The sequence below is a fragment of the Pleurodeles waltl genome, chromosome 8, assembly GCF_031143425.1.
Source record: "Pleurodeles waltl isolate 20211129_DDA chromosome 8, aPleWal1.hap1.20221129, whole genome shotgun sequence".
Classification (NCBI taxonomy): Eukaryota; Metazoa; Chordata; class Amphibia; order Caudata; family Salamandridae; genus Pleurodeles; species Pleurodeles waltl.
Genome location: NC_090447.1, coordinates 1,189,038,118 through 1,190,191,550, shown reverse-complemented (window position 1 = coordinate 1,190,191,550; position 1,153,433 = coordinate 1,189,038,118). Strand labels below are relative to the sequence as shown.

At 45.0% G+C, this 1,153,433-nt stretch overlaps 3 protein-coding genes across 10 annotated transcripts; 1 reads left to right on the top strand and 2 right to left on the bottom strand.

Moving 5' to 3' along the window:
• Positions 1-225,558: 225,558 nt before the first annotated feature.
• Positions 225,559-671,642, top strand: INTS6 (integrator complex subunit 6). Its single transcript, XM_069205444.1, has 18 exons — positions 225,559-225,986; positions 226,120-226,197; positions 228,723-228,872; positions 300,460-300,549; positions 305,070-305,253; positions 326,367-326,492; positions 376,573-376,727; positions 392,184-392,336; positions 408,308-408,440; positions 421,913-422,007; positions 514,319-514,429; positions 522,696-522,911; positions 550,419-550,545; positions 595,443-595,585; positions 611,662-611,896; positions 639,297-639,674; positions 659,042-659,135; positions 671,087-671,642. Exons 1-18 carry the CDS (start codon positions 225,876-225,878, stop codon positions 671,178-671,180), a joined length of 2,673 nt encoding a protein of 890 aa, XP_069061545.1. The 5' UTR covers positions 225,559-225,875; the 3' UTR covers positions 671,181-671,642.
• Positions 671,643-687,413: 15,771 nt separating this feature from the next.
• On the bottom strand, positions 687,414-815,987 carry SERPINE3 (serpin family E member 3). 2 transcript variants are annotated; one of them, XM_069205443.1, is made up of 10 exons: positions 815,698-815,987; positions 813,793-814,080; positions 809,335-809,568; positions 804,948-805,145; positions 797,639-797,837; positions 788,619-788,719; positions 787,611-787,697; positions 758,082-758,165; positions 726,549-726,601; positions 687,414-688,903 (listed from the first exon to the last, which is right to left on the bottom strand). In XM_069205443.1, the coding sequence occupies exons 1-9, from the start codon at positions 815,888-815,890 to the stop codon at positions 726,579-726,581; spliced, it is 1,407 nt and encodes a 468-aa protein (XP_069061544.1). In that variant the 5' UTR covers positions 815,891-815,987; the 3' UTR covers positions 687,414-688,903; positions 726,549-726,578. The 2 variants fall into 2 exon arrangements, with proteins under 2 accessions (XP_069061544.1, XP_069061542.1); XM_069205441.1 differs by lacking the exon at positions 726,549-726,601 and having other exon boundaries at positions 687,417-688,903; positions 815,698-815,985.
• A 109,070-nt stretch (positions 815,988-925,057) lies between these two features.
• On the bottom strand, positions 925,058-1,150,034 carry FAM124A (family with sequence similarity 124 member A). 7 transcript variants are annotated; one of them, XM_069205435.1, is made up of 5 exons: positions 1,149,870-1,150,034; positions 1,093,369-1,093,404; positions 1,047,188-1,047,219; positions 985,061-985,800; positions 925,058-926,216 (listed from the first exon to the last, which is right to left on the bottom strand). In XM_069205435.1, exons 1-5 carry the CDS (start codon positions 1,149,929-1,149,931, stop codon positions 925,383-925,385), a joined length of 1,704 nt encoding a protein of 567 aa, XP_069061536.1. In that variant the 5' UTR covers positions 1,149,932-1,150,034; the 3' UTR covers positions 925,058-925,382. The 7 variants fall into 7 exon arrangements, with proteins under 7 accessions (XP_069061536.1, XP_069061537.1, XP_069061535.1 ...); XM_069205439.1 differs by lacking the exons at positions 1,093,369-1,093,404; positions 1,149,870-1,150,034 and adding exons at positions 964,693-964,786; positions 1,134,655-1,134,899 and having other exon boundaries at positions 925,888-926,216; XM_069205440.1 differs by lacking the exons at positions 1,093,369-1,093,404; positions 1,149,870-1,150,034 and adding exons at positions 945,377-945,524; positions 1,134,655-1,134,901 and having other exon boundaries at positions 926,087-926,216.
• Positions 1,150,035-1,153,433: the final 3,399 nt, after the last annotated feature.

Genomic DNA, 1,153,433 nt, shown 5'->3' with positions numbered 1-1,153,433 from the left:
TGCACTAGGCCATGCACTACCAGTTACAATGCTAATCATCAGCCCATGGGGTACAATGCCTAAAGCCATTAGCTGCACACCTGAAACCCACAGGACCCTGGCCAGTAGTAGATGCCCACCAACATTATTGTGGTTGGAGTGCATCTGAGCTTGCCCATCATGGAACCTACTCTGCCATGTTCGCCCTGGCCTAGGGGCATCCACAGCCCACATCCCCCACCCAGGTAACACCTTAACACACGCAAAGTCAAGAATCTGAATATGTACTCACCCCCTTGTGGCTGCTGTGATGCCTTGAAGCGCCCATCCAACTCCAGATAGGACACCGCCAGGATGCGGAACATCAGGGGGGCCAGTGTATGACAGGCACCCCTTCCTCATTGGGAAGCCAGCCCCAGCTGAGCCTCCGCCATCTTCCTTTCCCAGCAGCACAAGTCCTCCCACCGTCTGCAGCAGTGGGTGCACCGCCTGTCAAAGACCCCCAGGGTCCGCACCTCCTTGGCGATGGCACACCAAATACCCTTTTTCTGATGGGCGCTGACCTGCAGGAAAAATACAGCAGAAAAGGGAATAGTCATACCGTCTGGACTGTCATACTCATGGCCCACCATATCACTCCCATACCCTTACGCACAGACATTGACCACCATACTTGCAGCCCTCTGCCCAGGACCCCTCAGCCCCCCCCTTACACGAGGCTTACACACACAGCACTCCATACATTCATGCCCCAAGCATCATGCTCACAGTGTACTCACCTGTTGGTCTGGAGGGCCATAAAGTAAACAGTACTGGGGTAGGACCCTCTCCAACTCCTACGAAGTGAAGGCAGGGGCCCTTTCCCCAGACACTCGAGCCATGGTTGCTTCCAGACACAGGTCACAGCAGCACTTGCAGTGTAGGTCCTCTCCTGTTGAAGGTCAGATAACAAGTGAGTGTATAGATAGAAAATGGCGGTCACGTCCGCGGCGGTGCGTACCGTCACCCCCGGCATACATCACCATTGGCTACTGGAACCCGTAGGCCCCAATGATAACCAATGCGGTGTTGCACAGCGGAATTACCTAATTTCCACTTGTCCCTCTTCACAGGTCAGGCAGCCGCCATTTCAGGGGGGCACAGGCCACAGCACCTAACTGCGTAACAGCAGACATAGGCCATCAACTGACTTACAAGTTCACCCACCAACCCAAGAAAATCAGGGACCTGGGAGCAGTGGCAGTGGGCACACGGTTCAGGGGACAGAGGCACAGGATAACAGGGAAGCTTGGAGGACTGCTGTGCGACAGGGGGAGGACAGACCCCGGGAACCCACTGTCAACATCAGGGCAGTGCGCGCTCTACGGGCGACTAGAATTCAAAAATCTAACAATTTCAAGCTAACATAATGTATGCATTATGCTGATATGATGTTGTTTAACCTTTTGCATTGCAGAGTTTAATCTTGAAGACTTATGTTCAGCATGCATACAAATACTGTTCACATGTAATGTACTGCTGCAGGCTTCCAGACTGTATCAGGGTGTGGTCTCCTTCCAGGGCCTTCTAGAAGCTTTCCCTGCAGCATGCCTGGGTGTGGTTTGTGGGCTGGGCCAAGACTCTATATAATGGAGCCAGCCCAGCTCCAAGTGCTCACTATTCAGAGGTCCCGGTGCAGAGCAGTAGCAACTTCCTGAGCTCCTGTTCCGGTGGCCTACTTTGATCTTCCAGGCCTCTGCCCTTCATTTACATTGGTGATCCTTGATCAGGGTGGTAAGAAGGAGGTCGGGCTGGGCCTCCGATCCCGTTTTCGAAGACATTCGAGTTATTGGGCCTAATTTCCATATTGAGAGATTTTACCTTGTGTGTGTGAATGTGCTCTGGGTTTTTTCTGGCATTTACATGTAACCATTCGAATCGACAAGACGCGTGATTCATTTCTCGTGATTTAACCCTTGATATTCATTGTGCACTACCATTTCTTGGCAGTTTCATGGTGGCATTCGAATCGGCAAGACGCACGATTCGTTTCTCGTGATTTAACCCTTGATATTCCTAGTGCGTTACCATTTCTTGACAGTTTCATGGTGGCATTCGAATCGGCAAGATGCGCAATTCGTTTCTCGGGATTTAACCCTTAATATTCATTGTGTGCTACCATTTCTTGGCAGTTTCTTGGTGGCATTACAATCGGCAAGACGCGCAATTCTTTTCTCGTGATTTAACCCTTGTTATTCATTGTGCGCTACCATTTCTTGGCAGTTTCATGGTGGCATTCGATTCAGCAAGACGCGCGATTCGTTTCTCGTGATTTAACCCTTGATATTCATTGTGCGCTACCATTTCTTGGTAGTTTCATGGTGGCATTCGAATCAGCAAGATGGGCGATTCATTTCTCGTGTGTAATTCATGTTATTCATTGTACGCTACCATTTCCTGACATTCATATGGTGACATTCGAATCGGCAAGTTGCACGATTCCTTTTCTTGTGTCTAATTCATGATGTTCATTGCGTGTTACCATTTCATGACATTTACTGGCTGACATTTGAATCGGTACAACGCGTGATTCATTTCTTGTGTTTAAAATCACGGTGTTCATTATACGCTACCTCTTCATGGCATTTACTTGGTGGCTTTTGAGTTGGCAAGACGCATGATTTATTTCTCAAGTCTATTTTATGTTATTCTTGGTGCACAATCATTCAATAGTATTTACAACCTTAGTGAACATCTGCAATGTGCGCAATTCATGTTCCGGCAATTTTGTGAAAGCAAACACATGCTAGAGTTCTAGATGTAATGTTGTATGTACATAATTAGTTTCTCAAACACGATTCATATGATGGTTTAGAAATCATTTAGATTATTTCCTGATCCTCATGCAAAAGATAATACTCGCATTTAAGCTTTCTTGATTCCCTCACAGGTATCCATTCATCTTGAAGCCTAGTTATTTAAGTCTATGCTTAGGTTGTCCATGTTTTTTCAGAATGACAATGCTTAGAGTCATAACCTAGTACTGATTAATATGATATAATTTTGATATTGTGTGTTTTAACCTTTTTGCTTCCTACAGGTCTCTTTCCCAGCTGTTCCCGTCCTAATCCCCTTTTCCCCACTTGGACTCTCTTAGACTCTGTGACAATTCTAATCAGAGTATTGGAGCTGTCTTGTGGTAGAAGTGTTGGGAGTGTGCACAGGCCCCGAGGATCTGGTGACTCTGACAGAATAGTGAGCCCACAAATTATTATCCTCCTGGTTTGTGTATGTTCTCAACATGGCCACACTGGACGAGCTAGTCAAGGCTATCACTCAGCTCCAAGCAGAGGTGGTATCATCAAAAGATTTGGCAACTAGACTAGCTGAGAGAGTGAGTCAGTTACAGGATAAGGTAGAGAAGAAGCAAAAAAATCCCACAGGTGTGTCTTGGCCAGGTCCTTCTTCTCAAACTTCTGGAGGTAATCCGACAAACATTTCCCTCAATGTTCCTTCAGCCATTCCTTTAGGTCCCCCAGAACATTTCTCAGGCGACCCCTTGAAAGCGCAATCTTTCCTGGTTCAAGTGGAATTACACTTCACCTGAGGCCACATACTTTCCCCGCTGCCCAGCCCAAAGTAGTTTTCTTGTTGTCATATCTGTCTGGCGATGCAGCTACCTGGGCTATTCCTCTTGTGCCTAAAGATAGTCCCCTGCTGTACAACTGGAGAAATTTTGTTCGCGAGTTTGAGCGAGTTTTTGATCGTAGAACTGTAACACTGTCAGCAGATCATGAATTATTAGATTCACGCCAAGGGAATCAGGACTTAGGTGGTCATTACAACCTCGGCGGTCTTTTAACAAGACCGCCGAGGGACTGCCGTGTGGAAGACCGCCAGTAGTGGCGGTTTGCCGCTCGGCGTATTATGACCGTTGGCTGCCCTCTGTAGTTTTTCCGACGGAGAGCCGCCAACAGCCATACTTGCTGGCGGCGGGGAAGTGGAGGTTGCTCCACCTCCACCGCCACGCCAACAGAACACCGCCCAGCTAATCACGTCCTGTGATTCTGCGCGGCGGTGTTCTGTTTGCGGTGTGGTGTCAGCGGAGTTGCCCCCATGGCTCCCGTCCCCTCCCGGCGGATCGACGGAACAGGTAAGTCGATCGTCCGTTAGGGGATGGGGGTGGGGGGGTGTTGTGTGTTGTGTGGGTGCATGGGGGTGTGCGTCTGTGTATGTAGGGGGGTGTGAGTGCGTGTATGCTTGTGGGGGTGTTGCGTGTTTTGGGAATGAGTGCGTGTATGTCTGTAGGTATGTCTGTGTGGATGTGTGTGTGAATGTGTGAATGTGGGTGTACGTGTCTGACTGTGTGTGTGGATGTTGGCATGTATGTCAGTGTGTGTGCGTGCATGTGTGTTGGTGGTGCCTACGTGCGTGTCGGGTGTGTATGTGTAAGGTAGTGTCGGGGGTCGGGGTGGGGAGGGGGGCCCTGCCATCTTTGGGGGGGGCAGGGGTGGTGGGGGGTGTAGGGGAGGGAGTCGGGGTGGGGGAGACCCCTATCAGTGCCAGGGAAGGAGTTCCCTGGCACTGATAGTGCTTGCCATGGATTTCATGGCGGTTCCTACCGCTGGAAATCCATGGCGGTAAGCCGGGTCACAGTACCGACGGCGGTATTGTGACGGCCGCCGAGCTGGAGACCCAGGTCTCCAGGCCAGCGGTCGTCTCCGCCCTGGGGGGTGGAACGGAGAAGCGGCGGATGACCATGGCGGTAACCGCCATGGTCATGATACTCAGAAAAAGACCGCCAGCCTGTTGGCGGTCTTACCGCCGCTTTAACACCGTCCGCCAGGGTTGTAATGACCCCCTTAGTGTCATATTTAGCCAACTTTAATCGGCTGGTCGCTGAGACATTCTGGCCTGAAGAAAAACAAGCAGCCTTGTTCTACAAGGGACTCAAAGAGGAGCTAAAAGATATCCTAGCTCAAATCGACCCACAACCTACAGACTGTCAAGAATTGATAAACCTTGTCTTGAGGCTTGATCATTGTTTAACAGAACGAAAAGGAACACGCAAAAAGACTGAAAAATATTTCCTGGCGTGTTCACGATAATAGAGACTCAAGAACTCCGAAAGAAAGAACGCCGGAACAGATGGAAATTGGAACAATCAGGAGACCATTGACCAAAGACGAAAAGGACCTACATAGAAAGAATGGGCAATGTATTTATTGTGGGCGCAAGGGTCATTTTGCCAAAGAATGTCCAATCAAACCAAAGAGCAAACGAGGTCCTGTCCAGAAAGTTGCAGCCAATGCACAAGTCGAGTCGGAAAACTGAAACACCCAAGATGCAGAGAAGGGTTGCTCTTGGGTGTCTCCGTGGACCCTTCACAATCTAGACATCTCAAACTGGGAATAAGAGTTCAGGTTAAGAAAAAGACCTATTTCAAGAAGGCTCCAGTCTATTCTGGGGCTACCGGGAACTTTGTTGACGCCCAATTGGTTCATGCATGGGGGATCCCATGTATTGAAAAGAAGACCCCAGAAATCATCCAGGCAGTCGATGGAAAACTTTTGACTGGAGGTCCGGTAACTCTTCAGACTGTCCCCTTGTTGGTGATTTGTGAGGATAAGAATCAAAGAAAGAAACATAAAGAGAAACTCATCCTTGACGTGATCCATGCTCCCCAGTATGGGATTATCCTTGGTTTACCATGGTTAACTCATCACAATCCAGAGATTAATTGGGCAGAACGAAAGGTTGTGTTCTCATCTGTGCTATGTAAAGAACAATGCCTCCAAAAGATTCAAGTATCAAAAGTCTGCAACTCTTACATAGCTACTGCCGCGGAGAAAGAAGTTCAATTGCCCAAACAGTATTCATCTTACGGAGATGTGTTTTATGAGAAAGAAGCAGAGAACTTACCTCCTCATAGGTCTTATGACTGTCAAATTGATCTAGTCCCAGGTGCAATACTTCCCAACTGTCGTGTATATGCCCTGTCAGAACATGAAAATCAACATTTACGAAAATATCTAGATCAATTCTTGGAGAATGGTTTCGTTCGCCCTTCTAAGTCTCCTGCATCTTCTCCTTTGTTTTTTGTTCCAAAGGAGAATGGAGAACTTCGAGCTTGTATCGACTATAGGGGATTGAACAAAGTCACCATCAAGAATAAATACCCTTTGCCCCTAATTCCGATCTTACTGGAGCAAGTAAAGAAAGCAAAAATCTACACGAAGCTTGATCTTTGAGGGGCTTATCATTTGGTCAGAATGAGAGAGGGTGACGAATGGAAAACAGCATTCAAGACAAGATATGGCCTTTTTAAGTACACCGTCATGCCTTTTGGTCTGTGTAATGCTCCGGCAGCATTTCAATTTTTCTTGAATGACGTTCTTAAGAGAGTGCCTCGACATATTTGCCAAAGTCTACATCAATGACATTTTGATCTACTCAGACAATGAATATGAACATGTCCAACATGTCAAGAAATTTTTTGCAGCCCTTCAAAAGCACCATTTATATTGCAAACTAACCATGTGTGAGTTTCATGTTTCCACAGTTGAGTTTTTGGGGGTTATCCTTACCCCTCAAGGTATGGTGATGGCAGAAAAGAAAGTAAAGGCCGTATCTGATTGGCCCACCCCAAAGACTGTTCGTGATATACAATGTTTCCTGGGGTTTGCAAATTTTTACCAGAGGTTCATACATAATTTCTCCCAGACAGTGGCTCTAATCACTAAGGGCCAGATGTAGCAAAGTGTTTGCGCCTCGCAAACGGAGAAAATCGCCGTTTGCGAGGCGCAAAAGCCACTTTGCCATTCAGAAATGCATTTTGCGAGTCGGCTCCGACTCGCAAAATGCATTTCCGACTCGCAAATAGGAAGGGGTGTTCCCTTCCTATTTGCGACTCGCAGTGGGATGCAATTCCATTTGCGACCGCGGAGTCGCAGTTACCATCCACTTCAAGTGGATGGTAACCCACTCGCAAATTGGAAGGGGTCCCCATGGGACCCCTTCCAGTTTGTGACTGGACCCCAAATTATTTTTTCAGGGCAGGGAGTGGTCCAAGGGACCACTCCCTGCCCTGAAAAAAAACCGAAACTAAAGGTTTCGTTTTTTTTGAAGTGCAGCTCGTTTTCCTGTTAGGAAAACGGGCTACACTTCAAAAAAAAAAAACTGCTTTATTGAAAAGCAGGTCGCGAACATGGAGGTCTGCTGACGACAGCAGGCCTCCATGTTAGCGAGTGCCTATACTCGCAATGGGGCCGCAATTTGCGACCCACCTCATGAATATTCATGAGGTGGGTCATTGCGACCCCATTGCGAGTCGCAGTCGGTGTCTGAGACACCGTACTGCATAGCAATTTGCGACTTGCAAATTGCGAGTCGCAGGGACTCGCAATTTGCAAGTCGCAAATTGCCGACTTGCTACATCTGGCCCTAAGTTACTAAGAAAGAAGGAGAAATTTGTATGGTCCCCAGAAGCTGACCAAGCCTTTTCAACTTTGAAGGAAGATTTCTCCACTGCCCCAGTTTTGACTCATCCTGACGCGGATCAACCTTTCATAGTGGAAGCTGATGCTTCAAATATGGCAATAGGAGCAGTCTTGTTGCAACGAAACAAGGACACTGGTCAACTTCATCCTGTAGCTTACATGTCTCGGAAGTTGAATGAAGCGGAACAGAACTATGTCATTGCTGAAAAAGAGCTTCTGGCGATTTGTGACGCCTTTAAAGTATGGAGACATCATTTGTTGGGTGCCAAATACACTGTCATGGTATATACTGATCATCGCAATCTTCAGTTCATGAGTTCCGCCAGACTTTTGACTCCTCGGCAATTACCCTGGATGCTGTTTTTTGCCGAATTTGATTTTGTGGTAACCTTCCGGCCTGGTAAAGACAATCGCAAAGCTGATGCCTTGTCCCGCCAAGAGTCTACCACGTTGCCTGCAGTTCAAACCTCCAGAGCTATCATTGTTCCAGACAAAGTCCTATGTATCATAAAAACGGAAGATTTCTTTGAAGACATCTGCAATTCTTTCACTATTGAGAAATGGCAGACATGGGCCCAAGCAGATCCCAAAAGATCAATCAGCAAGTATTACCTTTTCATGACGCTCGTTTGTTCGTGCCCACTACCAAACTTTGCAAGATAGTGTTTCATTGGTTGCATGTTATACCTACGGCAGGACATCCAGGTACTCCTAAAACTCTTGAATTAATCCAACGCTATTTTTGGTGGCCTACCCTAACAAAAGATGTAAAAGCGATTGTAAACAACTGCGAAGTCTGTGCTCGCACTAAAACAAGTCATTTGAAATCGAAAGGGTTGTTGCATCCACTCGCAACTCCAAGTCATCTGTGGGAGCACATTTCTTTAGACTTTATTACCGGTCTACCAGTGGTTCAACAACATTCAGTAATTCTGGTGGTAGTAGATAGTCTCACAAAATATGGACATTTCATTGCCTGTAAGAAATTGCCCACCTCCAGTGAACTGGCAACTATTTTACTGAATAGAGTGGTTCATTATCATTGACTGCCAAAAATGATCCTCTCCGATCGGGGGTTGCAATTTGCCTCCAATTTCTGGAAGACATGGTGTAAAACACTCTAAGTGACATCTACACTATCTACTAGCCACCATCCTCAAAAAGATGGTCAAACAAAGAGACTAAGCTGGTCATTACAACCCTGGCGGTCGGTGTTAAAGCAGTGGTAAGACCACCAACAGGCCGGTGGAAAAAAAACGGAATCACGACTGTGGCGGAAACCGCCAACTTAGACAGCCACTTTAGCACTCCGACCGCCACGGCGGTACAAACAAACAGCATGGCGGTTACCGCCAACAGACAGGCGGAGGAGAATGTACCGCCCACAGTATCACAACCTACCAATCCGCCACCTTTTCTGGGGCGGATTCACCGCAAACAAAAACACAGCGGAAACAGGACTTCGAAGGGAAAACGCTCACCTCTACACACCCCACGAGGAATCCGGACGCCATGGAACCCGAGCTCCAGATCATGCCAGCCCTTACATTTTTGCTCCTCTACCAGGAGCATGACCGCCGGCGGCGAAGACCACGGTGAGTACTGCACCTACGACACAGGGGAGGGGGGAGGGAAAAAACAGGGACACATACACGCAACACCCCCACCCCCACCTTCACCCACTACAACACACACACTAATACAGCATGATACATTACAGTTACGCCCCCCAAACCCCCCGGAAGAATGCAAAGACAAAAGGAAATGAGTGTAGCCATTGTAATATATCAAAATCCAGTACGCAAAAATATATATACACTATAAACAAATATATACACTAAGAATAGTAGTCCAGGTAGTGCTCCATTGAAGTCCGTGGAACACTGGGCCCACACGGCATGGGCGAGGCCCACACTCAGTCCCCGAACATGACGGAGAGAACACTGCAGGTGCATCAGATAGCAATAAAACAGGCACCTCAGGGGGAAGGGAAATGGGGGGCACCTCAGCCGGTTGAGTGCACGACGCCAAATCCACGAGGGGGCCACATGCCCACTGTTCAATCCTGGGGAGTGCAAAGCCACAGTCTCTCAAGTCTCTACAGTGGGTGGGTTGCCCACTGTTCCATTCTGGGGAGTGCAAAGCCACAGTCTCTCAAGTCTCTACAGTGGGTGGGTTGCCCATTGTTCCATCCTGGGGAGTGCAAAGCCACAGTCTCTCAAGTGGATAACAGTCTCCACTGGTTCTGGAGGGGGCCTTGTGCCCAGTGTGCTTCATCTTGCCAAGGACTGAGGTAGTGGATGCCTTACTCCACTGGTTCTGGAGGGGGCCTTGTGCCCAGAGTGCTTCATCCTGCCAAGGACTGAGGTAGTGGATGTATCTCTCCACTGGTTCTGGAGGGGGCCTTGTGCCCAGAGTGCTTCATCCTGCTCGTGACGGACTCAGTAGCATCAGTGCCCTTGGTGCTCATTGGCCAGAGGTGCTTGTTGCGGCGGTGTCTTTGGCAGCGGTGCTTGTGGCGGCAGTGTCCTGTTCAGCGGTGCTTGTGGCGGCGGTGTCCTTGGCAGCAGTGCTTGTGGTGGCAGTGTCCTGTTCAGCGGTGCTTGTGGCTGCGGTGTCCTGTTCAGCGGTGCTTGTGGCGGCAGTGTCCTGTTCAGCGGTGCTTGTGGTGGTAGTGTCCTGTTCAGTGGTGCTTGTGGCAGCGGGGTCCTTGGCAGTGACTCAGCTGCTGGCGGTCCTGTATGGCCCAGCGGGGCTGGTGCTGGCGGTCCTTTATGGCCCAGCGGGGCTGGTGCTGGCGGTCCCTTATGGCCCAGCGGGGCTGGTGCTGGCGGTCCTTTATGGCCCAGCGGGGATGGTGCTGGTGGTCCCTCATGGCCCAGCGGGGCTGGTGCTGGCAGTCCTGTCCTGGGCAGCTGGGCTGGTGCTGGCGGTCCTGTCCTGGGCAGCTGGGCTGGTGCTGGCGGTGGCGGTGGGCCTCCTGGGCAGCTGGGCTGGTGCTAGCGGTCCTGTCCTGGGCAGCTGGGCTGGTGCTGGCAGTCCTGTCCTGGGCAGCAGGGCTGGTACTGGAGGTGGCCTCCTGGGCAGCGGGGATGATGGCGGTGGCCTCCTGGGCAGTGGGGATGATGGCGGTGGCCTCCTGGGCAGTGGGGATGATGGCGGTGGCCTCCTGGGCAGCGGGGATGATGGCGGTGGCCTCCTGGGCAGCAGGGATGGTGCTGGAGGTGGCCACCTGGGCAGCGGGGATGATGGAGGTGGCCTCCTGGGCAGCAGGGCTGGTGCTGGCGGTGGCCTCCTGTGCAGCGGGGATGATGGCGGTGGCTTCCTGGGCAGCGGGGATGATGGTGGTCTTCTCCGACGTGCTGATCTTCCCAGACTTGCTGAGTTTCTTGTGCCCCTTCCCCACCTTGGAAGGTGTCGCAGCTGACTCCACACTCCCACCTGTACCCCTGGGAGCGGCTTTGGTGGCTGGAGTCTTCCCCCTCTCCCGCCGGGCACTGGCCAACTTTTGATGCTTGACAGGTGGGGGACTGTCCGTGCTGTGGCTCCGTGCCACACTGGCTGCCCTGCTGCCCGGTGCACTCCAGATTCCGGTGACTACAGGCACCACTGGTCCCAGAGATGTTGTGGCTGAGGTGCTAGGTTGGGACCTGGAGAGTCGGCCCTAGGAGACTGACGGGGTGGGGGAGGTGAGGGAAAGAGGTTAAGGGTGGACAGGAAAAGTTTCTTGGGAACACTGGGACGGGTAGCTGGAGGGGGTTTGGGAGTGGAGGAAGAGGTTGTGGTTGTAGGAGGTGTTCGTTTGGTGACTTTGGGTGAAGGTGCATGCGCTGTAGGCTGTCGTGAGGTGGATGGCTGTTGGGTGGGTGTGTGGCTGCGTTTGTGTATCTTGGGAGGCGGCGTCACAGACACACTGGGAGAGGACACAGGATGTGTGAATGGTAGTGGGGGTGGTGACTGCACGTGAGCGGGGTGTGGTGGTGTGTGTGCTGGTGATGGAAGAAGTGGCTGTAGATGTAGTGCATGCAGGTGTGAGTGGAGACGAGACTGGGAGGGAGGAGGGAGACGAGGAGGAGGGGGACACAGTGGAGGCAGTGGATGTTGGTGTGTTTGCATGTGTGTGATGCTTGCGTGAGTGCCTGTGGAATGTGTGGTGCTTATGTTTGCCTGAGCTTCCCTTGTGTGTTGACGTGTGTGCATGCTGGTCTGACGGTGTGCTTGGGATAGGCTGAGGTAGAGGGGATTGGGTCTGGGTGGAGGAAGTTGGAGGGGGAGGCCAGAGACAGGGACAATAGCTGCCATCAGTGCTGAGGCCAGAGTCTGAAAAGCTTGCTGAAGGGCCGCCTGACCAGAATGAATGCCCTCCAGGAATGCATTTGTTTGTTGCAACTGCCTTTCTACACCCTGGATGGCATTCAAAATGGTAGACTGCCCAACAGTAAGGGACCTGAGGAGGTCAATGGCCTCCTCACTGGGGACAGCAGGGGTGACTGGGGCAGGGCCTGAGGTGCCTGGGGCGAAGGTGATGCCCACCCTCCTGGGTGAGCGGGCACGGGGCAAAGGCTGAGGGGCTGCTGGGAGGGCGGTGCTGATAGGGGGGTGGTGGCTGTACCTGTAGATGCGGGGTGCACAGATGTGGCCGCCACCACAAGGGAGCTCCCATCAGAGGACGAGTCTAAATCACTTGTGGCAGCTCCTGTCCTCGCCGTGGAGCTCACCTCGCCCTCCGTCCCACTGGTGAATTCAGAGTCCGTAGTGTCACCCTCCAGAGCCATGTGGGATGCAGCTCCCTCCTGCTCCGGTGCCACTGCTCCTCCGCCTGATGATGCTAATGCACACAAGAACAGGGAGACCACAAAAAGGGGGGGAACGACAGAAGAAAGACATGTTGAGTGCATGCATTACCGCTACTGTTGGCGGACATGACAGACACAGAAGCCCCCTGCACTACGCCGCGCACTTGGGGTCCACTGTTCAAACCCTGGGACATGGCCTACAAGGCTATGGCAGACATCTGTACACATGGATGTCACAGGAGCCTGACTAGGTGTACTTGGCACTGTACACAGGTTGGGTGGGGTGCCACAGGGTCTGCCAGAACAAGGGGACCTAACTGGCACACTTACCCTGGCCTAGGGAAACCCACAGCCCACCTCCCCCACCCAGACACCTCCACTGAGCGCAAAATCAGCAGAATGAGAGTGTACTCACCCACTTGTGGCTGCTGGGATGCCCTCAAGCGCCCATCCAACTCCGGGTACGCCACCACCAGGATCCTGAACATCAGGGGGTTCATGGTACGACGGGCACCCCTCCCATGTTGGGAGGCCATCCCCAGCTTCTTACTCCAGCGGCGAATGTCCTCCCATCTCTTATGGCAGTGGGTGCTCCGTCTGTGGTAGACCCCCAGGGTGCGGATGTCCTTGGCGATGGCACGCCAAATATACTTCTTCTGGTGGGCGCTGACCTACATGAATTGTACAGGGGAAAAAGAAAAGTTATTAACAACTGCACCATCACAGTCATTGGCCCCCATCCCTACCCTTGCATGTGGCACATGCACTCCCCATAGTTTCATGCACTCCTCAATCTCCCCCCCCACCATCTTTCATCCACCCCACTCCACACAGGCATATCCCACACAGCATGCTCCCAGTGTACTTACCCGTTTGTCTGGAGGACCGTAGAGTAGCGTGTACTGGGGGAGGACCCCATCCATGAGTTTCTCCAACTCCTCCGATGTGAAGGCAGGGGCCCTTTCCCCAGACGCACGAGCCATTGTCTCTTCCAGACCGAGGTCACAGCAGCACAGTGTAGGTCCTCTCCTGTCAAAGATCAGGTATCGAGTGATTGAACAGATAGAAAATGGAGGTCACGTCCGCGGCGGTGCATACCGTCACCGCCGGCGTACATCGTCATTGGCTCCTGGGACCCAGAGGGTCCAATGTTAACCAATGCAGAATTGCGCCGCGCTCTTCGACCGCCTACTGCAACGGTGTACAACGCCAGCGCAGTTCTCTCACATCCCATTGTCCCACTTTACAGGTCAGGCAGCCGCCATTTCAGGGGCCCACATGGCTTAATTTTTAACTGCGTCACACATACCTAGGCCTTGCCTCAACACTCATACAGGCCAAATTTCAGATTATGATTCGTGTTCTGTGTAAGCTGTGGGTACGTACCTCTGAGTTGGTTGACTCTGTGCTCGCTGTTGTCCTTCATAGGCACCATCCGCTGGGACATGTGAGGAGATGGCGGCATCCTCCGGTGTACAGTCCGCTGGTGGACCTGTCGACAATGGAGGAAAGACATGTGATCATCACCTACAGGCTTGATCGTGCCACAATCCTGGAACTGTGTGCCCAGCTGGAGCCAGACCTGATCTCAGCTATCCGCCATCCCACAGGAATCCCCCCTCTAGTGCAGGTGCTGTCAGTACTCCATTTCCTTGCAAGTGGGTCATTTCAAACAACAGTGGCCATAGCATCAGGGATGTCCCAGCCTATGTTTTCCAATGTGTTGTCCAGAGTGAGCTACATCGTTTTCCCTCAGGTGGAGGATTTGCCTACAGTGAAAGGTGACTTCTATGCCCTGAGACATATCCCCAACATCATAGGTGCCATTGATGGGACACATGTGGCTTTGGTACCCCCCGCAGGAGTGAACAGGTGTACAGAAACCGGAAGAGTTATCATTCCATGAATGTGCAGATGGTGTGTTTGGCAGACCAGTACATCTCCCATGTGAATGCAAATTTCCCTGGCTCAGTGCATGACGCTTACATCCTGCGGAATAGCAGCATCCCTTATGTGATGGGTCAACTCCAGAGGCACCGTGTGGCTATTAGGTGAGCACCTGGAAGCAAGTCAGTGGGAATGGTTGTCTGGGTCTGGGGATATCCCTACAGGTTAGTGTGTGTCTAACAGTTGCCCTCGCCATTTGCAGGTGACTCTGGTTACCCCAACCTGTCATGGCTACTGATCCCAGTGAGGAATCCCGGGACAAGGGCAGAGGAATGCTACAATGAGGCCCATGGACAGACTCAGAGGATTATAGAGCGGACCTTCGGTCTCCTGAAGGCGAGGTTCAGGTGCCTCCATATGACAGGTGGATCCCTGTTCTACTCACCAAAGAAGGAGTGCCAGATCATTGTGGCCTGCTGTATGCTTCACAACTTAGCTTTGCGATGACAGGTGCCTTTTCTGCAGGAGGATCAAATCAAATCAAATCAAAAACATTTATAAAGCGCGCACTCACCCGTGAGGGTCTCAAGGCGCTAGGGGGAAGGGGTTACTGCTGCTCGAAGAGCCAGGTCGTTAGTTGCCTCCGGAATGCGAGGTGGTCCTGGATGGTCCTGAGGTTGGTGGGGAGGGAATTCCATGTCTTGGCCGCCAGGTAGGAGAAGGATTTCCCACCTGCCGTGGTGCGGCGGATGCGAGGGACGGCGGCGAGTGCGAGGTTGGCGGAGCGAAGCTGACGGGTGGGCGTATAGAAACTGAGGCGACGGTTGAGGTATTCGGGTCCCTTGTTGATGGTCCAGATGGCAGTGTTGTGGCAGCTGTGGAGCCTGTGAACAGTGAAGACGAGGAAGCAGAAGAAGAGGACATCGACAACAGGAACTCGGTTATCCTGCAATACTTCCAGTGAGACACAGGTAAGAATACAAACCTGCCTACTACATGTACTTTAACACTACTACCTCTCTCCTGTCTGTCGTTTTCACCCAGTGTATGGTCACTGAGTTGTCACTTTCCCTTACGATTTCACAGATGTGGGTCCCACTGTGTGACATCTGCTTTGTTTACTCATGGACTAGAGCTGTGTGACATAGGTATGTTGACATTACAATCGAAAGAGCATTTTGTCACTGTAATTGCTAATACACTATTTTGAAATCACAGACAGACTCCAGATTGTTTTGTGCTTTAAGGGTGTTTATTTCAGTGCTCAATATTGGAGGGGATTGTAAAATGGTGAGGGGTGATGGTGGAGGAATGTCCATGGCAGAGTCCAGTCTATTAGTCTCACAGGTGCATTGCCCAAATGGGCATAGGAAGTGGAGCTGGGGAGTTTGAGGATGGACAGGGTGACAAGGTGGGACAGAAGGATGACATTCAGGGTGGTCTCATTTCTTGGCGGGGGTCTTGGCATTGTTCTCTGTCTTTGTCCTGGATCTCAGGGACCGTTAGCAGAGTGGTTCTCCCTCTGCAGGGGGTGGGGTGCTGGTGTGGTGGTCCTGTGGCGGGGCCTCCTGTCCACTAGCGCCAGCGGAGGTGGTGGGCAGTTCATCGTCCAGGCTAGTGTCAGGGGCCCCTTGTTGTGCCACATTGTCCCTCCTGGTGTTGAGGACTTCCTTCAGCACCCCTACGATGGTGCCCAGGGTGGAATTGATGGATCTGAGATCCTCCCTGAAGCCCAAATACTGTTCCTCCTGCAGGCGCTGAGTCTCCTGAAACTTGGCCAGTACCGTTGCCATCGTCTCCTGGGAATGGTGGTAGGCTCCCATGATGTTGGAGAGGGCCTTGTGGAGAGTGGGTTCCCTTGGCCTGTCCTCCCCCTGTCGCACAGCAGACCTCCCAGTTCCCCTGTGTTCCTGGGCCTCTGTCCCCTGGACCGCGTGGCCACTGCCACTGCCCCCAGGTCACTGTTGTTGTTGGGGTGGTGGGTTAGCCTGGGTTCCCTGCAGTGGTGGACACACTGTTGCTTGATGTGTCCTGGGGACAGAGGTATGGGCCCGCTGGGTGGGTGCTGTGCTGGTGTTTCCAGAGGGGGGAAGCTGTGTGGTGGCCTGTGACTTTGTCAGGGGAACCAACTGTCCAGAGGTCCCAGATGGGCCGGGCTGGTCATCTAGATCCAGTTGGACAGAGCTTCTGTCTTCACTGTGCACCTCTTCTGCTGGTGGTGTGGACATGTGTGGACCCTCCTGTCCGGTGACGTTGGGTAGGGGTCCTGCAGGGATATAAATGGATGTTTATTACATCTGTGTGTGCCATGGTGTGCAATGGGTGGGTGACCCTGTACCCCAGTGCTTGCATTCCTGTGTGGGTCCTTGTGTGATGGTGGTTTAGGGGGGTGTATGGGTATGTGCAGTGGCCATGCTTTGGTGATGAGTGTCCATGCTTTGTTGTTGCATGTAGGGCTTGGTGTTAGGATGTGTGGTTTGTGATGTTGGGACATTTGTGAGGAGTTGGAGTGATGGGGGTGAGGGTGAGGGTGGGGGTATGTGATAGCATGCAAGTAGGGTGGGGGATGTAATAGTTAAGATTTGACTTACCAGAGTCCATTCCTCCATCTACTCCTGCGAGGCCCTCAGGATGCAGAATCGCCAAGACTTGCTCCTCCCATGTTGTTAGTTGTGGGGGAAGAGGGGGGGGTCCGCCGCCAGTCCTCTGTACCGCGATGTGGTATCTTGAGACCATGGAACGCACCTTCCCCCGTAGGTCGTTCCACCTCTTCCTGATGTCATCCCTATTTCTTGGGTGCTGTTCCTACTGTGTTGACCCTGTCCACTATTCTGCGCCATAGCTCCATCTTCCTAGCTATGGAGGTGTGCTGCACCTGTGATCCGAATAGCTGTGGCTCTACCCGGATGATTTCCTCCACCATGACCCTGAGCTCCTCCTCAGAGAACCTGGGGTGTCTTTGCCGTGCCATGGGGTGGTGTGGGTGATGTGTGGGGTGGTGTGTGTAGTGATAAGTGGGGTGATTTGTAGTGGTGTGTTGTCTGAGGTGCGTGGAAGTTATGTGGGTGATGGTATTGTGTGCCTGAGGGTGCTTGGTGGTTGTTTGTAGTGTCTCTCTCTGGCCTTCTCTCTGTAATTATTTTTGTCGTAGGGGTTTGTGGGTGATGTGGGTGTGTGGGAGTGGTGTGTGTATGTGTATCAGGTGTGTGTATTTGGAATTGTCCAATGTGGTAGTGTTTTGTAAATGTGTGTGTATTTTGAGCGCGGCGGTGTGTACCGCCAATGGAATACCGTGATTGAATGACCGCTGCGTGGATTTGTGTGTCGTGATAGTGTGGGCGTATTTCTGTTGGCATGACGGTGCAGGTTTTGTTTTCGCCAGTTTATCACTGACCTTTGGTGTGGTGGACTTATGTGGGTGTCTGAATTTTGGCGGATTCCGAGCAGTGGGTCATAATGACCGTGGCGGAATTCCGCCGCGGCGGCGGTGTGTTGGCGGTCTTCTGCACGGCAGTAAACGGCTTTTGCCGCCAATGTTGTAATGAGGGCCTAAATCAGACTTTGAAGCAATACCTACGTGCTTACGCTGAAAAAGCACTTCATTCTTGGACATCAATTCTCTGGTTAGCTGAGTTAGCCTACAATAACTCATTCTACACTTCTACTGGCGTTACACCTTTTTTTGGCTTGTTTGGCTATCATCCTGACACCTTGCCCATCACAATTCTTCAAGAAAGTTCTCTTACTCAAGCTGTGTCAGAAACCATTCAACATTTGCATCAAACCCAGAAATTGATTCAACAGCATTTAGAAAAGGCCAAACAAAAATACAAAAAGCACTATGACAAGAAACATTGTGAGGGACCGCAGTATCAACCAGGTGACAAAGTGTGGCTTTCCACAAAACATATAGGTGGTCATTACAACCCTGGCGGTCGGTGTTAAACCGGCGGTAAGACCGCCAAGAGGCCGGCGGTAAAAAAATTGCAATTACGAACGTGGGGGAAACCGCCAACAAAGACAGCCACTTTAACACTCCGACCGCCACGGCGGTACAAAGAAACAGCGTGGCGGTCACCGCCAACAGACAGGCGGGAGACAATGTACCGCCCACACTATTATGACAGGCCAATCCGCCACCTTTTCCGGGGCGGATTCACCGCGGATAAAAACACGGCGGAATCAGGAATCCCAAAGGAAAAACGCTCACCTCTACACACCCCACGAGGAACGAGGACACCATGGATCCGGAACTCCAAATTCTACCTGCAATAGTCTTCCTGCTCCTCTACCAGGAGCACGAACGCTGGCGGCGAAGACCATGGTGAGTACTGCACGTACGACACAAAAGGGAGGGAAAAAACAGGGACATACACACGCAAAACCCCCACCCTCACCCACTACAACACACACACTAATGCATATCAACACATCACAGTTACACCCCCCAAACCACCCGGAAGAATGCAAAGACAATAGAAAATGAGTGTAACCATTGTAATATATTAAAAGCAAGTAGGCAGAAATATATATATATACACCATGTACAAAATATATACCAAGCATAGTAGTCCAGGTAGTGCTCTAGGATAGTCCGTGGAACACTGGGACCACACGGTATGGGCGAGGCCCACACAAGATCCCCGACCATGACGGAGAGAACACTACAGGGGCATCAGAGAGCAACTAAACAGGCACCTCAGGGGGAGGGAAAGGGGGGGCACCTCAGCCGCTTGAGTGCACAATGCCAAATCCACGAGGGGGCCACATGCCCACTGTTCCATCCTGGGGAGTGCAAAGCCACAGTCTTTCAAGTCTCTACAGTGGGTGGTTTGCCCATTGTTCAATCATGGGGAGTGCAAATCCACAGTCGCTCAAGTCTCTTCAGTGGGCAGTTTGCCCACTGTTCAATCCTGGGGAGTGCAAAGCCACAGTCTCTCAAGTCTCTACAGTGGGCGGTTTGCCCACTGTTCAATCCTGGGGAGTGCAAAGCCACAGTCTCACAAGTCTCTACAGTGGGTGGTTTGCCCACTGTTCAATCCTGGGGAGCGCAAAGCCACAGTCTCTCAAGTCTCTACAGTGGGTGGTGTGCCCACTGTTCAATCCTGGGGAGTGCAAAGCCACGGTCTCTCAAGCCTCTACAGTGGGCGGTTTGCCCACTGCCATATCCTGGGGAGTGCAAAGCCACAGTCTCTCAAGTGGATGACAGTCTCCACTGGTTCTGGAAGGGGCATGGTGCCCAGAGTGCTTCATCCTGCTAAGGACAGAGGTAGTGGATGGATCTCTACACTGGTTCTGGAGGGGGCATGGTGCCCAGAGTGCTTCATCCTGCTAAGGACAGAGGTAGTGGATGATAGTCTCCACAGGTTCTGGAGGGGGCATGGTACCCAGAGTGCTTCATCCTGCTAAGGACAGAGGTAGTGGATGACAGTCTCCACTGGTTCTGGAGGGGGCTTTGTGCCCAGAGTGCATCATTCACACCGTGACAGACTCAGTTGTGTCAGTGCCCTTGCCGCTCATGGGCCAGCGGTGCTTGAGACAGAGGTGCCCTGTTCAGCGTGGCTTGAGATGGCGGTGCCCTGTGCAGCGGTGCTTGAGACGGCGGTGCCCTGTTCAGCGGTGCTTGAGATGGCGGTGCCCTGTTCAGCGGTGCTTGAGATGGCGGTGCCCTGTTCAGCGGTGCTTGAGGCGGCAGTCTCCATTGCAGGGACTCAGCTGCTGGCGGTCCTTCATGGCCCAGCGGGGCTTTTGCTGGCGGTCCTTCATGGCCCAGCGGGGCTTTTGCTGGTGGTCTTTTATGGCCCAGCGGGGCTTGTGCTGATGGTGGCCTCCTGGGCAGGTGGGCTGGTGCTGGCGGGCCCCTCCTGGGCAGCTGGGCTTGTGCTGGCGGTCCTGTCCTGGGCAGCTGGGCTTGTGCTGGCAGTCCTGTCCTGGGCAGCTGGGCTTGTGCTGGCGGTCCTGTCCTGGGCAGCTGGGCTTGTGCTGGTGGTCCTGTCCTGGGCAGCTGGGCTTGTGCTGGTGGGCCTGTCTTGGGCAGCTGGGCTTGTGCTGGCGGTCCTGTCCTGGGCAGCTGGGCTTGTGCTGGCAGTCCTGTCCTGGGCAGCTGGGCTTGTGCTGACGGGCCTGTCCTGGGCAGCTGGGCTTGTGCTGGAGGTGGCCTCCTGGGCAGCGGGGATGATGGCGGTCTTCTCCGCCGTGCTGCTCTTCCCAGACTTGCAGGGTTTCTTGTGGCCCTTCCCCCCTTGGAAGGTGTCACAGCTGACTCCACACTCCCACCGGGACCCCTGGGAGCTGCTTTGGTGGCTGGAGTCTTCCCCCTCTCCCGCCGGGCACTGGCCAACTTCTGATGCTTCACAGGTGGGGGACTGTCTGTGCTGTGGCTCCGTGCCACACTGGCTGCCCTGGTGGCCGGTGCACTCCAGATTCCGGTGACTACAGGCACCACTGGGACCGGAGATGTTGTGGCTGAGGTGCTAGTTCGGGACCTAGGAGACGGACGGGGTGGGGGAGGTGTGGGAAAGAGGTCACGGTTGGACAGGAAAAGTTTTTTGGACACACTGGGACGGGCAGCTGGAGGGGGTTTGGGAGTGGAGGAAGAGGTGGTGGTTGTAGGAGGTGTGCGCTTGCTGACTTTGGGTGAAGGTGCATGCGCTAGAGGCTGTCGTGAGGTGGATGGCTGTTGGGTGGGTGTGTGCCTGCATTTGTGTATCTTGGGAGTGGGCATCACAGACACACTGGGAGAGAACACAGGGGACGTGTGAATGGTAGTGGGGGTGGTGACTGCATGTGAGCAGGGTGTGGTGGTGGGTGTGCTGGAAAGGGACGTAGTGGCTGTAGAGGCAGTGCATGCAGGTGTGAGTGTAGACAAGACTGGGAGGGAGGAGGGAGACGAGGAGGAGGGGGACAAAGTGGAGGCAGTGGCTGTTGGTGTGTCTGCATGTGTGTGATGCTTGTGTGAGTGCCTGTGGGATGTGTGGTGCTTATGTTTGCCTGAGCTTCCCTTGTGTGTTGACGTGTGTGCATGCTGGTCTGAAGGTCTGCTTGGGAAGTTGGAGGGGGGAGGCTAGACACATGGACAATGGCTGCCATCAGTGCTGAGGCCAGAGTCTGAAAAGCTCGCTGAAGGGCCGCCTGACCAGAACGAATGCCCTCCAGGAATGCATTTGTTTGTTGCAACTGCCTTTCTACACCCTGGATGGCATTCAAAATGGTAGACTGCCCAACAGTGAGGGACCTGAGGAGGTCAATGGCCTCCTCACTGAAGGCAGCAGGGGTGACTGGGGCAGGGCCTGAGGTGCCTGGAGCGAAGGTGATGCCCACCCTCCCGGGTGAGCGGGCACGGGGCAAAGGCTTAGGGGCTGCTGGGAGGGCGGTGCTGGAAGGGGGGTGGCGGCTGTAGATGGGGGTGGCACAGATGTTGCCGCCACCACAAGGGAGCTCCCATCAGAGGATGAGTCCCTGTCACTGGTGTCAGCTCCTGTCCCCGCCGTGGAGCTCCCCTCGCCCTCCGTCCCACTGGCGAAGTCCGAGTCCATAGTGTGGCCCTCCATGGCCATGTGGGATGCAGCCCCCTGGTTCTCCAGTGCCACTGCTCCTCCGCCTGATGATGCTAATGCACACAAGAACAGGGAGACCACAAAAAGGGGGGGGATGACAGAAGAAAGACATGTTGATTGCATGCATTACCGCTACCGTTGGCGGACACGACAGACACAGAAGCCCCCTGCACTACGCCGCACTCTTGGGCTCCACTGTTCAATTCCTGGGAAATGGCCTACAAGGCTATGGACGACATCTGCACACATAGATGACACAGGGGCATGAATAGGTGTACTTGGCACTCTACAGAGGTGGGGTGGGGTGCCACATGGCCTGCCTTATGGAGGGGCCTTGCCTACGGAACTCGCCCTGGCCTAGGGAAACCCACAGCCACCTCCCCCACCCAGACACCTCAATAGCGCGCAAAGTCAGCAGAATGAGAGTGTACTCACCCCCTTGTGGCTGCTGTGATGCCCTCAAGCGCCCATCCAACTCTGGGTAGGCCACCGCCAGAATCCTGAACATCAGGGGGTTCATGGTGCGATGGGCACCCCTCCCACATTGGGAGGCCATCCCCAGCTGAGCCTCTGCCGTCTTCTTGCTCCAGCGGCGAATGTCCTCCCATCTTTTCCAGCAGTGGGTGCTCTGTCTGTGGTAGACCCCCAGGGACCGGACGTCCTTGGCGATGGCACGCCAAATATGTTTTTTCTGGTGAGCGCCTACCTACATGAAATGTACAGGGGAAAAAGAGAAGTTATTACCAACTGCACAGTCAAACTGATTGTCCCCCATCCCTACCCTTGCGATGTGGCACATGCATTCACCGTCTTTCATGCACGCAGCACTCTCCCCCCTTCCTTCTTACATCCAGCCCTCTCCACACAGGCATAGCCCATACAACATGCTCCCTGTATACTTACCTGTTTGTCTGGAAGACCGTAGACTAGCGTGTACTGGGGGAGGACCCCATCCACGAGTTTCTCCAACTCCTCCGATGTGAAGGCAGTGGCCCTTTCCCCAGACACTCGAGCCATTGTCTCTTCCAGACTGAGGTCACAGCAGCACTTGCAATGTAGGTCCTCTCCTGTCGAAGATCAGGTATCAAGTGATTGAACAGATAGAAAATGGCAGTCACGTCCGCGGCGGTGCGTACCGTCACCGCAGGCGTACATCGTCATTGGCTCCTGGGACCCATAGGGTCCAATGTTAACCAATGCAGCATTGCGCCGCAGTCTTCGACCGCCTACCGCGACGGTGTACAACGCCAGCGCAGTTACCTCACATCCCATTATCCCACTTTAGAGGTAAGGCAGCTGCCATTTCACTTGGCTTTATTTTCAACTGCGTCACACATACCTAGGCCTAGACTCAACACACATACAGGCCACCTTTTGTGTATGAATGGTGTTCTGTGTAAACTGTGGGTAGGTACCTCTGAGTTGTTTGACTCTGTGTTCGCTGTTGTCCTTCATAGGCACCGTCCGCTGGGACATGTGAGGAGATGGCATCATCCTCCGGTGTACCGAGCGTTGGTGACCCTGTCGACAATGGAGGAGCAACATGTGATTATCACATACAGGCTTGACCGTGCCACAATCCAGGAACTGTGTACCCAGTTGGAGCCAGACCTGATGTCAGCAATCCGCCATCCCACAGGAATCCCCCCTCAAGTGCAGGTGCTGTCAGTGCTCCATTTCCTTGCAAGTGGGTCATTTCAAACAACAGTGGCCATAGCATCAGGGATGTCTCAGCCTATGTTTTCTAACGTATTGTCCAGAGTGTTGTTTGCCCTTCTGAAACACATGCGGAGCTACATCGTTTTTCCTCAGGTGGAGGATTTGCCTACAGTGAAAGGTGATTTCTATGCCCTGGGACACCTCCCCAACATCGTAGGGGCCATTGATGGGACCCATGTGGCTTTGGTCCCCCCTCCCCCACAGGAGTGAACAGGTGTACAGAAACCGGAAGAGTTATCATTCGATGAATGTACAGATGGTATGTTTGGCAGACCAGTACATCTCCCATGTGAATGCCATGTTCTCTGGCTCAGTGCATGACGCCTGCATCCTGCGGAATAGCAGCATCCCTTATGTGATGGGTCAACTCCAGAGGCACTGTGTGTGGCTATTAGGTGAGCACCTAGAAGCAAGACAGCAGGAATGGTTGTCTGGGTCTGGGGATATCCCTCCAGGTTAGTGCGTGTCTAACAGTTGTCCCTCGCCATTTGCAGGTGACTCTGGTTACCCCAACCTGTCAAGGCTACTGACCCCAGTGAGGAATCCGAGGACAAGGGCAGAGGAACGTTACAATGAGACCCATGGGCAAACTAGGTGGGTGATCGAGCGGACCTTCGGCCTCCTGAAGGCCAGGTTCCGGTGCCTCCATATGACAGGTGGATCCCTATTCTACTCACCAAAGAAGGTGTGCCAGATCATCGTGGCCTGCTGTATGCTTCACAACTTGGCTTTGCGACGACAGGTGCCTTTTCTGCAGGAGGATGGTCCAGATGGCGGTGTTGTGGCAGCTGTGGAGCCTGTGGACAGTGATGACGAGGAAGCAGAGGAAGAACACATGAACAACAGGGACTCAGTGATCCAGCAATATTTCCAGTGAGACACAGGTAAGAGTACAGACCTGCCTACTACATGTACTTTAACACTACTACCTCCCTACTGTCTGTCGTTTTTACCCAGTGTATGGTCACTGAGTTGTCACTTTCCCTTACAATTTCACAGATGTGGGTCCCACTGTGTGACATCTGCTTAGATTCCTCATGGACTGGAGCTGTGTGACATAGGTATGTTGACATTACAATTGAAAGCGCATTTTGCCACTGTAATTGCTAATACACTATTTCGAAATCACAGACAGACTCCAGATTGTTTTGTGCTTTAAGTGTGTTTATTTAAGTGCTCAACATTGGAGGGGGTAGTGAAATGGTGAGGGGTGATGGCGGAGGAATGTCCATGGCAGAGTCCAGTCTATTAGTCTCACAGGTGCATTGCCCATATGGGCAAAAGAAGTGGAGCTGGGGCAGTTTAAGTATGGACAGGGTGACAAAGTGGGACAGTAGGATGACAATCAGGGTAGTCTAATTTCTTGGCGGGGTCTTGGCATCGTGCTCTGTCTTGTTCCTGGATCTCAGAGACCATTCGCGGGGTGGTTCTCCCTCTGCAGGGGGTGGGGTGCTGGTGTGGTGGTCCTGTGGCGGGGCGTCCTGTCCACTAGCACTGGCGGAAGCGGTGGGCAGTTCATCGTCCATGCTAGTGTCAGGGGCCCCTTGTAGTGCCACAGTGTCCCTCCTGGTGTTCACAAGTTCCTTCAGCACCCATACGATGGTGCCCAGGGTGGAGCTGATGGTTCTGAGTTCCTCCCTGAAGCCCATATACTGTTCCTCCTGCAGGCTCTGGGTCTCCTGAAACTTGGCCAGTACATTGCCATTATCTCCTGGGAGTGGTGGTAGGCTCCCATGATGGAGGAGAGGGCCTTGGGGAGAGTGGGTTCCTTTGGCCTGTCCGCCCCCTGTCGCACAGCAGCCCTCCCAGTTCCCCTGTGTTCCTGAGCCTCCATTCCCTGGACCATGTGCCCACTGCCACTGCCCCCAGGTCCCTGTTGTTGTTGGGGTGGTGGGTTAGCCTGGGTTCCCTGTAGTGGTGAACACACAGCTGATTGACGTGTCCTGGGGACGGAGGTATGGGCCCGCTGGGTGGGTGCTGTACTGGTGTTTCCAGAGGGGGGAAGGTCTGTGGTGGCCTGTGACTGGGTGAGAGGAATCGACTGTCCCGAGGTCCCCGATGGGCCGGGCTGGTCATCTAGATCCAGTTGGACAGAGCTGCTGTCATCACTGTGGGCCTCTTCTGTTGGTTGTGTGGACATGTGTGGACCCTCCTGTCCAGTGACGTTGGGTAGGGGTCCTGCAGGGGTATAAAAGGATGGTTATTACATCTGTGTGTGGCATGGTGTGCAATGGGTGGGTGACCGTGTACCCCAGTGCTTGCATTCCTGTGTGGGACCTTGTGTGATGATGGTTTAGGGGTTTGTATGGGTATGTGCAGTGGGCATGCTTTAGTGATGGGTGTCCATGCTTTGTTGTTGCATGCAGGGCTTGGTGTTGGGATGGGTGGTTTGTGATTTTGGGACATATGTGAGGAGTTGGAGTGATGGGGGCGAGGGTGAGGGTGGGGGTATGTGATGGCATGCAGGTAGGGTGGGTGATGTAATAGTTAAGATTTGCCTTACCAGAGTCCATTCCTCCACCTACTCCTGCGAGGCCCTCAGGATGCAGAATCGCCAAGACCTGCTCCTCCCATGTTGTTAGTTGTGGGTGAGGAGGTGGGGGTCTGCCGCCAGTCCGCTGAACCGCCAGGTGGTGCCTTGAGACCACAGAACGCACCTTCCCCCGTAGGTCGTTCCACCTCTTCCTGATGTCCTCGCGATTTCTAGGGTGCTGTCCCACTGCGTTGACCTTGTCCACTATTCTTCGCCATAGCTCCATCTTCCTTGCAATTGAGGTGTGCTGCACCTGTGATCCGAATAGCTGTGGCTCTACCCGGACGATTTCCTCCACCATGACCCTGAGCTCCTCCTCCGAGAACCTGGGGTGTCTTTGCCGTGCCATGGGGTGGTGTAGGTGATGTGTGGGGTGGAGTGTGTGGTGATAAGTGCGCTGATATGTAGTGGGGTGTTGTGTGAGGTGAGTGGAAGTTCTGTGGGTGATGGTGTTGTGTGCCTGTGGATGCTGTTGTTCTTGCTGGTGCTGTCTCTCTCTGGCCTTCTTTCTGAATTTTTGGTAGTAGGGGTTTGTAGGTGATGTGGGTGTGTGTTTTATATTGTAATGGGTGTGTGGGAGTGGTGTGTGTATGTGTATCAGGTGTGTGTATTTTGAATTGTCCAATGTGGCTGTGTTTTGTATGGAATACCGCGGTTGAAAGACCACCGCGTGGATTCGTGTGTCGTGATAGTGTGGGCGTTTTTCTGTTGGCGTGATGGTGGAGGTTTTGTTCTCGCCAGTTTATCACTGACCTTTGGTGTGGCGGACTTGTGTGGGTGTGTGAATTTTGGCGTATTCCAAAATGTGGGTCATAATAGCTGTGGCAGAATTTCGTGGCCGCAGCGCTGTGTCTTCTGCACGGCGGCAAGCGGCTTTTACCACCAATGTTGTAATGAGGGCCACAGACTTCAAGAAGAAGCACACTTTCAACCCCAAATTCATAGGTCCTTACACTGTCCTTTAGCAAATCAATGCTGTGACCTATAAACTGCAATTGCCAAGATCATTACGGATTCATCCAGTGTTCCACACTTCCCTCTTGAAAAAGGCAGTCCAGAAGGTCCGCCCTCATCCAGCTCCAGTTCTAGTACAGGGGGAAGAAGAATACGAAGTCAAGAAAGTGTTGGATTCTAAACGGAGAGGGGGTGACCTATGGTACTTAATCTCATGGAAAGGTTATGGTCCTGAAAGTAACTGATGGGTTTCCGCATCTGATATCCATGCTCCACTACTTGTGAGGCGTTTTTATCGTCTCAATCCAGACAAACCAGGCCCTAGAGCGCATCTGGGAGAGGGGAGTACTATCAACATCAGGGCAGTGCGCGCTCTACGGGCGACTAGAATGCAAAAACCTAACAATTTCAAGCTAACATAATTTATGCATTGTGCTGATATGATGTTGTTTAACCTTTTGCATTGCAGAGTTTAATCTTGAAGACTTATGTTCAGCATGCATATAAATACTGTTCACATGTAATGTACTGCTGCAGGCTTTCGGACTGTGTCAGGGTGTGGTCCCCTTCCAGGGCCTTCTAGAAGCTTTCCCTGCAGCATGCCTGGGTGTGGTTTGTGGGGTGTGCCAAGACTCTATATAAGGGAGCCAGCCCAGCTCCACGTGCTCACTATATTCAGAGGCCCCGGTGCAGAGCAGCAGCAACTTCCTGAGCTCCTGTTCCGGTGGCCTACTTTGATCTTCCAGGCCTCTGCCCTTCATTTACATTGGTGATCCTTGATCAGGGCAGTAAGACGGAGGTCGGGCTGGGCCTCCGATCCCGTTTTCGAAGACATTCGAGTTCTTGGGCCTAATTTCCATATTGAGAGATTTTACCTTGTGTGTGTGAATGTGCTCTGGGTTTTTTCTGGCATTTACATGGTGGCATTCGAATCGGCAATTCGCGCAATTTGTTTCTTGTGATTTAACCCTTGATATTCATTGTGCGCTACCATTTCTTGGTAGTTTCATGGTGGCATTCGAATCGGCAAGACGCGCGATTCGTTTCTTGTGATGTAACCCTTTATATTCATAGTGCGCTACCATTTCTTGACAGTTTCATGGTGGCATTCGAATCGGCAAGATGCGCGATTCATTTCTCATGATTTAACTCTTGATAATCATTGTGTGCTACCATTTCTTGGCAGTTTCATGGTGGCATTCGAATCGGCAAGACGCGCAATTAGTTTCTCGTGATTTAACCCTTGATATCCATTGTGCGCTACCATTTCTTGGCAGTTTCATGGTGGCATTCGAATCGGCAAGACGCACGGTTCGTTTCTCGTGATTTAACCCTTGATATTCATTGTGCACTACCATTTCTTGGCAGTTTCATGGTGGCATTCGAATCGGCAAGACATGCGATTTATTTCTCGTGATTTAACCCTTGATATTCATTGTGCGCTACCATTTCTTGGCAGTTTCATGGTGGCATTCGAATCGGCAAGACGCGCAATTCATTTCTCGTGTGTAATTCATGTTATTCATTGTACGCTACCATTTCCTGACATTCATATGGTGACATTCGAATCGGCAAGTCGCACGATTCCTTTTCTTGTGTCTAATTCATGATATTCATTGCATGTTACCATTTCATGACATTTACTGGCTGACATTCGAATCGGCACAATGCGCGATTCATTTCTTGTGTTTAAAATCACAGTGTTCATTATGTGCTACCACTTCATGGCATTTACTTGGTGGCTTTTGAGTTGGCAAGACACGTGATTTATTTCTCAAGTCTATTTTATGTTATTCTTGGTGCACAATCATTCCATGGTATTTACAACCTTAGTGAACATCTGCAATGTGCGCAATTCATGTTCCGTCAATTTTGTGAAAGCAAACAAATGCTAGAGTTCTAGATGTAATGTTGTATGTATATAATTGGTTTCTCAAACATGATTCATATGATGGTTTAGAAATCATTTAGATTATTTCCTGATCCTCATGCAAAAGATAATACTTGAATTTGAAAGTTGCATTTTACCTTTCTTGATTCCCTCACAGGTATCCAGTCATCTTGAAGCCTAGTTATTTAAGTCTATGCTTAGGTTGTCCATGTTTTTTCAGAATGACAATGCTTAGAGCCATAACCTAGTACTGATTAATATGATATAATTTTGATATTATGTGTTTTAACCTTTTTGCTTCCTACAGGTCTCCTTCCCAGCTGTTCCTTTCCTAATCCCCTTTTCCCCACTTGGACTCTATTAGACACTGTGACAATTCTAATCAGAGTATTGGAGCTGTCTTGTGGTGGAAGTGTTGGGAGCGTGCACAGACCCCAAGGATCTGGTGACTCTGACACCCACTCTCCACGAGGCACTCTCCAACATCATGGGAGCTTACCATCATTCCCAGGAGACGATGGCAACGGTACTGGCCAAGTTTCAGGAGACCCAGCGGCTGCAGGAGGAACACTACCTTGGGATCAGGGAGGACTTGAAGTCCATTAACATCACCCTGGTCACCATTGCAGGGGTGCTGGCAGACCTCGCCAACACCAGGAGGGACACAGTGGCACAACAAGGGGCCCCTGACACTAGCCTGGATGATGTACAGCCCTCCACCTCCGCCGGCGCTAGTGGACAGGAGGCACCGCCACAGGAACAACAGGACATCAGCACCCCACCCCCTGCAGATGGAGAACCACCCTGCAAATGGTCCCTGAAATCCAGGAACAAGACAGAGAACAATGCCAAGACCACTGCAAGGAAATGAGACCCCCCCGAATGTCACCCTTCTGTCCCACTATGTCACCCTGTTCATCCTTGAACTGCCATTGCTCCACTTCCTATGCCCCTTTGAACTATGCACCTGTGAAACAAATAGACTGGACTCCTCCATGGGCATTCCTCCACTCCCCCCAGCCCATTTTATAACCCCCTCCAGTTATTTGCACATGAATAAACACACCTCAATTACAAAACAATCTGGAGTCAGTCTGTGCTTTCACAAATGTGTAATTGCAATAACTATGGAAGATAGCAATGTCAATTTACTTGGTCACATACCAATGTAACACAGCTGTAGGCCAGCAGTAAACATAGCAGAGGGCACAAAGTGGGACCCAAATCTGTGAAATGGAAAGTCAAAATGGCAAGTCAGGGTCCATACTCTAAATGAAAATGACACACTTATGCTAGTTCCAACAATAGAATGAGATGTGGGAAGCAGTGGCATCTTCTTACCTGTGTCTAACTGGAAGTATTGCCCGATGATGTTGTTTCGGTTGTCGATATCCTCTTCTTCTACCTCCTCTTCTTCACTGTCCACAGGCTCCACAGCTGCCACAAGACCACCATCTGGCCCATCCTCCTGCAGAAAAGGCACCTGGCGTCGCAAAGCCAGGTTGTGCAGCATACAGCAGGCCACGATTATCTGGCACACCTTCTTCGGTGAGTAGTAGAGGGATCCACCTGTCAGATGGAGGCACCGGAATCTGGCCTCCAGGAGGCCGAAGGTGCACTCAATCACCCTCCTAGTTTGCCCATGTGCCTCATTGTAGCGTTCCTCTGCCCTTGTCCTGGGATTCCTCACTGGGGTCAGTAGCCATGACAGGTTGGCGTAACCAGAGTCACCTGCAAATGTCGAGGGACAACTGTTAGACACACACTAACCCTTAGGGACAACCCCATACCCAGACACCTATGTCAACTGTAGTGGGACCTTGACCTCACCTATTAGCCACACAGTGCCTCTGGAGTTTGACCATCACATAAAGGATGCTGCTATTCCTCAAAATGTAAGCGTCATGCACAGAGCCAGGATACTTGGCATTGACATGGAAGATGTACTGGTCAGCCAAACACACATTCTGCACATTCATTGAATGGTAGCTCTTCCAGTTTCTGTACACCTTTTCATTTCTGTGGGGGGAGACAAACGCCACATGTGTCCCATCAATGGCACCAATGATGTTGGGGATATGTCCCTGGGCATACAAGTCACCTCTCACTGTGTGCAAATCCTCCATCTGAGGGAAAACAATGTAGCTGCGCATGTGTTTCAGCAGGGCAGATAACACTCTGGACAACACATTAGAGAGCATTGGTTGGGACATCCATGATGCCATGGCCACTGTTGTTTGAAAAGACCCACTGGCCAGGAAATGGAGTACTGACAGGACCTGCACTAGAGGGGGGAATCCTGTGGGATGGCAGATAGCTGACATCAGGTCCGGCTCCAACTGGGTACACAGTTCCTGGATTGTTGCACGATCAAGTCTGTATGTGACCGGTATGTGACCGGGATGTGTCTCTCTTCCATTGTCGACAGGTCGACCAGGCGTCTGTACACCGGAGGATGCCGCCATCTCATCACCTGCCCCAGCGGACGTGCCCAATGGAGGAGAATAGGGAGCAGAGAGTCATCCAACACTGAGGTATCACAATGTTTTATTTTCAGAAACGTAATTAATCTGCAATGTGCCAGTAGCTGTCTATATTCCCGTCCTAGACTGGTGTGACGCAGTTAACATCCATCCCATGTGGCCTCTTGAAATGGCGGCTGCCTGACCTGTAAGGTGGGACAAGGGGATATGAGGTAACTGCGCTGGCGTTCTACATCGTCACATTGGGCAGTCGAAGACCGCAGCTCAATTCAGCATTGGTTAACATTTGGCCCTATGGGTCCCAGGAGCCAATAACGATGTACGCCGGTGGTGGCGGTACGCACCGCCGCGGACGTGACCGCCATTTTATGTCTGTTACCTCACTTGATACCTGACCTTCAACAGGAGAGGACCTACACTGCAAGTACTGCTGTGACCTCAGTCTGGAAGCGACAATGGCTCATGTATCTGGGGAAAGGACCCCTGCCTTCACTTCGGAGGAGTTGGAGAAACTAGTGGATGGGGTCCTCCCACAGTACACGCAACTGTACAGTCCTCCAGACAAACAGGTGAGTACACTGTGAGCATGCTGCATGGGCAATGCCTGTGTTGAGTGGTGTGGATCCATGTAGATACATGGGAGGGGAGCTGAGGCCTGCATGTGCGGATGGGGAGTGTATGTGCATCAGGGCAAGGGTGCGAACTGGGGGGCAATGTGTATGACAGTCTGGAAGGGTAAGTAATTTCCATTTCCCCCTGTACCATTCCTCTAGGTCAGCGCACACCAGAAGAAGGGTATTTGGCGATCCATCGCCAAGGACGTCCAGATCCTGGGGGTCTACCACAGACGGAGCACTCACTGCAGTGAAAGATGGGAGGACATGCGCTGCTGGAGCAAGAAGATGGCGGAGGCCCAGCTGGGGAAGGCCTCCCAACGTGGGAGGGGTGCCCGTCGCACCATGACCTCCCTGATGTTCCAGATCCTGGCGGTGGCGTATCCAGAGTTGGATGGGCGCTTGAGGGCATCACAGCAGCCACAAGGTGGTGAGTACACTCTCATTCAGCTGACTCTGCGCACTACGAGGTGTCTGGGTGGGGGAGGTGGGCAGTGGGTTCCCCTAGGCCAGGGCGAAGTTTGTAGGCAAGGTCTCTTGTGAGGCAGGCTATGTGGCACCCCAACCCCAACAGTGGTAAGAGCCATCTACATCTAGTCCGGCTCCTGTGACTTCCAGGTGTGCAGCAATTGGTGTTAGGCCTCGTACCCCATGGTCAGGTGACATTTCTAGGAACTGTTAGTGCATGGCGTAATGCAAGGGCTGCGCCATGTGTGTTGTGTCCACCAACGGTAGTGGTGTTGCATGCACTGAACATGTCTTTCTTCTGTCTTTCCCCCCTTTTGTGGTCTCACTGTTCTTGTGTGCAATAGCATCATCAGGCGGAGGAGCATTGGCACCAGAGCAGGAGGGAGCTGCAACCCACTTGGCCCTGGAGAGCGAAACAACGGAGTCTGAAGCCAACAGTGGGACGGAGGGTGAGGGGCGCTCCACGGTGGGGACAGGAGCAGACAGCAGTGACAGTGACTCCTCCTCTGATGGAGCTCCCTTGCGGTGGCGGGCACCTCTGTGCTCACCGCATCAACAGGTACAGCCGCCCACACCCCTACCAGCACCGCCCTCCCAGCAGCCCCTCAGCATGAGCCCCTCAGCCCGTGCCCGCTCACCCAGGAGGGTGGGCAACTCCTTCGCCCCAGGCACCTCAGGCCCTGCCCCAGTCAGCTCTGCTGCCCTCAGTGAGGAGGCTATTGACCTCCTGAGATCCCTCACTGTTGGGCAATCTACCATTGTGAATGCCATCCAGGGTGTTGAGAGGCATTTGCAACAAACAAATGCATACCTGGAGGGCATTCATTCTGGGCAGGCAGCCCAACAGAGAGCATTTCAGGCTCTGGCCTCAGCACTGATGGCAGCCATTGTCCCTGTGTCCAGCCTCCCCCCTCCAACTTCCTCCACCCAGACCCAATGCCCTGTATCTCAGCCTATCCCAAGCACACAATCAGACCAGCAATCACACTCATCAACAACAAGAGTGGCCATGGCAAACATAAGCACCACACATCCCACAGGCACTCACACAAGCACCATCCCCATGCAGACAGAGCAACATCCACAGCCTCCACTGTGTCCCCCTCCTCCACGTCCTCCTCTTCCCTCCCAGTCTCGCCTCCACTCACACCTGCATGCACTACATCCTCAGCCACTGCCTCCATCACCAGCACACCCATCACCACACACCGCTCATGTGCACTCACCACCCCCACTACCATGCACACATCCCCAGTGTCCTCTCCCAGTGTGCCTGCGAGCCCTCCTCCCAAAGTACACAAACGCAGACACACACACACCCAACAGCCATCCACCTCACAACAGCCTCCGGCCCATGCACCTTCACCCAAATTCAGCAGATGTACACCTCCTACAACCACTACCTCTACCTCCACTCCCAAACCCCCTCCATCTTCCTGTCCCAGTGTGTCTAAGAAATTCTTCCTGGCTAACATTGACCTCTTCCCTACACCTCCCCCCCATCCTTCCCCTAGGGCCAGGCTTTCCAGGTCCCAGCCCAGCACCTCGGCCACCAAATCCCCAGGCACAGTGGTGCCAGCAACTGCGGGGTCATCGAGTGTGCCACCCATCAGGGCTGCCAGTGTGCCACGTAGCGAGGGCAAAGACATTCCGCCACCTGCCAAGGTGAAAAAGGTGCCCACATCCCAGAGGGAGAAGCATAAAGTACCAGCCACCAAGGACTCAGCAAAAACCAAAGGGGATAGTGGCAAGACAACTGCGGCACCATCAAAGCTGGGGAAGGGCCAAAAGCTGAAGAGCAGGTCAGGAGAGGGCATGGTGGCACCGACTGAGGGACCAGTGTCACACTTTCTGTCCACGACCACGCCAACCTGTACGGCGGCGAACACCGCTAGCTGCCCTGCCACCACAACAGCCACCACAACTGCCACCTGCACCGCCACCTGCACCGCCCCCTGCACGTCTACAGCCTCAGTTACAGTTCCCACCATCTTCCCCAGTGGGCAGCTGTCCGAGGCTGCAGGAAACGTCCTGCTTTGTCCCTCTGCATGTGCTGACCCATGCACCGCCACAAGCAGCGCTACAAGCACTGCCGCAACAGACACCGCCGCAAGCACCGTCACTTGTACCACCACCGGCACGTCTACAGCCTCAGCGACAGTCCCCAGCATCTTCCCCAGTGGGCAGCTGTCCGAGGCTGCAGGAAACGTCCTTCTGTGTCCCTCTGCAGTTGATGACCCATGCACCGCCCCAAGCACCGCCACAAGCACTGCCGCAACAGACACCGCCGCAAGCACCACCACGCCCCGCGGAATCCTCGCTAACAGGCACCACCGTTGACATGGCTACCATCCCCAGTGGTCAGTCGTCTGACGCTAGAGGAGAGTTCCTGGACCCTGGGCAGCTTCCATGAGGCATTTCTTCCATCACTGTTTGCACCTGCAGGTGTATGGTGCAGCCGCAGCAGTGTGGGACATGTCGCTGCCTCCATGGCGTATCATGCTACCTGAACCTCGCCAATCTCGTGGCACCCACACCCAGGTGAGGGAATTGTACCGGCCACACTTCACGTGGAGCACTCTGGGCACAAAGCCCCCTCCAGAACCAGTGGAGAATGAGATCCACTACCTCTGTCCTTGGCAGGATGAAGCACTCCGGGAACCAGGCCCCCTCCAGAACCAGTGGAGAATTACATCCACTACCTCTGTCCTTGGCAGGATGAAGCACTCTGGGCACCAGGCGCCCTCCAGAACCAGTGAAGAATGACATCCACTTGAGAGACTGTGGCTTTGCACTCCCCAGGATGCAGCAGTGGGCAACCCACCCACTGGAGAGACTTGAGAGACTGTGGCTTTGCACTCCCCAGGATGCAGCAGTGGGCAAACCACCCACTGGAGAGACTTGAGAGACTTGAGAGACTGTGTACTTTGTACTCCCCAGGATACATCAATGGGCATGGAGCCCCCTTGTGCATGCGTTCCTCAGGCTGAGGTGCCCCCTCCCACCCTGAGGTGCCTGCATATTTTTGATCTGATGCCCCTGCAATGTTCTCTCCTATTCGAGTCAGGTATCATGTGTTGGCCTCGGCCATGCATTTTGGGCCCAGTGGTCCATGGACGATGATTAGTACACTATCCGGACTTGTGTAGTTGGTGTACATATTTGTATATACTGAATTTTGACTTTTGAATACTGGATTTTTCTTGATTACAATGGTTACAATCATTTCCTTTTGTCCTTGCATTCTTCCAGGGGGTGTATATGTAATGTTGCTGCATGTATTTGTGTGTCTGTTGTTGTGTGGTGGTGAGGGTGGGGGTGTTGCATGTGTGTGTCACTCTGTTTCCTCCCACCCTCCCCTGTGTTGTAGGTGCAGTACTCACCGTGGTCACTGCCGCCGCCGTTCGTACTCATCATAGAAGAGGAGGTAAACTAGCATGGGCAGTACGTGGAGTTCGGGCTCCAGGGCGTCCTAGTTCCACATTGGGTGTCGAGAGGTGAGTGTTTTCCCTTCTGTGTACTGTTTCTGCCGTGCTTTTGATAGCGTTGGTTCCGCCCCGGAAAAGGTGGCGGATAGGCCTCTTGTAATAGGATGGGCGGTACTTTCTCTCCCGCCTGTCTGTTGGCGGTGACCGCCGTGCTCTTTGTTTCTACCGCCGTGCCAGTCGGAGTGTTAAAGTGGCTGTCTATGTTGGCGGTTTCTGCCACGGTTGGAATCCCATTTCTTTTTCTGACAGCCTGTTTGCGGTATTACCGCCGCTTTAACACCGACCGCCAGGGTTGTAATGAGGGCCTAAATCTCAGCACTCCCTTTGCAGTTCTTGCAACAATGAGGTTGAGTCCGCCCACGTTGTATCATTTTACCTGGGTGGGGCTAGGTGGTCATATGATGAAGCATGACACTATAATGTGTGTGAGACCACCTAGTCCATAAAGGGAACTCCCTCAAAGGTCCAGCCACCCATCACACCCATACATCCTCTTTCATTACGCGCTCAATCAGCGCCCTTTGAACAGGCCACAAGAGACCTGTTCTCTCCTATACCACCCCACACACCTTGTGTGTTTGCAGTTTCTGCCCTGATGAAACACATGCACAGCTACATTGTATTCCCCCAGGTGGAGGATTGGCCACAGTGAAGGCTGACTTCTATGCACTGGGACATATCCCCAACATCATTGGTGCCATTGATGTTACACATATTGCCTTTGTCCCCCCCCCCCGGAGAAATGAAAAGGTGTTCAGAAATCAAAAGAGCTTTCACTCTCTGAATGTGCAAATGGTGTGTTTGGCGGACCAGTACATCTCCCATGTCAAAGCAAAGTATCCTGTCTCTGTGCATAATGCCTTTATCTTGAGGAATAGCAACATCCCAATTGTGATGTCTCAACTCCAGAGGCACCGGGTGTGACTAATAGGTGAGCCCATGGTCCCCACCCAGTTGATGTAGGTATATGGGTGTGGGGTTGGCCCCAAGGGTGAGTGTGTGGCTAACAGGTATCCCTCGATATTTACAACCTCTCTTGGCTACTGATCCCAGTGAGGAATGCCAGGACAAGGGCAGAGGAACGTTACAATGAGGCACATGGGCGAACAAGGAAGATCATTGAGCGCACCTTTGGCCTCATGAAGGCCAGATTCAGGTGCCTCCATCTGACAGGTGGCTCCCTGTACTACTCACCCAAGAAGGTGTGCCAGATCATCGTTGCATGTTGCACAACCTGGCCTTGAGACGCCAGGTGCCTTTTCTGCAGGAGGATGAGCCTGGGGATGGTCATATGGCAGCGGTGGAGCCTGAGGACAGTGACAAAGAGGGGGCAGAGGAAGAGGGTGTGGACAACAAAACTACAATAATCCAACAGTACTTCCAGTGACACACAGGTAAGACACTGTAACTTCACCTTCCATTGCAGTTTTGTGTTGGAAATTGTACATGGCAGCGTGATTTCCCTATCTCCATGGCCATTTACTGTACCCTGTGGCATCTCTATTTTCTGTGCCCCCCTCTGGCTCCTGGTGTGTTTACTGCTACCCACTACAGGTCAATTGCAATGTTTATAGCTTGTTAAACGAATACATATTTCAATCAATTGACAGACTCCATACTTGTATTTGAGTCCAGTCTATTGGTATCACTGGTGCATTGTCCAAGGGGGCGTAGGAAGTGGAGCAATGTCAGTTAAAGGTGGACAGGGTGTCAGAGTGGGACACAAGGGTGACAATTAAATGTGAGTCCTATTTCCTGGCTGGGGTCTTGGCAATGTTCTCTGACTTCTGCCTGGATCGCAGGGGCCTTTTGCGTGGTGGTTCTCCTTCTGCAGGGGGTGGGGTGCTGGTGGCCTGTTGTTCCAGTGGCTGGGCCTCCTGTCCACTAGCGTCGGCAGAGGTGGAGGGCTATTCTTCGGTGTGGCTAGTGTCAGGGGCCCGTTGGTGTGCCACTGCCTCCCTTATGGTGTTGGTCATGTCTGTCAGCACCCCTGCAATGGTGACCAGGGTGGTGTGGATGTCCCTTAGGTTCTCCCTGATCCCCAGGTAGTGTCCCTCCTGCAGCTGCTGGGTCTCCTGCAGCTTGGCCAGTATCTGGCCCATGGTCTCCTGGGAATGGTGGTATGCTCCAAGGATGTTGGTGAGTGCCTCATGGAGAGTCGGTTCCCTGGGCCTGTCCTCCCCCTGTTGCACAGCAGCCCTCCCAGCTTCCCTTTTGTCCTGTGCCTCTGTCACCTGAACCTTGTGCCCACTGCCACTGACCCCAGGTCCCTGATTATCCTGTGTTTGTGGGGTTGCCTGGGGTCCCTGTAGTGGTGGACACACTGCTGTTTGACGTGTCCTGGGGAGAGAGGGATGGGCCTGCTGGGTGGGTGCTTTGCTGTTGTTTCCTGAGGGGGGAGGCTCAATGGTGGTTTGGGAATGTGGCTGGGTCACCGACTGTCCAGCGGTCCCTGATGGGCCAGGTTGGTCATCCTGATCCAGGCGTGCAGAGCTGCTGGCATCACTGTGGGCCTCTTCTAGGGGTGGACTGGATGTTGCTGGCACCTCCTCTTCGGTGACATTGTGTGGGGGTCCTGTGGGTATGTAAATGCAGTGTTATTGTTACTGCGTGTGACTTCTTGTGCATGGGTGTGTTTCCCTCTATGGCTGTTTTTACCAAGGCAGCTTTGGCTTGTGTGAGTTGTAATTTGGGTGGCTAAGTGATTGCCACTACTGTGCATGCTGTGGTAATGGGTGTCCATGCAGAGCTCTGAGTGGTGTCCATGCATTGTTGTTGCATGCAGTGATGGGTACTGGGATGCGTGGGTTGTGATGGTGGCGTGTATGTGAGGTGGTGGGGTGATGGGGTGAGGGTAGGGGTAGGGGCATGTGAAGGCATGCAGGAAGGGAGGTGAAAGTAGTAAAGATTTGACTAGCCAGAGTCCAGTCCTCCTGCTACTCCTGCCAGGCCCTCAGGGTGCAGTATTGCCAAGACTTGCTCCTCCCATGTTGTTAGTTGTGGGGGAGGAGGTGGAGGTCCACCCCCAGTCTTCTGTACTGCTATCTGGTGTCTTGCAACCACGGAACGTACCCTCCCCCATAGGTCTTTCCACCTCTTCCTGATGTCATATCTTGATGTCATACCTTGTTCTTGGGTGCTGTCCCACAGCGTTGACCCTGTCCACGACTCTCCGCCATAGCTCCATCTTCCTAGCAATGGATGTCTGCTGCACCTGTGATCCGAATAGCTGTGGCTCTACCCGGATGAATTCCTCCACCATGACCCTTAGCTCCTACTCAGAGAATCTGGGGTGTCGCTGTGGTACCATGGGTGTAGTGTGAGTGGTGTGTGTGAGGGTGTGTGGGGTGATGTCTTGGGGTTTGTGCTGTGAGATGCGTGGATGGTGTATGGGTGATGGTGTTTTGTGTCTCTGATTCGGTGGGTGCTCCTGGCTTGTCTCTCTCTCAGTTGTCAAATTCTTTGGGTCGGAAAGGGTTGTGGGTATTGTGGGTGGGTGTTTTATAGTGGTATGGGTGTGTGGGTGTGGTGTGTGTATGTGTGTCAGGTGTGTGTAGTTTGAATTGTCCAATGTGGTGTTGTTTTGTATGTGTGTGTGTATTTTGAGCGCATCGGTCTGTACTGCCAATGGTTTACCGCTGTTGAATGACCGCCCCGGTGATTCATGGGTCATGATGCTGTGGGCGTATTTCTGTTGGCGTAACGGTGTGGGTTTTGGTACCGCCAGTTTATCACTGAACTTTGGGCTGGCGGACTTGTATGTGTGTCTGTATGGTGGCGGATTTCTATGTCAGGGTCATAATACCCGTTTTGGTGTACCACCACGGTCACCGTATGTTGGCAGCAGTCAGCATGGCGGTAAGCGGCACTTACCGTCAATGTCATAATGAGGGCCATAGTGTCTGCTGCTAGTCATATCAAGCATGTTAAATTACCTGTTGGATGGTTATTTTCTTGTGATAATGTCACTTACACCTATATCTAGGCAAATATATCAGGAGGGCTGTGTGCTTTCACGTAGCTAGGACTCAAAATGTTTCCATTGCACTCAGCATTACATACTCGAAACACAAGGGAGACTGTCCAACTAAGTGAAGACTTTGACTCTGGAGTTTAGTTATTATCTAGAACAGAATATGTAAGTTTAGGTCTTTCTATGGTAGGAGTCCCAGAATTAGCTTTTTATAACACTAAAGTTATTAATAAACTAGCATGTTTAATGGTCAAAAATATTAATCACACATCTTTTGCTTTGACAGAACTATTACTAGATATACAAGGAACTAGAAAAGCAGCCTTGCGGAATACAACTGCAATTGATTATTTGCTTTTAAAACACGATCATGGATGCTCAGAATTTGAAGGAATGTGTTGTTTTAATCTGTCGGACCATTCGAGATCTAGTCAGTCTCACATTGGAGCTTTGCATGAATTGGTATAGGGGGTGAAACAAGATGTAGACAAAGAGTGGTGGGACTGGTTCTTCGGATGGCTCCCTGATTTTGGTCAGCTTCATTCTATTTTAGGTGTGATAAATATAGCAATCTGTATTATAATAATGCTATGTTGATGTGTACAATGCATGCCTAATCTAATATTCAGGTTTCGACCTAAGAGGGTTGATTTCAAACCACGATGTTATGAAAGTCAATGGTCAAAGGGTGAAGTGTGATGCTATTTAGATTTGAGCATCATTTTACCATCAACTCTATTTTGTGTAAGTGACTCCATTTTGTGCCCTGGTGCAGTTGCAGAACAGCGAAGGTGTTTTTCCTTACAAAACTTGTTTTTCTCTTCACCAGTGAACAGTCGGACAGTGCTGGAAAATATTATGTGGGATGTGGACTTAACAAGAGTTCAGAAGGCTGAGACTGTTTTTACCAGAGGAATGAACAAATCTGTCTTAGAACAAATAGAGGGTGCCTGGCCATCTTCTAAGGGTTTTTTTTAAATGAAAATGAAGGACAGCCAGCGTTTAATTTCATAACAGAGGGGAGGGGGTTTCTAGAACCTTCTTATTTAGCTGTTTTAATGTATAAAAGAGGGGGATACTTGGTGCACAGAGCCTGTGGAGTGGACGTGCTGCCAAGGATCTGATTTGTGAATCTGATCAGGTCTCCTTTCTGACTGGTTTGAGGGATCCTGATCTGTGCAAGCCACTCACTTGAATTCCAGGGTTTCCGATGGGGCGATGACAGTTCCCCAATCACGGTGAGGACTAAGGTGACCACGATGAAGAGTACATTGCCCTCCCGCAAGTCCTCAAGGGGAAGGTGGTTTTGGCAATAGAAAAAGAGAAACACCAGCTTCTGCTTTGTGGATTGCAGAATTGGACTCCTGGACCCTGGAATGCGTGTCATGTTGGGCGACAGGACCTCTGATTTCTCAAAATACTAGGTTCTTGCTGTTAAGGATTCTGGGCTGCAAAATAATTACTTCATTAATACTTTGAACTTGCATAAACTATTGCAAAATTATACATTGCTTAATGTCAGTTATTGTTGACACATTGTGCAAACATTTCTATAAGGCTGAACAGGTCTGTTCCTCTTTTTACAATACTTTCAGAGTCTCTGAAATAATGTCCAAACTCAAAAACAATCAACTTGACTAAATGACTTCTTTGTGTTTTACCAAAATCTCTTGCCAATAATAGTTTTGATAAACTTGCTCTGTTTCTAATCTCCTAATTCTCAGGGGAGCGCTTGTTACAGGAAACAGGTCATTCCTTAATGTATGTTTAGCAGTATCTTGGATTCCCGCCCAAACAATAAATCACAGTAGTTCTTATTATCTAAAATTATTTAAAAGACCAGGCTCTATTTTTTCACTTAAGTGATTAATCTTTCTTTACCTTGAAATGAAGTTACTTGCTTGAAAATTTCAGAAGAACCCAAACTTGGGGGGTCAGTATGACCCTGTCGGTCCTGCCCCGCCACGCCGGTGGTGGTGGCCAGACCACTGACAGCGTGGCGGTGCAGTACCGCCAAATTATGACAAGAGAAGTGAACCTGCTGCATTGCCGCCAGTTCACCACCTGTACCGCCAGGGGGGTTGGACCGCCTGGCCGAAGATTGACTATCTGTGCCCTAGAGGTCCACCTAACACCACCCGCAGTATTTTGAGTATCCTTACTGCCAGGGATTCCGTGGCGGCAGCCCCGTGACAAAATCCCTGGCGGTAAGGATACCGGTGACAGGAATTCTAATTCCTGTCGCCACAACAGGACTCCCCAACCCCTCTCCCTGTAGGAAAACCCCACCCACCCCTACAGCATCAGGAGCCCTCCAACCCCCAAGCAGCGCCGCCCCCTCCCCGATCCCCTGCTGACCCCCTCCTCCGATCCCTGTACTGAGCCCCGATCCATGCACGTACCACACATACAGACATACAAGCACACAGACACTTGCACACAGACACTTGCACACAAACACACACAACACTCCCATCCCCCTCCAGTCACACACACATGCACACATGGCCACAACACTTCCCCCACATTCCCGCATTCACACAAGCACACAGACACTTGCACACAAACACACACAACACCCCCATCCTCCTGCAGTCACACACACACACACCCATTCACGCACACAACACAAATCCCCTGTCGGTCGATCACCTTACCTGGTGGTTGTCCGGGAGGGAACGGGGTCCATGGGGCCTGCTCTGCCGGCCCTGCCCCATCACCACAACACCGCCACGCCGAATACAAAGTTGTAATACGGCGGGTGGTGTTGTGATGATGTGGCGGTGCCAGCAGAGCCACCTCCACTAGACCGCCGACCACAAGTATGGCTGCTGGCGGCTCTCCACCCAATTTAAGGCAGAGCGATGCCAGGAGTCATAATATGGCGGTCTCAAGACTGCCATCACTGGCGGTCTCGTGGCTGGCGTGACTTTGGCGGTCAACTGTTTTGACCGCCAAAGTCATAATGAGGGCCTTGTTTTTTTCACCTTTCTTATTTTTTCTCTTTTACAGGAAATACCTGATCATCGGCAGATGATGGAAGAGGAGAACCGGGACTCCGCAAGAAGCTAACTGGAGGACAAGGATCACCGACACTCGACTGGACGCTGTCCAGAGAATGAGGAACACTGGAACTCGACTCAAGCCAGGCTGGAGGACAAGAAACCTGACTGGAAACAGGTGAGCAGAGCAATAGGTACGAAGCCAAGCAAGGCCTCAGGCTCACAAACATCCTTAAATAATCAAATGTGCCTTTTGGCAGTGGATTGCTTGTTAAGGAAATGAGCAATTATCCCCCTGATTGCGGCACAGGTTCAATACAGATCACATTGTGAAGAGCACATGTTTTGGCAGTTACAGTTGGCACAAGTTTAGCAGGTGGAATACAATGTGCATAATTAACAATCATTAGTTTAAATAATTGAGACATTTAACAAGCACTGGTTATTGCAAACTATAATTTTCAAGAATGTAATGAATATACCCAAATAAGTCTGAATGTTACAAGCAACAGCATCTTTTTGTGATTGAGCTCTTGGATATGTTAGTGTACCCACAACAGTTCCCCACTCGCACTGGCAAGGTTGATGTCAACCCAATCGGTGAAGTATCTTAAATCTTGATTTTTTAGCTCATGTATACACGATCTATTAATGCACTGCACATTTCTTTTCATTGACCACCTGATATATGCGTTTATCTTTGTATATACACATGTTGTGCTGCTGCATTTTAATTAGTTATATGCTTATTCTCATATATTTGCATGACTTTTATTTGATATTTGGGAAGTGCCTTAATAAATTAATTATTTAGACTAAGCGTGGTGAATTTATTGGCATTGTGTCCTCTTAGTTTAAGTGAAAGAAAAACAGATACCATACTCCAAGGAGAAAGAAGAAATACATTGTATAATGATTGTAAACATCGTACTAAAGAAGCAAAGTAATATGCAGGTCAATGGGTGCACGTCTAAAATGCAAGGAAGGTTGCCAAAAGTGAAAGCATATTCAGTAAAACTAAAAAAGTGGTTAAAGTCATGAACAACACAGCATTGTTGGAAAATGGCCAAGTGTGGCCTTTGAGTCGCTTAGCACTAACTAAAAGTGATCAAGGTAATGGTGAGGAGAATAACCCAAGTATTGGTAACTTTTGGTGGTTAAATTATAATGGTCCTCCGTCAATAAGTGAAACTAATCCTGTGAGTTATCCTGGTGAAGATATTGCTTATGAGGGAATGTCAAACTCATATAATGATATGGATCAAGCTAAGGAACCAATGTCCACTAACAGAGTACAGGATAACATTGCCAGTAGAATAGGAAAATGCAATGATAAGAAATAAAAACCTCATGGGGAAGAGTTGTTAAGAAACTGAAGAAATTAGAAATGTTTATAAGTGATATTAAAAAAATCCATATATATATATATTTACGGCTAGTACCACATTTTTATCTATATATATATGGGAGAGATGTGTAGTAGTGGGTAAGTGAACCAATGCATGGAATGTAGAAAAGTAAGTGTGAGTGATTATTTACGGAAGAAGACATATGCATGTCACAGTAATTTAGGTTTAATATCTCTTTTATTTAGTTGAAAACATATGGAACAAGATCAACATCTCCCACCTACATCCATTGGCCAGTGGGAAAACTACAATTTCTATCAAGTGGGGGGTAATTGGGGGGAGAGAGGACAGGAAAGAACACCTGCGACAACAACTATTAGTATGGACCGTCTCTAAGGGTAGGACTAGGGAGTAAGCAGAGCAATTGGATCCCCTCCTGCATCAGTCATATCAATTTAACGCATTTATGGTTGATTTGTGTTAGAATCGGTCAGGCGAAGGATATGCCAGTACAAGAGGCATGTCTATTGCCTAAATTCCTCTGAGAGTTAACGGACACACGGACCCCAAGTCTTATCAAAAAGGGACAGCAAAGCAGCTGCAACTGCTGTCAGTTTTTCCATGCCTAGTATGTTCCATAGCTTATGTAGCCAGTCAGTGTGTGTGTAGGAATTGCATCCGAGCCCCATCAGGAGAGTAACAGTAGTTTGGCAGCCCCCAGAACCAATGTGATGACATGGCTTTTAGGAGTACTAAGAGGGTATGTGTGTGGTTTCAGGAGCCCCAGTAGCACGTAACTGGGGACTCGCGGTATGTTTGTGTCATAAATTTAATCTATAGCTTATCGCATTTACAGCAGATCCACCTACGGAACCGTGGGTCCAAACTACAGCGTGCCAGGACCGCATAGTGATATTGACAGTGCACACAGTCAAAGGCCTTCTCCACGTCGATAGAGAGAAGAAGAGCAGGTAATTGTGAGCGGTGAGTTTTATCCAGTAGGTGGCAGAGACGCTTAGGCCCTCATTATGACATTGGCGGTAAATCCCACTTACTGCTGCGGTGACTGCGGAGGCGAACATCCTTTCGACATATTATGACACACACACTAAATCGACAGAATACTGCCACAAAAACATATCCGCCAGACTAAAGGTAAGTGTTAAAGTGTCGGAACGAACACCCATACCATCACACAAACAAAACAACGCCCTCCACATTATGACCCACGAATCACCACAGCGGACACTCAACGGCAGTAAACCATTGGCGGTACACACCGGCGCGGTCAGAATGGCCACCCAAATACAAACAACACAACATTGGCCAAAACTAAAACCACACACCTGACACTGATACACACACCACAACCACCTACCCACAGCACTATTAAACACACACACACATTACACACAACCCTTTAACGAACATGAAAAGTAGCCAAGAGATAGCCACACAAATCACAGCAACATCTACACTCACCACAAACACCCATCCATAAGTCACGCACCCCACCCCATTATACAACACACACTGCACAACACACACCACACAACACCCATGTCCCCACAAAGGCACCCCCGTTTCACAGATGAGGAGTTGCGAGTCATGGTGGAGGAAATAGTCAGGGTAGAGCCACTGCTGTTTGGAGCACAGGTACAGCAAATCTCCATTGCAAGGAAGATGGAGCTATGGCGGAGAATCATGGACAGAGTGAACGCCATGGGACAACATACAAGAACAAGGGATGACATCAAGAAGAGGTGGAACGATCTATGGGGTAAGGTACGTTCAATAACAGCAGGCACCATATCGCCATCCAGAGAAGTGGCGGTGGACCCCCACCTCCTCCCCCACAGCTGACAGCATGAAAAGGGGCAAGTCTTGGCAATACTGCATCCTGAGGGACTCACTGGAGTAGCCGGAGGACTGGACACTGGTGAGTCAAAATTTACTACCTATCCCCCCACATACCTGCATGCCACCACCACCCCTCACCCTGACACCCATCGCCCCACTCCATCCCTCACAGTGCGCCACCACAATTGACTAACATCCATGCCAAGCCCTGCATGCCATACCCACTGCATGAACATCCCTTTAAGCCCTGAATGTACACCCACCACCAATGCATGCACAGCATGGAGAACTAACAATCACATAATACATCACCATACACAAATAAATGTGGCAGGGCAACAGTAACGATATAGGGGAAGCTAGGGATGTAGAAAATGTCACAGACATGTAGCATAATACACCACTTACATCCCCACAAGTGCCCCAGCCAATCTCAGCAGCGAGGAAGTGCCACGGCTACCCAGTCCCCCAACAGAAGATGACCCCGGTGATGACTTCTGGATCTGGATGAACTACCTGGCCCATCACAGACCACTGGTCAGTCGGCAACCCCAGCCCACACCCACTCCACCGCAGAGCCTCCCCCCTCAGTATCCAACACTACAGCAGCCACCCAACGTCCCCAGACCTCTGGCCTTAAGACACGTCAATCAGCTGTGTGCCCACCTGTACACGTACCCTAGTCCACACCTTACAGCCAAGACAATCAGGGACCTGGGGTCAGTGGCAGTGGGCACACTGTTCAGTGGACACAGGCACAGGGGGCCAGGAATGGTCAGAGGACAGCTGTGTGACAGGGGGAGGACAGGCCCAGGGAACCCACTCTCCACGAGGCACTCTCCAACATCATGGGAGCATACCACCATTCCCAGGAGACCATGGTCACGGTACTGGCCAAGTTTCAGGAGACCCAGTGGCTGCAGGAGGAACAATACTTGGGGATCAGGGAGGACTTGAAGTCCATTAAGACCACCCTGGTCACCATTGCAGGGGTGCTGGCAGACATGGCCAACACCGTGAGGGAGACAGTGGCACACCAATGGGCCCCTGACACTAGCCCGAATGATGAACAGCCCTCCACATCCGCCAGTGCTATTGGACAGGAGGCACTGCCACAGGAACAACAGGACACCAGCACCCCAGCCCCTGCAGAAGGAGAACCACCCCGCAAATGGTCCCTGAGATCCAGGGAACATTGCCAAGACCCCCGCCATGAAATAAGACTCTCCTGATTGTCACCCTTCTGTCCCACTATGTCACCCTGACCACCTTGAACTGACATTGCTCCACTTCCTATTCCCCCTTGGACAATGCACCTGTGATACAAAGAGAGTGGACTCTACCATGGATATTCCTCCACCATCACCCAGCCCATTGCACATCCCCCTCCACTGATTAGCACTTAAATAAATACCCTTGAATCACAAAACAATCTGGAGTCAGTCTGTACTTTCACAAATGTGTTATTACAACCTCTCTGACAAATATCAATGGCAATATTCATTTGCACATACCAAAGTATGACAGTTGTTGGGTGGCAGTGAACATAGCAGAAGGCAGAATGTGGTACCCAGATCTGTGAACAGGAAAGCCAAAGTGAACTGTCAGGGTCCATACACAGAGGTAAAAAGGCAGACTCATGCAATGTCCTACAGCAGTCTGATATGAGAGGAGCAGTGCCAGTCTCTTCCCTGTGTCTCACTGGAAGTATTGCATGATGATGTTGTTTCGGTTGTCAATATCTTCTTCTTCTGCCTCCTCTTCTTCGCTGTCCACAGGCTCCACAGCTGCCACAAGACCAACATCAGGCCCATCCTCCTGCAGAAAAGGCACCTGGCGTCGCAAAGCCCGGTTGTGCAGCATGCAACGATTATCTGGCACACCTTCTTCGGTGAGTAGTATAGGGAGCCACCTGTCAGATGGAGGCACCGGAACCTGGCCTTCAGAAGGCCTAAAGTACGCTCAATTATCCTCCTAGTCCGCCCATGTGCCTCATTGTAGCGTTCCTCTGCCCTTGTCCTGGGATTCCTCCCTGGGGTCAGTAGCCATGACAGGTTGGGGTTACCAGAGTCACCTGCAAATATCGAGGGGTATCTGTTAGACATACACAAACCCTTAGGGACTCTCCCATACCCAGACACCTATTCAAACTGTGTGTGGACCTTGGGCTCACCTATTAGCCACACACAGTGCCTCTGGAGTTGGCCCATCACATAAGGGATGCTGCTATTCCTCAAAATGTAAGCGTCATGCACTGAGCCAAGATACTTGGCATTCACATGGGAAATGTACTGGTCTGACAAACACACCATCTGCATATTCATGGATTGGTAGCTTTTGCGGTTTCTGTACACCTGTTCATTCCTGCGGGGGGGACAAATGCCACATGTGTACCATCAATAGCACCAATGATGGTGGGGATATGTCCCAGGGCATAGAAGTGACCTTTCACGGTGGGCAAATCCTCCACCTGAGGGAAAACGATGTAGCTGCGCATGTGTTTCAGCAGGGCAGACAACACGTTAGAGAACATTGGCTGAGACATCCCTGATGCCATGGCCACTGTTGTTTGAAAGGAACCACTGGCCAGTAAATGGAGCACTGACAGGACCTGCACTAGAGGGGGGACTCCTGTGGGATGGCGGATTGCTGACATCAGGTCAGGCTCCAACTGGGCACACAGTTCATAGATTGTGGCACGATCAAGTCTGTAGATGATAATGATGTGTCTGTCTTTTATTGTTGACAGGTCCACCAGGGGTCTGTACACCGGAGGATGACGCCATCTCATCATCTGCCCCAGCGGATGTGCCCTGTGGAGGAGAATGGTGAGCAGAGGGTTGTACAAGGGTATTTTGCATTATTGTGATTTCCTTAGTGTGTTGAGCTGTCTGTCTGTATTCCTGCCCAAAAGTGCTGTGACACAGTTAGGTGCCCTGCCATGTGCCCCCCTGAAATGGTGGCTGACTGACCTGTAAGGAGGGACAAGGGGAAATGAGGTAACTGCGCTAGCATTGTGCAGCGTTGTGTTAGGCGGACGAAGACCGCTGTGCAATTCAGCATTGGTTATCATTGGGCCCTATGGGTTCCAGGAGTCAATGCCAATTAACGCCTGCAGTGACGGTACACACCGCCACGGACGTGACTGACATTTTCTGTCTGTGCACTCACTTGATACCTGACCTTCAACAGGAGAGGACCTACACTGCAAGTGCTGCTGTGACCTGAGTCTGGAAGCGACAATGGCTACAGTGTCTGGGGAAAGGGCCCCTGCCTTCACTGCAGAGGAGTTGGACAACCTGGTGGATGGGGGTCCTCCCCCAGTACACGCTACTCTACGGTCCTCCAGACAAACAGGTGAGTACACTGTGAGCATGTTGGATGGCACACTAATGTATGGAGTGGCCTAGATGGAAGATACATGGGGGGGCTGTGGCCTGCATGTGAGGATGGTCAGTGTATGTGTTTCAGGGCATGGCTGGGAAGTTGTGGCCAATGAGTAAGAAGAACCGGACAGGGGAGTAGAATCCATTCTTACTTTATCTTTCCTGTAGGTCAGCGCCCACCAGAAGAAGGGTATTTGGCGTTCCATCGCCAAGGAAGTGTGGACCCTGGGGGTCTATCATAGACGGAGCACCCCCTGCCGCAAGAGCTGAAAGGACCTGCACAGCTGGGGATGGCCTCTCAACGTGGAAGAGGTGCCCGTTGCTCCACGACCCCCCTGATGTTCCGGATCCTGGCGGTGGCATATCCGGAGTTGGATGGGCACTTGAGGGCATCACAGCAGCCACAAGGGGGTGAGTACAGTCTCATTCAGCTGACTCTGCGCGCTCTACGAGGTGTCTGGGTGGGGGATGTGGGCTGTGGGTTCCCCTAGGCCAGGGCGAACTTGCTAGGGTAGGTCCCTTGTTAGGCAGGCTCTGTGGCACTCCAACCCCAATAGTGGTAGTGGCCATCTACAAATAGTCAGGCCCCTGTGAGTCCAGGGGTGGAGCAAATTGGCTTAGGAATAGTCCCCTATGGGCAGGTATTTTTTCCCACTAACTGCTAGTGCATGGGCTAGTGCATAGGGCTGCTCCCTGTGTGTTGGGTCCGCCAACGGTAGGGGTGTTGCAGGCATTGACCATGTGTCGCCTCTGTCTTCCCTCCCTTTTTGTTTTGTCACCCTGTCCTTGTGTGCATTAGCATCATCTGGCGGAGGGGCAGTGGCACCCGAGCAGGAGGGAGCTGCAACCCACATGGACCAGGAGGGTGAATGTACGGAGTATGAATGCACCAGTAGGACAGAGGGCGAGGGGAGCTCCACGACGGGGACAGAAGGGGGCACCAGCAACAGCGACTCCTCCTCTGATGGGAGCTCCCTTGCAGTGGCGGGCACATCTGTGCCCATTGCAACAACAGGTACAGCCGCCACCCCCCTTACCAGGGCCCTCCCAGCAGCCCCTCAGCGTGTTTCCCGTGCCTGCTCACCCAGGAGGGTGGGCATCTCCTTCGCCCCAGGCACCTCAGGCCCTGCCCCAGTCAGCCCTGCTGCCCTCAGTGAGGAGGCTACTGACCTGAGATCCCTCACTGTTGGGCAGACAACCATTTTGAATGCCATACAGGGTGTCAAGAGGCATTTGCAGCAAACAAATGCATACCTGCAGGGCATTCATTCTGGCGTGGCGGCACAGCACTGATGGCAGCCATTGTCCCTGTGTCCAGCCTCCCCCTCCAACCTCCACTACCCAACGCAATCCCCTCTACCTCAGCCTATCCCAAGCACACCATCAGACCAGCATGCACACACATCAACACACACAAGTGGCTCAGGAAATCATAAGCACCACACATCCCACAGGCACTCATACAAGCACCATACCCATGCAGACACACCAGCATCCACTGCTTCCACTGTGTCCCCCTCCTCCACGACCTCCTCCTCCCTCCCAGTCTTGTCTCCACTCACAACTGCATGCACTACATCCTCAGCCACTACCTCCATCACCAGCACGCCCAGCACCACACACCGCTCATGTGCAATCACCACACCCACAACCATGCACACGTCCCCTGTGTCCTCTCCCAGTGTGTGTGTGAGCCCTCCTCCCAAAGTACACAAACGCCGGCACACACCCACTCAACAGCCATCCACCTCACAACAGCCTCCAGCCCATGCACCTTCACCCAAACTCAGCAGATGTACACCTCCTACAACCACTACCTCTTCCTCCACTCCCAAACCCCCTCCATCTTCCCGTCCCAGTGTGTCTAAAAAACTTTTCCTAACTGCCATTGACCTCTTCCCTACACCTCCCCCTGTCCTTCCCCTAGGGCCAGGATGTCTAGATCACAGCTGAGCACCTCAGCCACCAAATCCTCGTGCAGTGTGGTCCCTGCAAGTCTGGGAACATCGTAGGTGGCACCCATCAGGGCTGCCAGTATACCACCTAGTGAAGCCAAGGACCACCCTATTCCGCCACCTGCCAAGGTAAAGAAGGGGCCGGCTTCCCGAAGAGAAAAGCCGCTCCAACCACCCAGCAAGACCTCTTCCAGAACCAAAGAGGACAGTACCAAGGTCCTAGCAGCGATTTCCAAGGTGGGGAAGGGACACAAGGGCAAAGGGAAGTCAGCTCAGGGCACGGAGCCTCCAGGTGAGGGACTAGTGTCACCCCTTTTGCAAGACAGACCAGCAACCTGTACGGCGGTGGCCACTGCCGCAACGGCCGCAACCTCCACCGCCACCTGCACTGCTATCTGCACCGCCACCTGCAGGTCTGCTGCACTCTACTAAATCACCAGCATCATCCCCAGTGGGCACCCTTCCGAGGCTGCAGGAGAGGGCCTGGTGTCTCCCTCCACAAGTGCAGACACCTGCACCACCGGCAGCATCTCCGTCGCAGCCACCGCCACCTGCCCCGCGACGTGCCCAGCCAGTGCCACTACAGCAGATATCAGCAGCATCCCCAGTGTGCAGGCTTCCGAGGCTGCAGGAGACGTCCTGGACCCTGCACACACTAGATGAGGCACCAGCCCTGGTACTGCCAGCCGTTTGCAGCCTTAGTCGTCGCAAAGAGGAGTGTGGCTCTGCCTCCATGGAGTATCATGCTACCTGTTACCAGTAAATCTCGTGGCTCAGACTCCCATGTGAGGGAATGGGAACTTCCACACCGCTGGTGCAGCATCACTGGGCACCATGCCCCCTCCAGAACCAGTGGAGAACAGCATCCACTTCCCCAGTCCTTGGCAGGATGAAGCACTCTGGGCACAAAGCCCCCTTCAGAACCAGTGGAGAACAGCATCCACTCCCCCAGTCCTTGGCAGGATGAAGCACTCTGGGCACCATACCCCCTCTAGAACCAGTGGAGAACAGCATTCACTAACACATTCCTTAGCAGGATGAAGCACTCTGGGCACAAAGCCCCCTTCAGAACCAGTGGAGAACAGCATTCACTCCCCCAGTCCTTGGCAGGATGAAGCACTCTGGGCACCATGCCCCCTCCAGAACCAGTGGAGAACAGCATCTACTAACACAGTCCTTGGCAGGATGAAGCACTCTGGGCACCATGCCGCCTCCAGAACCAGTGGAGAACAGCATCCACTCCCCCAGTCCTTGGCAGGATGAAGCACTCTGGGCACCATGCCCCTCCAGAACCAGTGGAACATGTCACTGACTTGAGAGACTGTGGCTTTGTACTCCCCAGGACCAGGCAGTGGGCAAACCACCCACTTTAGAGACTGTGGCTTTGTACTCCCCAGGACCAGGCAGTGGGCAAACCACCCACTTGAGAGACTGTGGATTTGTACTCCCCAGGACCAGGCAGTGGGCAAACAACCCACTTGAGAGACTGTGGCTTTGTACTCCCTAGGACTAGGCAGTGGGCAAACGACTCACTTGAGAGACTGTGGCTTTGTACTCCCCAGGACCAGGCAGTGGGCAAACCACCCACTTGAGAGACTGTGGCTTTGCACTCCCCAGGAGCAAGCAGTGGGCATGGAGCCCCCTCGAGGAGCAGTGGCATTGTCCCATCATCCGGCTGAGGTGCCCCCCTCCCATTCCCCCTGAGGTGCCTGTGTTTTTTTCGACCTGATGCCCCTGCAGTGTTCTCTCCATTTTGAGGCAGGTGTCATGTGTGGGCTTCGCCCATGCTTTTTGGGACTACTGGTTCACGGACGTTTAATGGGACTGTATACGGACTTGTGTACTTGCTGTGAATATTTGTATATACTGATGTTTTAAAGTTATCTTGACCTATCTGAATTTCCTATTATTACACTTGTTAAACTCATTTTATTTGGTCCTTGCGTTCTTCCAGGGGGTGACCGGGTGTATCTGTGATGTAATTGGATGTGTTAGTGTGTATGTTGTTGTGGGTAGGGGGTGGGGGTGTTGCGTGTTGCATGTGTGTGTCACTCTCTTTTTCCTCCCCCCTCCCCTGTGTGCTTGGTGCAGTACTCACCGTGGTCGTTGCCAGTGTCTTTGATGTTCCTGGTAGATGAGGAGGTAAACCAACATAGGTAGGACCTGTAACTCGGGCTCCATTGCGTCCTGGTTCCTCGTTGGGTGTTGTGAGGTGAGTGGTGTCCGTTCCAAAGACTGTTTCTGCCTTGCTTTTGATAGCATTGGTACCGCATCGGAAAAACTGGTGGATTGGTGCCTTGTAATAGTGTGGGCAGTACATTGTCTTCCACCTGTCTACTGGCGGTTACCGCCGCGGTGTTTGTTGCTACCGCCGTGGCAGTCGGAGTGCTAAAGTGGCTGGCTGTGTTGGCGGTTTCTGCCATGGTCGTGATTCCATTTTTTTTCCCGCCAATCCTGAAAACCCTTTGAGAAGGCACCTGTCTGTCCATGTCGTTGGATAGATCTATCTATCTGGGAGTCCGGGACAATGTTAAAGACAACCCGTACAATAATTTCAACATCTGATGTGGTGAGAATTCTCCCGGTTGCGTCTTTAGGAAAGCTTTTTTGATGATCATTAGGGCCATAGACATTTGCCACTGTTATCTTATGTCCAAGTATGTTGATGCGTAGGGAGAAAAGTGTCCTGGGTATCTCAGCATGTGTGCGCACCACCCTCCCTGGGAAGTGTGTGGCCACTAGGATCGCCACCCCCACCTTCTTCCGGGTCCCGATCAATGATACTGGCAATCATACCATGGTGATCTCAATCATTTCCAGAATGAGGTGTATGAGGTGTGTTTCTTTTAAAATACATATCTCACTCTTCGTTTCTCAAAGGAGGGAAAGAAGAGCCAACCTCTTCACTGGGGCATTGAGGCCTTTGATGTGAAGATTAAGTATGTTTACCATTATGAGTCATGTCTTGTCAGTCCACCCAGGAGCTGGGCGATCCCAAAAGGAGTACCCGCAGGCATTGTCAGTATGTAGTGTGCGCCTAAGGAGGTTGTTGCAAGGGAAACAGGAATAACAAGGGTGAACATATAACAACTAGTACAGTTCCCCACCTGAGAACAGAGATAAACTTATCTGGGCGCTCCAAATTGGTGGGTATGTCTGTTGTTAATTCGTCAACCGTCAGGAGGGGTGGAGCCCGCCATCAACAGCGGCCAGCCACCCATCTGCAACTACCAGTGGGCAAGAAGGTATGCACGGACCATCATGGCGAAGATATTCCTTATAGATAATTGATAGGTGGTAGAGGCAGTATGGTGAGGTATTAATGATCTGAGTCTTCCTGGGATGCATTTTCTTGGTTTCACAGACATCTAAGCAGTGCAGCCCTCTCTTCCTTGCTCTCAAATTCAGTGGGCCTGTTCGGTTTGCTTCCTCACAATTGGGCCCTGCAGCGATGTCCTTGAGCATGAGGCTGCAAATCCAGTGTCGACTCCTGGTGCTTAGCGTCTACCAATTGCAACTGCATGTCCGGTAGCGATTGGGCCTCCTCTAGCAAAACTCTGCATTTAGTTTTGGCAGACAAACTGTAGACGAAAGGAGTGGCCCCACTTGTACCTAATTCCCTTCTCCTGGAGGACATCTGTCAAGGGGCGAAGGGACCGGCGGCATTGCAATGTTGTCTATGAGAGGTCCTGAAAGAGGCCTATCTTATGGCCCTCAAAATACATGGTGGTCTGGTCACGGACTGCTGACAGGAAAGCCCCCCTTTGTTTCTAATAGTGGAGGCAAGTGAGGGTGTCCTGTTCTGGCCTGGGGAGCAGGCGGGCCCCTCCTGCTCTAATGGGTTTGGTCAAATAGTATGTCCTGATCTTTAAGAGTCGGGGCCACATGGTGAAAAAGATGAATCACAAATTCCTCAGGGATCCCTGAAACCGCTTTTAAGGGCACCCCTTTGATGCGGATATTGGAGCGCTGGGACCTGTTCTCCAAGTCTTCCAACTGGTACTGTAATTATTGGTTCCTGTCTTGCAGGGCAAGGATTTGTCTCCTGTGGTTATCTATTTCCTCTTCGTGATTATCATGTGTCTGCTCCACTGAGTCAACACGTTGCCCTAGGTCGATGACATCTCTCCTGAGGTCTTTGACTTTGGTTGCAATTTCCTGCTTTTAATGTGGCAAAGTCTTCTCTAAGGACCCCAAAGTGCTGCTCAAGAAACGTCTTTATTATCGGGGTGTCATCACTCTCTATGACCTCTCCCCCAGCAGTTGCGCCCACATCCGCAGACTGTTCTTTTGGAGGGTCTGTCTTCTTAGCAGGGGTCTTAGCAAACAGGTCTTTGAGGGGTCCCTCCTTATTATGTCTGTGCGAGGCCATTGTAATTTGGGGAGACACACAGGGGGCATGGGGCAATTGCGCCACACTGGACCTCTGTGTCAATCCACAGATGGGGGTTGATCTGGTGCTACCAGCTGTGGGGTTGAAGGTTAGGGTCCTGCGGCACAACCACCTTATTGCAAATGGTTTTGCAGGAGAGTCTCACCATAAGGCCATGTGTCAGGGGTGCCACCGATTAACAATGGAAGAGTCTCACTATAAGGCCATGTGTCAGGTGTGCCGCCGATTAACAATGGAATGGGGGGTCCAGCTCAGTCACCACGTGTGAGGCAGAGTTCTGCTCCACAGAGGGGTACTCATGTGTGTTAGAAATGGGGTCTTTGGTTGACAGTCAGGTTACCCCCTGTTAAGCAAGGACCCTCAGTCTAGTCAGGGTAAAAGAGAATCACCCTTAGCTAACCCCTGCTTACCTCCTTGGTAGCTTGGCAGAGCAGTAGGCTTACCTTCAGAGTGCTAGGTGTAAAGTATTTGTACCAACACACACAGTAACTCAATGAAAACACTACAAAATGACACAACAACTAAAAATCAAAAAGAGTCTTTAAGTAGTTTTAAACACACACTAAATCTGTCAGCGTGAAAAAGTACCTTGGGCGTGTCAAAAATAACCCTGAAAGGGCGAGTGCGCGTCAAAAAGGGCTTGCAAGGCGTTGATTCCACTCATGAGCGGGACCGTGCGTCGTTTCTCCTTTCGCCGGGTTGGGGTGCGTCGTTTCTTCTCTCCACAGGAGAGCGATGCGTTGATCCGGTCAGCACTCTCGGGTCCGGGCAGGCCTTGCTTTGTTTTTCCACGCAGAGCAGTACTTGAGTCAGAAATTCAGCCGCACAATGATCCGAAAACCCCGCAGCGCCGGTTGTGATCTCCCAGCCTCCGTCAGCAATGCTGCGCGTTGTTTCTCCTGCTCCGTGCATTGAGTCTTCGGCCGCGTTCCCTGCAAGCGTCGTTTCTCAGCTGCAGAGCCAACGGCGCTCTGTTCGTGGATTTCCTTCTCTTTAGGCTGCCAGCTTCTCCTTTCAGGGTCCCAGGAACTGGATGGGCACCACAGGGCAGAGTAGAAGTCTCTCCAGAGACTCCAGGTGCTAGCAGAGAGAAGTCATTGCTGTCCCTGAGACTTCAAACAACAGGAGGCAAGCGCTAAATCAAGCCCTTGGAGATTTCTTCTCAAGATGGAAGGCACACAAAGTCCAGTCTTTGCCCTCTTACTATGGCAGAAGCAGCAACTGCGGGAATGCGCCACAAAGCACAGTCACAGGCAGGGCAGCTCTTCTTCCTCAGCTCTTCTTCCTCAGCTCTTCAGCTCTTCTCCAGGCAGAGGTTCCTCTTGTTTCCAGAAGGGTTTCTAAAGTCTGTAGTTTTGGGTGCCCTTCTTATACCAAATTTCTCCTTTGAAGTAGGCCTACTTCAAAGTAATGTCTGTTTTGAATGTGAAATCCTGCCTTGCCCAGGCCAAGCCCCGCAAACTCACCAGGGGGTCGGATACTGCATTGTGTGAGGACAGGCACAACCCTTTCAGGTGTAAGTGACCACTCCTCCCCTCCCTCCTAGCACAGATGGCTCATCAGGAAATGCAGACTACACCCCAGCCCCCTTTGTGTCACTGTCTAGAGTGAGGTGCAACCAGCCCAACTGTCAAACTGACCCAGACAGGGAATCCACAAACAGGCAGAGTCACAGAAATGGTACAAGCAAGAAAATGCTCACTTTCTAAAAGTGGCATTTTCAAACACACAATCTTAAAATCAACTTTACAAAAAGATGTATTTTTAAATTGTGAGCTCAGAGACCCCAAACTCCACATGTCCATCCGCTCCCAAAGGGAATCTACACTTTACTCAGATTTAAAGGTAGCCCGCATATTAACCTATGAGAGGGACAGGCCTTGCAACAGTGAAAAACAAATTTAGCAATATTTCACTGTTATGACATATAAAACGCATCACTATATGTCCGTCCTACCTTAACCATACACTGCACCCTGCCCTTGCGGCTACCTAGGGCCTACCTTACGGGCGTCTAACATGTAAGAAAAGGGAAGGTTTAGGCCTGGCAAGTGGGTACACTTGCCAAGTCGAATTTACAGTTAAAACTGCACAAACAGACACTGCAGTGGCAGGTCTGAGACATGATTACAGAGCTACTTATGTGACTTATGTGGGCGGCACAACCAGTGCTGCATGCCCACTAGTAGCATTTGATTTACAGGCCCTGGCACCTCTAGTGCACCTTACTAGGAACTTACTAGTAAATCAAATATGCCAATCATGGATAAACCAATGAACCATACAATTTACACAGAGAGCATATGCACTTTAGCATTTGTTAGCAGTGGTAAAGTGCTCAGAGTTCAAAATCCAACAGCAACTTGTCGGAAAAATAGGAGGTAGGAGGCAAAGAGATTGGGGATGACCCTGCATAAGCAAAAAAAGTCCAACAGTGAGTCTTTCCTGATGTGCACAGGGACTACCCAATTTAATCAGCATACATGAAGGCCCCCGCACTGTTCAGTCCTCTCACTGGGCCCAGAGCACTTTGATCACGTTGCCTCGAGATTCCTTTGCCGTTAGTCAATGCGCCGTCTCCAGCATAAGCCAGCTATCTTGCCTGTGCACTTGAGGTGTGTCTGCTATATTGGTCTTCTTGTGACGCAGCGCCCGGTGGAACTGCTGTGTGGGGGAAGGACACCCGAGTAATGGGGGAAGTCGCATCCAGCACCTCAGGGCTTCTCTATGCGGTGAGTCCAATTAATCCTCGCAACCTCCACAAAGTGCTCTGTCTCACCAGCCTCAGGCCCTCTGATCCCTCAGGTTGGGTCTCTCATGTTCACAGGTCCACCATTGCCTGCTTGCAGCAGGCGGCCCAAGCCAGTCACGTTGCTGCTGCATCCACCATCATTTCTGTAGCACTTGTGTCCTGTGTGAGCCTATTGGCTTTTGAGGTCTTTGTCAGCCAAATACCAGCCATTAATGCCTGCGGTGGGGGCCCGGACCGGTACCTGACAGACACAGACGGCAGCGCTCCAAAAAAGCACTCCTATGCCATCTTGGCAATGCCTCCCGTCATAGTAATAAAAAAAAAAATACTGTGACGTATATGTCTGCAAAGGTCCCAAGCTCATGTTCAGTGACCCCCCAATGTACACAGCCAATGGCGGTGGCCTACCTTCGTGTCCAGCAATGTTGGGGGTTGTGTTTTCTTCATAGTCCTGTGGCAGCAGCGACAGAGGGCCCTGTCCAGTCACGTCGTGACAGAAAAAGAAGTGGACTCAGAAGAAAAGGTGAGTTTTTACCACTTTCCCCCACCAATCCGCCCCCAAAAAAAGTGAAGGTCAGATTGCAACTTTTCACTTGGCGGGAAGGCACATCCAAATCTGCTGAGTGGGAAGTGTGGCTGAAGTACAGCTGCCAGCCACTTTTTAGTATGGCCCCTTCGTGGCAGATGGGAATCCTTGCGGGGCTGGGTTGGGGGTTTAAAGTTTATGGGACCGCCAACATCTAAATCCGGTGGGCAGACCACCAAGGCGGCAGATGGGTTTTCAGTTGGAATACCAACGGCGGGACAATTACCACCAAGATCTAGATCAGACCTTCAGCGTGCTGTGAATGTACACTAAGTAAGTGTGCCTGAAAATGTAAGTGTTTTACAGGTAAGTATAAACCCTTTTATAGAGCATTTTGTGCTCCCTGGCGGGGGACGAGCGTAATGTGTCGGGCACTCTTCAAAGCCACAAACATCACACACACTCAGAAGGACAGCAACACCAGTGCCTTAATTTAAAAACACCAGGCCCTGCAAAATGTTTCAGCCAAACAGGCCTTGCTCATGCAATGGGGAAATTGACAACAAAACTTATTTAAGGCATTACTGTGAGGTGGATGGTGATAAACATTAAAGAGGGACTAAAACATGAAAAGGCCCTGCCAGATATGTGTTGGCCATCTTTAAAGGAAAGGGCAAAACAAAACAAAATAAATCTCAGAACTGACTGTCAGCATGAGTGAAGGACCTAAGGCATACAATAAAACATCGCAAACAGCAATAATAAGAGAAAATAAATGCAATACAATTTATATTGGCCCTCCAACAATCACAAGTCTTTCCATGGGAGAACATGAATATTGCAGAGCCATCAAAATAAACTCAACCAAAATCCAACTAAAAGAACTGTAGAGCGAAAAGGCAGTCAAACCATTTAGGTTCAAACAATATGCAATAAATGTGAAAGGCACAAGCCCATAAACTCCCCCAATGTAGCATACAAAAATTTAATAAAAAAACAAGGGCAGCAGTTCACATAAATATAACATTGTACGCGTGGGCATACTCTCGGAGATGTGCCACAATCCAAGAGAAAAAATGAAAGGAAAGGATTTGATCCAATTCACTCAGTAAATGAAAACAATAAAACTGCCCAAGTGGGCAAAAGGTCCCTCATATAACAGGTGAAAAAGAAACATGAAGTGCAAACCCTCAGTGTTCACATTAGGTCGTCAGTGTTGTAGAAAGGAAAGATAGGTTCAGATGCCCCCGCCAGGGCTTCCTTTTGGAACCAGCTCAGCTAGACGAGGGTCCCTTCCTACTCTCCATGCAATAAAACAGAAAATAGTTTTCAACATACTTGTCAGAGGACAGATGATACAAGCACATATACCTAGAATACCTTACTCTAATTGTACATCTAACTCCTCATTGGAGTTCAGACCCATGACAGACTTGGTTTTAAGTTCAGTTATCAGCGTAGATTCAAGCTTTCTTAGTTTATCTAGTCTGTTTCCTCCTCTGATCTCAGAGGCAACATGTTCCAACCCAAAGAGTTTAAGGTTTCTCCTGTCGCTAAAATTAAATGTCTCAAAATGCCTTAAAAGGTTACAGGGTCGTTATAGCTACATTCAGATTTTACACACACAAAACCATAGTTATCTCAAGTAACTATAACTCGTGCCCTTGCCATGCACAGATTTCTCATCATTAATTTTACTGCAAATGTTACAGTGATAATCACAAATGTCATAGCAGATGTCATATTTGGGGTAAGTAGCAGTACATGGTGAGGGTGCAAGTTATAGATACCTTAGGGCATGAGTTATAGTTATTTGAAATAACTCTACCAATTAAAAGCTGAATTTCTGTGGTTAAGTATGTGTAAAATGTGAACTTAACTATTATGTGTAAAATGTGAACTTAACTATAATGTAACCTTAGTTTTTTAAAGTATTTCTACAGGTTTTTTAACCCCTTGAGGGCCATGGACGTAACCATTACGTCCGTTTACCGGGACTCAGGGAAAGCACTAGCCACCCCCCCAGGTAAAAGCTGAAAGGGGAATCGCTTCCCCTTCCACCCCCGAACCCCCGACCTCCTCAGTGACGTCTGATGACGTCAGCATGCAATTGCTTGCTTACCTCGTCAGAGGCCACCTCCCATCGCACTGGAAGCGTGCTTACAGCGCGATGCGGAAGAGAAATGCAAAAGCATTTCTCTTCCACTCAGGAGGAGGGGGAAATGGCCCCTAGACACCAGGGATTTATTTTTTTGTTTGTAGTGGACATGAGGGGAGCGGCCCCTTGGGCAAGGGACTCCCAAGGGGGGCAAATAATTTTTAGGCCATTTTTGCCTTATATAATTAGGCCGATCTGCCCCCAGGGGGGCAGAAAACCCCTAGACACCAGGGATAATTTATTAATTTTTTTTCTTTTATGTGTAGGGAGCGACTCCCTAGGCAAGGGTCACTTCCAGGGGGGTAAATTGTTTTTAGGCCATTTCTGCCACCCCCCCCCCCGGGCAGAAACCACTAGATACCAGGGAGTTTTTTTAAAATTATACTGACACATAAGGGGAGCGGCCCCTTCGGCAAGGGCCACTCCCCGGGGGCCAAATAATTTTTAGTCCATTTTAGCCTAATTTAATTAGGCCGATCTGCTCCGAGGGGGGGGCAGAAAACCCCTAGACACCAGGGATAATTTTTTGTTCTTTCTTTTATGTGTAGGGAGCGACCCCTTAGGCAAGGGTCTCTCCCTAGGGGGCCAAATTGTTTGTAGGCCATTTCTAATATATTTAGGCCAATGTGCCCCCCGGGGGGGGGCAGAAACCACTAGACACCAGGGAGTTTTTTTTTAATTATACTGACACATAAGGGGAGCGGCCCCTTCGGCAATGGGCACTCCCCGGGGGCCAAATTATTTTTAGGCCATTCTGTCCCCGGGGGGGGGGGGGGGCAGGGGGGGCAGAAAACCCCTGGACACCAGGAATAATTTTATTACATTTTTTTATATGTGGGGAGCGACCCCTTAGGCAAGGGCCACACCCCGGGGGTGCAAAATATTTTTAGCCCATTTCTGCTCCCTGAGGGGGGCAGAAAATCCCTAGACACCAAGGATACATTTTTTTTTGTTTATGTTTTTTTTATATGTGGCAAGCGACACCTTAGGCAAGGGTCGCTCCCCGGGTGGCCAAATTATTTTTAGGCCCTTTCTGCCCCCCCGAAGGGCAGATCGGCCTAATTATATTAATTATATTAGGCTGATCTGCCCAAGGGGGGGGCAGAAACCACTAGAAACCAGGGAATTGTTTTTTTTTTGTAATATACTAACGCATCAGGGGAGCGGCCCCTCGGGCAAGGGCGGCTCCCCCGGGGGGGGGAGGGGCAAAATATTTTTAGGCCTTTTCTGCCCCCCAGAGGCAGATCTGCCTAATATAATTAGGCCAATGTGCCCCCAGGGGGGGCAGAAACCTCTAGACATATATTTTTTATTTACTTTATGTTTCAATGTTTGGGAAGCGACCCCTTAGGAAAGGGTAGCTCCCCTGGGGGGCAAATTGTATTTAGGCCATTTCTGCCCTCCTTGGGGGCAGACCAGCCTATTTTTGTTTGGCCAATAGACCACTAGACACCAGGGATTGGTGCGTGTATTGTTTGGGGGGGCAGCCCCTTGGGTAAGGGTCACTCCCCATGAGGGCACATTACTGTTGGCCATATCGGCCCCCCTTGGGGACAGATGGGCCTATTTTTGGGAGGCCCATCTGCCCCCAAGGGGGGCAGAAAGCCCACCAAAGACCAGGGAAGATTTCTTCTTCAAAATAAGAGGGTGGGGGTATGGCCATACCCCCACCCCAAATAAATAGGGCCAAAGTTGTCCTGCCCAACAGTGGGCTGATAGGGCATTTACCCCCGATCCACACCCCGGAGGGCAGAAAGTCTACTAGATGCCATAGAATTAAAAAACAAAATAGTGGGGTGGTGGCTACCAACCAGTATGGGCCTGGTTATGCCCCCACCACAAATGAAGTGGGTAACAGTGTTTCAGCTCTCTCCCCGCACACTAAAACATCTTATCCCATGGCAAGCAAGAGGACATTTGATTATTTTGGGTTTTGGTTTTACATTTGGGCCATGAGAGCTTGGTAACTCTGACAATCATCCCCCTTGGAATGGTGAGGGTTGCACTTTTTTTACTTTGGAACGCTGTCATGTAGAAAAATCCACAAGACCTAGACACATCTGAAAACTAAACATCTAGTTGATTTCAGGGTGGTGTGCTTCACATGCACCCTGCACCATTTTCTTACCCACAATGCCCTGCAAACCTCCAACTTTGCTGGAAATCACACATTTGTCACACATTTGTCCCTTCCGGAATCTGAAGGAATCCACAAACTTCCTACCACCCAACATTGTCTCATCTATACCAATATAAATTCTGCTGCACTTGTCAGTCTAAAAATATATATTTTTTCAAACTGCCCTTTTGGACCCGCTTTGGTTACCCCTCAATTTCTACATGTTTTTGGCTCTTCCCTGTCACAGGCACTTAGCCCACCTACAGAAGGTATCATTTTTACCGGGAGACTGGGGGGAACGTTGGGTGGTAGGAAATTCGGCCCGGTGCGGTGATCCCACACAGAAATGTGGGAAAAAAATTGATTTTTTAGCTAAATTTGAGGTTTGCTGAGGATTCTGGGTAAGAAAAAATTGGGGGATCCATGCAAGTCACACCTCCCTGGATTTCCTCGGGTGTCTAGTTTTCAGAAATATCTGTGTTTGGTAGATTTCCATAGATGGCTGCTGAGTCCAGGACCAAAAACGCAGGTGCCCATGCAAAAACAGGTAGTTTTGTTTTTGATAATTTTGAAATGTCCAGATAGTGTTTTGGGCTATTTCCTTTCGCGAGCACTAAACCTAACCACACAAGTGAGGTACGATTTTTATCAGAAGACTTGGGGGAATTCTGGGTGGAAGGAAATTTGTGGCTCCTCTGAGATTCCAGAACTTTCTGTCACCGAAATGAGAGGAAACAGTGTTTTTTTGGCCAAATTTTGAGGTTTGCAAAGGATTCTGGGTAACAGAGCCTGGCCAGAGCCCCACAGGTCACCCCATCCTGGATTGCCCTATGTGTCTAGTTTTGAAAAATGCACAGGTTTGGTAGGTTTCCTTAGGTGCCAGCTGAGCTAGAGGCCAAAATCCACAACTAGGCACTTTGCAAAAAACAGCTCTGTTTTCTTCGGGAAAATGTGATGTGTCCATGTTGTGTTTTGGGGCATTTCCTGTTGTGGGCGCTAGGCCTTCCCACACAAGTGAGATACCATATTTATCAGTAGACTTGGGAGAACGCTGGGTGGAAGGAAATTTGTGGATCCTCTCAGATTCCAGAACATTTTGTCAATGAAATGAGAGGAAAAAGTGTTTTTTGGCCAAATTTTGGGGTTTGCAAAGGATTCTGGGTAACAGAACCTGGTCAGAGCCGCACAAGCCGCCCCATCTTGGAATACCGTAGATGTCTAGTTTTAAAAAATGCACAGGTTTGGTAGGTTTCCCTAGGTGCCGGCTGAACTAGAGGCCAAAATTCACAGCTAGGCGCTTTGCAAAAAACTGACGTTTTCTTTGGGAAAACGTGATGTGTCCACGTTGTGTTTTGGGGCATTTCCTGTCGTGGGTGCTAGGCCTTCCCACACAAGTGAGGTACCATTGTTATCGGGAGACTTGGAGGAATGCTGGGTGGAAGGAAATGTGTGGCCCCTCTCAGATTCCAGAACTTTCTGTCACCGAAATGAGAGGAAAAAGTGTTTTTTGGGCAAAATCTTGAGGTTTGCAAAGGATTCTGGGTAACAGAACCTGGTCAGAGCCCCACAAGTCACCCTATCTTGGATTTCCCTAGGTGTCTAGTTTGCAAAAATGCACAGTTTTGCTAGGTTTCCCCTAGGTGCCGGCTGAACTAGAGGCCAAAATTCACAGCTAGGCGCTTTGCAAAAAACTGACGTTTTCTTTGGGAAAACATGATGTGTCCACCTTGTGTTTTGGGGCATTTCCTGTCACGGGTGCTAGGCCTTCCAACACAAGTGAGGTACCTTTTTTATCGGGAGACTTGGGGGAACGCTGGTTGGAAGGAAATTTGTGGATCCTCTCAGATTCCAGAACTTTTTGTCAATGAAATGAGAGGAAAAAGTGTTTTTTTGGCCACATTTTGGGGTTGGCAAAGGATTCTGGGTAACAGAACCTGGTCAGAGCTGCACAAGCCGCCCCATCTTGGAATACCGTAGATGTCTAGTTTAAAAAAATGAACAGGTTTGATAGGTTTCCCTAGGTGCTGGCTTAACTAGAGGCCAAAATTCACAGCTAGGCGCTTTGCAAAAAACAGACGTTTTCTTTGGGAAAACGTGATGTGTCCAGGTTGTGTTTTGGGGCATTTCCTGTCGTGGGTGCTAGGCCTTCCCACACAAGTGAGGTACCATTTTTATCGGGAGACTTGGAGGAATGCTGGGTGGAAGGAAATGTGTGGCCCCTCTCAGATTCCAGAACTTTCTGTCACCGAAATGAGAGGAAAACGTGTTTTTTGGGCAAAATCTTGAGGTTTGCAAAGGATTCTGGGTAACAGAACCTGGTCAGAGCCCCACAAGTCACCCCATCTTGGATTCCCCTAGGTGTCTAGTTTGCAAAAATGCGCAGTTTTGCTAGGTTTCCCCTAGGTGCCGGCTGAACTAAAGGCCAAAATTCATAGCTAGCCAATTTGCAAAAAACAGCTGTTTTCTTTGGGAAAACGTGATGTGTCCACGTTGTGTTTTGGGGCATTTCCTGTCACGGGTGCTAGGCCTTCCAACACAAGTGAGGTACCATTTTTATCGGGAGACTTGGGGGAACGCTGGTTGGAAGGTAATTTGTGGAACCTCTGAGATTCCAGAACTTTCTGTCACCGAAATGAGAGGAAGAAGTGCTTTTTTGGCAAAATGTTGAGGTTTGCAAAGGATTCTGGGTAACAGAACCTAGTCAGAGCCCCACAAGTCACCCCATCTTGGATTCCCCTAGGTGTTTAGTTTTCAAAAATGCGCAGGTTTGCTAGGTTTCCCTAGTTGCCGGCTGAGCTATAGGCCAAAATCCAAAATTAGGCACTTTGCAAAAAACAGCTCTGTTTTCTGTGGGAAAATGTAATGTATCCACGTTGTGTTTTGGGGCATTTCCTGTCGCGGGTGCTAGGCGTTCCCCACATAAGTGAGCTACCATTTTTATCGGGAGACTTGGGGGAACGCTGGGTGGAAGGAAATTTGTGGCTCCTCTGAGATTCCAGAACTTTCTGTCACCAAAATGAGAGGAAGAAGTGTTTTTTGGCAAAATGTTGAGGTTTGCAAAGGATTCTGGGTAACAGAAGCTGGTCAGAGCCCCACAAGTCACCCCATCTTGGATTCCCCTAGGTGTCTAGTTTTAAAAAATGCACAGGTTTGCTAGGTTTCCCTGGGTGCCGGCTGAGCTATAGGTCAAAATCCACAGCTAGGCATCTTGCAAAAACAGCTGTTTTCTTTGGGAAAATGTGATGTGTCCACGTTGTGTTTTGGGGCATTTCCTGTCGCGGGTGCTACGCCTTCCCACACAAGTGAGGTACCATTTTTATCGGGAGGCTTGGGGGAACGCTCGGTGGAAGGAAATTTGTGGATCCTCTAAGATTCCAGAACTATCTGTCAAAGAAATGAGAGGAAAAAGTGTTTTTTGGGCAACATTTTGAGGTTTGCAAAGGATTCTGGGTAACAGAACCTGGTCAGAGCCCCACAAGGAACCCCATCTTGGATTCCCCTAGGTGTCTAGTTTTCAAAAATGTGCAGGTTTGCTAGGTTTCCCTAGATGCCGGCTGAGCTATAGGCCAAAATCCACAGCTAGGCACTTTGCAAAAAACAGCTCTGTTTCCTTTGGGAAAATGTGATGTGTCCACGTTGTGTTTTGGGGCATTTCCAGTGGCGGGTGCTAGGCTTTCCTACACAAGTGAGGTACCATTTTTACCGGGAGACTTGTGGGAATGCCGGGTGGAAGGAAATTTGGGGATCCTCTCAGAATCCAGAACTTTCTGTCACTGAAATGAGAGGAAAAAGTGTTTTTTTGGCAACATTTTGAGGTTTGCAAAGGATTCTGGGTAACAGAACCTGGTCAGAGCCCCACAAGTCACCCCAGTTTGGACTCCCCTAGGTGTCAAGTTTTTAAAAATGCGCAGGTTTGCTAGGTTTCCCTAGGTACCGGCTGAACTAGAGGCCAAAATTCACAGCTAGGCACTTTGCAAAAAACAGCTGTTTTCTTTGGGAAAACGTGATGTGTCCACGTTGTATTTTGGGGCATTTCCTGTCAGAGGTGCTAGGCCTTCCCACACAAGTGAGGTACCATTTTTATCAGGAGACTTGGGGGAACGCTGGGTGGAAGGTAATTTGTGGAACCTTTCAGATTCCAGAACTTTCTGTCACCGAAATGAGAGGAAAAAGTGTTTTTTTGGCCAAATTTTGGGGTTTGCAAAGGATTCTGGGTAACAGAACCTGGTGAGAGCCCCACAAGTCACCCCATCTTGGATTCCCCTAGGTGTATAGTTTTAAAAAATGCGCAGGTTTGCTAGGTTTCCGTAGGTGCCGGCTGAGCTAAAGGCCAAAATCGAAAGTTAGGCACTTTGCAAAAAACAGCTCTGTTTTCTTTGGGAAAATGTGATGTGTCCACGTTGTGTTTTGGGGCATTTCCTGTTGCGGGTGCTAGGCCTTCTCACACAAGTGAGGTACCATTTTTATCGGGAGACTTGGGGGAACGCTGGGTGGAAGGAAATTGATGGCTCCTCTGAGATGCCAGAACTTTCTGGCACCGAAATGAGAGGAAGAAGTGTTTTTTTGGCAAAATGTTTAGGTTTGCAAAGGATTCTGGGTAACAGAACCTGGTCAGGACAAGTCACCCCATCTTGGATTCCCCTAGGTGTCTAGTTTTCAAAAATGCGCAGGTTTGCTAGGTTTCCCTAGGTGCCAGCTGAGCTATAGGCCAAAATCCAAAGTTACGCACTTTGCAAAAAACAGCTCTGTTTTCTTTGGGAAAATGTGATGTGTCCACGCTGTGTTTTGGGGCATTTCCTGTCGCGGGTGCTGGGCGTTCCCCACATAAGTGGGGTACCATTTTTATCGGGAGACTTGGGGGAACGGTGGGTGGAAAGAAATTTGTGGCTCCTCTGAGATTCCAGAACTTTCTGTCACCGAAATGAGAGGAAAAAGTGTTTTTTTTTGCAAAATGTTGAGGTTTGCAAAGGATTCTGGGTAACAGAACCTGGTCAGAGCCCCACAAGCCACCCCATCTTGGATTTCCCTAGGTGTCTAGTTTTCAAAAATGCGCAGGTTTGCTAGGTTTCCCTAGGTGCCGGCTGAGCTATAGGCCAAAATCCACACCTTGGCCCTTTGCAAAAACAGCCCTGTTTTCTTTGGGAAAATGTGATGTGTCCACGTTGTGTTTTGAGGCATTTCCTGTTGTGGGTGCTAGGCTTTCCCACACAAGTGAGGTACCATTTTTATCGGGAGACTTGTGGGAATGCTGGGTGGAAGGAAATTTGTGGATCCTCTCAGATTCCAAAACTTTCTGTCACTGAAATGAGAGGAAAAAGTGTTTTTTTGGCAAACTATTGAGGTTTGCAAAGGATTCTGGGTAATAGAACCTGGTCAGAGCCCCACAAGAAACCCCATCTTGGATTCCCCTAAGTGTCTAGTTTTCAAAAATGTGCAGGTTTGCTAGGTTTTCCTAGATGCCGGCTGAGCTAGAGGCCAAAATCCACAGCTAGGCACTTTGCAAAAAACAGCTCTGTTTCCTTTGGGAAAATGTGATGTGTCCACGTTGTGTTTTGGGGCATTTCCAGTAGCGGGTGCTAGGCTTTCCTACACAAGTGAGGTACCATTTTTATTGGGAGACTTGTGGGAATGCTTGGTGGAAGGAAATGTGTGGATCCTCTGAGATTCCAGAACTTTCTGTCACTGAAATGAGAGGAAAAAGTGTTTTTTTTGGCAAAAGGTTGAGGTTTGCAAAGGATTCTGGGTAACAGAACCTGGTCAGAGCCCCACAAGCCACCCCATCTTGGATTTCCCTAGGTGTCTAGTTTTCAAAAATGCGCAGGTTTGCTAGGTTTCCCTAGGTGCCGGCTGAGCTATAGGCCAAAATCCACACCTTGGCACTTTGCAAAAACAGCTCTGTTTTCTTTGGGAAAATGTGATGTGTCCACGTTGTGTTTTGAGGCATTTCCTGTTGTGGGTGCTAGGCTTTCCCACACAAGTGAGGTACCATTTTTATCGGGAGACTTGTGGGAATGCTGGGTGGAAGGAAATTTGTGGATCCTCTCAGATTCCAGAACTTTCTGTCACTGAAATGAGAGGAAAAAGTGTTTTTTTGGCAAACTTTTGAGGTTTGCAAAGGATTCTGGGTAATAGAACCTGGTCAGAGCCCCACAAGTCACCCCAGTTTGGACTCCCCTAGGTGTCTAGTTTTAAAAAATGCGCAGGTTTGCTAGGTTTCCCTAGGTGCCAGCTGAACTAGAGGCCAAAATTCACAGCTAGGCACTTTGCAAAAAACTGCTGTTTTCTTTGGGAAAACATGATGTGTCCACGTTGTGTTTTGGGGCCTTTCCTGTCACGGGTGCTATGCCTTCCCACACAAGTGAGGTACCATTTTTATCGGGAGACTTGGGGGAATGCTGGGTGGAAGGAAATTTGTGGATCCTCTCAGATTCCAGAACTTTCTGTCACTGAAATGAGAGGAAAAAGTGTTTTTTTGGCAAACTTTTGAGGTTTGCAAAGGATTCTGGGTAATAGAACCTGGTCAGAGCCCCACAAGTCACCCCAGTTTGGACTCCCCTAGGTGTCTAGTTTTCAAAAATGCGCAGGTTTGCTAGGTTTCCCTAGGTGCCAGCTGAACTAGAGGCCAAAATTCACAGCTAGGCACTTTGCAAAAAACTGCTGTTTTCTTTGGGAAAACATGATGTGTCCACGTTGTGTTTTGGGGCCTTTCCTGTCACGGGTGCTATGCCTTCCCACACAAGTGAGGTACCATTTTTATCGGGAGACTTGGGGGAACGCTGGGTGGAAGGTAATTTGTGGAGCCTCTCAGATTCCAGAACTTTCTGTCACCGAAATGAGAGGAAAAAGTGTTTTTTGGCCAAATTGTGGGTTTTGCAAAGGATTCTGGGTAACAGAACCTGGTCAGAGCCCCACAATTCACCCCATCTTGGATTCCCCTTTGATGTATATTTTTAAAAAATGTGCAGGTTTGCTAGGTTTCCGTAGGTGCCGGCTGAGCTAAAGGCCAAAATCGAAAGTTAGGCACTTTGCAAAAAACAGCTCTGTTTTCTTTGGGAAAATGTGATGTGTCCATGTTGTGTTTTGGGGCATTTCCTGTTGCGGTGCTAGGCCTTCTCACACAAGTGAGGTACCATTTTTATCGGGAGACTTGGGGGAACGCTGGGTGGAAGGAAATTGATGGCTCCTCTGAGATGCCAGAACTTTCTGGCACCGAAATGAGAGGAAGAAGTGTTTTTTTGGCAAAATGTTTAGGTTTGCAAAGGATTCTGGGTAACAGAACCTGGTCAGAGCCCCACAAGTCACCCCATCTTGGATTCCCCTAGGTGTCTAGTTTTCAAAAATGCGCAGGTTTGCTAGGTTTCCCTAGGTGCCGGCTGAGCTATAGGCCAAAATCCAAAGTTAGGCACTTTGCAAAAAAACAGCTCTGTTTTCTTTGGGAAAATGTGATGTGTCCACGTTGTGTTTTGGGGCATTTCCTGTTGCGGGTGCTAGGCGTTCCCCACATAAGTGAGGTACCATTTTTATCGGGAGACTTGGGGGAACGCTGGGTGGAAGGAAATTTGTGGCTCCTCTGAGATTCCAGAACTTTCTGTCACCGAAATGAGAGGAAGAAGTGTTTTTTTGGCAAAATGTTGAGGTTTGCAAAGGATTTTGTGTAACAGAACCTGGTCAGAGCCCCACAAGTCACCCCATCTTGGATTCCCCCAGGTGTCTAGTTTTAAAAAATGCGCAGGTTTGCTAGGTTTCCCTAGGTGCCGGCTGAGCTATAGGCCAAAATCCACAGCTAGGCACATTGCAAAAACAGCTCTGTTTTCTTTGGGAAAATGTGATGTGTCCACGCTGTGTTTTGAGGCATCTCCTGTCGCGGATGCTAGGCCTTCCCACACAAGTGAGGTACCATTTTTATCGGGAGACTTGGGGGAATGCTGGGTGGAAGGAAATGTGTGGCCCCTCTCAGATTCCAGAACTTTCTGTCACCGAAATGAGAGGAAAAAGTGTTTTGAGGGCAAAAGTTTGGGGTTTGCAAAGGATTCTGGGTAACAGAACCTCGTCAGAGCCCCACAAGGCACCCCATCTTGGATTCCCCTAGATGTCTAGTTTTAAAAAATGCACAGGTTTGGTAGGTTTCCCTAGGTGCGGGCTGAGCTAGAGGGCAAAATCCACAGCTAGACACTTTGCAAAAAACAGCTCTGTTTTCTTTGGGAAAATGTGATGTGTCCATGTTGTGTTTCCTGTCGCGAGCATTAGGCCTACCCACGCAAGTGAGGTACAATTTTTATCGGGAGACTTAGGGGAACACAGAATAGCAAAACAAGTGTATTGCCCCTTGTTTTTCACTAAATTTTTTCCTTCCAAATGTAAGACAGTGTGTAAAGAAGACGTCTATTTAAGAAATGCTCTGTAATTCACATGCTAGTATGGGCACCCCGGAATTCAGAGATGTGCAAATAACCACTGTTTCTCATCACCTTATCTTGCAAGGTGCAGCTCATTCATTGGCTCTGGGTACCTAGGGTTCTTGATGAACCTACAAGCCCTATATATCCCCGCAACCAGAGGGGTCCAGCAGACGTAGCGGTATATTGCTTTCAAAAATCTAACATCGCAGGAAAAAGTTACAGAGTAAAACGTGGAGAACAATGGTTGTTTTTTTCAACTCAATTTCAATATTTTTTTATTTTAGCTGTTATTTTCTGTAGGAAACACTTGTAGGATCTACACAAATTACCCCTTGTTGAATTCCGAATTTTGTCTACTTTTCAGAAGGGTTTAGCTTTCTGGGATCCAGCATTGGTTTCACACCCATTTCTGTCACTAACTTGAAGAAGGCTGAAAGCAGAAAAAAAATAGTAAAAATGGGGTATGTCCTAGTAAAATGCCAAACTTGTGTTGAAAAATTGGGTTTTCTGATTCAAGTCTACCTGTTCCTGAATGCTGTGAAGATGGTGATTTTAGCACTGCAAACCCTTTGTTGATGCCATTTTCAGGGAAAAAACCACAAGCCTTCTTCTGCAGTCCCTTTTTCCCATTTTTTTTTAAAAAAAAGGAAATGTTTGCTTTATTTTGGCTAATTTCTTGGTCTCCTTCAGGGGAACCCACAAAGTCTGGGTACCTCTAGAATCCCTAGGAAGTTGGAAAAAAGGACGCAAATTTGGCGTGGGTAGCTTATGTGGACAAAAAGTTATGAGGGCCTAAGCGCAAACTGCCCCAAATAGCCAAAAAAAGGCTTGCCACCTGAGGGGGAAAGACCTGGCAGCGAAGGGGTTAATTCTATTTCCTAACTACAACAACCCTGTAACCTTCTGTTTTTTCAGTGAATTTCTAGGGGATTTTTTAACATTAAGTAAGATGTCCATCGCAATGCATGGTGGGGGGGTTGGCCGCAGGCCCTGGCCGGGCATCGTGCTGCCCCAACCAAGCTCACTGCTTCTGCCCTCCCTTCTTCTTGCTACTAATTGTCCAAGTCCATGCCCCGGCTTCCTCATTACAGCCCTGGATGGTCATTAGTCTTCCATTGCCCTTCCCGCCTGCCCAGAATAGTTAGTTTGTTGCCCCATCCACCTTCTCTCTTTCCTCTGTTGTCAGAGTCCATGCACCAGTTCCTTCCCTCCTGCCCTGCATGGTCCAGTGTGCTGCCACTGCCCTCCATTTAGCTTGATGTCTCTGCTCACTCCTCCTGCCCTCCATTGCCCAATTATATGTCCCATCATTGCCCCCCCGCTTAGCCTCTGTGCTTAGCTTGCTGCCTCTACCCTCTTTCCCCCTGCCCTCTGATGTCTGTGTGCATGCCCCTGTGCCCTCCTTTTTGCACACCAAGCTGCATGGACCTGCCACTGCCCATCCTATCTACTCTGAGTGTTCTCTTGAACTGTAATTTCCCTCCTGCATGCCTTGCATGTTCAAATGGCTGCTGCGTGCCCCTGCCACCTCCACCCTGCCTGTCCGAGTTCCATGCCACTATTTCATCCCTCCTGTTCTCCATGGTTCATTTTGCTGCCATTTCCTTCTGCCCTCCATGCTCTGCTGCAATTGCTCCCCTGTCTACCCTACGTGGTCTGTTGTGAAATCCCCATCCCCATCCCCATCCCCTGCCCTCTCTTGTCTGTGTTCAGCCACTACCCCTCCCTTCTGTCTTCCATGGTCCTCTGTGATTGCCCCTCCCTCTTGCCCACCATGGCCGTTGGCCGCTGCGCTGCCACTAGCAGTCTCGTTTGCCGTGCATGGTCTTGTGTGCTGCCACAGCCCCTCTCACCTGCCCAGTGTGGTCAGCATGCTGCCGCAACCCCTCCCACCTTCTATACATTTTCTGTGTGTAGGCCATTATAGTCTTGTGCTGTGCTCTTAGTGCCCATCCCACCTGCGCACCATGGTCAGCTTACTGCTCTTGCCCTGCCCCCTGCCTTCCATTTTCCATGTGCATGCCCTTGTCCCCTCCCTCCTGCCTTGTCTGGTCCGTTGTTGTGACCATGCCCTCACCTTCCTGCCCTTCATGGTCCATTATGCTGCAACTGTCCCTCCTGTCTATCCGGTATGTGCATGGCCCTGTACCCTCCCTACTGCTTTCCATGGTCCATTGTGCGGCACTGCCGTCCCACTTTTCCTGTGTGGTGTATTGTGCTGCTGCAACTCCTGACGCCTTCCCTGTAAGGTCAGTTTGGTGCACCTGCCCATCTCCCTCCTGCCTTCTGTTATCCGAGTCCAGGGAAATTTTTAAAAAACCATGGGGAATTGGTTTTCCTCATTGACTTACATTGTAAAAGAAGAGATTTTAGGCAGGAGACAGATAAAGCGCTTTTGGGCTTAAAAACATTGTGAGTCTCCTCTCTGAATCGGATCTGTTGGCATGTATAGTTGTACTACCACTACCTCTTCCTTCTGATCTCAGTGGTCTGTTATATTGCCACAGCCTCTCTTGACAGTCCTGCATGCTTGGTTTGTTGCCCCTGACCCCCCTTTCCCCTGCCCTCCATGGTCCGTTGTGCTGCCATTTCCCCTCCTGCCTGCCCAATGTGGTCAACTTGTTGCCCCTGCCTCTCCTCCCTGCTCTCAATTGTCCGTGTCCGTGCCCCTGAACTCTCCCTCCCCACATTATTCTAATGAACAACTACATTGTTAACATTCTATATTTATTACAAAAGTGTGGCATGGCTGACGTCGTCTTGATGTAATCAAAACTGTTGTACCAAAAGCATTTCCATTAGAAATTAACAAAATGAGAGGGTCTTATTCTCATGGAAATTATGGTTAGTGCTCAAATTTTTTTAAATGAGGGCATAATTTCTGAGTTCCCAAATAACAACAAGCCACTTTTAAATTATTTGCTATCTTTATATTTTTTATCCAGTTGATCATTTGGTTATATGTTTCACTTAAGGGAGAGGATGTGGCGTTATGGACAGAGCTACAGACTTTGCAACTGTGGAACCAGGTCAGAGTTTCGGCGTCCTTTGATTCTGGGTAAATCACTTAATTTCCCCATGCCTATAACCAAAATGAATGTGTCCATGTGTAACAGATGCTTATGTGAAGCACTCCAAAACTTTCAAGCAGTGCTATATAAACCTGCAAAAAACAAAGAAATTAAGACCCTCATCATGACATTGGTGGTAAATCCCACTTACCGCCACGGTGACGGGCGCCAACATACTGCCGCGGAGGCGAACATGCGTTTGCCAAATTATGACACACACACCCACACACCAATCCAAAAGAAAACTGCCACATACACAAAACCGCCAGCACAAAGTCAGTGCTAAAGTGGTGGTACGAACACCCATACCGTTACGCCAACAAAACAACGCAAACAAAACAACGCCCACTACATTATGACCCACAAATAACCACGGCGGACATCAGTGGCAGTAAACCATTGTCGGTACACACCGGTGCGCTCAAAATGGACACCGAAATACTAAACTACACAACGTTGGCCAACACCAAAAACACACACCTGACACTGATACACACACCACCCACACCCACCCACAGCACTATAAAACACACACCCACATTACCCACAACCCTTTATGAATACAAATTATTGCCACCAAACTGACACCAAGACCACTGCGACAACTAGACACACACACATACACCCATACATCCCTCACCCACCCTCAACACCCACACACTTACACACAACACCCATGTTCCCACTAAGGCACCTCCGTTTCACAGATGAGCTGGTGGAAGAAATAGTCAGGGTAGAGCCACAGCTGTTTGGAGCACAGGTACAGCAAATTTCCATTGCCAGGAAGATGGAGCTATGGCGGAGAATCGTGGACAGGGTGAACGCCGTGGGACAGCATCCAAGAACAAGGGACGACATCAGGAAGAGGTGGAACAACCTATGGGGGAAGGTACTTTCCATAGCAGCAAGGCACCAGCTCGCCATACAGAGGACTGGCGGTGGACCCCCACCTCCTCGCCCACAGCATGGGAGGAGCAAGTCTTGGCATTACTGCATACTGAGAAACCCACTGGAGTTGCTGGAAGACTGAACACTGGTGAGTCAACATTTACTACTTATCACCCCCATACCTCCATGCCATCTCACCCCCTCGCCCTCACTCCCATCACTCCACTCCATCCCACACACTGCACCTACACATTTGACTAACCCCAATGCCAAGCCCTGCATGCTATACCAATGCATGTACAGCCCTCCCAGTCCTGCATGAACACCCATCACAAAAGCATGCACAACATAGGGGAACTAACAATCCCACAATACATCACCATACACAAACAAAGGTGGCAGGGCAACAGCAACGATAGAGGGGAAGCTAGGGATGTACAATATGTCACAGACATGAAGCATAATACATCACTTATAACCCCACAGCCCCCCCAGCCAATCTCAGCAGACAGGGGGTTCCTCGACAAACCAGTCCCCCAACAGAAGATGCCCCCAGTGATGACAGTAACTCTGGACTTCTGGATCTGGATAAACTACCGACCCATCAAGGACCACTGGTCAGTCGGTCACCCCAGCCCACTCCCAGTCAACCACAGAGCCTCCCCCATCAGTATCCAACACCACCGCACCCACCCAGCGTCCCCACACCTCTGTCCCCAGGACACATCAGTCAGCAGTGTGCCCACCTATACAGGGACCCCAGTCCACACCTCGCCCTCAAGACAATCAGGGACCCAGGCCCAGTGGCAGTAGGCAAACTGTTCAGGGGAAACAGGCGCAGGGCAACAGGGACACTGGGAGGACCGCTGTGCGCCAGGGGGAGGACAGGCCCAGGGAACCGACTCTCCAAGAGGCACTCATCAAGATCCTGGGGGCCTACCAACAATCGCAGGACACGATGGGCCAGATCCTTAACAACATGCAGGAGAACAAGCGGCTGCAGGAGGAACACCATCAGGAGATCAAGGAGGACTTGCAGGCTCTCAACACCAGCATGATCTCCATAACAGGGGTGCTGGCAGACATGGCCAACATCATGAGGGAACCGACATCACACCAGTGGGCCCCTACAACTAGCCAGACTATTGACTAGCCCTCCACTTCCGCTGCAGCTATTAGGCAGGAGGCCTCGCCACAGGACCCCAGGCCACCAGCACCCCTCCCCTTGCAGAAGGTGAACCACCCCGCAAACGTTCCCTGCGACCCAGGCAGAAGCCAGAGACACTTGCCAAGACCAAGACCACCGCAAGGAAATGAGACTCTCCTGATTGTCCCCCCGTCACCTTGTCCTCTTTGAACTGCCTTTGCTCTCCTTCCTATGGCTCCTTGGACACTGGACCTGCACTTTTAAGTCAATTATTTGCACTACAATAAACACCCTTGAACACAACTTGAGCAACACCGTTTTCTGTGTTGAAAATGTGAATTTATGGAACAGTCACATCTAGTGCAAATGATCAGAACACTTTGATAGCATACAAATAATGACCTGTAGCTGTCTGCAGTAAACACATCAGGACACTATTGTCATATCACCAGCATCTGTAAGAGGGCAAACCATAGGTAACAGTAAGTTGAGACAGCCACACAGAAAACATCAATAGTCAGAGTAATGGTCAGTTCCACTGTCTCACCTGTGTTTCATTGGAAGTATTGTCGTATAACTGATGTTCTGTTGTCCTCATCCCCATCCTCTGACTCCTCATCCTCACTGTCCTCTGGGTCCATTGCTGCCACAGGGTAATCTCCAGTCCCCTCCTCCTGCAGAAAAGGCACATGTCGTCTGAGGGCCAGGCTGTGTGACATGCAGCATGCCACTACTATCTGGCAGACCTTCTCGGGTGAGTAGGACAGGGATCCACCTGTCAGATGCAGGCATCTGAACTTGGCCTTCAGGAGGCCAACGGTCCTCTCGATTATTTTCCTGGTTCACCCATGTGCATCATTATAACAGTTCTCAGCCCCTGTCCTGGCATTCCTCACAGGGGTCAGGAGCCACAATAGGTTTGGGTAGCCAGAGTCACCTGCAAGTATTGAGGGACAACATTTAGCCATTTAGCCTTACACAATGCTATGGGGATAACACTTGAAGGCATACACTGACATACAGTGGATGGGGACTCTGGCTCACCTATTAGCCACACCCTGTGCCTCTGTAGTTGGGCCATCACATTTGTGATGCTGCTATTCCTTGGAACGAAGGCGTCATGCACTGACACAGGATACTAGGCAGTGACGTGGGAGATGTAGTGGTCCGCCAGGCACACCATTTTCACATTGAGTGAGTGGAAACTTTTCCAATTCCTGAACACCTGTTCATTCTGGTGGGTGGTGACAAATGCAATATGTGTACGGTCAATCGCCCCATTAATATTGGGTATATGTCCCATTGCATAGAATCCCGCTTTCACAGTGGCCAAATCTTCCACCTGGGGGAAAGAAATGTAGCTACAGATGTGTTTCACCAATGTAGACAATACCCTTGCCAGCAGGATTGAGAGCGCTGGCTGTGACAATCCTGCTGCCAAGCCCACTATCAGTTGGAAAGAACCAGTTTCCAGGAAATGGAGCACTGATAGAACATGCACAAGAGGGGGGATCCCAGTGGGATGACAGATAGCTGATATCAGGTCAGGCTCCAATTGGGCACACAGCTCTGTGATTGTTGCCCTGTTCAGTCTATAGATAGGTATATTGTGCCTGTCCTCCAGTGAAGCAAAGTCCACAAGGGGTCTGTACATGGGGGTTTGTCTCCTCCTCTTGTTCATCTGCGGTGGTAGGTATCTAAAGGACATAAGAGTGAGTAGGCTGTCACAATCTGAACAATGGAACCACCACCTCAGTGTGCATACAGCATTAATGTGATGGGACAGTAGGAATGGCAATGTATGTGCAATATTCGGCAATGACGCAGTTATGAAAGATCTGTATGTAGTCCACCACCATGAAATGGCGATCGCCTGTCCTGTATCTAGGGACAGGTGGAAGTGAGGTAACTCTGTCGATGTTGGGCGTCGTGGTGGAAGGCGGTCTTGCACCGTCGTGCAACTCCTTATTCGCTAATATGGGGCTCTATGGCATACAGTGGCCAATGGGGATCAGCGTCGGCGGTGATGGTGTACACTGCCGTGGACGTGACTGTCATTTTCTGTCTATAACCTCACTTGATTCCTGACTTTCCATAGGGCAACACCTACACTGCGTTTGCTGCTGTGACCTGTTTCTGGAACCTACCATGGCCCGTGTGACCGAGGAAAGGGCCCCTACCCTCTCTTCAATGGAGTTGGAGTGCTTGGTGGATGGGGTCCTGCCCCAGTATGGAGAGCTGTATGGGCCTCCAGACCAACAGGTGAGTACACCTTGGGCACAATGCATGTGGGAGGGTTGCATGGAGATGTGTGTGCAGGCATCGTGTCATATGTGAGGTGGTATGTCTGGTGGCAGTGTACATGGTGTGCACTGAGCAATGTGTATGCTAATGGATTTGGAAACGGGATTTGTGGGCCATATGTGTGACAGGCTGGACTGTATGTGTAATGCTGTCCTCCTGTCTGTATTACCGCTGCAGGTCAGCGCCTATCAAAAGAAGGGATTGCGGTGTGCCATGGCCATGGACGTGCGGACCCTGGGGTTCTACAGCAGGCAGAGCACCCCCTGCAGGAAATGGTGGGAGGACCTGAGAACTGGGCACGGAAGACCGCGGAGGCCCAGCTGGGGATGGCCTCCCAACAAGGAAGGGATGGTCGTCGAAACCTGACCCTCCTGATGGCCCGCATACTAGCGGTGGCCTACCCTGATCTGGATGGGCGCTCGAGGGCATCACAGCAGCCACAAGGGGGTGAGTAAAGTGGGCATTATTACAATAATTGGTAGATGGCATGGGATCCGGGTAGTGGGTGTGAGTTAGTGGGTGCCCCTTAATGCCAGGACAGACATTGCAGCGTGATCCAGTTCAAGGGCAATGGGTGTATGGCAAATGCAGGTAACCTAGATTGTTTGCATTCCATGTCAGTCATGGCTTTGTGGGTCCAGGAAGTGTGCGGTTGACAGTGTTTGGCCCTCATCTTGCTGTGACATCTAGCCAATTCAATGCCAGTGCAATTCATAGTGCTCAATCCTGATCCCTGTGTGTGACAGTGCTGTGTATGCCAACTGTGGTGTTGGTGCTGTAATTGGCCTAGTGCCCCCTTTCTCCTTCTGTCATCCTGTCCATGTGTGCATTAGCATCATCTGGCAGAGAAGTAGGGGAACTGGTGACAGAGGGAGCTGTATCCCACAGGACCCAGGAGGCAGAGTCCACCAACGCTGAGGGAACTAGTGGGACGGAGGGCAAGGGGAGCACCACGGCAAAGAGAGAAGGTGACAACATAGACTCTTATTCCTCCTCTGATGGAAGCTCCCTGGTGGCGGCATCTCTAAGACCACCCCAGCTGCAGGTACAGCCGTCACTCGCTGTACCAGCACTGCCCTCCCAGTAGCCCCTCAGTGAGTTGCCCCTGCCTGCTCACCCAAGAGGGTGGGCATCTCCTTCACCCCAGGCACCTAACTGACCTAAGGCCATGCCCCAGTTAGCCCTCCTGCCCTGAGCGAGGAGGCTATTGACCTCCTGAGATCCATCTCTGTAGGGCAGTCAACCATTGTAAATGCCATCCAGGGGCTGGCATCCCAGATGCAGAAATGCAATGCATTCCTGGAGGGCATCCACAGTGGATTGGCGGCCCGAACTGGATCGATTCAGGCTCTGGCCTCCTCTCTCATGGCAGCTATTGTCCCTGGTCCTACCGTACCCCCTCAAACTACCACTTCCCAGTCCCAGTCTCCTCAACCCCAACCCATCACATGTACACATACAGATGAGCATGCACACAAGACATCACACAAGAGTGGCACAGTCAAACACAGGCACCATACTTCAGTCCACAAGCACTTACACAGACAGTGGCACACACATCCACATCCACTGCCTCCACTTTCCCCCCTCAGCTTCCTCCCCCACCTCCACCCATCCCTCACAGTCACGTCCACACTCACATCTGCATGCAGTGCTTCAGCAGCCACCACCAGCATCACCACACACCTCACTAGCAGTCACCTCTGCAACATCCATCAATGTGTCCCCTGTGTCCTCTCCCATCCTGTCTGTCCCCCCAAAGGACACAAATGCAGGCACTCAGACACCAAAAAGCCATCCACCTCACATCAGCACACTGCCCATACACCTGCACCTAAGTCCAGCAGACGTACTCCTCCAACAATCACTCCCTCAACCTCCACTCCCATTCGTCCTCCGTCATCCCACCCCACCGTCCCTAAGAAGCTTTTCCTTGCCCAACTTGACCTCTTCCCTCCCCCTTCCTCCTGTCCTGCCCATAAGGGGAGGGTCCCAACGACCCAGCCCAGCACCTCAGTCAAACACTCCACGGGGACAGTGGAGGCGCCTCCTAGTCATGGAGGCAAGACAGTGAAGGATCCCACTCCACCAGCCAGGAAAGGGAAGGATCCCACTCGACCAGCCAGGAGGGGTAAGGTTCCCACCCAACCACCAATGACAGAAAAGGTTCCCACTCAGCCACCAATGACAGAAGAGGTTCCCACTCAACCACCAATGACTGAAAAGGTTCCCACTCAACCACCAATGACAGAAGAGGTTCCCACTTAACCATTAATGACAGAAAAGGTTCCCACTCAACCACCAACGACAGCAGCAGGTCCCACTCAACCACCAATGACAGGCAAGAAGCCCTCACTTCCAGCTGGGACACAACAGTCCTCACCTCCAGCTAGGACAGAGCAGCCCTCACCTCCAGCAGAGGCTGCCCAGGAGACTCCTCCCCCACCTGGGACACCGCAGCCCTCACCTCCAGCAAAGGCTCCCCAGGAGACACCTTCCCCAGCAGAGACAATGCAGCCCTCACCTCCAGCAGAGGCTGCCCAGGAGACACCTCCCCCAGCAGAGACAATGCAGCCCTCACCTCCTGCAGAGGGCTTGTAGGCCACTCTCCAGGGACTGTTGTACGAGGAGCCCCCTCCAGAAGCAGTGGGCATGTTCCCCACATCAGAGACTGTGACCTTGCACTCCCCAGAATTGGGAAATGGGCATGGATCCCCCTCCAGAACCAGTGGGCAAGTTCCCCACCTCAGAGACTGTGAACTTGCACTCCCCAGCATTGGGAAATGGGCATGGAGCCCCCATCAGAACCAGTGGGAAAGTTCCCCACCTCAGAGAGTGTGACCTTGCACTACCCAGCATTAGGGAATGGGCATAGAGCCCCCTTTAGAAACAGTGGGAAAGTTCCCCACCTCAGAGACTGTGAACTTGTACTCCCCAGCATTGGGAAATAGGCATGGAGCCCCCTCCAGGAGCAATGGGCAAGTTCCCGACTTCAGTTGAGATGCCCCCCACCCTCCTTCCCCCTGAGATGTCTGTCCACTTCTGAAATGTTGCCCCTGCACAGTTTTGTGCAGAGTTAGTCAGGATCATGTTGGGGCTTGGACTGTGCCCTGTGGCTATGTGGGCCTTATGTACTTTGGACAGGACATTGGCCCTTTCTGGACAATTGTTCATGTATCTTTGTTCTAAAATTGGTTCATATGGTGGCTGTTGCCTTGCTATTACAATTTCAGTACTTGACCTGTAGTCCTTGTATTATTATGCTGTGTGTCCTATGCCATTGGTTTACGTCTGCAGCTGGTTGTGTGTATGGTGTGTGTGTGTGTCTGGTGTGTGTCGTACGTGTGTGTGTGTGTGTCACTCTCCTTTTCCTCCCTCTCTCCTTTGTGTGCTAGGTGGCTTTACTCACCGTCACCATCTTCTTTGGCGTTGGTGTTCCAGGTGGAGCATGGCGTAGAACAACATCGGGAAGACTTGCAGTTCCGGTTCCATGGCAGCGTTGATCTTCTCTGTGTGTCTGTTGGTGAATCTTTAGTCCTCTGTAATGTGTTTCTGCCAGGATTTTGTTGGCACCACCCCGGAATGCGTGGCAGTTTGCAGTGTCATAATATGGTGGGCGGTACCTTGTCTTCCACCTCGCTGTTGATGGCTACCTCCGTGGTCAGTGGTTTTAACGCCCTGGAGGATGGTGTGGCACATTGGCTGTCTATGGGAGTTATCACTGCCATGGTCTTAATTTGGTGGTAATTACTGCCAGCCTGTTGGAGGTATTACCGCCACTTTAACAGTCACTGCCAATGTCATAATGACCACTTAAATGTTTTGCACACTTCTGTCACTGGGCTATACTTGGGCTACATTTGGGTGATGTTTGTGTTACATTGGACTCTTTTTTTCTCTGGTGGTTTTTCTCTAACCACCCAACCCCATGTGCAGCGGGAGATGGCCACAGGGCCTCTCTCTGGGTAGGAGAATAGGTGTGAAAATGTGTCTCTGGGTGTGAGAGTGGCTTTGAGAGTGTCTGGGTGTGAGAGTCTATGTGGGTGTGAGAGTAGGTGTGAGAGTGTCTGATTGTGCTATAATAGATGAAAGATGCATTCACATCCACAAAGGATTTCAGATTGCTTTTCAATATGGAATCGCAGAGTAAACATACTTGTTTTGACTTTGCCTAGTCCAGGAGTTAGGATCACTTGCCCTTTTCAGAAGTGGAGCTTAAAACTGGGGCACCTGTTACGTTTACATTTTTAAGTGCTTACTATTGAGGTTTAATTTCTATGAAATGAGCAACATGGCCAGAAAAGAAGCTCACCTGCTCATTTATCCAACAAGAGTCCACAATTTTGCCCAAAATGTGTATCCACCTGGAGCACTTTCTACTGGTTAGTTAGTAAGCACTGCCTCGTTGGGTGAATGGTCAGTGTGGGGGATGGGAGCTGTGTAGCCACTCGTCCCAGGGGACCTTATCCCCCATGGCCCAGCCTTCAATAAATGGAGGAGAATGGGGCCATGCTGCCCCCCTCCCCGGTCGAGGTCCCATCCCCCAGGGCCTGGCCTTAACTTATTTTTTGTGAGGGGGGCAGGCGGCCACCCATCCCCAGGTTGATTTCTGCCCAGAGGACCCCATCCCCCAGGGCCCAGTCATCTCTCGTGGGTGCCCTCCAGGCCACCTAGTGTGCAATGGCTCCACGGAGGGAGCCTCAAGTCCCCCGCAGTTCCAGCCGGCTCATTGCTATCACAGACAGGGAGCTGCTAAACATGCAGCTGCCTGTCTGTGAGAGCAATTGTTTTCTCTGTTTCCCTGCCTGCATATCTGCGTGCAAAGAAACAGAGGAAACCTCCAGTACCAGAAAGCGAGAGCTGTTTGACAGCTCTTGTTTGCTAGGAACAGACTTGTATTTGCTCTGACTTAGCAGGAGCTGTCAAAGCTCCTGCCAATCAGAGCAAACAGCTATGTCCCGAGGTAGACACCCCGGGGCATAGCAGGAGCTGGCCCTTGGGGATGGCACTCCATGAGGAGGGTCACATGGCACCCCCCTCCATTCTTAAACGGCCCACAAGAGGTGGTGGTCCCTGGGGTCCGTGATAGATCCCCTTCATAATTTTGTTCTGCCCTGGGCAGGCTGCAATCCCTGGGGCTGGTGAGGCAGAATCACGTGCCCTCCTCCTTGTTTGCAATAAATTTTCCCAGAGAGGTGCTGTTGCCCAGGGCTAAGGGTCTGCAAAGGACCCCCTTTATCATTGTATTTCACCCCCGGGGAGGTGGCGGTCACGGGGGCTGTGGGCCTTCCCCGCCTTATTTGTAATCAATTGCCGACGGGAGGTGTTGGCCCCGGGTACCGGTGGTCCGCAACAGACCCCCTTTATCATAATATTTGAGCCCTGGGGAGGTGGAGTTCCATGGGTTGTGGGGGCATGGACCCCCCCCTTAATGTGAATGAATTGCCCTGGGAGGTGGTGGTTCCTGTGCTGCGGGGGGTGTCTGCAGGACCCTCCCTAGTATAAGCAATTTTGCCCTGGGGAGGTGGTGGTCCCCAGGTGCAGGGGGGACGCAGAACCCCCCTAGTATAAGTAATTTTGCCCTGGGGAGATGGTGGTCCCCAGGGCGCGGGGACTCGGGCCCACCGCATATTCATAAATATAAGCCCCGGGGAGGAGGCGGTCCTCGGGCATAAATAGCCGTAGGAGGAGGGCCCTGTGCAACCCCTTCTTTATTTTGCATATGCCCCAAGGACCTCGCCCACTGGAAGGCTTTACTAAAACAAGCGCAGGAGACTGTGCTTGTATTTTCTTTTTTTACATCTTTGCCACAGATTTGCCACCCTGTTGCAAATTCACTTCAAAATATGATTTTTTTAAATGCTTTTTTTAAATGGGTGTTTCCTCTGGAACCCCAGCACCAGAGCTAAAGTGTCTGGGTATCCCCACCCTGGCCCCTTTTCCTATTTGCTATCTTTTTTCAGGGACTCGGTTAAAGCTGAGTCCCAAGATGGCTGCCAACGCTTCCTAGTTGAAGTCTAAACGGATCACCCTGAAACATTCCGGACAGCAGCTGACGTGAGCGTCTAATTTTTGTGGGAAAATTTTGTGAAGATTCATCAACCGGCAACTGGCGGCAAATATATAGGCAACTTAAAAAATGCCTTTTCTATAGAACCTAGGTCCTAACCATAACTATCTAGTGGTGACCGCCACAATATATATATATATGCCACTAGGTAGTTATAATTAGGACCTAGTTTCCATAAAAAAATAATTTTTGGACTTGGCTATATCTTTGGCGTCGTTTGATCAATCCTCACAAAATTTCCCCCAAAAAGTATACCTAAGAGTCTTGTTGTGCATGGAAAGTTTCGGTGTGATCTATCAAGCGGGAACTGAGAAAAAGTGTCGGGTTAAAAAAAAAGGTGTTTCCCATTTAATTCCCATAGGGATTTTGAACACGCCTACAACCCGAACCGCTGGACGGAATTAAACCAAATTTGGCAGAAAGGTAGCGTTTTGATCTGGAGTTCACGCATTTTGTTATCTGGTGTAAATCCCTTCAGAAGTTTTTTAGAGATTAAAGGAAATCTAAATTTGTATATCTAGGGTCATGACTAATTTGTGATAAATCGCGAATATGCATATCAATAGGAATGCCGTGATTGGCTGGCCACAACCTGAGCAGAAAGTTGCGGCTGCCATTTTATGTAATAGGACATGGTCCCTGAGACTGAATATTATGGTGGGAAGTGGTATGAGGAGTCAGGAAGGAGGTAACCTGACCCCAGGGGTGGGTTATAGGGATGGTTGACAGTCATTAAATGTGTGTGTTCAAAATATCCAAAAAGGTTTTTCATGGCACAAGCGATTTTCGTGTATTCGTTGCAACCCTCAGCGTGGCCCCTCCATGTAACATTGTGACAAATTTGTGAATATTGGTAAAACAAAAATCAAAAACAACATTTACACAGTCACTCAGATGCTAATGGATTCAGACACACACTCACACCTGTTAATTGTGCCAGGGGGTCAGGGGGCAGTACAAGTGCAATATGTGTTCCGTCAAAGGCCCCAATAATATTTAGAACATGTCTCATTGCATGGAATCCTGCCTTCACAGTGGCCAAATCTTCCACTTTGCGGAAAGCGATGGAGCTGCACATGTGTTTGAGCAAGGCAGACAAAAACTTTGCCAGCACTATTGAGAACATTGGCTGTGACATTCCTGCAGTCAAGCCCACTGTTACTTGGAAAGAACCAGTTGCCAGGAAATGGAGCACAGAACTTGCACAAGAGGGGGGATCCCAGTGGGATGACGGATAGCGAATATCAGATCAGCCTCCAATTGAGTACACAGCTCCGTGATTGCGGCCCTGTCCAGTCTATAGGTGAGTATTATGTGCCGGTTCTCCAGTGTAGCCAAGTCCACAAGAGGTCTATACACGGGGTCCTGCCTCCTCCTCCTATTCCTCCGCAGTGGTAGGTATCTAAGGGACACAAGAGTGAGAAGGGTGTCACAAACTGAACAATGGAACCACCACCTCAATGTAACTGAGCATGTATGCAGTTGGACAATGTAAATGGCAATGTATGTACAATTGACAGCAATGACGCAGTTTCCAATTTCAGATTGTTGACCACCACCATAAATGGCGACCGCCTGTCCTGTATGTAGGGACAGGTGGAAGTGATGTAACTCTGCTGGCGCTGGGTGTCATGGCGGAAGGCGATTTTGCACCACTGTGCAATTCCTCATTGGCTTACAAGGGGCTCTATGGAGTACAGTGTCCAATGAGGATCACCGGCAGCGGTGACGGTGTACACCGCCGCGGACGTGACTGCCATTTTCTGTCTTTAACCTCATTTGATTCCTGACTTTTCACAGGATAACAACTCCACTGCGTGTGCTGCTGTGACCTGTGCCTGGAACCAACCATGGCCCGTGTGACAGGGGAGAGGGCCCCTGGCTTCACTTCAGAGGAGTTGGAGCGCCTGGTGGATGGGGTCCTACCCCTGTATGAACAGCTGTATGGGTCTCCAGACCAACAGGTGAGTACACCATGGGGACAATGCATGCAAAAAGGTTGCATGGAGATGTATGCTGGCAGTGTGTCATTTGGGTGGGGGGTATGTCTGGTGGAAGTGTACATGCAGGGCTCCGGGTAATGTGTGTGCCAACTGAGGGGAAATGGTATTTGTGGGCCATATGTGTGACTGACTGGATTGTATGGTTAATGTTCCTCCTGTCAGTGCCCATCAGAAGATGGGATTGTGGTGTCCATCGTCAAGGACAAGCGGACCCAGGGGGTCTATAGCAGGCGGAGCAGCTATTGCAGGAAAAGGTGGGAAGACCTGAGACGTTGGGCCCGGAAGACTGCAGAAGCCCAGCTGGGGATGGCCTTCCAACGAGGAAGGGATGCCTGTCAGAACCTGACCCCCCTATAGGCCCGCATACTGGCGGTGGCCTACCTAGAGCTAGATGGGCACTTGAGGGCAGCACAGCAGCTACAAGGGGATGAGTACAGTGTGTGTAACAACCATCTTTGTTGCCTGGCATGGGATCCTGGTGATGGGTTTCAGTTAGTGGGTGCACCTTAATGCCAACTCATACATTGCTGCGTGGTCCAGCTCAAGGTAAATCGGTGGATGGCAAAATCTTGTTAACTAGCTAGGTGGCATTCCATGTCAGACAGGGCTTAGTGGGTCCCAGGAGGGGTGCAGATGGCAGTGGTTGGCTCTCATCTTGCTGTGGTACTTGGCCAATGGAATGCCAGTGCGGTGCATAGGGCTCAATCTTGATCCCTGTGTGTGATGGTAATGTGTATGCCATCTGTGGTGTTGGTGCTGCAATTGACCCAGTGCTCCCTTTCTCTACCCCCCTATTTTCTTCTGTCATCCTGTCCATGTGTGCATTAGCATCATCTGGTGGAGGAGCAGGGGCACCAGTGACTGAGGGAGCTGCATCCCACAGGACCCAGGAGGCAGTGTCCACTGACGCCAAGGGTACCAGTGGGATGGAGGGCGAGGGGAGCACCACCGCAGAGACAGGGTGACAACACTAACTCTGATTCCTTCTCTGATGGAAGCTCCCTGGTTGTGGCGGACACCTCTGGAACCACCGCAGCTACAGGTACAGCCGCCACCCCGTATCAGTACCACCCTCCCAGTAGCCCCTGTAGGAGGCTCACCTGGTTTGTAGTGGGTACCTTGGGTACTTACACCTCATACCAGGTCCAGTTATCCCTTATTAGTGAAATGTAGCAGTGTTCTAGCAGCTTAGGCTGATAGAGGTAGCTATAGCAGAGCAGTTTAGGATGAACTAAGAGACATGCAAAGCTCATGGAATACCACTTATAGTTACACAGTACCTATGCACAAGTAAAGACAATACTCAGTGTTACCAAAAATGAAGGTGTTTATTTGGGTGACACAGTACCAAAAATATCTTGGAGACATTACTCCTTCTGGAGGTAATTTTGATACACAATATGTACACTAGACACCAAAATTAGACAAGTAATTAGTAACAGAACAGTGCAAACAATAGGAAATGCTATAGAATGCAACGGGAGAAAATAGGTCTGGGGGCAACACAAACCATATACTAAGAAAGTGGAATGCAAATCACAAATTCCCCCCTAGACAAGTGTAGTGTGTGCAGAATCACTGGGAGAGTAAGAATACAGTAAAGGTAGATAAATTACCCCACCCCAGAGCCCAGAGAAGCAGGAGTAAAGTACTGCAAGTTTCCCTAGGACACCCCACACCTTGTGATATGGATTATTGCAGTAACCAACAAAGTATGCAAACAACAACCGCTGGATTCCTGGACCTGAAGACCTGCAAAAGAAGGGGACCAAGTCCAGAAGTCGAAAGAAGTTCCAGGAAGGACAGGAGCCCCTGCCAACCCAGAAGAGGGTGCAAAAGAAAAGTACCGGTTGGTCGAAGACTGCAGGAATGCACCCTAGGAAGATGCCAGTGGGTTCCTGCATGATGCAAAAGATGTCCTACGATAGGAAGATGGATGCAGATGTGATTTTGGGTTGGAAGTCACCAACAAGCCTTGGTTACGACAAATATGCGTTTTGTGTCAAAATGGCACTAGCTGGACCCAGGAAGGACCTGGGGGCCTCAACTCTATGTGAGGAGGAAGAGGGGGCTCTCAGCACTTTAGTGAGCCCTCCGGATGCCAGGCAGCACCCACGGGAGTCCCAGGAGACGGGGACAAAGGAGGTGCAAAACGCAGTTGGTGCAGCACAACAAAGGAAGGTCCCACGCCGCGGGAGAACAACTCAGCGAGTTGAGCATCGCAGGATAGAGTGCTGGGGACCTGGGCCAGGCTGTGCTCGAAGGAATTTTGCAAATAGTGTATAGAGGCCTCAGGAGTTGAAGGAGAGGCTGTATAAAGAGGTACCGTCGCTCTCAGGGAAGGCAAGGTCTTACCTCCTCCAAATTGAATCAGCAGGACCTCAGGACAGTCTATGTCGATGGGGTACACCCTCTGTGTCCTTAGGAGCACGCTCATTGCTACGAGAGGAGTCCAAGGGTACCGGTCGTCATCTTAGAAGGTGCCTGCGTGAGCAGGGGAGTGACTCCGTCACCCCACGGCAGATTTCTTTGGTTCTTCTGGTGCAGGATGAAGACAGGGAGTCCCCAGTGCGTGCACACTGTGGAAACTGTTGCAGTTGCTGGCTGGAGCTGAAGTTGCAGAGGAAAAGTATCCCTTGTGGATACTTTGTTGCTGTTACAGCGGTTCTTGGAGCAGGCTGCGGTTGATCCGAGGTCAGGGGATGAAGTAGTAGTTGCAGAGGAATCCCAAAGGAAACTTGCAAGCAGAATCTGAAGAGAACCCACAGGAGAGACCCTAAAGAGCCCTGAGAGGGGGATTGGCTACCTTATCAGGTATGGAACTATCAGGAGGGATCTCTGACGTTACCTGCTGGCACTGGTCACTCAGAGCCCTCCAGAGTGCCCTCGTCACCTTGCAAGGCAAGATGGCTGAAGTCTGGGTCACACTGGAGGAGCTCTGGGCACCACCCCTAAAGTGGTCACTCCCCTTTCCTTTGTCCAGTTTCGTGCCAGAGCAGGGGACAAGGGGTCCCTGAACCGGTGTTGACTGGCTTATGCAAGGAGGGCACCATCTGTGTCCTTCAAAGCATTTCCAGAGGCTGGGGGAGGCTAGCCGTCCCCAGCTTGTAACACCTATTTCCAAAGAGAGAGGGTGTAACACCCTGCTCTCAGAGGAAATGCTTTGTTCTGCCTTCCTGGGACTGAGCTGCTCAGACCCCAGGAGGGCAGAACCCTGTCTGTGAGGTGTCAGCAGCTGTTGCTGCAGTGCAAGCCTCAGAGAGCCAGTTTGGCAGTCCTGGGGGTCCATGGTGGAACCCCAGAAAGCATGGAATTGGCTCCCCAATACCAGATTTGGAATGGGGGGACAATTCCATGATCATAGACATGGCTATATTCGGAGTTACCATTGTGAAGCCACGTGACCTAAATGTAGTGCACGTGTGTAATGGCATCCCCGCACTCCCAAAGTCCCGGGAAATGGCCCTGAACTATGTGGGGGCACCTTTGTTGTGCAAGGGTCCCCTCGCACTTAGTAATTTTGCACCAAACCTTCAGCAAGTGAAGGTTAGACATATAGGTGACTTATAAGTTACTTAAGTGAAGTGAAAATGGCTGTGAAATAACGTGTGCGTTATTTCACGCAGGCTGCAATAGCAGGCCTTTGGAAGGGTTTGTCTGAGCTCCCTATGGGTGGCAAAAGAAAAGCTGCAGCCCATATGGATCTCCTAGAACCCCAATGCCCTGGGTGCCTAGGTACCATATACTAGGGACTTATAAGAGGTGTCCAGTGTGCCAATTGAAATTGATAAGTGAAGTCACTAGCCTACAGTGACAAATTTAAAAGCAGAGAGAGGTTAAGCACTGAGGTTCTGATTAGCAGAGCCTCAGTGACACAGTCAAGCACTATACAGACACACACAGGCCATAAATTATGAGCACTGGAGTCCTGACCAGCAGGATCCCAGTGAGACAGGCAAAAACATACTGGCATACAGGTAAAAATGGGGGTAACATGCCAAAGAAGATGGTACTTTCCTACAGCCCCCCACCGAGTTGCCTGAGCCCGCTCACCCAGGAGGGTGGGCATCTCCTTTGCCCCAGGCACCTCAGGCCCTGCCCCAGTGGGCCCTGCTGCCCTGAGTGAGGAGGCTATTGACTTCCTGAGATCCATCTCTGTAGGGCAGTCAACAATAGTGAATGCCATCCAGGGGCGGGCACCCCAGATGCAGCAATACAATGCCTACCTGGAGGGCATCCAGGTTGGGTTGACGGCCCTACAGCAATCGGTTCAGGCTCTGGCTTCCTCTCTGATGGCAGCCAATGTCCCTGTTCCTACCGCCCCCCTCCAACTACCACTTCCCAGTCCCAGTCGCCTCAACCCCAACACATCCCATGCACACATACAGACAAGCATCCACACAAAACATCACACAAGAGTGGAAGAAACAAATACAGGTAGCACACTTCAGGCCACAAGCACTCACACAAACAATAGACAGTTGCACACACAACAACACCCATTGTCTCCCCCTCCTCCTCGTCCCTCACAGTCACATCTGCCCTCACACCTGCATACACTGCATCAACAGCCATCACCACATTATGCAGCACACACACCTGACTTGCAGACACCGCCACAACATCCATCCACCCGTCCTGTTTGTCCTCTCCCACCCTAACTGCCCCCCTCCTTAAAGATACAAACTCTCGCACTCAGACACCCAACAGCCATCTACCTCACACATGCACACTATCCATGCACGTGCACCCAAGTCTAGCAGACGTACACCTCCGACAACCAATCCCTCTACCTCCACTCCCATTCCTCCTCCCACATCCTGCTCCAACATCCCTAAGAAGCTTTTCTTTGCCCAACTTGACCTCTTCCCTCCCCTTCCACCCCCATCCTGCCCTTTAGAGCAGGGTCCCAACGACCCAGCCCAGCACCTCAGCCAAACAGTCAGCCACTGCTCCCACCAAAAAATCAGCTGCTGGCACAAAGGGGCCCCTGAGTGTGACGGCAGCCACTCCTAGTATGAGTAACCCTCGCCTCAGAAAGATAGGACTAGGGTGGCGTAAACCAACGGACAGAGGATGGGGACAGTGGAGGCACGTCCTAGACCTGGAGGCAAGGACACTAGTCACATGTCAGAAGCCAAGGTGGCCTATCACAAAAGGTGAAACATGGACCCCCTCCACTACCAAAGAGTGCCAATGATCCCCCTCCACCACCAAAGAGTGCCAAGGATCCCCCTTCACCACCAAAGAGAGCCAAGGATACCCCTCCACCACCAAAGAAAGCTGAGGTTCCCACTCCACCACCAAAAAAAGGCAAGGTTCACACTCCACCACCAAGGAAAGGCACGGTGCCCCCTCCACCAGCAGAGGGCAAGAAGCCCTCACCTCCAGTAGAGGTAGCCAAGGAGACACCTCCAACAGCAGAGGGCAGGGAGCCCTCACCTCCAGCAGAGGCAGCCAAGGAGACACCTCCACCAGCAGAGGGCAGGGAGCCCTCACCCCCAGCAGAGGCAGCCAAGGAGACACCTCCACCAGCAGAGGGCAGGGAGTGCTCACCTCCAGCAGAGGCAGCCAAGGAGACATCTCTACCAGCAGAGGGCAAGGAGCCCTCTCCTCCAGCAGAGGGCATGTAAGCCACCCTCCAGGGACTGTTGGGCAAGGAGCCCCCTCCAGAACCAGTGGGCCTGTTACCCACTTCAGAGACTGTGGCCTTGCACTCCCCACCAGAGAGAATTGGGCAAGGAGCCCCCTCCAGAACCAGTGGGCATGTTACCCACTTCAGAGACTGTGGCCTTACATTCCCCACCAGAGACAATTGGGCAAGGAGCTCCCTCCAGAACCAGTTATCCACTTCTGAGACTGTAGCCTTACACTCCCCACCACAGACAATTGGGCAAAGAGCCCCCTCCAGAACCAGTGGGCATGTTACTGACTTCAGAGACTGTGGCCTTGCACTCCCCACCAGAGACATTTGGGCAAGGAACCCCATCCAGATCCAGTGGGCATGATATCCACTTCAGAGACTGTGGCCTTACACTACCCACCAGACACAATTGGGCAAGGAGCAACATCAAGAACCAGTGGGCATGTTACCCACTTCAGAGACTGTGGCCTTGCACTCCCCACCAGAGACAATTGGGCAAGGAGACCCCTCCAGAACCTGTGGGCATGTTACCCACTTCAGAGACTGTGGCCTTATACTCCCCACCAGAGACAATTGGCAAGGAGCCCCCTCCAGAACAATTGGGCATGTTACCCACTTCAGAGACTGTGGCCTTACACTACCCACCAGAGACAATTGGGCAAGGAGCCCCTCCAGAGCCAGTGGGCATGTTACCCACTTCAGAGACTATGGCCTTGCACTCCCCACCCGAGACAATTGGGCAAGGAGACCCCTCCAGAACCAGTGGGCATGTTACCCACTTCAGAGACTGTGGCCTTACACTCCCCACCAGAGACAATTGGGCAAGGAGCCCCTTCCAGAACCATTGGGTATGTTACCCACTTCAAAGACTGTGGCCTTACACTACCCACTAGAGACAATTGGGCAAGGAGCCCCCTCCAGAAACAGTGGGCATGTTACCCACTTCAGCTGAGGTGCCCCCTACCCCTTCCCTTTCCCCTGAGGTGCCTGCCCATTTCCAACATGATGCCCCTGAACAGTGGAGTCCGGAAGTTGTCAGGAGTCAAGGTGGGCATTGGGCTGTGCCATGTGGCCATGTGGCCCTTTTGTACTTTGGGCTGGCCATTGGGCCAATCTGGACATTGACACCTGCATTTGCATTTGATTTAACATTATGGTGGCTGTTGGCAGCAAATTACAGTGTTCGTTCACTCTAATTGTTGTCCTTGTTTTAATTTAACATGGGTCCTGTGACATTTGTTTTTCTCTGCAGCTGGTTCTGTGTATGATGTGTGTGTGAATGGTGTGTGTGGCACGTTCCTTTACCTCCCTCCCTCCCTTGTGTGCTAGGAGGTTGTACTCACCTTCATCACTTTCGTCGGTGTTGGTGTTCCAGGACGGCCATGTCGTAGTAGAGCATCGGGAAAACTTGAAGCTCCGGTTCCATGGCGGTGGCGGAATACTCTGTGTCCCTGTTAATGAGTCTTTCATTGTTTGTGCAGTGTTTCCGCCAGGCTTTTGATGGCATTGGTACCGCCCCAGACATCCTGGTGGTTCGCTATGTCATAATATGGTGGGCTGTACCTTGGCTTCCGCCTGGCTGTTGATGGCTACCGCCGTGGTCAGTGGTGTTAACGAGCTAGCAGTTGGTGTGGTACATTGGCTGTCCATGGGAGGTATCACCGCCATGGCCATAATTTGGCAGTAATTACTGCCAGCCTGTTGGCGGTGTTACCACCACTTAAACAGTCACCGCTAATGTCATAATGACCACCTAAGTGTTGTTGCCACAGGACATCTCAGGGATAAATCCGGTCTGGTCTGGATCCAGTAGGTCTTGCATGTCTGGGCCTAGTCTGTGTGCCAGGATGCCCGTAAAGATCTTGGCGCCCACATTCAACAGGGTGATGGGATAGTATGAATAGCACAGCCGGGGTTCCTTCCCCAGTTTGGGGATGACCATTATTTTGCCTAATTGCATAGTGGGAGGGAGGGACCCAGACGTACTGAAGGCGTTATGTAGCAGTTCCAGTACAGGGGCTAGTAAAGTTCCAAAGGTTTTGTAGAACTCCACCTCAAAGCCATCATACCCCAGTGCTTTCCACACCTGGAGGCGTTGTATGACCAGGAGTACTTCAGTGGGGATGATATCTTTATTTAGAGTGGCGCTTGCCATTGGGGGATCTGTGGCAGAGAGAGAAAGATTCTAGATACGCCTCAATAACACCAGGGTCGAGCTCATCTGTGGTATAAAGATCTGTGTAGAATGCTTCAAATTGAGTAAGGATCAGCCCTTCCCGGCATGTCAGGGTGTCATCAGCCATCCTCAGTTCCACCACCCTCTGTTTCACAGCCTGGGAGGGGAGATGGTGGGCCAATAGGCAACCTGCTTTGTTTCCTCCCACATCATACTTTTGTTTTGTCCACAGGACGGCATATTCTGCCTTTTCCATATCTAGGGTTTGTAATTGTTTTCAAGTTATGTTAAGCTGTCTCCTGGTTGCCTCTGATCCCATGAGTTTATGTGAAATCTCCAGTTCCCTGACTGTGTCCTCTGTTAGTTTTTATTGCGTCTGACTATGTTAAGTTGTGCCGATATAGCTATAAACTGGCCTCTCATGACTGCCTTATGAGCTTCACACAATATTGTAATGTCGGTTTCCGGTGTGTCATTTGTGAGCAAATAGGTCTGTATTGTGTCTCGAATTTCTGCTAAGATGTCATCATATGCGAGAAGTTTAGTGTTAAGGCGCCAGGATTGTGTGTTAGATGTGGGGGCAGAGAGAGTGAGGTTTAAGATAATAGGAGATTGATCGCAGAGGGAGGCCACTCAAATCTTGGTCCATGTGATGCTGTGCTAGTGATACATGGTGTTGTAAGGAAAAGGTTTATGCGTGCATAGGTTTGGTGGGCTGCCGAAAACAGGTATTGTTTCTTTCTGTGGGTCAGTGCAGATGCCGTAGGTCTGTCAGACCAACCTCATGCAACCAATCCTGAAAAACCCTTTGAGAAGGCATCCATCTGTCCATGTCATTGGATAGATCTATCTATTTGGGAGTCCCAGAACAATGTGAAAGACACCCCCTACAATAATTTCAACATCTGATGTGGTGAGAATTCTCCTGATTGCATCTTTAAGGAAGCTTTCTTGATGATTATTAGGGCCATAGACATTTGCCACTGTTATCTTATGTCCAAGTATGCCTATGTGTAGGGAGAGAAGCCTCGTGGGTATCTCAGCTTGTGTGTGCACCACCCTTCCTGGGAAGTGTGTAGCCACTAGGATCGCTCCCCACCTGTCCTCCGGGTCCCGATGAATGATACTGGAAATCATACCATCGTGATCTCAATTGTTTCCAGTTCGCCCGTATGAGGTGTCTTTCTTGTAAAATACATATGTCACTCTTTGTTTCTTAAACTGGGGTATTGAGGCCTCTGATGTTTAGACTAAGTACGTTTACCATCATGGGAATATTTGGGGATAGCTGATTCATGTCTTTTCAGTCTACCCAGGAGCTGGGAGATCCCAAAAGGAGTACCCACAGGCATTGTCAGTATGTAGTGTGAGCCCAAGGAGGTTGTTGCTAGGGAAACAGGAATAACAAGGGTGAACATATAACAAACAACCAGTACAGTTCCCCACCTGGGAACAGAGATAAACTTATCTGGGGGCTCCAAATCAGTGGGTCAATCTGTTGTTAATTCGTCATCCAAAATCAATCGTGGTCTGGTCACAGACTGCTGACAGGTAACTCCCCCCTTTGTTTCTAATAGTGGAGGCAAATGAGGATGTCCTGTGTCTGGCCCGGGGAGCAGGCGGGCCCCTCCGGCTCTATGGGTTTGGTCAAGTAGTATGTCCTGATCTTTAAGAGTCGGGCCACATGGAAAAAAGGATATTGGAGTACCAGTACCTGTTCTCCAAGTCCTCCAGCTGGTACTGTAATTCTTGGTTCCTGTTTTGCAGGGCAAAGATTTCCCTCCTGTGGTTATCTATTTACTCTTTGTGATTATTGTGTGTCTGCTCCACTGAATCAACACATTGCCCTAGGTCGATGACATCTCTCCTGAGGTCTTTGACTTTGGTTGTAATTTCCTGTTTAATGTGGCAAAGTCTTCTCTTAGGACCCCAAAGAGCTGCTCAAGAAACATCTTCATTATTGGGGTGTCATCACTCTCTAAGACCTCTCCCCCAGCAGTCGCGCCCACATCCGCAGACTGTTCTTCTGGAGGGTCTGTCTTCTTAGCAGGGGTCTTAGCGAACAGGTATTTGAGGGGGCCCTCCTTATTATGTCTGTGTGAGGCCATTGTAATCAAGAGAGAAATCGTTAGTGGGGGGAGAGTAGTGTACTCAGACCGAAGGAGCTAAGTATCCCCACACTATACAGGTTTAGTCAATCAGTTAGTGACACTCTCAAGCCCCCCTAGCCTCACTGTAGCTGCACATGACGTCTGGGCATTGGGGAGACACACAGGGGGCACGGGGCAGTTGCGCCACACTGGACCTCCGTGTCGATCCACAGAAGGGGGTTGATCTGGTGCTACCCGCCGTGGAGTTGAAGGTTAGGGTCCTGCGACACATCCATCTTATTTCATATGGTTTCGCAGGAGAGTCTCACTATAATGCCATGTGTCAGGGGTGCCGGTGATTAAAAATAGAAGTGGGGGTTCAGCTCAGTCACCACGCATGAGGCAGGGTTCTGCGCCACAGAAGGGAACTCGTGTGTCTTTCCTGATGTGCACAGGGATTACCCAGTTTAATCAGCATACATGAAGGCCCCCGCACTGTTCAGTCCTCTCATTGGGCCCAGAGCACCTTGATCACGTTGTCTCGAGAGTCCTTTGCTGGTAGTCAATGTGCTGTCTCCAGCATAAGCCAGCTATCTTGCCTGTGCACTTGAGGGGTGTCTGCTATCTTGGTCTTCTAGTGGCGCGGCGTGTGGTAGAACCGCTGTGTGGGGGAGGGACACCAGAGTAACAGGGGAAATCGCATCCAGTATCGCAGGGCTTCTCTATGCGGTGAGTACAATTAATCCTCGCCACCTCCACAAAGTGCTCTGTCTCACCAGCCTCAGGCCCTCTGATCCGCTACATCTCTCCTTAGGTTGGGCCTCTCGTGTTCACAGGTTCACCATTGCCTGCACCCCGCTGCTGAATGCACCATCGTTTCTGTAGCCCTCGTGTCCAGCGCAAGCCTATTGGCTTTTGAAGTCTTCGTCAGCCCAATACCAGCCTTTAATGCCTGTGGTGGGAGCCCAGACTGGTACCTGACAGACAGAGACTGCGGTGTGCTGAAGAAGCGCTCCTAAGCAGCCACCATCTTGGCCATGCCCCCCCATGTCACAGTAATTAAAAGAAAATACTGTGACATGTATATGTCTGCAAAAATCCCAAGCTCATGTGCAGTGGCCAGCAATGGAGGGTTGTGTTTTCTCCATAGTCCTGTGGCAGCAGTGACGGAGGGTTCTGTCCAGTCATGTCCAGACAGAAAAAGATGTGGACTCGGGAGGAAAGGTGAATTTTTACCACTTTCCCCCACAAAGCTGCCAAAAAAAAAGTGGAGGTCAGATTGCAACTTTTTTCTTGGCGATAAGGCACAACCAAATCTGCAGAGTGGGAAGTGTGGCTGAATTGCAGCTGCCAGCCACTTTTTACTATTGCACCTTTGTGGCGAATGGGAATCCTTCGTAGAGTTAGCTGGGCTTGGTGGGGGTTAAAGTTTATGGGACCATCAACATCTAAATCCTGTGGGCAGACCGCCAAGGCGGCAGATTGGCTTTCAGTTGGAATACTGACGGTGGGACCGTTACCACTAAGAACTAGATCAGACCCTTAGTGTGCTGTGAATGTACCCTAAGTAAGTGTGCCTGCAATGGTACATTATATGGAGCGTCTTGGGTTGCCAGCCCTGCCTGGTACAGAAATGAGGAGGAGAGGAATCCCCCCTGGACAGATTTGCGTATTGCTACATTTCTGTGAGCTAGGAGGGACACACACAAAGGAAAAAGAAGAGACTCCCTTTACACTTCAAAAGACTACTCTTTGATTCAGTGATAGATCCCAAGAAAATTGCCTGGCTAAATCTCAGAAAGACAGATGAAGTAGATAAGGGCATCATAAAGAGTGGTTGTATACCAGAACATCGACTGCCATTACAACGAATGGATTTACAACAATGGTTTTATAACAAAAATGCCTTTTCCCATGAACGTCTTTTACACCAACTTTTTTTCAACAGGATATGCTTTACCACAGATGCCTTACCATGAAAATGTAAGTATTTTACAGGTAAGTAAAAACCCTTTTATAGAGCATTCCGTGCTCCCTGAGGGGAAGAGCGTAATGTGTTGTGCGCTCTTCAAAGCCACAAACATCACACACACTCGGAAGGACAGAAACACCAGTGTTTTAATGTAGAAACACCAGGCCCTGCAACACGTTTCAGCCAAACAGGCCTTGCTCACGCAATAGGGGAAATTGACAACAAAACTTATTTAAGGCATTACTGTGAGGTGGATGGTGATAAACATCGAAGAAGGATTAAAACATGAAAAGGCCCTGCCAGATATGTGTTGGCCATCTTTAAAGGGAAAAAACAAAACAAAATAAATCTCTGTACTGACTATCAGCATGAGTGAAGGACCTAAGGTGTATATTAAAACATCACAAACAGCACATAATAAGACAAAATAAATGCAATACTATTTATATTGGCCCGCCAACAATCACCAGTCTTTGCCATGGGATAACATGAATAAGGCAGAACCATCAAAATAAACTCAACCAAAATCCATCTAAAATAAATGTAGAGTGAAAAGGCAGTCGAAACATTTAGGTTCGAACCATATGCAATAAATGTGAAATGCACAAGCCCATAAACTCCCCCACTGTAGCGTACGAAAAATTAATGAAGAACAAGGGCAGCTGTTCACATACATATAACATTGTACAGGTGGGCATACTCTCGGAGATGGGCCACAATCCAAAAGAAAATATTAAAGGAAAAGATTCGAGCCAATTCACTCAGTAAATGAAAACAACAAACTCCCCAAGTGGGCAAAGACTCCCTCATAAAACAGTACAGTATACATTTTAAATCCATGTGTATCACCCATAGAGCCCTACACAACAAAGGTCCATACTTCCTCAGAAAATGTATTTCCATCTACGCCCCTTCGCGACACTTGAGATCTTCTTCCACCCGACAGATTCATATACCTCGTGTCAACAGATCATGGGGAGGAAACTCCTTCAGTATTAAGGCTGCTCGTCTTTGGAATGCCCTACCTCTTGAGCTCCGCCATGAATCTTCGGAATCTCTGTTTAGGAAGAAGCCGAAAAACATTTTCTTTAGTCGTTAACCTGTCCTCCTGCCTTCCTTATAGTCCTTCCTGTACCTTTAGCGCTGGGATGCCCTAGGGTAGCTACGCGCTCTATAAATGCATAAAACTAAACTAAACTAAAAAGAAACATAAAGTGTAAACCCTCAGTGTTCATCTTAGGTCGTCAGTGTTGTAGAAATGAAAGATAGGGTCGGATGCTCCAGCCAGGGCTTCCTTTTGGAACTAGCAAAGCCAGACGAGGATCCCTTACTACTATCCCTGCAATAAAACAGAAAATAGTTTTCAACATTATCAGAGGACAGATGATACAAGCACATATACCGAGAATACCTTACTCTAATTGTACATCTAACTCCTCACTGGAGTTCAATCCCATGGGAGACTTGGTGTTAAGTTCAATTATCAGCTTAGATTCAAGCTTTCTCAGTTTATCTAGTCTGTTTCCTCCTCTGATGTCAGGGGCAACATGTTCCAACCAAAAGAGTTTAAGGTTTCTCCTGTCGCTAAAATGAAATGTCTCAAAATGCCTCAAAAGGTTACAGGGGCGTTATAGTAACATTCAGATTTTACACACACAAAACCATAGTTAATTCAAGTAACTATAACTTGTGCCCTAAGGTAACTATAACTCGTGCCCTCTTGTTTGCCATGCACGGTCTTGTGTTCTGCCACAGCCCCTCTCACCTGCCCAATGTGGCCAGCATGCTGGCCGACCCCTCCCACCTTCCCTCTATTGTCTGTGTGTACGCCATTACAGTCTTCTGTTGTGCTTTTAGTGCCCATCCCACCTGCCCTCCATGGTCAGCTTGCTGCTCTTGCCCTGCCCTTCCATTTTCCATGTACAGGCCCTTGTCCCCTCCCTCCTGCCTTGTCTGGTCCATTGTTGTGCTCCTGCCTCCAACTTCCTGCCCTTCATGGTCCATTATGCTGCAACTGTCCCTCCTGTCTATCCGGTATGTGCATGGCCCTGTCCTCTCCCTATTGCTTTCCATGGTCCATTGTGCTGCACTGCTGTCCCACTTGTCCTGTGTGGTGTATTGTGCTGCTGCAACCCTATGAGGTCAGTATGGTGAAACTGTCTATCTCCCGCCTGCCTTCTGTTATCCAAGTCCATGCCATTGTCTGAGGATGCCACGGGTCAAGTGGCGGTGCTTGCGGCGGTGTCTGTGGTGGCGGTGCTTGCGGCGGTGTCTGTGGCGGCGGTGCTGGCAGTGGTGCATGGGTCAGCACCTGTTGAGGGACACAGAAGGACGTCTCCTCCAGCCTCGGACGGCTGCCCACTGGGGAAGAGGCTGGGGACTGTCACTGAGGCTGTAGACCTGCCGGGGCTGTGCAGGTGGCGGTTGTGGTGGCGGGGCAGCTAGCGGTGTTCGCCGCCATACATGTTGGACAGAAAATGTGACACTGGTCCCTCAGTCGGTGCCAACATTCCCTCTCCTGACCTGCTCTTCTGCTTTTGGCCCTTCCCCACCTTTGATTGTGCCGCAGTTGTCTTGCCACTATCCCCTTTTGTTTTTGCTGAGCCCTTGGTGGCTGGTAGTTTCGGCTTCTCCCTCCGGAATGTGGGCACCTTTTTCACCTTCGCAGGTGGCGGAATGTCCTTGCCCTCGCTACGTGGCACACTGGCAGCCCTGATGGGTGGCACACTCGATGACCCCGCAGTTGCTGGCACCACTGTGCCTGGGGATGTGGTGGCTGAGGTGCTGGGCTGGGACCTGGAAAGCCTGGCCCTAGGGGAAGGACGGGGGGGAGGTGTAGGGAAGAGGTCAATGTTTGCCAGGAAGAGTTTTTTAGACACACTGGGACGGGAAGATGGAGTGGGTTTGGGAGTGGAGGTAGAGCTAGGGGTTGTAGTAGGTGTACGTCTGCTGAATTTGGGTGAATGTGCATGGGCCGGAGGCTGTTGTGAGGTGGATGGCTGTTGGGTGGGTGTGTGCCTGCTTTTGTGTACTTTGGGAGGAGGGCTCACTGACACACTGGGAGAGGACACTGGGAGTGTGTGAATGGTAGTAGGGGTGGTGAGTGCACGTGCGCGGTGTGTGGAGATAGGTGTGCTGGTGATGGAGGTAGTAGCTGAGGATGTAGTGCATGCAGGTGTGAGTGGAGACGAGGTAGGGAGGGAGGAGGAGGACATGGAGGAGGGGGACACAGTGGAGGCAGTGGATGTTGCTGTGTCTGCATGGGGATGGTGCTTGCGTGAGTGCCTGTGGGATGTGTGGTGCTTATGTTTGCCATGTCCACTCTTGTGTGTTGATGAGTGTGCATGCTGGTCTGATGGCGTGCTTGGGATAGGCTGAGGTACAGGGGATTGGGTCTGGGTGGAGGAAGTTGGAGAGGGGAGGCTGGAACACAGGGAGAATGGCTGCCATCAGTGCTGAGGCCAGAGCCTGAAATGTTCTCTGTTGGGCTGCCTGCCCAGAATGAATGCCCTCCAGGTATGCATTTGTTTGTTGCAAATGTCTCTCTACACCCTGGATGGCATTCACAATGGTAGATTGCCCAACAGTGAGGGATCTCAGGAGGTCAATAGCCTCCTCACTGAGGGCAGCAGGGCTAACTGGGGCAGGGCCTGAGGTGCCTGGGGCCAAGGAGATGCCCACCCTCCTGGGTGAGCGGGCACGGGACACACGCTGAGAAGCTGCTGGTAGGGCGGTGCTGGTAAGGGGGTGGTGGCTGTACCTGTTGATGCGGTGGGCACAGAGGTGCCCGCCATCACAAGGGAGCTCCCATCAGAGGAGGAGTCGCTGTCACTGCTGTCTGCTCCTGTCCCCGCCGTAGAGCTCCCCTCGCTCTCCGTCCCACTGGTGGCTTCAGACTCCGTTGCTTCACCCTCCAGGGCCAAGTGGGTTGCAGCTCCCTCCTGCTCCGGTGCCAATGCTCCTCCGCCTGATGATGCTATTGCACACAAGAACAGGGATACCACAAAAAGGGGGGAGGAAGACAGAAGAAAGACATGTTCAGTGCATGCAACACCACTACCGTTGGCGGACACAACACACATGGAGCAGCCCTCTGCACTACGCCATGCACTGACAGTTCCTAGAAATTTCAGCTGACCATGGGGTACGAGGCCTAAGACCAATTGCTGCACACCTGGAAGTCACAGGAGCCTGACTAGGTGTAGATAGCTCTGACCACTGATGGGGTGCCACATAGCCTGCCTCAAAAGGGACCTTGCCTACCAAGTTCGCCCTGGTCTAGGGAAACCCACTGCCCACCTCCCCCACCCAGACACCTCGTAATGCGCGCAGAGTCAGCTAAATGAGACTGTACTCACCCCCTTGTGGCTGCTGTGATGCCCTCCAGTGCCCATCCAACTCCGGATACGTCACCGCCAGGATCCGGAACATCAGGGGGGTCATGGTGCGACAGGCACTCCTCCCACGTTGGGAGGCCATCCCAGCTGGGCCTCCGCCGTCTTCTTGCTCCAGCGGCGCAGGTCCTCCCATCTTTTACGGCAGTGGGTGCTCTGTCTGTGGTAGACCCCCAGGGTCCGGACGTCCTTGGCGATGGCACGCCAAATACCCTTCTTCTGGTGGGCACTGACCTAGAGGAATGATACAGGGGGAAAGGAAATGATTTACCTGTCTGGACCGTCATACTCATTGCCCACCAGTTCCCACCCATGCCCTGACGCACATACACTTAACATCCGCACATGCAGGCTTCAGCCCCCCCCATGTATCTTCCATCCACACCACTCAAAACAGGCATTGCCCATGGAGCATGCTCACAGTGTACTCACCTGTTTGTCTGGAGGACCGTACAGCTGCGTGTACTGGGGGAAAGACCCCATCTACTAGTGTCTCCAACCCCTCCGAAGTGAAGGCAGGGGCCCTTTCCACAGACACTCAAGCCATTGTCTCTTCCAGACACAGGTCACAGCAGCACTTGCAGTGTAGGTCCTCTCCTGTTGAAGGTCAGGTATCAAGTGAGGGAACAGACAGAAAATGGCGGTCACGTCCACACCGGTGCGTACCGTCACCACCGGCGTACATACTCATTGGCTCCTGGGAACCATAGGGCCCAACGTTAACCAATGCAGAATTGCGCCGCAGACTTTGACCGCCCACCGCAACGGTGTACAACGCCAGCGCAGTTACCTCATATCCCCTTGTCCCACCTTACAGGTCAGGCAGCCGCCATTACAGGAGGCCACATGGGATGGATGTTAACTGCGCCACACCTATATAGGCCGGGAATATAAACAGATACCGGCACATTGCGGATTAATAAAGTTTCTGCAAATAACAAATTTTGATACCTCAGTGTTGGATGACTCTCTGCTCGCTGTTCTCCTCCATATGGCACATCTGCTGGGGCAGGTGATGAGATGGCGGCATCCTCCGGTGTACAGACCCCTGGTGGACCTGTCGACAATGGAAGACAGACACATCCTAGTCACATACAGACTTGATCGTGCAACAATCCAGGAACTGTGTGCCCAGTTGGAGCCAGACCAGATTTCATCTATCCGCCATCCCACAGGAATCCCCCCTCTAGTGCAGGTCCTGTCTTTACTCCATTTCCTGGCCAGTGGGTCTTTTCAAGCAACAGTGGCCATGGCATCAGGGATGTCCCAGCCAATGTTCTCTAACGTGTTGTCCAGAGTGTTGTCTGCCCTGCTGAAACACATGCGCAGCTACATCGTGTTTCCTCAGGGGGCGGATTTGCCCACAGTGAAAGGTGATTTCTATGCCCTGGGACATATCTGCAACATCATTGGTGCCACTGATGGGACACATGTGGCATCCGTACCCCACCCCCGCAGGAATGAACAGGTGCACAGAAACCGGAAGAGCTACCATTCTATGAATGTGCAGATGGTGTATTTGGTAGACCAGTACATCTCCCATGTCAATGGCAAGTATCCTGGCTCTGTGCATGACGCTTACATTTTGAGAAATGACAGCATCCCTTATGTGATGGGGCAACTCCAGAGGCACTGTGTGTGACTAATAGGTGAGGCCAGGGTCCCAATACAGTTGACATAGGTGTCTGGGTATGGGGCTGTCCCTAAGGGTTAGTGTGTGTCTAACAGTTGTCCCTCGACATTTGCAGGTGACTCTGGTTACCCCAACCTGTCATGGCTACTGACCCCAGGGAGGAATCCCAGGACAAGGGCAGAGGAACGCTACAATGATGCCCATGGGCGTACTAGGAGGGTGATCGAACGCACCTTCGGCCTCCTGAAGGCCAGATTCCGGTGCCTCCATCTGACAGGTGGCTCCCTATACTACTCACCGAAGAAGGTGTGCCAGATAATCGTGGCCTGCTGTATGCTGCACAACCTGGCTTTGTGACAGCAGGTGCCTTTTCTGCAGAAGGATGGGACAGATGGTAGGCTTGTGGCAGCTGTGGAGCCTGTGGACAGTGAAGAAGAGGAGGCAGAAGAAAAGGATATCGACAAATGAAACAACATCATCATGCAATACTTCCAGTGAGACACAGGTTAGAAGATGTCACTGCTTCCCACATCTCATACTATTGTTTGAGCTAGCATAAGTCTGTCATTTTCATTCAGTGTATGGACCCTGACTTGTCACTTTGACTTTCCATTTCACAGATCTGGGTCCCACTTCATGCCCTCTGCTATGTTTACTGCTGGCCTACAGCAGTGCTACATTGGTATGTGAACAAGTAAATTGACATTGATATATTCCATAGTTATTGCAATTGATTATATGACGGAACACCGAATTAAAAACAACTACTAACCTTAACAACTAGGTCGGAACACCGACCTCGTCCTTACTACTAATGATTTTACCACGAATGCCTTAACAACGATATTTCGTTGTAAAGGCATTCCTGATAAAATCATTAGCAATAGGCACCATTCACCCTACATCCCTCACCCCACCCCCCCAACCCCACCCCAAAACCTAAAACCCCCTGACCCCCCACCCACTCCCCAAAACCAAAAACGCCCCACCCCCCCAACCCCACCCCAAAACCTAAAACCCCCTGACCCCCCACCCACTCCCCAAAACCAAAAACGCCCCACCCCCCCAACCCCACCCTAAAACCTAAAACCCCCTGACCCCCACCCACTCCCCAAAACCAAAAACGCCCCACCCCCCCAACCCCACCCCAAAACCTAAAACCCCCTGACCCCCCACCCACTCCCCAAAACCAAAAACGCCCCACCCCCCCAACCCCACCCCAAAACCTAAAACCACCTGACCCCCCACCCCCTCCCCAAAACCAAAAACGCCCCACCGCCCCAACCCCACCCCAAAACCTAAAACCCCCTAACCCCCCACCCCCTCCCCAAAACCAAAAACGCCCACCCCCCCAAAACCTAAAACCCCCTAACCCCCCACCCCCTCCCCAAAACCAAAAATGCCCCACCCCCCCAACCCAACCCCAAAACCTAAAACCCCCTGACCCCCCACCCCCTCCCCAAAACCAAAAACGCCCCACCCCCCCAACCCCACCCCAAAACCTAAACCCACCACTTACCTTCGCCAACTCCCTTCTTTGTACCTTAACCACGCATGTTCGTTGTTCAGAACATACGTAGTTAAGGCACAAAAATACGAAGTCGTGGTTAAAAAAAAGCGTTGTTATGCTTTCGTTAACCACGACTTTCGTAATAAAAAAGTCGTAAAAAAGGATGTTTCCCATTGCAATTACACATTAGTGCAAGCACAGACTGACTCCAGATTTTTTTGTGATTGAAGTGTGTTTATTCCTGTGCAAATAAGTGGAGGGGGTTGTAAAATGGGCTGGGGTGATGGTGGAGGTATGTCCATGGCAGAGTCCACTCTATTTATTTCACAGGTGCATTGTCCAAAGGGGCATAGGAAGTGGAGCAATGGCAGTTTAAGGATGGACAGGGTGACATAGTGGGACAGAAGGGTGACATTCAGGGGGCTCTCATTTCCAGGTGGGGTCTTGGCAATGTTCTCTGTCTTGTTCCTGGATCTCAGGGACCGTTTGCAGGGTAGTTCTCCATTTGCAGGGCGTGGGGTGCTGGTGTCCTGTTGTTCCTTTGGCAGTGCCTCCTGTCCACTAGTGCCGGCGGAGGTGGAGGGCTGTTCATCGTCCAGGCTAGTGTCAGGGGCCCCTTGTTGTGCCACTGTGTCCCGCCTGGTGTTGAGAAGGTTTGCCAGCACCCCTGCAATGGTGACCAGGGTGGTGTTAATGGAGTTCAAGTCCTCCCTGATCCCAAGGTAGTGTTCCTCCTGCAGCCGCTGGGTCTCCTGAAACTTGGCCAGTACCGTTGCCATGGTCTCCTGGGAATGATGGTAAGCTCCCATGATATTGGAGAGTGCCTCGTGGAGTGTCAGTTCCCTGGGCCTGTCCCCCCCTTCGCACAGCAGTCCTCCCAGTTTCCCTGTTATCCTGTGCCTCTGTCCCCTGAACTGTGTGCCCACTGCCCCCAGGTCCCTGATCGTCCTGTGTTAGAGGGGTTGCCTGGGTTCCCTGTAGTGGTGGACGACACACTGCTGATTGACGTGTCCTGGGGAAAGAGGGATGGGCCCGCTGGGTGGGTGCTGTGCTGGTGTTTCCTGAGGGGGGAGGTTCTGTGGTGGCTTGTGACAGAGGCAGGGGAACAGACTGTCCCGAGGTCCCAGATGGGCCGGGCTGGTCATCTTGATCCAGGCGTGCAGATCTGCTGTTATCACGGTGGGCATCCTCTGTGGGGGGACTGGATAATGTCTGGCACCTCCTGTCCAGTGACGTTGCTAGGGGTCCTGTTGGGGTGTAAATGCATAGTTATTGTATCTGTGTGTGCCATCGTGTGCAATGGGTGAGTGACCCTCTACTCCTGTGCTTGCATTATTGGCTTGGTCTTTGTGTGATTGGTGATTTTGGGGCATGAGTGAGTCTCTGTTCTAGACATGCTTGGGTGATGGGTGTCCATGCATTGGTGTTACATGCAGGGCTTGGTTTTGGATTGATGGGTATGAGGGTAAGGGTGGGAGTATGTGATGGCATGCAGGTGGGGGGGGGGTAAGGTAGTAAAGATTTGCCTTACCAGAGCCCAGTCCTCTTGCTACTCCTGCGAGGCCCTCAGGATGCAGTTTTGCCAAGACCTGCTCCTCCCATGTTGTTAGTTGTGGGAGAGGAGGTGGGGGTCCACCGCCAGTCCTCTGTACAGCAATCTGGTGTCTGGATACCAAGGAACGCACCTTCCCCCGTAGGTCGTTCCACCTCTTTCTGATGTCATCCCATGTTCTTGGATGCTGTCCCACTGTGTTTACCCTGTCGACAATTCTGCACCATAGCTCCATCTTCCTTGCAATGGATTTCCGCTGCACCTGTGATCCGAATAGCTGTGGCTCTACCCTGACGATTTCCTCCACCATGACCCTGAGCTCCTCTTCAGAGAACCTGGGGTGTCTTTGAGGTGCCATGATGTGGTGTGGGTGATGTGTGAGGTGGTGTGGGTGATGTGTGAGGTGGTGTCTGTTGTGATATGTGAGGGGATGTGTTGGTGTGTGTTGTTTGAGGTGTGTGGATGTTGTGTAAGTGATGGTGTTGTGTGTCTGTGGATGCTGGTGTTGTTTTAGGTAGTGTCTCTCTCTGGCCTGCTTTCAAATTTCTGGTAGTAAGGGTTTGTGGGTAATGTGGGTGTGTGTTTTATATTGGATTGGGTGTGTGGGTGTGATGTGTGTATGTGTATCAGGTGTGTGTATTTCGAATTGTCCAATGTGGTTGTGTTTTGTAAATGTGTGTGTATTTTGAGCGCAGCGGTGTGTACCGCCAATGGTTTACCGCAGTTGAAAGACCACCGCGTTGATTCATGGGTTGTGATAGTGTGGGCGTATTCTTGTTGGCGTGACGGTGTCGGTTTTGTTATCGCCAGTTTATCACTGACCTTTGGTGTGCCGGACTTGTGTGGGTGTCTGTATTGTGGCGGATTCTGAGCTGTGGGTCGTAATACCTGTAGCGTAATTCCGCTGCCGCAGCGGTATGTTGGCGGTCTTCTGCACGGCGGTAAGCGTGATTTATCGCCAGGGTTGTAATGAGGGCCTAAGTGTTTTGCACATTTGTGTTACTGGGCTATACTTGGGCTACATTTGGATGATGTTTGTGTTACATTTGGGCTCAATTTTTCTCTTGAGGTTTTTCTCTAACCACCCAACCCCATGTGTAGCCAGAGATGGCCACAGGGTCTGTCTCTGAGTAGGAGAATAGGTGTGAGAGTGCTTTGAGAGTGTCTGTCTGGGTGTGAGAGAGTCTATGTGGGTGTGAAAGTGGGTGTGAGAGTGTCTGATTGCACTCCAATAGATGAAAAATGCATTTACCGCCACAAAGGATTTCAGATTGCTTTTCAATACAGAATCATGAAGTAAACACACTTGTTTTGCCTTTGCCAAGCCCAGGAGTTAGGATCACTTGCCCTTTTCAGAAGTGGAGCTTAGACTGGGGCACCTACTACATTTATATTTATAAGTGCTTCCTTTTGAGGTTTAATTTCTGTGAAATGAGCATCATGGCCAGAACGGAAGCTCACCTGCTCATTTATCCAACAAGGGTCCACAATATTTCACAAAACGTCTGGAGCACATACTGGTTACTTAGTAAGCACTATCTCGTTGGGTGAATGGCCAGTGTGGGGAGGGGAGCTGTGTGGTCACTCTCCCCAGGCCTATCTCAGCCCTGGGGACCCCATCCCCCATGGCCAAACCTTCAATAAATGGAGGAGAGTGGGGCTGTGCTACCCCCTCCCCCTGTCGATTTTGGACCCAGGGCCCGGCCTTAGCATATTTTTTGTGGGGAGGCCGGGTGGCCACCCATCCCCAGGCAGATTTCTGCCCAGAGGACCCCATCCCCCAGGGCCCAGTCATCTCTCGTGGGTGCCCTCCAGGCCACCTAGTGTGCAATGGCTCCACGGAGGGAGCCTCAAGTCCCCCGCAGCCCCAGCCGGCTCTTTGCTGTCACTGACAGAGAGCTGCTAAACATGCAGCTTCCTGTCTCTGAGATAAATTGTTTTCTCTGTTTCCCTGCCTGCATATCTGTGGGCAGGGAAACAGAGGAAACCTGTATCAAAGGAGCTGTCAAAGCTCCCGGCAAGTCAGAGCAAACAGTTATGTCCCAGTGTGGGCACCCCGGGACATAGCAAGAGCCGGCCCTTGGGGATGGCACTCCATGAGGGGGTCCACATGGCACCCCCTCCATCCTTAAACAGCCCACAGGAGGTGGTGGTCCCTGGAGCTGAGGGTCCACAAAGGACCCTCTTCATCATTGTATTTCACCCCCGGGGAGGTGGCGGTCCTGGGGACTGTGGGGGTGGGCCTTACCCCCCTTATTTGTAATCAATTGTTGACAGGAGATGTTGGTCCCCGGGTGCTGGTGGTCCGCAACTGACCCTCTTTATCATATTATCTTAGCCCCGGGGAGGTGGCGTTCCCTGGGCTGCAGGGGCACTGCCCTCCATTAATGTGAATGAATTGGCATTCCCTGGGCTTCAGGGGGTGTCTGCAGGACCACCCCAGTATAAGCAATTTTTCCCTGGGGAGGTTGTGGTCCCCAGGTGCAGGGGGATGCAGGACTCCCCTAGTATGATCAATTTTGCCCTGGGAAGATGGTGGTCCCCAGGGCTCGGGGCTTCCCGCATATTCATAAATATAAGCCCCGGGAGGTGGCGATCCCCGGGGCATAAATAGCCATAGGAGGGGGGCCTTGTGCGCCCCGTCTTTATTTTGCATATGCTCCTAAGACCTTGCCCACCTGAAAGCTTTATTAAAATAAGCGCAGGAGACTGTGCTTGTTTTTTTTCTTTACATATTTGCCACAGATTTGCGACCCCGTCGCAAATTCACTCAAAATTTTCAAAACTCCAAACCTCAGCACCAGAGCTAAAGGGTCAGGGTATCCCCACCCTGGCCCCTTTTCCTATTTCTTATCTTTTTTCAGGGACTCCGCTAAAGCTGAGTCCCATGATGGCTGCCAACACTTCCTATTTGAAGTCCAAACGGATCACCCTGAAACTTTCCAGACAGCAGCTGACGTGAGCGCCAAATTGTTTTTTTTAAAAGTTTCGCAAAGATTCATCAACTGGCAACAAAGATATAGGCAACTTAAAAAGTAGGTCCTAACTATAACTATCTAGTGGTGACCACCACTAAAATATATATATATATATATATATATATATATATATATATATATATATATATATATATATATATATATATATATATATATGTAGATTATATATATATATATGTAGATTATATATATATATATATATATATATGCCACTAGGTAGTTATAGTTAGGACCTAGTTTCCATTAAAAAAAAAATTTTTGACTTGACTTTATCTTTGGCGTCGCTTGATCAATCCTCACAAAATTTAAAAAAAAAAGTATACCCAAGAGTCTTGTTATGCATGGAAAGTTTTGGGGTGATCCATCAAGCGGGGACCGAGAAAAAGGGTGGGGTGAAAAAAAAAGGTGATTCCCATTTTAATTCCCATAGGGATATTGAATAGGCCTACAACTCGAACCTGAACAGCTGGACGGAATTAAACCAAATTTGGCAGAAAGGTAGCTTTTGATCTGGAGTTCGCGCATTTTGTTATTTGGTGTAAGTCCCTTCAAAAGCTTTCTTAATATTAAAGGAAATCCAAATTTGTATATCTAGGGTTGTGACTAATTCATGATAAATTGTGAATGCGCATTCCTGTTGACTGGCTGGCCACAACCTGAGCAGAAAGTTGCAGCCACCATTTTATGTAATGGGACATGGTCCCTGGCACTGAATATTATGAAGGAAAGTGGTATAAGGAGTCAGGGAGGAGGGAACCTGACTCCAGGGGTGGGATATAGGGATGGTTGACAGTCATTAAATGTGTTCAAAATATCGGAAAAAAAAAATTATGTCACAAGCGATATTCGCGTACTCAGCGTAACACTCAGCATAGCCCCTCCATGTAACGTTGTGCCGAATTTGCAAATGTTGGCAAAAAAAAAATGTACACAGTCACTCAGACACTAATGCACTCACACACCCAGTCACAGACCCACTCGGGCACTCACGCACCCAGTCACAGACCCAATCAGCCACTCACACATTCATTCATGGACTCACTCAGATTCTCAAAAAAACACTCACAGACCCACTCAGACATCCACTAACAGACCCACTCAGACACTCACACATCCCCTCACAAATCCACTCAGACACTCATGCATAAACTCACAAACCCACTCAGATATACCACTCACCCACTCACAAACCCACTCAGACACTCATGCACCCACTCACAGACCAAATCAGGCACTCAAACACCCACTCACAGACCCACTCACTCACGCAACCAGTCACAGACCCACTCAGCCACTCACACACTCAGTCATGGACCCACTCAGATTCTTATACACCCACTCACAGACACACACACACCCGATGAGAAACCCACTCAGACAATCAGACAACAACTCACAAACCCACTCAGACACTCATGCACCCACTCACAGACCCAATCAGACACTCACACACCCACTCACGGACCCACTCAGATTCTCAAGCACACACACACACACAGACCCATTCAGACACTCACACATCCACTCAGACACTCACACACCCACTCTCAGACCTTCTCAGACACTCATGTACCCAATCACACAGCCCTGCACACTCATGCACTCAATCACAGACCCATTCAGAGACTGACACACTCACACACTCAGCCACTGATGAACCCAGTCAGAGACCAACTCAGACACTCAAGCACCCACTTGCGTGGTGCAGCGTTGGGTGCTTATAGGGGGTTGGATGGAGGCTCTGCGCATAGCCCCCGCCGCGTAAGGCCGTATTTATTACTTAACATTAAAAAAATATAGAAATTCACTGAAAAAAACAAAGATTACAGAGACGTTATAGGTAGGTCCTGAATGTACTCGAACAAAACCATAGAATTTCATAAGTTATAATTATGGTTAGCTGAAGTATCTATAACTTATGCCCTAAGGTAACTATAACTCACGCCCTCACCATGCACTGCTAATTACCCCAGATATCATATCACTTTTAAAACATCATTGATCATATCAATGTAACAGCAGTAAAATTATTGGTGCGATACCTGTGCATGGCGGGGCGCGAGTTATAGTTACTTCAGCTAACCATAACTATAAAGTCAGAATATTTATGGTTTTGGGCAAATTTATAGCCCAACTATAAAGTCCCAGTAAACTTTGTTTTCTTCAGTGATATATATGTGTGTGAGTGTGTGTATATTTACACACATACACACATATATATTTAAATGCTTTTTACTTACCTGCAAAATACTGATATTTATCACGATTTCCGTGGTAAAATCCATCTGTAGTAAAGACATATCCCTTGTAAAATAATTGTTTTAAAAGACTTGTTGTGAAGGCTTTTTCCTTGAAAAGCCTTTGTTCTAAAGGCATCTCGTTGTTTAAACTTTGTTGTTAAGACCGTTTCCCATAAGGAGTAGGGCTGGTGGGATTAACCTTTTGTTGCATATACCACTCTAGCTGACATCCAGGTGTGAACTCTGGTCACTCCCATGAACTGTGTTGTAAGACAATCGGCTTCAGAGTCTTGTCTGCTGTGACAGACAATTTTCAAGAGGAAAAGAAGTGTCCACTTAAAAAAAACAGAACCCTAACATTGAACTTCAGAGACTCAGATCCTAAATCACATTTGATTCCTGGAAAAGGGCTATAAGAAGGGAAGGTTGAGTCCCCCAAAATGTGTCATCTACCAAACTGCCAGGTGGGCTGTGGGAGAAGGGAAAGCTCAGCAAGACTTCTGACTGTGACCAGGACTGGGGACCAAAACCTGCTCGGTGAGGGGATATCACCCAGGACATCAAGATCACCTGCCTTGGAGCCTGGAAAACTGCTTGTAGTCTCTCTGCTGGGTAAAGGGATATCACCCAGGACACCAAGATCAACTGCTGTGGAGCCTGGAGCGCCATTGCCTGCCTGCTTGCCAAGACCAGTGTACCCTGTGAGGGAGAGGAGAGCACTGAAGGGTGTGAGGCACCGTAGAGACTTTTGACTTCTTCCTAAAGAGTCAAAGGGAGAGCTCTTGCATGCGGCCTAAAGGTTTGCATTCCCTAGATTTGCCCACCATAAGAGAGCCCCAACCTCAAGGAGGATTGTGTCATTGCTTCTGAATGTCATATATATGTGTGGAGGTAGAAATAAAAATACTTATTTTTTCTATAAAACTAAGTATTGGACTGGACAATGATTTATTGCTCATATTGTTTGTACTTAGATTTATGAGTCATGTTCACTGACCTGTATCTAGATCCCCCCTGAGGGATCCTTGGCTGCTCAACCACAGCTACCCAAGTGTAGAAGGGATACTTGGACCAGTTGCTCAGGATCCATAGTAGGTTGTGCCCTGGGACATCAGGAGTAAAAGGCCTCTATCACTACAATACCCTGAAACTGTACCTTTCAGAGCATGACTACAAAGGTGGTGGTGAGAGCTCTCCTGGAGATTTTCCTAGGGTCGGATTTTCAAGGTTGGTAATTTCCGATATGGGAACCAACATCATCTCCTCTTACATGAGCAACATGCTGGAGAAAGCTCCCACATACCACTGACATACCAGTTCTGCCCGGCATACCACCCAAAAGCCAGTGGTTTAGAGGAACAACACTGAAGAGTATGATAGGAACTCTGCCAGTGAACCTCAGGAGGAAGCGGGATATTCTCCTGCCATGTCTCTTTGTTTGCCTACTGATTCCGCAGCAGGGAGTAGGGTTCAGTCCCTTTAAAATTCTGTAAGGACAAGCAGTCCAGGGTCCACCCTTGCTTAATAAAAGAAGGTTCGGAGGGAACCTCAGGGTCTCCACAACGCAGCTGACTAGTTTTCTAAAGGCATCTTGGGGAAATTTAAAAAGTGGGCATAGGAATGCATTCTGCACACTGCTTGCCATCAACTTTGTGGCTTGTAACTCACATTTTCTTGCTTTCCATTTGCTGGCTTTATTTGTTTTAGGCTGTCCAGCTTGAGTTCATACCTTTTCTTGCCCAAACCTTAGTTACAGTATCCTTCCAAGTGCTCCCTCTCAGTAAACAGGCCTGTAAATCTTGTTCTTATCTCGCCACATTTGCTTTGCATTCAAAGACTGGGGTCAAATATCAGTGACTGTCTTACAAGGGTACCTGATTACTTTTCTATCTCTTACTTCAAATTGAGAGGATTTATGTGAAAATCTTGCTGGATGCTGGGGGTAGAAAATATTTTTTTCTAGCACACAACAACATTTAAATGAGTTGTGTAAGTATATCAGAATTAGCAACACACGTGGAGCATATTTGTTTTATATTTCTGGAGTGTGCTGGAAACAAATATTTTATTATGATCAAAACAAATCATTACACTGGGTGATGCAATTTCCACACACTTTTCTCTGTATAGTTTTATTATTTAAACTGTATGTCTGTGAAAATGTAAAGGCCATTGCAATTGAAAATGTGTTGTCTGTAATGGCAGTGTGCTACCACACTATGAATACTCCACTCTACTCTGCAGCAATCCACATCACTGCACTCTACTCTGCTCCACTCCACGCTACTGCACTCTGCTCTATGTCACTGCACGATATGCCTCTCTACTCTACCCTGTACCACTCAACTCTAACCCAATGCACTCTTCACCACTGTACTCTACACCACTCCAGTCAAGACCACACCAATCTACTGGTGAACAACTCCACTCCACGCCACTCTGCAACACTGCACTCTATGCCAATACACTCTGCACTGATGCACTTTACTCTGTAACACTCAACTCTATGTCCCTGCACTCTAAAGCAATCCACTGTACCCCATTCTAGTCTGCTCTGCTCCACTGCACACTATGCCAGTGCACTCTACACCTCTTTACTCTACGCCATTACACTCTATGCCACTTTAAGCAATTGCACTCTACCCTGCACCACTCCACTCTACACCACTTCACTCTACTCTGAAACAATCTACCCTACGCTACTGCACTCCACGCCTCTGTCCGCTACACCACTCTACTCTTAACCAATGCACTCTATGCCAATGAACTCTACACAACTGCACTCTAGCCTCTGCACTCTGCACCACACTACTCTACACCACTGCACTCCATGCAGCTCTACTCTGCGCTGCTCTACTCTGCAGCAGTCCACTCTGCAACACTGCACTCTATGCCAATACACTCTGCACTGATGCACTTTACTCTGTAACACTCAACTCTATGTCCCTGCACTCTAAAGCAATCCACTGTACCCCACTCTACTCTGCTCTGCGACACTGCACACTATGCCAGCACACTCTACACCTCTTTACTCTACGCCATTAAACTCTTTGCCACTTTAAGCAATTGCACTCTACCCTGCACCACTCCACTCTGCACTTCACTTTACTCTGAAACAATCTACCCTACGCTACTGCACTCCACGCCTCTGTCCGCTACACCACTCTACTCTTAACCAATGCACTCTACGCCAATGAACTCTACACAACTGCACTCTAGCCACTGCACTCTGCACCACACTACTCTACACCACTGCACTCTGTGCAGCTCTACTCTGCGCTGCTCTACTCTGCAGCAGTCCACTTTGCGCCACTTCACTTTGCTATACACCACTCTACTCTCCGCCACTGCATTCTATGACACTCCATTGTACACCACTGAATTCAATGCCACTGCACTCTATACCACTATGCTCTGCAACACTCTATGCCAATACACTCTACACCAGTCCACTCTATGCTACTCAAATGTATGCCACTCTATGTGACTCCACACAATGCACTCCAATACACAACACTCTCTGCTAATCCACACCACAACATTCTACCGCACTTATCCCCATTCCACTCTATGACACAACACCCACCTCTCCTCTATGCCACTAACTCTTATCCATGCTGAAAAGTATCCATGCTGGTGTACAACATAGCTAAAAGACATTGGCAAAGCCAATAGCTCTAGCATAGGCGAGACCTATTGGCATTGCCAATGCTTGTTTTACCTTATATGAAAGGTTTTAACAACCGAGAGGGACTACCAGTTGGACAAACTGTGTATGTGCTGACATTACATCAACAAGAAGTGACATAATCCAACAGAAAATAAGTTATTTTCTGGTGCCAAATATAGGCATGCATTGTGACCACCACTTGCTATGCAAACACCTCCTGGCAGCCATCTTGTGGATTTACAGCACATTGCAATCCAGCAGAAGAGAATATCATCCATCCCATTTGATCTGTCCACTGGACACCACGGCTCCTGAACAACTCTGGAACTATATATTCAGTGAGCCTGACTGCTGGTACTAGCAAAGGAGGTGGATGAAGAAGAGGCCTAGCTAATGGCCATTTATTACCAAAAAATAAGGGCAAACACCAGGGCAAACATTTCGAAACAAATCACAGAAAGGAAGAACGCAGCCTCTATTCATTTCAGGTCTAAACTGACGAGGCAAGAAAAGATTTCAAGATTTAAAACATTATTTAAGTGATTTACATTCCAATCATCTATATGGAGCCTTGCAACAGTAGAACGTCGTTTTGTAGAGCGAAAGTTGATTGTATCTGAAGTAGAGAAATTAGTTGACTGTCAGCGACGACTACCTGAGACATTCGTACACGCTGATTGGAGACGTAATTTTGGTGTCTTATGCCAAGATAGTGTATGCCATAATGAATAGGGCTATGTCGGAACATGCATCTTCTGGCAAGAATGCATCATTTACAAGTGGTGTAGGCAAGACCTGGCATAAATGTGTATTATAAAATGAGCATGTGATAGCAAGGTTAAGGTGGATGTCAATTTCTTCTTGTGCGCATGTCCTGGGATATGCTATTGCTCTTATTATCATTTGGTGCCACAGCTTAAGGATAATTTAAGCAGCCATGAACTACCTATGCACCACCACTTACAAGATGGGCAAACTGTTGACTACATTAAAGTCGAATTAAAATTATTGAAGTAACAATGTCATTATCTTAATTACTGCCTATAACAATTCCCGAACTATCGAATTTCCAAAAGTTGTTTTTATTACATACATTTTTCAATTTATCTAACAGTACCGTAATAACACTTAGTACCCCTTAAAGCTTCCCATCACTGAACCCTTAAACCTCTAAACTACCCCTTAAAACTACCCTTCCTTGAAACCTAAAAACCTTACTACCCCTTAAGACTACCCTTCCTTGAACCTTAAAAACCCTTAACTATCCCTTAGTGCTATCAATCCCTTTTGCCTATCAACCCCTTACAACCCCTTAATGCTATCCTTCCCTGAACCATAAAAAACCCTTACTACACATTAACACTACCCTTCCTTCAACCCCAAGAACCCCATACTATCTCTTAATACAGCCCTTGCCTGAGCCTAAAAATTATTTAGTTCCCCCCTTATTACTACCCTTACCTGAACTCTAAAAAAAAACCTTGCTACCCTTTTACGCTACCCTAAAAAACCCTTATTACTGTATTATGCTGCCCATCTCTGAACCCTAAAAACTATTAGACTTCTACGCTACCCTTCCTTTAGCCTCAGAAACCCTGAACTACTCTTTAAATCTACCCTTTCCTGAACACTAAAAAACCTTAACTATCTCACGCTTCTCTTCCCTGAACTGTTAATGTCCCTTACCACCTCATAAGGCTACCAATCCCTGAACCCTACAGTCTTTGACTATTTATTAATGCTACCTATCCCCTACCCTCTGTGAAGCCAAACAACACTTCTCCGAAGCTAAAAAACAATTACTACGCCTTTAGGCCACCCTTCGCTGAACCCTAAGAACACCTTAAGATCCCTTAACGCTATCCTTCCCTGAACCACATAAACCCCCTTACTACCCTTTTATGTAACCCATCACTGAACCCTAAAAAATACTTACTACCCTTTTATGAAACCCATCTGTGAACCCTAAAAAGCACATACTATACTCTTATGCTATCCATCCCTGAACCCTAAAAACACCTTAGTACCCATTAATGTTGCTCTACACTGAACCCTAAAAGTCTCTAATTGCACCATAACGCTACCAATCCCTAAACCCTACAAACTCCTTACTACCTCTTAACGCGAGCCTCCCCGAATTGCTAATACTAGTTCCCTGTCCCTTCGCAACTTAACTGTAAATGCCCCTCTCTTCGATTTTTCTGTAATAACTTTTTTCCTTTAAATTTGTTGGTTCTAACACAACCTTTCTTAGCCTATTTTCTCCCACAATATTTTTACTGCAAGGCAGGTCCACATCAAACACAGTGACAAATGCTACACTTATTTGCACTGCCACTGTTGTTACAAGCACAGCAGTAACATCTACTCTATCTGCCAAATCAACTAAGTAAATGCCACTTTGCCAGTCCACCTCTGCTTCTGACAACACTACATCAGTATGCACCATCTCCACTGTAGTGAATGACAGCGGGGTCTAGCCTCGGCCAAACATAGCAATTCCCCAGGCTCTTGCGAGTGCTACAAAGAGTGCCTGTATTGTTATTACAACACCTAATGTAACTGCCCTCGTTTTACAGAACATCTGATGAGTCAATGCAGGAAGAGGGAAGCGTGAAAGGGAGGATAAAGTCGAAGTGTCATTGCCAGAACATGGGGGCAGACATAAAGCGGAACTCACTTTTCGAGGAGGTTAGACTGCTGAAGATTTTGCGTCTGTGCCCACCACCACCAGCCCTATTGCCCAAGGAGTGCACCAGATTTTTAGAAAGGTAGCTGTCATGTATTCTACTCGTTTCACACTACATTTTACTTGTTTTTGATCTTGGACATGCAACTTCTCTGCACAGGAGGAAAAATTAGGTGGCAATTTCTCATGTGGACATAGCTACCTCGCATCTTGTAAAATAAGTTTTTCTATTTTAGCAGTCTGAGTGTGTTTCTGCGTGCGAATATTTTTCATGCGATGTTACCAATTGATTTTTCTGCATTCGACTTTTTGATGTGATTTTCCCAAATAGAAATTCCACATGCAAAAACTTAGGAGTCAGTGAAAATAATTCAGAAAACTATACACTAATTTAACCACACCTGACTTGTAATCAGGGGATGAATGACAATGTAAATGTCAACTAAGAAGAAATTCATGTTCATTCAAATAACTTAATAAGAAAATGTGTTTTTGAAAAATTGTTTTTGTACGTGTGACATTGGGAGGAGTTAAAGGTAAGCTATTATGTCAGTGGTTAAAGCTAAAGGCGAGGGTGTATTTGAACGTCTGAATTCCGTGTATCCTGAGTTTCTATGCTGCAGCCACTGGAAAACATATCAGTCAACTCTGAATCCCCTTAACATTAGTTTTCTTTTCAGGCTTAGGATATGTTAAATGATGATGTGTTTTAAAAATGTATATATGCTTGTGTGATGTTAATTGAGTAATAATTACTCTAGATGTAAAGGTTTACCATTAGTTGTTTGTGTTGTTAAGATTATATTATGCATTTTGGTGTGATGATGACAGCTGTGCTGAATAAAAAAACGATAAGATGCTGAGTGTGTGTGTGTTTAAGATGCTGTGTGTGTGTGCGACGTTGTGTGTAGCTATCTGATGGCGTGCATGGGGCAGGGGTATCGTGTGTGTGATTGTGTGTGGGGGTGTCTGATAGTGTATGTGTGTAAGTATTTGATTAGCATATGTGTGTATTATACTTTGCGTACGAGTGCGTGATAGTGAGTGAGAGTCTCTGTTGGTGAGTCTGATAGTACACAGCATCTGTTGATTAGGGTTGGCGAATGGTTGTCTGATAGTGGGATGAGATTGGAATGGGGGCAGACGATGATGCAGGTGTCACAGCTGCTCCATGGTCTGCCCGCACTAGGGACTGGACTTCATTGGAGGCCTCCGAGGAAGATGTTAAATCACTCATGGCCTTCTGGCTAGTCCCCCTCACCCTCGGTGCCACTGGGTCCCTTGGTGTCGGTGGTGTCCACACCCAATCCCCAGTGGCCAGCTTCATCCCTGCCGGCATGGCAGCTGTTACCAGAGCCTTGCCCAGTGGATGCTGAAAACACAAATACAACTGTGTTAGGGTGTCTGTGAGAATGCGATTGGACATCAATATACAACACACAACATTTGTGCTAAGTTCAGTAATCCTCCATCCCAGCTCCCATATCATGTATGCCTTTATAACTTATACACCTATAGTCCTCTCTATGATAAAGGGTCGCAACAGCATGAGCAAACACATAAGCCTGAAGACACCACTGAACCACTGCAGTACACAGCAAAATTTTAATCACTTTTCCCACAGGGCAGGTGTTGAGATGGAAATTGTCTGCTCAAGATGGGACACCAAAACATCTGTGGGATGTAACCTTCCATAAGTAAATGTCCCTTTCAGTATCACATTGCTTTCCATCATCCATTTCTTCTCTGGGCAGAACTAAGGACTCCAAAATGTTGCCTGTGGGATGTACAACTCTCTTATCAGTGTGAACATATTCCTGTCTGTTGCAGTCAACACCGTTTGGCAGACAAATTCACGTTGGTAATCACACTGGCTTAAGCACATTTGTGAAGGACTAAGGACTCTGGTCAACGGGCACCATCCGCATGAACTTACGAGACGTTTGTTGGACAAACTGCTTTCAGACATGTGTCCGATAATTAATGATGCCACTGCACACAGAATTCCAATACTTTTGATGCAGATGCACATTGTCATATTGTCATAGCACCAACTTACCAATGTCAAATCTGATATATAACCTGCATTATAATTGTGCAATTTGCCACATTCACCAGTAACGGGGCCTACATTCACTACTCACATTTGTGACGTACAGTCCCACCAGACCCAATTATGACATGGGGCATGTTTTATGAAACTGTCCCCCATGTCATTGAGAACATGCAAGAAACCCCTTTGTTTACATGCAGCCATGTGTCTGCCCACAACAGTACTTGCCTTGTGAGGAGGAATCTAGTGGCAACCTTCAACACATAGCAATACAACACACAGCATCAGGCATTGTCTGATCAACTTACATCTCCAGGAATCCAGAGGGCTTTAGATGTGTGTCATCCTCATTGTTGATGACATCCAACATAACTGGAAATTAAAGAGGTTAAAACACAGCAAAATCTACAGACAATGACTTACACCCTCTCCCCTATTGTTGCTATTGGACCCTCAACTGCCCATCAAGCTTCGGGTGAGCCACTGCGAGGATGCAAGCCATTAGGTGGGTCAGGGTGCGGTGCACCCGCCTGGATCGCTGGGAGGACTGACCTATTTGGCTCTTAGCAGACTTCTGCGTCACACAAAGCAGCTCCTCCCACCTCTTCTTACAGTGCAGACGGCCTTGCTTGTGGACCCCCAGGGTCCACACCTTTTTTGAATGGCCTTCCAAATCTCCTGCTTCTGATGGGCGGTGACCTGTATGGATGACAGAAAATAAATTTGAGTGTTTCTGTTTGGCAGTACTGCTGTGACATTACATTTTGGATATTCACATGTACATTCACCAAGCAATAACTACATTTTTTCCCCACAAAAATTAAAGGTAGCTAGGAAATACTGATTTGCAGTGATTTTATGAGTACCATCAATACTTGCTAGCTAATCGTGTTACCTAATCAGGCCTACAACATCATCTTGGCCACAGTAATGCAACTTATCCTGTTGTGAGAGCCACCACTGATTACCCATTATCATTGTGAGCCACTAAAGGCCAAACCACACGTACAATCCTTGCACATAATCCCATGCGCAGCTAAATTGGCTTCCTGCCTAAACTCCCAAATACGTCTGTCATGGTGGATGAAAGTATGGGAGTAGAGCCAAAAACAGTTTGAAGTCCAATGTACAAAATACAACTGTCCTCAGAAAAGGTAAATGTATCTCTGAAATAGTCCAAAGAGTGAATGCTAGACACATACTGGAGGAAACTGGGATTAACATCTCTTGGAGGTGGTGGTGGTGGTCTTGCCATCCTCTCCAGGTGATCCAGATGACTGTCCCCTCTGGGGAGTATGGAGGGACAGAGGTGCCGGGACTGGGGTGGGAAGTGCAAGCTCCTCATGTTGCAGGTCCTCCCTGTCTGAGGCTGGTAGCTGTGTAATAGTGTCAGATGTAGAGGGAACACAGACATGAGTAGATGGAATAGGAAAAGCCCTGCTCACATGGTGGTATATGCCATAAAGCTCCCCGGTCAGGGAGATCATATTTTCACTATGATTACGTATTTCTCATATGAGCTCCCTCTGCACCTCCTTGAGTTCCCTAATCTCAATTACTACCTGGTCCATCTCATCTTGGGACTGTTGTACTGCTCCTAAGACTTGGTCAATGGTGCTCTGGCTGACAAAGACCCCAGTGGCCTCACATGGCTGACCCACAGATTACCTTCCCCGACCCTTGCCCCCACTACCCTGATCCCTTGAAGAGGTGTGCCCTTTCCCACTGGTTCCTGGCAGAACAGATTGGAGGTGGTGGTGGTGTGTTCTCAACAGCAGCCAGGACTGGGAGGCACAAGATTGGTGTGATGTTCCTTTGGACACGGGAAGTGAAGGTATCCATTGGCTGAAGTGTTGTTATAGCTGGGGTGGAAGGTGTAAGTGTGGGCCCCTTGTGACTCACTGGAGCTGTCTGGCCAGACTGATCAGATGGACCTGGTGGCTCCTGATCATCCGGACTAGCAGGAGTGGTGTTCTCACTGAAGGCTTGCTCCTGGTCTGGCGTAGCGGTGTCTTGGGTGGCATTCGGAGTTCCACTTGTCTGGGGTGTTGGACTTGAGAAGGAGGTAGAGAATAAGTCATTAATATCTAGTTTATGCATTTTATGTGTCTTTAGCTACAAATGGGGCAACCTAAAAAAGTAAAATCAGACTGATAGAATGATTATGCCTTTGTGTGACTTGCAATGTTTTACACAGATGCCAACTTCAGAGATGACATTGTAGAGATGACCTGAAATCCAAAAGTGTTATTTCAGCATTGTACATTGCATGTAGTAGACTTTCAACCCAACACACTGGTGACTCAACAAACTGGTGAGAAGATTACAGTACTGGACCATTCCAAGATTTAGCAGGCTACCAGACATTGAAAGCAAGGTGGGCTAACCTAAAATTTTAACTGTCAGTTGTCATCATATGGACAGTGCAAAGTAAATTGTGTGAGAATATGACTTTTAATCAGCATGCCACATCACAATGTAGGAAATCTTGGATGCAGAGGATTATAAAATATGTGGGCATTTCCATCACTTCAGTGTAGCTAAGAGAAAGTGTCAACATGCTTGAGATAAATGACTGTGGTGACTGTGTAATGCATAATTTGTTGTGGTGTGTTCACATATGGAAGGAAGGTGGGGCACCATTTCACTGCATTTCACTGCACTATAGTTTTGCAAATACAAAAAAACAGGGCATCATGGTAGCTGTAGTCAACTGTTAACACCATAGACAACACTTGTTTGAAATTAGTTGCTCATATCTTTTTCAATGACTATAGTGGAGATGAACACACATTTACAACATATACACACATATGGGTAGGATGTGATTAGGTGAGAATACCACTTAAAGACACTATACCTTCCAGTGAAAAAGGATGGAGTTTATGGCCTATTTCTGGGAGAACAACATACAAGGGACTGAGCAACTGCAAGAGATGGTTCATGAGGGCCAACACACAATCTGACTACACATATTGTACATTGTTAATGAGAGAGGTTCAACCATGAGGGTAATAATTGTTATGAAAGGAGATATTTTGTGTAGTCAAGTTAAGTTATATCTGTTTTGCTAAGAGAGTTGAACCATTCTAAACATCTAACTTAAGGCAAGATCTCCATCTGTGATTGTTGAGCTATTGCTAAGTGCATCTTGCCTGACTTCACTCCACCAGGGATTCCAGTTAAACCTTCAGGATGCAGGATCTGCAAGACCTTCTCCTCCCAGCGAATGAGTTATAAGAGGGTGCTAGGAGAACCTCCACCAGTACTCTGGGCCTCCAGGTGACGCTTTGAGTCCAGCGAACAGGCTCTCCCCGTGGGTCATTCCACCTCTTCCTAATCTCCTCTGTGTGTGCAGATTGTTGAAAACATCATTCACTCTGTCCACCATTCTGAACCACATTCGCCTTTTCTAGGAAACTGTACTATTTTGTGCTTGTGCTCCAAATAATTGTGACTTTACTCTATTTAAGTCATCCACTTTTACAGTAAGCTCTCCCTCTGTGAAACGGAGATTTCACCTCCCTGCCATTGTTATTTTTTATCCCCCAAAATTATATTGCACCAAAAAATAAGAGTAATGAAGACAAGACACATTGAACAAAAAATAACACCGAGGGAGAGGAAAACAAATCAAAGCAAAAGCCTGTCTCCCGGCTTGAACCTTCTGGTGCCTGAACGATCTGCTGCAGTGAAATGGCAAAGGATAATGATCTGGAGTGGAGTGTGTTTTATAGTGTGTTATGCAGGTGTTCACAATTGTCCGATATACAACAGGTGTGGGCTACTTGCATCCAAGCAATGTCCACAGCCATAGTACTATACTGCACGGGTCCCACAATGGACTCCTGCCGTCATGGGCCCACAGCTGAAACACCGCCAGCACAACTGTGTGATCTAAATAGGCTTAGCGGGAAGCTGCTGTCAAAACGGTGGTGGAGGGCTCACTTGTCGGCTTGGGATCTGCCACATCGGCTGTGGGATGTACTGGTGTCACAGAGTACACTCCATTGTGGCGGTCTTTGGCTTAGTGGCAATACATCTAAATGCGGAGGGCAGAAGACCGCAGACTTAACTGTCTTTTCAGGCCCACTGCCGAAGTGGCTTGACGTTAATCCTGTCATGATCTAAATCAAGCCCATAGTATTCATACATCAAAAAAGATCACCACAATTATAGGTGAAGTAAAAGAGAAGAATTTTATTTCTTCAAATATCACATTCCAACAGAATTTCCGTAAAAACACAAACAAAAACAGAAACTCAAGCTAAGTGTCCCTAGTGTAACAACCACAACAAAACCAAATACGACATTAAAAGTATAGGAAAAACTGATATGTTTGTAACAAACAACTACTCAGAATTCTTTGATTATTCCATGCAGCAAAATTTGCAGTTTTATTGTTTATTTGTTAGTCATCTGTGTCGCTGATTGATCAATACTGTCATTTATTGTATGAGGTTCTTTAGCCTTATTATTTAATATCCTTTATCAAATTACACCAATGAGAACCGCTGTTGTATTAATATTGTGTTATACCCAGGTTCTCATGGGTCTAAGGGTTGCCCTTTTAGCCTAATAAGATAGTTTAGGAGAATAATCAGATGTCCTTGTCTGTTTAACATTTCATTTTGCAGGTGCGCTATTAGCGGTTTAAATGTGCTAACATTTTGGAAAACTTCACATTCCTAATTGTATTTCTTCATTTGACTTAACATACTCAAATTGATTATCATTATTTTTCTCTGTCGTATTGTCATTACTGAAGTGCCCCTCTCATTAAGTGACGCTGGTCTATGAAAAGGGATAGCTCTTTAAATGGCATCTTTAAATGGCACTGTCACTAACAGTTGTAAGGGCTGTCCAAGTCCTCCCTTCCTATACAATAAGCCCCTTCCCCATTTTCTTCCCCAGCTTCTGTTTTGTAATCATGCCTGTTGCAATAAACTTCCTTCTGAATGGCTCTAAAGACCTGGGTCTCCATGCCAAATTTCCTGACTTAGGCACAGGTTGTTTTTAGCAAGGGCCTGCTCTCTCCTTTCCTGCCTTATCCATCGACAGTGTGTAACAACATTCATCTAGTTTGCAAATATATTTTCTCTTGTGTGTGTGGCACTTCCGCTCAAGAAGATTAGTCCATGTACAAGTTATCATTCAGTAGTACTCGCAATAAGAATGCTCAGTTCCCATTATTAGTGGTTCATGTAAACCGGGTACTGTAGGAAACTGGATTATTATTGGAGGTGGGAGATTACCCACCTCAAGGAATAATCACAAACCTTGTCAGGGTGAATCTTCAAAGTCACTAAATTGATCTGAGATCAAGCCCCTGGTGGCTACATCACGCAGCAAACTATCTTAGAATAATGTGTAAAGTACTTATGCAGCATAAAAACAGTAATAAAGTCAAAATGGCAAGCAATAAAAATCTAAATCTAAATCAGGAAAATAGTTATAATTTAATAAAGAAAATTACACCAATATGACAAAACTCCAATAGGGGAACCATAGATATGAATGTTTAAAGATGTAATGGAAAATAGCACAAAAAAGCCAGTGATAATCTATGGGTGCAGTGGACGATGACCTAAGCGCAATTTCAGGCTCATCACAATGGAGTGCAGGTTCGGATACAAAAGGTTTCTCCAGATGAAAGATTTTACCTTCTAACTTACGGCGTGATTTATATCTTGGCAGAAAGGATACTCCATCCCAATTGCGATGGAGCATCTTTAATACTAGGAAAATGGTCCACCCAAGTAGGTGGACCACTGGATAACCACAGCAGAGGCTACTCTCCGTCAAGGTTACTACCCTCCAACAGCCCGAGAAAGTAAGAGACACCAGAGGCTGACCTGATTTATATGGCAGACATACAGGTTAGCTTTCAAAGCCTGTCATCACCAGGAAAACCCTAATAGTAAGGAGCAGTGAAAACTGCTCAATGCTCCCTTCTCCATGGGAGAGAGCTCCCAAGGCAAGGGGAGCATTTTTTTTTTTTTTTTCAAAAAGAAAATCCCATTTGGGGGTTTTCCTTGTGAAAATCAAAAAAATATATGTTTGAAGGTCAGAGCCGTGCATCAAACTTTAAAAAAGCATTTACAAAAAACACTGTTACAGCAGTTACTTTCCGTGACCACGTCGGAAAGGCAGCTTTCCGAAAGGCTACGCTAAATTTGGCCATTTGATTAATTAAGGGACCCATTTGTAAATGAATATTAGCTTCCGTATAGGTCTTCTTATCGCCATGGATACTTTTATTACTGTCTATTGTCTCGGTAATATTGGCCCGGGGCGACTTTTTACTACTGATTGGTGACAGGCCGTGACAAGCAAGCCTGTCACCAGCATAGCACGCCACAATAATATATGGATCTTTTGATTATGCTGATCCCACGGGTGGTTCCTCTTTTGAGAAAATCTGGCAATATACCCTCATTCTCCGCAGTGAAAGCACTGGGGCCTGTTATTGCTTAGTTTAGGGACTTTAGTGCCTATGCCCCCTCCTGCACCCCACCCTGCCCCTCCTGCCCCTCCTGCCCCAGGATAGGTCAACAATTTTCAGTTTCCCCCTGATAGGAATCATTCTATTTCAAAGACACTACCTCATCAGTTTGTGTTTTCTTCTTTTGGGCTTTCACAGAAACATTGGATATTTCAGTACTACTCTTTGAGGTTTTCCCTAGTTTGCTTAGAGTAATTAAGGAAACCTATGTGTTACAAGACTTGCATGAGTGTTTACAATCACTGTTCACATGTTTGGCGCACCTTTGTGCAGTGCATAACGAAATGCTCACCTAATTTGTTCACAGATGTATCCTCACAAATATGCAGCGGAGTGGCGGATACATTGTCCATGTGTGCAGCATGAGTTCTTATAACTGGCTGTAATTCACCTTATTACAAAGAGCATAGCATTATTGTAATGTATCTCTTGTCTGTTTTTGTTGTCTATTTAATTTTCAAAATGTTCTATTCTTTGTTTATATATCATTGCAGGGCCTCTGAAATAAACACTGGTGAAGCGTTCAGCTTTGTAGGAAAGAAGATATATACCAATGGGTATTGTGTGCGTATGCCTGTTGTATGTGTAATATGTTTGTACCAGTAATATAGGGAATAGGAATCACTGTCCTGAAGAAAGCAGCGGATCCCACATGAAGCCATTGGTGAAAAGAGGTCAACCTGCTAAATGCAGGAGTAAGTTCGAATAGGGGAAGCATGCAAGTCAAATGCAGCAACACAAATACACTTCTGAAAATAATCACAGCAGTAGAATAATAATGATCTTAGAAACGGACAATGAAAATACACTACTTTAATCATGGATTATATATCTGCATATACAGTGATTATATATTAATTCACAATGCAATGTTACAAATAAGAATTAAAAATGATTCACCGGGGGGCGTGGCCAAGGCGTCAAGATGGCGGTCGCACTTTAATAGTGCTCCGGACCCCTCCGTCATCCGCCTAAAGTAAGGACAGGCCATCCATTCCCATTGCGCTATGGTTGACCCTGGGGGTCCCACAGTTCCCCCCCCCACACCGGCAGCAGGGTTTCGGATCCTCCTTGGCCCTGATTTTGAACGATCTGGTCAGAAACACCACGGGCCAAGATGGCGGCCGGAGAGTGAGACCAGAGGACGAGGGGCCTGGGGCGAACGAGCGGTGTCGGCTCGTGGTTCCTGGATGCCTGACGAATGACCCCGGCATTGAGAGGTGAGCTCCGGGAACCGGGACGCGGCGCGCGGAGACGGCCCTTAGGGCCCTGGCCGAAGACAGATGGCCGTGCGGCCTGCGGTCGCGCTTCCCTCCCCCTCCCTCCCGTTGACATCGCTCTGATACCGGCAGAAACTGAAGAAACGACCGGGGGTAAAATTCCCCCTCTAACCTTGGACCGGCGCTGAGACGAGGAAACGCCTCAGCGGCAAGAAAATCCGCAATCGGGCTGCGAGGCGGCACCCGGGGAAGGTGCGGTCCCCGGCCCAGGATCGTGGTCGGGATCCTGTGGCAACGCAAAGGAGCCTAACGAATCGGTCCAGTTCTGCAAAACCCTGAAAGGTGAGCCGCGACTGGGGACTGAAAAAGCAGGGATACTATGGGGTACGCAGAAAGCGTCGCGAAACTGAACCTCCTCCAGAGTGCACGATTCCGGCTTAAGACCCAAACATAGAGGGAAAGGGGAGGTTTCCTTTCTCCCCCCCTACAGAAAGTAATTAAAGAGCCGAAAACCCACTAAGAAAGAGCAATGGAGTCATTGCGATGAACCATCTTGAAGAGAGATACGCAACAAGAGGAAGGCCATTAAATGCCATAAACGCCCACTGTGACCTCACGGTTCCCCCCAAATACGAGGTGCCGCCAAATGGAAGGTTGAACCTAGACACTAACATACCACAACTCTGAACCTGAAAATACCGCTGAACCTCCAAATACAACAGGACAACCTCAATAAAACACACGACAAGCCGAACACGGCGGCCCAAGTAAGCTCAAGACCAACAGCGAACACCATGGGTAAAGACAAATCTGCCAAACAGGCAACAGCACAAACTTGCATAGACCAATTCACCACAGGGGCGACGGGCCCTCGGTCGGAGGACCCAAATCCGGGCAGGGTGGGTGAGCAGCGGACAACATCTGGCGACTTGGCAGCAATCCTTCAGGCGATCCAAGCCTCCCAAGTGGCGGTAGAATCCAAAATTGGAGAAGTTAGGGTGGATGTCGACCTGGTCTGACAAGACCTGCGCAATGCCACGGCTCGCATCACGGAAGCTGAATCCATGATCTCCACAGCAGAGGATGAAATAGCTGTACTCAAAACCCAGGTCTCGTTGTTAACTAAGCGCACATCAGAACTGCATAAGAGAGCGGAAGATGCCGAAAACAGATCGAGACGCAACAACCTTCGCCTGGTGGGGCTCCCCGAAACCACTGCAGAATCATCCTTGGCCGCCCACCTGGAGGAATGGATCAAAACCTGGGTACCCATGGACCATCTCACGCCATGGTTTATGATTGAAAGGGCCCATAGATCGCTGCAAGCTAGGCCTCCGCCTGGATCCCCGCCCCAACCGGTAATAATCCGCCTCTTTAATTTCAAAGACAGAGACATGGTGTTGCAAGAGGCACGCTCCCAAGGAGATCTTCTCTACGAGGGAACCAAAGTCCTCCTTTTCCCAGACTACACATACGAGGTCCAACAACAACGCCGGTCATTTATCAAAGTAAAACAAAAATTAAGATCTATGTATATCCAATACCGCCTCCTATTCCCAGCGAGACTTCGGGTGATCTATAAAAATAAGACAACCTTCTTTGAACAGCCAGACACAGCCTGGACGTGGTTGGCAGAGGCGATCCCGCTGAACACAGACAAACTGGGACGAAGGCCACCGCTCAAAACAATACCAACCCACTCAAAAGGAAGACCGCCCGGCCGCCGCGGGCGCACTCGTTCACAGCGAGGAAAAGACAGACAAGGATCTTGCTCGAGTTCCCCTGCCGGGACTCACCGACCGGGACTGAGGAAATCACGGTCTCCCGAAGACTTTGTAAAAACCCCCGAAAACCAAAGTCCATGGAAGGACATCCGGACACCAAAGGACACTCCTGAAGACACTGATCTATCCCGCAGCCCGACCTTATGAAGCCACAGGCCAAGAACACCCCAAAGGGGGAAACTGAAACTAAATTGAAACTGAAATTGAACTAATGGATGAAAGCAAAGCTGAACTTGAACAACCTAAATATCTACTATTTATTTGTTATGCAATCTTCGATGAAGCGATGGAGTGGTCCACCGCCATTAATACCACAACCCACCAGTTGAAAGCCACCTCACAAGTTACAAAAGTGAGGTGTCACATATTTATGGGCGACAGATGCTTCTGGGGGGAAGTATGGGGAGGGGAGGGAGTTGGGGGGCAAAGGGGTTCAGGCCTAGTTCTCAAGGCCATTGTTCAATCGGTTCTATTACTGCAATGTTCATGTTCTTATTTGTTAACTCACACACAGGGCAAGGGATTTAAAAACATTACTGACACAATTGAGGCGCCAAACAAGTTAGAGATACAGAGGAAACATAACGTAAACCCCTCACAAACACAAATCTCCTTAACCCAAAACGAGGTCAGCCATTGTGGCAAGCTACCCAAAACCACCCATCCACCATGAACCAGACACAAATTATTTCATGGAATGTCAATGGTCTCCTTGATAAAATCAAACGCACCGCAATATTCTTGTATATACAAAGATATCGACCAGAAATACTTATGCTGCAGGAGACACACCTGCTGGGGGATAGTTGTCCATTCCTGGCCCGTCAAGGGTTTGACAGAGTATATCATGCAGGATTCACACGCGGATCACGAGGAGTAGCTATAATATTACGCCACACATTCCCCATGACACACATCCAGATAAGAAGAGATAAAGAAGGTCGATACATAGCCCTCACCGGCAAAATCGAGGGAGCCACAATTAATTTAATTAGTGTCTACACTCCCCCGCTCCTGGTCAACAAAATGCTCCAAGCACTCACCACACTCCTCTCTGACTTACCCCCGGGACGTACTATACTAGGTGGGGACTTCAAAGCAACTCCAAATCCAGCCCTTGACGTAACCAGACCAATTTCAACGTATAGGACTACACTAGCGACAGAAATCAACGTCTGGCTCTCAGCGACAGGGCTATGCGACGCCTGGAGAATATGGCATCCTAGAAAGCGACAATTCACTCACACCTCGGCAGCCCATGGTTCCCAAGCTAGAATAGACCTGATACTCCTCCCAAGCACAGAATGTGCAGCCCTTACACACATTGAAATTCTGACGAGGGGAATCTCAGATCACGCTCCACTCCGGCTCACTCTGGGCCAACCCCAAACCCAGCTTTGCCCGATATGGCGACTAAACGCGTGGTACCTCCAAGACAAACAATACAGGGAACAAATACAGCAAGCACTAACAGAATATTTTCACCTTAATGATAGATCAGTGTCTAAATCAAGCACCCTATGGGCAGCGGGTAAAGCGGTACTGCGAGGGGTAGCAAAACACCTGATACGTAATCAAGAACGTGCCAAAATCCAACAAATTACACAATTAGAACTCCGGGCGATTGCCCTCGAAAATCAAAACGTAACAAGCCCAAGCGAAAAGCTTAGGAGACAACTCCTATTGATCCGAGAAGAAATCCGAGACCGCTCCCTAGAAACGGCAAAATACATATGGAGGGCAAGCGCCGGGAAACTGTACGGGTGGGGAGATAAGACCGGGAAAATGCTATACTCGCTAATTTCCAACCAACATGCTTCCAGAATTGTCCCCGAAGTCTATGATAAGGGAACCACTCTGGTCACAGGACACGCCGAAATTGCAAATGCCTTCGCCACATACTACACCACTTTATACCAAGCATCCACACAAGTAGACCTACACCAGGCCCGTCAAACACTAGAAGGGATCCCCCCCCCACAGCTCCCCAGGGTGGAGGTACAATCATTGGAAGAACCCATTGGGATAGAGGAGATTGGCGGAGCAATTTCAACTCTAGGCACGGGCAAGACGCCAGGCCCTGATGGGTTCCCCTCGGAATACTACAAAACATATAAAGAAGAACTGACCCCACACCTGTTGCGCTTCTACATGGAAGTCAGCGAAAAAGGATCCTTCCCCCAAGAACTAGACACTACCACGATCGTGGTACTTCCCAAAACCCAACCCCCCTCACCTAATTGCGCAGACTATAGACCAATATCACTAATAAACACAGAGGTTAAAATCTTTGCATCCATCCTAGCCATTCGTCTCAAGAGGGTCCTACCGCAATTAATACACCCAGATCAATGTGGGTTTATGGCAACCCGTAGTACACGGCACTGCATCCGCAGATTACATGTAGCCTTAACAGAGAGACACCGATTGCCCCGAAACATTGCCCTCCTGCTCATCGATTTCTAAAAAGCATTTGATTCGGTTGATTGGGGCTTCCTTCTCCTGGTGCTCCAACGCGCAGGGTTCAGATCACAATTCTGTCGATGGGTCCAGGCACTGTACACCAACCCTACGGCTCGGGTGCTAGTCAACGGGATATTGTCCCCTGCATTTGATATCCGCAGGGGCACGCAACAAGGATGCCCCTTGTCCCCCCACTTATTTACCCTGGCCATCGAGCCCTTGGCCCAGATGATCAGGACTGACACAATCTACTGCGGTTGGAAATGGGGCCCCTCCTATGAGGACAGAATAGCGCTGTACACAGACGATGTCTTGCTATACATGCAAGAGCCCAGCATAACCGGCCCAAGAAGTCTCAACCTCATACGAAAGTATGAACAAATATCAGGACTCAAAATGAACTCTACCAAATCGGTTCTGATCCCGCTGGCAATTTCACGGGATTGCTTTGATTGACAAAGCACAATACCCCTGCGTAGGCTCAGCTTCAAATACTTGGGTATCTGGGTATCCCTTCTGCCTGAGATGACATGGGCCAAGAACTTATCTCCCTTGTTAACACGAATTAAAACAGATTTACAGAAATGGCAAACCCTGCCACTAAACGTGATGGGCCGAGTGGCATTATATAAAATGATGATCCTACCGAGGCTCCTATACATATTTCAGAATTTTCCCCTCCCTATCACCCATTCCTGGTTCCAGAACCTCGAAGGCATCACAGGGAAATTTCTTTGGCGAGGAGCCAGACACAGAGTGGCAATATACCACTGTCGGAAGGATGTTTTCGATGGGGGCCTAGGCGCAACAAATCCCTACTTGTATTACCTGGCCACCCAACTAATCGTGATCCACGATTGGTTTAATGGAGGATGTGATGACCCGGCCTACAAAACAGAACTGACAATCCTAGGCTTCCCCGGTGTTCTTGTCATGCTCTACGGATCGCCGCTCCCTCGAGATATGGAAGACATAACTAAGGCAGTCTTCCTGGCTTGGCGAGCTGCTCTGCGGTACACCAACTGGAACACCATTATCACCCTCCAGACCCCATTGTGGAGGGGGAAATGGCTGAGCGCCCCAGCTGCGCTAAAGGGATTTACAGAATGGGACCGAATAGGTATCTCAATGGTGGGGGACGTGTGGAGGGGGAGACCCATGAAAACATTTCAGAAGCTCCAGACAGAATTTCAACTAAACACGACACAATTCTTCAGATACCTCCAACTACGGCAGGCACTAAAAATACACTTACCCACCACAGGCCACATGCCAGAATTTAACCCGCTTGAAGCCAAGTTACTCATGGGAAACCTAGAAGGGAAAGGCATCTCGCAAATATACAAGACACTAATTAACAACACTCCAGACAAACTAGTCCCAATTAGGGCCAAGTGGGAATCCTAGGTGGGAACCCTGGAGGAAGTGGAGTGGAGAGAGGCCCTAATGGCACCCAAGGTACTGGTGGTGTCAACTAGATTCCGAGTAATACAATTTTATTACCTGTATGAAGCATACCTGACACCATGCAGGCTTCATAAAATGGGAGCCCTCCCCTCTTCCAGATGCCCAAGATGCACGTGCGACCCAGCAGATTTCTTCCACATGGTATGGACCTGCCCAACAATACAGAAATATTGGGATGGGGTATTTCAGGAACTGGAAAGAACCCTGGGGCAAGAACTACACAAATCTGCAAAATTAACTTTATTAGAGATAATGGAAGAAATGGAGGGAACACGTGCAAAACGTGCCCTCGTAGCCACAGCATTACTAGTTGCCAAAAGAGACATTGCAGCAGCATGGAGCCTCCCGGGGGGGCCCTTCGCTCCAAAAATGGAAGAGAGGAGTGGACTGGTGTGCCAATCAGGAGAAGATAGTCTTCGAATCCAGAGGGTGCCCACAAAAATTTCGAAAGATATGGGGACGATGGTTGGAGCTATTCACATAAACCAGACTGATCACAGGGGAAAAATCACTGAAAATATTGTATTGACACATGATTATAAAAAGGCTCAAAAGGAAGGAAAGGCTGCTACAATAATTGTTAACCTCTCCAACAACAAAGATGCTATCTAACTATTACTATGAAGACGGAAATGGAAAATCTTGTAAGATGTTTGTCTCCCTTGCCTTGTACCCTTCCCCCCTTCTTTGCTAGTTTTTTGTTTTCCCTTCCTTTTGAAAAATAATAAAAAATGTTTAGCAAAAAAATGATTCACCATGGGGCGAGGTAGGGACATCAGCTCTTTGCCAACTTCAAGTTGAGAACCCAGACAACTGCAGAAAGAGAGAAAACAACCCTCAATGGGAATCGGGCAAGGGCGTCCCTCCCCCGGAATGAGTTCTGCCTCTAACCCCAGTCATCAGGTTTCCTTCTTAAATACCTTAAACAAGTTAGAGGGGAGAATTCTAGAAACTCCCCCTCCCATACTATGAGTTGTTGTTCAAACGCTGACTGTACCAGTCCATGTTGAAAGAGCACGTTAGAGATTTGGCCGCATCCCACTGTGCACTCCCAAGACCAAACCGTTCCCTGCCATACCATAAACATTCTTCTGGTACATCCTTATCTTTCCCTCACTCCTCCATGTTATGGGACTGCCTTGGTGAGAAGAGAGCACAAAGAGTGAAAACATGAGCAAAAAACATGTTGCATAAGTTGTGCGTGGAAAAATACCTGCACCATCGATGTGACGGTGTTTGAAGCTAAGTTAAGCACAAAATGGAGTCAGTGGTCAAGGTGGAGCAGTGGTTAAATACAGATATCATTACTTTTGGTGAGCAAGGATGACTGATGATGAAGCATAACACTCAGAGGGTGTGTGAGGCCATACCTTTCAGTTTTTTTAATTGAAGTGGTGATTTTGCCTTGTTGTGTTGTTTATTTCCATAGCTGGTTACGTTGCTCTGCTGGTGCATACACTGTTGAGTATTGGGGCTCAAGGCATTGATATATTGTTCAAAATACATTTTCTGTAATATCTCTGCCTTTGTGAAGGACACAGGTAAGAGCCACTTGTCTCCTTGATCTCTAATTCGATGGAAGTGAGCTTGTGAACTATCCCCTCGTAGTCTCTTTTCCTTCCTGAATTTCTGTCAATGAGGCTCTGTGCCTATTCTAAATTACTCCAGAATAGCTTTCTTTATCTCATCATAAGCAGTCTAACTCATAGGATTCACTGCCTGGTAAGCAGCCATGTAAGGCAGTGCCCAGCAAATGCCCCATGTAGTGTCCACACCTTTCCTTAGGCTACCCCGTTGATTGGGCAATTCTCCCAAAATTTTGAAATAAACAATCTTGTCTTCCCCAGACATGTATTTTTGTAACACTTCAAATGTATGAGGTCCCCCCTCTCTGCTGGGTTAAAAAGTCTGTAACTTAGCTTAAATTGGTGATTTGAGCAGTGCTGATTTGATATGGTACTGGAGAGTGTGTTCTCTGTCTTGTGTCATTTTTCCTGGTTGGTATTTTATTTTCCACTAGTAACCTCTACAATCATGCAAAATCACTGTGGGGCTTCCATGTAACACAAACCTAGACCCCAGCATGCAATTCAGAGGTTGATGGGGGCACCCAGACTGCCAAGCTTTTAATTAAGTAACTACTATTCTCCATAATTAGGCTTTTTTTAGTGGTAGTGATAGCATAATCTGTAGTGAAAGAACAGGCACTTATTTCTGCCTCCTTTAAGGATAGATATCTACCTAAATCCGATGTACTAAAGATCCGACCAGTCTCCCTTAATCCTGTCTTTCACTTCCATTTTAGGGAGTTATACGTGAAAGGGGAATGCAGACTGTGTGCATGGTGCAGAATGTGTGGAGCCTGGGTGCAAGAATGAATCAGTTTTTTTGTTTTTTGTTTTTACGTTGCAACCCAAAAGGGCGGAGAGCTGTGTGCAAAACTGTCCGGTTTCCGCTGACTTGGCAGTCTGTACCTCTGTAATTCTTCTACTTCCCTACTGTCCTCCTATAAAGAGTTACAGTGTCTTGTAGATTGAAGTGTCAAAATCCTCCCTTTGTAGTTTGCCCAGAGTGCTCCTAAGTCTGTCCCCTCATTCTGTTTGGTCTGCTTTCACAGAGGATTTGCTCAGCTGTCTGGGTCTAATACAAGCTACACCTGAGCTAGTAATAACCAGCTGAGAAAGAGCTTCTGCTGTCCATGGTCCGAGTAGGTCCTGATAAAGCAGTATGAGGAGATACTTGAAAGGAGGAGCCAACTAACATTTTGAACCATGAAAGAGTGCTGATTGAACAGCTCTAAACAGTGGCCAGCTTGACTAGTACTTTATTACAGGATCCCTCATTTTCAGAGAATGAGTGTGTACCAGTACAGTTGATGAAATACTAAGCTCCAGGGACAGAGTCTGCCGGACCACTGCAAGGGTGCACAACGTTGCTTCAGATTAATTTGTATATAATGTTGACAGTCAATGGGTGACCAAGTAATAATCTGTTGATGTTTCAACCTACAGGTTAACTTTAGAAGGCACTTCCTCAGGGCAAAGGAACAATTAGCAACCTCATTTCTGGAGGTGTGACAATATATGTGTTGTTGCTCTTCTAAAAGTCAATCTGGTCAATACGTCTTAGTGGCCTGAATCAGCAAGAGAGAAACTTCTTGGGCTCATCAATGCATCTGTTCACTCAGGAGACACTGCAAAAGTAAAGACATCACTATGACTGTCACAGGGATGGTGGACTGCTGAGCTCAGCAGACCAGTTAAACTGGTCTGTTCTCTCTAGTTATTTCTTCACTACCAGGTCTTTCTTCAAAAAACATGGCTAGAAATCGCCCCTCAGAAAATGTTCTCTGTTGCTGCCCTAGGACCAGGTATATACAGCAACAAGTCTTACCTTCACTATATTGCATGCTTTAGATCACATGTCAATTAAATCACATCCATTACATCAAATTATTCACTACCTTGCAAGGTAAGCACATGAGAGTACAACAGATGTACTTCCCATGACAATAAAGCTGTTGTCAGTGTACTGGATACAATATTATCAAAGGCCAATATAATCTACCACAATACAGTGCCACAGAACCCTCATTGGGTACAAAAGGGTAATACATATGTGAAGTTAAAAGTATTTTCAAGTGAAAAAGACCAATTTAGTTTTTCCTGTAAATACACCTTTGAAATTCCTTTCTACTGTTTGGAAAAAGAACAAGATTTCCCCCAGACCGGACAATAGCACTAGGTGCTAAATGTACTATTTTCTGTTTTATTGAATCTTAAATTAAAATTCTTAGGAAATCACATTCTGCAATTTGGTGAATGAAATGTACTATTGCAATCATGTTCCTATTATCAGTTTCCTAAAATTTGCTTCCTAAAAATACTGAATTTCTAAAAGCAATTACTATGTGTTTGTAAATTGTGAACGGCGTCTAAACACATACTGACGACATCACAATCAAGAAATATATTGTTATACTGCCATTCTGAAACACAGGAGCTTGAAGTAAGGACCTGTGTGGACTCCCATCTATGATGTTTTGGGAAAATGGCAACTCAGGAAGGGCAGGACTCCTCAAGAAAGTGGAAGCACTAGTTTTCAGACAATGACATAGCTATACTGGTGGAGGAGTGTATAGCTAGCACAGACCAACTTTTTGGAAAGGCCTTCTTAACACTGCCTAAAGCCACAAAAACAGATTTAGAGTAATATCCAAGAAATAATCAGTGCTGTAGACATAACAACTTGCAGTTCTTCTGAAATGTGTAATTGGGAGTACAACATTAGACTAAACACTAAGGAGAAACCGACCAGTAGGAAGAAGAAATCTGCTGGCACTGGAAGGGGACCTTCTACCCCGCCACCAGCAACAGCAATAGATAAAGCCATCAAAAGCACCCTCACACTACTGAGCCTATATCTGGCCTCAATAATATCGATACCTCAGAGGCTCCTCAGCAAAACACAGGTTAGTGTATGTTTTAATTAACAGAATACAAATGTTGGAAGTTTTATTGTAGCTATATTTACATTACATAAAAGGACATTACATTTGTTTTTGGCACATGAAACTGCTCAGGCTCTTAAAATGTATTATGTTCAATAATTTGCTTTATGGGATTTGTAGTCCAGTGACTTTTTTAGAGGTTTTAGCAGTTTAAAAGAATGCTGATTTAAATACTGAGTTACAGTGTAATAACATAACTAAATACTATAACATAAAACATGTGTATCATGATTCTGGAAAGAAATAACAGGCTGGAGTCTCTTTAAAGTTGGTTTCTTTGTTGCAGTTTTTGGGCAGAGCCGCTGTCCTCGGGAGGTTCTTGGTCCTTTAGGTGCAGGTCAGTCCTCTGAATCCTCAGAGGTCATTGGTCACACTGGATGTGCCGCTGTGCAGGTTCTTTCAGTCTGGAGAGAGGCCGGTAGGGCTGGGGCCAAGTCAGTTGTCATCTAGGTCGTCTCTGTGGGGCTTTCAGGTCAGCTGTCTTTCTTCAGGTTGCAGGAATCTGATTTCCTGGGTTCAGGATCACCCCTAAATACTCAATTTAGGGGTGGGTTTATGTCTGGGGGCAGTAGCCAATGGCTACTGTCCTGGAGGGTGGCTACACCCTTTTTGTGTCTCCTCCCTGAGAGGAGGGGGCACATCCCTATTCCTATTGGAGGAATCCTCCAAAACAAGATGGAGGATTTCTTAAGGCAGGGGCCACCTCAGCTCAGGAGACCTTAGGGGCTGTCCTGACTGGTGGGATGACTCCTCCTTGTTTTTCTCATTATCTCCTCCAGACTTGCCGCCAGAAGTGGGGGCTGTGTACGGAGGTGCGGGCACCTCCACTAGCTGGAGTGCCCTGGGGCGCTGTAACACCAGGCTTGAGCCTTTGATGCTCACACCAGGTGTTACAGTTCCTGCGGGGGCAGGTGAGAAGCAATTCCACCCAGGACAGGCTTTGTTCCTGGCCACAGAGTGAGAAAGGCAATCACCCCACGTGGCCAGAAACCCGTATGGATGTGGCAGGCTGGCAGAAACTGGTCAGCCTACAACTAGGAATTGGACTGGTATTGAGGGGGCATCTCTAAGATGCCCTCGGTGTGCATTTTTCAATAAATCCCACACTGGCATCAGTGTGGATTTATTGTGCTAAGAAGTTTGATACCAAACTTCCCAGAATTCAGTGTAGCCATTATAGAACTGTGGAGTTCGTGTCTGACAGACTCCCAAACCATATACTCTTTATGGCTACCCTGCACTCACAATGTCTAAGATTTGGCCTAGACGCTGTAGGGGCATAGTGCTCATGCAACTATGCCCTCACCTGTGGTATAGTGAACCCTGCCTTAGGGCTGTAAGGCCTGCTAGAGGGGTGACTTACCTATGCCACAGGTAGTGGGTTGTGGGCATGGCACTCTGAGGGGAGTGCCATGTCGACCTAGTCATTTTCTCCCCACCAGCACACACAAGCTGTGAGCCAGTGTGCATGTGCTGAGTGAGGGGTCCCCAGGGTGGCATAATACATGCTGCAGTCCTTAGGGACCTTCCCTGGCCACAGGCCCCTTGTTACCAGGGGTACCATTTACAAGGGACTTATCTGTGTGCCAGGGATGTGCCAATTGTGGAGACAAAGGTACAGTTTAGGGAAAGGACACTGGTGCTAGGGTCTGGTTAGCAGGGTCCCAGCACACTTTCAATCATAACTAGCGTCAACAAAAGGCAAAATGTTAGGGGGTAACCATGCCATGAGAGGCATTTTCCTACAGTGGTGATAGTGATAGCTTTGTAAATAATGCAGCTGAATACAGTGTGGGCCAAAAGGGGAGCCAATGAATTTGCATCAGGTTGGGGTGATATGATATTTCTTCAGGCTGTGGATGAGATGTGTTGCAGTATGTAGGATACCCCAAATGGGTGTTAGTGTGCTGTCGGGGATGGCACCAGTATGCAGACTGGAACAGCAGTTCTGAAATTGCTTTCTAGTGAAGATGGGTTAACTTACTTTAGAAGAGAGAGCTGAAAACAGGCCGTCACTCTGTTCCTGGAGGATGAGGTTGGTATCCAGCAAGAATCCAAGTGACTTTGCATTCAGTGAAAGTTGGGGTTTGAAGCCTTCAAGGTTCATGTATATAAACCAGGTTCATACTGTATCTTTTATATTTTTCTTGGCAAATAACAGAAATTCTGTCTTGGTAGGGTTGAACTTCACTTAAATGGTGAACATCCAAATTTGGATGATGAGCAAGCAGTGTTGGAGGCATTGGTTGTCTGAGGCAGAGGAGACTTTCAAGCAGAGTTGCGTATCATCAGCATATTGGTGAATCTGTTATCTGTGAATGGAGCACCAAGCGGCTCAATGTATAGGTTAAAGATGACAGGAGACAGTATGGAGCATTAGGGAACTATACAGGTGATAGGTATCTTTTGTGACCTGGATGTTCCCATGTGAACAAACTGGTGTCTGTTGGAAAGATAGGAGAACTAGTAAAAGACATTGCTGGTGAATCCCATTTGAGCTGATGGCAAAACATGTTCAGATCTTCACAAGTGATTTTGTAAAGTGGTACTTGGTGCTTCAAAAGTATTCTGGACCTGAGGGTGGAATCATAGACTTTCCAGAACGGAGTCATATAGGTTTCCTGTCAAAACCAGCCACTTGATATATCCTGTGTACCTCTATGCCACAACAACCAGGGGACATCTTTGTTTATGCCATGTTCTACGTGTTTCTTTTTGTGATATATGCATAATAAAATAGATTTAAAAAAATATATATTCAAACGTTTAAGGAAGGCTTCTTGGACCATAGGCCATAGATTCATGTTGGATAAAGCTGATCCTGACTTCCCTCAGACCCACAACCAAATCTCAAGTTATCTCTTATGCTGCTCAATGCAGTTGCATCTCCTCCTAGGATCTTTCCAAGTTTCCTAGGATCAGGGAAGAAAGTTGCAAAATTCACAGTGCTTCTTCACAGTACGTCATGAACACTCTTCGTTCTTGTGCTGTCAAAAAGAGATCAGGACCTGATGTACAAAAGCATTAAGGATCGACAAATGGATGCCAATTGCTTTGCAACTGCTAAAAATGCCATTTGAGATGTGCAGAAGTGGTTTAGGGATTGATTTCTTAATTGTGCACAAAGAACAGGCAAAATAAAGAATATTTGTTTGTTAGGGATTCTTAAAAACAGAAAGTATATTTGAGAAGCTGTATTCTTATCTACAAAGCACTTGCAATTAGGAAATATGTGCAAAGGTGTGCATTTGCACGTGCAAAATACCATTGATTGGAAGCAGGTGGTAACCAGGTGAAAAATATAAAACGGGATGTAAATACAAATATAGGGGGTGATTCTGATTCTGGCGGGCGGCGGAGGCCGCCCGCCAGAATTCCGCCCTCCATTATACCGCTCCGCGGTCAGAAGACCGCGGAGGGTATTATGAGTTTTTCCCTGGGCTGGCGGGCGGTCTCCAAAAGACCGCCCGCCAGCCCAGGGAAAAACTCCCTTCCCACGAGGATGCCGGCTCGTAATCGAGCCGGCGGAGTGGGAAGGTGCGACGGGTGCAGTGGCACCCGTCGCGTATTTCAGTGTCTGCAAGGCAGACACTGAAATACTTTGCGGGGCCCTCTTACGGGGGCCCCTGCCGTGCCCATGCCATTGGCATGGGCACGGCAGGGGCCACCAGGGGCCCCGCGACCCCCCCTACTGCCATCCGGTTCCCGGCGGGCGGACCGCCGGGAACTGGATGGCGGTAGGGGGGGTCGGAATCCCCTCGGCGGCGCAGCTAGCTGCGCCGCCTTGGAGGATTCAACAGGGCAGCGGTACACTGGCGGGAGCCCGCCAGTGTTGCCGGTCTGACCGCGGCTTTACCGCCGCGGTCAGAATGCCCTGCGGGGCACCGCCGGCCTGTCGGCGGTACTCCCGCCGACCCTGGCCCCGGCGGTCTAAGACCGCCGGGGTCAGAATCACCCCCATAATCTTTAAAAATGACTGCACTCTATGCTGTGGTGAGACGAATGCGCACCGTAGCTGCACAAAAGGGGCAAAGGAGGAGAAAGATAGTTCAGATGAAGATGATGATCCAAGCCCACACCCAGCCCAACCAGGACAAGAGGCAACAGTGGAAGCTAATGGCAGAGCTTGATGACGTGACAATACAAATAATTATTTCTAAGGTAACAACTAAAATAATTAAATCAGCAAATAACTGAATGCTCATAATGTTACTTTATTGTACTGTACATATATATATATATATATATATATATGAAGAAACCATTGTCATTATTAAGTCACGATACTTTTTTTGTTAACACAAAAGCAACTAAATAACAAAGGAAAGTGCTATAATGTCAAATTAAAACAACTTTTTTCCTTCAACAGTGGTTTCATGCGTTCTTCTTAACACATCACTACTTCTGCCTTTTTGAGGCTTTTTAACAGGAGGCCTGGGCACTGATGAGGTATCGATATTAGACAACTCCTCCCTTTCACCTGGTGTAATTGGACTTTCATTGGTGACATAAGTGTTTTTTTAAATCCATAACAACATTATGAATATGTGTTAGACTACCTTTCAAAACAAGGCTGATACTGCACTTGTGATCTACCTCCATACAAACTAAGTATTGCATTAGCAAGCCTATCCAGAGAGGACACACAGATTGCTGTTGCTGTCGTGAGTAGCACCGCTTTTGTGTCATTTGAACAAAATTCTGTTTAATTGTATTCCACATAGTGCTTATGGCCTTTGACATGCTAATAATGCTTTTTGACACTAAAGTAAACCTGTTGTACATAGCGTTTTTTAATCCACTAAGTTTGCAATTTATTTGACATAGGGCCTTTTTTTGTTTCTCCTGAACCTGAAGCCTCTTGTTTTCCACTCTTTGGAAATCAGATGCAGAAGGTGTGCCAACTACCACTGGGGTGGCTCTTGTGCTACCCAGATTCCTTTGGAATCTAGTACTTCCAGCTGTTGTGGCAGGTGTTGAAATAGATGCCTGCGGCTCATGTCATAGTGGCGGATGTCAAAATATTAGGTGAACTAGTGGCAAAAATTGCAAATTGAACATTTAACTTTTTTGTTTCAGTTGGCTCATCTTATAATACAACTCCACTTTCACGCCTTGTTTTATATGAGAGGCTTCACTGGGAGCAGAACTATTTTCTTCCCATGTTAGTGGTAGGCTGCTTTCCAGGGGTGCATTAGGAACAGTATGAGCAGTAATGATTGACAGGGAAGATGTCATTGAAATGTGTAAGGAAATACACTTGAAGTCCAAATTAACAATGAGTCACATGTCTTTGCTCAAAATTCAACATTATCGAATGATGTGAAACAGCTATAGTCTATTACTAAAGTTGACTCATAACTAGAGCAGATCTTGGCTACATCAAGTGTCACCACTATCTAAACTGACCCTAAATGTTTGAAATATATCATTTGAAAAAAGTGGCTTTCTTATGCAATTTGATTTATAAAATAGAAAATACATAAACCAGAATGCATTGCAAGTGTCACAATAAACCTAATATGGGTGAATATTGTTAAAAAAGTATCACTAAGCTAAATTGAAAATTTGCATGAATTACATGTATTTAGAGTGTTTCTAAAGAACATGGATGAAGCAAAAAGAGAGGGGCCACACGCCGAAGAGGACAGAGCACCTTTTTAGACTATCAAGTCAAATTTCCCCTTCAGAAGTCAATATTCTACAAGCAAGCACTGATGAAACCGCTCACTCAAACACACCACAGGCAAACAATGCTTTTTTAGCATAACAGAGACAAAATTAGTACCACATAAGTGTCAGGTTGCGAAGAGATATAATACCATATATGCCAAAACACATCCAGTTTTCAACTGATAGTGGATAATATAACATTAATCATCTAACTGTCAGCTTCTGTAACCTTTCTTGGCATTGATTAAAAACATAAACAAATATGGTGCATGAACAATGAAAATTATTAAGAAACATAAAAGTTAAAAATATAAAGAGGGAGAAACACATAAAACAACACACGTGTCTTTTTCCACTACTAGTGTGTTTAAATCATAGTCCAAGATTTATTATGTTCCCAAATGATAATGTGGTGTATGTAGATTTTGACCACCTTCTACAGGACAAAGTTCTAAATACTATCTCCCACTAATATGCACATAGAGACACATTAAAAACCTGCATGAAAAATATAACCATAATTACTGCAATATTCTTAAACAGCAATGAAATTTTACATTGAAATTTAAAAGGTCTGCGTATCCACTCTTGTTTACTACAATTTGCCGCACCACTCTACAACACACCTATCCAGGCAAATGTGACTCGTACACTGGATACTTACACTTCATCTAGAGCCAGACTCATGTGGATGTTTATACATTATACCCACTTTCATACCAACTATATTTTAGAGAAACTATGAAACAACACTGCCTGTATTTACAAAATAATTGTAATACATTGAACAATATCTGAATTATTATTCTGTTGGCAGAATTCCCACCCATATCTCTCAAGATTATCAAGGATAAACTGCTCATCAAGAAAAGTAAAAAAATGAAGTCCAAGAAAATAATTTTGAACATCTTGTTTTAAAACTCAGTATATATCAAAAGTGAGTATGTCATTTTTTTTTAACCCCTTCGCTGCCAGGCCTTTTCCCCTCCTGTGCCAAACCTTTTTTTGGCTATTTGGGGCAGTTCGCGCTTAGGCCCTCATAACTTTTTGTTCACATAAGCTACCCATGCCAAATGTGCGTCCTTTTTTTCCAACATCCTAGGGATTCTAGGGATACCCAAACTTTGTGGGTTCCCCTGAAGGAGACCAAGAAATTAGCCAACATACAGTGAACATTTTGTTTTTTTCAAAAAAATGAGAAAAAAGGGCTGCAGAAGGCGGCTCGTGTTTTTTTCCCTGAAAATGGTATCAACAAAGGGTTTGCGGTGGCAAGATCACCATCTTCCCAGCTTTCAGGAACAGACAGACTTGAATTAGAAAACCCCATTTTTCAATACAAGTTTGACATTTTACTGGGACATCCCCCATTTTTACTATTTTTTGTGCTTTCAGTTAGTGACCGAAATGGGTGAGAAAACAATGCTGGATCCCAGAAAGCTAAACATTTCTGAAAAGTAGACAAACATCGGAATTCAGCAAGGGGTCACTTTTGTAGATCTTACAAGTGTTTCCTACAGAAAATAACAGCTGGAAAAAAATATTGAAATGGAGGTGAAAAAAAGCAGCCATTTTTGTGCACGTTTTACTCTGCAACTTTTTCCTGCGATGTCAGATTTTTTAAAGCAATATAACGTTAGTCCGCTGGACTCTTCTGGTTGCGGGGATATATAGGGCTTGTAGGTTCATCAAGAACCCTGGGTACCCAGAGCCAATAAATGAGCTGCATCTTGCAATGGGTTTTTATTCTATACCGGGGCAATTCATTTGCTGAAATATAAAAAGTGAAAAATAGGTATCAAAAAAACCTTTGTATTTCCAAAATGGCTACAAGCTAAGGTGTTGAGAAGCAGTGGTTATTTGCACATCTCTGAATTCCGGGGTGCCATACTACATGTGAATTACAGGGCATTTCTCAAATAGGTCTTTTTTACACACTGTCTTACATTTGGAAGGAAAAAATGTAGAGAAAGACAAGGGGCAATAACACTTGTTTTGCTATTCTGTATTCCCTCACGTCTCCTGATAAAAATGGTACCTCACTTGCGTGGATAGGCCTAGCACCCGCGACAGGAAATGCCCCAAAACACAATGTGGACACATCACATTTTCACAAAGAAAACAGAGCTTTTTTTGCAAAGTGCCTAGCTGTGGATTTTGGCCTGTAGCTCAGCCGGCACCTAGGGAAACCTAGCAAACCTGTGCAGTTTTGAAAACTAGACACCTAGGGGAATCCAAGATGGGGTGAGTTGTGGGGTTCTGACCAGGTTCTGTTACCCAGACTCCTTTGCAAACCTCAAAATGTGGCCAAAAAAACACTTTTTCCTCTCATTGCGGTGACAGAAAGTTCTGGAATCTGAAAGGAGCCACAAATTTCCTTCCACCCAGCGTTCCCCCAAGTCTCCCGATACAAATGGTACCTCACTTGTGTGGGCAGGCCTAGCGCCCGCGAAAGGAAATGGCCCAAAACACAACGTGGACACATCACATTTTTTCACAGAAAACAGAGGTGTTTTTTACAAAGTGCCTACCTGTGGATTGTGGCCTCGAGCTCAGCCGGCACCTGGGGAAACCTAGCAAACCAGCGCATTTTTGAAAACTAGACACCTAGGGGAATCCAAAATGGGGTGACTTGTGGGGCTCTGACCAGGTTCTGTTACCCAGAATCCTTTGCAAACCTCAATATTTGGCCAAAAAAACACTTTTTCCTCTCATTTCGGTGACAGAAAGTTCTGGAATCTGAGAGGAGCCACGAATTTCCTTATACCCAGCGTTTCCCCAAGTCTCCCGATACAAATGGTACCTCACTTGTGTGGGTAGGCCTAGCGCCCACAAAAGGAAATGGCCCAAAACACAACGTGGACACATCACATATTTTCACAGAAAACAGAGGTGTTTTTTACAAAGTGCCTACCTGTGGATTGTGGCCTCTAGCTCAGCCGGCACCTGGGGAAACCTAGCAAACCAGTGCATTTTTTAAAACTAGACACCTGGGGGAATCCAAAATGGGGTGATTTGTGGGGCTCTGACCAGGTTCTGTTACCCAGAATCCTTTGCAAATCTCAATATTTGGCCAATGAAACACTTTTTCCTCTCATTTCGGTGACAGAAAGTTCTGGAATCTGAGAGGAGCCACAAATTTCCTTCCACCCAGCGTTCCCCCAAGTCTCCTGATAAAAATGGTACCTCACTTGTGTGGGTAGGCCTAGCACCCACGAAAGGAAAGGGCCCAAAACACAACGTAGACACATCACATTTTTTCACAGAAAACAGAGGTGTTTTTTACAAAGTGCCTACCTGTGGATTGTGGCCTCTAGCTCAGTCGGCACCTGGGGAAACCTAGCAAACCAGCGCATTTTTGAAAACTAGACACCTAGGGGAATCCAAGATGGGGTGACTTGTGGGGCTCTGACCAGGTTCTGTTACCCAGAATCCTTTGCAAACCTCAAAATTTGGCCAACAAAACACCCTTTCCTCTCATTTCGGTGACAGAAAGTTCTGGAATCAGAGAGGAGCCACAAATTCCCTTTCTACCCAGCGTTCCCCCAAGTCTCCCGATAAAAATGGTACCTCACTTTTGTGGGTGGGCCTAATGCCCGCAAAAGGAAATGCCCCAAAACACTATCTGGACACATCAAAATTATCAAATATAAAATTACCTGTTTTTGCAGGGGGTCACTTGCGTTTTTGGTCCTGGGCTCAGCAGCCTTCTAGGGAAACCTACCAAACCCAGACAGTTCTGAAAACTAGATATCCGAGGGAGTCCAGTGAGGTGTGACTTGCGTGGATCCACAATGTTTTCTTACCCAGAATCCTCAGCAAACCTCATATTTAGCTAAAAAATCACATTTTTGCCTTATTTCTGTGTGGGATCACCGCACTGGGACACATTTCATACCACCCAATGTTCCCCTCAGACTCCCGATAAAAATGATACCTCATTTGTGTAGGTGGGTCAAGTGCTTGTGAAAGGGAAGAGCCAAAAACATGTCGATATTGAGGGGGAGCAAAGGGGGTCCAAAAGGGCAGTTTGCAAAAAAACATTTTTAGGCTGACAAGTGCAGCAGAATTTTTATTGGTATAGATGAGACAATGCTGGGTGGTAGGAATTTTGTGGATTCCTGCAGATTCCGGAAGGTTCCATCACAAAAACGTGGGGAAAATGTGTGATTTCCAGCAAAGATGGAGGTTTGCAGGGGATTGTGGGTACAAAAATGGTGCGGGTGCATGTGAAACACACCACCCTGGAATCACGCAGATGTTTAGTTTTCAGATGTGTCTAGGTCTTGTGGATTTTTCTACATGGCAGCGACCCAAAGTCCATAAAGTGCAGCCCTCATCATTCCAAGTGGGACGATTTTGAGAGTAAGCCAAGCTCTCATGGCCCAAATGTAAAACTAAAGCCCCAAATAATCAAATGTCTTCTTGCTTGCTGTGGGATAAGACGTTTTAGAGTGCGGGGGAGAGCTGAAAGACTGTTACCCCCTTCAGTTGAGGTGGGGGCGTAACCAGGCCCATACTGGTTGGTATATATTTTTTTTATTCCCTGGCATCTAGTAGACTTTCTGCCTCCCTTGGGGTGTGGATCAGGGGTAATTGCCCCATCTGCCCACTGATGGGCCGAACAACTTTGGCCCCATTTATTTGGGGTGGGGGTATAGCCATACCCCCACCCTCTCATTTTTGAAAAAAAAACTTCCCTGGCCTCTGCTGTGCTTTCTGCCCCCCCCCTTGGGGGCAGATGGGCCTTCCGAAAATAGGCCCATCTGCCCCCAATGGGGGGCAGATATGGCCAACAGTAATGTGCCCCCATGGGGAGCGACCCTTAAACAAGGGGCTGCCCCCCTAAAGAAAACACATGCATACACACACACCAATCCCTGGTGCCTAAGTGGTTTCTGCCCCCAGGGGGGCAGAAAATGCCTAAAATAAATTCCCCCCCCTCTGCCCCCGGGGAGCGACCCTTGCCTAAGGGGTCGCTACCCACCTCTAAAAAACTAAACTAAACAAAAAAAAAATCCCCAAAAAATGTATCCCTGGCGCCTAGAGGCTTCTGCCCCCTGGGGGCAGATCGGCCTAATAACAATAGGCCGATCTGCCCCCTGGGGGGCAGAAATGGCCTAAAATAAATCCCCTCCCACCCCTCCGGGGAACGAACCTTGCCTACGGGGTCGCTCCCCATGCGTGACGTTGCTGCAAAAAAAAAAGATCCCCGGTGCCTAGTGGTTTCTGCCCCCCTTAGGGGCAGATTGACCTAAAATTGGCCGATTTGCCTCCAAGGGGGGCAGAAATGGCCTAAATACAATTTGCCCCTCCAGGGGAGCGACCCTTGCCTAAGGGGTCGCTCCCCATCTGTAAAACAACAACAAACAAAAAATCCCCAATGCCTAGTGGTTTCTGCCCCCCTTGGGGGCAGACAGGCCTAATTAAAATAGGCTGATCTGCCCCCCAGGGGGGTAGAAATGGCCTAAAATAAATGTGCCCCCCAGGGGAACGACGCTTGCCTAAGGGGTCGCTCCCCTTGGGTGAAATTCACGGAAAAAAAAACTCCCTGGTGTCTAGTGGTTTCTGTCCCCCTTGGGGGCAGATTGGCCTCATAAAAATAGGCCAATCTGCCCCCCCCGGCTTATCCCCCAAGGGTCCATCGTCTTGCACAGTCTCTCTGCCAAGGGCTTCATGGCAATGGCACACAGCAGAGGCGAGAGAGGGCACCCCTGCCTGGTTCCTCTACACAGCCGGAAGGGCTCAGAGACCACCCCACCCAAACGTACCCTTGTGCAAGGGTCAAAATAGAGTAGACAAATCCACTGGATATATTTAGGGCTGAGGCCCATTTTTGCAGCACATGCCAGAGGTAGATCAAGTTTAGGAGTCGAACATTTGTTTGATATCTAAAAGTGCTAGGGAGTAGGCGTCTTCCTGCAATTGTGGGGTATGATATATATGAAAAATGTGTCATAGATTGTTTTCGTTTCGCGATAAATCCTGATTGATTAGTATGTATTAAGGCTGGCAGTCTGTATGCTGAGACGACTGTTGGGCCTTTGCCCAGTTTCAGCATCATTATAATTATTGCCTCCTACATCGTGGTCGGGAGGCTACCTTTTTGAAGGGCCTCGTTGGAAACTACCAGTGGTCTGTTAGCTACGGTGTCTGCATATCTATATAAGACTCCTCGGGGAGACAATCGCTGCCTGGATTTTTTTGCAGTTTTACGACTCCAGATCGTCACAAGAATCTCCTCATAGGTGATCGGGCTGTCTAGAGTCTCACTGGGTTCCGGGTCAAGACTCAAGAGCGGTATATCTTCTAAAAATGTCTCAAATTTCTCTGATGGGGCATTTAATTGTTCACCATATGTATCATGCATTAAATACATCGTTAATAGCCCTCAGTGTATGAACCAGGGTTACCGTGTCGTTGTATAAATTCGGGATATGGGACTTAGGAGATTCCTGTTGAATCAACCAGGGCAACATCACTCCTGTTTCATCACCTTCTACATGTACTCTCTGGTGATAAGCTGTGTAGGTGTGCTTTTCTAGCCTGTGCCATTCTTCCTGCAGCTCATCGCTGACCTCTTGCCAAGCGGTCATCTTGTCTGGGTGGGCAGTAAGCACTGCTTCCAGCTCTACCAACTTTTTGTCATGCGTACTGATGTTGTACCCTAATTGACGACGGACCCAATAGGTCATTTTCATACAAACCCCCCCCCCCGTAAAACAATCTTCATTGCTTCCCAATCTAGGGCCCTGCTACTTGCCAAACCCCAATTCTCAGCAAAATAATATGTCAGTGTCTTGTTGAATGTCGCTGCAAATGGGTGGGTCCGTCAATACCGCCGCATGGAGGTGCCACAGTGGGATTGTCACCTGGGCTCCCTTCCGAAACTCAGCAGGACCGGAGAATAGTCCGACAGCTATTGAGCCAGACAGGAGACCTCTGTTACTCTTTGCGCCAACTCAGTAGAGATCAAACAGTAGTCTAGTCAATTGTGGGTTTCCCCACAGGGGTGTAAAATGAAAACAGCTTTATCCGGGATTCTATCTCTCCAGACAGCATGAAGGTGTAAGCCATGCATCATGTGTCGGAGAGCCTTGGTGAGGTGGGGTTTTGTATGTGGTTTGGGAGGCTCCAGGTCTACTGTACCATCCATGACACAGTTACAGTCCTCCGCCAGCATGATGTCTGCATCGAGGTACGGCGACGCAGCAGTCGTGACTCCGGCATAAAGGTCTGGGCAGTCAATATTTGGTATATATATATATATACACTTATAAGGCATACTTCCCGGCCATCCAGGGTCCCATGTAAGATTACATATCAGCCATCCATGTCAACAACATGATGCCCATGGTGGAAGAGGACGACCGGGTCCCCCATAGAAGCACTCCTCGGGCAACCCCAAGTATGAGGTATCATAAATATGCCCTCGACAGCGACTTCATAGACGGGGAATACAGTCACCCAACACATGCATCTCCTGAAGGAACGTGATCATCACTTTGTATTGTTTCAGATAAGTATACTCACGTCTGCATTTCTCTAATCGAGCTATACCTCTAACAGTCCAGATTAGAAGTGTAGTTACATGAGTAGCCATTCGCCATAAGTACGTATGTAATGTTCAAAATGAAAAAGACCAACCCCTCAAAAAATCACTATTTTTAATTTACAGGTCCTTTTAAAAATGATGAAAAATAGCACTTTCCTCCAAAGATTGTCTATAAGCATATCTATTTTTTCACAGTCATTTAAAAAATGTATTTATATTTTAAGTACCTTTGAAAATATACAATACATACAATCAATTTCCTCTTAAAACGAGTTGCTATCATAAGACATGTAAATAGATGTTAACGATCTACTAATCTACAACTCTTTTACATCTCCTATTTCTTGTCCCATAGGAAAACATCAGTAAACAAGAAGAAAGAAACAAACCAAAACAGGTGAATTCCTAATAGAAAACACGTCTGCAGTAATAAGCAACCTTTCAAAGAAACAAGTAAAGAAGGGAAAACGGAATTAAAATATGCTCAACTGTAAATTACACAAAATGTGTCCCTGCATAAGTAAACATTTCTTGTTTTTTTAATGTTTTTTTCTCTACTTTCAATAGAGCTGAAAAATAAAAAAGAGAACATGCAGGCATCAAAATACATTTTTTCAAGGGGGGAAACAGACCTTTAAGTGATATTGGGTACCTTTGTTGTAGGAAACGGATCCACGAACAAAGACCATACTGGAAATGTGTAAATTGTTTCTCTGGCCATTTCCTGGTCAGAACAGCTGCTCTGTGAGTGCTGTGTGTAAAGTGCTTTGGAGCATAACTACACTGCTATGCTTTAGAAGTGGTGGTCAGAGAAACAGTTCATGAAATGCAGACAGTTGCCAGCACATCCAGTGAATCCTCAGGGGCTATCCTAACGTCCTCCAACATGTGCTGGTTAAATGCCTGCTACTTCAAATCTGAAAATATTTATTAATAGGAAAAGGCTAATAAGAAGAGACCTCCATCCCCAAACAAAACATTTCCTGACCATCTAAATTCACTTTTACTAGCATCTCTTTCCTTCTTTATGATAATTCTGCCTCATAAACATATTCTCTAATTTTCTCTATTTAACATAACTTACTGACGTTAGAACAAAGTGGTATTTGGATGAAGGATGGGACTTTCAAAACCTGTCCCATCCATTCAGCCAAATATACACCATACATGGTCAACTTAACAGTAATAACAACCAGAGAGTGGAATACTGGATGACATCCTAGCTACAATATATAAGAATTTTTGTCAGTAATTTTTGAAAAAACAAACCAAAAAGTACGCAGAAAAAGTATGATTGACTTCAAATCGGCTATGCTTAATATTACAAAGAAAACATACCCACAAACTTAAATTCAGGGATGTTGTTTCTATTTATTTAGTGTAAAATCCAAATAACACCCCAAGCAGTAGATTATATGACAGACTCTACATTAAAATTGGAAGTTAAAAAACATCTCTCTACATAGCAATAGAGCCTTTAATCAGTATCCTCAAGGAGAACAATCAGAATCATGGACCATTCACAGTTCGTAAAAGCTATCTCACATCCCTTTATGCTGACGACATAATATTACATATGAAACATCCTGCAGACAATCTCAACTTGTCCTTAGGGAATGATTACATTTGCTCTGTTCTCTGGACTTCAGATTCATTCAGACAAGTCCCTCATTGTCACCTTGATGCTGGCTACCATCAAACCAGTGATGGAATTCTCCTTTGTATGGTGTGATACCCTTACACTGTGCCTGTGAGTACAGATTCACTGGGAACCTGCCTACAATCAAGTTATAGAACAACAGTCCAGAAAATTAAGTGACAAGCACAAGGCTAGACTCCACACCCACTCTTCATAGCGGATCCTAAAGAAGTAATCAAGAATTATATTTCTCCTGATGTTTCTTTTCTGATTATTATCAATACTGTGTTACCCCTTACTATATCCTTCTCCACATCATTTGTTTCATTTTTCTTAGTTTTATATGGGTCAGTAAATAACCCAGGATAAATTGGGCTACAATGACGCTGCCATTCTCAAAGGGATGGAATAGCTTCTCTCAACTTAGAGTGTTATTACTTAGTGGCTCAAGCCAAATAGTACTTTGAATGGGTACACCCAGCCTTCTGCCTCCCTTTTCTCGCTATAGGACAAGAGTTGGCATTCAACGTGCCACTAGTCATCCTTCCTGCTAAAAAGATTACTTGCCTCGCCCTGCACACCAATACCAACATCTGTACGTCATTTGCATGGCACTCTCTTGCTCGCAGGTGTTCTCTCAATGGCTCTCAATGAGTAACAATTCTGTTTTACTGCTATCTTTTGACTGGAAAGTAGTATAATATCTAACAGCAATGAGCATCTCCTCATTTGGATATTTATTTACTGATAGCAAATATATGACTCTAGAAATTTTTGAACAGAAAGGGGAAAGTACTTCTCTAGTCTTATACTGGTGCATAAATAAAACATTTCAAGCTTCCAGATACTCCTCCTACGTTTACTGCCATGACGCTGGCTTTCGCCTCCACCTCTACCAGAGGCATAATAATTAGGCTGTTTAACGCAACAATGGAATTGATTAGGGTGCCTACATCTTTATTCAGAGTAAAGTTGGAGAGCAGTTGAAATAAGGATCGTAACGAGAACACGTGGAGATAGTTTTGCCAGCAAATTCCAAAAGTATCACTGAACAGCAGGTGCTCACTTCTTCATTTCAAATTCTTATCCCACATACACTACACTCCTTCTCGACTACATGTAATGGGCCTCACCCCAGACCAAAGTTCCCCCAGATGTTTTCATTAATAGGCTGAGTAGTACCATGTGAGTTTGGACTGTCTGACATGTCTTGCATACTGACAGTCTGTGTTTAAAATCATTTTAGTAACTACCTCCACCACAATGCCCTCTTCTCCTATTCAGGCTCTACTGGGCTATGTTAAAAATATCCCCAAACATATTAGGTATTCTGCAGCCGTAGGTTTGATCCCAGAAAAGTACAGGGTCTCCATGTGATTGAGCAAGGCTCCTGTCTCGAAGGACCCTGACTTGATAAATGGCCTTTTCTCCTGTAAGGATAACATGGACATTTTTGCCTCTATGCTTCCCTATACTTGCCAGGCTTGTTATCTTTTCACAGGAGTGAAATGGACATGACAAAATTCCTTTATTCCCTGCAAATCAAACAGACCACCGATTGGCCATGTCTGACCAACTGGGATGAAGGAACGAAGCTTGACCAGGTCCAAAACCAAAGTCGCACCTGATGATGTTGGGCAACTGTTCCAACTTCTAAGAGAATAAAGAACACAATTTAGTGCTTAGAATATTTACAATGAGTTTTCTATCCCAAATAAAGTTACTGATTCCTCCATACCTAATGTCCCTTCTTTTTGTAAGCATCAGGTCCTTATTAGACTGGAATTTGCTGTGAGCTAAATCTAAGAAACAAACTTATGGCTATTAGAGAGCAAATACACACAATATATTAATATGTATATGAAGAGGTCAGTAATCTCCAAACCTACCTACAATGTCTAGACTTAGAGAATAATAATAATAGAGGAGAGACAACAGTTCCTTTAACATAAATCAAATGCTCAGAACTCAAATTCAATGTTCATCTCCTGGGGTATAAATGTTCATTAGTTCATCACTGGTATGACCGTAAATAAAAAATCTCCTCATGCAGTCAGTGTATATCAGTTCATTAACTCCTTGTGCAAAATAACAATACTTAACTTAAATATGAGTAACTTCCCTTATAGTTAATGTGGTCAGTTTATCTAGACCATGTGCAAGAAAATAACATATCTCTCTTTTTCTCTGTAGGCAAACAAAAACGGTTGAATTCACCAGTAATTTCCACAATACACCATCAGATAATTATTTCCTTGAATATTTCATATTGTCTCAATTGTTTACCAGCATGAAGGAATTGCCGCTTAATATTGATCTTCTATTCTTTTTTGTTATTTTTTGCAGGTAGTCAGGAATTTTAGAGATGCAGCAGAAGAAAACCTGAGAAACCTGACGTCTAGGACGACCCGCCGCGATTCCAGGAACAAGGATGCTGAGAGCTCAGTAGGAGGTCGGAACAGCTGACAGGAGGATCCCATGTAGCGAAGAAGAGAACGCCAATTCGAAGCCACACCAAACAGGTGAGTGCGGGGGGAATCACTGACGACGAGCAGTGGCCATAGTGCAGCTCGCAGCCTTAAAAGCTATGCGCTCCACCCTCAAAGGGACCACAACCGCCACGCCATCTAACAGTGCGGTACATCTGACAATACTTCATGGCCCAAAGGCATTTGACATCCGTTCTGATCTTATCTCATTTCCAAAAATGTAGCCTCATCACCTGTGCAGACTTGAGGGATATATGATGTTAGGTATGCATATTGCTTACTTCTTGGTCACCTCATTTCTGCTGTAATGTTTATTTGCATCTATTGACAATTGCAATGTGGCTATCATGCTTGTTTCACTAATGCTCATTAATCATGAATATCATGGTCTAAGCTTAAATGTTTGTGTAATCAATGAGAATTTGTGTTGTAACTATTTCTGTAAATACTGCAAACATAAAGTATTAGAATAACTCTATACACTAGCTTTGTTACCATTTGAACAAGTAGATGAACATTTCACAGCAATGGTGGGTAAAGCTGAACCAGGTTTCTACCATTTGTTGGAAATGTTTAATAATGTATTAAAGAAATAAGAGAACCTCAAAGTTTTGCAGGCAGCCTACGATAAAAACAAGATATAAATGAACAACAAAGGCTCAACAATCCAGCATGTTTGGTGGTGTAAACTAGCTGCAAAACATTGTCTAGATTCTGAATATTAACATAAATATTAACCACGTCCGACTTATTTGTGTTTCTGTACCTTATAAATTGGCTAATAATTTATGCTAGGAAGCCTCAACTCTAATCACCTTCGAAAACTAAATACACCAAAATGTTACTAGCCATTATTGTGAGATTTGATTAAAAAAAAAATACACTTACATTTTGATGTCTTCTTTCAAATTGAGGGAGAGTGGTATGTTCTCCCACCTCAGTTTGTAGAATATCCAATTAGGTGGTAACCAAGTAAAACACATTCCAAAAAGTGAAACCATCCAAAAAAAAACAAAAATGTAATATTTGTTAAAATGCTCTCCTGTAAAACCTGATAAAACTGGAATATTGTGTAGGTTTTAAAGAATCTAACTAATTTACACCAATGGGAAAATAAATTCCTTGAATACAATCCAATGATTTTCCAAGTAGTATGCTCTTTAAAAAGTCAAAAAATATCTAGAAATACACTTTGAAGTTCAAAAAATGCTATTTTTCAAAACCACGAAAAAACAGAGAAAAATTCAAAAGTGGATTATATAAAACAAAAGCTAGGAAATCTTGGAAAATACAAGCCTAGTTGTTGAAAAAGAAGACTATTCCTGACTTCAACAAACTATATTTTTGTTTTTATCACAAAAAAGAAGAGTCTCTAAATCTATTAGTCTTGGGAGGCATTACGCCTACCAACCTGTTAGGGGAAAGACATAAAAAAGAGTACAACATTCCATAATACATACATATTAAACCTATTCTACTAACAGCCTTTTCCTACAAAAAACGTAAATTAATAATTATTAGTAGTATGTAAAAAAAGTTTCTTAATTGACTGTACAACCCCAACCCTTCCGCCTTCTTCCATGGTGCTCCACTGATTCAAGAAACAGATACTGTAGCAGAAAACGTCAAAAAAATGCAGCAGTAGAAATATTAAAACAATTCCCACTATAGGAATTAATGAAACATGTTGTAAAAATGTTAAAAAATTATATAGAGTTGGGATAAAATTGTTGTGATACTTTTAAAAATATATATTTATATTCTATTCTATTTTAAAAGATGTAATCTATGTAATCAGAAATGCTAGTACCATTACATAATAATAGTAACAATAAAATAAATATTTTTTGTACATAAATGAATATTGATTTTCTTTTTATTAAATTAATCACTCATTTTTGTTTGTACATAATTATACATTACCTTGTAAATGATTGTGCAAATATCAGTATAAATGTGTTATATATAAACCACCCCAAATGAAATCATACACTAAGTACTTAATACAATAAAGCTTAATAAAAGTACAAACCATTAACCTGCAAAAAATGAAAGAATGCACCTTAAAACCCAAACAAAAATGTCCCATAGAGTATTAAACTACTCATCCATAATCTTTACATATTCTTCAACCCATCATAAAAACATATCACTATTAATAAAAAAGTAAACGTGCTCCTCAGAAAATAAATACAATATTCAATACCTATACAAAACTGTCCCTAAAATTAATACACTTTCCACCCCTTATTCCTAAGCACCCTTCAGTCCATCCCTGAAAACTGACCATTAGAAAAAAAAGATTAAAACTGCACCCACCTAAAAACATTTTAAATAATCAGAGATCGTAACCCCCGACAAAACTGTCTCAAAAAATGATACACTACCTACCCAAAGCTGATGCATACTCAGCACCCATATCTAAAAACATATCACTAATATTAATATAAATAAAAATAGACATCCTGAACCGCCAAAAGCAGTCCCAAAATTGAATACTACCCACCCATCAGCCCTACAAACCATGACCCCTAGAATCTCCTTAATACCCATCAAAACTAATTCTCCCTGAACTCCAAAAATATCCTACTACTCCTTAGCTTAACCAAACTGTGAACTCTAAAAACCCATTACTGCTCCTTTTGCACTACCCATTCCTGAAATCTATAAACTCCTAAATAACCCTATTTATCACATGCCACTACTTAGTATAGTACTTACCTTTGAAGTAAATACCCTTGTATAAAAAGAAGCAGTGTAATGACTTGTGATGTAACAGATACCACAATATAAAACATTATTGTAAATGTAACTTGAACTAAAAACCCAGCTAAAGAACAATTATGGTTTTGAATAAAATCGTCAAACCACTGAAATTCACCAAACCATAATCACACAGCAACAACAATATTTAGGACCTCACAATGTGTATATTAATAGGTAACTGTTCCAAAAAGCAGAACATCATTGAATAACAACACAATCCAATCAATAATACCATATTCGTAGTTGGTTAATTGGCGTTTTGTTTTATTGTTTTTACTTTTTGTATAGAGTGTAAATGCGTGAAGATAAACAATTCTCACATGGAAAGTTATCAGCTAACAATCTTAAATATATTATGACCACCCAGAGTCACCCCCCAACCAACCTAAGTTTCTATTAAAAACATCATGTTCTAAAAACCCCACATAACTAACAGCTAAACAAAGACTTAAAATAACCTCATATAAAAGATGATAAACCACGACCTGCTGTAAAGTGCCTTTTTTATCCTCAAAGTGAACGTGCTACCACCCTCCCTGTTTGAGACCTACCGTACCTGAGGCCATGACCTCCATTTCATGCTTTGCTAAGCCTGGCTATTAACTGGTGTGACTTTTTAACCTCCTTGAAGCCTCATGTGGGACAAAAGACACAACCTGATCAGTGCCCCTGATTCCCTCGACGCCCCAGGTACCTGCCTCTCGGCCGCCATAACTATCATTTCTCAAGCCTCGCCTCCCCAAGACCCCCACTGGCCACCCAGACTACATAATGTTGGTCGTTGTGCAGACATGCATCGGTCGCACCTGCGGCATGCCAAAGGCAAACCAGTATGAGCCCGTCTGCACCCGACCGTCCACCGCTGCTCCAGATCCGCTCTCAGAGCCATGGACCCAGGTTGCCGTAGTGCTCTCTGGTGTATCCGCTCACCCAAAGACACTGAAGGAGCTTTTGCCTGCCTCCACTGCAACTTCACCTGCAACTCCACAGAACCATGTACTCCTACTAAGACCACCCACCATCAGTCCAAATTACAATGCTTGCTACTCAACACCCGCTCCCTCACCAAGCACGCCATCTAACTCTAGGACACCCTCAACACCACCAGGCCGAGGTTGTGTTCCTCACAGAGACCTGGCTCAATAACTCCTCAGCCCCTGACATAGCCACCGCCACTCCAACCGGCTACAAAATGACCCACAGGAACCGACCAGGCAGACCCTGAGGTGGAATTGCCATCATCCACAAGGACACCATCAGGCTCACCACCTCCGACGACCCTCCCCTCACCCCACATAGAACACCTCAACTTCCACCTCCAAGCCAACTCAACCATACAAGGTACCTCGCCTACAGACCAACTGGACCCGACCTCCTTTTTTGAACACTGTTTCCGAAATCATTGTCCCCCTCGCCTTGGAATCCAGACACTAACTCTTCCTTGGTGACTTCAACTTTCACCTCGAATACCCCTCAGACACCAACTCGCCACCCTGCTAGACTCCAGTGTGTGTGCTGCATGTGCAAATGCTGGCAGTAGCATAATACATGAACACAACAGTACTAGGCAGCGGAGTATGCTCTGGATATTCACCGAGTGAAGAAGTGCCTGCACTGCTACATAACATGGAGGACTTTAAGTTATATTTTAGGAAGCCAAGGTCTTCCTGGTGAGAACACGAGTAGAGGAATCCCCCCCCAGACAGAAATATATATTGCTGCAATCCTGTAAACTGGGTGGGACAAGAATTGGATGAGGGGAGCCAAGCTCTCCCTGTAAATTTTAAAAGGCTCTTTGATTCAGTGGCGGATCACAAGAAAGGGGCTTGGACACATCTCAGGAAGAGGGAGATGGGGCTGATATGGGAATCCTAAAGGGTAGGGCTGAGGGTCCAGGATTAACCTATGATGCGCATATCACTGTGGCTGACATGCAGGTGTGAACTCTGGTCATGAATCCTGTTGTGGGTTAATCAACTTCAGAGTCCTGCCTACTGTGATGGATATCCTTCAGGAGGAAGAAAAAAGTGGAGAAATGTCAATTTCAAAGAAGCAGAACCCAAACATAAAACTTCAAAGATCCAGATCCTGAATCACATTTGGTGTCTAGTAAAGAACTATAAGAAGGGGAGATTGATATCCCAAACCTTGTCATCTGCCAAGCAGCCAGCTGGGGTGTGTGAAGAGAGGAAGCACTAAAAGACTTCTGCCTTGACCAGAACTAGGGGTCCAGCCTGCTAGTTTCGTTGCTGGGTAAAGAGACAGCACCCTGGTATGCTAAGATGGCCTTCCTGGAACCTGGAGCACCAGCACTTGCCTGCTTGCCAAGGCCAGTGTGCCCATGAGGAAGAGGAGAGCATTGGAAGGAGTGAGGCCCTGAAGGAAATCCAGCCTACAGCAATAGAGCTGTAGCTTGTGTTCTGGTCTTCATTGGCCACCCCTAACTGCCAAATGTCTGTGGTGGGAGAAACCCATCTCTGCACTGATTGAGCCGTTATCCATGTGCCTACTTTGACCTGGTGACTCTGCATGCCAGGAAGGGCTGCTGTTGACTGGATTCAAAGCCTGTGGCAAGAGAAACCCGTCCACACATCGATCAGACCGTGGCCCATGTGCTGAAGTGGCTTGGCGACCCTGTATGCCAGGAGGGTCCACTGTGACCATCCAGATAATGAGTGCATGACAGTAGTGTGAAAGCAGAGTGGTGACCCCGTATGCCAGGAAGGGCCATCTGAGATGCTGAAGCCGGAAGATCTAGGTCATCTCCGGGGCAGGGAAACCATTGTGACCAAGGTAGACTCAAACTCAACTTGTGGATTTCCCCCCGCAGAAGCTGTTAGCGCATGAAACGATCCCCCAAACTCCACAGAGGGAAGGAAAAACACACAGCACGACCACTGGTGCTCGAACACCTCACCCATCTGGATTCTGCAGGTAGTGTTGCTCATGGAAGAGAGTTAGCACCTGCCAGGTGGTGCTGCATGTGACGGGTGGAAGATAAGGGAGTGGCTTTACAACTACTAAAGCCCTGATCTCAAGCAAATTGTGTTAATTTTAAAGTCACTTTAACCTTTGTTTTTTCATAGAATTTCTAGTTATTTTTTTTAACATAAAGTAATATTTTACTATCATATGTAACAACAACCTCACATCGTGCACAGCCTTTGCCCGTGCACTGTGTGGGGTTGGCTGCAGGGCCTAGCCTTTGGCCGTGCTTGGCCTCAGGTTGAGCATATGCTAGGCACTGTGACCAACCCCCACTGGTGTCCAACCCCAGTGATGAGGACAGTCCTGCTGTCAACACCAGGACAGTGCGCGCTCTACGGGCATCTAGAATGCAAAAACCCAACAGTCGCAAGATAATGTAATTTATGCATTGTGATGATATGTTATTGTTTAACCTTTTGCATTGCAGAATTCCATCCAAAAGATTCATTTTTAAGGTGCTTATAAATACTGTACATTTGCAATGTATTGCTGCAGACATTCAGAGTGTGTTAGGGTGTGGTCCCTTGCCTTCTAGAGACTTTCCCTGCAACATGCCTGGGCGTGGTTCTAGGCTGGGCCAAGACTCTATAAAAGAGAGTCAGCCCAACTTCCAGTGCTCACTATTCAGAGGTCCCGTTGCAGAGCAGCAGTTTCTTCCTGAGCTCCTGTCCCGGCGGCCTATTTGGATTTTCCAGTCTTCTGCACTCATCTCTCATTGGTGATCACTGTTTCCAGGCGGTAAGACGGTGTTTGGACATTTCCCAACACCGTAATTGAGAATTTTCATATTCTTGTTTTAATTCTTAAATGAATAACAGATTACTTGTGTGCTGCCATTTTTTGACATTTGTATGGTGGTTTGCAATAGGGAGGACACGCAATTTATTCCATAAAGATTTGACTTCGTTATTACATTGTTGTTCATTGCGCGCTGATATTTCTTGACATTTACATGATGTTTTACGAGTTGGCAAGACGTGCAACTCATTTCATGAGCATTTAACTTTGTTGTTCATTGCGCGCTATCTTTTCTTGACATTTACATGGTGGCATTCGAATCGGCGAAACGCGCGATTCACTTCTCGTGTGTAATTCATGCTGTTCATTGTGCGCTACCATTTTCTGGCATTTACATGGTGGCATTCGAATCGGCAACACGCGCGATTCTTTCCTTGAGTGTTTTTTCATGTTATTCATTGTGCGCTACCATTTCTTGGCATTTGCATGGTGGCATTTGAATCGACAAGACGCGCGATTCTTTCCCTGAGTGCTTTTCATGTTGTTCATTGTGCGCTACCATTTCTTGGCATTTGTATGGTGGCATTTGAATCGGCAAGACGCGCAATTCTTTCCTCATGTATAAATAATGTAAATTACTGTGCGCTACTATTCTAAGACATTTTCTTGGTAGCATTTCAAGTTGACACGTTGCGTGATTTATTCCTTGAATCTATGTTGTGTGATTTCATGGTGCACAATCCTTTATGGTGTTTAATACTCATATAAAAATCTGCAATGTGCGCAATTCACTTCCCAATGTTTTTTCTGAGATGAACACAACAATACCAGAGTTCTAGATGTAATGCTGTGTGTTCCTGATATATATTCTTAAAAGGAGATTCATATGGTTGTTTAGAAATTGCTCAGAGTGTTTCCTGATTCTCATGCTAAAGAAAGTACTCGAATCTGAAAGTCCTATTTAACTTTTCCTGTTTCCTCCTCAGGCATTCGATCATCTAAAGCCTAGTCAGTTTTAGGACTATTTTAGGGTTGTTCATGTTTTTTTGGAAAAGACGAAGCTTAGAGTTGTAGCATGGTACTGATTTCATGAGATATAATTTTGATGTTGTGTTTTAACCTTTTGCTTCCTACAGGTCTCCTTCCCAGCTGTTCCCGTCCTAATCCCCTTTTCCCCACTTGGACTCTCTTAGACTCTGTGATAAATCTAATCAGAGTATTGGAGCTGTCTTGTGGTGGAAGTGTTGGGAACATGCACAGACCCCGAGGATCTGGTGACTCTGACACCTGCTGTCACTTCACAAGCACAGTCTGTGCAGCCGGGACAATAGCGGGTTAGCCCAACCCAGAGAGCAGGTGCATGTGGCGGCAAGCACAGAAAGAGTGCTCTCTTGGGAGCTTCCCATTTGAGTTCAGCCCCTCATTCCACCGCCCAAATAGTATTGTGGAGACATCAAAATTATCTATCACAAAACAACCTGGTTTTGTAAGGCAGGCACCTGTGTTTTTTGGTTCTGGGCTCGGCAGCCATATAGGGAAACCTACCAAACCCAGACATTTCTAAAAACAAGACACCCAGGGGAGTCCACAGAGGTGTGGCTTGTGTGGATTCCCCAAAGTTTTCTTAACCAGAATACCCTGCAAAGGTGAAATGTTGAATAAAAACTCTATTTTTTCTTGCATTTCTGTCACACAAACTACAGGAATATGCTGGGATCCACAAAATTCCTACCGCCCAGGGTTCTCCCATCTGTCCTGATAAAAACGCTACCCCGCTTGAGTGTCTGTACCTAGTGCCTGCGTCAGGAATGGATCTCCCCAGGGTCAACATTTGCCCTCATCTAAGGAATAGAAATGACTGTTGTGTGATCCATTCCTGACATGGGCACTAGGCCTACCCACACAAGTGAGGTACCATTTTTATCGGGAGACTTAGGGAAATGCTGGGTGGAAGGAAATTTGTGGCTCCTCTCAGATTCCAAAATGTTTTATCACCGAAATGTGAGGAAAAGGTGTTTTTTGTCAAATTTTGAGGTTTGCAAAGGATTCTGGGTAACAGAGCCTGGTGAAAGCGCCACAAGTTACCCCACCCTAGGTGTCTAGTTTTAAAAAATGGACAGGTTTGTAGGTTTTCCTAGGTACCGGCTGTGCTGGAGACCAAAATCCACAGCTTAGCACTTTCCCAAAAACACATTGGTTTTCAATGTAAAAATTTGATGTGTCCATGTTGCATTTTGGGCCGTTTCCTGTCACGGGCACTAGGCCTACTAACACAAGTGGGGTACCATTTTTACCGGGAGACTTGGGGAAATGCTGGGTCGAAGGAAATTTGGGGCTCCTCTCAGGTTCCAGACCTTTCTGTCCTCGAAAAAGTGAGGGAAAAGTGTTTTTTTTTGCTAAATGTTGAAGTTTGCAAAGGACTCTGGGTAACAGAACCTGGTGAGAGCCCCACAAGTCACCCCATTCTGAATTCCCCAAGGTGTCTAGATTTAAAAAATATATAGGTTTGTTAGGCTTCCTTAGGTACCGGCTGAGCTAGAGGCCAAAATCCACAGCCAGGCACTTTGCAAAAAACAGGTAGGTTTTCTTTGGGAAAATGTAATGTGTCCACGTTGTGTTTTGGGGCATTTCCTGTCATGGGCACTAGGCCTACCCCTACTAGTGAGGTACCCATTTGTATTGGGAGACTAGGGGAATCCTGGGTAGAAGGAAGTTTGTGGCTCCTCTCAAATTCCAGAACTTTCTATCACCGAAATCTGAGGGAAAAGTGTTTTTTTGCCAGATTTTGAGGTTTTCAAAGAACTCTGGGTAACAGAACCTGGTGAGAGCCCCACAAGTCACATCATCCTGGATTCCCATAGGTGTCTAGTTTTAAAAAGTGCAGAGGTTTGTGAGGTTTCACTAGGTGCCGGCTGAGCTAGAGGCCAAAATCCACAGCTAGGCCCTCTCCAAAAAACACGTCAATGTAAAAAAACACAGAATAGAAGAACAATTGTTATTGCCCCTTGTCTTTCTCTGTATTTTTTCCTTCCAAATGTAAGACAGTGCGTAAAAAAAAAGTCTTTTTGAGAAATATGGTGTAATTCACTCTCTAGTATGGGGCCCCGATATTCAGAGATGTGCAAATAATCACTGCTTCTCAAAACCTTATCTTGTGCCCATTTTGGAAATACAAAGGTTTTCTTGATACCTTTTTTTTTCACTCTTTATATTTCACCAAATTAATTGCTATTTACCCGGTATACAATGAAAACCCATTGCAAGGTGCAGCTCATTTATTGGCTCTGGGTGCCTAGGGTTCTTGATGAACCTACAAGCCCTATATATATCCCCGCAACCAGAAGAGTCCAGCAGATGTAATGGTATATTGCTTTCAAAAATCTGCCATAGCTGGACAAAGTTATAGAAGAAAACGTGGCCGGAAATGGCTCTTTTTTTCACCTCAATTTCAATATATTTTTATTACAGCTGTGACCAAGGTAGACTCAAACTCAACTTGTGGATTTCCCCCCGCAGAAGCTGTTAGCGCATGAAACGATCCCCCAAACTCCACAGAGGGAAGGAAAAACACAAAGCACGACCACTGGTGCTCGAACACCTCACCCATCTGGATTCTGCAGGTAGTGTTGCTCATGGAAGAGAGTTAGCACCTGCCAGGTGGTGCTGCATGTGACGGGTGGAAGATAAGGGAGTGGCTTTACAACTACTAAAGCCCTGATCTCAAGCAAATTGTGTTAATTTTAAAGTCACTTTAACCTTTGTTTTTTCATAGAATTTCTAGTTTTTTTTTTAACATAAAGTAATATTTTACTATCATATGTAACAACAACCTCACATCGTGCACAGCCTTTGCCCGTGCACTGTGTGGGGTTGGCTGCAGGGCCTAGCCTTTGGCCGTGCTTGGCCTCAGGTTGAGCATATGCTAGGCACTGTGACCAACCCCCACTGGTGTCCAACCCCAGTGATGAGGACAGTCCTGCTGTCAACACCAGGACAGTGCGCGCTCTACGGGCATCTAGAATGCAAAAACCCAACAGTCGCAAGATAATGTAATTTATGCATTGTGATGATATGTTATTGTTTAACCTTTTGCATTGCAGAATTCCATCCAAAAGATTCATTTTTAAGGTGCTTATAAATACTGTACATTTGCAATGTATTGCTGCAGACATTCAGAGTGTGTTAGGGTGTGGTCCCTTGCCTTCTAGAGACTTTCCCTGCAACATGCCTGGGCGTGGTTCTAGGCTGGGCCAAGACTCTATAAAAGAGAGTCAGCCCAACTTCCAGTGCTCACTATTCAGAGGTCCCGGTGCAGAGCAGCAGCTTCTTCCTGAGCTCCTGTCCCGGCGGCCTATTTGGATTTTCCAGTCTTCTGCACTCATCTCTCATTGGTGATCACTGTTTCCAGGCGGTAAGACGGTGTTTGGACATTTCCCAACACCGTAATTGAGAATTTTCATATTCTTGTTTTAATTCTTAAATGAATAACAGATAAAACTTGTGTGCTGCCATTTTTTGACATTTGTATGGTGGTTTGCAATAGGGAGGACACGCAATTTATTCCATAAAGATTTGACTTCGTTATTACATTGTTGTTCATTGCACGCTGATATTTCTTGACATTTACATGATGTTTTACGAGTTGGCAAGACGTGCAACTCATTTCATGAGCATTTAACTTTGTTGTTCATTGCGCGCTATCTTTTCTTGACATTTACATGGTGGCATTCGAATCGCCGAAACGCGCGATTCACTTCTCGTGTGTAATTCATGCTGTTCATTGTGCGCTACCATTTTCTGGCATTTACATGGTGGCATTCGAATCGGCAACACGCGCGATTCTTTCCTTGAGTGTTTTTTCATGTTATTCATTGTGCGCTACCATTTCTTGGCATTTGCATGGTGGCATTTGAATCGACAAGACGCGCGATTCTTTCCCTGAGTGCTTTTCATGTTGTTCATTGTGCGCTACCATTTCTTGGCATTTGTATGGTGGCATTTGAATCGGCAAGACGCGCAATTATTTCCTCATGTATAAATAATGTAAATTACTGTGCGCTACTATTCTAAGACATTTTCTTGGTAGCATTTCAAGTTGACACGTTGCGTGATTTATTCCTTGAATCTATGTTGTGTGATTTCATGGTGCACAATCCTTTATGGTGTTTAATACTCATATAAAAATCTGCAATGTGCGCAATTCACTTCCCAATGTTTTTTCTGAGATGAACACAACAATACCAGAGTTCTAGATGTAATGCTGTGTGTTCCTGATATATATTCTTAAAAGGAGATTCATATGGTTGTTTAGAAATTGCTCAGAGTGTTTCCTGATTCTCATGCTAAAGAAAGTACTCGAATCTGAAAGTCCTATTTAACTTTTCCTGTTTCCTCCTCAGGCATTCGATCATCTAAAGCCTAGTCAGTTTTAGGACTATTTTAGGGTTGTTCATGTTTTTTGGGAAAAGACGAAGCTTAGAGTTGTAGCATGGTACTGATTTCATGAGATATAATTTTGATGTTGTGTTTTAACCTTTTGCTTCCTACAGGTCTCCTTCCCAGCTGTTCCCGTCCTAATCCCCTTTTCCCCACTTGGACTCTCTTAGACTCTGTGATAAATCTAATCAGAGTATTGGAGCTGTCTTGTGGTGGAAGTGTTGGGAACGTGCACAGACCCCGAGGATCTGGTGACTCTGACACCTGCTGTCACTTCACAAGCACAGTCTGTGCAGCCGGGACAATAGCGGGTTAGCCCAACCCAGAGAGCAGGTGCATGTGGCGGCAAGCACAGAAAGAGTGCTCTCTTGGGAGCTTCCCATTTGAGTTCAGCCCCTCATTCCACCGCCCAAATAGTATTGTGGAGACATCAAAATTATCTATCACAAAACAACCTGGTTTTGTAAGGCAGGCACCTGCGTTTTTTGGTTCTGGGCTCGGCAGCCATATAGGGAAACCTACCAAACCCAGACATTTCTAAAAACAAGACACCCAGGGGAGTCCACAGAGGTGTGGCTTGTGTGGATTCCCCAAAGTTTTCTTAACCAGAATACCCTGCAAAGGTGAAATGTTGAATAAAAACTCTATTTTTTCTTGCATTTCTGTCACACAAACTACAGGAATATGCTGGGATCCACAAAATTCCTACCGCCCAGGGTTTTCCCATCTGTCCTGATAAAAACGCTACCCCGCTTGAGTGTCTGTACCTAGTGCCTGCGTCAGGAATGGATCTCCCCAGGGTCAACATTTGCCCTCATCTAAGGAATAGAAATGACTGTTGTGTGATCCATTCCTGACATGGGCACTAGGCCTACCCACACAAGTGAGGTACCATTTTTATCGGGAGACTTAGGGAAATGCTGGGTGGAAGGAAATTTGTGGCTCCTCTCAGATTCCAAAATGTTTTATCACCGAAATGTGAGGAAAAGGTGTTTTTTGTCAAATTTTGAGGTTTGCAAAGGATTCTGGGTAACAGAGCCTGGTGAAAGCGCCACAAGTTACCCCACCCTAGGTGTCTAGTTTTAAAAAATGGACAGGTTTGTAGGTTTTCCTAGGTACCGGCTGTGCTGGAGACCAAAATCCACAGCTTAGCACTTTCCAAAAAACACATTGGTTTTCAATGTAAAAATTTGATGTGTCCATGTTGCATTTTGGGCCGTTTCCTGTCACGGGCACTAGGCCTACTAACACAAGTGGGGTACCATTTTTACCGGGAGACTTGGGGAAATGCTGGGTCGAAGGAAATTTGGGGCTCCTCTCAGGTTCCAGACCTTTCTGTCCTCGAAAAAGTGAGGGAAAAGTGTTTTTTTTTGCTAAATGTTGAAGTTTGCAAAGGACTCTGGGTAACAGAACCTGGTGAGAGCCCCACAAGTCACCCCATTCTGAATTCCCCAAGGTGTCTAGATTTAAAAAATATATAGGTTTGTTAGGCTTCCTTAGGTACCGGCTGAGCTAGAGGCCAAAATCCACAGCCAGGCACTTTGCAAAAAACAGGTAGGTTTTCTTTGGGAAAATGTAATGTGTCCACGTTGTGTTTTGGGGCATTTCCTGTCATGGGCACTAGGCCTACCCCTACTAGTGAGGTACCATTTGTATTGGGAGACTAGGGGAATCCTGGATAGAAGGAAGTTTGTGGCTCCTCTCAAATTCCAGAACTTTCTATCACCGAAATCTGAGGGAAAAGTGTTTTTTTGCCAGATTTTGAGGTTTTCAAAGAACTCTGGGTAACAGAACCTGGTGAGAGCCCCACAAGTCACATCATCCTGGATTCCCATAGGTGTCTAGTTTTAAAAAGTGCAGAGGTTTGTGAGGTTTCACTAGGTGCCGGCTGAGCTAGAGGCCAAAATCCACAGCTAGGCCCTCTCCAAAAAACACGTCAATGTAAAAAAACACAGAATAGAAGAACAATTGTTATTGCCCCTTGTCTTTCTCTGTATTTTTTCCTTCCAAATGTAAGACAGTGCGTAAAAAAAAAGTCTATTTGAGAAATATGGTGTAATTCACTCTCTAGTATGGGGCCCCGATATTCAGAGATGTGCAAATAATCACTGCTTCTCAAAACCTTATCTTGTGCCCATTTTGGAAATACAAAGGTTTTCTTGATACCTTTTTTTTTCACTCTTTATATTTCACCAAATTAATTGCTATTTACCCGGTATACAATGAAAACCCATTGCAAGGTGCAGCTCATTTATTGGCTCTGGGTGCCTAGGGTTCTTGATGAACCTACAAGCCCTATATATATCCCCGCAACCAGAAGAGTCCAGCAGATGTAATGGTATATTGCTTTCAAAAATCTGCCATAGCTGGACAAAGTTATAGAAGAAAACGTGGCCGGAAATGGCTCTTTTTTTCACCTCAATTTCAATATATTTTTATTATAGCTGTTATCTTCTGTAGGAAAACCTTGAAGGATCTACACCACAAATGACCCCTTGCTGAATTCAGAATTTTGTCTACTTTTCAGAAATGTTTAGCTGTCTGTGAGCCAGTACTGGTTTGACACCCATTTCTGTTTCATACTAACTGGAAGGAGGCTGAAAGCACTAAAAATAGTAAATGTGCCCCAGTAAAATACCAAAATTGTGTTGAAATTATTTCGGATTCAAGTCTGTCTGTTCCTGAAAGCTGGGAAGATGGTGATTTTAGCACTGCAAACTCTTTGTTCATGCCATTTTCTGGGAGAAAAAAACACATGCTTTTTTCTGCAGCCCTTTTTTCCCATTTTTCTGAAAAAAACTAAATTTCAGCTGTATTTTGGCTAATTTCTTGGTCTCCTCCAGGATAACCCAAAAACTCTGGGTACCTGTAGAATCCCTAGGATGTTGGTAAAAAAGGACACAATTTTGGCGTGGATAGCATATGTGGACAACAAGTTATGAAGGCCTAAGCGCAAACTATCCCAAATAGCCAAAAAAGGGCTCAGCACTTGGTGGGGGGGGACAGCAGCTATGGGGTTAAGTGCTTTATCTGTGACTGTGTGCCATTGCTGTTTTCCAGGAACTGCCACTATGTCTCCAGCTGGGCGCACAAGGGTTTGTCTCATGTATGTAAGTACAATCCTTGTTTGTGCTCTAAGGGTTCAGAGACAGAATCAATTTTGCTGCCTCCCGTTTATGGGGCCTGTGTGGTTATTATCTGTAAGAGCAATCTGCACAGAGTAATTGACATTCTCTGTTACTGTGGGAAGTTCTGAGCCTTATCTGTGTACAACCTTAGTGGTAACCAGTCACTGCCACTGTGCTTCCTGTCTCAAGCTCAAGAGTAGTAAAGAACAGCTCCTTGACCTACTGGTGCCTGATCCTAATTTAAAATCGGCTTTAGCAATGTCACCAGCTAACCATCATCAACTCGAAGGCTAGAGCTGAAAATTCAGGAAAGAATGCAAATGTGACTTCTGAAGAGATTCTTGTTCTGGTTCTTCCCGAAGAAGAGCCTTCCAGTGTTAACAAAGCTGTAGATCAGCTACCTGTGGTAGTACCGCTTTGCAAAGGAACCATTATTGATACCATGAGTACACCGCAGAGTACCTTTAATGCAGACAACTCAGTCTTGTCTGAAGATCACCTGAAGATCACCCTAAAGGGTTAGCTTGTGGGACTTCTACATTTTCAGCTGTTAATCCAGTTTCTACAGACTTAAAAACACTTGTTGACCCCATAATTGATATTCTGAAGTCATCCAGCAGTGAAGAAAAGGCTGAAATGTTCACACTTACCTTGAGAACACCACTTAACTATATCTCCCAAGTCTCTATGCCTTACAAGCCTCAGACCATAATCAATGCAAATAGTGCTGCAGAAACAGAAATATCCTGCATGTCTGAAGGTGTTACAGAGCTGGCTATCGTTTTCTCCAAAGAAGAAAGTACTCCACAAGAAACCAATGTTGTAAAGAATACTGCCCTTAATGTCACTCCAGATCTGCTAACTACTGAATCCACTCCACCAGAAACCAACTGCCTGGACTCTCCCTCACATGGCAAATGAACAATCAAGAGTAAAGACATCAGGGCCCATTAGTGTATTAATATATGCTTTGCTCATCGGATGATTCACCTGTGGCAGGACTGTAACTTTGTCAACCAAGGCTGGTGTTGGATTTATTTGCTGTGGCTTTTTCTCTTCAACCTTCTTCAGCCCAAAGACTGCCTTCTCTTTTGGAGACAGCTGGTAAGAGGGGGCATATGTTATGACTGTGTTGTTCCAACTCTTGGGAATGCTGAACACAAATCATCTGCAGTCTGGGAATCATCATTACAACTCATCCAGAGTCCCTTTCTGACTCCTACTTGCTTCCCATTTCAATATTGTTTGCTACTGAAAACCTACATTTGTTTCCATGGACTTCAAGACCCATAATACACTGCCTAGTAGTCAGTAAGTTCTGGAATCTGCTGTCCATTACTTCTTCTGGGAATAGTCCTGCTGTCCCTCTGTACTGGATTCTCTCCTCCAGGACTTGTGAAAGACTAGAATCGCACACACCTCTGATCAGTCCGGTGCAGCCCAGCCATGTGACTCCGCCATGGGCTTGCTGCTGCCTGCAACTGCTTACAAGTTGCCTTTTGATGAAGCTCCCTGTTTGTGCATTGGAGTTTGTTCTTTTGTGTACTGGACCTCTTGTTGTTGTTTTTTCCAGTCCTATTCCTGCTTGCTTCAGCCCTGTTTGCAGTGCTCTGTTCCTGTGCAGCCTGCTACAGATTTCCCCAGCCCGCTTGTTTTTGCTTTTTCTTTTGTCTGGATTTTTGTGTTCTTGGTGCAGCCCTTGAGCTGCTCCCTTTCTTTTACTAGTTTGTTCCCTCTGTACCTGCTTCTATATGCCAATTACCTATTCCTTTTGCTTCTTCCTTAACTCCTATAATTTTGCTTTTGTGTCCTAGATTCTGCCCTAGTTTCTCTTCTCTTCTCCATGATTCTTTCCAGTCTCTGGTTCTCATGAATTTCAAGTTTATTGCTTGTTAGAGTTTCCTTGAATCCTTGTGTATGACGTACCTGTTCTCCAGTATTTGTTTCCTTGCATAACCTTCTCCTGAAATATTACAGTTCTTAGGCTCCATTCTAGAGTGTGCTCTGTATTTTCCTCTTAGGCTACTGTGTCTGGTAAGTGTATTATTAGTCCTCACTTGTGTATGTGTTTTCCTTTGTACAGGCGTTAGCTCCTTGTTTCCAGGAGACAATGCCTGCCCCACCCTTTGTCTTCTGCTGTATGTAGTCTTAGGTTATTTGTGACAGTGTGCCATTGCTGTTTTCCAGGAACGGCCACTGTGTCTCCAGCTGGACCTACAAGGGCTTGTCTTATGCATATAAGTACAATCCTTATTTGTGCCCTAAAAGTTCAGAGATAGAGTTGCTTCTGCTGCCTCCCTTCTATGGGGTTTGCGGGGTCATTATCTATAAGAGTAATCTGCAGAGAGGCATTGACATTCCATGTTACTGTGGGAAGTTCTAAGCCTTACCTATATAAAACCTTAGTGCTAACCAGTGATTTGTCCACTACTGGTTTGTTCATGCTAAAGTTGCTCTGCTTTCACTATTCTGTTCCTGTGTTCAACCTCTAGCTATTCTTTCGTGGTGTATGCCTTTCTCTGCTCCTCTGCTTTGGTGTACTGCATTCTCGAGAGGTGCTCGACCCGCAGTCCTGACAGCATATTGGCTTTATGAAGGGATCAGGGTAACGCACATGTATTGTCTTTGTTTAAGAAAAATGACCAGTAATTACATTGAAATGTACATTGCAATATTTTACATAGTGCAATGGTTAATAAAAATGATTGTCATAAAAATGTAATAAAGTGTAATTTACAGAAACACACCAACATGTCCTAACATTCTTCTAGCTGCAAAGTTCACTCATAGAACCCACCACAAGGGGGGGGAGGGGAAGCTGCACTCCAGCTGAAAGCACGGCGCTCCAGCGAAGACTACTTTAAAAATATGGTAAGCTCTCCTTGGTTCATGGATGTAATGACCAAGGATACTTACTGTTGTTTTTAATATTGGTGGGGGCCTGCTGCCATCACACAGTACCCCACAAAACGATAACAATGTTTGGTGGTTCCACAGGCTCTCCTAAGTTCCTCACCAAGCTCCAAACAAAAGGTTTAAAGAGACCTCGCAGGCTTTATGGAGTACTCATCCAAGTAGCAGTGAATAATAAATGAGCATTCCTACTGCTCATTTATTATTCTTTTTTTTTGTTATTTGTTTGGGTGTCCCAGGGCCCACTTGGGACACCCACATCTCTATTTTTTCACTGGGGACTGCAAGAAGACACCAGGGCCTCCCCAGGTGCTGGTGGGAGCTGGGAATTATTTCTTCAAAATGTTTGGGTGGTCGGGGGGGGGGGGAGTCTTCTGCTCCCTGCCCAAGCTTATACAGGCCCTGGGGCCTCCCCTAAGGCTCCAAAGCTAAACACATACCCCCATTCTTGGTGCAGCAGCAAGCCAGCGTTGCTCCCACTTGGCAGAAGCAGCTTTTTTCTCTGCTCCCACCAGGCAGGAGCAATCTCTGTTTTCCTGTCCACAAGAGCACTGGCAGGGAAAAGAAACATGTGCTTCTACCCGGTGGGTGTATTTTGCGGCTCCTGCCAGGTGGGAGCACATATTAATTTTCATGCCCACGCTCACAAGGAAACTGTGGCAGGGAGGGGGTGTGGGATCTCCAGGACACACCTATGTAGCCGGCCCCAGGGATAGGGTGCCAGGAACATTATGAGGTTCAGTGAGGGGAGCTGCATGTTCTTTTTCCCCTTTTAAATAATTTTGGCCCAAGTGGATGGCATCCACAAGGCCTTTGGAGCCTCTGTGGGCTACATGCCCACCTGTCCTTTAATTTTCAATCGCCCCCAGAGGATAGTGTCCCCCCACAAAGCCTGTGGTTTAGATATCCGAATTCTAAGATTTCAGCAGCCAGATTGCTAGGTTGAGCGATGCTGAATTCGGGTGCCTGATCTGTTGTTTGTGTTGTGTTAACAGATCTGGTCTGTTTTGTAGTTTGATGTACGGTACTACCGAGAAGTCCAACAGTGTGGTGTACCACGGTTGGCGAGCCCACGTTGGCGCTATGAGTATTAGTTTGAATTTGTTTTGACTCAGTTTTTTGACCAGAAAAGGAATGAGCGGGAGAGGGGGAAAAGCGTAAGCAAATATCCCTGACCAGCTGATCGATAGAGCATTGTCCTTGGACTGAGGGTGTGGGTATCTGGACGCGAAGTTTTGGCATTTTGCGTTTTCTTTTGTTGCAAACAGATCTATGTTTGGTGTCCCCCAGTGGTAGAAGTGATCTTTTAGAATTTGGGGATGTATTTCCCATTCGTGAGACTGTTGGTGATCTCGAATGAGATTGTCGGCTAGCTGATTGTGAATGCCTGGTATATATTGTGCTATCAGGTAAATGTTGTTGTGAATTGCCCAGTGCCAAATATTTTGTGCTAGGATACACAGTTGTGACGAGTGCGACCCCCCTTGTTTGTTTAAATAATACATTGTTGTCATATTGTCTGTCTTGACAAGAATATGTTTGTGGGCTAGAAGGGGTTGAAAGGCTTTTCATGCTAGAAAGACTGCTAGCAGTTCTAAATGACTTATGTGAAGTTGTTTTTGCTGATTGTCCGATTGACCTTGTATGTTGTGATTGTTGAGGTGTGCTCCCCACCCAATCATGGAGGCGTCTGTGGTGATAATGGCGTGAGGTACTGGGTCTTGAAAAGGCCGCCCTGTGTTTAAATTTACAGGGTTCCACCATTGAAGCGAAGAGTGTGTTTGGCGGTCTATCAACACTAGATCTTGGAGTTGACCCTGTGCCTGCGTCCATTGTTTTGCTAGGCACTGTTGTAAGGGCCGCATGTGTAGTATTGCATTTTGGACAATAGCTATGCATGAGGGCATCATGCTTAGTAGTTTCATCACAAACCTGACCGTGTATTGTTGGTTTGATTGCATGCTTGATTTTATATTTTGAAACGACTGGACTCGGAGTGGCAATTGCTTTTTGCGTGTTGAGTGTTGCTCCCAAGTATTATTGTATTTGGGATGGTAGTAAATGTGATTTTTGGTAATTTATAGAAAACCCTAGTTTGTGCAGAGTATCTATTACATATTGCGTGTGATTTTGAGATTGTTGTTGAGTGTTGGCTTTTATTAGCCAATCGTCTAGATACAGGAATACGTGAATGTGATTTCTCCTTATATGAGTTGCCACTACGGCTAGGCATTTTGTAAATACTCTTGGGGCCGTTGTTATTCCGAATGGCAACACTTTGAATTGGTAATGTTTGCCTTGTATTACAAACCTGAGGTATTTCCTGTGAGATGGATGGATGGGTATGTGAAAATACGCATCCTTTAGATCCAGTGTTGTCATGTATTCCCCTTGTTTTAGTAAAGGGACTACATCCTGTAGTGTTACCATGTGGAAATGATCTGATTTGATGAAGGGATTCAGTGTTCTGAGATCTAAAATAGGCCTTAACGTTTTGTCTTTCTTTAGTATGAGGAAATACAGGGAGTAAACCCTGTTCCTCTCTGGTGATAAGGTACTAGTTCTATGGCTTCTTTTGCTAGTAGTGCTTGGACTTCTGTTTGTAATAGGTCTAAGTGTTGTATTGACATTCTGTGCGTTCTTGGGGGAACATCTGGAGGGAATCTTGTGAACTCTATGCAGTAACCATGTTGGATAATTGATAGAACCCACGTGTCTGTGGTAATGTGTGTCCAATTGTGGTGGTATTTTGTTAATCTCCCCCCCACTGGTGATGTGTGTTGGGGAAGTGTGACATTGAAGTCACTGCTTGCTACCAGGGGTCTGCTTGGTAGGCTGGAATTTCCCTCTTCCTCTTGGGAACTGTCCTCTGTAGGAACCACCAAACCCCCCTCTCTGGTACTGAGATTGGTAAGTGGGTTTTGTTTGGGAGGTGGATGGTTCTGAGGGTTGCTGTCTAAACCCTCCCCTAAATTGTGGTTTCCTAAATGTTCCCCTGTATTGAGAGGAGTAGAGCGCACCCATGGCTTTGGCCGTGTCCATGTCCTTCTTCATTTTTTCTATTGTGGTATCCACTTCCGGGCTGAATAGTTGATGTTGATTGAACAGCATATTCAATACCGCTTGCTGTATCTCTGGTTTAAACCCAGAACTTCACAGCCATGCATGCCTTCTAATTGTTACTGCTGTATTTACAGTTCGTACCGCTGTATCAGCAGAGTCCATTGCAGAGCGGATCTGGTTATTTGATATGGCCTGTCCTTCTTCAACCACTTGTTGGGCATGTTTTTGATGCTCTTTGGGGAGGTGCTGGATGATGTCTTGCATCTCGTCCCAGTGTGCTCGGTCGTAGCGGGCAAGGAGGGCTTGTGAGTTGGCAATTTGCCACTGATTGGCTGCTTGCGATGCCACTCTTTTCCCAGCCGCGTCGAATTTACGACTTTCCTTATCAGGGGTGGCGCATCCCCTGATGACTGCGAATTAGCCCGTTTTCTTGCAGCCCCCACAACCACTGAGTCCGGAGGGAGCTGTTGTGTAATAAACATAGGGTCTGACGGGGGCGGTTTATATTTCTTCTCAACCCTTGGTGTGATTGCTCTCCATTTCACTGGTTCTTGGAAAACCTGTTGTGCATGTTTAAGCATGCCCAGTAACATTGGCAGGCTTTGATACAATGCATGCGTGGATGCCAGAGTGTTAAACAGGAAGTCGTCTTCCACTGGTTCTGAGTGCATTGTTACATTGTGAAATGTTGCTGCTCTGGCCAGTACCTGCGTGTAGGACGTACTGTCCTCTGGCGGCAAAGGTTTTGTCGGATAACACTCCGGACTATTGTCCGAAACTGGTGGGTCGCATAGATCCCAGGGGTCCGCATCGTCTTGAGTCATCCCAGTATGTGTGGGTGACTGTGCCATTGGTGTACCCACTGGTGACAACTGTGGAGATTGAAGTGGGGACGTTTGTGGTGAGAACTGTGGGGGTGGTGATCTTTCTCTAACCACTTTGGCCTTTGGTTGCATCTCAGTCTTGTGAAAAGTTAGTTTTCTTTTGGACTTGAGCGGAGGGATAGCTTGTATCTTCCCTGTATGTTTCTGGATTTCTAGCCTTTGCTTAGTTTGATCATACTCTTCTAGATCCAGTTCCTGCTCAAATCTGTGCTTTTCTTTCAGCTGTAGAGAGAGCCCCTGCTCTTCCGTGTAGGTCGCCTTTTTCGGCTCCGAAGCCGTTTTTTCGGTATCGAAACCCCAATGGAGATTGTTGGTTTCGGCTCCGAGTGGCTTTTTCGAGGTTTACTCGATTCGATTATACGACGCCGACTCTTTTCGGTGCCGGTTTCTCAACCGGAGTCGGAAGTCTTCGGCACTGATTTGGCCTTTTTCGGTGCCGATGTTACTTGGTCACCGTCTTTTCTGTGGGTTGAGCCATGGCCTTCCGGCAGTGGCGTCCCCGAGGTCTTTTGTTTCTTGACCTGACCTTGGGTGTGGGACGGGGCAGGTGTACTCACTTTTTGTGCCGCCGTTGGTGGTCGATCCCCATCGGATTCATCCGAGTCCGAACCCTGGATGGATAACCGCATCTCTTCTTCCTCACGTCGAGATGCTGCGACTGTTTCGACGCCATCTGTGACCGTCTTGCACATCGATCTCTTAAGGTCTTTTTGGATCGAAACGCTCTGCAGGCCTCGCAAGTATCCTTTCTGTGTTTGGGAGATAAACACAGGTTACAGACCCGATGCTGGTCTGTGTAAGGATACTTGGCGTGGCACTTCGGACCGAAACAGAAAGGGGTCCGGTCCATTAGTTCTTTGTCGACGGGTGTGGTCGGACCGACCAGGCCTTGATTAAGTGCGGAAGCCCCGAAGGGCCGCCGAAGCGTTCTTGTTGTCGGTGCCGATGTGATGATACTAAACCGGTCCCGAACGCAAACAATACAGACGAATTTCGATGATTTTCTAAGTTTCCCCGATTCGAATTACGGAGCAAAGAGGAACACGTCCGAACCCGATGGCGGGAAGAAAACAATCTAAGATGGAGTCGACACCCATGCGCAATGGAGCCGAAAGGGAGGAGCCACTCGGTCCCGTGACTCGAAAAGACTTCTTCGAAGAAAAACAACTTGTAACACTCCGAGCCCAACACTAGATGGCAGGATAATGCACAGCATGTGTATCTGCAGCTACACATGCCATTGAACATATATATATATATATATATATATATATATATATATATATATACAGAGAGGGAGAGAGACATGAGTGTCTTGATTCTATTTATTTTCATAAACTTTCAAAACAAAGGAAAAGCATAGTGTATACACTTCTCACGATTTTTATTGATCATAGCACGGATTATATCACTGCTTCTCATCCACGGAGTGTCTAGAACTGTAATAAATACTACTAATAAGCAGGTCTGTACAATGCATATTACACATCTCACTTTCTTGAAGATGGTTCATGACTATACCTTGCAACACTCACAGCCATACTGGGAATACTACTTGTGATTTCGTATTGGTTCTGCTTGCAGAAGTATTTTCAAGAAATGGGTTTATACAGAAGTGATCTTTCAGAGTATGTATGTAAACAACAGTTTAATTTACATAAGCACGGTTTCTCACTCCCAAGCTAAGTTGTCTGGCATCTGCCCACTCACTGGATTACTTGTTATCATTTAGGTTTGGTGTGTTAAGGCAGCGGAAGGGGGCTTTTCATCTGGTTTGTCTTTGCAGGACACACTTCCCTCTTCGATTCAAGGGATTAGCATTCCTCAGTCTGTATGTTGCTAGTTAATTATTTTTGTCCAACCGCACTTCATGATTTTTGTCAACCGGACCAAGAAATCAGGAGCCCTGGTGGGCACTTTAATTCATAGCTGTCAATATCTTATCTATAAGGAGGACTATGTAACTTGCATTATATAAGCAAGATTTTGCTTGAGAACCAGTTCAAAATGTTAACCCTAGACATGGTAACTGTGTCCTATCTTTATATATGAGCCATTTACAACAGTAGCTAAACATTCACCATTGGAGAGAAAGAAGAATTCAACATGTCTGCATGTGGAAAGCTCTCTGGTTCCCTATTAAAATGTTGCTAACATTAACGTCAGGGAGAATGTCTACTGCATGTTGAAGAAGGAACCTATCCCCCCAAAGTTCAGGTCTAAATAGAGGTGCTCTGTAGTCAGACAGCTGAGGAACCAGAGGGTCCCGATCTACCATCAGCGGACAGTGGAAAAGCTGGCTTAAGAATGGAGCATTCCAGAAGTAGGGAAAATAAAGTGAGAGAAAATAAGGGAAATCAAAGGCATTTGGGAGTCTTGGGGGTATGCCCATGACAGTATACCACTGTAAGTGGATTGTGGAGGTAGGGGCAGTTTGGTCAAACATTCTCCATCTTTACATCTTTGTTGATACTGTCTAGACGTATATAAAAACAGTGCGCCTTGAGAGGGCCAATGGAAGGACTAAAATCTCAGTTGGTGATTTGACCTTGTATCTCACTTGCCAAACAACTAGGAAGGAACCCCCAGGTCATCACTGACTGAAATCTCGCCATGCCATCAAGGAAGTCTGGTTATTTGAATTCTCTGCATAGTTCAAGTCATTTGAATCCCGGGTGAGCCCCGAGGAATGAAACAAACACACATCAACAATATGGGCAAAATCACAATGTTACATTTTAGGGAACACTAAAGAATCTTAGCCTTTACAAGGTTGTCCCTTAAACATTTGTATGAATGCATTCACAGCTTCCACCTGCACAAAATCTGACATCATCCTCCGTGGCTACTTTCAGACTGGCAGACAGAGGCCACCACTCAAATATTGTGAGACCCCCTTTTGTATTGCGTGCATTTCCTGTCTTCTAAAGATTGTTATGAATTTAAATGAAGGAACAGGACAATCCAGCCGCGTTGATTATACAGCTACCTTTTAACCACTACTGCTGACAGAATTTTTCCTATAGTAACTTATCAATCTAAAGTGGTAAGCATAGTGAATTCCAAACCATTGCATTTCTCAAGCTTCTAGCAGTAATTTCCACTGTTTTCTATAGTTTCAGGTCGATATCATTCAAGTCAGGGAAGAGATCCTGTTAACAAACACATTCAGAAGTGCTGCTAGGTCACATTCGTCTGCCATTGGAGACCACCCAAAGACACTGATTGTGCTTCCCCTATAGAGGTTATACAGTTCCTTTACCAAATCAAGTAATGCAAATTAAAACATAGGTCTGGCATTAAAAGGATTGCAAATACGTTTGTTGGACCTGCTGCTTCTATACCTCCACCCTGCCAGTTCCGGCTCTCCATTGGAGCAGACCTTTCTTCATATTTCACGTTTTAGAATGCTTTTGCTCTGCTTCTCAGTCAGGCCCAAATTGATTTCAGTAATGTCAGCAGTACTTCTCCTCCTTCTCCTTTTTCTTACCTGTGGCCTCTCACTTCCACCTTTGACACCCTAGACTCTAGTGCATATCAAGAAGGTGGCTGCCACTGTAGGAGGCTGGCCTGGCTTATAGTGGGTACCTTGTGGTACTTACACCTTGTGCCAGGTCCAGTTATCCCTTATTAGTAGATTAGAGGTGTTCTAGCAGCTTAGGCTGATAGAGGCTGATAGAGGTAGCTATAGCAGAGCAGCTTAGGCTGAACTAGGAGACATGGAAAGCTCCCACTATACCACTTATATCACTTAGCACTATATCATAAGAAAACACAATACTCAGAGTTACTAAAAATAAAGGTACTTTGTTTTAGTGACAATATGCCAAAAGTATCTCAGGGGATATACTCCCTTTGGAGGTAAGTAATATACACAAAATATACACACACAAACCAAATCAGGTAAGTAAACAGTTAGAAAAGTAGTGCAAACACTGTAGAACACAATAGGAGACAATAGGCCTAGGGGCAACACAAACTATATACTCCAAGGGTGTTCAAGATTCCCCACCCCAAGACCCTGAAAAGTAGGAGTAAAGTTATCCTGCTACCCCAGAAAGACAGTAAAGTCGAGATAGGGGATTCTGCAAGGACAACAACTGACTGCAAAGCACTGAAGATGGATTCCTGGACCTGAGAACCTGTAAAGGAAGGGGACCAAGTCCAAGAGTCACACAAGTGTCCAGGGGGTCAGGAGCCCGCTAAACCCTGAATGAAGGTGCAAAAGGGCTGCCTCCCGGTGGAAGAAGATGAAGATTCTGCAACAACAGAAGGTGCCAGGAACTTCTCCTTTGGTCAGAAGATGTCCCACCGCGTGCTGGAGGATACAGAGTTGTTTCCACACATAAAGACCACAAACAAGCCTTGCTAGCTGCAAGAGTCACGGTTGAAGGTTCTGGGTGCTGCCTGGGCCCAGGAATGACCAGGAGGTCGCCCCTTGGAAGAGGAGACAGAGGGGGCGCTCAGCGACACAGAGAGCCCACACAGAAGCAGGCAGCACCCGCAGAAGCACCTGAGGACGGCGGTCGATTCAGCACAACAAAAGGGAGTCCCATGAAGTCGGAGTCCAACTCAGCGAGTTGGGCAATGCAGGACGCAGTGCTGGGGACCTGGACTAGCCTGTCCACGAAGGAAGTCTTGCAAGAGTGCACAGAAGCCCTAGCAGCTGCAGTTCACAGGATTACTGTCTAGCGTGGAGAGGCAAGGACTTACCGCCACCAAATTTGGACAGAAGGGCCACTGGACTGTTGGGGACACTTGGACCCAGCTCCTTTGTTCCAGGGACCACGCTCGTCAGGATGAGAGGGGACGCAGAGGACCGGTGATGCGGACGTTTGGTGCCTGCGTTGGCAGGGGGAAGATTCCGTTGACACACTGGAGATTTCTTCTTGGCTTCCAGTGCAGGGTGAAGGCAGACAGCCCTCAGAGCATGCACCACCAAGAAACAGTTGAGGAAGCCGGCAGGATGAGGCGCAACAATGTTGCCGGTAGTATTCTTGCTACTTTGTTGCGGTTTTGCAGGTGTCCTGGAGCAGTCAGCGGTTGATCCTTGGCAGAAGTCGAAGAGGGGAGTGCAGAGGAACTCTGGTGAGCTCTTGCATTCGTTATCTGGTGAGATGCCTACAGGAGAGACCCTAAATAGCCCACAGAGGAGGATTGGCTACAGCGAAAGGTAAGCACCTATCAGAAGGGGTCTCTGACGTCACCTGCTGGCACTGGCCACTCAGAGCTGTCCATTGTGCCCTCACACCTCTGCATCCAAGATTGCAGAGGTCTGGGCTACACTGGAGGAGCTATGGGCACATTCCCTGGGAGGTGCTGGTCAGGGGAGTGGTCACTCCGCTTTCCTTTGTCCAGTTTCACGCCAGAGCAGGGCTGGGGGATCCCTGAACCGGTGTAGACTGGCTTATGCAAGGAGGGCACCATCTGTGCCCTTCAAAGCATTTCAAGAGGCCAGGAGAGGCTACTCCTCCCAGGCCCTTCACACCTATTTCCAAAGGGAGAGGGTGTAACACCCTCTCTCAGAGGAAATCCTTTGTTCTGCCTTCCTGGGACTGGCCTGCCTAGGCCCCGGGGGGCAGAAACCTGTCTGAGGGTTGGCAGCAGCAGTAGCTGCTATGAAACCCCTGAAAGTTAGTTTGGCAGTACCCGGGCTCTATGCTGGAGACCCGGGGATGCATGGGATTGTCCCCCCATACCACAATAGTATTGGGGTGACAATTCCATGATCCTAGACATGTTACATGGCCATGTTCGGAGTTACCATTGTGACACTACATATAGGTGTTGACCTATATGTAGTGCACGCGAGTAATGGTGTCCCCGCACTCACAAAGTCCAGGGAATTTGCCCTGAACAATGTGGGGGCACCTTGGCTAGTGCCAGGGTGCCCACACACTAAGTAACTTTGCACCTAACCTTCACTAAGTGAGGGTTAGACATATAGGTGACTTATATGTTACTTAAGTGCAGTGTAAAATGGCTGTGAAATAATGTGGACGTTATTTCACTCAGGCTGCAGTGGCAGTCCTGTGTAGGAATTGTCTCAGCTTCCTATGGGTGGCAAAAGAAATGCTGCAGCCCACAGGGATCTCCTAGAACCCCAATACCTTGGGTACCTAGGTACCATATACTAGGGAATTATAAGGGTGTTCCAGTGTGACAATCAGAATTGGTAAAATTAGTCACTAGCCTGCAGTGACACTTTTAAAAGCAGAGAGAGCATAAACACTGACGTTCTGATTAGCAGAGCCTCAGTGATACATTTAGGCACCACACAGGGAACACATACAGGGCATACTTTATGAGCACTGGGGTCCTGGCTAGCAGGATCCCAATGACACAGGCACAAACAAACATACATACATACAGTAAAAATGGGGGTAACATGCCAGGCAAGATAGAACTTTCCTACAATCATCATGATTCAGGGGGGGACTGTGCTGTGCTGCTGATTTTCCAGCATGTCATTGCTCAATGCTAACCATGGTCATCTACAGAGGTTCTGCTACAATTCAGAGCATTCAGGAGTCCCTTGTGGCTTGCATGTCCTCATTACCAGGCCAGCTCAGAGGGACACTGAAATCTGTAAGTAATACCACACACCCTAGGACTACCCAATATTTCCCCAGGAGACTGGGAATAAACTTAATCAGAAAACAACAAGCTCCTTAAAGAGTAACCTATGTATAGCCTAAAATTAAGTTGGTATAGAAATTCAACCTATACTGAATCAAATAAGACATACATATAGTAAGGCATAGCACGCTACATTATGAAAATGTTTTGCTTTTAAATATACAATTCTGCCCTTAGTAACAATAATTATATTTAAAATATGTAATTCATGTTCAATCACAATCCAAAAAGAAACATTATAATGAGCACCGCCGACCCAATTTGTAGTATATTTCCCATATTGTTACCAAATAGCAAATTGGATTTGCAACTACATACCAATTCGGTATTAGGAAGGGGTGTGTCAAGGGTGTCCCTTCCTAATACCGAATCGCAGCGGTATGTATGATTGTTTTGTGACCGTGAATGGGGTTGCAAAACAATCGCAGTTACCACCTACTTCCATTCGCAAAGGGGAAGGGGTCCCCAGGGGACTCCTTACCCTTTGTGAATGCATGCAAAAACGTTTTTTTTTTTAATGAAACAAAACAAAAACGTTTCTTAAAAAATTAAAAGAAAACTTTTCATTTTTAAACGCATCCCATTTTCCTTTAAGGAAAACGTGCTGCATTTAAAAAAAAAGATTGCTTTATTGAAAAGCAATCACAGACATGGTAGTCTGCTGAGCTCAGCTGGCCACCATCTCTGTGATTGTAGCCATTCGCAATGGCTCGCAAATTGCAACCTACCTCATGAATATGAGGTTGGTCCATTTACGAGCTCTTGCAAATCGCAGTATGAAACTCCTAGAGTTTCATACAGTCCAACAGCGATTACTTAATTGCGATTTGCTAAAAATCTCAATTAGGTAATCGTTATTGTAAAGATTGATATATCTGGCCCAAAGAGTCTGACCAGCACTAATCTTCATAAATAAAAGACTCCGTGGCCACATGATTAGTTCCATGTCAACAGGAGTATACTTTTATAGCATCTCGGTGCCAGAGTTGGCAAGGACGTTTGGGGAAATCCCCCAAGTAGTAGTAAAGTAGTAGTTTGAATGATGGTTTTCTAATAACCTCTAGAAACAAGGGGATGGTGTTCCTTAAGTACAAATAAAAATAGGAGACAGTTTTAGAAATATGGTACTGAAGTGATAGGCTGGAATCTAAAAGGATACCCAGACGTTTGGCAGCCATAGTGGGAGGAAGAAGAGATGCCAGCTCATCATGCTGCCAGTTGGAATCCCAGATAGATAACTTGCTGAAAAACAAGACCAGTTTTAGACAAATCGAACTTGAGTGAATTTAGGCTGATCCACTCCGTTATTTTATTCATACAGTGCTAGAATCTAGTTTGGAGACAAAACAAATCTCCTTTTAACATTATATGCTGGATATCATCAGCGTAAGTGAAGTAAACAAACCAGAAGGCACAAACAACAGCTTCTAATGGGGTGACATAAAAGTTGAAAATGTGGTGTTTAGTGCCGATCCCGTGGGATTTTGTGTTGGAAACTTGGATTGAAAGGGAGAAAGAGCAAATACCTGGACACAGTATTAAAGAAAGGATGTCAGACAATCAAAAGCACGCCACTCCAACCACCATAAAAGAGGCCAACCCATAAAACGGCAGATTAATGTAGGGTGAGAGACCATGTCAAAGGTGGCTGACAGATCTAAAAGGATCAGGATGACAGAATTGCTTTGAGTCCAGGTGTAGGTGGATCTCATTCTGAATGCCTAGTAAGAACAATGATTTAATGTCAGGGCACAAGCCAGCTTGGATTGAAACGTGGTACTGCTAGTATTCAAGATAGGCAGAAAACTTCAAGTTCACATACCGTCCCGAAACTTATTGTAGGAGCAGGGATGTTGGCCTGAACTTAGAGAGTGTTTTAGTGTCAGCAGTGGGTTTCTTCAATAGAAGACGTATCAACGCTTGCTTCAAAAGATTGTGGACTAGCCCAGTGTGCAAAGAGAGACTAAATAGTTCAGTAGGTTGATTGGCAACAAGAGAAGACTAGAATGAGAGTCAGAAGTGAGTGAGAGGATTTTTTACTGAACCATGCTTTCATTGATATGTGAAAATGCAGAGAGCAAAGTTATAATAATAGGCGTGGCAGGGTTTAGGGCTCAAACAGGAGAAAGTCTGGTGGTAAATGACTGCACAACTTTGGTCAGAAAAAAATAAGATTGTTGCAAAGACTTTGTAAAGGAGTTCAAGAAGACGGACAACAATCTGGATTGCTCACATAGTGAAGGATAGTTACAATTTGTATTTTTGTGTTTTCTGACTGATAGATGTGATTGTATCACTGTTAAGTGCTTATGCATATGTCATAAAGTTCGCCTTGATACTGGCCCTATTGTTCCATGATTTCAGGTACTTAACTGGAAAGAATTCTATCCCTTTTGACTGCTACATAATGCAACTTATTACCATCAGTCTTCAGGTCTTTCTACATCCAAAAAGCATTGAAGACCCAGCTTCCACCTCCGTCACTCCTTATTACCCATAGAGAAGTGATAGCTAGTTCAAGTTAGTTTGTCAGCAAATTAAATTAATTCATTAGCCCAAGTCTTTCTTGGTAGTCTGCCAGTGACTCCATTTTATTTGCGCAGGTTTGGACATAATTAACTCCCTCTGTGCTGCGGATGTAACGGTGACGTCCCACGGCACAGTGCTCTTGTGCCGAGGATGTAACCATTACGTCCTCGGCATGGAGCCCTTTGTGCCATCAGTGCAGCAACCTGGGGCTGAAAGGTTTCCCGTTAGAAGACCTGAACTCTGGGTTGCACCAAACATGGAGCAGCCAGAGTTGCCTGCCTTTACTGGTCTCCCGGGTTGTAGAGTCAATACTGATAACTTTTTGCTTGTCAATTTCTTTGAGTTATTTGTGGATGATGTGTTTTTGGAAGAGATTGTTGAGCAGACTAATTTGTATGTGGAGCAGTATTTGAGGGACAACGCAGCTAGACTTAGGCCACACTCTAGAGCTGCCCAGTGGATTCCCACAAATTTGGAGGAGATGAAAAGGTTTTTAGGTTTGACTCTTTTGATGGGGTTGATAAGGAAGCCGTCACTGGCTTCTTATTGGTCTACTAGTCCCTTGATGGCAACAGCTATATTTCCTGCAACAATGAGTCGTAATCGGTATTTGCTTCTTCTTAGGATGCTGCATTTTATTGACAATGCATTAGCCTTGCCACGAGATCACCTTGATTCTGACGGTCTTTTTAAGATTAGGCCTGTCCTTGATCATTTTGTAGATCGGTTTTCAGAGGTCTATGTTCCAGGCAAAGAAATAGCTGTGGACGAGTCTTTGGTCCTCTTCAAGGGTCGTTTGGTTTTTAGGCAGTACATTCCTAGCAAGAGGGCACGATGTGGAATTAAATTGTATATGCTGTCTGAAAGTAGTACAGGATATGTGTATAATTTCCGTGTCTACACTGGTAGGGATTCCAGTATTGACCCCCCTGGTTGTCCTCCCACTTTTGGAGTTACTGAGAAAATTGTGTGGGAACTTGGTAGACGACTGTTCAACAAAGGTCACCATTTGTATGTAGATAACCTATACACTGGAGTGCAGTTGTTCAAGGAATTGTTTAGAGTGGACATTGTTGCTTGTGGCACAATTCGTTGTAACCGGAAAGGCTATCCAAGGGAGCTTGTCTGTAAAAAACTTGAGAGGGGACAGTGCAGTGCCTTGCGGAATGATGAGCTGCTAGCTTTGAAGTTTTCAGACAGGAGGGATGTCTACATGCTAAGTACCATCCATGATGAGAGTACTTCCCCCGTGACTGTTTGGGGCCAGGTTGCTGAAGTGCGCAAACCTGTGTGTATTTTAGATTATAATAAGCACATGGGAGGTGTAGATAGAGTTGATCAGAGGTTGGAAACTTATACTGCTATTTGTAAGTCTTACGTTTGGTATAAGAAGTTAGCAATTCACCTCTTCCACTTAGCAACTTTTAATGCTTTTATTGTGTTTAAGGATAGGTCTCCAGAGTCAAAGATGACATTTGTGAAATTTCAGGAGTCAGTGATAGAGAGCCTTATTGTGGTGGAACAGGCCAGAGTTCCTAGAGAAGCAGTGGTGGAGGATGTGGCTAGATTGAAAGATCGCCACTTTGCTGAGCACATTCCTCCCACACCCAAAAAAGACTTTCCAGCTAAGAAATGTAGAGTGTGTTTTCGAAGAGGTATCCGGAGGGAGACTCGAATGTACTGCCCAGATTGTCCTTCAAAGCCTGGGCTGTGTGTGGGTGGTTGTTTTAAAAATTACCACACCCAGAAGAATAACTGGGAACAATCATGAGTGTAAACTCATGTCTGTTTTGTATTTTCATGTGTTCAGTTTCATGGTTAGCATTTCTGTCATGTACTTAGTTAGAGCTTTTGTGTTTGTAGTTTTGTAATGATTTGTAATTAGTTAGGGGTTTCTTTGTTTAAACAAAAAAAAAAAAAAAGGATGCCATTGTGTGTGGAGTGGGGCTTGGCTGAGGGTGTACATAGTGTACATATTGACTTGCTGTTGGCTACTGCAACACACTGCCAGCCAAACACCAGTCCACACACTGCCATCAGCTGGTGTGATTGTTGTATCAGGCATGTGGGTGTATGTAAGTGATGGGCCCTTGAGTGGCGCTGTCTGTCGATGTGAGTGTTGTAATGTGCGGGGCCCGTGGCTGGCGGTGTGAATGGTCTTGTGCGTGTCATGTATGAAAGGTGTGTGAATGGACTGTAAAGCAGTTGGTGCCTTGTCGCGGCTTTACAGCTCACAAGCTGTGAGTCATTGGTTCAGTTTTTTGCCTTTCAGTTATTAACAGTGCATTTTATTTTTGTGAAATCTCTTGTTAATAAAATTTGATCCACTGAACCATCACTCACCCTGGTGCCAAATCCAACCAGTATGTGTGGTAAAAATGACAAAACCTGCTCCGCTGTAATCAGGCGTCGCAGCACACCTGTGACACGCTAGGTGCCTTGGGTGGGACCCCGATGATGAAGCATGCCACCAACTTGGTTGGTGGGTGAGGGGTCTTTTTCACATAACCTAAGTGCGCTTATTTTAACAATTTTAGTGTTTGGAACATCACAGACGTATGTGGACACATCAAAATGATATATTACAGAACTACCTGTGTTTGGGGGGGGGGGGACACCTATGTTTTTGGTCCTGGGTGCGGCCTTCATCTAGGGAAACCTACCAAACCCAGACATTTTTTAAAACTAGACACCCCAAGTAGTCCAGGGAGGTGTGGCTTGCGTGGATCCCCCAAAATTTTCTTACCCAGACTCCTCTGCAAACCTCAAAATTTGCTTAAAAAAGCATATTTTCCTGACTTTCGTTTGTACGATCGGCCCTCCAGCACAAAATTCCTACTCCCAGTGTCCCAAGTAAAATGACACCTCACTTATGTGGATCCCCAAAGCAGAGTCAGCCTAAAGATGTATAAAAGAAGAATATGTCCTTATCAACTCGCTGTGCTATCCCCTCTATCTTTACAAGTTTTGGGCCTTATTCTGTTGCAGGCACCTGGCCCACCCATACAAGTGAGGTATAATTTTTATGGGGAGACTTGGGGGAACGCCGGGTGGAAGGAAATTTGTGGCTCCTCTCAGATTCCAGAACTTTCTGTCACCGAAATGTGAGAAAATGTGTTTTTTTTAGCCACATTTTGAGGTTTGCAAAGGATTCTGGGTATCAGAACCTGGTCAGAGCCTCACAAGTCACCCCATCTTGGATTCCCCTAGGTCTCTAGTTTTCAAAAATGCACAGGTTTGGTAGGTTTCCCTAGGTGCCGGCTGAGCTAGAGGCCAAAATCTACAGGTAGGCACTTTGCAAAAAACACCTCTGTTTTCTGTGAAAAAATGGGATGTGTCCACGTTGTGTTTTGGGGCATTTCCTGTCGCGGGCGCTAGGCCTATCCACACAGGTAAGGTATCATTTTTATCGGGAGACTTGGGGGAACGCTGGGTGGAAGGAAATTTGTGGCTCCTCTCAGATTCCAGAACTTTCTGTCACCGAAATGTGAGAAAAATGTGTTTTTTAGCCAGATTTTGAGGTTTGCAAAGGATTCTGGGTAACATAACCTGATCAGAGCCCCACAAGTCACCCCATCTTGGATTCCCCTAGGTCTCTAGTTTTCAGAAATGCACAGGTTTGGTAGGTTTCCCTAGGTGCCGGCTGAGCTAGAGGCCAAACTCTACAGGGAGGCACTCTGCATAAAACACCTCTGTTTTCTGTGAAAAAATGGGATGTGTCCACGTTGTGTTTTGGGGCATTTCCTGTCGCGGGCGCTAGGCCTACCCACACAAGTGAGGTATCATTTTTATCGGGAGACTTGGGGGAACGCTGGCTGGAAGGAAATTTGTGGCATCTCTCAGATTCCAGAACTTTCTGTCACCGAAATGTGAGGAAAATTTGTTTTTTTAGCCAAATTTTGAGGTTTGCAAGGATTCTGGGTAACAGAACCTGGTCAGAGCCCCACAAGTCACCCCATTTTGGATTCCCCTAGGTCTCTAGTTTTCGAAAATGCACAGGTTTGGTAGGTTTCCCTAGGTGCCGGATGAGCTAGAGGCCAAAATCTACAGGTAGGCACTTTGCAAAAAACACCTCTGTTTTCTGTAAAAAAATGGGATGTGTCCACGTTGTGTTTTGAGGCATTTCCCGTCGCGGGCGCTAGTCCTACCCACACAAGTGAGGTATCATTTGTATCGGGAGACTTGGGGGAACGCTGGGTGGAAGGAAATTTGTGGCTCATCTCAGATTCCAGAACTTTCTGTCACCGAAATGTGAGGAAAATTTGTTTTTTTTGCCAAATTTTGAGGTTTGCAAAGGATTCTGGGTAACAGAACCTGGTCAGAGCCTCACAAGTCACCCCATCTTGGATTCCCCTAGGTCTCTAGTTTTAAAAAATGCACAGGTTTGGTAGGTTTCCCTAGGTGCCGGCTGAGCTAGAGGCCAAAATCTACAGGTAGGCACTTTGCAAAAAACACCTCTGTTTTCTGTGAGAAAATGGGATGTGTCCACGTTGTGTTTTGGGGCATTTCCTGTTGCAGGCGCTAGGCCTATCCACACAAGTGAGGTATCATTTTTATCGGGAGACTTGGGGGAACATAGAATAGCAAAACAAGTGTTATTGCCCCTTGTCTTTCTCTACATTTTTTACCTCCAAATGTAAGAGAGTGTGTAAAAAAGATGTCTATTTGAGAAATGCCCTGTAATTCACATGCTAATATGGGCACCCCGGAATTCAGAGATGTGCAAATAACCACTGCTCCTCAACACCTTATCTTGTGCCCATTTTGGAAATACAAAGGTTTTCTTGATAGCTATTTTTTACTCTTTATATTTCAGGAAATGAATTGCTGTATACCCGGTATAGAATGAAAACCCACTGCAGGGTGCAGCTCATTTATTGGCTCTGGGTACCTAGAGTTCTTGATGAACCTACAAGTCCTATATATCCCCGCAACCAGAAGAGTCCAGCAGACGCAACGGTATATTGCTTTCAAAAATCTAACATTGCAGGAAAAGATTACAGAGTAAAACGTAGAGGAAAATTGCAGTTTTTTTCACCTCAATTTCAATATTATTTTTTTTCAGTTGTTATTTTCTGTAGGAAACCCTTGTAGGATCTACACAAATTACCCCTTGCTGAATTCAGAATTTTGTCTACTTTTCAGACATGTTTCGGTTTCTGGGATCCAGCATTGGTTTCACGCCCATTTCTGTCATGACTGGAAGGAGGCTGAAAGCACAAAAAATCGTAAACATGGGATATGTCCCAGTAAAATGCCATAATTGGGTTGAAAAATTGGGTTTTCTGATTCAAGTCTGCCTGTTCCTGAAAGCTGGTGATTTAGCACCGCAAACCCTTTGTTGATGCCATTTTCAGGGAAAAAAACACAAGCCTTCTTCTGCAGCCCCTTTTTCCCATTGTTTGGAAAAAAACAAAATTTTCACTGTATTTTGGCTAATTTCCTGGCCTCCTTCTGGGGAACCCACAAAGTCTGGGTACCTCTAGAATCCCTTGGATGTTGGAAAAAAAGGACGCAAATTTGGCGTGGGGAGCTTATGTGAACAAAAAGTTATGAGGGTCTAAGCGCGAACTGCCCCAAATAGCCAAAAAAAGGCTCAGCACAGGAGGGGGAAAAGGCCCGGCAGCAAAGGGGTTAAAGGGAAGGCAGCTCCCCTGCTACAACAGTTTACATTCACCTAAGACCCAGTGTGACTCTTTCATCTGGAAGATGGCCTTCATCTGTTGAACTTTATAATTCACTGCACCAATCCTGTGCCTCAGGCATGCCAGAGCATGTGGTTCTTTTAATGGAGTCTGAGGCACCACTGGTGTGAAGTGCATGAAGAGCTGCAGGACCAAACACCATTGTCTCAGGACTTGTACGCCCACTTGTAACTGATGAGCATGATGTATAACCTGCTTGCAATCACATTTTTCTACCTGCAACATTCCCACATCACCAACTTGTCTCTTTTCATTTGGGGAGCCATCTCAGAAGCCTTTGTTGGACTACTTTTAGACAGATGGTAGCAGCAAATACTGCTACACAGATGCAGGATCATCTATCTTGTTTACAAAGGTAGTTTCTTAGCCAAACTCATTTAGTGACTTTTCTCAAATCAAGCCCGGCAAGATGTGTAAGGTAGAGTAAATTAGTGGAAAATAATTAAATCCTTTGGTTAAGCAGCATAATCAATAATCTAGAGTATACCCAGATCTGTGAAGAATCATGCGTCAGTTGAAAAGATTTGTTATCTGCAGAGATGCGGGCAGGAAAACAGAGCAAACCATTGCATTTGCAGACAGGGAGGGGCATGTTTAGCAGCTCCGTGTATGCGAAAGCATTGCTGGCTCCCACAGGAGGCGGGGAGTCGGCTGGGACCACGGGGCATTCAGGCTCCTCCCATAGTCCTATTGCACACTGGGTGCGCTGTACCCAGGACAGATGGCCAGGCCCCGGGGGATGGGGTCCACGGAGGCAAAATCAGCCCTGGGAGGGGGTTCGGTACCCCGCCCCCATGATTCTCCTTTTAAATTGCCAACAGTATGCAAATCACCTGGAAGCTGTGCCCGCTTCCCTCCTTTTGCCAGTATGATCGACAGCTTCCTAAAGGGCACCCCAGTGCGTTTCCCGCTGATTTTGTTGGCACGTTCTTAATGCTGAGGAATCTGAGGACATCTCGACAGAACATGGAAGCACTTACTTCATATAGATAAGAGAAAGGACCGTGGTTTGGCGTAGATTCACAGACCCACTCAGACTCTCACACATACACTCAAGAACCCTCACAGACACTTTCACACCCACTCTCACACCCAGAGACACCCTCTTACACCTATTCTCATACCCAGAGAGACAGGCCATGTGGCCAACTCCAGCTGCACACAGCCAAAGGCAGTGTGCAGCATGGGGTTGGGTGATTGGCCGCAGGGAAAAGCAAGATGGCACACAGAAAAACAAGGGAAAAGCATGGAGAAAGCAGTGAAAACTAGGAAAAAGCAAGAAGACACACAAAAATTAGGAAAAGCAAGGAGAAAACAGTGAGAACGAGCCAAAAGCAAGAAGGCACTCAATGTGGAGAAAAGCAATGAGAAAGCAGTGAAAATGAGGGAGAAGCCAGAAGGCACACAAAAACGGATAAAAAGACAAGGTGAAAGCAGTGAGAATGAGGAAAAGGTAAGAATGCACACAAAAAAAAACAGAGCAAAAAGTGTGGAGAAAGCAGTGAGAATGAAGGAAAAACAATGAGAAGGCACTCAAAAAATGCAGGAAAAGCAAGGGGAAAGCACTGAAGATGAGGGAAAGCAAAGAGAAAGCACACAAAATATGGTGGGAAGACAGGAGCAAGAGCGATGGAGCAGCATAGGGAGAGCTGAGTCTTATTTTCAAATTTTTGCAGTGGGTTTCCACAAAAATTTTTAAAGGGTTTTGGCCAGGAGGGGGTCCCTGTGGGGCCCACATCACCATGCCTAGGGGTCAGGGTATCTCTGCCCTGACCCTTGTCTTTTTTAATGTTTATTTCCTGAGACTGGGCTGAGTCCCAAGGTGGCTACCAGCACTTAATGGATATAGTGCTGGCAGCCAATTAGATCTCACCATAAGATCTGTGCTTAGGCTCCACCCAGATATCTATATTTCATTAATAACTACAAAACTACTGAACAGATTTACACCAAATTACAAAAAGGTCACTTTTAGACCGAGATGTAGCTTTCTGCCAAATTTGGAGAAATCCCATTCAGCAGTTTGGGCTGTAGTCATGTCTAAATATCCCTATGAACATTAAATGAGGAAAAGTTGTTTTGGGACCCCCTTTTTTCCTCACACCCCGCTTCGCGAATCACCCCGAGACTTTTCAAAACAGCAGCTGAACTGGCTGTTGTACTAGTTTTGAAAATTTTGTGAAGATTCGTCAGACAGCGCCAAAGTAATTGGCAGAACAATTTCCTATGGAAGTTAGATACAAACTATAACTACCTACTGGCGACTCTTGTGAATATGTTATTGCTAGAGAGAGAACAGACTTTTGTCTAGTGGCAGTTTTGACATGCCATAAAGTAGCACAGAGGGTTAATACGCCTGCTGCAAAGAACAGAAATGTATTTTATGTGGACAGCTGGGTGGATTAGTAAAGCCAGCCGTTACTAGCGCTTTAAAACAAACAAAATGTATGTGACAGTGGGGCTATGGAGAGATGAGGGGCATTTTGCTGGGTGGTAGTGAAAGAATCCAAGGAGGAGGACATGGGGCGGTTTCCAAAAATGATTGTCGTACTGGGTGCTACCAGTGCTAAAGGCTGTGATGATGGGTATTTTGTCTTTTTAGTGTCTTTGGAGAACCCGCTGATATAGGGAAGAAGACAAGGTAAATTGACTTCATCGTTATTTACTGTAGCACACATCACACACACACCCACCAATTGTTTCAGAACAATGTATCTGCCTTCTGTGCAGAATAGTGTTTTAGAAGGGCGATTTTAGCCAGTATCAGAGATGGAGTTTCTGTGGATGAATGCTACTCAAGCCCTAATCCGGGTGATGGAGGACAGCTCTGAGGCAGGATGAGAGACTGAGACAGCAGATACTGAGACAGCATCTGAGAGAGAGGACAATGGAGCAGAATATGGAATAGATTTTTCAGATGGTGGACTTCTATCTGTTGGCGTTTTGCCAATTGACTACATCTGTCTATTTTTGAATGTTGACTTCCTCAAGCAAACTGTGTAGCAAACAAATGTGCTGTGACAACTTCTGAGGGAGCATGGAGGCACTCAAGGGACTCATTCTAGGACAGACTATTGGAATCCCATTTCAGTTGAGGAGTTGAAGATAGTTTTTGGCATTACACTCAAAATGGAGTTAGTGCAGAAACTAACCTTGCAGTCCTACTGGTCTACTTGCACGATTTGGGTAACCCCTATCTTTGCACCGTACACGAGCAGAGATCGCTTTTGCTATTGCAAAGCATGCTGCATTTCAATGACAATTCTGTTGCATGCTCCGGCACCCACCTAGAACTTGACAGCTTGTTTATGATGATTCCTTGATCCTGTACAAAGTGTGCTCAGGCAGTACTTTGTAAGGAAAAGAGCTTGCTATGGCATCAAGCAGTACATGCTGCATGAGAGGTCAACTGGCTATGTATACAGCTTGAAAGTATACAGGGAAGGACTTCACTCTAAACCCTGTAGGTTGCTCCCCCACGCTAGGGTCACAGGAACAATTGTATGGAAACTTGTCCAGCCACTCCTTCACAAAGGTTATAACCTTTATGTGGATAATTTCAATATGGGTGTAGGGCTGTTCAGTGAATTATACACAGCTGGCATTGTGGCCTGCAGTACAGTTTGCGGGTGCTGCAAAGGATTCCCACAGAAATCCAAGGGCACTGGATTGTGTTCTAACAAACTGCTCGCAGTCAAGTTCTCGGATAGGTGTGACGTGTATATGTTCACTACAATTCATGATAAGAGCACTTCCTCTGTCACAGTTTCGGGTTAGATAGCCCAAGTTCACAAGCCCATCAGTATACTTGATCACAAGTACATGGGCGGAGTGGATAAGAATGACCAGGTTCTTCAGACATTCAATGCGAGTTGTAAAAGTCGCACTTTGTAGAAGAAACTGTTTATCCACCTGATCAAGATAGCAATATACAATGCGTATGTTGTTTATGGTCAGACAACCACAGGAAGACTCATGTCTTTCCTTGACTTTCAGTTGTCTGTCATTGAAAGTCTTACTGCTACAAAAGCAGCAGCCTTTATTTCATATGCTCTGGAGGACACTGTAAGGCTGCAGGAGCGATACTTTGCTGATCGCATTCCTCTAACACCTAAAAAGGCTCGACCATGTCATTGTTGTACACAAGCAGGAGAGTCGTGCTTACTGTCCCCAGTGCCCATCTCAACCAGCCCGTGTTGTCCTATTTGCTTTTTGTTGTATCATACTAATGTGAAGTAACAGGAAATTGACTGAGGTGGAGCTGCTATTGGATAAACCTTTCAAAGGCTGTGTATGAATATTTACAGTCCATAGACCACTACTTTGCTAAGCAAGCATCCAGAGAATTTTAGTTCCTTTTATTGCGGAATACCTTTAGCTGCCGTCAGAACGTTGTAGATGTTCTGTTCGCTGATTGCCAAGAACATTATAACCCCCACACAGCACATAGTGGTGAACAGAACATATGCCACATTGTCCCGGAGTACATTGTGTGGCAAAATGTGAAAGGCTTGACTGGATTTTGAAGTGCTTGTTAGGGAACTTAAGTATACCACACAAGGGCCACCCTGATTGCCCACAAGAACCAGAGTCAGTGTAGTAAGTCAAACATAAGTCCCGTGGGACTTATTCACCAACATTTCTACTTGCTTTGAAAGTGTACAAACTCAGTTAGTAACTTCTATCATAACCAATGTTATTGAACAGGGGTACAGAACACAATATCTTGTATGATGATTGTTTTTCTATCTTTAGTATAAGATGTGAAAACAATCACCGTACAAGATATTGTGTCCTGTACCCTTTCTTAATAACACTGGGTATGATATGAGTTAGTAATTGAGTTTTCACAGTCAAAGCAGAAGTGTCTGTGAATGAGTCCCACAGGACATTTGTTTTGTTTATTATTTTAGGGAACTAACACAGTATTCCCTAGCATGTTTGCCTTAGTTTCAACGGTATATATGCTTGCTCAGTTCAAAGAATAGCACACTTAGACACCCCAAACTTGTATCTGCAAGATGAAATGAGTTGGATTTAGCACATCAAGTGCGCTGACAGCACATGAAAGACACATTTCCTTTAGCTTCAAGTAGCTAGGGACGGAAGGCATTAGTATAGGCTCACTTGCCAATTACACAGGATTAGTCAGGACTCCGATGAGGACAGATACATGAAAGGGTAAGAAAAGCATATGGGAGGTGTGCTTTCCCAGGGATATCACAGATAGTAAAGATAGTACAGATACATGTCATGGCTTCATCTCCACCTATGGATTCAAACTCATTGGTGCCGTGCTTGCCCTGCTACTGAAGTACTATGGCATGTATGGGTAAATGCCTGACCTACTTGCCATGTTCATTCTCTGTAAGAATTTAGTAGATGTTCAGTTTGCTGTGTGATAAGTGCATTACAGTCACGGCACTGCACATAATGGTGGATGGGACATATGCTATATTCTCATAGACTACTCTGTGTGTCAAAAACTACTGTTCTTCACAGTTTATGATGTTCTCTTTAGGGAACTTCGGAACATTCCCCAGCATGTTTGCCTTAGTTTCGAAGGCAGATATGCTCACTCAGTTTGAGGAATGCCGTCTCGGGGGCATTGTTGGACACCCCCACAATCTGCATCCAAAAGCTGGAAGGAGGATTTAGCACAGTGAGTGCATGAAAATATGTCTTCCTGAGCCTCCTGTGGCAAGTCATTGGAGCCATTAGTACAAGTTCTTTAAGCATGCGTTCGCTAATGTTCATAAAGAAGGAGGTAGTCACTTGACAGGTGGTAAAATATAGTCACGGCTTCTGTTCTGTGGCATATGAATGTGATAGGCCCTTGTATGGCAGTGATATGTTATTCTGAGTGCACTGATCGGTTGGATAGGGCCTGTGGTAGGCAGTGTTAAAGTCTTGTGGTGCGTTAATTGTGTGTGAATGGACCATAAAGCAGATGGTGCCTTGACATGGCTTCATGGATAATCTTCAGAAGTTTTGGTTTCAGTATTCAGATACTTTGATAAGTAATTGTGCTTTGAAGCCATCATTTTTGGAGGCGTTAAACCCAGAACAAGTGGTGGATTAACTTAAAAAACATGAGTACCAGTTTTATATCTGTGGTGGTAAGATGGCTCGCACTCAGAACTCCTTTTTTCACATTCTGGGTAGCTTCTTAGGTCTAGTTCAGTCGGCACCCAGGCAAACCTGCACATCTGTGATAACTAGACAGCCAGGTGAGTCCAGGGGTGCATATCTTGCATGACTCTTACCAGAATCCCTTGCATAGCTCAAACTTTGCCTAAAAAAACGAATTTTCCTTGCATTTCTTTGAGGAGAAGTCCTAGAATTTGCAAGCAGCCACAAATTTCCTACCACCCAACATTCGCCCAAGTCTACCAAGAAGAATTATGCCTCACTTGTATGGGTGGGCCACATCCCTGCGACAGGGGCCCAAGATGTATCGTGGAAACATTAAAATTATCTATCACAAAATGATGTGATTTTTCAAGGGGGTAACCTGTGTTTTTGTTCCCAAGCTCGACGGCCATACAGGGATACCTATCAAACCGAGACATTACTGAAAACTAGACACCAGGGGGGTTGGGGAGAAGGGGGTTCAGGGAGTTTGGGTTAAGGGGTTCAGGGAGTGTGGCCTGCATGTATCCCCCATAGATTTCTTACCCAGAACACCCTCCAAAGATGTAACGCAGAATTTAAAAAAAAAATGTATGTGCATTTCTGTGATGTAAACTTCAGAGGGGTAATGGCAGCAGATTCCGGGCAGGACCGGGGACCTCCATCGAGGATCACCACCCCGGCCTGCTACATGAGCCTCAACCAAGAATAACCCAAGCATGGAACAGAGGCACACCCAGCCTTTCGCGCCTTAGGAGACCATGCTTCTCCTATTGCAGGGGGTGTCCTCACCTCTACTGGGGCCCTTAGGAGACCCGGCTCGTCTCTTCAGTGGGGGGGGGACCTCTAATCCTGAGTCTCTTCGCAAAACAGCACGCTACATCCTCAGCCACCCGCATCCTTGCAAGCCATGGTCCTGGGGTCTGTGTCCTCGCCGGGTCTCCTGTGTTGTCAGGCTGGACCCTCTCCTTTTTCCTCCACTCGCCAGATGACTCGCTCTGAGTGCGGCCCAGGCAGCAGCAGTGAACACACCTAAACAGGTGCCTGCCCGTGCCCCGGGGGCACTCCATGCAATGCTCCTCGCCCCGGGGGCACCACATGGAGTGCGATCGCTCTGGGCTCTGTACTCCTGTGCTTCGGGAGCACTCCATAAAGCGCACTCAGATGAGCCAGCTCCCCAGCTTCTGGGGGGGAGGGAGGCACAGCGACCACAGCCCAGAGCGTGTTTTCCAGCACTCGAGGGCAGAATTTGCTTCTCCTGCGCTGGGCTCCAAAGACGTACCAAATAAAATGTAGCGCTCCCCTCACGCTTACGGACACAAAGCACTTTTCCAGGGCTGTAAGAAATAAAATTGCAGGGGAACAGGGGACACAGCACCCAGCCCTTCGAGACAGTCAGAGGGGGCAAAGCGCGGTAGGGTCCAAGCAAACAGGCCAGCACAAAAGGTTGCAGTTAGTGGAAGTTTCTCCTAGTAACCCAGCAGGTGACAGGTCAGCACAACAGCAGCAGTCCAAAGGCGGTTCCTGTCACGTGCCTCCAGCAGCATCCTCTTTCCAGTTCAGCAGTTCATAAGTGTCTAGAAATGTGGGGGAAGACCCCCTGTACTTATACTCAATTTACGTAGTCTCCACAAAAGGAGGAGAAGGGGTATCAACCAGTACTAACTGGTTCCAAGAGTGTCCCCTTTCTCCTCCAGCACTAGCTCCAGGCATCAGTGGGGGGTTAACAAGCCTGTTGTGTGAGGTCAGGGCGCAGCCTTTACAAATGCAGGTTACTGATTTAGATATGGCTGTGTCCAAACTGGGGTGTTGTGGTGAGCAAAAAAACGATGGATTAAACCCAGATCTTTGTGACTGGGGTGAATGTTTGCACTGTTCAGCATTCTGTTCATCATCTGTTTTTTTTTGCATTTGTCGCCCCAGGTGCGGGTCCCGTGCTCACTGAGCCACTGGATTAAAACTATCCTTACTGATGAAGGGTGATACCCTGAAACAGGTCCTAGGACGCTTGTTTCCAGTCTAGGTAGGACCTGGCTTGGCAGTTCAGGCTAGACTGTTCCCAAAAGGAACAGAGTCAAGACTTATTTGCATATGGCTGGGTCCAAACTGGGGTGGCGTGATAAGCAAAAAAATCGATGGATTAAACCCAGATCTTTGTTACTGGGGGTGAATGTTTGCATTGTTCAGCATTCCAACCATCATCTGTCTTTTTGCATTTGTGGCCCCAAGTGGGAAGGGTATGCCCAGACTTGGGTCCTGTGCTCACGTTGCCACTGGTTTCAAGCTGGCCTAGCTGACGAAGAGTGATACCCTAAAACCAGTCCTGGGATGCTTGTTTCTGGTCCAGGGAGGACCTGGCTTGGCAGTTCAGGCTGGACTGTTCCCATGAGGAACAGGGTCATGATCGATTTGCATATGGCTGGGTCCAAACTGGGGTGGCGTGGTGAGCAAAAAAACAGTGGATTAAACCCAAACCCAGATCTTTGTGACTGTGGGTGAATGTTAGCATTGTGCAGCATTCCATCCATCATCTGTTCTTTTTGCACTTACTAAAAGTGCCATTTTTATAATGGTAATAAAACAATTCACCTACACCAGTGAGCAGCGTTTCTCATTACCATTACAACCATACCAAACATGCCTACGCTACCCCTCATACCACACAAACATAAGGTAGGACATTTCTAATGCAATCCTATGAGCAAGGCAGCAATCACAGCATTGAGAAACCAAAATATGCTGTTTGTCACTACCAGGACAGGTCACACAACCAGGCAAATGTTTTGCCTTTTACATACATAGCACCCTGTCCATAGGGCTAGCTAGGACCTACTTTAGGGATGACATATGTAGTAAAAGGGGAGTTCCAGGCCTGGCAAGTAAACTTAGATGCCAGGTCCCTGTGGCAGTAAACTGTGTATGCGGGCCCTGCGGTAGCAGGCCTGCGAGGTTTTAAAGGCTATTTCTGAGGCTGGTGCAAGCTGCGCTGCAGGCCCACTAGCAGCATTTAATTTAAAGGCCCTGGATGTAGGGATACCACTGTACAAGGAGCTTACAGGTAAATTAAATGTGCCAATTAGGTGTAAGCCAATCATACTAACATTAGAAGGGAGAGCACACGCACTCTAGAACTGATCAGCAGTAGTAAAGTAGCCAGAGTATTAACGCCAACAAAAAGGGTCAGAAAAAATAGGAGGAGGAAGACAAAACGTTTGGGGGTGACCTTGTAAAAAGGGCCAGGTCCAATATACGGTATCCAAGGAAACGTCCCTTGTAATTGTCCTGAAGAACATGACAATTGAATCACTAAACTTTCTTGTGATGAGTGCGCTGAAATATATGAGCCGTCACCAGGATCAGGGCTGTAATGTCTAGCTACGAGGTGATTGACAGCTGAGGAGGTTTTCTCATGACGCTAGCACAAACTCTGCTGAGGCCTCATTAAAAGGCAGTAGAGATTCTGATGTGAGAGATCAAGTGTAGGAAATCTTCCATAAAGAAATTAGTCTTTGTATCCATGAAACATAGCTGCAGATCCAAGATGTCTGCCGCTCTCCTCAATGAAGAGACACAATCTCTGTGGCAGGATGCCCTGCAGCAGTTCCACCACCATCTTCGGTGACATTTTTCAATCCATTGGCAGAATATAGGCCTGTGATTTCGTGGGCAGGATCCCTTCTTTTTTCATTAGCATATAGATTGTCAGTCAGTCTGAACCAAAGAGGTCATGCAACCTCCGTCTATAATCTTCAAACAATCTCTGTACTTCTCTCCTGGATGTATTTTGATGCATTGTCCTTGTAAGCAGAGGAGGCAGGACTGATGGCTCAGAGTGCAGCTACTGGGGCGGTAGAAGCATTAATGGTGGAGCTATAAAGTTGAGCAGTGGAGAAAGGGCATAAGCAGGTATGTGAGCAACAAGCCTGGTACCAAGTCACGCAACTGGCATGAACATGGGTGGCAAAATGGAGGTCCAGGAGCAAGGGGAGTACCAGACGAGGCCAGGGCCCTGGCAAGTGTCAAACTTCGTGTTTAGGGCATGCTACTGGGTCAGGACCCGGCTTAAGAAACTTCGGAAAGATGGCATGTGGAACTGTGAGGTCTGGAATAAACAAAGCCAGCACAGATGGGTGTAATGATGCTGGTAGAGTTGGCTCAAATGTCGGGTCTGGCGGGATTAGAAGGTGCCACACTGACCAACTCCAGCTCAGAGTAAGATCCTGTGAGGGGAATGGAGTAGTCTGGGAGGGGGGGGGGGGAGGCATACATCTAACATGCTTCTTATTTTTCTTCCCTGCCTATCACTGGAGGCACATGCCAGGAACAGTTTAGCTTTTCTTTCTTTGATAGCCTTAGGGTTCAGGCTCTGATAGGACATTTAGTAAAGGAATCCAAGCACCACAAGTGTATGGTAAAGCGGGTCAGTAAAATAAATATGTCACAATCCCTGCAGGGCTTGAAGCCAGATCCTTTAAAATGAAACATTGCACTGCTTTTATAAGATTTTGTTTGTGTGGGAAAACTGCAAGACTCTCTAAGAGAGCAAGTTCCAGGATCTGCATCGAAGGTGTCAAAAAAGGTGACTAATGTTGTGCTGGGGTGCGTGCTATATGCTTCCTGTGACATCACAACACCACTTCAGGCATGGATATGAAGGTAGCACTACCTACAGGTGACATGAGAGCTTTCAAGTTTCCAGATCCAGTCTGATGCCTGGGATTATTCAACAGGTGGGGAATCTGCAGGTAGAAGTATGCATCCAAAGGTTTTAAATTGAGAACTGAAACCGTGGAAGCTGAGTTTTGCCTGTCAAGTTCTATTTTGATCTGTTTCCTGAGAAACAAAAGGCTATTCCTAGCCTTCCTTGATCGTTTTAGAAATTTCAATACATTCATTTTTAGTGAGCATTTTTTTTTAAAAATGTAGAGATACAGAAATGTGTACGGTAAGGACAAGGTACTTTAGCGCTTGATGTGGAGTAGTATTAAAAGCTGGCTAAAAATCCATAGCATGACTGAGCATGCCATGTCTATCAGTAACATATTGACAGTTACATCTGTCAATTACATTGTAACAGACATAAGGAAAGACAAGAGGAATATAGAATTGCGTCAGAGAATCAGTTTAAGTTAACATGCATTATAGTGTATACAAGAAGGTAGCAGTCATGCTTTGAATTGAGTATTTTGTAGTGAAGCTGTGGGAAATGTACTTCTTGAGCATGTTTGTCTATGGTATTCCATAGTCTGGAAAAAGGTCTTCAGGTTATCGATCTGGTTAATAGGGGTATTGTGTGTGCTTCGAATGTAGGGGAGCCATGCCAACCATAGGGGGATGGAGATATGGTTGGCCGATTTCCATTCAATTAAGGTTTATTATAACAGGTGTTTTTAGTTGAAGAAGCAGTGCAATGGCAAGGAATAGTAGGGGGGGGGGAGAGTGGGCATCCTTACTGAATGTCCTGCTGTAGCTCAATGAGGTGTGACATGTTTCCATTAATTCTAGTGGTTGGGTTTTGTATAAGGTCTTAGTCATTTTAATATAGAGGTGCCTTTTATCATATTAGAGAAACAAGGTCCATAGATAGAGCCATATGATTTTTTTTATTTTTTATTGTAAGCACTGCAAAATGGTAAAACAAGAGGGACCAAGGTCCCAACATTTGCAAACAATAGTACAAAATAAATCCGAGAATATAGGAAACGAGTAGGACATTGGGATATTGCCAATCGTATTTTGAAAACATACCACAATAATCAAAAGATCAAAAGAGAGAGAAAGAGAAAAATAAGAAATGGGGAATAGGAAAAACATCGTGCTATAGGATGTCTGTGGGGGGGAGGGAGACAAAAGAGGATAGGGAGAATAAACAAGCTAACAGGGTGATGAGAGCATGAATACAAAGTCATTTGGCCCTCCAGGAGTAGAGGGTTCACTCCTCACTGTGTCAAAATCTGAATTGAAAGCAGCTGTGGTACGTATGTGCAATAGGACATCAATTTTAGGCCTGGTATCTTTACGTTGGAGGTCAGGATGTCGGGGCAGTAGAATACGCCTGCATAGTGTATTGTCAAAGCAGCAGATCAATCGGGATATTGGGGCCTGGGTCCTCTGACTTCACTCGGCACAGTTCATGCTTATTACTTAGTGTTCTTTCAATGACTCAGAGAGATGGGTCTACGAACGAAGCTTGCTTGAAGGAATAGAAGAGACCGGGATCGAGTCCATGATGAAGCTGAGAGGAAAGAGAAAGAAAGAAGGAACTGATAAAGGGGAAAGAAGCAAAAAAAAAGGGGGGGGTAATGGGGAGACGGAGGGAAAGTGGGGAAAAAAGGGGAGGGCAGGTGGTTTCGGGTGGCCTACCATCGTCCCACGGTGAGGAAGGGGGCCCATACTTGGTTGAATAATTGAGCTTGGTCTTGCATGTTATAGATGATTCTTTCATGCATGGCAATACGGGTCACAGCTATGAGCCATTCTTCGGGGGTTGGGGGAGACAGCAGACCGCCAGTGACGGAGGATGCAGATTTTAGCGGTGGCTAGTGCTGTGTGTAGCAATCTCTTGTGAGGACTAGATATGTCTGGGAGGGAGGTCGTGTCTTGTAAAAGTATGAGGGGGGAAGTGGTAACGGGAGTAGCATGGATTCAGCCAGAGTGGAGCCCACCACATCCCACAGTGGTCGGACCATTGGGCAGTCAGTTAGGATATGTTTTAGGTCACAGCATGTCTCTGGACATCGCCAGCACTTCGCATGCGGGAGGAGTCCTGTCCTGTGCAGTTTCGCTAGGGACCAGGGCCAATCGTGTAGGACCTTAAAGAGGCAAAACGTGCCTCCCGGGTACCTCTGTCCAGGGCCTCTAGGATGCCTTCCCAGTCATCTGGGTCTAGTGTCTGTTGTAATCGGGTTTGCCACTGTAAGCGTAGTTTATCTAGGAGAGGTTGGGAATAGAGCTATCGGGTAATTGGGTTGTAAAGACCCGCCATAACTTCCCTATGTTGCCCCCACTGCTGCAAGTAGGCCACTATGGGTGAAGACTGGGATCCTCGTCGGATAGTATCGCTCCCCTGACAGATGCAGTGCTTGAGTTGCAAGTATCTCCACTCTTGGCTCGGTTGAAGATCAAATTCTTCCTGTACCCGGAGGAAAGATTTCAATGTGTAATTTTCCAGGATCTGGGAAAGAGTATGAATGCCAGCCCTCTTCCACTGTGGCCAGTTAAGAACTTCACCGACTATCCAAAGTCTGCTTTTACACCACACAGGTGCTCGGGCGTGAAGGAGAGGATGGACCCCGAGCAGCCGGTGGGCCCTTCGCCAGGCTGCCCGAGTCGCCTTCAAGATAGGGTTCACCGAGATGGCGGACGGGAGGTTGTTGCGGTAAGGCCCTTCGAGTCCCTCATTCCCGGATAGCAGTAGCCTTTCCACAGCAATCCACTGAGGCAGATCCGGCACTTTGGACAAAGTGTGGGACAATTGGGACAGGTGTAGTGCTAGTGAATAATTCTCTACCGACGGAAGCCCCCATGGGAGCGGTGGGCTAGGAGTTTGGCGGGCGATAAGCGTGGTCACATTGAGCCCCATACAAATGATCTGATGAGTGCATCTATGCTTCGTAGCAAATGAAGGGACACCTGTAGGGGAAGGAGCCCCAGAATATAGGTGAAGCGGGGCACCGTGACCATCCTGACCGCTTGTACTCAACCCCACATAGAAAGGTCCAGTTGATTCCATTTTGCAAAATCAAGTTTCATCAGTGCAATGAGGGGATCGATGTTGTCCGCCACCATATGCACCAGGCCCGGATCGACTAGCACTCCCAGGTATTTGAGGCGTTTCGAAATCCAGCGAAATGGGAAAGCCTAGGAGTGCTGCTCTTGTAGTCATCCGCGAGAGGGGGAGCGCCTCACTCTTATCCCAATTGATGCGGTAGCAAGGATAGGGTTGCAAATCCATCGATGACCTCCAGCAGAGGCTGGTATAGACTGTTCTAGATCCGTGAGAGTTAATAGGACGTCATAGGCATATAAATAAGATTTTAGAAATACCTTCCGGTAGCGTAAGGCCTGTGATGGAAGGGGAAGAGCAGATAGGTGCAGCAAGGGGCTCCATTGCTAGCAGGAACAAGAGTGGCGAGAGGGGGCAACCCTGTTGTGTACCTCTGCAGATAGGGAAGGGGTCTGAGAGGAAGCCTCCACAGTTAACTCTTGCTGCGGGCTCATCATATAGTAGCCGCACCATTGAGATGAATCTGTCTCCCAGACCAAATCTCTCCAGTGTCATAAACAGGTAAGGCCACTCTATGCGATCGAATGCCTTCTCAGCGTCCAAGGACAGGGCCAGCGCCGTCTCCGGTAAGTCCCTTGAGGTCCATATGGTATGGCATAGGGTGCGCAAATGGTTCCTAGAGGTGCGGCCTGGTACAAACACCACTTGTGTATGGTGGATCAGGGGCAGTATGACTTTGCTTAGTCTGTTTGCCAGGATACTTGCTAGGATTTTGATGTCACCTTTTAGGAGAGATATGGGTCGATAACTGCCGCACAGCAGGGGATCTCTCCCAGGTTTTGGTATGATGGCTATCGTGGTATTATTGGATACGGCCTCCAGGGCCTGCACTGAACAGGCTTCATTCAAGGCCGCGTGCAGGATGTCAATCGCCTCTCTCCCTATCCATTTGCAGAATTCCGCCGGGAATCTGTCTTCCCCGGACAATTTGTGATAGGGGAGGTCGGAGATGACTCTTTCTATTTCCTACCTGCTTATTTCCCCTTCTAGGAGGCTGCGTCCCTCTTCTGACAGGGAGAGTAGGTCAAGGCCCGCTAGGAAAGCTGTAATCTGGGCAGGACTGGATGTTGTCTCTGGTGTGTAAAGGCGCCTGTAGAAAGACGCAAATTAGTTTGCGATAGCTTGCGGGTGAGTTAGTATTTCTCCGGAGGAGGCACGGATGGCCGGGATAGCAAGGGCAGCTGTCCTCTGGCGAAGCTGGGCTGCCAGCAGACGCCCTGCTCGTAATGTCTCCCTTGTAACCTCTGTAGGGCGTACTCAGCCTGGGAGGTATATAGCTCATTGAGGGCCATTTGGGCACGCTATAGGTTTCGGCACCCTGAGAGAGAGGGGTGTGCGGTGTATTGTCTAGTGAGCCGACGAATGTCAAGTTCCAGTTTCACATGTTGCTCTTTTCTATCTCTGCTCGCCAGCGCCGCATGAGCTGTCCCCGCACCGATGCCTTGGCTGTGGCCCACATAATTCGGCTAGAATCAACAGTGCCCAGATTATCTTGGGCGAAGGTGGCTGCATGGTCCTGTAACTGTAGCTTACCCTGGGGGAAGCGATAGCGATGGACTGCAAATCTCCAAGGTTTGCGGCCCTGGATAACTAGGCCCAGTTGGATGGCTACATTAATCGGAGAATGGTCCGAGAGGCTGCCCTCCAATATGCGGTCGTCATGGGTAAGGGCCACGAGGTTGTGGGATAGGAAAAATTAGTCAAGTCAGGATTTGGTGCCGTGTACCGGTGAGAGAAAAGTAAATTCTCGTTCTGTTGGGTGGGTCAGCCTCCAGTGGTCCACTAGGCCGCTGTCTGATAATATGTCGGTCTGTAGAGCTCTCACTGCATTGTTACTGACGTCCAAGGGGCCCAAGAACTGCGTCTCTGACTATGTTCCAGTCACCTCCTATTGCAAAGCAAGATGCCCCTATCTCGGTCAGGAGTCGGTTGATTTGTAGGAAAAAGAGGCGTGTTGGACTAGTTGGTGCGTAGACAGAGCCCACACACAGTGAGGAGTCACCTATTTTTAATTTAGCAAATACGTAGCGACCCTCAGGGTCAGTCCATGATTTAATAACGGTATAAGGGGGAGGGTTTTACGCAGCAATAGCGCCACTCTGCATTTTCTTGGAGTAGTCTCCGTACTGGGTGAGTGTGGGTTACAGCTAAACAGGGCAGTGCCCACCCAGTCTCGTCGCAATTTATCGGATTCCGGTCTGTATAGATGCGTCTCTTGTAATAGGGCAATGTCAGCCCGTTTGGAATTGAGAAAGGATAGAACTTTTTTCCGCTTTATGAAGTGGGTGAGGCCATTTACGTTCCATATGATATGATCCGCAGAGGCACTGCTGGTACTTTGTTCGGATCAGACATCCCTGCGCCTTATAGAGACCTACCCGGGTGTGGGGGCACTTGGGGCAGGGCAGAAGGGAGAGGATGGGGGGTTATGGGGAGGGAGAGTAGGGACTTGACACGGACTCTAGAGGTGGGGAGGAGGGATGGAGAGCAGAGAAGGCGGGAAATAGGTAGGGGAAAAAGAAGAGGAAGGAGGAGAGGGGGTAACTGCAAAGGAATGAAACAAGTGGGCAAAGCTGAAAGAGAGAAGAAAGATTAAGAAAAGAAAAACAGGACAAAAGTCCTGCCGTTCTCGGACTGTAACCTGTGGGTCTAAAACCCAGGCCTACTGAGCTCCAGTGCCCGACCAGCGAGCCCCAGGCCCAGGGAAGCGGCGCACGTGCGGCGTGCACTGCCCCCCCGATCTGGTTCTCCCATCTACGCACAGGTCTGGGTGACATGGAGGGGAGGTGGGGGATATAAGGAGAGGGCTATGTATAGGGTATGTGTGGCTCCTGTGATAGCTTATGACCAAAAGCGTGTTGGAGCTGTACCTCGAGAAAGGGGGGGGGGGAGCGGAGGACAGGGGAACAGTGCTGCGTGGGTCTGCAAGGATTTCGGAAGATAAAATCAGTACCTTGGTCACATCCAGGAGGGTGGAGCTGCAGGGGCAACGTGTGTCAATTTTATCGAAATCAGAGGGGGGAGGGCGGATGGGCTGCAGTAAGGGAGAGGGAAATACGACACTGCTATTGTATGTTAGTCAGTTGCAATAATACGTTGTCATCCGTAGTGGACATTTACCAACCATCATTGAGAACAATCAAAATTAGAACAAATTGTTAACAGATGGGAACAGTGTAACAGTTCTAAGGAGATGCTTAATATCGTTTTAGCAGACAAACGGGAGTCAGCCTACTGAAAAAAGGCATATTTCTAAGTCTCTAAGAAAAGGGAAAACAAAGAAGAGTGTACTAAAACACGTGATAATAAGCAGGGACATTCAAAAACTATCGAAGACAATCAGAGGCAATGGCCCCCATTAATAGTATGTCTATGAGTTCACAAAATCAGGTACTCATCTTTCCGTTTCTTCTTCTCCGCAGCAGGATCCCTTTGGCACATTCGTGACAGCCCGTGGTCGACGATGGCGAGTGTCCTGAAGGGCACAGTGTTTTCTCGTCCTCAGGTGGGGTCCATCGTGGGCTTCAAAGGGGATCGGGATTTGTCTCTGTCCGATAGCACTGTGTGCATCACCACAGCTTGGAGTACTTGGCCCCTGTCGTCGTAGCTTTTTGTTTGTCTCTCTAGGTCTCTTTCCCTGGTTTGGGGATCTATGGTAAATCTCCCTTCAGGTTCAGATGTGGGTGCCGGATGGCTGGCTCCCGAGGGTAGGCCCGGTATGTCCTGGGGTATCTGGGCAGTCATTTCCATGGATTGGGCCTGGTCGGGAAGTCCTTCGAAGAATGCTCTCAGGTCCTCCGGGTCGTAAAAGTTCAGTGATTCCCCGTTTTTGGTGATCCACATCCTGGCCGGCTCGAATAGGCCAAATTTCACATCTAGGTGACTGAGTTGAGTACGGAAAGATAGGAAGGCTTTCCTTTGTTCTGCAGTCTCCTTGGAAAAATCAGCTGACAGTTGGATTTCCAGGTTACCCGACCGGAGTGGTCCTTGTGTTCAGGCTGCCTGTAGCAGTTGGCGGGCCTGCACGTGGCTTAGCATACACACTATAATTGGACGGGCGGTCATTTCCGTCTTGTCCCTTGGGGCCCAGTCTGTGCGCCCTCTGAAATTCCAAGGGAGGATCAAATGTTATGTCCGTTAGTTTGGGTAGTATGTCCCACAGGTAGGAGAATATGTCTGCGCCTTCAATACCTTCTGGAAACCCAAGGAGGCGAACGTTGTTCCTGCAGCTCCTGTCCTCCAAGTCTGTCAGTTTGCTGCGAAGGTGCAAGAGTTCTTGGTCTCTATCGGTCCAGTAGGCTACTTGAATTTCCACTGTTGCCACACGTTGGTCGAGCCCAGATATCTGCGACTAGAAACCCGCTATATCCAGGCGCATAGATCATGTCTCAGCCTTCAGCGCCACCATGGCGCTGCCCATAGCCTCCAATTTGTGGCTCACCGCCAATATCTCCTGTAATATACGGTCCATTGTCGCACCTTGTGTGTCATCTGCCATGCTGGTGCGAGGGAGGGGTGGAGGGTCCTCTGCTGAAGGATGTTTCTGCTGACGCAGGGCTTCAGAGAATAGTAGTTGGCGGGCTGGTTTACCCGTTGTTTTGCCCGTTGTCTTGCCCCTGGGCATTGCGGGTTCCCCCATGCAAGGTAGGGATCCGAGGGGTACCGGACTTTGGCGCAGCAGATGCTGAGAATGTTGAAAAAGGGAGGGGTGGGAGGAGGGAGGTAGGTGATCGACAGTTTCGGGTGAGTATTTTTTTAGCTCACGGCAAGATCTCAGGGAACAGGCCTCCGGGCGCTTGGGCAGATTGTGGATCCGGGCACAGGTACAGTTTTAGGCAATCCCCTGCTTTTCCGAGGGAGGAGGTCAGCACGGTAATAAGTCCGGACGGGCGTTAACTGGAGATGTGGGGGCCAAAGAGGTTCCCAGCGTAGGCACCGGTGGTGTCCTCACTCACCTGGAGGTTGTGGCACGTCTGGGGTCTCCAGAGGAGGGGGGCTCCGTGGGTCTCTGTTCCAGGTCGGGTGGGAGAGGGGATCCCCGGGGGCCGCCCGAGTTTCAACATTGTGTCCGCCGGGGCAGGGCCCACCAGGCACCGGGCGGGAGCAGGGGTGAGCGAGGAGGATCCCAGGCACTCACCACTCCAGACGTCCAAAAAGAAGTGAGTTGCGGCTCCTGGGTCGTGGCTCCTGGATACTTGAGGCCGCGGCTGCCCCTCCCGCTGCAGGCCTCAATGGTAGTGGGAGATGGAGATACAGATGTCTTATTTGAAGGACAGCTGTGTTGCGTCTCGCTATTGTGGTACTTGTGCGACAGTTTTTTTTTTAAAACGTTTAGTTGTAGATGTTAATGTGGGGGGGGGGGGGGGAGGGGGGCGGGGGCAAGGGATACCGGCGATGCCCCCGTCACCCAGAGGCAGCGGCGTGTCTGAGGTCCCTAAGGGGGGGGCTCCACGGGTCCCAGTTCCTGGTCGAGTAGGGAGGGGCCCACGGCGCTGTCGCCACTCCCCGCGGGCCACCCGAGCCTCACCGGTGCGCCCGCAAAGAGGGGGGGGGGGGGGGGTCAGAGTACCTCCGATCTCGGAGCGGGAGGAGGGGAGTGAGGGCAAGCGGGGAAGCCTCCAGGTGCTTGCTGCCCCCGATGGCCAGAGAAGGGAGGCGTGCCTCCCGGGCCGGGTCTTCCGCCTACTTGAGGCCACGGCTTTGCATCCTTCGGCAGGCCTCTGTGTTGTCTGCACTCCCCGTGCGCTCGGAGGGGGGGGGGGGGGGGGGGGGGGGGATGTGTCACGCCGTCCGAGTGTCGCCGATCCTCAGCGCGTGCCCACGGCGCCGCCACCCTCGGTCCACGGCTCGGCTCCTAGGCGCCCATCTCTGTTCGTGGCCAGACCACGCCCAGAGCCATATGATTTTATTAAATGCCTTCTCAGCATCAAGAGCAGTGGCTGCGGATGGTGCACTCACAATGATGCAGCAGAAGGTATCATCACTTGCAAGTCTGCCTTCAACTTAGGCTTGTGCTTATTTTCTCCAACTGTTTTGTTAGTATGCTTGCGTAGGTTTTTGCTTTAATGTGAAGTAGCAATAGTGGCCTGTAGTTTTTCAGTATGAAGACAATTGTTGCCTCTGCCAACAGTGCTGGTGACTTCACCGCTTAGTGCAAAGTGTTTGAGGGAAGCTTTAGGTGGCTCGATGATCGTTTTTGATAATGTCCAATACAAATTAATTAGGAGTCAGTCAGGGCATGTGGCTTTGCCGCTTGGAATGGCTGTGATGGTTCCATGATCTCTTTTCTTTCAAGGGGCTTAAGATAAAGCCTGTTTGCATCAAAAGCTTTAGGAGTCTTATTGTTTGGGCATTCCATACACCTTTCCATTGAAATTGAGTCATTGGATTTATAGATGCTTAAACATTCTTGAATACTCTTATTTCATTGTCCTCAGTTTGAATGAGCTGGATGTGGCCATAATGTTTGACATTATGGATTTGTTTTTTTTTGTATTTTTTTTAGGTGAGCAGCAAGAGTTTTCCCTGCTCTGTTGACATGCGACATATCATGTGGCCTCTGGTGTAGAACTGTAAAGCATTCCTGAACATGACTTGTGAGGAAACTGTTTTTGAATGAAGAATATTTTTCTAGTTCATTAAAGTCAGTTTTGTTCACAAGTATTTCGGGGTTTATAAGCCAGGACATTTTTTAATAGTAATTATGGGGGCCCTTTTGTACTATCCAAGCGATGCATGCATGTTTCAAGATCACCACTGGTTCTGTAGACGTCTCTATGGAGTAGGTTTGATGAAGGTGTGAGAAGGTAAATCCACTGCTGTCTGGATTGTGTAGCTTCCAGGCATCGCTGAGATTACAAAAACAGAAGTTGTGCATTTGTTTACATGCCTTGGGCAGTCTGACTTTAGAAGTAGATTGTATGTCTAATGTTCTGCAAAGGGGAAGGTTGGACCAGATAGGATAGGAGTACCCTGAAGGAGATGGAACTATTTTATGTTTAGGGATTGTCAGTATTGTTAAAGGGGGTTGCATTTAACTGCCAAGTTCCTCAAGGAAGGTGTATTAGGCCTGCAGGACCCCACATGGGGCTGCAAAGTCAAGGTTGCCAGGGTCACCGAGTCCACAGACAGTGTAGGGGTCTCTGATAACCGTTCCTGAATGTCTTCCGCAGCAACAAAGCTATATTTCTGATGGGGTTGTGAATGAACGCAAATGATTAAGGGGACCAGGCTACTACAAAGTTGTGCCACTTAAATGGTGTGTGATCCATTGGTGCAAGGCAACATCTGGCCTACCGCGCAGTAGTGATACTGCAATCTGTCATCACCCCTGGACTAAGACAAACTTGGTCAATACTGCCATTTCAACCTCCCTATCATAGAGTTTGTATGCTGCTCTTGCCATTTTTCACGGCTGAGCAGTGGCGGGAGTAGGAAGGGTTCACTGGAGCTCACAGGGGAGCCACCATCTTAAGGCAACTTTTACACTGACTGGGTTCTTTTGTTGTAAATCGGGAGGAAAACTCTGTTTTACAATGCCCTTAATTACTGTATATTCTCTCCATACTCTTTACAATTCTGCTGTAGTTTGCTTTGGGCCCAAGGGCGAACAAGCTATGGGGCTCATTTAGAGTGTATTTAGAGCCTGGAAGCCGGAGCCCTGGCTTACTGGAGAGGCCAGATAAGATTTCTCATACAGGTAAATTAAAATGCATTGTTGAATAATATGGCTGAAGATCCACTACTTAGAAGTAAGGTTTGGAGTTGTGACAACTCTACATTATAACACAAGGGGTTTCTCGGTTTGCTTCACTTAGCAGTAGAGACCCAAAAACGAAATTGAGTGTGTGTGGGAAGAATCACGATGTGCAATTTACCAGAGAACGTAAATTTTAAACAAACATCAATGTTCACTTTGGTCAAAAAAAGAAGTAGAAGGAGCCTGGCTTGCCCAGGTGACTGGGTCATTATCTGTCAATCTTGCACTCACGAAAAGGGAGTCTAAATTTTCTTCACTGGTCAATATTGCAAAAGTTTCCATGTCACTCTTCTGGATGAAGACAAAGATTGATGGAACAGGAGTTCTGTTATTCATAGTAATCAGTAGTAAGCAGCGGCTAGGGTTGATAAGGTATCTGAAGGTGATGAAGAGTGTAGTTATATTGCTTGTAATCGGAGCCCTTGAGGAGTGCCCGACATCAAAGAAAAACACATGCACAAGGCCAGTGTACAAGCTGATCATGCATCTGCAACAGGCGTGTCTAGGGATTTTTCCTTAGATTTCAGAGAAAGTGGACATGTGTACGAGATCAGGCCCATCTTCCACATTACTGTAAATACTCGGTCATTTATTATGCTTTGACATCTTTAATTTTCTTTCTCACTGCATTTGGCATCACAGGCATCATCGGCCTTCTGTTATGAACAGTAACTGGCACTATGTACCCTTACTTATGCATTTGTGACCTCTTCAACTCCAATAAACTTGTATTTGAAGTTGAACCTCAATCCACATCTTACCTCTGTACTTTTATCAGAGGGTAACTAACTGGTTTCTGTACAAACATTAAGAAACAATTTTGTAGACTGTTTTTGGTCTCCACTGTAAGTTTTACCTGTCAGAAGAGTGGCAATATATCAAATCTGTTCGCTTTGAGAACGTAACCTTGGAGAAAGGATAGGATATGGACTGCAAGGGTTTGACTAAAACTGTGTGCGAATTGTTAAATAATAAGCTTGTCTACACTGCACGCTAGCGCTACATTATTATCAAGCACTTGCAATACAATAGGTCTCACATTTTCTTGAGTTAGAACTATTGGCATTGTAAATTCATAACTGGACTTTTCTTGCCACATAAATTGGTCAACCCTGCCTCATAATTGTCTTTTCCTGCCATGTAATTCTGGTGGCCCAGCATTTAAATAAAGCACTTTCATTTACCTTCTTCGTCTATCTTAAAACATATACAATTATCATATAAACCGTTATCAGAAATAAATTGTGGCAGAGTGTATTGCTCAAAACACCATAACAAAAATATCATTTGGGACAGTTTGGAGGGTGAAACAAAAGAGAGAGACGGGAGTAAAGATGAGCAGGACAAGTGGTGAAGTAATAGTGGGCCCTGGAACAAGAAAAGAAAATGGTTCACTGCAATTTCAGTAGGAAAATACAGAGTTGAGTGAGATCCATAGGTCTCTTGGTCCCCGCTGCCCCTGCACCTGTTGCTCCATTGATAATTGGGCCTCAATCAAGAAAGCGGATAGGGCAGAAAAAGAGAAGCGAAAGGAATACAACAGACAAAAGGAAGAAAATGAAGGGGTCGCAAAGAAATAAAAGAAAGAAGGGAAAGAACAAGAAAATGAAAACACAATTAGAGGAAGAAATAGAGAAAATGTGAGCGGTAAAAGAAAACTGGGAAGGAAAGTAGCAGATGAAAGATAAAGAGGAAAAAATGATGAAAGAAGTGTGAAAAGAAAGAGAAAAATTAACATTAGAGGAAAAAAGGGAGATGGTGAGAGAAACAATCAGACCAGTGAAAGAACCAGGGCATGTATGTCCTGACATTTCCCACAGACTCAGAATGGGAAAAACACTGACACTTTGGGTCCCAACAAGTAACTAGTGGCTTCCACATACAGACAGGAAAAAGTGATTTATAGTAAACCATGAATTGACAGATAAAAATAAGAAAAACACCTAAGAAATGAAGAAAGAAAGATCTTTAACAAAATATATATATATATACACAAATAAAAAAATTAATAAAGTGAAAGGATGCATACAGAGTCAAAGGAAAGAGCAAATAAAGACAGAAAGAATGAAGGAAAGAGAAAAAATAGCGAAAAAATTAACTCTTAATTAAGAACAGAGAGAGGAACAAAACAAGGAAAGAAATAATCAAGTTTTTGAGAGTTTGAAAGAGGAGTTAGCAAGAGGAAGAGGGAAATAAGACAAGCATTTTCAATGCAACTGGTCTAGTTTGTTCGAGTTAGATCTATTAGCGTTGTAAAGCAAAAAAAATAAAAATAAATAAAACAGCGCGATTGCGCTATGTAAAATGCAGTGCGATTGCGCTGCGTGGAAAATAAACAGATAAAGTAGTTCGGACTCCAGGCTGAAAACAGCGAGCCTCGTATGTTTCTGGTACTTTACTGGTGCTGTGTAGGTGGGCTAAACACCGGAAAAGGCATGACATATGCATGCCTTTCACAAATGAAAGCAAACAGATTTTAAAAGGCAAGCACATGAACCAATGTAAGTGACGGGCGTGGTTTGAAGCCCAAAGAGAGATTACAGAATGGACAGAGCACTTTGTGCTCACTCATAAAAAGGGAGGAGTAGAAATAAACAGTTCAAAGAAACAGAAAAACTTAACGCATGGATTTTAAGAGCTGGAAAGAGAAAAGTGGGGAAAAAAAGAAAACATTGAGAGTAAAAGAAAGAACAGAGCGAGATAGGTGAAACAGATCCTCCCGAATAAAGCTAAGAATAGATTTAATTGGCTCCCCCACGTCCTCAAACAGAAGTCAGAGTGTGGAACAGCAGGGGGCACTGCGGAACAGCAAGAGGTGCATTATGAGAGTTGTATGTGAACCCCAATAGAGCAATACTGGGGCACTTCAGATCAGGATTGGGGTTATAGACAGAGCTGTGTCCCGGCTCAGTGAAGGAATAACAGAAAGGCAGTACGCAAGGTATGAGAAACAGCGCACAAAGTAATTACTGGTATTGGAATAATGGGGCTCTACAAAGTAGGGTTGAGGTGCACTGACAGTTGTATGTGAGCTGCAGTACTGGAATAATAACTGGCACACAAGGTATGAAGTGAGGTATGTTAATGGAGCTATGTGTGGAATCTAGTATTGCAATGTTAACCTGGAGTTGCCCTGATGAAGCTGCAAGTGGGGCCCAGTATGGGAGTGGCATTGCCTCTGAACTACAGAAGCGAGAAGTCCTGAAGACCGTGATAGTGAGCTTTAGTACTGAGAAGAAACGTTCACTGAAAGTTAGAATTGATGGAATCTGGGGGAGCTGTGGTGGTTCCCATCAACAGTGGTGTTGGATGTTAGACTTGAGGTGCACAGGCTGTGTTTTGCTCTTTGGGGTCCAGTATTGGCTTGGCAGTGGGACTGAATATTAGAATTGAGCTGCTGTGCTGGAACTGTATGTGAGCGCGAGCCCAGTATGGTAAAGGAGGTGACCTCGCCGGGGTAGAAGTGAGGTGCACTGATGGAGCTGCGCCCGAGGTCCTAGTACTGGAACACGAGAGTGAACCGACTGTAACAACTTAGTTGCTTTGGCAGACAGTGAGTGTGCGGTTCTAGCACGGCTGAGGGCTTGGATTGTGTGAACTGAGGCGCACTGATGGAGCTGCGCCTGAAACCCCAGTACTAACAGCAGAGTGAACTGACAATAAGAACTAAGGTGCTCTGGAAGACAGTGTGTGTGGAGTTGGGGAACAGGCACAGCTTGGAGTGTGTGAATTGAAGTGCACTGATGGAGCTGCGCCTGAGGTCCCAATACTGGAGCAGCAGTTTGTACTGACCGCAAGAACTGAGGTGCTCTGGCAGCCAGCATGTGTGGGGTTCCTTTTACTGGCACGGCTGAGAGCTTGGATTCTGTGAACGGATGTGCACTGATGGAGCTGCGAGTGGGATCCCATTATGGAGCATAAGTGGGCACTGTCTCTAAGGATTGCAGAGCCCGGGTAGAGCTGGGTGCCTAGGCTATAAGCAATTACAAGTGATCCTCTGCCCTTGCTCTCAGCACACAGACAGGCACACTTGGTAAAGAAAATGCAAGCCAAGGAAGGGCAGGAGCCAGGCAGCTGAGAGAGATTACAGAGTGCCCACAAAGGCCAAATGTGACTAAGATAGCCCGATGTATAGCCTTGTTTACAGCTAAGCTCAAAGGAAGAATGCTCTGCAAATGAAAAGTGAGGTATCCCTGGACAGGAGCAAGAAACAAAAGTTAAAAAGTCACCTATGTACCAGATAAACATGACAAAGCATAATCATATGGTAGTTGGTCCCAGCTCCCACACAGAAGGCGGGACAAAGAGCCATAACTGACCACTAGCCAACAAGGGTTTTTAAATGACACTGAAACTTACAAATGAAATAGCTGGAAGCCCACAGAATACTTAAAAGTATACAAGAGGTCGCACGCTTAAGTTTGACCTAAAAAGGGGAGCCCTCCTCTCGTTTCATTGCCACCTTTTTGTGTTGTGGAGGCTTTAAAACCTGAAACATATGTTTTTGTCTTTGTTACTTTAGAGCTGCATGGGCTTGCAATGCCACCAGCAAAACGTGACGCATGTATTTTTGTTAACCATAGATGGCTTCATTAAATATAAACGATTGAATGCGTTTCCAAAGAAAACCACATGATGTCAGTATCGCATGCTCTTTGTAATACTGAAAAACATTATGTGATCGGCAACATCACGTCCAGCCACCAGTGGTTGAAAAGCAAAGGATCACGGACAGAGAGCTCTCCAACGAGCTACAGTTTAAACACGAATGGAAAAGCAGACAAGTACGGTCAGTCACATCTAGATTATGTGAAACGTTTCTGTTTCAGTTCAGACGAAATATATTCGTGATTTCACTTAACGCTCGTTTTCAGTAAGAATGTAGACTAACCGCTCCAGGTATGCTTTTAATTGTCAATTATTTCACCCAAACTAGAAAAGTAATACATACAGCAATCTTGCTTCCAAATGGAAATCCGGCACTCACTTGAAACTAACTGGTAATAGGTTCTAAGGTAAAGGATAATGCTAGAGCATGAAGGCGATACAACCACTACTTTGAATGAGGGTCTCTTCATCAAAAAGTAGGGACAATCGGATTTAACAATGAAATCAGACAATATACAAATGAGTGGGATTCTATGATAATATTCAGTGGCCTCGTGTCAGTAATGAAGCATATGTTAAGCCTGTTTAAATACAATTGGTGACTACGAAACGCAAAAAACTTGACTCATTGTAGGATGGCTAAGACAAATCCATCTCACAAGCACCTGCAATAACAGTATTTTCAAGCAATTCAGACAACTACCTGACTAATGATCATGTTTTAAACCAGAAGCAAGCAAACGCTATAAAACCTGGCAAAACGTTTTGTAGAAAGCGCTTCGCTAAACAAAAACAGTTGAACACCATAAAACACAAGACATTCCATAGATGGAAGACAAATGATCTAGGAAAACTTGGTTAAGTGTTTTGTATGAAAGGAAAAAACTATTTGCAGGTGCATGTGCATTATAAATGTTTCACGAGCACCACGCATGCGTTTAGGTTGAGAAATGTGTTTTTATATTAACACTACTACCGTACAAGTTATATCATTATGCTCCAGAGCACGATGCTGCAAGTACAACTGAAACCATATGCCAGGCCGACTGCAGCTTAGTTATCACTGCTACCAAAGCACACCTGGAAAAAAAAAAAAAACTAAAACGAGGATTGGCAAAGTAAACAGTTGCCATTTGTACAGTGTAAATGTACCCAACTATCGTTAACCACACAATACAAGTACGGTTTAGGCAAGGGAAAGTGCAAATACGAACGAGGCAACCAGCAAGGGGTGCAGTTACCTCATGCAGAGCGAATAGTATGAAGCGATCTAAAGGCACTATCTTCAAGACACATGGCTGGTTGTCTGAAGAATGGTTTATATTTTAACTAACTGGTGGCCCTTGACATCTATACGTCGTAAAAATGACAATTCTTAAGAACGAAACACAAAATGTAAATCAGGGAAAACCACGATCCAAGGAGTAAAGGGGTAATAGCTACACATCCAATCCTGGTCTACACTAAAAGAATCGGTAAAGAAAATACCTTGACCGGCTTTCAGTAAAAACTGTACCAGACACTCAAACCAAAATTGATACTTTCACTTCAATTCAAGGAGCCCAAAGAGAAACTGCTTCACAAACAAGTGCCATTAAATATGTATCTCAAACCAGGCCAATGACATGGATTGCAACAGTATAGACCTGATAATACAGGTTGCCAAACATGATATAATGCAGAAATGTAATGGGCTTTCATAGTGAATTCACTGCCAACAGTTTGGCAACTTTAAGGGGGGTACACAAATTATCTAGAGTATGCAACACAGTGCTAACTTAAGGATTGGCGGGGTCCTGGGAAAGACATAATATGGAGGACCCCTGTTATGAAGGGCTTTAAACGTATTACCGATTGCCACCTGGTGCAAGCCTTCGTAATGCCAAACACTGAATTACACGAAAAGCTTTCTGAAGCAGTAGCATACTAAAATTAAAAGATGATGTTGGCCAGAGGCATTTTTTTCTTAGCCCGGGAGCTTTATTTTTGGACAATATTTACATGGAATTCAATGTACATTTAAAATGTTATCCTGAGTGTAGGGAACGGTTTGTTGGGTGCTTGGACTCGTAGTAAAAGAAAAAACACCTAGGCACATGGGAACTGTAGCTTTATTTGCCCCCTAATCACGAATATAGTCCCTTTCACAACTGGTATTCTCGCTGTACAAGGAAAAAAAAATAGAAGAATGCCTTTCCGGATTCCCTGCTCTGCATCGGGTGAAAGCATACAAATATCTCTTAATGCTCCTCCTCTACATTGTGCGTACCGTCCTCTGGCTCGTAAGTGACCCACACGCCCTAACCAAGGGGGGGGGCGGGATAATGGAACAGAGGAGTGAGGAAGAGCGGGAAGAGAGAGTTGAGGAAGGGAGATATGGAGTAAGGGGCGATGCTGAGATAGATGGAGTAGATAAACGAGAAGGTGGGATAGAATGGAAAGAGCTGTGAGGTACAGAAGAGGTATCGAGGAGTGAGAGGTGACGACATGAGAAATGGATTAGAGTAAGGTGCAATGAAAGGTGAACTAGACAGAACAGAGGCAGAGATGGGGATAGGAGCATGAAAATGTAAAGCGGTAGACGGGCTAAAGCTATAAGAGGAAGTAATGTAAAGTCTAACGAGAGAAGGATATGCAAGGCAGAGAGAAGGTAAATGATTGCAGATGCGACAGGTAGGCAGAAAAAAAAAAAGAAAAAAAAAAAGAAGAAGCGAGGTAGAACAGCGGGGATTCAGTCATGTCACGGTGAGACGAGATACAAGGTTTAATAAAATATTTTTTTTAACGGTGCCAGTAACTTTAGCAGGAGGCCTCTTGAAAGGCGGGGGGCTCGGCAATGTCCCCACGCTGCCCATGCCTTAAAAGGTCTATCTAGCAATAGGATGTACTGCAGATTACATGCACCTGAAGTAAGCGCTCAGCTTGCTGACCAACGGGATTTCTTATCGAGTATGTAGTTTCTCTACAATTAGACAGTTATGTTAAAATAACTGCCTGATAGTCATGACGTGTAACAAGTCATCATTCCTAAGACAGCCACCATCTTGGTTATTTGAAATGGGAAAGGGGTGCCTGGCACTGTAGGGACATGGGTCAACGGGGAATTGGTGGCACTAGGACGGAAGCTGGAATAATAGCACGCACTGAGCAACAAGAGGTTCATATCGGGATATGAGAGATCACAAGTGTGGAGAGGGCAGCAACATGAAAAAGCAAAACCTTTAGGAGATACAAACTAGCAAAAGGGTAAAGAACCCTGTGCACTATGTACACAAAGGCCAGGTCGGGACCGAGGGGACTAGTACTAGGGGGCAGAATAGAACACAGGAAAAGGAACAGATCGCAATATTCACCCTCCACGAAGCGCAATGGAAACATTAAGCTCGTATATTCCTCCGTGTGGTTTACGGGAGATGCTGCACATGACCAAGTCAAGCAAGAATCGTATGTAAAACCGTATGACAAAGAACTGATTTGCAACTACAAAGTTAACGAGCAGCAATTACTTTTTGGTAGAATAACAAAGTGACACGGATTAAAACAGCAATTGATCTGGTCGTTCCTTTACCATAATCGTACGCTACCCGCCAAGCACCTTAAATTTCCCGCACCTGCCAAGATGTTTCATAATTTAAAGGGCGATAAAGATGAACTAAGGGGTCCATTAGTCTTGCAACAGGGTCGTGTGGTCTGACCCCGCTCTTTAATAAGTGTACAATAAAAACAGGCAGGTAGATTGTGTGACAGAACCCTACAGTGTAGAATTGAGATTGCTTTCAAAGTTCAGCTCCGCGATCAAGGCATTAGCAGGATACAAGTTCCAACACGCATTTCATCCAACGAGGTACTTCAACTTAAAAAAAAATATATATATTAAATATTTAACCCGCTCAAAATAGAAGTTTTCGGCGAGAAAAAAATAAATAAATAAATAAAAGGGTCAGGCTAAAGCAAAATACACCCAACGTTAAAACATGCATGGGTGGGAAATGCTTTGCTCATGCGCAGAAGTGAACTGTTAATCACAGTGGGCAGGGACGCTGTACTCCGATGTCCTCATCGAGTTTAGCAGAAAGGCACACACGGTCTCCAATCGGGGGTCACCACTAGCAAAACAGGATTTCACAAGGTCTCCGTACCAATCTAAAACTCGACCACAAGTGTAAGAAACGCCTGTCTACACCCGCCTTCGACGAGTTTATATAACACTAACAATGACGGGCAAAAAAACCCCACAAAGCCTGCTTTTTCTAACACACATGGATCACAACACCAAACGCCTGCAGAACCTCCAGCTACACCGAGGATAAATAACGCCCTCGGCAAAAAAGTGGCAGACACAAAGGTACCTTTTTCTGACCACCCGCTTAAAGGGCTGAAAGGCTTCCACCCACTGACCTTGCAAGGTCCTCAGGGAGTACCAATGTTGACGGCACAAAGCACAGGCACCCCAACACGTGTACCCAGGGAACACTCCGATAAGCCGCAAAAAAAAAACGGGTATATTTCTAGTCAGCACAACAATATACCCTCTGTTTGAAAGCGGGTACATAACCAACCCCATTTAATACAAAAGATAGCGTGGGGTAACTGCGCTTTCGAGGCATCCCGATAGTGGAAAATACAAAGTCAGCGGCATGACGCAATCCGCCCTCACCACAGATAAGTCGCTAGTTAGATACGTTTTGTGGGAGGATAACGGGTTTCCACGAAATACACCGACTTGCGTACCGTCAAATACGCATTCATTACCAAGTATGTATAGCTCTCTCAGCACCGACGACTAACAGTGGACACTTAACGTCGTTTAATTCGGTAAGCTTCTGCATACGCATTGTAAATTGTTAGGCGTTGTTGTCTTCCGTCTGCTTGCCCTTAACAGCACTAACAGAAAGATGCAGTAAAACATCGATATCTCTCGTTGATAAAGATGTGTTTGGGGGAAAAAACATATTTTAAACACATTTTCGATAGAAAAATTGTTATTTAATTAGGCCCGCACCCTTCCGATCTCCCTGCTCTGTGCGCCCGTCCTTCAACCGACGTCCGCGAGCCCAAAGAAAGACAATGCTTGCGCCTGCGCAACAACACCGCGCGTTCGGACCGCCCTAGATGTTTCGTCGGTGGTACAAAACCCGCCCTCTTCTCTAAAGCTCCTCAGTCTTTCAGCGCAGTAACCGCCTGCGTTCTAACACGATGACCCGCCAGCTCCTCCCCCGGACAGTTTGGTAGTGCCAGGCGGGCGGGGCATGGGCGGTCCAATGGGCGGCGACGTCAGGCGCGGCCGAGACGTGTCTATGGAGGGAGGGCCTGCTGCGCCTCCTGCCTGACTTAAAACTAAGGGGCGAGGAGGGGGAACATTCAGTAGAGGGAAGCGAGAGCGCGAGTCTGTGCTGTGTGTGGGGCTCTGTGAAACTTGTGAGACATCAACAGCGCACCAAATAAAGAACAAAAAGCAGCTCCCCGCCCAAACCACCCCAGCAGCCCCTCCACCTAATATATAACTAAAGTGACACCCAGGCGGTGGGCTGGGGTCCTCCTTTTAAAAACAAAGGGCGTTATAGGGAGACTAGACTTTTATTTTTGGGAGGAGTCACCCATGACTCCGAGCTCCTAATATTCATATATACTGCGTGTTGAGTCCATGTAGCCCGGGAGCCCCGCGCTGCCAGCACTATGCCCATTCTACTCTTCCTCATAGACACGTCCGCGTCCATGAACCAGCGCAGCTACCTGGGCACCTCCTATTTGGACACGGCCAAAGGCGCGGTAGAGACTTTCATGAAGGTATGGTACCGGGAGGGTGAGGGGAACCTGGCTTCGGGAGGGCAGCTGCCCCCCGTACAAGCCGTGAGGCGCAGGCTGGGGCGCTTCAAGTAACGCCGTATCTTGTTTGTTTTTGTCCCCTCGCCTCCCGCAGCTGAGATCCCGGGATCCCGCCAGCAGAGGAGACAGGTACATGCTGGTCACTTTCGAGGAGCCGCCGCTAGGGATTAAGGTAAACCCGCCGCCGCCGCCGCCTGCCCCAGCTGGCTGTGTCAGTGGCCGCCCGTCGCTCCTCTGCCCCCTCCACCGGGGAAGCCGGGGAGAGAGAGCAGCTATCCCCGCACGCAAACATGGCCGACATCTTGCTTTCCTCGGCTGTGCAGCAGTGTACTGTGGGGGATATTTATTCAACTTAACGCTGACAGTCCCGCTTATGTTTAAAGGGGAAGGGGACCGAGGAGGGGCTGGGGGCTGTCAGTAGCGCAATCGCGTCCTCGCACCATAGGAGTGTGGAGTAAGGTCCGGAGTTAACTAGGGCTACTTCTGGCAGCTGCACGCGTGCCCGAACTTCACCTGGGCACAGTTCTTGTTTCTCTTAGAAATGTTTCTCAGATACTCCACTCTTCACCTAACAAACACAACTGCACTGGGCTGAGGGGTGAAACGGAACTGTAGCTCCTCTTATGACAGTGCTGCTGCTTCTCCCGCAGCCTAACGCCTGTTAAATTGCAACATTTATATTTTAATTAATTAGCTGTAAGAATCGACAAGTATTGTCTCCGCGGTGGACCTAATTCGTACATTCAGAGGAGTGCTAGGAACATTGGGACGTAAACATATCTGTGAACTTAAAGCAGTGGTTGCCTGGAGTCTCAGCTGATAATATTTGTTTAACAAATTGACTATCGCATAGCCGCTATACATAGCCACTGTTTGAACTACAAAGCAAAACACCTAAGCTCACCTAACAGTCTTCACTACGGGTGCTACGGCACTTGTGTGTATATCAGGAATTAAGGGCTCTGATTTCACCTTTTATATATTGCTCCTTTAAATGTTGATTTCAGTACCCCATTCTGAAAACGTTTCCGTTCTCTAAACATTGTGATTCGTAGGGTGAGTCAAATGTTTCCCTTACCTTCTCATTTGGATTCTTCATCAATTCTTTTCCAAGACTGTTGCGAACACAGGTTTGCAGCTGTGCAGTCCCTGGCTTGGTTTCAGTAGCTTAGTTGTACTTATAGCAGTTGTTAATGTTAAAGTGAAAGTTACTTTGCAGTAGCCCTTAAGAAGGATCTACCTTTTTGTTTGGTAAACATGCATTTGCAGTATGGAATCAATGGAGAAACAAGTTACATGTTAAGTACTGTTCAGTTTGTTTTTAAAGATTCTAGTTTAGGGGAGGAGAATACTTGTGATATATTCACTTGGACAGCAGCAGTGTATTTGTCACCAGGGCAGGGAGTTCAAATAGGGATTGGCAGTTACCGTTTTCACAAGTTACACCCCTTTACTGACACTATAACTCCCAGCGCATCTTTTAATGCTTATAGTGCAGCACTAGATTTATGAAAAACATTATTGGATTAAAATTACTCTAATTTCTTGATCGTCAGCAGCAATAACTTTGATTCATTTCTAGCAGCAGGTGTTCACTTACAATTACCTTCCAAAACCTTTATAAGGGTTTCCACATGGTAACCTGACCCTCTCTGAAGAGCTCCTGTACCGCCTGTAATTCTGGCTTATGTTTACCTCCTCCTCTTTGAATCATCTCTTTCTTGATACATTACCTCCCACGGCTCCACCCACGTCCCCGTTGTGTAGTTTGTCACTAGGTTAAACCTATAGGTCTCCGATATTGAAGAGCAAGCCTCATTTCTTATAAATCTTATGGACAATATAGTGCTATGATGCAATCTAGGTTGGCAGTGTGAGCATAAACAATCCTTGATTCTATGCACCCACTGGTGCATCAATCTGCTTTAAATGTTTATAAGTACAATATTTTATCCTTCCAACGAGAGCCAATCCACCCCCTTTCAAGCCAGGTACTGTTAGCTATTTTATTTTGCACCAAATAATATCTTCAAAACTGACACATTTAACCAACAGCTGTAAAAGTTATTCTATCTTTAAGTAACAAGAAGTACATATGTCTTCTTGAGGTTACAAGTATTTTAATTTGGTTAGTCTGCTCCAATTATTTTCTTTTCTAAAGTTTGCAGGGAATACCACTGGCAAAACAAGTGTATTTACTGGCTAATAAAGGTGTCTCGTAATCAAGTCATACTTAAACAGTTTTTTTTAATCTTGGTGGAAGTCTACCTTTGGCAACACATTCTTCCCCTTTCCATTATAGAGACACCTACAGCAAGAGAGAAATATTTGAGTGAGCCAGTTTATATAACTCTGAAAATAAAACTAATCGGTTATTTCCGATGCCCCCGTATTGTCCATGCTTTGTTTTTTTGCGGTGTGGCTATTTGAATGTTTTTTGTGCTAGCATATATTAGAAACACAATACCTGTTTTATTACTGGGGGTAGTTCTTCCTATTTTTTTTTTTTTTTTTAAGTAATCCAATCCTAATCAGTTCAGGATTCTGTTGTATGAAAATGTTCTAATGCAGGCTACTGATTAATTCTGTGGTTGACTAGTAAATACGTTTATTATGATTTATCTAAAATGCAATGGCACATGTCCTCATTTTTCATTTAAAAGCTCAATGATAAGTTTTCTATATTTCTCTTTTCAGGCTGGTTGGAAAGAAAACCATGCAACGTTCATGAACGAACTGAAACATCTTCAAGCTGTAGGACTTACGACCCTTGGCCAATCCCTAAGGACCGCTTTTGATTTATTAAATTTAAATAGATTAGTAACGGGCATAGACAACTATGGGCAGGTAGGTTGAATGTGGGCACGAAATGATCTCTTCTGGGAATTTAAAACGTATACAATGAACATAACACACAATCAAAACTTTAGTTAAACGTAATACAAAGAGGGCGCACAGTTAACTTTAAATGAAGCACATAGTAAAACACAGAGACGGTTTAAACAGCATCTCTGGGACATTTGGCAGAAAACCGAAACTACTTTGCACACACAAATAGTTTTGTGATAAATGTCACCCTTGCGAAGCCTGCTTTTGTCTTCGTTGCTTGTTTTCGTGTTATCATGCCATTGGTGGTGTTTTCTCTCTTTTTTTTTTTTCCTCTTTTTTTTTCATTAAGTCTCTTCCCCACCTTTTAGTTGTCTGATTTGCGTGTGCTAATTCAACTTGCAGTACTGTGGAGGATAAATACTCTGTAGAGGGATGAGCTGTGTGTAGGGAATAAGGCAGAACCAAAAAACACACTTCGATGACTTCATGTAATTAAATTTTTGGTTGAGCTAGATTGTAGGCATTTATGGCTTTCACTAACTAAACATTCTTAACTGGCTTCTGTTAGTTGATACTCGTTTTCCTATTCGGATATTCAAGTTACTTCAGACTTCATATTTTTATGGTTGAACACCTTAAATCCACACCTAAGGCGAATTAGTGGATTACTGATTTTACATATACATTATGCACCCCTAGCATTAACTAATATCCTCCTAAACCAAAACATTTTTAAATTATTTTATTTTCGAAATCTCAATCATTGGTTTTGTTTCTTTTATGGCTAGAAAGTTGCTTTGTTGATAATGCAGCAAGGTGATAGTCTTTTCTGAAGTGTAACTTTGAACTGTTTTATATCACACACATCACTCGTGTTCTGCAGAAGTCTAAAACTATTGTTTCATTAAAAGGCGGGGTGAATTGTGATCATTGCTGCCGAGCTGCTTTTTCAGAAACAGTACTTTGCATGCTAGGTGTTTAAAGCCAAGCTACAAGTTCTAGATTTCAAAGGGATGTTAGCCAAAGAGCCAGGACAGGGTAGTGTCTGACGGTGTCTTGCATGACGTGGTGATATTTGGCAGCTGTTGGTAATCTTTACCATAACACTTGTTTATTTGGTGTATCTGCACATTCCTGTATAAAATACTTCCTTAAATATTCGTAAAAATGATTCGCAGATATTAGTGTGACACTTCCCTAAACATTTGTGGCTTCTGCCTATGACATATGAATTCGTTCTAAGGGCGTATGGTGTACACTTTTGTACGAGACTATAAATGTCAGTGCGTTCAAGGGAGTTAAGCAAATATTTCATATAATTTCCAATGCACTCAGTGCCTTTAATATTTGGCAGTGGTACGTTTGAGCTTTCCATGCTAATCAGAATTTTAGCAAGACCATTCAACTTTATTTAAATCTTATAACTAGGCCAGTCATAAGTTAACCTCGTAACTTACTACAAATTACTGTAACATATGCAAATTAATCTTGTGTAAATTCATAGGATTGCTATTGCTCGGGGTTCTGTGATCTTGCAGTTGCTGGTGAGGGGTAACAACATATGAAACTCTTTATGCTGTTGTTTGTAAGACTTTATCTTCCACTCTTAGTGGATATTGCTAAGTATTGAACTTGTACCGCTTGATCTTTTTGCCGAATGCATAGTCCTCACTTGTTATTTGAGTTAGAAATCCTTTTGATTTCGTTTTTTAATGTGGAGTGGTCTTCATAAGTTTGACCAGCCAGCACTAACTGTAAAACCCATCAAGGCCTTTACCCACGTTCATACCCTGCCACATGCAGTTCTTTTTCTATTTAGTCACCACTTTGAATCTACACTGAGTTCCTTGCTGCCATGGGCTTGGTTATGCAATACTTAGCATGAGAAGGCTAATATCTGCATTCTGGAAGTTGTAAGCATTTGCTGTTGTGCCCAGAGTTTGTAACCTGATTGTGGTTTTGGCATAGGTAGTTGACATGGCGATTGATTTTGAACTTGTTATCCAAGAAGTATTTTGAAACCTAAAGCCATTAATCTCCTGTATCTAGTAAGATGAGATATCTACCTGTTGCAGTAGTTCTCTACTGTTGGTGTTCTCTCTAGATTCATATACCTAGAACTATACATTGATGTTGGAAACTCTTAAGGTTTAACCAGGGAGTGTAACATAATAGGTGCTTGTCTTGGCCATCCCTAATTAAAGCAGTAAAACACAAAGAATATTGACTTATCTCGTGCATCCTTCATTATGGGCACTTCATTCTAATTGTGACTGGTTTGCATTGGCTTCACATCCTAGTCGGTTGTCTTAAGGGCAGTCTCCCATTCCCAAAAAGCCACCCACTTAAGCTTTCTGAGGTACATGAAAGACCATCTCTTTTTGCTTAACAAAGAGGAAATCTGCCTATAAATCCTAAGCTTCAGGGGGAAAAAAATTGAATGACCCTCTGCAATGCACCCACTTAATATAGAACTTTCACAACTGATGTACATCTAGCACCACTTAATACCCTTTTCAGCAAAGTGCTGAAATGCATCTGTTTCAGTTGGTACCCATGCTAAATATTTACTTTATCAGATGTATTATATGAATCTATTCTTTTTCAGGGACCACTATTCTCTTATTACACTCTGCTGCACGTGTATCCCAATACACAAATGTGTGCCCACATTTTCTGAAATCTGTAGTCAGTTCTCATATGTGCAACATTTCGTAATCCAACCTTTTTTACTCTATCTTAACGAATAGCTAGCTCTATTTTACTTAACTGACAATTAAGATGAGATCCTTCATATGGCAATATCGTTTTACTAGTAGACCAGTACATGGGCTCCTCCTTCCCACATGTATCATCTGACCAATTGGATACCCCTGCAGGCACAATGCTTACCCATCTAAAGGCTTAAAGGCACCTAAGTGGATGCAGTGAAAGCAGTGCCACCTTTTAGAAGTTGGTGGTCAATATTAATTTAGTTCTTGGTTTCATTGTTCCGCATGTACTCCTGCCCGAGTTGTTCATGCCTGCTGGGCTGTTGTAGGATTGTAGATCTGCAAAAGAATTCTGGTGGACTGTTGCGATTTCTGGAGAACTATCGTTGCAAGTAAGTAACATTTCTGCTTTCATATTCTGAGCCTGCAGGGCAATATAGAAATACTTTTCCGTCCCTAAATCCACATTTTGAATCTATATTTTTGTCATATATGTGTTGAAATTTCATGTGTTCATAGCCTTGCTTTATTACAAAAAACCTATTTGCACAGTAGCATACTACTGGTACGGTTATTAATGATTGTAAAGGGAGAATTCTCTTTATTTACTTATAAAGCACAAGCATTGACATGCCAATTACATATCCAGGATCCTCCTAAACAATGCAAAACTGCATCGAATATAAAACCAATAGATCTGTAACATAGCATTATAGTATTGTTCGACACTTTACTTAATAGTGGTAACTGTCCAGTACCAGTGCCAAATAGCATCACATGTTTATCTAGGAAACTATTAAGTAAACTGATGGACAGTGCTTTTTCAACCTGCTTGTGAAAATGTGGAACCGAGAATTATCCTACATTAGTAGGGAAGAGAGTTCCATGGTTTAACTTTTGCCATTAAGTGACTTTTTTCCTTGGCATCGTGGTTGGCTAGACGATGTGTCCATGATTGGACAGGTAAGTAGAGGGAAGGTTTGTGAATAGCTATCCACTCGAGACCCCAAGTTTTTTTTTATTGTTGTTCTTTACACTATATTCATCTGAGCAAGTTATTGCCCACCAATCAGCTTTGTACTATTATTTTTCACCTTTGGTAGCTTTAACACTTCATTCGATGACTTTAAATAGTAATGTAATCTAGAAAATATCTGTTTTGGCATTAATGCTCTAGTTGCAGTATGGGGCAAAGCATATGGCGGTAGTGTACCGTTGTCTTAATTATTAGCATGCTGTTCAATGTTAATTTTCAAACATTATTCACAGTTTGCACACTGCTGTGACAATGCATTGGAGATACTTCAAAGTGCATGTTAGTCCAGTGGCAGTGGTGGGTGTATCTTAGTCGTGGTGCACAATCAGTCTTCCTGCTATTGATATGCAACCATTTAGTTTGCTTTCTAATATTTCAAAGATGCACACTTAAACTATTACCCTTTGTAAGCCAATGAGCCCCCCATAGGTCTTAAAAGGTCAGAGTTCGTCAGATCATATAAAAAGCCCCTAGCACACATCTAGCAAATGTCTAAATTCATAATCGCATTTTATTGGCCTTATAGCAACATGTCCAACTTGAAATTAGCATTGTACATTATCTTTCCTGGCGAATCAGAAGATTATTCAGACAGCTGATTAGATTGCGACCATATCTCATGGATACTAAACAATAATAATGGCACAGAATTGACACGGAAATACTGCCAAAACTGACAGTCTTTCTAGTTTTGCAAGTGTGCCCACTTCGTAAACCTGCCTTTATGCCATGGAAATGGTTGTTGGCGCTGTGCAAAAATGATTAACATAACGTTTGACACTTAAGCCGTTCTGTTGTTGTGTAGTTTTTTTTTTTTAAAAAACAATTTGGATGCTGCACACCAGTTTTACAATGTAACACAGCCTTTGTGCGCTTGTCATTTTGAAATTTTTCTTGAATACATGATAACCTTAGTAAGACCAAGTGGAGGACATGAATGGCTCGCATAGTGAGCTCAGTTGTTTGCTGCTGTAACTTGTGCAGAAAATGACTTTCACATGTCTTCAGTTACGTGCCTATTAAAGGATTTACTGGATTGTAGAGGACCTGAACACCACAACACAGAAATTTACCTGGCATAATGTACACATTGTTTCTGGAGCAGTGGAATTCTTGGGTTACTTGCACTCGCAATACCATTGCACAAGTATTTTCACCTTCTGCTCGACGTTGATTCCACAATCTCTCCAGGATACGACAACATACTGCACATCATTTTATGTTGTATAAATTCATGTTTTTAGTTTGAACATTGCATTTTGTGTAGGAAACAAGCTATTGTTATGTTGACATTATTTTTGCAATTGGTCATCAGTGCACCCGATTTCAGTAATCTTTTAGACTTCCTATTCTGGCTAGGGTACTATGATTAGAAATGAAAACAGTTTCACAAAGGCCGATTGTGTGGAAAGAACTGTGTAGTGAAAACAAGGTTTTATGTGAATGCTAATCCTGCACTACGATGCATTTGGAATTGAGGTTTAACATCTTTATTTTTGTTATAAATGTATCTTCTTTTCTTAGGCACTGAAAGATAATGTGCATGAACAGATCATTTCCCATCATAGCACAACCACTTCAGCCCTGCCTGAATAATTTTACTGTAGTGCAATTAAAATTGTCTTGAACAATTATCTTTAAAAAAAAAAAAACGGATTAGCTTAATACCGCTCCTTAAATTTTTTATAATATATTTATTAAGGTACTTAACAAAGCTATTTAACCTGTTTATTTTTGTATTCAGTTTATCATTCTGGTGCCTGCTTCCTCTCGCCTTTCCTTCTGGCTGGTCGTGGTCTGGTGTACCAGCTCCAACCTGCCACTGCTGGACCTGCTGAACATCCCGTGGTTTAGCTCCACCAGGTTGATTGTGTCGGGGGTACACTGACCGGGACACCAGAACCAGCTGTGTTTTGAAAAGGAGACGCGAAGTAGAGCCCTTTCAGAGCCGACATTCGCAGCAGCGAGGCATGCTTTTCCCACTCAACAGCATCCATGGCTGCGTGTTTCTACAGTGGTGGAGTGAAATGCAATCCTCTGCATAATTCAGTTTATCTTGCTGTTGGTTTCACCTGCAGATCTCCCCAGTGGTTGTTTTTTAAACTGTCCTACACAGCACTTCGGGATCTCACCAGCTGGATGTCAGCAATAGTTTGGATTTGAGCGCTGGTTTCCTGCTTGGAAGCACGCGATCTTACCAATTACCCTCTTTTTAAAGTAATAAGTGGTGTGTCTTTACACTGGGCTTACATGAAAATTGTTTTTCTTAAAATTCACTATTTTTGCAGTGTTGGTATAAAGTAAATGTTGTTAGACTACCAGTCTTTAAACATTTCTTTCCTTTGGACAAACTGACACTACCAACATTCTGTTCTATGTTCCCTGTGTTCAGAGAGTTTTATAAACTTTAGAGTAATAAAACTCGTTCGAAAATAGGGCACATAGGTGGCTGAAATTATTTGAAGTACAAAGTAATGTAGACCTATTGTAAAGGCTGGAAGAATACAAAGTTATTTTGTTAGTGTGACAGTTACTAAAAAGTTTCACTTGCTCGTTATTTTCTTTTCTGCGCTAGAGCAAGATGAAGTCAATACACATGTTCAGTTTAGATAATGCACTGGCATTTTTCCGAAAAGCCGATTTGTAGTAGACTTCCACAAGGGGATTTTGCCACAATTTAATATGAGCATTATCTTGGATAGAAATCGAGTTATGGTGACATCAGTGATGGTTACACAATGGAAGTGTTGATTAACATTACTGGAATGTCAAAATATATCAATTCACAGCATCTTCTGTGAAGTACAAATTATATGAACAACTTTGCAAGGACCGGTTCAAAGATAGACATTGAAGAGGTAGACAAGAAAACGACATTTTTACATCAGTTACTGAAAATGTGAATATTTTTATTTTATTACATTACGTTTTTTAGGTTTTAAACTTTTCTTTTATAGATGGTTGTCACGCCACTTTAAACATAGATAGCTCCTAATTGTTCAACACCATTTTAATTGCACAGTAAAATTACGTTGATCTGTAACATTGATTTTGTGCTTATAGCATCAGTGAAAATGTAGTTTACGCTTAACTTTTGGTTTTAAAACATAGGTTTTATGGTGTACTTTATATAAAAGCATAGCATGAAAACCATCATACTGGCATCAGAATCTTTAGTCCCAGCGCAGGATGTCAGGAAGAAAAGCTTTACCTTCTTTGGTCTTGTGATTTCAATTTTATTCTCTGATATGCAGTTTTCCTCAAACGTTTTTCCAAGGCCCACTATGCTGGCATTTTTGTTTGTTTTTGCAGGAAAACGTTTTGAAAGTCTTATAGATTCTTGAATTGATGCTGCTTTAGAGTTACTCCATCTGTGGAAAATCTCGCCAAAGGACTTGTTTTTTTAATTATTGTTCGACCTGGAATTAAGTAAAATCGGTCAGGCCATGATGATAAAATATTAATAGGTCTGCCCCACTAATTACAACATTTCGTTTTCACCAAAGCCTTCAGTTGCCACGTTCATGGGATTGCATTTTTTTCCCCTAGCTCCTTGTTAGTTGTTTTAGTAATTCATGTAAGAGTAGACCCAAAGTGTGCATTTAGTTTTTGCAGCACAAGCAAACTGTTTTACTGTCCACTATGGAGTGGTTTGTTTTTTGGGTCTGAATCTTCCACAAGTGCTTGTGACTGCAAACTTCAGATTGTGTACTATTAATGAGTCCGTATGGGGCATGTTTATCAAATTAGGCTTTGCTTAAAATGCAGTAGCTGTCGGAAGACTGCACTTTGGAATGTTTTCATGTCAATTTTATGAGGCACAGTGGAAATAACCCCCTTGACAAAGGAAGAAAACCACAAACACCAAACAACTTTGTATCCAGACAGTGGGGAATCTGGATCTTAGCAAAGGTTTCTTTTGATTGCCCTGGTGCAGGACAATAATGTGTATTTTTCCTATGATTGCTTTTGGTGAACTGAACAATTTTTGCACGAGTCTTACTAGCTTCACCTGTGTGGCAGGCCTGCCACGCACAAGTAATACAATTATTTCACCACTCAAGATTGATATAGCGAAATGGGTGGTATGTGTACTTCTGAATCATTGAGGACCTGGTGCCGAGATCTTGGTATATGAGAATTTAAACCCTCTCGTCTTCATGGAGGTGTTAGCAGAGCTTCTCATTTTCATCCATGTAGGTGATTTTGTTTTTTTGTTTTTGAATGAATTTGTCAGAAGTGTTTAACCAGTTGCAGAGTCGAGAGGTAGGCTAGTGACCTATTTGTTACACAGAGCAATAATGGGCATTGCTCATTTGTCTACTCTCTGCTGCAGTAGTCCTCAAAAACCTTGTCAAGGTCGCTGGAAGTTTGTAAGTGAAGATAAAAGCCATTTTCAGAGTAAGGCAGAAGAAGCAGATTGTCTGTTTCAAAATCAGTCTCCTGTGCAGCCATCGTATGGCTGTCTGTCACTCTTCTTACTTTTTATTTTTATTTCCCTCCTCTTCATCCTTGCAAAGAGGAGGAGAGGCTGTGCAGACTGGATCCCAGGCATGCATTCTTGTACTTCATCAACCACACTTTACTGGATAGAGTGGATGAACATCTCATTGTAATCTTTGCTCTGGAGCCAGGAAATAAGGTTTCATGTCTGGTCATCCAGTGTAGCAAGATTTGCTTTGTGTTTGCCAAGAATGACCTTCCAGTGGGTATCTGTGCCCACTCCATTACGACCATGGCCACTTCTACAACTCTCACCATGGGCATTCTGGTTGCTGCTATTTGCGCTTCTCATCACCACCTCCAAGAAGGCATTTCCTTAAGGCTTCTTAAGATGAGTTAATCCACAGGAAGATGTGTCAATCAAAAGGAAGTTACTTACCTTTTAGTAACAGTAGTTCTGATGGCTACATAGTCTTCCTGCAGATTCCTCCCCACTAATCCTCCATTCTCCCCTGATGAGTCACTAGGTTTAAGAGCCCACAGTCACAAACGTGTTGATCCTATTGTTGCTGTGGTGTCATGGACTTGTACCTCCATTACTCGCTGGGGCTCAGAAAAAATATCAGGAACTGGAGTCAGTGCACAGGTTAGTTCCTGTTACATGCCGATGACATTATCTTCAGCAGGTGGAGAAGTCTGAAATAAAGTGGCGCAACCTAGTGACGCTCTTAGCTTCTTACAGAGGTGGGGAGAAGGGATGAATATGTATCAGCCAGAATTATTGTTATCATAGGTAAGTAACATTCAGCTGCGCTTTTGATAACAAGGTTCATTCTTACATTTTCTGCACAGAACAAGCTGTTAATTCTCGACTAATGCTTTATTGTATTAATGTGTTTCTGACAATATTGCTATTCTGTAGTGCATAATAGTAATGCACTGCCAGTCTAAACTCACCAACACGACACAAGGGAGCCATAAAACAATTATATATACACTATCTATTGACACTAAACTGCATATATTTTCTTTCTAATCTTCTGACACTAGGGTGATGTAATGTATCCCTCTATAGAGTTATCTGGCTATATTTGCATCCTTACTGGGTAATGAATACTTCAGATTTCTCTAATTTCATGTATTCTTTCTTCCCCTGCACATAGTCTTACCTTTGAATGAAATACGTTTTTGGTTTACTCTGCTTTTTGATTGTAGTGCTTTTTATTGTCTCCTCTTTTACTGCTTTCCTTTGTTCGCTCACACTTATTTACTCATCTCTACTGAATATTTGTTAAATGTTTCTCCAGAGAGTTGTCATTCAGATGTCTCATATTGAGCGATGTAGGAAAAAAGCAGGTTTTTTTTTTTTTTTTTAAACAACTCGCCCTCTCTTAGCTTTAGCTGGCTTATTTACTCTAGCTGCTTAGAAATCCTGACTCTTCCATTACTGATTTATACAATATGTGAAATGAGACAAGGCCATAGTCTTGAATCTCTTGACGTTTTTTTCACCTTTTTTTCTTTTCATAAGATGGAGACTCTGCTTGAGCTTTTCATAGCATTACATTACCGTCCCTGCATAATCACTGCATCACCAAATGCCATCACCCAGATTTGTTTCTCTCTGCCTCTCAATGGGTTCTGGAGATCTTATTTCTTGTCATCCTTCGAAGGCACTTTGAGCTTATGGCCATCGGCATCATTACAATAGTTTCTTCAGTAAGTTGATAAACTGGAACTTAGCAAGCAGCATGGGAGATGAGGCTCGGTAGAGCTGCAAATGTTTCAGACGCTGAGTAGTTTTCTGCTTAGGACTACTGTGATGATCAATGCTTTGGTGAACACCTGGTTGCCATGGCGTTTAAAAGCGAGTTGCACCCTATTGCCCTTGGGTTAGTTTGTCTGTTGAGAAGCGAAGGGTAGTAAAAAAGAGGTTTTGGTTTCATCCACATAGTTGATAGGAAAATCCAAAAAGATCCTGTCACCTAGTAGGGTGTTTCAGAGGTAATTTAAGAGTGGAACCAGTACTGAACCCTAGGTGGTAAGAGGCCGAAGATGAGGCTTTGGTATGAAATCTAAAGCCCAGAACAGGCTGTAAGAGTATGAGATGTGGATTAAAGCGGGGTCAGTCATACCAAGGAGTAATAATACGTAAATAGTTGATGGAGGTTGGCAGAGGTAACAACGTTGCTATCATGAGAGGAGAGTTCTTATAAACTGAGCAGCTCGGTCTCCCCACTGAAAGGCTTGTGTGGTTAGAAAAAATGCAAGGGTGTTGAGTAAAATGTTTGAGGTATTATTTAAAAAAATAAAAAAAATATATATAATATATTTTATTTAGAAAGAAGTTCTGACCAGACAGTAGCTGGTGAGGTTGGAGTGTTGTCAGTCACTTTTTAATTTAACACTAAGTGTTATGGCTAAGTGCCTGGTAGTGAAGCCTTACATATAGAATAAGGTCGATTAGCAAAAAGAGAGAGACTCTTCTAACCAAGGGGAGAGGTCTTATGAACCAGAAACAAATCTCTCCTAGATATTGAAGAAAAACAAAATGTCATTCATTTCACGATATGTTTTGGATTGAATGATGTTTATTTCACTGAACCAGTGAAATCTTGACCATTACTTTTCACTTGTCTGACCTTATTCTTCAGAAACAACAACAATGCTCCCTTAGGTATTGCTGTATTAACAAACTATCATTTAATACACAACACTTTGTGTATGTTGTGGGTTGATACACATAGAGGGGTTGTGTCCAACATATTGTGGATATTTTGTTTTTTAGCAATAACAAGGGGGGCTTATTGTTGGTTCTGAAGAATGTCAGACAAGACATGGAAGGTGAAGGACAAGTGTTTACTGGTTTGGTGGCCATGTTTCTGCGCAGAATAAAGTTGATAGCTTTACGTATAGGAATTAACTCTGCTCTGCTTTCCCACCCACTTGCAAATAACATGCAGAGTTGAAGTGTCAGGGACTTAAGGGAAAGGGAGGTTGAACTAGGTGTTGTAGTGTAGCAATAGTGGTTTCGTGATTTAGAGCAGGTGTCTCCAACCAGTCACTCACAAGTTACCAGTAGCTCCCACACCTCTTCAGAGAAGCTCACAGCCTGGGGTTCATTTGTAAATAAGCACAGGGGCCTAATTTTTCCTTTTATAGTTATGGGAAGGCTGTGTTTATTTTACATTATCACCAGACTGCAGATAGCAGGGTCTGATAAGGAGCAGTGCTGGAGTCAGATTTATGACCCAGGGCACAGAGGTGAAGAATTGAAGCATTAAGGTATTTAAACTCTTCAAAGTCCTTGTCAACTTAGTATTGGAAGTGAGAAAAAAATGTTTCTCAATGCTTTTTAAAAAGAGAAAATGAAAAGAAAATGCAAAGTTACCTTATAATTGAGTTAACTTTTCATTTTAATGTTCTCAAATTATTTTTCAAAGTGTTGCATTTACAAACAGCAGGCCTCTTGCTCCCAGTGGCAAGTAGAACACTGGGCAATATTTATAGCTGAAAAATACAATAATTTTTTAATGGTAGAAATTTAAAGTGTAGAAAAATCTTCCAAATTATGAATACGTTTGCACTTTACATTTCTCTCATTTACAAACATGGCTGTATGTTTGTGTTGTACTTGTAATGTTGCCACATATGGTGAAAGCTATGCCCTGTGCAACAAGTACATATGACACCGGCTCAGTTACCCATAGATCCCCTTCATATGCACAAATGTTCATACATCCCCCAAATACCACGCTCTCATTGACACACTTGGCAGTCCTGTCATGGTGCCCCTAGTCAAAGTATTTTGTTCATAGAGCCAGATACTATGGTTTGAACATTAGGCTTAAAGTCAAGGAAGTTTAGCGTGGGGGTGTTCTAGTAAGAATGCACACGTTGTCCATCCTTCGGTAACTCACAAAGATTTTCGCTGATCAGAAGTAGCTCTTGTTACAAGAAAGGTTGGAGACACTTGATTAAGGGTTTAGGAGAAGTTGAAATTATTCAGTGGCTGAGAGGGAAATGGGTCGCTGGTGAGTTGTGGGGTGTGACTGGGAAAAGTTGGCCATGGTGGTGCTTTGTGATTAGATCTCGAAATTAAGGTTATATTAAGATATGCTGTAGTGAGGTCCAGCCAATGGGAACCTTTTTATTACAGGCTTTGTTCCCCTTTAAGATGCTTGCATTTTAGGTTACATTGAGCCAGTATTGGCAGTGATCTAGCAATATGGGTGTGGAACAGTTTGGGTGAATGTGTGCAGAGATACTAATGCAAGGTGAATACAGTTCAAAGAATGTCCGCAGCCTGGCCGAATGAGGTGGATCTAATCCTTTTTTAAAAGCGGGTTTGGTCTTGGTATGGTGTCTTTTTTAGTGATTATCGTCTTGTTTGCAGCTTCTCAGAAGGGGGTTCTTGACTGATCCATATGCATCTGAGGGGGATGGTTTGATCTTGGGCAGGAAATTAATTTGCTTGTTACAGATGTGGTCTGGGAAATTCTAGTTTGTGCGAGTAGAATTGTAATGCTTAATAAGTGATTAGAGAGAAGCTGGAAAACCCATAGCCTATTCGCTGGTGATTTAGTTTGAGCTCCCAATGAATGCACTTGGTGGTAGTCCATGGGAGCATCAGTTCCATAAAGTAAATACTCCAGATTGGCAGTAAAGGACCACAGTGTGAGCAGTGACTGAAGATAGTTTTTGAGAGTGTAGATGTCTGATTTAGTATTGGGTGATGTGACTTGCTGTGTAACAGGGCCACTCCTCCGCTTAAGTTAATACTGCATAATAAGGTTGCTTGGTCTGTGTGAAGAGCTACCTTGAAGTGTAGTGGGAGGCGGAGACAAGTCATTGTGTACAATGCTGTAAGATGTCTTGTTCCAGACTGAACATTCTACAGCCCAAATACATGGTTAAATGTTTAGCTTGTGCCTTATTGGATAAGGGGTTGTTTCATGTTTGATAGAGATAGATTAAGAGGGTTGTGGATGTTTGGCTGATTGGTGGTGGTGGGGGGGGGGGGGAATGAAGGGGAGCGAGCATCTTGGGTCAAAGAACACCACTGTCCTCTTTTTCCAGATCCTAGGTTTTATGAAGTATGCTTTGGCATCTCCCTTACAGGGCTATCTCAGTGTATTAAGTGATATTACATTGCCACCATTGACAATCAGTACATCCTCATTAGTCACCCCGGACGTTTGAGTCCTGGCTGTCATGCTTCCCATTCCTAGTAGACATTGAGAGTGAGTGGTATCTTCGATGTTTGTTTGTATCTTGTCTGGTGTATATCCTCCTCTCTAGAGTTTCTAGTTTCATTCCCTTTGGGTGTCTTGTGCATCACACTATGCATGTAGATGCCGTATCCTGGAAGTATGTCCTGTTCATGGTCTGTTTTGACATCCGCTAATGTCTTGTCATTGGCCACCTGTAAGCGACATTCTATAGAAGAAAATGGGAAAAGAAAAACTCAATGAAAGGCAGAAACTTGAGCATAAATGAAAATTAGAAAAGGGAAAAAGTCATAGAGGAGCAGGGAAAAAGTTAAGTCTCATTGGAACCCTTGTTCATTCAATTGTTGACCTCCACTTCACAAGTGAGCACTTTTACATTGGAATAATACCTTAAAACAGGGTATGTCAAGGCCTCTTAAATTCCATTAGAGAACATATCATTCATTGCCTGACAGAAAATAGTTTGTTTCAATAGGGTATAATCATGATGAGGAGGAGCCAAATGCTCTAAAATCTGAAGACCAACGTAGACAGCTGCTCCAATGATTCTGATAAAAGGATCTTTTATCCTGCACCCAGTGGGGTGCCAATTTATATACCACTGAAGCCATGCTTTTAAGGGCATTGTCTTGTACATGTACTTTGTATTAGTATATTGACTAGCTATTGAGTTTGATTATTGATAGATGTTGAACAGTGCTTTCTGTTCACTTTGAAATCTGAGTCATAGGGATATGCTTTGCCTACCCTAGTACTGCCAGTGGATAGCTGGAGAAAGGGACTAGAACGTATTAAAATCTAAACTACTTTTTAGGCCCTCTGTGCCTGGTCAAAATTGGAAGCCACAGATCATGTTGTGCTGTGTACTACTTGCAAAGCACACTAAGGAAGTGGCAGCTTGAAAGTTCTTGGTGAAGTGCCTGCTTAATATGGGAACAAAATATCCAACACAGCTCTGTTTAGCTCTGTTCATTAGAGCTACAACCTCTGTGTTCCTTCTAGCTAGGTAACCCATGTAGCGGAGGAAAAGGAAGATAAACAATTGGTAACGACTTAGTTTCTGATTGAGGGCAGACTGATAGACTTAGCTATGACTTTACTTGACCTGCCAGGCTAAAGATTTTCATTTGAACAACACGTAAGTTTCAATAAATGCTCTGACCTTCGCCCCAGAGCTTTCACGTGACCTTTACTTGGGTGGATTTGCCATTGATGTGGACAGCATGCTATAAGCCAAACAAATTGATAATTACACGGGAAAGTGCACAGGAAACGGGATCATAGTTTGAGGGGGGTGGGCTGAATAAGGAATTAAAGGTACTAATTACCTAAGTGCCTTGTACCCACAGACAGACTATCCTCAAAACCGCAAAAAGAGGAGCAGCAAGAATTATGTTCCGAAAACAGACTAAAAAGTGGATGTCAAACAAGGAGATCACAACAAATACTAGCCTGACCATTTAGAGCCTCCAGTATGCCTAATCACAAATGGGGGCAAATAAATAACTCCTCATACATGGAAGCAGATGTTCAGAATGATCGCTTTAGTGGACATTATTTTAAATCTAAATGTGAGCTATTTACTTTGTTTGTTGGATTTCTTAGGAGACCTATTTTAAGATCCTTGTCCATATGGATCATTCCAGGCATTTAGGGTTCATGTTGGGGAAAATCCTGAAACTTTACTGTCTTTAGTTTTGGACTTGGGCTGGTCTGAGGAGTCCTCTACTGGAGGAGGCACCAGTATCTGCCTGCGTATGCTAACAAAAGGAGTACATGTGTATTCATGCACGGATAATTGTCTTTCAATTTCTAATGCTTTGAGGGCTTTTACACATCCTAAATTGAGCATCACCTGCAGCCAATTGCATACAAGTCTTAATGCAAATTGCTTTTGGTTATTGGCAGGAAGCGCATTACTTTTTTCAGGCTGCCAGTGTCAAACTTGCAGACTCATAAGACCCTGGTCTCTGCACAGGATGCTTGAGACCAACCATGTTGTGGTGGACCAAAAAGTCTCATATCACAGTAAACATTGACTCTGAAAAGATATCCTTTATAACCTAACTGAAAATACCTTTTGATGTATTGGATGATGTGGTCAAAGCAGACAAATGAAAAATATTTCATTTTATTTGAACTAGTTGCAGCACAAAAGGCATTTCCACCTTCTCTGTAGAAGTTTACTCGGTGTCATAATTGTCATAATTGTATCTCTAGTTCTATATTCAACACTTAAGCTGTTCCAATCTTTATTGTAAGTAGGAAGAACTGTCTGCCAAAACTATGTCTGGAGATTTGGGACCCTGAAGGGCTGCCTGATATTCTGACTCTTAACCTATTCACCAGGTCATTGTTAAAACTGATTGGATGTAATTGTCACATTACAAAGATAGCACCTGTCACTTGCCATCATAGCACCTGTATGGTGGTCAGGGCCGTGGATGTGGCACCTTAAATGAGCTATAGCAGAATACAATTAAACATAAAAAAAGAATTGGAACTTATATTACAAAACCTCTACCAGTTACTCATCTAAAGGAATTCTTTGTTGAGAATTAGAACCTATATGCCAGAATACCATGCAACCTAGGAGTACACTGGGATTTTGAGTTTAATCCCCCTTTGGGATGGTGATTCGTGGATCCTCTTTCGGTTATGAAAACTGATATGCATGCTCCTCAAAATTGGGACTGGTGGCAGTTTGATCAATGCTAAGTTGTATTTTTACCAGCAACCTCTGTGGCAGTGGTCTTCAAACCTTTAAACCCCCCCCCCTATTTTTAACTGTTCTTTTTAACTTGCCAATGTTTAAATATGTCTACAATTATTTAAATATTACAGATAAGTAGTGTTGTCCCTTTTTAAAATTCAATCAAATGCATCATTGTCAAACATACTGTTATGGTTAGCTAGGCCTTACTAATATGTAAATGTATCCACAGCATGATTATCAGAAAATCCTGGGAGGCTATAGGAATGACAAAAGATGGCACTTGAAGCCTGTTAGAGTGACCTACTGCAGCTCATTTTTTACTGCCTTTTCCTTTAACAAAGCACTGTTATCAGCATAATGCATTTTTTGGCCAGAGCCTGGCAGGTACGTTTCCTGATACGAGTGCAGACATGACCTAGCTTCACTGCATCTCTCTATACCAATTCAGCGATTTCCCTCTGTGCAGAATTTGAGATCCAGTAACTTGGCTTCTCAAGTTAAAGTCCAAATTTAGGTGGAGAAGCTAGTAAAGATTCTTGCTGATCACTCACAGACTTGGGAATACACTGCCCGTGGATAATAGACTTCTTACTGCATTAAGTTCTGAAAACAATAAGAACTCATTTTAAATAAATAATGTAACTAGTTGATAAAGCAGAGTATCACATTCCTACCCCCCCCCCCTACATTCCTTTTTTTCCCCCTCCATGCTGGCCAAACTGCAAATCTCTTCCCAGATTACTTAGAGATTCCTTGATAGGCAAGGTATCATGATGCTATCTAGAAAGATATTTGAACAGTATCTCAATCACAGCTTCATTTAGCTCAGTATGGTCGTTCCTGAGTTTGTAGAGTGGGTTCAACAGATAAAACAAACTTTTGAAAATGGAAAAGGTTTAGTTGTTGTGATTTTAATTTACCAACCTTGCTCCATCATGCTTCTGATGGATTGCAAGAAAGCCAGCTCTCAACTCTGTACACAAATCACATAGATTTGAACTCCACTAGATGTTAGTGACATATGGGCTATTTTTGCTGAAAAACTGTATAAAAGATTTCATGTGGCTTAGATAGCTTTAGGAAATACCACAGATTCAGCTAAAATCTAGTTTTTTCATTTGAAATAACTTCCCTGCATGTGTAGTTTTAAATAACCTTGAATCTCTTCAGTGGGAGCACCTGCTAAGTACTAGCCTGTGAACATGGGCTGTGGAGGGGAGGAAGGGGAAAAGCGAAGGGTATAAGCAAACCCCAGATTGATGTGGGAGGGAGGCTGCTAAACGTAAGTACTGGAAGAACACAGTATTAGTTGGTGACACGAAGTACAATATTACGTGATTGTGTTTGATTTAGTAACTATATTTTTCAAAGCCAAGCACTGGCTGGAAACTGAATTCCATATAAATTTGTATTGGTTGGTTTACTGAGTTCTGAGTCTTTAACCCCCGACCACCTCCCTGAGTAAGCTTTGGGCTGTTTGACTGCTACCTTCAGTGACACGTGTTAAAGGGTTGTACTCAGTGCTCAGAGTTGGGCCCACTAGTGAGGTTAACCCACAGTACACCATTGGTAAAAGGCTCTGATTAATAAGTAAAAAAAAAAAAAAATCATGACTTGCTGAAGGAAACAAACCTGGTGCGAGAGCTAGTAGGTGGGTGACGTGGTGTACTTCTGGGGACATGCCAGAAACAGTACAGTTGTCCAAGATCTAGCTGAGTGCCAAGGGAAACTACAAATTGAAACCAGAACCAGCTAGTGCAAATCTGGAGCAGGGCTTTTTTATGACCTTTTGGCAAAGATTTTTTGTTATTTTTTTTTAGACTTTGTCTCCTGGTGTGCAGGATGTTGACCAGAAAAATAGGTTATAAATGATCCTGCACCTATTACTGTGAGATTTCGGTGACGGACCCACATCTATTTTTCTGGTGTCTTTGGCGAGACCACATGCCAAGACATGCAAGGACTTCCACGCCATGCACCCTAAGAGACAGAGGAAGTGCACCATCAAGCTCATCACTGTGCAATGTCTATAACTCCCCCCAGGCGCGAGGATGGTCCTTAGATTGTTTGTGAAGTTGTACCTGGTGATCATCATCCGACTCTGAATCATCAGGGAAGTCAAGTAAGATCCACAAGAAGGAAAATAAATCAAACAGATCTTTGACTTCACTGCACTAGTCCTCAGACGAGTCGTGAGGCTGTCGGTGCACAAGGCCCAGCTATGTTGTGGACTGTGTGCTACCCCATATCTCCCTGAATTTTCGGGAGCTGGAGCATCCCCTGCCCAATTTAAAGAGTATTATAAGGCCATGCACCTCATTTTTGGGTGGCCCAACCCCTCTGGAGCGCCATTGTGCCCTCACAGGTGCTGGAGGAGCCCATACTGGTCTTCTGCTGGTGGGTTTACCCTCTGTGGCAGTCGGGCCCCAAGAATCCCTTGATGGATCCCGAGCGGTGCTGGTCGACTGGCCTCAACCTCCCCCCACAACCCCTGACCCCCTTTCTCCAGTTCGGGTGCCACTGATGCACTGCAGTGGTGCTGACCCCATCCTTCCTGACTCTGATAAGGAGCTGGTTGGGTGTCCTCCTATCATGCATCTGATGCAGATGGAGGGGGGAGGGGTTGTGGTTGTGAATACTCCCCATACCAGATCTTGAACCTTATTCATACAACAGGGTGGTTTTGAGTTATGATGGGGGGGGGGTGGGAGGGTTGTGGACCCTTATGGATATCGGACATTATAAAATCTAGAGGACCACTGGTATGAGAATCTGGCATATGACAGTGGACTGGACATCTCCCAAGATACTGGCCTGGTCTACAGAGAAGGGTGCTTCATTCACAGTGGTGCATCAGAGGGTGGATGAGGTACTAGATGTTACTCTACCCTCAGTGGCAGTCCAGACATATGGGTTGATGGAGTTGCTTCAGCTGGGTGTTGTCCCCCAGTGAGCAATTACTCCCATTCAATGAAGCTCGTAATCAACGTCCTACTCGTGGTCAGGTCCAAGCTCTGCACAGCGGCTCCTGTGCATAGAGCAATTGCCACTGCATTTGCCCAACCCCAGAGGACCCCGGTTTCCTTACCCATCCCCCCAACCTTTCTTGGAGCTAGGTGGTCCAGGCCTCTACCTCCAAAACCAACCCAGTGCATTCACTACCACTCTGCTGGATTGGGAATCCAAAAGGCTAGATACTTTCGGGAAGAGTATGTTCTTTTCTGCCATCCTGGCCCTGTAGTCAGTGAACACCACACTCCTCTTGAGCTAATACTCTTATATGATCTGAGACTCTGTTGCACAAGTGCTGGCCATGGTCTCAGAGGAGACCTGAGCCATACTTCCTCAGGCAGTTGCCGACTGGAGGGATGCAGCCAGTTCGCAGTGAGGTGTAGGCTGGGCACAGCAGACTTGATGGTCAGAGTGTTTTCCTAGTCAGTGGTCCTTAGACCCCACACCTGGTTGAGAACCATTGGCTCTTTGTGGGACGTCCAAGCTTTGCTCATGGTCATGCACTTTGGTGTGTCTCATTTGTTCAGAGGGATGGCAAACTCAGTGCTGGAGTGCTTTGAGGAGAGCAGGGCTATGGCTAGGACCTTGGGCCTTTCTGTGGCCCCCTTGCCAACCCAGGTCTGCCTCTCACCCCCTTCTCCCCCCCTCCTTTTTTTGTTTTTGTTTTTGTTTTTTGTTTTTGTGGCCATGATAGGGCCTATCATCCCCATCGCTACACATCAGCTACCATGGCCAGCAAACTGCACAATCCACAAACCTACAGCAGACATAGCCTCCAACTATCAGAGGGGGGCAGGATACACCATTGCCTGCACCACTGGAGTAAAATAAAATCCAACCGTTGAGTTTTGGAGTGCATTGAAATGGTCTACTTTCTCCCCTATGTTAACAGCCAGCCCCCCCCCCCCCTGCCACCTACTTGCTGATGAAGGACCACATCTCATTACTCCATCGAAGTGTTAGCTCTTGGCCAAGGTAGCTGTATAGAAGGTGTTGGCATCAGAAGTAGGTTGTGGTTGCTATTCCTGCTACTTTCTAGTGCCCAAGAAAGACAATGGCCTGTGTCCTAGTCTAGATGTGCGCCTTCTCAGTTTCTTCCTGAAAAAGGAGAAATTCAGGATGCTCACACTTGTGCAGATCCTTTCTGCCATGGACCCAGGAGACTGGATGTTTCACTGGACTTGCAAGATGCATATTTTCACTTCCCCCATCGTGCTTGCCCACAAGTGTTACCTGTGGTTCACAATCGACCAAGTGCACTTTCAGTGTGCTGTGCTCCCCTTGGGCATTAACAGTGCCTCACGGGTTTTCACTAAAGTGGTGGTGGTTGCAACTTACCTCTGGAGATTGGAGGTTCCAGTCTTTCCCTACCTCAAAGATTGACTATTGAAGACGGGCTTGCCACAAGCAGTCATCTCCCACCTCCAGACTATGGTGAACATTCTGCATTCGCTTGGGTTCACTATCAGTGTACTGAAGTCACACCTGACTCACTCTCAGATCCTTCCTTTCATTGGAGCTATTCTGGACATGGTGTAGTTACGAGTCCAGGATATTTAGGTTACGATACCACTGTTTCTGCCTCTATCCTGGATTCATGCTCGTTTGCATATGTGGGCTCTGCAGTGGTACCTGAAGTTCCAGTGGGCGCAGCATTGAGGAATCTCTGACTTTGTCCAGATCTTTGTGGGAACTGCAAAAGACCTGCAGTGGTGGCTAACAAACAGAAATTGGTTCAATGGGAGACTCCTCCTCCTCCTCCCCCAATTGGAGCCGCCTGTAGTGACAGACGCTTCACTCCTGGGCTGGGGATGACCATCCTGGAGAGGTGGAGATCAGAGGACTCTCTTCTCCAGCGCAATCTGGACTCCACGTCAATCTATTGGAGCTTCTTGCAGTTGGATTGGCAATGAAAGCATTTCTTCCTTCAACCAGGGGAAAACTGGTACAGGTGTTCACGCACAACACCATCTCCATGTGGTGTTGCAACAAATAGGGCAGTGTGGTGGCATGGGCCCTTTTTCAAGAGGCTTTGCACAGACCTGGCTGGAACACTCTGGCACATCCCTAGAGGTTCAACACCTGGTGGGGCTCTCTGAACACCAGAGTGGCCTAACTCAGCTGTTGATGCCTAGAAGATCACACATGACATCTTCATCCGGAAGTGGCACAAGTCCTCTTGCAAGAGTGGGGGAAGCCTCGGTTAGATCTGTTTGACTCCGCAGAGAACATGCAATGTCAGTAGTTTTGTGCCATGGAATTTCCAAGGCTGCTCTCGCTTGGCGATGCTTTTTGTCTCCAGTGGAGTTCTGGCCTCCTGTAGACCTTTCTGCCAATACTATTCCTACCCAGAGTTCTCAAGAAAATCAGGAATGATCAGCCCCAAATATTGTGGCTCTGGATTGGGCACGAAGTTTCTGTTATCCCAAGCTGTTGAGCATGAGCAGTGGTCCTCCAATACGCATGGCACTTCTGGAGGACCCTGTCCGAGTAGCAGGGCATTGCTGCACCCAAATATGAAAACGCTTCTCCTTCATGTGTGGATATTGAGCTGCAGCAGTTAACAGTTTTTAAACTTCTTCCCAAAGTCTGCAGTGTCTGCCAAGTGTCCCCCCACCAAGTTTGTTTACACTTGACATTGGAGCAAATTCATGGCATGGTACAAATATAAACAGGTTGACTCTGTAGCTGCAACTCTTTCCCAGGTTTTGTTTGTTCTTACCTTATGCCAGCAGAGTTCTGCTTTGGACAATTTAAAGGTTTTCTCCCAGCCATCTCTGCATTTCTGTGGTTGCCAGATCAGCCATCCCTTTTTAAATTCTTTATTCTACATATATTTCTGAATGGTCTCTAACATATGTTCTTAACAGCACCTTTCATTAAGTCACAGTGGGACTGCAACCTAGTTCACCCATTTTTGATGTGTTCTCCCTTCTAGCCATGACACAACTGTCCATTCAGGCTTCACACCATAAAAACCTCCTTCCTAGTGGTGATAACATCTGCCCAGAGGGGTCAGTGAGTTATAGACACTGTTAGTTCATCCTCTTTTTTCTCAACATCTACACAGACAATCTGGTCCTTCAGACTAGTAGAGTACCCTTGTTATCAAAGGTGGTAACTCCTTTTCATGTAGGCCAGTCCATCACTCCGCCTACCATTTATGCTCCGCCTCTCTAGAGAAGAGGAGAGATTCCATCAACAGGACCCAAAAAGACAGTCGTTTTGCCTTTACCACACAGGAGTTCCGGGTGGATGATGTACTCTTTGAGGGATACATCTGAGCAAAGAAGAGCAAGGTGTTGCAGAAATTGACAATCTCACATTGGATAATGCCCTGCATTACGATCTGCTACACACTGGCTAGAAAGCAACCTTCTGAAAGCTTGTGGGCTCATTTTACCAGAGTCAAGGCTGTGACCACTACTGTAGCTCCTAGAGTTCCTTCCCTAGAAATGTCAGGCATCAACGTGGGCTTCCATGCAAAGTTCAGGAAGCACTACTGCTTGGATAGAGGTCTGGCGTGACTGTCACTTTGCCTGTTCAGTCTCACAGGACTTTAATTTAATCCGTATGGCAGCCCCCACCTCCGGGGAGGTATTGCCTGAGTATCTATTTTGAGGTAAAGAATCTGCAACTAGAAGTCTGTATCTGTTCAAGACTGTCTAGCTGCAGATTCCTTACTGATCAACCCATCCTCCCCGCTCTGAATGGATTTTAGAGTAATGGGTTGTTCCCATTTTCAAGTGCTCTAGCCTAGCCCACCAGTGGTCGGTGTCCCTCGTGGCTCCGCGCTTCTGGTTTAGAAAGTCTCCAAAAGAAACTGACAGAATGCTGGGGTAGCTCCTATATAGAAATGACCACGTCATTTACGGAGGGGATGACACCACATTAAGCCGAACGACCCTTCAAACTGGTGCGCTGGGGTACTGCTCACCCAAAGTTTACAGATCTAGTCTGATGCCTGTGGAATATTCTAAGCTAAGGAATCTGCGGTTAGATATTCCTACCAGATAAGGTGTTACTGAAGGTAACTTGTTCGCCTGGCTTAAATCTAAGGCAATGTGTAAAGTAATGAAGTAGTGCATACACAATAGAAAGTAAAAAATGCACAAAAATGTTAATATTACAGAACATTTTTATGAATGAAAGGACAAAATTCCAATAAGAGGAACTGAACTAATATTTAAAGGTTCAAGTAACAATTAGCACGTATTGCCAGTAATAGATCAGGGAAGAGTTAGACCAGGACCAAGGCACAATTTAAGGTCAAGTACAATGGAGCCCTGGTAGGAGACAAGTGGTTTGGTCCTGGTGAAAGTTTGGAAGTCAAAAAGTTTCTTAGCCTTAACAGAGACACTTTGTCACTTTTTAAGAACAAAAATCCTCTCTTAGCAGGCTGCCACAAAATGTAGCTGCTGTCTAACGGAAGGCCAGATCCTTAAAGTAGGGTGGTTCAGCTGGAGCTTTGGAGATTTCTTGCTGAACATTTCTTTAGCTCCAACACAGAATGAGTTTTGGTTGTTTTTTTGAAGGTGCTCTGACTGGAATGAAGGTGAAGTTAAATCAGACACTGTGAAACTTTTGTTTGGATACATTTATCTGCAGGTGCCTCTAAGGCTCTGGAGAAAATGTTTTTAGAAGCTTCCTAACTTTCTTCTGGCGCCTGAAAAACCATGTGAGTACACTTCTGAGGCCCCCACGACCACAGGAAAGGCACTTACAGGCCCAGGGTGTCAGACAGATGTCCACTGCAAAGTCTAGTCCAGGTCCTATTGCTGCTGGTCAGCTGGGTGTTTCATAAGGAAGGCCACTTAAAGCTTGTGTCCCTGTAGCCAAATAGGACTTAACTTCTTTGTCCTCAATAGACAAGAAAGCAGGTCCAGTCCTCTTCACTGATGGATCAAAGTATACTCCATGGTTTCGAAATGAGGATGTTTTGGTTAATGGTGTTAGTGAGGATGAACAGTAAATGGGAGAGCGTCTGCTGTGGATGAAGCAAAAACCTAGGTTTTCGTTCTGAATGAATTTGAGTGACTAAAGGGCCATCCACTAATGGTGCAAGCATCTTGTGCTGCCCGATCTGCACCCGGTTCGTTTCCTGCTACCCCATCAGATAGAGAGTCTAAGTGGATAGAGCAAGCAGCCAAGAAAGGTTTCTCCTCATGCAGTATGACCTTGAAGTAGGTCAATGCTACCTGTGTGCTGCAGAGGTATATTCATGCCCTGATGGACACGGCAAGAGCTGTGGTACCGAGCTTGCCTCATGATGTGCAGGGGCAGTTTGATGAGCTCCTTTTGGACACTCAAATGGTGGCCGAGCAGGTTATCCAGTCTGGTTTGGTTACAGCTGATTCAGTTGCCAGGGCATTGGGCACTTCGGTGGCAACCAGGAGGCATGCATGGCTTAGGTCTTCTGGCTTTTCCATGGATGTTCAGACAACTTTGTTGAACCTTCCGTTTGGTGAGAAAATGTTTGGATCCAAGGCAGACTCTGCTTTGGAATGTTTTAAAGACAGCAGGGCCACTGCAAGATCCTTGGGGCTACAGGCTTCAGCGTCCACACCCTTTAGACTTTTTTCGAAGGTTCAAGGGGTTTGGCCGCGGGTCCTCTTTTCGTGGAAGGCCACAGTCCAGCATGCAGCAGCTCGCCAACCCTCTCTATATGGGGGAGGGTTAGAACACAAGGAGCCACCTAGCAGCCTCCCGCCTCATCATCTTCCTCTGGGGAAACCAACAGGGAGAGCAGCCCTGGTTTTCTCTCCATCTTGGGTCATGCTTCTCTTGTAGGGATAAGGCTATTTCATTTTTTTCCATGAGTGGGAGTTAGTCACATCGGACTCTTGGGTGCTAAATATTGTAGGGAAAGGTTATGCCCTTCTTCGATTGAGGCCTATCCTTGACCTGCGGATTTTTCATTGGTTCCTCAAACAGGAGAAATTAAAAATGCTGATTCTAGCACAGATGCTTCTGGCGTTGAACAAGGAAGACTGGATGGTGTCTGTCGACTTTCAGGATGCTTATTTTCATATCCCCATTCTGAAATCTCACCAGAAGTATCTCCGGTTCCTGGTAGGGTCGTAACACTACCAGTTTGTGGTCCTTCCTTTTGGTCTTACTTCCTCAATTAGAGGCTTCACGAAGGTGATGGCGGTGGTTGCAGCAGACCTCAGAAGGAAAGGAGTATCTGTTTTCCCTTATCTGGACGATTGGCTAATAAAAGCCAGGTCCCCAGAGCTTGTGCTGCATCACTTGCAAATGACAACACAGTTTTGTTGTTCAACCTGAGTTTTACGGTGAAGGTGCCCGAATCTCACCTGGAGCCCGCCTAGCTCCTCCTGTTCATAGGGGCAGTACTAGATGCAACATTGAATAGGGCCTATCCTCCACCTCAGCGGATTCAGGACATTCAAGCGTTGATTTAAATGTTTCAAACCGGAACGGCTGTTCCGGTCCTCAAGGTCCTACGTCTGCTCGGTCTGTTCGCTTCTTGCATTCTGTTGGTCACTCATACACGTTGGCACATGAGGGCTTTCCAGTAGTGCCTCCGCAAGCATGGGTTTCAACACAAAGGGGATCTCGAGGAGTTTAACAATCTCCAGAGACGCTGCAGCAGATCTACAATGGTGGGCTGTGGACTGTAACCTTTCCCAAGGAAGGCCGTTTGCCTCCCACCTCTGGTGGCTACGGTCATAACTGATGCTTCCACTCTAGTGTGGGGAGCTCATCTAGGGGACCTCAAGATAAAAATTTGTTGGTTTCCAGTTTCACATCAATCTGTTGGAATTACGGGCAATATGTCTGGATCTCAAAGCCTTTCTCCCGTCCCTTCGCGGTCTGTCAGATCAAGCCTTGTCGGACAACACTACTGTGATGTGGTACATCAACAAGCAGGGAGGAGTAGAGTTGTGTCTTCTCTGCAGAGAGGCTCTCAAGCTCTGGTCCTGGGCACAGGACCCTTGGATTTGCATAGTAGCAAACCATCTGGCCAACGTTCTCAACATACGTGCGGACAGTCTCAGTTGGCATTTCTCGGTCGATTACGAGTGGCGTCTCCATTCAGACCTGGTTCTTCACATCTTCCGGATGAGGCGATTTCCACAGATAGACCTATTTGCCAATCGGGAGAACGCGCACTGCCTTTTGTTCTGCAGCCTCTAGTATCTGGTGCAGGGACCGTTGGGGGGGCGCGTTTCAGATGTCTTAGTGCTTTACGCTCCCTCCCCCCCGCGCTCCACTCTGCTGCCCCCAACCCAAAATACCCTTGATTTCTCAGGTTCTGAGGAAAATTTCCCAAGATCGGGCTCAAGTCATTTTAATAGCCCTGGATTGGCCAAGAAGGGTGTAGTACACAGACCTTCTCCAACTCTCACGGTGCCCTCCGCTCTGTCTCCCTTACAGGGCAGACCTCCTCTTGCAGGGACAGGTTCTACACCCCACCTCCAGAGCCTGCACCTACATGCCTGGAGATTGAACAGGGCAATCTGAGTTCCTTTTCTCTCCTGCCAGAAGTGGTGGATGTTTTCTTATCGGACAGGCGACACTCCACCAAGACTGTCTATGCTAACAGATGGGCAAAATTTGTTGCTTGGTGTGGAGAGGGGCAAACTGATTCCTTAAAGGGCCGTTTGTCTAATGCTGTGCTTTTTGCCCTTTTCTTGGCACAGAAGGGATGTGCAGTTGCGACGGTGAAGGGTTATTTATTGGCGTTGTCGGCCTTTCTTTGCCTTCCTGATCAGCCTTCCTTATTTAAGTCTCCTATAGTTATTAGGTTCTTGAGAGTCCTGACTAACAAGTTTCCTTCCACTCAGTTTCTCATGCCTCAGTGTGATTTGAATTTGTTTCTTATTTTTTAATGAGTTCACTGTTTGAGCCTATGCGTTCTTGCCCTTGACTTTTTTTTAGTTTTGAAAAATGTTTTCCTCACAGCTACCGCGTCTGCCAGGTGTGTGGGTGCTTCAGGCTCTTAGTGTGAAACCTCCTTTTACATCCTTTCATGCTGACAAGGTAGTGCTGAGAACCAGGGTGGCTTTCCTTCCTAAGGTTGTCACTCCCTTTCATATGGGGCAATCTATAACACTCATCCTTTTACCCTCCTCCCCATCCTTCAAAGGAGAAGGAAAGACTTAATCGCCTAGATGCAAGAAGGGCTCTGAGTTTTTACATTGAAAGGACAAAAGACCTTCGTATTGATGATCAACTCTTCATTAGATATGTGAGCAAGATAAAGGGCAAAGCTGTCCTCAAGAGAACCCTTTCCAGGTGGGTCATTCTTTGCATAAAGATTTGTTATTCACTGGCAAAGAAGGTTCCTCCTGAATGTATTCGTGCCCATTCCACCAGGGCTAAGTCTGCTACTTCAGCCTTGGCTAGAGGTGTCCCGGTTGCCAAAATTTGTACGGCCTCTACTTGGGCTTCCCTCCACACTTTCGCGAAGCATTATTCCTTGGACTCTGAAGTTAGGAGGGACGGCCATTTTGCACATTCTGTTTTGCAGGATTTCTTGGTGTGACTGGTAAGACACCCACTTCCGAGTGCTGGACTGCTTTGGGATTCTATTCATTAGGTGAGAAATCCACAGGTAGTTGTATCCATCAGAAGAACAAGTTAGTTACCTTCGGTAACTCTTTTTTTCTGGTGGATACAGTAGCTACCTGTGGATTCCTCACATTACCACCCACCTCCCCGTTGCCTGTCTGGCCATACCAAGACTTTTTTGCTATAAATGTGTATATACGTTTTTAGTGTTTATTTTGGTGTTTATTTTATCAAATATTGTGATTTATATTTATATTTGGATTGGTGTGTGTGTGTATGTATGTATGTATATATGTGTGTATATATATATATATATATGTTCGATGGCATGTGTAGCTGCAGATACACATGCTGTGCACATCCCGCCATCTGGTGTTGGGCTCGGAGTGTTACAAGTTGTTTTTCTTCGAAGAAGTCTTTTCGAGTCACGAGACCGAGGGACTCCTCCCATTTCGACTCCATTGCGCATGGGCGTCGACTCCATCTTAGATTGGTTTTTTTACGCCATCGGGTTCGGACTTGTTCCTTTTCGCTCCGTGTTTCGGGTCGGAAAGTTAGTTAGAATCTCGGAAAAATCGTTGGTATTGTTTGCGTTCGGTATCGGGTTAGTTACAACAGATCGACACCGAATTTAGAAGAGTTCCGGTGGCCCTTTGGGGTTTTTTCGATCCCCCGTCCGGGCCTGGTCGGCCCGGCCACATGTGAATTCAAGGCTGATGGAACGGACCCCATTCCGCTTCTGTCCAAAATGCCATAACAAGTATCCGTATACGGATCAGCATCTGGTCTGTAACTTGTGCTTGTCCCCAGAGCACAAGGAAGATACTTGTGAGGCCTGTCGAGCGTTTCGGTCCAGAAAGACGTTAAGAGACCGAAGAGCCAGAAGACTGCAGATGGCGTCGACGCCGACAGAACAAGAGCGTTTCGAGGAAGAAGAGGAAGCTTTCTCTATCCCCGAATCGGACTCGGAAGAGCTCGAGGCCGAAGAAATGCCGAAAACCGTGAGTAAGACGTCGAAACATAAGACTCAAGAGAAGTCAACAAGAGCCCAGGGGACGCCACCGCCAACAGGCCATGGCTTAACCCAAAAAAGCAGTGACTGAGCCAAGGCACCGAAAAAGGGCACGCTGGTGTCGAAGTCATCCGACTCCGGTCGAGATACCGCCACACAGCAATCTCGGACCCGAGACATCGGCTCTGAGAAATTTCAGCACCGTGACAGCGGCACCGAACAAATTCGGCACCGAGACACCACCACGCCGAAAACTACAAAGGTTTCTTCGGAGCCTAAAAAGACCTCCGAAAAAGTTTCGGTTCCGAAACATCCAGCCTCGGAGCCGAAAACAGGTTCCTATACAGAGGAACGAGGATTAGCCTCACAAATGAAAAAACATAGATTTGGAGAGGAACTTCAAGCTGTAGAGCCAGACTATACTCAAAGGAGGCTCCACATTCATCAAGACACAGGGAAGATAACCACTCTTCCTCCAATTAAAACAAAAAGAAAAATTGCCTTTCACGAAAAGGACAAGGAGCCACAGGCAAAGGTGGCAAAGAAAACAACTCCACCACCATCAGTGCACACATCACCAGTAGCAACTCCTCTACTGATGCACTCCCCGACTCATACTGCCATGAGTCAAGATGATCCCGATGCATGGGACCTTTACGATGCTCCAGTATCGGACAACAGCCCAGACTCGTACCCTACCAGGCCGTCCCCTCCTGAGGACAGTACATCTTACACACAGGTGATCGCAAGGGCAGCTGCTTTCCATAACGTCACCTTGCATTCAGAACCAATTGAGGATGACTTCTTGTTTAACACGCTAACCTCCACTCATAGCCAGTACCAAAGACTACCTATGCTCCCAGGAATGCTAAAACATTCAAAACAAATCTTTCAGGATCCTGTTAAAGGCCGAGCCATAACTCCAAGGGTGGAGAAAAAGTACAAGCCACCGCCAACAGATCCTGTTTATATTACAACTCAGTTAACTCCAGGCTCAGTAGTTGTCGGGGCAGCTCGTAAGAGAGCAAACTCTCATACCTCGGGAGACGCACCACCTCCCGAAAAAGAGAGTCGCAAATTTGATGCTGCTGGCAAAAGGGTTGCAGCACAAGCAGCAAACCAATGACGCATTGCTAATTCACAAGCGCTTTTGGCAAGATATGACAGAGCTCACTGGGATGAGATGCAACATTTGATAGAACACTTACCCAAGGAGTTCCAAAAAAAGAGCACAACAAGTGGTGGAAGAAGGACAAAGTATCTCTAATAATCAGATACGGTCCTCAATGGATGCAGCAGATACGGCTGCAAGGACAGTAAATACTGCAATAACAATAAGAAGGCACGCATGGCTCCGCACGTCAGGTTTCAAGCCGGAAATTCAACAAGCCGTGCTAAATATGCCATTTAATGAACAGCAGTTGTTTGGGCCGGAAGTCGACACTGCTATTGAGAAACTCAAGAAAGACACTGATACGGCAAAAGCCATGGGCGCACTCTACTCCCCGCAGAGCAGAGGCACCTTTCGCAAAACACCTTTTAGGGGAGGGTTTCGAGGACAACCTACAGAAACCACAACATCACAAACAAGGCCCACTTACCAAAGCCAATATCAGCGGGGAAGTTTTCGGGGGCAATATAGAGGGGGACAATTCCAAAGAAGTAGAGGAAAATTCCAAAGCCCCAAAAGTCCTCAAAATAAGCAGTGACTCACAAGTCACACATCCCCATCACATAACACCTGTGGGGGGAAGATTAAGCCAATTTTACAAACATTGGGAGGAGATAACAACAGATACTTGGGTACTAGCAATTATCCAGCATGGTTATTGCATAGAATTTCGCGAATTCCCTCCAACAGTCCCACCGAAAACACACAGTATGTCGAAACAACATATAAATCTTCTAGGATTAGAAGTTCAAGCATTACTCCAAAAAGAAGCAATAGAATTAGTACCAAAACAAGAACTAAACACAGGAGTTTACTCACTGTACTTTCTGATACCCAAAAAAGACAAAACTCTAAGACCTATACTAGATCTCAGAATATTAAATACATACATCAAATCGGACCATTTTCACATGGTTACATTACAAGAAGTAATCCCACTGCTCAAACAACAAGACTACATGACAACACTGGATCTAAAGGATGCATATTTCCATATACCAATACATCCTTCACACAGGAAGTACCTAAGGTTTGTATTCCAAGGGATACATTACCAATTCAAAGTGTTGCCATTCGGAATAACAACTGCGCCAAGAGTTTTTACAAAATGTCTAGCAGTAGTAGCTGCACATATCAGAAGGCAGCAAATACATGTGTTCCCGTACCTAGACGATTGGTTAATCAAAACCAACACGCAAAAACAGTGTTCACAACACACAAATTACGTCATAGAAACCCTACACAAACTAGGTTTCTCAATCAATTACTCAAAGTCACACCTTCTGCCGTGTCAAACACAGCAATACCTACGAGCAACAATCAACACAGTAAAAGGAATTGCCACTCCAAGTCCACAAAGAGTCCAAACATTCCAAAATGTCATACAAGCCATGTATCCAAACCAAAAGATACAGGTCAAATTAGTAATGAAACTCCTAGGCATGATGTCCTCATGCATAGCCATTGTCCCAAACGCAAGGTTGCACATGCGGCCCTTACAACAGTGCCTAGCATCACAGTGGTCACAGGCACAGGGTCAACTTCTAGATCTGGTGTTGATAGACCGCCAAACATGCATCTCGCTTCAATGGTGGAACAGTATAAATTTAAACCAAGGGCGGCCTTTTCAAGACCCAGTGCCACAATACGTAATAACGAAAGATGCATCCATGACAGGGTGGGGAGCACACCTCAATCAGCACAGCATCCAAGGACAATGGAACATTCAGCAAAAACAGTTTCATATAAACCACTTAGAACTGTTAGCGGTATTTCTAGCTCTGAAAGCATTTCAACCCATAATAACCCACAAATACACTCTTGTCAAAACAGACAACATGACAACAATGTATTACCTAAACAAACAGGGAGGAACACACTCAACACAGTTGTGTCTCCTAACACAAAAAATATGGCATTGGGCGATTCACAACCACATTCGCCTAATAGCACAATTTATTCCAGGGATTCAGAATCCGTTAGCAGACAATCTCTCTCGGGATCACCAACAGATCCACGAATGGGAAATTCACCCCCAAATACTGAACACTTACTTCAGAATGTGGGGAACGCCACAAATAGATCTATTTGCAACAAAAGAAAACTCAAAATGCCAAAACTTCGCATCCAGGTACCCACAACATCAGTCTCAGGGCAATGCACTATGGATGAACTGGTCAGGGATATTTGCGTACGCTTTTCCCCCTTTCCCACTTCTTCCATATCTAGTAAACAAGTTGAGTCAAAACAAACTCATACTAATAGTACCAACATGGGCAAGGCAACCTTGGTACACAACACTACTAGACCTTTCAGTAGTACCTCATATCAAACTGCCAAACAGACCAGATCTGTTAACACAACACAAACAACAGATCAGACATCCAAATCCAGCATTGCTGAATCTAGCAATTTGGCTCCTGAAATCCTAGAATTCGGGCACTTAGACCTCACACAGGAATGTATGGAGGTCATAAAACAGGCTAGAAAACCTACCACTAGACACTGTTATGCAAATAAGTGGAAAAGATTTGTTTATTACTGCCATAAAAATCAAATTCAACCTTTACGCACATCTGCAAAAGAGATAGTAGGATACTTACTACATTTGCAGAAATCTAAACTAGCTTTCTCTTCCATTAAAATACATCTTACGGCAATTTCAGCTTACCTGCAAATTACGCACTCAACTTCATTATTTAGGATACCAGTCATAAAAGCGTTTATGGAAGGCCTAAAGAGAATTATACCACCAAGAACACCACCGGTTCCTTCATGGAGCCTCAACATTGTCTTAACACGACTCATGGGTCCACCTTTTGAGCCCATGCACTCTTGTGAAATGCAATACTTAACGTGGAAAGTTGCATTTTTAATTGCCATCACATCTCTAAGAATAGTGAGTGAAATTCAAGCATTTACCATTCAAGAACCATTTATTAAAATACACAAAAATAAAGTTGTTCTACAGACCAATCCTAAATTTTTACCAAAAGTAATCTCACCGTTCCACTTGAATCAAACGGTAGAATTACCAGTGTTCTTCCCACAGCCAGATTCTGTAGCTGAAAGAGCACTACATACATTAGACATCAAAAGAGCACTAATGTACTACATTGACAGAACAAAACTAATTCGAAAGACAAAACAACTATTTATCGCCTTTCAAAAACCTCATACAGGAAATCCAATTTCGAAACAAGGCATTGCTAGATGGATAGTTAAGTGCATTCAAACATGCTATCTTAAAGCTAAAAGAGAACTGCCTATTACACCAAAGGCACACTCAACCAGAAAGAAAGGTGCTACCATGGCCTTTCTAGGAAATATTCCAATGAACGAAATATGTAAGGCAGCAACATGGTCTACGCCTCATACATTTACCAAGCACTACTGTGTAGATGTGTTAACTGCACAACGAGCAACAGTAGGTCAAGCTGTACTAAGAACATTATTTCAAACTACTTCAACTCCTACAGGCTGAACCACCGCTTTTGGGGTGATAACTGCTTATTAGTCTATGCACAGCATGTGTATCTGCAGCTACACATGCCATCGAACGGAAAATTTCACTTACCCAGTGTACATCTGTTTGTGGCATTAGTCGCTGCAGATTCACATGCGCCCACCCGCCTCCCCGGGAGCCTGTAGCCGTTCAGAAGTAGATCTTAAACATTTGTACATTTGTAAATATATTACTTTAAACTTAATTATGTACAGACGCATTCACTCCATTGCATGGGCACTATTACTAGCATACACAACTCCTACCTCACCCTCTGCGGGGAAAACAATCTAAGATGGAGTCGACGCCCATGCGCAATGGAGTCGAAATGGGAGGAGTCCCTCGGTCTTGTGACTCGAAAAGACTTCTTTGAAGAAAAACAACTTGTAGCACTCCGAGCCCAACACCAGATGGCGGGATGTGCACAGCATGCGACTAATGCCACGAACAGATGTACACTGGGTAAGTGACATTTTCCATATAGTTCTTGTTAAGTCAGTATTCACCTGTTCGCCTCGAAGGCACGTAAAAAATGGGGAACTTCTTATTGCCATGATGACGTCAGACGGAACCGCACGCAGAGCCGTGCAATTGTGACGTCCTCGTCGACGTGAAGAGCTCTGAAGAAAATTTCCCTTGAATGCTGGTGCATTGAGAGAATTCATAAGGTGAAGAATCCACAGGTAGCCACCAGAAAAAAGCATTACAGAAGGTAGGTAACTTGTTCTTATGGTTCATTAGTGCAACACGCTCTGAGGAAATGTTGTAAGCTCAGACAGCACTGCTGACAGTGGCCCCAGTATAAAAATGTGTACACACGTTTGCAAAGTTTAACAATATGAGGCTATGTATAATGCTTCTAGAATGCTCTGATTAGATGCCAATATTTGCAGAAGCTTGAAAGTAAGATTGAGTCTTTGCTTTCCAATTAAATGTTCACAAAAAATGTAACTAGGAAAGAAATGTTTTGCTAAACTGCTGTGAAATTTAAGGTACCATTTCTTTGAAGCATTATCCACTAAAATGGGTTGATGAATGCTAGTTTTTCCAAATAATATTCATAATGGAAAATCAGTACAACCTGTTTAAACAAGATTTTGGGAAACATGAAACTAAACAATCATTGACAAAACCAGTAGGTCTGATATTGGTGTTCAGCCTTTTTGGTTTTGTCAATGCATATCTAGTTTTGGAATGATTTTTGTAAATCTTTCATTGTTGTGGGAGCTTCCAGGCCCTCACCATTATCATACATTGTCAAACAATAATCATATTTTGTGTTCTCAAAAAGCACACTTTGCTACAATAGTTTCTGGCACTGAAGAAAACTACTTTATGTACCAATATACTCCTTTTGGAAGAGCAGAATGCGGTCACTCAGAGAAACCAGTGTCTATAGTTTGAAAGAGAGAGAGAAGAGACCTAATTTTAATAAAAAACAAAGGTCTGTGCTAACGCAAGACCTAATTTAGGGCCCAAATCTTAATTAATGTCACACAAGTGCACCCATGATGTATGCCTTTGCATTACGGCAGATTGGCAGCTTTCATGTATTCACATACATACATTGAGCCCCAGTGTGTACATCTGTAGAAAGGTAGCAAAATGCTGGAATTGATAGAATTCAAACCCTACTAGTTGGAACGCTTGCATAATCAGAATTCTGGCACAATCGGAGAGGCTGTTATCAGAGGTTTTATATAATGAGATTGCTGCCTTAATTTATCGCCGCACTGTGTGGCAACAAAGGGACAAGTGGATTTTTTTTTTACAGGACATTTATAAAGCAGCCTGTTCTATGGACAAGTAGATATTTGATTAAATTCCATACTTCTGATATAAGAAAATACTTCCAATGGCAGAGTACACTCTGAGCATGGAGGGTGGTGAGTATTCTGTAGGATGATGTAGTATTCATTTGAAAGAACAGCATTATGAAATGGAAGTACCATGTTCTAATGGATAGTTCTTCCTTCAGATTCACCAAGCAGCACTAATATAAAGTGGAAAGTCTTGAGGAACACATAGCTAGCACTCTTCAGGTGTCGCTGGAGAACTGCATATAAAAAATTGCCTTGCTCAAAAAATCCAAATCGAGACAGTTTTGTAAAGATGTGCAAGAATGACTGTGTGTATGTTGGACATGATTGCAATATCATGAGCACTCACACAGATGCACCTTTATCATTGGCAGAGTAAGCATAATACCATTCAGAAGACCATGGGGGTCATGTTGACCTCGGCGGTCTTTTTTCAAGACCGCCGTGCAGAAGACCGCCCGTGGTGGCTGTTTGCCGCTCGGCCTATTATGACCGATGGCAGCTCTCCGTCCTTTTACGGACGGAGAGCCGCCAACAGCCATACTGGCGGGCGGCGGGGAAGTGGAGGTTGCTCCACCGCCACGCCAACAGAACCCCGCCCAGCGAATCACGTCCTGTGATTCGGCGTGGCGGCATTCTGTTGGCGGTGTGGTGTCGGCGGAGCAGCCCCCGTGGCTCCCGTCCCCTCCCGGAAGATCGTCGGACCAGGTAAGTCGATCGTACGTGAGGGGTGGGGGGTGTTGTGTGTTGTGTGCGTGCGTGGGGGTGTGCGTGTCTGTATGTAGAGGGGGTGTGTGAGTGCGTGTATGCTTGCGGGGGTGTTGTGTGTATGGGAATGAGTGCGTGTATGTCTGTAGGTATGTCTGTATGGATGTGTGCGTGTATGTTTGAATGTGGATGTGCGTGTCTGACTGTGTGGATGTTTGCATGTATGTCGGTGTGTGTGAGTGTATGTGTGTTGGTGCCTGCATGCGTGTCGTGTGTGTATGTGTGTTATGTTGGGGGTCGGGGTGGGGAGGGGGGTCCTGCCACCTTTGGGGGGTGGCAGGGGTGGTGGGGGGTAGGGGAGGAAGTTGGGGTGGGGGAGACCCCTATCAGTGCCAGGGAAGGAAGTCCCTGGCACTGATAGTGCTTACCGTCATGGATTTCATGGCGGTTACAAACCGCTTGAAATCCATGGCGGTAAGCCGGGTCAAAATACCGACGGCGGTATAGTGACGGCCGCCAGGCTGGAGACCCTGGTCTCCAGCCCGGCGGTCGTCTCCACCCTGGCGGGCGGATCTCCGCCTTCCGCCAGGGTCATAATGACCCCCTATGTTCTTTAAGTATCATCTTTATTCAAACATCTGGGCATGGACTGCTTCATCACTGCTATTTTCTGCCTTAAACACAAATATTAATTCATTTAATCCTTAGATTATTGTTATGAGCTCAACATTTATTATTTCATTTCACACTGCCCCAAGTCTTCGAAGGAGGGAGAAATGATGGCAACACTTTTGTGTCAATTGAAACATAGAAATACACTCGCCTGTGATGTACGAGTTGTGCAGTAAATGTGATTATCATTCAACCGTTTAATAATACAAATGAAAAGCCTCAAAAGGTGCTCCCATTAAGCAGTTAAGCACCAAGTGTAGGATACTGGAAATTAAGAATGTAGGGGCACATATTACATAGACCTTTCAAAATAAAAAAACTATGGCCATCCTGAACACAACTGACCACACAAAGGTTTACTGGCCTTACCTTGCGTATGTTTCTTTTTGTGTTCTAGCTAGGTGCTGGCACTAGATGTCTGCACGTGGGATAAAAGCCACTTGTAATAGATGAATGGCTTTCCTTTTAATAATGTTGATGTCTCTAGATTTTTTTGTTAGTTCTATAGTTCATTGATGGCCCTGCTGCTTAGTTATGCATACAACCCAAATGTCTTTGACAAGTAACCTTGAGTCCATTGCAGCTCAATGGTACTCCTAACATGGCATTGTCAGACTACACCCATCTAATAGAGACTTCTAGCTGCAGACTCCTTACATTTTGAATTCCCCGGCTCCAGCTTCAAATCTGGATTTTTTTTTTTTTGCTGAGCAATACCCTGCGCACCCTGTGGGTGTCTTTGTTCGAATCCGTGTGTCGTTTGCCTCAATGTGTGGTATCCGTGCCATCTGTGACAGCATGGTCGCCTATAAAGGCACCAGCCTGGGGTGCGCACGTTAGTTCTTTTCCTTCCTGCCAGTTAAGCGCAGGTCAGGGATCGAGCTATCTTCTGCCTTTTTTGGCAGGCCTTTTTTCGCCCCTTTTGTCGAAATATTTTTCGTCTGTGCGAGTTTTCCTTGAGGAAGACTGGTTTCAAGCTGCGTGGCACCTTTCATTGTGCCATGACAGTAACGAATCCCCACCAGGTATGTCTCTGGTGCCTCAACCGAGACCATGACTTGAAGTTGTACTCAGACTGCTGGGCCATGGCTCTGAAAGCTTTGAGAGAGCAGTCCCTGAAGCTCATGGTGGCCCGGCCGTCGATGTTGGTAGGCGCGACTCATAAGAGGTCACAGTCCCTCTAGAGGAGGAGGTCGTGGGACCGCTCCAGGAGCACCAAGTCCTCCTCCTCCTCCTCCTTCTCATTCATGCTCCTCCTGGCACTCGGGAAAGAGACAAAAAAAGTCCAAGCAGACTTTGACTTCGCCACGCCCGGCGGCTGACGAGGCATCTCAGGAACGTCGATGTTCTGAGCACGGTTCTGCGGAGCCGATGCCAGGACTGACTTCGCGTCAAGTCCCCCCCCCCCCTTTTTTTCTTCTGGTAGCTGGAGTGATCACCGCTCAACTTAAAGAATTTCATTATGAAGCCGTGCACCTCATATTTTAGCGGGCTGCCCCTGTGGGTGGGTCTCTAGGCCTTGCAGGGTAAGCAAGGGCCCCGCCTGGTTTGACGCTGGAGGCATTGGCCTCAACACTGTTGGGGGGCCCAGAGGATACGATATTGGATCCGGACCGATGCAGATTCCACACAGTCTGCCTCTTCCGGTGTCAGTCCCAACGTCGACGCTCCCCCCACCGCCAGCACACACCGCTGGTGCGAGCCCCACCCCCATTCCAGATAATGCCAATTCTGACTTCAACTGCACCAATAGAGGCCAGATCAATACCTGAAGCTTATTTCAAACAGCCAGGCACAGGTGAGGAATGGGAGGGGTCTGAGGACCCTTTAGAGTATGGTTTGGAGCATGACTGGTATGAGGCTCTAGGAGAAGCCATTGGACTGGATACTTCTCCAGGTAATGGTATTCTCTCACCTTCTGTGGCTATGGAGGCGGGAGCTTCATATGCCATGGTGGTGCATAGAGCAGCTGAGGTCTTGGACTTAGAGTTGCCTACGGTGCCAGTCAGGACTAACATCATGACAGAGGTGCTTCAGTTGGGGGTTGCTACATCAGAGCTGGTTACCCTTCAACAAAGCCCTTACTGATGTCCTGCTGGTGACGTGGTCTAAACTCAGCACTGGGGCTCCTGTAAATATAACAATTGGAAGCCATCGACCAGCTTCTACTGACCCTAGTCTCCTCACCCAACACCCCACCCCGGAGAGCTTGGTGGTGCAAGCCTCCACTTCCCATGGTGCCTTCCCTTCCGCTCCCCTGGGTAGGGAATCCAAGAAGCTGGACCAACTTGGTAAGATGTTTTCTTCCTCCAGGCTGGCATTGAGGTCTGTAAACACCTCATGCCTGTTGGGCTGTTTTTCCCATACTTTATGAGATATGGTGAAACAGGTGCTTCCCCAGAACCCGGATGGCTTACGGGACACTCACTAAAGCTGTCAAAGATGGGAGAGATGCAGCCAAGTTACGATTCAGTGTGGTTTGGTCACAACCGACTCACTGGGCAGGATAATTTCATCGACAGTGGCCCTTTGTTGCCACGCCTGGCTTCGTACAACTGGCTTTTCAGGGGATGTCCAGAAAAACCTGATGAACAAGCCCTTTGATGGCTTACGCCTTTTTGGAGAAAAGGCTGACTTGCCACTTGAGTGGTTCAGAGACTCTCGGGCTACTGCCAGATCCTTGGGCCTCTTGGTGCCTGCTCGCCAGCAGTCTGCCTTTCGCCCCTTTCGAGGCCTCGAAAGGGGCTTGGTACCATGCCACCCACAGGTCAGCCACCGTCCTCCATCACAGTATCCAGTGTGAGGATGAGGTTGTGGTACCCTCAGACCAGAGGGTCTAGCCAGAGGTCAGCCACCACCCAACGCCCATCTTCCACAGCGCCCAAGCCCTCCTAGTATGATTCTGCAAGACCATGTTCGTCCAGTTGGAGGGAAGATTGTTTTTCATCTCCCTCACTGGCGGTCCATAACATCGGACAAAGGGGTCTTGCAGATCATACTGAAGAGCTGTTCCCTCCTCTTCCACTCTTTCCCTCCCTCTATTCCTCCATTGAAAGAACAGCTTATGGAGGATCATTTAATGTTGTTCTGTGAGGAAGTTACGGCTCTCTTGGCCAAGGGAGCCATAGAAAGGGTCCCCGTGTCAGAAGTAGACAGCGGTTGTTATTCCTGCTACTTTCTGATTCCAAAAAAGAACAAGGGTCTCCACCCTATCCTGGATTTAAGGGACGTCAATCTCTTCCTCAAAGAAGAAATTCAAGATGCTCACTCTTGCTCAGTCTTGTCTGCCCTAGACCAAGGAGACTGGATAAGTAGCCTTAGACTTGCAGGATGTGTATTTTCACATCCCCATCCTGCCCACCCACAGGCGTTACTTGCAGTTCAAGGTTGGCCACAAGCACTTTCAGTTTACCGTGCTCCCCTTTGGTCTCACCAGTGCCCCTCAGGTGTTCACCAAGGTGGAGGTGGTAGCTGCTCATCTGCACAGGTTAGGGATTTCAGTCTGCCCCCACCTCGGCGACTGGCTGTTGAAGGCACCTATGCCCCAGTCTCTTCTCAGCCACCTTCAGACGATGTCAAACCTCGTGCATTCGCTGGGGTTCACTATAAACGTGCCGAAGTCGCACCCGGCTCCCTTTCAAAAGCTTCCTTTTTATCTGAGCAGTTCCGGACACAGTGCAGTTTTTGGTTTATCCTTCTGAGCAGCGAGTCCAGGATATTCAGGTTAGGATACCGATGTTTCGGCCTCTATCCTGGATTGTGGTGAGACAGACTCTGAGGCTGTTGGGACTCATGGCCTCCTGCATCCTGTTAGTCAAACATGCCAGATGGCATATGAGAGCTCTGTAGTGGTAACTGAAGTTCCAGTGGGCGCAGCATCAGGGAAATCTTACCGACCCGTTCACATCTCAGAGGGAACTGCAAAAGTCCTGCAGTGGTGGTTAGTGAACTGCAGTTGGGTCAGAGGCAGACTCCTCTCCCTTCCCCAGCCAGATCTCACAGTAGTGGCAGATGCGTCACTTTCGGGATGGGGTGGCCATCTGGGAGAGGTGGAGATCAGATGCCTCTGGTCTCTGGCGGAATCAGGACTCCATATCAACTTACTGGAGCTCCGGGCAATCCAACTGGCACTGAAAGCATTTCTTCCTGTTGTAAAAGGGAGGAAAGTGCAGGTGTTCATGGACAACACCACCGCCATATGGTACTGCAACAAGCAGGGCGATGTGGGGTCATGGACCATTTGTCAAGAGGCTCCTCGTCTCTGGACATGGCTGGAATAGCAGGTCATAACCCTGGTGGTACAACACCTGGCAGGTTCTCTGAATGCCAGGTTGGACGAACTCAGCCGTCGATGCCTAGCAGATTATGGATGGTATCTCCACCCAGAGGTGGCACAAGAACTCTTTCAGCAGTAGGGAGAGCCTTGGTTAGATCTGTTCGCCTCAGTAGAGAACGCACAATGTCAGCAGTATTGTGTTTTGGAGTTTCCAAGGCGGCAATCGCTCAACAGGGCTTTTAGCCGCGAGTGGAGTTCAGCCCTTCTGTATGCTTTTCTGCCCAGAGTTATCAAGAACGACTGGGCCCAAGTTATCCTAGTGGCTCCGGATTGGGCATGGAGAGTCTTGTGTCCTGAGCTTCACAAAATGAGCATCAGTCCTCTGATCAGGCCGTCCCTTCTGGAGGATCTTATGCTGCAGCAGCAGGGGAGGGTTCTCCACCTAAACCTGTCAACTCTGCACCTTCAAGCGTAGAGATTGAGCGACAACAGTTGATGGCTTTTGACCTTCCTCCCAAAGTCTATAAAGTTATTGTGGCAGCCAGGCTCCCCTCCTTTAAAACGGTGTACGCCTGTCGTTGGAAACGCTTTGTATATTATTGTACAGAAAGGTCTATTGATCCTCTTTCTGCTTCTTTCTGTTATCCTCTTTATACATTCCTTTGCCCAGCAGGTTTCTACTTTGCATACTCCCAAGGGTTACCTTCTGCCTTATTGGCATTTCTTCAGCTACCTGATCAGCCTTCACTTTTTAAATCTCCCATTGTAAATAGGTTCCTCAAAGGGCTTGTACATATGTTTCCCCCTACACCCTTTGTATGACCCAATGAGACTTAAATCTGTTCCTCACTTTCTTATGTGTGCTCCCTTCGAGCCTTTACACAACCGTCCCCTCTGGCTACTCACCATCAAGGCAGCCTTCTTATTGCCAATAACATCTGCAAGGAGGGTGAGTGAGATGCAAGCTGTCATCAAAGCCACTGTATCTCGCTATCTATTCAGACAAGGTAGTACTCAGAACTTGTGCCTCTTTCCTCCCCAACTGGGTCTGAACATCACCATGCCCACCTTCTTTGCTCCACCACATCCCTCTAAGGAAGAGGAGCGATTCCACTGACTGGATTCAAAGAGAGTGCCGATCTACCTTGACTCCACAAAAGAGTTTGGGGTGGATGACCAACTCTTTGTGGGGTACGTTGGGGCAAAGAAGGGTCGGGCAGTGCTAACCATTTCGCACTGGGTCGTTCTTTGCTTCAAGATCTGCTACGCATTGGCCAGGAAGCGCCTCCTGAGGGCTTGAGGGATTATTCTACCAGGGGCAAAGCTGCTAATACTGCGTAAGCATGGGGCACTCCAGTCCTGGAGAGTTGTCAGGCAGCAACATGGCCATCTTTGCACACGTTTGCGAAACATTGCTGCCCGTACAATCGGGTACGGAGAGACGGACACTTTGCTCGGTCAGTCCTACAGGACTTTTTAGTGTAGTACAGGTATCCGCAGCCCACCGTCAGGAGGTTAAGGCTTGGGTATCTATTCAAAGGTAAGGAACCTGCAGCTAGCAGTATCTATCAGATGAACAAGTTACTTACCTTCGGTAATGCATTATCTGGTAGAGACTCTCTCTAGCTGCAGATTCCTTACACCCACCCATGCCTCCCCGCTATGCGGATTTGTCTAGCAGGGTTAGGGTTTATCCCTTTCAGGGCCCTATCTTTGCACAGACACACTGTTGGTTCTATCCTTGACTGCTCTTCTGGCGTGGAAGTTTGTGGGTAAAAGAACGGACGTACCCGCACTGGGGTGGTGCCTTTATAGGCGACTGTGATGTCACAGGCTGCTCCGACACTGACGATGCCACGTGGAGCCGAACACCACCACCCGACGGCACGCAGGGTATTGCTCAGCAAAAAATTCTATATTTGAAGCCGACGTCCCGGAATTCAAAGGTAAGGAATCTGCAGCTAGAGAGAGGCTCTTCCAGATGATGCATTACCAAAGGTATGTAACTTATTCATGAGTGCACATCCTCACTGAAGGTCTGAGAAACTTGTGAAGCTCTTGCTGAATTAGTTCCACTGAATCGCCTACACAGTCTAGCATGAAGGATCAAAAAAACAAAATGTTCATCCTACAGAGATCGATAAATTGAGTACATTTAAATCTGACACCTCTTACTTGCAAAAAGGCAACTGCCGATGTCGGGGTGAATTCTCAAGGTCAATATAGGAAAGCGGGCCCTTTCTGTAGTATACCAAAACCAATGCTGGATCCCAGAAACCTAAACATTTCTGAAAAGTAGACAAAATTCTGAATTCAGCAATGGGTAATGTGTGTAGATCCTACAAGGGTTTCCTACAGAAAATAACAACTGAAATAAAAAAGAATTTGAAATTGAGGTGAAAAAAACAGCAATTTTTCTCTACTTTTTACTCTAACTTTTTCCTGCAATGTCAGATCTTTGAAAGCAATATACCGTTATGTCTGCTGGACTCTTCTGGTTGCGGGGATATATAGGGCTTGTAGGTTCATCAAGAACCCTAGGTACCCAGAGCAAATAAATGAGCTGCACCTTGCAGTGGGTTTTCATTCTATACCAGATATACAGCAATTCATTTGCTGAAATATAATGAGTGAAAAAGAGGTATCAAGAAAACCTTTGTATTTCCAAATTGGGCACAAGATTTGGTGTTGAGGAGTAGTGGTTATTTGCACATCTCTGAATTCTGGGGTGCCCATACTAGCATGTGAATTACAGGGCATTTCTCAAATATATGTCTTTTTTACACACTGTCTTATATTTGGAAGGAAAAAATGTAGAGAAAGACAAGGGGCAATAACACTTGTTTTGCTCTTCTATGTTCCCCCAAGTCTCCCGATAAAAATGGTACCTCACTTGTGTGGGTAGGCCTAGTGCCCGCGACAGGAAATGCCCAAAACACAAAGCGGACACATCACATTTTCTCAAAGAAAACAGAGGTGTTTTTTGCAAAGTGCCTACCTGTGGATCTTGGACTCTGGCTCAGCCGCCACCTAGGGAAACCTACCAAACCTGTGCATTTTTGAAAGCTAGAGACCTAGGGGAATCCAAGATGGGGTGACTTGTGGGGTTGTCATCAGGTTCTGTTACCCAGAGTCCTTTGAAAACCTCAAAATGTGGCTAAAAAAACACTTTTTCCTCACATTTTGGTGACAGAAAGTTCTGGAATCTGAGAGGAGCCACAAATTGCCTTCCACCCAGTGTTCCCCCAGGTCTCCCGATAAAAATGGTACCTCACTTGTGTGGGTAGGCCTTCTGCTCGCAACAGGAAATGCCCCAAAACACTATATGGACACATCAAAATTATCAAATAGACTACCTGTTTTTGCGGGGGCACCTGCGTTTTTGGTCCTTGGCTCAGCAGCCATTTAGGGAAACCTACCAAACCCAGACATTTCTGAAAACTAGACACCCGAGGGATTCAAGGGAGGTGTGACTTGCGTGGATCCCCCAAAGTTTTCTCACCCAGAATCCTCAGCAAACCTAAAATTTAGCTAAAAAATCACATTTTCCCCACATTTCTGTGTGGGATCACTGCACCGGGACATATTTCCTACCACCCAACGTTCCCCTTAGTCTCCCGGTAAAAATGATACCTCACTTGTGTAGATGGGCCAAGTGTTTGTGACAGGGAAGAGCCAAAAACACGTCGAAATTGAGGGGAACCAAAGTGGGTCCAAAAGGGCAGTTAGAAACAAAACATTTTTAGGCTGACAAGTGCAGCAGAAATTTTTATCGGTATAGATGAGACAATGCTGGGTGGTAGGAATTTTGTGGATTTCTGCAGATTCCGGAAGGTTCCATCACAAAAATGTGGGAAAAATGTGTGCTTTCCAGCAAAGTTGCAGGTTTGCAGGGCATTGTGGGTAAGGAAATGGTGCAGGGTGCATGTGAAGCACACCACCCTGGAATCAACTGGATGTTTAGTTTTCATATGTGTCTAGGTCTTGTGGATTTTTCTACATGGCAGCGTCCCAGAGTAAAAAAAAAAAAAAAAAGTGCAGCCCTCACCATTCCAAGTGGGACGATTTTGAGACTTACCAAGCTCTCATGGCCCAAATGTAAAACAAAAACCAAAAAAATCAAACGTCCTCTTGCTTGCCATGGGATAAGATCTTTTAGTGTGCGGGGGAGAGCTGAATGACTGTTAGTCCCTTCAGTTCGGGTGAGGGCATAACCAGGCCCATACTTGTTGGTATTCACCACCCCACTATTTTTTATTTTTTAAAATTTCATGGCATCTAGTAGACTTTCTGACCCTCCCCTCCTCCCCCCCCCCCCCCCGGGGTGTGGATCGGGGTAATTGCCCCATCTGCCCACTGGTGGGCAGAACAACTTTGGCCCCATTTATTTGGGGTGGGGGTATGGCCATAACCCCATCCTCTTATTTTGAAAAACAAAATCTTCCCCGGTCTCTGGTGAGCTTTCTGCCTCCCTTGGGGCAGATGGGCCTTCCAAAAATAGTCCAACTGACCCAACGGGGGCAGATATGGCCAACAGTAATGTGTCCCCACGGGGAGCGACCCTTGCCCAAGGGGCTGCCTCCCACAAACAAAACACACACATACACACACACACCAATCCCTGGTGTCTAGTGGTTTCTGCCCCCCTTGGGGCCAGATTGGCCTAACAAAAATAGGTCGATCTACCCCCAAGGGGGGCAGAAATGGCCTAAATACAATTTTCCCCCCAGGGGAGCGACCCTTGCCTAAGGGGTCGCTCCCCATACATAAAAACATAAAGTAAATTTAAAAAAAATATATATAACCCTGGTGTCTAGAGGTTTCTGCCCACCCTGGAGGCAGATCGGCCTAATTATATTAGGCCGAACTGCCTCCAGGGGGGACAGAAATGGGCTAAAAATAATATGGCCCCCTAGGGAGCGACCCTTGCCCAAGGGGCTGCTCCCTTTATTAGAAAACACAAAAAAAATCCCTGGTGTCTAGTGGGCAAGGGCCTAAAAATAATATGGCCCCCTAGGGAGCGACCCTTGCCCAAGGGGCCGCTCCCTTTATTAGAAAACACAAAAAAGAAATCGCTGGTGTCTAGTGGGCATTTTTGGCTCCGCCCCCCTGGGGGCAGAAATGACCTAAAAATTATCTGTCCCCCTAGGGAGCAACCCTTGCACAAGGGGCCGCTCCCCTCATGTAAACATTTAAAAAAAAAATTAAGTCCCTGATGCAATCGGGCAGCAGAAATGCTCATAATGACATCAAAATAAAGGAAAAGCCTTTCCTTTCTTCCGATGTCCCTCCCTCCTCCTCCCGAGCAGAAGAGAAATGCCTAGCATTTCTCTTCTGCATCGCGCTGGAAGCATGCTTCCAGCGCAACGGGAGGCGACCTCTAATGAGGTCAGCATGCGATCGCGTGCTGATGACATCAGACGTCACTGTGGGGGGGCTGGAGGGGTCTGGGTGAAAGGGGAAGCGATTCCCCTTTCATCCCTGACGGGGGCCCATGGGGGGGAGCGCGTGCTGGGATGAGACCAACTCGTCCAAGGCACCGAGGGGGTTAAGGCAAGTATGGTGCAAGGTCCAGAGCAGCACCAACAGGTCACTTCGGGAGACACTGGGGCATCCAGGTGCAAACGTGCTTTGCAGTGTTGCGTGTCCCATTCATTTTAATGGGAAACTGTATTTGGGAAAAGAGGCTGCAAGTGGGGACTGGGTGACCAGTCTGGATGAACCCAAAAGGAGACTCAAGTCTTGAGGGTCTTGGGCATGCAGACACTTCGTCAGTCCACGGCAACGTGGGCAGGGGGTGCGTGTGCACTGGGTCTTTGTCCAACAGGATCACGTTGCTGTAGCCACTTGCAGTTCTCGGTTGCCTGTGAAAACAGGCTGCAGGCTGGGGGACTAGTCCAGCTAAACGCAAAGGGGTGGCTCGGCTCTCAAGGATCTTGGGACCTTGTTGGCACGGTCATCCCACTTCATCTCGGGCTGGAGGACTCTGGTGCAGTGGCGTTTTCAGGTGTTGGGTTTTCGTGGTCCAGGGCTCTCGCTGTTTCAATGTCCTGCACAAAGAGGCTGCAGGCAGGGGCTGGGGGTCCAGTCTGGCTCAACCCAAAAGGGGTTTTGGAGGGGGGGAGGGAAGGGGGGAGGGTTTGGTCCTGGAATGTCTCTGAATCTCTTGGGCACAATCTGTTCACTCCTCCTTGGGCTGTGGGGCTCGGGTTCAGTGTTGTGTTGTCCGGTGGGGTCACCCTAGCAGAGACTCTTGTGTCAGTCTTTGGTGCCTGCAAACGTGCAGGGAAGCAGCTCTCTGCTCCAGGGAAAATGCTATTTGCTTCTTCAAGTGCTGGCAACCTCCCCAAGCTTTTGGACGCTGATCCGCTGCAGGATGAGTTGTCTTTGGCACAATTGTCTAAGCCAGCAGGGTTGGCGCCAAGTCATTTGCTTCTCAGTTCTTGCAGCTGTTCAGTGTCCTACTTCTTTTTTTGGTCTAATTAATCTGATTTCCTGGTGTCAGGATGCCATCTAAACACTCAATTTAGTGGTATTAAGGGGAGTTAGAGTAGTAGCCAATGGGCTTCTTGCCACTGAGGTCACTCACCACACTAGATGACCATTTCCCTGTCTCAGTTTGTAATTTCACCACAACCATGATGGTGAAATCCTAATTTTTGGGTTCACTTCAGTTAGCCCACCTTAGGGGTTTCACTAGCCTGGAGATGTAACATGCAGCCCACCTTAGGGGTGTCACTAGCCTGAAGGTGTGACACGCCTCCTAGCATAGCTAATTTCCCACATGTCCTGGTGCTAAGTGGCCTCAGGGCAGGGGGTGGCATCCTCCAATTCTAGGGGAAGCCAGGCTCGCACATCAAAGGCGGTGTGCTCTTTGAAGCTCCCTGCCTTTACATGCTAATTTACTAGCTTTCCTGCTGGAGGGGGTGTAAATCCCTCCTGCCAGAGCAGAGCAGGCATTGTTCCTGATCTCGGAGTGGGGCTCTCACCTCCTAGAGGGTCACAAACTTGTCCGATGTGGCAGGCTGGACAGGACCCATCAGTCAGCACACTATAGGACAAGAGGGATTCAAGTTGTACCTCTAAGGTACCCTCTGGGTGTATGTATCATTAAATCCATCACTGGAATTAGAGTGGGTTTATTAATACGAGGTGTTTGGTACCAAACACCATATGTTTCAATGAAGCCATTATATTATAATGTAGGTTGGTAACTCGTTTTGACTAGTGCATACCTTAAAATGGCTTCCCTTTTCGCTTGTAATATTTAGTAATAGAACTCATCATCACAGGGGCATATCTGCTCTTGCAGATACGTCCTCACTTTAAATATAATGCATCCTGCCGTAGGACTCAAAGGCCTGCTGTAGGGGTAACTTAATGATATTAAATGCGATTACTTCTGTGTAGGTCCCTTAGGATGGCATATGCTGCAGCTCTTCGGGACCCTTTTTAGTATCCATGCCCTTGGTACTAGGGGTACCATTTACTAGGGACTTAGGTCCAGATTACAACCTTGGAGGAGGGGGTTAATCCGTCCCAAATGTGACAGATATCCCACCCGCTGTATTAAGAGTTCCATAGGATATAATGGACTCGTAATACGTCAGGCGGGATATCCGTCACATTTGGGATAGATTAACCCCCTCCGCCAAAGTTGTAATCAGGCCCTTAGTGGAGTGCTAAAGTCTTTTGCCAGTTTTTACAGTGAGACATCTCCTTGTTTTAAGGCAAGAGCACTGGCAGTGAGGGCTCATTGGCGGGCCTCAGTGCACTGTCAGAGTCAAAGCCCAGCATCCAGTAGCACTAAAGGGGGCAAAAAGGTGGGGGCTCAGCTGCAAGGAAGTCCAGTTTCCTACCGTCACAAAACTAACCTGAGCTCGGCTTCCTTGTTACTATTGCACGGGGCAGGCAATTTTAATTTAGGGCAATCTGTAAAGGATTTATGCAGTGTCAAAACCGTAATAAAGTCAAAATGCAAAACCATAAAAATTGCAAATAGAATTAGAAAAATGGGGAGTTAAAGGTAATAAACACAATGCTAAAAGCCAATTAAGGGAACGTGATAAGCATGTTTAAAATTTTAAGTAGAAATACCAGCAGAAAGCACCAATGACAGTCTGTGGTCGTGGTAGACCGGGACCTAGTGGCAGTTTGGGGCTGACTAAGATGGACAGCGGGTTGGATACACCAAGCAGGATTGTCATGGTCAGATATTTTACTTTCTGACATCCCAATCCACCACAGGAGCACAGTTTCTAACCCCCTCCCACATGTAGTTGCTGCTAGACAGTTGACTACTTTCAGAAAAAAAAAAAAATCTCTTGCAGCTTTTTGTCTCCTGGATGCCACACAGAACGTCAGCCATTCGGCCAGTGGAGTCTAGTTCTTTGTCTGTGGTACAAAGGGGAACAGGTCCTTTCCTTCTCGGCTCCTCTCAGGTCATAGACAGCAGGTCCAATCCTCCTCTGACCTTTAACAAGTCCAGAACAGTTCTGAAGAGGGTGTGTGGAGGCGCCACATTTATGCTTTGCATGAGCTATTGGGTGGGAATGACTCCTGGGTACATCCTAAACAATAGAGTAAAGGTTCCAAGGCGTAATATACTTTGTCAGCAGCTTCTGTTTGCCTTACTGCAGAAAGACACAAAATGCCTTGTTTTGGGGGCATAGTCAAGATGAAAGGTTTTGGCCACACTAAACTTTTGATTCTGTGGGCTGGTATGTGTGTGCAGAGTTAATAATTTAATCTCCATTTTTGTACATAGGATAGGTAGGCTGCCACAGTGAAAATAGCTTTTAGGACATTGACACTGCAGGGCCATGGTAAAATTAACTTTCTATCTATCCCACTACTAAATACCCTGCACCCTATCTTGTGGGCTGCACAGCTTATATAGGGGTGACTTACCAATATTTATACACCTGCCGATAAAGGGTTATTTTGATATGTTTCAGTGCTTGTTCTGCATTGTTACAGTCAGACTTCAGTGGCAGTAATGCACCACCACTAGATAGCATAATAGGTGCTGCAGTCCACTAGGGACATTTAATGTCTGGTCCCTTGGGTACATTTTAACCATATTTTAGGGTCTTATAGGCCAGTTAAATATACCAATTAGACGAATGCCAGTATTTAAAGGGGGAGCACAGCAGTTCACCACTGGTTAGCAGGGTTGAAGAACACAGAGTTCTAAAGAGTGCAAAAATAAAGGGCCCAGGGAAATGTGAAAAATCTAAGGTGAGCACACACAAACTCTGATTTCCTACTGTGACTGGTGTTTAATTGCAAATCCAGGCTGAGACAGACCTAATCTCTTTGCTTCTGGAAAGTACCTGAAATAAAGTGTTATTTTGTTAGAGCATTCCATAGCCCCATTCAGTACAAAAATTGCTACACTTCTGTACTTGAGATGCCTTTGTAGGAGGAGACCATAGAAGAGGTGAGCCTTTTGGATAGTAGAACTTAATAACCTTACTGGATCACTTCTGGGGTACTGAGCTAAGGAGGCTTCACAATAGTCTGTCTAGAAACATATTACCTTTTGCTCCCACATCAAAATGAAAATAGTCCCAGTGGGTAACACTGTGAGATGGTTTTGTTGGCACTGAAAATACTGTTCATTTTTTGAGGGAACTCTTTCTGCCTTGAAGAGGATATTTGTTAAATGCCTCTTTTGGGTCTCTTCTTCTTTGCGCAATTGTTAAGAGTCATGCAGTGTGTTGAGAGGGAACCACTCCTCGCCTTTTTTTGTCACTGAGAACAGGCAGTTATAGCTATGACCTTCCTACCTGTAAAGGATCAAGACATTTACGCACTCTCGTTTGAATGTGGACCTACAATACAGGGAGTGCAGAATTATTAGGCAAGTTGTATTTTTGAGGATTAATTTTATTATTGAACAACAACCATGTTCTCAATGAACCCAAAAAACTCATCAATATCAAAGCTGAATATTATTGGAAGTAGTTTTCAGTTAGTTTTTAGTTTTAGCTATGTTAGGGGGATATCTGTGTGTGCAGGTGACTATTACTGTGCATAATTATTAGGCAACTTAACAAAAAAAAATATATACCCATTTCAATTATTTATTATTACCAGTGAAACCAATATAACATCTCAACATTCACAAATATACATTTCTGACATTCAAAAACAAAACAAAAACAAATCAGTGACCAATATAGCCACCTTTCTTTGCAAGGACACTCAAAAGCCTGCCATCCATGGATTCTGTCAGTGTTTTGATCTGTTCACCATCAACATTGCGTGCAGCAGCAACCACAGCCTCCCAGACACTGTTCAGAGAGGTGTACTGTTTTCCCTCCTTGTAAATCTCACATTTGATGATGGACCACAGGTTCTCAATGGGGTTCAGATCAGGTGAACAAGGAGGCCATGTCATTAGATTTCCTTCTTTTATACCCTTTCTTGCCAGCCACGCTGTGGAGTACTTGGACGCGTGTGATGGAGCATTGTCCTGCATGAAAATCATGTTTTTCTTGAAGGATGCAGACTTCTTCCTGTACCACTGCTTGAAGAAGGTGTCTTCCAGGAACTGGCAGTAGGACTGGGAGTTGAGCTTGACTCCATCCTCAACCCGAAAAGGCCCCACAAGCTCATCTTTGATGATACCAGCCCAAACCAGTACTCCACCTCCACCTTGCTGGCGTCTGAGTCGGACTGGAGCTCTCTGCCCTTTACCAATCCAGCCACGGGCCCATCCATCTGGCCCATCAAGACTCACTCTCATTTCATCAGTCCATAAAACCTTATAAAAATCAGTCTTGAGATATTTCTTGGCCCAGTCTTGACGTTTCAGCTTGTGTGTCTTGTTCAGTGGTGGTCGTCTTTCAGCCTTTCTTACCTTGGCCATGTCTCTGAGTATTGCACACCTTGTGCTTTTGGGCACTCCAGTGATGTTGCAGCTCTGAAATATGGCCAAACTGGTGGCAAGTGGCATCGTGGCAGCTGCACGCTTGACTTTTCTCAGTTCATGGGCAGTTATTTTGCGCCTTGGTTTTTCCACACGCTTCTTGCGACCCTGTTGACTATTTTGAATGAAACGCTTGATTGTTCGATGATCACGCTTCAGAAGCTTTGCAATTTTAAGAGTGCTGCATCCCTCTGCAAGATATCTCACTATTCTGATGGATACAACTACCTGTGGATTCCTCACCTAATGAATACTCCCATGGCGCCAGCATTTGACGGAAATCTTCTTACTAGTCTCTGCACGTCGACGAGGACGTCACTCTAGCCCACGCGACGCCGTCTGACGTCATACAGGCAATAAGAAGTCCTCGCCGACGTGCCGATGACAGTTCCCTTTTTTCCGTGCATTCGAAACGGTTATCTTCGAGGGAGTTACTGTTACCTTCGTGGTTACAGTGTATTGTCTGCTGCGTAGTCTTCTCTGCGGTAACAATGTCTCAGAGGAAGTCGGGTTTCAAGCCCTGTCGAGAGTGTGGGGGCAAGATGTCAGTTACAGATCCTCACTCCGACTGTCTATGGTGTTTGAGCTCCGACCACGACGTCTCGACTTGCGATTCATGTCAACACATGAATCCGAAGGCCCTCAAAGAGCGCGAGGCCAAGTTATTCATGGCAAAGTCAAAGAAGAAGGAGAAACATCATAAGAAGTCTTCTTCGCCAAGGTCTCACCGGCGTCATCGAGACTCCCGGCGCCGTAGAGACTCACGACGTCACTCCAGCAAGGAGTCTCGTTCGAGGTCACCTTCGGCTCGGCGTCGGAGGACTTGGGAGGTCAGCCCCACGGTCACGCCGCATCCATCGACGCCGTTGCCCTCTCCGGCGTCACCGACTTCACCTGGTCAGGCGTCAGTGATTGAGGTGGTGCAGCCTCTTGTGTTTTCTCCGGCGTCGCAGACGTCGAGGCCGGCGTCGGGGTCGCCCTCGATCCAGGCACCCCAGTATCCGGCTTTTCCCACTCCTGGAGCCGATAGTACCGCGTTTCTTAATGCGATGTATACCATCTTTCAGCAGATGGCTCCAGGAGCTGCTCCGGCTGGTCCTTCGGGGCCCTTGGCCTTTTCGTTGGGTGATCCTGCGCCTCTTCGGCCGGCACCCTTTATGCCCTTTCTCCCTTTTGGGAATGTGGGCTCGGCGCCGGCGTCGGTGGCCGCTCCGGTGGCTTCGGATGTTTCGGCCCTGGAGGTTGCCCCTCCGTCGAAGTCAGGATTTTGCCCTGTGACTCCGGTTGGTCCATCGGCTCCAAGACCTCGTCCTCCGGCTCCTGCCTCGGCGCCGAAGCTGCCTGTGGCGCCGGACGCGGCGTCAGATGCTTCTGGAGATCGGCGCCGTTCTTCGACGTCGGCGGAGGCCATGTCGACTCCGCGTATCGAGGAGAGACTTCATTCGAGGAGGCGTGCTCTCCGTCTTTTAGAAGAGCAAGAGTACCAGCGAGTCCTAGAGGAGGGAGAGATTGAGGACTCTGGAGACGGACTGCATGGTCTGGATACAGCCAGTGGGCTGGACACTTCCCCTGAGTGGGACCTTTCATCTCCAGGGGAATATACGGAGGAGGCTGCTTCCTTTCATGCTGTGGTGAGGAAGGCAGCGAGCTTTTTGGACCTGCCTTTGCCGGTGGCAGAGGCAAAGCAGAATTTGCTGACAGAGGTATTGCATCCGGCCTCTGCTGCAGCTGAGCCTCTCTTGCCATTTAATGAGGCTTTGCTGGATCCGGTGTTGGAGGTGTGGAAGAAGCCGGTGTCTTCCTCGGCCGTTCATAGGGCTGTGGCCAGGAGGTATCGAGCTGCACCATCTGACCCTGGCTTTCTCTCTAGACACCCTACGCCGGAGAGCTTGGTGGTGCAAGCCTCCTGTTCCTCAAAGTCAGCGCCTGGTTCCTTCCCGACGGTGCCTGGAGACAGAGACTCCAAGAAACTGGATGCGCAGTCCAAGAAAATATTTTCGTCATGCAGTTTGGCGTTGAAGGCCACCAACGCCACGTGCATTCTGGGGAGGTACATCCATGCGCTGATGGATGATATTTCGTCTTCATTCACGGAGCTTCCCCAGGGTCTTTTGGATGTGGTCTCGGACGCCCAGGCTGCCGCGACCCAGATTATCCAGTCTGGGCTGGACACGACCGACTCAGTGGCCAGGGCGATGGGCACGACTGTGGTGGCAAGAAGACAGGCCTGGCTCCGAAACTCAGGGTTCTCTGCGGATGTGCAGTCGACCCTACTGGACCTCCCGTTTGATGGGGACAGACTGTTTGGAGCCAAGGCAGATTCAGCCTTGGAACGATTTAAGGAGAGCAGAGCCACAGCCAAATCGTTAGGACTGCAAGCTCCTTCTTCCTCTGCCTCTTCTAGAATTTTCAGGAGGTTTCGGGGATTTGGGCGTGGCTCTTATTCCTCTTCCTTTCGGGGGAGGTTCCAGCAACCCGCCTCTTCCCTCCCCTATAGGTCATTTAGAGGGAGGGGGAGGGGTGGGGTCCGTACCAGAGGAGCCTCTCAACAGCACTCTGCCTCTTCCTCGTCCTCTGGAGGGGTGCAGCAGGGGAAGCAGCCTTAGGCTTCCACCGTTTCCCACTCACTCCTCTCCTGTAGGGGGAAGATTACAGCGTTTTCTCCACAAGTGGAAGTCTATCACAACGGACACTTGGGTTCTCGGCATTGTGGGAAAAGGCTACGCCCTTCCCTTTCGGGAGTTCCCGCCCCTCATCCCGCCCCGCCCATCTTATTGTTCAGAAGAACACCTCCTGTTGCTAGAACAGGAGGTTCAAGTTCTCCTTTCAAAGGGCGCGGTAGAGTTGGTCCCAGAGCAGGAAAAGGGTCGAGGTTGTTACTCAAGATACTTCCTGATTCCCAAAAAGGATGGTCAGTTGAGACCAATCCTGGATCTGAGGATCTTGAATTGGTTCCTCAAACAGGAAAAGTTCAAGATGCTGACCCTAGCACAGGTGCTTTTGGCGTTGAACAAGGAAGATTGGATGGTGTCTGTCGACTTGCAGGATGCTTACTTTCATATCCCGATACTCAAGTCGCACAGGAAGTATCTCCGGTTTGTGGTAGGGTCGCAGCACTATCAGTTTGCGGTCCTCCCGTTTGGTCTTACTTCAGCACCTCGAGTCTTCACAAAGGTGATGTCAGTGGTTGCGGCGGAGCTCAGAAGGAAGGGGATAGCAGTATTCCCTTACTTGGACGACTGGTTGATCAAAGCCAAGTCCCCGGAGCTTGTGTCGCATCATCTGCAGTCAACAACCCAGTTGTTGTTCGACCTGGGCTTTTCGGTGAACGTGCCCAAATCTCACCTGGAGCCCTCTCAGCGCCTCCTGTTCATAGGGGCAGTACTGGATACAACATTGAGTCGAGCCTTTCCTCCGCCTCAGCGGATTCAAGATATTCAGGAATTGGTTCCAATGTTTCGAAATGGAGCGGTAGTTCCAGTCCTCAAGGTCCTTCGTCTGCTCGGTCTGTTCGCCTCCTGCATTCTGTTGGTCACGCATGCTCGCTGGCACATGAGGGCTCTTCAGTGGTGCCTCCGAAGGCAGTGGTCTCAACACAAGGGAGATTTAGAAGGTACTGTCAAGATCTCCAGAGATGCTGCTGTGGAATTGAAGTGGTGGATTGCGGGCAACAATCTTTCACAGGGGAAGCCGTTCGCGCAGTCGCCACCAGTGGCCACGGTAATAACGGATGCCTCCACCCTAGGATGGGGAGCTCATCTGGGGGATCTGGAGATCAAAGGCTTTGGTCTCCAGAGGAACAGGTGTTTCATATCAATCTGTTGGAGTTACGGGCTGTACGTTTGGCTCTCAAGGCCTTCCTCCCATCCCTTCGTGGTCAGTCGGTACAGGTCCTGACGGACAATACTACCACGATGTGGTACATAAACAAACAGGGAGGAGTAGGGTCGTACCTTCTCTGCAGAGAAGCTCTTCGGCTATGGTCCTGGGCAAAGGACCATCAGATTTGCTTGGTGGCAAATCATCTGGCCGGGGTCTTGAATGTACGTGCGGACAGTCTCAGTCGCCAATTCTCGGCAGACCACGAGTGGCGTCTCCATCCAGATCAAGTCTGTTTAATCTTCCAGATGTGGGGGTTTCCTCGGATAGATCTGTTTGCCACTCGGGAGAACGCGCATTGCCTGTTATTCTGCAGCCTCCAGTATCCGATGCATGGAGCGTTGGGGGACGCGTTTCAGATAACCTGGTGCGACCAGTTGCTTTACGCGTTTCCCCCCATACCCTTGATTCCTCGAGTGTTGAGGAAAATTCGCCAAGACCGGGCCCAAGTCATCTTAATAGCTCCGGATTGGCCAAGGAGGGTATGGTACTCCGACCTTTTCCAACTCTCACTGTGCCCTCCGCTCCGTCTCCCTCTCAGGGCAGACCTCCTCTCGCAGTCGCAGGGGCAGGTTTTACACCCCAACCTCCAGAGTCTGCACCTACATGCTTGGAGATTGAACGGGGCAACCTGAGTTCCTTCTCTCTCCCGCCTGATGTAGTGGATGTTATCTTAGCGGCCAGGCGACACTCCACTAAATCTATCTACGCTAATAGGTGGTCCAAATTTGTTATGTGGTGTGGAGAGAGACAGATTGATCCCTTACATGCTCATCTGTCACATGTTTTGTCTTTTGCACTGTCTCTAGCGCAGAAAGGTTGTGCAGTAGCTACCATTAAGGGTTATTTGTCGGCCTTGTCAGCCTTCATTTGTCTTCCAGACCAACCATCGTTATTTAAATCCCCTATTGTTCTCAGATTCTTGAAAGGTCTTCTGAATCAATATCCTCCAAAACCATTCGTTATGCCTCAATGGGATTTGTCCTTGGTCCTGACTTTCCTTATGGGGTCCCCTTTTGAGCCTATGCATTCTTGCCCCTTAAGGTATTTGGTTATTAAAACAGTATTCCTGGTAGCTATAACATCTGCAAGGAGAGTGAGTGAGTTGCAGGCCTTATCGGTTAAACCCCCTTATATAACGTTTTATGGGGATAAGGTGGTGTTGAGGACCAAGGCTGCTTTCCTTCCGAAGGTTGTTTCACCCTTCCATTTGGCTCAGACAATCACTTTGTCCACGTTTTATCCTCCGCCTCATCCTTCAAAGGAGGAAGAAAGACTACATCGCCTGGACCCAAAAAGGGCGTTGAGCTTCTATATCGACAGAATGAAGGATATCAGGCTGGAGGATCAGCTGTTTGTCGGATACGTGGGCAAGAGGAGAGGAAAGGCAGTCCACAAGAGAACACTCTCCAGGTGGGTTGTTCTTTGCATTAAAATCTGTTACTCTTTGGCAAAGAAGGATCCGCCTGAGGGCATTAGAGCTCACTCCACCAGAGCTAAGTCGGCCTCTTCGGCCTTGGCCAGGGGTGTTCCTGTGGTCGACATCTGCAAGGCCGCAACTTGGTCGTCCCTTCACACTTTTGTGAAACATTACTGTTTGGACTCTGAGGTCAGAAGGGACGGTCATTTTGCACGGTCAGTGCTGCAGGATTTCTTGGTTTGACCATTTAGGCACCCACCGCCGGGCGTGGTACTGCTTTGGGACTCTATTCATTAGGTGAGGAATCCACAGGTAGTTGTATCCATCAGAAGAACGAGTTACTTACCTTCGGTAACGACTTTTCTGGTGGATACATTAGCTACCTGTGGATTCCTCACGGTCCCACCCGCCTCCCCGTTGCCTTTTTGGTCTCTCCAAGCAATCCTTGAGTGTGCTCCTTTTGGTCTTCAAAGTTGCAATACATTTTGCATGTATGATATTTGTATATATGTGTATATTTATATATAAATCTATATATATATTGGGTATATACATGATTCGTATGTATAAATATATTTATTTGTTTAAAAAAAAAAAAAAAAAAAAGGTTATATTAAATCTACAGCTATTTTATTGCAATGTTGTGTGATTTACAATATTAAGAGATGTTGCTTTGCTCTTTCATTGCATTGGGTTATTATTATTCTCATGCACGTAAAAAATGTTGGTACTGTCATCGGCACGTCGGCGAGGACTTCTTATTGCCTGTATGACGTCAGACGGCGTCGCGTGGGCTAGAGTGACGTCCTCGTCGACGTGCAGAGACTAGTAAGAAGATTTCCGTCAAATGCTGGCGCCATGGGAGTATTCATTAGGTGAGGAATCCACAGGTAGCTAATGTATCCACCAGAAAAGTCGTTACCGAAGGTAAGTAACTCGTTCTTTTTGACTTTTCTGAGCCTGTCAAGTCCTTCTTTTGACCCATTTTGCCAAAGGAAAGGAAGTTGCCTAATAATTATGCACACCTGATATGGGGTGTTGATGTCATTAGACCACACCCCTTCTCATTACAGAGATGCACATCACCTAATATGCTTAATTGGTAGTAGGCTTTCGAGCCTATACAGCTTGGAGTAAGACAACATGCATAAAGAGGATGATGTGGTCAAAATACTCATTTGCCTAATAATTCTGCACTCCCTGTACATTTGACAGCACATGCCACAGGCTCCAGAATTGTCGGGGTCCCATGAGGCATGTGTCCAATTCATTTACTTCTGCTTAATGCACCTAATTCTGTAATCTTAACACCATGAAATCGCATATTGTCCCCGAGTGTTTAAAATAAAAAATAAAAATTGACTTGCTTGTGTTGGAAGGGAACTGGCTTCATAGACGGCAACTGTGTGAAGTTGACATTGCTCATCTCCTTTCCATCTGGCTCTGTCTAATGCTAATCTGTATACTTACAATAGTTTCCATTTCCAGTCAGGATGGTGTGTGATGCATCTCTGAGAAATATGCCAGAAGCGCCCATTAGAAGCTCAGACTGTTGTTGAACGTTCCCTAATAACTTCTCCTTAATGCAAACCTGTTTTGATCTTCCTGTATGTTGCCATCTGGAGAGATGAATGTAAAATAAATTATACACCAGGTGCAATAAAATCTGTAATATCAGTACTTTTGCAGTCTGACAGCATCCATTTTCAGCAGGTCTAGTCCAGTTAAAAATAAATTGCTATTCACCACTTGCTCCAGATCTGAGGCACAAGAGTGATGATTCATTTGTGGGGGATGAAAACTGTAGGAACCTGGCCCCTTGTTGCAGTACTTCCCCCCACCTTTAGCCTGATATTTGATACTAACTTGACTGTGTGCTGGGATCCTGGTAACCAGGCCCCAGCACATGTTCTTTCCCTAAAACTGTACCATTGGTTTCACATTTGGTACACTGATAAGTCCCTTGTAAAATAAACCAGTGGTACCAAGGGCCCTGTGGCCGGAGTGGTTACCCAAGGGCTGCAGCATATATTCTGCCACCATATGGGACCCCTAACCAAACACATGCACACTGCAGATTGTGTGTTGGTGGAGAAAAAGGTACGGTCAACATGGCATCCCTCTCTGGATGCCATGCCCACTGAAGCAGCCCTAAGGCAGGGTGCACTATACCACATGTGAAGGCATAGCTGCATGAGCAATATGTCCCTGCAGTGTCTAAGTCCATTCTTAGACCCTGTAAGTGCAGTGTAGCCATGTTGAGCACATGGGCTGGGAGTTTGTCATTACAAACTCCACAGCTCGTTGATGGCTTCACTGAATGCTGGGAATTTTGGTATCAAATTTCTAAGCTCAATAAAACCGCTCTGATAACAATGTTGTATTTATTGCAAAATGCACACAGAGGGCCCCCTGAAATTCACCCAACTCTCTAGTGTGTGGCTGACAAGTCTATGCCAGCCTGCCACCACCAGACAAGTTTCTGATCCCATGGGATGAGGGCCTTTGTTCTCTCAGGGGTCGGGAACAAAGCCTGCTCCAGGTGGAGGTGCTTCACACCTCCCCCTTCTGGAACAACAACACTTGACAGTGAGCCTCAAAGGCTCTTGCCTTTTGTTCCGCAGCTGCAGGGCACTCCAGCTAGTGGAGATGCCCACCACCCTGGGACCAGGCTCCACTTTTGGCAGCTGGTCTGGTGGGAAAATTAGTAAACACCGGGAGAATTATCCACCACAGCTGGGACCACCCCCTAGGGTGCCCAGAAGCCTTTATCTTGTTTTGGAAGAGGGTTGCTGATAGGGTTAGGTATGTGTCCCCCTCCCCAAAGGGTGTGGGCACAGGAAGGGTATAGCCACCTTCAGGGTTAGTAGCCATTGGCTGCTGCCCTCTGACCCCTGTAACACCACTAAATCTAGTATTTAGGGCACCTATGAACCTTGCTCTTCAGATTCCTGGCAACCTAAAGAAGGACTGAAGAGCTGCACCAGCAGTGAAAACTCCAGACGACAGCTGACTTGGCCCCAGCCCTACCATCCTGTCTGCAGCTTCAAGACTCCTGCTACAAGAAGACGACTTGTCCTGCAGAACCAGCAACCTCTACAAACCCTCAGAGGACTGCCTGCCTGCCTTCCCTAAAGACCAAGATCCTCTGAGCACAGCAGCCCTGTCTGCAAAGAAACTTCCAACAAGCACTCCAGAGCCCTCAGGATCCACGAGCCCTGTCCACTCTGCACCCAAAGCCCACGACCTGAAGCCAGGTGGCCCACCTGACCAGAGAGGCCCCAGGTGGTTCCGACCTCTAGTCCACCCCTCCTTGCCACCACAAGGAGGGCTGCAGTCTGAATCTAGAGGACCCCCTGACCGTGGCCGAATCCGGTGAAGATACAGACGCCGAATGGTACCCCTGCACCTGCAGCCCCCTGGCATTGGGGATCCCAGCTGATGGTCCATCGACATCCAGAGAAGCTTTAATTTAGCTGTGCAGCTATTGGTCTTCAGTTGACCCTCGGGACCAAGCCTGCAGCCTCTTTGTGAACCTGGAGTTTCTCATAGGAAAGCATTGGGCACCGATGCTGTTTGCACCTTGCACCCGGCTGTCTCTGTGTGTTTTGTGCTTACCTGTGGCCTCACTCCACCCCACTGTACCACCCACACCATCCCAGTACTGAACTTAAATCCCAGGACCCAAGCCCTGAGGCCGCAGGTACTTACCTGCAAACAGGTCTCTTCTGGGCACCCTCAGTCTACATAGGATTCCATTGGGCGCCCAACACCAAGCCGGCCCTGTGTTGCTGGTGGTGCACTCTTGGTGTCTTCCTAAACATTGCCCTGTTGACACTTTAACCCCCGAAGACTGCCCCCCCCCTTCCATGACTGCATTGCCTTCAAACAGAATTGCACTAAGTGCCGACTTTTGATATTGAAAAGTATTACTTACCTGAAAACTGTTTTATCTGTGAATTACAAAGTACATTTGATAATTAAAAGTGATACGATTTTGAAACTGTACTTACCTGCAACAAAGATCCTTTTGGTTCTAGAGTGTGTGCCTAATTTCTTACGTGTGTGTGTACAACAAATGTTTGGCACTACCCTCTGATAAGCCTAACTGCTCGACCACACTACCACAAAAGAGATCATCAGTATTATCTACTTTAGCCTCTGTAAATCCACTGGACTGTGCACACTATACCTCACTTTGGAATAGTATATATAGAGCAAGCTTCCTACAAAAATGCTTACAACTTCCTTTTAATCCTGTTTAGATCTGAAATTTAATGGTGCATGTGTGGTGTTACACTCAAACATTGTTTTTAAAGTGACCGAAATATTAACAAGGTAAATTATGTAATTAACTGCACTTGGTGTTGCTTGGAAGAGAGCTGGCAATAGTGAGACCGTGAGCGTGCAGTGAGATTAAGGGTAGTCCTGACTGTCAATTAATTTCAAGAGAGCTCTCCTCACCATGAGGAAATGAGGGAAGTTCCAGACTTTTATCCCTCTCCGGTATACGGTACGTAGAGCATATCTAGCGTATCTTATAAAGATTATTAATTTCCTCTCAAATTAGGCATAGATCACCAAGATTCGTTTGAGATTGATTTAAGAGTTAAGTAGTTAGATTGCTGGAAGGAGGAGCTGGCCAGGACTATGTTGACTCATTATCTGCTGAATGAATGCTGAACAAAACAACAATGGAAATGATGCCTTTGTCATGAAATTGAACATATGGGCAGCAAGTCTTGCATAGCACTTTGAACTATTGGATGTGATAACCCGGAAGGACTGCAAAGCTCATTCTATCTGCCACTGTTTTTGACACTTGGAGATACACCGGAAATCCTCAGATTGACAGAACAGTACTATTTTGAGATAATGTGTTTGCCGGTTGATGCATTGTACTAAAGGTTTATTCCGCATTAGAGGAATGTTGGTGGTAAAAATCTGGTGCTTACATTTTTACATGATATGCAGTTTCTAATTTCAACATGTTTCTTCCATGCAAACCGATTTAGCAAATCTTTTATTCGTTAAAACAAATCTTAGGCATTGGATCTTTCGTAGAGTCATGTCTTTGAATTATCCCCCAATGTCAAGGTGGGAGCCCTCCGCAGACCATATAAACTCAGCAGCATACAATTACAATCAAACAACATTGAAACAGAATAGACTGTCGTAGGAAGCTATCTTTTCATATAGTGGACCAAAATGAGGTACACTGTGCGAAGAGTTCAAGCAAACCCCAGCGATCTCACAGAGGCACAAATGACAACCCAAATGTTCCCTTTGTGGTAGTGTGGGTAAGCACTTAGGCATATCAGAGGGTAGTGCACACACATATAGTAAGTGAGACGCACACCCAATAAAGAAATCAACACCAATTTATAAAAATAACACACACTTTTGTATAAATTTAGATACCAGGATCACTGGAATCAGGTGAGTACTTTTCGAGGTAGGAATTTTTAGAGTTTTCAAAAGTTGACACTGCAAATTTTGGGTGCACTAATGTACTGCATTCGAACACTTCACAGCTAATTACGGGACTGTTCTCCATGACTTAAGGGGAGTATAGGACAGGGTCAAAGGCCACAGCAACAGGTCACCTCGGGAGGCTCTGGCGGATCCGGGTGCACAGCGTTGGGTGCCCCATCCATTCACTTCAATGGGCAGCGGTCCATCGGGAAGTTACGGTAAGCAAGGACTGGAAAGCCAGTCCAGGGGAGCCCACAAGGGGGCTCAACCCTTGAGGTCCTTGGGCAGGTGGGGGACACCATTGGTCCACTTCTCGGGCTGTAGGGCTCTGGTGCAGTGGTGGCTTTTGACATCCGGCCCGGTGCTGTGGTTCGAGGAGGGCCCACAGAACCAGGCTGCAGGTGCGGACTAGGGGTCCAGTCTGAGCAAGCCAACAAGTGGGCTCAGGTCTCACAAGGCTGGGTGATGTGGGGACACCCTTGGTTCTCTTTTCCTCAGTCCAGGATGGAGGGGTGCAGAGGTTTCTATTTGGTCTTTGTCTCCAGTTCACTTGAATTAGAATGTGGTTCTACAGAAAAAGACTGCAGAAGCTGTTGGGAAGTCCACAGTGGGAGAGCTCAAGGTGGGCTTTGTCTCTGGAGGGCCTGAGAACCAGGATTACACTGTTGGACCACTTCAGCTCTGGCTAGGGGCTCTGGTGTAGTGGTGGTGTCTGGCGTCGGATTTTTGGTGGTCCCAGTCCTCACAGTTCTTTCTTTGGTTGCCTACAGATGTAGGGAAGCTACTCTTCTGCTCCAAGGGAGGAGTGTTTGGTGATTTGTGAGGTGCTGGCAGCTCTCCTAATTTCTTGGAGGTGGCAGGACAGGTCAGTTGCTCTTCGAGGGCTGGGTGCAGCAGGCAGGCTAGCATGGTTGGCGTCAAGTGTGTTGTGCTACTTAGTTCCCGGGTTTAGCAGGCTTCTTGTCCACTCTTCCTTTTGTGTCCAGCGAAGATCCGAGGTCCTGGTATCGGGGAGGGGGGTCCCCCTAAATACTCGATTTATGGTGTGTTGAGGGTATTAGCCAATCAGCTCCTTACCCTTGTGGTCACTACACACCCTGGATGACCAATTCCTTTGGTGAGTGGGCACCACCCTGTCCCAGAATTCCTAATTCCACCACACACAAGATGGCGGAATTCTAAGGCAGTGTTCATTTCAGGCTGGTCACCTTTGGGATGTGTTTTTTCTTGCAAATGCAGCACGCCTCCTGCATAGCTAATTTTTTTGCCTATTCAGGTGCCAAATGGGCCCTGAGGCACGGGGCTCTGCATCTGCCTTCTGACAAAGCCAGGTCTGTGTACCAAAGCAGTGGACTTCTTTGAAGCTCCCCTACTTGGAATGCAGATTGGTGGGCCCTCCTGTTGGGAGGGTGTGGGTTAACACCCCTGCCAGAGCAGGCTTTGTTTCTGACCTCCAGAGAGCAAAGGGTCTCATCCTTGGAGGTCAGAACTTTGTCTGTTGGTGGCAGGCTGGCTAGAACTAGTCACTGAGCCCACAAGCAGTTAATAGGTTTACGGGGGCACCTCTGATGCGCCCTCTGGGTGCATATACAAATAAATCCATCATTGGAATCACTGAGGGTTTATTAATATGAGATTTTTGATACCAAACATCCCTATTTTTAGTGAAGCCATCATATAGCTGGGGAACTCATACTGATCAGTGTCCAGCACATGAGTTTAAAATTGCTTCCCTGCACACTTAATGTGTCTGAGAATCGACAAAGACATAGAAGGGGCACATCTGCTCTTGCAGATACGTCCACACGTGATATAATGCACCCTGTATTAGGACTGTAAAGCTGGCTCTGGGGACCTGGTTAGCAGGAACTCAGTGCACTTCAGTCAAAGTTGCATCAAAACGATGCAAAAAGTGGGGAGGTACTGCAGCCACAACCCAGCTTCCTACTACTACATGTAATGTTTACCTCATTTTCTGGCCTCCTCTTCAGCTAATCTCTTGAAGAGCCACAGAGATCCTCTCCCTCCCTGAGCCTCACTGCTTGGATATTCTCAGCTCTTAACATAAAAAGCCTCAGAGGGAGGTGGGCGTGGTGGCAGGTGTTTTCGGCTCGAGTGATTGTGTCATCCATTTAGACACTGTATTACAACCAATGTATCTAAATCTGTCTGCTGGAGCACACAGTTGACCAAATGTGCTTTTTTTGGGGAGGAGGGGTGAAATGACACAAGTTTTCTGAATGAAATGTGGATTGGTAGTTTATTTAACCTTGTCTTTGGTGTTATTGAAGGGTGCTTTCCTTCCTCCATGTGATACATTTAGTTTGAGAGATTAAAGCCTCTTCAGTGCAGTCTTCCATGTAGTCATCTGTATGGAAGACTTGTGGATAAGTTCAAATATGCTTCTCATGAGGGCCCCAGCCCTGTTCATTTCTCAAGCAGGAGTCTGTTTGATTCCTGGATGTATGTATCTGAATAAACCTTTTATAAACTGTTAGGTCATTCTGGTTGAAAACAAAGATCGTTTCAACTGAGACCATAATAGATACCTGGAACTAGCTGCTAGATCGAAGACTTTCATAGTCCTGATTGAGCCAAAAGGAACAAATAAGACACAAAATTGTTGCAGTCCTTTGAAATGGTTTAGGTTTGTGTTTCTGTCCAGGTCCAGCATCTTTTCCATTTCAGAGTGTATGTGTTATTTGTATAGTCAGTTGTGTAGGAAGCTGGCCTGGTGTGGGGTGGACATCTATGGTGTTGGCAGCTTATTCCAGGTCAAGACAACCACTCTTAGTGTATGAAGGCAGTGTCTAGGAAGCCAGGGCTCTCTAGGGGTAGCTGTAGATGAGCAGCCAAAACTTATCTAGGAGACATGCAAAGCTTCTGCAATACCACTATAGTCACATAGCAACTTGTCACACATGAAAGAACCACACAGTGTTACACAAATAAAGGTACTTTATTATAGTAACACAACACTAGATTACTTATAAGCAGTCTCCCCAACTGGAGGTAATTACATATTAGTTATATACACAATAGCAATCAGAAATTGGCATAGAAACAACAAGTAGTGGCAAAACATAGTGAAAATAGTAAGGGCCCTAGGGGAGGGCTAAACCATATACTAAAAGTGGAATGCGAAGTGAAGTCTCCCACCCCAGGATATGGAGCTATTAGAACTAGAAGAACTGGGAAATCTAGGAACCCCAAGAGGGTGAGTACCTGAGACCCCAGCGATCAGGCGAGCAATGGCAAGTACCTGGTTTTACCAGGGACTAACAGGAGGACTTAGGAAAAGGACTATGCAAGAACAGGACCAGTCTAGGAGAAAGCAGTGGTGGATTCTGAAAGAAGAGGACCTGCAAAAGGAGACAGAGACCAGTGCAAAGCTTAATCATTGCCGGAGTTGCAGGCTTGTTGGTTCCTGAAGAGTCCAGTTGCCAGAAGTCAAAGTAAACGATTCAGAGGAGTCCTGGTGGAGTCTTGCACGTCAAATCTTGGGACCCACACTCGGGTTATTTAGGGACCCACCCTCAAGGGAGTCTCTAAATGACCCTAGAAGGGTATTTGGTCACCTAGCAAGGTGAACACCTAACATGAGGGGGGCTGTGATGTCACCTGCGTGATCCGCCACTCGGCTGCTCCCAGTGGCCTCTGCCCATCTTGGTTTCAAGTGCATCTCGCCAAGTTTCTTAACACCACCATCTTGTAAAGAGTTGCCATTTTGCCTTCTCAAGACTAATGAAGAACTCTTGAATGGAGTTCCCAATCTCTGAACCTAGTGGTGCATCTATCTTGGGTCTGTTTCCCACACAAGACCGTCTGTGTCTCTCCTGTTGGATTTGTTTATCCACACATTGTTCTGAACTGGCTACTGTTTCACTAATAGATGCATGATGGTTTTTGTTAGTGGGAATATTTTGTTTAAAGTGCATTGTGATGAATCAGTCTTACCTGTCTTATTGCTTTAAAGGGAACAATTGACTTGATTTACTCAAACAGCACCTCTACCAAACCATGTGCCTTAATAAAATAATTCCCTTTTATTGATGGCAAGCAGGGCTCCCTTCTTAACTTTTCAATAAATGTCAGACCTTCCCTTACTTGCCCGAATAGGCCTTGCCTCATCCTTCAAACATGTTTCTGGACTCCATGATATAGAATCCATTGCCCCAAGCATTTCAGCTCTTGGGAAATAATTTTACAATGTGGTGAGCTGTCTGTCTTTATGACGACTTCCTTATTCTGTACGTGTGTGCTAAGAATGTCTTTAGTGCAAGCCTGACTACTCTTAGGATTATTATGTTGGTTCCATGGTTCGTTTTTTGTTACAAGCTCTTTTAAATAGGCTCACCACCTCTTGAAGGAGGCATCTCTTGGGTGCAGTTGAGGATCTTGAATGTGATAATTTTGTTCCGCCAAGATGTGATCTTTCAACATCCATATTAAAGGGCTTACCTCATAGCTGGAGTAATAGTTATGGGGTTGCCTCAATGGTTGTAGAGCAGTTATTGAAAGTCCACCTGTTCTTGGAGGCAATGCATCCACAATAGATGTTTGATATGCAACTACAATAGATGTTAAAGAACCAGCAGGATAACATGTGACTTCATGCACAGAAGGACTTGGTACTTGGCAGCCCCTATCCCTGTCTTTGAAGGTATACCTCTTATTAAAGCCTAAGTTCCTTGCTGTGCCTTTGTGAAGCATCTGTGCATAACCCTGCTCCCAGAAACAACAAATTCTGGACTGGAGATAGGTTGGATTTCACAGTATATATTGTCGGCCTGATATGGTTTAACAGTTTAAAATGTCTTCAGTTACAGCATTTAGTTCCCTTTTTGTTGGTGGGAAGCAGTGAAAAAAGCTGTGGGGTTGTGTGAATGGTGCTGTACCGGTGTAGAAATGGCAATACATTTTTAAGTCATGTAGAAGTAGATGAGGCCTTGCACTTTTTTAAATCAGTCCTAGCCATTTAAGTTAATGTAATGCTAGGGTTTTTCACGTAAAAAAGGCCTGCTGCTCAAAGGTGAATAAAATTGGGATGGACCTGCTGGAGCTCCTGGTTTTATCTTTGTCAGCTAGGAAATTTGTTTGGACTGTTTGAATAGGGATGGTAAACTTTAGTACACCACAGCCTGTTAAGCTGTGTGATCTTTTGAAGTTGTCAGGTGGAATAACCTGCAGAAACCAGGTCGTGATCTGCTCCCTCAATCTGCACATAAGTATCCAACTCCAAATGTTAACCCTCCTGAGAAACTGGGCCTTGTAAGTCATCCCCCGGGGAGTCACCCACATCACCCTGTTGATCCTTACTCCTGTCATTTACACTTTGAACCGTTATCTGTGGCTTATGGAGGTTCATGCGAAAGTTCAGGGTCAACAGGTTCAGAAACAGTTGATTTGATAGGTACTCTAAAAACTTGAGGTTTCCTTCAGTAGTCCATTCATGTGTTATCTTAAGTCGCTCCAGTGGTCTAGACTTAGTATGTGAATGCAAGTGGCTGTTTTTGAAGCAATAGTATCTGTAGACTGGCTGGGCTGTTTGTGTTTTTCTGGTGCTTTGACAGGCGTTTGTCTCAAAACAGGCTGGTCAAAATATTTCATTGTCTTGAGGAAGGTGTTGGGATTTGTTAAGATCAATCTAGCAATGTCTATCCCTGAAGTATTGGAAAACATTTGCAGATCGAATGTTACCTAACAATCCGTGGGGTGGCTTTGATGACACAGGAATGGGCCAGTAAGCCTATGAATTTCGGAATCTACCTTCACAGTGACCAGGACACCTAAGAGGCTCAAGTACCTCTCCAGTAAGATAGATCACAGGTAAAGAGATCTGCCTGAATATGTAGGGGGTCTTGCATAGAAAAAGGGATTAATCTTCTATTACATAACTTTATTTACCAAGCCTGGCATCTATGGTCACTACTACTTCTGGCTCAGCTGCAAATAATGTTGTCTCTACACCAGTGGCTCTTGACATCTTCACTTCTGAGGACCTCAACTCAATCACAATCGAAAGCCAGGGAACCCGGCCCAACCAATTTTACACCAAATACATAAACAAGAATACATCAAACGTTTACAACATATAAAACATTTAATTTAAATGCAAAAAAATCGATATTTTAATGAGCAGTTCAGAGCTTTTCAAAATTGGATTTTATTTATAAAAGACGAAGCAATATGTTAGATGGTAACATACCACTTTGTACTTTTTTTTTTTTTTTTGCACCTATTACATGCTGTTTGTCAGTGCATACACTGCTTCTGGTGATCCCACCAATCATCTATAGTAGATTGTTTGCTATAATTGTGCTGCTCCGAAGGGTAGGTATAGCATTATGTTGGTAATCTTGACCTACTTTATCAAGTAAAGTCCTTTGTGTTGATTTTGAAGCTCTACCAGATTATAATATCCAGTATCACAGAAGGTGACCTACATAATACACGTTACTTTAGTAAGAACAGTAATTGAGATGCAAATCTTTTCCTATGACAAATATTTTTGCAGATTGTTTTGTGAACAATTTGTGTGAACAACTGTGGGGTTCACTCCTGAAATGGTTACATGATATCATGTCAAACAGTAGTGTTATTGCCTGTCTTTTTCCCTAATTTATCTTCAAAAGAAAGAGCATAGGGTACACACCATCTTGCAAGACCAAACTTAACAGTATTAGTTGTGACTTTAGGTCAACAACAGGACTTGAGAGTACCTGTTCTTCTCAAAATTGTATCTGGGTCCCAAAGTATCCCTGTTATAGTATCATTGCCTTTGCCAATTGGGGGCCTACAGGACTTAGAAGGTGACTTGTAATTGTTTTTTTTTTTTTTTAGTATGCTCTTCTCCTGGGTGGCTGGAAAAATTTACTCCAATTAGATACATTACACCACCTCATTCATTCACAGTACAAGGGAAATTGCAGGAAATACCACTACCCCAACATATGCCATGCTTCTCAGAGGTTCTCAGGTCTCAACTCTCCTATCCAGCTCCAGCATTCTCCATGAGACTCTACCAATAAACCATGTTTGCGTCCTTATTTCCACCTCCATTTAGTTTACATCACTTTTCACTTGTTGCATCTGGAGACATATCTACTTGAAGTCAGGCTAGACTCTGTCACCTTTCGTTCGACTCATTTCAGGTGAAACTAAGTCTGCCAGGTTTCTGCAAATCATACCTGATGGCACAGTTACTCCTCCAAGGCCCTGCATCACACTTCCCTTGGCTTAATCTGCATCTTTCTTTTAATCAGCTCTCCTGTTCTTGTGCAGGGGAGGTTGAAGGAAACCCTTTTGTCATCCTTCTTCCTGTCAGACATTTCCACTGTTTATCTGCAACAGGTATCTATATTGTAAACATCATATCAGTCACATCTCTTGGGGAGTGCCTCCAATTCGCTCCTATCGCCAGCGACCAGGATTGAAAAAGCTGGGTGTAAAAGTACCAAAATCATCTGTAGTTAAGGGGGGCTCAGTTCACCTTTGATCAGAGGTGAACCAACACGTAGGAAAAAGAGAGCGCTCTCTCTCTCTCGCTCTCTCTCTCGCTCTCTCTCTCGCTCGCTCTCTCTCTCGCTCTCTCTCTCGCTCTCTCGCGCGCTCTCTCGCGCGCTCTCTCTCTCGCTCTCTCTCTCTCGCTCTCTCTCGCTCTCTCTCGCTCTCTCTCGCTCTCTCTCGCTCTCTCTCTCGCTCTCTCTCTCGCTCTCTCTCTCGCTCTCTCTCTCGCTCTCTCTCTCGCTCTCTTTTTTATATATATATATATATATATATATATATATATATATATATATATATATATCTATCAGCATTGGCACCCATCACTGCCACAACACTATTTTCATTCCATCCATACATATGGGATCTTTTATAAGGTCAAAAGACTGTCACCAAGGTTACTGCTCTCTGCATTGAAATACTGTGCACGTCTCCAGGAGCTTGCCGTCTAAGTTGTTAGTATGTTGAAGTCCATCTAGTGGCATACAGCAGCTAGGTTACAGAAGCGAGGGCTTGTAACCTGAACAGAAGTGGCACTCAGTGACACTCATTACCCTGACGCATCCTGTCTGTGGGGAAAGCAGATATTTACGAGTTCTACCCTTTAATTCTATGACCGTGAAATCCCTTAAATGCTGCAAAAATATACAATAAATAATACTGTCTAATGCACGGTCAAGTAAATTACAGTAGATGAAACACTGGCTGTAGACAAGTCCTAAAGCACTAAGCTACACAACTGGGATTGTCTCCCTGCCTTGTTGGATTGAAATAGGGCAGTCTGTGTCATTCTGTGCTCCAAACTCTCCCAAAGTTGAGTGATTTGGTTGATAGGTGATTAGCACGTTACACATAAGAGAGCCAGGGAATAATCTTCTTAGGTCCTGGCATCACCCCTTCTGATACCAATGATTTTGAGAGAAAAAAGAATGGATAAACGAAATTCAGAATTGGCACAAACTTGTAAGGTTTTGCTGATTTGCTCCTTTGAAACTGAATTTGGATTTTGTTTTTTCAAAAATAAACTTGCAACCTAAAGTTGACAAAATATCATACATCGCTGCACATTTTTACACTTGTCTTGTGATTATGATCGGAAGTATTTTGGATGTGTGTATCTTTGCTATCCATAGCCTCTCACCATCACATACCATATGAACAGATCATCTCTTAAAGATGTCGTGGAAGGTGTGCACATTAGCTACTGCCTTTAAGATTGAAAAATGATTGTGTTGAATAATATTGAAATTGGGGTATGGTTGGCAGCTATTTCACATGACTTAATCCTGTTTTGTCCACAACATTTGTTTATAGAATTGAGTTGTGTGCACACGTTTACAAGTGTCCTTCTCCAGCAAAAGAAACCAGCAGACTGTCAAGGCTTACTCACGATATGTAACTGAAAAAAGTTGCAGATTTTGTATCAGTTAGTTTTTTAACTTTATTTAGCAATGTCACTTATTTCTTTTAAACACATGTTGCAGTATGTGTTTGCCTCTGTTATTAATTGGATTGTATTACTGTAATGTATTTCTCAGGGAAGAAACCCATTTTTTCTTGAGCCAGCAATAATTATTACTATCACGGATGGAAGCAAGCTGACTACCACAAGTGGCATTCAAGATGAGGTAATTTAGGAAATATGTTTATTAAGTAATGCATCTGAAGACAAGGGCCATACTTGCTGTTGCTGCTTATCCAACATTCCCTGTATAAATCATAGCTGAAATTTGGGATTCAGTTAAAAAAGTGTGCCTTGTATGCATTGAGCTGGAAACAGTTTATATTTTCAATAAATATGCCTGAGAAATCCATAACCTGAATATCTGCTTTGGAAAACTGTCCTACACATTGGACCTGACATTTGTCCTTGTCTTAGCCAAGAACATTTAAACCCTTTGGGATTTAAAAACCAGTGGTGTTGGACTTTTACTCACCTCCAATTAAAAAGGTACTGGGGTTTGTACATTATGCTGCTTAGCTTCTAAAATCTGGAAATGGTACTTAATAAGTGAACCAATATGTGATCCTTCTACATAAAAATTGCAAAAATATAAATGTCTTCCATTGATAAGCAGACAGTCTTATAAAAATGAAAAGTTCATTTTGAGGCATATGTTGTATATTCTTCATGTTAATTAAACCACATTTACTTTAATGGATACCTAGTACCTTCTGTTTCATTCAAGAAAGGACTGAAATCAAATAGAGCAGGTGCATGTCAATCCAGGTGTCACCTGGAGCATGGTAGGTTGTTGCCTCATTGCACGGATAATGATTGATCAAGAACATATATCTTTCATACCGCACCCCTCTAGTTCCATTATGTGAGCATACCACCACCTATTGGATGGTAATAAGCTGAGCTCATCCTAAAGTGTGTATGTTCGCAACTTGTGCAGCAGTCCTGTTTGCATCAGTATCACAGTTTCTGCTAAACTAACAGTGTTGTACTACATTTCGGTTACTTCAGTAGTGTATTTTAGGAAAGTACCTTTTTCTACTCAGTCTGCACACTCAAAGTTGAGAGATTTTGATGTGGCTTACTCCTTCGTAACCTCATTGCAAGTGGGTTTCTCCAACACATTTCTAATTTTAATGACTGCTTGACTTTAATCTGCCAATCCTCATTTGCGGCCAATGACCAGAGGTACCTCTTGGATAAACCATGCTGACTCTTTTCTTGTTCATGAAAACTCCACTGATTGCAGACAAGGCAGGTGTAAAAAACAATCAAACATTCACCTCCAGTCACAGATCTGGGTTTAAACCATTAATTATTTTGCTCACCATGCCACCCCAAGTTGGACCCAGCCATATGCAAATCAGTCTTAGCCCTGTTCCCCATGGGAACAGTACAGGTCCTCCCTGGACCGGAAACGACCATCCTGGGACCGGTTTCAAGGTATTACCCTTCATCATCCAGGATAGCTTGAATCCAGTGGCATAGTGATCCCCGGACCCATGTCTGTGCATACCTGGTGCACTTAGGGCGACAAAAGCAAACAAACACAAATGATGGATGGAATGCGGAACCAATCAAACATTCACCGCAGTCAGAGATCTGAGTTTAATCCATCAACTCTTTTGCTCACAATGCCACCCCAGTTTGAACATAGCCTTATGCAAATCAGTCTTGGCCCTGTTCCCCCTGGGAACATTCCAGCCCGAACTGCAAGGCCAGGTCCTTCCTGGACCAGAAAAAAACATCCTGGGACCGGTTTCAGGGTATCACCCTTCATCAGCCAGGCTAGCTTGAATCCAGTGGCATAGTGAGCCCAGGACCCACATCTGGGCATTAAAGTAGTGATATCCTTTGCTTGGATGAGAGTTCATCACCGTCGTCTGACCATGAACTGGAATCATTCTCTCAATTCTTAATTCAAGAGTTTGTGTTGCCAGTCAGGTGTTGCAGTCTTTATCTTGGGACTTCAGAATACAATTTTCTCACAAGGACCGCTTTTCATAGTTCCACTTGTATTGTCACACTGACCCGATTCCTGGGTTTGCATATTAACCATCTAGAATCTGATTTGTTTCTGGCCATAAAATCACAATTTTTTCTTTTGTGGAGATACTTTGGTTCAGGTTTCTGATTCCGAGAGTCAGACTTTTTGATACCCTTGTCAAACGAATCTGTAAACTTCAAGTTTTCCTTTTCAAAGAGTCTATCTGCAAACTTTAGGTGCTTTATTCTGAATGACCTAGCATTTCTTTCCACAGGTTTAATGTTGTACTCCGAAAGGTCCCTTTCTTTATTCTCGAGGTTTTAATGGAGTTGCAATTAAACCAAGGAAAATACCCTCCTGATTGCTTTCAGAGCAGACACCTTGCTTCTTTATATAAATACACTTCTCATCTTTAGACGTCTGAAAAGCTTTTCCCACTCCACTTTGCTACAGTCTACCCTAATCTACTCCATTCAGTCTACCCCACTCCACTCCAGGCTACGCTATCCTAGTTTACTCACCGCATCCCACACCATTCTACAATACCCCACTCCAGTATACCCTGCATCAGTCTATTCCAGTCCACTCCACTACCGTCCAATCTACTTCACACCATTTTACCACACGCCACTCCATTTCAATCGACCCCACTCCAATCTACCCCACCAGTTCAGTCTAACCCAATCAGCCACACCTCACTCCAGTCTACCCCACTTCAACCCAATCTACTGTACTTCATACAAAAAAAACACTGCTCGAGTTTACTCCACTCTATGCAACCCCAATCCACCCCACTCCAGTGTCCCCCAATCCAACCCATTCAACTCCAATCTACCCAGCTCCACACCAGTCAATCCCAGTCCACTCTACTCAGTCAACCACAGTCCTATTTACCCCACTCCATTCTAGATGAATCCACTGCAATCTATCCAACTCCTCTCCACTTCGATCTGCCCTTCTCCAGTCTACCCCACTTCAATCCACCACAATCTACCCTACTCCAGTCCACTATTATCTATCTCACTCCACTGTAATCTACTCCACTCTGCCACACTCCACCTGTACCAAAATCTACTCACTCCACTAAGTCCAATCTATCCCCCTCAAGTCTACCCTACTTCATTCAAATCTACCCTACTCCACTCCAATCTAACCCACTCTAGCCCAATTTACCCTACTCAAACCCCAGTCTACTCTACTGCAGTCTACCACACACCAATCTACCCTTATCTAATCCTCTCCAGTCTACTCCACCCCTATCTACCTGTTCTACCTGAGTCTTTCCCACACCAACCCACTCTACCTCTGGATATGACAATCTACCCCACCCCACTGTGGCCCTTCTCACTCTACCTCACTTCAATCAACTCCCTCCAAACCAACCCGCTCCAAGCTACCCTAATCATCTCTTGTCAGTTTACCCCACTCCATTCTGATCTACGCTAATCCACCCAATCTACTCCACTCAACCCTAATCTCTACCCAACTCCACTCTATCCATCTCCACCACAGTCTACCCCCTCCAATCCACCTAACCTACCCCACTCCATCTCAGTCCACCACACTATTCTACTCTACTCACTCTACCCCCACTTCAATTCACTCCAATCAGTCCACTCCAATCTACACCACTTGACTGTACGCCAGTGTACCTACTCTAAACTACCCCAGTCTACCTCACTCCTTTCTACCCTACTGTAATCCACCCAGTCAACCCTTTTCACTCCAGTCTATCCCACTTCACCCAAATCTACCCCGGTATATCCCGCTCCACTGTACCCCAGTCTACCATGATCTTACGCCAATCTACCCCTCTCTGATATACCCCAATTTACTTCACTCTGTTCCATTCCACCCCACTCCAACCCAATCTACCCCACTCGAATCTACTACGTTAATCTGCCCAACTCCCCCACTACCATCTAGCCCAGTCTATCCCACTCCACTCTACCCAACTCCAGTTTATTCCACCACTAACATCTAGCCAATGCAAATAGCAGTCACACTAGAGTACATAATGGCTAAAAAACACTGCCAACTCCAATAGCTCTTGCATAGTTGAGACCGATTGTCTTTGCCTGAGCTTGCTAGTTTTGCTTTTATAGGAGTTCAGTGGTAGTAATACAAACGTTTTATGCATTATAGCATTTTAAACTCTCCATTAAGGCACTAGAGGTGAAATTACCTAGACTTGAAGAAGCAAGTTTGCCTGGAGAAGTGTACCTAAGCAAATTCATACGCCCATACATGGGATTTCTGTAACTGAAACTTCTAATTCTGATCTTCTGGTACTGTATAGTGTAGTATTTAAAGGAACAAATTGAAGAAATGTGTCTGTGAATTACTGTTTCTCAAATCTGTGGCAAGACCTGCCTTGGCCAAGACTTGAACAAATTTCTTCAGCATAGATCTGTGTAATATGCCAACGGTTCTGACAAAGATAATACTATACATATATTGGTTTTAATTCTGTAAATTTTTGGATGGTGAAGTATGCAAAGCTAAGTTTTGGTTGCCCAAATACTATGTAGTGCGTAGGTACCATATATTTTAGTGTCTGCCGTAGTGTATGAAGGTAGCTTTTTGTAATTCTCTTGCACTGGTTTTATTTATGCGCCAAAGGGATACAAATGTTGTTGTTTAGCACTATATTTTTCCATGTGTAAATATGTGCTTAATCTCCTCCTAATGTCTTACAGCTCCATTTACCACTCAACTCTCCGTTACCCGGAAGTGAATTAACCAAGGAACCTTTTCGTTGGGATCAGAGACTTTTTGCATTAGTTCTGCGTTTGCCTGGTACAACAGCTGCAGAACAAGAGCAATTGGTAGGGGTGCCTTTAGATGACTCTGCTATTACCCCTATGTGTGATGTTACTGGAGGTGAGTATGAGTTGATTTGAGCATGGATCATAAAAGCAGTACATTTATTTTGTTGACAACCCGTCAAGTTCTTCAGCCTGTTTCTTTTGATTACCTTTTTTTAGTAAAAGATTTAAAAAAAAGTAATTGTGATATTTTTTTCCTTACCTTCATGTTTTTGTTTTCCTTTGCCATGGAACGTAAAAATGAAATTCCCAGTAAACTTGTTTGGCACACCTCTAGACATTAAAAGCCAATAAGTTATCCCCCAGTCTTACTGCAGTTAATGCTTTCTCAGTATCAACTCAGAGGGACTGTCGCCTAACCATGTCTATAATGTGTAGTATTTTCTTGCTGTGGTTGCTGTTTTGCCTGGCTTAAAAAACATCTGTTTAACTGAATGATCTGTAGAAGAATGTCCTCATGCCTATAGGCTAGGACACGGGTAAAGAGACTTACGCCTTGGTTGAGAAGAGATATTGAGCAATGAAATCCACACTCCTCCTGGTGTTTTCTTGGCTTTGGGCCTATCGTATTAGGGACTGTAAGGAAATGCCTCCTTGGCATGGTTACCCCCTGACTTTTTTCCTTTGCTGATGCTAAGTTATGATTTGAAAGTGTGCTGGGACCCTGATAACCAGGCCCCAGCACCAGTGTTCTTTCCCTAAACTGTACCTTTGTCTCCACAATTGGCACAACCCTGGCAAGTCCCTTGTAACTGGTACCCCTGGTACGAAGGGCCCTGATGCCAGGGAAGGTCTCTAAGGGCTGCAGCATGTCTTATGCCACCCTTTCGACCCCTCACTCAGCACATACACACTGCTTGCCAGCTTGTGTGTGCTGGTGGGGAGAAAATGACTAAGTCGACATGGCACTCCCCTCAGAGTGCCATGCCAACCTCACACTGCCTGTGGCATAGGTAAGTCACCCCTCTAGCAGGCCTTACAGCCCTAAGGCAGGGTGCACTATACCACAGGTGAGGGCATATATGCATGAGCACTATGCCCCTACAGTGTCTAAGCAAAACCTTAGACATTGTAAGTGCAGGGTAGCCATAAGAGTATATGGTCTGGGAGTCTGTCAAACACGAACTCCACAGCACCATAATGGCTACACTGAAAACTGGGAAGTTTGGTATCAAACTTCTCAGCACAGTAAATGCACACTGATGCCAGTGTGCACTTTATTGTAAAATACACCCAGAGGGCATCTTAGAGATACCCCCTGAAAACATACCTGACTTCCAGTGTGGGCTGACTAGTTTCTGCCAGCCTGCCACACACCAGACATGTTGCTGGCCACATGGGGAGAGTGCCTTTGTCACTCTGTGGCCAGGAACAAAGCCTGTACTGGTTGGACGTGCTTCCCACCTCCCCTGCAGGAACTGTAACACCTGGCGGTGTGCCTCAAAGGCTCACCCCCTTTGTTACAGCGCCACAGGGCATCCCAGCTAGTGGAGATGCCTGCCCCTCAGGCCACTGCCCCCACTTTTGCCGGCAAGGCTGGAGGAGATAATGAGAAAAACAAGGAGGAGTCACCCCCCAGTCAGAACATCCCATAAGGTGTCCTGAGCTGAGGTGACTTACTTTTAGAAATCCTCCATCTTGTAGAAGGAGGATTCCCCCAAAAGGATTAGGGATGTGCCTCCCTCCCCACAGGGAGGAGGCACCAAGAGGGTGTAGCCACCCTCAAGGACAGTAGCCATTGGCTACTGCCCTCCCAGACCTAAACACACCCCAAAACTCAGTATTTAGGGGCTCCCAGAACCGAGGAAGATAGATTCCTGCAACCTAAAGAAGAAGGACTGCTGACCTGAAGCCCTGTAGTGAAGACTGAGACGACAACTGATTTGGCCCCAGCCCCACCGGCCTCTCTCCCTACTTCAAAGAAAACTGCAACAGCGACGCATCCAACAGGGTCCAGCGAGTTCTGAAGCCTCAGAGGACTACCCTGCATCTAAAGGACGAAGAAGCTCCCGAGAACAGCGGCGCCCTGTTCAACAATCTGCAACTTTCTGCAACAAAGAAGCAACTTTTAAAAACCCCACATTTCCCACCGGAAGCGTGAGACTTTCCACTCTGCACCCACCGCCCCTGGCTCGACCTGCGGAAAACAAACAGAACAGGGAGGACTCCCCGGCGACTGCGAGCCCTTGAGTAGCCAGAGTTGACCCCCCTGAGCCCCCACAGCGACGCCTGCAGAGGAAATCCAGAGGCTCCCCCTGACCGCGACTGCCTGTAACAAGGAACCCGATGCCTGGAACCAGCACGGCACCCGCAGCCCCCAGGACCTGAGAGAACCGAACTCCAGTGCAGGAGTGGCCCCCAGGCGACCCCCTGCCTAGCCCAGGTGGTGGCTACCCCGAGGAGCCCCCCCACCCCCGCCTGCCTCCATCGTTTAAGAGACCCCTGGGTCTCCCCATTGATAACTATCTGAAACCCGACGCCTGTTTGCACTCTGCACCCAGCCGCCCCTGTGCTGCTGAGGGTATACTTTCTGTGCCTGCTTGTGTCCCCCCCGGTGCCCTACAAAACCCCCATGGTCTGCCCTCATAGGACGTGGGTACTTAACTGCTGGCAGACTGGAACTGGGGCACCCCTATTTCCTTCAAAGCCTATGTGTTTTGGGCACCTCTTTGACCTCTGCACCTGACCGGCCCTGAGCTGCTGGTGTGGTAACTTTGGGGTTGCTCTGAACCCCCAACGGTGGGCTACCTTGGACCCAAACATGAACCCCGTAGGTGGTTTACTTACCTACAAAAACTAACAAATACTTACCTCCCCCAGGAACTGTGAAAATTGCACTGTCTAGTTTTAAAACAGCTATATGTGATTTATATGCTATTGTGATTATTCAAAGTTCCTAAAGTACTTACCTGCAATACCTTTCATTTGAAGTATTACATGTAGAATTTGAACCTGTGGTTCTTAAAATAAACTAAGAAAAGATATTTTTCTATACAAAAACCTATTGGCCTGGAATTGTCTGAGTGTGTGTTCCTCATTTATTGCTTGTGTGTGTACAACAAATGCTTAACACTACTCCTTTTGATAAGCCTACTGCTCGACCACACTACCACAAAATAGAGCATTAGTATTATCTCTTTTTGCCACTATCTTACCTCTAAGGGGAACCCTTGGACTCTGTGCATACTATTCCTTACTTTGAAATAGTGCATACAGAGCCAACTTCCTACAATGGGCATCCTCACAAAATCACAGCACCAAAATATCACACACTCCCCCTGCATTTTTAATTTCCATAGCTCTGGTGGCCAAGCCCTTTTGAAGCAAGGATGGCAGATGGGCTCTCCTAAAAATGGAATCTTTGAACCAGGCAAGCCTCTTCTGCAAGTCCGCCGAGTGTTCCACAAATCTTGAAGTGTTGGAACAATTTCTGCTGTACCAAAACATTTGTCCCAACAGCAGATTGTCCATTCTCATTACGGATATGGCCAGAATGATTTCATGCCTCAATGTGCACCCAGATAACTTGAGATTATAAAGAGTGCATAGGTATCCACACAATCACAGCACCACAACATCACAAGCTCCCCTGCATTTTTAATTTCCGTAGCTCTGGTGGCCAAGCCCTTTTGAAGCAATGATGGCATATGGGCTCTCCTAAAAATGGAATCTTTGAACCAGGTCATTGCAGTCACCCCAGAGAGTTGCTTTAAAGCTTCCTACTTGCAGTGGTGATCGTGGTGCAGAGTCATCCGTATGCTGACCCCCATTGTCTCCACTGGCATTAAATTCACACTCAGCACACACAGGTCAAATTACTAGTGTGCTGCAGTGTTCATACAGGGCAACGGGCGAGCAACATCTTGGAGAATGAAGTAACAGCCCTCCCGAGTATAATTCCTAACGAGGACTGAAGGGGACAGAGAATGCTGTCTGGCCATAAAACATAAAATATTGAAAATTATATGGCCAAATTATTTGATTGAACATTTTAAATGAATTAAAATAGTATAAAATGGTTTATTGAAAAAGATTTTTTGGAAAACTTTTAAATCTCACAAGGTGCATACATTTACTATGGCCACAAAACATTGACCCTTAAATGATAAATACCAGAAGGTACACCCCCTTCATATCTTCTTTGACAGTCAAATGTGAAAAATAGTCCATGTAAACAAACTTACACTCACCAGTGTTAGTATTGTTAGGACAGCCCTTATACAAAAACCAGACATGAAGTGTATATGATATGTACAAGGAAGATGTACGAGGGAACCCAGTTGTACTTCTAACCCCCCAGCCCCCAAAGTACCGTTCAATCGTGAATCTTATATCACTCCCTTGAATCATTTAGACAGTCTGTCCATCTGTTTAGAGAAATTCAAATGGGTCCCCTTTCTAAAAAAGGGCCTTATCTGCTCTATCCAGTTTTCTGTCTGCCTCCTCCAACAACATCCATTCAAAGTGAGTTGGGCTTTCTTGATGCTGTTGAAGGTGTAGAACCAGCTTAGTGATCAATTGTCCCTCACTAATCGTACTAATACGTTCTTGCTTGTGTGTCATTTCTTTCCTGGTTGTAAGACCAATTTAGAAAAGGACGCATCGATATATCACAAGGCAAGTTTTGCAGTTTGTCATTTGGTTGGGAGCCATACTGTTGGAAAGTGTAACACTATTGATTTTGTCAAGTTGCAGGCAATGAACTGAACCCACATGACCTCTTAAAGACGTCATTGAGATACTGGAGCTCAAAAGTTTTATACTGAGTCTCGTGTGAACCACTTGATATCTAAGATTCATTGATCGAATGCCAAAACAAGGTGGTGGGGCCCCTTGTGATCCACCTATAGCAAGTGCCGGTTCCAATGAATGACGTTGCACACTTTTGTAGCCAGTGGGTCAAATGTCATCACTACTGTGATACAATCTGTTTTAGGTTTTTCGGTCTTCTGAAGTAGTACCTGGCTTGCAGTGTTCTCTTCCAGGAATGGTTGACTCATGGTGGATAAGCCCTTTGGGCAAGCCTCTTCTGCAAGTTTGCAGAGTGTCCCATAAATCATAAACATTTGCTCCATCATCAAATTGTCCTTCAGTGCTCTGAGCTGGAAAGATGTATAGTGTAGCAGGGGAGTTCTTATCAGTTTTTTTTTTTTGTGCAGATGTCACCAGGCCCCTGCCACTAGCTAATATATCCATGTCTAGTTAGGAAATTGACTGTCTTCTAATGCTCCATATAAAGTGCAAATAGGGTCCAACTGTTTGAGCCACTGTAAAAATGAATTTAATTCAGACTCTGGTCTCGTTTTAATGCACAACACATCAATGTGTCTCTTCCACAATGTAATCTGAGACAAAAAAGGGCCTGAAGTGTTGGAAGTGAAGTTTGACTCCAGCATACCCACATGTGTATTTTCCTTGCCCTGCTGGTAGCTGTTGTTCTTTTAGTGCCGCCCTTATTATGGCACCTGCCGGCACCACATTTAACCACAAGGAGGGAGGTCATCATGGGGTAAGCGGTCTGCAACAGAAATGTTTGGTAGATGTTGTACAATTACAGTTTTTATGGTGGTGGAGCACGATTGGGGTGACTGTGCGTGTGTAGAGGGTGTGTGGTTACTCCTGCGATGTCCGATACCTGTAAAGAGCAATTTAGGGTTTTGAGTGTTATTGAGCACTTTAAGCATGACTGTGGGGTGACACACTAGTGTGTGTGTAAGTCACTTAGTCGTAATGTGTCTGGTTGTACATGGGGTAATATGTCGGGAGGACAAATGTTGAAATGAGACTTGGATGGCTCTATTGAGATAACGGTGTGGACAGTGCTGGAAATGATAAAAACAATACTCCAGCATAGCAAATGTTCAAATGTATATATTACATATGGATAAAATATATACACATGTCTTATTTATGCTTAAAATGTATATAGGTCAGTACATAAATAACAAGTTTTTGACTACATGCTTATTGGTCTCTCTTTAGTGTGATCACTCCTATCACAACATATAAACACGATTATACAGAAAGTATGTAAATATCAACTATCCAATATAGTTATTACTTAAAAATGGTCGAAACATAAAAAATAAGACTTAATGGGGAAAAATAAAATGGGTGTCTTCTGTCTCTCTTTCTCTCTCTCTCTCTCTCTCTCTCTCTCTCTCTCTCTCTCTCTCTCTCTCTCTCTCTCTCTCTGTATATATATATATTCGATGGCATGTGTAGCTGCAGATACACATGCTATGCATAGGTTCTGCCATCTAGTGTTGGGCTCGGAGTATTACAAGTTGTTTTCCTTCAAAGAAGTCTTTTCGAATCATGGGATCGAGTGACTCCTCCTCTTCGGCTCCATTACGCATGGGCATCGACTTCATCTTAGATTGTTTTCTTTCCGCCATCGGGTTCGGACGTGTTTCTTTTCGCTCTGGTAGTTTGAGTCGGAAAAGTACTACAAACTCTCTAAATTCGTCGGTATTGTTTCGATCGCGTACCATCTTTCATCAACACTTCAGTACCAGCAGATACAGCTCTCTACTTGCCCTTCGTGGCACCCGCGCCCATCCCTGGCCTGGTCGGCCCGACCAAAGCCTCATCGAAGCCTCCTGGACCGGACCCCGTCTCGTTTCAGCCCTCGCTGCCTCGCTAAGTTCCCTTATACGGACCAACATCTTGTCTGTAACCTGTGTCTTTCTCCAGACCACGTGAGGATACTTGCGAGGCCTGCAGATCCTTCCGCTCGAAGAAGACTCTACGAGATCGAAGAGCGCGAAGGTTGGAAATGGCGTCAAGAAGCACCGAACGTCTCGACGTAGAAGAGGAGGAGATTATGCACACCGCAGTCTCCATTCAGGGGTCCGACTCCAAGCAAGAGTCCGACAATGACATACCAATCACGGCAGGACAGCACGTGAGTGAGTACGCCTGCCCCTGTCCCATCCAAGCCCAAACACAAGGCCTCGGGGACGCCACTGCCAGAAGGCCAATGCTCCATCCATAAAAAGACTTCTGGTGACCAAGCAACAACTTCGGCACCGAGAAAGGTCACGCTACTGAAGCCTTCGGACTCGAGCCGAAGCACAGGCTCCGTAATAGTCGAGCACTGACCCATTGAGTCGAATCTTAAAAAATCCCTCTCTGAGCCGAGGCCAACTTCTACTCCAGGCCTTTCGATCCCGAGGAAACCGGCTTCGGAGCCAAAAAGACCCATATATACAGAGGAGCATGGACTTTCCAAACAACTGAAAGAAAGCCATAGATTTTCTGAGGAACTTACGCAAATGGAGGAATTTGATGAAAAACAGGCCAGAATTCAAATTCATAAAGACACTGGCAAGATCCTCACTGCACCTCCTCTAAAAACAGAGGAAGCTGGCCTTTCAAGGACATTTGGACACTGACCAGCCACCTGCTAAAGTGGCAAAACCCAAACAAAAATCTCCACCTCCTCAGTTCTCACCTCACCAGCCTCCTCCTCATTCTTCTCAACTAACTGTCTCTCCACCTACTACCCCTACTGTACAGTTTCCAGTACACTCTGCAGAGTCACACCAAGATGATGCTGACCCATGGGACCTTTACGATGATCCCATTTCTGACAATAGTCCAGAATGATAGCCGTCAAAACCATCATCCCCAGAGGATAGCACCTCATACACTCAGGTTCTAGCTAGGACAGCGTCCTACCATAACGTAGCCATGCACACAGAACCTCTTGAGGATGATTTTCTATTTAATACGTTGTCCTCAACTCACACCACGTACCAGTCTCTACCCATGCTTCCTGGCATGCTAAAACATGCACTTCAGATCTTTCAGGAACCAGTTAAGGCAAGAGCAATCTCTCATAGGGTAGAAAAGAAATATAAGCCACCTCCTTCTGACCCAGCTTTTATTACCCAACAGCTACCTCCAGATTCCGTAGTGGTCAGCGCAGCAAGAAAGGGCTAACTCCAAGTCGTCTGGTGATGCACCGCCACCAGATAAAGCAAGCCGGAAATTCGATGCTGCTGGTAAGAGTAGCATCACAAGCGGCTAATCAATGGAGAATAGCAAACTCCCAAGCACTACTGGCTAGGTACGATAGGGCCCTCTGGGATGAGATAAAAGATACCATCCAGCATCTCCCCAAGGAACAACAGAAAAGAGCCCAGCAAATAGTCGAGGAAGGGCAGGCTATTACAAATAATCAAATCAGGTCAGCGTTAGACTCCGCAGACACAGCAGCAAGAACAATCAATACTGCGTCACCATTAGAAGACACGCATGGCTTTGGTCGTCAGGCTTTAAACCCGAAATCCAGCAAGCTGTCCTTAACATGCCATTTAATGAAAAACAGCTGTTTGGCACACAGGTTGATACAGCCATTGAAAAAAAGGAAAAAGGACTCTGACACTGCTAAGGCCATGGAAGCGTTTTACTCAACACAGTACAGAGGCTCATTTAGAAATTCTCAATACGGGGAGGTTTTAGAGCCCAAACATCTGAGGCATCTACCTCACAATCGAAACCGTCTTACCTGCCACAGTACCAAAGAGGGGGGTTTCAAGGAAACTACAGGGGCCAGTTCCCCAGAACTAGGGGAAAATATCAGCCCTCAAAGCAAACCGCACACACACAAAACAGTGACTTGCTCCACATCTTCCCTCACCACACTTCCCCTGTGGGAGGAAGACTGCAAAAGTTCCACACACACTGCTTACCCATCACACCAGACAATTGGGTCTTATCCATTATCCAACATGGTTACTGCATAGAATTCGCACCAATTCCTCCAGATAGACCTCCAAAACCACACAAACTCTCCTCCCAACACATTTCAATGTTGCAAACAGAAGTACAGGCACTATTACTCAAACAAACCATAGAACATGTGCCACATCATCAAAAAGGAACAGGGGTTTACTCCCTGTACTTCCTCATTCCCAAAAAGAACAAAACATTAAGACCAATATTAGATCTCAGGACTTTTCTATCTCTACATCCGATCAGAACACTTTCACATTGTAACGCTACAGGATGTAGTCCTACTGCTACAACAACAAGATTTTATGGAAACACTGGATCTAAAAGAAGTGTATTTTCACATACCCATCCATCCATCCAGCACACAGAAAATATCTCCGATTTGTAGTACAAGGAAAACATTACCAGTTCAAAGTGTTACCTTTCGGGATAACAGCTCCCAGAGTATTTACAAAATGCCTTGCCGTAGTTGCAGCATATATAAGGAGACAACATATACATGTCTTCCCATATCTCGACGACTGGCTAATAAAAGCCAACACTCAAAAACAGTGCCAACATCACACACGTTATGTAATAAACACCCTACACACACTAGGGTTCTCAATAAATTAGCAAAAATCGCACCTACAACCAGCACAAATTCAGCAGTACTTAGGAGCTACATTAAACACCCAAAAAGCTCTTGCAAGCCCAAGTCCACAAAGAGTTCAAACGTTCCACAGCATATTGCTAAAAATCCAGCCAAACCAACAGTACACTGTCCAATTTGTCATGAAACATTTGGGTATGATGGCATCATGCATCGCCATTGTCCCAAACGCAAGATTAAATATGCGGCCCTTACAACAGTGCCTTGCAAAACAATGGTCGGAGGCACATGGTCATCTCCAAGATCTAGTGTTGATAGACCGCCACACATTTCGCATCAGTGGTGGAATCCCACAAATTTAAACAAAGGGCGGCCATTTCAAGACCCTGTACCTCACGCCGTTCTTACAACAGATGCATCAATGATTGGATGGGGAGCACACCTCAACAATCACAACATTCAGGGACAATGGTACAACAAACAAAAACAACTTCACATAAATCACTTAGAACTGCTAGCAGTATCCCTAGCACTAAGAGCCTTTCAACCTCTTCTTGTTCACAAACACATTCTTGTCAGAACAGACAATATGACAACAATGTACTACCTAAACAAACAGGGAGGAACCCACCCATCACAACTTTGTCTTCTAGCACAAAAAATTGGCATTGGGCGATTCACAACAACATACACCTGGTAGCTCAATACATTCCAGGGATTCACAATCAATTCTCAGCCGAGATCACCAATAAACCCACGAGTGGGAAATTCACCCCCAAGTGCTTCACAAATAATTTTGTCAGTGGGGGACACCAGACATAGATCTGTTCGCCCCCAACCACAATGCAAAATGCCAAAGCTTTGCGTCCAGGTACCCACACCCTTGATCAAGGGCAATGCTCTATGGATCAACTGGTCAGGGATATTTGCTTACGCTCTTCCCCCCTCTCCCGCTCATTCCATTTCTGGTCAACAAACTGCGTCAAAATAAACTCATACTTAAAGCACCAACGTGGGCATGTCAACCATGGTATACCACATTGCTAGACCTGTCAATAGTAACACACATCAAACTCCCAAACAGACCAGACCTGTTGACACAAAACAAACAACAGATCAGACACCCCAATCCAGCAATGCTCAATCTGGCAATCTGGCTCCTGAAATCTTAGAGTTTGAATATCTACATCTTCCGCAGAATGTATGGAGGTGATTAAACAGGCAAGAAAACCTACCACCAGGCAGTGTTATGCAAACAAATGGAAAATATTTTTTTTCTACTGCCAAGCAAAACACATAACACCCCTAGACACAACCATACAAGACATTGTAGGCTATCTACTCCATTTACAAATAGAAAATTTATATTTTTCATCCATTAAGATACATCTCACAGCAATTTGTGCTTATTTGCAAAATAGACAAACCAAGTCTCTATTTAGAGTGCCTGTCATCAAAGCTCTCACGGAGGGTCTAAAACGCATCATACCTCCAAGAACGCCACCAGTACCTTCATGGAATCTTAACATTGTACTCACACGACTCATGGGTCCACCCTTTGAACCCATGCACTCCTGTCAGATTTAATTCCTAACTTGGAAAGTAGCATTTCTAGTGGCAATCGCTTCATTACGAAGAGTTAATGCAATACAAGCATTCACTATTGAACAACCCTTTATACAAGTACACAAACATAAGGTTGTACTTCGCACAAACCCTACATTTCTACCTAAGGTCATCTCACCGTTTCATTTAAATCAAACAGTGGAACTTCCAGTCTTCTTCCCACAGCCAGACTCGGTGGCAGAGAGAGCACTACATACATTAGATATTAAGAGTTTTAATGTATTACATTGACAGAACAAAGTCATTTAGGAAAATTAAACAGTTGTTTTGTCGCATTCCAAAAGCCCCATACTGGTAATCCTATATCAAAACAAGGCATAGCCAGATGGATAGTGAAATGCATGCAAACTTGTTGCCTAAAAGATAGCTGTTAATAACACCAAAAGCACATTCCACTAGGAAAAAAGGAGCAACAATGGCATTTCTAGGAAATATACCAATGACAGGAATCTGTAAAGCAGCCACTTGGTCAACACCCATACATTTACCAAGCATTACTGTGTAGATGTGTTAGCAACACAACAAGCCACAGTAGGACAGGCTGTACTAAGAACACTATTTCAAACAACTTCAACTCTTACAGGCTGACCACCGCTTAGGGGAGAAGAACAGCTTTGTAGTCTATGCATAGCATGTGTATCTTCAGCTACATATGCCATCGAATGGAAAATGTCACTTACCTAGTGTACATCTGTTTGTGGCATGTTCCGCTGCAGTCTCACATGCACCCTCCCCGGGAGCCTGTAGCCGTTTAAGTTACATTTAAATTCGTACATATGTATATATATCTCTATTCCATTGCATGGACATCTCGTTCTTTACACTCTGTCACTCCTACCTTACCCTCTGCGGGAAAACAATCTAAGATGGAGTCGATGCCCATGCGCAATGGAGCCGAAAAAGGAGTCACTCGATCCAGTGACTCTAAAAGACTTCTTTAAAGAAAAACAACTTGTAACACTCCGAGCCCAACACTAGATGGCAGGACCTGTGGATAGCATTTGAATCTGCAGCGGAACATGCCAAAACAGATGTACACTGGGTAAGTGACATTTTCCATATATATAATATAAAAAATATTAAAACAATTAGAAATAAATTGTGTACATATATGTATACCTTTATCCTTACATCCATATCTGAGTAAATCAATAAATCAGTAACAAGTTGATAAGTGTATGCTTATGGGTTTATTTTCCTATAGTAACACATCTATCAATGTGTAACTATGATTTAAGTGCTTCGACTTATAGTTAAATCTAAATTAAAAAATGTAATAAATGAAAACCTTAACTTACAGCAAAAATAGAAAGCCTAAGATTTTAAATATGTATCCATACATGTACATATGAGACTTTGAGTACAATTTTATATCTCCTGAGATTTTCAATATGCATAGCATGTTAAAATCTCTATGTATAAGTACCTCTTGTTTGGTTATGTAGGTACACATTTTTATATGTTCGATGGCATCTGTCGCTGTAGATACACATGTTGTGCATAGCCCGCCATCTGGTGTTGGGTCGGAGTGTTACAAGTTGTTTTTCTTCAAAGAAGTCTTTCGAGTCACGGGACCGAGTGACTCCTCCTCTTTGTCTCCATTGCGCATGGGCGTCGACTCCATCTTCGATTGTTTTCTTTCCGCCATCGGGTTCGGACGTGTTTCTGTCGCTCCGAGTTTCGGAACGGAAAGTTAGCTAACTATCGGAAGATTACGTCGGTATTGTTGCGTTCGGGATCGGCTTAGATAGAATCGACACTGCATCGAAGTTTGAAGAGCTCCGGTGCCCTTCGGGGTAGCTTTCGATCCCCCGTCGGGGCCTGGTCGGCCCGACCGCGTGTAAAACAACGCTGATGGAACGGACCCCTTTCCGTTTCTGTCCCAAATGCCACAACAAATACCCGTATACAGACCAACATTTGGTCTGTAACCTGTGCCTGTCGCCTGAGCACAGTGAAGAGACTTGCGAGGCCTGTCGTGCGTTCCGGTCCCGAAAGACACTCCGTGACCGTCGAGCCAGAAGACTTCAGATGGCGTCCACGCCGACAGCACACCGAGAGTTCGAGGAACAAGAGGAAGAAGAAACCTTCTCGATCCACGAATCGGACTCCGAGGAATTCGACGATCAAAGAACTGTGAGTATGACGTCGAAGACAACACACAAGAAAAGTGACAAGGCCCAGGGGACGCCACTGCCACCAGGCCATGGCTCGACCCATAAATTTGGTGACCGACCATCAGCACCGAAAAAGGCCGAAACAGTGCCGAGATCGTCCGACTCCGGTCGAGACACCGGCACGCAGCCTTCTCGGGACCGAGAAAGTGCTGCTGAAAAAGATCGACGCCGAGATAGCGGTGCCGAAACGGCTCGACGCCGAGACAGTGGCACCGAGGAAGATCGACGCCGAGAGGTTTCGACTCCAAAAAAGAAGAAAGTCACCTCGGAGCCGAAAAAGAGTACAGACAGGGTTTCGGTGCCGAAACGACCCGCAACCGACCCAGTTACCGGTTCCTATTCAGAGGAGCAATCACTGTCCTCTCAGATGCGAAAGCATAGATTTGAGGAAGAGTTGCAATCCACCGAAGTGGACCATACGCAGAAACGTATTTTCATACAGGAAGGAACAGGGAAAATAAGCACCCTTCCCCCTATTAGGAGAAAGAGGAGACTGGAGTTTCAGACAGACCAAGCACCACAAACAAAAATGGTGAAAAAGGTAACTCCGCCACCCTCTCCTCCACCTGTAACTAACGTTTCACCAGCACAAACTCCATCACATTCCCCGGCTCACACCACCGTGAGCCAAGGTGACCAGGACCAAGACGCTTGGGACTTATACGACGCCCCAGTGTCGGACAACAGTCCAGAGGCGTATCCCACAAGGCCGTCACCACCAGAAGACAGCACAGCATATTCACAAGTGGTGGCTAGAGCGGCAGAGTTCCACACCGTAAACCTCCACTCAGAACCAGTCGAGGATGACTTCTTATTCAACTCCCTCTCCTCCACCCACAGCTCCTACCAAAGCCTGCCTATGCTCCCAGGAATGCTTCGGCACGCAAAGGAAATCTTCAAGGAGCCGGTCAAGAGTAGGGCAATAACACCAAGGGTGGAAAAGAAATATAAAGCACCTCCCACAGACCCTGTTTTCATCACCACACAGCTGCCACCAGATTCCGTCGTAGTAGGAGCAGCTCGCAAGAGAGCCAACTCCCACACATCTGGGGATGCACCACCCCCAGATAAAGAGAGCCGCAAGTTCGATGCAGCCGGAAAGAGAGTCGCAGTACAAGCTGCAAACCAGTGGCGCATCGCTAACTCTCAAGCACTACTTGCGCGCTATGACAGAGCCCATTGGGACGAGATGCAACACCTCATTGAGCATCTACCCAAGGAACTACAAAAGAGGGCGAAGCAGGTGGTTGAGGAAGGACAAAACATATCTAATAATCAGATACGCTCCTCTATGGACGCAGCGGACACAGCTGCGAGAACAATTAACACATCTGTGACTATGAAGGCACGCATGGCTACGAACGTCTGGTTTTAAACCAGAGATACAGCAGGCAGTGCTCAATATGCCATTCAATGAGAAACAACTGTTCGGACCAGAGGTGGACACGGCAATTGAGAAACTGAAAAAGGACACTGACACTGCTAAAGCCATGGGCGCACTCTACTCCCCGCAGAGCAGAGGCACTTACAGCACCTTCCGCAAGACAACCTTTAGAGGGGGGTTTCGGGGTCAGGCCACACAAGCCAGCACCTCACAGACAACACCGTCCAGCTACCAGGGACAGTACCAGAGGGGAGGCTTTCGGGGCCAATACAGAGGACAATTCCCTAGGAATAGGGGAAAATTTCAAAGCCCCAAAACCCCTACAACCAAGCAGTGACTCACATGTCACTCATCCCCTCCACACAACACCAGTGGGGGGAAGAATAGGTCAGTATTACCAAGCATGGGAGGAAATAACTACAGACACTTGGGTCTTAGCAATTATCCAACATGGTTATTGCATAGAATTTCTACAAATCCCTCCAAACATACCACCAAAAGCACAGAATTTATCAAAACAACATTCAGACCTTCTGGAAACAGAAGTTCAAGCATTATTGCAAAAGAACGCAATAGAACTAGTACCAGAAACACAAATAAACACAGGAGTTTATTCACTGTACTTCCTAATACCAAAAAAGGACAAAACACTGAGACCAATCCTAGACCTCAGAACACTAAACACCTACATCAAATCAGAACACTTTCACATGGTCACGCTACAAGAGGTGTTACCATTGCTAAAGCAACAGGACTACATGACAACCTTAGATCTCAAAGACGCGTATTTCCACATACCAATACATCAGTCGCACAGGAAATACCTCAGGTTTGTATTCAAAGGAATACATTACCAATTCAAAGTATTGCTGTTTGGTTTAACAACCGCACCAAGAGTCTTTACAAAATGTCTAGCAGTAGTGGCTGCACACATCAGAAGGCAGCAAATACACGTATTCCCGTATCTAGACGACTGGCTAATCAAGACCAACTCACTGACAAGGTGCTCACACCACACAAATCAGGTCATACAAAACCTCTACAAACTCGGTTTCACCATCAACTATGCAAAATCACACATTCTGCTGTGCAAAGTACAACGATACCTAGGAGCCATAATAGACACAACAAAAGGATTAGCCACTCCAAGTCCACAGAGAATTCAAAATTTCAACAAGATCATACAACGCATGTACCCAACACAGAGAATACAAGCAAAAATGATATTACAACTCCTAGGCATGATGTCCTCATGCATAGCCATTGTCCCGAACGCAAGACTGCACATGAGGCCCTTACAACAGTGCCTAGCATCACAATGGTCACAAGCACATGGTCACCTTCTAGATCTGGTGTTGATAGACCGCCAAACATACCTCTCGCTTATATGGTGGAACAGTATAAATTTAAACAAAGGATGGCCTTTCCAAGACCCAGTGCCACAATACGTAATAACGACAGATGCTTCCATGACGGGGTGGGGAGCACACCTCGATCAACACAGCATACAAGGACAATGGGACGTACATCAAACAAAACTGCACATAAATCACCTGGAACTGCTAGCAGTTTTTCAAGCACTAAAAGTATTCCAACCAATCATAATTCACAAATACATTCTTGTCAAAACAGACAACATGACAACAATGTATTATCTAAACAAACAGGGGGGGGGACACACTCAACGCAGCTGAGCCTTCTAGCACAAAAGATATGGCGATGGGCAATTCACAACCACGTTCGCCTAATAGCACAGTTTATTCCAGGGATCCAGAATCAACTTGCAGACAATCTCTCTCGATCACCAACAGGTCCACGAATGGGAAATTCACCCCCAAATTCTAAACACTTACTTCAAACTTTGGGGAACACCTCAAATAGACTTATTTGCAACAAAGGAGAACGCAAAATGCCAAAACTTCGCACACAGGCAGTCTCAAGGCAATGCCCTATGGATGAACTGGTCAGGGATATTTGCGTACGCTTTTCCCCCTCTCCCTCTCCTTCCATATCTAGTAAACAAATTGAGTCAAAACAAACTCAAACTCATACTGATAGCACCAACATGGGCAAGGCAACCTTGGTACACAACACTGCTAGACCTATCAGTAGTACCCCACGTCAAGTTGCCCAACAGGCCAGATCTGTTAACACAACACAAACAACAGATCAGGCATCCAAACCCAGCATCGCTGAATCTAGCAATCTGGCTCCTGAAATCCTAGAATTCGGACACTTAAACCTCACACAAGAATGTATGGAAGTCATAAAGCAAGCTAGAAGACCATCCACTAGACACTGCTATGCAAGCAAATGGAAAAGGTTTGTTTGCTACTGCCATCAGAATCAAATTCAACCATTACACGCATCTCCAAAGGATGTAGTGGGCTACTTACTACACTTACAAAAATCGAACCTGGCCTTCTCTTCCATTAAAATACACCTCGCAGCAATATCTGCATACCTGCAGATTACCCATTCAACTTCACTATTTAGGATACCTGTCATTAAAGCGTTTATGGAAGGCATCAAAAGAATTATACCACCAAGGACACCACCCGTTCCTTCATGGAACCTCAACATTGTCTTAACAAGACTCATGGGTCCACCCTTTGAACCTATGCATTCTTGCGAAATACAATTCCTAACCTGGAAAGTTGCATTTCTCATCGCCATCACATCTCTAAGAAGAGTAAGTGAAATTCAGGCGTTTACAATACAAGAACCTTTTATCCAACTACACAAAAATAAAGTAGTCCTAAGGACCAATCCTAAATTTTTGCCAAAGGTTATTTCACCGTTCCACCTAAATCAAACGGTAGAGCTACCAGTGTTCTTCCCACAGCCAGATTCCATAGCTGAAAGGGCACTACATACATTAGACGTCAAAAGAGCACTAATGTACTACATCGACAGAACTAAAAACATCAGAAAAACTAAACAACTGTTTATTGCATTTCAAAAACCTCATGCAGGAAACCCAATATCTAAACAGGGTATAGCCAGATGGATAGTTAAGTGCATCCAAATCTGCTACCTTAAAGCAAAAAGACAACTGCCCATTACACCAAGGGCACACTCAACCAGAAAGAAAGGCGCTACCATGGCCTTCCTAGGGAATATTCCAATGCACGAAATATGTAAGGCAGCCACATGGTCTACGCCTCACACGTTTATCAAGCACTACTGTGTAGACGTGCTATCCGCACAACAAGCCACAGTAGGTCAAGCCGTGTTAAGAACCTTATTTCAAACTACTTCCACTCCTACAGGCTGAGCCACCGCTTTTGGGGAGATAACTGCTTACTAGTCTATGCACAACATGTGTATCTACAGCGACAGATGCCATCGAACTGAAAATGTCACTTACCCAGTGTACATCTGTTCGTGGCATCAGTCGCTGAAGATTCACATGTGCCCACCCGCCTCCCCGGGAGCCTGTAGCAGTTCGGAAGTTAGCTTAAGCTTTGTACATTTGTAAATATATTATTTAAACCTTAAATAGGTACATACTTAGTCACTCCATTGCATGGGCACTATTACTACAACACAACTCCTACCTCACCCTCTGCGGGGAAAACAATCGAAGATGGAGTCGACGCCCATGCGCAATGGAGACAAAGAGGAGGAGTCACTCGGTCCCGTGACTCGAAAGACCTCTTCGAAGAAAAACAACTTGTAACACTCCGACCCAACACCAGATGGCGGGCTATGCACAACATGTGAATCTTCAGCGACTGATGCCACGAACAGATGTACACTGGGTAAGTGACATTTTCATTTCCTCCCACTGCAGAGAAGAAAAAAAAAGTTAACTCCCCAAACCCTGTCTCATCCTATTCCAAAATGTCCCCTCCCTGCACTCTGACTCACCCCAAAATTACCTTTTCCAAACTCTTGCCCTGCTCTGTCCATCATTTATCCTATTCATGCACTTAACAGGCTCACTGACGCCTCCCAAACCTTTTTTACTACTATGAACACCCAAATAACCCTTTCCAAACTCTTTCCTCCTCTATACATCCTTTACCCTATTTATCCAACTAACAGATACAAGTCTACTACTCCTACCACTCCTTATAACTATTTATATTTCTCCTTTGCTAATCCACCACTAATCCTTTGGGTTCCGTAGCAGTGTGCTTCTTTCCTAAAACTGCTTCAACGATTTGTCAGGGATAATGAGTGCTATATAAGTACGATTACAATATAACGATTTGTCGGGGATAATGAGTGCTATATAAATAAGATTACAATATATATATATATATATATATATATATATATATATATATATATATTTATATATATATATTTATATATATATATATCAGACTTGTTGCAAAAGTTACTGTCATAAATATTCTGGGCACCAGGCTTTTTAATTGATCTTTGAGATAAAAAACTTCTCAGTGAGTGCAAGCTCTTTAGACTGAAGATCAAAACTGTCATAAAACCATTATTATGGTGTAAGCACCCCTGCTGCTGCCGCCACCAGTCGTATCCTGGGGGATAGTAGTATACAACAACTCTATGTAACGAGCGGAAGCAAAAGCTTACAACCCCTATCTGTCAAATCCTGTTTGATTCCACAATGCTTTTGTAACAGTAGCGAGTTCTGACTATTGTTGTTCATCCATAACACAACTCTTCTGTTCACTTGTGTCAAGCGACAAATGTAATATTACTATGGTAGCTTAATCCTATCTATCAAAGCTTAATGGACAGCCCTGAGCTTTTCCATACAGGCGGTGAAACACTGAAATCTAACCCTAAATTAATCCTGAAATTAACATTGATTTTCATGTAAACTATCCTATTTTTTACCAACTTTATTATAAACTGTAATCAAATAAAATAAAAATCTCTGGGTTCCTTTGACATGAAAAGATGCTGACCAAACCAATGTATTTTAAGACATCAGACCAATTGTTTGTGGTCTTTGGGCATGCACATGAGAACTACCTGTTGTCAAGCATACCTAGATGGTTATACAACACCTCTCTATCTAACACAGATAGTCTGGCTGCTATCGGGAAGAGTAAAAACTTGCTTCACTGGAGAGGATGGCCCCATGGCAGCACTGTTTGTTGGAATACTTCTCCTGGACATAAGAACAGTAGCACAGTGAACGGGCCATTACCGTCAACAAAAATTACTTGGGCATTCAGACTAGAAGCAAGCGCTCTAGATACCTTTCAATAAGATACTGCTCTTTGCTCCTCCCCTTTGGTACTGCACTTCTTGATTTGCTAGTTTTGATTCAATCTATGAACGATTCAGTGCTGAGAAGTACTTTCCTGTAACTGTAGATCTCCAGTTTTCTATAGATTTCCATGCATATCTCTTATAGCGCCTTTATTTGAAAGTGGTTACTCCGTACACACTTACGACATGAAATCTGAAATTAGGTGGCTTATTTGGGAATAGTTCAGAGGACATCCACTTCATCAGTGGTGGAAAAAAACGAAAGTAGCAATGTGCAGCTCAACTTTGTATGATAGCATAATTACTTCTGAGCTTGATAAGAGCTGTGCATTATGCCACTTTGTATTTTTTTACATTCATCAATGAAATACTGTTTAATGATTTTCAGTAAAATGTTATGTTCTTAAGAAAATGTTATATTCGAACAAGCAGTGTTTGAATGTAATTTCAGTTGATCATAAAATTATTTTTACAAATTAAAGTACAAAATACATTTTGGTTTTCAAGCCTAAATAATGATGCAGTTACATGAAGCTGTACTGCTTGCCCTCTGTTGTATGGAGATCGTCTTACTAAGCTGATGTGGATGTGATACTTATAGTACTGGATGTACACCATTGCTTGAATACATATTCCCACTGGTGTTGTTGAAAATATACATTGATTCTCAGCCTTGGAAATGGGATGATTCAAGCATATGAATCTATGCAGGATATCTGTGGTAGTTACTAGTAAATAATTTCTTACAAATGGGTTTTGCCCATGTACAACAAATGCTATTGAATCGAGTTCATATGTTGATTGTTTACATGTAACTTGAGTCACAACCCTCCACTCCCAAAGCCCTGCTTTTCAGGGCTGTAACACTTTTTTGGGTGTGATCCAGATCAGCTGTTTATAGCTCTCCCGTTAACATGCATTAATAATGGTCACGGGTAGCACTACGTCTTGCTTTATTCACTTCACTAGTTTTAAGACCTGACAGTCGGAACATTATTGGATTTCAGTGACTTTAATGTAGTTAAATTGCTTGCAGCTGAAGTTCAGACTTCATCTCTATTCCAGTCATATGTAGTGCAAGACTCATTGATTATGAGCTCCCAGGTAAATGGTTTTGTTAAAGTCTAGGTGGGCTCACAACCATGAGGATTACTGCAATGCGGAAGGCAGGAGTAGCAAAGCAAGAATAGTATGAAGATAAATGTTATGCAATATGCTTTTTGCAACATTTCCATTTGTGGGGGAGGGGTTGATTAGAAAAGAGCTTGGCATTTAGAGTGAAGAATGCTTTCCGCCACATTTAGGTCTACTCGTGTAAGTACATGACTTTCTGCTTTCTAGGCAATGATGCCAAAGTTGATTGTTGGAGGAAATGAGGAATCCATGGGTATTATGAAAATGTTTTTAAAAAATTGGCTTCTCTTGTTTTTCTTCCATAGGACGCTCATACTGTGTGTTTTCTCAGAGAATGTTGAATCAGTGTTTGGAGTCACTAGTTCAGAAAGTGCAAAGTGGGGTAGTGATAAATTTTGAGAAGTCGGGACCAGATCCTCCAATTATTGAAGGTATTGTTTTTTCATGAATTTTAACTAAATGTTGCTGTTTATCTTGACATAATTATGGAATCATTTCTATTTTTGTTTTTTTAAATTCTAGACCTAGTGCTCAATGCTCATATTTTTTCTTTGCCACTTTTGTAGTATTAATGAAGTGTGAAATCCAAGCCTTGTTGCATTCTTGACAGTCTTCACCATACAAATAGAATTATAGTACAACCTCAGTGCGTTGCTGTTAACTTACAGCTTGGTCGCATCTCTTCTTTAACCACTTCGCTGCCAGGCCTTTTCCCCCTCCTGTGCCAGGCCTTTTTTTGCCTATTTGGGGCAGTTCGCGCTTAGGCCCTCATAACTTTTTGTCCACATAAGCTAACCAAGCCAAATTTGCGTCCTTTTTTTCCAACATCCTAGCGATTCTAAAGGTACCCAGACTTTGTGGGTTCCCTTGAAGGAGGCCAAGAAATTGGCCAAAATACAGTGAAAATTTCGTTTTTTTCAAAAAAATTGGAAAAAGGGGCTGCAGAAGAAGGCTTGTGGTTTTTCCCCTGAAAATGGCATCAACAAAGGGTTTGCGGTGCTAAACTCAGCAGCTTCCCAGCTTTCAGGAACAGGCAGACTTGAATCCGAAAACCCAATTTTTCAACACAATTTTGGCATTGTACTGGGGCATACCCCATTTGTGCAATTTTTTGTGCTTTCAGCCTCCTTCCAGTCAGTGACCGGAATGGTCATGAAACCAATGCTGGATCCCAGAAACCTAAACATTTCTGAAAAGTAGACACAATTCTGAATTCATCAAGGGGTCATTTGTGTAGATCCTACAAGGGTTTCCTACAGAAAATAACAGCTGAAAAAGAAAAATATTGAAATTGAGGTGAAAAAAACATCAATTTTTCTCTACTTTTTACTCTGTAACTTTTCCCTGCAATGTCAGATTATCGAAAGCAATATACCGTTACGTCTGCTGGACTCCTCTGGTTGCGGGGCTATATAGGGTTTGTAGGTTCATCAAGAACCCGAGGAACCCAGAGCCAATAAATGAGCTGCACCCTGCAGTGCGTTTTCATTCTATACCGGGTATACAGCAATTCATTTGCTGAAATATAAGGAGTAAAAAATTGCTATCAAGAAAACCTTTGCATTTCCAAAAAGGGCACAAGATAAGGTGTTGAGGAGCAGTGGTTATTTGCACATCTCTGAATTCCGGGGTGACCATAGTAGCACGTGAATTACAGGGAATTTCTCAAATAGATGTCTTTTTTACACACACTCCTATATTTGGAAGGAAAAAATGTAGAGAAAGACAAGGGGCAATAGAACTTGTTTTGCTAATCTATGTTCCCCCAAGTCTCCCGATAAAAATGGTACCTCACTTGTGTGGGTAGGCCTAGCACCCGCGACAGGATATGCCCCAAAACACAACGTGGACACATCACAGAAAACAGAGCTGTTTTTAGCAAAGTGACTACCTGTAGATTTTGGCCTCTAGCTCAGCCGCCACCTAGGGAAACCTACCAAACCTGTGCATTTCTGAAAACTAGAGACCTAGGGGAATCCAAGGAGGGGTGACTTGTGTGGCTCGGACCAGGTTCTGTTACCCAGAATCCTTTGCAAACCTCAAAATTTGGCTAAAAAAACACATGTTCCTCACATTTCTGTGGCAGAAAGTTCTGGAATCTGAGAGGAGCCACACATTTCCTTCCACCTAGCGTTCCCCCACGTATCCCGATAAAAATGATACCTCACTTGTGTGGGTAGGCCTAGCGCCCGCGACAGGATATGCCCCAAAACACAACGTGGACAAATCACAGAAAACAGAGCTGTTTTTAGCAAAGTGACTACCTGTAGATTTTGGCCTCTAGCTCAGCCGCCACCTAGGGAAACCTACCAAACCTGTGCATTTCTGAAAACTAGAGACCTAGGGGGATCCAAGGAGGGGTGACTTGCGGGGCTCGGACCAGGTTCTGTTACCCAGAATCCTTTGCAAACCTCAAAATTTGGCTAAAAAAACACATGTTCCTCACATTTCTGTGGCAGAAAGTTCTGGAATCTGAGAGGAGCCACAAATTTCCTTCCACCCAGCGTTCCCCCACGTCTCCCGATAAAAATGATACCTGACTTGTGTGGGTAGGCCTAGCGCCCGCGACAGGATATGCCCCAAAACACAACGTGGACATATCACAGAAAACAGAGCTGTTTTTAGCAAAGTGACTACCTGTAGATTTTGGCCTCTAGCTCAGCCGCCACCTAGGGAAACCTACCAAACCTGTGCATTTCTGAAAACTAGAGACCTAGGGGGATCCAAGGAGGGGTGACTTGCGGGGCTCGGACCAGGTTCTGTTACCCAGAATCCTTTGCAAACCTCAAAATTTGGCTAAAAAAACACACGTCCCTCACATTTCTGTGGCAGAAAGTTCTGGAATCTGAGAGGAGCTACAAATTTCCTTCCACCCAGCGTTCCCCCAAGTCTCCCGATAAAAATGATACCTCACTTGCGTGGGTAGGCCTAGCGCCGGCGACAGGAAACACCCCAAAGCGCAACGTGGACACATCCTAAATTTTGGAAAAAAACAGAGGTGTTTTTTGCGAAGTGCCTACCTGTAGATTTTGGCCTCTAGCTCAGCCGCCACCTAGGGAAACCTACCAAACCTGTGCATTTCTGAAAACTAGAGACCTAGGGGGATCCAAGGAGGGGTGACTTGCGGGGCTCGGACCAGGTTCTGTTACCCAGAATCCTTTGCAAACCTCAAAATTTGGCTAAAAAAACACATGTTCCTCACATTTCTGTGGCAGAAAGTTCTGGAATCTGAGAGGAGCCACACATTTCCTTCCACCCAGCGTTCCCCCACGTCTCCCGATAAAAATGATACCTGACTTGTGTGGGTAGGCCTAGCGCCTGCGACAGGATATGCCCCAAAACACAACGTGGACATATCACAGAAAACAGAGCTGTTTTTAGCAAAGTGACTACCTGTAGATTTTGGCCTCTAGCTCAGCCGCCACCTAGGGAAACCTACCAAACCTGTGCATTTCTGAAAACTAGAGACCTAGGGGGATCCAAGGAGGGGTGACTTGCGGGGCTCGGACCAGGTTCTGTTACCCAGAATCCTTTGCAAACCTCAAAATTTGGCTAAAAAAACACACGTCCCTCACATTTCTGTGGCAGAAAGTTCTGGAATCTGAGAGGAGCTACAAATTTCCTTCCACCCAGCGTTCCCCCAAGTCTCCCGATAAAAATGATACCTCACTTGCGTGGGTAGGCCTAGCGCCGGCGACAGGAAACACCCCAAAGCGCAACGTGGACACATCCTAAATTTTGGAAAAAAACAGAGGTGTTTTTTGCGAAGTGCCTACCTGTAGATTTTGGCCTCTAGCTCAGCCGCCACCTAGGGAAACCTACCAAACCTGTGCATTTCTGAAAACTAGAGACCTAGGGGAATCCAAGGAGGGGTGACTTGCGGGGCTCGGACCAGGTTCTGTTACCCAGAATCCTTTGCAAACCTCAAAATTTGGCTAAAAAAACACATGTTCCTCACATTTCTGTGGCAGAAAGTTCTGGAATCTGAGAGGAGCCACAAATTTCCTTCCACCCAGCGTTCCCCCACGTCTCCCGATAAAAATGATACCTCACTTGTGTGGGTAGGCCTAGCGCCCGCGACAGGATATGCCCCAAAACACAACGTGGACATATCACAGAAAACAGAGCTGTTTTTAGCAAAGTGACTACCTGTAGATTTTGGCCTCTAGCTCAGCCGCCACCTAGGGAAACCTACCAAACCTGTGCATTTCTGAAAACTAGAGACCTAGGGGAATCCAAGGAGGGGTGACTTGCGGGGCTCGGACCAGGTTCTGTTACCCAGAATCCTTTGCAAACCTCAAAATTTGGCTAAAAAAACACATGTCCCTCACATTTCTGTGGCAGAAAGTTCTGGAATCTGAGAGGAGCTACAAATTTCCTTCCACCCAGCGTTCCCCCAAGTCTCCCGATAAAAATGATACCTCACTTGCGTGGGTAGGCCTAGCGCCGGCGACAGGAAACACCCCAAAGCGCAACGTGGACACATCCTAAATTTTGGAAAAAAACAGAGGTGTTTTTTGCGAAGTGCCTACCTGTAGATTTTGGCCTCTAGCTCAGCCGCCACCTAGGGAAACCTACCAAACCTGTGCATTTCTGAAAACTAGAGACCTAGGGGAATCCAAGGAGGGGTGACTTGCGGGGCTCGGACCAGGTTCTGTTACCCAGAATCCTTTGCAAACCTCAAAATTTGGGTAAAATAACACATGTTCCTCACATTTCTGTGGCAGAAAGTTCTGGAATCTGAGAGGAGCTACAAATTTCCTTCCACCCAGCGTTCCCCCACGTCTCCCGATAAAAATGATACCTCACTTGTGTGGGTAGGCCTAGCGCCCGCGACAGGATATGCCCCAAAACACAACGTGGACATATCACAGAAAACAGAGCTGTTTTTAGCAAAGTGACTACCTGTAGATTTTGGCCTCTAGCTCAGCCGCCACCTAGGGAAACCTACCAAACCTGTGCATTTCTGAAAACTAGAGACCTAGGGGGATCCAAGGAGGGGTGACTTGCGGGGCTCGGACCAGGTTCTGTTACCCAGAATCCTTTGCAAACCTCAAAATTTGGCTAAAAAAACACATGTTCCTCACATTTCTGTGGCAGAAAGTTCTGGAATCTGAGAGGAGCTACAAATTTCCTTCCACCAAGCGTTCCCCCAAGTCTCCCGATAAAAATGATACCTCACTTGCGTGGGTAGGCCTAGCGCCTGCGACAGGAAACACCCCAAAGCGCAACGTGGACACATCCACAATTTTGGGAGAAAACAGTGCCTACCTGCGGATTTTGGCCTGTAGCTCACCCGGCGCCTAGGGAAACCTACCAAACCATTGCATTTCTGAAAACTAGAGACCTAGGGGAATCCAAGGAGGGGTGACTTGCGGGGCTCGGACCAGGTTCTGTTACCCAGAATCCTTTGCAAACCTCAAAATTTGGCTAAAAAAACACATGTTCCTCACATTTCTGTGGCAGAAAGTTCTGGAATCTGATAGGAGCCACAAATTTCCTTCCACCCAGCGTTCCCCCAAGTCTCCCGATAAAAATGATACCTCACTTGTGTGGGTGGCCCAGGTGCCTGCAACATAATAAGGCCCAAAACCTGAAGGGATAGAAGGGATAGCACAGCAAGTTTATAAGGGCATATTCTTTTATACATCTTTAGACGGACTCTGCTTTGGGGACCCACATAAGTGAGGTGTCATTTTACTTGGGAGACTGAGGGGAAAACTGGGGAGTAGGAATTTTGTGCTGGAGCGGTGATCCTACTAAGAAAAATCAGGAAAATATGCTTTTTTATGCAAATTGTGAGGTTTACAGAGGAGTCTGGGTAAGAAAATGTTGGGGGAGCCACACAAGCCACACCTCCCTAGACTCCTTGGGGTGCCTAGTTTTAAAAAGTTTCTGGGTTTTGTAGGTTTCCCTACATGACGGCCGCACCCAGGACCAAAAACATAGGTGGGCCCTCCCCCCCAAACACAGGTATTTTTGGAATATATCACTTTGATGTGTGCACATACGTCCGTGATGTGCCAAACACTAAAATTGTGAAAAGAAACACACTTAGGTTATGTGAAGAAGACCCCTCACCCACCAACCAAGTTGGTGGCATGCTTCATCATCGGGGTCCCACCTGAGGCACCTAGCGTGTCTCAAGTGTGCTGCGACGCCTGATTACAGCGGAGCAGGTTTTGTCATTTGTACCACACATACTGGTTGGATTTGGCACGAGGGTGAGTGATGGTTCAGTAGATCAAATTTTATTAACAAGAGATTTCACAAAAGTGAAATGCACTGGTAATAACTGAAAGGCCAAAAAACTGAACCAATGACTCACAGCTCGTGAGCTGTAAAGCCACGACAAGGCACCAACCGCTTTACAGTCCATTCACACACCTTTCATACATGACATGCACTAGACCATTCACGCCACCAGCCACGGGCCCAGCACATTACAAGACTCGCATCCACAGACAGCGCCAGTCAAGGGCCCATCACTTTCATACGCCCACATGCCTGATACAGCAATCACACCAGCTGATGAGTGTGTGGACTGGCGTTTGGCCGGCACTGCCAGCCAAGCGCCACCCCACCCACACCACCAGCCAAGCGCCACCCCACACACACCGCCAGCCCAGCACCACCCCACACACACCGCCAGCCCAGCGCCACCCCACACACACCGCCAGCCAAGCGCCACCCCACAAACACCGCCAGCCAAGCGCCACCCCACACACACCGCCAGCCAAGCGCCACTCTACACATGCCATCCCCTTTTTTTTGTTTTTAAACAACAAAGAAACCACTAATCATAAATTAGTACAAAACTACAAACACAAAAGCTCTAACTGAATACATGACTAATGCCAACCGTGAAACCGAACATATAAAAATATAAAACACCAGTTTACGCTCACGGAATTTCCCAATAATTCTTCTGTGTGTGGTAGCTCCTGAAACAGCCACCCACACACAGCCCAGGCTTTGAAGGACAATCAGGGCAGTACATCCTAGTCTCCTTCCTGATACCTCTTCGAGCACAGACTCTACATCTCTTAGCAGGAAAGTTTTTTTTGGCCGTGGGAGGAATGTGCTCAGCAAAGTGACGATCTTTCAATCTAGCCACATCCTCCACCACTGCTTCTCTAGGAACTCTTGCCTGTTCCAGCACAACAAGGCTAGCTATGATAGACTCCTGAAATTTCACAAATGTCATCCTTGACTCTGGAGAACTATCCTTAAACACAACAAAAGCATTAAAAGTTGCCAAGTGGAACAAGTGAAGCGCTAATTTCTTATACCACACATAAGACTTACGAGCAGCAGTGTAAGGTTCTAACCTCTGATCTACTCTATCAACACCACCCATGTGCTTATTATAGTCTAAGATGCACACAGGTTTGCGCACTTCGGCAACCTGACCCCAAACAGCCACAGGTGAAGTACTCTCATCATGGATGGTGCTTAGCATGTATACATCCCTCTTGTCTACAAATTTCAGAGCTAGCAGCTCATCATTCCGCAAGGCACTGCACTGTCCCTTCTCAAGTTTTTTACAGACAAGCTCTTTTGGATAGCCTTTCCGATTAGAGCGGATTGTGCCACAAGCAACAGTGTCCACTCTGAACAACTCCTTGAACAACCGAACTCCAGTGTAGAAGTTATCTACATATAAATGGTGACCTTTGTTAAACAGTCGTCTACCAAGTTCCCACACAATTTTCTCACTAACTCCAAAAGTGGGAGGACAACCAGGGGGGTCAATATTGGAATCCCTACCAGTGTAGACCCGGAAATTATAAACATATCCTGTACTACTTTCTGACAGCATATACAATTTAATTCCATACCGTGCCCTCTTGCTAGGAATGTACTGCCTAAAAACCAAACGACCCTTGAACAGGACCAAAGACTCATCTACAGATATTTCTTTCCCTGGAACATAGATCTCTGAAAACCGATCTACCAAATGATCAAGGACAGGTCTAATCTTAAAAAGACGGTCAGAATCAGGATGATCTCGTGGCAAGGCTAAAGCATTATCTACAAAATGCAACATCCGAAGAAGAAGCTCATACCGGTTACGACTCATGATGGCAGGAAATATAGCAGTTGCCATCAAGGGACTAGTAGACCAATATGAAGACAGCGACGGCTTCCTTATCAGCCCCATCAAAAAAGTTAAACCCAAGAACTTTTTCAACTCTTCCAGATTTGTGGGAATCCACCGGCTAGCTCTAGAGTGTGGCCTAAGTCTGGCAGCGTTGTCCCTCAAAAACTGCTCTGCATACAAATTAGTCTGCTCAACAATCTCTTCCAAAAATATATCGTCCATAAACAACTCAAAAAAGTTGACGGGCAAAAAGTTTTCCGTATTAACTCGACACCCTGGAAAACCAGTAAACGCAGGCAACTGTGGCTGCTCCATGTTTGGTGCAACCCATGCGTCAGGTCTTCCAATGGGAAGCCTTTCAGCCGCTGGCTCCTGCACCATTGGCACATCACTGTCCTCCTCTAAAACAGGCCCTTCATCAGCACTGAGAGTGGCTTCATCATCAGATGATTCATCTCTGACAGAAAATTCACTTCCAGAATCCTGCACTTCCTCCTCTGCCTCAGATGCAGAGTCAGTCTCATATTCATGGTCAGAAGATGACTCAAAAAGCACACTAACAACCTGCTGAGCGGTCATCCTACGGCTGGCCATGATCCTTCCTACTAAAATTAACTGGACAAATACACCACCAACAACCAGCACTGTGTAAGATAAGTAACAAAGTATAGGTTTATCACTAAGAATTATAAACTCAAAAACTATACTGCTCACTTGCCTGAAAAAGCTTGACTCACCATCAACTACTCTGCACAGCCACAGCAATCACCAACGATATCCCACTAAAAAGAGAAAAAAAAAAGCAAATTAGACATAAGACAACACAATAATCATTGTGCATAACTCTAAGGACAATTTCACACACAATCCTGCATTCAGTACACCACCTACAAACATGTCATTCATGCATTGCAACAATACTCACTTGGAGTAAATTTATTTACTTACCTAAAACATGCAACTACGCAAACCGCAGGACAACTACTGCCAAAACTGCAACAAGCCACAGCAAAGTCAGCAAAAGCTTTGAACTAAAACAAAAAGGAGAAAAACTGTTATTATCATAAAAGTAAATACTTCGCCAGTTGACAAACTCTCCGCCACTAACCATTTTTTCATTTTCCCGTGTCTAGTCTTCTCTGCTTGGGGGAAGATGGGCCTAAAAAAAAAATAGGCCAATCTACCCCCAAGGGGAGGGGGCAGAAATCACCCAGATTACATTGCACCATTTGGGGGGGGGCGACCCTTGCCCAAGGTGCCACACCCCCACACAAAGCACACACACACATACATAGTATCCCTGGCGCTATGGGGATTCTGCCCCCCTTGGGGACAGAAAGGCCTAAAAAATAGGCATATCTGCCCCCTAGGGGGGCAGAACTGCCCAAAAATACATGTGGGCCCCTGGGGGCGACCCTTGCCCAAGGGGCCACCCCCCAACACAAAAAATAAAAATCAACAATAAAATCCCTGGTGTCTAGTGGCTTTCTGCCCCCCTTGGGGGCAGATCGGCCTAAAAATAGGGCCAATCTGCCCCCAAGGGGGGCAGAAACGACAATAAATACATTGCGCCCCTGGGGGGAGCGACCCTTGCCCAAGGGGCCACCCCCCAACACAAAGCACACATACATACATACTATTTCTGGCGCTATTGGGATTCTGCCCCCCTTGGGGGCAGAAAGGCCTAAAAAAAATAGGCCTCTCTGCCCCCAAGGGGGGCAGAACTGCCCAAAAATACATGAGGGCCCCTGGGGGCGACCCTTGCCCAAGGGGCCGCCCCCCAACACAAAAAATACACATCAACAATAAAATCCCTGGTGTCTAGTGGCTTTCTGCCCCCCTTGGGGGCAGATCGGCCTAAAAATAGGGCCAATCTGCCCCCAAGGGGGGCAGAAACGACAATAAATACATTGCGCCCCTGGGGGGAGCGACCCTTGCCCAAGGGGCCACCCCCCAACACAAAGCACACATACATACATACTATTTCTGGCGCTATTGGGATTCTGCCCCCCTTGGGGGCAGAAAGGCCTAAAAAAAATAGGCCTCTCTGCCCCCAAGGGGGGCAGAACTGCCCAAAAATACATGAGGGCCCCTGGGGGCGACCCTTGCCCAAGGGGCCGCCCCCCAACACAAAAAATACACATCAACAATAAAATCCCTGGTGTCTAGTGGCTTTCTGCCCCCCTTGGGGGCAGATCGGCCTAAAAATAGGGCCAATCTGCCCCCAGGGGGGGCAGAAACGACGTAAAATACATTTGCCCCCAAAGGGGAGCGACCCTTGCCCAAGGGGCCGCCCCCCAACACAAAAAATACAAATCAACAATAAAATCCCTGGTGTCTAGTGGCTTTCTGCCCCCCTTGGGGGCAGATCGGCCTAAAAATAGGGCCAATCTGCCCCCAAGGGGGGCAGAAACGACATAAAATACATGTGCCCCCAAAGGGGAGCGACCCTTGCCCAAGGGGCCGCCCCCCAACACAAAAAATACACAGCAACAATAAAATCCCTGGTGTCTAGTGGCTTTCTGCCCCCCTTGGGGGCAGATCGGCCTAAAAATAGGGCCAATCTGCCCCCAGGGGGGGCAGAAACGACGTAAAAAGCATGTGCCCCCAAAGGGGAGCGACCCTTGCCCAAGGGGTCGCTCCCCTACACTAATATTCACTCACACACACACATACAGAAATCCCTGGTGTCTAGTGGGCATTCCTGCTGCCCGATCGCATCGCGATCGGGCAGCAGGAATGCTCAAAGAGACATCGAGGGAAAGGAAAACCCTTTCCTTTCCCTCGATGCCTCTCTGAGAGCACCCCCACCCCGCACGAAGGTGAAATACTCACCTTCTCCCTTGACGCGCTGGAAGCAAATGGCTTCCAGCGCGTCATTCCCCGTTTCCATGAAATCAGCGCGCGATCGCGCGCTGACGTCATGGGGGGGGGGGGCGGGGGGGGTTGGGCGTGAAAGGGGAAGGGATTCCCCTTTCAGCCCTGGCCTGGGGGTGTTGGGGGGCGGCCCTCGGGGGAAGCGCTAGCGCTTCCCCCGACTGCCAGTCCCTGGACGTAATGGTTACGTCCATGGCGCCACACGGGCGCTGCCATGGACGTAACCATTACGTCCGTGGCGGGGAAGGGGTTAATAATGCAAACAATACTTAATGCTTAATTCCCAAACGGTATTTTGTAGTACATAAAGAAAAAAGCATTACAAAATGAAATTCACAATCCTACAGGCAGATGCCTCTACCACGGACTCTTCTATTTTTTCTCTGCCAGGATGTTCGGTTATTTTTTTCTGTGTTGACATTTCTGCATATATAATGGGATACTTTCTAGATGTAAACGTCTGAGGGAATGTTAAAGTGGTGGACAACTAGGAAATTACTACTAAATGGGATGGTTTAGAGAAATATGAGGACAGATATGCTAACACAAAACATACCTACACAAAAAGTATGATGATTCTAATTATCAGAAAATGCTCCTAAACTTGTCAAAACATGCTGCTATGTACTTCAGCCCAGCCTTTAAGGGAAGTAAGACAGATGGCCAACCACTTACCCTGCAACACACACCTAAAGAAAAAAATGGAGGCAAGATATTCAAAACACCCAATAGCAACTAAAGTAAAATACATTTTACTAGCTAGTATTGGATCTTTCATAGATTCACATGCTTGAATCATTCCCCTTCGTTAAGTGGGAGTCCCACAGTATCCTAGGAAAGCAGTATGCAGGTATCACCATAGGCTATAATGGCAGTAGTCATCAATCAAATAGCCCATGTCCTTTTGAAAAAGAACCTCTATAATACTCCCAAGAGAGGCTCTTTCTCTCAGATTTTCTACTGCATGTCATCAGAGGGGAGTCTCCCTGAGCTCTGTGCAGTTTTTCACCCTGAAAGCTACTTTCTACAGCCAAAGATGTTGGATCCTTCTGAAAAAGGCCTTTTTCATTCCTGCATATCCTGTGGCTAGAAAAGCTGCATATTGATGATCCTCACAAAGACTGCCTGTACCCTAAACATCAGGTGAAGGACTACAAAATCTATGGCACCTTCTCCTCTAAAACTCTGAGGTACAGGGAAGGAAGGCTTCTCTTATGGTTACAGGTAAAGTCTAACACTTCAGGTGAGGACAGACGTGGCTTCAAAACCCCAGAAAAGATCAAAATCATCTGACCAGAGGTGTTCTGAGGAGAGCAGGAAGGCTGTTCAAACTCATCATAAGGTCTCTTCAAAGGAGAAAATTCATCTGGTCTGCGCAGGGTCGGCCTCCTCACAGGTGTACAATCCATATCTCAAGAAAAAGGAGACTCATCGTTGTTCTTCTTCCAAACTGTCAACATCAAGAAAAGCATCACTGAAGCTCCAGTTTACTACGACACCACTGTTGATGAGGCTGTCGATCACCACCGTCTCGTAGACAAGGCCATCATCGTCACTAACATCGTCGATGACTGCTATAGACACCAATCTCCTCAGAGGCGGTATGTGGCACAAGTTTTTCTGACATGGCAGACTTGACATCCCCACCAGTAAAGAATAAACTTCCATCGATGATACCTTCAGAACCGTCTACTAAATCTCCTCCACCATCTGCGTCCCTTCCATCAACGAAACCACAGTCTAACATAACCGTTGTCGAGGTCATCATCTCCGATAAGGCCATTAGCGTTGAAACAGTTGTCGATGACCGCAATGTTGACTGTGACACAGACAGCACCATCTGCCATAAAAGAACATCATTGCCACAATACACTATGGCTGCTTCTGCTTTAGGTTCTGCTGATCCTCATACTACAATCATAATTACTAAAGTAACAGAGACTGCTTTGCGTCCTGACAAGTCCCCTAGCAAGGTGTCGCCATTAATACCCAGTCACCTCTTATACTGGCGAAGAGTCTGAGGGATCATTTGGGGATGCACACAGTCCATCAGAGCTGCACGTCAAATATCAAGAAAGATAATGACCAATATGGCCAGCAGGATTAGAAGTCGTTTTGCACCACTCATGGCAGACAATACGAGCCATTCCAATATTCTCAACCAGGACGCAATACAGTGCAGATGCCTACATCCTTGATTCAGAACCTTCAGGCCATTCTCCAGCACTACAGATGTGTAGGTTCACAGATTCTACTCTTGAACAACCACAGCAGCCCCCCCAACCACAGCCTAACTCTCCAGGTATTCTGAGTAACATGCCTCCACCTCCAGCAACACGTAGGTATACACCAACCTCTACGATTGTGGCGTCTCCCAGAGAGGATGATACTTCCTCTGAAGAAGAGCGAGAAATCGTTGCTTCTCTACATCCTCATGACGAGTGGCATGATTACTTAGCCCCCACACAATTTTCACCCTCACCCATCGGACTCTCCACCTGAGGATATCAGAGGGTTTCATAATTTGATGGATAGGGCTGCCACACATTTTCACTTGTCAACATCTGTCTCCCACACAGATTGTTTCATCCATGATTTCAAGGAGCAAGGCAGAAAGTTGGTGAGGTCTATCGCCATATTTGACTATATATGGAGCCAGGGGAAAAAATAATTAAGAATCCAACCACAGTGCAACCAGTACCACCTTGTGTGGATAAGCAATATAAAGCTACAGAAGACACTCCTGTCTACTCAGTAGGCCATCTAAAGCCAGACTCTGTTGTGTACTAAGCTGCACAGCATTGCTCCAAGAATCCGGCCATTACTATTTTGGCTCAGCCAGACAAGGAAGGCAGGTGCCTGGCCAATGTAGGGAAGAGATTCTCCCTGATGGTGGCAATCGCTGTCCATGCAGCCAATACCCTAGCACTTTTAGGGCGCTATGACCACCAGATGTGGTCCGATGTGAGTCGCTTCATCAATCTCATCCCGGAGGATAAGCAACCTGAGGCTAGAAAGATATTGCTGGAGGGTGAATGCACCGCAGCAGATATCATTGACTGCGCCTTAGACATCGTCTCCACAGGCTTCCGACAATTAGCTGGGGCAGCAGTTTTGCGCTTCCAAGGTTGGCTGAAGGCCACTTCATTTCGATGGAAGTCCAATCCAAGATCCTAGACATGGCTTATGATGGCAAAACTTTGTTCGCCAAGCATACAGAAGATGCTTTGTTGGCTATTAAAACCGACATGGACACTGCCCCATCTCTTGGCACTCTGCAGTACAAAAGATTGCCCTCTTGTAGAGCCAAAGGCAGTTTTCTCTTTATTCAGAGGCAACACTCTGCATAATGGCAATGCAGGATTCCTTATCACCAGGCCTACCACCATCAACCACTGCAGCAGCCTATAGCAAATAAGGTGGCAGAAGGAATCAGAAACCCCCCCTCACACATCCCTTCCCCCGCCCCCCCCCCACCCCCCCCCCCCCCATTCAGTCGTGGCACCAGCCACAAGCAATGATTTCTCTTGGGTACTGGCTACAATTCGTCCTGTTCCAACTATGTGGGGGCCAACATCTCAAATTACCTGCATCATTGGAAGGAGAAAACATTAGACAAATGGGTGTTGGGTTGGATATAGTAAGTTACGTTCATACCCTAGAGTTTGTGAACAGACCCCCAAACCATCCTCTGAAAGAGGCACACCCACCTCATCTTCACTTACTAAGACACAAAGCATCTCAAATGTGCTCCAAAGGTGCAATAGAAAAAGTTCCCCTCATCCGAGAGGACTAGGTTTCTACTCCCAGTTTTTCCTAGTAAGAAAAGTCAGGAGAATGGAGGGCAGTTCTGGATCTTAGGCAATTAGACAAGTTTTTGTGCAAACAATCCTTCCAAATGATCACCCTTTGACATCCTCCACCTTCCGTACAGCGGAGAGTACATGACATTGTTGGATCTCCAAGATGCCTACTTTCACATACGCATTCGTCCCAAGCATCACAAATACCTTTGTTTTATCGTACCTGGTACCCACTATCAGTTCAGAATTCTCCCTTTCGGACTGAAGTCAGCTCCCAGAATAGTCCCAAAGTGTCTTGTGCCAGTGGCAACTGCCCTTTGCAAGTTTTTTTCCTACTTGGACGACTGGCTGCTAAAAGCAACAACACAGCAGCAGGCTTCCCAAGCCACCAACGCCTGCCTTGCATTATTTCTCAGTCTAGGACTAACAGTAAATTACTAAAAGTCATCCACCATTCCAACATGCAAGATGACTTTTCTGGGTGCAGAAATAAATACAGTCGAAAACAAAGCCTCTCTCTCGGTTGAAAGACAGCAGAAATGATTTAATCTAGCCCTAAGGATGTCCAGAAAAAAGTCAGTTTCTGTGAGACTCTCCAAGTCGCTCCTAGGGATGATGTCTTTGTCAATAAACCTAGTACCTCTAGCACGGCTGAAGGTAAGACTACTGCAGGAAGAACTTCATCATCTATGGATCCAGTCTCAAGGGTACTTCCGTTAGATGGTCTGGGATTTTGGCATATGCTTTTCCCTCCTTCTTGCTTCCCAAGGTTCTCAGGAAGATGAAAATAGAACATTGCTGGCTCATCCTAATAGCTCACTGATGGCCCAGGCAACACAGGTTCACAGAGCTGATTATCTGTAGCCAAACCTATCCGGCTTCCCAAGAAGGGGACTCTGCTGATGAAGAACCAAGGCCAGATATTACATCCGGAACCAGCTTCTCTCCAGCTGCACGCATGCCTCCCTGAGTTCTATGAATTCCGAAGCGTGAATATTGACCAAGAATGTAGGGTGATACTATCCAAAGCACGGGCCGACAGTATGAACAAGATTTACAGGTGAAGATTCTGTGTTTGGTGCCAGCAAAACAACTTGCACCTATTTGAGGCGTCTCAACAGATCATACCTTATCTCCTCTCACTAGCCAAATCCAAACTTGTCCATGCCGCAGTTAAAGTTCACCCGACTGCAGTCTCTAGATACAGGCATTCCCCAAATGCGGCTTCACTCTGTTCCTCCAGACTCATAAGGCAGTTTATGAAGGGGTTATTTCTCACCTTCCCTGCTGTGCGACCACCTCCCTTGGAGTGGCATCTCAACATTATTTTTCAATTAATTAAATCCCCATTTGAACAGATATTTAAAACTGAGCTGAAATGTCTCACATGGAAGGTCGCAACTGTTTCTCTCACTTCTACCAGGAGAATCAGTGACGTACAGGCCTTTGCAGTAAAAGAATCCTTCCTGTTTTTCACAGAGGACTTTGTCCAAATCCAAGACATATACCAAAAGTTCCTTCTCATTTTCATATGAATGAACCAATCATATTGTTCACATTTTTTCCAAATCAGCCTACTCTGGCTGAAACAAGTCTTCACACAAGGGACATCCAACGATGTTTGAAATTTTATCTTCACCGCACTAAACAGTTCCACAGAACAGATCAACTGCTAGTGTCTTCTAGTCAAGGGCGTGAGGGAACAGCAGTAGTGAAGTCATCAGTAGCGCAGTAGATTTCATCAACCATTCAGGTTTGCCACTTTAAAGTTGGCAAACCACTGACCAAACCACCTAAAATCCATGAAAACAGTATCAACCTCAGCTGCTCTTTTTGCAGGCATCACTCTGGACAAGATATGCCAAGTGCAACATGGAAGCCTACGCCTTCCTTTATGCAGCATTACTGTCTTGAATCAGCACAGCGAATCTTCCGTAGGACAGGTTGTGTTGCACCATCTATAGGAGGCTGGCTTTGTTTATGGTGTGCACCTATGGTGTGGCATCCTATACTTACTTCAGGTAACAATTAGTGATAGTGAATAGGTGTCCAGATAGCCAAAGCTCTCTAGGGTTAGCTGGGGTGAGCAGGTGAAGCTTATCCAGGCGGAATGTAAAGCACTTGCAATATCACAATAGTCCGACAGTATGCCACTCACAAGAAAGAACTACAGTGTTCAAAAAACAAAGGATTATTTATTACAGCATTAACTACTAGACTAGCATTGGTATATCCCTTTGGAGATATCTACACACAAAATATAACAAAATAACCAGCAGAAATAGCATAAAATATACAGGGCTGTATTTGAGTAAGTGGATTGTGAAATAGTGAACCTAGCTAAGGTAAGTGTGGTAGTTGGCTTGGGGATAGATAAACACCAGAGGTAAGTACGGTAAGTGTCTCCAGCGACCAGGTGCAGACTGGTTATCTACCCAGTCATCCCATAGACTAACACATGGAAGTAGTGGTTAGAGTTCATGTGTTTCTGGGCCCTGGGGAAACCAACAGGCAAGTGTAAGGTTGGAGAGTGCCCCCACCCAAGGATACCCATAAGACAGGAATACCTATGCCAGGGGACCCAGATGCAGGGGGCAGAAGGGACTCTCACTGAAGTAAATGAAAGCCTTGGATTGTCCAGCTGCTGTCATTACCCATAGAACCCAGGGACGGATTTGGGATGTGGAGGACCTGAAAAGGAAGCGGACCGAGATTAGCACCCATGGAGGTGACCAGGTGGTGCAGGTGGCAATGCCCTAGAGGTGAAGTTCCTGCAAGTCGGTGGAGGAAGAAATCCAGCTTCGGGGTCCAGGAGCTGCAGGAGATCCCAGGAGTTTCCTATGAGCTGTCCCTCAACAGTCACTGGACTGCAGGAGGGTCTGTGACCAGCGAGGCCACCAACAAGCACTGGCAAATGCAAGCAGGAGCTGAAGATGTATTTGCAGAGTTTTGGGGTCCAGCAAGGTCCAGAGGACTCTAGCCTTGAGGGCGAGTCAGGGCTGGCCCTCAGCACAGCAGAGGTCATTGGAGCACTCACAAGTGATCCACATGCAATGGACACAGGGAGTCACAAGGAGGCCTCACCAGCACAACAAAACAGAGTCCCACGTTGCAGGAGTTGCAGTGCATGGGCTGCTCTTCGATTTGCAGAGTGCTGGAGGCTGGATGTCTTGGTGCCTGAAGAGCACCTGGAGAAACAGTCAACAAGCCTTGGCAAGTACAACAGTCAGTGCACAGGAGTTCCAGTACAGCGGCTTGAGCAGAGGACCACAGTCTCCCAAGTTGGTCAGAAGACCAGGACACAGACGAGGTCAAAGACCCACCACCTATGATGCAGAGCCTTTTGATGTCTGTGGGACAGCAGGCCCTACCAGCCGGTCGACATGGTCTTGAGATGTCTGCGGATGCAGGGGAGTGACTCCTTCACTATAATGGAGATTCCTTTGTGCTTACAGGTGCAAACAGAGTCCTTTTGACCCTGGGGGATGCACAGCCTTTGTTTCTCCAGATTCTGCAAGAATTCTGCAACATCCATGTTGCAATGGGAGCCTTCCCACCAGAAGCAGACTTTTTCGGTTCTAAAGCAGCCTAGCAGCGGTTCCAGAGGCCAGGAGCAGAAGATGCCTTGCAGGAAATTCCTTGGAAAGTCTTGCTCGATGAATCTGAGGACCCAGCCATGGGGGAGCCCTTAAGTAACCCTAAAAGGGGGTTGATCACTCACTGAAGTGAGCCACCTATCCGAGGGATCCAGAGATGTCATCTCCCTGGCCTAACCAGTCAGATGCTTCCAGTGGCCTCTGCCCATCTTGTTTCCAAGATGGCAGAATCAAGTGGCCACCTGGCAAAGCTTTGCGCACCTCCCAGGGGGAGGATCTTGACAGGGAGTTGGTCACTCACCTGTCCTTTGTGCAGTTTCACTCTGCAGCTGGGGGTTCCTGAACTGATGCAAACTGGATTATGCAAGGAGTATACCAAATGTGCCCTTCAAAGCAGTCTGGTGGCACTCCGAGGCCACAGGGAGAGGTGGTCACACTTCTCCCTTGCAGGAAATCCTTTGTTCTGCCTTCCTCTGCCTAAGCCAGGCTCACCAGCAGGAGGGCAGAACAGTGTCTTAGGCCGGCAGCAGTGTGGGCTGGCAGCCAGACCCCATAGGCTTCAAAGGCAGAACTGGAGGATCCTCTAAAGAACCCCCAGAGTACAGAGAATCATGCAACTAGTACTGAAATCAGTGTAGCTGCATGCTTTGATATCAAACATGCCTAGGTTCGGAGAAACCATTATGTAGTTGGACCACTTGTGTTGACCAGTGTCCACTTACATACTTTAAGATGACTTTCCTGCACTTACAAAGCCCAGGGATAAGAGTCTGGGGTTTGTAGGGGTGTCTGCTCATGCAAGGTTACCCTCACACTTAGGGACATGCACTCTGCCATGGGGCTGAAGGGCTTACCAGAGGTGTGACTTACAGTGTCTAAGTGCAGTGAACAGGATTTAAGGTACGCCTTATATCGGTGATGAAAGGGTGCATGCACCATTTCACGCAGACTGCAAGGGAAGGCCTGCAGACAGTTTGCATGGGCTCCCATGGGTGGCACAATACATGCTGCAGCCCAAGGGAGACACCTGGTGTACCAATGCTCTGGCTACCTAAGTGCCATATACTAGAGATTTACACGGGTGCACCAGTATGCCAATTGTGGGGTAAGAAGTTACCAAGCAACCAAATTTAGAGGAGAGAGCACAGCCACTGGGTTCCTGGTTAGCAGGATCCCAGTGAACTACAGTCTAAACACAGACACAAAGCAAAAAGTGTGGTTAACTATGCTAGAAAGATGGTACTTTTCTACACCATCTAGTTCATTAGGCCCCACACCAGTCTAATGCAGACTGCCATTCCAAATGCATGACAAGGTGTGTTTAAAAGTTGTAGACTCGACATGGCACCCTCCAAGAGTGTCCTGTCCACTAATATTGTATGCACTATAGGTAAGTCACCCCTCTAGCAGGCCTTACAGCCCTAAGGCAGGGTGCACTATAACGCAGGGGAGGGCATATAGTTGCATGAGCAAATATGCCCCCACTGTCTTTGCAAAACCTTAAGGCACAATAAATGTACAGGAGAACCATGGCAAGTACGTTTGCTGAACACTGCTCATTACGAGTTTCCTAGCTACACAATGGCTACTGTAAACCCTGAGTTGTTTGGTCTCAAACAACTCAGAGTAATAAATCCTCACTGGTACCACTGTTGGATTTAATATAAAATGTACCCAGGAGCAACCTTAGACGTGCCCCTGCAAAACTTACACCACTCTGGCATGGTTGCTGGCTAGTTCAAACCAGCCTGCTACCACCAGGCATGAGTCTGGATCTCTGGGGAAGAGAGCCTCTGCTCTCTGGTACCAAAAACCAAAGCCCTTCCTGGGCAGAGGTGTATAACTACCTCCCCCAGGAATGTGCACTGCCCAGCCAGCAAGCTGCAAAGGGCTTGCCACCCTTGCTTGAATCTTGACTCCCAGCCCTGCTGCTAGCAGCAGAGGGCCACCTCAGTTTCAAACCCCCACTTTTGGTGGGAGAAACGGCGGGAAAATACACGCAGACCCGGAGAGGCCACCCACAGCCTGCCCCACCCCTCAGGTGTGACAGGCGAGGTGACCACTCCATTTCATTTCCCTCCATCTTGGATGGCAGGAAAATAGCCTATCAGGGTTAGGGATGTGACCCCTTCCCACAGGAAGTAGTCACATAGTGGGTGTAGCCACCCTAAGGTAAGTGGCCCATTGTCTACTACCAGGTACTACCCTAAATGCCCTCTAAATGCAGTATTTAGTGGGCGTCCCTAGACCTGCAGATCAGATTTGGCGGACAAAAGAAGGCCAGCGACTCGGATGACCCAAGAAGTCCTGCTGCAAGAAAAAGGCACCAAACCCTGCCTGCTGCACCCAGGACTCTACAATTGCCACTGAGTGGTTGACTGGACATTGCTAAGAAACTCCAGAGGCTCTCTGCCTTTGAAAAATTGCCAAGAACCTCCCTCCAGTGTGAATGTATATTTCCCTGCGCCCAGCATGAACAACCTAGTGAAGTTCGGTTCACTGTCCGGCTGCTGACCAACGAACCGGAAACAGCAGCCAGACCAAATTTCACCCTACGGACCTCGAGGACAAACCCTGCAAGAGTACCAGGGTTGGTGGCACTGTGACCTCTAGTGGTTGAACCTTGCAATAGCCAGGGGTACTGGACCCCCAACGTCTGACACCTAGAAGAAAAGTCCACTCCAGACTCTCCAAGGAACCGGAGCAAGATGAGGGACTTCAGGACACCCAAGGACCACCCCCAGATTGGCCCTGCTGACCTGCAATCCACCCTCCGAGTGACCTTCACCTGGCTAAAAAGGCTTCCTGACGCACAACCCTTGGCTGACCTATCTGCTCTGCACCCAGCCTCTCAGGCCCTTGCATTGGAGAGCCAGGTGTGCTCTAGAGGTCCCTAACCCCTTGCGACCTCCACCCTCCATGGGGACCCACTGGACTTACCTTGAAGTCCCCCCTGTGCAGTGCATTTCCAAGTGGTCCCTTCCCTGTGGCTCACCAGCTCCAAGACCTTTAGCCACTGCTCCTGCCGGAACTGAGAGCTGCCTGAACTTCTCCGGCTGGTACACACGACACCTTGACGACCTTGACCTGGAAAGAAAAGGTGACACTTTTGAGATCTTTGCCTGATTTTATATGCAATTTTAAAGTTTTCTCCCATTGATTCTTATGGTAATTACACACAGAAACAGAACATTTACCAAACTTTGGAAAATCCTAACCTAAAAAGTACTTAGCTGATTTTGCTGATCTTAGTTTTATTTTTTTTCGAAATCTTTATTAAAAAAAAAATATTTTTGTAAATTGGTCTTGAGTTATTCTTTTGAGTGTGTACACATTTATTGATACTGTGAGTACAACAAATGCTCAGCACATCTCCTGGATTAGCCTAACTGCTCGACTAAGCTACCCCAAAAATATAGCTTTAGGTGATCTGTTTTGCCTATGGGATCCCAAGATGTGGGTTCCTGAACTCTCTGCACAGTGTACATAGATTTTTGCACCCTATACAGAGAGCCAGCCTTCAACACAGGTGTGCTAAGGCGATGTGGATGACTAAAGGCCACATCATTCATAGCCTGAAGTACGGAGAAAATATTTAGATGTCATACGATGGAGAGGCATTGTTAGGGAAACATATTGATGATGTCTTGTGGGCAATCAAGACAGACACCCAACCTGCAAGATACTTGGGCACCTTACAAATATGAAAGGCACCTTTAAGGAAGCACATGAAAAAGGTTTGTTTTCATATAAAGGGCGCTACCAAAAGTATCAGCCTTTTCAGCAGCAATACGGACCTTCTTACCTACATCAGCCGTATAGATCACCACCAGCAACAGCTTACGTGTAGCAAGCAACTAGAAGAAAGCACACATCACAGGCAAGACACCGTGGCAGAAAGCAGTGACACTACAGAAGTGCTGGTTGTACCCTTTACAGATCAGCAATCTGTAGGAGCAAACATTTCCAACTTATCCCATTGATGGCAGCTAATAACATCGGACAGATGGGTGTTAGATCTCATCACAAAAGGTCATTCTTTAAAATTCATACAAATGCCGCCAAACACTCCACAAAAAGAAGTGCACCCAACTCATCTACGTCTACCTTGTAAAAAAAAGTGTTCACCATGCTACAGAAAGGAGCAATAAAGAAAGTACCACACTCAAAAACAAGTGGGTTTCTACTCCCGTTTTTTTCTTTAAAAAAAATTGATTGTGGTAATGGCAACCTACTTTGGATCTCTAAAAGTTGACCAATTACCTAAGTCCTTTCAAGACATCCTGTATCTGATCAATCATGAAGATTACATGACAATGTTAGATTTACAAGATGCTTACTTTCATATCCTCATTTTTCCAAAACATCAAAAATGTCTCAGATTCAGGGTAGCTGGAACTCACCCTTTGAGCTCAAATTAGGCCCCTCATCTTTACAAAATGTCCATCTCCAATGGCAGCCCACCTAAGACAGTTTCCATGTATTCCATACCTTGATGATTGGCTTAGAAAAGCACAAACTGCCCATCAAGCGTTGAAGGCTCTACGGGTTTATCTGTAAATCTTCAGAAGTAGTTGCTTCATCCATCAATGAGGATAATGTTCCTAGGAGCATTTTTAGATATAGTCCAAGACAAAGCATTCTTATCAAACGAAAGGCAGAAAAGACTCATTACATTAGCACACAGACTATTGAAAAGGTCCGTTTCAGTATGCATTTTCAAATCGCTTCTGTGGTTGATGTCCTCTCCATATCACTAGTACCTTCTACCCATCTGAGAATTAGGCCTCTATAGGGAGAATTGGACAGGCAATTAATTCAGATAGGACTATTTGACGATCTCATCAAGATCGCTCCAAGCATGATGAAGGCTCTTCCCTGGTGGACAGAAGCCGACAATCTTATCATCGGACTAGCATTATTACCCCAAATACTAGACTACGTAATTACCACAGATGTTTCCTTAGAGGGTTGGGGTGCTCATTTACAAGACCTACAAATAAGCGAGAAATGGTCTCTGTGTCAGATGAGGATGCATATAAATTTGCTAGAGCTCAAAGCAATTTCATTGAGTCTCCACACATTCCTGCCAAGGGTAAAGGGCATGTCATTGTTAATATGCACAGGGAACACCACTGGTGTGCACTTCATGAACAAACCATGGGGCATAAGATCTCTGGCCCTATCCAAGGAAGACCAAATAATCTGTAAATGGGCTTTAACACATCAAGTAACACTGTGAGCAGAACATGACCCACACTAACAACATTTTGGCTGACACATTGAGTTGAACCAAGAATAGGTGCCACGAACTGGAGCTCAGTCAGTCCTCTTTGAACAAGATCTTAAGACAATTGGACATATCAACATTGGATCACTTTGCGACACAGGGGAACCGGAAATGCAATTTTTATGCACGCTGTCACCCTTAAAAAGGGTGTGGGGGATTGCATTTCCGATCTAGTGGTTAGGCATACTCTTTCTCCTACAATCCGTCTAATACACCGACTCCTCAGCCAAATGACGAGAAAAACATGTTGAATAATTTTGATTGCTCCAAGATGGCCCGGACAGCACTGGTTCACAGAACTCTTACTACTATTGGAGACAAATCTCATTCAGCTGAAACGTCAAAACGACACAATTGACAATGAACCACAAACAAGTACTTCACCTGAACCTGACTTCCCTGCGCTTACATGCCTGGCTCCTGAATACTGAGAGTTTTCAAATATAATCATCCCTGAAGAATGCAGAGGCATTTTTGCGAGAGCCAGAGCAGACGAAACTAATAAAGCATATAAACCAAAGTGGAAACATTTTACTTTATGGTGCGAGAAAACGAATATTCACCCTATCTTAGCATCGCCTGAGCAGATTTTACCTTAACTTTTATCATTAGCAAAATCTGGTTTCGTTCATGCTTCTATTCAAGTGCATCTAACAGCAATCTCAAGGTACAGACGTTCATCTGGGTCTACATTATTATGATCTAATACAATCATTAAACAGTTCCTTAAAGGTCTTTTCAGAGTTTTCCTTCCAATAAAGTCCCTTCTTCCAGCTTGGCAATTTAACACAGTACTTGCACAACTAAAGAAGAGTACATTTAAATGTATACACATGATAGGGGTCAAATTTCGTGGAAAATGGCATTGTTGTTGGCTTAAGTCAGCCAGAAGAGTTGGTGAAAGACAAACCTTCACAATTAAATAACTTTTCTTACATTTAAAGGATGAGACTGTGATACTTAGAACTAATCTCAGGTTAATTTCCAAAGTCCCTTTGGATTTCCATCCTGATGAACATGTTGTACTGAAGACTTTCTTTCCGAATCTACAGACAGTAGCGGTGAAATCGCTGCGTACACTGGATGTGAAGAGATCCAAAACGTATTTGCATCACACCAAGCAGTTCAGAAAATTCCAACTGTTAGTAGCATATGGGAATCATTATAGGTGGTCCAGTTTCCAAGGCGAATATAGCTTGGTGGGTTTCAGCTGCTATCCAGTTCTGCCATTCCAAGGCTGGAAACCCTTTGACAAATAAGTTCAAAGTACACTCTACTAGAACAGGCTCTACCTCAACTGCTTTATTTGTTAGGATGACTCTTGAAAGTATATGCTGAGCAGCGACATGGAAGAACACACATACATTCACACAACGTTATTACCTTGAATTGTCACAATGCAGTGATGCAGCTGTGGGACAAGAAGTATTTTTCCATTTATTTCAGTAAGGTGATCCTTGTTTGATTATGTTTATACCCAACGTCCACTATGGTGTTATGTTTGAGCTTATAAATACTCTAACTGCCATCTATTCTGATTGAAGCATTTGAATCTATGAAAGATCAATACAGGTGTGGAAAATAAGCTACTTGCCTGTAACCACTGTTCTCCAGTATTGGTATCTTTGATAGATTAACATATGACCCACCCTTCTCCCCATGAAAGCTACCATATTAAAAAGGGATCATGGGCCAGATGTATCAAGCCTTTTTGCATTCGCAAATGGTGCGAATGCCCGTTTGCGAATGCAAAAATGCCCTTTCAGTATTTATGAAAGTAATTCGATACGCAAATTTAAGGAAACGCTAAAACAGTGATTCCTTAAATTTGCAAGCCTGTTTAGAGGATCGCAAATTGCGATTCTCTAAATAAGAAATCGCAAATAAGGAATCCTTATTTGCAATTTTTAAACCACATGTAAAAAGCAATTCCTTAATGCAAATCGGGCATTAAGGAATCGCTATTACCACCAAGTTGAACTTGGTGGCAACCATGTGCAAATTTTAAAAATACATTAAACATGCTTTTTTTAAATTGACATGTAACGCACACATGCCCCTTTGGCATGTGTGCGCCTTACATGTCCTTAAACTTCTTGGGGTGCAGCAGAGGGGGCCTTAGGCCCCCAGCACCCTGGGGTTTGCATTTCCCAAATCTGCGAATTCCAGTTAGGAATTTGCAATTTGGAAAATGCAAAATATTTGCAAATATGGTCCTACAGCCTCATAGGTGCAAATGGGGCCGGTATCGCAATTTGCGATTCGGTAATAGCATTTGCGATTTTTAAGAAATCGCTATTACCGAATCGCAAATATGATGCATTGCAATTAGCAAAACAGATATAGCGATTTCTTAAAAATCGCTATTTCCGAATCGCAAATACCTTTTTTTGTTACATCTGGCCCTTAGTTCCCACTAGTGCTTCAAGATCTGAGGGAAGATGCCTCTATGAGGAGTTTTCTTAGAGGGTACTGTGACCTGATTGGCTGGAGTTTGGTTCTTTATAAAGATGTGGAGAAGCTAATCAAATGAGTGTCTTTTAACCATTATAAGCTATGTGGACTTTACTGTACTGCTTTAGTAGGTTCCCAATACTGAAGGACCGTTGTTAAAGGTAAGTAACTTATTTTCTTACTTCCTCATTTAAAATGTTGTTTACACACACACACACACACACATACATACATATATATGTAATATGAAATGTAATCTTGTTAAAATATAAAAAACTTTTTTTGTAATTGTTTTTAAATTAAATGTGTACCTTTGAGCCAAGATTACTTAAATAAAAAAAAAGTTGCTGGGAGAAGTTTTAAAAAATTGTATTGTTTGTGAATGTGTATGTGTGTGTGTGTGTGTGTGTGTGTGTGTGTGTGTGTGTGTGTATATATATATATATATGTATATATATATATTATATATGTTCGGTGTCATGTGTAGCTGCAGATACACATGCTGTGCATTATACTTCTGCCATCTAGTGTTGGGCTCGGAGTGTTACAAGTTGTTTTTCTTCGAAGAAGTGTTTTCGAGTCACACAATAGTGACTCCTCCGCTTCGGTTCCATCGCGCATGGGCATCGACTCCATGTTAGATTGTTTTCTTTCCACCGTCGGGTTCCGACGTTTTATCTTTCTCTCCGAAAGTTCGATTCGGAAAACTTAGAAAACGCCTTATTTTTGTCTGTATTGTATCGATCGGGTTTACGTCTGCCATCGACACGTCAGTACCGTCGGAGAAGAGAACTTTACTCGCCCTTCGGGGCGCTCGCACCCAACTGGGGCCGACCGTGTGGAAGCCTCATGGATCGCACTCCATTCCGATTCTGTCCTTGGTGCCACGTGAAATTCCCTTATACAGACCAACATATTGTCTGTAATCGTTGTCTTGCCCCAGATAATCAGGAAGAAAATTGTGAGGCCTGTCAATCCTTCCGGTCCAAAAAGATGCTTCGAGACAGGAGGCCACGAAGACTCGATGGTGTCCAGAAGCTCTGAACATCTCGATGTCTAAAAAGAAGAGATCATGCAGACAGCAGTCTCCGTCTGAGGTTCCGACTCTGACCAGGAATCCGAGGAAGACAGACCGGTCACAGCAGGACAACATGTGAGTACGCCTGCCCCTGTACCATCACAAAGACTGAAACATAAGGCCTTGGATACGCCACTGCCGGAAGGCCATCGCTTGACCCGAAAAAAGACATCTGGTGACCAAACTGCCAGTTCAGTACTGAAAAAGGCCACTCCTCCGAAACCATCGGAGTCGATAAAAGGCTCTGTGTCTGACTCGAGCAAACACTGTTTTTCAGAGTCGAAAATTCAGAAATCCCTTTCAGAGCTGAGAAAATCCACTACACCATCTTTTTCGATACCGAAAAAGCCGGCTTCGGAACCGAAAAGAGCAGGATACACAGAGGAACATGGGCTTTCAAAAAGACTAAAAGAAAGCCACAAAACCTCTGAAGAGGATACAACTACAGTGAATCTGCAGCGGAACATGCCACAAACAGATGTACACTGGGTAAGTGACATTATATACACACAAAACAGTCCTCCAAGGTACAGAAGGAAGCACATGCACTCCGGGTAAATGTGTTCCAAATCTTTTTGGTGATGACAACAAATATCCAACGTATTTCAACAACACAAGTTGTCTTGTTCACGAACAACCAAACATAGTCCAAAACAAGCTTATAATGACAATCATCCATGTTTAGTGACACATACAAAACTTCTAAAGTTGAAATCATGTCACAATTATGGGGGCCATCTTTGAACATATCTTTCAGTTAAGTGTTCAGTGTAATGTCAAACATGTAATGCAAAATGAATTATGCTTTCTACCCTTGAGTATTATCCTGGTAGTTCAAACTGTGTATTATTAAAATAATGAGAATAGAGTAACCTAGGACTTTCGGTTCGGTACTACTCTGAACTTTCTATCCTTCCTCTTACCATTGCAATAGTTTTGAATGTGGTTTCCCACTGCACTCAATCCGATCGTACCGTCTGGATTGCTTAAATGCCTTTTCGGACACGCGTGTCGTTCTCGGGCCTACTGCGTCCCAGAATCATGGCTCGGACTCTATTCTGATTCTGTTCTCAGTGCCACGCCAAGTTTCCGTACACCGACCAGCATTTGGTGTGTAATTTGCCTTTCTCCAGACCATCAGGAACAAAACTGTGAGGAGTGTTGGTCTTTTCGATCGAAGAAAACCTTAAGTGATCGAAGAGCAAGATGATTGGAGATGGTATTCAAATTTACAGAGCCCACCACAGACATCCTTAGCGCAGAACAGGCACAAACAGCAGTCTCCATTCCAGATTCTGGCTCTGAGCGAGATTCGGATGAGGACAGCCAGGCAATATCTGCGACGCAGTACGTGAGTATACCAGCCCCAACCCCAACAAGTAAAATCCATGCAAGGCCTTGGGTGCACCACTGCTTCTTAGCCATGGTAAAATACCCCAACACAATCTTCCTATACGGAGGAAACTGGACTTTCCACTAAAATGAAGTATACTGCCAGAAAATTCACAGGACATTCTTTTAAAGACCCAAAACATGCTTTAGAACAACAAGGGGATGAATCAGACATTCAACCCATTCTGGAGGTTATGGACAACAAATAAAGGAGAATTCAAATCCAGAAAGAGATTGGAAAAGTTATTGCTTCTCCTCTCCTTACCAAAAGGAAATTAGCATTCCAGGAAACTATGGAAATTTTCGCCGGTGAAGGGGCAGTATCCAAACAAAAGGAAAAGCCAAAAACTGCTGAGCTTTCTCCACCACATTCGCCTCAACTTTTTTTCTCCACAGCCGCTTTCTCCACCACCTTCACCCACACACACACACTCATACTTCCTCACAAGATGAAGCTAGAGGTGAAACTAGTTATACCATAGATCTGTGGGATATGTATGACTCGGATCCATTCACCCTAACAATGGTGATTTGTATCCCGCAAGACCATTTTCACTGGAGGATAATAGTGTACAACTTATTTTCAGGGCAGCCGCATATCATGGGGTGCAAATGCATGATTGTGCATTAGAGGAGGATTTTCTTTTCAACACCATAACCACAACACACAAGCAGTACCAGTGTTTACCAATGCTCCCTGGTATGCTCAAGCATACAAATTACATTTTTAAGGAGCCTGTTAAAGCCAGAGTTTTAACACCCATGATTGATAAAAAAAAAATATATATATATATATATATCTGCACCAACAGACCCAATTTTTATATCTCAGCAGTTACCACCAGATTCCATTCTAGTCAGTGCAGCCAGAAAGCGTGCGAACAGCCAGTTCTCTGGGTATAACCCACTAACCCCCCAACCCACCCCCACCCCACCCTAACAAAGAGCTGCAAATTTGATGCAGCAGGTAAAAGGGTAGCAACACAAGCAGCCAATCAATGGCGTATTGCTAATTCCTAAGCCTTTTTAGTTAGGTACGTAAGGGAACATTGGGATTGAGATGCAAGAGTTCTTGCAATATCTCCCCAAAGAATATCAAAGTGGAGGAAGGGAAAGCTATCGGAAACAATCAAATTAGGTCTGCATTAGATGCAGCTGATACTGCAGCTGGAGGAATAAACACCAGCATTTCCATCAGGTGACATGCTTGGTTAAGATCCTCAGGTTTTAAACCTGAGGTACAGCAGGTGGTCCTTAATATGCCGTTCAATAGAGCAGCTTTTTGGACTAGAGGTGGACACAACTATTGATAAACTCAAAAAGGACTCAGAAACAGCAAAGGCCATGGGAGCCCTTTATACTACACAATTTAGGGGCTCCTTTCGTAAACCTCAATTTAGAGGAGGATTTAAATCACAAGCTCCAGAGGTTTCCACATCCCACTCAAAACAGGGACAACAATATTACACCAGGGGGATCTTTCAGGGGTTCTTACAGAGGACGAAATTTCATGTCCAGAGGTAAATTCTCTGCCTCAAAGGGTGCTTCTACTTCCTCCAAACAATTACTTCCCAGCCATTCCACAGTAACATACATCTCCTGTGGGAGGAAGACTGCAACATTTCCATTCTCACTGGCAACAAATTACAACAGATCAGTGGGTACTGTAAGTTATCCACAATGGTTATTGCCTAGAACTCATCTCTACTCCACCAAAAATTCTACCCAGTTTTCACAGGCTCTCTCTCAAACACACTGCTCTGCTGAAACGAGAGGTACAATCTCTACTTCTAAAAGAGGCACTAGAAATAGTTCCCATCAGTCAACCAGGGACAGAAGGATAGTCCCTATACTTCCTCATACCAAAAAAGGATTTCACTCTGACCCATCCTCTATCTTGGGCCTTTAAGTCAATATATCCTGTCAGAGCATTTTCACATGGTCACTCTCCAGGATATAATTCCCTTGTTACAAAAACAAGATTACATGACCGCATTAGACCTAAAGGACACTTACTTCCACATTCCTATACACCCAGCTCACTGCAAATACCCAAGGTTTATAATAACAAGCAAGCACTATCAATTTAAAGTACTACGCTTTGGGGTAACAGCACCAAGAGTATTCACAAAAGGTCTAGCTGTAGTCGCAGCATACCTCAGAAGGCACTACATACATGTCTTCCCCAGTGCTTAATTTGTAAATACAAATGTGCCGTTGCCCAAAGCCCTACTCTTAAATATGCGGCTGCTGCAATTAAATGTGCGAACACGAACTACTGAGGCAGCATAATCCTGAAGCCATCTCGGGCCTCTTTGCTTCATTTATAGCCACTCCCTTCCCCTTTAGCTCACTCCTGCAGCTTTCTGCTCTCTCCCTTTGTGACTGTTTTTCGTTTTTCTCTTCCTCCATCTTTTTCAAATGTGTCTTTTGCTCACAATTAATGCCTGAAGCAGAAAATTAAGCGCTGGCCCTCAAAAATAAGTGCTGGTGCTCCGCACCGGTCACAACAAGCACAAATTAAGCACTGGTCTTCCCTTATCTAGACGACTGGTTACTAAAGCAAGCACACTACACAGTAGATACCCTACACAAATTAGGGTTCACAATCAATTACCAGAAATCTCGCCTTCAGCCAGCACAAACTGAACCTTGTCTAGGAGCAATTCTGAACACTCAGTCAGCATTAGCCTACCCAAATCCACAACGAATACAAGAGCAGGTCAATCAAACTTACACAGTAAGGTTTGTCACAAGACTATGGGGAATGATGGCATCATGCATAGAAATAGTGCTAAATGCATGTCTAAACATGAGACCACTGCAACAGCGTCTCTCGCAACAATGGTCTCAGGCACAGGGTCAACTACAGGATCTAGTGTTGTTGGACCACCAAACGTACAAACCTCTGCAATGGTGGAATCAAACAAACTTATCAAAAGGGCTGCCATTTCAGGACCCTGTGCCACAGACCATAATCACAACAGATGCATCTGTGACGGGTTGGGTAGCCCATCTCAACAATCTTATATTACAGGGGAAATGGGACTCAATCCAGCAAACTTACCACATAAACCACTGAGAATTGATGGCAGTGTTCTTAGCCATCAAAGCATTCCAACCACAGATCATACACACAAATTTCTTAATAAGGACAGACAACATGACAAAAATGTACTATCTGCAAAAACAGGGGGGGTGGGAGGACACTCATCCCAATTGTCCCTTGTAGCACAAACAATTTGGAAATGAGCAATTCACAATCACATTCACCTGCTAACTGAATACATCCCAGGGATACACAAGCAGCTAGCGGACCTCTTAAGCAGGACTCTGCAACAAATACACGAATGGGAGATTAAACCACAAGTATTCAATATTACTTTCAAAAGTGGGGAACACCAAACATGGACCTTTTCGCAACAAACAAAAACGCAAAATGCCAAAACTTTTTGTCCAGGTACCAACACCCTCAGTCCAAGGACAATGCTCTGTGGATCAATTGGTCAGGGATATTTGCTTACACTTTCCCCCCTCGCCCGTTAATTCCATTTTTGGTCAACAAAATGTCATACTTCCCTCAGTATGATACTCGTAGCTTCCACATTGGCATGTAAACACTCTGGTATACCACACTATTGGATCTGTCAGTAGTACCTCATCACAAGCTCCCAAACAGACCCGGCATATTGGCTCAAAACAACAGTCAGATCAGGCTCAACCTGGCAATCTGGCTCCTGACATCATAGAATTTGGATACCTAGAGTTTCCATCAGAATGTATGGTCATTCTAAAACAAGCAAGTAAACCTACCACAAGGCAGTACTACGCAAGTAAATCTAAACGTTTTGTATATTACTGCCAACCTAAAAACATTGATACGCCTAAAACATCAGTACAGGATATTGTATGTTATTAGCTTCATTTATAGAAAGCAAATCTTGCATGTTAATCTATTAAAATTCATTTAACAGCAATGTCAGCCTACCTTCAAAACAGACATCATACCTCTCTGTTTAGAATTCCTGTCATAAAAGCTTTTATGGAAGGGCTTAAAATAGTTATTCTACCTAGAATCTTAACATTGTGCTTACTAGACTTATGGGCCCACCATTTGATCCCATGCATTTCTATGCTCTTCAGTTTCTCTCATGGAAGGTTGCTTTCCTGGTAGCAATTACTTCCTTAAGAGTAAGTGAAATTCAAGCATTCACTTTAGAAGAAACCTTCTTCCAAGTACAGAAACACAAAATACTACATAGGACAAATCCATTTTTTTTAATCCAAAGTGGTTTCACCATTTCACATTAATCAGTCAGTGGAATTGCCAGTCTTCTTTCCACAGCCAGATTCAGTTGCTGAAAGAGCACTATTGATCTCATTAGAGCTCTAATGTATTATGTAGACTGGACAAAAGACTATAGAAAATCTAAACAACTTTTTGTCACATTCCAACAACTTCATAAAGGTAATCCAGTTTCCAATCAAGGATTAGCTAGATGGATAGTAAAGTGTATTCAAACTTGCTGTCTTAAAGCTAAAAGGCAACTATTAGTAACTCCAAAAGCACATTCCATTAGAAAGGAAGGTACTTCGTGGCATTCTTAGGAAATATACCAATGGCAGACATATGAAAGCAGCCACATGGTCCACACCACACACATTTACTAAACACTACTGTGTAGATATGTTATCTCAACAACAAGCAAATATTGGTCAAGCAGTGCTTAGAACACTATTTCAAACTACTTCAACTCCTACAGGCTAACCACCGCTTTCTTGGAAGAATAACTGCTTTTCAGCCTATGCACAGCATGTGTATCTGCAGCTACACATGCCATCAAACTGAAAATGTCACTTACTCAGTGTACATCTGTTCGTGGCATGTAGTGCTGCAGATTCGCATACGCCCTCCCTCCTCCCCAGAAGCCTGTAGCCATTGTACTTTATCATGTAAATATGTTTATACATTGCATGAACATCTTCTTCACTTTCTATATATATTTGTACATACACAATTCTTCACTACTTACTTTTCCCTCCTGCGGGAAAACAAACTAACAAAGGAGTCTTTGCCCATGCGCACTATCACTGAGAGGAGTCACTACTCAATCCCTTGACTCGAAAAAAAGCTTCTTCGAAGAAACACCACTTGTAACACTCCAAGCCTAACACTAGATACTAGATGGCGATATATGCACAGCATGTGGATCTGCAGCACTACATGCCACGAACAAATGTACACTGGGTAAGTGACGTGTGTGTGTGTATATATATATATATATATATATATGTGTGTGTGTATGTATATATGTAAATATATATATATGTGTGTGTGTGTGTGTGTATATATATATATATATCTTCCAACACTCAAGTGCATCATTAAGCTTTAATGCAATTATGGTAGATATATATGATACAATTATGTGATGAGTACTTGAGTCTTTTACACTGGAAAATTTGAATATAGTATATAAAATATTGTAAATAAGCCTAACATTTATATGCCCACTTGGGCGTTATTAAGCCTAATCATGTGAGGAGTATTTATGTATTTTACACTGTATAATAGGAAATTTGAATATAGCACACGAAATAGTGTAGATAAATATTTTTAATTCAATGATTTAAAAGGACTATAATGAATATTAGATATGAACTTGATTTGACTCATTTTTACTAAAATACTGCATGAATTGTCATCTATTCATGTTAAAATTGAACATTCAAAGATGGCCGCCGCTTTTGAATTCCAAATGGTGTGTGAGCAGTAGTTTTGTCTGTCTTTTATGTTTGTTTTGATTTGGGCTATTTATATGCACTGCTATAGCAATAGTCTATCCGTGATAAAGGCTGTTGCCGAAACGCGTTGGATGAGTTGCTGAATAAACTGGATTTTTGTATATCGGAGGTGTCCTCGTTCTCCTTATATTTGAAGGGAGCGTTGGAAGATATTTTGGGTGTCTCGGAGCCCGTCCAGGACCGTTGTGTTGGAGCACCCGCACTCCGTTTTTTTTTTTTGTCTTATGAATAGATATAGATATATATATGTTCGATGGCATGTGTAGCTGCAGATACACATGCTGTGCACAGTCCGCCGTCTGGTGTTGGGCTCGGAGTGTTACAAGTTGTTTTTCTTCGAAGAAGTCTTTTCAAGTCACGAGACCGAGGGACTCCTCCCACTTCGATTCCATTGCGCATGGGCGTCGACTCCATCTTAGATTGTTTTTTTTCCGCCATCGGGTTCGGACGTGTTCCTTTTCGCTCCGTGTTTCGGGTCGGAAAGTTAGTTAGAATCTCAGAAAAAAACGTCGGTATTGTTTGCGTTCGGTATCGGGTTAGTTAGAACAAATCGACACCGAATTTTGAAGAGCTCCGGTGGCCCTTTGGGGTTTTTTCGATCCCCCGTCGGGGCCTGGTCGGCCCGGCCACGTGCGACTTCAAGGCTCATGGAACGGACCCCATTCCGTTTCTGCCCAAAATGCCATCACAAGTATCCGTATACGGATCACCATCTGGTCTGTAACTTGTGCTTGTCCCCCGAGCACAAGGAGGATACTTGTGAAGCCTGTCGAGCGTTTCGGTCGAGGAAGACGCTTAGAGACCGAAGAGCCAGGAGACTACAAATGGCGTCCACGCCGACAGGTCAGGATCGTTTCGAGGAGGAAGAAGATGCTTTCTCCGTCTGCGAGTCGGATTCGGAAGAACTCGACGCCGAAGAAACAACCAAAACCGTGAGTAAGACGTCTAAAATCAAGACTCACGAGAAGTCTACAAAAGCCCAGGGGACGCCACCGCCAACAGGCCATGGCTTAACCTGAAAAATAGGTGACCCATCCAAGGCACCGAAAAAGGGCATGCTGGTGTCGAAGTCATCCGACTCCGGTTGAGATACCGCCACACAGCAACCTCGGAGCCGAGACAGCGGCTCCGAGAAACTTCAGCACAGAGACAGCGGCACCGAAGAATTTCGGCACCGAGACACCACGCCGAAAACAAAGGTTTCTTCGGAGCCTAAAAAGACTTCCGAAAAGGTTTCGGTTCCGAAACAGCCAGCCTCGGAGCCGCAAACTAGTTCCTATACAGAGGAACAAGGATTAACCTCCCAATTACATAGATTTGGAGAGGAGCTTCAAGCTGTAGAACCTGACTACACACAAAGAAGGCTTCATATTCATGAGGACACAGGGAAGATAACCACTCTTCCTCCAATCAAAATAAAAAGAAAACTTGCCTTTCAACAAAAGGACAAGCAACCACAGGCAAAGGTAGCAAGGAAAACAACCCCACCACCGTCTCCGCCACCATCAATACATGCATCACCAGCAACAACTCCACCACTGATGCACTCACCAGCTCATACCACAATGAGTCAGGATGATCCCGATGCATGGGACCTCTACGATGCTCCAGTGTCTGACAATAGCCCAGGCTCTTATCCTACGAAACCGTCACCACCTGAGGACAGTACATCCTATACACAGGTGGTCGCAAGGGCAGCCGAGTTTCACAATGTCTCCTTACATTCGGAACCAATTGAGGATGACTTTCTCTTTAACACCCTATCCTCCACCCATAGCCAGTATCAATGCCTTCCCATGCTCCCTGGAATGCTAAAAATAAATTTTTCAGGATCCAGTTAAAGGCAGAGCCATAACTCCGAGGGTGGAGAAAAAATATAAGCCACCGCCCACAGATCCAATATATATTACAACACAACTAACACCAGACTCAGTAGTTGTGGGGGCAGCTCGTAAGAGAGCCAAACTCTCATACCTCAGGCGACGCACCACCTCCAGACAAGGAGAGCCGCAAATTTGATGCTGTGGGGAAAAAGGGTTGCAGCACAAGCAGCAAATCAATGGCGTATTGCCAATTCACAAGCACTCTTGGCAAGATACGACAGGGCTCATTGGGATGAAATGCAACATTTCATCGAACACTTACCCAAGGAGTTCCAAAAAAGAGCGCAACAGGTGGTGGAAGAGGGACAAAGTATCTCAAATAATCAGATACAGTCTTCCATGGATGCAGCAGATACAGCTGCAAGGACAATAAACACTGCAGTCACAATACGAAGGCACGCATGGCTGCGCACTTCTGGGTTCAAACCGGAAATCCAGCAGGCTGTGCTCAATATGCCGTTTAATGAACAGCAATTGTTTGGGCCGGAGGTAGACACTGCCATCGAAAAACTCAAAAAGGACACCGATACAGCCAAAGACATGGGCGCACTCTACTTCCCGCAGAGCAGAGGCACATTTCGGAAAACACCTTTTAGGGGAGGGTTTCGAGGTCAACCCACAAACCACAACCTCGCAAACAAGGCCTACCTACCAGGGTCAATATCAGAGGGGAGGTTTTCGGGGGCAATTTAGAGGGGGCCAATTCCCAAAAAATAGAGGAAAATTCCAAGGCCCCAAAACCCCTGAAAATAAGCAGTGACTCACAAGTCACACAACCCCATCACATAACACCTGTGGGGGGAAGACTAAGCCAATTTTACAAACTTTGGGAGGAAATAACAACAGACACTTGGGTCTTAGCAATTATCCAGCATGGTTATTGCATAGAATTTCGCCAATTCCCTCCAAACGTCCCACCGAAAACACACAATATGTCAAAACAACATATAGATCGTCTAGGACTAGAAGTTCAAGCATTGCTACAAAAGGACGCAATAGAATTAGTACCAATTCAACAAAAAAACACAGGAGTTTACTCACTGTACTTTCTAATACCCAAAAAAGACAAAACTCTGAGACCAATACTAGATCTCAGAACACTAAATACCTACATAAAATCAGACCACTTTCACATGGTCACATTACAAGACGTAATCCCACTGCTCAAACAGCAAGACTACATGACAACATTAGATCTAAAAGATGCGTATTTCCATATACCAATACATCCTTCACACAGGAAATACCTAAGGTTCGTATTCCAAGGAATACATTACCAATTCAAAGTGTTGCCATTCGGAATAACAACTGCGCCAAGAGTTTTTACAAAATGCCTGGCAGTAGTAGCTGCACATATCAGAAGGCAGCAAATACATGTGTTCCCGTACTTAGACTACTGGTTAATCAAAACCAACACGCTAAAACAGTGTTCACAGCACACAAAATTTGTCATACAAACCCTTCACAGGCTAGGTTTCTCCATCAACTACGCGAAGTCACACCTTTTGCCGTGTCAAACGCAGCAATACTTAGGAGCGACAGTCAACACAACAAAAGGGATTGCCACTCCAAGTCCACAACGGGTTCAAACATTTCACAAAGTAATACAGGCCATGTATCCAACACAAAAGATACAAGTCAGAATGGTAATGAAACTACTAGGCATGATGCCTTCATGCATAGCCATTGTCCCAAACGCAAGATTGCACATGCGACCCTTACAACAGTGCCTAGCATCACAATGGTCACAAGCACAGGGTCAACTTCTAGATCTGGTGTTGATAGACCGCCAAACATACATCTCGCTTCTATGGTGGAACAGTACAAATTTAAACCGAGGGCGGCCTTTCCAAGACCCAGTGCCACAATACGTCATAACAACAGATGTTTCCATGACAGGGTGGGGAGCACACCTCAATCAACACAGCATCCAAGGACAATGGGACGTACATCAGAGACAGTTTCACATAAATCACTTGGAAATGTTAGCAGTATTTCTAGCGCTGAAAGCATTTCAACCCCTAATAACCCAAAAATACATTCTTGTCAAAACAGACAACATGACAACAATGTATTATCTAAACAAACAGGGAGGTACACACTCAACACAGTTGTGCCTCCTAACACAGAAAATATGGCATTGGGCGATTCACAACCACATTCGCCTAATAGCACAATTTATTCCAGGGATTCAGAACCAGTTGGCAGACAATCTCTCTCGAGATTACCAACAAACCCACGAATGGGAAATTCACCCCCAAATACTAAACAATTACTTTCAAATTTGGGGAACGCCTCAAATAGATCTATTTGCAACAAAGGAAAACTCAAAATGCCAAAACTTCGCATCCAGGTACCCACAAGATCAATCCCAAGGCAATGCTCTATGTATGAACTGGTCAGGGATCTTTGCATACGCTTTTCCCCCTCTCCCTCTCATTCCATATGTAGTAAACAGGTTGAGTCAAAACAAACTCAAACTCATACTAATAGCACCAACATGGGCGAGGCAACCTTGGTACACGACACTACTAGACCTGTCAGTAGTACCTCATGTCAAACTACCCAACAAACCAGATCTGTTAACACAACACAAACAACAGATCAGACATCCAAATCCAGCATCTTTGAATCTAGCAATTTGGCTCCTGAAATCCTAGAATTCGGACACTTGCACCTCACACAAGAATGGATGGAGGTCATAAAACAAGCTAGGAAACCTACCACTAGACACTGCTACGCAAACAAGTGGAAAAGATTCGTGTATTACTGCCAGAATAATCAAATTCAGCCATTACACGCATCTCCAAAGGATATAGTAGGATATTTACTACATTTGCAAAAATCAAATCTAGCTTTCTCTTCCATAAAAATACATCTCACCGCAATATCAGCTTACCTACAAATTACTCATTCAACTTCACTATTTAAAATACCAGTCATTAAAGCGTTTATGGGAGGCTTAAAAAGAATCATACCACCAAGAACACCACCTGTTCCTTCATGGAACCTCAACATTGTCTTAACAAGACTCACGGGTCCACCTTTCGAGCCCATGCATTCTTGTGAAATGCAATACTTAACGTGGAAAGTTGCATTTTTGATTGCCATCACATCTCTAAGAAGAGTGAGCGAGATTCAAGCATTTACCATACAAGAACCATTTATTCAGATACATAAAAATAAAGTAGTTCTAAGAACAAATCCTAAATTTTTACCAAAGGTTATCTCACCGTTCCACTTAAATCAAACGGTAGAATTACCAGTGTTCTCCCCACAACCAGATTCTGTAGCTGAAAGAGCACTACATACATTAGACATCAAAAGAGCACTAATGTACTACATTGACAGAACGAAACTAATTAGAAAAACAAAACAACTATTTATTGCCTTTCAAAAACCTCATACAGGAAATCCAATTTCAAAACAAGGCATTGCTAGGTGGATAGTTAAGTGTATTCAAATCTGCTATCTTAAAGCAAAGAGAGAGCTGCCTATTACACCAAAGGCACACTCAACCAGAAAGAAAGGGGCTACCATGGCCTTTCTAGGAAATATTCCAATGAACGAAATATGTAAGGCAGCAACATGGTCTACGCCTCATACATTTACCAAGCACTACTGTGTAGATGTGTTAACTGCACAACAAGCCACAGTAGGTCAGGCTGTACTAAGAACATTATTTCAAACTACTTCAACTCCTATAGCTGAACCACCGCTTTTGGGGAGATAACTGCTTACTAGTCGGTGCACAGCATGTGTATCTGCAGCTACACATGCCATTGAACGGAAAATGTCACTTACCCAGTGTACATCTGTTAGTGGCATGAGTCGCTGCAGATTCACATGCGCCCACCCGCCTCCCCGGGAGCCTGTAGCCGTTTAGAAGTAGATCTTCAACATTTGTACATTTGTAAATATATTACTTTAACCTTTATTATGTACATACGTATTCATTCCATTGCATGGGCACTATTACTAACATACACAACTTCTACCTCACCCTCTGCGGGGAAAACAATCTAAGATGGAGTCGACGCCCATGCGCAATGGAATCGAAGTTGGAGGAGTCCCTCGGTCTCGTGACTCGAAAAGACTTCTTCGAAGAAAAACAACTTGTAACACTCCGAGCCCAACACCAGACTCATGCCACGAACAGATGTACACTGGGTAAGTGACATTTTCCATATATATGTATATATATATATATATATATATATATATATATATATATATATATATATATATATATATATATATATATATACACAAAATCCCCATAAAGTCCACAATAGAGAGAAACCGCTCACCAAACAGCTGCACCATACCAATCATAGATTAAGGAGAGGACAATGTCTCTTCCATTAATATACATCTGCTTTATTTTAAATTTGTTGTGAATTCAATGCTGTCTCCAAACAAAAATGTCTACGCCTTTCTGCAGACACCTTCTACTGGACGTGTGTGTGTGTATGTGTGTTTATTTATTTATATATATAATATACATTTTATTTTTTAATGCATATTACATTTTCTAATGGCTGACTGATCCAAAGTCTCAAGAATTGGTCGAATTGGCTTTCTTTGGTAAGCCCATCGCCTTCTGTAACTTCTAGAACTGTGAGTCACACTAAAGTATACAAAAAAGTAATGGATGGAATACTTGAACTAATCTCAACCCTTGGTAATTACTCTGGTCTCATCCCAATCTATTGTTATTTTGCACACTATTGCACCTCAGTTTGAACCCAGCTATGTGCAAATCAGTTTTGTCCCTGCTCCAAATGGAACAGCCCAGCCCAGATTTAATTCTTATTCACACCAGAAGCAGATGATACAGCAGGCGTTACCTAGGTTGATTCATGGCTGAATATACTGTAAAATAGATCACATGCTGTGGACGCTGCTGTCACCTAGTGTTCTGCACGGACTGAGCTTGCAAGTTTTTCTTTGAAGTAGGTTTCAAGCTTGAGATGACTCCTGAAAGCCACAGGGTACTAGAAAATAGAGACCACTGAAGTGTTTTAAAAAACAAAAATAAAAAAATTATATAACCTCCATCAGTTTTGAGTGCATTTTCGAGTGCTCCTAGACTGTTGCAGTACAGAAACTGAAAAGTCTAGGTCAGGTCATATGAGAATAACTTATATGGCAGTTGGGGCGGCTGGTGGTATGGAGTACATGCCACTTAAATTTTACAGTAAGTGCAATATTAATTTCCCATTGTCAAATGTACATTGCATATGTATCCACTGCCTCCAGAGGTGCCATGACAAGTCTGGCTTGTAAAGCCTTTTGATGCGAAAAGACCACCCAGCAACATAGGGATAGACAGTAGAAGCATAGTAGGATTAATCGCTGAGGCTCTTCTAGCCACTGTCCTGACGAGGTTTTGCGAACTGTGAAGCGACTTACTCTAACATTGATAGGGTCTGAGTATCTTGTAGTCTAATGCCCCTTGATGAGTGGTGTCCAGAATGTGTCCTTCAATGACTCTGACTTTGGAGAACATTGATCTCCAGAGGCCCCCTCTAAACCCACATCTGGGGACTAAGATCACATGTAAGGTTTTGCAAACACCACTCACCAAGGTTCTTCCTTCTTGCGCTCGACCTAGAGTGGTGCCTGTACTCCAGCTAAGGACTGGTTGCAAGCTAGCCATGGCTTAAGCTCAGAGATTTCTCCAAAAAGGGTTTGACAGTTTCTGCTCTCCATTGTCCCCAAAGACTCAGACATGAAAAGCACATTTGGTGCCAGAGACACTTTGAATTCCAGAGTCCAAGCCTTGATGCTGCAAAACACAGCTGTAGGAAGCTGGGTTCTGGTTGCAGTAACCCCGAACCCCCCGCCCCATCTCATTTGCCAGGTTTCAATGCAACTTTGAAGTGTACTGGGTTCTCTCGTAGGGGATTTCCATGTATAGTCATAAGTGTTGAATAGTTCCGCCCACCTGCGGGGACCACCGGAGCACTTTTTGCAATTTAACTTCTTAAGTGTCCATGTTCACCTTACTTCAGGAAGGCTTGCCACTTAAGAATGTCCATATGCAGCCTAGAGGAAAGGCTACAGTGTCCAAAATTCTTCACCCAGTTTGCTTTGAAAAGGGACAAATTTGAGACGCATGCATTCAAATGCCTGAATGAGATGAAACGTTTGCAGAAAAAAATCCTTCACAAACCTTTTTATATTGCAAAACAATGATGGAGTGATGGGCAGTGTAGCCCATAGGCTGCCATTATTAATGAAGAAGAAGGACTGTGACTTTTAAAACAGCCAGTCCTCCAGTATCCCATCATGCCTAGAGAGAGGCAGTTACCTCAGTTCTTTTTTCTGGCTCGTGCTGACAGGACCCTGGAGCATTGAGCTCGACCTATTTAGCTTTTTTTCTTCTAAAATACAGTGAAACTTTCAGTGACAACTACTTCACTCGACATCTTTTGACTTTCTCTCTTGATTTTTGTCTTTTTCTGACTGGAATTAAGGCTTCCTTCCCCTGTAAAGATGCCTTTTCTATTTGACAAATGTCCACTATGTGCCAGAAAAAAGGCCAAAATAGACTCTCACGAGGTCTGTATAATCTGCCTGCCATCTTCACACATTCCTGCCTCCTGTAACATCTGCAAATCATTTTCCAGACGTACTCTGCGTGACAGGAGAAGATTCGCCTTCAAGGGAGAGCAGAGAGGTGAAACCAGTGGGACCTCTGAGCGAGGGGAATGTCAGTCTTCCACTAGGGCTCTTCCCTCAGCCTCCAGTGGACGTGGAAGGTCTGAGAGGCGTTCTTCTGTTAGAAAACGCTTTCAGTCCCGGTCAGCGTCGAGGAGATCGACATCAAGAGGTGGTACGGCGCCGACATGCTCGCTGTCGAAGTCTGGCTTGACGTCACACAAGCGTCGCCGCTCGATGTCAAGACACCGCACAACGTCGAAGACTCCACAACACATGCCGTCGAGGACCATATCGACGTCGTTGGAAATGACATTGAGGCAAAAATGCAGACGTCGCAGTTCGACGTCGAGGTCACACTCAACATCGGCACCTAGATGTCTGAGAGAAAGATGGGCGTCGATGGGTCCCTTGACGTTGAGGAGACAAACAGTGAAGGATCTATTCATCATCGGATTTGCACCATTCCCCTACTCTGGTGCTTCTTCCTTCGTTGCCTTCTCCTCATACCTCTCCTCCACCAGCTTCTACGCCGCCTCTTCAAACTTCACAAAGTCTGACTCCGCTGTGGCCGACTGCTCTGGTTCTTCCGGCACCCACGCCGCTTCCAGTGCCTGTCAGTGCCCCAGCTCCCAGACTGCGTTCAACATCGCGCCACCGTTCTCGTCATGGCCATCAGTCATCAGGCTGCTCAAGGTCAAGACATTCGTGAGACAGATCTAGACATATAGATCAAGATCACGTGCCCATCAGAGAGATTCCTTGTTCTCTACCAGAGATTACTCACCTACATTAACAGATTCACCTCCACCTCGTTTCTTACCGGTTGATATCAATACCTTTCATGAAGTTCTGGGATGAGGTGCAACAAAACTCAACAATCCGATGACTGTCCCTACTCCATCTACTTCGTTTATATTTTTGAGACTCTCCAATAGCGCATATCCGCCAGACCTTTGCTACCTCTGGTACCTGGCCTTCTAGAACCTGCTATGGAAGTCTTCTTTACGCCGGCTACGACTAAGTCTGCTCCCTCCAGATTACAGAAAAAGTATTGTCCTCCAGAGCAAGATCCTTTGTTTCTGCGTTCTGACCCTCCACCTGATTCAGTGGTAATATTGGCGGCCCGCAAATCCCACGCTACCTCTCCGTCTTCTACCTCTCCTTCTGACAAAGAGAGTAAGAAAGTGGATTCAACAGGCCGCAAAGTCTGTAGTTCGGCCTCAACCTCTATGAAGATGGCAAGCGCAACAGCCCTCTTGGGCAGATATGATAGGGTCTTGTGGGATTCCCTACTCCAGTTTGCAGAACACCTCCCTAGAGATCATAGGGAGGATTTTTTGGAGATCGTCCAAGAGGGTGCCATGGTTTCTAACAAGATCATTAGTACAGCGGCGGACTCTTCCTTGCTCTCTGCGCATACATACTGCCATGGAGTAATGCTAAGTAGACATTCATGGCTGCGTCTAACATCACTGAAGCCGATGCTCCGCAGCAGATTCTGAACCTGCCATTTTCAGGCTCCACTCTATTCGGCTCTCACACCGACGATGAGATGGCAAGGATGAAGGCTGAGGTGGACACATTGAAAGCAGTGGGTCTTGAATAACCCAAAGAACAACGAAGGCCCTTCTGACCTTTCCAACGTTGCTATTCTACTCTGAGGGTTCAAACCCCTCAGTGGCTCCCTGCAAGATCTCACCAGCAGTTCCAAAGATCTTACCAGCCTCTGCGAAAACCAGAGAGGACGAACGACACATCATCCCAATCAGGGTTCTCGACAACCTTCAGCCTCAAAACCCTGAAAGTTTCCTTCACCCGAGTCAGTTACCCACTCCGGTGGGGGGGAAAGCGTCACAAATTGCCTGGCAGAGTGGCAACGACTTACAACAGACGCTTGGGTCTTGAACATTGTACAGAATGGATATTGTCTCAGGTTTTCCACTCTGCCCCAAGCATTCCGCCGAAATCCACCACTTCTCATCTCGCCCTTCTAAAGGCCGAAGTTTCCATCCTCCTTAACGAAAGCAGTGGAACCTGTTCCCCTCAACCAGCGGGGAAAAGGCATTTACTCAAAGTATTTTCTCGTTCCAAAAAAGGACAAGAAAGAGTTCAGACCCATTCTTGACCTGAAGATTGCCAACAAATGAATCCGAAAGGAAAAGTTCAGGATGCTGGCCTTACACCAAGTATGCCCCCAGATTCATCAAGGGGAGTGGCTTTGCTCAGTAGACCCACATGATGCCTACTTTCATATCCCCATCGCGAAAAAGCATCGAAAGCTCCTGAGGTTTGTTGTGGGACAAGATCGCGTCCAATACATCGTCATACCATTTGGTCTCATGTCAGCACTCAGAACGTTTTCCAAATGCATGGCTGCGGTGGCAGTACATCTCTGAAGACATCAAATCTCCATCTATCCATATCTGGATGACTGACTAATCAAGGCATCCACCCGTGCAGAAGCCCAACTGCATTTCGAGTGGACATGCGATCTCCTTTATTGGCTAGGGCTTCATGTCAACTATCTCAAGTCTATGGCAGTTCCTGTCCAGAAGTTGTACTACTTAGGAGCTACCATAGGCACAATAAAGGCAAAAGTGTGTCCTTCTGAGGAAGAACGCTTATCTATTCTCCAGAAATGTTGTGCACTCCAAACTATGCATCGCCCAACCGTGCACACAGTCTCCTCACTTTCCGGCTCCATGGCCTTCTGTATCTTCCTGACAGCCAATGCTCTCCTCCACATGCAAACTTTTCAGGAGTGCCTGGAGGACCAATGAAATCAACTGTCTGGAAACTGGGGAGACTGAATTCTTCTGTCCACCCACGCAGTCAGATCCCTCGCTTGGTGGTGTTCTCCAACCAATCTCCTAAAAGAGGGATGCCCTTCTGTCCACAGCCTCCCGCACAGACTATTGTGACAGATGCCCCTCTCCTCAGATGGGGAACCCATATGGGCCACCTACAAACGCAAGGCCTCTGGTCTCCCAAGGAGTCGTCATACCACTTCAATCTCCTCGAGCTCCGTGCGGTGCACCTAGCTCTGAAGGCATTTCTCCCATCATTCACCACCGACACCTTGCTTGTCCAGACAGACAATACAACCACCATGTTTTACCTGAACAGGCAGGCGGAGGGGTACCAGATCCAGAGTCTTGTCTCAAGAGTCCCAGACAATATGGCACTGGCTCCTAGCCAGGAGGTTAAATATAGTGTCAACTCACCTTCCAGGCACTCAGAATGTACAAGTGGATGCCCTCAGCAGAGTTCCCGAAGATAACCACGACTGGGTGCTCAACGAAGATGTGGAGACCTTTGCCAAAAAGCCAGCGGTGTCCAAAGCAAGGGACGCCTCAGTTTCCAAGTAATTATCTTCTGTACACTTTCAATCATTCAACACATTTTGGGGTATGCATCAGGTTGAACCTTCCTCAGAGAAAGGATGTGAACTCAGATGGAATCTCTCCACTGTCTTCCCTCAAAAACCTAGTACTGTCTGGAAATCCACAACCTGCTACCCAATATACCACCTTACTTGCACGCCTGTTGATGGAAGAAGTGCAGGCACTGCTCTAATGAGGAGCTATCGAACTTCTCATTTACTGAGTCTACTATATATTTTCATAGATGAGACATTGTAGTTGATACTTAACTTCAGTCTTCTCAAACAGTACATCACGCTGGAGCACTTCAAAATGACAACCCTCCAAGGCATCATTTCATTGCCTTGGACTTCATTGTGACCCATGATGTCAAGGAATGCTGCTTTCATTTCTCTTTCCAGCTCACTGCAAGTACCTCAGTTTTGTGGTTGGTGGGTTATTTTACTAATTCAGTGTTCTTTCTCTATGGGTCACAATAGCCTCTTTGTTATTTACCAAAAGATAAGTAGTGGTAGAAGTGCATCTGCTATGCAGCAGTGTTCATGTCTTAAAATACCTGGAGGACTGGGTGGTAAAGAGCTTCAGCCAAGTGCAGTGCCTCGCTCGCAACCACCGAAAAGCCATATCACTCAATCAGTTCTAAAAATTCATTCTTATGGCGATACAGTAACAGGCAAAGCCTCCTCCAGCAGCGATAGTAGTATCATTTCAAATGCTGCTTCCCCATTACCTGACCTAGTATCTTCAGACAGTGAAAATGATAATGAAACTGTAGGGAATGATTAGGTCTTCCATTGTATTAATTCCAAATGTTTGATTGCCCATACGTCCTCTGCAAGAATATCTTGTGTGTTCAGCACAAACTGCAGTAGTGGAACAGTAATAACTTGTTACTGGGCAGACCATTCCTCCATCATCAGAAGCAAGTGACCATAAACACATGCAAAGTGGGTGGGAGGTAGCACACACAGGCCTTCTGAAAATGCAGTCATTATTTTCTGCATCAACAATACCTGCACATCGTTTTGGTGCAACTGAAGGCAGTGAAGCTAGTATTGCCAGGGTTTCACAACTTCAGTTATTCAGAACAAGAATACTCATTTGCCTAGTCAACCTGACCACTATATACTACATACAAAAAACAAGGCAGCATGCACTCTTTACAGTTGGTGAAGCTATTGTAGACAGTTTGGCAGTGGGCAATTCGTTATGTGCACCTCCTAGCGGAACACTATCAGTCAATCAAGGATTTGTACAGAGCAGCTAATCATCTATAGGGTCTCAAGGCATTGAATGGGGGGCGCCCTGCTCAATCAAAGAGCCAGGTCTTGAGGTCGTTCCTGAACTGCTTCAGTGTGGCGGTCTGCCTGAGCTTGAGGGGACGTGCTTCATGTCTGGGCTGCTAGGCAGGAGAAGGATCTTCCTCCTGCTGTACTTTTCCGGATCTTGGAAATGGCTGCAAAGGAAGCTGGGAGGAATTGAAACGTCTGTTGGGTACGTAGACGGTCAGGCGGCGGTTGAGGTATGCTGGTCCTTTGTTGTGCAGTGCCTTGAAGGTGTGGATCAGGAGTTTGTATGTGATGCGCTTGTTGACTGGAGCCAGTGTAGGTCTCTGAAGTGGGAGGAGATTCAGCTATGTCAGGGGATGTCCAGAATGAGTCTGGCTGCTGCATTCAGAACTCGTTTTTGTCTTGATTTAAGTTTCTTGATAATGCCACCAGGAGTAGGACAATAGCTTTACAGGCTTGCCTTTTGAAACTCACCAATAGACACACGAATGGGCAATTACCTAGGTACTTTAAGAATATTTCTTAATCAAGGATTTGTACAGAGCAACTAATCATCTATAGGGTCTCAAGGCATTGAATGGGGGGCGCCCTGCTCAATCAAAGAGCCAGGTCTTGAGGTTGTTCCTGAACTGCTTCAGTGTGGCGGTCTGCTTGAGGGGAAGTCTGTGATGGACCTCTTTGCAACAAATGAGAATCCACAATCACAGAGCTTCACATTCAGGTACCCACACCCAGTTCGAAGGAAATTTCACAACAGATCAGTTAGTCAGATATATTTACCTACGCTCCCTCCACCCCCTCCCAAATCTACCACTGATTCCATACTTGGTCTGGAAGATGCAGCATGAATCATTAAGGTTCATTCTAATTACTCACAGGTTGGTGTGGAAGCTGTGGTACTCGCTGCTTCTGGAAATGTTTATCCAAGTAAACTTGCCTGTGCCCCCAGGCATTTGCACACAGCATCAGGTCATTGGCTCCACCCACAACATAGAACACTTAATCTTGCAATCTCACACCTGAATTCTTAGAATTTGGCTATCTGCAACTTCCAGAGGAGTGCTGACAAGTTTTAGAAGACTACACTGGTGTGCTATGCAGCTAAGTGGAAATGATTTGCTCATTATTTAACTTACAAAGAGCCACATTGCACAATATAATCACTTTCTGAACTTTCAAAAGGCATGACTAGCCTTTTGTTACTGAGGAGTATATCTTGCCACTGCCTCCCCTTATCAGCAACATAGGCCTGGTAAAGTCCTTATGGGAGAGCTCAAAAGGGTTATCTCGTCATGTATTGTAGTATTTGAAAGTGGAAGCTAAAAATTACGTTGGCAGCCTTAACTCGAATTGTGAAAGCAGCACAAGTGCAGCAAACAGAATATAGTGTGAACAATTAGTGGCCGCAATTGGAGCACTGATGTCCTTGACCAAAAAAGACAGCATGCATTAGGAGTAAAAAGAAACTGTGCTACAAGCTAGAGTTTAGAGTACTAGAGTATCACTTCATCCTTTGGAATTAAAATCCTTTATTTTAAAGCTCCAAATTTCTCATTCAAATATATACTTTTTATGTTTTTGTTTGATTTAAATGAAATATTTCACAATTTGTTCGATGTATACTTGTTTCTGTGTTTTTGCGTGTTGGTTTGAATAGTAGAAATGATTTAGGCTGGGGTCCCTAGGTTCCAGTAGTGATTCTGTGTGGTCTAGAGAAGCCAAAAGGTTAAGAACCGCTGACCTAAAGTAATTACTTTTCATTGAGAAAAACTCAAACATTGTACTCAAAACTGTTCTATATTTCTATTTTCGATGTTAAACATGTTAAATGTAATGCGATTAATATACACTTCACACTCACTCCTGTGTTCCACTGGACCACTCAATGTTTAATTGTGATATTGCATGACTTAATATTGGTATAAAACTCACATATCTAAAAATATGTTTAGGCAGTTTATAATATTGACATGCAATGAAGAGCACATACTGAGGTGGACTAGAAAATGCTTATGCTGCCCATGTGTCAAAGATCACCCCTACAACAGTCAATAAAATTTACTTTATTTTTACTTCCAATTATTTTCTTTTCACTTTCAAATTAGGAATAATCTTTATATACTCTCAGTATCCGTAACACCCCTGGTTGTCAGTTATGGAGTAAACCAGAGTCACATTCCTTTAATATAAGTTCTAAACCCACATCTTGCCTAATATGACAAAACTGTACCTTATTCTTATGAATTGTAGCATTTAGGTTTTCATCACATATCATGTCCATACTTTTGTCCACCAAATGTATACTGGCTTAGTATGTTCCTGTGTTCTAGTGTCGTTAAATGGACTACCAATTACAAGGCAGAAATTAGATTGATCATCACAATTAGACAATGGATTTACGCCATAGACCCCCATAGTACTCACAAATATATTTAGGAATCTTAAGCTATTTTTAAACATGACATTTCAAGATTCTTGTAGGTAACCTCCTAAGAAGTGTGAGATACATTTTCAGCAGTGCCCTTAGTGTATGTTTATAATCATTTTAATGGCCTTTTAATAAGCTTTTCCTTTTTTTTTTTTTTTTAACCAAAGGTACTGATGGGGATTTCAACAAATTAATACTAAGTGATAAGTGTGAATTTAAAAAAAAGACATGTGGAAGACTGGATAAAGGGTTCTTTTTATTGTGCACTTTCTACTTCATGTTACTTATGGAACATTTGTTATGTGTTATGCACGTTTTAACATACCCCCGAAGTTTTTTCATCATTTCATGTAGAAATAGATAATCTAAATTGAATCGTTCTAATGTTACTTTTGTTACCCAAATGATGGAATTACAAAATTGAGTCTGTATTTTTATTTTTTATTTTTTTATTCTTCAGATGGACAGACAGATACGGTAAGATCCTTTGGACCCCAGCCTTGGCATAGCTGTCACAAACTCATCTATGTCAGACCAAATCCTAAAACTGGTGTCCCAATTGGCCATTGGCCTATTCCGGAATCCTTTTGGCCTGATCAGAATTCTCCCACACTCGTAAGTGCAAAAAACAAAGTTATATAAAATATTAATGATTATTTGAATGAGTTAATACAAGCTTAATTATTTTGATTAATACATTGCTGTCTATTTTTTAAGTGTTCATGTTTATATTGTGCCTGTATTTTATAGTTGGTCCTTTTGCCTCCGTCTAAATACTTGCAGGTTTACTTTAGTTGACCTCTGTTCCTTTGTCAGAAGTATTATAAAACCTATTTCTGATAAAGCCTTCTAGCCGCAGATTCCATAACTTTTAAATATTCCCCAAGCATCAGAAAGGATCTGGAAAGTTTTCAACAGTATCACTGTGTGCCTGAAGGTGGTGCCTTCCGACTCCGCACTGATACCGTTCTTGTCTGGACATTGTGTAAGACCTATCTAGGTGCCACTTGTCTGGCTCAAACTGCTGCAGATCTGGAGCACCTTCTTGGGTTTCTGAGACACTTACCATGACATTTCAACACAATTTCTGTAGTGTGCAAGGGACTTCACACCCTAAAACAGGTTTCAAGCTCTGTAGGCACTTTTGCCAACACATTTCTGTTACAGATCCCCATCAGGTGGCCCCAAGGCCATTGGGAACGCCAGGTGAAACTTTACATCACCAAGCATAAGAAGGCTTAGCGTTGAGACCATTCCATGTCCCACTCAGTGCCTGATGTTGTTCCTGGTCTCTGTCCCAGTCGACTAAGCTGCTCTGGAGGTCTTTTTTGTCACACTCCAAATCCTCAGGTAAGCATAATACGCATAAGAAGTAGGATTCTGCTCACTGGTGTTACTGACATTCACATGAGCAAACATGGGAGTAGCTTTCAATTTCACAGCTGATTTTGGCACAACCCGAATTTCCGGGCCTTCAGCCACCCCACATCACATTGAACAGTTCCGTGCAGCCAGGCTCTGGCTGTTTGGATCCCTGCTAACTCCCTCTGGCACTTCTTCGCCCCTAACCCCCCCACCCCCCCCCCGGAGAGCATCCACCTGGGATACTGCTGGTTGGTTGGCCCTCTGCACCAGCTGGACCCTCCATGACCTGCCAAATCTCTTTAGCGTACCCTTGCTGGTACGCAGCCACCCGGTGGGAGGCACAATCCACTGACTCTTTCCGGGCTGATAAGTAATCTCGTTGGACAGGTGGGTCCTATAGAAAGAGGGAGACCTTTGCCCTTTCTCTTTGTCACACCTTCCACCATCCTCTCAGCGACTGACTTAGGACCATCTCTCCATTTTGTGGCTGGAAGTGCAAGACCTTTTGACAAAAAGGGCTGTCGAGAGAGTGATGGTGGCAGAAGCAGGGCATAGTTGTTATTCCTTCTACTTTGTGGTGTCAAGAAAGATGTAGGCTTTCAACCTGTTCTAGATGTGTGCTCCCTCAACACCTTCCTCCTGAAGGAGAAATTCAGAATGCTCACCCTGGCAAAGGTATAGTCTGTCCTCGACACTGTAGATTGGATGGTAGCGCTGAACCTGTAGGATGCCTACTTCAATATTCCTATCAGCCCATCAGTGTTGCATGTGATTTGTGGTGAGAAGAGCATTTTCAGTTTGCTGTGCTCCCCTTTGGTCTCACCAGCGCACCTCTGGTATTCACAGAAGTGATGGTGGTGGCAGCACACCTTCTGAGATAAGGGGTGCCAGTCTTCCCCCTACCTCAGCACTGTCAATTGAAGGCAGGCTTTCCCCATGCAGTCGACAAGTTCCTCCAGACTGCGTGGCAAACATCCTATCATCTTTGGGGTTAACTATCAACGTGCCATAGGCACACCTGACTCACCAGACTTTCATCAGAGTCATTCTGGACACTGTTTCGTGGCTCCCACCTCAGGATAGTGTGTCCAGGACATTGAGGCTATGATCCCAATCTTTCAGACTTAATCCTGGATTTCAGTAGGGCAGACTCGGAGGCTGCAGGGACTGATGGCCTCCTGCACCCTACTGGTCAAGCACACCAGGTGGCATATGTGAGCTCTGCAGTGGGATTTGGAAATCTCTGTGGGCCCAGTATCAAGGGGACCTCTCGAACCATGTCCAGCTCTTGAAGGGGACTGCAAAAGATATGCAAAAATGGTTACTGCACCACAGTTGGATCAGTGGCAGTCCCCCTCTTCCTTTCCCACCCAGAGCTGACTGGTGACAGCTACATCTCTTCTCGGTTGGGGTGGCCTCCTGAGAGAGGTGAAGGTCGGAGGCCTCTGTTTGCCAGTGGAGTCCAGGCCCTACACATCTTCTGGAGATGAGGGCTATCCACTTGGCATTGGAAGACTCCCTGCCATCCATCAAGGGGAGCCTGGTACAGTTCCTCACGGACAACACCACCGCCATGTGGTACTGCAACCAAACAGGGTGGAATTGGTTTCACCGACCCTGTGCCATGAGGCCTTGTGTTACTGATAATGGCTTGACCACCAATTAATTTTCTTGGTGCTGAACCACCTGGCAGGATCCCTGACTGCCAGGGAGGAAGAGCTCAATGGTTGTCACCAAGCAGATCACAAATGGCAGCTACACTCGGAGGTGGCAGAAGGTCCCCTGTGCTAGTGAAGAGAACCTTGGCTCAATCTTTTTCACAACCACTGGGAATGCTCAGAGTCGGGACTTCTGCGCATTGGAGTTTCCAAGAGGTCTCTTGCACGGATGCTTATTCTGCCTTGAGTGGACCTCTGGACTCGCCAATACCACTCTTGCCCTGAGTTCTCAAGAAGATCACTCAGTTTGGGCAGGGAGAATATAGTATTCAGAACTCTTGGGCTTTGAGCATATTTCCTGTGTTCAGGATACCCCTCTGCAGATGCTCAAGCACAGAATTCTACCCCTCCCAGTCTTCACCTTGATGCTTGGAGATTGAGCAGTGACAGCTGATTACCTTGGGCTTACCTGTGGAGGTTATTGAAGTAATCCTCAGAGCCAGGCATCCTGCAACAAAAACTGTTTATGCTTGTTGTTGGGACAAATTTGTGGCTTGGTGCTGCACATGCCAGTTTGACCCCTCCAGGCCAAGTTATCTGACGTTCTGTTATTAGTTGTTTCTTGCCTGGCAGGGCTGTGCTTTGGGCACAGTTAAGGGCTATCTATCGGCCCTTCTAGAATTACTGCCGTTGCTGGATCAGCCCTTTTTGAAAGGGCTGCAACACGTTTTTCCCCTTATTGATTTGTCATGCCTCAATGGGAACTTAGTCCTGACGTATCTTTACAGCTTCTTATCAAGTCTGTGTCCCTCATTGCCATCACCTCTGTAGTGTGTGTTGGGTGAGCTTCAGGCTGTTTGTCTCACCACCATGCCCTTCCTTATTCTCAGACACACTGGTTCTGCATGCAAATGCATCCTTCCTGCTGCACCTTGTGATGCTGTTCCTCATCTGTCAAGCCATGACCCTGCCGAAGTTCTCTGTTCCACCTCACCCCACTGAAGAGGAGGAGAGACTTCATCACTTGGACCCAAGAGAGTGTTGAGCTTCTACGTAGAGCACGCCAAAGACAACCACGTGGATGATCCGCTCTTTGTGGGCTTCCCTGAAGCAAAAAAAGGCAAGACAGTGCAGAAGAGAACAATCTTTCACTTGATCTTGCCCTGCAATAAGATCTGCTATGTATCAGCCAAAAAGCACTCTCCAGAAAGACTGCGTGCTCGTTCTACAAGGGCTAAAACTGCTGCCACTAAATTGGCTCATGAAGTCCCACTCTAAGACATTTGACAGGCGACTATGTGGGCATACTTCCATACATTCACAGTGAGTTATTGCCTGGACAGTCTGGTTCATCGGGAGGGTCTTTTTGCCTGCTCTGTCCCGCAGAACTTTCTGGTTTGAGTCCATTCACAGACCCACCTCTGAATAGGTATTTCTTTAGTATCTATTCAGAAGGTGGGGCATCTGCGGCTAAAAGTATCTATCAGAAGAACAAGTTACTTAACTTCAGTACTGCTCTTTTCAGTAAAGACTCAATATAGCTGCAGATTCCGCACAACCTTTGCATCCTTCCTGTTCTGTGATTGGACTATATCCATTAATAAGAGTCCACGTTTAGGAATCTGCACACAGTCTAACAAATTTGCTTTAGGAGCTCTGCATCTGGTGCCGCAGACATTCTTGAAAGCAACTGATGTCAGCACAGGGGAGTGGCTCCTGTGTAGGCCCTGCATGTCATTTCTGAGCGGAATGGTGTCAGTGTGGAGCCGCAAGGAGGTACTGTTGAAAAGTTTCCTGATCCAGTCAGATCTCTGGTGAATTTGCATACAGTGAGGATTCTGTGGCTTGCAAAAACAACTTGTTCATTACTCAAATTGCCAATCAGTTTGGGACAGTCTCTGCATGATCTCGATGTTTGGTTGGGAATGACTCTGAGGCTGCTTGGACCGCTGTCCTTGTATATCCTCTTCATCTAGAAAACCAAATGAAATATGTGAATCCTGCAGTGCAGCCTCAAATCCCAGTGAGCCGATGTAGGAAGTTGGCTCTGTATATACTATTTCAAAGTAAGAAATAGTGTGCACAGAGTCCAAGGGTTCCCCTTAGAGGTAAGATAGTGGAAAAAAGAGATAATTCTAATGCTCTATTTTGTGGTAGTGTGGTCGAGCAGTAGGCTTATCAGAGGGTAGTGTTAAGCATTTGTTGTACACACACAAGCAATAAATTAGGAACACACACTCAAAAGACAATTCATGGCCAATAGGTTTTTATATAGAAAAATATATTTTCTTAGTTTATTTTAAGTACCACAGGTTCAAGATTTACAAACAATACTTTAAATGGAAGGTATTTCACTCAGGTATCTTAGGAACTTTGAATTATCATAATAGCATGTACAGTTTTGGCAAAAATGGCAATAAGCTATTTTAAAAGTGGACACAGTGCAAAAATCAACAGTTCCTGGGGGAGGTAAGTAAATGTTAAGTTCACAGGTAAGTAAAACACTTACAGGGTTCAAAGTTGGGTCCAAGGTAGCCCACCGTTGAGGGTTCAAGGCAACCCCAAAGTTACCACACCAGCAGCTCAGGGCCGGTCAGGTGCAGAGGTTAAAGTGGTGCCCAAAACACATAGGCTTCAATGGAAATAGGGGTGCCCCGGTTCCAGTCTGCCAGCAGGTAAGTACCTGCGACTTCGGAGAGCAGACCGGGGGGGGGGGGGTTTGTAGGGCACGGTGGGGGGACACAAGCAGGCACAGAAAGTACACCCTCAGTGGCACAGGGGCGGCCGGGTGCAGAGTGCAAACTGGCATCGGGTTTTTAATAGGTTTCAATGGGGAGACCTGGGGGTCTCTTCAGCGATGCAGGCACGGGGGAGGGGCTCCTCGGGGTAGCCACCACCTGGGCTAGGAAGAGGGTCGTCTGGGGGTCACTCCTGCACTGGAGCCTGGTTCCTTCAGGTCCTGGGGGCGGCGGGTGCAGTGTGTTTTCCAGGCGTTGGGTTCCTTGAAGCAGGCAGTCGTTGTCAGGGGGAGCCTCTGGATCCCCTCTGCAGGCGTCGCTGTAGGGGCTCAGGGGGGTCAACTCTGGCTACTCACGGGCTCGCAGTCACCGGGGAGTCCTCCCTGTAGAGTTAGTTTTCCGCAGGTCGAGCCGGGTGCGAGGGTGCAGAGTGGAAAGTCTCACGCTTCCGGCGGGAAATGTGTGGTCTTTAAAAGTTGCTTCTTTGTTGCAAAGTTACAGTTTTGTTGAACAGGGCCGCTGTCCTCGGGAGCTTCTTGGTCCTTTTAGATGCAGGGTAGTCCTCTGAGGCTTCAGAGGTCGCTGGACCCTGGGGGACGCGTCGCTGTTGCAGTTTTTCTTGAACTGGGGACACAGGCGGGTAGGGCTGGGGCCAAAGCAGTTGGTGTCTCCGTCTTCTCTGCAGGGCTTCAGGTCAGCAGTCCTTCATCTTCAGGTTGCAGGAATCTATCTTCCTCGGTTCTGGGAGCCCCTAAATACTCAATTTAGGGGTGTGTTTAGGTCTGGGGGGATAGTAGCCAATGGCTACTAGCCCTGAGGGTGGCTACACCCTCTTTGTGCCTCCTCCCTGTGGGGAGGGGGGCACATCCCTAATCCTATTGGGGGAATCCTCCATCTGCAAGATGGAGGATTTCTAAAAGTCAGTCACCTCAGCTCAGGATGCCTTAGGGGTTGTCCTGTCTGGCCAGTGACTCCTCCTTGTTTTTCTCATTATCTCCTCCAGCCTTGCTGCCAAAAGTGGGGACAATGCCCAGAGGGGCGGGCATCTCCACTAGCTGGGTTGCCCTGTGGCGCTGTAACAAAGGGGGTGAGTCTTTGGGGTGAGCCTTTGAGGCTCACTGCCAGGTGTTACAGTTCCTGCAGGGGGAGGTGTGAAGCACCTCCACCCAGTACAGGCTTTGTTACTGGCCACAGAGTGACAAAGGCACTCTCCCCATGTGGCCAGCAACATGTCTGGTGTGTGGCAGGCTGGCAAAAACTAGTCAGCCCACATTGGAAGTCAGGTATGTTTTCAGGGGGCATCACTAAGATGCCCTCTGGGTGAATTTCACAAAATGTACACTGGCATCAGTGTGCATTTATTGTGCTGAGAAGTTTGATACCAAACTTCCCAGTTTTCAGTGTAGCCATTATGGTGCTGTGGAGTTCGTGTTTGACAGACTCCCAGACCATATACTCTTATGGCTACCCTGCACTTAAAATGTCTAAGGTTTTGCTTAGACACTTTAGGGGCATAGTGCTCATGCACCTATGCCCTCACCTGTAGTATAGTGCACCCTGCCTTAGGGCTGTAAGGCCTGCTAGAGGGGTGACTTACCTTTGCCACAGGCAGTGTGAGGTTGGCATGGCACCCTGAAATCATAACTTTGCATCGGCAAAGGCAAAAAGTCAGGGGGTAACCATGCCAAGGAGGCATTTCCTTACACCCGAGCATCTGGGCTTCTCTGATTCCTTTCAAATCTCACTGGAGATGGCTCTGCTTCTGCAATTAAAGTTTACTGAACTAACCTTACCTGTGGTAGGACACTCTTCCTTCCTCATCCAGATTTCATGGTTGTACCTGGCTGCCTGGTAAGTGGGGCTGGGGAGAGTGGGGGGCAATTTTTAAGGACAGGGTGTCGTCAGAGGGCTTGGGGGTGAAGGTGCTGTGTTTTTGTTTGTTTTTTAATTAATTTAAAGAGATCGGTGTTAGGGCTCCAGTTGGAGGGAGGACAGGGTAGTTTTTTGGACAGGGTGGGGTAGGTTTTAGGGTTCGGGGGGAGGTGGTCAGGGTAGTTTTTAGGACAGGGCAGGGTAGATTTTAGCGTTTAGGGTGGAGTGACGGGGTCGTTTTTAAGACCGGGCAGGTTAGGTTTTAGGTTTCGTAAGTGGGCTGAGTCTCGAGGTAATTTTTAGGAAAGGGTGGGTTAGGGTTTAGGGCGGCGGTTGTGGTAGTTTTTAGGACAAGGTGGGGTAGATTTTAAGGTTTAGGGCGGGAGTAGTTTTTAAGACAGGGCGGGGTAGGCTTTAGGGCTGGGATCGGGGTAGTTTTTAGGAAAGGGCGGGGTAGGTTTTAGGGTATAGGGAGGGGGATTCATAGTTTTTAGGCAAGGGTGGGGTAGGTTTTAGGGTTCAGGGTGGGGGCGGGCCGTCGGGGTCGTTTTGAGGACAGTAGGGTAGATTTTAGTGTACAGGATGGGTGTGGGGTAATTAAGACAGGGCGGTTACGTTTTAGAGTTTGGGGCAGGGGATTGGGGTAGTTTTTAGAAAAGGGTAGGGTTTGGGACGGGTGGTAGTTTTTTAGGACAGGGTGGGGTATGGTTTAGGGTGGGGTAGGTTTTAGCATTCAGGGTGGGGGGGGGAGTCGGGTTAGTTTTTAGGACAGGCTGGGGTAGGTTTTAGTGTTCAGGCCGGGGAAGTTTTTAGGGTAGGTTTTAGAGTTCAGGCAGGTTTTTTTTTTTTTTTTTTTTTAGGGCAGGGTGGGGGAGGTTTTAGGGTTCGGGGTGGGGGGATCGGGCTAGTTTTTAGGACAGGCTGGGGTAGGTTTTAGGGTTCAGGCCGGGGAAGTTTTTAGGGTAGGTTTTAGAGTTCGGGCGGGATTGTTTTTAGGACAGGGTGAGGTAGGTTTTAGGGTTTAGGGTGGGGAGTCCGGGTAATTTTGAGGACAAGGCGAGGTAGGTTTTAGGGCGGAGTTTGGGGCAGTTTTTAGGATGGGGTGGGGTAGGTATTGGGGTTCAGGGTGGGGTAGCTTTTATAACAGGGTAGGGTAGGTTTTAAGGTTCAGGGCGGTGGGTCGGGGTATTTTTTAGGACAGGGCAAAATAGGTTTTAAGGGTCAGGGTGGGGGGGGGGCTCAAGGTAGTTCAGGGCAGGACGGGGTTACTTTGAAGGCTCACGGTGGGGGGGGGGTTTTAGGGCTCAGGGCAGGGGATGAAAGGGGCAATTTTAAGGGCTGGTGCCGAGTGGAGTGCAGAGTATGGTGTAAGGTGGGCGGGGACAATTTACCATACATGTTCCTTTGCCAAACATGCTTTTACAACTAAATGTGTTGTAAAGGCATGCATGGTAAAGACGTGGTTGTTGTGACTGCATTCTTCAGGCATGCATGGTTCAGGCATGCATGATTACATCATACAACCGTTGTAACAGATCACTGCTCGCGGACCTCAAGTGGTGTCTCCATCCTGCGGTGGTGCTAGGTATCTACCACCAGTGGGGTATGCCCCAGATTAGATTTATTTGCCACTTTCAAACACCCATTTTTAAAACTAATGTGCTTTGGAATTTATTCCAGAGTGCTCACTAGGAGATATATTCCGTCTGAGATGCCACACAGGGCTTATGTATGCATTTTTGCCACTACCTCTCCTCCAAGTTTTGCGGAGAATCAAGATGGATTGTTCCCAAATCCTCTTAATCATCCAGGCCTGGGCCAGGAGAGTCTGGAACCCAGAGCTGATGAGTATTTATTTTCTGATCTGGCTACCACTTCGGGAGGATCTCTTGTCTCAGTAACAGGGCAGAATGTGCCACCAAGCCTCACCAAACTACACTTCCATGCATAGAGAAATAGTTGCAATGAGATGCATTTGACTTGTCAACTAACTAGGCGCACTTCCACAAATACAATCTACACTGGGAGAAACTTGTTGCCTGGTGTATGTGGTGCTTGAGAGATCTCTGTTGTGCACGCCTAGCTTTTGGTTATGTTAATGTTTGCTTTTGGGCACCCAACAAGGTCTTGCAGTGGGCTCAGCAATAGGTTATCAGCCTCTTCAGTTTTCTTGTGTTTACCAGATAAACCCTCTCTATTCAGATTGTAAGTTGTGATATATAATATAATATAATATATTATATAAAAGGTCTGACATTCGTGTCTCCCCTGAAACCCTTCATCATGTCACAATGGGGTTTAAATCTAGCCTTAACATCTCTTGTGCACGCCCCTCAAGCCAATGCACAGCGGCTCATTGTGACTCGTTACGCTCAACACCATCTTACTCATTTTGCATCAATTCAGTGCGATGTGTGAGTTACTGCAGGTGCTTTTGGTCCAACTGTTGTTCAACATCTTTTTTCCCCAGAAAAAATGGTGCTGATGACCTAGAAGGCCTTTTTAACCAAAACTTGTGACTCTCTATTTTTTTTTTTTTTTTTTTTTTACATTGACCAAGCTAATACTCTGCCACATTTTTGCTCCACCTCACCCCACGAAAGAGAAGAGGCTCCTTTGGCTTAACCCTAAGTGTTAAGCTTCTGTATTGACGCACAAAAGACCATTCTATTTTACAAATAGATTTTATTGATATGACAGCCTGCAGAGAGTATACCAAGGGTATCACATTGCAGAGAGGCATTTGACCCATTCATATATACTGCAAAGTATTATCAGCAATGCATTGTAACACCCCCAACAAGGATAGCATCTCCCCATAGCCAGTGGTGGCTGCCGAAAATCTCAAATGAGGGGGCAGGGGATTAGGGAAATAATAAAATGTACCTGTCCTGTCGCTGCCGGCTGCCTCACTCATACAATTTTCTGCTCCTGAGGGTTTCCCAGCAGTCCTTGGGAACCAGCACAAGGTCTCCCATGCAATCCTGGTGCTGCTATCATGCTATACCTAGCATGAGAGCAGCACCAGTATTGGTTTGAGTGACTTGGTCTGCCACTTACAGTGCATGGGAATCTCTGCTGTTTCTCCAACCCGGCTGTGCAAGGAGAAACCTTAGTGCGCATGTCTGTTTGGCCGGTCTAAGACGGTCAGTCAAACTGACAAGTGCACCAAATGACTCCACTACTCCTCCCTTCTCCCATGGCCCAGCCCCGCCCTTCCCTGCACATGCTGGCTCAGCCAGCAACTGAAAAATAAAACAATAATAAAATGTTGTTTTATTTTTCAGCTGCTGGCTCTAGTGGGGCGACAAACGCCGTACATTCACACTCAACCAAAGAAGCGGGCAAACATGGAACACATCATTGTAGCCCGAGGGAGGCCTTTGGACCATGTAGAACAACTAAACCTCTCTCCTCTCCTTGAACCCTGTAGTACCTAACCCCCCCTCCTTTCCACATACTGAGGCGCTGGGATACATGAACTGAGACATCAATCTGCATAAGCAAGTGGGGGTGCCATTATGGGCACCACTTAACAGCAAACAACCCATTGTGGTTGCTGGCCAACTCCATAGTGTCCAAGCCTGAGGTATAGGGCAACTAATCTGACTCACTATATCCCTCCCAAACTTCCAGTGCTTTGAACACACCAGTAAGCTCTTCCCAAGCCTGTGCAAAATCCATAGGTCTCATATCCTAATGTGCCTCCCCTAACAATCTACCCACCAGGTCAGCTTGCCATTTTTATCCGCTGCTTGGCCAGCACTAGGGCCAAATCAATTAACCTGGAGTTCACTCTATATTTAGCCGGTCTGTGAAAGATCCCTAAAAGATGCAACCTTGGTGAAAGGTCCAGCGAGCGTCCTGTGTCCTTGGCCAGTAATCGCTGCATCTCAGACCAGTAAGAGGCCGGGTGGACACAGTCCCATAACATGTAGAGGAGCCCACAGCCCTCCTCGTGGCATCGGGGCACGGGTGCACAGTAAGCAGGAAGTAGGTGTTAAGCTTCTTGGGGGTGGGTTCAGGGGAAGAGGGGAAGACACGCCGATGGAGCATATAATAGTAAATAAGTTTAAAGTGGGCATTACAGGAAACCCTAGGGGCAGCCTCCCACTATTTGAGAAGGTCACCGTCTGTCAAGGGCAACCCCAAATCTGCCTCGCATCACTGCTGCTTTTGAGTAAGAGGCTGTAGCATGTTGGCATTGAGTGCCCCCTGGAACCCTGACACCAGTCTTCTAGTGGCAGCGACATCGCAAAGAATTTGACAACTAGGAGCATCAGGGTTCAGAATCTTGACGTCTCCAGTGTCTCTCTACTGCCGCTGCAGAGGTTCCATGCAGTAAAACTGCCCCGCCAGGAGGCCAAACTCCTCCTGCGGGTCCTCAAAAAAGCACAACTCTGGGCCTGAATTGTCAGCTCTGGCATATGGGAGTGCGCGCCGGTTTCCGTCAGAGCACCTGCAGCCACGTTTTGCAGTACTTTTAAGTCCTGGCTGCCTGCAGTAGGTGCCCTTTTTGGGTCAAGCAACAGGGGGCATAATAGGGTCCAGTCAGATGCGACCTAGAGGCGGAGCGCTGCTTGTTCCTTTGCACAAAACAGTCCATACACAACTGCAACTGGGCTGAATCACAGTCCGGGCACCCCCGCCATTGTATGTATAACCAACTTTTTGTAGTATTTCCCTCAGCGAAGAAAGAAAGGCAGTGCAAAAGAGGACCACATGAAGATGGACAGTGCTTCGAATCTCAATCTGGGGTGAACTGGCCAGGCCAAGAAGCAACCCTTTTGTAAGCTAATTTCACCAGAGCCAAAACTGCTACAACTACATTGGTTTAAACATCTGCCAGGCTACAGTGTGGGCACTGGTGCACACGTTCACAAAACACTACTGCCTTGAAAGTTGGGTTAAGCAGGAAGTCCACTTTGGCAGCCTATTCGTGCAGGTCTTTTTGGTTTGAGGCCACTTCCCAAACCCTTTATGTTTGAAGTACTGCAGTGGTATCTAATCAAAAGGTGAGGGATTTGCAATTAAAAGTATCCATGGAAGCAACATGTTATTTACCTTCAGTAACACTCTTTCTATTATTCTCTCTAACCACAGATTTGTCACAGGTCTCTCTCCTCTCCTGTGGATTAGACTTCTGTACATAATATTAAGGTCTCACATTAGAGCTGAGCACACTCTCTTTGACAATTTGTTTGAAGTGCTTAGTTTTTGAGGGCATGGAAAGAGAATGATTAAGAAACTGATTTCAACGTGCAGGGGCAGTGCTTATATGCATCTTCCCTCTGTCACTTCGGGGGTGTGGGGAGTCATGACAGAGCTAAGCAGTGCCACCTTCCACATGGCAGCATTACTGGGAAATTTGCCAGATTCAATTCCTGAGAGTATTCAAAAAGAAAGATAACTGTGCTTGGATATAGTATTCATCAGAGTGTTACTGACACTTGTTCTTCACAACTCTTCAGAACATTGTGAACAGTCATTCATATACACACACGGATTAGAATTGCACCATGTATCATTAAGGAATATATGTGTGGTACCATCATGTACAGTTCTTTCTTATGTAAAGATCCATATGTAGCACCTTTTGAAGCAGTTTCTGGTCTTATCACTAAGTTGCAGGTCTTTTTACAGGTTGAAAAAAAATAAAAAGAGCATACAGTTGACCATTATAGTTTTCCTCCTGTTCTGCAGTGGTTTCTTAGCCTCCTGAGCTTGTCTGGATCACACATTTGAGCCATCTGAAACAGTTTTCAACACCTTCCTGCAATATGTTAACTAAATCTCACAAGCACCTCAAAGCAGCTAGTAATACACATCATCTTTCTTATCCCTGGTATAATGAAACAGAAAAATGTTTATTTGTACAATGTGTATGCTTGTAAATTGTACCACATCAAAATCCATGTGCATCAGTATACTGGTGACAGTTTTTTTTAATTTTTTAATTTTTTTTATTTTATTTAAATAAATTGTATTTTTTTCTTTTCAAGTAGTAGTTGAATTTCATTCTTAACCTATTTCACACAGTGTTGCTCATTGTTTAACATTCCCTGCATTCTAGTACATTTTTACCAGTTCTTCAAAATAGCCGTGAACTATTTGTGTTGGTATGAAAGGTATCTTTCACTTGAATGCTTCTCCCATCAGGTATGTTAAACAATGGATCCAACCTTAATTTGAGCCTGGGTAGGGGGAAGGACTGAGCTCTGACAGTGAGCTTACTTTTGTTCTTCAATTAGAAGAATGACTATTGCTAAGATTACTATACACGCTTTGCAGATAGCTGTCTTTCTTGTGAATATAATTGCACTTTTTTACCTCCACAAAGAAAGTTAAACTCAGTTCCCTTTACTTAATTTTTCACTTTCCTAATTTTGAAATAGTTGTCGACTTTAGGAAGATTTGGATTGGTTACTCTAGGGACTAGAAACCGTTTAGTTTGGGAGTTTTCATTTGAATGGGTTTCCTCACTTTATCATGGACCACTTCACTTAATGTCACTATCAAACCAGCCCTACCACAATCTTCTCTTGTTTCTTCTCTGTTGTGTGTAAGCCTGCAAACACCTGCCCATCTTAGGTCCTTATGGGTTGCAGTAGTCCGCCTCTGATATGCTACAACATATGTTGGACCTTTCCAGTCAGTCCTTTCATGAATGATCAGTTTTACTGTATTTCCTCAGCTTCAACAGATGGATGACTGTAGATAAGTTTGTCTTGGATTTAGAGTGTAATTTGACAGTGTTTCTCATGCTCCTGCCAGTAGTCCCAGTTTGGGCTTGAAGGTCACTGTCGAGGCAGATCATAAGAAAAGCTAGAGCAGGCTGCATGTTACTTTGACATTTTGTGTTCAAGGGAGGTGCAGGCCGCCCAAATGCCTGGCGACTGTCTTGTGTAATGGATTATTACTGTCCTTGTGAGAAATAAATCTGGAAAATAAAATCTGGTGTGCAGGTGAAGAAAGAAATATTGGTCTGCATTTAGCTGAATATTTTTGTCCACATGGAATATGGCTTATTTATTGTTACCTACGCGCTTATAACAATCAAGATTCATTCATTGACGGTAGAAGATAAATTGTGTTTTTGATGACAGAGTAGTGTTAAAGTAACACCTAAACTTTTAAAATACATGTTTGCCTTTTATTTTAAATAAGTCTATTGAGTTGTAAGTTTTCTTTAAATATACACCACCAGTAGAAGAAAATAAGTTAACATTAGATATTAGAAATCAACACTGGGATTATATAGACCGAGATTTCAGGAAAAGACTTTCTAAATGGCTACATATTGAAAACGACAACCAAGTCATCGGCTAGGAGATAAAATACACTGTTTCTTAAACAAAGCACTAAATGTACATTTTATGAGCACTATTTGGTACTGGTACAGTAGAACTGAAAGACAGTTGCGTGAAACTCCTTTGTGGTATTGTAACACAGTATTTCTTAAATTCAAAGTCAAGGCAGGATGCAACAGTGGTTTGGCTATATGTAAAAATATTCAGTGCTTAGTTTGTAAAAGGAGTGCTGGTGACTAAAGCTCAGCTCATAAGCCCACGGCCAGTGCTATTAAATGTTGATGTGCCACATACCAAGATTGCGTAGTGCCGAATCCACCCCATACGTCTTTAATCCGCTATCAGACACTCTGCCTCTTTCTCATTCCTGTGGGTTCCTACTTACTCGCTTTGTTGCATTTTTTTTGTCTTTCCTTACCTTGTTGTGTTTTTATTTTTTTCCTCCATCTCTTTTGGTAAAGGGTGATGAAGAATAAGTGCCTGTCTCCAGAAATGAGTGGAGGTGGGCCCCACTGGCAACCACAGGCACTGAAATTATTCAATACTGCTTCACCCTCTAACCTGCCTCCCACCTACAGTAGCTTCCAAAGAGAAGTTGTGCTCAGCATTTAGATAGACCGACTTGTGCTGTAAAAGCAACACATTTCCTTCTACGAGGAATAGTTTTGCAGTTTGGATATGCATTTATGTATAGCGCAACCCACCATAAATGTGACTGGTTCAGTGCAAACATTTAAGTTGTTGAAGGAGGCTACTCTGAATGTAAAAATAATCTGAAGATGACCTTGAATATTGTGGCATGAGTGTGGCATGACATCTTCACAAGCCTTGTACTCAGATCCCGAGTCTTTGTGAATTATTTTTCATTTCCAATACAAATAACACAGCTTGATCTTACACGCTATTAAGATGATGCATAGCATAAGAAGCAGTAACTAAACTCAAGGTTCAAAACTATTGTTACTGGGACTAGTGTTTTTCCATTTCCTTGGTTGGCCTCACTGGCTTTTGTCAAAAATGGACATTAATAGTCAATAATGTATGTAACGTGTACTGTTCAGAAATTTAGGAATGATATTAAGATTTGATGCCATGTTTATTTTGTCATAAGAATACTTTTTTGTTTAGCCACCACGTACATCGCATCCTATATTGAAGTTTTCTTGCGCGGACTGTGAACCAATGGTGATTGAAAAACTTCCTTTTGACAAGTATGAGTTGGAACCTTCACCACTAACGCAATATATCCTCGAAAGGAAAGCTCCCCACACTTGCTGGCAGGTAAATATAGAAATGATTTTGCAAGAAGGCTGATCTGTAATAAAAGTAAAAATTGTTTTATATGCAAAAGTAGCACTTATTTTCTGAATTACAGTAATGTCATTGCAGGTTTTAATGAAAATTTGGACTCCCTCTGGTTAAATGTTTTTTTTATTTTTTTTTAAAGTATAAATATTGGCTATTTATTATGTGCACCGAGATGCTGGTAAATGGCGCACTTTGATAAGCATGAAACCGTTACCTTGGTGACCTGCTTACCTCTTTCATAGTTATGTTTATTAGAAAGATTGTAGTTTTTATTGATTTTGAACTTACTTTACCCTTTAGAAAAACAAAATATTGTTTTTGATATAATCTTTTTGTTGTACTGCGCTAGACTGGTTTTTCTCAAACTGTGGGTGCTGATTTTTGGTGGGTTGTTAAAGTCCAAGCAATACGTAAAAAAGCTTTTACATTCCCCATTTGCTGCACTTCAGAGACAAAGATTAAATGTCAGACTATATCTTTTGAGAGATTGCTGCCTATTTTTTTACATGGTGTTTATTTTGCAATCAGCAAAAGAAAAGTAAAATGAATTATGTGACAGTCTTGCCTGTGTACAGAGACTGAATGTAAAGGCTGTAGGATGCCATTTCCTGTAATACACAGCAAATTGTAAAGAGCTGTTAACTGTACACATTCAGCAGTTAGAAAAGCATAAATGAAGCACAATTTCAAAATTGTTTTATTACGCATTTTGTCTTAAAACATGACAATCATTCAAACACAACAGTTAACCCTGTTGTCGCTGCTTATCCAGTTTTTGTACTATTACAACAGTCCCTTTGGCAATAAAGAGCTCCGTATCCGGTTTGGATCCCAGAATACCATACCACCCCCCCATACCAGCACCCATGCTTCATCCATCTATGGTGACTCCACCGTCCCTGCTGGCACCCAGGATTGCGCCACCATAGTTCAGCCATTCTCCACCTCCCACCACGGTCCTAACACCTTGGTTAATTTATTTGGGCGTCACCTAGCATTATATATTAGATCTTCAGCTTGCTGACACCATTCCATATAGTCTATCCACGGTCTTACCTTTGGGATCTCAGCCCTCGCCAGCAACGTGTCACATCATGTCTTGTAACCGTCAGTATGACATTACACAGGAGGACTGTGTACCGATTGAGAGTTAAGTCTCCCCATTTCCTAGCATCACTATATAGGGGTGGGGTTGCGCTGCAGGGGGTAAGTGTGTCTGACCCACCATAAGTGAGACTTTGCTCTGTATCCTCATCCAGAAGTTATGGCCCCCCAGGCAGTCTCAGACTGTTTGCAGTAGCATACCCTGTTGCCTACACCCTCTCAAACATCTGTCCAAAGGTATTCTTTCCATGGCGAGCAGCAATTTCAACTGGGTTAGTTAGAAGCTGGCATGGATTGCAACCTTACTGGGATACCTACAGGCCGCCCACTAGTCTTTGTTGTCCAGTCTGCCCAGCTTCTGCTCCCATTTCTCTCTTAGAGGGCTTGACTGGGGGTTGACTGGTATTAAGCAACATGCTGTTAATGTGGTGTAAAGAAATGGCTCCCTGTTGCAGTTACCCCCCACTTTTTGCCTGATACTGATGCTGACTTGACTGAGAAGTGTGCTGGGACCCTGCTAACCAGGCCCCAGCACCAGTGTTCTTTCACCTAAAATGTACCATTGTTTCCACAATTGGCACAACCCTGGCACCTAGGTAAGTCCCTTGTAACTGGTACCCCTGGTACCAAGGGCCCTGATGCCAGGGAAGGTCTCTAAGGGCTGCAGCATGTCTTATGCTACCCTAGGGACCCCTCACTCAGCACAGACACACTGCTTGCCAGCTTGTGTGTGCTGGTGGGGAGAAAATGACTAAGTCGACATGGCACTCCCCTCAGGGTGCCATGCCAACCTCCCACTGCCTGTGGCATAGGTAAGTCACCCCTCTAGTAGGCCTTACAGCCCTAAGGCAGGGTGCACTATACCACAGGTGAGGGCATATGTGATTGAGCACTATGCCCCTACAGTGTCTAAGCAAAACCTTAGACATTGTAAGTGCAGGGTAGCCATAAGAGTATATGGGCTGGGAGTCTGTCAAAAACGAACTCCACAGCTCCATAATGGCTACACTGAATACTGGGAAGTTTAGTATCAAACTTCTCAGAATAATAAACCCACACTGATGCCAGTGTTGGATTTATTAAAAGATGCACACAGAGGGCATCTTAGAGATACCCCCTGTATTTTACCCAATTGTTCAGTGCAGGACTGACTGGTCTGTGCCAGCCTGCTGCTGAGAGACGAGTTTCTGACCCCATGCGGTGAGAGCCTTTGTGCTCTCTGAGGACAGAAACAAAGCCTGCTCTGGGTGGAGGTGCTTCACACCTCCCCCCTGCAGGAACTGTAACACCTAGCAGTGAGCTTCAAAGGCTCAAGCTTCGTGTTACAATGCCCCAGGGCACTCCAGCTAGTGGAGATGCCCGCCTCCTGGACACAGCCCCCACTTTTGGCGGCAAGTCCAGGAGGAGATAATGAGAAAAACAAGGAGGAGTCACTGGCCAGTCAGGACAGCCCCTAAGGTGTCCTGAGCTGAGTTGACTGACTTTTAGAAATCCTCCATCTTGCAGATGGAGGATTCCCCCAATAGGGATAGGAATGTGACCCCCTCCCCTTGGGAGGAGGCACAAAGAGGGTGTACCCACCCTCAGGGCTAGTAGCCATTGGCTACTAACCCCCCAGACCTAAACACGCCCTTAAATTTAGTATTTAAGGGCTCCCCTGAACCTAAGAATTTAGATTCCTGCAACTTGATTTACATTGGAAACCCGACGCGTGTTTGCACACTGCACCCGGCCGCCCCAGTGCCGCTGAGGGTGTACTTTTTGTGTGAGCTTGTGTCCCCCCCGGTGCCCTACAAAACCCCCCTGGTCTGCCCTCCGAAGACGCGGGGACTTACCTGCTGGCAGACTGGAACCGGGGCACCCCCTTCTCTCCATTGAAGCCTATGCGTTTTGGGCACCACTTTGAACTCTGCACCTGACCGGCCCTGAGCTGCTGGTGTGGTGACTTTGGGGTTGCTCTGAACTCCCAACGGTGGGCTACCTTGGACCCCAATCTTAACCCCGTAGGTGGTTTACTTACCTGCAAAAACTAACATTACTTTACCTCCCCCAGGAACTGTGAAAATTGCACTAAGTATCCACTTTTAAAACAGCTAAATGTGTTTTATGTAAAAAGTATATATGCTACTGTAATTATTCAAAGTTCCTAAAGTACTTACCTGCAATACCTTTCAAATGAGATATTACATGTAGAATTTGAACCTGTGGTTCTTAAAATAAACTAAGAAAAGATATTTTTCTAAACAAAAACCTATTGGCCTGGAATTGTTTCTGAGTGTGTGTTCCTCATTTATTGCCTGTGTGTATGTACAACAAATGCTTAACACTACTCCTTTGATAAGCCTACTGCTCGACCACACTACCACAAAATAGAGCATTAGTATTATCTATTTTTGCCACTATCTTACCACTAAGGGGAACCCTTGGACTCTGTGCACACTATTCCTTACTTTGAAATAGTGCATACAGAGCCAACTTCCTACATGTGGCATACTGCATGTTTAATCAGGGGGGCACCCAGGACCCTCAATTCGAAGGGGTGGCCCTCTGCTATATCCGGAACCCGGCCTATTGCATTTAACAAAACTGCTCGAAGCTAGAGGTTTTGTAAGAACTGGGCACCAGCTAGCTGATATTGCTCCTGTGATTCTGTGAAGGACATTAACCCCCTTCGCTCCTTGTATCCTCTACGTTGGGGAAACCTGTCACGTCCCATAAACTGTTAGCTTCTGTCTCTCAGTTCTGCTAATGCTGCTGTGACCCACAACGGTGTTTATAAAGGTGTCTTACACAGTTTGTAATTAACTTTTTCCATGTCCTAATCACCATTACGGTTGGGATAGTTCCTTGCTCTCTACTGTAGATAACCCCATGGATCCATTCCCTGTCTTTTCGCCATCAGGGATGCTTTGAATTGGGCCGCAGTTGCCCATTCGTTAAATACCAGCAATGGCATTGCCCAGTAATAGAGGTACAGGCCGGGGAGAGCAATACCCCCCTTGTGCAGTTTCCAAATCAGTGTGGATAGAGCTGTTCTTGCCTCCCTTCCACTCTAGAGCAACAAACTAATTTCTGCCTCCACCTCTGTGAATAGGCAGTCCGGAACTACACAATGCAAATTCTGCAAGATACAGGAACTTGGAGAAGTATGTCATTTTTTAGAGTTCCTCTCTCCCTATCAGCGATAAGGAAATCCTGAGCCGTTGCTCCATGTCCTGTTTGAATTCTACCAGTATTTGCTCCAGAATGTGTTCATGGAACAACTTTGGGTATGTGGTAAACATAAATCTCCAAGTACTTAACACGCTTCTCCTCCAAGAAAGCACTGCCATTGCTCTTTGGGCTGCCAGCCTGTATTTGGGTGTGGTGTGGATTTTGTCCAATTTGTGGATGTCCCCAAAGTGTCCGAAAACCCTGAGTATCTCAAGAGGTCTCGGAATGGATGTCAACGGGTCTGCAAGGTATAGCAGGATGTTGATTGCCTACAGCTTCTGGGCCCTCTCTCTCTTTGCTGCAGACCACCGGCTCCTCTTGAAGGCCGCACTTCTGTGATGGGTGGGCTGTGACTCTGCCTCCTCATGGAGCTCCTCTCCCCGGTTTCCTCCACCACTGGTCACCTTCATCTGGGCCTGCACTATGGATGGATCAGCTTCTGCCTCACTCCAGGCCTTGGCTCTGCCAGTCAGGGCACCGCTACCATGTTCAGCGTCCCACTGTTGGGCCTCAGCATGGGCCACGGCGTGTGTTGTCCATTTCTGGTTGGATGATGGGGGCTCGTTTATATCCCACTGTGCCACCAGACTTGTCAACTTCCCCTGGCACTCTAAGTGGCAATTGGAGGATAAGGCTCCCAGGGTCTGCTCAACTGCAGGTCCGACAGCACCAGAGCTCGTGATCACACATCTGTCTCTATGGCTGTTGTGACCTTGTCCTCAATGAAGCACATTTGTTTGTAATTCTGATGCGTGATGGAAGCAAAGATTCAAATAGGATCAAAACAAATCAAGATACTTTACTTGGTGATGCACAAATAATAAATATTCGCTGAAACCCAATTTCCACACATTATCATTTGTGTGCAATCCGATTTAATTAGTAAAATTGTATGTCTTTGCAAATTTAGTGGCCATTTCACTAGAAAATATGCTGTGTGTAATTGAGTGTGTCGCCACACAATTCTTAAATTACATTTAAAAAAAATTACCCGACTCCTGTCCTTTAGAGCTGCAAAAGTTTTTTGTTTTTGAAAAAAAAAAGTGTAGTGAGTATGAAAAGTTTGTGAAGCACTGTGGTAGACATCCTGGTATTGACTTTCTGATGGGTTAAACCAATGTATGGTATGAAATTTGATTAAAAAAAAAAAAAAAAAAACTAAACTAAAAGTTTTCTGAGTCCTTTTCAAAAAGTATGGTGAATAACATTTATATTGCTAGTTTCTCACATGTAACTTATGTTGGTTGAGTAGGCCAAAGTTTTTCCAGTATTGGATCTTCCATTGATGAACATGCTTGAATCATTCCAGTTATGTTGGGAGTTCCACAGGAATATCACAATAGGGGTTCTATGCTAAGTATATTCCAAGGGCTTTAAAAAAAAATGGCTGGTAGCGTAGTCACATCATCTAGAATGAACCAAACTTCAAGTGATTAGAGAAAATCGATCTCAAGACTATACTCAGAAAGGCCACCATCTCTAAATTTCTACTGAATATCGTGTGTCAAGGGTGTCTCTCTAGCTCTGCTCATTTCTCTTCAGATAAGTCAGTTTCTTTCTCATTGATTATTTGTTTGGTGTTGGGACTGAAGAAACTTTACACTGATTTCTCCATGTCAGATGCTACTAAAAAGAGCCTTCTAGATCGTGTGTCAGAAAGAGATTATATTCAGATGATTCTCATCCAGGATTGTTAATATTCCTTCCACCCATCACTCTAGCCTAAAAACTGCAAGATATGCAAAAGGTTTTCTACAAAAACTTAAATGCATCTGGGGGCATGGCAAACAAAGGATTCAGACAAATGGCAGGAGTTTTAAAAAGCCACAGATAGCTGTGATTCACTTCGTTTGGATTTGAAGTGTAAAGTAGAAATTTGGACATTCAGGTTAATGGTGAATCCCTTGTTGGCAGACATGGTGATTGGGCACTCCATGGTAGAAAAACCAATACGGAAACAGCCTGATTGCTGGAAGCCTTCCAGAAATGCAAACAGCTCTTTTATCAGGAGAGGACAGGCCTCCTACAGGGAAGATACGCAGGTGGGGAGATTTTCACCAGTATCAGCAATACCAGATACGGAGTGATAAATACCATTCCCAATAATGGCCTCAGTAAATGCTGTCTTCAACCTCCTATCTAAGATCTATGTCAAAACAAAAAGACACCATGCAATCCAGATCACATGATCCTGTAAAAAGACTGACCTAGCACAGGCACCTGTCACAAAGATTTACTGTCCAGTTGGGGAGGTGGGACGGCAAGTCTCTTGTTGAAAGGCATGGATCATGATCACTAAGTACAGATGAGCACTCAAGGGAGACGGAAGGTAACTCTTTAGAGTTTACCGAAAAATCTCCAAATACACCACTAACCAAAATGCAACATCTCCATCTGAAAAAATTGCAAGAGAATATTTTTTCCATGATTTAAAAAAAAAAAGAAGGGGATAGAGTTGCCAAATTCCAGCGAAATTCAGGTTTCTTTTCATTTCTTTTTGATCAGGAAGAAGGGGGATTGGAGACCAATTCTGAATCTGGCAACTTAATGTTTTCCTCAAGAAACAAACATTCAGTATGGTATCTCTGGAGGAAATTCATCTTGTGTTAAGGGAATCATAATTTATGACCACCTTAGACCTGCTTAGATATGTTTTTATATTCCTGTTCACCCCAGACACAGAAAATATCTATGCTTCCAGTTGGCCATTGCCCACTAGCAGATCAAGGTACTGCCTTTCATACTGCAATCGGAACTAAGGATATTTACAAAGTGCATGTCTCCACTCACATGAAGCGAGGGCATCATGTGTTTCCATATTTAGATGACTAGCTGATAAAAGGCCGTTGTTCTGTCAAGTCAGGAAAAAAAACAACACAAGCATGATAGAGTTTATTCCACGGATTGAAACTGACATTTAACATACAAAAGTCTTTTATAACTCCAGGTACCTGAATTCAGTTTCTGGGAGCAATTTCGAACACAAGAAAACAAACCGCATTCCCTCAGGGTAAAGGTTGCTAAAATTGAAAGGCATAGCGTCCTGGATGAGATCAAAGAAACAGATTGTGGAACAAAAGTTAAAACCCCATTTAGGCATTATCACCTCCTATATTTAGGTGTTTTTACTTGCAAGTGAGGCCACTTCAGGAAGAATTGTATCCTCAATTAATACAAATAGGAGGTTTTGACAACAGGGTAGATGTAACTTTAAAAATATAAGATACATTGGTGTGGTGAATGGAAAGGTTCAACATGTTGGAGGTTCTCAGTTTCCTGACAGAGCTTGCAAAATTTATTGTGTGTACCTTGAAGGATTGGGGGCTCCTCTCTAGGAATTGGCTATCAATAGCAAATGAACTTGAAGAAAGTCCCCTGCGTATAAGCCTGCTGGAACTCTAAGCAGTGTGTTTGTCTTCTGTCCTTACTGAGACAAATCCTCTCCAATGTTGATATGCGCGGACAGTACCATCACCATGATTTATTTAATTTAAAAAAGGAGGAACCAGATCAGAAGTTATCAAAGAATGCACAGACTGAACTGTGCTACAGATCCACACATCCTTAATAGAGTACCTGTTAGGGCAGGATGACAGGTGGACAGATGCCCTCAGTGTTAGAACATTGGAGTGTCACAAAAAGGAAATTAATCAAGCCTACATCAAGAATGTGTTCCGACTATGGATGAATCTCTTTGCACCAGACGTAAATTGCAAATGCTAAATCTATGCAAGCAGGCAGAGATGTTACCAAGGCCGTGGAGGAACGCGCTATTGATAGCATAATCAGGGACCTTTTTTGTATCCCTTTCCACCTCTTTCCCTGGGTGCTAGAGAAAATGCAAAGAGATACTAATTGCACTTGTTATGACCTGGACATATTTGGTTTGCAGAACTACTTCTCTCAGAAGCTATGCAAATTCTGCTGAGGCATCGGCAAGAGCACCTCACCAAAGCCAATGGACACATCCAGACCCAGCATCACTGAAGCTTCACACTTGTCTTCTGAACACCTTTAATTTTCAAGTCTAGAGGTTATTGAAGATTACAGGAAGTCCTGCCATGGGTTAAATCTATATTGCAAATAAAACGTACTTTGCTAAATTGTAAAGTTTTTGTAACAGGTGTGAACAACTAAGTATACATCCTATGTCTGCAGTGCTGCATCACATCCTTCCCAATCTTGCTCGATTTAGGGTTTGCCCATGCCTGTATTATGTTTATGTGGCTCCAATCTCCTGGTTCAGAAGATAACTTGACAAATCTTCCTTTTTACAGCAATAGGATCGTTAGAGTTCATGGAAGACCTGTTGGTTTTTTTTTCTTGTCTGTGAGAAACCAAGTGTTTTGGCAACTCAATATAGATCTATCACAGCTTATGCGAGCACCATCTGAACCGATTTGTAAGGCACAAATAATGTTTCTTTCGTGGATGTTGGCCCTACTCTTGGCATTAACATCGCCTTGGAAAACAAGAGAGCTAACTGTACTTGAAAGCCTCCTCTGCTTCCTACAACCAGTGCTTAAATGCTGCTTGTGCATCATTCAGATCTAGATGTCCAGTGTTTTACAGAAGCTCAATCCATCCAAGACAGAATTCCTAATATTTGCCAAAAACAAGATATAGTACGACCTTGCTTAATGACATGAACTTTGACAACTACGTACCCAAATTTTAACTGAATGCCAAATCACTTGGAACACATTGCCTGAAAAACGGACTGCCAGTTACCAGCTCTCTTTTAATGAAAGTCAATTTTTGTATTCCAGAAAGTGACTTTAGAACTGCTGTTTAAGCCATTGTACTCTCTAATGTGGCGTCACAAGAGGTTCATTGGCTTTGGTTATTCCTTCAGATGGGTGCTACAAGAAATCTGAATGATGATGGTCCCCCACGATGTGGTCTACAGGGTGATTATTGCAGACTGGTTGAAGTTAAATTATGTAACTAAGCTACCAAAGAGCCATCGTTTGTAGCCTTTGGGCTATGCTTAATATCAAACTGCTATTGTGATGTTACCATGGTATTCTCAACTTGACCCCTGGGATGATCCAAGTGCGTGAATCTATGAAAAAGGCCAATACTGCAGAACCTCTATGCTAGGTAAGTAAAATATTTCTTCATAGTGATTGTAGGAAAGGGCCTATTTTTGACATGGTTACCCTCCACATTTTGCTTGGTACCTGATGTGATTTTCACTGAATGTGCACTGGGTTCTGCTAACCAGGTCCCCAGTGCCAGATCTCTTTACCTACCCTGTACAGTGGTTTTCCCAATTTGAACTCTTTTAGCACCACCTGTAACTCCCTAGTAAGTGGGACCCCTGGTATCTAGGGTCTGAGGTACTAAAGAGGGTCCCGAAGGGCTGCAGCACAAATTGTGCCACCCTAAAGTACCCACTCACCATGCACTTGACAGGCTGCAATTTCAGGCTGCATGTTTTGGTGCAGACCAAAATGAAAACATTCCTGTGTGCCATGTCCCCTAACACTACATGCAATATATGTAAGCACCCCTACAGCAGGCCTGACAGCCCTAAGACACGGTGCATTACATTACATGTGATGGCTTATCTGCAAGTGCAGATATGCCCCTGCTATGTCTTTCTCAATTCTCGGACATAGCAAGTGGCAGGGGAAGTCATTTTAAATGCATGTGTTGAACACTGGTCAATACAAATTTCCAGCTACATGACGACTTCACTAAAGATAGGGATGTTTAGTATCAAACATCTTGTATTGATAACCCCACACTGATTCCAGTGATGGATTTATCATTGCATGCACTCAGAGGGCATCTTACAGGGGTCCCCGGAAAACCTGCCAGCCTCTGGTGTGCTTGCTGACTGGTTTCTGCCAGCATGTCACCCGAGACATAGTTCTGACCCCTAGGGTGAGAGAGTTCTGCTCTAGGAGGCCAAGAACAAAGCCTGTTCAGGAGGAGGATTTAACACCCCTTCCCACAGGATGACCTACTGATTAGCCTTCCTAAGGTGGGAAGCCTCAAAGGGCTGCCGCCTTTGAAATGCAAATCTTGCTCCCGTCACAGGAGAGGCAGCCACCCCCTTATCCAGTGCCCACTTTGCACCTGGACAGGTGGGAAAATTAGCTAGTCTGGTAGGCATGCCACCCCTGAGGTGGGCTAAGCCGAAGTGAACACGATTTTTAAGATAGCAATCTTTGAGATGGCATACCTAGGAATTCTGGGACAGGGTTATGCCCACTTTCTACAGGAAGTGGTCATATAGGGGGCATTGCTACCCCAGGGGTCAGTTGCCCATTGTCTACTACCCTACACCCTTAAATTCTGTATTTAGGGGAGAACCAGAGACCCAGAGCCTGACGACCTAAGAAGCTCAATGACACCATGGAGCTGTGAAATCAGAAAAGGAGAAAAGAAGCAGCTGACCTGGTACCTTCATCACCGGCCTGTCCGCATCCCTCGTCAAGATCTGCACCAAAGTCGACTAGTCCTGCAGCTGGGACTCCAGAATCCTGGGAGGACAGCCTGCCTTCAAAAAAGACTTAAGACCTCCCGGGAACAGTGGACCTGTTCTCCAGCAAACATCAAAGAAGGGACTCTGAAGCCTCCGGAACCGCCAAAACCCGACACCCAAAGTCCCCACTGCACCCATCATCTCTAACCCGAGTTGAAGTGGACCACTGGTGCCAACAAGGTTCTCCAGCCTTTCAGAGTCCATTGTAGTTTCACCCCTCCTGGACTCCCCGATGACACCTGCAGTCTCTGCACGCAGACCATATACAGCAACGCCTCTGGGCAGAAAAACCTGACACCTGAATACACCTCTGCACCCGTTACCCCTGAGCTGTGGAGAAGAGGACCAAAGGTGCCTGCCTGTGCCCGAGCATTGTGAGACCTGAGTCCTGCTTTTGGTTCAGCCCGACTGGCCTCCTGGCCAGAGTCTGCAGCCTCTTCGCAGTGACCGATCTGCATTAAAACCCATTGGGCATCCAATGCTGTTTTGCACCGTGCACCCGGCTGCCTGTGTGCTGCTGGTGGTGTACTACTGGTGCTGCCTTGAACCTTGCTCACTACTGACCTTAACTCTTGGAGATTGGTCTTGTAAGTCACTGTACTCTACCTGTTTGCAGAACTTGGGCCGGTAGCATAACATTGCAGAGCTCAAATATTGCACTGTGTCCACCTTTTAAAGTGAAAAGAATTACTATTTAAAAACGTACTTACCTGACCTCTGATGCCTAAACCTATATAAAGATACCTTCTATTTTTATAAATTGGTTTGGATCTCCTTTTTGAATGATGTGTCTCATTTATTGACTATTGTGTGTATTTGTAGATGTCTTGTGCTCCTCCGTGTTATACTCAAGGCTGCTTGCCCAGATTACTTCCAAATAGAGCACTTTGGGATTGTAAAGCACGTCTGTCCACTCATTGGGGTACCCCTGCATCCTTCACTCGGTATTGTCATACCACATAAAGGGCCAGCTTCCTACAGAGATACTCTAAAGAATGTAGTACCATTAGCCAATAATACTGAATTCTAAAAATTAACATTTGTCAAACAAGGCCATTTTTCAAATTCTTTTCAACAAAATTGGAAAGCAAAAACACTACATAAATGTGCTAGCTTCCTAAGCATCATGCAGATTGAATTTGATTTGTAGCATTCATTTTCTGGCATGGGTTGCTCATTTTTGCTCAGCTTGTCCTTCTGCAACGGTGCCAGGTAAGTCATCAGTAAAAGTGAACTTTTGCCCGAATATCCTCCCTGACAAACTAAACTTTAGTACAGTGAAATCTATATACTAGCATCAATTAAAGACTTTAAAAATGTATAGATTCTAAAACAGATAGAAGTATTCGTAGAGAATACATTTATCCTGAACATTCGTGTATTGCAGGCTGAAAACATTTAAAAGAGGCACATTCATGAGAAAGGGTGTTAGCAGTTCAGGAGCTTCCCCATGTTCTCTGTAAACTTGTATGCAAGACGGTAATGGTCCTCTTGGCACCTTTTAGATTAACGTCCTAGGTTTTCTTGTGCTTAGTAGCCTGCCTATTCTCAAATTGATTTAAAAAAACAAATCTGTCTTGCTATCAGTCATTTCAAAGGATGAGAATATTGAGAACTTGGAAGCCTTTAAAAATAAGGATAAAGGCCTTCAATTTGACCCCAGCATGTTAACTTGTGTTTTAAAGTATGTATTTGATGGGAATCTTGTTCCATTGCTAGATAATTACTCAGTAGTTCCACAATTCAAGTGAATCTCAGGTTAATTAAAAATTCATAGTACTTTATTGAATTTTATTTCTGATCTAGCAGGAATTGTAAACTACCTTACCTAATTCATATTACAATTTAGCTTTCTGACCGTGGCGTAGTACATTCCATCTTCTAGTTTAATATGCAAATATTGTCCAAATAACACGTCGACGTGCACAGTCAACAATAGGACCTCAATTGAGATGCCTTTTGGAAGGCCAAGAAATCTTTTCAGTAACCTACTCTCCACTTGATTAGATTTTCATATCATATATTACCAATCAGAGATGTTTTACCTTCATAGGTCAGTTTCAAAAACTTAATTGCTAATTTTATGGTACTTAACAAAAATTAATGAAATAAAGCTGGAACAAAAAGAAGCCTAGAAGAAGGTAACAAAATAATTTGGCCATTTAAGTCTTGCTCTATTTTAAAATGTAGGGCTTTTAAAAATGTATTACTTATGGCGTTAACACTTTTTCCATTGTTTAGGTAACATAATTTAGCTAGGAGTATTTATGGAAGGCATCATTTATTTGTAAACTGGCGTCTGCTGTCACTTTACGCTTTTCTTTAGGTGTAGTATACATTTCTGCTGTGTTAAGTAAAGCTTAAATCTATTACCTTTTGCAAGCTAGGTGATTTATTGAACCTTAAGTTCTGATGCAAAGGAGCAATCTTTTAATGGACAGCTGAAGCTGTTTTTCACTCCATGACGGGTCAACTCTCTAGTAAACGATACCGCCCACCTCCTGGCGTTGATCCAGGAGGATATCTCTGATGCATTCTGGTCTCCTGTGCTGTGACCAACCTTTGTGAAATCAGTTGTGATCAGTTATCTCATGTCAGTCATTTCGGCTGACTGCAAATTAGAGGCCTTGACTTTCCAGTACCAGGGCATGGGTGTTCAATTCAAATACCAGCTTTACGTTCTTTGCTCAAAATGGACGATGGATTATCTGAATAATTCTGTGGTGACCACTAGAAGAATACTACTCCCTTCTGTCACCATAACACGCACATCACACACAGGCTTGAGGGGTTTACCTGAAGAGTTTACAAATAAAGGGCCACTGAACACCAGAAGATGCAGTATTCCTTTGACAGAACTTTCCAAACTCTGATAAAGGCGAAGTTAGTGTGCTTAAATACTGACAAACCAATGACAATGTTTTTCATGAACAAACAATGAGGAATAAAGTCCTGCACTTTGTCTAAATTGCATAGAGCATCAGGAAATGGGCCGTTGTAACAGCATCACAATCATGACCAAACACTTAGTATGAGAGCTTAATGTAGAGGGATCTAGGCTAAGCAAAGAAGTGAGCATTAGTCACAAGTGGGAGCTCCACCACGGAGTTCTAGAGGAACTCTGAAATAACGTATTTGCAAGAACACAGTGCAAAATGTCCAAACCTCCCCCTCGGGTATCCCAATTTGCTGTTCCAGGGGAATGCACTCAATGAATTGGTACAAGATTTTTGCTTACACTTTTCACTTGCCCTTCACCACTGCCCTTAATAGAAATTCTCCCATTAGTAAGCAAGTGCAGAACATCACACATGAAGATTATAATTGCATCACCAGTTGCATTTCAGCCTTGGTGCTCACATCTAATGACTGTGGATAACAGGTTTACAAAAAGCTCTAAATCTCAGTCTTGAAGCGCAGTGGCAAAGGATGTGGCTCCCAGAACCAAGCCAGCTGTATGTAGCGGCATACATCTGCAACTGTGCCATAAGCTAAATGACAGGATTTCTTGTCAGTGCAAGCCATGCCCTGACACGTCATTCTCCAACCTCAGGCACCATGGACAACTGAGTGAGGGTCTACAATATACGTTTGTCCTTGCAGCCCCTAGAGCGCATGCTTCAGTAGAGACATCCTATTGCACTGTTTTTTTTTTTTTTTTTTTTTTAGGTAATGCATAATTCCAGCCTATTGTTAAAACACCTTTCATTAAAGCCTCCCTGGAAAGACTTAAAAGGGTCCTTCCTCATAGTGTACTACCTATTCTTTCATAGAAACTTAATCTTGTTCTTACCAGATTAGTCATCTTTTGTGCCACAGCCCATTTTTACACTTCCAGTGGGCCCGTTCTTTGCCAAACTTGCTAAAATGTGATTGGCTCTGCCTTGTCACCAATTCTTTAAAGTTTACATGCCTTCCTCCCTGTCCTCCTCAACTCATAAAATATCTGTCACACGTATGCGGCCAGTAGACAACTCCACCACTAGCTCGATGATGAACCTAGCAACTTTTGCAGCTTGCTTTGCTGCTTTTCATGGGTTCACCCTTTAAATGTAGAACTTAGGATATCCCTCAGTGGTTACAAAACGAATCCTCCAGGGCCCTATTAGCACTACATTTTATTTTTGCTCTGGAACTGGTAATTCCTCTAATGCTGGTGATAAAACTTACAATTTTGGAGCAGTCTTCTATAAATGTATTTCCTAATTAAATGTGATCACCACAATTGTTCTGTGTTATGTATGTTAAAAGGAGTGCTGCCACTGCTCGCAGAAAATCTCTTTACTTCACTCTGTGGTCATGTCCCGCCTGGATTATTGTAACAATTTATGCAATGCCTTTTCCAACATATCTATTGCAAAAGTCTAGCGTTCAGAACTGCGCAGCCCACATGTTTCATTTGAAATGACATGCCCATATCACACCAGACCGGAAATCTCTGTTTCTTAGTAATGACAAGAATAACATTTTAAACACTCTGCTTTGTGTCTGGTTTTTAATGGTTTTCTCCAGTGAAGATATCAATATAGTGCAGGGGCAAAATGGGCATGGGCATGTGCATGCTTACACTAAAAACATTCACTGTAATAAAGATGATGATGTGAGTAAACCCTGTACAATGTTTTAAAGCCCAACCTACTACTTTACAAATACATCACAGTGACTGACAAAGCTATTGAAACAGTAGGCTTAATCCTAACCTATGCAATCTTTTAAACAGGTGTTTGTGCGTGTTTTATTTAAAATAGCATAAAAAGAAAGTGCTGTTGGGAGGTATTGTACCTGGAAATGGTCAGCTTTGAGATTGCTCATTCAGGTGGAGATATTTACTGTTTATGAATTTAATAAAGGTACACCTGATAATTAGTTTTGTGTGTTTTTTTTTTTTACACGTCTTATACAATGTTAACCAAATTTTTTATTTGAAAGTAAACCTTGCCTCAGACATTGTTGTGATCTTTTATGTTTAATTACTAAACGCTTGCCAGTAGTAGCAGTAAGGGTACTGTTTATTTTTCGTAATATTAAGAATGTTACCATGTTCTTGTTGCACATATTACTTCTTTGTACTTTTAACAATGCAATTTTTTTTTCTGAACACGAATAACTATTTAAATTTTTTTTCTCCAAGGTGTATGTGAGCAACAGTGCAAAATATAGTGAACTCGGCCACCCATTTGGTTACTTGAAGGCCAGCACAGCACTAAATTGTGTAAATCTGTTTGTGATGCCTTACAATTATACTGTTCTTCTTCCCCTTCTTGGTAAGTAAAAATTTTGCTTTGAAGGCAGCAGTGAAAATAATGCTGCATCAAATAGTTATTATTTTAAATATTGAACATTTATGGTTTATTGTTTTTATATATTTTTGATGGGATTGCTCTAAATTCTTTCTCAGTTCTCATCACCTTTAGAAGTATGCTAAAGCTCATTAAGGTTATGGCTTAGGCCGACTAACCTACTTGTGTTATTGTGGTTTATGCAGCATAATGTACCTTGCTAAATACCACTTCTTGTTGTTTATTAAGTAGCCTCTGTCATCTTAGGTCATAGGTTTCAATTGTTTTTCTTTCTGATAGAAAACCGGGCCTATTGAGCTTTCGGTCAGAATGTTATTTACCTGAAGGTGCATTAGTAGTTGAATTAGGGACTTCTCAAAGTATATCATCATTGCTTGAAAATAGTTGCATCACTTCTAATAGCTGCTTGTGTTTGTCAAAGTATATTTATCGAGCATAAATCACAGTTTTATATTATTGAAGTGAGTCTTTCTGCTGCACATCAGTTGGCAGTTATGGCTAGTGCAGTAGCATGTCTTCACCATAAAACACAGGTGCCATACAGTGTTTTCACGTTCCTGACTTGCCACTAGGAACATAAGTTGTTTTTAATGTGCTCTGCCTGTCTTCCCTGAATGATTTCAACAAGGATTTCTGTTTAATCAGTGATTCATTCACTTATATTTCATTCTGTTAATTTTTGTGATTGAGTACAATACATGTGAAAACACCATTTTGCTGGGGCAAATTGTTATTTTGCAAATCGCTGGGTTTGTGACCACAAAATGGTTTCTTACTGGTTAAGCTTTTCTGGATCTTAGAAAGGTTTTAACCCCTCATTCCAAACACCAAATGGCAGGAGCTGTAAAATTTCATGAATTTATTAATGGATTTTCCCTTCTATTCTGTCCTTTGGGAAGATTGCTGCGAATCATCTGAGAAGATGTTAGCAGAGATTCCCAATGATTTAGGCATGCTGGGGATGTGTCTGACATCTTTGGATCACATTCTTATGCCCCTCATGGCTCAGGGACTTTGCCACCCATTTCTTACTGTCTTTAGGTGGTGACATTGTACTAGACTGACATCTGTCTACAAAGAGATAATGCACCTAGTTAGTAATAAACACTTAAACAGTCCCAGCCGTCTCCTCTATATGACAGTCTGCCTCTCTTTTATGCTCAATAAGCAGATTTACTGCTTTTGAGCTGGTGCTGCCCCTCTATTCATGATCCAGAGGCCTGCTCCCCCAGTTCTTTCCAGTGCCAATTGCTGTGGTTTGCATCTCGGTTTATTCCATGTGAAAGTAAGGGCAGAACACTGTATGCAGGGCCAAGCGTTTCACCAGCCCACATACAGGGAATGGTCCATCCCAAGCTTCAGCCTCCCTGCCACCATCTAGGGCATGTTCAGCGGGTGATGTATGAGACATTACCTTGAGGTTTTTGAATACCAGCTACCCTTTGTCAGTAGATTGTTAATCACCACTAGAGGCATTTGCTGCACCTACTTTCTAAGTGTAATTGTAGCTAGTTTCACTTCATGACCATTATGCAGCCATACAATGTGAGCCGTGCTGGAGTGCCTGAGAGTGATGACTTTCTCAACAAATGGCTGGCTCTGCAATCCTCTCCGTCACAGGGAGTACATTTGAGATAAAATGTTTTTAACAGTTCTGCCCATATTGAAATGATGTAACACAGTTCTTTGTAAAAACCCACGCCACCCCCAATTATGGGGGACTTGTGGTCAAGTCTGAGTGGAATATCTAAGAGGAGTGGCTTCCTCTTTCACTGAGCCCTTTATTCTCCTTAAAATGCAAGGGATGATGGGTTAATTAAAAACGAACTAGGCCGAGTTGCTCCTTTGTAGAACAATAATCTTTAATCCTTGGAGCTTCTTGTAAACCTGAGATTAGCACATTTTGTTAAAGGGGATACAGCACCTACACCCATACTACCTGGTCTTGCTTCATCATTGGGGTGCAACTTTGCCAGCACCAGGTGGTGGCAGGTGGCCTCATCCAGAGCTCTTATTAGGATTAAGAATTTGGTTTTGATATTAAAGATTGAGGGAGAAACTTAAATTTGTATTAAGAATAGGACAAGCTCTAATATTTTATTAAATTGAGCCCGTTCTTCTATAAAGTTAAAAGCTGAGAATGGGGTGAAAGGTGATATTAGGACATCCCCCTTATCTCTCCCAAAATGCCACATCAGCTAAGAATTTCTTATGCTTCAAATACTGTCCTAAAAGAGAAATGTCTCGATTTGTCATAATCGAAGACTGAGAGCTGTTTAGTAGTTTTTTGCTGAGCACATCACATTGCAGACCTTACCTTAGGAACATCCAACAGCTTGGTGGCTTCCACCTCCACTCACCAGTAGATTGAGGTATTTCTCATTTAGTATCCTGAGTACAAGAGATCATCGGCTGGCAGGTCGTTTTTCTCATTCCCACCTACACAATACAAGATAGAGTGAGTTAGGTTGAACACACCTGGGATGACAGAATCATGTTGCTCTTTTTAGAGTAATGAGAGAGGTTTCCTAATGTCACTTTCCGCTCTGTTTTCCAACTTGTAGAATATAGGATCCCAGCTTAATAAAATAAGTTTGTACTATTCTCAATACAGTTGTAACTCTACCCTCAAACCTTCGCCTAGCACCATTTTGTGCTGGTGAAGAAGCACTCTGTGATGAAACATACCACCTAGTCTGGGTCAGGTAGATGGGGTCTGTTTTTATTTTTTTATTTTTTTTACAGAATAAACTAGTCATAGGTATGTGAGCTACTTCTTTGAGTGAAGAAGATTGTTGATCTACAACATAGCAACCCAGCCTCATTAGATTATCAGTTTGTATGAATAGGCAGGCTGTGCTGGTGCAGCTCTGTAATATCCTCTTTCTCCCTGTCATTTCAAGATGACAAATTACTTGACTGTGATTTTAAGACTGCCAAGTCAGTAGTCTACAAGTTACCTACCACTTCTCAAGCCTTATTTCATATGACCAGCAATGCAAAACTCCTGAGGTAATATGCAATTATGATAGTTGGAACTGGCTGCTTCAGCCCCGGGGTTAAGGTGAAAGATATACAGATGTTAGTAGTGTAATGAGGATTCCCTTACTGTACAGGTTGAAGCACTAACACCAAAGGCAGTTGAATCACTTATGTCTAAATGTGCTTAAAAAACATGAAGGCTTCTCCAGGCATCAATATACTCCTTACCTCATTAAACCCTCTCTAACTTGTGCAGTTTTAGGCCCATAGGTGGTTTAAGGAAAACACCTTGGAAGTGTTTGGGTGTGGACCCTGGTTGCTGTTTTCCTTACTGAAGGAACAAAGGTGTGGCAGTTATTTACCATCTTGTTTCTCATCCAGGATGAAAAGAGGAGGGACGGGTCAATATGGGCTAGCTCTACCAGGGATCATTTAGGAACTGCTAGGGTAGGTTCAATGCCTGCTAGAGAGCAGTTTCACAATGTTCTCATGATGAGGTTGCTGAAGCAGAGTATTTGATATTTAAAATAAAACTGCAGCTGGGGTACTCTTTAGGATCCCCAGTAAGTACTATTATTTTGTAAGTGCTATCTAAGGCAGACTTCCAAGTTTCTTAATGTCTCACTGGCATATATATGACCAGCTCACAACTGCCTTTTTTTATAATGAGCAATGTCTTGGATGCACAATAGGATAGCGCTATGATTCCGAAAGTTAACCATGTTGTAAGCTGCCTTCTTTGTAATATCATCAAAAAGGACACAACATCTAGCCTGCATTGTGGTAATTTGTTTACTGACATGCAGTTCAGGGGAGTTGTCTTCAACAGTCCTTGCAGTGAACCATTTACTAGGTCCAGTCTGCCTTTCTCTGTCATGAACAATTAAATGAAATGACTGAGCTGGAAGAGAAGTTATATTGTCTATCTCTTACGAAGTGCTGACTTAAGTGCCTAAAGTGTGTTTCGTTTCATTGGCTGGTGCTAGAGTCTGAACTTATGTGGCTTTCCAAAAAAGTTGCTGGAAGTCCCAAGCAGTTGCAAGAAATGTAATCTTTAGCTCTCACTGCCATTAGTCATTTACAGTCCTGTAAATCAAGGGTCTGCTTTTTATGTGCCCAAAAAGAGTAACATTATTTGAAGCATTTGAAAACAGATGCTTCATTTAAAACAGGGACTTCTGTCCTGTTGTGAACCATATATGCAAGATGTAGCCTTGCATCTCCATATTCTTCCCCCTCCTGCAAATGAAATGACATTTTAGGAGGAATTTAACTGTTTTCCTTTGAAAACTTTGAGGTTTGTATGTTCAACTAATTTTAACTACAGACTTCTATAAATGTATGTAGACAATTGAATCTTCAATTTTCGTGTCTAATGGTGCTTTGCCTTGCAAGGATTTATGTTGTGAAAGAGCCTTTTAATAACAGTCTGGTTTGCTTATAAATGTGCAAAGATAGATTGATCCTTACACAGTAAGTAATTTATTAAATTTGTTACATATTTTTATTGTTACTTCTTATGCTTTATGAATGTTTAATAAGCTGATCTTTTACGTCAGTGCATAGCCCGACTCAGTTGAACTAATTCCATTATAATGTTATTTATCTGTTTGTTGACTGCAGTCTTGCAAACATAGCATTAACACACAAAAATGCTTTGTAAGTTGCCAAAGTAGACGTCATGTGTTTGCAAGACCACTGTAAGTAAACTGCACAAAAACATTTTTGCATCTCTGAACGGCACTCTTCATGCAAGTGTGCGCTTTAAACAAAAGTGACATTTCATAAATTTGATTTAGAGGTAACAGTTTCAAGTGACTATATTCACCTATTGCTTGGTGCAGTTTGTTCTCATTTGAATGAGATTTCTATGTTTCCTTATGGACCATTAATTTTGTTTCATCTAATAACTCGTCCTTGTTTTTTTTTTCTTGTTCAAATCTTATGATCCCAATAGAAAGCTGCATTACAAATCTTTTGTTGTATCTCTGCTACAATTCGAGAAGTCGGACAGCAGACCACTGAAATTGCACTGTCTGCTTTGATATCTAAACCTGTTTCGGGATTTACTCCATATGTCTTGCCAATTAATGCAACATCAAGCTGAACCTACTGGTCTGCCAGACATGGTTTTGTAATATTTCTCTATAGCATCTGAAAGATGTATTCCTTTTTTGTTCTCAAGATGTTTGCCATGTTTCCATTCATTTGTCGCTGGAAGGTTACAGCTGTTGAAGGGCAAAACAGTCCTCCTGCTGCAACATGTTTCAGTTCCACTTTGATTACAGTCCCATGTCCTTGGGAAGAGCTCTGTCATGTTGGTGAGTGCACAGTCTCAACCATTTGCACCTTCTCTGCCACTGGCCTCCAAGGCACCATGTCTTGATTCCTTGGGTCGTGGTCCACAAGGGCTCTCTATTTATTACACCCATATTTTCATCATCCTCTTTTGATTTAACATGGACTTTTGCCATGAGCCAGCCCTATCACCTGCCTTGGGCACATAGTTTTGCAGCTAAGAAGTTGTTGTCATCTTGGCTAAATACCAGAGATCATGCCTTGTTTTGAGTCAAGTCAAGCAAAACCTTATTGTGTCAGCAAATTGCCATTACAATTAGTAACAATTTAGAAGCACCCCACACCTTAAAAACTGCGTGTGATCGTAACTAATGAACATACTGTCAGGCTGACTGCATTAAAAACCATCAAACAATACAGACGTCATGTATGTAAGAAGTAGCCATCTCCATATACTTCCAACCAATAAGCAGATTGATAGTAGTGGCTAGGTGCACAGATAAAATAAGGATAATCTCACAAGCTGAAAGATCAAAACGATTCAGATCCTATACCTTTAAAATGTTCACATTGGTAAAGTGCATGCACAAACATTAAACAAGAAATAATAAAGCTTGACATACAAGGAGTTAACCACAACTTTACTACACAAGTCCAGAATAAAGTGCCTGTGTGTAATGGTGATAACTCAGCATACAGTTTAGTGGAAATTATGTTTGGAAATTAAAAAGACCGGCTTGCTGTCATTTATTTGCCCAGTTGTGTTAATTACATGCCTACGGCTTTTGAGAGCAGTGCATATTCCTTATGCATATTTGTGCCCTTATTCTAATTGGCAATCTTCTGTGTTAGAGTCCTAACATTATCTGGGCTGCTTAGGCAGGATGGAACATATTATTTACAGCTGGCTTATTGTAGTCATTACCCGTGGCATTCAATTCTGGCATATCAAATCTTGTTATCTTCCATGCAGCATATATGTAGGATGGTACTGCCTGGTAAATTTCCACCTGATCTGATCTCTAGCAAAATGTTCAAGCAGCTCTACAGTTCCTCATATTATGTTTAGACACACAGGACAGAGACAAAGCCTTTGAAGTTCCAATGACTTGGCGCAAAGAAGCATAAAGTGCATAGTTGTTTCTGGGACTCGAGGAGAACAGTAGCACATATCCTCTCTGGATCCAAAATCCTTGAAGCAATATTTGGTGACAGATCGCACCAACAAGGTTCCTAATCTAAAAATAATATATAAGGCCTTTGTTTGGGTGGGTGGAGGGTTGGTGGATGAAGAAATGGTTCCTAGTGGGGTTCGGGTTTTAATGCCAAATAATTTAACAGGAGGACCCTTTTCGTAGCCTTGTGCTACTGCACATATGGGACCAGTATTTCTTTGTTGCTGTTTGCAGTGCATCTTCTCTGGGTTCCATAAATCTGAGCAATATATTGACATGTGAGTATGCACATCATGTCTGAATTAGTGTAGGCTGTTTCTGGCTTCTCAGAAGATCCTGCAAGATTTTCCAAAACGCAGTAAAGACTGGGGTAGACCAAACTTTAACCCATCAGGCACCTCCAGATTTACCATCCCCAACTCTGCTGATAGTATTGCCATTGGGGGCCCTGGGCTTAAGTTCCTTAAAAAGGAATTTTCCTGTCTTCGCAAGACCTGCAAGCTTATAAAGTCCCACATTTCTGTACCATAGGAACAATCGTTCCTTGTTGAAATATTTGTATGTTTAATTCATGACCCTCCAAGTTTCGTTCTTCGTTGTAGCAGTCAAAGTGGTGCATTGGTAACAAGTTTGATGGACATGACAGGAATTGAAATGTGCCTTGTATATGTCTGCATATAGTTCCTCGATTTGGAGTGCATCTTACGGCTCTGAATGTTGGTGTAAAATGAGATACAATCTAGTTTTATGCAAATCTATATAAGAATAGAAAAGCTTTTCTCCAGTATTCTCTTAGCCTTTATGATCATGAAGGACAAACTACATACCACGGCTCCTCTCAGCAAACATACAAAACATGCAAACTGCATTTGTGAAATTAAAACTAAAAGAAATATGCCCTCTCCCATTGATGCGGGCGTCGGCCAGTGGCCGACGCCCACACTACCTCCATGGTGCGGGTCACAACCAGTGGCCGACACCAGGGAGGGGTTAATAGGATTATTATTTTTTGATCCCTGGGAGTCACGGAAGCTCTTCCGTGTCTCGCCCCACCCGCCCCTTTGTGACGTCACGTTGCTACGTGGATTTCCCAATCGGAGCAGGAAGCGGCCTTGCGCCCGCTTCCCGCTCCGATGGGGAAAACGGCCACAAACGGCCTTCCCCACGTTCGGGAAGGCCTCGTAAGAAAGGGGAGAGTCTCCCCTTTCTTACGAGGCCTTCCTGAAACTGTTTCCTGGCCCCCGATCGCAGCTGTGCTGCGATCGGGGGCCAGGAAACCTGAAGTCCCTCCTGAAAGGCCTTCCTCCCTCCTGAGAGGCCTTCCTGAAAGTGTTTCCTGGCCCCCGATCGCCAGGAAACACTTTCAGGTTTCCTGGCCCCCGATCGCAGCTGTGCTGCGATTGGGGGCCAGGAAACAGTTTCAGGAAGGCCTCGTAAGAAAGGGGAGACTCTCCCCTTTCTTACGAGGCCTTCCTGAAACTGTTTCCTGGCCCCCGATCGCAGCCCAGGAAACACTACTAGACACCAGGGATTTCACTTGGTGGGGGGGGGGGGGGGGGGGGGGGGGGGTCGGCCCCCTTCAAAAAAAAAAAAAAAATGCACAGGTTTGCCCCTATGGGGGCAATATTTTTTTTAGTTGTTGTAGGGTTTTCCTGTGGGCCATTTTGGCCCCCAAGGAAACCATACAACAACTAAAAAAACAAAAAAAAGATCTCTCTCTCTCTCTATATATAGATAGATATAGATATAGATATAATATATATGTATAGATATAGATATAGATATATATGTTTATATATATATAGATATATATGTTTATATATATATATAGATATATATGTACATGGATAGATCTATAGATATATGTGTGTGTATATATATATATATATATAAATAAATATATAGCTATCTATAGATATATCTATGTGTGTATATATATATATATATATATATGTATATATATATATATATATCACTTTTGTCAATGTGTGTGGTTTCCCTGGGGTCTGCGATCGGCCCCCAGGAAAACCAGACCCACATATAAAAGTGATATATATATATATATATATATATATATATATATATATATATATATATAGATTTGCCACCAGTTGTCTTGCAGTTGCAGCTTGCGTCTTCAAAGCAATGCACATACTTCAACTGACGCTTTTCAACTGTAGCTTTTATGCAGCAATAAAAAAGTCAAGTAAGTATTGTGATTATGTTTCTGCTACAAAAGGGTCAGACTTGTCTAGTGGCAGTTTTAGTGCCATAAAGAAGCGCAGAAGGTTTATATGCCTACTGCAAAGAGCAAATCTGTATTTTATGTAAATAGCTGAGTACATTAGTAAAGTCAGCCATTACCTACGCTATAATACAAATGAAATGTATGTGCGGGGTGGAGGGTGGCTATGGACAGATGAAGGGCACTTTTGCTGGGTGGTAATGAGGGAATCCGAGGAGGAGGGAGTGGGAGCACCAATAATGATTGTTGGACAAGGCGCAGGAGGTGCTAAAGACTGTGACGAATGGTGACAAGGTGTTTTTTGAGTGTCTTGAAAGAACGTGCTGATTGAGGGAAGAAGCGCAGGTAAGGTGGCCTCTACTGTTGCACGTATCTCCCACACACCATCGATTTTGTGACTGTCTACGTAGGCTACTGTTTTAGAGCAACAGTTTAGCCAATAGCAGAGATGGCATCTTGATGGATGACTGCTGCCGTCACTCGGGTTATAGAGGACAGCTCTGACATAGGATCAGAGACTGAGACGTCCGATACTGAGACAGCATCGGAGGGATAGGACAATGGCGCAGACTCTGGGAGTGATTTTTCAGTCGGAGGAGTCCCATTCGATAACTCCTCTTCCAGTACATTATGAGGGAGGTGATGAGGACAGTCCTGCTGTCCCTTCGCAAGCAGTCTGTGCAACTGGGTAATAGTGGGTTAGACCAACCCAGAGAGCAGGTGAATGCGGTGGCAAGCAGAGAGAGAGAGAGTGAGTGCTCTCTTGGGAGCTCCCCAATTTAGTTCAGCCCCAAATTCCACCGCCCAAATCGTATTGTGGAGACATCAAAATAATCTATCGCAAAACAAACTGGTTTTGTAAGGCAGGCACCTGTGTTTTTGGTCCTGGGTTCGGCGGCCATATAGAGAAACACACTAAACCCAAACATTTCTTGAAACTAGACATTCGGGAGAGTCCACAGAGGTATGACTTGTGTGGATTCCCCAAAGTTTTCTTACCCAGAATACCCTGAAAAGCTGAAATGTTGAATAAAAACTCTTTTTTTCTCGCATTTCTGTCACACAAACTACAGGAATATGCTGGGAACCACAAAATTCCTACCACCCAGTGATTCCTCACCTGTCCTGATAAAAACACTACCCCACTTGAGTGCCTACACCTAGTGCCTGCGTCAGGAATGGATCACCCCAGGGTCAACAGCTGCCTCATGTAAGTACCAACATTGACCGTTGTGTGATCCATTCCTGTCGCGGCCACCAGGCCTACCCACACAAGTGAGGTACAATTTTTATAGGGAGACTTGGGGGAACGCTGGGTGGAAGGGAATTTGTGAACTTTCTGTCACTGAAATGAGAGGAAAAAGTGTTTTTTTTGGCCAAATGTTGATGTTTGCAAAGGATTCTGGGTAACAGAACCTGGTCAGAGCCCCATAAGTCACCCCATCTTGGATTCCCCTGGGTTTCTAGTTTTAAAAAATGCGCTGGTTTGCTAGGTTTCCCCAGGTGCCAGCTGATCTAGAGGCCAAAATCCACAGGTTGGCACTGTTTTCTATGAAGAACTGTGATGTCCACGTTGTGTTTTGGGGCATTTCCTGTCGCGGGCGCTAGGCCTACCCACACAAGTGAGGTATCATTTTTATCGGGAGACTTGGGAACGCTGGGTGGAAGGAAATTTGTGGCTCCTCTCAGATTACAGAACTTTCTGTCACCGAAATGTGAGGAAAACGTGTTTTTTAGCCACATTTTGAGGTTTGCAAAGGATTCTGGGTAACAGAACCTGGTCAGAGCCCCACAAGTCACCTCATCTTGGATTCCCCTAGGTCTCTAGTTTTCAAAAATGCACAGGTTTGGTAGGTTTCCCTAGGTGCCAGCTGAGCTAGAGGCCAAAATCTACAGGTAGGCACTTTGCAAAAAACAGCTCTGTTTTCTGTCAAAAAATGGGATGTGTCCACGTTGTGTTTTGGGGCATTTCCTGTCGCGGGCGCTAGGCCTACCCACACAAGTGAGGTATCATGTTTATCGGGAGACTTGGAGGAACATAGAATAGCAAAACAAGTGTTATTGCCCCTTATCTTTCTCTACATGTTTTCCTTCCAAATATAAGAGTGTGTGTAAAAAAGACGTCTATTTGAGAAATGCCCTGCAATTCACATGCTAGTATGGGCACCCCGGAATTCAGAAATGTGCAAATAACCACTGCTCCTCAAAACCTTATCTTGAGCCCATTTTGGAAATGCAAAGGTTTTCTTGATACCTATTTTTCACTCTTCATATTTCAGCAAATGAATTGCTGTATACCTAGTATAGAATGAAAAACAACTGCAGGGTGCAGCTCATTTATTGGCTCTGAGTACCTAGGGTTCTTGATGAACCTACAAGCCCTTTATATCCCCGTAACCAGAAGAGTCCAGCAGACAGAACTGTATATTGCTTTCAAAAATCTAACATCGCAGGAAAAAGTTAGAGTAAAACATAAAGAAAAATGGCTGTTGTTTTCAGCTCAATTTCAATATTTTTTTATTTCAGCTGTTTTCTGTAGGAAAACCTTGTAGGATCTACACAAATGACCCCTTGCTGAATTCAGAATTTTGTCTAGTTTTCAGAAATGTTTAGCTTTCCGGGATCCAGCATTGGTTTCACACCCATTCCTGTCACTAACTGGAAGGAGGCTGAAAGCACCAAAAATAGTGGTATGTCCCAGTAAAATGCCAAATTTGTGTTGAAAAATGTGGTTTTCTGATTCAAGTTTGCCTGTTCCTGAAAGGTGGGAAGATGGTGATTTTAGCACCCTTTTAGCACCAGAAACCCTTTGTTGATGCCATTTTAAGGGATAAAAACACAAGCCTTCTTCGGCAGCCCTTTTTTCCAATTTTTATGGAAAAAACAAAATTTTCACTGTATTTTGGCTAATTTCTTGGTCTCCTCCAGGGGAAACCACAAACTCTGGGTACCATTAGAATCCCTAGGATGTTGGGGGGAAAAAAGGACGCAAATTTGGCGTGGATAGCTTATGTGGACAAAAAGTTATGAAGGCCTAAGCGCGAACTACCCCAAATAGCCAAAAAAGAGCTCAGCACTGGGGGGGGGGGACGGCCCAGCAGCTAAGGGGTTAATAAAAACAATGTGAAATTCCTTCCACATGTGTTTTTTGTAGCACTTTCCCATTCCACGGAATTCAGTAGTGCAGTTCCTGTCAACAGCTGTGAAATACTGTATTCGGTTAAAGACATGAATTCTTCATTATCCCCAACTAGACTTTTCCCAAGGAGAACGTCCTCTCTGGTTTGGAGCTATGCAGTATATTCTATAAAAGAAAAAAATTATGAAGGTTCGCTTGTTACGGTGATTTTAGGCTTTACTAGAATCAGATTCTTATTTTTCGTTAAACTGTAGACCACATCTTTATTATTGTAGATCAGTGTTGTTTGGATGTCAGGAAAGCTTTCTAGCTCTGCCTCAGTCATAAAATGCATACTAGAAAATAAATTCCCTGAGCCATTTGACAGCTGCTTCTAGTTCTGCTAATCGCAAAGATGTGATGTAAATTTCCACATATATGTTTTGGAATGCACTATGAGCGCTTCATCATATTAGAGGTAGTAAATGGTTGTAAATGTGGACGTGTGTGTAGTATTTCTCATTTCTCTGGCAAGTTTCTGTATAAAACATTTGCACTGCTGCACTATATTGCATGTCAAATACATTGCCTAGTCAAAGTAAATATGAATTATGCTTACCCAGTGCAACGTCAAGCCAGCTGGAAGTATGCGTAGATGTAGAGTATAAATATTTGTTTGCTTTTTACCCAAAAACTTTTATTGTTCCCTAAACATATCAGACACCTCTATATTTACCTCCCAAGCAACTAATGATCCAAATTGGCCTACTAGATCACATTTATGTGGAATCCTACCAAATGGACAAATAAGCTTTCCAGATAGCTTCAGAGAAATGTATGTGCCATTTTAAAGCTTAGAAAATCTATATTTCATTAAGGGTACCCCATTATATATGTTGTAGACCTAGGTTTACTTAGTGTAGTATAATTTTCCTTGTGCGCATTTGTAAGCATGTAGAACATTTGGATAGATGCCCCTCCATGCTTTCTATTACATTGAACTTCAATATAAAACAATCTGTGTATTGGTTAGAGCTGCTGAGAAAGCCATAACAATGGCATTGGTATATGCATAAATCTGAAACAGTATGGGGAAACAAATAGTTCTGTAATTAGTGTAAGTTATGCCTAACCCTACTTCAGACATTTGGTTCTTCACCTAAATAAGGTTTCAAACAAAGCTACTGTGGCTGATATCACAGTCTTTTTGAGCCATACATTTAATCTTCTAAACAACTTCTCCCCCAAAAAACAAACCTGTGCTAATGCCAACAATGATTATTGTTGGAATTTAAGTTGAAAATCTCTTTTTCGGTTGCAATCAAAAACATTTTTAAAAAGTGCTGCTTAGTGAAACATCATGGTCTGCTTAGTTTGGGTTGGCAACCTTACAAAACTTTTTTTATGACCTAAACTCTCTACCATATTCTACACCGCCACCAGATGGGTGTACCATATAATATTGAGTTTCAGTAAATTAATTTTAATTTCATTACTGGTTCTCTTGTTATTGACCATTTTTTCCTAACTCATTAATCCGGTTCATGGTTTAGTTGTAAATATTTTAGTGTAGGGGCTCTCATTCTTAAACATTTTTCTCTCATAACAAATCTTTTAGATGAGTTGTTCAAAGTACATAAGGGGAAACCAACTTTGAAATGGAGACAGTCATTTGAAAACTATTTGAAGATTATGCCACCATATTATCTTAAGGTAAGATATGTTTTTCATAAACCCAAATTGATGTTGAATACAATTTTTCATAAGTCTTTTTTGTGTTAAACAACAACCGAATATGATGATGTATTTACCTTGGACTGAAATTCCCATTACCTATTTCTTCAAACATGTAGGTGATTCTTGATTTTTTTTTTTTTTAATTCATCTGCAAACTCTTGTCAAAGTCCTGAAGTCACTCACCACCTCCTTGGTAACATTTACCTGTAGAGATATTACTGCATTTATTTCCTAGACCCAGTGCATGCTCTTAACTGTTTTTCCCAGCATTGGGAATTTTCTCCATTATCCAGTGGTATATTTAGTCATCTTTGTTTTTTAAAATAAAAATATAAATAATTTTATGATTAAGATAATGATGTGAAATGTATGATTCACATGTTACACTAACCTAGAGTAATATTGGAAAATAGATTTTAGGTTTTCAAATAAGGTATCTTGATATGAAACACCTTATTTGAATGATTTCTTCTTTGAATGTTAGTGTACAATTTAAGTCTTTAAAACCCATTACATTTATCATTTATTTCACTTTTTCAAAGTAGTGCTATACTTATTTCTTGACAAGAGATTGAACTTTTTGATCTGCTTGATTAGAAAAGATGCCTTTGGATTTATATTTATGTAGTCTACAATTGCATCATTAAAAAGTTAAAACATGATCAACATATGTAAACCCTTTATTGCTCCACAATTCATTCTTGCACCAACAGTACTTAGCGCAAAGCACTTTCTACCCCCCCCCCCCCCCCTCTTGCTGAACTCACAAGTTTATCTTGATTCCATATTCTGATGTAGGATACTCATTTCAACTTTTCCAGCAGATTAGGGGCTGTTTTTTCCCTCAGTTATGATGGCAAAAAACAAAAGGTCACCAAACCTGAACTTTGTTATAAGCAGATATGTAAACTTGAATATACTCTGCTTGTAGGATCAATATAGAACAGAAGTAATTCTGATAATTACTTGTTTCAGTTCCCTCATGCCATTAATTCAAAATGAAGTATAAGGCATGGCTCCTGATGGTCAAGGCTATGTATATGGCATCAGCTGTAGTCAGTCACATCTGGCATTTGATGTCACTCTTATACTGTTAAAGTACACACAGTCTAGGCAATTTGTCAACTGATATATACCTACAGCGGCTTGGCCTGGAACCTGATGAGCTTTCTACAGGAATATACCATAAATAACCATCTTCCAGCAGTTTGACTTTCAGATGGTCAGCATCATGGCAGCAATTTTGCCCATTGTTTTGACCTATAGACATCATCTTGCCAGAAAACTTAAACAATGTCTGTCCAGAACTACTAATTAGGAAATATAACAACGATAAATGATGCTGGTATTATCACTGATATTGCAGCAGAACTATTCATGCCTTCTATTGTAAGGCAGTCTGTACCCTGAGACCATGGACATCATAATACAAAAACAGGCAAGGTGTGGCCTTCCTAAGAGCAGCTCAGTGTTAAGGTTATCATTTGTTAAAAGCTAATTCTTTGCATTTCTAAAATATTCCTTTTAAATGATTTGGCAAATTGTTTAATTTCTGATGTACTGTTCCTTGCTTAATGTTTTAGAAAGAAAATCACTAACTGCAGGCTACTCTGAAGTACTGCAGCTAAATGTTGCACTTAAGAGTCTCCATGAGTTCTTTTGTACTAAAAGCAATACTGTGCGTAGGTGTCATCCTTGAACATGTTATACACAGCAGCATTTAAACATGCAGCTTTAATACAAGCTAATTTCACTTCTTATCAATATAATTAGCATTAAAAAATGTATTTTGTTTTCATAAAAACATTGTACAAAATATGATCATATATAAGACATAGAAATATTTACTGTTTTAGCAGACGATTGTTATGGCTCTTCTGTCCTTAATAAAAAATGATTATCTTCACGTTGCACAAACATAGCTCATACCCTTTCTTAACCATAAATCTATTAGAACGCATTACATTAGGATTGTTTGCCTTCTAAATTTGCGTTTAGTAACGGTTACATTTTCCTAGGTTCTTTCCTCCTTCGTTTATAGCTAATGATCATTGGAAAGCTATAGGGTCCAAATAGCTCAATGTGGCATTGTCACAATTTAAAAACAATCTTTCATTAAAACCTAGGTGTGTTACCATATATGCTCATGTATAATATAACTCAAAAGGTTTCTTCCTGTATGATATTGTACAGCCCCTCAAATAATCCTGTAAGCCTTTCACTTTTTCACCTTACAATAATAAACCATGCAGGGCAAATGTAACTTTGAATGGCATGTTAAATTGACTGAACATCTTTAGTTTCAGTTAGATTTTCTTTTTAAACTCTGAGGAAAAGTCTAAGTATATAACATGTTCTACCAATTAATAGCTGGAAAAAACATTGTTGCAGTTGTTTTGGGGGACTAACAAACCCTCTTACTTTTCCTGCCTCATTCCGTTCGATTTGTGACATCTAAGGCTAGGGGCCTCTTTCTTAATATTCTGCAGCAGCACAGAAAGTTCCTGTTGGCAATTAGCGACAAGCGCATTAATGCTAACACTGTATGCATGGCAAAGTGCAGAGCTTCTAAGGGTATTCCTAATGTTCTTCAAATTTGATCTTCAATAATAGTTAAACTCATTGGAGCAGCTACACAAACTATTCGTGCCAAATGTGATTATCAGCATTACTTTTCTCTCAAATACTTTCGAGGCACTGGAAATTTATAATCATTCTTTGTCAACAGCATTATTGTGGAAATAGCTGCTGTGCTTAAATTTGTGGGTGTAAGTACCAGTGGAGATTTTAGACCCTGCTTTTATCCAAGATATTTGGATGTGCTGACTCTATCCAGAAGAATTAATTCAATACACCATCTGTATTTTCCACTTTGGGTTTTCCCCCGTCATAATTTTGACCCTTGCATATATTAGTAGATAAGCTATTTTTATCTGCATAAAGTGTTAAGGCGTTAACTGGCTTTGGTGCTATTTATCAGACTGCTATTAAATGAAGCATGCCACACTGTGTGTGAGGATCCTACTCACCTGTCACTGAAAGTTCTTTATGCATTGGGTGAATGAAAATTTCAAGGTTAGAATGTTGGACAAAGGCTATATTTTAAATTAGGAATTTATTGTGTAAAGTGTTTATAGCAGCAGAGTTAAGAATCTATCCCCCCACCAATTTTGTAGAGTAATTTTCGGCCTCTATTGAGTCATTAACTCTAACTTAAACCATGATGTAGGTATTGATGGCACTCAGAGAATACAGATTCTGGAACGCTCATATCTATTTTTTCAAAAGGAATACTCCTACTCAAAGCTATTGTTTGGTAAAACATTATCAGTTAGGCACTCATGACCCTTTATTTCTCTCCCATGAGTATATAGTTTACAGTATTCCTGCTTTGGTGAAAGAACACTGTAATTGAACTTATTGGTATATTCCACTAACATCTTGCTTTTGAAAAAGTGTTTTAAAACACAAAACAAGTTTCATCTGAAATTGAGGCCACCTTTTCTGGACAGAGGGGTATGCTTCCATAGTAAACAATGCTCAGACTTCTAGAGAGTTCTCTCCTTTAACTTTCACCCATCCTAAACTATGCGCTTTTGTAGAAAGAAGACTCTTTACCTTTCAAAAATGTATAATCCTTTATTTCCATTTTTGTACCCTTGCATACACCACAATCTTAATATGCCAATCCTGAAAAAACTTTCATAATCAAGACATACTTTATCAGACCATCCATGAAGCTTCTTTCTAGAATTTTTCCAGGACACCTTTGCCTGCACAGAGCTACATGGCGTGTTGTCTATATCGCTAATGAAATTCACTAGTCCAGCCATTTGACTGAAGGCATCTGACTGATTATACTCTGCAGAAGAGGGTCAAAACAGGGACAGTGAAACCCACTTCAAGAGTGGCCCAGCTGTTCTGAAGTCCTCTGATGTGCAGGTCGCTTTTCTTTGGTGTTGGTGTCCGAACTGACCGTAACAACCTTTGCTGCTGCAACTGCTCTGGTGCCCAGGGTATGGTGCTATGGGGCTCCTGGAGTGGTCAGCTTCTCAAAACTCACTGAAGAAACTGGGCTGACCTCCTAGTGTCTTGCTGATCTCTTCCTGGTAGCTTGCTCCCTCCTTAGACCCAATGGGTAGCCACACAGTGGACCAGACAGCTGCTTGCGGTGCCTGTGGATGCAGGGATGTAGCTCTTGTACTCCAAGGGAGATCTTTTCTGGTTGTTGAGGTGTTGGGCAGTCCTGCAAGAGTTTGGGTGGAGGGGGTGGTGGTTGTCCAGTGCTTTGCAGCGTTGGTTCAACCAATTGTCAAAGTGCAAGCAGCCTGGCACAGTTTTGTGCCAATCCTTCTTTGGTTCCCAGTAGTCGAGTACTGGCTTTCCTGGTGTCGGGAAGGGGGCCTAAATACTCAATTTAGGGGTGTTAAGGGGAGTGAAGGGTAGAAGCCAAAGGGCTACTTACTTTGGGGTCACTATACCCCCCTAGATGACCACTTCCTGTGGGGAGTGGGCATCACCCTGTCCCACACTTCCTAATTCCATCGCACACAAGATGGTGGAATTCTCCTTTTCATGTTCACTTCAGGCTGCCCACCTTAGGGTTGTGCTCAGCCTCTAAGTGTGACGTGGCTCCTAGCATAGCTAATTTTCCACCTGTCCTGGTGCCAGATGGGCCTTAAGGCATGGGGTTGCCTCTCTCAGGTTTAGGGGGAAGCTGGGTCGCATATCAAAGGCAGCAGGGACTTTAAAGTCCCTGGCCTTGGTATGCAGATTTTCTAGCCATCCTGTTTGCAGAGGTGATAACTCCTCCTGCCAGAGCAAGCATTATTTCTGATCTCTGAGAGCAGAGGGTGTCACCTCCGGGAGGTCAAAAACTCATCTGTGGTTGCAGGCTGGTCAATACCACTCAGCCAGCACAGTAGAGGACCAGTAGGTTTCAGGGGACACCTCTAAGGTTTCCTCTCGGTGCAGGTCCTAATAAATCCAATACTAGCATTAATATTGATTTATTAAGACAAGGGGTTTGTTAACAAATACCATTTTGGCCCCGTCACTTGAATATCCAGTATTAGAACTGGACATCACAGGGCCATATCTGCTCATGCAGACATGCCTTCATGTGTTATAATGTACCCTGCCTTAGGGCTGTTGAGGTCTGCTGTAGGGGTGACTTACACATAATACATGCTATGGCTTTGGCACGGCACACAATGAGTATGTCATGTTGTGTTTTCACTCTGGGTTTGCGTCCTGACACAGTCTGTGATGGCAGGCTATGCACAATTTGTGTGTGGGTCCCTTAGAGTGTCATAAGACATGCTGCACCCCTTAGGGACCCTGTTTAGTACCCATTCCCTAGGTACAGAGGTACCATTTACTAGGAGCTAACAGGGGTGTTAAAGGAAAGAGCACTGGCATTGAGGGCTGATTAGCAGGCTTCAGTGCACTGCCAGGAATCGAAAACAAGGTTCTACCTTGGTGGGTGGAATGCTTTAATAGCCTTATAACTCTTGTTATTCCAGTTAAAGGCTTTCTCCCTTGTTACTGCTTTTAGCTCAGACCTATAACTGATTCAGGGCCTTTAACAAACAACCGGTCATTCTCTGCAGCGGACTATAATAAAATGTACCTAGATACCCCTCAAGGGAGTAGTAATTTTAGACATATGCTGGTAAAGACACTTAGGCGGTCATTCTGACCCTGGCGGTCAAAGACCGCCAGGGCGGAGGACCGCGGGAGCACCGCCGACAGGCCGGCGGTGCTCCAATGGGGATTCCGACCGCGGCGGTAAAGCCGCGGTCGGACCGGCAACACTGGCGGTCTCCCGCCAGTGTACCGCCGCCCCATTGAATCCTCCAAGGCGGCGCAGCTTGCTGCGCCGCCGAGGGGATTCCGACCCCCCCTACTGCCATCCAGATCCCGGCGGTCCGACTGCCGGGAACCGGATGGCGGTAGGGGGGGTCGCGGGGCCCCCGTAAGAGGGCCCCTACAAGTATTTCACTGTCTGCTTGGCAGACAGTGAAATACGCGACGGGTGCAACTGCACCCGTCGCACAGCTTCCACTCCGCCGGCTCGATTCCGAGCCGGCTTCATCGTGGAAGCCTCTTTCCCGCTGGGCTGGCGGGCGGCCTGAAGGCGGCTGCCCGCCAGCCCAGCGGGAATGTCAGAATTACCGCCGCGGTCTTTCGACCGCGGAACGGTAACCTGACGGCGGGACTTTGGCGGGCGGCCTCCGCCGCCCGCCAAGGTCAGAATGAGGGCCTTAATTCTTTTCTCACAGTTCAACGCCTTCAAGAATTAAAAAAATGTGATAAATGGTTGCTTCTTTCTGGTTTATAATTCTCAGTGTTTCACATATTGCCGTAAATGCAGATCAGCAAATACAAAAACACAAAGCTGATCTATCCAATGTAGAGCTGAAGATGAAAGCTGGGGGATCATCGCCTGGAAATATATTATTGAGCATAACTAAATTAGCTCCCAAACATTTCACCCATAATGTTAGAATCAGCAACAGTCTCACCTGTATTATCGGGAATAATAATTCAAAGTGCTTGATAAAATTCACAAATCTCAATGTTGAATGTTGAATCAATAAATACATTGAAGTTTAAAAAAAAGTCTATCAGTAGTCAAGCTTCGGCAAAACTTTTTTAGTTTGCCTAAAGGCAGGCATTGTGTTAGGACTCTATCGGTCTCATTGCGGCATTTGCCTTGCACTAAGTGAGATGGATGTGCTAAAAATCCACTTTCGCCTAGAGGCCAAGATGCCTGCATGCAGTGTGGTATAAACACCCTTTGTGAGTTTCTGCTTCTTTTCACTATTTAACAATACTGGTTATTGACATCTACTGTGGAACTTTGCTTCCTTTCCCCCTTTTCTTTGGGATTTTCTCACTCACAATTCCCTATGGGTTTCCAAGGAGCTGTTTCTGTGTCACTGATCCAGGGAAAGATTATCTTCTAACCATTTCAACCATTTAACCATTATGGCTAAACAATATAATTCACTTTCTTATGCCAAGTACAACGTTTTCAAATAATTGATGTTCTTGATGTCCAAAAGTGAAATTATTGCCTCCATCTTGTCATTTTCCTCATCACCACTAAATGTGTCAGTCTTTTTCTTTAAATACCTTCTAGATGCCGGTGAATGGGTGGTGGGGGTGTCAGGTCAGGTCTGGGAAGCTTGATACTCATGTGACCTGGGCAGTCTAGAGAGATTTCAAACTAAAATCAGAAAAACTTGCTATACAGGTATTTGTAATCAAGCATCCATTAAATTTGATTTTTTTTCTCTAGCTTCTCATTGAGAATTGATTTCCAGGGTACAATGTTAGATTCACACGGTCCATCTTAGTTACATTCTGGTCTACTTAACCAAGAATACCTGACATGCAAATTCTCAGACTGTCAACAGTATCTGACCTAACTTTTAAATTTCTCAACTAATTTATCCACCAGTTTAACATGCAGAGTTCATTAGGAGTCTGGTGACAGGGGAGATCTTTGAGCTGAATGGCAGGAAAGCTTGAAACTCACATAACCTCCTGGGCATGCTAGAGGGATTTAAAACTAAAATTGGACAACTTGCTATACAGGTAGTTGTAATCAAACATCCATTAAATTGAAATTATTTCTCTAGCTTCTCATTGAGAATTGATTTCCAGACTACAATGTTAGATTCACATGGTCCTTCTTGGTTACATTCTGATCTACTTAATCAAGAATACCTGACACGCAAAATTTCAGACTGTCAACAGTATCTGACCTAAATTTCTCAACTAATTTATGAACCGGTTTAACATGCAGTGTTCATTAGGAGTCTGGTGCCTAGGGAGATCTGAGCTGAATGGCAGGTGTGACTTGAACACCAACATACTATGTTGACTGGTCAAATTCTTCAGGAGAGCAAAGGCATCAAGAGAGGTTTATTTATATTCTATGCCCTGTGTTGAAATGGTGCATCACAACTGCCTGAAAATTCCAGAATGGCATCATATAGTGTCATTGGGCTGTACAGACTGGGGAATGTAGCACTTCTGAGATGGATTCCTTAGGTCAAATGAACAGGTCTACACTTCGGTGATGGACCTTGGAGGCTACAGTGCATCACCTTCGCAACCCCTGTGAAAATAGCTCTGTGAGCCACAGAGACTCTATAATGCTATCAGTGTTTAATCACAGACTCCATCTTGACCACTGACACCATTTTGTAGTTTAGCTTTGCACACCGTCACATTGAAGGCACAGGTATTTTTCCACTCGCAGCTTGTGCAATCTGTTTTCGCTTTTTCTCACCGAGGATGGCACATAACATGGGGGGTATCAGTGATAAAATGTACCAGGCTTAGAATGTTAATGGTAAGGCAGGGACCAGCTCGGTCTTGGAAAAACACAGTGGGAGTTGGCCAGTCTCTAGCATGTTCCTTTTCAACACTGACCTGGTGCAGCCAGCGTTTGAACAACCTACTGTATGGGAGGGTGATTTTCTGGAATTCTCTTCTCCAGTTTGCTTAAAAGGATATAAGGAGTGGAAACTTGGCAGCTGGAACTAGAATGAACTCGTACTAAGGAGGGACGCCTTGCTCAGAGTCCCAATGTGAGTAGTTCTCTCTCTTTCCAGTCATCTGGGTTCCATGACTTGAAGCTGGCAGACAGAGATGTCAAGGTCAAGCCCCATGGTGATGCATTTTTAATATTTATTTTTAGATTTGTGTGGTGCATGTGTAAATACGTAGTCTCTCTCTCTCTCTCTCTCTCTCTCTCTCTCTCTCTCTCTCTATATATATATATATATATATATATATATATATATATATATATATATATATATGTTCGATGGCATGTGTAGCTGCAGATACACATGCTGTGCACATCCCGCCATCTGGTGTTGGGCTCGGAGTGTTACAAGTTGTTTTTCTTCGAAGAAGTCTTTTCGAGTCACGAGATCAAGGGACTCCTCCCATTTCGGCTCCATTGCGCATGGGCGTCGACTCCATCTTAGTTTTTTTTTTTTTTCCGCCATCGGGTTCGGATGTGTTCCTTTTCGCTCCGTGTTTCGGGTCAGAAAGTTAGTTAGAATCTCGGAAAAATCGTCGGTATTGCTTGCGTTCGGTATCGGGTTAGTTACAACAGATCGACACTGACTTTGGAAGAGCTCCGGTGGCCCTTCGGGGTTTTTTCGATCCCCCGTCAGGGCCTGGTCGGCCCGGCCACGTGTCTCTTCAAGGCTGATGGAACGGACCCCATTCTGCTTCTGCCCAAAATGTCATAACAAGTATCCATATACAGATCAGCATCTGGTCTGTAACTTGTGTCTGTCTCCAGAGCACAAGGAGGATACCTGTGAAGCCTGTCGAGCGTTTCAGTTGATGAAGACATTAAGAGACCGAAGAGCGAGAAGACTGCAGATGGTGTCGGCGCCGACAGGACAAGGGCGTTTCGAGGAGGAAGAAGAAACCTTCTCCGTCCAGGAATCGGACTCGGACGAGCTCGGTCCCGAAGAAATGCCGAAAACCGTGAGTAAGACGTCGAAACATAAAACTCACGAGAAGACAACAAAAGCCCAGGGGACGCCACCGCCAACAGGCCATAGCTTAACCCGAAAAATAGGTGACCGATCATCAGCACCGAAAAAGGGCATGCATGTGGCGAAGGCATCCGACTCCGGTCGAGATACCGCCACACAACAATCTCGGGCCCGAGACAGCGGCTCCGAGCAGATTTGGCACCGAGACAGTGGCACCGAAATGGTTCGGCACCGAGACACCACGACGCCGAAAATAAAGAAGGTTTCCTCTGAGCCCAAAAAGGCGACCGAAAAGATTTTGATTCCGAAACATCCAGCCTCGGAACCGAAAACAGGTTCCTACACAGAGGAACAGGGATTGTCCTCCCAGATGCAAGGACATAAGTTCGGAGAGGAACTTGAATCATCTGAGCCAGACTACACTCAAAGAAGGCTCCACATTCAAAAAGACACAGGGAAGATAAGCACTCTTCCCCCAATTAAGATGAAAAGAAGACTTGCCTTTCAAGAAAAGGACAAGCAGCCACAGGCAAAGGTGGCAAGACAAACAACTCCACCACCATCTCCATCACCATCAATGCACACATCACCGGTAGCCACTCCACCACTTATGCAATCCCCGACTCATACTGCAATGAGTCAAGATGATCCCGATGCATGGGACCTTTATGATGCTCCTGTATCAGATAACAGCCCAGACTGTTACCCTGCGAGGCCGTCGCCACCTGAAGACAGTACATCCTACACGCAGGTGGTCTCAAGGGCAGCTGCTTTTCATAACGTCACCTTGCATTCAGAACCAATTGAGGATGACTTTTTGTTTAATACACTCTCCTCCACTCATAGCCAATACCAAAGCTTACCTATGCTCCCGGGAATGCTAAAACATTCCAAACAAATATTTCAGGAACCTGTAAAAGGCAGAGCCATAACTCCAAGGGTGGAGAAGTACAAGCCACCGCCAACAGACCCTGTTTATATTACGCAGCAATTAACACCAGACTCTGTGGTTGTTGGGGCAGCTCACAAGAGAGCAAACTCTCATACCTCGGGAGGTGCACCACCTCCAGACAAGGAGAGTCGCAAATTCGATGCTGCGGGTAAAAGGGTTGCAGCACAAGCAGCAAACCAATGGCGTATTGCTAATTCACAAGCACTTTTGGCAAGATACGATAGAGCTCATTGGGACGAAATGCAGCATTTCATAGAACACTTACCCAAAGAGTTCCAGAAAAGGGCACAACAAGTGGTAGAAGAAGGACAAAGTATCTCCAATAATCAGATACGGTCAGCAATGGATGCAGCAGATACGGCTGCAAGGACAGTAAATACTGCAATAACGATAAGGAGACACGCATGGTTGCATACGTCAGGATTCAAGCCGGAAATACAACAAGCCGTGCTGAATATGCCCTTTAATGAACAGCAGTTGTTTGGGCCGGAAGTCGACACTGCTATTGAAAAACTCAAAAAATATACTGATACGGCAAAAGCCATGGGCGCACTCTACTCCCCACAAAGCAGAGGCACATTTCACAAAACTCAATTTAGGGGAGGGTTTCGAGGTCAACCTACAGAGGCCACAACCTCACAAGCAAGGCCCACTTATCAAAGCCAATATCAGCGGGGAAGTTTTTGGGGGCAATATAGAGGGGGACAATTCCAAAAAAATAGAGAAGTTCCAAAACCCCTCAAAACAAGCAGTGACTTCCAAGTCACACATCCCCAACACATAACACCTGTGGGGGGGAGACTAAGCCAATTTTACAAACATTGGGAGGAGATAACAACAGACACTTGGGTACTGGCAATTATCCAGCATGGTTATTGCATAGAATTTCTCAAATTCCCTCCAAACGTCCCACCGAAAACACACAATATGTCAAAACAACATATAGATCTTCTAGGACTACAAGTTCAGGCATTGCTACTGAAAGAAGCAATAGAATTAGTACCAAAACACCAGAAAGGAACAGGAGTTTACTCTCTGTACTTTCTCATACCCAAAAAAGACAAGAGTCTGAGACCTATATTAGATCTCAGAACATTAAATACTTACATCAAATCAGATCACTTTCACATGGTAACATTACAAGACGTAATCCCACTGCTCAAACAACAAGACTACATGACAACACTAGACCTAAAGGATGCATATTTCCATATACCGATACATCCTTCACACAGAAAGTACTTAAGGTTTGTATTCCAAGGGATACATTACCAATTCAAGGTTTTGCCATTCGGAATAACAACTGCGCCAAGAGTTTTTACAAAGTGCCTGACAGTCGTAGCTGCACATATCAGAAGGCAGCAAATACATGTGTTCCCGTACCTAGACGATTGGTTAATCAAAACCAACACGTTAAAAAGGTGTTCACAACACACAAAGTATGTCATAGAAACCCTCCACAAACTAGGTTTCTCAATCAACTACACAAAGTCACACCTTCAGCCGTGTCAAACACAGCAATACTTAGGGGTGACAATCAACACAGCAAAAGGGATTGCCACTCCAAGTCCACAAAGGGTTCAGGCATTTCACAATGTAATACAGGCCATGTATCCAAAACAAAAAAATACAAGTCAAAATGGTGATGAAACTCCTAGGCATGATGTCCTCATGCATAGCCATTGTCCCAAACGCAAGGTTGCACATGCGGCCCTTACAACAGTGCCTAGCATCACAATGGTCACAGGCACATGGTCAACTTCTAGATCTGGTGTTGATAGATCGCCAAACTTACACCTCGCTTCAGTGGTGGAACAGTATAAATTTAAACCAAAGGCGGCCTTTCCAAGACCCAGTGCCACAATATGTAATAACGACAGATGCCTCCATGATAGGGGGGGAGCACACCTCAATCAATACAGCATCCAAGGACAATGGGACACTCACCAAAAACAGTTTCATATAAATCACTTAGAACTATTGGCAGTATTTCTAGCGCTGAAAGCATTTCAACCCATAATAAGCCACAAACACATTCTTGTCAAAACAGACAACATGACAACGATGTATTACCTAAACAAACAGGGAGGGACACACTCAACACAGTTGTGTCTCCTGGCACAGAGAATATGGCATTGGGCGATTCACAACCACATTCGCCTAATAGCACAATTTATTCCAGGAATTCAGAATCAGTTAGCAGACAATCTCTCTCGGGATCACCAACAGATCCACGAATGGGAGATTCACCCCCAAATACTGAATACTTACTTTCAGAGTTGGAGAACACCACAAATAGATCTATTTGCAACAAAGGAAAACGCAAAATGCCAAAACATCGCATCCTGGTACCCACAAGATCAGTCTCAGGGCAATGCGTTATGGATGAGTTGGTCAGGGATATTTGCTTACGCTTTTCCCCCTCTCCCACTCCTTCCATATCTAGTAAACAAGTTGAGTCAAAACAAACTCAGACTCATACTAATAGCGCCAACATCGGCAAGACAACCGTGGTACACAACACTACTAGACCTCTCAGTAGTGCCTCATGTCAAACTACCAAACATACCAGATCTGTTAACACAACACAAACAACAGATCAGACACCCAAATCCAGTATCGCTGAATCTAGCAATCTGGCTCCTGAAGTCCTAGAGTTCGGACACTTAGACCTTACACAGGAATGTATGGAGGTCATAAAACAAGCTAGGAAACCTACCACTAGACATTGCTATGCAAATAAGTGGAAAAGATTTGTTTATTACTGCCATAATAATCAAATTCAACCCTTACACGCATCTGCCAAAGACATCGTAGGATACTTACTACATTTGCAAAAGTCAAAGCTAGCTTTTTCTTCCATTAAGATACATCTTACAGCAATTTCAGCTTACCTGCAAATTACGCACTCAACTTCTCTATTTAGGATACCAGTCATAAAAGCATTTATGGAAGGCCTAAAGAGAATTATACCACCAAGAACACCACCAGTTCCTTCATGGAACCTCAGCATTGTCTTACCACGACTCAAGGGTCCACCTTTTGAGCCCATGCACTCTTGTGAAATGCAATATTTAACATGGAAAGTTGCATTTTTAATTGCCATCACATCTTTAAGAAGAGTAAGTGAGATTCAAGCATTTACCATACAAGAACCATTTATTCAAATACACAAGCATAAAGTAGTTCTAGGGACAAATCCTAAATTTTTACCAAAAGTTATATCACCGTTCTACTTAAATCAAACAGTAGAATTACCAGTGTTCTTCCCACAGCCAGACTCTGTAGCTGAAAGAGCACTACATACATTAGACATCAAAAGAGCGTTAATGTGCTACATTGACAGAACAAAACTAATTCGAAAAACAAAACAATTTTTTATTGCTTTCCAAAAACCTCATACAGGAAATCCAATTTCGAAACAAGGCATTGCTAGATGGATAGTTAAGTGCATTCAAACCTGTTATCTTTAAACAAAAAGAGAACTGCCTATTACACCAAAGGCACACTCAACTAGAAAGAAAGGTGCTACCATGGCCTTTCTAGGAAATATTCCAATGACCGAAATATGTAAGGCAGCTACATGGTCTACGCCTCATACATTTACCAAACACTACTGTGTAGATGTGCTAACGGCACAACAAGCCACAGTAGGCCAAGCAGTACTACGAACATTGTTTCAAACAACTTCAACTCCTACAGGCTGAACCACCGCTTTTGGGGAGATAACTGCTTACTAGTCTATGCACAGCATGTGTATCTGCAGCTACACATGCCATCGAACGGATAATGTCACTTACCCAGTGTACATCTGTTCGTGGCATTAGTCGCTGCAGATTCACATGCGCCCACCCGCCTCCCCGGGATCCTGTAGCCGTTCAGAAGTTGATCTTGAACATTTGTAAATTTGTAAATATATCACTTTAAACTACATTATGTACATACGTATTCACTCCATTGCCTGGGCACTATTACTAGCATACACAACTCCTACCTCACCCTCTGTGGGGAAAACAATCTAAAATGGAGTCGACGCCCATGCGCAATGGAGCCGAAATGGGAGGAGTCCCTCGATCTCGTGACTCGAAAAGACTTCTTCGAAGAAGAACAACTTGTAACACTCCGAGCCCGACACCAGATGGCGGGATGTGCACAGCATGTGAATCTGCAGCGACTAATTCCACGAACAGATGTACACTGGGTAAGTGACATTTTCCATATATATGTTCGATGGCATGTGTAGCTGCAGATAGACATGCTGTGCATTATCCTGCCATCTAGTGTTGTGCTCGGAGTGTTACAAGTTGTTTTTCTTCGAATAAGTCTTTTCGAGTCACGAGACTGAGGGACTCCTCCCTTTCGGCTCCATTGTGAATGGGCGTCGACTCCATCTTAGATTGTTTTCTTTCCGCCATCGGGTTCGGACGTGTTCTTCTACGCTCCGTGTTTCGGTTTGCAAAAGATAGTTATCCATCGGAAAATTCGACGGTATTGTTTGCACTCGGTACCAGGTTAGTGCTACCAGATCGACACCGAAGAAAGAAAAGTTCCGGCAGCCCTTCGGGGTTTCCACGCCTCGGCGGGGCCTGGTCGGCCCGACCGCGTCCATCTTCAACGCTCATGGACCGGACCCCCTTCCGCTTCTGCCCCAACTGCCACGCAAAGTATCCTTATACAGACCAACACTTGGTCTGTAATTTGTGTTTGTCCCCCCAACACAAAGAGGATACTTGCGAGGCCTGTCGGGCATTTCGATCCAAGAAGACACTGCGGGATCGTAGAGCTCGAAGACTACAGATTGGTGTTGACACCGGCCGGACACACAAACGTCGAAGAAGAGGAGACATTCTCCATTCGAGATTCGGACTCGGACGAGTCTGAGAGTGAGCAGCCAAAGACGCAGCAAACCGTGAGTAAACCAGCCCCGGCAAAAACTCACTCCAAGATCATGAAGGCCCAGGGGACGCCACCGCCAACAGGCCATGGCTCTACCCGAAAACACGGTGACCAAACATCGGCACCAAAAAAGGCTTCCCAGCAGCCGAAGACATCCGACTCTGGTCGAGATACCGCTCCGAACAGACTTGGAACCGAGATACCGGCTGCGAACAGACTCTGCACCAAGAGTTCGAAAAACCAAAAGTCAAAAAGGTTTCCTCGGAGCCGAAAAAGACTGTCAAAAAATTTCGGTACCGAAACATTCTTCCTCGGAGCCGAAACAAAGCTCCTATACAGAGAAGAACAAGGCCTTTCCGCACACTTACAAGGCCACAGATTTGAACAAGAGCTGGGCATGGGAGAGCCTGACCATACCCAAAGAAGGCTCCATATCCAAAAGGACACTGGGAAAATCAGAACTCTTCCTCCAATCAAAATGAAGTGGAAGCTCGCATTCCAAAAGGTGGAAATGCAGCCAAAGGCAAAAGTGGCAAAAGAGAAAACTCCACCACAATTTTCGCTACAACAATCACCAATTCATTCGCCACATCTGTCCCTGGTAGCAACACCCCCAATAATGCAGTCACCAACGCACACAGGGATGAGTCAAGATGACCCGGATGCATGGGATTTGTGTGATGCACCAGTCTCTGACAATAGTCCCGAATGCTACCTGGCAAGACCTTCACCACCTGAAGACAGTACTGCTTACATGCAAGTGGTTTCCAGGGCAGCTACATTTCATAATGTAACATTGCATGCAGAGCCCATATAAGATGACTTCTTGTTCAACACCCAGTCATCTACGCACAGCCAATACCAAACCTGGCCAATGCTGCCAGGCATGTTAAAACACGCTAAACAGGTGTTTCAAGACCCAGTCAAAGGCAGAGCCATCATGCCTAGGATGGAGAAGAAATATAAACCTCCCCCTACTGACCCTGTGTACATCACACAACAGTTAACTCCAGATTCAGTGGTAGTAGGAGCAGCCTGGAAAAGGGCGAACTCACAAACTTCTGGAGACGCACCACCGCCCGACAAAGAAAGTCAGAAATTCGATGCAGCAGGCAAAAGGGTGGCAGCACAGGCAGCCAATCAATGGCGAATTGCCAGTTCTCAGGCTCTTCTAGCAAGATACGACAGGGCACTTTGGGATGAAATGCAACATCTCATTCAACACCTTCCAGAAGTTCCAGAAACATGCCCAACAGGTTGTCGAGGAGGGCCAAAGTATCTCCAACAACCAAATAAGGACTCAGCAGACACGGCGGCCAGAACAGTAAACACAGCGGTAACCATTCGGAGACACGCATGGCTACGAACCTCCAGATTAAAGCCCGAAATTCAGCAAGCAGTGCTAAATATGCCATTCAGTGACCAACAACTATTTGGGCCGGAGGTGGATACAGCGATAGACAAACTGAAGAAAGACACTGACACGGCCAAAGCCATGGACGTGCTCTACTCCCCACAGAGCAGAAGCACTTTTAGGAAGCCGCACTTTAGAGGGGGGTTTCGGGCCCAGACCACAGAGCCTTCCACCTCACAAGTCAGACCCACATATCAGGGCCAATATCAGAGAGGAGGTTTTCGAGGACAATATAGGGGTGGACAGTTCCCTAAAACAAGAGGGAAATTCCAGAGCCCAAAAACCCCACAAACGAAACAGTGACTTCAACATCACAAACCCCCACCACACAACACCATTGGGGGGGAGACTCACAGATTATCACCACAACTGGGAACACATAACTACGGACGCGTGGGTCCTAGCCATTATCCAACATGGTTATTGCATAGAATTCCTACATTTGCCACCAGATGTGCCTCCAAGAGCACACAACATGTCCAAACAACACTTAGATCTGTTACAACTAGAAGTCCAAGCATTGTTACAAAAAGAAGCAATAGAACTAGTACCCAACCATCAAAAAGGAACAGGTGTTTACTCCCTGTATTTCCTAATTCCAAAAAAGAAAAAACACTGAGACCCATATTAGACCTCAGAACACTAAATCTTTACATCAAATCAGATCACTGTCACATGGTGTCACTTTAAGACGTGATTCCCTTGCTCAAACAACAGGACTACATGTCAACATTAGATCTCAAGGATGCTTATTTCCACATACCCATACATCCTTCCCACAGGAAATACTTGAGGTTTGTAATCCAAGGCGTGCATTACCAATTCAAAGTGTTACCGTTCGGCATAACCGCCCCAGGAGTATTCACAAAATGCCTTGCAGTAGTAGCTGCTCACATCAGGAGGCAGCACATGCACGTATTCCCTTACTTAGACGACTGGTTAATAAAAACCAGCACTCAGCAACAGTGTCTTCTACACACAAAATATGTCATAGAACCCCTTCACAAACTAGGGTTGTCTATAAACAACCAAAAATCACATCTACAACCGTGTCAAATACAACAGTATTTAGGAGCAACAATCAACACACAAAAAGGGATTGCCACTCCAAGTCCACAAAGGGTACAAGCCTTCCAAAATGTAATACTAAACATGCACCCAAACCAACACTATCAAGTGAGGTTTGTAATGAAACTCCTAGGCATGATGTCTTCATGCATAGCCATTGTCCCAAACGCAAGACTACACATGTGTCCCTTACAACAATGCCTAGCAACACAATGGACACAAGCACAGGGTCAACTTCAAGATCTAGTGTTGATAGACCGCCAAACACACTCCTCGCTTCAATGGTGGAATCCTGTAAATTTAAACCAAGGGCGGCCATTCCAAGACCCAGTGCCTCAATACGTGATCACAACAGATGCTTCCATGATAGGGTGGGGAGCACACATCAACCAGCACAGTATACAGGGACAATGGGACGTTCAACAAAGGCAACTGCATATAAATCATCTAGAGCGGTTAGCAGTGTTTCTAGCATTGAAAGCATTTCAACCGCTAATAGCCCACAAACACATTCTTGTCAAAACAGACAACATGACAACAATGTATTACCTAAACAAACAGGGAGGGACACACTCATCACAACTGTGTCTCTTAGCACAAAAGATTTTGCATTGGGCGATTCACATTCGCCTAATAGCACAGTACATCCCAGGGATTCAAAACCAGTTAGCCGACAAGCTCAGTCAAGATCACCAACAAACACACAAATGGGAAATGGAATACTACAAACTTACTTTCTACACTGGGGAATACCAGAAATAGACCTATTCGCAACAAAAGAAAACTCAAAATGCCAAAACTTTGTGTCCAGGTATCCCCACCCTCAGTCCAGGGGCAATGCGTTACGGATGAGTTGGTCAGGGATATTTGCCTACGCTTTTCCACCCTCTCCTTCCTTATCTTGTAAACAAATTGAGTCAAAACAGACTCAGACTCAAACTAATACTGATAGCACCAACCTGGGCTCGCCAACCATGGCACACAACACTACTAGACCTGTCAGTAGTACCTCATATCAAACTACCAAACAGACCAGATCTGTTAACTCAACACAAGCAACAGATCAGACACCTGAATCCAGCATCGCTCAATCTAGCAATCTGGCTCCTGAAGTCTTAGAGTTTGGACATTTAGACCTTACACAAGAATGTATGGAGGTCATTAAGCAAGCTAGAAAACCTACTACAAGACATTCTTACGCAAACAAATGGAAAAGATTTGTTTATTATTGCCATCATAATCAAATCCAACCACTACACGCTTCTGCGAAAAACATTGTAAGCTATTTATTGCACTTACAAAAATCAAACCTAGCCTTTTCTTCTATCAAAATACATCTCACAGCAATATCTGCCTATCTGCAGATTACACATTCAACATCACTCTTTAGAATCCCACTCATCAAAGCATTTATGGAGGGTCTAAAGAGAATCATACCCCCAAGAACACCACCAGTTCCCTCGTGGAACCTCAATATTGTATTAACACGACTCATGGGTCCACCATTTGAACCCATGCACTCTTGTGAAATGCAATAATTAACCTGGAAAGTACCCATCCTAATAGCTATCACATCTCTTAGAAGGGTAAGTGAAATTCAAGCATTTACTATACAAGAACCCTTTATACAAATACATAAACATAAAGTGGTTCTCCGGACAAATCCAAGGTTCTTACCAAAAGTTATATCACTGTTCCACCTAAACCAAACAGTGGAACTCCCAGTCTTTTTTCCACAACCAGACTCAGTAGCCGAAAGAGCCTTACATACGCTAGACATCAAAAGAGCATTAATGTATTACATTGATAGAACAAAATAATTTCGCAAGACAAAACAATTGTTTGTAGCCTTTCAAAAACCTCATGCAGGAAATCCAATATCCAAACAAGGCATTGCCAGATGGATAGTGAATTGTATTCAGACCTGCTATATGAAAGCAAAAAGAGATCTGCCTATTACGCCAAAGGCGCACTCCACTAAGAAGAAATGCGCCACAGTGGCCTTTCTAGGGAATATACCTATGACCGAAATCTGTAAGGCAGCCACATGGTCTACGCCTCATACATTCATAAAACATTACTGTGTAGATGTGTTAACAACACAACAAGCCACAGTAGCACAGGCTGTATTACTAACATTATTTCAAACAAATTCAACTCCTACAGGCTAAACCACCGCTTTTGGGGAGATAACTGCTTACTAGTCTATGCACAGCAGGGGTATCTGCAGCTACACATGCCATTGAACGGAAAATGTCACTTACCCAGTGTACATCTGTTCGTGGCATGAGTCGCTGCAGATTCACATGCGCCCTCCCGCCTCCCCGGGAACCTGTAGCTGTTATAAGTTGATGAAACTTGTACATTTATAAATTTGTAAATATATAATATTTTTAGACACATTATGTACATACATACTCACTCCATTACATGAGCACTTTTACTATATACACAACTCCTACCTCACCCTCTGCGGGGAAAACAATCTAAGATGGAGTCGACGCCCTTGCGCAGTGGAGCCGAAAGGGAGGAGTCCCTTGGTCTCGTGACTCGAAAGGACTTCTTCGAAGAAAAACAACTTGTAACACTCCGAGCCCAACACTAGATGGCAGGATAATGCACAGCATGTGAATCTGCAGCGACTCATGCCACGAACAGATGTACACTGGGTAAGTGACATTTTTCCTATATATATATATATATATATATATATATATATATATATATATATGTTCGATGGCATGTGTAGCTGCAGATACACATGCTGTGCACATCCCGCCATCTAGTGTTGGGCTCAGAGTGTTACAAGTTGTTTTTCTTCGAAGAAGTCTTTTCGAGTCACGCGATCGAGGGACTCCTCCCATTTCGCCTCCATTGCGCATGGGCGTCGACTCCATCTTCGATCGTTTTTTTTTTCCGCCATCTGGTTCGGACGTGTTCCTTTTCGCTCCGTGTTTCGGGTCGGAAAGTTAGTTAGAATCTCGGAAAAATCGTCGGTATTGTTTGCGTTCGGTATCGGGTTAGTTACAACAGATCGACACCGACTTTGGAAGAGCTCCGGTGGCCCTTCGGGTTTTTTTTTTTTTAGATCCCCCGTCGGGGCCTGGTCGGCCCGGCCACGTGTTTCTTCAAGGCTGATGGAACGGACCCCATTCCGATTCTGCCCAAAATGTCACAACAAGTATCCGTATACAGATCAGCATCTGGTCTGTAACTTGTGTTTGTCTCCAGAGCACAAGGAAGATACTTGTGAAGCCTGTCGAGCGTTTCGGTCGAGGAAGACATTAAGAGACCGAAGAGCGAGAAGACTGCAGATGGCGTCGGCGCCGACAGGACAAGGGCGTTTCGAGGAGGAAGAAGAAACCTTCTCCATTCAGGAGTCTGACTCAGACGAGCTTGACCCCGAAGAAACGTCGAAAACCATGAGTAAGACGTCGAAACATAAAACTCACGAGAAGACCACAAAAGCCCAGGGGAAGCCACCGCCAACATGCCATGGCTTAACCCGAAAAATAGGTGACCGATCATCGGCACCGAAAAAGGGCACGCTTGTGTCGAAGTCATCCGACTACGGTCAAGATACCGGCACACAGCAATCTCTGGCCCGAGACAGCGGCTCCGAGCAAGTTCGGCACCAAGACAGTGGCACCGAAATGGGTCGGCACCGAAACACCACGATGCCGAAAATAAAGAAGGTTTCGTCGGAGCCCAAAAAGGCGACCGAAAAGGTTTTGATTCCGAAACACCCAGCCTCGGAACCGAAAACAGGTTCCTACACAGAGGAACAGGGGTTGTCCTCCCAAATGCAAGGAGATAAGTTCGGACAAGAACTTGAATGAATGGAGCCAGACTACACTTAAAGGAGGCTCCACATAAAAGGACACAGGGAAGATAAGCACTCTTCCCCCAATTAAAATGAAAAGAAGGCTTGCCTTTCAAGAAAAGGACAAGCAGCCACAGGCAAAGGTGGCAAAACAAACAACTCCCCCACCATCAATGCACACATCACCGATAGCCACTCCACCATTGATGCAATCCCCGACTCATACTGCAATGAGTCAGGATGATCCCGACGCATGGGACCTTTTTGATGCCCCAGTATCAGATAACAGCCCAGACTGTTACCCTGCGAGACCGTCGCCACCTGAAGACAGTACATCCTACACGCAGGTGGTCTCAAGGGCTGCTGCTTTTCATAACGTCACCTTGCATGCAGAACCGATTGAGGATGACTTTTTGTTTAATACACTATCCTCCACTCATAGCCAATACCAAAGCTTACCTATGCTCCCTGGAATGCTAAAACACTCCAAACAAGTATTTCAGGATCCTGTGAAAGGCAGGGCAATAACTCCAAGGGTGGAGAAGTACAAGCCACCGCCAACTGACCCTGTTTATATTACGCAGCAGTTAACACCAGACTCTGTGGTTGTTGGGGCAGCTCGCAAGAGAGCAAACTCTCACACCTCGGGAGACGCTCCACCTCCAGACAAGGAGAGTCGCAAATTCGACGCTGTGGGGAAAAGGGTTGCAGCACAAGCAGCAAACCAATGGTGCATTGCCAACTCACAAGCACTTCTGGCAAGATATGATAGAGCTCATTGGGACGAAATGCAGCATTTCATAGAACACTTACCCAAAGAGTTCCAGAAAAGGGCACAACAAGTGGTGGAGGAAGGACAAAGTATCTCAAATAGTCAGATATTGTCAGCAATGGATGCAGCAGATACAGCTGCAAGGACTGTAAATACTGCAGTAACAATAAGTAGACACGCATGGTTGCGTACGTCAGGATTCAAGCCGGAAATACAACAAGCCGTGCTGAATATGCCTTTTAATGAACAGCAGTTGTTTGGGCCGGAGGTGGACACTGCTATTGAGAAACTTAAAAAAGACACTGATATGGCAAAAGCCATGGGCGCACTCTACTCCCCACAGAGCAGAGGCACATTTTGCAAGACACAATTTAGGGGGGGTTTCGAGGTCAACCCACAGAAGCCACAACCTCACAAGCAAGGCCCACTTATCAAAGCCAATATCAGCGGGGAAGTTTTCGGGGGCAATATAGAGGGGGACAGTTCCAAAAAAATAGAGAGAAGTTCCAAAGTCCCAAAACTCCTCAAAACAAGCAGTGACTTCCACGTCACAAATCCCCAACACAACACCTGTGGGGGGGGGGGGAGACTAACCAAGTTTTACAAACATTGGGAGGAAATAACAACAGACACTTGGGTCCTAGCAATTATCCAGCATGGTTATTGTATAGAATTTCTCAAATTCCCTCCAAACGTCTCACCGAAAACACACAATATGTCAAAAGAACACATGGATCTTCTAGGACTAGAGGTCCAAGCGTTGCTACAAAAAGGAGCAATAGAATTAGTACCAATTCAACAGAAAGGAACAGGAGTTTACTCTCTGTACTTTCTCATACCCAAAAAGGACAAGATCTAAGACCTATATTAGATCTCAGAACATTAAATACCTACATCCAGGGGTACATTACCAATTTAAGGTGTTGCCATTCGGAATAACAACTGCGCCAAGAGTTTTTACAAAATGCCTGGCAGTCGGAGCTGCACATATCAGAAGGCAGCAAATACATGTGTTCCCGTACCTAGACGTTTGGTTAATCAAAACCAACACGCTAGAACGGTGTTCACAACACACAAAGTATGTCATAGAAACCCTCCACAAACTAGGTTTCTCAATCAACTACACAGTCACACCTTCAGCCGTGTCAAACACAGCAATACTTAGGGGCGACAATCAACACAGCAAAAGGGATTGCCACTCCAAGCCCACAAAGGGTACAGGCATTTCACAATGTAATAAAGGCCATGAATCCAAAACAAAGAATACAAGTCAAAATGGTGATGAAACTCCTAGGCATGATGTCCTCATGCATAGCCATTGTCCCAAACGCAAGATTACACATGCAGCCCTTACAACAGTGCCTAGCATCACAATGGTCACAGGCACAGGGTCAACTTCTAGATCTAGTGTTGATAGACCGCCAAACATACACCTCGCTTCAATGGTGGAACAATATCAATTTAAACCAAGGGCGGCCTTTCCAAGACCCAGTGCCACAATATGTAATAACGACAGATGCCTCCATGATAGGGTGGGGAGCACACCTCAATGAACACAGCATCCAGGGACAATGGGACACTGAGCAAAAACTGTTTCACATAAATCACTTAGAACTACTGGCAGTATTTCTAGCGCTAAAGGCATTTCAACCCATAATAAGCCACAAACACATTCTTGTCAAAACAGACAACATGACAACAATGTATTACCTAAACAAACAGGGAGGGACACACTCAACACAGTTGTGTCTACTGGCACAGAGAATATGGCATTGGGCGATTCACAACCACATTCGCCTAATAGCACAATTTATTCCAGTGATTCAGAATCAGCAGACAATCTCTCTCGGGATCACCAACAGATCCACGAATGGGAGATTCACCCTCAAATACTGAACACTTACTTCCAAAGTTGGGGAACACCACAAATAGATCTATTTGTAACAAAGGAAAACGCAAAATGACGAAACTTTGCATCCAGGTACCCACAAGATCAGTCTCAGGGCAATGCGTTATGGATGAGTTGGTCAGGGATATTTGCATACGCTTTTCCCCCTCTCCCACTCCTTCCATATCTGATAAACAAGTTGAGTCAAAACAAACTCAAACTCATACTAATAGCGCCAACTTGGGCAAGACAACCTTGGTACACAACACTACTAGACCTCTTAGTAGTGCCTCATGTCAAACTACCAAACAGACCAGATCTGTTAACAAAACACAAACAACAGATCAGACACCCAAATCCAGCATCGCTGAATCTAGCAATTTGGCTCCTGAAGTCCTAGAGTTCAGACACTTAGACCTCACACAGGAATGTATGGAAGTCATAAAACAAGCTAGGAAACCTACCACTAGACATTGCTATGCAAATAAGTGGAAAAGATTTGTTTATTACTGCCATAATATTCAAATTCAACCCTTACACGCATCTGCCAAAGACATCGTAAAATACTTACTACATTTGCAAAAGTCAAAGCTAGCTTTTTGTTCCATTAAGATACATCTTACCGCAATTTCAGCTTACCTGCAAATTACGCACTCAACTTCATTATTTAAGATACCAGTCATAAAAGCGTTTATGGAAGGCCTAAAGAGAATTATACCACCAAGAACACCACCAGTTCCTTCATGGAACCTCAACATTGTCTTAACACGACTCATGGGTCCACCTTTTGAGCCCATGCACTCTTGTGAAATGCAATACTTAACATGGAAAGTTGCATTTCTAATTGCCATCACATCTCTAAGAAGAGTAAGTGAGATTCAAGCATTTACCATACAAGAACCATTTATTCAAATACACAAGCATAAAGTAGTTCTACGGACAAATCCTAAATTTTTACCAAAAGTCATATCACCGTTCCACTTGAATCAAACAGTAGAATTACCAGTGTTCTTCCCACAGCCAGATTCTGTAGCTGAAAGAGCACTACATACATTAGACATCAAAAGAGCGTTAATGTACTACATTGACAGAACAAAACAAATTCGGAAAACAAAACAATTATTTGTTGCTTTTCCAAAAACCTCATGCAGGAAATCCGATTTCCAAACAAGGCATTGCTAGATGGATAGTTAAATGCATTCAAACTTGCTATCTCAAAGCAAAAAGAGAACTGCCTATTACACCAAAGGCACACTCGAAAGGTGCTACCATGGCCTTTCTTGGAAATATTCCTATGACTGAAATATGTAAGGCAGCCACAGGGTCTACGCCTCATACGTTTACCAAGCACTACTGGGTTGAAGTGTTAACAGCACAACAAGCCACAGTAGGCCAAGCAGTATTACGAACTTTGTTTCAAACAACTTCAACTCCTACAGGCTGAACCACCGCTTTTGGGGAGATAACTGCTTACTAGTCTATGCACAGCATGTGTATCTGCAGCTACACATGCCATCGAACGGAAAATGTCACTTACCCAGTGTACATCTGTTCGTGGCTTGAGTTGCTGCAGATTCACATGCGCCCACCCGCCTCCCCGGGAGCCTGTAGCCGTTTCGAAGTTGATCTTGAACATTTGTAAATTTGTAAATATATCACTTTAAACTACATTATGTACATGCATATTCACTCCATTGCATGGGCACTATTACTATAATACACAACTCCTACCTCACCCTCTGCGGGGAAAACAATCTAAGATGGAGTCGACGCCCATGCGCAATGGAGGCGAAATGGGAGGAGTCCCTCGATCTCGTGACTTGAAAAGACTTCTTCGAAGAAAAACAACTTGTAACACTCCGAGCCCAACACTAGATGGCGGGATGTGCACAGCATGTGAATCTGCAGCGACTCATGCCACGAACAGATGTACACTGGGTAAGTGACATTTTCCACACATATATATATATATATATATATATATATATATATACACACTCATATACACACACACACACGTTCTGTGATCATTATTTCACTGCTGTGATTATATTCAGAATTTCACTTGTGTTACTGCCTTTGAAATAAAACCCATGTTATTTTCTCTGTGCATGAAACTTGAAGTGCCTTAATAAATTAATTACTCAGACTGAGTGCTGCATTCTTGGCATTCCGTTCCTTTCACCTCCTCTTAGTTTGAGATAGAGCACAGCAATTTGGGGTAGTCTGCAGTACAAGGAGGGAAAGGTTGAAAAGTGTAAGTTTAAAAGTGAAATATGTTTGACAAGAAGTCAAAAGTGGCTTCACAAGGCATTTCTCATGTTTCATGTGAAATTCCAGGGTGTATTAAACAACCTTATAATGTCCTGGCTAACAAGTGGTCTTGTGGTTGGGGGTTTACAGAGCCCTGGGATGAATGTCTTGGTGAGAGTGACTCAAAGGATTTGCTCATATGTTTACAAAAAGTACCTCTTGAATTGGGTGGTAATTTATCTATTTTAGGTTGGAGGGGATGGATTTTGTTGGCTTATAGAAAAATGCATGAAACTTGAGAAGTGCCGTCATAAATTCATCAGTAAAAGTGCTGCCTTCTCAGCATTCCTCTCCTTTTGTGTCCTCTTAATTTGAAATAGAGCAGAACAGACTCTTAACTGAATGTTAGAGCACACTTGTGGGAAATCATGGAAACGATGAAATGTGACTTGCTGGCCACAGTCAGTGAATATATTAAGTGTTTTTGCGTGAGCAATCGGATTAGGAATGAGGGTACTCCTCTAACTGATCTACTCCTTTTTAACCTCTGAAAATGAAGACTTTGAGATTTATTGCTTGGTTTGATTGGTTTTGGATATTTTAATGACGTGACAAAAATTCTCTGAGAAGTGCGAAGCATCTTTTCAGAAAATCAGTTTGGGATTCCGTGCTGCACAGTGCTCTGTTGATTTCTGCCGTCTCGCTAAGGAACGTTCCAGCTGTCGGTCGTAGACAGAATTGTCGACCACAGTAGTCCACAGAGCTAATCCTTGCTCAAGATTGGATGGCGTTCACGTCCGTCTCTGTCGCCTTACTCTTATTAGTGGCTTCCTTACCTTTCTGTGCTTGACCCACGCACATGAGGCGACAGCTTAGCGTGCGCGCTGTCGCTTACTAGAGTATTGTTTACAAAAAGGGTTTGAAGCCTGCCCTTGGCTCACCATTCCTTGGCTCCATTGTCGCTCTTCTTTGCAGCCTCCTGATTGACCACCGGGCGCCAGGCATCACTAACTATTTCGACTCTGAATCATGGACCAAGTACAGATTGATTCTTCTTGATTAATGTACGCTTGCGCTCTCACTGAGGTTCTATGTTTTTCCTCTTGTGTTCCTTCATCATCTTCTCCATATTACTGTCTGAAAATTGAGCAAGAGCTGTACTGTAACGTTTAGCTGCTTGCTATCAGAGACCAAACAGTGTCTGTTTCAGTACATATTACCCAAACATTTTGTTGCTCAGGATCCTACGATTCCAGTTACATGTTGTGTGATCTTTGGCAAAAGATCACACACACAGCTCTCGTGAACGGATTCTGAGGTAAAAGCGAACGACTCTAGAAAATGACTGATTGACCTCCTGTGTTCCATATATCTAGAGAGTTTACTGAATTACCCACAGTGACATTGCAGGAAACCTTTTAATTGACGGACTGCTGCTACAAACCCTGAGACTTAAAATGTCTGCTGAACCGTGAACATGAGTCTATAGAGGAAAAGTGTAAAACACAACAGTGTCATTTCCTGCAATTGCTATTTTGCAGCCTTAAGCCACATGTGACACACGATAAAATAGTTTAATGTGCTGGAGAGCAATCATACTTACTAATAACAGTTTTGTGTGGTGTTTTGTGCATTGAGATGTACATCACAATGTTGTATTTATTTTGGGAAAGGGCAGTGCGCTTCTTTTGGAATAGAAAACAAACTCTTATGTGGTTTGGCACATTCTTGCAGCATCTATATTAATAAAATGAGAGGTGTTGCAGGGTACAATGTTAGGAAACTATTTTTCAACCCTCCTCAGAGTGACGCAAAGAAAACATAAACAACAGGCAAGGCTCCGGAACAGATGAAATGCTTTCATGAGGTACCAAGGTTTATTGGCAGGCCAAGGCATAAGGCAGACACACATCCCAGTGTTAAGTCTTACAAGCTGGCATCTTCTGCCCTGTAGCATATGTCAGGCACTTATATATGTTAATAATTGCTGTCACAGCACAACCCCAAAAGGGGACACAGTCCAAACATGGGCACGCACATACAAAAGAAATGCTGCATATACAATACTAAAAGTCCATAGTGTAAAAATATACATAATGCAGTGTGAGCATGAGCACGTGAACAGACAACAGGTGGTCCCTAAAGAAATGGGGGCTGGGTTGCTGACTGGCTGAACTTAGTGTGAGACTGAGCTAAACTTAACAACGTGGCTTGGATAGGTTTGTTTGTACAACTGGCATACGTGCCAGAGAGGTCAGTAGGGAAGTCCTACTGGGATTCAGATAATGGAGGAGCGAATTGGAACTAAAGTATCATATCTATAGGTACACACATGTGAATATATCTTTTTCCCAACAATATCTCCTTTTTGATAGTAATATCATACTTGGTTGCAAAAATATATATATACATTGCAGAAGCATAGTAATAACGTATCAATAAAATACATATCTTTGGATGGCATTACACATTTTGTTTAGATGAAACACATATATTGTCATCTAGATATACACCTATGAGGTATTCATTATTTAAACATAGACTAAATGATATGCTAGTATCTAATCTAAAGCATTCGTGTGTAATGGGTCGATAGCCATTAAATCAAACATTTCTTTGTGTGCTTCCTCTACATCTTGTTGTATTGTAAGATATCTGAGGGCTATCTCCTGCTCTGTAGGATGTAGAACTTTAACTGCAGAAAATGAATAGATGTTCTTACTACAGAACTGCTGGAGCATGGAGCAACAGCACTGGAGGCAACACAAAAGTACCACTATTGTTATAAAGATACCGAATAGTGCTAGAACTAAGCTCTTCAGCCATCCTGTTGGTAACCATGACCAAAGCCAGGACCAATCGTCAGAATCAGAAATTTTCTCTGCTCCATGAAATATTCTAACTGCTTTCTTAATTTGGGTGACATCCCTTGCTATGTTTCCACTTTCATTTAAAAAAATAACAGCAAGAGGAATTCAACAAAACGCACAGTCCTCCTTGTTGTAGTGTCAGGAGGTCAAGGGCAATTCTATGTTGAATAGTCATGGCAGCCACTGAATTAATTTCCACCTGCAACTCTTGAAGTGCATCTCTTGTTTCATTGAATGCTATGGCTAGCTCAGCAGACATGTTAACAAGGGCCAATTCCAAATCATATACGCCATATCCATGGATTAATATACGCATTAGCTCAAAAAAATAGACCTTGTCTAGCCTCCAGAATAGGTGTATGTATATGTCTTTTATACCTACGAGCAAAACTCCCCAAGTTTAAAGGCTCATGTGCTGCAATATGCGGCACAACAGAAATGTTTGGTGTTAAATAAGAAATAGCACACATGCCTTCCCAGTGCAGCGGAAGCACCTTGTAAGCCTTAGTTCCACAAATGAAATACATACTGCTCTGTAACTGTGTGTCTAATGTGTGATATTTACTGAGAGGAAGGCCTACCCAGCCAGGGAAAGAGTTCTGAAATTGGTCACACCATTTATAATCAATCCATGCAGAGTTTATAAAAGTAACATTTGCCCACGGCGCCATGTAAGAGCAACGAGCTGACCATAAAGGATATTCTAATATTTTAGAAATCACATTTGGTGCCCTAGCATAATCATTTTCTTGTTCAATTAGTGGATCATATAGAAGACCATCAGGTGTTATCAACAGTGTCTCTCCATGAATAGTGATGTTCCAATAATGTAAAGTGTACGTAACTTTCTTTCCTTGTGTCTTAGTTGTCCAGATCCTACTTATTAACTGTCTGTCCCTTATATTCCAATTGGCCGTTGTATCATCAAATTCTAATATGTTAGGGCACTTGCTACTTGTGAGATATCCTAAGTATCGGGAAGCTGAGTTACATCCTGAAACTTGATGCGTTATACATACAGGAAAAGCACTGTCCTCTGCATTGTTTCACCTCATAGGTGACACTGGTTATTCAGCTTGAATATTGGGCAGTATGGCACAACGTGGGTACCACCCAATCCTTCCTTCTCCACAGTCCCAAGTTACATTTGGTATAAGGCATCCTTTTCCTTGTGCATAATTCTGTATAGGCACAGGTGTCCCATGTAAGCCAATGGGGTCATTGGGGTGTGTGGATAATTCTCTACACATCCAGCAGTTTTCAAGACCTAAGACTTGGGCTACTTTCTCATGTACTGCAATGAGGGTATGGTCAGCTGTTTGTCTAAATATTGGTAGTACATACAAAATTAAGGTACTAAAAAATATTATTTGTACTATGCAATGCATTTTTTTTTTCTTTTCAAAAGTTATAGATATGAAGTCTGTTCAGTAAGGCAATGGCACGCAGCGTGCTGTCCTCTTCTTCCCCTACTAGTCTGCAGTAGTCTTGTTCAAGGGCGGTTTCACGGACCTGCCCTGCGGTGTTCTCTTCAGTCTATTTTTCTGCAGGTGTGACTATTGCCTTTCTTCAAGACTATGTTGTGTGCTTCACTCAACTGCATCAGTTGGTGTCACCTGACACTTGATGACAGGCCCTCAGCGTGGCTTTTGGGAACGGTCTGGTCCGTCTTCCCTTTTTCTGGTATGTTGCATTGTTGCATGTGCTCATCCGTTGCAGGCACGTCGGTCTTTGTTGTTGATGGTGCGGATCTGCACCTAGTGCTGTGAAATCCACTCGGGACGTCCCTGTACCTTCACCGCCGTCCGCGTCACCAGGAGCACGAGTTGTGGTCCAGTCCACCTAGAACTAAGAGAAACATCTTTTATATTTCTCACCATGACTATGTCTCCAGCTTTAAAAGGATGTGTGGGCTCTGAGGACGGATGGGGCAAAGCTTCTTTCACCTGGAGATGGTGATGCCTCAAGACTGATGACAATTTTATAGCATAGTCAGAAATGTTTCATCTGGCCACAGCAGTGCTCCTTGAGATGCTGGGAGAGGCAACCTCAACCCCACAGACCAAGGCCACCCCATCAGTACCTCATGGGGGGAGAAAAGGGTTGTCCTAGAAGAAGTAGCCCTTATAGCATGCAGCACTAAAAGCAGAGCATCATGCCATTTCAGGCCTGTTGCATCAGTTGTTTTTGCTAATCTATTTTTTATAGGGGAGTTCATCCTCTCCACCTGTCCTGAACTTTGGGGGTGGTAAGGGGCATGCAGTTTCCACTCTATTCCCCAACATTCACACATCTTTTGCACCATTGCAGCCACAAATTCACCCCCTCTTTTGCTATTAATGCCCTGGGGGACCCCAAATCGGGGTATGATATCTTTCATCAAGCATCGGACCACAGTTGCAGCATCATTCTTCCTTGTGGGAAACGCCTCCACCCATTTTGAAAATTGATCCACACACACACCAGCGAATATTTGAATCCATTAACTGGGGGCATATAGGCAAAGTCTATTTGGATATTGGTAAACAGCCCCTGTGGTACTGGTAAGTGATCATGTGTAGCAGGGGATCGGCCTTTAGTATGTTGGACACAGACAAGACATTGGGAGCAGAATTGTGCAGTGAAGGCTGTTATCCCTGGTTCAAACCATTCCTGTCTAATTAGCTCATTCGTCCCCCCTTGTGCCATGTGAGTGAGTCCATGAGCAAGCCTTGTAAGGGGAAGGAACATACTACGTGTCTCCTATCCTGGTCTCCTATCCTGGTGGACCCATAATCCCTCATCATTTTGCAAATACCCAGCATCAGTCCACACTTTCCTCAGCTAGTGTTGCAGACCATTGTGCTTCCTTTACATCAGCTAGCAACAATTGTCTCTGAATAAGCTGAATTTTTTTAATGCTTTTTGCCATTAGGTGCACCATTTGTACTGGCTGTAACATGCTTTCTCTTGCTGCCATGTCAGCCATGGCGTTTCCTCTGGCTATCTTGGTGCTAGCCCATGTATGTGTGTCGCATTTTATGACTGCTATTCTGTTGGGTAGTAGTATTGCTTTTAACAAGTTCTTTACTAAAAGGCCATTTTGGATGGGGCGCCCTGCTGCTGTTATGAAACCACGATACTGCCACAGCTGGCCAAAATCGTGGACAACTCCAAAGGCATAACGTGAGTCAGTATAAATGTTAACAGTTTTCCCCTTGGCTAGGATGCATGCTCTTGTTACAGCATACAGCTCAGCTTGCTGGGCAGATGTGCCAGGGGGCAGAGCTGCACTTTGTTATGGTGTCTACTGTTATCGCATACCCTGCTCTGTAATCGGTCTCTGTTAGTATACTGGAGGAACCATCAGTGTACCACTCATAGTCTGCCTTTTCTAAAGGTGTCTGTTGTAAATCTGGTCTGGGTGTGGTGCATGTTTCTACAACCTCAACACAATCATGGTCAGGGGTCTCATCAGAATCACCTGTGGCAGGTAATAATGTTGCCAAATTAACAGGGGGGCATTTTTTAATGTCAATATTAGTGTTAGACATCAACGTGACCTCATAACCCGTGTGCCTGGCTGCCGAAAAATGCTGTGTTGCTGCTGATGACAACAACTGTACCGAATGTGGCACATAAACAATACAAGGGTAATCCATCACAATGGGAGCCTCCCTCTCTACCATCACAGCGGCTGCGGCCACTGCTCTCAAACAGGCTGGATGCCGAAGGCAAAGTCACAGAGTTATACGCCACAGGTCTTTTTCCAGAGCCATGCTGCTGTGTCAGTACACCATTTGCAATGCCATTTTGCTCTGACACATAGCGATGGAAGGGCAGTTTGTTATCAGGCAGCCCCAATGCTGGCGCAGTACACAATGTCCCTTTCAGTCTCTTGAAACATTCTGCAAGTTAATTAGCCCATACAATGTTGTTAGGTGCATCTTGTAATGGGCATTTCCTCAAGAATGCATCATATGATCTGTACTCAGGGATCCACTGGCGGCAGTAGTTCATCATCCCCAGGAAGGACATCATTCTGCTATTCATGCTTTGAATAATTTTTATCCTGTCAGGTGATATGCAGCGTGTACCTTTGGATACCACATAACCAAGGTAAGTCACTTATTTTTGGCATCACTAAAGTTTTGACAATGAGGCTTTGTGTCCTCTTTCCTGGAGGTGGTTCAGCAGAGCTACATTATCTTTTTCACAAGCCTCAAGTGATGGGGATGCCTAGGCTGTCCATGTCTCTCTTTACTGCCTGTGTATAGTCCGTGGGACTCTCTGTGAAGCCTTGGGCCAGTCTTGTGAAAGTGTAACTGGGTATCATTTACTGTGAAGGCAAAGAGGTACTCACTCTCTGGATGGATTCTAATACTGATAAACGCACTTGCAAGACTTAACTGAAGCGTACTCTGCTTCTGCAAGTATAGAAGATAATATAGTATTGGTGCAGACACAACAGGTGCTAAGGGAACAAAGATTTTGTTTATCCGGTGTAAATCCTGTATGAATCTATATTGCCCAGTGTTGCCCTGGGGCAATGGAATTATTGGACTATTACAGGAGCTACGCACATAAGGTAGTTCTGCATTTTCCTTAAGCGTTACTTTATGGGGAGGGTGTGTTTTTAATTATCCTGCCTCATTTTTGTGTTTGCCCAAACCTCTGACTTCATTTGTTCTAGGACCTTGTTTTCAGTCAGCTGTAAAGTCATATTCCCTTCAAGCTTGTCAAAAACTACAGCCCTGTCGTTTCTGAGCATACACAACATTCAACAAAATCCTTCTCCATCTCCCAACACAGTCACAGCTCCCAAAGGAAATGTAAAATTCTTAGTTACCATGGGGCCCAAATTTGTAGGGTAGAATCCTGGTGCTACAGCTATAGACGTGTTGTTTTGAAGCTGGCCCTATAAGAATTTCTCTTCCTGTGGTCCTAGGTCAATGCTCACTGTTGCAGTTTGTGCTATGTTAATCAATTCTAACCTGCGCTCAGGTGCTTGTAAGTAAATCCCATTTCTTGAAAGCATATACGGTTGCAGAAATTGTGGCAGATGAGGTATACCCCCAGCTAATTGGTGGGGCACATCCATATTGAAATTAAGAAATCAACCATTTTATCTCCTACCTTAGTTGGAAACGTATTCTCTTCAGATGTGTCAGATACCTCCATCATAAAGCACCGGGTTCATCAGTTTTCCGCTGCATGGGTCACGCGTCTCTCTGCGTCATCCTATGTTCCTACTTCTTTTCTCTGGAAAGCGTTCCTCATGTAGTGCTTTTTCTTCTGTAAGCCTCTTGGCATGGGCAAGAATAACACTGATCCCTACTCTTGTCTCCTTGCTGGTATCCTTGCCCTCCATCTTATCTATACTGTGCCCCTTGATAATGTTATTCAATAATGTAAGTCCTACCATGCATATCTCCTACAAAGGTACTATTCCAAGAACTCTGCCCTGTCCTTAACAGACTCTGCAATTCTTCCTTTATCCAGTCTTGTTAGTTGCATAGTGACGGTCCCTCAAGGAAGTTACAATCCAATGAGACACCGGCTCCTTCTTTTACTTACGTTTTATTGACACTGAAAAATGCATCATAAGGGGGTCAATCAGTTTCATTCTTGGACCTAGAAGGGACCTGTGGTGGTCAATTTAGTTTCAGGAGGGCTGAATCAAAGCCAGAAATGTATTGCTACCACTCTGCAAATTCTTCCATTTATTAAATGTATTTAAAGTACTAATGATGATATTCTTAAAGAGTTTACATGTATTCAGCATCAATTTGACCCTCCTTTTACTAAGCAGAAGGACTTTCTTTCATATATTAGCTCTTTTTACCTAGTATGTTCTGGTTTGTATATTACTCGTAGTGGGTTCTCCTACCATAGAATAGTTAGAAAATGTAGGAAATTGTTATTCTTAACCTACTCTTCAAAATTACAAGCATACATTATATATTTTTTCTTTGGTCTGTGGTACCTATTTAGAACAAGTTGTACTCCAGTGTGCCTTTTTTTTTTGTTTGTTTTTTTGTTTTTTTAACTTTTAGGAAATTGTGCTCGTTCAGTGTGGTGAGGGCTAACATGACACTATACTGTTTACATGTGTGTGGAAGAGAGAGCTGCCTCAAATGAGGAAAAAGCTGCAAGCCTCCCTACACAAAGCATCTGTTGCAAACCATAAGAAATAGAAGCAAAACTGCTGAAAAGAAATAGCCTCTCCTCCAAACTAGCTCACCCTTTTTATTTTCTTTAAGTTTTTTACAAGTGGTATATACTAAATGTACAAATTGCATTAATACAATTAAAAATGTACATGTATAAATACATATGTATCTCATATTTAAAATATGGTGATGACCTGCGGTCATGCTTTCACAGACTAATGTAGACCCTTCAGCAGTTTGCCAAGCTAAGCGTGTACATGTGTCCCTTTCAAATCATTTAGATAAAACCAGTTTAATCAGTGTACTGCTAAAAATCTGGTGTAAAATAGGACTGCCACAGTTGTCATTACTTATTTGCATAACTTTGAATGAGGAAATGTTCAAAGCTACCCTTGAGTATTTTTTTTTTTTGTAACAGCAGTGCAAGTCAGGGCTAAATACAGAAGCTTAGCATCTGACACTTAAACCTGCTGCCGTAAATTCACATCCCCTGTCCCAGCACAGTTAACAACTACTGTTTAGTGTTTTAATGTTTGTTCTATGTGAGAGTCCAATCAGAGCTCTTCAGGGCCAGAAGCATGACTGCTTAACATTCATATTTTCAGTCTTTGGAAAGGTAGGATTTAAACTATGCTGTTTTTGTATTTCTGTGCGGTGCGCTCTCTACCACCAATTAGCATCAGTAGGGAAAGGTAACCATCCAAGAACTGGCTCAAGAAACTTTAAAATGCCAGTATGCACATAGAAATCATGTGCAAAAAGCAGGCCAGGAGCTGGGGTACTTGAGAAACAGTGCAGCCATGAGGCCACATTGAAACTAAAGTTTACATTTTAATTTTGTCTCTAAGATACAGGAATATTGGCATTGTTCGAACTCAAAATTATCCTATTTTGTACTAAAGACATTTACCTATTTAGACCCAGAAATCTGAGTGTATGTATAATATGAGAAAAATGATACAGAAAAGTAGCAGCACCTTAAAAGTGTGCTTGAAGCTGTAGAAATGCAAAATATTAACTGCTTCTTAATAAGATGTTAGAACAGAATGCTTATGAAAAGGACTATTTAAAATCATTATGTTGACAGAATAATCCAACTCTAATGATGTGCCTTAGCCTTTCTGTTGCCTTACATTCTAGTGTGCCTTGAGAAGAAAGGGGTGCCAAAATTTGTGGGAATTAATTACATAGCTGATATTTACAGTAGTGATACTAGACATTATAAACATCATAAAAATGCAAAAACGATTTTAGTAAAATTAATTTTAAGAATAATTTACATGTATGTATGTTGATCAAACTTTGTGGTAGTTTGCTATATTCACCCTTGGTCGTCATTGAATAATGTTTTAGGCTGTAGCTTCACACTGTAATAAGTGTTTATTCAGAATTTACATTTTAGGTTGATCTCTTTATTGCTGCGAACATGATCCTTAACTGAATCCTAGAAATGTTTATTTTATCCTTTAGAAATAAGTAATTGTTTCCCATCCAACAACAAATATATTTGAAAGGTCTTTTTTTATTTTTTAAAGTAGTTTACCAAGTGCCCAGGGCCAGTAAATTAAATGCTACTAGTGGGCGGTAGTACTGGTTGTGCCACCCACAGATGTAGCCTTCCAAACCCATCTCAGGCCTGCCACTGCAGCCTGTGGGTGCAGGTTACTGCTACTTTGACCTAGCATTTAAAACTGTTTGTCAATCCTTAAAAATCCTTTTGATTTTTCCCAACATACAATGTGTGCGTAGTAGTGCATAATCAAATGCAAAGAGCATAATATGCTTTTTTTGTTTGCGCCTACAAGGTACTGCAAGCTGTCTCATTGGAAAAAACTTAAGAATTTGTAAGGGTTTATTATAGACAGACTGTTGCTTATCATTGGTTGGTTTTATCGTCCCTCTCATTTACTTCTTATTTGATGGATTTCCTAGTCCTAGCTTGTTCCTCTTGGGTTTTTGTCCCTTTCCTAGATCATGGGCTGTTTACCATCTTTCTGTCTGTCTGGCTTCTATCCTTCCACTGCTCACGTTTTTGGCGATGCTGCACAGTCAGAAAAAACTCTTGCCAGTGTAGGGCCTTGCCAAAAGGCATTGGCAAAGTCAGTAGGTCACAAAGGTGAGACCTATTGGCTTGGCCAGTGCTTGTTGGTTTCATCAGCAATAGATTAGTCATTCATCCTGCTAGGAAAGTAACATTGCATTTTAGAAAAGAGAGCTGTGGTTAAACCCCAATTTGCTGCGTTTCAGTACCACCTAGTGGTCATTAGGAAAACTTTAGACGATATATGGAAGATTCAGCATCAATCTTGACAGACATTGCACTAAAAGGTTAGCAGGACCAATTGGCGTTGCCAATGCCCGTTAAGTTACCTATTTTTTTCCATTTCCTCTGCATCTTTCATTTTAAAGCCCTTAGATATTTGAGCATAAACATATTATGAAGATATAACTTATTGTTCTTCTACTTATCATGTCTTCTGTTGTTTAAGCTCAATTCTAATGAACTGTGATTCTCTTTCAAATGTTCAACAGCAATACACACATGCATATATACGCACAGCACACACATTTGTTCGGTGTTGAGCTGAAATGTAGCACTTTGTGATTCATCTTGTTGAGTATTAGTTAAAACCTAAATTTCCTATGGTAGCATTTATTTAATGGATTCAAAGGCATCTTGTGCCTAACATTAACATTGTGAATTTAGGTAAACAGTGAAAGACTTACTTTGTTGTTTTGCTCTTTCTCCTCAGTAGGAGTGGCCAGACAGCTTCTCTAAACAAAAATATAATCACTGCACAAAATGTATGCCTTTTACAGATGAGGGACTCTTACTGAACAGCTGTTTGGGAGGGATTGACCCACCAGTGTGTTACAGAGCATCCAAACACAGTTGCTGTTTACTGTATTGAACATGGCTTCATTGGTACTTGCTCTTTGGCTGCTAATTGATCGGCTGTCTAGCTGCTGTAAAGAGAATATTGGACCTTTTTCCATTTATGACTAGCTTTAAGAAAAAACAGCTCTGATCCTCACAAACCCTGTTTCACGTTCCGTTATCCCCATCTGGTGGGTCTGTGTGTAGTCTTTAGCATTGGGTCTTTCATAGATTTGAAGGCTTGACTATTCCTCATTGTAAATCTTATTATTTTTTAAAGAGCAGGATTCATCTGCGTTTATTTAACATTGTAAAAGCCATACAGTTAGTGCAATCTGTCCAGCTTTTGTATGGGATGAACGCTAACAGATGAGGCAAAGAAAACTCTCAGGTTCCCATAGGTCAGATTTTTTTTATTTTTTTCTGCACACCACGTTTTTTCCGGGAATAGTCTTTGTGCTGTGCTTCCCCCCAGATGTACTGTTGGTACCGTCAGCCGAATTCTCTAATGGTGCAGGTGCCAGGTTTATTTTTAATACACTAAAGGACATAATGTAGGATATTTACAGCAGTGGAGGGGGCCTTCTGACGTGCAAGTACATGGCTATGCACCTCGTGTATCACCTCTGGCTCTTCTACGTCCCCCGCACATAAATGCCGCAGGAGCCAGCACCACTGCTTACAAGACATTGCACCCTGGAAAGACCTGCAGACTGCTTCTATAGAAGAAGTAAAACTGGAGGGACACATTTATAAATATGAAGACCAGGGAGGTGGCGTGTCTAGGCTGGATTTGACAAAGTGCCCATGACACCTACAAAGCCTCTGTTATGAAGCAGACAGTGCTTTCAGCAAGCGTCTTCTGCACAATGTAGCCAGATTTCACTCTAATTGACTGAGTTTTTCAGAAAATGTTTACTGGTGGCCATAGCAGAAATCCAATTGATGTATTCCTACACATGATTACCTCTGATAAGAGGGTCTGTTACACAGGAAAAGCCAAGCTATGTATCTGCACGCATCAAAAAATACAAGAGCCCAGGGATTTCACCTGCATGCATTTTTAACCAAGCCGAAAAGGATTCAGTAAACTCTGCCACACACTGGATGTAACAATACTCATTGTTGCCAGACACTGTGGTTCCAGATTGCCTCAGAAAGCCTCAGCATGATGGGAAAATCACTGCGTGCTTTTGAAGCTACATCAATAAAAGTGTCAGTGCAGTTGTACTTTGTGACAATGTGACAGACAACTGTCACAACATAGAGCCCTTTATAGACAGCTGTGAAGAGGAGGTTTGCATGGTTTTGCTTTGGTTCTTTTGAATGAGATCTAGTTGCAGATACTCAGGATGTCATTAGATGGCCAGAACTTAATTGGCTATTGTGTTTGTGTAGTTTATAAAAACTTAGATTGTGACATTCCTTCGATCCACCAGATAGAGCAAGACACCTTGGAAATCGTCAAAGAAACACACTGTACTCTGCATACAGGAGGCCTATGTACAAAAGGGCAACTATTAACCTCAATAATCCACTTTTAACCCCTCCAAGCAGCACGGAGATCATATGTCACCATCCAATGCTATATCAAATACAGTAATCCCTAAAGTTAAAAAGGTCTTACTTCCAACAAAAGCATAGAGCTACCCCCTCCATTCAGGGCAACACCAAAACCAGAAGAAACATTTCTACAAGGAATCTCCTGTGCTCAGTCTGTACCTTGTGAGGGGTGACATTGAGGGTTAGCTCCCATCCTGACAAGACATTACTGATGACTTCTGGGTGCTGAGTACCTTAATGTAATGACATGCATTGGAAGTTATTAGCAGTGGCTGTATGGGCGGAGGAGCATTGTCTTCCCCCCCCCCCCAGCAGCGGCAGCTGCTAAAACTTTGAAAGAAAACAATAATAAACCATGTTTATTATAGTTTTCTTTAAAAGGGGCGAGGCCACAGGGGTGACATGCACTGAGGGGGAGGTGCTGGGCTGGAGAGAGCCTGCACAGGCTCCCAGTTTGCCTGCCAGACAATCTTGGCGCTGCTTTAGGGAGCGTCAGGATTGGCCACAGGGCAGGCTGGGAGCGTGTGCCTGTGTGCAGCCAGCCAGCAGGGAAGAGGAGTGCCGCGCGGGACGGAGGTGAAAAGGTAAGTTTAAAAAAAAAAAAAAAAAAAAAAAAATTATCTTAGGTTCCCCCCCATCCCGAGCCGCTACTGGTTATCAGTAAACTTTCTAAATTCCCAAAGAAAGGTAATTATTTTCTATTGCCACAAACAACTTTTGTACAATCCAGTGATGGAAGTCTTGTGGGCGGAAAGATGATTTGTTTGTGTGAAAAGAAGCCAGGAGTGTGGTGCTTTATTCTAGTTCTCAGGAAACTGAAAAAGTTTCTTAGAAATGAATGCTGATGGGACATATTGCAGTCAGTCTTCCAGGGAGACCTTCATGCATCCAAAGAATTCCTACTCCATAACCCGATTCATCCCGACTTAGAAACTACCTGGGCCTTGTAGTGATCTTTTCAACTTCAGTTTAAAGCACTACAATTAGACCTCATAGCCGTCCCCATATTGTCAAATCCATGGCTCCAATGGCCACTTAATTTATTTGGCAAGGTGTGAAGATACCAATTCCTAGAAAACTGGCTGTTGGAAGCACCCTCTTATGCATAGGCCAACAGAACTATATAAACACTGTTAGATTCTCTGGGTCTTGCCTTGCACAAGAAAAAAATAATCCTGCTTTCCAGTAAGCAAACAGTATTCTAGGATTTTCACATCAGACATGAGTTTACCTTCCAGGAACAGGGTGTCAAAGCTCATTGGATTGGCAGCTCCAAAACAAACTCAACCAGAATCCGAGTACACATACCAATCACTTCTATGGACCGTTTCCTCCTTAATCCCACTCACATCAGTGCAGATTGTGGATGTGAATGGTGCAGGAGGAGCCAGAGTCACATTGGACTTTTAGGTCTGTGTGAAAACAACATACATATCGCACAAGGGTACATAAGACGTGCAAAAGACATGGATGGATGGACACAAAACACATCAAGAGACCAGGCACGGGGTAAAAAAAAAATGACAGTATTTCCAGGCGGTACATATGTTCAGTAGCTATATTTAAGGAATCTCTGGTTTCTTCCACTCAAATTCCAATTATAGATGTTGTTATTCAGGGCAGTTAAATATCTCCGATCTTATCTTGGCCAGGAACTTAAAGCCCTTAGTAAGGAGAGGCAGTATGACAAGGTTTTCGTTGGAAGTCAAGAAGGTGCAAAACAGCTGGTTGTGGCAAAGGAATTGCTAAGCTTGTGGCACTGACTAAAACATCAGATCATATTGGTAATAGAACATCTACCAGGATGAAACTAAGAATTGGTGGATGCCCTGGTTCACGGACCAATAATACTTGGTTGTAGAGACTGATTGTATTCGGTCAGATGCTAACTTGCTGGTAAAGAATAGGGGACAGGTGTTAAAATGACAACCCAGAACCTCGACACCTAACAGCCTGAATGCTAAATCCCTGCAATATTAATCTTTAGACATTCTTAATGACTGCAGTAAAATACTCAAAGATGCCTGAGCTTTTATTCAGAATGCACCTTTCAACGATTTCCACATCTTACATTTCTAGGCAACCTTCAGCACTTCTCCTTCCGTGTGAGGAAGGATTTTGTAAAGGATCTATTAAGCTCATTCTTGCCTGTGAGGAAACAGCCCCATACAGAGTAATTTAATGCTGCATTTGTTGATGAGCCCTTTTGAGCCAATGCTGGTAAAGAAAGAAGTTAACCTGTGACTACAGGGCATTGAGGCACTTTACATGAGCACCAGATTATGACATCTGGTCAGATTCATTTTATTTTGAGCACAGTAGATCTCTCACACTAGTGGAATGATTGTGTCTGATAGCTTATACTGATCATGTTCAAATAGCTTTGTGGAGTTAAAAATAAATAGAGAGCAGCAAAGAATAATGGCATTTTCATCTGGAGTCTGCTTGGGAAACTTGCAAGAGTTTGTTTTAAAACTGGACTTAGGCACATGGTTCAACACCTTCACAGCAGTGGTGCTGGAACAATCTTCAGAGTGGGGTGTTCACGTCAGCGTTACATCACTGAAGTTATAGGGATTGGGAAAAATCCTAGCTTCACACAAGGTGTAACAAATGAATTCAGCAGGAGATTGATAAGTTTAGCATGTATCTGGTGGGGCATTTTGGAGCACACTTTGTCAAACATAATACTAAAACGTAGAGGAGTAGCGCACTGTCATTTACAGACAGCACATTTTACTCCAGTATTGGAACTTTCATAGATTCACATGCTTGAATCATTCCCCGTCGTCGAGATGGGAGTCCCGGTATAAATTTTCATAAGTAATGTTAAAACATATTGAAGAGAAAAAGGCCCTAGGCCTCTTCAATTTGATAGTCTATCAGAGTCATTTTGTGAAAAGGACCAAACTTGATCCTCCACCAATCAGGCGACAGCACCCTTCAGAACCTCCTGAGAGAAGCTCTAGCACCTCAGATTTTCTACCGCACTTCGTGCTAGGGAGTCTCCTCAGAGCTCTGCTCTGTTTTCACACCTTTATTCAGCTCTTTTTCTCTCAGAGAAACTCAATTATTTGATTTGTCAGCTATTTTTCAACTATGTCTGACAAGGAAAAGAAAAGTCTCTTTAGAGACTGCAAGACTTGTGGGAAGAAAAGACTTCATTCTGAAGATCCTCATCAAGACTGCATTTACTGCCTCTATCCAGATCATTCAGCCAAGGACTGTAAGATTTGCCGTACTTTTTCTTCTAAAACCTTAAAGGATAGAGAAGGCAGATTACTAATATGGCTGCAGAAACTGAAGCATAGGAAGGATCCAGTTTCTGATTCTGAGAGTGAGGAATCATCCACTTCCAAGAGATCAACTAAAAGAGCAAGATCTCGCTCTAGATCTCCCTCACAAACCTCAAGGAAAGCCCTCAAAAAGACTGCTTCAGGGTCTTATAAGGGTCACAGCCCATCTTCTTCCCCAACTAGACTCTCAAGTAAAGAGGGGAAAAAACATTCTTCCAGTTCTGAGAGGCACAGGAAATCCTCATCTGTTCCACCATCTGTGCCTTTCAAAAAGCCATCTTCTGTGACTGGAAAAAAGGCCTCGTCGACGGATTCCCCGTCGACGGCACTGTCGACGGCACTGTCGGTGGGCGCATTGCCGACGACTCCAACTACTTTAAGTGTTCCGTCGTCTACGGCTCCGTCGGCGACATCGTCGATGAGTACACCACCGTCGACGAGAACTACAACGACGACTTCAGCGTCGACGACCGTCTACACCTCGTCATCGTCGACGGCGCTGATGTCAGTATCAGCTTTACCGTCGACGGTAGACTCGTCGGCGAGGCTTGCAGCTATTAAAATAACAGTGCGTCCAGCATCGACGGCACCGCCTACGACAAAGTCAGTTTACACGTCGTCGACGAGATCGTCGACGACACCGTCGACGAGGGAAAAATACCAAAGAAGAACAGAAACATTAACTCCAACCCACACTTCACCTAGTAAGGTATCCTCCCTGGTACCAGTACATCTTTTGGAGGGAGATGATGATTCAGACGAAGATGGGCCTTTTGGTACGGCCCACAGCCCCTCTGAATTGAATGTAAAATATCAGGAAGAGGAGGAATATGAGGAAGCTTATGATCCCAGGCTTCCTTCGAGCATCAGCAGTATCAACAGGGAACGTATATCCCTTCCGACCTGCTTACTGGCCTTAGAGCCATGTTGGTGGATTATAACAGAAGGTTTCCTCCACAAGGAGAACAGCCTCATCCATCGCCCATTTCTGGTCCTTCTACTCCACATCAAAGACCGACGACTTTGCATCTCACAGATGTGGCTACCCCAGACATGACAATTCCCCAGGACACTGACATTTCAGATGGAGATCAAGAAGAAGGAGAGCTCATAGATGCTCACTCAGAGTGGGACGAGTATGTTATTCCTGCTCCATCTTCTCCTTCTCATTCGAAGGTGGAGTCCCCACCTGAAGACATTGGAGGTTTTCACAATCTCTAAGAGAGGGCAGCCAAGCGCTTTGCATTACCGCTACCTACGAAGCAAACAGATTGTTTCCATTATGATTTTAAAGAGCCCTTCCGGAAGTCTGTGCGTTCCATCCCGATGGTGAACTACTTGTGGGAAGAAGGCCTTAAAGTCATGACTAATCCAGCAACAGTCACAGCAGTTTTACCACGTCTGGATAAGAAATACAAAGCTCCTGATGATGCCCCAACATGCTTGACAGGCCATCCTCCTCCAGATTCCGTAGTAGCTCAAGCGGCTCAAAGAATCCTTCTGCTCCAATTTCTGCGCCCCCAGATAAGGAGGGTAGAAGGCTAGACAATATAGGAAAAAGATTTTCTTCTATGGCCAGCTTAGTGCTTAGAGCTGCCAACTCCTTGGCTATTTTGTCTCGATATGACAGACAGCTTTGGGCAGATATTGCACCTTTCATTAGTCAACTGCCAGAAGACGTAAAATCAGAGGCAAATAAGACTGTGCAAGAGGGTCAACGCGCGTCTGCAGAGCTTATAGACTGCGCAATGGACATAGCGACCACTGCTTTCAGACAGCTTGCAGGCGCTGCTGTATTGAGAAGACAGGGCTGGCTCAAAGCCACCTCATTTCGTCCAGAAGTCCAGAATAAGATCCTAGACTTACCCTTTGATGGCCAAGCGTTATTTGGGAAACATGTGGACGAAGCCCTACAGTCAATTAAAACGGACACGGACACTGCAAGGTCACTAGGGACCCTGCAATTTCGGAAATCGTCCTTTCGCCCTAGGGGGCGCGGCCAGCCCTCTTACAGAGGAGGGTATCAACAACAGAGATACTCTTCCTATCCGTCATCTTCACAACAATTTCGGCCATACTATTCCCAAAGACAACCGACTCAACCAGCCTATAATAGACCGGCAGGTCGTGGACGCTCAACCCGCCCTGCTAAGGATGCAGCTCGTCGAACCTGATGTCTTCGAGGCGCCGGCTACGCCCAGTCTTCCTCCTGTCACCCTGGGCGGAAGAATTTCCTTATTTCTCAGTCAATGGCAAACCATTACGTCAGACAAGTGGGTCCTACAATTAGTGGAACGTGGCCATACTTTAGAATTTGTCCAGAAACCTCCCCCCAACCCTCCCCGCAGGACTCCTTCAAGATACCCTCAACAACTCAAAGAAGAGGTCTACAAGCTCCTTCTCAAGGGAGCTATAGAGAAGGTGCCGCGGGTTCAAAGAGGAACAGGATTTTATTCCAGGTTCTTCATAATTCGAAAAAAGTGGAAGGATTGGAGACCGATCCTCGATTTAAGGCAACTAAATGTATACCTAAAGAAGCAATCGTTTAGAATGATCAGCCTGCAAGACATCCTTCTGCGTCTCAATCAAAGAGATTTTATGTCATCGCTAGACCTCAAGGACGCATACTTCCACATACCAATCCACCCTGCCCACAGAAAGTATCTGAGATTTACCGTAGCCGGGAGCCATTATCAATATCGCGTCCTTCCCTTCGGGCTCAAATCAGCCCCAAGAATATTTACCAAATGCCTAGCACCAGTGGCAGCCTTTCTCAGGAGAAGAAAGCACCAGGTCTTTCCATACTTAGACGACTGGTTAATAAAGGCAAAGACTTACACAGGAGCACACAAGTCAACAAGAAAGTGCGTTTCCTTGCTGACCAATCTCGGATTCACGATCAACTGGGAGAAGTCCAACCCTATACCAGGCCGCAGTATTACTTTTCTGGGAGCAAAACTGAACACGGAATCCTGCATCGCATGTCCCACGTTAGAGAGACAACAAAGGTTACTAACCCTAGGGAGTTTCATACAAAGAAGACGAAAGGTTACAGTCCGTCTCTTCAAATCCCTATTGGGCATGATGTCTTCATGCATACCTCTGATCCCTCTGTGTCGGCTAAAGATGCGCCCCTTGCAGGAGCAGCTAAACCGTCAATGGCTTCAAGTATCAGGAACTTTCGAAGACCAGATACAAATTACTCCGATAATGATCAAAACTCTCAAGTGGTGGTCTCAAAAGCATCATCTCTCAATCGGTCTCTCGTTTCTTCAACAGCCATCCCCGTGGACCATAACAACAGATGCCTCACTGGAAGGCTGGGGCGCAGTATTACAGGACCTGAAAATAAGTGGCAGATGGTCAACTCATCTGGCATCAAGGCATATCAATTGGCTAGAACTCAGGGCAGTGCACCTTGCTTTACAAGCGTTTCTCCCAAGAATCCATGGATCGCGAGTGGTGATAAGAACGGACAACACCACTACGATGCACTATCTCAACAAACAAGGAGGTACAAGATCTCTCACCCTCTCCAGGGAAGCCCAAGCGATCTGAAACTGGGCCTCGCAGCAAGGCGTCACACTGTCGGCGGTGCACTTGCCGGGAATAAACAACAAAGCAGCAGATGCACTCAGCAGACAGAAATCGGAATGCCACGAGTGGGAATTAGACCAGACGGTACTCACCCAGATTTTTTCCCAGTGGGGAACACCAACAGTGGATCTGTTTGCGAAGAAGGACAACGCCAAATGCCAGTTCTTCGCAAGTTGGCATCACCAAAAGGGATCTTGGGGGAATGCGTTTTCGATAGTCTGGTCAGACATTTTTGCTTACGCCTTTCCTCCCATTCCGTTAATCCCAAGGGTCCTCACGAAGATGAAAACAGAACCGTGCACTCTCATACTGATAGCCCCGTATTGGCCGCGCCAACATTGGTTCACAGAGCTCCTCATTCTCTCAGTCAAACCTCATATTCTGCTGGAGCCGTTACCTCATTTACTAACAATGAACAACGGCCAAGTTCAACACCCCGATCCACACTCAATGCGGTTAGCGGCATGGCTCCTCACCACAGAGAATTTGCGCATTTAAATATCCCGCAGGACTGCAGAGATATTTTGTCACAGGCCAGAGCGGATAGCACTAACAAGGCGTATCAGTGTAAATGGAGGAGATTCTGTGCCTGGTGTCATCAATGTCAAATTGACCCTTTTCTTTCACTACCAGAAGAGATTTTGCCGTATCTCTTAGAGTTAGCTCGATCTGGCCTAGCACACTCGTCCATTAAAGTTCATGTAGCAGCCATAGCTGCATACAGACGTTCAGAGGACACACCCTCGCTCTTCTCTTCTCGGCTGATTAAGAGATTTCTAAAGGGGCTGTTCAGGGTTTACCCTCCTTTCAGACCTCCACCTCCTTCGTGGAACCTGAACATTGTTTTGGCACAATTGATGAAGCATCCTTTTGAACCGATCCACCGTGCTTCCCTCAAACATTTATCGTGGAAGGTTGCCTTATTGATAGCTCTTACATCAGCTAGGCGGGTCAGTGAGGTACAAGCGCTCTCCATCCAAGAGCCATTCCTACAGTTTAAACAAGATAGACTACTAATGCGCACTAACCCGCATTTTATTCCAAAGGTTCCGTCAGACTTTCACATTAACGAACCTTTGGTCTTCAAGTCTTTTTTCCCTCATCCATCTACTCCAGCAGAGCGGGCATTACACTCTCTAGACGTCAAAAGATGCGTTCAATTTTATTTGGACAGGACAAAAGCTTTTCGACGCTCTAATCAGCTATTTGTGGCGTACAGTGCCCCTAGGAGGGGGTACCCGCTATCCAAGCAGAGTATTTCAAGATGGATCGCCTCTGCTATTCGCTTCTGCCATCAGGCAGCGGGCAAACCTTTGCAGTCATCTGTGCATGCTCACTCGACGAGAAAAGTCTCATCGTCAGCGGCACTGTTTGCCGGAGTGCCACTACAGGACATATGTAGGGCAGCAACATGGAAGAGCTGTCATACCTTTACTAAGCACTATTGCTTGGAGTCCCTCTCGCACGGAGAGGTAGCAATGGGCCAAGCGGTTCTCAGGAATCTCTTCAGGTGAAGGTGAGCCATTTCTCCTCCATCCCTCCATCCTAGAAAAGGTATGCACATTAAAAAAAAAAAAAAAATGTATCTAAAGATAATAGAACACAATCATAATCCCATAGTAAGCGGGTTATCAGATATTGATCAGCTTACATTACTGTCTTATGTTTTAATACTGGTTTGTTATTTAAATTTCAGCATGTATCTTCACAGGAATATACCTATTTATATTAAGAGATAAAAACATACTGTTATTTATGTATATATACGTGTGTATAGATAGATGTGTATATATGTATATCTATATATAGATATATATGTAGGGACATATGTCAGTACACTTATATACTTCATCACTTTATACATGATGATGATAAGGTTTTGTGGTCTAAGATAACCTGTTTATTAATAGGGTTGTCATTTTACAATGTGCATACTTATTGCTTTCTACTCTGATTCAAGCATGTGAATCTATGAAAGTTCCAATACTGGAGTAAGAAAATAAGTTACTTACCTGTAACTGTAGTTCTCCAGTATTGGAATCTTTCATAGATTCACATGCGACCCACCCACCTCCCCGGAGAAGCTCACTTCACCTCTTTCTTTCTAGTAATACATATACTCATTGTAATATACGCACTTGTGCGTGGAAAATCTGAGGTGCTAGAGCTTCTCTCAGGAGGTTCTGAAGGGTGCTGTCGCCTGATTGGTGGAGGATCAAGTTTGGTCCTTTTCACAAAATGACTCTGATAGACTATCAAATTGAAGAGGCCTAGGGCCTTTTTCTCTTCAATATGTTTTAACATTACTTATGAAAATTTATACCGGGACTCCCATCTCGACGACGGGGAATGATTCAAGCATGTGAATCTATGAAAGATTCCAATACTGGAGAACTACAGTTACAGGTAAGTAACTTATTTTCTTCCTTTGAAATGCCCACTAACTTTGCGTAAACATAACTTTTTATTTATAAAACCTTATAAAACACATATGGAAATTGAGTTTTGGTGAATAGTTATCATTTGTGCATCACCAAGTAAAAGTACATTAATTTGTTTTGATCATATTTAAATCTTTGCTGTCACCACACTTCAGAATATATTAGCAGTAAGTAAAGCAAAAATAAAGCATTTTTGTTTGCAACTCTGAAGTGTATACAGCTCATTTATAGGTATTTAAATATTGTCCTTTTTCCAGAATGACAACATACTTCAGCCTTTTCTTTCACACTCCATGTATCCCAACAAAACGGTCACATAATTCACTTTAAAAACTCCTCTCACCTTGCAGTCAGAGAAAGAAAATTAAACACCAATCCCTAAGTTAATAAAACCAAATAAGAAGCAATTTGTCAAAAGCTGTAGCCTGACATTTGACGTTGGTCTTTGAAGCACAGCAAATGTGACAAGATAAATACAAAATGTAAATACATATTTATTGCTTTTTCAATGCACACCAGAAATTATCTGGTGACCTACAATTTGGGAAATTATGCTCTCTGGGATGCTCAAGGCTCATCTCATTAACCAGAGTCCTGAACACATGATAAAGTGGAGAGATTGTGCATTTCTCAAGCAGTGTTAAATGAGCGTGCACTGCCGCTTAAACATGGGCTTTTAAGGATTCCAAAGACTCTGAATAGTGTAATTATAAGAATTTGTAAAAGATATCCAAGTTGGATAACTCTAATTACAAGAAAGTATCATGTTTTCTTTGCACTGGAATTCATACAAGGTCTCCATTCTGTAATTATTGGGACTTCTCCTGCACGCCCACCCCCCCTCCTTCCCGGCTTTATATGCAAATAGAAGTTGTTTAATTTTGAAAAGCAGTTCTCCATGCCCAATAAAAACCGTCGGAGTATCGCCTGCAGCCATTCTGGTGCATACCTACTAAGTGTATACATTTGCTTGTTTCTCATTGTGGCAAAGCAGATTTGGATTCTTGGGATGTTGTGGTGTTGTACAATAATCTCCTGTTTTGTAACTCCACAGAACATGGTTGGAGCAACAGCTCCTCAAAACTGATGCAGACACACTTAGGGCCTGATTACGACCTTGGCGGGGGGGGGGGGATTACTCCGCCCCAAATGTGTCGGATATCCTGTTCGCCGTGTTACAAGTTCCATAGGGTATAATGGAACTTGTAATACGGCAGGTGGGATATATGTCAGATTTAGGACGGAGTAATCCATTCTGCCAAGGTCCTAATCCGGTCCTTAGTCTCTGACACAAGCACTGTCCTATTCCTTCTGCACACAAGGTGCACCTAAAGTGGAAAGAGAAAATCGTACAAGAACATGCTGTTGACAAGTCTACAGTAATAAAAACACAGGAAACAGAAGAAGAGACTATTGAAAAACAGTCACAAATCTGTATAGTTTCCAGCACTAGTTATATCTGACTTGGGTACCAATACCTTATCGACTGTTATGTTCACTGACATCCAGTCTGTGTTCAAAAACATTTCCAATTAAGTGGAATAGTGCCCCTTTCTTTGACTCTCCAGAGCGGTCAGGGAAACACATCACCTCTCTTTACAGTTGAGCACTGAAGCTCTGCACCTCACTTAGGCCAGAAATATAAACAGACTTCTTGCCATCATTCATCTTTTAGTCAGTGTCCACTTAGGTTTGTGATCTGACCCTTGACTTTGAACATGTTCCGTGACATTGCATAGGTTTTTCTGTTGTTTGTGTCCTCAGTTCCTCTTCCTGCTACAGAGAAATTGTCTCCCTTTAAAATAAATAACAAGCCTTCATGATTTCGATTTTATCCAATCATTTTTATGTGCGAGCACAAAGTGTTCCGTCCATTCTGTAATCTCTCTTTGGGCTTGAAACCACGCCCATGCCACGTCAGTCACTTACATTGGTTCGTGGGCTTGCCTTTTGAAATCCACTTGCTTTCATTTGTGAAAGGCATGCGTACGTCATGCCTTTTCTGGTGTTTGGCCCACCTACACAGCACTGATAAAGTACCAAAAACATAGAAGGCTCGATGTTTTCAGCATGGAGACTAGACTACTTTATCTACTTATTTTCCAAGCAGCACAATTGTGCTGCATTTTACATAGCGCGATCGCGCTGCGTTTTTTTTGCTTTACAACGCTACTAGCTCTAACTCGAGTAAATGCGAGACCCGTTGCATTGAAAATGCTTGTTTTCCTTAGTGGCATTCAAAACTATATCAAGGGCAAAATTCCCTTACGTAGGTCTCAGCTGGGGGCCTGTCTCAGTTAATTCAGGAAAGGTACACTATCACAAGAACTATTTCGAACTGAGCCTAAACCTCCTGTTCCTACTCTAAAGTAATCCAGTGCATCACAGATAGTTATTTATTTTCACATTGAATCTTTCCAGCAGAAACAAAATATGCAATGTTTAATTCATTAAAGGTATCAAACCAGCTTTTGCTTTCCTAACTTGATTTTTAGACTCTGTTTTCAAGATGATTGCCATCTTCTTCTGCAACACCCTGGGAGCAATCTATTCTTGCTTGATATGTGCCTCATTTGAAAATTCTAGTTATTGGATGTTAAATATAAAAAAGCCAATGCTGACCTTTTGTTATGCGCTTATCGGGTTGTTTTTACTGGTTCAACATGTTCTTTTTACTACTAGCTTGGAATAGAAAGGGTCCTCCTGTACCCTTTCACCTGTTCCTGGAACAATAGGGGAAGACATTGGAACCAAGACAACTTGAAAACACAGCTTGCTTGAATTAAATTTAAACATTCATTTGAATCCGCCCTTGTTTTGTAGCATTTAAATGAATCACGAAGAGATATTCAAAGAATACATAGTGATTTTTATTAATTAGAAAGTTATATTTTCATCACAGAAAAAGTATAAAAAAATATACAATTAATGTAAAATTCATCATAAAATCAACCCTTAATCTTTAAAAGACATGGTTTTCACTCCTGTTTTTTCCCAAGGGATTCCCTTTTTTTTTTAAACCGAGGACATTGGAAAGTCAGGGTAAACAACCTTTTTGACTTTACTTCCTTACTTCACTTTGGATTAATGTGGTTTCAGTGATCTCACCTTATAGCCTCTATAATTGATACATTTGCTAAGCTTCTTACTTCAGAGGCTTAATGTTCAATTAATTAGAAAAATGCACTAGTAGACATATTAAAACTTCCCCAGAGTGTGTGCATCTTATACAGAGAGCTCCTGGAGGGTACTGAAACTGTAAACTCCACTGTGTGCTAAAAAGTTTCAGGTGACCATGAGGTTGAAAGATTTGCGTATTGGGTCAATCTTATTTAAAACCCAGAAGATCATGTGACCTTGGATGTTTATGAACTTGTTGGGTATGGAGAAGATTTCCCTTAGTCTTTTAGTTAGGGTCGTAATGGGCATTAGGGAGGTTTACAGGAGGATACCTGGTTTCTAAGCTGGCTAGAGAAGAACATTACCTTGTTGACCATGCAGGTGAGGGGAACTATGTTCTTTGCAAGCTATGCATCTGCAATATGCTTAGTTGCAATATTTCCTGGTCCCTGTCAGGGCATCCGAGTTCTCTGAATGTGGAAAGATGAAGCCTTGCCTGTCGGGAAACTTTGACTACAACACACTGATCTGAGTAGGTTCTTTGAAAGAAAGGTGGAACTTTCTTTGAGTGCCTACACTTTGTTGTCCAGTGACTTCAAGATGGATGTTTTGCAGTGTAACTTCCATAAGGCATGAATGTGCTTGAGGATTTTAGGGTTATGCATCGGTGTGATAGTGCTTCGGTTTTCTAACTGGATAACATGGACTATTGTGTTAACATTCTGCTCTGAGAGACTGCAGAATAATTTTGATTTTGATTTTCAGCAGGTAAAGTGGCAGCTTTGCTGCAGGTAAAGATTATTAATGGATGGATCAAACTGCTTCTCTCATAATTGTAGTAGTAAGCTTTGTAAAATTATCATGGCCAAGAGCATAATTTCCTTATCGAAATAATCAGGATAAGATCCTTGGCCTAACCTTTGGTGCCCAAGTCTGATTTTCTTTGTTGACTGGAATTTTTTTTTTTTTTTAAATGTAAAACATGAGTGACTGAACAATCGCTTGGCAGCATTTTCCTTCTGTATTGTCAGGTCTACTTCTTACCTGTGAAACTCCTGTTTGGAGAAGGATGGGAATTATAGTTTGTTCTGGAAACATCCCCATCTCCCCCAATGCATTTTCCACAGGTAAATGTAAGCAGTTTAAGTCTGCCAAAATGTATCTAGGTGAAAAAGTGCAAATTCATACACATGGAATTTTATGTGAAAACCATGTAATTTCCATGTGAAAAAAGGTATTTAGTTTTACTGTTTTTTTAAGGAGTGGTAAACACCCCACCCTACTCCGCTACACTGGCACTTAATGATTTTTGCCAGTATATTGAAACACATTTTAAAAATGCATATCTCTTGTACTATTACTTATTGTATTTATGTTTTCGTGTCATTATAAATTGGTTTGGGTTTTTTCCTGTGTTGTGTCTTGACTTTATTAGTGTTTGAGCACTGCATAAATAATTAACACATTGCCTCTAAGATAAGCCTGCCTGCTCTGTGCCATAGCTGTCAGGGGATTGAGCTCAGGTCAATTTAGTGACTTTCGTGGTTCACCCCAGCAAAGATTCTCTTTAGAACTTGATGTGGACACTTACCTCCCTTAACTAATAACTCAATTTCATACAGTGTGTTTGAGAGATTTAAAGGTAATAGTATTTCCTTTGTGCCAGTTGACACTTGCTACGGCAGCTGTTTTGTCAGGTTAATACATTTTCTTATTACGTTTTTACTGACATCGCTGTTGGTAACCCCATCCTAGACACATTTGGGTGGCTTGTGTTGTATCACATTGTTGAGTTTTTAAATTTCATCCCACAAAATATTGTATACAGAATGTCAATAACAACATCATGAAAAAAAAAAATGTATTCACCAGTAGGTATAGGTAGGACCTAGTTTCCATAGGGAGAGCATTTATTTGTTTTGCTAATAACTTGGGTGCCGTTTGATGAATCTTCACAATTTTCAAAACAAGTTTACCAGTCACTTCAGCTGCTGTCTTGAATGTGTTGGGGTGATCCATAAAGCCAGAGCCAAGAAAAAGGGGCTGGGGGTGCTAAGAATTTTTTTTAGCCATGTAATTTCCCATTACCACTCACACAGATCCACACAACCACTTACACACCCACACAACCACTCACACAGCCATTCAAACACTCACTCCCAAACCCACTATAGTTTAGCATGTGAGGGTCCGCGGTAGATCCTCGGATCCAGACCCCAATTTAAAAAAAAAAAAAAACACACCCACTCACAGACTGACTTAACCACACTGCCACTCTCAGCCATTGACTCACACAGGTACCCACATACCCGCTCAGCCAGACACTTAATCAACCACTCACACCCACTCAAACACCCATACAGGCACTCACACCCACTCACAAACCCACAAATCCTCACACAGCCACTCACTCCTATTCACACAAGCACCCACTGAGACCCACAAAACCACTCCCACCCACAAAACCACTCCCATACCGACTCAGACTCACACAACCTCTCTCACACCCACTCAGACCCACACACATCCACACACTAGTGCCTACTCACACTCACAGACCCACAAAACCTCACACACACCCATACAGCCACTCACATACCCACAAAACCACTCGGACCACTCACACACCCACAAAACCACTCGCACATGCACTTACACCCACTTACATTCACACACCCTCTCAGACCTATGCACATCCACACTCATGCACCTACTCACACCAACAGACCCACAAAACCTTGCGCACACACCCATTCAGCCGCTCACACACCCACACTCAGACCCTCAGGCAGAACCACACGCAGACTCACACACCCACAAAATCACTTAACCACAAACCTACTCATTCACACCCACAAAACTACTCATTCACACCCACAAAACTACTCATTTACTCCCACAAAACTACTCTACAACTACTCACACAGCCACACACACCCTCACATAGGAAAATGTATTTATACATTTGTGAAAATGTATGTTAGTAATTTGAGCTCATGGGTCAAATTGTAGTACAAGTTTTATTAAAAACAAATTCACCCAAAAAAAGTTACAGGGATGTTATAGTTGGAAAATGGCATTAAAACCCGTAGAAATTCGCAAAAAAAAGTGGCTACCGAGACGTTATAGCTAGGAAATAGAAATTCATTGAAAAAAAACTGAATATTTAGAGACGTTACATATTTTACACATGAAACAAATTCAGCAGTTATAGTTACCTGAGCTAACTATTTCTGACGCCCCATACAATGCACTGCTTATGACCTCTACTACTCTAAACACTAATGACCAAAGTAAGACTTTCAACTGTACAGGCTCATCTATTGCATACCACAGCGGAAGCTCTTGTCAACCTAGAAAGAGGTTTTAATGCAGACATCATAGGTTTTACACAAACTGCATCACACACAGTAGAGAGATTTTAGCAGACAAGCCACTGTATCACCTACCACTAGTAAAATTAATCTTCATCCTGGAGAACGGTGTCGGCAGAGAGGTAATTCTGTTGCAAACCACCACTATACTGAGCCATCACCCTAGAGAGGTCGTAGTGAGCAGATTAATTTATTGAAAATCAATACACATCACAAAGGAGAGCGGTCTAAGTGCTCAGTATGTCGTAAAACACAATTATATACTCAGCTATCACTGCGGAGTGAAGTCTCAGTGAACAGTTTAGACTGTCGCAAAGTGCTACCGCTCTCATACATCATCGCAGCGTAGAGGCTAGTTCACTCATAAATAGTACACCCACCTTAAAAACTGGAATATAGTTTAGATATGCTAGAAATACTAACACTCAGTAGTACAGAAAGAATAGTAATTTAACTTATGCAGTAGCTCAGTATATATCTTTCAGTGTCAGAAACTTTTAGGAAACACGCTCACTGGATGATGTCATCATTGATATCATCAGTGACTTCTCTAACCATGTCATGAGTGATGTAATATATGGGTCATAAGCAGTGCATTGAGGGGGGAGTAAGTTATAGTTAGCTCTGGTAACTATAACTGCAGAATTTCTATGGTTCTGTGTGTGTAAAATCAGTACCTAACTAGAACGTCCCTCTAACCTTTGTTTTTTAGTGAATTTCAATGTTTTCTAATGCTATTTCCTAACTATAATGTCCCTGTAACCTTCAGATTACTTTAGTGAATTTCACCATTTTTTAAAGTATACATTGTACTACAAATTTACCCATAAGTTCATTTTCCCAAGTTCATAAATACATTTTATTCACACATTCATTCTTATTATATATTTTAAAACACAAAATTAAGGTAAGGTAACTTATGTAGTCTTTCGATAAATGCACTGCACCAAGACTTTTTTTTTCTTTTCACTTCATGAATGCGCGGATCCTTCTTGCAAATCCTCAGACAAATAAGGGGTCTGCCAGTTTTATTGCAGGATGGTCCATAAAGCAGATCCATCCCAACCACATGTACACACTCAATACTGAAACGACTCTTTAAATACAAACATATGCTATGGCAATTTCTGTAAGTGTATCACTGTATGTGGGTGTGTAAGTGAATGGATGGGTGTGTGGTGGTGTGAGTGGTTTTGTGGGTCTGTTAGGGCTTGGCTGTGTGAAAAGGTGTGAGTGGGTATGTGGGTGTGAGTGGATGTGTGAGTATGTGGGTGTGTGAGTGGATGTGTGGGTCTGTGGAGATGTGAGTGGTTTTGTGGGTCTGAGTGGCTGTGTGAATGGTTGTGTGGTCAGTGAGTGGGTTGGTGTGTTTTTTATATATATATATATATATATATATATATATATATATATATATATATATATATATATATATATATATATATAAAATCTCCTGCCCCCTTCAAATCATGGCATTGCTATTGGCATGTAGATCTATGTCTCTAGATATACATGAATCTTTTTTCGTAACTCTAAAACTACTGAACAAATTAATGCCAAATACAAAAGGCACAATTTCTGTACCAAGATCTAGCTTTCTGCCAAATTTGTTGTAAATTCTGTTCAGCAGTTCAGACTGTAAATGGATCTAAAATCTCAATGGGAAATTGCATAGGGAAAAAATGTTTCCAAACGCCCCTTTTTCTCGGCCCCCACTTCACTAATCACCCTGAAGAGGTATCTGTGGATGAGCAGCAGTTGAATTGAGTGGCAAACCTGGTTATAAATTTAGTGAAGATTCATCAAACAGCACCAAAGTTATTAACAAAACAAAAAATGGCGCCCTCCGGTAGGTAATAGCCTATCTATCTAGCTATCTCTTTTTTTTTTTTTTTTTTTTTTTGTATGCCTCATCTATTTATCTTGAAGGTATGTGTATGTCTGTGTGAATGGAATAGACCTAAGAGTATTGAAACTATATGTAAGAGTACCTTTATATCTGATAGAAACTTCTAGTTGCAGATGCCTTAACTTGGAAATTATCCCAGGCGTCAGTTTGGATCTGGAGATTTTTCTTCTAGCAGTGCCCTTACACACAGTTTGGTGGCCTCGGCCGACTCTGCGATCTTCGTAGGCATCGTGTCACCAGATATGACGTCACAGATCGTATATAGGCGCCACCCCGGCGCACTGTCAGTTTTTTTCCTTCCGCACCAGCGTACGTGCAGATCTGGAGAGAGCGGTCCTTAGAGGAATAGCTTCTGGGTACCTGGTGGCATGGTCCACCACCACCAGAAAAAATCTGTTCCCAGAGGCTGTGGGTGGTTCTAGGGGGCGAACAAGGTCTACCCAAACCACTGGAAGTGGAATTAAGGGGGCCTTTGGGGTGCCACCAGTCTTGCCACTGACTTGACAGGTGACACAGGATCGACAAAACTCCTTAGTATCTTCTGACATGTGGGGCCAGTGAAAGTGAGGAACAAGCCTGTCCCAAGTCCTGCTTTGCCCCAAGTGACTTACCAGGGGACTTTCAAGTGCCAGAGTTTAAAAAAAAAAAAAAAAAAAAAAATCCCTGTATTGCAAAGGTACTACCAATCTCTTGATGGCACCAGGTTTGGGTTCACTTGGCTATGGATACAGGGGGTTGTCTGTCTCCTTGTGGGTGCCAGTGACATCCCCTGCCTCTTGAAGGACAGCTTGCCATCCAGTGTGGGACACGTCTTTTGTGCCATGCTGAATCCCTCCCTGGCAGACCCCCCTGCACCTAAGAGCTCAGCTGTATCAGCTTTCAGCTCTTCAGGTGTAGGTCCTGCCAAGAGAGTAGATTCATCCCCCTCAAAGGGGGAATCTTTCCTGGAGGGTTGATTAGCCCTTTCTACCCTTTGGTTTTGGAATTTCTTGTGTCATTGTTCCAGGCTCCAAGTTTCCGTGATCTTTTTGCCTCTTGGCCTGTGCTCTGGTCAAGGCATATATATGCCCTGGGATTCCCAGCATTGCTACATGGGCCTCTAAATCCACTGCAGCTCAAGCTGAACTCTCCAAGACGTTCCCTAGTAGTAATTCTATAGGTAGGTCTGTGGACACAACAACTTTCTTTGGACCAATAACTCTCACCCTCCCTACCCTCCCCTCCCTCCGCTTGGAATCAACTATTGCCAAAGGGTGGTGTACAGTGTTATGAGCATCAGCCACTTGGTACTGGTGACCAAGTAGGTGTTGCGCAGGGGACACCAGTTTTACAGTCACCATAGTGACACTGGCACCTGTTTCCCTGTAGGCCTCTGCCTGAACACATTCATCAAGGGTTTCTGCCTGTACTTATCCACATTAAGGGGACAGGCAGCAAGGGTGGCAAGATAAATACCCCCCATCAGTGACTAAAACAGCTTCTGTTGTCTCTCTAACTAAACCAGTCCCCACTATACTTCCTAACGTGAGCCCAGCTACACCCTTGGATTGGTTATTGTTAACAGACTCATCACTACTGCTGTAAGTAGGGCACTAGAAGTAGAAGAAGTGGGGGTTGTAGTGGTGGGTGGCTTGGTGTTTTTCTTAGGACAGGAGCTGTCTCCTGGCCTATGGCCTTTGTTTTTACACATATAGCACCAAGACTTTTTAACATGGGAGGAAGTGGGTTTAGACCCACCCCCATAAGAGTTTTGTGGGCCTGATGAAGGCTCCTTACTTTTGTCTTTGTCCCGACCCTTGTCCTGAGACTTATCTGCTTCGTTTTTATTGTCACCCACTGCGTGAGCTTTTCTGCTAATCCTAGTTCTGATGGATACAACTACCTGTGGATTCCTCACCTCATGAATACTCCCATGGCGCCAGCATTCGACGGAAATCTTCTTACTAGTCTCTGCACGTCGACGAGGACGTCACTGTCTCGCACGCGACGCCGTCTGACGTCATACAGGCAATAAGAGGTCCTCGACGACGTGCAGACGTCAGTTCCCTTTTTTCCGTGCATTCGAAACGGTTATCTTCGAGGGAGCAACTGTTACTCTTGCGGTTACAGTGTATATCTTGCTGCGTACTCTTTCTCTGTGGAAATAATGTCGCAGAGAAAGTCTGGATTTAAGCCTTGTCGTGAGTGTGGAGGCAAGATGTCGGTGACGGATCCTCATTCCGATTGCCTTTGGTGTTTGAGCTCCGACCACGACGTCTCGACTTGTGATTCGTGTCAGCACATGAATCCGAAGGCCCTTAAAGAACGCGAGGCGAAGCTGTTTATGGCCAAGTCAAAGGAGAAGCATCACAAGAAAAAGTCTTCTCCAAGACATCGGCGTCATCGAGACTCCCGGCGCCGTAGAGAATCTCGGCGTCATTCAAGGGAGGCTCGTTCCAGGTCTCCGGATCGGCGCCGGAGGACATGGGAGGTCAGCCCCACGGTGACGCCGCATCCTTCGACGCCGTTGCTCTCTCCGGCGTCTCCAACTTCGCCTGGACAGGCGTCGGTGATTGAGGTATTGGAGCCTCAAGTGTTTTCTCCGGCGCAGACGCCGAGGCCGCCGTCGGGGTCGCCTCCGAGTCAGGCACCCCAGTATCCGGCTTTTCCCACCCCTGGAGCCGATAGTTCCGCATTCTTGAATGCGATGTATGCCATCTTCCAACAGATGGCTCCAGGGGGTGCTCCGGCTGGGCCTTTGGCCTTTTCTTTGGGTGATCCTGCGCCTCTTCGGCCGGCACCCTTTATGCCCTTTCTCCCGTTTGGGAACGTGGGCTCGGCGCCAGTGTCGGCGCCGGTGGCCGCTCCGATGGCTTCGGAGGGATTGGCCCCAGGGATTTCCATCCCGTCGACGTCGAGATTTCGGCCTGTGACTCCGGTGGGTCCATCCGTTTCATCTGCTCTTCAGTCGGCGCCGAAGTTACCTGTGGCGCCGGATGCGGCGTCGGTGGCTTCGGAAGATCGGCGCCGATCTCCGACTTCGGCGGAGATATTGTCGACTCCGCGGATTGAGCAACGACTGCATTCAAGGAGGCGTGCTCTCCGGGTACTAGAGGAGCAGGAGTACCAACGAGCCCTAGAGGAAGGAGAGCTAGAGGACTCGGGTGATGGGCTGCGTGGACTGGAGTCGGCCAGTGGGCTGGACACTTCCCCTGAGTGGGACCTTTCGTCCCCGGGGGAATATACCGAGGAAGCTGCTTCCTTTCATACAGTGGTACGGAAGGCAGCTAGTTTTTTGGACCTGCCTTTGCCGGTGGTGGAGGCAAAACAAAACCTTTTGACAGAGGTGTTGCATCCGGCCTCAGCCGCGGCGGAGCCTCTATTACCTTTTAATGACGCTCTGCTGGATCCGGTTTTAGAGGTGTGGAAGAAGCCGGCATCTTCCCCAGCAGTTCACAGAGCCGTGGCCAGGAGGTATCGGACGGCTCCAACTGATCCTGGTTTCCTATCTAGGCACCCTACGCCGGAGAGCTTGGTTGTGCAGGCCTCCTGTTCGTCCAAGTCAGCGCCTGGTTCTTTTCCGACGGTGCCGGGGGACAGAGATTCAAAAAAGCTGGAGGCGCAGTCGAAGAAGATTTTTTCGTCCTGCAGTCTGGCTTTAAAAGCCACCAATGCAACCTGTATCCTGGGGAGGTATATTCATGCTCTGATGGATGACATCTCCTCTTCGTTTACAGAGCTTCCCCAGGGTCTTTTGGATCTTGTCTCTGATGCTCAGGCTGCTGCGACCCAAATTATCCAGACGGGACTGGATACCACCGACTCGGTAGCCAGAGCAATGGGCACAACTGTGGTGGAAAGGAGACAGGCCTGGCTCCGTAACTCGGGCTTTTCGGCAGATGTACAGTCCACATTGTTGGATCTCCCGTTTGATGGGGACAAACTGTTTGGGGCTAAGGCTGATTCGGCCTTGGAACGGTTTAAGGAGAGCAGGGCCACGGCTAAGTCGCTGGGACTCCAAGCTCCTTCTTCCACGGCCTCTTCCAGATTCTTCAGGAGGTTTCGTGGATTTGGGCGTGGCTCTTCCTCCTCTTCCTTTCGGGGAAGATATCAGCAACCTGCCTCTTCCCATCCCTATAGATCTTTTAGGGGGAGGGGTAGGGTCCGCACCAGGGGAGCTTCTCAGCAGCACTCTGCCTCTTCCTCATCCTCTGGCGGGGTGCAGCAGGGGAAGCAGCCTTAGGCTTCCACCATTTCCCACTCACTCCTCTCCTGTAGGGGGAAGATTACAGCATTTTCTCACCAAATGGGAGACTGTTACGTCGGACACTTGGGTTCTCAGTGTTGTGGGAAAAGGCTACACCCTTCCCTTTCGGGAGTTTCCGCCCCTCATCCCGCCCCGCCCTTCGTATTGTTCACAAGAACACCTCCTGTTGCTAGAACAGGAGGTAGAAGTCCTCCTTTTAAAGGGCGCGGTGGAGTTGGTCCCGGAGCAGGAAAGGGGTCAAGGAGTTTACTCAAGGTATTTCCTGATTCCCAAGAAGGATGGTCGTTTGAGACCAATTCTGGACCTGAGGATCTTGAATTGGTTCCTCAAGCAGGAAAAGTTCAAGATGCTGACCCTAGCACAGGTGCTTTTGGCGTTGAACATGGAAGACTGGATGGTGTCTGTCGACTTGCAGGATGCTTACTTTCATATCCCGATACTCAAGTCACACAGGAAGTATCTCCGGTTTGTGGTGGGATCGCAACACTACCAGTTTGCGGTCCTTCCGTTTGGTCTTACTTCAGCACCTCGAGTCTTCACGAAGGTGATGTCGGTGGTTGCGGCAGAGCTCTGAAGGAAGGGGATAGCAGTATTCCCTTACTTGGACGATTGGTTAATCAAAGCCAAGTCCCCGGAGCTTGTGTTGCGTCATCTGCAGTCAACAACCCAGTTGTTGTTCGACCTGGGCTTTTCGGTGAACAAGCCCAAATCTCACCTAGAGCCCTCTCAGCGCCTCCTGTTCATAGGGGCAGTACTGGATACAACATTGGGTCGGGCCTTTCCTCCGCCTCAGCAGATTCAAGATATTCAGGATTTGGTTCCAATGTTTCGAAATGGAGCGGTAGTTCCAGTCCTCAAGGTCCTTCGTCTGCTCGGTCTTTTTGCCTCCTGCATTCTGTTGGTCACGCATGCTCGCTGGCACATGAGGGCTCTTCAGTGGTGCCTCCGAAGGCAGTGGTCTCAACACAGAGGGGATCTAGAGGGTACTGTCAAGATCTCCAGAGATGCTGCTGTGAATTTGAAGTGGTGGATTGCAAGCAACAATCTTTCACAAGGAAAGCCGTTCCAGCAGTCGCCACCAGTGACAACAGTCATAACGGATGCTTCCACTCTAGGGTGGGGAGCTCATCTGGGGGATCTGGAGATCAAAGGTCTTTGGTCTCCAGAGGAACAGATTTTTCACATCAATCTGTTAGAGTTACGGGCTGTACGTCTGGCTCTCAAGGCCTTCCTCCCTTCCCTTCGTGGTCAGTCGGTACAGGTCCTAATGGACAATACTACCACGATGTGGTACATAAACAAGCAGGGAGGAGTGGGGTCGTACCTTCTCTGCAGAGAAGCTCTTCGACTATGGTCCTGGGCAAAGGACCATCGGATTTGCTTGATAGCAAACCATCTGGCCGGAGTTTTGAACGTGCGTGCGGATAGTCTCAGTCGCCACTTCTCGGCAGACCACGAGTGGCGTCTCCATCCAGATCAAGTCCGTTTAATCTTCCAGAAGTGGGGGTTTCCTCGGGTAGATCTGTTCGCCACTCGAGAGAACGTGCATTGTCCGTTGTTCTGCAGCCTTCAGTATCCGATGCAGGAAGCGTTGGGGGACGCGTTTCAAATGACCTGGTGCGGCCAGTTGCTTTACGCGTTTCCTCCCATACCCTTCATTCCTCGAGTATTGAGGAAGATTCGCCAAGACCGGGCTCTAGTAATCTTAATAGCTCCGGATTGGCCAAGGAGGGTGTGGTACTCCGACCTTCTCCAACTCTCAACGTGCCCGCCGCTCCGTCTCCCTTTCAGGGCAGACCTCCTCTCACAGTCGCAGGGGCAGGTTCTACACCCCAACCTCCAGAGTCTGCACCTACATGCCTGGAGATTGAACGGGGCAACCTGAGTTCCTTCTCTCTCCCGCCTGAGGTAGTAGATGTTATATTAGCGGCCAGGCGACACTCCACTAAATCTATCTACGCTAATAGGTGGTCTAAATTTGTTGCGTGGTGTGGAGAGAGGCAGATTGATCCCTTACATGCTCATCTATCGGACATTTTGTCTTTTGCTCTATCTCTGGCGCAAAAAGGTTGTGCAGTGGCTACCATTAACGGTTATTTATCGGCCTTGTCAGCCTTCATATGTCTTCCAGACCAACCATCTTTATTTAAATCCCCTATTGTTATCAGATTCTTGAAAGGTCTTCTAAATCAATATCCTCCAAAGCCATTCGTTATGCCGCAATGGGATTTGTCCTTAGTCCTGACTTTCCTTATGGGGTCCCCTTTTGAACCTATGCATTCTTGCCCCTTGAGGTATTTGGTTTTAAAAACAGTCTTCCTGATAGCTATAACATCAGCAAGGAGAGTGAGTGAGTTGCAGGCCTTATCAGTAAAACCCCCTTATACAACTTTTTATGGGGATACGGTGGTGTTGAGGACCAAGGCTGCTTTCCTCCCGAAGGTTGTTTCACCCTTCCATTTGGCTCAGGCAATTACTTTGTCCACGTTCTATCCTCCGCCTCATCCTTCCAAAGAGGAAGAAAGACTGCACCGTCTGGACCCAAAGAGAGCGTTGAGCTTCTTTATCGATAGAACAAGGGATTTCAGGCTGGAGGATCAGCTGTTTATTGGATACGTGGGCAAGAGGAGAGGAAAGGCAGTCCACAAGAGAACACTATCCAGGTGGGTTGTTCTTTGCATTAAAATATGTTACTCTTTGGCAAAGAAGGATCCTCCTGAGGGCATTAGAGCTCATTCCACCAGAGCTAAGTCGGCCACTTCGGCCTTAGCCAGAGGTGTTCCTGTGGTCGACATCTGCAAGGCCGCAACTTGGTCGTCCCTTCACACTTTTGCAAAACATTACTGTTTAGATTCTGAGGTTAGAAGGGACGGCCATTTTGCACGGTCAGTGCTGCAGGATTTCTTGGTTTGACCATTTAGGCACCCACCGCCGGGCGTGGTACTGCTTTGGGACTCTATTCATGAGGTGAGGAATCCACAGGTAGTTGTATCCATCAGAAGAACGAGTTACTTACCATCGGTAACGACTTTTCTGGTGGATACATTAGCTACCTGTGGATTCCTCACGGTCCCACCCGCCTCCCCGTTGCCTTTATGGTCTTGCCAAGTAATCCTTGAGTGCGCTCCTCTTGGTCCTTGAGGGTGCAATAGATGTATATATATAATATATTTATATATATATATGTGTATATGTGTATATATCTTTATGTATATACTTGGTGTGTGTATATATTTTAAAAGAGAGAGTTTTATATATATATATATATATATATATGTACATAAAAAGATTTACAGTTATTCATACAATGTGGTGTATTTTACAATATAATGGATGTTGCCTTGCTCTTTCATTGCATTGCCTGGTTGTTCTCATGCACGTAAAAAATGATTGGTACTGACGTCTGCACGTCGTTGAGGACCTCTTATTGCCTGTATGACGTCAGACGGCGTCGCGTGCGAGACAGTGACGTACTCGTCGACGTGCAGAGACTAGTAAGAAGATTTCCGTCGAATGCTGGCGCCATGGGAGTATTCATGAGGTGAGGAATCCACAGGTAGCTAATGTATCCACCAGAAAAGTCGTTACCGAAGGTAAGTAACTCGTTCTTCTGACCCATTTGTCTGTCTATCTTTTGCAATTCTTGGGGAGAGGTCAGCTCTGAGTCTCCCAAGTATTGGTGCAACAAATCAGACACACAGTTGTCCAAAATATGCTCTCTCAAGATAAGATTGTGTAAGACCTGATAGTCACCGACTTTGTGTCTACCTAACCAGCCTTCTAAGGCTTTAACAGAACAGTCCACAAAATCCACTCAATCCAGGGAGGACTATTTCCTGTTCTTCCTCAACTTGATTCTATATTGTTCAGTGGTGAGGCCAAATCTATCTAGAAGTGCAGATTTTAAAACTGAGTAGTTGTCAGCATCTTCTTCCCTGACAGTGAGAAAACTATCTTCTCCCCCTTGTCAGAGGAGAGCCACAGGATAGCAGCCCCCTGTCTCTGAGGGACCCTCTGTACCTTACAGGCCCTCTCCAGAGCAGTGAACCACTTGTCTATGTTAGAGTCCTCCCTGACCCTAGGTTCCCTGAAACTAAAGCTGCTGCCACCATGGGGTGCTAACCCCAAGCCCTGTCTCTCTCTCTCCACTGCCAAGGCCTACCTATCTAGGGCTAGCTGCTGCAGCCCCATCTTGGACTTCTCAAGTCTCAGCTGTATGAGTTATCTACCTACAGAATCTTCTCCTGAAGTTGAACAGTGTGCCCCCTCACAGACTGAGGTGACATGAGAATGAGCAGAGGAGGATCTGTTCTCATTCCTAATGACCCTCAACTAACCCTCTGGGCACAGAGGGGGCCCTACCGTTGCAGCGTCCCTTCCCATTACCTGAATTGCTCCCAGCTAGGCTAGAAGGTTTACTAGGGATTCTGTGATCCTATGAGGGACTTTGCTGATGCTCCTTGGTGTCTAGATCCTGTCTTTCTAACACTGTGGGACTAAAGTCTGCATCTTCCTCCTCCGCCTCCTGGCTACCAGCATGATCCTGGTCATCCTGGAGGAGCAGGCCCAGAAACAGGCTCGTTAGGGTTCCTCCAGTCTTTAAATTCCTTTCTGAGCACATCTCTCTCAGCTCCCAAAAAGTGAGGCCCGCATATTGTGAGTCTAATGTATGAGATGTGTTCTGTTCTGAAAACATGTGTTACTGTGGTGTAGGTGTTCCTAACCACCCTAACTACTAGTCTCTCCGAAGAAGTTTGGAGCATGGACTGTGCCTAGACCACTAGCTTACCTAAACTTGAGACTGGTTTCCTGATATAGTACAGTGTGTACCCCTAGTCAGTAAGTGTTTTTTCCTGTGGAAAGTACCAAGTGAGAGTGGTAAGGCATTGGCAAATGCGTATCCCACTGCTGATCCCCCCACAATGTAGGAAGCCTGGCCTGGTGTGTGGTGGGTACCTAAGGTATACCAGGTCCAGGTATCCGCAATTAATGAAGTGTAGGCCATGTCTAGAAGCCAGGCTCTCTAGAGGGATCTATGGATGAGCAGCCAATGCTTATCTAGGAGACATGCGAAGCACATGCAATACTACTGTAGTCACACAGCCTTTACACACATGAAAGAAAACACTCAGTGTTACAAAAATAAAGGTACTTTATTTTAGTGACATCATTACCAAAAGTACTAGAGAAGCAACCCTCCCATAAGAAGTAAGTAGCACACTACATATGTACGCTAGTAATCAGAAATAGGCATAGAAAGCAATCGAAAACAGTAAAAAAGGTAATAGGCAATAGTGACGATAGGAGGAGCCCAAACCATATACTAAAAAAATGGAATGTGAATGCTGGACCTCCATTTAAGTAAATGTGTAGAGGGGAGTCAGGGTTCTAAGAAACCCCAAAGGTAAGTACCACAGTGCCCCCTAACGACCAGAAAGAAAGAAGTTAGTTACTGGATTTTCCCCAAACCACCCACAAGGAAGAAAATAAATAAAATGCAACACCCAGACAAAACTGCAAGAAACCACTCATGGATTCCTGAAGAGGAAGACCGGTGTAAGAAGGGGACCGAGTCCAGAAGTGACAGATGAGTCCAGGGAGAGCAGGAGCTATTACCCACCCAGCTGTGGTTGCAGGAGTTGGTCGATGGTAGGACGAATATTGTCAGGAATGAAGCTATGGAGGAGGCGAAGAGTTCCTGGAGGATGCAGTCAACGTCCCACACCGGATGGATGATTGCAGTCGGTCAGTGGCGTGGAAAAGCCACCAACAAGCCTTAGCAAAGGCAGAAGTCGCATTGAAGCATGAAGGGGCACTGCTGAAGACCAACAAGGTCCAGGAGGACTCAACCCACGGGGGTTGTCCTAGGGGGACCCTCAGCAAGGCAGAGAATCCACAAAAAAGAGGCAGCCCACTGGATGAGGAGCCAGGAGTCATAGAGGAGCCCACGCAGCACAACTCGAGAAGGGTCCCAGGCTGCAGGAGTAGCATGCAGAGGGCTTGCGTCGCAGAAAGCAATGCTGGGGACTGTGGCTACATCGAGCCTGAAGATCCCTTGGAGGAGATGCCAACAAGCCTTGGTAGCTGCAATAGACACAGTGCATGGGGGTACTGTGCTCTATAGGAAGGCAAGGCTTTCCTCCACCAAAGTTGGAGAGCTGGCAGAGAGGACCAATAGGACTACTCCGGACCACCACTTGTGATGCAGGATCCATGCAGCTCAGGATGAGGAGACCCAGCCGGTCGTTGTTGCAGTTGGTGTTTGCGGGGACTCCTTCACCCCAAGGGAGAATCCTTCTTCCTTCTTCTGCCGACTGAAGACTTGCTGCCCTCAGAGTATGCACAGCCGATTGGCCTAAGAAAAATAGGCTGATCTGTCACCAAGGGGGGCAGAAATGGCCTAAAATAAAATTGCCACCCAGGGGAGCAACCTTTGCCTAAGGGGTCGCACCCCATTAGTAAAAACAAAAATACATTTAAATATAAATTACAAAACATCTTGTAACTTTCTGTAGGAAAACCTTGATGGATCTACACAAATGACCCCTTGCTGACTTTAGAATTTTATCTACTTTTCAGAAATTTTTAGCTGTCGGGGATCTAGCATTGGTTTCACACCCATTTCTGGCACTAACTGGAAGGAGGCTAAAAGCACAAAAACTAGTAAAAATAGGGTATGTTCTGGTAAAATGCCAAAATTATGTTGAAAAATGTGGTTTTCTGATTCAAGTCTGCCTGTTCCTAAACGCTGGGAAGAAGCTGATTTTAGCACTGCAAACTCTTTGATGGCATTTTCAGGGGGAAAAAAACAGAAACTTTCGCCTGCAGCCCTTTTTTACCCATTTTTTTTTTTAAACAACATTTTTGCTGTATTTTGAAACCTGAGGGGGAAATGGCCTGGCAGCGAAGGTGTTAAGGATGTGATGTTTCTCATTTTATGAATTGCTGCTTTTACACAAGCATACTTGTATAATCTGTGTTGCTAATAATATTCATTTTTATTCCATGTATAACTGTCTACCACCCCTCCTCAGATTTTGGTCGCAAAGTCATTCACAAACCTGTTTCATATTAATTGTGATAACCTGAAGCAAGTTCTGACGTATTGTTAAACAATACTCCAGATTCAGAGTTTTGTGAGCCCACATTAAACTAAAGGAGGTAGAATACTGTTGGCTAAAACATCCACTTTAGCTGAAGGTGTCTCACATGGCATATGCCAGGATTACTTGTAAAATTACAGTAGGATTGGGTAAGAGTCAGTTACAAGGCTGATCTGCCTCTCAAAGTCTGGTAGGTCTGGTTCAGAATAAGTATGCCAGTGCCTGAATGGTCAGTAGCGTAGGGTACTGGCGTGCTGGACTGGGGCAGAATCAAATTGTATTTTATTGTATATGCGTTTATCTAATGCTTCATCGCAGAGAAAAGGTGCCAAATTGCATTTGCCGATGGGTATCGCTCTTTAGGAGTGCAGGGTGCTTTGTTGTAAGTGTATGAATTGCCAGGTGCCATTGTGGTAAGCATGTTTGTGTGGTCAGTGAGTCACTAGTGTGGTGCTCTTGTCTTAGTTTGCTGTGCCTAGGCACATCATGGGAGGGAGGGCTGTGAGTTGGAGTACATGCATTTTACATTACTTTTTTGTTGAGGCCACTTAATTATATCAGACTGTTGGTTTAAAAGATCCACTCATGAAAGGGAATCCATAGAGTACACTAGATACATACAGTCATGCTAGAGAAACAATTTCATCCAAAATGGACCCTCCGGTATAGGAATAATGCAACCTTTTAAGGCTTGATCTTTTAAGACTGGTCATTAATTTAGCTGGATACAATTATAGGATCTATGCACGGCCTGCATGGAAGGCTCTCAGCTTGCCAAGAGTGGGCTCTATAAGTCTATTTTAGTAAAGTCCATTAAATGAGAACCATAAGTTTCCACCAAGCAGATACGCCCCTGACAGGAGCACAGGCTAGATTGTTAGCTTTACAAAAAATTGAAGAAACAATTGGTTATGTTTGTAACCCGTAGGTATAGTTGCCAGAGTTGCACTATTGATGTTACTCTTTTAGCATCAACCCAGGATCCACTGAAGATTTATCTACTGGCCTGTAATGGTTGTACGCATTCAGATCCTTACATCCAACCAATACTGTAGGCAGGCAGGCCAAGTCAAATGATGCCAGCAAATGTGATGATTCACATTGAGATTATGGCCTACTGTCCATGTTGTAAAATAACATTCAAGAACTCTTCTCAATCTGGGAGTGACAAGGGACATGGACATGGGCATGTAGGTGATCTGCACCAACTTCCATTAGTAATGTGCCAGTCTTGCATCTGTAAGGATTATCGAGTTCGGGCATAGTTGGTCATAGCCCAAGTACCACCATTTGTTTGTGACTCGACCGCTTCTTTACATGATGACAAATAAGCAAAGTTGAAAATACAGAACACTGAGCAGTGTGATTCACCTAAACAAGGAAGCTGACCATTCTTGATTCCCTTCTGAAACTTAACTCTTGTGTAGCTGAAGTACCAATACTTACCCGTTCTACAAGGTGTATATCTGTGGGGAAGAGATCATTTCAAAATACCAACAGCAGCTAAAACTCCTAGAGTAGAAATATAGTTTAAATCTTTACTGCACTATACAATTTACATTTAAAATATGACACCTGCATGCATGAGATCTGTATGTCTCAACAGGCCATCCACCATTTAATATTTGACAGAAGAAAACAAATTGTCTATAGCTACAGTTCAGGACTGAAAGTTGATTTCTGTTACATGTTGTACATGTTTGACTTTCACCCATAAGTCTATCATCATGTCATCTATCATGTGACCGTAGTTGATCCCACCACATGTGTTTTATCTGAACAGGTAGTGCAGGACAAAATGGCAGTTAGGAAGTACAGTTGATAGCCCAACACTAGCTGAGGGAACTTAACCGCATTGTAGCTACTTAGCAGGCAATCATGACACATGTATTAGTGAAACTTAATCTAATTGATGATTACATTTTCACACCCCTGCACACCCACAGATATGTTTGTTTGTAAAAAATAAACTTAAAAGAAGCACCCTCAGTTCCCACAGCCACAAGTCACTGTTGATGACATATTTTGGGTTATATGTGAGCACTTTCCACCTATTGCTGTAGGTGGTCAACAAGGCCAGGTTAGCCATTAGGGCCTGGATGCTAATAGGTCTAACATGGGCAGCTGTGGTTCTCACATCAGATAAACATTTTTGAAGCACCGTACAAAATCTGCTCTCTCTGCCACATATTGTGACAACGCAACGGAAACAAGTGAGGCATTTAAACCTTGTTCACAGAATGTGGCAGCCTGAATATTAAGTTTTGGGGTATAGAGGTGTACACTTCTGACATGTTTTGTTTCTAAGGAGTCGGTGTTTCCTATCATGGTTGTAGGAAAGTAGCCTCTTTTTAGCATGGTTACCCCCACTTTTTTGCCTTTTCTCTGTGTTTTTGCTGTGTTCACTGGGATCCTGCTAACCAGAACCCCAGGTTCGATGGCATCTGTCGCTGTAGATACGCATGTTTTGCAATAGCTCGCCATCTGGTGTTGGGCCGGAGTGTTACAAGTTGTTTTTCTTCGAAGAAGTCTTTCGAGTCACGGGACCGAGTGACTCCTCCTTTTGTCTCCATTGCGCATGGGCGTCGACTCCATCTTCGATTGTTTTTTTTCCGCCATCGGGTTCGGACGTGTTCCTGTCGCTCCGAGTTTCGGAACGGAAAGATAGCTAATTTCGGAAGATTTTCGTCGGTATTGTTGCGTTCGGGATCGGCGTAGTTAGATTCAACACCGCATCGAAGATCGAAGAGCTCCGGTGCCCTTCGGGGTAGTTTTTCGATCCCCCGTCGGGGCCTGGTCGGCCCGACCGCGTGCTGAAGAACGCCGATGGAACGGACCCCGTTCCGTTTCTGCCCCAAATGCCACAATAAATACCCCTATACAGACCAACACTTGGTCTGTAACCTGTGCCTGTCACCTGAGCACAGTGAAGACACCTGTGAGGCCTGTCGTGCGTTCCGGTCCCGAAAAACACTCCGAGACCGTCGAGCCAGAAGACTTCAGATGGCGTCCGTGCCGACAGCCCACCGAGAGTTCGAGGAACAAGGAGAGGAAGGTACCTTCATGATCCAAGACTCAGACTCCGAAGGATTCGACGATACACAAACCGTGAGTAAGACGTCGAAAACCACACAGAGGAAGATTTACAAGGCCCAGGGGACGCCACTGCCATCAGGCCATGGCTCCACCCATAAATTCGGTGACCGACCGTCGGCACCGAAAAAGGCCCAAACAGTGCCGAGATCGTCCGACTCCGGTCGAGACACCGGCACGCAGCCTTCTCGGGACCGAGAAAGTGCTGGAGACAAGCCTCGACACCGAGATGCCGGTGTGGACACGGCTCGACGCCGAGAGAGTGGCACCGAAGAAGATCAACGCCGAGAGGTTTCGGCCCCGAAAAAGAAAAAAGTCACCTCGGAGCCGAAAAAACACGCAGACAGGGTTTCGGTGCCGAAACAAACTGCAAGTGACCCAGCTTCAGGCTCTTATACAGAAGAGCACTCGCTAACCTCCCAAATGCAAAAGCATAGGTTTGAGGAAGAGCTACAATCAACTGATGTGGACCATACGCAAAAGCGTATTTTCATACAGCAGGGGACAGGAAAAATAAGCACCCTTCCCCCCCATTAGAAGAAAGAGAAGGTTGGAGTTCCAAACTGAACAGACACCACAACCAAAAGTGGTGAAAAGAGTTACCCCACCACCCTCTCCTCCGCCCGTGATTAACATCTCACCAGCACAAACTCCATCACACTCCCCAGCTCACACCACCATAAGCCAGGGTGACCAAGATCAAGACGCATGGGACCTATACGACGCCCCAGTGTCGGATAACAGTCCGGAGGCATACCCTACGAAGCCATCTCCACCAGAGGACAGCACCGCGTATTCTCAAGTGGTGGCTAGAGCAGCACAATTTCACAACGTAAGCCTCCACTCAGAACAGGTCGAGGATGATTTTTTATTCAACACACTCTCCTCCACCCACAGCTCATACCAAAGCCTGCCTATGCTCCCTGGTATTCTCCGGCACGCAAAAGAAATCTTTAAGGAGCCGGTCAAAAGTAGGGCAATCACACCAAGGGTGGAAAAAAAGTATAAGGCGCCTCCTACAGACCCGGTTTTCATCACTACACAGCTGCCACCAGACTCTGTCGTTGTAGGAGCAGCTAGGAAAAGGGCCAACTCCCACACATCTGGAGATGCACCACCCCCAGATAAAGAAAGCCGCAAGTTCGATGCAGCTGGTAAGAGAGTCGCAGCACAAGCTGCAAACCAGTGGCGCATCGCGAACTCCCAGGCACTGCTTGCGCGCTATGACAGCCCACTGGGACGAGATGCAACATCTCATTGAACATCTGCCCAAGGACTTACAAAATAGGGCAAAACAAGTGGTTGAGGAGGGACAGACCATTTCCAACAACCAGATCCGCTCCTCCATGGATGCTGCAGATACAGCTGCACGGACAATTAATACATCTGTAACTATCAGAAGGCATGCATGGCTCCGAACGTCTGGATTTAAACCAGAGATTCAACAAGCAGTTCTCAATATGCCTTTTAACGAAAAAGAACTGTTCGGTCCAGAAGTGGACACAGCGATTGAGAAACTCAAAAAAGATACGGACACTGCCAAAGCCATGGGCGCACTCTACTCCCCGCAGAGCAGAGGGAATTACAGCACATTCCGTAAAACACCCTTTCGAGGGGGGTTTCGGGGTCAGAGCACACAAGCCAGCACCTCACAAGCAACACCGTCCAGTTACCAGGGACAGTATAGAGGAGGTTTTCGGGGACAATATAGAGGAGGGCAATTCCCTAGGAATAGAGGAAGATTTCAGAGCCCCAAAACCCCTACTACTAAACAGTGACTCACATGTCACTTACCCCCTCCACACAACACCAGTGGGGGGAAGAATAAGTCATTATTACAAAGCATGGGAGGAAATCACTACAGACACTTGGGTTCTAGCAATTATCCAACATGGTTATTGCATAGAATTTCTACAATTCCCTCCAAACATACCACCAAAAGCACAAAATTTAACAACACACCATTCCAATCTCCTGGAGATAGAAGTGCAGGCACTATTGCAAAAGAATGCAATCGAATTAGTGCCAAACACACAAATAAACACAGGAGTTTACTCACTGTACTTTCTGATACCAAAGAAGGACAAAACGCTGAGACCAATCCTAGACCTCAGAGTAGTGAACACTTTCATCAAATCAGACCACTTTCACATGGTCACACTACAAGAAGTATTGCCATTGCTAAAACTACACGACTACATGGCAACTTTAGACCTCAAGGATGCTTATTTCCATATACCAATACACCCATCGCACAGGAAATACCTAAGGTTTGTATTCAAGGGAATACATTACCAATTCAAGGTACTGCCTTTCGGATTAACAACCGCACCAAGAGTCTTTACCAAATGTCTAGCGGTAGTCGCTGCACACATAAGAAGGCAGCAAATACATGTGTTCCCATATCTAGACGACTGGCTAATCAAGGCCCATTCGTTAATAGAGTGCTCAAATCACACAAATCATATCATACAAACCCTCTTCAAACTAGGGTTCACCGTCAATTTCACAAAATCCAAAATTCTGCCGCGCAAGGTACAACAATACCTGGGAGCCATAATAGACACATCAAAAGGAGTAGCCACTCCAAGTTCACAAAGAATTCAAAATTTCAACACCATCATACAACGCATGTATCCAACACAAAGAATACAAGCAAAGATGATATTACAACTCCTAGGCATGATGTCTTCATGCATAGCCATTGTCCCAAACGCAAGACTGCACATGAGGCCCTTACAACAGTGCCTAGCATCACAATGGTCACAAGCACAGGGTCACCTTCTAGATCTGGTGTTAATAGACCGCCAAACTTACCTCTCACTTCTGTGGTGGAACAACATAAATTTAAACAAAGGGCGGCCTTTCCAAGACCCAGTGCCACAATACGTAATAACAACAGATGCTTCCATGACAGGGTGGGGAGCACACCTCGATCAACACAGCATACAAGGACAATGGAACGTTCATCAAACAAAACTGCATATAAATCACCTAGAACTTCTAGCAGTTTTTCAAGCACTAAAAGCTTTCCAACCAATAATAGTTCACAAATACATTCTCGTCAAAACAGACAACATGACTACAATGTATTATCTAAACAAGCAAGGGGGGACGCACTCCACGCAGTTAAGCCTGCTAGCACAAAAGATTTGGCGTTGGGCAATTCACAACCAAATTCGCCTAATAGCACAATTTATACCAGGGATCCAAAATCAACTCGCAGACAATCTTTCTCGAGATCACCAACAGGTCCACGAATGGGAAATTCACCCCCAAATTCTGAACACTTATTTCAAACTCTGGGGAACACCTCAGATAGACTTGTTTGCGACAAAGGAGAACGCAAAATGCCAAAACTTCGCATCCAGATACCCACACAAACAGTCCCAAGGCAATGCCCTATGGATGAACTGGTCAGGGATATTTGCTTACGCTTTTCCTCCTCTCCCTCTCCTTCCTTACCTGGTAAACAAACTCAGTCAAAACAAACTCAAACTCATATTAATAGCACCAACTTGGGCAAGGCAACCCTGGTACACAACGCTGCTAGACCTATCAGTAGTACCCTGCATCAAATTGCCCAACAGGCCAGATCTGTTGACCCAGCACAACCAAAAGATCAGACACCCAGATCCAGCATCGCTGAATCTAGCAATCTGGCTCCTGAAATCCTAGAATTCGGGCACTTACAACTTACCCAAGAATGTATGGAAGTCATAAAACAAGCCCGAAGGCCATCCACCAGGCACTGCTATGCAAGTAAATGGAAGAGGTTTGTTTGCTACTGCCATATTAATCAAATACAACCATTACACACAACTCCAGAACATGTAGTGGGTTACTTGCTTCACTTACAAAAATCTAACCTGGCTTTCTCTTCCATTAAAATACACCTTGCAGCAATATCTGCATACCTGCAGACTACCTATTCAACTTCCCTATATAAGATACCAGTCATTAAAGCATTCATGGAGGGCCTTAGGAGAATTATACCACCAAGAACACCACCTGTTCCTTCATGGAACCTAAATGTTGTCCTAACTAGACTTATGGGTCCACCTTTTGAACCCATGCACTCCTGCGAAATACAGTTCCTAACCTGGAAGGTGACATTTCTCATCCCTAAGAAGAGTAAGCGAGATTCAGGCGTTTACAGTACAGGAACCTTTTATACAACTACACAAGAATAAGGTCGTCCTAAGGACCAATCCTAAATTTTTGCCAAAGGTTATTTCACCGTTCCATCTAAATCAAACAGTGGAACTTCCAGTGTTCTTTCCACAGCCAGATACCGTAGCTGAAAGGGCACTACATACATTAGATGTCAAAAGAGCATTGATGTATTACATTGACAGAACAAAAAACATCAGAAAGACTAAACAACTCTTTATTGCATTTCAAAAACCTCATGCAGGAAACCCAATATCAAAACAAGGTATAGCTAGATGGATAGTTAAATGCATCCAAATCTGCTACCTTAAAGCTAAACGACAGCTGCCCATTACACCAAGGGCACACTCAACCAGAAAGAAAGGTGCTACCATGGCCTTTCTAGGAAACATCCCAATGCAAGAAATATGTAAGGCAGCCACATGGTCTACGCCTCACACATTCACCAAGCACTACTGTGTAGACGTGTTATCCGCACAACAAGCCACAGTAGGTAATGCCGTATTAAGAACATTATTTCAGACTACTTCCACTCCTACAGGCTGATCCACCGCTTTTGGGGAGATAACTGCTTACTAGTCTATGCAAAACATGCGTATCTACAGCGACAGATGCCATCGAACTGAAAATGTCACTTACCCAGTGTACATCTGTTCGTGGCATCAGTCGCAGTAGATTCGCATGTGCCCACCCGCCTCCCCGGGAGCCTGTAGCAGTTTGGAAGTTACCTTCAACTATTTATATATGTATCATCTCAACCTTAAATAGGTGCATACTTAGTCACTCCATTGCATGGGCACTATTACTACAATTCAACTCCTACCTCACCCTCTGCGGGGAAAAACAATCGAAGATGGAGTCGACGCCCATGCGCAATGGAGACAAAAGGAGGAGTCACTCGGTCCCGTGACTCGAAAGACTTCTTCGAAGAAAAACAACTTGTAACACTCTATTGGATTTTATGCTAATCACTGACTCCTAATGTGTATATAAGTGTTTACTCACCTCCTGTTGGAGTATTGCATAGGACCGTATTTTATTTTAGTATTTGTGTTACCTTAATGAAGTGCCTTTATTTTTGTAACACTGTGTGCTTTCATGTGTAAACGTGCTGTGTGACTGTAGTGGTATTGCATATGCTTTGCATGTCTCCTCGATAGGTCTTGGCTGCTCATCCACAGCTACCTCTAGAGAGCCCTTGCTTCCTAGACACTGCCTACACCTCATTAATAGGGGATACCTGCTACTGGTGTAAGATGATAACATCATAGGTGCTCACCACACACCAGGCCAGCTTCCTAGAATGGTGTAAAGTAAAACATTTGGTACGTTTTCCTCCATTTTTATTAAATATGCTCTGCTACTAAACTTTGTTCTCAGTCACTAAGTTTCCATTGCTATTAATGTGTGCCAGTTACTACTTTAAGAATATCATCCTTTTAGAGAGTGTGAAAATGTGCCTCTTTTGGCTGCGCTCTGTAATCCACCACACTGAACATGGTGTGGTGTGGAACTGTATGATGCAACTGTCTTCAGATTTTGCCTACCTCAACCCTTAAATATCGAACACTGAAGGTGGCGTTCTTGTATCCTTTAATTCACTACACAGGGTGAGCGAAATTCTAGTCTTCATTGTGTGACATTGGCTCCTACAGGTAGAAAGAGGTTGACTCTATGCACACAACCAATTTTTCTCCCTTTTTTTATATTGGTGAATCAATTGAATCATCATCCTCTATTCTGCAGTCTATTGCTGAAAGGACTTTACTCAGATGTGATGTAAGAGGAGCTCTTAAGTATTACATGAAAGAAGCTGTACCCATAAAGAAGATAAATCAGCTCTGACTCTCCTGCTCCCTGATAGGCAGTCCAAAGGAAGCAATTGTGAGATGGATTGTTCTGTGAATTCCATTATGTTACTATTTCACTTACAAAACCAGTGTTTTGGGTCCAGATCAAATTCTATAATAGATAGCGCCTTTAGCTATTATTGGAAAGCTCTCTTGACAAACTTACCAGCGTGGTGTCTTGGTTATCATTACTGAGGATGTTGAAGCAAGGCTGGGGCCACAGTGGAACAGACCATATGTTTCTCCTACTCACTCTATACACTCATTACCATAAGCAGCCCACTGGTAGCAAGGCAATCTTGAAAAGGTTCATGTTGCAAGGTTTCTTACATGTAAAAATGATTTGCAGGTTAAAGCTATCTGAGAAGCAAATACTCCCTAATGAAGATTGAAAAGTTTTGAAACCTATTTAAATTATTCTTCATGTTCGCTATTTTGTCTGGGGCAATACATAAATGAGGATGACATGTTGTGAGAACATTGTGTGCTTGGGTTCAGTGGTTTCTTAAGTCCTACTTTGACTGCTTATTGAAGATTCCCCAAAAACCATAATTGTTAGCTATGGACTTTTTCGAAGCTCTGCCACAACAATGTAGAATAATGCAAATTGAAGAAGTATTGTTACAGGTGCATAAAGTTCGTACTGTCTGGGGTATTTTAAGTCTCCACTGGTCTTTTTAGCTTCAAATACAACTTCATTTCTGGTGCTCTTGCTTTACTGGAACATTCTCCAGTCGGACTGTCATGCATTTTGAGGTGCTTGACACAACAGCGTAATATTTCAATTTCAGAAGTGTTTCCCTAATCAAGCAGTTTTAACCCAAGCACCACCTTAGCTAGAGTCTAAAAATTCCAGAACTTAAATAGATTTCACCTTAATTCACCAAATTAGTTCTGCTGATTTAAAAAAAAATAATAATTTTAAAAAATAATTACGGTAGGGAAAAGATCATAGTAGGGGATGGAGCAGAACTAGATGCAAAGGAAAATAGTACGTTTATTATTGTGCTAGGTAGGTTAACATGAAGAAATAGGCTTCTTGTAAGGGTCATTATGCCAGCCAGGATCTAGACTCAAATGTATGATTGTCGAAACCTCCAGGCATCCTCATTGAACTCTTCCAAAATGAGTAGGTAAAATATTAAAATGAGAGGACTGTTTTAAATAGCTACTTCGTCAAACAGCCTCTTTCGGTAGTGAGGGAAGGGGCAGCTTTCATATCAAGTAGGAGTCTGTTCCGCTCAAGTGGTCCAGTTGCTGTAATGTGAAATGTCCACGTGATCAGTGAAAGGGTAGAACTAGGAGTGGGGAGCAAGAAGGGTAAAGAAGAGTGTATTCAGTTGCGCCATACAGCCTTAGTGTTTGGCTCTTTTCAACAAGCCACTGATGGGTTGTTCAGGGTTTAGTGGTCTGGAAACCCTAGCGCTCATTCCGTAAGGCAAAAAAACCAAAACTAGGCCACACAAATGACCTAGTCTGATTCCCTTATGCAGCACATGGATTGTGAAATGCGTTACATTATTTGTGTTGGACAGAGATAGATTTGCTTTTGGCCAGCATGTTTAGGAGCATCGTTCAAATAAAATGATTCCTGTCATCACAACGGCTAGTTAAATGTTACTTTTCACCTTCATTAAGCACTTTGGTGGGATCAGACAGTTTAAGGAAATGTTGTGGGTACAGCCAATCGGATCAGTCAAAGCTGGCTGACAAAAGTCAAACCTGATATCGTCCAGTTGGCTAGCATACAATTTGACTTAAAGAAAAATTAGTGATTGAGTAATGCATCTAAGTCTGGATTTAACAAATGCCAGCACGAAGCTGCATCTTTTTTGCAACTACAAAAAGAAATGAATAAGAGAATTGTTAGACCTGACAGCCTTAGAGTGGTCTTGCCCCAAACTTTCTGCATTTCTCTCCTGTTTTGCTGTGTTTCTTTGTTTCCCTTAGGACTCTGGGCACTTTACCACTGCTGACCAGCGCTAACGTGCATGTGCTTCTCCCCTAAACATGGAAACATTGGTGTATCCACAATTGGCATATTTAATTTACTGACAGGTCCGCCTTCCAAACCTGTTTCAGGCTGGCACTTTTAGGGCCTGTGTGCAGTTTCACTGCCACTTTGCCTTGGCATTTAATACCTCTTGCCAAGCCTTAAACTCTGATACATACGCAATGCCTAAGGTAGGCCCTAGGTAGCCCATAGTATAGGAGGCCATAGGCGCCCATGGATGTAAAAGACAGCAAACATGTACTTTTATGTTTTACATGCCCTGGTAGTGAAAAAACGCAAAGTAGTTTTCACTAATGAGGCCTACTCCTCTCACTGGCCATCATTAGTAATTCCTTTTATATAGTTTTTAGATGTAATCCCTGATCAGAAAGGAGTTGCTTGGGCATGTTTCATATAATTGGAATGATAATGATCTTTACTGGTTAATTTGGATTTAGCATCACTATTTTAGAAATGGCACTTAAATAAAATGTGCATTTCTCTACTCTTACTGCTCTGTGTCTTGCAGTCTGTCTAATACACGTCTGGGCTAGGTGACCGCTACACTTTGTGCATTCCCTCTAGACAGCCACAAACACAGGAAGGATGGGTGGGTGTGACAAAGGACTCCTCTGCATTCATCTGGATTCTGATTGTCCTTCCTGGGCTGAAAAGGTGGAGGGGAGCCAACACTTACACTTCAATAGGGAAGTGCCTTTCCCCACACAAAGAACTGATTACCCCCTACTGATACTCTGGATTCAGGACTGGGATGAAAGAGGGACCTGTACACTTCAAAGAGCTGCTTAGAAGTCGCCCCTACTTCAACGGCACATTTGGGTATAAGTACTGCAATTCTGATCCTACCAAATCAGTGCACTTCTGGACTTGGGAAGAACCCTGCTCGAGTAAAGGCTGCTCTGCTGTAAGGATTGCCACGTTGCCTTGCCTGACTGTTCCAAGGAACTGCTTCTCTGCTTTGCTGAGCTGCCCTGCCCTGCTGCCTGCGGATCTCTGCCCTGCTGAGGACAAGAGGCCAGACCCATCCTGCTGAACCCAGAGTGACTCCATTAGCTTGCTGGCCTGCCCCCTGTTCTTCTGCAGTCTCAGGGACATCAGACTGCCTGCAACCCTCCTGGTGCTTCTGGACTCTGTCATCTGTGAGTCCTACCGTAGCCTGGGGTGCTCCAGTCCTGGGCCTCAGAAGTCAGCTCTGCAGCTGATTTCTGCACAAACCAACATATTGTCTTAAGTGCGTGAAGAATTCTGTTGCATTGCTCCTTTGACTCAGAGGCTGTTAGGCTGTGGATTCGCAGCCTGTGTTGTCTGACACTGTGGGTGGCTCGACGACGATGCATCTTATTCACTTCAAAAGAGTTCAATGCCGAAATGGGACCCTACTGCGAGGGCTGGAAGCGATGCATTGTGCCCTTGGCGCTTTGCTCCTTTGTAGGTACTGTTTCCGCAGACCCTGCCTGGGTTATGTAGCTGGCCAACCTCCATTGCGGTCAGCCTGAAGTTTGGATTTGCGCCCCTTCCTCACATCTTCAAGTAACCTCTTGACCTCTAGTGACTTCTTTCTGATTTAATCTTTAAAAATTCATCTCGATTTCTAATGATTGAACTTTTGTCGTTTTGGTCTTGTTTTAGGCAGATAATTCTCTGTCTAAACTGGTGTGGAGTCTTTTTTTTGTTGTTGTTTTCATTGTGTTACTGTGTGTATGTTGCACAAATACTTTACACATTGCCTTTTAAGCCTGCCGGCTCTATGCCAAACTACCAGAGGATGAGCACAGGTTAATTTAGGTTGTTTAACTGACGTACCCTCACTAGGATTGTGGTTCCCTACTTGGATAGGGTGCATACCTCTGCCAACTAGGGAACACATTTTTAACAAGAATGAAACCAAAAAAGCTTGTCTTGCTTTGTCCTTTTGTATTACTATTGCAACCCCAAAGAGAAAGTAGGTGCTAGAGGAAGACATGCCCACCTGGACAAATAAAGGAAACTTCAGAGAAGTGAGAGGGGGACTTATAAACTTGTCTTTATACAATTACTTTGTAAACAGAAATTATTTCCTTCAATGGGTTCAAGCTTAAATGACTTTCCTCAGAAAATACGTCTTGAGTTAATTGAAGTCTTTCTGATCACAGGTTTATTACCATGTTGTGTGCTGTGTATTGAAAAGTGTGATACATACAATGCATCTAAAACAGTGGCTGGAAGGTTAGTGGGAAGAATTGTGTGGCATATTCATCTGGGCCGGTTACACAGATGGTCTCTCCTACAAGTTTCTTGGCCATTTAAAACATGCGTGACCATAAAAGTTCCCGACCATAAAAGTTCCCAACCAATGTCTGTCAAAATGTTAAATACAGTTGGTCACTTCACCTGGACTGTGCTCCACCAGTTTGGCCTCAACCTTTGTTCTGCTTGACAATATTGCTTCTCAAGACAGTTTTGTAATGGCTGTTCTACCTTAAAAACAGTGGGAATCATCTACTTTGATACCTTCAGGCCAGTTGGCACATTAGAGATGATACCCAAATAGGAGACAACCATATTTTGGCACTCATTTTGGTAGGTTGGTGGCTGAGGAGTAAATTTAAATTTCAGCAGATCCTGAGCTATTGCAGTGCTGTTGTATTTTCTTTGACCATTTGCAGCCTTTGCTTTGGAGTGATCACCATCAACCTATTGTTCACTTTCCTTGTTCCAGATTGCAAACTCTGCTCTTCAAAGCGCAACAAGGGGACCCATTTTCTTGATTGTGCTGTATGTTGTGAAGAGATTGCAGTACTTTGTGCTACCCCGTGTTTAATTCTGATTCCTTGCGCAAAATGTTAATGCTTGCTCAATAACAAAGGGTATCTTTGTATAGAAGGCTTTGATGCCATGCTAAGGTAATCCCACTCCACATATGATTTCCATTTACTACTGCAGCCCAAGCACAGTTAAAAGGGCGTTTGCTGTATTCTATGAATGTGTACCATCTGGGTGTTGGCAAAAGTTTTATGCATCACCCCTTTTCGGAGTGCATGAAGCTCAGGAGGCATGGGCAGCCCCTGTGCAGACAGTGACAGCAGCAGGGGGCAGCACTGTCAGAAAGCGCTCAGTTTTTTGAGCTACCAGAGTGCTTTACGATAAGAGAGATTAGAATAAGTTTGAAATGCTCACAATGTAACTATTAAGTAACATATAGGAAAATGTTGGGTACCCCTCATGGTAAACTGCTGTTCACCACTGCCGTAAGTAACTCGACTGCATCTGAAACCGATATATAGCTTTTCTTATGGCCCCAGCCTAAAGAAATACTGTGTGCGTACTGGGCCAGGAAGCTCAGGGCCTGGCTAGGAGGTTAGGAGGGACGCCAAAAGCTTTCTCTAGTGGACATGAAACCACTCTGTTTCATTTAGGACATGTGTGAATCCATGCTACTGGACATGCCTTTTTACCTGATCCAGGCTGAGAGTACATGCTTCCAGGCTCGCTTATGTACACTTCCACATCATGCCTAGACCCTGCATTGGCAACCGTGCATGTTTATGTACATAGAATGTTAGGAGGATGCCATGTTTGTGAGTATGTGACTACTGAAACCAGTGGGATCCATTTTAGATTGCCCTCGGCTTAACATGGCACCAGATGATTTTTGCAATACTTTTGCAAGACAATGGAAGTTAATTGCCTGAATTCTGGAACTGGAGGGTTTGTCCTTCGGAGGTGTAGTGTGAAGGAATGGAGAATAGGGCTGCTTCTAAAAATGCAATTGTAGCATTTTTAGCAGGGGATTGCTAATTGTTTCTTCCTTAGTACTGTCATTTGCTTGATCGTTGGAGTATGGGGATCAGTCAGGAGACTTAGTTGTAAGAGGCAGAGTGGTTTCTCAGCAGTGCCTGGTCATTTTGTCTACCTCTTAAGAGACCCATCCACGAAGGCTAATGACAGCCAGGTGCAGAGTTCCACACCTAATTCTTTTTTCGTTTAATGGGTACTCCTTGTAGCCAGCCTAATAGCTACCTGCTAGGAAGAGCCATCACCTTTCATGAACACTGTGCCTGAGACAGAAAATTAAATGTAACCATCCCAACCCGATTTCTGGTCTTTAGAAACTGAATTCTTACCCCTAAGAAGTAGTGTATAAACGTTATACACAAACTTCAACAAGTTGTTCCAGTTCCAAAATTCTTGCTGACTTAGGATAGGGGTACTCAGCAGAGTGCTTGGAGAGCTGCTGTGATCCAGGGCTGGTATCACTGATAGCCAGTCGCCCAGAGGTGAAAGTATATCACCTCAAGCCAGCTTCTTGTACTGGAGACTGAGACATGGGAGCCAGCCTACCTCGCGCCTGTTGTGGGAGGACAAAGATACTTGTCCTGTAGGAGCTGTCTGTATGAGAAGCATAGGTGCTGAATCCAGAGAGGAGCCACACAGAAGAAGCAGACTGCTTTGGAAGTGTGGAGTCACCCTAGGTGTGTCTGCGGGTCTGCGCTGTCTCTGTGCCCAAGATAAAACTGTGTGAACCACAACTATGTGGACTGCCCATTTCCGCAAAGTACCACAGAGGAAGACCAGACAACCTGAGCTGACGTTGCCTTTGCTGCACCCTGAGCATTGTGATAAGTAACCATGCACAGGAGGGAGGAATCCCCCAGGCATGAATGTCATATCTACTAGATAAGAGTGTCTTCACAGTGCTGCTGCAGCTTTCATCATCCCTACGTGGAAAGGAGGTGGTGGGAGTGCCTAAACTGGCCCCTACAAGTGCAATTCCTTGCACTGTGCACTTAGATGCTAACAGAATATTGTCCGAGAACTTGGCTATCCAATTTTGATGAGACTTTGGTGGGAATATTGTAAGCCGCTTTAGGGAACTGTGTGGTTAAAGCATATGGTCTGCCCTATGGGTCACAGAACTATGGAAGGCTGTTCCATTTCACCATAGTGAGCCTGCACCGGTGCTTAAATCTAAAGGTTCTGTTTATCTGTGTAACACACCCCATAGCACCTTTAGAATACCTTCCCTGTAGTTGTGCATATTCTGCATATATAATATTGAATTATGGTGTGAATAAAGTACTTTTTTTCTTAGAAGAAAATCACTGGTCTGACAGTCACATCGTATCTTGTGTGAGACTGTTTAATTTGAGTCTCAACCCCACCCCTCCCCACTTAAGTGTTGCACCCACCTTTGCCTATGTGCCCTTGTTACAATGAGTCAAGTGAGGTAGGAGTGTATTAGGCCCAGCTGTAGCTCCAAATTAGTATGGATACCAGGATAACATAGGCAAAAAGACCACAAAACCCCCATGGTTTTGGCCCAGTAGCCTGCCTAAAATGGTCTGATAATACCCAATCTAGGATGAGGAAACCAAGGTAAAAACAAATAAGAAAATTGTTACCAGCAGTCAAACTAGGTTTAGAAATAAACTATTTGACACTACTTCAAACCCTCAAAATATGTAGGGTAGAAAAGATGATACAGGGAAAAGAATAAGCAGCACCAGTATTTCACTCACAGACCCTCCAGTGCAGATGGATTCTACAGTTCTTGCAACCTGTTGTCAATTAGTCTGACTGCAGTCACAGGAACCTGGGAAACAGGCTTTGATGACTAAACAAGATGTTACAACCTTCCTAATGCGCAGTCTTCAAAAACCTCATGCATCCTTTAAATGGTTCTAGTCTGCATTTTCTAGCTTCAGAAGCAGCAAGCTCCTGGCACTAATCTCCAAGGGGCACCTGCAACCATCCTATGACATATGGTTTGAATAGAAGAGGGGAAGAGCAGGATGAAAATAGCGAGGAGGGAAATTCACCCTTCCATGTTTTTCATATTATAATAATCTTACTTTAATTTTTCTTCGAATAAAAATGTTACTACTTTATCCTGGGTCTTATATTTTCATCTTTGTTTAATCCTCTTTTAATTGTTTGTGAAGGGTGTTCAATTAAGAGCTTTGCGTGACTGGTTACATAAATGGGCTTGGTGGTATGCTGCACCTCTTCCCAAATTTCTGCTGTTCAGTGTGGAATAAAAAAATATTTCTCATGCTGAGGGATTCCATACACAGAACTGGCCTCATGTTTTTCATTTTCTAGCTTTTTTCCTTCTGCTTGCCAAATTGTGCAGCTTATGCCTCAATACTTTAGTTTCATACCAGGCTTGAGGTATGACACCATCTGTTATGTTTGTGTGTCCTATATGTTGAATAAAAACCAAATGTACACTTACTATAATCTGTTTTGTTGGTTTTAGCATTATAAATGTACCAGTTAAACAGTGGATGCACACTTATGCTGATGTTCCACAATCCAAAATGAGATCTCTCAAAAAAATCTAGTGTGCATGCAAAACAAAGGTGCCCTTATCCCACTCGAGCCTTTCATCTTTATATTTGAGTACAGGAGGAGTTTGGAGGCAGGTGGTAGCAAGTGCCTAATCCATTGGAGAACAACCAAGGCTGATTCCAAGGGTCCATGTAGGCTGTCCATCTCTGGGAAAGTTGATTCCACAATGGAACACCAGATGGAGGTCATTCACACTGGCCGGTTATTGCAAATGCAGTGTACCTTGAAGCAGAAGCCATTGCACAATGGTGTTGAATACCATCTGCCTTCATAGGTGCAGTGGACCTCAGTCAGCTATTAAACGATGGACTTCTGCTTGTCACTTCATGTTGCATCACTGTGCTGCAGTGGGAGGTGTGGCCCTTCTTCCTTGCTTCCGAAAGTTTCATAGGACTAGAACACCCACCTGTTCTTGCCCAAGTTAAGATTCTCCATATTTCTTCGTCCATAGTGGTTGAGTTCTGTTCTGCAGCACAGCTTCACAGTTCTATGGTCTAAAGGGCAAAGAAAAAGTGCATCCACAAGAGGAACCGGACACTGATGCTTGTTGAATCCTCCTCTTCAGCAGGCACAAGTGGCAATGCAAGTGGGTTGCTTCTCCAGTCTCAGACTCAGTATAGCATTCTCACTATCCTTTCTCTCATCAGATCATGTAGGATTACACTATTTTAGGAATTACTCCCCATTCCTTTTGGGAAGGCTGTCCAGGACCTCGGTGATACTGGTGGCCCTCCTCCACTGGGTCCTTATAGGCCATGCATCTCTGGAAAGATTGACTCCATGGAAGATAGGTTGTTGCAAACGATGTCCGCACTGTCCAGTATATGAGACTGGTCTCTACACACTGGATCAATCTCAAATCAGGTAATAGCTTTGTTACCTTTGTGTCTTTCTTCCTGTGACAGACTGCTTGGATGCCTTGGTCACCAAGCTATGAGCAAGAACGTTGGCCCTGGCTACTTCAGATTGAGGCTTGCTTCAGCCCCAGCATGTAGTGGTACAAATGTCTGCACTGTCTGAAGTTTAACTGGACCAGTAGTTGCAAGTGACCCTGGTGCTGTCACGTCCATTGTAAATTTTTTCTGGCACTGCCCTGAGACCAGTGCCTGACGCTGTTGTAACAAAATGGCAGGCCCTTTGCACCCCGCAAGTGTTCATGTAGTACCATCCTCTTTGTTACTTTATATGAAACTCTTATCTGGGTACTGACCCTGGCAACGATAATCAAAGTATAAAGCACATTCATCATATATGGGGCAATTGTGTGTCCCTGACTCAGATCCAACCATTAGAAAATGAGAACGTTGATACAGTACTCTAATTCTTCACAAAAATATTTGCTCCAAATAGAGCCCAGGTCCTAAAGCAGACTTGAGTTTTTTTTGTTTTTCTTTTAGCTTGCTTAGCAGTCAATCTTTAAATTACTGGGTATCCATAAATTGTACTTTATGGGTCACCATGTTTGTCTTTTGGAAACTTGGAGCTTAGCCTGTAGTGGTGTTTGTGGTCTCTCGGAAAGAGAACTTTGTTCTCCCACATGGACAATGAGGCCATGAATCTAGGGTAAGAAATTATATTTATCTTGTGGTCTGTGACTAAAACAAGCTAATAAAAGTAGATAGGTAACAGTATCCAACTCTTGTTGGATTTCGATCAGCACACCTCCCTTCTGCATGCATATATTCAAGAAAACAATAGTTATGCGCACTCTTGGTTGGGGTGGGTGGAAGGGGGAGGAGTGAGGGATAAAGGTTGGGGGGGTGCACCACCTGCAGAGCTAAAAATGGGTGATGTTCTTGGCCTGCATTGACATTGTTGCTTGGGCAAGCATCACTGGTCTTTATATGCAGATGCAAGAGTTGCTGAAGTTTTCAGATTTCACTATGACACGTAGGATAAAGTTACTGATATCCACTTTGATGGGAAGAATCAGGTCAATCTTGCGGTGGGTGAGGGCCTACAAAAATGCAAGACTGGAACAGTTGCAGCCAATTCATTGAAAATTACCCGATCTATAGCTCACAGGTGTACTTTCCCCTGGCCAAGACCTTCCATCGTTGGCGCTATAGATTTTCTTTCCCATTAGTCTCTGGCCCATGCTTATCCCTCCTGCAGTGATTTCATATTTCTTTGGGAGCGGGATGTGGAATTAAGCCCTCTTAGCACACAGTGGTTAAATATCCCATTAACATGCGTCAAGGGAGCACCAATCTGACCACTCCTTTATTGGAGAAGCACTCCTTTTGGTGGGTGATGGGCAATTAGCACCACTGGGCTGAAATCACTACCAACATCCGGAGTCCTTTTTAGTGATAGGACTGCTGGGCTTTCCAACCTGTTACAGTTGATGCTGTCTCTGCCCTAGTCCGTCACCAGAGTGATTATGCAGGAAATAGAGAAGTTTCTCACAAGGGGTGTTTCCCAGTTTTCTTGTGCAAATGATTGGAGGTGGGCTTCACGAGATACAGGTATTTATTCCAGCTGCTCTAGTTTCTTCTAGTTTATAAAATAGAAATGCTGACTCTGGTTCAGGTGCCAGCAATAGTTCAGACAAGTGGTTGAGGTCTGAGGACTTCCTGAATGCACATTTTCATGTCCCCCTCCTTGTAGGACCACAGGCAATTCCTCATCTCCTCCTATGTAGAAAGCTCTCAGTAAATAAAAAAAGTCTCTAAATACCTTTTTTCTACTGGCTTTGGTAGAGCCCAGTCTCTTATTGTTCATACTCCTTTCTTATTCACAAGGGATTACTCCTGAAATGCTCCTTGTCCTGGTTCCCGTACGCCATGGTCATATGTTTATTCCTAAGGTGATGAATGGAAGATAGAGCCCCAACCTGTTAAGAGAAATGTTACCTAATTGTAATACTAGTTATGTAGGTTGGAAATCTTCCTCAAATTAATAAGTGAGCCATCCATCCTTCTGAATAAGTTTTCTGAGGGTGGGTTCGGTCCTCCGAGTACAAAGATGAAATGGAAAGCCTGCACTCCTATGTGATAGGTGGCTCTTCTATACAAGAGAAAACTGAGTAGTTTATTTGATTTTAAAATTACGGAGTTTCAAGCTTTATTTTGTTATGCTGATTTGTGTAGCACACTAATCACCCAAGAGGGTATCTTGGATAGGTGTAGTTGTGTGGTCCTCGCTGTGTTTATATGATGCGCCAGGTCTTCCGCTTCTTGCAGAACTCAAGAATTGCAAGGTGGCTCTGTTAAGTAAGGTCATTCCACGTCTTGGGTATAATGTAGGAGAATGAGCTACCTCCAGTTTTGCTTTTGCTGATGCAGGGAATGAGTGCAAGTGAGGTAGAGCGTGGGTGTCTGGTGGCTTGGTGAGTGTATGGGATTATAAAGGTATTCTGGTCCTGTGTTGTGTAGCACTTTGTATGCATGCATGATAAGTTTGAAATGGCTGCGTTTCTTAATAGGGAGCCAGTGAAGCTTCCTGAGCTGCTGTGTGAAGTGGGTGCGGCGTGGGAGGTAGTCTGATTCTTGCAGCAGTGTTCAGGATGATCTGAAGTCTCTGTAGGATTTCTTTGGAGATTGCAGCATAGAGAATGTTGCTGTAGTCCAGCCTGCTGGTGATTAGTTAACAATTGACTGAAGGAGAACTGCCTGCAGCTGATCAGACAAAACAGAAGTACTGATCTTTGGCAGCGCATGTAATGACTCCTGCATCCTCTCTCTTCGACCACGCCACAAACCTCAGAATTATCATTGACAACAAGCTCACCATGAACTCATAGCTCTGTGCTGTCTCCTCCGCCTGCTTCCTTGTAGTCCCATGGGGGAGGTCTTGTTGCTGAAGACGAGTGCTTCTGTCTTGTCTTGGGTTGAGCTTCAAACTGTTCGTTCACATCCAGTCTGCTGCCATGATCATGCAGTTGGTGCAGTTCGTTCTGGGGGTGGTTGTCTTGTCTATCAGGGAAAGGATAAGTTGGGTGTCATCACTGCAGGAGATGACAGTGATGTCTTCGGATAACATGATGTTGGTGATTGTGTTATGTATATGTTGAAAAGGGTGGGGCCGACGGACTACCCCTGTTGGAATCTGCATCTCACTTTCGTGGTTTCTGTGAAGGGTGGCAACCTGACCCTTTGTGTTCAACCCTTGAGGAAGGAACACATCCATTTGAGAGTAAATCCTTGTATGCCACTCTTGTGGAGTCTTCTGATGAAGGTGTTATGGGGTGACCGGGTTGCCACTGTTCTCCTCAGTCCAGGATGATTGGAATGTCTGTATCCACCTTGAGTGCTGTTTCGATGCTGTGATTCTTTCTGAATCCTGATTGAGTGTTTTCTAGAAGATGGTAAGATTTGAGATGGGTTGTGAGTTACTTGTTGATGGCATTCTCAATCATTTTGTCTGAATGGGGTGCAGGGAAGATGGGTCAGAGGTTGCTCACTTGATTTTTTCGGCTGTGGGTTTCTTGAGGAAGATGTTGGTTTCTACAAGTTTCCATTTATCCGGGAACATGGCAGATGTGATGGAAGTGGTGGTGATGTGGGTCAGGGTGGTGCTGATTGGTGATGGATGAGGTCTGTGTCCTGGGTATCCATGTCCCCAGGTTGTAGATAAAGGAGAAGATGGATCCATTGGAACCTCTGAGGAGGATGGTCCACAAGATTGCCACTGCGTTGTTCTGGTGAGGGTTGTCCATTGGATCACTTGGCCATCTTGGTTGGTTGGTTAGCGATGAATTCTCTGGGGGTGGGTTGGTGTGTAAAGTTGCAGTATATGTTTGTGATTTTGCTGTGGAAGAAGTTGGTTGTCCCAAAGTTGTTGGGAGGCAGTGATCTTGACAGTAGCTGATGGCAAGGTAAAATCCTTGACGATAGAGAAGATCTGCTTGCAGCAGTGGGAGCTTCCTTTGTTGTGGTCCACTATTGCCTTTTATATTAGTTCTGTTGATGTCGTGGCTGGTTCTTCATTTCCTTTTTAGATGTTTACAGTGTTTGCTGTCTTGGATGTCTTCAATGTACCAGTTGGCCTGCTTATTTGATCAACTATGTTTGTTTGGTTTGATGGGCATTAGGAAGTCCACACTGTGCTTGAGCCTGTTGTTGATTTCCTTGTCCAGGGTGTTTGAGGGGCTAGGCTGATCTGTGCTGAGGGCACTGAGCCAGTTTGCATCTGTGATTTTTGCCCCAGCTGAACTTGGAGGTGAATGATGGTATGGTCGAGTTGTATTCAATGACGAGTCGTGCCCACTGTGCTTCTGTGTTGCAGCTGCCATTAAATAGTTTCTGGGAGAGGGGGGGGGAGTGCATGGTGCCATGATATCATTTTCTGTGCTAATGGGTAATGAAGTCCTCTGCTTGGCTTCGTCTTTCAAAGACCGTTTTGGCAGAAAAACCAATGTAATTTCCTGTCCAGGTGGATGATGAGAGATCCAGTGATGTCGCTTCCTGTGCTGATGGGTGATGGATGTGATGGTGATGGCGTGATTTCCCTTCATTTGCCTCAGATAGAGCAACTGCCTAACTTCACATGATGTATTAGTTGTTTGTGTGAGTTTATTGAACGTAATAGTATAGAAGCAACTATTGCAGTATGATTAGCAGCTGAAGTAAACCATGATTTTGGTCTAAATTTCGGGAAAAATATTTGAAATGAAAATTATTATCTTTTAAACTCTTGGTATAAAATAATCACTTTTGTTTTTCTTTTTGCCAGCCCCTGAAAAAAGCTGTTGGAATGATGGGAGCTCCAAACCTTATTGCAGACACTGGCGAATATGGACTTAGCTACAGTGTAATTTCATACTTGAAGAAACTGAGCCAACAGGTAACGTAAAAATACTGATTGCACCATCTCACTAGGATTGCACACTCACATCGTGGAGAATGGCAACCTATTATGCAGGAGGTTTGGTTTATTGCTGCCATATATTTTAGAAAGGAAGTGTTCTGCACAATGGGCTTAGCTTGAGTCTGTCTTTGTAATTGTACCTTAGATGAAACGTTTCTGAGAAGTCCAAAGTCTACCTTCATTAAAAATGTCCTGGTAGCTGGCATTGGCTACCAGTGTGAAGACACTAGTCCTAAGCCCATACTTATTCTTGAAGATGTTACTGTACTGCTGCAAGAGTATGTTTGTTGGGTGAGGTTAAGCTGCATGCTGTAATTAGAACCTCCATTGTGACTTAATTGTTTCAACCTTTATTTCTAGAATTTTAGTAATTGCTTATGGTAAAAGAGGTTGACTTCAAGGGTTTATAGACTGCTGAAACTATAAATATTTTAAAGCAATATAATAAACATTTATGTTCGATGGCATCTGTCGCTGTAGATACGCATGTTCTGCAATAGCTCGCCATCTGGTGTTGGGCCGGAGTGTTACAAGTTGTTTTTCTTCGAAGAAGTCTTTCGAGTCACGGGACCGAGTGACTCCTCCTTTTGTCTCCATTGCGCATGGGCGTCGACTCCATCTTCGATTGTTTTTTTTCCGCCATCGGGTTCGGACGTGTTCCTGTCGCTCCGAGTTTCGGAACGGAAAATTAGCTAATTTCGGAAGATTTTCGTCGGTATTGTTGCGTTCGGGATCGGCGTACTTAGATTCCACACCGCATCGAAGATCGAAGAGCTCCGGTGCCCTTCGGGGTAGTTTTTCGATCCTCCGTCGGGGCCTGGTCGGCCCGACCGCGTGCTGAAGAACGCCGATGGAACGGACCCCGTTCCGTTTCTGCCCCAAATGCCACAATAAATACCCCTACACAGACCAACACTTGGTCTGCAACCTGTGCCTGTCACCTGAGCACAGCGAAGACACCTGCGAGGCCTGTCGTGCGTTCCGGTCCCGAAAAACACTCCGAGACCGTCGAGCCAGAAGACTTCAGATGGCGTCCGCACCGACAGCCCAACGGGAGTTCGAGGAACAGGAAGAGGAAGGTACCTTCTCGATCCAAGACTCAGACTCCGAAGGATTCGACGATACACAAACCGTGAGTAAGACGTCGAAATCCACTCAGAGGAACATTTACAAGCCTTCTCGGGACCGAGAAAGTGCTGGAGACAAGCCTCGACACCGAGATGCCGGTGTGGACACGGCTCGACGCCGAGACAGCGGCACCGAAACAGATCGACGCCGAGAGGTTTCGGCCCCGAAAAGGAAAAAAGTCACCTCGGAGCCGAAAAAACACGCAGACAAAGTTTCGATGCCGAAACAAACTGCAAGCGACCCAGCTTCAGGCTCTTATACAGAAGAGCACTCGCTAACCTCCCAAATGCAGAAGCATAGGTTTGAGGAAGAGCTACAAGCAACTGATGTGGACCATACGCAAAAGCGTATCTTCATTCAGCAGGGGACAGGAAAAATAAGCATCCTTCCCCCCCATTAGGAGAAAGAGAAGGTTGGAGTTCCAGACGGAACAAACACCACAACCAAAAGTGGTGAAAAGAGTTACACCACCACCCTCTCCTCCGCCCGTGATTAACGTTTCACCAGCACAAACTCCATCACACTCCCCAGCTCACACCACCATGAGCCAGGGTGACCAAGATCAGGACGCATGGGACCTATACGACGCCCCAGTGTCAGATAACAGTCCGGAGGCATACCCTACAAAGCCATCTCCACCAGAAGACAGCACCGCGTACTCTCAAGTGGTGGCTAGAGCAGCACAATTTCACAACGTAAGCCTCCACTCAGAACAGGTCGAGGATGATTTCTTATTCAACACACTCTCCTCCACCCACAGCTCATACCAAAGCCTGCCTATGCTCCCTGGTATGCTCCGGCACGCAAAAGACATCTTTAAGGAGCCGGTCAAAAGTAGGGCAATCACACCAAGGGGGGAAAAAAAGTATAAGCCGCCTCCTACGGACCCGGTTTTCATCACTACACAGCTGCCACCAGACTCTGTCGTTGTAGGAGCAGCTAGGAAAAGGGCCAACTCTCACACATCTGGAGATGCACCACCCCCAGATAAAGAAAGCCGCAAGTTCGATGCAGCTGGTAAAAGAGTCGCAGCACAAGCTGCAAACCAGTGGCGCATTGCGAACTCCCAGGCACTACTTGCGCGCTATGACAGAGCCCACTGGGACGAGATGCAACATATCATTGAACATCTGCCCAAGGACTTACAAAATAGGGCAAAACAAGTGGTTGAGGAGGTACAGACCGTCTCCAACAACCAGATACGCTCCTCCATGGACGCTGCAGATACAGCTGCACGGACAATTAATACATCTGTAACTATCAGAAGGCATGCATGGCTCCGAACGTCTGGATTTAAACCAGAGATTCAACAAGCAGTTCTCAATATGCCTTTTAATGAAAAAGAACTGTTCGGTCCAGAAGTGGACACAGCGATTGAGAAACTCAAAAAAGATACGGACACTGCCAAAGCCATGGGCGCACTCTACTCCCCGCAGAGCAGAGGGAATTACAGCACATTCCGTAAAACGCCCTTTCGAGGGGGGTTTTGGGGTCAAAGCACACAAGCCAGCACCTCACAAGCCACACCGTCCAGTTACCAGGGACAGTATAGAGGAGGTTTTCGGGGACAATATAGAGGAGGGCAATTCCCTAGAAATAGAGGAAGATTTCAAAGCCCCAAAACACCTACTACTAAACAGTGACTCACATGTCACTCACCCCCTCCACACAACACCAGTGGGGGGAAGAATAGGTCATTATTACAAAGCATGGGAGAAAATCACTACAGACACTTGGGTTCTAGCAATTATCCAACATGGTTATTGCATAGAATTTCTACAATTCCCTCCAAACATACCACCAAAAGCACAAAATTTAACAACACACCATTCCAATCTCCTGGAGATAGAAGTGCAGGCACTATTGCAAAAGAATGCAATCGAATTAGTGCCAAACACACAAATAAACACAGGAGTTTACTCACTGTACTTTCTGATACCAAAGAAGGACAAAACACTGAGACCAATCCTAGACCTCAGAGTAGTGAACACTTTCATCAAATCAGACCACTTCCACATGGTCACACTACAAGAAGTATTGCCATTGCTAAAACTACACGACTACATGGCAACTTTAGACCTCAAGGATGCTTATTTCCATATACCAATACACCCATCGCACAGGAAATACCTAAGGTTTGTATTCAAAGGAATACATTACCAATTCAAGGTACTGCCTTTCGGATTAACAACCGCACCAAGAGTCTTTACCAAATGTCTAGCGGTAGTCGCTGCACACATAAGAAGGCAGCAAATACATGTGTTCCCATATTTGGACGACTGGCTAATCAAGGCCCATTCGTTCATACAGTGCTCAAATCACACAAATCAGATCATACAAACCCTCTTCAAACTCGGGTTCACCGTCAACTTTACAAAATCCAACATTCTGCCGCGCAAGGTACAACAATACCTAGGAGCCATAATAGACACATCAAAGGGAGTAGCCACTCCAAGTCCACAAAGAATTCTAAATTTCAACACCATCATACAACGCATGTATCCAACACAAAAGATACAGGCAAAGATGGTATTACAACTCCTAGGCATGATGTCTTCATGCATAGCCATTGTCCCAAACGCAAGACTGCACATGAGGCCCTTACAACAATGCCTAGCATCACAGTGGTCTCAAGCACAGGGTCACCTTCTAGATCTGGTGTTAATAGACCGCCAAACTTACCTCTCGCTTCTGTGGTGGAACAACATAAATTTAAACAAGGGGCGGCCTTTCCAAGACCCAGTGCCACAATACGTAATAACAACAGATGCTTCCATGACAGGGTGGGGAGCACACCTCGATCAACACAGCATACAAGGACAATGGAACGTACATCAAACAAAACTGCATATCTATCACCTAGAACTTCTAGCAGTTTTTCAAGCACTAAAAGCTTTCCAACCAATAATAGTTCACAAATACATTCTCGTCAAAACAGACAACATGACAACAATGTATTATCTAAACAAGCAGGGGGGGACGCACTCCACGCAGTTAAGCCTGCTAGCACAAAAAATTTGGCATTGGGCAATTCACAACCAAATTCGCCTAATAGCACAGTTTATACCAGGGATCCAAAATCAACTCGCAGACAATCTCTCTCGAGATCATCAACAGGTCCACGAATGGGAAATTCACCCCCAAATTCTGAACACTTATTTCAAACTCTGGGGAACACCTCAGATAGACTTGTTTGCGACAAGGGAGAACGCAAAATGCCAAAACTTCGCATCCAGATACCCACACAAACAATCCCAAGGCAATGCCCTATGGATGAACTGGTCAGGGATATTTGCTTACGCTTTTCCTCCTCTCCCTCTCCTTCCTTACCTGGTAAACAAACTCAGTCAAAGCAAACTCAAACTCATATTGATAGCACCAACTTGGGCAAGGCAACCCTGGTACACAACGCTGCTAGACCTATCAGTGGTACCCTGCATCAAATTGCCCAACAGGCCAGATCTGTTGACACAGCACAACCAAAAGATCAGACACCCAGATCCAGCATCGCTGAATCTAGCAATCTGGCTCCTGAAATCCTAGAATTCGGGCACTTACAACTTACCCAAGAATGTATGGAAGTCATAAAACAAGCCAGAAGGCCATCCACCAGGCACTGTTATGCAAGTAAATGGAAGAGGTTTGTTTGCTACTGCCATATTAATCAAATACAACCATTACACACAACTCCAGAGCATGTAGTGGGTTACTTGCTTCACTTACAAAAATCTAACCTAGCTTTCTCTTCCATTAAAATACACCTTGCAGCAATATCTGCATACCTGCAGACTACCTATTCAACTTCCCTATATAAGATACCAGTCATTAAAGCATTCATGGAGGGCCTTAGGAGAATTATACCACCAAGAACACTACCTGTTCCTTCATGGAACCTAAATGTTGTCCTAACTAGACATGGGTCCACCTTTTGAACCCATGCACTCCTGCGACATACAGTTCCTAACCTGGAAGGTGGCATTTCTCATCGCCATTACTTCCCTAAGAAGAGTAAGCGAGATTCAGGCGTTTACAATACAGGAACCTTTTATACAACTACACAAAAATAAAGTCGTCCTAAGGACCAATCCTAAATTTTTGCCAAAGGTTATTTCACCGTTCCATCTAAATCAAACAGTGGAACTTCCAGTGTTCTTTCCACAGCCAGATACCGTAGCTGAAAGGGCACTACATACATTAGATGTCAAAAGAGCATTGATGTATTACATTGACAGAACAAAAAACATCAGAAAGACTAAACAACTCTTTATTGCATTTCAAAAACCTCATGCAGGAAACCCAATTTCAAAACAAGGTATAGCCAGATGGATAGTTAAATGCATCCAAATCTGCTACCTTAAAGCTAAACGACAGCTGCCCATTACACCAAGGGCACACTCAACCAGAAAGAAAGGTGCTACCATGGCCTTTCTAGGAAACGTCCCAATGCAAGAAATATGTAAGTCAGCCACATGGTCTACGCCTCACACATTCACCAAGCACTACTGTGTAGACGTGTTATCCGCACAACAAGCCACAGTAGGTCAAGCTGTATTAAGAACATTATTTCAGACTACTTCCACTCCTACAGGCTGATCCACCGCTTTTGGGGAAATAACTGCTTACTAGTCTATGCAGAACATGCGTATCTACAGCGACAGATGCCATCGAACTGAAAATGTCACTTACCCAGTGTACATCTGTTCGTGGCATCAGTCGCAGTAGATTAGCATGTGCCCACCCGCCTCCCCGGGAGCCTGTAGCAGTTTGGAAGTTACCTTCAATTATTTATATATGTGTCATCTCAACCTTAAATAGGTGCATACTTAGTCACTCCATTGCATGGGCACTATTACTACAATTCAACTCCTACCTCACCCTCTGCGGGGAAAAACAATCGAAGATGGAGTCGACGCCCATGCGCAATGGAGACAAAAGGAGGATTCACTCGGTCCCGTGACTCGAAAGACTTCTTCGAAGAAAAACAACTTGTAACACTCCGGCCCAACACCAGATGGCGAGCTATTGCAGAACATGCGAATCTACTGCGACTGATGCCACGAACAGATGTACACTGGGTAAGTGACATTTTCATTTCAGCAGTTGTCTTATAAGCCAAAGAAAATGCAAATAATTTCAGACTGCTTATTATAAACGGTTATATTTTCCCTTAAAATGAATTTTGCATTTGAGTGAATTCCAACAGTGAACATTACCCCCTTCATCTTTGTCTTTTATAACACTTTTTTGTACTTTGAGGTTACCCTGTTCATCTATTTTTACACATTCTTAACGCTAGGGAGCCTATTATGATCCAAGCTCTAGATACAGATTTGTAAATGAAAGCTGATTACTTTTCAATGTAAGCATAGTTACACCTGTGTCCTGACTCTTGTATTATCAGTCTGCTGTCATTACAGGCTAGTTGTGGGACTGAAATGGTACTATCGCTGTTCAATTAAGTCTTCTTTGTATGTGCTACACATATAGTGGTATGTCATGCTTATGCACAACCCCTAGCCAGTGCAGTTTATTCCAGTTATCGGTGTTGATGTGGAACCTACTTCATGTACATTCAGCATTTTCCTACATGGAGTCATGCCTCAAACTTTTGTCTAAATATTTTGGATGTTACGACTTTTCAGGTGTAAGCCATGCATGTAGTGTCACCAGCTGTTTGCAGCAGCTTCCCAGCAAACCTCTGCATCTGCTCCTCGTACAGTCGACCAATGCACACCTTTGCGAAGGGTGTTATCTTTGAACAAGAATGCTCCTGAATACTGGTGTGCATGTAATGCAAGGGTTGCCCTTCCCAGGAGGATTAGATGGGCTTTCACATCAGTTGTACCATGAGTATCCTTCAGGTCATTGAGGGATCAGACCATCACATTCATGGACTGCTGTGCCTTCTGTGTGCATGTTGATCACACAGGAAGGTTTAATTAATCTTATCCTCAATTACTTTAAGTGGTGGAAGAAACTCTGGGGAGTTTGAAAGTTTAATCTGGACCCTGTAGTGAATTTCTTGGAAAGAGTCCCCAAAATTGTACAAGTTGATGATCAAACTATTCCTTGCTCTAGTAATCTTGTCCCACTGCCTTTTTGGTTCTTACCAGAGGTTCCCCTCTGGTAAAGCTGTCCCTGTTTTTAGGACTCAACCACCTCAGAGTTTCCCACTCACTGTCCACTTCTTTGGATAGTTGGACTTTGTGGTTATCAGGTTTGTCAGCTTGGACCTATTGGATCAGGAACAGCAGCATCTTGTTTGAGATTTTACTTGCGTTGCAGCCTTCCAATTCAAGCTCAGAACTCTAAACTTGACTTCCCACTTCAGTTTGGACATTCCTGGATGCTTTGAACACAAATTTCAAAACTTGGAAGAACAGTTGTGCTACACCATCTCAGCCTATGGTGTTGTGGTGCAACTTGCAGTTTTTCCTGTCACAAAAGATTCAGTGGACATGCCCTTTTTTCACTGGTGACATCTGTCAACCTGCACCATTTGAGTCCACTCCCAAGCTAGCTCAGCACAAATGCTCAAGTCTTGGTTTCTTCTCTTAAAGAGGCCATGCTTGGGACATAGACAATGACCTCAGGGTTGGTACCACTGAGCTTGACCTGCTCCTAGCCATGTGGTACCTCACAGTGTAGGTCAAGGCACTTGATGTTCTGCCAGTTGAACTCCCAGTACAAAGGATGCTATCTTCATGACTAACAGAGGGGTAACCATATTGTCCTTGGATCAACAATGCTACAATGAGGTCCATCTCAGCATCCCATAGTCTTTTGAACTGAAATTCTGGTTTTAGGCAGATTGATATACAAGTCCTTCCTTCTTTTACAGAAGGGGACTAGTAGGAATGCACACGTGCAGAGACAAGCAGCTGTAACCACATATGACACACACACCTTTGTGGGGGGCTCATATCTTTATCGAACAACTGTAGAATCACTTTCCCAGAACCAATTGCTAAGTGAATGCTGCACCTCAAAGGTTTGTTATGCAATGGGGGCTGGGGACCCTATTCATCCCCATGACGCTGGCTTAATTTAACCTTCAGATGACTTCCTATGACGTTTTATGTATGTGTTGTATTTGTTTTATCCTTTTGTTCAGGCTAAAATTGAATGTGATCGAGTAATTGGCTCTGTTGGCAAAAAAGTCGTGCAAGAAATGGGAATCAAGGTGAGGAGCAGATCACATGCCTTATCACTTTCCCAGCGAAAAGATTTTAAAGAATTGCTGCAAGGAATCACTGGCGAAATCCCGCATCGGCTGCTAGACCTTAACATGAAGGAGTATGCTGGCTTTCAGATTGCTTTGCTGAATAAGGTGAGCACTTCTTTGTGTATTATAGTATCTTAAATCTTAACTTTTTTTTTTTTTTTTTTTACTCTGTTTCTTGGCATTTTCAAAAGCATTACATCTTATACCTTATAATCATTTAGTATAGTCTTAGGTCCGTATACACATAAGGATTACTCTCTCATGGTGTGTTTAGCAGTGAGGCTTAGCCCATATCTAAAGAGAATCTGAGCTGGAGTAGCTGAGAACTATTTACACAATATATATATGCACATTTACATGTCGTAGAGTTGAGAATTGCATGCCAAACATCTGAAGTACAACAACAATCCATATTAACGAAAAACTCTGAACAAAACTCTGAACGAAGCACCTGTGTTTCTTGTTATTTCAGGAATACATGCAACATATTATACTTGGGTGGGGAGGGGCGCCCCTAGAGAGGGGGGGTATTGTGTCATTCTGGGACATCCACTTAAGGCAAGGGGTATTCACTTTAGTCTCATGAGGCGAGCTCCCAGCCTCCTCATGTGCTGTCTTTGCTCCAGGAAGCTATGTGGGGCTGTGGGTTACCATTCGTCATCCACTGTCGCCGGTCATGGAAGTGTATACTGTCAGGATATCAATTAAGTGTTTGCTCCATCTGGGCTCCCAGTGGCCCAGCAGCTGGATGCAGTACACTTACCTCGGATACTGCCCGATCTGGCCATAGGTATTCTCACACAGTAGTGCAGCTATTGCACCCTGGCCCGCCCCAGTCAACATATGTCTTCAACGGGCTGGCAAGCAGGGTCATCCCCGGCAGTGCCCCAATCGGTCACCAGCATCGTTCTCCCAACGCGCCGGTCGCTCGTCTGGTGAGGGCCTCCATGCCAGTGTTGCAGCTCCTCCGATACCTCCACTCACAAACTTGTTCCTCTTCGCAGATGGGCCAGGTCCGACTCTCCTTTTGCCCTGCACTCCACCATAACCTAATAAGGACAAGGAACATGGCCCGAAAGAGGAAGTAAATACAGGATTCATTTTGGGCCGGCGCAGAGCTCTTGTGTTGCATGTCTGCCATGACAGCTGGCCAGGCCACCGCCCACCCCCAAAATCATCACTTGCTTAACCAAATGTGTCCTCATCCTGTATGCTCTTGTAATCTAATATTTGTATTGTGAGCAGCTGCCATAAAAAGGGCTTCTGGTACTGTTCCGTTGTCTAATAGATTTCAAGCCTAAGGGTTCATGGGTAGTTGAGAGGTACATGGTAGATGGTGTCATCTGTGGAAAGAGGTGGCTGCTGTGCATTTGTAAAGATTTGCTCGTTATCTTAGTAGATTTCAGCCTGTCTCTATGTAGACACTTGTATTTTTTTTTTTTTCTTTTTTTTAGTTTATATTGTTACCACGCATTCATTTCATTTGACCCCCTTTTGGATGATCTCTCTCTGTCTCTCTATATATATATATATATATATATATATATATATATATATATATATATATATATATATATACACATGCTGTGCACATCCCGCCATCTGGTGTTGGGCTCGGAGTGTTACAAGTTGTTTTTCTTCAAAGAAGTCTTTTCGAGTCACGAGATCGAGGGACTCCTCCCATTTCGGCTCCATTGCGCATGGGCGTCAACTCCATCTTAGATTGTTTTTTTTCCGCCATCTGGTTCGGACGTGTTCCTTTTCGCTCCGTGTTTCGGCTCGGAAAGTTAGTTAGAATCTCGGAAAAATCGTCGGTATTGTTTGCGTTCGGTATCGGGTTAGTTACAACAGATCGACACCGACTTTGGAAGAGCTCCGGTGGCCCTTCGGGGTTTTTTCGATCCCCCGTCGGGGCCTGGTCGGCCCGGCCACGTGTCTCTTCAAGGCTGATGGAACGGACCCCATTCCGATTCTGCCCAAAATGTCACAACAAGTATCCATATACAGATCAGCATCTGGTCTGTAACTTGTGTCTGTCTCCAGAGCACAAGGAGGATACCTGTGAAGCCTGTCGAGCGTTTCGGTCGAGGAAGACATTAAGAGACCGAAGAGCGAGAAGACTGCAGATGGCGTCAGCGCCGACAGGACAAGGGCGTTTCGAGGAGGAAGAAGAAACCTTCTCCGTCCAGGAATCGGACTCGGATGAGCTCGATTCCGAAGAAACGCCGAAAACCGTGAGTAAGACGTCGAAACATAAAACTCACGAGAAGACAACAAAAGCCCAGGGGACGCCACCGCCAACAGGCCATGGCTTAACCCGAAAAATAGGTGACCGATCATCTGCACCGAAAAAGGGCATGCATGTGGCGAAGTCATCTGACTCCGGTCGAGGTACCGCCACACAACAATCTCTGGCCCGAGACAGCGGCTCCGAGCAGATTCGGCACCGAGACAGTGGCACCGAATTGGTTCGGCACCGAGACACCACGACGCCGAAAATAAAGAAGGTTTCCTCAGAGCCCAAAAAGGCGACCGAAAAGATTTCGATTCCGAAACATCCAGCCTCGGAACCGAAAACAGGTTCCTACACATAGGAACAGGGATTGTCCTCCCAGATGCAAGGACATAAGTTCGGAGAGGAACTTGAATCAGCTGAGCCAGACTACACTCAAAGAAGGCTCCACATTCAAAAAGACACAGGGAAGATAAGCACTCTTCCCCCAATTAAGATGAAAAGAAGACTTGCCTTTCAAGAAAAGGACAAGCAGCCACAGGCAAAGATGGCAAGACAAACAACTCCACCACCATCTCCATCACCATCAATGCACACATCACCGGTAGCCACTCCACCACTGATGCAATCCCCGACTCATACTGCAATGAGTCAAGATGATCCCGATGCATGGGACCTTTATGATGCTCCTGTATCAGATAACAGCCCAGACTGTTACCCTCCGAGGCCATCGCCACCTGAAGACAGTACATCCTACACGCAGGTGGTCTCAAGGGCAGCTGCTTTTCATAACGTCACCTTGCATTCAGAACCAATTGAGGATGACTTTTTGTTTAATACACTCTCCTCCACTCATAGCCAATACCAAAGCTTACCTATGCTCCTGGGATTGCTAAAACATTCCAAACAAATATTTCAGGAACCTGTAAAAGGCAGAGCCATAACTCCAAGGGTGGAGAAGAAGTACAAGCCACCGCCAACAGACCCTGTTTATATTACGCAGCAATTAACACCAGACTCTGTGGTTGTTGGGGCAGCTCGCAAGAGAGCAAACTCTCATACCTTGGGAGATGCACCACCTCCAGACAAGGAGAGTCGCAAATTCGATGCTGCGGGTAAAAGGGTTGCAGCACAGGCAGCCAATCAATGGCGAATTGCCAATTCACAGGCCCTATTGGCAAGATACGACAGGGCACATTGGGACGAAATGCAACATTTAATTGAACTCCTTCCCAAAGAGTTCCAGAAGCGTGCCCAACAGGTTTTAGAGGAGGGCCAAACCATCTCCAACAATCAAATAAGGTTGTCTATGGACGCAGCAGACACGGTGGCCAGAACAGTAAACACGGCGGTCACCATTCGGAGACACGCGTGGCTACTTACCTCCGGATTTAAGCCAGAGATCCAGCAGGCTGTGCTGAATATGCCATTCAACGGACAACATTTATTTGGGCCGGAGGTGGATACAGCAATAGACAAACTAAAGAAAGACACTGACACGGCCAAAGCCATGGGCGTGCTCTACTCCCCACAGAGCAGAGGCACTTTTAGGAAGCCACACTTTAGAGGGGGGTTTCGGGCCCAAAGCATAGAACCCTCTACCTCACAGGCCAGACCCACATACCAGGGCCAATACCAAAGAGGAGGCTTTGGCGGACAATATAAGGGTGGACAGTTCCCTAAAACAAGAGGGAAATTCCAAAGCCCAAAAACCCCACAAACTAAACAATGACTCAAACGTCACAAACCCCCAACACAACACCAGTGGGGGGGAGACTCACAGATTATTACCAAAATTGGAAAGACATAACTACAGACTTGTGGGTCCTAGCCATTATCCAATATGGTTATTGCATAGAATTCCTACAAATACCACCGAATGTGTCTCCAAGAGCACACAACATGTCCAAATAGCACTTGGATCTATTACAACTAGAAGTCCAAGCGTTGTTACAAAAAGAAGCAATAGAACTAGTACCCAATCATCAAAAAGGAACAGGTGTTTACTCCCTGTATTTCCTAATTCCAAAAAAGGACATAACACTGAGACCCATATTAGACCTCAGAACACTAAATCTTTACATCAAATCAGATCACTTTCACATGGTGACACTTCAAGACGTGATTCCCTTGCTCAAACAACAGGCCTACATGTCAACATTAGATCTCAAGGATGCTTACTTCCACATACCCATACATCCTTCCCACAGGAAATACTTAAGATTTGTAATCCAAGGCGTGCATTTACCAATTCAAAGTGTTACCGTTCGGGATAACAACAGCACCAAGAGTATTCACAAAATGCCTTGCGGTAGTAGCTGCTCATATCAGGAGGCAGCACATGCACGTATTCCCTTACTTAGAAGATTGGTTAATAAAAACCAGCACTCAGCAACAGTGTCTTCAACACACAAAATACGTCATAGAAAGCCTTCACAAGCTAGGGTTCTCTATAAACTACCAGAAATCACATCTACAACCGTGTCAAATACAACAATACTTAGGAGCAACAATCAACACACAAAAAGGGATTGCCACTCCAAGTCCACAAAGGGCACTCAAACCAACACTATCAAGTGAGGTTTGTGATGAAACGTTTAGGCATGATGTCTTCATGCATAGCCATTGTCCCAAACGCAAGACTACACATACGGCCCTTACAACAGTGCCTAGCAACACAATGGACACAAGCACAGGGTCAACTTCAAGATCTAGTGTTGATAGACCACCAAACACACTCCCTTCAATGGTGGAATCCTATACATTTAAACCAAGGGCGGCCATTCCAAGACCCTGTGCCTCAATACGTGATCACAACAGATGCTTCCATGGTAGGGTGGGGAGCACACCTCAACCAGCACAGCATTCAGGGACAATGGGACGCTCAACAAAGCCAACTTCATATAAATCATCTGGAACTGCTAGCAGTATTTCTAGCATTGAAAGCATTTCAACCGATAATAGCCCACAAACACATTCTTGTCAAAACAGACAACATGACAACAATGTGTTACCTAAACAAACAGGGAGGGACACACTCATCACAGCTGTCTCTCTTAGCACAAAAGATTTGGCATTGGGCGATTCACATTCGCCTAATAGCACAATACATCCCAGGAATTCAAAACCAGTTAGCCGACAATCTCAGTCGATATCACCAACAAACCCACGAATGGGAAATTCATCCCCAGATACTACAAACTTACTTTCAAAGCTGGGGAACACCACGAAAAGACCTATTCGCAACAAAAGAAAACGCAACATGCCAAAACTTTGCGTCCAGGTATCCGCACCCTCACTCCAAGGGCAATGCGTTATGGATGAGGGATATTTGCTTACGCTTTTCCCCCTCTCCCACTCCTTCCGTATCTAGTAAACAAATTGAGTCAAAACAAACTCAAACTAATACTAATAGCACCAACTTGGGCACGCCAGCCATGGTACACAACACTACTAGATCTGTCAGTAGTACCTCATATCAAACTACCAAACAGACTAGATCTGTTAACTCAACACAAACAGATCAGACACCCGAATCCAGCATGAATTTGGACATCTAGACCTTACACAAGAATGTATGGAGGTCATTAAACAAGCAAGAAAACCTACTACAAGACATTGTTACGCAAATAAATGGAAAAGATTTGTTTATTACTGCCATAATAATCAAATTCAACCACTACATGCGTCCGCAAAAAACATTGTAAGCTACCTATTACACTTACAAAAATCAAATCTAGCTTTTTCGTCCATTAAAATACATCTCACAGCAATATCTGCTTATCTGCAGATTACACATTCAACATCACTCTTTAGAATCCCAGTCATCAAAGCATTTATGGAGGGTCTAAAGAGAATCATACCCCAAAGAACACCACCAGTTCCCTCATGGAACCTTAATATTGTATTAACACGACTCATGGGTCCACCATTTGAACCCATGCACTCTTGTGAAATGCAGTACCTAACCTGGAAAGTTGCCTTCCTAATAGCTATCACATCTCTTAGAGTAAGTGAAATACAAGCATTTACTATACAAGAACCCTTTATACAAATACACAAACATAAAGTGGTTCTACGCACAAATCCAAAATGTTTACCAAAAGTTTTTTCACCGTTCCACCTATACCAAACAGTGGAACTCCCAGTCTTTTTTCCACAGCCAGACTCAGTAACCGAAAGAGCCTTACATACATTAGACATTAAAAGAGCACTAATGTATCACATTGATAGAACAAAACAGTTTCGCAAGACAAAACAATTGTTTGTAGCCTTCCAAAAACCTCATGCAGGAAATCCAGTATCCAAACAAGGCATTGCCAGATGGATAGTGAAATGTATTCAAGCCTGCTATATTAAAGCAAAGAGAGAACTGCCTATTACCCCAAAGGCACACTCCACTAGAAAGAAAGGCGCCACAATGGCCTTTCTAGGAAATATACCTATGACAGAAATATGTAAGGCAGCCACATGGTCTACGCCTCATACATTCACAAAACACTACTGTGTAGATGTGTTAACAACACAACAAGCCACAGTAGGGCAGGCAGTATTACGAACATTATTTCAAACAACTTCAACTCCTACAGGCTAAGCCACCGCTTTTGGGGAGTAACTGCTTACTAGTCTATGCACAGCATGTGTATCTGCAGCTACACATGCCATCGAACGGAAAATGTCACTTACCCAGTGTACATCTGTTCGTGGCATGAGACACTGCAGATTCACATGCGCCCTCCCGCCTCCCCGGGAGCCTGTAGCCGTTTTAAGTTGATGAAAACTATATATTATATGTTGATAAAACTTGAACATTTGTAAATTTGTAAATATATATCACTTTTAATCACATTATGTTCATACATACTTACTCCATTGCATGGGCACCTTTACTATATACACAACTCCTACCTCACCCTCTGCGGGAAAAACAATCTAATCGACGCCCATGCGCAATGGAGCCGAAAGGGAGGAGTCCCTCGGTCTCGTGACTCAAAAAGACTTCTTCGAAGAAAAACAACTTGTAACACTCTGAGCCCAACACTAGATGGCAGGATAATGCACAGCATGTGAATCTGCAGCGTCTCATGCCACGAACAGATGTACACTGGGTAAGTGACATTTTCCATATACACACACACACACATACACACACACACACCCCCTAGTTTGGAGAATAAAGTGTGATCTGAGGAATCAAGGTATTTCAGTTTATAGTTGGTCTTTGAAGGAAGCCTACGTCTCTACAGTAGCAGTACAGCTTAAATGCAAGGAATTTTGTCCAATTCCTTGGATGACTCGCGCAGAGAGCTGAGATGTAGGAGTCTTGATGGTGAGTATTGAACCTGCTAAGTCTTAGTAGAAAGTATTGAAATGTTTCTTTGGCATAGCCCAGACAGCAGGAGAATACAAGTGTTAAGGAAGTTGTGCCTTGTGCAGCAACCCCAGGAAATGAAAGATCTGCCAAAAGAATAAAAAGACTTGTGTTAAAATAAATTGCCTCAGTTGACCTGCGTCACCAAGGTGACGTTTATGCCAAAGTTAAACTTTTCTCAGCTCCAAGTATGCCATTAATTTAGTAAGCTTTGATGTGAAGTGTCTATTTTGTTTTGTTATTGCTTGATATTGTTCGGGTAATGGGTGTCAGGTCCAAGCTTGTTAAGTAAAGGTTTGGTATAACATTGTTTGAGGCATTTGTGGCTGTAGGTTCACATGCCCTGCATACTCCTGCCATCTAGTGTTGGGTTCGGAGTTGTGCAAGTTGTTTTTCTTCGAAGAAGTCTTTTGAGTAAAGAGGTAGTGACTCCTCATGGTAAAAATGCACATGGGCATCGACTATATTGTTTGTTTTCTCTCCACTGCCTGGTTCGGATGTGTGTTCCTTCGCTCAGTTTTTGTCTCCGTCAGGGTTCGATGTTTGGTTTCACAGCTGGTCTCTTTCGTTGGTATTGTTTCCGTTCCCATTTTTCCATCTGCAAGTTAACGATAAAGCTTGCCAGTTTGACCCCCTTCTACTGTAGCCCCTTCAGGGCCCACCTTTCTACTCCATCTCAGTTCTTGACAGTGCCCAACTGGTGAATGCACGCTTTTTAGGTTCTGCCTGTGTTAACACATGAAGTAACCCAGCACTCGGTTTGCAGTGTGTACTTGTCCCCCGAGCACAACAAAGCAATCTGCAATATGTACAAGTCATTCCGATCGAAAAAGACACTTCGAGATCATAGAGCACGAAGCCTTGAGATGTCCTACAGAGCCACTGATGACTCTCCTGACACATTCGGTGAGAAGAATCCCCAGGACTAGCGATACGAGGAAGAGGAGGCTCCGAGCTCAACTTTGAAATGGAGGACATCACACGAGCTCAACCTGTGAGTACAGCACCCGCTGCCCTCGAGCTCAAGCCAACCAAAAAAACATTCTGCACTTCTGGTTTCATATTCTGAGGTCCCCCACTCCACTGTTGCTGTCTAGCCAGTTTGGCACTAAAAACGCTACAGGTGCCACGCCTTTAGGCTCAACACAAAAAGCACATTTGAAGCTGAAACCCTCTGCTTTGACTTTATTGGACCGAGAGCAGCAGTCACCACCGTCGAGACCATTGATGATGATCCGGCAATCATCATCTATCACTCTGATGCCAAGCGCACCTTCCACCTCGAAGCCAAAAGCTTCGGAGCCTTAGACGTCAAAGCAGAGCTCCAATACACATCCCGAACCATAGGTGGAACAAATTCCTGCACAAGTTAGAGGAAAAATTGGACACACACCAGGAGGAAATTCACATCCAGGCTGAGACTGGATGAATCCTGGCAAAAGCTTCTTCTCCTTCGCCACCTAAAAGGAAATTACCTTCAAAGAGGCTTTGAACATGCCAGTCCCTCCTAAAAGGAAGGCTAAGAAAAATGCTACCAGCCTTCCATCCCTTCCACATCCTTTACCAACTCTATCTCTGCCACCTTCACCCTCCACCATTACTACACTCTCCTTTTACCTACCGCCTCTTACAGGAGAGCCAGTAGATGTTTCCCCACAGGTTTCATCAAAGTCAGATACTTGTGGGTATAGAGGGCCACAAGGAGATGACCCCTGGAACAGCTATGGCACCGATCTCCATGCGGACACTGATCTTGACCTTTGTCCTGCATGCCCTTCTCCCCCGGGATGCTACTTCTTACCAGGAGGTTGTAGCTAGGGCTGCTGCGTTTCATAATATGGAGTTACATAAAGAGCCTTTAGAGGATGACTTCCTCTGCTACGCACTTTCCACTACTCATATGGCTACCCAATATCTGCCCATGTTAAAATGTATGCTTAGGCATAAAGATTACATATATTCAAAGACCCTATTAGGGCTAAGGTTGTAGATAAAAAACACAAACCTGCACCATCTGACCCTATTTACATTAAAGGACAGCTACTGCCAAACTCCATACTTCCCACCTCAGCACGTAGAGGTGCCAACTCTCAGGCCACTGGAGACATCCCGCCTCTGGACAAGGAGATTAAAGAATTGGTGCTGCAGGGAAAAGGGTTACATCTCGGGCTGCCAGCCAATGGCATAATGCCCACTCGCAAGCTGTCCTAGCTTGCTACGACCTTGCCTACTTGGATTAAATGGAAGAACTTCTCTAGAATCTCCCAGAGGAACAGAAAACATGCGGCCCTACCCGTATGGCAGTCCATCACGTCAGACAAGTGGGTATTAGGCATTATCCAACATGGCTATTGCCTGGAGCTCATTACCACACTGGATACTTCTCCAGATACTGGCATGCTTTCTCCTCCTACCATGGCTACAGAGAAGGGAGCATGTTATGCTATACTGGTGAGAAGAGTAGCTGAGTCTTTAAACAGCAAATGCCTTCAGGGATCATCAAAGATAATCTCTTGACAGAGGTTCTAGAACCAGAAGCTTCCACCTCCAGAACCTCTGCTCCCACCTAATGGGGCCCTCCGCCATCACTCAACTCTGAGCAACCCAAGTTTCTTGATGCAACACCTTAACCCCTGAGAGCTTGATGTTCCAAGCCTCTTCTTCCCAGGCAGGTTCCCTTCTGCACCCCTAGATAGGGAATCCAATCTCACTTGGGAAGAAGATGTTTTCTTCTGCCAGCCTTGCATTGTGGTCTGTGAACACCTCATGCCTTTTGGACCGTTATTCCCACATGGTGTGGGATAAGGTTGTGCAAGTGCTGTCCCACGTCATGGAGGAGGCCCCGCGCTATACTATCTCGGGCTGTTGCCGATGGGAGAGACACAGTGAAGTTCACAATCTGTTGCAAACTGGACACGACTGACTAGCTGGGCAGATCGGTTTCAGCGTCAGTGACCCTGAAGTGCCATGCTTAGCTGAGGACCTATTGCTTTTTGGGCAATGTCCTGGCTTGCTTGATGGACATGTTCTTTGATGGCAACTGTCATCAGAGACCAGGCAGACCTGGTGCTCGAGCACTCCAAGAATGCTCAGACTACAGCCATGTCCTTGGGCCTCGCAGCAGCGCCCAGTCCCTCCTCATCTGCCTTTCATCTGCCTCCAACTGCGCCTATTCTTGGCCTGGACCGTGTTGTGTATGCTGCTTAGTCTCTGCGTGGCCACTGGTACGGGATCCACCGGCCTCATGGATCAGGTTGCCAGTGGTCTGGACAGTATGGCTGCCTACCCCCGCAGCAGCCTCTAAACCTTCCTCGTCTAACTCTCCACCACCATGGGCTAGTTGGCAGCAGAATTTGCCATCACCTGCTCCGCTGGCAATCCATCACGTCAGACAAGTGGATTTTGCATATAGTCTGATACTTGAAGACTACGCGACCAATGCCACCATCCTACGATCGGATGACGAAGGATCACTTGTCCCTTCTCCTCAAGGAAGTTATGCTAAAAGAGGGTTCCTGTGTCAGAAACAGGTTGTGGCTTCTATTCGCACTACTTTCTGGCCCCCAAAAAGGGGACCCTATCCTATACCTTTGGTCCCTTAATCTCTTCCTCGAGAAGAAGTTTAGAATATGCACCTTGGCTCAGGTTCTATCTGCCCTGGACCCAGGAGACTGGATGATAGTGTTGACTTGTAGGACTCTTATTGTCATATCCCTGTCCTATCTGCCCACAGAGGTCACTTGCGATTCACAGTGGGCCACAAGCACTTTTAGTTCACCGTGCTCCCCTTTGGTCTTACCGGTGCCCCTTGGGTGTTCACCAAGGTGATGGCAGTGGTGGCAGCTCATCTGCGGAGATCGAAAGTTTGTCTTTCCCTACCTTGACGACTGGCTATTGAAGGGTTGTCTCCTACCACCAGACTACGGTGGACCTCCTGCATTTGCTCCCTAATTCACTCCTAACGCCCTCTCAGATGCTCCCTTTCATCAGAGCTGTTCTTAACACAGTGCACTTTCAGGCTTATCCTCCCAAGCGGCGAGTCGAGGATATTCAGGCTATGGTACCAATGTTTCAGCCTCCATCCAGGATTTTGGTGAGATTTACCCTGAGGCTGCTGTGCCTCCTGGCCTCCTGCATCCTGCTGGTGACACTTGCCAGATGGCATATGCAGGCTCTGCAGTGGGACCTGAAGTTCAGTGGGTATAGCATCGGTGGAATCTCTGACAAGGTCCAGATCTCTGCAGGAACTGCGAAAGATTTGAAGTGGTGGTTAATAAATCTTGATGTGGGCAGAGGCAGATCCCTCTCCCTTCCTCAGCCAGATCTGACAGTAATGACAGATGTGTGCAGGAAGCTGTCTTTTTTTTATATAGTGAACCAAAAAAGTGTCCAACAACCTCAAAGGAATTACAGAGGCACAAATAACCCAATTGCTCTCTTTTGTGAAAGTGTGGGCAAGCATATCAGAGGATAGTGCTAAGGATATAATGTGCACACACAGGCAGGCAGTAAGTGAGACACACACTCAAAAAAGAAATCCGACACCAATTTATAAAAATAAAACATTTTAAATACATTTTGACATCAAGATCATCTGAATCAGGTAAGTACTTTTCGAGTTATGAATGTTTACAGTTTTCATAAGTTGACAGTGCAATTTTTGGAGCGGTAATGGTATCCGATGGGGGGGGGGGGTGCAGTGGTAAATTTTAGTGTCTGGTTCCGCTGCAGGGGATACATGTGTTTGGAGAGGGCTTGCAGAAAGTGGCTGCAAGCGCTGTTGGGAAGTCCACAGTGAGACAACTGAAGGTGGGCTCATATCTGGAGGGGCCTGCAAACCACGTTGACACAGTTGGCTAACTTCAGCTCGGGCTAGATGGCTAGTGTGTAGTGGTGATGTCTGGCATCCGGTTTTTGGCAGACCCAGGCCTCACAGTTTTTCTTGGATTGCCTGCAGATGCAGGGAAAAGCAGTTTGTGTACTCCAAGGAAGTTCTTCTTGCCAATTTGTGAAGGACTGGCAGCTCTCACAGTTCCTTAAACGCTGAAGTGGCTGGACAGGTGGGATGCTTTTCAAGGGCCGGGTGCAGTAGGTAGGCTGGTATGGTTGGTGGCAAGTCAGTTGTGCCCCTTGGTTCTCGGGTCAGCAGGCTTCTTGTCTACTCCTTTTGTGTGCAGCAAAGATCTGAGGTCTTGGTATTAGGGAGGGTCCCCTAAATCCTCAATTTGGGGGACGTTAAGGGGAGTAGACAATGGGCTACTTACCCTTGGAGTCACTACACTCCTTAGATCACCACTTCCTTAGGGGAATGGGCATCACCCTGTCCCAAAATTCCTAATTCCACCACACACAAGACGAAGAATTCCTGAGGCTGTATTCATTTCAGGCTGGTCACCCTAGGGGTGTGTCTAGCCTGGAACTGCAGCATGCCTCCTGCATAGCTAAATTTCTTGCCTGTCCAGGTGCCAGATGGGCCCTGGGGTGGGGGGTGGTGGTTGGAGGGACACATCTCGCTCCGAGGAAGTCCAGTTCTGCATACCAAAGGGGGTGGGCTTCTTTGAAGCTTCCTGCCTTAAAATGCAGTTTTGCAGGTCATCCTGTTGGGAGGGGTGTGTTAACACCTCTCCCAGAGCAGGATTTGTTTTTGACCTCCAGAGAGCAAAGGCTCTTTACCCTTAGGTGTCAGATTCTCGTCTGTGGGTGGCAGACTGGTTAGGACTAGTCAGTGAGCTCAACAGCAGATGGTATGTTTTCAGGGGCATGTGTTAATAAATCCATCACTGGGATCAGTGAGGGTTTAATACAAGATATTTGATACCAAACATCCCTATTTTCAGTGATGCAATCACGAATCTGGGGAACTCGTACTGACTAATGTACAGCACTTGTACATGCAATAGCTTCCCTGTTCACTTACTATGTCTAAGATTTGACAAGGATATATAGTAGGTGCATATCTGCTGTGGCAGATATGCCCACATCTGTAATATAATGCACCCTGCCTTCGGGCTGTAAGTCCTGCTGTAGGAGTGACCTACACATTTTACACGCAGTGTTTAGGGAACATAGCACACAGGCTGTGTGTCTTGTTGTGTTTTCACTTTTATAGAGCACCTTTGCACACAGCCTGCAATGGCAATCTGCTTGAGGTTGGTGGTAGGTTCCTTAAAGTAGGACAGGTTGCGCTGCAGCTCTGTGGGCCCCTCTTCAGTAACCATGCTGTAGGTACTAGGGCTACCATTTACTAGGGACTTACAGACGTCCTGAAGGGTCTTGCCACTTGGGGATCAAGTGACCAGGTGTCTTGTTTTGGGGAAGGAACACTCGCACTGGGGACCTGGTTAGCAGGAACCCAGTGCACTTCAATCAGCATTGCATCAAAAAACAAGCAAAAAGTGTGTGTGCTGGATGGTGGGGTACTGCAACCAGAACCCAGCATCCTACAGTGCATCAGAGGCGTCTGGTCACTGGCGGAAACTGGACTCCACATCAACCTGTTGGAGCTCAGTGCAATCCAACTAACATTGAAAGTATTTTTCCCTCTATCTGGGGAAGAATGGTGCAGGTGCTCACGGCAACACAACAGTCATGTGGTACTTCTACAAGCTGGGCGGGGGTGGGGTTGTGGACCCTTTGTCAACAGGCTCAGTGCCTCTGAATGTGGCTGGAAAAGCAGGGTCTATCCCTGGTGGTTCAACATCTGGTGGGATCTCTGAATGCCAGAGCAGACAAACTCATCAAAAAATGCCAAATGAATCACGAATGGCGTCTTCATCCAGAGGTGGCCATAGGCCTCTTTCAGCAGTGGGGAGAGCCTTGCACCTGTTCACCTCTGCAGAGAATGCAGAATGTCAGCACTTTTGAGCTTTTAAGTTTCCAACGCGGCGATTGCTCTGAGGTGCTTTTCATCTCGAGGTGAACCTGGAAGGCCTCCTGTATGCCTTTACGCCAATAGCACTTCTACCCACAGTTCTCGAGGAGATCAAGAGTGACTGGGCAGAAGTAATCCTGGTGGCTCTGGTCTGCGCACGGAGGGTCTGGTATCCCTAGCTGCTGAGCATGTCCATTGATCCTCCGATCAGACTCCCCCCTTGGGAGGATCTTCTGTCTCAGTAGCAAGGAGAAGGGTTCTGCACCCAAACCTGTCCACTCTGCCTTTTTGCGTGGGGATTGAGCGGCGCCATTTGACAGCTTTAGACCTTCGTCCTGAAATCTGTAACCTAATCTTGTCAGCCAGGCTTCCCTCCACCAAAATGGTATACACCTATCATTGGAAGAAGTTTGTGGTATGGTGCTAACACAAGTCTGTTTGACCCTCTTTCTGCCACTCTCTCTGAGGTCATGTTCTTTATCCTTTCCCTGGCCTAGCAAGGCTCAGCTCTGGGCATTATTGAAGGTTATTTGTCTATTTCTGCTTTTTTTGAGGTTGCCTGGTCAACTTTTTTGTGTAAGTCCCCTGCTGTACACAAAGGTTCCTCAAAGGTCTAACACATCTTTTTCCTCCCCCTCCCCCCCCATTCATTATGCCCCAGTGGTATCTAAATTTGGTTCTGACATTCCTGATGTGCAATCCGTTTGAGCCTCTCCTCAATTGTCCTCTGAGGCGTCTCACTTTGAAAACAGCCTTCCTTGCGGCGATTACATCTGCCCGCATGTTGAGTGAGCTGCAAGCATTGTCATCTAAGCCACCCTACTTTTCCATCTATCCTGACAATGTGTTGCTTTGCACTAGGGCCTCTTTTCTGCCAAAAGTGGTTGCGCCCTTTCATGTAGGCCAATCCATCGCATTGCCTACTTTTTACGGACCTCCATATCCTTATAAGGAAGAGGAGAGACTCTATCGTCTGGACTCAGATAGGGGATTGGCGTTCTACCTTGATCATACACTGATCAACTCTGTCAGTTATGTGGATGCAAAGGTTGGTGTAGAAAGTACCCTCTTTTTGGCATGTTACCACCAATTTCTGCCTGATGTCAGTGTGTTTGACTGTCACTAGGATCCTGCTAACCAGGACCCCAGTGCTTATGCTCTCTCTTTTTCCTCTAAATGTTGTCCCTCCATACTGGTAACCCAGTATTTCATCCCAAATTGGCATACTGGTCACCCCTTAAAAGTCCCTAGTATATGGTAGTTAGTTACCCAGGGCATTGGGGTTCCAGGGGATCCCTATAGTCTGCAGCATTTCTTTTGCCACCAATAGGGAGCCTTTCACTGTCATTTACACTACACCAGGTCACTTACAAGACACCCATATACTAGGCCTTCCAACTGTGAAGACTGGGTGCAAGAGTACCTGTGTCTGAGGGCACCCCTGCACTAGCAGAGGTGCCCCTACGTCGTCCAGGACCATTTTCCCAGACTTCGTGAGTGCGGGGATGCCATTTTATGCATGTAATGGACATAGGTCAATACCTATGTCCAGCTTCACAATGCTAACTCCGACTATGGCCATGTAAGGTGTCTAACATCTCGGAACTATACCCCAATGCTGATTCTAGCATTGGTTTTATGATTCCATGCACTCTCGGGGCTCCATAGTGGACTCCAGTACTGCCAAACCAACCTTCTAAGGTTTTCCAGGCAGCCCCAACTGCTGCCACCTTACAGACGAATGTCTGCCCTCCTGTTGCTCAAGCTACTTGAGCCCAGGAAGGCAGAACAAAGCATTTCCTTTGGGAGAGGGGTGTTACACCCTCTCCCCTTGGAAGTAGGTGTTAGGGGAAGGCAGCGGTAGCCTCCCAGAGCCTCTGAAAATGGTTTGAAGGGCCCAGATGGTGCCCTCCTTTTATAATCCAGTCTGCACTGGTTTAGGGGCCCCCAGACCCTGCTCTGGTGTGAAACTGGACAAAGGAAAGGGGAGTGACTACTCCCTTGTTCATCACCACCCCAGGGGTGGTGCCCAAAGTTCCTCCAGAGTGTCCCTGGGTTTTGCCATCTTGGATTCCAAGGTGGTAGGGCACTCTGGGAGCATCTAAGTGGCCAGTGCCAGCAGGTGATGTCAGATCCCTCCCCTGATAGGTGCTTACCTGTGTAGCTGACCAATCCCCCTTTCAGGGCTATTTAGGGTCTCTCCTCTGGGTGTTTCTTCAAATTCGGATTTTAAACTCTAGCAGGAATCCTCTGCGTCCTTTATTTCACCTTCTACCAACGAAATTGCATCTCGACCCTCCAGGAACTCTGCAAACTGCACCATAGAAGCAAAGACGACTTCTACAACATTGTAACTTCAGCTCCTGCCAGCAACGGCAACTGTTTCCAGGTTGTGCGTCCTCCGAGGACTGCCTTCAGCCTGCACCAGAAGAACAAAGGAATCTCCCTTGAAATGAAGGTGTCACTTCCCTGCTTCAACAGGCACCCCTCTGCAGCGATGACCGGTGGCTTGGGTCCCCTCTTCTGACGAAGTGCGTGGATTCAGCCTCACAGGTGGTGGACTGAAGTGGTCCTGACATCCTACTGTCCAACTTTGGTGGCGGTAGGAGCTTGACTCCCCACGCAAGACAGTACCCCTGTGCACCGCGTGTTTTGCAGTTGCCAAGGCTTGCTGGAATCCTTCCACAAAGTTCTTTATGCACCATGCAGCTCAGGCCCCCAGCACTCTTTCCTGCGATGCACAGCTTCCTGAGTGGTTCTCTGGCAACGTGGGATCCCTTTGTGTAGGGCTGCGTGGGCCTCCTTTTGCACCTTCTTTGTCCCAGTGCTGTGGGACCCCGTGCGTGCTGCCTGGTCTTCTGAGTGCTCTCTGATTTGCTGAGAGCCTCCTCTGTGTCCCCCTCCAGGGTAGAGGCCACCAGGGTCCCGCCTGGTCCCAGGCAGTACCATTTTCCGCTAACCGTGAGCTTTGTGAGTTCCAAGGCTTGTTGGCAGAATCCAGCAGTGCAAGCCAGTCTGTAGTCATCCATCTGGTGTGGGACGACGTCTACACCAACCAGGAAACCCGCATCTGTCTTCTTGGGTGCAGTACTGACTGTTCTTCACCGGTGGTTCTTCTTTTGCTCCTTCAACTGGGTTAGCCAGAGCTCCTGTTCTCCCTGGACTCTCTAGTGCTTCATGGACTTGGTCCCCTTCTTCCACAGGTCTTCAGGTCCAGGAATCTATTGTTGGTGTCTTGCAGTCTCTTCTGGTTCTTGCAGAATCTTCTATCACATGTTCTTGTGTGTTCTAGGAAAGTTACTGTGATTTACTCCTGCTTTCCTGGGCTCTTGGGTGGGTTCTATTACCTTTGGTGTTTTCTTACACTCCCAGCACCCCTCTACACACTACACTTGCCTAGGTGGGAAACCGACTTTTGCATTCCACTATTTTAGTATATGGTTTGTGTTCCCCCTAGGCCCATTTTTAACTATTGTGATTTTCCCTATTTGGCATTTGTGTCACCAAAACAAAGTACCTTTATTTTTGTAACACTGAGTATTTTCTTTCCTGTGTGTGAGTACTGTGTGACTACAGTGGTATTGCATGAGCTTTGCATGTCTCCTAGTTATGCCTTGGCTGCTCATCCACACTACCCCTAGAGAGCCTGGCTTCTAGACACTGACTACATTTCACTAATAAGGGATAACTGGACCTGGTATAAGCTGTAAGTACCTTTGGTGCCTTCTACAAACCAGGCCAGCCTCCTACAGTTGGGCAGTGCAGAAGCAGACCAACCCCAGGTGGGTCATACTCTGTATTAAGATCTGCTATGCACTGGCCAAGAAGCAACCCCCTGAGGGTTTGCATGCTCCGTGTACCCAAGCTAAATCTGCGATCACTGTGTTAACACGCAGAGTTTCAGGCTTTGATGTCTGCGATCAGGTCTGTAGAGATGGGCACTTTGCCCGTTTATTCTTGCAGGACATTCTAGTATGAACTTGGTTCACAGACCCACCTCTGGGTATGAGATTACTTGGGGATCTATTCAAAGGTAAGGAATCTGCAACTAGAAGTCTCTATCAGATGAACAGGTTACCTGCCTTCGGTAACGCCTTATCTGGCAGAGACAATATCTAGTTGCCGATTCCTTACCGACTCACCCATCCTCCCCACTCTGCAAATTGATGTCTAGGGGCAGGATCTCCCCTTTCAGTGCCTTAGTTTTGACCACACCAGTAGTCAGTTGATTTTTTAGCTTTACTCTTCTGTCATGAATCAGCTCACCTGGAGCCACAATATCATATCCGGCACGGAAAACACCTAGGACGGACAAAGTTGATCAATGCCACCTAACAGCGCACAGGGGGTACTGCTCATGAAAATCTCCAGATCCAGTCTAATGCCTGTGGAAAATACAAAGGTTAGTAAACTGCAACTATATATTGTCTGTACCAGATAAGGGTGTTACTGAAAGTAAGTAACTTGGTCTCTTAGTCTGGACGGACAATATGAAAGCCATGTATTACCTACAGAAACAAGGGTAGACATGGTCTCCACACTATCTCACCTGTCTCAAACCATATTGAAGTGGTCTCCACATCACAACATTCACCTATCTTCCGGGAACAGACAAAGACTTTGCAGATGTGCTAAGCTGAGTGCAGCAGCAAGTCCACGAATGGCAACTCCACCCACAAGTCCTCCTCCCATATTTTCACAGATGTGGGGTATTCCCTCAAATAGACCTTTTCACAGCTGCAGAAAACTCAAAATGCCCAGACTTCGCCTCCAGGTTTCCACACCCACTATCCAAGGGTACCGCATTATGGATGAGTTGGTCAGGGATATTTGCCTACGCTTTTCCACTTCTCCCTCTCCTTCCATTTCTGGTTCGGAAAGTCAGGTAAACTTCTTTTACAGTGATCCTGGAAGTTCCTACCTGGGCTGGTCTACCCTGGTTCACAACATAGATCTCTCTTTAGTTCCACACGAGAAGCTCCCCAACAGGCCAGACCTTCTCACTCAGAACCAGGGACAATTCAATAACCAGATCCCTATACTCTCAACCTAGCAATTTGGCTCCTGAGGTCAGAGTTTGGTTTTCTTAACTTGCCCCCAGAATGAATGGACATTCTTAAGGATGTACATTAACCCACCACTAGAGCTTGCTATACAGAAAAATTTAAACGTTTTATCTGCTACTGTCACTTAAATCAAATTGACCCCTTCATAGCCGTGGTATAAGACATTGTCTGCTACCTACTTCACCTACAAAAAAGACTGGGCTAGACTACACCTCTATGGGGTTACATCTCGCTGCCGTGGCTGCCTATATCCAAAATAGACAGCCCCTTTCTTTGTTCAAGGTCCCAGTCATTTTAAGCCTTCATGAAGGGGCTCAAACGAGTTATTCCATCACGGGTTCCACCCGCACCTTCCTGGAACCTCTATCATCCTCAAGACTCACAGGCCCCCTTTTTATTCCTACACTCACACACCCCCTTCGGTTTATTTCTTGGAAGGTGGCATTTTTAGTTGCTATCACTTCACTTAGACATGTTTGTGCGCTCCAGGCTTTAGCCATGGAAGAACCTTTCTTCCAACTACAATAGAGACAGAGTGGTTCTCTGCACCAAACCAAAGTTCCTCCCTAAAGTAGTGTCTCAATTTCACCTCACTCCATTAAGTTGACTGTTTTTTTTTTCCCCACAATCAGATTCTGTTGCAGAAAGGGCTCTTCATGCATTAGATTTTAAAAGAGCAGTCTAAGCAACTTTTAGTTGCTTTTTCACCTCCACACAAAAGCAACCCTATATCCAAATCAGGAATAACCAGATGGTTAGTAAAATGCATTTAGACTTGCTATGCTAATGCTAAAAGACCTTTACCTGTTTCTCCTGGAGCGCACTCTTCTCGAAAAAAGGGAGTATCTATGACCTTCCTATAGCTGATATATGTAAGGCAGTTGAATGGTCCACACACCATGAACAAACATTGTGTAGATGTTTTAGCATGCTGTCAAGCCAGTGTAGGTCAGGCAATGTTACGTGCTCTTTGCCAAACTGCTGGTTTCTTTGGGACCGACTGCTGAATTTTGGAAGCCATAAACGATCCTGAAGAGTTCACTGGCATGGCAAAAAAGCATAGATAAATGGGAGAAGTAGTAGCTCTGTGTGGATTTCAGTGTTGTTGCCCTGACAATGTCATCAACTTTGTAAATTTCAGGGTAGGTGCCTCTTTGTTGAAACATTTGGCAGATATGGATTTCCTGGAGACCACCAGGACATGGCCCAGGACCAACTGAAATTGCCTGTGAAACATTGATTTCAAAGTGAAATGATAAACGTCAGGCAGATGAGGAGCAAGTTGACTCTTCTATGCTCATTGAGGTCTTCTATGCATGTATGTGCTTGTGCAGATTGCGAGGCAAAACAGACACTAGTTGCATTACAGATGTTCCAGTTTTCAGGTAACAAGAGATTAGATTGAGGGCAAATGCCTAGCATTTAGATCTCTGCATTCTTAATGTGCAAAACTAAGGTTATATGTAAATAATCTTTATTCATTTGCACTGGGCCTAGCTACTTATGTCGAGTGGGCCTGGGTGGAGGTCACACTTAAGGAAGGGACATTAAGCCATTGAGCTTTGTAACGTTTTCTGTCCAGTGATCTGCAAAACCGTGTCAAGGGTTTGTCCCACATGAGTAGGCAGGTCGGATGAAATGTTGATATAACTTCAGGAGGGCTTTATCATATGGAAATGTGAGCCTGTGAGCTTGAAACCAAGTATTTAGATAGTAGAAAAAGAGTAACAAATGAAGATTTGGGATGTTGATTGTAGGAAGCTGGCCTGGTGTGTGGTGAGCACCTATGGTGTTATCCCCTTATGCCAGGTCCAGGCATCCCCTATTAGTGAAGTGTATGCAGTGTCTAGGAAGCCAGGGCCCTCTAAAGGTAGCTGTAGATGAGCAGCCAGGACTTATCTAGGAGACATGCAAATCTTATGCAATACCACTATGGTCACACAGTACCTACACACAAAGAACTACACAGTGCTACAAAAATAAAGGTACTTTATTAGGGTAACACAAAAACTAGAATACTGAATAGGCAGTCCCCCAACTGGAGGTAAGTAAACACTATTAAATACACATTAGCAATCAGTAAATAGCATAGAAAGCAATAGACATTGGTGAAATCAATAGCAAATAGTGAGGGCCCTAGGGGAGGGCCAAAACGTATACTAAAAAAGTGGTATGTGAAAGGCAGTCCCCCACCCAAGGAATTGGAGAGGCGAGCTGGAGGAACCGGGAACCCTAGGAGGTAAGTACTGGAGTGACCCCCCAGCGACCAGGAGAACAGAGGTAAGTATTTGGTTTTCCCCAAAACCAACATGAGGATTTTGGAAAAGGGTTGCGCAAGACCCAGACAAAACTGGAAGAACACAAAGGTGGATCCTGACACACGAGGACCTGCAAAGAAAGGGGTTCAAGTCCAGTTTGAGTGCCCGGTTGTGGCAGGACCCACTACCCACCCTTCTGTGGATGCAGGACCAGATCACAGGTGGTCGAAGGTCAGCAGTGCAGCACAGGAGCTGAAGAGGAGTCCCAGAAGTGATGCAAGTGATGTCCCATATCGGCGGTCAGGGTGCAATCGGTCAGTGGTGCTGGAAAACCATCAGCAAGCCTTGGCAAATGCAAGAGTCTGAGTAGAAGGTTTGCAAGGCTGGAGACAACCAGCAAGGTCCAGGGGACTCGACCTAAGAAGGGGAGTCTGGGGTGACCCTCAGCAGCTGGGAGAGTTACAAGAAGGGGAGTCAGCCCCCACAGGCAACCCACTGGCAGCAGGTTCAGGAGTCGCGGTGAGTCCCACTCCGTACACCTGATAAGGAGTCCCACGTCGTTGGAGCAGCAGGCAGGAGACTGTGCTGTGCAGGAGGAAGTGCTGGAGGCCGGGCTACACTGAACCTGAAGATCCCTTGGAGGAGGAACAAACAAGTATTGGTAGCCACAAGAGTCGCAGTGCACTGGGGTACTGCCCTGCACGGAAAGGCAAGGTCTTACCATCCCCCAAGATGGACAGCTGGTAGAGAGGACCAAGGGGACCACTCCGGACCACCCTCTGTGATGCAGGATCCATGCAGATCCATAGGAGAGAGGATCCACACAGCCGGTTGTTGTTGCAATTTGTGCCTGCGTATGCAGGGGAGTGACTCCTTCACTCCAAGGGAGATTCCGTCTTACTTTCTGTGCTCTCAGAGGATGCACAGCCTGCGAAATGCTGCAGTTGCTGGAAGGAGCTGGAGAAACAATATTGCAGAGCAGAGTCATCGCTGTAGTTGCAGATTGTTAGTTGCTGGAAGGTCCATTTGCAGCCTTGGTGGCCAGAACATTAAGTAAACGTTGCAGAGGAGTCCTGCTGGAATTGTGCACGTCAAATCTGAGGACCCACCCAAAAGGGAGACCCTAAATAGCCCAGGAAGGGGAATTGGTCACCTAGCAAGTCACCTAACAGGGTGACCACCTATCAGGAGGGGGCTGTGTCGTCACCTACCTGGCTACACAGATGGTCCCAGGGGCCTTTGCCCACCTTGGATTCAAGATGGCAGAATCAAGTGGCCACCTGGAGGATCTCTGGGCACGACCCCTGGGGTGGTGATGGACAGGGGAGTGGTCACTCCCCTTTCCATTGTCCAGTTCCACGTGAGAGCAGGGACTATGTGGTTGGGGTGGGGCGGGGTGGGAGGTTGGGGCTGCGCTGCTGCAAACCAGTTTATGCAGGGAGGGCACCAAACATGTCCACTAAAGCATACCGGTGGCTTGGGGAGGCTACCCCTCCCAAGCCACGTAACCCCTATTTCCAGGGTAGAGGGTGTTACCTCCCTCTCCCACAGGAAATCATTAGTTCTGCCTGAGCTGGTCAAACAGCAGGAGGGTGGACACCTGTCTGAGGGGTGGCAGCAGCCTTGGATGCCAGGAAAACCCCAGGAGACTGGTAGGAGCAATGCTGGGCGCCCTCCAAGGAGCCCCCAGAGTGCATGGAATCATACAACCAACACTGGCAACAGTATTGGGGTATGATTCGGACATGTTTGATGACAAACATGCCCAGGTTCGGAGTTACCATTATGAAGCTGAACACAGGTCCACTGTGACACAGATGACACTGTATCCAGTACATGGGTAAAATGGCTTCTCCGCACTTACGAAGCCCAGTTTAATGGAGCTAGCGTTCGTAGGGGCACCTATGCTCATGCCTCTGTATGAAGGGTGCCCTCACACACAGGTACCTGCACCCTGCCTTCTGGGCTAGGAGGGCCTACCTTAGGGGTGACTTACAGTGACCTGGTGCAGTAACATGTAGTGAAAGGGTACATGCACCTTTTCACGCGGGCTGCAATGGCAGGCCTGCAGACACATTTTGCATGGGCTGTCATGGGTGGCTCAATACATGCTGCAACCCATGGGGGACCCCTTGTGCCCCAATGCCCTGGGTACCTAGGTAGCATATACAGGGAACTTATATAGGGGCACCAGTATGCCAATTGTGGGTTATGCAAAGTCCTAAACAACCAAATGTAGGGGAAGAGAGGACAGTCACTGGGATCATGGTTAGAAGGTATTAATTTAAGGAATAGAGGGCAGAGCTGGAATATAGCTCTCGTCTGGGAAACCCAGGCAGGTTGGGCAGAGATAAAATACTTTCCTGCAATAATGTACATGTTAAACTACCAAACATTTCTATTAGAGTACTTTATGACATGCAATGCTGCTGTGAATATACATGCAAGCACATGTTAACAAATGTATGCAAAGCACTGAATAATTCCATCTAGGTATGGATGTTAGACAGTCAAGTGTTTGTCTAGCAATCTGTGGAGCGGAGAACTTTGCTCAGTGTTTTATGTAATTTATTTTATAAAGCACTTTTAGCCAATGCATATATTTTAAATTATAAGGTACATTTGGATTGCCTTATTGTTTTGTCACTGATTAATCAAAGTTGTTAAATCCTGGTTCAGTAAGCACATTCTGTTACAGTTTCAAGGAAGGAAGATCATTTAAAGAGGAAAAAGTATTTCAAAGAAATTCAAGGTAGGCAACAAACCTCTAGAGAGAGGGAGTTCCACAGTTTGAGTTCTAGAAGTGCAAATGACTGAACCCTGGAGAGAGCCCAGGGTGGTTAAAGGCACAAGAGCATGGGAAGAGAGGCAGATACAAGATTGTGGGCTGGTTGATAGTAGAGTTGCAATATTTGTAAACGAAAGATAATTAAAATATTTAAAGATAATGGAAGTTAAAGTGAACTTGATGGCTCACAAGGAGACTATGAAGATGGTGTAAATACACAGTAATATGTATAGAAAGGTTGGGGGCAAATAACTGTTGGAAGCCGGCTCTCTATATAGTGCACTAAAATGAAGTACACTGTGCAGAGTCTGGTGGATCCCCAATTGGTATTGCAGAGGCAAAAGTAGTTAGGACTAATTCTCTATTTGGGGTAGTGTGGGCGTGCAGTTAGGTGTTTCAGAGGGTAGTGCTAAGCATTTGTTATACCCACAGAGGCAATAAATGAAACACACACTCAAAGACTAAATCAAGATTTAGAAAGATAACAATTCTTTTTATCCATTTCAAACTCAAGAGCTTTGTAATCAGGTAAGTAGACTTTTAACCATAAATACTTAGTAGTTTCAAAAATGGACACAGTGCAATTTTAAGAGTTCTCTCAAAGTTATCCTGCGAAGAACAGTGTTTAGCAAACACAGGGTTAACAACTTACAAAGTCAATCCCAGGGAGTTAAGGTAAGTACTGGGCACTGAAGAGGTCACACCGGGTGCCCAAGTGCATTAAGGAGTCAGTTGTCCAATGGTTTTGTATTGGAATTTGGTCCTCGCGAAGACAGGCTGCAGGCTCTGGCTAGGAAGCCAGTCAGGGTCCGCTAGTAGGTATTTTGAAGACTTGGCAGTCCAGGAAGGTAGGTGCGCATTGTTGGTCCTTTTCTCCAGGGCCGTCGGATGCAGGGGTGTACTTTGGCGTTTGGTTTCACCGTCCAGCAGTACCCGCGGTCAGGGTGTCCTGTGTGTTGAGGCTGCAGGCGTTGTCGGGGAGTCCAGCAGGTGGTCAACCAAGGTGGACTCTAGTTCAGGGGAACTGGGGATGTCATTGGCACTGGTGGTCTTTCTCAGTTGGTGTTGGGGGTGCAGCAGATGCAGTGGATGAGTCTTTTTGTGTAGAATTGTTGAGGTTAGCAGTCAAGCCTGAAGGGCTGGTACTGGGTTGGCTGCTGCTGCTGCTTCTTCATCTGGGGGGTGAATCTTCTTTGTCCTCCTCCGTAGGTAGTCAGGATCTGTGTTCTAGGGTTCAGGGGTGCCACCTAAATACTCCATTTAGGGGAGTTAGAGTGTGTCAAGAGGTAGCTGATGAGCTGAATACCTTTAGGGTGACTGCACCCTTTTTTATGACCATTTCTGCTATGCAGTGATCATAAGCCTGACCCTAGTGGTCTAATTCCTTCTAAACAATATGGAGGAATTTAAAAAGTAGTGTCCACTTCAGCTCGTCCACCTTGGGGATGGGACTGGCATGAAGTGGGCACACCTCTTAATCTGCATGATTTTTCCGCCCCTGCTTCCGCCAAAAGTGGGGTCTAGACAGGGGGGTTGGTCATCTCTGCCATTTGGAGAGACTTTTGAAGGCGGCAAGGCCTTTGAAGCTCTCTGCCTTACACTGTCCATTGTGCTCTGGACAAGGTGTTATCATCTCCGCCCAGAGCAGAAACTTAGTTCTGGGCCCCTGAGAGCTTTGGCTGTCACCTCAGGGGACCAGAGCTCTGTCTAGCGTGGCTGCATTGGTTTGGACCAGTCAGTGAACACACCAGTAGCTGGGTAGGCTTTCAGGGGACACCTCTAAGGTGTTCTCTGGGTGCATTTTTAATAAATCCATCACTGGGGTCAGAGAGGGTTTATAATTCTGAGATGTTTGATACCAAACATCCCAGATTCAGAGAAGCCATCTTTTAGCTGGGGAACTTTTAATGACCAGTGTCCAGCACATGCATTTAAAATGGCTTCCCTGTGCATTTACTATGTCTTAGAATCGATAGACATAGCAGTGGCATATCTGCTCATGCATACATGCCCTCACATGTGCCTGGATGCACCCTGCTTTAGGGGTGACTTAGATCTGGCACGTGTAGTGTTAGGTGACCTGACACACAGGGGTGTGTGACAGGTTGTGTTTTCAATTTGGTCTGCATCAACACACAGTCTGCAGTGGCAGCAATTGTGTGAGTTTGAAGGGTTCCAGAGGGTGGCACAATTGGTGCTGCAGACCTGAGAGACTTTCCTTAGTACCCCAGGCCCTAGGTACCAGGGTTACCATTTACTAGGGACTTAGAATGATAGCTAAACAGTCTGCCAATATTGGAGTATAGAATAGGTGGAAGTGACAATAATGCAAGATGTGTGACTCAATATAAGTGGAGCATTTATAATACAAACAGAATAAGACTGGTTTTTGAAGCATGTGATAGGAAGGTTAAATGTTATATCTGATTAGTTAAGTGTACAGTAACTGAAACCTGCAAGTAACAGCAGCAGTGTGTCAATACAGTGTACATAACTGTAGAATAAATAATAAATTACTGTAATTACACTGGCCATCTTTCCTGACATTGGTTTCTAAAGAGCTGATAGCATACTGGGAGTGAAGCATTAGTAGATCATTGCCATCTAGTTAAGAACAAGGCCTAACAACATAGTTGCCACCAAAGAAAGACACACTTTACCTCAGACACCATTTAGGTTAGAGGTCCTTCGCTGGAGGATGTCTCTCTCCTTATGGAAAAGGAGAGCCTGTAAGCATGGTCAGGTCAAGCGACTGTACTATCCAGTTTGTGTTTTTCAGTGGGGTGGCCATCTGGGTAGGATACTTTAAAATATCTACTTGCCTTGCAATGATTTGATTCCTATGCTAGGAGCAATGAAAGTGTTAGAGAGGTTACTGAGAGGGTGGTCAGAGGCTGGCTCTCATTCAAGCCCCTACTACTGCAGCTCAATATTGTTAGTGGCATAACCCTAAAAAACAGCATTTACACATTGTGACCTTTGTAAAATAAAATGTAACATTTGTTTTTCATTTGTATTCCTGTAGGATTTAAAACCTCAAACCTTCAGAAATGCTTACGATATCCCCAGAACAAATCTGTTGGATCACCTGACAAGAATGCGAAATAATCTTCTAAAATGTACACGCAGATTTCTCAAAGGACAAGATGAAGGTTAGAAATAGGCTTTTATCTTCATGGCAGTTTGGACTGCTACACAGCTTACCTTAAATACTAGTAGGTGTAAGCAACAGCTTGTGGTCAGTTTGTGATGTGTAAAATAGTAATGGGTATAAAATATAGTTTAAATAAAAAAAATTATATATTTTTTTAAAAGGACTAAAGCAGAGTTCTGCGTTTCATAATTGTTGTCTTTAGAATTCTAATAATGTTTCTGTTTTGGATCTAGTGTTCTATTATATATTTAATTGGATTGGAGAAGGTTTCCATTGCAGGGTTTAGACATTTATCTGTAAAAATAGTTCCCATTCCGGAGAATGATTTTTTTGACTGCAAGAAAAATTAATTCCTCACCTTATTAATATCTTCCCAGTGCCAGACTGGATCCTATAACTTTTTTTCCATAGGATAAGCTCTCCAGCATCGCTAGGTGGTGCCAACCAGCCTTATCCATGACAACTCCTGTTGCAAATGTGATGTCCTCCACTTTTACGGTTTCTAATCTAGACCGTTCAGAAGCTCTTCTTGGTGTTTCACTGAGAAAATACTTCAGCTTCTCAATGACAACAAGGTCAAATGAATCCTGCCAAGATTTTAGGGTTAAAACCCAGTCTGAGCTTGTGTAAGATGTCCTTGTCAGACACACATGATGTCTGCTTGTGGCATTTTGGATCTGAACACAAAGCCGCTGTCTCTGACTCCTGTTACTTAATGCACCTAAATGCCGTCATAAAGCAGGAGCCAAGGCTTGTAGGGAATGGATATGTTGCAGCATTCTACCTTTATGTAAGTCGCCTGACGGAACGATCTCCCTTAAGATCTTTCCACAAAAAAACATTAAAAGTGTCATAAGAAAGACAATCCTCTTCACCTAGAGAACTCTCCTGCTTTGGAAATGTGCATACACCTTACTCTGTTTGCAGATGCTGAGCTCTTGCCATTGGAGTCCCACGTTAAAGATAAAGCCAAAATTTTAAACTCCGTTCGTTGAGGCCTTCCAGGTTGCTATGCTGCATCTCTTTAAGACGGCTCCAAAACCCTCAGGCCAATCCCTTAATGGTGGGCCTGATTCTCTGGGGTTTGACGACAGTAGTCCCGGCTCTTCATGAGACTGCACCACCAGAGGCTCCAGTCTCTGCTTCTCTAAAGATGTCAGAACCCCTGTCCTCCCTAGGGTGCCAACATTGGCGCCATATTTTACAACACCTTTGAAATCACCCATGATTTGAGTGATGAAATAGAAAGTTAAGGCTTGTTTTGATAATGAATTCATGAGTCCTTTGCCTAGGCTGTTTCCAGGAGCCACAGATGTACCCAGGTGGAAGAACGTTTTGGTTCAGACGTGTGCTCTTGTCATGAATAACAAAGGTTATAGTCGTAAAGATGATGGTGACTGGGAAGCAAGCTTATGATCTCACCTCCATAACATTAACACTAGCCTCGCCATGGATTTATTAAATGTAAGCATTTTGGACACCTCTATAGAATGGTTAGACCTTACCTCTCGGTTCATCTTTTTCGTGAGGATTCCTTTCCTACAGATTAATACTTAGGCTGTGTTTTGAACTGGATCAAATGCCATATGCCACCATGTTGCCCTGATCTGTGCCGTAGCCCAACAAGGAGGCTTCTATGACTACGGTACCCGGCACCCTTGGAGAACTGAAATGAGGCTCACAAGCAGATTGGAGGGACACGTTCAACAGTTCAAATCCAGATGGACTGACTTGAAGATCTTCACTTGAGCAAAAAGGCACCCCTGCTGGGGAAACCAATGCTTTGTAAGACAGCGCTGGCTTCCATCCTACGTCAGCAGGATGCACAATCCATTACACCAAGTAGGTTGTATTGAATCGAGAGCTATGTCTGCATCAAGCGCCAAAATCCTCTCCCGAATATCTGCATTTCTCTGAGGAGTGGAAATCTTCATGTCGTCTGTTTCTGGTACCATTATGGAGGTCAGCCTTTGCTTGGATGTAAGATCAGACTTCTTGGCTTAGAGTGTAAATTCCAAGTCAGGGTGAGTGGTCCCAGTGCTCTGACAATGTTCCTTACCAGCACTTGAGATATACCTTCACAGGACAGTTGTCCAATTATTGACAGTACAGTGACACTTCTACTACTGCAGTTTTGTTGAAACGTGCAGTTCTTGGGCCAAAATGCAGGATGTTAGCTGATACACCACAACCAACCTCGGGTAACATCTGCGGTGAGGGAGCATTGGCAGATGAAAATAGGCTTCCTGAAGGTTCTGGTATGCAAGGCAGTTCTCCGCATTGGAGGCTAACAGGACTTGGTTCAAGGAGACCATGTTTAACTTGTCCTGCTGAATGAACAAGTTAAAGAGATGAAGGTCACAGATGGTCTTGCACTTTATTCGTACTTGGGGACCAAGAAGTAAAGAGATTAGAATCCTGCATCCCTTTTTCAGAGCCATCACCATTAGTGTCCATTTCCTTACCATTTGAAATTATGGACATTTTTGTGTACATTCTTAGCTACTAGAAAACCTGCCACAAAATCCATTCATCTAGCTACCTGGATCGAGATTGTTCATTGCTATTGAAAGGTCTGCATCCATTTCAGTCAGGCCTTTCAGATCTTCTGCAATTTACACTCTTTTGCCCAAGAGGGCTTGACAGTGGCTACTTTAAAGGTTTATTTTTGTTCAGGCCGATCCACCTTTATCATATCCCTGACTTGCCTTCTCTGTTTAGATTGCCAGTATTGACTACTTTTTTTCTTTTTGTTTGTTAGGCTCACTGTCTTTGTTCTCTCCTACTCCATTTATTGATCCTCAATGGGATCTGAATCTTATGTTGACTTTTCTCATAGCATTCCATTCAAGTGCATGCACAGTTGCCTGGTTCAACTTCTCAATGGTGGCAGTGACTTCAGCTCTTAGTCAGTGAACATTAGGCTTTTTGGTTTGACCATTCACAGTATTCTTCCCAGATAAATTGGTTCTATGGAGTGGCACTTCTTTTGACCAAAAGCTAACTGCCTTACGCAGGGGCGAGCCCATCACTCTTTGATCTTTTTCCCCACTTCTTAATCTTCCCAAAGGAGGAAGAAGAGACTGCATCGACAGCCTAAGTAATGCTGTATCATAATACATCGACTGCACGTGACCAGACAAAGTTGATCAGCTCTTTGTGGGCTTCACTGTAGCCAAGAAGAGCAAGACAGTGACCAAACAGAATGTTTCACATTAGATTAGACTTTATATTAACATATGCTGACCCTTGGAGAAGGAAGACTTTCTGGATGTCCGCTCCAAAGACTGTTGTGTTCGGTTTGTTGCTGTCCTAGTTGTTCTTTCAATTATTCTCTGCAAGCCTCAGTCTGGCATTGAAAGAGAAGCTTCTGTGCTATGATGTAGGTGGAGTCACAGTTGATCATTATGGTACCACTTGGTCACACTGTAGAGGGATATTGCTGGAGAAAATTTCTGGTTTCAGTATGGTGAATGGAGGCTATTCATAAGTTGAGTTTCTGCACGAAGATAACGTATCTTCCATCAATATACTTACATAAGTTAATTAACGTTTTCATTTTGAAATAGGTGAGGGATTACTTCAAGTATCTGAGAGCAGTAGATGACCCTTTGCAGCAGATGATTGTGAAACAAAAGTGTGATGACATAGACCATTAAGAGTAAATGATAGAACTTGCAAAAGCTAGTAGAGCAGTAGTGCACAATTGTTTGCGTGAGGTGTGAATTTAGGTATAAAGCATGTTGGTTTTACAGGAGTCAAGGATTGTCTTTGTACATTAAGGCAAACGTATTGTACATCCTCTTACGGGTCTGTGCTTTTACATAATAATGTTTCTTCTTCTTCTAGTCCTAACAGTAAATAAATCTAACCCCATGACTTATAACACATTTACATTTGTATTCATTTAACCAACAAAAAAGCAGACAAAATGGAGAATGCTTATGTAAAAATGCACCCCATAATTCAGTAATGCGGGAAACACAATTCAGCAGCATTACATGTACTAAATGTTCCCTGTTAAAGTATTCTCTCAGATTGCTTTAGAGGATTCTCACCCATTCCTCAAAGCCTTGGACAGCTCTCATCACCTCAGTATTAGCTGTCCTACGAGGGTTGTGTTAAATATGTTAATAGATAAATACTAAACATCATGTCATTTGCTTGTTTTTGTGTAGGGAAACAACCATGGTTCACTATAGGCATTATGAAGAGCTCCAGGGGAAGTGCTTTGATCAAGAGCCCACCTGGGTATAAGGTCTCTCCTAATGACCATTCAGTCTATATAAGTACCAGTGCCAAATTCCATCGAGCTAGTGGGCAAAGATAATTCCTAATTCATGAAAACATTTTGCATAGTGAGCAATGTAAATTTAGATCTGCATACAATCTTTATGATTGAAGTAATGACATTCTACTTTAGATGCGAGAGAACTAGTATCAATGTGGAATAAGGTCAGATTTGTCTTTGGTCATCCGTTCACCCTTCTGATGATCACATCTGTATGCCCACCCTCACTGCAATACAGTGTTTCTATAGCCCACTTTCTGCATTAGTTGTCTGTTAGTAATATTCAGTTTTCAGCTTTGAAAATTGTAATTTACCTGTCAGCTGTGTCACCTAAATCATCTCACCAATGCAAGATGCAGTAATAAGAATTATCTGACTATATTTTATTGTTTTCAAAGCAGTTTCTTGAAGTTAAATATAGAAAAAGAACTGTAGTGTGATTGATAGACGGGCCAAAGAACTTCAGGTTTTCCTTATCACAAAAACTATTTTCTTAAGCCCACTACCTCATTCTATGTGTTTTGAAGCCCTGCAAGCGTATAAAACATACTTGAAATGATCCCCATGCTAGGAATTATACCTGTGATACAATACTGTATTTCTTGATCCTGCTCAGTTCAGCAGACAGCATTCAGTGTCGAGGAAGGAAAGTATTCTGCAGCTTTGGATCCAATATACTCTAAATCTGTGCCCCTATAGGCCGTGCCCCATTTCTTTGTGTGTCAGTTGAGGGGGAGACTCTTATGTAAGCACTGCTCCCTTATGTCTTGCAATTTGCACATTATTGTTCTTTATCCCCACAGCATCAACTACTGTTTTTTGGGTAAATATGTACTTGCTGTACATGATCTTCTGAGGGGCATTACTGTCTCCATTTGTAGCCTTGCTTTTGTCATCAGCCTTTTGGGCACCGAGAAGTACAATCCAGACTTTTTTTTTTTTTTTTATATAAAAATGTCATGTTTTGTGCATGTCTAAGCCCAATCCTGATTATGTGATATTCTCCAGCATTGAATCTTTCATAGACTCACATGCTTGAATCTTCCCTGTCACCGTGGTGGGAGTACCATGGTAATAAAGACTAGTAGTGCAAAGAGAAGCATTGAAAACACCACCAAAATTAGTTGGCTTCGTTAACCAATTCACATTATTTTGCTAGAACCAAAATGCAGCAAATCTGAGTGCAGCTCCTTGAGCACTCTTCCCCTGCAAGGCCCCCATACCTCAGATTTCTAACCACACATCTGGTGTGAGAGAGTCTCCCTGAACTCTGCTCAGTTCTATAGTGCATCCGGTCAACTTTGAACTTCAGATTTGTTCTTTAAGCAGCATTTAGGTTACTACTGTGTAGATTGCTGGCTATTGATCATGTCAGAATGGTTTTCGAAAAGACTGTTCAATGGTGTTTGTGGATGTAGATACATGTACTCTGCATACTCCTGCCATTTATTGTTGGGTCCAGAGTAGTAAAAGTTGTTTTTCTCTGAAGAAGTGTTTTGAGTCATGAGATCGAGTGACTCCTCTTCTCGGTAATGCGCATGGACATCGACTCCTCGATTAGATTGTTTTCTCTCTGCCGTCGGGTTATGATTTGTGCGCCTCCTCTCTGTCTTTTTGACTTAGTTCAGTGTGGTTTTCAATCTCTTTTCCATTCCAGAGATAATGTATTGGGGTGCAATTTCCATCTTAGTTCTTGCTGTTCTTTCATCGGTTCAGGCTTTGACCGACTGCCCTTTTGGGCATTAGCACCCATCTTGGGCCAATATAGACGCCTGCAAGTCATTTCAATCTAAAAAGAACCTTCAGGACTGAAGGGCTTGTCGACTAGAAATGGCTCAGAAGATGCTGGGCGACACCCTGGATCTCTTCGGGGAAGAGCTCGCTCAGGAGAAACCAACCGCTCAGGAGTAGGAAGCTTTTTCCATCCAAGACCGCTCAGAGACAGATGTGGAGTTAGACATCAAGAGCCAATAACTTTCCTCTGCCCAGCGGATGAGTACTGTGGCCCCTGCTGTCTCACAGAAATCCTCCTAAAAGGCCCTGAAGCCTTTTCTAGAGGTCACCAGTCCACCACTGCCATCTGGCCATGGTTGGTACTGAAAGACTGTTTCGGCCACCCTGCCTTCTGACTCCACACCAAAAAAGGCCACAAAGACTAAAGCCTCAACCACTGCTCGGACCTCGAACAGAGAGGATGTTTCTGTATCGAACTGAACCTCGGGACCAATCAGACAGCTGACAGTTTTGACCTCGACGCCGACCAATATACCGAAACTCAAACCTTCAGCGACGAAGCCTTCGGAACCGAAAACTTTGGGATGTAGGGAACGAGGCCAGTCTTCCACCAGTCCTTCTCCAGTCAAGCCTGTTCTTGAAAAGGTGGATACTAGACAGTACAGACTTCAAATTCAAGAAGGCACAGGCTGAATCATCGCTACTTCTTCTCTTCTGCTTCCAAAAAGAAAGTTAACTCTTGAGGAGGCTCTGGATGTTCCTGTCCCTCCAAAGAGGACAAGGCTTCTAGCATAGTTTGCTTCCCTTCCCCAACATTGCCTCCTTCTCCACCACCATCACCTCCAACCCCTTCCCACTCACTGCCTCAATCCCCTATATAAGGGGATAACACACCTCAGGGATGACCGCAGTCTTAAACTTGGGGTTTGGGGGTCTTCCAGACGACACAAATCTATAGGATGCTTTTGATCCTGATGCCATTGCACCAAATGACACGGATCTCTACCCTGCTTGTCACTCCGCTCCAGTGACACACTATCCTGTCAGCAGGTGGTTTCTAGAGTGGCTGCATTTCACCATGTAGAGCTGCACAAAAAGTCCATCAAAGATACTCTCCTCCACATATAGGGACACACAATTGCTTCCCATGCTCCCTGTTATGCTTAGACATGCAGAGGACATATTTAAGGAACCTGTGGGCTCTAGAATCATCACACCACAGGTGGATAAAAAATTTAACACAACCCCGTCTGACCTACTTTATAACAGGGCACAGGTACCACCCAATTGTTTAGTGGCCACCATCACCTATAAATGGGCTAATAGTCAAGCCACCGGGGACTCTCCTCCCCAGAGAAGGAAAGTAAAAGGATTGATGCTACAGAAAAGAAAATGGCGGCTACATTGCCAATTCTCAAATCCTTTATGATTGTGCACTTTGGGATGAGATGGCGGAATTGCTAACACCACCAAGGCCATGGGGTCCCTCAACTCCCACACAAAGGGATTCCTTTTGTCACCCTGGGCACAAAAGTACATAGAAATCCTCCACTGTAGACTTCCGTGTTACAAAGCAGGAAGCCCCAGCCTTCTCACGGTAGAGGCTACTTCAGAGGCTCCTACCGGTGGTCGAATAACAAAGGGAGAGGAAATAGTGCCACCACACACGGATCCTCCTCTACTACGAAACACTGACCACCTATACATACCCCCCCCCTTTTTTTTTCTTTCTTTTTTTACCATCAGGGGGACAACTCCCAAGAGTTTCATACCGTCTGGGTAACCATTACCACAGACATATGGGTACTTGCCATTATCGAACATGGCTATTGTCTGGAGCTCATTATCACATCCCCCAACATTCCCCCTCGCACCCACAGGTTATCACCGGAGTACTTAGCACTTCTCAAACAAAAGGTTCAAGCCCTTCTTCTCAAAGGGGCCATAGAGCATGTTCCTCCTCAAACCAAGGTTCAGGACTATATTCCCTATACTCCCTGGTTCCAAATAATGATGGGTCTCTCAGACTAATACTGGATCTTTGACTTCCAAACAAATACATCCTATAAGAACACTTCCACATGGTCACTCTTAAGGATGTCATCCCAGTTCTACAGCAAAGCAACTTTGACAGCTCTAGATCTAAAGATCGCTTATTTTCACATACCAATTAACCCTGCACACCAAAAACACTAAGGATACGTAATTGCAGACAAACATGATCAATTCAAGGTCCTTCCCGTTGGAGTGACTTCTGCCCTCATGGTTTTCACAACATGTTTAACAGTAGTCGCAGCACACCTTTAAAGATACAACATCCGTATATTCCCTTATATGGACAGCTGGCTCATCAAAGCCAGTACACTGCACCGGTGTCAACAACACGCTCGGATGACCCTGGATCTCCTTTACAAACTGAGGTTTACTCTCAACATTCCCAAATCCCATCTACAGCCACTACAAGTTCAACCTTACTTGGGAGCAATTTTTAACACAGTGATAGCGTACCCCAATCCAGCTGACATGAAGAGTTTCCAAAAACTTCTACCTCAGTTTCAGGAAAATCAGCTCTATTCAGTGAAGAAACAACATGCTTCTTGCATTGCCATAGTCCCTCATGCCAGACTATACATGCATCCTTTACAGCAGTGTCTGTCCTGTCAATGGTCTGTCACAGGGTCACCTGTAAAATTTAGTTTTAGACCCCCAAACTCACTGTTCTCTGCAGTGGTGGAACACCAAAAGCCTCTTGAAAAGGCAGCCTTTTCTAGACCCTGTTACTCACATCACATTCACCACGGATGTATCACGGACTGGTTGGGGTGCTTCCCTCCAAGACTTGACAGTTAAGGGTTATGGGACACCAAACACTAGTCCCTACACATCAGCTACCTGGAGCTTTAGGCAGTATTCCTAGCAATAACAGCTTTCCTTCCTCACCTTTCTCACAAGATTGCCCTAGTCCAGCTGGACAACATGACAGCAATGTGCTACTTATAAAAACAAGGGTGGGGAACATGGTCTTCACAACTATCAAACCTTCTCAGACCACGTATGTAGGAAGTTGGCTCTGTATGTACTATTTTAAAGTAAGAAATAGCATGCACAGAGTCCAAAGGTTCCCCTTAGAGGTAAGATAGTGGCGAAAAGCGATACTTCTAATGCTCTATTTTGTGGTAGTGTGGTCGAGCAGTAGGCTTATCAGAGGGTAGTGTTAAGCATTTGTTGTACACACACAGGCAGTAAATGAGGAACACACACTCAAAAGACAATTCCAGGCCAATAGGTTTTTATATAGAAAAATATATTTTCTTAGTTTATTTTAAGAACCACAGGTTCAAGATTTACAAGTAATACTTCAAATGAAAGGTATTTCACTCAGGTTTCTTAGGAACTTTGAATCAACACAATATCATGTACAGTTTTGACAAAAATGGCAATAAGCTATTTTAAAACTAGACAGTGCAATTTTCAACAGTTCCTGGGGGAGTTAAGTATTGGTTAGTTTTGCAGGTAAATAAACCACCTACAGGGTTCAAAGTTGGGTCCAAGGTAGCCCACTGTTGGGGGTTCAGGGCAACCCCAAAGTTACCACACCAGAAGCTCAGGGCCGGTCAGGTGCAGAGGTCAAAATGGTGCCCAAAACACATAGGCTTCAATGGAGAAGGGGGTGCCCTGGTTCCAGTCTGCCAGCAGGTAAGTACCCGCGACTTCGGAGGGCAGACCAGGGGGGTTTTGTAGGGCACCGGGAGGGACACAAGTCAACACAGAAAATACACCCTCAGCGGCACAGGGGCGGCCGGGTGCAGTGTGCGAACAGGCGTTGGGTTTGGAATAGGTTTCAATGGGAGTCCCAGGGGTCTCTTCAGTGAAGCAGGCATGGGTGGGGGGTGCTCCTCAGGGTAGCCACCACCTGGGCAAGGGAGAGGGCCACCTGGGGGTCGCTTCTGCACTGGAGGTCAGATCCTTCAGATCCTGGGGGCTGCGGGTGCAGTGTCTTTATCAGGCGTCGGGTTCTTAGAAGCAGGCAGTCGCAGTCAGGGGGAGCCTCTGGATTCCCTCTGCAGGCATTGCTGTGGAGGCTCAGGGGGGTCAACTCTGGCTACTCACAGGGTGGTAGTCGCCGGGGAGTCCTCCCTGTAGGGTTGTTTCTCTGCAGGTCGAGCCGGGGGCGTTGGGTGCAAAGTGGAAAGTCTCACGCTTCCGGTGGGAAACGTGCAGTCCTTTAAAAGTTGTTTCTTTGTTGCAAAGTTGTAGTTTCTTTGGAACAGGGCTGCTGTCCTCTGGAGTTCTTGGTCCTTTTAGATGCAGGGTAGTCCTCTGAGGCTTCAGAGGTCGCTGGACCCTGGGGGACGTGTCGCTGTTGCAGTTTTTCTTGAAATGGGGAGACAGGCCGGTAGGGCTGGGGCCAAAGCAGTTGGTGTCTCCGTCTTCTCTGCAGGGCTTCAGGTCAGCAGTCGTCCTTAGTCTTCAGGTTGCATGAATCTAGTTTCCTAGGTTCTGGGGAGCCCCTAAATACTGAATTTAGGGGTGTGTTTAGGTCTGGGAGGGCAGTAGCCAATGGCTACTGTCCTTGAGGGTGGCCACACCCTCTTTGTGCCTCCTCCCTGAGGGGAGTGGGGCACATTCTTATTCCTATTGGGGGAATCCTCCAAAATCAAGATGGAGGATTTCTAAAGGCAGGGGTCACCTCAGCTCAGGACACCTTAGGGGCTGTCCTGACTGGTGGGTGACTCCTTCTTGTTTTTCTCATTATCTCCCCTGGACTTGCCGCCAAACGTGGGGGCTATGTCCAGGGGGCGGGCATCTCCACTAGCTGGAGTGCCCTGAGGCATTGTAACACGAAGCCTGAGCCTTTGAGGCTCACTGCTAGGTGTTACAGTTCCTGCAGGGGGGGGTGTGAAGCACCTCCACCCAGAGCAGGCTTTTGTTTCTGTCCTCAGAGAGCACAAAGGCCCTCACCACATGGGGTCAGAAACTTGTCTCTCAGCAGCAGGCTGGCACAGTCCAGTCAGTCCTGCACTGAACAATTGGGTAAAATACAGGGGGCATCTCTAAGATGCCCTCTGTGTGCATTTTTTTATAAATCCAGCACTGGAATCAGTGTGGGTTTATTATTCTGAGAAGTTTGATACCAAACTTCCCAGTATTCATTGTAGCCATTATGGAGCTGTGGAGTTCGTTTTTGACAAACTCCCAGACCATATACTTAATATGGCCACAACGGTACTTACAATGTCTAAGAATAGACTTAGACACTGTAGGGGCATATTTCTCATGCAGCTATGCCCTCACCTGTGGTATAGTGCACCCTGCCTTAGGGCTGTAAGGCCTGCTAGAGGGGTGACTTACCTATGCCACAGGCAGTATTTTGTGTGCATGGCATCCTGAGGGGGATGCCATGTCGACTTTGCCTTTTTCTCCCCACCAACACACACAATCTGCAAGGGCAGCGTGCATGTGTTAGGTGAGGGGTCCCTTAGGGTGGCACAACATATGCTGCAGCCCTTCGAGACCTTCCCTGGTCACAGGGCCCTTGGTACCACTGGTACCTTTTACAAGGGACTTATCTGTGTGCCAGGGGTGTGCCAATTGTGGAAACCAATGGTACCTGGTTAGCAGGGTCCCAGCACATTTCTCAGTCAAGTCAGCATCATTATCAAGCAAAAAGTGGGGGTAATTGCAACAGGGAGCCATTTCCTTACAATGTAGCAGTGTGCTCTTCACCACCACATTCACCTCTTGACGGAGTATCTTTTGGCAACGGACAACGACTTTGCAGACCTGCTAAACAGGATGCAGCAACAAGTTCACAAGTGGGAACTTCAGGTTCCAGTCATACTTCAAAAGGTGGGGTACTCACATATATTTTTTCGCCATAGCAGAAAACACAAAATGCCCAAGCTTCACCTCCAGGTATCCACACCCACTATCCAAGGACAACGCTTTAGGGATGAGTTGGTCAGGGATATTTGCCTATGCTTTTCCACCTCTCCCTCTCATTCCATTTCTGGCCAAAGAATCAGGCAAACATCTCTCAGTATGATTCTTGAGGCTCCCACCTGGGCATGCCAGCCTTGTTCACCACTGTACTAGATCTTTCAGACCCCAACAGGCTGGACCTTCTCACCCAGAATCAAGGTCAAATCAGGCATCTGGACCCAAGGTCGCTCAACCTTGCAATATGGCTCCTGAGGTCATAGTTTGATTATCTAAGTTTTACTGCAGAATGTAGGAACATTCTCAAGGAAGCCCGCAGATACACCACTAGAGCCTGTTAAGCTGCAAATAGAAACGTTTTGTTTGCGACTGCCAAAAACATTAGTCCTGTCAAAGCCACAGTACAAGACTTAGCTATCTGCTTCACTTGCAGAAAGCAAATCTTGCCTACGCTTCCATTTGCTTAGACCTTACATCTTGCAGCTATAGCTGCAAATCTCAAAAATACAGAACACATTTCCTTATTTAGAGTTCCAGTAGTAAAGGCTTTCATGGAAAGACTATAAAACAGGTTATTCCACCTGGGGTGCCTCCAGCCCCCTCATGGAACCTAAACATTTGTACTCACTAGACTCATGGGTCCCCCAGTCGAACCTCTTCACTCATGTCCACTTCAATTTCTTTCATGGTAGGTGGCTTTCTTAGTCTTAATCAGTCTATTGAGCTCCCTATTTTTTTCCCTGCAACCTGGTTCCATTGTGGAAAGAGCCCTACACACGCTAGATGTCAAAAAGGCTCATGTTTTATATAGCCAGAACAATAGACTTCAGGAAAACCAAGCAACTTTTTATAGCCTTTTTCCCACCTCATAAAAGTAACCCAATATCTAAATCAGGCATGGCCAGGTGGATAGTCAAATGTATACAAACTTGCTGCATTAAGGCCGAAATACTTTAACCTGTTTCCCCCAGAGCGCACTCTACTTGAAAAAAAGGGAGCTACTGTCCTTCCTTGGAAATATTCGCATAGTAGACATTTGTAAAGCAGCTACCTGGTCTACACCACACACCCTCACAAAACAGTATTGTGTGGATGTTTTAGCATGCCAACACGCCAGTGTGGGTCAGAGGGCTATATACACTTTTCCAGACAACTGCAAATCCAACAGGCTAGCCCCCGCTTCTGTGGAGCGACTGCTTTACAGCCTATGCAGAGCACGTGTATCTACAGCCACATGTGCCATCAAATGGATTGTAACTTAGCCTGTAAGCATCTGTTTGTGGCATGTAGTACTATATATTCACATGGACCTCCTTCCTCCCCAGACGCCTTTGGCTATTAGTTATATTATACTTGTATATACTTGTACATGTGTATTTACACTTTGCATGGACATCTCTTTTCCTACTTAATCCTTCAATTCCTTTCTCACCCTCCTGCGGGAAAACCATGTAATAAGAGTTGATGCCCTTGCGCAATGTCAAAGAGAGGGAGAGTCACTTGATCTTGTTACTCGAAACACTTCTTCGAAGAAAAACAGCTTGCACCCATTTGTGGCCCAACACTAGATGACAGGAGTATGTGGAGCACATGAATCTACAGCACTACATGCCACGAACAGATGCTCACAGGATAAGTGACATAATCCTTATAGCCCATGCAAATCTTGTGGCAAACCAAGATTATTTTCTGAAGACCCACACAAAGAATGCCTGAACACTTTATATCCTAAGCATGAGCTGAAGGACTATAAACACTACAGGACTTTTTCGGCAAAAACCTTAAAAAGCTGAGTGGCAAGGTTACTTTTGTGACTTCAGATGAAAAAGGCCTCAGTGGATTCTGCATCTGCTTAGGAAAGCAAGGCACCATCTTCACCCACCAGAAAACGTAAACATGAGGGATATTCCTCATTTGAAGTCTTCTAAAAAGACTAAACAGAAAATCAGCCGAGGCTGAGTCTTCAGTTAAAAAAGGGGGTTCAAGCTCCCCTTCCTCTCTAAAAAGACATGAGAAGATGGCATTTGAGCCAGCTACTCCCTTCAAGGAATCATCTTCTCAAAAATCAAAAACGACGCAGGACTCTGTTGATGACCGCGACAACGGCAGCCTCTAGAACTGCAATAACCATGACTTTGAGCCTGTCCACAACAGAGACAGTGATAGTTTCATCCTTGTTGACTAAGCCAGTAACCACATCAACCTAGTCAATAAAGCAGTCGACAATGCTGTCATCAACAACCACCTTGCTGTTGATGCCGAAAATACCTACAGCCCAGACCAGTGGTGCATATAAGCCTAAAAAGCCTTCTTCGTTGACGGTAACATTGATAGTGCAGGAAAAATCAGTCTGGAAAACTAGAGTGTGCATTCCTGTGACTATTCAACCACATCAGATCTTCCCATGTAAAGTGTCACCACCTCCACCTGTTATCTACTAGAAACAGAGGATTCAGATGATAATGGGCCTTTTAGTCCTGTATGTATCCCCATGCACCTGCACGTAAAGTATCAGGAGGATTATGACAAATAGGAGGATCAAGCTACAGACATATTCTCCTACTATGAAGGGGATTTCTCATTCCAAAGTACACATAAATCTCAGTCACGAATCGTATCAAGTACATCATCTCTATGAGGAAGCATTTAAGCATGTGAGATACAGCCACAGTATGTTGGCGATACCATCGACATACCAACCTGTTTGGTACCAGATCCTCGTCATATGCTTAGTGATTATTATAAGAGATTTCCGGAAACAAGTGTTCCTGCAATATCAAATCCACAGGTTACTCGGCATGTACTGATTCTCCTGGTTACAGCAGTTGCAATAAAAAAACAAAAATTATTCAGCCTTTGCTCAGACACTAGAGTCTTGTCACTGATCACGATTCATGATGATTATATAGAAAGTGATGGCAAATAACCTTAAAAGGTGAGATCCCTCTGGATCATTCGTTCTTGGGGCATGAATGGGATGATTGTGTAGCCCTTTTTGGCCTTTTACCATGCCACCACCCACTAGTTCTCCTCCTGAGGATATTGGGGGAGTTTATGAACTATTAGAGCCTAGAAATGTTTTTACCTGCTAACACCAGTTAAACAAACAGATTGTTTTTTGATGACTTTAAGACTCCACCAGGAAATTAGTATATTCCATTTCCATAGTTAGTCATATTTGGGAAGAAGGTCTGAAGTTGATGAGAACTCCAGCTTCAGTAGCAAGGTTGGCTGAAAGCTACCTCGCTCTGTCCGGAGGTCCAGGCAAAAATTCTGGACATGCCTTTTAATGGGGTAAAGCTTTTTGGAAAGCATGGGGATGATGCACTACAATCCATTTAGGCTTACATGGACACAGCACGTTCCTTGGGAGTGCTACAGAGCTTTCAAGAAAATAGAGGAAGAGGTCAGTTCTCATCTAGAGGTTAGTTCCAGTCATACAGGTATCAACCTTATCCTTCATTGCAACAGGGATTTCGACAGCAGTATGCTTCACAGCAGCAATATAGAGCTGCATCATATGAGAAAAACACCTCGCAGGACACCAGGGGGAGGAAAGGGTCAGTTTCCTCTTCTCACCTACTAACACATTCTTTCACAGATTTGACCGTTTACTACGACCGATGGAAGAATATATCACTCGGCAAATGGATTCTAGATATCATTTGTCATGGTCACACCCTGGAATTTGTACAGAAGCCTCCCAGGAACCCTTCACTAAAGAGATCTCATCAAGATCTAGCATTTCAATGCCAGAAAATATCTCTTAGTCACAAAGGAGTTGTAGAGAAGCTTCACTGTCCATTGAGACAAAGGATTCGATTCAAATTTCTTCCTCATAAAGAAAACTTTGGTGAAATGGAGACAGGTGATGGATCTAAGGGCCTGATGTATGATGCCTTTTTTGCGGTCACAAAAGGCGAAAGTCGCCATTTGCGACCGCAAAATGGCTGGGTACGATGTACCATCTCAGTTTTGCGAGTCGGTACACAATTATCGACTTGCAAAATAGGGATTGCGACTCGCAATTACAATGTGGTGTTCTGAGGGAGTCCCTTTCAAACCGACAGCAGCGCCGATGGGATCCCCGACTGAGACAGCACTGACGACGGAGGAAGTCTCGTCGACGAGGAAGCCGACTACAGTAGCATTATTGTAGACAGTTTCACCTGCAGCATCGTGAACGGAGGAGAGGCGATGGGCGAAGTGACCACAAACGCCATCGATGAGGACGTCGTCGAAATGAGCGCCATTGTTGAGGAAGCAGCTGTAGAGACAGTAGATGTTGTTGGAGTCAACAAAAAAGCTGTAAAGACACCTTTAGACACTGCCGTAGACGATGCTGTCGTCGCAGATTTTTCAGACTGCTTCTTAAAGACATGCTTTACCACAGGAGGTGGAGTTGGAGGCTCAGAAAAGGCTCTTTTGCTGCGTTATGAGGAGACAGAACGTTCTTTACATGAAACAGGAAGGACTACCAGCTTTAGAAGACACCTGTTTGGTCTTTCTAAGAGCTTTTCTAGGTGGATACTCAGAATGGAGGGCTTGAGGAGATCTGCCTCTTTTTTGTAAGTTTCTTGAGGAGGGGGAGGAGGACTCCTCACTGTCAGAACCAGACACTGGGTTTGATCTGGATTTCAACTTCTGAAGCCAAATCAGTAGCCTACCCTCTCTGTCCTTGAGGGTTTTGTTGGAGAAGGTCCTGCAAACCTTGCAGTCTTTGGGTACGTGGTCAGGATTGAGGCAATAAATGCAGCCCTTGTGTGGGTCTTCAAAGTTAAGTCTTTTTTCCCCACAGGTTTTACAGTCTCTAAAAAGGCTTTTCTTTTCTTTTTCTGACATGTTGAATTTTGTCAAAATACAACTCCTTTAAGTAAAGTAAGATGATGACACCTTACTTGCTGAAGAAATCCACTTTCTTTGAAGAAGAAAACTTAGAAATAGACTTCTCTGGAGATTAGACTGAGCAGAGCTCAATGGAGACTCCCTAGCATGACGTGTGGTAGAAAATCTGAGGGAAGGGAGCTTCTCTCAGGAGGGTTCTAGAGGGGGGGGAACCCTGATTGGCTAGGGCTTGCTTTGGTCCTTTTTACTCCGAGATAAAGATAGGCTACTAAAGTGAGTGCCTTTGGGCATTTTTTCAATGCAGTAGCTTATATATATTGCTGATTTAATGTACCGGGGGGCTCCCATCTCGACAGGGAAGGACTCAAGCATGTGAATCTATGAAAGATTCCAATACTGGAGAACTACAGTAACAGGTAAGTAACTTACTTATATATATATATATATGTTTGATGGCATGTGTAGCTGCAGATACATATGCTGTGCATTATCCTGCCATCTCGTGTTGGGCTTGGAGTGTTACAAGTTGTTTTTCTTCGAAGAAGTCTTTTCGAGTCACGAGATCGAGGGACTCCTCCCATTTCGGCTCCATTGCGCATGGGCGTCAACTCCATCTTAGATTGTTTTCTTTCCGCCATCGGGTTCGGATGTGTTCCTCTTCGCGCCGTGTTTCGGTTCGGAAAGTTAGTTAAATCTCAGAAAAATCGACGGTATTGTTTGCGTTCGGTATCTGGTTAGTAATAGCATATCGACACCGAAGAAAAGAGGAGCTCCAGTAGCCCTTCGGGGCTTCCATTCCCCGGCGGGGCCTGGTCGGCCCGCCCGCGTGCGTCTTCAAGGCTCATGGAACGGACCCCATTCCGCTTCTGCCCCGAATGCCACAATAAGTATCCTTATACAGACCAGCATTCGGTCTGTAATTTGTGTTTGTCCCCCGAACACAAAGAGGATACCTGCGAGGCCTGTCGGGCATTTCGGTCGAAGAAGACGCTACGGGACCGGAGAGCTCGAAGGCTTCAAATGGCGTTGACGCCGGCAGGACACCACAACGTCGAAGAGGAGGAGACTTTCTCCATTCCAGATTCGGATGAGGCCGAAAGTGAGCAGCCGGCGAGACAACAAACCGTGAGTAAAACTGCCTGGCCAAAACTCACACAAAAATAATGAAAGCCCAGGGGACGCCACCGCCTGCAGGCCATGGCTTAACCCGTAAGCAAGGTGACCAACCACCGGCACCGAAAAAGGGCACACACGTGTCGAAGACATCCGACTCCGGTCGAGATACCGGCACAGAGTATACTCAGCACCGAGATACTAGCTCCGACCAAAATTGGCACCGAGATGTCGGCACCCTGAAACCGAAATAGGTGGTTTTGGAACCGAAAAAGACTGCTGAAAAGGTTTCGGTGCCGAAACATCCAGCCTCGGAGCCGAAACAGAGCTCCTATACCGAAGAACAAGGCCTTTCAGCACAACTACAAGGCCATAAATTCGGACAAGAATGAGAGATGGGAGAGCCAGACTATACACAAAGAAGGCTCCATATACAGAAGGACACGGGGAAAATAAGAACCCTTCCCCCAATTCAAATGAAACGAAAACTCGCTTTCAGGGAAACAGAAAAACAGCCAAAGGCTAAAGTGGCTAAAGAAAAAACTCCGCCACGTTTTTCTCCACAGCCATCGCCACAGCACTCACCGCAACTGTCCCCAATTGCAACACCATCAATGATGCAATCACCAACGCACACAGGGATGAGCCAAGATGATCCAGATGCATGGGATCTATACGATGCACCAGTATCTGACAATAGTCCGGATTGCTACCTGGCAAGACCATCACCACCAGAAGACAGTACTGCTTACATGCAAGTGGTGTCCAGAGCAGCTACTTTTCACAATGTAGCATTGCATGCAGAACCTATAGAAGATGACTTTTTATTCAATACCCTGTCATCAACACATAGTCAATACCAGAGTCTGCCTATGTTACCTGGCATGTTAAAACACGCGAGACAGGTGTTTCAAGACCTAGTCAAAGGCAGAGCCATCACACCTAGGGTGGAGAAGAAATACAAACCTCCCCCTACGGACCCTGTGTACATCACGCAACAACTAACACCTGACTCCGTGGTAGTAGGGGCAGCCCGCAAAAGGGCAAACTCACAGACTTCTGGGGATGCACCACCACCCGACAAAAAGTCGAAAGTTTGATGCAGCAGGGAAAAGGGTTGCAGCACATGCAGCCAATCAATGGCGCATTGCCAATTCACAAGCTGTATTGGCAAGATATGACAGGGCTCATTGGGACGAAATGCAGCATTTCATTGAACATCTTCCCAAAGAGTTTCAAAAGCGTGCACAACAAGTGGTGGAAGAGGGCCAAAGTATCTCCAACAATCAGATACGATCGGCAATGGACACAGCCGCCAGAACAGTAAACACAGCGGTCACTATTCGGAGACAAGCATGGCTACGCACCTCCGGATTTAAGCCAGAGATCCAGCAGGCTGTGCTTAATATGCCTTTTAATGGACAACAGTTATTTGGGCTGGAGGTGGATACAGCTATAGAAAAGCTAAAGAAAGACACGGACATGGCCAAAGCCATGGGCGCGCTCTACTCACGACAGAGCAGAGGCACCTTCAGGAAGCCACACTTTAGAGGGGGTTTCAAGGCCAAAGCACAGAACCTTCAACCTCACAGGCCAGAACCACATACCAGGGCCAATACCAAAGAGGAGGCTTTCAGGGACAATATAGGGGTGCACAGTTCCCTAAAACGAGAGGGAAATTCCAAAGCCCAAAAACCCCACAGACTAAACAGTGACTCAAATGTCACAAATCCCCAACACAACACCAGTGGGGGGGAGACTCACAGATTATTACAAGATTTGGGAAGACATAACTACGGACTCGTGTGTCCTAGCCATTATCCAACATGGTTATTGCATAGAATTCCTACAATTACCACCAAATGTGCCTCCAAAAGCACACATGTCCAAACAGCTCTTGGATCTATTAGAACTAGAAGTCCAAGCGTTGTTACAAAAAGAGGCAATAGAACTAGTACCCAACCATCAGAAAGGAACAGGTGTTTATTCCCTGTATTTTCTAATACCAAAAAAAGACAAAACACTGGGACCCATCTTAGATCTCAGAACACTAAATCTTTACATCAAATCAGATCACTTTCACATGGTGACATTTCAAGACATGTTGTTTGAGCAAGGGAATCAAGACTACATGTCAACATTAGACCTCAAGGATGCTTACTTCCATATACCCGTACATCCTTCCCATAGGAAATACTTAAGGTTTGTAATCCAAGGAGTACATTACCAATTCAAAGTGTTACCATTCGGGATAACAACAGCGCCAAGGGTATTTACAAAATGCCTTGCAGTAGTAGCTGCACATATCAGGGGACAGTATTCCCGTACCTAGACGATTGGTTAATAAAAACCAGCTCTCAGAAACAGTGTCTTCAACACACAAAATACGTCATAGAAACCCTTCACAAGCTAGGGTTCTCAGTAAACTACCTAAAATCACACTTACAGCTGTGTCAAATACAACAATACTTAGGAGCAACAATCAACACACAAAAAGGGATTGCCACTCCAAGTCCACAAAGGGTACAAGCATTCCAAAACGTAATACAAAGCATGCACCCAAACCAACAGTATCAAGTAAAATTAGTGATGAAACTCCTAGGCATGATGTCTTCATGCATAGCCATTGTCCCAAATGCAAGATTACACATGCGGCCCTTACAACAGTGCCTAGCAACACAATAGACACAGGCACCGGGTCAACTCCAAGATCTAGTGTTGATAGACCGCCAAACACACTCCTCACTTCAATGGTGGAATCCTATAAATTTAAACCAAGGGCGGCCTTTCCAGGACCCAGTGCCTCAATACGTGATCACAACAGATGCTTCCATGGTAGGGTGGGGAGCACACCTCAACCAACACAGGATCCAGGGACAATTGGACACTCAACAGGGACAACTTCATATAAATCAACTAGAACTACTAGCAGTGTTTCTAGCATTGAAAGCATTGCAACCGTTAATAGCCCACAAACACATTCTTGTCAAAACAGACAACATGACAACAATGTATTATCTAAACAAATAGGGAGGGACACACTCATCACAACTGTGTCTCTTAACACAGAAGATTTGGCATTGGGCGACTCACAATCACATTCGCCTAATAGCACAATACATCACAGGAATTCAAAACCAGTTGGCCGACAATCTCACTCGAGATCACCAACAGACCCACAAATGGGAAATTCATCCCCAGATACTGCAAACTTACTTTCAAAACTGGGGAACACCGAAAATAGACCTATTCGCAACAAAAGCAAACTCAAAATGCCAAAACTTCGCATCCAGGTACCCACACCCTCAATGCAAAGGCAATGCTTTATGGATGAGTTGGTCAGGGATATTTGCTTACACTTTCCCCCCTCTCCCACTCATTCCGTATCTAGTAGACCAGATCTGTTAACTCAACACAAACAGCAGATCAGACACCCAAATCCAGCATCGCTCAATCTAGCAATCTGGCTCCTGAAGTCTTAGAATTCGGACATCTAAACCTCACACAGGAATGTATCGAGGTCATCAAACAGGCTAGAAATCCTACTACAAGACATTGCTACGCAAATAAATGGAAACGATTTGTTTATTAATGTCATAATAATCAAATTCAACCATTACACGCGTCCGCTACACACATTGTAAGCTACTTACTACACTATCTAAGTTAGCTTTTTCATCCATTAAAATACATCTCACAGCAATTTCAGCTTATCTGCAAATTACACATTCAACTTCACTATTTAGGATCTGTAAGGAAATGCCTCCTTGGCATGGTTGCCCCCTGACTTTTTGCCTTTGCTGATGCTATGTTTACAATTGAAAGTGTGCTGAGGCCTGCTAACCAGGCCCCAGCACCAGTGTTCTTTCCCTAACCTGTACTTTTGTATCCACAATTGGCAGACCCTGGCATCCAGATAAGTCCCTTGTAACTGGTACTTCTAGTACCAAGGGCCCTGATGCCAAGGAAGGTCTCTAAGGGCTGCAGCATGTCTTATGCCACCCTGGAGACCTCTCACTCAGCACAGACACACTGCTTGCCAGCTTGTGTGTGCTAGTGAGGACAAAACGAGTAAGTCGACATGGCACTCCCCTCAGGGTGCCATGCCAGCCTCTCACTGCCTATGCAGTATAGGTAAGACACCCCTCTAGCAGGCCTTACAGCCCTAAGGCAGGGTGCACTATACCATAGGTGAGGGTACCAGTGCATGAGCATGGTACCCCTACAGTGTCTAAACAAAACCTTAGACATTGTAAGTGCAGGGTAGCCATAAGAGTATATGGTCTGGGAGTCTGTCAAACACGAACTCCACAGCACCATAATGGCTACACTGAAAACTGGGAAGTTTGGTATCAAACTTCTCAGCACAATAAATGCACACTGATGCCAGTGTACATTTTATTGTAAAATACACCACAGAGGGCACCTTAGAGGTGCCCCCTGAAACTTAACCGACTGTCTGTGTAGGCTGACTAGTTCCAGCAGCCTGCCACACCAGAGACATGTTGCTGGCCCCATGGGGAGAGTGCCTTTGTCACTCTGAGGCCAGTAACAAAGCCTGCACTGGGTGGAGATGCTAACACCTCCCCCAGGCAGGAGCTGTGACACCTGGCGGTGAGCCTCAAAGGCTCACCCCTTTGTCACAGCCCAGCAGGGCACTCCAGCTTAGTGGAGTTGCCCGCCCCCTCCGGCCACGGCCCCCACTTTTGGCGGCAAGGCTGGAGGGAACAAAGAAATCAACAAGGAGGAGTCACTGGCCAGTCAGGACAGCCCCTAAGGTGCCCTGAGCTGAGGTGACTCTGACTTTTAGAAATCCTCCATCTTGCAGATGGAGGATTCCCCCAATAGGGTTAGGATTGTGACCCCCTCCCCTTGGGAGGAGGCACAAAGAGGGTGTACCCACCCTCAGGGCTAGTAGCCATTGGCTACTAACCCCCCAGACCTAAAACACGCCCTTAAATTTAGTATTTAAGGGCTACCCTGAACCCTAGAAAATTAGATTCCTGCAACTACAAGAAGGACTGCCTAGCTGAAAACCCCTGCAGAGGAAGACCAGAAGACGACAACTGCCTTGGCTCCAGAAACTCACCGGCCTGTCTCCTGCCTTCCAAAGATCCTGCTCCAGCGACGCCTTCCAAAGGGACCAGCGACCTCGACATCCTCTGAGGACTGCCCCTGCTTCGAAAAGACAAGAAACTCCCGAGGACAGCGGACCTGCTCCAAGAAAAGCTGCAACTTTGTTTCCAGCAGCTTTAAAGAACCCTGCAAGCTCCCCGCAAGAAGCGTGAGACTTGCAACACTGCACCCGGCGACCCCGACTCGGCTGGTGGCGATCCAACACCTCAGGAGGGACCCCAGGACTACTCTAAGACTGTGAGTACAAAAACCTGTCCCCCCTGAGCCCCCACAGCGCCGCCTGCAGAGGGAATCCCGAGGCTTCCCCTGACCGCGACTCTTTGAATCCTAAGTCCCGACGCCTGGGAGAGACCCTGCACCCGCAGCCCCCAGGACCTGAAGGACCGGACTTTCACTGGAGAAGTGACCCCCAGGAGTCCCTCTCCCTTGCCCAAGTGGAGGTTTCCCCGAGGAACCCCCCCCCCCTTGCCTGCCTGCAGCGCTGAAGAGATCCCTAGATCTCCCATTGACTTCCATTACAAACCCGACGCTTGTTTCTACACTGCACCCGGCCGCCCCCGCGCTGCTGAGGGTGAAATTTCTGTGTGGGCTTGTGTCCCCCCCGGTGCCCTACAAAACCCCCCTGGTCTGCCCTCCGAAGACGCGGGTACTTACCTGCAAGCAGACCGGAACCGGGGCACCCCCTTCTCTCCATTCTAGCCTAGGTGTTTTGGGCACCACTTTGATCTCTGCACCTGACCGGCCCTGAGCTGCTGGTGTGGTAACTTTGGGGTTGCTCTGAACCCCCAACGGTGGGCTACCTTGGACCAAGAACTAAGCCCTGTAAGTGTCTTACTTACCTGGTTAACCTAACAAATACTTACCTCCCCTAGGAACTGTGAAAATTGCACTAAGTGTCCACTTTTAAAACAGCTATTTGTGAATAACTTGAAAAGTATACATGCAATTTTGATGATTTGAAGTTCCTAAAGTACTTACCTGCAATACCTTTCGAATGAGATATTACATGTAGAATTTGAACCTGTGGTTCTTAAAATAAACTAAGAAAAGATATTTTTCTATACAAAAACCTATTGGCTGGATTTGTCTCTGAGTGTGTGTACCTCATTTATTGTCTATGTGTATGTACAACAAATGCTTAACACTACTCCTTGGATAAGCCTACTGCTCGACCACACTACCACAAAATAGAGCATTAGTATTATCTATTTTGACCACTATTTTACCTCTAAGGGGAACCCTTGGACTCTGTGCATGCTATTCCTTACTTTGAAATAGCACATACAGAGCCAACTTCCTACATTGGTGGATCAGCGGTGGGGTACAAGACTTTGCATTTGCTGGACTACTCAGCCAATACCTGATCACACGACAAATTCCAAAATTGTCATTAGAAATTCATTTTTACAATTTGAAATTTTTCTAAATTCTTAAAAGTCCTGCTAGGGCCTTGTGTGTTAAGTCCCTGTTTAGCATTGTCTTTTAGAGTTTAAAAGTTTGTTAAAAGTTTGAAATTAGATTCTAGAAACAGTTTTAGATTCTTTAAAAAGTCTTCCAACTTTTAGCAAAATAATGTCTGATACAGAGATGAATGTGGTGGAACTCGACACCACACCTTACCTCCATCTTAAGATGAGGGAGCTAAGGTCTCTCTGTAATATCAAAAAAATAACCATTGGCTCCAGACCTACCAAAATTCAGCTCCAGGAGCTGTTGGCAGAGTTTGAAAAAGCCAACCCCTCTGATGATGACATCACAGAGGAAGAAATTAGTGACTTGGAGGCCAATGTCCCTCCTCCAGTCCTAAATAGGGAGAACAGGACCCCTCAAGTCCTGTCTCCAACTGTGTTAGTCAGAAATAGTGAGTCCCTCACAGGAGGGTCCCACATTTCTGAAATCACTGAGGATGCTCTCAGTGAAGATGACCTCCTGTTAGCCAGGATGGCCAAAAGATTGGCTTTAGAGAGACAGCTCCTAGCCATAGAAAGGGAAAGACAAGAGATGGGCCTAGGACCCATCAATGGTGGCAGCAATATAAATAGGGTCAGAGATTCTCCTGACATGTTAAAAATCCCCAAAGGGATTGTGACAAAATATGAAGATGGTGATGACATCACCAAATGGTTCACAGCTTTTGAGAGGGCTTGTGTAACCAGAAAAGTGAACAGATCTCACTGGGGTGCTCTCCTTTGGGAAATGTTCACTGGAAAGTGTAGGGATAGACTCCTCACACTCTCTGGAAAAGATGCAGAATCTTATGACCTCATGAAGGGTACCCTGATTGAGGGCTTTGGATTCTCCACTGAGGAGTACAGGATTAGGTTCAGGGGGGCTAAAAAATCCTCGAGCCAGACCTGGGTTGACTTTGTTGACTACTCAGTGAAAACACTAGATGGTTGGATTCAAGGCAGTGGTGTAAGTAATTATGATGGGCTGTACAATTTATTTGTGAAAGAACACCTATTGAGTAATTGTTTCAATGATAAACTGCATCAGCATCTGGTAGACCTAGGACCAATTTCTCCCCAAGAATTGGGAAAGAAGGCGGACCATTGGGTCAAGACAAGGGTGTCCAAGACTTCAACAGGGGGTGACCAAAAGAAAGGGGTCACAAAGACTCCCCAGGGGAAGGGTGATGAGACAACCAAAACTAAAAATAGTAAAGAGTCTTCTACAGGCCCCCAAAAACCTGCTCAGGAGGGTGGGCCCAGAGCCTCTTCCCAAAACAATGGGTACAAGGGTAAAAACTTTGATCCCAAAAAGGCCTGGTGTCATAGCTGTAAACAGCATGGACACCAAACTGGAGACAAGGCCTGTCCCAAGAAAGGTTCCACTCCAAACTCCCATCCAGGTAACACTGGTATGGCTAGTCTCCAAGTGGGATCAACAGTGTGCCCAGAGCAAATCAGGGTCCACACTGAAGCTACTCTAGTTTCTGAGGGTGGGGTGGATTTAGCCACACTAGCTGTCTGGCCGCCTAACATGCAAAAATACAGACAGCAACTCTTAATTAATGGGACTAGAATAGAGGGCCTGAGGGATACAGGTGCCAGTGTCACCATGGTGACAGAGAAACTGGTTTCCCCTGGCCAATACCTGACTGGAAAAACTTACACAGTCACCAACGCTGACAATCAGAGAAAAGTACATCCCATGGCAATGGTTACTTTAGAATGGGGAGGGGTCAATGGCCTGAAACAGGTGGTGGTCTCCTCAAATATCCCAGTGGACTGTCTGCTTGGAAATGACCTGGAGTCCTCAGCATGGGCTGAGGTAGAACTAAAAACCCATGCAGCAATGCTGGGTATCCCTGAACTGGTGTGTGTGAAAACAAGAGCACAATGCAAGGCACAGGGTGAACAAGTAGAGCTGGAGTCTGGAAGAATGGCCCAGCCTACCAAGAGAACAGGAAAGTCAGTTGGGAAACCAACTGCAACACAGCAAAAGAAAGGGAACCTCTCTTCTCAGGAAGAAGTTCTGCCCTCTGAGGGAACTGAGCCTTTGGAGCTTGAACCTTACCAGGTTGAGCTCTTGGGCCCAGGGGGACCCTCAAGGGAGGAGCTGTGTAAGGGACAAGAAACCTGTCCCTCTCTTGAAGGCCTTAGGCAGCAAGCTGCTGAAGAGTCCAAAGGCAAGAAAAATGGAACACATAGGGTCTATTGGGAAGATGGACTCCTGTACACTGAGGCCAGAGACCCCAAACCTGGTGCCACTAGGAGAGTGGTAGTGCCTCAGCTGTTCAGGAAGTTCATCCTAACATTGGCCCATGACATTCCCCTTGCTGGACATTTGGGACAAACCAAGACGTGGGAGAGGTTAGTCAACCACTTCTACTGGCCCAATATGTCCAACATGGTTAAGGAGTTTTGCCTCTCCTGCCCCACCTGTCAAGCCAGTGGTAAGACAGGTGGGCATCCAAAGGCCCCCCTCATTCCACTTCCAGTGGTGGGGGTTCCCTTGTAAAGAGTGGGTGTGGACATAGTTGGTCCACTAGAACCTCCCACAGCCTCAGGAAATATGTATATCCTGGTAGTAGTGGATCATGCTACCAGGTATCCTGAAGCTATTCCCCTTAGGTCGACTACTGCCCCTGCAGTAGCCAAGGCCCTCATTGGTATCTTTACCAGAGTGGGTTTCCCTAAGGAGGTGGTGTCTGACAGAGGTACCAACTTCATGTCAGCATACCTAAAGCACATGTGGAATGAGTGTGGAGTGACTTATAAATTCACTACACCATACCATCCACAAACTAATGGCTTGGTTGAGAGATTCAACAAGACATTAAAAGGCATGATCATGAGGCTCCCAGAAAAACTCAAAAGGAGATGGGATGTCCTCTTGCCATGTCTGCTTTTCGCTTACAGAGAGGTGCCACAGAAGGGAGTAGGATTCTCACCCTTTGAACTTCTGTTTGGTCACCCTGTAAGGGGACCACTTGCCCTTGTTAAAGAAGGCTGGGAGAGACCTCTCCATGAGCCTAAACAGGACATAGTGGACTATGTACTTGGCCTTCGCTCTAGAATGGCAGAGTACATGGAAAAGGCAACCAAAAACCTTGAGGCCAGCCAACAGCTCCAGAAGTTTTGGTATGACCAAAAGGCTGCACTAGTTGAGTTCCAACCAGGGCAGAAAGTCTGGGTTCTGGAGCCTGTGGCTCCCAGGGCACTCCAGGACAAATGGAGTGGCCCTTACCCAGTGCTAGAAAGGAAGAGTCAGGTCACCTACCTGGTGGACCTGGGCACAAGCAGGAGCCCCAAGAGGGTGATCCATGTGAACCGCCTTAAGCTCTTCCATGACAGGGCTGATGTGAATCTGTTGATGGTAACAGATGAGGATCAGGAGGCAGAGAGTGAACCTCTCCCTGATCTTCTGTCATCAGACCCAAAAGATGGCACAGTAGATGGAGTGATCTACTCAGACACCCTCTCTGGCCAACAGCAAGCTGATTGTAGGAGAGTCCTACAACAGTTTCCTGAACTCTTCTCCTTAACCCCTGGTCAGACACACCTGTGTACCCATGATGTGGACACAGGAGACAGCATGCCTGTCAAAAACAAAATCTTTAGACAGTCTGACCATGTTAAGGAAAGCATCAAGGTGGAAGTCCACAAGATGCTGGAATTGGGAGTAATTGAGCGCTCTGACAGCCCCTGGGCTAGCCCAGTGGTCTTAGTCCCCAAACCTCACACCAAAGATGGAAAGAAAGAGATGAGGTTTTGTGTGGACTACAGAGGGCTCAATTCTGTCACCAAGACAGATGCTCATCCAATTCCAAGAGCTGATGAGCTCATAGACAAATTAGGTGCTGCCAAATTCTTAAGTACCTTTGACTTGACAGCAGGGTACTGGCAAATAAAAATGGCACCTGGAGCAAAAGAGAAAACAGCATTCTCCACACCTGATGGGCATTATCAGTTTACTGTTATGCCCTTTGGTTTAAAGAATGCCCCTGCCACCTTCCAAAGGTTGGTGAATCAAGTCCTTGCTGGCTTGGAGTCCTTTAGCACAGCTTATCTTGATGATATTGCTGTCTTTAGCTCCACTTGGCAGGATCACCTGGTCCACCTGAAGAAGGTTTTGAAGGCTCTGCAATCTGCAGGCCTCTCTATCAAGGCATCCAAATGCCAGATAGGGCAGGGACCTGTGGTTTACTTGGGCCACCTTGTAGGTGGAGGCCAAGTTCAGCCACTCCAACCCAAGATCCAGACTATTCTGGACTGGGTAGCTCCAAAAACCCAGACTCAAGTCAGGGCATTCCTTGGCTTGACTGGGTATTACAGGAGGTTTGTGAAGGGATATGGATCCATTGTGACAGCCCTCACTGAACTCACCTCCAAGAAAATGCCCAAGAAAGTGAACTGGACTGTGGAATGCCAACAGGCCTTTGACACCCTGAAACAAGCAATGTGCTCAGCACCAGTTCTAAGCTCCAGATTATTCTAAGCAGTTCATTGTGCAGACTGATGCCTCTGAACATGGGATAGGGGCAGTTTTGTCCCAAACAAATGATGATGGCCTTGAGCAGCCTGTTGCTTTCATTAGCAGGAGGTTACTCCCCAGGGAGCAGCGTTGGAGTGCCATTGAGAGGGAGGCCTTTGCTGTGGTTTGGTCCCTGAAGAAGCTGAGACCATACCTCTTTGGGACTCACTTCCTAGTTCAAACTGACCACAGACCTCTCAAATGGCTGATGCAAATGAAAGGTGAAAATCCTAAACTGTTGAGGTGGTCCATCTCCCTACAGGGAATGGACTTTATAGTGGAACACAGACCTGGGACTGCCCATGCCAATGCAGATGGCCTTTCCAGGTTCTTCCACTTAGAAAATGAAGACTCTCTTGGGAAAGGTTAGTCTCATCCTCTTTCGTTTGGGGGGGGGGTTGTGTAAGGAAATGCCTCCTTGGCATGGTTGCCCCCTGACTTTTTGCCTTTGCTGATGCTATGTTTACAATTGAAAGTGTGCTGAGGCCTGCTAACCAGGCCCCAGCACCAGTGTTCTTTCCCTAACCTGTACTTTTGTATCCACAATTGGCAGACCCTGGCATCCAGATAAGTCCCTTGTAACTGGTACTTCTAGTACCAAGGGCCCTGATGCCAAGGAAGGTCTCTAAGGGCTGCAGCATGTCTTATGCCACCCTGGAGACCTCTCACTCAGCACAGACACACTGCTTGCCAGCTTGTGTGTGCTAGTGAGGACAAAACGAGTAAGTCGACATGGCACTCCCCTCAGGGTGCCATGCCAGCCTCTCACTGCCTATGCAGTATAGGTAAGACACCCCTCTAGCAGGCCTTACAGCCCTAAGGCAGGGTGCACTATACCATAGGTGAGGGTACCAGTGCATGAGCATGGTACCCCTACAGTGTCTAAACAAAACCTTAGACATTGTAAGTGCAGGGTAGCCATAAGAGTATGTGGTCTGGGAGTCTGTCAAACACGAACTCCACAGCACCATAATGGCTACACTGAAAACTGGGAAGTTTGGTATCAAACTTCTCAGCACAATAAATGCACACTGATGCCAGTGTACATTTTATTGTAAAATACACCACAGAGGGCACCTTAGAGGTGCCCCCTGAAACTTAACCGACTGTCTGTGTAGGCTGACTAGTTCCAGCAGCCTGCCACACCAGAGACATGTTGCTGGCCCCATGGGGAGAGTGCCTTTGTCACTCTGAGGCCAGTAACAAAGCCTGCACTGGGTGGAGATGCTAACACCTCCCCCAGGCAGGAGCTGTGACACCTGGCGGTGAGCCTCAAAGGCTCACCCCTTTGTCACAGCCCAGCAGGGCACTCCAGCTTAGTGGAGTTGCCCGCCCCCTCCGGCCACGGCCCCCACTTTTGGCGGCAAGGCTGGAGGGAACAAAGAAAGCAACAAGGAGTCACTGGCCAGTCAGGACAGCCCCTAAGGTGTCCTGAGCTGAGGTGACTCTGACTTTTAGAAATCCTCCATCTTGCAGATGGAGGATTCCCTCAATAGGGTTAGGATTGTGACCCCCTCCCCTTGGGAGGAGGCACAAAGAGGGTGTACCCACCCTCAGGGCTAGTAGCCATTGGCTACTAACCCCCCAGACCTAAAACACGCCCTTAAATTTAGTATTTAAGGGCTACCCTGAACCCTAGAAAATTAGATTCCTGCAACTACAAGAAGAAGGACTGCCTAGCTGAAAACCCCTGCAGAGGAAGACCAGAAGACGACAACTGCCTTGGCTCCAGAAACTCACCGGCCTGTCTCCTGCCTTCCAAAGATCCTGCTCCAGCGACGCCTTCCAAAGGGACCAGCGACCTCGACATCCTCTGAGGACTGCCCCTGCTTCGAAAAGACAAGAAACTCCCGAGGACAGCGGACCTGCTCCAAGAAAAGCTGCAACTTTGTTTCCAGCAGCTTTAAAGAACCCTGCAAGCTCCCCGCAAGAAGCGTGAGACTTGCAACACTGCACCCGGCGACCCCGACTCGGCTGGTGGCGATCCAACACCTCAGGAGGGACCCCAGGACTACTCTAAGACTGTGAGTACAAAAACCTGTCCCCCCTGAGCCCCCACAGCGCCGCCTGCAGAGGGAATCCCGAGGCTTCCCCTGACCGCGACTCTTTGAATCCTAAGTCCCGACACCTGGGAGAGACCCTGCACCCGCAGCCCCCAGGACCTGAAGGACCGGACTTTCACTGGAGAAGTGACCCCCAGGAGTCCCTCTCCCTTGCCCAAGTGGAGGTTTCCCCGAGGAACCCCCCCCTTGCCTGCCTGCAGCGCTGAAGAGATCCCTAGATCTCCCATTGACTTCCATTACAAACCCGACGCTTGTTTCTACACTGCACCCGGCCGCCCCCGCGCTGCTGAGGGTGAAATTTCTGTGTGGGCTTGTGTCCCCCCCGGTGCCCTACAAAACCCCCCTGGTCTGCCCTCCGAAGACGCGGGTACTTACCTGCAAGCAGACCGGAACCGGGGCACCCCCTTCTCTCCATTCTAGCCTAGGTGTTTTGGGCACCACTTTGAACTCTGCACCTGACCGGCCCTGAGCTGCTGGTGTGGTAACTTTGGGGTTGCTCTGAACCCCCAACGGTGGGCTACCTTGGACCAAGAACTAAGCCCTGTAAGTGTCTTACTTACCTGGTTAACCTAACAAATACTTACCTCCCCTAGGAACTGTGAAAATTGCACTAAGTGTCCACTTTTAAAACAGCTATTTGTGAATAACTTGAAAAGTATACATGCAATTTTGATGATTTGAAGTTCCTAAAGTACTTACCTGCAATACCTTTCGAATGAGATATTACATGTAGAATTTGAACCTGTGGTTCTTAAAATAAACTAAGAAAAGATATTTTTCTATACAAAAACCTATTGGCTGGATTTGTCTCTGAGTGTGTGTACCTCATTTATTGTCTATGTGTATGTACAACAAATGCTTAACACTACTCCTTGGATAAGCCTACTGCTCGACCACACTACCACAAAATAGAGCATTAGTATTATCTATTTTTACCACTATTTTACCTCTAAGGGGAACCCTTGGACTCTGTGCATGCTATTCCTTACTTTGAAATAGCACATACAGAGCCAACTTCCTACAGGATCCCAGTCATAAAAGCTTTTATGGAGGTCTAAAAAGGATCATTCCACCGTGAACACCACCAGTTCCTTCGTGGAACCTCAATATTGTATTAACAAGACTCATGGGTCCACCATTCGAACCCATGCACTCTGTGAAATGCAATACTTAACTTGGAAAGTAGCCTTCCTAATAGCTATCACATCTCTCAGAAGAGTAAGTGAAATACAAGCCTTTACCATACAGGAACCCTAAATACAAATACACAAACATAAAGTGGTTCTACGTACAAATCCCAAATTTTTGCCAAAAGTTATATCACCGTTCCACTTAAACCAAACTGTGGAACTCCCAGTGTTTTTTCCACAACCAGACTCTGTAGCTGAAAGAGCATTACATACATTAGACATAAAAAGAGCTCTAATGTACTACATTGATAGAACCAAACAGTTTCGCAAAACAAAACAATTGTTTGTAGCTTACCAAAAACCTCATACAGGGAATCCAATATCCAAACAAGGCATTGCCAGATGGATAGTGAAATATATTCAAACCTGTTATGTTAAAGCTAAAAGAGAACTGCCTATTACACCAAAGGCACACTCCACTAGAAAGAAAGGCGCCACAATGGCCTTTCTAGGAAATATACCAATGACAGAAATCTGTAAGGCAGACACATGGTCTACGCCTCATACATTCACTAAACATTACTGCGTGGATGTGTTAACACAACAAGCCACAGTAGGACTAGCAGTACTAAGAACTTTATTTCAAACAACTTCAACTCCTACAGGCTAAACCACCGCTTTTGGGGAGATAACTGCTTACTAGTCTATGCACAGCGTGTGTATCTGCAGCTACACATGCCATCAAACGGAAAATGTCACTTACCCAGTGTACATCTGTTCGTGGCATGAGACGCTGCAGATTCACATGCGCCCTCCCACTTCCCCGGGAGCCTGTAGCTGGTGTAAGTTGATCAAATTAAACTCATACATTTGTAAATATAATACTTTTAGTCACATTATGTGAACATACTTACTCCATTGCATGGGCATTATTCCTATATACACAACTCCTACCTCACCCTCTGCGGGGAAAACAATCTAAGATGGAGTCGACGCCCATGTGCAATGGAGCCGAAATGGGAGGAGTCCCTCGATCTCGTGACTCGAAGACTTCTTTGAAGAAAAACAACTTGTAACACTCCGAGCCCAACACTAGATGGCGGGATATGCACAGCATGTGAATCTGCAGCGTCTCATGCCACGAACAGATGTACACTGGGTAAGTGACATTTTCCATATATATACGTATATATGTGTGTGTGTGTGTGTATATATATATATATATATATATATATGTGTGTGTGTATATATATATATATATGTATGTATGTATGTATGTTTCATTGTCTGTGCTGATGCTGTAGTGGAGTGGTTCTCTCTGCCTAGCTCCTCTTTTTCCTTTGTAATTAGTGCTAGCTCATCAAATTAAAGCACACAAATCTATGAAATACTCACACTGGAGAAAACACAAGTCACTTACCTGTACACTGGGGTTCTCCAGCATTGATATCTTTCATAGATGCACTTGCAACCTTCCTACCTCCCCTGGAGACTTAACCACCTCTAGATATTTCTCTCTTAATTTCTTACCACACTTCTGCTTGAAATCTGAGGTATGGGGACCTTGCAGGGGAAGAATAATCCGGGAGCTGACCTGATTGGCTTAGTTTTGGTTCTAGCAATACAATGGGAATTGGTTAACAATGTCACTTCATTTTGGTGTTGCTTTCAATGCTCCTTTGTGCAGTGCTAGTCTTTTTTTACCGTGGGACTCCCACCATGAAGATGGGAAAGATTCAAGCATATGAATCTATGAAATAAATCAATACAGGAGAGCCACAGTATAGAGGTAAGTAACTTGTTTTTTTTTTGTGACGCAGCTATGTAGGTGAATATGGAGCTGAGTGGGAAAAAGTCTACCCTTAGCACCTATGAAGGATGTTACACCTTTACAACACAGAGACTTATGTTAGCAAACCAGAACACCAAGGCAGCAAGTAACTTGCCAATCTGGTGCTGTTGCAAGACCAAAATGGCATCAACCACAAACTACTCCTTCAAATACGTGATTTATTCACTCTCAATTTACTTCCTAGAGGACAGAACTTTTGCAAAACCTATAACCAAGGAAGATGGGTTTCAGGGTTATTCTGAAAACAAACAACCAAAACAGTATGACTTCAGAGACCATGTCCCATCGCATTTAAAACCCATCTGTGAGGCGAGAAAGTTCAGTTGTGATCTGAATGTGAAACCTTAACAATGCTCAACGTCTGTTAAGTTGCTATATAGAATACAGCAAACATCTCTGCCTACGCCGTTAGAAAAATGACAGATCAAAACATCAGGGCATTCTGTTGAAGGACTTTTAGCATCACCTTTTCAAGAAGTTGGAGTAGGTAACAAAGTCAATGTGGTGTTTGTTTCTGATCTTTGACTAAAAGATACACCCAAATATTTTTAGATGGTCACTCTGTAGGGATTCACTTTGTTGGAGGAGGATACATGCTTTGTGCAGTGGATTTATGAGAGACAACTTTTTGTATCTAAAGTCACAAATGACATTGCGTGAGGATCATGTTTAGAAGCAAAAACTTCCACCTTTGTATGCCGCTCTGTGTCTAGTCTCAGTGACTTCATTTTATATCCTTGTCTGAGTAACTGCCTCATTTGCACACCATCCAAATGGCAGACAGCAAATGAACATCTGCATAGAACAAAGTCCTTGTTTACAAATTTGGATCTTTCATTAAACTAAAAGAAAGTCTTGTCTTCGGTGTTTTATACCATTTTAGTAAGTTGAACTGTTGTTCACAAGGACACAGTCTATTATCTCAAAGGTCCGACGCCAAAGATAAACTGAACTTATCCTTTAAAATCCACTTCTTGAGCCACCCCAAGGAGAGAAACTGCTTCAAGCTGAAAACGCCTGCTTTTCGGAATAATGCCTGTATTACTGCAAGACAGCCTGGTAAGAGGTGCTCCCTGCTTCCTTTGACTTGAACAGCTGCCTTCTGTCCAGAATGTGGAGAGCCAGCTTCCTGCTTATGACACACAAGATTTACTCCTGTGAAGAACATGCCTTGAGGAACCTACCCCAATAAGTATTAGTTCTGAAGAGCTGAGAAGAGACTGCGTGTGGGACATTGTCTACTGGGGGACCTTCCACTGGGACTCATGAGTATTGTGGTGCTGTGTAGAGCCCAAGACCTGTACGGGATGCTGCTCAGTGAAACTGAACAAATGTGACTAGGTTCACAAAAAACAACCTTGAAGTATCTGCAATCTTTGTTGTGAATTTGGGGATGTTGCACATCTTACCAGTATGTGGAGCTTTCAAATTGCTAGCAAGCCCTTCATCAAGCTGGGGAACTAATCTGGCCATGCCTTTCTAAACTGCTTTAAGTCATAATCACAAGTGATACCCGCATCATGCGAGGGCACTCTACATGTCCTCACCGTAAAACCTAGAGTTTTTGACCCCGCCTTGCCAAACAGTGTTATTTGATTCACCATCTGACTTCATCTGACCTTTGAGCTCCCTTATCCAGATTTGGCACTCCTATGGGTGAAATATGGTTTGACCTGCTGACTTGATTCAGATGGAACTCTGGTAACCACTTTGAGCCCATATAATTTTCTTGAGGTAGTTATTGTTCCCCTTAAAACCTTTTTCATTTATTGCTTTAGATGTTTTAAGTTCTTCATGTCTTAACTGAGGTTGCTCTGCCTCTTAAGCTCAGTTAAAATTGTTGACCAATGTATTTCATGACAAGGCTCTCTTACCTCCATAGGTTAGGTTGTTCTGATGATTACGTTTTTCTGCAGATTCCTCAACTTAAGAATGATTAATCCAAGCTTCAGACTTTCCAGTGCCAGCAGGGTTAATTAGGCGCCAACCTCATTGATGTCAGTTCCTGTTTTCCTGAACCTCCTCAATGTGGATCTGGAGCTCTTGGTATCTCACCAACAAAATTCCTATGTATTAGGATTGCAACTAGGTGAAATGGCTCTGATGAACATTTGAGGGTTTAAACCCTGTTGCAGGTGCAACAATAGAAAGTTATTTTCGTGCCTAGATGATATGTGCACATGGCAACTGGGATTGGAACAAAACCTGTAACTTCTGTACGTCCTCAAGGACCCAAAGGTCACAGCATAGTGGGAGACCTAGTTATTTTGGGCAAGGTCTGCAGTAAGATGCCACCTGCCAGGGAGCAAATGTCCTTACTTATCGCAGAAGAAACTCACACAGTGCCATTAGAATGAGAAGTCTTCAAAGTAACTGTCCCACTCCTGGGACTGTTTGAGGTCCCTGTGCTGTTCCCCATAGCCCAATTCTTCCTCGTTCTCAGATAAGATTCTGATGCTTAGAGAGGAGACTGGTTTTCAGGGTCCATTGGCTGAACCTGCACAGATCGAGGCCATCCAGCTGGCTGGGGTAGATCTTAAAGGTTGGAGTACCTGCAAGTTCCTGCAAGTTTGGTGACTCTAGCAACCACAATATCGTGCCACTACAGAACCCTAAAAATGGCAGCCAGCCAAGCCACCATCTCCGTTTCAATTGGAGATTATTTCGGTATTGACTCCATCCATAATGCCAACTATGTTCATGTTGAGGCAATGGCACACTTCAACAACACTCCATTGACAGAACACCCTTTCAGGGCTTCCGTTCGCCTTTGTAAGGCTGTTTGGATCCCACTACAGTGCCGTAGCAATGCTGATATGAATTATGGTCACACAGTTAAAAGGCTGATAACCTCTTTCCCCCTTAAAGAATAGACGCTGACTAATATTTTGACTTACCAAATTGAAGTGGCCTAGACTATTCGCCAAAAGGGGTGATCACTTACCCCTCTGGTCCTGTTTCAGAAGTGGTTTCTTCATTTACAGCTATTATAGGGAAAAATAAATAATTATTACAATTGACCTTGCCCTCTGCAGAGGAAAAGTCTAACAGTTTGACTGAGACCTTGCAGTCATCTTAGGTGGCAAAGTTCTTGCTTCCATTCATCAGCATGGTCTGGTAGTGGCTACTGTTAAGGGCAGTTTGGGTGCCATGTTTCTAGGAACGTACCCTCTTTCTTGGCATGGTTACCCCCATTTTCTGCCTGTTGTCAGTACGTTTGACTGTCTACTTGGTTCCTGCTAACCAGGACCCCAGTAGCTTTGCTCTCTCCTCTAAATTGTACCTTTTTCTTCCCACAATTGGCTTCTGGTCCCCTCTTGCAAGCCCCTAGTATATGGTACCTTGGTATCCAGGGCATTGGGGGTTCTAGGGGATCCCTACGGGCTGCAGCAGATATTCTGCCACCCATAGGGAGCCCATGCAAAGGGTTCTGCAGGCCTGCCATTGCAGCCTGCCTGAAACGGGTGCATGCACCCGTTTTCGCTACAGGTCACTACACCAGGTCACTATAACTCACCCTTATGGTAGGCCCTTCCAACCCAGAGGGCAAGGTGCAGGTACCTGTGTGTGAGGGAACCCCTGAACTAGCGAAGGTGCCCCCACAAACTCCAGATCCATTTTCCTGGACTTCGAGAGTGCGTGGACGCAATTTTACACGTGTACTAGACATAGGTCACTACCTAAGTCCAGCTACATAATGATAACTCCGAACCTGGGCATGTTTGATATCTAACATGTTGGAATCATACCCCAATACTGTTGCAGGTATTGGAAATGTGATTCTATGCACTCTGGGGACCCCCAGCATTGCCACCACCAGTCTTACAGGGTTTTCCAGGCAGCCCAGCAGCCACCAGGTTTCGGCCCTCCTGCTGCTTGATCGTGTCAAGCCCAGGAAGGCAGAACAAAGCATTTCCTTTGGGAGAGGGAGTTAACATCCTCTCCCTTTGGAAATAGGTGTGACTAGTGGCTTGGGGAGGCCACCCCTCCCAAGCCAGTTTGTTTTGAAGGGCATATTTGCTGCCCTCTGTGCATAAACCAGTCCACACCGGTTCAGGGAACCCCAGTCCCTGCTCTGGTGCAAAACTGGACAATGGAAAGGGGGAGTGGCCACTTCACTGTCTATCACCACCTCAGGGGTGGTGCCCAGAGCTCCTCCATAGGGTCCCTGGGTTCTGCCATCTTGTTTCCAAGGTTGGCAGGGAATTCTGGGAGCATCTGAGTGGCTAAGCCAGGCAGGTGACGTCAGAGCCCCCCTCCTGATAGGTGCTTACCTGGTTAGGTGACCAATCCCCCTTTCAGGCTATTTAGGGTCTCTCTCTTGGGTGGCTCCTCACATTCGGCTTGCAAGATTCCACCAGGACTCCTCTGCAACCTCCACTTTGACTTCTAGTTACTGACCAACTGGACCCTTCAGGAACCGACCAACGCTGCTACAACAAAGAAGACTCTTCTGCAACTTTGTTTTCACGTCTCCTGACAGTTTTTCAACATTTCCCCGGCTGTGCATCCTCACAAGACTGCAACTCTTCAGCCTGCATAAGAAGAAGGAGGAATCTCCTTGGAGTGATGGAGTTACTCCACTGCAACCGCAGGCACTTTTAACAAGCAATGACCGGCTGTGTGGATGCCCTCTCCTGCTGAGTTGCGTGGATCCTGCATCACAGGTGGTGGTCCAGAGTAGTCCTCTTGGTCCTCTCTGCCAGCTATCCAACTTTGGTGAAGGTAAGCCCTTGCCTTACCACACAAGACAGTACAATGTTTCCTGCATCTCTTGCAGCTGCCAAGGCTTGTTTGCATCTTCTCCAAGGGATCTTCAGGTGACGTGTAGCTCCAGCCCCCAGCATTTCATCCTGCAAAGCACAGCCTACTGTGTGGTTCTCCTGTGGCGTGGGATCCTCTTTTGTAGTGCTGCATCTGCTTCTTCTGCGACTCTTCTGTCCCCATCCTGTGGGACTCCTGTGGGTGCTGCCTCTGCTCTTGTGGACTCTCTGCGATGCTGAGGGTCCCTTATGACTCCTCTTTCTGGGTTGAGTCCTCCTGGGCTTTGCTGGTCCCTGGCAGCACCTCTTTTCAACTAACCGCAAGTTTGCCTTTGCCAAGGCTTGTTGGTGGAATTACTGCACATACACCCGTCTGCAATCTGCCTTCCAGGGTAGGGCTTCATCTGCATCCATCAGGAACTCTTCTCTGACTCCAGGGCGGCAGTGCTGACCTGTTCTTCATCCCCATCGACCAACTCCTGCATCCATAACTCGATGGGTAGTAGCTCCTACTTCTCCTGGACTCCACTGTGACTCTTGGATTTGGTCCCCGCTCTCCACAGGTCTTCTTTCTTCAGGAATCCACTGTTGGTTTTCTTGCAGTCTTGTCTGGGTGTTTTATTTTCCTCGTTTTGGGTGGTTTGGAGGAAAATCCAGTGTTTTACGCCTGCATTCCTCATCACTGGGGGGGGTACTGTGTTACTTACCTCTTTGGTTTTCTAGTACTCCCAGCTCCCCTCTACACAATTTATTTACCTAGGTGAGAGTACCTTGTTCGCATTCCATTTTTTTTTTTTTTTTTGTAGATGGTTTTTGCTCCCCCTAGGGTCATTATTGGTTATTGCTATTTGCACTGTTTTCTATGCCTGTTTCTGATTACTAGTTTATATATTTAGTGGATTTCTTACCTCCTAAGGGAGGCATCATGTAGCTTTGGGAACTTGTAGTAACTAGTGTCCACCATGTGCACTTAAAATGGCTTCCTTCTGCATTCTGGTTTCTAAGAAACGACAAAGACATAGCAGGGGCATATCTGCTCTTACAGATATCTCCTCACATGTAATGTAATGCAACCTACCTTAGGGGTGTAAGGCCTACTGTAGGGGTGACTTACATATATTGCATGCAGTGTTAGGGGATATGGCACACAGGCTGTGTGCTATGTTGTGTTTTCACTTTTAGTTGCACCTAGACATGCAGCCTGCAATGGCAGTCTGCGTGTGCTAGGTGAGGAGTCCCTGAGGGTGGCACAATACATGCTATAGCCCTTGGGGGACCCTCTTTGATAACCATGCCTTAGGTACCATGGGCACCATTTACCAGGGACTTGTAGGGGGTCAAATATATTGCCAGTTGGGTAACAGTTTAACTTTTAGGGAAAGATCTGGCACTAGGGACCTGGATAGCAACAACCCAGTGTACTTTCAGTCAGAATTGCATCATGTACGAGGCAAAAAGTAGGGATGACAATGTCAAAAGGGGCACTTTCCTACACCACTGAAGAGGGCTGTGGAGGCAGCCTGGCCCGGGTGGAAGGGACATCACCCCATATTGATAAATAAAAAATGTCAGTTCTAAAGCTTTCAGGTTTATGGTGATGTATTATAGTAAGGTCAAAAGATTTCAATCCATGATGAAGCCAATTATTAGCAGAAGGTTCACTCCCCATTGCCAGCCTACCAAATATAGAGTGTCTGAGCAAATTCACCCTCTAATCAATCTTTGATACTCTCAAGAATTAGAAAAATGCCTTAAGGTACATCGAGTTACCTCCAATATTCTCTGTATGGTAAACATTAGGGTTCATAATTCTCCCATTGAGGAAAGACTGAACAAGTAAGGCTTTTGTGGGGATGGGGATGTGGCGGGTAGGACGGTAAAACCCTCTTCTATCAAAAAAGAGCATTGCTTCACACTGGCTTTCAAAGCAGCACCTGGACATACCAGAAGTCTTATAAAACAATATTCTCTGGACACATCAGACCATGTGGGAGTTGTTTCGCTGTAGTGCATGTTTGGTGAAAACTTTACTTTGCATATTACCACAAGAACCTCTTACTAACCATCAAGCATGGTGGCAGAGGGGCCTGCTTTTCAGCTGCAGGATCTGGATACCCAAGTCATTGAGTCCAAAATGAATGACTTACTCCTCCATATTTTGTCATTATTTTTATGAATATTGTAAGGAAATGCCTCCTTGGCATGGTTCCGCCCTGACATTTTTGCCTTTTGCTGATGCCAGGTATGATTGAAAGTGTACTGGGACTCTGCTAACCAGGCCCAGCACCAGTGTTCTTTCCCTAAACTGTACCTTTGATTACACAATTGGCACAGCCCTGACACCTTTTAAATGGTACCCCTGGTACCAAGGGCCCTGATGCCAGGGAAGGTTTCTTAGGGCTGCAGCATGTCTTATGCCACCCTGGGGAGCCCCTCACTCAGCACATGCACACTGCCTCACAGCTTGTGTGTACTGATGGGGAGAAAATGACTAAGTCGACATGGCACTCCCCTCAGAGTGCCATGCCAACCATACACTGCCTGTGGCATAGGTAAGTCACCCCTCTAGCAGGTCTTACAGCCCTAAGGCAGGGTGCACTATACCACAGGTGAGGGCATATGTGCATGAGCACTATGCCCCTACAGTGTCTAAGCAAAACCTTAGACATTGTAAGTGCAGGATAGCCATGAAGAGTATATGGTCTGGGAGTATGTCAAACACGAACTCCACAGTTCCATAATGCCTACACTGAAACCTGGGAAGTTTTGTATCAAACTTCTCAGCACAATAAATGCACACTGATACCAGTGTAGGATTTATTGTAAAATACACCCAGAGGGCATCTTAGAGATGCCCCCTGAATACCAGGCCGACTCCTAGTGCTAGGCGGACCAGTTTCTGCCAGCCTGCCACAACCAGACGAGTTGCTGGGCACATGGGGAGAGTGCCTTTGTCACTCTGTGGCCAGGAACAAAGCCTATACTGGGTGCAAGTGCTTCTCACCTCCCCCTGCAGGAACTGTAACACCTGGTGGTGAGCCTCAAAGGCTCAACTCTTTTGTTACAGCGCCCCAGGGCATCCCAGCTAGTGGAGATGCCCGCCCTCCGGCCACTGCCCCCACTTTTGACAGCAAGGCTGGAGGAGATAATGAGAATAACAAGGAGTCGTCACCCCCCAGTCAGGACAGCCCCTAAGGTGGCCTGGGCTGAGGTGACCCCTGCCTTTAGAAATCCTCCATCTTGAGATTGGAGGATTCCCCCAATAGGATTAGGGATGTGCTCCCTCCCCTCAGGGAGGAGGCACAAAGAGGTTGTAGCCACCCTCCAGGACAGTAGCCATTGGCTACTGACCCACAGACCTAAACACCCCCCTAAATGTAGTATTTAGGGGCACCCAAGAACCGAAGAAAATCAGATTCCTCCAACCTGAAACAAGGACTGATGACCTGAAAGCCCTTCAGAGACGATGGAGACGACAACTGCTTTGGCCCCTGCCCAACCGGCCTGTCTCCTAAATCGAAGAAAACTGCAACAGCAATGCATCTGACAGGGACCAGCGACCTCTGAAGCCTCAGAGGACTGCCCTGAACCAAAGGACCAAGAAACGCCCGTGAGCAGCAGCTCTGCTCAACAACAAGCAACAACTTTGCAACTTCCAAAGACATCACTCTTCCCACCTGAAGCGTGAGACTTCACCCTCTGCACCCGACGCCCCGGCTCAAGCTCCAGAGAACCAACACCACAGGGAGGACTCCCAGGCGACTGCGACCTCGTGATTAGCCCGAGATGACCCACCCCTAGACCCCCACAGCGACTCATGCAGAGAGAACCCAGAGGCTCCCCCTGACCGTGACTGCCTGTAACAAGCAACCCGACGCCTGGACCAAGCACTGCACGCGCAGCCCCCAGGATCAGAAGGAGCCGAACCTCAGTGCAGGAGTGACCCCCAGGCTCCCCTCTGCCTAGCCCAGTTGGTGGCTGGCCCGAGAAGCCCCTCTGTGTCCTGCCTGCACTGCTAGAGTGACCCCCGGGTCCTCCATTGAATCCTATTCGAAACCTGAGCCTGCTTTGCACACTGCACCCGGACGCCCCTGTACCGATGAGGGTGTGTTTTGTGTGCCTACTTGTCCTACTTTGATGTTGCTGCTAAATGAAGGAGGTTATATACATTATTGATTTTTTTTTTTTATACAATTCTTCTGAATGTTGATTATTTTTTATTTACTATATATGACCAGGTGAATTTAGTAAAACGCACAGTAAAGAAGAATAGGGCTTCTTATATCGGTCACTACTGATTTGGGATAAATATGCTGCTGGGAATTGCAAGGCCTTTGGGCATGGAGCTCACATGGGCTCAAGTGAGCGGTGACACAAAGGAAGTAGCAACTAGATCAGAGACCAGACCTTTGACAAATGTCAGACTACAGGGTGTTGCCTCTTTCCTTTCCCAGGTTTATTACAAGTAGTCTTAAACCTTTAATAGAATCTGATGTGAAAAAACATTGATATCGGTTGGTGTTGGTATCCTCATTGAAATGATTTTTTGGGGTGTGCAGGCTTTATACATAGGTATTTTGTATTATTAGTCAAAGTGACTTTAAAAGAATCGGTTCTGAAGAAAGTCATAGACCCACTGGGCTCATAGTAGATGGCTGAAACATGTAGACCTGTTAAAGATGGTAGGTACTAATAGCCTCAGTTCATCTCTAGTAACCTTTATAATCCAGTCAAGGTACCCTCAACTAATACTTAAGGATATGGAAGACTGGTTTTAACTTTTACACTTCACCCCATGTGAGTTCAAACTCCCGATGATTAAGCATGGCACGATTGGGTGGGCTAAGGCGTTGTAATTCCATGTGGCATATCTGTTCCAAATTGGTATTGACAGAGATATAGGGGGTCATTCTGACCCTGGCGGTCCATGACCGCCATGGCGGAGGGCGGCAGAAGCACCGCCAACAGGCTGGCGGTGCTTCCTGGGCTATTCTGACAGCGGCGGTAAAGCCACGGTCAGAAAAGGGGAACCGGCGGTTTCCCGCCGGTTTTCCCCTGGCCCAGGGAATCCGCCATGCCGGCGCTGCTTGCAGCACCGCCATGGGGATTCCGACCCCCTTCCCGCCAGCCTGGTTCTGGCGGTGTCCACCGCCAAAACCAGGATGGCGGGAACGGGTGCCGTGGGGCCCCAGGGGGCCCCTGCACTGCCCATGCCACTGGCATGGGCAGTGCAGGGGCCCCCCTAACAGGGCCCCACAAAGATTTTCACTGTCTGCTTTGCAGACAGTGAAAATTGCGACGGGTGCCACTGCACCTGTCACACCCCTGCAACTCCGCCGGCTTCCTCGTTGCAGGGGCTTTCCCGCTGGGCCGGCGGATGGCCTTTTGGCGGTCGCCTGCCGGCCCAGCGGGAAAGTTGGAATGACCGCCGCGGTCTTTTGACCGCGGTGCGGTCATTCGGCAGTAACCGCATGGCGGGCGGTGCCCGCCGCGGTCAGAATGACCGCCATAATGTGTTATTCTTCTTTATTTTTAATTTGCGTTTAGTAATTGATTGCAAGGGTAGAATAATAGGAGTAAAGAACCTTTCTTCTCTCTTGTTTGTGAGATGGTGAAATTTGTATCACATTTGTCACATAAGGCCATATCTATGTATTGTTAGGATGTGGAGAGGACTAAATGAAGTTTAGGTGTGTCTTAAGTTGAAGCATAGAACTGTGAGACTTGTGGACACTGTATCAATCCATTTCTTCATGGACACAGAATGGGTAAAACCATTTGATACATCAAGCTCTGTGTAAGTTATTTTTCACATTAGTCTGTGTGTATGTGTGAAGAGAATGTGCATGGGTGCACTAAAGAAAAGGTGTGTGGTAAATGGCGTAAGCTTACCAGTACTGTGAATAGACCATGTCATTTATTAGGCACTTTTATTTAAACAAAGTCCTACATTTAGTCCATAATCTTTAAGGGTATGTTTATTATTTCAATACATTCTGCTACAATAGTATGCTACATAATAATAATTTTGAATGTTTCTGTTAAACAGATCAGGTTCACAGCATTCCTATTGCCCAAATGGGTAATTATCAGGAGTACCTAAAACATATACCTTCCCCTCTAAGAGAACTCGACTCAGATCAGCCACGACGGTTACATACATTTGGTAACCCCTTCAAATTGGATAAAAAGGTAACCTTAACACATCTTTTGAAGAATTTGTGCAAAATGGAGAAATTAATTTTCTAGTGGACATGTGTAAAACGTATTGTTCAAATATTACTGGTCCTCATTTTGAGATCAGGAGTTAGCTTTGCTAATGTTTTAGACTCCTTCACCCTCGCCCCCCCTTTTTTTTTCCGTTAGCAACACCTGAATGTAAGGGAATTATTTTCTTCTAATTGTTTTAGTCTAACAGAATTTTCAATTTCTGATATCGAATTCTAGCTGCAGATTCCTTACCTTTGATTTTCCCAGGTGTCAGACTGGATCTGGATACTTTTGCTGAACAGTACCCCTTGCGAGTGCTGCCGGGTGACATCGTTGGCACTGGATGTGATGTTGTGGCCACCTATCTAGGCGCCATCCAGGCATGCAGGCGCCAGTTCTTTTTCTTTATTTTTTTCCCACACCAGTGCAGATCTGGAGAGGCGCTACACCTCTGTTGCTTTTCGAGAGGCCTTATTTTATTTTTATTTTTTAACATTTTGTCAAGTTTTATTTTTATTTTTTGCTAATGTGCCAATGTCTTCGTGGAAGGCTGGGTTCATACCCTGTGGCACCTGTCACATGCCATGTTGGTCACTGATCCCCATCTGGTTTGCCTGTGGGACCTTGAGCATGACCATGACTGCCAGTTGTGCTCGGACTGCGGGGCTGTGGTGCCAAAGGCTTTGAGGGAGCTGTCCCTAAAGCTGCTTGTGGCCTGGCAGTTGACAACACCTGCTTGTGCGACTCCGAGAAAATCTCAGTCTTGGTCAAGAGTTCCTTAGGACACTCTGTAAAGAGGCACAAAAAGAAGTGGTAGTCCAATAGGACTTCAACTTCACCACGTCCGTCGGCCGACGAGACGAGTGGGGAACATGGGTGTTCCCGGCACAGTTCTGCAGAGCCGTTAGCCAGATCAACTCCACGTCTCCCACCCTTTTTGAAGACCAGGTCAGCACCCGCTCAAATAAAGGAGTTCTACTAGACCATGCACTGTGTATTTGAAAGGGATGATCCCGCTTGCACACCTTCAGGCCCTACGGGGTCAGATGAGACTCCATCCAGAACCTCACCGGCAACTTTGCCTCTGCTCTGGCATAGTCTCAGGTATCAGAGTCTGGATCTGGACTGGCACCGGTTGTACCCAGGTGACTTTCCCCGACGCCAGTCACGACGTTGATGCCCCTGACGACATCCTTATCATTATGCCTGATGATCCTGAGCCAGAACGCTGTTGCACGACGCCAATGCAGATGACACCCACAGGTGCCAGATCATTGCCTGGCTTTTGTTTTACGATGCCAGGCATGGAAGAAGAGTGGGAGGGGTTGCTGGACCCTTTAGGACACCAGCTGGAAAGATTCATGGACTAGTATGAGGAGCTAGGTGAGGCCAGTGGCCTGGACACCTCTCCCGACACTGAATTGCTCTCAACTTGGGGCTTCCACATCTGATCCCTTTTTGCCCTTCAATAAGGCACTTACAGACGTCCTGCAGGAAACTTGGTCTATGCGCAGCACAAGGGCTCCTGTTTATAGGACGATTGCCCGCCACCATCAGCCCACTCAGGGTTGACTCTAGCTTTCTCAGCCAACACTCACTTTAGAAGAACCCATTTTTAAAGTACATAGAGTAGTCCTTATGACAAACCCTAAATTTCTTCCAAAAATAGTTTCACCATTTCCAATTAACCAATCCGTTGAGCTACTGTTTTCTTTTCACAGCCAGACTCAGTTGCTGAAAGAGCTCTGCAACCTAGAAGTTAAGAGCTCTTATTTATTACATTGACAGGACTAAAAGTTTCAGAAAATCTAAACAGCTTTTTGTAGCATTTTCAATGCCTCACCAAGGTCATCCAATATCAAAAAATGGGATAGCTAGGTAGATAAGTGTATCCAGACTTGTTACCTTAAAGCCAAAAGGCAATGGCCTACAGCTCCTAGAGCACATTCTACCAGGAAAAAAGGTGGTTCTATGTCTTTTTTTTTTTAAATATATTTTTTTAGGAAACATTCCAATAGCAGATATTTGTAAAGCTGCTACTTGGTCTACACCGCACACATTCTCTAAGCACTATTGTGCAGATGTTTTAGCTCACCAACAAGCAAATGTTGGTCAGGCAGTGCTCAGAACACTTTTTCAGACTACTCCAACTCCTACAGGCTTGCCACCGCTTGCTGGAAGGGGACGGATTTACACTGTATGCAAAGCATGTGTATCTACAGCCACACATGCCATTGAACGGAAAATGTTACTTACTCAGTAGACGTCTGTTCGTGGCATGAGGTGCTGTAGATTCTCATGCGCCCGTGGTGGTTGTAGTAGAACTATATTTTTTTTTAATAAATAGTGTATGTGTGTGTATATATGTGTGTGTGTGTGTGTAGTATATATGTTCGATGGCATGTGTAGCTGCAGATACACATGCTGTGCATTGTTCCCTGCCATCTAGTGTTGGGCTCGGAGTGTTACAAGTTGTTTTTCTTCGAAGAAGTCTTTTCGAGTCACGGGACCGAGTGACTCCTATCTTTCTGCTCCATTGCGCATGGGCATCGACTCTTCGCTCCGTGTATTCGAATCGGAAAAATACTAAATTCACCGAAAATCGTCTGTATTGTTGTCGAACGCGAAACATCTTGCACCGACTCCTCCACACTGGCCAAACACAGCTTCGGTGGCCCTTCGGGGCTTCCGCGCCCAGCCAGGGCCTGGTCGGCCTGACCGCAGAAAACGTTGAAGCCTAATGGACTGGACCCCTTTCCGTTTCTGCCCACAGTGCCCTGCCAAGTATCCCTACACAGACCAACACCGGGTCTGTAATCTGTGTTTGTCATCGGACCACAGAGAAGATACTTGCAAGGCCTGCAGGTAATTTCGATCGAAGAAGACCTGGAGGGATCGGAGGGCGAGGCAACTGCAAATGGCATTGAAGAGTTCGGAGCAACTCGATGTCGAGGAAGAGGAGATGGCTATCTCAATCCAAGGTTTGGATTCGGACGACTGACGCAGACTGACCACCCACAGCAGGCCAACACGTGAGTACGCCTGCCCCGACCCAAGTCCAGAGTCAGTCCAAGACAAAACATAAGGCCTCGGGATGCCACTGCCGGAAGGCCATGGCTCGACCCATAAGAAATCAAGCGGTGACCAAGCAACACCTTCGGCACCGAAAAAGGTCAATATTGTGCCGAAGTCTTCGGACTCGAGCCGAGAACCTGTCACCGAGAACACTCAACATCGACTCGTCGAGTCAGCGAAGCCTCGAAAGAGTCTTTTGGAGCTGAGGCCTACTGTCAGCATGGACATTTCGGTGCTGAAAAAAACGGCTTTGGAGCCGAAAAAACCCTTGTATACCGAGAAACATGGACTCTCAAAACAATTGAGAGAGAGACTGATTTGAGGAGGAACTTCACCAAATGAAGGAGTTTGATGAAACCCAGGCAAGGATACAGATCCATAAGGATACTGGGAAGATCCAAACAGCACCTCCTCTCAAATTCGAAAGGAAACTGTCTTTCCAATCACGTACGGATGCTGAACAGTCAAAGGCTAAAGTGCCCAGAGAAAAATCTCCATCACGCCAGTTCTCCCCAGAATATTCTCCTCCGCATTCTCCGTTAAGAACAATTTCACCTCTTGCCACGCCCACTGCACAGTCACGCACTGTGCAGTCACAACAAGATACAGACCCTTGGGACCTCTATGATGAGCCTGTGTCGGACAACAGTCCCAAGTGCTATCCCTCAAAACCCTCTCCACCTGAGGATAGCACCTCATACACCCAAATATTGTCTAGGGCTGCTGCATTCCATAATGTGAGCATGCACTCAGAGCCATTGGAGGACAACGTTCTTTTTAATACCTTGGCCTCCACGCATGCCGATGCTCCCAAGCATGCTTAAACATGCCCAACAAATCTTTCAGGAGCCCGTGAAAGGAAGAGCCATTACACCACGGGTGGAAAAGAAATACAAGCCACCACCGTCAGACCCAGTGTTCATTACACAGCAGCTTCCCCCAGACTCTGTAGTGGTTGGAGCTGCGCGAAAGAGAGCCAACTCACAATCATCTGGAGATGCACCACCTCCAGATAAGGAGAGTAAAAAGTTTGACGCAGCAGGGAAAAGAGTAGCGTCACAAGCTGCCAATCAGTGGCGCATAGCAAACTCTCAAGCCCTCCTCGCACGATATGACCAAGCTTATTGGGATGAGATGAGCGATATCATCCAACATCTCCCCAAGGAATACCATAAAAGGGGTCAGCAAGTGGTAGAGGAGGGACAAGCAATATCTAACAATCAGATACGATCTGCATTAGATTCCGCTGACACTGCTGCAAGAACAGTGAACACTGCAGTGACAATTAGATGACATGCTTGGCTAAGATCCTCAGGTTTCAAACCAGAGATTCAACAGGCGGTCCTTAACATGCCATTCAATCAACAACAACTGTTTGGCCCACAAGTGGACACAGCCATCGAAAAAATGAAGGACACTGATACGGCCAAAGCAATAGGAGCGCTCTACACGTCCCAATACAGAGGGACATTCAGAAAACTGCAATATAGGGGAGGTTTCAGACAACAGCCTTAAGAAACATCCACCTCTCAAACAAAACCCACCTACCAATCACAATATCAGAGAGGGGGGGTTTCGCGGGTCCTTCAGGGGACAATTCCCAAGGTCAAGGGGGAAATTTCAGCCCACTAAGCAGGCCACTAATAACAAGCAGTGACTTGCCCATCAACCTCCCCCAACACACATCCCCTTTGGGAGGAAGACTGAGATTTTACCACAAACATTTGTCAGACATAACCACGGACACATGGGTTCTAATAATTATCCAACATGGTTACTGTATAGAATTCACACATTTTCCTCCAGATATTCCCCCAAGAGCACACAAACTGTCATCGCAACATCTAGCAATGTTACAAACATAGGTGCAGGCACTATTAACAAAACAAGCCATAGAACTAGTACCTCACCAACAAAAAGGAACAGGGGTTTATTCCCTATATTTCCTTATTCCCAAAAAGGACAAAACACTAAGACCAATTTTAGATCTCAGGACTCTCAACATATTCATCAAATCAGAACACTTTCACATGGTGACAATACAAGATGTAGTCCCCTTACTAAAACAGGGAGAATACATGTCAACACTGGATTTAAAAGATAAGTATTTTCATATACCCATCCATCCATCTCACAGAAAATACCTCAGGCTTGTCATACAAGGAAAGCATTACCAATTCAAAGTATTACCCTTTGGGATAACAACAGCCCCCAGAGTATTTACAAAATGCCTCACAGTAGTAGCGGCCCATATAAGGAGACAACACATGCCCGTATTCCCATAACTCGGCGATTGGCTAATAAAAGCCAACACTCAACAGCAGTGTCAAAATCACACACGTTACGTAATAGATACCCTACACACACTAGGGTTTTCTATAAATTACCAAAAATCACACTTGCAACCATCCCAAGTTCAACAATACTTGGGAGCAACACTCAACACTCAACACTCAAAAAGCGATTGCCAGTCCAAGCCCACAAAGGGTACAATCATTCCACACCATGGTACCAAAGATACAACCAAATCAGCACCACACAGTCAGATTTGTGATGAAACTCCTAGGCATGATGGCATCATGCATCGCAATTGTCCCAAACTCGCGGTTACACATGCGGCCCTTACAGCAGTGCCTTGCAAACCAATGGATGCAGGCACAGGGTCATCTCCAAGATCTAATGTTGATAGACCGCCAAACACACTATTCGCTTCAATGGTGGAACCTTGTAAATTTAAACAAAGGGCGGCCTTTTCAAGACCCTGTGCCTCTCGCCATTCTCACAACAGATGCATCAATGATTGGGTGGGGAGCACACCTCAACAATCACAATATACAAGGGCAGTGGTACAACAAGCAAAAACAGCTACACATAAATCACTTAGAGCTGCTAGCACTCTTCCTAGCACTAAAAGCATTTCAACCTCTTCTAGCTCACAAACACATTCTTGTCAAAACAGACAATATGACAACAATGTACTACTTAAACAAACAAGGGGAACACACTCATCACAACTATGCCTCCTAGCACAAAAAATGTGGCATTGGGCAATTCAAAACAATATTCGCCTAATAGCGCAATATATTCCAGGCATTCACAATCAATTAGCGGACAATCTCAGTCGAGATCACCAGCAAACTCACAAGTGGGAAATACATCCCCAGATACTACAAAAATACTTTTGCCAGTGGGGGACACCAGACATAGATCTGTTTGCCACAAAACAAAACGCAAAATGCCAAAACTTCGTGTCCAGGTACCCACACCCTCAGTCCAAGGACAATACTCTATGGATCAATTGGTCAGGGATATTTGCTGACGCTTTCCCCCTCTTCCACTCATTCCTTTCCTAGTCAACAAACTGAGTCAAAACAAACTCAAACTAATACTCATAGCACCAACGTGGGCACGGCAACCGTGGTACACCACATTGTTGGACCTCTCTGTAGTACCTCACATCAAACTTCCAAACAGACCAGACCTGGTAACACAACACAAACAACAGATCAGGCACCCCAATACAGCAATGCTCAATCTAGCAATCTGGCTCCTGAAGTCTTAGAGTTTGGCTATCTAAATCTTCCAAAATGAGTGTATGGAAGTCATTAAACAGGCAAGAAAACCTACCACCAGGCATTGTTATGCTAATAAATGGAAAAGATTTGTTTTCTACTGCCAAGCAAAACACATCACACCGTTAGATGCCTCCATACATGACATCGTAGGTTATTTACTACACCTACAAAAAGCAAATCTTGCTTTTTCTTCCATCAAAATACATCTCACTGCAATCTCTGCTTACTTGCAGATTAAACACACAAAATCACTATTTAGAATACCAGTCATTAAAGCCTTTATGGAAGGACTAAAAAGGATCATACCTCCAAGAACCCCACCAGTACCCTTGTGGAATCTTAATATTGTACTTACATGACTCATGGGTCCACCTTTTGAACCCATGCATTCTTGTCAAATCCAATTCTTAACTTGGAAAGTGGCATTTCTAGTAGCTATCACTTCACTACGAAGAGTTAGTGAAATACAAGCGTTCACTATTGAAGAACCCTTTATACAAGTACACAAACATAAAATAGTTCTCCGCACAAATCAAAAATTTCTGCCAAAAGTCAGCTTACTGTTTCATTTAAACCAAACTGTGGAGCTCCAAGTCTTCTTCCCACAGCCAGACTCAGTAGCAGAAAGAGCACTGCATACATTAGACATAAAAAGAGCACTAATGTACTATATAGACAGAACAAAACCATTTCGTAAAACTAAACAATTGTTCGTCGCTTTCCAAAAACCCCATGCTGGTAACCCTATATCCAAACAGGGCATAGCCAGATGGATAGTCAAATGCCTACAAACTTGTTACCTAAAAGCTAAAAGAGAGCTACTCATTACACCAAAGGCACACTCCACTAGAAAGAAAGGAGCAACAATGGCCTTTCTAGGTAACATACCAATGACCGAGATTTGTAAGGCAGCCACTTGGTCCACACCTCATACTTTTACCAAACACTACTGTGTAGATGTGTTAGCAACACAACAAGCCACAGCAGGACAGGCTGTACTCCTACAGGCTGACCACCGCTTCTGGGAGGATTACTGCTTTGTAGTCTATGCACAGCATGTGTATCTGCAGCTACACATGCTATTGAATGGAAAATGTCACTTACCCAGTGTACATCTGTTCGTGGCATGTTCCGCTGCAGATTCACATGCACCCTCCCACCTCCCCGGGAGCCTGTAGCCGCTTAAGTTGCAATTAGAAATTGTATAAATGTAAATAAACACTACTTTAGCGCAAACTATGTACATACTTATCTATTCCATTGCATGGACATCTTTACTATTCTCATTCTACCACTCCTACCTCACCCTCTGCGGGAAAACCATCTAAGATGGAGTCGATGCCCATGCGGAATGGAGCCAAAAGGGAGGAGTCACTTGGTCTAGTGACTCGAAAAGACTTCTTCGAAGAAAAACAACTTGTAACACTCCGAGCCCAACACTAGATGGTAGGAACAGTGCACAGCATGTGAATCTGTAGCAGAACATGCCACGAACAGATGTACACTGGGTAAGTGACATTTTCCATATATAGACACACACACACACCTCATGGTCATCCTTTTTCCTAAATTATTATTTATATATATATATATATATATATATGTTCGATGGCATGTGTAGCTGCAGATACACATGCTGTGCACAGTCTGCCGTCTGGTGTTGGGCTTGGAGTGTTACAAGTTGTTTTTCTTCGAAGAAGTCTTTTCGAGTCACGAGACCGAGGGACTCCTCCCACTTCGATTCCATTGCGCATGGGCATCGACTCCATCTTAGATTGTTTTTTTCCGCCATCGGGTTCGGACGTGTTCCTTTTCGCTCCGTGTTTCGGGTCGGAAAGTTAGTTAGAACCTCGGAAAAAAACGTCGGTATTGTTTGCGTTTGGTATCGGGTTAGTTAGAACAAATCGACTCCGAATTTTGAAGAGCTCCGGTGGCCCTTTGGGGTTTTTTCGATCCCCCGTCCGGGCCTGGTCGGCCCGGCCATGTGCGACTTCAAGGCTCATGGAACGGACCCCATTCCGTTTCTGCCCAAAATGCCATCACAAGTATCCGTATACGGATCACCATCTGGTCTGTAACTTGTGCTTGTCCCCCGAGCACAAGGAGGATACTTGTGAAGCCTGTCGAGCGTTTCGGTCGAGGAAGACGCTTAGAGACCGAAGAGCCAAGAGACTGCAAATGGCGTCCACGCCGACAGGTCAAGATCGTTTCGAGGAGGAAGAAGAAGCTTTCTCCGTCCGCGAGTCGGATTCGGAAGAACTCGACGCCGAAGAAACAACCAAAACCGTGAGTAAGACGTCGAAAATCAAGACTCACGAGAAGTCTACAAAAGCCCAGGGGACGCCACCGCCAACAGGCCATGGCTTAACCCGAAAAATAGGTGACCCATCCAAGGCACCGAAAAAGGGCATGCTGGTGTCGAAGTCATCCGACTCCGGTTGAGATACCGGCACACAGCAACCTCGGAGCCGAGACAGCGGCTCCGAGAAACTTCGGCACAGAGACAGCGGCACCGAAGAATTTCGGCACCGAGACACCACGCCGAAAACAAAGAAGGTTTCTTCGGAGCCTAAAAAGACTTCCGAAAAGGATTCGGTTCCGAAACAGCCAGCCTCGGAGCCGAAAACTAGTTCCTATACAGAGGAACAAGGATTAACCTCCAAATTATATAGATTTGGAGAGGAGCTTCAAGCTGTAGAACCTGACTACACACAAAGAAGGCTTCATATTCATGAGGACACAGGCAAGATAACCACTCTTCCTCCAATCAAAATAAAAAGAAAACTTGCCTTTCAACAAAAGGACAAGCAACCACAGGCAAAGGTGGCAAGGAAAACAACCCCACCACCGTCTCCGCCACCATCAGTACATGCATCACCAGCAACAACTCCACCACTGATGCACTCACCAGCTCATACCACAATGAGTCAGGATGATCCCGATGCATGGGACCTCTACGATGCTCCAGTGTCTGACAATAGCCCAGACTCTTATCCTACAAAACCGTCACCACCTGAGGACAGTACATCCTATACACAGGTGGTCGCAAGGGCAGCCGAGTTTCACAATGTCTCCTTAAATTCGGAACCAATTGAGGATGACTTTCTCTTTAACACCCTATCCTCCACCCATAGCCAGTATCAATGCCTTCCCATGCTCCCAGGAATGCTAAGACATTCAAAACAAATTTTTCAGGATCCAGTTAAAGGCAGAGCCATAACTCTGAGGGTGGAGAAAAAAATATAAGCCACCGCCCACAGATCCAATATATATTACAACACAACTAACACCAGACTCAGTAGATGTGGGGGCAGCTCGTAAGAGAGCCAACTCTCATACCTCAGGCGACGCACCACCTCCAGACAAGGAGAGCCGCAAATTTGATGCTGGGGGAAAAAGGGTTGCAGCACAAGCAGCAAATCAGTGGCGTATTGCCAATTCACAAGCACTTTTGGCAAGATACGACAGGGCTCATTGGGATGAAATGCAACATTTCATCGAACACTTACCCAAGGAGTTCCAAAAAAGAGCGCAACAGGTGGTGGAAGAGGGACAAAGTATCTCAAATAATCAGATACGGTCTTCCATGGATGCAGCAGATACAGCTGCAAGGACAATAAACACTGCAGTCACAATACGAAGGCACGCATGGCTGCGCACTTCTGGGTTCAAACCGGAAATCCAGCAGGCTGTGCTCAATATGCCGTTTAATGAACAGCAATTGTTTGGGCCGGAGGTAGACACTGCCATCGAAAAACTCAAAAAGGACACCGATACAGCCAAAGCCATGGGCGCACTCTACTCCCCGCAGAGCAGAGGCACATTTCGGAAAACACCTTTTAGGGGAGGGTTTCGAGGTCAACCCACAGAAACCACAACCTCACAAACAAGGCCTACCTACCAGGGTCAATATCAGAGGGGAGGTTTTCGGGGGCAATTTAGAGGGGGCCAATTCCCAAAAAATAGAGAAATTCCAAGGCCCCAAAACCCCTCAAAATAAGCAGTGACTCACAAGTCACACAACCCCATCACATAACACCTGTGGGGGGAAGACTAAGCCAATTTTACAAACTTTGGGAGGAAATAAGAACAGACACTTGGGTCTTAGCAATTATCCAGCATGGTTATTGCATAGAATTTCGCCAATTCCCTCCAAACGTCCCACCGAAAACGCACAATATGTCAAAACAACATATAGATCTTCTAGGACTAGAAGTTCAAGCATTGCTACAAAAGGACGCAATAGAATTAGTACCAATTCAACAAAAAAACACAGGAGTTTACTTACTGTACTTTCTAATACCCAAAAAAGACAAAACTCTGAGACCAATACTAGATCTCAGAACACTAAATACCTACATAAAATCAGACCACTTTCACATGGTCACATTACAAGACGTAATCCCACTGCTCAAACAGCAAGAATACATGACAACATTAGATCTAAAAGATGCGTATTTCCATATACCAATACATCCTTCACACAGGAAATACCTAAGGTTCGTATTCCAAGGAATACATTACCAATTCAAAGTGTTGCCATTCGGAATAACAACTGCGCCAAGAGTTTTTACAAAATGCCTGGCAGTAGTAGCTGCACATATCAGAAGGCAGCAAATACATGTGTTCCCGTACTTAGACGACTGGTTAATCAAAACCAACACGCTAAAACAGTGTTCACAGCACACAAAATATGTCATACAAACCCTTCACAGGCTAGGTTTCTCCATCAACTACGCGAAGTCACACCTTTTGCCGTGTCAAACGCAGCAATACTTAGGAGCGACAATCAACACAACAAAAGGGATTGCCACTCCAAGTCCACAACGGGTTCAAACATTTCACAAAGTAATACAGGCCATGTATCCAACACAAAAGATACAAGTCAGAATGCTAATGAAACTACTAGGCATGATGTCTTCATGCATAGCCATTGTCCCAAACGCAAGATTGCACATGCGACCCTTACAACAGTGCCTAGCATCACAATGGTCACAAGCACAGGGTCAACTTCTAGATCTGGTGTTGATAGACCGCCAAACATACATCTCGCTTCTATGGTGAAACAGTACAAATTTAAACCAAGGGCGGCCTTTCCAAGGCCCAGTGCCACAATACGTCATAACAACAGATGCTTCCATGACAGGGTGGGGAGCACACCTCAATCAACACAGCATCCAAGGACAATGGGACGTACATCAGAGACAGTTTCACATAAATCACTTGGAAATGTTAGCAGTATTTCTAGCGCTGAAAGCATTTCAACCCATAATAACCAAAAATACATTCTTGTCAAAACAGACAACATGACAACAATGTATTATCTAAACAAACAAGGAGGTACACACTCAACACAGTTGTACCTCCTAACACAGAAAATATGGCATTGGGCGATTCACAACCACATTCGCCTAATAGCACAATTTATTCCAGGGATTCAGAACCAGTTGGCAGACAATCTCTCTCGAGATCACCAACAAACCCACGAATGGGAAATTCACCCCCAAATACTAAACAATTACTTTCAAATTTGGGGAACGCCTCAAATAGATCTATTTGCAACAAAGGAAAACTCAAAATGCCAAACCTTCGCATCCAGGTACCCACAAGATCAATCCCAGGGCAATGCTCTATGGATGAACTGGTCAGGGATCTTTGCATACGCTTTTCCCCCTCTCCCTCTCATTCCATATGTAGTAAACAGGTTGAGTCAAAACAAACTCAAACTCATACTAATAGCACCAACATGGGCAAGGCAACCTTGGTACACAACACTACTAGACCTGTCAGTAGTACCTCATGTCAAACTACCCAACAAACCAGATCTGTTAACACAACACAAACAACAGATCAGACATCCAAATCCAGCATCTTTGAATCTAGCAATTTGGCTCCTGAAATCCTAGAATTCGGACACTTGCACCTCACACAAGAATGTATGGAGGTCATAAAACAAGCTAGGAAACCTACCACTAGACACTGCTACGCAAACAAGTAGAAAAGATTTGTGTATTACTGCCAGAATAATCAAATTCAGCAATTACACGCATCTCCAAAGGATATAGTAGGATATTTACTACATTTTCAAAAATCAAATCTAGCTTTCTCTTCCATAAAAATACATCTCACCACAATATCAGCTTACCTACAAATTACTCATTCAACTTCACTATTTAAAATACCAGTCATTAAAGCGTTTATGGAAGGCTTAAAAAGAATCATACCACCAAGAACACCACCTGTTCCTTCATGGAACCTCAACATTGTCTTAATAAGACTCATGGGTCCACCTTTCGAGCCCATGCATTCTTGTGAAATGCAATACTTAATGTGGAAAGTTGCATTTTTGATTGCCATCACATCTCTAAGAAGAGTGAGCGAGATTCAAGCATTTACCATATAAGAACCATTTATTCAGATACATAAAAATAAAGAACAAATCCTAAATTTTTACCAAAGGTTATCTCACCGTTCCACTTAAATCAAACAGTAGAATTACCAGTGTTCTTCCCACAAACAGATTCTGTAGCTGAAAGAGCACTACATACATTAGACATCAAAAGAGCACTAATGTACTACATTGACAGAACGAAACTAATTAGAAAAACAAAACAACTATTTATTGCCTTTCAAAAACCTCATACAGGAAATCCAATTTCAAAACAAGGCATTGCTAGGTGGATAGTTAAGTGTATTCAAACCTGCTATCTTAAAGCAAAGAGAGAGCTGCCTATTACACCAAAGGCACACTCCACCAGAAAGAAAGGGGCTACCGTGGCCTTTCTAGGAAATATTCCAATGAACGAAATATGTAAGGCAGCAACATGGTCTACGCCTCATACATTTACCAAGCACTACTGTGTAGATGTGTTAACTGCACAACAAGCCACAGTAGGTCAGGCTGTACTAAGAACATTATTTCAAATTACTTTAACTCCTACAGGCTGAACTACCGCTTTTGGGGAGATAACTGCTTACTAGTCGGTGCACAGCATGTGTATCTGCAGCTACACATGCCATCGAACGGAAAATGTCACTTACCCAGTGTACATCTGTTCGTGGCATGAGTCGCTGCAGATTCACATGCGCCCACCCGCCTCCCCGGGAGTCTGTAGCCGTTTAGAAGTAGATCTTCAACATTTGTACATTTGTAAATATATTACTTTAACCTTTATTATGTACATACGTATTCATTCCATTGCATGGGCACTATTACTAACATACACAACTCCTACCTCACCCTCTGCGGGGAAAACAATCTAAGATGGAGTCGACGCCCATGCGCAATGGAATCGAAGTGGGAGGAGTCCCTCGGTCTCGTGACTCGAAAAGACTTCTTCGAAGAAAAACAACTTGTAACACTCCGAGCCCAACACCAGACGGCGGACTGTGCACAGCATGTGAATCTGCAGCGACTCATGCCACGAACAGATGTACACTGGGTAAGTGACATTTTCCTTATATATATTTTCCTTACCTCACCCACCTGTGGCAACACAATCTAGCAAAGGACTCTATGTCCATGTGCAGTTTCACTGAGAGGAGGAGTCACTCGATCTTGTGACTCAAAGATTCTTCGAACAAAAACAACTTGCAACTCTCCGGACCCAACACTAGATGGCGGACTTATGCAACGCATGTGAATCTACAGCACTACATGCCACGAAAAGATGCCTCCTGGGTAAGTAACATTTTCCTTTCATTCTTTCTTTGGCCCAACAGGGTTTCTCGCTGGGTGCACTGAAGGGGGATCTCTCTTTGCTCAATCAGCCTTTTTGCGGCTGCCTGATCAACCCTCTTTTTGAATCACCTATTGCAAGTAGGTTCCTTAAAGGGCTTGTAAAAATTTCTCCCTACTCCGTTTGTAATGCCTCAGTGGGATCTTAATCTGGTTCTCACATACCTCATGTGCAGTCCTTTCGAGCCCTTGCACAATTGTCCCTTCCGGCTGCTCACCATCAAGACAGCCTTCTTAGTAGCAATAACATCTGCCTGGAGGGTGAGGGATATACAGGCCTTATCATCTAAGCTGCCACATCTCACTGTTTTTCCAGAAAAAGTGGTGCTTCGCACCTTGTCCACTTTCTTTGCTCCCCTACATCCATCTAATGAAGAGGAGAGGCTCCACCAGCTGAACCCAAAAAGAGCATTGTTCTACTTTTACCACACAGGTGTTCCGGGTGGACGGCTAACTGTGGGGTATGCAGGAGTAAAAAAGGGAAGGCAGTGCAGAAGCAGACCATTGCACTGTGTCGTTCTCTGCATCAAGATCTGCTATGCCCTGGCTAAGAAGCTCCTCAGGGCTTAAGGGCCCATTCCACCAGGGGGAAAGCTGCAACCCCGACATTAGCACGTGGAGTCCCAGTTCTGGACATCTGCCAGGCAGCAACGTGGGCATCCTTGCACACGTTTGCCAAACACAGCCTGGACAGTCAGGTCCGCGGGTATGGGCTTTTTGCCCGTTCAGTCCTGCAGGACTTTTTAGTATAACATATTGTCCGCAGCCCACATCCAGGAGGCTATGGCTTGGGTATCTAATCAAAGGTAAGAAATCTGCATTTAGAATACTCTATCAGAAGAACAAGTTATTTACTTCGGTAACGCATTGTCTGATAGAAGGCGTTAACCGAAATGCCAGACATTCCAGTTTTGTTTAGGAGCAGCACTGTATTTGCTATTTGTTTGGAATAAAACAGATGAACATCAATGAATGGAAAGATCGTCTTTTTTATGTGGTGGCAGCTGCGAAATCATATTATAGTGCAGCCGAAATCATATTATGGCGCAGCCATGTGATGAGTTAAGTCTCATTATCTTGGAAGAAATAAAATATCATCCGCAGCCCACATCCAGGAGGATATGGCTTGGGTATCTAATCAAAGGTAAGAAATCCGCATTAAGAATGCTCTATCAGAAGAACAAGTTACTTACTTTTGGTATTGTGTGATAGAGAGACCATCTAGCTGCAGATTCCTTACACCCACCCATGCCTTCCCACTCTGCGGACTTGTTATTAGGGTTAGGGTGATCGATTTTTGAGGACCCTAGTTTTGACACACATTGCACTAGTTCTTATCATGGCTCTGCGCTTCTGTCGTGGAAAGTTATGCTAAAAGTAACTGACGCCTAGGTGATCCCTATATAGGTGGCTGCAATGTCACATGGAGTCACCCGACGGTGCACACAAGGGTTATTGCTCAGCAAAGGTTTCCGGGTCTAACCTGATGCCTGGGAAAAACAAAGGTAAGGAATCTGCAGCTAGATAATCTCTGCCAGGTAATGCGTTACCAAAGGTAAGTAACTTGTTCATTAGGCCTTTGTTAAATTAATTAAGGCAGAAAAGTTCTGTATATATATCTGGATTAGATAATTGTTGTATTCTAAAGAGACATTCTTTTGTTTTTGCAGGGGATGATGATTGATGAAGCAGATGAATTTGTATCAGGCCCACAGAATAAACACAAGCGACCAGGGGAGCCAAACATGCAAGGGGTTCCAAAAAGAAGACGGTGTATGTCACCCCTATTGAGAGGTTGGCCTCAGACTCCTGCAGTACTAAACAACCACATAGGAGGGAAAGGGCCTCCAATGCCTGTAAATCAAGTTCAGCCAGATGTTATAAAACCTATTCCCATTCATAAAAGTAAGTTGCCTTTATTATTTTGTCATTTGTATGGTAAAGCATTAATGTTAGTGTGTCCATTCAGCCATAAACATTTAGTGTTTGTTACCATCATAGTATAGTTCCCTATTTCAAGCCGGTTAGAGCTTATAATACTGAGTGGTGGCACTAGACTACTTAACATGTTTTAAAATACTGTGCAGCCAACATCAAGTATGTGCATCTGTGCGGTTCTCCCTTGCCACTCCTCAATACTCAGTTTGTTTATGTCCTTAATCGCCTGGTTCTTATTCAAACTTTGGGCCAAGTGTGCTCTTGCACATTGTAGGAGGCTGGCTGAGTTTATGGTGTACATCTATGGTGTGGCACCTTATACTGAGTCCAGGCAACCCTTAGTGATAGTGAATAGGTGTCCAAATAGCAGAATCTCTCTAGGGGTAGCTTGAGCGAGCAGTTACAGCTTATCCAGGAGGAATGTAAAACACTTGCAATTATCACAGTAGTCCAACAATAACGTAGTCACAAGAAAGAACCATACAAATGTTGCAAAAATAAATATACAGTTATACACATAAAATAACCATCAGAAATAGCATATACAAATACAGGGCCCTAAGGGGAGGGCCAAACCATATACTAAAAAAGTAGAATGTGAAAGTGGGACTCCAACCAAGGTATGTGTGGTGGTTAGATAGGGGATGGGACCAGTTAGGAATACCAGAGATAAGTACAGTAGGTGACCCCAGCAACCACGAGTAAGTCAGTTACCCACTCAGTTGTCCCATAGGCTAACACAGGGAGTAGTGGTTAGAGTTTGTGGAATTCAGGACCCTTTCCAGTTGACCCGAGGAATCCAGCAGGCAAGAGGATGGATAGAGAGTGCCCCAATTCTAGGATACCCAGAAGACAGGAGTACCTATACCAGGGACCCAGATGAAGAGGGGAGAAGGGACACTCACTGAATACACTGGATGCCTCAGATTGTTCAGCTGCTGTCAAGACCCATGGATCAGGCTGCTGGAACCCAGGGTCGGTTTCCGGATGTGGAGGACCTCCAAAGGAAGGAGAGTCCAGCACCCAAGGAGGTGCCCAGGTGGTGCAGGTGGCAATGCCCACCCTCCTGAAGATGAAGTTCCTGCAAGTCGGTGGAAGTAAATCACCTGCAGGATCCAGAAGCTGCTGAAGATCCCAGGAGTCTCCTATGAGCTGTCCCTCAATGGTCGCCAAATTGCAGGAGAGTCAGCGGCCAGCGAGGTCACCACAGGCACTGGCAAGTGCAAATGGGAGTTGCAGAAGAATTTGCAAAGTTTTTGGGACCAACAAGGACCAGACGACTCTACCCAGGAGGGAGAGCCAGAACTTGCCCTCAGCACACACAAAGGCCAACAGAAGTTGATGGAGCCCCCCAAGAGACCCACAGGCGTCTGACACAGGGAGTCACAAGGAGGCACTACCAGCCCAGCAAAACAGAAGTCTCACATTGCAGGAGTTGCAGGACAGGAGCTGAACTTCGGTTTGCATAGTGCTGGAGGCCGGGGCTTCTTGGAGCCTGAAGGTCTCCCAGGGATAGTTGTGGTGCACAGAGGTGCCAGTCTAGTGGCAGGAGCAAGGGTCTACAGTCTCTCAACGTGGATAGCAGACATGCAGGACCCAGAGGAGGCCACGGACTCGCCACCTGTGCAGCAGGATCTTCGGACGTCAAGGAGCAGCAGACTCCACTAACTGGTCGACATTGCCTCGAGGTGCCTGCGGTTGCAGGGGAGTGACTCCTTCACTCCAGGGGAGATTCCTTCATGCTTCCTGGTGCAAACAGTCCTTTTGAGCCTGGAAGATCCACAGCCTTGGATGTTGCAGAATTCTTGCAGGACCCGGAGAAATAATGTTGAAATGGGAGCCTTCCCACCAGAAGCAGTTCCAGGCAAAGACCAGAGGGCAGGGGCAGAGAGGGTGTCTTGTCGAGTTCCTTGTAGAGTCTTGCTTGGCAAATCTGAAGACCCACCCACAAGGGAAGTCCTTTAATAACTGTAAAAGGGGGATGGTCACTTTCTGCATTGACCCACCTAACAGGGGGGGTTAGGGCAACCAACCAGATGCTCCCAGGGGCCTCTGCACATCGTATTTTCAAGATGGCAGAATTAAGTGGACACCTCCAGAGGGGAGGAGCTGGACAAGGTGGTGGTGACACTTCTGTCTTTTTGTGTTGTTTTGTGCCAGAGTGGGAACCGGGAGTTCCTGAACTGGTGCAAACCAGATTATGCAAGGAAGGCACCAAATGTGCCCTTCAATGTATTCTCGTGGCACTCAGAGGCCACCCCACCCCAGCCCTTAGACACCTAATACAGGGAGTGCAGAATTATTAGGCAAGTTGTATTTTTGAGGATTAATTTTATTATTGAACAACAACCATGTTCTCAATGAACCCAAAAAACTCATTAATATCAAAGCTGAATATTTTTGGAAGTAGTTTTTAGTTTGTTTTTAGTTTTAGCTATGTTAGGGGGATATCTGTGTGTGCAGGTGACTATTACTGTGCATAATTATTAGGCAACTTAACCAAAAACAAATATATACCCATTTCAATTATTTATTATTACCAGTGAAACCAATATAACATCTCAACATTCACAAATATACATTTCTGACATTCAGAAACAAAACAAAAACAAATCAGTGACCAATATAGCCACCTTTCTTTGCAAGGACACTCAAAAGCCTGCCATCCATGGATTCTGTCAGTGTTTTGATCTGTTCACCATCAACATTGCGTGCAGCAGCAACCACAGCCTCCCAGACACTGTTCAGAGAGGTGTACTGTTTTCCCTCCTTGTAAATCTCACATTTGATGATGGACCACAGGTTCTCAATGGGGTTCAGATCAGGTGAACAAGGAGGCCATGTCATTAGATTTCCTTCTTTTATACCCTTTCTTGCCAGCCACGCTGTGGAGTACTTGGACGCGTGTGATGGAGCATTGTCATGCATGAAAATCATGTTTTTCTTGAAGGATGCAGACTTCTTCCTGTACCACTGCTTGAAGAAGGTGTCTTCCAGGAACTGGCAGTAGGACTGGGAGTTGAGCTTGACTCCATCCTCAACCCGAAAAGGCCCCACAAGCTCATCTTTGATGATACCAGCCCAAACCAGTACTCCACCTCCACCTTGCTGGCGTCTGAGTCGGACTGGAGCTCTCTGCCCTTTACCAATCCAGCCACGGGCCCATCCATCTGGCCCATCAAGACTCACTCTCATTTCATCAGTCCATAAAACCTTAGAAAAATCAGTCTTGAGATATTTCTTGGCCCAGTCTTGACGTTTCAGCTTGTGTGTCTTGTTCAGTGGTGGTCGTCTTTCAGCCTTTCTTACCTTGGCCATGTCTCTGAGTATTGCACACCTTGTGCTTTTGGGCACTCCAGTGATGTTGCAGCTCTGAAATATGGCCAAACTGGTGGCAAGTGGCATCGTGGCAGCTGCACGCTTGACTTTTCTCAGTTCATGGGCAGTTATTTTGCGCCTTGGTTTTTCCACACGCTTCTTGCGACCCTGTTGACTATTTTGAATGAAACGCTTGATTGTTCGATGATCACGCTTCAGAAGCTTTGCAATTTTAAGAGTGCTGCATCCCTCTGCAAGATATCTCACTATTGTTGACTTTTCTGAGCCTGTCAAGTCCTTCTTTTGACCCATTTTGCCAAAGGAAAGGAAGTTGCCTAATAATTATGCACACCTGATATAGGGTGTTGATGTCATTAGACCACACCCCTTCTCATTCCAGAGATGCACATCACCTAATATGCTTAATTGGTAGTAGGCTTTCGAGCCTATACAGCTTGGAGTAAGACAACATGCATAAAGAGGATGATGTGGTCAAAATACTCATTTGCCTAATAATTCTGCACTCCCTGTACACAGGGAAAGGTGGTCGCACCTCTCCCTTGTAGGAAATCCTTTGATCTGCTCTTCTGGCCTGAGCTTGGCTCATTAGCAGAAGGGCTGAACGCTGGGGTCAGCACCAGTGCTGGTGGGCAGCTGAACCCAGTATGGGTGCACAGGCAGAACTGGGGAGGGGGGTCCCCTAGGGAACCCCCAGAGTATATGGTATCATGCAACTAAACTGGAATCAATGTAGTTGTATGATTCCAACATGTTTGATACCAAACAAGCCTAGGTTCTGAGTAGCCATTATGTAGTGGAGCACTCGGAATTGGCCTGGAGTCTGCAGGGTTACCCTCACACTTAGTGATATGCACCCCGTGTTTGGGCTGGAGGGCATCCAGAGGGGTGACTTACAATGTCTAAGTGCAGTGTTTAGGTTTAGCAGTGAAAGTGTGCATGCACCCTTTCACACAGGCTGCAATGACAGTCCTGCAGTCACCGTTTGCGTGGACTTCTATGGGTGGCATAATACAGGCTGCAGCCCAAAGGGGACCCCTGGTGCATCAGTGCCCTGGGTACCTAGGTACCATATATTAGGGAATTACAGGGGTGCACCAGTATGCCAACTGAGTGTGTGAATCAGAACCTAGCTTATTACACATTTCTAATTGTAATGGGCTTCATTCTTGGCTTCTTCATGTATGTGGGGCCTTGCCCATGCTTACATTTTTGTTTTATTTTCACCCCTTTCTCTTATTCTTTGGTGCTTGTTCAGCTTATAGCTGCTTTAGTTGATCGTCAAAGTATGTCATTATCTGTTTTGGCAACTGCAGTCGGTGAGTTGCCTGTGCCATTAGATCTAAAAAATTAATTCAGTGTTATGGACAGAGAACCAACATGGTGCCACATCTGAATAGAGATATTGAGAGGACAGTACTTTATAAACCCTCTTCTATTTAACCCACTTTGGCTAATTATAGCAAAACCATGGGGCCATTCGTATTTTTGAGTGTCTCCTGTGGGAGGGCAAATTTGCATCAAAATGTTATTTTTGACACTATGTAACCTGTTTATGCTTGAACATTTCTCTTCAAGTAAGAGATTGTCACTGGTTTGTCAGCTACAGTATTCCAGGGATTGACACGATTTTGGCCAAATTTAGCAAGTGAATATATCATGTTCCAGCCAAATGCTAGCTTAGGACTATGACACTGCTTGGTATCAAAAGACTAAATAATAGTCATGCCACTTATTAAATGGCAGTTCTTCTCACACAATCTCTCAAAATGGTTTTGTCCTTATTGGTGGTCACACTAAGTGCTAGAAGGGTCAGTTGGTTTGGTTCTTTGTACGACTTTCAGTCTTATCTGGCAGTCTTCACTTTGAAAGGGTGGTGGGCTATGGATATCGGTTCCAAGTTTAAAGTAATCTTTGCGACACGGGTAAGAGCCAGTTGTCTTCCACAACTTTATGGACTTCTTCAGTCAAAGACCTAAGCTCTCTTTTCATGGTGTCCCTCTCTGATTTCTTAGTTTCTACATTATCCATAGGCAGTACCTTAGGAATACTAACTAAATTCTATAATAGAGGCAGATATGGAGCTTTGTTCCCCCTTTCAAATGTTGTTTTTTACCTGCATTCACTTTGTGTTACAGCACAGATTGGTGACAAATGTATAAGTCCCTTGTAAAAGGTACCAGTGGTACCAAGCGCCCTGTGGCCAGAGAGGGTCCCTAAGGGCTGCAGCATGTATTATGCCACTCTGAGGAACCCCTCACCCAACACATGCACACTGCCATGGAAAGTGTGTATGTGTGTTGCTGGGGAGAAAAAGGTAAAGTCGGCATGGCATCCCTCTCTGTGTGCCATGCCTCCAAACCACTGCCTGTGGTTTGTGTAAGACACTCCTCTTGCAGGCCTTACAGCCCTAATTCAGGTTGCACTATACCTCTGGTGAGGGCATAGCTGCTTGAGCAACATGCCCCTACAGTGTCTAAGTCCATTCTTAGACATTGTAAGTGTAGTGTGGCCTCATTAAGTACATGGGCTGGGAGTTTGTCATTATAAACTCCACAGCTCCGTGATGGCTTCACTGAAGACTGGGAAATTTGGCATCAGCTTCTCAGCACAAAAAAACCCTGATGCCAGTGTTTAATTTATTGTAAAATGCACACTGAGGGAATCTTAGAGATGCCCCCTGTATTTTACCCAACTCTTCAGTGCAGGGCTGCCGCTAACATTCAAGTCACCCGGACCAATCCCCACTTAGGTTTCAGGTCGGCAGGAAAATTAGGTAAACCAAGGAGGAGTGACCACTGCAGCTAGGACCCACCTCTTAGGTGTTCAGAGCTGAAATGACCCCAACCTTGCAGAATCCTCCATCTTGGTTTGGGGAAGCGGGGCCTATAGGGATAGGAATGTGCCGCCTTCTCGCAAAGGAGTGGGCACAGGAAGGTGTAGCCGCCCCCAGGGACAGTAGACATTTGCTACTGGCCTCTGACCCATGTAGCACCCCTAAATCTAGTGTTTAGGGGCACCCCTGAACCTTGCTTCCCAGATTCCTGGCAACCTCAGGAAGAAAGGAGAACTGCCAACCCGATCAAAGAAGTGAAGACTCCAGGTAACAATTGACTTTGCCCCAGCCCTACCTGCCTATCTGCAGCTTCAAGACTTCTGCTGGAAAAAGGTGATCCATCCTGCAGGACCAGCGACCTCTGCAAACCCCCAAAGGACTGCCTGCCCAGCAGAGGACCAAGACTTACTCTCGAGGACAGCAGCCCTCTCCAGAAGAAACCTCCAAAAAGGACTCCAGAACCACCCTCGGTCCAGACAAGGTCCAGAGGCAATTCCGACCTTAAGTCTACCCTGGGTTGACACCTCCTGACCAATACAACGATGCCTGAATCCGGAGGACCCCCCTGACCGTGAACGGATCAGATGACTATTTCCAATGCCCAAGGAGAACCCTTCACCCGCAGCCCCCTGGCCTTGGAGAATCCAACTGATGGTCCAGCAACATCCAGCAGGCACCTCTAATGCCTGTCCAGCCTCTGGTTTTCCAGAACCGACCCCCCCTGGATCCAGCCTGCAGCATCTTTTGTGACCCCCAGGATCCCCGCTGAAAAGCATAGGGCGCCCAGCTCTGTTAGCACCTGGCCGCCCCTTTGCCACTGAGGGTGTGTGTTTGATGCAGACCTGCGGCTCCCGTGTGCTGATCTAAATCCCCCAGGCCTATGTCCTAAAAATGTGGGTATTTACCTGCAATCTGCTTTCTACTGAGCTCCCCGTCCTCATAGGATTCCATTGCCCACCCGACGCCAACTTTGACCTCTGCAGCCAGCTGGCCCTGTGTTGCTGGCGGTGCACTTTTGTGGTCAGCCAAAACTTTGACCTGTGGACATCCTAACCTCCGAAGGCTGGAATCGTAATTTGTGTACTTACCTGTTAACTGTGCTAAAACTAGCCCCCGACTCTTGACTTCTATGAAACGTTGCACTGCTTTATCTGCAAAAACCAAAGTACATTTGATACATATTCTTGATACCTATTTACAACTGTACTTACCTGCAACAAAGATCTCTTGGTTCTAGAAATAAAGTACCAAAATATATTTTTTCTATATAAAAACAATTGGCTTGGAGTTAGTCATTCAGTGTGTGCCTCATTTCCTCACTATGTGTACAACAAATGTTTTGCCCGAACCTCTAATAAGCCTAACTGCTACCACAAATGAGCCACTAGTATTATCTACGTTAGCCTATGTTAAGCCTCTAGAGAACCCCTGGACACTGTACATACCAAATCTCATTTTGGTGTAGTACATACAGAGCTAACTTCCTACAGGTATGGCTCAAGACACCTTAATATCCCTACTAATCTAGCCAAACAGATTCATTTTAGACTCTCGTCTCCTAGAGAGTTTTCATCCATGTGGCAAATCTTGATCCCCTTGCCTGGTATCTTTATATACTAATTTGAAAAAAAAAATCTATTTTACCACTGTAAAATTTAAATAAGGTTTCAAGGAAATTATGCAGTTCTTATTGTCCTTTGCATAGACGTGCTTAGCTGGAATCTCAGGACAGTGGAAATTCAGGGCCAGCAATAAGACACTTGACAAATCACCATATCTCTCAACAAGAATTGTTTGACTGAGCTGTGAGAGCCTTGAGTAACTCTTTTTGTCTGATCAAGGAGTAAAAATGTTACTGGATCACAACCTTCCATGCTTGAACTTCAGCTCTGCAAAATGAAAATAGGGCCATAGATCCCGAAAAAATCAAAAACTTTTGCTAGATTTGGAAACTTTGCAAAACTTTGCCTCTGGCTGCACAATCTAACAAAGTAAGGCTTTTTTTTTTTTTTTTTTTTTTTTTTTTGCAGAAAAGGTTCTACTATGTTATATTTTGTTTATAAATGTGTTTGTTCTGTATAACAGCATAGATTTACTTGCTGGTTTTGATATTTGTTTTTGAAAAATCTACCCTACTACAACACCACATCACTAAACATTCGCTCTTGATTTGTATTTGTAAAATCAATTTCTACTGAATTTTCCTAGTTTTGAGTCTGCATCAGAGGATGATCCAATGTAAAATTTTAGTAATTGTAAAATAACTCAGTAAAGAAATATGCAGGCCCCATTGTTCCACTTCTTGCAGTCAAGCAGCTCTTTGTCTGCGGGCCAGTTCTTTTTTGCCATAGGGTGGACTAAGGCTTTCACACAGAGGTCATCGACTTGGATGCCAGTTTCTATGCTACAGCATAATTTGATGATGAATAACCAGTTTTAGCTCTGTCCTTTGTCGCTAAACTGACACCTATTTTTGAGTCTGGGAATGATGGCAGCAGCTTCCTAAGTAAGTTGTTCAGCTTTATAAAAACTCAGGTCTTACAGAACGGAGGGTCCTCTTATTTTTTCAAAGGTGTTACAACCTATACTTATGGCATAAAATGGACGGTTATGCAGACTTATTTTTATAACCCCTCCTTTCAAGGGTAATATGCAAGGAGGATATATAATCAAAGTTAACATCAGTAACTTTGGTTATCACCAGATCAACATGGTTCTTCATTTGCACCAAATTTTGCTCCTTGCAACATAAGATGCAAAAGAAAGGTATAGTTCTCATTTCTATGAGAACTTTATCTCTGTAGTCGAAGAAAGTTGATCAGTAATGTAGAAGTGAGGCTGCAACGTATGAAAGTGCCAGATCTCCCCCTCAACCTTGCTAGGCTTTTTCCGAAGTTGGCACATAAATAAAAAAAAAACTGCACTATTAAGCTGTTAAGACAATCAAGAAGTACCTTGATCCATTGCATGAATTGAGAACTCTTGTCTCTACAGCATATTTCATGTGGGAGAACATTTCCGGTTTTAAAAGTAGGCAGTTACTACCAAAGTCAGACGTATGCTGTGGGTGGAAGTTGCAGCCTTTGCGCATATGCAGCCAGATGGTAACTCCTGAACTTCTCTTTAAGGTGTGAACAATTTTGTATAGAAGCAATGCAGGTAGTCTTTTGTTTTTTTTTTTACTGTGTAAAAGAGAGCAGGCCACCATTATCTCATTCTGAACTTGCACAGTTTCTCCCAGATACTTTTACTAGAGAAGAGTAATGGCCTCTCTCCAGCCTCTCATGTTAGCTATGTACCACAGATATTAGACCTATTTGTTAGACTCTCATGATGCTTAATTTTAGATCACACGAGAATGCCACCTTCATTTTCGCAGATGTAGAGAAAAATAACATAACTTATCACACCCAACAATTTGATTTGAATGTAAATCTCTTCCTCCAAATGCAATGTTTACTTGCCACCTTTGAGTGTCCTTCTGACCTTATGTGGATGACTTACTCTTCATGGAGCGCTTACCAAATGAGTTGGACGGCCTCCCACTGGTTGTAAACAACCTACTTCATCAACTGTCATTGGTGAACTTTCCCAATTCCTATTTATTCCTTATGAAGACTAAATTCATTGGTGTTATTTTGAATACCACTGAAGTAGTAGCCTTTCCATCGACAAAGAAAATTGCCTTCTTCAGAGACAGTTTACCTGTCATATCACAACCGATTAGTGGTTTCTTGTGAGAATTATGGTTTTCTGCAAAGATTTTGAACAAAGTATTAGACTTTAGCTAATAGTGTTTGTAGCCTGTAACCCCTGCTGTAGGGGAAAAAACCTTTATCTCTCGCCAATGCCTTACTGCCCATCCTATAAATCTCTCAATATACGTTCTAGCTCCACTCTCTCATCCTAAACCTCATTGTACTACAGTAGTCTCCCAAATAACACTTTCTAGACTCTTCTCTCCTCTATCCCTTCCTTACTTGTCCCAAACCTCCTTTTACTACTATGATCTCCCTAATAACCCTCTCTAGACTCTTCTCTCCTCTATCCCTCCTTTGACTTATAACAAACCTCATTTTACTACTATGACCTCCAAAATAAGTCTCTAGGCTCTTTCCTTCTCTATCCCTCCTTTATCATATTGAGTCCAACTAAGACTCACATGTCCAATGCTCGAGTTAACTTATAGTTCCTTATACTAATCCACCAATAATCCATTTTGGGTTCCAGAGTAGCATGCTACTTGCCAAAATGCACTTCAGAGCCTCATCCGGGTTAGTACGTGCTATATAAATACATTTACAATGCGTGACTGTAGGTACAAAGATCTGCATTATTCTGTCATCTAGTGTTGGGTCTGCATAATTGCAGGCGGTTTTTCTTCAAAGCAATCTTTTGAGTCATGATTTGATTTGAGACTCTTTCCTACTGAACACAAACTCCATGTTAGATTGCTTTTTCCCCACCTTCTGTTCTGAAGTACACCTTAGAGGGCTTAGAATTCATCATATCCTTTTCATGTTTATCGGCCCACACTCCTGGTCCAAGAAAAACCGTCAGTGCCTCGAAGTCTCTTTATGGCATGGTCTTCATTGGACATCCTCCGAGGACTGACTAGCGTTCAGCTCCATCAGATTTCGACACCAGAGAATGCAGATTGCAAGCAAGTGATGGAACAGATACCCTTTGAAAACTACCCCTGGTGTGATGTGAAAACCCCATGGCCAGAGCATCACAACGTCTGCAACTCGTGCCATTCTCAAGACCACAATGACACCTTCTGTGAAGTGTCTTACCTTCTGTTTGAAGAAAACCTTAAAGTATTGAAGGGAGAAGCATTGAGAACACAGTAAGATGGATCAACAGGCATTCTCTGAAACGCTGGATACCTTTGGAGAACAAAACACCATCAGCACAGAGTCAAACAGTCCAACTCATCTGGAATCCTAGCGCCAAGACGCAGTCTAGAGTTAGCCACCACGGAATGTCCAAGTATAAGGAAGAAGAGGATGTTGAGCCAGAACTGAAGACCAGTGGCCCCTGAATAAAGATCATACATAGGACTGTGAGTACGCCACTCAGCTCCAACACTCAAGCAAGGTCACACAGAGGTTTATTGTTGAAGTAGATCACTGCTCCCACAGAAGTCTGGCATGCTTGTCTAAAATTTAAAAAAACAAGGCACTGCAAAACATGGATGCCTTGCAATCCCCAGCTTCCAGAGTGATTTCAGAAGCAACAGCTTAGGTAAGTACCAAGCACACACCCTCTGACCAGCTACAATCTTATCAAAGACTACAGCAAACCTTTCATCAAAAATCTGGCAGGGTTTACACCTCGGTGCATATAGGAGAAGTAGAGGCAAGGGTGCAGGTGGCTCTGGTAAAAGCTACTTCATATCTAGGAAGTGACTTGGCCCTGTTTTTCCACTCTTTCCCACCCCATTCTCCATCCCCACCCGATCACCTGTGGAGGGAAAGAAAACCAGATTTCCTCTCTTGCTGGGAGGAAACTGCATCACACCATTGGGTTTTTAGCAGTGATTCACCAAGGGTACTGCCTAGAACTTCTCTCAATTCCTCCCAACATCTGGCCGGGCACACGTCCTCGGCACATACCTCCTTCATGTCTTTGAGGAAGACTTTAAAGTGCTGTTACAGAAGGGGCAATAGAGGGAGTACTTTCACACCACCAGGGTAAAGGGCGATAACCTTTATCAAGGATTATTCCCTTGGGCCTTTCTTCGACTGCAGACCTCTTCTAAAGTGATACAGCCTGTCTGAGCATTTCCAAATAGCGACCCTGTAGGATTTCATCCCCTTTCCCCAACAATGTGATTGGAGTTGTGCAAGGTGTTTTTCTATAAAGAAGTCTGTCAAGTCACAAGATAGAATGACGCTTCCTCTCAGTGATGACGCGCATGGGCATCAACTCCATTGTTTGTTTTCCTCCGCTGTCAGGTTCAAAGGTGTCTGCTTCAACTCCGTTTCGATTCTACAGGTTTCTATTTTATCTTCAAAGGTATTGTTGTGCTTTTCCATCTCAGTGCCACCTCAAAAATTCCATCGAATCGACTTTGTTTGAGGCGCGGCCCTTTGGGGCCTACCTTCCAGGTTGTTCCAGTCTCCAAAAATGTGCTGCAGGTGATGGAATGCACTCCATTTCAGTTTTGCCCGTGTTGCCACGTGAAATACCCACACACAGATCAGCACTCATGTGCAATTTGTCTCTCTCTCCTTGGACCACAAAGAAGCTGACTGTGAGACATGTAAGGCCTTCAGATTGAAGGAAACACTCCGGGACAGCAGGACTTGTTGCCTCAAAATGTCTCCGAGGGCTGCAAGCGACACTCCTGATGTCTTCAGCGAGAAAAATGCACAAGAGCAGCCTGCAGTTGAAGACGAGGTCTTTTCTTGTGGAGCCAGCTCTGTCTCGACCTAGAAGGAGACCTAGAGATGCAGGAAGTTTCCATCATTGCCCCATCCCTCTACCCAAGCTGACCAAAAAATCTTCGGCATCAACAGTCCACCTGAGGTCACCAGTCCAACACTGCTTCCCAGCCATGGGTTGATCTTGAAAACTACTTCGGACTGCCCACCTTCAGGCCCAGCACCTAAAGGACTAACCAAGGCCAAGCCTTCAGCATCGACCTCTTTGGACTGAGAGCATTTCTCAGTACTGACTTGACCTTCAGTGCCTTCTCAGCAGTTGACACCCTCTACCTTGGCACCAATGAAGCCACACACATTGTAGCCGAAATTCTTGGTTCCGAAACCTTCAGAGCCGAAAGACAGTAGAGCTTCATCATCTTCAACATCTCCCATCGAGCTGATCTTGGAAATGCTGGACATTCGGCAAAGAAAAATCTAAGTGGGAACTGGTCGGATTATTTCTACGCCCTACACCTCTAGACGGGAAATGACATTTGAGGAGGCATTGGATATATCCCTTCGTCCTAAGAAGAAAACCAAGGACAAAGCAACTAGCCTTGCCTTTCTTCCACATCCTTCCACACCTCCCCCACCCCCTCCATCACCCCTCATTCTCCTCAACCATTATCACTAACCCATCACCCCCTGGACTTTCAACAATCGTAGTCTCAACAGTCTGACACTGGTGGGATTGGGGGGGGGGGCACAGGGGGATCCGGACCCATGGGACATGTACGACACAGATGCCACTACCCCAAATTATCCCGATCTGTACCCAGCTTGTCCTTCCCCATCTAAGGACGCAACCTCCTAACAGGAGGTCATTGCGAGAGTAGAGCCACACAAGGAGCCCCTTGAAGAGGATTTATTTATTGACACCTTAGCTGCTACACACAGGGATACGCAGTACCCTCCCCATTTTAAAAGGTATGATGAGACATGCAGAGGATATCTTTAAAAACCCTGTTAAAGCCAGGGTCTTCATTCCTAGAGTGGATAAGAAATACAAGGCCGCCCTGTCTGACCCTATTTTTATTCAGGACCAACTGCCACTGCATTCCATCATCATCACTACAGCACGCAAGAGGTCAATACACCCAGCCAGTCGCAAATACTTAAGATTTGTCATTAGCAGGCAAACATTACCAGTTCAAGTTACTTTCATTTGGGGTGACAACAGCACCTCAAGTGTTGGCCAAATGTCTGATAGTAGTCGCAGGTCATCTTCGCAGACAAAACAGCCACATATTTCCTTACCTAGACGACTGGTTCATCAAAGCCAGCACTCATCAGTGCCAACAACACACTCAGATGACAATAGATTTTCTTCACATCTTAGGCTTTACTATTAATATCACCAAATCTCACCTGCAACCACAACTGGTTAAACCATGTTTGGAGCAATCGTAGATACACAGTTAGGATTAGCCTACCCCAATCCTGCACAAATTAAAAACATTCAGGTAACACTGCCACAGTTTCAAACATACCACCAACACACAGTGAGGATGGTTAAGCTTCTAGTACGGATGATGGATTGAGGCATTGCCATAGTTCCCCATGCAGGACTACACATGCGTCTGTTGCAGGAATGTCTAGCTCATCCGTGGTGTTAGTCAAGGGGTCAGCTGGAAGATCTAGTGTTGATAGACCTCCACACTCACCGTTCTCTGCAACAGTGGAACACCCACTGTCTGTTAAAAGAGCAGCCTTTTCTCAACCCTGTAATCCACATTACTCTCCCAACTGATTCATCAAAGCCTGGATGGAGTGCACACCTACTAGAACTAACAGTTCAGGGTCTCTTGGATGCCAAACACCAGTATCTCCACTTCAACTACTAGAGCTTCAAGTTGCTCACCTAGCATTGAAAGCATTTCTTCCTCACCTCATTTACAAGGTTCTTTCAGTCCGGAAGGACAATGACCGTCTATATTGCCTACAGAAACAAGGAGAGACACTATCTCCACAAGTATCACTCCTATCTCAGACCATTTGGAAGTGTGCTGTATATCACAACATTCACCTGTTAGTGGAATATGTTCCGGGTATAGACGACTTTCCAGACCTGCTCACCAGAATGCAACAAGTCCATGAGAGAGAACTTCACCTACAAGTCCTCCAGTCATACTTTCAAAAGTTAGGGTTACCTCAAATAGACCTTTTTGCCACTGCAGAAAACACAAAATGCCCAAACTTTGCCTCCAGGTTTCCGCACCCACTATCCAAAGGCAATGCACTGTGGATGAGTTGGCCAGGGATATTTGCCTACGCTTTTTCTCCTTTCCCTGTCCTTGCATTTCTGTTTCGGAAGCTCGGGCAAAATGTCTCTCTCAATGATTCTGGTAGCTCCCACTTGGATGTGTCAGCCCTGGTTCACAACACTACTCGATCTCTCAGTAGTTCAATACGAGAATATCCCCAACATGCCGGACCTTCTCACTGAGAATCAAAGACAAATCAGACAGCCAGATCCCAAAACTCTCAACATAGCAATTTGGCTCCTGAGGTCATAGATTTTGGCTAACTTAACTTGCCACAAGAATGTATGGACATTCTTAAAGAGGCACACAAGCCCACCACTAGAGCATGTAATGCAGCAAAATGGAAACGTTATGTTTGCTATTGTCACTCAAAACAGATTGATCCTTTCAAAGTGACCGAGCAAGACATTGACTGCTACTTACTTCACTTACAGAAGGCAAACTTAGCGTACACTTCTATATGGTTACATCTTGCTGTAATAGCTGCTTACCTACAACATAGGCAGCATGTTTCTCTTTTCAAAATTCTGGTCATCAGAGCCTGGATGGTTCCACCAAGGACTCCTCCTGCATCTTCTTGGAATCTTAATATGTAGTACTTACAAGACTCGTGAGTCCCCCGTTTGTAACCTCTACACTCATGCCCTTTTCAATTTTTATCTTGGAAAGTGTCTTAGTCGCCATCACTTCACTTAGGCGTGTTAGTGAACTTCTGGCTTCAACCTTAGAAGAACGTTTCTTCCAAATTCAGAGAAAAGATGGTTCCTTGTACCAACCCTAAATACCTACCTACAGTTGTATCTCAATTTCATCTCAACCAATTAATCAAATTGCCAGTTTTTTTTCCCTCAACCAGATTCTGTTGCGGAAAGTCCTTCATACATAAGATGTTAAAGGAGCACTTATGTGAAAGAAAAACAACTTGCTCAACTCTGGACCAGCCACTAGATGGCAGGAGTATGCAGAGCATGTGATTCTACAGCAATACATGCCACGAACAGATGCTTACTGGCTAAGTAACATTCTTTCTCCGGCACTGGATCTTGTATAGATTCACATGCTTGAATCATTACCCTTTGTCGAAGTGGTAGTCCCTCAATTTTAAAATAGCAGTACAAGGCACTGACAGCTGTTACTGGTACACACAGTGCCCATTTTGTTAGTGCATCTTCCTCATTCTAAAGGGATCAACTAGGGCCAATGAGGTGAGTGTGCTTTTTGAACCTCTCCTCCCAAAGGACTTCTCACCTCAAGTTTTCTGAACATTATGTGGAAGGGGAGTTGCAGCGCATTACTCTTCTTCAAATACTGTTAATTAAACTTGTAGCCTTTTTCTTGGATTTTTTATGTACTCCTTACCTTATTGCCTCTAAGAAATGGCATCAATGGAGAAATCTAAAAGTGGTCTGTTTAAGGCTTGTGATTCCTGTGACAAAATTAAAGTTGTATTCTGATAACCCTCACAACAGATGTATATACTGCCTCTACTCAGACTACAAGGCTAAAGATTGCAAGATCTGTGAAACTTTTTCTGCCAGGACCCTCAGTGCATCTGAACTGAATCTGAACTCCCCTCTTTAGGGGATAAATCGAAGGCTAGTTCATCTAAATCTGAGAAGAAAGAAGAAACACAAGCTTGATGAAATGGAATTCTCAAGGGCCAAGCCTAAAAGCTTTCCTCCAAGCGCGAGAACGAATGCCACAGAAGTGTTTAAAAAGTCAGCAGATATGACTTCTCAGGAAAAACAACCGAAAAAGGCATTTTACAACTTCTATGTCTCCACTGTCATCACTGATGAAATAAAAAAGCGAAGTAATTGTACCATCTATGGTGAGCCCGTCAACTATGTCGAAAAAGCCTCCTCCACCACTGCAAAGGTGAGTAGAGAGCATGGGGAGAAGAAATTAGACTCATTGATGATGGACCCATCAACATGTCACCCATCGCTGATTGAGTCGATGACGCAAGCACAATAGACACTTCCATCAATTACTCTCTAAGACATCATCGACAATGCACCCTTCAATGCCATTACCATTGACGATGCCTGTGTTGATGATGTTACTATCAAATATACCGCCAGCCACTCCACTCAGAACATACCACTTCTTCAAGCAAGACACTGCCTCACCCTCCAGCAAAGCTTCTGTACATTGAAGCATAGTTGGATTCTAATCCAGATAATTCCTTTAGATCAGCTTATAGTCTAGGATAGGTTAACATAAGTGAAGGACACAGAGGAGAAAGAAGCATATTCTCCAGAACAACCACCATAAACATACTACCCACAGTTCACACTCCCAAAGATGGGAAGACAGGTAGTACAACTGCCACTTTGATCCCTATGAGTGTATCTGAGAACTATGAGCATAGGTCGATGATGACAGTACCAGTAGACCTCGTTAAAGTTCTAGAGCACATGATAGACTATTACACATGCTTTCCAGCTGGTACACAACAGGCTCTTACATCTGTTTTGTCTCAATAAGCGACTAGTTCTCCAGCACCTGCACCACAAAACTCACAGGAAGACAGACTCCGTTTGCTTCATACTCTGTGTTAAGTGGAGCAGCAGTTTTTAGATGTGCCTCAACTGCCCATCCAGGTTGACGAATGATGACCATTATACAGATGTGGACGAGAGTGAAATATCCCCAACAGACTTTTCGAAGTGAAACGCTTATAATGATTATATCCTACATGTCGCAAGCCTGCCAACTACCTCATCCGATTCGAAGTAGCAGTATCAATATCTGATTCACTGCCTTGTGACATTGGTAGATTTCACTCTTTGGTTGATAAGAGTGGCCAAGATATTCAACCTACCTGTGACATTGAAAGAAACTGTTTGACTTCAAGGAACAAGCGAAGTGACCGGTCAAGACAATCACCTTGTATATCGCATCTGGCCAAAAGGCATAAAAACTATGCAATCTCTGGCTACAGTGGTAGCAGTAGTACAACAAATTGATTGGGGGGAAAAAATAATAAAATCCAAGATAATTCACTTCTATGCCTCCTGGGTCACCAATAGGCTGATTCTGTTATGATGCCAGTAGCACATGAAAGATCCAGAAACACAAACACGATGGTGCCTTGTACAGCACCACCAGAATGAGAAGGCCTTGGGATGGACGTGGCAGTTAATCAATATCCTCTATGATGGGTATGTCTAGAAAGGCTGCAAATGACATGGCACGTGTAGGCCACTAGGATAGGCAGATGTTGGCCAATATAGCCCCATATCTGCAGTTGCTACTGGAGGATAAAAAGCATGAAGTCCAAACTATCCACCATGAGGGAGAAAAAGCATCAGCTGATCTTGTATATTCGAGCAATGGATGTCTCAACCATTGGCTTCAGACCGCTAGCTGGTGCAGGGGTGTTACACCAACAGGGGCAGTTGAGTGCCACTTCTTCAGGCCAGAGGTCCAAAACAAGATTATGGACATGCCATTTGATGGCACATGGCTGTTTGGTAAGCCCAGTATCAAAGGTATCAATGCAAATATGGAGACAGCCATATCCGTGGAAACTCTACAACAGTGGAAATCTCAGTCCTTTAGAAGAAGAGTCAGAATGCAAACCTACCAAGGGCTGTACCTACCAGTCAACCAGCCTCTGTTCGAGCCAGGCACAAAAGCGTAACCTCCAAGTGAAGTGTCAGGACACCAGACAATCACAAATAATCTGTAGGCGCTAGATACCAAAAGAGAATCAGAACATCAGCCCCTGTAGCACGCAGAATATTTATGTTCTAAAACAGAGGGGGGGGAAAAATCACAACAAATGGGTGTTGAACGTTACCCAGTATGGCCTTACGCTGTAACTGATTAAACATACTTCATCAACTCAGCCGTTCTGGGGAAAAAAAAGAAAAAAATAATACATGCATTTGTTGAAGGCAGACATGTGAATCCTGCTTCGGAAGGGAGTTGTAGAAATGGCCCCATAACATCAAGATGGCAGCTTTTATTCAAGGTTATTTTCTTTAAAATTAAAATAAAAAGTTTTAAAAAGACTGCGAAAGAGCGGTAGCCTGTCCTAGCTCTGTCAGCTCAATCTGTATCTGATAAAGCAATTATTCAGAATTGTCATGCTGCAGTAGAAATATTTGGCATATTTGGATCTCAAAGATGTGTATTTCCACATTCCCACTCACAAAAACCATTAAAATCAAGAATTTCATTTCTTAGAATAGGTTACAGGCACTTTAAGCACAAAAGTATTCCTATCAATGCAGCGGCAAATAGCTTTCACATTGGCAAAACAAATAATGTAAAAGAAAGATATTAAAGTACAGTTCCTCACAGGTTGCTATGCATGATGTTTACCTGTATAGTACTTCTACCATTCTGAAGACTATACACGAAGCCCATAATAGAAGAGTTTGAGATGCAAGGGGCTGTTTCCTTTGAGGTCAAAGTGAAAATAACTGCAAAAATGGAACATGCACTCCCCTTGTGGACATCACATGATAACACAAGTTCAGACCTGACATTCCTTCAACCAAGGTATCAGCTGGCGTTCACCACATATGCTTTAATGGAAGGATGATGGCACACTTCCAAGAGGTAGCAGCACAAGGACTCTGGATTCCACAAGAGAAATGTCTACACATAAACGTGCTCAAACTCTGAGCAGTCAGGATGGCGTTGCAATACTTTGCTCTTGCGTATCTCCACCTACAAAGTACTGGTCCAATCCAACACCACATGTTCCACATAAACAAGGGGGAATGTGTTCTCAAATTCTTCTGAACAGAAGCTCATACACTATGGCACTGGAGGATTCCAAACGGGATTACCCTTACAGCAGAGCACCTTTCGGGCACGAACAACAATCAGGCAGATTGCCTCAGGAGAACTTTACAGGATTATGGGAAGGACAGTGTTCAAAACCAAATATTTCAGACTTGGGGGAAAGTCAAGCATAGACTTGTTCGCAACATGAAACAAGAAATGCTGCGCTTATGTAGAAGCCACCCACAACTACACTCCTGAGGGTATGCTCTTTTGGTTGGTACAAAATGTTTGCCTTTTTTTCTGTCAATTCCACCCCTACCCAAACTAATAGCCAAAAATAAGACATCGCTGCAGGCTATTTCTGGGGAAAAAAAACTGTTGGCCGAGACAATATTGTTTCCAACCTGCTGCAACTAGCGAATCACCCACCCATTTTACTAGAGTTGACAGCAGATCTTCCTTCCAGACTCCTTCATAACTCGCAATCACCCGAATTAGCAGCCTTGTTCCTGAGCACCAGGAATTTGAACAGTTAGATATCCTGCAAGGACATTTTAGCACAAGCCAGAGCTGTGTCAACAAACATAACATACTGCTAATGGAAAAGGTTGAGCATTTGGTGTCCTGATAAGACTCCATCCCTTTCAGGCCCATCAGATAATTCTTTTTTATTGTTTTTCAGACTTAGTGAAGTCAAACCTTAAGAATGCCTCAGAGTTCACCTGGCAGCCATATTCCATTTTGAACTAACAGAGTGAGCCATCTATATGATCATGTAAAGTGGTCAACGAGTTTCTCAGAACTCCAGCAGTGACTTGGGAAGTGAATACCGTACTTTCACTGTAAATGTCAGTTCCATTCGAACCTATTCATAAGGCAGACTGAAAATTCTTGACATGGAACACTGTATTCCTCCTAGCAATACCGACAAAAAGACTTTGTGAAATCCAGGCATTTACCATCACAGAAATCTTCCTGTAGTTTTCAAAAGAAATTCATTAAACACTAACCTCAAATGTATTCCTTAAGTTCCAACTATTTTATTGTGTAGCAGTTTTAGTTATAGCTTCATACACGTTATTTTAGCAAACTAGGCCTGCCGCTGTGCACTTTAACCTAGACATATTTTATTCAGCTTCGTTTTTATTTTAATAATAGCCACATTTGCGGTCTTGTGTTATTTTCACTATCTAGCTCTTCTTTGCCTTGGCCGGCACTGCATTCTTAAACAAGACCCTTTGTCTCTAATGTTCACAGAAACATACACACTCTTACGTGGGGATCCTTTCTTGGAACATCAGCTGTTTTTATTATAAAAACACTACTTTGACCTATATATATGTTAGAGGGAGATTCCAGCCAGATGACCACAACTGTATGCTGATTGCTTCCCTTTCACTACTGGTCAGGATGTCCCTCTACAAGTTTTGAGCAGCAAATCTGACACCGCTCCGAGCTTGGGAAGGGTGGAAAATGATCTTGCATTAGTTCCACTCACATCTGTTAAAATAAACAACATAGAAATGACTGATCGATTTGATTCAACCTCTACACAGACGGTTGGAGCCATTTACAGTGAACCACCGTGGGAGACCGCTACCAGTTCTCCTCCTTCAAATATGGCTTCAGGTTTTGCACAAACTGCTTCTGGATACTTTGCTGACATCAACACCTTTTTGGAATCCTTTTCCTCTCCTACACCTAAACTACCAAAAACACGTAAGCTGATCAACTGGCGTAAAACAAATTACTTTATTTTCCCATGGAACTATCTGTGACTTTTCTTGACTATATTAGCTTTCCTCCTTTGGATTTGCTTTGTCATTACATTCTTTCTATTAATACATGGTCATTACCTTCCCGAAAGATCAACAGCTGAAATGGTGGATGAGGTCCTAAAACCCCATTTTTCTTCTCATAAGGTCCGCAGAGACTTGTCTTTCATGAACATTTCCACTATACCAATTCCTGATGGCATTGTTTGGGATAAAGTCTCATTTGATATGTAAGGCCCCACGGAGGTCATTCAAATACCACATGTGTTTAAACTTTCCATGAGCAATATAATAATACCCGGAGTTGTTTCTGATGACTGGGATGTGAAAACAGTTGATTCTATGATGACTGAATTGCAGTATTTTACTGTATTTGAAAGTGAGGATGTTTATCAATCCAAAGAGACTAATGGTGACATGTTTTGCTATAGTTATTATGGACACCATTTCATTCACAGAGCAGGTACCCCAAAGACTATTTTTAATTATTCACAAAGGGGAACATTGTCCAACTCCACCACAAGGGAGTTCAAAAACACATTCTGAAAAATGTGCATATTTTTCTGGGCACAATGTTAAAAATGCTGAGTCATATTATTTCAGATTGCCATGGATGGAAAATGTACATATATTATTGACAGTCACAAAATTCATTCATTCAGATTCCTTTGTTTCCCTGTTGGCTATAGAAGACTATGAATATTGGCTGAAGTCAATTGACTTAAAAAGTGTGTGGGGAACAAAGAATTGGCAAAAAAGGTGAAAGGAAGCCTTATTTAGAGCATGCCTGATACCTGTTCAAATGATATTTTTAAATGAAACAGTACTACAGACGAGTTGTTTAGGCTTAGCTAAAATTAAGGATTTGAATGTGCCCACTATTCCTGCCCCTGCAAAATTGTATAAATGGCAAAAGTATATAAATGCAACTGAAGATCAGCTTGATGAATGGGTCCAGAATGGCACATTTAATGCTTCACCTTCATGTCCTGGTGGGTGATTATTGTGGCCAATAGATACCAACGGGTGTCACAAACGTTTTATAAACTCCACTGGAGGTTTTAGAACAAGTAGGCCAGACCCTTGCAGTGTGTCATCTGAAAATGCGGGTATAGTAACTACATACAATGTAGGGAAACTATGCCAGCAATGGTTGAAGAGTTCCTCAGAAGATGCTGTTAGAGAACACCTTAGTATCCTGTCTAATAACACGGACTTACAAGATTTCCTGTTAGGCGCCAGAAAACATCTGAGGAAAGTGCTTTGCTTCTTATTTGCAGTCTATAATGAAATTTGGAAGCTTTCTCAACAAGAAGCTGCTGCATGGTTAAGACAAATAGAAGACAAACAGAAGGCATTGGCTGTTGTAGATAATGTGATTAATACCCTGTCTGACCGGATATACACCTTAAACAACATTGTATTATGTCTATTGCAGAAGAAACAAAGTGACGTATCTTCTTTACACCATGCACTGAGTCAACCAAGATACATTATGCAGTTAGGTTGGACACTACAAACACTAAATACATGTTCCCTGGCAACACGTTAGCACAAGGGACATGTTTTCCACATCTAATTTAACGTGACAACAACTACTAATGGCTAAGAAAGAAGCGACTTATGTCATGTTAAATATTGAAAAATTAGAAAAGTTGCCTTTTACTGTGGCTGAAATACCATCTGCTGAGTGGTTAGTACACGGGGTCATTATTCTGCCTATTTCAACACTTCAATTCACTTCCTGCTTAAAACACATTCCAGTTGGGCAGATATGAAAGGCTAGGAGATAGTTACATCCAAGAGGTGTGGGAGGTGCCCTTCTCGTAAATGTCTGTAGCATGAAAGAAGTCTTTCTTAGCGGTAGGGAATGCAATACTTCTGTCAGCCATTCTATGGTTTGTAAATAGCTGTCCTTCCACAAGGCGTGTAACGCTTTGGCAGCGAACTTGGCTTGTTATCTGAAGGGAGTTCCAGTCCCCTTGATTAGACCCGCTTTCCAGGTGATCTCGAATGGCAGCTATGTCCTCCTGAATAGTGAAAACTGTTGTAGGATGTGAGCCGGAATAGTTTGTTATTTCAGTCTATCTAAGATTGTTACATGCTAAGGGAACATACTTTTTCTTCCTACACTACAGAGGGAAGTAGCTGAGATTTGGCCCCATATCGCTACTTCAAATGTAAATGTTGACAAGTTGAGCAGACTCAAGGCTTTGTTTCAAAAACTTGTGGCACTCGCATCTGCACGTGAGACCTATGCGCTTCAGGTTGCAAGGTCATCAGCAGAGATACAGGCCCTTTTAAGTACCAACTTTCCGAGACACTTAGAGCTCGTGGGACAAATATTTAATGCGTCCGGTACTACAGGAATCGCAAATTTCTTTAAGGCTGTTGGTTCTGGTTTCGTTCACACGTTCTCCTCTATATTCAGTCTAATACCTTCAGCCATCTACTCAGTATTCTCCAGTATTTTCGGGGGATTTCCCATAACTTAGGCTAGAATAGGTGGCATTTTGCTATCGCTACTTTTTCTGCGCAATGGCTGTCCTGCTGCAACAAGGGGGACTGAAAGTGCTTCCACGAGCGCAGCTGTGCCGTGGACGCATGATGCAGTACTTTGGAGCATAGCTCCTGGAGCAATTGGAGTGTGACTGGTCTCTGTCATTCAGACCGGTTTTGCATTGTGTGCAGCCCGTGCATCAGTGCCTCTGGTGCTCATCTGAACATACACTGAAAGTTTGTCTTTCTACTCAGCGCTTTCTTTCATTGGACGCTGATCTGTTGATGTTCTCGCTGAGGACTCATTACCAGGCATGCTTGTTGAGGGTTTGTTTGCGAAGGGAAGCTGCTTATTAGTTGCCCGTTGTGGATTCAGCTGTAAACTCATCATTGGGCACACCTTGGAATGCTGCTGCCTTTGCTGGAGCTCAGGCTTTGGGACACAAATGCTCCTTGGTTTTTCCTTAGCGATGAACTTCCTACTTTACCATGTGCCGAAGTGGAAGATTTTCTTTAATTGTCCCGGATTCAATTGGCAACTTCCAAAATGACTCTGACTTTTGAAGTTCAGCCCTTTTAACGCCACAGTTAACATTTTAAATTGTCCTTTTTTACACATGCTCAAGTGTCTTTTAACTTGTCATTATTGACATTCTCATGTACACGCCTTAGGTTGGATTTTAGTAGCTTTTTTACATAATTAGGCTTTGAACCACCTTTGAACCGGCAATGGGAGGGTGTTGTGTAGCTGTTTTAGTTATGCAGTATCTCATTTTGTTCTTGTCCAGCATCTTATCGCAAAGATGTTTAGGTAAGCGTCCTTCAGATCGAGACATACCATTTAATCCCTTCATTAAAGGATATCCCTAAGCAAATGGATCCCCCTCCATTTTGAAATGGTGGAAAATAAACTACTCAGTCTCCGAGTTGCATCTCGGTAACAATGACCTTGGTCCCTCTTCTGCCCTAGAAAATGTTGCTCAAGAACTGAAACATCATGAGGCCTTCACTGGAAGGGAAAATTACCCTCTTCAGTGATGCCTAAACATCTTCATATTTCAAGTCTGTCTCTGAAAAGATGATTGGCCTTGGACTCTTCATCGCCTGGCAAACCATAGAATTCCAAGTGAAAACCCTAGAATGTAGATACATACTTCCCCCAACTCTTTGAGGAATGGCTCACTGAACTAAGCACCCTGGGCCATGGCACTGGCTTCATAGGTGACAGTGTCATCCAGCTTTAGATTTACCTTGAGTAAAAAAGATCTGTCTTTTTACAGATACTGTGCAGTTAGCTTTTCCTAAGAAAATGATAGCCCTCTGCGCCGAGCCAGAAAGGGTTTCTGGGGATATGAGGGTGCCTGACTCCTTGCCTTTTTGGCTATGTCAAGAATTTTCATAAGGGCTCCCCCAAAATCCAAGAGCTTATCCTGGCAAGCACACCAGGAATTGTCAGTACCCTTCTTTGAGTCTTTGACAGATTTCACCAAACTTATGGCCATCTGGCAACCAGTATCTAGCATGACTGTCACCTTGCCCTCTAGCTCTGGTCGGTGGCATTTTGCTGGTAGAGTACCATGACCCCCTTATCCAGGGGGTTTTGCAGGCGCATGGTGACATATTGTGCCATTTTTTCCACTGTGGCCAAATCTGAGGACTGCTGGTGGTAGATTTCCTCTGGGTCAAGAATACGTGAAGGTGTTTGGTCAAGCTGGTCTTGGCTTCCTTGGGCTTTTATGCTCCAGATTCAGGTGGGAAGTCCGCTTGCATGAAATCCTTGTCTTCTGTACCTTCAGCTTGGCTCAGGAATTGAGTTGATTGTACTGCAATAATGTCCAGAGGGGTGCCCATCAGTCTAAACTGATTTGGTCGATTTGAACAAAGCTGTAAAGGCCTGCCAAAGACTTTGGATCAAAAGACATTTGCCTCTTTCTCTTGGCAGTAGTCTTCGCAGGATTATTGCTCCAATTCCTACAAGGTTCATAGGTTCCACCAGGGGTACCTTAGTCCTTACTCTTTTGGAGAGGCTTGGGATGGCTAGAAGCCATCAAGAGTTGCTTCCTGACAGGTCTAAGGGAATGGTCACAGCTCTCTGTATTTAGGCATCCGTGACCTCATTAAAATTTCCGTGCCACTGGATGTACTGCTTCGCCCTCCCCCCCAAATAAATCCTGGTTTCTTCCTTGCATCATTTTGCATAGACACTAAGTCACTGTGACTGCTTAGGTCAGCATGTATAAATTACTACGAGTCAACTGTTGGCCCTCTCAGGGATAGTGGTAAAATGTGTGACTGGTAGTCAGTGTCGCCTTAATTTTGTGCACCAGGTCTGCTCAGATAAGCGGGGGCCTTTTCCTAGGGCACCTCACACTTCACTCAATGGTTTAAGGCCCATACAGTGCTCACATAAGGACTGTGGTTAAATCCTACACAGGTGGTTTCACTCGACGGGTCCAAGGGGATTCCTCATTGCTTCACTAACGCTCCTAAAGTTCCCCTGACTTGGCTTGCTGCAGGAGTAACCCTGCACCATTAAGCGCAAAGCCTGTCGGGGCACAAAGCTGCCACATTTGGATGGTGAGCTCTCTTGCTGCAAATGCTGCCATTTTTCCCCCATTATTCCTTTTTAGAAATACCTAGTGGCCGGAAGACCGCACCCTTGCAAGAAAAAAATTCTCAGTTCTACTGTATGAGCAGAGCAAGGTTATTTAGCAAATGCCAATACAATATACAAACCAAGTATACTATATAGAATCCTTGAATACTCAGCATTCATATAAAGAGAAGCAACACGAAAACCCATCTACTGCTTGAGTCTGTGAAGGAGGAGGAGCACAAAGAAAAGTTTCTGGTATGTCATCAAGATAATGGGCTGTGGTTGGTTACTTTTTGGACAACTAATTTCCCAATGTTATTAGGAAATGTAGTTTAGTTTTACTCTGTTTGCTGCTGTTGGAGAACAAAAGCGAATTTGTACGGCATAATCATTGCCTTACCGTCATCCGTGACATAGAATTGTCACACGTGCTGATACTTCAAATGGTGGTATACGTGATCCAGTGTATCAATTATGTGAACGTCTTGAATACAGCTTTCTACACATTTGCCACGTATTTTAAAAGCAGGCGCCGGTTATTTATTAGTTTTTGTTTTGTTTGCACACTACACACAGATGGCATCACAATGATCAGAGCAAGTATAGGAAGTTACAACAGTTTGCGTTTGCATCCATGGAACTGTTTGAGCTGTTTTACCAAATAGTCGTTTTTTGTTTTTTTTTACAGACAGATTATTTGAGCAAATGTTTACATACTATACTGATCAATGCTATGAGAGATGTGGTGTAGAAAGAATGAAACCCTGTTACATTCTACACCAAACTTTTGCTATAAGCTGGGTCAACCCTAATCATATATTAAAGAGTGACATTGACTTAACATGTGTTGATTTGAACTGCTTATATGTTTCGTTTTCTTTAAGCTCCTGATGTAAACATGGATACTGTCAGTAACGATATTGTGGAGAATCATGTTGCTGACCAGCTCCCGACCGATGTTTTTACAAGCATATCTACTGAAACAGACTTTTTACCATCACCACCTCCTTTTAACACATTGGAACAAATGACCAACCACATAGAGGACCTAAACCATGATCATTCAGAAACTGATGACCTTAGTGATGATGAACTTATAGAAAATCATGAGCATTTAGAAGACACTGAATGTTTAGAGAATGATCATTCGTCAACATTGTCCACAAACAAAGCAAGGAGACTGTTATATTCTAGGAGCTACGAAGAGGTCAATACAGAACTAAAGGCACAAATTATGAAGGAGATTCGAAAACCAGGCAGAAGTAAGTATGATTGTAAAACTTAAGTTATTTACAGTGGAGGAATTGATTCTGTGGTGTTTATGTTCTGTTTCTAAATGTCCGGTATATTTGCACGCTAAAAAATGTGAAATTAAACTGATATCACAGAGAATTGAAAACTTGTGTCTCACCATATGCCTAATGCACAAAGGTAAATCTATGGGAGACAAAATTCTGCGCATGTATATTTATGCATACCAGGACATTTTAACCTAAATACAATTCAGCAACTCCTAGTAGATATTTATGCACAGTAGAAGAAGGGTGTATCTCATACCCACCCTTTCTTTTACAGAAGAGGGTGGGGGCACGTACAATTCAAAATAGAAAGAAAAATCAGCTAACTTTAGGCCTAAATCCACCAAATATACTTGTATACAGTGTAGGCAGAGATTTCTGTGTATGCTATCTAGATCTATTAATTGGAAATAATAGAGAAACAGTCTTCACCTTTGAAAAGTAGTACAGACCTTACAAAGTTTCTGCTGGGTACACATCAATAGGACCCACAACCTCAGCTCTGTTCGCTTCGCCTTATGCTGTGAGATGTGTAGCCAGACACAAGCTACGGTTGCGTTGTCCGCTTGCATCTGCGTGTAAACCTTTGTAGGTGTTTTTGTATTTGCATGTCCGTCATTATGCCCCTACTTATATTTCTGATTTCTCCTGCTTGGCAGTATACATTGCCCCAATTGAGTCCTAATGTGTGAGGAGTTCTCAGTGGGGTACTCCCACATCAGAGATGAGGCAGGCAAAGACCTACACCCTTCTCTTTGTGAGTTGTATTTAAGAGCACATGCTACATGAGTACTAGAAATATTGGTAACTCTAGTTACAGGGCCGTTTGCTGCCAGATGTGCTTTAACAAATTCTTACGTTAGGGATGTTGTCATTGTTCTGAAGAATGCTAGGTTTTGTATGGTTAACGTGTCATATACCTGTATGAATAGAAAAGTACTGCTTTAGGAGTAATGGATTATGGTTAACATTACTCTATCACTAGACCTAACTCCAAATATCTAGAAACCTCACAAAGCCAGTCCCCAATTTTGAAATAAACCATTCACTGGCAAATTGTGACGCAGCACTGAAGACTCTGTGCTTCTATGGGCCAAAAAGAGGGGGAAGAAGGAGGAATCAGAGAGAGATGACTGAAAACCTCAATCAGTCATGGAACAGCTGCACCACTAACATCTCCAACACCCCCCATCCCTAGGTGGGGAAACCTCAAAGCTGTCGGCCGCTAGCCCTCCTTCATATTTTACAGATGGACAAACTGTCAGTTAATCAACCGGCATGCTCTTGCCGATTCAACTGGCATGAAAACTTGCTGTCCCCCCTGAGCTCCACTAGAGAACCCTCTGTTTTAGTCAGGCCTCCTGCGTGTCACGTAAGGACCAGGAAAGGACAGTAGTCAACCACTTTATCTTTCTTTATCGGAATTGCAACATGCACCACACTCCAATTTATAGAGGCAAGGCCCACATCACTGTCCTGCCCCGTTGCATTCTTTGCTGTGTCTGCTACGTTTTCATATCTGAAAAGCAGGCAATGTGCTTAAGTCACTAGTTACAATGGTTGCTCTTAGTGCAGCACTGCCCCCTACGGTTGTGAAGTTTTCTCAAGTTTACCGTCTGTGTACTTCGTCTGTCAAATTCATGCAAATATAAATCTGGCTTTAGGTATCTACTTCCACTCCATACATTTATATACTCATTTCCTGATTTAATATATTGGTTTATAATTCATTATTGCTTTTATTTGATAGTTTTGTTACATAAGTTTTAATGTTCTCGCAGATTTCTCCTTAGTCACACACGTATGCAATACTTCTGAATACAGCCTCATTGCGCCAGCCCTCTTCCCTTCCTTCACGAACTCTGGATCACCAGTTCTTTAAAAAAAAAAAAAATGGTTTCTTGTTAAATTTTTTGCTGCATGTGTTGCTTCAAACCACGTGGTATCGGGACATGTTATGAGTGTAGCTTGTATACTAAAAGAGGAGTAGTAGACGGGAGAGGGAGATTTTGCTCCTGTCGGCCATTTTGGTACCAGTTCGATGGGGAATTGATTTGGGCATCGGTTGCACAAAGGTTTGGGTGTATGCTCAACTTGAAATATCATCAAAAACACAGACTTTCACTGAAAAAAAGGTTAACGTGACATGATAGGAGTTTAAATGAGATGAGAACTAATATTAAAAAAATGAAAAAACTGTGAAATGTCCCTGTTTTAGTTTAGTGAACTAGGTATAAATTGTGCCACCGTCAAGCGCGACTTATGACCTCAGATATTGAGCTGTGGGTGAAGGGGGCACGATAGTTGATTAAACCATAACTGGCAAATTTCATTTTTTAAATTTTTTTATTATTTATTTATTTTTTTACGTTAATTCTTATTGCATTTCAGCACCTGGCTATAACAGCACTTACTTTTGTTTATATGTATGCCTGTGTATACATATATATATTCACTATAACATACAAAGGTTAGTGGCATAGGTGAAAATGTCAGTTAAAACATATTTTAAACTAAAGAAAACACTGAAGTTCACCAGTTAGTTAACTAAAGAAACTGTAGGTTGCGCTGCCACCAGGCACAGTGTTGTCAATTATATCATTTCAGATGTCATCCGTGATGCCATAGAGTGCTTCTTTAGTGGTGTAATATAAGGTCAGAAGCACTGCATGGCAAGGTCACGACTTATAGTTTATTCAGTTCAATATAACTGGTGAATTGCAGTTGTTTAATGTCAATTTTCAGCGGATTTAATTTATTTTAATGTAAAGTAAGATATTACTATACCTATGATATCACTTTAACCTTAGTTTATCCAGTGGTTTATTTTTAAATTGAAAAAAAAAAAAAATGTAAATAAAGTAAGATTATGCCAATCCCCTGCCGCAAATGCGTTTTGGCTGTCACTGTGTGGCATTGCCCATAGGGCCTGACATACGGCCAGACCCTTCACCCAACCCACTTTTTTCCTTTTATTTTCTGGATCATGCAGGACTCTCGCAATAGTCTGAGACTAGTGTGTCCATCTGTGCTCCTATGAGAGTCTTTTGGGAACACAGGGTGACATCACTGGCTCCCAAGAGACTCCAGCAGGATTGTGGGGCCCTAATTAAACAAACAGAAAAACAGGAGGGGTTTTTCATGCAACAACCCTAGTAGTGCTGGGGGTCTGGGTATCCCTACCCTGCTCCCTTATACCTTCATTATTATTAATTTAAAGGTAATATCGATTGAGTCCTGTAATGGCGGTCCCAACATTTCTGTTTGTGTTGTGGCCAGCCAGTCAGAGCGAGTGCTCTTGCGGGACTTGCAGAGGTCTCTCTCCCTGAGAATGAGATGGCCATTGGGGGGGGGGGGGGGGGGGAAGGGTCAAGGAAGCCCTTGCAGCCAGTCAGATCACTTCATTTTCTGAAGGTCATGCCCGCAGGATTCGCAGGAAACTCTTGCGTGCCCAACCGTCCAGATATCTATATATGTTTAACGTTAATTTCTTAAACTAATGATCAGATTTACACAAAATCACACAAAAAACACATTCTGAGGAAAGATCTAGCTTGCTTCCAAATTTGGTGTAATTTAGTTTAGCCACTCTTTCTGTAGTGCTGTTCATTTTTCCTATGGAAAATTGCCTTGGGTCGGGGGGGTAGGTAGGGTGGTGTTTTGGAAATGCCCCCCCCCCCACCCCACCCTAAATCTCTCCCTCTGTTTTTCTTGGTCCTCACTTGACAGATCACCCTGAAATGTTCCATGAAGAAGCTTAGGTAGATGAAGCAACATGGTCCTATTTTATTATGGCTAAAGTTCCATCTTGATAAAATAAAGAAGCTTCACTCTAGCAGCTGCTGTCCGTGAACATTTATTTTTATGGCTCATGGCACTTCGGTCCCTTCATGTGTTAAAAAAAAAGCCTCAATGTCATTCTTCTGCAACATTCCAGTAGCTGGCACCGGTAAAGCAGCCACTTCGTCCACACTGCAACATGTTCATCAGCATTGTATGGATGTTGTAGGAAGCTGGCCTGGTGTGTGGTGGGTACCTAAGGTTCTTACACCTTATACCAGGTCCAGGTATCCCCTATTAGTGCGGTGTAGGTAGTGTCTAGAAGCCAGACTCTCTAGCGGTAGCTGTGGATGAGCAGCCAAGGCTTATCTCGGAGACATGCAAAGCTCATGCAATGCCACTGTTGTCACAAAGCACTTACACAGATGAAAGAAAACACTCAGTGTTACAAAAATAAAGGTACTTTATGTTCGATGGCATCTGTCGCTGTAGATACGCATGTTTTGCAATAGCTCGCCATCTGGTGTTGGGCCGGAGTGTTACAAGTTGTTTTTCTTCGAAGAAGTCTTTCGAGTCACGGGACCGAGTGACTCCTCCTTTTGTCTCCATTGCGCATGGGCGTCGACTCCATCTTCGATTGTTTTTTTTCCGCCATCGGGTTCGGACGTGTTCCTGTCGCTCCGAGTTTCGGAACGGAAAGATAGCTAATTTCGGAAGATTTTCGTCGGTATTGTTGCGTTCGGGATCGGCGTAGTTAGATTCAACACCGCATCGAAGATCGAAGAGCTCCGGTGCCCTTCGGGGTAGTTTTTCGATTCCCCGTCGGGGCCTGGTCGGCCCGACCGCGTGCTGAAGAACACCGATGGAACGGACCCCGTTCCGTTTCTGCCCCAAATGCCACAATCAATACCCCTATACAGACCAACACTTGGTCTGTAACCTGTGCCTGTCACCTGAGCACAGTGAAGACACCTGTGAGGCCTGTCGTGCGTTCCGGTCCCGAAAAACACTCCGAGACCGTCGAGCCAGAAGACTTCAGATGGCGTCCGCGCCGACAGCCCACCGAGAGTTCGAGGAACAAGAAGAGGAAGGTACCTTCTCGATCCAAGACTCAGACTCCGAAGGATTCGACGATACACAAACCGTGAGTAAGACGTCGAAAACCACACAGAGGAAGATTTACAAGGCCCAGGGGACGCCACTGCCATCAGGCCATGGCTCCACCCATAAATTCGGTGACCGACCGTCTGCACCGAAAAAGGCCCAAACAGTGCCGAGATCGTCCGACTCCGGTCGAGACACCGGCACGCAGCCTTCTCGGGACCGAGAAAGTGCTGGAGACAAGCCTCGACACCGAGATGCCGGTGTGGACACGGCTCGACGCCGAGACAGCGGCACCGAAGAAGATCGACGCCGAGAGGTTTCGGCCCCGAAAAAGAAAAAAGTCACCTCGGAGCCGAAAAAACACGCAGACAGGGTTTCGGTGCCGAAACAAACTGCAAGCGACCCAGCTTCAGGCTCTTATACAGAAGAGCACTCGCTAACCTCCCAAATGCAAAAGCATAGGTTTGAGGAAGAGCTACAATCAACTGATGTGGACCATACGCAAAAGCGTATTTTCATACAGCAGGGGACAGGAAAAATAAGCACCCTTCCCCCCATTAGAAGAAAGAGAAGGTTGGAGTTCCAAACTGAACAGACACCACAACCAAAAGTGGTGAAAAGAGTTACCCCACCACCCTCTCCTCCGCCCGTGATTAACGTCTCACCAGCACAAACTCCATCACACTCCCCAGCTCACACCACCATAAGCCAGGGTGACCAAGATCAGGACGCATGGGACCTATACGACGCCCCAGTGTCGGATAACAGTCCGGAGGCATACCCTACGAAGCCATCTCCACCAGAGGACAGCACCGCGTATTCTCAAGTGGTGGCTAGAGCAGCACAATTTCACAACGTAAGCCTCCACTCAGAACAGGTCGAGGATGATTTTTTATTCAACACACTCTCCTCCACCCACAGCTCATACCAAAGCCTGCCTATGCTCCCTGGTATGCTCCGGCACGCAAAAGAAATCTTTAAGGAGCCGGTCAAAAGTAGGGCAATCACACCAAGGGTGGAAAAAAAGTATAAGGCGCCTCCTACAGACCCGGTTTTCATCACTACACAGCTGCCACCAGACTCTGTCGTTGTAGGAGCAGCTAGGAAAAGGGCCAACTCCCACACATCTGGAGATGCACCACCCCCAGATACAGAAAGCCGCAAGTTCGATGCAGCTGGTAAGAGAGTCGCAGCACAAGCTGCAAACCAGTGGCGCATCGCGAACTCCCAGGCACTACTTGCGCGCTATGACAGAGCCCACTGGGACGAGATGCAACATCTCATTGAACATCTGCCCAAGGACTTACAAAATAGGGCAAAACAAGTGGTTGAGGAGGGACAGACCATTTCCAACAACCAGATCCGCTCCTCCATGGACGCTGCAGATACAGCTGCATGGACAATTAATACATCTGTAACTATCAGAAGGCATGCATGGCTCCGAACGTCTGGATTTAAACCAGAGATTCAACAAGCAGTTCTCAATATGCCTTTTAACGAAAAAGAACTGTTCGGTCCAGAAGTGGACACAGCGATTGAGAAACTCAAAAAAGATACGGACACTGCCAAAGCCATGGGCGCACTCTACTCCCCGCAGAGCAGAGGGAATTACAGCACATTCCGTAAAACACCCTTTCGAGCACACAAGCCAGCACCTCACAAGCAACACCGTCCAGTTACCAGGGACAGTATAGAGGAGGTTTTCGGGGACAATATAGAGGAGGGCAATTCCCTAGGAATAGAGGAAGATTTCAGAGCCCCAAAACCCCTACTACTAAACAGTGACTCACATGTCACTTACCCCCTCCACACAACACCAGTGGGGGGAAGAATAAGTCATTATTACAAAGCATGGGAGGAAATCACTACAGACACTTGGGTTCTAGCAATTATCCAACATGGTTATTGCATAGAATTTCTACAATTCCCTCCAAACATACCACCAAAAGCACAAAATTTGACAACACACCATTCCAATCTCCTGGAGATAGAAGTGCAGGCACTATTGCAAAAGAATGCAATCGAATTAGTGCCAAACACACAAATAAACACAGGAGTTTACTCACTGTACTTTCTGATACCAAAGAAGGACAAAACGCTGAGACCAATCCTAGACCTCAGAGTAGTGAACACTTTCATCAAATCAGACCACTTTCACATGGTCACACTACAAGAAGTATTGCCATTGCTAAAACTACACGACTACATGGCAACTTTAGACCTCAAGGATGCTTATTTCCATATACCAATACACCCATCGCACAGGAAATACCTAAGGTTTGTATTCAAGGGAATACATTACCAATTCAAGGTACTGCCTTTCGGATTAACAACCGCACCAAGAGTCTTTACCAAATGTCTAGCGGTAGTCGCTGCACACATAAGAAGGCAGCAAATACATGTGTTCCCATATCTAGACGACTGGCTAATCAAGGCCCATTCGTTAATAGAGTGCTCAAATCACACAAATCATATCATACAAACCCTCTTCAAACTAGGGTTCACCGTCAATTTCACAAAATCCAAAATTCTGCCGCGCAAGGTACAACAATACCTGGGAGCCATAATAGACACATCAAAAGGAGTAGCCACTCCAAGTCCACAAAGAATTCAAAATTTCAACACCATCATACAACGCATGTATCCAACACAAAGAATACAAGCAAAGATGATATTACAACTCCTAGGCATGATGTCTTCATGCATAGCCATTGTCCCAAACGCAAGACTGCACATGAGGCCCTTACAACAGTGCCTAGCATCACAATGGTCACAAGCACAGGGTCACCTTCTAGATCTGGTGTTAATAGACCGCCAAACTTACCTCTCGCTTCTGTGGTGGAACAACATAAATTTAAACAAAGGGCGGCCTTTCCAAGACCCAGTGCCACAATACGTAATAACAACAGATGCTTCCATGACAGGGTGGGGAGCACACCTCGATCAACACAGCATACAAGGACAATGGAACGTTCATCAAACAAAACTGCATATAAATCACCTAGAACTTCTAGCAGTTTTTCAAGCACTAAAAGCTTTCCAACCAATAATAGTTCACAAATACATTCTCGTCAAAACAGACAACATGACAACAATGTATTATCTAAACAAGCAAGGGGGGACGCACTCCACGCAGTTAAGCCTGCTAGCACAAAAGATTTGGCGTTGGGCAATTCACAACCAAATTCGCCTAATAGCACAATTTATACCAGGGATCCAAAATCAACTCTCAGACAATCTCTCTCGAGATCACCAACAGGTCCACGAATGGGAAATTCACCCCCAAATTCTGAACACTTATTTCAAACTCTGGGGAACACCTCAGATAGACTTGTTTGCGACAAAGGAGAACGCAAAATGCCAAAACTTCGCATCCAGATACCCACACAAACAGTCCCAAGGCAATGCCCTATGGATGAACTGGTCAGGGATATTTGCTTACGCTTTTCCTCCTCTCCCTCTCCTTCCTTACCTGGTAAACAAACTCAGTCAAAAGAAACTCAAACTCATATTAATAGCACCAACTTGGGCAAGGCAACCCTGGTACGCAACGCTGCTAGACCTATCAGTAGTACCCTGCATCAAATTGCCCAACAGGCCAGATCTGTTGACACAGCACAACCAAAAGATCAGACACCCAGATCCAGCATCGCTGAATCTAGCAATCTGGCTCCTGAAATCCTAGAATTCGGGCACTTACAACTTACCCAAGAATGTATGGAAGTCATAAAACAAGCCAGAAGGCCATCCACCAGGCACTGCTATGCAAGTAAATGGAAGAGGTTTGTTTGCTACTGCCATATTAATCAAATACAACCATTACACACAACTCCAGAACATGTAGTGGGTTACTTGCTTCACTTACAAAAATCTAACCTGGCTTTCTCTTCCATTAAAATACACCTTGCAGCAATATCTGCATACCTGCAGACTACCTATTCAACTTCCCTATATAAGATACCAGTCATTAAAGCATTCATGGAGGGCCTTAGGAGAATTATACCACCAAGAACACCACCTGTTCCTTCATGGAACCTAAATGTTGTCCTAACTAGACTTATGGGTCCACCTTTTGAACCCATGCACTCCTGCGAAATACAGTTCCTAACCTGGAAGGTGGCATTTCTCATCGCCATTACTTCCCTAAGAAGAGTAAGCGAGATTCAGGCGTTTACAATACAGGAACCTTTTATACAACTACACAAGAATAAGGTCGTCCTAAGGACCAATCCTAAATTTTTGCCAAAGGTTATTTCACCGTTCCATCTAAATCAAACAGTGGAACTTCCAGTGTTCTTTCCACAGCCAGATACCGTAGCTGAAAGGGCACTACATACATTAGATGTCAAAAGAGCATTGATGTATTACATTGACAGAACAAAAAACATCAGAAAGACTAAACAACTATTTATTGCATTTCAAAAACCTCATGCAGGAAACCCAATATCAAAACAAGGTATAGCCAGATGGATAGTTAAATGCATCCAAATCTGCTACCTTAAAGCTAAACGACAGCTGCCCATTACACCAAGGGCACACTCAACCAGAAAGAAAGGTGCTACCATGGCCTTTCTAGGAAACATCCCAATGCAAGAAATATGTAAGGCAGCCACATGGTCTACGCCTCACACATTCACCAAGCACTACTGTGTAGACGTGTTATCCGCACAACAAACCACAGTAGGTCAAGCCGTATTAAGAACATTATTTCAGACTACTTCCACTCCTACAGGCTGATCCACCGCTTTTGGGGAGATAACTGCTTACTAGTCTATGCAAAACATGCGTATCTACAGCGACAGATGCCATCGAACTGAAAATGTCACTTACCCAGTGTACATCTGTTCGTGGCATCAGTCGCAGTAGATTCGCATGTGCCCACCCGCCTCCCCGGGAGCCTGTAGCAGTTTGGAAGTTACCTTCAACTATTTATATATGTATCATCTCAACCTTAAATAGGTGCATACTTAGTCACTCCATTGCATGGGCACTATTACTACAATTCAACTCCTACCTCACCCTCTGCGGGGAAAAACAATCGAAGATGGAGTCGACTCCCATGCGCAATGGAGACAAAAGGAGGAGTCACTCGGTCCCGTGACTCGAAAGACTTCTTCGAAGAAAAACAACTTGTAACACTCCGGCCCAACACCAGATGGCGAGCTATTGCAAAACATGCGAATCTACTGCGACTGATGCCACGAACAGATGTACACTGGGTAAGTGACATTTTCATTTAGCGATACAATTACCAAAAAGTAGTTGAGGCAACCCTCCAATAGGAGGGGACACACTAGATATGTACACTAGTAATCAGAAATAGGCATAAATAGCAATGGAAACAGTGCAATAGCAAATAGGCAATAGAGACCCTGGGTGCAGCCCAAACCATATACTAAAATAATGGAATGTAGATGCAAGACCTCCACCTAGGTAAGTGGTATGTGTAGAGGACAGCCATGGTTACTAGGAAACCCCAAAGGTAAGTACCATAGTGCCCCCTAGTGACCAGGAAGAAAGGAGTAAGTTACTGGATTTTCCCCACACCACCCAAAAGGAAGAAAAAGAAGAAAATGCAACACCCAGACAAGACTGCAAGAAGCCAGCAGTGGATTTCTAAAGAGGAAGATCTGTGGAAGAAGGGGACCAAGTCCAAAAGTCACAGAAGAGTCCAGTGGAAGCAGGAGCCACTACCCACCCAGCTGTGGTTGTAGGAGTTGGTCAACAGTAGTATGAGGGTGGTCAGGAATGCAGCCCTGGAGCAGGTGAAGAGTTCCTGGATGATGCAGTCGCCGTCTTATGCCAGATAGAAGATTGCAGTCAATCAGTGGCGTGGAAAAGCCACCAACAAGCCTTTGCAAAGGCAGAAGTCACAGTGAAACAAGTGAAGATGCTGGGATCCAGGAAGGTCCAGGAGGACTCAACCCTCTTGGGGAGTCCTAGGGGAACCTTCAGCAGGGAAGAGTCCACAGAAGAGGCAGCCCCCACAGGAGGACCACTGGACGTCGCAGAGGAGCCCACGCAGCACAACTGGAGAAGGGCCCACTCCGCAGGAGAAGCATGCAGAGGGCTGTGCGTTGCAGGAAGGAGTGCTGTGAGCTGGGGCTACACAGAGCCTGAAGATTCCTTGGAGGAGAGGCCAACAAGCCTTGGCAACTGCAAGAAACAATGCACAGAGGTACTGTATTGCATGGGAAGACAAGGGCTTACCTCCACCAAAGTTGGACAGCTGGCAGAGGGGACAAAGAGCACTACTGTGGACCACCACCTGTGATACAGGATCCATGCAGCTCAGGATGAGAGGAGATACACGCAGCCGGTTGTCATTGCAGTAGGTGCCTGATAATGCAAGGGAGTGACTCCTTCACTCTGAGTTCTTCTTCCTTCTTGTGCAGACTGAAAACTTGCCACCCTCAGAGGATGCACAGCCGGGGAAATGTTACAGAAGCTAGAAGGAGCTGTGAAAACAATGTTGCAAGCAGAGTCTTCGTCGTGGACGCAGATTGTTGGTTCCTGGAAGGCCCATTTGCGGTTCCAGTGGCTAGAAGTTGAAGTAGAGGTTGTTACCCCCCTCTCCCAAAGGAAATCCTTTGTTCTGCCTTCCTGAAACCAGAGCAGATGCTCAAAGCTACTGAAATGCACGAATCGAAACCAGAAATCAGCATATAACTCTATAAGTGAGGGGGAGGCTTTGACGTGTTGTGGGAGGTCCTTCCCTGTTTTGGCTGTGATGGAGGAAGAGGGACCACCTCCTTTGCCTTTGTGTATGTTGGATGTTTGTGCAAGTGAGAGGGAGACTGAGCATAGGTATCTGGCAGGCTGGTGAAAGTGCATGCAGCTTTTCAGGTATGCAAGGCCAGTGGTTGTGCAAGGTTTTGTATGGGTGTGTGAAGTTTGAATTGGCTGTGTTTGTGAAGGAGGAGCCAGTGGAGCTCTTAGAGATGGGGCAAGATGTGGGTGTGGTGTGGGAACTTATATACAGGTCTTGCAGCGTTCTGGATGGTCTGAATGCTATGCAGGAGCTACTTTATAAACTTTATAACCTTGATGCATAATTTAGTCCTCTATTTAACATTATCCTAGTAGCCCTGACAATTGTGAAGCACTACGGAGTGGTTTGGAGGCTAGTTGCTATGTTTATATGTATATTATTCATTAACAGATACTGGCAATAGACGACAGATAGGTAATCTCTTTCAAAGCAGTGATCGGTTTAGCACATCCACTTTTTCTTTGTGATCTCCCCAGTATTAGAAATCTTTGTACTGTGACACTCCTATTCAGTGCGACAGTGTGTCCTCTGTTGCTTGATGTACTGTGGCAATTCGTTGCACTCAGTTGATTTACTTAACTTTCCAGTAGGCTTTGTTCAATGGAGCAGGAAACGCCTCAGTCTCTTGGAAATTAAATTCCATACACGGTCTACAGTGTTTATTTACGCCACTGACTAATATCACTAAAATGTCAGATTTAGAATACATCATAGTCATGGATAGATTACACTATTAAACCACTGTAGTGACAAACCCTAAGGAAATGTGATTTGCTCTATAGAAAACTAGTTTAATATATTTAATTGATCACAACTAATACACTGGAAGACCATAGTGCTGGGTGTTTAATGGACAAAAGTGGGACATTCTAAATATTAAATAAAAATGTCATCAAAGTGAAGTTTGTAAAAACTGCTTCACTGTGTAGGTCACATTACATTTTTTGTGAACAGGCTTGTTTGTTAATAAGTTATTTTACAAGTCATAGGATTTCTCTCTATGGTCATTCTTTTACATTTTTGGAAACAAAATAATTCAGTGGTGAAAGAAGAATTTTGCTAAATGTAATGGAACAACTTTTTGTAAAATGGATATTGTGTTACTTGACAGTAAACAGATAGTGTTGCTTTCTCAACTCCCTCTAGTCACTATAACTAACATTCCAATTGGTGTGAACTACTAGCCTGCTTAAGGAAAATGCACTGCAGTTGCGTCTAAGAGAAGGAATGCTATCTCAGTGTCAATAACTGACCACCTAGGCAGAAATCATCTTGGTGTGTAGAGAAACAGATTGTAACATAAAATGTTGCCACAACAGAGGATCCAGTGAATAAAACATATTCAAACACAGATTTCTCTCAGAACTTTGTGTGTGTGCGCCACAGGAGAGAAAGCTGTTCCCAGAACATGAAAATGTATGTTTCCTTTTTTTAAATAGGGGTCAGTCTACGAGAGAGGACTCCTGGCTCCTTCAGAAGATGTTGTTGAGGTCCATGTTGAATGAAGGTTAGCGTTAGTTGACAGAGGAAGTACTGAAAAGAGGTTTGTTTTCTGTGTTGAAAGTTTATAAGGATTTCATCAATCACTGGCTATTGGACAGGATAAGAATAGCACCTCACCACCACCTCCTCAGAACATTTCTGGTCCTGGAAGAGTACCTGGAGGAAGATGATGATTTTATCTGACTGCTGGGGAAAGGCCACTTAAGGATGTCTGACATTCATTGGCACCACAAGACTGGAGCTGCTGTCCAGAGGTCGTTTCATTGGCCTCCTGTTCACTGCTTCAAAACGAAAAGAGCAAAATGCCTCCATCCTGTGATGTTTCAGCTGCCCTGTTGTGAGTTGGTTGGAGTGAACTGTGAGGGATTCCTGGTTGGAGAATAGTTGCCTAAAAGTCTGCCCTTAGGTTCTGGCAGCTGCAGCAGAGAGAGTGTGACTTTCCTAGCGTTCAGAAACTTTCAGGAATTAGTCATTTCTCAGACTTTGGAACACAGGAACAAAGCACCAAAGCTTCCTAAGAAAAGCATAGCTCAGCCGGTCACAGATTTTGGTTTTGTTCTACTCTGAGCTTTTTCATCAAGTGTTTGTGGCTTCAGCTGGACCACTAAAAAATGTCTCTTACCGTGTGCCAAGCTGAACAAACTTGAAACAAGAAAATTGATAAAGGCCTGAGATAGTGACACACTAGGCTTAACTGACATCACCTACATTGATTTTGCCTCACTTAAACCCTGCCCTACTTTGACTCGTTTTCATAGCACTTTCTGCCTTGCAAAATCAAAAAACATATGCGATTTCCCCCCTAATCATTCTTTAACCTTTTTATGCCTTTTTGTTTATTTGTTCTTGATTTTTCTAAATTGTTTTCGAAATTGTGCTCTAAATTTTAATGTTTTGTGGTGCTTGAACTTAGTACACATTTACCCTGGGCTTGTGCTGCATGTACCAGGGTTCACACAGAGATTTATATTGAACTCTGTTTTGACCTAACCAAGCTACCTTTATTAAATTGGTAGGGACACCCCCTCTCATTGTTTACTCAGTTCTTGACTGTGAGAAATATTTGCTTGTGGTTTTACTGCCACCCCCCTAATTCCCTTGTTGGTCAACAAGATCAAAAGTGAAAACTGCCTTTAAAATGATAGTCTTCAGCTGGGTCTGGCAACTGCTATTTCATACATTAGAATCTGTTGATCACTAGCCCCTTGAATGACAAATTATACCTTTTGCTATTTCATGATATGGCAAAGAACCAAGATCTTCATCTTTCCCTTTCCTCTTTCAGGGAATAAGTGAGTTTATGCATTGACCATTCCATACTGTCCATCTCATTTATCAACGTGGCACTTTTTCGCATCTTGAATAATGAGTCATTATTATCATAATATCAGAATTATCATAATACTGATAGGGCATCCACTTATATCAAGGCTAATATGTAAATAACATTTTTGACTTGGAAAATGGTTTTCCTATTGATTAAATCAGACAGACATGCAGGAAGGTTATGCATATTATCAACTAATAAGCTTATCATTGAGCTTCTCAAAAATAGAACAATGTTGAAAACTAACCCCAGATTGATAGTGAAGGTCGCATCAGAACTCCATCTAAAACTGCCTTTAACATTAACAACATTGTCAAAATTCTGTGTTGGTGGTCAAAATGTAACCTTCATTTGATCTCAGAAGAGGCTTGAAATGTTATTAGGAATGAATCCGACACTTTGAATCCTTGAACAGTTTTTCAAATCCTTTGGTCGGGGGAACCACAAGCTGGCTACTTCCAACCAGGTCAGATTGAGCTAGCAATAGGAGGAGGAAAAGTGATCAAGGTAGCCCTGTGATGTACCATCAATCAATCAGAGGAGCAGCAGTCCTAGTGAGATATGAAATGCCTTGTGAAACCAGATGCTCGCTTGGCAAGAGCCATCCTCTTCTAAGCAAACTTTGGGGCAGAGCTGACTTCACATTAGTCCTGTACATGCTCGATAGAGGATTCTGTTAAATCAGGGAAGGTTGTTCTTCTGCAGACAGAAATGGATTTCCATGCCAACCTGCATCACCTTAAAAAACAGCTTCATCGTTTATAAAGCCATCACAGCCAGCACTCCCACTTATGTTACAGAAATGCTCACCATTTCTAGTGGATCTTTCATACCTTCAGCGGAGACCCTGAATACGTAACTAAGTGTTAAAAAATTAAAAACAAGGCAGAAGGCCTTTTCCATCTCTCGACCCTGTATCTGTAAATAAATGCCTCTATTCATCAGGACTGCCCAAGTGTAGGAAATAGTCGAAGATGCAATTCTTCAAAGAAGACTATTTCACAGTGCATTAACCATCTACAACCCACTTACCTCCCCTGTCACTGGTTGGCATGCTTGTCTTTGACCCTGTGCTGCATTTTGGATAGGTTCACGCTATAGAAATACCAGATACATAAAGACAGAATGCCTAGATGAAATTAACATGCCATTCCGATGACAGGTTACAAACAAAACCATTTGCATTGCTTCTTTGCTGTTGGTTTGCTGACTTCGAATGCCCTTTTACTCAGATCTAATGGTAGATTCCAGCCATACATAGACTTTCAGCAATATTAGCTCCTGCATCCAGTCCACTTGGAAAAACAAGTCTCTGCGTTCAGGGTGTATCAATGACAAAATGTTGCCCTTTCTGCTGCCCCTCTGTATTGGTACAAAACAGATAAGTTGACCTAAGAATCATTGCCCCTCTTCCATCTTGTGCAGCCATAATATCAAAGAAAGAAGTGTTTGGAGTCCTAACTGAACATAACCTCAAATTCATCAAAAGGCCCCTTTCTCTATCACGTAGGAAGCAAGGCTGTGCCCCATGACTTCTGATACAGGAGTTGGTATCACTGGTTCTCGCTAAGGTGCTCGCCTGAAATGGTTGAACATTAAGGTGAAGGCGCAAGACCAGAAAAATCTTTAGTTTCCTTCTGAAAGCAAATCCAAGCACATTAAATATACATCCTTGCACAAGCCTGGCGCAAGTCATACATCTTGAGGTGCAATTCATTGACGTCCTATCTTAAAGGGTGATTTCTGCTATCTTCCCCACCCGTTTTTTTTTTTTTTTGCTTTCTGCAACTTGCTCTTGCGTGTCAAAAACAAGTCCTCCAAATCTGAAGGATAAGCCTGGAACCCTGGCTAAATATAAGGACTTTCCCGTAGCTCAGGAATAGTATAGCTTTCTACATCTAGGCATGCTTACCACTCCATTAGGCAAGGCAGTGTTAGTATTCCCTGAACATTGTCGGAACTCAATTCACGCTTGACCTTTAAGTGCTGTGCTGCATCTGTATTAAACCACTGCAAACCAGATAGCTTCAGTCTCATCCAGAACATTTGGCAGAAATTCATATGCTCTTCCTGTATGCGTGCGAAAGGGGGGGTGGGAACAAATCTCTTCCTTAGCCGTCATAGTGACATAAAGGATATTGTGTTATCAGTTCCTTCTCCGAGAAGTGGTAATGCTCCTAGGAGTTTAGCACATGGACTGGTAGTGCTCAGTGTGCTTATAGAGGAGATACACCTCACTGTCTCAGTAGGTCAGAAATCACTTAGTTCTTGTGGTTCATTGTAGATGCTAAGTAGTTGCACTCCAAAAGCTCCACTTTGATCTGTACACAGCTCTCCAAGTGTTTACCATCTACTCATTATGGCTGGAGCCTTTCTGTAGTTCCAGTTAATCCACTGTTAGCCTTTACCTGGATGACTGTCTAGGTTTAGCACTTTCTCTGAATCTGGCTGTATCCACATTTGCTCTGGTTTAGACACTTTGTAATTTGATGATTCGGTTACCTTCCTAAAATCATCTCTTGGGCTGACAAAGAGGATGAAGTCATTGAGGCCCATTCAAGAATATTGGTTAGTATGAGTCTTTCTTCTCTGGAATACGTATTAGTTATAATGAAATAAATATATATGTTCCTCAATCACATTTTATCCGCGTTCTAGTGGTTTTATTGGCTTTTGGAACATAGTGGATGGCTCACACGTTTAACTCCATGTACATATGACAAAGCAGACGGATCTCTCACTGGACCGGACTATCTTTTCTTGTTTCATCTGTGAGATTATGGCTTTATACTCCTAATTTTCTATTTGTGTATCCCTTATTTCTGCCAGGATCACAGCTGTTGATAATAGTTTCCTCCAAGTTTCCATACTGGAAAGCAGCAGAGGGGAAATTTTACTGTAAGGACACCTCCATAAGTGGTTTATCATACACATTAGAAGCATCGCTCCAATTAAGTATATTAATACACTTTTGCAATACTACAAGTAGGACTGAATAAAAAAGTTTTATTAAGTGGGTTGTGGCTCAGATTCTGCTGATCTGCTTGTGCCTGTTAAAGATCAAAAGAAGACTAAATGAAACGGGTAATCCTGTATTGAATCACTGCAAGATTACCAGGCTGCTGAACCAGTCGCACATGCAGTATTATGTAACATATTGATGGGTAGCTACAGATCTGAATTGTTAAATGGACAGTCATGAGCGAATCTGAAGAGCCTCACTGCAGAGACATTAGGTTCTTTAAGCAATTCATACAGTGATCCCCAAACTGTATAGTTTGTTAACTCCATTTCTTACTCACTAGGTTACTGCTCTAACATCTTCTGTGCTGTAGATTCTCAAATAATTCAAAAAGGCTACTTATGAACCTAGAAACTGGTCACTTTTCTACAAATGCTTTTTGGTCTTTGCTTCAAAGGAAGATGGTTAAATCATCATTTGTCACTGACTCCTAGAGTTGTAATACCTATGGAATAGGGTCCATCCAGCCAGTAGTAGAACTCCATTGTTCCAAATAATTAAGGGAAGATCTCACGTTTCTACTCTGCCTCTTTTGATGGACATTCCTTGATTCCAGAATCTCAAACTTGAGCTCAGTATTGGCAGACAATCAATGACCCAAATTAATGGCCTTGTATGCTAATATTGATTAAGTTTTGGCTCTCTGGCTGTACCATGCAGGATTTCTAGCCTTGCAACTTTTGTTTGCTAGGTTCTCTTTTGTTTGGACTTTCAACAGGATTTGCTATGATTTGACCCTTGTCAACACTGTAAACGAACTATGTTTGTAGATGACTACTTGGTTGCTGTGGCAGTTTATCAATAAGAGAAGAGGTTCTCTTGCCTTCTGAAAAGCTAGTTGTGTGTCTATAAGAAATATATATTTTTTAATCTTCATTGATAGCGTGGCTCTTTCAAAATGCTGTTATAAAAAGTGAGCATGCGGAATTATCAACCGCAAAACTAACAAGATGGATTTAGCCTTATTGAGTAGTCTAATAGCGTTGTGGGCTGCTTTGTCATTTTAGGATCTATAATGGTGAACAAGTAGGTAGACTTAGCGCCTCGTTATGACTTTGGCGGTTTGACCATCAGACCGCCAGATCCGCGGGGATAAGGCTGTCGTCATCCTGGCGGCCAAACCCCTGTTTTACGATGTTTACACTGGGCTGACCGCCAGAAATGTTGTATTATGACAGGGAACCCCGCCATTGAAAGGCTGGCGGAAAGTGAAGTCATGATCAGCACAGCAGTGCTGCCATAGGCACCAAAGTGGCGGACCAAGTCTTGGACTGCCTCCACCCTGCCAGCGGCGGTCTCCTGGCGGTCTGACTGCCAGGGTCTGAGTCTGGCGGTCTGACTGCCAGGGTCTGAGTCTGGCGGTCTGACTGCCAGGGTCTGAGTCTGGCGGTCTGACTGCCAGGGTCTGAGTCTGGCGGTCTGACTGCCAGGGTCTGAGTCTGGCGGTCGGACTGCTAGGAGTGTGGCGGTCCGACTGCTACTGCAAGTTTGGCAGTCTGGAGACCGCCAAACTCGTAATGAGGCCCTTGGTGTAATGGTGAATGTGATTCTACTGGTTGATCGTGTTTTGCTCATTTTGCAGGTGTGCAGACTTTATACATGCTTGAGCTCTGTTTCGTATGATAATGCACATATTTATGTATAAAACTTATATTTTTACTGAAACATTTATGGCTTATTTCTAGTTTTAAGCAATACAAAGCCTGTATTGGATCTTGCATGTGGAACAATATACTGTATGTAAACCAGATTTAGAATGCTGATGAGATTTACGATGCCTGGAGACATCAATGATTATGGAAATGTGTTTTTTTTTATTTTAGAATATGAAAATATCTTCTCCTTATTGAAGCATGTCCAAGGAAGTTTACAGATTCGGCTTCTTTTCCTGCAGAATGTTATCAAAGAAGCCTCAAGGTATATAATTGGCTATATAAAGCTTTGTCATATTTTTGCGTTGTTTTCTCACCGGACATTGCTTACCACAAGCATGAAGCTTGTGCATACATATTTTGAATATGATGACAGTAAGAGAAAGGTTTTAGGACAGTTTGAAAAATCGAAATTCTAACAGATTCATTTTGATTTGCAGATTTTTAAACTCATAGAAACCCTCAAGGTCCTGTCTGATTCCTTTTTTTGTTTGAATCTGTGATTTTCAAAGAAGAAAAATTAACGTATGACAGCGATTGTACGTTCAGGAGAAATGTCAATAAGTTGCAGTGAGAATTTAAATACAATTGCTATACGATGTTACCTTCACTGGGTATAGGTTTATCTGAAAATAAAGCACGTAGGAAAACAATGCGATATGAGGCAACAGCATGCATAGAAAGTGAGTCGTTCAGACAGTGTCTTTGAAAGTACAGCCCAGTGTAGTCTGTCTTTGAGTGCTCCGAGTAAGCTTATACGTTTAGTACAATGAAGAGAGGGCAATACGAGCAATAAACAGTATCATTTTAAAGTGGTGTCACAAAAAAAAGAAAAAAACAAATCTGAACTGTAATAAAGAACTGCAATATCGCCTCATAGAATCCCAGAATTGTTGGTGATTTTTAGCTCTGTCTCCCTCATCTTTATTATGTGTAGCTTCCCAATCTCCTTGGTGCTTGTGAAGATGTGGAGCAAATCCATGTCTAATATACAATTAGCTAGACAACTGTATATCCATGTGGTATGATAAATACCAACGTGACGCAACCTAGAAACCTAGTACTGGCCTATAACAGATTTTGCTTTGACCATCTCTAGCTGGAAAGCTGGAGTCTTTTGTTACTTTCATGGCTGTCTGTGCCTGTTCCTTAGATCTTTTAGTAATTTCGTATTGTGTATAAAAGGTGATGGCAAGTAAGGTGTCTAGTGGAAAAACTCCAAACACTATGTGAAATTTGTGTTCATTTGTTCTCTCTCAATGTGCCTGTTTATTCAAAAGACTCTCTTCTGTCAAAGTAAGACCATCGAAAAACAAATGTATCTCAGTTAGAAATAAGTGTTTATTCAACCTTTGATTTTGACTTTTTATTTATAATCACCGCTTTATCATGACCCATACTGTCCCTGTAACTGATACATGGAGAAATATATACTCGCGCTGAGAAGATGGATGCTGGCCTCTGAATTAAATCTTAATTTAAATGATGGATAGTGGAGTTTGTCTGCTCAGTCAGCCCAAAGTCAGTTTTCTTTTCTTGGCTGATAGTGGTTTTAATGTTTGCGATGAGCCTTTTTAAGTGCTGACTTTCTTAGTATTTTTTATTTATATTGCTACACCACTATGCCTTGTGTAACATTCCCCACAAACATCAAAATAGGTTTCCACTCTGTATTTATTATTTCTAGGCTTTTCCCAAATCGTGCCCTGTTTTTTACTTTACATTGTACAGGGAATTAACTCTGTTCATGATTTTGATGATCTGTTCAATTTTCCCAGTTTTATCTGACAGTAGCCAAAATAGAGGGGAGTCCTTTTGGTTGTGCATGAGTGTTGTTGGCAAATGGATGGCCGGAAATTGCCTTAAGCTAAACTGCTCTAAGACTGAGGTTATGCTCTTGTGCAACAATGTCTCCTGGTCTCTGTCTTGGTGGCCTCTGTGTAGGAAAGTGCCCCTTTTGCCATGGTTAATCCCCCCCCCCCCAAAACCTTTTGGCTGGTGTTGGTGCTAACTTGACTGTGTGTGTGCTGTGATCTTGCTAACCAGGCCTCAGCACCAGTGTTCTTTCCTTGAACTGTACCATTGTTTCCACAATTGGCAACCCCCTGGCACACAACTAAGTCCCTTGTAAAAGGTACCAGTGGTTCAGTGACCAGGGAGGGGCCCTAAGTACTGCAGCATATATTGTGCCACCCTAGGGCACCCCTCACCAAACACATACACACTGCCATTGCAGTGTGTGCTAGTGGGGGTGAAGAACATAGTCAACATGTCACCCTTCCATGGTACCATGCCCACAAACCACTGCCTGTGGCATAGGTAAGTCACCCCACTAGCAGGCCTTACAGCCCTAAGGCAGGGTGCACTATACCACAGGTGAGGACATAGCTGCGTAAGCAATATGCCCCTACAGTGTGTAAGTCCATTCTTAAAACATTGTAAGTGTAGCCATATTATGTACATGGGCTAGGAGTTTGTCATTACGAACTCCACAGCTCAATGATGGCTTCACTGAAGACTAGAAAAGTTTGGTATCAAACTTCTCAGCACGATAAACCCACACTGATGCCAGTGTTGTATTTATTGTAAAATGCACACAGAGGGCATTTTCGAGATGCCCCCTGTATTTTACCTTACCCTTTAGTGAAGGGCTGACCAGTTTGTGCCAGCCTGCCACGAACAGGCAACCTTCTGACCCCATGGAGTGAGAGCCTTCGTGCTCTCTGCGGTCAGGAACAAAGCCTACTCTGGATGGAGGTGCTTCACACCTTCCCCCTGCAGGAACTTTAACACTTGGCGGTGAGCCTCAAAGGCTCAAGCCTCCTGTTACAGTGCCCAAGGGCACTCCAGCCTGTGTCTCCACCCCCCAACCCTTCCCCCCCAAGACCAGTTCCCTTTTGGCGGCAGGTCTGGCGAGAAAATTAGGAAAAACAAGGAGGCTTGATCACTGCAGCTGGGACCACTTCTAAGGTGTCTAGAGCTGAAGTGATCCCCTCCTTGCAGAATCCTCCATCTTGTTTCGGAGGAGAGGAGGAGCGGGTCCAATAGGGGCAGAAATGAGCCCTCCCTCCCCCAAGGGAGTGGACACAGGAAGGGTGTGGCCATCGTCATAGACAGTAGACATTGGCCACTGCCCTCTGACCCCTGTAACACCACTAAATCTAGTATTTAGGGGCATCCCTGAACCTTACTCACCAGATTCCTGGTGATCTCAAGAAGAAATAAGGACTGCAAAGCCGACCCCTGCAGTGAAGACTCCCAATGACAACTGACTTGGCCCTAACACTACTGGCCTGTCTGCATCTCCAGACTCCTTCTACAAAAAGGTGACACATCCTGCAGGACTAGCAACCTCTACCAACAACCCCCAGAGGACTACCTGCCCAGCAGAGGACCAAGAATTCCCGAGGACAGCTACCCTGTCCAGAATAAATCCTCCAAAAACACTCCAGAACTGTCCTGGATCCCTGAGCCCTGTCCACTCTGCACCCAACGCCCATGTCCTGGTCGCCCACTGTTCCAGAGAAGGTCCTCAGGCGATTCTGACCTTGAGTCCACCCTAGGTTGACCCCCTTCTGGCCATCTCAACGAAGCCTGCAGCCTGAATCCAGAGGACCTCCTTGCGACCGGATCCAACAAAGATTCCCGCTGCCCAAGTACACCCCTGAGCCATCAGCCCCCTGGCCTTGGAGAATCCGACTGGAAGTCCAGCAACGTCCAGCGGACAACTCTCCTGCTTGTCCAGCCTTTGGTTTCCCAGAACTGTCCCCCTGGACCCAACCCAACCCAGCTTCTTTCGTGACCCCTGGAGTCCCCTCATTGAAAAGCATTTGGCACCCAGCTCTGTTTGCACCCTGCACCCGGCCTACCCTGTGCCGCTGAGGGTGTATGGTTGGTGTAGACCTGCTCCCACCCACCAGGTGCTGACCTAACCCCCCCTCCCTACAGGCCTGTCCTGGAACCACAGGTACTTACCTTCAATCTGCTTTCTACCAAGCACCCTCAGTCCTCATAGGATTCCATTGAAACCCAACGGCAACTTTGACCCCTGCACCTAGCACCCTTGTTGCTGGTGGTGCACCTTTTGGGTCAGCCTAAACTTTGACCTGTAGACATCCTAACCCACGAAGACCAGAATTGTAAGATGTGTACTTACCTGTTAACTGTGCTAACAGTTTATCCCTCCAGGACTCTATTGACTCCTATGAAAAATTGCGGTGTCAACTGCTTTTTCTCAAAAAAACCAAACAAAGTACATTTGATACATAAGCCTGATACCCATTACAACTGTACTTACCTGCAACAAAGATCTTTTGTTTCTAGTAATAAAGTAACAAAATATATTTTTGCTATATAAAACCAATTGGCCTGGAGCTAGTCATTGTGTGTGCCTCATTTCTTGACTCTGTTTGTACAACAAATGCTTTGCACTACCCTCTGGTAAGCCTAACTGCTCAACCACACTACCACAAAAGAGAGCATTAGTATTCTCTTCTTAAGCCTCTGCGGAACCCATGGACTCTATCTAATTTTGTCATAGTATATACAGAGCCTGATTCCTACACTCTGGAGCTAGGTCCGTTCCCTGCACCCATCAAAAAGTTTACTGGATGAAAAACTAACTTTAAAAAAAATCAAGCTTGTTTGGTTACCTCTGCTATATATACGCTGAGATTCATGAAGAATATTGCTAAATTTATTCCCCCCGCCCTTTTAAAAATGGTAGTGAGTGCAGTTGTACTTTCTACAATTGAAATGGTCTCTACCAGGACCTGCAAAAAATAGTTTTAAATAAACTCCAGGTTCTGCAAAATTTCGGCAGCATGGATGCTCTTGAATGTGCCTAGATTTCACTCTGCCACTCAAGCAGTATGTAGGCTACACTGGCTTCTCATCAAACGGCAAATTGTTTTTAAAATGGATTGCGTTTAATGCACTGCATGGTCAGGGTCCAGTATACCTAAAAAAACAGCTTTAAATGCTATGTACCCAGCTGAACTTTGTGGTCTTGCTCAGCAAACAACCCAGTTGTCGCCTCCTTTAAATGCTCCTTGTGGTGGTGTTTGGGGGGGGTGGGGGGGGAACACTGGGTTCAGGAGTTCTGTTAGGTAACTGCTGAGAACTGGAACAGTCTACCACCAGACTTGAAAACCATACCTTCTCTTTTGGCATTTAGGAAATCCCTAAAAGCTTGGTTATTCAGGAAATAGTGGGTACCTCCTTTCCTTGTGTACTTTCAGCACCAACATGCCCCTGGGCATTTGTGCACTCTAAAAGTATTGTCATCATCACACCTTTCCTTTTTTATGATCCCTTTCAGACCACCTCCCTTCCTTCGGAGTGTGCACTACTGACTCACCTCAATTCAAGAGGTAGAAGTGTTTGCATTCCTGAATGAGAGTACTAGACAGGACATGACCCTGATAACTAACCTTGATTTCCACCTGCTGAAACTGTTTGTCTAACAGGACAAATTCAAGATGCTGCCCCTGAGCCCTGTCCTTCTGACCTTGAAGTCTGGAGAATGGTTGCTGTCCATGGACTGCCAAGACACCTACTTCAAATGCTCAGTTCCCACTAGTGCTACATGAGGTTTGTTGTCCTTTTTGGACTGATGATGGCCTCCTGTGCCTTTACAAAGATGGTGGCAGCTTTTCGGCAGCAGTCTGTAGTCCTTGAATGACTAGCTGGTAAAGTCCCCAGCACTAGTCCAGTGAACATCCCCAGTGGTTGATGAGAACCCTCCACGACCTTGGCTTTACCATCAACCCCCACAATGCTCACCTCACTCCTACACAAAGGCTGAGGTTATTGGAACAGTGCTTGACACAACCATTATGGAGGCCTTCTCTCTTCTCTTGAGGATCACTGAAATTTGGGTGGTGATTCCGATGTGTAGGACTCAAACTCCTATCCCAGTTCTGTTGGTCTGACATCTGCTAGGCCTCATGACCTTGCGCATCATGTTGGTATTTCACAGGTGACAGGTGATGGCCCTTCACTTGTGTCTTGAGGAGGCAATGGCTGTAAAACCAAAGAAGTTTCTTTGGTCAGGTGTGAATCTTCCAGTCAGTGCAGCAGGCTCTAAACTGGTGAATGGACTCCTCCAACCTTCTGCTAGGTCTTCCTGTTCAGCTGTCTGAAAACTTGGGCTACTCTGGTTACAAAGGCCTTCTTGCTGAGGTGAGATGTCAATCTGGGCGACAAGACAGCGCAGGGCCTCTGGTCCATTTTAGAGTAGCACCTACATCTACACCTACACTATTATCCTTCTGGAGATTAAGATATGGAAACATGTCCTTGATTTGAGCATTGAGAGTCCTTTCATTACTTATGGTCTTCCATTGCTGCAGCATAATCATTTATGTATGGCCTTATTCAGGTTTTTTTTTCTTCATACATTGGTCCCAGAGATTTCCCACCTATCACCTGTAACTCAATATGGCTAAGGTCGCACTTTAAATCCTCTTTAAATTTGGAACATTTTGTGTGATGTTCAATGCCTTCTTCTCAACATTCATTTTGGAAGACAATGTTGTTAGCCCTAAAAGGCTTCTTTTGGTCAATTGAGAATAGAGGTGTGTTGGTGCACATTACTGCATTGTTTTACATCAAAATGGGCATCATTTTTCTCTACCGAGGTATAAGCAGAATTATGAAATTTAGCCACATCAGCCTGTAGTTTATGCTTTATTGTGTAATTACTTAAAATCATTGCAACTGTACAAAAGGAAACATTAAAAACACCATAAAACAACTAATAATTATTTTTAACTAATAAAATGTAAGTAGTCTAGTCGACAGGTGGGGTATCTAGAGTGTAGTTGGTGGAAATGCTGCGGCCATTGCTCGTAAGCCTGGAGCTGACAGTGTTAATTTCCTATGCCACCTTAGGGCTTGTTCTATCATCTTGTTTTTTTTTGTGGCATGTTTTAAGGAGTGTTCTGTTTTTAAAATAAATTTTGCAAAACGGGCCTTGTGTTGCGGAGTCAATCCTTTCAGACTAAACAGGATAGCCTGCCGGCATGTTATGATACCATTGGCGTTGAAGATGTTTTTCAGATACTGCTTTCTCCAGGGTAGTAGAGCAGGGCAAATACAAAGGATGTGTATGAAGTCTTCCCGGTGATGTGCGCAAAGTCTGCATCTTCTGTTTGTGGGTCTAAGCCGTTTTGGTTCGTCCTCCCATGAAGGTAGTAGTCAGAGTCTGGCGTGTAACACCTTTATTTTTCAATAACGTTTTTAATATTTCTGCCATATAAGGCTGTGCTGTTGAAGGCTTTTATATGTTAATTGTCATCCAAGAGTGTGATCAATTTCTGAACTTATCTTTTTCCTTGCTCCAGGAGAGCATCTTGATTTGTTTGTTTAGTAGTTGCTTGAACTTTTTATGGGCTAAAGGCTTTAGCCATAGCTCCTCTGCCTCGAGATGCTTTATGGCTGAAGCAATTCTCTTTGGCCATGGATTTGAGACTTCCGCCCGGTTTGTGTTGATTTCCTCCCTAATCAGTGCCATAGTGTGTTTGGTTGGGGCTCTCTTAACATGGAGGTATATTTGAGCAATGCCTGTCTTGTGCTAATGCTGGTTCTTGTAATCCGAATTCCAACCTAATCTGCGCTGGCGAGGAGCTGTGCGGAAGGCGCAAGAGAAGGCGAAAGACTTTGCTTTGTGCAATGTTCATGAAGTCATTAAGTTTACCTGGAAATACTTCCGAACCTTATGTTGGGGCTGGCAGGAATTTTACTTTGATCACTGTAAGGAGCGGACACCAGATTGGACTTTGTAGCTTTGAAGCCAGGGATAGGACTGATGCAAGTAGATACGCCAACCTAGCTTTCAGGGTGTTTAGGTGCAGGTGATGCGACCAGCGCTCCTGTAGTCAGACGCCAAGGTATTTACAGCTTCTGCTTTTTTCCACAGATTGATTCCCACAGAACCATTTGTTTTTCTTAATTATCCGTTTGCCAAAGATGATTACCTTGGTTTCCTCCATGTTTACCACCAGCTCATTAGTCAGAGAATTGGAGCCAGAACACGGCCCTGCTTAGCACCTCTGTCTATCTGAATACTGGCAGACACTCTTTCATTATTTCCTACTTTCACCCTTGCCCAATTTTCTGAGTACAGTAGCAGTTCTGGTGGGATTTTGAGGTTTGCTAGTTTCCCCCAACTTGTTCCCGTCCACTCAAAGGCTTTAGACAAGTCCATGAAGCAGGTGTATAGGGCCATTTTTTTGTTTGTATATTTTTCAGCGAGCATGGCTAGAGTTATCAGGTTTTCAGAAGTGCTCTCTAAGGGCCAGAAGCCGGTTTGATTCAGAGATTTAGATTGAATTTTCTAGCCTTTTCTTTGGGTTCCTCAAGCAGAAGACCCGCAAATATTTTTGCATTGATGTCAAGCAGTGATTAGTCATTAGCTGTCTGGGCTCCCGTAGGGACCCTTGTAGATTGGGTGGAAAATTGGCCCTTTCAGGAATCCAGCATTTTGTTTTCTGTGCTGCTGACATTGAAAAGGGTGCAGAGCAGGCCAGTCCATAGGGAGGATCATGTTTTAGTATTCCTGCCGGAAGACCATTTGGCCCAGGAGCCACACTTTCTGCAGCGTTGTAGTTGTTTCTCAACCTTTTTTTTCTTCGAAGGATAATGGCTTTGACTCTCAGCTTGAGGAGGGAGATGGTTTCTCTGTGTTAGCGCTACCGCAGAGGTTGGAGATGTGTTCAATCCACTTTCTCTCTGGAACCTCGTTACTTTGGATCCTGGTTGTCCTGCGCTCCAGTTGATTGAGAATAGACCACATTGACCAGCTGTTCTTTTCTTTAGTAGCTTTCACAATTCTGATCCATTCCTGATCTATGTAAGCCTGCTTTGCTTCCCAAGTTGCCTTTTTGTATTCCTTTCTTAGTTCTGGAATGGTGCACTGGTAGCTGTTATCTGGTGGTTGAGTCTTTAGAAGTCTGGTGGTTTTGTTAAGCTGTTGTCTTTGTTGCCTTAATGTCTGTGTGAACCTACTTTTTGTGCTCAGCAGCGGGCCGACCTGGGATGGTTGATTAGGCTCTAGCTGGTTCCTATAGTTATGTTAATGTGGCCTCCCATTTTGAAATTATGTCCACCTGTTCCATTTGATCAGACGTTGAGTTGGCTTTCCATATTTTGTATTTCTCCATACACTTGTTGGACCATCCTATCCGATGAGCGTGGCTTCCCGGATCTTTTTCGCCTATCCTCTGTAGTGGAGCAGCAAGAACGTTATTATTCGCTATTTTCATTGTTTGTGGGTGGTGGTTACTTTCGCATATCATCTCTATGCGGAAATCTTGGAAGTACTTGAAGATGTCAGTTGTAACAAAAGTGTAGTCTAGGGTAGAAGCGGACTTCTTGGCGGTGTAACTCTGGTTCATTGGCATGTCTTTAGGAAATCTGCCATGTAGGGCCCTTAGTCCTAGTGCCTCTAGGAGTCTGACCAGGGGGTGATCATATTTGTCCTTGTCCCTAAAAGGCGATTCTTGTGGAGGAATACCCAGATGCTGATCCAGGGCGCCTTCTCTGGAGCTTCTTTTGCCATGGTTGGCCATGTTAAGGTTAAAATTGCCTGTGATGATCCAGGAGGCGTTTCCGAATGCCGTTTTTAGAGATAACAACTCTTTTTCGGTTGTGTCTAGCAGGTGCTGATTACACTTCATGTTAGGGTTGATGTACATATTTATCATTACTATGGACATGGGTATTTGTTCTAGCATCCAATTTTCAATAATGATAGCTAACATGTAAGCTGACTTTAGGTCTATGATCTTGGCATTGAAAGATTTGCGTGTAGTTATGTAGATTGAGAGGCTGCCTTTTGGGTGCCTTTGGGCTTAGGTCTTGCAGCCGTGCTTAGGAATTTTTCAAATCCAGCTAATGGATTTTCTGCTAATTTTCAGGATTCCTGTAGGCAGATGATGTCGAAGTTGTTCAGGTAGGCTTCTAAATTTGGGTCTTGCGTGATTTTGCTGGCCCCTGCAATATTCCAAGATACTATGTTTGTGACCCTCCACTTGCTTTTAGACCACATTAGTCCAGTTGGGATTGTTTTGGCAGAGCAGCTTCCAGATCTGACATTATGCTGCAGGGTTCCATTAGGATGGTGAAGTGGATCTGTACCAGCTGACTCCCTCGTCTTGCAGTCCCCCTTCCTGACTGCCTTATCCGTGAGATGCCCTGGACAATGGATATAGTGCTCTCTTCAGAAGTTGTCCCTTTTATTGGTCTCTTCTTGCAGGATTAGTAAGGAGGGGTATTTTGCTTTACATTCTTCCTCATGCCCCAGTCTTCGATTATCTCCTATTTGGACCGTACAAACTGTGCTATCTCTGTGCTGTTGAAGCAGACTTCGTTACTCATTGGCACCCTTTTTTGGTTCTAAGAAAGCCACATATTGTAGATCTTTACTACTTGTTTCTGATCCTTGGATAGCACTGCAGATTCTCATAAGGTTGCCTCAATTAAGGATGTCCCAAGGGCCCTGAGATTTGTAAGGTGGGCAAAAAATAAGGGTGTGAGCACCCCCAACTTTTGGGGGGGTGAGTTTAATTGTTGATTTATCGCAGCTTGTAGTGTGCAGGGCTGATGTAACTGCAGCGTCTATGGTTGCCTTTTCTTCTGATGCAGGGATCACTTGATTTGTGGTATTTGTACAATGCCCATGATTTGGAGGGTTTGGGCAGGACATCATTGGTTTTGGAGTCCAGAGTTTAGACCCCTCGTAGTTGGGATTACCGGTCTGCTTGCTTGTGCCCACAGGTGCCCTTCCAAGGAAAGATACCAGTGCGAGAGCTCGAATTGGAGTTGGTGGAGCTGGTTCTTACCGTTGTCTTTTTCATTTGTTCTTTTCAGGTGTGCCTTTGAGCTGGGGATGGATCTATAATTTGATCATGAACCGTCCGACTTCTCCATAGATGGAGGCATTGGGTCCTGAGCAGTTTGATTGTAATCTCCTATTGTGATTTTCGGGACGAGTGCCCCCATGATCTAATGCTCGGTTTGTCCTGTTCTTCCTTCTTGCTGCCTTGGAGGATTGTTCCTGAGCAGTAGGGACATCAGCCGAATTCTGTTGTCCACTCATCTTTTCCATTCTGAATGGGATTTCTGCAGACTTGGTGCTCATTTATCCTCAGATCGAATGTGGGAGCCTCTACCAGCTTGATTGGTGCCAGAAATGCTGAAGATAATGTAGGTTTGTTATCCGTTTTTGTCTTTTGCAATCTGTTACAGCCCACAGAGGCTTACAGATTTCTGGCAAAGTGGAATTTGTGACATTGGAGCAAGTTCATATTGCTAACTAAAAGGACATTTGTGCTCCTTAACCTACTGAAGCCCTTCCTTCAGAAGCCTATCCCACTGTATTTGAAGATGGACCTCAGAGAAAAAAGTAAAGTGGATTGTGGCGTGTGGGTCAGGGCAAGGGAACCTTGGCACTCTTTGGGCAGGCAAGGCATGGTCTGCACCTAGAATTTCAGTTTTTAAATAACACTTTGTGGTGAAAATGCTCTGCTCTCTGGCCGAGCCGGTAATGATATTCCAAGAGTCTGGAGGAAAGAGGAGACTGTAGGACTTATGTGCACATGAGGCACTATTATGAAGTCCATGTGCTCTTTGCTGTTTTAATATCCCTTCAAAACACCATCTGGCACTACCTATTAAGACTGTTCCCAATTTATTTTAAGTGGTAGAGCCCCTCTTGTTTCTTAAACCCCTACTAGTCAGCTCTGGTTCTTGTGTTCTCTTTTACTGGTGAAATCATAAGTCATCCGAAGGGGTCGACTTGTCACTCCTTTTATCTAATTAATGTTTTTCCCACTAACCATGGACAGCAAAGTAATATGGACTTAAGTAGTAATGCCACTCTCCCGTCCTTTCCTACATGACGGTGTTAAGATGACGCATCTGTTCTGCCGTAGTTTAAAATAGTGAACATTTTCTTGCCACTGCAATTGAATAAGGAAATAAGTTGTAGGTTTGTGTGCGATTAAACTAGTACTTCTGTACTAATATCTACCCATTAAATTATAGCTTGTATCTTGCTGTGGAATATATTATACCTGTTTGATGTTAATTTCTTAGTTTCCTTTTTACATATCACGGTCTAGTAAAAGTTCATAACGTAGCAAAACCACGTTAAAAGATTTGCTTATATAGCTGGTCTGAAAAATAAGTTTACTGTGTTTTCTTTTCATTTAGATTTAAAAAACGAGTGCTTATAGAACAGTTGGAAGGGTTTTTGGAGGAAATTCATCAGCAACCCAACCAGGTGAACCACATTAACAGCATCTAGCAGAGGCACTGAAAAAGGACCACGTTAGCCAACTACTGTAACTGTTGTGCACATTGTACAGGGACTGTTGTGCTGCTCTAAAATTAAGATCTCTACCGAGAAAGAAAAACATTAGAAAATGTAATATGATGGCAAGAGTTATAAATATTATTCTTCCTTTTTGATAATGTAAAAAGTATAACTATAAAACTATTTAACAACTAAGTGAACATTTTAGAACATGTTTCTTGTCATTGACTGAGTTTGTCAGTTTCCCTCAGGTTCTATTTTCTTAACCAGACCTTTAATGTTCACCTATATTCAGGTTGAACCTTGCCAAAAAGTGATTTACAGTAAAGCACAATGGCAATGTTTTGTATATAGTTATTTTTGAAAATGTTGTAAGTTGTACAGATGTATTTTGAAGAAATATTTAAACAGAGGCACTTTTGTTATTCCATCAATAAAAATCTCTATTTTATATTTTTGTGCCTCAGCCCTTATTCATTGACCGTTTTGTGTACTTTTCTTATGAAAATGGCCTATCTGGTAAATGTTTGTTCTACCAGCTAAATATTTCATGTTGTATAGGACAAAACAGACATTGCTTTTCAGCTGCCACTGAACCTCAATGAAGGAAATCTACAAGTGTTCTGCAGTTTCTTTGGTAAAAGTTAGTTTCATCAGTCAACTAAGCGTTCATACATATATATATATATATATATATATGCTATGTGGAATTTCCTTAACTTGATATTGGCTTCTTTACCTTTTGGGGGTTACAGTCTTGTAAAAAAATAAATTAATGTGAACCATTCTGTGTGCTCTCTTAAAGGCTAGAGTGCAACCATGTAATATGGACTGCACCAATCACCTGTTAAGTTTAGTGATCACATGCCTCCACGTGGCAGAGAAGACTGTTTTCCAAAATAATTTGGCAACAGTTGTGTGCTGTGACCAGTAGCCAGTAGTTTACTTGTAGCTGTTGGGATTATAGCCACTCTACCACCATAGCCTCCAGTTTCTACTGTAGGTCAGTTTCCCTGGGCTCCTTTAGCCTGGTAGCCTAGTTCATTCCATGTAGTTTCTGGTTTTACCACAGTTTGATAGTCCTCTAAGAACTGCCCACTATGACTTTACTATCCAAGTTCCATACCCCCTTGCAAACAAAGTACTTTACCTGGAATTTCCCAGTGATCTGTGGTTGCAGTCTGCTTCATTCATTGCCATACTGTTTATTTTAACAAAATAAAAAGAGTTCACTTCCTGCTTTTTTTTTTATGCATGTTCTCTGTCGTGCTAGCCATCGATATTGTAGGGACGTTTTCTTAGCCATTAATGTTTTTAGGTCGAACGTGCAAGCGCTCTGGCCTGTTGTATTCAATCTGTGAGCTTTTAACCATGCCGACCCCATGCCCAGCAATATCACTTTTTCATGGGTGTGTCTTTCAAAAATCCTTGTTATCATTGGCAAATGCTTTACGTTTGTCCCTCCTAGGGGCAGTTTAGTTACCGCCTTGGCCATCGACCCTGTTACATGAATAATTACATGTTTACTGATACATTTGACTGCAAGCGAGCTTCTTTTTACTTTTGTGTCTCCTTCGCGCTCATGCTCATGGCGGCCGAAGTGCTTTGCATCGGCTTGCTTATGTCCACTGTTTTACTTTTCATTTTCAATTTATGTGGCAAGAAAAGTCCAGTTAGGAATTTACTTTGCTAATAGCTCTAACTTAAGCAAAGCGAGACCCATTGCATTGCAAATGCTTGTTTACTTGTGGTGATGGTAACAGCCTATCCTGCCAAGTTGCTCTGTGGGGATTGCTGTACATGTAGTTCTGATGCAGCTTGTGTATCGTTCCATTAGTAAGGCCTAGCAGACACACCTGCTGGTCCCAGGCATCCCACAGTGCACATGTGTGATAGTGTAGTTGGAAAAATACTTCTCGTGCCAATGTTGTCAGATGAAATTCAAAATGGTTGATATATGTGTTGAGCCCGAATCTGCTGTTCTTTGTTTGACAGTGATAAGACGATCACAATTTCAGCATGTTACGTCAGTGTCTTTGGTGTATTTTGGAAGGCATTCATCCTGATCGTGATAGTGTGGCAAAGAATTAGATACTGCTAGGGATTGTTGGTGAATATATTTAAACTGATTAACTCTGCAAAGCTGTGGTGCTAGAATCATGGTTGATGTTACTGTGATTTGTTTGTCCACTCCTAGCTCTGTCATTGGCATTGCAGACTTGAATAATAAGCCTCCCATTGGAGGAGTGAAAATTGGAATCCGTTCCCTTAGGCAGCTCTGAAGAGACAGCCCCACGGGCTCCAGCACTTACTGCAAATTTTAGTCAGGCTACTGCGAATTTTAGTCTGGCTAGGGCACTTCCTCAGCACGTTTAAGCCCTTAGGCACCAGTCTCAAAGTCAATAATGACAACGCCCATGTAGCAGACTCTGGCTTCAGCCAGTGAGCCAATAGGAGAAAATACCCATGTGATAAAGGAGGGCAAGTCAAATTTTAACAATCAACCGTTGCTTGGGCCCAAAAGTTCATCAGCTCAGATTCCAATTACGTGCCTATTGAAGATAGGTACTTACGGCTGCAAAGAGGTAGACTGTGGAAGATGATCATCTCCTGCCACTTAATAATATTGATTCTGGCATGGATGTGGACTTACAAAATTCAAGGGGCAGATTCTGCATCAGAAGGGAACATTGCCAAACCGAAAGGGTTGGCTTTAGTGGGATGTCTAGTTTTTCGCAACAGTTGTTTCGAAGACTGCAAATACCTTGAAACTGCTCTTACCTTTTGCAGAAGTGAAGTTTAATATGGCTCAATCTACTGTTTTTTAGGTCTAGCCTGCAACAGCGCATGCGCTGCATGAGCTCTGGTTTGAAAGAGATATTGTATACAGCAAGGGGATTGCAGCCCGCCCACTGCTTGACATTTGTTGCCATATTTGTTGCCTTCTAATTGACAAGTGCAGCTGGCTTCACTTCCTCTTTCGGCTGGAGCAAAGACTAAGTACTCATTGCTTAAACTTAATTGCTGTCTTTCTGATCTCGCTGTGATTGATGTACTACTTTTATTATTTCTTCTCTGTTGTTCTTGTTGAACCCCTTGGAGCTATATTTTACCATGCCATACACTTCAAAGAAGCCCTTCTCTCCTTTGAGATGGACGTTTATTGTGAGAACAGATGTTATCTGTTCCCAAATACATTTTCACTAAAACAAGGGCAAAGTTGCTTTCAGGATTTCATTTTTATTTTTTTTCCACGCACGGGAAGTTTAACTGGTTTGCTTAATCACCGGGGTGTTGTGCTGACACCTAACAAGCATTAGCAAAGCCAATAGGTCTCGCTTTTGAGACTATTGCCTCTGCCATTGCTTTTTAGATCAAGTGCACAAGCTCTTTTCGACCTGTTATAAGTATTCTGAAGGGTTTTTAACCACTCCCATCACTTTCACTCATTTGTGGGCTTACCTTTCAAAAATCCCTTGATGTCATTGGTAAATGCTTTACGTTTGTCCTGCTTTTGGGCACTTTTGTTACTGCCTTGCAGACTGACCCTGTTACATGGATTATTGTATGATTGCTGATATGTTTTACTATGAGCGAACTACTTTTTTATTTTGTTTCTCCTTCATGCTCATGGCAGCTATGGCATTTTGAAGTTTCATACAGCGCGAACTCGATTGGTGGTATTAAAGAGCTTTGTATGACTACCAGTTACGTCACATTGTTTCTTGTCTCTCCTTCGCTCTCCGTTGTGGCCATGCCCGCTTTGAAGTTTCATGGAGTGCAAACTTGTTTGCTTCAAGTTTCACAGGCTCCCACTGCTGATCGGATGCTAGCCGAGGGAGGTGTGGAGCTAGGAGCCCTTAGTGGATTTCATCACACCCCTCCTCCTGCCGTCCTTATTCACTCTTGTTTTAGTTACCAGCATGCCCTCCTACATCTGCAAGCAGTCCCTCTCACTCTGCAGGGATTCTCTTTCCTTCACCCCGCTGTCTGTGGTGTCACCGCCCGCATGCATTCCTGTATATCGTACATTGTTGGTCCCTGTGCGTATGTAGTGCTGTGTGCATAATTGCAGGTAGGCATGATATACGCCTGTCAGTGTGCATGTGTAGATGTTGTATGTGCAATACAAAAAGCCAAACTGTCTTGCTTTGTCAACTTCTGCTTGCGTTGAATTTTATTCCAATGTTTGTGTGATAAATTTCCATTTTAATCACATAGCGAAGAGTTCCGGTACTGTAGGGCATTACATTCTATTGCTATTGATTTTGAGTTTTTAAATGGATTTTTACATGGCTTAAGAAAAAGTGCTATAATGCGTCCAGCGGTGACCGCATCATAGCACTTTTTTTCCCAGTCACCACTTGCCCTCCTCCGTTGTGTTGTCTTTCCTGCAGGAGGAAGGGGCGCAGCTCTGCTGCTCCTCCCACATACGTGCCTGTTCCCCACAACTCCAGTGGATCTCTGCTTCAAAGGAGGGTGGCTAGCGGTGCAAAATGGCAGAGGGGACAGACGTGGAGGAGGAATTTCATCAGGTCAGGCTGTGGTGTAGTTTGGGCCGAAAGGGTACATATCTGGCTTGGGCTTCCTCAGGTCCTCACCTTTCAGTAGTTATGCCAGCAGGGCTGCTGCACTCTTAAGGCTGGCCCTCTAATTAAGGGCCAGCTGTAGCAAAGGTTTTTCCCCATTCGGTGTCTATGGGAAAAAGTGTTCGTACATATGGCCCTAAGTCCTCTAAAGACAAAAGACAAACCTGTGGCTGCTGAGACCGGGCCTGATATCAGGCAGTGCTTCTACTCAACATTTTTCTGCCACTGATGGTCCATTTAATACCCGTAGCACTGCATTATCATATAGCCCAGTTTCTCCCCCATAATAATCGCACCTTTGATCATCTTTTATATTATTGGGTAACCCGTCTAGTTTTTTCTATCTTGTTACTCCTCCATGGCTGTCTTGTCTTCTTTTGGGGGTATTGTGTTAGCCAGCCAGCAACTCGGATGGTGGAAGTCGTATTCTATTAGAATTAGCATGGCAGATTCAAATTAGGATGCTAAATGGCAACATTTTCATTTTTAGCTGCAGATAGAGGAAGAAGGTAAATGGAAGTGCTTTAGTTATATGCACGGCCACTGGAATTAGGTGGCAGGAAAAGACCAAATTATGAGACCGGGTTCACCAATTTATGTGGCAAGAAAAGTCCACTTATTAATTTACAAGTCCAATAGCTCTAACTTGGGCAAATGCGAGACCCATTGCATTACAAATGCTTGTTGTTCATACTAAATAGCATGGGTATTGCCGACTTTGGCAATGATTTATAATCTTGCTGTATAGCAGTGTGGCTATTGTGTAATTTGCATAAAAATATTTAAAAAGTACTATGAAGCATCCACCTCTAATGCACTTAAAAAAAGAAAAGTACATTAGGCATGGCTGCATAATAACGCTTTTTTAAGTTGGTTTTAGCCACACTGCAAAGCATCTTTGATGCTTTACAGCATGGCAACTGACAATTGCCAAAGCCAATAGCTCTTGTTGGCGAGAAATATTAGCCCTGTCAATGCTTGTTTTTTGGGAGATATTCAGCTACAATGTGATCTTTAGTGTGCTCCGCGGCCTCCCTCTAGGAAGGGCACCAGCCCAGCAACAAAACAGAGGCTTTGATTTCTCTGCTCGTCTAAGCGTGCCTAATTACCAGTTTTAAAAAAGTCCAAATTTATTTTATTTTTTCTGTGTTTCTGTTCTGTAAGATAAAAGGGAGTACCACAGATCAATAGTGCAAGATGTGTCCCTCTCCAGGCCTTTTTGGTTGTGCTGGAGAGAAGAGGTGCTTGCTTTGCAAGCTGGCTGCGCCCAAAACACAGCCTTTCAGATGCACCAGCTGGAGCACAGTGATGATAGGAGCAAAGGCTGTGAAACGGACAGAGTAATGGAAGAGGGGCAGCAGGAGATAAAGGCAACGAAGGATTACAGAAACAGACATGAGGGTCGGCAGCGATGAAGAGGAAACATTGACAATTTGGATGAGATGCGTAGCTAGTTAAGTTCCCTAGTTGTGTGGGTAGCTGGGCAAGTTCAGGTTTTTTCTTTGTATTTTGAGACTTGATGTGCTGATTTTACAATGGGCTACATCAGCCTACAAGCCCCAGTGGGCAAATTAGTGTGTCTGGAGATAAGAATGCTATGTTAAGACGCGACAGGCAAAGCATGAACTGCAGCACAGTAAGCTTTATTCCCACATAAACAGACCACAGTTATGCAGGATTCTCTCACTGAGTATGGGGGTGAGATTCACTGAAAGAACATGAACTGCATTGGCAGCAACTGTACAGGCTTCATTCACATAACACTGATATAGCAATAAGGAAGCTTTGAGACACACACACACACACACACACACACACACACACACACCCACACCCACACCCACACCCCCACACCCACACACACCCCCCCCCCCACACCCCCCCCCCCCCACCCCCACCCCCACCCCTCTTTTCCTCCAACACAGAACAGCCTTAAACCTCATTGAGGATATTCTTATTTTCTTGGAATATATCTCCTTTTTCCAGATCCTATTAGCCTTCAAAAACCATTAAACTTTTAGCTTACTCATAAAATTAGGGGGGTCCCGACTGAAATGATTTCAACTCAAGGAGGCTTGCTACCAAAAAGTTGAAAACCGCTGTGCTATATTAATGGACATTTTTCACATTTTGTTTTCTACGCTTTTGTTTCAAGATCGGCACCGCTCAAGGCACCCTAGAGGGTTTGTAAGAGTTTGTTGTCCTTTAATAAATTTATAGAGAGAGTTTGCTGCGGATCCTCTTTTTATTTCCTTTATTTAATTACTTGCTAATTATCCTTTGTTTCTGTTATATAAATTACCCAGTGCATTTCATCTCAAAACCTCTTCATTGGGGGAGATATAAAAGCGCATCATATTGTAATCAAGGAACCGTGCAATTCATTTGAACAGGTAGAAAAAATAATTTTAATGCATATTAGAGCTAAACATACATTTTTTACACACACTCCCCTAGTGATCCCTGTCTTAATGCAATGTTAGGGTTTTATAATCGAAATCACAGTAAAAGTACAGAATGTAACAGGTCCACATTCGTGTTTTTTCCCTTTGATGCTGAGTGGCTATTTGGGAGGAATTTTGATTCCTACTTGAAACTTTAAAGAACTGCAGGGCTATGGCTTGTGCCCTAAGCCTATCCTCCCTTGTACCACAATTCCACTAATATTGAAGGTATAGGGTTTTGTACTCCCATCCAGGGCAGACATCACCATCCATGCAAAGGCCTCAGCAAGTGTACCAATCCTTTCAAGGGAGGTGTGAGTCTAGGAGACAGCAGTAGCAGATCCAGTCTCCACTGAGTTTTTTGTGCTCCACTGCTCCACTCCCCTACAATCCTTTCATCACCTCTTTCACAACTACTTCTTGGAGGGTAATATGATATGTTATCACTCTGTGGGAGGCGATTACTATGGTCTTCTGGGTACAGCAGCTGTCTGGCCAGGGCTACACCTTTCCTTTCCTCCCCAAAAGACCGCTGTTTCCTTTAAAGCATGATCACCAGCTCACAGTTTGATCCTGGAGGTGGAAGTCCTTGCCTTGCAGGAAAAAGGGTACAAAAACATCTTGGGTGGAATGCTCAAAGTAATCTCAGCCACCAGTAATTACTCAGGACCACATCTCAGTTCATTGTTACTTGAAAGCCATCTTAGCTTGGACCAGCAATATGCAAATCAGTCTTGACCGTGCTCCATTAGGAAGAGTCTAGCCCGAACTTGCCAATCCAGGTCTGCGCTAACCTGGAATACAAGCAGCCCAAGACCTTGCCCTTCCTATAGTTGTAGTTGGATTCCAGTGGGGAGTCCCATGGAGGGTTATATCAGTCTGGGATTGCTTGTGGTCCCTTCTCGAGAGCCTCATCTGGTATTTCAGAGTGGACTGTTCCATGAGTAGCAGGATTGGTACTGATTTGTTTATGGCTGACCTTTGTCTGCATTGGCATGGTGGGTGAAAAGCGATGGACTGGATTGCAGCCCTAAGCAATGTCCAGTGGCTGAGATTAATTTAAGCATTCCACCCATCTTGAGGTTGCAGTTGATGCCCTAGGTGCAAAGGGTATGCTGAGGCGTGGGTCCCACGACACTGGCCCTTAGGACGCAAGCCACACTCTGCTGATGAGCCCCAAGTTGGGAAAAACCTATCTGGGGTTACTTGGGGTCCCTTCTGGAAGGGGCCTCATCTGGCATTTCAGGACAGACTGATCCCATGAATGTCATGTCCGGATTTGCATTAGGCAGGCCATTGTTCCAGGCCCAGTTCTTCCTGTGCTGCTGCATTGCTCTAGCTCCTGTCTTCTACTTGCTTTTCCCCCCATTTTTTTTAGTACCTTCCCCTTGCTTTTCCCTTGTTTTCACTGCTTTCTTATTGCTTTTTCCCTCATTGCTGCTCCCACATGCTGCTGGTTATTTCACACCTAGCCCAACAGCTGCCTCCCAGCGCCCTTCCCTCCTCCCAGGACCTATTTAATGGAGGTCGCAGCGCTACCCCTGTAAGCATGTTCCAGGTCCACCTCTCCCCTTGCTGTTGCATCATTCTTGCTCCTGACGTCTCCTTGATTTTTCCCACATTTTTTTAGTGCCTTCTGTAGGAAGTGCCCCTTTTGGCATGCTTAGCCCCCGCCTCCCAAACACACACACTTTTTGCCTGATATTGATGCTAACGTGGCTGAGTGTGTGCTGGGATCCTGCTAACCAGACCCCAGCAACAGTTTTCTTTCCCCAAACTGTACAATTGTTTCCACAATTTGCACACCCCTGGCACACAGCTAAGTCCCTTGTAAAAATAAAAAATAAAAAAATACCAGTGGTACCAAGGGCTCTGTGACCAGGGACGGTCCCTAAGGGCAGCAGCATTTATTGTGCCACCCTAGGGGACCCCTCACCAAGCACATGCACACTGCCATTGCAGATTTTGTGCTGGTGGGGAGAAAAGGGTAAATTTGACATGGCACCTCTTCCAGGATGCCATGCCCCCAAGCCATTGCCTGTGGCATAGGTAAGTCATCCCTCTAGCAGGCCTTACAGCCCTAAGGCAGGGTGCACTATACCACAGGTGAGGGCATAGCTGCATGAGCAATATGCCCCTACAGTGCCTAAGTCCATTCTGAGACATTGTAAGTGCAGCATGGCCATATTAAGTACAGTGGCTGGGAGTTTGTCATTAGGAACTCCAGTGCTCCATGATGGATAACGGAAGGCTGGGAAGTTAGGTATCAAAATTCTCAGCACAATAAACCCACACTGATGCCAGTGTTGGATTTATTCTACAATGGACACAGAGGGCATCTTAGAGATGCCCCTGTATTTTTCCCAATCCTTTAGTTCAGGACTGATCTGTGCAGGCCTGCCACTAACAAGCCAAGTTTCTGACCCCATGGGGTGAGAGCCTTTGTTCTCTCTGGGGTCAGAAACAAAGCTTGATCTGGGTGGAGGTGCTCCACACCACCGCCTGCAGGAACTGTAACACTTGGTGGTGAGCCTCAAAGGCTTAGCCCTCCTGCTACAGTGCCTTAAGGCTCTCCAGCTGGTGGAAATGCCCAACCCCCGGATCGGTGGCAGGTCCGATGAGAAATTAGGAAAAGCAAGGAGTGACCACTTCAGCGCTGGACACTTTAGGGGTGGTCCCAGCTAAAGTGACCCCCTCCTTGCAGAATCCTCCATCTTGGTTTGCAGGAGAGGGACCAATAGGGATAGGAATGTGCCCCTCTCCCCAAAGGAAGTGGGCATAGGAACGATCTAGCCACACTCGGGGATAGTAGCCATTGGTTACGGCCCTCTGACCCCTGTAACAACCCTACATCTAGTATTTAAGGTAACCCCTGAACCTTACTCACCAGATTCCTGGTGACATCAAGAAGAAAGGAGGAGGACTGCTAAGCCGACCCCAGCAGAGAAAACTCCAGACAACTGACTGCCTCCACACCACCGCCTGCAGGAACTGTAACACTTGGTGGTGAGCCTCAAAGGCTTAGCCCTCCTGTTACAGTGCCTTAAGGCTCTCCATCTGGTGGAAATGCCCAACCCCCGGATCGGTGGCAGGTCCGATGAGAAATTAGGAAAAGCAAGGAGTGACCACTTCAGCGCTGGACACTTTAGGGGTGGTCCCAGCTAAAGTGACCCCCTCCTTGCAGAATCCTCCATCTTGGTTTGCAGGAGAGGGACCAATAGGGATAGGAATGTGCCCCTCTCCCCAAAGGAAGTGGGCATAGGAACAATCTAGCCACCCTCAGGGATAGTAGCCATTGGTTACGGCCCTCTGACCCCTGTAACAACCCTACATCTAGTATTTAAGGTAACCCCTGAACCTTACTCACCAGATTCCTGGTGACATCAAGAAGAAAGGAGGAGGACTGCTAAGCCGACCCCAGCAGAGAAAACTCCAGACAACTGACTGCCCCAGCCCTACCGATCTGTCTGCAGCTCTGAAGACTCCTGCTCAAAATGGCGACGCGTCCTGCAGGACCTACTAACCCCGAGAGGACTGCCTGCCCAGCAGAGGACCAAGAACTCCAGAGGACAGCGGCACTGTCCAGAAGAAATTTCCAAAAGGACTCCAGCACTGCCCCGGATCCATGAGCCCTGCCCACTCTTCACCCGATGCCCCTGTCCAGGTGGCCCATTGGTCCGGAAAAGGTCCCCAGGCGATTCCGACCTCAAGTCCACCCTGGGTTGACCCCTCCTGGCCAACGCGACGCCTGCAGCCTGAATCCAGAGGACCCCCCCTGACTGCGACCGGATCCGATGAAGATACCCAATGCCAAAGGAGACACCTACACCCGCAGCCCCCTGGCCTTGGGGAATCTAACCGATGGTCCAGCAACGTCCAGCGGGCACCTACCCTACCTGTCCAGCCTTTGGTTATCCTGGAACCAACCCCAGGACCCGGCCTGCAGTATCTTTTGTGACCCCTGGGCCCCCCCTATTGAAAAGCATTGGGTGCCTAGCTCTGTGTTTGCACCCTACACCCGGCCGCCCCTGTGCCGCTGAGGGTGTGTTTGGTGTGAACCTGTGCTGCTCCTTTCTTTCCCTGCCCCCAACCCCTCGGTGCTGACCTAAACCCCCCAGGCCTGTGTCCTGGAACCGTGGGTACTTACTGCAATCTGCTTTCTACCGAGCACCCCTAGACCCCATAGGGTTCCACTGTAAACCTGACGCCAATTTTGGCCTCTGCACCCAGCCGGCCCAGTGTTGCTGGTGGTACACTCTTAGGGTCAGCCTAAACTTTGACCTGTGGACATCCTAACACCCGAAGACTAGAATCATAAGTCGTGTACGTACCTGTTAACTGTGCTAATACACGTCTCCCCTCCCCCGGACTCTATTGCCTGCTATGAAAAATTGCACTGAATGTCAACTTTTGAAACTGAAAAGTGTTACTTGAAAACTGCTTTACCAGCAAAAACCAAAGTACATTTTATCCATATGCTTGATTCCTATTTACAACTGTACTTACCTGCAACAAAGACCTTCTGGTTCTAGTAATAAAGTTACATTTTTTGCTGTATAAAACATTTGGCCTGGAGTTAGCCATTGAGTGTGTGTCTTTTGACTGTGTGTGTACAACAAATGTTTTGCACTACCCTCTGATATGCCTAACGGCTTCACCACGCTACCACAAAAGAGAGCATTAGTATTATCTACTTTAGTCTCTGTTAAGCCTCTGAGGAAATGCTGGACTCTGCACAATATATTTCATTTTGAAATAGTATAAACAGCCAGCTTCCTTCACCTTCTCTTTGGTTTTCCCATGTTTTCACTGCTTTCTTCTTGCTTTTTCTTATTATTTTTTTGTGCCTTCTCCTTACGTTTCACTCATTTTCACTGCTTTCCTCTTGCTTTTTCCCCCCGTGTTTTTGTGAAGCCTCCCCACACAACTCCAGGCATCACCACACTTCCAGAATTCCAGGGGGGGCCTCAAGACCTGGCTGTTCGAATGAGCCCCCGGGACCTGTAAGCACTTGGATACCCTGTTGGGGGATTAACCGCCTGGTTGATTGTGTAGAGTTGGATGGTGGGTGAAAAGGATGGAAGAGTGTGGGGCTCCGGGCAATTACCAGTGACTGAGATTAATTCAAACATTCCATCCATCACCTTGTTGTTGCAGTTGCTGAAAAACCGGCCATAGATGTAGTGCTTCTGGACACAGGACACATGATATGGACACAGGATCTTACTCCTTTTACTTCTTGGCTCCCTAGAAGGATGAAAGCCTGATAAATATCCTCTGCTATCTGAACCTGTTAATTTGGACAATTGAAATATGTCCCTGAGCCCGGTCCTGTGAGATCTAAACTGAGAATTAATTGGTGTCCTGGACCTGCAGGACACATACTTTCATCTTCTAATACTCCTTGCCCACAGGCGGTACCTGGGGTTCACTGTAGGGTCCCACACTTTCAGTTTTCATTCCTCCCATTTGGTTTGATCACACCTCTGTGCAAAGGTGTTGGCTGTAGTGGCAGTTTTTCTGAGGTGGTTGGGAATCCATATATTTCTAGACTGGTTTGTGAAGGTGTAGTCTGTGACGCTGATCTAATAATATCTCCAGTATATGAGTACACTTCTCCGTAATCTGGGCTTTACTATCTGCATTCCAAGGTCTCACATGGCACCCACTCAGATTGTGTTTTTTTTTTTTTTTAGGATGGCATTTGACAGCATCCTTCTAAAGGGTTTCTCTCCTCCAAGGGTTGCCGTGTCTGTGGTCCTGTCCAACTAGTCCGAATCCGGTACTGTAAGTCTTGCAGCCGTAAGGGCTCAGGGCTTTGTTTGAGGGTGGATCAGAACCCTCCAGTGATATCAGAAGGGACCGTGCCTCTAACACCAGTGAAATCTCTCTGATCAGGTGCAGATTTTTCAGTCTGTATTTGAATCTGCACTATTGCATGAACCTCTCTAAACCTCTTGGTTGGTCGCACTTTCAGCCCTCGGATGCTCAGACTAAAGTGTGGCTGTCTCTTTGCTGGGCTGGGTTGCCCACCAGGACCTCTGATCTGCATCGGAGCTGTCTCAGTACATAGATGTGTTAAAGCTGTCAGCAGTTCACCTTATGAAGGCATGTATCCCTAAAGTATCAGGGAGCACCATTCAGATCCTGTTGGACAACAGCATCACTATACGTAAATCAAACAGATAGGGCAGTGTGTGGTCTTTGTGACTGTTGTAAAGCAGTTCGCTTGTTGATTTGGGTGCAGCGTCGGCGAATTTTTCCTGTAGTGGCTCACCTAGCAGTCTTTTCTATTTGATGATAGCTCTGTCACCTCTCATTGGCATCCATGAGCGAGAGCAACACTTCGAAGTGATGGAGGTGATGTTTTTCAGCGTGAATCTTTTCTGGATTCACATGCTGTGCATTATGACGCCATCTAGTCATTGGGTCCGGAATTTTCTCCAAAAACTTTTTATCCTTTCTTTATTTTTTTGTTCTGTTGTTGGGCGTCAGGGTACCCCATTTGGTGTTCGCTGTGACGTCGTCGTACTTCCCCTGGAAGCTCCACCTTTGGTCGCCATCTTCAGATTCTGCTCTGCTGCTGGGTCTGGAGCTTGACAAAAGATCTCCAACACTTGGAAGAAAATTCCACGAAAATCATGGAGAACATTGCTGAAAAGTTGAAGGAAGGTACCACGGAACAACAGGTTATTCGCGCCAAAGATCAAAGAAGACAGATGTTTCTCTAAGTTTTTTTCTGGAGAATGCCTGTGCAGGGGGCTCCCTGGATGGCTTAATGGAGAACACAACTTTCCAGTTCTGTACCACCGCAAGTACTCTCAGAAAGACAGTCATACGGTAAAACATTTTTGGAGATCATTCCGGACCCAACCACTAGATGGCTTAATAATGCACAGCTTGTAAATCCAGAAACATTATTCAGGCTGCAAAACTACACCGACAGTTAGGAAACTTTACATTCTCCAGATTGGGATTTCTGTTCGTGGATCTCATCAGCAACAGGAAGGGTCATCAGTGTTTTGCCATTTTCCTCAGAATGTTGGGATGGGGAGAATTCTTCAGGTTCAACTGGTCTCAGGGCATGCCCAGTGCACTTCCGGTCAGAGTACTGAGGAAGGTGCAAGAGGGTCATGCGCAGCTGATTCTGATGTCCCCATGCAGAACCACTAAGCCTTTTATCCTCCTGATAAGGTTGCAGACATAGTCTAAGTGGCCTGCACAACTGTTTCTGCACCAAAGGTACTTAGGCCAAATTTGCATCCTTTTTACCCGCATTTTGGGGTAGCCTGCTACACAATCCTTCTATGCAGGCCGCTAGGCTAAGATTGTTCAGTGGGGCAAGTCAGAAAACATCAACCCTTTTAATTCTTCCCTTTCAGATGGATTGTTTGTGTTTTCCTCGCACAACAGGGCTTAGTGGTAGCTACAGTCGTGGGTTATCTAGCAGCCGTCTGCTTTTTTGTGTCTGCCTGAAGAAAGTAACTTGTTTAGATAATTTAGTGGTGTATTGTTTGAAAGGCTACCTTTACTTGTACCCTCTCACTCCATTAGTTGCTCCTCAGTTGTGTTTGATTCTTGTTTCAACTTTCCTGGTGTCATGTGGATATGAGCCAATGCACAGTTGCCCGACTCTACATCTTACTCAAAGCATGTTTGATTCTGTTGGTGGTAATTACTTCTGTCTGTAGGGTTGGAGACCTTTAGGCCCTTTCAGTATATCCACACTTGTTTTCTGCCCAGTTAGGTTGGTGCTTTCTGGCCTAGGCTTTTTACCTAAGGTGGTCTCTGCATCCAGTATTGCACAGTCTATCACAAATCCATCTTTATTCCCCTCTCCGCATCTAACCAAGGAGAAGCATAGGTGACGCTGAACCCTAGACGTGGTATTTTATCACATCAAATGCACTTACCAGAACAGAGTGGATGATCAGCTCTATGTGGACTTCGCCAAAGCTAAAAATGAAATGGCACACTGGTGTCCCAAGCACACAGTGTTTTGCTCAGTCAGCCTCTGTCAAAATCTGCTATGCCCTCCATATGGTATTTATCCCTATTCCACTACAATCATGACTAACTCCATGGCTCTCTACAGTCTTGCACTGGCTGCAGATACCTGCTGGGCAGCTACATGGTCATATTTGCATACTTATTCCCAGTAATACACCCAGTAATACACCCTATTGTCTCATACACACAGTGACCAGAACTTTTCCCAAGTTGTGTTGCATGATTTCTTTGGTTGACAGGCACTTCTGACTCACCTGCCAGGGAGGTATTGCTTTGGGACTTGTATATAAGGTGAGGAGTCTGCAGGAAGATGTATCTATCAGAAGAAAAGGTTACTTCTCCTTGGTAGGGATATGTCTGGTCAATACTTAAGCTTTCCACAGATTCTTCTTTGCCCACCTTCCTCCCAAGTGATCTAATGCCATAGTTAAAATACCAAGATATGTAAATCTGTTATATGTTTTAAAAGACAAGTTGAGGTATCAAAATAATATTTTACCCACTACTTCAAATTTGTGATGAATAATTCTTTATCTACTTGTTTCATAATACTTGAAAAAACAGTCCAATTCTTAACAGCCACCAAATGTGTTAAACATTCGGAATGTCCACTAATTCATTGACGAGAAAATGCGGTCATTAAAAAGTGAAAACTCCAAAAGCAACATGTGTCAGCATTATATGTTGAGGAGTCTCTTGTTCATGGCATGAGTAATCTCTATTTTTAAGGCTGGAAAACAGTGCTAAGACATCTTGGGTCAGATGTACTATTTACTGGTTGCTATTTACTAGCAGTCATTTTAGGCTGCGTAAAGAATCCTAAGAACTGACATACATAATAATAGGTCGCTACTACAATTACAAATTGTGGTGAGTTACAATCTGACCTACCTCATGAATACTAATGAGGGAAGTTGCAACAAACAATTGGAGGACCTCGAAGAAACGGTGGCATGAGTCAGCAAAACCACCAAGTTATGATTGCCTTTCAATAAAGTATGTGTATGTATCTATAGATAGAAGTAATGACACAAAGCGGTCCCTTGCAATGCACTTCCTCCAGGCGGGTGTTAGCATTAGGGATGGACCTTTCCCTCGTTTTATTTCTCCACAAAAATTGATACGCTGCACTCCAAGAAAGTGTCCATACCAATTTATTTCAATATTAGTTCATCACCTTCACCACCATTGACGCATTTCGACTCCCAAGTCTTGCTCACGGTTAGTGAGTGCGTTTTCTGTGTCTACTGTTTATATTTTCCCACTTATGTCCATATAGAGGTATTATGGGATCCATAGTGCTATTGTGTATAAAAACAATTCCATTTGCAATTCGGCTACATATTAGGTATATACATCTCCTGATTGTCATTGATCATCTATCATATCATCAAATCTTATATTACTTCCATAATGATGCAGTTTATCGTATACGGATCATCCCACTATTTAATATTTGTATTTAATTTCCTGTACCTTTCTACCATTGATATATTTATTCATGTGGGTCTCAGTGACCCGAACACATCTATGTACAGGACCACAACATGTATAGCTGGGATACTGCCTTTCTGAAAAACGTCCTTATTTTTGGGCTCCGTGCTGTATTCAATAACAGTATTGAGTAATTGTTTTCTCACAATATGCCATTCTACTCCTAGTTTGGCTTAGTGCCCTATTCAATGACAATACAAAGGTTTTTTTTTTTTCTTTTCAGTACACCATTCTACTGTACATAATGTCTTCCCCCTTCCGTCTGAGAAAAACACCTCTAATTTTTCATTACACCATTTCTACATCATTGCTATCGGATTACACATTTATAAATTACTAAATAGTTCCTCGACCCCGTTCAGTCCATTAGGCATATCTTGTTCCTTAGCTTTGATTAATCGCGACTCCAGGTGTCTCTCACATCCTTGAGGATGGTCCTGGTATAGAGTGGCTCCATATCCATGGTTATCACTTAAGTTCTTTTTGGGTGAAGGCCAATGTTTATCAGTGTATTCAGCGTATCACTTGTCTCTTAGGTGTAATTCAGGGTTTTTGTCCTATTGATGCCTTAAAGGACAAATTTGCTCTATCAATCTCATACAGCCTTTGGATGATTTCTACTTTGGCTCACACACTGACAACATTTCTGACAAAGTTGACTGACAGCCAAGGTGGTTTTCTTACGTTTTGGGTAACACCCCTTTTACGGGGTTCAGTTCAAGCTATGTACTGTTGCAGTCATTTACATTCACTGTTCATCAACTGAGTTGTCCATGTTCTGATTCGTACTGGAGAATTCGGTTAGGCTGATTAGTTTTGAATATTCTGCAAAATAGTTTCATATTTCTATTATTTTTTTATGATTTTAGACAGAATGTGATACCCAAGGATAGGATGATACCTGTAAACCTTGTATCTGGTAGGTTGCTAAATTAAAAGTATGTTGAAAGAGCAATGAAATCCAAAATGACCCAAAATTTAAAAAAGTAGTAACATTTTATTCACAAGCAAATATATAAAAAAACATGTTTTCGAAAGTTTTTGATTTTGAATTTCAATAAATACGTCTTTTTTTTCTTCCGGGTAATTAAGCAGAAACATGAAACAAGCAAAGGAAACGTGTGACATTTTGGTTACTCCAGAGGATTTGTAATTCTCCCGATGAACAGTACAGCACCTACAAAAAAGAACACAAATCCAGTGTATAAATATTGTTATCCTTGACTTCAGCTAATGAATAGTAGATTAAATGGCAAACCAAACCTTTTGAGTCCATGGCAAATATATTTAAAGAAGTAGTCTTAAACTTTAACAGATTGATTGCTAGTGCCACCATAGTGTTGATCCCATTTTTTTTTGCTCTTTAGGGCAGTCTGCACCTAAGCCTGCACAACTTTATTAGCACCAAAGGTATCCAGGCCAAATTTTTTACCACATGTTGGGGATTTTAAAGTGGATTCTAAAGGTACCCAGGATTTGTGGATTCCCCGAAGAACCCTATAAAATAGCCAAAATGTAGCAACATTTTTTTAAATGGGAAATGTGGAAACATGTTGTGCATGAGTGTTTTTCCCAAAGAATGGTAAAAAATAGATTTGCCATACCAAGGTCCCTCTTCCCACTTTTGAGAAGCAGGTGGAGTTGTAAAATATTATTTAGCAATTTTCTAAGAATTTGTTCATATTATTTTTGTGATTTCTACTGACTGCAGTTGGTGTTGGGAACAGGTGTGAAACCCATGGGTGAACTCTAAAAGCTATACATTTCCAAAAAGTAGACCAAATTCAGTGTTCAGCCATGAGTTATTAATATAGAGCATGTAAGGTTTTCCCCAATTAAACAAATAAAAATAGGGATGACAGAATGGAAATGGGTGACAATGTTCATGGTTATTTTTTTGCCCCAATTGCCTCATCAACAAAGGTAATATAACCCTATGTCCGGCAGACATTTATGGTCACAGGATTATGTAGTTTGTTGGTTTGCTAAAAATGCAAAACTAAGAGCCATTAACGCGCTGCTGCCTAAAATGATTATTTTTACTGTGTTTAAACCTTGCATTAATTCATATTGTTAACTCTAACAAATGGAAAAGTGGGTATGAAGGGAACCTGTGCCTTTTAAATGTGCTCAAGATAATGTTTTAGGTATACTGGTTATTTGTACAACTCTAAATTTGGGATTACCCCTAATATCCGGTCATTCAGAGGGCATTTTGCACAACTGTACTCTATAGACTACTAGTTTACTACTGAAGGGCAAAATTGGAGAGAAATTCAATTGCCAATAACAAATGTTCTAACGTTCTATATTCCCACACTTCTCCAGGTAAAAAAAAGGTACCCCCTCTTTTGTGGGTGGGACTGTTGCCTGGGCCAAGCCCCCAAAATGGAACAAGGAAACCTCAAGATTTAGTCATTCAAATTCACTCACTTAGGTATTCTGTGCTGCAGGAAAACCTACCAGCCCCATGCATTTTTGAAAACTAGGCGCACAGGAGTCGTCCTGCATGTTGTGACTAGTGTGAATCCCACAACATTCACCCAAAATGCACTTCAAACATCAAATGATGACTAAAATCTAAGATTTTCCTAACATTTCTATGTTGAGAGGTACAAGAATCTCCAGGGATCCACAAAATAACTACCACCCAGCCTTTTACCACTTTTGCCTATAAAAGTGGTACCCTACTTGTGAGTCTGGGCCAATTGCCTGCAAAAGGAATTGGACAACATTTGAACTGTGTAACGTCAATGTGGTGTCAATAAGGTCTTTCCATGGTTAGTTTTGGTCCTTTGATTTTATCCATGTTGTTTCCACCCAAGCATGAGGGGTCAGGGCAGCTTTTCAACTGGAAGAAGTGTGGAAATACAGGATAGCAATACTTAGATTTTAAGTGCCCGAGTTTTCTGTCACTTAAACATAGTATGCGCCCCGTACTATGACATTTGCAGGGCTTTCTGGGAAGATAACATGCAGGATCCTTGCAAGCCAAACCACCCTGTTTCACTAGGTTTGAGAAATGCTCAGGGTCAGTGAGGCTCCCTTGAGTTTCCTGGTTGCTGGAAGAATCCACCCCCCTTGCAAGTGATAGCAAATGAAGACGACTTTAGTTTTGAAATCTGGGCTAACAGAGAGGGGCAAAGCCTTTGTTCTGCCTCCACCGGGGGAAGAAATACTGTCTCGTGCCCAGGGTTGGGCAGCAGTGCCAAGATGGTCCACCTCGTTGGGAGGGGCAGGGGGAGGTTAGATATCAGAAAGCACACCAGACCATTGGGCAGAAAACAAAGAAACAATCCTGTCCATCCTGGAACTGGAATGCAGTACTGTACCCTGGACACCACGCCAGTCTCCCTGCCCTCTTATGGGGGAAAATTATAGGGTTCATCTCCTATCTGCTACACAAAAAGAGGTATGGTATTAAACATCAGCCGTCTTGGCATCAGGGCTTACCGCCCTAGGAAACAGGGTGCGCTAGATAGTCGTTCAGCTACCCAAATATCCTCTCACTTTCCTTGAGGATGGTTTCAATGTTCGGTCTGTTAAACCTGGAAGCCTGAAGCACTATTTCGGTTCCAGGGGTGAAGTGTGTAGCATCATGCCAGGATGGGCTAACGATGGACTAAACCATAGAAATTCAGTAGATAAACTTATGTTAAGAAACTATAACTCGTGGCCTGAAGTTACTTAACGGCACAGGTTATAGTTTTTTCAGATAAGTATAGCTGCTGAACTTCTATGCTTAAGTATGGGTAAAAAACAAACCTAACTCTAATTTCCCCTATAACATTTAGTTTTCTTAGTGAAGTTCTATGATTTTTTTTAACAAAGTATTATATAATTATTGTATGTTAGTACAACTACCGTTGTGCATGGGCTTCAGCTGTGCACAGCAGGGTTTGGGCACAGGGCCTGGCTTGCGGCCAACCTCTCTGCATGCAACGAACCTCATGCTGCGCAGCAGGGGTTGCATGTGTAAATGTTTTGTTTTATTTTTTTTAATTAATAAGACTACTTTGGATCCATCGCAAACGTACATTGGGGGTTGCCCTCATCCCCGCGGTTTGGCCAAACAAAAAAAACAATTGGACAATTTTTGCCCATCAGGGGTCCCTGAGGGACCTCCCCCATGTGCCCTATGAAGTCAGGATAACTGTATCCTGATGACTTATGTGTTGTTTCCCTCCCTCCATCCCAAGCAAGAAACAAAATGTCATGTGCAACTTTCCTGTCAGGTTGCAGCCAGCCAATCAGAGCTTTGCTTTGCCCCCGGATCTACGCATATCCTGTGAGTGGGTCCGGGAAGGGTCCATGTCCCTAGATATCTATATTTCTATTTCTTTTAATATCTCCAAAACGAATTAACTGATTTACACCAAATCACAAAAAGGGCTCTTTCTGGACCAAGAGCCAGCTTTCTGCCAAATCTGGTGTAATTCTGTTCAGCGGTTCGGGCTGTAGACATCTTCAAATCCCTATGGGAAATTGTGCGTTTTGGGACCACTTCTTTTTCTCGGCCCCCGCTTTACGGATGACCCCGAAACTTAACAGCAGCTAAAGTGACAAGACCACTGCTTTTGAAAAATTTGTGTAGATTAATCAAACAGTGCTTAACTATAGCTACTACTGGTGACCGCCAGTAGGTTTTATATCATATATAAAATTTGATAGAAATCTAGCTGCAGATTCCTCACCTTAGACTTTCCCCTAGGCATTAGTTGGATCCTGAGATTTTTCCTGAGCAGTACCCCTGTGCACCGTTAGGTGGCGTCGGTCAGCTCTGGGTCTGTTGTCTGCGTCATGCGCACCAGATATGTCATGCAACTTATACAGGTGCCACCCTGGCACGCTGATGTCAGTTCCTTTATTTCCGTAAACATACACCTCCCCTACATGGCAGAGTAGGCACATAGCAAATTTTAAATAATCCCATTGTAGTAAGGATGCGTAGAAGACTTGGATGAAATCAGTACTTTTATTAACTATTCATATAGATCTACAACAGCCGACATGGCTTCGTCACTGAGTGTGACTTTCAAGGCAAAGCACAAATATTTCGCAGAAGCCACAATACTGGTTAATATCCCTTAAACCGAGAAAAGGATGCAAGGCTATACAAGGGATTTCTTCATCTGAATTTCTCTAGTCTCTGCCTCCTTGCGTGGAGATTGAGCAGCAGCAGTTGACGGCTTTCAACCTTGCGTCCGAAGTCTGCGATGGTATCTTGGCAACCAGGCAGCCCTCCACCAAATCGGTATACGCCTATCATTGGAATAAATCTGTGGCATGGTGTACAGACGAGTTTGTTGATTCCTTTTTTACACCTTTGTCTGAGGTTCTACTATAAATCCTCACTCTTGCCCAGCAGGGCTCTGCTTTGGGCACCCTTAAAGGTTACCTGTCTGTCATCTCTGCCTTTCTCAGACTGCCAAATCAACACTCCTTGTTCAATTCTCCCAAATCTCCCTTTGTTGGGAGGATTCTTAAGAGATTCACCTACATTTCCATCTAAGCCATTCATAATGCCCCACTGGGATTTGAACGTGGTACTTACATACCTTGTGTGCTCCTATTGAGCCATTACATAATTGTTCTTTGCAGCTCCGCACATTAAAAACTGCTTTCCTTATTGCCATCTCCTCTGCCCGCAGAGTGATTGAGCTACAAGCTCTTTTTTCAAAGCCACCATTTCTCTCTGTCCATCCTAACAAAGTGGTGCTTCGTACCACGGCCTCTTTCCTCCCTAAAGTGGTCACACCCTTTCTTGTAGGCCAATCCATCACTTTGCCAATTTCTACGCACCCCTACATCCTTCTCATGAAGGAGATACTCCACCTCTTGGATCCAAAAAGAGCGTTGGCGTTCTATCTTGATTGTAGAAAAGACTTCCGGGTTGACGATCAACTCTTTGTAGGTTATATGAATACGAAGAAAGAGAAGACCATCTCTCAATAGATTGTCCTCTGTATCAAATGTTCTACGCCTTGGTAATGAAGCAACTCCCTGAGGGTTTGCATGCTCATTCCACCAGAGCAACTGCTGCAACTACAGCGTTGGCACATGTTGTGTCCTGGACGTCCGCCAGGCAGCAACGTGGGCGTCTCTGCAAACGTTCACAAAGCATTACTGCCTGGACAGTCAAATCAGCAGACAGAGCTACTTTGGCCGTTTGGTCCTGCATTACTTTTTAGTCTGATATTGGTTCTCAGCCTACCACTGAGGATGGTATTGCTTCGGTTGTCTATTCCTAGGTAAGGAATCTGCAACTAGAAGTCTCTAGCAGATGAACAAGTTTCTTACCTTCATTAATGATTTATCTGATAGAGACATATTCTAGTTTCAGATTCCTTAGCGACCCTTCTGCCTTGCTTTGCAAACTGATTTCTAGGGACAGGGACTCCCTTTTCAGGGCCCTAGCTCTGGCATACCAGTCTCAGTGTTCTTCATGGCTCTGCGTGGAAAGTCATGAAAAGAAACAGACGTCAGCACACTGGCGTGGCTCCTATATATGATTGCAATGTCATCGAGGTGAACACGACACCAATGGCACACGTAGAGTCGGCCGACGCCACCTAACGGTGTGCAAGGGTACTGCTTGAAGAAAAATCTCCGGATCCAGTCTGACGCCTGAGGGGAATTCTAAGGTAAGGAATCTGCAACTAGAATATGTCTCTACCAGATGAATCATTACCGAAGGTGAGTAACTTAATCTAGTTTCAGATTCTTTACTGTCCCACCCATCCTCCCTGCTCTGCGAACTGACTTCTAGGGACAGGGACTTCCCTTTCACGGCCCTAGTTTTGACATACCAATGGTCAGTATTCTTCATGGCTCTGTGCTTCTGGAGTGGAAAGCTGTGAAAAGAAACTGAGGTCAGTGCACTGGGGTTGCACCTATTAAGGTCCTTTGACGTCATATCTGGTGCGCATGACAAGGTGCAAGAGTACTGCTCTAGAAAAATCTTCAAATCTAGACTGATGACTGGGGGAAATTCTAAGGTAAGGAATCTGCAACTAGATATTGTCTTTACCAGATAAGGCGTTATCAATGGTAAGCAACTTGTTCTTCACTTCTAAAACAAAGGTTACAGGGTTGTTATAGTTTTGCTCGCATTTCAAATTTATAAAACCATAGAAATTCAAAAGTTAGTTATTTCAAGTAACTACAACTCGTGCCCTAAGGTTGCTATATCTTGCGCCCCCAGCATGCCCAGTCTTCTCATCAATAATTTGATTGCTAATGTTACTGTGATATTTTAATGATGTTATAAAAGATGTCATGAGTGATGTAATATATGGGGTAATTAGCAGTGCATGGCAAGTGTGCAAGTTATAGTTACCTTAGAAAAAATACCGTCGGACAGGGGCCCATTGCGCCCCTTCCATTTTCTAAATAAAAATTTTATGGCCCCAGGATCTGGCCCACCTGGGTGCTTTTATTTAAAACAAGCTCTGGAGACTGCACTTGTTTTCTTTCTTTTTTAATTCACTGTGAAATTCACAAATATTCGTGAATTTTTCAGTGAACTGAAAAATGTTTTTTTGCTCTGGTGGAGTCCCAGGGGAACCCTAGGACCAGCTGGAGCTGGGGTATTTGTACCCTGCCCCTTTTTCTTGTAAAATTTTTGTGGGGACTTGGCTGAAGTAGAGCCCCAGAATGACTGCCAACACCTCCTAGTTGAAGTGTTGGCAGCCAATCAGATCACTGCACAAGATGGGGACTGTTTTGTGAATTATTCACGATTCCTGATATACAAATTTGGATTTTCTGTAAAATCTCAAACTACTGAACGGATTTACACCAAATAAAAAAAAAAAGTGTGCTTTCTGTACAAAGAGTTCATTTTCTCCCAAATTTGGTATAATTCCGTCCAGTGGTTCAGGCTGTAGTCATCTAAAAAACTTTATGGGAATTAACATGGGAAACACATTTTTTGAACGCTCCTTTTTCTCGGCCCCCATGTGACGGATCACCCCAAAACTTTCCATGCACAACACGACCTACCTTGACACTTACTCGTGTAAATTCATCAAACTGTGCTTTTTGTATGGAAACTAGGCCCTAACTGGAACTACCTAGTGGAGCCCGCCAGTAGGTAATATATACACACACATTCCGCCAAACTCTCGTCGCACAAATGCATAAACGAGCACCGACATGCTTGGGTTCATAATGTCACAGAATGTTATTGTTGGTGCATGAATCTTAAATTAATCAATTGATGCATTTCGACTGTGCAAGCGGCCTTCTTCAAAAACTATATATATATATATATTATTTTTTTTCCCATGTATAGGGAAAAAAAAGCATAAGCTTGAACTGCACACCAGACACACTATACATTTGTGATGATGTGCAACCATAATTAAGAGCACCTGGTGCAGATTGGGACAGTGCATCTGTTTTTTTTGTTTTCGTTTTTAAAGCTGTGCTTAGCACAGGTGTGAACTCTGCTGACAGTTTGCTTCACGGATGAGGATAGTGTATTAACGAAAGACAGCCAAGAAATGAAAGCGCAGTTCTGTCTTTCACTGAAGGCAGACCAGCCTTCAAAAAGGGGGATGCCTGTGGTGGGAACTTACTGTGCACCATTGCATGTGACACCCAGTTAATACGCCTACATATTTATTGCGTCTCTCCTCACGTCTGTAATATTGCATAGGTGGAAAAACAAAGTGGTCCCCAGTTTGCATAAGGCCACACCTCCATGCAAAATGGGGAAGTTCCCTTGTCGACACAAGATGTCCTCCAGGATGTTCCATGTTATGAAGGGGGGGCACACAAGCATCTGTGGACCTATCTATAATAGTAAAGTGCCCTGGGGAACCAAATGGCCTTGAACACCCAGACACTCTCTGTAGTAGGAGCCCCTGGTGCCTTGTGCAACCCAGGGAAGTGTTGATAGGGGAGTAGATCCTCATATCTACCCGAGCAGCAAAAAGACTGTTTAATCTCCAGTGGTGATGGTGAGGCTTAATGCCAGTACAGGCTGTCCTCATTCCCATTTTTGTTTTTTAAGTAACCTGAATCCGTGGTAATTAGTTGGGTTTTTAACTCCCTTGTATTCACCATTTGAGACCAATCCCCCAGAGAGGGCAGGAAGAATGTTGGAGCCCTGGAGGTTTGAGTGGCAGCCGGACCCTAACAGGCCAGGCTTCTACCTCACCTGTTCCCTTGGGTGGCCAGTTTAGGAGTAAATGTCCCTAATCTGCCTGTTTGTAGGGGTAGGGAAAGTGGACAGAAAGGTTGTGTGCCTATTAGAAATGGGGTGTCTAGTTAGTAGTGGTTTGCACCCTGTCCAAGTAGGTACCCTCACTCTAGTCGGGGGAAGGGAGCCACACAGCTAAGATAACCCTTGCTTTACCCCCCTTGGTATCTTGGCTCATGCAGTCATGCTTACCTCAGAGGCAATGTGTAAAGTATTTGTGTACACACACACACACAGTAGCACAGGGAAAACTCCACACCAGTTTTAAAAAATAGCCAATATTTATCTGAGTAAAACAAGACCAAAATTAAAAAAATCCAACATCAACTGGAAAATATATCACTTTTAAAAGATGAACTGTAGTTCCTTGAAATAAATGAAGCGCGTGACTGAAGTGAAGTACCTGAAATGCTTCCAAAACAAAGGCGATTCAGGCCACAGGGGAGGTGATGCGTCAAAAGAGCCAGGGATACGTTGGTTCCTTACTGCTACGCACGGAAGGTGATTCATCAGTTCCTTACTGCTTACGGGAGGTGATGCATCATTTGTGGCACAAAGTGTTACTTCCTTACTGCTGTGCAGAGTCTATGAACAAAATGGCACCCAAAGACGATGCGGCGATGATGCATCGGAAGTCAAGTCGCTATGCGTTGATCGTAGAACGATGAAGCAGGTGCTGTATCGCAGTCAAAGCGACGTGTCATGGACTTCAGTGATGCATGAACTTTGAAACTCAAGCAGCGCAGTATTCTCTGACATGCTGCGATGCTTTTCAGAACATTTGCAGCTGCAGCGGCACCCCTGGTGGTCACTGCCGGTTTCTCCCCAAGGGCTCCTCACGAGGGTAGGCATCTGACTCCAGCTCATGAGGCAGGAGGGACTGCTCTCACAAAGCTAGAGATACAAGAAAGGGGGTGGGCTGCAGTGAGTGTCACGCTGCAGCACCAGCTGACGATGAGGGGGGATCCACATCACAAAGGTTGTTGCTGGATGAAAAGTACTGGTAGCTCAGTTCAGGCACATTGCTGGATCCCTGGGGTTCCTGGGACCAGGGTGGACAAGCCAGCGACCCTTAGGAGTCACTCTGGTGGACTTGTGATTTCTGCAGCAGGTCAAAGATCAGCAGAGCAGTCTAATTAGGCAGAGCAACGGTCCCTTAGAACAGTCAAGCACTACAAGATGACAATCCTCCAGTGTAGTTTCTTCCAGGTCCAGTAGTGTAGTGTCTAAGTGGGTCAGGAGACCCAGTTCTTATACTGACAAATGCCTGTGATAAGATTGTGGGGGTGACTACAAAAGAGTTCTTGTGAAGTGCACAGGTCCCCCTTTCAGGTCAGCCTCCGCTCCAGATTGCCAGTGGGAGGTAATAGGCCGCTTTGTGTGGACTCTGGTCACTGCCCTTTGAGGTGTAAGTGTGAGCTCTTCTCAACCTCCTCCCCAGGATGACCCATCAGTAGGGAGATGAATACAGCTGCCACTCTACAAGGGACGTACAGGTAAATTAGATATGTGGAGAAGCACATGCACTTTAGCACTGATTAGCAGTGGTAAGGTGCTCAGAGTCCTAAGGCCAACAAAAAGATCCAGCAGCCAAGCAGGAGTTAAAGGCAAAAAGTCTGGGGTAAGACCACCCTAAGGATGCCAGGTCTAACAACTAGGGACACATTCGTTTTGAAAGGGAAGATTCTCTTTTCCAACAGTAATTCTCCCATATTGATCAGTGCTTGGGTCTGAAATATGTCCCTGAGAATTGGCGGAAATTAAAACAGTCAAAGCTGAAAGGCTTTGGCTGCTTCCATTTTATTTTTGCTGATGTCGGCGTGCCCTCCACGCGGTCAGTCAAAAAAGCCTGGAACTGAAGGTTAACCTCTTCCCCTTCCGTTTGAGGCAATATGAACAAGATTTTTTTTTTTTAACCTACTGGCAGTCACCAGTAGGTAGTTATAGTTGGGACCTAGTTTCCATAGGACTAGCGTTTTTGTTTTGTAAAAAACTTTAGTGCAGCTTGAAGAATCTTCGCAAAATTTTCAAAACTAAAACAGTCAGTTCAGATATGTCTGGAAGGTTCGGGGTGATCTGTCAAGTGGTGGCCGAGAAAAGGTGGGACCCAAAACACGATTTCCCCATCCATTTTCCCTTAGGGTCTTAAGATGCCTACAGCCCAAACCACTGAACGGAATTACACCAAATTTGGCAGGAAGCTAGATCGTGGGGCAGTTGCAGCTTGAAAATTATCTGATGAAGACTAACGAGGAATCAATCAATCGATCAATTATTTTTAGAGCGCACTACTCACCCATAGGGTCTCAAGGCGCTGAGGGGTATGTCCTCAAAGTTCAGTTAAAGAGCCAGGTCTCGAGGTCCTTCCAGAATTGAGGTAGCGATGCCGACTGTCTGAAGTGAAGAGGTGAGGTTTTCCAACCTTTTGCTGCCATGTAAGTGAAAGAGCCTCCTTCAGCCGACGGTTTCTTTATGCGGGGTACATTGCGACTCCTGGGAGGAGTGGAGAGGTCTGGAAGGGGAGTACCTGGTGATGCAGTGGCTGAGGTAGCTGGGTTCAATGTTGTGCAGGGCTCTGTAGGCATGTACGAGGAGTTTGATGTTGATCCTCTTCTCAACAGTGAGCCAGTGGAGGTCTTTCAGGTGTTCTGTTCTCTGCGGGGGATGTTCAGGACGAGTCTGGCAGCGGCGTTCTGAATTTGTTGCAGTTTGCTCAGGTTCTTCTTGGAGGTTCTGGCATAGAGGACGTTGCAGTAGTCAAGTCTGCTTGTAATTAGGGCGTGTCATGGTTTTTCGGCAGTCTGAGGGTGTGGAAGCAGGTGGATGCAACAGTATTGACCTGTCGATCATGGTGAGCATTGAGTCGAGGATGACGCTGAGGTTTTGTGCATGGTCTGTAGGGGTGGGGGGCCTGCTGAGTGTTGAGGGCCACCAGGAGTCATCCCAGGCTGAGGAGGAAGGTCCCAGAATGAGGATCTCGGTCTTGTCGGAGGTAAGCTTAAGGCAGTTCTTCTTCATCCAGCTGGTGACTGCTTTCATTCTGTTCCTGAAATTCCTCTTGGCTGTTGAGGGGTTCTCGGTCAGGGAGATGGTCAGCTGGGTGTCATCGGCATAGGAGACGATGTTCATACTGTAGTTCCTGACGATAGGGGCGAGCGGGGTCATGTAGATGTTGAACTGCGTGGGGTTCAACGATGATCCTTGGGGTACTCTACAGCTGATGTCTGTAGGTGTGGCGGGAGCCTGACGTTCTGTGTTCTGCCTGTCAGGAAGGAGTGTTTCCATCGAAGGGCCTTGCTGCGTATGCCTGCTGCATGGAATATGGTGCATAGGGTGCGGTGGGGCACTGTGTTGAAGGCTGCTGAAAGATCTAGTAGGATGAGGGCTGCTGTTTGCCAGCGGTCGAGGAGGGAGTGGATGTCATCAATGGTGGCAAGCAGGGCTGCTTTGGTGCTGCGGTTAGTTCTGAATCCTAATTGGGAGATGTCCAGGAGTTTGTTGTCCTCGATGTGTTGGCGTCGCTGACTGTTGATGGCTTTCTCGGCGACCTTAGCTGAGAAGAACAGCAGCAAGGTGGGGCGGTAGTTCTTGAGATCCGTTAGGTCGGCTGTGGGTTTCTGCAGAAGTGGGCAGATCTCTGCATTCTTCCAGTCCTCTGGGAAGGTTGCTGACTCTAGGGAGCAGCTGATGGTCTTGCAGAGATCGGGCGCGATTGAGGCACTGGCCTTGCTGAAGATGTAGTGGAGGCAGAGGGTCGGTAAGGGCTCCAGAGTGGATGCTGCTCATAATAGTGTGAGTCTCATTCATTGGGAGGGGGGGTCCAGGCGTGCAGGAGTGGTGGGGGTTCGGTAGATCCTGGTAGGGGTGTTGATGAGTTCAGAGAGTCTTAGGGTCCTAAGCTGACATAGATGTCTTTGATTTTCCGATGGAAGAAGGTGGCTAGTCTGTTGCAGAGATTCTATGATGAAGGGATGTTAGAGGTCTTGGCTTGTGATTTGGCCCATACTTTGATGACATTGAAGAGTTCTTTAGTGTTGTGTGTGGAGGTGTTGATGTGGTCCTGCAGGTCAGTTTTCCTGTGGCAGATTTGAAAGCTGCAAGGTCCTTTGTGGTCTGGTTCCATTTCGTGTAGGAGCGGTGTGTTGTGTAAGTGTGCACTGTAGGTGTGGGGATGGAGAAATGGATGCAGTGGTGGTCGGTCCAGTGTAGCAGGGTTGAATTGATGACATTACTGCTGGCGGGGACGATGGGATCGAGAGTCTGTCCAGTGGTGTGCGTTGGTGAGGTGATGAGGTGACCAGTAGCTTGAGCCCAATTGTGTCCAGGTTCTCGAGTAGCGATGAGGTGTTGTGGTCGCTGAGATCATTGAAGTAGAAGTTGAGGTATCCGAGGATTATGTAGTTGCTAGAGGCGAGTGTGTGGGAGCTATGATTTCGATGATGGAGTCGCTGAATGCTGGGAGTGGACCGGGTAGTCTGTAGATGAGGTTGCCATGGATTGTGGTCTTTGGGGTGGTGTGCACTTGGAAGTGGAGGTGCTCCATGAGGGGAGAGAATTATTTTGTGTTGATCTTTAGTCTGAGCGTGGTCTTGTGGGCGATGACTATGCCCGCTCCTGTTCTGGATGGACAGTCCTTGTGGAGCAGCTTGTAGTCGCTGGCAATGGCAATGTCCAGTCCGGATGTTGTTAGTCCATATCTCGGTGAGGAAAGCGGGGTCCGAGCAAGTGGTGTCTATCAGGTCCCAAATATCCATGGTGTGTTTGTGCAGGGAGCAAATGTTGAGGAGGATGTACTTGAGGTGGTCTGCAGGCGGTTCTGGCTCTGTGAGGTCTGGTGTTTGGTGTATGGAGAAAGTGAGGTGGCAGGAGAAAGGCAAAGGGTGTCCTTGGGGGGAAAGCGAGGTGGCAGGTTCTCCAACGTCCAGGATTTAATGCTTGGAGGGTCCCGGCGTGGTATAGGTGAATAGTGCGTGATCCCAGGGGCTGTGGTGCTGGGCACAGTCCAGGCCCAGACAGGCTTGCCTTTGGCACGCCTTCGGTGCACCCGCTGTACGATTGCTCAGCGGCCACCCTTGGGAAGGGGAAGAGAGTGGGATATTGGTCAGCTTGGAGGTGGGAGAGTGGGAAGTGCTGTGGGGGTGGGGCAGTGGGTCCAGCAGGTAGTGGGGAAGTGCAGAAAAGAAGACTAAAAGCAGAAAGAGTGAAAGAGAGAAAAAGGCAAAATATAATTAAGGATGGAAAGAGAAAAAGGCAGACAGACCTGACACATGGCCACTAGGCCACCAAGGATGAGGGGTAGGCGGGTGCCTGTGGGTGGAGCCAGGCTTTGAACACAGAGCCAGTAGGCTCTGTCAGATGCAGCAGTGGCCACGGAGGAGGGAGCGACGGCCAAAAAGGCAACATTCGCAACAAGTTACAGATACACAAGGTCACTGGAGACATTTCCTAGTCATTCTTTACCCAGCTGTAGTGTAGTAGATGCACTATACATTTACCCAAGAAGGTAGCACTCACGAATTAGCCAGTAGAAAGTATTTCAGTTGGATAGACATTTTGCACAACACTGTGGCATTTTCTTGGAGAAATAAACATGGCAGGATTCATTCTGGCATGAAGCTCATTTTACAGAAATGAAACCTCAGCGGCAAGCACTTACTGATACAAACAAAGCAGGTTCCAACTTTGAAGCTCCACTTCTGTAAAGTACTAATCAGCCTAACTTTGTGCGCATGGCCAAGGCAAAGGAAGTGTGTTTTCTCTGCATTTCTACCTTGAAAGGTTATTTGTAATACTTGAAGGAGGTGTTGGCATCCTTACCTTTTTCGAGCACAATATCTCATGTAGTGACTGTGACAAGTGGGTTCTTTCTTGACAACTGCTGCTGATACCCAACCCCGCCTTGCACAACGTGTGGTAGGGTGATTCTAGGGGAGTAGCCACAGGGCCTGCCCACAGGCCAGTCCCTGCCATACATAGCAGAAGGCCATGCGTGGCGGTGGTTGAATTAACATATAGTAATTTAAATTACTTTACGTTTAAAAAACAAAAACATAGAAATTCACTGAAAAAAACAAAGGTCACAGGAACATTATAGTAAGGAAATAGAATTTTTTTAAAATTCAAATTCACATAAAGAAACAAAGGTTACAGGTATGTTTTAATTGGGCTCATATTTTAAACATACAAAACCATAGAAATGTACCTATTGTAGTTAATTAACTAACTATAACTCGTGCCCTTGCAATGCACTGCTAATTACTTTGCAAATTACAGCACTCATGACATCTATGATGGCATTATTGATAATGTCAAGGTAATATTTAGAGTCAAGTTTTTCACAAAAAAATACTGCATGGTGGGGCCCAGGAAACCACAGAAGATCTGCAGATACTAGCAAACCGGAAAAAAAAGCAAGCGCGGTTGCCCATGCTTGCTTTTACAGCCCTCCATTTGGGCCATGTCCAGGGAAAAATACCATTTATATCCGGTTTGGGGAACCCATCCCCCAGGGCCTGGCTGATTTTAAAAAACGGGGACAGGAGGGACTGTCTGACCCCCACCCCTTGGCACATTTTGGCCCTGGGAACCCATCTCCGGGAGCCCAGACAAATTTGAGTATGGTGAGGGGGGCTGCGCGGTCCCTCTCCAGGTCTGATCTTGGCTCCTGGAATCCAATCCCCAGGACCCGGCTGATTTCTAACATGGGGATGGGGGGCACACAGCTCCCCTCCTGGGCTGATTTTGGCCCCAGGGACCCCACCCCAGGACCTAGCCTCACAACAAATGGGGAAGGGGGTCTACGCAGTCCCTGCTCCCCGGGCTGTGTTCAGTGACCAGGGACCCTATTCATTGGGCCCAGCTGTGCATAAAAAAGGGAGGCAGGCAATGCAACCCCCCTCCCAGAGCCATCTCCCTGTGCCGGGCTCCTGCTATGTTCCAGGGTGCCTACTCCGAGGACATAGCGGTTTCCCTACCTGTACCGATGTGGGCAGGGAAACCTGTGTTTTTTCTTACTTAGTGGGAGCAGCTTTAAACCTCCCTGTCAAGTGATAGCAGACATTAAGGCCGCTCTCAGCAGGTGGGAGCCTGTAAAATGCCCCCATCCACTGGGAGTGGACTTTTCATCTCTTTCCCAACTGAAAGAGATGACAAAATTGCTCTAGCCAGCAGGGAGCTGCGGGCAGGAGAAATAGTGGCTTCCACCAGTGGCGTGACGAAACTTGAAATGGCTAACTTGCAAAGTACTGCATGGGGCTTATATTACACCATCGCTTCCAGCTGTAGGCTGGGACCACAGAGGGCATAGGGACTTCCCCTGTGGCCACCTACAATGATGTAGTGGGTGCCCTAATTGGGCTCCAGGGTACCCATCCTTAAATGGCCAGGCCTCCCAGTTCATATTATGACTGAGCCATGGGAGATGGGGTCTCAGGGCCAAAACTGGCCCGGGAAGGGAGCTGCATGCCCCCCCACTCCCCATCCTTAATATGGCTGGGCCTTAAAATATGGGGCCCCTAGAGCCAGCAATAGGCCCTGTGGAGAGGGCCACAGGGGCTCGCTCCCTCCCCAAATAATTAAAATAATAATTGAATAGGCTCCAAAGATGTGGTCCTGGAGTAATATTGTCCCGGGGAGGGGGGTGTCTTCCTGCCTACTTACCATTCTTAACATGGCTGGGACCTGGGAGATGGGGTCTTTGGGATGAGAAATCGGCCCGGGGGCTGCATGCACCATCCCCATTTGCAAAATGGCCAGGCCCAGGGAGATGGGATCACCGGGGCCAAATACTGCCCAATGAGAGGGCTACGTACCCCACTCCCATTAAAAAAAAAAAAAAAAAAAGTCAGGCTCTGGTGGATGTGGTCCCCCAGGCTGAAATAAGCCCTGGGACGGGGGCTGCATGCCCCCCTTCCAGGGTGGCTGCCTTTGGGGGGTTGGCCGCAGGCCAAGCCCTGTGGCCAACCGCAGGAGGCGCACGGCGTAAGGCTGTGCGCTGCAAAGTTTGCATTAACGTACATGAAATACTTTACGTTAAAAAACAAAAATTCACTGAAAAAAAACAAAGGTGACAGGGACACTATAGTTAGGAAGTAGAATATAAAAAAAACTTAGAAATCCACTGAAAAAAAACAAAGGTTAAAGAAAAATTATAGTTAAGTTCATATTCTGCACATAAAACCATAGAACTTCAGCAGTTATAGTTATACTTATCTGAAGAAACTATAACTCGTGCCGTAAAGTAATTTTAGGCCACAAGTTATAGTTTCATAACATAATTATAACTATAACTGCTGATTTTGTGTGTGTAAAATATGAACCTAGCTGTAAAGTCTCTCTAACCTTTGTTTTTTTAAGTGAATATATATATATATATATATATATATATGGAAAATGTCACTTACCCAGTGTACATCTGTTCGTGGCATGTAGTGCTGCAGATTCACATGCTAAGCATAGCTCTTCCGACATCTAGTGCTGGGCCCGGAGTGTTTCAAGTTGTTTTTCTTCGAAAAAGTATTTTCGGAGTCACAGGATTGAGTGACTCCTCCTCTCGGTTATAGTGCGCATGGGCATCGACTCCATTGTTAGATTGTTTTCTTTCCGCTGTTGGATTCGGACGTGTTTCCTCTCGCTCCGAGATTTCGAATCGGAAATCTTAGAAAACTCATTTAATCGTTGGTATTGTTTCGATCGCGATCCATCTAGCCTCAAACCAATAGTACCGTCGGAATATAGATTTCGCCCTTCTGGGCACGTGCGCCCGACTCAGGCCTGTTCGGTCCCACCGCATGGAAGCCTGATGGATCGGACTCCATTTCGATTGGGGCCACGCAAAGTTTCCCTATACAGACCAACACTGGTTTGTAATATGTGTCTTTCTCCGGACCACTGAGAAGAGGATTGTGAGGCCTGTCGATCATTACAATCCAAGAAGACTTTGCGTGATTGGAAAGCCAGAAGGTTAGAGATGGCGTTGTAAAGTACAGAGCATCTCGACTTCATTGAAGATGAACAGGAGCAGACAGCAGTCTCCATCTGAGACAACGACTGCGAGCAAGAATCAGAAGAAGATAGTGGGGTCGATGAATCCATCAGGTCGAGGTGCGAGGCGTCGACTTCACTGTATCGCGATCACACCACGGGGCCACAGGTGCTGCAACAGAATCGGGTGTCACGGGCGTCGGTGACACAGCACTCGGGACTCACGCTGTGGCGAGACTTTGGAAGCACTGTGGGGCCTTGGGCCTGCGGCGTCAGTCATGTAATTGCACTCAGGGGGGACAATGGCTCCGGTGCAGGCAGCGGCATGGAATCGGACAGAGGCACCAGTTCCGAAGTCGCTCTGGAGTCGATGTACTCTGTTTCTTCTTGTTTGCTCCAGAACTCACTTCCAGAGGCCCATGGACTGGATCTGGCACCACTTGGCAAGTAAAAAATCTCAGCAAGAGAGCCCAGATGCTGGCAGATTAAGTCTTTGATGTCCCTGAGACGTCTTAAGAGGAGGCAAGCTCAGTCAAGCCCAAGGAGAACCTTTGGAAGCAGGATGTAGAAAGCAAAGTCCAGTCCTTTAACTCCCAAGACAGAAGCAGCAGGCCAGCACGGCAAAGCAACAGGCAGAGAGGCAGCCCCTCCTACAGCATCCAGCTCTTCTTGCTGGCAGAATGTCCTCAGTCCAGAAGGATTCTAACTTTGTGGGGTCAGAAGTCCAGTACTTATACCCATTTCTGCCTTTGAAGTAGGGCAAACTTCAAAGAAAAGTCTTTGTAGTGCACAAGACCCTGCCTTTCCTGTCCTAGTCCCAGACACACTCCAGGGGGTTGGAAACTTATTTCTGTATGGACAGGCACAGCCCTATTCAGGTGCAAGTGTCCGCTTTTCCCACCAGTCTAGCTCAGGAAGACCCATCAGGATATGCAGGGCACACCTAAACTTCCTTTGTGTGACTGTCTAGAGTGAATTCACAAACAGCTCAACTATCATCCTGACCCAGATGTGTATTCTACAGACAAGCAGGGGCACAGAATTGTTAAGCAAACAAATGTCCACTTTCTAAAAGTGGCATTTTCAAACTTACAATTTAAAAACCAACTTCACCAAAATACGTATTTTAAATTGTGAGTTCAGAGACCACAAACACCACATCTCTGTCTACCCAATGGGAAATTACAGTTAAAAGTTCTTTCACGGCAACCCCCACATTACCCTATGGGAAGAGAGGGGCCTTGCAATACTGAAAACTGAATTTAGCAGTATTTCAGTATCAGGACATGTAAAATATACCACTACATGCCCTGCCTTTTAAATACACTGCACCCTGCTCATGGGGCCACCTTGGGCCTACCTTAGGGGTGACTTACATGCAGTAAAATAGAAGGTTTGGGCCTGGCATGTGGGTGCACTTGCCAGGTCTAAATGGCAGTGGCAGGTCTGAGACATGTTTACAGGGCTACTCGTGTGAGTGGCACAATCAGTGCTGCAAGCCCACTAGTAGCATTTGCTTTATAAGCCCTTGGCACATATGGTGCACTTACTAGTAAATCAAAATTTGCCAATCATGGATAAACTAATCACCAATACAATTTAGACAGAGAGCACTTGCACTTTAGCACTAGTAAGCAGAGGTAAAGTGCCCAGAGTCCTAAAGCCAGTCAAAAACAGGAGGTCAGAAGCAAAACGTTTGGGGATAACCCTGCAAAAAAGGGCCATTTCCAACACTAACCATCATAGGGCAACAAACCCAAATTCAAATATCCAAACAACCATTATCATATAACTCATGGAAATGTTCCTTTAACTAAATCTCTAAAATTCACTGAAAACAACGCAGTGAAAAGTACATTGTGGTTAATGTGGCACATTCTCTTTTCCCTTTCTATGGAGAAGCAATCTAGGGAACGCACTTAAAACCACGGTTAAAGTGATGTAATGGTTCAGTTGCAAGATCGAAAAATCTCTAGGCTTTGCTAGTTCTGTTAAGCTACAAGAACCATAACTCGCACACCGCCATGTGCTGCTTATGACGTCATTCATGACATCTTAGTTGGTAGCAACTTAAGATATCCGAGTCACATTGCCTAGGATGCTAGGTATGGTTCTCATAGTGAACCAGAACATATGAGTTTCCGGGTTTTTAATGTTTTGCTGTTGATCCATGCGATCACTTTAACTGATTTTTCAGTGAATATAAGTATACAGAACAATATGTACCCCCTTTGCAATTTCACCGGTGCCTGACTGGTCCATTCGTGTTCATTTGCAACCCATTAGTTCTTCGTGATGCTCCTGGGGCATAAACGATTTAGAACATCACAATCGCATATGCACTCTGAAGGCCTTCAACAGTTATTTTATGACATCACAATGACACATGCTCTCTGAAGGCCTTCTTCGACAGTCGTTCTGTGACATCACAATCACACACATGCACTCCAAAGGCCTTTCATCAGTTATCCTATGATCACAATCACACATGCTCTCTGAAAGCATTCATCTGCAGTCATTCTATGACAGCACAGTCACACATATGCACTCCGTAGGGCTTCATCAGCAGTCAATCTATGACATCACAAAAATACATGCACTCTGAAGGGCTTCATTGGCAGTCATTCTATTACATCGTAAATGCACTCGGAAGAACTTGATCAGCAGTCATTCTATTACATCACACTTATGCACTTGGAAGGACTTCATCAGCAGCCGTTCATTTCAACAGCAGACGACATTCAGGTCAAACTGGCCTCTGCACTAGTGAAAGCATTACTGTGCTAAGTATATCATGACAACAGTACATTGTGTTACAAATAATAAAAGTATGGTGTTTAATTTACAGCAGCCCTTCTCGGAAGATCATCATCACTGTCAGGAAAACAGCAGCTGTTGCCAGAAAGGTGTTCCTTGTTTGAAGAGGATTTTTATGCTTTCTTTCAAATTCACATTCTGCCCTTCCTTGTATTTCGAAAAGACACAACGACCCTTAACACATATTCACCTAACATGATCAGGGCGAAGAATCAATATAAAAAATGCAATTAATAAAATGCTGACTCAATCTATTTTCTTCATATAGTAGGACAACTGCTATTCCCCTTTCACACCCTACCTTATTGATCAAATAGTATGTTTTGTAACCAAGATCGTACTATTCTAAATAATTATGTACTTGTTGACGTACATTTTTGGGTTTCATAAATGCAATATGTAGTGCCCTTTTCACATGACCTTGACCCCTCAGGATGTCAAAGTGGTCTGTGGCCATGGCCTATGTAAATGATATGACGTTCCTTGGGACCCATAGACAAAGGCTATGTATCTCAACTGGAGTCCAGGGCCATATTATGTACAGTGTCCCGGGAGTGTAATGGTCATGTGTCTCCGTGGTGTACACCCTTGGAACACTAGTATTACAGAAGGGGTCGCAGACGCTTGTTCACACCCCCCTTGTTTTTTTTTTAAATACAGAGAGCATATACTATGTCTGCGCTATCTTGAGGGCATTCCCTCATTTGCATGGGGGGGCCTGCAAATGAGGGAAACACTTTGCCTCTGCGCCAGTGCCCTATTATGGATGAGGAAGGACGCAGAGGCAAAGAGCCATCAAGAGACGCCACAAAGAGGAAGCGCACAGCCAATATGTCCCCTGAGGAAAGACCTCTGTAATAAGAGTAAAGAGGGTCCCATGGACACTCCCACACCCCCAAGACATCCCCTTGCAGGCGGGTGCAGTCAATCACTGCAGGGCAATCTATAATCCCCCCCCCCCCCCCCACTTTCTCTTTGAAGGGCTGCAAATGCCGCCTGCACTGTGAAAGACGGAGCAGCTGTGCAAAGAATGCAAATTTGAAAGTCAGACAGCTAGGGCACATGATAACAGGCACAGGACAAGTGCTGGTGTAATATGAAAACGATTTCGATTTTAGATAAATACAAATTTGCAAGCCTTAAATTGAGAGTTGTGTAGTGTTGGACGTTGCCGGCACTCGAGCTATAAATAACCATTCTGACACCGTTAGTTGGTTTTCAATTACGAAACCGTGGGCAGGGTTTGATGTCAGCCACGGAGTCCGTCCAACACCAATCGGTGCGCTCGTACGAACATCTTACCCCGCCCCCTGGGTTCACTTTAATATATATCCTCGGTCACATGACCTGAGGCGCACTCAACAAATCTGAAACGGAGGGGGAATCAGGTAGCCATCACCCCTCCACATTTAACCTTATTGGTAGTGCCCGGCGACCAGTTCATCCACAGGCACGACACTACAAATTGCAGGAAATTTGAAACTGTCGAAAAAATGCAATATGGGTGGTAAAAAAATCATCAGGCTTATGGTTGGGTACAGGGTTTTATAAAGTTCAAAGTATCGGCATGCCAGGACCTGTATTTAACACTGGAATCCATGAACGTCCAATCACCGTTGTGCACGGCTGAGTGATGTGAGCAGCATACTCGACACATCTGGTGGTAGCTTGTTGCTTCTAGCCTGATGTCAGCTCCTGCATCTAACCCCCACTGCACACAGCCAAAAAACTGTGCATGGGGGACTAAATTGATAGGTGTGTGGGTGCACTGCCTGGCCACAGACTAAGCTCTTTGTTAAAGACCCGCTGCATAGGCTGTAGCCAGCAGGGGCTGGTCGAACATCCTAAATTCATTAAAAAAATCCCCAGAAAGGTATCGTTTAGATAGTACAAACCCATATTTCCCAGTGGAGAAAACACATCAGAGATATTGAAAAAATACAATTAATAGTGAAATTATGGTGTCAAAACAAAGTCTAGACCCCAGTGAAATCCACTAGTACTGGTTCGCCACACAAACCATAATTTGCACCACTGGATGCATTGCTCATTATCTTGAGTACCACGTATGGCTTAAGGTTAGAACTACTTAGTGTTTAAAACAGTGCAAGATTTTCTCAAAGGTTATTGTCTCAGCCAACCATGCAGTTGGAATGAACAATATGGGCCAAAACAATTTATGCAAACAGTGTTGTTCGGTTCCTTTTATGATCATAAGAGTATGGCCCTCATTACGACTTTGGCAGTCTTTTTACAAGACCACAAAAGCCATAGGTGCCAGAAGACCGCCACTGCTGGCGGTCTTCTGCCCACCATGTTTCGAGTACTGAAGGATTTCTGCCACATTTTGGGCGGAAATCCTCCAGTAGTCGTGCTGGCGGTCGGAGGAGCATGGGCGGTTCCACCACCGGCCCCTCCCCGCCAAAAGGACTCCACCAGCCGTATTACGACCTGTAATATGGCCTGGTGCCGTCCTGATGGTGGGGCGCTGCCTGCGTTGGAAGTGCCCGTTTACTGCCGGATGACCTCCTCGCCAGACAAGGTAAGTCGGGTGTCCGACAGGGGATGGGATGGGAGGGCGGGGGTTGTTTTGTGTGTGTGTGTGAGAGTGGGTGTTTTCTGCATGTGTGCATGTGTGTGTGTATGCATGTGTGTATGCATGATTGAATGTGTGTATGAATGTTGAAGTGAGTGCGTGTATGAATGTTGAGGTGAACGCGTGTATGGATGCTTGAGAGTGTATGAGTGTATGGATGCTTGTGAGTGAATGCATGTATGTCAGTGTTGGTGTATGAGTGTATGCGGGGTGCGTGAATGAGTGTATGCGAGGTGTGTGAATGAGTGTATGCCTGGTGCGTGTGGGTGTCTGTGTGCATGTATGCGGGGAATGCTGTACTAGAAGGGGGTGTGGTGGAGGGGGTGCTTTTCTGGTGGGGGAGTGGGGAGGTTCTGGTATGGAATATTGGGCTTGCGGGGGGAGGAGTCATCTGCCAGTGACAGGAAAGAAATTTCCTGTCATCGGTAGCCTTTCCGCCAGGGTTTTCATGGCTGTGCTACCGACGTTGAAACCCTGATGAAAAGCCGGCTGATAACATCGCCGGCCATCTTCATTGGACAGCCGGGTCAGAGATGCTAATCTCCGGCCCGGCGGGTCCAATCGCCCTGGTGGTACAGGCGGGATGTGGCAGGTTGGCAGAGGCACCCATAATGTGGCGGTCTTCACTGCCAGCCCGTTGGCGGTGAAGCCACCACTGTGGCCCTGGCACCACGGTCATAATGAGGGCCAATGTGTTTAGGGCAGCAGCACCACAAAGCGTGAGAGACTGAGTCCCCTCCACGCCATTTGGAAGATGTTGTCGTGACTCCTGGTTAGCCTGCAGTGCCTCACCCAACGCTAGAAATGGGAAGGTGATTTGTAGCAACCTAAACCTGACACTCAGGGAAGTTGTGGAAACAGACCATGCCCCCTCCGCTCAGTTGCTCAGTTACTCAGTGACTCACATATGCTAAGGCAGAACACAAGATGCAACCAGGATTTCAATGCATTTATTGAATCTACTGCATCCTAGTATGAAAAGCATGAGCTGCGATTATAAGGCAGATGAAACATAGTACAATAATCATCATTATAACCAGTGTAAAGAGGATAAACAACTCAACCACATTTTTGATTCTAGAGAATCTAGAGATTCCTTCCTGCACCATATATATAGGTCTGAGAGTATAGCGCTGGTAACCATTCTGCCTGTCCCAATCTCAGGGTGTAACCCCAACCCCATAGCTGAATGTGGTAGCAAGGGTCTGCCTGTTGTCTGGGATGCTGATGAGTCACCTACAGGGTCACCGAGCTGTCAGTGGAATTATATGCATCCTAGGGCGGCAATGACTGGATTGCCCTCTTGCCCCCCCCCATAGGGCATATGGGTTGTTTGTATAATAACTCATACAGAGTTCTAAGAACAGGCTTGATGTCTTAGAAAACAAGGACTGACTCCAGAGGTCCTGGAGTGGTGATACAAGTTACTATATCATGTGCCATACATTACAGCCTTGAGCAAGGCACAAAGAGCATGCTTTACAAATGGCAGATAGAATGTACTGTGTGAACAACTATGTCTTCTTAGAAAGAAGCAGCTGATTAATATATATAAAAACAATGAGCTAGAAGCTGGCTGTGCTAAAAAATATGAAATGAATAAAATGCATTTTACCTAACCTGATCAGTGAACTGCTCTTCCCCCATTTAGCTCCACCAGTAAGTGTAGCCCGTGTCTGATCGAACTCTGACCCCAGTCAGAAGATCGAGGCCCTCCTCCACCCGCAGGCTCCTGCCTGCGCCTCATCCCTGGTGTCTAGTGGGAGAGCCTTGCTCTTTCGCTAGGCAGCCTCTTTCTCTCTGTCATCCCCCATTGTGCTTTTCTGTTTCTCTGTCTTCTCTCTTGCGCTTTCTGTGCTTTTCTCTATCTGATTCCTCTTTTTCCTGTGCTTTTTACCCCCTTTTTCAAGTTTTTCTTGTCCGATCTATTTTACCTCTTCGGGCTTCCCTCTCCCGGCTGCTGCTGCCCTGTGGCCCTACCCCCCCTTTTTCGCTCCATTCTCCTACTCCCACCTCCCAAATGTCCTCTCCCCCCTCACCCTACTTAATGGCGGACACACCGCTAGGGCGCCAAAGGCAAGCCCGTCTGCTCCTGTCCGCGACCAGTGCCAGGACCCCTGGACCTCCCACCCGCCACCTCTACACGCCAGCAGCACTCCATGCACTTAACTCAGGACGCAACAACAACTGCAAGCCCTCATCACCAGCCGATACCCACGGACCCCTCAGCTGCTGCCAATCCTACACCGAGACCTTCGATCTGGCCCAACCCACATGCAACAATACACCCACACCAAAGATCCTGAAATGCATCCTCCTCAACGTCTGCTCCCACCACAAACTCACCACCGAAATCTGGGACCTCCTTGACAGCAGCACCCCGGTTGTCGCATTCCTCACCGAAACCTGGACCAACACCACCTCTGGCCCAGACATTGCCATCACCATTCCCCAGGGATACAAGATCACCCAGAAAGACTGCACCAGCCCCCCCTCAGGGGGAGGGGGATTGGGCTCGCCATCGTCCAGAAGTCTCGCATCTGACTAAGTACACAGTCAGAAGACTCCACAAGCCTTATGGAACACCTCCACTTCAAACTTCAGACAAGTCCAGCGTCCACCCTCAGGGGAACCCTCATCTACCGGCCAACCCGGCCCAGCGCACCTTTTACCGACTCCGTCACAGACAGTATCACCGCACAAGCCATCGCAGCCTACAACTATACCCTGCTGGGAGACCTTAACTTCCACCTCGACAACCTTACAAGACCCCAACACCGCATTCCTCCTATACAATCTCCACAACACAGGGCTCCGACAGATTGTAACAGAACCAACGCATTCAGCAGGACACACCCTCAACCCCATCTTCGCAACAGGAACCTCTGCCACTTTTAGCCACACCTCCGAACTTCCATGGACAGACCATTACTGTATCCATTTCACCTTCAACACACACACCATCATCAGACTCCAGCACCAACCATCCTTTAAAAGCTGGGCGAGAATAACCGACGACCAGCTCACCACAACTCTCGCCAACCCCGCCCCTCCCATCGCACACAACGACGACCCAAACATCGCAGCCCGCACCTTGCACAAATAGATCGTCGACTGGGCCAACACCATAACCCCCCTCAAAAAGAACAACAGCACTCACGCCAAGAAAGCCAGCTGATTCACCGCAGAACTCCAAGAATCCAGATGCACATGTTGACGCCTCAAGAAAATCTGGAGAAACACCAAATCTACAGAAGCCCAAATCAACTTCAGATCTGCGTCCACCATCTCATCAAAAGCACCAGAAAGAAAGCAATACAAGAAAGAATCTCTGCACACGCACACAACAGCAAGGAACTTTTCAGCACCATCAAGAAATCCGCCCATCCCAACATCGAAGCAACAGACATCCCACCCTCACAATATCTTTGCAACAAACTCAACACATACTTCCACCACAAAATCAAGACCATCTACAACAACTTCAGCGAGGACGACCTACGTGCAGAACCCCCTCCACCGGAACCTGACACCAAAAAACCAATGATCACCAACTGGACCCCCTCACCACCGAAGATACACTAAAGACAATGAGGATCATACACTCCAGGGCCCCCACGGACCCATGCCCCCACTACATCTTCAACAGAGCCCCTGAAGCCATCGCCCCCAAGCTCCGCCTCACCATCAACCGCTCCCTAGCAGACGCCTCCTTCCCCGAAGACTGGAAACATGCAGAGATCAACCCTCTTCTCAAAAAACCCTTGGCGGACCCCAACCACCTCAAGAACTACAGGCCCATCTCCCTGCTCCCTTTTCCAGCGAAAGTCATCAATAAAGCCATCAACAGCCAACTCGCCACTTTCATCGAAGACCACAGCATCCTCAATGCCTCCCAATCTGGCTTCAGAAAAAACCACAGCACCGAAACAGCCCTCCTAGCCGCAACGGATGACATCCACTCCCTACTGGACAAGGGAGAGACTGCAGCCCTCATCATGCTCGACCTCTCAGAGGCCTTCGACACAGTCTCCCACCACACCCTGATACGCAGACTTCACGAGGCACAGCATCAGAGACAAGGCCCTCGACTATATTCGATCTTTCCTCTCCGGCAGAACTCAACGAGTAAGACTTCCCCCCTTTCCTCCCGGACCCCACACCCACCAACTGTGGAGTTCCCCAGGGATCCTCCCTCAGCCCCATGCTGTTCAACATCTACATGGTCCCACTAACCATCATCGTCAGAAAATACGGACTCAACATAGTCTCCTACGCTGACGACACCCAACTCATCCTCTCCCTTGCCAACAAGCCCAACACAGCCAGACACTACTTCCACAAAGGCATGGGAGCAGTCGCCAACTGGACAAAAAGCAGCTGCCTACAACTCAACGCAGACAAAACTGTACTCATCATGGGCTCTCAACCCGGCGCGTGGAACGACTCCTGGCGGCCCTCCACCCTTGGAAGCCCACCCACCCCCATGAACCAAGCCTGCAATCTCGAAATCATCCTGGACTCCAAACTCAACTTGGACCGCCAATTCAACTCAGTCACTGCCACCTGCTTCCACACCCTCCGCCTCCTATGCAAGACATTCAGATGGATCCCCCTCGAACACTGAAAGGCCGACACACATGCCCTCGTTACCAGCAGACTGGACTACGGCAACGCACTCTATGCTGGAATGAACAAGAAACTCACTGCAAACTACAGAACATAGAGAACGCCGCCGCCAGACTGGTCCTCGACCTTACCCCATCACTGTCACATCTCCAAACACCTGCACACACTACACTGGCTCCCCATAGAGAAAAGAATCACCTTCGAGATCCTCATCCACGCATACAAAGCCCTCCACAACACCGGACCAGTCTACCTGAACAGGAGACTCAACTTCCACGTACCCAACAGGACCCTACACTCCGCCCAGATCTCTCTTGCCGAAGTACCCTGCATCAGAAAAACAAGAACAGGGGGATGCTCTATCTCCTACCTCGCCACCACAGCCTGGAAATGCCCTACGGCCCCACCTCAGACAGACCACACCCCTCGTCAACTTCACGAAAAAGCTGAAGACATGGCTGTTTGAAGAAGATATTTGAAGAGCCACTGCACTGATGGATGCTCCACACCCCCCTCCAACACCTCAGTGCCTTGAGACCCTCACGGGTGAGTAGCTGCGCTTAACAAATGCTGATTGATTGATATATGTAAAATACACAGACTTTGGGCCTAATAGTAAAATAAGGGTGCCCAACCTAGGTGCTTAAAGGCAATACACAACACCCTCACCTTGTCGGAACAGGAGTGCATAGTCTAGTAGATATGGAATAACATAAAACTTATAAAATCTATAAAGTTATGTACATTTTGCATCTAAAAAAAAGTACTAGAAACTATAAATCTAAAATCAGAAATGTAAAAGGATGAACATGTTGCCAAGCAACACATCCAGAGCATAAGGCCAAATTACAGTTTGTTATATGAAGAAAAAGGTGCCAGTTAAGTCATCAGAATCCTGCATGAGGTCATCAAACATGGTAGTAGAGATGGAATTCAGGATAGACCCCAAGTCTGCAGACGATAAAACCACAGGAGCCTCATTAAAAGGTAAAGAAGCACATATGATCCATAATCTCAACCATAACTGAGGAGGCAACGTTTTGTGCTGTGCCAGATGTTAGGGCACCGGAAGCCAAAGGGACTTGATCCATGGAGGCTGACTCATAAGAGGCATCATGTATGAACCGCAGTCTCATTGGACCACTCCGGCAATGTGCCCTCATCAAGTACATCCTCAGATTTATGTCCACAGAAAGTATTTATTGCAAAGCAAGGCACACATCAAGTGCATGTTTGAAAGAGCAACGGAAAATAGGCTACACACAGCAGAATACTGGTTGAAATGACAATGACCAGTCCTTATCCAGTTCTTCCAACAGTGCAACTTCAAAGTACTGTATCATGTGTTCACGACACAACGGTTTCCAGGGTGCCTGCATTCCCATACCTGGTGGTTACATTTGATCAGCAGCTAATAACTGGTTCACTTGCCTATCTATACACTGCACACGCTTTAACCAAGCCTGTGGTGCTCTCTTTAGCTTTTCAATCTTGATAGAAAGTATACCCATTTTGCCCGTACTGCAAATATACAAAATGAAATGATTTCCTGTGCTGCTGTATAGTGCTGCTATTTGGGTGAACCATAATTGTAAGACCATCCAGCAAGAAGAGAATACTTTTTGCAGAAAACTGTTGGGCCTGGGTTTAAACATTGCAACGTTAAAAAGAGTACATCCCTGCGGTGTTAAATGAATTAAAGATGCGACTCACCAATTCACAAAAGTGTCTTGGAAAGTTTGTATTTAAAAAGGGACTGTATCTCAGCAGCTGACCTTGCCACTTGCATGTCACATGTCTCCCAGGCGGAGGTGAGTGCCACAACGTTTTGAAACAAGTGCTTTTAGTCTGCTCAGCATGTTGAAAGTGAGATTATAAATTGCAATGTGAAGCCACAAATCTGCTACTTTTAGCTTTTGTGTGGGAGGGAAAAGTATGTTTTTACAACAGGTCACTATTTGAGACACAGAAATCACATATGTACGACACCTGCTCTCACCCCACTCCAGCATTGATCACTCAGATTTGAGTGTAACTGAAATACCAAGTGAATCACTGAGACAGGAATTCCCTTCAAGTAGCAAGCTATGTTGGCCACTGATGCATTGCAAGCACCATACAACATCACATGTTTGCAAATCATTGAATGGCTTACAGAAGTTGATATCGGCACAGAGATCACCCCATGTATTAACCACACTGATGATGGTGTTTCAGGTACTGTAAAAGGAAACTTTTCTAGCTTTTCTATTTTAAGCATGATGAAGTTCGCTTCCTCCTATGACATTATCTGTTGTTTACATGTGAGGTTAAATGAGTCAAATGGTTCTTTGGAGTTAACTTGCTTCCAAAGCACGTAGCCAAATTTAAGAACTTGTAAAGTCCAACTTACCTGCATACTGGACCGAAACGGACTTTGTCCATGTTGTAAAAATGACATGTCGGTTTGGATAATGTCAATAGGAGAAAACATAATGTTGTTTAATGTGTAAATTCAAGTGAACGGTGTGTTCAAGCCATTAGCGACAACGGCTAAAGCTTTCTCTAAGTTTTCCTTATCTATATGACAAAAATGAGCAGCAGCTTCAATTTACGACAGCCCCACATTTAAATATTTATTGCATATAGAAATCTTCTGGAGTGGCGCTTTCTAGGACCTAACGAAATCTTGTAAGTCTACATCTTCAGAAAGGAGAGAGAGGTGTTCTTTTACAGCTGTTAATATGGATATTTGCAACTTTTGTTGACATAACTTACCCATGCTGTATGTAGTGACGATACTTGAGTGTTGTGCGGTGACATATGGAGGGTCCGATCTGCTCAGTTTAAAGCCTTGCGTGCAGTTGATAAAATGTACATGACAACTATTTGTGTCCACTGGCCACAATAACCACCCATTGGGACTTAAAAGTGATGAATCAAAGGTGCCGTTCTGAATCATACCAATGAGCTGTTCTTCTGAAATATTCACAAGTTTCCGCCAATTGTCAAATTTAGCTATAAATGGATCCTGGGCATATTCATTTCTTTTACTTATGCTAACCCAAGGCAAGTTGTTTGCTGAACAGTTTCATTCAAGAAAATCATTTGCAATAGAATTAAACATGCTCTAAATTAAGCATTCATGCCTTGTATTTGCTAATTTCTTGTTCCCCAAACCGTTTTTAGGTAAATTGTTTTTTCTAATATTCATATCCTTGGGTAGCTAACTGGGAAACAAATGAGACTGCATAAATTAGTTTAGTGTCAGTTAGCAATATTTTCCTTGCTTTTGATAAAGGTAATTTGAAATAATATGAGTCAGCACTTGTGACATCATGTCCAGAAAAATAAGTGAATTTCTCTACATATGTTTTGGAATACCCCACTAGAGAGTCGGGCAATGTTCCCTAACTACTGCCCTGGTGCACCGTATTTTAAACATGACGCACACATGGTGGTGTTAGGGGGGGCGCTAAGGGGTGCAGGTAAAGTGGTGTAGCACTGTGTGCAGCGCTACGTTGTTCAAATATGCCCCATAGGGGCATATTTTAGAGCCCCTAATGCCATTCCAATGCCACATTAGTGTCATTTTTTTATGCTAATGTGGTGTTAGAAGTCCAAAAACGATGTGCCATATTTGCCACTTTGTAACCCTTTGCATTATATTATGCCTGCACCAGGCATAATGTATGCAGAGGGGGCAACCCCTTTTGGGGGGGCAAACAAATGATGCACAGAAATCTGTGATATTTCATTGCGTCATTTTTTTCGGGCACTTTTAACGCCTGCTCAGAGCAGGCATTAAAAGGAGGCTTCCATAGGTTACAATGGGCCTCTGGGTGCTTTGCAAGATTAGCGTCATAATTTTTATGCTAAACCTGCAAAGTGCCGAACTAGCGTAAACAATTCTGACGCTACTCCCCTAACTACCAACATGGTGTGCCGTATTTTAAATATGACGCACAGAGGGTGGGGTTGGGGGGTACTAAGGGGTGCAAGACAAGCGGCGTTGCATTGTGTGCAGCGCCACGTTTCTTAAATATGTCCTATAGTTCTGTTTTTTTGCAGCAGGCATATTAACCCTCTATGCTACTTTATGTTAAGTCAAAACTGCCACTAGGCAAAACTCCCATCTCTCTCCCTCGCAGGAAGATTAATCACAAGATGTATCCTGACATTTTAATTGTTTCTGAAGGCTGGACGCAGAAGGAACTTTTCAGTAGGTGCTTTTAAATCGCAAGTTTTGGAAGTTATTGCTAAACACAGCACCCCCCTGAGGTCAGTGCCTGGTGCGGCCAGACCGCTCGCACCGCCCAAAAGCTGGCCCTGGTTCCCAGTTCTGGCTGGAGCAGCGGGAAAAGGTCTCTGGAGCTGGTGCCAGGCCACTGCGGGGAACCACTTGGAAAGCACTGGACAGTCGGACTTAATGGTAAGTGTGGCGGGTCTCCTTGGAGTGTCGTCAATATTACAGGGGGTAGGTGACCCCTAGGGCAGAGCTGGATCTTCCGTACAGGACAAAGGGCAGCCGGGTACAGAGCGAATCTGTGAGCCTGGAGCTGTGCGCAAAGGTGTCCTTGGAAGCAGGAGGAAGGGCTATTTCAGAGTTGCCTGCAGGTCAGCAGGGATACTCTGGTGGGAGGTCCTAGTATTTTCTGAAGTTCTTCGACTGGGGCTTCCTACTGGTCCTTTTACAGTCCAGAGTAGACTGTCCTTCTTGATGTACGATGTTAGTTGACCGCTACCGAGGGCAATGGTACAGTTCAACCGCTGGAGGGTGCAGTGCCACCAAACTTGGTACACTTCCTGTGTTTGTCCTCACGGTCTGTCGGGTGGAGTTTGGTCCAGCTGCAGATTCCAGATCCTTGGTCAGCAGCTAGTGAATGAAGTGGCCTTCACTGGGTCTTTGGTTCCTTGTTGCAGTAGAGTAATTCCCTCACTCTGAAGGGAGATCTTTGGCACTTTCTGAAGAGTGTCACTCCTCTGGGGGTTTGTAGAGGCTTCAGTACAGCAGGACTTCAGTTCTCGAGCCTTGGGTCTTCTTTGTTGCTGGTCTTCTTTTGTCCTTGGTATCTGGTTTCTTGGTCTAGGGATTTACGCTAAATGCTGTCATTGTGGGGGTTTTAGAGATACCTAGTAGTGTCCAATGGGTCATCTACCTTAGGGTGGCTACACCCACTAAGTGACCATTTCCTGTGGGCAGAGGTCACTTCCCTACACCTGATTGACTATTTTTCTTCCATGCAAGATGGATGAAAATGAAATGGAGGGGTCACCTTGCATGCAACAACTTGGAGGTGGTGCAAGCCAGGACTGACCATTCCTTCTGTCCTTTGCCTGGTTTCCCACTGTTGCTACCACCAAAAGTAGAAGTTTGTAACTGGAGCAGCCATCTGCTGCTAGCAGCAGACATGTGGGTCGAGTTTCAAGGGCAGTATGCCCTTTGAAGCTTGCTAGCAGGGCAGGGAAGTGCACATTCCTGAGGGAGGGAGTGTTAGTACCTCCACCCAGGAAAGGCTTTGTTCTGAGTCCCAGAGAGCAGGATCGCCCACCCCAGGGGCTTAGAATACTGTCCGGTGGTGGTTGACTGGCTTTGACTGGCCAGCAACCATGCCAGAGTAGTTAAATTGCACCGGGGACACCTCTAAGGCGGCCCCTGGGTACGTTTTGCAATAAATCGAATACTGGTACCAGTCTGGATTTATCATTCTGAGTTGTTTGATTACAAGCAACCCATGGTTCAGAGTAGCCATCATGTAGCTGTGAAACTCGTACTGGCCAGTTTTCAGCACATGCATTTAAAAAGGCTACTCTGTTCACTTACTATGAGCAGGTGTGGCAAGAGCACAGTAGGGGCATATTGCTCAAGCAGCTATGCCCTCACATACAGTATAGTACACCCTGCCTTAGGGCTAGAAGTCCCACCATAGGGGTGATTTATCGAATATTGTATGCAGTGTTTAGTGGACAGGGCATACAGGATGTGTGCTACATTGAGTATGCATTTTAGGATTGCATCAGGACACTCAGCATGCAATTGCATTGCTAGGTGCATTTAAATGCATGGCCTTTGAGTGTGGCACAATCTGTGCTGCTGCTGCCCTCAAGGGCCTACCCTTAGTATTCTATGCCCTCAGTACCTAAGTACCATTTACTAGGGACTTACAGTGGTAGCTAAAGGTTTTGCCAATTGTGCCAATGCATCAAAACAGTTTTGGGAAAGAGATCACACACAATAAGTGTACAGATTTCAGGATCCGTATGTTCCAGTGCTGAAAGCAATGCTTTAAGCTAAGCTAGTTGTGGTGTCCAACCCTTTAGGGACAGCGTGTAGTTTTGTAGAGGTTGGAAGTTACCATCCCTCAAAACTCCACATATGGCTACAGCTGGTTGAGCTGACCCATCAATGTACATGATAATTCTGTATTGGTCAAAAGGCATGACATTAGTAGGCATGGCATACTCAAGTTCCTCTTGGAGTAATTCTTGGGTTTGAAGTTTTGGATCAAAAACACAGTCAACATCAGTGGCAGTCAAGGAGGTAACCTATTGTATCCAATGTGGATATAATGCTTTGGCATTTGGAAAACCAGCTTTTGTAACAGCCTTGAGGGCAGGGATCAGGGTAACAACAACAATAATACGCTTATCCTGGGCTAGAGGTTTTTCCTTGATGACTGCCATCTGAACTGCAGTCAGTATTTTTTCTGTTGGTGCAAAACACGTTTCATCATTGGAGTATATTTGTGATTTGTATGCTTTGGATACTGTGTCACCTTTCTTGAACATGACATATGTGAAACCAATGGTACCCAGAATGACCCGGATTACCAAACTTGTTTTGTTTTCACATATGTGTAAATGTTTTGCTTCAAGCATGTCAATCTGTAGTGATCTGAGAATTTGTGCATGTTGTGGTGTCCAATGTTTGCATGAGAAACCAGGGCAAATCAAGTCACACAGTGGTTTTATGCTCTGAGCATAATATGAAATGTATGTTTTGCCAAAATTAAAGAATGCTCACAAGGATTGTAATCACTTTTTTGATATTGTTTGGTGGTTGTAGTTGTGCACACTTCTCTAAGAAGTGTGGTGCCAGATGTTTCTCCTCATTTGATAACTTGTATCCTAAGAATAGGACACTGAGGAAAGCAATTTTAGATTTCTTAAAATTGAATTTGTAGCCATGGTCAGGAAATCACAGTACATTGTGATCTACCCTGCCTAGATATGTGTTGATGTCATCTTCCATCAGATAAATGTCATATGCATAGGTCAACGGCTCAGGATGAATATCATGTAATAATATTGATGTCACATGGGCAGAGAACAATCCTATACTGTTCTTATGCCCCTTGGGAAGTCGGCAAAAACGATACTCAGAGCCTAACATGGAGAATGTGCTGAAATCCCAGCTATCAGGTGCTAGATTTTGGCAGAAAAACCTATTGAAGATATCCAGGGTGATTTTGTAATTTTTGTGTACATTGTTGTTCATGAGAGCTGTGCTATGTGAATTTTGAATTGCAGATGTGTGTGTGTGACTGTTTAAATGTCTGTAATTCAAGACTATTCTGTAAGAATGATCCAGTTTAGCTACAGGAAACAAAGGGTTATTTATAGTTGATACGCAGAGTTCAATTACTCCCTGGTACTCTAGTTGTGAGAGAATCTCTCTCATTGGTGCTTTAGCAGTATGTTTTATTGGGTACGGAGGTTGCACTTGTAGATTGGTCCGTATAAGTGTGATAAGGAGAGTCCATATCCCAAACCACATCGTTGCGGTACAGCATTGAAGCCTGTGCCAGAGTCCAATCTATGCCATAGGCTTCCTTTACTCGTTCTGGAACTAGGATCGAGAATGAAGGCAAAATGACATCTTCCCCTTGTGCGTTTGATGTCCCTCTCAATTTGAATATTTACTTTGTTATGTTAGTTGACTTGTATAGCGCCATCTGCCTGAGTACTTCGCAGCGCTTGAAGGACAACAACATAAACCAAGGCCGGGACAATAATGCCTAGAAAATCCAGGTTTTAATGGCCTTTCGGAAATCAAGTTCACGGCTAATTAGCCGAATGTTAAGGGGGACAGAGTTCCACAGTTTAGCCCCTAAATATCCCATTGTGGTGCCACCCCATCTAGCTTTTTTGTTTTTAGGCAAAGTGGCCAAAGCTAATGTGGCAGATCTAAGGACTCTGTTAGGCTTATAGAAGGTGGCAAGATTTTTTAGGTGCGGACCCCTATTTTGGAGTTATATATGAATGAAACATAAAGTTTAAACTTTTATACATTGCTCTACAGGGAGCCAGTGAAGGGAGGCCAAGGCCGGTTTAGCTGAGATTTGCCTTGGAATATCTAATAAGAGGCGTGCTGTGGCATTCTGGACTACCTGTAATTTCTTATTCACAAATTTGGGGGAGCCAAGGAACAAACTATTGCCATAGTCAAGTTTAGACATAATAGTTGCTTGAACAACAATCCTTTTAGTGAGAGGGGGAAGTATTCCAAAAACCTTTCTTAGCAGTCTTAATGATCCAAAGCAAGAGCCGGAAATTTTCTTGGCGTGATGTTCTAAAGTGAAAAGGGGATCTAACCAGACTCCCAAACTTTTAAGGTATTTCTTGGGAGGAGGCAAGTCCTCCAAAAGGGGAGGAGGTAGAGGAATGTCGACTGGATCGGGGTAGTGACCTAAAATAATTATTTCAGTTTTGTTCCCATTAAGTTGGAGCTTACTGTTTGTCGTCCAACCTGCAACTGCACATAGACATGGAGACAGGGACGATCCTATTGCCCCTCCATTGGTGGAAAAAGATACCACTAATTGGGTGTCATCTGCATAGGAAACCAATGAGAGGCCAACGGATTCCACCAGCTCTGCCAACGGGGCCAGGTAAATATTAAATAGCGTAGGGCTGAGAGAAGATCCCTGTGGCACCTCACAGCTCCAGTTGAACCTATCGGACAGATGTGATTGGTCCAGCACCTGAAAGGACCTATCCTCAGCGAATGAGGTAAGCCAGCTGAGAGCTAAACCACTAATTCCTACATCCCTCATCCTATGGGTGAGGGTGAGGTGGTCCACAGTATCAAATGCAGCACTCGGGTCCAGGAGAATCACGGCTGTCATCTGGCCCTGATCCATCCGCATCTTTGCATCTTCCATAACAGCTATCAGATCTGACTCGGTGCTATGAAGCGGCCTGAAGCCCATCTGAGTAGGGTGAAGGATATTGTTACTTTCCAAAATGTGGATAATGAGCAGTTGATATACTTATCCAATAGTTTCGCCATTATAGGAAGTAGTGATATGAGCCTATAGTTGTTAAGATCAGTGGCGTCCAGGTTGGATTTTTTCAACAAAGGCTTAACTATTGCGTGTTTCCACTGTTCAGGGACAATACCATTGACAAGTGAGGAGTTCAGTAATTCTGTTAAGAGCCGGAGCAATGGCCGACACCCCGAGAGATAGTACGAATGGGGGAGCAGAATCAAGGGGAGAGCCTGACTTTAGTGCCGCCAGGAGAGAGACGGACTGGTCTTGGGAAAGAGAATGGAAATGCGATATTGTAGCTTTACTATTCAATAGTTGTTTTGCCTGTACCATCTGCTTGGTCTTCTCCTTCGAGAGATTCGAGTGAATGGTACTATTTTTTTGTTGAAAGAACCTCGCTAAGTTGTTGCAGTGTTCTTCTGAGGCTTCAATTAGATTACCCTCAGGAGGGGGCTGAAGAACTTCTTTAAGCACCTGGAAGACCTCTTTAGGGGTACCGGAGGCCTGTATAAGGAGTCCTATATAATTCTAGTGTAGTAGTAAGCCCCTTGCGCAGATCTTATTTCTGCATGACAAAGTCTGATAGATTTCCGATATTCCTCTCTGGTCCTTGGTTCTAGTAGTTTCCTCCACTTCCTTTCTAAAACCCTGCACTTTCTTTTAAGTGATAGCAGGTCAGGGGTAAACCACTGACTTGCGGCTATCCAAAAGCCTGATCCATTCCTCTGAACTGAGATTATGCCAAGACCTGCAAGACTGAACTGTGGGTTGGGGATGGATTCTTGTGGTAGAAATGGCTAATTTTAGTGGGATTAAGTAATGGTCAGACCATGCCAGAGGGCGGGGAGGGCTAGAAAAGAGAACAGCTAAATTACTAAAAACAAGATCAATGGTATGCCCCTTTTCATGTGTCGAGCCTTTAATCAACTGTCTTAAACCCAGAGCTTCAACGTCCGCCAGAAGACGTTTGGCCGGAATCTGATCAACACTGTCTACATGAATATTAAGGTCACCTAGGATAGTCAATAGGATAGTTATAGAACCTGTCGGGTGGGGGGACGTGCCTGTCTGGGGTTTTGATATCATGGTAGTCATTAGTTGCTGTCACATCCAGATGCTCTTGAAAATCTGGTGAACTATTGTGACCTCTGCCGCACTGACTAGCAGAGTCACTATCCACATCCTGTTCTTTAGTAGGGTTCTCAATATGTGTGGTATACTTAAACAAAAGTGCTGCAACCTTCTTTTTTATGAATTGGAGTTAATGTTGTGGAAGTTACTCTTCCTTTTTATTAAGACATCAGATGATCATTGTGAGTCATTTTTTGGTTTCACATACTTGTTTCTGTGTTCTGACCATGCATCTGTCTCAGTCCATTTGTCGGAGGAGTCCTGAAAGGTACGAGAAGGGCACATATAAGTATACTGGTACCTGTAGGGTTGTTTTAAATTGTCATAATTTCTTAGATTGTAGCGTTTCTCTGAGGTCTTATTTGTTTGTCCCAGCATTTTTAGAACCCTCCAGGTGCTTGGTTGGTATTATCCTTCTCAAAATTACCTTTAAGCTGTGGTTTAGTTGGTCTGGCCCGCAGTCTATCACAGCCTCTGGTAGTACAAGTCTTGGCGATAATCTTTGGCAACTTGTGTTCCTGGTTTATCTGTGGAACATCTGTGAGCTGTTGGCATATTGCCAATGCAGCTGATTCCCCTTTATTGTTACTTAAAATAATCAAGGTGACTGTGTCAAAGTTGTCTATCAATTTCAACCCCAAAGCCCGTGTTAATTTTGAATTTGTTTCAACACATCTGGTAAATTTGCCAGTGTCCGCATACCATGTATCGTAGTGTAAATTGCAGCAAATACTGTGCCCCAAGTGGCACTGTAATCTACGGGGGGAACCATCCCAAATGGCAAACATACTGTGAGAATTTTGTGTTTGTTTTGGGGTCCTGTATGAGGAACACTGCTTCCAACTGATTTGTTTTTTGTGCACTCCAAAATGGAATTTCTTCACGTTTGGTAGGTGCCTTACCAATATTAAATTAGTAACTGGTTTTATCCCTGGTGTAGCCAATTGTGGACAAGTAGGAGCACCCCTCGCTCAGGCGGTATTTAGAGCTGCATTATGAATTGTAGTAAGTGTCTATATATTCTAACTAAATTAATATAAAATGGGCACAGATGTGCTACCTGTAAGTTTTGTATGTTTGTAAGTGGTGTGCAGGCAGCTAGAACTGGCCATGAGACCCCATCATTACTCAGGGGTCCTAATTTAATGGTATCAACATGTGGGAGGGCCCCTTAAAACCAATTGTGGTGTTCTTGATATGTGAGTGTTTTTTTATAAATATTGGTAAGCTCTGTACTGTGCAGGTGCATTTGCTACAGTGTATGTTTAAAAAGTGTTTGCATTTGAATCAACTGCAGGAAAAGTGACCCATGAGTAGAAATTTTCTGTTCTGTATGAATCATGTGCCTCTACCACAATCGTAACATCTCCACCCCCATTAGCAAGTCCATCTGCTATTAAAGATTGTGTGACTGGTTGTCTACAGTTTACTGGAATTAACATTGGTTGTGGCTGTGCCATATTTTAAAGGGCAAAATTCAGAGATAGAAACACCAAATGGGGAATACTTTTAACATTCAATCTTGAACAACCTACAGACCAAGATAGGTACTACCTAGTTAGCTGAGGAGGATTTTTCCCTAATACCACAGACAGCTCAGTATAAAGGTGGATAGGATACATTTGACATTCAAGAGAGAGTTATTCAGGAGATCTGTTACATTTGTACCTGAGCCTGGCCAGCCCACAATGCCTCAACCAACCCTAGAAAGGGGAAAGTGATATGTGGTAACCTAGACCTGACACTCTGACTCCTCAGGGATGTCATGGAAACAGACCTTACCCCTTTCGTTCAGTCAATCAGTGACTCACATATGCCAAGGCAGAACACAAGATGCAAACTGTATTTCAATGCATTTACTGGAGTAATTGCATACTAGTATAAAAATCATGAGGTGTGATAATAAGGCTGGGGAAGCATAGTATGGTAATCATCATTACAGAGACAAATAATCCGACCCCAAACCTGAATATAATAGCAAGGGTCTGCCTGTTGTCTGAATGGCAATCCTCTCAGGATGCTAAAGGGTCAGCGTCAGGATCAGCAAAGCTGTCAGTGGAATGATGTGCATCCCAAGACAGCCATGACTGGAATGCCCTCTGCCCCTCTTATTCCTCTGAGTTTATGTAATAACTCATACAGAGTTCTAAGAACAGGCCTGATGTACTGATGTGTCTAGAAAATGGGGACTGACTTCTGACTTCTGAAAAATCAAGGGATTTTTGAAAGGCAAGCCTACGAATGAGTGAAAGTGATGGGCATGAGATGGGTGTGGTTAAAAGCCCACAGAATACTTACAACAGGTCAAAAAGTGCTTGACTTAATAAAGTAAAAAGAAGGAACAAAAACGTGCAGGGAAAGGTGTATTACGAGTAGAAAAGGCAATGAAGACAATACTGTCCTGAGGACAAGCGCTGGCTGCATATGCACAGTTGTAACAATCAGAAACTGCTGCGTATGACATAAGCTGGCTTCTGGGCACTAGGACCTTCAATATGGAGTCTGTATAACATAACACCTAGAAAAGACCCTGTGCATAAATAACTAAAACCTCTGGAGGTTTCAACAACTATTGAGGAGCATCACAGCTCTAGAATCAAAAAGGGGCCCCAGTTACTTTAAAGACAGTACAAAATTTCGATTTATGTTCCCAAAAACACATACACATGTAGAATGCTTTCTGCATTGAGGGGTGAATATTAAACTGTAACATACCTAACCTTTTTTCCTCTCCACCTGCTACTGGTACTATGGAGGGTGTTACCATAGGCCAACTTACTTGTGACTAGGGCATGAGTGACAGTTTTCTGGGTGCAGAGTGGGAGCCATTTGAAAATCTTGCTCAGAATCTTCATGGTATGGCATCAGGAGGTGGAGACTTTAAAAGTCAGATTAAGTTTGCTTTTGATAATGATCCCAAGGTTCTTGGCATGGGTGATGACAGTAAGTATCAGTCCTAGCTGTGTTGGCCACTGGATGGGGACACACAGCAAAGTGCTCTGCCTGAAGATCACAATTTTGGTCTTGTCGGTGTTCCGCTTTAGACAGTTAGGGCCTGATTCTAACTCTGGAGGACGGTGTTAAACCGTCCCAAAAGTGGCGGATATACCACCTACCGTATTACGAGTTCCATAGGATATAATGGACTCGTAATACGGTAGGTGGTATATCCGCCACTTTTGGGACGGTTTAACACCATCCTCCAAAGTTAGAATCAGGCCCTTGGTCTTTATCCAGTGGGCGATTTCAGTCATTGAACTTGATCAGGGTACTGGGCATCTTGTCCCTGGGGGAGAGAATTAGTTGTGTGTCATCAGCGTAGGAGAGGACTTTGATGTTGTGAAAGTGGATAATGCTGGCTAGAGGCATCATGTACGTTTTAAAGAGTGTAGAGTTCAAGGAGGACCTTGTGGGACTCTGCAGATGAGGTTGCAGTGGTCCGAGGTGTATGTTGCCAGGCTAACTTACTGGGTTCTTTCAGTCAGGAAGGAGCAGCTCTATTAGAGTGTGTGTCCTTGGATTTAATGTTGTGTAAGCATTGGATGTGAAGGTGGTGGGAGACCATGTAAAACACTATGCAGAGGTTCAGGAAGATTATGACCGCCATGTTTCCTACATTAAGAGTCGGTTAGATGTCATACATGGCGGCAATAAGGGCAGTTTCTGTGCTGTGATTGGGTCTGCAGCAAGACTGAGTAGTGTTGAGGAATTGGTTGTCATTGAGGTATTCGGTGAGGATTCTGTTGATGATTTTCTTTAAGACCTTGGGTGGAAATTGTAGCAGGGAGATAGGTCTGTAGTTGGCGGGCATTGAAGTGTCCACGGAGGGTTTCTTCAACAATGTGAGGGCAGCTGTGTAATTGTAAGCATCTGGGAAGGTTGTGGAAAAGGTTGAGTCATTCAGAGTGGGTGTGAGCATGGCACATATGGGTTGTAGTCCTCTGGAGGAGGCATAGTGGGTGCAGGGGTCCGATGGGGCCCCTGAGTGGATGGACATCATGGTGGCATTGGTTTCTTCTGGGATGATGACAGGCCATGTGGTTAGCATTGGTTCTATGGATAAGATTGAGAAGCATTTGGCAAGGTCTGTCGGGTCCAGTTGTGGGTTGAAGTTGCTGTAAATGGCAGTGATTTTGCTGTTGAAGGATTGAGAGGTTGTTGCAGAGATCCTGAGAGGGGATGACCAAGTTGGAGGTGGCCACTGGTGAGATGGACTCCTTCACAACGGAAAGATTTATTTGCTTCTGTTAGTGCTGGCATTCATGTGGTCCACCAGAACAACACATTTGGTGGTCCAGATCATTAGGTGGTAGTGTCTCAAGGAGGGTTTGAAAGTGCTCCTGTCGGAATTGTCCTGGATCATTCTCCATTTGGCTCCAGATAATTACAGTGGCATTTCATCAGTCTGAGTTGCTGCGTGTACCAACTGGCATACTGTAGGAAAGGGCCACTGTTGGCATGGTTACCCCCATAACCCTTTTGCCTGATTTTGATGCTAACTTCACAGTGTGTGTGCTGGGATCCTGGTAACCAGGCCCCAGCACCAGTGTTCTTTCCCTAAACTGTACCATTGCTTCCACAATTGGCACACAGCTAAGTCCCTTGTAAAAGATACCAGTTATACCAAGGGCTCTGTGACCAGGGAGGGTCCCTAAGGGCAGCAGCATATATTGTGCCACCCTAAGGGACCCCTCACCAACCACATGCACACTGCCATTGCCAACTGTGTGTGCTGGTGGGGGAAAAAAGGTAAAGTCGACATGGTATCCCCTCAGAGTGCCATGCCTATCAACCACTGCCTATGGCATAGGTAAGTCACCCCTCTAGCAGGCCTTACAGTCCTAAGGCAGGGTGCACTATACCACAGGTGAGGGCATAGCTGCATGAGCAATATGCCCCTACAGTGTCGAAGACCATCTGATATCAAACTTCTCAGCACAATAAACTTACACTGATGCCAGTGTTGGATGTATTGTGCAATGCACACAGAGGGAATCTTAGAGATGCCCCCTGTATTTTACCCAACTCTTTAGTGTAAGGCTGACCAGTCTGCATAAGCCTGCCACTAACAGACAAGTTTCTGACCCCATGGTGTGAGAGCCTTTGTGCTCTCTGGGGTCAGGAACAAAGCCTGCTCTGGGTGGAGGTGCTTCACACCTCCCCCTGCAGGAACTGTAACACTTGGCGGTGAGCCTCAAAGGCTCAGGCATCCTGTTACAGTGCCCCAGGGCACCCCAGCTAGTGGAGATGACCGCCCCCTGGATAAAGCCCCACTTTTGGTGGCAAGTGCGGCAGGAAAATTAAGTAAAACAGAGAGGAGTGACCACTCCAGCTAGGACCACCTATAAGGTGTCCAGAGCTGAAGTGACCCCCTCCATCTTGGTTTGGAGGACAGGGACCAGTAGGTTAGGAATGTGCCCCCTCCCCAAAGGGAGTGGGAACAGGAAGGGTGTGGCCACCCTCAGGAACAGTAGCCATTGGCTACTGCCCTCTGACCCCTGTAACACCCCTAAATCTATGATTTAAGGGCTCCCCTAAACCTAGCTCACCAGATTCCTGGTGACCGCAAGACAAGAAGAAATAAGAAGGACCCCCCAACAGTGAAGACTCCAGACATTAACTGACTTGGCCCAGCCTTACCGGCCTGTCTGCAGCATCAAGGACTCTGCTACCAAAAGGCAACGCATCCAGCAGGACCAGTGACCTCTCCGAACCCCCAAAGGATTGTCTGCCCTCTATAGAGGACCAAGAACTCCCGAGGACAGCGGACCTGTCCACAAGAAACTCGAAGAAGGGACTCCAGAACTGCCCCGAATTTGCGAGTCGTGCCCACTCTGCACCCAAAGCCTGAGTCCAGGTGGCCCACTGGTCCAGAGTAGGTCCCCAGGCGATTCCAACCTTGTGTCCACCCACTCCTGACAAACAAAACGATACCTGCAGCCTAAATCCAGAGGACCCCCCTGACCGTGAGAGAACCTGGAGGAAGATTCCTGATGCATAAAGGTACCCCAGCAGCCCCCAGGCTTTGGGGAACCCGACCGACAGTCCAGTGACATTCAGCACGCTATCTCCTCCTTGTCCAGCCTGTGGTTTTCTGGAATCCACCCCATGGACCCTGCCTGCAGCATCTTTGTGACCTTTAGGGTCCCCCTATTGAAAGGCATTGGGAGCCTAACGTGGTGTTCGCACCCTGCACCCAGCCACCCCAGTGCCGCTGATGGTGTGTGTTTGGTGCTGACCTGTGGCCCCCCAGTGCTCACTTAAACCCCCAGTCTGTCCTCTAAAGTCACAGTTACTTACCTGCCAGCAGATCTGTGTGCTCCCTGTCTCCATAGGATCCCATTCTAAATCCAACACCAAATTTGACCTCTGCACCAGGCTGGCCCCTTGTTGCTGGTGGCGTGTGTTTGGGGTCCTCTTGAACCTTAGCCAAGGGACATCCTAACCACAGGAGACTGGAACTGTAAGTCGTGTACTTACCTGTTTTCTGAATTAATACTTTTTCCCCCTCAGGACTCTATTGACTCCTATGGAAAATTGCATTGTGTCAACTTTTGAAATAGAAAATTGCTACTTACTTGTAAACTGCTTTATCTACTAAAACCAAACAACGTACAATTGATACATATGCTTGATACCTACTTACAACTCTACTTACCTGCAACAAAGTTCTTCTGGTTTCTAGTGATAAAGTAACAAAATATATTGTTGCTATTTAAAAACAATTAGTCTGGAGTTAGTCATTGAGTGTGTGCCTCATTTCTTGACTGTGTGTTTAAAACAAATGATTTGCACTACCCTCTGATAAGCCTAACTGCTCGCCCACACTACCACAAAAGAGAGCATTCATATTATCTACTTTAGCCTCTGTAAAGCCTCTGGGGAAAACCTGGACTCTGTACACACTATGGGGGTCATTATGACCCTGGCGGTCGGTGTAATAGTGGAGGTATTACCACCAACAGGCTGGTGGTACCTACCTCCACTATTATGACATCATCACACCGGCGGTAACAACGGCAGGGCTGGAGACAGCCGCCCACCGCCATGGTTTCCGTGGTTTGTGTAGCGCCACAGAAACCATGGCAGTAGGCACTATCAGTGCCAGGGAAATCCTTCCCTGGCACTGATAGGGGTCTCCCCCTCCTAGAGTTCCCCCCCCCACCCTCCCCCTGCACATTTACAAACACACATGCACATACATACACATGCATGCACACACGCATACACGCACTCCCCCACGCATTCCCATATTCATACACACTCACAGCAACACTCAGGAACATACATCGAGGGGGTCCTACAGCAGGAGACGGGACGCAGCTCTGCTGCCAGCAGCAGTGTCCGCCAGCAAAACACTGCCAGGCAATATCATGGAACATGATACGGTAGGCGGTGATTTCCTGGTGTGGCACTGCTGCTGGCAGTAGCGCCACCTTACCGCCGTCCGCTGCCGTGACCGTCGCCGGAATTCCGCCAGCCTTCTGGCGGAATTCCAGCGACGGTCATAATAGGCAAGGACTGTTGGTAGCCACGGCAATGGTATGTTGGCGGCTGTCACCGTGGCGGTAGGTGGCATTGGCCGTCAATGTCACAATGAGGGCCTATATCTAATTTTTATATAGTATATACAGAGCCAGCTTCCTACACATGGGGTCTAGATCTTTTTGTTTGCTGTGTTTCAGGGGTGACAGGAATTCAGGAAGTCAGTGCAGGAAGTGATCCAGTTGTTGAAATTGTTGATGGCTTTGAGGAGTCGCAGCTTGTGGGGGTCACCGGTGGCTGGGCAACGCGCAGGGGAGGAGGGACATTAAAAAGATTGAAAAACAATAAATAAATAAAATAATTACCTCAGTCCGCACGCCGCTCCCCTCCTCCGTCTCCGTCACTGCTGTAGGCACAGGCTCCCAGCCAGCCAGCAGCATCAGGATTGGCTGGCTGGGTGCACCCTGGCTGGGCGCTCCCAGGCAGACTGGGAGCCTTTGCAGGCTCTCTGCAGCCCAGCAACCTAATCGCTGGGCTGCAGAGAGCCCTGTGCGCATGTGTGTTTGGCCGGCCCGAGACAGCCAGCCAAACATATATGCGCAGTGACGGGGGTGAACAGTGCACTCCCCTCTCTACTCGTCACCCCATATGCCCTGCCCTTTAAAAAGGAAAGGATAATAAACATAGTTTGGTATCGTTTCCTTGTTGAAGGATTTGCAGCGGTTGCGGCTGGCAGTGGGCCGACGCTCCTCCGCCCAAGCAGGGGAGCCGCCACTGGCTTTGAGATATGGTTGCTGTGTTCTCATAAGTGGGTGTCGAAAGCAGTGTTCCATACCTTGTCAGTGATACTGCTCCAGTTTTGGTGTACTGGTCTGGCAGTGGGACATGTGAATGGGACCAGGACAGGGATGCTAAATAATGAAGACAAGGCCTGTTCATGAGATGGGTGTGGGCTCTTCGACTTGCATGTTGCTAAATGTGGTGAAAATAGGGTCCAGGAGGTGTCCGGTAACATGGGTAAGTCTCTTTACTCGTTGGGTCTGGCCCAGACCTCCAAGATCTTCAATGACTGCTTTTGAGTTGGAGTTAGTGTGGTCTTCCCGGTTGAATTTCAGGTCTCCAAATAGGATGTAATTGCTAGCATCTAGGGTGAGTGGTGTGATGAAGTCTGTGATGGTGTCAGTGAAGTTGGCTATGATGTGCATCTTGAACAACAGGTGTTCAAATTTGGAGGATGACGTGTCCGTGGAGGTGGTGCAAAGGATGGCATTCTTGTGGCTGATCATGATTCTGCTTTCAAGGTTGTGAAGTCTGTCCTGCTGATCTTGTAAGCAGGGGGTGGCTGTGGTGATGCCAGGTTCTGATGGTGCTTCAGTCAGGTTTCTGTGAGGAAAAGTAGGTCTGGGTCATTGTCCTGAAGCAGGTCCGAGATCCCTGTAGCGTATCTCATGAGTGAGCAAGTGTTGAAGAGCATGAATGTTAATGTGGAATGTTGTGTGGGTAGGTGGAGGACTGTGTGAGTGTGTGAGAGGGGTTAGGGGTGCTGTCAATGTAGGTGCAGTGAGAGTATGGTGTGGGAAAGTGCAGGAAAAGGTGAAGGAAGTGTAGGAGAACATTCCCTTGCTGTTGTGTGGTGCAGCAAGGCAGCAGCATGGAGAGCAGCAGCTGGGGTTGAGGTCATGGAGGGTAGCGGTGAAGGACTAGGGTTCCGGGTGCTAGGTGTGGTCCAGGCACGGATAGGCTCAGCTGGGCTTGCCTTTGACGTGCTGTCACCAATAAGTAGGTTCTGATGCAAATGTAATGGGCATTTCAATGGAAGTTGTGTCTCCTGTAAATAGCAGTGTCCTTTGACAACATGCTTTAGTAGTGTAATTCAGACAATATGCTCCAAAATGGACCACTGTACACATATTGCTCTACTACTGTTAATATTGGAATAGTCAATGCCGATGCACACAATGATACGTTCACATATAAGAGTGAAATCGGATCACCATTATTAAATTCACCCATTGTGAACTCTCCCTCAACCCCTTCTAAAAAGTATGCAGTGAGGCAGGCTCTGAGACCCAGGCCTGAGGTTACTGCCTGACAGGTCACAGGTGGGGCAGCATGTAATCGGCCGACAACCGTACAAACAGGAGACTCAGATCACAGATAGGCTCAACGACACCGCAATGGTACCTGGAGATTGGCCCCAAAAACACATAGGCTGGAGGGGTTCACACATTCCCAAACATCATAAAGTCAGACGCCACGTGAAGTTAGGAACACATAGCCAATCAGAGCACAGCACACACATTAACACACAGCGATCGCGCGCCTCTCAGTCCGGACATCTGGACACATTACCAGCTGGCCCACATTGCGTCCACGCAATGTCAAGGCCTTATTTAGGGATCCATGACAACTGTTCATATCCTTCACCTTAAAGGAATGCTGTAATTGTTTTATTGTACCCAAAGAAATGTATAAAACACTGCGCAGAATAAATGTACTTTGAGACAGTCCTCAGACCCCAGTTCTGTAACTGTTCTCCCAGCCATGATGTTTAATTAAAAAAACTGATCTTGTTTTGCCAAATGACTCTTGTCTTTTGTTTTTTCAAGATAAATTCACATTCGTGCAACATTTTGGCAAGCTAGATAGGAGCTGATTGGTTCCTCAGACCTGACTGCGACCGAAGGAAGGGGACCCTGCCTGGACAACAAGTAAGGTGAGCAGACACTGCAATTGATTGGAAGTTCTCCGCAGGGTAGAGGTCCATCCCGAAGCCGCCGTGAAAAGGGTAAGAGACTACATCAGAGCCTTAGTCCTAGAATTTGGTTTGTTAAACTAGAAAAAAACATAACCCATGGAAGTCACCTTTTCCGATAGTCAGCATGCTAGGAAAGGTGAATGTTCTATGTTTTTTTTGCTTGAACTGCTGGGCGTGACACAGATGGTATGCTTGTTCCCTGGGTGTGATACAGGGTTGAGGCTTCACCCATTGGACCACTGGGCAGGACACAGATGGTACGCATAGGCCTTGGGTGTGATATAAGGCTGGCATCTCAATTTTGAGAGGTGTCTATCGCTTGGACCACTGGGCGGGACACAGATGGTACGCATAGGCTCTGGGTGTGATGTAGGGCCTGCAACTCAATCCTATTTCTAGTCTAAAAGGGTTTCTCAGTGCTACCGGTTTCTTAACATTGTTAGTATCCGAAAGAAGTGAGAGGTGTTGTTTGCTTAGACCGCTGGGCGTGACACAGATGGGTACGCATTACCCCTGAGTGTGATATGGGGTGTGATTAGGATGTTAGGGAAGAAAAAACATTGGATCTAGGAGATTAGGCGTAGCTTGTGTTTGGCCAAGAATGGCCTATGGTTGTCGAGTTATTCCTCTTTTTCTTTGCATAAATTGTTGATATCAACAAGACTATCAGGCTCACTTAGTTCCCTGTACTGCGCAGAGCTTCCCCTGGTCACAGGAGAGTGTGCGCTAAGAGTGAGCTAAGCTTTGTCAGTTTTTCTTTGTGCCAGTTGAAAATGTATGTTGTTTTGATATTGTGGCACTGGTAAATTAATGCAACTGTGTTTTGTCTTGAGTATTGTGTTTTGTCAATGACTCGATATGCTATACGAAGACGTTGCTAATTCTCACAAATTGCTATTTGATACCAAAGTAAGGCTCGCTATTCTAATGCCAAATTTCATGGTTTGAATTAACAATTGCACTTTCTTCTGGGTTGCGACCCTTCATATGCTTTGAATTTGGTAAATGTTTTACGTTGATGCATCTGTAAATAACGCTGAACTCATTTAGATCTAGCAATCCCCACGTATATTTCCCCACTACCAGAGTAGAACTAGTAATCCTCATGTATAGATTTCCACACTACCAGAGTAAAAGGTAAGATTCCGTAAAAGCAGAAAAGTTGGACCCATATAACTTACGATTCCCTAAAATCACAAAACCGGAGGAGATCATAAACTATTTTCTAGACAGGATGAAAGAACGATGGGGGCACGAGACAGGCCAGCCATGGACTGATACGAGCCCCCAAGTTGCATTCTTTTACAATATCCACAAAAGGGGCTGCCTACAGAAATACAAAGTGGATTGGGCACTGTAGAGGGGATGGACACCAAACCGTGGTGGGAGATACAAGCTCACATGTTACGCTATCACAAAAAGAAACAAAAGAAGGATAGAGAAAGACAGGAGCTAGCCCAGAGAGACTCTCCTAAGCTGGTCTAACACAAATTGAAAAAGACCACCTTCGAGGGGGCTGTGTTGGTTGCAAGCGTGCAAATTGCACCAGTTCTGAAGGGGGTTCCACCACAAAACCCCAGAGGGTTTCAACCTAGCTACAACAGCAGAAACCAGGGAGATTGGCAGCAGCCAGACCTCACAGAATGTTACTTTTGGCACAGAATGGGCCACATGACTGACAGATACCAGGTAAAGGCATATCATGAGCAGAGGTGGATGAGGCAGGGCCAGGCCCTGTAAAATTTCCATCGACAAAACCAAGGCCAGGAAAACCTGAATGCACCTTATACTCAGCCGTAAGGAAGTCAGTCCACTGCCTCTACACTGCAACAGGGGTCAGGTAGTTGGACAGGCACATGGCAACAGCAACCACAGACAGGGAACCCAGCCCAGCAAGGACCATGGCCACAACCTCAGCAGGGAGGGGTAACTGTTTGGTAAGTAATGCAGTCACACAAATGCAAAACCCAAATATGCAGTAAGTTAAAACCCAGAATGTGAAGCATTCGTTTCAGGCACACCTCAAAATTCATTGTACTAAAAACTTAAAAGAAGGACCAACAAGACAACATTAGGGATTCAAGCCTTTACTTGTGTTCAGAATGCTCACAGCAGCTGCACGTGCTTTGCCCATCGAGTATCCTCACTAGAGTCCGCCATTCAGGGTCCTTACAAGAGCCTAGGCCCGACTCTGCTGCTGACCCTCAGGGCATGGTCGGCTGGCCACACCCCAGGAGGAGGGCAGTCTGGTAAGAAGGGGCAGTTTGACTCCCAGACCAGTGCTTACAAGAAGGCACCCAGGTCCCTGCACCCACAACTTAAATGGGACAGGTTCAATCACCAAGTCAGAAGGTCCCTCTTCTCGGGCACCCAGCAAGGACCAGAATTTCCCTTTGAGGTGGAGTCCCAACAACAATAGTGCCCCCAGAAAGCTAATGGCCTCCAGTCAAATGGAGTCCCCCTTTTAGTTCTAAAATGAAGCTGTTCTCCAGTGATGGGAGACAGGTTTCCCGTACGCTTGGGATAGTGAAGACCCCATAACCTCCACAGCGCACGCACAACATCAGTTTGTAAACCTCTGCATGGCACCAAGTCAGTAGAGAGGGGGGGGGGGGTTCACCAGAGCAACCTCCCTTTCCAGTCCACTACCATTATTTGGGCAAACTTCGAACGACCATGCTCTGGACTCCCCATGCAGCAACATTTTTGCCTCCTCTTTTCCCTCAAAGTTTTCCAAGTAACAGCCAGGAACCGCAGGTCCAAATAAGACATTGTCTGTGGGAGAGTGGAGTTCCAGGGAAAGGAAGTCCAAAAAGATCCATCACAGCTCAGAGCATAATAGAATGCAGAAATATGCTCACCTCCGTATCAGGCCTAGAAATCAGCCAACCACCAAGAACCTTTACCCACTGTCTAAGAGGAAGCAATAGTCCAAATCTCGGCCAGTGCAATATCAGAGGCACAGGAGGGCCATGGGACAACTCTCTGACCCCCTCTGGTTCGTGTCAATTGAAATAATAGATTAAGCGAAGGTTTAGGGAAATGCCAGTGACCAATAAAAAGAAGCCCAAAGCTAGCGCAAAAAGAAGTATCTAGGAAAAGGGAGTAGTTAAGACACCTGACGCCACTAGGGACAGTCATGTTGCATGTCACATGCTGGGACTACAGCAGTACACATGTGACCTCAGGACACGTTGCGATTGCTGACCAACGTTCAGTACGACATGCCTCCTCTTTATACATCCCCTGCGCATGTGGAGGTTGAAAACACCGCCCACGCCAATGACACCCCCATGCACACACAAGGATACTGGAGGGCTGGCAATGCCGACAGAGTGCCACTTAATAATTAAAATTACCAACATGTTCACAAGATACATCATGCTCATGAGGTCACCCCATAAAAAATGCTTTACAGCAGTACACCTAGTCAGGCGCGGAGAGGGGAAGGCCCAACGACCCATAAAATTAATATGTTTGTAAACAATAACACATGTTTTTTTCAAATTAGATACTTTGAGTGGGGCCACTTTCAGGTATCTCACTGAAATGACAAAAACGCAGGAATTCCTAGGAAATAATTGGTGACAAAACATGTAAGGATCCAATGTTGTCCCAAATAACAAACCAAACGTAACCCATATTCAGCAGGTCTGCAATCGAGTCTGCCAAGTGCACCACCTTCACAGCGGACCATCACCTCTTCAGTGACCACACCTATAAGTCCAAAAGGACCACCTTAAAGCGCACCGCACTGTCAACTTTCATCCAAACTGTACCACACCAACAAACCCAACCAAATCAAAAACTATGAACTGCACCACAAACTTTGTTGAACTGTCGAAACTAGAAAACTCCAACCACTAGAGGGCTACAGACATCTCCCCTGGATTCATCCCAAGATGGTAAAAAATGTATGTATTTTTGCACATGTATATATCCTCTGTTTATTACGGGTACTGCTGCATCCATTCATGGGAACCACCTAGTCTAATGGAGTCCACTCAGAAAATGTCACTGCGCTTGTATAAGGACCTCTCCCATGTCACTCACAATTACGCCAACACATCTCCAGCATTCCACATGCACTACACAGCGCCCTCTTACACAACACATGGTATCAGCACATGACCGCTGTGGGCTCGAAGATATGAGCCAGGTCATGTTACGTCTGTTCGATGATAGCGCATGCTGTTGCCGCAGACAGGCTTTCCTTGTCCCAAGAAGTAGCCCCTGAAAAAGCAAAATGTTCCTCAAATGTGAATTTACCTTGAAAACAGCTCATTTAATTCAACATTATAGTTGGGAGAACAGTTACAGAACTGGCGTCTGAGGACTATTTCAGAGCACATTTGTTCTGTGCTGTGTTCTATACATTTCTTTGGGTACAATAAAACAATTACAGCATTCCTTTCGATGTGAAAAATGTGAAGAGTTGTCATGGAGTCATAAATAAGGTCCTCATAACAAATGCAGCTAGGCCTTGACCTTGCGTGAACACAATGTGGGCCGGCCGGTAACGTGTCCAGATGTCCGGCCTGAGGAGCATGTAATTGCTGTGTGTTACTGTGCGTGCTGTGCTCTGATTGAGTCAGAATCACTGTTTAACCCCTACGGTGCCTTGGACGAGGTGATTTCATCCAAGACACCGGTTCCCGGTGCCTAGAAGGGGGGCAGAAAAGGCCTTAAAATAAATGCCCCCCTGGGAGCGACCCGTGCTCTGATTGACTGTGAGTTCCTACCTTCATGTGGCATCTGACTTTACGAATGAATATGTCTCTTGTGAAGTGCACTACTACTCCCGCTGGAGCATCTTGGCACTATGCAGATGGATCTGACCCTGTTGAGAGGTCGAAAGAACGCTAAAAGATTCTTGCTCAAAGAATAAGAGAATATCAGAAGGCGTCTGATGCTGGAAAAATCCATGTCTTTAATTGCTTTTTAACCCCTTCGCTGCCAGGCCTTTTCCCCCTCCTGTGCCAGGCCTTTTTTTGGCTATTTGGGGCAGTTCGCGCTTAGGCCCTTATAACTTTTTGTCCATAAGCTAGCCAAGCCAAATATGCGTCCTTTTTTTCCAACATTCTAGGGATTCTAGAGGTACCCAGACTTTGTGGGTTCCCCTGGAGGAGGCCAAGAAATTAGCCAAAATACAGTGAAAATTTCGATTTTTTTCAAAAAAATGGGAAAAGGTGCCTGCAGAAGAAGGCTTGTGGTTTTTTCCCTGAAAATGGCATCAACAAAGGGTTTGCTGTGCTAAAATCACCAGCTTCCCAGCTTTCAGGAACAGGCAGACTTGAATCAGAAAACCCAATTTTTCAACACAAATTTGGCATTTTACTGGGACAAACCCCATTTTTACGATTTTTTGTGCTTTCAGCTTCCTTCCAGTCAGTGACAGAAATGGGGGTGAAGCCAATGCACAAAATTTGACTAAAAAACACGTTTTCCTCACATTTCGGTGACAGAAAGTTCTGGAATCTGAGAGGAGCCACAAATTTCCTTCCATCCAGCGTTCCCCCAAGTCTCCCAATAAAAATGATACCTCACTTGTGTGGGTAGGCCTAGCGCCCACAATAGTAAATGCCCCAAAACACAACGTGGACACATCACAATTTTTGACAAAAAACAGGTGTTTTTTGCAAATTGCCTACCTGTACATTTTGGCCTCCAGCTCAGCCGGCACCTAGGAAAATCTACCAAACCTGTGCATTTGTTAAAACTAGAGACCATGGGGAATCCAAGATGGGGTGACTTGTGGGGCTATGACCAGGTTCTGTTACCCAGAATCCTTTGCAAACCTCAACATTTGGCTAAAAAAAACACGTTTTCCTCACATTTCGGTGACAGAAAGTTCTGGAATCTGAGGGGAGCCACAAATTTCCTTCCACCCAGCGTTCCCCAAGTCTCCCGATAAAAATGATACCTCACTTGTGTGGGTAGGCCTAGCGCCTGCGACAGCAAATGCCCCAAAACACAACGTGGACACATCACAATTTTTGACAGAAAACAGAGGTGTTTTTTGCAAAGTGCCTACCTGTAGATTTTTGCCTCTAGCTCAGCCGGCAGCTAGGGAAACCTACCAAACCTGTGCATTTTTTTAAACTAGAGACCTAGGGGAATCCAAGATGGGGTGACTTGTGGGGCTCTGACCAGGTTCTGTTACCCAGAATCCTTTGCAAACCTCAATATTTGGCAAAAAAACACGTTTTCCTCACATTTCGGTGACAGAAAGTTCTGGAATCGGAGAGGAGCCACAAATTTCCTTCCACCCAGCATTCCCACAAGTCTCCCGATAAAAATGATACCTCACTTGTGTGGGTAGGCCTAGTGCCCGCGACAGGAAATGCCCCAAAACACAACGTGGACACATCACATTTTTTCACAGAAAACAGTGCCTACCTGTGGATTTTGGCCTCTAGCTCAGCCGGCACCTGGGGAAACCTATCAAACCAGCACATTTGTGAAAACTAGAAACCTAGAGGAATCCAAGATGGGGTGACTTGTGGGGCTCTGACCAGTTTCTGTTACCCAGAATCCTTTGCAAACCTCAAAATGTGGCCAAAAAAACACTTTTACCTCTCATTTCGGTGACAGAAAGTTCTGGAATCTGAAAGGAGCCACAAATTTCCTTCCACCCAGCGTTCCCCAAGTCTCCCGATAAAAATGGTACCTCACTTGTGTGGGTAGGCCTAGCGGCCACGAAAGGAAATGGCCCAAAACACAACGTGGACACACCACATTTTTTCACAGAAAACAGAGGTGCTTTTTGCAAAGTGCCTACCTGTGGATTTTGGCCTCTAGCTCAGCCGGCCCCGGGGGGGCAGAAATGGCCTCAAATAAATTTGCCCTCCCCAACCCGCCCCCGGGAGCGACACTTGCCTACAGGGTCGCTCCCCTTGCGTGACATTGGCGCAAAAAATAAAAAATCACGGTGCCTAGTGGTTTCTGACCCCTTGGGGGCAGATTGACCTAAAATCGGCCGATCTGCCCCCGGGGGGGGGGGCAGAAATGGCCTAAAATAAATTTGCCCCCTTGCCCTCCCCTCCCCCTGGGAGAGACCCTTGCCTACGGGGTCAGCGACCCTTGCCTACGGGGTCGCTCCCCTTGCGTGACATTGGCGCGAGAAAAAAAATCCCTTGGGGGCAGATTGACCTAAAATTGGCCGATCTGCCCCAGAAATGGTCTAAATACAATTTGCCCCCCCCAGGGGAGCGACCCTTGCCTAATGGGTCGCTCCCCATCTCTAAAAAAACTGCTAGCGACTGAGGCTGAAAGGATAAAGAAGCATCGCATTTCACCCCTAGATTTTTTACCACCTCTACAGGGGTGGGGTCACTGAAGGAGGCCACCATTTAGCTCGCACAAATTAGTTTGATTTTCCGAGCAGCATGCTCTCAGTATTTTCGGAGTTGCATTTTGATGATTATGTTGCATCCACCGAAGGACTGCACAGAGGCAATTTTTAAAGTTGGTTTCGGAGCCACAAGATGCTATGTCCAATGATAGGATCAGCTGCATGTCATCCGCATAGTAGGTGGTCTCAATGCCAAAGGTCGAAATCAGTATGATCAGAGGAGCCATGTAGATAGTAAATAGACCAGGGCTCGGCAATGAGCATTGTGGAACACCTGATGTCACTGTCCTTTCTGAGGACGAGAAAGTGCCCAATTAGACAAATTGTCTACGATTTTCCAAGAAAGATTATATCCAGACTAAAGCCTGATGGGAGAGCCCACAGTTTTGATCCTTTGGAGCAGGATATCATGAGAGAAGGTTACAAAAGGAGCAGATAAGTCTAGTAGGATCAACACTGCATTATTTCCTGCATCCATAATGAATTTCAGGGTTTCAGCAACTTCCGAGCAGACCCCATGGAGTACCCCGGGCGGAAACCAGACTGCAGTGGATGGTATCTTCAAGACAGGTTACCAATTGGTTATTAACTAGATGATCCGGAACCTTGCTCAGAGAAGGGAGGAGAGAAATTGGGCGGAGATTGGACAATGTTGTAGGATCAGATAGAGGTTTCTTCGCAATGGTTTTACTACGGCCAATTTCCAATCAAGTGGGACCTCCACATTCTTTAGTGAGGTGTTCAAGATAGCTTTAATTACCGGGTTGACGTTGTCAACAACTGTATGCAGAATGGACAGGGGGCAAGGGACCTATCGAGATTGCTCCAGGGTAATTTCGTTAAATGCTGTCAAAGTTTTGTACCCTGCTTTAGGAGATGGAATTCCCATTGTGTTATCAGTCAAGGATGAATTAATTATGAAGCCCTGTTGGATGGTGTGTATTTTTTCATCGAAGAAGTTAGCAATTTGATCACACAGCTTTTGAGAGGGACAGATTTCTCTCTTCAGAGTCTTAGGCCGCAAAAAAGTATTTGTGGTATTAAAAATAGTTTTTGAGTTATCTTCCTCAATCTGGGAGGCAAAATAAGGTTTCTTTGCAGCTTTTATCTGATTATGATACAATTTCAAAGCTGCTCTGAAGAAAAGTAAATCTTCAGGCAGATAGGCCTTGCTTCATTTTCATTCAGCTTGCTTACAAAGTAAGCACTGATTTGCTACCACCTGGGTAAACCAGGGGGCAGAGTGCTGGGATCTGCACCTCTCCTGCAATACAATTTTAGGGCTAGTTCATTCACTGCGTGAGTATTAAAAGAGGACAGATCTGCTTCCAATTTCCCAACAGGACGGGTGTTGTATGTGATAAACATAAGGCACATTTGAGATGTACAGCTTACCTAATTTGTGTAAAGCCGGAGGAGCAGAGTTAAAGGGGTGTGAGGAAAATTTTCCCTACTCGTACTGAATATTCAAAGGGATTAGCATGTGGCGACCAGGGCAGGTGAATGGGATCTCTAATTTCAAAACTGGGGTTATTGGAGCAGACACCCTCCAAAGTGTGACCTTTGTTATGCGTAAGTGCTGTGAGCAGATGCTAAAGGCCAACAATACTTAGGGTCTCTAAAAAACTGGTTGTATTAGAGTCTTTAGTGCACCCTAAATGAAAATTAAAATCTCCAAGAAACGTAAAACTGGCATACCGGGATACTGTAGTAACCAACGTCTCGCCCGATGAGTGTTGGTGTTTGGGAATGCGCACATCCTTCCGGCCATGTGTGTTTTATTGGGGTCAATCTCCTGGGACCATTGTGGTGTTGCAATGCCTATCTGTGATCTGAGTCTCCTGTTCACGCTTTTGAATGCCGGCTATGTGCTGCCCCACCTGTGACCTGTCAGTCAGTAATCTCAGGCCTCAGAGCCTACCTGACCCAATACTTTGGAGTTGAAGTTGAGGGAGAATTCACGATGGGTGAATTTAATAATGGTGATGCGATTTCACTCTTATATGTGACTGTATCACTGTGTGCATCGGCATCGACTATTCCAATATTAACCCTGCTGAATGAGTGTGACTTGTTTGCTACAGGTGTATTTTGTGCAACACTTGGATTTTTCACAATCTATATGGCTTTAGTGATGTGATATTGATGGCAGCATCCCCACTCTGAAAATGGCATATGCACAAGTAACATAGAATCTTGTTCTTAAGCATAGAGTGTACGTTGAGTGTCAGAGAGAGTAGTGTGATGTATAGAGAATGCAAAGAAAGGACAAACTGTCAGGGTAGAAAAACATCATGATGGCATGACCAGACTAGGATGCCTGGAATTGCCCTGCAGCTTTTCTGTGGACATGAGCTGTGCAAAAGAGCCTGCAGCTCCAAGGTGTCCTATTCACAGCAGCCCTAAGAAAAGTGTGGTTGGGTCGTTTGTCCCTGGTGTCCATCCTACTATGACTCTCAAAGTAGGCCAAGTACAAGCTTACTTACAACAGAATATCAGGGTAGCAGAGAAGCGCAGTCATAAGATTCTCTGGGAGGTAGTGTGGGGGACAAGAGATTAGAACTCAACTGTAAACCAACAGACACAATAAGAGTAATGTTTTTCAATACCCTTTTTGATTTATTAGTTCTTACAACATGATTGTGTTTGATGCAAACTTAATTCCACCACCGGGAGGCATGTATTCCACTAAGAGGGCGCGCAATGACCGCCCCTTCTGTGCCAGCTACCGCTTGATTAATGTGATTTCCCCCAGGCGTACACGACTGTGCATGTGCGACCTGCTCTATTTACATTAGGAAGAAGAGCAAGGGTGTTCTTCCTCCACCCTTACTGTGATCGGGAGGACGTACTGATCAAGGTGCCATTAACAATCTCCATAGAAGGTATTGTCATAAGATTCTCAGGGAAGTAGTGCGGGGGACAAGAGCTTAGAACTCAAATGTAAACCAACAGACACAATAACTTAATGCCCAACCTAGTGCCTGCTTTTTTGTATAGGTAAGTACCTTAATCACGCAGCAGTACTAAATACTACACGTTTTTCAGTTAGATTAGTGAATTCATGGTTATAGCCCCGGTATCACTCTCAGTAAGTGCTACACCACCCCAGGTCCAATATCCTTTCCCCACCAGAGTGACTAGGGGAGCTAGAAATCCACAGTATTCTGTGGCGGAGGCATGAATTAGGCACAGATACAGATTGTTTTACTGTTATTCTTAACATCTTAACAGATGTAGATGTGCAACTCAGTTTAACAGTTCTGACCCAAGGTTTAATTTGGGCATAAAATCTCAAGTCCTTTCGCTATGTTTCTTTGGAGCGCATCTCAGTCCTTTGCTCTGGTTGCATTTGAAGCCTTGCAGTACTCGTGCGTAGGTCTGGAAGATCAGGTGATGCGACAGGCTTAGCCTGTGTCTTCTGTCCTCATAGCAGCCTCACTTCAGAGCCAGTGTCAATGGATGATTAAAGTACGCTAGGGCTGGACGTCACAATTTGACTTCTTTGGCAGTTGCAGACCCCCAAGCTGACCAGGATTCATTCGACAGCGACATGTACTTGCAGCCTGCCAGGGTCTACTTACTATCAATTTATTTGTCTTTCTGATGTCAGCAGCACCAGCTTATGGCTTGCAGCAGCCACACCTGATTTGGTGAAATATTTGGGGCAGTTCTTGTCAGAAACAGGCACAGCTTCTCCATTGGAGCAGAAGAGCATTGCTCCACGTAAATGCCCCCAAAGCCCCAGGGATGAAAAATAAAAGGGTAACTTATTACCCTTTTATTTTCCATCATCCCGTTCTGAACAGAGTTTCAGGGCAGGGCCTGCTGAGTGGCAGCAGGGAGGTGTGGTTGGCAGAGTGCTCCCTGTGCACTGTTTATAGTGCGCATGTCTCTTTGGTTGGCCGTCTTGCGACAGCCAGCCTGACATGCGCACTTTAAACCTCTCAACTCAGCTATCTTAAGACAGCTGAGTTGAGAGGAAGTGCAGGCCTCCAGTGCACTGGGGAGCACTGAGAGAGGCCACTCCCTCCAATCAAGGCACTGGTCTCATGCTGGTTTACATAATGTGAGCAGCGCCAGGATTGTTAAAAGGAGTTTGCTTTGGCTCGCACTTCAGTCCAGGCAGAAGACGTCCAGCATGAGAATGACGTGCTGTGCTGTCCCAATCAGTTAAGTGTTTCTTGATTTTTTTTTTTTTTTTGCATGCCCTTTCACCCATTTGACCACCCCCCTCTCCTCCGTGGATGCCAGGTGCCACTGGCCAGGAACTAATTAGAGAAAACATGAAGACTCACTCACATTACAAGCATCTCCTGGCTTTGCTCTCCACTTTCCCTGGACTTTCACCACACTGGGAACATGCTGGGCTTCTCCTCCTGGACAATCTCCGCTCCTGCAGAGCCAGGCACACTGCTTTCCTCTTTCAGTGGACAGGCCATTAGGCAGACTCTCAGCTCCTCCAGCAGAAAGTGCAGACTTAAAGAGTCATCCCTCATCTCCAGGAAACTATCTGTCAGGCTGACATTAGCCCTGGTTACACAAGCTTTTCAAGTACTTTGTGGAGCACTCCCTTGCTCAAGGAGATTTTGAGCCTGGATCCAAGCAGGGTTGTTTGGATCCCACGTTCATACACATTTGTTTACAGGGGATTTGGCTCCACTGTCTCAAACCCCAGATCCAATTTGGGGTGGTTCTCTTTCAAGTTTCATCCTCTGGATGCTCTCCAGTCATATAATTTATAAAAAAAGAGATGCTTCTCACAGAAGGCAGCACTGGGGCTGTCTCTAATTAGCAGTATCCAAAACATGAGCACAATGAATAGTGAGATCTTTGCAGCTAGCTGTTATCAATTTTTCCCGAAGCAGTAGTCAGCAACAAACCAAAGGACAAGCCTGGCCTAGAAACTTCCTTACCTTGAATGACAGAAACTGTGGTCCCAACCCTCACCCCTACGATTCACCAAATAGCAGTGTTGAGGAAGAACTAATCAGCAGCTTACTGCTGACCAAATCTTCATGGCAACAGCCAATCAGAGTTAGGAAAGAGGCCTGCATTCTATTTCACTTAAAAGCAGCCTTCTCTTTGCATGTGCTGGATGAAGCCGGGGAAACATAACTAGTCAGAACTTATGGGGAACTCTGGACCAGCTTTGGATTTTATAAATACTTTCGAATGAGTCAGCAAGTGTGTGCAGTCCTTATCCCTAGAGTGCTCTGTTTAGAAATAATCAACTCAAGCGATTACGTTTTCAGCCAAACTCACCTTGACTATTGATTGATATTTCCCTCCTAGCTGGTGCATATCATTGTACCACAAACTCTGCAACTACACCTGCTTAAATCTGACAGATCACAGATGCGACATGGAGCTCACAGCTTTTAGGCCATTTGCCCACGAGCTATGAGTAAACGGTGCCCAAAACATAGTATGTTTGGGAAAAGAACTCTCAGCCCAGATCTTACGCAAGGGCTTGGCAAGGACATCTTAAGGATTTTGGGGGTCCCTGTTTGGAACAGCTTCGAATTTGTGGTCTTATTCAAACTCTTTCATGCCCTTTTTGGCCAGGTCACCGACATCACACAGGCAGACTGGTCCAAATTCCTATTGTGCATACATCTAATACTTGGGGATAGTGACGTGTGATTTTAATATTGCAACACAGCAGCAGCTCACTAATAGTACTGCAAATAATCTCTCTGACACTTTCCCATTGGTCATATATGAGGTTCTGTTTTGATTAAAAAGAACCTTTTTTATGGATGTTGCATGAAACAAAAACACATTTCCATGCAAAATGTCTGTAATAGCTTCTCTGACATCACCCACATTAAAAATAAATTAAAGGAAAAGGGTATCAAGTTTGAGAATTATTCAGTCATCTGAGTATGATTCTCTGCAGTACAGAGCTTACTTTGTGAAGGGGCCCCCTGAAAGACTGGAGTCATGGGACAGAGCCCACTTTGCCCATTCCTCAAAATGTCTCTGCACCCTGGGGTGCTGAGAATCTCAGACGGTCATTCACCTTCCATGGTCTCTGAAAACCACTCAGCGCACTCAGACATGTAGATCAAATTGGAGTTAAGTTACTGATTTGATTTTCCTATTTGCATCGACCATACAAATATGGTAAGCAACAGCCTGTAATACTACATGGGTTGCAACATGGACTATACAGTTTCCTAGGCTATTATACATGCAAAATTCTGTGCACACAAATCGAAGTCACGCTCTCAAGACCAGGCTTCTCCAACGAGTAGCTCATGAGCTACTAGTAGCTCTCCAGCAACCTTTAAGTAGTTTTGTGTATGCCAGCCAGTCTCTTAAATGAGAAGCTTTTGCTTAGTTGAGTAGATGAATACCGAATATTAAAAGGGTGTATGTTAGCAAATTACAATGTGTGCATTTTCAGAAGTTATCAGCTTATGTTTGAAGAAAAAATATTTTTTCCAAAATATATTTATAGCTCATACTCGAGTAATACTTCATGCCGCGTTGGGATTTATTACATGCATTGTTACTTTAGTGCCAGCAGTGTTGCAACTGTGGCTCTTATGCATTTCCCATGCAGAGACATTCCATGCTGACAAAGGTTCTCTGCACTATTACTGGCAATGGTGCCTAATTAACTGAGATTACCAGTGGTCACTATTACAACAGCTCCGGATGATTTTCATGGAGCATAAGTAGACCTCATTTCAAAAGGGCTGGGGGCCACTGCTCTAGACATACTGTAACACTGGAGACTATACATTCATGTGCATGTCCTCAACAGATTTGTGGGTTTACACTCAATCACTGTATAATTCAAATAAATGGGTTATTTCTGGAACTTAAAAGTTAGCTCCAGTATGGTCTACCTGCCTAGATAGAGTCAGCTACATTATAGCCTGTCTATATGTAGTACTCCCCTTTCACTTGTGTGATCGCCTAAATTGAAAAACTGACTTTCTTGACTTTTGTTGATTTGCATTATAATCCTAGCAGTGGCCTAAAATATCTACAAAACCTTGGACCCACACTCTGAAATAACTAAAATTCAAGAAGGTTGTTGGGTGTAAATAGCCCAGTGCTTAAGTTGAGAAGGTGGTTGCTGGTGAGGTCCATAGGCACTCATTTTCTGGGACTGGCACTTATTTCTTCTCATTGGACAATCACAGAGAGCAAGGGTGGGAACAACACACAAAGGGGAGAAAGAGAAAGAGGGAAACAATGCAAAAACCACTACAAAGCGAGAACGCAGGAATCTGCAATAGTAGAATAAGGGGCAGTGAGTGTCTGGTGGTGGATGAAAGAGGCAGGAGGAGTCAGACCTACGCAGCCTTGGTATTCAGCGTGCTGACATTTAAAAGCGCTGACCGTGGGCTTTTCAGTAGAGCTTTGGGCAGCAGCACTCATTCTTTTACAAAGTAACCACTGAAATAGCCCCAGACTAATAAGCTTAAACTATGGAAAACTACCTAACTTTGGAAACCTCTTAGAACCAGAGCAATCCAAACAACAATTCAAGGTTTGACTTGAATCGCAAGAGGCAGTGACTGAGTATCTCCGAAGGCAGTGACCCACTACTTATTCTGAGCAGACTCAGAATTTTCATTAACACCATAAAAGCTGCATTTACCTTTCCTGAGAACTATAAGCCACTGCTAACAGACTAGTGGATAGATCTTTTTAGGTAGTGTCTGCTTACAGCTTTAACTGACTGTTGTGGATACAACAATATCAGTTCTGAGAGTGAGCATAGGGTCAGCCCATTGCTCATGATTGGTTGGCTTGCTTCTCTATCTCATTTGAATGTTTCTTATTCGATTTCTCAACTTTCTCTTCATGTATTTGTCTCTCTCCTGGCATAGCTGTTTTACAGTATTTCCGATCTGAAGAATTGTATGCTTTCATTTCTTACATTCAGCTGCTGTGCACTTCTTTATTTTTTAATTGACCACTTTGGGCATCTGCCATCTTGACATGATAAATTAAAATTAAAACAAAAAGTAATGCTCACCACCGCATCATAACATATGCTTGCACAGACGTCTAGGTGCATGTGTGAGCATGCGTCATCACCCGGAGGCCAGCCATTAAATTTTTTTATTGTCAATGCCATTTAGCATTGGGAACACGCATTTTTTCCTTGTTGCCAGTACTGTTCAGCATTGGCAACAGTCATTCACAAAGCCACAGTATCTGCTAATACCAATGCTTTTTAGTATTGTCAGTTACAGCCGACCAGAGGCAGGGCTGCAGATTGCACTTGTGGTAAACCCAACTACACACTGTAAGCTGGAACATCAGTCAATGCTGGAGTGTGCATCATATATGTTTCAAAGGCCTGTTTGAATGAAGCCCCAGAATGAGGGAGTTAGTTAATCCCCATAAAGTAATGTAAGGAGATTTTAAAACATTTTGAAACAATTTTCAGACAAGTAAATCTGCTGAACAAAATCTGTTACATCGGTAAGCAATGCTGTAATGCAATTTGCACAGCTGATGGTCAAGCACGACGACCAATGTTGGGGGAATAGTTTCATGTCTAATCACATGATCGTAGTAATCTGTTTACCCACAGCCAAATTTGGATTGTTCTACCAAGAACGAGCATGAAGGACCTCTAAGCAAACAGGCACGTGCCTACTTACCTAAATAGCGTTCATTGCAGGTGCTTAGATGTTTTTAGGCACCAGGGATGACTGGGATGGTTAATGATGCACAGTGAGACACAGACTGAGCCTGGACTCAGATCTGGGTTGGTTTCTAGGACTCCAGGTTGGACTGGGCCAGATTCACGGCAGGCCTGATATGTGCTGCCAGCTAGCCTACTGGTCAGACTTGGATGTAAACTGATATGGACCGGCCAGGATTGGGCCAAAGTGACGACTGATCATCTTTGAAAGTCGTGGGGTGTAATACTTTCACTGAACTGCAGGAAGTAATGATGAGTTAATTGCTAAGGTTTTGGGGAAAGAATTACCATTATTATACCAGACCCAGTATTATAGCAGGCAAGGGCAGTAGGCACCATCATGCTAAGAATGCCTACGATATGCCAAGAATGAACACCATTATGCCGGCCCAGCATTATACTGAGAGGGGCACCCTGATGCCATTAATGTTTACCCTGTTCTAAACTTTACACTATAATGTCTAGACCAACGATGCAAAGGGTGGCCAGCATCATGCCATGGATGTCCTCAATATTCCAAGGATTATCACTAATATGCCATTGCCGGAATTAACCAGGAGAGGTCTCCATCAAGCCATGGGGGGGGCGCTTGTACGTGTCATGCTGGGACTGCCATTTGAGAGGAGTGCTGATGGACAGTGGTCCCTTACAGAGCTGTGGGTCGAGTTTGTCAACCGTGCGTGTACCCCAAAACAAGCTTGCATACACTGCATGTATTTTTTTAATGTTGCCACTTCAAGGATATGGTGTAGGACCCTCTGGGTGAATGTGAAGAAAAAGGAGGGGTGCAGCGTAAAGACCCTAATGTGTGGGCCACCTCTGCAGGGTAAGTTGTTTGGCTTGGTGTTGTTGGACGAAATGGATTTTGTTACGGACTGCAATGGCTTCAGAGCAGGGATTGTGATGAGCTTGCTTTGAAGAGGGATGTGTACAAGATAACACAGCATGATGTTTGTGTCATAGGTATACAATTCTCACTGAAAGGCTGTTTCCAAAATCGTACTCAAAACTCAAGCCTTTAAAAAGACCTGTCATAATGCTAATAAATCAAGTGAAAGCAAACAATGAAACTTGATTGGGGTGCCAACACATAATTGCCTTTCTGAAGTCCTCATACACCTGTCTGACTCCAATGACTTATAAAATCAAATATTAGCTTTGTCAAACTTTGAGCTTGTTAAAGACCTGATAATGCCATGCTCAAGAGTAGATAATAGTGACCAGCTTATGAAGAAAGTAAAAGGAGTGCCTGACTTCCCTTTGACAGGTCGGTGCGTCATCAGTTAGCGCTGCAGAAATGAGACGTGTGAAGGGACAACCTCTCCACGACCCCAGCTGACTTTTTTTATTTGCTCTGCGGAGGTCTCCAGCCTCAAAGGGGCACATGCCATTCAGATATACCTTGTGCACCTCAAGGGACTTTGTTCGCAATTTTTGAAAAAGAGGAAAAAGGCTGGATTGGCATGGACTTTGAACCTCCCTCTTACCCTCATGAGTGGGTGTGATGCACCCTGGTGGGCAGTGTGAACAGCCCGCCCTGATACGTATGGGTGGAACTGAGGCCCCCCCAGCACATTCCCAGCTCTCTCTCAGTCCTTGTACTTGACTAACACTTCTTTATCTCTACCATTTGTTGTTGGACCCAGCTTGTTGGGGTGTCTCTCCATTTCCATGTAAGCTAATCCTTACAAGGCCAGCAGAGATGGAGAAAAGTCAGCCACGAGCGAGGTACCCCTTACACGTCCCCAGTGCAGGCCATGGCCTAATTTTCTTTTAGTTGCACTGACCTGTCAGTAGAACTCTAACTTGAGCAGTAGCTCAGCTGTTCAGTCACTAAAGAGAGCTGTGGAATCTGATAGTTCTGTTGCACATGCTTTATTGGTATATATAAAACCTGTGGAGTAATTCTGCTCTTTCCATCAGTACTGGAAATGATGAAAGGCTGAGTCAGGCCTGGCAGGATTTTAATCTTTACCCTTTAACACGGTCGGACTGGGAACCCAAAGCAGCCCTGGCAACTTTGCCGGACCAGTCCCCATTGGGTGTAGCGGGGGTGCTGGTGTGAAGCACCGCTGCTTTTGTTACTGCGGGGCCGATACTGCAGAAGTGCTGAATAACTGCCCCCCCCCCCCCTTCCAGCCTCCTGGGGAAATGCCCGACGCCCGGCCCGGCCAGTCCGGCCCTGCCTTTAAAGACTGACGAGGTTAGGTAGAAGACAAGGGGTAGCAAGCGGTGGAGGAAACGGGATTAAGAAAGGAGGAGAAGCAATTCCAGTCCTATTTTCCGAGCACCCGAGCCATCTCTCCTCCTCCAACTCTCTGTGACTTCTACGAGTCACCACTTTTCAAAGTACCCATATTTTGATGACTCCTTAGTATCACGTATATTTTTTCTAGTCAGAATAAAAAAAGACTACTGTAACAGCATCTCTTCACACATGCCAAGTGACACTGGGTCATGTATGAGACCTTGAGTGAAAGACACACTTATACTTCGCTTCATGTCCTTATGTGGGGCGCCAAAGCACCTTCCTGGTCAGTCACCAAGCTACTTGTGTGGGAATGTGCGGTAAGGAGGCTGTTCTTTTAGTTATGAGTTTATGTGAGAAGCGTTTTTGTGTTGCGTGAGAATGACCAGAGAGGTGGACGCCTCTTGCTTGGGATGCAGGACTTAGTGATCTGATGAGTACATGATATAAGATATAGGTGCGCTGTCTGGTGGCTCTAGTTACCTTCGCAGATTGTTGGGTATTGCCAAATGTTTGTCAGACCATTACAAGACTGGTTGCAGAAGAAGGGTGTCCACTTGAGATGTAATGGCTCGTGAGGGTAAGTTAATTAAACGCCAATAACACTTAGCATGGTAAGATTTTTGAGCCCACATGCTCAATGTCAACTATGAAACTACAAGTCCCAGAATGCAATGTGTTGCTGGCTAAAACGCCTGCACTGGCTGAAGGTCTCATGTGATAGGGCCCCACTTTGCATTTGTGTCTCTGCATGCTGGGTTTACACAGAAAAAGCGATGGTATTTGAAAAGTAAACGAATCACTGTGAGGTACAGATACACTATAGGAGCATATATTTTATTTTAAAACGAAAAATTAGGATATTTATTAAGATAAATGCATTTTTATCTCTTCTGTTGACAGCCCAAACCGTGGCCCTCATAAAAACCTGTGCATTAGCCATAGAGAACAGCAAGATTATATTTAAATGACAATATGTTCCTATTTCCTTGCAACTCGCAAGTCTCAGGAAAACTATTTGCTATCCAGTTTTGGGTCAAACCTCGCCCTCATGCTGAAAACCAGAATCAGCGTGGACCACAAACATAGTTGTTCAGGCCAAATAATGAGGATGCAAAACCCTCAGGGCCCAAATAAAAAAATGCTTTTTTGGTCAAAAACTAATGTTTAAGCCCGAAAATGGTTCTATTTACGTCTATTAGGTATCCACAAAAGTGATGCCTTGCAGGTGTAAATGCATCTACTACTGCATAACTGTAGGCCATAACCAGGGCTACTGGAATTGTGAAATACTGTGATGTTTTCCACATAATTATGAATTTGCCACAGTTGCATCGTTTGCTGCTAAATTTGCAGATTTTAACAAATAAAAAATTGTTTCTAGCTCAAACAGATCAAAAATGACTAAAAGCAATGCAACGTGGAAGGACCTTCACAGAAGCTGACTGGTCACCTTTCTGCTGCTTATTGATGTATTTGGGTGTCAGACTGGTATTAATGAGGTGAAAAACGTTGCCCAGATGGTGTTAACATATGTAAAACTGACAAAATAATGAGGTAATACTAAAGCGCAACTCGCAGGGGGTGGATTGGCATGGTGCGGGGCAGGGATGGGACCAAAAAAATAAGAAAAATAAAATTTCCCATCTTTCATTGCAGGCACAGGCTCCAAGCCAATCCTGCGTTCAATCCTACCGCTGCTTTCATGCTGCTGGCATCATGAAAGCAGCAGTAGAATTGGACGGAGCAACCAGCCAGGACACTCCGAGACAGAGTGGTAGCCTCTGCCTGCTCTCTCCAACTCGGCAACGCAGTGCCGGGTTGGGGAGAGCCTAGTGCGCCTGTATGTTTGGCCGGCCTGAGACGGCTGGCCAAACATACATGCGCACTGTGGGGAAGTGCTATGTCACGCCCGTGGCTCAGCCCCTTTTATATTAAAAACATAATAAACAGAGTTTATTATGTATGCACTATAAAAGTTTTGCAGCTGCTGCTGCTGGTGGGTGCACGCTTCTCCGCCATAGCAGAGGAGCTGCCCCTGTTAACACTATCACAAAATGTGCCACATAACTTGTTTTTGCTTGCCGCATAATATAATAAACCCTGACGCACACTTTGGTCCTCTCCTGTTGCATAATTCCAATGACCCTGGCCATGACTGCAAACAATTACACAACAGTATTCCTACAGAACGGTTGGAAAGAGGGCAGATCAACGTGTGGCTTGCATGAGAATTTGTGAATTCGGACAAACACATAGGGGGTTATTCTAACTTTGGAGGAGGTGTTAATCCGTCCCAAAAGTGACGGAAAAGTGACGGATTTACCACCAGCCGTATTACGAGTCCATTATATCCTATGGAACTCGTAATATGGCTGGTGGTATATCCGTCACTTTATCGTCACTTTTGGGACGGATTAACACTCCTCCAAAGTTAGAATAACCCCCATAATCCTTTGGACATTCAGAGACTTCTTTCTGACCCCTCCTATCCTAGAAAGTGGCAGATGTGAAAGGGTTTCTCTATGGGGAGCAATATTTCCCCCAGACAAAAAAATACAGGGTCACAGCTGAACTTTCTTGCCCATCCCGGCATCCCCAATAGTATATCAAGAAACCTGCGAGCGGTGCAGAGTTCTATGTGTATGAGGTCAATGTTTGTGAATTCCAAAAAGTAGTAAATCTGCACCGTCATAGAGTACTTTCCCAGGTTTCAAATTCACACTTCCGTGTTTCTAAAGTGTTAGCATTACTGAAGCGCGGAATGTGCACCCACAGAGGCACATAGCTGTCAATAGTCCCCAAGTCAAGTAGGTGACCTCCAGACAGTCCTGTTTCTCAGCTTACAGCACAGCACGTGAGGGCTGGTAGTTCCGGTTCCCCCATGTTGGTACAGACCTATGAGCCACGACACGTTTGTGTCGGTGGCAGAGAAAGCAACCATGCCCAGGTCACCCTCGCGCATGCGCCCTGTTGACAGCTTCGTGACTTGGGGCTCGTCAGCAAGATAAAACTTGCATGGAATGCTTAAACCTTGGCCTGTTCTTCTAGGCCCAAATAAGTCCGCATAAGCACGTTCTCGACAGGAAACATGCCAAAGAGGACTATTTATAGCGCCCACGGCTTTCGAGAAGGTAGCGCACATCAAGACCGTTTTCCACTGCTCGCCCATTCACAACACAAGCATGGAACACAAACAGAGGAATGACACACTACCTGTGATGGCTTGTCTCAGGAAAAAGAGAAAAGGACGGTCTGCTTTGAACACAGGAGTCCGAGATCTTTTCAGCAACACCATAGCTGCAAATAAACAAAAACAAATTATTTTGTGTAGTTTTATGGCACCGATAACTTAAATGTCACAGTTTACAAATAGTGAATAATTTGGATGAAGAGTCTGTTGTAATATCGCCAGTTCAGACGCCTTCAAACATTTTGTGCCCTTGTGGATGTCTTTTTTTCGGTTTTGGTTTCTGGTCATCCTCAACCCCCAGAGTCTGCCCGCACACTCGTTTTTGAAGCTACACAACCAAGCGAGTGCGAATACGCATTGCGGGTCATATGAACACTGGGGAATACCCACCTCTTAGCTGTTGTGGATTTCTACTGCAGGAATACATTAGTCATGTTTAAAACCTCTTTCAGCCAGAGCGAGCACGCCTTCCTTTTACCTTGGCTGTAATGCTCATCTGTAGTTTTTTGTGGGGGACTCCGCAGCTGAGATGTTTTAAGGCACGGGCAAACGGGGCTATTACCCAGAGTCCCCACCTTCCATGCCTACGACACCCCCTCACCGGAAAGTGTATTTCATACCATTTGGCATCTTATGGTCTTCAATTAGCAGGAAATGGGTAGTAAAATTCAAGTTTGCCCTGTACAGAGCCACGAAAGTATGTCTTTTCCAAATTCCTTAAAACAGTGTGAAGCACAGAAATGCAGCGCGAACCGCAAGGGAATCTTCAAGCACAGATAGAATTATATAACAACAACAAAACTGTGACAGCTGATCACCCATTCCATACACATTGCAGTGGTGTGAACTTGCTACAATTTTTTTTCCCCCTTTCTCGGTATGCTTAATGGAATGAGGCAAATGGGTTTGCAGCAGTTTAAATGGAATGAACAGTTTTGAATCAGGGCAAGAAACGGAACAAACTGAGGCCCAGAGCTGCTAAAACATCATGCAACGCAGGACAGCAGTGAAGTTGCTGTGCTGCGTTGTGTGATCGGTGTAGGAAGCTGGCTCTGTATATACTATACCAAAACGAGGTGTAGCGTGCACAGAGTCCAGGGGTTCCCCAGAAGCTAAAGTAGATAATACTAATGCTCACTTTTGTGGTAGTGTGATAGAGCAGTTAGGCTTATCAGAGGGTAATGCAACACACAGTCGAGAAATGAGGCACACACTCAATGACTAACTCCAGGCCAATATTTTTATATAGTAAAAATATATCTTGTTACTTTATTTCTAGAACAAAAAGGATCTTTGTTGCAGGTAAGTACAGATGTAAGTTTGTATCAAACTTATATATCAAATTTACTTTGTTTAGGTTTGCAGATAAAACAATTTACAAGTGAGCAACACTTTTCAATTTCAGAAGTAGATGGTGCAATTTCTTATTGGAACCAATATACTCCTAGGGGAGGAAAAGTGTTAGCACAATTTACAAGTAAGTACTCAACTTATGATCCCAGTCTTCAGGGGTTAGGATGTCCGCAGGTCAAGGTTCAATGTGACCCCAAAAGCGCATCACCAGCAACAAAGGGACAGCCAGGAGCAGAGGTCAAAGTTGGTGTTTGGTTTTTAATGGAATCTAAAGGGAACGGGGGTCACTTGGAAAAAAACAGGTCGCTGGTAAGTACCAGTGACTTCAGGCAGGGCACAGACCTGGGGGATTTGGATGAGCACCGGGGGGGCATAGGTCAGCACCAAACACACACCCTCAGTGGCACAGGGGCGGCCGGGTGCAGGGTACAAACACAGCATTGGGCACCCAATGTTGTTCAAAGGGGGAACCCCGGGGGTCAAAAAGATGCTGCAGACTGGGTCCAGGAAGTCGGTTGCGGAAAACCAAATACTGGACAAGTAGGAGAGGCACCCACTGGACATTGCTGGACCATTGCTCGGATTCCCCAAGGCCAGGGTGATGCAGGGGTACCTTTAGGCGTCAGGAATCTTCATTGGATCCGGTCTCGGTCATGCGGGTCCTCTGGAATATAGGCTGCAGGTGTCATTGTGTTGGCCAGGAGGGGTCAACCCAGGGTGGACTCGAGGTTGGAATTGCCTGGGGACCTTCTCTGGACTGGTGGGCCACCTGGATTAGGGCCGTGGGCCTCGGGTTCTGAGTGGGCAGGTCTTGCATATCCGGGGTGGTTCTGGAGTCCTTCTTGGGTGTTTCTTGAGGACAGGGCCACTGTCCTCTGGAGCTCTTGGTCCTCTGCTGGGCAAGCAGTCCTCTAGGGGTTTGTAGAGCTCGCTAGTCCTGCGGATGCATCGCTTTTTGTAGCACGAGTCTTGAAGCTGCTGGCAGGCCGGTAGGGCTGTGGCCAAGTCAGTTGTCATCTGGAGTCTTCACTGCTGGGGTCGGTTCTTCAGTCCTTCTTCTTCTTGAGGTAGCCAGGAACTTGAAGAGCAAGGTTCAGGGGTGCCCCTTTCTGTGCCCACTCCCTTTGGGGACGGGGGGTACATTCCTATCCATATTGGCTACTGTCCTCCAAAGCAAGATGGAGGATTCTGCAAAGAGGGGGTCACTTTCGCTCTGGACACCTCAGGGGTGGTCCCAGCTGCAGTGGTCACTCCTCTTTGTTTTTCCGAATTTTCCCACCAGACCTGCCGCCAAAAGTGGGGCTTGGTCCAGGGGACTGGCATCTCCACTAGTTGGAGTGCCCTGGGACACTGTAATAGGAGGTCTGAGCCTTTGAGGCGCACCACCAAGTGTTGCAGTTCCTGCAGTGGGAGGTGTGAAGCACATCACCCAGAGCAGGCTTTGTTCCTAACCCCAGAGAGCACAAAGCCTCTCACCTCATGGGGTCAGAAACTTGTCTGTTAGAGGCAGGCTGGCACAGACAGGTCAGCTTTACACTCAGAGTTGGGTGAAATACAGGGGACATCTCTAAGATGCCCCTTGTATGCATTTTACAATAAATCCAACACTGGTATCAGTTTGGGTTTATTGTGCTGGGAAGTTTGATACTAAACTTCCCAGTCTTCAGTGAAGCCGTCATGTAGCTGTGGAGTTCGTTATGACAACCTCCCAGCCCATGTTGTTAATGTGGCCACATTGCACTTACAATGTAAATGGACCTAGGCACTGTAGGGGCATATTGCTCATGCAGCTATGCCTTCACTTGGGGTATAGTGCACCTGTCTTAGGTCTGTAAGGCCTGCTAGAGTGGTGACTTACCTATGCCACAGGTAGGCATGACATCCAGGGTGAGATGCCATGTTGACTTTAAATTTTTCTCCCCACCAGCACACCCAGGCCACAATGGCAGTGTGTATGTGTTTGGTGAGGGGTCCCTTAAGGTGGCATAATACATGATGCAGCCCTTAAGAATCCTCCCTGGCCACAGAGCCCTTGGTACCAATGGTACCTTTTACAATGGACATAGCTGTGTGTCAGGGTGTGTGCCAATTGTGGGAGTAATGGTGCAGTTTATGGAAAGAACACAGGTGCTGGGGCCTGGTTAGCAGGATCCCAGCACACACTCAGTCAAGTTAGCATCAATATCAGGCAAAAAGTGAGGTGGGGTAACCAAGCCAAAAGGGCGCTTTCCTACAAATGGGAGAGAGCATAACAATGACATATCTACTAAGATGTGGAGCTGTTCTACTCTCTCTGCGCTAGCGCACTGTTGGATTCCATCTATCAATGCAGACAACTTTACACCATAGTGGGAGGGTGTCTGAGTTGTGGTAAGCATAGTTTTTGTACAGGAAGTGGTCCCTTTCAGCACAAAAACTGTGCCCTAAGGCGTTTCCCACTTTGTATGTATGCCTTAGAATGCAGCACACATGCAAAGAGGGAAAAACAAGGAGAAATTAAAACGTTTCTCTGCAAAGAGAGAAATATGTGCTTACAGTAAAGGCAGTTATCTGCTGTATGGTGTAAAAACTGGCCCTATCTTCATGCCCTTAGCATAAATCCCAAAAATATGGGTTGATATACGAACAATGAATGTTAAAAAGCGATTTAGTTCCTCTCCTATTTCACATGTTTTACTTAATGTTGCATTTGTCTAGAGAGTTAGCTGTTTCATCTTGTTCTGTTTCTGTATTGCTTTCTGCATTTCTTTTCGACAATTTTATTACTTTGCATAGTGCATACTTTGACTCGTTTATGAGGGGCTTTGAGTAAGAGCACTAGTGCTGAGCCCGAAGGCAAAGCAAAGTGCCTGTCAGTGGGTTGGTGTCTCTGCAGAGCACACAGAACAGTGGTTGTGTATTCCAATTACAACTGAAATTCAGTGTAAATGTGTATGAAGGGGGTGCACAGAGGTCAAGATATTTAGAAAGCAAAAGGAAATAAAGTGCTTAAATGTGAATGAGTGCAGTATATGTTAGGGGTGGTAAAACGAGGGAGATGCGGGGAAGTGCATTCAGGGGAGAATGAAAAGTGGATGCTGAACAGGAAAGAGAGGAGGGGCTTACATATTTAACATAAAGCACACATAACTGAAGTCCCTACTCCTTCCACAGGCCTGAATAATATTTAATTCACAGGGTCCCAATTTCATAACTGAAACATGTAAAACTATTTATAACTAATCATTGTTGTTAGTCAGTTATCTTATACAGCTAACAACCATTGACAAAGGCAACAATACTGACTGGTCTTAGGTGTATGCCAGTTGTTGTGTTATATTTCTGGATGCAAAAACATCTCAGAGATAAACCAAAATACAGCCCAGGTGGCACAGTATGGGAATCACAGAAATGTATTTTGCATGTTTCCTTTTAGAGAGCCCCCACTTTTTTCATCCCACTCAAACACCTGTCTGCACATATTCCTGTATGACTGATTGCAACCAGCAGCTGTGGGTGCTTACTGATGCCTGGTTAGAGCATTTTCTTCCAAAGTTGATGTCGCATGCACTGCAGGACACTGGGTAAGCACACACTTTGAAGGGTCTGAAGTTGTTGCAGTGTACAATTCGCACATTAAAGTAAAGGGTGAACATATTAATGCAGTAACATATATGGGGCAGTTTTTACTGTGTTGAATATTTCAAGACTATACATTCCCACTGCTTTATAAACCTTGCTTTCACACCAAATTTATTTCCTTTCAAATGCACTGTTTGTTAATCTTTTTTCAATTTTTTTCTTGGGAGGAGGACCCACCCTGGAACCCACGTTTGTCCATTAAGCTTGCTCGCTTCACTCGTTACTTAAAAGTCATACCCAAACTTTTACGCCCCACCACTTTCAAATGTCACCACCCCACACTGTTGCAAAGTCTGCTCATTTCTTTTTAAATAAAGGTTATTAATGGATCAGTTTTTATTAATTTGTCAATAAGTCAGCATAAAAAGCTAACCAAAGAAATGTGTAGCTTTCCAGCACAAACTGCCTAAAATGCTACAACTGACTGAAAACCTCTACTGCCAGAATCAGTAATTTTGAAGCAGTTCATAGAGCTAAAATTACTTCCAACATTGTGTCCGGCTTTGGCCTTTGTAGGAGGAAGCAAATCTGGTAAAACAGGTGGACTGGCACTGTGATTCACACCTGTGGACTTCATCCTAAAGAATTTACCCATCTCTGTTAATGAAACAATTACTGTTACTACAAAGCCCTCCAATGATAAATTCACTGTTGCAGTTCTCCCATTTCTTTCTGCGGTTACTTAATCAATGCCACAGTAATGCCTTAAAACCTATACATTTCCCAACTTCTGTACATTGCTGTTTTAAGGGACATATAGGTAATTCCTCTATACTGTGACCAATATTTGGGGTCTCTCTAGATGTGCAGTATCTCCATGTGCCACCGCCAATTTATTTAATCCAGACATATCCACGTCCTTAAATAAGCTCAGTATGGCTAGTTTCTGATCTACAGTTTTATCTTCCACACTCAACACCTTGGATATATCCACACTTACTGTACCTAGAACCTCAGGATTACCTGACAAGACAGGTCCCATCCTAGCATTTGAAGTAGCTGAAATAATCAACCAGACAGATACTGCACTGTCTAACCTGTAAAATGTAACCTGCAAGGTATCTTGTGCTACACTAGCCCAAGAGTTGGCTGTTTGGCCACCTCACAAGGACTCATGAGAGCTTTCACCCACCCTGCTTTGTCTGTTGGTTCCAAGCCCCGAAACCATTTCACCATAGAGTTTATAAGGCACTCCGGCACATTATTCGTCAAGGTTTTATAACCTTTGAGATTTGATTTACCCTAACCTCCAAATGTGAATTATCTAACAGAGCCTTCTTCAGGGCCTGGTGATTCTGCAAATATCCGTAAAATTATTTCAAGCTTAGGTGAAACTCTGTCCAACCCTGCTAACACGTTTCTGCCCTCTGTGGTCTGATAGGTCACTGAAAATTCAAATGCCAATCAGATCCCATATTTTGAAACTATATAGGTAGGAACATTTGGTTTGCTAATAACTTGGCACTGTTTGATGAATCTTCACAAAACATTCCCAGAAAAATGTCTCATCCAACTCTACTCCCTCCTGGAAAATTACCGGTAATCCATCATGCAGGGGGCCAAGAAAAAGAGGGGGCCCAAAACATATTTTCTCCATGTAATTTCCCATAGGAAAATCGAACAGGAACACTGAAAAACAGCAGTATAGAATTACACCACATTTGGCAGAAAGCTAAATCTTTACCCAGAAGGAGTGCTTTTTGTGATTTGCTGTATGTCAATTCAGTAGTTTTTGGGAAATTAAGGTTCAAAACGTATGTATCAGGCTGCGGACGATCTGCAGACACAACAGATGAAAAGATTAATGTCCTGATTTAGTGGATGAGTTACTCCATCACAATGGTGACGGATAGCCTATCCGCCAAAACCAAAATCCCATTATTTCCAATGAGATTTAGATTTTGGTGGATTGGATATCCCTCACCATTGTGACAAAGGAACTAGTCTGCCAATTTCTAAATCAGACCCTAAATCTGATTGTCTGTCGTCAACATCAACAAAGAGGTTGCGGCAGCCATCTGAGGAATCTGAAACTGTCATGACCACACAAACTTGCCAAATCAAATCAAAGAAATGCTTGAGAAAAGCAAAGAGATATCCTCAGTGGAGACAGCAAAGCCCAAACTGGAAGAAGGTTTGCAGAGTAATCTTGCGCTTATTTCAAAGGAAGAATCAAGAAGAGAAGATTCAAGATGGCTGTCGTGAGTCCTGAAGTTTAGTTACAGTTCTAGTCTTGCAATCGGTTGGTTGCTTGGTTACGAGCTCACCAGCTGGAAGCTTCGCACTTCAACTGAGGTCTGACAGGAATCAGCTGTGTGGAGAGAGAGCGCGCTTCAGAGCAGAAACTCCTGTGAGGTAAAATTACCCTTGAAGACTATTTTACAGAAAACGTGATAAATATTGTCAAGGTTTATTCGAGGAGTTTGATAGTAGACCGTTCCAGTGGAGGTTTGGCAAGGCTACAGAGTTTAATGTATGAATAAACCTTATGTTTACAAGGTTCCTGTTTAAGATACCAAAGTCAAAAGAAAAACGAACTTTAACAAGCAAGTATTTACAAATACCAAGGTTATAAATGAAGGCCGAGTTTAACGGAGAAATGAATGTTAACAAGTAAGCATTTACAAATGCAACTGTAATAAACCAAAGTAGAGTTTAAAAGAGAAACGAACTTTAAATAACAAGCACTTACATATACAAGTTATCGACAGATGTCGAAGTAAGAAAGGAGAAACTAACTTTAATAAACAAGCATTTACAAATACAAGTTATCAACAGATGTCGAAGTAAGAAAGAAGAAACAAACTTTAATAAACAAGCATTTACAAATACAAGTATTGACAGAAGTCAAAATAAGACAGGAGAAACAAACTTTCACAAGCAAGAATTACCAATGCAGTAAACGTAATTGAACTCTCTAATGTAAAGTAGAAACCAACTAACATCAGCTGAATTGGAGAACGCATTATCACCAACTATATATATGTATATATATATATATATAGCAACATAAAACCAATCTCTAACAAAGGTTGAGAAGTTCTTCTAGAATCAGCAATAAGCATTTTTAAGAAGAGCTATCATTCATAGAGAGAAGCAAGGCTACAGAGAACTCAGGGTGAGTGAAGAAATAATAGAATTAAAGAGAATTAAGTGTTAAGAGTAGAAAGTGTAAAACTGATGTTGTATGCCCCTAGTAATTGCGACTGTGACTCTTACAGGTGCTGCATCCAATCTTAGACGTGAAGAGGCAGACTGAGTACTGACGTTCATCATCTCTGTAGCAGTCTCTCTACAATCCCATTCCCCTTTCCCCCTCCGGGGTACTCAGCACGAAGGATTAAAATGTGTTGTGAGTAGCTCGGGTCGGGACTGAGGAGTTATCTTCTGCTTCTGAGGAAATCGAATTGAAGTATCCTGACAGAAACACCATCTGTTGTCCACAAAAAAAATTCAAAAACATATAGAGGGCAGAGATAACCTGACCCCTGAGGCCTGGTGGGGGAGGACCCAGGGGGGCCCCCCCTTGGGCCAAAAACAGATTTTTTAAAAATGTTACGGCGGACCAAATTCAAACTTTTCCAGGGTGGGTCATGGTCCAGGAGTGAATCCTATCGTTAATATAAGTTAAGTTTGTGGAGGATAGCCCAAGACAGCCACCTCCATTTTGTGAGCCCAGCATTTCCCCTGTGTCCTAATACAGGCCAGTGTTCAAGGATTGCTAAAAGACCTAGGTAAGGAGCCCCAGACTTTTCTGGGAAAATAGTATTATTTGTTTAAAAGTGTTTTTTTCAGCTACCCGTGCCTTTCTTACTGTAGACTCTCTGTGTTTCAGGCAGCTTGACCTTTTAAAGTGGTGTTTTTTAGCTGTGACTGTGTAAATTTCCTTTCTAGTTTGTGGCACAAGTCTTCATAACCCCCCTCTTTTCTAAGTAAAAAGGCTACATACATCTTGCAGAGTGTGTTTAGGAGACTGCCTAATCTGTTTCTGTGATATAAATTGTGTTTAGAAACTGTCTGCTTCCCCTGTTTTTTGCCTTAAAATACCCACATTTCAGAGTGCGCGACAAGCAGTATTTCAGTGTTTGTTTTTAAACAGTATCTCCCTTACCTGGAAAGTAGACTCTGCTAGCTTGGAAGTGTGGATTCAGCCTGTCTGTATCCAAGGAGATTCTGAATAGAGCAGCAGCTGCCTCCTCCCTGCCCACAGGGACTGGACTTCAGTTAACTTGCCCCTTATAAAAGTTCCTATTGGTTGTTGCATATCTTTTTGTAATAGGTTGTTGGGGGCTGGTCTTTCCATTGGTTTAGGGACTAGGGCTGGGGCTGTGATTGGTGGTTAGGGCTGATATTCTGATTGGTTGGTGGTTCTAGGGCTGGGGCTGTGATTGGTTGTTAGGGCTTAGATTCTGATTGGTTGCTGGTTCTAGTGCTGGGGCTGTGATTGGTGGTTAGGGCTGGGAATCTGATTGGTTGCTCATTCTAGGGCTGGGGCTGTGATTGGTTGTCAGGATTAGGGGTATGATTGGTGATTAGGGCTGGGTCTCCCATTAGTTGTTAGAATCAGGGTTACAAATCTGATTGGTTAGGGTTGGGGCTAGGTTTCTATTGGCTAGTAGGGCTATTTAAGCCTAGGACTCAGGGCATCTCAGCCCGGGCGTCGAGGACAAGGGCAGTTGCCTGTTTGGGCCTGTTCAGGACAGGTAGGGCCTAGGGCCAGAATTTCTGCCCAATTCGCCATTTACAGAAAGAGACCTTACTCCCTACACATCCATCAACATGCAAACACATTATCTGCAAGGACATCTAACTCATGCATCACAAACTGACCGCAGACAGATTGCAATGTCCCATCATCCAACACAATACCCATTATACAACACATATACACATATCCTCCACAACTACAACAGTCAAACACCTGCATTCTCACAACAAACACTACTCTGTCCACTCCCACTAACACAACCTGCCATCACCCACACAACACAAAACCACACTATACATTTCTTTCAGCCTTCCAGATACACACTCCCTGTTCATACAAACCAACAACACTATCCTCTGTTTGCTCCACATAGACCACATTTCATCATAACAATGCCCAAACCCAGCCTTCCAACCCACCATATACAAACACCCTTCCCCTCTCTTCACCAATTATACACAACCATACAATCCCCACACTCCACTCCACCACATATACAGTATTACCTCTTCCAGTCATCAATACTAACACAAACTCCCCTGACACACATCCATCCCCTCTTACACACCTCATACATTCATCTCCAAAACACATCAACACCCCCTGTAACACTCTAATTCCACTCACCAGCACTTACTCACATACAAATCCCTCACCAAAAACAACTACATCAATATCCCCTCTCACTATTCCACAAAAACAATACAGACCACACACATCAGCACATCAAATCAACACAAACTTTCATTATACTTATTGTCACACCCACTCCCACCCTCAGCACTACACAAAGAATACAAGTCACGTCCTATCTTTACCCCTACATTCTCACTCGTCACAAACACCTACCACTAGCATCCCAACCCAGCAACTTTCATTCACTTGCCTCTCCTCCATTGCACAAGTTAGAGCCTTACATCATGATCCACATACTCCATCCACACTAAACAGACGCAAACAAAATAAACAACATGCCACTCTTAACAACCTCGCATCCCCTTCTCTATTACGTAATAAGACTACCCTACAAAAACAGTACACTCTTCATGTCTCTCTCAGCCACCAAGTCCACCACCCACACACACAGACCCAACAAAATGCCTCTTTAACCTGCTGGAAGAGGAACACAATATTGAAAAACAAGACTATTGTGAGCCTCACACAGTTATCACAACTAACAACACACCTGCTTCAAGCTCAAATTGTACTGCTTACCCTTCTCCTAAACAAAACAACACTGCCACTAACACACCTTTTCTAAACTGCCAGCTCATAAATGCTCGATCACTCTAAAAAAACAAACACCACATCTATGACCTGCTCACAGACACACAACCTGCCTTACTACTCATAACAGAATCATGGTTGGGAGATGACATGGCCCCAGTGTTGCACGAAGCCCTTTCTCCAGACTATCAAACCATCACACAAAACCGTATAAGCAAGAGAGGAGGTGGACTAGCTATTATATTCAATCAGGCGATAAATCTCAGTAAAACAGACACCATTTCCATACAAGGTTGCAAAGCCCTCTTCACCAGATGCCACCCTACTCCAACTTCCTCCTGTAACTTTCTCCTCCTTTACAGACCTCCACCTAACAACTCAACATTCCCAGATGCTTTTCTAGATACAGTCTCAAACCTTATTACACTATACCCCAACCTATGCATTCTTGGGGACCTAAACATTTGGTTTGACAGACCCAATATGCCCCATCCAAAAGCTATCACCACTGGCCTAGTCGCATTGAACCTACATCAGATTGTACACAATACCACACACATTGCCGGACACATCCTAGATGTCATTTTTGCTCAGCCTGAACTAGTTACAGTTCATAGCATCACACCAAACACATGGTCAGACCACCATTTAATAACTTTCCGACATAAAACTCCTCAAATCAACACACCCCACAACTACTTACATACATGCACCTATCGACCATACAGGAAACTCAATTTGGATGACTTAGAAACACAACCAACACAGATCTAGATACAATTAATTCTGTTCCAAAACTTTATGAGTGGCTACAGGAAGCTTTTGATATCCTAATGCCACTCAGAAAAACTAAACATGACAAAAGAAAACTAACACCTTGGAGAAACACAGAACTTAAAAAGATAAAGCAACAAATCAGAAAGTTGCAGCGGACCTGGCTCAAAACAAACAACAGTCAAGACAAACTGCAGCTACACAAACTTAACAGAATATACAAACCATCAATCAAAAAAAGCTAAAAAAAAGGTACGACTCCGACAGAATTCAAAATGCTAAATCTACAACCAAGGAATTTTATAAAATTCTCAATGAATTTCAAAAACATACATGCATGGAAGGAAGTCACCCCACTACTCAAAATTTCACATACAAACTGGCAACTCATTACACAACCAAGGCAGACACATTGGACTCCTATTTAAACCAGAAGAAAACCATCAGAACTAACCCCTTTCCTAAAATACCCTCTAAGAATAAACCAACCCAGCCTCTACAGTCCTTCCAACAAATATCCCAAGGTGAATTTATGGATTTGGTCAAAGCAAGCAGGCCTTCCGGTTGCCCTTCTGACCCTTGTCCACCACAAATCTTCAAGAACATTCTTTTATCTACTTCTGCTGCCACACCTGTAAGAAGAATCATCAACAACTCTTTAACTACAGGAACTTTTCCTGTAGACCTCATATAGGCATACATATGACCGTTATTAAAGAAAACAAACCTAGACCCGCAGGACCCCAACAACTACAGACCAATCACAAATGGACCTTTCCTGGGCAAACTGATAGGAAGAGCAGCATTTGCCCAGATGTCACAATTCATTGAAGACAATTCTATACTCTTAGACTTCCAAACTGGATTCCGCCCAGGAAGAGGCACTGATAGCAATCTGGGATGATCTTAAAAACACAGTTGACCGTAATGGAGTTGCTGCACTACTTCTCTTGGACCTCTCAGCTGCCTTTGATACAGTTGACCATGACACCCTAATTCAAAGACTCCACGAAGCCGGCATAGAAGGGACTGCTCTCGACTGGATTACATCCTTTCATCAAAAAAGATCTAATATCATCTATTCACCCCCCTTCTCATCCAAACCCTACCTCACAAAAGCAGGGATCAATCATCTCACCTTTGCTTTTCAACATCTACATGATATCATTACCAGAACTGATCAATGATTTTCATCTCACATGCTACAACTATGCAGATGACACACAAATACTACTTAAATTAGAATGCCCCAAAAACATTGAAAACTCACAAATCTTCAGTTGCCTCAGAGCCATTGATCAGTGCATGACCTGGAGCCATCTTAAACTAAATACCTCCAAAACAGAAATACTCATATGTGGTGACTGGAAAAGTTATGACCCACTGTGCACCTGGCCTGACGATCTCAGACCACCTCCTCAATTATCCAAGGAAGTTAAAAACCTTGGAATCACCATGGACTCCAAGTTAACTATGAATGTCTAAGTGGACAAATTAGCACAAACAAGCTTCATCACCTTGAAGACTCTACAACGCATCTTCCCCTGCCTCGGATTTCCACACAAGGTGCAAGTTACTATCTTGCTTATACTATCTAAACTGGATTATGCCAATGGCCTCTACCATGGACCATCTCTGTCTATTATGAAAAAACTACAACGTATTCAGAACTCCACAGCCAGGCTACTATTACATCTAAAGCCACAAGCCCACATCTCCCCTCCTTGAGAGCACTACACTGGTTACCCGTTGCTAGAAGATGCACTTTCAAGCTGCTTTATATCACCCACAAAGCTATACATGGAACAGGACCGCTTTTTATCAGAAACAAAATAACCAAATACATTCAACAAAGAAACCTCCGCTCAAGATTGGCACCCTGCCTTAGAACACCACCATACAAGAAAAAGACTATAGGTGGTACATCCTTCTCCGTTCAAGCAGCCAAACTGTGGAATTCATTACCCCCAACTATAAGAGCCACAGATAACTTTCTTGTCTTCAGAAAACTACTCAAGAGTTGGCTCTTTCCTTCATAACCACCATATTCAAACAACTATGGACTGCATATGCCTTTGTTGATAAATATTTTTTTCTGATTATGTGTATATTCTAGTTATGTACAGTTCTTTAGAAGATATGTATTGCTACCATGTCATAACAATAAACTACACACACACTCTTTAAACCTGTTTAACTAAGTATATTTACTCATGGTTTTAAATATGTATATGTATGTACTTATATGTGTGCATATCTATGTGTATTCATGTGTGTATGTGTGTGTGTGTGTGTGTATATATATATATATATATATATATATACATACATGTATGTATGTGTGTATGTTGTTCTGTGCTTGGCATGTTCGTGGGTCATTGCATGGCTCCTGGGTGGGTTGTTATACTAGATATCTATGAATCCCTGCTCTCATATATCACCCTTATCTACCCATCACCATACGTCATGTCTCTATCAATCTATCCTCCATTCCCACTCTGATTCATCCCAAATCCATTCTACTACTTTCATCTCCTAAATAACTCTGCCTAAGCTCTTCCCTCCGCTTCCACATCTAACTCACCAAACCTCACTTTACTACCATGACCTCCCAAACAACCCTACTAAATTCACCCTCATTTATCTCACCCTGCTACTATGATCTCCCTAACCCCTTCCACAGACTCTTCCCTCCTCCATCCTCCTTTACTCATCCCAAGCCTAAATCCTATTACCATATACTCCCAATTAACACTTCTGGATTCTTTCCTCCTCCACCCCTCCATTACTCCAGTCAATCTAACTAACAAACTCTCCTATCCGCGGCTCAAATTAACTCATAATAATACTAAAACTGTACTCATTTATCCCTATACTAATCCATCACTAATTCTTGTTGGGTTCCGGAGTAGCGTGCTACTCGCTGGAAAGTGCTTTGATGCCTCGTCGGGGTAGTAAGCGCTATATAAATACTATTACAATACAATACAATAAAGGACAAGGTGGGTGTGAGCCCGACTCTTTCAGCCATTTTTTTGCTCCCAGGACCCCATACTCCAGGGCCTCAGTATATCCTTATATTTTAGAGGGGGGCATGCAACCCAACCTCCCTCCCTAAACCATTTAATAGCCCTGGGGACCCCATCCCAAGGACCTCAGTACATTTTTTTTTTTAGCGGGGCACCCTCCCCGACCCATTTCATGGCCCTGGGGATACCCTCCCCAGAGCTCGATGTATTTTTTATTTGGGAAGGGAGCATTTGGGCCCCCCTTCCATACTAGTACAAAGGCCCCAGGGACCCTTTTACCCGAACCCAATGCAGGCAGTGTCCGGGAGACCCCATTCCCTGGGACACTGTGTTGTTCTCTGCCTAAGAGAGCATAGGAACAGAAATCTAACTCCCTGCTTGCACTCTCCCAGGCAGGGAAAAGGGGTTGCTCCTGCTCTGCAGAAACAAAAGATGCCCTTGCTGTGCAGTAGCAAACCACTGCAGCTGGCTCCACCACAACCCAGGATGGGTGATGGTAGGGGAGTCTGCGGTGTCGCGGGAACCATTGACCTCCCTCCACAGGCCACAATGGCCAGCAGTGTTGTTGGTGCCCTGGGTGGGAAGACATTTATTGAAAAACAAAGATTAAAGTTAGGTTATAATAAAGTCTGATAATAATATCTTACTTTCCAATAGAAAACATGGAAATTCACTGAAAAATACAATGGTTAAAGTCACGTTATGATGGGCGAAACGTTATGTTTTAAACTCTCAAAAGCATTGAAATTCATCTGTCATATTTAATTGAAGAAACTATAACTTGCACCCTTGCCATGCACTGCTTAAGACCTCACATATTACTTAACTCGTGACATGTTCTATGAGAATATGTATATACTGAAATATATATATACATAATTTGTGTGTATATATTCATATATATATCTATATATATGTTGGTATATATATATATCACACACATTGGACTACCAATGAGATTTACAGTGGGCCATGTTCCATAGCAAACTCCTCAATGTCTCATCCACTTGATGAAAGGACTTCCCTAGCACCCAAAATTACGTGTGCTGCAATACATATAAAAAAGTGGGGGGAATAATCATTTCAAGAAATGCCACCCTTCTCAACAACGCTAACAGTAGACCTCTCTAATGCATAACTTTCTCTTTAGGTCTGACCAGTGCTGCCCAGGATTTGCGCTCTATGGACTCTTCTGATCCCCAGTGATGTCTATACACAAATATCTCAAGACATCACCTCTAATGTTCAAGGCCACTTACCCCCCCTCCTGGATGAGGAACAGAATAGAGCTGCTTTAGTTTACCCGGAAGCCAAAGGGCAATCCATATTCTTCACTTGCTCTCACACCTGGATGCATAGGCGCTGCGTGTAGGGGTGCTGGTCCTGGGGGTACTGCAGCACCTCTAGAAATAATCATGCTGGAGTTCAGAAGCTGAATGAGCTATACAGATGCCTTTATTTTTTATATTTTTTATTTATTGGGCTTTTTAGAAAACATGCAAAAACAACATGTATGACATTACATATACACATCTAACGATAGTATACATTGGCAGTGACCCCCCTTCCATCACCCTTTTAGGTACATAGCCAGTATAGCATCGCTGTATTTATAATTCCCCTGTGCACCTCTTCAGCTTCTTAAGACAGTCCTTTCCTCTCCCCACCCTGTTACTGGCAATCAATGACCATCTGCGCCTTCTAATGGCAAGTCCCCCACCTCCCCAGCTACAGTGCTCTTATGTGCATTGGGGGCGTGGCTGGGCACCCCATCTGACTCTAAGGTTGAACTCGCTGCGGTTTGCTGTGCCGTGCCGGGTGAGTCATGTCCTTCTTCCCCCTCACCCTGCAGTCGGTGCAAGTAGGCTTGGAAAGGGCCCCAAATATCCCATGGGTGACTGCATTTTGGGAGAAGTTCCCCATAGGCGTCCGATTGCAAACTGCAATATGTCATATCTTTTATCCACTCCCCCATTGTCGGTAGAGGACCCCTATCCCAGCGCCTGGCCACTCGCCTTTTTGCATGAGGAGCCTCACTGCTATTAATCGCCTGTTCATCGGTGGCAATTGCCTGTTGTCACCCAACAGGGCCAGTAGGGGATCCGGAGCCACCCGCACATGCATGATAAAACACAATTCTCTGAATACTCTCTGCCAAAAATGTTTTATTCCCGGTCAGCCCCACGTCATGTGTAAGAACCCAGCTTCCTTCTCCGGGCATCTTGAGCATTTTGCACTGTCACATAGACCATACCTGTACAACCTAGACGGGGTTTAGTAAACCTGATTGAGGTATTTAAAGTGTATGAGCCTGTGGCGCCCATTAAGGGATATAGTTTTAGTAATCGAACAGCAGTATGTCCATTGTTTGTCCTCTATAGGGATACCCAGATCTTTTTGCCATGCTAATCGAGCTCTGGATACCTCCAGCCTGCATGCCTTCTGTGTAATAGCATACAGCCTAGATATAAAATGACCCAGCGCGAAGTTCCGCAGCAATGATGATGGAGCGGGGACTGTGGGGGACTTTCGTAGGTCATCCCATAGTATTTCCTGCATCAAGGTGCATACTCTGTGATAACAGAACCTGGTCAGAGGTCGCGTTGTACCTTCTCCCAGCCTCGCAGCTTGCTCTCTTCCAACATATCTCCCATAGTGATGACGTCCAATTCCTGGAGCGCTTTAATTGCCCCTTTCTCTTGTGACATAGGAAACCACATCTCTGCCCTGAACTGTCTCCCTTGTGTGCCACTGAGCTACCTTGTTGACATGCCACTGCCATCACACCATCTTCCAATGGCCACATGGACCAAAACCTAGTGCTACCAACAGCTGAGCATATGTACCTGAGTATGCTTTTTCACCATATGCCCACTCCTTTTCACTGTCCCAACACTTATGTATATATTGCCATTGAATAAATACACCTATGCACTCAAATCGTATGTCCATCATCAATATGAGATATCAATTGTGATTATGTATGCATTAGCCAGTTACTATCATAATCCCACTTTTATTGCAGGAGGGGATCCAACGCACGGTAGTGTCTGAAGTATGTCACACTGTACCTAATATTGGGTTCCCTGGCACATTCCACTTCAGGCATCAGTTAGCATTGTCACTGACAAAAGACACCACAGTACTTATTACATGAGACAGACTGTAACTATGCAGTGAAGACAGCAGAATCATTGAACAGTCCCTTAGAGTCACTGGAAGTATAGCCATATTAGTTGGGTCCTGGAGTTGAGATCTTCCCCCTATTCTTCCTCACCATCACTTTCATCCCCTATCTGAGGTTGCAGGGCTGGTTGAACAGCACCCTCCTCTTCCAGAAGTGGGATAGCTTTCCTCACAGCCAAGTTGTGCAGCATGCCACAGGCCACCACTATCTTACACACCTTGTCAGGGACATAGCACAGGGATCCCCCAGAGAGATGGAGACAACGAAATCTTGCCTTCAGGAGTTCTATAGTGTGCTCTATCACCCTCCTAGTACGTCCATAGGCCTCATTATAATTCCTCTCTGCGTCTTTCCTGGGATTCCTCACAGGTGTCAGGAATTGCAAGTTGGGGTAGCCAGAATCACCTGCAAAAGTGCGCAAAAGAGGACTTGAACAAACAGCCTTTAATTCTATACAGCCTGGCTGTCAGCTATGTAACTGATCCAGTGTCATACACATTCACCTATGAGCCAACCTCTGTCCCCTTGTAGTTGTCCCATCATGTGTGGCACACTGCTGTTTCTCAGAACAAATGAATCATGGACTGGTCCTGGGAACCTGGCATTGACATGTAATATGTACTGATCAGCAGTACACACCAATTGTACATTCATGGAGTGATAGTTCTTACGATTCCTATACACCTGTTCATTCACTCTTGGGGGTATGAGAACTATGTGGGTTCCATCAATGGCACCTATCACATGGGGGATGTTAGAGAAGGCATAGAATCCAGATTTGATGGCAGGGACTTCAGCCCTTTGGGGAAACTGGACATAGGTTTGCAAGTGTTGAACAGAGGCATCCAGGAATTCGGACAGGATGTGGCTGAACATTGGCTGTGAGACCCCTGCAGCCATGCCCCCTGTCACCTAAAATGAGCCCGTAGCCAAGAATTGGAGCACAGATAGCACTTGACAGTTGTAGGGATGGCATGCTGATTTTGATTGGCCAGCTTCACAACAGGATCCATTAATGCACAAAGGTCATGGATTGTAGCTCTATAGAGTAGGTAGGTGATAATGATGTGAAGTTCCTCCATAGTGTCCAGATCTACCAGGGGTCTGTATACAGATGGGGCCCTCCCTTGCCATATGGGTCTGTACCTATGGGGAGGAAAGAACACATTCTGAGTATCAACATACACTTGCATCACATGATGTCACTGTACTTTTCAAAATGGGTCACATAGGTAATGCTCACAAACGGAAAGAATGACGTGCACCGTCAGGCAAATGTGTGCTGAGGTTTCTCTGTCATAATGGCATCTCAGTGTGGACACACTTCCAAAGATAGGTACATGTGGGGATCATAGAATCATGTCAGCGAGTGACGAAGGGGAGAGATATTGGGGCCCTGGATGGGGCCCCCGGCCAGGCTTTGGAGACGGGGTGGTAGCAAAATGGCAGCCTCCTGCTATCCAGGTATGATAGAGTGGAAGTGACTTCATTCCGCTGGCATTAATCGTCATGGCGGAAGGCGGTGTTCACTGCCGTGCACCTGATCATTGGATTACATGGTTGTTAATGGGGAACCTTGGCCAATCACGATCGCCACCGGTGGTGACGGAGCACACCGCTGCGGTACCTATGCCATTTTTTCAGACACTTGACTCCTGATTCACGTGAAGGGTAGTACTCCCTCCCTCTGCGTGTGCTGCTGTGACCTGACTCTGGTCTCTGAGATGGAGCGTGTTACAGGGGAACAGGCCCCGGCCTTCACCGTGGAGGAGCTGGAGAAGCTGGTGGTCCTACCCCTATATGCGAAGTAGTATGGACGACCTTAGGAGCAGGTGAGTTGCCACCTGCCATCCGTAGATGTGTGTGATTGTGGCGGATGCCTGTATGCATGTGTGTTCGATGTGTGACTGCTCAGCCGTAATTTGTCTGGCACGTTCTGCCTGTAGTTTGTTCAAATGCATGTCAACAATGGCCGTTCCATATGGAACGGCATGGCATTTGTATACGGTGCACCCATACTGACGTCTGTTTCTTTGCTCTCTGTGTCCCATGCAGGTCAGCGCCCATCAAAAGAAAGGCCTGTGGCAAGCCATTGCCAAGGAAGTGCAGACCCTGGGGGTTTACAACCGGCAGAGCACCCATTGCAGGAAGCGGTGGGAGGACCTGAGGTGCTGGGCCAGGAAGACAGGGGAGGCCCAGCTGGGGAAGGCCTTCCAACGAGAAAGGGGTGCCAGTCGGACCCCGACCCCCCCTCCCCCAATGGCCCGCACACTGGTGGTGGCCTATCTGGATTTGGATGGGCGCTTGAAGGCAGCGCAGCAGGCACAAGGGGTTGAGTAGCAACACTGTTGTGATACCACTTTGATGGTTGAATTTGGTTGCTCTGGGATGTATGCATTGTAGTGCCAAGCATTTAGGCAGGTGTATCCCTGCAGTCCTGCCCCCTCCAAGTCCTTGGGATGGCGAAAGAACTAGTTTTCGCAGGCTCTATAGGCCTATGAGGGGTCCTCTTTCTGTAATCTGGTATTCATTGTAGCCTTATGGACTTGTAAGTGCATTGGCTGGGCATGGTCGCTCATGGGTGTACTTCACACAGTGTATGAGGGTCATCAAGGGGACCAGTGGGTTGGAGAGCGAGGGGAGTACCATGGCAAAGGCAACTATCACTGGAGGTAGTTGCTCTGGTACCTCCTACGATGGAAGCTCCCTCGTGGTGTCAGACCTTACTGCACTTACCCATTCTTTGTCATCTCTGCGACCCCCCATACCATCACCGCCCTCCCAGTTGCTCCCATCAAGTTGCGCCTGCCCGCTCACCCAGGAGGGTGGGTGTCTCCTTCGCCCCAGGCACCTCATCCCCTGCCCCAGCCAACCCTACTGCCCTCACAGAGGAGGCTATTGACCTCATGAGAACCATCTCTGTAATGCAGACAACCATTGTGAATGCCATCCAGGGGCTAGCCTCCCAGATGCAGCAATGCAATGCATACCTGGAAGGCATTCACAGTGCCATGTCTGGCCTACAGAGATCTTTTCAGGCTCTGGCCTCCTCTTTGACGCAGCCAGTGTCCCTGGTATTTCCGTCCTCCCTCCCACCACCTCTACCCCTACCAGAACCTCACTCCCTTCACCCATCCCAAGCACACATACAGACAGTCATGCACACAGATCAACACACAAGAAGCACACAGACAAACACAAGCACCACACTTCCCACCACAGGCAGGCACACACACAACATTCCAAAGCACACACAACAACATCCACTTCCCCCAGTGTGTCAACCTCCCCCGCCACCCTGTCTGTCACCTCACCATGCACACCCACGTGCACTGCACCCTCAGTTACTGCTGCTGCCCCCATTCATGCAGTCACCACAACATCTGACATCCAGACATGCACCCCTGACACCACACCTGCACTCACCACAACTACATTTACAGACACTTGCAGCACACTCACCAGACCTGCAGACACCCAGACAACATCCATCTACACTGGCAGCCTGTCTTCTCCCACTGTCTCCACCCCCCTCCTCCCAAAACACTCAAACATTCACACACATCCACACCACACACATCCACCAAACATAAGCATACTATACAGGCACCTGCATCCACATCCGGCACACCTACACCTGATACGAGCTCTCCCTCAACCTCCACTCCCAGACCTGCCTCCAAATCCCCTCCAACTGCACCTAAGAAGCTTTTCCTATCCCGGGTTGACCTGTTTGAACCTACAGGACCATCCTGTCTTGTCCCTAAACGTGCCCATGTCCTTGCCCAGTCCACTCCTTCCTCTTCCAAGTCCACCCTAGTCCGCACTTCCCATTCCCGTGCCCCTTACCCAGGGAGGAAGAGGCCCTGTGTTGCCCCACGTTCCTCTGCCCCCCCCCACACAAGCCCAAACCCTCTCCACCTCCCAAAACTAAGCCCAAGTCCCCACTTTCCAGACCTAAGTCCCCACACCCGCCACTCCCTGCCCCTGTTCCCTTAGGGGACTGGCTGCCCCATTGATGTCCCTTTCTAGTGGAGTACCCTTTGCACATGTGAGAGTCAAGTTCGGGCTATATCGGCCCTTCAGGGACTTTGAAATGGACTGGCCAATGGCCTTATTTGGACATTACATTTTTTCCTTGAAATAAAATTTAAGTGCCCAGTAGTGCTGTTGGCACAATATTGTGATGTTGTTCTGCGTTTCACTGTGGGTTGTGGTGTGCACATGTGTGTACATTGGTGCAGTTCTTTGTTGCCTTGTGTCTGATAAGTACATCTTGTTATGGTATGTATGGCATGGGATGTGGGAGGGGTTGGGAGTGCGTTGCAGGGTGGGTGGGGTGGATGTGTAACTGTGCCCTTTCTTCCCATGTGTACTAGGCTGCCGTACTTACCTTTGTCGTCGTCGGTCACGGTCCTGGAGGAATATGGCAAGGAGTAGCAGTGGCATTATTTCCAACTCTCGCTCCATGTAGGCGTGTTCTGTGTACCTCAGGTGAGTGTTTCCTTTTATATTGCTTGTTTCTGCCATGCTTTGCCTGGCGGTGGTTCCTGCCCCGGAACTGCTGGCGCTCTGGTGTTTCATTATTTGGTGGGCGGGTAGGGCCTTTCTGCCGGCCTGTGGGCGGCCTCATCATCAGGAGAACAAAGATGGCGTGTGTGGATGGACCGCTACTTGTTTCCCATGTGCTTCATTATTTGGCGGGCCGGACCGGCAGCCTGTAGGCAGTAGTTACCGCCACCGCCGGCGGTACAGTGTTTACAGCCATATTCATAATGACCACCTTAATTTAGTGATGGTCAAATGCTAAATATTCACTAAAAACTCAATTTCCACACATTACCATTTTTGCGCGATATAGTTTTATCAGTAAAACTGCATGTCTAGTGGATATTTCACCAGTGTTCCAAAATGCACCACTGGCAACATAACACAACTGTACTACTCTCCTGCCGAATGGGCGTAGCACATTTGCTACACTTTTTTTCGTATGACGCTTGGATTTTTCACAGTCCCTATGATTTGAGTGATATCATATTATTGGCAGTGCTCCTGCTCTATAATCGTGCCAGCACCACTGCCTGGATGAGGGACAGAATGGATTCGCTCTAGTTTACCTCGTGGCTTGCCATATTCCAACAAGCTGGGAGCAAAATATCTTGCTTCCTGGGATGCAATAACTTGCCATTGGTATAAATGTGTATATAATGTGGACAGGAGCATAATCTGTTTTCTCCGTGCCTCGTTAGACAACTAGAAAGAATAGTTAAAAATGGAATTTGCAAAGACTGTGTAATCTGCCCATACTGCCAGGGGACTCTATGTTTAACCTGAATCTGTAGTATCCCTAAATCTGGGTTATTTTTTTTAAAAGCAATCAATTTCTAGGATCGAATTACATAAACTGCGAAGCATGTCTCTTACTTCTCTACAACACTAAATGCCGCAGGGGTTCTGTTTTGAATGGCGCATCATTTCCATTCTAATTAGCACTGCTGCAGCAAAACCTTTTTAAATATGTCTATTTTTAGCAGAGTGTGACTTTAGTGTGCAATATTTTATAAGTACTTAACAATGTGGTTTTCGTAAGCCGACCTGTATTCTTTGTACGAATAAATCATTGAGAAGTCACTGTTCCTCACAATAGCTTTTCTGTTTTTAATTTCTAAAAAAATGTGTGTGGTGCAAGATGAAATCCCCAATGTGGAAAATATAGTATGTTGTGGTTTTATGTGGCAAAACCACAGGGTTTTTTGGGACGAGGGTTTCAGACCAGAGTGAACCGATACATTTGGCACTGCAGAATCCATTTTTTAATGGGTATGGCTGATATGGAACATCCGTTAAACACAGCCTGTGAAGATGTTTGCAAACATGGCAAAAGCCTCAGAGGATGGAGATTGCTTCATTTCCTAATTGAGTTGCGTTGTTTGTTGCTCATCACGCTCGACTGATGTAAGCTAGAAGAGGTGCATGTGTTTCCTCTGCCTAGCCTGGAACTGCTCCCCTCCACAGGCACTGGAGTCTGCCAGTTTCATCTCCTTTTGAGGGAATCAAAATTGGCCATGGTGTCTTTCACACTCTCTTTTTTACTTCAGCAGCTCCCGCACCGCACAGGTTTGGCCCGAGTTTCCGGTTCAGTATAAACTTGCAACATTAGGTGATCATCCTGAGAAAGCTTGTGGGGTTCGAGGACTTTCAGAGGTTCTTGTGCTGATTTCACTTTTATTATCAGGGGATAGACGCTCAACCTAGTTGCTGAAAATACATAGCCAAAGAACTCCAGACTAAACTTGAGAGCAGGCCTGAACAAATGCACTTAAGCCTGTGGGCACAAAACATATCTTTGCTATTGTGGCTGAGGATCTGCCAGCATAGGGGTGAGACGTGCAGTGTTAGATCCAGCAAGAGAAATGCTTGATGCACCATCAAGTGGCTAAAACTTGTCCTTGCAGGTCTTTACATGTCCCTGATGGCCGGAAGTCTGTTTCGCCTAGCTAGCCTAGGTGTCTCCTTGCTTGAGGTATGGGTTTCCTGTCTGGATCTTTTGCATAACTACTTCTCTCCCCTTGTTACTAGAGCTGTCTTCTGCACTAGGCCATTGGGATCTGATATTTCAAGGGCACCAAGACAAGTTTCAAAAGAGGGAAGGCAGTGATGGAAGGCTCAAGCTGCAGAGGTACGCGTTCACGTGTACTGGCCCAGAGCTGAACACAGGTGATGTAAACTGATTTTGCCTTCCTGCACGGAACACGCCCTCCATTGCATTCCATGTGATTAAACATCATGCTGAGGTAAACATGACTTCTATATTACACTGTAACGCATATTTATAAAACTACTTTTATTTCGACGAGCCTCTTATTGTTGGTTATGACTATGAGCACCTGAAGAACCGTGCCCGGTACAAGCCCACCTGGCTTTTATTGATAGTCATTCATCTGACAAAGGACTACTCACTCATACATAGCTGTTAGATGGAAGGCGCTCACTACTCTAATATCAAGATCCTACCGAAGGGGACTGGCTGACAGAAAAACAAGAGCAACCAAAGAAGTGTTGAGGTGTGGTCGTTACCACAGAAGGTGCAAACGCCCAAGTCATGAAAGGCTGAAATTGATGGTTCAACCAGGATAAGTTCACCAAGAAAGAAGACATTAATAGTCACTCCTTTACAGCAGAACAAAGGATGGATGACCGAGAAGCTCCCATGGCTGAGCATGCTGAACTGGCTCCAGTTTCAAGACAAGTGGGCGGATAGATCTTGCTAGCTTTCAAGCAGGAAGGCTGCAAGAGCAGGACACCAGGGTCCCAACTGTGGAGTTATACAATCATGTACAAGATCTTTTTTGACATTCTAAAGAATCAGTAATTGAACTAGATGAATGCACTATGTTTACACAACGGTCCAACAAAACAAATGTACTTCTTAAAATACTCAGAAGAGTGCACTACTTTAACTTTAAAGGTAGTTTTTAGAGAGGGTGTGTTGACACTAACAGAACCTGGCTCCCTCCACACTGATATAGATGCAACAGATATGCAAGATTACATGAACTCTGGTAGAAAACAATCTTGTACTGTTGGACTTTTCATGTAAGTTAGTCATTGTATAAAATGGCAAAGAATGTGCACCCCCATAACTAAAGTAAAAAAGTTCCTGTGCTTCAAGGTTCAGGAGGGAAAAGGTAGCTTGCTGGAGAATACAATACCCCTAAGAGTGGTCTAACTTCCAGGAGATGGGAGAGAGCCTTCAGCACACCAACAATGTATCAAGCTAGAGACCACCCCTTATGAGAACCAAGATACAGCAGATAGCAATACACTGACTTGAATTGAACAACCTGCCAAGTGTCCCAGTTGAGTGTTTGAAGTGCAAAGCAGTTTTGACCTCTGCAACTCTGGGCTGTGAAGAAGGACAGGGGTAGGCAACAGGTGCCTCTGTGTCCCAGTCCTCCTTCACCATCATCGTCTTCTTGGTAAGGAGGATCAGGTTAGCTCACAGATGCCTCTTACCCCTGTTCTCATTTGGATACCTGGCAAGTTGTTAATTTTCCCGCTCCTCTGTTCCTTGCATCCTTTGTTCGAGACTAGTAGGACCAGTTTGTACTTGAAGCAGGAATCTAGTCGTTGTTTTAGGCTGTCACCCGTTACTTCAATGTCTCACTCTCATAGGCAGCTTAATATGGCTCACCGCCCTGGTGCGCTGAATCTCTCTACTGATTTCCTGTCACCTACTGCTTCTGCCTTCGGTTCCTGAAGGTCTCTGTTAGGGTTTGACTTTATTGGTTGTTGTCATCACGACATTCGTAGGACAAATGTCTGTGTACATTTAAAATGCACCTCAATTAGTTACTGTGAGCTGATAGGGCAGGCTGCTGGTGATTGATTTGGATCCTTTATCCTATGTTATGCTATGTGTATTTGTAAAGCACACTATTACCCGCATGGGCAGGTGTTTGTGCCTAGCTCTGCTTATGGTAGGCTGGATAATTGAAAAGCCAGATTCTCAGCTTCTTCCGGAAGCCAAGAAGAGAAAGAGAGGCTCTGTTGTGGACTGGGAAGTTGTTCCACGCCTTTAGGAGTGATGTATAAGAATGGCCGTCCTCCTGATCAAGCTCTATGTATGAGTGAGATGTGTGCGAGTAGAAGTCGTGCAGAGCAGAGGTAGCTGATGGAAGGAGATGCCACTGCTCAGGTAGGCGGGGCCTGCTTTGTGCAGTGCTTTGAATGTGTGTGGGAGGAGTTTGAATTAAAGATCTTAGCTCTACTATGTGGATTTTGAAGGATTCACTTTACAACAGCAGCGTTTTTTTCGTCGAGGGCGTTGGGGCTCCGCCCCTTTACTTTCACCCCCATCACCAACATAAAAGCAAAGTAAGTTGTTACATTTCCAAAAAATTCCACACTGCACTCGCATACAAGCATCATTATTTTTTCTTGCTTGGGCTAGGACTGCTGTACACTGCCAGTCTTCCAGTCACCGTGAGTCAATTATGCTGAGTGACGCTTCTCGCCTGGGCGGACTTAAAGTCTCCAGTATTTGCCGGGATGACGATCTCAAAGCCCTGAGGTCTGTGAGGTCATCAGCTCGGCAAACACATAGCCTTTAGGACCAGTCTCCACCCCCTGATGACGTGAGGGTGAAGTTAGCCCCGGGCGCTTCAGGCTGAAGCCCTGCAGCTGCGAAGGGCTTCACATCAGTCAAAGAGTGGGGAGGAAACCACCCCACCCTTTCCCAACTCGTCATAGGGGAGTGGTCCCAACCTGTGACGAGTTGGCAAAGAGTGGGGTAGAAACAGGTGGAAAGCAGATAATTTGAGTCTGCGCAGTTTGTCATCAGGACTTTTAAAGACATACTGCACAGACTCAAGATTTCTTAGCTGCGGTGCTTCACAGCAACTGCCTGGCAGCCAGGAGCAACCTTGTGGTGTTGATGGCATGGAGAGATGGTGGTGCTGATGCGTACTGCAGTTGTGTGTGACTCGGGCCGGCCGGGCTCACTAACTTGGAGACTCCAGACAGTGCCATGCAACCCCCAATCCTGTGGACCACAAGGTTAGATTTTTATACTTTAAATCTGCATCTGTTCCTGAAAAACTTTCGATCAATAATTGTGTGTGTGCTGTGGTTTTGTGCATTTCTCTGCAATTTTTATATAGCGACTGCGAGACCTTGACCTGAAGGCAGCGCTAATGTATTTTGTACAACTGAAATTCATGCACACATTTGGTAGTGCTTTCACAAGCGATAATGATTTTTTCACAACTGGCATTTTGAACGCACATATTTGAAAGTGTTTTCATATGCATATGACAGTGGTTTTTGTATTCTGAAGAGTTTTGGTGAGATTAAATGTTTGCCTAAGATCACACAATTTAAGTTAGGAAGCCCCGTTTTATCCATGTTCTCTGGTTTTATTTTACAAAGCAGCTAGTAATTGAGACTTTCCTTATATTAAGGCTTTGATTTTTACCTCTGGATTTCTCTGCAGTTTTTATATAGCAACTGGAAGAACTCAACCTGAAGGCAGCGCTAATGGTTTTTGTACAATTGGCAGTCTGAACGCACATATTTGATTGAAAGTACTTTCATACGCAAAAATGAAGAAAAAGAGATTTGGTGAGATAAAATATTTGCCTAAAATCAAACATTTGAGTGGGGAAGCTCTGATTTATCCATGTTGTCTAGTTTCACTTTGTGCAAATCAGCCAGTAATTACAGTTTTTATAGAGCAATTGCGAGAAATCGACCTGAAGGTATTCCTAATGTTGCTCAGACCATGCTCTATAATATCTGGGCCACTTTCAGGGTTTACATGTCAACTGTCTTACCTCTTAGTTAGTGCACTAATGGTTCATGTTTAAAAATGATCACTTCAATAACTACTTCTCAGTGCAGTGTTATACAGCCAAAGGTAACATCAGGAAAATTCCACAGTGTTATAACACATAGGGAAATGAACAGACCCCCCCTTGTGTATGGTGAGCACATTTTCAGCTATGAATGCCATGAACCCTAGTACCACCAAGAAATATAGCACCGTGCTATTCTATGGGCACTAGAAGACTGCCTTAACTGGAGGAGTGGAAAATGCATAGTGTTATCCTATTTGTAATAAGATTTGCAAAGAAAATGGTGACTGGCCTTCCCAGAAATGCTGTGTTGTGTCCCTCCAATGTGCCCTCCACATGCCTCCCCTTCAAAGATGAAGCCCAGTCCCGCCACTCTCATACTTCACCAGCCGCCACTGCTTTACAACGCTATCCTCAGTGGTCGCTAAAGCTTTTCTGAGTACGGGTAGAGAGGGTGAAAGGAAGGGGATGGGGCTTGTGGAGCAGGTACCCTGGCTGTGGCATGCAATCAGTAAGAGGATCAGTGTGGCCTGGCAGTGCCGAAGGGCAGGTCTGACAGGTCAGAGTGTGGGCAGTTTTCTTTGTTCATTTGTGGGCCTGTTATGTGATCTGGTGGACTGATTTTTACTGTTGATTTTACTACTATTACCACAAACAATTCCACAGCAAGCTCAAATGTAGTTCGTAATCTCACATACCTTGCAAACTCCTATTAATAAACGTCTTTCCAATTTCAAAACTGACCCGATTTGCAGAATGTAGGTAACTTTTTTAGCTGTCTTTTTCACAAATCGGGCCATTTTTATATTATTGTGCGTGCCTATTTTCTTTTCTAGTGATTGTCGGTGCTGTCTAGGCACGCATAACCTCGATCTAAAAATACTGAATTGACTCACTTTCCTTGCACAGTGCACGAAAGCAAACTGATTGGACTCCGGCGCTCATACCTTTTAGCAGGGAAGGACGCCTGGTCACAGAGAGTTAAAGTTATTTGCTTAGGATTGTATGATTTTAGTAAATAAAGGAGAACAGGATTACAACACAGTCCTCCTGATTCTAGAGTCTTCAGAAAGCCACTAAGCCACATCTCCGAGTTCAGGATCTTGCAAGGGTTTAAGAGGGTACCTCCAGATTCAGGCTTAGTGCCTGACTTTCTTGTTCACTAACTGTAATGCTTTGTGCACCTTGGAGCATGAAATACTTTCTTCAGTGCATCTGCCAGCTGGAAAGGGACGTTGACATTGCTAAGAGAGGGAAAGAGGCAGCTAAGTATGCAATGGTACTCGATAAATATGTACCTGTAACCCCTGAAGCCTTTGTTCCATCTTCTGTCACCTCAATCTCCGCCTTATGGATTGCTGTCGAAATGTACATGTTGTCCTGGTCTAGATATAAATAAAATAAGCAAGTCAATATTACTTCCCTTTTTAAACTGGCATCACATAGAGAAAATGTCCCTGTACAGTCACGTGCAACAGTTAGAATGGTAGTATTAACATTTTCTTCTTACCTGACCTAGTACAACATTACATACTTACTTATGCACAATATAATGGAGTGGGGCGCTATCACCGTTTAACTGAAGTAACAAGATGGAAAGCTGCTATAAACAAGGCAACTTTCCCTGTGTTTCGCAGTTGGGCAATTTTTGGGCATAAAAATAAACCAAGCAACAGACTCGTTTTCAGAAAAGCTCATTGGCCAGTCTCTTCGAAATTGAATGTCAATATTCCAGTTACTATCAATTTTCCCAAGCTATCAATTTTACCCAATCCTACCCAGGTTTTTTCTTTGCATTTTGATACCTGGCGTCCTGATGTTTTAATTAGGGGTATGCAAAGTATTTATTACACGTTTTTCAAGTTATACTTAGGGATGTAAAAACTTTTTCTTGCGCAATTTCTAATTTATAATTTGGGATGTGCAGGGATTTTATTACGCGATTTTCAAGATATAATTAGGGATGTAAAAACTTTATATTATGCAATTTTCAATTTATAATTGGGGATGCACAAAGTTTTAAATGCGTGATTTTCAATTTATAATTTAGATGTGCAAAGTTTTTACTACAAAAGTTTAATATTGTGTAATTTTAAACTATTGACCTATTTCTATTTCAGATTGGGTAGAAGAGTGGTTATTCAACTAGGTGTCTACATTGCGTCTCCAATCTGCAGAAACAGCACCATTCATAATCACAGGCTTTATGGTAAAGTTAAACTCTTAGTTTGGCACCGAGCAGCTACAACATAGTCATGCAACTTAGAATTATAACCGAAAGCAGATATACCATGATAGAGCCTTACCTGAAATTCCTTTGAAGTCTGCTTTTCTGGGGTCAAATAGGTCTGTAATTCCTAACGTGGGTAAAACCACTTTCAGGCTGAAGTTACTTTGGATTCTAAATCTAAACGTAAGGAAACAATTAGCATACTTAATTGTGGAAACAATATTTTTATGTCCACCACATGCTTTAAAGGATACTAATTCAGTTTGAATTATAACATCACTTTACCATATCACTGGCCTTAAATGTAATTAAGCCTGTACTCACAGTGAAAGGAGAAAACCCAGGACAATGGAAGAGAATGTAACACCTATTAGACAGAAGTCAACTGCTTATGGGATTATGTTTCAGGAACATTTTTGCAATTTATGCAAACAGAGTTTAAAACTTGTAAAAGCAGCTAAGGCATGCTTGCACGTTCTTTTGTTTTTCTGAGGTAACTCTGGCATCTAGATTTTTATATATTTAGGCTTTCGTTTGTTAAAGCATTGGGGGATTCACCCCTTCGGTGTGCATGACAGAATAGCTCTGTCATGCGCACTGGTGTGCATGCGCAGAGGAACAAAACATTCAGCTGGCACTCCCCCCATGGGCAACCCACTTTAACCTCCCCACAGGGAATGGCAGCACAGCTCCGACCCCTCCCTCGGCGATCCAATGTTGTTGGCACGCATGGCACATGCCAGCATCATCAAAAGTCACCCAACATGCTGGAAGCGATTTGGCTTCTACTGTGTATTGAACAAGGTAGGTTTTTACTGACGGGAGGGTGGGGTTTTCTATGGTGCACAGAGGCACTAGGGGAGAGGAAACAGTTTTTCTTCTCCCCCAATGTCTCTCTAGTGGGCATTCCTGCTGCATGATCGTGCATGGTGTTGCGCGTAATGCCCCCACTAGCGCCAGGGATTTTCATTGAATAATAGTGAGCCATGGCTTGGACAAGGGCCCCTCAAATGAAACTGGCAATGTTTAGGCTGTTTTCTGCCCTCCCTTTTTGGCAGATCGGTTGTATTTGGAGGCCCATCTGCCCTGGTTGGGGGTGGGGGTGGGGGGTGGGGGGTCAGAAAACCTACTAGAGCCAGGGATATGTTAAGATTATGTATTACCTATTTTCTGCCCCCCTTGGGACAGGACAGCCCTATTTGGAGGCCATTCTTACCCCGGGGGACAGAAAACCCACTAGAGCCAGGGATTTTTTTAGATTTTGTTTGGAATGGCCCCTTGGTCAAGGGTCCCCATATGGGGGATAAATATTTTTAAAATGACTTTTGCCCGTTTTATCCCCCCAGAGGCAGATCAGCCCAGATCAGCCCTATTTGGAGGCCCATCTGCCCCCAGGGGAGGGGGGCAGAAAACCCAAGAGAACCAGGGACTTTTTTAGATTATATTTAAGGGCGGCCTCTTGAGCAAGGGTCACCACTATGGGGGCTAAATATTTTTTAAATTACTTTTGGCCATTGTCTTTCCCCTCTGAGGGCAGATCAGCCCTATTTGGAGGGCCATCTGCCCAAAGGGGGGGCAGAAAACCCACTAGAGGCAGGTATTTTTTTTGGATTATGTTTGGGGGTAGCCCCTTGGACAAGGGTCACCCCTATGGGGGATAAATGTTTTTTAAATTACTTATGGACATTTTTCTGTCCATAGTTTTAGGCCCATCTGCCCCCAAGAGGGGGCAAAAGCCACTAGAAACCAGGAAAAGCTTTTGTGTGTGTCTGGAGTTCGGCTGGCTGTGTGTGTGGACTAGCACTTGGCTAGAGGTGTGTATGGGCTGGCATTTGGGTAGTGACATAGCGTTTTATAATGTTAACTGTTTTTTTCTTGTCATTTGCATTTATGATTGTAAAGTTTTATTTCTCCTTTTAATTCTAGTGCAAAGCTTTTGATTTCCTTTGTTGTGATTCCTCTTTGCGGTTTTGTCACTGGTAGATCTGCACTTTGTGTAGTTGCATGTGTTTGGTAAGAAAACATTTTTTTTACTATTTACTCTAAATGAGTATCATTTCTCTGCATAAATGTGTTTTTGTAAACGGTGTCATAATAGCTGCATGTTTAGCTTCTGTTTTATTGTGTGTGAAATTCTCCTTGCATTTGAGCAAGATGTGTATTGTGTTGTCTTGTGAGTATTTTTCCCCTTTCTAGTGGGATTTCATTGGTGCTTACTGAGTCTGTGCAGAGTAGGTGCTGGTGTCTCTAGCTGCCTCTAGCAAGTGAGCAGTATCGTTTTCGAGTATATAGGTCTTTGTGATAAAGCCACACTTTGTTTACTACTTATTTTACACAGTGTTGATTGTTGTTAGCTTATTTGTCAAGTTACTTTTATTAGTAAGGATTATGACTAGCCGCAAGATGACCGCTCAGGAGGTTGTTGGTATGCTGTTTGAATCTTTCTCTGACCATGATAATGAGACTGACTCTGCATCTGAGGCAGAGGAGGCAGTCCAAGATTCTGGTAATGAATTTTCTGTCCAACAGGAATCATCTGATGATGAAGCCACTCTCAGTGCAGGTGCCTCTTTTAGAGGAGGACACTGATGTGCTGATAGTACAGCAAGAGGCATTTGTATTGCAGCCTGGAAGAGCTGAACTCTGGGTTGCACGAAACATGGTGCAGCCGGCTTTGCCTGTCTTTACTGGTGTCGCAGGGTGTAGAGTGAATACTGAAAATGTTATGCCTATAAATTTATTTCGGTTGTTTATGGAGGATGTATTTTTGGATGATTGCCAGACTTAGGCCCCACTCTAGATCTACCCGGTGGACTCCCACAAATCTGGATGAGATGAAGAAGTTTTGGGTTTAAATTTTTTGATGGACTTGATAAGGAAGCCGTTGCTGTCTTCAAATTGGTCTACATTCCCTGCAACCATGAGTAGTGATCGGTGTTTCCTTCTGCTTCGGATACTGCATTTTGTTGATAATGTTTTAGAGTTGCCACAAGATCACCCTGATTGTGACTGTCTTTTTAAGATTTGGCCTGTCCTTGATTGCTTTGTTGATACGTTTTCAGAGATCTCTGTTCCAGGGAACGAAATAGCTGTAGGCGAGTCTTTGGTCTGGTTCAAGGGCTGTGTGGTTTTTAGCCAGTACAGTCATAGCATGAGGGCACGTTATGGAATTAAAATGTATATGCTATCTGAGAGTAGGACTGGCTATGTCTATAATTTCAGGGTGTACACTATTAGGGATTCCAGTATTGACCCCCCTGGTTGTCCGTCCACTTTTGGAGCTAGTGAGAAGATTGTTTTGGAACTTGGTAGATGACTTTTTAACAAAGGTCTCGATTTATTTGTAGATAACTTCTACACTGATGTGCAATTCTTCAGGGAATTGGTCATAGTTGACACTGTTGCTTGTGACACAATCCGCTCTAACCGTAAAGGTTACCCAAGAGAGCTTGTCTGTAAAAAACTTTAGAGGGGACTGTGCAGTGCTCTGTGTAGTGATGAACTTCTAGCAGTGAAATTTGCAGACAGGAGAGGTGTGTGCATGCGGACTACCATCCACGATGAAAGTACTTCACTTGTGACTGTTTTAGGGTCAGGTTGCTGAAGTGTTCAAACCTGTGTGCATTTTAGACTTTAATGTGCAGAGTTGCGCTTGGCTGGCAGTGTGCGTGGAGTGGCGCTTGGCTGGTGGCGTGTGTGCACTGGCGCTTGGCTGGCGTTGTGTCTGAGCTGGTGCTTGCTGCTGGTCACTACACGCATTGCTAGTCAAACCCCAGTCCACACACTCTGTTAGCCAGTGTGATTGATGTGTCAGGCATGTGGGAATATGAAAGTGATGGCCCCTTGAATGGCGCTGTCTGTTGATGTGAGTATTGTAATGTGCTGGGCCCGTGGCTAGCGGTGTAAATGTTTTTTTCTGTGTCACGAAGGAGTGTGAATGTCCTGTAAAGCGGTTGGTGCCTTGTCACGGCTTTACAGCTCACGAGCAGTAAGTCATTGATTCAGTTTTTTGACATTTCAATTAGTAACAGTTTCATTTTTGTGAAATCTCTTGCTAATAACATTTTATATATCAAACCATCACTCCCCCTTGTGCCAAATCCAAATCGTATTTGTTGATACGTTTTCAGAGATCTCTGTTCCAGGGAAGGAAATAGCTGTAGGCGAGTCTTTGGTCTGGTTCAAGGGCTGTGTGGTTTTTAGCCAGTACAGTCATAGCATGAGGGCACGTTATGGAATTAAAATGTATATGCTATCTGAGAGTAGGACTGGCTATGTCTATAATTTCAGGGTGTACACTAGTAGGGATTCCAGTATTGACCCCCCTGGTTGTCCGTCCACTTTTGGAGCTAGTGAGAAGATTGTTTTGGAACTTGGTAGATGACTTTTTAACAAAGGTCTCGATTTATTTGTAGATAACTTCTACACTGATGTGCAATTCTTCAGGGAATTGGTCATAGTTGACACTGTTGCTTGTGACACAATCCGCTCTAACCGTAAAGGTTACCCAAGAGAGCTTGTATGTAAAAAACTTTAGAGGGGACTGTGCAGTGCTCTGTGTAGTGATGAACTTCTAGCAGTGAAATTTGCAGACAGGAGAGGTGTGTGCATGCGGACTACCATCCACGATGAAAGTACTTCACTTGTGACTGTTTTAGGGTCAGGTTGCTGAAGTGTTCAAACCTGTGTGCATTTTAGACTTTAATGTGGAGAGTTGCGCTTGGCTGGCAGTGTGCGTGGAGTGGCGCTTGGCTGGTGGCGTGTGTGCACTGGCGCTTGGCTGGCGTTGTGTCTGAGCTGGTGCTTGCTGCTGGTCACTACACGCATTGCTAGTCAAACCCCAGTCCACACACTCTGTTAGCCAGTGTGATTGATGTGTCAGGCATGTGGGAATATGAAAGTGATGGCCCCTTGAATGGCGCTGTCTGTTGATGTGAGTATTGTAATGTGCTGGGCCCGTGGCTAGCGGTGTAAATGTTTTTTTCTGTGTCACGAAGGAGTGTGAATGTCCTGTAAAGCGGTTGGTGCCTTGTCACGGCTTTACAGCTCACGAGCAGTAAGTCATTGATTCAGTTTTTTGACATTTCAATTAGTAACAGTTTCATTTTTGTGAAATCTCTTGCTAATAACATTCTATATATCAAACCATCACTCCCCCTTGTGCCAAATCCAACTAGTATGTATATAAAAATAATGGTTGGTTGCCACAACATGTATTTATTGCACTTCTCCTCTCAGCTGGGAAAAAACCTGCTCCGTTATAATCAGGCATCGAAGCACACCCCTGACACCCTAGATGTCTCGGGTGGGACCCAATGATGAAGCATGCCATCAACTAGGTTGAGGGGTGAGGGGTCTTTTTAACAAATCCTAAGGGTGTTTTTTTCACAATTTGAGTGTTTGGGACATCACAGAAGTAAGAGACTTGGTAGTGTGCTTGCTTCTTGTGCAGGGAAAATCTACCAACTCTAGATATGTTCAAAAAGTAGACATCCAAGGGAGTACAGGGTGGTGTGCATCTCCTGGATCCCAACAAGTTTTCTTACCCACAATGCCCTGCAATTCTCAAAATGTGACTAAAATCAGACATTTTCCATGCATTTCTGTGCCATATTCTTCCAGAAAGAGAAATAAACCCAAAATTTCCTACCACCCAGTGTATCCCTCGGTCTCCCGATAAAAATGATACCTTACTTGTGTGGGTGCCCAAAGCAGAGTCAGACTAAAAACGTATTAAAAAAGAAAACTGCCCTTACGAACACAGTTTGTTGCTCACTCAATCTCTACATGTTTTTAGCCCTTCCCTGTCACAGGCACTTGCCAACCCCACAAGGGAGGTGTCATTTTTTTAGGGGACTGAGGGGAATTCTGAGTGGTAGGAAATTTGAGCCTCTCTTCAGATTCCAGAACTTTCCATTACAGAAATGTACACAAAATGTGTTTTTTAGACAAACGTTGAGGTTTGCAAGGGACTATGGTTCATACTTGGACAAGGGTGTATACCCAATTTCTAAAAAAGTGTCATTACCAATTGTGTTTCTCTGCATTTAGCCTTCCAAACGTGATGCAATGTGTAAGAAAGAAGTCATTTTGAGAAATGCCCTCTAATTCACATGCTGCTATGGTTACACCCAAAATCATAGATGTGCTAATAACCACTGCTTCTAAACTCCATACCTTGTGCTCATTTCAGAAATACATAGGTTTACTTGATACCTATTTTTCCCTCTTTATATTTAACCAAATGAATTGCTGTATACCCTGTCCACAATGAAACCCCATTGCAAGGTGCAGCTCATTTATTGGCTCTGTGTACCTCGGGTTCTTGGTGAACCTACAAGCCCTATATATCCCGCAGCCAGAAGGGTACGGTGGACATAACGGTATATTGCTTTTGAAAATCTGCCATAGTTGGAAAAAGTTACAGATGAAAATGTAGACAGAAATGGCTGTTTTTTTACTCACATTTACTATTTATTTATTTCAACTGTTACTTTCTATATGAAAACATTGAAGGGTCTACACAAAGGACCCCTTGCTTAGTTCAGAAGTTTGTCCACTTCTCAGAAAGGTATAGCTGTCTGGGATCCACCGTTGGTTTCACCCCCATTCTGTCACTAACTGGAAGGAGGATGAAAGCACAAAAAGTAGGAAAAATGCGCGATGTCCCAGTAAAATGCCAAAACTTTGCTGTAAATTTTGGTTTTCTGATTCTAGTCTGCCTATTCCTGTAAGCTGGGAAGATGGTGATTTTAGCACCGCACACCCTTCGCTGATGCCATTTCCAGGGACACAAAGAGATGCTTTCTTCTGCAGCATATTCCCATTTTTCCCAAAAAACCCCAAAATGTAGCTGTATTTTGGTTAACTTCTAGGTCCCTTCCAGGGTAATCCACAAACTCTGGTCACCTTTAGAATCCCCAGGATGTTGGAAAAAAAGGACACAAATTTTGTGTGGGTACTCAAATGGACAAAACGTTATGGGGGCCTAAGCGCAAACTACCCCAAATAGCAAAAAAAAAGCTTAGAACGGGGGTGGGGGAAGGCCTACGAGCGAAAAGGATTAAGGGCTTTTGAGGCTCATGTAGACCCTAATAGGTGGCCCGCAAGCCCACCAGGTCGAAGGAGGAAATGGTCTCTGATCCCCTGGCATGGAACGGCCTACCCCACTATGAGATCCCTTCTTGCCTGGCATAGATCTCATTGCCTTTAGCACAACCTTAGTTGCAGTGGCAAAAGAGTTGCAGGCGCGTGCGATGTTGTTATGGCCTGCTCAGCAAACTTTTTAAAAAAACTAATTCTCAGCTTGAAAATCAAAGAAACAATGGCCATGATGCACCAGGAGTTTTCTTGCTGCACTTCGGGTTTCCCTGCCCTGGGCGGCTACGCCTCACATGGTGGTCCTGGGCAGGAAAATTAAGTGCTGATTGCCCTGCCAAAAACATTATGACAGGGTGGCCCTATGGCATATGGGCTGATTGGTCAAGGATTTCCACTGTGGGAGCCAGTGGCTCAGTTGGCGGAAACCCTAGGCAGGGGAACTGTAAGTCTATGGGGTGAATGAACATCCAATTTATGCCAGTTCATCTACTCCAACAATCTCTAAATGAACATCTTTGTCTTTGTCTCGAGTTCAGAACTATTCAAGTGCATTATCTATCTATCTATCTATCTATCTATCTATCTATCTATCTATCTATCTATCTATCTATCTATCTATCTATCTATCTATCTACCTTATATCGTCCTTGTTACTGTATTTGGATGAAAACAACAATATACACACATGGAGAAGTCCTGGAGCACAGTGCTAGAAACACTTATTCTCACACATTTGGAACATTTATTCTCTTTAAATACTTTAAAGGAAAGTTATGTTTTTCCTGCTTGTAGGGCATTCACATATGTTTACAATCTTTAAAAAATCTCCTTAATAAAACACTATTAAAGTGACATTAGAGTTAGGATACCAAGTCTTTCAACCACTGAAATTAGCCAATTGTGGCTATGTTAAGTTAGCTTTGCAAATCACAACTCACACATTCACCATGCAACGCTTATGACTCAATGGTCGCAGCTCTTGGCTGTGTACAATTGGGCACAGATCAGCTTTCTGCATGTCGTACCTTTGCTCTGCTTGGCTTTGGGCTGAGGTATGGGCTCAGGGGCTTCCGTCTGGCCCTCCTCCCAACCACCTATGTGTCCAACTCCTGATGCTGCCCATGTGCAGGGGACATTTGTCCAGGTCTTTGGGCGGCTAGGCCCTGTATCCACCCACCTGTGTGATTGCCATGCACTCCGCCTACCAGGTGGATAATTCTCACTAAGAACGCAAATGCCCATCACATGGACAACCCACTGTACACAGCCTTTGGCCCAGTAGATTTGGGTCTGTGCACAGGGCCTGCAGCCAACCCCTGCTGCACACTGCCTTTGCAGCCTGCCTCCCATGTTGATGAACAGCCAGGCCTGAGTAGGTAAGTTTTATGTGGGGTCTGTGGATCCCACCATAAAAGTCAGTTAAAGGTTGGGATAGGGTTTAGGAATGATCAAGCCCTACACACAGCCCCACTGCACATGGCCAAAGGGCTTTCACAGCTGGTTTGTGGGACAGGGCTGGCGCAAGGCCAGATCCTGCACAAACCCAAGATATTAAAGAAAAACTTTGTTAAAGGTAAGTTAAAGTTATCTTTACCAACATTAAATTGCCACATGCATATAAAAAATCATTAAATCCATGAAAACGTGATAACGCAGATCTAAAGTTTAAAAAAAGAAATTTAAATTATGAAAAATGAGAGTCTTAAAATAGTTTCAAGATTTATGCCCGAAAGCTTTGATGAATAGCAATTAATAGACTATTTAATGCTCAAAGAATTACTGAGCTGGGTATTAGTACACAATAAATCTCTGGTATGCCCTTTTAATCCACATTTACACATACGCTTGATTTTTTACTTGATTACTTTCTCTATATTTTATTCTATTGATATGTGTGTTTTTATTGGAGTAGATAGACTAAAGCCATGTCATGTATTATTTGCTAAGTATATTAAATTAATACTTGTCCACTACGAGTGCACGTAACAAATTTACCTGGGAATGAAAATGTCCATCTTCATCTTCCTCATGCCATTGGTCCACTGGGCAATAGTTCTGGCAGTGAGATATGATTCTATTTGGCATAGCGGTGTTATTCGGTCACTAGGAAGCACCACGAACATGCTGACCTTATTCCCAAGGTAGGGCAGCTCGGTCACTGTAAATCGGTGCTTGGAAGGTGTTTGAAATTGACCTAAAGAAAATGTGGTAACATCATGCATCAACAAGTGTTGAATTTATGTTGTCTGCTTGAATAATTGGTCATCCTTTATAGTCAGGTCAATGTTGAGAGAATACAGTTATCAAATGTTCTAGTGTCCGAATTAAAGAGAACACAGAAATCAGGGATCAAAGCCACCAACAAACAATTCATCCTATCAATGGCCAATTTAAAAAGCCCTGGTTCACTCAGAGGTGTTTGGAACATGCTGCATCATGCAATTAGAAGATACAATACAACAATTAGAAGAGACAATTCCATTCAGCTACACAAATCTAATGAATAGTTCTAAGATCATCCCAAAGAAGAAAGTCACTGTAAACTCTAAGGAATTCGTAATTACTGCCCATTTGCTAAATTACCTATGCATCAAAATCCAGGAAAGTAAAATCATAAAACAAAAAACAAAATATGTCTAATCCCACAAACATCTTCATGACCACCAATGTGGCTTCGGCCCTGCTAGGGTAAGTCGTTTTAAGTGAACCACGTATTTCAGTAGAATACGTAGGCTTCTAAGCAATGGACTAAAAGCAGTATTGTAGAAGCTTTCAAATCCGTAGTTTACTGCACTTAAAAGTATTGAAGACTTGGAGCACTAGGGCAAGAACAGTCGATGTAGGATGGAGTAAGTTGGACATTACTATGAAGAAAGATCCTGAAGCGCAGAGCTGGGTGGTTAAGAAGTGTAGATGAGAACATTTGTGACACAATGATGCTCCACTCAAGGACTGCTTACTTAGGCTGAAATAGAAACCACATTAAAAGAGAAGGCAGGCTACAAACCAAATACAACAGCTTGCTACTGGTGTTGCTTGAAGAAGGGACAAATTACAATGATTGTATGAAAAAAGGGCAATGACTTCTAAGATGACAATGTACTACTCATTGGCAATCATTAATTTGAGAAACTATATTCCGACCCCTCACAACATCATTAAGTGCCAGTAACCTGAAAGGCAACCCTTTGAGGACCTCACAGGAAGTACAAGCCAGATGAAACACAACAATGAGGAGCATGACTGCTCTAACTTTCACTGTGAGTGTTCTTTCCAAGTACGTTGACTATCTGTCGAGAGACAAGTTAGGATGCCACTAGCAGCCCAGCAGAATTCAGCAACAACACTGATTCGTAATTCATACTATGACCCCCTCATATAAGCTGATGTGCCTAGCTGGTCTGCAGAAGATAAAGTATTTTAGCCCTATTGTTTACTTGATGATTACGGGAGAAAAGAACTGTAGCACAATAGATAAGTCAGTCAATCAATCAGATGTTTAAATTTACATCTCTCAATAGACACACAAATGCAACTGTGGTACCCATTTCTGATCTAGAATTGAACAAGACTTTATTTAGAGCTTTATCTGAAAGGAAGTGTTTCTTCAGTTTCTCTCATGTCTTCTAACAGGGCATTCCATATGGGGCATGCTATCATTGGGAACGTTTTATCCCTAGCCTTCTTCCGCACACCTTTTGGTGGTACTAGCAATCTGGTAGCTTTACACATGAAATAGTATGCAATATAAACATTAGTAATTAATTAGAATGATTTAGATGCTCTCTCTTTCATCTGCCCGACAATGAATCTCTGTCATGCTCACCCACAGCTCAGACAGTGTCTGCCAACACTTCACTGGCTCTTTGGTGTATCACAGAGCACACATTTCAGCCCTTCGAGAGGGCAGAAGGAGAGAGGACTGCAGGAGGTGGTGGGGGCTGGGTGTCAGATGGGCCTTTTAAAAAAAAACATATTAAAGGAAGCAGTAATGGAAAGACAATGGTAGAGTGGCAGGGCAAATGTATTTATAGTTACTGATATATGGGACAGTAGATGGGGTGCCTGAGATAGGTGGGAGGAGGGACGTCATCCTGTTTAAGAATTTCCATTTGTTGCATCTCCCCCTGCACAACTGATCCATGTAATCAGCCCACCAGGGTGCTCATGGAGGAACATACGCATTTTGAAGACATCAGTCAGATGGACTTTTTCACCTCGATGTCTCAAGTGACATCTTAGACAACTTGTGATTTCCTCTCACTGTCTTTGATATCAGCTAGAGTCCCTTGGGGGGAAATAGCCCCGTACCGGCCTACTGTTGCATAGTCTTTTGTGTAGGACATACAGTAAATTGCTTGAACTCTTATTGGCCTTTACTCATTACTGCGCTGGCGATGAGTTTGATTTACCCAGAGGTAAACTGTTTCCTCTTACGGATTTCCAGCAGCATTTCTCTGTCCTCAGAGCCATTCTGCTGCATCCTCTGCTAAGGTAGTTGAGTCGCCAGACATAGAGACAGAGACAGTGCTCATCTATTGACAGTAGGAACACTGCTATGAGGTAGGAATATTTCTATTCAAAGACAAAATCCTGGTTGGTGGAGCATAGTAGGATTGTCAGAAGGCAATCCCCTCAATGCTATCCAACTTCCTTTGAATTGTGCATCCCTCCAACCCTCTCCTTTGTCAAGGCGGCCATTTTTTATTTAATTGGCGTGCAATTAGATTTCTCGCAGGCAGGTGTCATTGTCCAAGCCTCATTTACTTTGCATACGAATCATAATCTACAGATGCTGGTAGGTGGTCCCAATGTAAAATGTTCAGCATGATTGACACGGCTGGTCACATGCATTAATTAATGTCCATACGGTGTACAGTACATTCTCAACAAGAAAAATATGTTACTGAGTTTTGTAGAGCGCATAGCTACTCAGAAACGAGATTCCCAACGCTGACAGGAATCATGAGAATAAAGTGCATTGCTTTAAGGGAAGAGGTGCGTCCTCAGTTGCTTCCTGAAACTTAGCAGATTGCTGTTGGATCTGAGGTAGCTAGGCAAGGTGTTCCAGAGCTTAGTCACTAAATAACAAAATGACTGACCTCTGCCACTCGCTCTTTTAATTTTGGGAGTGGCCAGGAGAGAGTGGTTGTTAGATCTTAGCTCTCTCGCATGATTATATGGTGTAACAAGGCGAATTAGGATGTGTGGGTGGTGTGCATATTTTACCTGTGCGCAATGCAAAGGACTTTACATTTGATTATTTTTCTCACTGGCAAAGCTTGCCAGAGCCGAACGCGTAGACTTGTGTTTTCAATCTGGAACCTTTTTTGGTAAATAAGGGACAAACTGTACAAGATGGGGTACTTTGTTGTAGCTTTAAACTCATAGCACCTAGTATTTTAAGACATAAATTGAACATTCAGGCACATATTAGTTCCCTAGGTTGAACTTTGAATAAAGGATGTTTATGGCAAACATTTTAGTGACCAGGTTTTTACAGTTGTAGCAATGCTTAATTTGAGCTGGTGGCTTCCGGTGCTTGGCACCGGCACTTAATTCTCACCACCGGCACTTATGACAATCTGCCACATGGTGGCGGTGCTTGCCTCATTTTAAATGAGCACAACAACATTTGCTTAATGATTCAATATATTATAAAAATGTGTAATACCTTCTGCCCACACCATTCCTATAGCTTTGGGTAGCCTGAAATAGTCTGAATTGTCACACTTGTGCGAGTATGATGGTTGGTGATTGTGTTGGTACTATCATTTGTAGTGAATCCAATTTAGCTTTTATTGGGACTCAAGAGGTTAGCTTAGCCTTTTGGCTTGCAGGCCTGTGCCTCCATCACCCAGTGACTTTTAACCTACTTAGCTTGCTCTGTTTTAGCCCATTTATTTTATTATTTCTTTTAAGATGGCTGCTATTGTTTATAGTTAAAAAAATGTTTTGATTTTCATTATCAGTGCCACTCTGTGAAGGCGTCACTATCAGCGTCATAATCAAGTGATTACGCAGGTATTCACATCATGTCCCTTTCTCACTTACGTGTAACAGGAACATAATTTACAATTGTTTGGGATTGTTTAAAAAATTGCTGCCACAAGTCTGCCTCCTTATCTATTGTTTGGGAACATACCTGCATCGGGGGTCGTACATGATCTGTATAAAAACATCTCACACAGACAAGGTTATCAGAGGCATTCCTTCCAGATGCCATCCATGCCATCTGCACTGCACGTCACCTCACTGCAGAACTCAGCCTTCATGTCACCACGGAGTCTGACCTAGAGACCTCATTCCAAGGTAACAAGGGTGGGGGCCCTTCTCATGGTCATGATACTGACAGATTAGGTTTATTATACCTAGCTCTCAATAGGTTAGAGATTAGGTTCTCCTTGCTAGGGATTTTATATTTCATGTTTATTGCAAGACGGTGGGGGTCTTTGTATTCACGACTCTCATCTTCACAGTTATGCTTCTTTTATTTTTTGTTATCCTAATCATTGCAGCTCATGCATGTTACCGTAGATTGCAGTCTTTTCAATTAACCTATTGAAAACTTTCCTGCATCTCCTTCATTGCCTGTGTGTGACTGAGACTTATTGCTAACATGAGAAAAGTACGACTTCCGTTCCACCACGGCTCCCCTGAGATGTCGCAATCTAGAGCCCATGCATAACGCTGCCAGAAATCACCTTTTGTTGTAGGAGTGACCTAGTCACCTACAAACAAAAGTGTTGTCATCCCTAAACCAGCAGTCTTGCCTAGGAGCGGGAGTCCATCTATGACACATTGGCAGTGCTGACAAGGACAGTGAGTAGTGCACTCTACATTGACCTCCTGAGAAGGGCCCTGGCAGTTACTATTTCACAAATTAAGCACTGACTAGTAGTATAAAATTGTAACACATGTAAACAACCATAAATATACTAATAATATTCATAATGCTCATTTGGACTCTATTAAGTGCCAAGGCAACCTTGGCATACTCTTGCAATTTATTTTATGGGACCATGTTCTAAATTCAGACCTAAAAACAAGGACATAATCACCATTACTATTTTTCCAAGTGATTTGATTGATGGTTAATTGGTGAATCAATGAAATTGCATTTCTCAAAGAAATCTTTAAAAGGGAAGGTTATCTTTCTCAGATATTTAGTGACAAATTGAGTGCAATTTATTTCTCTTGAAATGAGGAATTTCCTAGCACATACTGGTACAGAACGTAGAAACACATCCTTATCTCACCCACAAGGTAATGGACTTTTAGAGAGGACAGACTGCATTATATAGGGTTATCAGTGGCTGTCGCTAGTAGTTAAGATGTAGGCCACGCATTACACCACACAATGTTACTGAAGACATATTGTTTTTCTTACTGATAGCAAAGCAATCTTCCATTGTTCTCAGTGGGTAAGCAAATGGAAAGGTCAAGTCATTTCATTTCAGGAATCTGACCAAAATAAAAGCCAAATTGGGGAGAATATTACAAATGATCTGCAGAATATAAAACCTATTATAACAAGAGATACTGGTGTGAGAAAAGTGTTTTACGGTTTATGATGGAATCAGACAAAACCTTGCTTTAATCACGAAGCTATGGCTAAATATTCCAATCCATGTCAAGTAATCAAACTAGGAAACAGGGGCGGCTCCTCCGTTAGGGTGGAGGAGCGTCACCCCCCATACCCCATGCCAGCAGCAGAAGCTGCAAAACTTTCACAATGAGGGGATAATAAACTGTTTATTATCCCCTAAACTATGTTTATTATCCCCTCATTGTGAAAGAGGCGGGGCATCTGGGGTGAGGAGCTGTGAGGGGGAGTGCTCAACACTCCCCCTCACTGCGCATGTATGTTTGGCCGGACAGCTCGGTCTGGCCAAACACACATGCGCGGTAGGCTCTTTCCAGTCTGGCAACACAGTTGCCGGGCTGGAGAGAGCCTGCACAGGCTCCCAGTTTGCCTGGAAGCGCCCAGCCAGGGCGCTCCCAGACAAACCTGATGCTGCTTTGAGCAGTGTCTGGATTGGCTGCAGAGCAGGCTGGGAGCCTGTGCCTGTGTGTGCAGCCAGGAGGGATGGAGGGAAGGAGGGAAGGAGGGAAGAGGAGCGTGGCGCGGGACAGCACCAAAAAGGTGCTTTTATTTTTAATTTTATTACATTTTAGGTGCCCTGCCTGACCCTCCCCCACCCCCACCACCCATGCGCCACCCCCGCCCCACTCCTTTCGAGTGAAGTGGGCCGCGACTGCTAAGAAACTCTCTTTATGAACTAAAGAAGGGAAATGATGGAATGTCAAACGAGTATGGAAAGTTCCAGGGGAGGATCTGAATGACGTTGGAAATGAGTAGAGGTCTAGTAGTATTATTCATGATCTAGAGTTTGCTACACAGTTAAATAAAGAAAGGTTTATTAGGGACGCAGCAAAGACACTCTCAGTACAATGAAAGAACAAACAAGTTCTGATGGGTGTAATTATAACTTAACGTTTGACACAGCTAGTTCTGATATTGAACAAGATAACAGAAGCTGCAGCTGTAATGATGTCTAAAAAAATTGTCATTCTAATGGATCTGCATCAACTCTGGATGAGAGCTGTACTCAAGCACATTGTGATAGGCGTACGTTTGTTCCCATGGAAACTCAAAGAATATGTAACTGATTAATCGTGTTTATATTTTATCATCTCTGTGTTTCATTCCTTCATTCTCTTTTTCCTTATTGTTTCATCCCCTCCTTATCCTTTTGTTTTGTATTTAAATTGTCATTTGTAAGAGGGGTAGTGTTGTGACGCTGATCTCGTGTGCACTGTCTGACTCCCCTTCCCGCCAGCCTGTCGGGAAGGGGAGTCGCGGGGCCCCTGGGGGCCATGCCGACCGTCAGCTCCATTAGGAGCCGGCTGCAATGTTACGGCCGCCATCCCTGCTGGGCCGGCCGCCGGCCCAGCAGGGATGTTGAAATATGGCCGGTGGGTTTGCGGCTGCATAGGCGGCCGCTTGGCGGTTCAACATTGGCGGGTGGCCTCGGCCGCCAGCCAAGGTTGTAATGAGGGCCTATGTCTTTAAAGCTGTTGGTTTGTAATGTTAAACCTCCTTCTCTGTGATATAGCTCTATAACATAAGAACACCTATGTTTCATGTGTAGTGCTTTAAAGATGACAAACAGTATTCACCTACTATTGGGCAGATAAGACAATGCTTTCCACTTTACCTTTGGGCAGAGTTATAGATCTACTGTCTAAAACACAAGTCGGTGAAGTGTTTGAACATGCTATAAAACGCCGCCATGTTTACCATAATTGACATCAGCTGTCTGGTGCATCATGGGTACCTTCAGGATGGATCCCTCTGTAATGATGAAAGGCAACGTCTGTGTGTCCGTAAAGGAGAACTTTTTTTGCCAAGTGCTTTTAAAATACATAGTGCTCACTAAAGCTACTTGGGTCAAAGGTGAGGCAGAGGCATCCAAGGTGAGAAAGTCTGGCATTCCACCTAATTGAAAAATAAAGAAAACACAATAACCTTAGGATTGAGGCAAACAGGTGAAAAAAATCTATACATTCTACACCGCTACAAAAAACCCCACTACAAATGAAGAATTACCTGTGCAATGCAAAACCGTTCTGTGCAATAAACCGCCTTGTTGTTAATTGAAAGTGGGATTTATATTTTTTTAGACTGGGCAAGTAGACACCCATCAGGCAGTCCATGGCTCACAAAATGAGGGCATTCAAGCACGTTAGTGAGTTGGAACCATGTTTTGAGCTCCTGCCATGTCTGCTATGAAGAACACAGTAGGCAAGGAACGGAAGCCTGCATGGAACAACATGACTTCATACAAGGCCTTAGAGGTGCGAGATGCCCACAACTGTGTACTATACCGCAAATGAGTTTGCAAAAGTCTGTGATAGCCAGTATGACTCACTATGTGGCAGAGTTGTGGTGCTTGATTAAGCGGACTGGCAATTTCTCTCTAATGTTTTGTGGCCCTCCAGGTGCTGATTTTCAACAGTGAATTATTGGTACCTGCATTGTACAGGTCGTGATCAAACAACTATTTACAGCTACTTGACACGCCTCATATTTATGTACGCATTACCTCCTTGTCCTCCCTTCCTCATCCCAGTCCTTAGTATCTGAAGGTGAACCCTACCTAAGAGACAGGATACAAGGTTTCAAATGCAATATAGAGACCACAGAGACCAACAAACACTTCTTTTTAGTCCCTTAAGTCTTTCTACTAATAAATACTCTGCCCCCTTTCCCATATAACCCGTTCCCTCTAACAAGAAGTCTTGTGTATCCTGGTTTTCTGTGGAGAACAGAGCTTTCAAGTAACTCAGGTAAGTGCTTACCATGTATACACCATCTCTGGTCCGCCACAGTGAATCTAACTTCCCACTTGCCGCTCCCTGTTCGTTCCTGCTTTAGCTGCTCTTCCTTAGGGTGGGAAGGCCTTGGAGGGGAGTGCATGGTTATAGAGGTCCTCATTCCAGGAAGTTTCCTCACTCCTTCCAAGACACCCTGTGGTGCTGAGTGAGCTGACTAGCTAGAATCTAGGAAGTGGGGGGTGGAGTCAGGGTAGAGGGGTCAGCTCCAAGTGAATATTTTATGTATTTAACTCGTGAGAAGTGAGTAAGAAAGGGAGTATGAGAGTTGCCTTGGTGTACTTCAGCACTAGATGAGGACGGTCTGATTTAGTGAGCAGCCATGGAGGGTGCAAATGTACTTCTAAAAGACATTTATTGGGGAGGAGGAGGCCTGTCCCTTCTGAATTGCTCTGTCTCCAGAAGAGCTGCAGAAGATTGAGGATATGACCACCTATGGATGCTCCCCAGGAGGACATTTTCAGTTATGATGCCCCCACTACTGACTTTTCACCACTAAATGTACTGTTTTGGAAAGTGAGTGAAAAGAGATCGATAAGAAGGCATTTCCAAAGTTTTGAGCAAGCAATACTTTTTGGGAGGGTTTGATATTGAATTTCCTAAAGGTGTTAAGGTTCCCTCTCTGCTTGCAAGCATCTCTTCTTCCTTGGCAACAAATGAGTGCCTTCCTAATGATCCAGCCAACAAAAAGATGGAGGGGCACTAGAAAGAGCAGATGCAGCACCCCATTTCTTGTTCCACTCTTCAAGCTATGCAGCCTATGCCTCTCAAGCACTATTGATGGTTTTTCGGGTGCTCTACAAGGGTGTCAGAAAGGAGAGGACTGCACACATGTGTTTTGTACCATGGAGTTAATGGTGTATATCCTGTCAGATACAGCCTCTGTGTTCCCGCTGCTTCACCAGGGGCTGTCACGGCAGGCAGAAGTCTCATTTGGTTGTGTCCCTGGGAACTGGATAGAGAAGTCTCTCATATCTCATTTGTCTTTATTTGTCCCAATGTGTACGGACCTCAGTTGGATGACCTGCCCAAGAAATGGGCTGAAGAGAAAAAATGATTGCACTCCTTCAGAATGCATACCTTAAAGTTGTCTTTTCCCTTTTGCTGCTCAGCAACAAGAGCAGTCATGGCAACAACAACAAGGGTTCTTCAAGTGGCCCTTTTGGAGGAATAGCCCATGGTGGGCACAATTTTTGACATCACCTGTTTCAATCGGGCTTCTCAACAATCTCTAAAAACCGGACTATGCCTGGCAATCTGCAGGGTTCGATTGGGGGGGCTGGCAAAAAGTGATGGATGCCCCATTTGTTAAACTTGTGGTGCCCCTGCTCCATTTAGAGTCGGGGAAAATACCAGACTTCCGCCAGCAGAAACCTTCGAATGACCAGCCATCTGCCATGCGTCAGCCAGCCAAAGCGTGCCAGAAGATCCGCCCTTCTTAGGGCGCTCCTTCTAAAGTATGTTTTTCTTGTCCAGGATCGCCAGGAAAAGCACAGAAAGAGCTCCCATGTGCTGGAAGAAAGGTTCCTGCATGTCAGGGCCTCTAATATTTTGTTTTGAAGAAACAAATCCCCACTTTGGAGGTTTCTTTTTGCAAAACGGAATAAAATAACAGCCATCCGCCATGCAAGGTGAACGGCTGGCATTTCAGTTTTGCCTAAATGGTTTCCACCGCATCAGAAAATACACATGCAGCAAAACAGTCTCTAACTATTGAGTATGGTGTGCTGCCAAAAAGGCAGAGGTGGTGGTCTCCACCAAGTTGTCTGATTGGCACACCACCCATTGTACTCTAAATGACCCCATAAATATTTAACTGATGCTCTGATTTGACAGGAACTTTAGGCCAGATTTACTAGCAAGTCACACAACTAAAGTTGCTACACTGCTTTGCATGTAAGGGAGAGAGCATAACAGTGCCATAGCTACTAAGATGTGGAGCTATTCTCCTCTCTTCCTGCGCTGGTGCACTTTTGGCAGCCATGCAACAAAGGAGGCAGCCTTGTGCCATAGTGCAAGGGTGTCTGTGTTCTCTAAATCATAGGTTTTGTAACAGAAGGGGTTCCTTACATCACAAAAACTATGCTTTAAGGTTTGTTCTATTTTGTATGTGTGAGGTCACATTCAAAATAGGAAAAACAAGGGGAAATTAAAACATTCCTCCTCATTGTGCCTGCCTGGAGGAGATCTAGGATTTTGGTGCAAACCCCTGTCAATGATTCTTTGTAAATGGTGATGTGCATCAATCTTATTGTGTGGTTGTAACACAAACCTGACGCAAAGTGTTAGTAAATCTGGGCTTTTTCTCTAAAAAGAAAGCAGGCAGCCTATGGATGAGAAGGGTGACTGCTCACATTTAATAAAAAAAGGTGGTTGGCTCAGAGCAGCCTGCCTTCTGTGCTGCATTGCTTCCTAGCTGGGTGTATTATATTTAATCATATATACATCCCAACTAATAACAGCCAATGCAAGGTGTGGGCTGTTCAAGTACAGTAATATTTGCATTTAAGCTTGCCACCCTTGCCAATCTTGAACTGCTGGTTTTATCTACTCATTACCAATGGAAGAAATAAGGAATGAGAACTGAATGTATGTATGCTCTGTCCTACTGCGAGCACCACAACATCTCTTCATTTGGTACACGGCCACAGGGAGCTTCTTGTGTGCTCTGATTTTATTTTCACTTTGTGTACTTAAAGTATATGAATTATCATAGATGCAAGCTTGCTATGCAAGACTACAGTAATATTTTCTCTTTCGTTTTTTGACAGATGGGCGGCATCCAAGGCTCGCACAGTTCACAGAGATGCCAGGGCACAAAAGCAAAATCTCGATGCAATGGGTTCACATGGAAAATGAGGATAGGAATTTAAGAACCTTTAAATTTCACTGGCAGTAATTACGAACGGAAAACAAAAACTCAACAAACGTCCTGAAATGTACCATTTGGGTTACCAAAATACCTTGACTCTCCACAAACTTCAGCACTCCCACCCACTGCAAGAAAACACACTCCATGCGCAGCTCCCGCATTTCCCAAATACCATAGCTAAGGTTGTATTGCATATCTATATGTAAACATTGTACTTAGTTGTAAACCTGTTTATCATCGGGATACCAAAGGCAACATCAATGGCTTACACATCAGTAACATGCCCCACAAGTATTGTTTTTAGAAAATAATTATATAGAAATAGAAATTCAGCTGTGTGCACGTTGGCAAGCCATTGCCAGTGGACTTGTAAACCTGCAGTGCTACCATCTTGAGTGGGTCGCAGGTATCTTTTTCTTACCTCCAATCCGATGGATCACCCACTCGTTTATCTGGGCAAGTGTCCTTGAAGGCTCACTGAAATTTGTTGTCTGCAGGCTGCTGTTTGCCCATAGTGCGGCCTGCGCTACGAAATGAGGTGAGAGATGGATGCCAGCTTGCAGAAAAAGTGCACATGCCAGGCGAATGACGATGCCTTCACTGGAGTTGGCCAACTCCTCATACACAGTACGCAGGAAGTCTTGAACTCTCTCATCTGATGAAAAAAGCAGAAGATCAGTACAAAAGAATGAGTATTATGGTACAGTGACTAATACCAGAAGAATGTGTCTTTTGAAATGCAACAATAGAAAGAGGTGGGCAGATGCTACTGCTTTGGGTATTAATTTTCTGGTAAAGACTGCAGTATTTGCATTCCAAACCACCAAGATACTAATTTTTCCACAATCCAGGCTGGCCTTAGGGAGACAGTTTTGTATCTTGTTAGACCACAAAAGTCAAAGCTTCCAATGTCAACTCAAGTAGGAAGTCCCTCCGTTCAACCCAGATTTTAGCATCGATTACGATAAATCAGCATTCTGCTTCTTCAACGTGTTCCTCTTGCACTAGAGCTTGCAAGGCATGGCCTTTGGCCGTGCTCAGTGGATTCTGAATTTAAGGTCTGGCCTTAGACTTTACACTGCATCCAACGCACCCGGTTACACAGCCGCTTAGACACACCCTCTTCGGCTGTACTACCAGTTTCTATGTGCAGTTTTCTGAACTACTAATTCCTCTGGGCAGTTTTCTCACAGTGGATGTATGCAGTGAGAAGACTGTCAATATAAAGATGGTGAAAAGAGAAACTGTTTGTGGCTTCATATATTGTCTTTAATGATACCAATGGATGAGGTCTGACGCACACACACAGTCATACATGTGAAAATTATCTTAACCTCTCCCCTCACAAAGACATTGTCAATGACATACTAGATTGCACCATTCAAAGAATTATGTGAAGACGTTGCTTACCACAGACTGCTTAATTTCTGCAACGGTTACATCATTTGCATTTATGTAGTGCAGATCAACATTGGTGTGGCACTGCGGGGCATTCTTTATCTGGGTGCGTTGCCCAGGTGTATTAAATTGATTTTCATTGTATATGTCATGTAAGGAAGCACTGGCATGATCTTGTAAAAATGGTAGCCATACTTTTTATGATCTGGCTTGACAGAGCAACTGTCCCCGGAGAATAATGTGACAATCACCAGGAGAGAGGCGTTGTCTCTACCCACATGTTGGGAGCCAGGAATGCATGTTTTGGTTGGGCACAGATTGTTTGGTTCCACAAAAGGTGCTTGACCTCCACATTGTCCTTATTTATCCAGCATCCTGAGCTTGAACTTTCAGGTGCACACACATGTCATTTTAATGCTACTAAAGTGTCGTAGATCACTGGATAATTGATGGCGTTTTTCTCGTGCAGCAGCACAGATCAGAAGAGGGCAGTCATTAATGTGTATAGATTGTTAGGTCTGGATTAACATTGTATTCATAAACCAGACCTATTGGCAATGCCAATGCTTCTTATGCTTTGCTGTTTGCTGGAGATTAACAATACTAACAGCTGCAGCTTGCCTGGTTTGTCATGTGCCACTAACCTGTGCAACACATCCATGAATAAATGCAACTGCATACATTTACAAGGCGGCATGCATTAAAAAAAATAGAACTTCAATAATGATGTGTTTTAATCTGGTAGTGTGGAATGACTCAACTACATGCATGCCTGGATAACACGTAAATGATGACACAGGAAGTGGATCGTGGCCCCAGTGAGATAACACTAACCACAGAAAAGGTACTACATTTAGATTCTAAAAATGTGGTACAGGTAGACTTCAAAGACACAAAAGTGGGTGGACTCCCATTTATCTCGAGGTACAGCACAACCTGTATGCACATGAAAAATAATACAATATCTTCCCCAACAAAAATAGAAATAAAGAAACATTTGATAGTAAAGCTTTTCTGGCTTAATTAATTAGTCAAAACATATTGAAATTTAAGGTATCTCAGGGAGGTGTGGGGCCTGCTGCAGAGATCTATGTGTAATCCAGCATCTTCCAAAGTAAAAAGCTGGTAGATAACTCTGGTATAGCATGCATTTATTAGAGACATGTATGCACGGTCTTGAATCATCTTAAGGGTTAAAACGCCTGCTGCGAGGCATAATGTGTAAGTGTAGGTTACAGACCTCCATTTCATGCATGATAGCTCAGTGGGTTACTCATTTTGTAGCAAAGATACCTGCAACAAACAATCCTGCTAATGCACTAAGTTCATACAGTCACATGTGACCTGCAAAGAAATAAGTTAGAAAACATTGCGACTAGTTTAAATTCAGTCTTTCTTTAATGAATATGGATAAAATGGGATTAGGGGCAGTAGATCATCTTAATTAAGCCACTGGTTAACTTCCATTTGAGTGATGCCATTTTCTCTCACAAATTGCACATCTACACACAAGCTAGTTGCCTTCAGCACTAGTGCTGTTGTTTGTAATTTATAATTACTTTAGTGTTGCCTTTGTGTTTAGAGCCTGTTGGGATAGCAGGACACTTCTGATGCACATTCCATCTTTATCAGATCACATCTCCTACCAATGCTGCTGTAAATTACTTTTAGAGCGTCTTTCTTTCTTTCTCGAGGCTTGCAGCCAATGCCAGACTGATTGACTTTTTAAGAAGATCCCTTCAATGCACAGGAGTACTATGGTAATGAGTGGTATTTTTGAGACAAGAATCCCTTCTGCCTGTAGCAAATGATTTTTTTCGATTGATGATGGCCAGGCACATTCCCAAACAATACAATTTTGCAAAAACTGTAACAAAACATCACAAGAATTGCTAGAAGGCTGACAGCCATCGCCAGTCCTATTACCATTGCCAATCCTTGTTATTATCTGCTGTTTATATAATTATTACCAGTGTACTTGCACACACACACACACACACACAAAGACACAGACGTATGTGGTATTTCTACAGAGCATCCACAGATTACATAGACCCAGAGCCTGAGAAAGTCAAAAGAACTTTAACAGCTCTGTTTTTCTCAACTTGTGACGTTACACTGTATGGTATTTCTTTGTTTGTCTTGATTGATCACTGGGTGCAGAGCTCAGGGTAGATGTTTCATGTGTGCTGGTTGTGTCCTCCAGCTGTTCCCCCAGGCAAAATACCTCTAGCACACACGATGGAAACGAAAGTGAGCCAGCAACAGCCCCTCACGGTGATGCACACTGAATGTGTGCACGCCACTTTATATATCTTTAAGTGTCCTGGCACACTACATCTGCACGCAGGCGGGGGGACTCACAGTGGTCAACTTGGATTGCAGTTCTGGCTCATGAATAGCTGCTTGAACCAGCATCTGGACGGTTCCTACTCTATTTCAGAACTGAGTAAGAGCCATATGGTAAAATGTTCTGACATCACATTGCATGTTTATATAACAACTCTTACTTCTGGAACAGGGCTGGTGGAACTGTTGTCTGAAAAGCCAAAAAAGTAATGGTTAAAAGATTTAGGCCCGTATTTATTCTTTTTTAGCGCTGCATTTGCATCATTTTTTGATGCAAAAGTGACGCAAACTTACAAAATACAAGTGTATTTTGTAAGTTTGCGCCACTTTTGCGTCAAAATGTGACGCCAAATAGGCGCAAAAAAAAGTATAAATATGGGCCTTAGTGGCGTAACATAAGACCTGCAACTCCTGTGATGCTGGGGGGCCCCCGAGTACCAGGGGACCCCCCTCATCAAAAGTGGTGGGCCAGGGAGAGGAGGCCCTCTCCACGTGCTGTGCAGGGGGCCTCCTCAAGTTTCATTATGCCACTGAAAAGATTCTCACTTGACGTGACTCTGCACTTTGCTATACACAATCGCAAAAGACAATACGCCACACTTCTATTTCACTTCACATTGCTCTTCACTCAGACCCAGATTTACTAAGAAATCAGACAGAGCAGCAAGTAGAGTTGCTGCGCTGCCTGAATGGGAGAGAGCAGAACAGAGCCAATAGCTACAAAGATGTGCACTGTTCTGCTCTCTCCCAGCACTGGTGCGCTGTATGCTGCTGTGTGCCAGCGCAGACACCGCTGCGCCATAGTGGAAGCGTGTTATTGTGTAACATACTCTGCAATTCTTTGTAGATACGAATTTGCCTCAAACCCCATGGATGGTTGCACAGGAACACCCAGGGAACGCACCCTTCACGCAAAGTAATGCAAGGCAGCGCGTTGGACAGCTTTGCGTTAGTTTTGGTTACAATCGTGATTTTCCTTGGATTATAAGTACCACCACAACATTTTGTGTCAGGTTTGCATCAAAAATGGAATGGAAACCCGATGCAAAGTCTTTGTAAATTTGGGCCTAAATCACTAACCTATAAAAAGTTCCAGCATCACATAACATGCAGTTTTAAAGTGACACAGTACCGTGCACGTTGTAGCCAAGGGCTCTTTCCAGCTGTCGGAAGGTGTTCCCCTGGGCCCCGAACTGCAGCACACCCAAGGAAACGGAAACACTAGCCGGGGAAACGATGAGATTGGTCCTGTTGTCAGTGTCTGCCAACTTCTGGTAGAAGCTGACAGCGAACTCCGTGCTCCGCTCCTCCAGCGCATCGTGCCGGCCGCAGCATCCTTTCCCAAGGGCGCCAGATGTCAAAATCAACGTGATCAAGCAGTGAGGCTGCATGAGGTGAACAAAGGCGGGAAGTGACGCACCTGCAAACAGAGGAGCAGACAGGGCATGAGGGGGTGACCAGACACAGGGCCGGACTGGCCGTAGCGGCCCCAGGAGGCTGGAAGGGGTGGGCCGGTTTTCTTATTGGGACCGGTCTTGCAGCAGTGCTGCAATATCAGCCCCCAGTAGCAAAAGCTGTGCACTTGCACCCCCCCCCCCCCACCCGCCACCACCCACCTCCCTCTCTACCAGCACCCCTCCCCAGCCCCATCCCGGGAGTAAGTACCACAAAATTGCCAGGGCCTCTTTGGGTTCCCAGTCCGGCCCTGACAAGACACTTGTCAGGACATAGGCAGGGTCACTGGAATTATGCATCAGGGAAAGGCCAAATTATGCTGCAGGGTTGACTAAATTATTTAGTTAGAAAAGGCACGTGTGAGATCTACAGACAATTGGTCCAGGTGATGCCATGTTATCTGCATACTATATTTATAGTTCTGTGCTTCCGTTTAACGAGCTAATGCATGTTGGGAGTTGTAGTCGTACTGAATTGAAATTGAGTACTGGAAAACAAGTGTTCCTAAGAGGAAATCTCACTAATGAAATCAGCGTGTGCCGGGAGATATTGAGTCGTGTGTTCGTGCTATCACATGGAGTAAATCACTCTGAAAACGTGCTTTCAATAAGCAAAGCACAAGGTTTTGTGCAGTGAAATTATGTACATTAAAGTATTATATATGCTTAATTTAATTAAACAGAATTACCATAAAAACACATTTCCTAATGTGTACCATGTTAATTATGAACAATTCCTGATTTTTCTTTGCATTGCGGAACTGCAACTTTGCATTCTCCTTTACAACCTACATGTACCACAATGCAAAGTTAAAAAGCACAATATTGAGGGAGCTACTGGAGCCTGCTAAGGGACAATTTGAGATCTCTTGAGATCAGGGATAACTTGTTTGTTCTGCTATATGCTTTTTTGCTTTGGCTTTTTTTTAAACAAAATCTGAACAGTCGTGGACTAGGTGTGGACTTGGCCCACGAGGAACAGCGTTATTCCTGATTCTCACAATGACCACTAGCCGTGCAATTATTTCCCAATGAAATTTATTTTTGTAAAGTATCTCATAGGGAAGCTTGAAAGTCTCGCCTCTTCAACCAGCGACGATCAAGCTTAGCGTACATTGAAGGGCATCGCATTCTCACCAAGTCCCTCCATTAGAAACGCCAGGGGATATTTTTGGTTTACTGTTCTCTTAAAGCAAATATTTTTATTCTTATTTACCTGGTGTATTTTTTGAGGCTGAACCTGGCCCCAGGAGAAAATAGAACAAGAGTCACTGGAAAAGGAATACAAACAATTAAGCTGCACCTGAGGCACCATTTATAGCTGTGCCTCTGCAGCCTTGCTATATATGAATGAATATTGGGGACATAGTGAAAATGCGAAATGCATGCGGCCATCCTGGACCTGAACTGGACTCCCCTGCTCCCAGTGGCAAAGGGGGAAATCAGGACTTGGAAATAACCAGTAAGAGCTTTGTATATGTAGGGACAGGCAGTGTAGGGTGGTGAAGAAAGAGGCACGACCTGGCATCAAGACTACGCAGACGTATTTTACCGAATTAAGCGAAGCTGAGAGGCCTACTCACGGGTGGATCCGGATGTCCCTCCTCGCTGCGGCCCTCTCTTCCCGGGTGCACGCCTCGCTCCCGCTCGGCGGTGTGTGGATGACTGCGGCCTGAGCCATGGGATTGCCTTTAAAGGGAGGGTCGGTGACCGCGGCCTCGGTTGGCGATGTCTGTACCACTCTGTCCAAATTCCTGGACACGGGAGGCTCCACATACAGCCAGGCAGAGAGGTATTTCCCTGAGCGGCAAATCCGTCTGCAAGGAACAGATTGGTACCCGGGCAGGAACGGACAGCCGCCCTGGTTCACACGCAGGCCTCGGGCCTCTGGCATTCATGAAATATCAAAAGCACATCCCGCCCTTTATTTTTATTATTTAAACTTACTGGCACGAGCAGTGCGTGCCGCAGAACGTGCCCAACTTTCCTTCAACAAAAGTGTCCAACGAACACGCGACAGTGTAAATTGTGCGTTTCCCACGATGGCCAAAGTTAATCCAGACATGAACAAAGAAGCCACAGACACGGGGGCACATATTTAGTTTAGAATTGCCAACCGATTTTTTTGCTAATTCGTATCTGTGATAAAATTGTTCTAGAACTCGTGCTAGCAATCCACTGTGGGAAAGTTAGGTTTTTAGGCTAATGCAAAAGCCCATTGTTGTTTCAATGCTGCTGTAATTACCACGCACGTAAACAAATCTGAATCGGTGGTATTTCAGTTGATCAGTTGTAAAACATCGATATTGCACCGTCATATGTATTTTGCATTATTGCAACGTTATTTCAATAAACAGTTAACACAACACATTGAAATCATCAAAAGAATCTGACAATTGTTTACATCAACAAATGCCGCCAACACAATACCGCCAACAATTTCAAATAGTGCGGGCATACAACTGTTTATGTGATATGGCTCCAGGCGAGGCATTTTAGACAAGAAGTACCCATTCAATAAATAGGATAATAAAACATAATTCATTTAATACCGTTCACAGGAGTAAAAAAGTTAATTGTGCAAGGACATATAGCATCACTTACTAAACTTTCTCCCATGGATTCTGGGGGTTAAAATTATTTTTCTTTCATTTTTTCAACTGACCTTTGTCTATAGTAATCCTTTTGTGTTGCTACAGTAACCTGCAACACCGAATACAGCCTATCACAGTTATGGCATGAACCTTTATTTTGTTAGGAGGCCCTTCGTATGGCTTAATAGCATTGTTTCCTGTCTAGTGGTACTTTTCCACGTGGTTGTAAGGTTGACATTGCATACTCAAGTCTGAGCTATCCTGGGATATGTTTGAGGTATTGCTTTGTGGTGCATCCCTAGGTTGGGTGCCAGTGTCTTAGTTCAGTGGTTCTTAACTTCTGATATCTGTAGACCCCCACGTAATCATTATTGGGATCCAGAAGGCCCCACTGAGCCATTACTGGAAGCAGTGTAACCTTGCTTAAGAGCTTTTGATGATTTGAACCTACAAAAATACCCACAAATAAAGAAACAAACATTCATCAAACACATTCACTAATAATGAAATATTTTATTTAATTCACAAATATTAAAAATCTAAATTTAAATTTACCTGAAGCCACCCATCGTCCATGCTATATTCTGTTTGACCTCTTGCACTGCTCCTGCAAATCAATCCGAGGATAACAACTTAATTTCTAGCCTCCAGTTTCAAATTCCTTCTCATTTACAGAACTTTTTAAAAATTTCAGTTTTACATTTTGCTTCTTTATTCATATGCATTTTATTAATCTGTTATTATTATTTTCTATTCTAAGCAGTCACGGACCCCTCGGTAGGTGTTGTGGATCACCATGATTAGCTAACCACAGGTTGAGAACCTTTGTTCTTAGTTACTGACCTACTTGTGCATGAACTGCTTGTGTGGTTTAGTCAGTTACTCATTGCTTTTGCATTTCCAAGATCAGTAACAAATTCTTTTCCAGGTTGTTACAGAAAATCTAAGTTTGGTTGTAAGACAAAGATTCCAGTAATCACAGGGCAACTGGGGTCTACTGGGCTCCAACTTGAACAATTGGAATTATTTGCTATTAACGTCCTGAGCCCACTAGAATATTGGACTTGATTACAAAGTTCTCTAATTTATTACTTTGGTTAACAAGTTAGAGAAGTCCAAGGCTTACCCAGGGTGGTGGTGTGGACTAGACATCAAAACACAATAAAACAGAATAATATCATTAGAAAAGGCATCAGTTCAGTCAAGTGCTTTACTTTTTAAAAAGGGAATTACTTTTATACACATTGCAAAATACAACACACAAAATAAAGATAGCGAAGTCCTGTCTTTCTGAGTAGTCCCACTAGGCCATAGGTGTGGCTAGACTCACACCTGCCCAGTGCCAGGATCCCTAGCTCCTTCCTAGGCAGGAATCTAATCTTAAATGTCGTTATATTGCTTAGCCATTAAGCAGTAGATTTCCTTCAACAGTATTATAATGAATTGGGTTCAAGATCCCTTAGGTTTCAGTCTAGGGAAAATGTTATTCACAGTCTCAACAGTCATTAGCTCATGTGATCAAGCCTTTCTCTTGATTTTTTTTTTAAACAGAGTTTTATAGATTTTTTTTACCTTAGCATGATACAACAGACATAGAATAGGATAAGTATCACTACATATCTATCATAAATGTAGACAATCGGCCTAATTCCAGACCTGCAGGTGTGTCTGCATATTGGTGTATCATTTAACATTATTGAAGAACAACAAAAGCTCCCCTCCCTTGTCCCCTCATCCCACCCCATGCTTCCGTCATTAAGTGTATGAGATAAGCCATCTATGTTGCAAGTGCCATTGATCCTCTGGGAGTACATCTACTAAAAGGGAGGGCCGACGTATCTAGTCTACTCGAGAAGAACACTCCTCTACTCGAGTCACATGTGGGAAGGGTACGACTAAATGAGAACCCCAGTGTTTGTAATATGCGTAAGCCACAGGCTTTCTATTCGCTCTCTTTGCACAGCATCTCTAAAGGACTCTAATCGTCACAGTGCAGCTAGTCTTGCGTTTCATTCTGAGCCCTAAACGCTTCCACTAATGTGTCCCACTCCAGGGATATTGATTTCTTTCTCATCCCTCTATATTCCTCTCTCCTAAGGGCTGAAATTTCAGCCTGACCCCAGCGTAATACTTCCTTCTTCCATGACTGTATGGTTGAGGCTTGGGGAGACTTCCAGTGCCTTGTCAGCTGTTGTTTCGCCAAGAGCAAAGCCAGATCCATGAAGTGTGCAGTTACCTTAGAACCTCGTGGGTTAGGGTCTAATCCCAGGAGGAAATAAGCAGGCATCAGTTCCACTGCTACCTCCGCGGTCCGTATCAAAGTGGCTTCTATGGTAGCCCAATACTGTGAGAGGGACGGGCATGCCCAGAGAATATGGAGAAGGTCGGCATCAATGGCACGACACCAAGGACATTGCTCTGTTGTCGAGTGATACATCCTATTGAGCCTGTGCGGAGTGAGGTATGCATGATGCAAAAGGTAAAATTGTATCAGTTCAAATCTACTATTGCGGGATACCTTTTTAGCATATTGTAATATGAAAGTCCACTCTTTATCAGCAATATCTCTACCTGTATAAGTTGCCCACTTAGTTTTCAGCATATCCAAGGATGTGTGAAGATGTGCTTGGAGCCCTCGGTATAGCCATCTAATCAGATGTCTGCCATGCCCCATTGTGTGCAATGCCTGAAGGGCTTTATGTGTGCCTGGTTCAGTGCCCTGTGGTACCCAGTGATTGCGTACATAGGACAGTATTTTAGCATGGGTTAAAAAGAGGGTTTCAGAAGAACCCATGTACTTGCACAAAGTCCGAGTGCAGCATTATTATGCCATCCTCAAATAAGTCCCCTAGTGTACGCGGTCCTTGTTGTTCCCACACTCTGAGCATGGCTGTCGTAATCGTTCCTGAGGGGGTAGGGAGCCCCCGCAGTGGTATGTTGGGTGCATAGGAGGTTGCTGAGGCTGTGTAATGTGTAGCTAGATTCCAGTAAACCAACACCATGCACAATTGTAAAGTAGCTCCAGAGGTAATTTTGGGGACCCAGGACAGAGCAAACAATGAATGAAGCCTTTCATCCATAATGCTGCCGTACAATTTATCTCTTACAAATTATGGCTGGCTAGCCAGTAGGCCAGCCATTGGAGTTGGCCCACTATAAAGTAGGCTTTGAAGTCTGGGGCTCCCACTCCATCCATGTCTGGGGGTAACTGTAGTTTCGTCAGGCCAACGAGGCGACGACCCTTCCCCCGTATTAAATCAATCATTAGGGAGTTCAATGTTCGGAATATGCAAGGTGGTACCATGAGTGGCAAGTTAACAAAATGGTATAAGCCTTTCTCTTGATACCTTTTAGCAGGTACCATTTCCAGCTCTTGCAGTTCAGAGATATCAGATATCTTTGTGTTGATACTGACTGAGGTCTGTGCTACTGTTCAGAATGTGCAACTGAAGTCCACAAGCCCGAAGGCAGTGCTTAATTTGAGACTGTGGTTTCTGGCACTCAGTAGGCAACACTGGTACTTATAACAGTCTGCCACATGGTGACCCTGTCTGTCATTACACCAATCACTAATACCTGCTGCTGAAGCAATTCTTGTAGCTTTGGGGGCCTGGAATGGTCTGAATTGTCTCTCTTGTAGTAGTGTGATGGTTAGTAGTTGTGTTGGTACTGCAATTGTCAGCACTGGCAGGGGCAATGGGTGGTATAAGCTGCAGTAGACTCATGACGGGGGCCTTGGCACTTATCATTTTTTTTATTTTTTATTTTTTTTTTACAAATTAAGCACTGCCTGCAGGGATACTGATGAGGTAACAAATGTTAACCCGGTGCCCTTTTATTAGGATGGGAGGTGGAATTAAGGCTTTGTAAAAAAAAAATTGAGTAAAGTGGGATGGGGATTTTAAAAATGGAGTAAAACAGAAGTGGGAGTAATGGATTTTGTAAAAAGAGGGTGGAGTGGGAGAAGGTGTAAGGAATTTGAAAAAAAACATAATTAAAGTTAAGGCAGTAAGGGGTTTTAAAGGAGATTAAACCAGGAGTCGGAGTAAAAGGGTTATAAAAAAGGAAGTAAAGTTGGATGGGGAGTAAGGGTTTCCAAAAAGGAGTAAATCAGGAGGGGGAGGGAGAGCTACAAAAACGGAGTAAAGTGGGAGTAAGGTGTTTGTAAAAAAAAATTGGAACGACGCTGGAAGGTGAGTAAAGGGTTTGAAACAATGGAATAGACTGAGAGTGTAAGCAAGGGTATTTTAAAAAAAACAGAACTAAAGCTGAAGAGAAGTAAGGCGCTTGAAAAAGGAGTAAAATGGCAATAAGGGGGTTATAAAAAATAGGAGTAAAGGAGGAGTGGGAATAAAGGGTTTAAAAAAGAATGAAAAGCAACAGTGGGAGTAAAGAGTTTGCTAAAAAGAAGAGAGCAAAAAGGGAAGAGGAAACAAGGGTATATTACAAAAAATAGGAGTACTGTGAGAGAAAGAGTAAGGGGTTTGAAAATAATTGACTTATGCGTGAGTGGGAACAAAAGGTTTGTAAAAACATGGGAGTAAAACTGCAGGCGGAGTAAGGAGTTTAAAAAGGAGTAAAGAAGAAGTGAGAGTAAAGGGTTTATAAAAAGGAAGTAAAGCAGGAAGAGAAGGAAGGGGTTTAAAAAAGGGAGTAAAGTGGGAGTTGTAAAAAATAAGTACATCTGAAAGGGGAGTAAGGAAGTTTGAAAATGTAGTAAAGTTGGAGTAAGAAGTTTGCAAAAAATGTGAGTACAGCAGGAGGGGGCAAGAGGCTTAAAAAAGAAACAAAGCAAAAGTGGGAGCATTTTTTTTTTTTAAAGGGGTATGGTCGGATGGGGAGGAAGGGGTGATGGTATCCGGGGTTTAATTACCCAATAATCAGGTTTTATTGTTGACATGTTTTGGACAATTTTGATTGCCCCAAATTGTCAGTGACCTTCACCAGGACATAGAGGTCCCTGACTTTGTTTTGTATCAGACTTAAAATTCCAAGATTCTAGCGTCATGACGAAACAACATTTAACATACATATGTTAAGACATACAGAACAAAATCAAAAAGAGTGAGCTACTTGCTTAGTAAAGGCTCATTGCCCCAGCCATGCAGGTATAAAAAAACAAAATGGGCTGTTCTTGGAAGAGGGCATAAATCATGAATATTATGTTTACAGCAGAGTAAACGTTGAGGCACCACAGAAAGTGTACACACAGTTTAAGCAGATAGCATTTCACAGATTTCTTGATGCTTACCCTTTAACAGAGGATATTGTTTTTTGGTCCATTGCGTTGTTTACATAAAATGTGCGGGTCATACGCAGGGCTGGACTGGATATCAGGCGTTTTGGTGGGCTGGAAGGGTGGGTCCCAGTTCCTCTGTCTTGGGGGCTGGTTTTGTTGATGAGGATCTGCCGGCCACGTTCCTACTTGTAGCGCTTCTACATTAGAAGCGCTGCACCTAGGAAATAAACAATGCAGGTTGACTCTTTGGGTGCAGCCCCGCACCACTCAAGAGCAGGAGGTGCTCTCTTCTTTGCAAAGCATTTCCAGAAGTACTTTCAGAAGAATTCTTTTCCCAGACTTGGTCCTAGTCCATTAAAGGGTAGCAGGCAGGCAGGCTCTGTAACTGGAATTAATTCCTTTGCAAGTGTGAAGATCCACAGTTCCTTCTTTGTTCACAAGAGATTGTGAAAGAAAGCGTTAGTTACATCGACCAGTATTTATCATCACATCTGACTAATCAGCTCTCTTGGCCACTGTATGGTCCGCTCATGTCATGGCTATGGACATCAGGAGCCTCTCCTAGGCTGTCTCAAGTGGCCTAGTTTTAGAGACCCAGACACCTCTACCCAGAGTTTACTATAGCTCTCTGCCGCCTAATCATGAAGGAAAAGGGAATGCCCAAGCTGCGAAATTCCAGAAAGCTAGTGACTTGCGTAACCTCACATGAAGCCCTTCATTGAGCGCACATAGATCACACCCTCAGCTGCTGACAGATGTAAAGTGGATTATTTACAAAGGGTTGTATATGCACTTTCAGGTATCTGGTAAGTCAATCAATGAAACCTCTTGCCTTGCTTTGCAGCTTGTGCGCACCCACCCAAAATCTTTGTAAATAAACTCCAAAGTACACACACACCTTACACACATATCCTAATCATATATTATTTTATTGTTTAGTAGCCACCTTTATAAGATGGTTCTGATAAGAAGATGGGTGATAGGTTGGTAGTTGCCTAGGCCATCAGGGCCTAGCTTGACTTTCTTGACCAATGGTAGGATCAGCCATGTTTTGAGAGCATTTGGTGAGGTGCCTTGTGTGACTTAGGTATTGACTGTGTTGAGAATTGATATCACTGCTACTGCAGTGATGGATTTTTTCTTTGTAGTGGGTTGCCTTAAGAACTCTATGCGAAGAACCTATCTCTCAGTTGGCATGATGAATGGCGTGCATGGTTATGTACACAGACACAGTCCATGTCTGTGTGTGTTAGAAGACAGAGGCCATTCTGGTGGACAAATCTCTGCAGATTGGGTTGGCAGATGCAGTGGTGGCTCCTCCGCTAAGGCGGAGGAGCGTCTCCCCACTGCTTGCAGCTGAAGGAAAAAAGAAAATTATAATTGTTAGAAATAGGGTCTCTGGTTGGCAGTCAGTTTGCCTTGGTAGCTTGGCGCAAGCAGTCAGGCTTATCTCAGAGGCAATGTGTAAAATATTTGTACCAATACATACAGTAACGCAGTGAAAACACTACAAAATGGACACCACCCAGCCGCAATGCAGGTGGTACGTAAATTTTTCTACTGCGATGCAGGTGGTGCATTGTTTTTACAGCCACATCGCAGGTGGTGCGTTGAAATATTCCCTGCACAACTCCTGTGCGTGGATTTCAGTCTTTGTTCAATCAGATTCACCTTTCAAGGGCCCCAGGATTGGAGTGGGCAATACTTGGCTGGGGTAGGAGTCTCAGCAGAGAGTCCAGATGCAGGCAGACAAAGTCTTTGATGGCCCTGAAACTTCAGAACAGGAGGCAAGCTCAGTCCAAGCCCTTGGAGACACTTCACAAGCAGGAATATACCACAAAGCCCAGTCTTTGTCCTCTTTCAGGCAGAAGTAGCATCTGCAGGCCAACCCAACAAAGCATAGTCACAGGCAAAGGGGCAGTACTCCTCCTCCAGCTCTTCTTCTTGGCAGAGGTTCCTCTTGAATCCAGAAATAATTTAAAAATCTGGGGTTTTGGGTCCACTACTTATACCCCTTTCTGACTTTGAAGTAGGCAAAGTTCAAAGGAAAGTCTTTGTTGTTCACAAGATCCTGCCTTGCCCAGGCCTGGCTCCAGACTTACACCAGGGTGTTGGAGACTGCATTGTGTGAGGGCAGGCACAGCCCTTGCAGGTGTAAGTGATCCCTCCTTCCTCCATTCTAGCCCGGATGGCCCATCAGGATATGCAGGCTACACCCCAGGTCCCTTTGTGTCACTGTCTAGTGGAGATTCACAAACAGCCCAGCTGTCAGTCTGACCCAGACAAGGAATACACAAGCAGACAGAGTCAAAGAATGGTTTAAGCAAGAAAATGATGACTTTCTGAAAGTGGCACTTCCAAACTGACAATTTAGAAACCAACTTTATCAATAGTTGTATTTTTAAATTGTGAGATCAGAGACACCAAACTCCTGATCTCTATCTGCTCCCAAAGGGAAATTGCACGTAAACGTTATTTAAAGGCAGCCCCCATGTTAACCTATAAGAAAGATAGGACTGGCAACAGTGAAAACCGAATTTGGCAGTAGTTAACTGTTAGGACATGTAAAAACACACCAGCACATGTCCAACCTTTAACATATACTGCACCCTGCCCATGGGACTACCTAGGGCCTACCTTAGGGGTGCCTCACATGTATAAAAAGGGAAGTTTTGGGCCTGGCGTGTAGGTATGCTTGCCAAGTCAAATAGGCAGATTAAAAACTGCTCACACAGACACTGCAGTGGCAGGTCTGAGCCATGTTTACAGGGCTACTCATGTGGGTGGCACAATCAATGCTTCAGACCTACTAGTAGCATTTGATTTACAAGCCCTGGGCACCTCGAAAGCACTTTACTAGGGATGTACTAGTAAATCAAATATCCCAATCGTGGAAAAGCCAATTACACATACAATTTACACAGGGAGCACTTGCACTTTAGCATTGGTCAGCAGTAGTAAAGTGCCCAGAGTACCAAAACCAGCAAAAACAGAGTCCAGCATGCAGTCAAAACATGGGAAGCAGTGGAAAAAAAGACAGGGGAGACCACATCAAGGATGCCATGTTTAACAATAATAATGGAGCGTTATTATCATTTTATTTTTAAATGAGCCAGGTTATGGCAGGGCGGAGCTGGATGGGGCTGGAGGAGGAGTAGTGAATGCGCCATAAGTGCGCATGTCTGTTTGGCCGGCGACATGCATACTTTGCATTTCTCCTCCTGGCTGTATTGCAGAGCCAGGAGAAAGTGCACAGAGTCCCCCTCCCTGTGTGAGCGCCGAAGCAGGGTGCATACACCAATCACAACATTGCTGTCATGCTGGTGGCAGCAGAGTCGTGATTGGCTGAGGAGAGTTTGTGAGCCTGTGTGCTTCCTGACAAGGATGGAGGAGTTAACTTGTCTCCGTTTGGAGCAGGTAAGTGTTTTTTTTTTTTTTTTACTCCACCGCCCACCCCTGCCAGCACCCCTGTTCAGTGGCAGCCGTTACTGCAGATGGGACTGGCAAATAAGCTAAAGAACTTCTGGGTCACCTTCTGATATCATCATCATCACTTACTGGTTCTGCTGGGCAGTGTAGCTAAAAGGGTTCCCCTAAATAAAGCTGATGCATAGCAACTTAGCATGTTGTGTTGCTTTCCTGCTGTTGCATCAGTTCATACCTGACCCTTCTTTCTACACCTTTACTTTGTGTTTCCTTTCTTATTCAAGTCATGTCCTTCTTGGTTTGAGTGTTAATTTTATCACATTAACTCTGATTTAATCAATGTTTCAGCCTTGACTAACTGGACCGTCTTGTGACAGTTTCTTCCCAGAGGTTTCCTATTAGCCTTCACAGGAAGACTGTTAAGAACGCTGACTTTTTTTGTAGTTTTAACTCCTACGGTGCCTTGGACGAGGTGATCTCATCCAAGGCACCGGTTCCCGGGTGCCTTGAAGGAGATCACCTCGTCCAGCACCCGGGAACCGGGGGGAGCGCTAGCGCTCCCCCCATGGGCCCCCCACCCACACACCCCGGTCGTGGATGGAAAGGGAATCCCTTTCCCTTCCATCCCCCAACCCCTGTGACGTCAGCACGCATCGCGCGCTGATTGTCACAGAGGCCTCCTCCTTCGCGCTGGAAGCTGAGCTTCCAGCGCGCTCGGAAGAGAAATGCAAATCATTTCTCTTCCGATCACGTGGAGGAGGCCGGAAAGGCTTCAAAGGGAAGGAAATGAATTTCCTTCCCTTTGAAGTCTCTCTCAGCGTTTCAAAAGCCGGATTGTAAAGCAATCCGGCTTTTGAAACGCCCACTAGACACCAGGGATTTTATTTTTATTTGAAACTGGCATGAGGGGAGCGACCCCTTGGGCAAGGGTCGCTCCCAGGGGGGCTTTTTTTTAAGGCCTTTTCTGCCCCCCCGGGGGGCAGATCGGCCTATTACTATTGTTATTAGGCCGATCTGCCCCCCAGGGGGGCAGAAACCTCTAGGCGCCAGGGCTAATTTTTTTTGTGTGTTTTTTTTTGTTCGTTTGCTTTTTTAGAGATGGGGAGCGACCCATTAGGTAAGGGTCGCTCCCCTGGGGGGCAAATTGTATTTAGACCATTTCTGCCCCCCTTTGGGTGCAAATCGGCTGATTTTAGGTCAAGGGGGGCAGAAACAACTAGGCACCGGGTATCTTTTTTTGTTTGTGCCAATGTCACGCAGGGGGAGCGACCCCGTAGGCAAGGGTCGCTCCCCGGGGTGCTTGGGGGGGCCATATTTATTTTAGGCCATTTCTGCCCACCCTGGGGCCGGCTGAGCTAGAGGCCAAAATCCACAGGTAGGCACTTTGTAAAAAACACCTCTGTTTTCTGTGCAAAAATGTGATGTGTCCACGTTGTGTTTTGGGCCATTTCCTTTCGTGGGCGCTAGGCCTACCCACACAAGTGAGGTATAATTTTTATCGGGAGACTTGGGGGAACACTGGGTGAAAGGAAATTTGTGGCTCCTCTCAGATTCCAGAACTTTCTGTCACCGAAATGTGAGGAAAATGTGTTTTTTTAGCCAAATTGTGAGGTTTGCAAAGGATTCTGGGTAACAGAACCTGGTCAGAGCCCCACAAGTCACCCCATCTTGGATTCCCCTAGGTCTCTAGTTTTCAGAAATGCACAGGTTTGATAGGTTTCCCTAGGTGCCGGCTGAGCTAGAGGCCAAAATGTACAGGTAGGCACTTTGCAAAAAACACCTCTGTTTTCTGTAAAAAAATGTGATGTGTCCACGTTGTGTTTTGGGGCATTTCCTGTCGCGGGCGCTAGGCAAGTGACCCACACAAGTGAGGTATCATTTTTATCGGGAGACTTGAGGGAACATAGAATAGCAAAACAAGTGTTATTGCCCCTTGTCTTTCTCTAAATTTTTTCCTTCCAAATATAAGAGAGTGTGTAAAAAAGACGTCTATTTGAGAAATGCCCTGTAATTCACATGCTAGTATGGGCACCCCGGAATTCAGAGATGTGCAAATAACCACTGCTCCTCAACACCTTATCTTGTGCCAATTTTGGAAATACAAAGGTTTTCTTGATAGCTATTTTTGACTCTTTATATTTCAGCAAATGAATTGCTGTATACCCGGTATAGAATGAAAACCCACTGCAGGGTGCAGCTCATTTATTGGCTCTGGGTACCTACAGTTCTTGATGAACCTACAAGCCCTATATATCCGCGCAACCAGAAGACGTAACAGTATATTGCTTTAAAAATCTGACATTGCAGGAAAAAGTTACAGAGTAAAACGTAGAGAAAAATTAGTTTAAAAAAAAAAATGGGAAAAAGGGGCTGCAGAAGAAGGCTTGTGGTTTTTTCCCTGAAAATGGCATCAACAAAGGGCTTGCAGTGCTAAAATCACCAGCTTCCCAGCTTTCATGAACATGCAGACTTGAATCAGAAAACCCAATTTTTCAACACAAATTTGGCATTTTACTGGGACATACCCCATTTTTACGATTTTTTGTGCTTTCAGCCTCCTTCCAGTCAGTGACAGAAATGGGTGTGAAACCAATGCTGGATCCCAGAAACCTAAACATTTCTAAAAAGTAGATAAAATTCTGAATTCAGCAAGGGGTAATTTGTGTAGATCCTACAAGGGTTTCCTACAGAAAATAACAACTGGAAAACAAATATTGAGATTGAGGTGAAAAAAACAGCAATTTTTCACTGTATTTTGGCTAATTTCTTGGCCTCCTTCAGGGGAACCCACAAAGTCTGGGTACCTCTAGAATTCCTAGGATGTTGGAAAAAAAGGACGCAAATTTAGCTTGGCTAGCTCATGTGGACAAAAAGTTATGAGGGCCTAAGCGCGAACTGCCCCAAATAGCCAAAAAAAGACCTGGCACAGGAGGGGGAAAAGGCCTGGCAGCGAAGGGGTTAAGCATTATATGCATGGTTGTGTTGTTAATGTTTTATGTCTGTGCATTATTTCCTGACGTTTTGGTTCCATGACTGACCATGGTCGTGATAACTCCACCTGATGAATCCAGTGTTTATTTGCCCCTTCCCTTCACTTTCCTCTTTCCATAGTGACTCTGTATTCGTGTGTCAGGGTTAAGAGTTAGGAACATATATGTATTGTTTTCTACTACTCGAACCCTGACCCGGTGAGGATGGACTTGAAGTGTGTAGCTTAAAGTGTTTTAGAGGGATGTATTAGCTATGGTGAGATGTGTGCCGTGTTAATAGCTTGTTTAGTGATATTGATAGCTCTCTGATTTAATCATTCGTTTCTATAAATAGTTGGTTGATGTTATTGCATTTTTCACTTGACTCGAATACAGACCTGTCTGGCTAGGGGTTGACACAGTGTATAATAAAATCGAACGTGCATTTTGCTTCCATCAGGGGCTTCTGTGAGTGTAGGTTTGTAGAATGGAGTTATGGTGATGATCGTTTTGCGTGTAGAGCAGAGACGTGTCTGTACTGCGAGGTCATCTTTTGTTTGTGGGTTATGCTATTTCCTTTCTTATTGCAAATGCAGTACATGGGTATACTGCTGATTGTCAGGCTTCCATTTTATGGTTTACTTTTCCATTGGGAGATGAATGTCAATATTAAATGTTCCAGTCCCACTGGAAGAATCCAGGAATGGTTGACATTGGCTGTATGATGATGAATGGACGTTTAGGTATTGAATAAGTTTGATGATGGGCAGGTTTTTAAAGGTGATCTACAGTTTTTAACAGATCTTAACTTCCTTTGCAAGGAATTGGTTCGAGATGGATGGAGAATGGCGCAGGTCATCGGACCACTCCATTTGCTTCAGAGTACAACGTTTGAGAGATAGCATGGAGGTGATAACTAACTCATGTTTGTTATCCAAGAGATGCAATTGTTTGAGCATGTGTTGTAAATTGTTGATGGTGCCTGGGAGAATGAATGACAAGTGAAACATGTGCATTCTCTGAGTGGTGATCTAGGTGGATGAAGTCCCTAAGATATATCTTATTGGTTTAGAGATGTGTTTGTATTATACCGACAGTCAATAATCTATTTGAAGAATCTGGTGTGCTTTCTTGGTGGTCTGTAGATCCCGCTGAATGCAGTTGCGTGCTAGATAGGGAAGTGGCAGCTGAGGGGTTTTATGGGTGTGGGGTTTAATGATTCCTGGACAGTGCAAGTCACAAGACTTTGTGGATGGCTGTAAATCTTTTTCTTAAACTGGGATTTTGACTGATGTGTTGTATGCTGTTGTCTGCGGGGATGATAATGCCCAGGATGCGTCGACTGAGCCATTTTTCATGTTGCAGATGATGAGAGGGTAGATATACTCTGTCAAGAAGTGGCGCAAAAGATCAGGGTAGAGAGATCTATTGATCCCCCTCCCAGAGCGGACATTCTGCCAATCACAGGCCTAACTGCACTTTCCAGCCTCCTTTAGAAGGGTGGGAAGTGTCAACATGGAAGGTAGTACACTATCGGTTTACCTTTGCTTTGCTGATGCTGTCAGAATGGAATTCTGCAGGCAGTGGGCTGGGCTGTGTAATGCTGCTTGCTGCAGCCTCAACCCCTGCTGCTTCTCTGAGATGTCTTCGGACCTAAAATCATTGGATCTAGAGATTTCAGACCTGATGATTCCACGAATGAAACCACTTGTGATCAGAATTGTTAATGATTTGGTATTAACTGTTGATGTGAAATTTAAGGTCACAGTAGGGGAAAGGTCAGAGTGCCTTTATGTGTGATTAATTTTGGAGATGTCTGGAACCAGTCTGGGGTTGCTTGTGTTGCCACTCAGGGAACCTGGTCCAGCAGCTTGGGCTGGGCTGGGCTGCTCGTATTCGAGCAACACCATCACCATTGCTCCTCGTTCCTGTCTGAGGTGTCATGGTGAACAAAAAAACCATAGTCTGGATTGCGGCTCAAAGTAATAACCAGTGGCTGAGATTAATTCCACCAATCTCCCAATAGTTTTTGCTGTCCTCTATGGTGCACCATAAGTGTGACTTGGGTCCTGTGTTTACTGTGCTATAGAACTTAAGGTGCACCCTAGCGACGAGATTCAGATATGCTGAAACTGGCCTGGGGTTGCTTGTGGTCCTGCTTAAACAGGACATGGTTGGGAACTTCAAGTGGAACTGCTCCTATTGGAGCAGGACCAAAGCTGTTTAGAATATGTCTGGTTATTTTTTTAGGTAGCATAGTGGGCCAAATCCACCCACCACTTTTTTGTTTAACACATTTTGTTAATGTGGCAGTCAACATCATTGCTGGTTTTGGAAAACTATATTATCGGACAAGACCTTTGCAGATTTATGAAACAATAGAGATATTTTGACTGCTGATATTTATCCAAAGGGGTATGGGATTTTGAAATCATTATGATAGGTTATTTCACTGACAAATTTAAAAAAAGCATCTGTTAGACCTGACAGCCTTAGGGTGGTCACCCCTAACTTTTTGCCTTCTTCCCTCCACTTTTGAGATACTGTTTTTGCTGTTTTTTAGACTCTGCGCACTTTACCACTGCTAACCAGTGCTAAAGTGCATATGCTCTCTCCCTTTATACATGCTAACATTGGATCATACCCAATTGGGCTATTTAATTTACTGATAAGTCCCCAGTCGAGTGCACTATATGTGCCCAGGGCCTGTAGATTAAATGCAACTAGTGGGCCTGCAGCACTGATTGTGCCCCCCACTTCAGTAGCCCCTTAACCTTGTCTCAGGCCTGCCATTGCAAGGCCTGTGTGTGTAGTTTAACTGCCAATTCGCTTTGGCTCTTAAAAATACTTGCCAAGCCTAAAACTCCCCTTTTTCTACATATAAGACACCCCTAGGTAACCCATAGGGCAGGGTGCTGCGGATCTGAAAGGAATAGGAAGGTCATATTCAGTATGGCCAGAATGGTAATACAAAATCCTGCTGATGGGTGAAGTTGGATTTAATATTACTATTTTAGAAATGCCACTTTTAGAAAGTGAGAATTTCTCTGCACTTAAATCTTTCTGTGCCAGCTCCAATCCGCCAGCCTCGCCCTCGCCTCAGTCCCCCGTATTCACCGCTCCACCGCCAGAGGAAGATCCTTCTCCTAACTCGCCGCAAAGACCTGGAACTCCCTACCACTCCAACTACGCCAGACCCAAGGCCTTCAGAAAACACCTCAAGACATGGCTTTTTGACCATTAGCCCCCCCCCCAGTGCCTTGAGACCCTAACGGGTGAGTAGCGCGCTTTATAAATTGTTTGATTGATTGAGACCCACAGTGGGGTCTCCAGGGTGATCCTTCCATCCCAACCAATTGCCCTCACGGACTCCTTCCATATTTTGGTAGCAACTGCTGTTAGTGATGGTAACCACACCCAGTGGTCTAACTATATAAGGCTGAGTAACCACCCTGCGGTAGCACTCTCTTATCTGCCATGAGGTCCAGGTCATCCTGCTTTGTGAATGGTTAGTCATTAATGGCTGTCAGTTGTGTCACCCAATAATACAGTTTCAGATCGGGTTGTGCAATCCCCCTCTCATATCTCCCCTGCATTAGAGTAGTCAGAGCGATTCTGGGTGGGCCACCGTTCCATAACAGAGCCCTGGTTGTATTCTGCACTGCCTGGGAGAAAGTATCAAAGATAGTGTTCTCTAGTACATGTAGAAACTTCAGTAGGTAGATCATTTTATATAAGGTTGCCTGCCCCATCAGGGACAGCTGTTTCCCTCGAGCCACATCTGCTCTGTACTGTGTGAGGATTCCCCCCAAGTCCTATGAATGAAATTAAACGGATCTTTGATAATATGGATACTCAGATACTGGAAACCTGTAGTGACTCATTGCACTGGGTAGACCCATCCAGCCGGCGGCTTCCGGTCTGTGGGAAAGTGTGCTACCGATTTGCCCCAATTTATTTTGATCCAGAGAATTCTGCGAATATATTTAACATCTTCAGCCTTAGGGACCCTCCGTGGTCACAAAGCCCTTGGTACCACTGGTACCTTTTACAAATGACTTAGCTGTGTGCCAGCGGTGTGCCAATTGTGGGAACAATGGTACAGTTTTAGGAAAAGAACACTGGTGCTGGAGCCTGGTTAGCAGGATCCCAGCACACTCTCAGTCAAGGCAGCATCAATATCAGGCAAAAAGTGTGGGTGGGGGGTAACCATACCGAAAGGGGCACTCCCTACACACCCCCCTGCCAAACGAAAGAGGATGAGACTAACCTTTCCCAAGAGAATCTTCATTGTCTAGGTGGAAGAATCTGGAATGTCCATATGTATTGGCATGAGCAGTCCCATGTCTATGTTCCACTGAAAAGTCCATTCTCTGTAGGGAGATGGACAACCTCAAAAGTTTAGGGTTCTGACCTCTCGTTTGCATTAGCCATCCGAGAGGTCTGGTTGCACAGTTAATTGAGTACCAAACAAGTATGGTCTCAACTTTTTCAGGGACCAAACCACAGCAAAGGCCTCCCTCTCAATAGCACTCAAGCACTGCTCCCTGGAGAGTAACCACCTGCTAATGAAAGCAACAGGCTGGTCATGGCCATCATCATTGGTCTGGGACATTACTGCTCCTATCCCATGTTCAGAGGCATCTGGCTGCACAATGAACTGCTTAAAGTATTCTGGAACTTTGAGAACTGGCGATGAGCACATTGCCTCCTTCAGAGTGTCAAAGGCCTTTTGACAGTCAATAGTCCAGTTTGCCCTTTTGGGCATCTTCTTAGAGATCAGTTCTCTGAGGGGGGGTCACCATGGAACTGTAGCCCTTTACAATCCTCCTGCAATAACCAGTCAAGCCAAGGAATGCCCTGATTGAGTCTGGGTTTTTGGGGCTTCCCAGTCCAGAATTGTCTGGATCTTGGGCTGTAAAGGTTGCACTTGGCCTTCACCTACAAGGTGTCCCCAGTATCCAACAGTGCCCTGCCCTATATGGCATTTTTATACCATAGTAGTGAGGCCTGCTGATTGCAGGGCCTGCAAAACCTTTCCCAGGTGGATCAGGTGATCCTGCCAGGAGGAGCTAAAGATAGCAATATCATCTAGATAGGCTACAAAAAAGGACTCCAAACTAGCGAGGACTTGAGTCACCAACCTTTGGAAGGTGGCAGGGACATTCTTCAAACCAAAGGGCATAACAGTGAACTGATAATGCCCATCAGGTGTAGAGAATGCTGCCTTTTCTTTTGCTCCAAGTGCCATTTTAATTTGCCAGTATCCTGCAGTTAAGTCAAAGGTACTGAGAAACTTTGCTGCACCTAATTTATCTATCAACTTGTCTGCTCTTTGTATAGGGTGAGCATCTGTCTTGGTGACAGAGTTGAGACCCCTGTAGTCTACAGAAAACCTCATCTCTTTCTTTCCATCCTTGGAATGAGGTTTGGGGACTAAGACCACTGGGCCAGGCCCAGGCACTATCAGAGGGTTCAATAACCCCTAGATCCAGCATCTTGTGGACTTCTACTTAGATGATCTCCTTGACTTGGTCAGACTATTGATAGATCTTAGTCTTGACAGGCAGACTTTCTCCTATGTCGACATCATGGGTACACAGGTGGGTCTGTCCAAGGGTCAAGGAGAAGAGCCCTGCAAACTGCTGTAGGACTTGCCTGCAGTCAGCCTGCTGTTGGGAAGTGAGGGTGTCTGAGTAGACAGCTCCATCAACAGACCCATCTTTAGGGTCATGAGAGAAGGAGGTCAGGGAGAGGATCACTCTCTGCTTCCTGGTACCCATCCGTAACCATCAGCATGGTTACATCAGTCCTGTCACAGTAGAGTTTGGGGCGGTTCACATGGATCACCCTCTTGGATGTCCTGCTAGTCTACCAAGTAGGTGACCTCACTCGTCTTCTCTGGAATAGGGTAAGGGCCATTCCATCTGTCCTAGAGTGCTCTGGGAGCCACAGACTTCAGAACACATACCTTCTGCCCTAGTTGGAACTCCACCAGTGAAACCTTTTGGCCATACCAATACTTCTGGAGCAGTTGGCTGTCCTCAAGGTTTTGTGATTCCTTTTCCATATACTTAGCCATCCTAGAGTGGAGGCCAAGCACATAGTCCACCACATCTTGCTTAGGTTCATGGAGAGGTCTGTCCCAAACTTCCTTTGCAGGGGCAAGTGGTCCCTTAACATGGTGGCCAAACAGAAGTTCAAGAGGGGAAAGCCCCATTCCCCTCTGAGGCACCTCTCTGTAGGTGAACAGCAAGCAAGGAAGGAGAACATCCCATCGCCTTTTGCATTTTAGGGAGCCCCATGATCATGCCCTTTAATGTCTTGTTGAACCTTTTAACAAGTTCATTGGTTTGTGGATGGTATGATGTGTTGAAGTTGTAAGTTACCTCACACTCATTCCACATGTGTTTCAGGTAAGCTGACATGAGGTTTGTACCTCTGTCAGAAACAACCTCCTTAGGAAACCCTACCCTTCTAAAGATACCAAATTGGACTTTGCTAACTGCAGGAGCTGTAGTAGACCTAAGGAGAATTGCTTCAGGCTATCTGGTAGCATGATCCACTACTAGCAGTACGTACTGATTTCCTGGGACTCTCTGTGGTTCAAGTGGACCCACAATGTCCACACCAACATGTAGTGGAATGAGGGGGACCTTTGGGTGGCCACTGCCTTACCCCTGGCTTGGCAGGTGACACAGGAGTTACAAAACTTCTTCACCTTTTGGGATATATTGGGCCAGTAGAAATGGCTGGCAAGCCTATTCCAAGTTTTTGTCTGGCCCAGATGCCAAGCAAGGGGGATGCCATGGGCTAAAATGAGGATGAATTTCCTAAACTGCTAAGGCACTACAACTCTTTGGTTGCACCAGGTTTGGGGTCTCTGGCCTCAGTGTAAAGGAGCCCTTCCTCCCAATAGACCCTGTGGGAGCCACTGACATCTCCCTTCTCCTGTGAAGCTGCTTGCTGCCTCAGGCCTTTAAGAGTGGGACAGGTTCTCTGTCTCTGGCACAGCTGTTTCCTTGAGGGTCCCCCTGGGCCCACGAGCCCTACCTGATAAAGATCCAGCTCCATGGATTCAGTTCCCATACAGGGTAAGACTTCTTCCTGAGAAGAGGAGTCTTGGGTTTTGCTGTTGAGAAGCTGTTCCCCCAGTCTTCCTGCCCTTTCTCTTTGAAGGTTGGGCCATTATACCAGGCTTCAACACTTCTTTTTCACTGTGTGCTCGACTTTGTTCTCTAGTTTTTATACACACCAGTTCTGGGTTTCCCAGCTTGGCTGCATGGGCTTTGCGTTCTACCTCAGCCCAAGCTGAGGACTCAAGATCATTCCCTGGCAAGCATTCCACTTGGATTGCAGAAGAGACCACTACCTGTTTCAGGTCAGTATCCCTACCCCATTCTAAGGTCACCATAGTCATGGGATGGACCTTAGTTATATTGTCAGCATTGGTGAGTGGATAAGTTTGTCCAGCCAGATACTGTTCTGGGGAGACCCGTTTTTCTGTCACCATGGTGGCACTGGCATCTGTATCCCTCAGGGCTTCTACTTTTGCACCATTAATCAAGGGAAACTGCCTGTATTTGTTCATATTAGGGGGCCAGACAGCAAGAGTGGCAGCATCTACCCCACCCTGAGAGGCTAAAGTAGCTTCAGTGTGAACCCTGATTTGCGCCAAGCACACTATTGATCCCACCTGGAGACTGTCTATACCAGTAGTAACTGGTGCAGTGCTGTGGAGATTCTTTTTGGGAAAGGCCAAATCTCCAGTTTGGTATCCATTCTATCTACAGTTGTGACACCAGGGCTTTTTGGGTTCAAAGTGTTTCCCTGGGATCAAAGTGTTTCCCCTTGTACCCATGTGAAGATTGTGAAGAGGCTTGGGCCCACCCGCCTGAGCAGGTTTTTGGAACCCTTGACAAGACTCTTTATTTTTATCTTTAGGTGCCCCCCAACTCTTCCCCGGGGTAGGCTTTGTAACCCCTTTCTTTTGATCACCCCAGTGGAAGTCTTGGTCACCCTAGTCTTGACCCAATGGTCTGCCTTCTTTCCCAATTCTTGGGGAGAAATTGGACTTAGATCTACCAGATATTAGTGTAACTTGTCATTGAAGTAGTTCCTTAAAATCTATTCTTTCACAAACAAAATATAAAGCTCAGCATAGTCATGCACTCCACTGCCAGTTATCCAACCATCTATTGTTTTCACTGAGTAGTCTACAAAATCAACCCAAGACTGGATCGCGGTTTTGTGAGCTCCTTTGAACCTGATTCTATACTCCTATACTCCTCAGTGGTGAATCCAAAGCCCTCAATCAGGGTAGCCTTCATTTGGTCATACGATTCAGCATCTGCTCCAGTGAGTGTGGGGAGCCCATCCCTATCTCCCTATCTCACCAGTGAACAGTTCCAAAAGGAGAGCTCCCCAATTAGACTTTTTCAATCTTCTGGTTCCACAAGCCCTCTCAAAGGCTGTGAACCACTTGGTGATGTCATCACCTTCCTCATACTTGGGGACAATCCCTTTGGGGATATTAGGAGTATCAGAATGCTCTCTGTCCCTAATTATTGTATTGCTGCCACCATTAATGGGTCCTAAAGCCATTTCTGCTTTCTCCCTTCCTATAGCCAGGAGCTGTCTCTCCAAGGCTAATCTTTTGGCCATCCTTGTTAAAAGAAGGTCCTCTCCATTGAGGCTGCCCTCAATGGTCCCAGAGGAGCTGGACTCCCCTGTGGGAAACCCAGATCCAGTGAGCAGTATCCTTGGACATAGGGACCTTGGGGCCCCGTCCTCCCTAGTTAGGCTAGGGGGGAGTTAATCTTCAGGATTCCTAACTTCTTCCTCATCTGAGGGGAGGTCTTCCTCCTCAGTAGGGTGTTCCTTGGTATACTCCACCAAGAGCTCCTGGAGCTTCATCTTGGTAAGGTTGGAACCAGTTCTGATGTTTTTCAGTCTGCAGAGGGACCTTAACTCTCCCAACCCAAGATGAAGGTAAGGGGTGAGGTTGAGCTCCACAAACATTTGCTGTGAGCTGCTCATTATGTTAATAATGTTGGGGATTACTTTTAGGAACTAATAACTACGTCTAGTTACTTACCCCAACATATAATAACTTTTAAATCTAAAAAGAAATGCTAAAGGGGACTTAACCAAGGCCCTTGCAGAGCTTTTAAAAATTTAGAAAAAAATGTCAATTGAAAAATCAATTGAATCTAAAGGCAATTTTGGAATTTAGTAGTGTGATCAGGTATTGGCTGAGTAGTCCAGCAAATGCAAAGTCGTAGACCCCACTGCTGATCCACCAATGTGAGAAGCTGGCTCTATATATACTATATCAAAATGAAATATATTGTGCACAGATCCCAGGGGTTTTCGAGAGGCTTAACAGAGGCTAAAGTAAATAATACTAATGCTCTCTTTTGTGGAAGTGTGGTTGAGCAGTTAGGCTTATCTGAAGGCAGCACAAAACATTTGTTGTACTCACACAGTCAAGAAATGAGGCACACACTCAATGACTAACTCCAGGCTAATGTATTTATATTAGAAATATGTACTTTGTTGCTTTATTTCTAGAACCAAAAGGATCTTGTTGCAGGTAATTACAGCTGCAAGTAAGTATCAAGCATATGTATCAAAGACACTTTGTTTAGATTTTGCAAATAAAATGGTGTACAGGCAAGTAACACTTTTCACTTTTAAAAGTTGACAGTGCAATTTTCAGAACAATCCTGGGGGAAAATGTGTCAGTGTAGTTTTGAGGTAAGTCCTCGACTTACAGTTCCAGTCTCCGGAGGATAGGATGTCCATTGCTCGGGTTCGGGATGACCCCAAACTCACACCACCAGCCACACGGGGCTGGGGCCGGCCGGCTGCAGACGCCAAAGTTGAAGATAGATTTAAAATGGGATCCTATGGAGACAGGAGGCACCCAGAAACAGATCTGCTGGCAGGTAAGTACCCTTCAGCTTTCGAGTGCAGACCTGGAGGTTTTAGGTGAGCACCAGGGGGGCCACGGGTCAGCACCAAAAACACACCCTCAGCGCCGCAGGAAGGCCAGGTGCAGGGTGTAAACAAAGCGTCAGGTTACTAATGCTTTTCAATAGGGGGACCACTGGGTCACAAAGATGCTGCAGGTTGGGTCCAGGGGGTTGGTTCTGGAAAACCACAAGCTGGACAAGGAGGATGAATGTTGTTGTACAGGTGGTCAGAGTCCTCAAGGCCAGCGGGCTGCGGGTGCAGGGGTACCTTTAGGAATCAGGAATCTTCGTCTGGTTCTTTAGCGGTCAGAGTGGTCCTCCACATTTAGGCTGTAGGTGTTGTTCTGTTGGTTAGGAGGGGTCAACACAGGGTGGACACAAGGTCAGAATCACCTAGGGACCTGCTCTGCACCAGTGGGCCACCTGGATTCGGGCTGTGAGTGTCGGGTGCAGAGTGGGCAGGACTCGCGGATCCAGGGTGGTTCTGGAGTCCTTCTTGGAGTTTCGTGTGGACAGGGCTGCTGTCCTCTTAGTTCTTGGTCCTCTGGTGGGCAGGCAGTCCTCTGGGGGTTTGGAGAGTTCGCTGGTCCTGTAGGATGCAACGCCTTTTTGGAGTAGGGCTTCAGAAGCTGCAGAAAGGCCAGTAGTGCTAGGGCCAAATCAGTTGGTGTCTTGAGTTTTCCTGGTGAGCTAGGTTCAGGGGTGCTATTAAATCCTAGATTTAGGGGCATTACATGTGTAGAGGGCAGTAGCCAATGGCTACTGTCCCTGAGGGTGGCTACACCCTTCCTGTGCCCACTCCCTTTGGGGAGGGAGGCACATTCCTAACCCTACTGGTCCCTGTCCTCCAAACCAAGATGGAGGATTCTGCAGGGAGGGGGTCACTTCAGCTCTGGACACCTTAGGGATGGTCCTAGCTGGAGTGGTCACCCCTCCCTGTTTTTCTGCTGGACTTGCCACCAAACGTGGGGCTTCATGGGGGGCGGCAGGCATCTCCACTAGCTGGAGTTTTCTGGGGCACTGTAACAGGAGGCCTGAGACTTTGAGGCTCACAGCCAAGTGTTGCAGTACTTGCAGGTGGGAGGTGTGAAGCACCTCTACCCAGAGCAGGCTTTGTTTCTGACCCCAAAGAGCACAAAGGCCCTCACCCCATGTGGTAGAAACTCATCTGTTAGTGGAAGGCTAGCACAGACTGGTCAGCTTAACACTAAAGGGATGGTTAAGGTACAGGGGGCATCTCTAAGATGTCCTCTGTGTGCACCTTACAATACATCCAACACTGGCATCAGTGTGGGTTTATTGTGCTGAGAAGTTTGATACCAAACTTCCCAGTCTTCAGTGCAGCCATCATGGAGCTGTGGAGTTCGTAATGACAAACTCCCAGCCCATGTACTTAATATAACCACACTGCACTTACAATGTTTAAGAATGGACTTAGACACTGTAGGGGCATATTGGTAATGCAGCTATGCCGTCACCTGTATAGTGCACTCTGCCTTAGGGCTGTAAGGCCTGCTAGAGGGGTGACTTACCTATACCACAGGCAGTCGTTGGTGGGCATGGCACCCTGAGAGGGATGTCATGTCGACTTTACCTTTTTCTCCCCACCAGCACACACAATCTGCAATGGCAGTGTGCATGTGCTTGGCGAGGGGTACCTTACGGTGGCACAATACATGCTGCAGCCCTTAGGGACCCTCCCTGTTCACAGAGCCTTTGGTACCACTGGTACCTATTACAAGGTACTTAGGTGTGCCAATTGTGGGAACAATGGTACAGGTTTAGGGAAAGAACACTAGAGCTGGGGTCTTGTTAGCAGGATCCCAGTACACTCTCAGTCAAGTCAGCATCAATATCAGGCAAAACTTGTGGGTGGGGGGTAACCATGTCAAAAGGGGCACTTTCCTACAATCAGCCTGATCAATTTGCCAGTATACTCCAGGAGGTAATTAGCCAAGACGTTTGCAGGCATCTTGGCCTCAAGATTCAGCAGGGAGATGGCATGTAGGAAGCATGATTGCAAGGCTGTTTCTGTGCTTTATAAATCATGACACTTGTGGCTATTCAAATTTCTTTGGGGAGGAAGCCCTCTGTTAAGGCTGGCTGATACATCCCTAGGGGTGGTTCGCCAAGCCTACTCCCTAGACTCTTGAAGAACTCTGCTGGGAAACAGTTAGGCCCTGGGGTTTGTCTGTTCTGCACCTGCCTCCGGGCATCCCTTATCTCCGTTTTTGTAAGCTTGCAATCAAGCTGTAAGCTTCTGGCTTGGGGTATCCCTCATGAATCCCCGCAGTTCCACTCATGACACAGGTGGCTGGGACGATAGAGCACCTCCAGGTGGTCTGTGAAGCTAGCTGCTATCTTGGGGGTTGTATGTAGCCCTCTACCACGTTCGTCCCTTATCTCACTCACCCACCATTGGCCCTCCTCACGGTGAGTCAGCCAGGCCAGCAATTTCCTGGCTTTGTTGTCCACGTCCTAAAGCCTGTGCTGTGAGGCTCTAAGCAATTTCCGTGCCCCCTTCTCTGCCAATTGTTTATATTCTTCGAGTGACAACGCAATGCAGTGTGCCAGTTCCTGCTCATCAGGAGACTCTCTACGTTCCCCAATGTTTCCCCCACTTTAGACCGCAGCCCTGAAAGTTTTGAGATTAAGCAGCCTCTCATGACCATCTTGTACGCCTCACAGAATATTATATCTGAATCCACTGACCCATTATCATCTGCCAAATATTCCTCTGTGGCCTCTCTCAGGTACGTTTTCATTGCCCAGTGCCTGATATACCATTGATCAAGGCGCTTGGGTGGTCTCGGTATCTGCATGGTGGTAGTCAGTCAGTCAGGCCCTTGGGTATATCTACACCCTTTTGATAAGGTGGTAAAAATAGTCTAGTCACGCCCCTGCCGCCATCTAGGATGCGTGGGAAAAGTATCTCATGTAAGGATGTTCCGCTCTCCAAAAGTCCTGGAGACCCAATGCCCGCATGAAAGTTCCAGGCACATCATGAGGTTGAGATCCCCACTATGAGTCATGCTGCTTCTGAGGCAAGTATATGCTGCTCCCCCAGGTGATCCAGGGTGGACGACGGCAATCCAAGAGGCCAGCAGTACCTATTCCACCTTCCATACTATAAATGCAGCCGAATTGTAGCCTCCCTTGTTTGTCCACACCCGGTGATCGGTAGGTGCAGGTTTTTTTAATCAATATACCGACATCCCTGAAGTCGGACATAAACCCTGAGTGTACAACTGTTTTATAACTACCCTGTCTCAGGAAGGAACAGTTGTTGCCCTTTAGATGTGTTTCTTGTAAGAGGATTAGATCAAGGTTGTGCCTGTATATGAATCTCCTGACCATTCCTGCTTGACCTTGTTGCCCAACCCATTGACTTTCCCTTTTGTATTGGCAGGGTCTTAGGACCACCCCAGAGCTTGCCTCCTTTACTATAGCGCTGCAGGTCATCTTAGAAGCTGACCACTCTCATAGTATCCCCTTGTTCAGACACATCAAGGGGCTACTTTACTCGCTTGGGCTTAGAGAACTCTAGGATTCTCCAACCACTACCTCCTTCCCTTCAAAAAGTGACCTCAAAAAATTGTATTGGCACATGGTAGACTCTGAAGACATAAGGGTTGCATTTCACTCTACGCTATCATGTGACTTCGCCAACCTAAAAGAGACGTGCAAATATGAGGCTTTCTGGGACATAATCACGGTGCCAAGAGAAAGGAAGTTGTACTTCCAGTTCCACATTGGCACCTTGCCATTAAGACTACTTACCAGTCGCTGGTCACATGATGAAACAACCATCTGCCCAGCTTGCAAAGCACCCATTGAAAACCTCCCTCATGTCCTTTTTGTCTGCCCTGCATACACTGCCTCACGCAGGAAATGGCTGGCCCCAACTTGTAGACTGCTGGGAGTCCGCAGGTCCGACTCAGCCCTCCGAATTCTCAGATCAGACACTCACCCGATGCTAGTGATTGCTGTTGCCAAATTCCTTGGGGCAAGTTGGATTGTCAGAGGGAAAACTTTTATCTGTATAATGGTTTTTGTAAGAATGTATTAATTGATGCTGGGAGTGCATTTAATTGAATGTAATTTCATTATTTTATCTAATTACATGTACTGTATATATTTTATTTAATCCTGTGTAATTATTTATTGTTGCTGTGCTTGTGTGGCTCTTGTAGCCGAAATAAAGTTCTTTTGACTGACTGACTTTCCAGGAGAGGATCGATAGATGTGGGGAACCATCCCCCGCCTGTGAGCCCTTGTCATATCTGCCATGTCTCCTTTGCCACTTGAGTCTCTTCCATTGTGTTTGGTCTCTCTCTTGTGTCTCCCCTGCAACCAAGGTACCCTTCCCATCTACCCCACTCCCCTCACCCTACTACCTCATGCAATGGGCTCTGAATTACCTGTCCATCCAATGATTGGGGTGTCTGTCACCCCCGTCCCATGAACTTTAACTGTTAACAATAGCAGAATAATCAGTATTCCCTCTGTTGGGTATTGTGTGTGTGGTATGTATGTAGCTCTGCGTGTGGCTTCAAAGCCTCCATCTGAAACCTCTTGTCCATGTCCATGGTGCAGGCATTCTAATTTACTTTGGGGCCGATGCACCACCCACCGCCCCACCTGTGGGCAACAGCGTGCATAGCCACTATTCTCTCATTGTGTCTGGATGCGGCGACTCCTGAGGGTTTCCCTCTGCCAGAAGCTATCTTCGACTTTTGTCACTGGCATCCAACACTCCAGCCAGTCCCAGACCTTTAGTAGGGACACGAAGACCCATTCCTTCCCTTCTGCCACAACTTTCAATTTCACTGGGAAACGCATCCTACACTGTAGATTCTGCTCTCTGAGTTCCATTTTCCCCTTATCAAGTACGCTGCCTGTGCTTGTGCTTCCTGTGTAAAGTTGGGGAAAATCAGGATATCTTGTGTTTCCAGTTTGATCGAACTCTGCTGTCTCGTGGCTTTTAATAGTGTATCACGGTCTCTGTAGTTGAGCAGGTTTGGGATCATTGGTCGAGGCCGCATCCTCTGCCTGGAGGCAGCAACCCTGGCACCGATGGGCTCTCTCTACCACAAATTGTGCAGTGAGCTTTTATCAGATCTTTGACAAATTGTTCAACATTGCCCCTTTCTGATTTCTCTTAGATGTCCACTAGTCGAACGTTGTTCCTCCGCGATTTCCCCTCAGTGTCCTCAGCCCTAGCCTGCAAGCAAACTGGAACCTCCCAGAGGCAGATGATCGATGGCACGCAAAATGCCGCTCCACTGTAGTTTTCACAGAACCCACCCTTGTCAAGACTTTTTGTAGGTCTGTGCACAGTAGATTAATATCAAGCACAACTGTATTAATGTTCTGCTCCATTGTGGTCTTCGTATCTCGTGCAGCTAGTAGGATCTCTCTCATAGAGAGCTCTAAGGCAGCCATCAGAGGGGAACTTTCCGTACCTTCCTGGTCAGCATCTCGTGACTGGGTATGGAAAGTGTATTTTTCAAGGCTGTGGGTCAGCTGTGCTTTGTGGCCCTTGTCACAGACCATTGCAGCACCCCGAGAACTGTCTCTGCACTTGTGCCCCTGTTGTAGCCGACCATGGCGAGTCACTCTGGATCTTGTTATCAGGTGGCCAAGAGCACTGATGTTGTTGCGAGGTAAGGGCCTGCCCGCTCTAAATATCCTTCCTGACCAGCATGAATTACCTGTGGTGTCCCTGTTGGTATTTCAGGCTGACGTTCTAATCAATCCTAGCTTTTGCAGCCAGTTGCCAGTTATCAGGCCCCAGTTAATGTAGCGGTAACAGAAGTCAGACTCATGTCTGAAGCCTCATACATGGCCAAGGCCTTCCCCTCAACTTTTCAATCAATCCTGGCCTTTGAGGCTGGTCGTCAGTTCTCGGGGACTCAGTATATGTAGCAGTAACAGAAGTCAGGCTCACGTCTGGAGCCTTGTATATCACCCTGCCTAGGCCTTCGCCTCACCCCTGCCTGCACCGTAGTGCCAACTCCCACAGTCACAAAAGCTCACCGCGGGCCACCGCAGCTCTCAGTATGGGGCCCCAGCCTGGGATCCTCCCAACTTACAGTCTCCCTTGTATGGGCCTCCTCTCAGGAGACGGGCTCAGCTCACTTGACTCTGGGCTATGCAGCTGCCATGCAGGTCTCTGCGGCTCGCATGGTAACGCTCTTCAGCACTGCTCTACCCATCCGCTCCTCGCATCGGAGATGCTGTTTTGGTCCTTCCCCTCACTGCGGCTGCTGTCAATCCTAGACAAGAATTCATTCAGTATTTCAGAGGACCGGGAGCTGCTTTCAGCTGGAGCTCTTTGTCAATACACCATGTTGGATCAGTGCTTGGCCATGCCCCCTCAATGACACATTAGAATTCATGGGTAGACCAATAAATACAAAGATCTACATGGCTGAACCTGGGAGGAACAAAAGGGGTGGTTTTGGAAATGTTTGTTACTTTACCATTATTCACCTTAGATCAGCTTTATCACCTGGTTAGTCTGCCACCAAAATCAAAAGATCTTACTAAATTTGTCACCCCTTTCGGTGTGTAGAATTATTTGAGACTACCCTTTGGAATGTCATCTGCCACCCACGTATTTCAAAAGCTGGCATAGGACATACTGGCAGGGTGTCCTGACTTTTCATTATGGCAAATTAATATATGGTGAGAGTCCTGAAGACCATAATGCAAGGATGAATAAAGTGTTGGATATTGTGGAGGATGAGTATGACTGTGAAGAAAGATGAATGTACAATTTAACTAACACTGTGGTCTATTTGGGTTATGCAATATCTGATGAAGGCATCAATCCTTTTAAAAATTGAAAGTTTTTTCAAAGTAGCTGCATTTCCTTTAGGAAACTTGGTCTACTTTTTTTAAACATCAATTTTTAAATGCTTTTGCAGGGATGATGGTACGCTGTCCCTTGCAGCCCACCATCCCTCTGAAGGTAGCCATTAGAGTCCCAATTGGTGACCTGTCAAATTAATTTTAATTGTTCAGGTCATTCAGAGTGCCCTTGTCTGATTTGGTATTTTGTGAACCAGCATATTAGTACACAGATCAGTTTGCAAAATTAAATACAGATTGCAAAAAGTTGGGTCGCAATTTACGACCGCTATTGTGACCAGTATCTTTGTACATCTGGCCTGAAATTACCAATAAACAGATAAAGAGTATTATTATCAGAATAAGAAAGCCAGCCAGAGACTGTGCATTCAAAGTTGGTGACCGGATGTGAAAAATCCTTGTAAGGTGTGCAGAGGTGAAACAAAGTTTGTGTGTTGTGTGCGTTTTGAGAGAGTCAGAAGGGATGCAGTTTGTCTGAGAGGTGGAGGATGGCGGAGTAAGGTGAGTATGATCAGGCTGCTTGAGGAGCAAGGGAAGGCTTAGGCCCGAGCCTGTAGAGAAACGATTCTCCTGATGTGTATTTTCATCTGGCTGTTGGTGAATTCATTGGCTAAGTGAATAGACAGGTTACCTGGCAAGAAGCTGGTCTAGAGTTCTGGTGTGATGTAGTGTGGCAGAAGTGAACTCTTTACAGAAGAGTGTGATATGTGCATTGCGGCTAACGTCCTCAAAACTCCAACAAGATTTTATGACTATGAGCTATAGTGGACATCAGATTTACATATGTTCATATCTATTATTTATTGATGTTTTTCTTTTCAATGAGGAGGATGTGTTACATATGCCTACTTTACAGGCTATATTGCTCTTTAAGGTTATTGGAATTTTGTGCGAGTTCCTGTGGCCAGTGTGGATCTCCAGCAGATTCATAGTTATGTGGACCCCTTGTCTTGCTGCAGTGCCTGCCATCTTTGTGAGCACCTGATTATTTTTTCACAATAGATTCTTGACACTTCACGTGCTGCTGGTTTGGAAGCACCCACTGCAAGGAGATCCCCTTGAGGGATATTCTTCACGTTAGTAATGGTTGAATAATTGATCCCTCAGATGCACGGACGGATCTGCACTACCTCTCTCCTCACACCCACCTCTCTCAGCAGCTCGCCCTTTATCTGATGAAAATTCATTCAGTTTCAAGATCCTCAGATTGTTTTCCGCAGTCATCCAATCAGCAAACAGTGATACAACAATGGAACAACTGCACTCTTCACAAATAATGTTAGAACACTAACAGCTGTCCTTAATTGACATATTCGCACCTGCATACGAATATATTTGGATAATACAGTTTGGTATACAGTCTCTTGTAATATGAGCATTAAATTAAATAGAACATATTTATACAGCAACCTAACATGTAAAAAGTCAATGTTCAGAAAGTCTCTCTTTCAGGTAAGCTCCTTGTACCTGACATGAAACAGTACTGTATGGAAATGTCTCACGTGTTACAGTTAGACCAGCCAAAGGAACCGCGACTGGATAGAAGTATGTAAAAAACAAGTTATTGTTATTACGTAAGAGCCAGCAGGTAAATGTATAGCTAGATTGTATCCAAGTTTTATTTACTTTTATTACTTGATTTACAGTTTGTCTAGTTTTGTAAAATAAGTTAATAAGTAGTCAGAACTTTGTGGAAAACTCATCAGGGAGGGGCCTTGGGCCATGTTTTGACTTGAAACCTCTACTTCCTTCCTTCTGGCACTGAGAATCCCCCACAGACGTTAGCGTTGAAAACCTTCAGCTTTCCGGACAGCTCCAGAACTATCCCTGGTATACAAATCTCATATCACAAAATGATCCCAGTGTTACCTGGGAGGTTTTGCAGCAATCTGAACTCTGAAACAGTATAACAAACTGCAGGACTGTGCCTGAAAATATGTTCTAATTTCTCCTGAACAGTACGTGCTAGAGATGTCATTGTAGCATCTTTCTTCTAAATGTACAGTTTACTATAACTGTATGATAATTACTGCAATCTCATTTCTTTATAAGCCTGAATGGGCATTCATATGAAGTGAGTTATACTCTGTTTATCTATTCTTTTCACCGCCTTCTGTGAACTGGGAATGAATAAACAAGGTACCCCGAAGAGTAAAGAAGACTATAAAACCCAAACTCTCTTTCAGACCCTGAACCAAGTATCCTGGTCAGGTGGTAGCACATCTAGTATAACCTTCATACTGCAAGGAGGTCCGATAACTTCAGACAAACTCCGCTGAGCGAAGAAGTATATCGGATTCAACTGCTCATTCACTCGTCGCCTGGTAATAGGGTTTCATTTCATCTCTATTGCAGGCTCCTTTGCCACTCGAGTGCCTTGAAGGCGTCATTCTACTTTCATATTGTCTACAGGAGAGGATTTATCAGTGGCAAGGCCTGTTCCAGGAATGCATCTGCTGAACTTTGCTAATACTCCGTTTTAGGGACTGTAATGGGCATATTTCAGTTGGTTGTTGCAGTATTTGGATCCACATCTAGCCACATTTCGCAATCACAGTTGATATTGGATAACTGGGTTATAACATGTTACAGACACACTTTGGAAATGGCCAGCATTATTCTGGAATTGATACAGAGACCTGTACCATTTACAACTTGCATTACACGAGCAAGTGTCGGAATTGCTTCCACAGAAAAAAATATTTTCTTTTTTTTAATACTATTATCTGCAAATTAAAATTACAGCAAAGAGAGTGTTTTTGTGCCTAATTTGGCCAACCCTTTTTGTGGGTACCAATATAAAAACCACATATTAGCTTTAAAATGGGCCATGGGCAGTGTTTTTGTGCTTTGCACAAGGCTCACAAGGGAACAAGCTAATATTATTGCTTAGATTAGCATATATAATATACACTTGACATTCATCATAGATAATAGTAGTCAATTTATTCATTTACTAACCCGACTATGTACAGTGGGAATGGGTTACGTTGCACCAATCTTTATACTAAACCAACAGAAAATAATTTCCTTTTAATATATAGTACCATGCATGACATTAGCGAAGAATGCAATTTACTTTATAAGAAATTTCTAGGTGAGTTTTACAGTGGTTCATTTTTATAAAGATCAGTTTTTGGGTGATAGTTCTAACATCAGAGTTGAGTAGACTATACTTTATGTTATGCATATATTTCATGGTAAGGTTATGAGATGAGATTTGGAAGTTGATATGTAGATCCAAGAATAGGTGCAGGTGAGGGCAGTGATATGTACTTCTGTAGGGTTAACTCCTATAGGATTCCTAGAGATAAACAGTGTCAGCGTATGGGCAAAACTATAAAGAATTCTACAGGAGGTAGAGCTGGGGTAGAAACACTTTTAGAGAGCCTGCAATCATCATACGTGGTGGGAAAATGTGAACGAGCTGAGCAAATGGTCCGAAACATGGCCATTAGTTGGAGAAGGAGCTCCACAATGATCAATAAGAATCTTGAGAACATATCCATTTGAATCTACGAGAGAGAGATGGTCATCCTCTGCTGTGACCATGGCTTTCTTTGTACCATGAGAAGAAGACACAAAATGTGATATGCAATGATTTGGGACAATGAGCTGGAGAATCTTAATAAGGAAAGGGCTACTTGGCAAACATCAGCCAAAACTCTGGGGTGAAGGAAAGGTTCTTCAATCTTGATTTCATCTAGGTCTATTTGAGCTGGTCTGGTATCCACCCATGAAGGTGCCTCTTCTTGCTGAGTAAGATGAAATGGAGACCTAATCATTTTTAGATTTTCTTGATGATTTGAAGTGGGTAGCAATCTGTGAGAGAACTGAAGTGGTCGTTTTTGTTAACCGTGTTATGAGAATGTTCAGAAAGGACAAAGCCTGGTGGAGGCAGTAACCATGGGAGATGCTGTGGGAATAGAGGAGGATTAGGATCTTTTATTCATCTATTTCAAATAGATTGTGCTTTTAGAGATGTAGACACAATTCAGTGAAAAGTAAAGGGCTAATGTTAAGAGGAAGGAGTGACCATTTTAAAGGAATACCATTTTGTTTCTCAAGGATCAATTATTTTTGACATTGATGAAGTTTCTTCGGGCTGAGTCTTTTTTATGATAAAATAGTTTGATTAACTACTTTGTTTTTCTTTTCTTCCTTCTCAGATCTTTCATTAAGGGGAGGAACCAGCTACATGAAAGCTTTCAGTGACTGATATGTTGGTAGCACCCACACAGAGCAATTGGTTTGTGTTAGAAAATAGAAAGTCTCTACCTTATATAGAACCTGGTGGAAGGTCTCCTCATCCACCAAAAGGGTGTAGGCTGGCAGAGGATTATTAGAGATGTCCTTCTGCATGGTGGGACTGTCAGTGCTGTAAAATAATTTGCCACTGCAAAGACTCCCTTTACAGCACTGAAGATTTGCTGAGTAGGGCCCATATTTAAAGCACCTGGGCAATCTGTTTTGTGAAGGAGAACAAACTCTGAAAGCATGAGTTTATTTTATCTACACAAACAAGAAATTACTCCAATGTGCTGATGATCCCTGCACGTGTGGGTCATTCTGCTCTCTCCATGCTCAGGACTGACATGCATGGCATGGTAGACATGGTGGGAGGAAAATGAGTGACAGTGTCCTGCCTTAGTAGTACAGGGCGACTGCTACTATGACCCAGTAATCTTGTGGTGGGCGGACAGCTGGGTCAGAAGGCTGATTGGCGAAGCCAGCTCAGATTCCACCAACAGTAACCCAGGGGCTCCCACAGGGAAATTAAGGGTTTAGTGTGGTGGGAGAACTGCTTGTTTACTTCGTTCCTCCTGCTCCTTCAAACCCTATAAAAGGCCCTTTGTCATGAGGATGAAAGTTTTGTGAAAGTTTTGGAGTGGGAGTAGTTCATATGGTTTTGAATTTTGCAAGGCCATGATAATAGTCCATAGGAAAAATTAGTATAGATCAGTGTTTTTCCTTCGATCATAGAGTTGTGGCGGAAGGAAGGTGACATTGCTGTATGTGAAACACTCTGTATCATTTGGAACTGCCATACAGAAGGGTTTTTGTTGGACACTAAATCAGAAATCCATTTTATTTCTACGTTTTAGGTAAGCAGTATTGTCCCAGATGCAAGGATTTAAATGGGGAATAGTGTCATGAAAAGGTATTTCAACGAAAATAGTATTTAGCCAGGTTGTAAATAGGAACTAGAGTGATGAGAAGGATTTTGGGATTCAGATCCGAGAAATGGCAGCTTCACAGTATGTATTGTAAGGTTGATCAATCAAGGTGGTAGATAATTGTTTGAGATAGATCATAGATGCAATTCCTACAATTTTGACTTGTCTGTTTTGAATACTAACAACAGCCCTGCATCTGTATATGAGTTCTTGAACCATGGTGAGGTATGCTAGTCATTGTTTAAATCCCTAAAGGAGAGCCCATTTTTCTGAACTGGGGTGGGAACTATGTAACATGGTGGGTCAGATGTGTGAAAAAACTTCAAGATTCCAATAGTTCTTTTGTGGTCACTTTAAATGTTCAGCCTACCTTGTGCAAAAAGAGAAGGGTGCCAGGTGTATTGTATGGCTGTTTAGTTATTATCAGTGGCAGCAATGCTTGAAGGGGGTTAAGAGCAGGATTGGCCTTTGTACCCAGTAAGTCAGACAATGAAGCAGAGGCTTCTGAGCATGCCCACTAGTAACAAGAGTAACTAAGCATGATCAGAGAAAGATATAGAAACTGAGACTAACAGTAATCCAGGTGTAAGAAACCTGGACTCTTTGCAGTAGACCCCCACCTTTGTCCCCATTTGGACCCCCAGATGCTGTTTGTTTTGAGTCTGATAGTGCACCGGTGACCCACTAACCAGGCCCCAGTGTATGTGTTCTTCCCCTAACTTCATTGTTGACATGGTAATTTCCTGAATGGCAAAACATTACCTCCTTGTAGTCCCATTTTAAATTGTTCCCAAGGCAGAGGTGGTAAAGGGGTCGTCCCCAGGGCTGCAGTACAAGTTTGTGCCACTCTAGGTGACCCATGGAACCTCCTGATGGCACACCTACCAGTGTAGACTGCCAGAGAGGTGCCAACTGCTCGAGTTTCAGTGGGCCCTCTCCATGAGTGGCACAGTCCCATGCACTGCCTTACATAAATGTCAGACACACCTAAGGAAGGCCTTGGCAGCACAGGAGGCAGGGTGCAGGCATATAAGCATGAGCTTCTATGTGTCTACAGGCCGGTCCATAGGATAACATGGGACTTAAACCCAGGCAGGCCCGGGTTGCTAGCTCCATTATGGTACCCTTTAGATATGTCAAGTTTGGTGTCAAATAATGTGCTTTCTCTCCTCCACAAATCTGATGTTGAGGGGTGGCTAGCATGCACCCAGGTGGAACATTAGAGGTTGCCCACCAGTTTGCCACCCTTCTTTATGCTCTATCGAGCAGCCCACGCTTTGTTGCACACTTGCTGCTGCCAAGACAGGTTTCTGACCTTATGACAGGCAGCTGAGAGCTTCCAGAGATCAGAAACAAAGGTTAAGGCAAGAATAAGGTCACACCTGCCACCCCCCAGCTGGGCCAGTGAATGGAGCCATCAGGCCAGTGAGGTTCAAAGGCTTCACCGCCCCCATTAGTCATCTGTGCTGTCACCCAGCGAGGAAGCAGCCCTCCTTCTACCCCCAGGCACATTTGCTTGTGGTCAGGTGGGAAATTAGCTACGCAGGTCAGTGCACACCTCCAGCAGGATGACCCCACTTCTAAGGAGAGCAGCCAGGTCTGTGCACTAAATTTAGTTTTTTTGCATCTTAGGAGTGGCAGAATAGAGGGTTATGGGTAGGTAAAGGTGACCTGTTCAACCGGATGTGGTTACCTCAGTGTTGGATTAACTGTAGGAGCTAGCTGCCCGCTAGCCACTGGCCTCCACACCCTTAAATTCAGGATTTAAGGGACACCCCTAACACCAGAACCTCAGATTTGATTGACTAACTTCAAAGAAGGACGAAGAGAAGCTCTGCATCACTGACAACCGGACTCTGCCCACTGCACCAAGGCAAAAGAGAGATACTCTGTCCCTGAGACAACAGACTGGGAACTGTGTGAACGACCCTCATCCTTCGCCGAAACTCATCACTCCTGAACAGAGCCACCCTTGTGGAAGCCAGAAGCACCCTCAGTCTCCCTTGCACTAGTGGCACTAGTCCCCTGCAAACTGTAGGTAAAAGGATGGTCTGGAACCAAAGAATCGCCGGCTATCAGGCCGCCCAAGGGATCGCCCGGATCCAGTTGATGAAGTGCATATTGGGAATTGTAGTCCAGCCTTTCATGAAGTTACAGGCCACTACCATACTGCCCTGGACCCCCAGACGCCTCCAAAGCATCTTGCTGCGCCTACCTCTACCAAGGCTTGTTGGTCACCATCCCGGTAACTGACACCTTAATTCAGTGCTAAAGCAGGAGAGCATGGCCCTTCACTTGTGACCGATGTCAGCAACAACCACACAGCTGAGTTTTTATGCCCCCTTTGCCGCAGCACTGTGTACACTGTATAATCAGCACCAACGCAAGTCCCGTTCAGCACCACGGACAGCCAGGACAAGTCTACACCCAGTCCCCACAGAGCAGGTAGAAGGAACTGACTGCTGTGGCCTAGTCCAAGGACCCGCACAAATGTAAACTTGCAAGGGTTCCCTGCAACATGCCCTGCAGGTGGTCGTTTGTCACCAGTGGCTCCCTGCCATTGACATCAATGTGAGTCCTGTTCGGCACCACCGACAGCCATGACAACTCTGCACCCGATGCCACGGGCCAGGTAAAACTGCACTGACTATAGTGATCTTTTCCTAGGGACTGCACAGCCTTACCCTGTAGGGATTCCACACAACTCGCTTTCTAAGAATGTTTTTGCAACCAGTGATATTTCTCACATGGACTTCAATGCAACGTTTAAATGCCAGTTCTGCTGTAATTTAATATTGCTTCTAAAATCTATAACTCCGGTCAAACTTATTCAATTCTGTTTGTGGTGGTGTCTAACTCAAGATAAAAATAAGCTCTACTTTCATAAATTGTTGTCGGATTTCTTTTGAGCCGTGTCAATTACTTATCGCCCATGTTTGTGCTATGAAATGCTTAACAGATGTTCCTCTAAGTAAAAGCGTGCCTGCTTTTTGCCACAGCACTGAGTTAAAGATTTACTAGTGTGAATCCAAGGACCATCTCTGGGGTATTGGGAGAGGATTACATGGTGAGGAATATCCCCACACTACATTATACACCACTTTCCTACATCAGGTCACAACTCTGTTATGGGCCTTTTACAGTTAGGGTTACCTCTTCTGAAGGACAAAAACTGTTCATTGATGAAACAGAGGTTGAGGATAGTGGGATACCTTTTAATTTAGTGATCAGAGGTGATATTTAGCAAGTGTACCCATAGAGATTAGAGATGAACTGAGGACATGTATAAACAATTAAGCAGTTCACAGGACAATGTAAGGTGATGACCTGGAGATGAGAGAACTTGGGCAGTGGTGGCACTGTCAAAATTAGCATGTGCCAATATGTTTCTAAATATAAGTGTTGTAGAAGGCTCTGCATTATTCTTGTAATTTCCCGGAGTGGAAATTACGACTGACAACCGATCAAGACGGCCTAAGAGATGCATTCTTTTAGGTGTATAAGTGGACCACCAGGGGATCAGAAGCTGGACAACCTCAGGGCAATTTCTACCTCTACAGAAGTGGATGCTGGATGAAGACTGTTTACTTATAGGTAAGGCAATTTGAGCAAGAAGCAAGCAAAACCCCGAGCGCCCAGCACTTGCAGGCACCGTCCAAGGCTATCTAGCATTCAGAGAGGGAGAACAACACTATGCTGCATAAGGAACCCAAGACGTGCGCATGAGCAAGGACAAGAGGAGTGACCCTTAATCACAGCTACGGCTAAATCTTTGTAGAGGGAGGATCCCAGGGTAGATGGACACCATACACGTTTTTATAGAAGATATCAGATCCAGCACCTGGTTGGGGCAACATGTTTGAGGAACTTCTCAGTTAAACCATCATTCTTGTGACATTCGCCCTTCTCTGGGTCTAGCTGTTGTGAATCAGGCTGGAAACAGACGCATAGCTAGGCTGAGGATCATATGGTAGTTACTTCGAGCAAGATATGCAACACTGATGAGTTCTGGCAGGGACATCAATCAGCAGCATTTGGACATGATGCATAGAAGATGTCTGACCTATCAGGAGTTCTCCAACCACGCATCCACCACTGACTGAGAGCTATAAGTAATAGGACAAAGGTCAAGTAGCATGGGACACCATCAGGACAGGAGGTAACAGATGCAGATTATTCTTACGGGCTGGTAGGTATCAGGCGGAATACACAGTTGAATATGAACTTTCATATTTAGAAGGAGGTAAATGGCATGATGGCTGTGTTCCCCATACTTTGCAGCCTACACTTGTAATCAAGGAATCTTTCTTAACTTAGAAAGAAATACTAAATTAAATAATAAATATTTCCAATCTAAGATACTTATGCTTTCGCTTGCCTGAGTCACAAACCATAACCTTTCTATGGTGTGCTTCAAATTCTTATCGGATACCTGATTACTTATAGTAGGTTTTAAACTCAATTATACATCATATGCTTGTAAAACAAAAACTTTAAGAGTTTCATGTGGAACCTGATTGGTCCAATCTGGTGTGGACTGCTCCTCCTGCAGTCAGATTTAATTCTGGCTTTCTGCCTCATTTGAAGTGTACTTTCATAATAACTACGTTTACGGGATTTTTTAAGGTAATCTGCAGTCCTAGATGTTTAGGCCCATATTTATACTTTTTTAGCGCCGCATTTGCGTCATTTTATGAGGCAAAAGTGGAGCAAGCTTGCAAAATACAATTGTATTTTGTAACTTTGCGCCGCATTTGCATCAAAAAGCGACGCAAATGCTGCGCTAAAAAAGTATAAATATGGGCCTTAATATTTACGGATAGAATAAGGGATTCCATAAAAAGATGAATTAATAAATACCGCAAAAAGGGTGGGTTTGACAATGGGCAAGGGATAAGATTCCTGAGGTCCTGAAAAAATCACATGAATTTCGAGGCAATCAGCTTCTGAAACCTTTCACAGGATTGGAGTAACCTCTAAAGTGCAAACTGGATGTGAGGCGCCTGCTAAAAACAACGGAATCCCTTTCCACAACAACTGCACTTCCCGTACCCCATATAGAGGTGGGGGAGCTCCAAGGTTTCTGCCTACAGCTCATCATCTGGCTTGCACTGGTGAGTCAGCCCATGTGCTGCTGGTGCTGTAGTCTGTGCTGATTAACAGAGTGGTGCAGTGCAGGCAGAGTCCATCCTGGCTGACGGGAAGGTCGAGAGGAGAAACGGGCTTCTTCCACAGCAGAAGGATGTGCTTTGAGAAGCTGACCCCTCTCATCTGCCTCGGCATGCACATCATTTCAAGACCTGTCTCCCACTCTGACAAACAAATAGGCCTCAATCTTCTCATACAGGCACACTGGAAGATAGCAGAGAAGGTGCGGTACATCAAGCCTAGGGTGCTAAGAGTGGATTAAGAAAATATCAATTCTTATCGTTTGTTATACTCTCAGGAAACCTGTCCTTTTCAGAATTCACTCCATCACCTTGCACCTGATTGACTTAAACAAACTGAACCACCCAACAGATGACCTTGTGGAAGTTTGCTCCTAAATTCCTGTTAGGAAGCGAGGAGCCTTTTTAAAACAGTTACATTGCTCCTTGACTTTTCAGTACGAACCTTATTAAGCTTAATTAAGAATCCCTTTCATTTTCTATGTGGACAATGATTGTTATAAGGGAGGCATTGCTACAACTGCAAATAACCTGTACACACTTCAATAAAAAACTCGTGTTACATTGCAAGCAAACACAGTTGTGTTTTTCTGCAATCAGAGCTAACTGCAAACACTAGTGAATATTAGTTAGAAATAGAGCAGTCTAGAATGATTATTTGATTCTGATAAATTTAAACTGTAACTTCAATGTGTACTTATAAAATGTAAATGAGGGCACCGAGTAGTATGCGTTGATTCACACTCGAAGACTATTGGTTGATGGACAGAAGAGCATATGTATTATTCACTCGTATAGTTGTTTTGACAGTGCACTGTTCACCACGTGAGCCCTTTTTTAGGTGTTCACGACAAGACGGTAAATCTGGCAAATGCACCATTTTATCTTCGATTACTGCAGTTCTGACTAGGGGTGGATGCAATTTTGCAAACTTTTTAAGGAATTTCGTAAAATTTCACGGGAAAAAAATGTGCACATTTCTATAAATGTTAATGAAATTCCATTAAAAATGCACAAAAGTACACTTTCAGGGAGAAATATGGTTTATCGATATCTCAAGTAACATTTTGCGCGAGTTTGCACTTTAGGTTAAAAAAAGTTGCATGCGATTCCACCAGTAGACTGGTTTCACCAAATAATATCTCTTAGCAAGATATTCTTTCACGTGCAAAAACTGTGCGAAATTGCACAATAGAAAAGTTCAAGTAATTTCGTGAATTTCGCTAAACGCAGAATTCGAGAATTACGTGAATTTCATGCGTGTTATTGAAATATTCTGATAGGCCTAGTTCTGACTTCTATGGTGCTGTTTGTGGGGATTGTATACTTATTAAAAACGTGTTATGACAGCTCCGTTGACTGTTCGACGGATGAGCAGTCAGAGCTTGAAGGAAGGAAATGATGCTTTGGGTGGAGGGAAATGATACGATCTGTCATTTCCTCAGAAAATCGCAGTAGCTGCATTATTAATAGAAGGGATGAAAATGTGAGGTTGGCAGATGACCCTGTGGCATACCACAGCTATACCCGTCAAATGAAATAACACAACCACTCTACAAAACCCATTATGTCACTAGCACCCGACCCACTATAGAGCATCCTAATAAAAAACATAATACCAGGCACCACTATCGTCCACCACACCACACATCCAAACCAAAGCAGCATGCTGCCAAACCGACCACACAATCACCCCACTAACCACAGTACAATACAGCAATAACACCACATCAATATAACTCACTGGCAGAGACAAAGCAATGCGGCAGCACAGTACTACACAACACAGCAGCACAGTATAGCACACAACCATAATACTAGCGCACACCACCACACAATGTAAAAATGCAGCATAACAACCAAAAAGGCAATAGAACGCCAGCGACTCAACAACACAATGGCGCAATAACAACTCAAGAACATGCAGCGCACCAGCACAACACATTCATATGTTAATACAAAAATATACCAATAAAATATCACCGTATAAGAACAAACCACAAAGGGCATAACACAAAGCACATTTATAAAAACACAAGAGTACAATACACAACACACAAACGTCCCCAACAACACAATGTACAAAAACAACACACAACAACTATACTCTCAACAACAGAACTACAAAAAAGCAAAATACACAATGCATGGAATACAAAAGCAATTGCTGTTTGTGCTGTGCAAATATGTAACCTGCCTACGTATATGTCTCCTGTGTCTGTGCCTTGGTTTTTATTCTCCAAGCTTGTGGCAAGCAGGAAGTTACACAGTGACAAAGCACAAATGATGTGTGCGTGCGTTTGCACGTTAAAGTCAAAGCTATTGCATGTGCCAGTGCTTGTTTTCGAATACTGCTTTGGGGTCTATCGCGTCGTCTGATTTACCTCTGGGCAGAAGGGTTCTTGGGAGAATTAAGGATGAAGAAACCTATGTTTTGTGCGAATTAAATAGCATATAAGCATTCATGCCTCCGAATTTTAGTCCGTATTCCCCATGCAAACATTCGCCCGAATCACAGAACGAACAGGAAGTGCATCGTCCGCTCTAGGCAGCGGGAGCTGTTACAAGCCGACATGTGTTTGATTCCCAGTAACATTTCTGTAAAACCAGCAGAGAATAATTCGCACCTCAAGTCACAGCACATTCATCACTGATGTTCTTGGGGTGACAACTGGGATATCGAGAATGACTGATTTCTACAAATATGATTTTGTATTAGAAAAAAGAACACCCTACAGGAGCTGGGAACCTTATGCAAGAAGGAATGTGAGGTACTTAGCGCTTTCTAACCTCTAATGCCCTCTTCACACACAGAGGGCACTCAGCGCGGATTAATGTGATCCTCGCTAAGCGCAAACTCTTCTGATATTTGCTCATTGCACAGTAGCGTGCTGCCAGGTACGCAGGGGCAACCTGATCTGGCTTAGTTGACAGTGCGCGCGCTGCCTGTCATGGGCTGTGAGAATGTGGCGGGATTAGGGTGTATCCGTGGAAAACTGAGGCTGTGCCCGAGTGGCAGCCATCGCTGCTCGCCACTAACCCCATCAGTCCGAAATATGAAGTTTTTGTTGTTTCTTTTTTTTGGCATAACAAAGGTGAAATGTTAGAATATCACAACCAATCAAAGCGTTTCTCATTGGTGAAACAGAGGAGCATATTTCCAAAAAATTGGCATGAAGCAGCGCTGGCCTACGCAGTTTGAAAGGGAAGAAATGCACCTGTATTTACGCTGGTGCCCAACTTGGTATCTGTGTTGTTTGCAGGATTACTTTTGTGCAGGAAGGAACACCTTCCTGCCTGAAAAAAACAATCCATGAAGGCTTTTTCCTCTTCAGCACATAGAAAGAGGAAATAACCAGGAGAAATAAAGGTATTTCTCCAAGTTACGCCTCCCCGTGGGATGCGTACGGTTTTGATACATCCCCATGCTTACAGATCCTTGTAAATCTGGGAATGTATCAAAACCTATGGGTGTTGCATGGGAAAACTCACCACAACCCCCATAGAACGCCCCCCAGACGCAGTGTAAAGCAATGCAGCGACTTGCGCTGCTTTGCTTTACACCATACCTACAAGGCCACGAAAAGCCATGCGAAGTGGCATTGCGTGGCTTCGTATATATGGGTCTGCATTCTAACACGAATTCTGCATTTTGATGCACTAAAAGCACCCTGAAAAAATAGAATGGCTAAACCAAACTGCAGCTAACTTCATCAGTTTTATGATAGCATATTTTTAGAGATCAATATTGTATGCTGTCCTTGAGAAGCATCAAGTCATGTTAGTTTAAAGGCACCCATCTCACAAATGGAGGAGGGATCCCACTGCCTGGCATACTAGCACACAATTAGTCCAGGTGCATTGTGGTAAATGCAGTGCATGATAACACCCAATCTTGTTAAAAGTCTGTCGTATTTACCATTGTTAGTACAGCCAGTGCTGTGTATCTCTAGACAGCTGTTTCAGGATTGTTGTCCAACAGTAGAGAGTAACAAGTGAAATGTGTGGGTGCTGGCAATGCTGCTTAGAGTATTCTCTGGTTTAGTACCACTCCCAAAGTGCAGGTGCATCCCAGAGCTCATCAGCCCAACAACTCATCAAGGAGCCAATCACAAATGGTGGAGGGAGCACACTGCCTGGCATACCAGCACACAATTAACCAAGCTGCATTGTGGTAAATGCAATGCATGAAAACACTCACTTCAGTTGAAAGCCTTTAGTATTTCCAGTTGTTATGGATGCCATTGTTCAGTCGTAAAATCCACCAAGTCAGCACTAGCACCCTACCCTGTGACCAGCACATCTGCCAAGATCTGCTGTTGGTTCTGCCAATCATGCCCTATGATGAGAACAACATATGCGAATAAATCAAATACGCTTTAATGTGTAATGCTTAATATGTACCACCTAATATTGTTTGTGGAGCATGTTCACACAGGGTTGTAAGCGGAATTAAAAAATGTGAGGGGTCTCTGGAAGGGTTGTGGCCTAAGAAGCAAAATTAGGAATCCTTTCCAAGAGGCATGAACTATGTAAACACGGGGTGTAGCTTAAAACATGTAAATTAAAATCCTGTACTTGCCGTAGCATGCAACCTTACTAGTATTTTGGTGCCTGTCTGTGAGCTTTCTGTGATTGCATCTAGACATATCACACAGTAACAGGCATGCACCTAAAATAAGCCACCCTTGGCTTTGCCATTGCTTATAAGCCGTGCTGACGCTCCAACTCAATTAACATTAAGGAGGGTCAATTCACAGGAAAGGAAGAAACCTGTGCGCAAATAATCTGCCAAAACCATTATTAAAAAATGTGCACAGTTAGGCTTCTTCCAGTTTTCAGTTTATAAATTTATTTAAAGGTTAAATTAATGACTAGTTATAATAAGAAACCACATTTTCTTTCTCTCTCTCTCTCTCTCTCTCTCTCTCTCACACACACACACACACACACACACAAACACACATTTAAATATCTATTCACTGAAAAAAACAAAGGTTAAAGTATCATTATAGTTAGGTGGATGTCTCAGTGACAACATTGACGTTTTGAACGAAAAAACACAGAAATGTACCATTTATAGTTAGCAGCAGTAGCTATAACTTGCCCCTTCACCATTCACTGCTTATAACCTCACATAACATCACTCATTATATTTTCTGTGACATGATTTATGACATCTCAAATGACATCATTGATGACATCTCAAATGACATAATTAATGACATCTATGATGAGATAACCCAATGAGTGTGCTAGTTGTTTTCACAGTTTACATAGTGGGATATGACTACAATAGTACTTTTCCATCTAATTTTGTACAGCCTTGGTCCAGCTAATGGTGGATGTGTTTACAAAACACACGTGCTCCTAATGCACCATAGATGTGTAGAGGTACTTAACACGTCATAAATGATTGCATTGAAGAGTAACTGCGTAAAAGCAAGACTTGAGATGTATTCATTGTGGTCACGCAACTTTTTGGTTCTGAAGAAAAACTTTGTAACATGAGAAAGATGCTACATAGTAGATACTAAGGGCCACATTTATGACTTTTTGCAGCAGGACAGTGTAGCAAGTCACCTTGTTGCGCTGCTCTGCGTCAAATGGAAAGGGCAGGAAAGCACCATATTTCACTCTGCGCTGGTGCCCTTTTTTCTGCCTAGCACCAATGCAGGCACCCATAGTGCATGTAGGATAGTTTTTGTGCAGGAAGGGACACTTTACTGCACAAAAATAATCCTAGAAGACCTTTTCCTCTTTCTATGTGTGCTGCAAAATTCAGCCCACATAGGAAGGAAAAATTGATGAGAAATAAAGATATCTCTCCTCGTTGAGCCTCCTCTGGGGAGGCATACAGTTATGGCACATGCTCAGGTTTACAAGTCCTTGTAATTCTGGGGATGTGTCAAAATCCATGGATATTGCATAGGAACACCCACCACAACGCCTATGGAATGCCTTCCTAGCAGAGAAAGACAACAAGGCGACTTGCTCTGCCTTGCCTTACTCCATATTTATGAGTCCATACAAAGCCACGCAAAGTGGCTTTGCTTGGCTTCATAACTATGATTTGGTGGTTTGTGCTGCCATTGCGTCTTAAAAAGTGATTCAACAGCTGTGCAAGGGGCTCATTCATATGCCCCAAACCTTTGCAAGCATCTTTGATTCATTTCAGAGAATTGGAGAATTGTGTCAGCATAAAAGTTTATACTTAAGATAGAAGAGTTTGTGCACCAGATATTAACCTTTGTATGTTTGCTTGTTATGCGTCAGAAGATGGGCCTATCTGTCATTTTCTCTGCAGTATGAAGGGTGCAGGTAGAATGATCTTTAGCACATTCAGATCTTGTTTTTTTTTGTTAGCAAGTAGTGTCTTTTTTAAGAACTGTTGTGTAGAATGTACACTGTTCTTAGATTCTTTTGAATGCTTTGTGGTGTGATTCCCCTAAGACTTTTACTGTTTACAAACAGTATAGTATAGAATCAGACTGTTTACAGCACCCTATTCTCTACTGATATCAATGTAGGATCGGTGTGTGTCTGAGGTTTGATACAGATAAAAGCTGTCCCTAGTAGGGCATTTGTTTTGTAATTGGCATTCACTAAGTTAGGCTTCTCTAAAAAGTTGTATAGATATTGAACACATTGTACAATTAGAGTTTTTAATATAGCTGTGATTGTTAATTTGAAGTATGCTTTGTCTATAGTGTGTGGTTTAGAGTCAACGTTGCAAATAATGCTTGCTTTCAGCACTTAAGGGAGTAGTTTCTGTGGTTTTAGAAATTATGTCTACTCTTCTCCTGAGCTATTATGTGCTTATTGTCAGACCTCTAATGCCATAGTAATTTATACTCATGTATGCTGAAAACAAAGTTTGGATGATGTCAACAGTGATGTCATCAATGGTGTCATTTGAGATGTCATCTGTGATGTAATTTGAGATGGCATTAGTGGTGTCTTAAATGATGTAATACAACATGTCATGAGTGATGCTACTAACTATAAGTCATGAATTCCTGTGTTTTTTAGTTCAAAGCGTCATGTTCACTTAGCAATTCACCTAACTATAACATTACTTTAACCTTTGCTGTTTTCAGTGAATTTCTATTTTTTTTTTTTAATTTAAAACAGATATGTTTATTACACCTAACTATAATGGTACTTTAACCCTTGTTTTTTTCAGTGAACTTCTAGGGTGTTTTATTAAAGTAAATTAATTATTTAGGTGAGTGTATATATATATATATATTAGAATGATTTTGTAATATATGTTGTGCTTAGTGTCAGAGTCACCAGATCCTTGGGGTCTGTGCACATTCCCAACACATCCACCACAAGACAGCTCCAATACTCTGATTAGAATGTTACAGAGTCTAACAGATTGCAAGTGGGGAAAAGGGGATTAGGTAGGGAACAGCTGGGAAGGAGACCTGTAGGAAGCAAAAAGGTTAAAACACACAATATCAAGATTATATCATATTAATCATTACTAGGCAATGACTCTAAGCATTGTCACACTGGAAACATGGATAACGTAAGCATGGACTTAAATAACTAGGCCTCAAGATGTCTGGATACCTGTGAGGGAATCAAGAAAGATTAATACAACTTTCCAATGAACCACTCAATGAAATGTTACACATGGATTAGAAACATCAGAACCTTCTATAATTACGATTTCAAATTTAAGCATAGTCTTTTGCATGAGGACCAGGAAATAATCTGAATGATTTCTATAACACCATATGAACTGTACTTGAGGGACTTATTATGCACATACAATATACCATCTAGAATTCTAACACTTTAGTTTTCACTAAAGTTTGTAAATGCCATGAAATGATTGTGCACAAGGAATAACATGCGTTAGACACGAGAAATGAATTGCGCGTCTTGCCAATTCCAAGGCCACCAAGTAAATGCCATGAAGTGGTAGCGCACAATGAACATCGTGAGTTAAGCACAAGAAATGAATTGCGCGTCTTGCTGATTCTAATACCACCAAGTGAATGCCATGAAATGATAGCGCACAATGAATAACATAAGTTTAGCACAAGAAATGAATAGCGTGTCTTGCCGATTCGAAGGCCACCATGTGAATGCCAAGGAATGGTAGCGTACCCTGAATATCATGAACTACGCACAAGAAATAAATTGCGCGTCTTGCCGATTCGAAGGCCACCATGTGAATGCCAAGAAATGGTAGCGCACACTGAATATCATGAATTAAGCACAAGAAATGAGCGGCGTTGTCGGGGATGCCCAGGCTGCGGTGTGAGCAGGCGATGCCAGAGTGCGGGGCCCACAGCTCGCGGTGCGAGCAGTGGCTCAGTGAAGTCGTCCGATGACGGCGTCGGGGAGACAATGGTCGCGGTGCGAAGCGGGGCAATGCGACTCCGTGTGGCGTCGGCAGGTCATGGTGCAGGCCAGCAGCGTCATTGGCGGCGTCGCAGTGGTTTCTCCTCTTGAACAGCACAAAACACACAGTTCCCAGTGCTGCAGGTCGAGGAAACTGAAGTCTTTGGTGTCCCTGAGACTTCCAACAGGAGGCAAGCACTACTCCAAGCCCTTGGAGAATTTTCTCAAGCAGGACACACAGCAAAGTTCACCCTTTGCACTCTTTTCAGGCAGAAGCAGCAATTGCAGGCCAGTCCAGAAAAGCAACACAGCAAAGGTACAGTACTCCTCCTTCAGCTCTTCTCCTGGGCAGAGGTTCCTCTTGATTCCAGAAAGATTCTAAAAGTCTGGGCTTCTTATACCCAGTTCTCAGGCCCCAGACACTCACCAGGGGGTCGGAGACGGCATTGTGTGAGGGCAGGCACAGTCCTTTCAGGTGTGAGTGACCACTCCTCCCCTTCCCTCCAGCACAGATGGCTAAGCAAGATATGCAGGCTACACCCCAGCCCCCTTTGTGTCACTGTCTAGAGGAGAGGTGTGAACAGCCCAACTGTCAAACTGACCCAGACAGGGAATCCACAAACAGGCAGAGTCACAGAATGGATTAAGCAAGAAAATGCCTACTTTCTAAAAGTGGCATTTTCAAACGCACAATCTTAAATCAACTTTACTAAAATATGTATTTTTAAATTGTGAGCTCAGAGACCCCAAACTCCACATGTCATCCGCTCCCAAAGGGAATCTACACTTTAATCAGATTTAAAGGTAGCCCCCATGTTAACCTATGAGAGGGACAGGCCCTGCAACAGTGAAAAACGAATTTAGCAATATTTCACTGTCAGAACATATAAAACTCATTACTATATGTCTTACCTTAACCATACACTGCACCCTGCCCTTGGGGCTACCTAGGGCCTACCTTAGGGATGCCTTACATGTAAGAAAAGGGAAGGTTTAGGCCTGGCAAGTGGGTACACTTGCCAAGTCAAAGTTACAGTCAAAACTGCACACACAGACACTGCAGTGGCAGGTCTGAGACATGATTACAGGGCTACCTATGTGGGTGGCACCACTAGTGCTGCAGGCCCACTAGTAGCATTTGATTCACAGGCCCTGGGCACCTCTGGGGCACGTTACTAGGGACTTATTAGTAAATCAAATATGCCAAGTATGGCTAAACCAATCCACAGTACAATTTATATGGGGAGCACTTGCACTTTAGCACTGATTAGCAGTAGTAAAGTGCGCAGGGACAATAAACCAGCAAAAACAGACCTGAAAAAATAGGAGGAAGAAGGCAAAAAGTTTGGGGGTAACCCTGCAAAAAGGGCCATTTCCAACAGAATGTCTTCAAAGAAATCTTCAGTTTTTATGATACATAGGACCTTGTCTGGAGCAATGATAGCTCTGGTGGTTTGAACTGCAGGCAACGTGGTAGACTCTTGGCGGGACAAGGCGTCAGATTTTCTTTACCAGGTCGAAAAGTTACCACAAAATCAAATTAGGCAAAAAACAGCATCCAGCGTAATTGCAGAGGAGTCAAAAGTCTGGCGGAACTCATGAACTGGAGATTACGATGATCAGTATATACTGTGACAGTGTATTTGGCACCCAACAAATGACGTCTCTATTCTTTAAAGGCGTCACGAATCGCCAGAAGCTCTTTTTCAGCAATGACATAGTTCGGTTCGGCTTCGTTCAGTTTTCGAGACATGTAAGCTACAGGATGAAGTTGGCCAGTGTCTTTGCTTCGTTGTGACAAGACTGCACCTATTGCCACATCTGAAGCATCAGCTTCCACTATGAAGGGACGATCCGCATCTGGGTGAGTCAGGACTGGGGCAGTGGAAAATGCTTCCTTCAAAGTTGGAAAGGCTTGGTCAGCTTCTGGGGACCATACACATTTTTCTTTCTTTCTTAATAGCTTAGTGATTGGGGCCACTGTCTGGGAGAAGTGATTTATGAATCTCCGGTAAAAATTTGCAAACCCCAGGAAACATTGTACATCATGAATAGTCTTTGGGGTGGTCCAGTCAGATACGGCTTTTACTTTCTTTTCTGCCATCACCATACCTTGATGGGTAAGGATAACCCCTAAAAACTCAACTGTAGTAACATGAAACTCACACTTGGTTAGTTTGCAATATAAATGGTGCTTTCGAAGGGCTGCAAGAAGTTTCTTGACATGTTGTATATGTTCATTTTAATTGTCAGAGTAGATCAAAATGTCATCGATGTAGACTATGGCAAATATGTTGAAATACCCTCGAAGAACGTCATTCAAGAAAAATTGAAATGCTGCTGGAGCATTACACAGACCAAAAGGCATGACAGTGTATTCAAAGAGGCCCTATCTTGTCTTGAATGCTGTTTTCCCTTTGTCGCCCTCTCTCATTCTGACCAAGTGATAAGCACCTTAGAGATCAAGTTTCGTGTAGATTTTAGCTTTCTTTACTTGTTCCAGCAAGACCGGTATTAGGGGCAAGGGATATTTATTCTTGATGGTTACTTTGTTCAAAGCCCTATAGTCAATACAAGTTCGAAGATCTCCATTCGCTTTTGGAACAAAAAACAAAGGAGAGGCTGCAGTAGACTCAGAAGGGCGGATGAAACCATTCTCCAAGAATTGATCTAGATACTTTCGTAAATGTTGATTTTCATGTTCTGACAGGGCGTATACACAACAGTTGGGGAGTATCGCACCAGGGATTAGATCAATTTGACAGTCATAAGGTCGATGAGGAGGCAAGTTTTCTGCTTCTTTCTCATCGAATACATCTTCATAGGATGAATACTGTTTGGGCAATTTAACTTCTTTCTCCGCGGCAGTGGCTATGTAAGAGTTGAAAACTTTTGGTACTTGAGACTTTTGGAGGCATTGTTCTTTACATAGCACTGATGAGAACACGACATTTCGTTCTGCCCAATTAATCTCAGGATTGTGTTGAGTTAACCAGGGTAAGCCAAGCATAATTCCATACTGGGGAGCATGGATCACGTCAAGGATGAGTTTCTCTTTATGTTTATTTCTTTGGTTCTTACCCTCACAGATCACAGACAAGGGGACAATCTGAAGAGTTACCGGACCTCCAGGTAAGAGATTTCCATCTACTGCCTGTATGATTTCTGGAGTCTTCTTCTCAATACATGGGATTCCTCATGGGTGAACCAATTGGGCATCAACAAAGTTCTCGGTAGCCCCAGAATCTACTAGGGCCTTCTTGAAATAGGTCTTTTTCTTTACTTGAACTTTTATGCCCAGCTTGAGATGTCTAGATTGTGAAGGGTCCACGTTGACACCCAAGAGCAACCCTTCTTTACAACTTGGGTGTTTTAGTTTTCCGACTCGACTTGTGCATTGGCTGCAACTTCCTGGACAGGAACTCGTTTGCTCTTTGGTTTGATTGGACATTCTTTGGCAAAATGACCCTTGCGCCCACAATAAAGACATTGCCCATTCTTTCTACGTAGGTCCTTTTCGTCTTTGGTCAATGGTCTCCTGATTGTTCCAATTTCCATAGGTTCTGGTGTCCTTTCTTTCTGAGTTCTTGAGTCTCTATTATTGTGAACACACCAGGAATATTTTTCAGTCTTTCTGCGTGTTCCCCTTCGTTCTGTTAAACGATGATCCAGTCTCAAAATGAGATTTATCAGGTCTTGACAGGCTGTAGGCTGCGGGTCTATTTGAGCTAGAATATCTTTTAGCTCCTCTTTGAGTCCCTTGTAGAACAAGGCCACTTGTTTTTCTTCAGGCCAGGATGTCTCGGCTACCAGCCGGTTAAAGTTGGCTAAATATGACACTAAATCCTGATTACCTTGTCGTAAGTCTAATAATTCACGATCTGCCGACAATGTTACAGTTCTATGATCAAATTCTCGTTCAAACTCACGAACAAAATTTCTCCAGTTGCAAAGCAGGGGACTGTCTTTACGCACAAGAGGAATAGCCCAGGTAGCTGCATCTCCAGTCAGATATGATAACAAGAAAGCTACTTTGGTCTGGGCATCAGGGAAAGTATGTGGTCGGCAGGTGAAATGTAATTCCACTTTAACCAGGAAAGATTGCGCTTTCAAGGGATCGCCTGAGAAACGTTCTGGAGGAGCTAAAGGAATGGCCGAAGAAACATTGAGGGAAATGTTTGTAGAATTACCTCCAGAAGTCTGAGAGGAAGGACCTGGCCAAGACACACCTGTGGGATTTTGTTCGTTCTTCTCTACCTTCTCCTGTAACTGACTCACTCTCTCAGCTAGGCTAACTGCCAAATCTTTTGATGACACCACTTCTGCTTGGAGCTGCATGATAGCCTTGACTAGCTCGTCCAGTGTGGCCATGCTGAGAACATACACAAACCAGGAGGATTATTAATTAGTGGGCTAACTATTCTGTCAGAGTCACCAGATCCTCGGTGTCAGTGCACGTTCCCAACACGTCCACCACAAGATAGCTCCAATACTCTGATTAGAATTTCACAGAGTCTAAGAGAGTCCAAGTGGGGAAAAGGGGATTAGGTAGGGAACAGCTGGGAAGGAGACCTGTGGGAAGCAAAAAGGTTAAAACACACAATATCAAGATTATATCATATTAATCATTACTAGGCTATGACTCTAAGCATTGCCATACTGGAAACATGGATAACTTAAGCATGGACTTAAATAACTAGGCCTCAAGATGTCTGGATACCTGTGAGGGAATCAAGAAAGATTAATACAACTTTCCAATGAACCACTCAATGAAATGTCACACATGGATTAGAAACATACGAACCTTCTAGAATTACGCTTTCAAATTCAAGCATAGTCTTTTGCATGAGGACCAGGAAATAATCTGAATGATTTCTGTAACACCATATGAACTGTACTTGAGGGACTTATTATGCACATACAATATAACATTGAGAATTCTAACACTTTAGTTTTCTTAAAATGCCGGAACATGAATTGTGATCATTGCAGATTTCCACAAAAGTTTGTAAATGCCATGAAATGATTGTGCACAAGGAATAACATGAGTTAGACACGAGAAATGAATCGCACGTCTTGCGGATTTGAAGGCCACCAAGTAAATGCCATGAAGTGGTAGCGCACAATGAACATCGTGATTTAAGCACAAGAAATGAATCGCGCGTCTTGCAGATTCGAATACCACTAAGTGAATGCCATGAAATGATAGCGCATGATGAATAACATGAGTTTAGCACAAGAAATGAATCGCGCGTTCTGCTGATTCGAATGTCATCACGTAAATGCAATGAAATGGTAACACACAATGAATATCATGAATTAAACACAAGAAATGAATCGAGCGTCTTGACGATTCGAAGGCCACCATGTGAATGCCAAGAAATGGTAGCACACACTGAATATCATGAATTACGCACAAGAAATGAATCGCGCGTCTTGCCGATTCGAAGGCCACCATGTGAATGCCAAGAAATGGTAGTGCACACTGAATATTATGAATTTATCACAGGAAATGAATTGCGCGTCTTGACGATTCAAAGGCCACCATGTGAATGTCAAGAAATGGTAGCACACATTGAATATCATGAATAAAGAACAAGAAATGAATTGTGCGTCTTGCCGATTCGAATACCACCATATGAATACCAAGAAATGGTAGCGTACAGTGAATAACATGAATTAAGCATAGGAAATGAATCGCGCGTCTTGCCAATTAGAATGCTACCTTGTAAATGGCATAAAATGGTAGTGCACAATGAATATCAAGATTTGTACATGAGTAAAGAATTGCGCTTCTTGCCGATTCGAGTGTCAGCATGTAAATGCCATAAAACATCAAGCGCACATTCACACGCACAAGAGCAAAATTGTTTTGTCATACTAATTAGGCCCAAGAACTCGAAAACCTTCAAGAACGGGATCGGGGGCCCAGCCCGACCTCCGTCTTACTGCCCTGATCAAGAATCACCGACAAAAGTGAAAGGGCAAAGCCTGGAAGATCAAAGTAGGCCTCTGGAACAGGAGCTCAGGAAGTTGCTGCTGCTCTGCACTGAGACCTCTGAATAGTGAGCACGTGGAGCTGGGCTGGCTCCCTTATATAGAGTCTTGGCCCAGCCCACAAACCACACCCAGGCATGCTGCAGGGAAAGCTTCTAGAAGACCCTGGAAAGGGACCACACCCTGACATACTCTGAAAGCCTGCAGCAGTCCATTACAAATGAACAGTTTTTATAAGCACCTTGAGCATAAGTCTTCAGGATTAAATTCTGCAATGCAAAAGGTTAAACAACAGCATATCAGCACAATTCATAAATTACGTTATCTTGAAAGTGCTGGGTTTTTGCATTTTAGTCACCCGTAGAACGCGCACTGACCTGATGTTGACACTTAGATATTATTTTGTAAACATTTTTTTTTTCTGTTAACATACGGTATGGTCTTTCGTTGCACAATGTTTGTAAAATATGTAAGAGTATTAAACAGAAAAATATTCAATATTTCAGTAGGCATTGTGTGTTTGCTCAGTTCTTGTAACTCGCAAGTGCCTCGTGAGATGCTTGTGGGCGAACCGTGAGTTTTAAATTTTATTCTAATCTATTGCATAGAGTTATTTTTCATGTTTTGTGTTAGTATTAATGGTAATCTTTAATACAATAGTAAATAAAGATGTTTGGATATTTATTTATTATTTCTAAAAGTGATGGCTGTCTTGAGATACTCGCAGGACCCTGATACACACTCCCCTTCGTGGACTTCGAAGGGGCTGTACTTCCTGTTTGGCTCTCATAAGACACTTACATGATTGTGTATGTAGAATTAAGTTAATCACTGTGTTTTCCTGTAACTTTGAAGAAAGTAGAATATTAGACATGTTGATTAAGATAGAAATTAGAATTATGTATTGTTCTATTGAAGATATAAAGGAAGTATTTTTTTAAACGTTTTCGCAAGACGCCCGTGAGACTTCCACGTAAGATCCATGAGAGGAAACACACCCTAAGAAAGGACAGTGATTGGGCATAAATAGTAGACTCAGATAAACACCATCTCTGGTAAGACTCCTTTCCACAGTGGCACATGTGCATACTACAGTGTATTCAAAGATCACCTACTCTTTCCTACTTTTCACGATCCTGTGAGACTCTTGCAAGATGATAATTTTTGGGGAAAATAATAATTAACCATCTACTCATCACAGTACTTGTCTCTTACACACTTCCTCTCAAAAACAAGGACCACAATATGCATTCCTGCATTGAAAACTCATCTACTTCTTTTTACTATTCATGATCCTGCAAGAGTAAAAATGAGTTTAAAACAAAATACATTCATTTTGTTCACAGTAGTTATTCCTTAGACACCTCCTCTCTAAATCTAGGGGACAGCATGCCTTTCTGCTCCCCCCTTATATGGCCTTTGTACTTCATTTCCACAACTCCTCCAATTCTTCTCAGTAAACAGTAATGACGGCCATTTAATTTCTAACATTCCAACAGCAGGACAATCATAGCACTCGCGCTCATGAGACTCAAAGGAGCCTCTCACTTTGCGAAAGTATGAAGGCTCACAGGAAAAAAGGGCTCTTGACCAATCACACAGCTCCAGTTTTGAATTTGTGCTCACGCAGGAGACACGCAAGACTCTCACGCGCCCAACTGCCAGAATATACAATCATTGGTGACCCTTAATTTCTCAAAAACTACTGAATTAATTTATACTGTTAGAAATGGGGTCTCTAGTTGGCAGTGGTTTGTCCCCTGTCCAAGTAGGGACCCTCACTCTAGTCAGGGTAAGGGAGTCACATAGCTAAGATAACTCCTTCTCACACCTTTGGTAGCTTGGCACTAGCAGTCAGGCTTATCTCAGAGGCAATGTGCAAAGTATTTGTACACAAACAAACAATAACATAGTGAAAACACTACCAAAAGACTCCTCTCCAGTTTAGAAAAATAGTCAATATTTATCTGACTAAAAAAAGACCAAAACAAAAAAAAAGAACACATATAAGCAAAGATAGGAATTTTTGAAGGTTAAGTCTCAATAAAGTGCTTAGAAACACAATAGTTCCAACTGGGACCATCAGAATGTCATTGACGGAGTTGTTCCCAACAGTCTGGCCCTACTCACAATGGAGTGCGGGCCGGTCACGGAGTCGCACGGACCCCAGGCACAGTACATCTTGGTAAAAGATGTATCAAAGACGTTGCACGTAGTCGGGTTTAGTGAGGCGTTGCTGGAGCCGGTGCGGAATCGGTTCCTTACTGCTACTGGGGAGGAGAGGTGTTGGCTCCTTAGGGTTGCAGAGGAGGTGATGCAGCATCAGTGGTGAGGCATTGGTTCCTTCCGATCCAGTGTAGTCGATGAATCCAGCAGGTCAAGACACAAGGCAATGGCTTTGCGGGTCGTGATCACACCATGGGGCCACATGTGCTGCAGCGGAGTGGGAGTCGAGTGTAGGCAGCGGCACAGAGTCAGACAACGGCACTGGTTCCAAAGTTGATCTAGAACTCACTTTCAAAGGCCCAGGAACTGGATTTAGCACCACTTGTCGAGTCAGGACTCTCAGCAAGATAGCCCAGCTGCTGGCAGATGATGTCTTTGATATCCCTGAGACTTCCACCAGGAGGCAAGCTCAGCTCAAGCCCCAGGAGAACCTTGAGAAGCAGGATGTAGAAAGCAAAGTCCAGTCCTTTCACTCCCAGGACAGCACAATAACAGGCAGAGTAGCAATCTCTCCTACAACATGTAGCTCTTCTTCCTGGCAGAACGTTCTCAGTTCAGAACTGTTCTGAAGTTATGGTCTCAGAGAACCAATAGTTATACTCATTTCTGCCTTTGAAGTAGGCAAACTTCAAAGAAAAGTCTTTGTAGTGCACAAGACCCTGCCTTTCCTGCCCTGGCCCCAGGCACACTCCTGGGGGTTGGAGACTGCTTTGTGTAGGGACAGGCATAGCCCTATTCAGGTGCAAGTGTAAGCTCCTCCCCCCCTCTAACCCAGGAAGACCCATCAGGATATGCAGGACACACCTTAGCTCCCTTTCTGTGACTGTCTAGAGTGAATTCACAAACAGCCCAACTGTCATCCTGACCCAGACAGGTATTCCATGGCCAGGCAGAGGCAGACAATGGTTAAGCAAGAAAATGCCCACTTTCTAAAAGTGACATTTTCAAACATACAATTTAAAAAACAATTTCACCAAAAGATATATTTTTAAATTGTGAGTTCAGAGACCCCAGACTCCATATTTCTATCTGCTCCCACTGGGAAATTACACTTCAAAGATATTTCCAGGCAATCCCCATGTTAACCTATGGAAGATATAAACCTTGTAATGGTGAAAAACTAATTTAGCAGTGTTTCACTACCAGGACATGTAAAACACACAAGTACATGTCCTACCTTTTAAACACACTTCACCCTGCCCATGGGGCTGCCTCGGGCCTACCTTAGGGGTGACTTACATTTAGTAAAAGGGAATGCTTGGGTCTGCCAAGTGGGGGCACTTGCCAGGTCAAACTGGCAGGTAAATCTGCCACACAGACACTGCTGTGGCAGGTCTGAGACATGTTTTCAGGGCTACGTATGTGGGTGGCACAATCAGTGCTGCAGGCCCACTAGTAGCATTTGATTTACAGACCCTGGGCACACAATGGGCACTGTACTAGGGACTTACTAGTAAATCCAATAAGCCAATCACGGATAAACCAATTACCAATGCAATTTAGACAGGGAGCGCTTACACTGTAGCACTGGTCAGCAGTGGTAAAGGTCCTAGAGTCCTAAAACCAGCAAAATAGATCCGAAAAAATAGGAGGAAGAAGGCAAACAGTTTGTGAATAACCTTGCAGAAAGGGCCATTTCCAAAATACACCAAATCACAAAAAGCACAATAGGCGGACCCATGTCTAGCTTCCTGACGAATTCGGTGTAATTCTGTTCAGCAGATTATGCTGTAGCCTTGTCTAAGGAAGTTAATGGAAAATGCATGGGGATTTTATGTTTTGGGACGCCTCCTTTTTTCCCAGCCCCCACTGGGCATATCACCCTGAAACTGTACAGAAACAGAGGTTAGGATTAACTGTTTTTTGGAAAGTATTGTGAAGATTCGTCAAGCTGTTATTAGCAAACCAAAAAATGCAAAATGCAAAAGCAGACCTAACTATACCTACTTAGTGGCAACTGCAATACATAAATAGTAAAATGTAAAATAAAAATGGTAATGGTAAAATGCTCTCTAAATATGTTGGAATTTGAAATTGGAGGCTAAAAATTAAGTTGGAATCAATGCAAACAGAATCTAGGTAGGTAGGGTGTTCACTGAGGCATCGCTACGTTGTTGTGTAGGATGCTGTTTTAAAAATACCTTACTGTGCTCTTATAATTTTATGCTCAGCGGGGTACCTGGGGCTTTTGCATTTCTTTCTAAATGCTATTTTGAAATGTGGAGCACATGTTTAAGTGCCTGCTTCATTATACTTTGGCGGCCATCTTTGTTATGCTGCCCCCATTGCAATTTCATTGGGTAATGGTTACATGACCTGCCCACAGAACGCTACCCGTTCCTGAAATTTGCCTAGTAGCAAAGCAAGCATTTCGAGGAGTATCCCAGGGAGGGGAATTCCGATTTTACAATATCCATTGCTGATTCCTTGTTAAACATCAGCAGCACATAAATAGTTATTTGTGGGAGAACGATCCAGATGTCATGTTTCTAACTGAAACATGGCTTCATGAGGCATCCTTACCGGATGTTATTGTTGCACTTCCATCCAATTATGCCATTAGCAGAAGGGATCAGTAAGGCAGAGAAGGTGTCAGGATTGCCATCATTTTCAAGAATGAATACCAATGCAAAACACAGGAGCTACCTATCTCTGACTGTGAAGCTCTGATTTTTCATTAGGTCTTAACTCAGAAATTTACAATATCCGGGGCCTTCATTTATCGGCCGCCAGGATGTGCGGGTAAGTGGTGCTCCATTGTTTCCAACCTACTTGCCCCTCAAATTTTGAAATGAGTGAATTTTACAGTTATAGGTGATTTAAACATCCACCTTGAAGCCCCAATGAGTAATTTGGTGACAAGTTTTATAGAGAATCTGAGTGTGCTGAATCTATATTTGGTTAATTTAGCGCTCACCCATGAGGCAGGACACCTCCTTGATCCTATCTTTTCTAATATCGAGGATCTCACTATAGACACTCTGTTGCCATTACTCTGGTCAGACCATCTGGCCATACCCTTTTCCTTTAGGAATCAGGGCACCCCTTTCATAAAACCTACCACTGCTCTAGGCAAATCACGAAATTGGGTAAGATTGGTTGTCTCTGATTTGAACACACAACTGCATTGCACTGCACTTTATCTGGAACTGCTAGTAGATGAAGATCAACCCTTGGTGGATCAGTGTTATACAAATTCTCTGGAGGCAGCTTTGCCAGCAACACTGAGGTCCTCACAGAGAATCTATCCCCACACTCCATGGATCAGTAAAGCCCTGCGGCTAGAGAAAAAATGCTGTAAGGGCTTAGAAAGAGAGTGGAGGAAGTCATACAATGAGGACTAAAAGGCAGAGTACAAATTGAGCCTGAAACATTCCCTCCAGCTTTGTAAGGCTGCCAGAGCTGCTTTTTACTCAGACAAAATTAATAATGCCCAAAACTGCCCTACGACATAGTTCAATGTGGTTCAGGAACTTTCAGCCCCTAACAAAATATCTCCTGTTCCCTTACTGTCTCAAAACCAATACGAAGAATTGGCCAACTTCTTTGCTAAAAAGGTTGCCGATATTCAGTCTCATTTCACAAAGGCTCCTACAGCAGATGTGCAGGCAATCAGTACCATCTCTAGCATCTGCACCGGGGAAGACAGCTCAAGAGGGGTGGAAAACCTGCCTTGTGTGCCCCGGGAGGCTTGGAAAATGGATTAGTTGTCCTTGTTGGACACTCCTCAATTTTTCACCATACTACAGTCGACTAATAAGGCTCTCCACCTAACCCATTCCCTCCAGCCAAACTTATTTCTTTGGACTTGGATATACATCAACAAGTGGTTGGAGTACTCAACTCCTCACTGAGAGACACACACATTCCAGTGGCCTGGAAACATGTTATGGTTTTACCGCAGTTAAAAAAGCGCAGCCTTGACACCACTAATTTGGTCAAGTTTTACACCAATCTCAATGCTGCTCATCCTCGTCAAGATCTTGGAGAAACATGACTACTTGCAGCTCACTACCTTTGTGGAAAGGTACAGTCGTCTGCATCCATTGCAGTTAGGTTTCAGGGTGAAGCACAGCACTGAATCAGCTCTCCTAGAGGTCATGGAATATCTTAGAAGGCTCCTAGATGATGGTGGTACAGCACGAATCTAATTAGATCTCAGTGCAACCTTGGACTCTGTGTCCCTTTCCATCCTCCTGGAAAGGCTAACGTCACTAGGTCTGAAGGGTACAGCGCCAGCCTGGATGTCTTCGTGCTAGATCAGAACCATGTGCCTGTTCCCCAGGACTCAGCTTTAAGTCAGGTGCTCTTTAATATATACATACGGAGGTGGTGGAAAGCTGTGGTCTAACTTTGTTCTCATATGCAGACGACAAACAGATAATCTTTGCTTTGCAGTATGCACAGGAAAATAACACCGGAACCCTGAATTTATGCTTGAGCAGGATCACCATATGGATGGGTGCAAACGCACTCAAGCAAAACAGTGAGAAGACTGAGGTCATGGTTTAGGGGAACAATCCCCAATAATGGGGTCCCCAGCACTGGAGGATCTGGGCAGCCTTCCGGATTTGTCATCTAAAGTGAAGAATCTTGGCTTTTTGCTGAACGAGAGGCTAACCATAAAGCCACATGTAATCAAAGTGGCTTCTACCTGCTTCACTGTATTGAGATTTGTGAAAAAGATCATTGATATAGTACCACTCTATGCCCAAAAAACAGAGTTTCAAGCTCTGATCTTGTTGAGAATTGTCTACGGGAACATCTTACATTTGGGGGCAGAGAAGGCAGTCATTCAGCTGTTACAAGTTGTCTAAAATGCTGCGGCCAGGCTGCTCTTTTGCCTCCCAAACTGCATCAGTGTCAAATTGGCTCTCAGAGCTTCACTGGTTGACCGTGGACAAACATATACAGTTCAAAGTTTTGTGCTATATGCACAAGGCTATATTTGGCACAGCCCCAAGATACATCCAAGATCTGGTGGCACCGTACCAGCCCATACTTATCCTCCAGTCATCAAACCAGCCCCTCCATAAAATGCCTACAATTCATCTAGTGCGCAGACCATTTTCATACATTGGCCCAAAGCTATGGAACAACCTTCCAGAATTGTTGTGAAGCTGCTCCTCCCTCATGGAGCTTCGCAGGGGATTGAAGGCCTCATTGTTTTAACTTGAGGGCTAATTTCACTTTACCTGGGTCTAGTGCAGGGAAACCCCCTGAGGTAGCTGGGCACTCTATAAGGTTCAATAATAATAACAGCACAGGCAGTTGGTAAGTTCTGCTAAAAAAGAACATGAATTAGAAGTAAAAACAGACAACGCGATATGCTACAGTCTAGCATATCACTTAATCGCTTCAACTTTTGAAAAGCTCCATCCTTACAATTTAAAATAAAAAAATACTTTTGTATATGTTTTTGTTAGTGAATTAAATAAATATTTCAAAATTTGTGTATTTGTTTGGTTTATACTTGTTTCTGGGGTTTGCGTATTGTTTTTATGTTTTGAGTTGTAGAAGTGTTTTAGTCTTGGATCCCTGGTTTCCAGTAGTGATTCCATTCCAAAGTAGTCAAAAAGTTAAGAGCCTCTGCAATTGATTGTTCTGCGTTACAAACATAGGATCAGAGGTTTAGCAGATAATCCTGTAATGTATCAAAAACACATCCCTTCAGATGAGGAACTTGGAAAAATGTTTCTTAACACGTACTGAGACAGGGATGTCAATCAATGATTTTCTGAAAAAACAAATTAATACTACGCTCATGCACAACATTTAAACATGCTCTTTTTAAAATGTGGCCTAGTGTCACCCAGGTATGCTAACTAAATGTTAAACATTATTTTCCTACATCAAATTAATTTTTCACAGCAGTATCAGACAAATGAGAAACAATTATTTTTTGTAAATAATTAGAATTGAAAATGTTTCATTTCTGAAAATATGAGACAGTAAATTAAACATTGCTAGGGTCTGTGAAAGGTCTAGTGGTCTTCAGAGTGTCTCAATTGCTCCTTTCTTCTCTCCACACCACTTTCCTCTGAGGTCTGTTAAACATGTATCCCCTTTTTCGTCCTACATCCTCCTGAAATCCTCCATCTGCATATCTCACACCTCATCTCTTTCCTCTTCAGCAGCCTTTTCACTCTCTCCTATGCATACTTCCTTGCATCTCCTCTACTTCACCATCCCCCTCCACACATCTGTAAGTGCTGTTTTATTTTCCTTATGACCTGTCAATATTTCAACAGCTGTATACCGCTTTCATGCATTTTTGCATAGAATCACAATTATAAATGGGACACGTGACTATTGCTTTGTGTGCTCTACAGAGAGGCCTAGGACTGGATGAGTTCTGGAAATATTTATGACCCATTGATAGGCCCTGTGAGAAGCCTGCACTACCTTCAGCCTCAGCTCCAGGGGTGTCAGTCATGGCCCATTAGAAGCACCCACCCATACTCTGAACGCACACAGAATCCTAGAGGCAATTCAGTTCACTGTAAGCACAAAACAAGACCAATATGCTGTGTGATTAAAAATACAAAAAGACAATGTGCTCGAAAAAGCAAACATTCGGAGAGAATGCAAGATTAAGTAAAAAAGTGAAATGCACACAGGAACTACATGGATAACATGAATTACCTTAACAGATTTTACAGATTGGAAACATGTGGCCTTCTCACAGAAATCACACCACGTCACAATCACATAGAGACTACCTGAGTTCTCAGCGAGGGCATGCCTGAAGGACCTGTGGGACTCCTTTACATACCTTGGCGTACACAGGTGCTTGACCAAAGGAGTAGCCAGAAAATTAAAATACCCCCCACTTTGAAACAAACCTTTAATGACACTGAGCAGGTGAAGCAAAGCAAGTGAGCTCAACACTTGTTAGTTTAGTTATCTTCAACTGTAAATCCTCTCATCTATTCATTCATCATTCCACCCTTCCATTCATCCATTCTTTAATCCTTCACCCCATGCTTTCATTATTCCAAAAATACATTGACATTCCATCCATCATTTAGTGCAATAATTAATTCATCCATCCTTTAACTCATCCATCCACCCTTCCACCTTTTCATCTATGTATCGATCTATCCTTTCATCGTTCCATCCATTCGATGACAATTTCCTTCACAAAATAATCAATCGATCCTTTAATGCTCCATCCATTTGTCCTTACACACTTTCGTCGGACCTTCCATCCCCCTTTCATTCCAGCCTTTCCCTAATTGATTCTTTCTCCCTTCCTTTGTTGTTTTCAACCTTCCTTCCTTTTCCTATGTTCTTCCTGTTTCTATCAAACATAATGTTTTAATTTTCTCATATTTTTTCTCACATTATCCTTCTTTCCCCACTCACTTTATTTGCTACACTAAGTTCTTTTTAGATGGTTGCATCATTTCTTCTTTCCTTTGCTGAGATGGGTTCATTTAACAGCTCTTGATCCCGCCTCTTAGCCCTGCTCTTATCTTAGAAGTTGTATGAGACTTTGTCTGCCAGCTTGCAGACAGAATAGGCCAAATATAAAACTAATCAGCCTTCACCGAGACCCTGATTACTGTGCAAACAAGTGCAGTGGCTACCACCACTTAAGCTGCTAAAGCGGGGGAGGGTTCCTTACGCCACTGCTCATGACCACCGACCCACAGCTAATATGCACCTCTACTGGAGCAGTGTAACCGTGACCTACTAACTTGGGATAAACTCCACCTCTCAATTATGGGCTGTGGTACTATTTTTAAGACGGAAACACTTCCTTTTATATCCTTCAGAAACTTCCATATATGCTACCAGATCATCTTTTTGCAGTAATTAACACCAAATTCCTTGGGGTGGATTCCAACAGCGAGTTTTACTGGCTAGATGCATTCAAGCTCCGTTCGATAGAGGGCGGAGGCTCTCAGACCTTTGCCTACATTACTGGTTCTTCACAACTAATTATAATAAATGATTGGATAGTTGGAGACACTTCTGAACCAACATAAACTGATTGAGAGTGAGTTCCTGTGATCCATATCTCGTTAGTAAGTTTGTTACCAAAACAAGATTTTACTGAAGAAGAAAGAGCTTGTGGGTTAAAAACACTTAAAGAGGTACTGGCACATCAACCTAAAACTACGAAGTGGGATTTAGTACTTATGGCATGTGAAATGTGCTCACAAAGTTAATAAATCACATGCTCAAAAAGATCTTAAGCAAAGTAATGCAGAAAAGCGATCATACCATTGCAATATTCATATAAAACAGAACATCATGTGGTATATGGTGATTGCAAAATTCATATAGAGCAGAGCATCATGTAGTATGTGGTCTAGATGTTAAAAGAAAAAAGAAAAAATATCTCTCGTCAAAAACTGCAGTTCATAGGATGAACATAGATTGAAATATCAAAGCTGAATTAGATGTTCATCTACGTAAAGTTGAGTAAGAATATTGAATAAGATTGAAAGGCTGTTAGTGTCATTATTCCGCTAGGATCTGATAACAAAAAATATTTAGCTGAATATGTAAGTATAGTTAAGTTATGCCTAATTCTCATCCAGAATTTGTATTTAGATTTGTTATCGAAATCTGCAATCATACTTTGCAGTGTAGAAGACTTCAAAGTCTAAGCCTGAGTAAAAATGTATATAAAAGGAACAAAACCTTATATGTGCTTTAGATTATAATGTGGTCTCTATTCAAGCAAAATTAGCTCACTTAAAACCAGTCTTCAAGATGCAGTTACTTTGGTGCTCCAACAACAGTTTAGAAGCTTGAGAGCAGTGCTTAATTTGAGCCGGTAGTTTCTGTTGCAGGGCACCGGCACTTGTTTTTGAGGGCCGGCAGTTTGTTTTCTGCATCAGGTGTTTACTGAGAGCAAACAACACATATGGGAAAGGCAGAGGGGAAAAAAACGAAAAAGCGTCACTAAGGGAGAAAACAGAAGGCTGCAAGGGGGAGCTGAAGGTGCAGGGAGTGTCTGTAAATGGATTAAAGAGGCCCGAGATGGATTTAGGATTACGCTGCCTCAGTATTCTGTGCTCTCACATTTAAATGCAGCAGCCGCGTGTTTCAAAGGAGATCTTTGGGCACCGGTACCTTTTTATTTACAAATTAAGCACTGCCTGAGAGTGCATACAAACGCAAATTCACGGTAAAGCTAGGTCCAAAAAAGTGACCAAGGATGATAAAGATAGAGGAAGGTAGTGAAGCTCAGGTGTTAGGATGGATCTGTTTTAGGCATCTGACCGACGGGTTGAAGGGCAGTTTGTGGATGCAGTCAAGAAGGATGGTGTTATCCAAGTGCCAAGGTGGAAATGTGAATCTTTGTGCATTTGCACAATTTGGAGTGATTGGGTTCGAGTCTGAGGTGTTAGACAATAAGTTACAGAGGGGGATAATTTGATGGTAAGGAATAATCTGTCAAATCTTTTATATTTAAATTGGTGTGGGTAGTCAGCAGTAATTTGTTGACAAACCTGAGACTCTGAGTAGGTTGATAGGGGAAAAAAAGACTGAATATACAATTAGGTGCATGGTTATTTACTGCCTGTTGGCCAAAACACATGGCTTTATCTAGAGTTTGCTGGACAAGATACTCCATTCTAAATGTGGCAGATACGTCATCAGCAATGCTACAAGTGCATTATAGCCTATGGTACTTGTAATACTATAGATGGGATATCCGCCACATTTGTGACCGAGTATCCTGAATTTCAAACTCTAAATCTGGCTCAGAGAATCTTGAACTTTGTTCCTTCTGGCAGAGGAAGCCGTGGTGAGGTCTGAGAGCCGGGTGACATGATCACGGCGTTTGAGACTGTGCCTCAGCCTGATAGGATAGTTCTGCATTCATAGGAGTTTGCTGGCAGAATAGGTGGGGAGACCTGCATGGAGTTCACACAGTAATCAAGATGGGTCATGACCACTGCGAGGATCAGTGCCATTCAGCAAAGGCAAGATCCCCTTCAGTTGGTGATGGTGGACAGTGCACCTCTGCAAACAGCATTTATCTGTGAGGAAATGATAGACTACTATCGAAGATCACACTCAAGTTATGTGCTTGGGGCACTGGGTTAGGGGGAGGGTCCAAATCATCTGGCGAGGCAAAAGGGATTGAAGTGCTGACGAGCTAACAAGCAAACTTTCAGTTTTCTCCGAATTAAAGCAAAGCCAATTATTTCACCTACCTGTGAATGTTAGAGAAACATTTTTACAGTTTGTGAGAATCTTTGGGGTCTCCTTCAAATTTCCGGAATAGCTGGGAGTCATCAGTATACATATGACAGTCTATCGTGCAGCAGTCCAGACCTCGGGCTGGGAGGCGCTATGGAAATGTTAAATAGAATGGGAGATATAGCAAAACCTTGAAAACACTACAATGGATGCCTTGTATTTTTTAAGGGAAAGGGCTAAGTTTAACCTGATGTTTGCAGTTCTGTGGGAACACCACACAAGTCCTAGGATCAGTAGGATTACTTTCTGCAGAGTGCACCTACCTGCAACAAAACAGGAACCCCTGGAATTTCTTTTTTTTAAAATATATTTTATTCACTTTTTTAGAATTTAACCGTACAGACAGCCCCCTATCACACTGTGTCAGCTTCCTCTACACATCATCATAAACATTGCTCATCCTATTATCGAACAAGTCATGGTTTCCTAGGCATTATATTGAATTTCCATTTTTCATTTGCTTTCACTAATGGTCTCTGGTGCTGGAACGTGCTACTCATGTGAAATCAGCGGTTCCGCAAGGTTCTTCCCCTTTATTACATACGTAGAAATTCCCATTGGTGAATCAAACCACAGATCTGCCACATGCATGGGAGCCCTCCAATTAACCTCTTGATAAATGCCTCCAGACCAGTCTCCCAAGCCCCCAACCTATGGAGCTCAAGGTGGCTATTTCTGCTGCTGACCAACGAGCCACATCTGCTTTCCATACTTTAATCTGTGGGACATCCGCCACTTTCCAGTGCATTGCTAACCTGCAGCTGGATAATACTATAATACAGTCACAACCCTGCTTTCATATTTCAATGTCTCCCCATGTGGGACGACCCTCAATAAACAACCCTCTGGGAACATAGGCAGCAAGATTCCTAAGCAGTGTCATTTTAAGGATTTTAGGGGCCCTGTTCGGAATACATTTTAATTTTATTACCCATTTTCTATTAATCCAAGCCCCAAATGTCAAATAATCTCGATTTACATGTTTAAGAATGAGATATAAAACAGACAGAATTGCGACAATCAAAAACTTCACTTTTCAGGGGCCCCTTGGAAGATGGGGCCTCGGGCATTTGGCCACTCTGTCCAGGCCTAAAAGCTTCCCTGTTTCTAAGACGGCATTTATGTTGGTTGTCGCCTCTCTCCAGTACTCATGAGTGATGTGGAACTTCCACACCATGTAAGTGCAGGTCTGCATTGGGTGAATGACGGCTTGGACAGTTCTCCGACCTGGAAGGCAATATTCTTCTCATCATGACTGGCGTGAGATAGATATTGTGGAAGACATTAAGCTGAACCAATTTGAATATGCGAGTTCTAGATACACGGGCTACATATTCCACTGAGCTGTCCAGGCATCATCACCTAATTCCTTCCATGTGGTCTCTTCCCACAGCATTCTCGGCTGAGCCTGGTAATGGTTGCTCCAATGTCTCCATCATCAGACTGTTGGCTGCGACATTATTATTGCATGTAGCACGTTATCTGTTGAGGGCTCAATGTTGTTCTTGTCCCATATTACTTTAAAAACGTGACACAGTTGAGTAAAATCCCTGGAATGTCCTAGATGGTATCTTGACTGGTAAGCAGATCCTCAGAATTTCCCTTTTGCTGCCCCCTGCTGCACTGCCTGGCAAGCTGGGGTGGGGAGATTCTTGCAACTCAGATCCAGCAAGCACCACCACTCCCCCACAGGCATCCTGCTTCACTGCCTGCCATTGTTAGAATCAGATGGTTGGTACTGGCATCCCGTCCCAGCTTGGCAATGTGAGTGGGCAGCTGACAAGGGGGGAGGGGAGTTCTATCAACTTATTGGTGGAAATCACACCTTGGCCACCATCTTCTACTTAGCAACCCAGGGATCCGTGATAGCGATTTGGCAGACTTCTTACACCAAGGCCTACGTTTAGGCCTACATCTAGGAGTTGACTGTGAATGTGTGCCAGCCTTGCCTCTGTATGCCTTCCGGTCTGTGTTCACGGATGCCCGCGTTTGCCTTGGTCTGGCCATGCAGGTTTGCCTGTAGGTGTGCGGATGAGTGCTTGCATCATGCCTGGGTGTGTGTGCTTGTATGTTAGTGTATTTCTGTATGTTGTGTGTCTCTGAGGGATATTAGAAAGCTAGACCTATTGGCTTTGATTATGCTGTTTCGACCTATCTATAACCAGCTTCCGTTTTCTATTTAGGGGACGGATTTAGAGTTAGATGGTAAAGAAACATCCTCCGATTTGTAGTGGAAGTGGTAATGTAGGATTTTTAAACACATATAGGGGGTTAATACAACTTTGGAGGAGGTGTTAATCCGTCCCAAAAGTGACGGTAAAGTGACGGATATACCACCAGCCGTATTACGAATTCCATAGGATATAATGGACTCGTAATACGGCTGGTGGTATATCCGTCACTTTACCGTCACTTTTGGGACGGATTAACACCTCCTCCAAAGTTGTAATAACCCCCATAATCCTCTAAGCGAATTGCCTCACTATACAATTGCCCCACAAAGCTGTCAATTTCTCGTTACCCACTTGCCAATATTTGACAATGTCCCCTTATCAAATGCGCCTCATAGCTTAGTGGACCTCCTAGACCTGTTCCTACTAATGTTTTTTATACTCCAGATGATTTAAAATACAAGCGCTGTTAAAGTGCTTCTGCGATCTTTTATGAAAACCTCATATGTGACATGTCTGTTGGATTTGATATATTGCATCTCCACTATATAGCCTTCAGAACAAAAACTGATTGTACGTTTTATTTTCCCACATATCATCATCCATGGGGCAGCCTCGGGATTCCTCTACAATTTGTACTTCTTGTTTAAAGTTCCTGTCATTTTTTAGACCATCTGCGGTTGCACAATCGTTGAAATTCTGTATCAGACACATTTCTGGGCGGGAACTTTGCGTTTTAATTTTCCTTATTTTCTGAATGTATTGTGTAAATTGTACGGATTTTCTAAATGTTGTTTTATGTCTCTCACGATTAAAAAAGATCATGTGCTTTAAATAAGGTTTATAATAAGAATAACAATATTATTATTATTGTTATTATTATTATCATTATTATTATTATCGATAATAATAATAGTAGTAGTAATAATAATAATAATAATAATAATAATATTAATAATAGACAATTAACTTGTTGCTTATTGATTTGAGCAGCTATTCCTCATTAGCCCACTAGATGGCAAAAGAACCCATCGAAATATTTTATAATGGTCCTCTTCTCGCATTTGCTCGTTTTCGCCTACAGTAACTGCATTATTCCGTTAATATTCTATAAGGCGACATCTAATGACAACCCTTCTCATGAATTGAATCATTTAAGCCTGTAGGCTACCCTCGGAACAATGTAAAAGTCAATTCATTAATGTTTCATCTTTAGCAATTTCGTCAAATCACGAAAAAGCAAGTTGCATAGCAAGTTGGTCATGGGCCATAATACAAGCAGTAGCGGCTGCTGTCAGGGAGGGGTGAGAGGCTGGCGGGCAGCGCGGGAAGCGGTGGCTGGGGGGGGAAGAGGACCAATCGTAATAATAAAAGAAACTTACCTGCCGTCTGAGCTGGGATTGGCCTGACCGAGCAGAAATGTCGCTCAGAGAGGGAGTGAGAGACAGCCAGGTGGAGAGAGTTTTAAGTGCGCATGACAGTTTGGCTGGGCTCAGCAGGCCGGCCAAACTAACATAAGCACTACGGCCCATATTTATAATTTTGTTGTGCCGCATTTGCTTCGCTTTTTGACGCAAAAGCGGCACAAACTTGGAAAATACGATTGTATTTTGCAAGTTTGTGCCGTTTTTGCGTCAATAAATGACGCAAATGTGGCGCTAAAAAAGTATAAATATGGACATAAGTGCACATACCACTCCTCCTCCCTGATGATTTGGGGGTGACTGGCTCCGCCCGCCCTCACGAAGTGGAAAGATAAAGTGATAATACAATACTTTTATTATCACTTTATTTTTTTGCTTTCAGCAGCAGGGAGAAACTCTGCCGCCACAGCGGAGGGGCCGCCCCTGAATACAAGTAAGGCAAATGGGACCACGTCCACAGTAAAAAAAACAGCAATAACAGATGCAGTGCGCCCCCGGGCCCCGGTGTCACTGCGTATGTTGCACTATAGACAGCTATGTTCATGCAGGTTAGGCCACAGAGTTATCAAGGTCATAGGAATCAAGTAAACAAACAAACCCGATTCTGTATTGTTACTGTGGCGTCCAGTCTCACCTCAAAAATAACTTAGCTCAAAATATGATGACCAGCTAGACTTATGTGCCCAATTCATGGTGGCATCAACTTGGACCTGGATATTTACTGCCATGTAAGTTAGCAGATTTATAACTTTTTGAATGCTCGTCTTTTTCAGATTCAGCCCTTTCAAGGGGATCCGAGTCATACAAATTCAACAACTTCCATGCATTAAGCACTTATGTCAACTGTCATGCAATTTAAGTAACTCTTTAGGAACTCAGAATGGTCACAGGAGCGCCTCGGGCAGGCAGCTTGTGCAGGGCTCTAGCTATGTTAATAACATCCCTGCCTGACTCTGCTGTGGCTTAGCTGCTGTATGCAAGATTGAGGAGAGGAAGTTGTCATGGTAACGGAATATATTGTTTCCAATCTCTGCTCCCAGTACAATAAGTCCAGAACATATAATAGTTCGTTTCACTGAAAATATGTCAGAAAGAAAGACTTTACTGCTCTAAGAACCCAGAGGCATGGTGTCCCAAAGCTGCTCATTGACTGTTCTGGGCAAGCACTGGGGTTTTTGGGATGTTTCCGAAATGCTGACGGCCTCTCCCCCACTCAATCGAAATAAGTCTGTGCACGCAACGATCACCAGGATACAACTAGCAGCCACATTCAAAGGAGACTCAACATCCAAGCTGGGACGCAGCCAACGTTTATGCCCAGGGGAGGCCATTTCCCGGGCATAACTTTTTTTCCAGCATCACTGGGCATACTGGGGAATTGTAAATTCTAAACTCGAATTGAAAAAGTGACAAGTTCCAGAATGCACCTTGCTGTTTCTTTGTATCAATTAATTTTTAGTTAACCTTTATGTTATAAATGCAGGACTACAGGTACCGCAATGCAGTAATTAAAGACAAAGGAATCACAAGGAACAGTGTGAGGTCTAACTGTGAAGATCGAATGAAGCACTTACTTGACAAATTTGTGATAACGTGCCACTCAAAGTGAGGCCTGGAAATGTCATACATAGGTAGACAGGGGACTTCTCGGCCCTGCAGTTTACGCCTGGAAACACTGCACCTTTTGCAGCTTTCCAGACATAAACCTGGAAAATATTTGAAAAAAACACATTAGCTCAAGTGAAAAACATCTATGTTATATTTTTACATGAGAAAAAAAAAGTTTGGTAACTTGTGTGCTTTTCCTAGCTAGTAAAATGAATTACTCCTGCCCTCTCAGACGTAAATCTCTGGCTATGAAGGGTTTGGAGAGGAGTTTTTGAATATCCATAAACTTCGCCATAAACATGGTAGTTAGTGGCAGTTTCAAAACATACAGGGCATTCTTGTACTGAAACGTATTTCCCACTCACCTCGCACAGAAGTATATTTACTCACACGAAAACCTCCGTGAGTAAAGCCTTTAACTAGTGCAAAAACGCCTTTTGTGAATTTGCAATCACAAGTGACCCTATTTGTGTAAGTGTAATTCACTCGTACTTTATGAATTTATAGCTTTACGAATCGGACCCGGAACACTGTCTGAAGATAAAAGATTGACCACAAGATGGCACTAAAGACTGCTTAACGCACGCGCTCTGACAACGTGATCCTATATTCCGAATCCCAGTTTTATTGGTCATTGGTACTATGAGATCAAAATAGAAGGCAGTCCAGTCAACGGCCATTGTAAAAATCTCAATCTGAGCTCAAGGACCTACTTATGAAGGCAATAAATAGAAACAAATGATCTTCAGCTAGTTTAAAATACTTCTGTAGCTCAAACACTGGTAGTGATATTTTAAAGACAATGGAGTACGTGACCCCCACCGGCCCGGAAAACTACAAACCAACAAGTGGCCCCTTCCTAGGAAAAAAATTGAAATAACGTCTTTCAGGAGAAAATGACTTGATGTCAGCCCAGCAATCCGATATCAGACCATGAAAGGCACAGAGTCAGCTGTCATATCCATTGGGGTGACTTAAAACTCACAATGGACAAGAATGAAGTGGTCACCATATGGCTTTTGGACTTGTAAGTGACATGTGACGTTGTTTACCACCACACATTACTACATAGACTTCACCATCTTGGATTATATGAAAGTGTTCTAAAATGGACTGTCTCTTACCTCATAAGCAAAGCATAGTATAAAGATTACATATTACATCAGCTCATCCCACTCAACACTGTGGCAACCCTTAGGGGTCCATCATAGCTCCTCTACTCTTCAAGATTTGCCTAACCCCCTACTGGACCTGAGTGGCTCATTCATCCTCACCTTGTACAACTACGCAGATGGCAGAGATATTATTCTAAAACTGGATCCTTTTGACTTCTGTGGACCCCCACTTTATTATTACTGGGACACAGGGACCCCACTGAATCATTATTAGAATCCAAGCCCTGCCCCCCCCTCCCTCACTGAGCCATCACTGGAAGCCGGGGGCCCGGCCTAAACATCGTGGATGCAGTGAACCACAAAACAATACACAAAAACTACAGAAACAAGCTTTCCACCAAACACATACACGAATGATAACACATTTTATTTAATTTTCAAACAAATGTAACCATTTTAATTTTAATAGGAGGGTTGGAGATTTTCTAAATTTAATTGAAACCACACACTATCCATACTATATACTGCCCGATGCACATGCACTCCTCCCACAAATCAATCTGAGGATACTAATTTAATTTTTAGCCTCCAATTTCAATTTCCTTGACATTTACAGTGCGTTTTAAAATTTTCAGTTGTACATTTAGCCATTCTACTTATATACACTTTATTCATCTGTTAATATTATTTAATTCTCTAAGCCCCTGGACCACAGGTTGGGAACCACTGAGCCAGAACATCTTTAAAACCCAATGGCTGCCTTCATACCATTAATACATGAATGATTAGTAACCACCTAAAACTCAACAGCAGTAAGACAGAGATCATGACCTCCAGACAATGGCAAATACCATCTTAATCCCTCATGGCCCATGGAACCTGAGGCTCTTTCAACAAGATTAGGAGAGGTCAGAACTCTAGAGGTAACCATGTATTCAGACCAATCCTTGATACCATGTGGCAATAACGTCACAAAGAGTGCCTTCTACACAATGAAAACACAGTAGCAATGCACTCAGCATGTGTTACAGGGTTTTGAACTCAATTGAAGGCATCTAGAAGTTAGCAGGTTTGATGACAATTTATATGTTAGTGCCCCCACCTAACCCTGCTACAGCTGCGTCTGCTCCCCATGCTGAGGCCTCTCAAATACCAGCACAGAGGAACCCAGTGTGGACAGGAGGGAACATGGCAGGTGATGAACAAGGCAGGTCCAACACCAGCCAAGGCAGCGTGAGCCTGTCCTCCCACACTGGGGAAGGCAAGCAGAGGGAGTCAACCCATGAAAGTCAATTCACTAAAATGCCAGGTGTAGCGGAAGTGACATCCAGACCACTTAACCTTGACTTTCACTCACACATGCATGCTTATACATACACATACATTCACACATACACACTTTTACTCTCACGTAAACACAATCTCATCTGGAAGCACATAAACAACGTACCTTTAAAAGTGTTTTTACTTACCTCAGCAGCCAGGGAGGGTCACGTTTCAGGTAATTGTAATCCAGTCTTTATTACACTAATACTGAATACTAAAATATTATTCACTATTAGTGTAATAAAAATATGACAGAAACAAGGAAAGTGGATCTGCCCTTGTGATCCTGGCACTGATTTTGCCACCTCTGGGGCCAGGGGTCGCCAAGACAGTGCCAGTGGTTGCAAGGGGGCAAGCCAGGATCACAGCTGCAACCCCTAGTGACTCCTATATGATCTCCATGGGTCCACTATGAGTTCAAAATTCACTTGGATCCAGGTCTCCACCAGGAAAAGTTGCAGAGGGGCCTCACCCACAAGAAAAATGAATAAATGACCTGGAGGTGTGCTGACCTATTTCCTGTCCCAGGTATATTCAGAACCTACTGTCCTGTGTTTAGCTGCACCAGATATCCTGTGCGATTGCTCTTCACGTTTTCGCAGCTGACCTTGGAACCTAGTGCTCATTTTTGCTTTGCCCACCTGCTACTTTGAAACTTCTCTCCCTGACTCTTTCCACCCACTATCTTCCCCTACCCCCCTTCCACCCAGTGCTCCCAGCTACTTCCCATCCACTCCGCCCAGCTCCTTCCCATTCTTCTCCTGCTAGCGCTCCATCCTCCTCTACCTCACCTCTAGGCTCCTAGCCTCCCCCAAACGCCCATGGTTACCAATGATTTCATGTCCCATTAACAACTGCTGTCAAGTCCTTTATTTTTTAATCTAATGAATTCTGGGAGTTGAAGTCTTGGTAAGATGAACCAATTAACTCAAAATATAAGCGCTTTGTGAAATGAAAGCCCTGGGCTACATAATTTGTGTCCGGATGACACGGATTTTGTAGAAATCGTACTTAAGGCCCCACCCAGCCTACGCAATCCCCTCTCTACCACCAGGCGTCGGCTCTATTGTCCTCTCTAGGTTTCTAATCACTTCCTCTTTTGTCCCATTAACTGTTTTTGTGTTATCTATACCCAAAGCTTTTTTTACTATTTTTTCCCAGCTCTTTTCACCATGTCTTTTATCTGCATCAACTATGCCTATTTTGCATACGCGTACAGCTTCCCGCTTAGTAAGTACACACAACCTGTTTAAGATTTCACTAAACAGTTTATAAATTTTACGAATGGACGTAGAAAATGGTGTTGAGGTTCTGACCAATATTTTAAAGCCCCAACTCGTCTTTACACAACAGTACACAACTAATGCTTTTGTTGACTAGTGATGTTATTGAAGTATTGCAGAGGCCGGAAGCGCAGACATTTTGGATTGCAATATTTTTAAAACTTTAAAATGTCACCTTTTACATTCAGGGGCACTTCCTGTTATGGTGTTAGTGCTAAATTTCAGGCCCAACCTTCTGCCCCCTCCACACCCTCCAGTAATGCCTGATATTGTTATGTTATTCGTTTGGTGCAAAAACTCTGCAACACTCCTTAGGGGTTGGGCCAACTCCTTCTCATGGGTAAGAGTGTTCAATTTTCCTTTTAGTTTTTTTACTAAAATCTGATTTATTCATCCTGTTAATCACGCGTCAAAAGACAATCGTCTGTATTTAAAATACTCTGACGATTCTGTGATTATGTTTTAAGGTTTCTTTATTTCTCACAATTCATCACATTAACCATACTTGTAAGACACCTTCTCTATTGAGTCCTTATTGTTACGCTGTAGCCAACACGTGTTTCACCCTATTGAAGCCTGCACGGCAAGGGCTTTTTCAAGGCTAAAGAAATTAAACATATTTTCATTACATTTTCCATTCTGTTCATGCAATACACACCTCCTGTGCCCTATTTTGACTCCAGATTTTTTTCTCCAAATTTCTTTATTTCGTGCTTTAGGACTTCTGTTTAGGAGTGCTCGTGCTTAAGAAGACTCCCTAGTAGGATGAAAAGTGCCACTTTATCCCCTTTAAAAAAAAAAAATGGTTGTCTAGCTAAGTGTTTCACATCAAAAGGTAAGGAAAGGAAAAAAGAAAGAGAAAAACTGAAGTGGTGAATAATAAATAAAGTTTTGTAGATAATATCCATGATTTCCCTTACTTGAACTATGGTAATTTCAGGATGGAATAATGGTTACATAATCACTGGCACTGTACCTCTAGCTGTACCTCTAGTTAGGCATTGTTGAGATAGATTACCCACGAATTAATTGATGGGTAATTTGTTTTTGGTTAGGTCGATTTTCTTCACGCTCATTTGTACTTCAGATGTCAGGTGTCGAAGGTGTGTCTGTTCTGTTATGGTTCAAACTGGATTACTGCACTCAAGGAGGGACAAATGCACGCTTTTAGAGCATCTTTACAAAATAAAACCTTCTTCTCAAATGGTAAGATATGTCAGGGGAACGGTTTTCAGTCCGCAACTAATGGGATTTTGCAAGCTTGTGGAAAGGTGTGTGGGTCCAAAACTCTGCGAAGAATGTGTTGTTACCGAAAATTTGGTGCTGTCACCCACATTCTAGAAATAGGAAGGCCGTAGCTACCTATGCTTTAGAAAGTACACCCCGCTTTACAGATATGTATTAAGCTTTACATACAGTAAAAACATCTTATTTTACTTTTGACTCAAGCTGCAAGTGCAACCACTGACTCATGCTTCAGCAAAGGCGTGCAGCGGGCCTCCTTTCAAATGTTATTTCCATGCTGCTCTTCCATACACAACCTTTGTGTAGTGATGCCCTTCACAGTAGGGTAGGCTCTAGCCAGGAGCACCCACAACACAGGCACAAAGAAGTGAAAGGTTTCTGTACTTGCCTGTCATCATCCCAACTGACAGGCTGAAAGTGTGATCAAGGAAGAAAATAAGTGTGGGTCCACTTAAAAGGCCCCTTCACCTTGCACAATTGAATCTGTAATTCCACCCCTCACACCTACTATGTACCAGGAGCAGTAGTCCAGGAAGTCTTATCAGTGGCCCCTAGCTAACAAAATCGTCATTTAAATTGTAAAGAGAGCAGAGTCACCATCCCCTCTTCAATAAGTAAGTGTTGTATAATACGTTCAGGGGTGCTTCCCTGAGCCAGTTTAGAGGCGCGTGACATTAATTTTGTTGCAAAAATATCTCTGGACACAAATACCATGTTAAAAATGTTGTGTTGTCAAGAATATCGTGGGGCAGAATGCTATGGGTCAGAAAATAGTTTTGTAAGTGTTTAAAAGTTTTCTTAAATATAGTACTATATAATATTGTTTTATAAATGATTCTTATTTTACTGTTTGAAACATCTTTTTAATTTGGTGATTCTTTTTATTTTATTAGAATATATTTAGTTATTGGTGGGTCAGTGGGAAGCTTTTTTAGGTACATTTAAAAAATGTTTAAAAATAGTTTTATGCTCTAATGTTTGCTTTATTTATTTAATTATTAATTATGTAAAATATTTTATTTATGAATTATAATATAGATAATTTTAGAACATGGTAATTCACAGTTTTAACATTTTGTGGTTAATATGTTTATTAATTATGGTAGTTATCTAATTGTTTTTATTAATTTGTATGTTATTGAATTGTACTATGTTTTAGTATTTGCATATCATAACTAAATATATGATATTATTATTTTGTGAATGAATGAGAACTGTTAATTATTTTAGTAATATTTTATTTGTTGGAGTTGGATGTTCAGGGTAACGGGATGGGAAGTGTTTTAAATATATACATTTTAAGGTTGTTAATTGTTACGTACTTTTTAATATTTATTTGTAATTGAAATTGTTAAAGGGTTAATTTAAAATGTTCATTATCTGTACGAAATATATAACACTTAACTATAAATTATTAATTAACATGATCCCTTCTATTTCTTAAGTTTGAGTGGGAATAGTAAATACAATCCCTTCAAAGTCCAACACTTTCACTACTGTTGCTCAAGTTAGAGTAGGAGTTGTCCATGTATACATTTATTTTAGAGTGTACATTTTTAGTTTATGTTTTTAAGTTACATAATTTATTGATATTTGATGTTTATTTTTAAATGTATTTTTCTTAAAGTTAATATATTTGCCCATTTAATCTGATGTTTAATATTTAAGATTGTATATACTTTCCTATTTAAAGAAGATATTTTGGTACTTCATATTTTTTAACTTTAAGTGCAAAGTATGTAAAACTGATATTTGTTCCCTCAATATTTTGGTGACATTTTACACTGTGATATTTTTGTTGGTGATAATCCGATATACAATCAATTTGGTTGTTTATTTTTAACCTTCATTGTTTTGGGATTACTGTTGATGGCTGTTATGTGTTGAATTTGAAATTGTGGCTCCTCAGTCTTTGTTGATTTAAGATGTTTCTCTGCTTGGTGCTTGTATATTTTTTTATTTGGTTGTTCTGTGATTAATAGATGTTTACTAAAGTGTGGTGCACGATTCCTAACCACGGTTTGCCTGGCAGCTCTGAGTCATTTATGGACATAGGTCCATTCCTACTTCTGTTTTGAGGTCCAGTGAACGGCAGCACAGAATCCCTTACTCATTTAGTGAAAATCAGTGCTGAAGGCTGCATATTCTACTGTGGATTTTCGACCCTCCAAATTAGAAGAAAGAAACACTGGTTTACTTCATGATCCTCACTACGAGGTACTCTTTTTTACCAAGTAGTATTATCACCCAAGTTAAATCGGTTACAGAGACTTGGGGTTTTTCCTGGTGCTATTCTATTGACATATTCTTACTTTTATGTCTGAGAATAGGGAAAAACGAGCAAACAAAGCCTGCACATTTACCAATTACTGACCTCCTTTCCCTACACACATTCATCTATGTGAAACCTGGAGGAACGTATGCCAGGAAAGCACCCTGTGAGTGCTATAGCTTTGTATTATTTGTAATCCGGAATCTGTTTGCCCCAGAGTCCACAATTACCTCAATACTTGGAGGATACACATATGCAGCTGGTATATTATAAAAAGGCAAGTAGCCAGTCTATTTTTCTCTAGATTTAGCATCATCCTCCAATTCTATCTTAAGATGTTTCTATGAAGTTACATGATTAATATATTATAATTTTGGGGTGTAGAAGGTGCAGTAGTCAGCAGGGGTTCATCCCTTACATATTGTGGCTCACAGCTCTGGGTTCTACAGAGTATGCAGACTGATAAACTTTATTGTTTACTTTTAGTAAAATAGGTTTGATACATGTTCATTGAGCTTGGTCAAGACATGGGCCTCAGAAACTATTACTGTGCTTTATCATATCAAATTAGGGCAAGCTTTGTCTGCCCTCCTCAGTTGACTTAACTAGACATGCCACACCATCCTGCCAGGCAGAGACCTCATGGATCTCTCATCATGAGTAAGACTCACACATTTAGAGGTCTTATGGTCTCACTCACACCATACTACATCACACCTATGATGACGGGCTAAAATCAGAACTCAGATGGACTCTGCGCAGGATTCTACTGTGAGTGAAGAGGAGCTGGCGACAGGCAAAGAGGCTGTAATAAGTCCTCTCACCTCTCCAACAGATCTTTTAGCTAAAGGAAAGAGCCATCTCAAACTTAGTAGACAAATGTGCCTCATTTTGATGATAGTACATGTTATATATTTCATCTAGACACCTGTCTTTATGACACATTCATGGAAATTGTGATTTGGGTGCTTATTTTAAAAAGGATTTGGTTTTATTTAAATTCTTTCATCTTTATTTTAAGCATACCTAGAATTTCTATTGCATCGTTTTCTGTGATGTAATGATAGAGGGCTTTGCTTCGTGCAAATTCTTGTGTAAATTCAGTTTTATAAAGCACTCTTTGATGAAGTTTTAGTTCCAACTAAGGCTAACATAAAAATTCAATACATTTCAGTGATGTGGACCACATTAGGCTCCACAAGGATGACTGAGGGTGGTTAAGTTTCAAATCATAAAGGCGTAGTAAAGGATTAGAAAGGTTACAAACTCAAATCATCAAGCTAGTTGCAAATCAATAATCAAAACATGACTATGTTAGTTAATATAGTCAAAGGAATTCAAAGGTCATAAAACCTATTATAAAAATAGTCTTGAAAGGAACATTGAGCAAGATCAGATCTCTCATAAAGAGAGCACCCTACTCTGCCTATTAAGGGCGCTGGTTCTGCCAAGAAGTCAGGAAAAAGGGCATTTGCCCAGGGGCCAGGAGAGGAACGTTATTGTGAATCTTCTACATTGCATTAGCTTATATCACACACAACATTTTATGCACCTAAACATGACTCCCACCTAACAGACCTATCAAGTTATTGTACAATCAGATAAAGTTAACAAATTATTTTCTCAAGCAACTACACAATGAGACTACTCTAAGCATCCTTCAAACTTGCAGTTATCGACAACATAATATGTTACACTAGGCCAAGCTGTGCATGGCAGGTGCATCGCAACAGCTCATTAGCACACATGGATTGGGTTAAAGAAAACATTTCACACGCAAACAGAACACCACGGGCACATGGAGATAATATAGGTGAAGTTTATTTCTCCTCGAATTAAAAGACACATTAGGAAAGCAAGATGGCAACCAGACTTTAGCCATTTTTAAAATTCAGCCTCAATTGCCTATGGTCAATCTAAACATGAAGCACACACTCTTAGGACATTTGCATATTAAGGGCCTCATTTTGAGTTTGGTGGACCGGAAAGACAGTCCGCCAAACTCCCGACAAAGTGACCGCCGCTGGAACTGTTAGGTGTTTCCCGCTTGGCTGATGGGAGGAAACCTCAGTTTCCACCAGTCAGCCTAGCGGGAAACAGGCAGCAGCATTGTCTCTGGCTCGTGATCAAGCCAGCGGCAATGCTGCCACCGCAGGGTGTGCCAGCACCTTCACAATGTTCACTGTCTGCACAGCAGGCAGTGAACATTGAGATGGTGCTGGGCAGAGGCACCCCTGCACTGCCAATGCCAAGTGCAGGTTCATTATAAAAACTGATCATAAATAGCTTAAGCAGGTGTCCATAAAAAATGGAACAGATGCAGTGTCTAGCAGGATTTGTAAATGTTTTATCATGATGCTGTAATCTGAGTTTGAGATGTGTACATACCAGGTGTTAAAATTTGTGTTGCAGATTGTTTATCAAGGTTAGCTAACAAAGACTGCAAGGAAGAGGATGTGTTGGAGGCATCAAAAGTAATGTGAGAGGAGCTCAAAGTCTGTGAGATGTCAGGGGAGGCATTTTGGAGCAGAGGAGTAGAAGAGGTGCAGAACAAGATTTAGTGCTACAGGAGTTAGGAGGAGGGTCAAAGAGGGGAGGAGGAAGAATGAAGGCTGTAGTACAAAGTGTATGAAATTCTGTGGTGTTACGAGTGGACTCTCCGAAAGAGAGTGAGTGATCTTTAGAGGTACAAGACTGGAGCCACCAGAAAATGTAAGAATTGTGATCATCAGCAGAGGTCATAGGTCATGAAAAACACATGGACAGCTGCAAAACTGGAGTAAGGTTTAGGATGGACTGTTGGTGTCTGGGACTTAACATACAGGCAGAAAGATGGGTCGTGGACTGCTTTCAGTATTTGCAGGATAAGAAGATACATAAAACCAGAATGCAGCCGACAGTGGTGAGGAGGCTTGCTAGTAGGCCTTGGCAATACAAAGCATTGGACTTCTTGGAGTCACTTGAGAGAAATAAGAGCATGTAATATAGTATAGATTTAATAAATATTTACTCTAGGTGTTGCAAAGTTGGAGACAATGTAATGGATTTTATATTCATATCTTTGGAAGAGAGGGTTATACATGTACCCTTATCACAAATAATGGAGTACAATTAGCTTCAGGAGAGATAGATGAATGTCTGGAGGAGAATGGGGAAACAGCACTAAAAGTGTTCTCTTTACCACAGGAGATGCCAATGCGATCATCAAGAGACTCAATAGGGTTTGCAATGAAATGATAGATGGCAAAACGTGATGGAGACAAATGGTAAAATAAGTTACTCTTAAGGTGAAAATGTATAGATTGTCTCCACACACCACAACAATGGTCATGCTACTCTAATATCTTATACCATCTGTTTCCTTCTTTAGGAGTAGAGGTGTTTTTGTAATGTTCAACTTGGTATGCTGCCTTTCCTTTACCTTTTTCACTCCTGGCCCCTTAGCTCAATCCAGTTCTAGTACCACCCACGTAGAATGTTCAGATTGTTCTCCACATGAAGGTTCTACATCTGGCAGCTAAAGTTGTGGTTAGAAAGAAGAGTCTGTGAGGTAGTGATTTCCTCCGTCAATAAATTCCTGATCATCTTTGTGTGATTTTGCTTGATTACTTAACACTTCCTTGTGAGTCCAGATACCACCATGACTTTCCTTTGTGTTCTCTGACATGTATTTTGGGTCTAGTCCCTGTTTTGGACAGCCAAGCATGTGTCTGTATGGGAAACTTTGTGACTGATACTACCATTTGTTCATATTTGATTTTTAGCTGTGACAAAGTGCTGTTGTACTTGAGCACAGAAGTGCTTGCTAATAGCCTCCAATGTAAACCTCCCTCTGGGCTTTCTGGAAATATAGAGCACCACTAGGTGCGGTGATACTGCATTAACAAGCTTGAACATTTTGGTGAAATCAAGCATCTTGCTGTCTCATGTTTTTCTTATCATGCTGGCCTTCCCGAGACAACAGTTGCTGCCAGCAGGTACTGGGATTAGTGTGATTAGACATGTCTTCTTTCTATAGTATTTGGTTTTGTCTCCTTGGGTTCGGTAGACATGAGGGGAATGCAGGCAAATAAGAAGCCTGCTTGTTGGAAATGGCCCTTTCTACAGGGTTATCCCCAAACTTCTTGCCTTCCTCCTCCAATTCTTCTGAGCCTCTTTTTGTTGGCTTTAGGACTCTGGGCACTTTACCACTGCTAATCAGTGCTAAAGTGCATGTGCTCTCACCCCTAAAACCTGATATAATTGGATTTCACCTATTTGGCTTATTTAATTTACGTGTAGGCACCTTGTAAAGTGGTATGCCAGGTACCCAGGGCCTGTAAATTAAATGCCACTAGTGGGCCTACAGGGTTGATTGCGCCACATACAGAAGCAGCCTTTCAAAGCTGTCTCAGGCCTGCCACTGCAGGGACCGCGTGCACAGTTTACTGCCACACTGATTTGACAAGTCAAACTACTTGCCAAGGCCTCAACTCCCTTTTTACTACACCTAAGTCACCCCTAAGGTAGACCCTACGTAGCAGTATGGGCAGGGTGCTGTGTATGTAAAAGGTAGGTCATATATGTTTATGTGTTACATGTCCGAGTAATGACAAACAGCCTATTGCATTTTTCCCTGTTGTGAGTGCTGCTCCTCTCATAGGTTTGCTTTGGGAATTCCCTTATAGATGTCTAGGTGGTAATTTCTGATCTGTGAGGAGTAGCGTGGGCATGTTTGGAATGGTAGTGAGAAATCCTGCTTACTGGTGTAGGTAGATTTTACATTACTATTTTAGAAATGCCACTTTTAGAAAGTGAGCATTTCTCTGTTCTTATAATTCTGGTGCTTTGCAGCCTGACTCCAATCCACGCCTGGGACAGTGTGACAGCTCCACTTTGTGCATACTTTCCAGACATCCATCCATCAGGGAGGGCTAGGTGTGACAGGGTTACATCTGCATTTATCTACATACTGATGTCTTCCTGGGCTGAGAGAGACGGATGGCCATTCACACTTTACAGTTGAATAGGTCCTGCCCTCACACAAAGGGCTTGTTTACCCCCTACTGATGTCTAGAGCCAGAGTAGGGGAGGAGGGAAATTATTGGAACTGGTCAGATCTGGCTGGCAACTTCTCCCACTTTCTAGAAGCTGGGAACTGGAGTATAAGAACAGGGGCTCTTGCCCCATGATTTTTAGAGCACTTCTGGAACTGGGACAGGACCTCTGCCAGAAGGACTGCTCAGCTGCAAACTCACTCATCTGGATTGCTCTTCTGTTGTTGCCCTGCTGCCTGGTGTCTGCTGGGTGGAACAAAAGGCTCCCTGGATTGCTTTTCTGTTTGAGTCCCTGCTGTTCCTTGACTAGGGTGTCCTCAGGCACTGTTGGAAAACCAGTAGAAACTGCCATTATTGCTGCCCACTAAAGCTGTGTTGGCCTGCTGCCTGGGCTGCAGGAGGGATGGCCATTGGTGTGCTTGTGTTGATGTGCTGGCCTGTCTTCTCACCTTGTGCCCTCAAGTGCTCTCCTGGGATGGGCTGCCCCAAAACGGGCTGTAGAGCCCTGGGTCCAGTCCCACTGTCCCCTTAACACAGTGCGTGGGGAGCGCTTTTCTCTGCAAAACCTGCGTGTGGAGGGGATCTGTTTGGGCTCTCTAACACAGAGCGTGTACTACACTGACAATGGAGGCCCCACCTCCAAGGCCCGCTGTCCACCCCTAGGGGCCTGAAGAATGCTCTACAGAGACGCAGTGGCCTAGGGAAAGAGATTGCACCAGGGTTTGGAAGATCTTGTGCTGTGTTGGATTACCACAAGGCTGTACCCAATGCGCCCTGTGCTATGGAGCCTGCAGCTACGAGGAAGCTGCCAGGAGGTGCCTGGCACCACTACAGTTGTACCGTGTGCCAACCTACGGCTGCCCTCTCCCAGTTCTCACTTGCGGGGTGGACCACAGGAGGTCTTCCTCAATCACCTTCCTAAGCCCTAGCTGCATTCAGGAAGGCGCGGCAGGGGATTACCATAACCTTAATGGTAGGTATGCAGGAGAACTCACGCAGCCTATGATTACTGCTGAAATCTCGTAGGGCCTGGGCTCCCCATCACTTCCCGCACTTTTGAGGCTGATAGAGACTGATAGCAGCAGTGCTGCACATCTGCAGGCAGCTGCACTGACCTACAGATCGCAGGGGAAGCACTGGACCTTTTATATCTTGCATGTGGGAAGTCGCAGAGTGTGGGTACCCACGGTGTTTGGGCCATTCCTCAGGGACTTGCTCCATGGCTCATAGTTGTGGGTCAGATTTGCAACGGGGACCCCATTGACCACCTGACTGTGGTTCATGTTACCTTTAGGGACAGATTACAGTACTCCAGGTAATAGGCGCGCAGGAGCTACTGTGCCTGTCCAGGTCCATCTCAAATGCATTTGCTTTACTATATGGTCTAAAGATTACCATTACCCTACTAATAAGAGTGCAGGAGGGGCCCAGTTATCATACTTCCTACTGTGATGGTGACCCTCAGGGATGTATGGATTGCACTGTAATATTTCCAACCCTAATTATATGATGACCATCATTTTTGCATTCCCATGATACTGAGTCATCATATAGACATGGCACTCTATGTGCAACATTTATGATTTATGTCATGTGGACACCTGTACAGTACACCTGTCCAGTAATTATGATTTATGATGCCTCTAACCTAATGGTGAATGGTGATTCATATGTGTTCTTCTATAACCTACCTGCTGTGGTGTGTGCCCTGATGGTGTAATGTATGACATTTGGGATAGTATGCATAGTATCTACAAATATTGTTGTTTGGTCTATGATTTGTACACAATGTGCTTTTTTTTATATAATCCTATGTGGAATCTTTTGTGTGATGTATTTTATTGTGTCACTTGTGTGGGTGTGTTGCGCAAACACTTTACACATGACCTCTAAGGATAAGCTTGACTGCTCTGTGCCAAGCTACCAAGGGTGAGCACTGGTTATCTTTGGTGTGTAACCTTCTCACCCTGACTAGAGTGGTGGGCTCTGCCTGGTTGAGGTGCGGACCCTAGTCAACTAGAAGTCCCATTTCTAGCACTGCTTATATTCAGATTTTTAGCACCAAGTTAAGGCCTCTGGTTGCAACATTGTGGGTCCTGCAGACCAGCCAGTACAGCCATCAATCAACACATGACTGGTTGTTACCCTATTTATATTACTTTACCTCTTATTATTTTGCAGAAAGGCTACTTCTAGTCCTGGTGTATGCCTACATGTCTGATTTAAAGGTTACCAAAGGCAGAAACATGTTGATCGAAGCAGTAGGTTGAATTTTACTCCACTTTCCTTCAGTTTCTACCAAGTCCACCACGTTTTTAAACCTTCTGCCCCCTCTGCTTCCATATACTCCCACACCAACACCCATTAGGACCCCCCATTTAGATAAACCTTGGGAGCTCTTAATGGTGTGAGGAGGGGACCATATGATGATGAATACCACCCTAGGAATGGGTGAAGGCTTCCATCCTTTAAAGTACAGGATGATAGACAGCAATAGCCCTGTTGTTTCCCCTTTCCACAAGTGTTTGGGGATCTCTGACCATTTCCAATGTCTGTGTCAGTCACAGGAATGTGTTGCGCTTGTGTGGTCTATAGTGTACCTTCCTGTAGGGTAGTTAACTCTCAAGTCCTTTCGGTAGGTTTCTTTAAGTCTTTCAGATGTCCTTTCTGTAGGTCGGAGTTAAGACAGGGGATATGTGTGTGACTGCTGTAGGTTGGCTGTGCCAGTGCTTCTTTGACTTGGGTATCTCTCCTGACACTTCACATTTCCCATCTGTTTGCCTCACTTCTTTCTGGACCTATAGCTATTGAGTTTATTTGGGTACTTGCTACATGCTATCAGGCAACAGGTGCCCTGCTGAAGTTGATTGTGCAAGGTTGCAGATGTATAATTAGGTACCTGATCCTAGCAAATTTACATTACAGTGGGTTCCAGTTTCGATTGGTTGCTGTAGGATTGTAAGCTGCAGATGTCACAGAGAGTTTTGCATAATGTGCAGGTTAGAATCACATGTGATGTCTTCCTCTGGGGCCTGCCTCACCATGTGTAGTTGTTACCTCCGTTATTGGGATTTGCACAGTTTTAGGTGAGGTATAGCCATGGTGATGTGCAGTAACTAGTAAATATTTATTGTTTCAGTTGGTTAAAACCATAACAATTTTGCCAAGATACATGGTAAAAATATTCTAAGGAAAAGAAAGATTAGGATTGCAATACAAGTTACGTGATAAAAACATTAGATAGATGTTGAAGGTTTTAAAGTTAAAATAAATAAATGGTTAAAAAATAACTCAGTTAAGTTGGGGGATAGAGGATATGCAGGCCGGGGACCAGAATGTCGTTAGAGATAGGTTTTATTACTGTCCCAGTCTTGAGGAGTGTCATTAATACTTGTAGAACTTCCATGGTGTGCAAGTGCTTGGCACACGGGAGCTGAAGATCTGAGCATCGTTTTTTTACTTGGTGCGTTTCAGGAGCTTAAATAGCTTGCAATTTAACTAGGGGGTGACAGTTTGCATGACGTGTTTCAAAAACTTGACTAGTTTGCAGTCTAGCTGGGGGTCATGTGGATTAAAGCAGACTACAGTGGCTCCCCTGCAAGTCCTGATAGCTCTGTCAATGAACAGCCTCTTGAGAAATCTCTTTCGAAGATCTAGTAGGCCCGGACAAATGCAGATTATGTGTATTAGGTCTTCCTTTTGGCAAGCACAGTGCCTGCATTGCTGCAAGGTAATATTCTTCCAGGACGGAGCGTTGACCAGGGTTGGCAGGTTGCCTAGTCGCATTGTCATGAGATTATGTTTTATGTGTGGTGCAAATGTTTATAGAGAGGTTGGGAGCTGGTTCAAGTTTGGTGTAGTGTTTTATGGTCATCCATGTGTGTGGTACTAAATTTGGCTTTGTCCTCTGTGAACGAAAGGATTTTGATGGCCTTGGTAGCCCCTCTGGAAAAAAAAGTTGTATGTTGGAGCAGCCTCCCATAGATCCTTGAGTTGTAACTCGACAATTGAGGATCGGAGGTACTTATGGTAGAGTGCTGGTCGTGTTATAGCGCCTTCCAGAGGGCCTTGTTCAGACTGTCTGCAGAGTGACTGATTTTATACCAGGTTTTGACTGTCTCTGCTCTTGCTGCCAGGTTTTGCCGAGCAAGTCCGAATTCTAGGCAGAGCAGTGCAGGGGAGGCAGAGTTTGGTAGTTTGAGGACTTGCCAGAATACTTTAAGCTGTGCTTTATCTATCAACGGCTCGCTCGTCTTGATCGTCCATAGCCACTCTTGCATAGGTTAGGGTAGGAAGCAGTTTGGATGAAATGACTGTTAACAGTGAACGAAGTGACGGTCCGTGTAGTTGTTTAGCCAGTAAGTGTAGATTAGTGCTGGGACTCTTTGCGCGATGTATTTCTTCTGTTGACGAAAGGAGCCTTGGGCGGCTAAACTTACACCAAGATACTTGTAATACGGCACCGACTCTATCGAAACATTGCTTAAGGCCATCCTAGATTAGAGGGAGAGCTTGCAGCCGACACACATTGTTTTTTATTTTGAGATATTAATTTCCTGCTGTTTGGATTGGACATAGTCTGCAAGAATGTTTAGAGATCTTTGTGGCCCAATTTTGGTGCAGCTGAACAATACCAAATCGTCTGCATAAAGTGGATGTGTCAGTGAGAGCCCTCCCAAGTGTAGGGGTGTGGGGGTGGGTAAGTGTTACTGGCGTCCAGAGCTGGGGTTAGATCTGCCATGAATAGATTTAACAGATGTGGGGTGAGTACGCAGCCTTGTTTCAGGCCAAGGGTTGTGGATATTTTTCTTGAGAGCCTTGTGCCATCCCCGATCTTTATGCATACCCATGTGTCTGAGTATAAAGCTATTATTGCATTGAAGAGGCGGGCTGGGAGGCATCATTCCTTTAGCTTACTCCAGAGCAAGTGTCCGTTTGCTCTGCTCTATCAGGAGAGAAGTAATTAGGATGTTCGTCGTAGTACCCACTCCCTTTCTAAAACTTGTTTGGTTGATTGGGACGACTTTATGTTTTTCAGACCATGTTGTTAATTCGGCTAGGAGCAGGGAGGCGTAGTTCTTTGCCTCTATGTCAATAAGGGCGATTAACCTATTGTCGCCTGGATTGTCTCTGTTGCCACCCTTGAAAATTGGGTTGATTATAGAGCCTCGGCAGCTCTCAGGAATGCCTCCTCCTAAGCTTGCTTTCTGGTATAAGGAGGTTAGCACTTCTGACCAGAAGACTACTTCCTCCGTAAAGATAGCTTGTGGAAGGCCATTTGGTCCGGGTGCTCCTTCACAGTGGGCCTTTAGGAGTTCTTGATGTGTCTTATTGATCGACTGAGTGAGTTTGAGCATTTCCCAGTCATCCAGCAAGATGCTTCCCGTGGTGGGGATCCATGCTGGCATTTGTGGGGTGTTTCCACGGGGTTGGGCTTTGTTGTGAAGATTGTGTTAAGGTGGCTCACCTGGGTCTTTTCCGCGATGTTGGAGTTGTTGATTGGATGCCCCTGCGTGTTTAGATCATTGATAATACCCCAGAATTCCCTGTTTGTTTTCTTTTGCAGCATATGCTATTTTTAGCCAGATGTAGTTCGTTTGTTCAGCCTTCTCTTTACGTAGTTGTCTTTTGTACTCTTTCTTTGAGTTCTTTAGTTGTTCCCAGAGTGGCCAGTTGCTTGGGCAGTATTCTCACAAGCTTCCTTTGAGCTGTTTTCAAGAGTTGGGCTTGTTTTGAGAGTTGAGCCGGGTGAATTCGACAAATTGGCACTGATGGTTTGTGATGAGTGTTGGTCCAGTATTTTCATTTGGAAGTCCTCCCAAGCATCCATTAGGTGTTTATGGGTTTTGAGGCTTTCCAACATATTCAGCTTTGCAGCTAAAGATAAGGCTCCTATTGTGGCAGATGACCAACGTAGTCTCTTCAAGCTTATTGACTCTGTTTGCCCTATTTGTAAAGTGGCAGGTTCATGGACAGGTAAAGAGGACCTTAAGGTCAATATTTGGTACGAGTGATGTGCAGATTTTCTTCATTTTGGTATGAAGGTTCCTTCCTGGACATGTGGCATGAGAAATATGTTCATTCTTTCCTGTAGGCACCATCTCCTTCCAATGCAGACTGCCTGTGGGTGCTGTTCTGCCTAATTCTTGATGTATGTGTGCCTTGTGTTCTGGTGTTCCATTTATCCACGTAAGGTATGCACTGCTGGTACGCTTCCCTACACTTTCTCTTGTTTTAGGAGTGCGTAGTACAATATGTGTATTTTTCTGAACTGATGTAATCTTAGTCTTAGCTAATGTTTCATGTGAAGGGTTGTGTCTTGCACTCGCTGACCTCTCTTGATGATTGCTCAGAGATTCATCCACCATGGTGAAAACGTAACTATATTCAAGTGGTTTATAGCACAATTCTGAACATCCTTGCATAACACTTAATACCAAAACCATTTATTGTTTGGATTTGACTCAACCCAGCCGTATCTTGCCACTTACTCTGAACAATGAGGCCTACTTTGTCCTTGTACAAGGCATGATTATTTTGTATGCTCTCCTCTGCACTAAGCACTGTCCCATTATTAGCAAACTAGCCCTATATGCCAGTGCATAGAACTTCTCACTGATTGGATACAGTTTTATATTTTTATGTTGCTTCCAGAAGTGTTTTACTGTAACTGCAGACTCAGAGTTCACACCAAGTCTGCATCCAGGTTGTAATGAAGGCCTGTATCTTAATTTCTGACTTAATTGTGTACCTTGTTTCAACAGGTCCTTGATCAAGGGAGTGGGCACCCCTTGCTCTTAATTCCTTGTGTGGTGGCACACACACTTTGAGTAGGCTGTCCTGTTTTCATTGTTTATTTTTTGTAGACTTCAGTGGAATTTTCTCATTGTTTTCCAAACCTTTTGAAATCATTGCTTATCAGTGTTTATTCAGCTACCTAACCACCGAAGAAAACCTATGTTTTTCCAATTTTTTACCAAACGTTTTTGCAGTGATTGTTATAAAGCACACATTTAATATAAAGGAGAATTAATACAGGGTATGTAGTGCCTTCCCATTGGCAGAATGCCGCATAGACTTATACCAGACTGTTTTAAGCATAGAAAGTCTGTGTATAGCATTTTCGCTCACACTCACATCTTATTACTTCTTTCATTTACTCTATCTGATGTACATGGATACTAATGGATTAAAACATAAAACTGCAATATTTAAATGTTTTAATAAACAAAATCCTTAACACAACTCGGGGTCATTCACCTACTGCTTACTGAATAGTAAGAGTGGTCAACCCTATCAACAGTTTAGTACCTTGAAAACCTTTAAATTTTGAATCACACCAGAATAATTTGGAGCCCTGTAGTCTAAGACACCCGATGGTTGATTCTTTTCTGCACTCTTTGCATAACTACATCCAAGTAGTGATGTTGACTGCTAAGTGTTGTTCACATGGAAAATCTCTCACTTTAAGTCAGTCCTGACCTTTTAACATGCATTACATTGTATTCTGAGACTTGTAAGCATGCTGTTAACATCATAACTATGGGCTCAAAAATCACAGCAGTAAAATACAGTTTGTTAAAAAGTCAGGATTAGCTGAAGCTATCACACATAACAATGGGACACCTTGCAGCTATAAATTTTGTTGGTATGGGGAAAGTCTTGAGTCATGTCTTAATTGCTTTCCTACGTTCATGGAGACAGCAGCCTTTTCACAGGTACCTGTCACTACATATTGCATTGAATATGTAAAGCCTGGGGTGCTTGGAAGGCGACACTCTATCAAAACTGACTTGTTAGAAAATGGGGCTGGTATATGAGAGGTTTTTACCCAATTTGTATCCATCAGTAAATGTGAGTGCACATATTAGGCAGGATTCTTGTGAGCCACCCATCACCTGCTAGTGAAAGAATTAAACACTGCCAAAATATCAAATCTGTTTTTTCATAATGCGCACATCCTCTAGTGTATAAATAATTAGATCAAATTTAAAATATGCTTCTAAACCCTGCACCTTTCATCCAAGCATGCAAAACCCGAGAATACATATCAAAGAAGAAACAATATTTTAGTGACATCCCTAAACAATAAAACTGAAGCACGATAATATTAAACCAGTTTTTCTTGATGCTACCTTGTACAAAAATTTTACTTAGTCTTGGCTCCCTTGGGAAAGAAATAAAAATGGCACATTCTCCCTCACTTTCTTTCTTTGAATGGCATTTCAGTTTGTAGGTGGGCAGGTGTTTATCAGTGTTTATATATTTACACTGATGAGGGCTATTTACCTTTCAACGGGGTTTTATCAGTTGTTATAGGTTTACACCTTAAACAGTTTAGCCTAACATTGGGACAGATCAAGTAAGCTTTACAATTTCAGTAGGTGACAATGTAATTAAAAAAAATCCATTTGCCTCCTAATCCCCAGTCAGCTCCTATAATTTACAGTAATGGAGCAAGCCCCTAACAGGGATAGTAATTGAAGGTGGCATTGGCTAACAACACTTGAAGAGAATGGGAAGTGCTTATGAGTTCTTGCCACACTTCCATATTGATCCTCATGCAGGACTCATTTCCGGTCCTTTTATCATTGTAGGCACCCATGTTTGTTATTAGTGACTCAGCATAATGACATCATGTATCAAATTCAGTACATAATGTGGGTGAAGTGCACTGAGAAGTCCACTTTACAGATGTGTGGAAAACACGGCTGCTACCACCGGAAACAATAGCTACAAAATAAACACATACATTCCTTTCAAAATAACACATTCTAAAAATGCAATCGGCATGAAAAGTGACTTGAATAGGCACATTTTTCTTTGTTATTTTGACAGTGGATATATTGTTTGTGTGCAGTTTCTGGTTGGCCCATTTTAAACAGATGACTGTAAACATAATTATACTTTTATTATTTATTGCAAAACAAATTTGTTGAATGGTGATATATATATAATTGGAAATAATAATTTGTAGACCTTTTTGTAAGTTTTCAAGGAGCTTGAGAAGAAACATGCATGCAGATAGCATGTTTTATAGAGTGCTTGAAGCAGAGCAAGGCTCTAACTACAAGTCATCAAAAACTAAAGTCCCAGACTTGATACTGGTCTCTTCTGAGGTGCTCTATGTTCCAGCATCTGGAAACACCAGAACCACAGCTGGTAACACTGAAGGCAGAAGCTGCAAGCATCTTAAATGCTAATAACTCTGAAATGGAAAGACCTGCAGAGACCGTTGAATGGTTCCAGGCATTATTACTGGCCACAGTAAATAATAAATGTCTTATTCCCAGTGTTTGTTTGTGTAGGGGTGATGCAGGCTCTCCAGGGATAAGGAGTGATACTAGTTGGGTAAGCTTCTCAACGTTCAGTTCCTTGCGGCCTCTTTCATGCAGGTTTCAGTTAGCTGGGTCTTGCTCAGGTGTACCTCATCAAGTGCATCAACTCCTCTCACTGGGTTGGTTAGCTCTGTCTCCAGGTCACATCAGAAGGTCTCTTCCAGGTTCAAGGGTTTGCATAAAACTTTTTTTTAAATGTTCTTCTGCTTTGAGCCCTTTATGGAGAGTTCCATGTAGATCTATTAAGCGGGGGCCATATTAAAGGAGGTTCCCAAAGTGCCATTTTCTATTTTAATTGCTGTAGGACATTTTGCCCTTCAATACAGAAAACAATGACTGAATGGAATTACACCAGTTTTGGCATCAACTTAGAACTTTACTCAAAAAAGTGCTTTAGTTGTTTGATTTATATCCATTCAGTAGTTTGAGAAATTAGCATTCAAAGAGGCATTTTAGTGATATCTGGGCGAGTAAGTGATATTTGGACAGTTAACGATCTGCAGATATCCTTGAATCCAAGAATTAAAAAAATAGTGAAATCCTATTGGCCAAGAGAGTTTTTTCTTCTGCTGGCCATTTTAGATCCATGAATCCAAAGATGGATCTGAAAGATCGGATTGGCTAGCAGCAACATAAGAGAAAAAGTTACAACAGCTAATACAGGACTTGGTTCCCAATTCTTGAAAATAAAATAATAACCGCAAATAAGGGGGTAGTGTGAGAACATCCTCACCCCATGCTGGTGTATGAGGCCCAAAGTGACCTTCCCAAGTTTAAAATTTTTTTTTAAAGTTTTTGGTGAGATTCAAAGATCTAGTGTTGTGAACCATGGATCCCTGTGTGGCTCTCCCTGTTAATTTCCAAACCCTCCCTGGATTTGAGGATCCACTGAGTTTCGTCAAACCCTCCTCAGATTCAAGAATCTGGCAGGATCTGTAGATTAAAAAATAAACAAAAAGAAGGGCATAGCTGTACACAAGATCCTGCAGCCAATCCATGTTGCTCAGGCTTTGAGCGGCAGAAGTTGGTCCACCGTGGAGCGTTGGTTGCATAGACTGGCCTGGTGGGTTCCACGCCTATGGCGGAATGGGTGCAGGGTGCCAGGCCCTGTGCCCAACTCTGCTACATGTGACTGAAGGCCTGTGCAGTAGCAGTTGGCAGCCTGTGGAGGGATGGGAGCAGGGAACTTTTGGATGTTGAATATGATAAGAAAAGCTCCAGAAATACACTGAACAAAATGAAGGTTGAAGTGAAGTTACGTTTGTCTTTGTAGTATATTAAAAAACGCACAGGAGGTCACCTAAAAATTACAGTTATAGTGCATTTTTTGTTACAAATTAAAACAGAAGTTTATGATCAGAATACATAACTTACACAACAGCCATATAAAGCATAACTCACACTCCAAATGTAATTTGGCTGGGTATTGTAGGTAAGTGATGGGACAACATCTCTCAAAATCAATTAGAACAAAAAGGGGTACTTAAGAGGACAACACCACTGAGCTCTTAAATCAAGAGGCATCTATCCAGAAATCTATGAAGTATTAATGAATTGGTATAAAATCAGTGTTGAAATTCTTTGTATTTTTTTTAAAGAATTCAGCCTAGGCTGATATCTTCAGATGAATCAGAGCCACAGCCATTCTTTATTAAAGAAAAGCAATGAAAAACTGTCAGACAGAAAGATGGAGTTAAACATTTATGACCCTGTTGTATGTCTCAATAACTAAAAGATATATATGATTAGCGAGAGGTCTGCCCTGAACATGCCAAAGAGTGAGGACACTTGGATTCTGAATTCCTAAGCATTCACCTTCTTTTTGAATTATCATTCAAGGGTGATACAGTGGATAGGATTTCTCTGAACAACTAATTAATTCAAACATCGGGACAATGGTCTTTGCCTTTGGAAATGTTTCTACCCCCCTTTGTAGGTGACTGGTTCCTAGTTTGGATCTAGTTCTGGTCTTTATGAGTTTGCAATCTTCTGTTTTTGAGCCTTTAGAGTCAGTGGACCTAAAAGCCTGATTTCGAGTTGGGCGAACACATCACTCCATCACAAATGTGATCGAGTAACCTGTCTTCCAAGTTTTTTGGGCCAGATTTGCTAAGTCACGCAGCATAGCAACTAAAGTTATGGTGCTGTGCTGCATGAAAGGGATAGAGCAGGACAGCACTGTATCTATTAAGATGAGGTGTTGATCTCTTCTCTCCTTGCTGGCGAGCCATGCACCAGTACAGAAAGCCTTGTGCCGTAGTGCAAGGATATCTGCATCCTCTTTAGCATAGCTTTAGTACTGGAAGGGGTTCCTTTGAGTACCAAAACTATGCTCTAAGGCTCTCCCCACTTTGTAGTTGTGCTGTACAATGCAGCACAACGAAAAGTAGGGAAATACGAGAAGAAATGAAAGAATTTCTCCTCATTACGCCTGCCTTGAAAAGGCATAGGACTTTATTTCAAATCCCTGCCTACAGTTCTTTGTGGGTAGTGATTTACATCAAAACCTTTGGGTGGTTGAATAGGAAAGCCTAGGCAGCACCCATGGAAGATCTCTTTGGCACAAGGCAGGGCAATGCACATTTTTGCGTTACTTAAGGATTCAATACAATGCAAATCCAGATTTGCATTGTTAGTAAACACCACCTTAACATTTTGCAAAGCATTTGCATTAAAAAACTTCAAAGTGTTAGTAAATCGGAGCTCTGGTCCACCGGCCTCATTTAGAGGCAGGTGGCTGTAAGCTTTCTCTCGACTGAGCCCCTATTGTCTCTATGGGCTGAAAGCTTCCTTTGAAAGCCTGCCGGAGTAGGGGCAATAGGAAGAAGGGCATTACATCACCCACCATTTTTACTGTGAACGGTGTGATGTATTTTTTTTCGAAAAGCCTGGTGGGGAGGGACAAAAACAAAAACAAATAATGGCCGTCCCCCCCTCCCACACACACACACACTGTGGAGGACCATTCCATGGTGTGGGGGTCATCACTGTTTTGTTTTTCAGAAACAAGCTCTCACTTTGGGAATAAAAACTTTAAGTCCTTGGTGAACTGCTTTAAAAATCTATGTCAGTTTTCCACCAAACTTTTTGAACCTGGAAAGAAAACCGATGTGACAGCAGTTCCTTTCAAGGTACAGAGATATCCTCTGGGCCAGAGGTCATCTCAAAATTTGGCAGATGGTAGTCCATTAGGGTGGCTGGTGTAATGATCCCCTGCCATCCAGGCAGAGAAAAAACCATCCGCTAAAACCTAAATCAGTTCCTCTATGTCTTACTTTCATTGGTGAGTTTTACCATAGCCATCACTTTGGCCAGACAGTTGGGTGGAGATGGGTGTTTTATCTTGCAAGCCTTCTATACTATGGGAGTTACAGGATAGATCCATGCTCAGAATAGGCCTTTCTTCTACTCCCAAAGTGTCTTCTCCCTTCCATTTGAATGACAAGATTGTTTCAACTGAGTTTATCCCAGATCTCTTTTCTGGGAAGGTTCTTCTTCACACCCGTGATGCGCAGTGAGCGATTTTGATGTATTTGCCAAGGGTGACTCAGCTTTTCATGTCTAATTTTGTTTGTATGAGCTATAGTGCAATCCATATGGGTTACCACTCCCACTCTAAGTCATTGGAAGCGTAGTCTGTGCTGCCTCGATTATGAGATACCCTATCCAGTAGGATGCAATGCCATTCTGTTCAAGAAACAACATCTTAGTGGAAATTTGTAGGGCAGTAACATGGGTGGCTTCTTCCACTTTTTAACAGTGCTACTGTTCCCATTGTGAGGGGATGGGATTTGTTGATTTTGTAAGGTACTATGCACTGTACAACACTGAATCAGGTATGCCATCTTACGCCCTTCCAGTACTTTAAGTTTCAATAAATGATTTTGTTTTTGCAACCTATTGATGGGTGTTGCCCTCCGTGAAAAAAGAACATCAACAAACATCACCACCTACATTCATTCTCACCCTCACCTCCCTCAGCCAGGAAGTCCAGCCACTGTTGCCCCCCACTTTAATCCCTTCAGTTTAGTCACTCTGTTTTGTGAATGGTTAATATTGGTGCAAGTTTCCTCTAGCCAGATATCTGAGGCCCTCACACGTTTCTGAGATAAATTCTGAACAGATTCAGTACTCGATGTCTGGGAAGCTCCATAAAATTTCCTGCCAGGTATGAAAAAGTTCCATTGCACGTGAAAACCCAGTCCCCTCCCCTGTGCTATCAAACCCATTTTGTTAATTCCTAGCAGTGATCAGGTCCTTGGTAGCCAGTCCTCTCCAGCAGGTAAATTTGCTATTCTCCCGCTCCCCCCCCCCCCCATCTGGCACGAATTGCCTGTTCAGGTGCTAATAGCATGTCCTAGATGATTTGACCATTCATTGATTTAACAGGCATGTGTCCTCCGAAAGACTTTCCAACTGGACTAGTTCAGGACACTTAGGCCCATATTTATACTTTTTGGGTCAAAAAATGTACCGCCGGCTAATGCCATTCCTACGCGGCAGGCAGGCGCAATATTTAAGGATTGGTGTTAGCTGGCGCTGCGGGCTGGTCAAAGTAAAAAAAAAAAAAAAAAGACTCATACCAGGCAGTGCAGGCGTAGGGGAAAATGGGGGTTGTGCGTCAAAAAATGGTGCAAGTCAGGTTTGAGTCAAAAATCATGGCTCAAACAGGACTTGCACCATTTTTTGACGCACAACCCTCATTGAAATGACTCCTGTCTTAGCAAAGACAGGAGTCATGCCCTCTTGCCCAATGGCCATGCCCAGGGGACTTCTGTCCCCTGGGGATGGTCATTGGGCACAGTGGCATGTAAGGGGGCCCAAATTAGGCCCCCCTGTTCCACCTTAAAAAAAAAATGATACTTACCCCAACTTACCTGTACCTACCTGGGATGGGTCCCCCCATCCATGGGTGTCCTCCAGGGGTGAGCGAGGGTGGCAGGATGCATCCCTGGGGGCAGGGAAGGGCACCTATGGACTGCTTCCATGGTCAGAAACCATGGAAGTGAGCCCACAGGTCCTTTAACGCCTGCCCTCACCCAGGCATTAAAAAACGGCGCACATCATGCTGTGTGTTATTTTTTAAGGCCCGCCCCCTCCTGTGCGTCAAAATGATGCGGGAGTATAAATAAGGCACACAGGCCTCAAAGTCATTAACGCAAGGCGGTTTCCCGCATCCAAAAAATGACGCAAACAGAGGATTTTTGACATCCGCGGGGTCGGGCGTCATAGTATAAATATGGGGCAAGGTTTGCGCTGAATGTGCGTCAAACTTTTTGACGCACATTCGTCGCAAACAGAGTATAAACATGCCCCTAAGTGAGCTGTGCATCTGTGACTGCCATCGCTACAACCAAAACTTCAGTCCAGAAATGTATTATGCAGGGGCATGACTATAGTATATATGTGAGCAAGCCAGTCTCTTTACTATCACTCCAGCAGAAACTACTAAAAGCCCAGTCTATAATGTAGTGGCCCTACCGGGTAAAATACTATTGGAATTAGATCTTTTATAAGGTCTCCTTCCTCCCCACACGTGGACCCTCCATTATGGCCTCCTACTGATTCTACTCTAGTAGAACTCACAGATCATTTTCCATCCTGCCTGAAATGGGAGTTTCACTGCTGCCCTGATAGTGTTACGGATGCAACATAAGTAAAATAAAATGTGTCCCAACGCTCTGGCTCACGATCAAGTTCTCTAATGTTGTGTGTTTTCTTGCAGCAGATTAGTTTTCCTGTGTAGTCGTCCTGTATGTAATGAACCTCCCAGATTGGCTTCCATTCAGATGCACCTGGACTGGGAACTCTGTGGCTATCTTATGAAGGTTAAGAATTAGGGATGGCGTAGTTTCTGTGATCCTGAAGGTGGTCACCCTATTCTCAGCAACCTAATTCAAGACCTACAGGAGGACTGGCAATAACTGTGGTATGAACAATCAGGACTTGACTAGTCATTCTGCTACTCTGGCATTTCCCTGGTAGACTGCAGGCAAGGGGGCTGCTTTCTGAGCAGGATGGGATGACATGAACCAACCATTCGCTCATGGTCCCACTATACTTACAGCCTCCCACAGGGCGAGGCTGATTTGAAAAATTTTTCTCAGGACGGATTTTTGATTCCAGTCCAGGCTGGCAAATATTTTATAAAAACTGGTTGAGAAACTGTTTGAGGTTTTTGATGGCTTAAGATTCTGGATTGCCCTTCCTCTTTACTTACAGGTTCGTTTAGAAGTGTTTACTTTTTACTTGTTGTCTATTAACGACACGTTGGGGTGGGCAGAGTTCACTATTTCCCGGCTCCCTCGCATAAAGTTTGCTGACGCCTTTCGAATTGGCTTCTGCCTCCGTTTTGTACATTATCCTATCCGCTTCTATTATCTTCATATTATAATGTTTACCTTGCTCTGAGAAGTTTAGCTAGAAGCCTATCAGACGTATTACTTCCTTCAAAGAAACATATGTCCAGTTTTGCCATGAGGTAATTTGTCTGGTCAGTTTTCAATAGTTCTAAACTGACCCTTCAAGATCACCACTTTTCTCTACAAGCAGAGTGATTTTGTATTCTTTTGTACCTTCTGCGCTACGAGCAATTAATCTCTTGAGTTTTTGTAGCAACATCTAACCCATTTTCCTGAGATCTGGAGCTTTGGACACAAATGCCCTCATATGACACCTTTTACAATAATGTTGCAGTCTCCATATAGTTCACGGCCAGGTAGTCAATTCTCTATCTTACTTCACTTGTGACTATAGGTAGGTCAAGAGAGCTTTATTCAGATGCCAAGTACATCCCTTCTGTCTCCGCAGCACCTACAGGCAGTCTAAAGCACAAGTAACTGTGCCATACTCTGGAAAATCATGGGCCCCTTGGTCACCTACTTAAGCAGACAAAGAAGTTAGGAGTATATGATCAAACCTAGCATAATGCTTCTGAGCTGCTGAGTAGTGTGAGTATTCGGCCCTCTGTAACTGCTTGACCCGCTAATGTTAAAAAGTCCTGTGTACTCTACAGGAGACCTCCAGTATCAATTATAGATATTGCCCCCAACTCGAGTACATGTTTTCTCTGTCCCTTGTCATTGCTTCAGTGCATTACAAAATTTTAATTTAAGTCTTACCTTACTATGAGGGGACATGTGTGCCATGCAGTGAGGGAGATTGGTACAGGAATGCTTTATGACCTGGGTTTGGGGCATAACGAGAGGCACTGTTGGGTCCTAATAGGAACCCAGAACTGACATGCACCTCCCTTTCATGTCCTTCTTATGGCCCATAGTCTCAAATCCCAGCCTTTTGCATATGAGGATGACTACCCTTGTTACATGTTTGTGATTCCATGAGAAGAACTGATTGGGTAGTTCCTTGAAAGCAAGGATCGTTGGTCAGTGGTCAGGACACAAGCCTACTAAGAGACACAGATTTTAAATGACAAGTAACCCTGCTCGCGGAGGGTACCAATCACTTAGATGGCGTCAAGGAACATTATATCTCATGGTAGTGAATCTCATGACTTTCCAAAGTGGAAACCCATTTGCCTCCAATTAAGGGGCATATGTTCTATCTCTGCACTCCCGTTCCCTCTGCCTTGCTTCCTACCACACTGAATGGATGCCCCATCATACCCCTTCCCTCAATCCTTATGGCTTACCAGTCAGCCTCTCATCTCTTTGAATTTTCCCATACACATTTACCCCGTCAAAAAGACCCTCACACTTAAAGGAACCAGAACAGGATAGAATACAAAACGGTAGAGCTGTTGATCTCTAAGTGCCACTATAATCAATCATGGGGTATGCCTATGTTGGACTGCTCTGCACCACAAAATAATCTGATCTAGGTCTTCAGCTCAATAGACCATCCCTCACCGCTGCCCTCCAAAATGTCACCAGGCATTGACCTGCTTAATATCTCATTAACCCAAAGCCCCAGAAATCCCTATTTTACAGCTACTCCTGCGAGTTTATTGCATCCAATTACCTGGCATTTTTGTAGCTTTCTGCAGCTGATCAATTCTTTCTCTTCACCCAGCATGATTTAAATCTTATTGCGAGTGTTGGTGCGCCATTCTCTCACAACTTCTGGTATTCAGCCTCTCTTTGTGGCGGGACTGCACAGAGGCTCACCTTAGTAGTTACCTCTTTTTCAAGCCCAAGGATTTCACACCCTACAGACAGAGATTCTGTAGTCCACTGGCACTCTCTCCTCCAGGTGAATATGATCTGGAATTGGTTACTTCATCTGTATTTCATCCCTTTTTCTCTCAGAAAAGAGTGTCTCAGGTCGGAAGGTCCTTTTTTCTGTAAACTGGACAGTGATAGGTCCTGGAAGATCTTAACAGAAACACCAATGAAGAAGAAAGTCCCACCAGTAAGCACTATTGTTACGATCTGTTTCTTCTCTTCTAGACTATGGACACAAGTATGTCAAGAGGGGCCAACAAGGTGGACGCTTCCAGGCTACTCCGTGTGCTCTGTTTATGATGGTTGGAATCTTTGATACCTCCTCCAGAATGGGATCACTCAAGTGATGTATGTATTTGTAACCACCTTCACTTCATCTTCTCAGGAACTCCACTGATGCGGATGCTAGCCTCAAGAGTGATTATCTTGCTCCTCCTGCTTCTTCAGTAAAGCCATAATTATTTCTCTGAAGAAGAGTCTGTCCCTGAATTCCTAGTCAGTGAACTGCTCTGCCACCTTGTAGCTCCACCGGCAAGTAAGCCCCTCTGTCCCTCTGAACTCTGACCTCTATCAAGAGTTCGAGGCCCTCCTCCACCTGCAGGCATCTGCCTGCGCCTCATCCCTGGTGTCTAGTGGCTGAGCTCGGCTCTTCTACTGGGCTGCCCTCTGCCTCTTTTCTCCTTTTTTCCTCTTTTGTCTCTGTTCACTCTTTGTGTCCTGTCCCTTTTGTGTCATTCGCTTTCTGCGTTTCACTCTCTCTTCCTCGTTTTTCTCCCTTCACTCCGCTCTGTCTCTCACTCACTCTCGCTCTCCCCCCTCTCTGTCTCCCCCGCCGCTGCTGCCCCTGAGGCCCCACCCCCTTCTCTCTCTTGCGCTCTATCCCCGCTGCTGCTGTCCGCCCCCTTTTTTCACGCCGTTTTCCGCTCCTGCCTCCCAGCTGTGCTCTCTCCCCCCCCCCACTTAATGGCGGTCGCTGCGCAGTAGAACGTGCAACCACACTGACATAGTCAGTGAACTGCTCTGCCACCTCGTAGCTCCACCGGCAAGTAAGCCCTTCTATCACTCTGAACTCTGACCTCTGACAAGAGTTTGAGGCCCTCCTCCACCTGATGGCTTCTGCCTGCGCCTCAACCCTGGTGTCTGGTGGGAGAGCTCTGCTCTTCTGCTGGGCTGCCCTCTGCCTTGTTTCTCCTTTTTAACTATTTTGCCTCTGTTCACTCTGTGTGCTTTTCCTTCCGTGTTCTGTCCCTTTTGCGTTCCTTTTGTGTCTTTCGCTTTCTGCATTTCACTCTCTCCTCCTCGTTTTTCTCCCCTTACTCCACTCTCTCTCTCACTCTCACTTTCCCCACTCTCTCTCTCTCCCCTGCCACTGCTGCCCAAGCGGCCCTGCCCCCCTCCTCCTCTCTCTCGCACTCTATCCCCACCGCTGCCGCCCCGCGGTCCCGTTCCCTTTTTTCATGCCGTTTTCCGCTCCCACCTCCCAGCTATCCTCTACTCCCCCTCTCCCTACTAAATGGCGGCTGCTGCGCGGCTGAAGGCGTGCCTAAGGAAGCCTTTCTGTGCCCGTCCGCGACCTGAACGGGACCAGCGCCTGGACCCCTGGTGCTGCCACCCGCCTCCTCTGAACAGCAGATTAACTCATCGCACTCAACTCAGGACGCAACAACAACTGCTAGCAAGCAGCTCCAGTCAACACACATAGGGGGTTATTACAACTTTGGAGGAGGTGTTAATCCGTCCCAAAAGTGACGGTAAAGTGACGGATATACCACCAGCCGTATTACGAGTCCATTGTATCCTATGGAACTCATAATACGGCTGGTGGTATATCCGTCACTTTACCGTCACTTTTGGGACGGATTAACACCTCCTCCAAAGTTGTAATAACCCCCATAGTCCCTTCAGCTGCCTCCGCTGATGTCAATCCTGCACCACCACCAACCCGAGACCCAGCATAACACACCCGCAACAACTCACTGAACCCGAAACCCCTGAATTGCATCCTCCTCAACGTCTGCTCCCTCCATAAACGTGCCACCGAAATCTGGGACCTCCTCGACAACATCACCCTGGACGTCGCATTCCTCACCGATACCTGGACCAACAAACCTCAGGCCCAGACATCGCCATCCCCCAGGGGTACAAGATTGCCCGGTAAGATCAACCCAGCCACCCTGGGAGGATATCGCCATCATCCACAGGTCCAACATCCACCTGAACACACACTCCAAAGACTCCAAAGAAGCCACTAACCTGGTGTAACTCCTCCACTTCAAGCTACACACCAGCCCGACATCCAAGGAGAACCATCATCTACTGCCCTCCCGGACCCTGCACACCTTTTGCCGACTCCATCAAGGACTTCATCTTCGCACAAGCCATCAGAGCCACCAACTACACCCTGCTGGGAGACTTCAACATCCACCTCGAGAAACCACACGACCCCAACACCGCATCCCTCCTAAACAACCACCAAAACATAGGACTTCGACAGATCGTGACAGAGCCAACACACTTGGCAGGTCACACCCTCGATCCCATCTTCACTACAGAAACCTCCGCTACATTCAGCCTCACCTCAGAACTCCCATGAACAGATCACCGATGCATCCACTTCACCTTCAACTCACCCATCACCAGACCCAAACTCCAGCCATTGCATAGAAACTGGACAAGAATAACCAACCATCAGCTCACCGCCGCCCTCTCCATCGCGGCACCCACCATCGCACGTAACGATGACCCAAACACTGCAGCACGCAAATGCCACAAGTGGATAACCGACTGAGCCAACACCATAGCCCCCCTTAAAAAGAACAACACCACCCACGCAAAGAGGGCCAGCTGGTTCACCCCCTAACTCCGGGAATCAAGACGCACCTATCGCCGCCTTTAGAAAATCTAGAGAAACACTAAGGGCCAGATGTAGGAAAGGATTTGCAATTCGCAAACGGCAAAAACTGCCGTTTGCGAGTTGCAAATCGCATTTTCCTATGCAGAAATGCATTCTGCGAGTCGGACCGACTCGCAAAATGCATTTCAGAATCGCAAATAGGAAGGGGTGTTCCCTTCCTATTTGCGATTCCTAGTGGTATGCAATACCATTTGCGACCGCATATGCGGTCGCAAATGGTGTTGCAGTTACCATCCACTTCAAGTGGATGGTAACCCACTCGCAAAATGGAAGGGGTCCCCATGGGACCCCTTCCAGTTTGTGACTGGACCCAAAAAAAATTTTTCAGGGCAGGGAGTGGTCCAAGGGACCACTCCCTGCCCTGAAAAAATACCGAAACTAAAGGTTTCATCTTTTTTTTTAAGTGCAGCTCGTTTTCCTTTAAGGAAAACGGGCTACACTTAAAAAAAAAAAAAACTGCTTTATTTAAAGCAGTCACGAACACGGAGGTCTGCTGACTACAGCAGGCCTCCATGTTTGCGAGTGCCCATAGTCAGTATGGAGCCGCAATTTGCGACCCACCTCATTAATATTAATGAGGTGGGTCATTGCGACCCCATACCGACTCGCAGACGGTGTCTGAGACACCGTTCTGCATAACATTTTGCGAGTTGCAAATAGCGAGTCGCTAAGACTCGCTATTTGCAACTCGCAAAATGCTTCTTTACTACATCTGGCCCTAAATCCCCAGAAGCCCACAGCAACTTCAAAGCCGCCACCACCACACACCACCAACTCATCAGAAACACCAGAAAGAAGGCTATCCGAGACAGGATCTCCTCACAAGCACACAACAGCAAGGAACTGTTCAGCATCATCAAGGAATTCACCCAACCCAACAGCGAGTCAACAGACATCCCACCCTCACAGGACCTATGCGATAGACTCAACACCTACTTCCACCACAAAATCAAGACCATCTACAACAGTTTCAACAAGGACAATGCACGCGCTGAACACCCCTGTCCAACCACTGAAACCAACAAACCCACAATCTCCACCTGGACACCACTCTCCACTGAAGATACATTGAAATCCATGAAGTCCACACACTCCAGGGCCCCACCGACCCATGCCCCTATCACGTCTTCAACAGAGCTGCAGACACCATCGACCCCAAGCTCTGCCACACCATCAACTGGTCACTAGCTGCCGCCACCTTCCCCGATGACTAGAAACACACCAAGATCAACCCCCTCCTCAAGAAACCCTTGGGTGACCCCACGAGCTCAAAAACTTCAGGCCCATCTCCCTACTTCCATTTCCTGCAAAAGTCAAAGAAAAAAACGTCAACAGCCAACTCATCACATTTTTAGAAAGCCACAACATCCTCGACATCTCCCAATCTGGGTTCAGGTCAAACTACAGCACCGAAACGGCCCTCCTGTCCGCAACAGACGACCTCCGCTCCCTACTGGACAAGGGAGAGACGGCGGCACTCATCCTACTTGAACTCTCGGCAGCGTTCGACACGGTCTCGCATCACACACTGATAAGAAGACTCCACAAAGCCGGCATTAGAGACAAGCCCCTCGATTGGATCCAATCCTTCCTCTCCGGCAGAACGCAATGAGTGAGACTCGCCCCCTTCCTCGCAGATCCCACACCCACCACTTGCTGAGTGCCCCAAGGATCCTCCCTCAGCTCCATGCTGTTCAACGTCTACATGGCCCCGCTAGCCACCATCGTCAGAAGCTATGGAATAAACATCATCTGATACGCCGACGACACCCAACTCATCATCTCCCTCTCCAATGAACCAGACAAGGCCAGACTCAACTTCCACGAGGGCATGAAAGCAGTCGCCAACTGGATGAGAGATAGCTGCCTTCAACTCAACACAAACAAGACCGAGGTACTCATCCTGGGCCCCCAACCCAACGCCTGGAGCGACTCCTGGTGGCCACCCACCCTCGGAATCCCACCCACACCTGCCAGCCAAGCCCGCAACCTCAGAATCATCTTGGACCCAGCCTCAGCATGAACCATCAGATCAACTCAGTCACCTTCACCTGCTTCTGCACCCTCCGCCTCCTATACAAGACCTTCAAATAGATCCCCCTCGAGCACAGAAAGACCGTCACACATGCCCTCATCACCAGCAGACTGGACTACGGCAACGCTCTCTACGCTGGAATCAACAAAAAACTCACCCGCAAATTGCAAAACATCCAGAATGCCGCCGCCAGATTGACCCTCGACCTACCCCGACACTGCCACATCTCACAACACCTGCGCACACTGCACACAAAGCCCTCCACAACACCGGACCTGCCTACCTTAACCAGCGACTCAACTTCCATGTACTACGCTCAGCCCAGCTCTCTCTCGCAGAACTACCCAGCATCAGGAAAACCAGAACAGCAGGACGCTCCTTCTCCTACCTTGCCACCACCACCTGGAATTGCCTACCCATCCACATCAGACAAACCACCTCCCTCCCCAGCTTCACGAAGGAACTGAAGACATGGCTTTTTAAATCCACTTCCGGTACACGCTCCACTCCCCTCCCCCTTTCCCCCCAGCACCTTGAGACCCTAACAGATGAGTAGCTGCGCTCTATAAACTCTGATCGATTGATTGATTGATGTGATTATGGGCCCTCTTGTTGAACATGTTGTGCCCAAGTAGAAATCACTTCCTGGTAATCAGGCAACAAATTCCCATCTGTCTTCCTGGTATCTTCCATGAGCCTAGGAGGTGAAGCTGATGCACACACCCAGCTGTTAGATGTTTCAACAGCTGTCCTTCAAAGATCCCTACCTTCCCACCAACTCCACTACCTTAGAGTAATGGCTGATTGAAGGTGTGGCTTTCCCTTTGTGTGGGAGCCATGATACTCCTCTCTCTCTGCCTGAATGTATGGTGCAACTGTAGACAATTTGCTGCAGCAAAACCCTGCAAATCTTCCCTCTCTCTGCTTGGTTGCAGGGAGCTACTTAAACATGATATGTAGCCAACTCTTACACCACACGAAGCACTGATTATGGGGATGGGAGCTGCCGAGGGCCTAGGTGTATCTGATTAACAGGGGGTTTGGAAGTTGATGCACAATCAGAGAAAAGCTGAAGAACAGCAAGATTTATCGGTAGTACAAGTAGGAAAATGGCCAAGCTCAGTGGGCTTGCTGTATTTATCTGCGATCACACTGTACTTCTGTGTGAAACTAGAAGACTGCTGCCAAGCCAGCAGTGGTGGCAAGGGCAAAATGGGCCCTAATGCAAATAAGAAAATACCCCCTCCCAATCTCTAAGTTGGTAGTAAAAAAACAACCCCTAATAGGGGTGAAGTGGGCACCTCACCCCCTCGGCCCTGGTGCCACTGTACCTGCGGCACTATTCATAGCTAAGTCCACATAAGCAAGGTGACCTCAACCCCGCACGAGTTCCACAAACTAAATATGGGTGTTCTTCTACTGAGGCTGAACATTCACTGCGTTTAACAGCTATTGTATTGATACACTGGAACACGGCAGATGGTTGGAAACTGCACCAAAGACACCACCAGGCTGCGCAATTTGCAGGCGTAAAATCCACTGCAGCAACACAGGTTCAGCGAGGCGAGGGCTAGGCTGATGGCCCACCAGGCAACACTAACCATCAACTGAAAAGCAAAGCCTGTTCCTCTAGCAAAGGTACAGGGAGGCCACAGGCAACCTCGCTGTCCATGCCTCGGCATGCTCCATGCTTATCCCTAACCTTTGCTCCCTCACTAGATCTCCCTCTGACTTCTCTCGCTCATTATCACATCCCTCCTCACGCTACCCACTCGAATTAAACATTCTATAGTGATTAATCATTTGTACACAGAGTCCTGTGTGTCTGCCAAGGTGAATTTATAAAAGAATAACAGCGAATGACCTTTGTTGTGTGTTGGGACACCTGCACCATTTGGAAACATCTCATCTTGGAATTGGCACAAATACCTGAACAGTCCTGACAGAGATGCCCATACAGTAGATGCTCTTGAGATGCCCCTTTATGATAGGCCCAGGGGTCTGCCCGGGATCTCTCTCACCTGCAAAAAGAAGTCAATATGCTACATTTATTTGTGGGCACAGAGTGCTAAACGTTGGGTCTCTCAAGTAAAGTGTGTACTACAATGTAAAGCCAGAAGCATGAAATAAACCTGTGTGAGCCTCTCAGGGGTATATTTGAGCCACGATTTTTTAATTAAGTGCCCATCTCAAAGTGATCAAGCCTACGGATGCAATGACCCAGATCTACTGGTTACCTTGTTTCAAAGCGACATATACAAGACAATCTGAGATTGCTACTAGAGCTCATTCTTATTCAGACACTCTTGCCATTTTGCGAAGTTAAGTAAAGTCTGCCATTCTCTTCATTAACCTCAGGGATCTAAATCAGCCCCAATGTCCCTGTACGTTTTCCGTGTCCACCCTCCCTCCCTGTCTGTTATTTACACATGTCCACATCCAACCTCTAAAAGAGAGTAAGCACACCTACGTTCATAATCTATATTTACAAGTCTTTGCTGTCCTTTATAACAGACTGAATGACTAATTTTTCCTTTTTTAGCGCTGGAAACAGAAGAAACATTTTGTAGGGATGAATTCCAATATTCATATCTTGCTGTAGTGTAGCGAGACCAGGCTGATTGTGTAAGCCCTTTCACTTTGTGAAACACTATAACATAACATTAAAGAGAAAGTGGAGAGGATGTGTTTTTCCTCTGTCCCTTAGTGCAGTAGTTGCTCTCATGAAGGAGCATGACACACAGGAAGCCAATAACTTGTTTATGTATTATTTATTAGTACATTTTGTTAGCATGCACTTTTGCTGCGGTGACCAGCAGTGCCTGCCGGTTAATTTTAAGAATGGTTAAAGGCCGCAGCAAGATGGCGCATGCGCAGGCGATATCACCTAGGGAAAATGCACCGCGGCGGAAGACCTTACACTTAGCTGTTCATTTGACAGTTGTGCCGCCAAAATTAATTTACTTCAGCAACTGAAGGGTATTACAGGATCTTACAGCTGAAAAGACAATATTTGCAAATAATGTTTAAAACTAAATCCGCGCCCTAGTTTATATACAAAGTAGGTAGGCAAGAGCAGGGTCAGATGTAGAACTCTTCCTCTTCACAGGTCGGGGAAGACAAGGGTTGCGACAGTTGCTTTGTCCTCTCAGTTGACTGACTTCCGCCCTGAGAACTATAAGTCGTAGCTCTTGGGGACAGTTTGAATGGCAAGACAGAAGCTAAGTCGGATACTGAGGGAGGCTTGAGAGAGCTGGGAGGCCATTCAGACGGGGAAGGAAGTGATCCGCAGGACGGCTCGAGGGGGTTGTTCTTCGATGGTAATCGAATTCCCTCGCGGATGGCTCGCTTAGAACTACCAGTGCTTTGAGTCTCAGAGGGGAGCGAGGCCTCTAAATCACCGCAGAAGCCATTGAGAGTCGAATAAGCAGAGACAATTGACAGGTCAGAGCAGGACAGCTTCATCCCTGTGTCCACGTCGGTCTCCTGCGCCCCGTCTAAGTCATCGACATTGAGCCTGGGACTACACCTCCAAGAGGGTCCCCGCTCTTTTTGCCTCGGTGTTCCACTGGTGAGAAATGGATACGGTTCACTAAGGGAAAATGATTCACAGGATGGAAAAGTGCTCATTGTTGGCAAACAGAAGAGAGATTTGCTTCGCTGAAACGACCAGGACGCAATGGAAGCATTGCTGGACCTTCGGGAGAAATCTCCGGGGTCGCTGTCAATCAAGTCCTGTTGAGATGTGCCAAAATACTGGCTGGTGACCCTGTTTCGATGCAGCTTGGCTTGGTCTGTTGCGGTTCTGTAGCCACGTGGAAGAAGGCTGGCCGTAGGCATGGTGCTGCATTTCCTTGATGTGTACGTGTGCCACTTGTTGTGCTTGGTGGGCTTCCTGAACGAGCGATGCACTTGCTAAAGTAGGAGGTAGAAAGATAAACTATTAGAATGCATCCTTATGTAAACACAGACACATGCTGCACAAAGAGCAGAATGGCATAGAGAAATGTAATCATTTACTAGAGACATAGCAATTATTTTTCCCAAAAAATATTAGGATTGACCCCTTATGAATTATTCTCCAGCGGTGATTTTGCTTCAGCAATGGAACGCTTATGTCACTAGCAGGCCACCGTCAATTCGTCACATAGCAACCAACAAATATTCACAGATTTAGCCCATGCCTAGTTGCTAGTTATTCAACAAGGCCTCAACAAGGCCTCAACAGCACAAATATGTGCTGCACAACCAAACCCCACAAGATGCCAAAGTCCCTACAGAGGATTAGAAGCTACTGCAATTGTTGTAACTGCAGACCTAGGATGTGTGGATTTCCACAGGCCGAAATAAATAGGCCGACATTGGTGCCCAGCTTCCCCATGGTGTCCTACGCCCAAGGCCAATGGCATGGGTGAGTGGGCCCAGGGCGCTGGCCTTCAGAGAGGCTCTCAGAGTTGTCTGTATTAGGGTCATGCAAACTGCAGTGCCCCTCTCATATGTCTTCAGTTATTAGGTGCAAAGTACTTTAAGTCTTTTTTAAGATGGTGCATGCTCTGCTTAAACACTCTCAGCCCCCTTTGTGGCCCTTCCATGTAGCCTATCACCTCCGGCCACCACACATCAACAGTACCTCTTCCCCCGACAAACAACGTGGCATCGGCATGAAGGAGCTAATCTGAGGGTGATTCAGGTCAGTTGGAGGTGTTGGGGTGAAGGTGTTTGTGTTCAGAGCTCAGTCACTGCTGTATTTAGCACAAAAAAGGGGAACCCTACTGCATAATTTTACTCAGCAGCGAGGATGCCACAGATCTCCCTGCCTATGTACTGTCCAAGCAAGGACTGGCTCTGCCTACTCCTTACTAGTACTGAGATCACTTAAACATTACCTCAGTATGAGATGGTCACAGAAATCAGACCCTTCCAATAAGACTAATCCAGTCCTTCTTATCATCGCCTGGCAAAGGCCCTGCGTACATTTAATGGCTTTTGTTCTCCTTTTTAGAAATGTTCTGTCAGCAAAATAAAGCACGTTCCTCACCTTCAAGGTGAACTACTCGTAAGTTGTTTACAGCAGGATCTGCATCACACTTTTATTGTGTTTGTGTATGTGGGTAAATGGTTTACAGTGGTTCCAAAATGTGATATATAAAAAATGGGCTTCTCAGCACTTGCTGTTCCTTAAAAAGCTAGGGCCTTATTTAGAGTTTGGCAGATCGGATGCTCCATCAACACATGATGAATGTCCCGTCTGTCATATTATAAGCACCATAAACTATAATGCACCTGTAATACAACCATCTACCTTCACAGAAAAGGAGAATGAAGCAACCATCCGAAGGACAAATGCTGGGCACAGAGCATTGGTAACAGGAAACAACAGCAGCGTCCATTTCAGAATGTGAATTGTAAGCTTTAATATGCTGTTAAAAACAATTTATGTTATCTGAATGAACTTGGAGTGGACACACCTCAGCTGACATGTCTTCTACTGAGACTTCTATTGGAAGAAGTGCATAGGTTTAACTGGACCACATTATAAGGAAACAGCAGAAGAACAGAACAAAACTATATAATAAAAGCATTACTATGCAGACGCAAATTTGGGAATAGGAGTAAGATTTAATAGCAGTGTTGTGATTAGCACACATCCAGACAAAAGTGGAAATACCTCAGATGGAGTTGATGAAGCAGAAAATGAAGGTTTTGATTTATTAACGCTTAAACGTAGTGCTGAAATAATCATGGGTGATATTAACCGAATTAATAAAGATTGTACGGGGACAAAATGTGCCCTCAGAGTAGTTTGCCATCATTTATACGCGTGCTTTATATAACGTGGTGAATTAGAATTGCACTAATCCGACATAATCATAAACGTGTGCTACGATTTGCTTGTTTGAAATGTTTAGCTTAGCATTACTTTAGCGGAGGCTTTGGCCTAGTTGCCTGGTCTCACGGTTTAGATGTTCGTATTTTTCCACTGCGCTAATAAACGTGTATTCTTGCTTGAAGCTGTACTTTTCCACAGAAACTGTTCACATGCTTATCTTAAAGTTAGTGCCAGCCTGGCATATTTTCTCTTTAATTCAAGGTCGACTTGCAGGTGCGGACAATGGAGGCTCTGAGAGTAAGCTAATTGGGAGACAATGTTGCGATTTGCGTACCCATCTCCAAAGATAATGTATGCTTAAGTAAAAGCTTGAGAACTGTCGTTTTTGATTGGTCAATTTGAAGCTAACCTATGAACCCTCCAATGGAGACCCTACAGGACTCGAACTGTTGTCTATAAAAATCAGGTGCACGAGAAGAAGGTAGCCATTTGCCCGCGATTACGAACATTCGGACATCGTAGCTATTATGGACCACTTTGCTGCGATGCCATTTTGAAAGAGACTTTGATGCTTTCTCTAATCGAGAGAAAGAGACTTTAACTGATTCTTGCCCTAGAGACTGTAACTTTGATTGGATCCCTTTGCATGAAGTAATAGTTTTACCTTGCCGCCGTGAGGCAATTGCCCCGTTCACCCCTGCCCCTTTGTCCCGTCCCATGCTGATCGAGAAACGGTACCCATGCTGACCGAAGAACGGTACCTGTGAGACGAAGACTTCCTTGTATGCTGATCGTAATTGGTAAATATGAAAGGAAATTGTAAAATTGCATTGTGTTCCTTTTAGGTAACCAACTGCTGATTTTTTGATAAGGGCCCTAGCTAGGAGTTTTCTAAATTAATGTTGCTAAATTGTTTTTGCATGAAGTCCCACATGCCGATGCTAATTTGAGGTTAGACGAGGATTCCATATGTCGCACGATGCAATTTGAGATCTTGTTATGCTGACTAAATGTACGCAATTAGCTCATTACAGATTATCGTCTTAGTGCTTTGCATTGCTATTATCGAATGCCTTGTGATTCAAATGCTACATAGATTACACTTGTTTCGACGTTATGGACAGCTATTAATGTTCATATACGTTTATCATTTGGTGTTGAGAAACATCTACATTGTGCTAGCTTTGTTAATATAGGGAAATAAATTCACTAACTTCGCAATAAACTGGTGTGGTTCTTCCTGACTGAAAGGTCAGGGTTCGCCGAAATGTATTCTGGACTAATTGTCAAGTGTTATGTTGTTCAAGGTGTTGCTTATGTTCGTTATTGATTATTGATTTGATGCGACTGATCGATATAAGAGTACAGAGAGTTCCCACTAAGTCAAAAGATTCATCGGCCTAAAGAGCGTCCAAACGCAGGTAAAACTATTAGTACGGACCGCTCTATCAGAGTCAAGATGGTCCTTGTGTTTCTGAAAGTAATGCAGCAGCCTGACCGTGTTTAATCAGGAAAGCGGTCACATCATTGTTGAACCAGGGAGTATTGAAGAAGCTGGAGAGTGAGTAATACATCCCATCTCACACTTCCTCCTCCCTCGCACCACCCTCCTACAACCCTACCTCCTTATCAGTCTCGTGTAGTATCTCAATCTCATTGTAAATCCTCCCAATTCCACCTTTTCTTAATGCTTTTCCTATCTCCCTTCTACCTATCTCCACCCCAACCCCAGAAACTACATCCCACTTTCTTAACCCCACTCCACCTCTCTGTAATCCACCCATCTTCTCATCTGAACCTAATCCTTTCATTCCCCCTTCACCCATCCAAGACTCAGTTTCACACTCCTCACTTCTAACCAACCCCACAGGTAACCTACCTCTACCCTGTACCTTCACTTACACCCAGCCTACCTCCTCTTCCCCAACATCTTCCCTACTCTCTCAACCTTACCCTTACATAATTCCATCTTTCTATATCCTTAAAATCTCTCACGGTGCTTCACTCATCATTCATTTTTCTCCATATCCAAATCTTCCTCTTCCACTCTTAACACCCTCCCAATCACATGCTAATGTGTTTCCTTCCCTCATCCACCTTTCTTCAAGCCCTTTCATGGTTTCCTGCTACGTATCCCCACCCAAACCTCTGATCCATTTCCTAACACCACTGCTCCTACGTTACTCCTTTGAGACCTACTCCCTTTCTAAACCAGCTATCTATTGCCCCCCATTTCTACCATCCCCAGCTCAGATCTTTACATCCATCACAGCCCCACCTTTCCACCCCAACCCACACAGATTAACACCCCCTCATTCCCTAACCCCTAGTCACTACCCACCTCCTTTACCCAAACCTAATCCATGCTTTTGTTTCTAATTTTTATAACAACCATTTCTACTTTCTGTACCCCACTTTCTTTTGTGCTCATGGATCATCCCTATTGCCTCCTACCGGGTACATAACCTTACCCCAATTTCCTATTCCACTCCTCTATTGATACAAGTGGCGGCTGGTGACCTGTGGGGCGTAATCCTTGGCTCAAAGCTTTTACTTGAAGGGTTCTCTCACAATTTCTTGCACTAAGTTTACTGTCTCACTCTGACTCACTAATTCAAGCAGTCTCAGTCATTCTACTCTGGACAACTCAGTCTCACTCAATCCCATTCATTCTCACTCATTCTCAATTACTCACTCTTACTGTGACTCAGTCTCACACACAGTAACACTCAGTTACATTCACTGTCACTCTCCCTCCCTCGCTCACATTCATTCTCATACATACTTGTCCTTACTGTCACTTATTCTTACCCACTCTTTCACTAACTCATACTTTAACTCACACACATAGTCACACAGACATGCTTACAGTGCTAGGATTTCACCAGCTCTAAACAATCTCTCTGAAGACTGGTGCAGGCATAGGCTGTGGCAACTGCAGCAACACATGGAGTGACTCCTGGTGGCCATCAGACCTAGGACCAGCACCCACTCCCTCCGACCACACCAGAAACCTGAGGATCATCATTGACAACAAACTCACCATGAAATCACAGATCAACGCCATCTCCTCCACCTGCTTCCTCACTTTGCGCATGCTACATAAGATCTTCAAGTGGCTACCCCTACACACGAGACGCACTATGACACAGGCCCTCATCACCAGCTGACTGGACTATGGCAATGCCTACTACGTAGGACTCATCGCACAACTTTTACAGAGACTTCAAACCATACAGAATGCTGCAGCCAGACTCATCCTCTGCCTTACCCGACGAACGCACAACACACCCCACCTACGGCACCTCCACTGGCTTCCCGTACAAAACAGATGCCAATTCAAGTGGGTGACCCATGCACATAAGGCTCTACACAACCAAGGACCCCCGTACATTAACCAATGCCTGAACTTCCATCAACCATCGAGAAGACCACACTCTGCCTCCCTTTTACTTGCCCATACTCCCCACATCTACCAGAAGCAGAAGTGGAGGATACACCTTCTCTCACATCCCAACAAAGTCTTGGAACAGGCTCCCCACGCACCTTCGGCCATCACCTCACTTCTGGAATTCTAAAAGGCCCTCAAGACCTGGCTGTTTGAAACCTGCAAGCACCTGGATACCCTATCGGGTGATTAGCTGCACTTTAGAAATCCTGATTGATTGATTCATGCACCTGTGCCAGCAATCAGACAATGTCTCTAGCTGCCTTAGTTTCTTGCTGGACCTGAAGCGGGTCTGCATTTTATTTTTATTATATCAAGAGTGAATAATTATTCAAGAGTGAATAATTATTTACTCCTGATACAATAAATATGTACCACAAAACAAGGTGGGTGTAGTATAGCTGTGGAGACCATGAAGGAGAGCTGCCAATGGTCCAGGGACACATATCCATCAAACCAATCCATTCACTCAATCATCCATCCTTTCACTTATCCATTCCCTTTTATCCATTCATCCATCCATCCATCCATTCAATCATCCATCCATTCTTTCGCTCATCCAGCTACCCTTTCGCTCCATCTTTCCATCCTTTCACTCCATCCATCCATCATCCTTCCTTTGGCTCATCCACCTATCCACCCTTTCACTCAGCCATCCATACAGTTATCCACCCTCCCTTTGTCCCATTCATTCACTCACTCATACAGCCCTCCATTTACCATTTCACTCAGCCATCAATCCTTTCACTCACTCATCCAATTATCCATCTTTTCATCCATCCATTAAACCTTTCACTCATCCATCCTTTCATCCAGACATCCATCTACCCTGCCTTTCATTCATCCATCCATTGTTTTACTCATCCATTTTTACATCCATCCTTTCACTCATTCATCCTTTCGCTCACCCATCCATCCTTTCACTCCATCCACCCATCCATCCATCTATTTAACTTTTCACTAATCCATCCATCATTTTACTAATTCTACCATCCATCCATTCTCTCATCATCCATCAACCCATCCTTTCAATCCATCCATCCATCTTTTCACTCACTCTCCCTCCCTAGTTAATTATGAGCTTTGTTTGCGAAGCAGCAGACAGAAGAGGCCCATCAATATCCCCAGCCCAATGTAGCTGCTAAAGTGGGTTTGGGAGGGGGAGGATGAGGATCCCCTTTAAGAAGCTTAACTGCACACTTACCTTTTAGCCCACTGGTGCAATTCTTGTCCGTGATCAAGATAAGCAGCACTCTGTGTGCTCAGCTCCATAACATTTTTTTTAAAGTGAAACCAAATGCAGTACTAAACACTTGTTACTGGACGGAGAGCAGCCCCCTGCCCCCCTCCTACAGCCTGCGATGACTAACAAATTGTTGCCACCCACTCACTCCTTGTCCTCATCAGCCTGCCCCACCCCAGGCATTGAAGTGAATGGAGCTCTGGTAACTCCTCTAAGGGCCAATAGTGATGCACCCCCAAAGGCAAGCGGATCCATGGCTTTCTAATTCAGCACTCCCTCTCGGGTGATGCCACTGCTACAGCTTGTGCCGCAGGTGGAAGAAAAACTCTCCCGGCTGGCACTTGTGCAGTAGGACATCACTAGAGTCCTCTTCCCCGAGAGTAGCAGCATGACAACCATTGGGCCCATGAACACCAGTCGTCCCTGGCTAATACACCCCCCACTAAACACCTAATTAAAAGGAGACGATCCCTATTTCCTTCATACTCTAACCTCCCTCCAACTCATGCTACCTGCCCCGCCTCCTATTACCCGACCTCTCTCTCTTCTCACTTTGGATAGCCCTCCTGCAGATACCATGTGAACCCTCTATCAGTTCTGGGCACATGCTAAAGTGTACACACTACACTTGCACCTCTCCTGTGCATATCTGTTCCTTATATCCCATTCCGATTGACTCTTTAAAGCCCTTTCAATGGCTTCCTGCATCTAGTACTGGCTACGGGCCAGTTGTGTCACCCCTTGGCAGTTCTCTGTCAGTCATTTCTTCTGACATCCTGCAACAATGCCCTACCTATAAGCCACTCTCATCTAGGTTCAGGGGGCGACCCAATCGTAGTACACAGATGCTGCCTATAGCTAAGTGCACTTCTGTGTGCCACTCCACTTCCATTCATGAAGATACAATAAGCAGCATTTTTGTGGAAGTGTCTCTCCTGACCCTGACTGCAGGTTACTCCCAGACGTTACTGGATAGACTCTTGAGATCATCTACCACAGCTGGCTTCATACAGCCCATGTCTGCAGGCTGCTGTCCTCTTGTTCTAGGGGGATTTCAAAGGCCCTATATGCCTGCTTCCATGATGTGTATTCTCAACATAATCTAATACGTTTGGCTGCATTTTTCTCATTGAATAAATGAAGGAGGAGTGAGAGGGATATATTTTAAGGCCTGCCAAACAACCTCCTACTACTATATCAAGACATGAATATGCCAGGCTACTTAACCAAGACAAGGACCTAATGTACAGCAGATTGTAGTTCACTGGCAAAATTGTCATCCAGTTTTTGTGATAAGGCTAAAGTCTTTTATTCAAAGGACAGTGGGTTGTCACTAACCTAGGGGACATCCCTCATCATCGGGCCTGCTCCTCTCCCTGTGGTGTTAGCCTGGACGGGCTCCTGAACGATAGACTTTGCTGAATATTTAGGGGCATATTTATAAGGATTGTCACGCAGTGCAGCAAGTCACCTTACTGCGCTACGTGACAGGGAAAGAGCAGGAATGCACCGTATTTAAAAGAATATGGCACATTCCTGCCTTTTTCCTTGCGCTGGTGCCCCTTTGGCTGCCTAGCGCCAATGTAAGCACCCTTGCGCCATGGTGCAAGAGTGCCTCCATTGCATGCAGGGTTGTTTTGTGCAGGAAGGGGCACCTTCCTGCACAAAAACAATCCTCTGATGCTTTTCTTTTTTCTATATGTGCTGCAAAATGCAGCACACATAGAAAGAGGAATAAACAAGGAGAAATAAAAATATTTCTTCTTGTTACGCCTCTCCTGGGGAGGCGTATCTTTCTGGCTCATTCCCAGGTTCACCAGTTCTTGTAAATCTTGGAATGTGTCATAAACCATGGGAGTTGCGCGAGAACACCCTTGCAACGCCCATGGAATGCCTCCCTAGTACAGAGCAAGGCAAGGCAAGGAAGCGATTTGCACTGCGTTGCTTTACTCTAGATTTATGGAGCCACTCAGGGCCACGCAAAGTGGCCTTGCGTGGCTTCATAAATCTCACATAAGGTTTGCATCGCACCTGTACCGTGTTGTGCTTTGCAAACTCAGTGCAAACCAGGTCATAAATATGGCCCTGAGTTTCCAAGCAGATGTCTGACCATATGCTATCCATGTATCTCCCTAGTTATGAAAAGTTTAAGTATCACTACATCAGTTTACAATTACCTCTACACGCCAGCAGCACTCCACACACTCAACCCAGGACATAACAACAACTGCAAGCCCTCATCACCGACTGACACACACAGACCCTTCAGCTGCCTCCACAGCCACCAATCCTACACCAGCACCAAGACCTTTGACCCGGCACAACCCACCGCACCCACACCGAAATCCTGAAATGCATCCTTCTCAACGTCCGCTCCCTACACAAACACGCTACCGAAATCTGGGACCTCCTTGGCAGCACCAGCCTGGACGTCGCATTCCTCACCAAAACCTGGACCAACACCACCTCTGGCCTGGATATTGCCATCGCCATTTCCCGAGGATACAAGATCACCTGGAAAGACCGCCCCAGCCACCCTGAGGAGGGGGGGCGGGAAATCGTCGTCGTCCACAAGTCTGAAAATCCGACTGAGTACACACTCCGAAGACCCCACAAGCCTGATTGAACACCTTCACTTCAAACTTCAGACAAGTCCAATGTCCACCCTCAGGGGAAGCCTCATCTACCGCCCACCCGGGCCCCGCGCACCTTTCTCCGACTCCATCACAGATAGTATCACCGCGCAAGCCATCGCAGCTTCCAACTACACCCTTCTGGGAGACCTCAACTTCCATCTCAACAATCTACAAGACCCAAACATTGTATCCCTCCTAGACAACCTCCACAACATAGGGCTCCAATAGATCATGACGGAAGCAACACATTCAGCAGGATACATCCTCAACCCCATCTTCACAACAGGAACCTCCATCACCTTCAGCCACACCTCTGAACTTCCATGGACAGACCATCGCTGCATCCATTTCACCTTCAACACACCCACCATCCTCAGACCCCAACACCAACCATCTCGTAGGAGCTGGGCAAGAATCAGCGAAGACCAGCTCACCACCACCCTAGCCAACTCCGCCCCCCCATCGCACACAACAACGACACGAACATCGCAGCCCACACCTTTCACAAATAGATCACCGACTGCGCCAACACCGTAGCCCCCGCCAAAAAGGGCAACAGCACCCACACCATGAAAGCCAGCTGGTTCATCGCAGAACGCTGAGAATCCAGACGCACATGTCGACGCCTCGAGAAAATCTGGAGAAACACCAAATCTACAGAAGCCCAAATCAACTTCAGTGCCACTACCACTGCACAGAAAGAAAGCAATACAAGAAAGAATCTCCTCACATGCGCACAAAAGTAAGGAATTCTTCAGCATCATCAAGGAGTTAGCCCAACCCAACAGCGAAGCAACAGACATCCCACCCTCACAAGATCTCTGCAACAAACTCAACACATACTTCCAACACAAAATCAAGACCATCTATGACAACTTCAGCGAGGACAACCTACGTGCAGAACACCCTCCATCGGAACCTGACACCAAAAAACCAACGCTCACCAACTGGACCCCCCTAACCACAGAAGATACACTGAAGACAATGAGGACCATACACTCCAGGGCCCCCACGGACCCATCCCCCCACCACATCTTCAACAGAGCCGCTGAAACCATCGCTCCCAGGCTCTGCCTCACCATCAACGCTCCCTAGCAGACGCCTCATTCCCCGATGACTGGAAACATGCCAAGATTAACCCTCTCCTCAAGAAACCCTTGGCGGACCCCACCGACCTCAAGAACTACAGGCCCATCTCCCTGCTCCCTTTTCTAGTGAAAGTCATTGAGAAAGCCATCAACAGCCAACTCGCAACTTTAATCGAAGACCACAACATCCTTGATGCCTCCCAATCTGGCTTCAGAAAAAAACACAGCACCGAAACAGCCCTCCTAGCCGCAACTGACGACATCGCTCCCTGCTGGACAAGGGAGAGACTGCGGCCCTCATCCTGCTCTACCTCTCAGCGGCCTTTGACACAGTCTCCCACCACACCCTGATACGCAGACTTCATGAGGCCAGCATCAAAGGCCTTCGACTGGATCCGATGTTTCCTCTCCAGCAGAACTCAACGAGTAAGACTTCCCCTCTTCCTCTCAGACCCTACACCTACCACCTGCGGAGTTTCCCCGGGATCGTCCCTCAGCCCCACGCTGTTTAACATCTACATGGCCTCGCTAGCTGCTATCATCAGAAGCTACGGACTCAACATCCTCTCTTACGCTGATGACACCCAACTCATTCTCTCCCTATCCAACGAACCCAACACAGCCAGACACAACTTTCGCAAAGGCATGGGAGCAGTCGCCAACTGGATGAAAAGCAGCTGCCTACAACTCAATGCAGACAAAACTGAAGTACTCATCATGGGCTCTCAACTCGATGCGTGGAACGACTCCTGGTGGCCCTCCACCCTCGGAAGCCCGCCCACCCCCACGAACCAAGCCTGTAACCTCAGAATCATCCTGGACTCCAACCTCAACATGGACCGCCAAATCAACTCAGTCGCATCCACCTTGTTCCGCACCCTCGACCTCCTACGCAAGATATTCAAATGGATCCCCCTCGAACACAGAAAGACCGCCACACATGCCGTCGTTACCAGCAGACTGAACTACAGCAACGCGCTTTACGCCGGAATCAACAAGAAACTCACCCGCAAACTACTGAACATCCAGAATGCCGCCCCCCAGACTGGTCCTCGACCTACCCCAACACTGTCACGTCTCCCAGCAGCTGCCCACACTACAGTGGCTCCCCACAGAGAAAAGGATCACCTTCAAGATCCTCATCCAAGCGCACAAAGCCCTCCACAACACCGGACCAGTCTATCTGAACAGGCGACACAATTTCCACGTACACCACAGGACCCTACGCTCAGCCCAGCTCTCTCTTGCCAAAGTACCCCGCATCAGAAAAACAAGAAAAGGGGGACGCTCATTCTCCTACCTTGCCACCACAGCCTGGAATGCCCTAATGCCCCACCTCAGACAGACTACACCCCTCCTCAACTTCACAAAAGAGCTGAAGGCATGGCTATTTGAAGACATGGCTATTTGAAGAACCACTGCACTGATGGACGCTCCACGCCTCCCCCACTCAGCGCCTTGAGACCCTCACGGGTGGGTAGCTGCGCTTAACAAAAACTGATTGATTGATTGATTGATTGAATAGCAGGGTTGAAATTTCATGTTTCAGCCATTTCACAACTGAAGATGCAAGAGGACTCTTGCTTTCTTCAGGAACAAAGTCCTTACCGCAATGCCCCTCTCTTCAATTATCATAAATGACCACTTTCACACTTTTAGGGACACCAGGCTGCTAATACCACGTTGACAATTGTGTATTTGTTTGTATTTTCAAAAGGAATAACCGAACATAAGTGAAATGTTTTAACTGTTAAATATGCCTGGAGCTTCAAATTTCACAGGATAATTGTTAGAAAATGTGTTTGTCGTTCTAGGGACACAATTACATTTTTTTTCACCGGGTGTAGCATTAAAAAGTTTGAAGACCACTGCTGTGCTATTGCTGTATAAAACGTGGATTGTCTTTCTCTGACTCGTGGGTGGATCTATACAGACCTACTTAATCATGCAGAATTAACAGTACATTCATATGAATCGCATGTTTTTTAAATCTCATACCTCCTACTCCCATGCCTAGGCACAGCGACCTAAGACAAGTTAAGCGCACCACTCTGGTTATGCATGCACGACACCAAAACGCTTCCCACATCTGTGCTGCAATTCATCGTTCTTCCACCCAAGCAGTCGGCCACAGTGCAATGTGCTGCCTGTCCGTTCATTTGCCTCAGCGCCTCGTCAGGGCATGAAGTGCTATATAATTTCAACTATATTGCAATGCAGGCAGATAGAAACTTTAACCTTACCCATACAGTGCTTAATTTGACCCTGTGGCGTTGGGTGGCGCTCACTAGCACTCATTTTTTGGGACAGACACTTTTTTTTTGCATTAGACGTTTCCCGAGCCCAAGAGAGGGAGAGCACACAAAATGGAAATACAGCGGAAGAGAAAGATAGAAAAACGCCACAAAGAGAGAAAGCAGGACTCTGCAAGAGTGAGATAAAAGGGCACGGAGGGTCTGTTGGTAAATCAAGAATGCATAAGATGAACTTAGGACTACCAGCCATGGTTTTGGACGAGCCAGCCTTTAGTTGCACTGGGTATTGTCTTCTGAGCAGAGATTTGGGCACAGAAACCCATTCTATTCCAAATTAAGCACTGTACTCATGTTACTTACAGTAGGTGTGTTTCATACATTTCAGTTCGTTCAACCGGTAGTGGTAGTTTAAAGTTGTAATGTTTGGTTAGAAGAAAATACGTTTTATATTAATAAAAACCCATTTATATGAAAGATAAAAAGATACAGCTAGTCGAGTTGTTAATTCAGTTCACAAAAATAAATTGCATTTTTTTTCCTATAGTAAAAACATGATTTAAATCAACACACTTGGTTGGTTTCAATATTGGTTATCTAACACAATAGTACATATGGTTATTGGACAGCCAGCATGTGCTGCCGGCATGCTAATTAGTCAAACTAATTGCAAACCAAAGACACAGAGCGCCCCTTTTTAGGAGGAAGAAAAGGACCATAGAGATGCTAAGCAGGGACACAGGGCTTTATTGAGGCATCAACCAAGCATAATGGCCATGGTAGTGACTTCAGAAAAGGGGGCACTTCTAACTCAGAATGGAAGATGAACAGAGACTTCATGTGCTAAATTCAAATGGGGTAAAGACTGGGGCAGATACAAGTTGATGGCTAATACTTACCCACTTAAGAGCCGGATAACAAAAACTGCACTGGTACAATTTAACAGCGTTAATTTACTAGCATCATGTGTGCCAACCGCCTGATGCAAATGCTGCTTTTGCATCTGGTGGTTGCTGCAAACCTGAAGTTTCCATCACAGGGTAAACATTTTGTCACTTCAAAGACTGCTCAAAGTTATTCAATGCTCTAGTCTAGGCAAATTAACTGGTTGCCTATAGAGTACTCCCTGCCCATTAAAAAGACAATCTTTAGGCCATTTTTTTGCATTCTTGCATCACCTAGTTACTTTGCCTTACTGAAGTGCTGAGAAAGGGAATTCACTTGCATTGGGGCCTTAATGCTACATAAAATGCAAAAGCCTGTGTGTGCCTTAACGTGTACTGTTACACTTTATTCATCAGTTTCTATTTCTTTTTTGCACTTGTTTGATGACCACGAGTCTTTTAGTATACTCACTTCAACACATTTTAAATGAGCCTCCATCATGTTGTCCTGTGTTTTACGCCGCATATTTCTGCCGAATGATTCTGGTAATGTGTAACCTCGTTGTGGAGCTGGGAAGCAAGGAGTTTAGAAAGCTCTAGAGTTGGCTCTGGCTGGAGATGTTTGTATCTTTTCTGACGAGGTCTTCCTGGTCTTCTGACATTCTTCCCAAGACAAGAGCTTGGCACTCCTCTTCACAGACTATCTCTAGGGTTCGTGATCTCACTTCCATTTACTTGCACTTAAAAAAAGTGGACAAGGGAGCACCAAAATGTACCAATATTTAACACTGCATGCTGCAACTGATCGAGGGCAAAGAGCTGGTCCACTGAAAGACAATCGCCTTGCTTCTTTTGAATGCTTTCTGGCTACTTTTAATGCGTTCTGCCTATTTGTTAAGTAAACGCATGTTAGACTTCTATGCGCTATCCTGAATGTCTGTTTTCTCTTATAGTACTAACTAAAGCATTGTCCTTCACGAGAACAATCTTGGAAATCTCGCCCCAGAAGGCGCTATGTAAGAAAATGAATAGGAACTATCTCTAAAGTAGAACTGATCACTCATGTCTACATAGATTAACTCTTAAAAACGGTTGCATCAGACTGAGTCAAAAGCGCAAGAAGTTGCTCTAAAAAATATCTTCATCCTCTTTGGAGTAATTGAATTTAGTCAAACCCGGAGCAAAAGAATCGCGAGACGTACATTTTCCATAGAGTAAATCGACCCTTCTCTTTCAGAGCTGCTTGTGAAATATATCAGATGGGGTTCTGCTTGGACAAATATTTCTTATTAGATCTGAAAAACTAACATTAAGGTATAAAGTTACAGGAAATTGCACCCTAATTGATGCAGCCTGCCCAACCGTGCTCCGAACTTACACAAAAGGGACAGCCTGACAGACTGAGCATTAAAGATAAGGTGCGAGGCAAACTGTATTAAGTATCATTTCATGTTTAAGGCTACCAGTTGAGGCACGGCATTTTTCATTATAACGCAATCATACGGTAGACGCCGGCCAGGAACCAGCATTCATCTTCTTCTGATGTTCTGCATGCCATAAAACAATGGAAATGTTTAAAAACGCAAGCTTTCTAACTTGAACAATGTGTGCACTGGGTAGAATCCTTCCCACTGACTGACGCTGGGGCTCGGCCTCACCCATGAATTAACAGGCTGCCCTTACACTGCCTGCACCCTGAGTAACCACAGCAGGCTGGATCAAAGCTGTGTACTTAGCATATCCACACGAAGTAAATTAATAATCTTTGAAGTAAATTGACTTTTCTTTATTTAGTTAGTGGTTATACTGAAAATCTAGCATTGTTCAGGCCCTCCTAGATCTATGCTGGACACCCCTGATTCAAAATAATTTAAAAGAAGCCTGCAGCTCAGAATGCTAGTTATTGCTAGCAGGGGGTCCTTCTCTTCAGAACAGTGAAACAGAATTAAGACATTAGTCATAGTCAATTTCATTTTGTGGCTCTAAACAGGCACCCTTGAAACAAAACATTCTTGGATGTCCACAGTGGTCACCCGTTTAGCTCCTACAGCCAGCACTTTTTTTTAAAGAACTCAGGGCCAGACGTGCATACTATTTAGTTGCAAGTACTGGTCTCAATCTGCGACGATAACTATTTTTGCAAACCTGCCTATGCATGAGTAGGTGGACTGGCAAAAAAAGATTTTCAGTAGGTAGCAAGTTAACCCACCTCATTAGTATTCATGAGGTAGGTTGCAAATTGTGACTCCCTCAGATTGAAGATCACCATTGGGATGGTGGCCTGCTAGGGTCAGCAGACCACAATGTCTGTGATTGTCTCCCAATAAAGACATCTTTTTTTTAAAGCAGGCCTTTTACCTTAAAGAAAATGGAATTACATTTACAAAAAGACTTCTTTTTTAAAAGCTTAGGAACTAGCAGTGGCCTCTTGAACCACCGTCTACTACCATACTCACCACAGAGACGTTTTCAAAGGCTTTACCACCCCAAAGTGAGAGTTGGTAATTTTTCAAAGTTTTGCAAAGGATTATGGCCGCATAAATAGATCCATCACATACCGATTTGTAATTTGGAAGGGATACCTATGTCACGCCCCTTCCAAACCGTGAATTGGTATCCATTCGTAAAGCCATTTTAGGAGTTAATAAATGTTTACCAACTCCTAAAATGGCCTTAGGACATTCAAAAACATTTTAATGGTTGCAAACACTGAATTAAAGTGTTAGGAATCATTAAAATGCTTAGTATATCTGGTCCTTGTTGAACCTGCTACACTATCAGTTCGCACTACCCCCACTCAAGCTCTTTGTAATAAATTATGCAAATTGTTATAAGACATTCTTGAAGATCTACCCCTTTGATCTCCTTCCCTCTTATAAAGTTTGATTTTATTGCTGTGCACAAATCAAGTCCATTTCTCTGAGCTCCCAGACAGAAGCTAATACATTTGAGGTTCCTGCACCTCTTATATTTCAACCCAGTCATATTAGGTAAATTAGTCCAGAGGAAAACACCAGATGCCAAAGGTCCATGTAGCCCTGTGCATATAGACTGGCAGTGTCTGGGTGTCTTTGGTTTCTAGTGTCAAACGTTTAACTTGATTCGGATGATTTTCTATGAATCTATACATATATCAATCCTGTAACAGCTCTTTGGGGTTCGGTTGAACAGATCCAAAAGGTGTACAGAAAGCAGGTATTGCTGTTTCCACTGTTAGCTATATATAAAATAGCCAGAGCACGGATGAGAGGACCACTTTTTAAGCTTGAATTGTGGCTCAAAGATCCTGCCCTCCGTAATGAGTCTGCAGATATATACGTAGTCCTTTTGCCCATTAGATCAAGACCAAAGGTTTTTGGTACTCTCTGACACACAACTTGGAAAAATGCTTAAAGACTTTCTAACTGATTCAACATAAGAGAAGAAGTATATAGCTGAGGTCCAAAATTAGGGGGTGCCTTGGCTGAATTTGCTACTAGTGCAATAACTTGATTCCAAGTACTGTACTGTACTGATTATTTGTAATCTTTTGACTCACAAAGTGTGTAACACTGACAATTGTGTCTTGATAAAAACAGACATTTATTTTGACATTGTGGTAGGTCATACGATTGCTTATTTTCAAAATACTAAACAAAGTTAAGTTATAGCTGCACCAACATTATGGACTATTAAATCATATACAAGAGAGTTTTTTTTCTGAATAGAACTACCTAAAGGTACTCTTAAATATGTCGATCATGTAAAAGGAGCCACAGGGAAGAAAATACATTAGCCAGAGTAGATGTACAGAGCCACTAAAGGCTTGAGCCAAATACCTGGCTCTGGCTTGGCTCGAGATCCTTTTGTACTCTCGAGCTCCACACGAGCCGAGCTTTCATGCTGCCATGCCACCCACCCACTAACCTCATGCGGCAAGAATTAAAGACAAAGCATTAACATGTGATGTAAAAAAGGAGAGAAAGAGACCCCCTTTCTTTGCCTTTCTTAAACAAAAGCTCTGGGTGACGATGCAGGCAGTGTTGTTCTTTAGGCATCGTTGCTGTATGTTTTCTTTTTTCAGCAGAACTATGGGAACAGTGCCAAAGACAGCCAGAAATAAGAGACTCGCTACTATGTTCATGCTCCCATTGTACAGTTGCAGATTTATTCAATCAAATGCAGCCAGAGACAGGTCAGCTAATAATAGTTTATATCACATAGCATGCATAGATTTTCATGACCGGCTACTAAGTTCCTCAATTAAACATCTGCAGGCAGAGATAGGTAAACAGAGATGCTCATGCCCTGGGCTTAACAGGGCTTGGTTACATTTGTGCAGGTGTGCTGGTGTCCAGTGGCTGTCGGGCTTGGCGGAGACACTGCAGCTGCAGCCAATCACGGCAGAGGACGGTGGCGGATGCGTTTCAGGGAAGTGGAATGCAAGAGATGGGAACTCAGCGAGGAAAGAACTAAGGTTACAACTCAGAATAAGGACGCTGTGGTCCAGAGCGAGAAATCAAATCCATTCCTGCATGGTTTGGTTTTCTTTAACGTAGCACTTTAGATACAGCTCCTTCTTGGAAAGATAGCTCCCTTTCCATTACTGAACAACTCAGAGAAAGCGGAGAAATAGAAAACAGAAGAACTTGGCAAACATTGCAGGTCTCCGTGGGTCACCCAGGCCTGGAAAGTCATAAAAATGTTACCAGACCTGCAGGTCTAGTGACTTAAATAATCTACTCAAACCTAACTGTAACACTCTTGACCCATAAACTGGTTTCGAACTGTGTGATTCCAGAAAAATATTTTATTTCTCTAAATCACGTTTATCTTCATTACTATATACAAGAGCACATTCAAAAAAGTGAGTTCAGCATGTTGTAGTGCAAAAACCCTTTTGTTTGACTTAATAGGTTAACCTTTAGCTCCATGTACAATAAGAATCTAGCCCACATATAGTGTGCACATGACCACTGACTTGCCCTTCAGTTCACTAATAGCATTGTCATCATGATGGGGATAATAATGTTTCTCAGTTCATGTTTAGAAAATGTCACTTTTAATAACTATATTACTAATGAATGATATTGTAGGGCACTGCAATTTCCAGACAGCATGTTTCCACTGAAATGGCCACACAATTTCCCACTGACATGCAGTTTTACTTATAAAACTCTAACGCATACAAAGGCTAATGTGTGTAAATCAGGTTTTCGCAAATAGTTATCATTTGCACCAAGTAAAAATGTATGATTAGATTTGATCCATTTAAATCTTTGTTTCCATTATACTTCAGAATTACAAATTACAAAAAATGTGCTTTCCTAACTGCTGATATATTCTGAAACATGTGTACAGTTAATTTACAAGATATTCAAATGCTGTGTGTTAGAAAAAAACTGAAGTCCTACATCCTTTAATTTCACACTTCCTAGACCCCAGTAAGATTGTCAGAGAGGTCACTTTACAAAATCCTCTCACTCTGAAGTCACAGAAAGAGAGGTGAACACCAATCTCATGGATAATATAAGCAGCAATTTGTAAGAAAACATAAGTTGACATTTGATCTCTGACAGCTAAGATGACAAGACAAAAACAAGATTTGAAGGCATCTTCATGGCACATTCACTTTCTGAATTAATAGAACACCTGATCTTTGCCAGCTCCAGCTCTTGCACCAGGCAAGACAAGTAGGCTCGAAAAATAGCTCACCCTCATAATGACTGGCTCACCATAGCGAATGGACAAGTGGGTTTTTCGAGGCCTGGGCCACCGTACACACTGTGGTCACACTGCTCCACTCTCTGCAGCCACCAATGGAGGATGTATGCAGCAGTGTTTGGCTGTCAGAAGGCACCATCTAAAGCAATTAAAATTAGAAATGCTGTCCGTTAAAGCATTAGTCATTGGCAACTGCCCCAAATTATGTTTGGTCCGTTAAATTACGGGGAGGTGGTGACCCTATTTGGAAATTACATTGGTATATTCAAAGACAGCTTTAACACACACCAGAATGAGGTAAAATCTTGAATGCAAAGCAACAGACTTAAATTGAATGCAGACAAGAGTGAGGTCATCACTCCCGGGGCTATGCTTCCATTTGGAGCCCGGCTAGTGGCCTCAAATCTTGGTGATATGTCTACACCTGTGCTTTCTACTAACTATTTGGATATAGTTATTGACAGTAGCCTCTCCTCTATTGAGCAGGTTAAAATGGTGAATTCTTCTTGATGGTACTACCTGAAAGTGATTTTGATTTCTAAAGTCCTTCCTAAGTACTTCCCGAAGACAGTGTTTTTTCTTGAGGGAGGGACCATGGAAGTAATTCTTTACAGGGACTGCACCCATACAATACAGCAGGTTTCTGCAGTACATGATACATATCTATCTATCTATCTATCTATCTATCTATCTATCTATCTATCTATCTATCTATCTATCTATCTATCTATCTATCTATCTATCCTACTGGTGGTTGATATATATATATATATATACATATATATATATATTTTACCAGGTAGTTTCCAGGAGGTAGTTATAGTTAGAACCTAGCTTCCATAGGAAAAGCGATTTTTTGTTTTGCTAATAACTTTGGCGCCATTTGACGAATGTTCATGACATTTTCAATAATAGTTTGCCACTCATTTCAGCTGCTATATCGAACGTTTCATGGTGATTTGACAAGCGAGGACCGATAAAAAGTGGGGTCCCAAAACATTTTCCAAATGTAATTTCCAGTGGGGATTTTGAACATGACTACAGCCTGGACCACTGAACGGAATTTCACCAAGTTTGGCAGGACTGTAGATCTAGGTCCAGAAAAGATCTCTTTTTTCTTTTTTGGTGTAAATCTGTTCAATAGTTTTTGAGATAGTAAAAGAAAAAATATAGGCATCTAGGGATTCAAATTCTCAGCGGATTTGACAGTCCCAGGCTGATATCTGATTGGCTGCTAACACTTCAACCAGGAAGTGTTGCCAGCCATTTTGGGACTCAGACTCAGCAAAGTCCCCAAAAATATGTAATGGTATGTAACCACTGAATGGACTTACACCAAATTTGGCAGGAAGGTAGCTCTTGGTCCAGAAAGCACACTTTTTTGTTATTTGGTGTAAATCCATTCAGTAGTTTCTGAGATATTAAAGGAAAAATAAATTTGTTTATCTTGCCAGAACCTAAGCACAGATCTTAGGGTAATATCTGATTGGCTGATAGCACTTCAACCAGAAAGTGATGGCAGCCATCTTGGGACCAATATACATGATAGCACCCCATTGAAATGCATTGCAGTGAATAGCACGTTTTGAGGGTCACAAAAAGGAGAACGTATAAAGGGTGATAACAGATTTTACTTACAATATAAATTATTTGTGGCTTATGTGATTTTACCCTGTGAACAGGCCTTCTTCTAGTATTTCACAAGCCATGTTTGGGAGAAAACTGTTTTCTCATCTCATGATTTTCCCATAGAGGTAATGGAAAGTGCTCCGGAAGCTAAAATGAGAGCACATTTTCTGTACATTCATGTTATCTGTCTCAGGGATATGAGAATAAAGTCTGACATTCTCAATACAACATGTACTTCCAACAGGATCAGCCTGTCAGTTGATTCCCCTGTGTTCTACTGTAGCCTTCCAAAGTGTTGTAAAGAACAACCAGAGCGCGAACTGTCTTACTTATGACAAAAATGTGGCACATCTGAAGCCATCTTGATTGAATCAAACTGGTAAATCTTAAAATATTTAATTCAGAAAGGAACAAAATGAGGGGCTCATTATGTCATAGAAATTAAGGTTAGTGCAGCAGAAAGAAAAATTAGGACACATTTTAAGTGAGTTCTAAAATATCTTCCTGTTGTATTTCCAGCGGGAACAGTCATTCAGTTGATTCCTTTCTGTTGTACTGTAGCCTCCCAGAGTGTTCCAAAGAACATCTAGAGCACTAGCAGTGTTACTTATGACAAATGTGTGGCACACTTGAAGTAATCTTGATTGAATCAAACAGGAAAACTTAAAATATTTAAATTTTTCAATCAGCAAAATGAGGGTTTTCATTTTGTCATAGAAATTATGGTTACTGCTGTAGGAAGAAAACTTATGACACGTTTTAAGTGTGTTCTCAAATATCTACCTCTTCTATTTCATTAAAACATTCTGACATGTAGGCTGAAACACACACTTTCAACACCAGCAGCAGACTGCCAGTTAACTTCCTGGTGATCAGCAATTTACTACCGTGTTCAAATGAGAAACTAGATTGCTAACATTCTGAATTTATGCCAGAAGTGTGACACATCCGAACGCCAACTTGATGGCACAGAAGTCGAAAAATGAAAGCATTTTCTACTGAGGATACTGCAGTAAACAAAGAAATTAGGGAGCTTCAAAACATATATGTCCCCATGATGCCCACCAGAGAAAAAAAGCGCACAAATGTAGCACAAATACAACATAAATGTAGCCCAAGTATAGCTCAATAAAAGAACTGTGCAAAACACGTAATTTTTTTTTTTTCAGTATTATATAGCACAGACGCAATTCAGGCAGGAGACTCGTGATGTTTTTAAGCCCAAAAGGGCTTTATTTTATGTGTCTCATGATGTCTCCCCCTGCCCATCTCCCTGCTGCCTTCTGTTATCCGCGTCCATGTCCAACCTCCTTCCTCCTCCCTACGCGATCCAATGCACCATACTTGCCAACATTTTGAACTTGGAAAAAGGGAACTTTTGAAAAGTAAAAACTGCGGAATTGATTTTCCCCATTGACACATTGAAAATGAGGAGATTTTTAGGCAGAAGACAGATAAAAAAAAACCTTTTGGGTTCAAAAACACTGGGAGTCTCCTGACTGAATTGGGTCATTTGGCATGTATGGTTGTACTGCCGCTACCTCTTCCTCCTGTTCTAAATGTACTGTTATTTTGCTACAGCCACTCCTGCTGACCTGTAAGGTTTGTGTGTTAACCCTGCCCCCCCTTTTCCCTGCACTTCATGGTCCATTGTGCTGCCGCTGCCCCTCCCGCCTGCGAAGCGTGGTCAACTTGTTGCCTCTGCATCAACCTCCCTGCCCTCAAATATCCGAGTACGTGCCCCTAACATCTGTCTCCCCACAATATTCTAATGTCCAACTAGATTGCTAACATTCTATATTTATCACAAAAGTGTGGCATGCCTGGCGTCATCTTGATGTAATCAAAACTGTAATACTTAAAGCATTTCCTTTAGAAATTATAAAAATGAAAGAGTCTTAACCCATTGAAATTATGGTTAGTGCTCTAAAAAAGTAAATGTCTCAAATAGTGACAAAGCAGTTTTAAAGTATTTGCTATCTTGATGTTTTGATCTCTTGATTATATGTTACACTTAGGGGAGAGAGCGTGGCGTTATGGCCAGAGCTGAAGATTTTGCAACTGGGGAACCAGGTTGAGTTTTGGAGTCAGCTTGACATCATATGATTCCTGGCAAATCACTTAATCTTCCCCCTTATCTATAGCTCAAAAGGAATGTGTCCTTGTGTAATTTAACTGATGCTCATGTAAAGCAATCTAATCAAGTCTGCTCCATATTAAACTGCAAAAAAATAAGTGTTTTACACACTTCTGTCAGTGGGCTATACTTAGGCTTTATTAGCATGATATTTGGGCAACTTTTTTCTCTGGTGGTCATCTTGGGAGATGCATTTGTTATGAAGCTCCCTAGTCTCCTCATTTACTGCAGTATCTTCAGTAGAAAATGCTTTCAGTTTTCCACTTTGATTCCATCAAGATGGCAGTCAGATGTGCCACACTTTCAGAATTCAGAATGTTTGCACTCTAGTTACTCATTAGAACACTGTAGTAAACTGTTGATCACCAGGGAGTTAACTGGCAGTCTGCTGCTGGTGTTGAAAGTGATTGTTTAAGTCTATATGTCAGAATATTTTAATGAAATAGGAAAGGAGGGTATTTGAGAACTCACTTGTTCTAATTTTTCTTTCTACAGCACTAAACATACTTTCTATAACAAAATGAACCCCCTCATTTTGTTCCTTTCTATATTAAATGTTTTAAGTTTTACTACTTTGATTTACTCACATTGTCTTCAAGTGTGCCACACTTAAGTCGTAAGTAAGACTGTTAGCGCTCTAGCTGTTCTTTAGAACACTCTGGGAGGCTACAGTAGAACACAAGGGAATCAACTGACAGGCTGATCCTGTTGGAAGTACATGTTTTACTGAGAATACCAGACTTCATTCTCAGACAGATAATGTGAATTTACAGAAAATATGCTCTCATTCTACCTTCTGGAGCATCTTCCATGACCTCTGTAGGAAAATCATGAGGAATCAGTTTTCTCTCAAACATGATTCATTAACACCCAGCAGAAGACTTTTTTACAGGGTAAAATCACCTTAGCAACAAATGATTTATATTGTAATTAAAATCTATTATCACCATTTATACGTTCTCCTTCTTGTGACCCTCAAAACCTGCTATTCACAACAATGCATTTCAATGGGGTGCTATCGTGTATATTGGTCCCAAGATGGCAGCCATTACTTTCTGGTTGAAGTGCTGACAGCCAATCAAATCTCACCATGAGATCTGTGCTTAGGCTCCGCCCAGATATACAAATTTCTCTTTCCTTTAATATCTCAAGACTACTGGATGGATTCACACCAAATAACAAAAAAGTGTGCTTTCTGGACCAAGAGCTCCCGTCCTGCCATATTTGTTGTGATTCCATTCAGCAGTTCGGGTTGCAGTTATGTCTAAAATCTCTACAGAAATTAACATGGGAAATGCACTTTTTTAAACCCTGCCTTTTTCTTGTCCCCTGTTTGATGAATCACCTCAAATGTTTCCATGCATAACAGGACCCTAGAGGACACTGTATTTGGAAAATTTCAGTAGGGCTTGTGAATAGAAGCCAAAGATATAGCCAAGTCATAAGATGTTGCTCCTATGGAACTAGGTCCTACTGGCAAGTGCCAGTAGGTTAGTTAGTTTTATTATATATATATATACACACACACACACACATATACACAAGTGTGTGTCAAGGAAATAATGAGGGTCTACAGCTGTGTAATCTAAAAAGGATATCTGTTTGCCAATACAAAAAACAAACGCTTAGAAAGGGTTCACACACCTCATATGACTTGTAGAGGACTGCCGTGGACAATCTTGTCACCTCTCTTTCATAACTTTTACATATAGGTGCTGGGATGTCTGTTGGTTGATCAGGCCTCCTCATCCATTGGTAATCTAATGATACCAAAGAATTTTCTGAGCCTGGCATACACCCCATTCACTATCTGGAGGATTGCCTCCAACTGATCAAGTCTTTGCTAAAATCATTAAAAAAAATGTAACTTGCCCATGAAGGAATATTTCGTGTTTTTACCAAAGTACCTAATGCCAATGGTTTAGTAATGGTTCTCTATTTTGGAGCCTAGTCCAAAACATACTTCCACTGTCTATGTATCTGAGCTTTTAAGGTGGCTCACATTTTTCTTGGAATGCATAGATTGCCAAGAAATTTCAAAACTCAATTTCAGTTGCATTCATTAGGAATATTCAAGCCTCTTATCCCACCGGAACCGATTCTGCATACGTTTGATCTATAATGTATTACTGTCCCATTTAGGTGACGTATAATAGTTTCATTTGGACTGCCATGAGAATAACCTTTGCCAGTTAAAGCACTGCATACATGATTACTGCATTGTACAGGGCATTTGTAAAGACTTTACATATAGTATTCCACACTGGAAATTCACACATAAATACAAGGAAAGAGAACCCACATATTTTATGAGGGTGTTGATGAAAAGGATTCTCATAAGAAAAATATTTTCACTGCAAAGAAAATAAATTAGAGAAATGTGCACATGCCCATTCACAAAAGATTTACTTATCCAGATTTAAAATGCATTGTTACAAAAGCATACGTACATGTTGCAAATTAGGAATACTCCTGAAATTCTTTAACTTGTAGATTTCCTAAAGTATTCCTGAGATAGTGGGTGAATCCCATAAAAGTGAAAAAAACAGCACACAACTGATAGGGGGCGATCCATATTAATCAAGCCCATACTGGACAAATTAGACTACAATAAATATGAAGCACTTTACAAGAAAAAACAAGTTATTTCACGGAAAACCCTCAACTTTCAGGGGCCTCTGTAAATCTGTGACTTGGCAAGACAGTACTCGCATTCGGAAGACTAAGGCCATGGTAACGCCTTGACAAAGACTTGCTGTCATCACATCCAAATGCTATCCAGGTGAAACAGAAAACAGAAGCAACAGCTCGACCCACTGAGGGATCAAAGTTGGATTACACTGGTACTGCTTTTGTTGGTGCAACTAAAAGACTAAGACCAACTAATAACAATAAAATTGTTTGTGAACGAGCTGCATGACTCAGATGAACATGTTAGTCTCTCCCCTGAAAGTTCCACTGGCTTTCAGTAGCCAACTGGGTAAAGTTCAAGTTCTTACAACTAGATATGAAATTGATCACTACAGAAGCCTTTTTATTGGATGATGAGAATGAATTTACATGCATATTACACGTCCATGTAATTGATGAATATCTGCAACAGCTGCCCAGGTGATACTTAACAAGCAATATGGGGCACTATGTTTAAGACCTCCAACAGTGGCGAGTGATAGCTGGATAATTTCTAGATCCTATATGGTGCTTCAACAAGGATCCAATAAAAATGTGGGTATTATAAAATTCAAATTAAAATACTGTGAGTTCGCTTTTGGGCTATAATTTACTACTCCTATAAATACAATTAAATGCGAGTTGGTTTTATTTTCAATATGTTTGGAAGTATTAAAAATGCTTTTTAGTTATCACGCAAGAAAATAACATTCCCACCTTGCAAGTTTTTGCCCTTGGAAAGAAAGTAAGCCATAGTTAGGGGAGAAATATAAGCAGACATAAAATTGGATTGTTTCAGAAAATGTAAAGTTTGGAGTAGACCACAATAAAACCTTTAATTAAATTATTTGGAAATCAGCTGGACTCCGAATTTGCCAAAATCATTTGTAAAACGTGTGTTAATTTTAAAAAAGTACACCAGGCTTAGAGTTCTTACTAGATAACATTCTGTCTCACTAAATAGCAAGAGAGTACCTTAAGATTGTATTGGACAGATACTCGATCTTGGAAGTTAAGGCATCAAAAAGAGGCATAGATACAAGCCATTCAAATAGTCAAGCATATACCTGTGAAAGATTAATACTACACTATGGGCTCCCAGTACATCTTGTACTAATATCCGCTGAAGACAATAAGTAATGAAAATTATACTTGAACAATCTAAACAAATTCAAACACATACAAACATCACATTTTGTTTGGATACTGAAATAGCAAAACTCGATATGGGCAGCTAGATCGTATGCTTTATGAGGCAATTAACAAAATTACTCAACTACATGAGTCAAGTTAATTATGTATGAAAATTAGTGAAGGCTGAAAACAGTTTGCAAATACTAACAAAAAGATTGTTCAATGTGCGGAGAAGGGGACTTATTCAGTCTCTGGAATGTAATTGTAGTTCTCAGTCTGAAGCAAGCTCTATTTTAACACCAATGGAATTCTTAAATGGAAGGAAGTGCAAAGGAGTATTTGTATTACATTGAATTATTTTTCATAAACTAAATAAGAGGAAAGTATGTTGACTTGATTCAGAGCATAATAAAATGTCTATGTGTTTGTTACAAAAGCTCAGCATTTAGGGGCACTACCCTGTAATACAACAACACAGCTGTAGAGGTTGCTGAAGTGAAATTCTGGCCATTTCAGCATAATTATTTGCATAATAACGTCTATTATCTTCAGAAATATATGTCCTTAGTTTTTTAGATGAAGGTTCTTTAAGAACACTAAAAAGCTGACATATGTCATCACTGCAGGATATTTCTTTTACGTGTGTGCCGATATGTTTACTACCAGGTCCTGCATGTTAAGAAGCAGGTGGATTGAGAGTAGTATGCATGCCTCCCTTAGGTGCCACACATTTTTGGAACGATCTGATTATGAAGTCTATTTGATGAGATTTCCTATAGCCTCTTGTGTACAATTCCTTCATACCCAATTGCAAAATTTGTCAGCCCTAAAGATACTGTGCCACTCAGTATCAAGTGTCTTGCAGTGAAGTTCACGTTTTGAAAACCTTAAAATATATGCTGCAAAGTATGTCCATCTAAAGAGGATCCCTGATTTAAAAAAAGAGGCTGCACGCCACTTTTCTTGTGCCCCTTAACGCCCCCCTAATGCCACCATGGTAGCACCATGGCGGTAGTTAGGATGACTAGCGCCATAATGTTTTATGCTAGTCCGGCGCTTTGCAGGATTAGCATAAAAAATGATGACGGTGTTATGTTGTGCCTGGCTTAATTCATACTTGTTTGACATGTGCTCGTATTTTTATTATGGGTCCAACAACTGCGATGCCCAATATCTTTCTTAGCTGTATTTTTTAATGGACACCATGTCCCCCCTGACGTCGATGCTACGACGTGAGCTCATAGCGTGCCAAGTCTCTGAGTGCAAGCGCGCACGAAATCTGCGGGTAGATTGACAGCAGTGGCGCGCGAAAGAGCCCAGTTTGGCTCTGGCCTTAGCAGCGGCCTCTTTCCCACAGAACCTTTCCAACGTGCCCACGTCAAGACGCCCCCGGCTACGAGGGTCAATTCCCTTTGCCCGCGCATTCACTTCTTTGTAGTTCTCAGCCAGGCTGCCAGCTGGGGGTCCAATTAAGGCCAATTGTGATAGTGGCTTCAGTAATTTGGACACCAGTCCACTGGGACTGCCAAACCATTTTGCATAAATCACAAAATGGTCAACAGATGCCACAAATGACGGCTCGGGGTTTGCCTACAGGCATACGAAGGGGAAATTACAGCAGATAAGGGGTGTTGTATTAAACAGTTTGCAGTAGCACAGGCTGCTGCGTTGTGAAGTGGTTCTAATGCTGCAGATCATTTAAACTACATTTCTGAAGGTGGCAACTACAAACTGAGCATGGTAGCATGGCTGAAACCTCGGTTTTGTTTACAGCTCTGCTCTCAGCTATTCTTTATAAGTACTTAAACAGTTTATATTTGTATCAGTTCCTTGGGTAGCTGCACTAAAAACACACAACTTACTATACAACATTTAAAAACTTGTACATAGGAACAATTAGAAGAGTAGCTGCGACTTAAGTCCTCCATTGTTAGTGCATTCAAAAGACCCAACACCTTTTCAGATACTTCCATCCTGTGCAAAAGGATTATTGCCGAAGGAAAAGTATGTAAACTTCTTAAAAGGACTGGAACCCCTTTCTTAAGGCAGACCTTCCTCACAATGAAGGAGATAATCTAAGCTAGTGAGTAGTGACAACAACTCTTTTTAGGTCGAAGCCTACAAACAGAGCAGCTGTCTGGTTTGCAAAGACATCTTGGGGACATTCTGAGAGCTTCCCTGTAAATCTGTTCGCCTACTGCTTACCATTGGCTTTGTGGTTTCTAACTCACATTTGCATGCTTTCTCTTTGCTGACTTTATTTTTTATAGACTATCCAGCAGTCTTTGTCCCTTCCACGGAGAATAGCCTGTTAACCATCGCTCCTTGTATCATTTCACAAGTGGTTGTTTCTATAAACAGGCCTTTAAATTATGTTCTTACCTTGTCACATCTGCTGTGCATTCAAACTTGAGGCTCTGTCTTTGGAGGGAGCTTGGTGTTTACTTTTCTTTGTCTGTATCAAAGTGAGTGGATTTATGTAACAATCCTGCTGCAAACTCTTGTGAGAGGGAAGGCTGTAGGATGTTATTTTTTTCTAGCACACAATACAATATTTCGAATATATTAGAATAGGGAAAGCACATTTTTTGTAATTCTGAAGTATGGTGAAAACAAATATTTTAATACAATCAATACAAATCAATACACTTGGTGATGCCATTTCCACACATTGTCATTCGAGTGCTGTACAGTTTTATCAGTATAATTGTATGTATGTGCAAAGGAAATGGTAATTTCAATTCAAAATGTGTTGTTTGTAATGGCAGTGCTCTACCAAACCCTGCATACTCCACTCTACAACACTCTACTCCACTACATGCCAGTTCACTTTACTTTACTCCACTCTACAACATTCTACTCTACTCCACACTACTCAACTCTAGGCCACTGTACTCTACCCCTCTCTACTCCATGAGACTCCACTGTATGCCACTCCACTGTTCGATACTTCATTCTACTCCACCCTACGCCACTCAGCCACTCTGTGCCACTTCACTCTATGTGACTTCAATCTACAACACTCCAGTCTACGACACTCCACTCTATGCCATTCTACATCACTCCTCTCTACAGCACTGTACTGCACTCAATGCCACTCCACATTTTACTCTCTACTCCACTCCACTCTACAACACTTTACTCCACTCTATGCTGCGCCACTCTACGCCCTCTCTACATCACTCCGTTCTGAAACTCCACACTTTACGCCACTCCTACACTTTATTTGACTCTATGCTACTCCACAACACTCTACACCCCACCACTCTATGCCACTATACTCAACTCTATGTCACTCAACTCCACTCTACTATATGACTTTACTCCACTCCACAAAACACTACTCTATGACACTCCACCCTACGCCATTCCACTCTATGACACTTCACTCTACACCACTCAACTCTATGACATCCTATGCCATTTCACTCTATGCTACTTTACTTCACTCTAGGACACGTTACTCCACTCTACACTGCTACTGCACTCTACTACACTTCACTCCACTTTTTGCAGCTCCACTCTATTTCACTCTGCTCTTCAACATTCTACTCCACCATTTGCCACTCTACGTCACTCCACTCTATGCCACTACATGACACACTATAACCCTTCACTCTACGACCTTCCTGTACACCACGTACTCTACTTTACAACACTCTATTCTATGACAGTATGCACCCTCCACACCACTCTGCACCACTGCATGCCACTCCACAATGCTCCACACTACTCTACGACACTTTACTTCACACTTCAATACTTTACTCCACCCTATGCTACACCACTCTATGCCCCCCACTCTATGCCCCTCTACTGCATGCCACTCCACACCACTCCACTGTAATCCACAACACTCCACTCTATGGCACTCTATGTCACTCTACAACACTCCACGGCACTTCACTCCATTCTATGCCACTCCACACAACTCTACTCTATGCAACCCCATTCCATGCCACTCTTATACATTCTACACCACTTCACTCCACACTCCTGTAAGCCATCAACTTTTAGAAACAGTGAACGGCAGCCACACTGGTCTACATCATGGCTAGAGCACATTGGCAAAGCCAATAGCGCTTATATAGGCAAGAACTTTTGGCTTTGTCAGTGCTTGTTTAGGATGTGAAGTACAGAGCTAAAGCTGCAGCAGCATCTTACACTCTGCTTACAGAGTGCCAAACAGAATTCATTCAGAGAGCAAGGAGCCTTAGAGTACCAAGTCACTGGAGGAGGCTTGGCAGACAAAGGTTCGGAAATATATGCTTTTCAAATCGGGCATAAGTAATCACCCAATTGAAAAAACGTTTCACTTAAAAAGGTTAAAACTTACTCCTATTGGACTATGGTTTCGTTTGGAATTAATTTTGGGCCACTTGCGAATTCTTAAAAATCTGTGGAGTGCTCTTGTTAATAACTGACATTAACTATTACTTTATAAAAAATGTAGATGGAGTACATTTCTGCGCGGTATGTTTGGATTTGAAAACGTATTGCTTTGCTTTTCTTTTGGGGAAATATTTGTTCCATTTAGATAAATGTTGGGTGACAGACTCATCAATTTGTGTGCCTTTCTTCCAAATTCACTCTCTTAAAACACTTTATTGCTGTCCCTGACTGGAGTAAAATTGCAAGTCTTTCATTGTGGGAATCTACTTGTTAAATATATAAAAAAATGTCTGTTTGTGGAACGTTCACCACCTTTTGCAGCTACGTCCACTCCAAAGCAGCAACAGGCTTACCCATTACAGCAGATATTCTCTCATGAAAATATAAAACACATAGGTGGTCATTATGACCCCGGCGGACGGTGTTAATATGGAGGAAAGTACTGTCAACAGCCTGGCAGTACTTTTCTCCATATTAAGACATTGCCAGTTCGGCTAAGTCCAAACCGCCAATGTACCACACCAACCTCCACGGCGGTAAAGACCGCCGAGCTGGAGACATTAGTCTCCAGCCCGGTGGCTGTCACTTCCCCACCTGCCGGATTATGACCCCACCTACCGCCATGGTTTTTGTGGCAATCTTACCATCACAAAAACCATGGCGGTAGGCACTATCAGTGACAGGGAATCCCTTCCCTGTCACTGATAGGAGTCTTCCCCCCTCCCTAGATTCCCCCGCTACCCCCCTTCTCCCCAACCCCCCCACTACATACACACACCTTCATTCACACACGAACACATGCATACACACACTCATACCCACATTCATCCACGCATGCATACATCCACACACGACACCCCCCCACGCCCCTCCCTGTCGGAGCACCCACTTACCTGTGTTCAGGGCTCCTCCGGCAGGAGACAGGGCACTGCTGCCAGCAGCATCAACCACCAGCAGAACATCGCCAGGCCGTATTATTCTCATAATACGGCCGGCGGCGGTCTACTGGCAAGGCGCTGCTGCTGGCAGCAGTGCCACCTTTCCGCCATCCGCGGGCATGGCCACAGCCAGATTTCCGCCATCCTTCTGGCGGAAATCCAGCTGTGGTCGTAATCCTGCGAACGACGGGTAGCCTCGGCAACGGTCTTCTGGTGGCCGTCGCCGCAGCGGTGGGCGGTTTTTACCATTGGGGTCTTAATGAGCCCCTAAGTCTTTCAGTGTGAAAATGCCCCATTTGGTTCAAGTACATTTTGTGCTCCTACAGGGAACCTAGGCACACAAAAATATGCATTAGGTGGTAACTTATTAGTCAGTAGAGACAAACAGGTCGCAGTTTGCAGATCTCCAATGGAAGCACACATCTAATGTGTCAAGGTGGAACGCTTTGCCCTAAGTAAAAAGAACCCCTATGGATTCAGGGATATTTTTCCCAGTGAAATCCTAATTTACAAATGCAATCTGTGAGTAAAATTATTTTGGCTTTAAGAAAGGCTGTTTCATGATCGGGTGCACAAGTGCGCCTAGAAACGGAAAGGTAGCACATACACACATTTGCTAACTCTACAATTTAGTGCTTGCCCATGAGCCACGGAGCGGTATCATTGGTCAGTCTTTCCATGGTGCACTTGCTTCTGTGCTCGTCTAACTCACAGCTGTAGTTACTTTGCGAATCCGCACATTGGCGCACAAGATCATGCTGCCACCCCTACTCTTCACCATCATATCGGTGCTGGAAACAGAAAAAAATACTCAATGAACTAAAAAATGTGGGGTGTGCGTGTTTTGAAAGCAAGGGGCGGGGCCACAAGGGGAAGAATCATGAGAAGCTTTTTTTAAGTACAATCATTGTGTAATTTGTTTTTAATAAAATCTAACGCCTAAGAAATTGGCAAAATTGGAAAAAAGTAATAGTAAAGCTATTCTTCTTTGCTTACAAATATATTGCATTACAGCTAGCTCAAGGGGGTAATAGTCCCAGGGCAGGGATCTGTGTTGCAGCTTTTAATACTGGACAGATAATTCATGTTTTTAATTCACATGTGGAAGAGATCTGTGTGTAAGCTCTAGTTAGAGGTTTGAATCATTAAATCACTCAGAGTGTTGATGTGTCTAGTTCAGAGAACTACATGTAATGTGTGCACCACAGATACAATTGTATACAAATACCTTTAATGCCTTTATTTCAGAGATCCTTATTTAGCCTACAAGTTATGGGTTACAATCAGGTATTATGACTCAGCGAGCCACTACAAACATCGGCATGTAACGGGAAGGCTATAATTTGAATCCTTACAGGGTTTAACTCAATCTTTCTTTATTTACGCTGATGAAATGGATTCATTGGTTCTTAAGTGTGAAATACATTCACTTTGTAATTTGTACTCTAGACAGGCTTCAATATTGATTGTTAGTGTAAATACACTCATAGAAATGTTTCTGAAGTTCTTTCAGAGCGTAAATTCATAGCAATACAAAGTGCTTCAGTCACATTTTTAAATCTCAATTTATCTCTTGGAAACGTGTTAAAGTGATACCCTTGAGTGATACACTTGGGTACCAGTGATGTTGCTGAATCGATAGACAAGGCTCCTCCCTCTCCACTTCATCTTCAACTGCTCTGAATGGGACACTCAAATCGGACAAAAGGAATTAGTGATTTACCACAACATAAGACATTTACTGCTTGTTTGGTCTTCCCTGCAGGCATCAGCTTTGCAGCTGCAGCGATTTGAAAATGCATAAACAGCCAGAATGTGTATCAGTATCAGCCCACAGCAACGGGACACATACGGAGAGATTCAGTTGAATCAGCCTGGATCCCAGTTCTGTCTGGAAAATAGCTGCTGGAGGCAGAATCTAGTGAGTTCCTACTCAACTCGAAGACTGCACAAGACACTAACAACTGATGTTTCAGTCATAAAGTATTAGGGCCTCATTACGAGTGTGGTGGTCCGACCGCTGCACTCCAGGCAGTACGACAGCCACATTACAACTCTGGCGGGCGGACACACCAGGAGACCAACGTTACCACCAGGAACATTGTTCCAGATGGGCTCACGGCGGTCTGAGTTGCACTCAGCTACGGCGGCACTTAACTCAGTGTTGCCGTGCTGATTACAACTCAGCTTTCCGCCAGCCTTTACATGGCGGTCGCCCCGCCATGGGAAGGCTGGTGGAAAGCCAGAGCCGTGGACCACATGCTCATGGGCATGGGCAGTGCAGGAGCCCCTTTGCCCAGCACCATCGGAATGCGCACTGTCTGCTTTGCAAATGTAATGTATATAGAGGCAGTCTTCTCTCTATGCGCTGAAGCGAGAATGGTCTCTGTATTACCCAAAAACAATGTAACAGCTGTAAGCTGCACATGGTAGAACAAGCACGCTCCTGAGCCAGAAGATCGATCAAAGCTATATTTATTGGTAAGGAATGAAAAATAAAAACATTGAACTCAAGGTTATGTGTCTAGACTGCTGTCAGGTACTTTTATTTACTTTAAAGGAGTAATCTACGTAAATTACAATCATTTCACTAGACGGGGATGTTAAGAAAATTGAAGGCCCTAGCCAAAACGCATTTATGTTACAGTTAATATCAATGTCTGCATATGATTTGTAGCAAAACAGCAAAACTGAACATAATTCGTTTCAGAAAAGAGGAAACACTGGACACTGAGATCCCGAAGGTAACCACTGATGATGTGTTAACATGTCCCAGTGTCTAGATGTTTCACCTCTTAAATCAAAATCTACCTTACTAAAATGATGGCTCAGAAAGGCATTACAGGCACAGCCAGAAGACTGCCTCTAGTGTTTTACAATACCTATTTCATAATTTTTGTTTGAAAAGTGTTTTCATAATTATTTTAAGGCTAACTCGTTATAAATCAGCAATAAACACTCTGTGTAATGTTAAAATACATCTATAATCAACATTAACTTTTTTTTCTTGGCCTTCCAGCTAACATTGTCTTCCTGTACTTCATTTAGGCGAGGTTGTAAATTCAGTGTAACAACCCTACGTACAGCCTTAGCTTGGCTAAGAAACTAAAGTCACTTCATACAGGATATAACACAAATTTCGGAATTCCTAGACGTATAAGGGACCATGTCATAATTCTTTCGCATGACTAGTCTGATGCAGACCAGAATAAATGCGTACGGAATACGTGTGTATGCATAACATGTGTACATTACACAATAGTAATGTGGCTGAAATTGTGAACGAGTTTTTTCCCGGGGGAACATCAGATGAGTGCCCAAGGACAGGAGGTGCAAATGTGGCCACCAGCCACAAGGAAGTAGAAACCTTTAGTTAATAGTGCCTTTACAAACATGTAAGAACACACCCGCTACATTTACTGCTACATTTCTCTAAGCCCCTTCCATAGGAACATTTCTCTTTCCTTCCAAGTGTGATGAATTCTATCTGCCAGTCAAAATGTATGCAGAAAGTGTTGCCATTTAAATTTAAAACAATAATTTGTCAGAAATAAATGGTCAGAAAGCATACTTATAAGCTCAACAATATTCCTAAACCCGACAGTACTTATTATATGCTTTGCGTGTATAAGAAAGAAACAGATGCCCGCAGACACAAACACCACATGAATGCATGAAAAAGGAAATTTGGCATACCTCATAATTATACAGGGCGACTCATATTGCTAAAATCAATTACAATTCATTCTCTTAAAGCAATTATGTAAATGTTTTTCATTAAACACTAAAGCCCTTATTACGAGTGACCGCTTAATTATAAAGGGGAGTATAACCGCTGTTATTAGCTACAGCATCGAAATTAAGAAATCTGAGGTGTTTCCGATGATCTGTTTGTTTTCAGACAAAGGGTTGGGCAGCTGAAAGCAGCGGAAACATCTGAATAAAGAAATACCAGTGAAAAATTAGGCATTATCAGAGGAATCGTACCCCAAACTACAATTCCACTGGTTACCCCTAATTTCGAAGTGGTCAGCACTTTATTAATGCCATAGGGAGCTTTAATTTCATTTTCCATTTTCAAAAAGATGGCGTGATTTGGAAGTTGGCACCAATGAGAATTCTGCAAAAAAATGTCGGATTCCCACCAAATCCTCCAGGTTCCCCACTACACTATTTAGAGGGTTACATTGCTCTTATATGGTTAAATAAATTTCACCAACCATCATGGGCATAGTGGGCTCTCTGCCAGAGTTTTCACCCCGAATGTGGTCCTTCCATAGAACGGATATTCATTCTAGGATTCTGGGAGCAAAAACTACTATTGTCATAGTGGGAAACCTGTAAAATGCCAGATTTCCCTCAGCCGGAGTAACAGAGATAGTACTTCCACCACTCTGGCAGACATTGAAACCACTATATGAATTTCCAAACCAGGCATTGTAGCTTTGCAGTGTTTGATATTATTTATTAAGAGGGGTTGTAAGAAGAGCCCTTCATGTGTGTTGACTGGGCGTCCTAATGACTATTAGCTAGAGTTAATTTGGTTACCGTCCCCTAAATGTGCAAACTCTGGACCTTCTCTCACTTTGATTGTGAGTGATCTCTCTGCCAATGTTTCCTTGTCATGCCCGGACTCTTTCACTATTAGCAAAGTATCTCGGATGGTTACGCAGTTACAGCATCCATGTGTTTGCTAATTCCATAATTCCTAAATACTGTCTTTAACCACCGGCACCCGAGACCCCGGCAAAAGGGCAAAAAAGAGGAGAAAATGCAGCTGGGCCTCAAGCCTGGCTGCTGTCTGGTGGCCAGGAGTTTGCAGTGACAGCTGTAAGGAAGGGCGTTTTGTTTCAGCCCATAAAAAGCAAATGTGAATCTTGGTGTTAATTCGCCGTTTCCCCAAGAATTGAATTCACCTCCCAAGCCAGTGAAAGGCCGTAATACTCATAAAGTTCTCATTTTTCGCAGAGATAACTCAGAACTGCATGTGAAGATCTCATTCCTAACATTGCGAACTGCATGCGAGGTCCAGTGGCCAGGAGGCACAAAAGCTTCCTTCCTGCTCCAACCCCAGCACCTCCGTAGGTCTGACTGCCAGGGACCAGGCATTACCTTAATGGTAATTACGCTAAGATAAGTACATTTTCTGCCTTCTAGCAGTGAGATCCGTGATGGTGGCCAATTGCATTTGGGGCAGAAACAGGGGAGGCGTCTGCTTCCTAAAGACTGACATACCCGTAGGAAAAATGTTGTGGTGGAGGCGTGGTAGGTGGGTGGTCTTAGCAGTCAACACTGAGGAATGTGTCTGGGTGGTGGGGGGGGGGGGCGGAGAGGGCGAGCCCCTAGGAAGATTCCGGGGCGAGTGGCAGGCATGACACATCATAAGATTTGTTAGTCGACTGAATGCAAAGGCAGTCTTTGCTCCTCAGGCAAAAAACAAATAAAAACACAGATTTTGCCTTTTCTGGTTTTTGCCTGATTCTTTCACCCACCACTCACCAGGACACTGCCACTACCTATCAGTCAAATTGCCAGAGATATAAAGTTCTCACTAAAGTTGCCAATACATGTTCACAGCCATAAGTTTGAATAACAACAAGATAGATTTCTGGATCTCCCCATCCTTGTTTTATAATGATCTCTACACCGGTGCTTTTGAAATCCATCACACAGGATTTATCTGGGTGTGATCAAAGTTAATAACTTTGTTTACTGAAGAGTGCTATGGAAATTGATATTACTGTGCTTATGATTAGAATAGGACCACGAGTTTAAATTGGGCGTAGCTTCCTATACTCCTAATCACTTTGACCCCCCCCCAGATCCATAAGAAGAGGCATTATGGGAGTGCCTTTGTGCTCATGCAACACTTGCATGAACATAGGATCTTAAGTGACCTCAGCACTTAGAAACGTACAAAAATGCACTATGCAAGTATTCATTTACTCAGTCTCTGTTCATGAGATTGTCCTCCCACCATATTTCCTATTGAACCAATGCAGTGGACAAGCTCTTCTGGAGAGTACAACTTTACTTTGCTCAATCTGCTATTTCCACTTGGCATATGATGTAAATCATAGATCTAAATAATCAAATGAATTAATCCTCTTTAGAACAATTTCATTTACCATAAATCTTTTAGTAGTGACCACTTTGAAATAGGCCACTTAATTTATTAACAACTCTGTAGGTGTAAATATTTTTCTAAAGGTAATTAACAAGATTTGTTTTCTTCTTGGGGTTCAAGGGATCCGGTCAGCTGCATCTGTAAAGAGAATAGTGAACATGGTATAACCCCCAAAGTGAGAACATCTACCTTAATTTCCAGAAGATTGTGAGATATTTATTCCTAAAGAATGAAGAATGGATAGTGCTAGCACACAGTCATGCTGCACACTCAGCTTTACCTAGAAAAGTTTGGTGGTCTCCATCTATGGCCCTGTGTCTCCTGTGCATAGCTGACATCATGTAGCACTTGCACTGCAGGATCTTTCCTCTTCTCTAAAAGTGAATTTAATAATAATCAACTTCTGACACTGTTATGTGTCATTTTAAAATCAACAAACATGATAAACAGTCGTCCATCCCTTCCACATGCATGTTCTAAAAGCAGCTTTACAAGCGGGAACAAATCTATACCTCAAAGTAAACCTGTTCACAAGTGCCACAGCATCAAAAAACAGAAAATGGTCACTAATTTTCTGGAGCGTTTGTAGTCTCATCTTAAGAAAGGTGATAGCGTCTGACCCAAGCCACTTGTTGGGTACATGGCTAGGATGGTACTCAGCCTTTCGCCCGAGCTACATTAGAGGTTCTCTGCATGAGGGATCCTAGACTCTTAGCATTGTTTAAAACAAGTTGTTCAGTACTGTGTCTACGCCAGGTTCCTTATATAGTCAAACAGTACATACAGAGGCCCAGATTTAAGAGGGCCTAGCGCCACCTAAGGACACATTAGAGTCATTTTTTTACGCTAAAGTGGCACTAGAGAGCCAAAAACGCAGCACCATATTTACAAAGTGGCACAATGAATGCATTGCGCCACTTTGTAACCCCTTGCGCCACATTATGCCCACTCCAAGCATAATGTATGCAAGGGGGGCCGAAAAAATGGTGCAGAGAAATCAAAGGGATTTCTTTGTGTTATTTGTTTCTGGCATTTTATTAACCCCTGCTCAGAGCAGGTGTTAAAAGGGGGAACGCCATTGTTCACAATGTGGCCCTATGTACTGTTCAGGGTTAGCACCAAAATGTTGGTGCTAATCCTGAACAGTACATCAATAGCATAAAAAATGTTGATGTTATTGCCCCCTACCCTACGTCATGGTGCGCCGTATTTTAAATACGGCGCACACCTGGTGGCGGTAAGGGGGGCGCTAAGGGGTGCAAGGAAAGTGGCGCTGCACTGGGTACAGTACCACTTTTCTTAAATATACACTGAGTGCTTGCATTAAAACAGAGACTGACTGGTTTGCAGCATTCTACATACTTAAAACAGATACTTGAGTTCCTATCAGTGGCGGCTCCTCCGTTTGGGCGGAGAAGCGTCACCCCCGCCAGCAGCGGCAGCTACACAACCTCTACCAGAAAACAATCATAAACTTTGTTTATGGTTGTTTTCTGGTAAAGGGGGCAGGGCCAGGGGGGTGACGTGCACTGAGGGGGAGTGCATAGCACTCCCCCTCAAAGTGCATGTGTGTTTGGGCGGCCGTCTCAGGCCCCGCCAAACACAAATATGCACAGGGCTCTCTCCAGCCCAGCAACACGGTTGCTGGGCTGGAGAGAGCCTGCACAGGCTCCAAGCCAATCCTGACGCTGCTCTGAGCAGCGTCAGGATTGGCGCAGGGCAGGCTGGGAGCCTGTGCCTGCAGAGCCCGCAAGGAAGCAGCGGAGTGCAGCGTCGGAGAAGGTAAGTTAAAAAAAAAAGTTATATATATTTCCTCCTGACCCCCCCCCGTGCGCCGCCACACCCCTTCCAAGCATGCGAGCAGCTACTGGTTTCTCCCAACATTCCTTATTGTCAGGAAATAATTCCTTGGGCTGCAGTTCTTTGAAAGCCTGTTAGTTAATTTACAGCATACTACAGACACAGCACTCGAGTTCAGCTCCTAATTGCTATCATCAGACTGATCAAACAGAACAGTGGTGTAGCAATATCACAGCCTCCGACAACAGGAAGCAACAGTCTTCACAAATTACTGCCCATAAGGCATTTAGAGATAAGAGCAATGCAAACACTATTCTCAATGGGTCCACTTGTCTCTTTTGCGTCACTATTGCCTGAAGAAGGGACATGGTTCCCTTGAAAGATTGTAAGTAAACAATCTCATTAGGTAAATTATGATATCAGATTCGAGAAAATGCTATCACGCTTGTCTAATGAGGTACACGCCATGTAACATAAATATTTATTGGGAAAGAGGCACTTCAGTGAGTGCTGAAATCCTTATTTTTGGCTTCTTTGAATTGACCACTCAATATGGGTGTGCTAAGAGCACATTCCTTGTTGCAGCATTCCCAGGGAAGATCAGTGCGCTACCTTAGCAGTCTGTTGTTCTGCATAGGAACTAGTTGCAGACTGCAACTGGGTAATTAACTCATCACATTGGAAAATATGTAGCCTTAACCCCAACTCAGTTTAAAGGTACCACTTCCCTCCAAAGATTCTGGAAATAGCTGTATTTCCACAAGAGATTTACACTCAAAACATTGCATCTTACAATGCTTTTGCAGTGAAGAAAATATGATGGACCCTACTTACAAATGTGCCGAAGGTTACTGCCCTCCTCCAAGTTCACTAAATAAAACCACATATTATTCTACAGAGCAAAATCTATATATTGACACTGAAAGGTTGTCCAGCTGAATTGCCATGTGAAAACAAACAAACTTTAAATAATTTCTGGAGGTCAAGCTGTTCTGTTTCATGCAGGTTAAATACTGAAGTTTCAATTAATCTGTTGATGCAGGCCTATGGGTGGGCGGAGGTCGAATGTTTTTTAGGTCTTGACGAAGATATGCAAAAAAATGTGGGCCTGATTTAGATCTTGGCGGAGGTAGTTACTCCATCACAAACGTGGCAGATATCACATCCGCTGTCTTCTAATTCCGTTATAGCCTATGGAATCTGTAATAGGGCGAAGGGAGTAACCCCTTCGCCAAGATCTAATTCAGGCCCATTTTGTCAGCTTACACTAGGTTTAGAGCTTAACCATTGTTTACCACTAGTTGGCCTTGTTGGTGCTCTCATTTGCTTGCTTATTATGCTCGTGTAGGCATTACTTAAAGTTGTGAGTTGCAACTCTAGTACAGCATGGATGCATTACTGTGCTGCTACACTGCAATTTTTTTTAAGGTCCTACTTTTTTCTTTATAGTTGAGCACTCTAAGAGTGTGTGTGTGTTTTCCAGCTGTCTACCTCTTTTCTTCTTTGCCCTACCCTTTCTCCACATTGCTCTGTCTTGCCTTGTGCTTCTCTGCCCCCAGTCTCCATGTTGCTCTGTCTCGGTTAGTGCTTCTGTGCTCCTGTCCATCCTTCCAGTCTCTCTGTTGCTCTGGCTCGCTATCTGCTTCTATCCCTCTCATGTTGCTTCTGTCCCTCTTATCTTACTTCCCTCCGTCTTGTTCTATTTCGCCATGTGCTTTTGTGCTCCCCCATCGTGGTTTTGCTCTGTCTTGCTCTGTTCTTCTGTACTCCACTGTGTTGTATGATCTTGTTCTGTACTTCTCTGCCAATTCTGTGTTTTTTTCCATCCCAGGTATTGCTTCCCCTGCCCACATCCCCCATTTTGCTTCTCCTGCCCACATCCCCTGTTTTGCTTCCCTGTCCACCTAAATCCCCAAGTTTGCTTCTGAATCCCTTCCTGACATTTTCTTTTTAGTTACTGATCAAACGCGGACCTATAACAACATTTTGTATAAAGGCTTCTGTGTAATTAAAAAAAAAAATCTTTAGCCATGCTCAACAGCATCATTGATGACGTACAGCATGGATAAAAAAAATTGGCAAAGCCAGGAGATCCTAAACATGAGATCTATTGGCTTTGTGAACGCTTGTTTATGAATGCTGCTGCCAAGTGCCTGATGTTGTGATGCATAAGCGGTCTCCAAGTTCTCATAATATATTCAACCGTATTGCTAAAACGCGAATTCAGTACCCAGTGACCTAGGTTTGAAGGTTGTTTTTTAAAGTCAGATTGGGCTTAAAGATGCTGGGGCTGATTCCTAACTAGTGACACCATGCATAGAAGACACGGGCTCTCTGAGGTGTGCTGTTGAATGTCTACATTCTTCCAATTAGTGGACATAAAAGGGACTGTTCCCGCTTGCAACCTCGGCTTTTCACTGCAACTGTCAAAAATCCACACGTGACCCACTCTATTATAGCTGGACCAGTGCCCGTGACCCACCCTGTTATAGATGGACCACTGCTACCAAACTTCCTTCACGGCCGTGCATTTCAATGCTAACTCCTTACACTACTTTACAAACAAATAAACATATCCACTGTAGGAAGTTGGCTCTGTATATACTATTTCAAAGTAAGAAATAGTGTGCAACTCCCAACTCCAGCATCTTGTGGACTTCCACTTTGATGCTTTCCTTAACTTTGTCAGACTGTCTGAATATTTTGTTTTTGACAGGCATGCTGTCTCCTGTATCCACATCATGGGTACACAGGTGTGTCTGACCAGGGGTTAGGGAAAAGAGCTCAGCAAACTGCTGGAGGACATGCCTGCAGTCAGCTTGCTGTTGGCCAGAGAGGGTGTCTGAGTAGATCACTCCATCTACTGTGCAATCTTTAGGGTTAATGGAGAGGAGATCAGGGAGAGGTTCACTCTCTGCTTCCTGGTCCTCATCCGTAACCATTAACATGTTTACATCTGCCCTGTCATGGAAGAGTTTTAGGCGGTTAACATGGATCACCCTCTTGAGGGTCCTTCTAGTGCCTAGGTCCACCAGGTAGGTGACCTGACTCTTTTTCTCTAGCACTGGGTAAGGGCCACTCCATTTATCCTGAAGTGCCCTGGGAGCCACAGGCTCTAGAACCCAGACTTTCTGCCCTGGCTGAAACTCAACCATAGCAGCCTTTTGGTCATACCACACCTTCTGGAGTTGTTGGCTGGCCTCAAGGTTTTTACTTGCCTTTTCCATGTACTCTGCCATCCTTGAACGTAGGCCTAGTACATAGTCCACTATATCTTGCTTAGGCTCATGGAGAGGTCTCTCCCAGCCTTCTTTCACAAGAGCCAGTGGTCCCCTAACAGGATGGGCAAACAGAAGTTCAAAGGGGGAAAACCCTACTCCCTTCTGAGGCACCTCTCTGTAAGCGAAAAGCAGACATGGCAAGAGGACATCCCATCTCCTTTTGAGTTTTTCAGGGAGTCCCATGATCATGCCCTTCAATGTCTTGTTGAATCTCTCATCAAGACCATTTGTTTGAGAATGGTATGGTGTGGTGAATTTGTAAGTCACCCCACACTCATTCCACATATGTTTCAGGCAAGCGGACATGAAGTTGGTACCTCTGTCAGAAACCACCTCCTTAGGAAATCCCACTCTGGTAAAAATACCAATGAGTGCTTTGGCTACTGCAGGGGCAGTAGTGGACCTGAGGGGAATTGCTTCAGGGTACCTAGTAGCATGATCCACTACTACTAGGATATACTGATTCCCTGATGCTGTGGGAGGTTCAAGTGGGCCCACTATATCCACTCCCACTCTTTCAAAGGGGACCCCCACCACTGGAAGTGGAATGAGGGTGGCCTTTGGGTGGCCACCTGTGTTACCACTGGCTTCACAGGTGGCACAGGAGGCACAAAACTCCTTTACCTTCCGGGACATAATGGGCCAATAGACCTGGTTGACTAACCTCTCCCATGTCTTGGTTTGTCCCAAATGCCCAGCAAGGGGAATGTCATGGGCTAAGGTCAGGATAAACTCCCTAAACTCCTGAGGCACTACCACTCTCCTAGTGGCACCAGGTTTGGGATCTTTTGCCTCAGTGTAAAGGAGTCCATCTTCCCAATAGACCCTGTGTGTTCCACTGACCATTCCTTTTTCTTGTTCAGCAGCTTGCTGTCTTAGGCCTTCAAGAGAGGGACAAGTTTCTTGCCCCTTGCACAGCTGTTCCCTTGAGGGTCCCCCTGTGCCCAAGAGCTCAACCTGGTAAGGTTCTAACTCTATAGGCTCAGTTCCCTCAGGCGATAGAACTTCTTCCTGAGAAGAGAGGTTCTGTTTCTTTTTCTGTGCTGAAGCTGGTTCCCCAGTCTTCTTTCCTTTTCTCTTGGAGGGTTGGGCCATTATTCCAGACTCCTACACTTATTTTTCACCCTGAGCTCTGCACTGTGCCCTTGTCTTGACACACACCAGTTCAGGGATACCCAGCATGGCTGCATGGGTTTTGTGTTCTACCTCAGCCCATGCTGAGGACTCCAGATCATTTCCAAGCAGACATTCTACTGGTATAGTAGAAGACACTACCACCTGTTTCAGGCCAGTGACCCCTCCCCATTCTAAAGTTACCATAGCCATGGGGTGTACTTAAGTCTGACTGTCAGCACTGGTGACTGGATAAGTTTGTCCAGTCAGGTAGTGTCCTGGGGAAACCAGTTTGTCTGTCACCATAGTGACACTGGCACCTGTATCCCCCAGGGCCTCTACTCTAGTCCCATTAATAAAGGGCTGCTGCCTGTATTTTTGCATGTTAGGTGGCCAGGCAGCTAGTGTGGCTAAGTCCACCCCACCCTCAGAGACTAATGTAGCTTCAGTGTGGACCCTGATTTGCTCTGGGCACACTGTTGATCCCAACTGGAGACTGGCTATTCCAGTGCTAACTGGAGTAGTAGTTGAAGTGGAACCTTTCTTGGGACACACCTTGTCTCCAGTTTGGTGTCCATGCTGACTACAGCTGCGACACCAGGCCTTTTTGGGATCAAAGTTTTTACCCTTGTACCCAAATGAGGATTGTGAAGAGGCTTTGGACCCACCCTCCTGTGCAGGTTTTTGGGGCCCTGTAGAAGAATCTTTACTTTTTCCCTTGGATGTCTCAACACTCTTCCCCAGGGGAGGCTTTGTGACCCCTTTCTTTTGGTCACCCCCTGTGGAAGTCTTGGTCATCCAGGTCTTGACCCAGTGGTCTGCCTGCTTTCCCATTTCTTTGGGAGAAACTGGACCTAGGTCTACCAGATGCTGATGCAGTTTATCATTGAAACAATTACTTAAAAGGTGTTCCTTCATAAACAAATTATACAGCCCTTCATAATGATTTACACCACTATATTAATCCAACCATCTAGTGTTTTGACCGAGAAGTCAACAAAATCAACCCAGGTCTGGCTCGAGAATTTTTGAGCCCCCCTGAACCTAATCCTGTACTCCTCAGTTGAGAAACCAAAGCCCTCAATCAGGGTAGCCTTCATAAGGTCATAGCATTCTGCATCTTTACCAGAGAGAGAGTGAGGAGTCTATCCCTACACTTTCCAGTGAACATTTCCCAAAGGAGGGCACCCCAGTGAGATCTGTTCACTTTTCTGGTTGCACAATCCCTCTCAAAAGCTGTGAACCATTTGGTGATGTCATCACCATCTTCAGATTTTGTTACAATCCCTTTGGGGATTTTTAGCATGTCAGTATTTTCTCTGACCCTATTTAAGTTGCTGCCACCATTGATGGGAGCTAAGCCCATCTCTTGTCTTTTCCTCTCTATAGCTAGGAGCTGTCTTTCCAAAGCAAGTCTATTGGCCATCCAGGCTAGCAGGAGGCTGCCCTCAATGCTTCCAGAGTTGCTGGACTCACCTGTGGGAGAACCAGCATCTCTGACTATCACTTGTGGCGTCAGGGTTTGAGGGACCCTGGCCTCCCTAACTAGGACAGGAGGGAGGGAATTATCCTCCAGGTCACTAGTTTCCCCCTCTGTAAGGTTATCTTCAGAGGGGTGGTCTCTTGCAAACTCTGCCAAAAGCTCCCGGAGCTGTACTTTGGTAGGTTTTGATCCTGTTTTTATATTTGTTATCTTACAGAGAGTCCTTAACTCTGACATCCTTAGATGCAGGTAAGGAGTGAGATCGAGTCCCACCACCATCTCTTCTGTGCTAGACATTATTTTTCTAAAAGTTGAATCTAAAACTATCTCTAGAACTTAGTCCAAACTTTTACAAAACTTTTAAACTCTAAAAGAAATGCTAACAGGGACTTACACAAGGCCCTAGCAGGACTTTTAAAAATTTAGAAAAATAGCTCAAAATTGCACAAATCTGTTTCTAATGACAATGTTTGGAATTTAGTCGTGTGATCAGGTATTGGCTGAGTAGTCCAGCAAATGCAAAGTCCTAGACCCCACCGCTGATCAACCAATGTGAGAAGTTGGCTCTGTATATACTATTTCAAAGCAAGAAATAGTGTGCACAGAGTCCAAGGGATCCCCTTAGAGGTAAGATAGTGGCAAAAGCAGATAATTCTAATGCTCTATTTTGTGGTAGTGTGGTCGAACAGTAGGCTTATCAGAGGGTAGTGTTAAGGATTTGTTGTATACCCACAGGCAATAAATGAGGAACACACACTTAAAGACTTACTCCAGGTCAATAGGTTTTTATATTGAAAAATATATTTTCTTAGTTTATTTTAAGAACCCCAGGTTCAAGATTTACATTAAAAACTTTAAATATAAGGTACTTCACTTAGATACTTTAGGATCTTTGAATGGAAACAATATCATGTACAGTCTTTGTAAAAATGACAATAAGCTATTTTCAAAGTGGACACAGTGCAAAAATCAACAGTTCCTGGGGGAGGTACATAGAGGTTAGATTAGGAGGTAGGTAAAACACATACAAGTCTAAGTCCTGGGGCATATGCAGCCCACCGTTGGGGGTTCAAGACAACCCCAAAGTTACCACACCAGCAGCTCAGGGCCGGTCAGGTGCAGAGGTCAAAGAGGTGCCCAAAACACATAGGCGCCTATGGAGAACAGGGGTGCTCCGGTTCCAGTCTGCCAGCAGGTAAGTACCTTCGTCCTCGGGGCAGACCAGGGGGGTTTTGTAGAGCACTGGGGGGGACACAAGTAGGAACACAAAACACACCCTCAGCGGCACAGGGGCGGCCTGGTGCAGTGTGCAAAGCAGGTGTTTTGAATAGGTTTCAATGGAGGGACCCGGGGGTCACTCTAGCGGTGCAGGCAGGCACGGGGGGGCTTCTTGGGACAGCCACCACCTGGGCAAGGCAGAGGGTCACCTGGGGGTTACTCCTGCGTCGAAGTTCGGTTCCTTCAGGTCCTGGGGGCTCAGGGTGCAGTGGTTGTTCCAGGCTTTGGGTCCCTTGTTTCAGGCAGTCAGTGGAAGCCTCGGGATTCTCTCTGCAGGCGTCGCTGTGGGGGCTCAGGAGGGTCGTCTCTGGTTACTCACGAGCTCGCAGTCGCCGGGGAGTCCTCCCTGAGGTGTTGGTTTTCTGTAGGTCGAGCCTGGGGCGTCGAGTGCAGAGTGTAGAGTCTCACGCTTCCTGCAGGAAACGTGAAGTCCTTGGAAGTTGCTTCTTTGTTGCAAAGAAGTAGCTCGTTTTGAACAGGGCCGCTGTTCACTGAAGTTTCTTGGTCCTGTAGTCCAGGGCAGTCCTCTGAGGCTTCAGAGGTCGCTGATCCCTGTCGGATGCGTCGCTGGAGCAGGTTTTCGAAGTTGGAGACAGGCCGGTAGGGCTAAAGCCAAATCAGTTGTCGTCTTCCTTCTTCTCTGCAGGCTTGTAGGTCAGCAGTTCTTATTCTTTCTTCAGGTTGCAGGAATCTGATTTCCTGGGTTCTGGGGAGCCCCTAAATACTGAATTTAGGGGTGTGTTTAGGTCTGGGAGGGCAGTAGCCAATGGCTACTGTCCTTGAGGGTGGTTACACCCTCTTTATGCCTCCTCCCTGTGGGGAGGGGGGCACATCCCTAATCCTATTGGGGGAATCCTCCAAACTCAAGATGGAGGATTTCTCAAGGCAGGGGTCACCTCAGCTCAGGACACCTAAGGGGCTGTCCTGACTGGTGGGTGACTCCTCCTTGTTTTTCTCATTATCTCCTCCAGCCTTGCCGCCAAAAGTGGGGGCAGTGGCCGGAGGGGCAGGCATCTCCACTAGCTGGGATGCTTGGGGCACTGTAATAAAAGAGGTGAGCCTTTGAGGCTCACCGCCAGGTGTTACAACCCAGTGCAGGCTTTGTTCCTGGCCACAGAGTGACAAAGGTACTCTCCCCATGTGGTCAGCAACATGCCTGGTGTGTGGCAGGCTGGCAGGAACTGGTCAGCCTACACTAGAGGTCGGGTAGGTATTCAGGGGGCATTTCTAAGATGCCCTCTGGGTGTATGTTACAATAAATTGCACACTGGCATCAGTGTGCATTTATTGTGCTAAGAAGTTAGATACCAAACTTCCCAGTTTTCAGTGTAGCCATTATGGAACTGTGGAGTTCGTGTTTGACAAACTCCCAGACCATATACTCTTATGGCTACCCTGCACTTATAATATCTAAGGTTTTGCTTAGGCATTGTAGGGGCATGGTGCTCATGCACTTATGCCCTCACCTGTGGTATAGTGCACCCTGCCTTAGGGCTGTAGGCCTGCTAGTGGGGTGACTTACCTATGCCACAGGCAGTGTGAGGTTGGCATGGCACTCTGAGGGGAGTGCCATGTCGACTTAGTCATTTTCTCCCCAACAGCATACACAAGTTGTGAGGCAGTGTGCATGTGCTGAGTGAGGGGTCCCCAGGGTGGCATAAGACATGCTGCAGCCCTTAGACCTTCCCTGGCATCAGGGCCCTTGGTACCAGGGGTACCAGTTACAAGGGACTTACCTGAGTGCCAGGGCTGTGCCAATTGTGGAGACAAAGGGACAGTTTAGGGAAAGAACACTGGTGTTGGGGCCTGGTTAGCAGGGTCACAGCACACTTTCAAATCATAACTTAGCATCAGCAAAGGCAAAAAATTGGGGGGTAACCATGCCAAGGAGGCATTTCCTTACATCCACAAAGCAGCTCTTTGCTTTTTTTAAATTAGGCTCTCCCCAATTGGGTGGTCCCTGGACCTGTTCGCCCAATCAGCCTTCGAAATAACCAGTACCTTGACCTTTGCACTGCTTCCATTTCCTTTCCTTGTCAGATCGCCTTGCACCAGGCCGCCACTGTAATAGCCCTTTCATTTGCTGCGGCCTTCACGTGAGATCTTATTCACCCAGGGCTGTTTCTAGCACTGGTGGAGCCCAGTGGGACAATCTTTTTGCCGCCTCTGCCCCCATGGCATCCTCCTTGGATTCCCTCACTACTACCCAGCAAAAGTGCCCCTCACCTCTCCACAGCCCTTCCCGTGCATACATTTACTTTGTTTCAAAGCACTGGTCAAGGCAAGCTTTACTACTCTATTCAGCTATCCACATAAAATATAGATCTGTTTCTTGCAGCAGGCATATTAACCCTCTAAGCTACTTTATGGCGAGTCCAAAGTGCTACTGGACAAAACTCGATCTCTCTCTCTAGCAGAAACATTAATCATAAGAGTTATCTTGATATTTTTATTGCAGCCTGAAAGCTCCATGCAAAACGAACTCAGCAGCAGGTGTGTTTACATAGTAAGTTATTGCTAATCAAAGCACCCCACTTAAGGTCAGTGCCCCGCCCCCCAACCCTCTTTTCAGGACAGCGCCCAGGGCGGCCGCACCGCTTGCACTGCCCTAAAGCCGGGCCCGGTATCCGCCAACACTTTGCTTTGCCTCTTGCAGAGCGCGACCTATTGAAAGTATCAAACTAGATCTTAGTAAGACAAATGTGGCTTTAAGTATGAACGCTAATACCACCGTACAGCCGTGAAACAATCTATTCCCCGCGCAGTAACGTGTCTAGCAGAAGTCCATGCATTTCACTTTGTATACAAAAACACCTCCCACAAACTGAACCTGAATGGAGCTGGCTTTCTGCGGCGTACATTACCTCACTGCAGCCTGACAAAGCCCTTCCTGATGCCTGCAGTTCTCGTGCCAGAAACCCGCAGCTCCCTCTCCACGGGAAAATAATCATCTCTCTGAAATAACAAAGGCCGTGTGTACCGAGGGATACGCCGATTGCACACGATCTGCAACATCAGAAACATTTCCCCGCCGGCAAAAAACGAACAAGCAGATCGTGCCAGATACGTGCACAGGAGTGGAGCGGCGCTGCGTGATTCCGCGGCGCCGACTCTTTGCGGGTCACGGAGCAATCTGGTGTGCACGGAAATAAAAGAAGAAAACAAATGGCGGCGGCGAACTGCACCATTCAACGTGTGCATTAATATTCGCGGGGCATCAGAAGTCTGCACCGTGTTATTTTTGACACCTGGCTTCCGGGTACCTATTCAGAGATTAATTTAAAATTTCGAGACCCAATTATGAGGATTCGACCCTTGCAATCATTGTTACCGTGCCCATATGTCCCCCTCCACCATGGATTCAAATTGTATTTTGTTTTTACCATAACAAGGAAATTACCATCTAACTGAACAGTAAGGCTATTGAATTATTGCTTATAAGTGGTACACATTTAATGGCGTCACTAGCACTATAACACCTGAATACAGTAAGTAACACTTGAAAGGTGACGAGCTTATATTTCCTAATGGTCTGCCCCGGCATGGCACCAGGTGTGGAGCTTTTGGTTTAAAACTTTTGATCCATTCGAGCTATACACTATTTTTGTTGAAATCTGAAACATCTGTGGCAGGTATTATGTGGAAAGCACATCAGCCACAGAACTGCACATTTCAAGTTGCCCTGTATCTAGAAAATGATGATAGTTTTTCTTTTTACACTTTTATGAACTAGATCTAAATTGTCTTGTTACAACTTTTCCTTGTTATAAACTCCTATTAAATACTTTAAAAACTCTGATTTATGGGCCTATGCATATTCCCATGGTCAGTATTGCCTCCATTGTCTATTCACGTTTACACCGACTTCGTGCTGAAAATGAGGCAGCGCTTCGTGTGTTTAACTTCCGCCTACGTTGAAAAGACCCATATCACGATGAGAATTTGAGGATCTCTTTGTGACTTTGCCATAAACCTTAGAGACTGTATTATCTTCATTTTCAAACAAAGATCGCCCACAATTTAAAATGTTCTCCACGAAAATGGAGTTGATCAACAGTGGCCAATACAAACAGCAGAGACCCCCAGGATACTGGCCTCAAATATTGAACCATCTCCACCTCTGGCATAAACAGTTCGTACAAGGTGGAGTGGTGTCATTTCACAAAACTCTCATTTGTGTTTTTTATTTACACTGTAACAAAGTCCTACGTCCTGCATTTGCAAATGCACAGAGTAAGCTTTACAAGGCGACACTTTTGAATCACATACACTGATCGATAAATAGCTCCTAGCCTTTCACTCACAATGGAGCCACCAGCTCTCTCTATTTCAAACCAGTGTGTTCCTTTGCTTAAACTCCTACCCAGTCCGACTGTACTTTCCAGTTTGTCTGTGCCTCTTCTCATTTTCCAAGGTGTACCAATTTCAGGACATATATTTTCCATCCTGTGCTCAAGATAAAATATGCGTACATATGCATATAGGCAGATCGTGCAATAGAGGTCTGGAATCTGTTGTGACATAGATAATATCTCTGTGGCACAACATACAAGTATCTCTGTGGCACTGTGAATTCTAATCACATTCTTGCTTCAGTTAATCTTGTGGCATTTATACCTGGAGAAGCACATCTGGTCATATTACTTATGCTTAGAGCTTATGGTGACCTAAGGATGACTTTCCTCCGGAATGCCAGGATTTCTATTTCATTTCACCTAAGGTCTGTAGGTCTTTCACCCGTCTAGCACTGAACCTTCCTACAACCTGCACACTAGAGGCCAAATCCACTCTAGAAAAGGTAACATAGTTTTGGACTCCTTTGCCCATGCAATCTGTTAGCTTTGAGAGGCAAATATTCTGGTAAGTTTATAATTTTGTGTATTTCAGCTTCAGAAAAACGTAGACCCAAATACCTGCTTCTCCGTACCACGTCAAGTAAAAGGAGAAGGTGAATCTCCTCTGCAACTGTCCTGAAAAAGTAAAACGGGTGTTTTACATCTTTGGAGATTTGAAGCATTTTTTAAATGGCTGCTTTTTTATCAGGCCTAGTTTCTTCTAAAGGCCATTAATATTGAATCATAGGTCAGCTTAAGTCATCAGCCCCTTTCTTTTAATATTTGTATCCATAGATTCTGGAAACTTTGAATCTCAAATGTTACCGGGGCAGGCCTTGGGTATCACAGCCTTTATCCCATCAAGGAAAGCTGTTGTATAACGTTCACAGTTTACCTATATAACTGACTAGAAACTGGTTACAATAACAATTCTGTGAATGGGAAACCCTTGCTCATGTCTGATTTTAAAAGAGGAGGTATATCCACTTAAGGAACCCAGCAAAGGTTTCCCAGACGTTTAACAGAGAAAGTCATTCAAAAGAGTCTCATGCATTTCCACTTGTGACCAAATGGGCAGATATTTATTAATGCCATTTGTCACATCTAGTGCATTGTAAATTATCCTGAGGCTCAACCTACTGAATCTGTTTTGGTATGAAACAGCATTGGTTTGAGTGACCTAATGCAGGTTTGCATGTCAGAAATGTGTTCACTAGTATCTTCCCTAGGATGTTTACAGCTATACTGCTTAAAAGTAAAGGTTTTAAGTAGGTTGTTTCCCCAGTAGACTTACATTTTTGGGCATGATTATGGTATTGCCCTGGTGAGGGTGGCCGGTTAATCCAACTCCTACTTATATTCATCTAAGTTTGCAAGGGTGTACAGGCTTTTTGTCAGGCTCACATATTTAGCACATATCTACTGGTAATTCATAACGGGCATGTGTTTTTCCATTCTGCATCAGTTGAATCTCCCCTGCTATCATCTTCTCTGCTATTGTGATGCCTTATTTATCTCTGCTTTCCTTGGCCAGTTGTTCAGGGTGGGCATTTAATTCTGATTTGATTTGTTCCTTATTGACTCTTTAAGTACTGAAAGTAGTCTATAATATTCTTTGTTATGTCTCCATCACCTGTATGGCCCTCAACCCATTCAAAGAACGAGCTGCCTTTCAGTTTGGCAGACAGATGTAGGACAGAAGATCTAGAAGTCTGTGCAATGAGTATGCACCATCAAGATAGCATAACGTTTGATTTAGTCAAGCGTTTGCTTAGTCTTGAACTCCTTGTTTTCTATTCCTGTTCTTTTTGTCTCAATTGTGGTCCTCAAAAGAACGGGTCAAGGGACTCCAAACAATCTATAGCTTCCCTCTCTTGAGGTCACTTGCAAGGCCTTCTTTACTTTCTTGGGTGGTGGAGGGAAGCGGTTATAAGTGGTGGCAGAGGGCACCCATTTGCCCCAGCCTCTCTGCTTCTGCTTACGTTAATGTTTGGCCATATGCCACTGCCTTGTTCACCTCCCCTAGAGCAGAGCCCTTGCTCCGCCTTTCATCCCTTGCCTTGTTGGGCCTTTAGGGTGTCCCACCACCAACATCTGCAGATTTCTCCAAACCCGAGAGCAAACAGAAGACCACGGGAAAGCAGAGGTTTCTGCTCAGCCGAACACAATAAACACCGAACTAACATCCTCCAAAATTGGGGGTACAGAAAGCGGCATGTAGGGTCATGGTGCACTATTGGGGTTGCACCTCGAGTAGCTAAAGTAACAAGTAGATTTTAGATCGCTTAGATGGATAGATAGCAAGCAACTGGGGTTGTGTTGTGTTTGAAGAGGCCTCTCTAGAGAGCGTAGGGCACAAGTCTGGTGTTACTGAAACAAAAGGCAACCTTTCCATTTCCTGGAAAACAATGTGGGTTTCATGTCACTGTCTTTAAGGTTGTATACAATGGCATTTGTTAAAGTTAATAATGATTGGGGTCATGAGTTGTTAGTACAAGCCCTGAATCAGCCAACTGTCTGATATGTGGTGAGATCTTGGCAACATTATTAACTCTTGATGTTAAGTGTTGTAACTACCACTTGGTATCACTCAGGATCTCTGTAGGGTGATGTCTGATACTCCATTTGGATATATAGTTTGGCACCTGATGAGGCTGCTTTTTCTATTTAAGTTAGCAGGTGGTCTGTAATCAAGATGAGTAAATAAATGGATCCTATAGCAACTTACTCAGTGAACACCCTGTAAAACATGTCTTGATAGTATCAGAACAGTTCCTAGTTGAAAGGTGGCCACCTTCAGACCCGGAGACAAAGAAGGACAAGGACAAAACTAGGCAACAGGTCTTCTGCATCTGCACACCCAGGTGATGGAACTATATCTCTGTTTCATTCAGGAGCACCTCAGCATTCTTCAATTTAATGTACAGTTGAAGAGGCAGCTTTCTCAAGAACACTTATTCATAACACAGTAAATTGCCATCAACCCCTCCAATGGCCTGATAAGAAATGGTCCATTAGATTGTGATTTCATGCTCAAACACCTGCTTGAGCAGCAATCACGTTTATAAGTAGTGCAATGTGTATTACAATGGGTAATTGCCAGGGGTGATAAAGTTTGCATCCTTTGTTAAATTTCAGCAGGTCAAAGCTACTGAAATTTAACAGGGGAAAAAGGCCCAGTATTGACTGGGACATGAGTATTTTGGTGTAGCAAGCACCAAAATTGGCATGTTATTCCCCAAAAAGTCAGAACAGGAGATAACTATTGCATCTGATAAATTCTGAACACCTGTGTCGGGTGCTTTTGGTGTGATAATTATCACATCCAACAGGGGTCACTCAAAATCAGGCTCCAAAATTCTAGTAGCTCCAGCCCATATTCCAGCTCATAATCACTTTCTGATTATATATTTTCACCCTGCACTATGCTACATTTCCTTTTGATTTGGTTCACACTGTACAAATACTCAATAACTGTATACATACATACATACATAGATAAGAACAGCTAGCACTGGCTTGGGCCTCTTGGCAGCATCAAAAATGAACCTGAAGCTCCCTGAACAGTTCAAACATGAGTCACATAGATGAAGAGCATAGCAGGGAGAAGAGTATATCCTTCTACTAGAGGTGAACATCCTTGTGTCATTTCAACCAGTGCTTTAAAAGGGCAGGTACTAAGTACCAACGCTTCTTATTTTTATCACTCTGAGTACCGGCACTTCTCTGTGCCAAGGAGGGCACCAGTACGAGTGAAAGATAGGCTCATTAGCTGATGGTGCTGTGAGCACTAGGTTGTCAGAGCTGAACGTGCCTCTGACAGTCAAGGTGCTTCTATGACCCTGAGCTGAGCTGCTGCTGAGCTACTCAGTGTGGGCTCATTTGCATAATGTCCGGTTGTTCACCATCATGCTGTGTTTGACAGAGCAGGGTCCATTCAGGCCCTTTGCTGTCATACATTCACACTTTTTTGTGCATTTGTGCAAACACAGGAATGGAGACAGCCCCACTGACAGTGGCGTGTAAAAAAGGCCATGGGAGGTAAGAGTCTTTTGTGCAAGTGCCTGCTTATGTCTGTGTGTTTGCTGCTGTGTGTGCATGTTTGTGTGTGACAGAAAATCGAGAGAAAGAGGGAGAGAATTAAGACACTTTCAGGAGGTATGTTAAAGGAAAGGCGTGGAATGATTTGTGTGTGCATGTCTGCTTGTTTCTTTCTGTGTGTGTGCACGCTCGAGAATATATAGTATTGTGCCGAAAGACAGCAAATAACAATACAGCATTAAGAAGCTGCAAATATTACAAAACAAAAGAAATGTTAAAATATCATCATTTTCACTTTCATTTTGTGCAATGAGGTAACTTGTTTTGTTTATTTAAAGATATTACTTGTGTTGTGGTATGTGCTGCAACTGGTATAGAAGTCATTAAGTATCATCATGTCTTTACTCTTAGCCCCGCCCACTCGCCACACTTATAGCTAATGTAAATGAGTACCTGTACTTATTTTTTCCCATTTAAATGACTGATAACAACTACCTAGGGAACATAGCATCCTTTTCCCCCACCCAATTGCAATGCTTCAAAAGGAGAGGAACGTTGGCTACCTTTCTCCACCGTTTTTGCTGGCCTTAGGACTGCTAACTAGTGCTAACATGCATGTGCCCACAACATGGTAACATTAGTTTATCCCCAATTGGCATATTTAATGTACTTATAAGTCCCTACTAAATTGGTACTAATGCAATCAGGGCTTATAAATTAAATTCTACTAAGGATCCGGCAGCGCTTATTGTGCTACCCACTTAAGTAGCCCTTTAAACGTGTCTCAGGATGGCCATTGAAACCTATGTGTGCAGTTTTAAACTGCAGTTTTAACTTAGCAAAATAAATCTTTTGCCAGGCCCATACCTTTGTTTTTAATACATATAAGTCAACCATAGAGTAGGCCCTAAACAGCCCACGGGACAGGGTGCAATGTATATAAAAGATAGGACATGTAATTTTAAGTTTTACATGTCATGGTAGTGAAAACCACTTAGATTTGTTTTTCACTACTGCAAGGCCTACCTGCCTACCTATTCCATAGGATAACATTTGAGTTACCTCATTACATATAATAAACTGTAATTTCCAAATGGGAACAGGTAACCAGTTCATGTTAACCCATTTAATGAAAAATCCTCTCTTATGGTGAAGTCGGATTTTGAATAAAAAAAATTGAAAGTGCCACTTTTTAGAAAGTTAGTGTATTCCTGCATTAGCCACTTAGTGTCTAGTCTGTTTCTGGGGCACATGACTGGGTGTAGCTGATGGTTGGGTTTTGTGTATTCCTCCTAGACAGCCACACACAATACAGAGCTTAGGTATGCCTGGATGGGCCATCACTGGCAGGATGGGAGGGTGGAGTTGGCTTTAGTTCTACTTGCACTTGAATAGGCTGGGTTTTGTCACCACACAAACGGCTGCAGTAGTTAGTTTGAATCAGGACAGGGAAGGCAGGAAGCCTGTGGACTTCAAAGGAAAACTTCTAGAAGCTTCTCCCATTTCAAAGAATGAACTGCGTATAAATAAAGGACCTAAGACACCAACTCTTCAGTTCTCTTCTAGATCTGTGGATACTCTCCCAGGAAAAAGGACTGCTGTGCTGTCTGAAATGACTGTCACTCTGCTGCTCTGAAGGAATGCTGCTCTGCTGTGCTGACCTGCTACCCTCCTGCCTGGGTGAGAAGGACTGGACCAGCATCTGTTGAGCCTAGGACCCAAGAATGACACCAAGTGCTAGTTGGCTGACCTCCTCACTACAATCTCAGGGATAGAAGGCTCCAACAATCTTGAACGCAGCACCTGGACTCTGCCAATTGTGAGCCCTACCTTGCCAAGTGGTGCCACCCCAATCCTGGACTCTTGGAAATCGGCCTAAAGGTGCTCTGCCAGCCAATATGTGGACTCAGCAGAAGAAAAGCATCTCCTCTGCTGAGTGGCACAACCCAGAGCAGAGCCAATGCTTTGCATCTGCTGTGAGGGGTCTCCCAACACATGGCCGCAGCATCAGTCTTGCAGACTGCATTGGACCCGGCGCTTGTGCAAAGCTTTCTCGGTGCAGCCCTCGCATCGCAAGTATCTTGTCGACGGCAGCTTTGACCACGAAGCAGGTTCTTGCATCGTAGCCTCACAGCTCTTCTGAACCAACGTATTGCCTCGATTGCCACAATGTACCCTTGACACTGGACTTCACATTGCAAGCCCTCAGCAACAGGATCCTCGACGATGACAGGACTTCACATCATAGTTTTGCAACTCCTCTGAACTGACATATTACCTTGGAAGTGCCACACATCCTTGGCGCGGGACCATGTAAAGCTTTGCAACCAAGATTTAAGGTACTCTTGTTCAGCGGACCTAATCAGATCCCTGTAGCTGGCCCGCAGTCCATCACGGCCGGCCTGAAGGTTTTGATGCTGCAAACAGCACTGACTCCTGGGGTGCTTTAAAGCTTTAAATGGCCAAGTACTCTCAGGTACTGAGGAGCCGCACTTTTTTACTTTGAATAGCAGAGTACTGCCACTTCTTGGCAGGAGTGCAATATGTTTGATGGGAGGGTACATGCTCTTTTCAGTAGAAAACATGTTTTTGTGACAATGAGAATTTGCAATTCTCTTTTTCCATTTCAGTGCTTTACCTTTCCAAAACTCTTGTAGTGGCACAGAAAGTTGTACCTTGGCAGTATGTAGCATATCAATAAATACTGCCTTGGTGCACATAAGCACATTTCAGGTGGTTTTATGCAATGCACCAGACAATGTTTTTATTTTCAATGCTTTTTCTGTTGAAGATGTGGCACCTAGACATGGTTCATGCTTTCTACATTACACACCTGTTTCTCATGCTTCTGGTTTCCGTGAGCTCAGCTTAGTTCTCATTTTCTGGTATCCTGAGATCCCATGTGGCATTTTCTACTTGCTTGTCGAATTGTACGACCTCTATGCTCCTCATGCTGCCTAACACAGAGCAGGTGACAGAATAATGAGGGAAAAAAAGCCACTTCAATGCAGATGAGATGATCAACCCATTTACTGCACAGTTGGTTTCTCCAGCAAAAATTTACATATGTACAATGTGGCCAGTGGAACGATACAGGCTTAATAGCTCACCAAGGAAAAATTAGCAAAAAACAATCTTCAGGGGATGATTGTTGTTGAGATCAAGCTATAAAAGTGAATGTATTCATTACCAGGAGCTCACGCTTGGCGGGGTACATGGCTGTGATCAGGGCCAGCATGGATGCATTTAAAGTCTAGACAACTAATGTTATTTCTAGCTAAACAAGGAAGAAAGAAAACAAAACTGCTCAAATCGTACCTGCAAAAGTATCTTATTCCCATCATGGTCTTCAGTCTGCCACCTGCCTTCACTGATGGGGCTGCAAGGATTCGGTAGGAGTGGAATAAGCTGTCCAAAGTCTTTCACGCGGAACTCCAGAACTGAGGACTCCATTGGCGTTGGAGTTTGGCCCTTTGGGAGCCTCTTCAGGGAGAACTGAATATCAATGTCCATGTTGGAGTAGACTGGAAACACACAAAAGTCATTTTTTTTCTGCCACACTGGTCTTTTCAGGATTAATTCATACAGTTTCAAAATATCTGCAAAGTTTTCATGACTGCAGTATATTGTGAAGCGCACAATTTCTTTCCCATAATGCACCTGCCTGATGGCCCAGAGAGAAGTTCCATTCGCTAGGGTGAAGAAGTCCTGATTGCATGGCATGTATGGCAAGAAGTGTCCATGCACCCGCTCCGTGTGGTGGAACTGCCAGGGTGGCCGCTGAAAGGCATCATGAAGCTGCAGGATCTGCTCTTCCCCATACTCCTCCTGCAGAAAGAGAATGACCGCAAGCGCAGGCTGCAAAGCCGAACCTTTGCAGGGCTTCCGGCGTTTGCGTGATATCCTTCTCTCCGAGACGCGAAAGAGCTGGAGGTCAGGGTGAATCCACGCTAGCAACTTGTCGATGGCCTCTTGGAGGGTCCTGGATTCTCCTGGGTCAGTGATGATGTGGATGCTCACCAGGAAGGGGTCCTGCACGTCTTCCACAGAAAGCTCACCTAGTAAAATGTAAAACAAAACAAAAATAATTCCACTGAAGTCACTCTCATATGCCTTCTGTGGCCATTGTTCTTATGGCGAGCTTCAAATTGCAGTAAGCACATTTTATATACTGTTTTAAGTTTCCCAGTAGCAATTCCGGGTTACCCCCATTTCACAACATCAGGCACAAATATAGGATGCAGAGAAAATCATTTGTAATCCCATGCACAGATATTCATTTACAAACAATGCAGAATAATTAACTAAAAGGATGATGCTAAGCATAACATGAACCGACAAGCACAAAAAGAGAAACAAGTAGTGCCAGGAGGATTTCAGATAATGCTTGGTAGTGCCCGACTAGGAGTACCGGAGGAACAGACAATGGGCAGTCACTGTTTTGAGGTATCTAAAATATGTCGGCTCTATAGGGTGCTTCCAGGCTATTGATGGCTAGTTCATACAACTAATTTTCACCCCTTTGTCATTTAGAAGTTAGCCTTTTCCATCAGGCTTTTTGTTTGATGTGAACTACCCTACTACCCTAAAGTAACAGCAGAGAAGCTAATAGGCATGTACTGATTAGAAGTAACCAAGATGAATGCTCTGTAGAGATAATCTAGGAATTATGGGAGGCAGACCACCACATGCACTTGTTATAGGCAGCTAATGTCCTGTAGGGTTGGAAGATATATTCCTGATTAATTGCTTTTGACATATTTGTTTTCCACTAAAAACGAAAATGTTGCACTTTACAGAGCCGTGTTTGTCTTAGCATTGGTGAAACAAGGCCTTAAGTAGGCATGACTCCATCTTGTATTTCTGCGCGTCCATGTTTCTCCTCTTACTGTTTCTGCGGCTACCAAAATGTGCACAAATGAAATGGTTAGTTTTTTATGAAACATTAAATTGAGTTTATATATTGAAACAAGACACATGAGGTATGACCAAATGGAATTGTTGATGCGTTGTTCTTGGTGAATTCTCGAGGAATTCGTCAAATTGTAACTGTTCAAGGCCCTTCCTGTCTGTTTTTAGTGGGTCTATTCACTACATGAGTCTGCTATTGTTTAGAGTGTAACTAGATTCGTGTGTCACATCTGATGACAATGGATCAAAAGGCAACATTATTATTTGTCAGAGGATGGTGTTTAGAATATCGGAAGATAATGATGCATTATATTCTGTACTATGATTCGTAGAGCATATGTAAAAATGTACTTACCTAATGCAGACCGTTTGTTTTTCGCTGTGTATTTTCATATAAAATGAGGAATTTCCGGAGGTGAGACAGACTTAGGGAGCTTGTCTTGACGGGCTTGACTTGCTCTGCTGGCTTTCTTGCCTTAAATCGTTGTGCCAGGCTGTCTCATGCTTAGAACTCGGAAATATTTTGAAATTCGGCCTGGGGCTTGATTTGATGTCAGGCCTCCTGCTGCATTTGACTGAGCTAAAGGCTGATTCCCAATATGATTTATTATGCACGTTTATAGATTGTGAAACTTATCATATATTTGCCTTTTGCAGTTGATTTAATTCATCAATAAAATATATATAGGTTAATCATATGCTCGTTTCAAGGAGGCTTATTCAAATGATTATGCCGTTTGATTTACAGGCAATCTAATCTATTTAGGGGCACACTTCCTCAAATGTTCTTTAGGACAGCACTACACAGGATCCTGCAGGTGTGCCTTATCTTCTACTTGATCAGTTTATCAAAGGTAGAATCAACTTGGTTCACCCAGAAGTGACAGAGGGGCAGCCCCTGGCATGCAAAGGTTACAGGAATAGATACCATGGAAGGTCTAACCAGCAGCAACAGAAGGTCAGCACATGGCATGCACTGTTTACAGGTGGGCTGGATAAATATTTTGTAGGTTTCTATGAGGACTGACAGAGGGACTAACCTGGCACAACATTGTTGTTCAACATGTGCGGGTTACAGGAATCCAGGATAAAGGCTCTATGGGGTACGTGCAGAGTAAATGCTTTGAATGTGTTTGTCTTTGTTGGGACAGAGTGGCATACCCTTTTCTGCTTTTATGAGGTACATGGGTGGGTGTGGGTCTGCATCACGTGGAGAAAGCAAAGCCTATTCTTCCTGAATCTCAGATTGTCTTGCATGTTGCTTGTCTGCGCTGGGAGGGAGTTTAATAATGTTGTTGCTTGTACAGAGAATACAATTCCACAATTGCTCTTTTTCGGGTATGAGGGGTGGACAGTCTCTGAGATTCTTTGGAATAAATAATGAGCCTATGCCCGGAGGATGATGCAGAGTCTGATGCATTCCAATTGGCAAAGATGTTGGAGCCGAATTGCTGTAGTGTTTTACATCTTTTGCAATTTACAAAGAAGGAAGAGTGGTAATCCGAGGAATAGACAATTTGCTTGGACTATATGTGACACGATAATGGTCTGTAGGTTCAGCAGGTATATCCTAGGGATGCATCAGAATTTTTGTTTTGTGTAGAAGAAGCTTCTTGTGACTTGATTCCCTGGCCAGATCATGGAAAGATTAGAGTTCACATTCACTCTGATATGTCTTGCTTTGTTTGATTGTGATTCATTTGGTCAGATGTTTGCAGGTTGGTAGCTTCTCCAGTACCCACAGATCAGAAGGTCAGTTTTGGAAGAGCTGGAACTGAGAAGGTCTGGTAGGAGTTTGAGGTAGAGTTTGAACAGGAGTCGGGAGATAATTGAACACTGAAATACTCCATTTCATACAGTGAAAGGAACTGATGTGAACATGGTTAGTGCAACATTGCCTTGTCTGCCTTTGAGTCGCAGTTTAGGGCAATTTCTCATAAGCAAGGCTCTTCTAGTGGCAACAGATGGTAGTGGACAATGGCAAAACTATCAGATAGATGAAGCAGTAGTACATCTACCACTCCATTTGCGTCCACCACTTTTTGCAGACCAACTTAGATAGAAATAACAGAGCACCCAGTGTCTATATCTAGCTAAAAGTCCATTTGGTGGTCAGAGTAGGTTGTTCGCTTCTTTGAAATCAGAGATCTAGCGAAAGCAGTTGAGTCATTGCTGGTCTCTAATTGGTTGAACCAATGGATATATTTTTTTTTGGATGAGCAGTTTGATGAAGGAAGTCTTAAGTTTGCGGTGAAAGATTCATGAGGCCGGGGATTAGTTGAGCATGCTTCTTGGTGTGGCAGAAACAGAAACATTGCATTAAAGGGTTGTGGGTCTTGCTCAGAGCCAAATGATCCACTTGTTTGCACCAGTTCCTTGAATTCTGGGTCTGCAAGCTGTTGGAAGATGGCTGTCTTCACCATTTTTTGTTCTTCGTGTTTTCTGTAAGAATGTTGTTGCCTGTATTGCTCCTTTCTTCTTCCAGTTTCTTTGTTTTGGAAACAAGCTTGTTAGTGATGTTGTTGCAGAATGCTTATGAATGTAGTATTTTGCTGATGCTAGACACTGGATTGCAGATTCCAGGAAGGATCCCATGTATTTCTCTTTAAGGACATTTTGCACAGGACATCTGTATAGAATAATGGAATCATTCTGCATTCTTAATGCATGAGTTGTACATCCTGTTGTGTTATTCTCTATTGGTATTATAGTGCATCTACTTTGTTTTTAGTTTATTTATCTTTTCTTTTATCCAAGGAATTATCTTTTTGCAATTGGTACAAGTCAATGTATTTTCAAGTATTAGTCTGTTTAAGTCTTTTAGAAGCCCATTATAGAAATAAAAGCTCTTACTGAAGTAGGTGAAGTGTGACAGATTGAGTTACTTTGTCTAGAAGTAGTTTTGTTAAATTCTACTCTTGTGGAATTGTTCTAGTCTGGGGGTTGACATGGAAAGAGATGAGGTGATAGTCAACAAGATTAATATGTGGAGGGATCTTATTAGTGTGATGAGCCCAGGGGCAGCAAAAACTATGTCCATGTTGTATCCAGCTGCATGTATTGGAACAAATATAAATTCATGGAAGTCGAGGGCCTCTAGATCTGTTGTGATTCATTTTGTTTGGACAAGATCTAGTCAGTCGGCCTAGATATTCATGTCTTCAAGGATGCATGGACTATTGGGGTTTACTGCGATCACAACAAATGAGGCATCAGTTAATGCAGCATTGTTCTGCAGTGGTTTGTATACCACTAGGAACAAACAAGAGGGCACATGTAGGAGTGAGCGGCATCACACAAGTAAAGATTCAGTCATGGTAAAACCTTCACATTTTGTGGTCTTTAAGGTGTTCTTGAAAATAACTGCAAGGCCACCTCCATACTTCTTAAGGTGTATGAAGGTCAGGAATGCATATCCTGACATATCAGTATCACACCCTGATCTTGCAGGTGATCATATCCCACTGCTCATGACAGATCAGTGGAATATGATCACCTACATAGGTTTCACAGATGAACAGGTCAGGAAATGAGTCTAAGATCTGGTGTAAAATTATAAAAAGTTCATGCTCCTAGGCTGTGCACTAATGAGCAGAAAGCTCAGTTGCTTGGAGGTGGCGCAATGGGGTTGGTTAGTAGTAGTGGATGGATGGAAAGTGACAGGGAAGGGATTCTGCATATTCATAGCCTTGAAGGTTCAAGATCTTCTTCACCAGGTTAGGCAATATAGGGCCAAAAGCGCATTAGAAAATGTGGAAGGGACATGTGAGGATATGAAACGGGGGTGGAGAAATAGCATTTGGGGCAAGCATGGCTGGTCCTAGGGGGAGAAGAGTGTGAGGGAAAGAGGTTTTCTACTTTTAGGTAGGATAAGTATAGTGGAGAGTGTGAAAAGGTGAGAGAGGAATAAGAGGTAGATGCATAGTGAAGTGCCCCCTGGATACAAAAGAGGCGGTATGAACACAGGCTGAGACACATGAGGGGGTGATAAGGTAGGAATAGTTGTTAGCAAAGATAGGATGAGGAGAAGGGGAGAGGGAATAATAAAAGTAGACAGAGAGGTCGGCTGGTTGACAAAGGAGTTAAAGAAGGGTGGGTAGTTTTCCAGAATGGTGACAGGGACATGTATGCAGACTGTGGTAGGATGAGTAAGGTGGAAAAGAGTTAGGAGGGGACAGGATGTAAGGAGTGGGATGAGTTGTGATGGGAGGGTCAAGCATTAGAACAAAGATGAGGGTGGGAAGAAAGCACAATACAATGAGGTGGGGAGAATGTGAAAGGGCCATAACAGTTAGTATAGAGAGGAGGGGATGTTTCCAGGAAAACAGACCAGCACGCATGACATTGAGACTGCATAGATTTTATATGGAGTGGGCATGCTTCAGCTAGTAGGTGCTGAAGATCTTAAGTTCTGGTAGTTGGAAATCTTTGTGGGTGGATTGTTTGACTCTCAGTGTAATGTAGAATGATATGGTTTATTATTGACTGTGAGGTTCAATTCCTTGTGCCTTGGTAATTCATTCAGAGAAAACATTTTAACTGTGGGTCCTGTGGATGCTCTGCTTTTTTAATTGCATTTTTAGTGGTTAATGCTGGAGCATCATGGAAGAACATCAGGATTGCATAAATGGGACTTAATCAGTCTTAGTAAACTCGAGGAAATTAGGGGCCAGGCAGAACTCAAACCCTTTGAAACCATCAGGGGACAGTACCAGATGCTCGAAGTATACAAGTGGATAGATACCTGCAACTTTGGTGAGCACTGGCTGCCTGTGTACCTAGGGTTACAGACATTGACAACAGTAATCGCCTTAAGGGCAGAGTATTGATGTAGCCTCCTTCAAAGTTGATATTCCTCTTTTATAAAAAAAAAAAAATTAAGGATGCAACATATAGTCTCGTGAGACAGGAATTAAAATGGGTAAAGGACTTGGGGGGGTTTAATAGGGAAGGAATGGTCAGAGACGGTGCACGGGCCTAAGGAAGTGGCGATTAAGGTTCATATTAGATAAGTTCAATTAGAAGTTCTCTATAGAAGCTAGTACACATGGGCTCTGCTGAAAAAGATTAGATAGATTGATTTGGACAGTTGCCTCAGGAACTGTAGATAAGTAGAAATACTCATTCGCCCCATTTTGCAGTGTCCCAAACTAATTCCATACAGGGAAAATGTAATGACTTTCCTGGCAAGGGTGTCCGGAATTCCTGTTGGAATATAAGTGAAGCTATGCACCTTGGGGATATGGGAAAATGAAACTGTGTCACTGTAGCCAAAATAGTCTCGCAACCTTGGTGGTTGGCAAAATATCACACAACAATGTGGGGAAAGCAGCCCACACTACAACACTGGAGAACTGGGAAAAGAACATGAGCTGTTGTATGGGGGCTGAAAGGTCAGTGTACGAAGGCCCCGGGTGCCCAGCAATATTTGTTTTTAAAATATGGGTACCATGGCATGAACTGAAGGTATCAATGATTCACTGAAATTACATGAGTGTATGGACTATATATTTAATTCTCACCTCAGACATATGCTGCCTGAGCGAAGGGCATGAGAGGAATGCAATTGGGCAACTATGGTGTATGCTTAACTGTCTGATTGTGCATGGGGATGCTTCCCTGCGTTGGCTCCAACCCACCCCTTCTTCACTCTGTTTATCCCCTTTGCTGCCAGGCCTTTTCCTCCTCATGTGCCGAGCCATTTTTTGGCTATTTAGGGCAGTTCGCGCTTAGGCCCTCATAACTTTTTGTTCACATAAGCTACCCACGCCAAATTTGCGTCCTTTTTTTTCCAACCGCCTAGGGATTCTAGAGGTACCCAGACTGAAGGAGAACAAGAAATTAGCCAAAATACAGTGAAAATTTCGTTTTTTTCAAAAAAATGGGAAAAAAGGGCTGCAGAAGGCAGCTCGTGTTTTTTTCCCTGAAAATGGCACCAACAAAGGGTTTGTGGTGGCAAGATCACCATCTTCCCAGCTTTCAGGAACAGGCAGACTTGAACTGGTAAACCCATTTTTTCAATACAATTTTGACATTTTACTGGGACATACCCCATTTTTACTATTTATTGTGCTTTCAGCCTCCCTCCAGTTAGTGACCAAAATGGGTGAGAAACCTATGCTGGATCCTAGAAAGCTGTACATTTCTGAAAAGTAGACACAATTCTGAATTCATCAAGGGACCATTTGTGTAGATCCTACAAGTGCTTCCTACAGAAAATAACAGCTGAAATAAAAAAAATATTGAAATTGAGGTAAAAAAACAGCCATTTTTCTCCACGTTTTACTCTGTAACTTTTTCCTGCGATGTCAGATTGTTGAAAGCAATATACCGTTACGTCAGCTGGACTCTTCTGGTTGCGGGGATATATAGGGCTTGTATGTTCATCAAGAACTCTAGGTACCCAGAGCCAATAAATGAGCTGCACCTTGCAATGGGTTTTTATTCTATACCGGGTATACAGCAATTCCTTTGCTGAAATATAAAAAGTGAAAAATAGGTATCAAGAAAACCTTTGTATTTCCAAAATGGCCACAAGATAAGGTGTTGAGAAGCAGTGGTTATTTGCACATCTCTGAATTCCGGGGTGCCCATACTAGCATGTGAATTACAGGGCATTTCTCAAATAGACGTCTTTTTTTACACACTGCCTTACCTTTGGAAGGAAAAAATGTAGAAAAAAGACAAGGGGCAATAACACTTGTTTTGCTATTCTGTGTTCCCCCAAGTCTCCCGATAAAAATGGTACCTCACTTGTGTGGGTAGGCCTAGCGCCTACGAAAGGAAATGGCTCAAAACACAACGTGGACACATCACATTTTTTCACAGAAAACAGAGGTGTTTTTTGCAAAGTGCCTACCTGTGGATTTTGGCCTCTAGCTCAGTCGGCACCTGGGGAAACCTAGCAAACCAGCGCATTTTTGAAAACTAGACACCTAGGGGAATCCAAGATGGGGTGACTTGTGGGGCTCTGACCAGGTTCTGTTACCCAGAAGCCTTTGCAAACCTCACAATTTGACCAAAAAAACACTTTTTCCTCTCATTTCGGTGACAGAAAGTTCTGGAATCTGAGCGGAGCCAGAAATTTCCTTCCACCCAGCGTTCCCCCAAGTCTCCTGATAAAAATGGTACCTCACTTTTGTGGGTAGGCCTAGCGCCCACGACTGGAAATGGCCCAAAACACAACGTGGACACATCACATTTTTTCACAGAAAACAGAGGTGTTTTTTACAAAGTGCCTACCTGTGGATTTTGGCCTCTAGATCAGCTGGCCCCAGGGGAGGCAGAAATGGCCTAAAATAAATTTGCCCCTCCAACCCCCCTGGGGAGCGACCCTTGCCTACGGGGTCGCACCCCCTGAGTGACATTGGTGCAAAAAAAAAGATCCCCGGTGCCTAGTTGTTTCTGCCCCCCTTGGGGGCAGACTGACCTAAAATCGGCCGATTTGCCCCCAAGGGGGGCAGAAATGGTCTAAATACAATTCCCCCCCCAGGGGAGCGACACTTGCCTAATGGGTCGCTCCCCATCTCTAAAAAAACAAACAAAGAAAAAAAAAACACAAAAAACTATTTTCCCTGGTGCCTAGAGGAGATCGGCCTAATAACAATAGGCCGATCTGCCCCCAGGGGGGGCAGAAATGGCCTAAAATAAATTTGCCCTCCCACCCTCCAACCCCCCCAGGGGAGCGACCCTTGCGTACGGGGTCGCTCCCCTTGCGTGACATTGGCGCAAAAAAAAAAAAATCCCCGGTGCCTAGTTGTTTCTGCCCCCCTTGGGGGCAGATTCACCTAAAATCATCCAATCTGCCCCAAAGCGGGCAGAAATGGCCTAAATACAATTTGCTCCTCCAGGGGAGCGGCCCTTGCTTAAGGGGTCGCTCCCCATCTGTAAAACAACAACAACAAAAAACAAATCCCTGGTGCCTAGTGGTTTCTGCCCCCATTGGGGGAAGATCGGCCTAATGAAAATATGCTGATCTGCCCCCCCCAGGTGGCAGAAATGGCCTAAAATAAATTTGCCCCCCCAGGGGAACGACCTTTGCCTAAGGGGTCGCTCCCCCTGCGTGAAATTCTCAAAAAAAAAGAAAATCCCTAGTGTCTAGTGGTTTTTGTCCTCCTTGGGGGCAGATTGGCCTCATAAATCTGCCCCCAAGGGGGGCAGAAATGGCCTAAATATAATTTGCCCCCTATGGGAGCGACCCTTGCCTAAGGGGTCGCTCCCCACCTCTAAAATAAAAAAAATAAAAAAAATTATACCTGGTGCCTAGAGGTTTCTGCCCCCCGGGGGCAGATCGGCCTAATAATAGGCCTAATAATAGGCCGATCTGCCCCCAGGGGGGGCAGAAAAGTCCTTAAAAAAAAGCCCCCCCTGGGAGCGACCCTTACCCAAGGGGTTGCTCCCTCATGCCAGTTTCATTTACAAAAATAAATCCCTGGTGTCTAGTGGGCGTTTCAAAAGCCTGATTACTTTACAATCCGGCTTTTGAAACGCTGAGAGAGACTTCAAAGGGAAGGAAATTCCTTTCCTTCCCTTTGAAGCCTCTCTTGCCTCCTCCACGTGATTGGAAGAGAAATGCTTTGCGTGACATTCAGCGCGAGATCGTGTGCTGACGTCACGGGGGGTCGGGTGGAAGGGGAATGTCTTCCCCTTCCATCCCTGCCTGGGGGGGGGGGGAACCCCACAGAGGGCGCGCTAGCGCTCCCTCTGGACTCTGTGCACAGGACGTAATGGTTACGTCCTGGGCACACGAGCACTGTGCCTCAGGACGTAACCATTAAGTCCTGGGCACAGAAGGGGTTAAGGTTGGTGATCAAATGTGCAATATAGTATAACTAATTCTGTTGTTTCCCTTTAAGAATAAAGAGATGTTTAAAAAATACTGTGGAGGACCAGAATCTCAGTTACCAAGGTAATTGAGAATTCCCTTGTCAGTTGCTTCCAGGTGCTGTTATTCTGATTTCATACTTACTTCTGGAGCAGCAACGGCTCCACTTTCGGGTTTAATCATTAAGGCATTGTTCCATTTGTCTACTATTATCATGTAGTGTTTGTACAGCTGAAGTTCAGGTACCACAACCCCCTCGAGTTCTTATGTAGGATGGGAGTTCTGATTTTAGAGATTTATTCTGGAGAATTAATTGTTTAGTTTCAGGATACAGCTAGCAGTCATCTTTAATGGTTTCCAAGGTGGATGATGTAGGTTTAATAAGACACTACAGTAGTGGCTCAAAGGGTCAACCTAACATTGAACGTACAATGATGGCATTTACTTATTATGTATTAGAAATTCCAAAACGTTATGTATAGAATTAATTCAAATTAATTTAATTATTTAAACATAAAGCTATATTTATTTCTAAATTAATGAAACATTCTTTAAATCATTGTTATATTAAATAGTTAATAAAATAGGTATTCATAAATAATTATTTCTTATGTATTCAGTTTTTAACATTAAATTAATTTAATATATATTTTTGAAAAGTCAAAATTAATCAATTTACCATTATTTCCTATAGGGTTCTTTTTTCAGTTCCTGCCTTCATTATTTTCAATGGGATGGTGTTACAGTACCAGTAGTTGGCTACGTATAGTGCTGTACTTACTCCAGGTCTTGTTACTGTTTTGTGCCTTTTTGACTAGAAGTGCAGTTTGTGAACAGCAATGGGCTTATTCCTCCCTAACCCTCTCCCATTTAGTAAAATAATCCACTTTCTCCACCTACTTCCAAGGTCCCTTCCACATTTACTACTAAGCAGTAAATATACATGTGATTACGTCCCCATAGAAAAGATAGGAGAGGTAGAGGTGGAGATTTAAAGTCCTAAATTTGGGAATTGTATTTTGTAATAAGCAAGTAAGGCTACTGCAGTACTACTTTACATACTGAAAAATGCAGGGGCCTATTCACAAAGGTAAATCCACATGTTTAGATGTACTACTAGTAAATTTACTTTTACGCTTTTGAGTAACTTGTATATTTTGGGCTATTCACAAAATCAAAGTGTAAAGTTACTCAACAGTGTAGCTTGCATGTCTTTGCCCTCTGAAACAGGGTTGGAGCCACATTTATGAGTGTATAGTTACTAAAGGCAAAATGGAACAGTAGTAAGGACAACAACACACCTGGCTAACCACTGATACTGCAACACCCTTCCCCTAAAAATGATGGAAGTAGGATCTTAAACTAAAACTCCACAGGAAATACTTTAAAAATTATACTATATTATTTAAACTAGTGACAGTACACATCATTTTAATTCAATGTTTACAAAATTATCTAAAGATAAAACATGTTTTATGTTAACATATTTTAATAGACTTTTTTGAATTAAAAAATAACTAACATAATAAAATTACTTTTAATTAATTATATACATCACTTTCAGTGATTATGAATACAGGATGAAAAATATAACTCTCCTAACGTAGGTGGGATCTCTTTAAATTAAAACTTGAGAAGCATAACATTAACTTAATTTAACATATTTTAAAAAACTAAATATTTACCTCAAAATGAAGTTAATTGTACTGCAGCTTTTTATTTGGTTATTCATTATTAATAAATATATCAGACTAATATTCAACATAAAATATTTTTACTAATTTATTTTCAAGCTTAATACATTTTTATAATTTTCCCGAACTTTACCACATGGATATCTCTGCCATAAACATTTTACAGCAATTTGTTAGGCTTTAGGAAGAAAGTGAACAAATGTAATCATATCAAAACTATTGTGGGAAAAAGGGATCCGTCAATTTAAGGATGGTGATATCAGAAGTTAATGCACATTAAGAGAAACTCACATGAGAAAGTAACATTAGGTAAATAGATGGAAATGATTATGGATACCTGAAGTTCTCAGAGGTCTCTAAAGAGGGTTTTAGAAAATGAAACTGATTTGTAAATAAGATAGGTCTAAAGGATACAATGGTACTTAGTATTTATAGCACAATGGAGATTTCAATATCAGTTTGTTTGGAAATGGAGAAAGAATGAGCAAACATATAAAAATTGGACATATTAGAGCCAATTAAACCTTCAATGACTATTGTCCTCTTGGCGTAGTAAGAAAAGTCAGTGGGAAAGTTGGTTCTATCATGGAGTCAAGAAATATAAATAGTTAAGTAATTCAATTGGGTGGATAGTTTTAAAACATAATTGAAGTGCCATCCTTTGCTGAAGGTGTTCCCACCTGATATGTGTCCATTTGGCATCTATGTTGTAAGGCTAACATTAAGAAGGGCAACCAAAGCTAGGCCATAAGTTGTGTTCCAAGTACAGTTGTGAGCATATGATATCAGAAGAAGCACCTTCATTTTTTCTTCCAAACTAAAATTTCAACTAGATGTCTTAACAAAGAAATGTGAGAATTTTTTTTTTTGTGTGTTGAACATATGAGCCACACACACTTCTATTACAGGAGGTAGAGAGGAAATGTTGATAGTGCATATACTAAAATAAACTGGGTCAGTCATAGGGGGGAGTAGTACTGAGTAACACAACACGAAGCCAGTGGCATAGTAAGGATGCCAAAGGCCTTAACACAAGCATGGAAAATGCTCTTATTCTCTGGTTTGACACAGAAAATACAGCTGTAATTGAGGTGCAAGACCTCTGGATCCCAGTGCCACTGCACCTGCTGCACTATTGTTATCAGTGCCCCTGGGTGAAGCTGGAGATCAAATATGGGCATGAGCCAGCACATTATTTCTGTTTTTAGTAAATGCACTGTAGTTGGTAAATCTTCACATCAGAGACATGCTACCATTGGATGTGTAATGTCTGCAAGATATTTGATGTGAAAGCATATAGTGTGTGGATTATTTGTCCTGACAGTGCAAACAAACAATTTGACTTGTGGTAGACTTGAAACCTTTAGCTTACAAATCTCAGGGCCCGATTATAAGTCTGGCGGATGGGAACACCCATCTGCCAAACTCTAGACAGGGTGGTTAACACCATGCTGGCTACCTCCCCACCGGCCCCTTTAAGAGTTTACCACATTGTCAATGCTGCCACCTGCAGGGGGACCAGCACCCTCATAATATGCACGAGGGTGCTGGGCAAGGAGACCCCTGCACTGCCCATGCCATAGACATGGACAGTGCAGGGGACCCCACTGTGGTCCGAGGACCACCACACTCGTAATTAGGCCCTTAATATTGTCTTTAAATATGGCAGTCTGACATTTCTGCCAAAAGGCCGCATTTCTTCTGTGACAGTTTCACCCAGTCCCAGCTAATTAACTAAGTATGGTTTGATTCTGTAGTATGCAATTTTACTTCCACCATTATAAGAAAGGGCCCTTGTTATAGGGGGATTTTTTGACATTCAAACTGGTTTCATCCCTATTTTTTTTCATTTTGTTATTTATACTCATTCATTTTGTGTTACATTCTTCCTTATTTATTTATATGAAAAATGTTGTCATAATAGTTTGTTAAAAATGCATTGTGATGTTTATTAAACTTCACTTAAACCGGATAGTAGGCAGGCACGTGTGTCTTAATGATTGTGTGACTGCTGTTGTATTATGCCAAGGCAAACTGAAATCCACCATACTTCCTTGCACAGCACAAAAGTAGTCAGGAAACCCTCTCACAAAGGTGAGAAGGTAATTAGGTTAATCTAATGCAAAATAGTTGATCCATCCAGCCCCTGTTAGGATAAGGAGCAGAGATTATTTTTTTAATGCAATTGTTAACAAATCAACCATCATTCATAACCACCTACGTATTTTGCTCCTAGAAAACGTAAAGGGTGATGGGGAGTTGTTGGAGGTACTTAACAGTAAATGGAGAGGGGTATGAAATGACTACTAGGACTGTCTGCACGCAAGAGCATCCCCTGATTTTATTACACTTCCCCCAGTCTGCACAAGCTTTGGCCTGTGCATGGAACTGTGTAAGGTTAATTAAAATATTTATTTGTTCATGTTTTATCAATTCCTACAGACATGGAAACAGATTGTTTTCTAGGAGCCTTAATTATGAACATGGACCTAAATGTCCCTGCATACTAAGGGCTATAGGGTTAGAACCCCAAAGTGGCTTAAGGTGTTGCAATGAAATGGCAGCTATGGACTGTGTACCTGTCACCTTAGAAGTTGTACCCGACCTCTCAGGAAATTGGTAGCTGTAAAATAGGAGTTCTTAGAAAACCCATTAACGAAAATGATGAAAGAATAACGATAAATTATGTTAAAATGTAAGGTAGAAGTTTGCAAAAGTATTTATAGTATCTATTCTAAGTAATAATCATTCACAAACCACTGTGTACCACTATTTTCCATTAAGGGCTGTTTTTGCAATTGTAAATTATAGTGATTGGCAATCTATTTATAATGGTCCTGCACAAAAAAGGCTTTACTTGGCGGGATAAATTATACCCCCTGTAGAAAAAGTTAGGGACCAGGCTGACGCTGCCAAGACAGCTTGTCATAGTGGTAGGAATGGTAAACGTACAGAGCTGGGAAGATTAATTTGAAAGCCCTGGTGTGATAGGCAGGTCACAAGTTGGACTCCGCTTTATCTTTGATCCTTCTGAATTTGGTAAACTGTGACCCATAACACTGGCTATAAGCCAGCACTTATTTATGACAAACTGTATTTTGTACTACTATATAATAATAAGTTACTGTTAGGAATGGGGTCTCTGGTTGGCAGTCAGTTTGCACTCTAGCCAAGCAGGGACCCTCACTCTAGTCAGGGTAAGGGAGATACACGCCTAGGATAACTCCTGCTCACCCCCTTGTTAGCTTGGCACAAGCAGTCAGGCTTATCTCAGAGGCAATGTGTAAAGTATTTGTACCAACACACAGTAACAGTGAAAACACCACAAAAGGACTCCACACCAGTTTAGAAAAATAGCCAATATTTATCTAAATCAAACAAGACCAAAACGACAAAAATCCAACATATACAAACCAAGAAATGAATTTTTAAATTAAAAAGAGTCTTAATTCATAGAAATCAATGGGTTCTTTTAACAGAAAGTGCCTGGTATGCGTCAAAAATAAAGCTGCACCAGCGAGCGTGCGTCGGAAAAGTAAGTGATGCGTCGATTCCTGACTTGCAAGTGAGGCAGTGCTTTGATTCTTCTCCGGCCAGGTAGGTGATGAGCTGTTTCTATCTCCTGCAGAAGTGTGATGCGTCGATTTCCGGACAAGGAGCCTCAGATCCGTGCAGGTTTACTGTGGCTTTGACTCCCAGCGATAATGCATGCAAAATCCTGAAGCATGATGGCAAAGAGCTGCACTGCGTGGGTGATGCGTTGATTTCTGCAGCCGCAAGCGGGTGTTGCGTAAATTCTCCAGCCACGATGCAGGTGCTGCGTCAATTTCTGCAGCCGCAAGAGGGTGTTGCGTCAATTTTTGAGCCACGAGGCAGGTGCTGCATCAATTTTGTTCCCTGCTCGGCTCCGGTGCGTGGATTTCAGTCTTGGTTCCACCAGCTTCTCCTTTCAAGGGCCCAGGGACTGGATATGACACCACTTGGCAGGGTAGGAGTCTCAGCAAGAGAGTCCAGGTGCTAGCAGAGGAAGTCTTTGCTGGCCCTGAGACTTCAGAACAGGGGGAAATCTCAGTCCAAGCCCTTGGAGACACTTCACAAGCAAGAAAACACAGCAAAGTCCTGTCTTTGTCCTCTTTAAGATAGAAGCAGCAACTGCAGGCCAACCCGGCAAAGCACACTCACAGGCAAAGGGGTAGTACTCCCCCTCCAGCTCTTCAGCTCTTCTCCTTGGCAGAAGTTCCTCTTGATCCAGAAGTAATCTAAAAGTCTGAGGGTTTGGGGCCCACTATTTATACTAATTTCTGCCTTTGAAGTAGGCAAAATTCAAAGGAAAATCTCTGTTGCTCACAACATCCTGCCTTGCCCAGGCCTGGCCTAAACACACACCAGGGGGTTGGAGACTGCATTGTGTGAGGTCAGGCACAGCCCTTTCAGGTGCAAGTTTCAGCTCCTCCCTCCGCATTTTAGCCCAGGAGACTCATCAGGAAATGCAGTACACTCCTCAGCTCCCTCTGTGTCACTGTCTAGATCAGGCCCACTAGCAGCATTTGATTTACAGGCCCTGTGCACCTCTAGTGCACTTTGCTTGGGACTTACTAGTAAATCAAATATGCCAATCAGGGAAAAGCCAATTACAAATACAGTTTACACAGAGAGCACTTGCACTTTACCACTGGCCAGCAGTGGTAACGTGCCTAGAGCACCAAAACCAGCAAAAACAAAGTCCAGCACACAGTCCGAAAATACAGGAAGCAGAGGCAAAAAGACTGGAGAAACCACGCCAAGGATGCCAGGTCTAACAGTTACCATCTTCTATTTCATATAAAACAGATTGATTTACTTTCAAAATGCCTACAACACTTTATGCATATAAAAAGACAACCATGTTCTACTTGTTATACAGTAGATTGCAGTATTTGTACTGTGCTTGCAGCCCTGTACACATAGTAGAAAGACTCTCATCTGCTCTATGGACAAGTGTACTACTGTATATATCATAGCTGTGGCGTCACAGGACATATAGCATATCAATCTGACAATTTACCCCTTACAGTCTTCTTGAAGCAGACCATTTTGAACTTCACAAACCTTTGGCTCTGGGGTAACTCTCAATTTTGAATGATGAAGCTGCAAACAAATGATAACTGAATATCTTAAAAACTAGATTTTTTGGATATTCTCTAGGCTTCTTTATTGAAAAAATCCATATTTTAAATTAAGGAACACTTTTATTTCGCTGTGAGCCTGACGCCAAGAGATATTACATGGCTGGGTATTGTCTTCTTGAGGGTTATTTAAGACTTACAAATTTATAAATTAACTAGCTTGTTATCCAATGCATATTCAAATTCCTCAACTAGAAAGTCCTAGAGCACATATATTCGAAAGAGGAGTATGCTATAACGTAGGATTTCATATATCCAACTGTTGAGAGATTTAAACAAAAGTAGAAAATAATGCAAACAAATAGAATGACACGCCTTAAAAAGCCAACCTAAAAGTGACGGTGAATACGCAGTCCAGCCTAACATAATGAAAGATATATTAAGAAGAAAAAGAGAAATTACATAGAACAGAAATATATAGTTGCTTTTGAGAGAGCATAACTTGGCTGCGCCATTATGCATTCCAGAAAGGGAAACAAAATGTACTCTTTGATGTATAATGTGGGTTTAAATGTATTCATGCAAACAAGAGAACTGGAAGTCGTGAACTGAAGTGCATATATAAGTAGAAATAAAGAATGATCATATGTAAATCACATGTACGCAGTATTATTCAATGTATGAATATTACTGTAATCTAGTTAATCAACATTCTTACAGTTATTTTCCATTTATAATACGTATGGAAATGTAAGTATAACCATGTATTTGAAGGTGCATTAAGGTCTATGTTAATTTAACTGTAGGTAAAGCATGAAAATGTCTTCAACGTGTAACATTTTTGCTCTTGCTGTGTATCTCTTTACTTGCAGGTGCTTCTGCGGGAGCCTTCTCATAATGAAAAGCTTATTATTGTAGATACTGGGGTATAGGAAGACAGGTTGCCAAGGAGGAGACTTAACGAGGAGTTGTGGTGGAGAACTTTGATCAGGATTCCTAAAGGCGAGAAAGATCCAGTGTGGTTCTGATGCTTGAACCGAGAGATGAAAGTCTTAATTAGAAGATACCCTTCACAACTATGAACAGACCATGAAAAGTTACTGGCAGTTACATCAACTATCTGAGTTTTGACGGGTTAGGAGTGTTTTCGCCAGTTTTGAGATTCAGACCTTTTTCGGCCTTTGACTAGAGTGGACTGTTAGAGGTTTAGGGCCTGATTACGAGGCTGGCGGACAAGGACCGCCAGTCTGGCGGTGTTGGTTTGACCGCCCCAATTGTGGCAGTCCGACAGCCACATTACAACCCTGGTGGGCGGACCCACCAAGGGACCTCCACCCCCCCCACTCCCTCTGGGAAACATGGTCCCCAATGTAGTGACGGCAGCCTGAGTTGTACTCAGCAAGGGCGGCACTGAACTCAACGCCGCCTGGCTGATTACAACCCCACTTTCCACCAGCCTTTTCAAGGATGGTGACCCTGCCATGAAAAGAGCGGGGGAAAGTGAGTGCTGGGGTCCACAGGGGGGGCCTGCACTGCCCATGCCCTCAGCATGGGCAATGCAGGGGCCCCCCTGCCCAACACCGTTGGAATGCGCACTGTCTGCTTTACAGAGCGTGCACATTCTGGGGGTGCAGGAGTGCAATGGTACTGGCCTCGGCTTCCTTAAGGGAGCCGAGACTAGTATCGTAGAACTGTTCCCACCGATCAGCCCGGCTGGAATGAGTAATACAATGTTCCCGCTGGTCAGCTTGACGGTAACATTGTAATACACTCGGGGGATGCCACCGCCATGACTTTGGTGGTCCTGTGGTGGGACCGCCAAAGTTGTATTCAGGCCCCAAGAGAGGTACAGACCTCTAGTTACCCTTGCTTGGCTGATGTGGCTTTATGCTATGCACATCTTTCTTACGGGAACTTCTACCGAGGCTCTGCAGTGCTGACACTGTTTAATTCATTCTCTTCTGCCTCAGACTAGAGAATTTTAGGATCTCCTATAGCTCACCAGAGTAGTTCGACTTCTATAGATTCAATTGTTAGGCAGGAGAATCAAAGCTTGAACTCTGAGCACCATGTATTGTTCCTTATTTTCTGTATTGCTGCTACTGAAGTTTTGGTATATCTCATGTTGGTGCGCTTTAACCTAATTCAACATTTGAACTCACTTTTGGGGATTCTGTACTTGTATAGTATGTTTCTTAGACTTATTTACATAAGTTTGGCTTTGAACTTGTAATAAGCCTTTAGAACTTTGAATTTGTCTCCGAGATTTAATGTGTGATCAAATGGGTTGCACTGTGATACTGTGATCCACTGTGTGGATCGTTTAATGTGTTTCTCCTCACCCTTCGAAACTTATAAAAAGATTAATCAGACGCAGTAAATCAGTAAGAGTGCCAGACGCTGGATTACTTTAAAGAGAACTAATTAATTGTCTAAGTAAGCAAACTTGCAGCCCATGCCCCTTTGTCGTACTTGTTTTGCTCATGTGACGTTTGAAAAGAACGTTGATAGTGCTCCAGTCTGGGTGGTCCACCAAGCTATTATACATGTGTGGAACGGGATTCTCGAATATTCACCCAGGAGGAATCAAATGGGTTTCAATGTAATATAAGTTTAATGGCTTAATGTGTTTCTCCTCATCCCTCGAAACTTACAAAATGATTCATCGGACCCAGGAAATCAGTAAGGGTGCCAGATGTTGGATCACTAAAGAGAACTGAAAACTAATTCATTGTCTATTTAAGCACACTTCCTACCCATGCCTCTTTGTCACACTTGTTTTGCTTAAGTTTTGTTTAAAATAAACTTTGAACACACTGCAACCTGTGTGGTGCACCAAGCCATTATGCATGAGTGGAGTGGGAGTCTCAAATCTTCCCCAGGGGTGAAGTTTGTGCTCCTGGGGCCAATGGCCAGATAGCATCACAGGAAGTAAAGTAAGCGGGTGCATTACCAATATCTTACTTTAATCATCCTCATCATGGTGAAAGATTGACTGGACATAATAGGCTAGCTTAGTGGCTTGAAAGAATGAAATATTAAAAATACTTGCATCATAGTTTTCTAGATAAAGTTTTATTCATACATGCTTATGGTCTGTTACTTGCTGCCACTTCTATCACATTCAATTCCTCTGAGCCAAATAGCAAACTGTGCAAACAGAGCCACAGAGCCATTACCCAATATAATGATACTAGACTAAGAGAATAGTTCCTTATTGACCATGCACACACATAGATGCATATACACAGGCATGCATACACACACACACACACACACGCACACTGCCGGTCACCCCACACCCACCAGTGATTTAGCAAGCTAGTGAATTGCAGGTTGGCAAATTCTCTTGTTATGGGGGAGTAACAACATTTTTAACAAACACGGATTCTGGCATAGTGGGTGCATACCCTTCTGTGGTTCTATTTCAGCCACTGTATGGAAAATATTTTCACCTTTGCAGACAACCACCTATGCAAACCTGTTATTATTAAAACATTCAGATTGAAGGTCAAGGAGAAACTCTTTTGTTTTCCAATAGCAAACTCTCATCGAGGGTGAACGAATACTTTGACAAACGGGTACTGCACAACATTAGTGGTGGAGTATCAGGGACGGTAAACTCCAAATAATCCCCAATGTCTCTTACGGCATTCATAGACCTTCAACCATTAAGTTAGAGGTTTGAGTCCCACTCGCTCCATGTTTATATATCTACTTGCATAATAGTTTCTAAAGAATATTAAACAAAAATAGAGTATGTTGTTATCCAATAATATGATGGGATTGGAAGCTTGCATACTATTTATTAGAAATTAAGGTATAACAGCCAATAGGCATGGCTATCTCAGGAATATCATATCATCATTGTTTTTAAATAAAGTAAGCTCTTTTTAGTCTTTCTGTAGTGTTGGTGTAAGAAAGATGGAAGACATGTAAGTGCGGACATTTGGGTGAGAGGTCTTCTGTCGAAGATGAAGAAATGTGCAGAAGTAGGGAAAGGCGTTCATTATCTGCTAAAGATTTTGATTTAAAGCATTTCAGAGATCTGTGCAGTCCCTCTATTCAGCACACTGTGAAGCAGTAGCTAAGGCTTTGCAGCCAAAAGAGGGAAAAGGAAGGCAAGACATCATCATCACAAGCGAAGAGATTCCTCATCCTCTCATTTTTCTTTTCCAGGCGAGGCAGGTCCTTCCTCCAAGGGGAAATCTGTTCACAGAGAGAAGATGGAACAGATTCTGGGACATTTACAAGAGAATCTTGGCTTCCCTCCAGTAGAGTTGGAGGAAGAAGATTCATCCTTTCTGCTTCCCCAATGTATAAAACAGTCAGGTCCTGTTGAGGACGTTTTTTCTTATTTTTCGAGAGTGAAGAGATTTGAATGACAATTGGTTTCAAGGTTCATGCTAAAAATATATATGCTGCCAAAGAAAGGGACAGTCAACGCATACAGTGAAGGTAGATTCAGAGTTGGCTCTTCATTATGGGAGGGCGTCTGTAAATTCAGAGGATTACACTCTTACAGATCCAGTAGGTAAAAGAACAGAAATGGCACTGAAAAAATCCTTTGCAGGACGTAACCTGGCTTGAGGACTGGTGCATATGCTACTTAAGCAGACCAATTACTGATGGCGGACTTTGACACTTTGGCTGGGGCCATGCAGGAGGGAACGAACTGTTTAAATTACTGTACCAGATGGAGCAACAAGCACGATTCTTATCTGGCCCACGGCACTCTCTTTACCTAGGAAACATGGAACCTGACTCCAAGGCCAGACCTTGTCTACAAGTTCAGTGACACGTGGCAACAGCTGTGATGATTATTAAGTGTTTGAGATTTCATTTGGGGATCATTGTTCCACAACTTCTGGCGACGTGCAGGCCACCTTCATTGGATCTAGAAGCTCAGATCAGTAGGACTCAGAGCATCAGGGAGGAGCTTTAATGAAGGTTGGATTTTGTACATTTGAGAGCAAGGGCTGCTCTTTTGATGTCATCCCCAAGACAATCACCAATGGATATGGGGGGGGGGGCACACTGGAGTCGTGCACCTTGCAGGGCAGGTGTGCTCGCAGGACAGGCCACATTAATTAAATAGGAAACAGGTGGGGGCAATCGGAAGGCACGTTGCCTTGCATAGTCAAGGGTCTGTGATTCTTATCGTGACAGACAACATGATAGTTGACTTACATAAACAGAAATGGGGAGCTCGTTACAGGAGTCTGCCAGCTTGAACTGGTCTTATCTTTCAGTGGGACAAGCAGCACGTTCCCCTCTAGGCAGATCACATTAAATGGGTGGACAACACTGCAGCAGACAAACTAAGCAGGGTGCTCCCTTCCTTCCAGAACTACTGTCGCAGGCAGTTGATTTTCAGGACGATGTGCAGGAAATTGGGTCAACCAGTAGCAGATGTTTGCCAGCAGGGAGAGAGCTCTCTGTGCAATGTTTTGCTCCAGAACCAGGAGGAGGGAGCTTGGACAATAGCTGCTTTCACATCCCTCTGTCTTTAAGATCTTCTTTATTCCATTTCTCCTTTTCAACTAATTCTAAGGGTTTTGGGTCAGGAAGGAGAAAGCTCTGGCAATCATGGTTGTGCATCTGTGGCCCAGCTCCTCATGATTCCATCTTCTTCATCAGATGGGCAGTTCCCACTATTCCTTATTCTTTTCTGTACCCAATCTGAGCCAGTCAGTCTTGTCACATTTTCGCTTGACAGAGTTGAAGCTGAAAGGGTAGGACCTCCTAGGAAGGGGTTACCCAAAAGTTTGTCAGTTGACCTACATGCTTCCATGAGACCTTCAACCCTGAATCCTACTATTATCACTGGTCAACTTTCAGAAGTGGTGTGGAAAGAAACAATTTGGCTCCTTGTCTACCTAAGAAGATAACATTCATTCATTTTTACCGGAGGAGTTCTTTGGAACAATATCCAAGCATTAGGACTCTTTTGTGCTTAGTGATCTGTTCTCTTTCCATTTGAATTAGGAAACTGTTTTACCAGAGTTCATGGCTAAATCTTCCACTGGAGAGGAAGATTTCTTAAACTACTTGGAAAACTACTTTGATTTGTCTGGACCATGTGGCCTCCTTCAGAAGGGTGGGTATTTTGTTTGAGAATTCTTGTCCAGCTGCAGTGCTGACCCCCTAAACGTAAGGCAGAAATTATAACCCGATCATATAAATAATGAACTCAACTCAGCACATAAATATAAATTTCCATATTTCATTTTATAGGCAATGGTTAACTTCCATGCCTCACATACCTTAACCTGTGAGGCCCGAAGCCTCTATACCTGGTCCTCTGTTATCCCACCTTTGCACCGCGGTCACTGTTAAGAATCTTCATTCACATCCTTTGAGCTCTCATACCATTTTGTGAGGTGACCTTCAGATCTTCATGAGGTTCAGCACGTCTTACCACATTTTTCAGCGTTTGGACTCAATTCGGGGTAATACTGCCTTCAGAATGCAACATCGAAAGCACTGCAATGGCTATTACACCTGTAATACCACCCTACTATAAATCAGCGCTTTAATGTTGTGTGGTCGATAGAGAGTACAGCCTTGAAATGCGAACTAATAAATCATTTCATTATGGATGCACTGCTAGCTCGCATAAAACAATAATCTAGGCCGGCCATTTGTCTCTCAGTGCCTGAAATCTTTCCTAAAAAGCGCAGCTTGTGGAAATAAAGCCTCCGCCATCAGTATTCCAAAGGCAATCCCTGGATATGCTATCAGCACAGGATGGCAAAACAAACAGCCTAAGAAGACCACCAGAGCGCTGCACAAAACCACCATTCAAGATGCGGGGTTATGTATACACCAGAGAAAACATCCCTTTCATCTTCGGCGATGCTAAAACCGGGAGAGTTTGAAAAAATGGGTGCAGAGAGAGCTTTCGCGACCGCTCAACAGAAGCGTCGACGTTTCTGTGGACATAGATGCATCCGACCTGCTGCTGAGCATCTCTGGAGACACCCGATCTTGGCTCTAAATGAAGACATGAACCAGTGAGTTTAATTAAACCTACCCGCAGGCGGAAAATGTGGCGGGAACTTAGTCTAAATTGTAATCGAATCTGAAAATTAGCCTGCACTTTATCAGAACACAAAACACCATGCCGCTGCTTTTCACATTAAGGGCCAGATGTACGAAAGGATTTTACCCATTCTGTGTCTATGGGAAAAAGCTTTCGTACATATGGCCCTAAGTCTATTCATCCAATTGCAAGCACGCAATTTAAGGAGCAAACGAAAGTTTGAAATGCATATCAGGTATTTCAGGTATTTGTATTCAATTCTTTTGACAGCAAGAAAGCATGAAGGGGCCTGTGTATGTATGTGTGTATGTATATATATATATATATATATATATTAATTACTCAGCACTCTCTCCTTACTCCAAAGGGAGACCCAAGACACCTCTGTATGTGCTTAAGAGTTTATTCACAGCAAATCAAACAAAATCACGTGAGCAAGGCTGATTGCCAAAACGCGTGGGATTTTGTTTGATTTGCTGTGAATAAACTCTTAAGCACATACGGAGGTGTCTTGGGTCTCCCTTTGGAGTAAGGAGAGAGTGCTGAGTAATATATGTTTGGGCGTCCCTGAGCCCGTCCAGGGCCGCTGCACTGTAACGGCCGCATAACGGGGGCAATTTGTGTTCGGAAATATATATATATAAAACATTTTTTTAACAGGTTTGTTTTTATGTTTGCTATTTTGTTGTTTTCCTGGTTTTCGAAAGCAACCCAAGAAACAAAATGGCCACCATCACCCCTGAGCTGTAAACATGTTTTCTCCGAGGACACTACTTGTTCTGACAGGATGCATGTGTTGTCAACCTGTCCTCAGTATCTGAGTGTGGTGGAAGTTTGCAGTAATGTTTGTGGGAAGCTCCAGTTGGCAAAAATATTTTTGGGGTCTCACAAAGCACACATTGCCATAGTAATCTCTAGCACTCAATGAAACAACTTCTTGTGTCAATGTGCTTCTTGTGAACAGGAAGAATGCCTTCACTCACAGTGAAGTTAACCAGTGACCCAATTACTGAAATGGGCTGGCCCACTGTTGCATGCTGTATGGTGTAGTGGGCGGAAGAAAATGTGAATGGTACAAATAGAGGCCATTGGATGAAGAAGGCTGGCTGAAAGAATCTATCAGTACAAATATTGTACATACAAATTACTAAAATCTAAAGTTCTTGGATATCATCTGACCTACAAATGGATGTTGAGAGGAGGTATGAAGCAGAGAGGTTGTACAACTTTAGAAGGAGCATCAACACCTGTCATAGGGAGTTTGTGTGGGTATCGCTTTGACAGATGCTGCTAGGGAAAGCACATTGGACAGCCTTATTGGCTGACTGAGGGGCATGGAACAAATGCTGGAGAAAGCTGAAGTGCACCTTGACGTACATAAGAACAAGGCAAATATTTCTTCAACCCTAGTAATAATAGGAGAATTGAAAATATGTGTGGTGGAAGCTGTGACCTTGTATAATGTCAAGAGAGGCGCTCCAATTGAGAGTCCGGTGGGCTCCAGTCGAGCTTCTTGGCACCAACAAGAGTTTGAAGTTGGTGAGAATGTTTCAAGATCTTCTGTGGGCCAGTGATGAGTAGAACCAGGCTATAGTTTCTCACTGCTTCAGGGTCTCTATGAAAGGCCCTGAAACAACCACTCTTGCTGTGGTATGGTGATGATGATTCTCTGTACACAAAACCTATGACAGCAGAGTCTGAGGGTGGCATGCTTGAAGCAATGTTTTGTAAAGGTGCAAGAATGCTTTTATTTGTGAATCTATATTTTGAGAATGAGAGCTATTCTGGCATTGAAAAACAGATGGGTGCTCTTGTTGCAGTGGGTAGGAACTCGTTAAATATTTTGGTATTTTAAAACTGGGATATTTGGTTGCCTTTCCTGCTTCACATTTGTCCTCTTCTGGAGTCCCCGTGGATGTGGGAGGGAGATTTGCATGCCACACAAACATCCAAGCTAGTAGCTTTGCTTGTGCTTGTTTATATTGCTAAGAATGTTGGTGATGTTAAATGAGAGAAGGAGGTTTGTATATTTTGACCATTAATTTATGAACTATATGTTAACTCGAACTCACAGACTAACTCGATACCCAAAATTCTGAAAAATAAGCATGGCAGTATTTTCTCCTGTTGTGCAATGAGGGTTAACAGGCACCTACTCAGGTATGCAGACCCAAATGCATTGATTGACTGTCTTCAACCTGAACATTTTTACTGTTGCCTCCATAACACAGTAAAGAACTTGGCGCATATGCCTTGAAAAAGCATAAATGAAAGGTGGTATTTTGGGAGGGAGATCATTATGTGAACTCGGGAACATGTTGTGAGGTTCCAAAAGGACTGCTTCTACCCACCACCTAAAACAAATAAATTTTTCTCAGCATCACTCAAACTACAATATGATTTGCGAACCTCTGGACCTGACTGGAGTTGGGGGAGGCGGGAGTATGGATCTGTCGGTGGTATTCAAATCCATGGACTTAGTTATGTGTAAGCAGATCCCTCGAAAAGTGAAAAAATACATAGGCAGACCAGCCTCTGCAGTTGTGGTTAGAATGGGTTCAAGGTCTGGTCTACAGCCAGTCGGGGCATGGTTTAGTCACCAACAGTGGGTTGGATACAAGAACTGGCTGAAGGGCAGGATTTCTGCCAAGCACCATGAGCATACCAAAGGCTGTCTACAGCAGACATCAGTCAAGCACAGCGGGCTGGGCTGAGAGCATGTCTGAAAGTCAGGGTTGGTCACACACAGAGAGGTGGGGCAGAGCCTGGCTTTATTTATAATTCAATTTCATTTACATAACACACATCAGACATTGTCAATAGAAAAAATGTAATGTCAACCTGATGTATTAAGAATCTGTAAAAAAAATCTTGTGAAAACAACCTGCTGTAAATTCTGCTCAGTCGGCCTTTCACGGCATCTTGAGTTTGTCCTGAGCCGTGATTGCCCTGAGCTGTGAAGAGTCTTTGGGGGTAATGGACTGGATGCTGAATCAACATTTCTAGGCCGAATAACAACAGACGCTACCACTGCAGCAGTGGAAGGCTTCACTCCCAGACATATATACGTCATAGGGTGACTAATCTCAGTTCCACAAGGATATTAGCAGAATAGTCTAGCTAGATGCACGCCACTGCCCCCGTCTTTGTGTGTTGAAAGTTATGTTTGCCCAACTTAATGGCTTTTTTATCATCTTCTGAGTGATGAAATGCTGAGGGAACCCGCTGAGTTTCCACCTTGTGATCATGTAGTTACACACTGGCCCCTGCTGTGAATGCACAGGTCCGGTAGGCCACCAGCCTGGCAAACAACTACACATCCATTTTATATTTACTTTGCTTTAGAGTATCATCCACCACAAAGATAAGCCTCGAAAAAATAGCTATTATTACACTACCAGAGAATCTTTACAATGTGGTATAAAGCCTAGAAATACAAAAATTGTATTTTTAAAATGCATTATTTTTGCTGGAAATATTAATAGGTCAATAATTTAGGCTCGAGTTTATTTGATACAATGATCTCATGTCTCCTTTTTTCACCTTGCATTTTGTGATAAGATCCTGAAGTGCCTAGTCAATATTAATTTTCCAGTTTCTGGTACCAGTTAAATACCGAAAGTCCTGTGGTACCTAATGCAAGCAGGGGAAATGGTCTCCTACATCACGGGTGGGTTGAAAAAACTGTGTAAATGAGGTCCAGTGGGCCCATCGCACCCCTGCACCTGCTGCAATATTGATAGCCTGACATCAGCGGACCCAGGGCTTAACTTAGCCTGTAACATCCAGGTGCTGCTACAGTTAGATATTTCCCAACAAGCAGTGTGGACCAGCAAACCACCCATGATCATTTCATGAGTGGTACCTTGAGCTTACTGTGATGGTTCCTCCACAGATACTGGAGTGTTCTGGGGGAGAAGGGAACAGTTTGTATGGTGCTTGCCAACCTTCATTGTCAGCAGTTTCAACACACACCATACTCGCTGCCTGCACAGACATTCTCTTCACTGCAGTCTGTTGAGCGTTTGTCCCTCACCCATTCTCTGTAGAAAGCTTCTTCCTCAAACATCCCTTCATTGTCTGCAAGGTGATCATTCCCTCAACCACACTCACTGCCTACACAATTCCTCTCCCTTCCTCAACCACCCTCACTGTCTGCAGAGCTCCTCTTCCACATTTGTTCACTGCTTCTCCCCAGCTCACCGTCTGCACAGTCATCACTTCAACACTCGGCACCGTATAGCCCATAAATCAATGCAGTACCTGCACTGTGTTACCACACTTTTCCCTGTACAGGGCTCCACATTATTCACCCTCGGTCACTGCCAGTGCTGTGCTGTTCCCACAACCACTCTCGGTGACAGCGCAACATCTCCTCCCAAGTCTCTATACACAGCTTCACCATCTCCCTCCCTCCCTAATATTCTGGACAGTGTTCATCAGTCACCTCATCCACTATCCGCAGAGGTGCACTCCATTTCTCTGCAAAGTGTGCCCCCACTGCACCCCATTTAGTGCCTGCACAACACGCCTCCCTCCTCCTGTTTGTATGGCGCATCTCTCTAAGGCACAATTTACCCACTTCTAGGACATCTCTTCCGAGAATCAAAACAAATAATATCCTGTCTTGCATTTGCTGTGATATGAAAGGATTTCCCTGTCTCTGCTAAAAACAAGCAGGCAGCTCAACTTGTGGCTACAGCAGCAAAACTCAGAAGCAACCATCAACGCTCTTGAGGAGACATTATCAATGGTGTTGGCTCGATCATGACGGTAGATATCAAGAATATAGGGGGTGATTCTGACCGCGGCGGTCGCCGCCCGCCAAGCGGTTCCCGCCGAAAGACCGCTCCGCGGTCAAAAGACCGCGGTGGTCATTCTGGCTTTCCCGCGGGGCCGGCGGGCGACCGCCAGAAGACCGCCGGCCGGCCCAGCGGGAAAGCCCCGTCAACAAGGAAGCCGGCTCAGAATTGAGCCGGCGGAGTTGAAGGGGTGCGACGGGTGCAGTGGCACCCGTCGCGATTTTCACTGTCTGCACAGCAGACAGTGAAAATCTTTGTGGGGTCCTCTTACGGGGGCCCCTGCAGTGCCCATGCCTTTGGCATGGGCACTGCAGGGGCCCCCAGGGGCCCCTCGACACCCCATACCGCCATCCTGTTCCTGGCGGGCGAACCGCCAGGAACAGGATGGCGGTATGGCGTGTCAGAATCCCCATGGCGGCGCAGCAAGCTGCGCCGCCATGGCGGATTCCCATGGGCAGCGGAAAGTCGGCGGTACACCGCCGGCTTTCCGCTTCTGGCCGCGGCTGTACCGCCGCGGTCAGAATGCCCGGCGGAGCACCGCCAGCCTGTTGGCGGTGCTACCGCCAACCTCCGCCCTGGCGGTAATTACCGCCAGGGTCAGAATGACCCCCATAGTGTGGCTCATGGCAGACACACCCCTAATGAGGGTTGACTTGCTGGATTCCCGTCCTAGACATAGGAAGGCTCACCTTCAGCTCTAGGACTGGTCACACCCTGCCTCTGTCCAGCCATTGTTTTCTTCTTAAATGTACTTTTTGGATGAAAAGCTTCTAGTAGCTTGGAATTAGTGAAAAACATAAAGGTTCTCTTAGTGCAATCAAACGCCATTTCTGCCAGTTCATTTTAAATGATGAAGCTTAGTTATTAACTTTTGGTTGCAATCCATCGATAACCCAGTCTGTTCTCTCTTCTGGCCATACAATCATTTCTAACATGAATGGGTCAGTCATGTTATGCTTGTCAGCCCCTAAGTAATTGGTTGGTGGGTGTGGAAGTAGTTTTCAGATATTGGTTCCTCTGGGTAGGTAGGCACAATACAGTTTTTGGGGGCTGAGAGGATGTGTCAGGCTTCCATTTATTGCAAACCTGATTTAGAACCCATAGACCATTGAAGCGGCTGGGTTTAGGTACTGTTAACCTGATCTGGAGTGCAAAGACTACGGAAACAGATTCTACTGTCCCTTTAGTTTTTCCTTAACTATTAAAGTGATGTATTTTCAAACAAGTCCACATCATGTAGATTCTAACTTTACTTTTGTATTCTTTAATATTACTTTGCAAATATATGTTTGTAAATCATCGGTATCACACTCAAAAATTTGTTTTGACAGTATTTCTTAATGCGTTTCAAGGTATTAACAGTCTTTTCTCAGGAAAAACACAAAATCAGTATTTATGCTTTACTGCAACCACGCATGTGGCATTGCCATAAAATGGTCACAAATGAACGTGCACGCTACAGTACTTACTTAACTCTATTTGCTTGGATTTATGAATGATGTTCACACAACAGGTAGCTCCCAAGGCCTGGTACCTACCAATAAACGTCCAGTTAGATAGTACATACAGATGGTGTGTCAGTGTAGGATCAGCATGCAGTTGTCGAAGGGAAGGCTGTAAATAGATCTGGGTACAGTGAATAGGGACCTTCTTAATATAATACAAAGATATTGAATCTGGACTGTCAAGATTATTTTGTAAACCAAGTAGGATGAACAGTACATGGTTGGCCCAAAGAAGCAGGAAGTACGTGTGTAATGACGGAAGTATTACTGAGGAACAGGAACCCATGAAGGAGAACAAACCACCTAAGAGGGATGCAACACTGGACAGTGACAGAGATTCATAGAGACTCTTGTAACCAGAAGGGAAGGGAAGCACCCTCAAAAACTAATGGTCCCCCTGCCCTTCAGTGCTGGTGGCAGATACCACTGATATGTCTCATATTATTTACAAGAAGGAATGGCTAACCTGAGTAACAATTAAAGCACCTCAAATCAAAAAACAATATGAACAGGTGAATTAATATTTCATGAATGGTAACAGTAGGACGAGATAAAACTTCTAGTTGGCATTCCATACAAGGAACTCCACCACCTCAAATCGTGGATTTCAGTGAACAGGCTGGGGTCCATCAGGGAAACCAAATAAAAGTATTGAAGAGATGAGAGATGCAGGAAATACAGACACAACGTGTAAGAGATCACTTATTAGGCCTAAGCTAGTAGCTTAAGAAGACAGATTCCCAGAGAACACATTGAGTGTGCTGCAAAGTGCAGACTGAGATAAAACAGGAATGTTTGATCTAAATGTCAATTTAGCACACGTATGGAACTAGAACCTGAGAGTGCTCAGTTGGTAGAGCAAATGGACATGAATAGGCAGTGCCCAGTTGCCGCAGGAGCAAGCAGTTGCCCATGTTGGTAAAATAATACACAATTTTCAGACTGGTAGGACCTACCAGAAGTTGGGAACTGCAACCTGAAATGAGGCGAGCACTACACTACCTGTTTGTGAGACAGGGGAATGGCTTCAGAACCCTGGGACAAGCCTTTCTGCATTGGAGCAGGATTGATATTAAGGTACAGAGAAATCACAGATCACTTCAGTGACCAGAAATTCTGGGCAAAGGTAGTGGTTACAGAGGCACATTTCCAAGTAGGACTACCAAATCAGGGCAGGCAACCATATTTCCAGTCCAAAACTTTCCTTTTGGAAGTTATGATGTGAGAAATGATATTAGTGACCATGGTTCATTTGAAACAAAGCAAGGCTGCTCCCAAAATAGACTGTGATTTTAAATGAAACCCCAGAATGCAAGCAATTGTGTCTAAACAATATAGAGTAATGTGGCAGACACCCACAGTTTTGCTTGCAAGAGAGAAGATAAAGATTAAGGAGAAGTGCCAAACTCTTTATGAAACTCATCTCGAAAACTGAAAAGATAGAAAATTGTCATAAGGATACAACAGCTAACACAGTCTTAACACAAGGAAGAGCCGCCACAAAGAGGCACAGCACCATTCTTCCAACTCAACACCTCATGCTACACAACACTTTTGAACCCCCTTTTTTATCAATGGGTATGAACGAGTGTTTTTCAGTTCTTGCAACAGTGGATTTATGATCTGTCACTATCTAAGAGTTCCGTGTCTCCTTGATTGTTTCACGGACTGTTCTGTAAGGATTGAATGCCCGTTTCTTTTTCAATCAAGCTAGGCATCGCTTGACATTTTAATCCCAGACACTGAAGCCACTGTCTGACGTAAGCGTAAGTGACGTATTTAGGCAGACATAAGGCTCGCGCCTCGGGCTTTAACCTTGGTCTGACTGACCACGGTTGTTTGGTACCCGGATCGTTTGAAATTCAGCTTCAGTAAGTAGTGCTCGAGTTCTGTTTTTTACGATTATGGGCAGAATACGTGAAGTTACTTTATTGATCACTTTTTCAGTAGTTTGAAACCTTTCATAGTCTTTGATTTCTGTGTTATCGTTTGATGGCAAGTTTATTTCTGCTTTTACGAGCCACGAATACTGATTGTAACACACCTAGGCGTCACTCATACGGGGACAACAGCTTTACAAGCCATTTGGACACACCCGTTTTTTCCACTTTAAGAGTGCTGGGTTCAGTTGATTGGTCTTCCTCCAGTTACATGAAAGAAACGCTGCGGAGTGCGAGGGCATGTTTACAATGGCGGCGTGCACCTTGTAATAGGATACTCACATGGAGAACAGAGATACTTGCATGGTTGGTTTGGTTACCATTGGCACACCAGTTCCTTGTGGGTTGTGTACGTGTTTTTAATCTCTACAAGCAAAAGAAGTAGGACTGCATGATTTGGAATTTAAGGGACCCTCGTTGAAGATGCTAGAAAATGTTAACGATAACAGCAATTCGGTGGATTTTAGGGTCAAGTAGGATTTCACTTCAATAAATCTTCCATTCCAACCTGTTTTAGTCGAGATATATCAACTATTGATGCATTTCTTCAGGGATATAATAAGCCCACTTGATACCATTGGTTGGCAAAGGATGCTGGGATTTGGGGTTTTCCAATATTTTAAGGTCGAAAATGAGTGATGCATCTCGGGCTGGACTGTTCCCATGGGGAACAGGGTCAACACTGATTTGCATATGGCTGGGTCCAAACTGGAATGGCATGGGCAGCAAAAAAACGATGGATTTAGGCCCAGATCACTGTACTGGGGGTGAATGTTTGACAATGTTCAGCATTCCGTCCATCACTTGTTGTTTTTGCTTTGTCGCCCTAAGTGGGAAGGGTATGCCCAGACGTGGGTCCCGTGCTTCCCATGCCACTGGATTCAAGCTAGCCTGGCTGATGAGGGGTGAAACCCCGAAACCAGTCCCAGGATGCTTGTTTCCAGTCCAGGGAAGACCTGGCCTAGCAGTTCGGGCTGGACTGTTCCCATGGGGAACAGGGTCAACACTGATTTGCATATGGCTGGGTCCAAACTGGAATGGCATGGGCAGCAAAAAAACGATGGATTTAGGCCCAGATCACTGTACTGGGGGTGAATGTTTGACAATGTTCAGCATTCCGTCCATCACTTGTTGTTTTTGCTTTGTCGCCCTAAGTGGGAAGGGTATGCCCAGACGTGGGTCCCGTGCTTCCCATGCCACTGGATTCAAGCTAGCCTGGCTGATGAGGGGTGAAACCCCGAAACCGGTCCCAGGATGCTTGTTTCCAGTCCAGGGAAGACCTGGCCTAGCAGTTCGGGCTGGACTGTTCCCATGGGGAACAGGGTCAACACTGATTTGCATATGGCTGGGTCCAAACTGGAATGGCATGGGCAGCAAAAAAACGATGGATTTAGGCCCAGATCACTGTACTGGGGGTGAATGTTTGACAATGTTCAGCATTCCGTCCATCACTTGTTGTTTTTGCATCATTGAGTCTATACAACAAAAAATCTTCTGTTTCATTTCACTTCTAGTAATAATGAGAAGCCTTTATAACCGTGATAATTTATGGAGAGAAGATAAGAGGAACAAAATACCGTCTGGTAAAATACGTTTTTTGTGCCACTTTAAACGGAGGTTAAAAACACTTTTTCCTTGGAATTCTCATACTTTATATTTTGTTTGCGTTAAAGCGTCTCCTCAATATTTGCTGCACTGATTAATCTGTATTGGGATCGAAACATCACCGGAACTCATAAATGTGGACTGGTTTTTAATCTTGAATGTGGACAGGGATATCCGATGTACAGATATCCCATACAACATCACACCATTCCTTTCAGTCACGTGTATATGCTGTATATATAGCATCAGTGCACTTTTTTCACCTTGTCACTTTGCACTGCGCCCTCACTGTACAGGAGCACCTTTGCCATTATGATGTTATGATATTCTGGTTTTGAAATTGTTTTTTGCATATAAAAATAAAACTGCATTTAATGTCTGAAGAATGTCCTTGCTGAAAGGGTTCTAAAATAAAACAGTGGCTTTGGAAATCAAGGGCTACACTTCCCCCCTTGGGGACCTTTTGCGTCTGATACTGTTTATACCCGGGTCCCTGGGTTATTACCCTGTATTCTACACTATATGGGTTGTTGAGGAGTCAGCCACAACTGAAAAAGAGGTCTCCGAAGACTGACGCAGCGCTACAGCAGTCACCCACAGGCTACCTGGGGGAAAGTCTGTGTGCAGTCCTCTTTTTTTTTTTCTTTGGTAAGTTATCTCCCATTCTGGTTCCCTAAAGATCACTCACAATTACCTCGAATCTGTAACTCCCTTTTTAATCTTTAGAGAACACAGTGGTTAAAAGGGGGGTATGAACTAAAATATAAGAATTTTGAAGCACAATGAATAAAGAGTAGAATGCAAAGTTTGCATTGTTGTGAATTAAGACATTACCACACTCAATTCCATCTTTCAAAAGCATCAGGACGGTCACACAGGTCCTCTAAGGCAATTCACTTCACATTGTCTGCTTTGTAAAGAACAAGGAGCTACTTAGACCTCATGCCCTTACACCTCAGCACTACATCAGAGAACCATCGACACCGAAAGAAACATCATAAAATGTGTCCCACCAAGCAACGGAAAATGTTCAGGTAGTCAAAAAGGTTTAAGGCAGTGTAATTCAAAGAAAGGTTTAGGTTCTGAACAAACCATGAACTTGGGCGAGGGCAGCTGATGAGGTTCAAAGACAAGAGCATTTTTTTCAAAGTACTGTGGTGCTGGAAAGCTAAATGGAAATGAAGGCCTGTGACAGCCTAGCTCAGAAATAAACTTGATGTAACAACTGCTCAGAAACTGTTGCTTGCTTCTACTTGCCATAAATCTACCTCCCCTTAAAATCCAGGTCCCTTACAGCACAGTATTAACATCACCGGTTTACAGTCGGAGTTTTACCACACAAATGGTAAAAATAATCACTAACAAAGATGAAGCCCTAATGCACTCTCAGTGCCATTTATCTCGAATGTAGCTGCCAAGTTTACAGGTTGCTTATGTGCCTTTTCTATGGTTTCAAGGTACTTATGAGTGACATTCTAGTGCCAAATTTGTGACACTTAGAGTGACACTTTTTGAGGTGTAAAACCAAGCAATGAAGTCAAAAAAGTCGCAAAAATATTAATAAAGCATGGTGTGAGAGCACACCGTCAATCACAGACAACACATTTTTCATTGTAGTGGCCACTAAATTTGCAAAACAGTTTTACTGATAAACCTAAATAGTGCACAAACGATAACGAAACTGTGCACGTCGAATAGGTGCCAATGTGTGTGGAGGTTTTGTTTGTCACGTGCACACCAAACATGCACACACATGCACTCACAGAATAATACACATACAACCAGGCACACAAATCAGAAACATAGGGACATAAGCCCACAGAAGCTTCCAAATTCACAAAAACAGCAAATCGAAGCAGGCATATGCACACAGATGGCATAAACAAACACACACTCAGTTACTCACAGGATAAGTGCATGAGAGAATTTGCGGATTAAAAAATGGGTTCATAGGTATCAGTAGATACATTGCTGAAATGATGGACAAATGGGTTTGTACAAAATGAAAAGACAGGAGTATCGATGCTCTACAAAAAGTATATACAGTAGAGTTGTATAGCTACATAGAAAATTGGCTGCCTTCTGAGATGACAGTGCTGTGACTTCTCCCATTTTTGGAAATCCCCAAGCATGCATTGCTTACTGAAAGCTCATTATGTGTATTAAAGGACTTCTGGGGTCACATGTAAAAAGCTTTTTTAGGTCGCAAATGGTCTGATTTGCAAAATCAGGCCATTTGCGACCGGAAACAAACATTTTAAAATGCATAAAGTCCCTATTTGCGATTCAGTAACCTATTACCAAATTGCAAATAAGGTTTGCAATTAGGTATGAGGAAGGGGCAAGTTTAGGGCATCCCTTCCAAATACCGAATTGCGATAGTATGTGTTAATGTTTTGCCACTCAAAATGCGGTCGCAAAACATTCACATTTTACCTCCTACTTCAAGTAGGTGGTAACCCATTCGCAAATAGCAAGTGGTCTCCAAGGGACCTCTTCTGCTTAGAGAATGGTTGTAAAAATATTTACGGACCACTGCCTACGCTTAAACAAGCATTGGCAAAGCCAAGAGGCTTTGCCTATACATCAGCTTTTGGCTTTGGCAATGTGTTTTGCCATGCTGTACACCGGGGTGGCTCATGTTCAGCATGGCTAAAAGTTAGTGGCATGGAGTGTTAGAGTGGAGTGGGGAGTAGAGTGGACTTGTTGGAATGTCTTAGAGTAGAGGAGGAGCAGTAGAGTGTAGTAGTGTTGAGTAGAGGGGAGTAGACTTCAGTGGTTCAGTGGCAGACAGTGGTGTATAGTGAAGTGGACTGGGGTGGAATAGGGTGGTGTGGGTTGGAGTGGATTGAGGTAGTGGGATGGATTAGATTGGGGTAAAGTGGGATGGACTGGTGTGGGGTGGATTGTAATGGGGTGGATTGAAATGGGGTGAGGTGGATGGGATTGGGATGGATTCAAGTGGGTGGATTAAATTGTATTGGGGTGGGTGGTTTGGATTGAAGTGACAGGGTCAGAAGGGGTGGTTTGGATTAGAGTGGATTAGATTGGAGTGGGGTGGATTAGATTGACGTGGATTGGAGTGGGGTGGTTCCGATTGACTGGATTGGATTGGTGTGGATTGGACTGCAGCAGGGTGGGTAGGATTGGAGTAGGGTGGATTGGGGTGGATTGGTTTGGAGTGTGGTGGCTTGGGTGAGGTGGACTGGATTAGGGTGAGCTGGATGGATCGGAGTAGGGTGGACTGAACTGGGATGTGGTGGGTGGACTGAACTGGGATAGAGTGGGTGGATTGGAGTAGATTGTGGTGGACTGAAGTGAGTTGGGAGAATTGAAATGGGTGGGTTGGATTGAGTAGGGTGGATTGCATCAGAGTGGAGTGGATTGAAGTGGGGTAGAGTGGATTGGATTGAGGTGTAATGTGGTGGTTGCAGTGCGCTGGATTGGATTGGAGTGGGTGGGTTGGATTGGATTGAAGTGGGGTGGATTGCTTTGATGTGGGGTGGATTGAAGTGCAGTGGGGTGGGTGGATTGGAGTGCCGAGGGGGGATGGATTAGATTTGAGTGGGGCGGACTGAACTATAATAGGGTAGATTGGGGTGGGGTGAATTGAAATGGGGTGGATTGGAGTGGATAGGATTGTAGTGGGGTGGATTGAGCAGGGTAGCTGGATGGATTGGATTGGAGTGCAGTGGACTGAACTGGAATAGGGGAGAATTGAGGTAGAGTAGGGTGGATTGGAGTAGAGTGGGTGGATTGGGTGGAGTGGATTGGGGTGTGGTGGGATGGACTGGAGGGGTGGATTGGACTGAAGTGGGGTGTATAGGGGCGGGGTGGGTTGGATTGGATTGGGGTGTGGTGGGTTGAAGTGGGGTGGATTGCCCTGAGGTGAGGTGGATTGGATTGGCGTGGGGTGAATTGGATTGGAGTGAGGTGGATTGGAGTAGACTGGAGTTGGGTGTATTGGACTGGAGTGGGATGGATTGAACTGGAATGGATTGGGGTGTAGTGGATTGGGGTGAGGTGTATTGGATTTGAGTGGGGTAAATTGGGCTGGGGTGGATTGGATTGGTGTGGGGTGGATTGGAGTGGTGTGGGGTGGAGTGGGTTGTAATGGGGTGGATTGTTGTGGATTTGGTGAATTGGTATGGAGAGGGGTGAATTGGTTTGTGGTGAGGTGGATTGGATTGGAGTGGGGCTATTTGTTTTGGATAGGAGTGCGTTGTTTGAGATTGCAGTGAAGCAGGGTAAAGAGGGGCATGTTGTTTTCGATTAAAGTGGGGCAGATTGGAGTGAGGCAGAATCAACTGGATTGGAGAGGGGCAGATTGTTTTGGATTGACGTGGGGCAGATTGGAGGATGGAAGATTGTTTTGGATTGGAGTGGGGCAGAATTGTTTTGGATTGGAATGGGGCAGATTGGAATGGGGTGGATTGGAGTGGGACATGTTGCTTTGGATTGGATTTGGGTAGACTGGAGTGGGGCAGATTGTTTTTGATTGGAGTTTGGCAGATTAGAGTGGGACAGATTATATTAGGGTGGACTGATTATATTAGGGTGAATAGGACCGGGGTGGATTGAAATGGAGTGGGGTGGATTGGGTTTGTGAGGGGTGAATTGGGGTGGATTGGATTGGGGTGAGGTGGATTGGATTGGAGTGGGGCGTACTGTTTTGGATTGGAGTGGGGAGTTTGGAGTGGGACAGCTTGTTTTAGATTGGAGTGGGGCAGACTGAAGGTGGGCGGATTGGTATGTACAGATTGTCCTGGATTGGAGTGGGGCACATTGGAGTGGGGATGATTTGAGTGGGACAGATTGTTTTGGATTGGAGAGGGCATACATGAGTGGGGCAGATTGGAGTGGGGTAGATTGTTTTGGATTAAAGTGGGGCAGATTAGAGTGCGGTGGGCTGGAATGGGGCAGATTGTTTTGGATTGGAGTGCAGCAGATTGCAGTGGGGCGGATTGTTTTGGATTGCGGCAGATTGTTTTGGATTGGAGAGGGACAGATTGTTTTTGAGTGGTGAAGAATGTTTTGGATTAGAGTGGTGCGAACCACAGTGGGGCAGATTAGATTGAGGTGGATTGGGAGGAGTGGGGTGGGTTGGAGTGGGTTGGGGTGAGTGGTTTGGATTGGAGTAGGGTGGATTGATGTGAGGTAAGGTGGGGGGGTTGCAGTCGGGCAGACTGAATGGGAGTGGATTGGGGTGTACTGCACAATTATGTGTTAAAGCATCATTTCAGAAATTACACATAATAAAAAACAATTTTGCTTTGCAATATTTCATACAAGATAATTTTCCTCTTTTGAGAATGCCCTACGGGCAAAAACAAAAAAAACATGAGTGGAAAGTGAGAAGAGACAACTTGGCAAAATAAAAGAAAGTTACCTATAAAAAATAAACCTTTGCAATTTTGTTTGACCTGCTAGACACGTTTTTGCCAGTCATAAGCCTTGTGTTTGCTGGGCATGAGAAGATTAAAAAAGAACAAAATAGTACCTCAATCATGTCAGGGGTAGTGGACGGGCACTAATTAAGTTGAATCAATCAGTGCTTGGTCCCTGCTCCACAGAGAGGAGTGGAAATGATGCTAGGCCTGCAGTGACAAATTACGAGACTATAACGAAGAGTAACACATAAGCCAACAAATGGTGAGCGACAGGCGGGCTCCAAGCCATTTACTGTACACAATTGAGTCTCGCAAGTGACACGCATGCACTAGAGCATGTACTCACAGGCTCAACCCTAAAAATGAAATGAAAACTTTTCATTTTTCTTTTTGAAATGCGTCACATTTTCTTTAAGGAAAACGGACTGCATTCAAAAGAAAAAAACACTGCTTTCTTTAAAAGCTATCACAGACATGGTGATATGCTGACCCCACCAAGCCACCATCCCAGTGATTGTAGCGATTCAGAATGGGTCACAAAGCAAGACCTACCTTATGAATATTAATAAAGTAAGTCTATTCGCAACCCACTGGGAATCGCAAAATGTGTCAAAGAAACATTAGTACATGGGTGTTTGTGATTACCAAATAGTGAATCACAAAAATTCCCTATTTGGTAATCGTAAAGCCAAACCTATGTAAATCTGCCCTCTAGTTCCTCTCTCCTTACAAGGTTTAAGACATGGGGTGTTAGCTTCAGAGAGGTGAGATGAAGACAGTAATAGCTCTTGAAATAGAAATATCAACCCATCCTTGAGGATTGCACTTGTGGAGATGCTTGCTGTCATTCCACTCAGACTTCCACCTGCCTGCTGGTCTGTGCACTCACCTGACACCTGAGAGAAGATTTGATGCTTGAAGCAAGCAGGTGACCTCACTTCATGGGGTAGGTGCTCATGGCAGTCAATCAATGAAGTACATTGCACTAGATGAGCAGAGGTCCCCAGGACCCTCGCTTGAGATGTCTGAGCTAAGCTGACATTAAGGGTCATGACATTTCAGAGTAGCGGTGTAAGAGGGTGAGTACACAATTGCCGCTTATGCAGTGGTTATTAAAAAGCATAAATGCAGTAGGTTAAAGGGTTTCTTAGGAACCACTCATGGTGCTGGGGAATACCAGGGTTGCCAAATACCAAGGCTGCCTAGTCTCTATTCCCCTCTTGCCTCTTTCTTCTACTACCCTCCACTTCCTGAACCTTTATCTCACTCTTGAAGGTTATTTTATCCCCATTTCTCTCTTTGACACTCCTTTATTATCTTTCTCTTACTTCGTCTTCCTGACTTTTCTGCCTTCTCACTCATGCGCTGGGTCAAAGTCTGATGATGAAACGTAGGTCCTGGTTTGCAAAAACGAGTGCCTTTGCAAACCACCTGGAACCACCCGCAAAATAAACAACTATCTGTATGGATACACTTCCAAATTCCCAGAATTTACCTGTGTTACCCTACTTGGTTGCTGAATTTGGAGAAGCAATTTTCTGATGCTCTTGGGTGCTAACTCCAATGTTATTAACGCACCTATATGTTACAGTGCACATTGCGTATGTGAGGAAGTTGGTGACAAACAACGCACAGGTCCTGGCCTGTCATTCCATTCATCTGGGTGTGGTCTATGAGTAAGGTAAATAGTAATACAGGAGTATACTTTAACCTATGTGAATCAGCCCGAAACATCCAACTCCCTATTAGTAAAAGTACAACAAGCGTACAGTCCTTTCTGTACTAACTGTTCATGATTATTCACAATTTATTCCCCGTTTTAGAAGGTTCATGGCTCGTTCACACAGGCATGTAAGAGTACGTAAAGAGGAGACAGGAGTAATCCTGTGCGTACTCTTACATGCTATTTAATAATCAGTCTCTTATTTTCTGCTTCTTTGGTTGTGTTCTTGTGTCTGGGAATTAACTGATCGCTGCAGTAATACATGTCAGAAAAAAGATTCCCCTAGCTGCAGGGTTTGTGTCTTTACATGAAACCACACACAAGTTGTTATTAGACTCTGGTTTTCATGACCAAGCCTCCCCTGGGCACGGATGTGGAAGTTAATAGCATTCCACCTTTAACTTATGCGGAGGACTTCATGTGTGGGCTTCCTTTCAAAGAAGGCTTCGAACCAGGGGTGGCCCTTACAAGTAACAGGCATGTATTTAGGAGCACAACCCAAAACAGCTGAAATGCACACCGTCCTCTCAGAGCCACGTGAAATGTCTTGCAGATCGGACAACAAAATAAGGCTGACAAGGACAAAACAGCTTCATCGGGATTCTGCCACAGCTGCTATGTTGCTGCTAAGAGGCACACGATACAAGCACCTGACTGCTGAGTTATTTCACGTCTGTAGTTTCAGTGTACCGAAGCCAAACACACTCCTTACGATGACAGCATGATATCCAGCTCTTATAAATAGAGAGTGGGCTCTGATTCACAGAATGGTGTGAAATCTACGCATCGTTTTCATTAAGATAGTTCTTGGGATGCCCAAAACCCCAAAGTATGTATTCTACAATTTACACAAATATAGATTGCCAGGTTTACTTCTGCTGAACGTAGCAGTGACATAAGGAAACCTGAAGGGTTCCCCCTGCAAAGTACATGGAGGGCCCCCCTCCGGACTTAATCAGGAGCTCTCAGGCCCGGATAATGTGCTGAGTGGGGCCCCGAATCGAACTACCCACAAGCCCCGCAACTCGGGGGCCTTTGTTACGCCCGTGGAACCTAGTACTGTCACTGCCACTAGCGAACAGGCCTAGGGAAAAAAGCAAGCAAGTACACTTAACCCACTCCCCTGATTTCCTCTCCACATGGACACAATTTTTCCATAAAGATATATTTTTTCCCTACACCTCCTGAAAATATGGTGGTGCTTGGGACACATTTCTGCCTTAATTGCACACTTACTGCAAATGGTTTTACTTCCTAACTCAGGCTTGGAAAAGCCACTGGAATATTTGTGAATGTCCATAAAGTCCCACGTTTCATTGTGACTCCTCTTTCCAAAGCTCCTTTTCACCCCACACCCTTGCTCCTTTTCATTGACCCCCCCTGTAAATCCGACTTTTCCACTCCTTACAGGACCTTTGACTGCGGGAAATCCCACTTCCTGGCTGTCTTTATTTTCATGGCTGTAGCATTTATCTCCATCCGGAAATGTTTTCACACACTTACTATCAGGAACTGTAAGCTGTGCGCCCAGGGTGAAAGTTTTTGTGCATTTATTCTCTGAATCATGTCCACAGTAATGATTTTATATTGTCCCAGCCCTATGGGATTTTAGTTCCCAATACAGTATGAATAGAAACCAGCAACTTGTACTAACAATTTGAAAACAACAAAACTACATAAAACAGAATGGAAAGCAAAATGGAATCATGAAAATGCTATATTGTCCCTAGACCTTAGGCACTTTAGTTCCCAAAATAATATGAATATGAGCCTAAAGGTGCATTAACAAATTGAAAACATCAAAACTATACAGTACCAGTTTGCCAAGCAGAAAATAATGTAAAGAAAGGTTACGGTTACGCCCAGCTCACCTCACAGGAGCGCACGCTGTGGAGTGGGGGACAGCTAGAATGCTTGAGCGTGACTACACCATTGTGTGTGGTATGATACTGTGTTGCAGGGGCAGCTTCTCCTTTAGGGCTGAGGGGATGCGCCCCTCTGAAATCCCTACACATTTATAGCATAAAAAATTAAATAGATCGATTTGTTTAGAGATACGATTGCATCTCTAAACAAGTTGATGCATTTAAATCTGCGGTCTGTCCTAGGATACCTGCCCCTTTCCCATTTGTCACGCAGTAGAAGTGGATGCAAGCATGTGTGATTTGGTACCCTATCCTCAGCAATGGTAAGTCTTATAATGCTAATCTTGGGTTATTTATATTGTGCTTAGACCCCTTGTAAACCTATCTTCCTCCACTGTGACACTCCAGACACTGGCCACAGATCGCTGGCCCCTTCAGAAGTGGAGTTGCTGTACTTGTTCCCCCTTGAAATTGATCCAAAAGGAAAGCAGGGTTCTTGTTCACTCACAAAGTTGATCTAAATATCTGACTCAAGCTCAAAGCAATAAATATGTGCTTACAGTAAAGGCAGTTATACGCTGTAAAAACTGGCCTTATCTTCATGCCCTTAACATTAATGCCAAAAACATGGATTGATTTACGAACAATGAATGTTAAAAACGTTAAGGTAATGTGTGTCAGTGATTTCTCTTTTAGTTCATGTTTTAATTAATGTTGCATTCCCCAAGAGAGTTAGCTGTTTCATCATGCTGTGTTTCTGTATTTGTGACGTGCATCTTATTACTCTTGTATAGTGCAAATTTTGACTTGTGCCAGGTGTTTTTGAGCGGCTTTAATTGAGAGCTCTGGCTCTGAGGCTGAAGGCAGAGCAAAGTGCCAGTCAGTGGGTTGGTGTCTCTGCAAAGCACACAGAACAATGGTCATGTAATTGAGTTACAAATAAAATTCAGTGTAAATGTGTGAGAAGTGGATGAACAGAGGTCAAATATTTAGAAGACAAAAGGAACTAAAGTGCTTAAATGTGAATGCATGCAGAGTATGTTTGGGGGGTAAAATGAGAGAGATGCAAGGAAGGGCATTCAGGGGGAAGTGGAAAGAGGGTGCTGAAGATGAAAGAGAGGAGTTTGAAAATGTGAAGATGGATGAGATGCGGAGAGAAAAAAGGGCATACATATCTAGCATAAAGCACTAACTGAAGGCCACACTCCTTCCACAGGCCTCAATAATATTTAATTCACAGTCTCACAATTTCAGGATTGAAACATTTCCAATGTTAATTATTTATAACAAATCATTGTTACTTATTTATCTTAAACAGCTAGCAACCATTGATAAAGCTAATAGTACAGGCAGGCTTTAGGTGTATGTCAGTTGTGTTATATTTCTGGATGCAATAACATCTGAGAGAGCAACCAAAATACAGGTTGGGTGGCGCACTATGGGAATCACAGACATTTATTTTACATGCCCCGTTTAGAGAGCCATCACTTTTTTCATCCCACTCAAACACCTGTCTGAACATATTTCAGTATGACTGATTGCAGCCAGCAGCTGTGGGTGCTTCCCAGTGCCTGGTTAGAGAATTTTCTTCCAAAGTTGATGCCGTGTGCAGTGCAGGACACTGGGCAAGCACACTCTTTAAAGGACTGATGTTGTTGTGCTGTACACTTTGCAAATTAAAGTAACTGCTGAACATAAGAATGCAGCAAGATATGGGACACTTTTTAATGTGTTTAATATTTCATGCCTATATGTTCGCACTGCTTTATAAACTTTGCTTTCTCACTAAATTCATTTGCTTTAAAATGTACCATTTTGTCAATTTTTTCTTGGGAGGAAGACCCACACTGGACTCCATATTTGTCCATTAATCTCGCTCACTTCAATCGCTACAGAAACGCAATACCCAACTTTCACGCCCCATCACTTTCAAATGTCACCAGCCGCCATTGCTGTGCTGCCACCTGAGACTGGCATATATTTAAGCTTTTGGGACATGGTAGCCTGCAACGGAGGAGTTTCATGTGCAGAGGAAATCTAGCCCCAGCCTTTTAAAATTATTGAATATACCTATAAACCGTCTTAAAGATGTTTATAACTGTTGAGTACCTTTGAAGAGCTTTCATAAAAGCCAAACACGTGTCAGGAAATTGCATTAAAAAAGTGTAAACAATATAAATGATTGTAAAAGAATAAAGAAAAGATATAAAGAAAACACCAAGCCTGGCACACGTCACTGGGGACATACACCTTGAAAGATGAAATAACTAATTTGAGAGTAACCACCTTTAGAATTTATTTATTTAGAATTTATTATTTTGATGTCATTATTTCATTGCCTGTCTGTGACCAAACTGTGTAACTTTCAAAAGTAGCTCAGAATGCCAAGCCATTTGTTGTGAACCACGATTACAGAAGAGATTTGCCTAAGGAAACAGCTTTGAAATGTCCACTTATTATAAAAGTGGCATTGATGAGCCATACAATTCAACGCTGGTGGCTTAAACAAAGCTTTATTCAATTACAAAGAAAGGTGCTTGCAATTAACCCTCATTACATACTAGTGATGGTGGAGGAAATAATGTTAATCTTAAAAGCTCCGAATTAATGGAAAATGCCAAATAGGCGAAAGAACAATTAAATAGTTAATTTAGATATGTTAATGTACTGATCACCCTTTCTCAAAATTCTTCAATTAAAGGTTTCTATTCCACGCTATTCTTTAAGCAGAGATTACAGCAGGACCTAACCAGAGTGCAACAACCCCTTGAGATAAAACAAACACTGGCAAAACCAATAGGTCTTGCCTGTGCAAAAGCTATTGGCTTTGCCAATGTGTTTTTGCCATGTTGTACACCAGCGTGCCTGCTGTTCACCATGGCTAAAAGTTAGCAGCATAGAGGAGAGTCATGTGGAGTGTCACATAGTGGAATGGCGATGACTGGAGATGAGTAGAGTGTTGTAGAGTGGAGTGGTAGAGAGCGTTCATGTATTGGAGTGGCATAGTGTGGAGACACGCAGAGTGGCATACATTGGAGTGGTATAGAGTAGAGTGGACTGGTGTAGAGTGTTGCAGAGTATAGTGGCATAGAGTGCAATGGCATTTGAGTGTAGTGGCAATGAATTTAGCAGCATACAAACAGCATTATAGAATGCAGTGGTGTAGATTAGAGTGGGGCACAGTAGAGTGGAGTGGTGCAGAGTGCAGAGGTGCGGTGCAGATTAGAGAAGCATAGAGTGGTGTAGAGTAGAGTATAGTGCCATAGAGTGCAGTTCCATAGAGTGCAGGGGCATAGAGTGCAGGGGCATAGAGTAGTGCAGAGTAGAGTGGCGTTGAGATCAGTTTTGCAGAGTACAGTGTCGGGGGCAGTGGAGTATAGTGGAATAGAGCAGAGTGCAGCGGCACAGAGTGATGTGACGCAGAGTACAGTTGTGTAGAGTGTATTGGTGTATAGTGCAGTGGTTGAGAGTAGAGTGACATACAGTGGAGTGGCACACAGTGGAGTAGAGTAGCATAGAGTGCAGTGTCTTACAGTAGATTGTTTCAGAGTAGAGTTTAGTGGTGCAGGGTAGAGTGCAGTTGCGTAGAGTGGCATAGAGTATAATGGTGTAGAGTAAAGTGGTGTAGAGTGCAGTGGCTAGAATGCAATGGTGCAGAGTAGATTAGAGTGGCGTACAGTGGATTGGGGTAGAGTGCAGTGGCTAGAATGCAATGGTGCAGAGTAGATTAGAGTGACGTACAGTGGATTGGCGTAGAGTGTATTGGCATAGAGTGAAGTGGTGTAAAGTGCAATTTTGCAAAGTGACAGAGTACAGTGGCGTAGAATGGAGCTGTGCAGAGTAGATTGGTGCGGCCTACACTGAAGTGGTGTAGAGTGCAGAAGCGAAGAGTACAGCAGTGTAGAGTGACAAAGAGTGCATTGGCATAGAGTAGAGTGGTGTAGAGTAGAAAGGCATAGCATGAAGTGGTATAAAGTGCAGTGGCGCAGAGTGGAGTGGTGCAGGATGCATTGGAAAGCTGGAGTGTTGCAGAGTGCAGTGGCATGGAGTGGTGTAAAGTTGAGTGGTGCAGAGTAGAATGCAGTGGTGTGGAGTGGTGCAGAGTAGAGTGCAGTGTAGTGCCGTAGAGCATAGTATGCATGGTATCGTAGTTCACTGCCATTAAAGGCAACACATTTTCAATTGAAATGACCATTACATTTGCACAGACAAACAGTTTTACTAATACAACTATACAATGCAGAAAACAAATGTGTGGAATCACCTACCATAATGATTTGTTTTGATTATATTAAGGTATTTGTTTCCAATACACTTCAGATATAACAATAAATATGCTTCATTTGTGTTACTAATTCTGATATATACTGAAATATGTACACAGTTTGTTTAAGTTGTTATGTGTGGAAAAAACTCTTTCCTATCCTCAGTATTCAGCAAGATTGTCACATGAATCCTCTCACTTTGAAGTCATGGAAAGAAAAGTAAACATCTTCGGCTTTTAAATGCACAGCAAATGTGACAAGTTAAGAAGATTTAAATGCCTGTTTCCAGAAAGGGAGTCCGCAGAAGGATAAGTAAATACGGTTTAGGCAATGGGAGGGACAAACTGAACCTGGAGAGCCCAGATCAAATAATGCCAGCAAATAGAAAGACAGAAAATGTGAGTTACAAACCACCAAGCCAATGGTAATCAACAGCTGGTATGCATTCCTAGGTCAACTTTCTGAAAGTCCCCAAAATGACTTTAGCAAAATAGACAGCTAGGCTATCTGGTATGCTCGATCTAATGCTGCACCGGAAGGAGGAAGGTTAAAACAGGCTGATGTCTTTTCATCCTACTGAACAGAACAATTCTAGTTGTGTCAAATTCAAATTTCATGCATTCAGTTTTGCAAAACTATGAAACTTGGTTCTTCATGAATGTTGCAAAGTTTTGTTAAGTTGCTGAACTTGACCCAGGAGTGACCATTCTTGCAAAAAATGTTTTTGCAGAAGAGTTTTCTTAGGAAACATTTTTGTTGAGATTTATTTTCGCTAAATCTTATTTATTTCTCCTAACTTTCTTTGAAAACTTTGTAAAGGAGTCTACAGAAGAAAATATTTAGAAATTTGCACACCACGTCTAGCATACCTCACCCTAGCAATGAAGTTTTATTATTGACAAGCCTATATGTTCCAATGGATACACATTCACCCCAAGACTAAATATTGAAACCCAGTTTTACTATCCTTCATGGAAGGGCTCGGTGGATGCCGCATTAGAAGCACTTGTGCTAAATATAGGTGTTCTGCATCAGACCTAGACTCGACATTGGTGCAAAGAAAACTGCACTATTTAGCCTAAGAACTGCATTCGAGGTACACCCTCCAGTACGAATTCCTAGGTGTAGGCACCAGCACAAAAGTCAGACATGTACAATATGTACATAAGGGCGAAGCACACGTTATGTGTAGATATTTCAGGACATTTATCACTAGACATAAGGAGGTGGGCCACCCAAAGTTCATCAGATAGTGCTCCATGAGGAGAGAATATACTGAGCATAGGCAGATTTGAAGTCCGTGAAGAATGACGACAGGTGGTGACAAACTAAAAGAGGGCTACGTCACTCTGAGTGACATTGAAGCCAATGGCAAGGACTGTACCAGTGAAATGAGTCATAAAAACAGGGGAAACGAGCGAACTATCAACACATGATTTAAGCCTCCTCATGTCCATAATGTATGAGTGTTTTAGGTATTCATCTAAATTTGCAACTTATACATGAGAACACTATGCGTGCAATAACACTTTGCATGCAGCACACAAACACATGGTTAGGAACACTTGGATCTTTTAACTTTTTATTTTTACTTGACAGAAAAAAATCCACGACGTTTCCTCTCCCGTCATACTCCCTGTCACGTGAGAGATACTCTTGCACCTTCCTACACTACACCACTTGAGAGACTTGCACCCAAATGGGCACACTTAATTATTTCACTACTGGAGTCATGATATGTTCTGAGAAGGTTCGATCCACAAAGCCATTTCTACCCGTAGTTTGAAATGAGGTGCACAAAAGGCTGCATGTACGAAATGTAGATTTACACTGACAAAGGAATTTACTCCCATGAAAAATTATAGTGTAATTTGAGGCGTGAGTAAATCTCCTCACGGGGCAGAGAGTGGGCACTGCAAGATAATTTCAGAACTGCCGAGTGAGTGATTTAGTTCTTCTAAAGGCAGGAGTAAATATTTATCAATTGTGGCAACAGGGAGAGAATATCTCAGAACCAGGAGGAGGATGGTGAAAGAGGGGTTTCCTCATAGTACAAAAAAGAAAAAAAAATGAAAAAAGCCTTAGGGTTCGATACAAAAAAAAAGCATTTTCGGCAGTAAATGTACATAAATAGTCAAAAATGTCTTCATTTACACCTACAGCAATAATTCCAGTGCAAGGGGTGGGAAGTGGGCAGAATAAGGGTGATTAGTCCTGTAAATTTGTGAACGTCTGTAAACATGAATGTTTCAGGGCATTCACAAACTGAAATTTCACGCCCCCTCCCCCTGGAAATGGTTAGAGATATATTCCACCCAAAACATGGGGTAACTGTTTTTTTAGGATGGAAAGATTTGGTGCAGTGTGGGGAAAGGCTTTCTCTACGCGGAAACATGTTTTTCCTCTGGAGAAAAATAAAAAATAAAATGCACTTTTTCACTCTTGCAACCGAGTTTTAGAACGCTCTACTAAGAATCAGACAGAGGAGAAAAGTCCAATTAAAAATGGCTGCCTGCTGCAGCCACAGCTGAGGGAAAGTTCTATGCTTGTTTCCAGAGCTCTGAAGAAAATGTGGGACTGGGAGCATCTTAACTTTGTGATGCGATCAGGATGGAACACAAAGCATATATGCAACTCGCGTGTGCAGAAACTGAGCCGTCCTATCTAAATCTCATCCTGCGCAGCCAATGGTTCTCTAACTCCGCACATCATGGTTGCTCAGCACCTGAATATCTAACTGACATCCTTCTACATTGCCAGAGGACGAGCAGGGTAGCAGCCCCTCTACTTTCAAATGTGGACCTCAAAAGCCCACAACCCACCACCAGCCCCTGGCAAAAGTAGCTCTTCAGTTAACCTCATCGTTGTCATGAGTTCTCTTCCTATAAAGTATGAAGGAGGCAGGCAGCAGAAGTTAGCTGCAGCACGGCGAGCCCTAACAACCCATTGTTTTGGTCGCTGAAGCGCCGTGAATGAAACTGTTTCCACGGAATGTACATCTGTGTGCTGATGTAGGCTGCACAGTATCTCCCATCTTGCACATATATCCCGGTCTGGCACAACTGCCTAAACCACAGAGTGCACTGTTAAAAACAGAACCAGGATTTGTGGGATTCTACTTTTGCAAAGTGCATCTGCGAATTTGAAAATTGAGGAAGGGTGTTTGATTTTCCTGATTCAAGAATGAAGTTTTGGGTTGTTTGTGGCCTTTTCTTGGTAAACTCCCAATTAACACTTCTGGGTTCATCCCAACTCTATCCCTCCAATACTCTAGTCAATCCAACTAACAAACTCACATATTCTCTGCTCAAATTAATTCATAATACTACTAAAACTGTACTCATATTTCCCTATACTAATCCACCACTAATTCATCTTGGGTTCCGAAGTAGCGTGCTACTCCCCGAAAAACGCTTCAACGCCTCGTCAGGGGTAGTAAGAGCTATATAAATACTACTACAATACAATACAATACAATACAATATACCTACAAATTTTGTAAACCTCCACAATCTTAGATTTGTGGGCATACACATACCACTAGCTGGTGGCACCCCACTCTGGGCAGAGGAAGAGGACAGACCTGTTTAATATTTAACAGGGATATTAAGGATGGCATGTCTCTGCAAAGAAAACAACATGACATATAGGTAAATAAATAAAAAAAAAGTTAAATGCAGAGTTAAATGTGTAAATGCTCGTTTGCGTCAGATTTATGCATGCGTACCATTCCAGCTCATAATGCATACGTACACTTGAAATATATGAATACTCAAGGACATCTACCTTTTTCAGTACTCTTGGGATTTTTGTAGATTGCAATAAACCCCGATTTCTGATACAAGTGAAGGAGTAATGCGAAGGTAACAGATTGTCATCTTTGCAACTATTTTAGTGATTTCAGCTATTCAACAAAGGGATCATTGATAAGGTTGCCCTAAAGGGGAGTGGGGGCGGTGGATAGAATGCCTTTTAGCAATGTAATACATCAGGAAAAAAACAAAAATCCTGTCAGTCCAGTTAAGTAATGAAAACGAGATATGTACTGTGCAGACAGAGAACACTCGTGATTCTGTTGTAGTAACTTTTTATAATGTGTGTCTAGGAAAAACTGTCCTCAATTGCCAGTAGAATCAATTCGCAAATCTTTCTGAATTAGAATGAAATGTACTGTCTAGTATTTCAGCAGAGACAAATGTACATATTTCATACTATGAGAATGTTCAGCTGTACAAATGTATTCAGCATCCAAAAAGTGCTGGGATTTGGCACAGCTTATTTTTGCCAAATATAACCACACAAAGCTTGTTGGAGCTTAGCAGACACACAGTGAGTCACTGCAGTGCGCCGTCTGTTTAAAAGATGCAGGATCAGCTTTGCTTCCTTTCCTTACGGCTTTATTCTAACTTTCTTTAAAGCTTAGAGCTTTCCAGCTCAGGTCCCCACTCCCATAGGCACCCAATCCCCACGCCTTTCAGGTTTATCCTGAGATCTGCCATGACTGCGAACATATACAGACTACCTAATGCTCATGAAGACCATGTACAAGCTGTATCTAGAGAGAGTAATATCGAAAATGTCCCTTACTAAAAATACACTGTCATTTATCATTACTGGGGTCCTTTCTGCACCCTCTCTATTGCAGTTCCTGAAAGAGCGCAGTGTGTCCTGGCCTGTAGCTTTATCTGTGACCAGGCCAAAGGGAACATCGTCGAAATGGTCAAAACTGTAAGTGGAGTGACTGAACGTGTATGGTTAAAATGTAAGTTGTAGTCAGACCGAGTGAGGTGTAGGGAATTCTGTGAGAAATATAAAACATTTAATGTCGGTGCAAAAGGGCCAGAACAAGGGCGAGCTTTAAGATAGTGCCATGTGTTTTCTGACCAAAAGTGCAAAAGGAAGTCTAGAAATTAATTTTTTATGCATGCGGAAATTTGCAATTCACTTGGGCACCACACAAATGGCCACCTCTAACTCTGTCCCAGGTTCCAGCATGCCTAAAATCACTTCTTAATCCAACACACCATACATTCAAAAAATCATAAAACAAATGACCTAGCCTGTATGTACTTACTGTAACAGAACCAAACCAATCAAAACCTCAACGTGACATACGTTTTAAAAAAACAGTATAAAGCCTGCAGAGAATGAATCCAATAGTATATACCAGTTTTAGAGAGGGGAAAAGAAGGAAGTCCCTCACGAGGTTTCAGCTCCCATGAGTCATTCTGTTCCTTCTCACCCTTAATAACAGTAATAAATAGCTATTACACTCCGTGCATCTGTATTTCATATAGGAGATTAGATTAGATTAGATTAATTCAAGCATTCCATCCATCACTTTGATGTTTGTTGCAGTTGATGCCCTAAGTGTGTCGGGTATGCACACATGCCTACTGTGCCATAGGACTCAAGCTGCACTCAACAGATGAAGTGCAAACTAGTCTGGGATTTGTTGGGTAATATTCTGGAGGGGCCTTGCCTGGCAGTTTGGGATGGACTGCACCCACGAGGAGAGGGTGAGAACTGATTTGCACAGGGCAGGCTTCTGTCTAGAGTGGCGTGGTGAGTGAAGAGTGCACTTGAATGTACTCTCAAGTGATCACCAGTGGCTGAGATTAGTTCAAGCATTTGATCCATCACTTTGTTTGTTGCACTCGCTTCCCAATTTGGAAGACACTTTTCTGTTAATCACAAACGTTTCCCATCCATTATGAAACTAATATATAAAACCATTCTTTCATGTTTGAGAGTCTGATTTTGTCTTTAAAGTACCCTTCACTGCCGGCCCATTAATTAATAACCTGCTTCATTAACCCTCTATCATAGGTGTAAAAGGAAGACACAAGTACCTGCTCCCCTCCATCTTTTAATTTATTGTATAGACTACCCTGTAAGCAAATTGTGTATCCCTAAAAAAACAACACTTTGTATATACCTGCAAGCTTCTGCTTTGTATCACATGGCCATTATTTTTCCTTGTGTTCCTTGACAGTATAGTCAATTAACTGATGAGATATGTAGATCATCGTTTCTCTATTATTCCGAGATTGGTGTGTATCAATATCTTATAGAAGAACCCCACAAAATTTGAGATTACAGTTGATGATCATGGGCTGAAGCTATTTGGTCTACTCATGTTGGTAAATTTCCTGCTTTGTGGAGCTGGCTAAGAATTTAGGAGTGTTCTTCGATTCATCTCTACCCCTGAAATGCCAAATCTCTTCCGTACTGTGTTAATGTTTCTTTAAAATGCAAATTGTAAGATATGTGTTACAATTTTTTTCTTCTACAAGTGTGGCTTAAACTACTATGACATGTTATATAAGACTGACCATGGCAAAACAATTTATCTTGGGTGCCTGAAGTGTTTGCTCTAACGACTACAGAAGATACAAAATGAACAGGTTGTGGCACCATTTCTTATTACAAACCTGCCAATATGTTCTCACTAAAAAACTTAAGATCTACATTAGGGGTTGTCTCTAATTATCTCCAAAATAAAGAGAAAGCATTGAAGAGGCAGCATTTTGCTAAATTTGTTAGTTTCCCCTAAATATGACATCATTGCCATTCATCCATTGCAAGAGATATTGTATACACAGGACTAGCAGCCCTCCCATTGCTTAACATTCGTTGTCTTTGATGCCACTCTTATTTGCTGCCTTCTATTTGGCCACGTGGCTTCACTTCCTCTTCTTTTGGCTTTAGCATGGACCAAGTACTGATTGCCTCAGCTTCATTGCTGTCCTTCCGCCGATCGTGCTCTGATTTGAGGTACTACTTTTATTTTTGTCCCAGTCATCATTGTTGAATCTCTTGGCATTTGTAGCTATGTTTTACTATGCCACACATACTTGAAAGAAGCCTTTTCTCCTTTGAAACGGATGTTTATTGTGACAACAGATGTTATCTGCTTTTATTTGTATTTTCATTAAGACATGGACATGGATGCAATTGCTTTCTTTATGTGATAAGATTTTTTACTAAATTACATTTTTTTCTGCATTGGGGGGATTAACTGATTCAGTCTGAATCAAAGGAGTGTTATACTGAGACCTAACAAGCATTGCCAAAGCCAATAGGTGGCACCTTTGAGACTACTGGCTCTGCCACTGCCTTATGTTCCTGCTGTGCGGCATAAGCATTGCCAACTTTGGCAATAATTTGTAGCCTTGGAGTACAGCAGCATGGCTAAAAATAATGGCAAAAAAGTACTGGTACATCAAACACTAATGCACTTAAAAAAGCACATTAGCCCAGGCTGCATCATAGACCTTATACAAATTATTTTTAGACATGCTGCAAAGCATCCACACTGCTGTACAGCATGGCTACTAAAACACTGCTGAAGCCAATAGCTCTCATAGGTGAGACCTATTGACTTTGCCAATGCTTGTTGTGGTTGCAGATCATGTTCACTGTAGAAACCTTTTGAAATCTTCTCTGCTCTTCTGCTAAAAATTCTTTATGTAGTAATGTGCCTGATGACCAAGGGAAGATCATCCAATGGTAAAATATTCCTGCAGTGACACTCTCACCCGTTATCTAGTCCCCACTCTAAGATCTCAAAAACGCTAGTTGCTGCCCTGACTGACTTGAACATGGAACCTTTATATTTCACTGAGATCCTCAGCCTTGCAGCATATAACAAAGTCACTTGTATGCAAAGTCACAACAAATCTTTCTTCAACCTCTACATTTCTCGTCAACCTCCCCCCTCCCCCCCCATTACTAAAGAGGAAGAAACCTTGTGGCCTGGTGTAGTTTCTCTACGTTCAAAATCAGCTCTGGAAGCAGCAACGCCTGCATGTTCCCAGCTTGAACTATCTAATCTTTTTTCGAGTTTCCAATGTGACATTTCACTACCCTTTTGCGTTTCAGACGCTGTCTACCTCTTAATGATTTAACACTCTATAGAAGAAGTCCTTGGGCATTCCTTTGAGAGTCATGCAATCTTCATCCACCTAATAAATCATATATCTGAAGTCATTCTTGGCTTTTCGTGCTTACACTCTCACTTCTCTAGATAGACGATAGTAGTGACGGAACTTCTCTGGAACTCAGACATTTTCGTGTTTATTTTTAAGGGTCCTGTCTAATCACTATTTGCCTTAGAACCTGACTATATCTGAGCACAATCTATCCAGCTCCAAAACAGGTTGCTTTACTGAATTAATGATCTTGTTTGCAAATTAGTTTCACTTTGAAGTTTCCCCTTGGAACTCATGATCATTCCTAACTTTAGATACTTTGCCTCTCTGCAATGCCTGATACAGTTCCATATTTGTTGCCATGAGGATTTTCACTTAGAACATTATATTTATTTCGAGGTTTTATAAAGCTACTTTTAGTAACTTGACACTACTGTGAATGAAAGTTACTTTTAGTAACTTCAGAGCACTGTGAATGACAAAACATCTGTAAAGGCAGGGACGCTGGAGTTGGGAGTCATTGATATGTAGATTGGAGCTCTCATCCACTATTGCAGAATTTTTATCTCTATTCTGCATGGAGATCATTTAAAGATGGGTTTGAATATTTACATTTTTAGGTGTGTCCTGAACAGTTGTTAAGCGTGAGTTCAAAACATTTTATAAAGTGGTGCTCTGGTATTCTGAAGATCCTTCTCTGTGTTTCAAGCTGTTGAAGGCTGGCTGGTTCATCGTGTTTGCAGTCAGGGATCACAGATTCACGCATGGCATGTCCTGGGTGTTAGTTTCCTTGGATTTGGTGGCCTGTGTGCCCTAGAGAGAACTGCACATGATTCACAGGACTTTAAATTTCATTCTTGCTTGCATTCACCTGGGAGATGCAAAGTATATTTATGACTGCTTTTAAGTGGTTGTGTTTTCTAAACATTTCGTTCATTGTTTCTTTGAAGCTTTGCAACCTGTAAATCCGTTTTTGGGAGCCCAGTTTACAAAATGTTGCAGAAATGTCAGTCTAGGATCACCAGGACTGTTGTCAGCTTTACTGCCTGGTTCATAACAGTGGGGAAGGAGTCCTAGGAGTGACGACCAAGATCTCACAGGTGGTCAGATAGTGGGGGTTACTTACTTTAAGCAAGGTGGATGGATGTGTTCAAATGCTTCAAGGTCTTACGAAAGGCAGCAATTGAAAATGTTTCCTTCATAAATTACAAGACGGTGGCACAAATTCCATCTAAAAGCATTCTTCTAAATCCTCAAGCTGCATTTGCAGAGTACCCATATGTCAGTTCCCACAGCCTCTCTCCAACTACCAGGAAAAAAGCAATCGTAAACCTCACAATGAATATACTACAGTACGTGGCTCAGGATTGGGTCACCAAGTAGGGCAAAGAGTCTTTTAGAGGCAGTATCTTACTAGACACACTATGAAAGAATACGGAAGCCATCCTATGTATGTTTCAAATAGTCCAAAGGTTAACCACAACTGACAGTGAGGGCTAAGGGGGTTATGGTACCAGCACATAAAATTTAGAAAAGATATTGAAGCTTTGTCAATTAATATTACCTCGTTCAACAGGGATGGTGCTTCCCTAATGCAATGTAAAGCATCATCCTTAGGTTGCCATCCAGTCATTGCATCAAGTTACTACAAAAGGCCCCAAAATTAATTTTTTCAGTGTATGAGTGGCACTTGTCGGTTCTCAAACCCCCGGTAACATTCCTGTTTGTGAATATTACAGCATATAAGCATATGAAGCAAGTGCCCTCACCGAGCTTGCCCACTGGTGCATGTCAAATCTTCAATAATGTGATCGGTTACGGAGTATAGAAACTGTATAAGGATAACAGATGTCACTTAAAAATATTTAATTGTCTCACAGTGTAGATGCTGATAAGTTCCAACATGCATAAGAAATTTAGGAATTGTAGCACCCATTATTTTTCAAGTCCCACCTGAGCACAAACTGAGAGGATATGACTGCATGAGCTGAGCAGCACTATGAAAGGCCATCCCCGCCCTTATTTGGATACTGCTTGAGGATAATGACTATTTAAGAGACTTTAAAAGGCAAACAGCAAAAATAAGTTGAATCTTGAAAAGCTCCGTGAATTACATCACCACACGGTGTGAAACGTGTTGGCTAGCTAAGATTTGTACAATCTATGTATGCAATCACTTGACTTGAATAAGCCATAATTTCACAGCAACCTGTGGATGACTTATCAATATGATACTTTCTTGAGAGATCTAATCCTATAAAACTGTGTTGAAAAATATGGGGCACCACAATAACCAATGTTCACATGAATGAAGGAATTTGTAGAAGCAGAAGGGGAGCCAAGCAAAGTAGGAGCCACGTTTAATGTAGGTATTAATTGGTACAGGCTTCTATTACCATAGACACTCCACCATAGATTAGATGTGGTCAGGTGTTTTAGATGTCCTTGAGTTACTTAACTTTTTTTTAAAGGAGCAAGACTGTTGAAGAAACATAAAGAATCATTCCCTTTGGAAATTAAATGTTCTTTTGTAGGGCTGTGAGCTACTTTCCCTTTAAGGTAAACTTTGTGGCAATGCTGTGTAAATGAAAATGAAAGAGTTGACTAATAGAGATTAAAGTATACAGAGTATCCTGCAAAATGCAAAATAGCGCTGTATATCTCCGGATGGTGGATAGTTGGAAGCTAAAGTGCCAATCAGCTTCCAAAATATAAGGAAAATAGCAATCAGCTCCCAAAATAGAAGTAACACCTTACTTTACCTGCAACAATAGTTTTGCGCCTCGAGACTATGCTAGGTTCACATGCTGTGCAATATTTAGTTGTAAAGTAGTTTTGCTTGAAAATGCAACTGGAACTTTTTTAGGGTTGAACGCGCAATCGCCCTGGCCCCTGTTGCAATCTCTCTGTGGGCTTTTAACCACGCTCATGTCACGCACATCAGTTTGGTTGGTTCTTGGGCTTGCCTTTTAAAATGCGCTTGATTTAATTTGTGAAAGGCATGCATACATCATGCCTTTTCTGGTGTTTAACCCTTCTCGTGAGCACCGGTAAACTACTGAAAACATACGAGGCTTCATGTTTTCCGCATGGCTTTTGGATTACTTTTTCTTTTTATTTCCTATGCAGGGCGATCTCGCTGGGCAATAGGCGAGCGCTTTGCATGACATCGACTCTGTTACATGGATAATTGCACTTTTGCCAGTTACATGGATAGTTGCACTTTTGCTGATACGTTTCACTGCGTGCGAACTTCTGTTTCCTTTTGTGTGTCTCCTTCACGCTCGCTTATATAAAATTGTATTACTTTTCAATTTCAGTTTATATGGCAAGAAAAGTCTGGTTAGGAGTTTACAACCTAATAGCTCTAACTCAAACAAATGTGAGACCCACTGCATTGCAAATGCTTGTTTCACTATGGGCCGAGTATGTATGTCTCGCGATGATGCGGTCCCTAAGTCCGCTCTGTTCCACAAAGTATTTTACATCTTTAGATTCTATGTTGTACCTGCTCTCTTACTACTCCATGGTGGATCCATCTTCCAGTGCTGACAGGTAATACCTACTCTACAAGTGGAAAGCAGCCACAGTAGCTTCACTTGGCGTGAAAGTTTGCAATTACACTGTTTCTTATATTTGCTCTTGAAGTATTTTTACTTCATCTCGATAATAGTGTTTCTCAAATATCTCAGTATCATTAGCTTGTTTTCTTGCTATGTTTCATTACTAATTATATTATGTACACCCTATTTCCACTTAGCAGCCGGCTGCTGTTTGGTCTGTGCTCATTTGTTTTCAGTTTTTTTTATGCATATTTTGTAATGTTTAGTTGTCAATTCTGGTGTTTTATAGTTTTGGTTCGTAGAAGTACAAATTTTAATGTTGGGACATGGAAAGATAAACCATCACCCAGATATGGCCTGTCATCCCTCTGGGCTGCAGAGCTCCGCCCTAAAGAGACAGGATATGTGGAAGGCATTGGCAGTCTCTTGCCAGCGAGCAGGATGTGCATTGTGAGAATGATAAAGCCTGTCACCGCTGAGGAGGGAGTGATCTAAACACGCAGCAGTAATCAACACAATGGCCGTGACCTGTGCCGGCAAGGTCACCGTGTCCTGCGGGACAGCTGCTCATCACAGCAAGCAGTGGGATTTCAAACTCCCCCACCCTCATTTCAACACTAAATAAGAGGCATTTTCTATCGGGTTTTGTGCGCCCATTCATGTACTACGCACTTAGTAACACAACAGGTGGGTGAAGGCTGCAACCCTTAGGTCTCGATTGCACATCTACACTTTACAGACTTTTTTACTATTCATTTTTTGAACTATATTGAATTGCATTAGTAGCTTTACTTGTCCTGTTTGTTCCACAATACAGCACATTGCAAAATACATCTTTGGCAGGACAAGCCAGACAAGCACTCACAATGTTGTGCATGGTTTTTCAAGCTTTCGTTTCCAGAACATGAAGTACAAAATAAGCAGTGTCATGTTTTTTAAATGAAGAAACATACTGGGCCAAGTTCCTGTCACAGAATTATGAAGAGCTGCTAAGATAAACTATATTAAGAGATGCTCATGGGTCGGCAGATGGGGCTGTATCAATGGGCCTGGCGGAGGGATTCAGTGGAGAGCTCTGGACCACAAATGCAGACATGACACTCACAGCCCAACATAACTCTGTCACTCGTGTATTCGTGCAACAATCGACCTCAGGCAGACAGATGCCCGAGCCGTGTTATGCAAAGTGCCATTAGCCATCCAGCCGGGCCACCGATACTGGGGAACAAGATTGGTCAAGACATCTAGTTGGATCAGAGGGCAGGCTGGGTTCATTTCACACCCTCTGTCCTGGCTGGCTTTCCATTTGTCTATAGTGCTGTCATTTGTCAGCATTGAGGATTACTCTGCCATGAGCAGCACTCAAAGGTTCTGCCTATAAATCACCAAGTGTTTGTATAAAGGAAAGGCCAATCTAAATCAACTGAAGCACACCCCTCTACATTACACGCCCTTGGTATTCTCCGCCGTGTAACCATGATTGATTGACAGGTCTGTCCTGGTTTCAGGCTCCATCCGAAGCAGCTCGCATGGGGCAGCGTTCCTCCCGTCAGAGATTAATGTCCACTCTGTGAGGGAAGCGTGTTTTCTCTCTGATTTCACTTAAGCATACACGCACTTTAAACTAATACGTCTTGTGCGCCGGTTAATGGGCTGTGACTTCTGTGCGTAGTGTAACACCGCGGATCACTTGAGCTTGAATATTTACCATTCCCTAAATTATATTAATCTCCAGACCTGCCAACTCCAACACGCCAATGGGTCATATGATATCGGATCTGCTCATACGGTTACGTTTCCGGGTGAGGAGCCAATACCATGCGGTGGGAGATAACCTGAGCGGGAGCCCCAGTGCGGAGTGGCTTTGGACGCTGGGCACAGATCATGTACACGCGGGTTGGCAATTTCCCAAGGACATCAACGGTGCCGTAAGAATCTTTAGTTCTATTTTTTGGGGTGTGGGTTATTCAGACCTGTTCCCTCTCCATGGCTCCACCCCTCCTGTCTCGTGAGAGTAAGGGCCTCAATGCTTCTCTCTCTCCCCGGACACATGCTGAAATTAATCTCAAAGATGGGAGGTCTGTAGCTCTATGCAAAAAAAAAACCTAGACTTAATATTAATGACTAAGAATGAACAAATCAAGAGGGCCCGGAGTGGTTGCTCTAGAGCTCTTGTTGTGCATCATTACCTAACCCAGTCTTGTCACTTGGGTGAGTTGTCAGAACAGGTGAACCCATGGCAGAGACTGGGCAGCTGGGTTTTGCTTTGCCACTGTTTCTGTTCTATTCCTTGAGCCAGCATGGCCTTGGTCTATTTCTTCTTTGTGCCCGATGTATACCGGTTCTTCCAGTCTGAACCTGTTTTGAACTGAGCCCCTGGTGCAGCATGTGCTACCCAGGAAGTACTTCCCCTAAAATGAATGGGATTCTTACATGCTTCTGCTTGCTGGCCGGTCCCTCTTTGTCCTTGGGTTCCCTTTCTCTTCGGATGGAAGTGGCTAAATGCCTGTGTACTTTGGAGCATAGTAGGGTAGGCGTGGCCGAGCTAAGTCCGCAAGTTGGTCAAGCACCCAAGCGCCTGTAACTGTAGATTCAGTGGCACTGCCAAACTACTCTATTATCTGCCACTGGAAGCAGGCCGCTGACCTGCAAAACTGCACAGGGTGTCAGGGATGTGTGTGTGTGTGTGTGTGTAACCCACACCTAACCAAATGTGATTTTGTGCACAAGAGAGCCTGGACTCTATATTCTCCATTGTCTGGGCTCTATCCTCTTTCAAGAACACCTTATGTCAAGAACGGCTGAATGCATGCCAGTTTTTTAGAACAACCACTGACTATTTAAGTGCATTCCATTTCCTTTATTTGTAGGATACTGCATTTTAAGTGGCTATTCTAAAATATGCCACATATATATGGCTGACACCTGTGCTCTAGACCCAAATTTCACAAAGTGGTCCACACCTGCTTCTTCCATCTACACACACTGTGCCTCATAAGAAGCCAAAAATAAGAGCTATGCTTTAGTACAGCATCTGGGAGGAGGTGTGGCGTCTGGTGCATAACCCAGATCGCTCTGCTCTGTGTAAGACACAAAGGAATAGAATACATGTGGCCCATTGGCCTAGGAAAACCTTCAGTATTACACCATCCAAACAATTTAAAACACAAAAACATTTTATTGGAAAGGTACGTGTGCACATTCATTGGAGCAGTACAATTGTAAAAAATAGTGCCGCATTCTGGAAACTGCACATAAACAAAACTGTACTCACTGCTGGTGGTCGACATGCGACTGTAGTCAGACCTGCAAACAAAAACACAGGAGTTGAAGTGCACTGCTCCACATCAGTTTTCATAAATGGCCACTTTTTCCTGATTACAAAAGATAGTCGAAGTAATCTTTTACTCACCTTCTCTGCTGGCTGCCCTTATTTATTACTCTAGCAACTAACACAGAATGACTCTGCCATGTTCTCTAAGATACACTAGAATGATAAGTTGTGGTTGAGTATCAATGAAACATTGTATGGACCGTGGATCTACATAGGTATTGTACAGCATCCAAAGTATACACCGTCAATCAAAATTCATTGACTGTGAGGCTAAAGCAGAAAAAAATGATATGAACCAAACAGATTTCAAAGCTATTTTCACTTGGTAAAGACGGCAAGACTAGGATCAACTGGTTCAGCTGTGGAATATCACCCTTAGCGTAGATGGCTGTGAGCCGGCGGATGGATTAGGTTGACTGTACCAATGATTAAGATGCTAATTTAGAAGAATTTGGATGGCAGCGCATGGCAGTACTGCCAGTGCTGGAGCTTCCATTAGTTCTCCTATCAGGAACAACATTTTGCTGTCCTAGTGCAAGTAAAAATGGCGCTGTATAGGTCAATAGTTACAGTAGCATCCATTTTGTGCAGGACCATTATTGAAAGCTAGATGGCCCTAAGCCAAAATATTTTAAAGCGTAATCCATGTGCCTGAAAAAAATGATAGTGTGACAGGAACAATTTGGATCTCAGTGTTAACTCCCAAGTAAGTTCATTTCCAATGCCCACATTTGTGACAGCAGCATTGCCATGCCATATTTTCTTCCAAAAGGGCTCCCCTTCAGGGGGAAAAATACCTGCTGTGTCTGCAAACTTCTCTACATCTGCCCCCAAATCTTAAATGAGCCTCTGAACAATTTTACATTGGTGACTTAAAAATGTCAATGAGAATTTGCACCAACTGACAGGTGCACTGACTAATCAGTGGAAAACAACATTTTGACTGGTTGACCAATGAAGAGTGCTCAGTGGCAGCTTGTGGGAGGGAAAAGGGGCGTGGCGGCGCGTGGCGGGGGAGAAATAAAATAAAATAATAATAAAAAAATCTTACTTTAATTCTGCACTGCACTGCTCCGCTCCTCCGTCCTCGACTGAAGGCACAAGATCCCAGCCTGCCCTGTGGCCAATCCTGACTCTGCTCAGAGCAGTGTTAGGATTGGCTGGGAGCACCCTGCCAGGGCGCTCCAAAGCAGAATGGGAGCCTGTGCCTGCTCTCCCCAGCCCAGCAACAAAGTGCCGGGCTGGAGAGAGCCTACTGCGCATGTGTGTTTGGCCGGCCCGCTATTCTGCACAGGTCATTCAATACAAGTTATGTTTTGTGCTGATTGGTCAGTGGATGTATTTTTAATGTAAGGATCTCTCAGCACAAATGGTGTTTCACACTGCATCATTAGCGTATGTGCTGGTTTGACACTGCCCATTTACAGGTGCAAAATGACTCAGTCCTCAGTGCTATCTTTCTAATTCAGATCCAGTGCTCTACACTCAACCCGTGAGAAGAACATAGCAATTGACATTTCTGTAGAAGCTGACACTTAGGGTTCCAAATGGTGCACCAGTTTAAATCAGTATTTTCGAAACAAGGCCCTCATTATGATTGGCCTATAAAAAAAAAACGTATTCCCTACTCAGAGTTATTGTTACCAATCATCCTGGTATTTCCGAGGGTGGGGAAATAGGCAATACTATTTTTCGGAATGGCACACAGAAATTGGATTTACTGTTAGAAGTGCCACATACATTCCTGCCAGTATTCCTCCCTAGGGCTTTGCCTGTTTGCAGAAGTTGAAATCTTCCAGTGAAACAGCAGAGCTGTGGTGTTACCGCAAAAAGCATAAATCCTACCACTAGCCCTGTCGGAATTTTCAGGCCACAAATAATAAGGGGGATAGTAGATTTGAGTAGACAAAAAGAAACCACGCACAAACTATTAATATAAATTCTCTCAGCCTGTGTCTCTAATGTCAATCCTAGCTTACAGTTCGTAAGCACTAAATATATGTAACAAATTAAACGCTGGGACAGGGAAGAAAGGCTTTCTTCACTGCTTACCTAGAAGAACGTAAACTTTCTCATTCGGTAATTTATTCCCAATCATATGTGCTTGAAATGGAATCTGGTTTGTGGCAGGGTGCTTTGATTTGTCTTATAAAATGTGTTTTTGAGCTTTGTTAAGTAATATTCTGTGGGCTGGGCTTAAGTTTTTGGACTGGGTGTTTTTGCTTGACTGGGTGCCAGTACAGGTATTTGAGGGATTCCAGTGTGGTGTCGTTTTTTTCTTTAAGCCCAAGAGCCAACCTTCCTATTGCATTTTATACCATGAGAAGTCTCTTTTACATGCTCTTGTTTAGAGAAAAAACGTTATATTTCATAAAACTGCTGTGTCCTGATAATACTTTATGGCCGATAATAGCTTTTATATGATACTTCCTTATTTAGGGTGGTTCAAGCACTTGAATTGATACATGTGACTGTAACAAGCAAAGAATGATGAACATTCCAACTCAGCCTGACATGCAAAACTTACAAGGTAAAATAAGAACTGAAATTCAAATCCATATACAAGAACCAATGAAAAGTATACTTGATGTGACAAAGACTAAGGCCCTCATTATGATATTGGTGGTAAAAACCACCTACCCCCGTGGCGACGGCCGCCAAATGACCGTCGCTGCGCTACCAACCGTCAGTCGGATTATGACCACAGCCGGATTTCTGCCAGAAGGATGGCTGAAATCCGTCTGTGGCCATGCCGGCGGACGGCAGTAAGGTGGCGCTGCTGTCAGCAGCAGCGCCACGCCAGTAGACTGCCGTGGACCGTATCATGACCCATAATATGGCTTGCCGATGTTCTGCTGGCGGATGCTGCTGCTGGCACCAGCGTCCCATTCCGTCTCCTGCCGGAGGACTCCCTGACATCAGGTAAGTCGGGTGCTCTTACAGGGGAAGGGGTTGGGGGGTGCTGTGTGTGTGTGCATGTGCGTGTATGCTGGTGTGTTATGCATGTAGTATGTGTGTGCATGGATGGATGTGTGAGTGCATGTATGTTGTGTTGTGTGAATGTGTGTGCTTGTATGTATGTTAGTGTGTGTGGATGTGCGTGTTAATGGATGAATGTGGGTATGAGTGTGTGCTCGTGTGTGCATGAAGGTGCGTGTATGTAGTGGGGGGAATCTTGGGAGGGGGGGTGTGGAAGACCCCTATCAGTGACAGGGAAAGGATTCCCTGTCACTCATAGTGCCTACCACCATGGTTTTCAAGGAGGTAAGGAAGCTACGAAAACCATGGCGGTAGGCGGGGTCATAATCCCTCAGGCAGGCAAGTGACGGCCGCCGGGATGGAGACTGAAATCACTTCCCTCCATATTAACGCCATCCGCCAGGATCATAATAACCCCCTATATCTTCTCTAGGAGAACTGGCAGATGCATCAGAAGTAGAGACTGGGGGTATAATTGTAAAAAATTATTTAATGTAGAAAGCAGTATAAGAACTGTAGATCTAATTATAAGGACTTCGTGTTCGATACGGGAGAATAGGTCTTATCATGAGAACATTTACTTTAAGAACTTTGAAGAAGCGTTTGAAAGTGACAGTAGTATGGCTTTCATCTTCAAGCCATATTCTATAATCAATGTCTGGTGTCCCTCACATGAGCACATTTTGAATGATCAGGCATGTTATATTTTGTCATTTTGTAGAGCACATTAATCACCTGTGCGGGTGGCTTTCATCTTCAATCTATTTTCCATAATGAAGCCCTGGTGTCCCTCACATGAGCACATTTTGAATGATCAGGCATTTTATATTATGTCATTTTTTAGAGCACACTAATTACCTGTGTGGGTGGCTTTCATCTTCAAGCTATTTTCCATAATCAACCTCTGGTGCCCCTCACATGAGCACATTTTGAATGATCAGGCATGTGATATATGATGTCATCTTGTAGAGCACACTAATCACCTGTGCGGGCATCCAGGCACTTAGCAGGGGGGTAGGTGCTTGTATTCCCAGGGCGCATTCAAAGAACCAGCTCTTCAACCTCTCGTGCAATTCAAGAAGTGATGAGGAGGCTCTGATGTTGTGTGGGAATTTGTTTCAACCTTCGGTGGTGATGTACAAGAAAGTGCAACTTCCGGCTCTGTCTTTGTGTAGGAGGTGTACATGTGCAACTGACTGGCCGGGGGGGTGCCTGTGAGGTTGGTAGAAATGTACGGAGCTGGTAAGATAGCAAGTCCTTTCCTGTGTAGAGCTTTGTATCTGTGTGTGAGGAGTTGGAATTGAGTATGTTTCTGTATAGGGATCCAGTGAAGTTGCTTGAGGTGTGGGGTGCGGTGGGTGCGGTGAGGTAGTTGAGGAGAAGTCTAGTTGAAGTGTTTTGGATAGTTTGGAGCCTGTTCGTGAGCCATTTGGTAATTCCTGCATAGAGTGCGTGGTCTGTAGAGTCTGCTGGTTCTCACGGCCTGAATAGCCATTTTCGAAGTATTCTCAGGTTCCACTAGAAGAATTTTCACAGCATCTTCAGGATGTGGAAAAGGTGGAGGTCACCGCATTAACTTGGGCTGTCATGTAAACTTTGTCATCTACGATGATTCCTAAGTTCCTGGTATGGGTGTTACGGGTATGTGTGGAGATGAGGTCTGCCGGTCACCAGGTGGAATCCCAAGCTGAGGTTTTCTATTCATATATCACTACTTTGGTTTTGTGTGAGTTGAGTTTAAGACAGTTGGATCTCACCCAGGAGGCTACTGTGGTCATGTAGGTGGTGAAGTTCTTTTTTGTTGCAGGGCTCTTGTCTAATAGGGTGTCATCTGCTTAGTAAAGTATGTTGATGCTGTGTGATCTGATGAGGTCTGTGAGTACGGTCATGTAGATGTTATTGAGTGCATGACTGACATCACCCACTGGATGAAGTCCAACTGTCTAAAGCTGAACACTGACAAGACCCAAAACTGTGATCTTTGGGAAGAGCATATCACTCTACCTGGTGGCCAACAGAGCCAGGATTAACACCCACTCCCACCACCCACGCCAAAAACCTCAGGATTACCAACAGCACATTTGACATGACATCACTGCCTCAAGATTTTACATCCTGAAGGTTCTGAAGAAGATTTTCAAATGGTTCACTATCAGCACCTGGAAAACCGTCGTGCACACCCTGGTCACAAGCACAATGGACTATGGGAACACCCTCTATGTTAGGATCAACAAAAAAATCACCAGAAGGCTGCAGACCATTCTGAAAATTACGGCCAGATTCACTCTCAACCTCCCACGCCGCACTCACATCACACCACACCTGGAGGAGCTCCAAAGGCTCCCCATTAACAAATGAGCACAATTCAAACTCCTCACCCACACTTTCAAGGCACTATATAACACTGACTCAGCATACCCCAACAATCACACCTGGTATCAGAAACCTTCCAGACACTTCAACTCATCTAGACATCTGGACTCCCTACTTGCACAAATCCCATTCATACTAACATCCAGATCCGCCGGTCGAGCCCTCTCCTACATTACTCCTAAAGCATGGAACAACCTGCTGCTACACATAAGAGCCTCCTCCTTACATTTTGAATTCCACAAAAAGCAAAATATCAGATTTTTTTTCGAGTAGTCCCACTAGGCTTTAGGTGTCCCTATACTGACACCTGCTTGGCATCAAGATACTCTCCGGGGTGAAAGTGCACTTTACAAATTTGCATAACAAAACATAAGGTCAGAGGGAGAGATTATCCATGGGGATCCACAGATGAGGTTTTTGGCGTTCGAGGTCTAGTGTGGCATCCTGATGTATTGTGTATCTCCTGTGAGGAAAGGGCAGATTCTGATGAGGGCAGATTCTTGGATGCCTTTTTCATGTAGTCCTCTGTTCTCAGTGAAGTGGGTGACTGTGTCGAAGGACTCAGAGTTTATCAGGATGAGGGCAGCTGTTTCTCGTTGGTCGCGGATCATCCTGATGTTGTATGTTGCTGAGATGAGGTCAGTCTCTGTGCTGTCACTGGGCCAGAAGTCTGATTGCGTGGTGTCTAGGAGTTGGTGTGTGTCAAGGTAGGGGGCGAGTTTCCTGTTGATAGCTTTCTCCCTGAGCTTAGTTGCATAGTGAAGCAGGGAGATCTGGTGGTAGTGTGCTGGCTGGGTGGGATCTGCCAAAAGTTTCTGTAGAAGTGCATTGACCGTCAGGATTTTCAGGCCTCTGTGAATTTGGTGGTGACGGAGGTTTTGAAGATGCGGATGAGTATTTCACTGTTTGGGGAGGCGCCCATATTCTAGGTGCGATGGTAGTACAGGCCAGTCAGTGCTCTGGTGATTGTTTCCCCGGCATTTAGAATGTTTCTGTGGTTATTTGTGGCTAGGCTAGAGGCTAAGGGCTAGGTTGTTCCAGATGGTTTTGATTTTGTAAAATGAATTTTGAAAAATTCCAGAAGGTTGTCACATAGGTCTTGTAAGGGGGTGATGCTGTTAGCGGTGGAAGCTGGTGTGGTGAAATCTTTGACGATTGTGAAGATTTCTGTACAGCTACTGGAGCTGCTGTCCCCGTGATCTTCAAAGGTCCTCTGCTCTGCAAAGGCCTTCTTTTTGGTTTCTCTGATCTGCTGGTGGTAGCGTCTCTGTGCTGCTTTGTAAGAGTTCATCTTCTTTCCAGTTGTTTACAGTGTTGTTTAACAAAGTCGCGTTCTGCAGTGTACCACTTGGCCTGCTTTCAGGTTCTGTGTTGTGTTTACATGGTGCAGTCTGTGATCCAGTTATCGAGCTGTTTGATGTCGCTGTTGAGATCACCAGCAGGCCGAGCTTTTTCATGTGCTGGGTGTGGGACCAGTTAGATTCCACAATGCTGTTCCAGTTGCATCTGGCCAGGCTAGAGGGGATGAGTTTTTGTGTGGTGAAGGATGTTGATTTGGAAGTAGACAATTTTGTGATTATGCTTAGTGAGAGGCATGGTTGTGGTGATTTTTACGATATCGAAGGTGGCGAAGGTTGGGTATCCGGTGAAGTCTGTTGAGCATACAATGTGTTGTGTGAATCTGAGGTTTCCTAGGCCTTCAAAGAATGCCATAAAGCTGGGGTTGTTACAGACATCCAGGTGGAAGATGAGGTCTCCTAGTAAAATATAGGCTCTGGAGTCAAAGGCAAGGGCAGGAGGGTGGCGAACACTACAATGTTTTGGGGAAATTAGCTCATGATCCAGCTGGTCAGTAGACAAAGGTTCCATTCAGGGTAAATTGAATTTTACTTAGATTTGCATGTAGAAATGTAAGTACATCATACATAATGGAGGTAAGGACACTATCACATTTTGGTGAATGTTCATTTTATAATACTGCTACTACTACTAATAATAATGATAATGTGCCCGACGTGCAGGAATACTCGTCGTAAAAAAATTGTGGTAATTTGCAAGCAGTATTTTTGGGACCACAAAACAGTTTCATAAACTGACCTATATACTAACAAGTCAGTTTGTGAAATTCCAATTTGAAGTGAGTTATAATCTGACCTACCTCATAACTAATAATGAGATAGGTTGCAAATTGTGACTCACTCGGATTTGTGGTTATCAGAGGGACCCCAAATGGCTAACCATCTGAACTTGGGAGTCAGTAACTTTTCAATGTTTTGTGACTGGAGTTTGGTTGTAAAAACACGGATATAGCTCAAACCAATTTGGTATTTGGAAGGGAAGCCTATAACGTGATGACCCTTCCAAATACGAAATGGGTATGATCTTGCAATCCTTTTTAAGGATTCAGTAAGAGGTTACTGACTCCTGAAATGTGACAGTGTAGCAAACTAGGCTTCTTTGCAGATAACCCCACTTTTTGCCCCCATTTGAACTGCTAGATGCTGGTTTTTGGAAACCAGGCTCCAGTACCAATGCTCTTTCCTTTATAACTGTATGTAAAATTGCATAGGCCAATTGGCTAGTCCCTTACCACACCTGGAAGTCCCTGGTAAGTGGTACCCAGGGAAAGAGTGGTAAGGAGGGGTCAACAGGGCTGCACCACTTATTGTGCCACCCTGAGTGACTCAAGTAAAATAAAGGTTGCAGAGCTGCCATGTCAGCCTGCACGAGCAGCTTGCTTCTCAAGTGAGACTCTGCCTATACCAGGTGCAGGCAGAGTCTCTGTTACCGCCCACGGCCAGGTCAATCCCCATAAAGGAAGGCCCCCTCTAGCCCAGGAGGCAGGGTGCACTGTTCCATGAGTGAGGGCATATGTGCAGAAGCACATATGCCCCTGTGCTAGCAGTTAAACTGCAATGCTGGTCCGGGTAACAGGCGGTCCATTAGGTAACATGGGATGGCATCTGACCACTGCTCAGATGTTCAGCTCTGCAATGGCCCGGCCACTGTGCTTTTTAACCCTGATGCCCATGTTTTAGATTAAAAAGCAGATGCCCAGGTGGCACCCTTAAAGCGTGGCCACCAGCCTAACAAGTCCCGGGCTGTTTTGGCAGGCTCTCCCGAGCCGCCACAGACAAGAGTCTGACCTCCTGCTGGTAGTGCTAGCACCTTAGAAGGACGTAAGACAAAGGGCCTGGGCAGGAAAGAGGTCACACCTCCTCCCCCCCAGGCTGGCTAGTGAGATTAGCATCAGGACGGTGAGCATCAAAGGCTTCGAATGCCTTTGATGAGCCGAGAGCTGTCCCCCCCAGCGGAGGACAAAGACCTTCCTGCCCTGCCCGGCAGGTGGAAAATTAGCCATGCAGGAGGCGGGCACCTCCCTCAAACTAGCCACACCTTTAGGGTGGGCTAGGAGCTCTGCATGGCCAAGGATGGATCTGCCATCTTGGCAGACCCTAAGAGTAGAGGTTTCTGAGTAAACAAAAATTATGTACTCCCACAGGAAATGATCACTTCAGGGGTGGACAGAAAGAAGCACAAAGAGACGTCTGTGCCAACAGGTGTAGACTCCTTGGTCCCACCAAGAGGGACCCCCATGGACACCGAAACTCCAAGGAAGATTCCCCTGACTGGCGGTACCAGCTCCCTGTAAACTGCAGGAGTAAAGAAGGGCTGAGATCAAAGAACTGCCACCTGACAGGCTCTGAGTGCCTGAGCCAAAAGAAATGTGGTGTCCAGCATCTAAGTAGTGGGAGTGAGGCCTGTACCAGGTTTCAAGCCTCTACTCCACATCAAATGACCTCCAGCCACCAGAAAGTCCATGGACCACCATTGCAGCTACCAAGGTTTGTCTGTCGCCTGCACGGAAACCGACGGCCACACAACGTTCACCAACTCCAGGGCATCCCCTCAGCATAGAGATTGACATTGCCAGTGACCCCTCTCCAGTAGGAATGAAGCCTGAAGGATGTGACTTTGACGGGAGCAGCAAAGCATCTTTGACACAACCTGCCTGGTGATTGACAGCTCGGAGCTACCTCTGCATCCGGAGCCACCGGACTAGGTGGTGAAGATCCAAGCATCAATTCCTGGTTCTGGCCCCCCCAAAGACCAGCCTAGTCACCTCTGCAACTGGACTTCCTGGGCAAGGTAACAAAAGTCTGGACTGTTGAATCTTGGTCCAGGTCCCCACAGAACCTTAAGTTCCTGTGGGGTCGCTGGAACTCACCCTACAAGTGCCTGAGCGCACACTGCTGTTTTCCACATTGACTTCAATGGAAGCAGTTTAAATCTGCAAAGTACTGTATTTTCTAAAGACTTACAAAATTCACAACTCCGGCTGTACAAAAGCTACAAAGTTAATTTTGGTGTCTAAATTAAGATTAAAATCAAATCTATTTTTCTAAATTGGTGTCGGATTTCTGTTGAGTCATGTCATTTACTTATCGTCCATGTTGGCAATGTGAAATGCTTTACACATGTTCCTCTAAGTAGCCTGGCTGCTCTTTGCCACACTACCAGGACTGAGCTAGGGTTTGCTGAGGGTGAATCCGAGGACCACTGCTTGGTACTGCGTTGGTATTCCATGGTAAGACTACCTAGTCATACCATATAATACCTCACCTTGCTACATTGGTGCTACAGTTGTGCAGATCTTGAACTTGAGTTACACTTTATCACTGAGAGATAAGTATTTTTGTTGAGTACACAAGAATTCCTCTATTGACTTTTAGACTAAAAAAAAATTTCGGGTGATATGTGGGACCTTAAGAGTAGGTAAGCAAAGTTGTCAGGGTTTTTTTAACCTTCTGTTTGAAATTAGGCTGTGACAGAAGTGAAGGTACCTGCAAACAAGATGTACAAGGGGTTACAGATCTTGAAGGTGGGACAAAATGAAGTACACCTCCCACAGTGGCAGAGAAGAAAATAATATCCCATGCAGGGGGGGGATACGAGGGAATGATGTTCTTTTCCCACTAACCAGAACTACTCCATTATGGAAACCCACATGGTCAAGCAGAAAAGGTGCACTGGGAGGGCAACAGCGGATGTGCTCTCATGGTGTGCCGTCAGTTGGTATATGGTAGATCATACATCTGGTATGAACAGACAATTGCTAGAGAGGGAACTCATCAGACTGCCAGGTTAAGTACCTCCCTCCAAGTGCTAGAGCGACAATCACACCAGTACACTTTAACGTCCTTAGTCATTCACTTTATGCACATGTGCAACAGGCGTTCTAGTACACCCTCTAGGACACTGATATATTTCCTGTCTCCCGGTATTTCAGTGTGTCTTCTTTTGTGGTACAACAGTCTCAATGCCAATTAGCTTTTGGCTGCTTGCATTTCCTCTTGAGTCTTGATTCCCTGCCAGTTACTTAGGTCTAAATTGCAACATGTGGGCAAATTAAAAGTGCCATGACCACAGTGCCAGTGCTTTAACTCCAAACAAATTGCATTTCGAATTTGATAAACCCAATTGGCAGGTACTTACCTACTTATAAGTCCCCAGTATTTGGTACCCAGAACATGTAAGGCAGAGTGTCCACTCAGGGCTGCAGCACTGTTTGTGCCACCCTTCGTGTGACAAGGTACAAGATGGCTCCCAGCCAGCCACTGCAGACTGGAAGGACATTGTTTTCACTTCCAGTTCGACTTTGCCATTTAAACCAATGACAAAGCCTCCCGATCGTTTAACATTATATGAAAGTCTCCCCGAAGGAAGGCCTGTAGAGTCCTATGGCAGGGACATTATTTTGTAAAGTAGGACATATGTTTTACGATATGTCTTAGCAGCAACAGTTCCAAATTGTCGCTTTGCTGTGGATAAAGGTGGTAGCCTCATTGGCTGATACAGAGTTACCAGGTGGCATCTCAACCTGGCTAACTTTTGACTGGGACTAACAAACTAGGTATGAAGGTATCAAATTAACCATTGCATTAAATGCGACCTGATGCTCAGGTCGAAATGTATGCCACTATTAATGGTAGTGATTTTAGAAAGTTGCCATTCTGTGCTCTGCTCGTTCAGTAGCCGCACAAGGCAAACACACAAAGACAGCATTCTGACCACCTGGGGAGAGGTGTAAATGACTCCCAGGCTCAGGAGCAAAGGCAGTGCTGCAGCAGCGAGGTGTCACCTGATCTGCCAGGATGGCAACTTGGGTGGATAGCCTAGAGGCATGGTTCAAAGGGGAAGCCCCCTTTGATAGTCCGCCTGTCCTAATACCCATGAGCAGGATGTCTTTTTTCCCTGCAGACATTTTGGAGACAAGAATGAGGTACTCTGGGATAGCCAGATGCCACACACCAAATGAACTTCATCACTAGGTAGGAGGGGACCCAACTGCCCACTGGATAGTGACTGCATGGTTCCCTGAGGGCACATTCCTAGTATAAATATGGCCCCCCAGGAACGTTGACCCTCAGTAGTCACTGACTTGGAAGCAGGATGAGAAGACCACTTATCACCCATTGGAAGCGCACAAAAAGAGGCTGCGATGCCGGAGTGACTGCCTCTGCTGCACTTTGGGCTAGCGAAGTTTGAACCCTGTTCTATGTGCCAGGTTCGGGGAAAAGCTGATTCCCGGCCCCAGTCTGATGCAGTGACTCCAATGGTTAGCTGGCTGTCTTCCCTGAATGACACTGGAGAAATTAAAGCTGAAAGAGCCCAAGTTACATCTCTGGTAGCCACCTCAGACGCTTTTCCTCTACTGGATGCAAGGCACCACAAGCGACCATTTGGAGATAGCCACAATGTGCACCCATGTCTGCTGGACCCATGAGTGTTGGTTGTGACATGATTTGTCATCCAAGAGGGGCACCAGCCTCCACCAAAGATTTGCACCTTGACCGCTATGTTGCAAAAGTGCAAGGTCTGCATCGACAGTCCTTGGAACACTGCAAACAGGACTTCGTGGGACTCCGTGACCCATGGATAGAGTCACCCCCACTCACCTATGGACTGAGAACTCAACCAGACTTCACCCCAGTCCACTGTACAGCCTCAGGAACATTCTTGAGCATCTTTCAGCTGGCAACCCTCAGCATCAGAATCACTCCATTGTTGTCCATGGCGGTCATCCTGTAAAGATTGGATCTTGCTCTAAAAATGCTCTGATGGCCAGGTAACTGTCCAAAGTGTCCTTTCTGGCCCCCAAGACCTCTGTCCTGCTGGACTCGGTCGCCCAACTCGGGTGGAGTTGTTGAACTAACTTTTACAACTTTTCACAAGTTTCTAGACTTTTTCCTGGCAAATGCTTGTTTGCGGTTGATATAAAAGTTATTTATTATTTCTAAAACCTGTATCTCTGCAACCCACCAGTGAATTTTGATGATTGAGGTCTTTATACAAATCTGCTCTGTGTTTATAAACCAGTGTGTTTCTTTCGTGTTGTGTGACTTTCTTATTCTTGTATTTGGTTTGTTAAATGCTTTCATATTGTTTCTTTGCTAAGCCTTACTGCTCGAAGCCACAGCTACCCAGGGTTGAGCTTAAAGTTAAGTAAATGTACCTGAATGGACCCAAGATGGTATGTCTTCCCAGCCATACCATACAGTACACCAAAATCCTCACAACGCGGCACAAACCTATTCAGCATTAAGGGTCTGACAGGAACGTACAACTCTGAGCCTGCATCATAAAAGGAAGGAAGAGGGAGAGGTTAAGTGACTGAGGTAATTTGCAAAATGAGCGCTTCTTGGCACTCTGATCAAGCTTGACATATAGATGAAGGGTGGTGCGGCCCCTTCAAAGTAACATTTTTCCACATCTGTAAATCCTCTGGAACGTGGGAACCTTTTTGATTTTGCAGAGCTAATCATACAGATCCACCTTCTACCATTGTAGGCTCCCTCCATAACTTGTGGTACCCTAGAATCAGAAACAGAGTGGCAAGAAGCCATGATCCCTATTCTAGCAAGGAAAACGGCCTCGCTGACTGCTACTGGGGTAGTGAAATACAGCAATTGTCAGGGTTCAGTGGGTCCGGTGCCACTGACCCTGCTGCATCAATGGTAGCTACGCCCCTGAGAATCAGCCCGTCATCGCAATATCGGACACATAAAAATGTTGCTTGATTTACTGAGTAAGGCTAGCTGCCTAAAAATGCAGTATTAAACCAGTGTTAGACAAATACAACAGTGTACGTTATATATTTCTATATAACGAAAACAGTTCTATCAACAGTGGCTGTTATGTGGGTCTTAGCTAAACCTTGCAGAAAATTCAGGAAATTAGTCTGTATCGGGTGCATAAGTTCATGCGCTGCTTCCCTACTGTTTCATTCATCACAAAGCATTTATATTTGAAAATACCCTGCACTATTGTGGAAATGTAATCAGGCAACTGATTGTCCACACCCTTGCCTTGGGTTTGTTTTACATTTTCTAGATAATCAAAACAAAAAGACACAGGGGGTCATTCTGACCCTGGCGGCCGGTGACCGCCAGGGTCACCGACCACGGGAGCACCGCCAACAGGCTGGCGGTGCTCCCGAGGGCATTCTGACCGCGGCGGTTCAGCCGCGGTCAGAAAGGGTAAACCGGCGGTCTCCCGCCGGTTTACCGCTGCCCCATTGAATCCTCCATGGCGGCGGAGCGCGCTCCGCCGCCATGGGGATTCAGACACCCCCTACCGCCATCCTGTTCATGGCGGGAAACCCGCCATGAACAGGATGGCGGTAGGGGGTGCCGCGGGGCCCCTGGGGGCCCCTGCAGTGCCCATGCCAATGACATGGGCACTGCAGGGGCCCCCGTAAGGGGGCCCCGCAAAGTATTTCAGTGTCTGCTTTGCAGACACTGAAATACGCGACGGGTGCAACTGCACCCGTCGCACCCCTGCAACTACGCCGGCTCAATTCTGCGCCGGCGTCCTCGTTGCAGGGGCATTTCTGCTGGGCCGGCGGGCGCTCTTTCGGAGAGCGCCCGCCGGCCCAGCGGAAATGTTTAAATGGCCGCCGCGGTCTTTTGACCGCGGTGCGGTCATTTCACGGCGGTACCTTGGCGGACGGCCTCCGCCGTCCGCCAAGGTTAAAATCACCCCCACAGTATCATAAACTTTCTAAGATGCATCCAAAAAGACTCTACAAAATAGAAAACAACACACAGTTGTTTTTTCTGGTCGGCAAGGACACCGTTTTTTCATTTCATTACCAGCAAACTTTCTCAAGAAAGTAACTATATTATAACTGTGGACTCCTATCTTGAACTGTTTACTGTGTCAAATGAAACAACATGCCTCAACCATTCATCTCATTCAGTAGCAGTCCAACTCCATAACCTTCATTTGTGTCCTTTTGTTAGTCCCAGTTGCCACACTCACCTTGAAAAAACTATTAGTTTTCAAATGTTTTTCACCTTGAGGCCTATTTCCACTCACAAGAAATAATTTACTACAGTCTTTCTGAAACACTCAAAATGTATTATTATTAATATGACTAAAATGTTTATTATCAGTGTTCAGCATAGTTTGAATAATTCATACGAATAAATAAATAAATAAGTTCATGGGTCCAACGTTTTGCTTAAAAGCTCGGTGCCGGCATTGCCAAATGCCAGAGTTACGTCACGCCAAGTCTGCCAGTTTGGTGGCTCCTCATTTTGTCACATCCCTAAGTCTTCCTCCCTGCCCCACCATGCTGGATCAATTGCCTGATAGACTCCACTGTGCCTGATGGAACTCCCCTGGGTCCTCGCCACGGCCTGCACAACTTCAAAACTAGTTGCATCATCTACAAGGACATCACGGCTGGACCCCGTCCTACCTCTCTGACCAGCTCGCCGTCTGTGGTGGCTCGAGGCGCACACCCAGCCCAGACACCCTCTCACTAAAGACGAAGAACACAAAAGAAAGGGGAAGCAATGCCGCTTTAAAGAATTTTACATCCTGCTGCAGTAACACTCCACTTTTGCTCCTAGAAACCAGCTGTATCCCCAATCATGTGCAGGCTGAGCCTTTGTCTGTGACCCTATACAGCGCTGCGCACACAGATGCATTAAATATGGAAGCAGGAAGGTGGTTACATTCATTTCAAGAAGCAACAGCTTTTGGTTTGTCGGGGGAGGTTGCAGGGAGGTGATGGTACGGAATGGTTACAAATGGATTTGGCCTTGAACAGAGTGAGTCATTCACAGGGTTAGAAGGTGTTGATTTACAGGTAATATTGGAGAGGAAGGAAGGAAGTGGAGTGGAGTTAAATGTGTAAGCAGATGCAGACAATGTTGAGTGACATTTTATTCTCCTAGAATATTGTGACAAAAGCAGGCACTTTTAGCTCCACATCTACAAAAACTAGAGATAGGTGGAGTTAAATATGGTAAACCTTTCAATATATTATGGCCAGGTTATTCTGGCAGGGAGATATTCAAACTCTACATTGTGGGGGACAGTGCTTAATTTGAGCCGGTGGTAGCAGGTGGCGGCCACTGGCACTTATTTTTGGGGAACAGTCTCTTATTTTACACATCACATATTTACCAAGCGGAAGAGGAAAAACACATCTAGCGGAAAGACGGAGGAAGAGAAGGAAGCCAAATCCGTCACAAAGTAAGAAAGCAGAGTGATGTCTCAAGTAAAAGTGATATCACATACTCTGGCTTCAGACAGAAGATGTATTTCTCTAGACACATAGGGCCTGATTACGACCTTGGCGGATGAGATATTCCATCACAAACGTGACGAATATCCGCCCGCCGTTTTACAAGTTCCATAGGATATAATGGAACTTCTAACATGGCGGGCGGGATATCTGTCACGTTTGTGACTGAGTATCCCACCCACCAAGGTCGGAATCAGGCCCATAGATCTAACAAGATTTTGGCTTAAGGAAAAAGAGCGATTGAACATCTTTTATAGACTGTGCTGGCATCAAGGTCAGGAAGCAGAGCAATCAGGTTAAACCTCACATTTAGGACAGCAGTGCTATGCCATACGTTATGCAGATCCTACTAGATCAAAAGAGTTATCTTTCGAAATACATAGACCTCAGCACAGGGTGGCCCGTGCCGTGCATCAGAAGCAGTGATGCTACTCTTGTGTCAGCGGGCAGGGGATGCCATGCTTTCTGTACATCAGCAGGTGGAAGATGTGCCCCAGTATGCAGGGGATGCGGATTTGCTTCTTATTTTGGTTCCAACACCTGAGCATTCATATTCTGAAAATTAAATATATGTATACTCTACGAATCCCACAACACACAACGCTGACCCTCTATTGCAATCTTCACCCCATTAACAGACCACTCACAAGAATCTCAGGACCCTTCTCCATCTCCTCCATGTCAGCCTTCTCCCCCTCACTTCATCCTTTCACCTAAATATCAACCACCTGCCCACCACATACTAACACCACATTGCTCATCACTACTGCGCTCCCCACCACCACCGCAGTACACCGATCCCCTCCAATTGCGTATTGGTTGCCACCACCTCCGTACTGCTCACAGCCCCATAATCATTCTCTGCCACTACACCTCAGTGGCAGCTCAGCTATCACCATCTCTCTCTGCTTCCATAGCAGGAGCTGCTGCCTCCTCTTCTGTCTTCTTGAAGAGCAGTAACCCCATCATCTCTTCTGCAAAAAGAGGATGGGATGACAGCTCTGACGTCAGAACGAGTCTGCAATAAGACAATTATGTCCAACCATTTATAGGCAATTTAACAGCTCCCAGTTGTTTTATTTACTGCTGAAGTACATGTAGGTTTTACAGTTTTCTATCTTGCATGCATCCTGAGTCACCGAAATGTTTTGTGTAAGCTTACTAAATAAAAACGACATAATTCTGAGGATAATACAGATATGAATCAGAAACTGGGTTAAATGTAGGCCTGTCTAACTAAACTGGTCCTCTTTTTGTTATTAGGCATGTATTGCCAAACTCCCTCCATCTGCTTTCTGGCAAAAGATTCTGCTGCAGACACAAGATTATTTCCCTTTTCTAAAGGGCTGCTGATTTGTTTCTGAAACAATCACAGGAAATTATACTAAACATCGACATCCCAGAGCTCTACTTTTATCTTGACATAAAAAAGTGGTGTTCAAAGCTGCAAGGAGTTTTTCTCCAGCTTTCGTGAAGTTGTCTTTCCGTCGTTGTCTAGAAAACTTTTGTTTTTTCCTAAGATGTAAGATTTTGTGCCTCTGTCCAAATTGCATTAAATTCGTGACACTTGATAACATCAAAGGTAAACTTGCAGAGAATAAAAGTCTGCACACATTTTCCTTTGGTTACATTACACTTAAAAGTACCTCCCATCTTAACTCAAAAGCAAACTTTATGAAGGGCGTAAATTAAAAACTTTATAAAAGTTCACAAGTGAAGAAACAAGCATTGACAAAGCTAATAGGTTTTGCTTATGTGAGAGTTTTTATCTTTGCCAATGTCTTTTAGCCATGTTGTACAACCGCGTGGCTGCTGTTCAGCAGGGCTAAAAGCCAGTGGTGTGGAATAGAGTAGAGCGGCATAGAGGAAAGTGGTGTATAGGAGAGTAGTGTGGCGTAGAGGAGAGTGAAGTATAGAGTTGTGGAGTGGCGTAGAATGGAGTGGCGCAGAGTAGAGCGGCATGACAGTAGACTGACAGAGCACAGTGGCGTTCAGTAGAGTGGTACACAGTGACAGAGTGATGTATAGTGTAATGGATTTATGTAGAGTGGTGTAGAGTGTAGTGGTACAGAGAGACACACAGTAAAGTGGCTTGGAATGGAGTGGCAAATAGAGTGAAGTATCATACTTGACAAAGCCAATAGGTGTCGCCTATGCAAGATTTATTGCCTTTGTCAGTAGCTTTTTTAGTCATGTATTCATGCTAAATCAGAATCGTCATTCAGAAATCGGTTGTTATATTATTAGGATATACAGAGTTAGAATTATTCCATACATTCTGCGTATCTCCACAGCAATGAAAGGAAATTACGTTTGACCTGTGCTGGCCAATTGAGAGGCTGCAAAGAAGAGTGACACTGAAGCCAAAAAATGGTAAGCAGCAGGCGGGCTCCAAGCTCTAGCGCAAACTCACACAGGCTCAACCCTAAAAAGTAAAAAAATAAAAATGGTAATTGTAATGGAAAGGCATTGTGCAGAGTGTAAGCACAATATACAATCATAATCCTCTCTAAAGTCTATTGCCTTTAACACAATTTTCACAATAAAAAAAAGTCAAGCCTACTACCTTTTTATAACATTTCATAACAAACAGGCTATCCTTGATCCAATAAATACCCCGGGGCTACTGTACTGCGTAGAAGCTTCACACTAGGCAAAAGTGCAGTACAAGCACTCTTTTTCAGGGGAGGCGTACACCTTCTGCCAATGAAAAGCTTGTAGAGAAGAAGTTCAACATGGGAAAGAGCCCAAACCAGTCTTTCGGCGGTGCTTCTTAAATCTGTGCCTCCAGGCCTAAAACAGAACCGTATTCTAGAAAGAAGACCATGCGAGACCCCCAGCAACGCCACTAATCAAGGTGAAATAGTTCTGTTTTACTGCCAGCGCCTAGAGTGAGGAAGCAGTGTTAGAACACATACTTTGAAATTTTGGGGGAATTCTATGTTTGAATAATAACAGTATTTTTATATAGCGTTCCATACCACATATGTGTCTTTTGTAAGCACTGTACATAACATGCATTACTGTAACCCAATCTGATTACCCACAATTTACCAACTCTGGTAGGGTGAGTTGGCTCTCTGAGTGTTCATCACCTGAAGATCCGACCATTTGTCTGCAAGGAACTTTAACTCGCTGAGCCACATTACCAGGTCGAAAGAGTTGTGTTTGATTAAAAGACTGGACGATGGTTCTCGATATTAGTAAATGTAATGGATTGCACAATTATTTTGCCTGGGTTTAAAAATATGTGTGTTTTATTGTGTGTGAGATCAGAAAAAGAAGAGAAGCAAAATGTATCATTGTCTTTCCAATAAGCTAGACCCATGATGTCAGATACACATGATCTGCTGCAGAGAACTGAGCCAAATGAATAAATGACTGAATTAATGAGTGTGTGTGATTTCTATAGCACATAGAGCTGCCCAGAGGGCACCCCGGTGCCAAAAGCTGAGCTGCGGGAATTCAGAGAAGGTTTCCAGGAGGGATGGTAGGGTGTCAGAGTTAGTGGTAAAACGTTATGATAGTGACAAGGGAAATACGTCCATCAGAAAACAGGAACAATGATAGACAAAGATACAGTGACAGATGGTGACTGTTTCATTCTCTTGTAGAGATAAAAAAATGACCCACAACTATGCCCACCCAAAAAAAAATAACGTACCGAGCACACTACAACTGGAAACCGACTTTGTCCAAACACAAAAGGTTAACAGTTAAGCACTTCAGCATTAAACTGTATCCCAATTTTAGACGAGGAGAAGGAGACACACTATCAATTTAGACATAATGTACATTTTGATAATCCCTTGCCAAAAATATTATTATACATCCATACAGTGAAACTAAACACTACATGCAGAAGTACAATGGCGGGCAAAATAGTCAACGAATAAAAATAAAGCCATCACCTTCGCTAATGTCAGCCTCCGAAATGTCTTCACTTCGGAACTTTTAAAGTGGTTGTATTTAATTGAGATTTGAGGGAAGACCATTTTGTTAAATACTTTAAGACCTGGCGAGTGACTTAAGAGGCTCTAGGAATGTACCAACAGTCAATAGCACCTGGTGCAGAACAACACATTTGCAGTAGTATCAACTCAATATTTACAAGTTAGAACAACACTCCAGGCGGAGGGGTAAGCAGACAACCAGATCTCGATACTTTGGTAATGGGTAACCAGGAGCAGGCAACGCTATGCTTTGCACAAAATCCTAAATATGGGCATCCAGATATAATGATTGTGTTGCACGAGATTTAGATGCGTGTGTGTGTATTAAGATGCCTTTAAGAAGGTTAACTAAAAAACACAGAGACTGCATGCGACTATTTGCAGACTTCTCAAAAGGCATGTGTTCACTAAAAAATGGTAAATAGAACTGACCACTCCAGTCTCACCTGCACCAGCCTCTAAGTGTGCCCCCTTCATGGATGCTGAAGCTGCAGCAGCTGCCTCCGGTAAGTGTTTCTTTTACATGCGTGGCCTGGGAGGGCTGCGGTCAAGTCTTCACGAGTTCGTCACATGTGGTCTTGCAGGGGCAGCTGTTGGGGGTTCACAGTGCTACTTTGATGTTAGCAAGTTTCTTGGGATCCTCCCCACTGGTGGGGATGTGGGGTGCGATACTGCTGGTGCTGGTCTTCAGTCATGACTTGGGCCTGTTCAGGCCCCCACAACAGCCTCCTTCCTCTGATGATGGTCTCAACCAGATCACACTCCTTGCCTTTTCCAGGTCCCCTCCCCCCCCACTAACCTAAGAGGTCACCATTCCTCCCCTGTGGAATGGCTATGGCCCAATCATCATCAGCAGCAATTTTGACGCTGGCCCCTCCTGGCATACAAGGTCACCGACTTGGTCCCGCACAAAGGCTACAGCCAGATCAGCACAGAACAATCTTCACGGCAGTCCCACCTGGCATACAGGGTCACTGACTAGGTACCTGCACACGGGCAACTACCTGATCAGTGCAAAAAAAGTCAAGGTTCACTTCGCAGCAGGCCTTCCCTGGGATGCAGGGGTCACTGACTGTAGCCTGCACATGGACAATGACCCTATTGGTGCAGCAATTGTCTCCTCACTCTTCACTACAGGGATACAATCCCCAGGATCCCCCAATGGACCTCACTCCCTCCAGGGGCTGGTGCTCCAGGCTCCAAGGGCAGGTGGTCGTGGATTCCTGGGAGATGTTCCCTCACCCAGTTGGGAGACTAGCAGGCCTTGGCCCCACAGTCCTATTCACTGCCAGAAGTCTTTTAGAGCGTCTCCTCCTCGCACAGCCTGACTGCCTGCTTGATAGTTTACAATTTTGGAGGGCTCTAGCTCCCCTTCATATAGTCCATCTCCAGACACCAAATGTGACATAGTGTCTGAGTATGAAGTTTATGTTGGTGGTTTGCTTGCTTTTGAAGTGCCCTCTCCTCTGGCCTATCCTTCATCCAGAAACAGTCTGTCATAGCAGGAGCGATTCCAAATCTGATAGGTTGACAACACAGGCAATGAGAGTGACTAGAGGTTTACACCTGGATGTCAGCCACCGTGATACGTCCATCCAAAGGTTACCTTGGGCCTCAACCCTACTCATTATGATTCTCCTATCAGCCCCACCTCCTTCCTCCTAAGGTGACCAAAGGCCACGTCCCAGTGGCCTCTCTCTGAAACAAAGAGCACCCTTTGAAGTGTAATAAGGAGTCTGTTTCTCCCTCCCTCTAAAGTGTCCCATCCAGCTTACAAGAATGCAGCAATACACTAATATGTCTGGAGGATTCCTCTACCTCCTATCCTTATGTTCCACCAGTCGGCCTTGGGTCTTCCAAAATGGAACCGAGATTCTTCTATGCATTGTGTCCTTCACAGGCACACATATACCCAAGCACATGCATTTATCATACATGCATTGCACAGCACATCCTTTAAATACTGTACCATCCACAGGAAAACAAACACCCAGGACATGTATTTAATATACACATTTGGTACTAATGAACTTCTCGATGCCCATAACTTGGCCACATCCGGACTATTAATTCTTACTACGTACTTCTTGGAAATACAGGTACCTTATCTATTTTAATTACTTCATACTACGCCTAACGTGCCCAACGTTATATATATTTTTAAAATTAGTTTGACATTTCCCATCTCGTGTTGCTCATTGGCAATTTTTCTTCTTTTTCCTCTTCTTTCTCTCCTGTGTCCCCGCCACAGCTACAACTTACCTTTTCTCCCATTTCGACTCTCTCTACTTTTTGGTCTACAAGTTTAGGTAGGTTTCTTCAAAATTACTAGACATTTGTCACTAACTCATGCATGTTGCTCACCTCATATACATGGAGCCATATATATAGGCTTACGTTCACGCAGGGGTCGGCTTACTTTTGGCACAACACTTTTTGGTGTCCTTTTTCGAAAACATTGACTGGTTGCGTTGGAAATGTATCCCAATTTTTGTTTCCTTTGGTGACTACTAACACCTCTGTGCTCCTACCACATCACAATATTAATTACTTGATTCATGTCTGTATTTTTCCATTACTTATATATATATTCCTATATGATACTTTCTCACATCTATGCCGATCATACGTATATTCTTTCACGTTTTAAATTAACCTCCTCACTATTTGTCATTTGTATGTATAACGAAATAGCAACAAACCTGTGTACCCCATATTCCCTACAGCCTTGAAAAATCACTGTGTGACGAAACAAGCGTCGGCTGTCTTACTTCACTGTGTCTATTGACCTACAAATGTTTGATACAAATAAACATCCTTCTGAAAGATGAAGAGGATTACTGTACCATCAATCGACCGTGTTCTTTACTCACCAAAGTTGTTTACTTCTATTCTATTACTATTTATGTTTATTGTGTGCTGTGGTCATATTTCTTTCTATGTATTTAATATATACTCAATACACAAGGCTGTCTTATCCCTGTATTGTACAATTCACAGGCACAAATACAAAGAGCACACACTGCGCAGCACTCCACACCAAACCGAATTAGGTGGCCAAAGGAGAGTTAAGAACACAACAGCTGAACTTTAGATGAGTTATGCTGTAGGCCTCAGCCTAGTGACACAGATAAAAAATACCTATTCACACCTACTTACCACTACACGCTATGCTGGCACCACTATGAGGGTAGTGCTTTGCGTGCTCCTTCCAGTCCAAAAAGACTGCAGTCTGAGACAGGCCTAAGTCATGGTGTGCACACATGATCCGTGTTTGCAGATGACAGCAAAAATCTGCAGATATCATTGCAGTTGGGGTAGTAACGACAAGGTTGCTCATCCATCACCTTATGAGTGACTTTTTCATCCCAGCACCAGATTTGGGAAACACATTCAGGTAAGAAGACCTCAATAACTCTCTAAAAAAAGAGATCCCCAGTATGACCGTTGGAAAGATAGGAACTTGCAACCATTAAACAGGGTCAAAGATCACCAAGACCTCAAAGAAATGACTTACCCACTTGTTGTCAGGGAAATCAACGTTTAAAGGTTAGGTCCCTAGTCACAAGCAAGGCCCCAGACATAATGGATTGTTTTACTAGTAAATTTCATAACAGGGCTTTAAATATATGAGCAGGTATCTGATGTTCAAAGAATGTTCACTTAAGACCGCCACTTGGGCTATTTAGCTGGCATGTTTTCATTTACCTTCTTTAGACCATAATCTAATATTTAAAATGAAAATGTTCTTTGGGAAGAGAAGTGCAACTCTTTAGCTGGCAATCTTATTATTGGCTGAATTTACTATGTAAACTTAAAGACCTAAAACTGATCTGTGAGTATGATTACGGAACTGATGGGAACATCTGAGGTACCATCATGTATGGTATTGCCTAGCATAAAACAGGTACCAAAAGGCATGGTCCTTGTTTTAAAGGCAAGCTCCTGTGTGTTCAGGATGCTGCTACCCGTATGATGTTTTTTCCTTCACTTGCTTGATTTGAAGAAAATTATGACCTTCTTTACTCTTCAAAACAAAGACAATTGAGAGACTTAGCGTTCAGCATGCTTTTTAAACTACTTCCACATCATGGATATGGTCCTCAAAGTAGGTTTTCATCTGCATATCTCAAAAAAATGTAGATGGAGCTCAATAAGTATTCCTGAAGCTGACAGACAACTTTATGCCGTGCCTTTTATCTTGGCACTTATTTTCAGGTGTGACAATTAAACGGTATCAAGAGAAGGTGAATTGTGCTATGATCATAAAGTACATCTCCGAAACTGAAAATCAGTCCAGGATGTTTCTGCTTATGTGCATCTATTAGAGCGTGCTGCCAACAAGACCAGGGAAAAATAAACAAGAACAATAATCCCTTCACTAATTAAGCTGGCTAGCCTAAAGAGCTATACATTGAAACCCCTGTGCACCCTCAGTGAATTTCATATGCCATAATTCTGAATGATATAGTCAAATGGCCTGCGGTGGGGAGTGAATTGAAGTGTATCATGGACTTAATTCCAGAGCTTTTGTTTTGATGTGTTCATGGTCTCACTGGCCCGAAGACCAGATTAAACACCAACATATGGCAACTTGTAGCACCTTATATATAGAAGAGATAGATCACTACCTAATGATATGAAATACAATTAATAATAATAATAATTTTAGCAACACCTAATGAATAAAATCTTAAACGTGCAGAGCTTACTTTATATCTGGTAGCAGTTAGAAAAAGCATTGGCAAAGCCTATAGGCCCTACCTATGCAAGAGCTATTGGCTTTGCCAATGTGTTTTAGCCATGTTGTAAACCAGCATGGCTACTGTTCAGCATGGCAAAACTTAGTGGTGCATGTGAGAGTGGAGGGGAGTATTGCTGAGTAGAGCGTGATAGAGTGGAGTAGTGTACAATGAAGTGGCAAGTGACATAGCGGAGTGGAGTGTTGTAGAGTGGAGTGTCGTACAGTTGAGTGGAGTGTCGGAGAGTAGAGTGGTGTGTTGTGGAGTACAGCAGAGTAGAGTAGAGCAGTGTAGAGTGGCAGAGTGGAGAGACGCACAGTGTGCTAGAGAAGCATAGAGTGGGGTAGCATAGAGTGGCGTAGGGTGGGATGTTGTAGAGTGGAGTAGCATGGCACCGAGTGTCAAAGAGTGTCACAGAGCATCCTGGAGGACAGTGGATTGAAGTAAAATAGAGTGGAGTGACGTAAAGTGGAGTGGTGTAGAGTGTTGTAGAGTGGAGTGGGATAGAGCGGAATGTCGTAGAGTGGGGTGTTGCAGAGTGGGTTAGAGTGTGTAGAACGGTGTTGAGTGGAGTATAGTAGAGTGAAGTGTCAGAGTGGAGTAGAGTGTTGTAGAGTGTCATAGGGTGGAGCGTTGCAGAGTGGAGTGGCATAAAGTGGAGTACCCTAGAGTGCAGTAGAGTGGCGTAGACTGGAGTGTCGTAGAGTGGCATGTCAGAGTGGAGTAGAGTGGCATGGAACTGCATAGAGTGGAGTAGAGTGTCATAGAGTGGAGTGTCAGAGTGGATTACAGTAGTGTGTCTTAGAGTGGAGTGTCAGAGTGGAGAGGCATAGATTGGAGTGGAGTAGACTGGTGTATAGTGGAGTAGAGCAGCTTATAGTGGAGTAGATTGGCATAGGAGAGCAGAGTGGCATATAGTGGAGTAGAGTGCATAGAGTAGAGTGGCATAAAGTGGCATAGAGTGGAGGGGCGTAGAATCGTATAGAGTGGGGTACAGTGGAGAGGCAAGAGTGGAGTATGCATGGTGTTGTAGTGCACTGCCATTAGAGACAACACATTTTCAATTGAAATGATCATTACACTTGTACAGACATACAGTTTTATTGATAAAACGATACAGCACACAAGTGATAGTGTGTGGAAATGGAATCACCTAGTGTATTGAATTGTTTTGATCATATTAAAATGTTTGTTTCCACCACAATTACAAATTACAAAACAAAAGATGCCACATTTTGGTTTCTTGTTGATGACATATTCTGAAATATTTGCACAGTTCATTTACAGACATTTACATTTTGTTTTGTGCTACAAAAAAAAGCCTTTTCTTTCTAACCTCCCAGATTTTCCAATAAATCCTCTCACTTTTGAAGTCAAGGAAAGAAAATTAAACACAAAGCTCCCTTGGAAGGCAGAGTCTGACATTTGACTTATGTCTTTAAATGCACAGCAAATGTAACAAGATAATAACACAATTTAAACCCCTGTTTACAGAATGTAAGCACTTAATCCTGCAGGCTGGGGTCCACAGAATTAACAAAGACATGCTGGAACTCCTATAACAAATAAAGCTAGGTAATAGAAAGCTAGCAAATGTGAGTTACAAACCACAAAGCCAATGGTAAGCAATAGGCAGAATGCACTCCCAGGGAAGTTTTCAGAACATGCCCAAGAAATATTTAACAATCAGCCAGCTGCACTGTCTGGTAAGCATCGACCTAAAATGACTTGGCTTATATTGTGTGACTTTTGCTTGAAATGCCCCACAAAGTGAACAAACTAGTACAGACTGTGAATTGGAAGTATTGTGATGTGAAAATCTCGGGGGAAACAGAAAGACAAATTATTCAAAAATAGAAACAGGAAAACAAGAAAATGCAAGCATGTGCACACAGGAGAGGCATTCTATTTAAAAACAATACGCAACATAGAAAGTGCTCACCTTTGAAAACAGGAATAAAACAGAGTATTGTGACATACCATACAACCGAACTGAAAGTAGTAAGCAATGTAGTAGATCAGATAAACTTGGAACAAAATCACTCTATTTGACAACAGAGATGCAGACATGTGTTTTCGTGAACTCTGGTAGGCTATTCTGATTAGAAGCTGAACCTGTAGACTGTGGGCGGGGCCTAACGACCTCAGACAGGGTGCTCTGTTCCCAGAGACAGCGCCCTGTCCCTGGCAGAAAGTTTGTAAATTGTGTCATTTTTTACAGAAAGGTAATTGTTCCCCTGCCCATTCTGTGGTCTCTGCTAAGTCTGTTATAATCGTGGAATGTAATAGGGCTTCACTAATTGCCATTAAAGCAGACTTTTTTCAAAGAGGGTAAACAAATAAAGACAAACCCCACAGCCTGGGCCACGGAGAGCAAGAGGGGAGCACAGCCAGAAGAAAACTCTGCGATCTCATAAAAGGCAGGCAAGGGGTTTATTGTCGGTGCAGCAGACACCAGGCGGAAAGACAGACCTCACATATAAAGTGTTCACTGTAGGAGAGGTAAGTAGAATGCAGGCACGTGTTAGAACTACGGGAAGAACTTATTTCCCAAACGAACAAACACCAGCAACAAATGAAAGCCACCCTATAAAGTCAAAGTACCATTACTGTTGGGTAATACAAAAACTGAAAGTGAGTGGTAAAGAACACAATGGGGGTTATTCTAACTTTGGAGGAGGTGTTAATCCGTCCCAAAAGTGACGGAAAAGTGACGGATTTACCACCAGCCGTATTACGAGTCCATTATATCCTATGGAACTCGTAATACGGCTGGTGGTATATCCGTCACTTTACCGTCACTTTTGGGACGGATTAACACTCCTCCAAAGTTAGAATAACCCCCAATATCCTGAACTTGTGTTTTTTTCTATATTAAAGATGCCACAGATAAACAGATGGGGCACCTCGTTACAGATAGGTGCATCTCCTTGAATTTCACGTTCTATGTGGTTTTCAACTAAATGTATGTCACGCTACATGCGTAAGGGTATGCAATTTGTAAGTGCTCGTATGATTAGTATACGCTACATAGTCAGAAGCATTATTATATGACCTGTGCACACCAGGAGTGTCACTTGGTTAGAGCAGACTGCAATTGACACTTGAACACCAGAATTTATGTTTGAGCATTGAGGGTGCACATCTTCAGATGAGAACCAACAAGTGAATTAAATTTCACATTTGCGCTTGTGTGAAATAGGGAGTGTCTGTGAAGTCTTTCTATCTCCATGAGCTGCTCCAAAATCATTGTGCACCAATGTGGCCTGCTTAATTTTTGCTGAATCTGCCTGGATAGGAGGAATGCATGATCCAAGGATTTTCAAGTGTCCGTGAAAGGGGTGGGGCGGTATTGACAAACTGGGGCTGCTTCAAATTTCCAGGAAAAACTTGGCAACCTTTAAAATATAGTTCGTTTTCCATGGGTAGGTTAAACGAAGTCATGAGAAATATGGCGTTGACGCAGGAGCAGTATCAAGCAATGCCTTGCCTAGTGAGATTCATGTTTCACTTTTTTCAATAGAGTACGTGTCAAAGGATTATAAAATTATTTAATATAGTACAAAAAGTAAGATTTTTTTAATTTCATTACAACAAATTTAATGGGCATAGGGTCCCATTCACAAATCTGTTTTTAGACATAAATATGCATTTATGTCCAAAAATATTTTATTTACACCTTCCAGCAATTCACAAAAGGATTCCTGGCAGGCATAAATCCATTTACTACCGCAGCATTCTCGTTTGCAGAGAAATCTCCACTAGTAAATCCCAGGCAAATGGTTGGAAGTGGGTGTTACAGGGTGTGGATTGCAGTGTAATAAGTTTGCGAACGCCCACAAACATGACCATTTATGGGCATCCACGTACTCCAATCTGACCACAATCAGTTTTTTAATGAATACTCAGGAGTTGAGTGTTGTGTACCAAGCCCCCTCACAAAGCCCAGATTTCTTTAGTAAATGTGATGCCTGCAGGTTGCGTATACATTTCACATAGGGGCTCAAATGTTAATGAATGACTCTATATGTGTTTCACCATATAGGCAGTCCACTGGGCCAACAGCCACTATGGCAAAGCATCCAGTTGTTCACCTATATGATAATGAAGAATGGCATTTGTAGAGTACACCAACACCTATTGGTGTCCTGGAGCTATTGATTCAGACTGTCAATGAATACTTCAGCTGTAGAACAACCAGGTCTAAAATTATTCCTGAAGAGTGAGTGATGCTGAATTCAGCAGATTGTCAGTGGCAGCAAGAAAAGAAAACCATCTATCTCCTTGTCTACTAGATGAGTTTTGGACATTGTAGGAAGAAGCATAGTGGAACAGCAGAAGGAGTGAGAGGAGGAGAAGCAGGGGCACCTATGTGTGATGTAAAGAGGTCCCTTGTTATTAAACACTCGATGAGTGATGGAAAGTTCCTTGAAGATGAATAATTTCTGTATTAGTAGCCACTAAACTGGCTAAAAGTGGGATTTTATGGATTGGTGGGTGGAACATTCAGCAAAAGCCCAGCAGCTGCATTTCTGACAATTTTCAGTTGGTGGGCCAAATAGCAAGAAGACCAAGAAGTAAAGAATTGGCATAATCCAAACAGGATGAAACAAGGGCCTCATAACTCATGACAGTGAAAGAAGGGCAAGAACTTTTTCATCTCACATCGGACAAAGACATGTGCCAATTGTTTCTGTAATATGAGCAGTGAAGGAAAGATTATCAGACAAGACCTTTACATTTCTGGCTGAGCAGACCGGGACAGGCATAGCACCGTGTTCTGTGGGCCAGCAGCTAGAGGACCAGAACATAAGTTGCTTCCTAAAGATTAGCTCCTCAGTCTTTACAGCATTCAATTTAAAACAGCTTTGACATAGCCACTCTGCCACTTTAGTAATGCAATTGTTAAGGCTGGAATGTGTGGAGGTGGAATGTGTGGTGGAATTTGTGATAGAGATAATGATCTCTGTATTATCTGCATAGGATGTGGTATTAAATCCATGAGGTCTTACCATTTCAGCTAATGGGGCCATATAGCTATTAAATGTGGTAGGGCTCAACAAAGAGCCAGGAAATATGGTGTCGTAGTTTGGACTCTTGCTCTGAGCAAGACTGCTGGTTTAAGGATGGCAGTACTTTTGTTTGTAGGCGACTGCGTCTTTCCTACAACATGTCGCAACGGTCATCCCAACCTTACCGGCTCACTAGCAGCACCTCACCAGAAACACAATAGTAAAAGGTGATTTATGGCAGCCGTTTACGCATGGACTCAAAAATAAGATATCTCAGGGATTGTCGTGGTTAAACTGAAATTACCCTTTTCTCACAGATATTTTATGTCTCATACAAACACAGGCAATGACACAGATGCAGTAAAGTTATAATAGCTTTTTATTTAACATAACTGCAATTTGCAATAAGTTGCATGGACTGCAATGATTAGGATAATGAATATAGCAAGTAAAAGTATTGTGAAGAAGAGAGTCATTGTTATGAAGACCCCCACCATTTTGCAATACATGAAAGAGATATATAAGATGGAATATGCCCTATTACCCTAATATGAATAGGCCTAACCTCCTACCTAAAGGAGGGCTGGGTTTGCTAAACCTAATCTGCCAAAACCGTGTCCATGAGAGGAGCCCCCAACCCTCGTTACCTTGGAATGAGGTCTCTATCTCAGACTCTGCAGGGACACGAAGACTGGGTCAGCGTCAAGACGACTGCAGCATCGGTATCAGCGATGGTGGCGATGCCCTCTGGGCGGAATCCCTCTGATTATCTGTCTAAAGTGTGATGTATTTATACAGATCTACAAGGTCCCCTGACATAGGTGTATTCCTAAACAATAGATAACAGGCATGCTTGGGACGGCAATTAATATCAACAAGCACTCGAAAGTATAGAGAGGGAAAATCCCTAAGTGTGAACACCTACTGTTTGTTTGTCTTTTGTGCTTGATCTTGACGCCTTGGCGCAGTGACACTGATAATAAAACTCATAACAAGTGGCCTAACTATAAACAAGGCAGCCATCTTAGAGGAAATAAATAATTAAATGGGCTAAGACAGAGCAAGCTAAGTAGGTTAAAAGTCACTAGGTGACGGGGGCACGAGTCTACAAGCCTACGGCTAAGCTAACTCCTGCTATCCCATTGGAGAAAGAAGGCAAAATGACATCTTCCCCATGCGGGAGCTTGCGGACATGTTCAGGTGGCCAGTCTCTCTCGGCCAATAGGATATCACTAGTAAGTTCATCCCAAAATATCACACTAATAGTGCGTTCCACGTCTCCCTCTATCTGAATTGTTAAATCATAAACCCTATCAGGAGGAAGAACGCGGCCATCCGCTGTCTCAACCGCGATGTAATCGCTAGTTGCTGTCGCATCCAGATGATCTTTCAGACTCCGGCTACATATCGTGACCTCTGCCGCGCTGTCTGACAGAGTCACTGCCCACGTCTTGTTCCTCAACAGCGTTCTCAATATTACTGGCATTTTTAACTGTCAGTGCTGCCACCTTCTTCTTTTTAAACTGTGGCTTTTGCTGCAGAGTCTTTTCTTCTTTTTTAATGGTAGACTGTGGTGAGTCTTTCTTTTCTTTCACGTATTCCGGACGTCGATCTTGACGGCCCCCTCTCTCGCTACGTTTATCCGGTGCGTCCTGAAAGGAACGAGAGGGACGTGAATCAGTATATCTGTCTGGAGTTCTAATGTTCTCCCTATTTCTGATATTATACCTCCTTTGGGAGTACTCCGGGTATGGAGAATCAGCTCTCTTATTTCTTTTTTCTCTGAAATCTTTCTGTTTGTCCCAGCGCTTCTTAGAGCCCTCTTGTGCCTGCTTCGCACCCTCCTTATGGGCGGTACTTTGTAACTCTAATCTTTTAGGCTTGGCTCCCAAACTATCCCGTCCTATACTAGTATAGGTATCGGAAATTATTTTCGGTAGCTGTCTCTCTTGTTCCACATTTGGAGTGTCTCGGAGACGCTAGCGTATTGCCAGTGCTACCGCTTCCCCTTTAATATTACTCAGTATTATCGAGGATACGGCGTCAAAGTTACGCATTAATTTCATCCCTAGATCCAGGGCCGGTGCAGCCCCATGTTCATTTTGTATTTGTTTCAACACTTCCGGTAAATTGGCAAGTGTCGGGGTACCATGTGTGGTAGTATATATGGCAGCGAAGACCGTACCCCATGTGGCACAGTCATCCACCGAGGGAACCATCCCAAATGGCAAGCACATAGTGAGCAATGTGGTCCCGTATGGGGAAACACAGCTTCCAGCTGATTAGTTTTCTGGGCTATCCAGAACGGTATTTCTTCCCGTTCCGTGGGCACTTTACCCGTAATAGATTAATCCCAGTAACCAATTGATAACCACCAGCTACTGGCGGTGCTGGACGAGCTGGTGTTGTGTTCAATATTCGCAGTACGAACTGAACCAATCGTCTATATAATGCCACTAATTCATTATATAAAACTCGTAAATCTGCGATCGGCATGGTCTGTATGCCTGGTTGAGGTGTATATGTGGCAAACATAGGCCATGTAGGTCCCTCATTACTTAAGGGACCTAGCCTCACTCTCCGTAGTACATGTGGTAGGGCGCCTTCAAACCAGTTCTGATGCTCTTGATACGTGAGCGATATCTCATGATACTGGTATGCTTCGTACCGTACAGGTACGTTCGCAATTTCATATGTATGAAATGTGTGCGTTCTTTGGTCAGCCTCAGGAAAGGTGACCCAGCCATAAAACATTTCTATTTGGTATGCTTCAGTTGGCTCTATTATTAGAGTAACATCCCCGCCCTCGTCTGTAAGGCCATGCGCTAATAAATGTTGTGTAAGTGCATGTCTAGCATTTGCAGGAATATCTATGGTATTAGCCATATTTGTTTAGAGAAACGGAACACCAAATAGGGGAAGTCTTTTCCTTTGTAAGAGTTCGAGCTCGAACAACCTACAGCTTAATTAGGTGTTACCTGTTCAGCTGAGGAGGATTCTCCCAAAGACCACGGACGTCTCCGTATAATGGTACTAAGGGTACCTGTTTGTCTGTGAGACAGTGATAGTCAGGGTATCCGTAAATTAGTGCCTAAACACCATCGTTGGTGGCGCCATGTCGTAGTTTGGACTCTTGCTCTGAGCAAGACTGCTGGTTTAAGGATGGCAGTACTTTTGTTTGTAGGCGACTGCCTCTTTCCTACAACAAGTCGCAACTGTCATCCCAACCTTACCGGCTCACTAGCAGCACCTCACCAGAAACACAATAGTAAAAGGTGATTTATGGCAGCCGTTTACGCATGGACTCAAAAATAAGATATCTCAGGGATTGTCGTGGTTAAACGGAAATTACCCTTTTCTCACAGATATATTATGTCTCATACAAACACAGGCAATGACACAGATGCAGTAAAGTTATAATAGCTTTTTATTTAACATAACTGCAATTTGCAATAAGTTGCATGGACTGCAATGATTAGGATAATGAATATAGCAAGTAACAGTATTGTGAAGAAGAGAGTCATTGTTATGAAGACCCCCACCATTTTGCAATACATGAAAGAGATATATAAGATGGAATATGCCCTATTACCCTCATGTGAATAGGCCTAACCTCCTACCTAAAGGAGAGCTGGGTTTTCTAAACCTAATCTGCCAAAACCGTGTCCATGAGAGGAGCCCCCAACCCTCGTTACCTTGGAATGAGGTCTCTATCTCAGACTCCGCAGGGACACGAAGACTGGGTCAGCGTCAAGACGACTGCAGCATCGGTATCAGCGATGGTGGCGATGCCCTCTGGTCGGAATCCCTCTGATTATCTGTCTAAAGTGTGATGTATTTATACAGATCTACAAGGTCCCCTGATGTAGGTGTATTCCAAAACAATAGATAACAGGCATGCTTGGGACGGCAATTAATATCAACAATCCCTCGAAAGTATAGAGAGGGAAAATCCCTAAGTGTGAACACCTACTGTTTGTTTGTCTTTTGTGCTTGATCTTGACGCCTTGGTGCAGTGACACTGATAATAAAACTCATAACAAGTGGCCTAACTATAAACAAGGCAGCCATCTTAGAGGAAATAAATAATTAAATGGGCTAAGACAGAGCAAGCTAAGTAGGTTAAAAGTCACTAGGTGACGGGGCACGAGTCTACAAGCCTACGGCTAAGCTAACTCCTGCTATCCCATTAAAACGAACTAGGATTCACTACAATTGTGAATTCTTGAGATTTGTAAGGTTGGCAGCCAGATGATCCTTTGACTTAGATCACTAAGAAAGGATTTAATCCAATTCAGGGCATTTATCCTAAACCAAAGCCCATGATTCTAGCTAGTAAGACTGTGTGGGATACCATTTCAAATCTCACCATGAGGTCCAATAAAACAAGGGCAGCGGATCCTGTCTGGCCCAAAATGCCTCTAATGTCAATTATTCCGAGCAAGGCAGACTCTGTAACACGTGCTTGTTTAAAGCCAGACTGGGAGCTGTCCACAGGATCGCTATTCTCAAGATATGCACTTAAATGCATATTCAAAGCCTTCTCAGAGTTCTTGGCTGGCAAGACATGCAGTGAAATAGGACTGAAATTTGAACTGAAAGTGGGGTCAGCAGTAGCTTTTTTGAAAGCGGTATAATCAGACTTACTGATGTCGTTGGGAAAATCCACATACATTTTTTTTAATTTTACCTTTGAAAAAAAATCTTCACTAAGGGACTGTGGCCCTGAGATTAGTTTTCGGTAGGGATAAACCATTAATTCCGGAAATAGCTTGCAAGTAGGAGTTTGTGATTCCTCTATTGTGGATGTAAAGTAATCCACATTTGCATTTTTTTTTAAAGAAAATAAGGCTGTTCACATGTTCATATTGCTCATGGCAGAGCCAAGTAATTTATTGCAAGCTGAGGCTTAAACTTAGAGTCACTCTAAAAATACAAGTGCTGACTTTTAATGTTGTTTTGAAACATGAAACTTTGAAAGTAACATTGATTTCACTTGCTTTTTAAAGTGTTTTTTAAGCAGTAACAGTTCAGAAACAAGGGAGCGGTCACAACAGTGTCCCTTCCAATCAACAGTGCGAGACACCACTTTCTCCAGAAAGAATACTGTACAAAAAAAATGTACCCCATGCAGGACATTCAAAGGGTTACTTCAGTTGAAAAGTGCAAAGGCAAAGAACTGGTGAAATTTGGATTTAAACCGTTAGGTTTTTGATTGCAATGTGTTTCCTGGTTGTAATATCCAACTTAAAAAACACACTTTTCAAAGCTTTCCCTGATTCACCACAGTGAAGTAAATAACACAAAAATGTAATCTCAAATGGAGGAAAATGATATTCAATCTTAGCCTGGATCAGCTTTTTAATTCATTGCAGAAATGACACATTGCAATTTGCTATTTAATTTTACACGAAGTGTCAGATTGTTATTCAAGTGTATTTCCCATCATAACTGAAAAAAGAATTGATAACAGAAATTGAAAGTGATCTAAATATCTGCAACAGCACTGTAATATATTCTTTTTCTGTCTCTGCCTTGACCACCCCTGCACTGTGCTTCTTATCACCAAATCCTAAATCCTTTCTAAGGTCAATTGGCTAATTCACTCCGTTCTCAATGACCTGTCGCTAAGCGGAATAAAATAAAACAAAAAATGTTGCCTAAAACGTGAAATGTGCTTTAATCATGGCCACCATATGGCCATGTATTTTATAGAGAGAAAAAGCATGACTGCAGTTGAATTCAATGAATATTAACTGAATTTGTCACACATCTGTTTGGGATTTCAGTGCTAGTGATTAATAGAATAATGCCATTCTTAAAAAGTAGAACTGTACTTTTGAGTTGGATGACTCAGATGCGAATCATAGAAACAGCAACCTTTGAAATGAACGGAACTGACAATTTATTTTAAAAAAATAAGTAGCGATAATGCAAAACATTTTTCAAACATTTGAAAATATGGACTCAAATATCGCTTGCCTAAAAAAATTATTCTTCTGCTTTCATCAAAAGGTCAGTGTAAACTGTCTAGACTCACACACTTATTTGTTTTGCTGCTTGCTATGCGTTTGTGGCCACAAGTGAGCAAAATATTCGGAGGTAAATCTGTCTATACAAGTGCAGTTGGTACTCTTTCTTATAACTTCGGAAAGGCTAAACCAATCAACATGAAATGCCCAGTAAACAAAGACCAGGGACTAGCCCTGTACAGTGTGGGCAAAGTAACAAAAACACTAAACACTAAATTTAACCTGAGAGTGGCATTTTAGCATTCAGAACTTTCTTGGGGCATGGGTGGTGCGGTGACCTGTTCCTTGCAAGACTCCTTCACCACTGCTGGTGTCACAATGGGGCCTCGGGGGGGAAGAGGAGGAACGAGGAGTTCCCCCCATGGGGTTTTTGGGAGAGGTGGCATGACCCGCGACGCGGTTGGGCGTCCGGGGTGCCAATTAGGGTGGGTGGGCATATGTATATATGCGGACATTTTGTGGCCTCAGGCACCATTTTAGAAAAGGTGACCTGGTGGCCAGGGCCCTGTCCGGTAGCTCCGTTTCCTTTTCTCGTGGTTAGCGGCCTAGGCTTAGTGAGCGCGTTGGTGTTTGTTAGCTGTGTAGGCTTTTAAGTGGTCTAAAGAGTCAGGGAAGACAAGGCGAATTCAGGTTGTGTGTACGCTTACCTCTATACACATCGAAGTTTTCAGTGGAGTTGGTCCCATGGCTCACAACGCGAAAGTCCGGGAGGCCTTGGTGCTGCTGCAGCAGGCCGGCCGCATGGACTTGGTCAGAGAAGAGGCCCTGGCGCCTGGACGCCCGGCGCGCAGGGCCTCAGAGGGAGTAGCAGCGGCGGTTGCGGCTTGCTCGCCGCCGCTGCTCCGCGGCAGGATGCCAGGTAAGGGGAGTTGTTCGGGGGGCGGTCGGGAGGGCGGGGAAAGGGAGGGCTGGGAGGCAGGAGGCGGACTCGGGGTTCCCGAGGGCTTCCCCCGGGGCGAGGCGCCCTCAGGCTTTGAAGAGCGGTGGATTAGAGCACCGCCTGGGAAAAGGCACGCCGCCCGGGGCCCGGTGGCCTCAAAACAGGTGCGTTACAGGGTCGCAGTGTGGGGAAGGCGAAGGGCCTAAGGGCAGGTCCGAAATTGGCTGGGACTGGGGGCCTAGCGGTTCGGAGGACGAAGGGATACGGAGAGGAAGGGGAGATGGGAATTGTGGGCAGCAGCCCCCCTCCGACAGCGGGGGTGGGGTCCGCAATTGAAGGCACGGGGGCAGGAGGCCAAGGAGAGGCGTCAGGGTTGAGTGGCCCCAGGGATCCGAGGGTCCCAATTTCCCAAAAATGACCGACCATGCTGCAATGGAGCAGCAGTGAGGACGAAGGGGGCCCAGGCTTAGGAGAGGGTGGGTGGTCAGAGAGTGAGGACCCAGTAAATTATAGGGCCCCTGGGCCCCCATGAGGGTCTATGGGGCCATGAAGGCAGGGAGTAGGTTGGAGGATGAGGAAGTTAGCGTGGGGGGAGAGGTCCAGTCCAGGGAGGGTGGTGTTGCCACGCAGGGGCAGGTAGAGTCCATTTCATCTCCTGGCACACCAGACCTTGTTTGGCAGGATCCATTGGACTTCGAGGAGGAAGACCCAGGCGAGCAGGATGCGGCTCGGTCACCCTGGGAAGAAGCGAAGGCGGGCCCTGGAGCGGCCAGCTGGATGTCATCGGCAGGACGGCGTGGACGAAGGCGGGAGGCTGCGGACGCTTCTTCTGGGCGGTGTGGGTTTTGCGCCCCCCGACGCCGCTGCTTGGGAGGAGCAACGTCCGGGCCCGTCAGGTATACGGACGAAGAGTAAAAGGGTGTCTGCGGGATGCGTGGTTTGTGGGGGTTGTGGTGCGCTTGATGCCAGAGGGACAGTTGCACGGGAAGAGGCTGAGTCGGATGTGAGCCTGGAGGAAGGAGAATTGCGGAATAGCGGGAGCGAGGCTGAATGGTGGGAGCAGAAGGGGCGGGGGGGATTCTAACCCTGTCCGTAAGTCGTTGCAGGTGGCGGAGCACTTGTTGGGGTGGCCAGGGGGCCGTCAGAAGGAAAGAGCTGGAGGAGAAGTGCGGACGGTGCAGGAGTGGCCCCCGTTGCTCTCTCCAGGTAAGGGATCTTCCTGCTCGATGGTATTGGTGGCTTCGGAAGCGAGAGAGGAGTCAGTGCGCCTGGTAAAAGGGGTGTATGTGCAGGACATGGGTGTGGCCACCGAAGTCGGGGCGAGTGGGGAGGCGGTGAAGGAGGCGCAGACGTCAGGTACGCTTCGTGGGGGAGAGGCGGGTACAGAGGACAAGGGTGCGGGGAAGGCCGCGAAAGAGGAAAAAGAAGGGGAGCCGGCCTCAAAGCGGGTAAAATTGCCCTATATGGGCACAGCAAAACCTCTGGGGGCGCATTTAATGCAAGCCATGAAAGATAAAATTTGGAAAGGGGAATATGTGGATGTTTTAAAATTATTGCACCGGGAGGTCTGGGAGAAGGAGGGCTCCAAAGAAGAAGAATGGGAGCTTTCCAAGAGGCCGAAGGTGCCGGTGAATATCGAAAATTGGACGGCTGCCTTCTTGATTTTTGCGAGCATGTATTGTGAGCGGTTTCCGGAGAGGGCGGTAGCGTTGTTCAAGTATATGGACATTATCCGGAAGGCTCAACTTAACTACGGGGGTTATGCGTGGCGACAGTACGACAAGGAGTTCAGGGTGCGCATGGCCGCGGATCCGGAGGTGCAGTGGGGTGAAATCGATGCGGATCTGTGGCAGCACACTATGGGGCCGGCCAAATTTGGCAAGACGGTCTTCACGGCCAGTGGTTTGCCCATAATCTATCGCCCTTTCGGGAGCGCCCCACCCAAGGGGTGGGCTCCGGGGGCGCTAGTCCAAGTAGCTCTACCACTACAGGGTCCGGTCGCTCGGGGGCATGCTGGGACTACAATAAAGGCCTTTGTACCAGGGAATATTGTAAGTTCCGCCATGAATGTTCGAAGTGCGTGGGACGTCATCCAGTCACATCACGTGGTGGACAGCAGAATTCCTCTAGCTCGGGGGGAGCACAGAGTGGGGGAACGGCCAATAACTTTGGAGGGAGAGAGGGGCTGTGGCAACGGCAGGGATTTGCAGGGAAAGGCTCTTACGCCAGTTAAGGTGGACCGCCTTGAGTTTTATTTGGCGGAATATGACAGGTCGGGGGACGCGGACTTGTTGGTGCGGGGTTTTCGCGACGGTTTTCGGTTGGGTTATCAGGGCCCGAGGGCGCGGCGCTGGGTGGAGAATTTACGGTCTGTTCACGGGAAGGAAGAATTGGTGCAGCAGAAATTACAGAAGGAAGTGCGTGAGGGTCGCATGGCTGGTCCTTTTTCGGTATGGCCCCTGCGGAACCTCATTGTGTCGCCTATTGGCGTTGTCCCCAAGAAAGAGAGGGGGCAGTTCCGGTTAATTCATCACTTGTCTTGGCCGGAAGGATCGTCGGTCAACGATTTCATCCCAGAGGATTTAACCAAGGTGTCTTACGCGTCGGTGGATGTGGCGGTCGCTATAGTGGAGCAGTTGGGCCCGGGGGCCTTAATGGCAAAAACTGACATTAAGTCTGCATTTCGGCTCCTTCCAGTCCATCTGGACGATTTTGAGCTGCTGGGCATCCAGTTTCAAGGGTGCTGGTATGTTGACAAGGCATTGCCCATGGGGTGCTCCAGCTCGTGTGCGCTGTTTGAGCAATTTAGTACGGCGCTACAGTGGATCTTTGAGAGAATTACGGGTCACCAATGGGTAACGCACTATTTGGACGACTTTTTCTTTGCGGCGCCGGCGGCCAGCCCGCGTTGTGCGGCGATGCTGGGCCGGTTTGTGGAGATCATGGGAGACCTGGGTGTGCCCCTGGCTCCCGATAAGACAGTGGGGCCAGGTATGGCGCTGTCATTTTTGGGGATTGAACTGGATACGGTGGCAGGTATGGCCAGGTTGCCAGCTGACAAGAAAGCGGACATGGTCAGCAGGATCTCCAGAATGTTGGACAGGCGTAAGGTCACGGTGCGAGAGGTCCAAGTGCTTTTGGGGCATTTGAATTTTGCCTGTAGAGTGGTGCGAGCGGGACGAACATTCTGCAGGCGGCTCGCTCTTGCGTTAGCGGGTCAGGCGCTTCCACATCACCATGTGCGGTTGAAGGTGGGGGTGCGCAAGGATTTGCGAATGTGGGCCATGTTCTTGGAATCCTTCAATGGCATCCCTTTGAAGGTGTGGCATGACTGTGAGTGGGATGTCCAGCTTTTTTCCGATGCGGTGGGGTCTACGGGATTTGGATTGCACTGGGAGGGTCTTTGGTGTGCGGAAGAGTGGCCGAACAAATGGAAGAATGGGGGTCGGAGCATCGCATTTTTGGAACTTTTCCCGCTGATAGTGGCGGTGTGCTTGTGGGGCGCGGAACTTCGGCACTTGCGGGTGCTTTTTTGGGTGGACAACATGGCGGTGGTACAGATGGTTAATCGTCAGTCTGCGCGAGAAGCCGGGGTACTGCAGTTAATGCGTGTTTTTGTACTGCAATGCTTGCGAAATGATATACATTTCAGAGCAAGACACGTTCCGGGTGTGAATAATGACATTGCTGATGCTTTGTCTCGTTCTCAGTGGGAGCGGTTCCATGGATTAGCCACGGGCGTGGCTTTGACGAGAATTCGCATGCCTGTGGCGCTGTGGAGAGTAGGCAATTCCGGATGCTACGACTGGTTATGAACTCTTTGGCACGTCTACACGGCAGGCATATGGGAAAGCATGGGAAGAGTTCCTGGGATCCGGGCCACGGCGACGGGTGAGGCAGGAGGAGGTCGTGGAGGATGTGGTACAGTTTATTATGGATTTGATTGGAAAGGGGCAATCCAGAGTCACGATTTCGGATAAGTTGGCAGCGGTGGGGTTTATGGGGAAGCTGTTTTGGGGCTACCCTCCCTCAGCGGGGGAACTGGGTCTTCGGATCCTTCAAGGCTGGGGGAAAACATTGGGGGTTACAGGGCGTGTGCGACGGCCAATATCCCTGGTCTTACTAAAACGGTTGCTACCGGTCCTGGGAGGTATTTGCTATGATGGGCATGAGACTTTACTTTTCCGGACACTTATGTCGTGGCTATTTTTCGGGGCCTTTCGTGTGTCGGAGTTACTGGGCTTGCCGGGGCGTTCGGGTATTCAGTGGCGGGAAGTGCAACCGGCGGCGGAAGGGGTGGCGCTGCGCGTGCGGCGATCAAAGACCGATCAAATAGGGGTGGGGGTTACGGTCGTCCTTAGGCGTTATCTGGTCAGGAGCATTTGCCCCGTTTTTTGTGGGGAACAGCTGCGTAAACGGTCTACGTCCATGGTCGGGCAGGTTTTTCGTCACGCCGACGGTAAGAGGGTGTCCGCGGCGCAGCTCTTAGCGGTTTTGCGGAAAGGGCTGGCTCATCTTGGGTTGGATGCCGCTGGTTTTGGGACGCATTCCTTTCGGATTGGGGTGGCTACGGAAGCTGGGAACAAAGGGTGGAGTAGAGAGGAACTGATGGCTCTGGGGAGATGGAGATCCGATTGCTTTAGGCGATATGTGCGAGGCAGTGACTTTTAAGTGGTATAAGAGGTGGGGGAGTGTTCGTGTGTCTTCATGTCTTTTTTCTTTTGCAGGTGTGGTCCTGGGGCCGGAAGCGGATTACCTTGCAAGCTGGGTGATTGGCCATTCGTTTATCAAATGGGCTCAGCGGCAAGCTCGACGGACGGCTCTAGGGGATAACTTAGGTCTTGACCCAGCGCGTTATCGGGTTACGTGGTTCGGAAAAGGGGGGATGAGGTGGAACGAGGTTCTGCCTCGCTTGCAGAGCATAATGGGGAGGGGCCATTGTCCGGATTTACTCTGCATTCATCTGGGGGAGAATGATTTGGTGGTGACCACAGGGCTAAACCTCTTGAAAAGTGATGAAGAGGGACTTACAGATCCTGGTAGACCAGTGGAAGGGGTGCCATGTTGTTTTCACGGCCTTTGTTCCGCGTCGGGTGTGGAGAGCAGCTAGGAAGCAGGGTGCCATAGAGAGGGCTAGACGTAAACTTAACAAGGAAATGAAAGGTTTTTGCGTGGGGCGGGGCGTGACCTTTTTGGAGCATGTGGACTTAAGGTTTGAGGATGCTGAGTTTTTCAGGGACGATGGAGTGCATCTGTCTTTTGTAGGTATGGAGCTTTACCTGTTGCAATTGAGGGAGCAAGTGAAGGTGTTTTTAAAAGAGTCCTAAAGGGGGGGCAGAAAAAGTCAGGGCCTTTTTCTGGTGGCGGGGACAGCTGCAGGGCAGCTATTAAAAGCTCGGGTGGAGGACGGAGTTGGCAGGGCAATTCTGGTATTAGGACGGGAACGAGCATTACTTAGACATGGACAGGCAGGAGACTGCTCATTAGCGGACAAGTTCAAAGAAACGGGTAGGACGGGAGAAAGTAAGGAGACGAGAGGAGAAGGAAAAGACAGGACGAGAGTAGGGGGGGAGGGACCGGGGTAGGGGAGGGGGAGGGGCAGGGGACAGGTTATTCGATGTCTAGTGAGGTTTTAGTTTTGTAAGGCAAAGGCCAGGTGGGGTAGGCTCAGGGGCACCTGTTCCAATAAAGCGGCCTTTTACACACAATGAACGTGTCGTGGTTTGGTCACTCTCTCCCAATGGGGCCTCGGGGGGGAAGAGGAGGAACGAGGAGTTCCCCCCCCCCGGGGGTTTTGGGAGAGGTGGCATGACCTGCGACGCGGTCGGGCGTCCGGGGTGCCAATTAGGGTGGGTGGGCATATGTATATATGCAGACATTTTGAGGCCTTAGGCACCATTTTAGAAAAGGTGACCTGGTGGCCAGGGCACTGTCCGGTAGCTCCGTTTCCTTTCCCTCCCTCCCTCCCTCCCTCCCAGTGACAGGTTGAATTTGTTGGAGCAGGTGTCCGCGTTTGATTAGGGTGTCGCTTTGGACAGGTGCGTGCCGTGGCGGGGACAGCTGCAGGGCAGCTATTAAAAGCTCAGGTGGAGGACGGAGTTGGCAGGGCAATTCTGGTATTAGGACGGGAACGAGCATTACTTAGACATGGACAGGCAGGAGACTGCTCATTAGCGGACAAGTTCAAAGAAGCGGGTAGGACGGGAGAAAGTAAGGAGACGAGAGGAGAAGGAAAAGACAGGACGAGAGTAGGGGGGGAGGGACCAGGGAGGGGGAGGGGCAGGGGTCAGGTTATTCGATGTCTAGTGAGGTTTTAGTTTTGTAAGGCAAAGGCCAGGTGGGGTAGGCTCAGGGGCACCTGTTCCAATAAAGCGGCCTTTTACACACAATGAACGTGTCGTGGTTTGGTCACTCTCTCCCAAAGAGATAGACAAACCTCCAGGACTCCAATTAACGTCTTCAGAATAGTTTGCACCCAGCTCTCCACTCTAGCGCCTGTTTTGTTTTGTTTGTCCCACTTCCTTGTTTTTCTGTTGGTCTCTACAAGCAGGAGTGGTTATGTTTCTAGGGTTTATGCGGAAGGTCTGGCAAGACCTCCATTCCAGGTGCACAACTGAACAGATTTTGAAAGTTGCATATTCTGGACTGTGTTCCGGTATTAAAAGAGCTAATGACCCCACTGTCCACCAGGGCTTTGTATCCCACAGCTGATTGAGTGTGTTTCCCATTTTATTCAATCCATACTTCTCAAACTTTTGACTCACCAATGAAGCTGACGTTAAGTGGTTTTGGAGGGCAATTCCATTGAAATCAATACACAGAAAAGCTATTTTGGAAAAGAGAGAAAGGTTTCAGGGCTCGTGATCCCATTCAAGTCTTGGGGGCGGTGGTGGGGGAGGAGGGAGCAGGTCATTGTGCTTGTTTGGAACTGGAAGAAAAGTCCAGGGAGGGTGACCCCTTCTAAACGACAATGAGTTAAGAGATATGTCCCTTTGCTTATTACTTCACAGGGATTTGTTTCATCCTACATTTAACCTAAATTCAAAAGTTAAGAGAGAATGGGGCTCAGCACTGGTGCTCTCAGGCTGTCAGTTCTCAAAAGGTTTCGACGTTAACATTAATTATATGCTTAGGGTAGATTGCTGGAACAAAGTGGTTTGTATTTTTTTGTGTAAAGAGCCACCAACCTCATCTTCCTGTGCACATGCAGTCCTGGCACACATTCCTGCGAGTGGGAAGCCAACATCATTTGGAATGGGACATTGCAAGAGCTTGACTGGCCATTAATTGCATCTGGCATTTTCCAAGAGTGCCGAAGCCGTTGGCGGGTGGTTTTAAAGGTCAACAGCTTTTTAGGTCTTGCCTAAACAGCATGCATGTGCTGTTGCTGTGAGGGTGTTGTATGTAGTAAAGGGCTTGAACCTCCCTCATTGCTTACCATTTGCAGGCTCGATTGTCATTCATTATAACTGCTGGTAATTGCCTACCAAACGTAAGGCATCACTTCCTTTTATTCTTTTGGAGCATGGATGAAGTACTAATTAATTTTGTTTTATTTGGGTCAATCTGCTACTGGCACTGTGCTTATGACAAATGTGTGTTTCGGATCTGCATCATCGGCATTGCGTCATCATTTTTAAATTATTTTTTAATGGTGGCACATTTTTTTTCTTTTCGGATCATCATTTTGTTTTTTACTTTAGGATCGGCATCAGCGGCATTGCAGCAACATTTTTCAAGGGTACGCATTTTTTTATTCCCATTTTGAGCAGCAACGCATCTAAAAGTAGAAAATAAAAGCGCTATGGTGCAACAGTGTCATAGGTCTATTTTTTCTTTACTTTCAGTCGTGTAGCACAAAAGACGTGCTATGCAACATGTGTAATCAAACACTGACAAAACCAATAGATCTCGCATAGACGATACCTATTGGCTTTGCCAATGCTTGTTTTCTTTGTCTCCATCTTCCCAGAGTTCATGGAAGAAGGCAAATCTGGAGAGGGAAGGGGGTCAGTGGGGAAGCAAGCGAGAATAAAAAGGAAGGGAGCTGGGACTGGTTTTGATATTTTTGCCAGAGCTGTTTTTAGTTTCCAGACCGACCTGGACATTGTACCATTCACAAAGGCTTTCGCACATTTACATGAAGAGCTCAGTCATTATTTTAAACCCACACATTCCACATTATAGATGAGGACAAGATTGCTCCGTTATTAATTTCTTGCTTCAGATTTAAGACATTTTCTTCAAAACGATATAAACCCTTATTATTTTGTGTTCTATGTTGCCCTCGCTGCTGCTCCTTTGAACTAACTTAATTGGAAACATTACCAAAGTACCACTAACTTTACATCGGAGTGGTGAGCTGGCGGCTTCCCGACCTTTCATCGTGGCTTTGAGTGTCAGAGTGAGGGGTGCTGGTGCAGCTCACTCCTGCTTTCGCACCCTGCGCAGAAGCAGGAAATGACATGGACCAGCCGTCGAGCAGCGTCAACACCCTCTCCAAACACTGCCGGCCGGTTCTAATGCTCGTGCCCTGGGCCCCGCCCAGCAATGTGAAGCAGGTCCCTGCCGTACACGGCGGCCTCCAACACTTTGTGCGTCTCGCAGACCTTCAGAAGGCCTCACATCAGCCCAAGGCCAATTAATGCATCTGATATATAGGAGACTCGAGGGCCCATCATCACATTCTGCAAGGGGTCCCATCATTTTGCGCTACGCCGCTGACCCTGCCCCTGTTTTAAGCAATGTAATCTTACAAATAATTCGTGGCTCGTTTAAAAGATGAAACAATCTCAGTGGTACTGCAGAATTGTCCTCTGAAAATATGTAACGTTTGACAAATGTAATTGAATTATTGGTTTTGGTCAATTTACTGTTGGCGGCTATTTTAGGATTGATTTATAGGGCAAGCACCTCCCCCAACCCACTGTTTAAACGGAAATGAAAAACCCAGTCCTGTGAACAATTGATCTGGCCAAATGCTCTTCAGTTGCATTCATTTTGCATTCCTTTTGAAATTATTTTTTTTCTTTGGGGGGAATGTTTTATTTTAATTTTTAGTGCTTAGTTTATTTTCTCTCACTTTCTTCCCATTAATGTGAGATCAGAAAGTAGCTTTCTAGCCATATGAACAAGTAAAATAATAACTTGTCCTGGCCCCACCTATGGCACCTGGTAGAGCTCTGTTAGACTAACTCCGTGCTCTCTCTCAAATCCCGAGATTTCTTGAATTTATCAAACCTTAGAAGTAAGCTTTACTGAACTAAACAGTTAATTCTCCCAACGCCTACTTTTTACATCACCACAATCTTAATAATCATTATAGTATTAACATTTTGATTGGAAATATATCACCCTGAAGAAAGTGGGATTTTCTTTAAAATATGTAAATAATACATGTAGTGAATACGAGTTGCATTTTATATCTCTGCAAAAAAGATAATGTAGGCACGGGTGTTGACTCACCAAAATGTTAAGGGTAGCGGAAGTTACATCACATGTCCTTTGACACCAATGACATCACAGGGAGTGATGTCATAGGACCACTGACCTGCTATAACTTTCCCCGTTTTCTGTCTCCTCTGAACTGTTGATGAAGCAGAAAATGAAGGTTTTGATTTATTAACACATAAACGTAGTGTGAAACAATCATGTGTGATATTAACCGAACTAATAAAGATTGTACGGGGACAAAATGTGCCCTCAGAGTAGTTTGCCATCATTTATACGCGTGCTTTATATAACGTGGTGTATTAGAATTGCACTAATCCGACATAATCATAAACGTGTGCTACGATTTGCTTATTTGAAATGCCTTAGCTTAGCATTACTTTAGCAGAGGCTTTGGCCTAGTTGCCTGGTCTCACGGTTTAGATGTTCGTATTTTTTCCACTGTGCTATTAAACGTGTATTTCTGCTTGAAGCTGTACTTTTCCACAGAAACTGTTCACATGCTTATCTTAAAGTTGGTGCCAGCATGGCATATTTTCTCTTAAATTCAAGGTCGGCTTGCAGGTGCGGACAATGGAGCCTCTGAGAGTAAGCTAATCGAGAAACAATGTTGCAACTTGTGTACCCATCTCCAAGGATAATGTATGCTTAAGTAAAAGCTTGAGAACTGTCGTTTTTGATTGGTCAATTTGAAGCTAACCTATGAACCCTCCAATGGAGACCCTACTGGATTTGAACTGTTGTCTATAAAACCCAGGTGCACGAGAGGGAAGCTCTCGCTCTATCTTCGGACATCCCGCCATTTTGACTTCGTAGCTACTATGACCCATTTTGCTGCGACGCCATTTTGAGAGACTTTGATGCTTTCTCTAGTCGAGAGAAAGAGACTTTAATGATTCTTGCCCTAGAGACTTTAACTTTGATTTGCCCCTTTGCATGAAGTAGTAATATTATCTTACCGCCGTGAGGCAATTGCCCCATTCACCCCTGCCCCTTTGTCCCGGCCCTATGCTGATCGAGAAACGATACCAGTGAGACGAAGACTTCATTGATTGCTGATTGGAATTGGTAATTATGAAAGGAAATTGTAAAATTGCATTGTGTTTCTTTTAGGTAACCAACTGCTGATTTTGATAAGAACCCTAGCTAGGAGTTTTCTAAATTGATGTTGCCAAATTGTTTTTGCATGAAGTCCCACATGCTGATGCTAATTTGAGGTTAGATGAGGATTCCATATGTCGCACGATGCAATTGGAGATCTTGTTATGCTGACTAAATGTACGCAATTAGCCCATTACAGATTATCGTATTAGTGCTTTGCATTGCCACTATCGAATGCCTTGTGATTCAAATGCTACATAGATTACACTTGTTTCGACGATATGGACAGCTATTAATGTTCATTTATGTTTATCATTTGGTGTTGAGACACATTTATATTGTGCTAGCTTTGTTAATCTAGGGAAATAAATTCACTAACTTTGCAATAAACTGGTGTGGTTATTCCTGGCTGAAAGGTCAGGGTTCGCCGAAATGTATTCTGGATTAATTGTTAAGTGTTATGTTGTTCAAGGTGTTGCTTATGTTCGTTATTGATTATCGATATAAGGTGATTGATCGATCAAGAGTACAGAGAGTTCCCACTTAGTCAAAAGATTCATCGACCTAGAGAGCGTCCGAACGCAGGTAAATTGTTACCACGTTCCGCTCTATCAGTAGATGGTAGCAGAGGACGGTTGCGTCTTTTGGGACCCTGTATCAGTAGAGTACATGGTGTTGAATTAACGGTTACGCATTTTGAGGCCTCATTCGGGAAGTTGAATTAGATTTTTCTTGAATGAAAATAATTGACAAGATAATGATGGGCTAGGTCCACCGCGACTTTCCCGGGATCTCGAAGCTTGCGAATGGAGAGAAAGGAGATGTGGAAACAGCGTCGGCAGTACTAGTGATGGTATGAGTGAAGTTAGGGTTTTGCGCTTGCACAGCTTATTGCCGCAGGGTGTGTGAAAAGGTTGCGAGGATTTTCTTTTAAGGATAGCGGAGGTGCGACTCCGAGTGTAGAAGTAGAGAAGTCGTCGAACTTCATAGAGTTAGCGGAGGTGCGGCTCCGAGTGTGAGAGTAGGGAAGTCGTCGAACTTCATGTGCGTCTGGCGCTTTGTGCATAAAAAAAAAAGGTCCACGTGGTTGTTGTTGTTGAGACGGGCCCTGCGAGGTCAAGAGACTCCGGAGTATGTTGATCCATGTTGTGGTCTGGGCGGTTTAGTAGGTTGATCGGGCGTGGTCAACGAGTGGGTACGTGTGTTAGGGAGTGAAAGAAACTTCGACTTCGGGCTTTGACAAGATTCTAAGTGCACTAGAACAGATCATTGACAAGTTGAGAGTAGGTCTGCGGGTCAGATTTGCTTGCGAATGTGGGGACTGAGAAAGACGGAATAGCGGCCGAGGCTGGTGAAAGAGATCGAATAGTGGCCGAGGTTAGTGAAAAGTCCCTAAGGTCCTGAAGCGATTATGTTACCCTTCCTGTAGTAAACCGACAGATCTGTTTTAATTTTTGGTAGCTCGCGATACATGCAAAAAGTTGTTACGGGAGGAATTGAGTGAAGGAGGACTAGCCGCGAGGCTTTGTCAGCCGCAGTGTGTGTGGGTGTGACGTCACTAAGAGCCGCGCTGGGATAGGTTGGTTGGAGAGAAGGGTCGCGCACGGATTGGACGCAGTCCGTGGGACTCGATTGGAAGGGGAAAGGCAAGCAAAGAGTATTCCGGGAATTAAAGTCACCTATTGATTACAAATTTTGTGGAATAACAGTGAACTATTGATTGTAAAATTTGTGAATTAAAAGACGAGAAAATGAAATTCCTTAAAGCATTTAGGAGCGCGATGAAAGGGGAGTCTTACATCAAAGCGAGCGTAGGAGAGGAGACGCCGCCCGAGGGTACACCAGCTTACAATGTGATGGAAGAAAAGGGGGTAGCTCCGTGCCTTTGGCTAAAGCAATGGCACAAGTGGACAGAGAAACATGGGAGCGTAGCATTCCCGATACATGGGACATTCAATATAAGGGTCCTAGAGAATTTGAGATTCACGATGTATGACATGAAGGTGCCTCCAAGGCCAGCACAGTTTGAGGCTCTAGCCATTTGGGAACTCATGGCTAGACAGCAACAGAAAAACAAGTTCGAAACAAGGATGAGGAAGGTAGAAAAGACACTAGCGGATGCTAGGTGGGATAATGCGCAGAAGGTGTGGAGGTCAGATGTATTGCAGGGAATAAAATTGTTCCCCGCAATTACTAAGGATGAAGAGGAGACAGGTAAGAAAGCTACCTGTAAGACAGACAGGAAATGTTCCAAGGATAGAGAGAACGAGGAAAAGTTGAGAAGAGAAGAGGAGTTAGAGGATGAGGAGTTGATAATGCAATTGCTGAACGACCGTCCACCACCTTATGCAGAGAATGGACAAGGTCCAAGTACCAGTTCTGCCCCTCCGGCATCGGTACAGAACAGTGAAACGCAGAATCCAGGAGCACCATTGGGATCTAAGGATCCGAGCTTACTGCTCACCCCACAGATACCACAGGTCAGGAGAATGTATCCAGATGTGCCCGTGTTGAAACCAGCAGAAAATTATCAGCCGCAGATGCCAGGGTACTACAACAGTGATAATAGTGGAGGAATGATTCTAGATCCAACCGTTAGGGGCGTACAGAATGGTTACAACCCAACAATGGCACAAGCTGAATCAACTCAGTTTATGATGCCTCAAAAGCAGATGCAGGGAGGAAATGTTCATGCTCAAATGACGGGGAGTCAGATGGGCATGCCGGCAATGATGGCCCATAATATGGGGATGAACATGCCTCAGAATATGGGAAATGGACAAAATCCAGATGCGATATCACTGCCCATTACCGTAGGTCCAGTGGTACCTTTGTATAGTCAGCCTAACTTAGGTATGAGCAGTCAGGGACCAATGCTGCAGAATGGGACAGAAAGAAGGTGCATAGAAAATACTCCAGGGATAACTCCGATAGCGACTCAGCCAACTGGGTCCGGGTCCTTGATGGAGTTTAGTCCCGTATGCGCTCAATCAACACTGGTGAGGTCGAGCCCCCAACTGATAATACCATTAACATCGAACACTGAAAAGTTGCCGCAACCATCGATGGCAGTCGATGTGAATGCTACACTGATGGGGGTAAATGCGCAACAGCTGACACAGTGGTTCAACAGCCTAAATTCCACACAAAGTTCAGACAGTGGGAAGGGAGACGATTACTTGAGCAGGATGAGGCTGAACATGGAAGCACAAGAATTGGTGGAAGGGAATATGGGTGTGAACAGGTTAGAATCCTACACGGAAGAGGAGTTGAGGTATCTATGTCCAAAGATCACGAAAGAAGTAAACAAGGTGCATAAAAGTTTACAGGAAGTAGCAGACAGGAACGGAATTGACATAGGCAAGACGAAACACTTGAGCAGGAGCTATAGGTTGGATTTTGGGACCACAGATTTTGAACACATGAGATCAGCAGGCATGAAGGCACACCTTAGAGAATTGTTGCAGAGTGCCCAAGTGTGGAGGTGCTTAGACAAGTGGGAAAGTAGATGGGTAAAGAGGAAGGATAAGAGGAGGGACAGTGCCACAGAGCACAATGAGAAAAGACCGCAGAGCAGCGAAACAGTAACCATGTTACCAATGAGGGAGACAGCAGGGGGAAAATTAGTACATGTACCATGGCACAGGAGCGATATTCAGTCATTTACGAATGATTTTCCCAAACTGAGGGAGAAGCCGATCGAATGGTATCAACAGACTGATAGGTTTGTGAAGCTTGCAAAATGTCTCTGGGAAGACCTGAACACTTTATTCGAGATTGTGGTTCCGGCAGATTTGTGGGAGGATTGCAAAAGAGCTGTAGGTTGGCCGACAAGTGAACCAGAGAGAGACAGAGAGACAGGTGCACCATCACCTATGGTGATGTGTCTGTACTATAAGGTGATTGAACATTTGAAGACGAAGGTTGCCGCGAAAAATGTGGATTGGCAGAAAATTGATCGAACTGCCCAAGAGGCTAAAGAATCGATTCATAGTTACTATGAGAGGTTGTTGAAGGCGTTCAAGAATTACAGTGGCACGGAAGCAATCGAGGCGAAAGATATGCTTCATTTTGTGTTCAGATTTGTGGAAGGGCTGAGACCAGAGATAAGTCAGATGATAAAATCACATTTGATCTGCTGGCAGTCGAAACCGATTGATGAAGTCTTGACTTATGCGAAATACTGTAGCGACGAAATTGAGGTGAAACAGAAAAAGCTGAAAGAGAAGGTGATGATGATGCAGCTTAAGGCGGCTCAGACAGGCTTACAAGGTCTGCAAGGACTGCAAGGGTTGCCAGGGATGCAAGGGTTCCAACAGCAGGTACCGCAACAGCAGCCGCAGTTGCAGGGAGGCATGGTGTTTCAGCAACAGCAGCCGCAGTTGCAAGGAAACATGGCGTTTCAGCCACAGGGCAGAGGCAGAGGTAGAGGAGGTTTTGTGAATAATGGTCCGGATTTGAACACTGTTGTGACAGGTGTGCAGGCAATGAAGAAAGTGATGCCGTGTCATGCGTGCGGAAACGTAGGTCATTGGAAACGCGAGTGCCCGATGGTGGTGCAGGAAGGTGCAGGTGCAGGTGTAGGTGTTGGTCAGCAAAACAATGATGTCAATGCATTTCAGACAATGAGAGGACCGAAAATGAGAGGTCCAAACTCAAATTTTCAGACCGTAAATCAATTGCAGGGATTACAACCTATGCAGCCGCAGCAGATGCAGATGCCCCGTGTGCAGATGACGCAAATGCAGCCGATGCAACAGCAGTTACCTTTGGTACCTAATCAGCAAATGCAAATACCTTTGGCACCAATGAGTCAGCAGCAAGTGATGGTTCCTCCACAGGTAACGGGTCAGGTAATGAGTACAAATGGCACAGTACAACAGTTCCCATTACACAGTGAGAGTGGAAAAAACAATGTATGGGAGAGTGAAAGCTCAGAAGAGGAAGGAGATTGTGTGCTTGCGGCATCTCTAGAAGTTGATCAAAGGGGTCCGTACGTAGAGGGAAGAGTAATGGGTCATCGCGTCTCATTTCTGGTTGACACGGGAGCCACACGTTCAACTGTTAAGAGCAGTGAAGTACCAAATTTGCCACTCTCAGGGAGGACAGTTCAAGTGGTGGGAGTAGCAAACAGGCATCTGACGAACCCAATAACAGATCCGATACCAGTCAACATTGGGAACTATCAAGGGGTACATCAGTTTGTGGTATGTGACTCAAGCCCGATAGCACTGTTAGGAAGAGACCTATTGTGCAAATTGGGTTGTTCGATAATGTGCTCGAACGAGGGAATAACAATACAGACGAGCAGTGATGGGGAAGAAGAGGACAGTGTAGAGGGCGATGAAATAGAAACAGTTGACGAAGAGTATCCTCTGATTTGTCTTTTACCAATGATAACTGAAGAAGATATCCCAGCAGAATTACGGGAAACAGTCGGAAAGGAAGTGTGGGACATGACAGGGAAAGAGGTGGGATTGATGAAAGGAGTAGAACCAGTAAAAGTGATGGTAAAGCCCAATGCGATCTTTCCCCAGACCCCACAATACCACATGCCACAAGATACCCTCATGAAAGTTGCCCAACTTATCGACGAATTCGTGAAGCAGGGAGTACTGAAAGAAGTATTGAGCAGCCCATGTAATTCACCGATAATGGGACTAATGAAGCCAAGTGGGAAAGTCCGACTTGTACAAGATTTGAGAAAAATAAATGACATCATAATCAAGTGCTGCCCTGTCGTACCGAATCCGGCTGTGATAATGTTTCAGATCCCTTGCGAAGCTGAGTGGTTCTCAGTCATCGATTTGTCACAAGCATTCTTTTCTGTGCCTCTTCATGAGGATAGCCAATTCCTCTTTTGTTTCAAATTCCTAGACAGAGTATATAGTTGGTGTCGAATTCCTCAAGGGTTCTCTGAGTCACCGTCGATATTCAATCAAGTCCTAAAGAAAGATTTGGAAGAGTTAGAGTTGCCATTCGAGTCAACCCTAGTACAGTACATTGATGACTTACTGGTTGCATCAAAGACAGAAAGTGGCTGCACAGCCGATACCATTGCTCTGTTGAACCATTTGGGAGGGAATGGACACAAGGTGTCTCCTTCCAAATTACAGTTCTGTCAGAAGAAAGTGAAATACTTGGGTCACCAGATAGAGAAAGGGTCACGGAAAATAATGAAGGAAAGAATTACCAGTGTACTTCAAATGAGTCCGCCAAAAACAAGGAAGGAGGTGAGGAAGTTTTTGGGAATGGTGGGATATTGTCGCCAGTGGATCCCCAACTTTTCGTCTCTAGCGAAGCCCCTACTGAAATTGACCCAAAAGGATGCTTTGGATGAAATTGAGCTGAGAGGAGACGAGATGGATGCCTTTGTTGAACTGAAAGAATGCATGTGCAGGGCTCCAGCTTTAGGTATGCCTGACTACACGAAGCCTTTCACATTGTTTTGCCATGAACGTGATGCATGTTCTTTGTCTGTCTTGACACAAGCCCATGGTGGCGTGAACAGACCAGTAGCGTATTTTTCAGCTACTTTGGATCCGGTTGCAGCAGCACTCCCAGGGTGTTTGCGCGCCGTAGCAGCAGTTGGTATCAGCCTCACTCAGAGTGAAGGAATAGTGATGGGACACCCAGTAACAGTCATGGTCCCTCACTCAGTTGAGATACTTTTGACCCGCTCCCGAACGCAGCACATGACTGGAGCAAGACTCACAAGGTATGAAACGACTATTCTGGGCTCACCGAATGTGCAGCTGAAAAGGTGCACCACGTTGAACCCAGCTACCTTGCTTCCTGGAGAACATGCTGAAATTGAGAACGCTGAAGACGTCGAGCATGACTGCCTTCAGGTGACTGAATTTTGCACAAAACCCCGACCAGACATCAAGGATACAAAACTTGATGAAAATGACCAAATTCTTTTTGTTGATGGTTCATGTCTAAGAGATGGGGTGGGAATTTTGAAAGCAGGATATGCTGTATGTACTGTAACAGGGGTCTTGGAAGCGGGATGGCTTCAAGGAGTCTATTCTGCACAAGTAGCAGAACTTGTAGCCCTTACTAGAGCATGTCAATTGTCTGCATTGATGAAAGTCACCATTTACACTGATAGCCAATACGGGTTTGGGATTGTGCATGACTTTGGACAACTATGGTCACAGAGAGGTTTCCTGACTTCTTCAGGATCCCCAGTGAAAAATGGGGAGAGAATAAGGGAGTTGTTACATGCCATTCAAGTGCCAGCTGAAGTTGCAGTGGTAAAGTGCAGTGCTCACACGAAAGGACAGGATTATGTGTCTCTGGGAAATGCCTATGCAGATCAAGTCGCAAGATTTTGTGCCTTGAACTGTATATTGTTAAGGGATGATTGGAATACAATAAGTGAACCAGAACTCGAACCAGCTGAAGCATTTGCCTTGAAGGTCGTAGATACAATAGAAGAACTAAAAGCACTACAGAATAATGTCAGGGAGGATGAAAGAGATTCCTGGATTAAATCACAATGTATAAAGAGACAAGACGAGCTATGGGTTTCACATGAGGGAAAATTTGTTCTGCCAAATAGTCTCTTATCACAGCTTGCGCGGTTCTATCATGGGCAAGCTCACCTAGGGAGAGATGCCATGATAAGATTGTTCAAAACTGATTGGTTTAACCCCAGATTTCGCCAAGCTGCAGAAGCAGTTTGCCATCGATGTGTCACTTGCCAACAGATGAACCCAGGAAAGGGAACAGTTGTGAACGCGAGCCACATTGGTAGGGCTAGTGGTCCTTTTAGCCGTATGCAGATGGACTTCATTGAGATGCCTGTACATGGAGGTCTGAAATATGTGTTGGTGATTGTGTGCATTTTTAGTCACTGGATTGAGGCATATCCTACACGTAGAAACGACAGCCTTACAGTTGCCAAGCTATTATTGAGGGAGTTAATACCACGTTTCGGATTCCCGATCTCTTTAGAATCAGATAGGGGAAGTCACTTCAATAACGAGGTGATGAAGTTACTTTGCGAAGCACTGAACATTGAGCAAAAGCTGCACTGTAGCTATCGCCCTGAAGCATCAGGACTGGTGGAGCAGATGAATGGTACGCTGAAATCGAGAATGGCAAAAATATGTGCATCGACAAATTTGAAATGGCCTGACGCATTGCCCTTAGTGCTAATGTCAATGAGAAACACTCCCGATAGAAAGACTGGATTGTCTCCACATGAAATACTCATGGGCAGGGCTATGAGACTTCCTGCAGTTCCCGCAAACATGCTTTTGAATATTACAGATGATATGGTGTTAGACTACTGCAAAGGTCTGGCTGACGTGGTTCGCTCTTTCTCTCACCAGGTGGAAGCGACCACCTTGCCACCGATCCAAGGTCCAGGACACGCACTGAAAGCAGGTGACTGGGTCGTGATAAAGAAGCACGTGAGGAAGTCGTGTCTGGAACCCCGTTGGAAAGGCCCTTTCCAAGTGATCCTGACGACAACTACCGCTGTGAAGTGCGCGGGGGTTCCCAACTGGATTCACGCCAGTCATACAAAGAAGGTGCTGTGTCCCACAGATGAGGAAGTTGAAGCGCTGAAACTACCAGTGCCTGATAAAACGGTGCCGAGTGCTGGGACAGAACAAAAGCAAACTGAAAGCGAACAAGCAACAGCAGGAGAAAAAGAGATATTATTGGAGAACGAAGAGTCTGACTCACTTGGGGAAGACCAAGGAGAAAGTTCAGACAGCGATGACGAAGCTGCAGGTGACAAAGAACCTGAGGCAGCCGAGGGTAGCAAAAAGCCTGAAGCAGCTGGAGGTGACAAGGAACCTGAAGCAGCTGAAAGTGATACAGAGCCTGAAGAAAGTAACGGTGACGAAGGGCTCGAAGAGAGTGAGAAGGCAGGAGAGCCTGAGCAGAAGGGGGCTTTCCCAGAAACAGACGATACAGAAAAAGGAAAGGAAAACGTGACTGATTCCCCTGAAGGTGGGGACAAAGAAGAGCAGAACGAAAAAGCTCAAACCTCTACAGAAAGGATCGCAGGTCCATCAAACGAACACGGTGCAAAAAGAAGACTAAGTATCTCACCGATAAAAGAAAAGGGTAAAGAAGGTTTGAACGAAGGAGGAAGGCCGAAAGTGAAAGAGAAAAGAAAGGAAGTGACTGTCGTGGAACAATCATCAAGTGAAGAAAAGGACTTGGCGAAGGAGGAGAGTGCCAGCGAAGCAGAATCGAAAAGAGAAGCAAAATTGAAAAGGAAAAGGATACCAAACAGGAGGTATTCCGGTCCTGAATGGGCATATGCAGTAAACGATGATTGGACTGATGAGTTTGTATCCCTAAGCATCGAGAACGAAGAAGAAGAAGAGATACCAATAGAAAAGAAAAGTTTCATAGACTCTGTTGATTGAAAAGGTAGTGAATGGTATTGCTTGCTGCAATCTAACGTGAGACAAACAACCAGATGAGACATTGCTAAACCGAATTGAGACAAATGCTGCTAACCGATAAGTGACTGGCCTTTTGAAGAAGACGGTGTGAACATTGTGCTCGTTCAAGCTTTGTAACTGAATTGCTAAGTAGTTTCATTTATAAGTGCTTCTAGCTCTCTGATTCTATACAGATCATGCCTGGGTACGCTATGCAAAACAATAGAAAGAAGTATTGTAAATACGTTTGTATAGGCTTGGTACTAACATGTGTACTAATAATAATGGCAATTGTGTTTGGAATGCATGGAAAGGGTGAGAATGAGACTATTGCTGCTTCTACTATTGTTCCTGTTACTGTCACTGAACTAACACCATTGAAAAGACTAGCAATGGATGAGAGGCTCTTGCATGATAAGAAAGAGCTTTCGTATAACGTTTTCTATCGCTTACTAACAGAATATGTTGAGACTATGGATGCGAAAGATTGTTATGTGTGTACACAGATACCGACATCAGTAAAGGAAGGGGTGACTTATCACCACATGCCTCTTACATACGGGATTACATGTAGTATAGTAATGTCTAGGTTTTATGGTCAAGCTAACATACAGTATTTTTTCTCAAATTATGATGTTACCTTTGCTTATGTTCCTATAATAGCGCAGCTAAGCGAGACTGCAAAATATTGGGATTACAAAATTATGAGGGATTTTTTCGAGCCAATGCAACCTTTTGAAACGGCTCATGCTCATAGGGAGAACCTTACGTGCTCCGTCTCTGCTGTAGAAATAAGCTTTTTAGATCGCACAGATGATAGAAGGGCTCAAATGAAGGCGAAATTAGAAAAAGAACTGCATAAGAGGACTTCAGTAGATAATTATGACTTTGCTGCTATAAAGACACAAGGAAAAATTGCTTTAGATGCTTGGCATATAGGGAAATTTTGTATATATCGAGGTGAATCTTACTATGACAACATTTTTGTAGGAGCGAGTGAATGCAAACATACGTTTATCTTTAAGGCCAAATGGACATTCATGATGGACGGACTTGACCCTGTCATTCCAGGGGTGTATTACATTTGTGGGCATAATGCCTATTATCGTCTTCCAAAGGGATGGTGGGGAAGATGTTATTTGGGTATAGTGTTTCCAAAGGTTTATCAGCTGGATGACGTATCGATGATTCAAAAGACATCTGGATCCCATCGTATCCAGAAAAGAGAGACCGCAGCTGCTGTGGTAGGTGATATATTTGGAGCCATGATTCCTTCATTAGGAGTTGTGCTGAATTCCATCAAAATAAGAAAGTTGTCTACTATAGTGGATAACATGTTGACAAAATTTTCAGGTGCTATAATCCTGATGGATGCTGAACTTGCAGCGGAAAGAGCTATGACTCTTCAAAATAGGCTTGCTTTAGACATTCTTTTAGCAAAGGATGGAGGCGTTTGCAAAATGATTGGTGCACGTCACTGCTGCACCTATATACCTGATAATAGTGTGAAGATTAAAACTATGCTTGCTAATCTAACAAAAGAAAGTGCAGATTTGAAAGAACTGAAGGAACCAGGAGTGTGGGAGAAGGTTGGAAAGGGACTTGCTTCAGTGGGGCATTGGATTGGGGGAATTTGGAATGGAATATTATTGAAAATAATAGAGGGAATATTAATAGTGATAATTTGTGTATTTGGAATTTGGGGAATAAAAAGGGGAATAATAATGATTATGGAGAAAATTAAAAGAAGAAAGGAGGAGAAAATAATGAAAAGGATGGCAGAAGAATACAAAGCGCAAACTAGGGGAACTAAAAGGAAAAGGGAGCTGACAGAATTTTAATGGGATAAAATTTGTGGGCTAAATTTGTGTGATGACAAGTAGTCATCAGAGGAGGGATTGATGAAGCAGAAAATGAAGGTTTTGATTTATTAACACATAAACGTAGTGTGAAACAATCATGTGTGATATTAACCGAACTAATAAAGATTGTACGGGGACAAAATGTGCCCTCAGAGTAGTTTGCCATCATTTATATGCGTGCTTTATATAACGTGGTGTATTAGAATTGCACTTATCCGACATAATCATAAACGTGTGCTACGATTTGCTTATTTGAAATGCCTTAGCTTAGCATTACTTTAGCAGAGGCTTTGGCCTAGTTGCCTGGTCTCACGGTTTAGATGTTCGTATTTTTTCCACTGTGCTATTAAACGTGTATTTCTGCTTGAAGCTGTACTTTTCCACAGAAACTGTTCACATGCTTATCTTAAAGTTGGTGCCAGCATGGCATATTTTCTCTTAAATTCAAGGTCGGCTTGCAGGTGCGGACAATGGAGCCTCTGAGAGTAAGCTAATCGAGAAACAATGTTGCAACTTGTGTACCCATCTCCAAGGATAATGTATGCTTAAGTAAAAGCTTGAGAACTGTCGTTTTTGATTGGTCAATTTGAAGCTAACCTATGAACCCTCCAATGGAGACCCTACTGGATTTGAACTGTTGTCTATAAAACCCAGGTGCACGAGAGGGAAGCTCTCGCTCTATCTTCGGACATCCCGCCATTTTGACTTCGTAGCTACTATGACCCATTTTGCTGCGACGCCATTTTGAGAGACTTTGATGCTTTCTCTAGTCGAGAGAAAGAGACTTTAATGATTCTTGCCCTAGAGACTTTAACTTTGATTTGCCCCTTTGCATGAAGTAGTAATATTATCTTACCGCCGTGAGGCAATTGCCCCATTCACCCCTGCCCCTTTGTCCCGGCCCTATGCTGATCGAGAAACGATACCAGTGAGACGAAGACTTCATTGATTGCTGATTGGAATTGGTAATTATGAAAGGAAATTGTAAAATTGCATTGTGTTTCTTTTAGGTAACCAACTGCTGATTTTGATAAGAACCCTAGCTAGGAGTTTTCTAAATTGATGTTGCCAAATTGTTTTTGCATGAAGTCCCACATGCTGATGCTAATTTGAGGTTAGATGAGGATTCCATATGTCGCACGATGCAATTGGAGATCTTGTTATGCTGACTAAATGTACGCAATTAGCCCATTACAGATTATCGTATTAGTGCTTTGCATTGCCACTATCGAATGCCTTGTGATTCAAATGCTACATAGATTACACTTGTTTCGACGATATGGACAGCTATTAATGTTCATTTATGTTTATCATTTGGTGTTGAGACACATTTATATTGTGCTAGCTTTGTTAATCTAGGGAAATAAATTCACTAACTTTGCAATAAACTGGTGTGGTTATTCCTGGCTGAAAGGTCAGGGTTCGCCGAAATGTATTCTGGATTAATTGTTAAGTGTTATGTTGTTCAAGGTGTTGCTTATGTTCGTTATTGATTATCGATATAAGGTGATTGATCGATCAAGAGTACAGAGAGTTCCCACTTAGTCAAAAGATTCATCGACCTAGAGAGCGTCCGAACGCAGGTAAATTGTTACCACGTTCCGCTCTATCAGTAGATGGTAGCAGAGGACGGTTGCGTCTTTTGGGACCCTGTATCAGTAGAGTACATGGTGTTGAATTAACGGTTACGCATTTTGAGGCCTCATTCGGGAAGTTGAATTAGATTTTTCTTGAATGAAAATAATTGACAAGATAATGATGGGCTAGGTCCACCGCGACTTTCCCGGGATCTCGAAGCTTGCGAATGGAGAGAAAGGAGATGTGGAAACAGCGTCGGCAGTACTAGTGATGGTATGAGTGAAGTTAGGGTTTTGCGCTTGCACAGCTTATTGCCGCAGGGTGTGTGAAAAGGTTGCGAGGATTTTCTTTTAAGGATAGCGGAGGTGCGACTCCGAGTGTAGAAGTAGAGAAGTCGTCGAACTTCATAGAGTTAGCGGAGGTGCGGCTCCGAGTGTGAGAGTAGGGAAGTCGTCGAACTTCATGTGCGTCTGGCGCTTTGTGCATAAAAAAAAAAGGTCCACGTGGTTGTTGTTGTTGAGACGGGCCCTGCGAGGTCAAGAGACTCCGGAGTATGTTGATCCATGTTGTGGTCTGGGCGGTTTAGTAGGTTGATCGGGCGTGGTCAACGAGTGGGTACGTGTGTTAGGGAGTGAAAGAAACTTCGACTTCGGGCTTTGACAAGATTCTAAGTGCACTAGAACAGATCATTGACAAGTTGAGAGTAGGTCTGCGGGTCAGATTTGCTTGCGAATGTGGGGACTGAGAAAGACGGAATAGCGGCCGAGGCTGGTGAAAGAGATCGAATAGTGGCCGAGGTTAGTGAAAAGTCCCTAAGGTCCTGAAGCGATTATGTTACCCTTCCTGTAGTAAACCGACAGATCTGTTTTAATTTTTGGTAGCTCGCGATACATGCAAAAAGTTGTTACGGGAGGAATTGAGTGAAGGAGGACTAGCCGCGAGGCTTTGTCAGCCGCAGTGTGTGTGGGTGTGACGTCACTAAGAGCCGCGCTGGGATAGGTTGGTTGGAGAGAAGGGTCGCGCACGGATTGGACGCAGTCCGTGGGACTCGATTGGAAGGGGAAAGGCAAGCAAAGAGTATTCCGGGAATTAAAGTCACCTATTGATTACAAATTTTGTGGAATAACAGTGAACTATTGATTGTAAAATTTGTGAATTAAAAGACGAGAAAATGAAATTCCTTAAAGCATTTAGGAGCGCGATGAAAGGGGAGTCTTACATCAAAGCGAGCGTAGGAGAGGAGACGCCGCCCGAGGGTACACCAGCTTACAATGTGATGGAAGAAAAGGGGGTAGCTCCGTGCCTTTGGCTAAAGCAATGGCACAAGTGGACAGAGAAACATGGGAGCGTAGCATTCCCGATACATGGGACATTCAATATAAGGGTCCTAGAGAATTTGAGATTCACGATGTATGACATGAAGGTGCCTCCAAGGCCAGCACAGTTTGAGGCTCTAGCCATTTGGGAACTCATGGCTAGACAGCAACAGAAAAACAAGTTCGAAACAAGGATGAGGAAGGTAGAAAAGACACTAGCGGATGCTAGGTGGGATAATGCGCAGAAGGTGTGGAGGTCAGATGTATTGCAGGGAATAAAATTGTTCCCCGCAATTACTAAGGATGAAGAGGAGACAGGTAAGAAAGCTACCTGTAAGACAGACAGGAAATGTTCCAAGGATAGAGAGAACGAGGAAAAGTTGAGAAGAGAAGAGGAGTTAGAGGATGAGGAGTTGATAATGCAATTGCTGAACGACCGTCCACCACCTTATGCAGAGAATGGACAAGGTCCAAGTACCAGTTCTGCCCCTCCGGCATCGGTACAGAACAGTGAAACGCAGAATCCAGGAGCACCATTGGGATCTAAGGATCCGAGCTTACTGCTCACCCCACAGATACCACAGGTCAGGAGAATGTATCCAGATGTGCCCGTGTTGAAACCAGCAGAAAATTATCAGCCGCAGATGCCAGGGTACTACAACAGTGATAATAGTGGAGGAATGATTCTAGATCCAACCGTTAGGGGCGTACAGAATGGTTACAACCCAACAATGGCACAAGCTGAATCAACTCAGTTTATGATGCCTCAAAAGCAGATGCAGGGAGGAAATGTTCATGCTCAAATGACGGGGAGTCAGATGGGCATGCCGGCAATGATGGCCCATAATATGGGGATGAACATGCCTCAGAATATGGGAAATGGACAAAATCCAGATGCGATATCACTGCCCATTACCGTAGGTCCAGTGGTACCTTTGTATAGTCAGCCTAACTTAGGTATGAGCAGTCAGGGACCAATGCTGCAGAATGGGACAGAAAGAAGGTGCATAGAAAATACTCCAGGGATAACTCCGATAGCGACTCAGCCAACTGGGTCCGGGTCCTTGATGGAGTTTAGTCCCGTATGCGCTCAATCAACACTGGTGAGGTCGAGCCCCCAACTGATAATACCATTAACATCGAACACTGAAAAGTTGCCGCAACCATCGATGGCAGTCGATGTGAATGCTACACTGATGGGGGTAAATGCGCAACAGCTGACACAGTGGTTCAACAGCCTAAATTCCACACAAAGTTCAGACAGTGGGAAGGGAGACGATTACTTGAGCAGGATGAGGCTGAACATGGAAGCACAAGAATTGGTGGAAGGGAATATGGGTGTGAACAGGTTAGAATCCTACACGGAAGAGGAGTTGAGGTATCTATGTCCAAAGATCACGAAAGAAGTAAACAAGGTGCATAAAAGTTTACAGGAAGTAGCAGACAGGAACGGAATTGACATAGGCAAGACGAAACACTTGAGCAGGAGCTATAGGTTGGATTTTGGGACCACAGATTTTGAACACATGAGATCAGCAGGCATGAAGGCACACCTTAGAGAATTGTTGCAGAGTGCCCAAGTGTGGAGGTGCTTAGACAAGTGGGAAAGTAGATGGGTAAAGAGGAAGGATAAGAGGAGGGACAGTGCCACAGAGCACAATGAGAAAAGACCGCAGAGCAGCGAAACAGTAACCATGTTACCAATGAGGGAGACAGCAGGGGGAAAATTAGTACATGTACCATGGCACAGGAGCGATATTCAGTCATTTACGAATGATTTTCCCAAACTGAGGGAGAAGCCGATCGAATGGTATCAACAGACTGATAGGTTTGTGAAGCTTGCAAAATGTCTCTGGGAAGACCTGAACACTTTATTCGAGATTGTGGTTCCGGCAGATTTGTGGGAGGATTGCAAAAGAGCTGTAGGTTGGCCGACAAGTGAACCAGAGAGAGACAGAGAGACAGGTGCACCATCACCTATGGTGATGTGTCTGTACTATAAGGTGATTGAACATTTGAAGACGAAGGTTGCCGCGAAAAATGTGGATTGGCAGAAAATTGATCGAACTGCCCAAGAGGCTAAAGAATCGATTCATAGTTACTATGAGAGGTTGTTGAAGGCGTTCAAGAATTACAGTGGCACGGAAGCAATCGAGGCGAAAGATATGCTTCATTTTGTGTTCAGATTTGTGGAAGGGCTGAGACCAGAGATAAGTCAGATGATAAAATCACATTTGATCTGCTGGCAGTCGAAACCGATTGATGAAGTCTTGACTTATGCGAAATACTGTAGCGACGAAATTGAGGTGAAACAGAAAAAGCTGAAAGAGAAGGTGATGATGATGCAGCTTAAGGCGGCTCAGACAGGCTTACAAGGTCTGCAAGGACTGCAAGGGTTGCCAGGGATGCAAGGGTTCCAACAGCAGGTACCGCAACAGCAGCCGCAGTTGCAGGGAGGCATGGTGTTTCAGCAACAGCAGCCGCAGTTGCAAGGAAACATGGCGTTTCAGCCACAGGGCAGAGGCAGAGGTAGAGGAGGTTTTGTGAATAATGGTCCGGATTTGAACACTGTTGTGACAGGTGTGCAGGCAATGAAGAAAGTGATGCCGTGTCATGCGTGCGGAAACGTAGGTCATTGGAAACGCGAGTGCCCGATGGTGGTGCAGGAAGGTGCAGGTGCAGGTGTAGGTGTTGGTCAGCAAAACAATGATGTCAATGCATTTCAGACAATGAGAGGACCGAAAATGAGAGGTCCAAACTCAAATTTTCAGACCGTAAATCAATTGCAGGGATTACAACCTATGCAGCCGCAGCAGATGCAGATGCCCCGTGTGCAGATGACGCAAATGCAGCCGATGCAACAGCAGTTACCTTTGGTACCTAATCAGCAAATGCAAATACCTTTGGCACCAATGAGTCAGCAGCAAGTGATGGTTCCTCCACAGGTAACGGGTCAGGTAATGAGTACAAATGGCACAGTACAACAGTTCCCATTACACAGTGAGAGTGGAAAAAACAATGTATGGGAGAGTGAAAGCTCAGAAGAGGAAGGAGATTGTGTGCTTGCGGCATCTCTAGAAGTTGATCAAAGGGGTCCGTACGTAGAGGGAAGAGTAATGGGTCATCGCGTCTCATTTCTGGTTGACACGGGAGCCACACGTTCAACTGTTAAGAGCAGTGAAGTACCAAATTTGCCACTCTCAGGGAGGACAGTTCAAGTGGTGGGAGTAGCAAACAGGCATCTGACGAACCCAATAACAGATCCGATACCAGTCAACATTGGGAACTATCAAGGGGTACATCAGTTTGTGGTATGTGACTCAAGCCCGATAGCACTGTTAGGAAGAGACCTATTGTGCAAATTGGGTTGTTCGATAATGTGCTCGAACGAGGGAATAACAATACAGACGAGCAGTGATGGGGAAGAAGAGGACAGTGTAGAGGGCGATGAAATAGAAACAGTTGACGAAGAGTATCCTCTGATTTGTCTTTTACCAATGATAACTGAAGAAGATATCCCAGCAGAATTACGGGAAACAGTCGGAAAGGAAGTGTGGGACATGACAGGGAAAGAGGTGGGATTGATGAAAGGAGTAGAACCAGTAAAAGTGATGGTAAAGCCCAATGCGATCTTTCCCCAGACCCCACAATACCACATGCCACAAGATACCCTCATGAAAGTTGCCCAACTTATCGACGAATTCGTGAAGCAGGGAGTACTGAAAGAAGTATTGAGCAGCCCATGTAATTCACCGATAATGGGACTAATGAAGCCAAGTGGGAAAGTCCGACTTGTACAAGATTTGAGAAAAATAAATGACATCATAATCAAGTGCTGCCCTGTCGTACCGAATCCGGCTGTGATAATGTTTCAGATCCCTTGCGAAGCTGAGTGGTTCTCAGTCATCGATTTGTCACAAGCATTCTTTTCTGTGCCTCTTCATGAGGATAGCCAATTCCTCTTTTGTTTCAAATTCCTAGACAGAGTATATAGTTGGTGTCGAATTCCTCAAGGGTTCTCTGAGTCACCGTCGATATTCAATCAAGTCCTAAAGAAAGATTTGGAAGAGTTAGAGTTGCCATTCGAGTCAACCCTAGTACAGTACATTGATGACTTACTGGTTGCATCAAAGACAGAAAGTGGCTGCACAGCCGATACCATTGCTCTGTTGAACCATTTGGGAGGGAATGGACACAAGGTGTCTCCTTCCAAATTACAGTTCTGTCAGAAGAAAGTGAAATACTTGGGTCACCAGATAGAGAAAGGGTCACGGAAAATAATGAAGGAAAGAATTACCAGTGTACTTCAAATGAGTCCGCCAAAAACAAGGAAGGAGGTGAGGAAGTTTTTGGGAATGGTGGGATATTGTCGCCAGTGGATCCCCAACTTTTCGTCTCTAGCGAAGCCCCTACTGAAATTGACCCAAAAGGATGCTTTGGATGAAATTGAGCTGAGAGGAGACGAGATGGATGCCTTTGTTGAACTGAAAGAATGCATGTGCAGGGCTCCAGCTTTAGGTATGCCTGACTACACGAAGCCTTTCACATTGTTTTGCCATGAACGTGATGCATGTTCTTTGTCTGTCTTGACACAAGCCCATGGTGGCGTGAACAGACCAGTAGCGTATTTTTCAGCTACTTTGGATCCGGTTGCAGCAGCACTCCCAGGGTGTTTGCGCGCCGTAGCAGCAGTTGGTATCAGCCTCACTCAGAGTGAAGGAATAGTGATGGGACACCCAGTAACAGTCATGGTCCCTCACTCAGTTGAGATACTTTTGACCCGCTCCCGAACGCAGCACATGACTGGAGCAAGACTCACAAGGTATGAAACGACTATTCTGGGCTCACCGAATGTGCAGCTGAAAAGGTGCACCACGTTGAACCCAGCTACCTTGCTTCCTGGAGAACATGCTGAAATTGAGAACGCTGAAGACGTCGAGCATGACTGCCTTCAGGTGACTGAATTTTGCACAAAACCCCGACCAGACATCAAGGATACAAAACTTGATGAAAATGACCAAATTCTTTTTGTTGATGGTTCATGTCTAAGAGATGGGGTGGGAATTTTGAAAGCAGGATATGCTGTATGTACTGTAACAGGGGTCTTGGAAGCGGGATGGCTTCAAGGAGTCTATTCTGCACAAGTAGCAGAACTTGTAGCCCTTACTAGAGCATGTCAATTGTCTGCATTGATGAAAGTCACCATTTACACTGATAGCCAATACGGGTTTGGGATTGTGCATGACTTTGGACAACTATGGTCACAGAGAGGTTTCCTGACTTCTTCAGGATCCCCAGTGAAAAATGGGGAGAGAATAAGGGAGTTGTTACATGCCATTCAAGTGCCAGCTGAAGTTGCAGTGGTAAAGTGCAGTGCTCACACGAAAGGACAGGATTATGTGTCTCTGGGAAATGCCTATGCAGATCAAGTCGCAAGATTTTGTGCCTTGAACTGTATATTGTTAAGGGATGATTGGAATACAATAAGTGAACCAGAACTCGAACCAGCTGAAGCATTTGCCTTGAAGGTCGTAGATACAATAGAAGAACTAAAAGCACTACAGAATAATGTCAGGGAGGATGAAAGAGATTCCTGGATTAAATCACAATGTATAAAGAGACAAGACGAGCTATGGGTTTCACATGAGGGAAAATTTGTTCTGCCAAATAGTCTCTTATCACAGCTTGCGCGGTTCTATCATGGGCAAGCTCACCTAGGGAGAGATGCCATGATAAGATTGTTCAAAACTGATTGGTTTAACCCCAGATTTCGCCAAGCTGCAGAAGCAGTTTGCCATCGATGTGTCACTTGCCAACAGATGAACCCAGGAAAGGGAACAGTTGTGAACGCGAGCCACATTGGTAGGGCTAGTGGTCCTTTTAGCCGTATGCAGATGGACTTCATTGAGATGCCTGTACATGGAGGTCTGAAATATGTGTTGGTGATTGTGTGCATTTTTAGTCACTGGATTGAGGCATATCCTACACGTAGAAACGACAGCCTTACAGTTGCCAAGCTATTATTGAGGGAGTTAATACCACGTTTCGGATTCCCGATCTCTTTAGAATCAGATAGGGGAAGTCACTTCAATAACGAGGTGATGAAGTTACTTTGCGAAGCACTGAACATTGAGCAAAAGCTGCACTGTAGCTATCGCCCTGAAGCATCAGGACTGGTGGAGCAGATGAATGGTACGCTGAAATCGAGAATGGCAAAAATATGTGCATCGACAAATTTGAAATGGCCTGACGCATTGCCCTTAGTGCTAATGTCAATGAGAAACACTCCCGATAGAAAGACTGGATTGTCTCCACATGAAATACTCATGGGCAGGGCTATGAGACTTCCTGCAGTTCCCGCAAACATGCTTTTGAATATTACAGATGATATGGTGTTAGACTACTGCAAAGGTCTGGCTGACGTGGTTCGCTCTTTCTCTCACCAGGTGGAAGCGACCACCTTGCCACCGATCCAAGGTCCAGGACACGCACTGAAAGCAGGTGACTGGGTCGTGATAAAGAAGCACGTGAGGAAGTCGTGTCTGGAACCCCGTTGGAAAGGCCCTTTCCAAGTGATCCTGACGACAACTACCGCTGTGAAGTGCGCGGGGGTTCCCAACTGGATTCACGCCAGTCATACAAAGAAGGTGCTGTGTCCCACAGATGAGGAAGTTGAAGCGCTGAAACTACCAGTGCCTGATAAAACGGTGCCGAGTGCTGGGACAGAACAAAAGCAAACTGAAAGCGAACAAGCAACAGCAGGAGAAAAAGAGATATTATTGGAGAACGAAGAGTCTGACTCACTTGGGGAAGACCAAGGAGAAAGTTCAGACAGCGATGACGAAGCTGCAGGTGACAAAGAACCTGAGGCAGCCGAGGGTAGCAAAAAGCCTGAAGCAGCTGGAGGTGACAAGGAACCTGAAGCAGCTGAAAGTGATACAGAGCCTGAAGAAAGTAACGGTGACGAAGGGCTCGAAGAGAGTGAGAAGGCAGGAGAGCCTGAGCAGAAGGGGGCTTTCCCAGAAACAGACGATACAGAAAAAGGAAAGGAAAACGTGACTGATTCCCCTGAAGGTGGGGACAAAGAAGAGCAGAACGAAAAAGCTCAAACCTCTACAGAAAGGATCGCAGGTCCATCAAACGAACACGGTGCAAAAAGAAGACTAAGTATCTCACCGATAAAAGAAAAGGGTAAAGAAGGTTTGAACGAAGGAGGAAGGCCGAAAGTGAAAGAGAAAAGAAAGGAAGTGACTGTCGTGGAACAATCATCAAGTGAAGAAAAGGACTTGGCGAAGGAGGAGAGTGCCAGCGAAGCAGAATCGAAAAGAGAAGCAAAATTGAAAAGGAAAAGGATACCAAACAGGAGGTATTCCGGTCCTGAATGGGCATATGCAGTAAACGATGATTGGACTGATGAGTTTGTATCCCTAAGCATCGAGAACGAAGAAGAAGAAGAGATACCAATAGAAAAGAAAAGTTTCATAGACTCTGTTGATTGAAAAGGTAGTGAATGGTATTGCTTGCTGCAATCTAACGTGAGACAAACAACCAGATGAGACATTGCTAAACCGAATTGAGACAAATGCTGCTAACCGATAAGTGACTGGCCTTTTGAAGAAGACGGTGTGAACATTGTGCTCGTTCAAGCTTTGTAACTGAATTGCTAAGTAGTTTCATTTATAAGTGCTTCTAGCTCTCTGATTCTATACAGATCATGCCTGGGTACGCTATGCAAAACAATAGAAAGAAGTATTGTAAATACGTTTGTATAGGCTTGGTACTAACATGTGTACTAATAATAATGGCAATTGTGTTTGGAATGCATGGAAAGGGTGAGAATGAGACTATTGCTGCTTCTACTATTGTTCCTGTTACTGTCACTGAACTAACACCATTGAAAAGACTAGCAATGGATGAGAGGCTCTTGCATGATAAGAAAGAGCTTTCGTATAACGTTTTCTATCGCTTACTAACAGAATATGTTGAGACTATGGATGCGAAAGATTGTTATGTGTGTACACAGATACCGACATCAGTAAAGGAAGGGGTGACTTATCACCACATGCCTCTTACATACGGGATTACATGTAGTATAGTAATGTCTAGGTTTTATGGTCAAGCTAACATACAGTATTTTTTCTCAAATTATGATGTTACCTTTGCTTATGTTCCTATAATAGCGCAGCTAAGCGAGACTGCAAAATATTGGGATTACAAAATTATGAGGGATTTTTTCGAGCCAATGCAACCTTTTGAAACGGCTCATGCTCATAGGGAGAACCTTACGTGCTCCGTCTCTGCTGTAGAAATAAGCTTTTTAGATCGCACAGATGATAGAAGGGCTCAAATGAAGGCGAAATTAGAAAAAGAACTGCATAAGAGGACTTCAGTAGATAATTATGACTTTGCTGCTATAAAGACACAAGGAAAAATTGCTTTAGATGCTTGGCATATAGGGAAATTTTGTATATATCGAGGTGAATCTTACTATGACAACATTTTTGTAGGAGCGAGTGAATGCAAACATACGTTTATCTTTAAGGCCAAATGGACATTCATGATGGACGGACTTGACCCTGTCATTCCAGGGGTGTATTACATTTGTGGGCATAATGCCTATTATCGTCTTCCAAAGGGATGGTGGGGAAGATGTTATTTGGGTATAGTGTTTCCAAAGGTTTATCAGCTGGATGACGTATCGATGATTCAAAAGACATCTGGATCCCATCGTATCCAGAAAAGAGAGACCGCAGCTGCTTTGGTAGGTGATATATTTGGAGCCATGATTCCTTCATTAGGAGTTGTGCTGAATTCCATCAAAATAAGAAAGTTGTCTACTATAGTGGATAACATGTTGACAAAATTTTCAGGTGCTATAATCCTGATGGATGCTGAACTTGCAGCGGAAAGAGCTATGACTCTTCAAAATAGGCTTGCTTTAGACATTCTTTTAGCAAAGGATGGAGGCGTTTGCAAAATGATTGGTGCACGTCACTGCTGCACCTATATACCTGATAATAGTGTGAAGATTAAAACTATGCTTGCTAATCTAACAAAAGAAAGTGCAGATTTGAAAGAACTGAAGGAACCAGGAGTGTGGGAGAAGGTTGGAAAGGGACTTGCTTCAGTGGGGCATTGGATTGGGGGAATTTGGAATGGAATATTATTGAAAATAATAGAGGGAATATTAATAGTGATAATTTGTGTATTTGGAATTTGGGGAATAAAAAGGGGAATAATAATGATTATGGAGAAAATTAAAAGAAGAAAGGAGGAGAAAATAATGAAAAGGATGGCAGAAGAATACAAAGCGCAAACTAGGGGAACTAAAAGGAAAAGGGAGCTGACAGAATTTTAATGGGATAAAATTTGTGGGCTAAATTTGTGTGATGACAAGTAGTCATCAGAGGAGGGATTGATGAAGCAGAAAATGAAGGTTTTGATTTATTAACACATAAACGTAGTGTGAAACAATCATGTGTGATATTAACCGAACTAATAAAGATTGTACGGGGACAAAATGTGCCCTCAGAGTAGTTTGCCATCATTTATATGCGTGCTTTATATAACGTGGTGTATTAGAATTGCACTTATCCGACATAATCATAAACGTGTGCTACGATTTGCTTATTTGAAATGCCTTAGCTTAGCATTACTTTAGCAGAGGCTTTGGCCTAGTTGCCTGGTCTCACGGTTTAGATGTTCGTATTTTTTCCACTGTGCTATTAAACGTGTATTTCTGCTTGAAGCTGTACTTTTCCACAGAAACTGTTCACATGCTTATCTTAAAGTTGGTGCCAGCATGGCATATTTTCTCTTAAATTCAAGGTCGGCTTGCAGGTGCGGACAATGGAGCCTCTGAGAGTAAGCTAATCGAGAAACAATGTTGCAACTTGTGTACCCATCTCCAAGGATAATGTATGCTTAAGTAAAAGCTTGAGAACTGTCGTTTTTGATTGGTCAATTTGAAGCTAACCTATGAACCCTCCAATGGAGACCCTACTGGACTTGAACTGTTGTCTATAAAACCCAGGTGCACGAGAGGGAAGCTCTCGCTCTATCTTCGGACATCCCGCCATTTTGACTTCGTAGCTACTATGACCCATTTTGCTGCGACGCCATTTTGAGAGACTTTGATGCTTTCTCTAGTCGAGAGAAAGAGACTTTAATGATTCTTGCCCTAGAGACTTTAACTTTGATTTGCCCCTTTGCATGAAGTAGTAATATTATCTTACCGCCGTGAGGCAATTGCCCCATTCACCCCTGCCCCTTTGTCCCGGTCCTATGCTGATCGAGAAACGATACCAGTGAGACGAAGACTTCATTGATTGCTGATTGGAATTGGTAATTATGAAAGGAAATTGTAAAATTGCATTGTGTTTCTTTTAGGTAACCAACTGCTGATTTTGATAAGAACCCTAGCTAGGAGTTTTCTAAATTGATGTTGCCAAATTGTTTTTGCATGAAGTCCCACATGCTGATGCTAATTTGAGGTTAGATGAGGATTCCATATGTCGCACGATGCAATTGGAGATCTTGTTATGCTGACTAAATGTACGCAATTAGCCCATTACAGATTATCGTATTAGTGCTTTGCATTGCCACTATCGAATGCCTTGTGATTCAAATGCTACATAGATTACACTTGTTTCGACGATATGGACAGCTATTAATGTTCATTTATGTTTATCATTTGGTGTTGAGACACATTTATATTGTGCTAGCTTTGTTAATCTAGGGAAATAAATTCACTAACTTTGCAATAAACTGGTGTGGTTATTCCTGGCTGAAAGGTCAGGGTTCGCCGAAATGTATTCTGGATTAATTGTTAAGTGTTATGTTGTTCAAGGTGTTGCTTATGTTCGTTATTGATTATCGATATAAGGTGATTGATCGATCAAGAGTACAGAGAGTTCCCACTTAGTCAAAAGATTCATCGACCTAGAGAGCGTCCGAACGCAGGTAAATTGTTACCACGTTCCGCTCTATCACTGTCGAGTTTATATTAACTCTCTCACCTGTCGCTCTCACCTGTTGCTTCTCGCTGGTGTTACCATATTTCGCCCATATTTCTCTCTCTCACTTGAGTTTTCTTATCTGTCTCCTTTACACGTCTGTCACTTGTCCCTCTCCTCTCTTACTCTCTCTCTTTCTCACCTGTCTCCTACCTCGCCCTCAGCTGTCTTTTTCTAATGTGTCTGTCTCCTCATCACCACTTTGTCTCACTCCCAATCTAGTATAACCTCTCTATCTCCCATTCGACTTTGTCACTTTATTACCACTTTCTCAACTGTCTCAATTTTTTTAGCTGTCACTTTTTCAACTGTCTACCTCCTAATCTCGCTCAGCTACCTTCAAAGTCTCTTTATCGTGGATCCCTCCTACACCTGTCTCTTCTCTGCAGTTTCTCATCATTTTCTCCATCACCTCTCTCACGCGTCTCCCTCCACCCTCTCCATCTCAGTCTCTCTGAACACTCTCACTAGCATCTCAGATCTCACCTCTCTCTATTTCACATATCCCTATCCCTCTAATCTCCCTCTTCCTTATTTGTCTCCTGTCTGTCGCTCTGAGCTGTATCTTTCTAAGTCTCACCTATCTCCATCTGTCTCTCAGTTGTTTGTCACCCCTGTGACTCTTCATCACGTTTCTCAAACCTGCCTCTACCCCTCTCCGCCTCCCATAGCTATCTCCTTCTCATTCCTCTCCACCTATATCACATTTCTCATACTATCACCCCCTATCACCGGTCCTTCCCTCTCACGTTTAACTCTTTGTCACACGCCTGTGTTTATCACCTAGCTCTTTCAACTGTGTCACGCTCTTTCACATCTGTTTCTCTCTCACATCTGTCAGCTCTCCCCGATGTCTTTAATCTCTCTGTCTCACAGTCGCCGTCTGTCTCTATCAAGTGTCCTCTTCCTCTACGTCTTGCATTACCCCCCCCATAGTTGTTCCACTCTAACCTTCTCTCTCCTGTAGTGCTTGCTCTCGTCATTTGCTCAGGAGAAGTAGGAGGATGATAGATGCTTTGACAGGGGTCGGCTCCACTTCTAAGCTAAATCATTGTTTTACGAGTGTGTTTGCTTAGTTCTGGCTGCTGCCTACAGTTTAAATGCGGAAAGCGTCGGCTCACCAGAGCCCTGTTCAGCTTTGTTGTGACACTGCCCTTCCAACTCTGAGGCCAGGGGTCCCAAGGACAATGCCAGGGGTCGCAGAAGGGAGGCTGGGGACCTCAAATGCGACTCCCGGCGACCCCTATATGACGTCCTTGAATGTAGGGTGTAAGAGTGATGAACCCAAAAGCTGCATGTATTGTATATTTTACTAATTTGAATAGTTTTAATGATTTCCCATTTCATAACTTGCCTCCTTGAGTAGTAATTACTATTGTAGACGAGATTTTTTTAAAATAATAATTGTTACTATTACCAAAGTTAATAAATCTCAGTTTATCGACATCAGAAAAATAGATGAAAGCCCGCACTAGTGCTATCAGCGTTCAAACTTAGCACCTGCTGGTTATACAGAGCTGTCCGCAACCAGTGCTTAGCTAAAAGAGCCATCTTGCTGGTATTAAAAGGGGTTCACTCTTAGAGTGCATCAGTAATTTGGCAAATAGTGGTAGAAAGGGCCCACTTACATTTGCTGACATATCTATGATTTGTACTGATACCAACTTTCTGAAAATTGACAAAAATCCCAAGGAGTAGGTATGTAAATTTGTGCAAATCTGAGATCGTTGTAATGCTCTTACACTTGAGTAGGAGCAGCAGAGGTAAGCACTTTCACACAAAAAAAAAATTCTAAAAGGAAAATCTTTTCCCTACACCCCTGTAAAATCTGTGGGGGTTCTCTTCTATTTGCCACCCTCGAAGCACACTGGCACATCTCTTTTTTCGCCAGCAGATTTAAGTAGGCATTCCGAAGGGGAAACGCCATGCAAAATATCTGTGTGTACCCCCACAAGCTTATGAGTTTGTGGTGGTGTGCATGCACTTTGCAAGAACTTACCTTGACACGCCACTTTTCACTGATCCTCGTCCTACCCCTAATCCCACCACTGTAAAAAAATCACTGTGGAGACTTACTGTGGCACTGATTTCCATCTAGGATTGTAAGCATGAGCAGATCTTGATTATGTGAACCAGAAATTGCACAGCTTTTATGTGCACCGATATTATATTAGGTGCACAATAAGGATGTGAATTAAGCCAAGAATGAGGGCGTACCTAACAATAAACAAAGGACCCCGAGGTGCTCAGTGCGCGCGCCGCTCCTTACAGGACGCGATCCTCCATGCCTCTGGGTTGCCTGCTTGCCGAAGACATTGCGGTCCCATCGCGCCCCCCCACTGTTCCCCAACCTCCGTTCCTCGCCCAGAACAGCGAGGCAGGGGGAGGAAGGGAAGGAGGAGGCCAAGAGGCACACCGAGCAGAGGCCAGGAAAGCGCAAGCGCGACAGCCCTAGGCGGCTGCTGCTAAGTGTGTGCCCCAGTTCTCCACAGAAGCGGCCCAGCTAGGTCTGGGTGCGGCTTGTGGGGAACCGGTGAGAACTGCTCACCACCGGCCCAGTGCAAAAGCAGCAACACTCTTGGGTGCACCATGCAAAGGGGGCCAAAGCCCCCTCCCCATCTTACTTCATACAGGGTGGCGAGGCCCCATAAGGATCCAGTCGGCCCCAGCAGGTCCAAGCAGACCCCAGCAGGCCCCTAGGAGGCCCACAGCAGGGCTCTGCAGGGCTCAGCATGACCAATAAGGATCCAGAAGGTCCTGGCAGGCCAGCAGTAAGACCCGAGGGGGTGCGCCAACAGGTAGTCCACCTCCTGGAACCAGGAACGTCAGTGCAGTACGCCTCCACCCCGTCATTCTTCAAGCAGCAACGACGTAGCCAGTCATAGCCAGCTGCCACCGAGAGTACGCACCGGTCCCCTCCAGAATTGGACCCGCCAGGCCAGTGTGGCTGTGGGGTTCCCAGAGGAGTTTCTGGTGAGACCCGCTCGCCGTCAACTCCTTCTTGAATCAGCCAAAACAGCAGCAGCACCACAACAGTGGCAGTGATAGGCACGTGACCCAAACAGCAGCACCAAAAAGCATAGGAAGCAGGGTTGACAACAGTGGACAACAGCACATTCCGGTAACCATCAGCAGAGACTGGCTTGAATTAAGGGCATGTTGCCACCCCAACCCCCCCATCCGGGCGATCCGCTTGCCCAGTGCACAACACCAGCCAAACACCCGCAGTGACAAGACTCCTAACCCATCCAGTGGGGCAAACTGAGTGGTCATTAGTGGTCATTAGGAAGAAACAGCCACTGGAACAAGGTACTAAAGCAGATTAACAAGCAGGGTTCAACAACATAGCAACAAGGTGCAACAATAAGATATAAAGACATAAGCCCCGTCAGCTGAAATCAACGGCTCTCCCCAATGGGTGTGGAGCTAGGACCTATTTACAGACACTCTTTGGGTGAGCACAGTAGTGCGACACAGAGAGCATAGTAGTGTGGGGGAAGAGCAAGTGACTATGAGAACCTGAAGCTCCCTTCTCCTGATGGCCCACAACAGGGTGCAAAACCTAATGAGAAAAGAAAAGGCAGCCCCAAACAAAAAGGGGGGGGGGGGGTGCACAAATTGCACAAACTGGGGAAAGATGATGCCTGCCTGGAGGCATCAAATCACGACAGACGCAGAGCCCCAGAAGGCAAACGAGTCCAAGGAGTTAAAGGAGTGCACCCCCAGAGAACACAATCAGGTACAAGGGGGAGGCTGAAACATAAGTGCAGGGTGCAGAGGCACCAATGAGTACTTCACACCACTGGGTAAAAACGCCTGCCACAAAACCCCCCTTGGAGGACCAGTTTCAAGACCACAGTCCAACTGGAGATCTTTCAGTGACAGTGCAATTACACTAGGCAGCTCCTGGAAGGACGCTCACCCAAGTAAAGCAGCACAAGAATCCATGCCGGAATTATCCATGCCAAGTGCACCAAGTGCACAACCACTTCAAATAGCCCAGGACAATTCTTTTGAGTACACCATCCCACCTCGAAAGTGGGGACCCCTGTATCCCCAATCATAGTGATAAAAGGCAGGGGAGGGTCACCCAAAAACCTCAACCCTAAAGTTAATGGCATAGAAGGAAGCCTCAAAGGAAGCCTGGACAAGCTGGGCCCAGTATCTCCAGCCTCAGCGAAGTACTCAGCCTCCCCCAGCTGGTAGGTTTCTCTCACACAGGGAGAATTAGAGGAGGTCTTCAACAAAGAATAGGAGCAGGGTGCAGAGGGAGAGGGTGCTCTCCTTACACCCACAGAAAAGAGCGTAAATCAGTCCCATACTATTGGAGCACAGGCACTCAAAACAGCACAAAACCACAGTCTCTCTGACACAAAGAACGCCCTGCTGACTGGATGGGATGCCTTAAACAACACACTAACGGCCATAACTAATGCAATGATCTTCAACACAGACAAAATAGACATCCAATTAAGTTGGAGAAGTTAAATCTGCTCATTCCAAGAGCAGAAGCCCACATGGAGGCCGACAAGGGCCTGGTAAATCAGGCATACCAGTGTCACTGCAGCCCAAACTCCAAGAACTGCCATCATTTATGTCCATAATAGTGACAGATCTAAAGCAGGAATTAGTTCAATGGAGAGACGTCAAGCAGCTCCCACAGCGCCCACAAGGCGCAAATAGCCTGCAAAAAGGAACATCTATCTATACCGCTCAGGATGAAGCAAGCTCAGTACAGGCTTTAGGATATTCAGTGGAAGGCTCAATCCAGGAGCACAAAATAGTGGAAGGTCCCTTCATTCCTGTCCTGTCTAGGAAAACGCCTTAGGGAAATGCATAACAAAACAGCGATGGATCCGTAAATTAAATACCCACACAATTCCAGTCATGGCAATTATAGCCCACTGAAAGGGAAACCCCAGGGCAAAACATAAGCAAATCACAGAAAAAAAAGAGTGCACAGCTCCTGCTCAACTGGGAGATTCAAAGTCTGAGTCCACAACAGATCAGCAGCCGTCCTCACTGTTTAGGAACATCCTCAAAGGCAGCAATAAGAGGGAGGAACAGGATTAACTGGATGTAAGATCATGGGGGCACTCGGCTCGGAAATCACAATAGGTGACCTCAATGGATTACAATCAAACTGCTCAGGGCCCGGAGCCCAGTCACAATCTGTACCCCCCTGAAGCAACCACTCAGCTTTCAACTATGGAGAAGCATAACAGATCAGGATTAACTCACAGGACCATCCTCAGCTAAAAGATACATCTGAAAGGTACAAGTGAATGGGAGCATGTAAGAACCCACTCCGACCGGTTAAATGTGAGACTCTCACTCTGGTAACCTTCACTGGAAGGGCCCTTGAGGGCACAAGCAAGCAAACCGGTGATCCCACCAACGAGGGGTCTACACCCTGGATCCCAAGACCAATACAGTCCTAAGCAAGCCCTCCAAATCATCAGCATTGTACATATACCACGACTCAAGTGACCAGCACGGCAGAATAAAAGGCAACCACAGACGCTGCAATTATGCAGCCCTGCATATCACAAAAGGTGAAAAATCCACAACTAAGCATTCACTGCCTCCAAAAGTCGGGGTGCCCACACCCTTATTTTTCAACCGACCTACAAATCTCAGGGCCCTTGGGACATCCTTAATTGAGGAAACCTTATGAGAATCTGCAGCACTATCCAAGGCTTAGAATTAATAAGTAGTAAAGATCTACAATATGTAGCCTTCTTAGCACCAAGAAAGGGCGACATAAGTGAGTGCCCCGAAGGTTTGCTTCAGCAGCACAGAGATAGCACAGTTAGTACTGTCCAAATTGGAATTACTCCAAGACTGGGGTATAGAGCTAAAGGAAGCAAGTAGAGTAAAATACCCCTCCTTTCTAATCCGGCAAAAAGAAAACAATAAAAGGGACAACCTCTAGACAACAAACCCTCGAGCAGGCAACCAGCGATCTTTTCTGCAACATGCTAAGGGGGCATCCCCCACCTTCACTATGAGGCCAAGAGAGCTCACAATATGCATCACCCTGGGCATGTCACAGATAAGGCATTGCCAGGGAGGGGGAATGCAAGATGAAGAAGGCAGCAGAAACACACCCACTTTTCGATCCTGATGGAATCCTGCAACACAAAGATAGATCTGGAATCTGCTCTGCGAAAATAATCCCAATCTGAATAATTCTGTCTAAAAGCAAGTTGGGGGTCATGAACATAATATCCTGGAATATTGCAGGGGCCAGTAAAATCGCTCAAGTCCCCAATTTGGAATCCTTTTGAACGGCTTTGACATCATCTGCCTACAGTCAACCTGAAAAGTAACCGAAAACCTGTTAGCTGGATTTGAAGAATTCCTAAACCTGGCTGCAAAAGCTAAGCCCAAAGGGCACACAAAAGGAGCCCTCTTAACCTACATAAACACACACAAATCATTCAATGCTAAGATCATTGACCAGCAATCAGCTCACATGTTAGCTATCATTATTGAAAATTGGTTGTTGGAACAATCATCCATGCCCTTCATAATAATAAATATTTACATCAACCCTAACATGATGCGTAATCAGCACCTGCTAGACACAACTGAAAAAGAATTGTTATCCCTAAGAGTGGCACGTGGAAACTCCCCCTGGATCCTCACAGGTAACTTCAACCTAAACATGGCCAACCATGCTAAAAGAAGATCCAGAAAAGGCGCCCTAGATCTGTATCAGAGTATCCCACCACAAGAATCGCTTTTTAGGGACATGGACAAATGTGACCACCTCCTGGTTAGACTCCTAGAGGCACTAGGGCTGAGGGCCCTAACTGGCAGATTCCCCAAAGACACCCCAATGAAATCGAGTCACACCTCTAAGAAATCCACTTCTACCCTAGACTACATATTTGTTACAATGGACATCTTCAAGTACTTCCAAGATTTCAGCATAGAGGTAAGATGCGAAAGAGACCACTATCCACAAATAATGAAAATAGCGAACAATAATCTTCACGCAGTTCCACTACAGAGGATTGGCGAACAAGACCCAGGAAGCCACTTACATTGACATTACAAGATGGTCCAACATGCGTATGGAGAAATATGGGGCATGGAAAGCCAACTCACCATCTGATCAAACGGAACAGGTAGACATAATCTTAAAATGGGAGGCCACGTTGACATCACTAAGGAACCAGCTAGAGCCCCATCAACCACTAAGGATCGGCCTGCTGTCGAGCAGAAAACGATGGATCATGCGACTTGGGCACCAAAGACTGGACTTAAGGCAACAAAGACAACAGCTTAACAAAACAGCTAGACTCCTAAAGAAACAACCACTGGGTAACAGCCACCTGTGCACTTTTCATGAACTAAGAAAGGAATTCAAGAAGGCAGTATGGGAAGCAAAGCAGACATACATAGATCAGGAATAGATCAGAATTGTGAAAGCTAGTAAAGAAAAGAACAGCCTGCTGCTGTGGTCCATTATCAATCAACTGGAGCGAAGGACCACTGGGATCCAAAGTAACGAGGTGCCGGAGAGAAAGTGGATTGAACACATCTCAAACCTCTACGGCAGCCCGAACACAGCAAAACCAATTCCTACCTCAAGCTGTGAGTCAAAGCCATTATCCTTTGAAGTACAAAAGATTGAGGAACAACTGCAACGTTGCAGACAGAGCGGGGCTCCCAGGCCAAACGGTCTCCCTGAAGGATTACTAAAGCTGTCAGGGTTCCCGTCAGGACCCTTCTTGTAAATAAGGTGAAAAATTGCCCCTTTCCAGGAATCCGGAATTTTGTTTTCCATGCTGCTGGCGTTAAACAGATTGCAGAGCAGGCCTGCCCAAAGAACATGCTATTTAGTGGAAACAAGCGGTCTGTCTACAGGCTGTCTGGAGCCGAAACCGTATAAGGCACTGGACTGCAGGGAATGTGAGGAATAAAAGATATAGGAAAGCACCGACTGCTGAATAGAAAAGGAAGAACACAAACGATTAAATAAGAGGGAACAAATATTGTCAAAGAGCAGGACAGAGGCCTGCTCACCTGTGCACTGCATCTCCGACCACTACACCTAGGACAATAACTCGGGAAGGCTGACCAGGAGACTTGTTTTGGTTTAAAGGTTGGGCACAGGAGCGACTTTAAAGTTGGAGGTATGATGGTGTGTGTACTGACCTGCAGTAACAGGTGAATGACCTGCATATATCCCAGCAGATGAAAATAAGTAGTAAATCCCTGTAAACCTAAAACACCAGCATGTATCAAGCAGGCAAACGTTGTTATTGGGTGACATATTGTCGGAAGCAAGCATGATACTGTTTATGCAAATAATTGATGGGTTTCCGATTCATTTGCAAGTGTAGAGAGTTGTGATACATCCATCACTCTTGGAAGCGTGCACCAAAAATACTTATGAAATATTACTAACTGCCTCCTTCTAAAAACCTATCTGCTGACCAGTAATCTTTATTGTTATTGTTTTTAAGGTTTAATAGTATATTACTGATTAAATGCTGAAAAAAAGTAATTTGCTCTTCAGCAACACCCAGTGATTTCAAATATCTACGAAATGTCATTATGCCACACTTAAAAATCCATATGATCCCCAGCAACTCCCAATCATTGTTTTAAGTATTCGTGAGTTACTGCAGTTTCCTACTATATAAACGAGCAAATCAATAGATCTCGCCTTTGTGACCTATTTGCTTTGCCAATGTTTTTTAGCCATGCTGCACAGCATCCTTGATACTGTGCAACAAGGCTAAATAATACCAAAAAAAAACTTTTACGCAACCTCATCATCATTTTGAAGCTGTGCACCTACAAAATCAAGCAGTTCTTTTTTTGTTGTTTTTAATTCCCGATCCGAGTCAGTAACTAAAAACAATACAAAACACACCGAATAGTTTTTATTTTTTTAAAGCAGGCGGGGGAGGCAGTGGGGTGGCGAAGCAACGGGGGTATCAGAAGCAACTCAGGCCTTACGGGGACACCAACGCATTCCAGGGGAGGGTAAGAGGACACAGAAGTAAGACAAGGGAATGTGAGGAGACAGGGAGCAGCATGAGGATGGTGGGAGAGGCGGAAGCACTCCCGGGGAGTGCAGGGGGACAAGAAGCAACACAGCAGAGCACCCTGGCGAGAGCAACAGGGAGGGGGGAAAGGAAGAATGAGGGGGAAAGAAGTACACAAAGGAGGTAGCCCAAAAACAACTGTACTTTATGTCAGTGCCTACATAAAAAAAACAGGGATTGGCAAAGTCAATAGGTTTCCCCTATTGGCTTTGTGAATGTTTTTCACATATTGCACAGCAGCGCAAGTTGGAATGCAACATGGCTAAAAGCACCAAAAAAAAAGCCACTGAAATGCGCTCAATGCTGGTTGGCGCATAGTGCTTTTTTCTACTTTAAACCATGTTGCACACCAGCTTGTGCTGCTGTGCAACATGTAAAAAACAAAGAAACAAAAAAAAACATTGACAAAGCCAATAGCTCTAGTATAGGTGGAACCTAATGGCTTTGCCAATGCTTGTTTTGTTTAGAAATCTTTTTCCGGAAGAAAAAAATGAAGCTTTTTGCAATAAAGCAACATACCTGAGGGTTTTGCAGGCTTCTCATTGATGTGAACAGATGTTTAGCAGCACAGACCACAAGTGAAATATTTCCTTTTTCAAGGGGCAATCTAGGAAGGTGCTTTACAGTTACACACCAGTAATTGACTCTTTCAGTGGAACGCACTGTGTAGAATGTCGGTCAAACACGAATATTCTGGTAAACAAGGTCAAACACGAATATTCTGGTAAACACAGGAAGCCGCAGCTCACTGAGAAGGGGCGACTTGTTTGTTTACAGGTGGGGTGCACATTAATAATTAATTTGATGGGGTGGCATCAAGTTCACAGACTTCAACAGCACTCCCTTTGCCATGTAATCATGTTTAGAAGAAACCTTTCCTGATGTTTTTTGGGGGGCAATTATGACTGCTTCTTGGGGGGTGGGATTCCCTCAGGACGTATGGACTGGCACTAGGAATATGAACCGGGTGGTTTTGAGGGTTTTATTGATAGGTTATATGAGGTTGACTAGGAAAATGAGCACACCTTGGTCTACAGCAATCTCTTTTCATTGATAATGTGTTCTACAAGTACATTCTGAAACTGATGTATGTGACCTTGCTTATTGTGTTAAGAGAGACATATAGGTGGCTTTGAGTGTGAAGGCGAATCGCAAGACCTACCTCTGGTATAATATGTCGCTCTCTTAGGAAGGTTTTCTGGATTTGTAATCCTTTCCTAAATGGTGCTGTTTGACAGAGACTAATGTCTAGAGAGCAAAACCACGTGGTTATATTTTCTAGCTAAATCAGGTCACTGGGTAAGCATCCTTGACAGAGAAAATGATCATGCAAAGTTCATTAAAACCATGGTATATATTTTAGTTGGGCAGTGAAATGCCTGACAATGTTGTTACAGGTACAGTCCCACACCTTGGAGATGCTATGGATACAATAAAAGCTTTCTCTAACAAGCACTGGCAAAGCCAATATGTTTGGCCTATGTAACTTCTTTTTGCTTTGTTATTCTTTTATATTACTTTTTGATTGCAGTCTATGCTGCTTTCTAACCACCGGATTATTTAAATTTGTAGAAGTTAATAGGAAACCCACTGAACGCCGATAATTGCTATATCTAACAACTAAACAAGCAGTTACAAGTGTTTACGCAGATTTCCAATGACCACACAACTCAAAAAAGCCCAAAATCAATAATTAACATTACACAGTCGAACATCTTCAATTACGCCACACTAGTGCAAAATAAAACCTAACAGAAAGTTCTAAACCTCAAGCCAGGTCTTTAAAGTTATAATTTGTTGCACAAGTCAGACCATAATCTTAGCTGAAACTCCTAGAAGAGGATGTGAGGGAACGACCAGAGCTGCAGACTTTGGAACTGTGGAACCAGGTCTGAGTCTCGGCGTCGGCTCAGCATCCTGTGATCCTGGGCAAATCACAGAATCTCCCTGTGCCTATAAAAAAAATTAATGTGTTCTTGTGAACTGTAAGTGGCGCTCTTGTAAAACACTCCAGAATATTTGGGTCGAGTTCGTGCTATATAACCAAGAAAAAAAACGTAGTAAAATATCACAATTCAATTAATGTGACTGGTGAAACATATCTGTGGAGTTGAGGTCACCCGACAGTAAATTATCTCCCCCTCCTGCAGTGATCAAGAGTAGACACAGGGCAGCCGTGAGCCATAAAGGACCACCAATCAAAACATCTGTTTGTGCCAATTTCCAATGACCACACAACCCAGAAAAAGCCCTAGTTCAATAATTAACATCCCACATTTGAACATGGGCAGATTACGCCACAGCAGTGCAAAATAAAACCAAACAGCAAGTTATAAACATCAAGCCAGGTCTTTAAAATGAGCATATCGCTTATTGCACGTCAGTTCGTAATCTCATCTGAAATCCTGGGGAAAGGATGAGGCAGAACGGGCAGAGCTGCAGACGTTGGAACTGTGGAACCAGGTCTGAGTCTCGGCGTCGGCTCAGCATCCTATGATCCTGGGCAAATCACTGACTCTCCCTGTGCCTATAAAAAAGTGCATGTGTCCTTGTGAACTGTAAGTGACGCTCATGTAAAGCACTCCAAAATGTCGGGGTCGAGTTTGTTCTATGTAAACAAGAAAAACAAACTTTGTAAAAACAACACAATCCCATTCATGTGACTGGTGAAGCATATCTGTGGAGCTGAGGTCACCCAACAGTAAATCATCTCCCCCTCCTGCAGTGATCAAGAGTAGGCACAGAGCAAGAGTCATACATCCGCATAGGTGGTTTATGCCATTCTGCTTAGGCGTATGGTAGTTATAAACACAATGTATTCATCCAGGAGTTGGATTCAACACAAAGTCCAAAAAAGAGGTCATATTCACACTGGATATGGCTCATGGTTTTTAGAAAACTATTTTTTTGTCACTGTAACACACATTCCAAGACAATAAAAGGATTCTCTCACGTCAGTGCTATACTATTGCACTATGGGCAGAAAGCAGCTGTTCTGGGCGCTGAGAGCGGAGGCTGAGCAGGGAGAGGAAGAGAACTTTCATCTTAACTTTGCTGAGGGTTCCAACAGCTAATGGGAAGCAAAAGCAGGCTTTGCTTGGGCAATGAAAACTCTAGCTGTTTTGAAGGGCGGGGCCACTGAATCAGCTGCAGCACCAGTACGTTTGGATGTAGTAACAGATGCGTCTCACTTTATGAATGAACCCAAAAAAAAAAAACACGAGAGGTCCGTATGAGAAGGCTGGGAGCAGCAATGACAAACGGGGGAAGGGCGCAATACAAGCGAGGTGAGGGGAAAGAAGGTGTAAGGGAGGGGCGGAAGGGTGATTGCAAATATGTACTTGTATGAAGTGTGGGCATGAAATGTAAAAAAAAAATAGTACCTCAGAAGCATGTGGCTAGTGGAAGGACACTGCCAGGACACTGCTAGCCACTGATCACCAACCAGAAGGAATACTTGGTCCAAGCTCCAGGGAAAAGACGAGGAACGAAGAGAGGAAGTGCAGCCAGATGATGTCAGAAGCTGCTGCTGACCAATGACAAGCAAGAAAAGGAGAGTGACTGGAGAAGCATTCCAATGGTATTTAATGGGAAGACTCAGGGTGGGCTATAAGCCCCTTTTAAGGTTTTATTTATACCAAAGATTTGGCCACAGCACAAGTGCTGTGCAGGCAAAACCTAAAAAGGGCTTCACTTCAGCTTGGAGATGTGCTAGTGATACAAACACCGTAAAAAATGTATGCATCCTGTGTCTATTGTCTATGCCATAGAGAGGCCAAAAACCCACTACAAATCTTTCTGATTGTCTCTTGTCGAGACATACAAGACTTAGAGGGGCTACAACGAACAAGAGCAGTCACAGTGAACAGAGTCTGCCTCCATTCCTGTTAGAACTCAACCAAGATCAGATTTGTGGGAAATGGGTGAGAGATGCTTAGCGCAAAATCCAATATGAACAGGAGAACTCTATGAACTGGACTGTTTCAACCTGTGTCAGAGAATGCATGTCTCAGCACTTAATCTGGCAGTGCACCCCGGCACAATATTAACAGACTCTGCCCACAAGGAATTCGAGATGGCTACTTCTCGCTGCCCTTTAATTTCCAATTGTGAGATCCTTAGAAAGAAGCACGGGCTAATAGTCTGATACAAATAGGACTTTGGCCTCAAGCTCACATGAGCCTTTGGCCCAACATTAAGATGATGGGGCAGAATAGAAGACAACTAAAGTCCACACGAACATCTGCTATCACAGGCCCCTCAAACTGAGCCATAGACAAGTTAAAACTGCTGACATTCCATAGCTCCACAGGAAAATGGTATGTGCACCCCACTCTATTTGTGAAAGGACTACTCCTTATCCAACCTGAGGAGTGTCTCTAAAACATCAAGACCTTGGTAAGTAGTAACCAGGATCTGAACCTCACTCATTCACTAGAAGCTATGATAGCATGCTTGTGAATATCATGAAGGGAGAAGAGACTTCATGTCCATCAGTAACACATGGTTCAGATAACTAAAACTGGTTACTAAATACACACCTAACTGGTCACTGGTGCCAGGAGAAGCAGCACCTACACTGGCCCAATTACCCCAGGAATATCTACTTACTTCTGAGGGAGGGAAGCTAGTAATTTTCCTTATCAGTGTTGACTTCCTGCTCTTTTCCTGGGATCCAGAGTTTTAAATGTTCCCGATTCTGGGAAAAGTAGGGTATGATCAAACTTGAACTATTGTTGCATGATCTCAGAGTTGGGAATGTCAAGCAAAGTCTTGTTAGGTTCCTATAAAAGAAAGGAAGGCTTCTGATCAAAAGTGTAAGTCTAAGGTGACCTAAAAAAAATAATGGGCATGAGGGACTGGTCATGGTTTTTTTTTTAATCAATAGCAAAAATATGTTAGAACTCATTTAGATTCCAGGGATGAACCAGAAAATATATATATATCCCATTTCTGTGGCACGATGTGAGGATACTTCCTGGGTTCCCGTCCTGGCACTGTGAGGAAGACCTGGAGAGAGGAATCTTGTAAATGAAACATTTCCTCCATGTACAACCTCTCATACACATTGATGAAAGGTACCACTTTATCTCCCTTCGGTGAGCCTCCCAGCCCTCCCAACTCTAACACCTCTAGGTACAGTGATGCATGACAATGGCAGAGACAAGTCCAGCCGAATAACCCCATTTTAAACCAATTTCTAAGCCCACATGGGAAGGGAGTTCATAGTGAAAAACAAACTTCCTATTAAGCTCAATCAAGCCTGCCACCACTAGCATCTCCATCCCTCCTTCACAAAGGTACTGAAGAATCTAGACCTCTGACATCTAGCATTTTAATATCACACTGTGTACTCATACTGACCAGGTCACAAATAAACCGGTACAGATTGCGTTTTTCTGTTTTCAAGTGCCCAAGAAGTCTTACCAGAGGGAAACCTACTTCATCATAACTGTTCCTTCGCTTCCACCATATCACAGCTTTATCAGCACAGAGTGACCTGAGCTTTAGCAACTTTCTCAATCTGGGGAGATGCCCTCCACTCAGTGCAAAAATCATTTGTGACAGCATTTGCATGTGGTAGGCCCTGGCATTTTTTTTTTTTTAATAGGGACCTATAACTCATTATCAGAGTTTGACCCAGGCCAGAGGAAAGAAAAGGAGAAAAAAGACACAGAAGGAGGAAGAGAAACATAGCAAAACACTAAAAAGGAGAAACCAGGGCTGAAAAAAGAATCTACCAGAACCAGATAAAGACACAAGAACTGCAGGGTGGAGAAATAAAGATGCATTAGGTGGAAGCCAGGCTAGACAATTTGGTATAAACCCCAGCATCTAGCAGTACAGGTAGAAGGCTCCTAAGAAACTTTAGGCCTTTCCACACATTCCTTTTACAAATTATGCACTGGGTGGAACATGGTGGCTTGCACGGCCTTCACGCATTTTTGTTCCTCACACACCAAACCAAAACTGCAACAACATGTTAACATGCAAATCTAAAACAGGAGCATAAGGTACAGCCCCCTTACCTACCCATGCCGATCACTATTGGTGGGAATTAAGATCTCTCCATACTCTTTGACTGGCCAACAGCTGCATAGGACCTCTTTTTGGAAGACATATTCCATCGCCCAGCCACAGTAGACACTATCTTCTAGAAAAAGTGGTTCCATTTCAGAACTCACCACAGCAATCATAACTCTGATGGTTCATCCACAAATCTACCCCTCCGCCTAGCAAGGGGAACCTCGAGGAAGCTATGTGAGGTCACCACTCAGCAGAAAAATGAAGAGAATCTGATGTCTGGAGATGGACTTGGGAAAAATAAAGAGGCTCCTGGGATTGGCCAGCCCCTTTAAAGCACCTGTAACTGACAGGCGGGACAACCACTTCTGAAGAACTATTTTTGTTTTGTTCCAGTCTAAGAGGAAGCGACACCTCATTAGTAGGCAATGCGATGAGGACCAGGGATGTGGAATTAATGCGCACAGAACGCAAATAGAAATGGAGCAGCTGGGAACTAAAATAACATTGCTAACAAACTTTAACTGGATCAGGCGGGTGCAAAACTCATTTACCGTAAAAACTAATAGAACTAATTAGCTTATGTGTGCTTTTCTCTTTATTTAGGCACTTGGCAGCAAGAGGAATCCATTCTTATTGGATCGGGACACTTAAAAGGCACTATTTTTGAGCTGCAATCTGATTGTCAGTCTCCACGGTGAAGGGCAAGATGCACTTAAACAGGCTGCTCGCATAGGGTTAGTAAATGGGATTTTAAACCTCAAATCCATCATGTGTGTGGAAAAGAGCTTTGCACCACAAGAAAGCCCTGAAGGAGCATCTTTCCTCACAACCTGCCTGGAAGAAAAGAAAAGCCTATGATAACAGGTCAAGTAAATAATGTTTAGAGTGGACAAGGGAGGCAGTAGCGTTGTTAGAGGACTTCTTCCAGCAAAAGGATTTGTTTCTTACCCTAATGGACTCGCAACAAATAAACGGATTCTGCAGTAAACTTTACAGTAAGGGTTGTCGAGACGTAAGCGTCAGAGGAGTGAACTATTACTTAATATTCAGAGTAAAATTGGCCAGAAAAGTGAATGGAGGGAACACGGAACATTATGTGCACTAAAACCAGCTACCACATTCTGCCTCTCTCTTAGTATTTTATGTAAACAACCTCTTTATAATACGTTTTGATTATAGTGATACTTACTTGACATTAAGGTTGTGCTTTTTAGATAACGCATTATCATCATACTTTAGATGTAAGTTAAAGGCACATTAAAGATACAGCTATCATCCACTTTAATGGCACTCAATTAACTGACTTTGAAGGATGGAAATGAGTCGGCTTTGCCAGGGGTCAAACTTGTATCCTTAGACTTCACCCCATATCTCAGCAGCGAGTGTTCATTGATCATCCTTCTAGATGCTGGTACTCCTGAAGGTACTATCATGTGTCCTTTCTAGAGGAGTAGGTTTACACTCTGTAAGGCTGATACACAAAACATGCATGTAGGTAGGTAGGTAGGCGTGGGTATATACGTATAATGTACGTATATCACCACTATTTTTACAGGGCACGCAAATGTACTCAAGGGACATCAATGAGTTTCACAGTTTCCCTTCAGTGAGTCTTTAAGCTCTCCTAAATGTACAGTTGCGAAACATCCACAAGGTAGACTTCCGCCATGGGAAACATGCACATAGAAACATTTGTCCTTGTAGCAAGATCTCATCCTCTACAGTGCCTGGGAAAAAGGAGATGGGAGAGGTTTAGAATCTTCTCAAAAGACTTCTTAAACTTACTGTAAAAAGGCATTGGCAGTGTTTGAGTACACCCATAAATTCACGAATGTGTTCGTCACTGGCAATGCCACCTCCCATAGCACTCCCATGAGAATACCCACTGTATTACCAGCTCACTCTGAAAGTTAGGCAAGCTGCAGTTGTGTGAGCTTGCATATTTCGATTCATTTTATTTATTGCAGGTGACATTTCTTGTGCACAGGCGTCCAACTGGTTATGAGACTCAGTCCCATTAATAAGATGTAGCGGATCTCAACCGAGGAGCCAGTCTCAAACTGGACACTGGTCGCCAGGCTCAGCGGGCCACAGGCCCAGAGGAAGCTGTTGACAGCCAAAACCCACAAGAAATGAGAAGAGGAGCACAATACCCGCAAGCATTGGCAATGCCAGCAGGTCAGACATTGGGGAAGCTTCCAAGCGCCCATCAATCAAAAAAAAAATAATTATAGAGAATTGGCCAAAAAAAGCTAACATATTTTTTTAGTTGTCAAAAAGCGCACATTGCCATAGATGTTCTTGCCACTTGGAACTATATGTTGGGTGGATGTACTCCTTGAGAAAGGGCAGAATGTCATCACTCACAGTGAAGGCTACCAGTGACTGGAGTGGGCTGAACCACTGCCCCATGCTGTATGCTACAGCAGGCCGAAAAAATGTGAATGACTCAGTAACAGACAGGTGGAGGAAGAGGGCTGGCTTCATGCCCTATAATAAGTATGTTGTAGATATAATTTTAGCAAAATCAAAAGGTCTCGGCCGACCCCGGACCTAAAAAGCAATAATGCCACAAGAAAACTACTTGCAAAAAAATCATGCATAAAATGATAACTTGAAAACGTTTTGTATGTACTTGCACTCACTGTGTGCTCGGAAAGACAGTTTGTTTTACTTGAGTCAGGATGCAAACAATTATAGAATGCTAGGGTACAAAAACAGACCCTACAACTAATCTGCGACATCGGGGCAGTGTTTGACATCACAGAGCAGCAAAACAGGAATGTGATTGTAAGCAGTAGTGTAAAACTGAGTCTGGTCTGTGGAGAATCACGCTCATCTGACGGTTTCCTTCCTCGGTGATAACAAGACTTCTTTTCATTGTGCCTCATCCTGTTAATCTACTGCAGCACGCGCTCCTCGGCTGAGGTATGGGCGGGGACAGTCAGATGAAACCACCAGCTCTGAGCAGCCCTCTGCACCACACAGGAGGAACAGCTCCCACAGTCATCACCACCATTGTGCATCTGGGGCAATCCATCCACTGCCACCAAACTTCATGCCCAAACACAGGACTTTTTCTGTTTTTAAAGAAAAACATGTCAACTTCAGACAGCATCGGGCTATAATAACAAATAACACTGGTGGCAATGCCTCAAGCTCGCACATCCCAAGTAGGACCCAACTTGTGGAAATTCAATGAGTCAACAGATCACAAGTAGTGTTGGTGCTATCCTGGTAAACACCCTACCACCTGGGGTTTAGTTGCTGGAACCAGAAAACTCCTAGTCCAGCTGTACAAGAATTAAGAAATACCAAAATTCAACATCAGAAGTCCAATATCATGAAAGAAGCAACTGTGAGTCCGTAGTAAGTGACAATCGTGGATTAGTCGTCATGCTTCTTGCGTCACAAATGACATCCAGTATACACAGACAGCTGACGTGTTTCGTCATAGCAACTTTTTCAAGGCTGCAAGAATATTATGAGAACAGCTCCACATCAACTGCTGTAGATGACATCGGGGTACCCAAGGTGACTCTGTGGAGCACCTTTCCTCATTCACAATATGTGATATCTCCTTAGCAGTGCTTAATTTGTGCTTGTTGTTTCCGGTGCTAAGCACCAGCACTTATTTTTGAGAGCTGGGGCTTATTCTTCTGCCTCATGCCTTTGCTGCCAGCAAAAGACACATATGGGGAAAAACGGATGAAGGGACAAAACGAAAAAGCGTCACAAAGGGAGAAAGCAGAAAGCTGCAAGGGTGAGCTGAAGGGGCAGGGAGTGGCTTCATATGGATTGAAGAGGCCCGAGATGGCTTCAGGATTAAGCTGCCTCCGTATTCCATGTTCACACATTTAATTGCAGCGGCCACGTGTTTAAGAGAAGGGCTTTGGGCACCGGCACCTTTTTATTTACAAATTAAGCACTGCTCCTTAGACAATCAAAGGTGATTCTGTTCCACCGATATTGTTGCAGGCAATGTAAAGTAGAAAAGCCAAGAGTGGAAATCCTTTCAAACATGCTCATGCATACTGCCCTGTTATATCTTGTGGAAACCAAACACATATGTGAAAAATCCGGAAAAAATGTGATAAGCAATAAATAGTGATAGATACCCAGAGGCTCGCATGAGAGAACATGTGCATAAAATTAAAGTGATGATGTTGAGGGTTTCATTTTATGCACGTGTTCTCTCAGAATCACCTCTTGTTGTCCATGGAGATATTGGGCATGAGGTAAGGTGCTCATCAGAGTCACCTTGGGTATCCAGATGTCATCTACAGCAGTTGATGTGGAGCATCGGGGCTATCTTCCTCTCATCTTTGAAGACTGGTTCCGTTCCACGCTCTATAAATACTAGAGAAATCTGCCCCTGTTAAAAAACCCACAAAACTCAACTTTGAGATGAATGCGACAACCAGTGCCTCAATACTTACTTTTCCCTCCTTAGGAAGACTCTCGAAAGAGCAGTAACTAACCAACTTTAAGAACAGCTCGATTTGCAAACCTCCCTCTCAGCCTGTCTGGATCTCAGGCTTGCAGTCGTGTTGGGTCTGCCACTGTCCAGAGGACTTTCTGCTAATAGATGATGGTGGTGATCCATGTCTCTTGATGAGGTTTGACCAGTCAGGAATCTTTGATGCAGTTGCCCATCAGGTCCCTCAAGTCATGCGTGTGTATCACTGACATTTTATCAAAAAAATGAAATCCTCAAAATCTCCACCAACTCCTGTCTTGTGTCAGGTAGCACAGGTTCTATTTTTGCTCCTTCTTGTTTAACATCCACATGAAGCCACAGGATGCACCCCTCAGCCAACAAGAATTAGTTAGCCACTAATACACTGATGTCACCCAGCTATTCCCTTTTTAATATATTTATTGCTATTTTGTATATGAACGCAGAACAATAATGAAGTCTTGTTTTCAATATACAATATCAACCACAGAAATCCAGGTCTGTAGGGGGCTAAACAAATCAGCAAAACCTATTAAAGTGCTGACTCCTTAAAGTGTCATTAGCTAAAGACAGCCAAAACCTCAGGTGCTGCCCAGACCTCATTAAAACCTTAAAGTCTACCATTTATCTGAAACTCAAGCCAACACGCACAGAGTGTCTACTCCTAAATGGAGAAACCACCGAGCCCACTATCCAGGAGTGGTATAGCAATATGAATGTAGATGCCATCTCCCCATACATTTCAACCTATGCCAAATGACTCAGCTGCTTCATTGACATCTCTAAAGACTTCAAATATCCCATATATAAAGAGACGAAACACATTGGTTTCAGCTTACATTACTGCACAAAATTGAGCCCTTCACCCAGGGACAGCTCCTCCATAAGGGCAGAGAAATGACCCCCCCCCCCAGCCCCCCACCAGCAGCAGAAGCTGCAACGCTTTCACCACGAAGGAATAACAAACTTGGTTTATCATTCAATTGTGGTGAAAGGGGCGGGGCATAGGTGGTGACAACCTTGGAGGAGAGTGACAGAGCACTCCCCTGAGAGCGCATGTGTGTTTGGTAGGCCGTCTCGGGCCAGCCAAACACACATGCGCTGTAGGCTTTCTCCAGCCCGGCACCACATTTGCTGGGCTGGCGAGAGACTGCACAGGTTCCAGTCTGCCTGGAAGCGCTCTGGCTGGGCGCTCCCAGCCAATCCTGATGCTGCTCTGTGCCTGCTGTGCCTGCTGCGCCAGCGATGAGGGACAGAGCGGCGGCAACAGAGGAGGTAAGTTGTTTTTCTTTCTTTTATTATTAAATGTCCCGCTCACCTGCCTTTCCCCACACGCCGCACCCGCCCCGCCCCGCCCTTCTAAATAGGAGCGAGCCATGACTGCCTTCACCCCATCTATGAACGCCCGATTGCAGTCCTGCCTTAGTCTTGTTAAACACTGAAAGAAGTATTGATCTGTGTGCTGGTCTCTCACAGTCGTTACTAATACCAAGCAAGGCAGTTTTTATGTATAACCAACCATACAAAGTTGAAGAGCATTTCTCCTATGTTGAAGGTCAGCACTGACCTTCGTTTTTGTCCACAATCAACTTTAGAGCTTGCTGTATGGCTTACAAAGCACAATAGTTGAATTAACCTGACCTCTAAACAGCACACTTAGGGTAGCATATGCACAACAAGGATAACACCCCATCCCATATTGGAAAGCCAAAGACTTCCAAGAATGCATGCACCAACAGGATTTTACAGCACATTGTCCTCCCTTTGCCGCTCAATGTTCTCCCTCATTGGTAGAGTCCAGAAAAGATCTCAAATTCCACCTCTACGCTATCTTCTTACACCTAGGTTTATTGTCCCCTTCTTTCATAAGAGATGTTGTGCTTTTTCTGTATATGCCTCACATTCACACAGTATACAGATGTGCATGTTTCTACCCCTGTACATCTGGGATTGATATAGTGTCACTTTTTACAATGCCTCCTTGCCCTCCAGGCGTAGGCCTGCACTTTATAAATAACCCCAATCAGATAAATACAATAATAACATTTCTTTGAAATGTTGGCATCTGCTACCACTGATATCCGATTAGAAGGTCTGACTAATGGATTGTACTTGGGGGCTTATTTTCATTTCATATGGGAAAAAGAGAGGAACTGGCGGCGCAAGGGGCTTGTAAATAAGCCCCTTGGTCTGTTAAGGGGAAGGAAGCCTAGGGTCAATGGTATCCATAGGGTTTGGAGGGTACAGTGCTAGTGAAAGAAACATTTCATGCTTTCTTAATCATTTTTTAAATATCCACAAACTTCATAACCTACTTTTTGAATTTGCTAGTCTAACCCAAGCCCTTGAATATAGGGGGGCAAGTGCTTGCCTTACACTCTGCATGTCAATATTTTTGTTTTGAGATTTATGTGTTGGAGACATTTTTGTGTTGTGATTGCCACTGCATACTACCTAGCATCTGTCCAGACACCCAGTCCCCCAGTTACTGAGAAAGCCTGAATGCACGTGAGCTCTACCCCCAGCAATGTAAGGGTGTTCATATGGCAGAAAGTTGCAGTGCCAATACTGGTAACACAACATGACATGTTTGAGAGATGCCAATCTGTAAATGTGAGACATTTTGGAGAGAAGAAGGTACGAGATTGTTGGACATCCTTGAAAGACGCACTTCTCTAATTGATGAACATCTTTGACAGACATCAATCTGTGATTGTTGGATATCGACGAGAGATGCCCGGCTGTGATTGTTAAGTCACAGTGAGATGCCAATCTATGACTCCTATACATGTTTGAGAGATGACAAGCATCAAAGCCATATGGATGGGACAGCTCCCTAAAAACACAACCCACTGCCCACACAGCCATCATCCACAGAGACAAATGTTTTAAAATTAATTACATTCCTGTACCCCTCGCTCTCATAAAACAAAGCCAAAAAGATCCAGTTGAAAAGTGATACTCTACCCACACTTACCAATGTGCAAAAATACACCAGAAAACATTAGCCAGTAAATCTGACCCTTCTGCCACAAACAGAGCACCAGAGCCCTATAGACGACAAAGGGAAAGCCCCAACAACACAACACAAGCACCAACCAACGGGCAACTATTCACCCTTCTCGAAGGACAGAATATCCAAGTCCTGCAATTCACTTACTCAGACACAATCACCCCTCTGCAGAGCTTCCATGCAAACTCCGATACAATAAGGCCAAACAGAGGCCATATTTTAAACTAATCAAAGTCATCAGCAAACACTACACAAAATAAACCCCTTGTTACACAGACAAAACAAAAAGATACGCGACTGCCCTGACGAGTGGCAACGAAAAAGCCAAGAACCAAGCCTCTGGTCACGACTGGAAAGACAAGAGTGCTACAAGCCTATTGAAATGACAGGTGTGTGTTCTACAGACACTGATAAAATAGCATAGGTGAATCTTGCAGGCGCCCTTGTTAATAAGTAAGGTTTAGGGATGCAGAATAAAAATCATATTGGGGAATAGGGAATCATCCATGTGGATCCTTGGAAAAAGGATACATCTCTTTCGGGCCGTGACATCTCCTCTAGACATTAAAATCAAATAACTAATTATGCAAGTTCTCTGAAGGACTACAAATTCTTATTACCGGACCCATTTTTTTTTTTTTAAATAAGAAAAAAATACAACTATTTTTTATTTTGTGTTACTCTTACCTCGTTTTGCAAACAACGTTTTTTTAAAACATTTTACTACTTTTAATGCTCTGTGGAGGGTGAATGTCAAAAAGAACAACAGCTTTATTTATGTATTACGTTTTCAATGTCTATAGAAGATGTAAAGGCCTGGTATAAGAAAAATAATGCACTGTCCTACCCATTAAGGCTTCTGACAACTTGGTTACTTCCTAGAACCATTCAAACTCACTGCCTGGAGGTATTGATTTTAATTAATTCCTATGTGAACTGATGCTCGCTACTGCCTGGTAATTACTGCACACTTAGTGTCAAGGTTTATTTGTTAATTCATTGCTTCTTTTAATCATTTTAATGTGCAAAATATGTCACGCTTTTAAGCACACTGATGTTAGTCATTTTAATGTGCAAAATATGCCACGCTTCTAAGCACACTGATGTTAGTTAATGCCTGATGCCAATATTGAGGCTTTTTCTTGCTTGTGCCCACTGAAACGTTGTACTGTCTGGAATAATTTACACTCATCCTTGCCAAGGGATACTGATGGCCATTAGTGCCCATGATCACTCATGTTTTTACTCTAACGGCCATTAATGGTGGTTAGTGCCTTAGGCCATTAATGCATGAATCTGGTTTTGGCCATGTACATGTATTAACATGTGACCAATAAGGTTCCATTCGGACTTGTCCCGTCCATACTCACTATCAAGGGCCGATAATGCTCATTAATGCACGGAGACAGTAAAGTTCCTGACTGACAGTCCATTTTCTCTTGGTAATTTATGAAGCCAATAAAGTTATTTATTGATGGGGTCTGTTGATATTCACTTTGAGGGGCAATAAATGCTTATTATTCCCTGGGGGCATTAATGCTCATTCATGCATAGGGGATATTAAAGCTTCATACTGACGGGGCAATGTAAGGTTGCTAATACCTTTCTGCCTTTGAGGTGTCTCATTGAGTTGGCCCATACATACAAACTTTGGTGTGCATTAATGGTCATAGCTGCCTGGACCCATTCATGCTGATTCATGCACGGAGGCATTAAAGCGTGTTACTGTGAAGGCCATTTATGCTTATTAATGGCTGGTACTACTGAGGTTCGTTACTGACTTGGCCACTTGATAATCTCATGAGGGGGCATTAGTGGTCATTACTCCCTGGAGCCATCAGTGCCAATTTATGCAATGAGCCATGATTGAGCACTCATGGTCCATTGCTTCCTATTGGAGGCATTGTTCCGTATACAGCCTTAGTCTAGCCTACTGATGCTAGTGGATTCTGGCTTCAACCCAAAAAAATAACAGCCAACTTCACTGGAAAAAAGTGTAGTTAAGGTTTGGTTCAGAATGAAGGAAGTTGATTACTGTCCAGTACACTAAACTTCAAAAGACAGAAAAATGCCAGTTAAGGTGCTAACTTAACCTTAAGACCCACACCAGCCATCACACGTGAAAGGCAGAAATTAATTGTTCATGGGAGACAGAGCATGCAGTTACTAAGCTGATGGAGTGAGGCATGAACTGAACAGGAAGGTGTGTTCTTATGTGATTGTGTGTTTGTTGCTGTGACAATAACGTTCTATTCCAGGGTACCGAATGCTCTTTGTATGGCATGGTATAGCTCCACTTTGCAAACTGCATGCTGGTAATTGACATTTTACATTTAAAATTGGGATTCCATCCTTGTGTAAGCATTTCGCAGGTCCATGCATGATGTGGTGCCCCAGTCCAGGTTTTTCTTTGCATTTTTGGGTGTGTAGCCTTTTTCATCCAATATAAAATGGACTATAAGTCCCAGAATTCAAAGACAAAAAACCTGAACTGGAGTAGCGCATGGAACATGTACTGGGGAAACTTGGCAGCCCCGGCTATTAGAGCTATTGTTTGTACCTGATGTAATGAGGTACTGTATCTTTGAATTAATGTGTCATTAAAAAGCATCTGTTGACGTATGTCTCTCCTTGGGGTCATCTTGCATCCTTCTCACGTGCTAAACTGTATTGGACCCTTTGCAGTTACCTCTTTCTTGCTTCTAGGCACATTTCTCAAGAACAAGTCCCAACACCAACTATAATCTAATGAAAACCATTTCTCTACAGTCTGATCCGTAGACAAAACTAAAATTGTTACCATGTACCTCAGTTTCCAAATAAACGCTTAAATTATTGCGATGCAATACCCAATTGCAAGCCACCACGGTGGTGGAGACAATGCGATTACTACAAATATGCTGTTATTTCCATTTTTACTTCAATAAATCATCTTTTTTTACTTGCTCTCCGCTATGAACTAAATGGATGCTGTTAAAAACGTAACATTATTTCCTCACTGATGGCGGTTCAACAGAACAAGAGGGAGAAATGCAGACAGTGACAAATCACAAGCTTCTACAAAGATCGTAGGGACAAAACTTGTCGACTTCCTAAACAGGGCATCTGAGACAGAAGAGAATTATGCAGCGTAATGCAGCACAGTTTGTCATATTATTACTTCATTACAACGTAATTGTTCACATGTTAACACTGTCTGGGCAAGGTTTTCACTTCATTTTTACCAGTTTAACGCCCAAATACAGCGATAAGAAGCAGAAAGGTGACCAGTCAACCTTTGCGGAAGAACTCCCCCTGACCAGCAATATGTACTGCCATGTTTTTAGTAACTTTTGCTCCGTTTGAGCTAGAAACAAAATTGTTTCTGGTAAAACCTGCAGATTACGTAGCAGATGATGGAGAATAGGGCACATGCTCCAAATTCATAATTATGCAGGAAACTCCCACAGCCACAAAATCACATAATTCCAGTGGCCCCAGCTATGATCTATATAACTGCTAATTATACAATATATTTGTGTATTACCCACAGAGTCCCATTTCAACATTCTTATTTCCAGTACCTTCCCCTTGAGGCTTCTCTCTTCATTGCTTGCTACATATTTAATGCCTACTCCTTGCCATTTAACCAGCATGTTATCAAAAACTGTTTAATGACACTACTGTGTGTGATCGATAACCTTCCACCCTATGTACCCCTCAAATGTACACTTTACTTTTCGATGTACTCAGGGGCATATTTGCAAGAAAGTGGTGCATTATCTATGATGTGCCACTCTTCTTGTGCCCCCTAACATCGCCATGGTAGCGCCGTATTTACAATACGGCACACCATGGCACATGTTATCACAATAGCATCAAAGTTTTTGGTCGACTAGTGCCAAAAATAATGGCACCACTCCAGCAATGTGTGGGGAGGACCATTTGAAACAATGGGAGTGTCGCTTTAATGCCTGCCTTGGTGCAGTGAAATCTCGTAAGGCGTAGGCATAATGTGGCGCAAAGGGTTACAAAGTGGTGCAACGCTTGCATTGGGCAACTTTGTAAATTTGGCATGGGGAAAAGCCCTCCTTGACGCCGGTTTAACATTTTAAAAAATGACGCTAAAAAAGGGCGGCACAAGGAGGCGCTAGGGGCATGTAAATAGGCCCCTTTGTATGTTCTTTTGTTGCTATCCAAAAACCAACACCACAATATAAAATAAAAAGGGTGTTAAGGAATTTCTTACTTTGACCGCTGTCCCTTCTGCAGGTTGGACTGGAGAGTGAAATCTGATGGCCAGGGGATGCCAAGCCTGCAGGGGCCTAGTCCAGATACTTGTCCTACGGCCAATGCAAATTAATCCAGCAGGACTCTCACCAGCTGGGCATGTGTTGGCCTACTTTCTGTAAATGGTTTGATGGGGGCAGACCTCACCTCCAAATTGTAAGGACGAACTGCAAAATATTTTGAGAATTTTGAATAAACGTTTTCCTTTAAATGCCGAATTGTAGAAGGGGATCTCTGGTAGTTTATTGAAATGTTGTTACCAGCCTCACAGCCACCCTATTTAGCCTATTAGAAATCACAGGGATTGCCGCACAGGTGTGCAAGGCAGGATTTACACTAGTTTTCTCTCTTGTTGCCCAGAGCTATTGAAGAGTAAATACCTTCAAGATGGAATGTGTTAAACCAAAATAACTGCATCTTAGGCACAGCGGCTAGAATTTACCCAAATGTTGTCAGACACTTTTTAGAAGCTCAGATTTATACCAGCTGCCTTTATACTATATATACAGGGCCACTCGAATTATGAGGCAATGGAGGACCAAACTATGTGACAGGGTTAACTAAATTATATGGAAAGAAAATTAAAATTAGGGAGCAAACTGTAGCATTTTCTCGGGAGCAATATTTCGCTATTTTTTCATTTTAACACATATTGAGATTGTATGGACAAATGTTCCAACTCTTTTTTTTATATCTGTTTAACACCCGAATCGCCAACTGAAAGGACACTAGTTAACATTAGCAAAGGGTCAGCCTCTAAAGGACACAAAATTGTCTTTTTAAATTTTGATCCATTTGAACCTAAAACAACATTCCAGCATAATTTCCAGATTCTTTTCATTGAAATCGGAATTTACCAGCAGATGGTGGAGTATGTGGCAAGAGCGATAAATCATTATTATGCGGAAACGCTGCAGCTGCGGAATCACATAATTCTGGGTCCTCTGCATATGCACAAAGATTTTCCCAAGTACAAAGTAGACTCCGGTGAGCATCTCGGCATTTTTAAGCCATTTTATACTATGTTTGAGATGACTGGAACACTAGATGTCTGGAGATGCCTGGAGCATCTCCGAGCAAATGTGTGTGGACCCCACTGGGCCATCAGCCTCTCAAGTTGTCACTTAATTTGTCACAGAAAACACCATTGTGACCCGTCACCAGTAAGACCTGACGAAGAACACGGCAAAGGGCTGCCATCTCAACAGCATATCCGCCCATCACACCATCTTTTTTCCAAACAAATGGTATTTTTTCACGGACAACATTTAACAAGAGTGTAACGATCTGTACCACAGCCTCAGCTTAGTCGATAAGAATGGTGTAATAATGATTGTTTTCCGTAACAATCCATCGCTCCACAGTGCTCCAAAGCGTCGATCAAACTTTGGCCCATATTTATACTTTTTTAGCGCCGCATTTGCCTCGCTTTTTGACGCAAAAAACGGCGCAAACTTGCAAAATACAATTGTATTTTGCAAGTTTGCGCCGTTTTGCATAAAAAAATGTCGCAAATGCGGCGCTAAAAAAGTATAAATATGGCTCTTAGTGGGTCCCAAGGAGGCTGATTAGAATTAAGCCTGATATGTCGTACATAACATTGCATGATCCAATCAAACTGAAGAAATATAAGCTTCCTCCGTGGCTCTTTTAGGACAACATCGAGACACTCTTGTGAGATCTATCCGCATCACCTCTTCCCTCAGAGTGGGCCCACTCACCATCTTAACATTCAGTCCAACATGGCTCACGTGCGCAACTTAACATCAACGCTGCTTAGCAAACTATCATTCCAAATGTGAGAACAGCCATCTTAAGCCAGCCCTGGGCATCGTTCACTCCAGTGACATGAAATAAACACAAAAATCCGTCAACAACTCCCCACACTCCGCACCACAAAGATCCCCGATGGGGTGGAACATTTTATTTTCACACTGACCACACACACCAATATTAGTTAATAGTCTGGACACCATTCTTCTCAAACAAAAACAGAACCAGTAGATAAAAAATCATACACTCGCATGGGAAAAGCGCCCAGACGCCATAAGCGCTATGATGCCACATAAATGGTGTCTGTGCAGTATACAAATAGGTAAACCATCACTGTAATAAATGCACCGCATGGAGGTGAGCACCCTTGGCACCTAACTCATTCCCTTCAGATAGGCAGCTAGTTTACTGCGTGAAGAAGTGTAGTACAACGACTGATAGCATAACATATCAGCTGGCAATATAATTAAACACTCGCTGCTGATGTCTGCAGCCATTTGAAGGTCACAAGCTCGAGTTCAGTGAAACCAAATTCAACCTTCTGTCTGAGATCAGTAAATTGATGATTACTTGGTGTTTGTAGAGTCTGATGCGCTGGAGGAAGTTGTCCTGGCGTCCCAGATGAAAGTATGAATCAAACCGGGGGTAGAAGAGCATTTAACGAGTTATGAAACGTAATCAAACAGCTGGTACAGCGAGGACTGCGAGTGATGGGACTACAATTAAATGCAGATAAAGTGTCATCCATTATGTAAAGCAGTGCTTGACGCGCTTTATGGAACATGCTGCTACTATCATAGCATGGGTCAAGTGCTATACTGTTTGCATGACAGCATCCTTCAAAGGTTGATCCCTACACTTGTGGATAATAAAAAATATGATAGCCCCAAAAGGCACCGGTCTCAGTTCTTGAGATTTGTGTGCCAGAATGTACGTTTTCTAATCTGCCTGTGAGTTTGCGTTAGAGAGGTGCTATTGTGGGGAAAAAATAAAAAAACAATTAAATAAATATATTGGAGCAGGGAGAGCGACCCCTCTTCCTAGATGAGGAGCGTTGCCGTGTGTGCCGTGCGCTGGCGGCGGAACCACAGGCAGCTCTCCCCGGGGAGGTTGTAGCGAGCGCAGAGCAGCCGCGGAGCTCAGGCCGCAGGTCCGCGGAGCTTCGACAGCGCGAAGGGGCCCTACGGATAAGTTACAAAGCACGCACACGCCTCATAACCCCCCACAAAAATCACTGCATCGATCGGACGAGGAGAGACAGTTTCTCAGGTCTGCACGCGCTATATTCAAGTGATGCTTGCTCGGCTCTGCATACATTCTCCTCCTGCACTTTTATAACAAAGGCAAGGAATCGCGTTAAACTTGGGCAGTATGTTCCTCTCGGTGGGGTTGGGGACAGCGCATGGCATGAAGCCCCTTCTCTGTGGCGCATCGGCTGTGACAGGAGCACGTGCCCCCATCTTTCGCCCCCCGAGACTGACACACAGACCGGCGCCGAGGGAGAGCCCTGATTAACGGGACCTGGTTACCGGTGGTGATTCGTGAGGCTGCTCTGTGCACATAAAGCTTGGCTCACGCCCACTCACGTCCCCTGCGACCTGATGCCTGGACTGGTGGAGGCGGGGAGTGCCCTACAGGTTTAAGAGTGGAAACAATGCCTGCCCTCCTCCCGTGCTGGCACCGCTACACCCCCCGGGCGGTACCTACCCGCCTGTCTCTGCTCCGGAGTCCACACAGTCATCCTGCTCGGCGGCCGTCTTCTGCTCCATGCTGGGGGTCACCGTCCCATGCCAGGCAGCTCCCGCCCGTCCCTCGCCCGCGCCACTCTGTTGTTCTTCCAGGGATTCTCTCTCTCTCCCGGCCGAACTCTCCCTCCGGCGACCCCAGGTCCCCGCCCTCCTCTCTCATGTTCATCCCTCCCTCATGTTCATCCCTCCCTCTCCTGAGTCCCCTCCCTCGACTTCCTCATCCTACCCTCCTCTTTGAGGGAGCTCCGGCGGGATGTGGGTGAGGGAGAGGGGGAAACATTTATGTGGAAATGTATAAAAAAATCTTTCTTTCACTGTTTCTGGTTGAATGAAAATGGCTCCACGCAGTCCACCCTGATGTCTGTCTTCGCATCTCTTAATCTGTCTGCGGGTGAGGGCGTGTCCTTGGGCAGGTCTGATTACTGGGCACCCTCAACGACGGATGAACTTGATGGCATCTTAAACCGGGCAGTCAGTCACATATGACAAATAAGTAAAAAAAATAAAAATACGTTTCGGAGCTTATATTTCGTTTATATTTTGGCCACGTTTAAGTTTCTTATTGTAACTAAATAAATACAATATTGGTTTCCTAACCTCAAATAAAGCGGTGAGAACTTTATGGAATAAATTAGATGCTTTGGATTAAATAATTTTTGGAACAAATCAAGTTGTCTCACTGACGAACTAAGTGTATATGAATTTATAATATTTATTATATTTTATATAGTGTCAGGGGTATGACACCTCACTGAGGTCTAATCTTAGTCTAAAACGAGCCCCCCAAATCTCTGTGTAGGTCAAATCAGGGCAATGTCTTGAAATTAAAGGTCTAAACATCTGCAAACTTCAGGCATGAGTCATCATAAAAAAGTCCCCCAACTTTCTGGGGGCAACATGCAACCCCAAGCTCCCATGCATATTTGCAAAACCATTGGAGAGCAAGCTATAGGGAGTTTACATGTAATTCAACGCCTAGGGTCTGATTTTGAGTTTGAAGGGTGCGTTACTGTCACAAACATGACGGATAGTCTGTCCGCCTCATAACTAGTTAATTATTCTACACCTACTTAGACCCTTATTTACTACAATCAAACTCTGTTTTACATGGCATTCATATCTTTATGACCCTCAGCTCTGCATTGGAGTACACAGCGCAGATTTTGACAACCTATCGCTGAAGTGATGTAATTTGGAGCTAGAGGAACTGATGCCGGATAGCTTTAGCTCAATGCAATCAAAACCTAGGTTAATATCTTTGTCTAAAAATACACATGCCCAGTGCAAAATTTAGCTGCCTCCACTGATGCCACTGGATTTGCTGCTTGCTACTAAAATCTAATGTTCATTTTCGACACTGACATGATCATGTGGTCTTCCCTCAGTCTGGTGGTGCAGAGCTATTTTACTTCCAACTATACATGTTGAAAAATTCCCATACCTCTGTTAGAACCACATATGTCTCTCAGAAACACAAAACCCTCTGGATGAGAACCTCTGTAAACTTTTATATTGACAATACCAGAGCTGTAAGCAGAAATGCCCCAGTTTCCTTTTCCATAAGCTCCAGTTGGTTCAAAATTCTGTAGCCTAACCTGTGGCCTTGGAGAAGGACTCGTGTCCACAGTAAGGAGGTCTCTTTAGTTGCTATCTATAAAAGAACAGGTTGTTTCCAAAATTGCTTACCAACTCTTTAAATTCATCTTTAACTTTGACTGATGAAACACCTCTAGGATAACCTCTCATTGGTGTCAACAAAGCAATGCATCCATGGTCATGTAACATGCGGTATATTTTCATTGCCTAAAGTGAACACCCGTATGGAGAAAATTAATGGTTCGTACGTGCCTGCCAGCTCAATCGCATCAACAGTCAGCAGGGTAACTAATTATGCCCCTTGTAACTCTAACTATTGGTGGTGGAGAAGTGCCAATTGCTGCCCACGAATGACAGCATGCAGGTATTGAAAAAGTGTTACAGACCTCCAACTCAAGGTCCAAATTCAAGGATAGAAAGACCTTCCCATATAAATTACTGTATGGAGAAGGACATTGAGTAAATCTACATTAACCAACATGGTCGCCATTACTCAAAGAGTAAAAAGATGCATGCATGCAGGTGGCAGAAACTGACCTTAATTTCATGGGCATCCGGGGATAAAAAGAGTCTATACATTCAATGTCTTGAAAATCAATGCCGGAGATTATTGTCAATAAAGCAAAGTTATAACCAGAACCAAAACAAAATGAACAGAGGATGTCTCACTAATATCCGAGCCTGGATGCGTTTCCTGTGATCACCGCTGCAGCTTAGCAAGTGTGGACAATCAGGAAGAGTCAGATAGGATACCTTGCTGTCTAGTACAACCACTAGACCAGTACAGTGCTATGTGGATGCCATCTTGAGGTGAGAGTCTACCCTTAACCAAATGGTGATGCTATTACTTCATAGGAAGCTCAGACCGGGGCCTTAATGTGATGAAAGGGGGCATGTAGATCCCACAGAACGCTCAATTGTGATATCTTGTGCAGAATCATGCTCACTGAAAATTACTAAACAAAAATCATCACATGCACAGAAACTACCCTTACCACCTACATGGATGACATCCTCATGACTCTGGACAGAGGAGAAATTGAGGCCTTCACCCTCCTAGATCATACACCTTGGATACCTGCAACCTCAACAGTGGAGATCCACGAGGATCCTGCTTGAGCTCGTCGCTAATCAACTCACACATGATCCCTCTAGCCAGCATTATCCACTCTCACAACATCAAAGTCCTCATCTATGAGGATGAGACACAGCTTATTCTCTCTCTCGGGGGCAAGACACCTAGTACCCGGATCAAGTTCAATGCTTGCATGACTGATATCACCCTCTCGATGAAGACCAACAGTCTGAAGCTGAACACTGACAAGACAGAAATTGTGATGTTCAGAAACAACATTTCAATGTGGGACTCCATCTGGTAGCCACCAGAGCTAGGACTGACACCCCCTAGAACCTTAGGCTCGTCATCAAAAGCAAACTCACCATGACCACCTATGTCAATGCTGTCACCTCCTCATGCTTCCATACCCTGAAGATGATGAGAAAGATTTTCAAATGGCTCCCAATCAGCACCAGAAAAACTGTCATGCACTGCTTGCCAGAAGCAACCTGGACTACAATAACACCCTTTATACCGGGATCAATCAGAACTCGACAGCCACAATCCCTCTCAAACTCCCACGACATACTCACATCACACCACACCTGAAAGAGTTTCACTGACTCCTCACACACAAACAAGCACAATTCAAACTCCTCACCAACCCTTTCAAGGCACTACATAATAACGGCCTAGCACCCCTCAACATTTGCATCTCCTTTCAAAAACTTGCCAGATAGCTCAGTTCATCTGGATTCCTACTTGCACACGTTCTACGCATACAGAAAACCAGATCTGGTGGTCAAGCCTCCTCCTACATCGCTCCAAAAGCATGGAACGACCTGCCACTACAAATAAGAGTCCCCTCCA

Coding starts and splice junctions, on each gene's coding strand:
- INTS6 (XM_069205444.1), top strand. CDS start 225,876: ATGCCCATTCTACTCTTCCTCATAGACACGTCCGCGTCCATGAACCAG. Junction 376,728..392,183: donor ATCAGAATTCTCCCACACTC/GTAAGTGCAAAA, acceptor TTTTTTGTTTAG/CCACCACGTACATCGCATCC. Junction 408,441..421,912: donor TGTTCTTCTTCCCCTTCTTG/GTAAGTAAAAAT, acceptor CAAATCTTTTAG/ATGAGTTGTTCAAAGTACAT.
- FAM124A (XM_069205434.1), bottom strand. CDS start 1,134,818: ATGATTGCTGTGGTGAGTTCTGAAATGGAACCACTTTTTCTAGAAGAT. Junction 1,047,220..1,134,654: donor ACCAATAGTGATCGGCATGG/GTAGGTAAGGGG, acceptor TTTTGTTTGCAG/GTCTGACTACAGTCGCATGT. Junction 926,217..985,060: donor GGAATAAGATACTTTTGCAG/GTACGATTTGAG, acceptor CTCCTACTTTAG/CAAGTGCATCGCTCGTTCAG.
- SERPINE3 (XM_069205441.1), bottom strand. CDS start 815,890: ATGTGGAGCCTCCCGTGTCCAGGAATTTGGACAGAGTGGTACAGACAT. Junction 805,146..809,334: donor GGTGATCCATCGGATTGGAG/GTAAGAAAAAGA, acceptor TTTTTCAATTAG/GTGGAATGCCAGACTTTCTC. Junction 688,904..758,081: donor CCTGAGACAAGCCATCACAG/GTAGTGTGTCAT, acceptor TCTTTTTTGTAG/GTGCTGTACTGTTCATCGGG.